The 1,153,433-nt window shown below is 34.7% G+C and overlaps 2 protein-coding genes and 4 pseudogenes across 11 annotated transcripts; 3 read left to right on the top strand and 3 right to left on the bottom strand.

Moving 5' to 3' along the window:
* Nucleotides 1-273,893: 273,893 nt before the first annotated feature.
* On the bottom strand, nucleotides 273,894-783,243 carry PCDH11X (protocadherin 11 X-linked; the record flags this gene model as incomplete). 6 transcript variants are annotated; one of them, XM_080909518.1, is made up of 7 exons in its annotated part: nucleotides 273,894-274,540; nucleotides 354,564-354,587; nucleotides 433,854-434,052; nucleotides 522,583-522,612; nucleotides 571,402-571,482; nucleotides 753,474-755,969; nucleotides 782,704-783,243. In XM_080909518.1, the coding sequence occupies 7 exons, from the start codon at nucleotides 783,241-783,243 to the stop codon at nucleotides 273,894-273,896; spliced, it is 4,017 nt and encodes a 1,338-aa protein (XP_080765644.1). The 6 variants fall into 6 exon arrangements, with proteins under 6 accessions (XP_080765644.1, XP_080765645.1, XP_080765646.1 ...); XM_080909519.1 differs by lacking the exon at nucleotides 354,564-354,587; XM_080909520.1 differs by lacking the exon at nucleotides 522,583-522,612.
* Nucleotides 575,010-578,593, bottom strand: LOC308414303 (pumilio homolog 3-like; annotated as a pseudogene). The gene is made up of 2 exons: nucleotides 578,248-578,593; nucleotides 575,010-576,602 (listed from the first exon to the last, which is right to left on the bottom strand). The product of its transcript is annotated as a pumilio homolog 3-like (transcript).
* Nucleotides 783,244-944,261: 161,018 nt separating the features above from the next.
* On the top strand, nucleotides 944,262-945,931 carry LOC308414998 (serine/threonine-protein phosphatase 2A 55 kDa regulatory subunit B delta isoform-like; annotated as a pseudogene). Its single transcript has 3 exons — nucleotides 944,262-944,290; nucleotides 944,915-944,978; nucleotides 945,073-945,931. The product of its transcript is annotated as a serine/threonine-protein phosphatase 2A 55 kDa regulatory subunit B delta isoform-like (transcript).
* A 67,296-nt stretch (nucleotides 945,932-1,013,227) lies between these two features.
* Nucleotides 1,013,228-1,014,182, top strand: LOC308414996 (large ribosomal subunit protein eL29-like; the record flags this gene model as incomplete). The annotated part of the gene is made up of 2 exons (XM_080910131.1): nucleotides 1,013,228-1,013,243; nucleotides 1,013,680-1,014,182. The coding sequence occupies 2 exons, from the start codon at nucleotides 1,013,228-1,013,230 to the stop codon at nucleotides 1,014,180-1,014,182; spliced, it is 519 nt and encodes a 172-aa protein (XP_080766257.1).
* Nucleotides 1,014,183-1,040,358: 26,176 nt separating this feature from the next.
* Nucleotides 1,040,359-1,055,688, top strand: LOC308414995 (arginine--tRNA ligase, cytoplasmic-like; annotated as a pseudogene). The gene is made up of 3 exons: nucleotides 1,040,359-1,040,633; nucleotides 1,054,312-1,055,239; nucleotides 1,055,272-1,055,688. The product of its transcript is annotated as an arginine--tRNA ligase, cytoplasmic-like (transcript).
* Nucleotides 1,055,689-1,120,910: 65,222 nt separating this feature from the next.
* Nucleotides 1,120,911-1,122,437, bottom strand: LOC308415456 (F-box-like/WD repeat-containing protein TBL1XR1; annotated as a pseudogene). Its single transcript has one exon. The product of its transcript is annotated as an F-box-like/WD repeat-containing protein TBL1XR1 (transcript).
* Between the last annotated feature and the right edge of the window lie 30,996 nt (nucleotides 1,122,438-1,153,433).

The raw sequence follows: 1,153,433 nt of genomic DNA, 5'->3' as shown, positions 1-1,153,433 counted from the left end.
ATATAATGGATTTATTATCTTTAAAAATCGTAAACATTCATTCTTAATTTCATTTTATTTTCATTGTTGAATAAGTTGTCATGCAGAAATCTCCTGCTCTATTTTCCATTGAATTGATCTCATAACTAATTTGCTAATAGCCCTATTATATTAATTTTACTTCACATGTAAATTGATGACTATTAAATTGGGATGGAAAGTAACATTAATAGCAAAAGCTTAAGGAAACTGAAAGTAATAAGAAGTAAAGATAATAAAAAAATGATGTTTAAATTTGTGAAAAATATGATATATATGCATATATATATATATGTCTGAAACTAATATATATGTAAATATTAAATACAAGTAGTATTATACTTTTTTCTATACTTACATGTTAATTTATAATCTAAACTCTTTATAAAATATCAATTTAAGAAAAATATTGACTAAAACAATGCAGATTTTATATAAAATTTTGCTAAAGTTTTATATTTATTCCCGTAGAAGATATAAAGATACACTTCATGCATATTATGAATACAATTATGCTATCCATATTCCTAAATCCAGGATTTAAAATAATTTTTCAGCTTTTTAGTTATTTTGATATGTGGTCCCATACATTTTAACAAATGTATATATTTGGCTGGCTTCCTTCTACTTGGGATACAGAACAATTTGACCCCACAATGCCTTGCTTGCTGTTTCTAATCTTGACTCCTAACACTGGCAGTACTAACTTGCTTTACTTTTATGTGACTTGAATTCTTTTCTTTTTTTCCATTCATCTATTGAATATTCTATACCTTTACATTAGAGATGTTATCCCCTTCCCCCCAATCCCATTCAAACTTCCCCTCCCATTGCTTCCACAAAGATGCTCCCTCTCCCAACCGCACTCCTCCACCTCAGCATTTTGGTGTTCAACTACACTGGGAAAACAAGCCTTCACTAGACCAAAGGCCTCTCGTCCCATTTCGGCAAGAGAATGCTAAGTGTTGCATATGCATCTGGAGTCCTAGGTCTCTACATTCGAACTAATTGGTTCGTGTTTTACTACCTGGGAGCTGTGGTTAGTTCGACATTTTGTTCTTCCCATGGGGTTGCAGACACTTTCAGATCCTTTAGTCCCTTCTCTAGCTCCTACATCGGGGTCCTTCAGTTCAGTATGATGGTTAGATAAAAGCATCCTCCTCTGTATCAGTATGGTTCTAACAGAGCCTCTGAGGAGGCATCAATATCAGATTCCTGCCAGTAAGCACTATTTGGCATCAGCAATAGTGCTTGGGTTTAGTGGATGTTTATGGAGTGGATCCCCAGGTGAGACAGTCTTTTATCCAATACATGCTACTATATTTAACTTTTTATTTCCTCCCATGAGCATTTTGTTCTCCCTTCTAAGAAGGACTGAGGCATCCACATTCAAGCCTTCCTTCTCTTTGAGCTTCATAAGTTCTGTGATTAGTGTCTTGGTTATTCTGAGCTTTTTGGGCTAGTATCTGCTTTTATGAGTGCATACTTGAGTGTTCTTTGTGACTGGGTTACCTCACTCACGATGATAGCTTCAAGTTCCATCCATTTGAGTAGTAATTTCATGAAGTCATATATTTTGAATAGCTGAGTAGAAATCCATTGTGTAAGCGTATCAAAATTTCTGTATCCATTGCCCTGTTGAAGGACATCTTGGTTCTTTCCAGGTTCTGACTATTATAAATAAGGCTGCTATAAACATGGTGGAGCATGTGTCATTGTTAGATGTTGGGTCATCTTTGGGGTATATGCCAGGAATAGTATGGTGTGGTGCTCTCAACAGGAACAGTTACTCTGAACCTGGTGAAGGCCTAAGGGTTTGAAAGAAAGCAAGATTCAATTATTTGTGTTACCTCAAAATTTATTCCATCTTCAATTATTTGTGTTACCTCAAAATTTATTCCATCTTCAACTGCAGTCTGTTTCCACTGACTCCAGTCCCAGTATACACTCAGGAGTAATTACAAAGGAGTTATGAAATTCCCTAGCTGCTGGATGGAGGTGTCACCCCCTAGGGTGAAGTCTATAACCTGGGGCAACTGGAAATAGGAAGACCAGATGTGGAGTACTCTTGTGACTGGGCCAATTAGCATAACAAAGGAGGGCATGTATCTCTCCCAGAGTCAAGGCATGCAAGTGGTCAGTCCGGCTAACCCTAAGCAGATGGGAATTGGTTATAATTATTCCAACATTATAACTGAGTCCTATGCCCAATATTCTGAGGAACAGCCAGACTGATTTCAAGAGTGGTTGTACCAGCTTACAACCCCACCAACAGTGGAGAAGTGTTTCTGTTTCTCTATATCCTCACAAGCATCTGCTGCCACCTGAGATTTGATCTTACCTTGTGAGGTGGAATCTTAGGGTTGTTTTGATTTGCATTTCCCTGATGACTAGGGATGTTGAGCATTTCTTTAGGTGCTTCTCAGCCATTCGATATTCCTCAGTTGAAAGTTCTTTGTTTAGATCTGTACCACATTTTTGATAGGATTATTTGATTCTTTAACTTTTTGAGTTCTTTGTATATATTGGATACTAGCCCTCTATCAGAAGTAAGATTGGTAAAGATCTCTTCTTAATCTCTTGGTTGCCATTTTGTCCTTTCGACAGTGTCCTTTGCCTTGCAGAATATTTGCAATTTCATGAGTTCCCATTTGTTGATTTTTTGATCTTAAAGCATAAGCCAATGGTGTTCAGTTCAGGAAATTTTCCTCTATGCCTATGTGTTCTAAGCTCTTCTCCACTTTTTGTTCTATTAGTTTCAGTGTACCTTATTTTTATGTGGATGCCATTGATCCACTTGGACTTAACCTTTCTATAAGTAGTTAAGAAAAGATTGATTTGCATTCTTCTGCATGGTGACTGCCAGTTGAACCTATTGCAGCAAATATTAAGAAATAAAAAAAGGTTTATCTCTTTACCGGCTCTGAGTTCTCACTCCTTAGGCCTGACCCTGATATGGAGCTGTGTGCACCTCTGGAGCCTGGTCCAAGCCACTAATGCCCAACTTGTCTGTGAAACTCCCTCTGTTGGCAGTTTACTACCGCCTGTTCTCTGCCTATGTCTCAGGGTATTTCTGCACCCCGAAATCACACACAAACACATATCTACAGCCCAGTAGTTTTTCATACAGGATTATATGTTCAACTCTCAATTCCCAAACCCTCTACAAAACAAGATTACATCAAATAGACAAAGATACAAACTACCCTTCATATAAGATGCTAGACCCATACAATCCTTCATGTTCATAGCTATTTAATGCCAAATAATATCACCTGGGTCTAGCTGGTCCTTGAGAAGCTCCATGTTGCCATGATCTCTCCACTCTGTCCTCTTATCTCCTAGAACCTCTCAGCCCTCTCCATATCCCTTGCACCTCCCATTCACTGGGTTTCCTGTATTATTCTAATTAAACAGGGAAGGTTCTGTTTGAGTCATGTGACTAGGCAGGACTTCTTGGGGAAAGTGGAATTAACATTAAAATACAAACAGCTTTAGGAAAATCTCTAGAAGTAGCACCATTTTTTGAAGAGGCTGTCCTTTTCCCATTGAATATTTTTAGCTCCTCTGTCAAACATCTAGTGACCTTAGTCCTGAGGGTTTGTTTCTGGCTCTTCAATACTATCCCATTGATCTACCTTTTAGGCTTTGTCCCAATACCATACATTTTTATCACAATTGATCTGTTATACAGCTTTACATCTGGGATGGTGATTCCCAGAGGTTTTTTTTTTTTTTTTTTTTTTTTTTTCTTTCAATAGTTTTTGCTATTCTGGGCTGTTATTATTCCAAATGAATTTGCAAATTGCTCTTTCTAACTCTATGAAGAATTGACTTGTAATTTTGATGGGGATTGCATTGAATCTGTAGATTTCCTTAGGCAAGAAGAACATTTTTTACTATGTTGATCCTTTCAATCCATGAGCATGGGAGAATTCAGTTTATTTATTTATTTATTTTTGTGTCACTTGGATTCACTAAGATATATTGATGTGTGGATTCTTGTAGAAATAAAGATATAAAAATGTACTACATGCTGAAATTGCCTATTTATGCTATTTTATAGGAATTCAAGATTTTTGGCATTGTTTCTACATATTCAAAATAGTCATGTCTCTTTCTAGATGCTTTATTATTGCATTCTTTAATTGTGTTTTCAATATGCTACATTGAAATTTAATTCAAATATTGCATTCCATATGTGTATTGTTATAAAATTTCTATAAATTTGATCTAATCTGTAATTTTTAATAAGATGACAACGATTGCAATTTGCCCTTTATTCATTGTGATATAGTACCTATTCTAATTATATTGGAAAAAAATTTTGACCTAACAGAAATGTTTGATGTTTCATTCAAAGGCCATTTTTTATTTTTATATAACATTATCAAATTCTCTATGGTAAGTACTGAAAAATTATGTTATAAAATTTCAACTTGTTTTTCACAGATTACTAACAATCATAAATGTCAATTGATGTGTTTCTGAAGCAAGATGAAAATTTGACATTATGGTATATAAACATTCATATAACTATTCATTTAATGTGAGATGTTATGCTATACTTAGAAATAAATTATAGCATAAATGAAAGGCATACATTTAAATGTTGGCTTGAGATTTTTTTGTGTGAATATAATGTATATTTTATCAAACCTCAGTGGAAGGATGACATGCTTGAAATTTAGCATTTTGAATATTGAATTAGTATGATTTAGGCAAGATAATAAATACATGTTTTTCAATCCTACAGATATTACTATTCAGCAACATGCCTTCCATTTGGGAGGTATTTTAATTTATGAACAATGTAAAATATATATTTTTTTGATTTTTATGGTAAAAGGTGCATTGATTTTGCAGACAAAGTCACAATCATTGTTTGACTTTGAATTAATTCATAAATATTCATTTATATACTTTATGGTTATATTGCTAATAGAAAATCTACGTATTTCCTAAACTGGATTTTGATACCAGAACTGAATATAAATATTATTTGAAAATTTGAATAATAAAAATATAAATAAATATTTAGTAATATGCATTCTTTATCATTATAATTTAATTACCTTTTAAATTATTTTTATTTATATTTTATGCTTGCTGAAAGGTTCCATTTTTTAACCACTTTATTTTTAAAAACAAAGATAAATGAACAAATTTTAAGCATTTTTGCATAAAATTATTCAAATACATCTTTGTCAGTGCTTGGTTATTTTTTTAAAGGTTTGATAGTGTGCAATAAGATCTTACTTGTTACAATGAGCATAGAAATACATGTAAAACAGGATGTAACCTGGATTTATTCAAAGTTTTCTTGGTGTGTAAGGATTAAGCATAATGGTTTTTTCTTTTCTTTCTTTCTTTCTTTCTTTCTTTCTTTCTTTCTTTCTTTCTTTCTTTTTTCATTTTGTGAACTTCATAAAGTCTGTGAGTTGTTTCTGGGATGTTCAGAGCTTTCTGGGGTTATTATCCCATTATCAGTGACTGCATATTATGTCTGTTCTTTTCTGACTGGGTTATCTCACTCAGGATGATATTCTCAAGATGTACCAATTTTCTTAAGAATTTTGTAAAGTCATTGTTTCTGGTAGCTGAGTAGTACTCCATTGTGTAATGTACCACAATTTTTGTATGCATTCATCTACTGAAGGACATCTGGGTCCTTTCCAGATCCTGGGTATTATAAATAGAGCTGCTATGAACATTGTGGTGCATGTGTACTTGTATGTTGGAGCTTTTCTGAGGTATATTCCCAGAAGTGGAATAACTGGGTCATCAGGTAGTATTATGTCCAATTTTCTGAGGAATCGCCAGACAGATTTCCAGAGTGGTTTTACCAGTTTACAACCCCACCAACAGTGTAGAAGTGTTCCTCTTTCTTCACATCCTCACCAGCATCTACTGTCATCTGAATTTTTGATCTTGGCTAATCTTACTGGTGTGAAGAGGAATCTCAGGGTTCTTTGAATTTGCATTTCCCTGATGGCTAATGATGTTGAACACTTCCTTAGATACTTCTCAGCCATTTGATATTCCTTAGCTGAGAACTTTTTGTTTAGCTCTCTACCCCATTTTTAATGGGATTGTTTGGTTCTCTGGTGTCAAACTTCTTGAGTTCTTTGTATACCTTAGATATTAGGCCTCTATCTGATGTGGGGTTGGTGAAGAACTTTTCCCAATCTGTTGGATGACATTTTGTTTCCTTATAGTGTCCTTAGCCTTACATAAACTTTGCAATCTCATTAAGTCCCATTTGTTAATCTTTGACCTTAAAGCACTATCCATTGGAGTTGTGTTCAGGAAATTTTTTCTTGTGCCTATGTGTTCTAAGGTTTTCCCTACTTTCTCATTTAATAGTTTAAGTGTACCTGGTTTAATGTGGAGATCTTTGATCCACTTGCACTTGAGTTTTGTACAAGGAGATAAGAAAGGGTCTATTTTCATTCTTTTGCATGCCGAGTGCCAGTTGGACCAACACCAATTTTTAATAGGCTGTTCTTTTTCAATTGAATGTTTACAGCTCCTTTGTCAAAAATCAGGTGACCATATATGTGAGGGCTCATTTCTGGATTTTCTATTCTATTCCATTGATCCACATGCCTATCTCTGTACCAGTAGTACCATGCAATTTTTAGCACAATTCCCTGTTAATATAGCTTGAGGTCAGATATAGTGATTCCCACAGATGTTTCTTTATTGTTGAGGGAGGATTTCTCTATTCTTGGTCTTTTATTATTCCAGATGAAATTGCACATAGCTTTTTCTAACTCTATGAAGAACAGGGTTGGTATGTTGATGAAGATTGCATTGAATATATAGATTGCATTTGGCAGGATGGTCATTTTTACAATGTTAATTTTTCCAATCCATGAGCATGGGAGATCTTTCCATTTTCTGAGATCTTGATTTCCTTCTTTAGAGGTTTGAAGTTCTTGTCATAGAGGTCTTCCATTTGCTTAGTTAGAGTCACACCAAGGTATTTCATACTGCTTGTGACTATTGTGAAGGGTATCTTTTCCCTAATTTCTTTCTCCACATGTTTATCCTTTGAGTAGAGGAAGGCTACTAATTTTATTGAGTTAATTTTATATCCAGCTACTTTGCTGAACTTGTTTATCAGCTGTAGGAGTTCTCTGGTGGAGTTTTTAGGGTCACTTAATTACACTATCCTGTTACCTGCAAACAGTGATGTTTTTACTTCTTCCTTTCCAATTTGTATCCCCTTGATCTCCTTTTGCTTTCTAATTGCTCCAGCCAGGACTTCCAGTTCTATGTTGAATAGGTAGGGGGAGAGTGGGCAGCCTGTCGAGTCCTTGATTTTAGTGGGATTGCTTCAAGTTTCCCAATGTTATTTTTTATGTTGGCTGTTGGTTTGCATTATATTGCTTTAATTATGTTAAGTATGGGCCTTGGATTCCTGTTCTTTCCCATACTTTTTACATGAAGGGGTATTGGATTTTGTCAAATGCTTTCTCAGCATCTAGTGAGATGACCCTGTGGGTTTTTTTTTTTTTTTTTTTTCTTTCATTTTGTTTATATGGTGGATTACATTGTTTGCTTTCTGTATATTAAACCATCCCTGCATCACGGGGATGAAGCCTACTTGATTATGGTGAATGATCATTTTGATGTGTTCTTGGATTTGGTTTGCAAGTATTTTGTTGTGTATTTTTGCATCAATGATCATAAGTGAGATTGGTCTGAAGTTATTTCTCCTTGTAGGGTCTTTGTGTGGTTTAGGGAATGAGGGATATTGTTGCCTCAAAAAATGAGTTAGGTAGTGTTTCATCTGATTCTATTTTGTGGAATAATTTAGAGAGTATTGGTATTAGGTCATCAATAAACCTCTGATAAAATTCTGCACTGAACCCATCCGGACCTGGGTTTTTTTTGGTTGGGAAGCTTTTGATGACTAACCTCTAGCTAATCTGGCTAAGGGTTTATCAATATTGTTAATACTCTAAAAGAACCATCTCTTAGTTTTGTTGATTCTTTGAATGGTTCTTTTTATTTATATTTGATCAATTTCTGCTCTGAGATTGATTTGTTGTTTACTACTTTCTTTTTAAACAACTTTATTTTACAAAACAAAGATAAATGTATAGATTTTAAACATGTTTTGCTTAAAATTATACATTTTTTGTCAGTACTTTTTTCAGATTTTAACATAATTTTTATATAAAACTATATGAATATATTTTTTAGTCAGTACTTGATTTTTTTCAAGGTTTGATTGTATGCCTTGAAAACTTAATAGTTACAATGAGCTAAAGTACATGTAAAACAAAATGTAACATGGAAATAGTTAAAGTTTTCTTGTTTTGTAAATATTTTTTTGTTTTGTTTTGTTTTCTTTATTTCTTGGACTTCATACAGTCTGTGAGTTGTTTCTGGGGGAGTGCAAGCCTCTGGGGTTAGCATCCCACTATCAGTGACTGCATATTACGTCTGTTCTTTTGTGACTGGGTTATCTCACTCAGGATGATATTCTCTAGATGCAGCCATTTTCTTAAGAATCTTGTCTACTTCTATTGGGTGTATCTGCTTCCTTTTGTTCCAGAGCTTTCAATTGTGCTGTTAATTTGCTAGTGTATGCTCTCTACAGTTTTTTTTTTTTTTTTTTTTTTTTTTTGGAAGCACTCGGAGCTGTGAGTTTTCTTCTTAGTACTGCTTTCATTGCATCCCATACGTTTGGGTAAGTTGTATTTTCGCTTTCATTAAATTCTAGAAAATCCTTAATTTCTTCTTTATTTCTTCTTTGCCCCTTCTATTGTTTAATAGAGCATTGTTTAGTTTCCATGTATATATGGGTTTTTTTTTTTTTTTGTCTTTGTTGATATTAAAGACCAGCCTTATACCATGGTGATCTGATAGGATGCATGGGAGTATTTTAATCATTTTTATCTATTGAGGCTTGTTTGTTGACCAATTATATGGTCAGTATTGGAGAAGGTTCTGTGAGGTGCTGAGAAGAAGGAGTATTCTTTGGTTGTAGGATGATATGTTCTTTACATTTCTGTTAATTCCCATTGGTTCATTACCTCTGCTAGTTTCACTGTGTCCTTGTTCAGTTTCTGTATCCATAGTCTGTTCATTGATGACATGGGGTGTTGAGGACTTCTACTATTATTGTGTGGGGTACAATGTAGTTTTGTAGCTTTACTATGGTTTCGTTTATGAGTATGGTTGCTCTTGTATTTGGAGCATATATGTTAAGGATTGAGAGTTCTTTCTGACAAATTTTCCCTGTAATCAGTAAAAAGTTTCCTTCCTTGTCTTTTTTGATAACTTTTGGTTGAAAATCTACTTTATTTGTTACTCAAATGGACACTCCAGCTTGCTTCTTGGGGCGGTTTGCTTGGAACTATTTTTTTTTTTTCCAGTATTTTATTCTGAGAGAGTATCTGTCTTCGTCTCTGAGATGAGTTTCTCTCTGCAGAAAAATGCTGGATTCTGTTTATGTATCCAGTCTGATAGCCTATATCTTTTGATTGGGGAATTATGTCCATTTATGTTAACATATTAAGGAATAGTTGTTGCTGTTTCCTGCTATTTTTGCTTTTAGAGATCGAACTGTGCCTGTGTGTCTTCTTTTTCTTAGGTATTTTCTTGTTTTGACTAGGGTGTAGTTTCCCTCCTTGTATTGGGTTTTCCACCTATAATTCATCGTAGTGCTGTGTTTGTGGTCAAATATTGTGAACATTTAGTTTTGTCTTGGAACATCTTGGTCTCCCCATCTATGGTTATTGAGAAATTTGCTGGGTATAGCAACTTGGGCTGATACTTTTTGTTCTATTAGGGTCTGCATGATGTCCAGGTTCTTCTAGCGTTCATAGTCTCCATTGAGTAGTCAAATGTGATTCTGATCAGTCTGCCTTTATTTGTTACATGACCTTTTCCCCTTACTGCTTTTAACATTCTTTCTTTACTTTTGGCACTTGGCCTTTTGACTATTATGTGTTGGGAGGAATTTCTTTTCTGGTCTAATCTATTTGGAGATCTGTAGGCTTCTTTTATGCTCATGGTCATCTAATTCTTAAGGGTATGGAAGTTTTCTCCTACAATTTTTTTTGAAAATATTTATTTAGCTACTTAGTTGATATTCTTTGCCCTCTTCTATTCCTATTATCCTTACATTTGGTCTTCTTATTGTGTCCTGGATCTCCTGGACATTTTGGGTTAGGAGTCTTTTGGTTTTTGCATCTTCTCTGACTGTTTTCAATGTTTTCTATGTTTTCAATGTTGTCTTCGGCCTCCGAGATTCTCTCTTCAATCTCTTGTAGTCTGTTGGAGATGCTTACATCTGTAACTCATGATTTCTTTTTTAGGTTTCGTACCTCCAGAGTTGTCTCTTTTAGTGTTTTCTTTATTGTTTCCATTTTCATTTTAGTTTCCTTCTTCAATTCCTTCGTCTCTTTGGTATTGTTTTTCTCTAATTCTTTGATTTTTTTGAGTGTTTTTCTTGTTTCCTCTTTAAAGGCTTCTATTTCTTTATACTTTTTCTCCCTTTATTGTTTAAGGATCTCTATTATCATCTTGAGGTATGATTTTGGGTCTGAGTCTTCTTTTTCTGGAGTGTTTGGCATTCCGCTGTTTACTGTGATGGGAGAGTTGGGTTCTGGTATTGCTAGGTTTTCTTGGTTTCCCTTGGGTAAATACTTTTGCTTTCCTCTTGGCATCTTATTGTCTGTGATTATATGTGTTCTTGTTGTCAGTGATTGGTTCTTGTCTCTCCCGTATACCTGGTCTGTGTCCCTGGTTCTCCACTGTTCCTGGTTGCAGATGGCCTGAGTGTTTGTTCTGCAGGAAAGGTCCCTCTGGTTGGAAATCAAGTCCTTATGGCAGAGTTCCTGCACCTCTGAACCAATGGGGAGGGCATGCTTTCTGAGAGCTTGGCACAGACCACTCTGTGCCCCGGCTACTCACAGTGCAGTCTCACTAGGCTTCTGTCACTGGATCTCAGATGTTCCTATTGACAGATGTCCTGAGCGCCTATTCTGCATGCACAGGTCCGCTGGGTGGAAACTGAGTCCCTATTGCAGAGTTCCTGCTCCCCTTAACCAAAGAGGGGGGCAGAATTTCTAGGAGCTCAGCCCAGTCCTCTCTGTGTCCTGGCTACTCACAGCCCAGTCTTGCCAGGCCTGTGTCCTTGGATCTCAGCTGTTCCTGGTGGCAGATGATTTCTTGAATTTCCTCATTTTCTGTTTATATGTCTTTCCTTTTATTTCTGATTTGGTTAATTTGGGCACTTTCTCTTTGCCCTCTAGGTAGTCTGGATAAGGGTTTGTCAATTTTGCTAAATTTCTCAAAGAACCATCTCTTGGTTTTGTTGATTCTTTGTATAGTTCTTTTTTGTACCTATTTGGTTGATTTCAGCTTTGAGTATGATTATTTCCTGCTGTCTACTCCTCTTGTGTGTGTGTCTTCTTATTTTTATTCTAGAGCTTTCAGTTTTTCTGTGAGGGTGTTAGTTTATGCTCTCTCCTGTTTCTTTTTAGAGGCACTCAGAGCTATGAGTTTCCATCTTAGCACTGCTTTCATTGTATCCTATAATTATGGGTATGTTGTTGTTCCTTCATATTTGTGAAATTCTACAAACTCTTTGATTTATTTATTTCTTTACCAAACTATCATTGAGTAGAGCATTGTTTAGCTTCTCTGTGTATGTGGACTTTTTGCTTTTTTTTTTTTTAATTGAACACCAGCCTTAGACAATGGTGATCTGTTAGAATGCATCGGATTATTTCAATCTTCTTGTATCTGATGTGTCCTCTCTTGTGACTTAATATATGGTCAGTTTTGGAGAAGGTGCCATGAGGTGCTAAGAAAAAGATATATTCTTTTGTTTTAGGATGAAATATTAAATTTCTGTTCAATCAATTTGGTTCGTAACTTCTGTTAGTTTCAATGTGTCTCTGTTCAGTTTCTGCTTCCAAGGTCTGTTCATTGATGAGTGGTAATTTGAAGTCTCTCACTATTATTGTGTGTGATGTAATATGTGCTCTGAGTTTTAGTAGAGTTCCTTTTATGAATGTTGTTGCTCTTGTATTTGGAGCATAGATGTTCAGGATTGAGAGTTAATGTTGATAGATTTTTTTTCTTTGATGAGTAAAAAGTGTCTTTCCTTGTCCTTTTGATGACTTTTGGTTGAAAATCTATTTTGTTTGATATTAGGATGGCTGCTTCAGCTTGTTTCTTGAGACCATTTGCCTAGAAGGTTTTTCTCAACTTTTTACTGAGGTCATGTTTGTCTTTTATGCTGAGATGAGTTTCCTGTGTGCAGTAAAATGCTGGCTACTCTTTACCCATCCAGTCTGATAGTCTATATCTTTTTATAGAATTGAGTCCATTGATTTTAAGGGGTATTAAGGAATTGTGATTCTTGTTTCCTGATATTTTTGTTGTAACAGGTAGAGTTATGCTTTTGTGCTTTTCTTCTTTGGTGTTTCTTGCAAGAGCATTAGTTTCCTAATTTTTCCTAGGGTGAAGTTTCCCTCTTTGTGCTAGAGTTTTCAATCTATTATCGTTTGTAGGGTTTGATTTGTGGATAGAAATCCTGTGAATTTATTTTGGTCTTGGAATATTTTGGTTTCCCCATCTATGCTGATTGAGAGTTTTGCTGGATATAGAAACCTGGGCTGGAACTTTTGTGCCCTTAGGGTCTGGATGATGTCAGTCCAGGATCTTCTAGCTTTCATAGTCTCTATTGAAAACACTGATTTTAGTTCTGATCACTCTGCCTTTATATGTTACCTCTCCTTTTTCTATTACTGCTTTTAGTATTCTTTCTTTGTTTTGAGCATTTGCTGTTTTTACTATTATTTGTCAGGAAGAATTTTTTTTCTGGTCCAGTCTATTTGAGTTTCTCTGTTTGTTGTCATCTCATTTTTAGGTTAGGGAAGTTTTCTTCTATAATTTTGGTGAAGATAAAGATATTTGTTGTTATTCTTTTCAGTCTTGTAAACATATTATCCTTAGGTTTGGTCTTTTTATAATATCTTCGATTTTCTAGAATTTTTTTTTTTTTTTTAGAATTCATGAATATTTTACTGTATAGGCAAACATTCCTCTTGGCACAGTGGCTGCCGGGATGATAATATAATTAAGACATTTAAAGATAGTACTGAATTTTTAACTCAAAGTAAAATTTTATTGATTCTTTGCTTATGTCTAGAAGAGAGAAATATGAGGATTTTAAAACTATGCACAAGATAAATTATTTAAAATGAAAACATTGGGCTAGAGAGATGGCTCAGTAGTACAGAACATTTTTTTGCTTTTGAACAGGAACCATGTTCAAATTCCAGCCACCCAATGGGTAGCTAACAACAGTGTAAAATCTTTTTTTTTTTTTTTTTTTTGCATTTTCTCTGCCTGTTGTTATCTTCTGCCCCTGAGAATCTCTTCTCCATCTCTTGTATTCTGTTGGTGATGCTAGCATCTATGGCTACCAATGTCTTTCCTAGGTTTTCCAACTTCAGGCATGTCTCCTTTTTTTTTTATTTCTTTCTTGTTTCTACTTCTGTTTTCAGTTCCTTTACCTGATTGTTTGTGCTTTCCTGTAGCTCCTTATGTGATCTTTGTGTTTTTTGTCTTTCCTCATTAAGGGCTTCAACTTGTTTGTGTGTATTCTACTGGTTTCCCTGTACTTCTTTAAGCATATGTACATGCTTCTCAAATATCTCCATTATCATTGTGAAGTATGATTTTAAGTCTAAATCCTTTTTTTCTGGTGAGTAGAGATATCCACTATTTGCGTGGTGAGAGCACTGGGTTCTGATGTTGCCAGGTTGTCTTTGTTTCTGTTTTTTAGAGTCTTTGGCTTGCCTGTTCCTATATTGATATGCTAGGTGATCTTGTTTTTTCTTACTGGAGCTTCATTCTCTTCTGGGTCTGTGGGCCCCTGGTCTTGAGATTGTTTCTGGGTGTTTCTCTTTCAGAGTAAGTGGTGAGTTCCAAAGGCAAAGCCCAGTCCTGATGTTCCTGATCCAGTTCTGGCCTTGGGCAGGAAGTATGCCCTCCTAGACAGTACTGCAGCTTGTATCATGATAGTTCTGGGCAGCCTCTCCCTGGGTTGACAGTGGGTAAAAGATGGTGACTCACCCTTCCTAGTAGGATGAAGAGCTCCCTTGAAGTTCTTTAAAGCTTCTTGCAACTTGTAGGTAGGTGGGCCGCTAGTCATGATGAAACTGCTGCGTCTGCATCACTATATTTCTATCTCACCCTTACAATGGCATCCAAATTCAGTTGTGACTACCAGTGCTCTGGGAAGGGGAATTTGGACATGTTGTGGTGGTTGACTGGGGGTAGGTGGGCACTGGAAATGAGGGATCATATATGGGTGGGTAGAGGGATAGAAGAGACAACTAAAATATGCATAATGTTTTTTGTCAATAATTGTGTTTGAAAAGGTTTTGAAAGAAAACAATGCATAATTTAAAAATAAGTAGAGGGGATGTAAGAAGGAGTTGAAGGCAACAAAGTAAAGGGATGACAAGAAATAAGAGTTGGACTAAAGAAAAAATAAGAAACTTTATTTGTTAATATTTCAAATGACCACTGTATCTGAGCTCCAAATAGACAAAACTATAGTGCTTCATGCTTAAGGAACAAATGCAAAATCAAACCCTTAAGATGACTAAAATTAATTCCAGGAAAAGTTTTGTTTAAGTGTGTTGTACCCAAAAGAACTTTTCAACAGAATAAAGGAACTGCATACAAAATAAAATAAAGCCTGTTTTCCTCCAAGTCAAAAGTGACAGTTCTGAAGTTTAGCTCATTTCAAAATGAAAAAAGTTAAAAACGTTTATTCCTCTTCTTGTTAATATTCTTTTTCTTCAATCTCTGTACAAATAGATATATTCACACACGCAATTTGGATAATTATAGGAAGCAGCACTTAAAATAAAATTATAATGTGAACTAATAAAATAATGATGACATAAAATGAGAAGGCGTATTGACTTAATGGCTATAGTATTTGAAAAGAAATCTACAAAATAGCTAAAGGTGTATCAAAGTGATATTATGTTTTACTTTAATATTATGTTTTATGTTTATGAGTATTTGACTACATATATGTCTGAGTATAATATCCATGCGCAGTGTTTATGGAGTCCAGAAGAGGGAATAAGAGCTCCTGAGACTGACATTGCAAAAGATTTTTTTTTTTGTATATTACCATATGTGTGCTGGGAATCAAACCTAGGTTCTCTGGAAGAACAGCTAATATTTTAAATTAATCGTCTAGCTTTTGAGTTCCCTGATATTCAAAAAATCAATGTTTAAATTTAGAAAAACTCAACCATATAATATACAGTAATCTTTAGTTTAAAAATTGATTCATCACCTCCTTTATCAATTAATCAATATGTTATTAAGCAATAAAGCATTGCTTTGTTTCAATTAAAGATAAATGAATTTATTTCCAGTATGGTGGGTAAGGCAGGACATTTATATTACATTAGACTATCCTCAACCTATGAAGACGTATAACACTAAGTTGATTTGGTGGGTTTAAAACATAAAATACAGGAAGTTGGGTAGAAAAATTGCAAGGGAATATTGAATAAATAATAGAAAGGTAATAGGGTGATCAATTTACAAAACTATTTTATGTATATATGACATTCTCAAAGTTGAAAATGTATTAAAACAATTTAAATACATGGAGTATACATAATTATTTGAATGTAATTCCCAACATATTATACAAGTATATTTGTTTTTTCCAGTATTCACAAGTATTTTATAATGACTTACTAAGTTCAGAATATAAGTATATTTGCATGGACAATTTTATTTATTTATTTAGATATTTTCTTTACATACATTTCAAATGCTATTCTATTTCCCAGTTTCCCCTCTGGAATCTACCTATAACACTCCCTTTCTCCCTGCCTCTTTGAGAATCTTCCCTACCATACCAACAGTTCCTCCCACCTCTTTACCTTAGTATTCTCCTCTACTGGGACAATGAGCCTTCACATGTCCAAGGGTCTCTTCTCTCCTAGATCCCCTATGAAGCTATCCTCTGCTACATATGTGGCTGGAGCCATGGGTCCCTCCATGTGTACACATTAGTTGGTGGTTTAGTCTCTGGGAACTCTGGCAATTCTGGTTGGTTGATATTGTTGTTCTTCCTAAGGGGTTGAAAACCCCTTCAGCTCCTTCAGTTCTTTCTCTAACTCCTCCATTGGAGACCCCATTATCAGTCCAATGTTGGTTGAGAGCATTCAGCACTGTATTTCTCAGGATCTGGTAGAGCCTCTCAGGACACATCTATACCAGGCTCCTGTCAGCATGCACTTCATGGCATTGAGAATATTATCTGGGTTTGGTTAGTGTATATAAAATACATCCCCATGTGGGTAGTCTCTGGATGACCTTTCCTTCTGTGTCTGCTTCTCACTTTGCCTCTGTATATAATTCCATGAATATTTTGTTCCTCCATCTAATAAAAACTGAACATCCACTCTTTGTTCTTCGATTTTCTTGAGCTTCATGTGGTCTATGGATTGTATCTTGGTTATTCCAGGCTTTTTCGCTAAAGTCCACTTATCAAGAAGTGCTTATCATGTGTGTCAGTTTGTTATTAGATTACCTTATTCGTGATGATATTTTCTAGTTCCATCCATTTGCCTAAGAATTTTATGTAGTCATTGTTTTTAATAGCTGAGTAGTACTTCATTATTTAAATTTACCATACATTTTTAAATCCATTCCTCTATTGATAGGCATCTGGGTTCTTTCTAGCTTCTGGATAGTATATGTAAGGCTGCTATGAACATAGTAGAGCAAGTTTTCTATTTTACTAAGACATCTTAAGAAATAACTCAACGTTCAGGTAAAAAGAAAGTTAATTAATTTTGACTATGTGTAACCCAAGAGTTAAGAATATAGCCTTGTGGCAATTATTGGTATTCAAAGATCATTATGCTTAATCTATACTCACCAAGAAAACTAATTCCATGTTACATTGTGTCCTACATGTACTTTATGTTTACGGTAACTAGTGGGATTTTGATATGTTTATTTAAATAATACTGTGTTGAATAGTTTTATTTTTGTTGCAGAAAAATTTGTGTTTATCAGTCTTAACAATATTGATGTGAGTGATACTATGTTGCATTATCAAATTACTGACAGTTGAGATAAAGGAAATTGTCCTGACATCCTTGGAATTTCAAAACACCTAGACTTACATAAATTATACGGCACTACTGAGCTTCATATCTTAATCCTTTGCTGAAAATTGGTTATTTTTAGATTATAGTTTATTTATTTCCATAAATTTGTGAAGTTTAAGAAATTAACACACTTGTTCAGGTAAGGTTTTTGATAAAGAGAGCACTTGTTCCAGAAATCCTGCTTTGTTTGTTTGTTTTCGTTTTATTCTCTATCAACAAGAGAATATTCTCGATCAACAAGAGTATATGCTCTTATACTCTCATGTAAGCATTCAGTAATTTTTGACATGGCATTTAAAAAATCTACTTTTGAGTTAACTTGCTACAGAAATTATCACAAAAAATTGAATCAAAATAAAGAATTGAGAGGACTGAAGTGAAGTATTATATTACAGCAAAGCCTTTCTACAAGCTTCTTTTCTAAGAGCAGGAGAGAAATTCAAGTTGACAGCATGATTAAAAATCTGGGTACAGTAATGATGCAAGGGAAATCACAGAGCTGAGTTTCGATTACATATATAAGGTCCAAGAAGAGCACACAATTAAACTACAAAAGTAATCATTTTAACTATGAATTTCAACCATATGATTATCTGCTACGTACTAAATTTTTACTTCATTATTTTCATGACTTTCTTTTCTAGAGCATGACATACAATATTAAAGGCAGAGGAACAAAAATGTATTACTATATAAAAATTATTGAATTAAATTATTTTTCCATATAATTATAGTTATGAGAATTATTATTTGATAAACAAATTTTCTATATTTCAAAATATATAAACATTGTCAAAAACATCAATTAATGCTAACACTTTATGGCAGAGAGAAATGTAAGAGTAGTAAAGAAGCCTTCATGAATAAATGAATCAAATCAATGTGTGTAAGTGTACTGATTGATTTTGTGTCAATATGACACAAGCTGGAGTTATCAAAAAAAAAAAAGGAGCCTCAGTTTAGAAAATGCCTCCATGAACTTTGTTCAGACCACTTATCATTTGCATAAAAGAGGGCTACTTTAATTAAATAAAATATATTCTTTTTTTTTTCTTGAACTTCACACAGTACCCACAAATACTTACTTACAACCTTAAAAAATGTATTTGTATACTTTTATGCAAAAATGCTTAACAATTTGTTCATTTATCTTTCTTTTTTAAAATAAAGTTTTTTTTTTTTTTTTTTTTTTTTTTTTTTTTTTTTTTTTTTTAAGAGGGCTACTGATTTTCTGGGTCCAGCATGGCTGTGAAAGAGGCATGAGAGAGTTCCTTCCCCTGGAGACACGCAGGCTGTTGATCCCCACACTCCACATGTGTGCTGATTGTTGCCGTTGCCTTGAAGCTGATCTGCCTTCATTACTACTTTACTTTCAATTTATTTTTCTGGGGAATAAACTTACCCCCATTACTCAGAGATAATCATATTATAATAAATAAAACAGATAAGGTTGTCAGGAATAAGACATGGATATTGTCATGAGGCTGTGGAGAATGAGGAAGAGGCCTTTTGTTTGGCCTTCTGTGCCATGAGAAAGGACCTAAACAATACACCCACAGAGTCCATTAAAACATTCATGGTCCTTTGTCGAAATAGTTCATTGCCAGACTTGGACTTAAATTTGGAATCATGATGAGACACACAAATCTCTGGTCCAATAACGGCTGCACTAATTAGCCAGGGTAAACTAAGGAACATCAAGGATAGAGAGTTAAAGTGGTCTCAGGAAGAAAGATAGGGATTAAAAAATAGAAAGTTGTATATGATTTAGGAATAAATAGTATTAGAAGTAGAATACATGAGGATATGGAATTGCTTAGATGAAGAAATGAAGATTAAAGAATTAAAAGATGGTATGGAAGCATATAAAAAGTTAGTACTTAAAAAAAAAAAAAAAACTTAGTGAAGAAATGGAGATGATAATGCCTGGAAAGATATTAGAGAAAGCTAGCTTCTTTACTTGCATAAATTTTAAAACTTTGTAAGAAACCATTTTAACTTTAGCTGTCACCTTTGTGTTCTTACATAAAAGTGGTTACTAAAGACACTTGCAGATAGGAGCTCTGTAGGCCACTTGAATAAGACAAATATAGATACTTACAGACAACCATTGAACTAAGTCCAGAAACCCCAGTAGGAGCTGAGGGGGATTGCAACCTCATAAGAAAAACAACAATATCAACTAACCAGACATTTAAGAGCTCTCAGGTACTAAACTACTAACCAAACCGTATACATAGGTAGGCTTGTAGCTCCAGCTATATAGGTAGCAGAGAACTGCATTATCTGGTATCATCTGGAGGGGAGGCACATAGTTCTGTTGAGGCTTGTTGCCCCAGTACAGGGGGATGTAGGAGTGGTAAAGCAGGAATGGGGGAGGGTGTAGGGGCTTTTCCTGTTTCCTCTTAGAGACAAAGGGAATGGGGAAATGGCCTGGGGGTTTTGTGGAGGGGAGACTGGGAAAGAGGCCAGCATTTGAAATGAAAATAAATAAAACAATAAAAACAAAAAAGAAAAGAAAGAAAGAAGGCAAGAAAAGAATAAAGAAAGAAAGGACTACTATCTTCTATAACACAAACCTCAAGAACAATATCCAGCTACTCAGAAGAATAATAGGTTGTTAAACCCAATAGGGAAATGTGCTTTGGCTTTGTGTTTAGTTTCTGCTATAAGGAAACAGGAATTGGAACTATTGGTTCTGGTTTTAGAAAATTGATGTAAATTTAATATTTTTTAAAAAGGTTTGACAATGATCAAAGCCTTGACTAGGTTATTTAAAAAGTAAAATAGTGAAGGTCAAATCTGGCCCAGTTTCATCAAGACAGGTGGCATAAGATGGGTTGCTGGGCACCCTGGAGAGCCGCAGGAGGGTTCTCACTCCTGAACACAGTGGTGAGTCCACACTCCCTCTCAACTGACTATCCCGGGAAAAGATGCCCAGAACTCTCAGGGCATATGTAGCAGTGCTGCCTGGGAACAGACACTTTCAGCCCAAGAACAGAGCCAGCCCAGTTGCATCATGTCTGGGCACTGCTATCAGAACTCACATACTACCCAGAGAGCTGAACACCCAGGCACAATCTCCCTCTGGAGACCATTGACCTACAGACCTACAGGAGAGACAAGCTCTAGTCAGAAACAATAAGATCACCTAGCATCACCAATAAAAAGAAGGCAAGAGGCAAGCACAAGAATCTAAGAAACAGAAACCACGACAATCTAGCAATATCAGAACCATGTTCTCTCACCACAGAAAATAATGAAAATCCCAACTTGCCAGTAAAACAAGATTTAGACTTAAAAATCATACTTCATGATGATGATTAAGATCCTCAAGAAGCACATAAATAACACACACATTTAAAGGCATACAACAAAGCCTGGAGAATACACACAAACAATTTGATCCCCTTAAAAAGGAAATATAAAACACAGAAAAATCACTTTAAGAGCTACTGGAAATCACAGCGAAATAGGTGAAAGATCTGAAAACAGAAATATAAATGATAATTTACAAAATGAAAACCCAGGAAAGACATCGGTAGTCATAGACATAAGCATCAGCAATAGAATACAAGAATGGGAAGAGAGAATCTCAGGGGCAGAAGATACCATAGAAACCATTGAAACAACAGTCAGATAAAATGCAAAAACCAAAAAACTTCTAAACCAAAACATACAGGAAATCCAGGACACAATGAGAAGACTAAACCTGAGGATAATAGATGTAGATGAGAGCGAAGACACCCAAATTAAAGGCGCAGTAAATATCTTCAACAAAATTATAGTCAAAAAAGAAAAAAAAAATTCCCTAACCTAAACAGAGAGATGACCATGGACATGCAAGAAGCCTACAGAACTCCAATTAGATTGGGTAAGAAGAGAAATTCTTCCTGATAAATAATGGTCAAAGCAACACATGTTCAAAACATAGAAATAGTATTAAAATCATTAAATGAAAAAGGACAGGTAATTTATAAAGGCAAACCAATTAGAATTACACCAGACTTTTCAGCAGAGTCTATGAAATCTAAGCCATCCTGGACTGACAATAAACAGAACGTAAGAGAACACAAATGCCAGTCCAAGTCACTATATCCAGCAATAGTGTTGAGAGAGAATAAAGGACACCAGGATAGCTTGCCTTTCTGAAGCAATTAAGCAAGGCTCATATGGGCAAGTATTCAGTCTGCATAGGCCTGCAGGAATTATTCTGCATGTTTATGATGGCTGTCAGCTTGACTTTCGAGTGGGACACTGAAGAGTGGGAACATGTGATTCTCTTACTATTTTGTGCTCTCATATTGTATTTTGAGAATTTTTGTTTCTGGTATTTTTAATTAATTAATTAACTAATTAAATGATGTATTTTTGACCAGTTTGGTTGTGGTCTCTTTGAATTCTCATATTTACCAATGAAAAATAAATAAGAGGTAGATCTGGGAAAGAGAAGAGATGGGATCTAGAAGGAGTGAGAGGAGTAAATGTGGCTGGAATATTTTACATGAGAGAAGAAACCATTTTCAATTTCTTTAATTTTTATTAAATATTTTATTCACATATATTTTAAATGATATCCCTTTAAATGGTTATCCCTCCGTCAACACCCTGATTACATTTTCCTTTTCCTTTCCCCTTTGCCTCTATGAGGGTATTTCTCCACCCATTCACCCACTCATGCCTCACCCCTCTAGCATCCACCTAAACTGGAGCAACCAGTTTCCATTACCTCCCATTAATGTCAGATAAGTCCACTTTCCACAACATAAGTATCTGGAGCTATGGATCATTATATGTATACTTTTAGGTTGGTGATTTAGTCCTTGGGAGCTGTTGGTGGTCCAGTTAGTTGATGTTGGTCTTCTTATGGGATTACTAGACTCTTCAGCTCCTTCAGTTTATCCCTCAGCACTTCCATTCTGGTCCCCATGCTCAGTCAGGTATTTGGCTGTAAATATCTACATCTATATTGGTCAGGAGCTGGTAGAATCTCTCAGGGAACAGCTATATCTGCATCCTGTCAGCAAGCTCTTCTTGGCATCAGCAATAGTGTGGTGGTATGGTGTCTGCAGATGGAATGGATCCCTAGGTGGGGTAGTCTCTGGATGGCATTTCCTTCAGTATTTATTCCATTTTTTTCTTTCGGTATTTCCTTTGGACAAAAATATTTCTGTGCAATGCTTATATACTGAAGGCTGTTTCCACAGGTTCTTTATCTACTTTGTTGAGTATTTTGGCTAAAGTCATAAACATTGCCTCCTGGAAGCATCTCACTTTCCTGAAGATTGAGACTTTAGAGTGGCTACCCTGAGTTTTCCACCCCCCCCCATGTGCTACATATTTTCATTTAATTTTATGATCCTTTGCAATTTTGTCTTTTTCCTTCCAATACCTGCAGCCCACCACCAGCCCCAAGAATTATGTGTGTTATTTTGTCTCTCGGTTACCTCACTCACGATGATGTTTTCTAGTACCATCCATTTGCCTGTGAATTCTATGAAGTCATTTGTGTTTTTAAATAGCTGAGTAGTACTTGGTTGTGTAAATGCTCCACAATTCCAGAATCCATTCTTTTGTGAGTGACATCTATGTTGTATCTACCTTTTGACAGTTATAAAAAGGTTGCTATTAATACAGTGGAGCATGTATCTTTGTTATATGCTGGAACATCCTTTGGGTATATAAAAAGTAGTGGTATAACTGGCTTTTCAAATAGTACTACTTCCAAATTTCTGAGGAACCACCAGATTGATTTCCAAAGAGGTTTTAAGAGCTTACAGTTTCAACAACAACTGTAGAGTGTTCTTTCTCCACATCCTGGCCAGAATCTGCTGTTACCTGCATTTTTTTGATTTTTGCCATCCTGACTGGTGTGAAGGGGAATATTAGGGTTGTTTAGACTTATATTTCCCTGATGACTAAGGATGTGGAACATTTCTGTAAGTGCTTCTCAGCCATTCAATATTCCTTTCTTCAGAATTTTCTCTTTGCATCTGTGCCACATTTTTTAAAGGGTTATTTGATTTGCTGGAATCTAACTTTTGAGTTCTTTGTATATATTTGATATTAACCCTCTATCAGATGTAGGAGTGATAAAGAACTTTTCCCAATCTGTTGGTTATCATTTTTGTCCTATGGACAGTATCCTTCACTTAACAGAAGCTTTGCAATTTATAAGTTCCCGTTTGTCTATTGTTGATGTGAAACCATAAGCCATTGGAGTTCTTTTTCAGAAGAATTTTCCCTGGGACCATATGTTGGAGGCTCTTTTCTACCTTCTCTTCTAACAACAGAAACTGATGAAATTAAAAAAAAAAAAATCAGATTCTACTACAAGCTTCTATAGTAGGACCTGATTAGTTTTTGAATTTTCTCAGTTTCATTTGTTAACTCTCCTATCTCATTTCTAATTTTGTTGATTTTGACACTGCCTCTATGCCCTCTGGAAAGTCTGGCTAAGTGTATATTGTTCTTGTTGATTTTCTCAAAGAAGCAGTTCCATGTTTTGCTCATTCTTTGTATAGACCTCTTTCTTTCTACTTGGTCAATTTTAGCCTTCAGTTTGATTATTTCCTGCCATCTGCTTCTCTTGGGTGTATTTGCTTCTTTTGCTTCTAGAGCTTTCAGATCTACTTTTAATCTGACAGTATATGATTTCTCCAATTTCCTTATGGAGGCACTCAGAGCTATGAGTATTCCTTTTAGCACTGCTTCCATTATGTCCTATATGCTTAGAAATGTTGTTCCTTCATTTTTAGTAACTGAGTTCTGGATAGGTTGTTGTAATATGTTCTTCTACTGAAAATAATTCACAAAAGCTGGGATTATATGAACAAGACCTCAAGAAAATCAAGCCAGTTAAATTAAAGCAGGATGAGGGGAAAGATCTCAAGACCTTATTCACATTTGAGGAACAATTTTAAATTAATTTTTGCCAAAGTCGAGTAACTTTAGGAGTGTGGCCATTAGTAGGTATTCCATAATGAGTTCATAACTCTAATACAATGCACATATGGGAATAACTAATTAGAATATAGAGAATTAAAAAAAAAACAGTGGGGAGCAATTTGTGTTGGGGAAGTTGCTGGGGGAGATTTTTTAAAAGGAGTGTATATAATCAAGATAAATTGAATACAAATACAAAATTTGCAAAAAATAGGGGCGATTAATTTTATAAAGGAAATGTCATATATTTAGGTAATAGCATTGGCTCAGTGGAAATGGCTTAAGAACATAAAAATTTAAAATTTAAATATTTTCTGAGATTATAATATAATTACATCACTTACCAGTTTTATGTCCTCCCTCCTAACAATCCAATGTACCTGGCCTTATTCTCTATCAAATTTATGGATTTATTTTCTTTAATTGTAGATAGATAGATAGATAGATAGATAGATAGATAGATAGATAGATAGATAGACAGACAGACAGACATGTGTATTTATTCCTATTGTCAGGAGCCATAATAGGACAAGCTAATAACTAGTAGGTGCTCTTCCTAAGTTGACCTGCTCCAGATTAATCTGCTATAGAATTGTTATTATAGGCAAGGCCCAAGAGAATTAATTTGAGGAAACATTCTTGCTGTTAAAAAAATCCCCTTTCTATGATTATGAATCATATATAACAATCACTAGGTATTGTTCCACCCATTTTTAGCAGATCTGTGCAGATCTCTGAAGATGTAATATCTTTTAGTGATGCTATATAGACAAATAGATGACTTAAGTATTAGTGATGATCTTATAAGAATTCCTAAAATTATATCAGTGGTTATTAAGCTCTTTTATAATAGAACTGCTATGAGATCCTTTTCTGATATTAAAAACTGCACTAAGAACTCTGCCAGTCTGTGTCACCAGTTATTTGCTCTTCAATAGTAACCAGACTTGTCACTACTCAGGGCACATTTCAAGAGGTTGTAAAATAATTAACTGAAGGTCATAAAAAGGAAACTAGTGATTTATTATAGGTGGTAGGACAGAAGATAAAATATTGACTGTGTTTATCTATAAAAAACTTTACTAATAACTTAGTTACAACTTTTGACTCTCAGTGAACCTGTGGAGCTGTGACAGGTGATATATGTTTAGTAACATAATTACTCCTAATGAATATGCATGTAAACATTCTCTGTTATCAACTATTATTTCAATTTATGATTTTTGGTGTGGAATTGTGATGGACTTTTAAATGCATGATCACGTATTCTCAAAAATGTTTAAGTGCTGAGAACAAAGAGAAGGGTCAGAGAAACTGAGTTAAGGAGGTCTTTTTTTTGATGGAATAATTCTTAGATATAGAAGTAAAGCTAGGAATTTTTTTGTCATTCTCTGTTTATGATATTTCTGCTTTTACCCTTATCTTTCTTCTTCTTTTTATAATTGGATAGTTTATATATTTACATTTCAAATGTTATTACCTTTCTGGATCCTCCCTCTCTCATCTCCCTTCCCCTGCTTCTATGAGGATGCTCCCCCCCCCCATCGACCAACTCCCATCTTAATATGCTGGCATTTCCCTACATTGGGAAAATGAGCCTTCATAGGTTCAAGGGCTTCTCCTACTATCGATACCAGACAATGTCATCCTCTACTACCTATGTGGCTGGAGCCATGGGTTCCCCTGTGTGTATTCTTTGGTTGGTGGCTTATTTCCTGATAGTTCTGGGGCATCTGGTTAGTTGATATTTTTGTTCTTCCTATGAAGTTTCAAAAGGTTTTCAATCCTTTCTCTGACTGCTCCATTGGGGTCTCTGACCTCACTCTAATGGTTAGTTGCAATAATCTTAATCGGTATCAGTAAGACTCTGACAGAGACTCTCAGGAGAAATTCATATCAGGCTCCTGTCAGCAAGAACCTCTTGACATCAACAATAGTAACTGTGTTTAGTGGCTGCAAATAGGATGGATCCCCAGTGTGGCAGTCTCAGGATGGCCTTTCCTTCAGTTTCTGCTATAGTCTTTGTTCTAGGATGCCTTTATAACTTAGTAATAAATGCTATATCACTTCTCAAAAGGTCCCTTTATCTTTCTGTAATTTCTGGCTAGCAGGCCGCACAGTAATCCACACAGTTCTTTCTCAGATAGAACAAATTCTACATTACTTTATCCCCCACTGTTAGGTCCAAGTGTCAATCACTTAGAGGAAGAAAGTTTTTCAAACATTTTAGAAATTATTATAAGCATTTCAGTACAGTTCGAGAGCTAGAATGTTCAGAGTCCCTCAAAATTTAAAGCCACACCATAGTCCTACTCCACATCTCTGCCACTACACTGTCCAGTCTGGATGTCTCCTGCATCTAAATGCATAAATACAACCTGTCCAGTCTATATAATGTTATACATATACAAATATATCTGCCCCGAATGCAAGTGACATCACCCTCAGTTTAAACAGAAATAAAAAGAGTTGGAGGCTGTTCTTTTGTTTCATCTCTTAGTGCAGGTATTTTCTCTTTGCCTCTTTCCTTCCAGGAGTCAAAGTGTTCTCTGTGCAATATGATTCCATAAGCATAACATTGTGCCCAAGCATATGAACTAAGTAATTATCTATAGCAATGTTAGAAACCACGCCAAAATAAATATCCCTTCCTTAAATTGCTTTTTTGAGCACTTTGGTATAGAGATGAAAATGTCTAATTAATACTGTACTAAAAGCAATAAGAGCTGGAACCATTTAGGAAGCAATTTTGTCATGAGTATTCCATGTTCTTAAGTAGAAATAATGTATTTTTTGTCATTATTTAATGGAAATATACTGTACCTAAGATTTTGGCTTTCTTAAATTTGTGAGTCTGCAGTAGCAATGTCTTTTGTGTAAACAGAAAGAGAAAAATGATACCAGTATAGAATTGACATTTGCCAGACAACAATATAAGCATTGTTTGAATCTTTGACTCCCCTATCTCTAGAACTGTAAAACATTTCTATTTTAATAAAAAACAGTCTGTAGCATTTTATTTTTTGATAGAAATGGACTAAGAAAAACAAATACTATTACTTATGATTTAAAAATCTAAGAATCCAAGGTTAACAGCTTTAACTTCCTGCCACTAGATACATTGCAGGACTGTGGCTGACCTGCCATCAGGGGCATGAGAGTGGGCAAGCCAGTGGGATTACTAGCTCAGATACACTGCAGATACAGATCCAGGGCTTTAAATTGGCCCACTCTAATATGTACATTATTGATGAACTTCTGGAGTGCATGAATGGAGCCAGTCCTATGGATGCAAAGCTCTAGAATCTCCATGACACATGAAATAACAGAAGATCTGAGAGGAGTTCCAGTGAGGTTCTGTTATTGATGCAACAGCAAAAGCCAGAGGCTTTGTATCATACTAAGAAATCACTGTAATGAATATTCGAAAGGAAAGAAGTGTGGACAAATGCATACAACTGTGGTACACACTGTGATACACCACAGATTTCACAAAGAAATGGTTTTCATCTTTTCTTTCTCGTTGGGGAGGTTACAACCGTAGAGGGTAGCTATATGGGGAGGAGAAATGAATGCTGTTGGGATGCATGATGTGAAATCCACAAAGAACCAATAAAAATTAAAAAAAATAATTTTATACATGGATAATGTCAAAATAAATATATACATTGATTAAGTCAGAAAGTTTTAATGAATTTAACCCTCCTATGGCCTTCTTTGCCTTGCAGATGAGCAATATTTTTCTGAGTTTTTATATGACCTTTGTTTTCTTTTTCATTGTCTGCTTCTCTTTAGCTTCCCTTCAAAATACCAGTATTATGGGACTTAGGCAACATGTTAAAGTTCAATTAAATTATAGTTACTGCTTTTGAAGTCTTTGACTCTCTAAATGCAATCACAATATTTGTTAATGTTTCACTATTCGACTTTGGGGATTATCAGATAGGGACAAAATTTAGTTCATATAATTAACTGTTAGCTATCAATTGTCTATGCTCATATAAGGTGCTGTCACTTCCTTTTTTATGTAAGGATGATTGCTTTTTTGCATCTTTAAACATAAATACCACTTACCAATATTAAAATTAATTTAAAAATATTTGAGTTTTTTTATATTAAACACACACACACACACACACACACAGAGAAACACAAAATTTTTGAGTTAAATTCTTAACTCAAGAAAAAATCTGTATTTGTCAGAGAGTTGTAGAGGTAACTAATGATTTATAAAAATACTGCTGTGGACTTTAATTTTATATAAATGTTGTCCTCATACTTAAATAAAATCAGGATATAAATATTTTTGAAATGGAATAAATGATAAATACAGAGAAAGAACATGACCATGATTAAGAAAAGAAAAGAAGTATACAGAAGGAACCCCCAGATCATTTTGACCTTCAACATATAGCCTTCATATGAATGAAAAATAACATGTTCATGTTACTTAATATCTGGTATTTAGTAATGGATCTCTTGGAAACACATCTATAAGTTTAAATAATTCTTTATATATTTTTATATTTGACACAGTCAGTATCCTTCCCCAACCAAGGTTGTTCATCTCTATAATGTTTATGCTAAGGGATTGATATACACATCACTGAATCACATGCAGATGATACAAACTGATCTTTTGAGTTGGTTTCTCCAAATAACAACCTTGTAAAACCCTAACTCAAGGAAGTCTGCAACAATTTATTCCTTTCATACTCTGTTGATGCTTCCAAAATGACCCAGTAACCCAGGAATGACTAAAAGTAAAATCTCCAAAGAAAAAATTCATTACTCTTGTCACTTCCAGATAACCTCTCTAATTTAAAGTCTTGTTTAGTATGATTGATAGTGAAAGAAAACTGCGGAATGCATTTTTGGAACTTAAGGATCTGTCTGTACTTTACAGACTTGGATTTCAGCCATTTCCTTTCAAGTGAAGTTGTGGATTGCCTGCTCAGTGCATATTTGCTAGTGCTTTTATAACATAAGTCTGAAATAAAAAAGAAAACTAACAGACTGCAACACTTTCAAATCATAAGTGTGCAGGTGGCTGAACTGACAGTCTAAGCCAATTCATTTTCTATTACCTAAGCACTCTGTGCCCTAGAATGAACACTACCACCACTTTACTTTCTACCATTTGAAATTAATTTATTTTAAAATTTATATCAATTGATTTATACAGTGTAGTTTCTCAATTGGCTCTTTTAAATTGTGTCTTATATTCCATATTAAAGAGTATATAAAAGTGTTCCATGTTATTTTACATAGTTAAATTTTAATTTTATTCAATATTAAAGAGAATATGAAATTGATCCATGTTACTTTACATAGTATCATTTGGGGATCTTTAAATTACCCATTATATTGAAATTTCTTACAGAGAAACTTACCATGTTTTGGTTTGATTTTCTGTTAATAGCCACTGTTTCTCCCCAACCCTGAGGTTCAGGGTAGGTTGCTTTATGAAATTGTTCATATTCTTCTAAATACAAAAATATATCCATATATGTTAGCTTTGTATTCATTAGTAAAAATCTTGGTTCAAAAATTATGCATATGTTAAGTGTAAGATGATGTCTTTAAGCAGGAAGGCAGGGACAAGAAAAATGAGGCCTGTTGTTGGATGAGAAAGAATGATAAGCAGGAATAGTTTTAGAAAGGGAGGGAGGAGCCAAAGTGAGAAGAAGGAGCTGGGAGCAACATGGAGGTAGATGTAAAGATTTTATTTTCTGTTCACACATACAGGTTATTATGGATATTTTTAAGGAATGAGTGCGTACAAGATTTCATGTCTAAATGAGAAAATTATACCATATCAATTGGATCAGAGGTTATTGTGTGGTGTGTGTGTGTGTGTGTGTGTGTGTGTGTGTGTTTTTCATGTGGTGACTTAATTCAGTTTAAGAGAAGGTGCAGTGGTGGTATGCAGCAAGCCTGCCATGAATTTGAGATATATGGACCCAGCGTGATTACAACCTGCCAAGTGAATTTTGAATAAAGACAGGGTGGCAAGGTGCTGTGCTGGAATGGCTCATGGACAATCTGGGTCAGAGAGTACCCTGGGTCAGAGAGTACCCTGGGGGCCAGCGTGGGGCTGCTAGTTAAATTAGTGCAAGTCCCATATGGCCCTATAGTACCAGAACTATTGTGGAAGTGACAACCAGGTCAGAGGGAGCCAGGGTCAGCATGGAGCAGTATGCTTGGGAGCCACTTTTTAAATATTTACCACAACAGTTAAGTTTTTACAGAGACCAATAAAACAATTTTTTCCAGCTTTACAAATGGACATGCTTTCTTTTTAAATTGTTTCACTGAGTCTATTTTATATTTTCACATTAGGTTGTAGAACTTATGTAGTTTTAAAAATGATTTGTGTGTGTTATAGGAAAAAGCAAACTATTGGAAAACATGTAGGTTCTGTTAAATCATTTTTTCTTCTTTTTTTTTTCTAATGTATCCTATCTCTTCCTGATTTGTTTTGATTAAAAGAAGTTATAAATTTTAATATCATCAAGCTTTTTAAAACTATTTTTATAAGTCTGTTTAAAAATACTGACTTTTTAAAGGATCAAAAAACTCAAAATAAACTAGACATTTGGTTCCTACATTTATTCCCAACACTTGGGAGCAAAGACAGGGAGATCCCTATTAGTTTAGCATCAATTTGGGAGCCCTCAGATTGTCAGAGCTATATAGCGTGACCCTGTTACAAAACAGCAAAATTCAGTCAACTGAAATGTATACAAATATTTTTCTATGTTACCTTCCAAAAGAACTATAGTTTTATATTTAATACTCAGAGTTTTATAACTCCTATTAAGTTTTAATAGACAGGACAGATGATTCAATTTGTAAAGTACTTAACACATCAACATAGTGACCTGAATTTTTCATCTTTATTTCCCAAGTAGACAAGCAGATACAATACTGGATATATCCAAGGTAAGCATTGGGGATTCAGAGATAGGTATGTAGATCTACAGATCTCACTGACCAAATATCTTAGCCAAATCAGTGATCTTATGGTTCATTGGAAGTTTCTCTCTCTCTTTCTCCCCCTTCTACTCCATCTCCCTTCCCTCCCCCTCCATCTCCGTCCCCCCTCTCTTTCCCTTCCTTCCTCCCTCTCTATGTGTATGTTTGTGTCTGTGCATGATAAAAAAATAAACAATTAACAAAGACATGCAATGTTACCTCCTGACCTCTATATACATATCTCAAATACATAAATCCATACACATACATACATACATATATACATATATACATATATACATACATGTATAAATACTATGTCCACCCATAAACAATTACACATAGAGAAACCGATTATGAAGAAAAATCTGCAACATAAAAATAATTGTTTTATTGCAAGGGAAGGACATTTTAGACATTTTATATGATGACATTTAATAAAAGAAAAAAATTGTCTTTTCTCAGGTATTTATTTTCACAGACTTTGTAGATAATCTAAGAAAAGCATTCACCAATAGTAGAGCAGTTTTAGATCTAAGAACAAATTAAGACACAGAGATTTTAAAAGTGACCTGTGGCTGGGAAAATCAATAAAATTGTTAAACAGAGGAAAACATAGCACTTGGGTCTCCCTTAAAACAAATAATGATAGAAAAATCTAGCTCAAGTGTATACAATAGTAAAAACAGAAGCAATCAGTCAAAGCAATGGTCCTTATGGCATGCTACATCTGTTGTGTGAACTTGAGACAAATATTTTATTTTAGCTGGAGATGATTGTGCCTGTATTTTTAAAATGAAGAACAAAGCTACTTTTTTTCCCATTCCTAATGCTAGATAGAACTTGAATCATTACAGCATTCAAATTCTGTGGCTTGTGAAAAAGTCAAGATTTTCTTTTTACATGTTTTTCTACTTTTCCCTGTTAGACTGCGCCATTTGTTCAAAGTAAGCTTATTTTTTTCTATAATCTGACATGTCCTCATTGCAACATATCATATGACATTTCTTTGAATTAGGTTTTGAGCTCTGCATTCCTCATTATTTATTACTTCTTTATACTGATAAAATATATCATACCATTTCTATTGTTATATTTTTCAAAATTCACAAGTTTCCCTCCCCCACCAATATTCTCTTGGTTATTTTTAAGCTAGTGAAAATACAGAAATTTTTGTAATCCCTTTTTTAGAACTGTCTATGACTTTGATTAAAATTGCTACGAACTTGCACATGGTTTATTTTGAATTTGCAGATTGTTTGGGGAGAAGCAATGTTGAATAGAATCAGACAAAACTGAAAATACCAATAGGGAAAATACTAAGTGAGACATTGAGTAATAAAATTTGAATTGTTTATTCTCCACACATTTTATAACATCAGATTTTATAGTGACATTAACTTATTAGAGACCATGTTAAATTAATTGATTTTAGGATTATTAGCTAAATAAAGATAACTTCATGCCAGCCACCTAGAACACCTGAGATCCAGGTATGCAGGCATGCTGAGACTGCACTTTGAGTGGCCAGGGCACAGAGAGATCTGGGCCGAGCAGGCAGAAAGTGTGACCCCCGGTTGATTCAGGGGAGTAGGAACCCTGGAATAGGGACTTGTTATCCACCCAGAAAACCATAGCGTGCTGACCAAATGCTCAGGCCATTCACCACCGGGAAAAGCGGAGATCCAGGGACACAGGCATGGCGAGACTGTGCTGTGAGTAGCCAGGGCATAAGAGAACACAAATGTCAGCCCAGGCTGCTATGTATACCAAACTCTCAATCATTACAGATGCAGAGACCAAGATATTCCAGGACAAAACTAAATTTGCACAATATCTAAACACAAATCCAGCCCCACAAAGAATTAATAGGTGAAAAACTCAATAAAAGGAGGGAAACTACATGATAGTAAAAACAAAAACAAAAACAAAAAAAAAAAAAAAAAAAAAAAAAAAAAACTAAGCAAGAAAACCAAAAGAAGAAAGACACACAGACACAATTCTACCTTTAAAGGCAAAAATAGGAGATAACAGCAACCACTATTTCTTAATATCTGTTAACATAAATATTCTTAATTCCCAAATAAAAAGGCAAAGGCTATCAGACTGAAAACACAAACAGAAACCAACATTTTGCTGCATACAGGAAACTCATCTCAGAGAAAAAAACAGACACCATCTCAGAGTAAAAGGTTGGGAAAAAAAAAATACCAAGCAAAGGGCCTCAAGAAACAAGCTGGAGAAACGATTCTAATATAGAATAAAGTACATTTTCAAACAAAAGTTATCAAAAAAGATAAGGAAATACACATTTTACTCATTGCAGGGAAAATTTACCTGTACAAACTTGCAATCCTTAACATATATGCTCCAAATACAAGAAGATACATATTCATAAAAGAAACCCTATGAAAGAAAAAAAAAATCATTGCACCCAACACAATAATAGTGGAAGACCTCAATATCCTATTCTCATCAATGGACAGATCATGGAAGCAGAATCTGAACAAGGATGCAATGAAACTAGCAGAGGTTAGGATCCAATTGGAATTAATAGACATCTACAGAACATTTCATCCCAAAACAAAAGAATACACCTTCTTATCAGCACCTTAAGAAACCTTCTCCAAAAATGACAATATAATTGGCAACAAAACAAGCCTCAATAGATATAAAAAAATTGATATACTCCAATGCATCCTATTAGATTACCATGGAATAAGGATGGTCTTTAATAACAACAAAGACAACAAAAAGCCCATATAAACATGGCAACTAAACATTGCTCCATTAATCTATAACATGGTCAAAGAAAAAGTAAAAAAGGAAATTAAGGATTTTCTAGAATTTAATGAAAATGAAAACACAATATAACCAAACATATGGGATGCAATGAAAGCTGTACTGAGAGGAAAACTCATAGCTCAGAGTCCTTCTGAAAAGAAACTGGAGAGAGCACACACTAGCAACTTGACAGCACATTTGAAAGCTCTAGAAGAAAAGGAAACAGATACACCCAAGAGGAGTAGATGTCAAGAAGTAATCAAACTCAGTGCAGAAATTGTCAAAATAAAAAAAAAAAAAAAAAAAAAAAAAAAAAAGAACCATTCAAAGAATCAACAAAACCAAAGCTGGTTCTTTGAGAAAATTAACAAAATTGATAAACCCTTAGGGAGACTAACTAGAGGGCAAAGAGAGAGTATCCAACTTAATAAAAGGAGAAAGGAAATTAGAGAGAAAACAATTGAAACTGGAAATTCAAGAAATTATCAGATCCTACTACAAAAGCCTATACTCAACAAAACTGGAAAATCTGGAGGAAATGGATAAATTCCTAGAGAGATACCAGATACTAAAGTTAAACCAGGACCAGTTAAACCATCTAAATAATTCCATAACACCTAAAGAAATAAAAGCAGTGATCAAACCAAAAAAAAAAAAAAAAAAAAAACATGACCAGATGGGTTCAGAGCAGAATTCTATCAGACATTTATTCACAACCTAATACCAATACTCTCCAAATTATTCCACAAAACAAATTCAGATGGAATACTACCTAATTCTTTTTTTGAGGCCACAATAACCCTAGTTCCCAAACCACACAAAGACCCTACAAGGAAAGAGAACTTCAGACCAATCTCACTTATGAACATTGATGCAAATAATAAACAAAATACTTGCAAACCGATTCTAAGAACACATCAAAATGATCATTCATTACAATGAAGTAAGCTTCATCTCTGGGATGCAGGGGTGGTTTAATATACTCAAATCCATCAACATAGTTTCCCATATTAACAAACTCAAAGTAAAAAACCACATGGTCATCTTATTAGATACTGAGAAATCATTTAACAAAATTCAACACCCCTTCATGTTAAAATTTTTGGAAAGAACAGGAAACAAATGCCCATACATAAACATATTAAAAGCAATATACAGCAAACCAATAGCCATCATCAAACGTAATGGTGAGAAACTTGAAGCAATTCCGCTAAAATTAGGGAGTAGCCAAGGCTGCCCACTCTCCCTCTACCTATTCAATACAGGACTGGAAGTCCTGGCTGGAGAAATTAGACAGCAAAAGAAAATCAAAGGGATACAAATTGGAAAGTAAGAAGTAAAAACATCACTATTGGCAGATGACATGACTGTGTACTTAAGTGACTCCAAAAACTCCACCAGAGAACTCATACAACTGATAAACAAGTTCAGCAAAGTAGCTGGATATAAAATTAAGTCAAACAAATCAGTAACCTTACTCTATTCAAAGGATTAAACATATGGAGAAAGAAATTAGGGAAAAGATACCATTTACAATAGTCACAAAAAATATGAAATACTTGGTGTGACTCTAACTAAGCAAGTATAGGACCTGTATGACAAGAACTTCAAATCTCTGAAGAAGGAAATGGAGGAAGAACTCAGCAAATGGAATGATCTACCATGCTCATGGATTGGAAGTATCAACCTTGTAAAATGGCCATCTTACCAAATCAATCTACAGATTCAATGCAATGCCCATTAACATACCAACCCAATTTTTCATAGAGTTGGGAAGAAAAATGTGCAATTTTATCTGGAATAAAAAAAATAACCTAGAATAGCAAAATCCATCCTCAACAAAAGAAAACATCTGCAGGAATTACTATCCCTGACCTCAAGCTATTTTACAACGCAATTGTGTTAAAAACTGCATGGTACTGGTACAGACATAGGCACATGGATCAATGGAACAGAAGAGAAGATCCAGAAATGAGCCCTCCCATATATGGTCACTTGATTTTTATACAAAAATGCTGTAAACTTTCAATGGAATAAAGGACAGCCTCTACAACACATTGTGTTAGTTCAACTGGCACTCATAATACAGAGGAATGAATATAGATCCTTTCCTATCGCCTTGTACAAAGCTCAAGTGCAAGTGGATCAACGATTTCCATATTAAACCAGGTACACTGAAACTATTAGAGAAAGCAGGGAAAGCATTAGAACACATAGGCAAAGGGGAAATTTTTCTGAAGAGAATGTAAATGTCTTGTGCTCTAAGGTCAAAGTTCGACAAATGGGACTTAATGAGATTGCAAAGTTTCTTTAAGGACACTGTCAAGAAAACAAAACAGCAGCCAAGAGATTTGGAAAAGTTCTTTACCAACCCCACATCTGATAGAGGCCAAATATCCAAAGTATACAAAGAACTCAAGAAGTTAGACACCAGAGAATCAAACAATCCTATTAAAAATGGGGTACATAGCTAAACAAAATGTTCTCAATTGAGAAATATTGAATTGCTTAGAAGCATCTAAGAAAGTCTTTGACATCCTTTGTCATCAGGGAAATGCAAATCAAAACAACCCTGAGATTCCACCTCTAACCAGTCTGAATGGCTAAGAACAAAATTTCAGATGGCAGCAGATGCTGGTGATGATGTGGATAAAGAGGAACATTACTCCTCTCTTGGTGGGGTTGTAAACTGGTACAACCACTCTGGAAATCAGTCTGGCAATTCCTGAGAAAATTGGACATCGTACTACCTGAAGACCCAGTTATTCCACTTCTGGGCATATACCCAGATCCACTCCAGCATACAACAAAGTCACATGCACCACAATGTTCACAACAGCCCTATTTATAATAGCCACAAGCTGGAAATAACCCAGATGTATTTCAGTAGATGAGTGGATACAAAAAATTGTGGTATATTTACACAATTGAGTACTACTCAGCTCTCAGAACAATGACTTTATGAAATTCCAATAAAAAAATAGATGCATCTAAAGAATATTATCCTGAGTGTGGTAACCCAATTACAAAAAAGCAGACATAATGTGCAGTCACTGATAATTGGATACTAACCCCAGAAAGCTCTGAACACCCCAGAAACAACTCATAGACTATATTAAGCTCAAGAAAAACAAATGCCAAAAAAAAAATCTCAGTCCTTTTTTGGGAAAAAAATTCATCTATAGCACCCTCTCAGAGTGTGGTACACCTTGACCGCAAATCATTAATAATCCAAGAGCTAAGAAAATAGCCTTGTGGCAATTTTTGATATTCACAGATCATTATGCTTAATATATACCCAACAAAAAATCTGTTTCCATGTTACATTCTGTTGTACAAGTACTTCATGTTTATGGTAACTAGTGGGATTTCTATGCATTCTACTAAACCTCTAAAAGAAGTAAGTATTGGCAAAATTTTTCATTTAATGTTATGTCAAATGGCTTTAAAAATCTGTATATGTAGCCCTCTTATTTTTTTTTTTAATAATGAAGTAAGGAAAAGCTAGTAAAGATCTGACAAAGAATTGGGTTACCTCTATTACTTCAAATATTTTTCTTAATAGGGATATAAGGAAATATAATTTTTGTCATAATTAAATTATTAAATACCCTAGAATTTTATAATTAAATAATTTTTTTAAATATTAGAAAGAAACATTCATGCCAAAAATGGTATACACAGAATTTTCTTATCAAGGTCATAAAACAAAATATTGAAATAATAAAAACTTGCAAGCAAATTAAAAATATAATCAGTGATATTGTTAGAAAAGTGGACAACTGGATAGCAACTTCTCATTTTGCCTCTATTTCTGTGATATAATATCCCAACAAATATAAACTAAGGGGTGGAAAAAGTTATTTTACTTTAGAGAAAAATTGTATAAGTCAAGGCAGTAACTCAGGTAGCTAATAACATCGCCAGCTCCACAATCAGAGAAAAGAGGATTTGATGCACCAATGTCCATGATTGTTGATGTTTACTCTCAGGTGTCTTTACTATTTTAAATTAATTAATTGACTTCTTCTTTTCTCATCTATTATATTCTGATTGCAGTTTTTCACCTTTCCCTCCTTTCCTGCCTTTACCTTCTCCACTTCCCTTTTCCTCCATATTAACTTCTATTTCATTTCCCTTCAGGAAAATGCAATCATCTCAAAGGATGTCAACCTAAAATGGCATAGCAAGATACAATAAGACTAGGGAAATACCCTCTTTTCAGTACTCGATGAAGTAACTCAATAGGAGGAAAAGGGTCCCTATAAGAGGAAAAGGGTCCCTAAAGCAGGAAAAGTGTCTTCTTCCCACTATTATTAATTTCATAAGAACACCAAGCTACATGACCATATTTAAGTGGATCTTGATGAATGCCAATATAAAGGAAGAATTGAAGGAGTGAGAAAGGTCAAGGTCACCACAAGAATATGGTTCACAGAATCAAATAACCAGAGCTCATAGAGACAGAAGTGATGGATCAACCTAGGTCCTTTGTTCTCTTCACTCTTACAGTTCAGAGCCCTCTCCATGAAATGGCCCATTCCTTATTCAGGGTTTGTCTTTCCACCTCTATTAACATTTCAGAAAAATCTCTCAGAACTGTGTTAACAGGGACTATTGATCTAGATAATCCCTACTTGAGACTTACTCATTCTAGGTTACTCTTTGTCATGTGAAGTTATTTTGAAGCATTTTTCCTGTTCTTAAATATCTAAATGCTTAATTACAGGAGAATTTTCAAAGTGGTAAAGTAAATGTACACCAATGTAATATATTTAATATTTATTACAAAAGCTACAATCAATCATGATCCTTCAGATTTAGTTTTTATTATATTAAATAAAATGTTTTGAAAATATGTCACATTACTATTACATAAAACAACTTCCAACATTTTCTATTATTGTCAGTTGTATTTTAGAAAAATTAAAACCAATTCAATATATCTTTGTATTTCATGAACACTTTTTATTTGTAACCCTCTATCCCTCTAAGTCTTCCAGGAACCTGGTTTTCTTAACTAAACAGAATCAATTTCTTTGATCAAACAGAGTATAAAAATTGACTTGCTTAAATTATTTAGCAAGACAAAGGTTGTTAAAGATCAGAGAAAACGAAAATGCTTGTTTAAATTACTTTTGTTCCCATTTAGGAAATCAAGATACAGATTTAGTTGGTTTAATATAAAATTGCATATAATAGTATTCCCAACGAGGGCAAAAGAAGGAGAGCAAGCTTATTCTCATCTTAATACATTAGGGGAAGAACCTTGAAACATATGAAGAATTAATAAGTCAGATTACCTAAAGCTTCACAAATTAGAACAGTAAAGGATAAAGAGACCAGATGAATGTAAAAGTTTGAAATATTGACACCTTATACTTATGCTGTCATCCTTGAGAAGAAAACTAAACAATATACTGACTCCATATTTTCTAAAGAATGATGTTTTAAAAAACATGTTAAAAACATAGTTTGATGACCCTAAAGTAAAAGCCCGAAATTTCTGTGATTTTAATAGGAATCAAAATGCAAAATATAGACTGATGAAATACATTAAGTGCCAGAAATCTCATATTGTATAAAAAGAATTGAATAAAACTGTAGATCATCGACTCAGTAATAGGTCAAGCATATTACATCTGAGAAAGCCAGTGTCACCTTGCACCTTACTGGTACCTAGAAAATTAACATTGGCTCAATGTGTTCCATGGGTGCAGAAAAAAATTAAAAATACATGCCTTAAAGATCATGTAAACCAAGTACATACTTGTTAGAAGCACAAAAACCAGTACAGAATCATGCACAACCTCATCTTCCACCCTGCCTTCAGTGACTCAGCATCAGCAGACAATTATCACAATATTACACATTTTGACTCTTTATTTTATTTTTAGATATATTTTTATTTACATTTCAAATATTTTCTCTTTTCACTATTTTCAATACATTAACCCCCAATTCAATTCCCCCCCCTCCGATTTTATGGTGGTGCTTCCGTACCCACCCACCCCCTCCTGCTTCAGGTTACCTCACTAAGGATATTTTTTTAGTTACATCTATTTGCCTAATAATTTCATGAACTCATCTTTTAATAGTTCCAATGTGTAAATGTAACACATTTTCTGTATCTTTTCCTCTGTTGAAAAGCATCTGGGTACTTTCCAGTTTCTTGCTATTATAAATAAAGCTGCTATGAACACAGTGGAGCATTGTTTTGTTTGTTTGTTTGTTTTATTGTTGATAATAGTTTTTGCTATTCTGGGTTTGTTTCTTATTCCAAACGAATTTGCAAATTGCTCTTTCTAAACAAATGAAGAATTTTGATGTAGATTTCATTGAATCTATATATTGCTTTGGCCAAGATGCCCAATTTTACTACTGCCAATCCATGATCATGGGAAGTCTTTCCATCTTATGAGATCTTCTTCAATTTCTTATTCAGAGACTTGAAGTTCTTGTCATACAGATCTTTTACATACTTGGTATCTGTCTCCAAAATTATCCAAATTCTGCAGATTTTACAGTATTGTTGAGTATAGGCTTTGGTAGTAAGATCTGATGATTTTAAAATGTCTTCAGCTTCTGTCCTTGTGTCTTCTTTTCATATCTATATTTTTATTAGATACTCTCAGTATGTACATTTGAACTATTATCCCCTTTCCCCACCCCACTTCCATTCCTTCTCCACCTACACTTATCTTAATGAAGGTGTGCTCACTGCTAAAAACCCTCTCTACCCACTGACTTAGCATTCCCCTACATTGGGAAACCATGCCCTCCCTGGATCAAAGGCTCCTTCTCACATTGAAGCCAGAAAGTGCTATCTTCAGCTACATATGCAACTGGATCAATAGTTCTCTCAATGTTTGCTCAATGCTTGATGTTTTAGTCCATGGGAGTTTTGGAGGGTTTGGTTTGTTGGTAATGTTGTTCCTCCCATGAGGTTGAAACACCTTTCAGCTCCTTCAGTCCTTTTATTTTTTTTTTAAGCAAATTATTTGGAGTCCACATTTTCAGGCCAATGGTTAGCTGCAAACATACTCAGATATATCTGTATGGATCTGGACAAGCCCTGGAAGAGGCATCTCTATCTTGTTACTGACAGTAAGTACTTCTTGGCATCAGCAATACTGCTTGGGTGTGGAGACTGCATGTGGGGTTGAACCTCAGGTGAGGCAGCCTCTAAATGATCTTTTATTCAACTTCTGTTCCTCTATTTGACATTGCATTTCTTGTGGTGATATTATTTCTCCCTTCTAAGAAGGAATGAGGAATCCCCATTTTGTCCTACCTTCATTTAGAGCTTCATAAGTTCTGCAAATTCTTTCTTAGTTATTCAGAGCTTTCTAGGGCAAGTATCTGATTATAAGTGAGTATATACCATGTATGTTCTTTCTAAAAATTTTATTAGATATTTTCTGTATTAAGTTTCAAATGTTATACCCTCCTCCCCACTTCTGTTCCTTGTACCTTTCAACATGTTTCCATGAAGATGCTTGCTCTCCCAATCACCCTTTCTACCTCAGTGCCTTGGCTGATGATATTGTTGTTCTTCCCATGAGGTTGCAAATCTTTCAGCTGTTTCTGTCCTTTCTCTAGCTCTTTCATTTGGGTCCCTGATGTTTAGCTACAAGCATTCTCATCCATATATATATATATATATATGACTCTGGGAGAGCCTCTGAGGAGACATACATGTCTTGGTCCTACCAGTAAACACTTCTTGGCATCAGCAATAGTGCTTGTGTTTGGCGGCTGTACGTGGGGTGACTCTCTAGGAGGGCTAGTCTCTGTAGGTAGTCTCTGTGGAATTTTCTTCAATCCAGGCTTCTCTATTTAGCCCTGTCTTTCCTCCCCTGTTTTATTTTCTCTTCTAAGAAGGACTGATAGATCCACATTCTAGTATTTCTTCTTTTAGAACTTCATAAGTTCTGTGGATGGTTTTTCAGTATTCCAAACATTGTTTTGGAGGGGTGGTTAGCATCCCCTTATAAGTGAGTGCATACCATAAGTGACTGGGTTACCTCAGGCAGCATGATAGCTTCAAGTTCCATCCATTTGCCTAGGAATTTTATGAATTCCTTGTTTTTAATAGTTGAGTAGAGAATAGTACTCCATTGTGTATATGTACCACAATTTCTGAATCTATTCCTATGTTGAGGGACATTTGGGTTCTTTCCAGCTTATGACTATTATAAATAAGGCTGCTATGAACATTGTTAAGCATATGTTCTTCTTAGATATTAGAACTACTTTTGGGTATGTGCCCAGGAGTGGTATAGCTGAGTCCTCAGGTATCACTATGTCCAATTTTCTGAGGAACTGCCAGACTGATTTCCATAATTCTTGCAGCAGTTTACAATCCCACCAACAGTGGAGAAATATTTCTCTTTCTTCACATCATTGCCAGCATCTGCTGTCACCTGAGTTTTTGATCTTAGTCATTCTGACTTGTGGGAGGTGGAATATTAGCATTCTTATGAATTGCATTTTTCTGATGATTAGGGATGTTAAAGATTTCTTTAGGTGCTTCTCAGTCATTCAATATTCCTTTGCTGAGAAGTCTCTATGTACCTCTGTATCACATTTTTAATAGATTTTTTAGATTCTCTAGGGTATAGATGTTTTGAGTCCTTTGTATATATTGGATGCTAGCTCTCTATCCAATTGTAGGATTGGTAAAGATAATTTCCCAATCTGTTGGTTGCCATTTTGTCTTTTTGACAGTCTCCTTGGACTTACAGTAGCTTTGCAATTTCATGAAGTCTCACTTGTTGATTTTTTTTTATCTTAGATCATAAGCCAGTGGTGTTCTGTTCAGGAAATTTTCCTCTGTGCCTATGTTTTCTAAGTTCTTCCTCACTTTTTTTCTAATAGTTTCAGTGTACCTGGTATTATGTGGAGGTCTTTGATCCACTTGGACTTGGGCTTTATTCAAAGAGATAAGAAGGGGTCAATTTGCATTCTTCTGTATGCTGACTGTTATTTCAACCAGCACTATTTTTTGAAGAGGCTGTCCTCTTTCCTTTGAATGTTTTTAGTTTGTCAAAGATCAAGTGACCATATTTGTGTGAGTTCATTCTGGGATTTCCATTCTATTTCATTGATCTTCCTGCCTGTCTCTCTTTCAGTACCAGACAGTTTTTTACTACAATTGGTATGGGATACATCTAGAAATCAGGGATGGTGATTTCCCAAAAAGTTTAGTATTTTTTTGAGAAATTTTTTATCTTGGGATTTTTATTATTCCAAATGAATTTGCAAACTGTTGTTTGTAACTCTATGAAGAATTGAGTATAAATTTTGATGGGGATTGCACTGAATTTGTAAATTGCCTTAGGCAAGGTGGCCATTTTTACAATGTTGATCCTTCTAATCCATGCACATCTGAGATCTTTCTGTCTTCATAGGTCTTCTTCAATTCCTTTTGCAGAGATGTTAATTTCTTGCTCATTTGATCCTTCACTTGCTTGATTAGGCTCATTCCCGAGTATTTTATATTCCTTGTGGCTATTGTGAAGGGTGACAATTCTCTAATTACTTTCTCAGCCTCTTTGTTCTCTTAGTAGAGGTAAGCACCTAATTTGCTTGAATTAATTTAATAGCCAGCCACTGTGATGAAGGTGTTTATCAGCTGTAAAATTTCTCTGGTGAAATTTCTGAGGTCACTTAACTATACTATCATGTCATGTGCAAATGGTGATATTTTTACTTTTTCCTTTCAGATTTGTATCACTTTAATTTCTTTTGGTAACTAATTGCTCTAGCCAGGACTTCTAGTACTATGTTGAATAGATTACGGAAGACTGAACAGTCTGGTCAAGTCCCTGATTTTAGTGGGATTTCAAGTTTCTCACAGTTTAGTTTGATGTTGGCTATTGGTTTGCTGTATGTTGCTTTTATTATGTTTTTTTTTTTTTTTATGTTTCTTAGATTCCTGCTGTTTCCAAGGCTTTTAACATGAAAGGGTGGTGAATTTTGTCAAATGTTGCTGAGCATCTACTGAGATGACCATGTGTTTTTTTTCTTTGAGTTTGTTTATATAGTGGATTACATTGATGGATTTCCATATGTTGAACCATCCCTGCATCCCTAAGATGAAGCCCACTTAAACATGCTGAATGAGTGCTTTGATGTGTTTCTTTTTTTTAACTTTATTTTAAAAAACAAAGATAAAAAAAAATTTAAACATTTGTGCATAGATATATACAAATACATTTTTGTCAGTGCTTGGCTTTTTTTTCGCTTTTTTTCTTCTTTTTAAGGTTTGATACTCTGCATTAAGGTCTTACTAGTTACAATGAGCAAAAAGTACATGTAAAACAGGATGTAACCCAGAATTAGTCAATGTTTTCCTGGTGTGTAAGGATTGAGCATAATGATTTTTTTTGTTTGTTTTGTTTTGTTTTGTTTTTTTCTTGAGCTTCACACAGTCTCTGAGTTGTTTCTGGGGCAGTCTGAGCCTCTGGGGTTAGCATCCCACTATCAGTGACTGCATATTATGTCTGTTCTTTTGTGACTGGGTTATCACACTCAGGATGATATTCTCTAGATGCAACCATTTTCTTAAGAATTTGGTTAAGTCATTGTTTCTGATAGCTGAGTAGTACTCCATTGTGTAAATGTACCACAGTTTTTGTATCCATTCATCCACTGAAGGACATCTGGGTTCTTTCCAGCTTCTGGCTATTATAAATAGAGCTGCTATGAACATTGTGGTGCATGTATCTTAGTTGCATATTGGATTGTCTCTGGGGTATATGCCCAGAAGTGGAATAGCTGGATCTTCAGGTAGAACTATGTCCAATTTTCTGAGGAATGGCCAGACTGATTTCCAGAGTGCTATCAGTTCACAACCCCACCAACAGTGGAGAAGTGTTCCTCTTTCTCCGCAGGCTCTCCAGCATCTGCTGTCATCTGAGTTTTGGATCTTGGCCAATCTTACTGGTATGAGCTGGAATCTCAGGGTTGTTTTGATTTGCATTTCCCTAATGGATAAGGATGTTGAGCAGTTCCTTAGCTGTTTCTCAGCCATTCCATATTCCTCAATTGAGAATATTTTGTTTAGTGATGTGTTCTTTGATTCAGTTTGCAAGAATTTTGTTGAGTATTTTTGCATCAATGTTCAAGAGGGAACTTTGTCTAAAGTTCTATTTCTTTGTAGGATCTTTGTATGGTTTAGAAATGAGAGTAATTTTGGCTTCAAAAATAATTTTTGTAGTATTCCCATTGCTTCTCTATTGTGGAATAGTTTGGAGAGTATTGGTATTAGGTCTTCTATGAAGGGCTGATAGAATTTTCACTGAACCCATCTGGTCCTGAGTTTTTTTTTTTGATTGGGAGGCTTTTGATGACTGTTTCTATTTCTTTAGGTATTATGGGATTATTTAGATCGTTTATCTGGTCCTGTTTAACTTTGGTATCTGGTATCTGTCTCAGAATTTATCCATTTCTTCCAGATTTTCTTTCTTTCTTTCTTTCTTTCTTTCTTTCTTTCTTTCTTTCTTTCTTTCTTTCTTTCTTTCTTTCTTTCTTTTTGTTGAGTATAGGCTTTGTAGTAAGATATGAGGATTTCTTCAATTTCTTCAGTTGCAATTGTTATGTCTCCACTTTCATTTCTGATAATTTGAATACTCTCTCTTTGCCCTCTAGTTAGTCTTGCTAAGGATTTATCAATCTTGTCATTTTCTCAAAGGATCAGTTCTTGGTTTTGTTGATACTTTAAATAGTTCTTTTGGTTCTATTTGGTTAATTTATGCTCTGAGTTTTATTATTTCTTGCGCTCTACTCCTCTTGGGTGCATCTCCTTTTTGCTGTTGTTGTTATTGTAGAGTTTTCAACTTTGCTGTCAACTTCCTCGTGTATGCTCTCTCTAGTGTCTTTTTGGAGATTTCCTCTTATTACTGTTTTCATTGCATCCCATAGGTTTGGGCATGTTGTGCTTTCATTTTCATTAAATTATTAGACATTCTTAATTTCTTTCTTTATTTCTTCTTTGACCACACTACCTTTTAGGAGAGAATTGTTTGGCTATCATGTGTATGTGGGCTTTTTGTTGTTTTCATTGTTATTAAAAACCAACCTTAGTCCATAGTGATCTGATACGATGCATGGGAGTATTTCAATCTTCTTATATCTATTGAGGCTTGTTTGGCGACCGACTATATGGTAAATTTTGGAAAAGGTGCCTTGAGGTTCTGAGAATAAGGTGTATTCTTTGTTGTGGGATAAAATGTTCTGTAGATATCTGTTAATTACAAATAATTCATATCCTCTGCTAGTTTCACTACATCCTTTTTCAGTTTCTGTTTCCATGGTCTGTATAATGATGAGAATGGGGTGTTGAAGACTCCCACCATTATTGTGTGTGGTGCAATGAATGTTTTGAGCTTTAGTAGGATTTCTTTTATGAATATGCGTGCTCTAGTATTTGGAACATATATGTTAAGGATTGAGAATTCATTTTGATAAATTTTCTTTGTAATGAGCAAAAAGTGCCCTTCATTATCTTTCTTGATATCTTTTGGTTGAAAATCTACTTTATTCGGTATTAGAATGGCTACTACAGCTTCTTTCTTGAATTCGTTTGCATGGAAGGTTTTTTCCCCAGACTTTTACTCAGAGATAGTGTCTGTCATTGTCTCTGAGATGAGTTTCCTGTATGCAGCAAAATTTTGGATTCTGTTTATGTATCCAGTCTAATAGTCTATGTCTTTTTATTAGGGAATTAAGTCCATTTATGTTAACAGATATTAATGAATAGTGATTGCTGTTTGTTGCTCTTTTTGCTTGTATAGGTAGAATTATGTCTATGTGTCTTTTTATTTTGGTTTTCTTGCTTATTTATTTTCTTGCTTTTTCTAAGAAGTAGTTTCCCTTCTCGTATTGGGGTTTCCTTCAATTTTTCTTTGTAGGGGTATATTTCTGTTCAGATATTATGTAAATTTAATTTTGTTCTGGAATATATTGGTCTCTTCATCAATGGTGATTGGGTGTTTTGCTTGATATAGTAACCTGGCTGAGAATTGTATTTTCTACATGTCTATATGATATCTACCCAGAATCTTCTAGTTTTCATAGTCTCTGTCAAGAATTCCGGTGTAATTCTGACTGGTCTGCATTTATATGTTACATGTCCTTTTTCCCTTGCTGTTTTTAGTATTCTTTCTTTATTTTTAACACTTGTTTTGATTATTTTCTGTTGAGAAGAGTTTCTTTTCTGGTGCATTCTATTTGGGGTTCTGTAGATTTCTTTTGTGCTCATGGTCATCTCATTCTTAAGTGTAAAGAAGTTTTCTTCTACAATTTTCTTAAAGATATTTACTGTGCCTTTTATTTAATATCCCTTGCCCTCCTCTATTCCTATTATCCTTAGGTTTGGTCTTCTTATTATGTCATGGAACTCCTGTACATTTTGGATTAGGAGCTTTTTAGTTTTTCCATCTTCCCTGACTGTTTTTCTATGTTTTCTATATTGTTTTTGGCTCCCAAGATTCTCTATTCTATCTCTTATAGTCTGTTAATGATGCTTGCATCTGTGACTCCTGATTTTCATTTTAGGTTTTCAATCTTCAGGGTTGTCTCTTTCTGTGTTTTCTTTACTGTTTCTATTTTCAATTCCCTCATCTGTTTGATTGTGCTTTCTTGAAGTTCTCTGAATAATTTTTGGGTTTCCTCTATAAAATGCTTCTATTTGTTTATGTGTGTCATCCTGTGCTTGTTTAAGGGAGTTATTCATGTGCTTCTCGAATATCTCCATCGTCATCGTGAGGTATGATTTCAAGTCTGAGTCTTATTTTTCTGGAGTGTTTGACAATCCGCTGCTTGCTGTGGTGGGAGAGCTGTCTTCTTATGTTGCCAAGTTGTCTTGGTTTCCAAAGCTTAAGTTCTTTCATTTTCCTCTTGCCATCTTGTTATCTGTCCTCATACGTGTTCTTGTTCTCAGTGACTGGCACCCATCTGTCCTCTGGATCTGAGGGCCAGTGTGTTCAGGATAAAAATTGCTTCTGAGTGTTTGGCTTTTAGTGTGCAAGCAAAAAGTACTGGTAGCAGTGACTCAGCTCTGTCTTTGTGGGCTCAGGTTTGGGAGCTCTCGTGAGGTTGTTCAACCCTCTGTTCACAGGTCCTGAGTACTATTGACAGGGACCTGTCTCTTTTTCTAGGCCAAAACGGACCCTTTTCCAGACAGCACAGTATTCTCTGCTCTCTGAAAACTCTTGGTGTGCTCTCTCTGGGCCTAGGTACAAGGCTCCCCTCTGGTACAGTTGTAAATGTGCCTTTGGAGCTGATCTTCAAGCACTGCCAGAACTTGGTTCTCACTGATAAAGGCCTGTGTCTTACTGTTGGCCTGTGCATTTAGTCCATGAACTCAGGCTTTCTGGGCAGATCTAGGGTCCCTCTGCGAGAGGCTAAGCCCTTACTGTGGGCCAGAGGGGCACCTTTTCAGTGAGCTCTGCCTAGCACTCACTGTGGTTTGGTTACTCACAGTGCAATCCCACCAAGCCTGTGTTCCAAGATCTCTATTGCTCTTTAGTGTTTTTATATCCCCTATTAGATCCTGGATCATTTTCTTCAGTTTTTTTTTTTCTCTCCAGTTTTGTTGTTTCCTGTTAAAGGTCTTCTATCTGCTTACCTGTGTTGTCCAGCATTTCTTTGATTAAGTGATTTACGTCCTTCTTAAAGTACTCTCAAATCACCATGAACTGTGATTTTAAATCAAGATCTTGCTTTTTTGGTGTGTTAGGGTATTGAGGACTTCCTATGGTATGGGAATTGGGTTCTGCCTAGTGGCCTTGGTTTTTGTTGCTTAGGTCCATGGACTTGCCTCTTGCCACCTGCTTATCTCTGGAGTTAGCTGGCCTTGCTTATTCTGAGAGTGGCTTGAGCTTCCTGTATTCTCAGGTGTGCCAGCACTTCTGGGGGAACCAGCTTTCTTCCAGCAGGATATTCATACAGAATACTCTGGATCCTCTCTGGAACAGGCAGAAACTAGAATAATCCTGTTCAGGACTGATTCTGGGTTTCTGTGTCCTGTGGACTCCAGGCAGATTCCTCACAGCTGAATTGGTGGTCTTACCTGTGTTACCATATATTTCAGCACTTCTGTGAGACTAGCTCTTTCCCAGAAGGGTCTGGGTAAAGAAAGCTGAAGCACAGGGTCAGCTCTGAACACTGGGAGAAGCTGGAAGGATTCTAATTCAGGCTGCTTCTAGGTTTCAGTGGTTTGAGCACTCCAGGCATGTCACACTTATTTCAGGAATTTGATTAGTGTTGGTAGTATTAACTATACTCTCAGATATGTCAGTACTGGTGTGAGACAAGCTCTCTTTCAGTGGGGTCTTACATTTTTCCCTTATCTGGTCATATATGTTCATGTTCTATATCCTCCTATAAAGCTCCCCCCCTCTTTCTCGCTCCCTTTATTCCTCCTTCTATACCCCAGAGTTGGTTTTTACACACCCACCCCACACAATAAATCTCTTTCATGGGGTCTGTTTAATGGTATTATTTTTTGTCATTCTTTCATCCTTAGATCACAACAAAGCCCTGAAATACCCACATGCCACATGCTTTTTTAAATAGGCAGGTTTAAGGGCATAAGAGAGTTCACTAAAAAAAATTGATCAGTTACTTAACCATTCCACAAAGTGATAGACTCTTATCTAAACAATTTCAGTTCTTAAAATAAGTTGGGTTATACTGTTAGAAATAAGATCAAATGGTCCATAATTTTTATGTCTTTTCATTGCTATCTAATTGGATCAAATACAACACCTTACCAAAAATAGTAATCATATTTTATTACACATGAAAAGAAAATTTCATAACAATGGTAGATTATTGCAATATATTTAATCATACTATGAAACCCCGGATTGTGGAGAAAGTGTTTCTAGTTCTGGTGTGTCTCAGCACTAGCACATACCATTAATCTGAGAGATTTCTGTTTATTGTAAACAAAATTAAATAAGGTCAACCATAAGTAAAGAAGCAGAGCAAGCAACCAGTTGACAGAATGTAAACATAGAAAAAAAAATAAAGAGAGAACAAGTAATTAGGACAGAGAGGGAAATACACAGGCCCTAGAAAGGAAAGACAGCCAATTTAAGGGTTTTTTTTAGGTTTTGTTTTTTGCTTGTTTATTTGTTTGTTTGTTTTTGTTTTGAGATGGCAAGCAAGAAGAAGGAGAACTTCCTTTTGGGATAATAGTTGTGGAAGTAGTTCAGATTAGTGCTTTCTTTGACTCTCTGAGATAGTAGATTTTCACACCACCATGTTTCCAAAAACTTCATTAGTAGAATGATTGAGAATTTGTTCAAAACAGCAGTATATAGTTAAGTAAATGGTTGTAACATTATGTCATAATCATGCAAACTTTAAAGTATTAAAAAAGATTGCTTCAGAATATATAGATTTTCATATTTATTCCATGAGTTTGTATCATGTGATCTTTCCACTTTTACTAGGTCACACAGGGGAACTCATTTTTTAAAGAATACCGTTAAATGAATGACTTTATGGGATCAAGCATGAAAACAGAATTAATATTAACCTTTCTATGTAAAGGTTGATACATTCCTTGATTTCTACAAACTATTTCATATTTAGTTATTGTAAAACATTTTTATCTTTTTGAAATATCATCTTTTAACAAAGAGAGAAGGCCTATTAAAGGTTGTAACTTTGTTTTCATTTTTATTGGATATTCTCTGTACTTACATTTCAAATGTTATCCCCTTTCCTTGACTCCAGTTCAATATATGGAAATAAATCAACTTAATCCACTATATAAACCAATTCAAAAGGGAAGAAAAAGACATGATATTATTAGATGCTGAGAAGGCATTTGACAAAATTCAACACACCTTCATGTTAAAAGTCTTGGAAAATAAGAAATTCAAGGTTCATAACTAAACATAGTAAAAGCAATATACAGCAAACCAGTAGTAGGCAACATCAAACTAAATGATGAGAAACTTGAAGCAATCCCACTAAAATCAGGGATAAGACAAGGTTGCCTACTCTCCCCCTACCTATTCAAAAATAGTACTGGAAGTTCTAGCCAGAGCAATTATACAGCAAAAGGAAGTCAAAGTGATACTAATTGAAAAGGAAGAAGTCAAAATATCGCTATTTGCAGATGATATGATAATATATTTAAGTGACTCTAAAATTCCACAAGAGAATTCCTACAGCTGATAAACAACTTCAGCAAAGTGGCTGGATATAAAATTAACTCAATCAAATCAGTAGCCTTCCTCTACTGGAAGGATAAATAGTCTGAGAAAGAAATTAGGAAAATGACACCCTTCACAATATTCATAAAAAATATAAAACACCTTGGGATGACCTTTACAAAGCAAGTGAAAGATCTGTATGACAAGAACTTCAAGTCACTGAAGAAAATTTGAAGAATATCTCAGAAGATGGAAAAATACCCAATGCTCATGGATTGGAAGGATCAATATAGTAAAAAATGGCCATCTTCCCATAAGTAATCTATAGATTCAATGCAATCCCCATAAAAATTCCAACTCAATTCTTCATAGCGTTAGAAAGAGCAATATCCAAATTCATTTGGAATAACAAAATCTCTGGATTGAGAAAACTATTCCCAAAAATAAAAGAACTTCTGGTGGAATCACCATCTCTGACTTCAAGCTTTATTACAGATCAGCCTGCATGGTACTGGTACAGAGATGGTAACTTTTGAATTTTATATCAAATGAAAAGAATGGCATCAAATTTAGCTATTCATATTTTTTGACATTTTCTGAGGTTTGCTGAAGCAAAATTGAAAAACTACATCTATTTCATGTTTAACATTTGATTTATTTATTTATATATAAAATGTAAAATAAATACTTTGTGTATATATACATATATATTATTTTTATTGGATATTCTCTGTATTTACATTTCAAATGTTGTACCCCCACACTCCCCTCTCTCCTCCCCCTCAACTTGTTTCCACGATGGTGTTCCCTTTCCCTATCACCTTCTCCACCTCAGTGCCTTAGCTGATGATGATGTTGTTCTTTTCATGAGGGTGCAAATCTTTTAGCTATTCCAGTCCTTTATATAGCTTTTTCATTTGGGTTCCTGTGTCCAATCTGTTGTTTACCTGTAAGCTTCCCACCTATAGCTTACAACCCACCAGAGGTAGTAGAATAGAAATGTTTAGGATATGGGGGGAGTGGAGCTGTTTATAAATATTTATTTGAGGCCATTCTAATCCCCATTGTTCTCAAGACAGTGCAGTAGAAGTTACCAAATATGAATAGAAGCTTCAGGAAGCATACCCCAATCAGCAAGGACAGTTACATCCAGAAAAAAAAAAGTCCTGTGTCTGTGGAAAAAGCAAAAAGCATAGGAACCTCACAATCTGTTTGGTGCATTTCTGTTTATAAATTAACCACAAGGAAAGCTCAGCAAGTTAATGTAAGGTGAATTAAAACGTGTGTTATCAGTGAAGACGAGTGAACTGAAGCAAGGCAAATCAAAGTTCTAGCTCCTGCTGTCTTTAGGGTCATATTTACATTCTTTGTAAACATTGTGCATCTTTTCACATGTCTGCTAAAGCAGAACGTCCTTTTACCTGTGTCTGTTTCAGCATAAAATTCTTTCAAATGTCTGCTTTACGAAAACATTTCTTGACTGATTTTCAAAGAAACCAGAACTTTCCACTTCAATACTTGAAACAAGATACTGCATATATCCCTTCCCTCAGTCCATGTGTTGGCGCGAGTATAAATGTTGTAAAAGTAGTTATGTTATATTCCATATAAATGTAAACAAAAATGAGCCCTAAGAAAAGGAAGTTTATAAGCAGCCACAAATCAAAGATGATATAACCAATCCACATTACGCACCAGATGTTGCCTGTGTCTTGGACTACTCTCTACCTGACTCTATTTTTCCTTGGGAGTTGGAGAAGAGGTGGCATGGAATCAATGACACAGAATCTGGGAGCAGATAAGAAATGCTGTGGCCAGCTCATCTGAATACTGCTGTATGCTCTTTAGTATCCTCTACCTGCAACCCATTGATCCCAAAGAAGTACTTCTTCTAAGCAGCAGTTTCCAATTTTCTGGGAATGTCTGCTCCAGCAATCCACTGTGTATCAGCTGGTCAAAAATTAAATCTTCCTGTGTGGGTTTGAATGGTCAAAGTTGGAAATGTGAAAAATTGAGTTCAGTTGCAGCCCCGAAGACAGGTAACTGTGAACTGCCAGGTGCTTTCTGAACTCCACTTTGCTTTTCTGAAATCCACTTTGCCTGGATGCACCACAATGGGGCAGATGTACAAGGCTCTAGGCAAGCCCCAGACCCCACCTCCACAGGAGAGAGTGATGTAGACTCTGACCAAATCAGCCACTCCCTAAGTCCCTCCCCTGTAAACACACACACACACACACACACACACACACACACACACACACACACACACACGTAGCATTAGAAAATCAACTATGGCCAATCTTAGAGGCAAACATATGGGAATCCAGTGGTTGGATCCAAGGCTCTTTAAAATGAACAAAACAAAAGAGAGAGGGCGCATGAAAATAAAGACACACATTGAAACCTTCTGGGTCCTGGCTCCTTAGTGGTCCTGACTCCTTTGTCCTCCATGAACGCTTCATCCTAGAGCCTTATTTCAGGCTGTGCACTTTTCTAACAGTCAGGCAGGGGTTTATGGCCCTGGCCAGCATGGCTATAATCTCAGCACCCGGCTGAGAATTGGCTTGCCAGAGTTCACAGGCCTGCTGGCACCCCACTAAGATTTGTTCCAAAGTCTCCAAGCCTGAAATCCTCTGGGCCTGGCATAGAGCTCCAGAAGCAGCCTTCCATTGGACCTGCAGTGTGAGGAGCTACCTTCCCCGGGAGGAGGAGCAGAGTGGGGCCCCCTCCAGACCTTAAGTGCAACACTCCTGTAGTAGTTGTTTTTGTCCCTACTGGTCTCCCTCTCTACTACCTCTGAATTTACAAAATAGTGTCCCTGCTGTGCTTGCTAAAGTATATAATTATTATAGTCACTCTGGAGCACACTAAATTCTAAGCAATTATATGTCAAACTTTATTCATATTGTCCAGTACCACAAAATTCCCTAAACTCAAAATATTCTCACCAGGAGTCACATATATTATATGGCAATTTTCTCCTATACGACTTTGACATTTGAAAAATTAAAAATTTATTATGGAAAAGCAACCAATGTGCATTTAGTGTTCTTCTATTTATTGTATATTCTGATATTATGACTAATTACTTGAGCCCAAATATCACTCATATATACTCAATATATTTTATATTAAACTTGAAATTAAGAACGCATTTAACAAAAAACATAAAATTGTACTTAAGAAAAAACAATAATATAATTTAAAGAGATAAACTTCAGGAATATAAAAATTTTTTGACTGATTTAATATCAATAGTAATTGATTTTTCTAAACAGATGTTTAAACAAGAATCCAAAATTGAATTGGGCAACATGTTTTTAAAATCTTTTTTTTTTCTGAAAATTTTTAAATGAAACACTCATTGTTTTTGTATGAATTCTCATGCTCTAGATTGAATAAATCATATATATTTAATGATATTTAATATTGGGAGGTATAAATTGAATTGAAGGTGATTTGTTCCCTTGAATTAGTGCTTCAGATATGTTGTTATATATTTACCAGTTATCAAAAACAACCTAATGTTGAAAGACTTCACTTTCATGTTATATTAAAGCACTAATCTATTTTAGGGAAAGCCATAAACCTGTTACCAAAACATTTTAGGGAATATTTATTTTTTTAATAGTTTGTATTTTTTTTTATTCTATAACTTTTTTAATTACTAGTTTTAATTGTTTTTCTCAGAGAGTCCATTATTCTATTTTTGGTTGATAATAGTATAATTTCTAAATGGAACATTTAGTCAGTGGTTAAGTCATTGTTTCTGGTGGCTGCGTAGTATTCCATTGTGTATATGTACCACAATTTTTGTATCCATTCACCTTCTGAATGACTTCTGGGTCCCTTCCAGCTTCGGGCTACTATAAACAGAGCCTCTATGAACATTGCAGTGCATATATCTTTGTTATGTATTAAAGTGTCTCTGGGGTATATGCCCAGAAGTAGAATAGCTGGGTCTTCAGGTAGTACTATATCCAATTTTCTGAGGTATCGCCAGACAGATTTCCAGAGTGGTTGTATTAGCTTGCAACCCCACCAACAGTGGAGAAGTGTTTCTCTTTCTCCGAAGCCTCACCAGCATCTGCTGTTATCTGAGTTTTGGATCTTGGCCAATCTGACTGGTGTGAGGTGGAAACTCAGGGTTGTTTTGATTTGCATTTCCCTGATGGCTAAGGATGTCGAGCACTTCATCAGATGTTTCTCGGCCATTCGGTGTTCCTCAACTGAAAACGTTTTGTTTAGCTCTGTACCCCATTTTTTAATAGGGTTATTTGATACTCTGGTGTCTAGCTTTTTGAGTTCCTTGTACACCTTGGATATTAGGCCTCTATCTGATGTGGTGTTGGTAAAGATCATTTTCCATTCTGTTGGTTGCCCTTTTGTTTTCTTGACAATGTCCTTAGCCTTACAGAAACTTTGCAATCTCATTAAGTCCCATTTGTTAATATTTGACCTTAGAGCTTGGGCCATTGGTGTTTTGTTCAGGAAATTTTCTCCCGTGCCTATGTTTTCTAAGGTTTTCCCTACTTTCTCATCTAATAGTTTCAGTGTATTTGGTTTAATGTGGTGATCTTTGATCCACTTAAACTTGAGCTTTGTACAAGAAGATAAAAAAGGGTCTATTTTCATTCTTTTGCATGCAGAGTGCCAGTTAGACCAGCACCATTTGTAGAATAGGCTGTCCTTTTTCCATTGAATGTTTACTGCTCCTTTGTCAAAAATCAGGTGACCATATACATGAGGGCTCATTTCTGGGTCTTCTATTCTATTCCATTGATCCACATGCCTATTTCTGTACCAGCACCATGCAGTTTTCAGCACAATTGCCTTGTAATATAGCTTGAGGTCAGGGATAGTGATTCCCGCAGATGATTTTGTTGTTGAGGATGGATTTCACAATTCTAGGTCTTTTGTTATTCCATATAAAATTCCACATTGATCTTTCCAATTCCATGAAGAACTGTGTTGGAATTTTGATGGGGATTGCATTGAATCTGTAGATTGCTTTTGGTAGGATGGCCGTTTTTAAGATGTTGATATTTCCAATCCATGAGCATGGGCGATCTTTCGATTTTCTGAGATCCTCCTCAATTTCTTTCTTTAGAGGTTTGAAGTTCTTTTCATACAGGTCCTTCACTTGCTTAGTTAGAGTCACACCAAGGTATTTCATAGTTTTTTGTGACAATTGTGAATGGTACCTTTCCCCTAATTTCTTTCTCCACATGTTTGTCCTTTGAGTATAGGAAGGCTACAGACTTGTTTGAGTTAATTTTGTATCCAGCCACTTTGCTGAAATTGTTTATCAGCTGTAGGAGTTCTCTGGTGGAATTTTTGGGGTCATTCAAGTACACTATCATGTCATCGGCAAAGAGTGATATTTTTATCTCTTCCTTTCCGATTTGTATCCCCCTGATCTCCTTTTGCTGTCTAATTGCTCCAGGCAGGATATCCAGTACTATGTTGAATCGGTAGGGGGAGAGTGGGCAGCCTTATCGAGTCCCTGATTTTAGTGGGATTGCTTCAAGTTTCTCACCATTAAGTTTGATGTTGGCTCTTGATTTGCTCTATATTGCTTTTATTATGTTTAATTATGGGCCTTGGATTCCTGTTCTTTCCAGTACTTTTAACATGAAAAGGTGTTGGATATTCAAATGCTTTCTCAGTATCTAGTGAGAGGACCATGTGATTTTGGTCTTTGAGTTTGTTTATATGGTGGATTACGTTGATGGATTTCCTTATGTTAAACCATCCCTGCATCCCAGGGATGAAGCCTATTTGGTCATGATGAATGATCGTTTTGATGTGTTCTTGGATTCGGTTTGCAAGGATTTTCTTGAGTATTTTTGCATCAATGTTCATAAGTGAGATTGGTCTGAAGTTCTCTTTCCTTGTAGGGTCTTTGTGTGGTTTAGGTACTCGGGTTATTGTAGCCTCAAAAAATGAGTTGGGTAATATTCCATCTGATTCTGTCTTTTGGAATAGTTTGGCGAGTATTGGTGCTATATCCCCAATAAATGTCTGATAAAATTCTGCACATCAGATAGAGGCCTAATATCCAAGGTGTACATGGAACTCAAAAAGCTAGACACCAGAGAATCAAATAACCCTATTAAAAATGGGGTACAGAGCTCAACAAATCATTTACAGTTGAGGAACACCAAATGGCCGAGAAACATCTGAAGAAGTGCTCGACATCCTTAGCCATCAGGGAAATGCAAATCAAAACAACCCTGAGATTCCACCTCACACCAGTCAGATTGGCCAAGATCCAAAACTCACATGACAGCAGATGCTGGCGAGGATGCGGAGAAAGAGGAACACTTCTCCACTGTTGGTGGGGTTGCAAGCTAATACAACCACTGTGGAAATCTGTCTGGCGATACCTCAGAAAATTGGATATAGTACTACCTGAAGACCCACCTATTCCACTTCTGGGCATATACCCCAGAGACACTTTAATACACAACACAGATATATGTTCCACAATGTTCATAGCGGCTCTATTTATAATAGCCAGAAGCTGGAAGGAACCCAGATGTCCTTCAGAAGAGGAATGGATACAAAAATTTTGGTACATATACACAATGGAATACTACTCAACCACCTGAAACAATGACTTAACCAAATTCTTAAGAAAATGGCTGCATCTAGAGAAGATCATCCTGAGTGAGATAACCCAGTCACAAAAGAACAGACATAATATGCAGTCACTGATAGTGGGATGCTAACCCCAGAGGCTTGCACTCCCCTGAAACAACTCACAGACTGTATGAAGTCCAAAAAATAAAGAAAACAAAAAATATACATATATTCACAAAACAAGAAGACGTTGACTATTTCCATGTTTCGTTTTATTTTGCATGTACTTTACGCTTATTGCAACTAGTACGTTTTCAATGCATACTGTCAATCCCTTGAAAAAAATCAAGTACTGACTAAAAAACATATTCACATGGTTTTATGTAAAATTTATTTAATGTCTGAAAAAACAATACGGACAAAAATGTACAATTTTAAGCAAAAAATGTTTCAAATCTTTACATTTATCTTTGTTTTGCAAAATAAAGTCGTTTTTAAAAAAAAATTCTGCACTGAACCCGTCTGGACCTGGGCTTTTTTTGATTGGGAGACTTTTGATGACTTCTTCTATTTCTTTAGGTGTTATAGGGTAATTTAAATGGTTTACTTGGTACTGCTTTAACTTTGGGACCTTGTATCTGTCTAGGAATTCACCCATTTTCTCCAGATTTTCCAATTTTGTGGAGTATAAGTTTTTGTAGTAGAATCTGATGATTTTTTGATTTTCCTCAGTTTCAGTTGTTATGTCGCCACTTTCCTTTCTGATTTTGTTAATTTGGATACTCTCTCTTTGCCCTCTAGTTAGTCTGGCTAATTGTATATCAATCTTGTTGATTTCCTCAAACAACCAACTCTTTGTTTTGCTGATTTTTTCAATGGTTCTTTTTGTTTCTATTTGGTCTATTTCTGCCCTAATTTTGATTATTTCTTGCTGTCTACTCTTTTTGGGTATATCTGCTTCCTTTTGTTCTAGGGTTTTTAGCTGTGCTGTCAGATTGCTGATGTGAGCTCTCTCCAGTCTCTTTTTGGAAGCACTTAGGGCTATGAGTTTTCCTCTCAATACTGCTTTCATTGCATCCCATAGGTTTGGGTATGTTGTGTTTTCTTTTTCGTTGAATTCTAGACAATCCTTAATTTCTTTCTTTATTTCTTCTTTGACCCTGCTATCCTTTAACAGAGCGTTGTTTAGTTTCCATGTGTATGTGGGCTTTTTATTGTCTTTGTTGTGGTTAAAGAGCAGCCGTAGACCATGGTGATCTGAGAGGATGCATGGGAGTATTTCAATCTTCTTATATCGATGGAGGCTCGTTCTGTGTCCAATTATGTGGTCAATTTTCGAGAAGGTGCCATGGGGTGGTGAAAAGAAGTGGTATTCTTTTACTTTAGGATATTATGTTCTGTATATATCTATTAATTCTAATTGGTTCAAAGTCTCTGCTAGTTTTGCAGTGTCCTTGTTCAGTTTCTGTTTTCCTGATCTGTCCATTGGTGAGAGTGGGGTATTAAAGTCTCCCACTATTATTGTGTGGGGTGAAATGTATTTTTTGAGCTTTAGTAGGGTTTCTTTTATGAATGTGGGTGCTTTTTTATTTGGAGCATATATGTCAAGGATTGAGAGTTTCTCCTGACAGATTTCCATAGTAATGTGTAAAAAGTGGCCTTCTTTATCTTTTTTGATAACTTTTGGTTGGAAAATTACTTTATTCAATATTAGAATAGCCACTCCAGCTTGCTTCTTGGAGCTGTTTGCTGGAAGTTTTTTCCCACCCTTTTACTCAGAGATATTGTCTTTCTCTCTCTCTGAAATGAGTTTCCTGTATGCAGCAAAAGGCTGGATTTTGTTTATGTATCCAGTCTGATAGTCTATGTCTATTTATTGGGGAGTTGAGACCATTTATGTTAATAGATATCAAGGAATAGTTGTTTCTGTTTCCTGCCATTATTGCTTTTTTTGGGTTGAGTTGTGTCTGTGTTTTTTTCTTCTTTTAGTTTTCTTGTTTTGGAGATTTCTTGTTTTCACTAGGCTGTATTTTCCCTCATTGTATTGGGTTTTCCACATATAATTCTTTGTAGTTCTGTGTTTGTGTTCAGATATTGTGTAAATTTTGTTTTGTCTTGAAATATCTTCGTCTCTCCATCGATGGTGATTGATAGTTTTGCTGGGTATAGCAGCTTGGGCTGGCTCTTGTGCTCTCTTAAGGAGTGCATGATGTCTGTCCAGACTCTTCTAGCTTTCATATTCTCTGTTAAGAAATCGGGTGTGAGTCTGATTGGTCTGCCTTTATATGTTACCTGACCTTTTTCCCTTACTGCTTTTACTATTCTTTCTTTGCTTTGGGCACTTGATGTTTTTACTATTATGTGTCAGGAGGTATTTCTTCTCTGGTCCAACCTATTTGGAGTTCTGAAGGCTTCTTTTATGCTCGTGGTCATCTCATTCTTGAGGGTTGGGAAGTTTTCTTCTACGATTTTGTTGAAGATATATACTGTGCCTCTTAATTGATACTCTTCCTTCTTTTCTATTTCTATAATGCTTAGGTTCGGTCTTCTTATGGTGTTTTGGATTTCCTGGACATTTTGGTTAGGAGCTTTTTGTTTTTTGCATCTTCTCTGGCTGTTTTGTCTATGTTTGCAATGTTGTCTTCTACCCCCGAGATTCTCTCTTCGACCTCTTGTAATCTAATGGAAATGCGTGCTTCTTTGACTCCTGATTTCTTTTTTTGGTGTTCTGACTCTAGTGTTATCTCTTTTTGTGTTTTCTTTATTGTGTCAATTTCTGTTTTATATTCCCTCTTCCATTCCTTCGGATCTTTGTGTTTTTCACTACGTCTTTGAGTTCTTTGAGTGTTTTTCTTTTTTCTTTTTTAAAAGCTTCTGAATCTTTTTGCTTTTCCTTTCTTTCTTGTTTAAGTATCTCTATCAGCATCTTGAGGTATGATTTCAGGTCTGTGTCTTCTTTTTCTGGAGTGTTTGGAGTTCCGATGTTTGCTGTTATGGGAGAGCTGGGTTCTGGTGTTTCTAGATTGTCTTGGTTTTCTTGGGATATACTCTTTCGCTTTCCTCTTGCCATTTTGTTGTCAGTGCTTTCGCTTTCCTCTTGCCATTTTGTTGTCAGTGATATGTTCTTGCCTTTCCCTTGTATCTTGTCTGTGTCCCTGGTTCTCCACTGGTCCAGGTGTAAGATGGGCCGAGCCCTGTTTTATGCCTCAGTGTTGTCAGGTGTGAGCAGACTTTCCAACGTTCTGTTTCTGGTTGCTGGATCGGGCAAGGCAGGGCAGGGCAAGGTAGGGTGTGCACTTTCCATGTGCACTTCGCAGAGATCTCTCTGTTCCCCTGCATCCTAGGTCTCCCATTCACCAGTTGCTCAGCCTCTATCAGCCGCTGTTCCAGGTGGCAGACGGGCCAGGCTCCGCTCTGCGTCCTGAAGTCGCCTCAGGGAGGAAACAGAAGTTCTAATTTTCTGTTCCCAATCGCTGGATCGGGCAAGGCAGGGCAGGGCAAGGTAGGGTGTGCACTTTCCGTGTGCACTCTGCAGAGATCTTTCTGCTCCTTGGCAGCTCATGTCTCCCACCCACCAGTTGCTCAGCCTCTACCCAAATAATTCTAGTTTTTTTCAGTTTTATAGTATTGCATATGTTCACAGTTAAGTGTAGCCATCATTAGTCTGTATGTCTATACTTTTTTTCTTACAAAATTATTTAAAAAAAAGAGATAAATATACAAATTTTTAAAAATATTTTGGCATAAAACTATATGAATATATTTTTATTAGTACTTGATTTTTTAAAGGATTGATAGTATGCGTTGAAATTTTACCAGTTACAGTAAGCATAAATTACATGTAAAACAAAAAGTAACATGGGAATATTCAATGTTTTCTTGGTGTGTATACATTAAACATAATGGTTTTTAAATATCAAAAATTGTGAATATTGGTGTTATATCCCCAATAAATGTCTGATAAAATTCTGCACTGAACCCGTCTGGACCTGGGCTTTTTTTGGTTGGGAGGCTTTTGATGACTTCTTCTATTTCTTTAGGTGTTATAGGGTTATTTAGATGGTTTACTTGGTCCTGGTTCAACTTTGGGACCTTGTATCTGTCTAGGAATTCGTCCATTTCCTCCAGATTTTCCAATTTTGTGGAGTATAAATTTTTGTAGTAGGATCTGATGATTTCTTGAATTTCCTTAGTTTCAGTTGTTATGTCACCACTTTCCTTTCTGATTTTGTTAATTTGGATACTCTCTCTTTGCTCTTTAGTTAGTCTGGCTAGGGGTTTATCAATCTTGTTGATTTTCTCAAGGAACCAACTCTTTGTTTTGTTGATTTTTTCAATGGTTCTTTTTGTTTCTATTTGGTCTATTTCTGCCCTAATTTTGATTATTTCTTGCTGTCTACTCTTTTTGGGTATATCTGCTTCCTTTTGTTCTAGGGCTTTTAGCTGTGCTGTCAGGTTGCTGATGTAAGCTCTCTCCAGTTTCTTTTTGGAAGCACTTAGGGCTATGAGTTTTCCTCTCAATACTGCTTTCATTGCATCCCATAGGTTTAGGTATGTTGTGTTATCATTTTCTTTGAATTCTAGAAAGTCCTTAATTTCTTTCTTTATTTCTTCTTTGACCCTGCTATCCTTTAACAGAGCGTTGTTTAGTTTCCATGTGTATGTGGGCATTTTGATGTCTTTGTTGTTGTTAAAGACCAGCCGTAGACCATGGTGATCTGAGAGGATGCATGAAAGTATTTCAATCTTCTTATATCGATGAAGGCTCGTTCTGTGTCCAGTTATGTGTCCAATTATGTGACTAAAAAACATATTCACATGGTTTTATGTAAAATTTATTTTAATGTCTGAAAAAACAGTACTGACAAAAATGTATAATTTTAAGCAAAAAATGTTTAAAATCTGTACATTTATCTTTGTTTTGCAAAATAAAGTCGTTTAAAAAATAAAAAAAAAATTTGCTACAAGGCTCTTTCTTAGATATTGAGTTACTAATGATTTAAGTTATAGGTGTATCCCACTCTGAGAGGGTACTATATGCCTAATGGTTTTCTTTCTTTGTTTGTTTGTTTTTTTTCTAAGAAGGGCTGAGGCTTCCACTCTTTGGCCTTTCTTTTTTTGAGCTTCACACAGTCTGTAAGTTGTTTCTTGGTATTCAGAGCTTTCTGGGGCTAGTATCCCATTATTGTTGACTGCATATTATGTCTGTTTTTTGTGATTGTGTGACCTTATTCAGGATATCATTCTCTAGATACATCCATTTTCCTGGGAATTTCATAAACTCATTGTTTCTAATAGCCGAGTAATAATCCAATGTGTAAATATACCACAATTTTTTTATCCATTCATCTACTGAAGTACATCTGGGTTCTTTCCAGGTTCTGGCTATTATAAATAGGGCTGCCATGAACATTGTGGTGCATGTGCCCTTATTGTATGTTAGAGAATCCCTGGGGCATATTCTCAGAAGTGGAATAGCTGGATCTTCAGGTAGTACTATGTCCAATTTTCTGAGGAATGGCCAGACTGAGTGGTTGTATCAGTTCACAACCCCACCAACAGTGGAGAAGTGTTCCTCTTTTTCCACAACCTCACCAGCATCTGCGGTTATCAGAGATTTTGTTCTTAGGCATTGTGATTGGTGTGAGGTGGAATCTCAGAATTGTTTTGACTTGCATTTCCCTGATGATTAGAGATGTTGAACATATTTTTGGGTGCTTCTCAGTCATTCAATATTCCTTAATGGAGAATTCTTTGTTTAGGCTCTGTACACATTTTTTTTTAAATAGAATTGTTTGATTCTCAGGAGTCTAATTTCTTGAATTATTTGTATATATTGCATATTAGACCTCTATCAGATGTGGAATTAGTAAAGATCTTTTCCCAATCTTTTTGATGCCATTTTGTTTTCTTTTCTTTTTTTTTTTTTTTTTGTCTTCAAAACAAAATTTATTTTTTTTTTAACATGGAAATACATGGAAAATACATTGGTCTCTTATCTGTTACAAATAAGACTCAAATTATTAATCATAACAATAAGTGTTTCCTGAGATATTTCCATCTACACAAAAGACTAACAGCTTATAATTTTTTTTAAAGATTTTAAACATTTTTTGCTTAAAATTATACATTTTTGTCAGTACAGTTTTTTCAGACATTAAAATAAATTTTACATAAAACCATGTGAATATGTTTTTTAGTCAGTACTTGATTTTTTTCAAGGGCTTGACAGTATGCATTGAAAACGTACTAGTTGCAATAAGCGTAAAGTACATGCAAAACAAAATGCAACATGGAAATAGTCAAAGTCTTCTTGTTTTGTGAATATATGTATAGTTTTTGTTTTCTTTATTTCTTGGACTTCATACAGTCTGTGAGTTGGTTCTGGGGGAGTGCAAGCCTCTGGGGTTAGCATCCCACTATCAGTGACTGCATATTATGTCTGTTCTTTTGTGACTGGGTTATCTCACTCAGGATGATCTTCTCTAGATGCAGCCATTTTCTTAAGAATTTGGTTAAGTCATTGTTTCTGGTGGCTGAGTAGTATTCCATTGTGTATATGTACCACAATTTTTGTATCCATTCGTCTTCTGAAGGACATCTGGGTTCCTTCCAGCTTCTGGCTATTATAAATAGAGCCGCTAAGAACATTGTGGTGCATATATCTTTGTTGTGTATTAAAGTGTCTCTGGGGTATATGCCCAGAAGTGGAATAGGTGGGTCTTCAGGTAGTACTATATCCAATTTTCTGAGGTATCGCTAGACAGATATCCAGAGTGGTTGTATTAGCTTGCAACCCCACCAACAGTGAAGAAGTATTCCTATTTCTCCGCAGCCTCGCCAGCACCTGCTGTCATCTGAGGTTTGGATCTTGGCCAATCTGACTGGTGTGAGGTGGAATCTTAGGGTTGTTTTGATTTGCATTTCCCTGATGGCTAAGGATGTCGAGCACTTCCTCAGATGTTTCTCGGCCATTCGGTGTTCCTCAACTGAAAATGATTTGTTTAGCTCTGTACCCCATTTTTAAATAGGGTTATTTGATTCTCTGGTGTCTAGCTTTTTGAGTTCCTTGTACACCTTGGATATTAGGCCTCTATCTGATGTGGTGTTGGTTAAGATCTTTTCCCTTTCTGTTGGTTGCCGTTTTGTTTTCTTGATGATGTCCTTAGCCTTACAGAAACTTTGCAATCTCATTAAGTCCCATTTGTTAATCTTTGACCTTAGAGCTTGAGCCATTGGTGTTTTGTTCAGGAAATTTTCTCCTGTGCCTATGTGTTCTAAGGTTTTCCCTACTTTCTCATCTAATAGTTCCAGTGTATCTGGTTTAATGTGGAGATCTTTAATCCACTTACACTTGAGCTTTGTACAAGGAGATAAGAACGGGTCTATTTTCATTCTTTTGCATGTTGAGTGCCAGTTGGACCAGCACCATTTGTTGAATAGGCTGTCCTTTTTCCATTGAATGTTTACTGCTTCTTTGTCAAAAATCAGGTGACCATATACATGAGGGCTCATTTCTGGATCTTCTATTTTATTCCATTGATCCACTTGCCTATTTCTGTACCAGTACCATGCAGTTTTCAGCACAATTGCCTTGTAATATAGCTTGAGGTCAGGGATAGTGATTCCCGCGGATGTTTTGTTTTTTTTTTTTTTTTTTTTTTTTTTTTTTTTTTTTTTTTTTTTTTTTTTTTTTGTTATTGAGGATGGATTTCGCTATTCTAGGTCTTTTGTTATTCCATATGAAATTGCACATTGATCTTTCCAATTCCATGAAGAACTGGGTTGGAATTTTGATGGGGATTGCATTGAATCTGTAGATTGCTTTTGGTAGGATGGCCATTTTTAAGATGTTGATCTTTCCAATCCATGAGCATGGGAGATCTTTCATTTTTCTGAGATCCTCCTCAATTTCTTTTTTTAGAGGTTTAAAGTTCTTGTCATACAGGTCCTTTACTTCCTTAGTTAGAGTCACACCAATGTATTTCATAGTTTTTGTAACTATTGTAAAGGGTACCTTTTCTCTAATTTCTTTCTCCACATGTTTGTCCTTTGAGTATAGGAAGGCTACTGATTTGTTTGAGTTAATTTTGTATCCGGCCACTTTGCTGAACTTGTTTATCAGCTGTAGGAGTTCTCTGGTGGAATTTTTGGGGTCACTAAAGTACACTATCATGTCATCGGCAAAGAGTGATGTTTTTATCTCTTCCTTTCCGATTTGTATCCCCTTGATCTCCTTTTGCTGTCTAATTGCTCCAGCCAGGACTTCCAGTACTATGTTGCATAGGTAGGGAGAGAGTGGGCAGCCTTGTCGAGTCCCTGATTTTAGTGGGATTGCTTCAAGTTTCTCGCCATTAAGTTTGATGTTGGCTGTTGGTTTGCTGTATATTGCTTTTATTATGTTTAAATATGGGCCTTGGATTCCTGTTCTTTCCAGGACTTTTAACATGAAGGGGTGTTGGAATTTGTTGAATGCTTTCTCAGCATCTAGTGAGATGACCATGTGATTTTGGTCTTTAAGTTTGTTTATATGGTGGATTACATTGATGGATTTCCTTATGTTAAACCATCCCTGCATCTCAGGGATGAAGCCTACTTGGTCATGATGAATGATGGTTTTGATATGTTCTTGGATTCTGTTTGCAAGGATTTTGTTGAGTATTTTTGCATCAATGTTCATAAGTGAGATTGGTCTGAAGTTCTCTTTCCTTGTAGGGTCTTTGTGTGGCTTAGGTACGAGGGTTATTGTAGCCTCAAAAAATGAGTTGGGTAATATTCCATCTGATTCTATCTTTTGGAATAGCTTGGCGAATATTGGTGTTATATCCCCAATAAATGTCTGATAAAATTCTGCACTGAACCCATCTGGACCTGGACTTTTTTTGGTTGGGAGGCTTTTGATGACTTCTTCTATTTCTTTAAGTGTTATAGGGTTATTTAGATGGTTTACTTGGTCCTGGTTCAACTTTGGGACCTTGTATCTGTCTAGGAATTCGTCCATTTCCTCCAGATTTTCCAATTTTGTGGAGTATCAGTTTTTGTAGTAGGATCTGATGATTTCTTGAATTTCCTTAGTTTCAGTTGTTATGTCACCACTTTCCTTTCTGATTTTGTTAATTTGGGTACTCTCTCTTTGCCCTTTAGTTAGTCTGGCTAGGGGTTTATCAATCTTGTTGATTTCCTCAAAGAACCAACTCTTTGTTTTGTTGATTTTTTCAATGGTTTTTTTTTTTTTGTTTCTATTTGGTCTATTTCTGCCCTAATTTTGATTATTTCTTGCCGTCTTCTCTTTTTGGGTATATCTGCTTCCTTTTGTTCTAGGGCTTTTAGCTGTGCTGTCAGGTTGCTGATGTAAGCTCTCTCCAGTTTCTTCTTGGAAGCACTTAGGGCAATGAGTTTTCCTCTCAATACTGCTTTCATTGCATCCCATAGGTTTGGGTATGTTGTGTTTTCGTTTTCGTTGAATTCTAGAAAATCCTTAATTTCTTTCTTTATTTCTTCTTTGACCCTGCTATCCTTTAACAGAGTGTTGTTTAGTTTCCATGTGTATGTGGGCATTTTGTTGTCTTTGTTGTTGTTAAAGACCAGCCGTAGACCATGGTGATCTGAGAGGATGCATGGGAGTATTTCAATCTTCTTATATCGATGAAGGCTCGTTCTGTGTCCAATTATGTGGTCAATTTTTGAGAAGGTGCCATGGGGTGTTGAGAAGAAGGTGTATTCATTTACTTTAGGATAGTATGTTCTGTATATATCTATTAATTCTAGTTGGTTCAAAGTCTCTGCTAGTTTTGCAGTGTCCTTGTTCAATTTCTGTTTCCCTGATCTGTCCATTGGTGAGAGTGGGGTGTTAAAGTCTCCCACTATTATTGTGTGGGGTGAAATGTATTTTTTGAGCTTTAGTAGAGTTTCTTTTATGAATGTGGGTGATTTTTTATTTGGAGCATATATGTTAAGGATTGAGAGTTCCTCCTGACAGATTTCCCCGGTAATGAGTTAAAAGTGTCCTTCTTTATCTTTTTTGATAACTTTTGGTTGGAAATTTACTTTATTTGATATTAGAATAGCCACTCCAGCTTGCTTCTTGGAGCTGTTTGCTTGGAAGTTTTTTTCCCACCCTCTTACTCTGAGATAGTGTCTGTCTCTGTCTCTGAGATGAGTTTCCTGTATGCAGCAAAAGGCTGGATTTTGTTTATGTATCCAGTCTGATAGTCTATGTCTCTTTATTGGGGAGTTGAGACCATTTATGTTAATAGATATCAAGGAATAATTGTTTCTGTTTCCTGCCATTTCTGCTTTTTTGGGTTGAGTTGTGTCTGTGTTTTTTTCTTTAGTTTTCTTGTTTAGGAGTTTTCTTGTTTTTACTAGGCTCTATTTTCCCTCCTTGTATTGGGTTTTCCACCTATAATTTGTTGTAGTGCTGAGTTTGTGGTCAGATATTGTGTGAATTTTGATTTGTCTTGAAATATCTTTGTCTCTCCATCGATGGTGATTGATAGTTTTGCTGGGTATAGCAGCTTGGGCTGGCACTTGTGCTCTCTTAAGGAGTGCATGATGTCTGTCCAGGCTCTTCTAGCTTTCATAGTCTCTGTTGAGAAATCGGTTGTGAGTCTGATTGGTCTGCCTTTATATGTTACCTGACCTTTTTCCCTTACTGCTTTTAGTATTCTTTCTTTACTTTGGGCACTTGATTTTTTTACTATCATGTGTCGGGAGGTATTTCTTTTCTGGTCCAACCTATTTGGAGTTCTGAAGGCTTCTTTTATGCTTGTGGTCATCTCATTCTTGAGGGTAGGGAAGTTTTCTTCTATGATTTTGTTGAAGATATTTACTGTGCCTCTTAGTTGATACTCTTCTCCCTCTTCTATTCCTATTATCCTTAGGTTCGGTCTTCTCATTGTGTCTTGTATTTCCTGGATATTTTGGGTTAGGGGCTTTTTGTTTTTTGCATCTTCTCTGGCTGTTTTGTCTATGTTTGCAATGTCGTCTTCTGCCCCCGAGATTCTCTCCTCGATCTCTTGTAATCTGTTGGAAATGCTTGCTTCTGTGACTCCTGATTTCTTTTTTTGGTGTTCTGACTCTAGGGTTATCTCTTTTAGCGCTTTCTTTATTGTGTCAATTTCTGTTTTAATTTCCCTCTTCCATTCCTTTATTTCTTTGGTTCTGTTTTCATCTCGTTCTTTGAGTTCTTTGAGTTTTTTTCTTGTTTCTTCTTTAAAAGCTTCTGAATCTTTTTGCTTTTCCTCCCTTTCTTGTTTAAGTAACTCTATCAGCGTCTTGAGGCATGTTTTCAGGTCTGCGTCTTCTTTCTCTGGAGTGTTTGGAATTCCTATGTTTGCTACTATCGGAGAGCTGGGTTCTGGTGTTGCTAGATTGTCTTGGTTTCCTTGGGATATACTCTTTCTCTTTCCTCTTGCCATTTTGTTGTCAGTGATATGTTCTTGCCTTTCCCTTGTATCTGGTCTGTGTCCCTGGTACACTTTCCGTGTGCACTCCTCTGAGATCTCTCTACTCCCCAGCAGCCCAGGTTCCGGGTGGCAGCTGGGACAGGCTCTGCTCTGCGTCCTGAAGTCGCCCCCGGGTGGGAACAGACGTTCCTAAGATCTGTTCCTGGTCACAGTAGCTCAGCCTGTACGAGCCCCCTTTCTGGCTGGTGGTTGGGCCAGGCTCTGCTCTGTGTCCTGAAGTAGTCTCCGGGTGGGAACAGAAGTTCCTAAGATCTGTTCCCGGTCACTGGATCGGGGAGGACAGGGCAGGTCAGGGCAGGGGGTGCCCTTTCTGTGTGCACTCCGCAGAGATCCCTCTGCTCCCCCGCAGCCTAGGTCTCCCACTCACCAGTTGCTCAGCCTGTACAAGCCGTCTTTCCGGCTGGTGGTTGGGCCAGGCTCTGCTCTGCGTCCTGAAGTCCTCTCCGGGTGGGAACAGAAGTTCCTAAGATCTGTTCCCGGTCACAGTTGCTCAGCCTGTATGAGCCGCCTTTCCGGCTGGTGGTTGGGCCAGGCTCTGCTCTGCGTCCTGAAGTCCTCTCCGGGTGGGAACAGAAGTTCCTAATATCTGTTCCCAGTCTCAGTTGCTCAGCTTGTACGAGCCGCCTTTCCGCGCCATTTTGTTTTCTTGACAGTGTCCTTAAACTTACAGAAACTTTGCAATCTCATTAAGTCCCATTTCTCGATCCTTGGTCTTAAAGAACAAGCCATTGGTGTTCTTTACAGAAAAATTTCCCTTGTGCCTATGAGTTCTAAGGTTTCTCCACTTTTTCTTCTAATAGATTCCCTGTACCTGGTTTTATGTGGAGATCTTTGATCTACTTGCACTTGAGCTTTGTATAAGGAGATAAGAAAGGTTCTATTTTTTATTCTTCTGCATGCTGACTGCCAGTTGAGTCAGTGACTTCATCCTGATGACTAGTATCTAATTGGTTTGTGTCAGTTGTATATTAAAGATACCAGGTACATTTTTAGCACCATTCTAGTGGGTCTGATTATTTATAGTATATGAATCACTATGCAGTATTACAATTTCTCAAGATCACTCTTGGTAGTTCCAATGTCAAAAGGATGTATTTGGATTTAACTGAACATGTTACAGCGTTATTTTTGTTGTACAATTTTAGATATTATTTGCTAAGGGACAGCGTTGACTTGGAGAAGGGTTATGAGGAAGGTGTGTCTGGGAGCCACTAAACTACTCAAGGTCAATTAGAAGAAGTCAAATCATGGCTCCAAGCTTGCAGCCTATGTTCTGCTGAGATGGCTTTCCAGATCTCCCCTTATTCTCTCCTCTGCCTCCTCCTTCTCTCTATACCACCCCTGTGTGTGTGTGCGTGTGTGTGTGTGTGTGTGTGTGTGTTCTTTTCTGCTCTACACAGTTTTTTTTTTTCTTGCTATTCTGTGGTTGACAAAGCTATCTCTGCTTGCAAAAATTCTAAAGGCTATTTGGATAGCTCATGGGTTTTCTAGCCAAAGGCAGAAGTTGTTGACTGTTCTCACCAAGTCAGAAATACTGTTAGAAAACATTATTGAAGTGCTGTTTTTGCTCTCCAGAGATCTCTAGAACCTCAGCTCTCTCTAAGGAACTGCTATAGCTTTCTGCTAGCTCATCTCATGCTAATCTAAAGCTCTTTTTTTTAAAAATCTACATAGCAATTTAGTTATTTATTCAAGGTCCCCTTTTGATTATCCTATAAATAATGTTTCCGCTATGCAGAAAATAAGGATGTTGTAAGAATTATATGAAAAGCTTCATGAATCTAAATGACCAAAAGCAGCTGTGCTGTGAGCCAACTTGTCAGAAAGATACTAAGTATACAGTGACCCCAGTCCTGTAATTCTTAAGAAAGGGCAAGCACACATTTTTTTTTTTTTTTTACATTACAAAAAAAAAAATATATATATATATATAGATCTGCCTGCTTCTGTTAAACATTTATGCTAAACAAGCTGTGTGGGACCGAACCTGGAAATTACCATTCTATCACAACCAGCCGAACCTTGTTCTGCCAGGGACTGATCCTAAACTCAGAAATTTATCTAAATTTCTAATTAGAAACAACAACAACAACAACAAAGGAAAAACATAGGTGTGTGAGATCTCATTTTTGTAACCATAAACAAAAAAAAAAAAACAGCAGGGTGGGATCTCCTGTAAAAACCACTCCCTTGCTCTTTTTTTTTTTTTTTTTAATTTCTTTTCTTAGTATTTTTCAACAAGTTGCCCCAGAACAATGTTGCTTTGTTTCATTTAGATTCATGAAGCTCCTCATAGAATTCTCATTGCATCCTTAATTTCTGAATAGTTGAGACATGATAAAATTTTAAAATCATAGTTTTAGATTTATTTTCCATAGCCTTAAGCACTTTCCTGAAGGTCCCAGTACTTACCATTTTGCTAAGACATTAACATTAGATTACATTGGAGGAATGTAACCTATGCACATTACTTTACAAGAAAGACTCATGCCCATGACAGCAATTGACACTTTCAGAGGCCCACATCTAGACCTGTCCCAGGAGCAGAAACTGTGTCCTTCAGTCCCTACCAAGGGCAAGGCAAATTTGGCAGTTTTTTACATAACCTGAAAATCATATATTCTTGATATACATTTTAATAATCATATGATTATAAACTATTTCATTTTATCTCTTTTGTCTTAATAAATTTTTTTGTGCAAAAGAATGAATACCTTTCTGTAGCATACTTTACGTTTATTTCTTTTTTAAATTTTTTGTTTATTTATTTTATAAAATATTATAGCTCACAAAAATTGTTACATAATAATACATGAAGAATACACAATTTCTTTTTCTTTTTCTTTTTCTAAGAAGAGCTGAGGCTTCCACATATTGGCCTGTCTTCTTTTTGAGCTTCATAAGGTCTGGGGTTGTTTATTGGGTATTCAGAGCTTTCTGGGGCTACAATCTAATTATCACTGACTGCATATAATATGTTGTGTCTGGGTTACCTAACTCAGAATGATATTATCTAGTTCCATACATTTGACTAGGAATTTTTTAAAGTCATTGTTTCTAATAGCAGAGTACTACTCCATTGTGTAAATGTTCAACACTTTCTGTATCCATTCCTCTATTGAAGGACATCTAGGTTCTTTTCAGCTTCTGACTATTATAAATAAGGCTGCTATGAGCATGGTGGAGCATGTGTTCTTATTATATTTTGGACATAATATATATATATATATTACAGATTTGGAGTATGTGCCCAGAAGAAGAATAGCTGTGACTTCAGTTAGTACTATGTCTAATTTTTATAGGAACGGACACACTGATATCCAGACTGGTTGTAGCAGCTTACTACCCCACCAACAGTGAAAGAATTTTTCTCTTTCTGCTTAGCCTCTTCAACATCTGCTGTCATCTGAGTTTTTGATCTTAGCCATCCTGACTGGTTGAGGTAGAATCTCAGGTTTGTTTTGATTTACATTTCCCTGATGACTAGATATGTTGAGCAGTTCCTTATGTGCTTCTTGGCTATAAGTTATTCCTATGTTGAAAATTCTTTATTTTGCTCTGTACCCCATTTTTAAATAAGATTGTTTGTTTCTCTGGAGTCTAACTTCTTGAGTTTTTTGTATATAATGGATATTAGACCTCTATAAGATGTGGGATTGATAAAGCTCCTCTCCCAGTCTTCTGACTGCTACTTTGATTTCTTGACAGTGTCCTTAGCCTTATATAAACTTTAGAATTTCATGAGGTTCCATTTATCAATTCTTCATGTTGGAGAATAGGACACTGGTGTTCTGTTTAGGAAATTTTCCCCTGTGCCTATGTTTTCTAAGCTTTTCCCTAATTTCTCTTCATTGTACCTGGTTTTATGTGGAGACCTTTGATTCACTTGGATTTGAGCTTTTCATAAAAGTTAACAAAGGATCAATTTGCATTCCTCTGCATGCTTACTGCCAAGTGAAACAACACCATTTTTGAAGAGGTTGTCTGTTTTGCACTGAATGTTTTTAGCTTCTTTGTCAAAGATCAAGTGAGCCTGTTTGAGGGTTCATTTCTTTTCCATTGATTTACCTGTCTATCTCTATACAAGTACCATGTTGTTTTAAAACACTATTATAACATAGCCTGAGGTCAGTGATAATGATTCCTGCAGAAATTTTCTTGTTGTTGAGAATAGATTTTATTTTCCTAGGTTTTTTTTTTTTTTTTTTTTTTTTATCATTCCAGATCAATTTGCAAATTGCTCTTTCCAACTCTTAAAAAAAACGAGTAGAAATTTTGCTGGGGATTTCACTGAATCTGTAGATTGCTTTTAATAAGATGGCCATTTTCCAATGTTGTTACTTCCAATCCTAGAGCATGGATGATTTTTCCTTATTTTGAGATCTTCTTCAGTTTCCTTCTTCAGAGATTTGGAGTTCTTGTTATAGAGATCTTTCACATGCTTAGTTAGGGTCACACCAAGGTATTTCATATTGTTTGTGGCTATTGTGAAGGGTATCTTTCCCCCATTTTCTTTCTCAGCATGTTTGTCCTTTGAGTAGAGGAAGGTTACTGATTTGTGTGAGGTAATTTTATATCCAGCCTCTTTGCTGATGAACTTGTTTATCAGCTGTAGGAGTTCTCTGGTGGAGATTTTGGGGTCACTTAAGTACACTATCATGTTAGACACACATAGTGATATTTTAACTTATTCAGTTTTGATTTGTATCCCTTTGACTAACTTTTGCTGTCTAATTGCTCTTGCGAGGATTTCCGGTACTATATTGCATAAATAGGAGGAGAGTGCACAGCCTTGTCTAGTCTCTGATTTTAGTTGGATTGCTTCAAGTTTTTCACTATTAAGTTTAATGTTCCTACTGGTTTGCTATATGTTGCTTTTGCTATGTTAATTTATAAGCCTTGAATTCATGCTCTTTCCAAGAATTTTAATTTTAATGGGTGTTGAATTTTGTCAAATGGTTTCTCAACATCTAGTGAGATGATCATGTGGCTTTTTCTTTGACTTTGTTTATATGGTGGACAACAATGATGTTTTCTGTATATTGAACCATCCCTACTTAATTAAGCCTACTTAATCATACATAGTAAATGATTGCTTTGATTGTTATTATATTTAGTTCGCAAGAATTTTATTGAGAGTGCACAGAACAGGGCGCAGCCCATCTGCCACAGGGATCAGCAGCGTTTAAAGCTTTAAAGACTGGAGAGTGGGAGACCTGGGCAGTCAGGGAGCAGAGAGATCTCTGCGGAGTGCACACTGTAAGCGGACCCCCAGCACTGCCTGATCCAGGGACCAGGAACAGAACTCTGTAACTTCTGTTTCCACCCAGTGGCGACTTCAGTGCCTGATCCAGGGACCAGGAACAGAACTTTGGAACTTCTGTTTCCACCCAGCGGCAACTTCAGTGCCCAGAACAGGGTGCGGCCCATCTGCCACAGGGATCAGCAGTGCCTAAAGCTTTAAAGACTGGTGAGTAGGAAACCTGGGCAGCCATGGAACATAGAGATCTCTGCGGAGTGAGCACTGTTAGCGCACCCCCAGCCCTGCCTGATCCAGGGACCAAGAACAGAACTTTGGAACTACTGTTTCCACCCGGCGACTCTGAGGCATAGAACAGGGCTCCGCCCATCTGCCACCTAGACCAGTGAAGACCCAAGGATACAGACCAGATACAAGGGAAAGGCAAGAATATATCACTGACAACAAAATGGCAAGAGGAAAGCGAAAGAGTATATCCCAAGGAAACCAAGAAAAACTGGCAACTCATGAACTCAGCTCTCCCACAACAGCAAACATAGGAATGCCAAACACTCCAGAAAAAGAAGATGCAGATCTGAAATCATACATCAACGTGCTGATAAAGATACTTAAACAAGAATGGAAGGAAAAGCAAAAAGATTCAGAAACTTTTAAAGAGGAAGCAAGAAAAACACTCAAAGAACTCAAAGAAGTAGTGGAAAACACAACCAAAGAGACAAAGGAATGGAAGAGGGAATATAAAATGGAAATTGACACAATAAAGAAACCACTAAAAAAGATAACCTTAGAGGTAGAACACCTAAAAAAGAAATCAGGAGTCACAGAAGCAAGCATTTCCAATAGATAACAAGAGATGGAAAAGAGAATCTCGGGGGCAGAAGACAACATTGCAAACAGACAAAACAGCCAGAGAAGATGCAGAAAACAAAAAGCTCCTGACCCAAAATGTCCAGGAAATCCAGGACACAATGAGAAGACAGAAACTAAGGATAATAGCAATAGAAGAGGGAGAAGAGTATCAACTAAGAGGCACAGTAAATATCTTCAACAAAATCATAGAAGAAAACTTCCCTACCCTCAAGAATGAGATGACCACGAACATTAAAGAAGCCTTCAGAACTCCAAATAGGTTGGACCAGAAAAGAAATACCTCCAGACACATAATAGTCAAAACACCAAGTGCCCAAAGCAAAGAAAGAATTGTAAAAGCAGTAAGGGAAAAAGGTCAGGTAACATATAAAGGCAGGAGAATCAGAATCACACCCAATTTCTCAACAGAGACTATGAAAGCTAGAAGAGCCTGGACAGACATCATGCACACCCTAAGAGAGAACAAGTGCCAGCCCAAGCTGCTATACCCAGCAAATTTATTAATCACAATAATTGGAGATATGAAGATATTTCAAGACAAATCAAAATTTACACAATACCTAGCTACAAACCCAGAACTACAACGAATAATTGGTGAAAAACCCAATACACTGAGGGAAAATACAGCCTAGTAAAAACAAGAAAACTCCTAAAAAAGAAAACTAAAAGAAGAAAAAAACACAGACACAACTCAACCCACAAAAGCAATAATGGCAGGAAACAGAAACAACTATTCCTTGATATCTATTAACATTAATGGACTCAACTCCCAAATAAAGAGACATAGGCTATCAGACTAGATACACAAACAAAATCCAGCCTTTTGCTGCATACAGGAAACTCACCTCAGAGAAAACACAGACACTATCACAGAGTAAAAGGGTTGGAAAAACACTTCCAAGCAAACAGCCCCAAGAAGCAAGCTGAAGTGGCTATTCTAATATCGAATCAAGTAAATTTCCAACCAAAAGTTATCAAAAAAGATAAGGAAGGACACTTTTTACTCCTTAATGGGGAAATCTGCAAGGAGGAACTCTCAATCCTTAACATATATGCTCCAAATAAAAAAGCACCCACATTCATAAAAGAAACCCTACTAAAGCTCAAAAAATACAATTCACCCCACACAATAATAGTGGGAGACTTTAATACCCCACTCTCGCCAATGGACAGATCATGGAAACAGAAACTGAACAAGGACACTGCAAAGCTAGAAGAGTCTTTTATCCAAATAGAATTAATATATATATATATATATATATATATATATATATATATATATATATATATATATACATATATATATATATATATATATATATATAGAACATATCATCCTAAAGTAAAAGAATACACCTTCTTCTAACAACCCCATGGCACCTTCTCGAAAATTGACCACATAATTGGACACAAAACGAGCCTCAATCGATATAAGAAGATTGAAATACACCCATGCATCCTCTCAGACCACCATGGTCTACGGCTGGTCTTTAACAACAAGAAAGACAACAAAAAGCCCACATACACAAGGAAACTAAACAACACTCTGTTAAAGGATAGCAGGGTCAAAGAAGAAATAAAGAAAGAAATTAAGGATATTCTAGAATTCAATGAAAACAAAAACACAACATACCCAAACCTATGGGATGCAATGAAAGCAGTACTGAGAGGAAAACTCATAGCCCTAAGTGCTTCCAAAAAGAAACTGGCATACATCAGCAACATGACAGCACAGCTAAAAGCCCTAGAACAAAAGGAAGCAGATATACCCAAAAAGAGTAGACGGCAAGAAATAATCAAAATTAGTGCAGAAATAGACCAAATAGAAAGAAAAAGAACCATTGAAAAAATCAACAAAACCGAGAGTTGGTTCTTTGAGAAAATCAACAAGATTGATAAACCCCTAGCCAGACTAACTAGGGGACAAAGAGAGAGTATACAAATTAACAAAATCAGAAAGGAAAGTGGAGACATAACAAATGAAACTGAGGAAATTCAAGAAATCATCAGATCGTATTACAAAAACTTATACTCTACAAAATTGGAAAATCTGTAGGAAATGGATGAATTCCTAGACAGATACAAGATCTTAAAGTTAAACCAGGACCAAGTAAACCATCTAAATAACCCTATAACACCTAAAGAAATAGAAGAATTCATCAAAAGCCTCCCAACCAAAAAAAGCCAAGGTTCAGACCTGTTCAGTGCAGAATTTTATCAAACATTTATTGCAGACAACACCAATACTCGCCAAACTATTCCAGAAGATAGAATCAGATGGAATACTACCTAACTCATTATTTGAGTCTACAATAACCCTAGTACCTAAACCACACAAAGACCCTACAAGGAAAGAGAACATAAGTCCAATCTCACTTATGAACATTGATGCAATATAATAAACAAAAACTTGCAAACCGAATCCAAGAACACATCAAAACAATCATTCATCATGACCAAGTAGGCTTCATCCCTGAGATGCAGGGTTGTTTTAATATAAAAAAAATTCATCAATGTAATCCACCATATAAACAAACTCAAAGAACAAAACCACATGGTCATCTCACTAGATGCTGAGAAAGCATTTGACAAAATTCAACACCCCTTCATGTTAAAAGTCCTGGAAAAACTGGAATCCAAGGTCCATACTTAAACATAATAAAATCAATGTACAGCAAACCAACAGCCAACATCAAACTTAATGGTGGGAAACTTGAAGCAAATCCACTAAAATCAGGGACTCGACAAGGCTGCCCACTCTCCCCCTACCTATTCAACATAGTACTGGAAGTCCTGGCTGGAACAATTAGACAGCAAAAGGAGATCAAGGGGATACAAATCGGAAAGGAAGAGATAAAAACATCACTCTTTGCCGATGATTCCACCAGAAAAATCCTAAGCTGATAAACAAGTTCAGCAAAGTGGCTGGATACAAAATTAACTCAAACAAATCAGTAGCCTTCCTATACTCAAAGGACAAACATGTGGAGAAAGAAATTAGGGAAAAGTTACCCTTCACAATTGTCACAAAAACTTTGAAATACCTTGGTGTGACTCTAACTAAGCAAGTGAAGGACCTGTATGAAAAGAACTTCAAACCTCTAAAGAAGGAAATTGAGGAGGATCTCAGAAAATGGAAAGATCTCCTTTGCTCATCGATTGGAAAGATCAACATTTTAAAAATGGCCATCCTACCAAAAGCAATCTTCAGATTCAACACAATCCCCATCAAAATTCCATCACAGTTCCTCATGGTATTGGAAAGATCAATGTGCAATTTCATATGGAACAACAAAAGACCCAGAATAGGGAAATCCATCCTCAACAACAAGAAAAAAATCTGTGGGAATGACTATTTCTGACCTCAAGCTATATTACAAGGCAATTTTGCTGAAAACTGCAATGTACTGGTACAAAAACAGGCATGTGGATCAAAGGAATAGAATAGAAGATTCAGAAATGAGCCCTCGTGTATATGGTCACCTGATTTTCGACAAAGGAGCCATAAACATTCAATGGAAAAAAGACAGCCTATTCAATAAATGGTGCTGTTCCAACTGGCACTCAGCATGCAAAAAAATGAAAATAGACCCTTTATTATTTCATTGTACAAAGCTCAAGTGTAAGTGGATCAAAATCTCCACATTAAACCAGATACACTGAATCTATTAGATGAGAATGTAGGGAAAACTTTAGAACATATAGGCACATGTGAAAATTTTCTAAACAAAACACCAATGGCTCAAGTTCTAAGGTCAAAGATTAACAAATGGGAGTTAATGAGATTGCAACGTTTCTGTAATGTGAGGGACTTTGTCTAGAAAACAAAAGGGCAACCAACAGAATTGGAAAAGAACTTTACCAACTCCACATCAGATTGAGGCCTAATATCTAATGTGTACAAAGAACTCAACAAGCTAGACACCAGAGAATCAAATAACCCTATTAAAAATGGGGTACAGAACTAAACAAAACATTCTCAGTTGAGGAATATCGAATGGCTGAGAAATATCTGAGGAAGTGCTCAACATCCTTAGCCATCAGGGAAATGCAAATCAAAACAACCCTGAGATTCCACCTCACACCAGTCAGATTTGCCAAGATCTCAAACTCAGATGACAACAGATGCTGGCGAGGTTGCGGAGAAAGAGGAACACTTCTTCACTGTTGGTGGGGTTGCAAACTAATACAACCACTCTGGAAATCAGTCTGGCGATACCTCAGAAAATTGGACATAATACTACCTGAAGACCCAGCTATTCCACTTCTGGGCATATACCCCAGAGACACCTTAGTACACAACAAAGATATATGCACCTCAATGTTCATAGCAGCTCTATTTATAATAGCCAGAAGCTGGAAAGAATCCAGATGTTCTTCAGAAGATGAATGGATACAAAAATTGTGTTACATTTACACAATGGAATACTACTCAGCTACCAGAAACAATGACTTGAACAAATTCTTAAGAAAATCGCCGCATCTTGAGAATATCATTCTAAGTGAGATAACCCAGTCAGAAATGAAAAGACTTAATATGCATTCACTGATAGTGGAATGCTAACCCCCAGAGGCTCACACTGCCCCAGAAACAACTCACAGACAGTAGGAAGTCCAAGAAATAAACAAAACAAAACAAAACAAAAAAAATCTTTACATAACAAGAAAACTTTGACTATTTTCATGTTACATTTTTTTTGCATGTACTTTGTGCTCATTGTAACTATTGGGTTTTCGATGCATACAGTCAAACCTTTAAATAGATCAAGTACTGACTATTCATATAGATTTATGTAAAAATTATTTTAAAATCTGAAAAAAGTACTGACAAAAATGTATTGTATAATTTTACACAAAAAATGCTTGAAACCTGTACATTTATCTTTGTTTTGTAAAATAAAGATGTTAAAAAAAATTCTACCAGAATGTGGCTGGTTACTCCAAGAGGCTCTAGTTGATGGGCTTCTCTTGTAAGCCAAGTCATTAATATAGCTACAGATGTATAGAATAATTAATCAGACCTACATTTTCATGTATTTGTGTATTCCATCAAAACTCTCTACTGTACCCCATGATTCTGTATCTATTCTTTAAGGCAGGCCAAAATGTCACAGGGAGACTACAGATGCCAAGCCATGTCCTTACTTTGTGTACGCCATGTATAAGCATTTAATAGGAAAAACAATTTTCTTGTTATAGTTTTGATAGTGTTCACTTAAAAAGATAAATTAATTAATTATATATGATTTTATGTCTTGTTATACCGATTTGTGACAAAATGACTATGAATTTTCTATTACACCTATGACTCAATCATAATAATAAAATTCCACTTTAATAGATTGTCAGAATGTTCATAGTTTTCAAAGAATGTGTTAAAGAGATTTTACTAAGCAATTTTTTCCTAAATAAGATGTTTGCTATTATACTAAAATCCTTATACTCTATAAATATTTATAGAAGCAAAAAAAAAAGAATTTTATTGAGTATTTTTGCATCAATGTTCATGAAAGAAATTGTTTTAAAGTTCTCTTTCTATGTAGAGTGCTTGTATAATTTAGTAATTAGCATATTAGAGACTACTGGTATTAGGTCTTCTGTGAAGTGCTGATAGAATTCTGGACTAAACCCATCAGATTATGGGCTTGTTTTTATTTGGGAGACTTTTGATGTCTGTTAATTACAATTGGTTTATAACCTCTGGTAGTTCTGCTGTATCTCTGTTCTTTTTCTGCTTCCATGATCTGTCCATTGATAAGAGTGGAGTGTTGAAGTCTCCTACTATTGTAGTGTGTGGTGCAATATACGCTTTGAGCTTTAGAAGGGTTTCTTTTATGATTGTGGATGCTCTTGTATTTGGATCATAGATGCTCAGGATTTAGAATTCATCTTGGTTGATTTTTCCTGTGATGATTAAAATGTGTTCTTTCTTATCTTTTAGATAACTTTTGGTTGAAAATCTATTTTATTAGATATGATATTTATTAGATATTCCTCTTTGTTTCTTGAGTCTGTTTGCTTGGAAGGTCTTTTTCCCAGCCTTTTACTCCATGATAGTGTCTGTTTTTGTCTGTTAGATGAGCTTCCTATATGTAGCAAAATGTTGGATACTGTTTACATATCCAGTCTGATAGTCTATATTTTTTTTTTTTGGAAATTTAGTCCATTGATGTTAATATTAAGGAATAGTGATTGTTGTTTCCTATTATTTTTGTTGTTAGAGGTAGAATTATGTTTGTGTGTATTTCTTCTTTTAATTTTATTGCATAATTTTTTCCTTGCTTTTCCTAGGTTGTAGTTTTCTACCTCGTGTTGGATTTTCCATCTATTATCCTTTGTAGGGCTGGATTTGTTTTCAGATACTGTATAAATTTACTTTTGTCTTAGAATATCTTGGTCACCCCATCTTTGGTAATTTAGAGTTTTTCTGGATATAGTAACCTGGGTTGGAATTTGTGTTCTCTTAGAGTCTGCTTGATATTTGTCCAGGATCATCTTGCTTTCATAGTTTATGTTGAGAAGTCTGTTGTAATTCTGGTTGCTTTGACTCTACATGTTAAATATCCTTTTTCCCTTACTACTTTTAGGATTCTTTCTTTGTTTTTAACATTTGGTGTTTTGACTATTATGTGTTGGGAAGAATTTCTTTTCTGGCTCAATCTGTTTGGTGTTGTGTAGGCTTCTTGTATGTTCATGGTTTTCTCATTCGTAAGGGTAGGGAAGTTTTATTTTATGATTTTTTTGATGATATTTATTGTGCCTTTTAGTTGATATTTTTGCCCTCTTTTACACCTATTATCCTTATTTTTTGTCTTCTCATTGTTTCCTGGATCTCCTGAATATTTTGGGTTTGGAGCCATTTGGATTTTCATCTTCTCTAAGAGTTTTGTCTGTTTTCTATGTTGTGATTGGCCATTGAGATCCTGTCTTCCATCTCCTGTAGTCTGTTGGCGATGCTTGCATCTATAACTTTTGATTTTGTTTTTAGGTTTTCTATCTCCAAATTTGTCTCTTTTTGTTATTTCTTTATTTATTTCCATTTTCAATTCCTTCCCTCGTTTATATTATTCTGTAGTTTTTGAGTGATTACTCCTGGTTCTCCTGAAATTGTTTAAGGGAATCATTTATATGCTTCTTGATGATCTCCATCATTATCATGAAGTATGATTTTAAGTCTAAATCTTGTTTTTCAGGAGTGTTTTCAAATCCACTATTTGCTGTGGTGTGAGAACTGAATTCTGATGTTGCCAAGTTGTTTTGATTTCTGTTGCTTGGGTTCTTGTGCTTTCTTCTTGCTATCTTGTTGTCAGTGACTGTAGGTGATCTTTTTGTTTCTGACTGATGCTTGTCTCTCCATTGGATATGAAGGCCTTTAGTCTCAGGAGGGACATTGCTCTTTGGTGTTTGGCTCTTTGAAACCAGTGACTTCTGATGACAGTGTCTCAGATCTGTCTTCCTGGGCTATTCTGGGAGCTCAGACCTCTGCCCACAGGTCCTGAGTCCTAATAGCTGAGACCTACACCCCTCCCCCCTCTCTCTCACCTTAAAAGAATCCATTTACAGAGACCACTAAACTCTGTGATCTCTGAGAATTTCTGGTGTTCCTTCCCTGAGCCTGTACCTCAGGCTCACCCTTGGACCAGGTGGAAAAATGCCTGTGTAAATGTCTTGGCAGCTCAGCCTTCCATGGGCAGGTCCAGCGTCCTGATGTCAGATACCCTTTTCCAGATAACAACAGAGCTCCCTGTGTTCATAGAACTCCTCAAGTTTTCTCCCTGGGCAAGTGGCTTACCTTCATTTTAAGTTATTTTAAGTGTCCAAAAATCACTCAAGGAAGAATGGAAGAAAAAAATGTTTATTCTGTGCAAACAACTGGCACACAAAGGTCAACCATTTTGTAAAATGGTGACCCCAGACAAAGGCATGTGGGCCTTTTTTATAGGGAACTTTCCAGAATGATTAGGTAATATGGAAATTCATTGGTGGTTGTTTTGAGGCCATATTTTGTCAGTGTCCTGCATTATTTTATCATAGATAAAAAACCATGTGATGAAATAGGGCTTCCCAGCACAGATGAATCATTCTGAGATAAGATATTTTTCAATTTTTATGATCATCCTCGGGCTGTTCTTTTGGAAAAAGTTTTTAGAATGTTGTTTGGGGTTTTTATGGTCTATTCTTAAAGCTGATGCCTTATGGAATTTTTTTAAAATCAAGCCTGGTCTTTAAATGGAGACAAATGGAATTTATATTGCTTTTTCTTCATCTATGACAATGTAGCCATACTTAACAAATAACTGTCAAATAATTTTCATAAAGGTACTTATTTTTGGTACTTATTTTTTACATCCAAAATTCATTTATTTACTAGACCCAAGATTTCACATATTTCACACATTGTATACAGGATTTTTATGTCCTACAACTCATTATCTGGTTCAAGCTCTCTTGGAAGGTCCACAAAATTACTGGACTCCATCTACCTATGCTATCATTAAAGCCGTAAGTCATCATGCTTACTGGTATAATTATAGGCATAAGCCATCCCACCTATTCTAATGTTTGAGTACTTGGGGAATCTATTTTCAATTTATATATATTGCTAAAGTAAGTCTGTGGTTTCATAATTTGCATGTACATTATTCATTCCAGAACAAATTGGCTTATCCCACATTATAAGTAAATTAACCAGAGATGAAAAGATTTACTTATGAGTACTATTTTTTCTTCTTTTTCTTTATGTCCTTATATAGATTACTATATATTTATATTGATTTAAGTTAGTAGCTTTTCAAACTATTATTATACATTCACTGTATATAATGATAAATATTGCATTTGAATGCATGTATAACATGTGCTTTCAACTTACTCATTTCTAACCTAATTTTCATTTTAATGATCACTAGTTGATTTTTCAGATTGTTTTTAAAAATGTAGATTTAAAAATCTACACTTTTAAAAGTATAGATTCTCTCTATAAAAGAAAATGTAATATTTGTGTTTATGGGACTTACTTTGGATAACTTGCTGACATAACTTTCTGTGAAGTTTCTTAAATATGAAATGTTTCCAATCTTTAGGGCTGAATAAAACTCCATTTTGTGTATATATAACATTTTTAATTTATTCACTCATCTTCTGGTAAAGACTTGGTTAAATCTAAATTGCAATTAAGACTAATAGTGCTGAAATAAAGTCTGTGACTTTAAAATAATTAGCTAAATCATTGGCTAAATAGGTAGAAAGAATATAACAAGATCATGGGGTATATCTCCATAGAGATGTCAATAATGGCTGAACTGATTTTGATTCCTGGAAATATTGTGTAAAATGTTTTATTTTTGCTACATGTTTACCAATACATTTACCAACAGTGGAGGAGTGTTCCTCTTTCTCGACACCCTTGCCAGCATCTACCATCACCTGAGATTTTTGATCTTAGCCATTATGACTGGTATGAGGTGAAATCTTAGGGTTGTTTTGAATTGCATTTTACTGATTAGGGATGTTGAGTACTTATTAAGGTGATTCTCAGCTATTCAATATTGTTCTGTTGAAAATTCTTTATTCAGCTCTGTACCCCATTTTTAAATAGGATTACTTGAATCTCTAGAGTATAACTTCTTGAGTTCTTTGTATATATTCGATGCTAGCCCTCTATGAGAAGTATCATTGGTAGATATTTTCCCAATCTCTTGATTGCCATGTGTCCTTTTGACAGTGTCCTTGGCCTTACAGTAGCTTTAGAATTTCATGAGGTCCCATTTGTTGATCCTTGATATTAGAGAATAGGCCATTGGTGCTATGTTCAGGAAAATTTGTAATCTGACTATGTTTTCTAAGCTCTTCCCCACTTTCTATTCTTTTAGTTTCATTGTATCTGGTTTTATGTAGAGGTCATTGATTCATTTGGATTTGGGCTTTGTAGAAAGAGATAAGAAATGATTGATTTGAATTCTTCTGCATGCTGACAGCCAGTTGAAATAGCATCATTTGTTGAAGAGGCTGTCCTTTTACCATTGGATAATTTTAGGCCTTTTTTAAAGATTGAGTGACCACAGATATGTGAGTTCATTTATGGAACTTCAATTCTATTCCATTGGTCTACTTACCTGTCTCTGTACCAATACCAGGCAGTTTTTTTTTTTTTTTTTTTTTTTTTTTTATCACAATTGATCTGTCATACAGCTGGAAGTCTGAGATTGTTATCTACTTGGAAGTTTTTTTTATTGTTGAGAATAGTTTTTGCTACCCTGCATTTTTATTATTCCAAATGAATTTGTAAATTGTACTTTCCAACTCTATAAAGAAATGCGTTGGGATTTTGATAGGGTTTGCATTGAACCTGTAGATTGCTTTAGGCCAAATGGCCATTTTTTGTTGTTCCTCCAGTCAATAAGCATGGGAGATCTTTCTAGCTTCTGAGGTCTTCTTCAATTTCTTTCTTTAGAGACTTGAAGTTCTTGTCATACAGATTCTTCACTTGCTTGGTTAGTGTCACACCAAGGTATTTTATGTTCTATATGACTATTGTAAAGGGTGTCTATTCTCTAATTTCTTTCTCAGCCTGTTGATCCTTTGAGTAGAGGAAGGCTACTGATTTGAGTTAATTTTATATCCATCCAAGTTGCTGAAGTTGTTTATCAGTTCTAGAAGTTCTCCGGTAGACTTAAGTATATTATCATATTGTATGCTAATAGTGATATTTTGACTTCTTTCTTTTCAATCTGTATTCTTTTGACATCTTTTTGCTGTCTGATTTTTCTGGCTACTACTTTTAGTACTATATTAAATAGATAAGGGTAATATGAGAAGTCTTAGCTAGTCTCTGATTTTAGCAGGATTGTTTGAAGTTTCTCAGCTTTTAGTTTTATACTGGCTACTAGGTTGTTGTATAATGCTTTTCCTATTTGTAAGTATGGAACTTGAATTCATGATCTTTCCAAGACATTTAATATGAAGGAGGGTTGAATTTTCTAAAATATTTTTTTTCAAAATTAAAAAAAAAAATGATCATGTGTCTTTTTCTATGAGTTTGTTTCTATCATGAATTTAGTTGATAGATTTCCGTATATTGAACCATCTGTGAATCCCTGGGATGAACCCTACTTAATCATGGTGAATGATTGTTTTGATGTGTTCTTGGATTCTGTTTGCAAAAACTTTATTGAGTATTTTTGAATCAATGTTCATGGAAGATATATAAGTCAGAAGTTGGCTTTCTTATAGGGCCTTTGTGTGGTTTAGAAATGGGATTAACTTTGGCCTGAAGATTTAGTTGGGTAGTGTTTCCTTTGCTTTTATTTTGTGGAATAGATTTGGGATTATTGATATTAGCTCTTCTATAAATGTCTGATATAATTCAGCCTAAACCTATCTGGTTCTGGGCTGTTTTTGATTGGGAGATTTTTATGACTGCTTACATTTCTTTATGGGATATGGGGGTATTTAAATTATTTACCTGGTCCTGATTTATCTTCAGTAGCTGATATATGTCTAAAATATTGTCTATTTCCACTAGAGTTTAAAGTGTTGTTGAATATAGGCTTTTTTACTAAGATCTGACGACTTCTTGAATTTTCTAAGTTTGTTCTGTTATGTCTCCACTTTTGTTTCTGATTGCAATGATTTGGATACTCTCTCTGTGCCCTCTTGTTATTCTGGCTAAGGGTTTATACATCTTATTGATCTCACAGAACCAGATCCTGGTTTTGTTCATTCTTTTTATAGTTTGTTTTATTTCTATTTGCTTTATTTTAGGTCTAAATTTGATTATTTACTGCCGTCTAGCCCTCTTGGATGCATCTGCTTCTACTTGTTCTGGAGCTTTCAGGTGTCCTGTCAAGCTATTAGTGTATGCTCTCTCCAGTTTCATTTTGGAGGCACTCAGAGCTGTACATTTTCCTTTCAGCAGTGTTTTCATTGTTTCCAATAAGTTTGAGTATATTGTGCCTTCATTTTTGTTAAAATCTATAAAAACTCTGATTTCTTTCTTTATTTCTTCTTTGCCTGAGCTATCAGTGAGTAGAGCATGTTACCTTAGTGTATGTGAGCTTAGAGTTGTTTTCGAAAACCAGCCTTAGTGCATGGTGATCAGATAGGATGCAGGGGATTATTTCCATCCTCTTTTATCTATTGAGGGCTTATTTGTCACTGAATATGCAGTCAAGTTTGGAGAAGGTGCCTTGAGATTCTGAGAATAACATGTGTTATTTTGTTTTTGAATGGAAAATTCTATAGATGTTTGTTAAATCCATTTGGTTCACAACTTCTGTTAGTTTCACCATGTCTCTGTTCAGTTTCTGCTTGCTAGATCTGTCTGTTGATGAAAGTAGGGTGGTGAAGTCTTCCACTATTATTGTGTGTGGTGCAATAAATGCTTTGTGCTTTTGTAGAATCAGAGAAAATGTAAAAATTCAAAAGGTCCTAATCCAAAATATCCAGGAAATGCAAGACAAAATGAGAAGGCAAACCTTAGGATAATAGGTATTGAGGAGAACAAAAGGACCAGAAAAATATCTTCAACAAAATTGTAGAATAAAACTTCTCTAAAATAAAAGAGGAAGATTGCTGCTAAGTGTTCTGCTCTCTGTGGGTAGGGTGTTAGTTCCAATGGCAGTTGGCCAGCTCTGGTTTTCCCAGGCAGCACAGCACTACCTGTGCCCTGAGCGTTTTGGGCAGTCTCTCACTGAATTGTAAGTGGAGAGGATGTGTGGACTCATCCATGGTCTCAGGATGAAGAGGGCTCCTGCAGCTCCTCTGGCTGCTCAACAATCTGTCGGCAGTCTATAGTCCTGATAGTGGTATATTATGAATTTTAAAGTAATTATATGATATGCAACATATCTGTTATGTGATTCCAGAGGGGCCAAGACCCACCAATTGAGAAACTGTGTTAGTCTAGAATACCTAGCTTCTAGATGAGAAGCTTGTAAGGCATTTTCTTAATTATCAATCAATGTGAATCAATGTGAATGCCCAATATATTATGGGTAAAGATACTCCTGTGCAAATGGTTTTGATTTCTATAAATAGGATGAGGAAGCTATTAAGAAGCACCCTTACTGGCAGCAGCAATAGTGACAAGGTTTGGTGACTGCATATGGGATGAACCCACAAAAATTGTGCAGCCTCTGGATGGCCTTTTCTTTAGTCTCTGCTCCTCTCTTTGTGAATTTCCTCCTCTGAGTATTTTGCTCCACCTTCTGAGAAGGACTGAAACCACATTTTGGTTCTCTTTCTTAAGCTTCATAGAGTCTGAGAATTAAATTTGAGGTGTTCCAAGCTTGCTGAGACAAAGAACTGTTTGCTGACAGGTGCCTGTGACAGATGTCTTCTGAGAGGCTCTGCTAGAGCCTTACTGATATAGATTAAGATGCTTGCAGATAACCATCAGACTGAGCACAGAGACACCAATGGAAAAGTTTGAGAAAGAAATTAACATGCTGTAGGGGTTTGCAACTTCATAGGAAGAATAACAATATCACCAACCAGACCACCAACCAAAGGGTAGACATGGGGGAACCCATGGCTCCAGCTGCATATGTAGTAGAGGATGGCATTGTCTGGCATCAATAGGAGAAGAAGCCTTGGGTCCTATAAAGTCTTGTTTCCCCAGTGTAGTGGAATACAGGGGTGGTGAGCTGGGAGTGAGTGGGTGAAAGGGACATCATTTCATCAAGCAGAGGGAGGGGTTATGGGAGAAAAGGAAATAAGAAGGTGAATAATATTTGAAATGAAAATACATAAACTATACAAAAATAGATGAAAATAAAAAGAACTAGGATAATAAATCATGTTTTGACCATAGGGTTGGAGAGGGGGTAGAAGAAAAAACCATCTATTGTCTTTTCATCAGCTCGTGCCCTATTTGAGTTCTTATTCTGATTTTCTTCAGTGGTAAAGAAGGATATGAAAGTGTTAGCCAAATAAACTCTCCCTGTTGCTTTTGGTTATAATGTTTTATCATAGCAATAATAAATGTAATTAAAGTAGGAGAGCACTTATAAGTGAAGAAAATGATTAAAAATGGCTAAAATTACTGGATGAAATTCTGAAAATGTCATAAAATTATCTTATTAACTATCTTAATAAAGCTTCCTATAAGTCATTTGAGTTTTGTGATGCAGTTTGTTGGTAGTAGATATTTATACAGAATAAAATTTGATATTATAAAGAATGTAGTGGATAGAGGCTGAGCAAATGGTGAGTGGGAGACCAAGACTGCAGGGGAGCAGAGAGATCACTGCGGAGTGCACACAGAAAGTGCACACCGTAACTTGCCCTGCCCCGCCTTGCCCGATCCAGCGATTGGGAACAGAAAATTAGAACTTCTGTTTCCACCCGGAGGCGATTTCCGGACACAGAGCAGAGCCTGGCCTCCCTGCCAGGCAGAACGGCGGCTCATAGAGGCTGAGCAACTGCGATTGGGAACAGAAAATTAGAACTTCTGTTTCCGCCCAGAAGAGACTTCCAGACTCAGAGTAGAGACTGGTCTACCTGCCACCCGGATCAGCAGCTCATAGAGGCTGAGCAACTGCGATTGGGAACAGAAAATTAGAACTTCTGTTTCTGCCCGGACGCGACTTCAGGACGCAGAGCAGAGCCTGGCCCATCTGCCACCCGGAACTGAGGCTCGTAGAGGCTGAGCAACTGGTGGGTAGGAGACCTGGGCTGCAGGGTAGCAGAAAGATCTCTGTGGAGTACACCAGGAAAGCGAACCCCCTGCATTGCCCTGCCCTGCCCTGCCTGATCCAGCAAACAAAAACAGAGCGTTGGAACTTCTGCTTACACCCGACGACTCCGAGGCATAAAACAGGGCTTGACCCATCTGACACCTCAACCAGTGGAGAACCAGGGACACAGACCAGATACAAGGGAAAGGTAAGAATATATCACTGACAACAAAATGGCAAGAGGAAAGAGAAAGAGTATATCCTAAGGGAACCAAGACAATCTAGCAACACCAGAACCCGGCTCTCCCATAACAGCAAACATCGGAACTCCAAACACTCCAGAAAAAGAAGACACAGACCTGAAATCATGCCTCAAGACACTGATAGAGTTACTTAAACAAGAAAGGGAGGAAAAACAAAAAGATTCAGAAGTTTTAAAAGAAGAAACAAGAAAAACACTCAAAGAACGCAAAGAACTAGAGGAAAACAGAACCAAAGAAATAAAGGAATGGAAGAGGGAAATTAAAACAGAGATTGAAACAATAAAGAAAACACTAAGAGAGATAACCCTAGAGTCAGAACACCAAAAAAAAAAGAAATCAGGAGTCACAGAAGCAAGCATTTCCAATAGATTACAAGAGATCGAAGAGAGAATCTCGGGGGAAGAAGGCAACATTGCAAACATAGACAAAACAGCCAGAGAAGATGCAAAAAACAAAAAGCTCCTAACCCAAAATATCCAGGAAACCCAAGACACAATGAGAAGACCGAACCTAAGGATAATAGGAATAGAAGAGGGAGAAGAGTATCAACTAAGGGGCACAGTAAATATCTTCAACAAAATCATAGAAGAAAACTTCCCTACCCTCAAGAATGAGATGACCGTGAGCATAAAAGAAGCCTTCAGAACTCCAAATAGGTTGGCCCAGAAAAGAAATACGTCCCGACACATAATAGTAAAAACATCAAGCGCCCAAAGTAAAGAAAGAATACTAAAAGCAGTAAGGGAAAAAGGTCAGGTAACATATAAAGGTAGACCAATCAGACTCACACCCGATTTCTCAACAGAAACTATGAAAGCTAGAAGAGTCTGACAGACATCATGCACTCCTTAAGAAAGCACAAGTGCCAGCTTAAGCTGCTATACCCAGCAAAACTATCAATCACCATCGATGAAGAGACGAAGATATTTCAAGACAAATCAAAATTCACACAATGTCTGACCACAAACCCAGCTCTACAATGAATTATAGGTGGAAAATCCAATACAATGAGGGAAAATACAGCCTAGTAAGAACAAAAGACTCTTAAACAAGAAAACTAAAATAAGAAAAAAACAGACACAACTCAACCCAAAAAAGCAATAATAGCAGGAAACAGAAACAACTATTCCTTGATATCTATTAACATAAATGGTCTCAACTCCCCAATAAAGAGACATAGACTATCAGACTGGATACATAAACAAAATCCAGCCTTTTGCTGCATACAGAAAACTCATCTCAGAGACAAAGAGAGACACTATCTCAGAGTAAAAGCGTGGGAAAAAAACTTCCAAGCAAACAGCTCCAAGAAGCAAGCTGGAGTGGCTATTCTAATATAGAATAAAGTAAATTTCCAACCAAAAGTTATCAAAAAAAGATAAGGAAGGACACTTTTTACTCATTACCGGGGAAATCTGTCAGGAGGAACTCTCAATCCTTAACATATATGCTCCAAATAAAAAATCACCCCCATTCATAAAAGAAACCCTACTAAAGCTCAAAAAATACATTTCACCCCACACAATATTAGTGGGAGACTTTAATACCCCACTCTCACCAATGGACAGATCAGGGAAACAGAAACTGAACAAGGACACTGCAAAACTAGCAGAGACTTTGAACCAACTAGAATTAACCGATATATACAGAACATACTATCCCAAACTAAAAGAATACACCTTCTTCTCACCACCCCATGGCACCTTCTCGAAAATTGACCACATAATTAAACACAGAACGAGCCTCCATCGATATAAGAAGATTGAAATACTCCCATGCATCCTCTCAGATCACCATGGTCTACGGCTGGTCTTTAACAAAAACAAAGACAACAAAAAGCCCACATACACTTGGAACCTAGACAATGTTCTGTTAAAGGATAGCAGAGTCAAAGAAGAAAAAAACAAAGAAATTAAGGATTTTCTAGAATTCAACAAAAATGAAAACACAACATACCCAAACCTATTGGATGCAATAAAAGCAGTATTGAGAGGAAAACTCATAGCCCTAAGTGCTTCCAAAAAGAATCTGGAGAGAGCTCACATCAGCAACCTGACAGCACAGCTAAAAGCCCTAGAACAAAATAAAACAGATAAACCCAAAAAGAGTAGACGGCAAGAAAAAATCAAAATTAAGGCAAAAATATACCAAATAGAAACAAAAAGAACCATTGAAAAAATCAACAAAACCAAGAGTTGGTTCTTTGAGAAAATCAACAAGATTGATAAACCCCTAGCCAGACTAACTAGAGGGGAAAGAGAGAGTATCCAAATTAACAAAATCAGACAGGAAAGTGGGGACATAACAACTGAAACTGAGGAAATTCAAGAAATCATCAGATCCTGCCCCAAAACCTATACTCCACAAAATTAGAAAATTTGGAGGAAATGGATGAATTCCTAGACAGATACAAGGTCCCAAAGATAAACCAGGACCAAGTATACAATCTAAATAACCCTATAACACCTAAAGAAATAGAAGAAGTCATCAAAAGCCTCTCAACCAAAAAAAGCCCAGGTCCAGACGGGTTCAGTGCAGAATTTTATCAGACTTTTATTGAGGATATAACACCAATACTTGCCAAACTATTCCAAAAGATAGAATCAGATGGAATATTACCCAACTCATTTTTTGAGGCTACAATAACTCTCGTACCTAAACCACACAAAAACCCTACATGGAAAGAGAACATAAGACCAATCTCACTTATGAACATTGATGCAAAAATACTCAACAAAATCCATGCAAACCGAATCCAAGAACACATCAAAACGATCATTCATCATGACCAAGTAGGCTTCATCCCTGGGATGCAGGGATGATTTAACATAAATAAATCCATCCACGTAATCCACCATATAAACAAACTCAAAGACCAAAATCACATGGTCATCTCACTAGACACTGAGAAAGCATTCTACAAAATCCAACACCCCTTCATGTTAAAAGTCCTGGAAAGAACAGGAATCCAAGGCCCATACTTAAACAAAATAAAAGCTATATACAGCAAACCAACAGTCAACATCAAACTTAATGGCGAGAAACTTGAAGCAATTCCACTAAAATCAGGGACTCGACAAGTCTGCCCACTCTCCCCCTACCTATTCAACATAGTACTGAAAGTCCTGGCCAGAGCAATTAGACAGCAAAAGGAGATCAAGGGGATACAAATCGGAAAGGAAGATATAACAACATCACTCTTTGCCGATGGCATGATAGTGTACTTGAGTGACCCCAAAAATTCCACCAGAGAACTCCTACAGATGATAAACAATTTCAGCAAAGTGGCTGGATACAAAATTAACTCAAACAAATCAATAGCCTTCCTGTACTCAAAGGACAAACATGTGGAGAATAAAATTAGCGAAAACGTACCCTTCAAAATCGTTACAAAAACTATGAAATACCTTGGTGTGACTCTAACTAAGCAAGTGAAGGACCTGTATGACAAGTACTTCAAACCTCTAAAGAAAGAAATTGAGGAGCATCTCAGAAAATGGAAAGATCTCCCATGCTCATGGATTGGAAAGATCAACATCTTAAAAATGGCCATCCTACCAAAAGCAATCTACAGATTCAATGCAATCCCCATCAAAATTCCAACCCAGTTCTTCATGGAATTGGAAAGATCAATTTGCAATTTCATATGGAATAACAAAAGACCTAGAATAGGGAAATCCATCCTCAACAACAAAAAAATATCTGCGGGAATCACTATCCCTGACCTCAAGCTATAGTACAAGGCAATTGTGCTGAAAACTGCATGATACTCGTACAGAAATAGGCATGTGGATCAATGGAATAGATTAGAAGATCCAGAAATGAGCCCTCATTTATATGGTCACCTGATTTTTGACAAAGGTGCAGTAAACATTCAATGGAAAAAGGACAGCCTATTCAACAAATGGTGCTGGTCCAACTGGCACTCAGCATGCAAAAGAATAAAAATAGACCCGTTCTTATCTCCTTGTACAAAGCTCAAGTGTAAGTGGATCAAAGATCTCCACATTAAACCAGATACACTGAAACTATTAGATGAGAAAGTAGGGAAAACCTTAGAACACATAGGTACAGGAGAAAATTTCCTGAACAAAACACCAATGTCTCAAGCTCAAAAGGAACTTATTGAGATTGCAAAGTTTCTGTAAGGCTAAAGACAACTTCAAGAAAAAACAACGACAACCAACAGAATGGGAAAAGATCTTTACCAACACCACATCAGATAGAGGCCTAATATCCAAGGTGTACAAGGAACTAAAAAGCTAGACAACAGAGAATCAAATAACCCTAGTAAAAAATGGGTACAGAGCTAAACAAAACGTTTTCAGTTGAGGAACACTGAGTGGCCGAGAAATATCTGAGGAAGTGCTCAACATCCTTAGCCATCAGGGAAATGCAAATCAAAACAACCCTGAGATTCCACCTCACACCAGTCAGATTGGCCAAGATCCAAAACTCAGATGACAGCAGATGCTGGAGAGCCTGCGGAGAAAGAGGAACACTTCTCCACTGTTGGTGGGGTTGCAAGCTAATACAACCACTCTGGAAATCTGTCTGGCGATACCTCAGGAAATTAGATATAGTACTACCTGAAGACTCAGCTATTCCACTTCTGGGCATATACCCCAGAGACCCTTTAATACACAACAAAGATATATGCACCACAATGTTCATAGTGGCTCTATTTATAATAACCAGAAGCTGGAAGGAACCCAGATGTCCTTCAGAGGATGAATGGATACAAAAATCGTGGTACATATACACAATGGAATACTACTCAGCCACCAGAAACAATGACTTAACCAAATTCTTAATAAAATGGCTGCATCTAGAGAATATCATCCTGAGTGAGATAACCCAGTCACAAAAGAACAGACATAATATGCAGTCACTGATAGTGGGATGCTCACCCCAGAGGCTTGCACTCCCCCAGAAACAACTCACAGACTGTATGAAGTCTAAAAAATAAGGAAAACAAAAAAATATTCATATATTTACAAAACAAGAACACTTTGACTATTTCCATGTTGCGTTTTGTTTTGCATGTACTTTACGCTTATTGTAACTATTAGGTTTTCAATGCATACTGTCAAGCCCTTGAAAATATCAAGTACTGACTAAAAAAAATATATTCACATGGTTTTATGTAAAAATTATTTTAATGTCTGAAAAATTGTACTGACAAATATGTATAATTAATGCAAAAAATGTTTCAAATCTGTACAGTTATCTTTGTTTTGTAAACTAAAGTCGTTTTAAAAAAAAGGAAAAAAAAGAATGTAGTGATACTAAAATCAATAAATAATATTGAATAACCTCTTTAGCCAGTATTACTTTTAATATATTTGCTTATATTTTTCAACTTTTCTGACATCAATAACTTTATACATAAAAGTGAATACTAACATTTATTAATTAGAGTTCTCTATCAAGATAAAACAGAACATTTAAATGTTATAAAATATGGATTTGTGTTATGTGTGACAAAGAAAACTGTGGTGTTGAGTTAGACCATGGTTTGAAATAGTGATTGAAAGCACTACAATAAGAAGAAAAATTAAGACAGAAACAGAAAGGTCTAAATTAAGAGGACTGCTCAGAATGAAGAAAAGGGAAGAACTAAGAATCATGCTAGAAATGAAATTTTTGTCATTTTATTTAATCACATTGTCTTTTAGATAATAACCCATTTTACAGTTAACTTCCCTCATCAATGATCCTACTTAAGAATTTAACTCTTGAATTATTTTTGTAACTAAATTATTCCCATGTGTCACCCTACCTTCTGTTCTTATCTAACACTCAGAGCTATAACAAATTATTGATAGTTACTTATCTGTAAGTATCTATTTTCTACCAGTTTCTTAAATTACCAAAATGGAATGAGATGAAAATATATAAATTATCCTAGTCAAATACGGCTAATTAAGCAATTGTTTCCTTTTACAGAATTTAAAAATTGTAGACACAATAAAACAGCATAAATATTATCAGACTGAAGGTGAAAGCATGTTTAGTGGAAAATGCAGTATAAATGCTAGTCAGTACATGCAAACCAGTTAAGGGATTAAACTTAATGAGCAATAAAAATTAGAATAATAAATGAATATTTTCAGGGCTGTATTCACGAACACCAATATCACATACAAATAAAAAGAAATTAATGTAAAATAAACTTTAAAATAATGTTATATCATAAATATAAATCGAGTAATAATAAGTCACAGAAAATATATACTGAATATATGGTAAATTAATTTACTTGAGGTGAAAAAATCTTATAAGAACCACCAAAAATGGAGAAAAAATGTTGCCAGGGCTGGCCTCCAACTCAGAATCCTGCCTGTCTTCTTCAAAAATTTTCAATATGCATTCGTTTCTTTACGTTTACCACATCAGATACCATATTTCTGGATTAATTGCTATTCTTTCATTGCTGTGCAGAGACTCATGGCTGAAAAAACTTAATATCATACTTCAGCTCATGGCTTAAGGGATGGTAGAAAGAATAAAGTGTGTCCAAGTAAAAAAGACAGGATAGCAAGAGCATGAAAATGCTAGTCACATCACTCCTCAATTCAGGAAGCAGAGAATGTAAAGAAGTTCAGCTCAACGACAAAACCCCAAGACCTTTCCTCAGCATCCACTTCTTTTAGTGAAGCTCAACTTCCCAAAGGGTACACATGTGTTAGAACAGCTCCAACAGCAGAGAACTCTGTTCAAATCCATGACCATATTTGAAACATTTTACATTCAAATTTCATTGCAGTAGGTGAAATTGACAGTGCACAGATGAAAGGTAAATAGATGCATATTCATTGGCTAAGTAAATAATATAAAACCAAAACAACAGTTTATTATATGTCATCAATGTCATCAAACATTAAAATTTTAAAAAGTTTGCAGAGTTTCCTACTACAATCTAGGACAGTGGACACAATACACACAGAACTATAGTAAAATTTCTGTCTCTGAAGTATACTTAGTGTATTATCTTTGTGTATTTCTATAAGTTCTTTTTCATATATTCTTAAAAATGATGGTCATTACCTTAAGTACTCATAGTGAAACTGTTTCTCACATTAAAAGAAAGAGATACCAAAATAAGAGAATTCTTTACATCTGAGTTCTTTGTAAGATGTTTCATTTATTAATATATCTATGCTTATATTTTAATGCCTTTTGTGTCAAATTTTCTTTATTTTATGAACAAAATTATTACTGTTCTTTTCACCTGTTCTGGGTACTGTCATACATATTTTATTCTACATTTCTTCCAGAGAAGAAATCACACCAGTTCCTTGCCAACCATTCACACTTTTACATTTTACAGTACTGTTCAATGGAACTGTTTTATGTGATGCACACAGTTTAATATTTTATGTATCCTGTCATTTTTTTGGTCACACTTCTGCAGTATTTGTAAATGTTACCAACTGTGTAGTGTGAGGATTGTTTCTTCTCTAGTTTTTTTATAGCTGTGCTATTTTTGATTTATATTTGACTGTTTATTTCTGTAAAATTTTCAGGTTTTTAAAATTCTATACATATACATAAACACACACATGCATCCCTCTCTCTGTATATACAAACTTATTGTCTTTGTATATCATTTGCTGAAAATATTTACTACATTTTATTTTGTTGTTATCATTTCTTTCTGGCAATAAGGGCAATACATTATGCAGGTTACACTTTGCTTATAACATCATTGTTTTATTGGGTCTGGCCATCTAGCTAAAGCAGTTCTGGATTTTACTAATTTATTTCTACCTAGTACAATTGGCCTTGCTGAAATACTAAGACCTGCTTTTTACTGCTGATATGTCTCTTCTTTTTGTATATGTCCCTCTTTCTAATTGGTGTACATGTAAAATATTTACCAGTTCACATTGTTCATGGTAAAGATCATTTTGTGATAGATAGTTCAATGATTCATAATTCATTAACCATTATTTTATAATGTGCTACTCATGTTCCAAAGAATTGTTTGTGTCTAAATATATCTTTAAGCACATAGAGTCAATACTCTATTCATAAGTTTCAGACAATCAAACCAGGTTGTGGGTTAGAGTTTGGACAAGTTAAACACATATTAAAATATAATCTAAACTCTTAAATACTATTAATACTAACTTGAAATTAGAAGTGGAAAATTTTACAACTGACCTTACATGACAAGCAGCTATTTTTTTATGAAAATCTACTTAAAATACTGTACAAAATAACATTGATGTGTTCATTAAATATTAATGATTATTTTGTTTAAACTTTATCCAGTCCCAAGACATAATATTATGTACTAAAGTATTAAATAATGTAAATAATACCCATCCAAAATACTTTTTTCTTGTTCTTAGCATTTCATATTTGTTGACAACCTAAAGAGATCTATCAAAAATATACAAAGTTTCATATATGCTCTACATGTTTACCATACTGTAAACATTCTTGATCACTTTAACAATCTTTTACAGTACTATATTTTCCTCATTCACCTATGTAAATAAAATAAAGAATAGATAATCTATGATTCTTTCCAGAAGAACAAGCATGAGTAATGACAAGGAAAGAGATTAAAACACATTTTTTTAGCCTAATAAATCAGCTCCTAGAATGACCAGCTTTTAGAATCACTATAAAGACTAGTATTTGTTCCTATTGTGTTATGGAATTCTATTCTCATAGCATGTGGTAACTGTTGCCCCATTTGTCTTTCCAGGAATTGTGATTACATGAAGAAAACCTATATAACACTGAACTGACTTACTATCATAGGAATTAAAAGGGTTTACAAAATCTAAACCATCTTCATAATTTAGACAGATATTAATAACAAAAAGAAACCTAACACAAGACTTTTTACTTCTCTAGGATTAATAGGTGGTTGTGGATAGCCTGAAGCTTACGTCCAATTATCATGCCACTGCATAAGGATATATAGACAATTAACATTTTTTTGGGTGAAAAGAAAAAAAAAACATTTTCTTCAGAACAGCTTATAAAAATGACCCTTATAACACTCCCAATGAAATAATTTCATCAACTGAAACTTGAATGCAATCAGTTCTTGGTCGATTGTTGTTGCTATATTATAGATTAGGAAATAATTGCTAATTTCCCTATAAAATTTTACATGGAAGATTTTTCTTTTCTTTTATTTTTTATTTACATTTAAAATGTTATCCTTCTTCCCAAGTTCCCTTCCACAAGCAGCCTTTCCCCTCCCTCCTACCCCTGCCTCTATGAGGGTTTTCCCCCTACCTTCCCATCCAGCATGCCTCAGCAACCTAACATTCCCATATCTTGGGTCATCAAGTCTCCATAGGACCAATGAGCTCCCCTCCCAGTGATGCCAGAAAAGGCCATCCTTTGCTATATATCAAGCAAGAGACAAGGGCACCACCCCTGTACTCTTTGTTTAGTTGTTTAGTTCCTGGGATCTTTGGGGGGATATTCTCTGTATTTATATTTCAAATGTTATACCCCCCAATTCCCTCCCTTCTCCCTCTCAACTCGATTTCATGAAGGTGTTCCCTCTCCCAATCCCTTCTCTACCTCACTGCCTTGGCTGTTGATGATATTGTTCTTCCCATGAGGTTGCAAACCTTTCAGCATTTTCAATCATTTTTATAGCTCATTGGGGTCCCGGTGTTCAGTCTGATGTTTAGCTGAAAGCATCCTCTTCTGTATCTATATGACTCTGGAAGAGCGTCTGAGGAGACATCCATGTCTGGTTCATGCCAGTGAACACATCTTGGCATCAGCAATAGTGCTGGTGTTTAGTGGTTGCATATGTTGTGGTACTCCAGGTGAGGCAGTCTCTGTAGATCTTTTCTTCAAACCCTGCTCCTTCCTATTATGTTGCAAACCTCTTCAGTTCCTAAAGACTTTGCCCTAACTTTCCCAATGGGGTCCCCTTTTCAGTCCAATATTTGGCTACGTACATCTGCAACTGTATTGGTTCAGCTTTTACAGAGCCTCTCTGGGGACAACTATACCTGGCTCCTGTCAATAAGCATGTTTTGGCATCAGAAATAGTGTCTGGGTTTTGTGTCAGCAGAGGAAATGGATCCCTAGGTGGGGAAATCTCTTCATGGTCTTTCCTTCAGTTTCTACTCTACTCCTTGTCACTGAAATTCCTTTTGACAGGAATAATTCTAGATTAATACATTTGAAGTGGGTGGATTACACCATTCCTCGACTGACTGGGGGTCATGAGTAACTACTGGATGTAGACCCTACAGGTTCTATTTCCCCTTTATTGGATACATTTTCTAAAGTTCTTCCTGTTGGATCCTGGAAAGATTTTGTGTCCTTCATATCTGAAACTTTCTAGGGGCTACCCCCAGTTCTCCTTCCCTAACTGCTAAATACTACTTTCAAATTCCTGACCCATAGTACTTCTCCCTTATCTTTTCTCATAATTGAATTGCCCCCCTTCCCTCACTCTCCCTGATCCATATATTCATTTACTTACAAGAGATTATTTTTTCTCCCTACTGAGTAGTACTGTAGCATCCACACTTCTTTGTGATCTTCTTTCATCTTGAGTTTCATAATGTTTGTGAGTTGCACTTTGGGTCTTAAACTTCCTATTGGCTAATACCAAATAATTGAGTGGGTACATACCATATGTATTGTTTTGTGATGGAATTAACTCACTCAGAATGTTATATTCCAGTTCCATCCACTTGCCTATGGATATAATGAAATCATCATTTTTATTAGGTGAATATTCATCCCATGTGTAAATGTACAACCTTTTCTATGTTCATTCCTCTGTTGAGGAACATCTGTGTTCTCTCCATTTTCTGGCTATTGTAAATAAAAATTCTATGAACATAGTGGGACATGTTTTTTGGTATTTTTCAAGGGCCAATGATCATTGTTTCTTGTTATTTTTGTAGTTAGAGGTGGACTTACGCTTGTGTGGTTCTCTTATTTATGATTTGTTGTGAGTATTTTATTCTCCCTTCTAAGAAGAACTGAAGCATCATCATGCTGTCCTTTTTTGTTTATGACTTTCATAATGTTGGTAAATTGTTTCTTGGGCATTTAGACATTTTTGGGCTAATATCTGTTTATCAGTGAGTACATGCCATGAGTATTCATTTGTGACTGGGTTACCACATTCAGGATGATAGCTTCTAGTTTCTTTCATTTGCTTAAAAATTTCATAAAGTCATTGTTTCTAATAGCTGAGTAGTACTCCATTGCTTAAATGTACAACAATTTCTGCATCCATTTCTCTGCTGAAAAACATTTATGTTCTTTTCAGCTTCTGGTTATTATAAAAAAGGCTGCTATGAACATGGTAGAGCATGTATCCTTGTTTTATGTTTGAGCATCTTTTGGGTATATGCCCAGGAGAGATATAGCTGGGTGTTCAGGTAATAATATGTCCAATTTTCTGAAGACCCACCAGACTGATTTCAAGAGTCGTTGTACCAGCTTGGAAGCCCATCAACAATGAAAGAGTGTTCCTCTTTCTTCACATCCTTGACACCATCTGCTGTCACCAGTTTTTGATCTTAGCCATTCCGACTGATGTGAGGGGGAATCTCAGTATTATTTTGATTTGCGTTTCCTTGATGACTAGGAATATTGAAAATTTCATTAGGTGCTTTTCAGCCATTTGATATTTCTCAGTTGAGAATTCTTTATATACCTCTGCACCTCATTTTTAATAGAATTATTTGAATCTCTGGGGTCTAACTTCTTGACTGCTTTGTATATATTGGATTGTGGCCCTCTTTCAGATGTAAGATTGGTAATGATCCTTTCCCAATCTGTTCACTTCAGTTGTATCATCTTGAAAGTATCCTTTTTCTTACAGAAACTGCAATTTCATGAGGTAACACATGTTGATTCATGACCATAGGGCATAATTCATTTGCTATTGTGTCCATGAAATTTTCCCCTGTGCTTATGTGTTCTGAGCAATTCCTGACTTTCTTGTTTATTAGTTTCAGTATACCTGATTTTAAGTGGAGGCATTTCATCCACTTGAACTTGAGCTAACAATATTCAATGGAAAAATAACAGCCTATTCAATAAATGGTGCTGGTTCAACTGGCAGTCAGCATGTAGAGGAATGCAAATCAATCCATTCTTATCTCCTAGTACAAAGCTAGTTAAACTGGCACCATTTGTTGAAGAAGCTGTACTTTCTCCATTGAATGTTTTTAGCTCCTTTATCAAAAATCAAGTGACCATAGGTGTGTGGGTTTACTTCTGTTTCTTCAGCTCCATTGCACTAATCTACTTGCCTGTCTTTGTACCAATATCATGCCATTGTTAGTATGAGTGTTCTGTAATACAGCTTGAGGTCAGAGATGGTGATTCCCCTAAAAGTTCTTTTATTGTTGAGAATAATTTTTGATATCCTAGGTTACTATTTTTATTTCAAATGAATTTGCATATTGCTCCTTATAAATCTATGAAAAATTAAATTGTAATTTTGATGTGGATTCCATTGAATCTGTAGAATACTTTAGAAAATGTGGCCATTTTTACTATGTTGGTCTTTCCAATCCATGAACATGGGTGATCTTTCTATCTTCTAAGATCTTCTTCAATTTTCCTCTTCAAAGACATGAAGTTCTTGCAGTACAGGTCTTTCAATTGCTTGGTTAGGGTCACACTATGGGATATTATTTGTGACTATTGTGAAGAATGTAAATTCTTAATTTCTTCTCAGCCTGTTTATCCTTTGAATAGAGAAAGGATAATGACTTGTTTGAGTTAATTTTCTATCCAGACACTTTGCTGAAATTGTGTATCAGCTGAAAAAATTCTCTGGTGAAGTGGTTGGAGTCAATGAAATATACTATTATATCATCTTCAAATAGTAATATTTGACTTCTTTTTGATTAGTATCCATTTAAACTCCTTTTATTGTCTAATTACTCTAGCTAGGTCTTCCAGTATTATTTGAATATGTAGGAAGAGAGTGGGCATCTTTGTCCTGATTTAAATGGTTTTGCTTCAGGTTTCTCACCATTCAGTTTAATGTTGTCTATTTGTTTCCTGTATAATGTTTTTTTTTCCTTTTTTTTAAATGACTTTATTTTACAAAACAAAGATAAATGTAAAGATTTTAAACATATTTTGCTTAAAATTATACATTTTTGTCAGTACTGTTTTTTCAGATATTAAAATAATTTTTACATAAAACTATGTGAATATATTTTTTAGTCCGTGCTTGATATTTTCAAAGGCATGACAGTATGCATTGAAAACCTAATAGTTACAATGAGCATAAAGTACATGCAGAACAAAACGCAACATGGAAATTGTCAAAGTCTTCTTGTTTTATAAATATATATATATATATATATATATATGTATATATATATATATATATATATATATATATATATATATATATATATATATATATATATATATATTTGTTTTCTTTATATCCTAGACTTCATACAGTCTGTGAGTTGTTTCTGGGGGAGAGCAAGCCTCTGGAGTGAGCATCCCACTATCAGGGACTGCATATTATGTCTGTTCTTTTGTGACTGGGTTATCTCACTCAGGATGATATTCTCTAGAAGCAGCCATTTTCTTAAGAATTTGGTTAAGTCATTGTTTCTGGTGGCTGAGTAGTACTCCATTGTGTAAATGTACCACAATTTTTGTATCCATTCATCTTCTGAAGGACATCTGGGTTCCTTCCAGCTTCTGGCTATTATAAATAGAGCCACAATGAACATTGTGATGCATATATCTTTGTTGTGTATTAAAGTGTCTCTGGGGTATATTCCCAGAAGTGGAATAGCTAGGCCTTAGGTAGTACTATATCCAATTTTCTGAGGTATCGCCAGACTGATTTCCAGAGTGGTTGTATCCTTTAAAACCCCACCAACAGTGGAGATGTGTTCCTCTTTCTCCACAGCCTCGCCAGTATCTGCTGTCCTCTGAGTTTTGGATCTTGGCCAATATGACTGGTATGAGGTGGAATCTCAGGGTTTTTTTGATTTGCATTTCCCTGATGGCTATGGATGTCGAGCACTTCCTCAGATATTTCTTGGCCATTCGGTGTTCCTCAACTGAGAATGTTTTGTTTAGCCCTGTACCCCATTTTTTAATAGGGTTATTTGATTCTCTGGTATCTAGCTTTTTGAGTTCCTTGTATACCTTGGATATTAGGCCTCTATCTGATGTGGTGTTGGTAAAGATCATTTCCCATTCTGTTGGTTGCCGTTTTGTTTCTTGACGATGTCCTTAGCCTTACAGAAACTTTGCAATCTCATTAAGTCTCATTTGTTAATCTTTGACCTTAGAGCTTGAGCCATTGGTGTTTTGTTCAGGAAATTTTCTCCTGTGCCTATGTGTTCTAAGGCTTTCCCTATTTTCTCATCTAATAGTTTCAGTGTATCTGGTTTAATGTGGAGACCTTTGATCCACTTACCCTTGAACTTTGTACAAAAAGATAAGAAAGGGTCTATTTTCATTCTTTTTCATGCTGAGTGCCAGTTGGACCAGCACCATTTGTTAAATAGGCTGTCACTTTTCCATTGAATGTTTACTGCTCCTTTGTCAAAAATCAGGTGACCATATACATGAGGGCTCATTTCTGGATCTTCTATTCTATTCCATTGATCCACATGCCTATTTCTGTACCAGTACCATGAACTTTACAGCACAATTGCCTTGTAATATAGATTGATGTCAGGGATAGTGATTCCCGCAGATTTTTTTTTTTTTTTTTTTTTTTTTTTTTTTTTTTTTTTTTTTTTTTGTTGAGGATGGATTTAGCTATTGTAGGTCTTTTGTTATTTTATATGAAATTACACATTGATTTTTCCAATTCCATGAAGAACTGGGTTGGAATTTTGATGGGGATTGCCTTAAAACTGTAGATTACTTTTGGTAGGAAGGCCATTTTTAAGATGTTGATCTTTCCTATCCATGAACATGGGAGATCCTTTTATTTGCTGAGATCCTCCTCAATTTCTTTCTTTAGAGGTTTGATGTTCTTGTCATACAGGTCCTTCACTTGCTTAGTTAGACTCACACCAAGGTATTTTATAGTTTATGTGACAATTGAGAGGGGTACCTTTTCCCTAATTTCTTTCTCCACATGTTTGTCCTTTGAGTATAGGAAGGCTACTGATTTGTTCAAGTTAATTTTGTATCCAGCCACTTTGCTGAACTTGTTTATCAGCTGTAGGAGTTCTCTGGTGAAATTTTTGGGGTCACTCAAATACACTATCATGTCATCTGCAAAGAGTGATGTTTTTATCTCTTCCTTTCCGATATGTATCCTCTTGATCTCTATTTGCTGTCTAATTGCTCCAGCCAGGACTTCCAGTATTATGTTGAATAGGTAGGGGGAGAGTGGGCATCCTTGTCGAGTCCCTGATTTTAGTGGGATTGCTTCAAGATTCTTGCCATTAAGTTTGATGTTGGCTGTTGGTTTGCTGTATATTGCTTTTATTATGTTTAGGTATGGACCTTGGATTCCTGTTCTTTCAGGACTTTTAACAAGAAAGGGTGTCAGATTTTGTCAAATGCTTTCTCAGCATCTAGTGAGATGACCATGTGATTTTGATCTTTTAGTTTGTTAATATGGTGGATTACATTTATGGATTTTCTTATAGTAAACCATCCTTGCATCCCAGGGATGAAGCCTACTTGGTCATGATGAATAATCGTTTTGATGTGTTCTTGGATTCGGTTTGCAAGGATTTTGTTGAGTATTTTTGCATCAATGTTCATAAGTGAGATTGGTCTGAAGTTCTCTTTTCTTGTAGAGTCTCCGTGTGGTTTAGGTACGATGGTTATTGTAGCCTCAAAAAATGAGTTAGGTTGTATTCCATCTGATTCTATCTGTTGGAATAGTTTGGAGAGTATTGGTGTTATATCCCCAATAAATGTCTGATAGAATTCTGCACTGAACCCGTGTGGACCTGGGCTTTTTTCGGTTGGGAGACTATTGATAACTTCTTCTATTCCTTTAGGTGTTATAGGTTTATTTAGATGGTTTACTTGATCCTGGTTTAGCTTTGGGATTTTGTATCTGTCTAGGAATTCATCCAGTTCCTCCAGATTTTCCAATTTTGTGGAGTATAAGTTTTTGTAGTAGGATCTGATGATTTCTTGAATTTCCTCAATTTCAGTTGTTATGTCCCCACTTTCCTTTCTGATGTTGTTAATTTGTATACTCTCTCTTTGCCCTCTAGTTAGTCTTGCTAGGGGTTTATTAATCTTGTTGATTTTCTCAATGAACCAACTTTTGGTTTTCTTGATTTTTTCAATGGTTCTTTTTGATTCTACTTGGTGTATTTCTGCACTAATTTTGATTATTTCTTGCCGACTACTCTTTTTGGGTATATCTGCTTCCTTCTGTTCTAGGGCTTTTAGCTGTGCTGTCAGGTTGCTTATGTAAGCTCCCTCCAATTTTTTTTTTTTTTTTTTTTTTTTTTTTTTTTTTTTTTTTGGAAGCACTTAGGGCTATGAGTTTTCCTCTCAGTACAGCTTTCATTGCATCCCATATGTTTGGATATGTTGTGTTTACATTTTCGTTGAATTCTAGAAAATCATTAATTCCTTTTTTATTTCTTCTTTGACCCTGTTATCATTTAAGAGAGCGTTGTTTAGTTTCCATGTGTTTGTGGGCTTTTTGTTGTCTTTGTTGTTGTTAAAGAGCAGCCATAGACCATGGTGATCTGAGAGGATGCATGGGAGTATTTCAATCTTCTTATATCGAATGAGGCTCGCTCTGTGAACAATTATGTGGTCAATTTTCGAGAAGGTGCCATGGGGTGGTGAGAAAAAGGTGTATTCTTTTACTTTAGGATAATATGTTCTGTATATATCCATTAATTCTAGTTGGTTCAAAGTCTCTGCTAGTTTTGCAGTGTCCTTGTTCAGTTTCTGTTTCCATGATCTGTCCATTGGTGAGAGTGGGATATTAAAGTTTCCCAAGATTATTTTGTGGGGTCAAATGTATTTTATGAGCTTTAGTAGGGTTTCTTTTATGAATGTGGGTGCTTTTTTATTTGGAGCATACATGTAAAGGATTGAGAGTTTCTCCTGACAGATTTTTCCGGTAATGAGTAAAAAGTGTCCTTCCTTATCTTTTTTGATAACTTTTGGTTGGAAATTTACTTTATTCAATATTGGAATAGCCACTCCAGCTTGCTTCTTGGAGCTGTTTGCTTGGAAGTTTTTTTTCCCACCCTTTAACTCTGAGGTAGTGACTGTCTTTGTCTCTGAGATGAGTTTCCTGTATGCAGCAAAAGGCTGGATTTTGTTTATTTATCCAGTCTGATAGCCTATGTCTCTTTATTGGGGAGTTGAATCCATTTATGTTAATAGATATCAAGGAATAGTTGTTTCTGTTTCCTGCCATTATTGCTTTTGTGGGTTGAGTTGTGTCTGTGTCTTTTTCTTCTTTTAGTTTTCTTCTTTAGGAGTTTTCTTGTTTTCACTAGGCTGTATTGTCCCTCATTGTATTGGGTTTTTTACATATAATTCGTTGTAGTTCTGGGTTTGTGGTCAGATATTGTGTAAATTTTGATTTGTCTTGAAATATCTTCATCTCACCATCGATGGTGATTGATAGTTTTGCTGGGTATAGCAGCTTGGGCTGGCACTTGTGCTCTCTTAAGGAGTGCATGATGTCTGTCCAGGCTCTTCTAGCTTTCATAGTCTCAGTTGAGAAATCGGGTGTGAGTCTAATTGGCTTTCCTTTATATGTTACCTGACCTTTTTTCCTTACTGTTTTTAGTATTCTTTCTTTGCTTTGGGCACTTGATGTTTTTACTATTATGTGTCGGGAGGTATTTTTTTTTTTTTTTTTGTTCCAACCTATTTGGAGTTCTGAAGGCTTCTTTTATGCTCATGGTCATCACATTCTTGACAGTAGGGAAGTTTTCTTCTTCAATTTTGTTGAAGATATTTACTGTTCCTCATAGTTGATACTCTTCTCCCTCTTCTATTCTTATTACCCTTAGGTTCGGTCTTCTCCTTGTGTACTGGATTTCCTGGACATTTTTGGTTAGGAGATTTTTGTTTTTTGCATCTTCTCAGGCTCTTTTGTCTATGTTTACAATGTTGTCTTCTTCCCCCGAGATTCTCTCTTCCATCTCTTGTAATCTATTGGAAATGCTTTCTTCTGTGATTCCTGATTTCTTTTTTAGGTGTTCTACCTCTAGGGTTATCTCTTTTTGTGTTTTCTTTATTGTGTCAATTTCTGTTTTAAATTCCCTCTTCCATTCCTTCATCTCTTTGGTTCTGTTTTCTTCTAGTTCTTTGAGTTCTTTGAGTGTTTTTCTTGTTTCCTCTTTAAAAGCTTCTGAATCTTTTTGCTTTATCTCCCCTTCTTGTTTAAGTATCTCTATCAGCATCTTGAGGTATGATTTCAGGTCCTTGTCTTCCTTTTCTGGAGTGTTTGGAATTCCGATGTTTGCTGTTATGGGAGAGCTGGGTTCTCGTGTTGCCAGGTTGTCTTGGTTTCCTTGGGATATACTCTTTCGCTTTCCTCTTGCCATTTTTTTTTGTCAGTGATATGTTCTTGCCTTTCCCTTATATCTGGTCTGTGTCCCTAGATCTCCACTGGTCCAGGTGGCAGATGGGTCGAGCCCTGTTCTATGCCTCAGAGTAGTAGGTTGGGAACAGAAGTTCCAAAGTTCTATTCCTGGTCGCTGGATCAGACAGGGTGGGGCAGGGCAAGGCAGGGAGTGCTCTTTCCGTGTGCACTCTGCAGAGATCTCTCTGCTCCCTGTCAGCCCAAGTCTTTCACCCACCAATTTCTCTGCCTTTACGAGTTGCCATTCCGGGTGGCAGATGTGCCAGGCTCAGCTCTGTGTCCTGAAGTCGCCTCCGTGTGGAAATGGAAGTTCCTAAGTTCTGTTCCAGGTCACTGGATCAGGCAGGACAGGAAAGGTCAAGTCAGGGGGTGCACTTTCCGTGTGCACTCCGCAGAGATCCCTCTGATCCCCAGCAGCCTAGGTCCCCCACTCACCTGTTGTTCAGCCTTAACGAGCTGCCGTTCCGGTTGGCAGATGGGCCAGGCTTCGCTCTGTGTCCTGAAGTTCTCACCGGGTGGAAACAAGTTCGAAATTTCTGTTCCTGGTAGCGGTTGCTCAGCCTCTATGAGCCGCCGTTCTGGGTGGCAGATGAGCCAGGCTCCGCTCTGCATCTTGAAATCTCCTCCGGGTGGAAGCAGAATTTCCTAAGTTCTGTTCCAGGTCACAGTTGCTCAGCCTCTACGAGCTGCCGTTCTGGGCAGCAGATGGGCCAGGCTCCCCTCTGTGTCCAGTTGCTCAGCCTCTACGAGCCGCCGTTCAGGGTGGCAGATTATGTATAATGTTTTTACTATATTTATGTATGGCCCTTGAATTCTTGATCTTGCCAAGATGTTTACCATAAAGAGGTGGTAGATTTTGTCAAAAGTTTTCTCAGTATCTCATGAAATGGCATGCATTTTTTTTCCTTTGGATTTGTTTACATAGTTGATAATATTGATGGATTTCCATATATTGAACCATCCCTGGGTTGAAGCCTACTTGATCATGATGAATGATCATTTTGATGTGTTATTGGATTCAGATCAAAAGAATTTTAATGCATATATTTGCATATATGTGCATAAGGAAAAATGGTCTGGAGTTCTCTTTCTTTTTAGGTCTTTGTGTGGTTTAGATATGAGTTTAATTGTTGCTTCAAAGAATGTTTAGTGTAGTGGTAGTTCTCTTTCTATTTTGTGCAATAGTTTGGAGAGTGTTGGTATTAGGTATTCTATGAAAATGTGATAGAATTCTGCACTGAACCCATCTTTCTCTCTCTCTCTCTCTCTCTTGAGTTGGGAAGCTTTTGATGACTGATTTAATTTCTTTAGGTGTTATGGGTCTGTTTAGATGGTTTGTGTAATCTTTACTTAACTTTGGTATCTGGTATCTCTAGAAATTTGTCCTTTTCCTCCAGATTCTTAAGTTTTTCTGAGTATAGGCTTTTGCAGCAGGATCTGATGATTTATTTTGTCAGTTTCTGTTATTATGTCTCCACTTTCATTTGTGATTTTTTAAAATTAAATACTCTCTCTATGCCCTCTCATTAGTATGCCTACGTGTTTATTAATCTTTTTGACGTTCTCAAAGAACCAGCTCTTGCTTTTGTTGTTTCTTCGTATAGTTTTTAATTGTTTGTTTTTTTTGGTTGATTTCAGCTATGAGTTTGATTTTTTTTCTTGTTGTCTACTCCTCTTGGGTATATCTGAGTGTTTTTATTTTAGAGTTATCAGGTGTTCTCTCAGGTTGTTAGCGTATGATCTTTCTAGTTGGTTCAAAGAGGTAGCATTAGAGATATGAGCTTTAATCTCAGTACTGTTTCATCATAACCCTTTAGTTTGGGTATGTTTTTCTATGCCTTTATAATTGTTAAATTCTAAAAAAAAAAACCTTTAATTTCATACTTTATTGGTTCCTTGATCAAATTCTCACTGAGAATTGTTCAGATTACATGCTTATGCACACTTCTTGTTGGTTTTGTTGTTATTGAAGACCAACATTAGTTCATAGTGATCTGATAGGACACATGGAATTAATTTGATGTTCTTGAATCTGTTGGGGCCTGATTTGTGACTGCCTATATGGTCATATTTGGAAAAGGTACTGTGAGGTGCTGAGAAGAAGATATATTCTTTTGTTTTAAGATAAAATGTTCTATGTATGTCTGTTAAATTAATTTTGTTAATAACTTCTGTTAGTTTCACTGTGTCTCTGTTCAGTTTCTGCTTCTATGATATAATTGATAAGAGTGAGGTGTTGAAGCCTCCCACTATTATTTTGTGTGGTGCAATATATGCCTTGAGTTTTAGTAGAGTTGATTTAATGTTTGTGCCCTTGTATTTGGAGCACAGATGTTCAAGATTGAGAGTTTATCTCGATAGATTTTCCCTTTGATGTGTAAAAGTGAGTCCCAATTGTGGTCAAGTACTGAGTTTTATAAACTGTAATTTCTATATTTTAAATTTTGATGTGTACTTTTTCATGCATTCTAAAGCTGTTTATTTCAGGCTTGCTTTATAAGCATTATGCTATATTAAGTGCTTTTAATTTTATATCTATGATTTTTGCCTCCCTCATGTATAAGTTGCTCTATTCTTCTATTGAGGTAATCTTTCTCTCAAGATTTCTATGGTCTATTGATCTTTTTAAAAATATAGTAATATTAAATAAATGTGTTACATTTACACAATGGAGTGATATTTGGCTAATAAAACAATGGCATCATGAAATTGCCAGGCTAGAAAATAACATCCTGAGTGAGGAAACCCAGACCCAGAAAGTAAAACATGGTAAAATACTCACTTATAGCTGGATAGTTCCCTAAAAAGTAAAACTATTAATGCTATGATCACTTTACCCATAGAAGCTAAGTAATAAGGGGGAGGTGGTTCAAGGGGAGACACATGAATTTTATTGATAAAAACAAATAGAACAGATGTAATGGGTGAATACTGGTTCTGGAATGGGCGATGAGGATTAGGAACAGGAGGAAGGATGTGTGGTAGGACAGAGTCATCAAGTACTGGGAAAGATATGTGAAATGGGGGTGTGTTCTCTAGGACCAGCTAGAAACCTAAGGTAGTGGAATGTCCCAAGTATCTATGAAGGTGACACTAGCTAATAGTTCTAGCAATGGGGGATATGTTGCCTGAATTGGCCATCTCATGTAAGTAGACAATTTCAATGCAAGCACTGGGACACCAACCAAGCCACAAATCCTTTGTTTCTCATCCTTGTTACATGGGCAGGCATAAAGATGGAGCACACACTGAGGGAATAACCTACCCATGACTGGTCTAGTTTGATAATGATTTCATGAGATGGAGCCCACTCTGACATTGTTAATGATATTCTGTTATACTTTCAGACAGGAACATAACATAACTGTCATCAGAGAGGCATCACCTGACAACTGGATGGAAACAGATGTGGAATACCACAGTCAAACATTGTGGGGAGATGGAGGAATTCAGCAGAAGAGGGAAAGGAAAAATTATGAGATCAAGGGAGAGCAAGGTTACCACAAGAGACCCTGTGAAATCAATGACTCTGAGATCATGGGGACTCACAGAGTCCAAACAGACAGAGAGTATGCATGAAACTAATTTCGCCCCTCTGCATATATGTAACATTGGTGTAGGTTAATCTTCATGTGAGATTCCTAACAGCAAGAGCAGAAGCTGTCTTTGACTTCTTTTGGACTGTTTTTTTTTTTTTTTTTGGTTTTTTTTGTCTTTGTTTTTTATATTTTTATTTTGTTTTGTTTTGTTTTGTTTTTTCTAAATGAGCTATTTCATCTAGTCTCAATAAGAGAAGATGTACCTAGTCTTATTGTAACCTGTTATGCTAAGTTCACATCCCGGGGAGGCCTTCCATGTTTTGAAGCTAAAATGGAGAAGAATAGATAATGGAAAGGGAAGTAAGGGTAAGAATTATGAGGAAAGTAGCAAAGGAAATGGTGGTCAGATGTAAATTTATTTATTTATTTAATATTAAACAATATGTTAAATTCATCTTCAACTACTCAACCTTTCCCTTAAAAATGTCATTATTTTCACTCTCATTTTTTTTTCTAGGTGCATCCATTTGTCTGCAATTTTTATGATGTAGTTTTTTTTTTTTTAAACTGAGTTGTACTTTGTTATATAAACATTCTACATGTTTTACCCATTTTTTTCATTGATATGCATCTAGTTTCTTTTTTTCTTTCATTTTTTGGCTGTTATAAATGCAGCCAAAATAAGCATAGTTGAGCATGTGTCCTTATGGTATATTTCTAAGAATGGTATACATTTGTCTCAATGGAGATTGATTCTCAATGTCCCAAGAAACTGCCATATTGATTTTCATAGTCTGTTCTTGAGACTCTTTTTCTCCTAGTCAGTTGCTTTTTCTAGTCGTGCTATTATGGACTTTCTCTTGTCTTAATGTATCATATCCTGTTTAACTGCTGCTTTTTGAAGGTCTTATCTTTTCTAAAGAAGAAATTCAGGGGAAGTAGATCTTGGAAAGATAGAAGAAGCTGGGAACAGTAAACAGAAGGGAAACTATAGTCAGGTGAAAGTAACTATTGTATGAGAGAAGGACCTCTTTCCAATAAAATAAAAACCTGTCATTATATTATTTGATTTTATTGTAAGGATTAATTTGTCCACATACAATTTGCTCCTTACTGCCTGCATTTTTTAGCCTCCCATTTAAACCCCAGTTTAGTTTTCTGCAGTGTTATTTTTCTCCATCCTGAATTTTGTGTTAAAATGTAGTAGTATAACATTACTACTTTATGAAATATCTTTCATTCCCCTAACTATGCTTTTTTATTTGTTATAAAGCATCATTGCATAAAATTTATATGGAGTTTTGTCATCCTGATATTTTCTAGTTGTTTTTACCTAATCTATCTGTAAATTTTACTTTAGAGACTCGCCTTGAATGCCACCTAGGAAATTGCCTGTGCAATTAAAAAATATGAATGGTCTTACTCCTGTTATTATTCCCTTTAGTGATTAGAAGATTATACAGAAAGCACTTAGTAAAACCATTTGGATGAATTACAATTTCAAACAAGACAGACTTATTTATCAATAGGCCGCAGGAGTAAACTGTTAGTGCACTTGGAGAGAAATGAGAATCTACCTCTCTTACATATGCCATGTGATATGACCTTTTTTTAAAGGTATTGTGCTAGGGAGGAGGTGTCTTGGCTGACCCATGCTGAGGCATTGCCTCCCCACACCCCAAGTTCCAGCCATATGATGTGATCTGTATAGTATAAAATGAAGTTTATTTGGGACATGGAGGGGGATTGAAATGGAAGTAGAAGCACAGAAAACAAAACAAAACAAAACAAAAAAACAAAAAAAACCAGAGAGATGGACAAAAGAGAGTAGGAAACACACACACACACACACACACAGAGAGAGAGAGAGAGAGAGAGAGAGAGAGAGAGAGAGAGAGAGAGAGAGAGAAGAAAGAGAGAGAGAGAGGTGGGATGAAGGGAGGGAGGGAGAGAGAAAAGGATTGGAGAGGACCTGCAAAAGGCAAAATAGTCCTTTTATCCTGAGCCATGTTCCTATGCTGCTGTTCCTAGGTAAAGGTTGGGTGGAGCCTAGAAGGAATGGAAATGCTAACATGCTAACATTCCACGTCCTACTTCTTGATTCTTTTGAGAGGATAAAATAAATATGTTTATTCAATAGGACTCAAGAGAGAAACTGGGTAGAAGATTATGAAAGAAGATATATCATAACATTGATGAATGCAGTTATAAATATGGGGGTCTTTCAGGATAAATTGCGAGCAAGTTAGAGAATCAAGGACTTTTATGATATAATTTTAAAGTGAAGCCTGAGATAGGAGGTGGGGGAAGATATAAATTCCTATGCCCAAGCACATGATGGGTTAGATCACACAACTATTTTTTATGTATTAATTTATTAGATACTAAAATTGATGGAATAGTGTCCATCTAGTGGTTACATAATCTTCATGGGCCTACAATATAGAATGACACTTTCTTCCAGAAATATCCACATACACATACACAGAGATAATGTTTTGTCAGCTGTATGAGTATCCCTTAACTCTATAAAGTTGACATTATAGATTAACAATTACAGACATTTTCATCACCCCTTAATGATTGGCTGTAAAATAGCTGATAATTAACTGGTTAAAAATAGTGTACAAAACCTTTGGAAAGAGAAAATATCTGTTTTTGTCACTGTTATCTCCTCAGTCTCAACACAGTTATTTAATGCATACTATAAATTAAATATATATAGATTAAATAAAGGACCAAAAAATAAAAGAATTCTATCATACTATTAGATAAGTTTAAACTTCTCAGACATAAGAAAGAACACCTTACATTTTTTTTATATTGGTGTTACTTCTGTTTAGGCAACAACTGTATCAGGGATAAAATGAGGTAGTCAATATATTTAATCCTTTTCATTCTGGGTTGCAAAACATTGTTTGGATTTATGAGAAATTATTCATGAGGCAATTTATATACAAAGTAAGATATGAACAAGAGGAAGATTTCCATCATAGGCTTTTATATGTTTTTTTTTTTTTCTTTCCCCAAAGATTGAATATCAATGCTGTTGCAATATAAATGAATTACTATTTAGAATAAAGAAATTCATATAGAACAAAAAATTCAAAATATACTTAGATTCTCGATAATATCTGTCTCAGTTGTAAGTCAGTAGAGAACACATTAAAAAGGGGATAATTATATAACCATTGGCTATAATTTATTTCTGTTTATAGTTTTTTATAATTAACTTTTATTTTGCTATGTCACTATCAATCAACATTGTAAATTAACCTTCATTTTATCCTGGAAAATATTGTCCATTGTCTCTTTTTTTTTTCTTTTTTTTTCTTTTTTGTATAGAGTAAAATTAGTCATGAAAGGCAGTATTAGGTTATTTAGCAAAGGCTAGAAGCTAATCCACATAAAGAAGACTCCAAAAACAATTTTGTTCTACAAAGATGTAGCTGGGCAATAATGAAATTGTCAGAAACATCATTGGTATTATCCATGAAAATAAATATCAGCGAATGCACGGCCTCACTAAAGTCTGGCTGAAAGAAAAGATAAAAAATGGCTAACAAAGAAATATCCATTATATCTGATACATGGAAAACAGAGGTAGAAAATTGGACCTGCAGTTTATTGAGCAGAAACTGAATTCTATTATAGTATCTAGACAACAAAATCATGACACATATTCTTGGTATATCTAAGATTCTTTTTTAAACTATTTGTGAGAATACAATATTTAGAATAACAGAAATTTTCTGTTCTGTTTAATCTTAAAAACAAATGAACTATGTTTATTAATTAAAGAGATTCAAGATATACAAAATTATGTTTTGTTATACACAGATTATGTAAACTACTTTCACCAGGCAAGAAATTTAACATGCTTGTTATCCTTATTGCAATAACTAACATGGTAAATAACATGTAGATTTTTTATGAATATACAGGATACATCCAACTACAGTTATCTTTCATGTGTATGCATAATAAGCATATGAAAAATCTACCTCCATAGAAAAATTTCAATATATTATACATTATTAATGTTGTACCTGCAACATATATGATCCCTGGTTTTATCTATCTTTCATAACTGAAAGCTTTTACTCTTTTACTTATATCTTCTATACTACTTCAAACTTCAGAAATTACTTTTTTATTATTAATCTCAACTTATATTTTTTTTACTTTATATGTAAGACAATTTATATTATCATTTGAATTTTTATTTTTCTGCCAGATTTGATTTTTAAGATAGCCCAAATATGTTCTCACAATGTTACAAAAATGGCTGAGTCTCTCTGTTATGAAAGGTGAATATTCTAGAGGAGGTCACACAGGGAATTCTCAGAGCACAGGGAGTGTGGTGCTCTCTGGAAAAGGATCTTTTTTAGCCCAGGAATAGGGCTGGATCCCTGTCATTGGGACATGGGATCTGCCTGTAGAAGTCTGAGCTCCCAGAGCAGCTGAACAGGTGCTTTTCCACTTGACCAAGGGTGAACCTGACACACAGGCCCACCAGCTATCCTGCAAGAAAACCCCAGGAGTTCATGGAGGGCAAGAAACTTAATGCTCTCTGGAAAAGTGTCCATTTTTGGCCTACCTAGGGAAAGAGCTGGGTATTCGCCATTAGAATCAGGGCCTGTGGGCACAGGGCTGAACTTCAAGAACAGCCTCACAAGAGCTCTTAACCCAGAGACCACAAAGACAGAACTGAGACACTGCCATTAGATCTGACTGCCTACTTACAAATAATCAAACACCCAGAAGCCTTCAGACACACAGGAGAGACAAGCACAGTTAGAAACAAAGAGGACACCTACAATCACTAACAACAAATGGCAAGAGAAAAGCATAAGAACCCAAGCAATGGAAAACAAGACAATATGGTAAAATCAGAACCCAGTTTTCCCATCACAGCGAGTAGTGAATTTTCCAACATTCCTGAAAAACAAAATTTAGAGTTAAATTTATACTTCATGATCATAATGGAGATATTCAAAAAGCACATGAATAACTCCCTTAAGCTATTACAAGAGAACCAGGAAAAATCACTAGAAAAACAATTGGAAAATACAATCAAACAGGTGAAAAAATTGAAAATGGAAATAGATACAATAAGAAAATAGAAGAATCGACAAACTTGGAGATATAAAACCTATGAAAGAAATCAGGAGTCAGATGGCACAGAACAGGGCCCGGCCCAACTGCCACCCGGATCAGCAGTTCCTAAAGTTTTAAAGACTGGTGAGTAAGGGATCTGGCAAGCCAGGGAGCAGAAAGGTCTCTGCAGAGTGTGCATGGTAAGTGCACCCCCAGCCCTGCTTGATACAGGGACCAGGAACAGAACTTTGGAATTTCGGTTTCCACCCGGTGGCGACTTCAGGGCTCAGAACAGGGCTCAGACAATCTGACACATGGACCAGTGGAGATCCAGAGACACAGACCAGAAACAAGGCAAAGACAAGAACATATCACTGACAACAAGATGGCAAGACGAAAGTGAAAAAGTATGTCCCAAGGAAACAAAGACAACCTGGCAATGACAGAACCCAGCTCTCCCATAATAGCAAACATTGGAATGCCAAACACTCCAGAAAAAGAAGAAACAGACCGGAAGTCATACCTCAAGACAATGCTAGAGATCCTTAAAAAAGAACGGGAGGAATAGCAAAAAGAATCAGAAGCTTTTAAAGATGAAACAAGAAAAAAACTCAAAGAACTCAAAGAACTAGAGGAAAACAGAACCAAAGAGATGAAGGAATGGAAGAGTGAATTTAAAACGGAAATTGACACAATAAAGAAAACACTAAAAGAGATAACCCTAGAGGTAGAACAACTGAAAAAGAAATCAGGAGTCACAGAAGCAAGCATTTCCAATAGACTACAAGAGATGGAAGAGAGAATCTCAGGAGCAGAAGACAACATTGTAAACATAGACAACACAGCCAGAGAAGATGCAAAAATCAAAAAGCTCCTAACACAAAATGTCCAGGAAATTCAGGACACAATGAAAAGACCGAACCTAAGGATAATAGGAATAGAAGAGGGAGAATAGTATCAACTAAGAGGCACAGTAAATATCTTCAACAAAATCGTAGAAGAAAACGTCCCTACCCTCAAGAATGAGATGACCACGAACATAAAAGAAGCCTTCAGAACTCTAAATATGTTGGACAAGAAAAGAAATACGTCCTGACACATAATAGTCAAAACACCAAGTGCCCTAAGCAAAGAAAAAATACTAAAAGCAGTAAGGGAAAAAGGTCAGGTAACATATAAAGGCAGACCAATCTGAATCACACCCGATTACTCAACAGAGACTATGAAAGCTAGAAGAGCCTGGGCAGACATCATGCACACCCTAAGAGAGTACAAGTGCCAGCCCAAGTTGCTATACGCAGCAAAACTATCAATCACCATAGATAAAGAGATGAAGATATTTCAAGGCAAATCAAAATTTACACAAAATCTGACCACACACCAAGCACTGCAATGATTTATAGGTGGAAAACCCAATACAATGAGGGAAAATACATCCTAGTGAAAACAAGAAAACTCCTAAACAAGAAAACTAAAAGAAGAAAAAGACAAAGACACAACTCAACCTACAAAAGCAATAACAGCAGGAAACAGAAACAACTACACCTTGATATCTATTAACATAAATGGAATCAACTCCCTATAAAAAGAGACATAGGCTATCAGACTGTATACATACACAAAATCCAGCCTTTTGCTGCATAGAGGAAACCCATCTCAGAGACAAAGACAGACACTATCTCATAGTAAAATAGTGGGAAAAAAACTTCCAAGGAAACAGCTCCAAGAAGCAAGCTGGAGTGGCTATTCTAATATCTAATAAAGTAAATTTCCAACCAAAAGGTATCAAAAAAGATAAGGAAGGACACTTTTTACTCATTACCGGGGAAATCTGTCAGGAGGAACTCTCAATCCTTAACATATATGCTCCAAATAAAAAAGCACCCAGTCATAAAAGAAACCCTACTAAAGCTCACAAAATGCATTTCACCCCACATAATAATAGTGGGAGACTTCAAAACCCCACTCTCGCCAATGGACAGATCATGGAAACAGAAATTGAACAAGAACACTGCAAAACTAGCAGAGACTTTGAACCAACTAGAATTAATAGATATCTACATAACATATCATCCTAAAGTAAAAGAATACAACTTCTTCTCACCACCACATGGCACGTTTTTGAAAATTGACTACATAATTGACACAGAACAAGCCTCAATCAATATAAGATTGAAATACTCCCATGCATCTTCTCAGATCACCATGGTCTATGGCTGGTCTTTAACAACAACAAAGACAACAAAAAGCCCACATACACATGGAAACTAAACAATGCTCTATTAAACGATAGGAGGGTAAAAGAAGAAATAAAAAAAGAAATTAAGGATTTTCTAGAATTCAACGAAAATGAAAGCACAATATACACAAACCTATGGGTTGCAATGAAAGTAGCACTGAGAGGAAAACTGATAGCCCTAAGTGCTTCCAAAATGAAACTGGAGAGAGCTTACATCAGCAACCTGACAGCACAGCTAAATGCCCTAGAACAAAAGGAAGCAGATATACCCAAGAAGAGTAGAAGGCAAGAAATAATCAAAATTAGGGCAGAAATAGACCAAATAGAAACAAAAAGAACCATTGAAAAAATCAACAAAACCAACAGTTGGTTCTTTGAGAAAATCAACAAGATTGATAAACCCCTAGCCAGACTAACTAGAGGGCAAATAGAGAGTATACAAATTAACAGAATCAGAAAGGAAAGTGGAGACATAACAACTGAAACTGAGGAAATTCAAGAAATCATCAGATCCTACTACAAAAACTTATACTCCACAAAATTGGAAAACCTTGAGGAAATGGTCGCATTCCTAGACAGATGGAACATCCTAAAGTTAAACCAGGACCAAGTAAACCATCTAAATAATCCCATAAAACATAAAGAAATAGAAGAAGTCATCAAAAGCCTCCCAACCAAAAAAAGGCCCAGGTCCAGACGGGTTCAGTGCAGAATTTTATCATTTATTGCGGATATAACACCAATACTCTCCAAACTATTCCAAAAGATAGAATCAGATGGAATGCTACCAAACTCATATTTTGAGGCTACAATAACCCTCATGCCTAAACCACACAAAGACCCTATAAGGAAAGAGAACTTCAGACCATTTTTCACTTATGAACTTTGATGCAAAAATACTCAACAGAATCCTTGCAAAGCGAATCCAATAACACATTAAAACGAACATCATCATGACTAAGTAGGCTTCATGCCTGGGATGCAGGTATGGTTTAATATAAGGAAATCCATCAATGTAATCCACCATATAAACAAATCAAAGAACAAAATCACATGATCATCTCACTAGATGCTGAGAAAGCATTTGACAAATTTCAACACCCCTTCATGTTAAAAGTCCTGAAAAGAACAGGAATCCAAGGTCCCCATACCTAAACATCATAAAAGCAATGCACATCAAACCAACAGTCAACATCAAACTTAACCATTGGAAACTTGAAGCAATTCCACCAAAATCAGGGACTCGAAAATGCTGCCCATTCTCCCCCTACCTAGTCAACATAGTATTGGAAGTCCTGGTTGGAGCAATTAGACAGCAAAAGGAAATTAAGGGGATACAAATCGGATAGGAAGAGATAAAAACATTACTCTTTGCTGATGACATGATAGTGTACTTAAGTGACCCCAAAAATTCCACCAGAGAACTCCTACAGCTGATAAACAAGTTCAGCAATGTACCTGGATACAAAATTAACTCAAACAAATCAGTAGCCTTCCTTTACTCAAAGGACAAACATGTGGAGAATGAAATTAAGTAAAAGGTACCCTTCACAATCGTCACAAAAACTATGAAATACCTTGTTGTGACTTTAACTAAGCAAGTGAAGGACCTGTATGACAAGAAATTCAAACCTCTAAAGAAGGAAATTGAGGATGATGTCAAAAAATTGAAGGATCACCCATGCTAAATGATCAGAAGGATCAACATTTTAAAAATGGCCATCCTACCAAAAGCAATCTACAGATTCAGTGCAATCCCCATCAAAATTCCAACCCAGTACTTCATTGAATTGGAAAGATCAATATGAAATTTCATATGGAATAACAAAAGACCTAGAATAGCGAAATCCATCCTCAATAACAAAAAAAAAAAAAAAAAAAAAAAAAAAAAAAAAAAAAAAAAAAACATCCGCGGGAATCACTATCCCTGACCTCAAGCTGTATTACAAAGCAATTGTGCTGAAAACTGCATGGTACTGGTACAGAAATAGGCAAGTGGATCAATGGAATAGAATAGAAGATCCAGAAATGAGCCCTCATGTATATGGTCACCTGATCTTTGACAAAGGAGCAGTAAACATTCAATGGAAAAAGGACAGCCTATTCAACAAATGGTGCTGGTCCAACTGGCACTCAGCATGCAAAAGAATGAAAATAGACCCTTTCTTATACCCTTGTACAATGCTCAAGTGTAAGTGGATTAAAGCTCCACATTAAACCAGATACACTGAAAATATTAGGTGAAAAAGTAGGGAAAGCCTTAGAACATATAGGCACAGGAGAAAATTTTCTGAACAAAACACCAATGGCTCAAGCTCTAAGGTCAAAAATTAACAAATGGGACTTAATGAGATTGCATAGTTTCTGTAAGGCTAAGGTCATTGTCAAGAAAACAAAACGGTAGCCAACAGAATGGGAAAAGATCTTTACCAACACCACATCAGATAGAGGCCTAATATCCAAGGTATACAAAGAACTCAAAAAGCTAGACACCAGAGAATCAAACAACCCTATTAAAAATGGGGTACAGAGCTAAACAAAACAGTCTCAGTTTAGTTATATCGAATGGCTGAGAAATATCTGAGGAAGTATTCGACATCCTTAGCCATCAGAGAAATGCAAATCAAAACAACCCTGAAATTCTACCTCACACCAAACCAAAAAGCTTGTTACCCAAAATGTCCAGTGGGTCCACGACACAATGAGAAGACAAAACATAAGGAAAATAGGTGTAAAAGAGGGTTAACAATACCAACTAAAAGGCTCAGTAAATATCTCCAACAAAATCTTAGAAGAAAACTTCCCTACCCTTAGAACAAGATGACCATGAACATACAAGAAGCCTACAGAATTCCAAATAGATAGGACCAGAAAAGAAATTCTTCCAGACACATAATAGTCAAACCACCAAATGTTCAAAGCAACGAAAGAATCTTAAAAGCAGTAAGGGAAAAAAAAAAAATAGGACATGGAACATATAAAGGCAGTCCAATCAGAATTACACCAGACTTTACAACAGAGACCAGGAAAACTAGAAGATCCTGGAAAGACATCATACTGACTCTCAGAGTACAGAAATGCCAGCCCAGATTACTATATCCAGCAAAACTCTTAATTACCATGGATAGAGAGAAAGATATTTTAGGACAAAACCAAATTTACACAATATGTAACCACTGATCCAGCCCTACAAAGAATCATAGACAGAAAATCAAACACAAGGAGAAAAACTACATCCTTACATCCTAGGAAAAGCAAGAAAAAAATTATGCAAGAAAACCAAAAGAAGAAAGGCACACAAACTTAATTTTACCTCTAACAACAAAATAACAGGAAACAACAGTAACTTTTCCTTAATATCTCTTAACATCAATGGCCTTGATTCCCCAAAAAAGAGACATAGATTATCAGATTGGATAATTGAAGATCTCAGACAATTGAAAGATATCCCATGTTCATGGATTGGAAGGAACAACATTGTAAAAACGGTCATCTTATCAAACACAATCTGTAGATTCAATGCAATGCCCCATCAAAATTCCAACTCAATTCTTTATAGAGGTAGAAAGAATAATTTGCAAATTCATCTGGAATAACAAAATCCCTAAGATAACAAAATCTATTCACAACAACCAAACAATTCTGTGGGAATCCCCATTCTTGACCTCAAGCTTTATTACAAGGCAATTGTATTAATTATTACATATTTTTGGTACAGGGATACACAGGTAGATCAATAGAACAGAACTGAAAACCCAGAAATGAACCATCACACCTATGACCACTTGATCATTGTGAAAGGAGCTGAATTGCATTTCCCTGATGGAATCCCTGAGATTCTACCTCAAACCAGTCAGATTGGCCAAGATCCAAAACTCAGATGACAACAGATGCTGGCAAGGATGTGGAGAAAGAGGAACACTTCTCCTCTGTTGGTGGGGTTGTAAACTGATACAACCACTCTGGAAATCAGTCTGGTGGTTCCTCAGAAAAATGGACATAGTACTACCTGAAGACCCAGCTATTCCACTTCTGGGCATATACCCCAGAGACACTGTAATACACAACAAAGATATATGCACCACAATGTTCATAGCAGCTCTATTTATAATAGCCAGAAGTTGGAAAGAACCCAGATGTCCTTCAGAAGATGAATGGATACAAAAATTGTGGTACATTTACACAATGGAATACTACTCAGCCACCAGAAACAATGACTTAACCAAATTCTTAAGAAAATGGCTGAATCTAGAGAATATCATCCTGAGTGAGATAACCCAGTAACAAAAGAACAGACATAATATGCAGTCACTGATAATGGGATACTAACCCCAGAAAGCTCTGAAAACCCTAAAAACATCTCACAGAGTGTGTCAAGTTCAAGAAAAAAAAGAATATATTTTAATTAAAATAAAACTGTATCACATACACCTTTCCTTCCTACAACCCCTCCCAGTTTCTCTCCCATCCTCTCAAACTAATACCCTCTTTCCTATATTGTTACATATATACATCTGTGTATGTATATGTACCCACAAATACTTAATTACAACCTTAAAAATGTATTTGTATACTTCTATGCAAAAATTTACATTTATCTTTGTTTCTTAAAATAAAGCTTTTCAATAATAAAACAGAATCTTGATGGGGATTGCATTGTCTCTGTAGATGGCTTTCAGCAAGATGGCCATTTTTACTATGATGATCCTTCTAATCCATGAGCAGGGAGACCTTTCCATCTTCTGAGATCTTCTTCAATTTCCTTTGTTGGAGACTTGAAGTTCTTTTTATACAGATCCTTCACTTGCTTGGCTGGAGTCACCCCGTGTTATTTTAAAATTTTTGTGACTATTGTGAAAGGAGTAATTTCTCATTTTTTTTTCTCAGACTGTCCTTGGAGTAGAAGGAGGCTACTATTTTTTTTTAGTTGATATTTTTTCCAGTCACTTTGCTGAAGTTCTTTATCAGTTGTAAAGGTTTCCTGGAGGTATTTTTGGGATCACTTGAGTATACTATCATATCATCTGCAAATATTGATAATTTGACTTCTTCCTTTCTAATATGTATCCATTTGAATTTTTTTTGCTGTCTGATTGTTCTGGCTAGTACTTCCATTACTATATTGAATAGGGAGAGAGTGGGCAGCCTTGTCTAGTCCCTGATTTTAGTGGGATTGTTTCAATTTTTCCACCATTGAGTTGCAGTAAATATTAAAAAATAAATAAAAACCAGGAAAAAAAAAGGAAAGGAGCTACAAACATTTAATAGAGAAAGGACAGCCTCTTCAACAAATGTTGTTGGTTCAACTGCCAGTCACCGTGCTGAAGAATGCAAACAATCCTTTCGTATCTCATTGTATAAAGCTCAAGTCCAACTGGATCAAAGATCTGCATATAAGACTAGTTAATATGTAATGATTAGAAGAGAAAGTGGGAAAAAGCTTTTAATACTGAGGCACAGGGAATATTTCCTGAAAAGAACACCAATGGCTTATGCTGTAAGATCAAAAATTGACAAATGGGACCTCATGAAATTACAAAGTTTCTGTAAGGCTAAGAACACTGTCAAGAAATTAAAATGGCAGCCAGCAGACTTGGAAAAGATCTTTACCAATTTCATACCTGATAGAGGTCTAATATCCAATATATACACAGAACTCACGAAGTTAGACTCCAGAGAATCATCCAATCCTACTACAATGGGGTACACTGCTAAACTAAGAATTCTCAGCTAAGGAATATTGAGTGAGAGAAGAAGCACCTAAAGAAATGTTTTACATCCATAGTCATCAGGAAAATGTAAGTCAAAACAACACTGAGATTCCACCTCACACCAGTCAGAATGGCTAAGATCAAATATTCAGATGACAGCAGATGCTGGTGAGGATGAGGAGAAAGAGGAACACTACTCCACTGTTGGTGGGGTAGTAAGCTGGTACAAACACTCTTGAAATCAGTCTGGCAGTTCCTCAGAAAATTAGACATAGTACTACCTGAACACCCAGCTATACCACTTCAGAGAATATAACCTAAGGATGCTCCAACATATAATAAGGGCATATGCTCCACCATCTTCATAGTAGCTTTATTTATAATAGCCAGAAGTTGGAAAGAACCTCATGTCTTTCAGCAGAGGAATGGCTACTGTAAAAATATTGTGGTATTTTTACACAATGGAGTACTACTCAGCTATTAAAAATAATGACTTCATAAAAATTTTAGGCAAATGGATGGAACTAGAAACAATATTCCTGAATGAGTTAGCCCAGTCACAAAAGAACAGCCATCGTATATACTCACCAATAAGTGCATACTAACACAAAAATCTTTGAATAACCAAGAAACAACTAACAAACCTTATGAAGTTCAAAAAGAAAGAAGGCCAAAATGTGGAATTTTCTTTCCTTCTTCGGAAAAGAAAAAGAAAAAAAAAATGTGTATTTATATGTTATTATGTAACAAATTTTGTGAGCTACAATAGTATTTTATAAAATAAATAAATTAATAAAAATACAGAAAAAGAAAGGTGAATATTCTAATGTTACTGTGTTTGTGTTTACTTCATATTCTATCTGACAGATTTTTTGTCTCTTTAAATGCTTTGTGCATTAATTATTAGATAAAACTATGAATTGATTTCTATGATTATATAGTAGACATCAAAGTATAGATACCTACACTAACTGCTGATATCCTATAGATTTTTATGTAGAATAAAGAATATTTGATCATCTCTTTATTCTATATTACTGTTTTATGAATTTTCACAGAGATGTATACTAGCTCCATAAATTTTGACTTAAATTTGTACAAAAGGGACCCCGTTTCTATTTATTCTTTATGATATTTGTTATTCCTCATATTTGGAATACCAACAATATCTGATGTGAAGTGATTTCTTATTAGGTTTATTTTATACTTATTGATGACTAAAGCTCTTGTTTACCTTTTCATATACTTCTTGGACTTTTATTCAGATATAAACAATATTTGTCATTACTAGGACTGGAGAGGAAGATAAATAGTTAAGCGTTTGTCTTAGTCAGGGTTTCTATTCCTACACAAAACATCATGACCAAGAAGCAAGTTGGGTAGGATAGGGCTTATTCAGCTTACACTTCCACATTGATGTTCATCACCAAAGGAAGTCAGGACTGGAACTCAAGCAGGTCAGATAGCAGGAGATGATGCAGAGGCCATGGAGTAATGTGAATTACTGGCTTGCTTTTCCTAGCTTTCATGACCTGCTTTGTTATAGAAAGCCACATTGGGTTGGGTCCTCCTCCCTTGATTGCTAGTTGAGAAAATGCCTTACAGCTGGATTTCATAGAGGGATTTCCTCAACTGAGGCTTCTTTCTCTCTAATAACTCCAGTTTGTGTCAAGTTAACACAAAAACAGCCAGTACAGGATTCTTATCTATTTTTCATAAGACCCAAAACCTCTTTCTAGCACCCATATTGTGTGGCTTTTATGTCAACTACAGTTCCAAGTCATCTGATGAACTCTTGTGCATGCCTCAGGTACTCAAACATGTGAGGCATAAACAAATAGACACACAAATATACACTTGGAAATGCCCTTTAAAATCTTAAAATAAAGAAGAATTGTGGTTTAACAGATTGTAGGCTGCTTAATAAGTAATATTCAACAATCCTGGCATCTCCAAAATCTTGGTGCTTTTACTGTAACCCAGATATCTTTTCTACAGCCACACACAATGCATTCTCAGGGTCTTCATGAAAAAAGTCCCCTGTCATGTGTCTACTATCAATGGCTTTCTGAAACCAGGAATGAGAATTTCTCAATACCTTCATTTTTCCATTCATTACATAAAAGCCAGCAACGTATGGACAATACTACCAAAGGCAGTCCCCACTGTGGAATAAATGATGAGTCCTTAAATAATTTTTGGAGCAGATTTTATTTGTTGCTCCTTACTAAGGTCATAAAATCTATTAGACCTTCTCCTTTGAGCAACTGCAAGCTTTGATGGCTAAGATCCTGTCCTGAGAGAACACTTCCTATTGTGATAATATGAAGTTTCATAATATTACCTTTCCCTTAGAGTTATACACGTGTATTCATGCCCCTGTTTCAGTTTTTCACTGTAGATTGACATACATATGATTACTAGTTACTATGAAAAAGGATCAACATTTAATCTGTCTTTTAATTGTCTCTCCCACATAATAAAATAGTCTAGTACCTGTAAATTTAGCCTCAGTAAAGTTCTTAGAATATGGGTCAAAGCATCTGCAATGTTTTTTATGATATTTTGTAGTTGTTGTTTGGTTCTCACCCAAGTATCACTAAAACAATCTCTATTCTGGTTTCTAATGTTGTTCATCTGTGAAAGCTTTAGGGTTGAGCCAATACAGTCACAATCACTTTGATAATTACTTGCCTTTAAGCTCTTACTAAAATGTATCCATTAAGCTCTTCTGATAGTTTTCAACTTCTTTTCTTGTCCAAATCTCTACTAGCATTTCACATTGACAAAAACAAGAAAGAACGATTAAGAAGAAAAATAAGAATGTGAAGGAGAAGTAAGAGAAAGAGGAGGAAACACACAGTCATATCTGTCCAAGTATTAACCTAGTTCTTGGTATCAACTTCTCAAGTAATTAATTATTTTAGTGGATTAATCACACACAATGACCAAGATAAATGTGTGTGTGTGTGTGTGTGTGTGTGTGTGTGTGTGTGTGTGTGTGTGTGTGTGTTTGAATTTATAGTTCTAGAGGCAAGAGTGATGACTGTCCACATCATGACAGAGAAATTTAGCAACATGCATGCATGGCTACTGGAAAAACCAATTGAAAGCTCATATTTTAAAATGAACATAAAAAGCAGGAAGAGGTAACTGGGAATGTTACGTATGTTTAAAACCTCAAAGACCACTCCCACTGAATACCCCTAGTGATAGACTTCTTATAGCATTGCTAAGTCTCATAAAACTCATTAGATAAATCCAAGCAAATGGAGCACAAGTATTCAAATTCACTAGCGTATGGGAGATATGTTCATAAAAAGCATGCAGATGTAAGAGCATTGTGACATACATCTTACTATGCTCACTTGATTATATAATTTTGCATTTCAAGAACTAAGGATTGCATTGACTCTGTATATTACTTTCAGTTTATTGGCTATTTTCATAATATTTCTGTCTTTTTTATTAATCATTTCATTGTTTACATTTCAAATAGTATCCCCCTTCTTAGTTACCTCTCTACAAACCCCACATCCTATCTCTACCCTGCCCCCTTCCCTTTACCTCTATAACGGTGCTCCTCCACCCACTTACCCGCTCCTGCCTCACCACTCTAGTATGTCCTTTAACTGGGACATGAAGCCACCAAGGGCCTCCCATTCTACTAATGTAAGATAAGGCCACCTTCTGCTACATATGTATCTGGGGCCATGGATCCCTCCATATATACTCTTTACTTGGTGCTTTAGTCTCTAGAAACTCTGGGTATTCACATTAGTTGATATTGTTCTTACTATGGGGATGCAATAATTTTCATCTCCTTCAATCCTTCTGCTCTCGCTTCCATTGGGGTTCTCAGACTCAGTCCAATGGTAGGCTCTGAGTATTTACATCTGTATTGGTCAAGTGATAGAAGAACTTCTCAAGGAATAGCCATACAATGCTTCTGTCAGTAAGCTTTTCTTGGCATCAGCAATAGTGTCAGGTTTGCTGTTGCATATGGGAAAAATCTCTAGGTGTGGTAGCCTCTGGATGGCCTTATCTTTAGACTCTGTTCCATTTCTTGTCCCTGTCTTTCCTTTGGACAGGAACATTTCTGAATTAAAATTTTAAGATGGGTGGGTGGCTTCATTCTTCAACTGGGGACAGTGTCTGTCTAAAAGGGGTGGTCTTTTTGGGTTCTCTCTCTACTTTGTTGGGTATTTCAGCTAATGTCATAACCATTGAATACTGGGAGACTTTCACTTTCCTGGCATCTGGAACTCTCTAGTGGCTACTCTAGTTCTGTATCTTCCTCTACTACATATTTCTATTCGATTTCCTCACACTGTGTTTTTCTCTCCTGTCCCTTCCAATACTTGATCCTATCCCACCTTTTTCATTTTCCTCTGTTATACCTTCCAGATCCCTTCCTTGTTCTACCTCCTGTGGTTAATTTGTTTCCTTAAGTTCTATGGAGGATTGAAGCATCTACACTGTATTCTTCCTATGCTCCATATCGTTTGTGGGTTATATGATAGGTATTCTGAGTTTTTAAACTAATATCCTCTTATCATTGAGTGCATACCATGTTTCTTCTTTGTGTCAAGATTACCTCATTCAGGAGAATATTTTTTAGTTTAATCTATTTGCCTGCAAATTTCATAAAGTCATTGTTTTTAATAGCTGAGTAGTACTCCATAATGCAGATGTACCATATTTTCTGTATTTATTCTTCTGTTGAGGAACATGTTGGTTGTTCCCAGCTTTGGACTATTATAAATAAAGCTGATATGAACATAGTACACACATAGTGGAGTGTGTGTGTGTGTGTGTGTGAGTTTGTTATATGTTAGAACTTCTATTGGGTATATGCCTAGGAGTAGTGTAGCTAAGTCTTCAGATAGAACTATTTTTAATTTTCTGAGGAAATAATAGAATGATTTTCAGAATTGTTGTAGCTGCTGGCAGTCCCACTATAAATGGAGTATTCCTCTTTATCTATATATCCTTGCCACCCTCTGCTGTCACCTGAGTTTTTGAATTTAGCCATTCTACTTGGTGTGAGGTGTCAGGGTTGTTGGATTTGCAGTTTCTTGATGACTAAGGATATTGATCACTTCTTTGAGTCTAAACCATTGAGGATTCTTCAGTTTGTTTACTTCTGTTCCCAATTTTAATAAGGTCATTAGGTTCTCTGAAATATAACTTCTTGAGTTATCTTTATATTTTGGACATTACTCTTCTCTATCTCTCAGATATAGGGTTGGAAAATATCTTTTACCAATCTGTGGTTTGCCATTTTGCCCTATTGATAGTGTCCTTTGCCTTACAGAAGCTTTTCAATTTTTTGAGATCCCATTAATCAATTGTTGATCTTAGAGCATGAGCCACTAGTGTTCTGTTCAGGAAATTTCCCACTTGTTTTATCAAAGTTATCAAAGCTCTTCCCACTTTTTCTTCTACTTAATGTTATCAAAGCTTTTCCCCACTTTCTCTTCTACTTAATGTTATCAAAGCTCTTCCCCACTTTCTCTTCTTCTTAAATCAGCATGACAGGTTTTATATGGAGATCCATGATCCATTTGTATTTGAGCTTTGTACACAAAGATAAGACTAGAGGAATGTGCAGTCTTCTACATGCTGACTACCAGTTGAACCATCACTATTTGTTGAAACTGCTGTCTGCCCCCCCACCCAATGTTTTGCCTTCTTTGTCAAAGATCAAGAAACCATAGGTTTGTGGTTTTATTTTTGAGTCTTCAATTCTATTCCGTTGATCTTCCTACCTGTCTCTGTACCAATACCATGAGATCTTTTAATTGGACATTCTATGTATTTTCAATTCGAGTATTATCCCCTGTCCACCAATATAATCCCCCTCCCCCACCCATTGCCTACCTGGAGGTGCTCCCTATTTCAACTACCATCTCTTAACTTAGCATTCCCATACACTGGGAAAAAAAACCCTTGGCAAAACCAAAGTCCTCTCCTTTAATTAATTCCAGAGAATGATATCCTCTGCTGTATATGCTTCTGAAGATATGGGTCTCTCTATAACAACTCATTTGTTGGTGTTTTCATCCCTGGGTGCTCTGGTGGGTTGAGGTAGTTCATAATTTAGTTTTTTCCCATGCGGTTTCAGACCCTTTCAGTTTTTTTCTGTCCTTTCTCTAGCTTCTTCATAGGTGTCCCCTTGTTCAGTCTAATGGTTGGCTGCTGCACGCATCTTCCTTTGTATCAGTATAGCTCTGGCAGATCCTCTGAGGAGGCATCCATATTAGATTCCTGCCAGGAAGCACTGCTTGGCATCAGCAATAGTGCTTGGGTTTAACAGCTGCATATGGGATGGATCCCCAGATGAGTCGATCTTTGGACGAACTTTTCTCCAAACCCTGCTCTTCTTTTTGTCCCATTATTTCCTTCCATGTGTGTTTTGTTTTCTCTTTTAAGAAGGACTGAGGCATCTCTCTTCTGGGATTCTGTCCATTTGAGCTTAATAAGTTCTGTGAATTGTTTTTGGGTATTCCGAGGTTTGCTTTTTTTTTGGGGGGGGGAGTGGATGATAGTATTCACTTATCAATGAGTACATATCATGAGTCTTCTTTGTGGGTGGGTTACCTTACTCAGAATGATAGCTTTAAGTTCCATCCATTTGCATATGAATTTCTTAAAGTCTTGTTTTTAATAGTTGAATAGTACTGCATTGTGGAAATGTACCAAAATTTCTGTATGCAGTCCTCCACTGAAGGATATCCATGTTCTTCTCAGCTTCTGGATATTATAAATAAGGCTGTTATAAACCTAGTAACCATGTGTCTTTTTTAGATGTTGGAGCCCAGGAGTAGTATAGCTAGGTCCTTAGGTAGTACTATCTCCAAATTTCTGAGGAACCAGCAGACAGATTTCTAGAGTAATTCTACCAGATTACAAACCCAAAAAGAGTGGAGTAGGATTCTTCTTTTTCTACATTCTCACAAACATATGTTGTCACCTGAGTTTCTAATCTTATCCATTCTAACTGATATGACGTAGAATCTCAGAGTTGTTTTGATTTCCATTTCCTGGATGACTAGGTATGTTGAGGATTCTTTAGGTGTTCCTCACCCATTCAATGTTCCTCATCCAAGAATTCTTTTTTAGCTCTGTACCTCATTTTTAGTGGGATTATTTGATTCTGTACATTCTAACTTCTTTAGTTCTTTGGATATTGGATACTAACCCTCTATCAGTTGTAGGATTTGTAATGAACTTTCCCAATCTGTTGGTTGCCATTTTGTCATTTTCACTTTATGGTCAATTTTGAAGAAGGTGTCATGAGGTACTGAGAAGAAGATATATTATTTTGTTTAAAGATGAAATATTCTACAGAACATTGTTAAACCCATTTCATTAATAACTTATCTTAGTTTTACTGTGCCTTTATTCATTTTTTGTTTCCATGATCTGTCCATTGATGACAGGTAGGTGTTGAAGACTCTCACTCTAATTATGTGTAGTGTAATATATACTTTGTGGTTTATAGAGTTTGTTTTATTAATGTGGGTGTCCTTACATTTGGGGCATAGATGTTCAGGATTGAGAGTTCAACTTGATATATTTTTACATTTCATGGATAAGATATGTCCTTAGTTAACTTTTTGATGATTTTTTGGTTGAAAAACTTTTTTATTCAATCCTAGGATGGATATTTCAGCATGTTACTTGGGACCATTTGTTTGGACAAATTTTTCCTAGCCTTTTACTCTGAGGTAATGCCTGTATTTGTTGCTGAGATAAGTTTCCTGTATGCAGCAAAGTTTCCTATAATATCCTTTGTAGGGCTTCATTTAAGGACAGATATTGTGCACTTTTTATTCTGTACTGGAAAATCTTGATTTCTCCATTTATTTTATTTTTTTAGCAACTTTATATTACAAAACAAAGATAAATGTACAGATTTTAAGCATTTTTTGCATAAAATTATACAATACATTTTTGTCAGTACTTTTTTGGATTTTAAAATAATTTTTACATAAAAGTGTATGACTATATTTTATAGTCAGTACTTGATATTTTTAAAGGGTTGATAGTATGAATTGAAAACTTAATAGTTAAAATGAGCATAAAGTACATGTAAAACAAAATGTAACATGGAAATAGTCAAAGTTTTTTTGTTGTATAAAGATTTTTTTGTTTTGTTTTCTTTTTTTTTTTTTTTTTTTTTTTTTTTTTTTTTTGGTTCCCTTGTGCTTTTCTTTTTTTTTAAACAACTTTATTTTACAAAACAAAGATAAATGTACAGATTTTAAACATTTTTGCTTAAAATTATACATTTTTTGTCAGTACTTTTTTCAGATTTTAACATAATTTTTATATAAAACTATATGAATATATTTTTTAGTCAGTACTTTAGTTTTTTCAAGGTGAAATGTATTTTTTGAGCTTTAGTAGGATTTCTTTTATGAATGTGGGTGCTTTTTTATTTGGAGCATACATGTTAAGGATTGAGAGTTTCTCCTGACAGACTTCCCTGGTAATGAGTAAAAAGTGTCCTTCCTTATCTTTTTTGATAACTTTTGGTTGGAAATTTACTTTATTCGACATTAGAATAGCCACTCCAACTTGCTTCTTGGGGCTGTTTGCTTAGAAGTTTTTTTCCAACCCATTTACTGTGTGATAGTGTCTGTCTTTGTCTCTGAGATGAGTTTCCTGTATGCAGCAAAAGGCTGGATTTTGTTTATATATTTAGTCTGATAGCCTATGTCTCTTTATTGGGGAGTTGAGTCCATTTATGTTAATAGATATCAAGAAATAGTTGTTTCTCCTTCCTGTCATTATTGCTTTTGTGGGTTGAGTTGTGTCTGTATCGTTTTCTTCTTTTAGTTTTCTTGTTTAGGAGTTTTCTTCTTTTCACTAGGCTGTATTTTCCCTCATTGTATTGGGTTTTGACCTATAATTCATTGTAGTGCTGTGTTTGTGGTCAGATATTATGTAAATTTTGATTTGTCTTGAAATATCTTCATCTCTCCATCTATGGTGATTGATAGTTTTGCTGGGTATAGCAGCTTGGGCTGGCACTTGTGCTCTTTTAGGGAGTGCATGATGCTTGTCCAGGCTCTTCTAGCTTTCATAGTCTCTGTTGAGAAATCAGGTGTGATTTTGATTGGCCTTCCTTTATATGTTACCTGACCTTTTTCAGTTACTGCTTTTAGTATACTATCTTTGCTTTGGGCACTTGGTTTTTTGACTATTATGTGTCGGGAAGTATTTCTTTTCTGCTCCAACCTATTTGGAGTTCTGAAGGCTTCTTTTATGCTTGTAGTCATCTCATTCTTGAGGGTAGGGAAGTTTTCTTCTATGATTTTGTTGAAGATATTTACTGTGCCTCTTAGTTGATACTATTCTCCCTCTTCTATTCCTATTATCCTTAGGTTCGGTCTTCTCATTGTGTCCTGGATATCCTGGACATTTTGGGTTAGGAGCTTTTTTTTTCTCTGGCTGTTTTGTCTATGTATAAAATGTTGTCTTCTGCCCCCGAGATTCTCTCTTCCATCTCTTGTAGTCTATTGGAAATACTTGCTTCTGTTACTCCTGATTTCTTTCTTAGGTGTTCTCACTCTAGGGTTATCTCTTTTAGTGTTTTCTTTATTTTGTCAATTTCTGTTTTAAATTTCCTCATCCATTTGGTTCTGTTTTCTTCTAGTTCTTCGAGTTCTTTGAGTGTTTTTCTTGTTTCCTCTTTAAAAGCATCTGAATCTTTTTGCTTTTCCTCCAGTTCTTGTTTAATTATCTCTATCAGCATCTTGAGGTATGATTTCAGGTCTGTGTCTTCTTTTTCTGGAGTGTTTGGTATTCCAATGTTTACTGTTATTGGAGAGCTGGGTTCTGGTATTGCCAGGTTGTCTTGATTTCCTTGAGACATACTCTTTCGCTTTCATCTCGCCATCTTGTTTTCAGTGATATGTTCTTGCCTTTCCCTTGTATCTGGTCTGTGTCCCTGGATCTCCACTGTTCCAGGTGTCAGATTGGCCAAGCCCTGCTCTGCGCCCTGAGGTTGCCGCAGGGTGGAAACAGAAGTTCCAAAGTTGTGTTCCTGGTCCCTGGATCAAGCAGGGGTGGGGGTGCACTTACTGTGCACACTCCGCAGATATCTCTCTGCTTTCTGGTTTCCCAGATCTCCTACTCACCAGTATTTAAATCTTTAGGAGCTGCTGATCCGAGTGGCAGATGGGCCGTGCCCTGTTCTGTGCCCTGAAGTCGCCACCGGGTATAAACAGAAGTTCCAAACTTGTGTTCCTGGTCCCAGTCTTTAAGCATTTAGGAGCTGCTGCTGGGGGGTGGGGTGGGCCGGGCCTGTTCTGTGCCCTGAAGTCGCCGCTGGGTGGAAATAGAAGTTCCAAAGTTGTGTTCCTGGTCCCTGGATCAAGCAGCCCTAGGGGTGTGTTTACCGTGTGCCCTCTGCAGAGATCTCACTGCTCCCTGGCTGCCCAGATTTCCTACTCACCAGTATTTAAAGCTTTAGGAGTTGTTGATCCGAGTGCGGTTTCTCCATTTATGACAACTGAAACTTTTGGTAGATATTGTAACCTGGGTTGGCATTTGTGTTCTGTTAGGGTCTTTATGACATCAGTCCAGTTCTATCTTCATAGTTTTTGTTGAAAAGTCTAGTGTGTTTCTGATTTTTCTGCCTTTATATGATACTTGTCTTTTTCCCTTACTGCTTTTTATATACTTTATTTGATTTGGATGTTTGGTATTTTGACTATTATGTGTCAGCAGAAATTTCTTTTCTGATCCAATCTATTTGGAGTTCTATAGGCTTCGTGTATTTTCATGGTTATCTCTTTCTTTAGGTTGGGAAAGTTTTCTTCTATAATTTTGTTGAAGATATTTACTGGGGCTTTCAGTTGGGTATCTTTACTCTATTTTACCCTAACACCCTTAGGTTTGGTTTTCTCATTGTGTCCTGGATTTCCTGGATGTTTTAGGCTAGGGCTTTTATATTTTTACATTTTCTCTGACTGCTCTGTTAATGATTTCTACGTTATCTTCTGCTACTGATAGTCTCTCTTCCATCCCTTGTATTCTGTTAGTGATGCTTATATCTATGTCTCCTGATCTGTTTTCAAGGTTTGCTATCTTCAGGGTTAATTTTTTTTGTGTGTTTTCTTCATTGTTTCCATTTCTTGTGTTAAATCCTGGATGACTTTGTTCAATTTCTTCATCTGTTAGCTTGTGTTTTTCTATGTTTCTCTAAGGGCTTATACTTGTTTCTCTGTGATCTTATGTATTTTTAAGGGAGTTATGTGCATCTTGAGGCCCTCTATCATCAGCATGAGGCACAATTTTAAGTCCAAATCTTGTTTTTCTGACGTGTTGGAATATACACTGCTTGCTGTGGTAGGAGAGCTAATTTTTCTTATTACCAGGTTGTATTGGTTTCTATTGCTTAGATTCTTGTGCTTACATCTTACCATCTTCATATCTTTGATGCTAGTTGTTCTTGTTGTCTCTGAATAAAGCTTGTCTTTTCTGTGTGTCTATGGACCATGAGCGGTGAGCTCCTGAGGAAGATTGGTCCTTGATGTTCAGCTCTCTAAGGCCAGGTTGTGGGTTCTGATATTAATAGGCCAGCTCTATACTGGGTACAAATGGGGGCTTGAAGGTCACAGACCCAAGGAGTAGCATGGCATTCATACCCTGTGAGTTCCCATAGGGCTTTCCCCAGATAATTAGTGGAGAAAAAATCTGGGCCTACCTTTGGGCTCAGTAGGGTGAGCACTCCTGAGTCTCCCCTGGGTGCTCAGTTCTCTGTGGGCAGGCCTAGATTTCTGATGGCAGTGAGCCTTTCTGGCTGTCACTCTGAGCTGAAATGCCCATGAGATTTTTTTTAATTAAACAACTATTTTAAAAAACAAAAAAAATATACAGATTTTAAAACCATTTTTGCATAAAATTATGAATATATTTTTGTCAGTACTCTTTTTATAAAAATTTGATATGTATTGAAAATTTATTAGTTACAATGAATATAAAGTACATGTCAAACAAAGCATAACACAAAACAGTCAAAATTTTCTTGGTTTGTAAAGATTAAATGTAATGATTTTTAAATAACAAGAATTGTCACATGGCTTCATTCTTAGCTCTTTTTTTATAAAACAACTTTATTTTAAAAAACAAGGATAAATGTACAGATTTTAAACATTTTTTGCTTAAAATTATACATTTTTGTCAGTACATTTTTTCAGATTTTAACATAATTTTTACATAAAACTATATGAATATATTTTTAGTGAGTACTTGATTTTTTTCAAGGTTTGATTGTATGCCTTGAAAACTTAATAGTTACAATGAGCTAAAGTACATGTAAAACAAAATGTAACATGGAAATAGTTAAAGTTTTCTTGTTTTGTAAATATTTTTTTTGTTTTGTTATGTTTTCTTTATTTCTTGGACTTCATACAGTCTGTGAGTTGTTTCTGGGGGAGTGCAAGCCTCTGGGGTTAGCATCCCACTATCAGTGACTGCATATTATGTCTGTTCTTTTGTGACTGGGTTATCTCACTCAGGATGATATTCTCTAGATGCAGCCATTTCTTAAGAATTTGGTTAAGTCATTGTTTCTGGTGGCTAAGTAGTATTACATTGTGTATATGTACCACAATTTTTGTATCCATTCATCTTCTGAGGAATATCTGGGTACCTTCCAGCTTCTGGCTATTATAAATAGAGCCCCTATGAACATTGTGTCGCATATATCTTTGGTCTCTGGGGTATATGCCCAGAAGTGGAATAGCTGGGTCTTCAGGTAGTACTATATCCAATTTTCTGAGGTATCGCCAGACAGATTTCCAGAGTGGTTGTATTAGCTTGCAACCCCACCAACAGTGGAGAAGTGTTTCTCTTTCTCAGAATCCTTGCCAGCATATGGTGTCATCTGAGTTTTGAATCTTGGCCAATCTGACTGGTGTGAGGTGGAATCTCAGGGTTGTTTTGATTTGCATTTCCCTGATGGCTAAGAATGTGGAGCACTTCCTCAGATGTTTCCCTGCCATTCGGTGTTCCTCAACTGAAAACGTTTTGTTTAGCTCTGTACCCCATTTTTTAATAGGGTTATTTGATTCTCTGGTGTCTAGCTTTTTGAGTTCCTTGTACACCTTGGATATTAGGCCTCTATCTGATGTGGTGTTGGTAAAGATCTTTTCCCATTCTGTTGGTTGCCATTTTGTTTTCTTGACGATGTCCTTAGCCTTACAGAAAGTTTGCAATCTCATTAAGTCCCATTTGTTAATCTTTGACCTTAGAGTTTGAGCCATTGGTGTTTTGTTCAGAAAATTTTCTCCTGTGCCTATGTGTTCTAAGGTTTTACCTACTTTCTCATCTAATAGTTTCAGTGTATCTGGTTTAATGTGGAGATCTTTGATCCACTTACACTTGAGCTTTGTACAAGGAGATAAGAAAGGGTCTATTTTCATTCTTTTGCAGCCTGAGTGCCAGTTGGACCAGCACCATTTGTTGAAAAGGCTGTCTTTTTCCATTGAATGTTTCTGCTCCTTTGTCAATAATCAGGTGGCCATATACATGAGGGCTCATTTCTGGATCTTCTATTCTATTCCTTTGATCCACATGCCTATTTCTGTACCAGTACCATGCAGTTTTCAGGACAATTGCCTTGAAATATAGCTTGAGGTCAGGGATAATGATTCCCGCAGATTTTTTTTGTTGTTGAGGATGGATTTTGCTATTCTAGGTCTTTTGTTATTCCACATAAAATTGCACATTGATCTTTCCAATTCCATGAAGAACTGGGTTGGAATTTTGATGGGGATTGCATTGAATATGTAGATTGCTTTTAGTAGGAGGACCATTTATAAGATGTTGATTTTTCCTATCCATGAGCATGGGAGATCTTTCCATTTTCTGATATCCTCTTCAATTTCTTTCTTTAGAGGTTTGAAATTCTTGTCATACAGGTCCTTCACTTGCTTAGTTAGAGTCACACCAAGGTATTTCATAGTTTTTGTGACAATTGTGAAGGGTACGTTTTTTCCAATTTCTTTCTCCACATGTTTGTCCTTTGAGTACAGGAAGGCTACTGATTTGTTTGTGTTAATTTTGTATCCAGCCACTTTGCTGAACTTGTTTATCAGCTGTAGAAGTTCTCTGATGGAATTTTTGGGGTCATTCAAGTACACTATCATGTCATCGGCAAAGAGTGATGTTTTTATGTCTTCCTCTCCGATTTGTATCCACTTGATCCCCTTTTCCTGTCTAATTGCTCCAGCCAAGTCTTCCAGTACTATGTTGAATAGGTAAGGGGGGAGTGGGCAGCCTTGTCGTGTCCCTGATTTTAGTGGGATTGCTTCAAGTTTCTCACCATTAAATTTTATGTTGGCTGTTGGTTTGCTGTATATAGCTTTTTATTATGTTTAAGTATTGGCCTTGGATTCCTGTTCTTTCCAGGACTTTTAACATGAAGGGGTGTTGGATTTTGCCGAATGCTTTCTCAGCATCTAGTGAGATGACCATGTGATTTTGGATTTTGAGTTTGTTTATATGGTGGATTATGTTGATGGATTTTTTTATGTTAAACCATCCCTGCATCCCAGGGATGAAGCCTACTTGGTCATGATGAATGATCGTTTTGATGTGTTCTTGGATTCGGTTTGCAAGGATTTTGTTGAGTATTTTTACATCAAAGTTCATAAGTGAGATTGGTCTGAAGTTCTCTTTCTTTGTAGGGTCTTTGTGTGTTTTAGGTACGAGGGATATTGTAGCCTCAAAAAATGAGTTGGGTAATATTCCATCTGATTCTATCTTTTGAATAGTTTGGCGAGTATTGTTGTTATATTCCCAATAAATGTCTGATAGAATCCTGCAATGAAACCGTCTGGACCTGGGCTTTTTTTGGTTGGGAGGCTTTTGAGGACTTCTTCTGTTTCTTTAGGTGTTATAGGTTTATTTAGATGATTTACTTGGTCCTGGTTTAACTTTGGGACCTTGTATCTGTCTAGGAATTTATCCATTTCCTCCAGATTTTCCAATTTTGTGGAGTATAAGTTTTTTTAGTAGGATCTGATGATTTCTTGAATTTCCTCAGTTTCAGTTGTTATGTCACCACTTTCCTTTCTGATTTTGTTAATTTGGATACTCTCTCTTTGCCCTCTAGTAAGTCTGGCTAGGGGTTTTTCAATCTTGTTGATTTCTTCAAAGAACAATATCTTTGTTTTGCTGATTTTTTCAATGGTTCTTTTTGTTTCTATTTGGTCTATTTCTGCCCTAATTTTGATTATTTTTTGCCATCTACTCTTTTTGGGTATATCTGCTTCATTTTGTTCTAGGGCTTTTAGCTGTGCTGTCAGGTTGCTGATGTGAGCTGTCTCCAGCTTCTTTTTGGAAGCACTTAGGGCTATGAGTTTTCCTCTCATTACTGCTTTCATTGCATCCCATAGGATTGGGTATGTTGTGTTTTCATTTTCGTTGAATTCTAGAAAATCCTTAATTTTTTTCTCCATTTCTTCTTTGACCCTGCTATCCTCTATCAGAGCATTGTTTAGTTTCCATGTGTATGTGGGCTTTTTGTTGTCTTTGTTTTTGTTAAAGACCAGCGGTAGACCATGGTGGTCTGAGAGGATGCATGGGAGTATTTCAATTTTCTTCTATCGATGGAGGCTCGTTCTGTGTCCAATTATGTGGTCAATTTTCGAGAAGGTGCCATGGGGTGCTGAGAAGAATATGTATTCTTTTCTTTAGGATAGTATGTTCTGTATATATCTATTAATTCTAATTGGTTCATAGTCTCTGCTAGTTTTGCAGTGTCCTTGTTCAGTTTCTGTTTCCCTGATCTGTCCATTGGTGAGAGTGGGGTATTAAAGTCTCCCACTATTATTGTTGTGTGGTGAAATGTATTTTTTGAGCTTTAGTAGGGTTTATGTTATGAATGTGGGTGATTTTTTATTTGGAGCATATATGTTAATGATTGAGAGTTCTTCCAGACAGATTTCCCCAGTAATGAGTAAAAGTGTCCTTCTTTATTTTTTTGATAACTTTTGGTTGGAAATTTACTTTATTCGATATTAGAATAGCCACTCCAGCTTGCTTCTTGGAGCTGTTTGATGGAAGTTTTTTTTTCCCACCCTTTTACTCTGAGATAATGTCTGTCTCTGTCTCTGAGATGAGTTTCCTGTATGCAGCAAAAGGCTGGATTTTGTTTATGTATCCTGTCTGATAGTCTTTGTCTCTTTAGTGGGGTGTTGAGACCATATATGTTAATAGATATCAAGTAATAGTTTTTTCTGTTTCCTGCCATTATTGTTTTGGGTTGAGTTGTGTCTGTGTTTTTTTCTTCTTTTAGTTTTCTTGTTTTTACTAGACTGTATTTTCCTGCATTGTATTGGGTTTTCCAGCTATAATTCGTTGTAGTGCTGGGTTTGTTGTCAGATATTGTGTGAATTTTGATTTGTCTTGAAATATATTTGTGTCTCCATCGATGGTGATTGATAGTTTTGCTGAGTATAGCAGCTTGGACTGACATTTTTGCTCTCTTAAGGAGTGCATGATGTCTGTCCAGGCTCTTATAGCTTTCATAGTCTCTGTTGAGAAATCGGGTTTGAGTCTGATTGTTCTGCCTTTATATGTTACCTGACCTGTTTCCCTTACTGCTTTTAGTATTCTTTCATTACTTTGGGCAGTTTAACTTTTTACTATTTTGTGTCGGGAGGTATTTCTTCTTTGGTCCAACCTATTTGGAGTTCTGAAGGCTTCTTTTATGCTCGTGGTCATCTCATTCTTGAGGGTAGGGAAGTTTTCTTCTATGATTTTGTTGAAGATATTTACTGTGCCTCTTAGTTGATACTCTTCTCCCTTTTCTATTCCTATTATCCTTAGGTTCGGTCTTCTCATTGTGTCTTGGATTTCCTGGACATTTTGGGTTAGGAACTTTTTGTTTTTTGCATCTTCTCTGGCTGTTTTGTCTATGTTTGCAATGTTGTCTTCTGCCCCCGAGATTCTCTCTTCGATCTCTTGTAATCGATTGGAAATGCTTCCTTCTGTGTCTCCTGATTTCTTTTTTTGGTGTTCTGACTCTAAGGTTATCTCTTTTAGCATTTTCTTTATTGTGTCAATTTCTGTTTTAATTTTCCTTTTTCATTTCTTTATTTCTTTCGTTCTGTTTTTCTCTAGTTATTTTAGTTCTTTGTGTGTTTTTCTTGTTTCTTCTTCAAAAGCTTTTGTATCTTTTTGCTTTTCTTCCCTTTCTTGTTTAAGTATCTCTATCAGCCTCTTGAGGTATGATTTCAGGTCTGTATCTTCTTTTTCTGGAGTGTTTGGAATTCTAATGTTTGCTCTTATGGGAGAGCTGGGTTCTGGTGTTGCTAGATTGTCTTGGTTTCCATGGGATATACTCTTTCTCTTTCCTCTTGCCATTTTGTTGTTAGTGATATGTTCTTGTCTTTCCCTTGTCTCTGGTCTGTGTCCCTGGTTCTCCACTGGTCCAGGTGTCAGATAGACCAAGCCCTGTTTAAGCCTCAGAGTCGTCGGTGTGAGCTGAAGTTCCAAAGTTCTGTTTCTGGTTGCTGGATCAGGCACGGCAGGGCAGGGCAATGTAGGGGGTGCACTTTTCGTGTGCACTCCGCAGAGATCTCTCTGCTCCCCAGCAGCCCAGGTCTCCAATCTACCAGTTGCTCAGCCTCTATGAGCTGACATTCCAGGTGGCAGATGGGGCAGGCTCTGCTCTGCATCCTGAAGTCTCCTCCGGGTGGAAACAGAAGTTCTAATTTTCTGTTCCCAATTGGTGGATCGGGCAAGGCAGGGCTGGGCAAGGTAGGATGTGCACTTTCCGTGTGCACTCCGCAGAGATCTCTCTGCTCTCCTGCAGCCTAGGTCTCTTACTTACCAATTGCTCAGCCTCTATGAGTTGCCGTTCCTGGAAGCAGATGGGCCAGGCTCTTCTCTGCGTCCTGAAGTCGCCTCCAGGTGGAAACAGAAGTTCTAATTTTCTGTTCCCAGTCGCAGTTGCTCAGCCTCTCTGAGCCGCCATTCCAGGTGGCAGATGGGCCAGGCTCTGCTGTGCGTTGAAGTCGCCTCCAGGTGGAAACAGAAGTTCTAATTTTCTGTTCCCAATCGCAGTTGCTCAGCCTCTATGAGCCGGCATTCTGGGTGGCAGATGGGCCAGGCTCTGCTCTGTGTTCTGAAGTCGCCAGTTGCTTAGCCTCTATCCATTCTTAGCTCTTGAATTATTAATGATTTAAGAATCATCATCCCTGACCTCAAGCTATATTACAAAGCAATTGTGTTAGAAACTGTATGTTATTTGTACAGAGATAGGCAGGCAAATCAATGGAACATAATAGAAGATCGAGAAATGAACTCTCACACATCTGGTCACTTGAACTTTGACAAAGGAACTGAAAACATTCAATAAAAAAAGGACAGCTTCATCAACAAATAGTATTGTTTCAATTGGCAGTAAGCATGCAGAAGAATGCAAACGGATCATTTCTCACTTCCTTGTACAAAGCTCAAGTGCAAGTGGATCAAAGTTCTCCACATAAAACCAGGTACACTGTAACTACTAGAAAAGAAAGTGGGGGAAAACCTTAGAACACATAGGCAAAGGTGGAAATTTCCTGAACAGAACACCAATGGCTTAATCCCTAAGATCAAAAATTGATAAATGGGACTTCAGGAGATTGCAAAGTTTCTGTAAGGTTAAGGACACTGTCAAAAAAACAAAATGGCAGCCAGCAGTCTGGGAAATGATCTTTACCAATCCCATATCTGATAGAGATCTAATATCCAATATATACAAAGAACTCTACAAGTTAGACTCCAGGAAATAAAACAATCCTATTAAAAATAGAGTACAGAGCTTAATAAAGAATTCTCAACTGAGAAACATCAAATGGCTAGAACCACGTAAGGAAATGCTCAACATTCATAGTCATCAGGTTCAAGCAAATCAAAACTACCCTGAGATTCCACCTCACACCAGTGAGAATGGATAAAACCAAAGACTCAGATAACAGATGCTGGCGAGAATGTGGAGATAGAGAAACACCCGTCCACTGTTGGCAGGTGGTAATCAGATACAACCACTCTGGAAATGCGTCTGGCTGTTCCTCAGATATTTGGACATAGTATATTATCTGAAGCCCCATAGAATTCTTATTGCCATTTTTCTAAAGTATGTTCTAAGTTCAGAGATTGTGATTCCCCTTGAAGATCTTTCTGGTTGATAATAATTTGGAGTACCCTGGTTTTTGTTTTCATTTTTTGTTATTCCTGATGAATTTGAAAATTGTTATATTTCTGTGAAGAACTGAGTTGGAATTTTTATAGAATATGCATTTTATCTGTAGATTGCTTTTGGTATGATGGCCATTTTTACTATGTTTATTGTGCTTATCCATGAGCATGGGAGCTCTTTCTATCTTCTAGGGTGTTCTTCTATTTCCTTCTTCATAGACTTGAATTTCCTGTCATCCAGATCTTTCACTTGCTTAGCGTCACACCTAGGTACTTTATATTATTTTTGGTTATTGTGAAGGTTGGCATTTCTCTAATATCTTTCTCAGCCAATTTATCCATTGAGTAGAGGAAAGCTACTAATTTCTTTGAGTTAATTTTATATCTAGCCATTTTGCTGATATAGTTTACCTGCTGTAGGATTTTTCTGGTAGGATTTTTGGGATCACTTATGTATACTATCATATCATCTATAATAGTTATTTCTTGACTTCCCCCTTCTCAATTTGTATCCCTTTGTTCTTTTGTTGTCTAATTGCTCTGGCCAGAAATTCGGATACTATGTCTAATAGATAGGGAGAGTGTGAGTAGCTTTGTCTTATTCCTAATTTATGTCAAATTGCTTCAAATTTCTCTCAATTTGGTTTGATATTGGCTCTTTTGTTTGATTGTTATTGCTTGTTATTATGTTTATGTATGGACCTTAAATTCCTGATCATTTTAATACTTTTAATATGAAGGGTGTTTGCATTTTGTTAAAGGCTTTTTCTGCCTCTAGTGAGATGATCATGTATTTTTTTTGTTTGTTTGTTTGAGTTTGTGTGTATAGTGTATTATATTGATGGATTTCTGTATATTGAACCATTCTGCCATCCCTGAGGTGAATTTTTCTTGATTATAGTGAATGATAATTTTGATGTGTTCTTGGATTTAGAATATTTATTGAAAGAAATGAATATTGGCCATATTTCCATGTAATTTCTAATGCCTTGCTCAGTTTCTCTCTTCAGTGTCTCAAAGCTTTCATTGTAGAGCACTTTTTATTTTCTTGGCTGGTTTATTCCAAAGTATTCCTGTGCATAAGGCTCTTTTGAATGGATTTTCTTGCCTGATTTCATTTTCAGTACTCTTTTTCTTAACATAAAGGAAGACAATTTTGTTTTACTTTTATATCCTTTCAACTTGAAAGTTTTCATTGGCTCTAATAATTTTTTTGTATTTTGTATGGTCTGTCATATCATCTCCCAACAGACATTTCTTTTCCATTTTTTTTTCTATTCATGTCAATTTAACTTTCTTCTCTTGACTTATTTTTCTAACATTTCAAGTACTTTATTAAAAATGAAACACATGGACATAATTGTCTTATTTAGTGTCTTCTTGGCAATTATTAAAGAAATTCTTCAATAGCCATGGTATGGAACATTGGTTTGTTACTTATTATAAAATACCCAATTAGTCTGTCATATCATCGCTCAACCTAGCCATTCCATACATTGCTGTTTTTCATACATTGTGATATGAGCATATTCACTTTTCTTCTACCAACACATTTAAGTTTCATTTCTTTTATCATTCTATGAAGCTTTTTGTCCCACCTTTTCAAAATGATTAACTCACACTTTCTAAAAAGATTTTGGATGTTTGACATTCGGCTAACATATAATAAGTCTACCAGTATGTAGAATTTGAGAAAACTGAGCCTTTTTTTCCTATTATTTGGGACCTGCCTATAGTACTTTGACTAGATATAGAACCTCCTTCCCAATTCAAATTTCCATGATGGTATTTGGTTTGGTTTTAGTTATCATAGGTCATGTGTATGGTCCTGAAACCATAGTGAATTAAAGGAATAGCTGCCCTGCTGTTTTCAGAAGACTTTGTTCTCTGGTACCCATTCATTACTTCAGGATCTTAAAATTTTTAAGCATTTTATTCTACCACAATCTTTGAGCCTTTTTCATATGCAGTTACAATATGTACATTCTATTTGGGCCTGGAAAATCAGTGGTCTTCTATTTTCTGTACTTATATGTTTATTATCAAGTACACAAACTTCAGAGATAAGAGCTAAGAAATATGATCTATGTGTATAATGATAGATCATAGGGAACTGGTTTAATTCTACTATGCAAAAAGTATTTAATAGCATGATAAGAGTAGGTTCTCTTCTAGTGCCTATTACCTGCCTAGTCATAGATTCTTAGCCCAAGAATAATGTAAGGTAGGGGTTCATTTGAAATGTCTGGCTTAAATTCAGTCAGAAAGTAGTTAGTTCCTTCTATAGATGATATTCATGCCATTATGGTACCAATGAACATATCATATAAGGAGGGGTGTTTTAGTAAATAATAAAAAGGATGGCTTAACCTTTTAATAGCCCCTGTGGTCTCACTCCTCAGATACCACTCTAGTGTGATGCTGAGTGCATGGACTCTATCACATGGTCCACGAGCTACACTCACCATGAGATTCCTTTCCCAGGTGGTTCACACCATCCCATCTGCCCTGCTGCTTCTGTCCTGGGTAAATATAACTGCTAGTAGCATGTTCCTTTCCACTATTGCCCAGCACAAACATTACTCCAAAGCCTTTTCATGTTAGGGTTTTATATTAAATCCACAATCCACAAACACTCTAAACCATAAGATTAAATTCAATAGACAAAGATACAAAGTGCCCTTCTATAAGAGATAAAATGACCCAGAGAATCCCATAAGGGTATTCATATCTACCCATTGCCGATGACTGACATCAGGATCGAGGTCTGCATTCTCCAGCTCCATTTTGAATTTTCCATTCTCTCCACCTCCTCTTTCATTTTCCTACCTTTTCCACCTATCTATTTTCTATCCGATCAGGCATCACCTTACCATTAATCTACAGAGGGGTACCTGGTTTGATAATTCATTAGGCACATAATCTGGAATACTGATTATTGCTTTTTTCCTCTGATAACATGTATTGCCCCTTCCAGCATACAATGAGTGCTAGATAATAAGGATTAAGTATCTCAGTAATGAAAGTTTAAGTTTTCCATATTCTAAGACTCAAGTATGTCCTGAAATAAGGAGTAGGGTTTTATGTTCTACACAGTAACCTAAAGCACCGAAAATAGCCTGTAGCATTGTAGGTTTTCCTTGAGAATTCCATGGACAACTGGAGAAAAATATCTATTCCTAACCTTGAGCATTTTAGGAGCCTAAAGTGTATAATATGGGGTATTGTTTTACAATTATAAATAACTATATGTTGTTTTCTAATAGTTTAAATTATATATGAATATATAAACATATGAAAAATGGTTTGATAACAGAGATACATTTTCAAGTGTTTAGATGATTAATGAAGTATATAATCAGAGAATCTTGTAGAAAAAATACATACAATTAGTATTAATGAGCAATATGTAGATATTGATAACTTAATTGAAGTAACATAATTTTTCTTTTATAAATTGAAAATTATTATTTTAAAAAACAGAAAATGTACAGATTTTAAAAGCATTTTTGCATAAAAGTACATGAATACATTTTTGTCAGCACATTATTTTTTTTAAAGGCTCATGGTATGCATTAAAATCTTTTTTTTAACAAATTTATTTTAAAACACAAAGATAAATGTACAGATTTTAAGCATTTCTTGCATTAAATTATACAATACATTTTTGTCAGTACTTTTTTTCAGATTTTAAAATAATTTTTACATAAAACTATATGAATATATTTTTTAGACAGTACTTGATTTTTTTTAAAGGTTTGATAGTATGCATTGAAAACTTAATAGTTACAATAAGCATAAAGTACATGTAAAACAAAACGTAACATGGAAATAGTCAAAGTTTTCTTGTTGTGTAAAGAATTTTTTGTTTTGCTTTGTTTTCTGTATTTCTTGGACTTTATACAGTCTGTGTGTTGTTTCTGGGGCAGTGCGAGCCTCTGGGGTTAGCATCCCACTATCAGTGACTGCATATTATGTCTGTTCTTTTGTGACTGGGTTATCTCACTCAGGATGATATTCTCTAGATGCAGCCATTTTCTTAAGAATTTGGTTAACTCATTGTTTTTGGTGGCTGAGTAGTATTCCATGGTGTAAATGTACCACAATTTTTGTATCCATTCATCTTCTGAAGGACATCAGGGTTCTTTCCAGATTCCGGCTGTTATAAACAGAGCTACTATGAACATTGTGGTGCATATATCTTTGTTGTGTACTAAGGTGTCTCTGGGGTATATATGCCCAGAAGTGGAATAGCTGGGTCTTCAGGTAGTACTATGTCCAATTTTCTGAGGTATCGCTAGACTGATTTCCAGAGTGGTTGTATTATTTTGCAACCCCACCAACAGTAGAGAAGTGTTCCTCTTTCTCCGCAATCTCACCAGCATCTGTTGTCATCTGAGTTTTGCATCTTGGCCAATCCGACTGGTGTGAGGTGGAATCTCGGGGTTGTTTTGATTTGCATTTCCCTGATGGCTAAAGATGTCTAGAACTTCCTCAGATATTTCTCAGCCATTCAATATTCTTCAACTTAGAACGTTTTGTTGAGCTCTGTACCCCATTTTTTAATACGGTTATTTCATTCTCTGGTGTCTAGCTTTTTGAGTTCTTTGTATACCTTAGATATTAGGCCTCTATCTGATGTGGTGTTGGTAAAGATCTTTTCCCATTCTGTTGGCTGTCGTTTTGTTTTCTTGACAATGTCTTTAGCCTTACAGAATCTTTGCAACTTCATTAAGTCCCATTTGTTAATATTTGACCTTAGAGCTTGAGCCATTGGGGTTTGTTCAGAAAATTTTCTCCTGTGCCTATGTGTTCTAAGGTTTTCCCTACTTTCTCATCTAATAGTTTCAGTGTATCTGGTTTAATGTGGAGATCTTTGATCCACTTACACTTGAGCTTTGTACAAGGAGATAAGGAAGGGTCTATTTTCATTCTTTTGCATGCTGAGTGCCAGTTGGACCAGCAAAATTTGTTGAATAGGTTGTTCTTTTTCCATTGAATGTTTACAGAACCTTTGTCAAAAATCAGGTGACCATATACATGAGGGCTCATTTCTGGATCTTCTATTCTATTCCATTGATCCACATGCCTATTTCTGTACCAGTACCATGCAGTTTTCACCACAATTGCCTTGTAATATAGCTTGAGGTCAGGGATAGTGATTCCTGCAGATATTTTCTTGTTGTTGAGGATGGATTTCGTATTCTAGGTCTTTTGTTGTTCCATATGAAATTGCACATTGATCTTTCCAATTCCATGAGGAACTGGGTTGGAATTTTGATGGGGATTGCGTTGAATCTGTAGATTGCTTTTGGTAGGATGGCCATTTTTAAAATATTGATCTTTCCAATCCATGAGCATGGGAGATCTTTCCATTTTCTGAGATCCTCCTCAATTTCCTTTTTTAGAGGTTTGAAGTTCTTGTCCTACAGGTCCTTCACTTGCTTAGTTAGATTCACACCTAGGTATTTCATAGTTTTTGTAACAATTGTGAAGGGCACTTTTCCCCTAATTTCTTTCTCCACCTTTGTCCATTGAGTATAGGAAGGCTAAAGATTTGTTTGAGTTAATTTTGTATCCAGTCACTTTGCTGAACTTGTTTATCAGCTGTAGTTCTCTGGTGGAATTTTTGGGTTACTTAAATACATTATCATGTCATCGGCAAAGAGTGATGTTTTTATCTCTTCCTTTCCAATTTGTATCCCCTTGATCTCCTTTTGCTGTCTAATTGCTCCAGCCAGGACTTCAAGTACTATGTTGAATAGGTAGGGGGAGAGTGGGCAGCCTTGTCGAGTCCCTGATTTTAGTGAAATTGCTTCAAATTTCTCACCATTAAGTTTGATATTGGCTCTTGGTTTCTTGTATTTTTTTTTATTATTATGTTCAGGTATGGGCATTGAATTTCTGTTCTTTCAAAGACTTTTAACATTAAGGGGTTTTAAATTTTGTCAAATGCTTTCTGAGTATCTAGTGAGATTACCATGTTGTTTTTTCTTCAGTTTGTTTATATGGTGGATTGCGTTCATGACTTTCTGTATATTCAACCATCCCTGAATCCCAGGAATGCAGCAGAGTTAGTCATAATGAATTATCATTTTTATGTGTTCTTGGATTCGGTTTGCAAGGACTTTGTTCAGTATTTTTGAATCTATGTTCATAAGTGTGTTAGTTTGGTCTGAAGTTTTTTTCCTTGTAGGGTCTTTGTGTGGTTTAGGAATGAGGGTTATTGTGGCCTTGAAAAATGAGTTAGGTAATGTTCCATCTGACTCTATTTTTGTGGAATAGTTTGGAGAGTATTAGTGTTAGGTTGTCAATGAATGTCTGATAGAATTCTGCACTGAACCCATATGGACTTGGGCTTTTTTTGGTTGGGAGGCTTTTTATGAGAGCTTCTATTTCTTTAGGTGTTATGGGATTATTTAGATGGTTTACCTGGTCCTGATTTAACTTTAATATCTGATATCTGTCTAGGAATTCATTGTTTCTTCCAGGTTTTTCAGCTTTGTTGAGTATAGGCATTTGTATTAGAATATGATAATTTCTTGAATTTCTACAATTTTAATTGTTATGTTTCCATTTTCCTTTCTGAGTTTGATAATTTAGATACTCTCTCTTTGCCCTCTAATTAGTCTGTCTAAGGTTTTATCAGACTTGTTATTTTTATTTTTAAGAATCAGCTCTTGGTTTTGTTGATTATTTTAATGATTCTTTGTTTCTATTTGGTCAATTTCTGCTCTGAGTTTGATTATTTCTTGCCATCTACTATTCTTAGGTGTATCTGCTTCCTTTTGTTCTAGAGCTTTCAACTATGCTGTCAAGTTGCTAGTATATGCTTTCTCCAGTTTCTTTTTGGAAGCACTCAGAGCTATGAGTTTTCTTCTGAGTTCTGCTTTCAGTGCATCTCATAGTTTTGTGTATGTTGTGTTTTCATTTTCTTTAAATTCTAGAAAAATCTTTAATTTCTTTCTTTCTTTCTTCTTTGACAATGCAATCATTTAATATAGCATTGGTCAGTTTCTAAGTTTATATGGGCATTTTGTTGTCTTTGTTGTTATTAAAGACCAGCCTTAGACCATGGTGATCTGATAGGAGTCATGGAAGTGTTTCAATCTTCTTATATCTATTCAGGCTTGTTTTGTGACCTATTATATGGTCAGTTTTAGAGAGGATGCTGTGAGGTGCTGAGAAGAAGGGGTATTCTATTGTTTTAGGATGAAATGTTCAATAGATGTCTTTAAATTCCCTTTGGTTGATAATCTCTGGTAGTTTCATTGTGTGTTTGTTCAGTTTCTGTTTTCATGATCTGTCCATTGATGTGAGTGGGGTGTTGTGATTATCGGGTGGGATGCAATGTATTTTTGAGCTTTAGTAGGGTTTCTTTTTGAATATGGTTGCTGTTGTATTTGGAGCATATATGTTAATGATTTAGAGTTTCTCCTGATAAATTTCCCTGTAATGAGTAAAAAAGGGTCCTTCCTTATCTTTTCTGATAACTTTTGGTTGAAAATCTATTTTATTTAGTATTAGAATAGCCACTCCAGCATGTTTCTTTTGGCTGTTTGCTTTGAAGTTTTTTTCCCAAACTTTTACTGTGAGATAGTGTCTGTCTTTGTCTTTGAGATGAGTTTTCTGTATTCTCCAAAATGCTGGGTTTTGTTTATGTATCCAGTCTGATAGCCTCTATTCTTTTATTGGGGAATTGAGTCCATTTATGTTAACAGATATTATAGAATAGTGGTTGCTGTTTCCTGCTATTTTTTGCCTTTAGAAGTAGAATTATGCCTTTGTGTCTTTCTTCATTTGGTTTTCTTGCTTAGGTATTTTCTTGGTTTTACAAGTATGTTGTTTCCCTCCTTGTATTCGGTTTTCCACCTTTAATATGCTGTAGTGCTGGGCTTGTGATTAGATATTGTGTAAATTTAGTTTTTTCCTGGAATATCTTGGTCTCTCCATCTATGGTAATTGAGAGTTTTGCTTGGTATAGCAGCCTGGGCTGCTACTTGTGTTCTCTTAGGGTCTGCATGATGTCTGTCTAGCATCTTCTACCTTTCATAATCTCTGTTGAGAAGTCAGGTGTGATTCTGATTGGTCTGCCTTAATATGTGGCATGACCTTTTTCTCTTGCTCCTTTCCGTATTCTTTCTTTGCTTTGGGTACTTGGAATTTTGACTACTACATGTCTGGAATAATTTCATTTCTGGTACAATCTATTTGGAGTTCTTTAGGCTTCTTTTATGTTTATGGTCATCTCATTCTTAAGGGTAGGGAAGTTTTCTTTTACAATTTTTGAATATATTTACTGTGTCTCTTAGTTGACATTCTTCACCCACTTTTATTCCTTGTATCCTTAGGTTTAGTCTTCTCATTGTGTCCTGGATTTCCTGAACATAATAGATTAAAAGATTTTTTATTTTTGCGTCTTTTTTTTTTTTTTTTTTTTTTTTTTTTTTTTTTTTTTTTTTTGTAGAAAAATGCAAGGTTTTATTTGAAAAAAGATGCATTTACAATATGGTACACTTTGATTGTTCAAAATTTAAATATCACTATAGTCATGATTCTTGAGAAGCTGAATAGTAAATAAAGCATCTGCAAGTTAGGAGATACAAAGTAGGCAAACTTAGGGAAAAAATCATTATAAGAATCTATACAAAAACAACTACATAACCCATGATGCATTTTCAGAAAAAGGAATCTTACAAGAAATTAAGAAAAGTGCATACACACCAAGCAATTTTTTTCTGTGTAAACACCACCTATAAAGTGTCCTGTTACCATTTTACAGACCTCAAATATAAGGGTAACATTTATTTCATGACAGAAAATCATGGTTATTTTGTTGCTATGGAAATATTCTGGTTATTTTATTTGACAAACTACTGACAAGCAAGGGCAAGAAGATGTATAGAAAAATGTCTAGTCAAACAATTTATCCTGGTAAATTTCATTCTTAATGTGAGTAAAATATAATCAAAATAAAAGTGCATTGATTTCTTTCTGATCATTGAATAACTATTTATGTATAAATGGCCTAACTTTAAGCAGTATTTGACAGCCAGAGAAATTGTGGGTAAAAGCACTTGCTGCTAGGCATGCATAACTGAGTTAGATGCCTGGGAAGTACATACTCAAAGAAGATGACTAACTCAAAGATGTTTTAACTGATCTCTCCACACTTGTATTAACTGTACTACCTCATATGTGTGTCTTGATTTTTGCATCTTCTCTGACTGTTTTGTCTATGTTTTCAATATTGTCTTCGGCCCCTGAGATACTTTTTTATCTGCCATAGTCTGTTGGGATGTCTCTTTTAGTGTTTTCTTTATTGTTTCCATTTTTATTTTAAATTTCTTCTTCAATTCCTTCATCTCTTTCATTCTGTTTTCCTCTAGTTCTTTGATTACTTTGAGTGTTTTTTTTTTTTTTTTTTTGTGTTTCCTCTTCAAATGCTTCTATTTCTTTAGTCTTTTCCTCCTGTTCTTGTTTAAGTAAGTTATTCATGTTCTTCTTGAAGATCTCAGTCATCGTCTTTGGCATGATTTCAGGTCTGAGTTTTCTTTTCCTGGAGTATTTGGTATTCCATTGCTTTCTGTGATGGGACAGCTGGGTTCTGATGTTGCCAGGTTGTCTTGGTTTCCATTGGGTAAGTTCTTTCAATTTCCTCTTGCCATCTTGTTGTTGTTGATTATGTGTGGTCTTTGTAGTGATTAGTTCCTGTATCTCCCGTGTACCTGACCGGTGTCCCTGGATCTCTGCTGTTTTAGGTCACAAATGGCTTGAGCATTTGTTCCCCTTGAGATGGCTTTCCAGGCAGATAATAAGTCTCTATTTTAGTGTCCCAGTTCCCCAGAACCAGTTCTTTCTGCATGCTTGGCCCAGACTTCTCTGTGTCCTTGGTACTCACAGAGTAGTCTCACCAGACCTGCGTCCCTGGATCTCCTTTGTTCCCAGTGGCAAATGGCCTCAGCATTTGATCTGCACTCAAGGGCCTTCTGGGTGGAAACCGTGTCCCTATGGCAGAGTTTCTGCTCCCCTGAACCAATGGGGGGCACTTTCTGAGCACCAGTCCTAGACCTCTCTGATCCCCAGCTACTCACAGGGTGGCACAGTCTCACTAGGCCTGTGTCCCTGGATCTCCGCTGTTTCCAGTGGCAAATGGCCTGATCATTTAGTCCCATTACTATGTCTTAGTCAGTTTTTCTATTCCTTCACAAAACATCGTGGCCAAGAAGCAAGTTAGGGAGGAGTTTATTCAGCTTATACTTTCAACTCTAGCTTGTGTCAAATTGACACAAAACCAGCCAGTACACTATACATTGTTTTTTTTTTTTCTTTTACATATCTGTTTGGATTGAGTTTTAGGAGATTTCTACCAGAGTAAAAAATATCGTTTTTAGGTATTCTTAATGTTATTGATTCATCTCAGTTTACTTTTCAGTACCACTTTTCTGTTTCACTTATTTTTACTTATGTGTTACCAAGTCTAGCCACAATAGAAGGGAAAACCTTGGCTTTCTTTGGAACACAGCTTCTTTGTGATGTCAGAAAATACTTCCCAGATTTCACCTCAATTATTCTGGTCTCTTCTCAATCACCACTAATTCTTTAGCTCTAGTTGACCAGCATCAATAATCCAAGTAATGCAAAGGTTTTGCTTTAGTAGTTCTTGTATCTTATATCGATAACAAACAAATTGGTAGAGATAAGCATAAAATCTACATATCTGACAGATAACAGCAAAAGAAGGTTAAACTTTTAGCCCATGTATGTTCTGGGAATAACTATAAAAGCTATAATTTTAAGAAGATTAGCACCATTAAAACTCAGCGGTGTAATAAAGTCAAGGTTTTTGTCAAAGAAAGATTTCACACAGCTAAATTCCAAATGGTGATAGAGAGCTTCAAGAGGGAAAATAAAATAATAAAATAAATAAAATTGCTGCTTACAATGTTATTAAAAGTATATGCAGGGTTCCTATCAAGCCTCTTGCTTGATTAGGCATCATTTTATGCATGGGATTTGTTATATTCCTGAGTGTTGTAATAGTGAAGGAACATGTATTCTTCATCCATGGATTCTTTCTCTATGGCTAATAAGGATTACGGTGTATTTCAGAGGAGTCTCTTAATAAAAGCCCCAAGATTAAAGAAGCTGTGAAATATCCTTACAAAAGATAGTGAAACTGAAGTCATTGATAGAAGAGAGACTTCAAAATGTTGGAATTGGTGAAGAACATTATGATGAATTACAAGAACAGTTCTTGTCTGATGATAGCATAATTGAATAATATCATGTTGTAGCTTTAAGACCTTGGGATTTTATTAATGATCCAGGGGAAAAATACAACTAATTTACTAAGAGAATAATTGGTTTATGAGAAGCCTTTACAGAATTCTTACAGAGGTTGGATTGAGATGTAAATAGAACCATATCCTACACCGAAACCAGACAGGCATTGATATAAATAATTGCATATAACAATGTAAATATCAAATTTAAGAGGGCAATGAGACTACTGAAAGCACAAGTAGCTCCAATAGATAAATGTATAGTAGAGACAACTGGTATTAGTCCTCAGTAGCATAATGCCAATATCATAGAGCAAATCAGAGCTAGGAATTTAAAGAGTTAAAAAAAATGTCCAATGTTTAAGATGTGGTGACTTTAGATATTTACAAAGAACCTGTAAGGATACAAGATTCAGAGCTCAAAATACTATGTAAATTGACTCTAGGGAAAATGGTAATCATAGAAGGCAACCAGCAGGTTCTAGTTTTTGTAAACCACAAAGGCTTCCATGATATTTTATTCAATATGGGAATGGCCAATATTGGTCTAAAAGTATCGGTCCAAGAGAGACATATGGGGTAACTTCTTGCCATTAGGAAACAAACCAAGACATCTGCCAGCTCAAGGTCCTGCAGTAAACAAGGAGAATGTCTTCCTTTGTTTAGCTCTGCTGTACTAAGCAGACAACAAAATTAAAACAGTGTTTCTGATCCTATGCATGCTACAAAGAAATGCAGCTTTGGATTTGGGCACAAACACCCCTCTTACATTAATCCAAAAAAGGTGTATCCTACATGGTAACCATTGATATTTATGGTCCTGTACCTCAGAGATTGTGGGAATCATGTTGAGATGATGTTGATTTTTTTCGTTTCTTTTTTGTTTGTTTGTTTGTTTGTTTTTTGCAGGTCAACGTTTTATTTGAAATATTTTATTCCTCCTCTCCCTGCTTCTCTGGGATGCCCACCAACCCAACAATCCCCTTCAACCTCCCTGCCCTAATATTCTCCTCCACTGGGGCATCACACCTTGGCAGGACCAAGGGCTTCTTTTCACATTGATATCCAACAAGAACTGTTAAGCTGGTTTATCTGATCTTGATTTAACTTTGGTACCTGGTATCTGTCTGGAAAATTGTGTGTTTCATCTAGATTTTCAGTTTTGTTGAGTATTTTCAGTTTTGTTTGAGTATAGGCTTTTGTAGTTGAGTTTGATGATACTTTTTGAATTTCTTCAATTTCTGTTGTTAAGTCTCCCTTTCCATTTCTGATTTTTTTTTTTAAATTAAAATACTGCCTCATTGCCCTCTGGTTAGGTCTGGTTAATGGTTTATTTATCTTGCTGAGTTTTTCAAAGAACCAGCTCCTGGTTTTGTTGGCACTTTATATAGTTCTTTTATTTTTGTTTCTACTTGGTTAATTTCAGCCCTGAATTTGATTATTTCCTTCTGTCTACTCATCTTGGTTGCATTTTTTTTTCTTCTAGGGGTTTTAGGTGAGCTGTCAAACTGCTAGTGTGTGCTCTCTCCTGTTTCTTTTTGGAAGCACTCAGTGCTATGAGTTTTCCTCTTAATATTGCCTTTCATTGTGTCCCATAAGTTTGGGTATGTTGTGCCGTCATTTTCACTAATTTCTAAAAAATTTTTATTTCTTCCTTGACCAAGTTATCATTGAATAGTGCATTGTTCAGCTTCCATGTGTATGTGGGAATTTTGTTTTTGCTGTTATTGAAGACCAATCTTAGTACATGTTGATCTTATAAGTTGCTTGATATTATTTCAGTCTTCTATGGGTTGAGACTTTTTTACCAATTACATGGTCAATTTTGGAGAACGAACTATGAGATGCTAAGAAGAAAGCATGTTCTTTTATTTTAGGGTGAAATGTTCTAAGTCTATTGGTTAAATTTATTTGGTTCATAACTTCTCTTACTTTCTCTGTGTCTCTGTTTAGTTTTCATTTCCATGATCTGTCTATTGATGTTAGTGAGGTGCTGAAGTCTCCCACTATTACTGTGTGAGGTGCAATGTGTGCTTTAAGCTTTAGTAAAATTTTTGCTCCTGGGTCCTTGTGTCCTGAGGGGTCTGGGTGGGTTATGCTTGGTCCAGGAATTCGGGTAGAGGTGGATTTCTCAACTACAGTTTCAGATGTGTCTACACTTGTCTGAGATCATCTCTTTTCCATTAGGGTCTGTGTAGAGTGCTCTGGCATCTGGCCAGCTCCGGGCACAAGCAGAAACCAGAAGGACCCTGTCCAAGACTGCTCCTTGGTCCCTGATTTCTGAGGTTTCTGGGAAGCTTCCTTTTGGTCCAGGAATTTGAGTAGAGGTGTTGTTCTCACTTATGCTCTCAGATATGTCAGCACTCCTGTGAGACTGGCACTCTTTCAGTGGGGTCTGGTTTCAGAGTTCTCTGAGACCAGGTCAGCTTTAAGCACAGGTATAAACTGTAATGGGTTAATTTTTCAAACATTTATTGCCAAAGTGGTGTCTGTGTTAGAAGGGAGATGGTAATATGTTGGACTTGCCAAAGCTATTCAATATCTACCAAGCGGAAAAGAATACGAAAAGTAGAACCAGCCCAAGAGAGAAATAAATGTGTTATATATAGGAATTATTAATTGGCAGAGTTATCTAAACCCTGTGACACTGGGAAAAAGCTACAGGATTTATTATTTTTAGTGCCAGGTTTCACTTCAGCCTAATATTTCTTCACTAACCCTCCTCCATTCTTTCCTTTTGGAATGGTTATGTAATTCTTTACTACTACCTTTGTAGTACATATTTTACCTCTTAGTTTTATAGGGTATTGCAGTTAGGAAATCACTTTGAATTTCAAAAAGACTGGACTTTTCAGTTTTGAAATTATGAAAGAATATAGTAACCTTTTAAATGGACTAAATGCATGTTGTATTATTGTATGATCAAAATCCTATGGTGATGAGAAAGTAAAACATTGTTTTAATAAGTAATATTATAAGCTCAGGTATGTGGGAACTTGATAGCTAGATGATATTGTCCTTTTAGATTTAGCCTGTGTGATTTTGATTATGTATAGCACTAGGGGTAAGCTTTGTGGTTTCATGAATTTACCCTACTTACAGTTCATTCTTTTTTTTTCCTGGTGTTAGCTATTATAAAGTGATCAATGAGCTTCAGGTTCCTTCCACCATACTTTCTTTTTGCCATCCCATCCCCTCATAATAGACAATTAATTTTCTATATCTATAAGCAAAAATGAGCTCCTATTTTTGAAAGATGTCTTAGTCATCTTGATTTTTCACCACAAGAAATATGGAAATAGTAAACAATGATATTTAAAAATGTACAGGAGCAGAACAAATGACAAAACATACCAAAGTGACAGCAATATTCAGAAGTACAATTAACATGCACTGAAACATTGTTAATGTAACTGTTACTGGTCAGATATAATTGTCATTTTTGAGGATTCCTGCTGAGTTATCTCACCATTTCTAGTTCTTTCTAAACTTGACTGGCTGGTTTAATTCAGCTAGTTTTGGTCAAAATGCCTCTCAAATTTCACTGACTCAAAGTGCTTTCTCTTGGCTTGTTACTAAATTTCTCTGTTTGATAAAACTACCTCTGAACTCCACAAAATTAACTGCATTTGCTGTACAAAACTAAATGGAGATGACCCTACTTCATGAGTTTAACTAATCTCATTTTCATTCTACTGAATTGATTTCCAACTGATTGTCTTTCTGCACTGTACGTAAGTAGCCTCCTTTTTCTGACTGTTCTCATGAGAGTTGAATCTCACTCTTTCCCCACCTCTCTGTCTCTGTCTCTGTCTCTCTCTCTCTCTCTCTCTCTCTCTCTCTCTCTCTCTCTCTCTCTGCGTGTGTGTGTGTGTGTGTGTGTGCGCACGTGTCTCTCTCTCTTTTATACCATATTCTAGTTGTGAATGACAAGAGAAATTCCTCATATTTTTTGGACAAAATCTGTACATAAATATATCCTAAAGCAATAATTCCAATTTTATAAATTGACAGTTCAACTAATATCTGCTCCAAAAAGTAGGCAGCTTCCATGCTCTGGCTCTTTGTGATAGCTTGATGTGTAGTATTTAGGAATGCCAGGGTAGGGAGGCAGGATTAGGTGGATGGGTGGTGAGAACCCTCATAGAAGCTGAGGGTGGAGGGATAGGGGGTTTTCAGAGGGGAAAAACAGAAAATAAGACAAAATTTGAAATGCAAATAAAATATCCAATAAAATATCATTAAAATAATTTTTAAAAAGAAATTTAGGATGATTTGCCCATGAGTTACAAATTTATTCTGGGAAATTGGACCAGACTTGAGTGTGTCTTATCTCTGACTCATTCTATCAAATCTTTCTCTAACTACTCATTTTTCTGAGGCTCAATTAAATGTTATTGTTTGAGACTAAAAGTGTGGGGTCAGTGCATATGTATATACAAATCTGAATGGTTAAATTTGTGTACTCTGTATTCCAGCTGGATCACACAGGCATACAAAGATTTTTTTTTTTTTTTCCATCAGAACAGCCATGTTTCTGGATTCAAATTCCTCTACAAAATCTCAGTGTCCAGCAGGTGAAGATCTTAACAATCTTGTTCCCCCAAAAGTTTTGGTTGCCCCAAGATCCCTGTTTTACTACCTGCATCAGATTCAACTTCTCTAATAGGTTTAGGAAGACTCTACTCCACAATTGCAGCATTCCTTCTTGTACACCCGTCAGTCCTATCACAGATATCTAATCTAATGATGTTTTCCTTTGCTAAAGAGGCTTTACCTTAACAACTTCATGTAATCATTCCACAGCTTCTCCACAGTATCTCTGATCCTGCCACATAAGGCCAGGCTTCAACTATCCTCCATAACACTTTTAATCTATCATCTTTCCTATTTCAACAATAGCACAAAATAGATAATACCACATTGCTAAATTTTTTGTGCCAGCTCAAAGTATAGCCTATTCTATTTCAAGTTCATCAATAGCTATCTATCTCTGTGATGAACCTGAGAAAATACTTCCTTATTGCCAAAGTAAAACAGAGGAGATTTTATTTCAGTGGTGTTTATCTCTGCAACAATTATGCTGACTTTCTCAACCCTTGGTTGATTGTCCTTTAATTATGATCCTTTCTCTGGCAAATGATTCTGCCCATTATCTTTGCATTTAAGTTCACTCACAGTATCAGTAAACAGCCAGAATAATACCAGATTCTTGGCCAAAATATCATTTGAATGGCCTATATCCCAGTTTCTGATAGAGTCGCTTTTTGCCTCTGAAACTTCATGAGCCATGTCTTTCATGTCTGTATTTTTCTTAGAATTACTGCCATACAAACTTCCAGAAAAAAAATGGCCCATTAAGCCTTGCATGTGTCATTCCTTTCACAGTTCCAAGGCTTAAAAGGCACATTAACAGTTTAATAAACTACCCAAACACTGTTTTCAATTTTTACCCTAACTTCATTTCTTGTTATTTGATAAGATACTTGGAGTGAATGCAAATTAAGAGAGAAAAATTAATTTCACTTTACAATTTTAAGCTACATTATATCACAGTCCATAAACCAAGGTAGGAATGTCAAAGAGTTAGTCTCATTGCATCCATAGTTAAAAGCTGAGGAAAATGCACACATATTCTTATTTTTATGCTTTCTTTGGCTCAGTACATTTGGTTAGTTATTATACCATTCAGAATTCTCTACCAAAAGACTTGTAATTATTGTAGTAGTGTGTGTCTTATTATACTCATTTCTTTAATTCAGATAGTTCTTCACATGTATAACCATAGTCCCACTCAAATTACAAACTGCTTTTGTGATACTGTTTCCAGGTTATTCCATGTCATGTAAAGCTGATGATTAAAGTTAGCATGGGTAAACTTTTGTTCATTTTTTTTGCTTTATGAAAAAATTGAACAGTATTAGCATTTATTACTGTGTAAACATCTGGTAGAATTTTATATTGTCTCTTTTGTCCACACCAGTGTCGAGTAGCAACAATTTTTTTTTATTGGTCCAATTCAATTTCTGATTCAAGACCTATTTAAATTTTATCCCATCTTAGTTTAATTAATGTTTAAGTAACTCATTTTTAATATTTTCTAAATATTTTAATTAACATACAATTGCATTATTTGCTTCATTTATTTGTTCTAATCTATCCAAGTTTTACTCCTTTCACATATGCTACACTTTAAATTTAAGTCTTCTTATTCTATTTTATTATTAAATGTACATGAATAAATATATTAATACAATCTGAAGTCTATTTAGTGTTACTTGTATGCATATGATTTCTGTGCTGATCTGTGTTCGAAAACCAATAGGTACACTTATTTATGGAAAAGACTAATTCTTTTCTAAGCTGTCATTAGCTGACTGTAGTTCTTCATCTAGGGGTGAATATAAATGAGAATAGCTATTATATATAAACATGGCTATTTTGATTTTTGGATGCAATATTGTAGAGGAATCATGGTTGTAAATTATTTGCCATTTCTAGGAGATACAATCTCACAGCAGACTTTCTGGCCATGACTCTTAAAATATTTTTTAACAGCTCATGTAAAGTTCCCCAAGCTTTGGATATAAGGGGTTTGTTGTAAATTAATCCCTTGGAACAGGGTATCCAACAATCAGGCCTTCTCAACACTTTGACTTTCTGTATGGTTTCTGTCTGCACCACATAAGACCTTTGTTAAATTGGGGTATGAGAGCTACATTTATCACTTGTCTCCCAGAACTTTCTGCTACCTTGAAGAGACCTGGAGGGTCCCCAGACACTTCTATTTTAGATGCCCCCTCCCCCAACAGTCTCCTGCCAGTCTGTTCATTAGTGTGGGGGTGGGAATCCAGTCTAGACCTTACCCCAACTTCTCTCTCTCTCTCCTCTCTCTCTCTCTCTCTCTCTCTCTCTCTCTCTCTCTCTCTCTCTCTCTCTCTCTCTCTCTCTCTCTCTCTCTCTCTCTTGTCATTGCCAACAAAGTTGAACAATATCTAGTTCTCTGAGACCCATTTTTCGGGCACTGGCTGCCTTCCCAAAAAATACTGCTTGTACCAGAAACATCTATCCATGAACAGAAAAAATCAGATGGTTAAGGGATAGCATAAGAATACAATCAATAAGAGCCAGGGCAAGATGGCACAACCCCAGTATGCACTGGATATACTAACACTGCTGAAGTGAAAGAAGATAACCCTATATCCAATCTTATAAAGCTAATAGAAGCCTTAAAGAGGAATTCAATAAATTAGTTAAGGAAGTACAAGAGAATATAAGAAAATAGGTTAAGGAAATGAATATAGTTGTTTAAAAACTAAAAACAGAAATAGAAGCATTAAAAAAATACAAATTGGGGGAATACTGGAGATAGAAAACCTAAGAAAGAAAAAATGAACTACAGGTATATGCATTTCCAATAGAATATAAAAGATGAAAGAGATATGCCAGCGTGAGAACTGACTAAAGAATATATGACCATGATATAGTTGCATCTTTATTCCATTGTTATTTGAGTAAATTATCATTTTATAGTATTTGCATATTTTTATTTGGAAGGCTTTCTCATTTGCTTTAATATTTACACATAAAAGAACTTTTACTACATTTGGAAATATTGTAAATAAGACAAGTTTATCTAAAACTCACATTATATGATAGAAGCCTAGAGTATGAAACCTAAATGTGAGTATAAGTTGCAAAATGTTTACTGGTACTTCAACAGAATTTCTTGGACAGAACTTACATATTTTTTAACAAAAGCAAAAAGCGGTTTGATTTTTCTTTTGGAAAAATGAGAAAAAAATATGAAGGTAATTCATTATCTGCTTACATGTTCTATTGTTGCTATCAATGCATTAAAGAATGAAGAAACCAAGTAAGAATGTTGTACTTAGTTAAAAACCTTCAGAAGTACTGGCCTAGTGATCATTGATTAATTAGTTTGAGTATAATAATGTTTAATATTGCCCTTAAAACTAGGGGGCAGATTCAGTCAACACACTAATAAAGGTTGACTTTATCTTTTCAAAACTTCTAGTATTCAGTAACCTCCTGTGTTAGTGTCTTAGTCAGGGTTTCCATTCCTGCACAAAACATTATGACCAAGAAGAATGTTGGAGAGGAAAAGGTTTATTCAGCTTACACTTCCATATCGCTGCTCATCACCAAAGGAAGTCAGGACTAGAATCCAAACAGGTCAGGAAGCAGGAGCTGATGCAGAGGCCATGGATGGATGTTGCTTACTGACTTGCTTCCCCTGGCTTGCTCAGCTTGCTTTCTTATAGAACCCAACTTTACCAGGCCACAGGGATGCCATCACCCATAAGGGCCCTCCCACCTTAATTACTAGTTGAGAAAATACCTTACAGCTGGATCTTCTGGAGGCATTTCTTCAACGGAGGTTCCTTTCTCTGTGATAATTCCAGCTTGTGTCAAGTTGACACAAAACCAGCCAATAAAGTTAGTTTTATTTGGTTGAAAAAATAGTTGCAATCTGGGAACTTCCAATGAAATTGTTCCACAAAGCTTCCATAGTCTTCTAAACAGTTATAGATTTTTGATACGTTTTATATTGCCCTTTGTCCTACTGCAGAAAATGTCACAAACACTGGTTGCAAGATATAGAGATATCAAGATGAAAGTGGAGTTGGATTACTGAATAAGAATCATTCTGTCAGATTGCTAGCTTTCAGACAAAAAATACTATGCAAGCTACTGGGAGAGAAATGACCTGCTGCAAAACTGCTTCTTTACATTTGATTGTTCTGAGCCCTAGTCAACAAAGTGTTTCTTTGCAGTGTTCAGCAGGTAATATAGAAATTATAAATGATTAAAGTGATAAGAATAACTGACTGTTGATTACTGAAATCTAAATGTCACTTGCAAGTCTTACAGAATATTTAACAAGGTAATCGAGAAGATTGTAAAAGTTAGAAGATTGGGTGAAATCCTAAGAAACTATCTTCTGGACACAGTGTGGTCCATGGTATCTGCACTATAGAACTCATAGCAGCTACATAGACCTTCACAAGCCTTTTATAAGCTTGAACCCATTAACTTATAATGAAAAATACATGAACAGGTTCCATATTTTTTAAAATTATATTTTAGAAATATATCATTCTGTTGTCTGTCTATTTAAATTTTCATTTGTGTTTCATGTGGCTTCAACATTATTTCTTATTCCTGGATGGCTAATGTTCTAAACAAAAGATGTTATGTGTAGATTATTTCTTTTTTCATGAATATTTGGTTTTCTAAAATATCTATGCACCAACATTTTTATTTTTATGATGATTTGGCTAATTTTTGGTTATTTTATTAAATATGTCCTCTATGTTTTTTTATCTTCATGTTGTAGATATTCCTTTAAACATAGGATTCCTAAGTTTGTTATTTTAATAACATACTAAAAGTCTTCTATGTTCTGTTCATGCTTTCTTAAATGGTTTCTTTATTTCCATCTAAAATGTTTTAATATGTACTACTCTTAGGAGTTGGAGAATTTTTGATATTTTATTTTCTATTTGTTGGTGTTATTTGTGATTGTTTTACTTTTTTATTCATTTACTAGTTTCTTCTGTCCCAAGGGTTTCATTGTTCACTGGAACTCAGCAATATTAGTTTTTGTGTAAATCTTTTGTTTAAAATATGCTGAATTATGAATTTGAATCACCATATTCTCCTGAATTCTGTGTAAATCTCTGTAACTATAAAATGATACCTCTGTCTTCTCACTTCTTAAATATATTCAGGAATTTTTACACAGATGGTAAGCTAAATAATTTAGAAAATGTATTTTATTTATTTTACAGTTCTCATAAATGACTATCATATCATGCCTAGATTCCAATGTTTTCAAAAGTGTTTATCTATGATATTCTCTTTTGGGTTGACTCAGACAAACAAGTAAATCTATTCTATTAAGATATCAGGAATAGATGGATTGCATTAATTATAGTTAATTAACTAATGTTGAAGGTATTGTATTCCTAGATTTCTTCAAAAGCCCAGATTATGTTCATGATTACGAGCAAAGAATAAAAAGTTTCTTGGGAACTCTGTGTATGTACATCCATGACTGCTTCTTCCACTAAGTTTAGTGTTTTCTTGGATTGGCATGAAATCTTCCATTACATTGATACATACACATCAACTGGAACTCACTCACAAATGTTCAGTATATGTATAGCTCATATTTCTTTCTAAATTTTTCTAGTAATGTAATCTGCATAGAAAGAGGTATAGCTTTCATGTTTAAAGAGGAAAATTTAACATTCTTATATATTATTACTTACATTCAAGTTTTCATTAGTAGACAAATATTTATCCAAAAACTATTTTACATAGTATAAAAATAATATTACCACTTGACAAATCTCTAAAAATAATTACTTGAAACATATATTGTCTAGGAAAAGCTTAACTCTAAGAAAATTTAACCTCTGATTTTATTTATTATAATAAGTATTTCAGTAAAGGGAGCACAGTCACCCAAACATATTTTAAGTGGCATTTTGAATTTTTGTGAGGTTATAAAAGGGCTGTGAAATAAATAATAAAATATAAGGAACCCTTAGAAATAAGAATTTCCTATAATGGAAAGCATAATATTGGTATATCATGTAGCTAGAAATTTTAAAATGGATGGATAATTTGTATATATTATCATATACATATATATTATATATTAGTTACTTTTTTCCTGTAATGCAAATTCTTTCATCAAGGCAACTTATGAAATAAAGCATTTAATTTATCTTGTAGTTCTATGATAGAACAAAAGCTGCAATGAGGGGAATACTGAGTATGACAGAAGTCTTTGGAAACACAAATACCAATCTTAGTGAATTATTTCCTCCAGCAAGACCATACTTCTTAATTCTCTCCAAACTGCTACCAACTATGGACCAAATATTGGCATGTTCAAAATTTAACAGGAGAATTACAGACAAACACCACAGTTTATAAATGCTTTTTACATGTAACAATTGACAGTACTATTTATAGAGCATGATAATTCTTATCTCTGAAATAATTTAATATCTACAAGAACATTACACTTTACTATAACATAAAAATATTGCAATTTCAATGTTCACCTGGTCTTCAAAAAATCTTGATTTTAAAATTATACCATCAATATCAATACAATTTCTATTAAGAACCTTTTAAAATATTGACTACATTGTTCACTTATGAGGTAAAATACATCCTAGATGTTGCAATAGAAACTGAGCTCCAATACTTGATGATAACATCCCAATATAGGAACAGTAAAAGGTTTACCACTCTTTTTAAATGTGTGGCAGACGAAAGAAGGACATCAGTTTTCTTTTGTGTTGTATTTTGTATAACATTATTTTAATAAGTCACTGAAAACCACCATGAAAGGAACCATCATTTAACATTGAAGTCTAACACATTATCACAGCAACCTTAATTAAAAATTTCCCAAGGATATAAAATGGGCGTTTGGAATATGACACCATGAGTTTCATCACAGTATAATATAAACTTATAATATAAAGACAGCTTACTTTCTAGTCTGCATTTCATGTAAATTTTAAATTTTAAGGAATTCTTTTTATTCTAATTCATAAAGAATGCACTGTTAAATGTTTCATGTAAGAACCTGACTGCTACCTTGTAAAAAGTACAGGTTAATGTGGAGAGTGATCTCTTTTGTTAAAATTTTAATAGAATATTCAAAATATTAAATTTGAGTACAATTTGTATAATTTTAGTTTCATTGAATAATTCAGTTGCATTCATTTTTTCTTGATTAGAGAATCAAGTTCATAAGACTATATTTTACTTATGACATGTGGCATTAATAATTTATTACCTCACTTCTGTTTCTTTTAGGAAAGCAGTAGGAAACATTTGAAGAAAGTAATTATCCTTGTCAAGTCCCTGATTTTAGTGGGATTGCTTCAAGTTTCCCATCTTTAAGTTTGATGTTGGCTGTTGGTTTGCTGTATATTGCTTTTATTACCTTTAGGTATGGGCCTTGGATTCCTGTTCTTTCCAAGACTTTTAACATGAAGGGGTGTTGAATTTTGTCAAATGCTTTCTCAGCATCTAGTGAGATGACCATGTGATTTTGTTCTTTGAGTTTGTTTATATGGTGGATTACATTGATGGATTTCCTTATATTAAACCATCCCTGCATCCCAGGGATGAAACCTACTTGATCATGGTGAATGATCGTTTTGATGTGTTCTTGGATTCAGTTTGCAAGGATTTTGTTGAGTATTTTTGCATCAATTTTCATAAGTGAGATTGGTCTTAAGTTCTCTTTTCTTGTAGGGTCTTTGTGTGGTTTAAGAATGAGGATTATTGTAGCCTCAAAAAATGAGTTAGGTAGTTTTCCATCTGATTCTATTTTGTGGAATTATAACTAGTAAGACTTTAATGCACACTATCAAACCTTAGAAAAGAAAAAAAGCCAAGCACTGATAAAAATGTATTCATATAATTTTATGCAAAAATGCTTAAAATTTGTTCATTTATCTTTTTTTTTAAAATAAAGTTATTTTAAAAAGTAATTATCTAAGTCACATAGGTACTAATTCCAGGAAGCAACAGCATGATTAGAACAATCTTGATGAATTCAACATGGGACATTAATGTTCTGAAAAATCACAGCACAAGGTACTGTTTTAGGAATTTACAATGAGATATTTACTTAAAGATTATGTTAGTAATTGTACATAGTCAAATAATTTAAATGATTGTTTATCTTAATAATATTTTGAAGTGGCTTTCCAATATCGTTATGTCTTTTTAACATCTCTTTCTTTTTCTTTTTCTTCATTCTTTCCTTCGTTCTGTCTTTCTTCTTTCCTTTATTCCTTTCTTCTTTCCTTCCTTCTTCTCTTTCTTTCTTTCTTTCTTTATCTATGGACTTATTTATCAGTTTAATTACCAATTATGTGGTAATCACCTTATTACCACAAGACAGTTTCTCTGTGTAACCCTGGCTGTCCAAGATCTCTATACACAATTGACAACAAACTCAGTGGTTTGTCTGCTTTATCTCCTTAGAGCCTGCCTCACCAACACCAGGATTTTCCCACATTTAAAAGCAATGTTGTACTCTTATGATTTAGCCAGTTTATTAAGCAGAAAGGGGCATACTTCCTGTTCTTAGAGTAGCAAATATTCATTGGAAACCTACAATGCAATAATTATAGTGAATATTATATAAGATACTGAGTGCCAACCAATCATTTGTGACAATATTTTCAAAATGTTTTGCCAAAATTTGGTTAAAATACAAATTCTGTTAGTATAGTTGAACATTTATAAAGCTCTATCTTTCTTGAGAAATACTTTTCTATGCAATAAAAAAGCAAGCATGGCAATTTCAAAAATTTTAATGGTTGTTGAAAAAGAAAAGAAATGCCTCATGGCTATATATGACAATATAAAATAAGGTCAACAGAACAATTATAATGATTTTACTAATGAAATCAGAATGTGAAAGAATATATGAAAGAATAATGTGATAAATGAAAGACTATAGCCTCAGGGAAATATTGTAATACTGCAGTAATGATTATTTTACAACGATTATTGAAGTTAGTCTTGGTATTCTAATGCTATAACAAAATACCACAAACTATGTGATTTATAAGTAGAATGTTATTTTTGTCATAGTTTGAAGGTTTTAATGTTCAAAATTAAAGGGTTATCACCTTGTAAGGACTTTATAATTAAGTCTTACCAACAGAAAAGAGATGAGAGAATAAAAGAAATACAAATTTCAGAACGTTTCATTGTCTTATTCCTACAAACAATTAGAGTGTTCATAACCTAATGTTGTCTCTTTGGCCCTCACTTTACAACACCACTGGAGATTGTGGTTGTATTAAAAAACAAAACAAAACAAAACCAAGTGTAATGCTCTATTTCAGGAGCTACATATTTAAGAGGGTAATTTTAATGCTCACATTAACAATTTTTTCAACAAATACTGTCTTTCTAAAATGCTTTAGAAATGATAACAAATCAAAATACCAAACTAAACTTCTGAATTGGTTAGCTTATCTTACTCCAATAAAACTGGCACAGAATTTCTATTTAAAAGGTTTTACAATTCATGAGTGAAGATATATTCAGTGCAAAGTTTAAGTGTATTTCTTACACTAACTAAAAGTCATACTCACTTTATATTTAAGTATTTTCTCTTTCCATTTCTAATCAAATCAGCCTACACCAGTTCCATGTATTTCATATTGCTTTTATTAAAAATTATCAAATTAAATGAATTTGTTTTTTAAATTAAATATTGTGTATTTACATTTCAGATCCCCTTTGCCTACTTCCATAATCACTCCTACTCCTATTACCTCCACTAAGGTGCTCTCTCTCCCAAACACCCTCTGGCACCTCAGCACCTTGGCATTCCCCTACGCTGGAAAACGAGCCTTCGGTGGACCAAAGGCCTCTTCTCCCATTGTTGTCAGAAAATGCTAACCTTTACCTAAAGTGCACCTGTGGTCATGGGTTGGTATTTTAGTCCCTGGAAGCTATGATGGGTTTGGTTATTTGATCATTTTTTTCTTCCCATGTGGTTTCAGAGCCTTTCAGCTACATCAGTCATTTCTCTAGCTCCTTCATCATGTTCAGTCTGATGGTTAGCTGCAAGCATCCTCCTCTGTATCAGTATGGCTCTAGTAGAGCCTCTGAGGAGGTATCCATATCAGGGTCCTGCCAGTAAGTACTACTTGGCATCAGCAATAGTGCTTGGGTTTAGAGCTGCATATGAGGTGGATCCCCACGTGACCTAGACTCTGTATGATACTTTTTCTAGTCCATGCTCCTTTTTTGTCCCTCTATTTCCTTCCATGAGTGTTCTTTTCTCCCTTCTAAGAAAGACAGGGGCATCCACGTTCTGGCCCTCATTTTCTTTGAGCTCCATAACTTCTGTGAATTGTTTCTTAGTTATTTGGAGCTTTTTGGGCTAGTATCAGCTTATACAAGAGAACATGCCACAAGTGTTCTTTTATGACTGGGTTACCTCACTTGGGATGATAGCTTTAAGTTCCATCCATTTGCCTAGATATTTCATAAAATCTTTGTTTGTAACAGCTAAGTAGCACTCCATTGTGTATATGTACCACAATTTCTGTATCCATTCCTCTGTTGAAGGACATCTCAATTTTTTCCAGGTTTTGGCTATTATTAATAAGGCTACTATGAACATGGTTGTGCATTTTTCCTTGTTAGATGTTAGAGCTTCTTTTGGGCCAAGATGGAGGCCAGACCAGTCTGATCCCAATCTTCACAGTGATCTCTGAGTCCCTAGAGTTCCTGGAGGTCCTCCATAGAATATCAGTGGAGAGAGAGAGCTTGGGTTCACCAGTAGGCTCAGTGCAGAGAGTGCTTCTGGGTCTCCTCTGTGTACTAACTTCTCTGTGGGCATGCCAACAGTCCTGATGTCAGTGTGCCTGATCTGTTTGTGGATCTGGGCCATGATGGAACTGACTTTTTTCTCTTGAAGCTTTTAATATTCTTTCTTTTTGTATGCATTTAGAGTTTTAATTATTATGGGACAGAAGAGTTTTCTTTTCTGGTCCAATCTATTTCCTGTTCTATAAGGTTTTGTGGGTTTTTTTTTGTTTGTTTTTTTATTTTATTTTTTTTTTTTTTTTTGGTTTTTTTTGTTTTTTTTTTTTTTTGTTTTTTTTTTTTGTTTTTTTTTTTTTTTTTTTTACATCTATTGCCATCGCTTTTAGGCTAGGGAAGTCTCTTCTGTAATTTTAAGAGGTTTCTAGACCTTTGAACTGGAAATATTACCATCTTCAAATCCTGTTATTCTTAGGTTTGAGTTTTCATAGTGTCCCAAATTTTCTGGAGGTTTTGTTTTATAAACTTTTCATATTTGGTGTTGTTGTTTTACCAATTTATCAAATTATTCCATTGTATCTTTACCTGGGATTTCTTATTCAATCTCTTTATTCTGTTGGTGATACTTGCATCTTTAGTTCCAGTTCTCTTTCCTAGCTTTTCCATCTCTAGTTTTACCTATGTTCTATTCATTTTATTCACCTATTTGAGTATATATTCTGTATTTATTTAAGAGATTCAGTAATTTATTTTTGAATATCTGTCTTTTTTTAAACGACTTTATTTTACAAAACAAAGATAAATGTACAGATTTTAAACATTTTTTGCTCAAAATTATACATTTTTGTCAGTAATGTTTTTTCAGACATTGAAATAATTTTTACATAAAACCAGGTGAATATATTTTTTTGTCAGAACTTGATTTTATTCAAGGGCTTGACAGTATGCATTGAAAACCTAATAGTTACAATAAGCATAAAGTACATGCAAAACAAAACAGAACATGGAAATAGTCAAAGTCTTCTTGTTTTATAAATGTATGTATATATTTTTTTGTTTTCTTTATTTCTTGGACTTCATACAGTCTGTGAGTTGTTTCTGGGGGAGTGCAAGCCTCTGGGGTTAGCATCCCACTATCAGTGACTGCATATTATGTCTGTTCTTTTGTGACTGGGTTATCTCACTCAGGATGATGTTCTCTAGATGCAGCCATTGTCTTAAGAATTTGGTTAAGTCATTGTTTTTGGTGGCTGAGTAGTATTCCATTGTGAATATGTACCACAATTTTTGTATCCATTCATCTTCTGAAGGACATCTGGGTTCCTTCCAGCTTCTGGCTATTATAAATAGAGCCGCTATGAACATTGTGGTGCATATATCTTTGTTGTGTATTGAAGTGTCTCTGGGGTATATGCCCAGAAGTGGAATAGCTGGGTCTTCAGGTAGTACTATATCCAATTTTCTGAGGTATCGCCAGACAGACTTCCAGAGCGGTTGTATTAGCTTGCAACCCCACCAACAGTGGAGAAGTGTTCCTCTTTCTCAGCAGCCTCGCCAGCATCTGCTGTCATCTGAGTTTTGGATCTTGGCCAATCTGACAGGTGTAAGGTGGTATCTCAGGGTTGTTTTGATTTGCATTTCCCTGATGGCTAAGGATGTCAAGAACTTTCTCAGGTGTTTCTCAGCCATTCGGTGTTCCTCAACTGAAAAAGTTTTGTATAGCTCTGTACCCCATTTTTTAATGGGGTTATTTGATTCTCTATTGTCTAGCTTTTTGAGTTCCTTGAACACCTTAGATATTAGGCCTCTATCTGATGTGGTGTTGGTAAAGATCTTTTCCCATTCTGTTGGTTGCCGTTTTGTTTTCTTGACGATGTCTTTAGCCTTACAGAAACTTTGCAATCTCATTAAGTCCCATTTGTTAATCTTTGATCTTAGAGCTTGAGCCATTGGTGTTTTGTTCAGGAAATTTTCTCCTGTACCTATGTGTTCTAAGGTTTTCCCTACTGTCTCATCTAATAGTTTCAGTGTATCTGGTTTAATGAGGAGATCTTAGATCCACTTACACTTGAGCTTTGTACAAAAAGATAAGAACGGGTCTATTTTCATTCTTTTGCATGCTGAGTGCCAGTTGGACCAGCACCATTTGTTGAATAGGCTGTTCTTTTTCCATTGAATGTTTACTGCTCCTTTGTCAAAGATCAGATGACCATATACATGAGGGCTCATTTCTGGATCTTCTATTCTATTCCATTGACCCACATGCATATTTTTGTACCAGTACCATGCAGTTTTCAGCACAATTGCCTTGTAATATAGCATGAGGTCAGGGATAGTGATTCCCGCAGATGCAGATGTTTTTTTGTTGTTGAGGATGGATTTCGCTATTCTAGGTCTTTTGTTATTCCATATGAAATTGCACATTGATCTTTCCAATTCCATGAAGAACTGGGTTGGAATTTTGATGGGGATTGCATTGAATCTGTAGATTGCTTTTGGTAGGATGGCCATTTTTAAGATGTTGATTTTTCCAATCCATGAGCATGGGAGATCTTTCCATTTTCTGAGATCCTCCTCAATTTCTTTCTTTAGAGGTTTGAAGTTCTTGTCATACAGGTCCTTCACTTGCTTAGTTAGAGTCACACCAAGGTATTTCATAGTTTTTGTAATGATTGTGAAGGGTACGTTTTCCCTAATTTCTTTCTCCACATGTTTGTCCTTTGAGTACAGGAAGGCTACTGATTTGTTTGAGTTAGTTTTGTATCCAGCCACTTTGCTGATCTTGTTCATCAGCTGTAGGAGTTCTCTGGTGGAATTTTTGGGGTCACTCAAGTACAGTATCATGATATCGGCAAAGAGTGATGGTTTTATCTCTTCCTTTCCAATTTGTATCCCCTTGATCTCCTTTTGCTGTCTAATTGCTCCAGCCAGGACTTCCAGTACTATGTTGAATAGGTAGGGGGAGAGTGGGCAGCCTTGTCAAGTCCCTGATTTTAGTGGGATTGTTTCAAGTTTCTCGCCATTAAGTTTGATGTTGGCGGTTGGTTTGCTGTATATAGCTTTTATTATGTTTAAGTATGGGCCATGGATTCTTGTTCTTTCCAGGACTTTTAACATGAAGGGGTGTTGGATTTTGTCGAATGCTTTCTCAGCATCTAGTGAGATGACCATGTGATTTTGGTCTTTGAGTTTGTTTATATGGTGGATTACGAGGATGGATTTCCTTATGTTAAACCATCCCTGCATCTCACAGATGAAGCCTACTTGGTCATGATGAATGATCGTTTTGATGTGTTCTTGGATTCGGTTTGCATGATTTTGTTGAGTATTTTTGCATCAATGTTCATAAGTGAGATTGGTCTTAAGTTCTCTTGCCTAGTAGGGTCTTCGTGTGGTTTAGGTACGAGGGTTATTGTAGCCTTAAAAAAAATGAGTTGGGTAATATTCCATCTGATTCTATCTTTTGGAATAGTTTGGCAAGTATTTGTGTTATATCCTCAATAAAAGTCTGATAAAATTCTGCACTGAACCTCTCTGGACCTGGGCTTTTTTTGGTTGGGAGGCTTTTGATGACTTTTCTATTTCTTTAGGTGTTATAGGGTTATTTAGATCGTTTACTTGGTCTTGGTTTAACTTTGGGACCTTGTATCTGTCTAGGAATTCTTCCATTTCCTCCAGATTTTCCAATTTAGTGAAGTACAAGTTTTTGTAGTAGGATCTGATGATTTCTTGAATTTCCTCAGTTTCAGTTGTTATGTCCCCACTTTCCTTTCTGATTTTGTTAACGTGGATACTCTCTCTTTGCCCTCTAGTAAGTCTGGCTAGGGTTTTATCAATCTTGTTGATTTTCTCAAAGAACCAACTCTTGGTATTGTTGATTTTTTAAATGGTTCTTTTTGTTTCTATTTGGTCTATTTCTGCCCTAATTTTGATTATTTCTTGCTGTCTACTCTTTTTGGGTATATCTGCTTCCTTTTGTTCTAGGGCTTTTAGCTGTGCTATGAGGTTGCTGATGTGAGCTCTCTCCAGTATGTTTTTTGAAGCACTTAGGGCTATGAGTTTTCCTCTCAGTACTGCTTTCATTGCATCCCATAGGTTTGAGTATGTTGTGTTTTCGTTTTCGTTGAATTCTAGTAAATCCTTAATTTCTTTCTTTATTTCTTTTTTGACCCTGCTATCCTTTAACAGAACATTGTTTATTTTCCATGTGTATGTGGGCTTTTTGTTGTCTTTGTTGTTGTTAAAGACCAGCCATAGCCCATCGTGATCTGAGAGGATGCATGGGAGTATTTCAATCTTCTTATATCGATGGAGGCTCGTTCTGTGTCGAATTATGTGGTCAATTTTCGAGAAGGTGCCATGGGGTGGTGAGAAGAAGGTGTATTGTTTTACTTTGGGATAGTATGTTCTGTATATATCTATTAATTCTAGTTGGTTCAAAGTCTCTGTTAGTTTTGGAGTGTCCTTGTTCAGTTTCTGTTTCCTTGATCTGTCCATTGTTGAGAGTGGGGTATTAAAGTCTCCCACTATTATTGTGTGGGGTGAAATGTATTTTTTGAGCTTTAGTAGGGTTTCTTTTATGAATGTGGGTGATTTTTTATTTGGAGCATATATGTTAAGGATTGAGAGTTTCTCCTGACCGATTTCCCCGGTAATGAGTAAAAAGTGTCCTTCCTTATCTTTTTTGATAACTTTTGGTTGGAAATCTACTTTATTCGTTATTAGGTTGGCCACTCCAGCTTGCTTCTAGGAGCTGTTTGCTTGGAAGTTTATTTCCCACCCTTTTACTCTGAGATAGTGTCTGTCTTTGTCTCTGAGATGAGTTTTTTGTATGCAGCAAAAGGCTGGATTTTGTTTATGTATCCAGTCTGATAGTCTATGTCTCTTTATTGGGGAGTTGAGACCATTTATGTTAATAGATATCAAGGAATAGTTGTTTCTGTTTCCTGCCATTATTGCTTTTTTGGGTTGAGTTGTGTCTGTGTTTTTTTCTTCTTTTAGTTTTCTAGTTTAGGGGTTTTCTTGTTCTTACTAGGCTGTATTTTCCCTCATTGTATTGGGTTTTCTACCTATAATTTGTTGTAGTGCTGGGTTTGTGGTCAGATATTGTGTGAATTTTGATTTGTCTTGAAATATCTTCGTCTCTCCATCGATGGTGATTGATAGTTTTGCTGGGTATAGCAGCTTGGGCTGGCACTTGTGCTCTCTTAAGGAGTGCATGATGTCTGTCCAGGCTCTTCTAGCTTTCATAGTCTCTGTTGAGAAATCGGGTGTGAATCTGATTGGTCTGCCTTTATATGTTACCTGACCTTTTTCCCTTACTGCTTTTAGTATTCTTTCTTTAGTTTGGGCGCTTGATGTTTTTACTATTATGTGTCGGGAGGTATTTCTTTTCTGGTCCAACCTATTTGGAGTTCTGAAGGCTTCTTTTATGCTCGTGGTCATCTCATTCTTGAGGGTAGGGAAGTTTTCGTCTATGATTTTGTTGAAGATATTTACTGTGCCCCTTAGTTGATACTCTTCTCCCTCTTCTATTCCTATTATCCTTAGGTTCGGTCTTCTCATTGTGTCTTGGATTTCCTGGACATTTTGTGTTAGGAGCTTTTTGTTTTTTGCATCTTCTCTTGCTGTTTTGTCTATGTTTGCAATGTTGTCTTCTGCCCCCTAGATTCTCTCTTCGATCTTTTGTAATCTATTGGAAATGCTTGCTTCTGTGACTCCTGATTTCTTTTTTTGGTGTTCTGACTCTAGGGTTATCTCTTTTAGTGTTTTCTTTATTGTGTCAATCTCTGTTTTAATTTCCCTCTTTTATTCCTTTATTTCTTTCCTTCTGTTTTCCTCTAGTTCTTTGAGTTCTTTGAGTGTTTTTCTTGTTTCTTCTTTAAAAGCTTCTGAATCTTTTTGCTTTTCCCCCCTTTCTTGTTTAAGTAACTCTATCAGTATCTTAAGGCATGATTTCAGGTCTGTGTCTTCTTTTTCTGGAGTGTTTGGAGTTCCGATGTTTGCTGTTATGGGAGAGCTGGGCTCTGGTGTTGCTAGATTGTCTTGGTTTCTTTGGGATATACTCTTTCTCTTTCCTCTTGCCATTTTGTTGTCAGTGATATGTTCTTGCCTTTCCCTTGTATCTGGTCTGTGACCCTGGTTCTCCACTGGTTGAGGTGTCAGATGGGTTGAGCCCTCTTTTATGCCTCATAGTCGTTGGGTGTGAGCAGAAGTTCCAACGTTCTGTTTCTGTTTGCTGGATCAGGCCTGGCAGGGCAGGGCAAGGCAGGGGGTGCACTTTCCTTGTGTACTCCACAGAGATCTTTCTGCTCCCCTGAGGTCTAGGTCTCCCACTCACCAGTTGCTCAGCCTCTATGAGCCGCCGTTCTGCGTGGCAGGTAGGCCAGGCTCCGCTCTGTGTCTGGAAGTCGCCTCTGGGTGGAAACAGAAGTTCTAATTTTCTGCTCCCAATAGCAGTTGCTCAGCCTCTATGATCCGCTGTTCTGCCTGGTAGGTAGGCCAGGCTTCGCTCTGTGTCTGGAAGTCGCCTCCGGGTGGAAACAGAAGTTCTAATTTTCTGTTCCCAGTCGCAGTTGCTCAGCCTCTATGAGCCACTGTTCCACCTGGCTGGTAGGCTAGGCTCTGCTCTGCGTCTGGATGTCGCCTCCGGGTGGAAACAGAAGTTCTAATTTTCTGTTCCCAATTGCAGTTGCTCAGCCTCTATGAACCACCGTTCGGCCTGGCAGGTAGGCCAGGCTCCGCTCTGCGTCAGGAAGTCGCCTCCGGGTGGGAACAGAAGTTCTAATTTTCTGTTCACAATCGCTGGATCGGGCAGGGCGGGCAAAGCAAGGTACGGTGTGTACTTTCTGTGTGCACTCCGCAGAGATCTCTCTGCTCCCCTGCATTCTTGGTCTCCCACTCACCAGTTGCTCAGACTCTATGAGCCGCCGTTCCGCCTAGCAGGTAGGCCAGGCTCTGCCTGTCTCTTTTTTATGATGATAAAGTCAAAGTAAAAGTTTTGCTCTTTATGTGAGTTTGGATATCAAGGGCTTGTAGTAGGGTACCTGGGTTCTGAAGGTGCCATATTAACCTGGCTTTTGTTGATTATAATCTTGGGCTTGCCTTTAGTCATATGGCTGACTCTGGTCATTCATAACTTTAATCCCAGCACTCAGAATATGAAGGCAGGAAGATGCCTATGAATTCAAGGTCCACCTCATTTTACTAATTAAGTTCCATAGATTCCATAGTTACATACAGAGTCTATCTCAGGAAACCATGAAAATAAACAAATTGCAAAAAAAATAGAAAATAAGTAAGCATTACAATACAGTATTATCAATTCAGTTGAAAGTGATGCTTATAGAATATTTTCTTAAGCAAATTAGATACATAAGAGCCCTTTAAATTAACATGAATGAGTAAATAATAAATAGCTAATATCATATCAAATTCTGAAGTGGTTCTAACTCAAATTGTAACTTCTGTGTAGTTGGATTTACCTATGGCAATAAAGCACAAAATGGAATTAAAAGAAAATAGTGATTTAAAAATCAAGTTTAGTTGCTTATACTCAGACACATTGTTCTATAAAACTAACAAATTGTGCGCTGCATGCTGGTGCTGAAACTAAAATTGTAATGAAAGAAATGGAAGTGTATTATTAAGTGAGATTTATCATGTTTACTGTGTGGAAAAAGTGAATACCATTATGATATCAGTGCCCTAAATTGATATCTGAATTCAATATAGTCTATATAAATTTTCTACAGAAATACCAGATATAATATCTACCAGAATTCTAAATGGGTTTTGTTTATGTACATAATCAAAACAGATGTATAATTTATATAGCAAGGCAAATGTTTTAAAATTACAAAATTCTTTTGCAAGATTAATTTGACACAACTTCAACATTTACTAGGAAGAAGTATCATAATTATGGCAGTGTAATGATAACACAGTGGTAGATATCTAGGGCAATACAGACAGTGAAATGGCCAAGTACAAAAATATACCAAAGTGATTTTATTTTATTTTTTTACTAAATTGTGAGTTCAATGGAAAATCTATAGACTTTTCAGCAAATACCAATAGAACAATTAAAGGACCAAAGCAAAGCCCAAATAAAAATAATTGATCTATGCCTTCCATCTCATAAAAGCATTAAATCAGAATCAATTCACAGTATAACTGTAAAATATATAACCTTAAAATTCTATTAGAGAATTAAGAGACTGCTCAAAATTTTAAGTGCTTGTGTAAAAATGAGGATCAAAGTTTTCATAAACAGAAACTACATAAACATAAAGTCAGTGTCTGTATGGTTCTGTGCCTGAAAATGCAAAGTGAAAAGCAAAAACAATGACAGGGAGACCTTCACAGAATTTGGCTCAGAATGCTACTTATATTGGAAATACAGTAGGTTAGAGAGACTTTGCATCAAAAAGAGTAAGGTAGAAAAGTGAGGAAGAATTACATTATTGTGCATAGGCCTCCACATAATGTTCATATATGTGCATGTTCACACCCCCCAAGTGTTCACCTATGCACTTGTGAATGCACATAAATAAATGTAAAGCAACATTTTCATAAAGAGAAAAATAAAAAAGGAAAATGTTAGGAAAAGAGTTGCCTTCAGATAAGGACACTGTGAAAGGAAAACTGAGACAAGTGAACAATGATCATAAGTCTTTTAGATAATTGCTTTATTTACATATTTACTTCTTTTATATAATTACTTCCTGATAATCTGGTTTCTCTTTTTAATAAGAAAAGTAAAGCACTAAATACAATCAAAGTTCCTTCCCCTAATACTTGTTTCTTGTTCCTTACACCTATAAATTATTATGTTCAAGTCAATAAGCTGTTCAGACTGTAAATTAAGGTCATTCATTGAACTTGTGTAGTGCACCTAATCTTTTTTTACCCTACTTTGAGTCATTGTTATAAACCTACTTTATATTATGTCATTCTTGTAATTTTTACCGTGTGGTTGTTAACAGCATAAAAATGGACTCTTAAAATTTTTCTCATGTGATCTTTGAATCTTACTCACTCTGAATAAAATTGACACTTGAGATTGATTGAGAGATATGATGAATAACACAATATGAGATGTCTGAGATAAAAATTTTGTGTGTGAGAAGAGGTGGTGGGGTGATCTATGGCACTAGCTGGAGACCTGGGATAGAGGGAGATCCTCGGAGGATGTGGGGAAAATACTACATGAGATTCTTAACAGTTTATGATATAGAGCTAGAAGTAGCCACCTCCTGAGACTAGTTAGGACTTCCAGTGGAGGAAGGGTAACACTAACTCAATCACAAAACCTCCAACCAAAAATTTGCCCTACCTACATGATCTGCAAGGATAAAGATGAAGCAGAGACTGGCCAAACTTGACTCAACTGATGGGAGAGAGCCAACTTGTGACATTATTAGTGGTACTATATTAAGCTTGCAGACAGGAACCAAGAAAAACTGTCATCTGAGAGGATTATCTAGCAGCTAATGGAAGCAGATGTAGAGACCCACAGCCAAACATTAGGCAGAGCTCAGAAAGTCTTGTAAAAGAGTCAAGGGAAAAATTAAGGGAGGCAGAGAGGTCAAGGACACCTCAAGAAGACCTACAAAGCCAGCTAACTTGTGCCTATGGGGATTCACAGAGGTTGACCAACCAAGCAAAGAGCATGCATGGACTGAATCCAGGATGCCTACACATATATAGGTGATATATAACTTGGATTTCATGTGGGTCCCCCAACAATGGAATTGGAGTAGAAGCTGTCCCTAACTCATAAACTCTTTCCTCTTTTTGGAGCCCTTTCACTAGCTGTGCTGCTTTATATGACCTGTGTGGAAGAAGATATAATTAGTTCTGATGAGATTTCTTGTGCTAGTGTAAGTGTGGGTTGGTATCAAAAAGGGGAAGAACCTCCTTTACTCTGGGAAGAAGGGGAGAGGGAATGAAGGAAATGGAAGTGTGGGACTGGCAGGAGAAGAGTGATTGTGACTGCAATTGAGATGTAAATGTTGACAGAAAGAAAGAAAGAAAGAAAGAAAGAAAGAAAGAAAGAAAGAGATGGAAAGAGAAAAAAGCAGAAAGACAGAAAGAGAGGCAGGAAGATAGAAACAGAGAAAGAGAGAAAGAAAAAAAAGACAGAAATAATGAATGAATGAAAGAAAGAAAGAAAGAAAGAAAGAAAGAAAGAAAGAAAGAAAGGGAAAATTTTCTCATTGCAGTAAGAGTTACCCAAAAGTTTCAGTCTTAGGGAAGATGATATTTCATGTTAATAGTTGCTCAGAGAAAGGAACTTAATATTATTCAATGTAGTGACACTGGTATATTAATTATTTTCCGAGATAGACCCCATACCCCCAAAGAGGCGATGAACAAAAAATGAACTCCTTTTTGCTTGGTTTTTTTTTTTTTTTTTTTTTTTTTTTTTTTCTTCTTAAGTGATAGGGACAAAAAAAAAAGTAAAGTTGAAGGAAGAGAATAATATGTAGTAGCTGAGAGGAGATGAAATAATATGATAAAAATATATTGTATGCAAGTCTCCAAAAGTAAAAAAAAAAACATACTTTATCATAGGAATAATTATATCTTATGGTTAAGTAATAGTGACTATATCTCCCTTCGTATTTGGAAGCAAAATACTTGTTTTAATGATCTTATAATTTTTGCAGTTCTAGTTTTACATATATGGTTGCCAAACTTACTCCTTAATATTTTATTATTTTACCCAATTATAAATCAAATTATATTTAATAGACTAAATAAAATTAAATTTAACTTATACTGTTTGTTAAATGCTTCCATGCATTCTGAAATCTTTCTAAAAATAATTTGTTTGTATTACATGTATTTTACATTTACATAATCATGTTATCTGAATTTGAAAATATTATTACAGTTACTTCAAGTTTAGTTAACATTTCTACTTCTATTAATTCTCTTGAAAAACAATCAAAGTCATGGGTTGGTTAATGTAAGTCATAACTTTAAATATTAGAAAATCTATAGAATGTGTTACTGGTTTCTGGTTCTCCTTGTACACTTTCTCTTGAATGGCTACATTCTACAACATCCTATAAGTACATACATATTTCAGATATGGTGCCCTTCTAAAAAATTTTAATATTTATTTTCAACTCGCCAGTTTTGTTGCCTTTTCATTTAATAGGGTATTTTGTTTGTTTTTGTGTTTGTTTTGTTCTGTTCTTCATGCACAGAAAGTCATTGAGGTGAATCTTCTTGTAGCTACCTCTCTGGTATATAAACAAATGTATTTTAAACTTGTCTTCGTTCATGATTTTTTTCTTTGCAAAACTTTGAAAGTTCATAACACTGTGTTCATGTTGGAACATAGAATTTGGGGTTACACAAATCTGTGTTCTTGGGCAGTCAAACATAGGTGAAGTCAAAACTTCTAGCCTTGTGGAAAGTTAGTAATGTCAAATGATGTGATTCTGGAGTACACTAGTAAAAGATTGTCTTGATAAAGCAAACATGTGAATGACTATTTTATTGAAGGATATACAGGTGAAAGGATGTTTGGATATATTAAACACATGAAAGAATGATTGATGAGAGTTATGTGTTAATAAAAGAGATAAATAGGTGGACGATATGTTCTATGGATACGTGGTGAGGTATGGGGGAAGGAGTTGCCTTAGCAGGTCTATGCTGAGACATCCTTTCCCCTTGAGAAACCAGCTACATGATGGTATAATATATAATAGAGTTTATTCAGGACATGGGGAGGGAGTTCAAAGTGTGAAAGAGACAGAAAAAGGCAAAGAAAAAGAGAATAGAAAAGTAGAGGAGTAGAGGTTGGACCATGAGCATGAGTGTGGGGGGGGGGGTTGTGGAGAGAGGGGGAGAAGGGAATGGGGAAAGAATGGGGAGCAAGAAGGAAAGGGCAAGTGTAATAAAGGAGCAAGAGAGAGAGTGAGGAAGGGGGATGTAGCCCATTTTATAATAAGTCAGGCATACCTGGATGTTACCAGGTAACTCTGGAGTGAAGCATTCCTGGCTGCTGCCAGGTAACTGTGGGGTAGATCTTAGACAAAATGCTAACATTCCCTTATTTTGGTTTATTTTAATAAAAATTACAAAGAGAGTCATGGTGACGCAGAAACAGGGTCATTGTGATCTTTAACTACTTCCTGCTGGATTTGGGATAGTGTTTCTCTAGGTTTCTATAAGAATGGGTTAGAGGATGTTTGTACAGTCTTAATAGAATTGGCTATTTCCTTGTCTAGGGTCTTTGGATCAATCAGAAAAAATAGGTTTAATAAAAGCTTCTGTGTCTGTGAGAGAAGATTGTAGCTTCCAGAGGTTCCTTCTCTGGAGCTTTCCTGGATGTAGTAAACACCTAGACTTGACCAGATGATGAAATACACATACATATATTATAGGTAGAAAATAAGCTTAAATAAATTTGGGAGAAGAAAAAAATATTTTTCTTAGATGTCCATTTAAAAGCCAGAGGAATTCTTACCCTCTGAAATTCTGCAATAGTTAGTAAGTGTTGAACTTTAGGCTATTTGTTAGCTAATGTACTTATCTGGATGGAGTCTATTTGGTTCATGAGAGGTAGATCTGAGTAGGTTTTCTGTAGCTTGTAAGTTTACAAAAGAGATATCAACATAAGTTAATAACAAGAATATTTTAGATTTTTTTTTTTTTTGTAGATGGAGCAGAAGGAACAAAAATTTGAGATTATATAGTTAGATTGTATAGTTGAATATTTCATTAGAGTTAGGCAAATTCATAAGAACTTGAAAAATGTTAGGACAGTGGCACAGCAAGAAGAGGAAATATGAAGCATTTAGTTGACAGAAACTGAGCTTAGGTAAAGAAGTAACAGATTACATCTGAGAACACGTACATCTGAACTTCTGTGTTATTTATCGTGACATCTTTAAGAAAGCTGGCAGTATTAGCTAGTTATCAAATTAATGAGCAAAGATAGTGGTGTTATGTAACTTAGGCTAAGTAACTGTCAATGCAATCAGAAATCTGAGAAAGAATAAACTATTATCTAGCAGTCATATGCCAATTAAAAAATGACAGTGTTCATCTACTCTCTACTAGCTAACAGTTTCCCCATGGTTCCCGTGGTCTCTATTGTCTTCAGGATGAGTTGGTCAGAGTCATTCTAGCTTTCAAGCCAAGAAGAGGAAGAGCCTTTTTAAAAAGAGATCCCCCCACTTTATTTTCTTCTATGGATCAGATAACGCATATAATGAGAAGTTTCTCACCTTGACTCAGACAGTTTGTGTCCACAGTGTTGACAAATCCTGGGGTGGGTCATGGTGGTACTTTTTAGTAGTTTTGATACCACAATGCATGCAGTCTCTTATAGCTATGACCATATCATTTGAGACCTTGGAGGCAGTCTCTTGTAGCTGTGTCCATGAGGGTAAGTTGTTAGGCTTTGGAGATTCGTTCTGTCATAAACTTAAGTATATTAATAATTAACAGACTTTGGACAAGATTGGAGGCTATATTGATTGGTCAGATCTGAGTTATACAATGTGGAACATGTGTTTGTTAACTTACTTGCTTAAGAATGTATAATTTAATGGCAATAGTAAAAATTATTTACTAAGACAGGGTGAGGGGGGCATCTTAAGTAACTTTGACAGGTTGCATACTATAAAAAATACATTTTGCATTAGCAGAGAAACATTTGGATTTGCATTACTAGAGAAAGATTTGGCTTAGAGTTGGTGTGAAGCTAGAATTGATGGCATAAGTTCATGACAGAAAGTAAGTTCACCCAGGTGGACTCAGGCCTATGACACAAACTGAGTTGGCAGGAAAGCTTTGGAAATGGCTAGTCTGCAGAATAGTTGAAAGGCACATTCACAAACTCACAAATGTGAAGTTGAGGCACCTGGGGTGCACCCTGGCAGGGTTGGGAGTGGAACATGTTTGCAGCCTGAAAAGGACAGATCTCAAGGTGCCACATAATGGTGTGTGCCTCCCAGGAAGTGACAGTGTCAAAGTGCCAGAGTAGTTTATTCAAGAACATGGCTTTGTCACAGGAAAGTGGGTTGGAGCTTCTTTCTAGTAACCAGAAGCCACAACCCAGTGCTTTCAGCTGATGGAGTCCATGGTGGGCAGGGGAAATTCAGTTCCTAAGTTGCATGCTCTGCATCCCAGCAATGTCCACACACAATTTTCATGGAAAACAGCGGGGTAGCTGATCTTTTTCCAAGTCCCTGGCAGAGAGGGAACAATAGAAAAGGAGAGAGAATGGGGCTTCCTAATGTGTGGTAAAAAAGACATTTTATTGGATAGAGTGAATGTTGTTTTTCTCCTGGGTGAGATAGGGAGCCAGGCACGGGTAGTGGCAGGCAGAGCACAGGAACCCTTCCTGAGAGAGAGCAGGAGTGTAGGGGTGGCATATAGTTGCAAACATGGCAAAGCAATGTTTCAGCAGACAGAGTTCTTGGCAGGACACAAGGGGTGGGGCAGACCTGCTTTTCATGTAGTGAATTGGGAGCAGAGCATAGGAGAGTGGGGGAAGGCAGCAGAGTCCCTGGCAAGGGGTGGGACCAGGCCTCTTTTTTATCTGGTAAACCAGCAAATACAGGAGGGGGAGAAGGAAGCCTGAGCAAATGAGCATGCTAATGAAAGAGGGGGGAGGGGAAGCTTATGCTAAGGATTGCAAGGGAGAGAGTTGCTTTAAATGCCAGTTTAGTGGCCTTGTAGAAATATTGTTTTCTGCTTGCCTTGAATTAAACCAAGACATCCCAGTAAGTAAGGACAAGTTGTTGAAAACAGACATATGGATGAGAGAATAGGGTTATTAACTGCCCCTACCAGTGTCATGAGGGCATCATCAATAATCAGAGTTGTCTAGCACAGGCTATATCACCAGGGTGTCTCATGGGCAGAGAGGGTTATGCTCTGGGTCAGTTGCCCATATGCTATAGAGAGCAGTTCTCCCAGACATGGGAGTTCCTTGGCTGCAATAAACTGCTTCAAAAGGAGAGAGAAAATCTTACCTAAGGGAAAAAGTCCTAAAATGAGGGTCAGTTAAAAGACTGAATCTCTATCCTCAAGTGAAGGATGATATTTTATATAGCAAGACAGGTCCAGCCTATTGATCCATGAGAAGGAAAAGTAGGCAGGAAAAAGACTAGGAACGGGGAATAGAAGAATGAACAAGGGAGAACCAAGATGGAGATCACAAAGAAGGATAATTCAGATCAAAGTGAACTAGAGTGATTTTTAGCTGTCCAGGTGGGTAGTTTATATATTTATTAATTGGCAGTAAATTCATTGTTTGGATATATGGCATTAAGAATTTGACATATAAGTCTGTTTGAAAAATCACTGATTGTTGAATGATGATTTTACCTAGGTGGGAAGGACAGTGTGTAAAAGCAATGCTGAAAGGCAGTTGGAGCATGTCGATATGGCTCTGTTGCCCATGCAGAGTGAGAACACATGGGGCCTGCAGAACAAATCATGTGTGCCCAGGGTGGTAACTACCCACCTAGGGCACCATGTGGAGAGGTGTAGAGAACCGTATGGGATTTGGGCCTGGTCATGATTCTGGGCTGTATAGCCACAGATACTCAGCTCTACCATGACTGCCATAAAGTCATGAGATTGTTTGACAAAAGCCTCTCATGATATGTGGGTGGCACAGGAAGACTCCAAGAACAACCACGGAATGTCTCCCTCCCCCCAATCACAAACTGCTCTAGCCTGAGCAAGCACCAGATGTCCCTGCCAGATGATCTCCTCACCCCATTCCCCCTATGTGAGGGCATGGGCCTTTTCCCTGGGCCCTGGTATCTACACAAGAATTAATTATACTCCAGAGTCCCTTAGTTCCAGGACCTCAGTGCCTACACAAGATAAGTTACAACCTCACTAATGACTGTGAATTCCAGAGCTCCACCATCAGTGGTGCCAAGATGTCCCGTGAAGGCAGTTAAGCCCTAAATCTTCTAGCTAACAACTGACAAGGTACCTCTGTCTGTGTGCTCACCCCGCATTCCATCCCCTTGTATATAAAAAAAAAAAAAAAAAGAACCTGTGTCAATTAAATGAGACCTTGACAACAGAATCTTGCTTGGTATCCTTTCTCTCTCCACCCCCTTGACCCTCAGGTAGCGCCTTATCAGGACCCTGAATAACTGGACCTGCTGGACTGGTCAAGTGGCACCTGAACAGGGACCCCTGAAGCATGGGCAACTACAGGACGACGGAGACAGGAGATCCGCGGAAATATTGAGGACCCTTCACGCTGCATCACTCACGCGTTGCTGGAGAGAGCTGGAGAGGGAGGTAAGACAGGGCCCCCAAATAATTATCGTCCCATTGTCATGGGGAAGGTATTGTTTTAGGAAGTTTGTTTCATAGAAGGAATCAAGCGTTCACTCAGGGAGAGAGGAATAATAAAAGTTAAGAAAAAAAATTGATTTAAGTTTTTTCAGTTCCTGTCAGAAGCTCGTCCATGGGTCGAAATCCATGGACCAGATATGTACCCCGCAACATGGAATAAGGTGGGATGAGAATTAAATAGTTTGCAAAAACAGGACTCTGAGTCCATCCCTATGCAGGCTTTTAGTTACTGAAATCTTATTAATGATGTCCTCACTGACTCTCCTGGGTCCGCTAAAATCCTTTCTGCAGTATAGGAATTCTTAAAACTCCTTTCAAGGGTTGATTCTGCTGGTTCCCTTAAAGGAGAAACACTGAGAGTATTTGGCCTCACCCTGCCCCTCTATGGTGATCCCCATGCCCGATGATGTTCGCCCCAAAGATACTGCTTGCTCTTTGTACCTTTCCCTTCCCTGAACAGCAGAGGTTTTTGCACTCAGAGACTCAAGCAGGAGGCTGATGCTACTGCCTGGGGAGAGGCAGCACCTTCTGCCTGCGCTCAGAGACTCGACTCATGAAGCGCCAGTCCTGCCAGTCTGTTCTGGCTGGCCCTCCTTTATCACCTTGACAAAAAAAAAAAAAAAAAAAAAAAAACAAAAAAAAAACGGTTAACTGTTTCAGAGTTCTTCAAGTGAGAACTTGAAGGTCAGTAGACGTCCTGTCTTTCTAGTTCAAACTGGAGAAATGTCTAGTTCTGGTTATGGGTCCCTTAGAAAGAATATCAGGGTCCCTTTAACACATGTAGTTCTCTTCTCTTGTGTGTTTGTCTCTTGGCGCGACAAGCTGTCTTTCTGTCCACGTGTGTCAATTTATGTCCATGTTTTATTTGTTTAAATGTTACTTGTGTTTCATGTTCTAAAGAAAACGTTAGGTGTTTGTCTCTTGATTCAGCCTTGAGTCTAAGTAGATAAAAAAAAAAAAAAAAAAAAAAAAAAAAAAACAGGCAATTAGGGCCCTACACCTAAAGTTAGTAGTTTAGCTCAGTTGAAGACCTGCTGGAAGCTGATTTTTAGGCTGCTCCTAGAAAAGGGTGCAGGCAGCTTATTCACTTGGAGCTGTTCCATTTCTTCTCCTAGAAAAATCTGTGTTTGTGGAGCACAACAGGTGACAAAGTTCCCATCTCTTAAAATTACAGCTAAAAAAAAAAAATAAAAAAAAAAAAGCAAAGAATTTGTCTATTTTAAATATATAAGATGTGTGGTTACTTCATGTCTGCTTTTGACTGGTTTAAAAGGTACAAATATGCTCTGCATGTCTTGGTGGTAAATTATTTGCTTATAAGTAATTGGGTATGATTCAAAAATTGCAATATTAGTAACAAAAAAAATTGTTTAAAACTAGTAACTTGGTAAAAGTCACTCTAAACAACAACATGTGGCATTGACCATCCCAGAAAAAGAGGTTTCTAAGATACCTCTGAATTGGGTTATATTATATGTGATAAAATAGGATTTAAGACAGTATTGCTGCACTGTAGTGTGTTTGTGTGCGGGAAACTAGCAGCCAAATTTTGTAGCGAGAAGCTGATGTGCTCTGATGCACACTGTGTGTTGATTTTGGAGAGACAAAATTGTTTAGGGGTTAAGTTTTGCTTTCTAAACTTTTTCAAGAGTTTGTTGATAGGCTAATTCAAACGTCTGAGAAAGTGTTCGGAACTGCTAATGTTAGAATGCTTTTGGTAAAAATGGGGATGCAGACTCTTCCTACTGGAAGAAGATTTGGCCTTTCAGATACTTATATTGGGTACAAGCTATAACAGCTGAAAGATCTGAGTTACCCTTATGGGAGTCCTTTCATATAGACTGGGTAACTATGTTACACAACAAATGTTTAACTGTGGTTACCTGCCTAATCAAGGTCTAGAAAAGCAAAATCAGTACTAAATTAGAGCTTGCTGCAGTTACCTCTAGAACAGCAAAAAACAGATCTATGAAATTTTTAATTGGCAAGCCTGCACACCATTCAGAAAAGAAAATATTTTAAAATGTAATGTCCCTATATGGGTTAATCAGCTTCAGAAAAAAAATGTTAGCCACACAATAGCTAGCACAGGAGCAATTGCAAGCTGGCCACATTAAGTAAGAATCAAACAGGTAAGAATTGCTTCAACTTTGTGAAGGGTTGAGGCTGTGGAATTTACAGCCTGGTTTATTGCTTCAGTTGCCATTCTAAAGAGTTATCATAGATTTACAAAGTACATTTCCATATTATTCCTTTGCATCTGGCTTGTCTACTTGTGGTTTTGAAGAGCCCCTTGAGACAATGGTGTCTTTGGAAACCTTTGCCTCAGAGAATGGCTGATGGTCTTTTATTATTTTACTGCTGCCTGGATGGCAGGAGGCTGAAACTTAAAGCCCTTGATGTTTACTTGCCTTGTTAGCTGGAGTTTTTGCTTTTACAAGGAGCTTTATAATTTTAGAGTAGCAATTGCTCCAGAAAAGGAGCCAAATAATTGGGTTATCAGTCTTCCTAGCCAGATTGTGGCACAGAAAGTTCGTAAAGTTCGTAAAGATAATTTACTTTTCAAAAATCATCAGGTGTTGTCTGACTAAAACCTCTCCTTAAGCTCACCACAGGAGATACCAAACCTTAGTTTGCTGTTCTCCAAAAACAAAAATTCTAGTTTCTCTGCAGTTAACTGAGAGGTAAAAAGTTTTGCAGAGAATATAGAGAAAGTATTTGGTTAACAGCAGATATTATATAGAGTATAATCAATTACTGGCTGTCTATACTTTTGCCTCATACCTACAGTTCTTTTGGCAAAAGAAACCATTAATGTAAATTCACCTTTTTCCTCTTCAAGAAAAGTTTTAGCCTCCTGTTATGAAACCTTTGTTGTGTTAAAACAGAATTGCATGATAAAATAATATATATATATATATATGCATTTAAAAGGTAATATCTTAACCTAATAGAATATTTATTCCTTATTCCAAACAATTAAATTGGTTATTGCTAAATACTAATATTTGGCCTATTGCATGTGCAAACTTTGTCAGGCAAAATTGACAACTGATAAGCATTATCCAAAAGACTAATTGTTAATCCTTTTCCCTAATGCATGCCTTTTTATTTTCCTATAAATTTATGCATGCAACCCATAGACAATACAATTGCTATGTTTATAGATGGTTCATCTATAAAAAAATAATATATACACTTGGATAACATGTTCATTCTCTTGAGTTTCCCCCTGCTACAGCAAAAATTATTAGATTATATGCTGTAGCCATTGTTTTTAAATGTTAAAAAATTAGTTAAACTTTAAGTTTATATACTGATAGCCAATATATACATAGCTTAGAGTTTACAATTGCTTAAAATTGTTTTATTTTTAGATACTGCTAATTCTTGAGCTTTACAATTGCTTATACAAATACAACTTAATTTAAAAGAACATACTATCCCATACTTAGATATTTAAGAGATACTAGGTTGCCTGGATCCCTTAACAAAGGCAATGCCACCACAAATATTTATACCAGGTAGATTATAATCTCATTTTTTACCATCAAAATAGTAATTGCCTGAGACAACAATTTTAATATTTCTAGAAAATGTACACGGCAAATTATAAAGATTTGTCCTAAATATCCTCAGTCTCTTATGTTAACCCTCAAGGACTTAATTCTAACCAACTATGGCAAATATTTAACAGAAAAAAATACTAAAGATAAAATTTTTCATGGCCTATGTTATTTTCCTATGGTTGGTGCTCCAAATCAGATTATGAAACTGGCTATTACAATCAAGCATTTGAGATGCTTTGTTGACAAGTTAATATTATCCATATTATTAAAATTCCTCATAATTCATTGTACAAATACTGTAAAATATTAATAAATTGAAAGGGAAGAGTTACATCTCCATATATTTGAATCATACACCATTTTATTTTAAATAATTTTTAAATTTAGATGTCAAAAAATGTCTATGGCATCCTCATGAGTTGTAACTGGGCAAACTTATGTCCAGGTAAAATGAAAGGATCCACATACTGACATATGGTATTGTCCTGGTCAAGGGGACCAATTAATATGGGGAAAAGGGCATTTTGTTTTTTTCCCACAGGATGCTGCAAGAGCATGCTAGCTGCCAGGGTGGTTGGTGAGACATGCTGATGCTGAGACAAAGAATCATGCTGAACTGTGAGCTTCCTGGGTGCCCTGACAATGGTGACCAAGAAGCTGCATTGGACATCTGTCCCTGACCCACCTTTGCTTGCCTTTAACCCAGATTGGAAAAGCAGCTTTGCCTCAAGTTTTTAGACCTTGTGGGACAAAAAACATGGGGACTGTGAAAACTGACTCTAAAAAAAATATTCAATTACAAAAAAAAAAAAAAGTTATAATGACTTTTATCTTAACTTTAATGAGACCAGTTATTCTGACTTAAACATGGACTGGTTTAGAAATTAACCCAATATTAGAAATAATAGTCTTCATTGGGATGACAGATTCTGGACATTTTTAAAGACATTTAAAGTCTCATAATTGCCTTGTAAAGCTATATTTACATTGGATAAAATTGAGAATAGATCCAGACTTTAAATGTTAGAACATGTATTTAAGCTCCTAATCTTTTATTATTTGGTCATGTTAAAAATTATGTTTCTTTATTGGTACTTATTGTAAGTTGTATTGTACACTTTACAATTGTGTTAATGTTGAATTGTGATATGTCTGTAATGATGGTTTATTAACCAGCTTTTGTTCTATTGCCAGTCAGTATTATAAGACTGTGATGTTCTAAAAGAAGATTTGCAGATACTAAAAGTTAGTCAGGCTTTATACAAAAACAAGAGAGTATTGGGCTTGATTATTGTAGGCATAGTAGCCTTAATTGTATTAATAGCTAGTATTATCTGCTTCTGCTATTGTCTTGACAGGAGTTTAGACAGCTACTTTTGTTAAAAGGTTACTAAGGTCCTGAATACTCAAGGGGATTTAGATAGGCATTTAGAACAACGGATTGGTATTCTTTATGCTATTCAAGTTATTAGAGAAGTGCTTCAAAGTCTGAGAGTAAGAAGCCATTTCCAGCCATGCTAAGTACCAATAGAGTTGTGTTACTTCTAAGCTTTACATGGATAGTCACATATTGGTAGATGCTCAACCTCCATAATCCCCTAAAGTAATGTCATCCGGCCCCTACCCTCTCGTCACTGGGCTCTTGGGAGGAATGATAAAATGACCCAAGGTAGCCATACTCAATGACGGGAAACTTCCTCTAGCCCCTGACCAACTTAAGACATGGAGCCTTGAGGACAACAAGGTAATCCTACGATGGGTAAGGCTTGGGTTCGAGAGGTCAATCCTAAAACAGAGATGGCTACGTCCTGAATATCAGGCCGGTCAAATACTCCTCTACCCAGTTTCTCCCCAGAGGTCCTAGTGGCCTTTTAAAAAAGAAAAAGGGGAAGATGTAGGGAGCCATATTGGATTTGGGCCTGGTCATGACTCTGGGCTGTATAGCCACAGATACTCAGCTCTAACATGACTGCCATAAAGTCATGAGATTGTTTGAAAAAAGCCTCTCCTGATATGTGGGCGGCACAGGAAGACTCCAAGAACAACCAGGGAATGTCTCCCTCCCCCAATCACAAACTGCTCTAGCCTGAGCAAGCACCAGATGTCCCTGCCAGATGATCTCCTCACCCCATTCCCCCTATGTGAGGGCATGGGCCTTTTCCCTGGGCCCTGGTATCTACACAAGAATTAATTATACTCCAGAGTCCCTCAGTTCCAGGACCTCGGTGCCTACACAAGATAAGTTACAACCTCACTAATGACTGTGAATTCCAGAGCTCCACCATCAGTGGTGCCAAGATGTCCCGTGAAGGCAGTTAAGCCCTAAATCTTCTAGCTAACAACTGACAAGATACCTCTGTCTGTGTGCTCACCCCGCATTCTATCCCCTTGTATAAAAAAAAGAACCTGTGTCAATTAAATGAGACCTTGACAACAGAATCTTGCGTGGTCTCCTTTCTCTCTCCACCCCCTTGACCTTCAGGTAGTGCCTCTTCGGGACCCTGAATAACTGGACCTGCTGGACCGGTCAGAGAGGATGGCCAAAATAGAGACAACCAGGAAAGGGTTGTTTGTAGACCTAGTGGGTCTGGGAGTACTTGGGGGCAGTATGGAGTCCTAAGATGAAGATATCTCTTAGTGCCATGTGGCCCTAATGATGCTGGTACTAGCACGGGATAAAAGGTTACCTTATTTTGTAATATTTTCTGCAATGCTCAAGTTCAGCACAGGAGTAGCTCCAAGTTCAAGAACTCTCACCTGGGACCATGGGAATATTTAAGCTGAGCAGTGGTGGAGGGTGCTTACCAGTTAGTTCTCTGAAGTTTGGATTAGAGATCACTGCCTCGCTATTCTTTGCTAAATACATGCATGTGTTGGTTCACATACTCAGTGTTGTTGATCTCAACTTGTGATAATGCTTCCATTGTTTGAGGTTTGTGCAGTCGAGTGCCAACTCCACAACCTTATTTTAGGTAAGTTGGCAAGCCTCATGTTTTTTGGTTTTTATTTATTTATTTATTTATTTATTTATTTATTTATTTTTCAGTATTAAACTACAGTTCCTGGTTTGTGTGTGGTGTCTGCTTGCTGGAAGTACTGACCTGTAGCTGCTGGTTCATGTGTGATTTCTGGCTGCCTAGAAGACAAGTTTGCAGCTGCAGAATCATATTTAGTGTTTGCTCCAGGACTGAACTACTGCCAAAGGAGATTGAGCTTGCCTTCAAAAAGCTATCTCTGAACAGATCCACTCCCCAGTATCCTAGTAAAATTTCTCTTCTACAACCTCTACTGTGTGCTAGGCTGGAGGAGAGGTTGAACCTTAATAAAAGTATGTTCCAAAAAAAAAAATGTCAGCACATATTGGGTCCATAATAAACAATGATTTATTCCATTAAACCTTTTTTTTCCAAACACAATTTAAAAGAAAAATTGTTCAAACCATCTGTCTGAACATGATAGATGACACCAATGAAGGAGGTAGAGAAAGGATTGAAGGAGCTAAAAGGGTCTGCAACCCCATGGGAAGAACAAAATTATCAACTAACCAAACCCACCACAACTCCCAGGAAGTAAAACATCAGCCATTGAGTTTGCAGGGAAAGACCCATGGCCTGAGATACATATGCAGCAGAGGATAGCATTTTCAGAAATAATGGGAGGAAAGGCCTTTGGTCCAGCAAAGGCTCATTTTCCCAATGTAGAGGAACACCAAGTGGCTGATGTGGGTATGGGTGGTTGGGAGAGGGGGGACCTTCATGGAAACAATGAAAGGGAAGGGAGATGGGGTTGTGGGAAAGGGATAACATCTGATATATAAAAGCAGAGAATGTCCAGTAAAAAAAAATTGGGGAAAAAAGAGCAAATGTCCGAGAGAAATACATAAAGGTAGACCTATAAGTATTACACCGTACATCTCAACAAAGATTCTAAAGACCAGAATGTTATAATCATATGTCTTGTAGAACTTATGATATCATAAATGATAGCTCAGATTATTATACACAGAAAAGTTTCAATCTTCATTAAAGGAGAAACTAAAATATTCCATGGGAAAAAAAAAACAGATTAAAAAATATCTTGGTACTAATTCAGCCCTACAAAGGATAGATACTACAAGGATAACTACATCAAGAAAACACAAGGAACAGATCATTTCATTCTAGCAAATTGTAAACACACATACACACATACACACACACACACACACACACACACACACACCACCACCACCACCACCACCATCACCACCACCACCACCAGTACCACCACCACCAATATAAAAATAACAGGAACTTACAGTCATTGGTTATAATATTAGTAGACTCAATTCACCAATATAAAGATACCTGCTAAGAGGGTGTATACATAAACATGAGTCATAATTTTGCTACATATAAGAGACACACTTCAGAAACAAAGATAAACACCATCTCAGAGTAAAAGACTGGGAAAGGGTTTATCAAACCAAGGGATCCTTGAAACAAGCTAGAGCATCCTCTAATATTTAACAAAATAGATTTTCAACTGAAAGTAATTAAAAGAGACAAGGAAGATTCTACTTTCTCATCAAAAAATAATCATCAAGATGAAGTCTCAATTCTGAACATCTATGTCCCAAACTTGAGAGCCTACATTCATAAAAATTATACATCAAACCACTCAAAATGAGAGTGACGGAGTATAATGGTAAATATTAGAAAAAGCAGCAAATCATTCCATAGCACCACACCATGCTACCTCCTGCTACTCTCTGTCCCTGGAAGTGGCTGCTCTTCTGCCACTCTCTGTTACTGGCAGTGGCAGCCCTCTTGGCTACTCTATGCCCATGGAGGGCCCTCCACTGAAGACACAGCTAACATTCCCAGAAACTGTGCCCTATGGTTATTGTCACAATTTCCTTTAGACCAACAAAATCAAAATTCTGGAGACTTGTAATTTATCAACTAGGATTATATCAGTAAATTCTCACTCCACATAATGTCCATATAATAAACTTAGAGCCAATTAATACTGATACAAACTACCCACCTTGATAGGACAGATTGCCCTATAATATTCCATTTCTTATAAGATATTTATAGCTTCCTGTGGCTATTTAAGTTGAAACAAATGTGAACTATTTCTTCCTCATTCATTTTGGCTTCTTTTCCTCTTATCCTATCTTTCCTAATTCCCAAAACTCTGTCCTCTCCTATGTTTTTCACTCCTCAATCATAGACCTTACCTTATCTTGTGTCTGTACTCACCTGCATAACAACCACAAGGGACTTTATCACTGCACTAATGAATAGGTAAAGGAATCAGAAACTAAACAGAGAAATAATTAAACTAAGAGATGTTAGTTTAAATGAACCTAACAGACAACTATAGAACCTTGCACCCAAACATTAAAAATATAACTTTTTTCTCAGAATATCATGAGAAATTCTTCAAAATTTACCATTTTCTAAAAGAAAGCCTCAATGGATACAATAAGATTGTATTCTGTCACATAATATCCAAAAAATCACTTCACAATGAAGATATCAAACCTAAGGAAAAGATGAATAGAAGAGAGTAAAGACTCAAAATTCAAAGCACCAGTAAACACATTTATAAAATTATAAAATAAAACTGTCTGAAATTAAAGAAAGAGATGTCCATAAATGTACAAGAATTTTATAGAAAAACAAATAGATTGTACCAGAGAAGATAAATTTTTTTCACATAATAATCAAAATACTAAATGTATAGAACAAAGAAAAATTATTAAAAGATGTAAAAAAAAAGGCCAGGTAACATATGAAGGCAGACATATTAGAATCACACCAGAATTCTCATCATAGAGCCTAAAAGAGAAAAAAAATCCTGGAGAGAGGTCATGCAGACCCTAAAGGAATACAGATGCCCACACAGGCTACTATAACCTTCTAAACCTTCAATCAGCATAGATGAGGAAACCAACATATTCCAAAACAAAACCAAATTTATACATTATCTATCCTCCAACCCAGCCCTACAGAAGATTGTAGAAGGAAAACTCCAACACAAGGAGGGTACCTACATCAAAGAAAAAGCAAAATATTATCTCACAACAAAGTCTAAAAGAGTAAATCACATAGACATAATCCAACTACAACAACAATCAGGATCTAATAATCATCTGTCTTTAATATCTTTCAACATATATGGACACAATTCCTTTAAAAATGAGATAAGCTAACAGACTGAATAAGCAAACAGGATTCAGCATATTGCTGCATATAGGAAACATGCCTCAGTGACAAATACAGATACTATATCAGAGTAAAAGACTACAAAAAGTTTTCTAAGCAATGGGTCCCAAGAAACAAGTGAGAGTTGCCTTTCGAATTAATATCCAATAATATAGACATTGAAACAAAATTTGTCAAGCTAAATTCCAATAGACACTTGATATTTATCAAAGAAAAAAAAAAAAAAAAACACCAAGAGAAAGTCTCAATTCTGAACTTCTATACCCCAAATGTAAGGGAAACCATTTTCATAAAAGAAGCTTTACAGAAGCTCAAAACATATATTGCACCCCAATGAATAATCAACATATAACTCTCACCAACACCCCTCTCTCACCAATGAAAAAGGCATTGAAACAGAAACTAAACAGAGACACAATGAAACTAATAAAGGTTATTAAGCAAATGTATGTATGTATATCACATTAAATATATATATATATATGTATATATCACATTAAAACAAAGGAATAAACCATCTTCTCAGCAGCTCATGGTTGCTAATCCAAAACTGAGCATATAATTGGTCATAAAAGAAGCCTCAAATAATTCAACATTTAACTAATCCCATGTATTCTATCAGATGAACATGGAATAATGGTAGACTTCTATAACAGAAAAAGAAAAACAAAACAAACAAAAAACCTACATCTCCATAGAAAGCGAAAAACACTCTGTTCAATAAGTTGGTGAGGAAAAGAAATAATTTAAGACGTCCTGTAATTCAATGAAAACGATGACACAGCATACCCATATATATGGGATACCATGAAAACAGTGTTAAGAGGAAAATTCATAACATTAAGTGTCCTTGTAAAAAAAATTTATATATTCTACCATAGCAGCTAAACAGCATACTTAAAAGCCCTTGGGGAAAAAAAAGCAAAAATGTCAAAAAAAGAGAAGACAGATGGAAATAGTCAAATTTGGGGCCTAAATCAACCAAATAAAAACAATGAGAATAATACAAAGAATCAACAAAACAAAAAGCTGGTTCTTTGAGAGACTCAACAAGATAGATAAACTAGTAGACTAACTAAGAGCCAGAGATAGCATCCATATAAACAAAGTCGGAAATTAAAAGGTAGATATAACAGTAAAACAGATGAAGTTTTAATAAAAAAAATTATCATATACTATTACAAAACCCTGTACTCAACAAATCTGGAGAATCTAAGTGAAATGGATGATTTTATATACAGATACCCCTTACTGAAATTAAATTAAGTGTAGGTAAACTATCTAAACAAGACCATATTCTCTAAGGGAAAAAACAAAAAACAAAAACAAAAAAAAAAAAAAAAAAACGAAGTCAATTGAAACCTCCCAACTGCCTTCCCAGCCAAGAGAGAGGGCCAGGTCTCTGCCATCAGGACTCAGGATCTGCCCGCAGAAGGCTGAACTCCCAGAACAGCATCAAAATCACTCTTCACCTGAACCCGAAAAGAGCCTGATATGAAGTCCACCTGCTATCCAGGTAGGGAACACCAGGAGGTCTCGGAGCACAGGGAGCATGGTACTCTCTGGGATAGGGTGCTTCCCAGTCCAGAAATAGGGCCCGGTATCTGCCATCAGAACTTAGTATCTGCAGGTAGAAGGCTGAGCTCCCAGCACAGCCTCACAAGAGCTCTCACAACTGAGTTCACTAAGGCAGAACTGAGTCACTGACATCAGAACTCACAGTCTGCCCTCAAAGAACCAAACACCCAAGAGCAATCTCATTCCTGAGCTCACAGGACCTCAGACCCACAGAAAAGATAAGGTGTAGTCAGAGACAACAAGATCACCAATAATCAAAGACAACAAGATGACAATAGGAAAGCACAAGAACCCAGGCAATGAAAACCAAGACAACCTGGAAACAACAGAAAGTATTTCTCCCACCACAGCAAGTAGTGGGTTGTAAAACACACAAGAAAAATAAAATGTAGACTTAAAAATCATACTTCATGATGATTATGGACATCTTTGAGAAGCACATGAATAACTCCCTTAAACTATTACTAGAGTACCAGTCGAAATCACTCAAATAACTATAAGAAAACAAAACCAAACAGGTGAAAGAATTGAAAATGGAAATAGAAACAATAAAAAAATCACAAAAATAAACAACCCTAAAGATAAAAACTTAAGATAGAAATCAGGAATCATAAATGCAAGCATCACCAACAGACTATAGAGATGGAAAAGAGGCTCTCAGGGGCAGAAGACAACATAGAAAAAACACCCAGAAAAGAAGCAAGAATAAAAAAGGTCCTAATCCAAAATGTTCAGGAGATCCAAGACATAATGCAAAGACAAAACCTAAACGTAATAGGTGTAGAAGAGGGTCAAAACTGCCAACTAAAAGGCAAAGTAAATGTCTTCAGGAAAATCATAGTAGAAAATTCTTCTACCCTTAAGAACCAGATGACCATGAACATAAAATAGGCCTATAGAACTCCAAATAGATTGAACCAGAAAAAAAAAATTCTACTCCACACATAATACTCAAAAGACTAAATGTACAAAACAAGGAAAGAATACTAAAGGCAATAAGGGAAAAATGACAAGTAACATAAAAAGGCATACCAATCAAAATTAATCCGGAGTTTTCAACAGAGACTGGGAAAGCTAGAAAATCCTTGACAGACATGCAAGAAAACAAACAAAAAGAAAAAAGTGCACACAAACATAACTCTACCTCTTATAGCAAAAGTAAGGGGAAAGAAAAATCACTATTTCTTAATATTTTAACAACAATGAACTCAATTCTCCAATAAAGAGAAATAGACTATCAGATTCGTAAACAGGATCCAGCATTTTATTGCATAGAGGAAGCTCAGCTCAAAGACAAAGACAGACTTTACCTCAATGTTAAAGTCTCGGAAAAAAAAAAAAAAAAAAAAAAAAACTTTCCACGCAAATGGCCCCAAGAAATAAGTTGGAGTAACCATTGTTATATCCAATAAAAGTGTCAACCAAAAGTTATCACAAAAGACAAGGAAGGACACATCTTACAGATCACAGGAAATATCTATCAAGATGAATCCTCAATCCTGAATATCTATACTCCAAATACAAGGGCACCCACATTCATAAAAGAAATCCTTCCAAATCTCAAAGCATATATTGTACCACAAACAATAATGGTGTGGGATACTTCAACACACCACTCTCACCAATTGACAAATAATGGAAGCAGAAACTGAACAGAGACAGCAAAACTGGCACAAGCTATGTACCAATTGGAATTAACAGATATCTAATAAACATTTCATCCTAAAACAAAAGAATATACATTCTTCTCAGCACCTCCCTGTACCTTCTCCAAAATTGACCATATACTCTGTCACAAAACAAGCCTCAAAAGATATAAGAAGATCAAAATACTCCTATTCATCCTATCAAATCACCGTGGACTAAGGCTTGTCTTTAATAACAACAAAGACAATTAAAAGCCCACATATGCAGGGAAGCTGAACATTGTGCTATTTAATGATAACATGGTAAAGTACAAATAAAAGAATGAAATTAAGGATTTTTTAGAATTTAATGTAAATGAATGCACAATATACCCAAACTTATGGGATGCAAGGAAAGCAATGAGAAAAACACATAGCTCTGGGTGCCTCCAAAACAAAACTGGAGAGAGCATACATTAGCAACTTGACAGCAGAGATAAAAGCTCTAGAAGAAAAAGAAGCAGATATACTCAACAGGAGTAGACAGCAGGAAATAATCAAACTCAGAGCTGAGATTAAACAAATAGAAATAAAAAGATCTATACAGAGAATCAACAAAACCAGGAGCTGGTTCTTTGAAAAAAACATAAGAATATTGATAATCCCTTAGCCAGACTAATGAGAGGGCACAGTGAGAGTATCTAAATTAACAGAAATGAAAGGGTAGACATAAAAACAGAAACTGACAAAATTCAAGAAATCATCAGATCCTACTGCAAAACATATAGTCAATAAAACTTGAAAATCTAGAGGAAATGAATAATTTTCTAGACAGATACAAGATAGCAAAGAAATAGAAGTTATCAAAAGCCCCCCCCCCCCCAAAAAAAAGCCCAGGACCAGATGAGTTCAGAGCAGAATTCTATCAGTCTTTCATAGAAGACCCAAAACCAATAGTCTCCAAAATATTCCACAAAATGGAAACATATGGAACACTATCTAACTTAGTCTTAAAAACCATAATTATGCTTGTACCTAAACCATACAAAGACCCTACAAAAAAAGAGAACTTCAGACTAATTTCTGTCATGAACATTGATGCAAAAATACTCAATAAAATTCTTGTAAACTGAATTCAAGGAAACAGCAAAATGATCATTTACCATGATTAAGTAGCCTCCATTCCAGAGAAGCAGAGATGGTTCAATATATGAAAGTCCATCAGTGTAATCTACCATATAAAGAAACTAAAACAAACAAACAAACAAACAAACAAAAAACACATGATCATCTCATTAGATGCTAAGAAAGCATTTGACAAAATTCAACACCCCTTCATGTTAAAAGTCTTGGAAAGAGTAGGAATTTAAGGCCTATACGTAAACATTGTAAAAGAGATATACAGCAAACCAGTAGCCAACATCAAACTAAATGGTGAGAAACTTGAAGCAACCTCACTAAAATCAGGGATTGGACAAGGCTGACACTCTCCCCCTACCTACTCAATATAGTACTGAAAATCCTGGCCAGAGCAATTAGAAAAGAAAAGAAAAGATAAAGGATGAAAATCATAAAGAAAGGAGTCAAAATGTCACTATTTGCTGATGATATAGTGAAATGAAGTGACCCAAAAAATTCCACCAGAGAACTCCTGCAGCTCAAAGGATATAAAAGCTGAGGAAGAATTTAGGGAAAATATATTCTTCCAAATCATTACAAAAAATAAAAAATTACCTTTGTGTGACTCTAAATAAGCAAGTGAAAAATTTGTATGACAAGAACCTCAAATCTCTGAAGAAGGAAATATTTCTTATGCTAATGGATTGGAAGGATCAACATTGTAATAAGGTCAATGTTACTTAAAGCAATCTACAGATTCAATGCAATCCCCATCAAAATTCTAACTCAATACTTCATAGAGTTGGAAAGAGCAATTTGCAAACTCATCTGGAATTAAAATATAAAACCTAGGATAGTAAAATTTATTCTCAACAGCAAAAAAAACCTTCGGTAGGAATCACCATCCCTGACCTCAAGCTATGTGAAAAAGAAATTGTGGTAAAAACCACATGATACTTCTACAGAGATATGCAGGTAGATCAAGAGAACAATATTGAAGACCCAGAAATGAACTGTTACACATATGGTCACATGATCTTTGACAATGAATCTAAAAACATTCAAAGAAAAAGGACAGCCTCTTCAACAAATGGTGTTGGTTCAACTGCCAGTCAGCATGCAGAGAAATGTGAATTGACCCATTCTTATCTCCTTGTACAAAGCTCAAGGGCAAGTGGATTAAAGACCTCCACAGAAAACCAGGTATACTGAAACTAAGAGAACAGATAGTGGGAAAAAGCTTAGAACACTTAGGCACAGGGAAAGATTATCTGAACAGAACACCAATGCCTGTGCTCTAAGATCGAGAATCAACAAATGAGACCTCATGAAATCGCAAAGTTTCTGTAAGGTTAAGAACACTGTCAAGAAAACAAAACAGCAGTCAATAGACTTGGAAAAAATCTTTACCAATCCCACATCTCATAGAGGGCTAATATCCTATATATATATTTCAAGAAATTAGACACCAGATAATCAAACAATCCTATAAAAAACGGGGTACAGAACTAAAAAAAAAAAGAATTCTCAAGTAGGAAATACTGAATGGCTTACAAGAACCTAAAGAAGAGATGCTCAACATCCCTAGTCATCAGGAAAATGCAAATCAAAACAACAATGAGATACTATCTTATACCAGTCTGAATGGCTAAGATCAAAAACTCAGATGATATCTGATGCGGGAGAGAATGTAGAAAAAAAGGAATACTCCTTCACTGTTGGTGGGGTTGTAAGGTGGTACAACCACAATGGAAATCAGTCTGGTAGTTCCTCTGAAAATTGGACATAGTACTACCTGAAAACCCAGTTATTCTACTCCTGGGCACATATACCACCACGTTCATAGCAGCTTTATTTTTACTAGCCAGAACCTGGAAATAAACCAGAGTTCCTTCAAAAAAGGATAGATACAGAAATTGTGGTTTATTTACACAGTGGAATACTACTCAGCTATTAGAAACAATGACTTTGTGAATTTACTAGGCAAATGGATCAAATTAGAGAATATCATCCTGAGTGAGGTAACCCAGTCACAAACACACATTGTATGCAGTCACTGACAAAAGAATGCAATCCCCGGAAATCTCAGAATACCCAACATTCAATTCATAGACCTTATCAAGCACAAAAAGAAGGAAGGCCAAGATGTTGAAGCCATATTCCTTCTTAGAAGGTAGAACAAAACACTTAAGGGTGGAGGTGCAGGATGAAGTGAAAAGCAGCGATTGAAGAGTATATCATTCAGGGTCTCCCTCTTATGGGAATCTACCCCATGTGCAGCCACTGGGCTAAACACTGTTGCTGAATCTGGAAGGTGATTCCTGGCAGGAACCAGATAGAGGTGTCTCCTCAGGATCTCTGCCAGAGTCATGCTTGCAGTTAACCTCAGCAAGAGGTCCCCAGTGAGGGTGCTTGGGGGATGAAGTAGTTGAAAGTGGTTGAGGCCTTATGTGAAGAACAACACTGTCAACCATCCAAATCATCCCACACAGTTCCCATGGACCAGAACACCAAATATTGAGCATGCATTGAGAAGCCCATGGTTCCAGTTGCATTTGTAACAGAGAATAGCATTGTCTGGCATCAATATGAGAAGCGGCCTTTAGTCCAAGGAGAACACCTTCGCCGAATGTAATGAAATGCGAAGGCACTGAAGTGGAGAGGGTAATTGGGAGCTGGTTCACCTCTGTGAAGACAAGTAGAAGAGGGAGAGTGGGAGTGGGGTGGGCAAAGAAGATATTATTTCTAATGTAAGTACAGAGAGTATCTAATAAAAATTGGAAAAAGAAAAGAAGAAGAAACCTCCCAACCAAAAAGCCTCAGGGTCAGAAGATTTTAGTGCAGGATTCTACCAGACCTTCAAAGAAAGAGCTAATACCAGCACTAGTCAACTATTCTATAAAATATAAACAGAAGAAACACTACCTAAGTGTTTCTATGGATCCACCATTATTCTGATACTTACCCAAGAGAGTATGAGAACCTCAGTCCAGTTTTGCTTACAAATATTGATACAAAAATACTCAATAAAATTCTTGCCTAGAAAATCTAAGAACACATCAAAATCATCATTCACAACAATCAAGTAAGCCTAACTCCAAGGAAGCAAATTGGTTCAATATAGGAAAATCTCTTAACACAATACACTGTATAAAAATATATCAATGAAGAAAATCATATGATCACCTCATCAGATGCTAGAAAGGCATAAGAAAAAATAAAACAGCCTTTTATGTTAAAAGTGATTGAGACATTAATAATTCAGGGCCCATACCTAAACATAATAAAAGTAATACACAGCAAACCAACTGGCAACATCTCAAATTAAATAGAGAGACACTTGAAACAATTTCAATGGGATATAAAACTAAAGAATTCACAATAGAGGAATCTGGAATGACTGAGAACTACTTTAAAAAAATTTTGTGTCCTTAGTGATCAGGGAAATATAAATCAAAATGACTCTGACATTTTTCTTTACACCAGTCAGAATCATTAAGATAAAAACACCCAGGTGACAGCACAGGTTGCCAAGAGAAAGAAAGACATTCTTTCATTGCTGGAGGGATTTCAAACTAGTACAACCACTCTAGAATTCAATCTGAAGTTTCCTCAGAAAATTGAAAATCATATCTGCCCAAAGACACAGATATACCACTCTTGGGCATATATCCAAATGATCCCTCATCATACCACAGGGGTACATGTTCCACTATATTCATACTGGATTTTCTTTTGATAGCCAGAAGTTGGAAAAAACCCAGATGTCCCACAATGGAAGAATGGACACAGACAATGCGATTCGTTGTTAGAGAAGAATACTACTCAGCTAATAAGAACAAGAACATCATGATTTTTTTTTCAAGAAAATTATAGTACTAGAAAATATCATTCTGAGTGAGGTAATTCAGATAGAAAAGTACATGCATAGTATGTATTCACTAATAATTGAATATTTGTCAAAAAAGTAAAAAAAAAATACCCGGTATACGTTCTACATAAATCAAGAAGGTTAACAAGCCTAAGTGCCTGTTGAGAGTGTTTCAATACTACTTGAAAGTGAAAAAATTTCCTTAATGGATGTGGGGAGGTAGAAGAAGGGAGGGACATTGTATTAAAGTGGCAACAAAGAGGGAAAAAAAGAGGAAAATAATGAGGTATTGGGGGGGGGAGACATGAGTCTGAGACCCAGCAGAATGGATTGAAACTGACAGGGGCTAAGTTCATGTAATTCTGATTCAAAGGATGGATAAAAGGGAACGTTAAATAAATGATTGATTTGATATGTAAATAGAAGACTGAGCTTTGGTCTGAGAGAGCTTTCCATAGAGAACTGATTGGAGATTGAACACAACTCTTAGATTTTTTTCTAACAGTATTTCTGACTTTGTTCAGAATTCCAAGATTTTTTTCCAGCAGCATTTTGTACTTTAGTTGGAACCCTCCCCCCTTTTTAGCATGAGAGAACTTTCTGCAGCAGACTACAGTGCCAAAAGCTATCTACAGAGCTATCTGGCAAGCTGTTCTAAAACTGAACACAGACTATCATCTTATAGCTACAATTTTACTTCAAGCCATTCTTTTTGCAACTCCTAAACATCTCTTCTTCAGGATCCCCAACCAAGGTCAGGCTAGCCCTTGGCAGAAAGATTTGAAGGGCCCTAAATGATATAAGACTTCCAGGGAATCCCAAAGGAGTCAACTAACTTTGAACCCAGAGGCTCTCAGAGACTGACCCACCTACAAAAAAGCAAACATGGCCTAGATGGCAGCCCACTGCACATATGTCATAGATATGCAGTCAGTTTCTGTGTTGGTCTTTCAGCAACTGGAGCAGGGTCTGTCCCTAAAGCTGTGGCCAGTCCATGGAATCTGTTTCCTAACTGTATGGCATAATTGGAAGTCCATGATTATAACCCTGAAGAGACATGATATACCAGGGTTGAGGATACAACCCTGGTTGTAGATAGGTAGGTGGGGGGTACCTCTCAGAGGAAAAGAAGGTTATGGGGAAGGGTCTCTATGAAGGAAGTACTGAGAATGGGGCAAAAATAAAGATGGAAACTGACTGACTGAATGAATGAATGAATGAATGAATGACTGAATAAATAAATAAATAAATAAATAAATAAAGGAAAAAATGTTGGCCTATAAAAAGAAATGCCTAGCCTGGGAGCATTTTCTTATTTAATGATTGAAGTGAGAATGTCTGGCTCATTGTTGATGATACTTATCCTTGTGCAGGTGTTCTTGAGTAGTATATAAAAGTATACTAAGCAACTATTGTTAACAAACCAGTAATCCAAATTCCTCCATTGTGTCTGCTTCAGTTCCTGCCTTATGTTACTTCTTTGGCTTCTGTCAATAGACTATGACTTGTTATTTATAAGGCAAATAGACCTTTTCTAACCCAAGTTGCTTTTGGTCTCTGTTTTATCACAGCAATAGAAAGTAGAATAAGGTAACACACACACACACACACACACACACACACACACACACACATACACAAGGGAAATTACTATATTATCTTTCAGAAATGATTTCCTTATTTTTATACTAACATGTTGTGTTCCTTAGAAACTGATCACCTTTCTTGACCACATTAGAGTAAAGGGATGGAGAAAGTAATTCCACAATGAGAAGACTAAACCTAAGAATAATAGGTGTATAAGAAAAGAAAAACTCCTCCAAAAGAAGGCCAACTAAATATCTGCAAAACAATCATAGAATAAAACCTCTCTGCCCTTAAGAAGGAGATGGCCATTAACATACCAGAAGCCTGCATAACTCCAAATAGATTGGACCAGAAAAGAGATTCCTCCAGACACAAATAGTCAAAACACCAAATGTTCAAAACAAAGAAAGAATACTAAACACACTAAGGGGAAAAGACAAGTAACATATAAAGGCAGACTGATCAGAATTACACCAGACTTCTCAACAGAGACTATGAAAAATAGAATATCATATACAGATGTCATAAAGACACAAGGTGAACAAAAAAAATGTCAGACCAGGTTACTATATCTAGTAAAACTCTCAATTACCATAGATGGAGAAATCAAGATATTCCAGGACAAAACAAATTTACACAATATGTGTCCACAAATCCAGCCCTACAAAAAAAATAATAGATGGAAAACTCCAACAGAAAGAGAAAAAGTACACTCTAAAAAAGCAAGAAAATAATCTTCTAAGAGAAAAACTAAAAAAAAAAAAAAAAAAAAAAAAAAAGAAAAAAAGAAAGAAAAGCACACAAAGAGATCTCTACCTCTAACAACAAAAATAGCAGGAAACAGCAATCACTATCCCTTAATATCTTATGTTCAATTTGTTTTATTGTATTTATATTTCAAACGTTATCCCCTTTCTACTTCAATGAAGGTGCTCACCCTCTCCACTTCAGTGCCTTGGCATTCTCCTATACTGGGAAAACATGTCTTGACTGGATCAAAGGCCACTTCTCCCATTGATGCCAGACAATACTACCCTATGCTACATACTTAACTGAAGCCATGGGTCTCTCCAAATCTGCTCATTGCTTGATGTTTTAGTCCATGTGAGTTCTGGAGGGTTTGATTGATTGATAATCTTGTTCTTCCCCTGTGGTTGCAAGCCCCTTCAGCTCCTTCAGTTTCTTTCTCTATCTCTTCATTGTGGTCTCTGTGTTTAGTTCCATGCTTAGGTGCAAACATTCTCAAATGTATTAATATGACTCTGGCAGAGTCTCTGAGGTGACATCCATATCTGGTTCCTGACAATAAGCACTTCTCGGCCTCAGGAATGGTGCTTCCTAGGCCAATGGATGAAACTAGAAGCTATCCTCCTGACTGATGTAACACAGTCACAAAAGAACACTCAAGGTATGAACACACTGATAAGTAGATACTAGCCCAAAAATCTCCAAATACCCAAGAAAAAATTCAAAGAACTTATGAAGCTCAAAGAGAAAGAAGGCCAGAAAGTGGAGGCCTCAGTCCTTCTTAGAAGGGAGAACAAAACACTCACTAAAGGAAATAAAGGGACAAATAGATGAGCAGGAATTGAAGAAAAAAAAATCAGCCATAAATGGCCTTACATGGAAATCCATCCCATATGCAGCCACTAAAAGCAGGTACTATTGCTGATGCCAAGTAGTACTTATTGGAAGGAACCTGATATGGATGCCTTCTCAGAGGCTCTGTTTACAGAGAAGGATGCTTGCAACTAACCATCTGATTAAACATAGGGATTCCAATGAAAGAGGTAGAGAAAGGACTGAAGGAAGAGCTGAATGATTCTGCAATTCCATGAGAAAAACGAAATTATCAACTAACCAAACCCATCTCAGTTCCTAGGCAATAAAACACCAACAAATAAGCACACATGGAGAGACCCTTCACTCTAGCTGCATATGTAGCAGAGGACAGCATTGTCTGGCAACAATGGGAAAAGAGGTTTTTGGTCCAGTGAAGGCATATTTTCTTAGTGTAGAAGAATGCCAAGGAAATAAGTTGGAGAGGGTCTTTGGAAAGAGCATTTTCATGGAAGTCAGTTGAGGGTGAGGGGCCTGGGAGTGGAGGAAAGGGGATAACAATAGAAATGTAAATACAGAGAATATATGATAAAATTAATAAAAATAATTGAATTAAAATTCATATTAAAACAATTGCAGAAATTATGGGTGATATTTATACCCTGTTTTTGTCATTGGATGTGCATCAAGAGAAAAATTAAACAAAGAATCCATAGATTTATATAAAATCTTACATCAAAAATACACAACAAAATACTCAAAGGTATTTAAAGAATATTCTACAAACAATTAAAAAAAAATATGTTCCACCACCCGGAACAGAGGAGATCCAGGGACAACGACCTGGTGAGAAGGGGTTCTGAGTAGCCAGGGGGCAGACAATTCTCTGCCAAGCGTGCAGAAATTGTGCCCCTGCCCGGCTTGACCCAGGAAACTAGGAACCTGGCATTGGTCTTTCTGTTCCCAGCCTGTGGCTTTTGGGTGCAGAACAGGCACTCGGATCATCAGCCACCAGGAATAGCAGAGATCCAGGGACACAGGCCAGGATCAAGGGAAAAGCGAGAACCAATCACTGAAAAGAAGATGGCAAGAGGAAAGCTAAAGAACAAACCCCAGAGAACCCAAGACAACATGGAAACACTAGAACCCAGCTCTCCCATCACAGCAAAGAGTAGAATGCCAAACATTCCAGAAAAAGAAGACTTAGACCCGAAATCCTACCTCAAATTGATGGTAGAGATCCTTAAACAAGACCAGGTGGAAAAGCATAAAAAAAATAGAATCTTTTAAAGAATAAACAAGAAAAACACTCAAGGAACTCAAAGAACTAGAAGAAAACAGAACCAAAGAGATGAAGGAATGGAAGAAGGAATTTAAAACCAAAATCAACACAATAAAGAAAACCCTAAAAGAGACAACCCTAGAGGTAGAAAACCTAAAAAAGAAATCAGGAGTCACAGATGCAAGCATTTCCAACAGACTATAAGAGATGGAAGAGAGAATCTCAGGGGCTGAAGACAACATTGAAAACATAGATAAAACAGTCAGAGAAGATGCAAAAACCAAAAATCTCCTAACCCAAAATGTCCAGGAGATCCAGGACACAATGAGAAGGCCAAACCTAAGGATATTTGGGAATAGAAGAGGGCAAAGAAGATTAAGTAAGGGGCACAGTTAATATCTTCAACAAAATCATAAAAGAAAATGTCCCTAACCTTAAGAATGAGATGACCACGAGCATAAAAGAAGCCTACAGAACTCCAAATAGGTTCTGTAGAAATTCCTCCAAAGAAATTCCTCCAAACACATAATATGCAAAACACCATGTGCCCAAAGCAAAAAAAAAAAAAAAAAAAAAAAAAAAAAAAAAAAAAAAAAAAATACTAAAAGCAGTAAGGGAAAAATTTATGTAACATATAAAGGCAGACCAATCAGAATCACACCCTATTTCTCAACAGAGACTATGAAAGCTAGAAGAGCCTGGAAAGACATCATTCAGATCCTGAGAGAGCACAAGTGCCAGGCCAAGCTGCTATACCCAGCAAAACTATCAATCACCACAGATGGATAGACTAAGATACTATTCCAAGATAAAACTAAATTTATAAATTATCTGTCCAAAACCCAGCACTACAATGAATTATAGGTGGAAAACCCAATGCATTGAGGGGAACTCTATCCTACTAAAAACAAGAAAACTGCTAAGTAGGAAAACCAAAAGAAGAAAGACAAACAGGCACAATTCAACCTACAAAAGCAATAATAGTAGGAATCAGCAACCACTATTCCTCCAAATCTGTTAACATAAATGGACTCAACTCCCTAATAAAAATATGTAAGCTATCATATTGGATACATAAACTAATACATTTTGCTGCTTACAGGAAACTCATTTCAGAGACAAAGACAGGCACTATCTCAGAGGAAAATGTTGGGAAAAAAAAAACTTCCAAGCAAATGGCCTGAAGAAGCAGGCAGGAGTGGCCATTCTAATATAGAATAAAGTAAATTTTCAACAAAAAAATATCAAAAAAGATAAGGACCAACACTTTTTACTTATTACAGGGGAAATCTGTTCAGGAGAAACTCTCAATCCTTAACATATATGCTCCAAAAACAAAAGCACCCATATTCATAAAAGAAACACTACTAAAGCTGAAAAAATGTATTTTACCCCACACAATAATAGTGGGTGACCTTAATACCCCACTCTCACCAATGGACAGATCATGGAAACAGAAACTGAACAAAGACACTGTAAAACTAGCAGAGACAATGAACCAACTGGAATTAATAGATATCTACAGAACATATCATCCAAAAACAAAAGAATACAACTTTTCTCTCAGCAACTCATGGAACCTTCTCAAAAAATGACAACATAATTGGTCACAAAACAAGCCTCAATCAATATAAGAAGACTGAAATACTCCCATGCATCCTTTCAGATCGCCATGGTTTAAGGCTGGTCTTTAATAACAACAAAGACAACAAGAAGTCCATATACACATAGAAACTAAACAATGCTGTATTAAACAACAGCACGGTCAAAGAAGATATAAAGAAAGAAATTAAGGATTTTGTAGAATTCAATGAAAATGAAAACATGACATACCCAAACCTATGGGATAGAATTAAAGCAGTACTGAGAGGAAAACTCATAGCTCAGAGTGCTTCCAAAAAGAAACGGGAGAGAGCATACACTAGAAACCTGACAGCACAGTTGGAAGCTCTTTAACAAAAGGAAGCAGATATGACAAAGAGGAATAGACAGCAAGAAATAATCAAACTTAGGGCAGAAATAGGCCAAATATAAACAAAAAGAACCATGCAAACAATCAACAAAACCAAGAGCTGGTACTTTGAGAAAATTAGGAAGATTAATAAACCCTTAGGCAAACTAACTAGAGGGCAAAGAGAGAGTATCCAAATTAACACAATCAGAAAGGAAAGTGGAGACATAACAACTGAAACTGAAGAAATTCAAGAAATCATCAGATCCTACTATAAAAGCCTATACTTAACATGGCTGGAAAATCTGGAGGAAACTGATAAATTCCTAGACAGATACAAAATACCAAAGTTATACCAGGATCAGGTAAACCATCTAAATAATCCCATGACACCTAAAAAAAATAGAAGCAGTCATCAAAAGCCTCCCAACCAAAAAAATGCCCAGGTCCAGATAGGTTCCCTGCAGAATTTTATCAAACATTTATTGACAACCTAACACCAATACTCTCCAAACTATTCCACAAAATAGAATCAGATGGAACTCTACCTAACTCATTTTATGAGGCTACAATAACCCTCATTCCTAAACCACACAAAGACCCTACAAGGAAAGAGAACTTCAGACCAATCTAACTTATGAATATTGATGCAAAAATACTCAACAAAATTCTTGCAAACCAAATCCAAGAACACATCAAAATGATCATTCACCATGATCAAGTAGGCTTCATCCCTTGGATGCAGGGATGATGAAATATATGGAAATCCATCAATGTAAACCACCATATAAACAAACTCAAAGAAAAAACCACATGGTCATCACACTAGATGCTAAGAAAGCATTTGACAAAATTCAACACCCCTTTATGTTAAAAGTCTTGGAAAGAACAGGAATCCAAGGCCCATACCTAAAGGTAATAAAAGCAATATACAACAAACCAACAGCTAATATCAAAGTTAATGGTGGGAAAGTTGAAACAATCCCACTAAAATCAGGGAATCAACAAGGCTGCCCACTCTCCCCCTACCTATTCAACATAGTACTGGAATTCCTGGCTGGAGCAATTAGAAAGCAAAAGGAATTCAAAGGGATACAAATTGGAAAGGAAGAAGTAAAAACATCACTATTTGCAGATGACATGTTAGTTTACATAAGTGACCCCACAAATTCTCCCAGAGAACTCCTACAACTGATAAACAAATTCAGCAAAATGGATGGATATAAAATTAATTCAAACAAATCAGAAGCCTTCCTATCCTGAAAGGACAAACATGTGGAGAAGGAAATTAGGGAAAATATACCCTTCACAATAGTCACAAAGAATATGAACTACCTTGGTGTGACTCTAACTAAGCAAGTGAAGGAAATGTATGACAAGAACTTCAAACCTCTAAAGAAGAAAATCAAGGAAGATCTAGTAAATAGGAAAATCTTCAATGCTCATGGATTGGAAGGATCAACATTTTAAATTGCCATCTTACCAAAAGCAATCTACAGGTTCAGTGCAATCCCTATCAAAATACCAACCCAATTCTTCATTGAGTTGGAAAGAGCAATGTGCAATTTCATCTGGAATAACAATAGACCTAGAATAGCAAAATCCATCCTCAACAACAAGAAAACATCTGTGGGAATCACTCACTATTCCTGACCTCAACCTATATTACAAGGCAATTTGCTGAAAACTGCATGGTACTGGTACATAAATAGGCACGTGGATCAATGGAATAGAATAGAAGATACAGAAATGAATCCTCATATATATGGTCACCTGATTTTTGACAAAGTAGCTGTAAACATTCAGTGGAAAGAAGACAGCCTATTCTACTAATGGTGTTGCTCCAATTGACAATCAGCATGCAGTAGAATGAAAATAGACCCTTTCTTATCTCCTTGTACAAAGCTCAAGTGTAAGTGGATCAAAGATCTCCACATTAAACCAGGTACAATGAAACTATTAGATGAGAAAGGAGGGAAAACCTTAGAACACATAGGCACAGGAGAAACTTTCCTGAACAGAACACCAATGGCTCATGCTCTAAGGTCAAAGATTGAGAAATGGGACTTAAAGAGTTTGGAAAGTTTCTGTAAGGCTAAGGACACCATCAAGAAAACAAAATGGCAGCCAACAGAGTACGAAAAGATCTTTACCAACCCCACATCAGATAGAGGCCTAATATCCGAGGTTTACAAAACACTCCAAAAACTAGACACCAGAGAATCAAACAACCCTATTAAAAATGGTGTACAGAGCTAAACAAAAAGTTCTCAATTGAGGAATATCTAATGGCTGAGAAGCATCTAAATAAGTGCTCAACATCCTTAGCCATCTGGGAAATGCAAATCAAAACAACCCTGAGATTTTACCTCACACCAGTCAGACTGGCCAACATACAAAACTCTGATGACAGCAGATGCTGTTGAGGATTTGGAGAAAGAGAAACACTTCTCCACTCTTGGTGGCATTTTAAACTGGTACAACCACTCTGGAAATCATTCTAACTATTCCTCAGAAAATTGGACATAGTACTACCTGAAGATCCATTTATTCCTCTTCTGGACATCTAGATGCATCTAGAGAATATCATCCTGAATGAGATAACCCAGTCACAAAAGAACAGACATAATTTGCAGTCACTGATAATGGGATACTGACCCCAGAAAGTTCTGAAAACCCCAGAAACAACTACAGACTGTGTGAAGTTCAAGAGAAAAAAAAAAGAAAAACAAAAAACCATTATGCTCAATCCTTACACACCAAGAAAACTTTGACGAATCTAGGTTACATCCTGTTTTACAGGTACTTTATGCTCATTGTAACTAGTAATACCTTAATGCACACTAAACTTTTAAAAAAAATGCCAAGCATTAACAAAAATATATTTGTATACTTTTGTGCAAAAATGCTTAAAATTTGTACATTTATTTTTGTTTTTTAAAATAAATGTGTTAAAAAAAACATTCTACCAAATCACTTCCTCAAGATAGCAGAGACATAAAAGGAAATAATAGGATACAGGTGATCAGGAGATAAACAAAAAAAAAAAAAAAAAAATGTATGGGGCTTCATCTTGAAAGGGGGCGGGAAGGAAGATCAATGCAGAACAGAGAAGGTCCTAGAATTACATCCAAAGTTTCTCATGAGAATCATTAAAAAAAAAAAAAAAAAGTCCAAACAAAAACAAACTAACAGAAGTGACAAGAAACTTACTGTGGAATGGTTCACCGGAATAGTTTAAGCAGTTCTCAAATAATATGAGCTATTGATGTTTCCTTAGATTCAATTCAGAAATTGAAGTTAAACAACCTATTGCTCTAAATGACATGCACAGAGGACACATACAGTGGACTGTTTTATCAGTTACTAAATTGAAATCTTTCCTGTGGGGAAATTTAATAGTCATATGCACCTATAAAAAACACCAATATATCACAAGCTATTCATAAATTTACAGTAATGGCACTTCATTACTGGAGTTTAACCAGCAGTTGGTTATGTAGAATTAAGTCTTACTCAATAGTATAGAAAGTATGACTGTTACTACTCAGATTCCATAATAAAACCAATGACATATTTTAAACGTCTCTACTAGCACACCTGGGTAGACCAGAATTATTTATTTACCTACATTTTATATCATCTCCTTACAGCAAATAAAGACCACTAAAAATGTCGACCCACTAAAGAGAGAATGAATTGTTGAAATCCATACTATATAAATACATTTACAGCATATTATCTGCATCTATACTTCTGAGCAGCTGGAAAAATTTCTACAGGAAGAATATCAGAATGTTTGTTTTGAAGCAGCTTTAGTTTGGAATAGTGGCATAAAAATATATGAACAATGACAATATTAATAGGCATGCTTATGACAAAGAGGGAAATATTAAGGGATTTCCAGCTCTAGAAAGAAAATCTAAAAACAATGAAAAACTGCTAAAAGAGAATTAGTCTCTCTCAGAGCACAAGATTGAGTATCTAATACAAATTTGTTAGCCTTGAAACAATATGTATATAATCAAATAAAATTAATATGCTTTAATTTTAACATATATGCATGGATATCTTTTATGGATATAATGTATGTATATATGGCAATAATGTTAAAATACTAGCAATTTGAAAGAGGCATATAGGAATATTTGAAAGGTAGAGGACAGGGGAGGGTGTAAAGAAGGTAATAGAGGGGTAAGTGATATAAACATATTTTAATTAAAATATTATATAAATAAAAAACCTAAAGCTTTTTAAAAGAACAGTATAAATTGTGACACATGCCATTAATTACAGTACTCAGTAGGCAGATACACATGGTTCTGTATGTAATATTATTTGAGTAATTATCTATTTTTGAATTTAAGAACACCCTATTAGATGGCACTCATGCAGACAGTTGTAAAAAGGCCAGCATCCCAAGAATACATAGGACATGGGCCCTAAAGAAATTATGGCTATTATTCTGATAAGGGAGCATAGCTATGAATAATTTCTAAGGACATTTTGCTTTTCCTCTATATTGGTGCATTGCTCATTTCTTATCAGAGAAGCTTGCAGTGTATTGAAATTTGCACCTGAGTTTCACTACTGGACAATGTGCAGAAAGTAAGACACTTGGAATATTCAGCCTTTAGTAGGTGTTTTGAATCAAACACCTTCCCTTAAATATCAGGGATTTTTGATAAGGTAAAGCAAAATCATTATAAGTCCCAGAGGTGATTGGTGACTCTGAAGAAATAATGTTTTAAAGACACACAGGGGTGATAACAAATTAACTCATAAGACTGTGACGGCTTGCACAAATTCATACTTTAAAACTCACATCAAGTTGGAACATAAATGGACAAAAAGGGCTCAACTCTAACCAAGAAGCAATGTGCAATTAACACATGCTAGAACAGGTAAAACCAGTTTTCTTCAATGTAATGACATTTTGTATATCAGTTCCACTTTAAGGCAAACTCCAAGCCCAGGGGAATTTTTCTAACACAAAAGGGACTATAAGAGATTATGCCCTTTGTGCATGCTTTTTATTTTAGTATTTTGAGTGGTTTCTTTATTTATTTTGATTTTTAAGTTATGTTTTGTTGTTGTTGTAGGTTTGTGTCCATGAACGTGCATGTGTGCATGAGTATGTGCATATATGAGAGACAGAGAGAGAGAGAGAGAGACAGAGACAGAGACAGAGACAGAGAGAAGGGAAAATGTAGTCTGAGATAGGGTTGGAATAAAACATGTGATTCAAATGTTTAAAAAAAGTTATAGACAAAATTAATATAATAAATCAAAGCCTACATTGAGAGACAAGTAAAGGTGATTCTAAAAAAAAAGGCTACAAATTTTTGTATTTCATAGAACATAGACATTTTGTTTATATAAATTTCTCCTTGTTTCATTCCTCTCAAAGACATCACTTTTATGTTTGTTCTCACCATGATTCAGCTCCTCTAACATGTCTTTTCAAGGTGTTTAGGTTTGGCTATAAAAATCCATTATATAATTTAATTTATTATAGAAATTAATCCACTTCAACAACAGCATGTTTAGATAATTCAATAATATATGTTGTCATTTTGAATAATAGTCAGCTGTTAGACTCTGAAGAAAATTTGTCTTTGTTCTTAAAAAGGAAACTGGGCATGGTGGAGTATATGTTTAATCCTAACATTCATTAGGCAGTGGGAAGGGAATTTCAGAGAATTTGGGTTTAATTTTGTTTATTGTGTAAGTTCCAGGAGAGTCAGAGCTATATAGTGAGATTCTGTTTCAAAAAATGGCTTAGTGAAGTACCTGCTCTGCGAGCATGAGGTTGCACCTTTAAAACTCCAATATCTGTAAAATGGTACCTATCATGGTATCTGTCGGCAAGCCCAGATTTCTTTCTTTCTTTCTTTCTTTCTTTCTTTCTTTCTTTCTTTCTTTCTTTCTTTCTTTCTTTCTTTCTTTCTTTCTTGGAAAAGTGGGATATTCCTGAAGCTCATTAAACATCTAGACTAGCAACATTATTGTATTCTAGGCTTTGCAAGGCCATATTTCAAAAACACAGGTAACATATTGTTGCAGTAACTTCTCCTACCCAAATAAGCCCGCGCAAAAAAAAGCACAGCTCAGTTAATATTAGCACAAGCTGTGTGCCTAGATTGGGCACATCTACCACTTAACTGTTTTATTTCCCAGCTACAATATCCCTTGTAATTTGAGGTTTCTCCATGCCACATGCTTCAGCTCCATCTTCTTTCCAATCAGGGAAATATATATGCCACCATTCTCTTGGATCAGCAACACACCCCCCCACACACACATACCCACACACTTAGTTTGTTCATCTGCATGTACATGTACAAACATACATTGCCAAATACCTACTTCATACAGTATCATTAACAAAGGAACACAAGCATAAAATGAACAAACACACAAACATTATTCAGACATCCACAGTTTACCTGTATTCTTTAGGCAAATATTGTTGTGTGTTTGCATGAAACAGTTAAAGGAAAACATTGTTGTCATTACTGTTCTGAAGATGAATACAAAGAACATAAAGTAAAGTTAATGAAATTATAGGAAAACAAAGTTATAATCTGATTTAATAATCTGAACTTTCTTACCTGAGGCAGTTCATTTGAAGTGATAGAATTAAGAATTAAGCTCCTCATTTTTACTTATTGTAAATTTTTACATTACCTGAGGCTAAAACAATGTTAACTCAAAATCTACATGAAATATTTAACTTCTACTATTTGACGTTGATGATTTTATAACCTTACAACTATTTTAATAAATGTAAGAATTTATACACTGAATTGCAACTATCATAAATTCTATTATAATAATACATATATCCCTCATGCTTTTCTTCTCTACATCACTAGGTCATAAAATTTATTTGATGGGTAGTATTGGATATAAATTTAATAAGTTCTAGAATCATCAAGAAGAGAAACTTCTAGGCACACCTATTGGAAATGATTTGATTATAATGAACATGGAAAGATCCATCATAAAAATAGAGGTGGAACACTGCATTATGTTTGGGTAATCCTGAGCTACATACAAATTAGAATCAGGTTGAGCACCATCATTGAAGTTTCTCTGCTTCCTAACTAAAACTATCACATGATTAGCTATCTCAACCTCTTGCTGCCCTTTCTTCTCTTTTATGGTGGGCTTGAATCTTGAGCCATGAATCCAAGAAAACGTTCTCTCTTAAATTTTGTTTATTGCAATATTTTTATAACAACTTGACAGAAACCTAATACAGATTTTAGTGTAAGAGCCCTGTATTCTTTGCAATCATTTTTGCTATTACCTACAATATAATTATATATAATATTATATATATATATATATATGTGTGTGTGTGTGTGTGTGTGTGTGTGTGTGTGTGTGTGAGTCTCTCAAAGTCTCTTTTTTATTAAATGCTGAAAATGTACTTTAAAAATAGGGGTGAGGCCACCTGGGTCAGCAGAGATCCAGGGACACAGGCCTGGTGAGACTGCACCTTGAAAAGACAAAGTACAGAGTGGTCTAGGCCGAGTACATGGAAAACGCAGGCCTCTGGTTGGTTCAGGATAGCAGGAACCCTGGCATAGAGACTTGGTATCTGCCCTGAAAGCCCTTGCTCAGGGACCAAACGCACAGGCTATTTGCCATCTGGAACAGCAGAGATCCAGAGACACAGGCCTGGTGAGACTGCACTGTGAGTAGCCAAAGCACAGTGGGCTAGGCTGGGCACTCAAAAATGTGGCCCTCCAGATCAATGGAGCCAGAACTCTGGCATAGGGACTTGGGATATGCCCAAAATTTGCTGACTCAAAGTCTAGACACACAGGTCCAGAGTAAGGCACAAGCCCTTGTCAGTGGGAGCCGGAGTTTGCCTGGGAAAGGCAGTCCTTGAAGTTCAACTCTACAGACCCTCTTACACCTAGACTAGACAGGAGTCAGACAGATAGGCCCAGGGAGGGCAAATAAGGAGTCCTCAGAGAGCAGAAAGAACTGTGCTATTGGAAAAAGAGTGCATAGTGGCCAAAAGTAAGAACCAGATCCCTGCCAGTAGTACTCAGGACCTGTGGGCACAGGGCTGAGCTACCAGAACAGCCTCACAAGACCTCTGAACCACAAAGACAGAGCTGAGTAACTACTAATAGAACTCACTACTTACCCACCAAAAGCCAAACAGAGATGGGTACTAGTCACTGACAACAAGACCATGTATAATCACAGACAACAAGATGGCAAGAGGAAAGCAAAAGAACTTAAGCAATGGAAACCAAGACAACCTAACAACAACAGAATCAAGCTCTCCCATCACAGAAAGCAATATAATGCCAAACACTCCAGTAAAAGAAGACTCAGACCTGAAATCATAACTAAAGACTATGATAGAGATCTTTGTGTAGAGCATGAATAACTCCCTTAAGCAACTACAGGAGGACAACCAAAAAAAATTGAAGATTTTTAAAGAGAAAACACAAAAAACACTCAAAGAGAAACAATAAAACAGAACCAAAAAGATGAAGGAATTGAAAATGGAATTAGAAACAATTTAAAAAAAAAAAAAAAAAAAAAAAAAAAAAAAAAAAAAAAAAAAAAAAAAAAAAAAAAAACACTAAAAGAGACAACCCTGGAGGTGTAAAACCCAAAAGAGAAATTAGGTGTCACAGATACAAGCATCAACAACAAACAAAAGAGATGGAAGAGATAATCTCAGGGGCCAAAGAGAACATAGAAAACATAGAAAAAGCAGTCAGAGAAGATGCAAAAATCAAAAAGCTCCTAACCCAAAATGTCTAGGAGATCCAAGTCACAATAAGACCAAACCTAAGGATAATAGAAATAGAAGTGGGTGAAGAATACTAAGTAAGAGGCACAGTAAATATCTTCAACAAAATTGTAGAAGAAATCTTCCCTACCCTAAGGAATGAAATGACTATGAGTATAAAAGTAGCATACAGAACTCCAAATAGAGTGGACCCGAAAAGAAATTCTTCTGAACACATAATAATCAAAAAACCAAATATTCAAAACAAAGAAAGAATACTAAAAGCAATAAAGAAAAAAAGTCAGGTAACATATGAAGGAAGACCAATCAGAATTACAGACAAATTCTCAACAGAGACTATAAAAGCTAGAAGATTCAGGGTTGATATCATACTGACCATAAGAGAACACAATTGTCAGATCACACTGCAATACCTAGCAAAACTCTCAATCACCATAGATGGGGAGACAAAATATTCCAGGAAAAAATTAAATTTACACAATATCTGACCAAAAACCCAGCCCTACAAAGGTGGAAAACCCAATGCAAGGATGGAAACTACAAACTAGTAAAAACAAGAAAATAACTAAGCAAGAATACCACAAGAAGAAAGACATAGAGACACAATTCCACCTCTAAAAGCAAAAATAGCAAGAAACAGAAACCACATTTTTTTAATATCTGTTAACATAAATGCCCACAATTTTCCAATAAGAAGACACAGGGTACCAGACTGGATGTATAAAATGAATCCAGTATTTTGCTGCATACAGGAAACTCATCTCAGAGACAAAGAAAGAAACTATCTCAAAGTAAAAGGTTGAGAAAAAAATTTTCCAAGCAAATAGCCCCAAGAAACAAGCTGAAGTAGCCATTCTAATATCAACTAAAATAGATTTTCAGCCAAAAGTTATTAACAAAAAGATAATAAAGGACACTTTTGACTCATTACAGGGAAAATTTATCAGGAGGTAATCTCAATCCTTAACATATATGCTCCAAATACAAGAGCACCCATATTCATAAAAGAAACCCCACTAAAGCTCAAAAAATACATTTAACCCCACATAATAATAGTGGGAGACCTTAACACCCCAGTCTCATCAATGGACAGAATATGGAAACAGAAACTGAACAAGGACAAACTGAAACGAGCAGAGGTTATGAACGAATTGGAATTAACACACATGTACATAACATTTCACCCTAAAACAAAAGGATACACCTTCTTCTCAGCACCTCACCTCTCCTTCTCCAAAATTGACTATATACTCAATCACAAAACAAGACTCAATAGATATAAGAAGACTGAAATAATCCTATGTATCCTATCAGATCACCATGGACTTAGGCTGGTATTTAACAACAACAAAGATAACAAAAAGCCCATATACACATGGAAACTAAACAATTCTCTATTAAACTATAGCATGGTCAAAAAAGAGAAATAAATAAAGAAATTAAGGATTTTGTAGAATTTAATGAAAAAGAAAACACAGCATACCCAAACCTATGGGATGCAATGAAAGCACCTTGACAGCAAAATTGAAATCTATAGAACAAAAGGAAGGAGATACAATCAAGAGGAATAATGGCAAAAAATAATCAAACTTAGGGCAGAAATTGACCAAATAGAAACAAAAACAACCATTCAAAGAATCAACAAAATCAAGAGCTGGTTCTTTGAGAAAATTAACAAGATTGATAAACCTTTAGCCACACTAACTAGAGGGCAAAAAGAGAGTATCCGAATTTACAAAATCTGAAAGAAAGTGGAGACATAAAAACTGAAACTGAGGAAATTCAAAAAATCATCAGAATCTACTACAAAAGCCTATACTCAACAAAGCTGGAAAATATGGAGAAAATGGATGAATTTCTGGACAGGTACTGGATACTAAAGTGAAACCAGGACCAGATAAACTATCTAAATTATCTCATAACACCTAAAGAAATAGAAGTATTCATCAAAAGCCTCACAACCAAAAACAGCCCAGGTCCAGATGGGTTCAGTGCAGAATTCTATCAGATATTTATTGACAAGCTAATACCAATACTCTCCAATTTATTACACAAAATAGAGTCAGATGGAACACTACCTTACTCATTTTTCAAGGCCATAATAACCTTCCTCCCTAAACCACACAAAGACCCTACACAAAAAGAGAACTACAGACTAATCTGACCTATGAACATTGATGCAAAATTCTCAACAAAATCCTTGCAATCTGAAACCAAGAACACATCAAAAAGATAATTTACCATGATCAAGTAGGCTTCAATCCTTGTATGCAGGGAGGGTTTAATATATGGAAATCCATCAACATATTCCAACATATAAACAAACTCAAAGGAAAAAACAACATGGTCATCTCAATAGATGCTGAGAAAACATTTGACAAAATTCAACACACTTTCATTTTAAAAGTATTGGAAAGAACAAGAATCCAAGGCCAATGCTTAATCGTAATAAAAGCAATATACAGCAAACCAATAGCCAACATTAAAACTGAATGATGAGAAACTTGAAACAATCCTTCTAAAATCAGGGACAAGACAAGGCTGCCCAATCTCCCCCTACCTATTAAACATAGTACTAGAAGTCTGGCCAGAGCAATTAGACAGCAAAAAGAAATCAAAGGGATACAAATCAGAAAGGAAAAAGTAAAAATATCACTATTTGCAGATGACATGATAGTAAACGTAAGTGACCCCAAAAATTTCACCAGAGAATTACTACAGCTGGAAAATAAGTACAGCAAAGTGGCTGGATATAAAATTTACTCGAACAAATCCATAGCCTTCCTCTACTTGGACGACAAACATGCAGAGAAAGAAATTAGGGAAAAGATTGCCTTCACAATAGTCACCAACAATATGAAATACCTTGGTGTGACTAACAAAGCAAGTGAAAGACCTGTATGACAAGAACTTCAAATCTCTGAAGAAGGACATCGAGGAAGATCTCAGAAGATGAAAAGATCTCCCATGCTCATGGATAGGAAGGATCAATATTGTAAAAATAGCCATCTTACCAAAAGCAATCTACAGATTCAATCCAATCCTCATCAAAATTCCAACCAAATTCTTAATAGAATTTAAAAAACAATGTGCATCTTTAATAACAAAAAAAACCTAGAATATAATAATCTATCCTCAACAACAAGAAAACATCTGTGGGAATCACCATCCCTTACCTCAAGATTTATTACAAAGCAATTGTGTTAAAGACCACATGGTACTGGTTCAGAGATAGGCATGTGGATCGGTGGAACAGAATAGAAGATCCAGAAATGACCCCTCACACATAAGGTCACCTGATTTTTGACAAAGGAGCTGAAAACATTCAATGGAAAAAGGACAGCTTATTCAACAAATGGTGTTGGCTCAACTGTCACTTAGCATGCAAAAGATTGTAAATAGACCCTTTCTTATCTCTTTGTACAAAGCTCAAGTGCAAGTGGATCAAAGATATCCTCATTAAACCAGTTACACTGCAACTATTAAAGGAGAAAATAGGGGAAACCTTAGAACACATAGGCACAGGGAAAATTTTCCTGAACAGAACACCAAGGGCTTGTGCTCTTAGGTGAAATGGGACTTAATGAGATTGCAAAGCTTCTGTAAGGCTAGGGACACTGTCAAGAAAACAAAATGGCAGCCAACAGATTGGAAAAAGAGCTTTATCAACCCCATATTTGATAGAGGCCTAATATCCAAGGTTTACAAAGAACTCCAAAAACTAGACACCAGAGAATCAAACAATCCTATTAGAAAATGGGGTACAGAGCAGAAAAAAATCTCAATTGAGGAATATCCAATTGCTGAGAAGCATCTAAGAAAGTGCTCAACATTCTTATTCATCAGGGAAGTGCAAATCAAAACAACCCTGAAATTCCACCTCAAACTAGTCAGAATGGCTTAGATCAAAAACTCACATGACAGCAGGTGCTGCCCAGGATTCAGAGAAAGAGGAACACTCCTTCACTTTTGGTGGGTTTTTAAACTGGTACAACCACTCTGGAAATCAGTCTTGCGGTTCCTCATAAAATTGGACATAATACTACCTGAAGACCCAGTTATTCCACTTCTGGCCACATACCTCAGAGACGCTCCAACATATAATAAAGACACATGCACCACAATGTTCATAACAGCCCTATTTATAATAGCCAGAAGCTGGAAAGATCTCAGATGTCTTTCAGTAAATGAATAGATACAAAAATTGTGGTATATTTACACAGTGAAGAACTACTCAGCTATCAGAAACAATGACTTCATGAAATTCCTAAAAATAATGGATGCATCTAGAGAATATCATCCTGAGTGAGGTAACCTAGTCACAAATCAACAGATATTATATGTAGTCTCTGATAACTGGATACTAACCCCAGAAAGCTCTGGACACCCCAGAACCAACTTTCAGGATATATGAAGCTCAAGAAAAGCAAAGCCCCCCCCCCCAAAAAAAAGAAATCCTCAGTCTGTTCTAGGAAAAAATAAATGTATAGCACCCTCTAGAGTGTGGTACACCTGGACCTTAAATCATTAATAATCTAAGAGCTAAGATAATAGCCTTGTTGCAGTTTTTGTTATTTCCAATTCATTGTGCTTTATCTATACCCAACAAGAAATCTGTTTTCATGTAATGTCCTGTCCTGCATGTGCTTTATATGCTTATGGTAACTAGTGGGATTTCAATGCATGCTATTAAACCTCAAAAATTATTAAGTACTGACAAAACTACTCATAAAATGTTATGCCAAAGTGCCTTTAAAATCTGTATATGTATCCCTCTTTTTTTAAAAATAAATTTGTAATGAAAAAATAGGGGTGCATAAAATGTACACCTTTGGAAGAATAGCCCTCAGTAAATAAAGTAGTTTGATTAAAATAATATTTTCCTACTTTATCATGTGGATGGTGAAACATATAGTAGAAGAAATTAGGTATCAGTTTTTACTATTCACAAAAATACTGGTTCAGTTGTATATGTGTGTATATATACATATTCTGTCTGGAGTCTTTTCAAACAACAAAAGTTGGCAGCTGAGAAAGTGGACAGTCATAAATTAAATGGGTTTTATTTCGAGGTGATCTTTTAAGATTTAGGGCCAATAACAATTAAATTAAACTGTTTTGTTGTAGAAACCTTTTATCCCAAGGTAGTGCTGGCTTTCATGAGGCCACATGGCACTAGGTAGTAGTTTTATATTACCAGGTCCACACTGCCTCACTGACTGCCACAGTACTCACTGACATGGCTTCTTTTTACTCAGCAAAGAGCTACACTCCGCCTTCCGTGTCATATTGCTTTTACTCACTTCCCCTTGGTGTGTCGTTGCCAAGCCTTACATACATTCCTCCCAACTCTGTGGTGAGTTTTGTGCATCCAATCATTACAGACTTTGAACTCAACTAAGCCATCACATAAAGAAACACCATTACTACTCTGATCTAATTGGTATAATATAATTTGCCCCCCTAGATAAGGCAAAAGATCTTAACCAATTTTATTCCATATAAAATATTTATAACAACCTAATCCACATTGAGATGTTCTAAAAGAAACAGTCACATCTCCTTCCATCTTGCTTCCTCTCCAATCTCCACATACTCTTTCCCCCTCCCTTTTTCTAGACTTGTCCTCCCTACATCTCTTCTGTCCAATCATATATTACCTTAACCCCAACCTACATTTTGTTTGTATTTTCCTTTTAAAAAACTATTGGATATTCTCTGCATTTGCATTTCAGATGTTATCACCTTCCCACAATTGCATGCCGCCTCCCGCCTCCTCCTCCCATTGCCTCTATGAGGGTGCTCCGTCTCCCAACCACCCTCTCCGACCTCAGCATATTGGCATTCCCCTACATTGGAAAATGAGCCTTTGCTGGACCAAATGGCTCTGCTCTCATGGATGCCAGAGAATGTTTTCCTCTGCTGCATATGTACTTGGGGCCATGGGTCTCTGTATGAACTCACTGATTAGTGTTTTAGTCCTTGGGAACTGTAGTGAGTTTGTTTGTTGATAATTTTGTTTTTTTTCCATGGGGTTGCAGCCCCTATTAGCTCCTTCAATCCTTTCTCTAGCTCCTTCATTGGGGTCCCCATGTTCAATCTAATGGTTAGCTGAAAGAATTCTCCTCTGTATCATTATGGTTCTGCTTAACCTCTGAGGAGGCATCCATATCACGTTTCTGCCAGTAAACGTTACTTGGCATTAGCAATAGTGCTTGGGTTTAGTGATTGCATATAGGTTGGATCTCCTGGTGAGACATTCTTTGGATGATCTTTTCTTCAATTTCTGCTCATTTTTCCCTTTATTTCCTTGCATGAGTGTTTTGTCTGTTCTTCTAAGGATAGAAGCATCCACCTTCTGGTATTTCTTCTCTTTGAGCTTCATAAATTTTCTGAATTGTTTCTTGGGTATTTAAGCTTTTTGGACTAGTATTCACTTATATGTGAGTACATAACATGAGTGTTCTTTTGTGATTGGGTTACCTCAATCAGAATGATAGCTTCAATTTTCATCCATTTGCCTAGGAAGTTCATGAACTCCTTGTTTTTAATAGCTGAATAGTACTCAATTGTGTATATGTACCACAATTTCTGTATCCATTCCTCTGTTGAAGGACATCTGAGTTCTAGATTCTAGCTATTATAAATAAGGCTTCTATAAACATGGTGGAACATATGTCCTTGTTAGATGTTGGAGCAACATTTGGCTATATGCCCAGGAGTGGTAAAGATAGGTTCTCAGATATTACTATGTCGAATTTTCTGAAGAAATGTCAGAGTGAATTCCATATTGGTTGTGCCAGTTTATATTCTAGCCAACGATGGAGGACTATTCCTCTTTCTCCACATCCTTGCCAGCATCTGTTGTCACCTGAATTTATGATCTTAGCCATTCTGACTGCAGTGATGTGAAATCTTAGGGTGTTTTTAATTTGCATTTCCCTGATGACTAGGGATGTTGAGTATTTCTTTAGGTACTTCTCAGCCATTCGATATTTCTCAGTTGAATGTATTTTTCAATTGTGACTGAACTTGTAATCATTGAACATAACTCACGCATATGTTCTGTACAGTTCTTAGTTTGTCTTTGTGCTGTGAAACTTGTATAAATAAAGAAGCTGGTTGCTATTAAGTCAGAGCAGCGGAATAGATCACTAGTCAGAGCCACTAAATTGTCATGACTGCTAACAAGTCAGTTAAGAGATTCCAGGACCATCATCTCTAGCTTCCTCTCTCTCCTCACTGACTCCTTATCTCCTATGCTGAACACTCTGTCAGCACAGACTCTATTCTCCTATCCATGCTGGGGAAGCCACCTTATCCCAGAAAAGCCCTTGGCAGTGTTTATTGTGTTTTCCCCCCTTTGGTGCTTTTTCTTCTGTCTGTTTCATCCCATTCCAGTTATTGTTTTCTTTGTCTTCTGTTATTATTATTTTTAGGTGACTGATTCAGGCTTCAGCAGAAAATGTTCTTGTCACAAATGGAAAAAGAAAATAAAAACAAAAGAAAAAAGAAAAACAAAGACAAACATCTGGACATTAAGGAGAAAAAAACAGGAACCTATAGTTCTAAATGTGTTGACTCAATCAAATTCCACCCTTCAGAGTTAAAGGAACCCTTAGAAAGAAGAAGGCAAAAGACTATATGAGTCATAAGAGAGAGCAGAGAGCAGGATTTGAAGACCTTTAACTCAACTAAGCCAAAGTCATATAAACTCACAAAGACATTTGTGAGCACAGGGCTACCATGGGATTGTTACTGGTCTTTTGTGTATATATTTATATATTATATTTTTCATTTATGTAGTTTTATGCAGCTCCCGAGTGTTTGTAAAAGATGGGCTCTGATTCATTGGCTTTTCCTTTGGACTTTTTTTTTCTTTTGTTGATTAACCTTGTCCAATTTCAGTGTAGTGGTTTTGTTTTCTCTAATATTTTTCTTTTTATTTTCTATTTTTACACCTCCAGATTTTATTCACCTCCTAGTCCACCATCTGACTGTTTTACATGCCATACATGCTACCGACCTACCTTGTCTCCACTAAGATGTTTCAACCCAACCCACCCTGCCAGACTTTTAAATACCCTGGAACCTCTAGTCTCTTGAGGGTTAGATGCAGCTTCCCCAATTGAATGCAGAATTAGCAGTCCTCTGGCATATATGTGTTGCGGGCCTAATATGAGCTGGTATATGCTGTCTGGTGTGAGATCCAGTGTCTGAAAGATCTTGGGGATACAGGTTAATTGAGACTGCTGGTCCTCTTACAGAGTCACCCTCCTCCTCAGCTTCCTCCAGTTTTCCCCTAATCCAACAATGGTTGGGTACAAATTTCTGCATCTGACACTTTCAGCTGCTTGTTGGGTCTTTCAAAGGGCAGTCATGATAGATCCGTTATTCTGAGCAATCTATAGCCTCAGTAATAGTGTCAAACCTTGGGGAATCCCCTGGACCTTGATCACCTTTTAGGCCTGCCACTGGACATTCATTTCCTCAGGCTCTTCTCCATTTCCATCCTTGCAGTTTTTCATACAGGAACAATTATGGGTCAGAGTTTTGATTGTGGGATAGCAACTCATCCCTCACTTGATGTCCTGTCTTTCTGCTGGAGGTGGGCTTCACAAATTTCCCCTCTCCACTGTAGGGAATTTCATCCAGGCTCTCCCCCCCTTTGAGTCCTGAGAGTATCTCATCTCCCAGGTCTCTTATATATTCTGGAGGGACCTTCTCTTGAACTCCTTGACACAGGTGAAAATTCCCTAAGCAGAACTCTAATGGATCATGGTCTAAGAACAAGAAATGATAAATAGGTCCTCATAAAACTGGAAAAATTCTGTAAGGCAAAGAACATATTAAACACGAATAGGCAACCTATAGACTGGTAGAAATTTGTACTGACCCCATATAAAGAAACTGAGGAAGCTAACCACAAAAAAGAAAGAAAATCAAAACAAAATAACCCAATACAAAAATGGGTTATGGAACTAAACTGAAAATTCAAAACAGAGGATGCTGAAATAGCTGAGAAGCACCTATAGAAATGTTCAAAGTCCTTAAAGATCAAAGAAATGCAAATCAAAACAAAACTGAGATTCCAACTTAAAATGATTAGAAAAGCTGAGATCAAAACCTCCAGTGTCAACAAATCTTGGCAAAGATCAGGAGAAAGAACACTCCTCCATTGCTGTTGGAATTGTAAATGGGAACAACCACTCTGGACATCAATTTGGAGGTTCCTCAGAAAATTGGAACTAGATCTACTTGAAGACATAGCAATACAACTCCTAAAAATATACCCAAAAGATGTCCAACTGTGCCACAGGTGCATGTGTACCACTATGTTCACAGCAACCTTATTTGTGATAGCCAGAAGCTGGAAACAACCCAGATGGCCCATGACAGAAGGATGGATATAGAAAATGTGGTTCATTTACACAATGGAATACTACTCAGCCATTAAGAATGAGGACATCCTGAGTTTTGCAGGCAAATGGATAGAAATACAAAATATCATCCTGAGTGACATAACTCAGACCCAAAAAGATATGCAAGTATGTACTCACTAATATGTGGATATTTCCCCCACCCCGGGAAAAGCATACAGAATACACAAGAGTCAACAGAACTCAAAAAATTCAACAAACTGAAAGATCCAAGTGAGGATGCCTCAGTCCCAATTAGGAGGGAGAAAAAATCAACCACAATGGGGAAAAGAGGGAGGAATGTGGGAGGGAAAAGGAATAGGGATGGATGAGAAGAAGGGGACATGTTCTGGTACTGGGTAGGAGAAAAGGCATAAGACCGGAAGACCAGCAAAAAAAAAAAAAAAAAAAAAAAAAAAAATGAAACATAAAACCTTGGGAGGTAGGAGGATATACTATATTATATACATTTATTAATATCAAATTTATGAGTGCTACCATACATCCTGGCCATCTTCTCTTTCTTGCTTCATTATTAAATATTTGTGTTCTTAAATCCTTGCCTTGAATATTTTATTTCTTTCTAAAAATTGTACAAGTATTAAACTTCAGTAAAATTGTAATATCCCTGGGCAAAGCAGCTGTTTGAAAATCTTTAAGATTATTGTTTCAAGAGATATAGCATAATAAATTGTCTATTTTAGATAGTATTAGGATTTATTGTTAAAGTTGCTTCAAAATTTATATGTTGAAACCTACACACAAAATTGATGGCATAAAATAAAGGGCCACTTGAAAATGATCAGGTAATAGGTATGTGCTATTTTTATGAAAATGCTTAATGATGATATAAAAGTAGTTTTTCTGATGGACTATTTATATCCCTCCTACCACATGAAGACCCACAAAAGTCACAATGACATAGAAAATATATTTCTTTTTTTTTGTCTTTTTTTAACAACTTTATTTTACAAAACAAAGATAAATGTACAGATTTTAAACATTTTTTGCTCAAAATTATACATTTTTGTAAGTACTGTTTTTTCAGATATTAAAATAATTTTTACATAAAACTATGTGAATATATTTTTTAGTCAGTACTTGATTTTTTCAAGGGCTTGACAGTATGCATTGAAAACCTAATAGTTACCATGAGTGTAAAGTACATGCAAAACAAAACGCAACATGGAAATAGTCAAAGTCTTCTTGTTTTGTAAATATATTTTTTTTTCTTTATTTCTTGGACTTAATACAGTCTGTGAGTTTTTTCTGGGGGAGTGAAAGCCTCTGGGGTTAGCATCCCAATATCAGTGACTGCATATTATGTCTGTTCTTTTGTGACTGGGTTATCTCACTCAGGATGATATACTCTAGATGCAGCCATTTTCTTAAGAATTTGGTTAAGTCATTGTTTCTGGAGGCTGAGTAGTATTCCATTGTGAAAATGTACCACAATTTTTGTATCCATTCATCTTCTGAAGGACATCTGGGTTCCTTCCAGCTTCAGGCTATTATAAATAGACCTGCTATGAACATTGTGGTGCATATATCTTTGTTGTGTATTAAAGTGTCACTGAGGTATATGCCCAGAAGTGGAATAGCTGGGTCTTCAAATAGTACTATATCGAATTTCCTGAGGTATCACCAGGCTGATTTCCAGAGTGGTTGTATTAGTTTGCAACCCCACCAACAGTGGAGAAGTGTACCTCTTTCTCCACAGCCTCTCCAGCATCTGCTGTCATCTGATTTTTGGATCTTGGCCAATATGACTGGTGTGAGGTGGAATCTCAGGGTTGTTTTGATTTGCATTTCCCTGTTGGCTAAGGATGTGGAGCACTTCCTCAGATGTTTCTAGGCCATTCGGTGTTCCTCAACTGAGAACGTTTTGTTTAGCTCTGTACCCCATTTTTAATAGAGTTATTTGATTCTCTGGTGTCTAGCTTTTTGAGTTCCTTGTATACCTTGGATATTAGGCCTCTATCTGATGTGGTGTTGGTAAAGATCTTTTCCCATTCTGTTGGTTGCCATTTTGTTTTCTTGACGATGTCCTTAGCCTTACAGAAACTTTGCAATCTCATTAAGTCCCATTTGTTAATCTTTGACCTTAGAGCTTGAGCCATTGGTGTTTTGTTCAGGAAATTTTCTCCTGTGCCTATGTGTTCTAAGGCTTTCCCTATTTTTTCATCTAATAGTTTCACTGTATCTGGTTTAATGTGGAGATCTTTGATCCACTTAAACTTGAGCTTTGTACAAGGAGATAAGAAAAGGTCTATTTTCATTCTTTTGCATGCTGAGTGCCAGTTGGACCAGCAAAATTTGTTGAATAGGCTGTTCTTTTTCCATTGAATCTTTACAGATCCTTTGTCAAAAATCAGGTGACCATATACATGAGGGCTCATTTCTGGATCTTCTATTTTTTCCATTGATCCACATGCCTATTTCTGTACCAGTACCATGCAGTTTTCAGCACAATTGCCTTGTAATATAGCTTGAGGTCAGGGATAGTGATTCCCGCAGATGTTTTTTTTGTTGATGAGGATGGATTTAGCTATTCTAGGTCTTTTGTTATTCCATATGAAATTGCACAATGATCTTTCCAGCTCCATGAAGAATTGGGTTGGAATTTTGATGGGGATTGCATTGAATCTGCAGATGGCTTTTGGTAGGATGGCCATTTTTTAGATGTTGATCATTCCAATCTATGAGCATGGGAGATCTTTCCATTTTCTGATATCCTCCTCAATTTCTTTCTTTAGTGGTTTGAAGTTCTTGTCATACAGGTCCTTTACTTGCTTAGTTAGAGTCACACCAAGGTATTTCATAGTTTTTGTGACTATTGTGAAGGGTACCTTTTCCCTAATTTCTTTCTCCACATGTTTGTCCTTTGAGTATAGGAAGGCTACTGATTTGTTCCAGTTAATTTTGTATCCAGATACATTGCTGAACTTGTTTATCAGCTGTAGAAGTTCTCTGGTGGAATTTTTGGGGTCACTCAAGTACACTATCATGTCATCTGCAAAGAGTGATGTATTTATCTCTTCCTTTCCGATTTGTATCCCCTTGATCTCCTTTTGCTGTCTAATTGCTCCAGCCAGCACTTACAGTACTATGTTGAATAGGTAGGGGGAAAGTGGGCAGCCTTGTAGAGTCCATGATTTTAGTTGGATTGCTTCAAGTTTCTCGCCTTTAAGTTTGATGTTGGCTGTTGGTGTGCTGTATATTGCTTTTGTTATGTTTAGGTATGGACCTTGGATTCCTGTTCTTTCCAGGACTTTTAACATGAAGGTGTGTTGGATTTTGTCAAATAGTGTCTCGGTGTCTAGTGAGATGACCATGCGATTTTGATCTTTGAGTTTGTTTATATGGTGGATTACATTGATGGATTTCCTTATATTAAACCATCCCTGCATCCCAGGGATGAAGCCTACTTGGTCATGATGAATGATCGTTTTAATGTGTTCTTGGATTCGGTTTGCAAGGAATTTGTTGAGTATTTTTGCATCAATGTTCATAAGTGAGATTGGTCTGAAGTTCTCTTTCCTTGTAGGGTCTTTGTGTGGTTTAGGTATGAGGGTTATTGTAGCCTCAAAAAATGAGTTCGGTAGTATTCTGTCTGATTCTATCTTTTGGAATTGTTTGGAGAGTATTGTTATTATATCCCCAATAAATGTCTGATAAAATTCTGCACTGAACCCATCTGGACCTAAGCTTTTTTTGGTTGCGAGTCTTTTGATGACTTCTTCTATATCTTTATGTTTTATGGGATTATTTAGCTGGTTTACTTGGTCCTGGTTTAACTTTAGGATGTTCCATCTGTCTAGGAATGCGACCGTTTCCTCAAGGTTTTCCAATTTTGTGGAGTATAAGTTTTTGTACTAGGATCTGACGATTTCTTGAATTTCCTCAGTTTCAGTTGTTATGTCCCCACTTTCCTTTCTGATGTTGTTAATTTGTGCACTCTCTCTTTGCCCTCTAGGTAGTCTTGCTAGGGGTCTATAAATCTTTTTGAGTTTCTCAATAAACCAACTCTTGGTTTTGTTGATTTTTTTCAATGGTTCTTTTTGATTCTATTTGGTCTATTTCTGCCCTAATTTTGATAATTTCTTGCTGTCTACTCTTTTTGGGTATATCTGCTTCCTTCTGTTCTAGGGCTTTTAGCTGTGCTGTCAGGTTGCTGATTTAAGCTCTCTCCAGTTTCTTTTTGGAAGCACTTAGGGCTATGAGTTTTCCTCTCAGTACTGCTTTCATTGCATCCCATAGGTTTGGGTATGTTGTGCTTTCGTTTTCGTTGAATTCTAGAAAATCCTTAATTCCTTTTTTTATTTCTTCTTTGACCCTGCTATCGTTTACCAGAGCATTGCTTAGTTTCCATGTGTATGTGGGCTTTTTGTTGTCTTTGTTGTTGTTAAAGACCAGCCGTAGACCATGGTGATCTGAGAGGATTCATGGGAGTATTTCAATCTCCTTATATCAATGGAGGCTCACTCTGTGTCAAATTATGTGGTCAATTTTCGAGAAGGTGCCATGGGGTGGTGAGAAGAAGTTGTATTCTTTTACTTTAGGATAATATGTTCTATATATATCTATTAATTCTAGTTAGTTCAAAGTCTCTGCTAGTTTTGCAGTGTCCTTGTTCAGTTTCTGTTTCCATGATCTGTCCATTGGTGAGAGTGGGGTATTAAAGTCTCCCACTATTATTGTGTGGGGTGAAATGTATTTTTTGAGCTTTAGTAGGATTTCTTTTATGAATGTGGGTGCTTTTTTATTTGGAGCATATATGTTAAGGGTTGAGAGTTTCTCCTGACCGGTTTCCCCGGTAATGAGTAAAAGGTGTCCTTCCTTATGTTTTCTGAAAACTTTTGGTTGGAAATTTACTTTATTCGATATTAGAATAGCCACTCCAGCTTGCTTCTTGTAGCTGTTTGCTTGGAAGTTTTTTCCCACACTTTTACTCTGAGATAGTGTCTGTCTTTGTCTCTGAGATGAGTTTCCTGTTTGCAGAAAAAGGCTGGATTTTGTTTGTGTATCCAGTCTGATAGCCTATGTCTCTTTATTGGGGAGTTGAATCCATTTATGTTAATAGATATCAAGGAATAGTTGTTTATGTTTCCTGCCATTATTGCTTTTGTGGGTTGAGTTGTGTCTGTGTCTTTTTCTTCTTTTAGTTTTCTTGTTTTTACTAGGCTGTATTTTCCCTCATTGTATTGGGTTTTCCACCTATAATTCGTTGTAGTGCTGGTTTTGTGGTCAGATATTGTGTAAATTTTGATTTGTCTTGAAATATCTTCATCTCTCCATTGATGGTGATTGAGAGTTTTGCTGGGTATAGCAGCTTGGGCTGGCACTTGTGTTCTCTTAGGGTGTGCATGATGTCTGTCCAGGCTCTTCTAGCTTTCATAGTCTCTGTTGAGAAATCGGGTGTGAGTCTGATTGGTCTGCCTTTATATGTTACCTGACCTTTTCCCCTTACTGCTTTTAGTATTCTTTCTTTGCTTTGGGCACTTGATGTTTTTCTATTATGTGTCGGGATGTATTTCTTTTCTGGTCCAACCTATTTGGAGTTCTGAAGGCTTCTTTTATGCTCGTGGTCATCTCATTCTTGAGGGTAGGGAAGTTTTCTTCTATAATTTTGTTGAAGATATTTACTGTGCCTCTTAGTTGATACTCTCCTCCCTCTTCTATTCCTATTATCCTTAGGTTCGGTCTTCTCATTTTGTCCTGTATTTCCTGGACATTGTGGGTTAGGAGCTTTTTGTTTTTTGCATCTTTTCTTGCTGTTTTGTCTATGTTTGCAATGTTGTCTTCTGCCCCCGTGATTCTCTCTTCCATTTCTTTTAATTTATTGGAAATGCTTGCTTCTCTGATTCCTGATTTCTTTTTTGATGTTCTACCTCTTGGGTTATCTCTTTTTCCGTTTTCTTTATTGTGTCAATTTCAATTTTAAATTCCCTCTTCCATTCCTTCATCTCTTTGATTCTGTTTTCCTCTAGTTCTTTGAGTTCTTTGAGTGTTTTTTTTTGTTTCCTCTTTAAAAGCTTCTGAATCTTTTTGCTTTTCCTTCTGTTCTTGTTTAAGTATCTCTATCAGCATCTTGAGGTATGATTTCAGGTCTGTGTCTTCCTTTTCTAGAGTGTTTGGAATTCCGATGTTTTCTGTTATGGGAGAGCTGGGTTCTGGTGTTGCCAGGTTGTCTTGGTTTCCTTGGGATATACTCTTTTGCTTTCCTCTTGCCATTTTGTTGTCAGTGATATGTTCTTGCCTTTCCCTTGTATCTGGTCTGTGTCCCTGGATCTCAACTGATCCAGGTGGCAGATGGGTCGAGCACTGTTCTATGACTTAGAGTTGTTGGGTGGGAACAGAATTTCCAAAGTTCTATTCCTGGTCGCTGGATCAGACAGGGAGGGGCAGGGTAAGGCAGGGGATGTATTTTCAGTGTGCACTCCGCAGAGATCTCTCTGCTCCCTGGCAGCCCAGGTTTCCCACCCACCATTTGCTCAGCCTCTATGAGCTGCCGTTCCAGGTTGCAGATGGGCCAGGCTCTGCTCTTTGTCCTGGAGTCGCCTCAGGGTGGAAACAGAAGTTCCTAAATTCTGTTCCAGGTCACTGGATTGGGCAGGACAGGGCAGGTCAAGGCAGGGGGTGCACTTCCCTTTTGCACTCTGCAGAGATCCCTCTGCTCCCCAGCAGCCTAGGTCTCCCACTCACCAGTTGTTCAACCTTTATGAGCTTCTGTTCTGGGTGGCAAATGGGCCAGGCTCCGCTCTGCGTCCTGAAGTCGCCACTGGGTGAAAAACAGAAGTTCGAAATTTCTGTTCCTGGTCCCTGGATCTGGCAGGGCAGGGCAGGGGAAGGGAGGGGGTGCACTTTCCGTCGCACTCCGCAGAGATCTCTCTGCTCCCTGGCAGCCCAGGTCTCTTACCCACCAGTTGCTCAGCCTCTACGAGCCGCCATTCTGGGTGGCAGATTGGCCAGGCTCCACTCTGCGTCCTGAAGTCGCCAATGGGTGGAAACAGAAGTTCGAAATTTCTGTTCCTGGTCGCTGGATCGGGCAGGGCAGGGCAGGGCAAGGGAGGGGGTACACTTTCCGTGTGGACTCCGCAGAGATCTCTCTGCTCCCCAGAAGCCTAGGTCTCCCACCCACCAGTTGCTCAGCCTCTACGAGCCGCCATTCTGGGTCAAAAATATATTTCTTGATATATATCACTTTCTCTCAGTCTCCAGATCTCCAATCAATTTTGTTATTGTTGTTGATGTTAAGGAGTTCACCTATAGTATTCTCTTATATTTGATCAAATAGTATAAGATTAAATGTACATCCATAAACAGAGGTGTTACTATCATAAATCTTTTATTTTCCTGATGTAACTATCTCAGAGGTTTACTGCTGAATAAGCTCACACTTACTAGTTTTTTTTTGTTTGTTAGTTTGTTTTTTGTTTTTGTTTTTTGTTTTTTGTTTTTTCTGAATTCTTGCTGGCTCATTCAGCTCAATTGTTTTGCCTAAAACTCTTTTTCAAGGGGACTGATTTAATTTGGCCTCTCTCAACTTCTTACTTAATTGCTCTGCTTGACCTCAAACTGACTCAATCATTTTATTTGCATCCTCAGTATCTTTCTTATTCTCTGTTTCAACTGCCTCTGCTGACTTCCACTGAACTTCAAAAACTGACTAATAAACTCACATCCACTGTATTGACTCCCAACTAGGAGAAGGGAAAGTACTGACTGATTTTTACCTTCCCTGCATTGAACTTAACTCACTGACTCATCTGAACTGTCACAACTTCATGGCATTGAACTCAAATGACTGAACAGAATTGGTTAAATAGAACTGCATATCTCTGTCTTCTGAGTGCTGGGATTGAAGATGTGTACCACTGTGCCTGGACCTAAACATTTCTTTATCTTAAATTTGCTCTATACCAGGCTTATCTTGAACTTTAGTGATTTGTTTGCTTCTGTCTCCAGGGATTAAAGAAATATTTATATTCCAAATGGATTTTACAGACCCAGAAGGTCCTAGGATGTGATTCTTTAACAAGTAGTCATGTTGCTGGATTAAAATTTCTCTAGAGCAGCTGCCCTAGCAGATTTGAGATTTGTGCTTGACAAGGGATGTGTTGTTGTAAATCAACCATAGAGTGAACCTGATGAGAATTCAGAAGAAAGAAGCACTAGGAAAACATGACAACCTGCTTAGACAACAAGTACTTGTGATCATAACTATATCATACATTTGGACACTATAAAGTACAAATTGGAAATTAAGGCCAATCAGAGTAGGTTAGGGCTAGCTAGACTGTTCCCTGGAAGATGCCATATGCTGAAGGATCCCAGAAGATCCACTGTACTCAGAGCATTTGGTAAGAATCCTTTTAAAGTCCTACAGTTTTCCCTGGAAGCCCAGTGGAGATGGGGACCCATCATTCCCAAAAACCCCTGCCCCTTGAATACTATTCACCTTCTGTCTGGTCCTTTCTACTGGAATAAATGGCTAGCAGGTCTGCTTCTGGGCGAAACCATATCTTGATGAATCCCAGGAGATGTACTGCACTCAGAGCATTTGATAACACATTCTGAAGCATCCCAGGAGACCCGCTGCACTCAGCCCATCTGACACCACAGTCTGAAGACCTTCCTGTCATGCAGGGCAATTGACAAAAAAGACTAAAAGCCTCTCTGGAGTTCTGCTGCACACAGGAAAACAGAAAACACAGTCCACATTGACCCCTGGAGAATAGCTTCACAGAGCAAAGTAGCTTGACTGCTCTTCTGAAGACCCAATAGTCTGCTGGCCTTCAATGACATATACTGAAGCCAGAGCAACAAATCAGCAGCAATTTTGTCCCTCTGAAGACCTTTCATTTGGAAGGCTACAGCCAGGGCCACAGGCCTACCAAGAGACCTGAAGCAACTCAGGGACAGAAAAGAAGACACCAGTCAAGTCATGCATACCAGAAAACAACAGAAATTACCAGATGACAAGAGGCAAGTGTAAGAACATAAACAACAGAAGCCAAAATACGTGAGCATCTTCAGAACCTATCTGTCTCACCACAGCAAGCCCTGAATACATGAGCACACCTAAAATTCAGGAAGCTGGCCTAAAATCCTTTCTTCTGAAGATAGTAGAATAATTTAAGAAGAATATAAATAAATTACTGAAAAGGTACATGAAAACACAGGTGAATAGGTAGAAGTGTTTAAAGAGGGAACAAATCTCTAAAAATATACACAAAAACACAATCAAACAGGAGAAAAAAAACTACATAAAGCAGTCCAAGACCTAAAATGAAAGTAGACACAATAAAGAAGACACAAAAGGATGCAAACCTGAAAACAAAAACTAGGAAATAGGCCAGGAATTACATATGTAAGTATCACCAACAGAATACAAGAAATAGAAGAAAGAATATCAGGTATAGACAATACCATAGAAATCATTGACACAAATGTCAATGAAAATTCAAAACATAAAAACTGAACTCAAAACATCCAGGAAATTTAGGGCACAATGAAAAGAGAAAATCTAGGAATAACTGGAATAAAGGAGAATGAAGATCTCCAGCTCAAAGGACTTCAAAACCCATTCAACAAAATCGTAGAAAAAAACTTCCCCAACCTGAAGAAAGAAATGTTTATAAAGGTATAAGAAGCCTATAGAAGAATACCAAATTGGAGCAGAAAATAAAATTCTCTTGTCACATGATAATTAAAACACTAAATAAATAGAACAAAAAAGAATATTAAAAGCTGAAAGAGAAAATGGCCAAGAAACATACAAAGAATTACCCCAGACTTTGCAGCAGAGACTATGAAAGCCAGAAGAACCTAGTCAGGGGGCATGCAATCTCTAAGAGAGCACAAATGCCAACCCAGGCTAATATACCCAGTAAAACACACAATCAACAAAAATAGAGAAACCAAAATATTCCAGTACAAAACAAAAATCAAACAGTATCTATCTAACAATTCAGTCCTACAGAGGATCCTAGAAGGAAAACTCCAACACAAGGAAGGTACCAACCCTAAAGAAAAGACAATAATTTATGTATCTCACAACCCAGCCAAAAGGAGAGACCTACAAGCACATAGAGCCTCTTACAAAACTAACATAACAGGAGCCAACAGTTTTCTGTCTTTAATAACTCTCAATATTAGTGGACTCAACTCACCTATAAGAAGAAATAAGCTAACAGACTGATGGCCATAATTGACATTAGGTAGAATTGAATATTTTAAGGGATTTTTATAGGTTTTTAATCTCTTATAGAAGGGCATTTTATATCATTGCCTATTGAATGTAATTTTATCGTGTAGAGAGTTTGTGAATTTAGAATCTAATATATAAACCTGTTTGAAAACCTATTGGGCCTTAGAGTCATTTTTGTGCTGGACTGTGGTGTAAAGAAACACACCAGGCCAGAAGCATCAGGGCAGATGATCACTTTGGAAGGGAATTCCCTGAAGAGGGCGCATGTGGAGTGAGGGATGAAGTCCATGTACTCACCTCTATACTAAAGCCGAGCCTGTGGGATGAGAACAGGAGGGTCAATACAGAGATAAGCCATCTATTTAATATTTACTGTAATATAGTTAGACATCTGGACCTTAGTTTTGAAAGATTGTTGAAAGATAAAATGTTTAAAGATATTGATAGATAATTAACATGTTTTGCATGAGGAGTGAAGTTGGGGGAAAAGAGAAAACAGAATTCTGTTTTCGGAAAGTGTACTTCACACAAAATGGATATGTTGAAATTTTAGTAACAACTTGATTATAAAGAAATTTAGTGTCCAATAAAAGATGTGACTGAAATGTAAATACTATTAAAAAGACAAAACAGGAGAGAGAGAGAGAGAGAGAGAGAGAGAGAGAGAGAGAGAGAGAGAGAGAGAGAGAGAGAGATGGGGGGGGAGGGAGAGAGAGAGAGCCCAGTCACCACCATCAGGAATCAGAGCCTGCCCACAGATATCTGAGGAAATAGAAGATCTTCACAAGTGCTTTCCTAACTAAGCCAAGGGTGAGCTCCCCACTGATCATTCAAGGAGAGGCCACCAGGAACTGTCGGGGCACAGGTAGCTCCGTGCTCTCTGGGAATGGGTCCATTCTGGCACAGAGAGAGAGCTCGGTCACAACCATCAGGACTCAGGGCCTGTCTGCAGATGGCTAAGCACCCAGAAGAGCTTCAGAAGTAATCTCCCATCCAAGTCCACTAAGACAGAGTCTAGTCACCACCATCAGAACTCACTGCCTGCCCACAGAGAGACAAATACCCAGGAACAATCTTCCTAAAGAGACCATGCACCCTTGAACCCACAGGAGAGAAAAGTTCCAGTCAGAGACAACAAAATCACCTAACATCACAGATAACAAGATGGCAAAGGGAAAGTACAAGAACCTAAGGAATGGAAACCAGGAAAACCTGGCAACATGAGAACCCAGTTCTTCCACAAAAGCAAGTAGTGTTTTGTTTGTTTGTTTGTTTGTTTGTTTTGTTTTGTTTTTTTCCCAACATACCTGAAAAAAATATGGACTTAAAATTATACTTCATGACAATTGTGGATGTCCTCAAAAATTACATGAATAACTCCCTTAAACAAATAGAGGACAATCAGGAGAACACACTTAAACAAGGAGAAGCCATTAAAGAGGAAACAAAAAAAAATCACTCAGAAAACTATAGAAAAACACAACCAAACAAGTGAAGGAATTAAAAATAAAAATATAAACAATAAAGAAATGACAAAAGCAGACAGCCCTGGAGATAAAAAAAAAATCCTAGGAAAGAAATCAAAAGTCATAAATGCAAGTATCACAAACAGATTACAAAAAGATGAAAGAGGGGATCTCAGGGGCAGAAGAAAATATAGTAAACATTGAAACAACCATCAGAGAAAAGGCAAAAAAAATCAAAAAGCTTCTAACCCAAACCTTGCAGGATATCCAGGACACAATGAGAAGACCAAACCTAAGGATAATTGAGGTAGAAAGGGGCAAAGACTCCCAAATAAAAGGCCCAGTAAATATCTTCAACAAAATCATAGAATAAAAACTTCGTAACCTTAAGAGCAAGATGAACATGAACATACAAGAAACCTAAAGAATTATAAATAGATTGAGCGAGAAAAGTAACTCCTCCCAACACGTAATTGTCAAAACACTGAATGTCCAAAACAAAGAAAGAATACTAAAAGCAATAAGAAAAAAAAAAGACAAGTGACATATAAAGGCAGGTCAATCAAAATTACACAAGATTTCTCAACAGAGACTATGGAAGCTAGAAGATCCTGGACAAAGGTCATACAGACCCTAAGAGAACACAAGTGCCAGCCCAAGCTGCTATACCCATGATACTATATCCTCCAGCAAAACTGTTATTTACCATAGATGGTGAAACCAAGATATTACAGGATAAATCCAAATTTGCACAATATCTGTCCACAAACCCAGCCCTACAAAAATAATAGTTGGAAAACTCCAACAAAAAGAGGGAAACTACACCATAGGAAAAGAAAGAAAATAAGCATGCAAGAAAACCAAAAAAAGAAAAGCACACAAGCATAATTCTACCTTTGAAAACAAAAATAATAGGAAAAAAACAATCATAATTTCTAAATTTCTCTAAATATCAATGGACTAAATTCTGAAATCAGAAGACATAAACTATCAGACTAGATACATAAACAGGATCCAGCATTTTGGTTCATACAAGAAATTCATCTCAGAGACAAAGTCAGACACTACTTCACAGTAAAAGGCTGGAAAAAAATTTTTCCAAGAAAATGTTCCCAAGAAACAAGCTAGAGTAGCTATATTAATATCGAATAAAGTAGGTTTTCAACCATAAGATATCAAAAAGGTAAGGAAGGTATGTTTTCCTCATTACAGGAAAAATCTATCATGACAAAATCTCAATACTGAACACCTATGATCCAAATATAAGGGCACCCACATTCATTCAAAAAAACCTAACTAACACTCAAAGGGTATATTGCACCATACACAATAACAGTGGGAGATTTTAATGCCCCACTCTCATAAGTAGACAGATCATAGAAGCGAAAACTGAACAAAGAAATAACAAAATAAAACAAGGTTACACACCTAGTGGGTTTAATTGACATCTATAGAGTATTTTCTAAAACAAAAGAATCAGCAGCTCATGATACTTTCCCACAAACTGATCATATAGTCTGTCACAAAACAGGCCTCAACAGATATAAGAAAATCAAAATATTCCTATATATCCTATCAAGTCATCATTGACTAAGGCTGGTCTATAATAACAACAAAAACAACAAAATTCCATATATACATGGAAGCTGAACAAGGTTCTATTCAATGATAACATGGACAAAGAAGAAATAAATTAAGAATTTTTGTTTTAGAACTTAACAAAAATAAAGGCAAAACATAACAAAACCGATGTGGTGCAATGAAAACAGTACTAAGAAAAGAACCCATAGGTCTAAGAGCCTCCAAAAAGAAACTGGAGAGAGTATACACTAGCAGCTTGACAGCACACATGAAAGCTATAAAACAAAAGAAGCAGATAACATGCAAAAAGAGTAGACAGCAAGAAATAATCAAACTCAAAGCAGAAATCAAACAAGTAGAAACAAAAGGAACTATAGAAAGAATCGACAGAACCAGGAGCTGGTTCTTTGAGAAAATCTACAAGATTGATAAACTCTTATCCAGATTAACTAGTGGGCACAGAGAGAGCATTCAAATTAACAAAATCAGGAATGAAAAGGGAGACATAACAACAGAAAATAAGAAAATTCAAGAAATCATCATATCCTACTACAAAAGGCTATCCTCAACAAAACTGGAAAACCTAGAGGAAATGGACTAGGCAGATGCCAGGTATCAAAGTAAAATCAGGACCAGATAAAGCATCTAAACAGTCCCATAACACCTAAAGAAATAGAAGCAGTCATCGAAAACCTCCCAAACCAAAGAAGCCCAGGACCAGATGGGTTCAATGCAGAATTCTATCAGAATTCCATAGAAGACCTAATACCAATACTCTCCAAATTATTCCACAAAATAGAAATAGAAGGAACACTGCTCAACTTCTTCTGTGAAGCCACAATTACAATCATATATGTAAACCACACAAAGACCCTACAAAGAAAGAGAACTTCAGACTACTTTCCCTCATGAACATTGATGCAAAAATATTCAAAAAATCTAGCAAACTGAATCTAAGAAATGTAGATTGTCCTGAAGCTGATTGTATTTTAATGTTAATTCTACTTCCCCAAGAAGGGCTAGCTAGTCTTATGACTTCAACTGACCCTTCCCATTTTAATTAGTAAAATAAAGGAAAGCCTGAGACTATGTGACTGGGTGGGGCAAGGGAAGTAGAGAGGACTAAGAGGTCAGAAGAAGGTCAGAGGATGGAGGCAACATGAAGCTTCCCAAAGACCAGATGGTCCCAGGTGGGATTTACTGGTGTTAGAAAGCTATGAATATTAAGGATTTTAGAGGTCTAATATCTCATATAGAAGGGCAGTTTGTATCTTTGTCTATTTCATGCAGTCTTGTTGTGTAGAGGGTAGGTAGATTGAGAGTTGAATATATAAACCTGTATGAAAAGCTATCAGGCTATAGATTTCTGTTTGTTTGGGATTTTGGGGTACAGAAATACCCAGGACAGAGGCAGAGAACAGGCAGTAGAAAAATGCCAAGGGAAGGAAGTTGTATGGAATAGTTGAACTGTGGTGGCAGCTCAGACTGAGCGCCAGAGGTGTTTGTGTGGTTTCAAACTAAAATCGGTCTGAGCAGTGAGATCTCAGGGCTGACAGAAAGATAAACGTTTGTTATTTTTTAATATTTACTGCAACAAAAACACATCAAAATGATCAGTTACCATGATCTAGTAGGCTTCATACCAGGGATGTAGGGATGGATCAATATACTGAAATCCATGAAAGTAACCCACAATATAAACAAACTCAAGGAAAAAAAATGTATTATCATCTTACTAAATGCTAATAAAGCATTTGACAATACACAACACCTCTTCTTGTTAAAAGTCTTGAAAATGTCAGGAATTCAAGGCCCATTTCTAAACATAGTAAAAGCAATATACAGTAAACAGGTAGAAAAAATCAAACAAAATGGTAAGAAACTGGAAGCAATCTCATTAAATTCAGGGACTAAACAAGGCTACTCTCTCTCTCTCTCTCTCTCTCTCTCTCTCTCCCTCTCCCTCTCCCTCTCTCTCTCTCTCCCGCCTATTCAATATAGTACTGGGAGTCCTGGAATTAACAATTACACAGTAAAAGGAAGTCAAAGAGATACATGTTGGGAAGAATGAAATCATAATATCACTATATGCAAATGATATGCTAGTAAACTTAAGTGATCCCAAGAATCCCATCAGAGAACTCCTAGAGCTAACAAACAATTTCATTATAGTGACTGGGTATAAAATTAACTCTATCAAATCAGTAGCCTTTCTCTTCTCAAAGGAAAACTATGCTGATAAAGAAGCTAGGGAAAAGACACCCTTCATAATATTCACAAACAATATGAATTACCTTAATGTACTGCTGACTAAGCGAGTCAAAGATCTTTCTGACAAGAACTTCAAATCTCTGACAAAGGAAATTGAGGATCTCTGAAAATGGAAAGATCTCCTTTGCTTATGGATTGGAAGGATCAACATCGTGAAAATGGCCAACTTGCCAAATACAATCTGCAGATTGAATACTACACCCATCAAAATTCTTACTCAATTCTTCATAGAATTAGAAAGAACAATTTTCAAATTCATTGGAATTATAAAACCCAGGGTAGAAAACCATTTTGAACAATTAAAAAAAAAAAAAAAAAAACTTATGGTGGAATCACCATCCCTGATGTCAAGCTGTATCACAGCTCAATTGTGATAAACACTGCATGGTATTTTTACAAAGACAGGGAGGAAGATCAATGCAATAGATCTGGAAACCCAGACTTGAATTCACACAATAACCTTCACTTGATCTTTGCAAAACAGCTAAAAATATTCAATAGAAAAATGACAGCCTCTTCAAGAAGTGGTTCTAGTTCAACTGTCAGTCAGCATGCAGAAAAATGTAAATTATTCATTTCTTATCTCCTTGTACAGAGCTCAAGTCCAAGTGAATCAGGCATCTATATAAAACCAGGCACATTGAATCCAATAGACCAGAAAATGAAGAAGAGTTTAAAACACACAGGCACAAAGAAAAATATCCTTAACTGAACACCAAGGGCTTATGCTCTAAGATCAAAAATCAACAAATGATACCTCATGAAATTGCAAAGTTTCTGTAAGAGTAAGGACACTGTCAAGAAGACAAAATGGCAACCAAGAGACTGGGAAAATTTCTTTACCATTCCTGCATGTCATTGAAGGCTACTATCCAATGTATACAAAGAACTAAAAAATTGACTCCAGAGAATCAGACAATCCTATTAAAAATTGGGTACAGAGCTCAACAAAGAATTTCTAACTGAGAAATACCGAATGCACAATAAACACCTAAAGAAATGTTCAGCATCCCTGGTCATCAGGGAAATATAAATCAAAACAAACCTGAGGTTCCACCTAATACCAGTCAGAATGGCTAAAAACAAAATCTTAGGTGACAGCAGATGCTGGCATGTATTTTGAGAAAGAGGAACAGTGACAGTTCCTCAGAAAATTGAACATAGTACTATGTGAAGACCCCAGCTATACAACTCCTGGGAAACTTCAACATATAACAAGGACACATGCTCCAGCATGTTCGTAGCAGATTTATTTGTAATAGTCAGAAGTTGAAAAGAACCCAGATGTCCTTCAACAGAGTAATGGATACTGAAATTGTGGTACATTTATTACTACTCAGCTATTAGAAACAATGACTTTAAGAAATATTTACATGTACTTTATGCTCACTGTAACTAGTAAGATTTAAAGGCATACTATCAAACCTTGAAAAATAATCAAGTACTGACAAAAATGTATTCATATACTTAAATGCAAAAAAATTCTTTTAAAATCTGTACATTTATCTTTGTTTATTTTTTTTAAATAATGTTTTTCCATTTAAAAAGAAGAAATACTTAGGCATATGGATGGAAATAAAAACTCTCATCTTGAGTCATGTAAACCAGTCACAAATGAATGTACATATTATACATTCACTGATAAGTGGATACTAGGTCTCCCCAACAAAGCTCTAAATACCCAAGAAATAATTCACAAGCCTCACAAGGCTCAAAAAGGAGGAAGGCCAGAATGTGGATACCTCAGTCCTTCTGAGAAAGGTGAACAAAACACTCACGGGTGGAAATATAAGGTCAAATAGAAGAGCAAGGATTGAAGAAAAGATCATTCAGAGGTTGCCTCACCTTGCAATTTATCCCATATGCAGCCACCAAACTCAAGCACTATTGCTGATGCCAAGAAGTACTTACTGGCAGAACCAGAAGAGCATGCTTGCAACTAACCATCAAAGTGAACACTGAGACTCCAATGAAAGTGCTAGAGAAAGGACTAAAGGAGCTGAAAGGGCTTGCAATCTCATGGGAAGAGCATCATTATTCACCAAGCAAACCCTTCACAACTCCCATGGACTAAAACACAAATCATAGAGAGATCCATGGCTCCAGTTCCATATGTACCAGAAGATAGCATTGTCTAGCATCAATGTGAGAACAGGCCTTTGGTCCAGTGAATGCACCTTTTCCCAATGTAGGGGATTGCCAAGGAACTAATGTGGAGAGGGTGATTGGGAGATGGTGCACCTTTGTTTAGACAAGTGGAGTGCAAGGAGGTATGGGAGATGGGGGAAGTGGATAACATTTGAAATGTATATACAGAGAGTATCTAATAAAATATTTTTTTAAAAATTAAGAAAAAATATGTGACAGACCTCCACCTCATATTCTAGCTGAACTAATTTCAATTTATCTAAATATGATAGAAAATTCCCATGGAAAATTACCAAATTCTATTCTAGATCATGATGTCACAGCTAATTTATTTTAGTGTCTATTAAATAGCTTGCTTTTGTGTAACCTCTTCTAATTTCTGTTAAACTGCCTGCCAGTTTGAAATCCCCTACACATTCTGCTTTTGTTAAACTCCTTGCTTCTATGAATCTCCCTTGCATTATGGAGCAAAGTATGAGGACATGTTATTTTGCCTTCAACAACACCATGCTTTAACCACTTGATAATACACTAAGTTTCCAAAATACCTGAGTGTGGTCTCAGCTAGGTAGAATAAAGATTTCTGTTCTCTCTCTCTCTCTCTCTCTCTCTCTCTCTCTCTCTCTCTCTCTCTCTCTCTCTCTCTCTCTCTCCTTCATTCCTTTATTCTTTCTTTCCTTTATATTTTAAAATGTATCTCTGTATGAACTTTTTATTTTATTATTTTAATGGATATTTTATATATTTACATTTCAAATCTTATATATGCACTTTCCTGGTTTCCACTCCAGAAACCCCCTCCCATCTTCCTTCCCACTTTCCCAGGACTAAGGCCCTCCCCTCCTATTGATGTCAAATAAGGCCTTCCTCTGCTACACATGTGTCTGTAGTAATGGATTCCTCCATATGTACTCATTGGTTGGTGGGTTAGTCCCTGGGAGCTCTGGGGATCTTGCTGGTGGATAATGTTGTTGTTCTTCCTGTGGGTTGAAAACCCTGACAGATCCTTTATTTATTTCTCTATCTCCTCATTTGGGTCCCATAGATGAGACCAACAGCTGGCTGTGAGCATCTGCATCTTTATTTGTCAGACTCTAGAAGAGCCTATAAGAAGACAGCTATATCAAGCTCCTGTCGGCAAGGAGACAGCTGTATCAAGCTCCTGTCAGCAAGGAGACAGCTATATAAAGCTCATATCAGCAAGCAATTCTTGGCATCATCAGCATTGTCTGAGTTTGGTATCTGTATATGCAATGAATCTGATAATGGGGCAGTCTATAGATTTGCTTTCCTTCAGACTGTGTTCTACATGACATCTCTGTATTTCCTTCCTTCAAAGAAGTCTTTTCTAAGAAGGACTGAAGCATCCAGGCTTTTGTCTTCCTTCTCTTTGTGCTTCATATGTTCTGTAAATTGTATCTTGGGTATTCCCAACTTTGGAGGTAATATCCAGTTATCAGTGAGTTTCCCTCCTTGTGTTGGATATTTCTTTCCATTTATTATCTTTTGTACGGCTTAATGTGTAAAAAATATTATGTAAATTTGTTTTTGTAATAGAATATCTTGGTTTCTCCTTCTATGTTAATTGAGAGTTTTTTCCAGGAATAGTAGCCTGGGTTTGAGTTTATGTTCTCTTAGGGTCTGTATGACATCTACCTAATATTTTCTCACTTTTAGAGTCTCTGTTGAAAGGTCTGATGTAATTCTCATAGGTTTGCTTTTATATCTTATTTGACCTTTTTCCCTTACTTCTTTTAAATATTCTTTCTTTGTTGTGTGCATTTGGTGTTTAAGTTATTTTGTGACAGAAGGAATTTCTATTCTGGTCCAGTCTATTTGGATTCTGTAGGATTCTTGTATGTTCATGGGCACCTCTTTCTTTGGTTTAGGGAAGTTTTCGTCTATATTTTTGTTGAAGTTATTTTCTGGTCTTTTAAGTTGGGAATCTTCACTCTCTTCTATACTTATTATTTTTACATTTGATCTTCTCAGTGTGTCCTGTATTTCATGGATGTTTTTGGTTAGAAGTTTTCACATTTGGCATTATCTTTGACTTTTGTGTAAATGTTTTATATGGTATTTTCTGCACCTGAGATTCTCTCCTCTATCTCTTGTATTTTGTTGGTGATGTTATTACCTATGACTCCTATTCACTTTCATAGGTTTATTATTTCCAAGATTATCTCCCTTTGTGATTTCTTTATTATTTCTCTTTTCATTTTTAGATCTTGGATGGTTTAGTTCAATTCCTTTACTTCTTTGGTTGTGTTTTCCTGTGATTTTTCAAGGGATTTTTGTTTTCCCTCTTTAAGAGCTTCTACCTCTTTTTTCTGTATTCTCCTGTGTTTACATAAGGGAGTTAGTTATGTCATTTTGAATGTCCTCTACATCATCATGAGATGTGTTTTTAAATCCTACTATCAAATTTCTGGTGTGATGGGGTATCTAGGACTTCCTGAGATGAGATAACTGGGTTCTAATGATTCAAGTAGACGTGGTTTCTGTTGCTTACGATCTTGTGCTTGCCTCTTCAGGTCGGGTTATCTCTGCTGTTAATTTGTCTTGTTGTTTCTGACTGAAACCTGTCCCGCCTGTGAACCTGTGATCCTGTGAGCCTGTAAACTTTGAGTGGGAGTGCTCCTGGGAGACCAGCTCCCTCTGCATAGGATTTGGGTCCCTAGAGCTGTGCCTTGGGGTTAACTGCTCGGCACAGATGAAGACCAGAAGGATACTGTCACCAGTTGCTTTATAGTTCCTGAGCCCTGTGGTCTCCTGGCATGTTCCTCTTTGGCCAGTTATTGGAGTACATAAAGAAAATATGCAATAATAAAAAAGTATAGAATTGGCACCAATAAAGTGTTAATCTCATTTGTGACTTTAGGAATATAGCACTCCTGGGAGACCAGCTCTCTCTGGGTAGGATTGCATCAGGAGAGCTATGTTATAGGGTTACTTCCAGGATGAAGATGGAGACCTGAAGGACCCTTTCCCCAGTTTCTGCACAGTTCCTGAGCCCTGTGTTTTCCTGTCATGTCCCTCTTTGGCTGGTTATAGGAATAATAGTGTTGTCTCAACTGTGAAATTGGGAGTACAATACTCCTAGGAGACCAGCTCTCTTTTGGCAGGTTTGGGTCCCCAGAGCTGTGCCACAGAGTTAACTTCAGTGTGCAGATGGTTACCAAAAGAGTCCTATCCCATATTTGTGTTATACAGCCATTATGGGAATCAGTGTGTTGTTTCCTCCGGATAATGAGAATCAATATACCTCAAGATTCAGCTTGGCCACTCCTGAGCATCTACCTGAAAGTTCTTTGAATATATTTTGTCTGTAGATAAGTTTGGTCCCATGTACTGGAAGCTTTCCTCAGAAATCTTTGGCCTGGCCAGGTGCAAGGTTTCAGAAGAAAGGAAGAAAACTTGAATGGTGTTTAGAAGAACTTGTTTTTACTTTCTCTGCTGCTATAGCTGGTCTACCTCAATGGCCAGTGCTGCTACTTCAATTGCTCCAAGATGCTTCACAGGTTACTCTGTGATGAGTTGGGCCAGGCTGAGCTCTCAGGAGGCTGACTAGCCAGGCAGGGGTGCAGAGTGTGGGAAAATCAGTGTGGCGATTTTTGGGAGAGCAGATATTTTGTCCAAGTGGCAGTGTTACTGCACTTATGAGAGAAGCTTTCAGACAATGGAGTAATTCTCACACCAGTAATAAAGAATTTCAGTTCACTATAAGTTGTGCCTAATTGGTCATCTCTTCTCTTCTGAACTTCTCATAATGCTTGGGCAAGTCTTTATATGTATTCTCTCTCTCTCTCTCTCTCTCTCTCTTGATTTGTTTATTTTTAGTTTTATGTGAGTACACTGTAGCTGTCTTTAGACACACCATAAAAAGATATCAGATCCCATTACAAATGGTTGTCAGTGGTTACTGGGTCAGTGCTAAATTGTTGAGCCATCTCTTTAGCACTTCAAGATGGATTCTTGCTATTGATATGCCTTTCCTGTCATTATTAAATCAATATAGCAAGCACTAGGCATTAGCCCACCCTACTGAGCAGAATATCTGCAGATGTCTTGTAGTAATGCTGTAGACAAATAGATTTAATTACTAATGATGATTCTATAAGAATTCCTAAATTTAGAATAGTCTATTAATATCCCTAAATTTATAAAATATATGTATTCTCTTACATGATGATAAATAACATGGTGAGCAAAGAATGCTATGAGTGAATAAACTCATAAGTGAATTAATGTTAGGTATGCCCATGTCTAAACCCCATTGTATCAGTCTCAGAGGGAAGCCATATCCTTTTTGGAGTAGCAAAATGGAGATTCGACAGTGTGTGCAGGATATTTTCACTGTAGCTTTTTTTCCCTCTAAATTTTTGGACCTATATACCGGTCTCTTAAACTGATAGATCCTACTAAGATTATCTAAATCTGTCTAATAAATAAAAATGTATAATGTAAACCATTCCTAATATTTCAACTCTATGGCATATCCTGCAATCTTTTTCAACTCTATGTAGTAAATATGCTCAGCTTCTGGAATGTTGCTGTTTCTCCAGCAGAAAGATCATATCTCAAAATCATAATAATTCTGACCACTTTCCATCTTCCTGTTCTTACATTATTTCTCATGATTTAGCCTGTCTTGATCTGAGGCTTAAAAGCCATCTGATTATAATGACAAACTAGTATTCCTGTTTAGGATTAAATTTATGTTTCTCAAGGATGAAACTATGACCACATCTAAACATTAATAGAAAGGATTCTGTAATACCTGTTCCCAGGAGATGACTTTGTTTCAGAGGTTGTTATAATTATCATGCAACTCTACCTTTGTTTCAAAACGTTTTTAGCTACATTGTTATGATAAAAACCTTATCTTCTTTTCATGCAGCACTGGTTTATTTTGCAAACCCCTTAGGAGAGGCAGCCTATGCACATGAATTTAAAAAAATCTTGCTTTAATCAATTGCTTTTGAAAATTAATTTGACCATGATTATTTATGCTGCTGGTCATTTTTCTCACAGTTTTGAGACTACAAGTTGTTCAAAATTAAGTTTCCCTATAGTGGCATAGTTTTGAGGGGAAGAACTGAGGTCTGTGTTGGCATTGTTATGGTTCTAGAGTCTAAGAAAGTAGTCAGAAAGTGAAACTTGAAACAAAATTTTAAATTTGCCCCATGTATAGTGCAGCATTATGCCTCCCTCATAGTCAGAACATTGGTTAAGGCAATACCTCAGCAGGCTTGATAATGTTTATTCAATCTTAGCCTAGATATATATATATTCTTTGCTGCCTGCACCCAGGAATACCCACTGCCTGGCTCCTGTTTATGCAGAGGTGGTCAAAGCCTTTCCTCCTATATTTTTCTAGGAAGGGGACCCAAAGAAAAGAAGAGGAAGGTGCAACCTATTGTTTTAGCTACTATTCTTTTGTCCTGATAAAACACCATGGAAAAATCAGCTTAAGGAAGAAGTATCTAATAATAATAGCACTTTGGTTATAATTTCATGCTGTGGTCCATTATCAGCATTATTTGGAGCATGGTGACTGGTAGACAGGTAGACATGGTGCTGGAAGAGTAGCTGGCAGCTGATTTCTGACTCATGATTTAGAGGCAGAGACCAAAAAAAAAAAAAAAAAAAAAAAAAAAAAAAGAATAGACACAGCATGGGACTTGGAAACTTTAATACTTACTGCCACTGACATACCGCTTCCAACAAGGACATGTCTCTTAATCCCCCCAAAGTGTTCATCAAATGCAAACTAAGCAATTACATATGTGAGTCAACTGGGGTCATTCCCACTCAAATCAACAAAGAGTTTTCAGTCATGTGGCTCCTATGCTCTTATAGACTAAATTGAAATATTGGAATAGTACACCAACACATTGCAAAGTTAGAACAGAGCTTAATTTAGGTATGAATTTGGAAGAAAATCTACTCATACATACATGTATCTCTTCTTTCAAACAGATCAGTGTTTTTTTTTTTCTTTTATTTTTTTGTATTTTTTTAAATTTAAATTTAACTACTTTACTTTTGTCCTCCCACCTTTTTATCTTTTGCCTAACTCTTATATTGCATACCACTACTTACTATAATTTTCAAATTTATAGCCTCTATTTGTCTATTATGTAGTGTATAATTATAAATATTTAAATATAGCCAACATAATTGGTTAAAGGTTACTTTCTCTATGTGACTTCAGGACTAACTACTTGGTACTGGATAACCAATTGGCAGGCTCTTCTCTGAGGACATATATTTCTTTCCTATCAGTTCCCAAGTATTTTGCTATAATAGACACATGTGTTAGGAAAGAATATAAATATGACCTCACTGAGTGGGAGAAGAACATTGATTTTGATTCCTCTGTGTTATCATTCTTCTCTGACAACACACCAGGGACTGGGATATTGGTGTGACAGGCCTGATCATGCTTTAGTTTGGAAGAACATGGATTTGGGGTATTTGGATTTGGAAAGCACTGGTTAATGGGCTATCCTAGAAGGAATGCAGAAGACTTTGTTGCTATGAGTGATTTGAACTGTGTAGACCTGGCACAAGAGGTTTCAGAAAAGAATTTCAGTATGTGACATAGAGAATATTTTTGTGTTATTTTGGTGAAGAATGTGACTACTTTTTTCCCTTGTCTGAAGAATCTGCCTGAGTCTAAAGTAAAGAGACCATGTAAAACCTCTATAGAAGAATGAATAAGGGAAACAACTGGTATTGGTTCCCAGGGGTATAATGCAAATATCACAAGACTAACTGTGGATAGAAATATCAGAAATCAAAATTCTTGTTGTTTTAAATGTGGTGAATTTGATCATTTCCAAAGAAATTATAAGGGTAAAAGTTTCAGAGCTCAAGATCACAGGTATATAACTCTAGAGAATATGGTAGTCATAGAAGAGAATAAGCAGGTTATGGTTGCTATGAGCCACAAAACTTCCCAGGGTATTATAGCAGGATATGCAAATTGAAACAGGAAATAGAATTGTTCAGTTATTGTTTCTTGGCATCAAGGGCAGTGTTGCTCCAGTTGAAAGAACAAAGGTTTTGGGGAGCATTGGCAAAGTTGTGTTCTGGCAAACAATAGTTAATGATAAGAGACCAAAATTAAGGGTACAAATTATTTATGCAAATTTATAAGTGTTGGTAGATACAGGAGCTGATGTTAGTATGCTTTCTCAACAGTCTTGAAGTCCAGATTGTCCATGTCAGAATGTTTACACACAATTTATGGAAATTGGTAAATCATCACAAATAAAAAATGTTCACTGGGTTACTGGTTTGAGACCAGAAGGGCAAAAACAGCAATTGAGACCTTTTCTAGCTGACATAGCTGTATATTTAAGGGAAAGGAATCTTTTACAACAATGGGGGTACTCAAATTTATATTCCTCCAAACTAGGGAATAGAAAATAAGGAATTTGAAGATGATATGATAGTTATGGGAAGGTATCGATATTCTTGATAGAGAATGATTGCAAGCTGTGCTTATGGTCAAAAACTAGAACAAGCAATTGTAGAAGAAGCCAATTTTACCTTAAAAGACATGCATTTTAAACCAAAGGGAGAGCAAAACACCCAAGAGATAGACTAAATATTGTGCTATTAGCTCTCAATTTTCTTAATGTAGGTGAAAAAGAAACAAATAGCAGCTGAAAGACATAGACATTGCATTTTTGAAATAAACAAACAAACAAACAAACAAACAAATAAACAAAAAACCCTGAGGAACTGGGACAACCAATACACTGTTTGGATGTGTTGAAAATAAAATGGGAACCTGCAATATTTTAAAATGGTGACAAGGTTATGCTTATGTCTCTACAGTATAATGGCTATTCCTGGTACTCAACTTGACTACATCTGGAATGAATTACAACCCAAAACTACAAACCATGATCTAGATCTTGAGGCTGGAAGAGACAAGTTTCTGACCTGGATTTTAGCATGAAGATCTTATGCATAAGAACTATTAAAAGCTTAGGCCCAGGCAAGATAATACATGCCTTTAGTCCCAAAAGACTCTGAAATCAAGGTTACCCTGGGATGAAACAAGTCCCAAATATAGCCATTGGGGTGCCTAACTTTAATATGTGCTATACCTTCTTCTGGAGATCTATATCAGGACATTGAAAGAAAGAAGACTCGCTCTTCTTCACTGTTTTCATTTACTTGATAGCACATCTCTTAGAATCTACTTCTACAGAAGATAAGCTTAAACAACTAGCCTTGTGGGGAGTAACAGCTATCAGGTTCTTAGACTTCCAATTCACAGCTGACTATTATTGAGGAATTGGACTACAGACTGTAAGTAATCATAATAAATTCCCTGAATATACAATGATATTTCATACATTCTGTGACTCTAGAGAACCTAGACTAATACATACAGGGAATTAAGAAATATGGTTACCGACAAAACAGAAAGATTAGATCTGAGCAGGGAAAACTTTTTTTTTTCTCTCTCTCACAACTTTATTTTTAAAAAGAGGGGTACATATATAGATTTTTAAAGACCTTTTTTCATAACACTATAGGAATATTTTTGTCAGTCCTTAATTCTGTTAGAGGTTTGATAGCATGCATTGAAATCCCACTAGTTACCATAAGCATAAAGTACATGGAGGACAGAATGTAACATGGAAACAGATTTCTTGAGTATACACATTAAGCATAATGATCTGTGAATACCAAAAATTGCCACAAGGCTATATTCTTAGCTCTTGGATTATTAATGATTTGAGTTCCAGGTGTACCACACTCTGAGAGGGTACTATATATTTATTTATTGCTTAAAAGGACTGAGGCTTTCATTTTTTGCCTTTGTTTTTCTTGAGCTTCATATGTCTTGGGAGTTGTTTCTTGGGTGTTCAGAGCCTTCTGGAGTTAGTATCCAATTCTCAGTGGCTGCATATTATGTCTGTTCTTTTGTGAATGGGTTCCTCATTCTAGATGTTTGGTCTTCTCATTGTATCCTGGATCTCCTGGACATTTTGGGTTAGGAATTTTATGGGTTTTGCATCTTCTCTAAATGGTTTGTTTATGTTTTCAATGTTGTCTTTGGCCTCTGAGATTCTCTCCTCCATCTCATGTAGTCTGTTGTGGATGCTTGCATCTATCACTGCTGATTTCTTTCTTTTAGGATTTTGATCTCCAGGTTTGTCTCTTTTTCTGTTTTCTTTATTGCTTCTAATTCCATTTTCAATTCCATCATCTCTTTGGTTCTGTTTTCCTGTATTTCTTTGATTGTTTTTGATGTTTCCTCTTTAATCTCTTCTATTTGTTTATGGTTGCCTTCCCATACTTGTTTGAAGGAGTTATTCATGTTCTTCTCAAAGATCTCCATCACCATCTTGAGGTATGTTTTCAGGTCTGAGTCTTCTTCTTCTGGAGTGTTTGGCAATCCACTGCTTGCTGTGGTAGGAGATCTGGGTTCTGATGTTGCCAAGTTGTCTTGGCTTCTATTGTTTAAGTTCTTTTGCTTTCCTCTTGCCATCTTGTAGTCTGTGATTATATGTGGTCTTGTTGTCAGGGATTGATACCTGTCTCTCCCTTGGACCTGAGGGCCCATGGGTTCAGGAAGAAAACTGCTTCTGAGTGTTTGACTTTTAGTGGGCAAGCAGTGAGTTCTAGTATCAGTGACTCAGCTCTGTCTTTGTGGGCTCAGATGTGGGAGCTCCTGTGTGGCGGTTCTAGTAGCTCAGCCCTGTGCTCACAGTTTCTGAGTACTACTGGCAAAGACCTGGCTCTTTCTCTAGGCCACAACAGACACTTTTCCCCATGGGACAGTACTTTCTGCTCTCTGAAGACTCCTGATTTGCTCTCCTTGGGCCTATGTGTCAGACTTCCCTCTGGTCCAGGTGCAAGAGGGTCTGTAGAGTTGAACTTCTAGCACTGCCGTTCCCGTAAAAATCCCGGCTCCTACTGACAAGAGCTTGTGTCTTACTGTGGGCCTGTGTGTCTAGACATTGAGCCAGGGCTTTTTTGGCGATCTGGCTGCTATGCCAGAGTTCTGGCTACACTGAACAAACCAGAGGGACACGTTTACTGTGTGCTCCACCTAGCCCTCTCTGTGCTTTGGCTATTCACAGCACAGTCTCACCAGGCCTGTGTCCCTGGATTTCCCCAGGGAAAACTTTTTATCAGTTGAGACATGTTTGTTCTTACAAATCACATATCCCAGATGATTCACAGACTGTTTCAGTTACTAATATCTTCAAAATATGCATGCAAACAAATTTCAAAAGGGGTAATCCTAATGATTGATCACACTGAGAGTGAACAATACAGAGACTTAATGAACACAGAGACTGGACAACAAATGCTACAGCTAGCTTTTTTTCAGATTAACAATTTCCTGCACTGTGATTCTTCAACACAATCTAGCAGGAGGTAATTTTACAGACTTTTGCGCTGGTCTCTTAAGTTGGGGTGGTCAGGTTTATTCATTTGATATGTTGTAATTGTTATTATGTAGAATGGAAAGTTATTATTGGTTATGATCTGGGGTTGATAAAGGTTTAAAATTATTTTCTTAAATTATATATTAATAGAAATTTATTTTATGACTACACATAACGAAAAGCAAAATAATAATAATAATAATAATAATCACACACGGAAACCAAAATAAGAGAAGCACACAAACATAATTCTACCTACAATAACAAAAATAACAGGAAGCAAAAGTCACTATTCCATAATTTCTCTTAACATCAATGAATTCAATTTGCCAATAAAAAGGCATAGACTATCAGACTGGATACTTAAACAGGATCCAGCATTTTGATGCCTACAGGAAACTCATCTCAGAGACAAAGACAGACACTGCCTAAAAGTAAAAGGCTAGAAAATAAAACTTCCAAGAAAATGGGCCCAGAAAACAAGCTGGAGTAGCTATTCTAATATCAAATAAAATAAATTTTCATATAAAAGGTATCAAAAAAGATAACAAAGGGCACTTTCCACTCATCACTGGTAAAAAATCTATTAAAATGAACTCTCAATCATGAACATCTATGCTCCAAATACAAGGGCACCCATATTTATAAGGGAAATTCTACTAAAGTTGAAAGCATATATTACACCTCACACCATAATAGTGGGAGACTTCACCACCCCACTCTCATCATTGAACAGATCATGGAGACAGAAACTTAACAGAGACGCAGTATAACTCTCATGGCGTATAACACCAACCTCCCTATGCACACTGAAAGACCTATTGATCCAGTTGAGTAAGTAGCAGTGTCTCACATCAATGTGAGAAGAGGCTTTTGTTCCAGAGAGGGCACATTTTCAGAAGGGAGTGCATCTTTATGAAGGCAACTGGAAAGGGATGGGGAATGGGATTGGGGTGGCATATAGGGATAACATCTCTAATGTAAATACAGGGTATCTAATAAAAATGATAACAAAAAAGAAAACCTAGCACATTTTAAAAATTTTAAAAAGATTTTTTTGTTTAATTATTATAAATTCATAGCAATTTGGGTTTTTGTTTTAACTATTTTATTTTGGTTAGTTTGTTAGACTATTATTGGACTATATTGTGCATAAGTCATTTGTTTAAAATGTGATGTTTCTTACAGTTATTTCCATTTTGAGTACATTGCTAAAGTTGAAGAATATGAAGGTTCTTAAACAGAAAGGGGAGTATGAAGTAGAAAGTTTTTGTTTGTTTATAAAGTTGGTTATACAAAATGATATTTTTCCATAGGTGTGAAAGATATCTTGCCAAAGCAGACACGTGAATGAGTAGAATGTCTTTGTAGGAGACACAGGTGAAAAGATGGTTTGTTATGATGAACACATGTATGAGGAAAAAGTACACATATGATCCCATAAAAGTGGGAAAGGAGCATTGCTTTGGTTTGCTCTGCCTCTTTATTCTTCTTTAACCACATACATATATTGGTTCACTTTACATGACATTGTTAAGCTCCATTGTGTTAATACTGCCCTTGAGAGAAACTTACCCAATGAGCACACAGGAAGATACCCATAGTTACAATTGCCTATATATCAGAGGATAACATTGTCTTATGTCAATGGGAGAAGAGGCCTTTGGTCTAGTGAAGGCTCCTTTTCTCAGTGTAAGGGAATGCCAAGGCACTGAGGTAGGAGCGGTTGGTTGGGAGAGGGTGACCCTCCATAGAGGTAAGGGGAGGGGGAGGGAAGTGGGAGTGATGGGAAAGAGGATAACCTTTGAAATGTAACTATAGAAAATATTAAATTAAAATGTAAAAAGAGAGAAACTCACCTAATGAATTCCTCATGAAATTCCAGGGGCTTGCAGCTTCTGTAGCATCAGCTCAGGCAAGTTGGTGAGCCTTGTGATTTCTTCATCTACTTGTTCATGCTTGGTGTCAGCTATCTGAAAGAACTGAACTGTTGCTTTGCGGGTAGTACCTGCTTGCCAAGAAGACTGGACGGTAGCTGCTGATTCATATTTGATATTTGCTACAGGACTGAACTGCTAACAAAAAGATTGAGCATGTCCTTTAAGAACTATTGGTAAACAGATTTATTTTTTCCATATCTTAATAAATTTTCTCTTTCACAAACTCTGTTGGGTGTTGTTCTAGAGGAGATGCTGAAAACTTATTAAAATAGGCTGCAAAAATATACCTAGAATACACAGTTGAATGAGAATTTTTCATTGTAAATAACCCACATTAATGCATTGAAATTAAACCACCACAGAATTTCAGTACCAATGTTTGGCTCCTAAGTGGTTTGAATAGGAACTACAACCAACCCTGAGTTTATGTACTGATGTCCTACTTTCTGTCATTTTTTTCTAATTCCTCTGTATGAATGAAATGTGTCCAACCACTTTTCTATTCCTTCATTTATAACATAGTGTTCTAACCATTGGGCATTACTCTCTCTGGAACAACACTTGAAAATAAAGTCTCTCTTCTTTGATTTGCTTTCTGTAATAATGGTTTTATCATAGCCACAAAAAAAATTGGATAGAACTTCATAGCACAGTAGATTATTTTTTCTGTAATAACTGTTATATTGATTTGGCATAAAATTTGGAAGATTTTAAAAATCAAAAAAAGATGAAGTCAGAGCTTAGTAGGCATTTCTAATGGGAAATGGGAAAACAATACTACTGAGAACAAAGTGAAATGTGGAACCCCAGTGCAAATGGCATCAGAAGACAAAAAAGACCATGTTAGTAACTTGGCTAGTGTACCCATCACAAGCTGGAAGCTAAACTTAGCTGTGCAGACCAAATAAAACATAAATTCTTCCTCCCTACTTTCAGATAGTAGCTGAGACCAGGAAATGTGTTTCAGATACAATTCTGGTGAAAGAAAGCCTTGAGAGACAATTGGGTCAAGCTGTATATGAAAACAACTGCATTCTGATGCAAACCAAAAGATATTGTTGATATTGAAATATTTGTCAGAGAAGTGTCAAGTAGTGTTTGCTCAGCGTAGTTTTAGTCTTGATTCAGTCTTTTTTTTTTTTTCTTACAGCTTTTTTTAAAAAAAGACATATATACAGATATTTAAAGGCATTTTGGCATAACATTATATGAATAGTTTTGTCAATCCTTAATTCTTTCAGAGGTTTGATAGCATGCATTGAAATTCCACTAGTTACCATAAGCATAAAGTACATGTAGGACAGAATATAACATAGAAACAGATTTCTTGTTGAATATAAATTAAGCATAATGATCTGTGAATACCAAAAATTGCCACAAGGCTATTATCTTAACTCTTGGATTATTAAGATAATAATTGGATTTAAGGTCCAGGTGTACCACATTCTGAAAGGGTCCTATACATTTATTTTTTTTTCCTAAGAAAAACTGAGACTTTCATTTTTTTGGCCTTTGTTTTTCTTGAGCTTCATAGAGCCTGTGAGTTGTTTCTGGGGTGTTCAGAGCTTTCTGGGGTTAGTATCCAATTATCAGTGACTGCATATTATGTCTGTTCTTTTGTGACTGGGTTACTTCTTGGGGCTATTTGCTTGGGTGTTTAATTCCCCAACTTTTACTCTGAGGTAGTGTCTATCTTTGTCTCTGAGATGAGCTTCCTTTATGCAGAAAAATGCTGGATTCTGTTTATGTATCCAGTCTGATAGCCTACATCTTCTTATTGGGAAATTTAGTCCATTTATGTTAACAGATATTTAAAAAATGTTGTTGCAGTTTCCTGCATTTTTGCTTTTAGAGGTAGACTTGTGTCTGTGTATCTTTCTTCTTTTGGTTTTCTAGCTTAGTTATTTTCCTGTTTTTTTTTTTTTTCCCCCCCCTAGGATGTAGTTTCCCTCCTTGTATTGGGTTTTCCACATATTATGCATTGTAGGGCTACATTTCTGGTCAGATGTTGTGTAAATTTAGTTTTGTCCTAGAATATCTTGGCATCTCCATCTATGGTGATGGAGAGTTTTTCTGGATATTGCAGCCTGGGCTGACATTTGTGTTCTCTTAGGGTCTGTATGATGTCTGTCCAGGATCTTTTAGCTTTCATAGTCATCTGCGACTCCTGATTTCTTTTATTGGTTTTCCACCTCTAGGGTTGTCTCTTTTAGTGTTTTCTTTATTTTTTTCTATTTCCATTTTCTATTCCATCATCTCTTTGACTCTGTTTTCCTGTAGTTCTTTGATTTCTTTGAGTATTTTTCGTGTTTTCTCTTTAAAAGCTTCTATTTGTTTATGGTTGTTCTCCCGTACTTGTTCAAGGGAGTTATTCATGCTCTTCTCAAAGATCTCCATCATTGTCTTGAGTTATGATTTCAGGTCTGAGTCTTCTTTTTCTGGAGTGTTTTGCAATCTACTACTTGTTGTAATGGGAGAAATGGGTTCTGATGTTGCCAGGTTGTCTTGGTTTCCATTGTGTTGTCTTGGTTTCCATTGCTTAAGTTCTTTTGCTTTCCTCTTGCCATCTTGTAGTCTGTGATATGTGGTCTTCTTGTCAGGGATTGGTACCCATCTCTCCTGTGGACATGAGGGTGCGTGGTTTTAGGAAAAATAACTGATTCTGAGTGTTTGTCTTTTGTTGGGCAAGTAGGGAGTTCTAGTATCAGTGACTCAGCTTTGTCTTTGTGGGTTCAGGTGTGGGAGCTCTTGTGAGGCTGTTCTGGTAGCTCAGCCCTGTGCCCACAGTTCCAGATTACTACTGGCAGGGACCTGGCTCTTTCTCTAGGCCACAACAGACCCTTTTTTCAATACCACAGTACTTTCTGTTCTCTGAGGACTCCTGATTTGCTCTCCCTGGGCCTATGTGTCAGACTCCTGTCTAGTCTAGGTGTAAGAGGTTCTGTAGCGTTGAACTTCAAGTACTGCCTTTGCCAGGAAAACTCTGGCTCCCACTGAAAAGGACTTGTGTGTCTAGACTTTGGGCCAGGGCTTTTGGGGCACATCCCGAGTCCCTATGCCAGAGTTCTGGCTCGACTGAAGTAGAAGACCCCATTTTCTGCATGCTCTGCCTAACCCTCTCTATGCTTTGGCTACTCATGGTGCAGTCTCAGCAGGCCAGTGTACCTGTATCTCTGGTGTTCCAGATGGCAAATGGCCTGAGCATTTTGTTCGCGCTCAAGTGCTTTCCAGGCGAATACGAAATCCCTGTGACCAATTTCCTGCTCCCCTGAACCAACAGGAGGGCCGGATTTTCTGTCTGCTCGGCCTAGACCTCTCTGTGCTATGTCTACTTACAGTGTAGTCTTACCAGGCCTGTGTTCCTGGATATATGCTTCTCCAGGTAGCAAATGCCCTGAACATTTGGTCTGCATGCAATGGCTTTCCGGGCGGATGCCAATTCCCTATGCCAGTGTTCCTGCTCCCCTAAATTAACTGGAGGGCCGTGTTTTCTGCATGCTCGGACTATAACTCCCTGTGCTATGTCTACTCACAGCGCAGTCTCACCAGGCTATGTCCCTGGATCTTTGCTGTTCCAGGTGGCAAATGGCCCTCTCTTGGTTCAGTCTTATCTTTCCTCACTGTGATCCTCTTCCTCTTTAAATGTGAATGCATATTCTGTGAATATTAGACTAAAAATGTGTTTTATCTTGGGGGGGGACAACAACTACATATTACACTTTATTATTGCACAAGAGCTCTTTGGTACTACATCTTAACTCACTAACATTTAAGATTCTTTTTACATATCAGAATCCATTTTTTCCAAGCATACTTGTTTTTAGGGGAATAGTGCTGAAACACCAACTGTTTTACAAGTAATCATATTGCTGTTGAGTTTATTGTGTTTTGTTAAGACATACTTTGTAATGTGGAAAATGCATTTTAATATCGCTCTTGTAGACCCACTTATGGAGAGAAGTTTATCTTTTAAAGTGAACTTTTAGTTCTACAGTGACTCTGGAAGATGAAAAGGGCAGTATGGGTACCTTAATAGTTCATAAACCTAGTATTTAATCTTCCTAGAGATTGAACACTCATGAAAATCTTAGCTACAGAAGAAAAGTGTGAAAGGCAGAGAAATTAAGGGACTCCAAAGAAGAGTGTCACTTAAGGAGAATTCTGTTCACAATAAGTAATTTTGTCATAGGTTTCATCTTCTACCTCGATCACCCAGTATGTCCTCAGTTCTTGACCCAGCTTCGTGATCATCCTATTTGGAGTTTTGTAGAACTTTCCAGTCACTATATACATATGAAATCTTCGGGTATGTATCCATGAGATTTTTTTTTTAACTAATGAGAAGTGTTTGTAAGAATTTATTAAATGTAATAAGGACTGACATAGCAAAAGTTTGAGAGGATTTGTCTTTTGGAAAAAATACACCCTACTGTAAATGGGGCTTTGAAATTCATTAATCATTAGAAGACAGGAGAATACTTAGAAAGAAACTATGATAAGTTGGGCTCTGTTACACATCCCCAGTTTGTTGGTTTGGTGTAAGAGGACAGGGACCTAAGATTTGTTTTGGCTTTTTTATCCTGACTCTTCATGAGTGTCTTGAACCCTCACAGGCTCTACAACAGCAGGTGCCATATCTTTTCTGATTTACTGAAAATAAATTGTGACCTTGATGTTTCACACAACCCAATCTTCATTTGTAATTTTTCAGGCTTGAAAGTAACCTAATATATTATAAATTAATATGTATATTTTGTAGATGGGATTCAATATCGTTTCTGTAAATGCAAGAAAAGTCTAGAGAGTAGATCATGCAGCTGTGTCCTTCCAACCTCACTGGACATGGTCACCCCATTAAACATGGGACCTTTTAATGCTCGCAAATGGGTTAATCTTGTTTTCTTCCACCTTCCTGCTGGCAGTCATAGGAGCTGTCCTCTTCTCTCTGTGTTCATGAGAAAAGTAGGTGGGCAATAGTGGCTCCAGAATTTTACATTGGAAACATGTAAATTTGCTTTTTCCTATGATATAATTGAGCAACAGCTGGACATGTACTGATTCTTTATTTTCCTTCCTTTAGAATATGCCAGTACATCAATGGGAGAAGACAACTTTGGTCCCATAAGGGTGAGTTTCCACAGTGTAGGGGAATGCCAAGGTGCTGAAATGGGAGAGGGTGGTTAGGAGAGGGAGAACTTTCATGGAAGCAAATGGAGAGGGAGGGAAATGGTAGTGAGAAAAAGGGAAATAACATTTGAAATGTAAATACAGAGACTATCCAATAAGAAAAAGATGCCAGTAGTGTCTAACTCTGATCTGGTGCAGTTTGTAGCCTCACTTTCACTAGATTTCTCATTGGCACAGCAGACTGCTGTGTTATTAATATAATATTTTTCTACGCTCAACATTTTTGTGTTCTTGAAGGAGGATTATGTGATTTAAGCTTGTATAGTCATAATTCATCAAGGGCTCCAAAACTCATAAAGAGGTAAATTTGATCATCAGAATAACAAAAGGGAGTGAACTTACATTTTATTAAATATCTCAAAAATGGAAAGACCCTAAACTAAGAAAATATATTTTAAAATGCATGTATTCTACTATAAGTTATTTTCAGCTTAGAATAGAAATATATATTTAGTACTATACACAGAGATATATTTCTTTATATAAGTTCTTAATTACAAATCATGGGAGATTTTAAATATGAACTTTATACATTTTGTATCATGGGATGATCTTAAGCCTAAAAGGATGAGATATGATAGAGTGTGAGATTTGATAGGCTGAATGAGCAATATCTCCCAATGTCTAATGTGTTTGGAGACATGGCCCCATGTTATTTTGCAGTTTTGGGAGCTCAAGGAACATTGTGGGTGTCAAGGCTTGCTGGAAAATGTCTTTCACTTGAAGGGAATTTTGTGCATTCATAGCCTTACCCAATTTCATGGTGTTTTTCTCTGTGTTCTGCAGATAAAGACATGATTAGCTAGATTTCTTGCAAAATGAGTATGTACTCAGATACTCATAGTCTTTTTGGTAGTAAACCCCATATAGTCTAAATAACTGTAATTCAGCAACATCTGTCAAAATTTCTAATTTCCCTAGCAGTTCTATAATGGTTAAGAATTTTCAGTACATTGAAATGTAGTGAGGAGTATCAAATTATACAATAAATTAATCATTTTTCGGCTTTTACTCTACAAGAACAAATTTTACACAAATATTAGGCAGAAATGATTATTTCTGCTGATATTAAAAATAGGCTTTCACCTCACCTGACAAAAGTAAGTCAAAATTATTACGGGAGATAACTGTTTATTATTTGATTAATTTTTTTTCTTTTTGCTTATGTTTGTCGTGTACAGAAAAATGGTGTTTGATACTGTGAAATGAGCATCATATTACTAAGTTTCATTGTATTTCATAAAAATTCATTCCCACAAAAATATACAATCACATGCATTATACTTTTGTACCTAAAACAATTCTCATACTTGAGAGACCAAATGATTTTTTAAATACAAAGAGTGCACTAGTAAATATATTAATATGGCTTTTCTTGTACTAGAATTATTTCTACAACTACTAACCACTTTCCCCCAAAAAAATTTTTTTTGGAAATTCTCTGCATTTACATTTCAGATGTTATCCTTTTCCTACAATCCAATTCTCCTTCTCCCTCCCATTGCATCCATGAAGGTGCTCCCACCTCAGCACCTTGGCATTCCCCTACACTGGGAAAATGAACCTTTGCTGGACAAAAGGCCTCTTCTCCCATCAATGTCAGAAAATGCTATCCTATGCTGCATATGTACCTCAGGCTATTGGTATTTCCATGCAAACTAATATAAAAGCATTTTAGTTTATAGTATGCTTCCTCTCCCACATTAGGTTTATTAACTCTTGATTTTTTTAGTGTGTCTACGTTTGTGGTTTGTATAGGTATCCCTGAATCTTCTCGTGTGTGTTGGTACATGTAGGTATGTGCACATGTGTTATTCAGATTAAAGGTTGAAGCCAAGTATCTCCTTTAATCACTTTTCACCTTATTTATTGAAATAGTATCTCTCATGAACTCACAGAGTCAGGAATTTTATTCAGATAGCTTGCTTTTCTTATTTTCTCTCTCCTTTCATTCCTCCTTCCTCCCTTTCTTTCTCTTTCTCCTCCCCCTCTCCCAGTGCAGTGAGATTACAGGAATTCTTTGTGGTTGATCCAGAATTTATTTGGGTACTGGAGATCAAATGCTCAGGAATTATGATTTCATAGAAGGAGGTTTACCCCACTAATCCCTTTTCCTTATTACTGAGAGTGAAATTGATCACTACATAATATATGGAACCAAAATCCAATTAATTTAGATGAAAATTTAGTTGAAGAATAAACTAATGATTTTCTATATGTACTCATAATTTCAAAAGTGTTTCTTTCCTGACAATATCTACCAAATAGACTTTTATAGTTGAATTTTAACATCAAATCACCAATAAATCACATAATATCCAATTGCCTATGGAAATTAATTACCTCTATACAATAATGAAAGAAGTAAAGCATACTAATGTGATACAAAGCGATTAAGAAAAGTATTTAAAGTGTCCTTTGAAATTCTCTACCACAAAATCCATAATCCCAGGTTAATTAGAAGAAAATATCTAAAAAAATAATACTTTGTAAATGAAGACCATTTTACTGCATATCTGATCAGTATTCCTCCGATTGTTCAGGTCATTATTGACAAGAAAAAAATCACAGTGTAGAAGACTCTGAAAGAAAATGCCAACTAAATGTTATGAGGAATCTTGAATTTGTTTATGCACATTATATTTTTGAAGATCATCAAATAATGATAAATATCAATACAGCATGTATTTGGATTAAGAATAATATACTAACATTATATATCAATTACAATAAATGCATTATGGGAAAAGGGTAAAATACTGAATACTTGACAACTGAATTATTATGACAATTTTATGAGTGTAAATAAAATGTATTTTAAACTATATTATAAAGGACATACATTAGTAAGTGAACCAAATTTAGACTGTAGAAAATTAAATACTCTTTGTATATATTTTTTTTGTCTTTCCCTCATATGAATCTCTATAATATTTGGAAAAATCAGAAAGTAATTAAGCCAGTTCAGAAGTTAATTTTTTTTTGCTTTCATGTAGTTATTAATGATTAGACATTTTAAATAGCCCTGGTATTCTTTTACCCAAAATAAGGAAATAAAATTCTCAATCCATTGTTTCATGATTAATTTACATTTGCTATGATATGTTTTCTTTTAAATAATGTGTTGTCACAAAATTTATAATGTAAAATTTTAATTGAGAAAAATTCAGTTTTGACTTGTATAAGCACTTAGCTAGATGAATAAAATAATTTCCAGTAATGGAAAATATGTTAGAAGACAAACAATAAAGGTAGAATATAATTCTACTATTTGTATTTTACAACACAAAAATGTCAATAATATATATTTAGGATACTGTGCAGTTGGAAAGGTCTCAATTTCATTAAACTAAACTGAAAGTAAAACAAAAGTGATGCCATTTTGTACCTCAAATGCTAATATTCTCAATAAACATTTTAACCTGAATCACCTATGACTGAACACATATATCCTTGGGGATTTGTTTTGTATCATAAAGTAATAGACATAATTTAGATTGATAATTTTATCTATTCATTCACGTAAAAGTGTGGTTTTACAAGCAGTGAAATATTGTTTGACAATTTTACAAATTGTTTAAAATAACATTCAAATAAAAGAACAAGTATTGTAAGATAAGTGTCTTCAGTATCTGACAGGAATCATGAACCTGGAAAATTTCACCTCTATGGTCATCTAAAGAGAAGTTGCACAATGAAAGCACCAGTTGATATGTCAGTGTATGTAGGGTAAATCTCATAAGCTCTTACTTAGACATAAAGAACTATGAACTATCAGTGGCTACTGTAGAAGTTAAAAATCAGTCTTTTCCAAGGAGATCCCTGTGATAGGCTATCTAACACTAAACACTATGAGCAACACTAAGTACTAACAGGCAGTGTATGTGTGTGTATGTGTGTGTGTGTGTGTGTGTGTGTGTGTGTGTGTGTGAAGATAAAGGAGAGTTCACGAGTTTAATAGGAAGTAGGAAAGGTAGATGAGAAGTCAGAATTAAAAAGCACAGGGTGGAAATGACCCACGTATGAAGTTCTCAGTACAAATAATACAATTAAGCATGTATGGTATAGCCTATTATGCTATAGAAAACTTATAATGTATCTTCACCAACTTTACAATTTAATTTTCATATATTTAAAATTTAAAACAAATTTAATATAAAATAAAAACAAAACAAAAATTGTTACTATTTGACATTGCTGGTATTTGAACTCAGGGACTTATATGCTAAGCAAGTGTGCTAGTTTAGATATTGAATTTTGGATTCACAAAACCACATAATAAAACATAATTATTTCTCATAACTACTTTATTAATATCTATATTTATGAATAAGAAACATGCAATACAGAACCTGAAATAGAACAATTAATACACAGTTGCCACTGGACTACATACTGCCATACTAGTCCAAAAAATATCCAATCTTTCACTTCCAAAGCATCCCATAATATAGGATACTGTTCACTTTTAAAAGCTGTATGATGTCACAGAGGAGGAGTCTTCCCCAATACAAACATAAATACACAGTTTAAAAATTTCAAATATTTTAAGCAGGGACATCATAAAATTCACAAAATTTATTCTTAAAATTGTCATATACAATCACAAAACAATTGCCTTCTTTTTTAAAATTTGTGCACACACGTTTTTATGAGCAGCCTTTTCTTCTCCAGTCTTATTGTTGTACACTTGCAGTGCTTATAACAATCATATTTATGGAAAACACATGGGTGATTACTGTAAGAAAGCTATTGTGGATGAATATATTATGTATGCTGTATAAAATTCTGTAGTGTGATAACTGGTACAGTATCTGTCTGTATATAGTCAGTTTCTCTGCTCGCATAAGATGCAGGCCAATTGGGCCACTTGGAAATACCAAAAATGGTACCCTACATATGTGAGAAAATTTTCACTTCAATGTAACTAAAGCTTAGCTAACAAAAACAAATAGAAAATAAAACAATGAATATCTATAATGATTCATAAATTAGAATAATGTAAAAATCATAGTTTTATACATGTGTATTAGATATGTCTACATTATGCCTTAATAAACTTTAAATATGTTTATGGGCAAATGTTGTGTAATTTACTCAGAACTGAAAATGGTCTTTTTGTATATGGCATGATTGTATTTTAAGGACTGCCCAATTTAGGATGTATTTAGTCTACTATTTTATGTAAGTGTGTGTGTGACAAACGTTTGTTTGAGAAGGCAGAAGCGCTTCATACTGTCACCATTGCACGATAGCACTCATCGTTTGACAATACATTTTCTAACCAAATTTGTATAACTAAAAATAAAATGTTAAATTATTAAATGAGACTACATAAAATTTATTCTCTAAATTGTTTGCGTTGTTTGTATCATATGTAAAAGTTAGTTTTAATACACTGACACAGTATTAGTTAAAACTTGGAGATAAATTTTGGGAAACACATGTATATGTATTTAGCACATGAGATACACAGTGTTTGAATACAATTACAATACAAGTGTGCATATTAAAGCTATAGCTAGAAAATTAATAGTCACCTTTTAACAGAATTTGGCCACAAAATAGAATAACAAGTCTGGCAAACATATGAAAATACCATATCACTGTATAAGTTCAAATAAAATCAAATCTTTCTCTTCTGAGGGAAACATTTCTTGACTGATGGTAAACTAGAACATCTTGCAGTTCTAGAAGGACACATTTTACTTTACAGAAGAACAATTTGTGAGCTTTGTCAACTTGTAGCTCTGTCCATCCATTCACAAAAACACTTTATAATGTGATGAGAATAATCTCACCAAATTTACAGCCATGAAAGTTTCTGGTTCCCAAGGCTATGCCTAGTGGAAGCTAAGAAAGAGAATGCATAGGGGAGAAGAACTGGGCTCACACCCCTTGCCTCTTTGGCTTTGCTCAGCCGGCTTCCATTCAACATCTCTCCGGTATAAAACCAGAAGAGAGTGCCCAGTAATTTAATTTCCTAAACACTGTCTAAGTCTGATTATAAAACCAGATTTAGAAAGGGCAACAAAAGCATATCTGTTCATTCCTATATTTCTAGGAAAGGTATCAATACTTCACAAATTGTTAAACATCAAGATAAGAGCTTCTCTAGTAATTCAGTAAGTCTCATAATCAGAAAAAAATCTCAGTTTCATATTTTATTTTTCCATTAGTAAAATAAGCATCCATGTTTCTGATGCATTATTTTTTTAAAATGCCCTCGATTTTAATCTCCTTTCAAGTTTTTATATATGAGTATGAATATAACTATACTAGTTATGGAAGAAAGTGTATACATAATTAAAACAAAAATTCTCATTTACACAATTCTGTTTTTTTTTTCCTTTTTCTATTTTGTATATGTGTGTTGAGAAGAAAAACATCAGTCTAACTCTACTGGAAGCACTGATTTTGTCATTCTGGGTTTCTTTATCTTCCCCAGGTTTAGATTTTTTTCATTAACAATAATAATAACAACAATATCAATACATGTACACAATCTTATTTCAACAAAGTTTCAAACACCATCAATATTTTGAGGATTTTGTGCACCTGGTGAACCAGGATGCCTCAAATTCCTGGAACCACTAACAAATACAAAGAAGGAAAAGCAATTATACTAATTAATTTGAAATTTCACTAATTAAACTGAAGGTGTTGAAAGTTAAGTTATTCTATAAACCAGATCATATACAATCTACTGAGCTTCACAAGGAAAACAATATATTCTCAAAACGCTATTTAACCTGCCAGGCACACAAAGGAAAACTTTTATCAACATTCATTGGAAAACATTACTAATTAAATAATACATTTACCACAGTTTATTTTACATTTAAACACAATTTAATCATAAAATACATATCTTCAAGTTACACATTACAAAGTCTACATCTAATTTAACCAACACAAAATATTCTGGAACCCCCCAACCCAAACATTAATTAATACTTTAATTAGTATAATAGTGAAATAAGACATTTTCTTGATTTTGTTATGGCGGTAAATTAAATTTGTGATGTTTCTCTAGATTTGTGAAATGTGCACACAAAAGTTAATGGCCAGAAATTAATGTGTAGACAACAAATGGAACCTGATGTTTACTATGAATGCTACTGTATTCTTTGCTTATAATGTATTCTTTTCACATGTGAGATTTTGTTGTTCAGTGTGTTACTGGGGTATTTCTCATCCACCCCAAAAAGCAGTCATGAACCTTATTTCTCCCTCTGTACATATCCTTGAAATTCAGTGCTCTAATTCATTTGGTAGATTTAGATTTAAGACTCTTGAAAAGATCTTTCCAGACTTTCATCTAGTTTTCAGTAGTTTTCTTCAGTAAATTGAGCTAGATAGATTAAAAATAATCCCTTAGCCTTGTATCCTTAGTAAAGGATTTTATGTACAATTTTATTTGTTCTTTTTACTGGGCATTTGAAGTAACAGCCATTGGGCTGTCAAATCAATATTTAAATCATTTCAATAATATTTAGAAATAGTACTTCGCAGTAGTAGTTGTAAATTAGTAATTCATTGAACTTTTCTACCTTCTTTGTGGCTTTTATATACAAGTTCCATAATATAAATACCTGATTTGTATTGGGATATAGGCTTACCATGGAATATACAATAGTATTTCTGATGTACTTTACACTATACTACAAAAATATATAAATATAAAAAAAGCACAGGCCCATCTGGCTGATAGTTGCCTAATATGGGCATAGCTATTGCACTTCAGTGTCTCGAACTCTACTAAAGAGTAGAGAAATAGGTTGAAACCTAGATCTTTACAGTCTATATATGTTCTTTTTGAAAAAATGTATATACAAACTATATCAATATATTCTTGAAATAAAGGTAGAAAACATAAAAAACAGGGATAGAGACAAAAACTGTAAAAGATCATATTTACATCCCATACTTTACATTTTTGAAAGTAGAAATTTGGACAATAAGAAACTAAAGGCAACTATGATAAAGAGAAAGCAAAAGGTGAACAAAAATGCTATAGAACTGTGACATCTAATTTTATCTAAAATAATATCTACAAAAAAAATCTAAAGTCAAACATGGAAAAACAGAGAAAGAGAAACTAAAGGTAAACTTGGAAAATTGGATCTTGGCCAATTTCCCAATGACTACATTTTGAATCCACAAAAACCACAAATGAAGAAATCAGTAATATTGCACATGGTGGTAAAAAATAAAAAATTGTCAGTGTACATCAGAAATATTATATACTACATATGGATTTTGTCATGATAAGCCTTTCTATACATAGGAATATAAATTCTTTATTAACTGTTTTTGAAAAGTCATGGTCCAAATTAAATTGTTAATTTATTTCATCATCTTTTGACTAAGGGTCTAGCTCTAGACTTAATCTGGTATCTGTTTCTATTTACACAGCTATTTACAAACCTCGTAATTTGGAATGTTCTTTAAAATTGAATGTTAACATTTGATATATATCCTTTTTAAAAATGTGAAGTATCCATATAGGCTTTATAAGGGATGTTCCTCAATGATGGGAGAATCACCTCTTGTGGATCTGGCCTGTTGACCTGAAGTAAAGGTGGTCAAGGGAATGACTTTAATTGAGTCATCATCAGGATGACGTCTTTCAGCCATGGTGTAAAACTGAGCTCTTGAACTACCCTGTACTCCCTGATCAATAGGATGCAGTCCATCTGCTCCAGAACCCTGCACCAACCCTTGCTGTAAACCCATTGGTGGTTGTGCGTGAGTGCGATGGAGTGTGGCAGCCTGTGGCAGAGGTGGACTGCGGTGAATTACCACAGCCTGTACCAGAGTCGGGCTGTAGCAGACTGCAGAGGCCTGCGCTGGTGGTGGACTATGGCGGAGTACAGTAGCCTGAACTGGTGGAGGGCTGTGGCACAGTGCAATAGCCTGGGTCACAGGGGGACTGTGGCAGATAGCAACGGTCTGTGTCACTGGAGGGCTACAGCGACGAACTGATGAATGGGTCTTGGGTGGGCTGTGGCAGATAGCAGAGGTCTTTATCTGTGGAGGGCTGGGATTGGTCAGCGAAGCTGGCATCCAGCAGGAGTCAGAGTGTCCCAAGATGAGGCATTCTTGAGTGCAGGTGTCAGAGGCTTCTTCCACAGTTGGCTGTACTGTTATTTCTGCAGCTATCATGGTACAGAAAACAAAAAGAATTTTTTTTATTATTATCTACATAAAATAAGTCATATCTAACCAAAAAGTTGGCAGTCTGTTTAAATACATTGGAGACTTTCAGTTTTTTATAACTAGTGTCAAATTATCAGGAAACATTTCTAAAGTCACGTAAAGAGCAGGGAGGTGATAAATGGGTGGGGAAAAGGCATTGTAAGAAATGGAAAGATAAGAAATAGAATGAATATATTTGCAGATTACTTCTTTGACTATCAATTTGTATACATATTGGATGAGAAATCCAAATAGGAAAGGAATAAAAGTACATGAGTAAATTTTAAGGTGAAAAAAAGATGGGATTGCCAGTCTAGAACATAGGCAGGTTGAATTGCATATCCTTATGAAAAGACAAAAATTGTAGGGCTGCTAAACTGATTGATGCTTTTCAGGCCTTGGGAATGGATGAAATCTTGATTAACATAAGCAGAAGAAAGAAACTCTATTACTGATGCTTTCCCTATCCTAAGATGACAATAGATACATAAAACATTTTTTAGAGTACATGACACTATTCAGAATGAGTTTTATTATATATAAATATAGAAATAGCAACGAGTGTTCAACAAATATCAAGAGAATAAATGCTGTATAATTAATTTCTATTTGTTGCAGTGCAAAGTAGTTCTTTTGAAAACTTGTACTTTGTCATATTTTAACTTTCAAAATTTATTCTTTTGTGTAATGTTGTATACTTTCTGCATAAAACACATGTACATATGCAATTTGTGTAATAATTCACACATGTATGTGAGTAAGTTTGTAGTCATTCAATTCTATGCCAGGGCAAAAATGTCTCCTATTGCCCTGCAACTTAGTGTCTTAAGATAGGGTCTCTCATTGAATGGGCTTCTCTTTTTTTGACTGCCCAATGAACTCTTTGCATCAGCTGGAGCTTCAAGCATACATAGCATTTTGTTTGTTTCTCTGGTTTTTCTTTTGTTGTTAGTTTTTTAGGGGGCAGGATATGATTGCATAATGGGAACTTAATCTCAGTTGTTTTATTTTAATGAAATATTTCCTCAGTCTATGGAATATTTTAAATGTCAGCATCAGATTTAAAACATAACTTGGAAAGAGTTGAAAATATTAAAATTATTACTTACATGCAGAAGAAGCAGCAATTTTATAATACAGTCCCACAAAAGGACCATAGAATTAGTTTATATGCAAAGTGTATAACAGAATCTTTAGAGTTTTATAAGACTTTTAGTTTTCTTCATATATTTTAGTCCCACTCAAAGCATATAAGTGGAATGTTGATTTTATTTGTATGTTTAGTTGTGCAAAATATTGAATTAAAAGAGTAAAATCAAAGAATTTAAATTTTTAGATATAGAACTTGTCTACTATTGTCTCTTCATTTCCGTAATTTTTAGTTACAGCTATAGATTAATTGAGGCTAAGATATTTATACTAGATAATACTCATGAAAATAGTTAGATTTAAATAATATTTTATTATTAAATTCAAGAAAAATTGATAGCATTTAAATTAATAGATAAAATTTCATTATTTTTTTCTCATTTGTACATGTGTGCTTGCTGAATGACAGCATTCCTGATATTTCTGCACATGAATACTTTTGAAATAAAAACAACAGAGACTAAGGACCAGAGATATGGCTAAATGGGAAAAAATACTTGAGTTTAAATCCCCAGAAACCAAGAGATGTTGGGCATCAGCATGCATGTGTATAACCAGACTTCTCATCTAGCATGGAAGAGAGATAAGAGATTCCCCAGAAATTTTTCAGCCAACTACCCTGTTTTGTATCCAAAAACAAGTAGGCAAAAAATGGATGCTGTCTTAAGTAACATAGATTGCAAAGATCATCATAAAGTTTCAAGTTCCTATAAGTCTTCCCCATGTTATGAATCCCAACTAAATTCAAACAACTGGGATACAAAAAGAACTAATTCTAATCAATTCTCTCTCTCTCTCTCTCTCTCTCTCTCTCTCTCTCTCTCTCTCTCTCTCTCTCTCTCTCTCTCTCTCATGCACACACACACACAGGCACACACACACACACACACGCACACACACATACACACACACAATTCTTTTTCATTCAGAGAATCCTTTAGAACAAGACCTTGAGATTAACATTTATATACTTCACAGTTTTAAAAATATCTACCTAAGAAGTACATTTCCATCAAACTGATAATCCTTTGAAATGTGGACCCAACCTATACTCCAGAAGGTCTTTGCACATAAAAATGAAACTTCATGGTTTCATATTACATTACAATTTTTTTTGGGGGGGTGGGAGTTGTTTTCGTTTGATTTTATATAGGAAGATTTTTTTTTCACTTCCAATCATAATAGATTGTATTATTGGATAAAATTTATTTGTTAAATGTTGGCTTTTTTATAGTTTAATATATGTAATTCTAATCCCTTTTGGCATTCATAATTTTTGATGTTACCTTCTTATGTAAAACAATCTAGAATAGCCTAATACAGAAGTCTAAATCAAGAATTGCTTTGTATTAAGTTGGATGTTTATGTGCATTATCTTATCTTAAGACCCGACTGAGAGTACCATGCCAAGGATTTACATTCTAAACTCTATATTAATAAAGCACTAGCATGCATATATTAGTTTATTGTTTGACAAAAATCGAACAAACAAGCAAACAAACAAATTAAAAAGACCTCAAAACACAGCTTTACAATGGAGAAAAGAAAGTATCTTCAACAATCAGTGTACATTAATTATAAATTGCTGGATAACCAGAAGAAATCCAAAGATAAATACAAGGCGCACCCCAAGAAGAACGCTTTAATCTAACTGAGTAGAAATATAGAAATTGGGAGTGAATGAAAGGAGAGTGGGTAGGGAGGGAGTAGGAGAGTTCAAGTCTAGGAAGTAGCTAGGAGAGAGAGCTGTAATTGATATGGGTGTTGAATTCATCTCTGAGATGATATAAAACCCACGGTATGTAAACTTCCAGGAATCTATGAGGATAAACCTAGCTAAGAATACTAGCAGTAGAATATATGAAATTAAATGGCCAATTCCTATAACCTGGCAAGACGTCTAATGGAGGGATAAGTACACCAACCCAGATACAAAATCTTTAACCCACAATTTGTTTTCTACTTTCAAGATATGTAAAAATAAAGACAGCACAGAAATTCTTGGAATACCTACCCAATTACTGGATCAATATGAGCCCTATGCAATGAGAGAGACCTCACCCTTGAAACAATTAATTATATTCTCCTATTGTTGCCTAAAAAAAGTCCTCTGAGAGGTTTCACCCAGAAGCTGATGAAAACAGATGCAGAGACACACAGTCAGACATAAGGCAAAGCTTGAAGAATTTTGTGGAAGAGGCAAGGAAGGAATTAAGGAGCCAAAAAGATCAGAAGTTCAGCACACTAAAACCATATGGAATCAACTAAGCTGGAAATGTAGAGGATCACAGAGACTGAACCACTAATAAAGGAACATGGATAGCTTTGACCTACTCAATATACAAACCTGTAACATATATGCATGTTGGTCTTCATATGGATCCCCAAATAACAGTACATAAAACTGACTCTTACTCTGCTGCCTGCCTTGGGATTCCTTTCTCCTAACTTGGATGCCTTGTCTAGCCTAGACAGAGTAGGAGAAGAAGCACCTAGTCTTATTGGAACTTGATAAGCCAAGGCAGGTTGATATCTATGGGAGGCCACATCATCTAAAATGTGAAAGGGAAGGAGAATGCAGAGAGGGAAGAAGAGAGAATGGGACTTGGAAGAGAGAATAGAGGGACGCTCTGATCAGGATGTAAAGTAAATAAATAAATAAATAATTTAATGAAGAATTTGTGAATCTATGCACTAACAACGTCAGCTGTTTTTTGTATTTCTATTATATATATATATATATATATATATATATATATATATATATATATATACATACATATAGCTGTGTATACATATTACTTATGTGTGTTTGCATGTGATGATGAGGAACACAATGATGATGAGGAAGATGATGATGATCACGATAAAGAGGCTATCGTTTGAGTGTTAGATATGGAAGGATATGGAGGCACTGGTCTTGGAAAGACATAAGGGAACTAAAGAGAAAAAAAGTGATGCCATTACATTTTAATTTAAAATTACAATGTCTTAAATTAACAAAACTTCTAAAAATTTCCCTAAGCAATAATAAAATATTTCCCCTTATTTCATTATATAACAATAAATAAAAATACAATTCAGTTCTAATGAATTTTTTTCATTTTGGATGTAATATTTTTTTAAAAAATCAAAGCCTGTTTGTGTGGTTTTCCATATTCTTCATTTAAATGATAAATATTAAAATATTTAGAAAACAAAGATTTTGAAAACTATTAGTTATCCTCTACAAGAATGTCAAATCATAGCAGAGCTAATAAATGTCATTTTTTGTGCTAAATTTGATGCTGAGGTTCCATAACACTTGCATATCTTTCTAAATTACATAAATTATTTTTAGTTAAATGTACTTAAACTTGATAATTTACAATATGTGGATGAAAAAATCTTAATCTAAACTGAAATGAGTTTGATAATAAATTTAGCAATTTATTTACTGTCGAGGTTAAAGAAAGCACTCTAAGTAAATATATTTCGAACAAATGAGCCAAACGGAAATATAGTTATTTTTATGTACTTCTATGTGAATTGATGGTGCTTAAATATTATTTAAAATATATATTCCTTAGTGATCACTGTAGTCTCTTATAATATTATTGATATCATTTAATTCGTTTAACAATCTGTTTTCCTATGAGGAGTTGAGGGACTGGCACAGATTAACTCAGAACAAGTTAAAAATAATATGCTTTACATATTGGTGGGGTTTAAATTAATTACATTTAAAACAACATCCTCAGAGGGATTCTGAAACTCATTAATAACACTTAACATTTATGAAGTGAACAAACATTCCCCTTAGGAAACTATATTTTCCTACTACAGCATCCAAATACACAGTGGATATTACAGAAAATTTCTGTAGGAAAATTATGGTTTATTAGTATAGTTGAGCATTTCGTAATGTTGAATGAAAGAACTTCAAGCAAAGTTATAGTTAAAATTATAATCAAATGTTATGCCAAAATGTACATCAGTGCAATATAGTTAAGAGCCGACAGGTGAACATTAGGATAATAAAAATACAAAATCATAAGAGATAGATTTAGAAAAGTTTACTTTAATATTTCTCATAGAAAAATATTTATAAATGAACTGATATTATCCTTGCTTGTGGAGTATTAGTGAAAAAAATGACAGCATATTGAAATATAGCACAATAAAATGAAGGATACTGTCAGAATATAATTCTTCTGTTTTGACCCAAAGAGGAAATGTGCGTTTACTATGCTAAATTCACGTGAACAATACTTTTCTTTCTTTTAAAATATGAATTACTTATGTAAATTTTAAATTGCTATATAAAAACAATCTACTAACTTTATATTTAACTTGCATATATAGAGCATGTGATTCAAAAAGCAGAAGGAAAAATCCCTTTCTTTAGAACTCTGATGTCAAATTTATAGATCTGATTAAATATGTTTAGTATGTTCCCTATGATCCTCAAACCTTTATGAATATGAGGACAAATATATATCCTGTAACCATTCTACTGCCATCTGCAAACAATTAAATGTTTTTTTGGATATTTCATGTTACACTGTCTTACTGAATACAGCTGTCATGTAGAAACCGATTAATGTTTGAAGGAGAAATCTCATGAAAAAGAATGAGATATATTTTTAAAATTTCTTCTCTTTTTTCTTTATCTTGTTCTTCCTGAGGCATCCCTACTGCACAACTGGATGTTTCAAAGCTATATTTTAGATAAATATCAGATTATAACTCATATTATAATTTTGACAAGAATCCAGTTTTCAAGCATTCATTTTACTTTCCTAAGACAATATCTAAGCCATATGGAGTTCAAACATTTTATCAACACAATAGAGCTTGATTAACTATGAGACAAATGAATAGTAGAAGATTTTTAAATACTCAAACTACATTTTAATCTCTTTAGATTTGTGTGGTTGGAAATTTAATTATTGACATTGTATGTAATGTGTGTAATGATTAATTTGATTTTTATATAAAAAATTAACCCACATAGCTAAAGATTCACTGAACTCAATATCAAGAGTGGTGTTCTTTTGCAATAAGATTTCTCTAATACCTATTAGTATTTCTGGAGAACAAGTTCAGTCATTAAGAAAATATTTATTTTAAAGCAGCCATAATAATAAACACATAGCGCCATAATTTACTTTAAAATGAATTGGTACATTGAACAATATTCATATGTGACACAAGCCCTAAGTAAAAAAGTTTATTTAATTTAAGAAAGATCAAGTCACATCTATACTATAGAGATCTGAATGGACTCCTAAGGACCATGTAGTTATGAGCTCCAGCCTTAACTTCATTGATTCTTCCCTTCTCCCACTTTTCATTTTTCAGGCATAAGAAAACTGGATTCCTATATCAAATATTTCCCCAAATTACATACACAGATGTGACAGTAGTGATGAAGTCTGACTATAGCATGGAGTGTCAAAAGTAATGTTCAAGATAAATATGTGTCTGTATATTAATTAGCACAGAATTTTCTATAGGAATAGAAAAATTACTAACATAATCAAATTATTATTTTTTTACTGAAAAAGATAAAAAATTATTTTATTTTATTTTAATTGAAGAACTTTATTAAGAAAACAAAGATAAATGTACAAAATTTAAGCATTTTTGCATAAAAGTATATGAATACATTTTTGTCATTGCTTGGCTTATTTTTTATAAGGTTTGACAATGTGCATTAAGATCTTACTAGTTACAATGAGCATAAAGTACATGTAAAACAGGATGTAACCTGGAATTAGTCAGGGTTTTTTTCTTGGTGTGTAAGGAGTAAATATAATGTTTTTTTTTTCTTTTTTCCTTCAACTTCACACAGTCTCTGAGTTGTTTCTGGGGTGTTCAGAACTTTCTGGGGTTAGTATTCAATTGTCATTGACTGCATATTATGTCTGTTCTTTTGTGACCGGGTTATCTTGCTCAGGATGATATTCTCTAGATGTATCCATTTTCTGAAGAATTTCATAAGGTCTTTTTTTCTGATTGTTGAGTAGTACTCCATTGTATAAATGTACCACAAATGGGACTTAATGAGATTGCAAAGTTTCTGTAAGGCTAAGGACATTGTCAAGAAAACAAAACAGCAGCCAACAGAATGGGAAAAGATCTTTACCAACTCCACATCAGATAGAGGTCTAATATCTAAGGTATACAAAGAACACAAAAAGATAGACACCAGAGAATCAAATAACTCTATTAAAAATGGGGTACAGAGCTAAACAAAACTTTCTCAGTTGAGGAATATCGAATGGCTGAGAAATATCTGAGTAAGTACTCAACATCCTTAGCCATCAGGGAAATGCAAATCAGAACAACCCTGAGATTCCACCTCACACCAGTCAGATTGGCCAAGATCCAAAACTCAGATGACAACAGATGCTGGCGAGGTTGCGGAGAAAGAGGAACCCTTCTCCACTGTTGGTGGGGTTGCAAACTAATACAACCACTCTGGAAATCAGTCTGGCGATACCTCAGAAAATTGGACATAATACTACCTGAAGACCCAGCTATTCCACTTCTGGGCATATACCCCAGAGACACCTTAGTACACAACAAAGATATGTGCACCACAATGTTCATAGCAGCTCTATTTATAATAGCCAGAAGCTGGAAAGAACCCAGATGTCCTTCAGAAGATGAATGGATACAAAAATCGTGGTACATTTACACAATGGAATACTACTCAGCCACCAGAAACAATGACTTAATCAAATTCTTAAGAAAATGGCTGCATCTAGAGAATATCATTCTGAGTGAGATAACCCAGTCACAAATGTACAGACATAATATGCAGTCACTGATAGTGGGATGCTAACCCCAGAGGCTCGCACTGCCGCAGAAACAACTCACAGACTGTATGAAGTCAAAGAAATAAAGAAAACAAAACAAAACAAAACAAAAAAATCTTTACACAACAAGAAAACTTTGACTATTTCCATGTTACATTTTGTTTTACATGTACTTTATGCTCATTGTAACTATTAAATTTTCAATGCATACTATCAAACCTTTAAAAAAATCAAGTACTGACTAAAAAATATATTCATTTAGTTTTATGTAAAAAATATTTTAAAATCTGAAAAAAAGTACTGACAAAAATGTATTGTATAATTTTATGCAAAAATGCTTAAAATCTGTACATTTATCTTTGTTTTGTAAAATAAAGTTGTTTAAAAAAAACAAAGAATTCTTAACTGATGAATATTGAATAACTGAGAAGCACCTAAAGAAATGCTCCACATCTCTAGTCATCAGGGAAATGCAAATCAACCCACCTTAAGATTCTACATCACACCAATCAGAATGGCTCAGATCAAAGTCTCAGGTGACAGCAGATTCTGGTGAGGATGTAGAGAAAGAACACTCCTCCATTTTGGTGGGATTGCAAGCTGGTACAAACACTCTGGAAATCAGTCTGTTGGTTCCTTGAAAAATATCATATCGTACTACCTGAGGACTACAACTGGGCATATACCCAAAGAAGCTCCAACATCTAACAAGGACACATGTTCCACTATGCTTATAGCAGTCATATTTATAATATCCAGAATCTGGAAAGAACCCAGATGTCCTTTGACAGAGGAATGGATACAGAAAATGTGATACATTTACCCAATAAAGCACTATTAAGCTATTAAAAACAATTACTTCATGAAATTCACCGGTAAATGGATAGAACTAGAAAATATCTTCCTGAGTGAGCTAACCTAGTCACAAAAGAGCACACATGACATAAACTCACTGATAAATGTATATTTTTCCAAAAGCTTAGAATACTCAAGAAACAATTCACAGACCACATGAAGCTCAAGAAGAAGGAAAACCAAAATGTAGATGCTTCAGTCATTCCTAGAAGGAAAAACGAAATGCTCATAAAAGAAAATACAGACAAATAGTGGAGCATGGACTGAAGAAAGGATCATCCAGAGACTGCCTCACTTTGGGATCCATCTCATATGCAGTAGCTAAACCCAATCAATGTTGCTGATGTCAAGAAGTACTTGCTGACAGGAGCCTGATATGGATGTTTCCTGAGAGGCTTTGCCAGAGCCATACTGATACGGATGAGGATACTTACAGTTAACCATAGGACTGAGCATGGGGACTCCACTGGAGGAGTTAAGAGTACAGTCTGAAGGAGATGAAAGGGTTTGCAACTCCATAGGGGGGGAAAACAATATCAACCAACCCCTCCCCCTACAGAGCTCCCCCCTAGATCTCCCAAGGACTACATCACTAACCAATGAGTACACATGGAGAGACCCATGACTCTAGCTACATATGTGGCAGAGAATGACATTATCTGGTAAAAATAGGAGGAGAAGCCTTTGGTCCTGTGATGGCTCATTTCCCCAGTGTAGGAGAATGCCAGCATGATGAGTTGGGAGTTGGTGTTTATGAGTGGCAACATCTTCAGAGAAGCAGGGAGAGGATGGAGGTTACATGGGATAGGGGGATAAAATTTAAAATGTAAATACATAAAATATCCAAAAAAATAGAACCCTGAAAGCTCCCAGGGACTAAACCACCAACCATGAGTGCACATGGAAGGATCCATAACTCCAGCATCTTATGTAGCAGAAGAATGCCTTATCTGGCATCAGTAAGAGTGGAGGCCTTTGGCCCTGTGCAGAGCCAATTCCCCAATATAGGAGAATGATAGGGCAGTGAGGCCGAAGAAGGTTAGTGGGTGAGTGGGGGAGCTCCCTTACTGAAGCAGGGGGAAGGGTGATGGAATGAGGATTATGGAAGGAAAAGCAGAAGGGGGATTACATTTTAAATGAAAATAAAGAAAAATCTCAATAGATTCCCGCAAGAAATATCTTAAAAGCATAACTAAAATTTTGATTTTTTTCTCACTTCATCAAACCCCAATAACTACACCAATTAACTTGGCTCTCTGTTATAATCAGGGAAGTAATGAAGGTATTTTATATTTCTGGGTCTTGTTTTAATGTAAACCCTCAAAATAAACAGCATTTATCTTACAAAAATTAAGATTCAATTAAAAAACAAAAACAACAAAAAGTAACCATTTCTCCCCAAAATAACTTAGAGACCAATAGTCTGATCACTTAATAATTTCATTGAAATTTTCGTTTCTGCCTTAAGAAAAAAGTAACATCTCCATTTGCAATATAGGAGGACAGTTAATAGCTTCAGAAATTTAGTTCCCAGGACCGATAAAAATGCTTTCAGTACTCAGAAGTGAGACTTCTTTTCTCAAAGAAAAAAAGAAGCCTGTTTACTGTAACTTTCTGCATTATGATGAAAATAATTTAGGTGTTATTTCTATTCTATAAAGGTTACTTTAGGTGGTATTTGCAGTTTGGATAAAGATCCTTGCCTTTTAAATCCTACATTTACTTCAGTATAAGAATTTCAAAATTTTAAATGATACACATGAATTGTACTTAACATCATTACAAATGACCTTACTTTGCATTTAAACTAAATTTGCCTTTAGAGTAAGAAAATGTTAATTTTAACCAAGACAGCCTGCATAAAATAGGATAAACTTTTATTATTGTGATGGTTGATATATATTCATCGAAAAACTACTCATGTTTGTCAGAATTTGTGGATTTAAGTATCATATCCATGGCATTGTACATGTTCAGCATGTATGTTCTTTACCTCTCCCTCTCCCTTCTCCCTCCCCCTCCCTCTCCTCTCCCCCACACACAGCACACAAAGAGTGACAAACATACACACACACACACACACAGAAACATACACACACACACATATATTATTTATTGCTCTCAGTTCTCATATAAGCAAAATATAATGCACAAGCAGAAAAAATTATTTATGATTTTTAGTAAGAGACTTCTAAATGAAATGACTTGTCAACTTTATTTGTTAAACTTGTATACAGTATGTGCTCATTACCTACTTATTTGCATTAGACTATGAAAAACTACTTTCTTATTCTTTTTCTTGTTGTTTTTGGGACTAATACACTATCTAGGACAACACACGTGCAAGTGCCTCCCATCTGTCTTCCACACCTAGTCTCTCAAAATGAGCTAAACCATATTACAAAAGTCAATGGTTTTATTTTACTATTATTTTTTACAGAAGGAAGTGTTTATTTAGGCTCATATTTCCAGATGAGAGTCCATGTCAGGATAGCATAGCAGCAAGAAACAGGTTTGACAACAAGAACAGGAAGCTGAGAGCTCCCATCTTGAATAGTAAGCATTTAAATAGAGAAAGTAAACAAGAAGTGGTGCAGGACAATAAATAATCAAAGTATTTAATTTGTTAAATAAAGACTTGATTTAACAAAATACTAATTTATGCAGCATTTAATATTTAGTTGCTTAATTTGATGTATCCTAGATAAAACCATAATACAAAGATGTATAACTAGAACTAAACTAACCATAATACATATGTCAAAATTATAAACTTTTATTCAAACTCCTCTGACCAATAACAGCCATAAATACAAATGGAACATTTACTTATAAGACTCATTTTGTGATCCATTCAGTATATATGCCTGGGAATGAAGCAGGAAGACAAAATCTGCATCTATAAAGGCTCTAACTGACTTTGATCCATTTTATAAGTGTCAGCTATGTTTTTATTACCTATTATTCAATTAAAATGCAAATGTTAAGGAAGGCCATGAAAGGAATGAGATCTATGCATTTATTACTTGTCCTCTATCTTTACTTACTTCCCAATCTGCCTTCTCCTAAAATAAAATGTGTATATCTAGTTGACTCATTATAGCCTGATGCTCTAGCAGAATGTATTCATAAAAAGTGATCTGACTTTAAAAAATAGACTTAGATTCTGACAAGGAATAATTTATTATGACTATGAATAAACTTTCCACCAACTGGGCTCTTTCACAGTTGGAAAATCAGAAAGTTTTGCTGAAGTACTGTGTAATAGGGGCAGTTAGAAATTGGTGTAGAAATAAAGTTAAAATCTGAATTTTATTGCACGTTAGAATTTTTCCCTTCTTAGCATGAAGTTATCATGATGATAAAGGTGACTGCCTTAATTAAACATAAGACAAAGTTGTTAGCATATGTCAATGGAACAATTTGATCAAAAGTGAGTCATTTTAGCTGCTCAAATTGCATTGATATACAAGAAGTTGGTGTATGTGAATAAATTAGAACAGGCAAGTGATTATTGTTAATCATCTTTGTTGTATCATGACTTAATATTTAAAATTTCTTTCAACAAGCATGGATTTAAGAAGTCTGTGAATTAATAGATTATTAGCTGAGTTTTAGAGTAAATTTATAGGTAATTATATATTTAAATCATATTGAAAAAAGTCATTTATTCATTTTATAAGGACAACATTTAATTGAGACTGGCTTACAGGTTGAGAGATTAAGTTCATTATCATCAAGGCTAGAAGAAGGCAGCATCCAGTCAGGCATAGTGCAGGAGAAGCTGACAGTTCTATGTCTTCATCTGAAGGTTGCTAGCAGAAAGTTCCTTTCTACTTCCAGGAAGATAGGACTAGGGTATTAAAGCCAAGACTGTCAGTGACACACCTACTCAAACAAGGCCACACCTACTCGAACAGTAGGCCACCTTCTTATAGTGCTACTCCCTGACCTGAGCATATACAAACCATCACACAGGTGAGAAAGCCATGAGGATCAAACCAGTAAATAGTATTCATCTATAGTAGGGGTTCTCAACCTGTGAGTTATGACCTCTTTGGTGGGAGCATATTGGATATCCTACTTCTTATCTATTTACAGTATAATTCATAACAATAGCAAACTTATAGTTATGAAGTAGCAATGAAAATAATTTTATGGTTGAGGTGAGCACAACTGCATGTATTAAAGAGTCTGAGCATTAGGAATGTTGAGAACCACTGCTCTATAGCTTTGACTTCAGTTCCTGCCTGAACTTTATTTCATTCATTTATATATAATTAAAATCATGGTATTAAACATAATGAAAAAACAGTCCATGAAACTGAGTTCACTAGTGTTTTATTATTTGTGCAGAATTTAAATTATTAGCACTAGAATCAAAATGACATAAAACATATAAAACACATAATATATTATAAAATGTTTTAATGGAAAAAGTTAAAATAGTCTTAATTTACTGCAATTGTGGATGTTCCTAATTTTTTTAATTTATCACATCATATATTAGTACATACTACTTACTTAGCTCTTTTGCTTAACTCATCTATTTCACAGTAACTTTATTATCTAATACATTCCTTATTAAAATTTATGTACGCCCTTTTCTTTCTCCTATCACCATGTGCACTACACTACTCCTGTTTCATTTTCTCACCATGTCTTCTCACAAGACTTTCATAGTCAAGTGATTTCTGGCTGATGAACAAAAGAAAGATCTTCTTCTTGAGTAGATTTGGATGAAAAATGGTAACAAAATCAGGTACAACTCTAACAGAAGACACTGGAGGAGAACAGGGGTAAGTCTAAAAATTTACACAATGGCAATACTGATGGTTTATACTGAATATTGGTCATCAATCATTCATACTAAATGGGTTTCATCATTTTAACCTGGCGACTTGCTTGTGTCTCAATCAGGGTGTTCATCCAGTAATAAAATTTAGAACCTTTAAAAAATATATGCATGAATGGATGCATATTTGTATTTATTTATTAACTTATATGTATATGTATCTATGGATTGATGAGTGAGTATGTACATTCAAAGCTCCATGTGTGGAGGTCAAAGGGCAACTAATAGGAATTAGATTTTTCATTTACTCAGTAGGTTCCTGTTATCAAACCCAGGTCATCTGTCTTCTATGCAAGCAAATTCATGAGTCACTTCACTTGCCCTGATATATTTTTATGTACTGTATCCACATATCAATTTTTCTAATTGTGTATATATATACATATATATAATATTTTTTAAATGATACATATTTTATGTATCCATAAAATAAATGATTTTCTATAGTTGGTAGCTCACAGGAAAACGAGCAAAGAGGAATCAACTACATTTAAAATATAATAAATGAACAGAATTTCATGGTGTAAACGAACCGCATTTTGCCAGGGTCCAGTCACAGTGTGAGGAGGCTCGTGAAAAAGTATGGAATAGGAGCAGGGTTGATTCAATAATGACTCGGAGTCAGTAGTAAGTATAAGCTGTCATTTAAGGTACTCTCTTTGTTCCCTGAATATTCTCATCTTTCTTCCTTCTCCTTTCTAACCAAAGAGCCTGAACCCAGTTTTTTTTTTTTTTTTTAAATTACAACATGAGGCTTTAATCATTGTTACTGATTTTCAACAAATTATCAACTTACATAAATTTTGAGTCCTGGAACAATAGTTTGAACTCCCTTCTTTAAAGCACAAACTAGAAACAGTAAAAGTACATTTCAAATATACTTAAAAAATGTACATTTTAAATGTACTTTTAAAAATACATTTTAAACAACCTGTTCTTCACAGGTACCTGGGCAGTTTCTTAGTACAGCAAACAGCAGTCTTTAGAAACTATTCTCATGCAAAAGAGAAAGACTACAGACTACTAAAATTTAAAATGATTCCTTACAACATTTTAAAATTTATGTAAGTAATACAGTTAGCTCTCTCTAATTTCTTTCCAGGCATCAACATCTCAAATTCTTCAAGTAGCTAGGAGAAGAAAGTACTAACTTGTATATGCCTCTATGTTGTCTTTTAATTCTCTAATCTTTATTTCTTTGTCCTAGCAATTCCATAACATTATGTACTCTCTTTTTAATACTATTTGTTATATAAATTACTATTTTTCGACATATACCCTTTCTTCTTGAGACCATTTTGACTCTCTATACTTGATGTCCTTAAGTTCACCCAGGCTAATTAATGCAGCAGTCATTGGACCAGAGGGAAATATATCTCTTCATGATTCTAAATTCAAGGCCAAGTCTGAGTATTCCTAGAGATATCATGTAGACTTTTATAACTCTTGCGGTTATGTTGTTTAGAATCTTTTCCACAGCCCCAAAGGCCAAACAGAATATCTGTTCCTCATCTTCCACAGCCTCATGATCAACTCTATTTGTCATTCCTGAGAACCATATCTGTTCCATTTATTATAGAATAATTAGATATGAGTAATGTGGGAAGAATATTTGCCAGAAGAAATATTGAAAGTAATGTAGTAAAGACAGCAGGTCACATTCAGTCAGGGTAATAGGAATCATCAGCACATGTGGTAATCATGGGCATAAAATCACCAGGGGCAGGATCTGTGTCATACATCCCCTTACACATCCATGACAGATTTAGCAACATTTTCTGTATCTTTTCTTCGGTTACAAAACATCTAGATTGTTTCTGCCTTCTGGCTTTTATAAATAAGGCTGCTATGAACACTATGGAGCATGTGTCCACAAGGTATGGTGGAGCATCTTTTGGGTGTATGACAGTAGCTGTATAGCTGGATCTTCAGAACAATAGTGATAAAAACTACATGATATTGGTAGAGTCAGATAGGTGGATCAATAATATAGAATTGAAATCCCAGAAAAAAAACCCACACACCTATGGAGACTTGAACTGCAATTTAATCCGTGTTTATCACCTTGCAAAGAACTCAAGTCCAAGTAAATCAAGGACCTCAACATAAAATCAGAAACACTGAACCTAACAGAAGGGAAAGTGGGAAACCAGAATCATCAATGTTTCATACTCTGGACCTGATAAAACTAAAAGTCTCTTGAGAAGAAAAGAACACTGACCATAGGAAAAAAACAGCAACCTACAGATTGGGAAAAGAATGTCAGTAAACTTGCAGAGATAGAAGACTAATATCCAAAGTATATAAATGAGAAATTGTTTCCTTTTTTATTTTGGGCACAAAGAGGTTTAGTTATGTTAGTATGATGTGAGCCACCATAAAATACCTTAAATATTAAGCATCACCTGATGTGATACATCCTTCTAAAATGAAAGGTACAGATTCACCATGCCTAAAAGCTTGTTGTAATACTCTGTTATTTCTAGCAGTTATTTAGAAGAATAAGATAACAGAGAGAAGTTTATTTTAAAGAAATCCAAATACATTGGGTGTGAGCAGAATTATACATGATTAAAAATATTAGGCCATAATTATTGATCTCCATTTAATTAATGTTCAATAAACATGAAGAATATTGATGATGTTTAACCTTCAAAAGTCATTGATAGAAATGAAACCATTTTTTCATATTCATTTTTTATGGCTTTTTTATGAGTTAGTGGATTCTGTTGATTTGAAAATTGTTCTAATATTTCATTTATAACTGTGAAGCATCTTGATATTATGTAAGTGATTTTTATTTCTATGCAATTATTTACCTGTAGGAAGAATTTAAATTAAAGCTAGAAAAAATTATTAAAATATAACTTTTGCATAGTTGTATAATATCTATGATATACAATTGCATAATTCTAACATTATTGGCATAATTCGAATAGTGAGTATAGAAATTTTGAGAAGAAAAACATGCTTTTTTATTTTTCATTTTTTAAATTGTATTGGATACTTTCTTTTTTTCTTTTTTATCATTTTTATTAGATACTCTGTATTCACATTTGAGATGCTATCCCTTTACTCCATCCTGTCCCACCGCCTCCTTCTCCAGTTGCATTCACAAAGGTGCACTTCCTTCTGGTCCATCTCTCCACCCCATTCCCTTGTCCTTCCCCTTCATTTGGAGAACTTGCCCTCTCTGGAACAAAAGAAAAAAAATTCTCACATTGATGCCAGAAACTGCTATCTTCAGCTACATATGCAAATGGATCAACAGGTCTCTCAAAGTGTGCACAAAGGTTGGTATTTTACTCCATAGGAGTTTTGGAAGGTTTGGTGGTTGATAATGTTATCTTCCCATCAGCTTTCAACCCCTTTCCACTCCTTAGGTTCTTTCTTCAGCACTCTCATTGCTATCCCCAAGTTCAGACTGATGGTTAGCTGAAAACATGTTCAGCTGTATCTATATGACCCTAGCATAGTCCCTGAGGGGGCATTTCTGTCTGTTTTGTTTTTTGTTTTTTGAAAAATTTTGAGAAATTATTGGATTTGAAAATTTCCTGGACACCTACATGAACCATAAGAGAAAATGGTTTTGTATTCCAGATTTTTGAAAGATGAAATTTTATGCTGAAGAACTATTATGTCTTATGAAGAATAACCCATTGCAGGGCCATTGATAATGCAATTTGTTGAATGACTTTATTCATCATTATAAAATGAAGTATCTAGAAAGGTTTTTCTCAAGAGAGCAAAATGATATTTTCTTTATTACATATTAGAGAAGATCATGCATTTTTTTATTACAGTTACATTGAACTTTGTAATCTTGATACTTGAGAGACTCACCAGAAATGTAAATGAAAATATAAAAAGATACACATTAAATAAATGACTGTGTTTTCTACTTTTATAGAATACAATGTCTCATATTTTCATACCACAGGAGATTGTCATCCATTTTATATATTTTACTTCAAATCACTTTATTCCTCTAATTAAAATTAAATGAAAGAAGATTAAAAAATTTATTATTGGTCCTATCAATCTTTTGGATTTACTATGAATACTTAAGGTAAAGGATGATACCATTACTTTATTTTAGTTGTTTTATAGTGCATTAATATTTTAAGTTATAAATAGTATAACAACTCTCTATATAATAGTCATACAAAGAACTTTTCCAAATTGATGGAAATCACTGGAATAATGATTTGCCTTTTCTGGGACAGACAACTCGCAGGAGCTTCTTTGCAGTCCAATGATCAAATATGTATTATTGCTAGAAAACTGGTAGTTAATGAGTTCAAAATGAATATTAAAATATCTATTAGGCAAAGTACAATTCTATTGCATGGAAGTTAAATCACACACTAATTGAGTTATTTTCTATTAAATTCAACCAAATAGATATTTAATTATAATTATGTAGTTAGTCTACATTATATAATAATTATATGAAAAATACTTGAAATACGCTGGGCATGGTGGTGTATGCCTTAATCGCAGAATTAAAGGAAGAGGCATGTTAATCTGTGCAGAGAGAGTTCCTGTATAGTTGGGAATACCTGGAGAAACTCTTGTTTTGAGAAAGGAGGATTTTGAGCCTAGAGTGTGTGAGTCAGAAATGATGTAAATACAATAGTCATACATGCAATTATAAAAAACAAATCTAGAGAAAATGTTCATTTATTCTCTTGTCTGTGTTAGTCCTATAATTCAAGTTTTTGTCCTTTGAAACTTGAGACAATTACTTGCTGTTCATGAAGAAAAGCAAAAGTGTTTCTACTCATTTTCAATTAATCCATGAGAAATAATTTTTGAAGTTTATAAGTTCATTCATTTATTTCTAACTGAAAATCTGTATTTTGGTAGTCATGATAGTGTCTGACAAGTAATTCTGCACCTTCCCACACACAGCTTCTGAGACCAGTATAGAATTTCTCTTTCTTTAAACTGCTTCTTAGGGACTTCAGGCTTAATCATGTGATTTGCTTTGCGTTGTTAATTAGAATAGGTAATCATGAGGATCCATCCCACTTCTCCCTCATTCTTGGCTTTATTGGCTCATACACTTTAATAAAACATATATCAGCATACATCATTGAACACAGTCTATATATGAGATTTTTATAACTGATCTAATTAACTATCTTCTATAGGGGCCAGTTTTTCTCTTTGATTGGAATTATGTCAAAGTTGAGTCCTAGGATCATCTGGAACTAAGCAGCTTTTTTCTGTCTTATAAAGTACGCCAATGATGTGGGGCACTTAAAACAAAAGCGTAAACAAAAGAAGAAAAAAAGTTCCAACCCCCCCCCCAAAAAAAAACCCACCATTTTTGAAGGAACAAATATCTAGTTTGCAACTATTGTATCAAAAATCAAAGAAGCAAAGTACCTAACATTTCATATCGAATTTCTCATAAGGAAATGTATATTATCCTACCTAAAATTTTGGTCATTGAGCATTTTTCCTAATTTTTATAATTAGATAGTTACATATAGTATATGTTACATTCATAAGTTATTGTATTAAAATACTGATTTAATTGAAAATACTTGAATTTGATTATGGTTATATTTTCAAAACTTGTAAAGCAGCATAATTCTTCTCCTGGCTTCCACAAATCATAAAAAGTTCTTACTACATAATAGGCTTTATGTAATGAAACTAGCAAACAATGATGATCAGTTTGAAGAAGTATACAATAATATTTAAGAGATGCCCATTTAGGATGATCCTACTTCATGTTGAAATCTAGCTTAGAAATTATTTCTAGAAAAATAATTTCTCTCTATTTCAACATTATTTTTCAAACAATGAGAAACTTCTAAAATGCTAAAATTTTATATTCATTACTTTATTTAAATATTTTATTAAGTTCATTTTAAACCTTTTGTCTATCTTCATACATGTTTCATTGCAGAGAACACCAAATTCATAAATCAACACTACATTAATTATTAGTGTATTTGACATATAATCATTTGTTTCAGAAACTGAAAGAAAGATAGATCTTCCCTAAATTTGACAAATAGAGCACAGTATCTTAAGCTTCTTAAGAGAAAGCAAGTGTACTAGGCTAACTCAGTACGCATGTTTTACAGGAATTTAATATTGATATATTCCTTTTCTTTCAGTTGGCTACTTGGGGACAACAAGCCATATATTAAGAGGTGATCTTTATTCATCTATCAAATCTAAAATAGAAACATAGGAAACATCATCTCAAAAGATTAAAAGTTCATCACAATATTCTATTTGATTATTATATGTTATTTTCATAAATTTCCTTGTAGTAGACGTTAGTTTCCCTAGTGTCTACTTTCCTCTTGTAATATGTTAATATGAATGTTGAGGTGGATCTGCAGTATTATTACTAAACCATTACTGTAATGTGACTTAAAATCTCATTTATCCTTATAACACCAATGAAAGATAGGTATTATATTATCTACATTAGTGAAATTAATGAGCTGAAAGATAGTTTCATTTCTAGTCCCTCAGGCACACTGAAAGGCCACAAGCTTTCAGGATTTTTTCTCTGAATAAGATAATTGACTTTATTTTTATGACACTATGAGACTCTCATGAAATCAAAAAGAGCTCATACCTAAGCAAGATTATATAAATGGGTCAGTCATTTAATATTTTGTGTCAACTTCTCTAAGCATAAAATACTGTAGAAATTGAATGTTTTCATTCTAAGTATAACTACTGGCCTGCTTAAATAATGGAAGCATAAAGCCGTCCTCTTAAATTTATCATAGACTTTGACCAAATTTTATAGCCTGATATATAATGCATTTATGTTTGGAAAGTTGATTAGAAAATTATTTTAAGAGGATATATTACTTAAACTAGGAAATGTGTAAAACATATTCCCATATATTTTTGATTCCATTGAAAAAGAGATTTAATAATTTTTCTTATAGGAAGTCATATTCACTTATGACTTGTATTTAATTTTGATATCTAGCATATTTTTAAAATAAAGTGAAATATGAATATTCTGCTAAAATAATACATTTGGTATGCTTGATAATACCTATGTATATTTAATACCTCTCTGTGTTTCTTAGTATGCTGGACATAAAGTTTTATTTACCAAGTCAATTAAAATTCAAGACACTATGTTTCATGCTAAATGCTTAGCAGAAACCTTAGAGGAATTGATAGACTATGTGTATTTTGGAATGCACTTTTTATAAATAAGTGCTTTAAATTGATTTTCCTTTTACTCTAGAAAGTCTTTCCATTACTTGTGTTTTGATACAGAAGTGTTTTTTTTTTTTTTTTTTTTTTTCTTTTTCAGTATAAATGAAATAACTGGAAAGATGCCGCAGTCACTTGAGAATTAAAGCACAAATGATACATTTTTCCAACATACACTTTAGGGCAGACTGGTATTTTTTGCATGGGTATTACCTTGCATTTAGAAAAAAAAAGGCTTGGAGTTTTGTTTATAATCTTGTGTATAAGTCTGATGACTCCTGATTAATACAATTCTTTCAAGTGAAATTTTTAAATAATTTTATTCATATTTAGATTTTATTTGAATTGGTGTTTTACTTCCATATCTGTGTGCTGGTGTTGGATTCCCTGAAACTAACATTAAAGACAATAGAGAATTGCCATGTGGGTGCTGGGAATTTGACCTGTGTCTTCTAGAAGAACAGTCAGTATTCTTAATGTCTACACCATCCCTCTGGATTTTCAAAAGTGATGTAAAAAGATAGCTTGAGCTAAATACAAGAACTTGGCTAAAATATTTATCAAGCATGTAATACCATGTTCCAGTTTTAAAATGTAAATGACAAAAACATTATTTATAGAGCATTTAAATTTGGTATGGTTGTATTGTATTATATTGCATTGTATTATAGTGTATTATTGTTCCTTAAATGCTCATTTTTCTTTCAAAGAATGACCAAAATGATATGGGTAGGGATGTCTGGAGGTAATGGGAGGAGGGGGAGACCATAATTAGAATGTATCATATGAAAAGGCCTAATTTCAATTTTTTTTTAAAGTACAGAAAGTCTATGGATCATTATTTTAACTTACCAAGAAGTCATGCTATCTTTAAAAAGATCACAGGTGATAAATAATTAGATGGAATATGCAAAACCTGCTGACTGCTAGCAATGCTCTTCTGAAAATAATTCTTCTAATTTGACATTAAGGTAACTCTTAATTTTTTTGATTATTTTATTAATTTATATTTTGAATGTTAACTCCCTTCCTGATTTCCCCTCTGCAAACCTTCATCCTATCCCCTTCCCACTACTTTTAGGAGGGTGCTTCTCATGCACCCAGCCACTCCTGTCTCACTGCCATAGAATTACCCTAAACTGGGGCATTGAGCCTCCACAGGACCAAAGGCCTCCCCCTCCCATTGATGCCAGATATAAAAAGTCATTTGCTGCATGATTGTGCATGCCTACATATGCTTTATGGAAATGCAGACATGGATGAGTTACACAAAAAGAACATAGTTTAACATGTAATGCTGAACAGTTTACTCTTACCTTTAATAGTATAGCCTACAGAATGGGGAAAGTTTTAGTATTCCTTCTTCTTGAGCTTCAAGTGTTCTATGGATTGTAACTTAGATTTATCGGGCATCAGTGGGAATAGAGACCCTTAGTCTTCTGAGGGATTGATGACCCAGTGTAAAGGAATATCAGGGCAAGGAGATCAGAGAGAGTAGGTAGAGGGGAACTCTCATAGAGGCAGGGGAAGTGGAACTGGGATAGGGGAATTTTGGAGTGGAAACCAGGAAAAGCCATAACATTTGAAATGTAAGTAAAGAATATATCCAATTTTAAAAAAAATGAGAATTCTTAATTCTTAGTAGAGAAATTTAAAATGGCTGAGAAACATTTAACAAAATGTTCAACATTCCTAGCCATCAGAGAAATGCAAATCAAAATTATTCAAATTCTGTTACACTTGTCATAATGTCTAAGATATAAAACACAAGTGATAGTTCATGCTGACAAGAATGTGGAGTAAAGGGAATGCTCCTGTATTGCTGGTAGGTGTGAGTACTTGTTTAGTCACAATGGAAATCAATAAAATTAATGTCTCAGAAAATTGGGAATCAACCTACCTCAAGACCCAGATATACCACTCTTGGGGAATTACAAAAAGAACATTCTACATTAGGACAAGGACACTTGCTCAACTATGTTTATTGGAGCTTTCTTTATTCATGATAATCAGAAACTGGAAGCAACCCAGATGTTCAACTAAAGCATAGAGAAAAAAATGTGTTTCATTTACAGAATGGAATATCACTTAGCTATTATAAAAAGGGGTATTATGACTTTGCAGGAAACTAGATGTAACTAGAAAATATCATCTTACATGAGGTAACTCAGATCCAAAAGCATGCATTGTATGTCTTCACTTACAAGTGGACATTAGCTACAAAATACAGGGTATATATGATACACTCTCTAAAGACCCAAAGAAGTCAAATAACAAGGAGCATTCAAGGGAAGATGCCTAGATCTAGCTCAGAAGAGGAAGTGAAATAGACATCAGGGGTGAATGGAGAAAGCAAACTGAGTAGGAAATGTGATGGGTGTTGATTGGGGTTTGTCTGGTGCTTCTATGTATGCAAATGCTAAATACTGCCCCCCCCCCAGTTCTGGTTGACTCCAATGTAGATATTCCTACATACACCTAGTGATGCTGCATAACTTTTTCCCCCAAGTGAATTTGTCAATAAAGGGCAAAAGCCAGCTATTGGACAGTAGATAGTAACATATTCAGTTCCCTAGCTGAGGATTTTAGGTAGAAACAAGGGAAGAGGACAGGGGGAGGTGGAAGACCAAAGGAGAAGGGGGTTACTATGAAAGGAGATGTACCATTAGTATGTGGCCAGGAGAATCAATTAAAAGAGACATGTGTCTGAGATGTATATTATGAGAATAGTTCTTGTAAATAAAATACTGTGATTTTGTGTCTTTTGTATGTGCGAGCTAGAATTTATGTTTTCATTTACAGATGGAAAGAGGAATGGGTCAGAAAAACCAGGTGTTCAGTTGTAGGGAGAGCCTGGAAGAAAGATATAAAATATGTGACAGGCTGGGGAGGGCATCTCTAGAACATGCCAGAGACCTGAGATGGGGTAGGTTCCAGGAAGTCTATAGGGTAACTCTAGCTGAGACTCCCAACAATGAAGTGGCCACCTCTTGTAGTCAGGCAGGACTCCCATTGGAGGGGTACACATACCAACTAACCTATAAAACCTGTGAGCCAAAATGTATCCTGTTTACAAAATGTGCAGGCACAATGTTGGAGCAGACACTGTGGGAATAGCCTACCAAAACTGGCCCAACTTGAGACTCATCTTATGGTCAAGAACAAATCGCAGAAACTATTAACAATACTTTGTTGTACTTGCAGACAAGAGCTAAGTGTAGTAACTCTCTTCTGAGAGTTCCACCAAGCTGCCAGTGGAAACAAATGGAGATACTAACAGCCAAACATTAGACTGAGTGGTACTTGGTTAGTCTTGGGGAAGAGTTAGGACCTGAAAAAGACAGGTATTTCATAAGAAGACCAAGAGAATAAATTAACATGGACTCATGGGAGCTTCAAGAGACTGAGCCACCAACCAAATAATAACCATGGACTGTACCTAGGCCCACTGCTAATATGACACAGGCATGTAGCTTTTTCTTCATTTAAGTCTCCCAAAAGCAGGATTGGGAGATGTCCCTGATTCTGGTGTGCATTTGTGGATTCCATTCCACTAACTTGTCTGCCTTGTCTAGTCCCGCAATGCCTTGATGTGCCAGGGGCAAGATGATACCCAGGGTCCCTGCCCCTTCTCAGAACAGAAGGCTGGGATAGGGCGAGGGACTGTGTGAGGGAAGGACTAAAAGTGGTAGCTGCAATCTGAATGCGAAGAGGATAAGTAAATGAATGAATAAAAAATAATTTGTGGTACATTTACACAATGAAATATTACTCAGCAGTTAAAAGGAACATCATAAGATTTGTGCTCAGATGAATAGGAGTAGGAAAAAATCATTTTAGTTTTAATGAAATGAAGGCACAACATACCCAAAATTAGGGGATAAAATGAAATCAGTGCTAAGAGAAAAACTCATAGCACAGAGCACCTCCAGAAAGAAAATAAAGAGAGCATACACTAACAACTTGAAAGCACAACTGAAAACTCTAGAAAAAAAAAAAAAAAGAATCAGATATACTCAAGAAGTAGACTGCAGAAAATAATCAAACTCCAAAGAAGATTGATAAACCCCAACCAGAGGACACAGAGAGAGTATCCAAATTGACAAAATCAAAAATGAAAAGGAGACATAACAAAAGAGACAGAGAATTCAAGAAATCATCAGATCCTACCACAAAAGTCTATACTCAACAAAACGAGAAAATAAAGAGGAAATTGACAATTTTCTAGAAAGATTCCATGTAAGAAAGTTAAATAAGAATCAGATGAACTATGTAAACAGCCCCATAATCCCTAAAATATAGAATCACCAAAACCCTCTGAACCAGAAAAAGGTCTAGGACCTGATGGGTTCAGTGCAGAATTCTATCAGAACTTCATTAGAAGACATAATACCAATACTCCCCATACTATTCCACAAAATAGAAACAAAGGGAACACTACCCAACTCATCCTTTGAAGCTACAATAATGCTCATTCCTAAACTACACAAAGAGCCTACAAAGAAAGAGAACTTTAGATCAATCTCCCTCATGAACATTGATGCAAAGACACTGGAAAAATTATTGCAAACCAAATCCAAGACCACATAAAAAGATCATTCACCATGATAAAGTGGGCTTCATCCTAGGAATACAAAGATGGCTCAATATACAGAAATCCACCAGTGTCACCCACTATATAACAAAGTTAAAAAATATAACATATTTACCTTTCTAGATGCCGAGAAAGCATTTGACAAAATTCAACACCCCTTCATGTTAAAAGTCTGAGAAGACCAGGCATTCAAGGCACATACTTAAACATAGTAAAAGCAATATACAGCAAGCCAGGAGCCAGCAATAAAGTAAATGGTGAGAAATTTGAAGCAATTCCACTAAAATCAGGACTAGAAAAGGCTGCCCACTCTCTCCCTACCTATTCAACATAGTATTTCAAGTACTAGCCAGAGCACTAAGACAACAAGAAGAGCTCAATGAAATACAAATTGGAAAGGAAGAAGTCAAAATATCACTATTTGAAGATAATATAATACTATACCTATGTGATTCAAAAAATTCCACCTAGGAACTTTTTGCAGCTGATAAACACCTTCAGCAAAGTGGCTGGATATAAATTACCTCAAACAAATCAGTAGCCTTCCTCTACTCAAAGGACAACCAACCTGAGAAAAAAATTAGAGAATCAGCATCCTTCACAAAAGCCACAAAGAATATAAAATACCTTGGTGTGACCCTAACCAAGCAAGTGAAGGATCCACACAACAAGAATTTCAAGTGTCTGAAGAAAGAAATTGAAGAAGACCTTAGAAGACGGAAAGATCTCCCATGCTCATGGACTGGAAGGATCAACATAGTAAAAATTGCCATCTTCCCTAAGGCAATCTACAAATTCAATGCAATCCCATCAAAATTCCAGTTCAATTATTCAGAGTTAGAAAAGCAATTTACAAATTCATTTGGAATAATAAAAACCCAGGATAGCAAAAATCATTCTTAAAAAAAAAAAAAAAACTTCTGCGCAAACACCATCCATGACCTCAAGCTGTATTACAGATCAATTGTGATAAATAAAAAAAAAAAAAAAAAAAAAAAAAAAAAAAAAAAAAAAAAACCACCTGGAATTGGAACAGAGACAGGCAGGTGTACCAATGGAATATAGTTGAAGCCTCAGAAATGAACCCACACACCTATGTCACTTGACCTTTGACAAAGGAGCTAAAAACATTTAATGGAAAAAGGACAGACTCTTCAACAAATGGTGTTGTTTCAACTGGTAGTCAGCATACAGAATAATGAAAATTGATCCCTTCTTTTTCCTTGTTCAAACTCAAGTCCAAGTGGATCAAAGACTTTGACATACAACCAGGTACACTGAAACTAATAGAACAGAAAGTGGGGGAGAGCCTAGAACACATAGGCACAGGGGAAATTTTCCTGAACAGAATACCAGTGGCTAATGCTCTAAGATCAAGAATCAACAAATGGGACCTCATGAAATTGCAAAGCTTCTGTAAAGCAAAGGACACTGTCAAAAGGACAAAATAGCAACCAACAGATTGGGAAAATATATTTACATCTGATAGAGTAGAGGGCTAGTATTCAATATATACAAAGAACTCATGAAGTTAGACTTTAGAAAGCAAATAATCCTATTAAAAATGTGGTACGGAAATTAACAAACATTCTCAACTGAGGAATATCGAATAGCATAAGAAGCACCTAAAGACATGCTCAACATCCCTAGTCATCAGGAAAATGCAAATCAAAACAACATTAAGATTCCACCTCATACCATTCAGAATGGCTAAGATCAAAAACTCAGGTGACAGCAGATGCTGGTGAAGATGTGGAGAAAGAGGAATACTCCTCCATCGTTGTTGGGATTGTAAACTGGTACAACCACTCTGGAAATCAGTCTGACAGTTCTTCAGATAATTGCACATAGTACTACCTGAGGACCTAGCTATAACACTGACTAGGCATATACCCAAAAGAAACTCCAATATCTAACAAGAACACATGTTCTACCACGTTCATAGCAGCATTATTCATAATAGCTAGAATAGAAAGAATAAAGATGTCCTTTAACAGAGGAATGGGTTCAGAAATTGTGGTGCATATACACAATGGAATACTACTCAGCTATTAAAAACCAGTTCATGAAATTCCTAGACAAATGGATGGAATTGGAAGCTGTCATCCTGAGTGATTTAAACCAGTAACAAAAGAGCACTCATGGTATGCACTCACTTATAAGTGGACACCAGCTCCACCCCCTCCAAAAAATATAAAAGCTCAGAATATCTAAGAAAACATCTACAGAACTTAGGATGCTCAAAAAGATGGAGGACCAGAATACCGATACCACAGTCCTTCTTAGAAGGGAGAACAAAACAGGTCAGAAAATGCAAGGTCAAATAGAGGAGCAGGGATTGAAGAAAAGATCTACAGAGACTGCTTCACCTGGAGAACCACCCCATATGCAGCCACCAAACCTAAGTACTATTGGTGATGCCAACAAATGTTTACTGGCAGGAACTAGATATGGATGCCTCCTCAGAGGCTCTGCCAGAGTCATATAGATACAGATGAGCATGCTTGCAGTTAAGCATCAGACTGAACATGGGGACCTCAATGAAAGAGCTAGAGAAACGACTGAAAGAGCTGCAAGGTTTGTACCCTCATGTGAAGAACAACATCATCAACCAGCCAAGGCACTGAGGTGAAGAGGATGATTGGGAGAGGGAGCACCTTCATGGAAGCATGTTGCAGGAGAGGAGTGAGGGGAGTTGGTGGGGGTGAAGGGAATTGTATTATAAATGTAAATACAGAGAATATCCAATAAAATTGAAAAAAAAACATTCTGAGTAAGGGAAGCCAGACTCAGAAAGATAAATATGGCATGTACTCACTTATAAGTGAATATTAGCTGTTCAATGAAGAAAATTCAGATCACAATCTGGAGATCCTGAGAGGTTAGTTAAAGAAGAGGACTATAAGGAGTTTCCCTCTCAAAAAGGAAACTAGAATAAATCCTGAGGGTGGACTGGTAGAAGTTGGGAGAGATTACGTCCAGGGGAGAGAGGAAAAGAGTTTAGGGGGTGACAGCTAAAATTGGGGGCATGTAGGGAACACGAAGAGTCCCAGTGCAATGGATACACTCCAATATATGATGGTGACCACTCGGGAAATCTCCTAGTAATGGTGGGAATAAAGACTCTTCCGGTCATGATTTGTAGCAAGGCAAGTAAGTCTTCTAGTGGTGTGACTGGGTTATATTTCTTTGGGTTTTTTGGTCTAGAAGGTATGGTAGAGATCCCTAAACACCTCAGGCTGACACTACAATGAAAGGTCACTCTTTGAAAACTGAGAGTGGTACCCCACTGTAGAGGACAACTTCTCCTAAGCTCATCAAATATAGAAGTTGAACATCTGTAGAAACGTCTACTTTTACCTTCCATTCTAGTGTTTTCAACATGAGAAGATATTCTGCAGGCTAGGGAAAGAGAAAACCCTCCACCTAAAATTTATCCAACCTTCAAGATATGTTAAGGCAATGTTGGCATAAAATATGTAGGAGGGGTTTCATTCTATGTTTGGTTTAAATTCAGACCCACTACACAAGAGGGAATTAAGTCATACATAGCATGGATAGGCAGAAACTGAAAACTTGATAGCCCAGATTCCTAGGGTTGAAAAAAATCAATTAATTGGTTCCTAATGATACTCTGATATGCTCCTAGGTCGCTGCCTTGTAGAGTAACCATCAGGGAGGATTCTTCTGGTAGCAAATTCAAAGAGACACAGAGACCCACATCCAGTCATTATCCTGAGATAGATTCTAAATTAGAGGCCTCCATCATGGCCCTTTCTTTGGAGATCAGAAACCTCTTATCACCATAACTAATGAAGTCTAGTTTGAAAAAAAAATCATGAAACTTTAAGCTTGGGTTTAGGCATTAATAAAGAAAATGATATTATTTTTGAAATGAAATATTCTTATGTGTATATATATTCTTAAGAACATATAAATGGAAAACTAACTTTCATGTTCAACAATGTATTTATAATTCATCATTAGAGAATACGGTTTCAGAATATTTTGAATACTTTCTTTTAATATCTGTAAGGCTGTTATATTTTTATCTGTAGCACTCTTTCATAAATGGTGCCAATGCTCTCTGACAAATAGAATCATTGAGAACTATTTTTATTGTATGTTCACTAAAACTTTACATATTGAGTACTTACTTATTTCTAAGAAAACTAGAATATATTCATATTGTTCATGACCTCTGTTATTAAATATAACTCTTTATAATTTTAATTTTCTGTTTTAATTCCTCATTATAATAGTATAGTAATTTTATATTCAAACATTTATACTTTTAAAATTATCTTTCTGAATTAAGGACTTATATATAATACTTTAGGAATTTCTTGCTATTTAGGTTTTTAACTAAGCTAAATCTATCTTAATTTTCTTAAGCCAACATATCTTTGTAATAAGGCTGTGATATATTCTTGAATACTTATATATAATTATTCACAACTTTAAAATGACATAATTTTCTATCTATTAACTAAGCCCAGAGCTGCTCTGGGAAAGATCCTGGATTGTGGTTGCTTTTTATTAACACAATGTAAGTGGTACAATGCATTACAAAGGCCCATGAACATAATAAATAACAGGAATAAAACATGAGAAACACTGGGAGAGGTAATGGTACTAAATAACACATACAGAGTCAGTGGACTGTGATTAGCATTTCTCTAAAAGGTATCACAACTAAGTTCTGCTGTTAGAACAACATTCACAACTGGAATAAATCTAAATTAACACGGGAAACGCTGACTAATGTATCTATTATGAATAAGCTGTGCAGTAACAAGCAATTGTGTTTTTGCTTGTTACATTAGCACAGATTGTGAATTAATCATTGTCGAACACAGAAACATCAATCATGCCATGTGTTTTTTTTTTTTTTTTTTTCTCTCTCCTGGTACATTTAAATCTATTCTCTCTCTCTTTAAAGCCATAGAAAAGACAGTTTTCTACTGTGAAAAATATAATGCAGCAGAAAGTAAAATATTAAAAAGTTCTACCTATATACTAACCAGCAATATAAATTCAACATAGTTCCTTTTATTGTAAACGTAAGCAGATCTGATTATACAAAAAAGTGATTCTTTGTGCAACCTTTATCTCTCATATATTTCATTCACAAATTAATAATGAAATAAATATTTCATTGGATTTAAATCAGAGACCTAATTTCCTAAATGTACTTAGTGATACTTTTATTATACAAATGATATGCAACATAGATTATTAGGTAGGGTATTATTAAAAAAAAGAAATGATCTTTCCTTGACAATCAAAAATTTTGTAAAGGAATTATATCTTTATTTCTCAGAATTTTGAAATTATAACTCAGATTCTTATTAATGACATGAAACATTTTTGTGTTTTATGGGGAAATAAGTTAAACTGTTATTTTACTAAGGATTCTGGTTACAACTTCAGACTTCCTAAACATGTATGCAGTGTGCATGTGCGTTAATATAATGTCAGGTGTATGTTTTTCTAATTTTGATAAGGAAATCCTTTTACCTTGCTCTTTATTTCATAACTAAGATTCTACCTCATACTATTCAGAATGGCTAAGATCAAAAACTCAGGTGACAGCAGATACTTGTGAAGATGTGGAGAAAGAGGAACGAACACTCCTCCACTGTTTGTGGGGTTGTAAGCACTGCAAGTAGCTGGGGTACACAGAGAGGTCTGGGTTGAGCACAATGAAAGCACGGTCCCCTAATCGGTTCAGGGGAGCAGGAACTTTGTTGTAGGGACTGGATTTCTACCCGGAAGGCCCTTGCATGCTGACCAAACTCTCAGGCCAATTGCCACCAGGAACAGCAGAGATCCAGGGACACAGGCCTGGCAAGACTGCTCTGCAAGTAGCAGGGGCTCAGAGAGGGCTATGCCTAGTGTGCAGTAGGTGCAGGCCTCCGGTTGGTCCAGGGAACAGGAACTCTGTCATAGAGACTCGGGTCCACCCAGAAGGCCCTGGCCTGCTGAACAAATGTGCAAGCCATTTTCCACCTAAAACAGCAGAGATCCAGGGTCACAGGCCAGGTACACAGGAGAGATGGGAACCAATCACTGACATCAAGACCACATATAATCACAGACAAAAAGATGGTAAGAGGAAAGTGAAAGAACTTACCCAATGGAAACCACAACAACCTGGCAACATCAGAAGCCAGCTCTCTCATCACAGCAAACAGCGAAATGTCAAACACTTCATAAAAAGAAGACTAGGCTGTCATCTGAATTTTGATCTTAGGCATTCTGGTTGGTGTGAGGTGGTATCTCAGAGTTATTTTGATTTGCATTTCCCTGGTGGTAAGTGATGTCGAGCACTTCCTTAGATGCTTCTCAGCCATTTGATATTCCTCAACTGAGAACTTTTTGTTTAGTACTGTATCCCATTTTTTAACAGGATTTTTTGATTCTCTGGTGTCTACCTTCTTGAGTTCTTTGTATACCTTGGATATTAGGCTTCTATCTGATGTGGGGTTGGTAAAGATCTTTTCCCAATCTGTTGGGTGCCGTTTTGTTTTCTTGACAGTTTCATTAGCCTTACAGAATCTTTGCAATCTCATTAAGTCCCTTTTGTCGATATTTGACCTTAGAGCATGAGCCATTGGTGTTCTGTTCATGAAATTTTCTTCTGTACTTATGTTTTCTAAGGTTTTCCCTACTTTCTTGTCTAATAATTTCAGTGTACCTGGTTTAATGTGGAGATCTTTGATCTACTTGCACTTGAGCTTTGTACAAGGAGATAAGAAAGGCTCTATTTTCATACTTCTGCATGCTGAGTGCCAGTTGAACCAGCACCATTTGTTGAATAGGCTGCCCTTTTTCCATTGAATGTTTTCAGGTCCTTTGTCAACAATCAAGTGATCATATATGTGAAGGCTTATTTCTGATCTTCTGTTCTATTCCATTGATCTACATGCCTATCTCTGTACCAGCAACATGAAGATTTTAACACAATTGCCTGAAGACCCACTTATTCTACTTCTGGGCATATACCCCAGAGACACTCCAACATACAAGAAAGACACATGTGCCACAATGTTCATAGCAGCCCTATGTATAATAGCCAGAAGCTGAAAAGAACCCAGTTGTCATTCAGTAGAGGAATTAATACAAAAACCGTGGTATATTTACACAATGGAGTACTACTCAGCTATCAGAAACAATGACTTTATGAAATTCTTAAGAAAATGGATGCATCTAGAGAATATCATCCTGAGTGAGGAAACCCAGTCACAAAAGAATAGACATAATATGTAGTCACTGATAATTGGATACTAACCCCAGAAATCTCTGAACACCCCAGAAACAACTTACAGGCTATATAAAGTTCAAGAAAAACAAAGGCCAAAAAAATGAAAAATGATTATGTTTAATCTTTACACACCAAGAAAACTCTTACTATTTCCAGGTTACATCTTGTTTTACATGTACTTTATGCTCATTGCAACTAGTGATATTTCATGGCATACTAACAAACCTTTAAAAAAATCAAGTGTTGACAAAAATGTATCCATATACTTTTATTCAAAAATGCTTTTAAAATCTGTACATTTATCTTTGTTTTTTTTAAAATAAAGTTGTTCAATTAAAAAAATTGAATTCTTATAACTAAAGAATGAGCCTAGCAATACCAGTAGTACAACATGAATTTATTCATTCTCTTTGGGTTAGTAGCTAGGAAAATTTTGGAGGTAAGTCTAAAACTTCCCTTTCATTGCTATCCATTCATATGGAAATAGAGAAGGCCATCCATATTCAAAGACATATTCTGGATGTTACAGTTTTTAATGCATGTCTGTATTTTCATTCTTTCACTACAAAACAAAAGTATGATTTTAGATGTGCTTGAAGTTAGTAATTAAAAGGCTAACAATCGGTTCTACAAATAAAGTTTCATTTACATATTTTAAATAAACAGGTTTTTTTGTGTATTTGTGTCTTAAGCAAGAATGAAATGAATAGTGTTCTCAAAGAACATTTCTATTACAATGTATACCTACTTGTGAAGATATTATCAGTAGAAAAATTTTATCAATTTTTCTTAAAAATGATACATTTTAAAATTTAGTGTCTATACTTTTATTTTAAATTGGATATTTTATTTATTTACATTTAAAATGTTATTACCTTTTCTGGCTTGCCCTCAGCAAGCTACCTATCCCACCTCCCCTTACCCTGTTTCTACGAGGGTGCTCCTCCACCTACCCACTCACTCTTGCCTCACCTCCCTAGCATTCCTCTAAACTGGGGCATTAAGACTTCACAGACTATGTCTACACTTTTAAAAAACAAAACTAACTGTGAAAGAAACTTTCCAAATAATATGAGTTCATTTGTGTAACTTCTCAGTATTTTAAAATATAAGTATTCTAAAAGTATGTGATAGCTTGTATAACTAAATGAGAAAAAAATGCATCTAGTACTTTCAAATATATATCATGGGAAGCTCTGCTCATAAGACTTTAAAATTGAGACACTAATGTAATTTAATTTTAAATATTTTTAGTTTTAAAACAGTAACTTATACGTATAATTTGTCAAAAGTATTTCTATGACATTTAGCAAAATATTTCCACCTTGTTCTCTCCGAAATCAGGTGTCAACGTAAACTCTTTGTAAAATTTATGCTCATTAAAAACAACATAGCTGCTTATTTTATCAACAAATGATTATTTCTATAATATTTCAAGTAAATACATAAAAAACTAGCAGATATGCAATATAGAAGTCCTATTTTTAACTATAAACATAAACATATTTGTTTTTTATTCTAAATGAATATATAAACTTATTGACAGAATAAAGCCAACTCAATAGTTTTACCATGCAATAACAAAATTTTCAGACATAATTTATATAGTATGTCATTGCAATGTTTTTATAAACTAGAATAAAATAAACCTAGAAAAAATAATAACGACTTTTTATTTAAACCAGAGCTATTAAAAAGCTAAGTGAAACAAAGATTATAAAAAAGCCAGTTGATTTAATGTCATGAAAAAATTGTAGATTTCTTCTCTTCCACTTTGGCAGCCATAAATTATACTCCTCTTAAAGTTGCTAATGATTCTAGAACTGGGACTATATATCAAATATTGAAGGTGATTGAAAAAAAAAGGAAGAATAAAATGGGAAAGTCATTCTACAAAGACAAAAGCCTCTTGCAATGAATTAAGAATGACTTTTCTTTCAAGGACAGATACTCTCTTCAAAGTTCAGAAGCAGACCTATTGTATTCTGACACCTACGAAATAGGGAGTAGCAGGAAATTTGTACTTAAATTACTGAAATAAATTTGTTGGCTAATGCCACTCTGCATGTCACTCTAATGTAGACTTATGTCACTCAGGGAAAAAATCTCTTTAAAGAAACATTAATAGAGAAATCAAAACAGAAGAGAATATTTAGTAATAAACCAAACAATGAAATCTATATTCTCATGAATGTTATATTGTCACTGAAACATTTTTTGTAATTGTCAATTAAAATATAACTCATTGTTCTCAAGAAATGATGCTATTATCATCATAAAAAACTTTTCACGAAAAGCTTGATAAAGAATGTATTGACATTTTAATAAGCAGATGTGTGCCAAGTTGGCCAAGAACTGATAATTACCTATGTTTAAAAAAAAAGTGCTACTTTGTAATTTCTTGCAGTACCATTTTTATAATACATTGAATTATTTTATCTTTTTCTTGACATCAAGCCTGTGTCTATAAATGCTAAAAAAGGCAGTTTCTTATCAATTTGCAAATGAAGACATAATGTAGGAAGGAAGTAGGTAGTTATAAAAGATAATTTAAAATGAATTATAAAGATATTCTAATATTAATCATAACATCACACAGACACTGAGTTTAAGTTCATTTTGATGGGTTGATTGAAGACATCTAATAGTTTATGAATATTCTTGGTTTCTATTTAAGAACTCTTTGGTGGAGTATTCATACTGAGTAAGTAAGAACATTACGATGTTATTTGCTTATATCAAACTTACTTCATTGGTAAGTGGAAGTCTTTATTATAAAAATAAGGCCTTATACAGAGGCAAGAGCATATGCTTTCCCTCAGAGTTTTGGCACTACCATGTAAACTTTTAACTGGCAGTTTCTCAAGTTTCTGCTATCTTAGATTTAGTGAGTTTTTATGTTTTAAGGAAATGGTATAGCACAAGAATACAAAATAGTATGGAAAGGTCAAATGTTTTAACAAAGCAGATATAAAATAAAAATAATCAGAATTTATTCAGAAAAGAAAGATTATTCTGAATTATTAACAAGGAATGTTGAAATTATCAATAGCCAGAAAGACCCATCAACTGCTGTGCACAGAAAATAAGAAAGATGCTTGGAAGGTATCACAGAAATCTATAATCTGGCCCATCAAACACAAGTTGGAGTTGTGCAGTAATTCAGTCCACTGGAGCATGATATTATATGTATTTCTTTGAATTTCGATTGGTTGTTGTAGAGGGAGCAAAAGATTTTAGGAGCCAGAGTCACAAGACTGTCAGATTGTATCTTTTAGAAAAAAAAAGTGTCAGAGAAGTAAATTCTCAACAATATGGCTACCTAAACAAGATATGAACAATGCAGATACAAATAGGTATGTTAACATGTAATGGGGGAAATTTACTCAAGAGATCTCACTACTAGATAATGAAGTGCAAAATATAAGAAAGGCTGAGAGCTGGAAAAACTGCCTTGTTCAGGAAAGAGCATCACAACATGGTGCCCATATAGTCATCTCAGAATCTGTATACATACCAGTGACATAATAAAATTTTTGAAATATATATATATATATATATATATATATATATATATATATATATATGTGTGTGTGTGTGTGTGTGTGTGTGTGTGTGTGTGTGTGTGTGTGTGTATGTATGTATGTATATATCCATGTGTGTGTTATCAGAATATATATGCCACAAGCACTGTCTGTGTTCTGGGTGCTTACACTGCAGCCTCCCCAGGCCTGTGCCCCAGGTTATCTGCTGGCCCAAGTGGCACGGTGCCTGGGCATCTGGTCCACAAGCACAGCCTTTCCCAGTAATCTGGATACTCCCTTACTTTGGGCCTGAAAGGAACCTTTGCCACAAGAATGACCACCAAGCACTTCCTGTGCTCTAGAATAGCAAAATCCATCCTCAACAACAAGAAAACATCTGCAGGAATCACCACCCAACCTCAAGCTATATTACAAGGCAATTGTGTTAAAAACCACATGGTACTGGTACAGAGATAGGCATGTGGGTCAATGGAATAGAATAGAAGATCCAGAAATGAACCATAACATATATGGTCACTTGATTTTTGACAAAGGGGCTGAAAACATTCAATGAAAAAAGGACAGCCTCTTCAACAAATGGTGTTGGCTCAACTGACACTCAGCATGCAGAAGAATGAAAATAGAACCTTTCATATCTTCTTGTACATAGCTCAATGCAAGGGGATCAAAGATCTCCACATTAAACCAGGTACACTGAAACTATTAGAAGAGCAAGTAGGGAAAACCTTAGAACATATAGGCAAAGGGAAAACTTTTTTGAACAGAACACCAGTGCCTGTGCTCTAAGACCAAGGATCAAGAAATGGGACTTAATAAGATTGCAAAGTTTCTGTAAGGCTAAGGACACTGTCAAGAATAAAAAACTGCGGCCAACAGATTGGGAAAAGATCTGTGCCAACCCTACATCTGATAGAGGTCCAATATACAATATATACAAAGAACTCAAGAAGTTAGATGCCAGAAAATCAAACATTCCTATGAAAAAATGGTGTACAGAGGTAAATAAAAAATTCTCAGTTGAGGAATATCGAATAGCTGAGAAGCATCTAAGGAAGTGCTTGACATCTCTATTCATCAGAGAAATGCAAATCAAAACAACTCTGAGATTACACCTCACACCAATCAGAATGTCTAAGATCAAAAACTCAGATGACAGCAGATGCTGAAGAGGATGTGGAGAAAGAGGAACATTCCTCCACTGTTTGTGGGGTTGTAAGCTTGTACAACCACCCTCGAAATCAGTCTGGCAATTCCTCAGAAAATTGGACATAGTCCTACCTGAAGACACAGTTATTTTCTGGGCATATACCCCAGAGATGGTCCAACATTCAATAAGGAGACATGCACCACAATGTTCATAGCAGCCCTATTTATAATAACCAGAAGCTGAAAAGAACCCAGATGTCCTTCAGTAGATAAATGAATACAAAAATTGTGGTATATTCACACAATGGAGTACCACTCAGCTATTAGAAATTATGACTTTATGAAGTTCCTAGGAAAATGCATTCATCTAGAGAATATCATCCTGAGTGAGGTAATCCAGTCACAAAAGAACAGACATAATATGCAGTCACTGATAATTGGATACTAACCCCAGAAAGCTCTGAATATCCCAGAAACAACTCACAGGCCATATGAAAAACAAAGGCCAAAAAGTGAAAGCCTTAGTCTTTAGGAAAAAAAAAAATAAGTGTATAGCTCTCAGAGTGTGGTATACTTGGACCTTAAATCATTAATAATTTAAGATCTAAGAATATAGCCTTGTGGCAATTTTTGGTATTCAAAAATCATTATGTTTAATCTATACACACCAAGAAAACTCTGTTTCCGTGTTACATTCTGTTCTACATATACTTTATGCTTATGTAACCAGTAAGATTTTAATGCATGCTATCAAACCTGTAATAGACTTAAGTACTGACAAAATATATATTCATATAGTGTTATGTCAAAATGCCTTTAAAATCTGTACATGTTTCTCTCTTTTTTAAAATAAAGTTGTAAGAGAAAAATTATATATATATATAAATATACATATATATATATATATATATATATATATATATATATATATATATATATACAACTATATTCTATATCTATATAACAACAAGAAAATTAAAAGAGTCCACAAATTTGAGATAGTGAGGGAAAAGATACATGCATGGTTTTGGAAGGAGGAACAAGAATTGGCAAATAATTTCAAAAATTAAAAATATTGTTATAAAAAGTGCTTCATAATTTTAAAATTGTTTTTTAAAATTTGCAGTTTAGAAAAGAGTCCAGGTAATTTGGCAGTCCTAAATTACCTGTGTATTCATTTCTCACAGCCAACTGAAAACATTCATGAAGGCTTATACTCACAGTTCAAGCAAGCCAGTGTGTGGCTAATGTTGACTGAATGTCATGATACCATTCCCATGATATCAATTTAGCAGCCACACAGCACATAAGGATTATAGAAGGATGATGGTTTCTAACAGTGCATGACAGGCTCAAGGTTTCTATAAATAGCCCCCAACAGATCTACTTTCAGTGAAAATTGGGAGATCAGATAAAAACAGGTTAAAGGAAATTCACCGTGATAAGTTGATAACAGCATGCAGTATCTGTCCTAATATGAAGAAATACTGACTTCAACCACCATATCTCTTGAGAGTACAATTTCTCCATAGTGTGCACTCTTTCTTAGATATGTAGATTGGTAGGTTAATGTAGCTTATTGAATTTTACTCTTTTGGTAATCTTTCATTATTTTCATTTTCATTCCTTCTTGATCTAAACTTTTGTGTTTTACAATTTCATCATTATACCATAGAAGAATGCAAACTATTTATTTCATAGTTTGAAACCCCAAAGCAAAGTGTTTGAGTCTTAGAAAGACTGGACAAAGATTGGAAACAGTACTCAAGCTTTTGAAATCCAAAACCTTATGAGGTTTGACTGAATGCATCTTACAGTGTGAGGTGTTTGTTTATCATTAGGGACAATAAATACCATACTACATTTGTGAAAGTATTTATCCCATTGATCCATGTGTTAAAATTTTGTGGCACTAACTACAGGTGGTAGAAGCTTTGATAAATATGCTCTAGTGGAATGTACTTAGATCACTAATACATGCTCAAAGGGAATTGTCTTTGGGATTCCAAGGAAGCATCTGGTTACTGTCATTGATATCTAGAGCTCTGATTTCAATCAATATTTTTGTAAACCTGAGTATCTTAGGCATTTGTTATCATAATACAGCTTACTAATATCCATGCTTGGCTATTTAAAATTTAACTCAATATAATATCCAATGGAAAAAATGAAATTTTCGCAATATTTATTTGCATTTGAAGATAACGTCTACATGTTCTAGAAAAGCAAATGAATGTTTTCTTTTTTAAATGATTAGTTAAGTTCTTTACAGCCAGCCTCATACAACATAGTAAAAATAACTTATTTCTTGTTTGAAAAGTCAGAAAAACCTTTTACAGGTTAGTATTGCCCTTACTAAATACCATGAAAAGCTCACTGCCAGAAATGAATTAGACTTTTTGAGCTGTTGGCAAGTAGTATTTTATATACCCATAAACATTACAGACTATTGCCTTTCAATTTTGTTACCCCCCACAAATTCATGGTAAGACCCAGTTACATCATATACTTAATTCATAGTATGTGGGGAAATCAAGCTAGTATTGACCTAAAATCTTTATCTCAGCTATATGGATTTCATAATATTGTACTTTGCTATGCATAATACCAGAGATCACAACAATTATCAAGCATATTAACCTGATAATCCTATGAGTTCCAATAACAACTGACCTGATAATACATACCTCAGGGGTGCAATAGTGGCAGATAGACTGCAGAAAGAACCTACCATTTCCTGAATCTATTTAATCACACTGTTCAATGTTAACCCAAGAGTTAACTTTGTTGTTGGACCAAGAACCTATGACTAGATAAGTCATATGTCTTAGGAGAAATCTATTACTATTATTCTTCTAAATGAATGTAGTATAAAACTAGCTCCTAATGATTTATCACCATAGCCATAAGTTACTATATTTCTATACACTTATCAGAGACTCTTCTATTTATAATAGATGGTGATTAATATATATATATATATATATATATATATATATATATATATATATATATATATATATATATATATATATAAAACTGGCCAAGATGTAGAGAATAAGACTTCATTCTTCTCACCATTAAATGGAGCATATATATTATACTACTTCCTCCAAAAGATTATTTTGGGATAGGAGCCAAAATCTTTGCAAGCTCAAGACAGAAAGAATCCCATTATTAAAAAAAAAAAAAAAAAAAAAAAAAAAACTGAGATTGTCTTGAAATCTCAGCTCTAGTTATAGAGCTATTATCAATTGTTAGTTACTGAGAGAAGGAAAGCCAGGGTACTCTAAGAGTATAATTATTGGTAAGCTAATCCCATTCCAGTAGAAGACTGAACACCTATATATATTTACAAAGTAGAAATTGTTTTTGTGCGGGTAAGGGAGGAGGACAGGTTTTAAAAGAGTTGTGGGAGAGGAACTGAATATATTCAAATCAAGTTATATGAACCTCTCAAAGAACTAGCAAGAAGAATTCGTAAGAAAAAGAACAAATCATTGGAGAGGAAAATTCACAGGACCTAATTCTCTTCAATAGAATTAAAATTGATATGAAAAAATAGCATTGTATATGAAAAGGTAACTAAAGGAAGAAAAGTACAAGTACTGTATTTGAAAGCAAATTAGTTTAAATGTTTTTTTTTACAAGTCTCATGCTGATGTAGGTAATATATCAAAAACGGACAATAGGTCATTGCTGAGAAAAATCCCTGTTCAGAGAAGTTCCTAAAACCTAAGTGTTCATTAAAGTATGCAGTTCTATGTTTACAGAACCCTTAAACATTATAGAAAAAAGTAACAACACAGAAAGGAGAAAGTTGTAATGGACCATAAAATATTCTAAACAATGTCCAGTTTTTAAACAGCTATAACTATAATAACACTAGTTAGTTTCAAGTTCCAATCATCACTGAAAATACCTTTTTTATAAATTTCCAAAGATATTTAGTATCATTGTTAATATTTATGAAATGAAACATAGTTCTTAGCTCTCTAGGAATTATGAGAAAAATAATAAGGAAAAGAATGGATAAAACATTTGTAAGCCAAATAATAATATGAAATTTTTGAGACAAGACACCTTTACTTCTGTATATTTCTAGAATGAGAATTTTTTAAAAGTATGTGTTCACAGTAGTAAGGAAAAGAAGAGACTTATCCAAACCAATAAATATCATCATTTTGGTCACAAAGCAGTGCATCATCAGGAAAAGTCGCTATTGCATTGGGCAGCAGTGACAATAGAATGCACATATTTTAACATTACTCTGAAGAGTATTTTAAAATGTATTCATATTAATAAAATACTTACAGCAACTGAACAGTACTCTAGACTAAATCATCCCTGACTAAGTTTTGAGTTTTCTGAAACAGTATTAGAATTTTACTTTTCTATCTTCAGTAATTTTGTTTAAAGCACAACACTTATTAAACATTAAAAATGGTTCAGAAGGCATTGCCTCATGTTTTTTACCCATTTATTATATTTTCTGAATAAATGTTCAATTAATGATTTCTCAGAAAAACTTTTGTCTGAGGGATAAGATATTAATTGCTGAATATATTCCATCCACATTATAAGAAGTACCAGATACAATGTCAATATATACAATGTCAGATAGATCTGGGATTTTTTTTCATTCTATAATTTTCAATCTGAGAAAAGGTGCTTTTCTCCCTCAGAATCCCGTATCACTTTTTTTCCTACAGTTCTGACTGAAGATTTATTCTTATACCTTAGAAGGATTCTTTTAAAAATGGCCAGTAAAAGTATTACTTAATGTAGGACCTGGTAAATAAAATATCAATTATTGAATAAAAATAAATGCTAGAGCAGTAAATGATCTTATCAATTGATCCACATCCTCAGTCCCATGATAGCTCTTCTTAATATTCCAGAGCACCACATTTTCTTTGAAAATGATAATACCTTATTCGTTTCCTTATCTCTAATCTTTTTCAACTGCCATAAAAAATACAGTGGCACTGGAATAGAGCTAAACTTATATCTTACATCAATTAAAATAATGCATAGCTATATCATGACTAATACCACATTACAATTAAATAACTATACTACAATTAACCATTGAATGTGTGAAGAGCCTGGATTGATCTGCAGGCAGATAATAATAGTATTACAACTTTTTTAAGACTTGGAACAAATACCTGTTCTCATACACATAAATAATCAACCTTTTAAAAATGTTTCTGTGAAGAAAATGTATGTAACACTTATAAAAAAAAAACAAGATTTTTAAAATATTATTTTTTAGACACAGGGTAGGAAAACGATTTTGAAGCTAAGAGTGACACACACACATAGATAGATAGATAGATAGATAGATAGATAGATAGATAGATAGATAGATAGATATAAATATAGATATATATATATAGAGATATATAGATAGATAGATACATCAACCTTTTAATTGAGCTAGATGATCTTTAATAATTTCAATGAATTTGAACAACTAAGTTTTAACTGTTTCCACTATCTTTGTTAGTCATATGATTTGGGAATACAACATTCAGCATCATTGGAAAGAAAATAGGTAGATACCCCATTTTTTAAAAGATCACTGGACACTTAAGATTACAGTAGAATTTTTTGGTTGTATAAATTACATTCAACTAATTTTTAAAATATAAAGATTAAAATAGCAGCTCAGTCCTCAAGGCTCTGAAGAATCAGGTTTAATGTTTAAGATCAATAGACATAACAACCAATATTTATACAGCAAAAACCATTATGAGAATTTATATTATGTGGTAACATGACATTGGTATTAATCCTCTTTATTAAGCAAAGCAGAAAGAATTTCCTCTTATAAAATATTTTTACCATCACATAGGTTTACTTTTAAGTAAAAAGTCCATTCATTATTTATTAATAGTATTTTAGCTTTCTTACAATATAAGTGTTGTTGTTTTCTTAGTATATGTTGACTCTTGGTGCTATCATTTTTAAAGCAGTGGATGCTTTATATTAATGTTATATTAGTTCACACGGAACTCGGTTTTATTGTGACATTTTTCCAACAAGTTTATTTTGTTGCTTCCATTTTCATTTATTCTCATGAACCCTCCATTACATCTACTTTCATCTTATTTCTACTTTCATAGGACCCTTTTCCCCTAAATTTCTAAATATTTCCATTACCATATCACATTATGTATTATGTGTTTTTTTTTAATAAATGAAAGAATTAAGAATACTTCAAGTTCCTGAACTGTAGTGGATGTGTATCCACATGCATATTCTAAGTGCATTCATTATTATGCCTTTTAATTTTTATGCTTTTACTACAGGTACTAATACTTTATCAAGATTAAACATGACCATGTTTATATTATTTATATTAGAGAAAAAACTGATTTTAATATATTAAGCTATTTTATAAGGGCTTTACTCATCTATATTAATCATTCTAATTACAGATAACACTTACTGAAGGCCATACCCTTCCGTAAACTCATTATAATTCATCATCTCTCATTTAATCTCCAAGGCATTCCCAGAGTATTGCAGCTAATATTACCTCCATTCTACAGCTGAAAAAGTCATGCACTTAAATAACTTGCTATGATTAAATACTTGCAAATTACATATAAAAGAGTAAAATTTCACTAGTCTGATTGCAGATCCATGGTCTAAGCCACTGTGCTAGGGTACTTTTTACATTTTATTAAAATTTAAAGCTTCCATGTCAAAATAATTCAAAATATTTCATTTTAGTAAAGATTCCTCTTTTTTTGCTGTACTTTGGTGCTCAATTTTCTCACTGTGAAATGATGGCTCTGTTTTATGGCCTGTGAGTACAAAGATACTAATTATGGGTTTAATTAAACATTTTTTCTTTCATATATCATCCTTTAAATATTCCTCTAGTAGTAATTTCACTTGAGCTAAATAATTTAGTTCTCAGGAGAAACTCAATCCAATGTTTTATAAAGCCAGTTTCCTCCAGACATTTTTGTTAGCTCTCTAAAAATGGTGTAACATCAAAAAGAGCATTCTGATGAATTTAATACAATTACACCTAGCCACCACATACTTTTTAGAATTATCATGTGAGCTACTCTCTATAAACCTATGAATGTGACAGTTATCAAATCGGTTACAGTTTCCAATGATGTATCTATTTTTTCATCATAGGAAGATGGTTCAGTGAGCCAGGCTGATACCATTTTGCTTTCTGATGCATAGGTAAAAGGATGGGCATGGGAAGAAAGTGCTGCTGCCTTAGAGAAGCAGACCATTAATTATTTCAGTATGTCATTCACATAACAGATGGTATATGAAATAAGCTTCATGGATGAGGAAATTTCCACGTTCTGAATTGCAATGTATTTCTTAACATAAAATAAAAACATTTACTTGGGGAGACATTACTTAGTGCATTATTTTATTATGATCCATATTTTGAGGAATATCGTTTCTCAGAGCAGAGATAAGCCATATATATAATTCTTTTTGAGGTCACAAATGAAGGCCTTATTAAATTTCTACTGTTTGCCAACAAGGAAAAGAGTTATCATACTCTTGAGCATCTGTTAATGTTCTAGGTGTATGAATGTGCATTGGTAACTTTTGATAACCCTATGCATAGTATCAAGAAGCCAAGAATGCATCGTGAAATGTCACACTTTCTTTCAACAATCTTGAAAAAATTCTAACAGAATACAGAGAAATCTGTTAATAGTTTTCTGCCTGAATTCTGTGTCATGAAACTTGTCAAGGTTCAAATGTAATGAATTAGAATTCTTCCTTAAAACTCTTCCAGTTCAATGTACTTCTCTCATTTTGTCTACTGCCAGAATAAGAACCATCAATAACAATAACTGCAAAAATTTGAAAGCTATGCTGTGACAAGTACTACACTTAATTTTAATACACACTATTTCAATAAAGTTGGTAGAATTATATCCACTTTATAGTTGTAACACATTAGAACAACTTCGAATGGATACAATTTTCAAACTCAGACTCAATATTCTATTCCTGTGTCCTCCCAAACCCATTAACATTTCCTGTTAAACTTACAGTTATCCAGATGTAGTATTGTGAGGTTTAAAAGTCATGGCTGTCCTTACCTATGTGAGCAATTGTTAGTGACATGTTGTAAATGTACTTAGTATTACTCCTGTATGGACTTACAGGAGCTATGTAATTTAGTGAGTATCACCAAATCACACTGTTGCCATAAAAAGTCCTCTTGGATGCATGTAACAGATGGGACAATTTTCAGACACACTTCACTGTCCAGAGAGTGTTCACAGGTATGTATTCAGGACACATGTAGGCATTATTCCATGAGAAATGACAATCACTTCCAAACACCTTTATCTATTTCTAAATTACAGCTGAAGAAATTAACCAGCAGTACTACCAACTGCACTCATTGTTTCTGTCTAAGGTCTGAACATTCAGTAGCATTGAAGGTTATTGTGAAATGTGCACTTTTTTAAAGATAAACACTTAAAGTAATTGAAAGCATGAGAATGGATTTTCATAATTTAAGAATGCCTTTCATGCACAGTAATTGAACAGCCCAGTTATTCTGATGCATTTGAAAAAGATATGTGTTAGGATGATACAAACTGAATTTCTTAACAATCAAATAGAATGCATAAGCAGGAGAATTCTATTAAGAGAAAGTGCATCTGTTAGAACGACTCTCCAAATTATAGTCTGTTGACACAGGGAAGCATTGTGAAGAATTCTATATGATTCATTGAATATTTGAACCCATCCTAAAAAATAAGTGAAGTAAATCTGATGTCATAGCACCTACCTAAAGCCTTTTGATGATTATCTAGTGCCATGAGAGTGGTATTAATGTATTAAATAGCCTTAAGCTGCATCTTCTTAAGTTTAGTAGAAATTTCCGGCAGTTGTTAAGAGCATGGTTAATTGAGATAATTTTTTCTCCAGATTTATGGGGTCAGTTTCTTTAAATGATCAAAGATTAGTAGTTGTAAGGCTGTCTCCCCTTCTTATGTACGTGAGTATGTGTTGTGTGTGTGTGTGTGTGTGTGTGTGTGTGTGTGTGTGTGTGTGTGTGTGTACATATTTCAATATGTATTTGTTCCTAACATATGGTGTCAGGAAGTGAACTCAGGTCATCAGCCTTGGTAGCAAAGGTGCCTTTTCCCACTAAAACATCATTTAAGTGTTGGTATAGCCTACTGTATATATTATTAATTGTTTTTTTTAGGAATAAGAGAATTAGCATGCAAAGCATATAACAAAAGGAGTAAAACATACAGCTATTAATCACTTCCTCTATTATCCAATTACTGTATCTATATAGATATTAAGTAATAACCTGGTGCTGGTCCATATTTTAGCCAAACATTTCAATTTTTCCTAAATAGTATGTTAACTCTAAATACATCAAAATTTTTTTATCAAGGAAAGGATTAATTTCATTGACCTTCCAAATCTCTTCTGGATGCTTATCTATGTGAAAGTGTAAGGCATATCAGAGTGGCCAAGAGAACCACATAATATGTAATATTGATGAATATGAAAATTGTTAGAACTATATTATGACAATGCTTCTGTGTTTGTCTTTAAAGTGTTACGTATTTCAAGAAATGACCATAAGGTTTAAATCAACAATGAGATTAATGGCCTATATGAAAGGTTAATAATTAATTTTTCTACTAAGTATTCTTTTCTTCCTTGTATTTATTATGAACATGATCATTGTATAGTTAAACAATTCCTTTTCTTGAAGAAAGGATGCAAACATACACCTATTAAATATTTTCTATATTATCAAATCTAATCTGTGAAACTGGTCAGTCTACCCCATCATCTCTGTTTGTTCTTATTAGACATATTGCCTTATGTCAAAATGCAGAGAAGATAAATACCAAAATATAGCTGAGGTCACCTGAACTCTTAATGAATGACTAGCTAACTGCCATTATAAAAATGTATAATGTTCTCAAATAATACTTAAAGAAGATAAGGATTCAAAACAGTAATATTTTGAAGAATGAACATAGTGAAGATGTTCCCAAAGACAGAATCTATTTTTGTCACTATTCTTAATATTTTATTTTCACCTAATTTCTTTATTCATAAAGAATTAGTATACACACTCTCAAGTTATATTTTATTTTATATATTTATATGCAAAGGTTATAGATATCAATCACCATAAGACTTAGCATGAGTGCATATCTGATATATTAATTCTTCCCAGTCCCAAACAAAATTCAGACACACTCAACAATTCCCATCCTATAATTTCAGCTAAGAAGCAAATCTGAAAATTTTTACAGTGCTCCTGCACAGATAATGTTCCAATTAATTGTGTGTGACAGGACAGCTTAAATTCAAAAGGCGCAGCTGCTTTCTGTAACTGCTGTCACTTTTGCTTTTCTCGGCTTCAAGTTAGTAAACAATTTTCTTGTTGGTTTTTCCATTCTTCATAGAAAATGGAAATTCTCTATGAAGCTGAATAGAAATAAGTGGTTGATGTGCTTTTTCTGAATCGTTACATTGGTTTGTCTCTAATGCAATCATATGGTGGACACCAGACACATACATTTTTTTTTTCTCATTCATCTAAGTACATTTACAATGTATAATTTGGGTTAAATTCTTTATGTTTCAGGTGACATGATATATTTAAGCATATAAGTATATTTAATTCATGAGATACATCTTAGAAATAAAATTGTTATTTGGACACTTGAAAATATGTTGCATTCCAAATTTTTATGTGCAAAATTTTTTTTTCAGGCACACACCGAAGAAATAGGTAAATTTCTACTGAATGGGATTTTGACTTTTGCTGTCTTTCCATTAGTTAATATTAAACCTATTTATTGCAAGGGGTTTAACTTATGGAAAATATGGAGAAAATATTGTATATCCTGAGAGAGTGGAAAACATGTTGATGAAATGTATGTTTCATGGTTTACTACCAATATGTGTGCTTATTTTGGCATTTATCTTTAGGTTTTGTTTCTTTTAAATATATATATTCTTCGAATACTACCATTTCAAAAAAATTCCTTATTAGGGCCTTTTGAAGTATTACCTGTTCACTGCAGCATAATTTCAGGTAAATAGTATTTTATATAGGATGGATTTCCTTAGGGATGAATCAAATATGTCATATCCTCATTTAGTAAAGATGATTTAATTGAATCTGACATCTCAACTATGAAGCCGATATAATCTCTCATTCAGAAAACCAAAACATACTTCTATCTCACCTGATGTTTACAAATATCCTTAAAGTTATATACTCTATTATTCAGGATTCTATTATTTTATATGTATATAAAATCTGTAACACCTGTGGGAACCCACATTAGAACATCCCTAATATTAAACTACATGTTTCGATACCTTTTCTCAAAAAAAAAACTAAGTTGAAATACATTTATCTTTGTATTTAAGTATTATATCATCCCAGATTATACATAAAAACTGACTCCGAAGACAAAATAATATGGACTAATATAAATCACTTGAGTTTTACAGACTAAAGTGATATTTTTCCAAAATCAACTTGTATATAAAATAGGATCATGATTTTGTAACACCTTCATAGGAGAAATATTTCGACAATGAATAATAAATAACAATACAAGAATTTTATTTTTAGAATCTTAATGCTTATAATTTTCTTTTTATATCTCAAAGTATATTTTAACTACATACCAATTATAAAATAATTGCAAACTACAATGTAATGGCTAATCTATTAAGTCAGTTGAATAAAGTTATAATCAGGACATTAACAGATCTCTATATGTCTATGAGTACTTCTAGAAAGACTTAACAGTGACATTAGGCTGTCCCATTCTATGGGTAAGTTTTCTAGACCAAATAAAAATGAAAAAGCAAGTAGAGCACCAATGTCCACTTTTCCCTGTTTTCTGACAAGGGAGGCATTATAAGCAGGTCTATTACACTCCTGCTACTACAGAAAGAGCAATTCTTACAGATATACCTTTCTTGATGTTATAGATTATACATATAAACTATGAAAAACTTTTGCTTATTTTGTGAGCCAAATGATGCTGCTTTTCAAGGGTGTTTTGTCAAGCAATAAACAAAATCACTAATCCAGCTTGTAATGATAAAATAGCTGTACTAGAAACATCTTACAAAGAAAATGCACTGAAAATCAGGACTCACAACAGAAGAAAATTGATCACAGCTATAGTAATCAGAGCTTGCTTCAAGAATGTCTTATTTTTCCTGGTGACAGATAAATCAGCATATATTTACCTCAGAACGAGTGGTGAAAAAATATATTTCAACAAAGTCTAGCTGATTTTACAACAAGTACAAAGAGGTTACTTCCATAACAGGGATATGTTTCATGTAACTGTATCACCACAATACATACTTTTACAGGGGTGCAACATTGTTGGCTTTATATGCTTCATGAGTATTCTATGCTTTTTTGAGTCTCTGAGCTACACAGTTTTATCCTCATTTGAAGGTTTCAATTCATTGAAAATGGTCACATAACAGAAGGCAAGAGAAAAAAATGCAATTCTCTCTTCTATCTTTTTCATGTTATATGCAAAACATTATAAATAAAAACTATATTAACAATCCAGTGGTTTGTGAACTTTAATAATTTTTAGTATACATAATTTTGCTCTTTTTGTCTTAATAAAAACACTTTATAGCTTTATGAAGACACAAGTCACTTTAGGTTTATATGAATAAAGAGGGGACATTTTCTTCTTTTATTTGAATTTATATAAAATAAGGAAAAGTCTAAACTTATGCAAGATCTGAATAAATTTTTGTTCTGAACAAGTGGTCATATATAATATTTTAAAGTTTAATAAATGTAACTATTCTGATTAAAACACTGTATATTTCATTCAGTACACTTAAGTGACCTAAACTTTAACACAAACAGATAATATATAAAAGACTGGGATATGTGTTGGTTGTCATGAATACATGAGGCCTTAGAAATCAGGCACACTTGTAGAGGTATGGAGTTTTGAAGCTCAACATCATTCTCAACTCATAGCAAGTTCAAATCCAACCAGGTCTAGAAAATACTGGTATTAAAAACAAAAATAAAAACTGACTAAAATTTAATGCATCAAATGATACCTAATAACTAATATAATTAGAAAATATTATTGTAAAAAATAAACACATATCTATGAATTTCTTTTCCCAAAAGGTTTCAAAGATCAACATAAAAAAACAATTTTGTATGGAGCCTCTCAAGCTTTCCTCAGCATCTCATTTATTTCAACTTTAGTATTCTACCTGACATATTGCTGGTGACAACATGAATGAAAACCAAGCAAGGTTATTTTGTTTGGGTCTGTAACTTGGTGTTTAAGCTCTTACTCATATGAAAAAAAAAAACAAAACAAAAAGACATAAAAACAAAGAAAGTCTGCAGTTTAAGCTAAGAAAATTAGTCCTCTCCTTAGGAATTTAGACTCACAATTTCACATTATACTTTTAATTTATTTTATAATTGAAACTATAGGAAGTCTAACCAGGAAGAGGACAATGGCTAGGCTAGAGTGTAAAAACAATTAAGGATAATTAAATAAAAAAGAATTACTGGTTGTATATATGTATATATATATATATATATATATATATATATATATATATATATATATATATGATCTTGATGACTTTCAAGTGCTATGTATTATAGAATGTTAAAAATACTTACATTTTAAAATAACTTCATAATTTATTTGATTTGCTTAGTAGTACATTGTTTTGTGAACTATTTGGTTAAAGCTATAAGCATATTCAATGTTTAATTCTTGGGTCACTTTTTTCCCATTTGTACTTTTAGTAAACTGGACAAGAAAATATTTGAAAGGAAAAAAAAAAGTCTGTTTTTTTGAAAATGGAGCAGATTTGTTTTAGACTATCAACTGTCTATATATTTAGCTATAATCCAGCACATTCTGTTAGTAAACCACAGGTGTCTGTAAAGAGTGAGAAATTTGGCATGCCATATGTGAAGGCATGCTGTTTCAATAGGATAGCATCATTGGTCAGAAACACTGCAATTTGCTATGATGCTTTAATTTCTTCATACATGGACTAATTTCATTGCAATTAAGAAAAGTTATACTAACTATCTTTATAAAAAATACACCCATTCAAAGTCTCCATGTAATTTTCAAAGATATTGAGCCAGTTACAGAATTACATTGATATTCTATCGATATATGCATTATATTTTAGAGTTTAAACTGATAAGGGATGCATCTCTTAAGAACAGTAAATATGAGTTTTCCAGGAATTTATGGAATTAGAAAATAATACCATGAGTGAGGAAACTCAGACCCAAAAGGACATACATTGTATGTATTTATTAATAAGTAGATATTAGCCAAAAAGAACAGAATATATAAGATACAACCCACAGAATTTAAGAAGTTTTTCAATTAGAAACACCAAGTAAGGATGCTTCAATCCCACTAAGTAGGAAAAAGTAAATAATGATGGGAGGCAAAGGGAGGAATTAGGGAGGGGAACAAAGGGTGAAGGAAAAGAAGAGGATCATATATTCTGGGGTGTGGGAGCAGGAGAGAAGCCCAGCGAACCAGCAGAATAAATGGAAATATGCAGCCACAGAAGGTGGGAGGTAGAGAGACCCTCTAGAAAGAACCAGCGACCTCAAAGGATAGAGATTCCAAGGACTCAATTGGAGTGACCTTAGATAAAATGCCCAACAGTGGGGAGAGGGAACTCAAAGAGTCAACCTCCAGCAGGTAGACAGGGCCTCAACGCAGAGTCAAAATTTCTGACCAAGAAGCATTCCTTTCTAAAAGAACCGCAGAGTCAAAAATGGAGAAGAGAACGAGAAAAAGGCACTCCAGTGACCGGCCCAACTGGGGATCCACCTCAAGGGCAGACACCAAACTCTGACACTATTACTGATGTTATGTGTACTTACAGAAAAAAGCCTAGCATGGCTGTCCTCTGAGATACCTAACTAGCAGGTAGGTGACTGAGACAGATGAAGATACTTATACCCAACCATAGGAATGGAGTCAGGGATCTGTATGATTGAATTAGTGGAAGGATTCAAGAAGCAGAAAAGAAGGGTAACACAATAGCAAGACAGCAGTCTCAACTAACCAGGACCCCTGAGATCTCTCAGACTCTGAACCTCCAACCAGGCAGCATACATGAGCTAGTTCAAGGCCCCCAACACATATACAACAGAAGACTGCTTAGTCTGGCCTCAGTGGGAGAAAATGCACCTAATTCTCCAGAGATATGATGCCTCAGGGAAGGGGACACCTGGCAGTGGGATATGATCAAGGGTGGGAGAGAGGACAGGGGCAGGCAATGGCTGGATTTGTAAATATATATAAATAGATAGATAGATAGATAGATAGATAGATAGATAGATAGATAGACAGACAAACAAACAAATAAATAAATGACATATCCACAAAAGAGAACAATAAATAAGGGGTTGAATTAATACAACTTGAACAACTCAGTGTTTAGTTTTCCCAGTCTAACCAAATTATTCGGAATTTTCTTTGTTTTGGAATAGAATTTTCCTATGAACTCTAGGCTCACCATGAATTTGTCAGAAGAAATTTTAAGGTTGAGTGAGTTCACACACAGAAATTTCAGAGATTTGGGAACAGCCACTCTGTAACAATTTCTGTACCTGCTCTGAAATGTGTAACCAGGACACCTCACTGAGAGGGCCATGCCCATCGGTCACATAGGGAAAGCACCTGTAGTCGTTTTCTATGCAAACATACCATCACTAACAGCTCAAACTGAGCCAATAGAAAACGCCTATCCTTATATCCCACCCCACTCCTCAATGTTTATATAGTCCCTGTCCACATGAAATAAAACACACATGTTATTTCAATGAGAACCATCTGAAAGCAGCTGTTTTACTGAGCTACAACACTTAGGGAAGAGTTCTCCCTCCAGAAGCATCCATCACTGGATCTTTGACCTGCCTGGCTTGCCATGCTCACATTGCTGCCCCTGCTGCTGGCTCTGTCAACTCAATTGCCACAATAGAAGACCTGGGCTATCTGCCCTGAGCAGGCTGCCCAACCTCGCTGCTTTACTTTTGAGAGCCATAATATTTCCTACACTCCCAGCTGGACCCTAGCCATGTGGAACATATTCATCCTGAGTACGCTTTGCCCTTTTGGCATACAGCAGCTGACAGAATATGGCTTGCAGACTGGTCCTGGACATGAGAGGAGAAAGAGGCTGGGAGAATGAAAGAGGAAGAGAAGGAGAATGTGAACAAAGGGATACCTAGAGAGGAACAGACAAAATAGCAGGGCCATAAAGTAATGAAAAGCTGGGGGGTGGAGTAGGAGGGTGTGGAGTAGGGAAACTTGTATGTTCTAGAAATTTAAGAGCATGAATGAGGTCACAAAAGAACACACAGGGTATGTACTCACTGATAAGTGAATATTAGCCCCAAAAGCTCAGAATATCCAAGAAAAAAATTCGCAAACTACTTGAAGCTCCAGAAGAAGGAAGACCAAAACGTGAATGTTTCAGTCCTTCTTAGAAGGGGGTACAACATACTCAAGCGAGGAAATATGGAGACAAAAGTTGGAGCAGATGTTGAAGGAAAGGACATATAGAGACCGCCCCACCTCAGGATTCTTTCCATATACAGACACCAAACTCACTACTGTCGTGGATGTGAAGCAGTGCTTGCTTACAGGAGCCTGATATAGCTGTCTCCTGAAAGGCTCTGCCAGAGCCTGCTCACAGCCAACCACTGGACTGAATACTGGGTCCCCAAAGAGGATTTAGAGAAAGGACTAAAGGAGCTGAAGCGGTTTATAGACCCATAGGAAGAACAACAATATCAAGCAACCAGACCCCCCCCCCAGAGCTCCCAGGGACTAAACCAACAACCCAAGAATACACAGGAAGGGATTCAGGGCTCCAGCTGCATATGTAGCAGAGGACAGCCTTGTTGAACATCAGTGGGAGTAGAGGCATTTGGTCCTGGGAAGGCTCTATGACCTAGTGTAGGAGGAATGCCAGAGCAGGGATGTGGAAGTGGGTAGGTAGGTGGGTGGGGAAACACCTTCATAGAAGCAGAGGGAGGTAGAATGGATAGGTGTTATCCAGGAGGGGGGACCAGGAAAAAGAATAACATTTGAAATGTAAATAAATAAAATATCCAGTAATAATAAAATAGTTAGGATTAGAAGAGATGGGAAGAGACAGAATACTATGGTACTTATGATACTAAGAGAGCCAGGAGGAAATCATATGCTTTGGTATACTAATAGACTCCACAGATGTAAATTTGTTTAGATTCTTTTGGACTTGAGATTTTTGATCATGTTCTTCAGCAGAACAATAGAAAGCAAACTAGAACAAATTGAAAGGAACTCAGTGAAGTTGGCTTTCATAATATATTGAAAATTAAGAACTCTTCAAATCAGCCTATAAAATACTACACTGGAATTGAACCAGAAAACTGTTGGAATCATTGAATGAAATTCAAAATAACTGCATTGTTTAAAACATTGTGATTGAGGGACAGATAAACAGTGATTAATGAATCTAAACAGACAAGATATAAATAAGACAATATTATGCTGAGACATTGTCTTAGTTGATAAAATAAGAACAACTAGATGGAAGGTTTGCATCAATATAAGGATGTCATCAAATATTAAGGGAACCTGTGGCAATGTAATATGCTATAATAAAAAGTGAAGTATTATAATGTATAACAAATTGATATCTAAGTGTCACTCTATTGTTTATTTTTGTTTTTATTCAATATTTTATGTATTTACATTTTAAATGTTATCCACTTTCCTTCCTCTCCCATTCCCCCTCCCCTTCCCCCTGCTTCTATGCAGGTGCTCTCACTCCCTCCCAACCACCCACTCACTCCCACCTCCATGACCTGGCGTTCCCCTACACTGGGGACAGGAGCCTTCACAGGACCAAGGGCTTCTTCTCTTATTGATGCCAGACAATGCCATCCTCTACCTCTAACCAAGTGATGTAACAGTTTTGAGTCTCAGCTTACATATCGAAAGGCCAGATTACTGAGGTATGGAGACTTTTATGCACTCATAATGGCATTTTTTTATATCCAGTATAGAGTTGTTTTTAATAGAATTAAACCTTGAGGTCCCCGCATATTACCAACACAATACTATCCAGTAATGCAAAATAGTTGCATTCAATTCTACTGATAACTGCTCAACTATTCACAAGTGTTTTGCATTTAGCAGTACTTTTAGTTAGAAGAAGAAAGTGACACTACTTACCGCCACAGGTACTTTACTCTTAAAAGGCACAGATGTAGATCAATGCATTTCTTGAATGCATTATGTAAATTCTGTATTGTCAGTGAGAAAGGATGGATTAAAGTGGTTTTAGCCTATAATATTCACTGGAGAAAACAAGATTTTGTTTTTGAAAAATATCAAATGTCAGCCTCTCTCCCCTGAAACAAAGTGAAAGGTGAACTGTTTATACATATTGCCTGACAGCCCCACAAGCATATACCTTATACATATGAACTGACAGTGACATTTAATAGTCCTAACAGGGGCTAGATGGTCTGATCTATGAAACTGCTTGGCAGTTCACGCAGAGAAGACAAAAGTACACTAAATATCCTATTGAGAAGCTGAAACGAGATATATTTCTTGAATCACAGATGACACAGAAAAGACATGGGAATGATTATATTTTCATGAGCTTTGGGATATTTTTAAAGTAAACCATTCTGAACAATTCATATCTCTCTACTCCTTCATGCACAATACTTGGCCCTTATTTTCCTTAAGGGAATGATTGAGTTGTGTATAGATTCAGCAGGACATGACCATCTCAATTCCTTTTATGAACACCAGCCTGTAAAACCCTAAACTTAAAAAACAAAATTGTAAACCTGTGTTTGAGTATTTGAAAAAAAAAATTAAAATTCTTTTATTTTATTTATACTGACCTTGTAACTTAAAATAAAAATAAATCTTAAACAGTGGTGGCATAAAACTGTACTAATAATCATAGCTAAATAATAATAATCAGAGATAAATATGAAGGAATTGGATAAATCCTGTTTTCTTGTTAGATACCATCAAACACCTTGAACAAAAGCTTTCCAAACTATTTGTCCTAAAGTGCATTTTGTGTTTCTAGGAGCATAACAGACAAATGAGTGAGTTGCTTTATTTATTTATTATAATTCCAAGATTATTAGTTATTTATGACAGTTTTTATAAACCATCTTCATTGTTGCTTAAATTTAAATTGTAAGGATTTAAATGAAGGAAAAAGTACTGCTGGCTATATATACAGTATTGTAAGAAGATTCCTAGCAAATTTTTATATTGAAGCAAAATAGATTATCCCAACAGTCATAAACTATCTCACAGAAATCTACTTACTGCAATACGTTACCACCTATAGGTTTGATGTTCTTGTATAATATACACTATATAACCACATAAGAATTTTAAAAGCCTTTCTCTACATTTTAAAGTATTTTAAAATGTGTGTTTCACATGATTCTGAAAGAAAACAGAAATTGCATACATGTAGAAAAACCACAGGCAGTAATACGAAACCAATTCTCCGGTGTGTTTCATGATGAGATGAACATACATGAGACACTTTGCTCAATTTTAAACTATATCTCAATAATGTATTGGAAGTCTAAAAAGTTGTGTAGCAATTCTGTAGGAAATTCAGGAAATAAAATTTATGAAACGTTTTTCCAACATCCTGTGGAAAATTAGTCTCCAAGTATGTAACACAAAGTTCATTTTGTCACCCTACAGCTATACGATTTTGCATTTTCAAATAAGCATTTTAATACTGATATACAACTAATAAATGCATTTGTATGAATTACATTTACATGTATAAACAGCTCTGTAATATACAAAATGTTATTTTAGGAACCTTATTTAATGCCACTTTATGAACTCATTTTCAAGAAGAAAATCTGCAAGGTTAAAGACCCTGTAGAAGGTCACTTACATTTCAACTACAACCAGTATTTATATATTTAAATATTCTGTCTAGCTCACTAAACTAAGTAGCACAAGGGGGAGGGAAAGAACTTCTGAGACAACATTGATTGTTACAGAAGGCCTCTAAGTGTTTGTATGCAGATGATTTTCAGAGAATAAAGCACATTCTAAGAAACAAGTACCTACTAGGGCTCTGTTGTCATGTTAATGAACCAGGTCCATTAATTACCCTTTGGTGTGACTTGTAATACTGTACTGAAAATTAAAATCCCAAACAGTTTAGAAAAAAAAAAAAGTTGAATAACTTTACAGCTGTTAGGTCTCAACACCTGGACAAGTGGCTGGGATGCCTATTTAACAAATCAAAGTGGGTCAGCATGCCAGGTTTTCTTAGCACCCCTAAGTCAGTATCTGCTGTTACAGACTGTGACTGCCACACCCTGCCCCCACCATAAACTTCTCTATAGTCCACAGCCTGGGCTGTATTTTCTTCCAGCTTCTCTGTTCTATATCATCCAGCGATTTTGGTTACCCTAGCCTTTGCCTATTTTTTTACTCTCTTGATCTTTTGGTTTTCTGGATTCCCCTTCTCTTCTTTTCCCACTTCCCACAATGTCCTACTTAGAATCATATTCACTCTGGACTTTCACAGGTGTCTCTGACTCTGGCCATGGTCTCCCTTATATCTACAATAAACCTTTTCCACCATCCCTAGGAACAGTGATATTCTTCCTTTTTTATTTCTTCTTTTAATTCAACAGCTTAGAAATGTAATAGATTTTGTTCACAGTACTTTAAATTTTGTAATGAATGCTTTCAAGTTTATTCAAAAATTCTCACAACTTAAGCAGTGGGGAGAGTCATCTTCAGCTCATACCAAGAGAATCAATAGTTTATAGAAGCAAGGACTACAGCATAGATATCTGCATTCTCCACTACTGAAACATTGAAGTCCCTGTGGGAGAGGGGGAGCTATTTTACTGATCTTGCTAGTCTGTGTCTTTATGTTTAAATAATCAATTGACTTTAATGTACAGCTTTTTTAGATCAATAAAACACTTTTGATTACTTTCAATATGGTTGCTGAGTGAATTTTAATCAAGAGCAAAGCTCATGGTTGCAGTGAAACACAGTTGGATTGATTAGGTCACTTCTGTCAAATTTTTTGTGAGAATGATTTGAAAGAATGTGTGATATCTGCAAATAGTGCTAGCTTACTTAATTAGTTATAATGATCTGAACAAAACACTTTTTTTTTTGTGCACAGTGTTAGATCTAAAACACACTTCCTCCAATTATCTGTCCAGACTGGGGGAAAAATTTGTAACTTGACTTGCTCATCAATAAGAGAATAATAGCTTGGATTCAGTTTAAAACCTCACAACAAGGACATATTTCTCCAAAGTAAATTTTGCTGTTGTTATTTGGTTTTTTGTTTGTTTTTGTTGTATTTTTTTGTTTTGTTTTTTTTTGAGAAACCATAATAAGACAAAATAAAATTATGATTTGAACTGAAAAGCAATAATGTAGAAAAGGAACTGTGTACTTCATACCTACCTATCCTAAATTGAAAATAATGTCACAATAAATGTTGTTATTTCTGTGAATTCAGTTTAGTGAGTTATTAGCTGCTCATTTGTATTGACTGCCAGTATAAATACTATCGCTGAATATATTGTAGTCTTCCTTATTGTTTATGCGACTATTGTTTCCTTTTAGAGATAGAAATAAGTAGCTTATAATCTTTCTAATTTGCCAACTTGTTAACAGAAAATTACAAAAATTCAGTAAATACATAACGATTTTAAAATTGAGGAACAGGCGACATACTTTACTGATTAAGAACTGTACCTGCTCTTGTAGAAGACCCAGAATTAATACCCACTACAACAGGACAGTACATGATTGTCCATAACTCCACTTCTATACGACCCAAGAACCTCTTCTGGTAACTGGCATATCAATTTTTAAATGATATAGAATAAACAAAATGTTCTCACTCATACATTACTCTCAACTTAGCTTTGAAAGTAAGACATATATCACAAGATGTATTCTAAAAGAGCCTGCTTATGACTTTTCTTTCTCCCATAATTCCTTTCTTTCTCCCTTTCTCTTTCTTTTTTTCTTTCTTTCTTTCTTTCTTTCTTTCTCCTTTTCTGTTACCCTTTCTTTCTTTCTTTTTCTCTTCTTTTACTAGAAACTCTGTATTTACATTTATATTTGAGATGTTTCCCTTTGCTTGGCCCTGCTCCCACTCCCCCTCCCCCTCTAGTTGCCTTCACAAAGGTACAGGCCCTTCTGATCACCCTCTCCACACTATTGCCTTGGAATTCCCCAACATTTAGAAAAAGTATCCTCTCTGGAACAAAAGCCTCTTCTCACACTGATGCCAGACACTGCTATCTTTAGCTACATACTCAACTGGATCAATAAGTCTCTCAAAGTGCTCACAAAGGTTGGTGTTTTACTCCATGGGAGTGTTGGAGGGTTAGGTTGGTTGATAATGTTTTTCTTCCCATGAAGTTGCTACTCTTTTCAGCTCCTTAGGTCCTTTTCTTAGCAACCTCATTGGGGTCCCAAGTTCAAACTGATGGTTAGCTGCAAGCATGCTCAGCTGTACCTATGTGACTCTAGCATAGTCCCTAAGGGAGCATCTCTGTTTCGTTCCTGCCAGTAAGTACACTTTGGGATCAGCTATAGCGCTTGGATTTGGTGACTGCATATGTGGTAGATCCCAAGGTGAGGCAGCTTCAGAGAGATCTTTTTTCAATCCCTGTTCCTTTATTTGACCTTGCATTTCTTTCCATGAGAGCTTTGTTCTTTTTGCCAAAATAGGACTGAGGCTTCCCTATTTTGGCCTTCCTTCTTTTTGAGCTTCATAATGTCTGTGAATTGTTTCTTGGGTATTGAGTATTCAGAGCTTTCTGGGGCTAGTATCTGCTTATCAGTGTGTGCATACCAAAAGCAATCTACAGATTCAATGCAATCTCCTCAAAATTCCAAATCAATTCTTCTTTGACTTGGAATAAACAATCTTCTTTGACTTGGAAAAAACAATTTGCAAATTCATCTGGAATAACAAAAAAGCCTAAAATAGTAAAATTTTTTTCTCAAGAATAAAAACACTTCTGGGGAAATTACCATCCCTTATCTCAAGCTACATTACAAACCAATTGTGATAAAAACTGCAAGGTACAGAGATAGGCAGGTAGATCAATGGAACAGAATTGAGGACCCAGAAATGAACCGACACATCTACGGTCACTTGATACTTGACAAAGGATGTGAAAAGATTCAATGGAAAAAAGACAACCTGTTCAACAAATGGTGTTGGTTCAACTGGCAGTCAACATGCAGAAGAATGCAAATCTAACCTTTTCTATGTCCTTGTACAAAGCTCAAGTCTAAGTGGATAGAAAACCATCATATAAAACCAGGTACACTCAAACTATTAGAAGAGAAATTGGGGAAGAGCTTAGAACACACAGGCACAGGGGAGAAATTGTGAACAGAACACCAGTGGCTTATGCTCTAAAGTCAAGAATTGACAAATGGGACCTCATGAAATCGCAAAGCTTCTGTAAGGCTAAAGACACTGTTAAAAAGACAAAACGGCAGCCAACAGATTGAGAAGGGATCTTTACCAATTCTACATCTGACAGATAAATAGTATCCAATATATACAAAGAACTCAGGAAACTAGACTATAGATAATCAAACAATCCTATTAAAAAATGAGGTACAGAACTAAACAAAGAATTCTCACCTGAGGAATATCTAATGGCTAAGAAGCACCTAAAGAAATGCTCAATCTCTCGTCATCAGGGAAATGCAAATAAAAGCAACCCTGAGATTCCACATCACACTAGTTAGAATGACTAAGAAAAAAAAAAAAAAAAAGAAAAAAAACTAAGATGACAGCAGATTCTGGTGAGGAGGATGTGGAGAAAGAGGAACACTCCCCCATTGTTGGTGGGGTTGTCAGCAGGTACAACCACTCTAGAAATTAGTCTGGCAGTTCCTCAGAAATTATACATAGTAGTTGCTGAAAACCCAGCTATTCCACTCCTGGGCATATAGCCCAAAAATGTTCCAACATATAAAAAGGACACATACTCTTCCATGTTTATAGCTGCCTTATTTATAATAGCCAGAAGCTGGAAAGAACCCAGATGTCCTTCAGTAGATGAATGGATACAGAAAGTGTGGTATTTACACAATGGGGTACTATTTCAGCTATCAGAAACAATGACTTCATGAAATTCATAAGCAAATGGATGGAACTAGAGACTATCATTCTGAGTGAGGTAACCCTGTCACAAAAGAACACACATTGTATGTACTCACTGACAGTCACTATTATTATTCAGAGAGGTATGGATTAAAACCCAAGATATTTCCCTGCCTCAGTATGTAGAGCTAACAAAAGACTCAGTATTTTGAACAATTGTCTCTCTCTTTTCTACTACATGTTAAACAATAAAAGCTTTGCTGATAAAAATACAAAGCAGTGCAGAACTATGTATGTGAACATAGGTATTTAGAGGGCAATTTGGCAACAGGTCCACATAGTGAAACTATACTAGATAAACTCTTAGAGTTTATGGCTTCTCTAGCCAGGGGTTTTCCTTTCCTTGTTTTACAGTAGTACCAGATATAAGCACCTCTGAGTACTTTGCTGTTCATTGGACATCTATGTCAATCAATTGTACTCACAAAATTCAATGAACATTGTAAAAGATGTAGAAAGTGATTAAGATCTGGAAGGTGGCCAGGAATAAGAAAGAAAACTTTGAAATTCTGTCTGCTAAACATAACCCTAACTGATAAACTAATGGAATCACAGTTATTGTGAGTATGATAACAAGACCTGCTCTGACAGGAGGAAGTTAAAATTTCAAGCATGGATTGGGGGTGAGGCTCCCAAAATACCACCCCTTACTAAGAAGCCATTGGCATTTTATGGTTGTTAGAGGGGGAAGCATCAATTTTCTATGTGCAGTGTGGTCACCAGTAGGTTACCTGTGGTTCACTCTATGATATTGTACTCATGTGCATATGAACAAAATTAATTGAACTCACTGAGTAGAAAATAAACAAACAAATAAACAATAAATAAATGAACAAGAAATCAGGAGAGATAAGTATTGGGGCATTCCTGGAAATGAAAGAGGAGAGAAGAGGTGAATATGATTAGATATGTCATATATCTTATAAGAGTTTCAAAGAATTAATAAAAGCATTCTAAAATATTAAAGATACCCAGTGCTTATGAGGTCTGTAGAAAAGTCAACCTGTATAGACCATTGGTGAGAATCTAAGTTAACACACAACACATAGACAACAATACAGAATTTTCTAGAAATAATTTTAACAGTATTAAGGTGTCATTCAGTAGTCCTAAATATAAACCCAAAAGAAATAAAATCAGTATGACAAAGAGATACTTCCAACCCAATGCCATTGCAGTAATATCAAATACACTCAAGAAATAAGAACGAACTAAATGTATATCAACTAATATATGGAAAATTTATGTGATACACCTAAATGAATAAATATTATTCAGCTATCTCAGAAAATGGAAAGATCTCCCATGCTCATGGATAGGAATGATCAACGTTGTAATAATGGCCATCTTACCAAAAGCACATTCAATGCAATCTCCATCAAAATTCTAACCCAATTCTTCATAGAGTTGGAAAGAGCAATGTGCAATTTCATCTGGAATAATAAAAGACCTAGAATATCAAAATCCATCCTCCACAACAAGAAAACATCTTTGGGAATCACCATCCCTGCCCTCAAGCTATATTACAAGGCAATTGTGTTAAAAACTACATGGTACTGGTACAGAGATGGGGACCTAGATCAATGGAATAGAAGATCCAGAAATGAACCCTCACATATATGGTCACTTAATTTTTGACAACATAGCTGTAAACATTCAATGGAAAAAAGATAGCCTATTCAACAAATGGTGTTGGTCCAACTGGCACTCAGCATGCAGAAGAATGAAAATAGAACCTTTCTTATCTCCTTGTACAAAGCTCAAGTGCCAGTGGATCAAAGATCTCCACATTAAACCAGGTAAACGGAAACAATTAGAAGAGAACATAGGGAAAACCTTAGAACACATACATACAGGAGAACATTTCCTGAACAGAACACCAATGGCTTGTGCTCTAAGGTTAAAGATCAACAAAAGGGACTTAATGAGATTGCAAAGTTTCTGTAAGGGTAAGGAAACTGTCAAGAAAACAAAACAGCAGCCAAAAAATTGGGAAAAGATCTTTACCAAACACACATCTGAAAGAGACCCAATATCCAAGGTATATAAAGAACTCAAGAAGTTAAACAGCAGAGAATCAAACAATCCTATTAAAAATGTTGTACAGATCTAAACAAAATGTTCTCAGTTGAGGAATATTGAATGGCTGAGAAGCATCTAAGGAAGTTCTGGACATCCTTAGTCATCAGGGAAATGCAAATCAAAACAACCCTGAGATTCCACCTCATACCAGTCAGAATGGCTAAGATCAAAAATTCAGATGACAGCAGAATCTGGCAAGGATACGGAGAAAGAGGAACACTTGTCCACTGTTGGTTGTGTTGTAAACTGGTGCAACCACTCTGGAAATAAGTCTGGCAGTTTCTCAGAAAATTGGACATAGTCCTACCTGAAGACCCAGTTATCCCACTTCTGGGCATTTACCCCAGAGATGCTCCAACATATAACACAGATACTTGCACCACAATGTTCATTGCAGCTCTATTTATAATAACCAGAAGCTGGAAAGAACCCAGATGTCCTTCACTCAATGAATGGATACAAAAACTGAGATACATTTACACAATGGAGTACTACTCAGCTATCAGAAACAATGGCCTAAGTAAATTCTTAAGAAAATGGATGCATCTAGAGAATATCATCCTGACTGAGGTAACCCAGTCACAAAAGAACAGACAGAATATGCCATCACTGATAATGGGATACTAACCCCAGAAAGCTCTGAACACCCCAGGAACAAGCCACAGACTATATGAAGTTCAAGAAAAACAAAGGCCAAAAAAAAAAAAAAAAAAAAAAAAAAAAAAGAAAAGAAAGAAAGAAAGCCTTAGTCAGTAGGGATCAAAAAATGTGTAGTATTTTTCTACCAGGTTCTTCTACCTCTGCGTCACAATTGCCATAGATAGTTGGCATATAAATTTAAAATTAACCATGAATTAGTAATAGTTAAAATAACACAGTCTCTTTTTTTTGAAACTATAAAAAAATGATAAAATGTGAGTTCAGACATACGTAGGAAGTACATTTGCTTAACCGTGTTTAAATATAGTGTTTATTTTATAAGGCAACACATAAAATTTAAGCATATCTTAATTTCAAAATCAATAAAATTATTGGAAGTTAGATCAATGTTGAAATTAGAAAATTTCATTGCATGTTACAAAATTTCTAGTCTATTCTGCATTTGTTTTGTATTTTGGAAAGGGTATAATACAATGAAACATGTATGTGATGAAGTAGGTCAGGGTTGAATACTACTATTTAAATAGTAAAGACGTTGAAATATTACATGACTTGATTCTAAGCCAAAGTAATCAGTAACCATATTAAATATCTTCGGAAATGTTTGTTTTTGAGTTTGTCTATCATATAGCTGATAATATTTTATTTTTTCTTAGTCATAAAGTCATTATACTAAAGTACCTGACAGACAATAGATGGTAAATAACTATTAAATAAGGCAATTAATCTGTTTGTTAATTTTCTTCCTGGTTCTGATGTTTTCTGCCCAGTTTTTTGGCCTGTTTATTTTCTAACCATAGGCTAAATGTAGGTATGAAGCCAAATCAGTGAAGAGGTAAAGAGAATATGGATGGGGGAAGACAAGAGAAAGAGAGCTGTGAACAAAATATAGAGTATTGAAAATATTTTCAATTAAAATAATGTAATATAGAATGTCAGACTATATAAATTTTAAATTTTTATTAAATTATTTTATTTTGTGTGTATTCTAACTTGAGTATGTACATATATGTGAATGTTTATGTGCCCATGTTGCAACTATGCATGTAAGAAGACATTTTGTAGGTCTCAGTTTTCACTTTGAGAAAACAAAGTTCCCAAAGAATAGAATTAGATCATCAGCATTAGTAGGGAGCATATTTACTGGCTAGGCCATCTCTTCAAAACAAGCTCATAATTGGAAAATCTGGACATTCTAATTATCTGTACCCTTTCTTAATTCTGTTTGATTATATACTGACTGATTAGAGAATATAAAGGTTTTAATAAGTTGTACATTAAAGCAAGGCAAAATATTTAACAGTTGCTTTCTTCAAGTCAAAAGCCAGTAAATATATTTTTGTCTATCATTTAGATCTCAATAGTGATATAATTAGATTTGGTTTTTCAAATAAAGTATTTTTATTTTATTGAATATTGTTCTTTTACATAAGCATTCCATTTGCTTACTCTGTAAGGTATTATATACTTTTACTTCTAAATTAATGAATTTTTAATATTGATAAGTGACTTTCAAATGGTGAAATAATACTTTAAGGTATACTAGACATACAGCATTTTATTATATTAATTTTAATATTTCTAAAAAAGTACCTACTGAGCATAAACACCATTAATATGCATGTATGTATGGACTACATAATTTTGGGGTAATTATTTAAAATTTCATTTTTTATGGTCCTTAGAAAAGCACATTCCTATAAGATATCCATGCTATGGTAAATTATAACAATAATATTTAAAATTTGTTTTATATCACCTAAAGAAAAGGAATGTTTTGATCTTCTGAATCCTATTTCAACAGGGATACAAACAGAGTACAAATAGGAGCCATGTCATTATTATGAAGGTCACAGGATGTCTTGCAGTAGTCAGTTTCTCTAATATATGTCCAGAAATTTAATTCAGCAACTTAGTCTTGATAACAAACATTCATTTTTTAAAAGTTTTTGGCCTTTATCTAGTATTATTTTGACAGATAGACAGACAGACAGATGAACATACACACATACACATATGTGCGCACACACACACACACACACAGAGAGAGAGAGAGAGAGAGAGAGAGAGAGAGAGAGAGAGTATTCCTAAACACATAGATGTGAATTATAACAGCCTAGGGAGGTAATCTTCTTTAAAGAACAAGTATACATTCATGAGTTCTAATGTTCATTTTTGTGTTGTTTTTTCATTTATTGTTCTGTGAATACCATTAAAACACGGTGTACAGAAAACAATCTCAAATAATCACCTTTATCCTTTAGTTCCCCAAATTAGTGGTCATTAGTCACAATTATCTCTTCTAACACTTAAACTTGACCTGTTGGAATTGAGTCTCCTATTCATAAGCCACATACTTTTTTTCAATATGTATTGGAAGAAAAAATGAAAACATTTATAATTTTAATTAGTTATGTTTTATAATTGTAAAAACAGAAATATGTTTTGTTGAATGCTTTACTAAAATTAATTTTGACTATTTATTTTAAATTTTTAATTATATAATGACTGGGAATGTAAAATTGCTTTTATATTACCATATGAATGTATTGATAAAAATATAGATCATTATATGATCTAAAACTCCATATTCTGTGGATATAGTTTTGAATTAACAATTTACAGAAAAATAGTTTCTTATTGATTAATAATTTCTATATCATAAAATAATGACTCATAATATTTATTTTTGTAGCCATATTTGAAAATTGAGTAATGTTTATTGCTCATTTAAATAGTGATAATAAGCAAATATCAATTAATAATTCCTCCTATTTGATCCACATTCATATTTTTGAAAGTCTAAAACAAATTCAAAGTTAGAATTCATTTGAATAGAGAATTTTGTTTTCACAGGTTATATTCTGATTCAATGCTAAACCAAATGTTTTATCACAATGACAATAGTAAAGTATTACAGCCATTTTATAATTTAATAACTATATTATCTCCAAAATGAAATTAGTTTTCTTCTCTAGTTTAGATTTGTTTTATAGTTTCAAAATTTCTTGCATTTTCCTTTGTTACAAAATATCATTTAAAATCCACACAATTTTATTCAGAGATGTGTTTTGTCTATTTCTCTGTTAATGTACAGTATATAATAGATATAGAAAAATTATCTTGTCATATATTATTTGAAGATAACTATTTTAAATATTAAAATACTTAAATCCTAATGCTTTATGAGACTTAATTCTTTCTGAAAATATTTTTAATAATGTTTCAGGTCTACCTGTCAGTAACCAAAATCAAAGCTAACAAAACCTCAGTTGATTTAGTCATGAAGCATAATAATAGAACAAGATGTTAAAGTACTAAGAAGAGATTAATTGAATGATCCATTTGTAACTAAAACCTATGCATACATGTTTTAATAAATGCCTTCATATAAAAAAGTGATACACTTTGAAAGGACACTGCTTGCCTAAAATAATGTCATATGAAAAACTCCATGGCTATCTTACATACAGATAAATTACATTTTGGGTTGACACAGACTTAGTAACTGAGAAGTCAGTTGCATATAGGTAAGGCAATTTACCTGGCTGAGAGAAAACACATATACCAAAGTCTCTCCTAGATAAGATTTGTGCCTTTTCCATATTCTTTTTCCTAAATTAGAATTCTTGACAAAATTTAGCGTTTCAATTCAGAAACAATTTTAGATGAGGATTTAGCTATATATCAGACACTTCATGTTTTACTGAGACCTAAAAGGTTTAGTATATTTCCAGGAACATTGTATTAATGTACCACATATAATTATATACAGCCAACCCTGGCTACACTTAAATAAACCAGATGACATTTCTGCCCTACAAACAACAATAAATTATAGTATGGTTTTTAAGCCTAGTATGCATTAAAATGAAACAATATAATGATCATATAAAATATAGAGTATTTAATCAGACAAAATTTGAAGAATAAATTTAGTTGCAATTTATGTTCAATAATGCACTAACAAACGTTCAAAAATATATTGGTATTTTATTATGCAGGCTTTAAACTTTAACTGTTAACACTTTGTGTCTTCTATTATTCAACGTTATGTTGGCTTAGTTTCTAGCTCTTAAAATTTGAAAGAGTAAGACTTATGAAAATAGTAGAGCATATATTCTTATTATATGTCAGAGCATTTTTGGGTATATGCCCAGAAGTGGTATAGCTGGGTCCTCAGGTAGCACTATGTCTATTTTCTGAGGAGCCATCAGACTGATTTCCAGACTTGATTATCTGCTTGCAATCCCACCAACAATGGAGGACTATTCATCTTTATCCACATCCTTGCAGGCATCTGGTGTCACCTGAGATTTTGATCTTAGACATTCTGACTGATGTGAGGTAGAATCTCAGGGTCATTTTGATTTAAACTTCTCTGTTGACTAAACATGTATAAACCTTAATAAGCCATTTGATATTCCTCAGTTGAGTTTTTTTTTTTTTTTTTTTTTTGTTTAGCTCTGAACCCCATTTCAATAGGGTTATTTGGATCTCTGGAGTCTAAGTTCGTAATTTCATTTTATATATTAGATATTAGCTCTCTATCAGATATAGGTCAGAAGCTGGAAGAACCCAGATGTCCTTCAACAGAGGAATGGATACGGAAAATATGGTGCGTTTACACAATGGAGTACTAATCAGCTATTAACAACAATGATGTCATGAAATTCTTAGGCAAATGGATAGAACTAGAAAATATTATCCCGAGTAAGGTAACCCAGACACAAAAGAACACACATGGTTTGCACTTACTGGTAAGTAGGTGTTAGCTCAAAAGTTCAGAACATCCAAAATATAATTCATAGGGCATACGAATTGAAGCTCAAGAGGAAGGAAGACCAATGTGAATATTTCAGTCCTTCTTAGAAGGGGGAACAAAATATTCAAGGGTGGAAATACAGGGACAAGGAGTGGAGCAGAGACTGAAGGAAAGGCCATCCAAGGACTACCTCACTAGGGGATCCATCCCATTTGCATCTATCAAACATTGTCACTATTGCTGATGCCAAAAATTGCTTGCTGAAAGGAGCCTAATAATGGATGTCTCCTGAGAGGCTCTGCCAGAGCCTTACTGATACAGACTGACAAGCTTGCAGCTAACCATCAGACTGAGCTCTGGGACCCCGATGGAAGAGTTAGAGAAAGGACTGGAGGAGCAGAAGGCATTTGTAACACCATAGGGAGAACAACAATATCAATCAACTAGAACTCCATATGTCCCAGGGAGTAAACCACTAAACAAAGAGTACACATGGGAGTCTCATGGCTTGAGCTACACATGTAGCAGAAGATGGTATTGTCTGGCATCAATAGGAGAAGCCCTTTGTCCCATGTAGTTCATTTCCCCAATGTAGGGGAATGCCAGGGTGTTGAGGTGGGAGTGGGTGGGTTGGAGAGAGAGAATCCTCATAAAAGCACATTACTATTCAATAAAATGTAAAAAAACAGAAATTAAAAATCTTCTGTATGACAAAGAACTCTATCAATAGATCAAATAGGCAACCAACAGATTGGTAAAAATAACCTTTACTAACCCTACATCTGATAGAAGGTTAAAATCCAAAATGTATTTAAAAGAAAAAAAAAAAAAAAACAAACAAACAAACAAAAAAAAAAAAAACTCTGGAAGTTAACCTAAAAACCAAATAACCTTATTTTAAAAATGTGGTACAGATCTAAACAAAGAATTCTGAACTGAGAAATATCTAATCAGATCTCCAACTCCTTTATGCTCTTTGTTGACTGGAACAATCTTCTTTCTCTTGGGTTAGTTCCACTCCCTGTTACTAGCTTTCTTAAGCAGATGCCAACTGCTCTGGCATCTTAAACATCTTGAGGTCTCCAAGGCAACTTAAGGTTACAGCTTCTTGTTTCAGTGTCTGAGATATACACATGATCTTCTGGGATCCTCAGAAGGGCTGGCTTTACTCCTCCAGCTCTGCCCTCTGTAGCACTTTAAGCTCAGGTTGATCCACTCCACTGTTGCTGTTGTTCTTGGTGTTCACCCTATTGTACTAGCATCTCAAATACACTGCAGTCTTCTGCTGCAACTAGGCTTCACCAATAGCCTCTCATAGGCCCTCTTCATGGTGACAAGCCTCAAATTCTTTGCACGAAGTCTACAGTCCTAGGTTGTCAACTGCAACTGAGGCTGCACATTTACTAATGGCCTTCCATGGCTTCTCATAGTGCCATGCCTCAGCTGTTCTTAAGATGCCTTATACCTTCAAAACCAGGACCACCTGGGTGACTCCTACAGATTACCAAGTGCATCTGCAGCATGAGGTACAACCTTGGCTCTCTGGAATACAGCTTCTTTGTGCTCTCAGAAAATTCTTTGCAGAAGATTTCACTTCAGTGATGTTGCTCTGTTCTTAATCACTATTAATCTGTTAGTTCAAGCTGACCAACGTCAGTTATCCCAGTAGTCTCTTCTTCTTCTTCTTCTTCTTTTTTTTTTTTTTTTTTTTTTTTTTTTTTTTTTTTAAACCAGTAGTCTCTTTTATTCTGGACTTTAAAGCCAGAGCTACATGGCTGAAGCTGCTAAGTTCTACTGCTTTCAGGAGCTGGAACATGAATCTTTTGTTCCATTACATTTTCACTTGCTTTCTGGTTTCATATTCCTTCACTGCTTAAGTATGGCTGTCCTGGATTTTGCTCTGTAGATTGACCTTGAGCTCAGATCTGCATGCCTGTCTCTGGGTATTAAAGGTGTGTACTATCATGCCCATATCTAAATTTATCTGAGGAGGTTCTTTCCCCAAAGTCCCACTCCCTTAAACTGTTTTCTCCTTGAACACAGGATTCAGCACTATTTCACTTCCTGGTACCCCTGTAATCCTGGAATCATTAAAAAATAGTTTATATTTTTCCTTTCTCCTTCCACTTGCTACTCATGCGTAAAATGTTATTCCTGAGACTTAGCCAGGGAAAAAAGTCTTTGCTGGATGTTTCTGAGACTTCCTTTGTCAATGCAATTAATCTGAGGCCCTTCACTTTAGCCTCAGGCAGGCTCTTCAGACAAGAGCAAAAAGTAGTCACATTCTTCACCAAAATACCACAAAACCAGTCTCTAGGCCACATATTGAAATTCTATCCTAACAACTTTTGGGCTTCCACAATTAAAATCACACTCAGCAACAAAATCTTTCATACACCTCCTTGGATGTCCTACTAAGCCCCACTTAAGACATTCCACTGCTTTCCAAATACAAAGTCCTACAATCCACATTTCACAAAACAAAGTGTGGTCAGGCATATCACAGAAATACCCCACTCCTGGTAGAACTTCTGTTTTAGTTAGGGTTTTACTGCTGTGAACCGACACCATGACCTAGGTAATTCTTATAAGGACAGTATTTAATTGGGGCTCAAGGTGATCTGGGACAAAGCAAGTCCCAGAACCAGGTGTGGTAGTACACACCTTTAATCTGAGACACAACTTCAGTTGGAGACCTACATAAGGATAATGGAACAAGGAAGGCAGTCTCTCTGTTCACCTGTTTGCCTGTGGGACTGAGCATCTGCTAGATCCTTGGACTTTACAGCTGCTGGCCAGCATTGTTAGGGTGTTGGACTATAGACTGTAAGTCACCATCAAATTCCTTGCTATATAGAGACTACCCATAAGTTCTGTGACTAGTAAACCCTGAATAATACAATGCAATAATGTGCTTCTAGACAGGATCCTAGCATGAGTGTCCTCTGAAAGACCTTAACAGCAGCTGACTGAGACAGATGCAGATACTTATACCCAACCACTGAACTGAAGTTAGGGACCCCTATGTTTAAATTAGGGGAAGGATTGAAGGAACTGAAGAGGGTGATCCCATAGGAAGACATGTAGTCTCAACTATCCCAGATTCCTGGATGCCTGGTAGCTCCCAAAGATTGAGCCACCAATCAGAAAACATACAGGGGCTTATCTGTATCCCCTGTCACATATATAGTAGAGGGCGACCTGGTCTGGCCTTATTGGGATAAGATATGCCTAATCCTATAGAGACATAAGGCCTCAGGAAAGGGGGATTCCCAGAAGGCAGGGATTGGACATCTTTTCATAGTCAAGGGGATTGGAAAATGGGATGAGGAACTGTGGAGGGTAGAACCTGTAGCAAGAGCAATGGCTGGAATGTAAATAAATAAATTAGAAAAATTGGAACAATAATAGAACCTGCATATAAAAGTATGTCATGAAAGTCAAATGTTTGCTGAAGATAGTATACACTTTTATTTACATATAAATACTAGTTACTTTTAAGTTTTATGTTTTAACTATATCACTAGAGGATGAGCTCATTTGGGCAAGTGCTGGTCTATTATGTGCTGTGTAAACAAGATTTTATGCCTGTAATCTCAGTATGTTCAGAAGTCCAAGTTCATACACAGGTATATATCCTATTCTTGGCTACCCTGGTCTTTGAGAGAAATATGAGAGGAGTGTGGAAAAAAAGAAAAGAGAACAGAAGAAAAAGGAAAAAGAAAAGGACATATAAATTCCAAATTTTGGATACTTAATCTATAAAGTCCATGTGGTCCTGACATATATTATTTTTTTTTTATTCCACAATACCTCTATTAGGAGTTTACTAGGACACATTGATGAGTAAAATAAATTAGACACAGTAACACAGTTATTACATGTTTTCTTTCATTTGCAGAAAACATGCCATATTGCAGAACAGGAATTAAGGACTAGAACAAGCATTCTGTACATTAGTTCGCTTATAAAGTAAATTAAGTGATAAATAAATGATATATTCACCAGTGGAAGTTAATGCAATGAAATCAACCATTTGCAAATGAAGCAAAGGTATTTGACTTGATCATAAACATGAACAAGTTCTTATGACTAAGCTATATCTAAAGCTCATGAATTATCAGGGAAAGAGCTACAAAATCATAAGAAGAGAATTATAAAATTATATGCCATATTTTCATGTTAAATGTATTATGTATGAAAATGTTCAATATATAATGTCCACATTGATGGATAAGAGGAATAAGACATTATCATTGACAGAGCTCGGCCCATTTGCCACCCAGACCAGGAGTTCCTAAAGGTTTAAAGACATGTGAGTAGAAGATCTAGGCAGCCAGGGAGCAGAGAGATCTCTGCGGAGTGCGCACGGAAAGACCACTGCCCGCCCTGCCGGATCCAGAGACCAGGAACACAATATTGGAACTTCTGTCCCCACCCGGCGACTCTGGGGCACAAAACAAGGCTCGGCCCATCAGGCACCTGGACCAGTGGAGATCCAGGAACACAGACCAGATACAAAGGAAAGGAAAGAACATATCACTGACAACAAAATGGCAAGAGGAAAGGGAAAGAATATATCCAAACGAAACCAAAAAAACCTGGTAACACCAGAGCCCAGCTCTCCCATAACAGCAAACATTGGAATGCCAAACACTCCAGAAAATGAAGACACAGACCTGAAATCATACGTCAAGATGCTGATAGAGATACTTAAACAAGAACGGGAGGAAAAGAAAAAGATTCAAAAGCTTTTAAAGAGGAAACAAGAAAAACACTCAAAGAACTCAAAGAACTACAGGAAAACAGAACCAAAAAGATGAAGGAATGAAAGACGGAATTTAAAAGGGAAATTGACACAATAATAATAAAAAAAAAACCACTAAAAGAGATAACCCGAGAGGTAGAACACCTAAAAAAAAAATTATGCACACCCTAAGAGAGCACAAGTGCCAGCCCAAGCTGCTATACACAGCAAAACTATCAATCACCATAGATGGAGAGATGAAGATATTTCAAGACAAATCAAAATTTACACAATATCTGACCACAAACCAAGCACTACGACGAATTATAGGTGGAAAACCCAATACAATGAGGGAAAATACATCCTAGTAAAAACAAGAAAACTCCTAAACAAGAAAACCAAAAGAAGAAACAGACAGAGACACAACTCAACCCACAAAAGCAATAACAGCAAGAAACAGAAACAACTATTCCTTGATATCTATTAACATAAATGGACTCAACTCCCCAATAAAGAGACATAGGCTATCAGACTGGATACATAAACAAAATCCAGACTTTTGCTGCATACAGGAAACTCATCTCAGAGACAAAGACAGACACTATCTCAGAGTAAAAGGGTAGGAAAAAAAACTTCCAAGCAAACAGTCCCAAGAAGAAAGCTGGAGTGGCCATTCTAATATCGAATAAAGTAAATTTCCAACCAAAAGTTATCAAAAAAGATAAGGAAGGACACTTTTTACTCATTACCGGGGAAATCTGTCAGGAGGAACTCTCAATCCTTAATATATATGCTCCATATAAAAAAGCACTGACATTCATAAAAGAAACCCTACTAAAGCTCAAAAAAATACATTTCACCCCACACAATAATAGTGGGAGACTTTAATACCCCACTCTCACCAATGGACAGATCATGGAAACAGAAACTGAACAAGGACACTGCAAAACAGAGACATTGAACCAACTGGAATTAATAGATATCTACAGAACATATCATCCTAAAGTAAAAGAATATACCTTCTTCTCTTCACCCTATGGCACCTTCTAGAAAATTGACCACATAATTGGACACAGAACGAGCCTCAATCAATATAAAAAGATTGAAATAATCCCATGCATCCTCTCAGATCACTATGGTCTACAGCTGGTCTTTAACAGCAACAAAGACAACAAAAAGTCCACATATGCATGGAAACTAAACCACACTCTGTTAAATAATAGCGGGGTCAAAGAAGAAATAAAGAAAGAAATTAAGGATTTTCTAGAATTCAAGGAAAACATAAACACAACATACCAAACTTATGGGATGCGATGAGAGTAGTACTGAGAGGAAAACCCATAACCCTAAGTGCTTCCAAAATGAAACAGGAGAGAGCTTACATAAACAACCTGACAGCACAGCTAAAACCCTAGAACAAAAGGAAGCAGATATACCCAAGAAGAGTAGACAGCAAGAAATAATCAAAATTAGGGCAGAAATAGACCAAATAGAAACAAAAAGAACCATTGAAAAAAATCAACAAAACCAAGAGTTGGTCCTTTGAGAAAATCAACAAGATTGTTAAACCCTAGCCAGACTAACTAGAGGGCAAAGGGGATGTATACAAATTAACAAAATCAGAAAGGAAAGTGGAGACATAACAACTGAAACTGAGGAAATTCAAGAAATCATCAGATCCTACTACAAAAACTTATACTCCACAAAATTGGAAAATCTCGAGGAAATGGTCGAATTCCTAGACAGATACAAGATCCTAAAGTTAAACCAGGACCAAGTAAACCATCTAAATAATCCCATAACACCTAAAGAAATAGAAGAAGTCATCTAAAGCTTCCAAACCAAAAAAAGCCCAGGTCCAGACGGGTTCAATGCAGAATTTTATCAGACATTTATTGCGGATATAACACCAATACTCTCCAAACTATTCCACAAGTTAGAATAAGATGGAAAACTACCTAAATCATTTTTTTGAGGCTACAATAACCCTCGTTCCTAAACCACACAAAGACCCAACAAGGAAAGAGAACTTCAGACCAATCTCACTTATGAACATTGACGCAAAAATACTCAACAAAATACTTGCAAACCGAATCCAAGAACACATCAAAACAATCATTCATCATGACCAAGTAGGCTTCATCCCTAGGATACAGGGAAGGTTTAATATAAGGATATCCATCAATGGAATCCACCATATAAAAAAACTCAAAGAACAAAATCACATGGTCATCTTTCTAGATGCTGAGAAAACATTTGACAAAATTCAATACCCCTTCATGTTAAAAGTCCTAGAAAGAACAGGAATCCAAGGTCCATACCTAAACATAGTAAAAGCAATATACAGTAAACCAACAGCCAACATCAAACTTAACGGTGGGAAACTTGAAGCAATCCCACTAAAATCAGTGACTCGACAAGGCTGCCCACTCTCCCACTACCTATTCAACATAGTACTTGAAGTCCTGGCTGGAGCAATTAGAGAGCAAAAGGAGATCAAGGGGATACAAATCAGAAAGAAAGAGATAAAAACGTCACTCTTTGCCGATGACATGATAGTGTACTTAAGTGACCCCAAAAATTTCATCAGAGAACTCTTACAGCTGATAAACAAGTTCAGCAAATTGGCTGGATACAAAATTAACTCAAACAAATCAGTAGCCTTCCTATAGTCAAAGGACAAACATGTGGAGAAAGAAATTAGGGACAAGGTACCCTTCACAATTGTCACAAAAACTATGAAATACCTTGGTGTGACTCTAACTAAGCAAGTGAAGGACCTGATGACAAGAACTTCAAACCTCTAAAGAAAGAAATTGAGGATTATCTCAGAAAATGGAAAGATCTCCCATGCTCATGGATTGGAAAGATCAACATTTTAAAAATGGCCATCCTACCAAAAGCAATCTACAGATTCAATGCAATCCCCATCAAAATTTTAACCCAGTTCTTCATAGAATTGGAAAGATCAATGTGCAATTTCAAATGGAATAACAAAAGACCTAGAATAGCAAAATCCATCCTCAACAACAAAAAATCATCTGCGGGAATCACTATCCCTGACCTCAAGCTATATTACAAGGCAATTGTGCTGAAAACTGCATGGTACTGGTACAGAAATAGGCATGTGGATCAATGGAATAGAATAGAAGATCCAGAAATGAGCCCTCATGTATATGGTCACCTGATTTTTGACAAAGGAGCAGTAAACATTCAATGGAAAAAGGACAGCCTATTCAACAAATGGTGCTGGTCCAACTGGCACTTAGCATGCAAAACAATGAAAATAGACCCTTTCTTATCTCCTTGTAGAAAGCTGAAGTGTAAGTGGATCAAAGATCTCCACATTAAACCAGATAGATACACTGAAAGTATTAGATAAGAAAATAGGGAAAACCTTAGAACACATAGGCACAGGAGAAAATTTTCTGAACAAAACACCAATGGCTCAAGCTCTAAGGTCAAAGATTAACAAATGGGACTTAATGAGATTGCAAAGTTTTTTGTAAGGCTAAGGACATTGTCAAGAAAACAAAATGGCAACCAACAGAATGGGAAAATATCTTTACAAACTCCCCATCACATAGAGGCCTAATAGACAATCTGTACAAAGAACTCAAAAAGCTAGACACCAGAGAATCAAATAACCCTATTACAAAATGGGGTACAGAGCTAAACAAAACGTTTTCAGTTGAGGAACACTGAATGGCCGAGAAACACCTGAGGAAGTGCTCCACATCCTTAGCCATCAGGGAAATGCAAATCAAAACAACCCTGAGATTCCACCTCACACCAGTCAGATTGGCCAAGATCCAAGACTCAGATGACAGCATATGCTGGCAAGGATTCTGAGAAAGAGGAACACTTTTCCACTCTTGGTGGGGTTGCAAACTAATACAACCACTCTGGAAATCAGTCTGGCGATACCTCAGAAAATTGGATATAGTACTACCTGAAGACCCAGCTATTCCACTTCTGGGCATATACCCCAGAGACACTTTAATACACAACAAAGATATATGCACCACAATGTTCATAGCGGCTCTATTTATAATAGCCAGAAGCTGGAAGGAACCCAGATGTCCTTCAGAAGACGAATGGATACAAAAATTGTGGTACATATACACAATGGAATACTACTCAGCCACCAGAAACAATGACTTAACCAAATTCTTAAGAAAATGGCTGCATCTAGAGAATATCATCCTGAGTGAGATAACCCAGTCACAAAAGAACAGACATAATATGCAGTCACTGATATTGTGATGCTAACCCCAGAGGCGTGCACTGCCCCAGAAACAACTCACAGACTGTATGAAGTCCAAGAAAAAAACAAAACAAAACAAAACAAAAAAAAATAGTCATGCTCAATCCTTACCCACCAAGAACACATTGACAAATTCCGGGTTGTACCCTTTATTACATGTACTGTCTGCTCTTTGTAAAAAAAAAAAAAAAAATCTTTACACACCTAGAAAACTTTGACTATTTCCAGGTTGCATCTTGTTTTACATGTACTTTATGCTCATTATAACTGGTGGGATCTTTATCACACTATCAAACCTTTAAAAAAAAAAGTAATGACAAAAATGTAATGTATAATTTTATGCAAAAAATGCTTAAAATATATACATTTATCTTTGTTTTGTAAAATAAAGTTGTTAAAAAAAAGACGGTTGCTTAATTGCAAAAAGAAAAAAGAAAGTAAACACAAGATTCCAATTTTGATTTGGTGATAAATTTTTCTTTTCTGGCAATACCTTATTCTGCATTCTACTTTGATGTCTTATTTAATAGTTTTCATATATGTGAGTGTGTGTATGTGGGAAATATATATATATGTCCCTAACTATCATTATTTGAAAACCCATTTTAAATATAATCTTCTTTTTTTAGTCATACGGGACGAAATCGTGGAAAGAGATAAGAACGTATTTAGATATATAATAAATAGTCTGTAACAAAAAAAGACATTATAATTAAATTTTAAAATTTTTGATTGCTGATATTTATTAGAATATAAAGGTTGATCATATAAGATAGACAAAGAAGTATTTAAACTAAACACAAGAAAGTCCAAGATCTGAAAACTATCAAAGTAGCAAAAATAACCTTTTATTTCAAATTTTCATATCAAACTTGAAGAGTAAAATGATCAATATGTAACATATTTGATTTATTACTGACTTCAGAAAGAGCTATACTTTAGTAATTATTTTATATTGCTTGAAGTAACAATGGATTAGTGATTGTAGTTTTAAAATTTACCAAGCCAAATCATAATTTTTGAATAATAGAAACATAGAAAGGATGGTTTAAAACATGAGATTAAAATGAGCATAAATCAAAATGAGGCACTCAGAATATCCAATAATATCTTAAAATTTTATAAACCAAAGCTAAAATTAAATACCTTTTAACTGGTTGCTTAAATTTCATGTCTAAAATTATTCGTTGTTTCTTAGCCTTATTCTAGAAGAGACTCAAAAATAATATATAAAACAAATATTTGTAAAATGTGTACCTTAAATAACATTATGAGGATGGATATGAGACTATTTTCATTATTATTTACATAGTTTGAAAATGTATAGATCAAATTAGAAAGAAAGGAATAATAATATTTTATCTTTATATTCCCTCAGACAAATGTTGAAAATATTCCCCTGGTCAGAAGTATAATACGATTAAATTTGTAGTTAATTTGAAAGCAGTTAGTTTAAGTCAAACTAATGAGTACATGATTATATTAATTTTGCTACATAAATATTGATGTAAACTAATTGGAAAAATCATTCAAGTAGTAAGAATATCCAATTAAGAAATATTCTCTTAAATATCAGTTCATTTTTTAAAATCTGAAGCAAGCAGTTAAAATTTCTAATACTTTATGAGAGGTGAAGAAACCAAAGTTCCCAAAGCAAACATGATCAATTTTCATTGAAGCGAAACATGCATTTTAGTGAAACTTTATAATTGTTTCCACTGTACCTTTCTTTAGTCCAGGAATGAAAGCTAAAAAAAAGATTTATATACAGTTAAACAGTATATATATATATATATATATATATATTTAATCTTTTTCAAAAATACTGTATAAGTTACATAGTAAATTATATTAAATTACATTTTATTCTCAACCCCCTTTTACAGTGTGTGCTAACTTAAGATCGAACTTACTTCATTTTGTCTTCTGTAATTTGTTAGAAAGCGATTTAACTAAGCCTATGTAATATGTTGCACTTTCAGCAAGCAATGATTGTTTCTTAGATAATGCTTATGTGACTTTAGCTAATTACCTATCTACTAGGAGCTCAGTGCTATGCAAGAAATCAATATATTTCTAACTTTATTGACAGTGAGTAGAAAATATAGTACACAAAATATCACTAGCATCCATATAACCTACTGAAAACAGAATGCAAGAAAATAGTATGTTTTCCCTAGAGTACTTCTGTCTCCAAATTCTGGTGAAAAAAATAAAGTTGACTGCCAAATCAGTAGACACTATCCAAACAATCCATTTCAGTGACATTATTCTTATTATTATTTTAAGAATAATTTCCCATAAATTCACATACATAGTATTTCTCACAACTAAAAGAGGGAAATTCAAGTACACTATAATAATCATATTATAGATAAACTCAGAGATTATTTTAATTAATTTTTATTCGAAGACATTATGACATCATGGTCAAGAATGGGTAGTGAAAAAATATTCAAACTGAATAGTTAATACAAACAAAATATTAGGTTGTATCAATACATATCAATGGCTATCCAATTTCTTCCTTATACAAATTTAAGCTCCATAGTAAAATGTATTTGTTGATGATTTCTGGATTTTAGTATATATTTTATGGTGTTCATGTTTGAATAAAATTTTAAAAGACAAGCAAATGGAAAGTGCATAAAACCCACTTCAATTAAATTTGAGGTAATTTGATATAATACATGCCATACTAAAAGATGCATAGTAGGTCCAAAAACAAGCAAAAATGCAACTGCAAATGTGACAAATTAAAAGTAATCGTAGAAAATTACACAAACTAATAAAAAAGTATTTGTTATTTTTGAGTGTCATTTATGTGTTACAGCACTTTCCTTTTAAATAACAAGGTTTTCTATTGAGAAGAAAGACAATTTAATGGTAACAAACTGAAGAAAATGAAAGATAATAACAGTTCTTTCAAAAGATATATGGAATAAGATTGATCTTTCAAATAATATTCTGAAACTCTACACCTTTGATGTATTCAGTTCTATGGAAAGATTCACATACAAACACACAAACATATACTTCCCATTCTTTATTGCAACAAGACCTGTGATTTTTCAGTGTCATTTTCATATATCTTACAACAAGAAAAAGATTAGAAATTACGTATTTTCATTTTAGGTGTAAAATGAAATTCCATGTAAGCACAATCATCACTGATCTAATTTGGTAATAGAAAAGGTCAAAACAAAAAGGATTGAGCTTGGACATGCTTCTAATATTCTGAATTTTTTTTCTAAATGAAAGAAATTATATTGGTAGAAAAACAACAACTCAGAAGAAACCTAGTCCATCTTAAAAATGTAGTCATGACCATTGTTTCTCTAATCTAAAAAGTAAAATTTGATTTATAAATGAGTAATGTCAAACTGATCAATTTTCTTTAAAATTCAAGGGAATAAATATATTCCATATAGTTTTTCTTTATACTCTGAAGAAACAACAGAAACCTATTCAAATATTTTCAGCATATATAGCAATATATTTAAGAATCTACTAACACAATAGAGAATTTATAATGTAAGTGTATTTGTTGATTACTGCTAAATGCTAAGGGAGGAAGGTAACCTTGACCTAATTAACAAGATCACCCAAGTCACTGTAAAGATCTATATTGTTTTACATGATTCAACTTGACTTGTCCCACATTCTTTTCAATAAAAGAAAAAATATACAAACTGATTAACACAGGTCACAACAGACTTAGAAAATGAAATGTAAATACATATCAGTGTATCAATTTATAATTTCCAATTACAACATGTAGGGGCTGTTCTTGAATGTAAAAGTTTTAGCTATGAAGCAAAATTATTAAGAAAGCCAGTTTAAAATAAATATCATTACATTAGAAAATAACTTACAAATTTAAACTATGATTAAAATAAATAATAGACCTTATTTGAAAATACAATCAACTGAAGCATAATATTTTAAGCAAATATTTATTATCATGTATAATATATGTTATCTTTAAGTAATTACATTGAAGTTTCTAGAATAAATTCTAATACAGAGAAAAACTGAACAAATTAGTATGCAAGTAAGGTTAAACCCAAGGTATAGACTCAAGTTTTATGAGTTAAATATTATAAACAAGTTGTTTATATATTTTTATGCTAAGCCTTTCAAAGTTTAATACAGAAGAAGGTCATGAAATGCAATAGAAGAAAATTTAAAAAGAAAAGTAAATTCGTAGACTTGAAGGCTAGAATGCTAAATTCGTAAACTAATATCTACCTTTCTTAGAAGTTAATTTTGAAACATTGTAAAAATTTCACAAAAAACTTAATTCTTCATGAAGTACAACACAAATCGCCACTGTATCCTCCTTATTGATTTCATGACTAATAAGTTATATAGTTAATGTAATCATTTTGTGTGTATGGACTTCAAAATAAACAGTGGGGCTCAAGTCAAATTTTTCTTCAAAATTTGTGAAAGGTTAAGACTACAAACACAAATATTGTAAGAAGATAATTCATATAATGGATATCTAATTTATAATGAAAATATTGCAAATATGAGTTTTATTATTATATAAGCTATAAATTCTTATGTATTTCCTTCTGCTATAAGTGTTAGAAGGGTACCTCCTCAAAGAAGCCATAATTTAATGATGCAAAAAGATAATCAGTATATTTCTCTGACCATGAAATACTAAAAACTCCTGGGGATCCATCCCATATATAGCCACCAAACCTAGAAACTATTGCTGATGCCAAGAAGTGCTTGCTGACTGGAGCCAGACATGGATGTTTTCTGAGAGGCTTTGCTAGAGTCTGACAAATACAAAGGCAGATACTCTCAGCCAACCATTGGATTGGAGTGGAGGAGTTACAGAAAGTACTGAAGGAGCTAAAGGTGTTTGCAACCCCATAAGAACCAACCAACCAGAAATTCAAGAGACTAAACCACCAACCAAAGAGTACACATGGAGGGACCCATAGCTCCAACTGCAAATGTAGCAGAGAATGGCCTTGTTGGGAATCAATGGGAGGAGAAACCCTTGTTCCTGCTAAGGCTTCATGCCCCAGTGTAGGGGAATGTCATGGCAGGGAGGGTGGGTGGATACCTTCATAGAAACAGGGGGAGGAGGAATGGGAGAGAGGAGTTATGAAGGGGAAATCAGAAAAGGGGATAACCTTTGAAATGTAGATAAAATATATTAAAAAAAAAAAAAAAACAAACAAACAAACAGTCAAAATGTCTGACCCAGAACTGTTCCTATCTAAAAAAACGGTATCGACATAAATGTAGAAGAGACTGAAAGAAAGGTAGCAGTACATTGTCTTTCTTAATTTGGGATCCATCTCATGGGGTCTGGGGCGGGGAGTTTGCACCAAGATCCGACAATATTATTGAGGCTATGATGTGCTTACAGACAGGAGCCTGGATTGGCTGCCCCCTGAAAATATCTACCAGACTGAGACAGAAAGAGATGCTTACACCCAAAAATTGGACTGAAATCAGGGACTTCAATGGTTGAATTAGGGAAAGGAATGAAGTAGCTAAAAAGAAGAGAGACTCCATAAGATGACCAGTAGTCTCACCCAGTTCCCGGAGCTCCCACAGACTGAGCCAACAACCAAAAGCATACAATGGCCAGACTGAGGCCCCTGGCCTAAATACAGCAGAGGTCTGTTTGGTCAAGTCTTAGTAGGAGAAGATGAGCTTAATCATAGAGGCCCCAGGAAAGTGGGAAGTAGAGTAGAAGGGGAGCACCCTCTCAGAGGCAAGGTGGGGAGGAGATGAGAAACTTTAGAGGAGGGTACCAAAAAGGGGGGTTGGATAGGCAATGACTGGGATGTAAATTGTTTTCTTTTTTTAAAAAAGGAAAAAAAAAATATTACCATGTCATAGTGTCTCCTCAAATAAGTAGAACTCTAAAACAATAAAAAATGCTTCTTTTCATCCTTGGTCCAAATGTATATATAGCAATTTTTACCCCACAAGGCTACATTCTTAGCGCTTGAATTATTGATTTAAGGTCTAGATGTACCACACTATGAGAGGGTTTTATACACTTTGTTTTTCTAAGAAGAACTGAGGCTTCCAATTTTGACCTTTTCTTTCTTTCTTTCCTTCTTTCTTTCTTTCTTTCTTTCTTTCTTTCTTTCTTTCTTTTTGAGCTTCACATGGTCTGTGAGTTGTTTCTTGGTTTTTCAGAAATTTCTGGGACTAGCATGCAATTACCAGTGACTGCATATTATGTGTATTCTTTTGTGACTGGGTTATCTCACTAAGGATGTTATTCTCTAGATCCATCCATTTTCCTGAGAATTTCAAAGTCATTATTTCTAAGCTCCTAAGGGAATGGTCAAAATCCCTAGTCACCAGGGAAATGCATATCAAACAACCCTGAGATTCCACCTCAGTCCAGTCAGAATAGCTAAGACCAAAAACTCAGATGACAGCAGATGCTGACAAGGATGTGGAAAAAGAGGAACACTTCTCCACTGTTGGTGGGGTTGTAAGATAGTATATAACAATTCTGAATGCTAACTCATTTTCTCATTTCACACATCTTGCATCTTTCTCAGCTATTACTGATCTTTCTGTCCTTGCGTTGAGAACTCTTTCAACACCTTTAGCAGAAAGCACTTTGAGAGAGATTATCATATATACAATATTTGTATACTTCACATACATGAAAGATAAATCTTAATATGTATTTTAAGTAAAAATTAATGTATATATCAAAGACCATTATCCCTAGAGAGCCCTATTATTATGGGGACAATATACAAGTGTCTTATATTATACTACACAAATACTCCTATTTATATATCCAATAAACATTAGAAATATGTTATCTTAATAAGAAAGACATATAGTAATAAATTATTTCTTAAAATTCTTTCAGGGAAGCTTAGTACTCTGCTTCAGCATTCTTTTTTTTTAGTGGAGAATTCTTTTTTTTTTTTTTAACCAGTATTAGGAATTATTTACTTCTACTGTAATTGTTAAATTCTGAAGTCTCATGTAGCCCAACATATTATCATTTTTCATGGTTACACTCCAAATTTTTTTAAATATAAAAACACTGTTAAAAGCTGAAACAATATAAAAAGCATAGTTGTCTTGAAAGTAAGATCTTGGTCCACAAACGTGAAATAAAGGCACCATTCTCAGATCACAGCCAAAGTAACACAATCCCACAAAGCACTGTAGCTGAGCTAATGCATAAGCAGGGTGAAAAGCAGACCTAATTTTTTTTTTCCTTGAACTTCACAAGTCTGTGACTTGTTTCTGGGGTGTTCAGAGATTTCTGGGGTTAGTATCCCATTATCAGTGACTGCATATTATGTCTGTTCTTTTGTGACTGGGTTATCTCACTCAGGATAATATTCTGTAGATGCATCCATTTTCTTAAGAATTTCATAAAGTCATTGTTTCTGATAGCTGAGTAATACTCCATTGTGTAAATGTACCACAATTAAAATTTTGGGGTACAGAGTTAAACAAAAATTCTCATTCGAGAAATATCGAATGGCTGAGAAACATTTAAGGAAGTGCTTGACATCCTTAGCCATCAGGGAAATGCAAATCAAAACAACCCTGAGATTCAACCTCACACCATTCAGATTGGCCAAGATCCAAAACTCAGATGACAGCAGATGCTGGTGAGGCTGCGGAGAAAGAGGAACACTTGTCCACTGTTGGTGGGGTTGTAAACTGATACAACCACTCTGGAAATCAGTCTGGCGTTTCCTCAGAAAATTGGGCATAGTACTACCTGAAGACCCAGCTATTACACTTCTAGACATATACCCCAGAGATGCTCCAACATACAACAAAGACACATGCACCACAATGTTCATAGCAGTGCTATTTATAATATCCAGAAGTTGGAAAGAACCCAGATGTCCTTCAGTAGATGAATGGATAGTGCTTCAGCATTCTTAATACATATTAGGATATTAGTTTAGAACAGATAAATAACTTTTCCAAAACTCGAACTATAGTATATAGTGGAGGTAGAAAATATATCTACACTTTTGGTACAAGCACACATTGTAGAGAACTTTTCTACTTTAAAAACATATTTCCCAGATATAAGAGCAACATGTATTACCAAATCTCTTTGTTGAAGGCAGCCTTTTATAGCAAGTAATATCAAGATATTGATGCATTTATTATTATTTTAAGAAATTTCCACATCTGTAAATAAAAATATAATTCACCATTTCACATAATCACTAAAAGAAAAAACTAAGCAAATATAATTTTATGAATTAAATTACTGTTTTGGTAAAAACTATGAAATTCTTTACTGAAACTACTAATTCATAATTTAGTTATATTTAGAAACAACATAATTTTAACTAAAAATATTATAAAAATATTCTGTTTCAAAAATTTAGCCTTAATATTTTAAGTGACTTAAAAGCTTATGGAGGAAATCTAGAAAATATGACTTCCTTCTGATAATTTTAACTGATGGAGGAAAAAATTTTAGGATGCACAGAACTAAATTTATTATATAAAAGAATTATGTGATTGCATTATTTTGTTCTTGTTTTTCTCCAAAAAAAAGACTTCTTTAATCAAATTGGTAAACTATATTTTTCTCAGTTAATATAAACACTTCATCCAGAATTTTCCCTCTTTTGCAAAAATATTGCTCTTATTCCCAAAAGTAACCTGACTTTAGAGAGAACCTGAAAATACTGAACTAAAAAAAATAGCAAAATAATAGAAGATACATTATTTTATAACCTACTAAAGACAATGAGCCTATAACTGTGCTGCTTAGAGAGGCAAATAAAACAGCGTAATACTGTGCAAATGTTAATGATATTGGGAAATAATAAAAGCAAACACTTTTTCTTAAAATTATATCTTTTTTATTAATCAGTTCATTCATTTACATTTCAAATGAACCCCTTTCCTAGTTACCCTTAACTAACCCATGATTCCATCCTTCATCAGCCCCTCTCTCTTGCTCCTATGTGGGTGCTCCTATACTCATTTACCTACTTCAGCCTCACCCCACTAATACCCCCCAGAGAGGTTCTATGGGCACCTGACCAATACAGATGCAGCTACTTACAACCATCTGACTGAGCCCAGGGACCCCAGTGGAGAAGTTAGAAAAAGGAAAGAAGAGGTTGAAAGGTTTTACAACCCCATAGGAAGAACAAAAATATCAAACAACCAGGCCCTTCCCCCAGAGCTCCCAGGGACTAAACCACCAACCTAAAAGAAATCATAAAGGCATAGATGCATTTAATTTTTAGTTTGGAGAAAATATTAATAAATCAATATTTTGAAAATTTATCTATAACCTAATCCAAGAGCTTGAAACAATTACAGATCTCAAGCTTTTTACAGCTTTTAATATTCAATCTGTTTTTGAATGGATGAATTGAAGTTTAAGAAATTGTTGAGTTGGAGAAGGGAGAGAAGAAAGGGATAAGGGTATACAATTTGAAATGTAAATACAGAGAATATCCAATAAAATTGAAAAAAGAATGTACCAAAAAATTGTTAAACTAGGACTCAGTTTGAGTATCTGACCTGGTCTTTAGTTCTACAAAGCAATTGATTTTTAAATTATATTTTTTGCTATATTTAATGTAGACAAAATTTATACATCAAAGCTACTAGTGTAAAAATTATATATAACTAAATTATTTAATTTATTGTTATCTTTTAATGATTTTCTTCAATTATAGAAACTTTGAATGCTTAGTTTTCAAATTTTTGGGGGCTGTGCATATTTAAAAGTATTAAGACAAACTTTATTTTTGGAGGCATAAACTATAATAAATGAAAATAACTATATTTAGAATTGAAATTATTGAACATTTTTGTCTCATTTTATTCAACGTATTTATTCTACCATATACTACTTTTAAAATCTTTGACCTAAAGAAATCAATGGGCAATTAAACATTTTGTTAAATGGACACATATATTAACTTGCCAATCATTGATGGAAGTCCATCAAATTTTTTGTGTGTAACTTGCTAAAATTATTGGAACTTGCATACAGTATAGTTTGAGGATTAAGAGATTTTATTTTAGAAAGATTATTTCTAATATATATGAAAAACTATAATTTTGTTATAGCATAATTATATGTATATTAAATGTAGCAATACAGAAAAACAACAAAGTAAATATATATTTACTAATTCCCAAATAACCTACTTTAAATATATTACCAAAATACCTATTTGCATATGAGACCACATTTAAAAATTACCTGAAAATTTTAAGTATTTTTAATAACTTTCACTAATATAAATGGCAAAAATTTCTTCAAAGCAATGCTCAATAAATTTATAGTTAATTTTTTCTACAAAATAAGAAATATACTATAATTGAATTTTGGAAGCTTTATACAGTTTTAATGTATCAATTTAAATGAATGCATTTGAATAATAATAGAATGATAGGCCACATCTAAAATATGATATGTTTTATGTTCATTTTTTTAACAATTTAAGATATTATAGTATTTTTCCCCAAACCAGTGTAAGAAATTTTTTTTTCATTACAAATATAATGAGGCAGCTGGCTCAGTGATTAAAAGCACTGACTGCTTTGCCACAGGTCCTGAATTCAATTCCCAGTAACCACATGGTGGTTTACAACCATCTGTAATGGGATATGATGCCCTCTTCTGTTGTGTCTGAAGACAGCTACAGTTTGCTCATATACACAGATAAATGAATTTTTTTTAAACGACTTTATTTTGCAAAACAAAGATAAATGTACAGATTTTATACATTTTTGTCAGTACTGTTTTTTCAGACATTAAATTAAATTTTACATAAAACCATGTGAATATGTTTTTTAGTCAGTACTTGATTTTTTTCAAGGGCTTGACAGTATGCATTGAAAACCTACTAGTTGCAATAAGCGTAAAGTACATGCAAAACAAAACGCAACATGGAAATTTTTACAAAAACAAATATAATGAGAATTAAAAATATTCAAATCTTCATTTCCTTTATAAACAACATTTTTGTCTGTAATTTTAGTTTAATATAAATTATTTTAACACTTATTATTAAGATAAGTTTCTTTGCATAATTGATGCTTGCAAAAGTATTTAACTTTACATTTTAAATATTGGTAGATAAGCCTAACATATGGGAAACTGGCTATAGATTTTAGAAATAAACAAGAAGAGACATTTTCCATTTGTTGAGACATATTAGGTATATGCTGCAGGGAACTGATCTCCTCAGATGATATGTTGATAAATATTTTATGTCAGCAAAGAACAAAGCATAAAAGACAGTGCCACAAATATGAAGAGAAAATGAAAAGTAAAAGCTAGCTATTTCAAACTGAATTAAATAAAAGTTTATATGCACAGGAAGAAGGTGGTCAAAGAAGGACTTACTTTATCAGCCTGACAGATTAACTGAGTGCACAAGACATGTTAAAAGGTTTCTTGAATAAACCAAATGCTTTTTGCCAAAGAAATCATCTACACTTCATGATTAAAAGACAAAGATTCAAAGTAATGGCTCTTTGGATGCTCAAAATATAAATATTATATTTTTGGTGCCTATAAAAGGAAACCTTGTCACTTAGAGATAAAATATTGCCTGAGATTTAATTTTTTCCCATAACTAGGAAGAATATATAAATATTTCATAGATTATAAATTCATTTCTGCATTTGTTTGAATCCCAAAGTATTAGTGTCTAACTTTCTTGGCTTCTTCAGACATAAGATGTTAACATTACTTCTAGCCAGAATGAGATATTTATGTTGAAATGAATTTATATCTGTAGGATAATATAGCTGAGAACTTACCAGAAATAAATACAAGAAATATTGTTATGAATAACTGTTACTTCTATTTAAAACATATGCCAGTCCTCTATTACCCATTGCTTGCAGACAAAGCATTGTGTCACCATGTGTTTTCAATTCCTTAGCAGCATTCCTTTCTTTCTCTGAGTTCCTTTTCTGCAGAAAAATATACTAATGTGTTCTTATCTTGTAAGGTTATACCTTATTGGAAGAAAGAAAAAGTGCCCTAAAAAAAATGCACTTTAATTTTAGTTGAATTAACTTAAAGTTCTACATGTACTTCTGTCTCCAAAAATATAAGCAAAACATATACAACTATGTTAAATAATAAACAAACTTGATGAAACTTGGTTAAAACATAATTTAAAATTCAGCCTGTAATCTGAATTCTAACCAGGATATTCAATCATTAGTAGTGATTACAAATACTTAGATTATTAGTAATAATTCTAATGGTTGAAGTAAACTCTATCAAAAAAATCCTATTAGAAATGAATCTTCCTCAACAGATTGTATGTTGTCACCATCCAAGAACTTAGTAGTTTGTCACTCAATTTTAAATTAAAAACACATCAATTTTCTCATTGTTTTACTGCATTTCCATAAAATATTTGTTTCTACAGTCAATTGACTAATATCTAGAAAAAACAAAGAAGTATAATATTTTAGTAAATATAATAATTCATACAAATAACAATGAAATCTAAAATCTTACAGCAAACATATTCATTTATAAAAATGATAAAAGTGAACTGCTTTAGTCATGGATATATAAAATTACCAGGCTCTCCTTTGTTCAGGAAATATATGTAATTTGTGTTAATACGCTAGGAAAAAAATGTAACTCATATAATCTAAATCAATAATTTAAACGATATAAAACATACAGAATATATAAATGATTTAAAAAAACAAGGGGATGCAAAAATAGTTCAGTGAACAAGAGCAATTGTTGCTGTTTCAATGAATCTGGATTTCATTTCGAAAACCCACAGGGTGGCTTACAAGTGGTCATATCTCTCCCACCCGGAGACGACTTCAGGACACAGAGCAGAGCCTGGCCCAACTGCCAGCAAGAAAGGCGGCTCGTACAGGCTGAGCAACTGGTGAGTGGGAGACCTAGGCTGCGGGGGAGCAGAGGGATCTCTGCGGAGTGCACACGGAAAGGGTAACCCCTGCCCTGACCTGCCCTGTCCTCCCCGATCCAGTGACCGGGAACAGATCTTAGGAACTTCTGTTCCCACCCTGAGACGACTTCAGGACACAGAGCAGAGCCTGGCCCACCTGCCAGCCGGAAAGGTGGCTTGGAGAGGCTGAGCATCTGTGACAAGGAACAGATCTTAGGAACATCTCTTCCCACCCGGAGGCAACTTCAGTACGCAGAGCGGAGCCTGGCCCAGCTGCCACCCGAAACCTGGGCTGCCGGGGAGTAGAGAGATCTCTGCGGAGTGCACACGGAAAGTGTACCAGGGACACAGACCAGATACAAGGGAAAGGCAAGAACATATCACTGACAACAAAATGGCAAGAGGAAAGAGAAAGAGTATATCCCAAGGAAACCAAGACAATCTAGCAACACCAGAACACAGCTCTCCGATAGTAGCAAACATCGGAATTCCAAACACTCCAGAGAAAGAAGACACAGACCTGAAATCATGCCTCAAGAAGCTGATAGAGTTACTTAAACAAGAAAAGGAGGAAAAGCAAAAAGATTCAGACGCTTTTAAAGAAGAAACAAGAAAAACACTCAAAGAACTCAAAGAACTAGACGAAAACAGAACCAAAGAAATAAAGGAATGGAAGAGGGAAATTAAAACAGAAATTGACACAATAAAGAAAGCGCTAAAAGAGATAACCCTAGAGTCAGAACACCAAAAAAAGAAATCAGGAGTCACAGAAGCAAGCATTTCCAACAGATTACAAGAGATCGAGGAGAGAATCTCGGGGGCAGAAGACAACATTGCAAACATAGACAAAACAGCCAGAGAAGATGCAAAAAACAAAAAGCTCCTAACCCAAAATGTCCAGGAAATACAAGACACAATGAGAAGACCGAACCTAAGGATAATAGGAATAGAAGAGGGAGAAGAGTATCAACTAAGAGGCACAGTAAATATCTTCAACAAAATCATAGAAAAAAACTTCCCTACCCTCAAGAATGAGATGACCACGAGCATAAAAGAATCCTTCAGAACTCCAAATAGGTTGGACCAGAAAAGAAATACCTCCCGACACATGATAGTAAAAACATCAAGTGCCCAAAGTAAAGAAAGAATACTAAAAGCAGTAAGGGAAAAAGGTCAGGTAACATATAAAGGAAGACCAATCAGACTCACACCCGATTTCTCAACAGAGACTATGAAAGCTAGAAGAGCCTGGACAGACATCATGCACTCCTTAAGAGGGCACAAGTGCCAGCCCAAGGTACTATACCCAGCAAAACTACCAATCACCATCGATGGAGAGACAAAGATATTTCAAGACAAATCAAAATTCACACAATATCTGACCACAAACCCAGCACTACAACAAATTATAGGTGGAAAACCCAATACAAGGAGGGAAAATACAGCCTAGTAAAAACAAGAAAACTCCTAAACAAGAAAACTAAAAGAAGAAAAAAACACAGACACAACTCAACCAAAAAAAGCAAAAATGGCAGGAAACAGAAACAATTATTCCTTGATATCTATTAACATAAATGGTCTCAACTCCCCAATAAAGAGACATAGACTATCAGACTGGATACATAAACAAAATCCAGCCTTTTGCTGCATACAGGAAACTCATCTCAGAGACAGAGACAGACATTATCTCAGAGTAAAAGGGTGGGAAAAAAACTTCCAAGCAAACAGCTCCAAGAAGCAAGCTGGAGTGGCTATTCTAATATCTAATAAAGTAAACTTCCAACCAAAAGTTATCAAAAAAGATAAGGAAGGACACTTTTTACTCATTACCGGGGAAATCTGTCAGGAGGAACTCTCAATCCTTAACATATATGCTCCAAATAAAAAATCACCCACATTCATAAAAGAAACTCTACTAAAGCTCAAAAAATACATTTCACCCCACACAATAATAGTGGGAGACTTTAACACCCCACTCTCACCAATGGACAGATCAGGGAAACAGAAACTGAACAAGGACACTGCAAAACTAGCAGAGACTTTGAACCAACTAGAATTAATAGATATATATAGAACATACTATCCTAAAGTAAAAGAATACACCTTCTTCTCACCACCCCATGGCACCTTCTTGAAAATTGACCACATAATTGGACACAGAACGAGCCTTCATCGATATAAGAAGATTGAAATACTCCCATGCATCCTCTCAGATCACCATGGTCTACGGCTGGTCTTTAACAACAACAAAGACAACAAAATGTCCACATACACATGGAAACTAAACAACGCTCTGTTAAAGGATAGCAGGGTCAAAGAAGAAATAAAGAAAGAAATTAAGGACTTTCTAGAATTCAACGAAAATGATAACACAACATACCCAAACCTATGGGATGCAATGAAAGCAGTATTGAGAGGAAAAATCATTGCCCTAAGTGCTTCCAAGAAGAAACTGGAAAGAGCTCACATCAGCAACCTGACAGCACAGCTAAAAGCCCTAGAACAAAAGGAAGCAGATATACCCAAAAAGAGTAGGCGGCAAGAAATAATCAAAATTAGGGCAGAAATAGACCAAATAGAAACAAAAAAGACCATTGAAAAAATCAACAAAACAAAGAGTTGGTTCTTTGAGAAAATCAACAAGATTTATAAACCCCAAGCCAGACTAACTAAAGGGCAAAGAGAGAGTATCCAAATTAACAAAATCAGAAAGGAAAGTGGTGACATAACAACTGAAACTAAGGAAATTCAAGAAATCATCAGATCCTACTACAAAAACTTATACTCCACAAAATTGGAAAATCTGGAGGAAATGGACGAATTCCTAGACAGATACAAGGTCCCAAAGTTTAACCAGGACCAAGTAAACCATCTAAATAACCCTATAACACCTAAAGAAATAGAAGAAGTCATCAAAAGCCTCCCAACCAAAAAAAGCCCAGGTCCAGACGGGTTCAGTGCAGAATTTTATCAGACATTTATGGGGATATAACACCAATATTCGCCAAACTATTCCAAAAGATACAATCAGATGGAATATTACCCAACTCATTTTTTGAGGCTACAATAACCCTCGTACCTAAACCACACAAAGACCCTACAAGGAAAGAGAACTTCAGACCAATCTCACTTATGAATATTGATGCAAAAATACTCAACAAAATCCTTGCAAACCAAATCCAAGAACACATCAAAACCATCATTCATCATGACCAAGTAGGCTTCATCCCTGGGATGCAGGGATGGTTTAACATAAGGAAATCCATCAATGTAATCCACCATATAAACAACCTTAAAGACCAAAATCACATGGTCATCTCACTAGACGCTGAGAAAGCATTCGAAAAAACCAACACCCCTTCATGTTAAAAGTCCTGGAAAGAACAGGAATCCAAGGCCCATATTTAAACATAATAAAAGCAATATACAGCAAACCAACAGCAAACATCAAACTTAATGGCGAGAAACTGGGAGCAATCCCACTAAAATCAGGGACTCGACAAGGCTGCCCACTCTCTCCCTACCTATTCAACATAGTACTTGAAGTCCTGGCTAAAGCAATTAGACAGCAAAAGGAGATCAAGGGGATACAAATCGGATAGAAAGAGATAAAAACATTACTCTTTGCCGATGACATGATAGTGTACTTGAGTGACCCCAAAAATTCCACCAGAGAACTCCTACAGCTGATAAACAAGTTCAGCAAAGTGGCCGGATACAAAATTAACTCAAACAAATCAGTAGCCTTCCTATACTCAAAGGACAAACATGTGGAGAAAGAAATTAGGGAAAACGTACCCTTCACAATAGTTACAAAAACTATGAAATACATTGGTGTGACTCTAACTAAGGAAGTGAAGGACCTGTATGACAAGAACTTCAAACCTCTAAAGAAAGAAATTGAGGAGGATCTCAGAAAATGGAAAGATCTCCCATGCTCATGGATTGGAAAGATCAACATCTTAAAAATGGCCATCCTACCAAAAGCAATCTACAGATTCAATGCAATCCCCATCAAAATTCCAACCCAGTTCTTCATGGAATTGGAAAGATCAATGTGCAATTTCATATGGAATAACAAAAGACCTAGAATAGCGAAATCCATCCTCAACAAAAAAAAAACATCTGCGGGAATCACTATCCCTGACCTCAAGCTATATTACAAGGCAATTATGCTGAAAACTGCATGGTACTGGTACAGAAATAGGCAAGTGGATCAATGGAATAGAATAGAAGATCCAGAAATGAGCCCTCATGTATATGGTCACCTGATTTTTGACAAAGGAGCAGTAAACATTCAATGGAAAAAGGACAGCCTATTCAACAAATGGTGCTGGTCCAACTGGCAGTCAACATGCAAAAGAATGAAAATCGACCCGTTCTTATCTCCTTGTAAAAAGCCAAGTGTAAGTGGATTAAAGATCTCCACATTAAACCAGATACACTGGAACTATTAGATGAGAAAGTAGGGAAAACCTTAGAACACATAGGCACAGGAGAAAATTTCCTGAACAAAACACCAATGGCTCAAGCTCTAAGGTCAAAGATTAACAAATGGGACTTAATGAGATTGCAAAGTTTCTCTACGGCTAAGGACAGCGTCAAGAAAACAAAACGGCAACCAACAGAATGGGAAAAGATCCTTACCAACACCACATCAGATAGAGGCCTAATATCCAAGGTGTACAAGGAACTCAAAAAGCTAGACACCAGAGAATCAAATAACCCTATTAAAAAATGGGGTACAGAGCTAAACAAATCATTTTCAGTTGAGGAACACCGAATGGCCGAAAAACATCTGAGGAAGTGCTAGACATCCTTAGCCATCAGGGAAATGCAAATCAAAACATCCCTAAATTCTACCTCACACCAGTCAGATTGGCCAAGATCCAAAACTCAGATGACAGCAGATGCTGGTGAGGCTGCGGAGAAATAGGAACACTTCTCCACTGTTGGTGGGGTTGCAAGCTAATACAACCACTCTGGAAATCTGTCTGGCGATACCTCAGAAAATTGGATATAGTACTACCTGAAGACCCAGCTATTCCACTTCTAGGCATATACCCCAGAGACACTTTTATACACAACAAAGATATATGCACCACAATGTTCATAGCAGCTCTATTTATAATAGCCAGAAGCTGGAAGGAACCCAGATGTCCTTCAGAAGACGAATGGATACAAAAATTGTGGTACATATACACAATGGAATACTACTCAGCCACCAGAAACAATGACTTAACCAAATTCTTAAGAAAATGGCTGCATCTAGAGAAGATCATCCTGAGTGAGATAACCCAGTCACAAAAGAACAGACATAATATGCAGTCACTGATAGTGGGATGCTAACCCCAGAGGCTTGCACTCCCCCAGAAACAACTCACAGACTGTATGAAGTCCAAGAAATAATGAAAAGAAAAAATATACATATATTCACAAAACAAGACTTTGACTATTTCCATGTTGCGTTTTGTTTTGCATGTACTTTACGCTTATTGCAACTAGTACGTTTTTAATGCATACTGTCAAGCCCTTGAAAAAAATCAAGTACTGTCTAAAAAACATATTCACATGGTTTTATGTAAAATTTATTTTAATGTCTGAAAAAACAGTACTGACAAAAATGTATAATTTTAAGCAAAAAATGTTTAAAATCTTTACATTTATCTTTGTTTTGCAAAATAAAGTCGTTAAAAAAAAAAAAAAAAAAAAAAAAAAAAAAAAAAACAAGTGGTCATATCTCCAGTTCCAGGATTTTGAAAATACTCTTTTGATCACTACAGGTACCACAAATATACTTAGTGTTTTATATACATCCAGGCAAAGCAGTTATACACATTAAAATAAAAAATAAATCTTTAAAAATTACCTCAGTATTATGAACTCTAAAAACTCTGGTTGTGAAACTTTCTAAAAACAAATATCTGTAAGAAAAAGCCTATATAAAGGAAAAATGGTTTTCAGTCTGAGTATTAGAATGTAAAATTCTATACACAGTTCCAAACTAAAAAATATATTTTTGACTTACAAAAGGCATAGAAAATAAATCATCTCAGTAAAAAAAAATTATCCGAAAACAATTCATGGCATAAGTACGAAGAGTTAACAATATTGCTACTTGTAGTACCATAAAAAGAAAAGTTTTTAATTTTTTAATTAAAAATGGTGTAAAAATTTTGTTTAAGATAAAACTCCAGCTAGAAAAGAACCTAAGGAAGACACAGTATATTCAAAAGGACATAATAATCTGTCCTCCAAGAAATTTAATTCACTCAGGATATTCAAAACTGGAGTGGAGAATCATTCTATCATGATGGAAAGCTCTTTAAACTCTAGAAACAAAAGAAGGCTTCAGAAAGTTTTGTAGCTGAACAGATTCATTACATCACTCAATCTCCAAGTAAATATAATCAGGAAAAAAATAATCAGACAAGCCTGACTGCCAAAAATACACAAAAAGCAGCTAAACAGACAAAAAAGAAAACAACAATAACAACAAAAAACAAAAAAAAAACACAAAACACAAAACAAACCATCTAAGTAGGAGATGCCTAGAAAGGAAAGAGTCCAACCTGTAGATTTTGGTGATGATATCCTATAAGTAAAATCTGACCTAAATTCTTCTAAATAATTCCAACATAACCCCTTGATTTAACAAGTTGGAATATATTCTGTGAGGTCTAGAAACATTATACTTTGAATATTTAACATGGACAGTAGTATTTACATTATCTTTTTACAAAATAGATCAATTAGTAACAAATTCAGTATTGAGACTCTTGGCTATACTTTCATTATTTTTCTATAATGCATGTCCTTAATGACATCTTTGTCATTTTATCAACAAAATAAGATACTTTAATAAACAACATCAGACTGCCCTTTAAAAAGTCAATTGACTTACATTATTAATGCATAATTCCAAATTAAATATTAATACTGCAAAGTTAGAGCATTACCGGTTATATTATAAGTTAGTTTTAGGACAGGAATCTTGTGTACCTCAAGCACTGTTTTAAATATTGATATATTCATAAAAGTGATAACTTAATTATGGCTTCATGTAGACTATTTACAAAACATGTCAATGAATGTGTAAGAGACTAATAAAAACAAATATAGTTAAGTAAAAGAAAAAAAACACATAATATTCCAAATGTTATATTCTTTATATAATCTATATTTTATGTTATGTAATGGTATTTATACAATAAATATCTATAAAATATATAATATTTTCTACTGCTTTCAGATAAATTCAATAGAACACTATATTGCTTAGATGATATTTCACTGTTAATAACATCAAGGTATGTACACCTATTATTTTACAGACAATCAAAATGATTTTCATTTTCTTCCAATATGTTTTTACTTTAGATATCAGAAAAGTCAGAAAATGAATGATTTTTCATTGTTACATATACAAATGTATTACTGTGTTGGTCCAAATAATTTGAATTGGACAAATAATTATTTTATATGTATTTTATTTTAGTTATATAGTTACTAAGACACAGTCTGGCTATATCTTCTAGATTAGCCTAGAATATACTATCTACTACAGGTTGGCCTCAAATTGTTGATCGTCTGCATCATTACCTCAAGCACTGAGATTAAAGATATGCATAATCATACTTATCTCTAATATTATTTATTTTGATTATTTTCTACATTTTAGTCTATACATGGAAAATTATGATCAAATATCATTAATCTTAGATACAATTTGTTACTAATATCTATATTTCTATGGATCTATGCATGCATTTATATATGTATCTCTCTTTATCATCTACACATAAGTAACCTACCTGTAAACACTTGCTAACCTTGCAACATGTAGTATTAATGCGAAGAATTTAATCATACTCACAGATTTCTACTAATTTTGTTTTCATATTATTTTTATTAATTATATCATATTAAATATATTACATAATTCAAATTTATTACTTACTTAAATAATTACTAATCATCCACCCATTCTATATTTAGAGCATTTAAAACCATCGCATTTGACATTAGAATACTTTGATATATCATCATCTAGTGTTTTATCTTATTCTTTTTGGGGTAAGAAGAATTCTTAGAATAGACTTAATTTACATTTCTTAGAAGGAAAAGGAAGTTGAAAATTTTTAAATGCTCCTTATCCATGTATATTTCAATTTTTAGAGCTCTAGGTTAAATATCATGCCACATTTGCTAAGTTAAATTGTTTACTTGTTTAGTTTTTATAGTATTTTTCATGTTCTACATTCTCACTGTCTGGTTTTAGTTGGTAATTATTTTTCTCATTCTGTGGGCTGTTTATTTGTTTGAACAATGACCTAGTTTTATGTACCAAAGTGGTTTTAGATTCATTGGGTTGTTTTATAGTCCATGTGGCCTGTAGTTTCTTTTTAGGGCAGAAACTTAAGCCCAAATGTAGTCCTGAGTATAGAAAGCTACAGATAATGTAAAAATATAAAGGCATGAGATAAGACTTAAGGGGATTGGTCCTGGTAAAAGAAGACCACAAGGATGGACAAAGAGAATAGGGAAAAACTCAGATAAAGGAATCCAAAGACTATTTGCTCCAGTTCCATTGATATTGCTATTATTATTAAATAACCAACAGCTATAGAGCTAACTATAGAAAATTAAATATAGTTCATTCCTGAAGTAAGTAGAGTCTTGTGTCTATATTATTAATTTCTTTTACAAATCCACACGTTGCTTACAACTGTTATGTCTATAGCAAGGTACTGGTTATTAATTGTTGGTCATAATGTTAGAGAAGTTCTTTCCTGCACTCATGGGTTCAAAAATACCTTCTACTTTCTCCTTTACCATTTTCAGACATTTAGATTTAAAGTCCATGTTCATTTTTAATTGAATTTTTATACAGTGACATATAATGAACAAAGTTTATTTTCTAGTTGTATGCATCCAGAGTTACTAGTAAAAATTTTTAAGGATGTAGGAAATGTATATTGTCATCTTCTTTGTCAAAATCAGATATCTGTAGGAAGATTGGCTAAAATGTGGTCTTCAGTTCTATTCTATTCATTCATGAGTTTCCTTTATTGCAGAACATTTTTGTTTTATGACAATAAATGATGGTGTGAAAGCACGTAAATAGCAACATTTACTTACTGCTCTTGAGAGAACAATAATAACCTGCCATGATGAAAATCAGAATGAAGCTTCTTTGAAAAGCAAGAAATAAATCTAACATTTAATCCACCTGTACACGATTGGACATATACCTTTAGAACTCTGTTTATATCATCCTATACAAATAGTTTTTATTCATGTTCATTGATGATCTATTCAAAATATTTAAGAAATAAAGAGTCTATATGCCTATCATATGGCAAATTTAAAAATAAACTTTTATTCGTTAAAATATTAAAAATTTATTCACATAATTTTTATTAAATAAGAGGAGGCAAGATTATTTGGTATAAAAGTCCTGGAAAGAACAGGAATCCAAGGACCATACTTAAACATAATAAAAGCAATATACAGCAAACCAACAGCCAACATCAAACTTAATGGCGAGAAACTTGAAGCAATCCCACTAAAATCAGGGACTCAACAAGGCTGCCCACTCTCCCCCTACCTATTCAACATAGTACTGGAAGTCCTGGCTGGAGCAATTAGACAGCAAAAGGAGATCAAGGGGATACAAATCGGAAAGGAAGAGATAAAAAAATCACTCTTTGCCGAAGACATGATAGTGTACTTGAGTGACCCCAAAAATTCCACCAGAGAACTCCTACAGCTGATAAACATGTTCAGCAAAGTGGCTGGATACAAAATTAACTCAAACAAATCAGTAGCCTTCCTGTACTCAAAGGACAAACATGTGGAGAAAGAAATTAGGGAAAACGTACCCTTCAAAATCGTTACAAAAACTATGAAATACCTTGGTGTGACTCTAACTAAGCAAGTGAAGGACCTGTATGACAAGAACTTCAAACCTCTAAAGAAAGAAGTTGAAGAGGATCTCAGAAAATGGAAAGATCTCCCATGCTCATGGATTAAAAAAATCAACATCTTAAAAATGGCCATCCTACCAAAAGCAATCTACAGATTCAATGCAATCCCCATCAAAATTCCAACCCAGTTCTTCATGGAATTGGAAAGATCAATGTGCAATTTCATATGGAATAACAAAAGACCTAGAATAGCGAAATCCATCCTCAACAACAAAAAATCATCTGCGGGAATCACTATCCCTGAACTCAAGCTATATTACAAGGCAATTGTGCTGAAAACTGCATGGTACTGGTACAGAAATAGGCATGTGGATCCATGGAATAGAATAGAAGATCCAGAAATGAGCCCTCATGTATATGGTCACCTGATTTTTGACAAAGGAGCAGTAAACATTCAATGGAAAAAGGACAGCCTATTCAACAAATGGTGCTGGTCCAACTGGCACTCAGCATGCAAAAGAATGAAAATATACCCGTTCTTATCTCCTTGTACAAAGCTCAAGTGTAAGTGGATCAAAGATCTCCACATTAAACCAGATACACTGAAACTATTAGATGAGAAAGTACAGAAAACCTTAGAACACATAGGTACAGGAGAAAATTTCCTGAACAAAACACCAATGGCTCAAGCTCTAAGGTCAAAGATTAACAAATGGGACTTAATGAGATTGCAAAGTTTCTGTAAGGCTAAAGACATCGTCAAGAAAACAAAACGGCAAACAACAGAATGGGAAAAGATCTTTACCAACACCACATCAGATAGAGGCCTAATATCCAAGGTGTACAAGGAACTCAAAAAGCTAGACACCAGAGAATCAAATAACCCTATTACAAAATGGGGTACAGAGCTAAACAAAACATTTTCAGTTGAGAAACACCGAATGGCCGAGAAGCACCTGAAGAAGTGCTCGACATCCTTAGCCATCAGGGAAATGCAAATCAAAACAACCCTGAGATTCCACCTCACACCAGTCAGATTGGCCAAGATCCAAAACTCAGATGACAGCAGATGCTGGCGAGGCTGTGGAGAAAGAAGAACACTTCTCCACTGTTGGTGGGGTTGCCAGCTAATACAACCACTCTGGAAATCTGTCTGGCGATACCTCAGAAAATTGGATACAGTACTACCTGAAGACCCAGCTATTCCACTTCTGGGCATATACCCCAGAGACACTTTAACACACAACAAAGATATATGCACCACAATGTTCATAGCGGCTCTCTTTATAATAGCCAGAAGCTGGAAGGAACCCAGATGTCCTTCACAAGGTGAATGGATACAAAAATTGTGGTACATATACACAATGGAATACTACTCAGCCACCAGAAACAATGACTTAACCAAATTCTTAAGAAAATGGCTGCATCTAGAGAATATCATCCTGAGTGAGATAACCCAGTCACAAAAGAACAGACATAATATGCAGTCACTAATAGTGGAATGCTAACCCCAGAGGCTTGCACTCCCCCAGAAACAACTCACAGACTCTATGAAGTCCAAGAAATAAAGAAAACAAAAAAAATATACATATATTTACAAAACAAGAAGACTTTGACTATTTCCATGTTGCGTTTTATTTTGCATGTATTCTATGCTTATTGTAACTATTAGGTTTTCAATGCATACTGTCAAGCCCTTGAAAAAAATCAAGTACTGACTAAAAAAATATATTTACATGGTTTTATGTAAAAATTATTTCAAAAAAAATTAAATAATTTATAACATCAATTGCATTGAATATTTCACTTATTTTTTATTTAATAAAATCTGTCATTTATTAAAGACATTTTAGAGATATCACCTTATAGCATCATATTTTGATATTAGGATTTTTGAAATATTGAAGTACATCATCATGCCAAAGAAAGAAATATACACAAACACAAAGCGTTTTATTTTCTGAGGTGGAGTCTTACCATGTATCTTTAAATTATAGAATATTATGGGCAGAAATATATCAACAATTTAAGAATGAAATAATTAAACTCATAGGAAACATATACAACATTAACAACCATGCTTAGAGAGGAAAACCTGGTCCAAAAAAAAATATTGCATAAAATAAAATTATCTCCTTTGTGGATGTTAAATTGTGAATATTCAGATGTGTGTTCTGATTGGAATAAAAAATTAATAAAAAGAAAAGGCCAGGAAATTAGTAAGGTTTTATATAATGGAATTTCAGAGATAAGAGATAGACCACTTTGGCATAATGTTTCAAAAGTAATGACGGAACAGGAAGGTTTAAATAAGGTTAGGGATTGGAAGAGCTCAGATGGGAGCGAATAGAAGCAGGGAAATCTAACACTAAAATTAATTTTGAGAGAGTCATAAGGTAACCAACTACTATAGCAGAGTTTAAACACATAATGAAATGATCAGATTACAGGGTAATAATGCCCATATTAGAAAACAGAAGCTAACAAATAAAAAGCACACTGCCAGAAATTGATATCTTTTGGGACTAAATATCCTCTGTGGGAGGGTGAGAGTAATGTTCATATTACCCAGACATAAGCTATGCAAGCTACAATAATGTATGTCTTTGACAAATATTGCCATTGCTTCAATAGAGACTAGAACAAAATGTAACCAAACATATTTGGATTGGATTTAAGATTCATTCCAAAAAATGACATTCATATTTGGGCCACTGTTAATCTATGAATCTGTGATAACGCAGGCCTTGTACTGTAGTGGAGATTCTGCTGCTATAATTCTGTTACATGTCAATATTGTATGTGTGTGTTTTTCTGCTTTTATTGATTTTAATAAATCATTATACATTTCTGCTTGTATGCCTGATAAACAAACACTTAGCCTTAAAGAGAGCCATGCACTTATAAATCAAACCCACATGTTCTTATAACTAAGCATTCATTAGACTAATGAAATAAATATAGTGAAAAATTCTGGTAAGTATAAAACATGTTTTTGGTTTGTTGTTGAATGTCTGTATTTTCTCACTTGACAACTTTTCAGTTTTTAACCCAGTACTTTATTTTTTAAAGATTTGATAGTTTGCCTTAATGTCTTAATAGTTACAATGACCATAACGTACATGTAAAACAAGATGTAACCTGGAGATAGTCAAAGTTTTCTTGGTGTGTAAAGATTAAACATAATGATTTTTCTTTTCTTTTCTTTTTTTTTTTTTTTTGGCCTTTGTTTTTCTTGAACTTCATATAGTCTGTGAGTTGTTTCTAGGGTGTTCAGAGCTTTCTGGGGTTAGTATCCCATTATCAGTGTCTGCATATTATGTCTGTTCTTTTGTGACTGGGTTGCCTCACTCAGGATGATATTCTCAAGATGCACCCATTTCTTAAGAATTTCATAAAGTCATTGTTTCTGATAGCTGAGTAGTACTCCATTGTGTAAATATACCACAAGTTTTGTATCCATTCATCTACTGAAGGACATCTGGGTTCTTTCCATATTCTGGCTATTATAAATTGGGCTGCTATGAACATTGTGGTGCATCTGTCTTTGTTGTATGTTAGAGTTTCTCTGGGGTATATGCCTAGAAGTGGAATAACTGGATCTTCAGGTAGTACATGTCCAATTTTCTGAGGAATCGCCAGACTGATTTTCAGAATGGTTGTACCAGTTTACAACCCCACCAACAGTGGAGAAGTGTTCCTCTTTCTCCACAGCCTCGCCAACATCTGCTGTCATCTGAATTTTTAATCTTAGCCATTCTGACTGGTGTGAGATGGAATCTCAGGGTTGTTTGATTTGCATTTCCCTGATGACTAATGATGTCGAGCACTTCCTTAGATGTTTCTTAGCATGGCTAAATGTTTTGGCTCTATTGCATCATAAGTTTATTTCTAGAAAGTTGTGTTTCAGACATAAGAAAGCAATTAAGGTAACAAAAGTATAATAACTTGGAAGAATTGTCATGAATAGGAAGAATGAAAGGCTCAAATACAATTTTCAAACTTTTCAGTGTTAGAAATATTTAATAAACATAAAGTACTTGAAGATCAATTGTTCCTTATTTTTGTAAAGTGGAGGAGAGAATGTTGAAGCCAGAGTAAAGATGATGCTACAGAGAAACAGAACCAGTACAATGGGAGGTGGAAAATTTGCAGGAGAAATCGAAAATTCAGTTCTTTTGAAAATAATTAAAACTAAAACTTGAACCATTGTCATACATGATTAAAATTCAGTCTCACAGTGTGGAGAATAGATTGTAATTATATTTTATTCTTAACCTTTGACTTCATGGCAATACTTAAATAGTAAAACCAGCTTCTGCTTCATTGACATTCTGAATTTAACCACACATTAATATATTTTCATGGTAGAACATTTATTAAGGTCAAGCAAGGTTTTATTTCTTATTACTTAATAGCACTTATGTTTTTTATATTTTATATTTTTAATTATGTCTACTTTTAGAAAGACATATTTTAAGACAACAAAACTCAGAATTAATGAAAGAACCCTACTAAGAAATACATTTTTCTCTTGTTACCCTGTAATTTTATTAAATTAATTGTATACATTTAAGATATCATCAAAATTATATGAAATAAATATAGATAAAAATTATAATATACAAGAAATTTAAAAATATCCCTCCTTTCTTTTTTTAATTTAAACAACTTTATTTTTAAAAAATTTTATTGCATTTCAAGAGCTAAGGTCCAGTCCAGGGTAGATTGGGTTACATTATTAGACTTTGTTTCCAAAAACTCTAAACTAAATCAAGACAAAACTAAACGCCTTCAAAAGAAATACATCCACATATTTCAAAGTTATGATCAACATGGTACTCATTTGTACTATTTTTATTCAAATTGTTTTATATAGTATTATTTCTTTTGCTTAATTTTGAGATTGTAATTTAATTATAACAATCTGTCCCTTTTTCGAACTCTTAACTCTCCCTTACATATCCCCTTATCTCTTTCAAATTGATATCCTCTTCTTTCATTGTTATTGCATGATTACATTTGTATGTATATACATGCATATTTCTAAGTATAACCTGTTGAGTATATAGAACAGTGTTCATCTAAGATATTTTATCAATATTCTTTCCCCTCTTGCAGATTCTTTAAGGTATTCCCACCTCCCTATTCAGCCAACTTCATGTCTTTCCCATTATCTTAAAAAAAAAGGAAAAAACAAAAAAAAAAAAAAACAAACAAACAAAAAACAAAGCAATATAAGAACAAAAATTTATTGAGTTAATTAGTTTGTCAAAAACACTAGACCTGAGCATGGGGCCTGCCTTGGAGTATGGTTGGTGATATGCTTAGTGACACCCCATTGGTGAATTTCCCTTCCCATATTTGTGTCAATTGCAAAAGCTTCTTGGGTAAAGAGGGGTCACTCACCTCAGGCTCTTTCTAATGTGAGGGCTCTAGCTTTAACATTTTTTCTTTAAACAACTTTATTTTAAAAAAACAGATAAATGTACAGATTTTTAAAAGCACGTTGCATAAAACTGTATGAATATATTTTTGTCAGTATTTGATTTGTCAGGTTTGATAGTGTGTATTGAAATCTTACTAGTTACAATGAGCATAAAGTACATGTAAAACAAAATGTAACGTGGAAATAGTCAAAGTTTTTTTGGTGTGTAAAGATTAAACATAATGATTTTTAAATACCAAGAATTGCCACAAGGCTATATTCTTACCTCTTGGATTATTAATGATTTAAGGTTTAGGTGTACCACACTCTGAGACGGTGCTATACACTTACTATTTTCTAAGAAGGACTGAGGCCTCCACTTCTGGGGCTTTCTTTTTCTTTCTCTCCTTTTACGTTCGTTCTTTCTTTCTTTCTTTCTTTCTTTCTTTCTTTCTTTTTTTTCTTGAACTTCACACAGTCTGTGAGTTGTTTCTGGGGTGTTCAGAGCTTTCTGGGGTTATTATCCAAATATCAGTGACTGCATATTATGTCTGTTCTTTTGTGACTGGATTATCTCACTCAGGATGATATTCTCTAGATGCATCCATTTTCTTAAGAATTTCATAAAGTCATTATTTCTAATAGCTGAGTTGTACTCCTCTATGTAAATGTACCACAATTTTTGTATCCATTCATCTACTGAAGGATAGCTGGGCTCCTTCCAACTTCTAGCCTACATCTGATAAAGGGTTAATACCTAATATATAAAAATAACAAGGAGCATGGGCTAAATACTGAAAACAAAGTTGTCAAATGAGGAAATACAGACATTCAACAACAAACCAAAAACATTTTTTTTGAAAAATTTAACTTGAGTTTTGGTTGAAATAGGGTTCAAGAAAAAAAGGAAAGAGACAAGAGGTACGGAGGAGGCACCAGAATGAAGGCTGATAAAAAATACTGGACATGAAAGTAGTGAGGATGAGAATACTAGCCATAGAAAGGCTTAACTATCTAATAGCCTAGAAGATGAAAGGTAGAGAGGTAAACATGGCTAACATAATCTAATGGTGAATGAAAAAAATCCATGTAAAACATAATACTTTAGAGGCTAGTTAATTATATATATATATATATATATATATATGTGTGTGTGTGTGTGTGTGTGTGTGTGTGTGTGTGTGCAAGCACACACACACACAAACACATACACAGCCTATCACATTGATGCTAGAGAACAGAAAATCAAGCAGGTGAATATATAAAACATTCAGTTTAGCTAAACAGGAAGTTGTTTAACATTGCAGAATAGATAACAAGGGGCAGGTGCTGAAAAAACATGTGTTATTGTTTATAGTGAGCATGACTCCATCAGTGGAAATAATTGTTTTTAATAATCATTTATTGAATATATTTTATTAACATTTTAAATTTTGTGCCCTTATCCCCTTTCAAACTGTCTATCTCACTCCCCCACAAGCCCCTCCTGCTTCCCTGCCCTGGCATTATCCTGCAATTGGGGCATGGAGCCATGGCAGTACCAAGGGCTTCCCTTTCCCATTGATGTCCAACAAGGCCATCCTCTGCTACTAGGGACAGAATGGAATTTTGTAGGTTTGTAAACTAATTGATTCATCATGGGATATTCTTGCCTTCCAGAATAGCCAGCCATCCCTTGCCCCATTCTGTACGTAAAAGTCATTTTTTTTTTTTTTTTTTTTTTGCAGGGAACATGTATATGGTTCTGAGCAACTATTTAATGGCATGTCCATTTCTACTCCAAAATTTTCTTCTTTTCTTTGGGTCCTATTGCATTCATGGGGTTCACAATGACATATGCATAAACAAAATACTGAAAAAGTAATATTACACCACTGTTAACTAATTTAGAAACCAGCATAAATAATGTTAATATAGATGCATTTATGGTTTCACTGGGAAATTTCATAGAAGTATATATATTGTTGCTGGTTTAAACTTTAAAACTGGCTATGTGGTGGTATTTTAGATAAAGAAAACCTGAATATAGTAAACTTTTAACCTTTGAGAGAATCATAAACACTATATTTAGTACATAAAATAAAGTATAAGTTTACTGTTGCTCAAATGCCCGAGATATGATGCTTTATACCTTTTGATTGGAAATATTGTTATATGGTGTTGACAAATTTTTCATAGAGGGTGAATGTCAAATGGTAACATAGGATTTATTCTCCATATTATACATTATCACTTAAGAATTATAATTGTATTTTAACTTCATAGATATGTGTGTTTCTGAGACAGAAAATGTTGATCTACCAAATATTACTAATGCATAAAAATAATCACTTTATTATCATTAACAATAAATATGCTACGTGTGGTGAAAACATGACATGCTAGAAAATATTTACAAGAAAGAACAGATAGAATTACAAAGACATCTCCATACAACATGTGTATATTTTGCATCACATATTGCTGCAAAAATCTGTAATAGCCATTCTACTGCTCATAATTCTAATTAAGAATAATCGCATTGTGATCACAGTGAAATACCCAACTTATGCTCAGTGTCAGTAATTTCTAGGGACATCTGAGCTTTAGTGGTTTTCTATTAAGAGAGGAGCAAATTCGAAGGGTAAATGTGAGTTGGGAAAGTCATATTATGATAATGAAGGATAATTCACCTTAAAATAAATACATAGTTGACCTTAATAATGGAGGTATAAATATGACTATAATTAATTTGTTAATGGCCCATGTGTTCCCCCTTTCTCTCTTTAAACTTAGCATCTGCTCATTAATTAACTTCACTGGCTTATAGTAATCTTGTCATATTTTCTGGAACTATGCTTTTATTGCATTTGAGGCATTTAAAGAAGCCAAAAGAGAAGATTTCTCACATGAAATGGTTCATAGATTTAAATGAAAACACAATCCCTGCAACACATTCAATTTTCACTTGCATGCTGTGCACTATAATTCTCTCTTAAGATATTCCTATAATAGAGAAATTATAAATTCAAGTTATTCTGAAAATAACATGAGGATCAGAAAAGACCTTTGTTAAAGACACAATTGTAATTGGCAATGGTTACTCATAACTGCAACCCAAAAACTTAGTGGGCCTTAGCAGGGGAATTGCAATTGTATCAGGTTAACTAAGACTACAAGAGTGGATACCTTGATGCAATAAGAATCAACAATTAAAAATACTATAATTACAGAAGAAATAAGTAAGAAAGCTAAAAACTAATGGTTCTAAGTAGAAGCAACCTATGAGTCACACTTTAAGTAGCTTGTTAAAAATAGAGAAACAAAACACTCCTAGAAAATGAAAAATAACTTGAACAGAAATCACTGTGTCTTTGCTGGTACAGTCATGAATGGCCAGAAATATGGTTTATGCTTTAATCTTACATGCAATAAAACCAACACAAAGATAATATTTTAAAGCTTGTCAATGTCTAGTAATGTTATACCATTTAAAGGCCCAGTGTTTCACCTTCATACTCTGTCAAGCAGCCTAGTAGATAAATTTTTCACTCTTAAACCTTATTTAGTGACAAAGTAAGTTAACATATAATTTGAAAAATTCTGTTAATTATGTTAAGTATTGCTCATACATTGTATAAATATGTTGTGGGGACCACACTTTCCTTATTTTAAATTACTCATTGTTGTATAAATTGCCTTGGATAACTCCACTTCTAATAGTGGAATTTGGCTTTGTTTTGTGTACAAATGCATAAACAGAATTTCTGAGTCTCATTTGTGCATATACATACTTCTCTGTGCACAGAACCAAGCATGAGGCACAGACTAGTAAGAAACTTAATACTATATGTAAAATGGCACCATCTATAAACTTATTTAATTACTCTGATAACATGACCAAAGGCAACTTGTTAAAGAAAGGTCTTACATCTTCTAATAGCAGTCAGCTCATACTGTATCACTGAGAAATGTGAAGGCAAGAACTTAAGCCAGAAAGAAACCTAGAGGCAGAAACTGACACAATACTTAGAGGCATGCTGTTTACTGCTGTGCTTCTTCTGGCTCTCTTAGGCTACTCTCTAGCATATATTGCCCAATGAGTGTGCTGTATGTGAACTTAAACATCAATCTTCAATCAAGAAAATACCTGCAGACCAATCTGTTGGGAACATTTTCTCAATTGAGATTCCCTTTTTTATCAGACCGCTTCTTTTTTCAAGGTTAAAAAAAATAAATAAAAAATAAAAAAACTAGCCATGGCACAAGGCATGACTACTTATTGTTATATAATATATTCCCAAATTGTGGAAAGACAAAATGCATACTAAGGATGGAAGTACTTTAGAACCACTATATAACGACAGAATGTATGTGACCTGAGTCCTCTAGTTCTTAACAATGCAGTTATTGTTAATTAATTAATGATTAGTAATTAATAATTAATAATTTAATATTAAAAGCTAACTATATCTTAAACATTTATTGGAATTTATGTGATTTTGAAAATTTTTATTCAAAATATTTCACATTGAGAAAGGAAAGAGGGTGAAAAGTCACTGTTACTTCCCTTTTTTTTATTTATTTTCAATCAGGGCATAAAAGCTAGGATGAATTTTTGTTTATCTTCCCCCCTGCCAGGTCTTAAGATAACCATTATATACTTGCCTACACTATAGGCAGGACGAAAAAAATTTCTTCTCTCTGAATATGATGTATATCAATAACAAATCTCTTTGCTTCCTCCATTGGTTACTATTTAATCACACCCATTTTGTATCTAAAATGGTGCACTATGAATTACATTTATCATAAATATATACAAGCTCTTGGCTTGATGGAAGCTAATAATGTTAGATACTCACAGCTTCTAAAATGTTTTTATTTATTATCACAAGATGTTAGTTCTATGTTATTAATGTCTAAGAGGTTTTTATTTTTTTATTTGTTATTAAGCAGAAGTCAAAAAGTATTGTGTTGGATTGGGTTTTACATCTATCTATACTCATTTTTAATATTAATAAATATGTTGTTTAAAGATAGTCTTCTTTCATATTTCAATTCACTAAGTAAAGATTCTTATCACAGTGTGCCAAGACTGATACTAATGTTTATCATTTTATTTCACTAAAACTATGCCAATGAAAAGAATAGTGTCATTTAATTAGGAAGCTGTTGGGATTTAAATAATGTTTTTGGCAGTTATAAAATATGATTTATTTGTGTGTGTTTTCCTCTCAGATTCTTTTTGTTAAATTAAATATTAAGCAACATGTGAGTGAATGACAAGAGGCTATTTGTATAACATGGCAACAATATATAAATAGAAAATTATGTTAAAAAAGGAAGGCCCTTCTCAGTAGTCTGATATGTATTGAGACTCTTCTTCATTATTTTGCTACTATTCACATAACTGTGGTAATAATATCATAAAATATTTATATGACATATATTATGTTGTAGCTGTATTTGTAAGTCTTTGATACATTAGTATAATGAAGAAAACAAAATTGTTAACATTAACATCCAGCTAAGTTTGCTTCAAGTTTTATGCAAGGGGCTTCATATATATTATGCCAATTAACTGGTACTATTTTAATTAAAATAAATATTCATTTCCATGAGTGGTGAAAAAATACATACTTTTTATTTACTGTAAAGTAAAGGTAATTTTAATCAATTAAAAAATTTTATGTCATTGACCAAAGAGTATGTGATCATTAAATTTTCTCAGAGAATATATATATATATATATATATATATATACATATATATATATATATATATATATATATATATATATATATATATATATATGCTGTCATATGTGGCAGACCAAAACAATGTTGCAAACCTGAGTTTGTTTTATTTATGTGCAGGATAGATTATAATCTCTATGGCCAATTCACTGCCTAATGACAATGAACTATATTTGACAAACCAAAATATGATTTTAACATGTTCATTTTCAGAAAATTTCTAAGCCATGTTTAAAACACTCTTCTGTAACAAAACCGTTACCATTCTTTAATTGTGTTTCATCCATATTTTTTAATCAGCATTAGTAGCTCAAGGCTATACAAATAACTTCAGTGGAGGTGTCAAATTATTTTCAACGAAGCAGTTAGAGTTCAGTCACATAATTGAGATATTTATACCATAAAAGACTGCCAAACTACTTTAAATCAAGCTGTTTTGTCATCACAGTACTTATCCTTGAACACAATTAGGAGAAACACTGACATTGTCACAGAAAATGAAGATACTCAGAGAAAATGACAAAACTGCTCAGTTGACATTTGAAATGAAACTTTTAGTCAAACAACTCAGCCAAACCAGTGAATAAACATGTAATCAATTGCTTCGGCAGACTGTGTCCTTTTAATTCTTAGTTGTTAGCTTTCAATTTTGGTGCTTTTCTGCTGACTCATATTTAGCATTGTCTTATTCTATAGATAAAAGTAGACTATAAAGTATCCAAAATAGAATCAGGACAGAAATATTATATGTAATGAATTGAACACTCATGGAATTCCAGAGGAAAGCTTAACATTTGGAAAAATGCCACAGACAGAAGAGTTTTGCAATGGATGGAATCTTAAAAGTGGATGTAGCATGATATACTGGAATCTAGTAATTTTGACACTGGAATGCAACCACCGATAACTGTTCTTCAAAGGCAACAGATGATAAGTCTCATATTGTCATATAAAGCAAACTTGATTCTTCTACAAAGACTGGAACTCTCAAATTGGAATGAAAGGTGTTATCTATTTTTCATCAATATACCAGAAGTTTTAAGAAAAAATATGTTGTTGGAATAAATTAATCTTTTAATACACATCAGCAAACTTGAACATCTTAAATATGTTTATAGAACTCACTAGATGATTCTCAATGAGGTTATCTACCATAACATAGCAACTGGAGAGTATAGGTTGTGAAAATATGTGTAAATTTGAAAAGCCAAACCTTTATCTGGATATATGATATTCCATAGGAAAGAGCCTCCTGTTGACTCAGTATAGTTGAAATTCACAGACCTCCCTCTGACAGGATAGAAAACTACAAGCAAACACTTGTATGTAAAAGCATTGGAGTCACTACCTATCTTACCTTTTCATTGTTCCAATACAGACCATTTCAAGACACTGATTTTAAATTAAATGGAATTAGATATGAATCTATAAATACTAATATTAGTTGAACAAAACTACAAAAAGAAAAGTCACATTTTAATACATATATATTAAACTGAAACTTTTTTGTTTCATTTGTTATTCTGTGCTCTTAGAAACTTTACTATTAGACATTTGTTTACTTAATAACTTTTATTGACTACCTTTTATGTGAAGAAAAATGACCTTGATTTATAACCTTCAGTACGAGAATTTTAGTTCTTTGTTTGGCTACCTGAGTCTTTAGGAGGCATTGGCAATGTGCCCATATAGTTTGCTATCTAAACAAGGATAGTTCTAGAAGTAAAAACGGGATGCATATTCTTAACTGTACTTAGTCTAAAAAAAAGCAAAGTTATCTCAGGCATACTGGGAGTGGAGACATACTAAGATTTACAGTTTGGAAGAAAGAATTGACTCACACTCACTTCATGACCAGGACTAGAATCTAGTCATAGATTTTTGGTTCATTTCAACCTTAAGATTTCACTGAGTCTTTCATTTCTGGTTTCTATACACACACAAAAGTCATGGATTTATATATGACAATAAAGAGGAAGAGAAATTGTCTAGGGAAATAAAGGAATAAAACTACCAGGAGGAGGAAGAGAAAGGGAAGGAAACTTAGGGTTGGTAAGTATGGTGGTTTGAATATGCTTGGCACAGGGAATGGCTTTATTCGGAGGTGTGGTCTTATTGAAGTAGGTGTGGCCTTTTGGAAGAAATATATTACTGTGGGGGTGGTATTTGAGACCCTCTTTTTAGCCACATAGAAGCTAGTCTTCTCTTTAACTTTGGATCAAGATGTAGAACTTTCAGCTCCTCCTCTGACTACATTTCTGTCTTGATATTGCCATGCTCCAACCTTGATAATGGACAGAATCTCTGAACCTGTAAGCCAGCTCCAGTTAAATATTGTTCCTTAGAAGATATTTGGTCATGGTGTCCCTTCACACCAATGAAAGTCTAAGACACGGGAGGATAGGATAAAGTTCATTATGCACTCCTATAGAAATGTTATTGTGAAAAATCATACCATGAACAATAGCTAAAGGCCCATCAAATATATTTAAACTATTTCTAGAAATTCACTAGCCTTCTGGACTTGACTTTTAATACTAACCTTTATAATGACTAAGGAAATACATGGAAGATAAAGCATTATGCAAATAACATACTAGTTACCTGAAGGATTTAGGAAGAGTGATTCTCTTAAAAGAGTCACTATTGTGGATTGACAAACATTTTAGTAACATATTCCTGGGTGGTTATAAATAGTATAATAAAATTTAATCTCATGTTTCATTTTGTCTTTTGTACACTCAGAATTTTTAAAGTATTTCTAATTAGTCAAATTAAACATTGTCATATGGGTGAAAGAGAGCAATCTAGTTATGCTCTCATATATATATATATATATATATATATATATATATATATATATATATATACCAAGAATAGTTCATTGTCTGCTGGCAAGAAATTTATTTTTTTTCATATGAATTATCATTTCTGTTTTGTTTTTAACAAAGCAGTTCCCAGACTACATGAATTTGATGTACCTATGATAACATTTAGTCTCCACCACTATCATGTGTTGTAAGACACATTAAATTCAGCACCTTTGATAGATCAATTGCTAGTCTTCATGCAATGGTATCTACTCAAGCTTTACTGAAAACCAGAGTAAATGAGTCCATCTGTTGTAGATTCACCCTTCCATATGTGCTATAAAAACTGTCCTGCTCAAAAGTGAGGAGGGATTATAAATACCCAAGGTGCCTTAACAGCTGTGGTTCAAGCTAGGTTTATTTAACATATGTTAATTATACCATTAAAGAAGCTTAAAGGCTCAATTTTCAGATAGCACAATAGTATATTCTAATCGCTGAAAATAGATGTAAGAGTTCATGACATGAAAAAAAAACTATGATGGTTTTATAAAATATTTTATACAGGAAGAAAGACCATAGTGCCATAGGCATTTAATCACCTATTCAATCTATAAATCGGAAGAAATATTCAAGGAGACTTCATAGAATTGTTTCAGATGTACAGAAGCAAGTAAAGGAGCTATCAGGGAAATGATAGCTCTGATAATTTTACTGTGTACATATTTTTTACATATTTCTATTTGTTACAAATATGCCCAAGTTGTACTATAAGTGGAAAAACTTTACTCTCACCTTGACATGATAGAGGACAAAATAAGTCACAGATGGTGAAATGGAATGAAAACTACAGGAGCATTCATAATATATTGCATTGCCACATTAATAAGACAGTAATTGCCAATGATTCAAATTTCAAATCATACTAATAAGCACTATTAAATCCAGAGGGGGAAGGGATCATTGCTGCTTTCCTCATGCTATAACACATGTTTTGTAGGGGTTTTATTATGGTTCTAATTACAATGCCTTCAAAAGACATGGTTATATTGCTTGTACATGTGTAAAAATTACAGTGACATTAATAAATTCTATTTTAAGGGTCATACTTTTCTCAATATCAGTTTTAGTTTGAAACCCACAGTTAAATGTCCTTACGGCAATTTCTATGTGATTTTGCCTATAAGAATAGAATATTTGGTAATGAATGTGGATATTTGTCAGAAATCTTAAAGCAAAATAAACTGATTTATATATGTATGAGGTCTTCACTTATTAAAAATATCACCAGCTCAATTTAAATATGGTCAGAACCATAATTTTTCAGTTTTACTTGGGGGTTGATTTCTGAATAAATATATATTTATATAACTGTGAATATCCTAGTGTAGGGGGCCTGCTTGAGCACCAGTTCTTTCTCTCTGAATAGCATCAAAGGGGAAGAAGCATCAACTGGGGTGGGGGGATGAGGTGGTAAAACTTGGTTTGGGGAAACTAAAGGTTGCTTACTATTAAATGACTTGTATACCTTTCTTGACTCTAATTTACTCTGAGGCCAGGAGCCTCAGGCCTATGGTGATAAGCATTCAATTTTTAAACTGCTGGGGATTAAGTAAAGGAGGTATTTGTTCCCCCTCCCCCACCAGGTCTTTTGCAGTCTGGGACCTCTCACAGAAAGAAAACACTCACTTTGCAAAGGAACTCTAGTTATTTTTCTTTTCTTTTCTTTCTTTCTTTCTTTCTTTCTCTCTTTTTTATTTTATTTTATTTTTTTATGAGAGAAAAGTGAAGAAACACCACCAGAAGCCCTTGTCTCTCTAGTCCTTAAGGGGAAAATGAAACAAAACGAAAACAAAAAACAAAACAAAACAAAACAAAACAAAAACAAAAACAAAAACAAACTGTCTCTTGGCTATGCCTCCTCTGCTCTGCTTTGCTGTTCTGTGCTCAAATTCTGCTTCTATTTTGTTTCTCTTCTACTTTTCTTCTTGTTTTTTCTTCTATTTCATCATCTCTATTTCTTTTACTTTCTCAGGATACATGATCACATGGTATTCCAAGAATCTTTTCTTTAAAAGTTCACAACAAGTTCAAACATAAATTCAAATCATAAATTGAATAAGGAGTTTGTCCTAGTCAGGGTTTCTATTCCTGCACTAACATCATAAGGAAGGAGCAAGTTGGGGAAGAAAGTGTTTATTCAGCTTAAGTTTCCACATTGTTATTTATCACCAAAGGAGGTCAGGACTGTAACTCAAGCAGGTCAGGAAGCAGCCAGTACAGAGATATTTACATATGGTACCATTAAGACTAGTTATCTAACTAAACATTCATTATCTCTCACTAATTACATAGGGTCATTAAAGGTTTGAAACAGTAATTCTATCTTAGCCCAGCTTTGTCAAGAGGCAAATCATCTGCTTAATATCTGATTATTATTGAAATTTTGCATAAACAAGACAATATTATTTTTATCATTGTTTATACAATAAATTGTTCATACCTAGTTTTATTACACTTACTTATCAGATAATGGTTTTTCAGCCATCACAGTAGGGTTAATTTCCCTGATCATAAATCTGTTTCATGCATGCTTTCTAGACTACTGCAATTAGATCATGACACATGAAGTTTTACAGAACCCTACTTACATTCTTCATTACTTAAAGAGCTCAAAATTACTTCTATAAATTTAGGAATTTTATAGAATAATTATTAGGAATTAAGAAATTATCTATTCATCTACACAACATTACTAAAAGAGAGTATATCTTTCTTGATCTGCAGAAAGTATGGCCAATAGGGTGGGATAATACCAGGAATTTTATGTTACTTTGATAATGACAGGAAATGAGTATCAGCTGTAAGAAGCAATCCGGACATTAAATGTCTTGTGCTCTTGCCCCTTAGACCTCACCTATCTGAGAACATGCAAAAATCATGGGCCACATTTAGGAAGCCACCTGCTAGCTTTTAGCCTATCTTAGATGGCTTCTGACACTCCAAGCATGTCCTTTTCATTAGAAAAGTATTGCTTATGCAAATATTATGAAAAAGTATAATGTTTAGACACATAAAACACACATTTCAGGTATGTCATCATAAAGTACTTATAGCTTTAAAAATAGACACCTATACTTATTTCTGTGTTTTATACTAACAATTTTAGAATGAAATATATTTAATAATTTACAAATTAATAAGAAAATCTAGTAACTACATGAAGTACCATTTAAAAGAACACTAATATACCTGCCTATACTAATAAAATAATAATAATTGGACATAGTGGTCAATAACACAGAGAAAACACAAACCTCAAAGTATGATCAGAGTTCATGAATGAAATTTGTAGATCATTCTGCCATTTCTTTATTTATTTTGGAATATGTATGTTCTTTACTCTCATATATTTTTCATTTTTCTACATGAAAAATGATATAATGATTAGAGAGAAAGTAAAAAGACAAAGAAAAACAGAAAGCCGGGTACTTAAAAGACGAGAGAAAAAAAGAGTGAGACAGAGGGGTCAAGAACATCACACGAAGTCCTAGAGAATCAACGTAACATGAGCCATGGGGCATTACAGAGACTGGGCAACAGACAAGAAATATACAGGGGCCCAATATAGGCCCCCTACACATTTGTAGTAGAATACAGTTTGGTCTTCATCTGGTATAAAAATGGAGCAGGGGCTATCTCTGACACTGTGCCTGCTGTTAAATCCCTGTCTCCCTATTTTGATTTCCTGGTTAAGCCACAGTAGGAGAGGATGTGCCTAGTCTTCCTGGAGTTGGACATCCCAGAGTAGGCAGGTATTCTATGGTGGTTCCTTCTCTGATAAAATGGGAGGGAAAAATGAGAAGGATTTGGAAGCATGGGACTGGAGTTGTACTTTCATCTCAAACTGAAATTTACTCCGTAAGCAAGTGAAAACGGACACTGCCTAAGTACAGAGCATGTTAATTTCAAATGGCTTAATAGACAGCTAGATATTTCTAATGATTAGGCTTTGACTTGTTGCTCTGAGGAACATATTTTCTTGAAATGACATTTGTCCATCCCCTACCTAGTAAACATATTATTAAGTCAATTGTGACCTTAAGTGGATGCAGAGAAAAATTAGTTGGAAAGAAATTGATATGAAACTCCTGCTAAATACCTAACAAAATTATGTCCGCTAATGACTATTTCTTGCTAATCTCGACGTGCCACATTGCACTATGAACAAAATTTACATAGATATCATTTCCACTCAAGTCCCTTATGCAGATAGCACAAGGTATTTTGATGCCATTTTAGGTAGATAAAATGAATAACTTATGAAAATACATCCTGAGAAATAATCTTATGTCTTTCAATGTTAAGAAATGTTTTTTTCCCTGCCAAATTATTGTTATTTTGGTTATCTAAATTTTTGATATTCATTATATTTATAAAAATATGAATATGTAAGTTATTTAAAACTCAACAGAGTATATTTTGGTAAACATATCATTCGAATATAACTTATGTCATAGAGTTATCATTTTGGCATTCAAGGGTCATAAAGCCCTAAATGTATATAAATTTGTGTAGTTTTCTAATAGTTTATTTTTCTAAATTAAAAAAGCAGTTTATCAGATAAAAAGTGATATCTAAAAGTTTGAAGCACAGCTATAGAATATCAATTAACCATAATTTATATAACATAGCAAGTAATTAAATTATTTATGCAGATAGAAAATAAATTATATCAAGTGTTACTGTAACAAAAACTCTAAGTACCAATAATTACTGGGAAAATCATGCAATATCTTTGCTCAGCAGTCAAATATTTATTTAATTTGTTACTTTATGTTGTTTAGATAATGAAAAATTTAAAATACAATAAATGAACAGTTCTTGCCAAAATAAATTGTTATTGATTTTAATGAACCTTGGTTGTATAAGAAAACACACTGGGTGAAAGAGTGTTTAAAGGCCTAATAAAAGTTTTGTCAAGCAAAGAATTAATGTCAAACTTAGCATGAGATGGATAGAGTCACCTTGGTTTTTCAAATAATTTGTACTGCTAACTTTTATTTGTAGTTTAAATTTATCTGAAAAGTAAAATATGTGATTGTCTATTACATTTGAATTTGTTTTATATAATATAAATACACTTATTCTAGGAATATTTGTCAGTACATTACTGTTAACAATTTGAAAATAATGAAAAAACTTTACTAAGCCAAAGGTTATATTTTACAAAACTGAGAAATTCTGATACCTCATTTTGAAATAATAATTTCTAATCAAAAATTTCTCATAAAAATTTTAAGCCCCATTCAATTTATACTTATATAATTTGCTTTTTTACTGAATGTTGAATCTTACAAAAGAATAATCTGAATTCTACAAGCAGACACTGTCTCATGAATTGTTAAAACATAAATCTTGTTACAAGTAAAAGGTACACATGGATTTATATATAAATTTAGAAGAAATATGTTGCAACTCTCAATTACTAGTCCAAAAGAGAGATGAAGATTAGGCTCAAGGATGTGTATTTTGATGTTCGCTCTGTTTGAGCAGTCCCTAAAACAGTGTTATTCACATTTAGGCCAAAGAATAAACCTTCATGAATAAACATTTCTAATGTATGTTGAAAGAGTAAAAGATAGGATAAGTCATCATTAAATTTTTGCATTATTAAATTTTTATTAAAATCTGGTTAGTGTATTTGCTATTCTGAAAATTCAGAATTTTTAAGTAAGATTTGTTGGGATATTTTTAATTTCCCACTATCTTTTTCTATAAAATTAAATTTATATCAAAATTTAGTTATTGAGTAATTTAGACTTAAATTATTTCATAAAATTAGTTATTTAATAATTTAGTTTTTTAGATTATTTAGTAATATTGTCTTTTCATTGAACAAGAATTTGAGAGAACACTAGATAGTTTTAATTTGGCCAAGTGTTTTGTACTTTTGTTTGTTAGCTAGCTTGGTTTTGTTTCTGTTTTGTGAGATATAGTCTTACTCTGTAGTCCTTGCTGACTATGAACTTGCTGTATAGATTAGGCCATCACTGAGATCACAAGATTTTCCTACTTTGGTCTCTGCAGTACTGGAGTTCAATCTGTGTGTCATTATAGCCAGACTGATACAGCAGTTAAGTGGTAGTACTGATATGCTTTTCATTCTCTAATAGGTAAAAATTCAAGTCTAATTGTTTGTCAACCAATTAAATGACAAGTTCAGAGCAAGGCATGCAACAGTGTGAACAGTTACTTCAGGGACACAAGAGAGATTAATTTCCATTATGGCAGGGATATATCATTATTACTTAGCCATTCATTTAATCACATGTAAATGACTTTTCATGTTCAAAAGAATATAGAGGCCCATAATTTTTAGGTGTTACCAATACTAGATGGTTACTAATGATTTTTCTTTTCTTTCAATGGCACCTAAAAATATTCTTCCTACCATGAGAAATGTAATTCGTTGTTTTGGTATTAAATCATGTCAAATCATTTCAACAAATTATACAAGTGTCAATGATACTAGATTTTCTTTCATATCAAAGATTTTATTTTTTATTGAATAATTTATGTATCTACATTTCAAATGGTATTACCTTTCCCAGTTTCCCCTCCAGGACCCTCCTATCCCATCACCCTTATCCCTGCTTTTATGAGGGTGCTTCCCCCTTAAGTCCACCCACTCCCACTTCACCACCCTGGTATTCCCCTACATTGGAGAATTGAGTCTTCATAGGACCAAGGGCCTCTCCTCATACTGATAACAGGTAAGGCCATCTTTTGCTACATATGCAGCTGCAGCCTTGTGTACTCTTTGCTTGGTCATTTAGTCCCTGGGAACTCTATTCTATTTATAATTTTCTACTGTCCTTAAAGCTACTGTTACTGAACATCAGTGTTTTCTTATTCCTTTTATGCCACTATCACATTAAAATTCTCTACTTGGAGCTACAGATGCAATTCCATAGGAAAAGAAGTCAAGTGCAAATTTCACCTTGAAACTGAAGCTACCTTTTGTTTCCGAGCTGTTAATTCTTGACATTGATGATGTGTCCTCAAGCAAAGTAACTCCCTACATTCATTAGGAAAATCGATTTTCTCTATCTCCACCTAAACACCTGGAGGGAAGACTACCAGCAAGCATGAGATGGGGAGGGGGAGAAAGGATAATTATGCTTGATAATTTCTAAGTGTGATTTTCTTCTTAATTATGTTCCTTCCTATCAATTTATTCAATGACAAGTATAGGAGAAAAACAAAAATGCATAAAGGGTCTTTCATTAAAATTGAATTATTAGTGGCATCCACTGATTTCACTCCATGAGGTTGTTAAATTTTTTTTATACTCAGGTATATTTTCCTAAATGCCTTGGAAAAACAATTAAAGCTAATAACATTACAACCATATTTCTAGGCTTAATTTTATTATCATCATCTTTACATGCAAATACATGTTTATTTTAAAATGGTAAAAGATTCTCTTAAAATGCCAGAGAAAAATAAGTATGTCACACTTCAAAGTATATAAATCTTGAGGAAATAATTTATTGTAATTGATTTTAGTTAATATAAATGTTAAGAGTTTACTAATTGAAATAAAATAAGCCCAAACAAAATGAGGTTTAGTAAAGCAATTAACTAAGAGGCATGTGTTTCAAATAAAATAAAAAACTAAATTTGACTTAAGTTTAGCCATTGTTACCTCTTGACCCAATTACAAACAAGCCATGTTCAATACAACATGCATTTTAATATGAATGGTTGGCAGAATTTGATATCTTTTTGTAATCCACAGCTTGGAGGATAAAGTTTTTTTAACTGTATCCTTTGGACCAAAACACATTCTTTCTTTTCACAACTTATTTTTCATTTCTACGTTATAATTGTATTAGTAAATACATTCAGTTTACCTACTTACAAATATAGAAAACTACAAATATAAACATCAAATAAGTTTATGTTCTTTTCCCTGTCCTAAAATAAAGTGATTAGGTAAAAAAGATACTAATCTTTTGATATGGTGGCAGAAGAAGATGTCAAGAAGCTTCTAAATTATGCCTTTAATGACTATTTATTTCTTCATGCTAGAGTTACTATTTAAAATTGTCCTTTGCTGAACTATGATAATACCAGACATATTGGTTAACATACTTTATGTTAATTCTAAAAACTCCTTTGATACGGTAAATAACATCTCAAAATTTAGTTCTACATGATTAAGTATAGCCACAATCAAAGGAATCCATGCAAGCTTATAAATTACAGTAAAACATTTTAAAACACTTCAAATTAGCAATCAATGTTTCAATCCCCTATTTCAGGAAGTATATAATACAACATATATTAATGCAATGTTTATTTTCTAAGCATAAACTGAATGACTACAAGAAGAATTGGCTAATTTTCTTTTAAAGTATTTATTGCTATTATATTATAAAGAAAATAACAATATATACTGTAAAAAATACAATATTATAAGTAATGCTCATAAATGAGGCATATCTCATTTTGGAATAAATTACTGTTGGCATGATGGTAAAATTTTGAGTATTTAACCGTATTTCTACCTACATCTGACTATTTAAATTATTCTCCCTAGCACATCTAGCTAATTTGATTAAAACTGTTAAATTTATTTATTCAAAAATATTCTGTGCTAGCATGGAAGGCTTCACTTTTACAAAACTGTGTTGCTAAAAAGAAATCATAAAAGTTGAATGTACTGGTCATACTAGGATGTCCTGTCTTCCTCATAAATATGAAAAATCAGATTAAGAAATCAATAATACTTGAAATATAACAATAATAAATTAAAGGCACAAATTAATGGTAACTGGCATCTTAAATAGTTGTGTCTTTTAAGTTAAACGACGCAGAATTTATCAACATATTTTAAGTAAAGATAATAAATCATCAAAAAGTCATTTTTGTAAGCAGATCTATAGTCATTCAGCTACTATAGTTCTAAAAGTCATATATGGAGAAGAACAAGACAGATAATCAGTCGACATGACAATAGCCATCTTGGTTATAAATACATTTTTGTCCACCAGAGATAACAAGTACTTGAAACATTAAAAATTAAAAAAAACCTCATTAAAATATTCAGTTGGATGTTTTATGTTTTATGTCACTTTTATGAATATGAATATTTTAAAATTATTATTTTATCTATTAATTTTTTGTTTTTGTTTTATTCTTTTCCATTTTTTTCTTTATTTTTTTTTCTTTTTCTTGGATATTCTCTGTATTTACATTTCAGATGTTATCCTCATTCTACCAATCTCATGCCCCCTTCTCCTCCAATTGCCTCAGTGAAGGTGCTTCCTCTCTGAAATTCCCTCTCCCACCTCAATGCCTTGGTGTTCTTCTACACTGGGAAAACAAGCCTTCACTGGACCAAAGGCCTCCCCTCCCGTTGATGCCTGAGAATATCATCCTCTGCTACATATGCACCTGGAGTCATGGGTCTCTCCATGTGAACTCATTGGTTTGTGTTTTTGTCCCTGGGAGCTCTGGTAGGTTTGGTTCCTTAATAATTTTGTTCTTCCCATGGGGTTGCAGACACTTTCAGCTCCTTAAGTCTTTTCTCTAGCTCCTTCATTGGGGTCCACTTTGGATATATTTATTTACATTTTGAATGTTATTCTCTTTCCTTGTTTCCCCTCCATAACACTTATCCCATATCCCATCCCCCTGCATCCTTGAGGGTGCTGACTCACCCACTGCTACTATTAGGAAGTTCCCCACCTACCTACCCACTCCTGCCTCACATTGGGGCATCAACCTCCACAGGACCAAAGGTCTCCACTCCCATTGGGATTGATTCAAGTTTTTCACCATTAAGTTTGATGTTGGCTATTGGTTTGCTGTATATTGCTTTTATTATATTTAGGTATGGGCCTTTGATTCCTGTTCTTTTTTTTTCTTTTCTTTTTTTTTGGGTTGGTTTTTTCATTTTTTTTAAACGACTTTAAACGACTTTATTTTACAAAACAAAGATAAATGTACAGATTTTAAACATTTTTTGCTCAAAATTATACATTTTTGTCAGTACTGTTTTTTCAGACATTAAAATAATTTTTACATAAAACAAAGTGAATATATTTTTTTAGTCAGTACTTGATTTTTTTCAAGGGCTTGACAGTATGCATTGAAAACCTAATAGTTACAATAAGCATAAAGTACATGCAAAAAAAAAAAAAACGCAAGATGGAAATAGTCAAAGTCTTCTTGTATTGTAAATATATGTATATTTTTTTGTTTTCTTTATTTCTTGGACTTCATACAGTCTGTGAGTTGTTTCTGGGGGAGTGCAAGCCTCTGGGGTTAGCATCCCACTATCAGTGACTGCATATTATGTCTGTTCTTTTGTGACTGGGTTATCTCACTCAGGATGATATTCTCTAGATGCAGCCATTTTCTTAAGAATTTGGTTAAGTCATTGTTTCTGGTGGCTGAGTAGTATTCCATTGTGTATATGTACCACAATTTTTGTATCCATTCATCTTCTGAAGGACATCTGGGTTCCTTCCAGCTTCTGGCTATTATAAATAGAGCTGCTATGAACATTGTGGTGCATATACCTTTGTTGTGTATTAAAGTGTCTCTGGGGTATATGCCCAGAAGTGGAATAGCTGGGTCTTCAGGTAGTACTATATCCAATTTTCTGAGGTATCGCCAGACAGATTTCCAAAGTGGTTGTATTAGCTTGCATCCCCACCAACAGTGGAGAAGTGTTCCTCTTTCTCCGCAGCCTCTCCAGCATCTGCTGTCATCTGAGTTTTGGATCTTGGCCAATCTGACTGGTGTGAGGTGGAATCTCAGGGTTGTTTTGATTTGCAATTCCCTGATGGCTAAGGATGTCGAGCACTTCCTCAGATGTTTCTCGGCCATTTGGTGTTCCTCAACTGAAAACGTTTTGTTTAGCTCTGTACCCCATTTTGTAATAGGGTTATTTTATTCTCTGGTGTCTAGCTTTTTGAGTCCCTTGTACACCTTGGATATTAGACCTCTATCTGATGTGGTGTTGGTAAAGATTTTTTCCCATTCTGTTGGTTGCCGTTTTGTTTTCTTGACAATGTCTTTAGCCTTACAGAAACTTTGCAATCTCATTAAGTCCCATTTGTTAATCTTTGACCTTAGAACTTGAGCCATTGGTGTTTTGTTCAGGAAATTTTCTCCTGTACCTATGTGTTCTAAGGTTTTCCCTACTTTCTCATCTAATAGTTTCAGTGTATCTGGTTTAATGTGGAGATCTTTGATCCACTTACACTTGAGCTTTGTACAAGGAGATAAGAACGGGTCTATTTTCATTCTTTTGCATGCTGAGGGCCAGTTGGACCAGCGCCATTTGTTGAATAGGCTGTCCTTTTTCCATTGAATGTTTACTGCTCCTTTGTCAAAAATCAGGTGACCATATACATGAGGGCTCATTTCTGGATCTTCTATTCTATTCCATGGATCCACATGCCTATTTCTGTACCAGTACCATGCAGTTTTCAGCACAATTGCCTTGTAATATAGCTTGAGGTCAGGAATAGTGATTCCCACAGATGTGTTTTTGTTGTTGAGGATGGATTTCGCTATTCTAGGTCTTTTGTTATTCCATATGAAATTGCACATTGATCTTTGCAATTCCATGAAGAACTGGGTTGGAATTTTGATGGGGATTGCATTGAATCTGTAGATTGCTTTTGGTAGGATGGCCATTTTTAAGATGTTGATTTTTCCAATCCATGAGCATGGGAGATCTTTCCATTTTCTGAGATCCTCCTCAATTTCTTTCTTTAGAGTTTTGAAGTTCTTGTCATACAGGTCATTCACTTGCTTAGTTAGAGTCACACCAAGGTATTTCATAGTTTTTTTAACGATTGTGAAGGGTACCTTTTCCCTGATTTCTTTCTCCACATGTTTGTCCTTTGAGTACAGGAGGGCTACTGATTTGTTTGAGTTAATTTTGTATCCAGCCACTTTGCTGAACTTGTTTATCAGCTGTAGGAGTCCTCTGTTTGAATTTTTGGGGTCACTCAAGTACACTATCATGTCATCGGCAAAGAGTGATTTTTTTATCTCTTCCTTTCCGATTTGTTTCCCCTTAATCTCCTTTTGCTGTCTAATTGCTCCAGCCAGGACTTCCAGTACTATGTTGAATAGGTAGGGGGAGAGTGGGCAGCCTTGTCGAGTCCCTTATTTTAGAGGGATTGCTTCAAGTTTCTTGACATTAAGTTTGATGTTGGCTGTTGGTTTGCTGTATATTGCTTTTATTATGTTTAAGTATGGGCCTTGGATTCCTGTTCTTTCCAGGACTTTTAACATGAAGGGGTGTTGGATTTTGTCCAATGCTTTCTCAGAGTCTAGTGAGATGACCATGTGATTTTGGTCTTTGAGTTTGTTTATATGGTGGATTACGTTGATGGATTTCCTTATGTTAAACCATCCCTGCATCCCAGGTTTGAAGCCTACTTGGTCATGATGAATGATCGTTTTGATGTGTTCTTGGATTCGGTTTGTAAGCATTTTGTTGAGTATTTTTGCATCAATGTTCATAAGTGAGATTGGTCTGAAGTTCTTTTTCCTTGTAGGGTCTTTGTGTGGTTTAAGTACGAGGGTTATTGTAGCCTCAAAAAATGAGTTGGGTAATATTCCATCTGATTCTGTCTTTTGAAATAGTTTGGCGAGTATTGGTGTTATATCCTCAATAAAAGTCTGATAAAATTCTGCACTGAACCCGTCTGGACCTGGGCTTTTTTTGGTTGGGAGGCTTTTGATGACTTCTTCTATTTCTTTAGGTGTTATAGGGTTATTTAGATGGTATACTTGGTCCTGGTTTAACTTTGGGACCTTGTATCTGTCTAGGAATTCATCCATTTCCTCCAGATTTTCCAATTTTGTGGAGTATAAGTTTTTGTAGTAGGATCTGATGATTTTTTGAATTTCCTCAGTTTCAGTTGTTATGTCCCCACTTTCCTTTCTGATTTTGTTAATTTGGATACTCTCTCTTTGCCCTCTAGTTAGTCTGGCTAGGGGTTTATCAATCTTGTTGATTTTCTCAAAGAACCAACTCTTGGTTTTGTTGATTTTTTCAATGGTTCTTTTTGTTTCTATTTGGTCTATTTCTGCCCTAATTTTGATTACTTCTTGCCGTCTACTCTTTTTGGGTATATCTTCTTCCTTTTGTTCTAGGGCTTTTAGCTGTGCTGTCAGGTTGCTGATGTGAGCTCTTTCCAGTTTCTTCTTGGAAGCACTTAGGGCTATGAGTTTTCCTCTCAATACTGCTTTCATTGCATCCCATAGGTTTGGGTATGTTGTGTTTTCATTTTCTTTGAATTCTGAAAAATCCTTAATTTCTTTCTTTATTTCTTCTTTGACCCTGCTATCCTTTGACCGAGCATTGTTTAGTTTCCATGTGTATGTGGGCTTTTTGTTGTCTTTGTTGTTGTTAAAGACCAGCGGTAGACCATGGTGATCTGAGAGGATGCATGGGAGTATTTCAATCTTCTTATATCGATGGAGGCTCGTTCTGTGTCCAATTATGTGGTCAATTTTTGAGAAGCTGCCATGGGGTGGTGAGAAGAAGGTGTATTCTTTTACTTTGGGATAGTATGTTCTGTATATATCTATTAATTCTAGTTGGTTCAAAGTCTCTGCTAGTTTTGCAGTGTCCCTGTTCAGTTTCTGTTTCCCTGATCTGTCCATTGGTGAGAGTGGGGTATTAAAGTCTCCCACTATTATTTTGTGGGGTGCAATGTATTTTTTGAGCTTTAGTAGGGTTTCTTTTATGAATATGGGTGCTCTTGTATTTGGAGCATATATGTTAAAGATTGAGAGTGTCTCCTGACAATTTTTCCCCATCATGAGTAAAAAGTGTCCTTCCTTATCTGTTTTGATAACTTTTCATTGAAAATCTACATTATTCGATATTAGAATGGACACTCCAGCTTGCTTCTTGGGGCCACTTGCTTGGAAGGCTTTTTCTCATCTTTTACTCTGAAATAGCATCTGTCTTTGTCTCTGAGATGAATTTCCTGTATGTAGCAAAATGCTGGATTGTTTATGTATCCTTTGTATTAGCCTATGTCTTTTTATTGGGGAATTGATTCAATTTCTGCTAACAAATATTAAGGAATAGTGGTTGCTGTTCCCTGCTACTTTTGCTTTTAGAGGTAGTAGTGTGCCTGTGTGTCTTTCTTCTTTTGATATTCTTGCTTAGGTATTTTCTTTTTTACTAGGATGGATTTTCCCTCCTCGTATTGGGTTTTCCATCTACAATTAATTTTAGTGTTGGGTTTGTAGTCAGATATTGTGTAAATTTAGTTTTGTCCTAGAATATCTTGGTCTCTCCATGTATGGTGATTGAGAATTTTGCTGGGTATAGCAGCTTCGGCTGACACTTGTATTCTCTTAGGGTCCCTATGGCAGAGTTCCTGCTCCCCTGATCCAATAGGGGGATGGAGGCACACTTTCCATGTGCTCGGCCCAGACCTCTCTTCACCCTGGTTACTCGCAGCTCACCAAAGTTAGATTATAAATCACTTCTTTCTACCACTGGATATATGGTTACTATTTCTTTCTTATATCCAGGTCAAATATCAGTCTATAATCCTGTATTACACAATATTTTGTATTATTAAAAATCTTCTTATATTGTGTCATCAATCATTTTTTATGGTAGCCAATCTCTCTATTGAAGATTTCTGAAGTGAATAATAAACTATAACTAATTGAATTCATATTATATGCTTTCTTTAATTTACTTTTAGAAAAGAATAAGCTTCTATTTTTATACAGATAATAAAACCTAAGGAATAAACAGAAGCATGTTTTTACTAAAGTGTAAACTGTGAAAGGATAGTAAGACTAAATATCTTAAACAGATTTTTCTGAATTTGTAAATAAAAATTATTAAAAGGCATTGATCAACTGACAGTAATATACTGCATACAATTAATAAATTTACAATATAACTCACACACATAATTTTCAGGTCCTAGTATAGAAGTGGAGGTAAAATATTCTAATTGATATAGGGCCAGTGCATCTACTTTGAGATAGTCTTTTATATCTTATGTGATTACAAGTGAAAATTTCAATTTTATGACATTTTCTTCTTAGGAAATCTTGCCTTACAACAGGCATGTGATATCCACAGTCATGGTTTGCCTCCAAAATATCTCTATGTATCCATCAATATTAATAGTATGAATTACCATTTTTAAATGCCTCTTATTGATCTTAGTAGACAATGGTTAGTAAGCTTCATGTTGAAGAAAAGATTATTATATAGTAATTTTACAGTATCTTTGCAAATTCTCTGTATCTATTCCTCTGTTGAATGACATCTGGGTTCTTTCCAGCTTCTTGCTATTATAAATTCTGGCTATCATAAATAAGACTTTTATAAACATAGTAGAGCATGTGTCCTTGTTATATGTTGGAGTGTCTTTTGTGTTATATGCCCAGGAATGAAATAGCTAGGTCTTCACATAGTATTATGTCCAATTTTCTGAGAAACCCCATTTTTAATAGGATTGTTTAATTCCATTTATACAATGGAGTACAGCTGTTAGAAACGCTGAGTTTATGAAATTCCTAGCCAAATAGATGGAAATAGAAACTATCATTCTGAGTGAGGTAATCCAGTCACAAAAAATACACATGGTATACACTCATTGATAAGTGGATACTAGCCCCAGAAAGCTCTGAATACACAATAAAAAATTCATAGACCTTATTAAGTTCAAAAAGAAGGAAGGCCAAAATAAGGATGCTTCAGTCCTTCATAGAAGGGAGAACAAAACACTCACACACTCCCAGGAATAAATACAAGGTCAAATAGAGGAGCAGGAATTGAAGAAAAGAACATTCAGAGGCTGCCTCACCTTTGGATCAATATCAATCACTATTGTTGATGCCAAGAATTACTTTTTGGCAGGAACCAGATATAAATGCTCCTTCCGGGGCTCTGCCAGAGTCATACAGATACAGCTGAGCAGCTAACTGTCGGACAGCACTTCAGGACTCCCATGAAGTTGCTCCAGAAAGAATTGAAGGAACTGAATGTGTTTGCCACCTCATGGAAAGAACAACATTATTAACCAACCAAACTCTCTACAACTCCCATGGACTAAAATACCAACCACTGAACACACGTGGAGAGATTCATAGATCCAGTTGCTTATGTAGCAGAAGATAGCAGTGTCTGGCATCAATGTAAGAAGAGGCCTTTGATCCAGTAAAGGCACATTTTCCCAATGTAGGGGAATGCCAAGGCACTGAGGTGGAGAGTGTGATTGGAAGAGGGTATACCTTCATGGAGACATGTGGAGGGGGAGAAAGGATGGGAGTGGGGTGGGTGTGGATTACCTATGAAATGTAAATACAGAGAGTTTCTAATTTAAAAAAATCTTTGCTAAATCAACTCTTGTTTTCTGAAAGATAACCATGGTTTTATTAGAGACTTCTGTTAAGTGGTGGTAAAAGGTATAAAATGTATAACTGTCAAAGAACATTTTAAATTTTGGTAAAATTGGGGCTGGAGAGATGGCTCAGTAATTAAGAGCATTGACTACTCTTCCAGACCTCCTGAGTTCAATTCCCAGCAGCCACATGATGGCTCACAACCATCTGTTATGGGATCCAATGCCCTCTTCTGTTGAGTTTGAGGAGAGTAACAATGTACTCACATACAGTAAATAATTACATCTAAAATGATAAAATTATTTTATCAAAAGACTGTTCTTAATATCAACTCAATATTAAAGCTTTCTTAGATGAAATATACCTGTATCATCACTGTGCAAAATTATTGTCAATCATCATCATAAAGATAAGTTTATAAATCAAGTCAAATGAATTACTTCTATTTATGATTGTTGAAAATGATTTTTCAAAGTAGGACGGATAATTCTTACAAAGGTAAGTGGATGTTATGAGTCACTTCAATTTTTTGTTCAATTTTATCTGGAAGAAAAAACTTCACTTAGCATGTCTTTTATTTTCCTGATTGCAATCTCATTTCACTTGCCCTTGATAAGATATGTTTGCGGTGACCTCGTGCTTGTTAAATATTCAGCAGAAACTTTATGGTCTTTCCTATAACCTTGATTAAAAGCCATTTGGGAAGCTAAATGCTGAAGCATGAACTTTATTTGCAAAGTAATTTGAGTGTTCTACGCTGATTTCTTTTTCACTTACTGTACTTGTAATCAGCAGTCACTGATGAAATATGAGAGCACAGGTAAAACATAGTAAAGCCCTTTTACTTGTCAGTAGTTGAGTAAATGAAGCATTTATATTGGTTTAGCATACATAAAATATTTATTTTTGAGCTCATGTGAGGAAAGTTTGAAGGAACATACAAATTTACAACATAAAGTAACAACATACATTTTCCTGCCTATTCAGAAAATCAGATACACAGTACACACAGCAACAACTCATAGGGCAATATGAAAATATTAAAAAAAATAATTAGGACTGCCTCAGGTTTGGAATATCTATGTGGGAATTTACACTGACCAGTTTATGCGTAACCCAGAAAAATAAATTAAAACAATGAGAAGCTCCATTACCTAAAGAGAGACTATAATCAACCTAATGCTTCTTCAATAAATCATGTTAATCTTGTATAAATATGGGAGACAGACATGGCCATGGCACTTTCAGTGTATAATCCCAGAAGTCAGGGTGAATGAAAAACAAAACAAAACAACAACAACAACAACAAAAAAAAACAGAGGGATTAATGAAATTTAAGCCAGCTTTTTCTACAAAATAAGTTTCAGACTATTAAATCCTACTTAATGAAACTTTGTTTCAACAGTTGAAATTAAGCTAGAAATTGTGTATATAGCCCGCAGTTTTCTCATATTGTATTGGCTGTGTCTTTATTTTTAAAACTCATAGCATTTTAAACCTATTTTGTTTTATAATCTCCATAAAATAATTAAAATTATTCCTTCTCATTAAATTGCTGTCTAAAATAAGATTAGTCTAAACTAATGTCTTGGAAGAAACTTTGTTTTTTTTTTTTTAATCAAATTAAAACGAAAATAAAACATAAGTCACAGACATAGTTTGAATTATTTAACAAGAACATTCCAAGTATAAATTTTCATTGCTAGACTTATTTTTTAGCAATAAGCTTTTAACTATGCTGTTTATTTTTTGCATTATTAAAGAATATCATTTTTTCCAATGCTAAATTGACAGTAATTTTGTTTCATTTCCTTTTCTTCTTTTTCCTCTTTTTCATCATTTTCCTTTATTTTCTAAAGATTGATTAAATTTTTCAGAGACCTGCAAAAACTGGGTAACGTTTTTGTCATGAGATGCATATCCAACTCAGACAATAATTTTAAACTGAGTTACAAACAAATGAGTAAAATAATAAAACAAAAATTTACATATTATAGGGTTGTAGACATTGATAAAGTGTTACCTGATAAAAGATATTACAAAGTTTATGTTAAAACATGATTATAGTATGGAAAAACCCACTGGTTTAAAAAAAATAAAATTTATTTGCCATATTAATTTCACCAAAATTTCTGAAAACAGTATCAAATTTAAATTTCATACAACTTATGTATGACAAATGACTGAATGTTTTAAAGATTTATAAATTATGATAATTTATGATAAGTTATAAAGAAGTCTTATTTGATCACACAAATATGCAATCTTCATAAATATAATGAAAATTTGAGGTCAGCCAAAGTAACAAAGAAACTATTTCTTAAATTGAGAAAAAGGGAAAAAAGGAAATGAAATTGTCCAGTTAAAAGATTGGCACTGAGAATAACTTCTATATCAAGTTTTTATTGATAGGCATTATGAGTACTGGAAATAGTGTTCTGACATGCAACAATCCTGAAAACCAAGATGTCCTTCAATAGATGAATGGATACAAAAATTGTGGTACATGTACACAATGGAGTACTACTCAGCTGCTAGAAACAATGACTTTATGAAATTCTTGAGAAAATTGATGCATCTAGAGAATATCATCCTGAGTGAGATAACCCAGTCACAAAAGAACAGACATAATATGCAGTCACTGATAGTGGGATGCTAACCCCATAAAGCTCTAAACACCCCAGAAACAACTCACAGACTATATGAAGTTCAAGAAAAGAAAAAAAAAAAAAACAGAAAATAAAAAAAAAAAAAAAAAAACACTATGCTTAATCTTTACACACCAAGAAAACTTTGACTAATTCCAGGTTACATCCTGTTTTACATGTACTTTATGCTCATTGTAACTAGTAAGATCTTAATGTACACTATTAAACCTTTAAAAAAAAAACAAGCACTGACAAAAATGTATTCATATACTTTTATGCAAAAATGCTTAAAATCTGTACACATATCTTTTTTTAAAGTAAATTTGTTCAATTAAAAAATAGAAGATTCTATATATTATCTATCTACATATATATCTATTTATCATCTATATAATCTATACCTATATTTCTGTCTGTATCTAAACTATAATCTCTATCTAAAGTTCTATTTCTTAATCTATATTCATATCTATATATCATCTATGTCCATATATCTATATCTACATATCAATTTCCTATACAATTCAAATTGAAATTAATGGACTATGTCAAGAAGATTTCACCAATGTAAGTAAAACGCTTTAAAATAGTATTGCATTAGATTTTTATGACCTTGTCTTATCGTTAATTCTAGAAATACTAATAATATAACATTATCAAAATAAAAAGTGCTTGTATTTGTGTGGTTTATATAGATTCTTAATTGCTCCCTATAAGATACTATATTCACTAGAGCAAATTCATTACCTTTTCTTACCTACATTATATCCTCTCACTAAAACAAAATCATTAAACATTATTACTAAGCTGAGCTAGGAAAGTCTATTTATAGTGTATTAAAAACAAAGCAGTGTGTAATTAACTTTGCCTTCAACAACCTATTTCCTCCCTTTGCATAACCAAAGAATTCTAATGAAATAATCATTTCTATTTAACACCCACAAGTAGGAGGTAAGGCTTGTCATTGACCCATGGAAAGCATTAGTTAATCCTCAGTAATTTTAGAGGAATTTTATTGTCTTTCTTTCCTTTCACTAAAAACCAAATTTTCATAATAATAAAAGTATCTCTCCATAGTGGTTCACACATATTCTTATATATACTTACATATACATATACTTGTAGACTGTTAAAATCATGAACACATATGTATATGAAAAATAGAATCAGCTGATAATACAATGTTAATAATTGATATTTATTTATGTATGAAGACTTTTATGGAAGTCAGCTAATTATAGAGAAATCTAAGAAACTGAAAATTATGTAATCAAAATAACCTCTCAAAAGTTTAGTTGTGTGTGATAGTGTCCTGTAGTCAGGACTACAATGGCATGATTTGTGAGGCATCTCAAATGCATATTTTAAATATATGGTTTATATTTTTTTAAGATTTCACTCTATTTTTGAAGTGATATTCCTCTATTTTGGATATATACAAAATAGTCAAATAAATAATTTTATGAAAATAATATTTAATATTTCATTCAAAATATTCAAATGCTTTATGACAATTTACTTTAAATAATATATCTTATTTCAAACACCTTGTCATTTATTAAAATTTGTTATTTTATGCTCTGTATCCACATTAATAGATAACAGACTCAATACCAATTAATCACTGTTTCTGGGTCAACATGTGTTAATAAATTACTTTAATTGACTCTTTAGATAGTCTCTTAATGTTTGTAATCATTTAAATGCATTTGTTATATATTCTCATATCTTAAAAGTTACATTATTATTATCTGTTTGTCATACTTTCCTTTGAGGCTTAATTTGTGCATGTCTGCTTTTAGATATTCATGTTCTCTCAACTTTATCTATACTATTATTTTATTTTGATAACTATCATTTCTTGTTCAATAAAAAGTTCAGTTTGATATGAATAGCAGATATTAATAGTAGATGTTATTTAGAATATTTTTCTATCTATCTGAGAGCAATTCATTCTAAAAACTCCTTTATTTGATTAAAGATCCAGATTCAAAGAAAGGGAGCAAATTTGAATGAGTCATTATGTAATCTGCAGTCTTTGTCAAAAACTTAATCACTTCAAGAATTCTAAGGCATAGTTGAAGACTGATTTTATTAGACAATTAGTCCATATAAGTGACGATCATAGTATGGAGTCTGAACGGGCATTTCCTAGGAATATAAGAACGCCAATTTTTTTACAGATTGAGAGACAAGATACTGTAACACTTCATAAGTTAAAATAAAATTGTATTCACCTGTTAACTTTGAAAAAGAATATAATGTCATTCTGGCAGGAATTTACTTGCAATAACTCATCTTAAATATTTTAATAAATAAGTTTATTGCCTGTAATGTAGAAGAGACTAAAATTTAGTACCATTGTTTTCTCTCTTATGACACATAAAAACATTAAAAATGATGTCACTGTATATTAAAAAATACAGTCTTAGTCTGGGCACTATTCATGCATGCCAATGATTTTTAGCACTTTGGCAGAAGAGGTAGGAGATCATGATTTCAGAGGCAAGTCTTATCTAAATAGTGAGACACATTTTCAAAAACAGAAATAAAAATATCACAATGGTTTAGATACTTCTTGTACAGAAGATAATAGAACTTAAGGAAAGTGTTAAGGACATAGATTATTCCTTCCTACAATAGGTGCATTTGTTTGCTTTGTTTTCAATAGATTCTATTTCCCACATAAAACAATTTTACTCCCATGAAGGAGTGTGCAGGTAAACACTATTTACAAATATAGTATAACACAATCTATTTACTTACAGAGACTCTGTAAAGTCAAACATGAATATTTTACTTTTAAATATGTGATTATAATTCTGTTGCTATTGCTAAGGATAATTATGCATCTCTTTGAAAACTTCTTAGGTTTCAAAACCTAATTTAATTGAAAATAAACTAAATAATATATTTTAACTTTCTGAAGATTTCATTCAAATCAGACATAATTTTGAATAAAATTGTCTGCAGTTGATTTCTATCAGAGGATAGACAAAGCCATATACTCTGAGAGATGAAACCACATCTGACTACAATTTCCCTAAGCATCTATATTCAGAAAACATCATGCACACTAAAAACACAACTTCCCTTCTTTTTATGTCCACTAGACTTGAGGCACAAAGCCTCCTAAAAGATAATGTTAGAGAGAGAGTAAAAATAGAGTGAATGATGCTAATAAAACAAGATGCAAGACAAATAATCAGTCAATAATTCTTCATTCCTTCCAACTAAACTAGGATACATTAGTAAGCAACAAGATAAAGAAAGTAATAAAACTCACACATAATCAGCAGTTACCCAATTACATTTTGTATCATAGGATGCATCCACTTAGAGCTGCTAAGCAAATATGCTTCCCTAAACTATTAGAAATTAAACAACAGGACATTTCATTTTTATGACTCAGTAGGCATACAGAAAAAAAAAGAATTTTCTGAATACAGTCATAAGGAGTCAAATAAACTGTGCAGTATGTGTCCAATAGGAAGATTTTTCTTTCTCTTTTTGTCCAACTTCTGTTACTTTCTTAGGTACCCTTTCCTTTTCACTGATTACAATGGGATAATTAGTCTCAGAAATCAGAGCATTCACCTTAGAAAGGATGCAAAAGACTTTTTACTCAGCTAGTCTGACAGTGAGAGTTTCCTGACTATAGAGAAGTAGAAGATATTTGCTGACTCAGCTAGTTGGTGCAACTGGTACTTGACTTTGTTAAGGGGATTCTTTTCCTGTTTTTGACCTAATTAATTTACTAGAATAAAATGTGGAATGTCTAAATACCAGAAATAATGGTAGACTTATCTAGAAAGGCATGGATAAAATTGGAATGCATTACTTTTCATAGGAGAGCTGGGAAAACAAGTCTGATGTGTAAAATGTATGTGTGGTTACATGAACACATATATGTGAGGTAATAGTAAAGACAAAAGAGAAAAAATGTTTGCAAGACAACCAAGCAAATATACACTAGCAATTGGATTATATTTGTAATGCTTAGAAAAAGCAAAAAAAATCAACTTATCCTTAAGTCTATACGATGTGAACCCCAGTATGATAAAATTTAAGGTATCTAAAACTGGAATTAATTTATTTTAATACTTTCTCACAGTTTATTATTATTTTTCTTAATTTATCAACTTACTTGTTCTACCATGCTTATTCATTCATCATATTAGATTTAATATTGCTTCAAAAGCGTGATCATTAGACATTCAACACAAATACCACCTGGGGAGTTGTGAAAAATTTACCCAAGCTCCCATTTTTACTGATATGTTTTCATTTTTAAAAGATATTAATGTAGTTTATAATAATGTAGAATGCAAAGGAAGTGTAAGATAATGTATTCATCAAAGAAAATATTTTAATGTATTAAATACATATGTTCATCAGATATATATTTATTTGTGTTCATTTAGGACAACATCTGGAGACACTTGGTCTCAGCAATACCATTTTAACAACAAACCAAAATAAAATAAAGTAAAACAACAAAAAGACACAAGAAATTAGAAACAATGACTTCATGAAATTCCTAGGCAAATGGATGGAACTAAAGACTATCATCCTGAGTTAGGTAACCCAGTCACAAAAGAACACACATGGTATGTACTCACTGGTAAGAGGACACTAGCCACACAAAACTCTGAATAACCAAGAAACAATTCACAGGCATTATGAAGCTCAAAAGAAGGAAGGCCAAAATAGGAATACCTCAGTCCTTCTTAGAAGGGAGAACAAAAAACTTACGGGAGGAAATGCAAGGTCAAATAGAGGAATAGGGATTGAAAAAAAGATTATATCTGTTTTTAAAAATAAAGTTTTTTAATTAAAAACAAAATAAAAGATGTGGAAAAAAAGCTCACTCAAAAGCAGCCTCACCTTGGGATTCCTCCACATATGCAGCCACCGAATCCAAGAAGTACTTACTGGCAGGAACCAAGTAGAGATGCCTCCTCAGGGACTATGTCAGAATCATATAGATACAGATGAGCATTCCTGCAGCTAACCATCAGTCTGAACTTGTGGGCCCCAATGAGGGTGCTAAAGAAAGGCCCAATGAGCTGAAAGGTGTTGCAACCTCATGGGAAGAACAAGGTTATCAACCAACCAAACCCTCCAAAACTCCCATGGAGTAAAACATCAACCTTTGTGTGCACATTGAGAGACCTTTTGATCCAGTTTCATCAAAATGTGAGAAGAGGCTTTTGACCCAGGGAGGGCATGTTTTCCCAATACCAAGGCAATGGGATGGAGAGAGTGACTAAGAGGGAGTGCACCTTTGTGATGGCAAATGGAGGTGGCGGGGGGGGGGGGGGGGGGGGGGGGATGGGAGTGGGATGGGGGGAAGGGATAACATCACAAATGTAAATATAGTAAATACAGACTATCTAAGGAAAAAGAAAGAAAAAAAACAGGAAGATTAAATGTCACACTAAGGTGTCAAAGCTTAATAAGAAATCAAAGGTGAGAGTTCAATCCAGTCAATTTCTCTCAAGTACTTTAAAAATGCTTTTCTTCATAACTTATATACAGTATGAAATATACTATGTTCTGTTTAATAAAAAAAAATTAAGTCAGAAACAGAAGTGGCTGAAAAATTTGTACCTCCCACAACGTAATGTATTTTAAAAAGAAATTATGTTAAAATTTCATCATAGAAAAATTTTACATATTTTGTATACAAAAGGAAAATTTTACTCTTATTGAAAAGACTGTTGTAAAGACCATTTGAATGTTTTATAGCAGGTTTATTTCTCCTTTGCAAAAACAATATAGTATAGCTAAAGGAACTCTGGAAATTCAGTTTAATGTGTGGGGGTAATATTGCCTATTCAGTGGTCTTTCAATCTCTGATTTCAAAGAATTCTTCTTTCATCCTACATTGAATGAAAATGTATAGACAGATTCACTTTATTCTGTTTGGTACTATGGGGTCCTTATAGATGAAAGTTTCTTTGAAACCCTCTGGAGATTTCAAGGACTTACATAGGTATTGAATTGGGCTCAGTGAGTGAAAAAATTCTTAAGATGGATGGAATTTGAATGTCAGATATTATATTTTATACACTAAACTTTTCTGTAAAAGTGTAGTGGGAAATGAAGACTTAATGATTTAGAACAATGTAAATTTAAATAGAATTTTTATATTTACATATCATTCTACTCCAACACAGAAAGTACAACATTTTACTTAGTAAAAACAGGTATTTTGTGACATTTCCAATTCTTTTTGCTCTTCTCTAATTCATTTAAATAAATGATATGTGTAAGACCTCTCAGTATATTAGAAAACATTCATAATACCATACTATTTACAATAGTTTTGTATTTTTCCATAGCTTTTATAGAGCATTGTTATTTTGGAAAACTAAAAATAAACAGCTAAATAAAATCATGATAATTGATCTACCAAAGAATGAGTGTTTTTCATTGTGTTGTATTTCATAAATATTTCTAATGAGTGTTTTATCTGTGATGGCTTATTTTATATCAATTTGTTCAACCTGCGGTAATCATGGAAGAAAGAACCTCATTGATAAAAAGTCGAACAAACTGTTATATGGATAAGCCTGTGGTGCATTCTGTTAGTTTGGTTAATTAATTATTTTAACTTATTTCTTGTATTTTTTGTATTAAATTATAATCATGCCATTTCCCCTTCTTTTTCCCCCATTTAATTTTTCCCACATAAATTTACCTCTAACATTTTTTTTCAAATTCATGAACTTCTTTTTTATTAATAATTGTTTTATGGATATATATGTGCATATATATGTATAACACAAACATACTCAAATACACTCAAACACACTCAAACACAATACACACACACACACACACACACACACACACACACACACACATATATATATATATATATATATATATATATTAAAAATTAACTTCTTAGTCTTCTGTATAATATTATTTGTATGTATGTTTTCACAGTTGACCATTTGCACTGAACAAGCAATTTTTTTTTCCTGGAGAAGACCAATTGTCCCACTTGTTGGTGTAGGATTGTTGTGAGAGAGTCTTGCTCATTGTGGGATATGCTATACCTAAAATAGTGATCCTAGGTTCTACATTAAGACACACTGAACCAACCCTGAGCAGAAGTCTGTAAGTAGTACTTCCTGATGTTCTCCCCAACAGTTCCTGCCTCCAGCTTTCTTTCTCGAGTTCCTGTTTACACTTTATTACAGTAATAGAAGCTCTGAGTTAGACAGTATCATTTCAACTATTTTAAAATAAATTTATAAAATGTAACTTCATTGTCTTAATATGAAATTGAAGCAGTTTAGAATGAATTACAGGAGATATTCCAAACAGAGGAAGAGTAGAGTTTAGTAGAGAATGCACAGGTAGCATAATTGAAAAAAATATAAATTATAAATTAATTGGTAATTCCAAGTAGCTTTGTAAGCAGTGCAGAACAGTGTAGTGTTTGTTCAGTACTTTCTCTAAAAAATATTCAGTTATATCTTAGAGTCGTTTTAGAAATAAGCAAACAATAGTTTTTTAGTTGTGTAAGATTCTAAATAAAAACCTTTTAATACAGTTTCTCACTACATATCTAAAAAGTTTTCCATATGGATATACTACCACACTTCTCTTGGGGAATGATTACTATTTAAATTCTATTCTAGTTTACTCTCAAGTTGTGCATTCATTTAAATTGCAAAAGGTAGGTTCTTACAAACATTGAGGACTATTCTATTTTAGAATATGCTAAACATCAAATTTTAGTTTAGGACATTAAGCTGTTGATTAAAAGGTCTAAATGTCACTTGTCACTATCATTATATATAAGTTAGACTAGATGTCACCTAAAGTCTTAGGGAGTATGAAAATTCAAGAGCAATATAAAAGCAAACACTTAGACATTAGCATTTTGAGGTTAGGGTTAGGGTTTTAAGATTATAATGTTAAGGATGACCAGTTTAAATCCTGCATTATATAGTTTAGGAAAAGGAGACAGAGTGAGGTACTAGATCTATCCAATGTTGCTGTGTTAGGTAATTGCAATCCATAGATGAGAATTCTGTATTATGAAAGGTAATAGTCTAAAAGATATGATCTAATTTGTTTTGTTGTAAAAAGATTACATGAATAGTCATTACAAGATGAACAGGTACAATGAAATTGTTGTTTAATATTTAATACCATGAAACTATGATTCCAAGAGTTGTCGCTGGCTCATCTGCTTTGTAATTCAGAAATTTGTTTTCCCTGTCCTTCTTTCTATCACTTTCTTCCAGAAACCATGTTTTAGATTTAGTATATGAGAATTTCATATAGCCTATAATATCTTTTGATTAATTATAATCCCATTTCTTCCCTCAAACTTTCTGTGCCTCCACTACAATTATATTTTCTATCTACTCAATGTACAGTATGTTTGTTTTTTGTTTCTTAGTAACAAGCTGTGTCCAGTTAATGCTGGCAGTGTGCACAATAGAATCTGAAGTACCTCTTTCACTTCTAGTCTTCATTGTAGCTGTTTGTTGAAAATCAATTGCTGAATATGCCAGCCAGGCCAAAAGGCAGGGCCTTTCTCTTTTCCTTCTCTAACTCCCTTCTAGAAGCTGTTGTGATTTCAAGCTTGATTGTCCTGCTGTTTTCTTATACACTCTCATAAAATTTCCCTGTGATTCAAAAGCTGCAAATATTTTTTAAAAAAGGTTTTAAATAAATATTTAAAGGTAGTATGTAAAACCATCAGCTTTGTCATACCTTTTTTAAAAAAATCGAACAACTTTATTTTAAAAAGCAAAGTTAAATGTACAGATTTTAAGCATTTTTGCATAAAAGTAAACAAATACATTTTTGTCAGTATTTGATTTTTTTAAAGGTTTGATAGAATGCATTAAAATCTTACTAGTTACAATGAGCATAAAGAACATGTAAAACAAGATGTAACCTGGAAATAGTCAAAGAGTTCTTGGTGTGTAATGATTAAGCATAATGGTTTTTCAATTTTTTCTTTTCTTTTTTTTGGCCTTTGTTTTTTTCTTGTACATATCTTTTGAATTGATTTTCTAGGGAAAATAATGACTTACAATAGCTAATTTCAGTTCACTGTTTGGGAGAACATTTTAACGTAACCTGAAACTTTCCGAAAGTAATATATATAAAAATACTGTGTCAGATAAAAACCATGAAGTTAGTGGCACTGAGATAACTTTACCTTAATCTAACAAGGCATAAAACTGACTCAGTACATACGTGCTACTTCAACTCTAATCTCTATTGAAAATTTTCAACATCTAATAAAGATGTAAATTTAAAATAGCAAGGAACACACTAACAGACTATAGATAGTTATTCATCATGTAATGAATTTACTGATATACTCACCAGACACTGCATGTGAGTGTGGGCAGTTGTGAGAGTTATAAGATATTTTGTAATTTAAAAGCATGAAGAAAATTCAGAATATATTATGGGCACTTCTTACTCATTACAATTTATGTTTTATATTTCAGAAATTGGCAAGTGTCTAATATTGCTAAATATTCTAAGTCACCCAACAGTTGCATTTTGCCCATTATTACACAGTCTTTCAAAAAACTACAAAAAGAAGCAAATAACAAATGATCTTGTTTTATAATCAAAGAAAAACAAAGAGAAAGAGTCAGATAAAAGAAGAAAACTGCAGTAGGTCATAAAATTAATAGCGTCTTGACTCATAAATAATAGAAACATAAATGTCAAATGGTGTAGGTATCCTAATAAAAACTTAGAAGCACAGGAAGGCTTATTGTACAGAGAAGGCCACTGTTTCTCTGCCATTAAGGTAGTTATTCAATTTACTAACACTGCAGATCTTATGGCATTGGCTCTGCAGCAGCTGGTGCCAAGCTTCTAGAGCTTGTCATTTTCAAACAGAAAAGACAAGATAAGAGATTGTTTTGCTTACAGATCCCTACTTTTGAGTGATAAATCTGTGTCTAATCCATATTAGATTTAAGATACTAAAGATAACACTCATCTTCCAGGCTGTCACGAAAATGAAATGCTGTAACTGTCTTCAAAGTTGCGTACTTTAAGCATAATTTTTTTTTATTTTGACCCATGACATTTGTAATATTTTTACAAGAACATCTCTTGTATAAACCTTCCTTTGTTCTCACTAAAACAAGATGTTACAGATTAGAAACCATTTTTCTATTGGTCTGCATTGTTACTGCATTTCTTACTTAGGGAGGTTGTAGATAATGAATCAGTATACGAATTGTTTTTCATATTTTCTTATTAGAATTTTTATTTTAAATAAACATATCCCATCCATTGGCAACATTTCTACATCTGCATTAACAGATTAATATTAAAATGTGACTGTCATATCTTCTTTACTATATATTTCTTTTAAAATTTGAAGAACTGAACACTTGTGGAAATCAGTACATTTAAATAAATGTGCCTAACTCTTTCAAAATATAACAAACCCCAAAATAAGACAGTAGTGACAAATATTATCAATAATTTCAATGCATTTTTAGAACAAAAATGCTTCAGAAGTTATTTTTATCTAAATATATTGTAAATGAAACATACTACTATTTCAGTAGATTTATAAAGCTGGTAATTCTGGTTTGCATAAACAATTATAATTGAAAACTAATTGTTGTGCACTTAACAGTCTAGCGTCACCATTTTCAAGCACTTTATCGAAGTGACTAATATCATTGATAATTATACTATTGCTTAGTAATATTCTAGTGGACAGAACTTTCAAAGCATTTCACATTTGTTGAACTGATTTAAGTAACATATTTCTGTCATGGTCTGACATCACTGTAGGCAAAGAATACATTTTTTAGAAATGGGTCCTTCATTTATGGATGAACTCACGCCACTATAAGTCTCTGTTGGATAAAAATATTCTGTCATAAATACATTTAATATATATAACCTATGAAATATTGCAGATTTATAAATAAAAGACAGTAGATTATGGGTATATTTGTCACACAATGGAATAATTCATTATTGTTCTCTGGGGTTTAATATAGCATTATATTGTCCCAGAAAGTCACCAAAAATTAAAAATGGAGTTATATTTTCTCTGAATGCATTCTATGTAATTAATTAGCCTTTAGGTGGAATATAACTTCTCTTAAGTGGAATGCATTTTTTTTCCTTAAGTGGAATGAATTCCCTTTTATTTCTCATAACATTTTAAAAAATGATGGACAGTTACTTTTATTTTTAGTGAAATATATTAATGTATATGTGGCTTCTGTAAAGAAGTGTGTCAAAAATGGCAAATGAGTCAAGTTATGTTATTTGATTTTAATTGCACACGAGAAATCTTAGTACTTCAGACTTCGAGGCAGGAGAAAGGGGAATTCAAGGGTATCCTGGGCTTATTTCTACTTATTTTCTATGTCCATCTTGTCTTATAGATATCAAACAAGGAATACCCTGTTAGCCTATAATATACTGTTAGTAGGTAACACACCATTCATTACAAAGATCCTGTAACTTTTAGAAAATGTGCTAGTATCTTCCCAATGTATAAATAATCATGTTTTATTATAACTAATTCATGATTTCTACTTGAAATTTTAGATGAATAACTAAAATCATTATTCCACCTCTTCTCTACACATACAAGTAGAACTATTGATTTGAGTGATTTTATTTTCTTTTGAGATTGTAGAATTAATTAAATTACTAACTTAATTAATTAGAAAAACATAGGTTTTAATGATGTATTGCAAGAAGATCTTTCTAAGTTTTTATAAGTTTATATATTTGTTTATTTAATTTTACTAGTTGTTAATATTTAGAGTTAGATGTTCAGCTAATGAAACACTCAGCTTATAATTACCCTTGTGATACTCATATCAACAGTCTTAGCCAGCCAAGACAATTTAAACAGATCTCTGAGTAGTATTCCAGTCAATCAACTCAGTCTCCCATATCTTACACCAATTAATTAGGTTATGGTAGAAGATCAATCAAAAATGTATCATCAGAGAAAGATTAATTACATTTCTGTGAATTAATTAGTATTGTATTAAAGTGCTGAGCAAGCCTATTTGGTGAAAGAAAAGTTAATGCAAACAGATATGATAACTTTAGACATAGTACAACAGCCATATTCTTTCTCCAGGGGAACAATTAACACCCTAATTAGATACTAGTACCAGAAAGCTCTGAATACCCAAGAAACAACGCACAGACCATATGGAGCTTAGAAAAAGGAAAGGACAAAATGTGGAAGCCTCAGTCCTTCTTAGAAAAAAGAAAAAGAGTGCAGTACACCTAGACTTTAAGTCATTGATAACTCAAGAGCTAAGAATAGAGCCTTGTGGCAATTCTTGGTATTTAAAAATAATTATGTTTAATCTTTACACACCAAGAAAACTTTGACTATTTCCATGTTATGTTTTGTTTTACATGTACTTTATGCTCATTGTAACTACTAAGATTTCAATGTATACTAAAAAACCTTTTAAAAAACCAAGTACTGACAAAAATATACTTATAAATTTTATGCAAAATGTTTTTAAAAAATCTGTACAAGTATCTCTGTTATTTTTAATAAAGTTGTAAAAGATTGTATTTTGAAGAAAAATTGGGTACAAAGCTCCACCTGCACCTAAAGCTGTTGTGATCTCATTGTCATTGAGAACCACAACCTGCCCACAAAGAGCTGATAATCCTGGAGTACTATGACTCCTGTGCCTACTGGTGAGACCTCACTTTCTTTCCATTGACTATCTAAAGAGAGACTACCAGGAACTCAAAGGGCTCATAAAATACAGGGTTGCTTAAGACTGGACTTTTACAGTATCCATCTAAACCCAGAACTAGGACTATTCAGCTGTGATGGTCACCCACGGCTGGCCCACAGAGAGCTGATCACCTAGGAGCACTCAGATCCATAATCCCACAAGCTCACAGGCCCGCAGGAGGGACAGGAATAAGCTCCAGTCAAAAACAGCAAGAACAACTAACATCACAGATAACAAGATGACAAGAGAAAAGCACAAGAACCCAAGCAACAGAAACCAAGAAAACCTGGTCTGGCAACATCAGAAAGCAGTCCTCCCACCACAACAAGTAGTGACTCAACATGCCAGAAAAACAAGATATGAATTTAAAAACATACCTCATGATGATGATGAAGGGCTATAAGAAAAACCTGAATGACTCACTTAAGGAAATGCAAGAGAACACAGATAAACATGTATAAGCACTTAAAGAGAAAAGACAAAAATTCCTTAAAGAACTACAGGAAAACACACCCAAACAAGTGAAGAAATTGAAAAAAATTAGGATCTGAAAATGAAAATAAAAACAATAAAGAAATCACAAAAAGACAGAACACTGGAGACAGGAAAGAGATAAGGAAACATAGATGCAAGCATCACCAAAAAATAAATAAATAAGTAAATAAAATAAAAAGGTACAGAAGATACCATAGAAAACATTGAAACAATAGTAAAATAATGCAAAATGCCAAAACATCTAGGAAATCCAGGACACAACAAGAAGACCAAACCTAAGGATAATAAGTGTACAAAAGAATGAAGATTCCCAACTTAAATGTTCAGAAAATATTTTCAACAAAATAATTTAAGAAAACTTCTCTAACATAAAGAGATGCTCAGTAACATACAAGAAGCCTACAGAACTCCAAATAGATTGGAAAAGAAAATAAATTTTTCCCATTACATAATAGTCAAAACATAAAATGTTCAAAACAAAGAAAGAATATTAAAAGCAGTAAGGGAAAAAGGTCAAGGAACATATAAAGGCAGACCTATAAGAATCACAGCATAATTCACAACAGAGATTATGAAAGCTAGAAGATTCTGGATAGATGTCAGACAGACCCTAAACGAACACAAATACCAGCACAGACTACTATATCTAGGTCAAATCTCAATTACCATAGATGAAGAAACCAAGATATTTCATGAAAAAACTAAATGTGTATAAAATCTTCCCTAAAGTCCAGCCCTACAGAGAACAATAGGTGGAAAACTCCAATACAAGGAGGGAAACCACACCCTAGGAAAAGCAAAGAAGTAATCTTATTTCAGATAACCCTAAGGAAGACAGCCACACAAACTTAATTCTGCCTCTAAAAACAAAACAAAATAAATAAATAAATAAATAAATAAATAAATAAATAAATAAATAAATATATAAAAAGACAACCAACAACAATCACTATTCCTTAGTATCTCTTTAAATCAATGGGTACAATTTCCCAATAAAAAGACATAGACTAACAAACTGGATATAAACAAGACCCAGCATTTTGCTGCATACAGAAAACACATGTCAGTGACAAAGATAGATACTCCCTCAGAGGAGAATGCTGAAAAACAATTTTCCAAGTAAATGTTCCGAGGAAACAAGTTAGAATAGCCATTCTAATATTGAATAAAATTTATTTTCAACCAAAAGTTATTAATAAGGTGAGGAAGAACACTATGTATTTTCCAAAGGAAAAAGCTATCAATATGACCTCTCATTTTTGAACATCTATGCTCCAAGGGAAAGGGCACCTACACTCATAAAAGAAACTTTACTAAAGCTCAAATCATATATAGCACCACATACAATAAAAGTTGGAGACTTCAACACCCTACTCTCATCAATGGACAAATCATGGAAACAGAAACTGAACAGAGACACAGGGAAACTAACAGAAGTTATGAACAAAATTGATTTAACAAATATCTATAATAATTTTATCCTAAAACAAAAGAATACAATTTCTTCTTATCACCTCATGGCACCTTCTCAAAAACTGGTCACATAATAAGTCACAAAACTGGCATCAGCAGATACAAGAAGGTTGAAATAATACCATGTATCCTATCAGAACACTATGAACTAAGGCTAGTCATCAATAACAATAAAATCATCAAAATCCTACATACATATAGAAGCTGAACAATGTTCTATTCAATGTTAACATGGTCAAGGAAGAAATAAACAGATTAAAGATTTTTAAATAATTTAATGAAAATGAAGGCACAACATACCTAAATTCATGAGACAATGAAAGCATGGCTAGGGGAAAACTCAGTTCTGAATCCCTCCAAAATGAAACAGGAGAAAGCTTACACTAATAGCTTGACAGGACACATGCAGTCTTTAGATCAAAAAGAAGAAAATATATCAAAGAGCAGTAGATGGCAGGAAATAATCAAATTCAGAGCTGAAATCAATCAAGTAGAAACAAAAAGAATTATACAAAGGATAAATAAAACCAGCAGCTTGTTCTTTGAGGAAATCAACAAGATAGATAAACCCCTTAGCGAGACAAACTAGAGGGCACAGGGGCAGTATTCAAATTAACAAAACCAGAAATAAAAAGGGAGACATAACAACAGTAACTGAGGAGATTAAAAAAATTACCAGATCCTCCTACAAAAGCCTATATTGAACAAAACTGGAAAGTCTGGAGGAAATGGACAATTTTCTAGACAGATACCAGGTACCAAAGTTAAATCAGGATCAGATAAACTATCTGAACAGTCCCATAACTCCTAAAGAAATGAAATCAGTCATAAAAGTCTTCAAAACAAAAGAAAGAAAAGAAGAAAACCAGGACCAGATGGTTTTAGTGCACAGTTTCATCAGAACTTTATAAAAGACCTAATACCAATATTCTATAAACTGTTCCACAAAATAGAAATGGAAGGGACACTACCCAATTCATCCTTTCAAGCCACAATTATATTTATACCAAAACCACACAAAGACCCTACAAAGAAGGAGTACTTCAAACTAGTTTCCCTCAGGAACATCAATATAAGTACACTCAATATATTTTTTGCAAACAGGATCCAAGAACACATCAAAAAATCATTCAACATGATCAAGGTTTAGCAAGATTAATATAGTAAAAATAGTCATCTTGCCAAAAGCAATCTACAGAATCAATGCAATCCCCACTAAAATTCTAACTCAATTCTTCAAGGAGTTAAAATTAGCAATTTGCAAATACATTTGGAATAAGAAAACAACCAAGGATAGTGAAAACTATCCTCAACAACAAAAGAACCCCTGGGGTAATCACCACCACTGACCTCAAACAAATCACTCTTGATAAAATACTACATGGTATTGGTACACAGATAGGCAGGTATAACAATGAAATAGAATTGAAGAGCCAGAAATGAACCCACACAGTTATGGTTACTTGTTCTGTGACAAAGGATCTAAGGTGACTTGATCTGTGTCAAAGGATCTAAAAACATGCAGTAGTATAAAGACAGCATCGTCAACAAATTGTGGTTTCCATATTGGCAGTCAGCATGTAGACAATTCAAATCAATCCATTCTTATCTTCTTGGACAAAGCTCAAGTCCAAGTTGATTAAAGACCTTTACATAAAACCAGGTACACTAAAATTAATAGAAGATCAAGTGGGGAAGAGCTTAGGATACATAGGCATAGGGGAAGTTTTTGTGAACAGAACACTAATGGATGTTACTCTAAGATAAAGTACAGACAAATGGGACCTCTTAAAATTTCAAAACTTCTCTAAGGCAAAGGACCCTATCAACAGGACAAAATGTCAACCACCAGATTGGGAAAACATATTTACCAGTCCTATAACCTATAGAAGGCTAATATCAAATATATACAAAGAACTCAAAAGTTATATTCCAGACAATCAAATAATCCTATTAAAAATAGGTCACAAAGCTGAACAAAGAAACCTCAACTGAGGAATACTGAATGAGTGAGATGCCCCTAATGAAATGTTCAGCATTCTTACACATTTGAGAAATTCACATCAAAACAACCCTGAGATTCCACCTCACACCAGTCAGAATGGCTAAGATAAAAATCTCAAATGACAGCAGATGGTGGCAAGGATGTGGAGAAAAGGGGACACTCCTCAACTAATGGTGTGGTTGTAAGCTGGTACAAGCACTCTGGAAATTAGTCTGTTGGTTCCTCAGAAAAATGGACATAGTCATACCTGAAGCCCCCGCTATTCCACTCCTGGGCATATACCCAAAAGTCCCTCTAACATATGAAAATGATACATGCTCCACCATGATCATAGCAGACTTATTTATAATAGCCCTAACATGGAAACAAACCGGATGTCTCTCATTGGAACAATGGATACAGAAAATGTGGTATATTTACAGAATAGAGTACTACGTAGCTACTAAAAACAATGACTTCAAGAATTTTGTAGGCACATAGATGGAACTAGAGAAATATAATCCTGAGTGAAGCAACCCAATCCCAAAACACACACATAGTATGTACTCACTGATAAGTGGATATTAGATCAAAAACTCATAATAGCCATGATACAATTCACAGACCATATTAACAAGAAGGAATACTAAAGTGTGGATACTTCAATCCTACTTATAAAGTAGAACAAATAGTTATGTAAGGTAGAGGGGATAGATCTGGCACAGTCAGGATGGAGAGGGAAAGGGTGGAGCAGGATCTGGTATGGGAAAAGATAGGAAGAAGTCCAGTGGGTCAGGAGAATGAACAGAAATTGGAACAGTTTAGTGTGAGGAACTTGGGAACCACTAGAAAGTCCTAGATATCAGAGAAATGAGAGGTTCCCATGACTTAAAAGGATGGCATTAGTTTAAATATACAATAGAGGGGAGTTAGAACCTGAAGAGTGCACCCCCAATACCTAGGTATTCGTCCCAGTTGAGGAATAGAGCCATACATCAATTTCAAAAGAAAACAAAACAAACCCTGAATTGTTCCTGTCTAAAGAAAGTAAGATCTTAATGCACACTATCAATCCTTAAAAAAAAAAGCCAAGCAATGACAAAAATGTATTCGTATACTTTTATGCAAAAATGCTTAAAATCTGTACATTTATCTTTGTTTTTTAAAATAAAATTCTTCAATAAAAAAAAAAGAAAGAAAATACAGGGACAAAGCATGGAGTAAAGACTAACAGAAAGGTCATTCAGAGACTGCTCCAACTAGGAATCGATCCCATTTACATACACCAACTCCCCACACAGCTGCTGATGCCATAAGTTGCTTACTGACTGGAGGAGCCTTGTATAGTTGTTCGTGAGAGGCTCAGACAGCATCTGACCAGTACAGCTATAGATACTCACCGCCAACTATGGGAATGAGCCTGAGGACCTCAGCAGAAGAGTTATGGTAAGGACTGAAGAAACTTAAGGGGATTGCAACACCATAGAAAGAACAACAATATGAACTAACCAGACATACCAGAGCTTCTAGAAACTAAACCACCAGCCAAAGAGTATATATAGATGGGTCCTTGGCTCCAGCTACTTAGGCACCAAAGGACTGCCTTATCTAGCATAAATGGAATGAAAGGCTCTTGATACTGTGGAGGCTAGTTACCTCAGCATAGGGGGATGACAGTGGGGTGAAGCAGAAGTAGGTGAGTGGGTAAAGGAGCACCCTCTTAGGGGCAAAGTGGAGGCATGATGGAATGGGAGGGGTTTGAAGACAGGAGACCAGGAAGGGAAACTATAGTTGAAATATAAGTAAATAAAATAACCAATTAATAAATAAATTAAAGAAAAAATTTATCACTCTGTCTTTTAAATTTTGTATATGTGTGTGTGTGTGTGTGTGTCTGTGTGTATGTGTGTGTGTGTGTCTGTGTGTGTGTGTATGTGTGTGTGTGTGTGTGTGTGTGTGTGTGTGTGTGTGTGTGTGTAGTAGCCTTGGGACTCCATATATTGTTTTTCCTGTTACTAAATACACATGATATAAGACTCAAAAAAGGTATTAATGAATAAAATTTTTACACTTATTTTGTTTTCTTGAGGATCACATTTCACACATTAAGTTATTTACATAATATGTTCAAGTAGATAGGCTTCATGTGTGAAATGAGCATACATAGTGAAAATACATTTTTAACAGCAGATGCCTTAAATAATGATTGACCAAAACCAAATCCATTTATTAAACTAAGGTATTTCTCCTCTTTATTTTTTTTTTATAAGAAAGGTTTCATTTAGCTCAGGAAGCTTAAGACAATACTAACACCTGATTATTTATTTAAATTTTTGCCTGCACCAGCAAGGTGGCAAAATTATCATGCCACTGCATCTATCTACATTTTCTCCTTATGGAAACTGATGGGAAACTTACTAGATATATAAGTGGCTAGTGGCTAGTAAACTACAGACCAGATTTGGTCTCTTTAGAATTTCAACATATAATTTATAAAAGTACATTAATACAAATTATAACTAGTCAAATTATAATATACCAGTACATGGATACATTTTTAATACTAAAAATGCATTCATTGTGATGGGGGAAGCCTAGCTACACTGCTTTCATTACCACGTACTGCTAATAATTCTCTAATACTTAATGTGGTAAGCACAAATATTTCTATCAATCTCAGAGATCAGTACAGATTATAATAACTGAACATACAATTACAAAAGAAAGATAGAAAATTTTTATATCTTATTCTCAAAAATTATATTTTGGCAATTAAATGATGCACATAGAAGACAAAAGTTATATACAATGCATTTTCATTGTTTCAAGAGTCCTCCAATCTCTGGACAAATATTACACACAGGTATGTAAAATTCACTGTCATACAGTCATAGTTTATAGTTTATCAGCCTCACTTGCTGTCTCTCTCTATGAATTTATTTTTAGAACTTGTTTGATAATTTGTATATTATTTGTTAAAGTATGTACTTCTATTCAAAACTATTAAATGGCATTACTAAATGAACTTTTTGTTTGTTCTTATGTTTCTTTGTCTACTATCAAAGAACATGAAAATGGTACACATACTATGATGTTAGTGTTATAAAAGTAAACTTATGTATGGAGTATAGTTTGTTACACAAAACACACAGAACTGTAAACCTGTGCTCCAAGCAACCATAATATTAAATTCTCTAAACAAAAGTGATTATAACTGTGTTACAAAATATCAGAAAGCTGTCAAATTGAATGCTACTCAGGGTTTCACTAAAATCTATTCCCAAAAAATAGATAAATTATTTCTAATTTTTAAATTTGTTAACAACTTTTATTGTTAGCTGCATGTTAATGTGTGCCTGTATGTTGATTTGTTCTCATGGGTCCAGATGCCCATTGGTGTCAAATGTATCAATGCTGGAGTTACAGGCAGCTGTGATAACAAGGAACCTAACTCGGGTCTTCTTCAAGAATAATACACACTTAACTTCTGAGATGTTTCTATAACCACAATGCTTTCTTTTTGTTTTACAAGACAAGTTAAAATTATTGACAAAAATGTAAAAAAATTGACTGTAAAATTTATTTATATATTCAGCAATTTTTGGTCAACCAGGGTGCTATATAATTGAAGTAGTATTAAACAATTTCTTCTAGAAAGTTTTAAGAAAATCCTTACTCATGAAAAATATATTTCTTTTGTTTTATGTGAAACTACAGGGATGTTTAGAACTTTGTGCTATTTTAAGCAACTCATTAGCAGGAAAGAAAACAGACTTGGGATGCAATGCATTTCAAAATATGAGAAGGAAGCTGCATAAATTTATTCTACCACTTATGGACAGCAATTACTTCTAATAGTTTACGCCCCTGTTTGTGGGTCTATTGATTAACACTGCATGGTGTATAAGCGTCTGCTCCATATCATAAAACTTATTATAGTTCAGAACTATAGATGTATTTTTAAGGAATCTATATTTGCCTAAAGAAATTTACTTTTGTTCTCTATTTTTTTCCCAGAAAGAGTTTTATTTGCTTGATTCTTTAAAACCTGGCTCCATTTATAATGAAAGTAAACTGTCTCATCTGATAATCATCATAGAGTAATTAGCTAGCTACTGTTTGGCATTTTTTTTTTTTTTTTTTTGTATTTCTACTTTCTTTTTCTTTTTCTTTCTTTTCTTATTGAATCTTTTGATTTTTCAGTTCAAACTTTATCCCCCTCCAGCTCCACAATATGACTGTTCTACATCCCATACCCCACTTCTCCATGAAAGTGACTCTGCCCTCCACCCTCCCTATCAGGCCTTCTCAGTCCTTGCTCAGTTCAGCAAGTAAAGGTTAATCTCATGACCAAAAATATAAGACATTTACTTTTCTATGGAGAATTTACAATTGCTTTATTTCCCTTTTTAATAAAAACACATACATACAAGCATGCTCACATACACCCAAATAGTTTATATATCTCACTAGTATGCCATAGTAAAATAAGAATAATTAAATTCTAGTGAATTACTATGCATTGGGCTTGAAATCAGATCCTGTACTGCCTGTAGCACAACTAACAAAAATATAATGGAGCACAATTTAAAGGAAAATTTTGCATTTAGAAGGAGAGTAGATTATTAATATTATTCCTGGTAAAACTAAGTTTTAAATACTGGCCCAAGTTTGGTGTAGAAATTGAAACTAATTTTTAAATGTCTCTACACCCAATCTCAGATTATTAACATAATGAGAAATATGAATAATATATTTGTTTCTAATATTACAGCCAGCATCCAGGTAAATTTTAAATAAAGCCTACTGATCTTTGAAAGCTTGGAATTTTCTGTTGCTGCTTATTGTAGGGTAATTATGAAAAAAATATAAATTTTTTTCAGAGAAGAGACATGTTTAATACTAGTAAATGAAATAAGTTTATATATATACATACATATATATATATATATATATATATATATATATATATATATATATATATATATATATGCTTCTTTAATTAGTTCTACATACTCATACATATGTCTTCTAGCATTTGTGGCCTTATTTATTTTTATTGACTTTAGGGATTGAATCTAAGATTGCATTTTTATATACAAATAAAAAATAAGACAAATTCTCACCTTCAAATATCTTACTAAAATAAAATTGCTGTTGATAAAGATATAAGCCTTTAAAAGTTTTATAATTTTTAATGCATACAATATTCTATACTATGCACAGTCATTTTATAACTATGAATAAAATTCTATATTTTCTTATCCAGCTTAAAAGATTATTTCAAGATTAGATGTTCACTCTGAATAATCTCATTTGAAAAGGGATTAATAACATACAACATATGCAAAGGAAACTTTTTTTATTTTATAATATTGATATTTTTCTACCCCTTGTATTTATATTAATCCACAAGATATGATAGAGATATATTTAAAATGATAATTTATGAGTGGAAAGATATTTCTATATAATATATTTTACTTATAATTTTACTTATTTTAAGAGAAATTTACTTTAGTTCATTACTAAAGCAAATTTTATCACAATCATATAATTCCTCCTGGAAAAACGGATGTTAAAATCGATATTTTCTGAAAATGTATGGTTTTCCAATTAACATTACTTTATTCTGAGTACATAGATGAAAATATATAATGAAGATACTTGATGTTTAAGACTTTATACTTATTATTTTTATATTGTGAAACCATTGTTTCAATACCTATATTAAAAAGAGAGAAAAATTAGGCTATGTTGTAATTTATTGTAACTGTCTAGTTAATCTTCTCTAATTTTCCAGCACTTAAAAGTAAGTGATTAAAATATGATGAGAATGGCTGGAGAGATGGCTCTGTGGTTTAGTGGTTATTCACAATGATTATGCATAATATACTTATAACATGTATGAGAGAGTATAACCCAACTGCACATAAAGAATGTTTTATTTCCAGCAACCATATCATAGGATCTCAAGAGTGTGTTGTTTCAACTTCATGGAATATTTGAACCCTCCTTTTGCCTCTCTGGGCATTTTTACAATGTGATATATATATATATATATATATATATATATATATATATATATATATATATATATGCAGAAAATCAAATAATCCTATCAAAAATGGGATACAAATTTAAACTAAGAATTCTAAATTTAAAAATATTGATGAGTCATGGAGCACCTAAAGAAATGGTGAGCATCCTTAGTCATCAGGAAAATGCAAATCAACACAACCCTGACATTCCACCTCACAACATGGCTAAGATCAAAAACCCAGTTGACAGCAAATGCTGTCGAGAAGGTGGAGAGAGAGGAACACTCCTCCGTTGTTAGGGGATTGCAAGTTGGTACAACTACTCTGCAAATAAGTCTGGAATTTCCTCAGAAAATTGGACATAGTACTACCAGAGGACATAGCTAAACCACTCCTGGGCATATCTCCAAAAGACACTCCAACATATAGCAAGGACATATGCTCCACCATGTTTATAGCAACCTTATTTATGATAGTCAGAAGCTGGAAAGAACCCAGATGTCCTTCAACAGAGGAAGGGATACAGAACTTTGTGGTAAATTTACACAATAGAGTACTACTCAACTATTATATACAATGACTCCATTAAATTTTTAGGGAAATGGGTGGAACTAGAAACAATAATTCTGAGTGAGGTAGCCCATTCACAAAAGAACACACATGGTATATTCTCACCGATAAGTGGATACTAACACAAAAATCTCTGAATAACCAAGAAATAATTCACAGACCTTATGAAGCCCAAAAAGAAGGAAGGTCAGAATGTGGATGCCTCAATCATCTTTAGAAGGAAGAACAAAGCACTCACAAGAGGAAATACAAGGCTAAATACAAGAGCAGGAATTGAAGAAAAGATCATTCAGAGACTGTGTAACATGGGGATCCATCCCATATGCAGCTACTGAAGCACTATTGGTGGTGCCAAGAAGTGCTTAATGGCAGGAGACAGATATAGATAATCCTCCACAGAGGGTCTGCCAGAATCATACAGATATATTTGAGGATGTTTGCAGCTAACCCTCATACTGAACATGTGGTCCTCAATGAAAGGGCTAGAGAAAAGACCAAAAGAGTTTACAACCCCCTTGGAAGAATAGCATTATGATTCAAACAAACTCTCCAGAAGTCCCAGGGAATAAAAAACCAACAAATGAGCACACAGAAATCTATAAAATATGTAATCTTAAAACAAAAGAATATACCTTCTTCTTAGCACCTCATAGCTAACCATCAGACTGAGCATTAGGACTCCTATGGAAGAGTTAGAGAAAGGACTGAAAGATCTGAAAGGGTTTGGCAAATCATAGGGAGAACAACAGTATCAACAACCCAGACCCCCCAGAGCTTCCAAGGACCAAGCCAACAACCAAAGCATAGACATGGAGGGACTCATGGCTTTAGTTGCATAGGTGGGAGAGGATGGCCTTGTGGGGCATCAGTGGGAGGAGAGGCCCTTAGTCCTTTGAAGCCTTGATGCTCCAGCATAGAGTAATGCTAGTACTGTGTGGCCCTAGTGGGTGTGGGGGCAGGCAGGTGGGTGGAGGAGCACCATCATTGAAGCTGGGAGAAGGGGAGGTGGGATGGGACTTTTCTGGAGGCGAACTTGGAAGGGAGATAACATTTGAAATGTAAATAAATAAAATATCCAAAAAACTTTAAAAAAATGTTTTTTTCTTAATAAAAGAAATTCAAAGCAAATAGTTGAACCAGAAATCAACAGACAAAGTGTTGAGAAAGAAAACAAAATGTACAACACACACACACACACACACACACACACACACACACACACACACACACACACATAATCCAAGAAAAGATAAAATAAATCAAAACAAGCATGGAGATCATTTTGTGTTGGATATCTTGGGCATGTAGCCTATTCTGGAGTGTGGTTGATACACCGATTCTGTTTCACAGAAGAAAATTATTTTTTTTCTTTTCTAGTAGTTATTGATTATAAACTGCTCTTGGTTAAGAGTATGACTTTTAAACAATAACATGATAGCAGAATGTGATGATAGTGTATTAATGACATTCTCAGAATAATTTCCTCTCGATCAGAATTAGAAATTTTATTTCCATTTAAATACTTGAAAATTATTTTATCTCTATTAAAATACATAGGAACCTATAAGAAATATGTAAATTAGGTATCATTTATTTTGGACACCATTTTTAAAAAATGACAAAATGTCAAATTGCATATAAAGATATGCAAGAATGGAAATTTTTTTTCTTATGCCTAATTAGGATTATCTTTTAAGAACATGCTACTGGTCCTAGCATTATTATTATTATTTGGCCCATACAATTAGAGCTAAAAAAATTCAATTGTGGAACCAGTTAAAGGATCACTTACTAGATTCTGGATCAGAGTTGCCATCCCCTTCAGTGCGGTTGTTTGGTGCAGCATGATCAAAATACTCTTCCTGAGGATAGCCAAGAGGCAGTGCATGGGATGTACTGGAAAGGCTGCCTGGATCACGGTCTCCCAATCCACCATCACTGATGCTTTCCTGAGATCCTTCTGGTAGGTGAAATGTGACTCTTCTCTGGGACTGAAAGAAACAAGTAAATGACAGTGTTTCAGTAATATTATGAATAATTGCTTAGTACATCTAGTTTATAAAATGTATCATTTCAGTTATCTAGCAAAGCCATATTAAAATTATCACGCACTGTGAACAATCTCAGGCTTTTGTGAACAGCCAGATCTGTGTCCAAACCAGTTTCACCTGGCAGCAGAGTCCCCTCTATTATATTTCTAAACAGAGGGGATCCCATAGCCTAATGCCCAGGAACATGTCCTAAGCAAGAATCTGTTAGGCTTTATGCTGTTGGAGCACCCTAGAAATTTTCAACCTTCATTTTAATATATGTTTACTCAGTGGTATTTGGAAATAATTTATATATTGGATCACTAGAATGAATAAATATAACACAGAATTGTTATTTAATCTGGGAGATTCCAGTGAACTGAAACAGTGTTGACTTTATTCAATAATATATACATTAAAATTGAAATTTTTATCGTTCCAACCCAGTTCTTCACTGAATTGGAAAGAAAAATGTGCAATTTCATTTGGAATAACAAAAGACCTAGAATAGCGAACTCCATCCTCAACAACAAGAAAACATCTGCGGGAATCACTATCCCTGACCTCAAGCTATATTACAAGGCAATTATGCTGAAAACTGCATGGTACTGGCAAAGAAATAGGCACGTGGATCAAGGGAATACAATAGAAGGTAGAAATGAGCCCTCACATATATGGTCACCTGATTTTTGACAAAGGAGCTGTAACATTCAATGGAAAAAGGACAGCCTATTCAACAAATGGTGTTGGTCCTACTGTCACTCAGCATGCAGAACATGAAAATAAATACTTTCTTATCTCCTTGTACAAAGCTCAAGTTCAAGTGGATCAATGATCTCCACACTAAACCAGGTACACTGAAACTATTAGATGAGAAAGTAGGGAAAACCTTAGAACTCCTAGGCACAGGAGAAAACATCGTAAAGAGAACACCAATAGCTCTAGCTCTAAGGTCAAAGATTGACAAATGGGACTTAATGAGATTGCAAAGTTTCTGTAAGGCTAAAGACACTATCATGAAAACAAAATGGCAGCCAACAGAGTGGGAAAAGATATTTAACAACCCCACATCAGATAGAGGCCTAATATCCAAGGTATACAAAGAACTCAAAAAGCAAGATACCAGAGAATCAAACAACCCTATTAAAAAATGGGGTACAGAGCTAGACAAAAATTTCTCAATTGAGGAATATGGAATAGCTGAGAAACATCTGAGGAAGTGGTCAACATCCTTAGCCATCAGGGAAATGCAAATCAAGTTAACCCTGAGATTCCACCACACACCAGTCAGATTGGCCAAGATTCAAAACTCAGATGACAATAGGTGCTGGTGAGGATGTGGAGAAAGAGGAACACTTCTCCACTGCTGCTGGGGTTGTAAACTGATACAACCACTCTGGAAATCAGTCTGGTGGTTCCTCAGAAAAATGGACATAGTACTACCTGAAGACCCAGTTATTCCACTTCTGGGCATTTACCCCAGAAATTCTCCAACATACAACAAAGATACATGCACCACAATGTTCATAGCAGCTCTATTTATAAAAGCCAGAAGCTGGAAAGAACCCACATGTCCTTCAGTACATGAATGGATACAAAAATTGTGGTACATTTATACAATGGAGTACTACTCAGCTATCAGAAACAATGGCCTATCGAAATTCTCAAGAAAATGGATGCACCTAGAGAATATCATCCTTAGTAAGATACCCAGTCACAAAAGAACAGACATAATACGCACTCACTGATAATGGGTTACTAACTCCAGAAAGTTCTGAACACCCCAGAAACAACCCACATACTGTGTGAAGTTCAAGAAAAAAAGAAAAAACAGAATATATTTTAATTAAAATAGAACTGTATCGCATCCCCCTTTCTTTCCTACAGCCCCTCCCAGTTTCTCTCCTATCTCCTCAAATTAATAACCTCTTTTCCTATATTATTGTTACATATATACATATGTGTATGTATATGTACCCACAAATACTTAATTACAACCTTATAAAAATGTATGTGTATACTTTTATGCAAAAATGCTTAAAAATCTGTACATTTATCTTTGTTTTTTAAAATAAATTTAAAAAGAAGAAAAAATCCATACTCCTTATCATAAAAACATTATCGTTTAGAATAATCATATTAGCAAATTTTATTCTGTTCTACAAAAGCAAAACCAGCCACATATTATGGAGAAATGTTATGGTCAATTACAAAGACAAGCAATACAATAAGATTTGGTGTGGAAAATAATAATATCAGAATATAGAATGTCCAAATAAGATAAAACAAAAATTAGAACATAAGACTTTAACTGTAAGAAATCTATAAATTATAGGAACAGAAATATGCCAACCAGATGCAGCACCATTTTACTTCTCAGAAGTTATATTTTATACAATAGTTAGTATACAAAGCTAGTCTACTAAATAAATTTTACTTCCTGTTTTTCATACTCCTTGGCATCTGGACTCAATAACTGTGGACTTGATCCATATAATAAAAATATTTCTACTTTGCTATTTTAGACTATTGATGTTGTAGAAATTCAGATATACTCAGAAGTGTCTGAGTACCTGAGAACATACACTGTTTGGAAGCCAAAACCGAAAAAAAAAAAAAAAAAAAAAAAAAAACAGTGGAAAGACAACGTAAAAGAGAAAATAATAACACAGTAAAACCCCAGAGAAATCAAATCATTGCAGAAGGGAAACAATATATGCTGAGAAGAATACATAGTAGAAAGTTAATATAATTTTTTCATTGGAAAATTTCATCCATATCTAAACATTTGAATCACCTTAATAGAACTGTCTTTCAATTGATAACAGATATTGCTGCTCTGCACTGACTGAATTTCTGACCTACAGTTAAGAAGGTAGCTGCATTTTGCATCCCACCATATTAGGGATTGTATTGATACAATTAGGTACCAAAAACATTAATCTATTCACAGAATAAAATGCAAGAATAAGAATAATTGATCCCAAGTCACATAAACATTACATTTTCATGACAGAAAAGCAAACAAAACGTTTTTATAAATTTATTTTATCTATTAAGCAATTCGTTCAGATGAGAAATGGAAATGTTTTAGTATCACTTTCATATGATAAGATACAAAATAAAAATATATATGCATATAATAATTGCTTAATTTGAATCCATTTAATCTTATACTCCCAATTTCCAGTATGTTCTTAATAATATATACAATTAATTTATAATATAGCCAATTTAATGTCCTTATAATCATTAAATCATTCATTCTAATAGGAGTCTGTTGATGTTCTCTTAGAGAAAGAAAAAAAATTAATATCTATGAGATGGGATAGGTAAGAATGTTGGTTGAGGCATTCTTAACAGAATACACAGCAAGAAAGGAAGAAAGAAAGGAAGGAAGGACAGAAAGTGGGGGGAGGGAAGGAAAGGAAAGAGAGAGAAAGAAAGAAAGAAAGGAAGAAAGAAAGAAAGAAAGAAAGAAAGAAAGAAAGAAAGAAAGAAAGAAAGAAAAAGAAAATAAAATCTGGCAGAATGTGGTTGCACACAACTCTAATCATGTTCCAGGTGAGGCAAAGGTAGGCAGATGCCTTTGAGTGTGAGACCAACTTTATCTATATATATTGTTCCAGGCCAGTCAGTGATAGAATAGTGTGGTGTGTGGTTCTGCCCAACTCTCCTTCTCATCAGCATCATCATGTACTGTAACAGAAAAATAAGAAAGTTCAGTAGGTAATATTGCGTGCTTTTTGCCTTTTTCATTGGTTTATGTGTTGTTACACAAAGAAGTTAGGTTTAATGACACTGAATGTTGCATTATTAAACTGTATTATGCTTTCTAGGATCTATGTATCACTGAGGAAAAGTTTGAAATATGGAATACTTTGGGCTTTTACCCATCCTCTGTCTTCTTTCTGTTATTCTTTATAAATTGATGCTAAGGAAACACAAGATTGGACAGTGGAGAGGTAAGCAGGTAAAAGATAGAAAAACGAAAGAGGAACAGGGATTGAGGAGGAAAGGAAGATGGTGCTTGAGAACAGTGATCTGGACCCAGGTGAACTTAATTGGCACTAGGTAGATATGAATATTTTAACGGTTTCTGGAACTCATTTTATCTCATATAGAAGAGCAGTTTGTATCTTTTTCCATTGGATGTATTGAGAATTGACTATATAAACCGATATGAATAGCTTAGGGTAATGTTTGTGACAGGCCTTAGAGTACTGCTTGTGACAGTGGAGGAAGAAAATGCCAGGCAGTAAGTAAACACTACCTGGAACAGAAGCAGCAAGGAAGCCAAAGTGAAATGTCTGGGAAGGGAGTCATTTGGAGAGTGCAGCTTGCAGACAGTGTGACAGAGTCTGTGGGCTTGTCTCCACACTAGAGCTGAGTTCATGGAGTGAGATTGTGGGGGCCAATAAAGAAATAGCCATCTATTTTTAATATTTACTCCAACATTTCTTTATAACTAGGACGGAGTGCATGGGGAAAAGAAAAAAAAAAAAAAAAAAAAAAGAGGCTTCTGAGATTCTATATCCATAATTATTACAACAGATAATCTGAATGTCACACTGACTTTTACATTCACATTCATCACTCACATAAATCATGGAAGAAGATATTGAGATAAATGGATTTCATCATCTATTAATCATTCTTTTATTTATTAGTACTAATGATATGTAGTAGGGTTCACTGAAATAAACACCAATGTTATATTCTTTACAGCACAGTTTATAATAGTTATAGGAATTATAGCTGCTGAAAATTTAAAGTTTAAAAGCACTATATAAGTCTTTGTGTTCTTATATATCAAAAATAATGTTGTTCTAAGCTTGTTAGTTAGGTTAAGAAATTCTTTGAAAATAGAAGTTAGAAATAATCTAGGTAGTTTAATAGAAGACAACCCAAAGGAGCATACACCATTATTTTCCTGGCTAAAAGCTAAAAAGTCTTGGGCCTCTTGGCATCAAATGTTAAATTTGTTTGTAGGCTCTGACCTTTGTTCTGACTTTTAAATACATTTTTAAACAGGAATAAAATATTTAATATAAAACAGAAACACAAAACAAAGTTCCAAAGTCAAAGAACACAATCCCTTTAAATATTTATTTATTTTATATATGTGAGTACACTGTTGCTGTCTTCAGACACACCTAAAGAGACACATCAGAACATATTACAGATGGTTGTGAACCATGATGTGGTTGCTAGAAGTTGAACTCAGGACCTCTAGAAGAGCAGTTAGTGCTCTTAACCTCTGAGCCTTGTCTTCATCCCTTCAATTTGAATATAAATTTTATTTAATCTTTTTTTACAGTCCAGATTTCTAAATAATTTTAAGGTAACCACTTTAGAGGGAGTGATGTTATATGCAGAAAGTCCACTGGTCAAGATAATAGTATCTCTGGTCTAGGTAGAGACCTGACATTCCAATTTATTGAGACTTCTAGGAAGGTGGGCTCTACTTAAGTCATGAAGAAGCATGGGCAGAATAATTCGCTATTCAATGAGATACTGTGCATTTCCTTCCTAGAACACTCAACCCTAAAGCAGACATGGAACTGGTAAGTCAGCTTGCTTTTCTAAATTTCAAAATAGATGTAAGCCTCTTTCTTTCTAAATGTGTTTTCCTTAACTCTTTAGGGTGTTCTTAACATTTAGATGTTCTTTATTACTTTGTTGGAACTAGCATGCTACATGGGTGATTTACCATCATGGGGCCATCTTGTTATCAGAAAATGTCATTTTTTTTAACTTTAGTCTTCAATTCTTCTGCAGGTAGTTGTAGAGGTGTTACACCTTTCCAGTCTTGGGAGGTTGTTTATTTGCTTGTTTGTTTGTTTTAAGAAAACACTGTAATAGAATTGTCCTTGATTTTAAAAGAAAAAAGAATTTCCTGATACTGAGAGGGAACATACTTAATCATAATAAACAATTGTTCTGATGTCTTTTTGGATTCAGGAATTTTATTGAGTATTTTGCATTGAATTAATATGAGTATTTTAATATAAAAACATTCCATTAATATATAATATAATAACATTACAGTAATATAACAATAGAAATATGATAATCTATTTGTCTGAAGCCCTTCACAAAAGCTTATGTTGTATAAATTAAAGCAAATATATTTACTGTAATAATTATTTTACAGGACAGATATAAATTTTGGATTTTTCCTGGATAATTGACTGATTTTTATAGTTTTTAAAATTTGTTTAGTTTTAGGAAGATATCATAAGGATACCACTCCTTAAATATACATCCCCTGTTTGTACTTCACAGCACTCATAACATGTTCATGATTAATACTGCTGTTTTTTAGTTAAACATTTGCAGGCAAAACAGCAGCTCATAAAGCTACAATTTTATACTACAGATAATAAGAATATCATTACATTTCTATAATATGATGCAAGTGACATTTTAGAAAGGTTAATCTGGCACCAAAAATGTGCCCATTATGCCAGCACATGATTCTCATTATATGTTTGAACACAGTGTTCTGAGTAGCTCATTAGAATTACCTGTCAGAGTTTTCAAACTTATCATACAACCTTGTACTTCTGACTCTAATTCTAATATACCCTGCCCCACATTTTCTTTAGACTTTCACATTGCTATTACATGAAAATTTTAGTAGAAAGGGTAGCAATAAGAATGCATGTTGTTGGGGAAAGGGAATAACATCTGAAATGTAAATACAGAGAATATCCAATAAAAAATAAAAGTATATGTTGTTTTGTAAATATTGTCATGCAGCACAATAGTTTTTCATTCATATATAAAACACTGTGGATGCCCCCAAACTAAGCACATTCTAAGACTGTGAATTCCTAAATTATAATAAACAAAAGATTTTTGGATTGCTGGATGTCTATTTTCTTCACATGGGTATATATCTTAGCAAAACTCACTTTAGTTATTCTACATATTAAAAAATAAACTGTGAACATGATTTTTATTGACACTGATTTAAAAAATTTTTATCTCTACTGCCTTATCAGCTCAAATGTCTCATTTAAAGATCCTAAGTGACACAGGAGCTCTATTTTTTTTATTAAATATCTATGCTCTATTGAGATTAAATTAATTTGTGGGTTTCATTATATTTATTTGTTTGTTTGTTTGTTTGCTTAACTTGTATGGTTAAAGTTGATTTGTTTTGTTTTTCTCTTGTGTTTTAAAAAATTTGAAATGTCACATCATTTAATACCTTTTCCACACAATTATCCTGAGTTTTATTTTATTTTTTATATTTTTAATTGAACAACTTTATTTTAAAAAACAAAGATAAGTGTACAGATTTTAAGCATTTTTGCATAAAAGTATACAAATATATTTTTGTCAGTACTTGGTTTTTTTAAAGGTTTGATAGTGTGCTTTAAGATATTACTAGTTACAATGAACATAAAGTACATGTAAAATGAGATGTAACCTGGAAATAGTCAAAGTTTTCTTGGTGTGAAAGGTTAAGCATAATGGTTTTTCATTATCTTTCTATTTTCTTGAACGTCATATAGTCTGTGAGTTGTTTCTGGGGTGTTCAGAGCTTTCTGGAGTGAGTATCCAATTATCAGTGACTGCATATTATATCTGTTCTTTTGTGACTGGGTTATCTCACTCAGGATGATATTCTCTAGATGCATCCATTTTCTTAAGAATTTCATAAAGTCATTGTTTCTGATAGCTGAATAGTATTCCATTGTGTAAATGTACCACAATTTTTGTATCCATTCATCTACTGAAGGACATTTAGGTTCTTTCCAGCTTCTGGCTATTATAAATAGGGCTGCTATGAACATTGTGGTGCATGTGTCTTTGTTGTATGTTGGAGCTTCTCTGGGATATATGCCTAGAAGTGGAATAATTGGCTCTTCATGTAGTACTATGTCCAATTTTCTGAGGAATCGCCAGACTGATTTCCAGAGTGGTTGTCCCAGTTTACAACCCCACCAAGAGTGGAGAAGTGTTTCTCTTTCTCTGCATGCTGGGCAGGAAAGCGTTCAATAATTGATAGAGACACCAAGATACTTCATGATAATCAAAATTTAAAGATATCATTCTACTAACTTGCTTCTACAGAGAATACTAGAAGAAAGTTCCAACACAAGGATGGTAATTATATTCAAAGAAACACATGAAATTAATAATATCACAGCAAACCGAAAGAAGTGATTCACATTCACACACAGTACAACCTCCAACTTCAGAATAACAGGAAATAACAATCATTGGTTGTTAATACCTCTCAATATCTTTCGACTAAATCTCCTATTAAAAAGACACAGCCTAGTAGACTGGAAGTTTAAGTAGGATTTTTCATTCTCCTCCATATAAGAAACATAATTCAGCAACAAAGATATATATTATCTCAATGTAAACAGCTAGAAAAATATTTTCTAAGTAAACATACTAAAGAAAGAGCTTAGGGTAACCATTCTAATTTCTAAAAATATCAGACTGTCAATCAAAATTAATCAAAAGAGATAAAAAGATATTGCATACTTATAAAAGAAAATAATCCACCAAGTTTACCTCTCATTTCTGAGCATCTATTCCACCAATGAATGGACATCAGCATTCATAAAAGTAACTTCAATATAGCACAAATCATACACTGAAATCCACAGAATAATAACAGGAGCCTTCAACACCACACTCTCACAGATGGACAGGTCATGGAAACAGAAATTTAGCAAAGACATTCTGTAGCATTAAAGTTATGAACCAAATGGTTGTAAAATATGTCTACAGGACATTTTACTCCCAAACAAAAGAATATCTCTTTTTCTCAGAACGTCACACAACCTTCTCCAAAAATTAACCATATAATTGTGTACAAACCAAACCTTACCTTGGATTTTATCAGAAAACTGCAGAATAAGGCTAGATTTCAACTATAATAGAAACAAAATAAGGCCAAAATACTCATGGAAATAAAAAATAACCTTCTAATCAAAGATCAAATAGACAGTGAAGAAATAAAGAGAGAAATATGAAGACTTGCTCTAATTCAATGAAAGTGAATATACAATATACCCAAACTTATGAAGCACAATGAAAGCACTGTCAAGAGGAAAATTCAGAGACCTAGTGCACTTATAAATAAAATTGAGATATCTCATATTAGCAAGTTAACAGTGAACATGAAATCTCTAAAACAAAAAGAAGCAAACACATTAAGGAGCATGTTATAATCAAACTAAATGCTGAAATCAATTAATTAGAATCAAAGCAAACAATATAAGAATCAACAAAAGCATAATTGGTTCATTAATAAACTCTGTAATATAGAAAAGCTCTTAGACAAACCAACTAAAAGTCAAGGAGACAGTACCGGAATCAACAAAATCAGAACTGTCAGAAATGAAAAGAGAGACATAACAGCAGGAATTAAAAAAATTAAAAAAAAATCATTAGGTCTTACTACAAAAGCCTGTACTCCTCAAAATGAGAAAATCCAAACCTGAGGACTTTCAAGAGAGATACGACTCACCAAAGTTAAATGAAAATTAGGAAAACAATCTAAAGTGTCTCATTAACTTAAAGAAATCACTAAAATTTCCCAAAACAATAACGAAACCTGCAAACAAATAAACAAAAATTCAAGGCCTGGTACTTTTAATATTGAATTGTATCAGACCTTCAAAGATTAACAAATGGGACTTAATGAGATTGCAAAGTTTCTGTAAGGCTAAGGACATCCTCAAGAAAACAAAACGGCAACCAACAGAATGGGAAAAGATCTTTACCAGCACCACATCAGATAGAGGCCTAATATCCAAGGTGTACAAGGAACTCAAAAAGCTAGACACCAGAGAATCAAATAACCCTATTAAAAAATGGGGTACAGAGCTAAACAAAACGTTTTCAGTTGAGGAACACCGAATGGCCGAGAAACATCTGAGGAAGTGCTGGACAGGCTGCGGAGAAAGAGAAACACTTCTCCACTGTTGGTGGGGTTGCAAGCTAATACAACCACTCTGGAAATCTGTCTGGCGATACCTCAGAAAACTGGATATAGTACTACCTGAAGACCCAGCTATTCCACTTCTGGGCATATACCCCAGAGACACTTTAATACACAACAAAGATATATGCACCACAATGCTCATAGCAGCTCTATTTATAATAGCCAGAAGCTGGAAGGAACCCAGATGTCCTTCAGAAGATGAATGGATACAAAAATTGTGGTACATATACACAATGGAATACTACTCAGCCACCAGAAACAATGACTTAACCAAATTCTTAAGAAAATGGCTGCATCTAGAGAAGATCATCCTGAGTGAGATAACCCAGTCACAAAAGAACAGACATAATATGCAGTCACTGATAGTGGGATGCTAACCACAGAGGCTTGCACTCCCCCAGAAACAACTCACAGACTGTATGAAGTCCAAGAAATAAAGAAAACAAAAAATATACATATATTTACAAAACAAGAACACTTTGACTATTCCCATGTTGCGTTTTGTTTTGCATGTACTTTACGCTTATTGTAACTATTAGGTTTTCAATGCATACTGTCAAGCCCTTGAAAAAAAATCAAGTACTGACTAAAAAATATATTCACATGGTTTTATGTAAAAATTATTTTAATGTCTGAAAAAACAGTACTGACAAAAATGTATAGTTTTAAGAAAAACTGTTTAAAATCTGTACATTTATCTTTGTTTTGTAAAATAAAGTCGTTTAAAAATAAAAAAAATTATTACATTTTAATCTTTACACACCAAAAAAAAAAAAAAAAAAAAAAAGATCTATACCAATCCTACATCTGTTAGAGTGCTAACAGATATACAAAGAACTCAAGGAGTTAGAATCCAGAGAGTCAAATAATTCTATTAAAATAGGGTACAGAGTTCAATAAATAATTATCAACTGAGGAATATTGAATGGCTGAGAAACATCTAAAGAAATGTTCAACATCCCTAGTCATTAAGGAAGTGCAAGTGGAAACAACCCTCAGATTTTACCTTGCACTAGTCAGAATGGCAATGGTCAAAAACCTAGGTGACAGCATATGCTGGAGAGGATGTGGAGAAAAAGGAACACTCCTCCATCGTTGGTGGGATTGAAAGCTGGTAAAAACACTCTGGAAATCAGTATGGCAGTTTCTCAGAATGTTGGACATAGTACTACCTGAAAGCCCAGCTATACTCCTCCTGGGCATAATCCCAAATGATGCTCTAACATATAACAAGAACATATGCTTCACCATGTTTATAGCAGCCTTATTTATAATAATCAGAAGTTGAAAACCAGATGTCCTTCAACAGAGGAATGGATACAGAAATTGTGGTACATTTACAATTTTACTCAGGGATTAGAAACAATGACTTTATGAAATTTCTAGGCAAATAGATGGAACTAGAAATAATCTTTCTGAGTGAGGTAACCAAGTCACAAAAGAAGATACATGGTATGCCCTCACTGATAAGCACATAGTAGCCCCAAAACTCTGCATAGGCAAGAAACAATTCACAGACCGTAGGAAGCTCAAAAAGAAGTAAGGCCAGAATGTGGATACCTCAGTCCTTCTTAGAACATATAAAAAAATCATTCATGGGAAGAAATACATGGACAAATAGCGAAGCAGGTATTGAAGAAAAGATCATTTAGAGTCAGCCTAACCTGGAAATATACCCCATATGCAGCCACCAAACTCAAGCACTATTGCTGATGCCAAGAAGTGCTTACTGGCAGGAGCCAGATATGGATGCCTCCTCAGAGGCTCTGCCAGATTCATACAGATACATTTGAGTATGCTTGCAGCTAACCATCACACTGAACACAGGGTCCCCAATGATGGTGCTAGAAAAAGGACTGAAGGAAGAGACAAGGCCTGTTACCCCATGGGAAGAACAACATTATCAACCAACCTAACTCTCCAGAGCTTCCAGGGACTAAACACCAACCAATGAGTACACACTGAGAGACCCATGGTTTCAGTAGCTTATGTAGAAGAGGACAGCATTGTCTGTAATCAATGGGACAAGAGGCCTTTGGTTCAGTGAAGGTGTGATTTTCCAGTGTAGGGAAGTTCCAAGGTTCAAAGTTGGAGAGCATAGTTGGGAGAGGGAGCAACTTGATGGAAAACAAGTAGAGGGGAAGGAGGATGGGAGTAGGGGGGAAAGGGGATAACATTAGAAATGTTAATACAGAAAATATCCAGTAAAACCAAAAAAGAAATGAAAAAGAAATGTTCAACATCTTAGTTCTTATTGAAATGCAAATCAAAATTACATGGAGATTCTACTCTATTCAAATCAAAATGGATCAGGTAAACAAACAAACAGACAAACAAAACCTCAATGGACATCAAATGCTGGTTAGGATATGTAGAAACAGGAACAGTCCTCTATTGCTGGTAGGATTGCAAAATTGTGCAATGACTCTAGAAACCAAACTGACATTTTCTCAGGAAATTGGCAATAGTTCTACCTCAAGTCCCAAGTGTACCACTCCTTGACATATAACCAAAAAATGATTCATATTACCAGAAGGATATTTCTTCTACTTTGTTCATATCAACTTTGCTTATAATACCCAGAAACTGGAAGCAATTCAGATGTGTGTCAACCAAAAAATGGATAAAGATTATGTTATTCATTTATACAATAGAATACTATTCTGCTATCAAAAACAAGAATATCAAGAATTTTGCAGGCAAATGGATGGGACTAGAAAATATCATACTGAGTGAGGTAACCCGGACTCCAAATGACAATCCTGGTATATACTCACTTGTATGTTGATATTGGCCATGAAGTACTGAATATGCATGATACTCTACATACCCAAAGCAGTTAAACAAGAAAGAAGGCTCAAATGATGATGATAGAATCCACCTTATAAGGGAAAACAAAATTATAAGAGGAAACAGCAGGAGGTAGGGGCATGAATGGGAGAGAGGTTAGGGAAGGAGTAGGGGAGAGAATCATGTGTATAAAAAGACAAAACAGAGGCACAAAAAGCCAGGAGAAGGAAAGAAATATGCACCTTCTAGGCAGATGTGTGAGGAGGGGATGTCTAGGTAGTACCTGAGATCTGAAATGGGGAAGGTTGACTGCTCTAGATGCCTAATAGTGGGGACATGGACATGGAACCTCCTATGGCCAGGCAGTACTCTCAGTGGAAGAATAATGACACAAATCCATTAACAAAAATTTCAACCCTAAATTCCTCCCGTTTAAAAGAAATGCAGGGACAAAGATGGTGCCGAGATGGCTGGGGTGTGGCTAACCAATAACCAGCCCTATTTGAGATCCATTGCATGGTGCAAGCAACTATCCCTGACTCTATTTGTGATACTTTCTTCTGCTTACAGAAAAGAGCCTCACATAACTGTCCTCCGAGTTTCTCTACTCTGCAGCTGACTGAAACAGTTGCAGATATACACAGCTGAACATTGGATGGAGGTCAGGGACCCGTAGGAAACAATTGGGGAAACAATTGAAGGCCCTGAAAGAGTTAAGAACTCCTCACAAAGACCAACAGCACCAAACTAATCTTGACTCCTGGGAGCTCTAAGAGACTGTGCCATCAACCAAAGAACATGCATGGCTTGGAACAATGTCCCTGGAATATATGTAGTAGAGGGATGCCTTGTCCTACTTTAGTAGAAAATAATGCACCTAATTCTTTAGAGACTTGAAAGAACAGGGTCTTTCCTGGGGGTTTCCCACCATATCAGAGGCAAAGAGTATTAGGAAGGAACTCTGTGAGGGGCAGGAGACACAAGGGTGAGACAGAGTTTGGGATGGAGAAAAAACAAATAAACAAACAAACAAATAAATAAATATTTCTAATTAAAATTATCATGATACTTGTGTGAGTAGGTTTGTATGTGTGTGATAGCTAGACATGTTTTGAGATGACTCATGAGCATCTTCTTTGAGTCATAATTCATTTTAGCTCAATCATATTAATAAATTTATTTGTAGAAAGACGGGACAAAATTTATTTTTTTCAAAATTATTGATATTTTTTAAAAATTGCAATTACCAGAATTGCATGAATTTTGAAAATGAAATAGAATGAATCTGTTTACAAAATTACAGTTGATGCCTCACAATTAAAACTTCACATGCTTTGTATTTAATTTGTCTCTGAAATTACAGTAAGTAATAAAAAGATAAATGCTAACACTAATAGTCACAATATGGTCACATTGAATGTTCTATATATCAATCAAAATTGCATGAGAAATTTGTGTGTTGTACTGAATACAACCATGCTTAGTGTTTTATATGTGATTTTATGAATTACCAGACAAACCTTATTCCCCAGAAGAAGTTATGTCATAGTTTCAAATATTTAAAGCACTGTCATATACAACAAAATGGATAAAATACATGATTTGCGAAAATACTGTCTAACAACTTAATGATAAGAACCTTATGTCTCTTTTTAAGCTTTTATATTCAACTTGGATAATAAAGTTATTTTCATTCTTTAGTGTATAAAAACTTGTAATCAGCTAAGGGTATACATGGTTCTGCTTTTCTGTGACAAGTCTTCCCACACTCCCATCTACCTTAGGCTTTGTAAAGTCTTCTGGTTTGAAGCTAAAATTACCACTTTAATTTCATGTGGCTGTCAAAATTTATACTTTCCTAATAATATTGATTTTTGTATGTAATATATTTAAATAATTAGTAAGAACAGGCTAAAATGGTAAAGTCATTTACTACTGGTGATAAAAATGGACTGCGTTGATGGGGTGCTTATAGATCTTATAGGATAACAACCATCCTGCACTTTGTAAAAATGATTTCTGAAAGTGTGTAATATTTGTTTCTGTGAAAGATTATATATATTATATGTATATATATAATATATTATATATATGGTGTTTTCCTCTGCTGTCACTTTTTTATATTTGCTGAATAATTCTACCATTGCCATAGTTACACAACATATCTGTTTAATTGATGCATTTTAAATAAAACAAATGCCATTCAAGAAACAGATGGTTTCTGATTTGAATTAAGTAGGTTAGAATAACTATGCAACATACAGTGAACAAGGAAGAGAAACTGCCATTTTTATCAATTATATAAATACTTTAACCAAAATATTCTCAGTTTAATGTCAGAGATATCAACACAAAAATATGATGAGGAACAAAACTAATTTAAAATATAAATGATTATATTACTTTTCCTTATTAAAAGACATGTTCGCATTTGAAAGTGTGTCATCTTTTCAGTGTGTTAAATTTATGCACATTGCTCATATATTTTAGAATAACTAGAGTATATTTGAAATACATTTTTCATTTCTGTTACCTAGTAATAATCTGTGTATGCTATACAACCAATATTTGTCTAAAATGTGCTACCTCATGAAATTAAGTGAGGCAAAAATCCCCTTTTCTCTTTGAATCCTCCTCATATTTCAGAAAAAAATAAAGTTCTATTCATTCTACAGATAATCAATGACTGAATTAAATTAGCTATAACAGTTCTTTGCTATAGTATTAGCCGAAAATATTGTAGAAGTGACCAAGTTTGGGGCAAATGACTTTGAGGTTGGAGATAAGCTACTGCAATCACTAAAACATGCTATTCTGTTACATCTGTTTACTTATTTAACCCTCCTTAAATTATGAATTTCTTTTTAAAAAGTCATCTCAGGAGACTGGAGGCCCCAGGGAGTTTAGAGGTCTGGAAAGAGGGTTAGGTGGGGACATCTTTGTGGAGATGGGGGAGGAGAGGGGGTGGAAGGGAGTATGGGATATGGATTAGTCAGAGAGTGAACCCAGAGGGAATAAATTAATAACTTATGAAGAAAATTGTAGGGAGCCGTTTGTGCTGCACCCAAACATGGTGCCGGCTTCCCGCCGAGAACTCAGCAAACAGAGCTGTTGCCCAGCCAAGAGACTTAATGTGCATGCACCACATAATTCACAGCCCACTCTTGGGGCACGTGATTCAGCTACAGGAGGATGCACCAATCAGGTAGCAACACAAGTCTCCTAGGCATGTATAGCAGTGCATTTTCTCCCCCACGTGAGGAGAAGAGGAAGATAGTGGAAAGATTGCGGGAGACCCCACCTGGAGGGATGTCGGAGAGATACCACGTGGAGAGAGACTCGGTAAAATAGATTGCGGGAGGTCCCGCGTGGACAGAGACTGGACAGAGAGATCGCTCGTGGGGGACTGCGCGTGTGAGGTCAACTAGACAGTAGAACTCGGTAGGGAGTCCCCGGCCCAGAGAGAAGTTTCCTGCTCAAGAAGCCCCTGCTCAAAGTGCTGTTCAATAAAGGTTATCCGCAGAAGAAGCTGTTTGTTTTGTTGCATGCCTGTTCCTAGCGGCGGGAAGCGTGGGCGCGTGACAGAAAATATTCTTGCAATAAACACTATGCACACAGATAAATGTGCAAATGCATAGCAAACAAACAAACAAACAAGCAAAACCCCTCAATATGTCTAAGCATCCAGATTGAGAAAAATAAAGTCATGATTAAGCTTAGAGCAATTGCATTAAAACATAGATTTGATTTAAATAAGCATGACTCAGAAAATAATAACACATTATCTATTTAATAAAGATTCATTATGACTTGGTACAGTCTTCATTAGGGAAAAATCTGTTTTTACTGATATGGAAGTCAAGTCCAATCACAGAACTGTTAAAAGCAGAGTAATGCATCTTATGATGTTGATGAGCAAACTGCTAATGAAAATTTCTGTGTCTATAAAGGCTCTATAAACTCTCTAGTATTAAGAGTACTTACATTTACATTTCTCCCAAGGATAAGATTGAGTTCGAGTAATGTTCCAATTTACTAAATCTTTTTAGAGGTATGATTTCTGGTAGAAATGTATGGGTAGTTTTAATTCGTACACATTAAAAAGATTATACACTACAAATTACATGATATATTTTGTCATTGGTTCTCTCAAAATCTTATTAGACTTTAAAATAATATTTTTGCTTTGACTTAAGTAAGAGATGATCACACATGATCCTAGAAGTAAAATTATTTCATTGAATGTTTAACAAGTGATTGTTATTATTAGTGATTCTCAACATTAATAATTAATTATAAAATGTATGTTAGAAATAAAGGTTTTAAACTCTTTTCAGGATTCTAGTATAATATTATAATGACCTTTATTAAATAAAATATAGGTGAATTTATGACACAGAGCAATGATCTTAGCTTATATTTAAATTTCAGGAAAACATTAAAAAGAATGGTTTAATTAAAATTATTAGAAAAATACATTAGTCCTATAAATATGTAAATAAAATTTTACAAGTAATACTATAGTACGGAAGACCAATGTGCTAACATTTGCTTATGTTTTAACATTAATATTTAAAAATATTTGGCTAATATTTTAAAGAAAGTATACGCAGAGTGTAAGAAACTTTTGAACACATGGCCATAAATATGTTATCTCTATCAAATGCCTCCTGTCCAGGCTCTTAGATCCTTAAGGAATAGGATGCAGTAAGATTGCCAGATCTAGAAGTTAGGGTGGACACCAAGAAAACAAGGGCCTCTAAATCAAAATGTGCAAAGCTCATATGTATTGACAAAGGCTCCAAAATAGTATACATGGGTTCTGCTTGACTCTGCACTATGTTCTCTGGAAATGCATTATAGTTTTCAGTTTAGTATTTTATGGGGTACTTGATTTTGTGAACTATTGGTTCTCTGATTATTTTGACTTCTCTTAAACATTTTTCCTTCTGTTTCTTTGTTTTGTCTAACTCTGATGTGTCAGTTTTTATTTTATCTTATTATATTTTGTTTCATTTAACTGATTGTAGTTACTCTAAAAAACATTGTTTGTCTTCAAAATGTCGATAAAACTACATCATGAATGTTCAAATATTTAAAAAATCATGTGAATAAAAGCAACTTTGTTGTTTTACACTGTTTAAATTTGCATTTTAAAACCTTTATAAAATAATTTATCTTAATTTCATAGGTTTGTCCCAGGTCACTAGAAAAGAATGAATATTATGAATACTAGAAAATCAAGTACAATTTTGTTTAGATAAATTAATGTAAATAAACCCAGGTTACTTGAATAAATGAACACAGGTTTAAATAAAATTTTAGTTTGTTCAATATGGTATGGCATTCTGAAAATAAGCCTTGGTTTTAAAATATATAAGCATGTTTGTAAAGATAGAAGATAATTACTTTTATGAAAAGACTCTTTAGTCATTAAAAAAATAAAACTTTTTAATGCCTGTTAAACTCCCTAGAAAAAAGATTAATTATAATCTCTGACAGAATATTTTTAATAACTATCACATTAAGTGACTTTCTCTAGTACTTTTATTCCTTGAAATCTAATGCAGTAAAACAATTCAGAGCACATTTTTCTTAAATATGCCACTTTGGCACAGAATTATTTTGAGCTAAAGCCACTAGACAAACAGCAGGTACAAGATCACTTTGACCTTGATTCTATCTCTTGAATAAAAGAGATGAAATTCCTGTGTGAAGATGTCTTCTCTACAAAAGAAAGAAAAGTAACATTCTTATCCTCAAGGACAGTCTGAGGAACATCTGGATGAAGAATCTCACTTCAATTACCCTTTTCACCCCATGTAATTCACACAATTAATAAAGCCTAAATCCCTTTTTCCTGCCATATTTTCACAATTTACTATTCTTTGTCTAAACACACACACACACACACACACACACACACACATACACACACACACAAATGGATAGATAAATAAATAGGTTCAACTATATCTTTGGATTGTCCATTCATTATAGAAGATTCCCTTGGAATATAGTACATAAATATTATTGAATAAATAAAGATGATATTTTTTTGCCAGCTTATATCTCAGAACCAGCTGAAAAAGGTCCTGATTGAAAGTATTTTTTTATATGTACTGAAGAAATTTCCAAATATATTTGAAACTCTAAGTTGGGCAGATGTGTCATGGGAGGGTTGGTAGAGGTGTAATGGGGGGTTGGTGGAGGGGTAACTGGGAAGCACGATACCATTTGAGATGTAAATGAATGGAATAATCAATGGAAATAAATAATAAAATCTGAAACTCCATTTGCTTGATTTATATTTTATTAGATATCATGTTTCAATCTAGATATTGGTCAGTGCAAATCTTAAAAATTGATAATTTTAATACCTCAGTGCTACCCATCATCTACTTTTGATCAACTTAGCTAAAAAAATTCTTTAATAACATGATTTCTAGTGATTTATCCATAACATGTGTTATAGTTTGTGGGTCACAAACATCTTATACACACAGTAACTGAAAAAATAATTGCTTAATGACTGGAAATCATTTATGTACCATTTAAAATTTATAGCATAAATCATTGAACTTAATATGATCTGTCCAAGCTTAAAGAGTCACATGTCCCCAAAGTCTCACCAAATTTTTTCAAAAGTATCTCTGGAGATTGGTTCAAATAACTTCACTACTCATTTTTTAATTAAAAGATTTTTTAATTCTCTGTGAATTCCTCATAATGTACAACATTTTTACCCATCACTTTATGCCCTTATATTCACCATATCCCTATGAAACCTAGCTCAACCCAGAAAAAAAGCAAACCAACCAACAAAGCAAGCAAACAAACAAAGAAAGAACAAACAAAACATCTCCATAAAAGTCGCAGTCCCGCATGGCACATTACATAGCAGGTCACTGTTTGGCCATATACTTGTAAATGTTCATTAAAATTAATCATTGGTCTGGTCTGATATCTCTGACTTCCTCCATACTGTCAACCTGGGATCCTCCCAAGTTTTACTTTTAGACAGATGTTTTTGCCATATTCCAGGGAGATCCCTCAATTTTAGATCTACAAGACCAACATCTTCCCACATTCTAGCAATTCATATATGGGATAGATTTTGGGGTGAACCAGCTCAGCATTCTGGATCTGGGCCATAGTGGAGGCCTCGATTGAAGCTGAATTGTTCAGCCCACCAGCAGTAAAGCTTGCCGGGGTAACTGTGGACAGTAAAGCTGGCCCCTAGTGCAGGAGAGCAGGAGAACATGAGAGCTGGTCCCATGCCTGAGATGTTCACTTCCATGCTCAAATTGAAAGCTATAATTTCATGATATACAAACAACTTAGTCTTTAGGGAAAAAGCAGAGACTAAGTCAATGCTTAATAGTAAGCATGACAATAGCAACACTCAATGTTTACTTATTGCCAGGTCTATGGGGTTGATCTGAGAGTGTAGAAAATCATAGGTGACATTTAAATTTAAACCAGCATAGTTACTAAATACATTCTAAATATTCATTATTGTACTAAAAGATAAATTTGGTGTTCCTATCCCTCATCAAATTACTATCACTTTGCAAGAGACAGAGATTATTACAGAAATCACAACTGATAAAACTGCAGGGAAGAACATATCTTGTGATGCCCAGGGTCATTTAATATATCTGCAATGCAGATCCTGAACCCAAGGTTCAAAATTACTGGAAGGGAGAGTAGAAAGATTCTAAGAACCAGAAGAGTATAAATTTTCCTCTGGGTTTGTGTCTCCTAGAAATTTCATAAAAGTTAAATCCATAAAGACAAATCAACAATGGGTGTCCTAAATTTCCAGAAACTGCAGAAGAAATGGACATACTAGCATGCAAAGTGTGTTCATCAGGAAAAAAAAAACAGACAAAGTAGTATGGGTACTTCACTAAATCATAGAAAGAAGTGGTCTTCCCCAGGGAATATTCTCCCCTCTGTAGATTATGTGACAATAGGTATTTAGCTGTAACATTTTCTTCATAGGAGATAACTTATTCAGACTTAGCAGTTAGTATTTATGTGTTTATGTATACATGTCCAATAATATAACAATTATATTTTATTATATTGTTATGTTATGTTTGTTATGTTATGTTATATAGGTAAAAATAGAGGTGGATACTATTAATTTGAAAAAGAATGGAGATATACTGGAGATGTTGGGAGGAAGAAAACTGATGTGAAAATAATGATATAATTATATTATAATTTCTAAAAGTAAAAATATATAAATTAAAATGAATATTTAAAGGAAAGTTTTAAAAAATCAGGCAAAGATTAAAAAGAGTAAATAACTTTATTAAGAAAGAAGTATTTTTAGTCATCACTTTAATAAATGTATATGATTAAACAATACAAAATAGAAAAAAGAATAATGACAAATTGTTAAACTTTGAAAAGACATGCATAATAATTATGATAATCAGTGTCAGATTACATAATTACAAGACATATACTCAGTAAAATAGATTGCATAGAGATGTAAAATTTCTCCAGTGGTTGAAACCAAACCTGTACATGAAATGATTGTACTAAGAGATTTAAAATAAATTAATGCATTTTTTTGAAACTTCAGAAAATTTTACTTGTAAATATTGATGTAAAAATTCTAAATAAAACTCTCACAAATGAATCTAAGAAAATATAAAAATAATTATTCAGCATAGTCAAAAAGGCTTCATTCCAGGGATGCAAGGATATTTCAATATATGGACATCCATCAACAAAATCCAATATATAAAGGACTCAAAAAAAATCACTAGATTGTCTCATTGGATGATGAAAAAAGCTTTGACAACTTAATAGTTACAATGAGCATAAATGCTATCAAACCTAAAAAGAGGACATCCTGTATGCTGCAACATTTTGGGTGCTGTTTATATATCCACTCTGTTAGTCTAGGTCTTTTCATTGTGGAATTGAGTCCATTAATGTTAAGAGATATTAAGGAATAGTGATTGTTGTTTCCTGTTATTTTTGTTGTTAGAGATAGAATTATGTTTGTATGGCTATCTTCTTTTGGGTTTGTTATAAGAAGATTACTTTCTTGCCTTTCCTATAGTATAGGCTTTCTCCTTGTGTTGGAGTTTTGCATGTATTATTCCTTGAAGGCCTAGAATTGTAGCAAAATATTGTACATATTTGGTTTTATCATGGAACATCATGATTTATCCATGTATGGTAATTGAGAGTTTTGCTGGATATAGTAACTTGAGCTGGCATGTGGGTTCTGTTGGGGTCTGAATAACATCTGTGCAGGATATCTGAGCTTTTTTAATCTCTGATGAGAAGTCTAGTGTTATTCTAATAGGTTTGCCTTTATATGTTTCTTGATTTTTCCCCCTACTGCTATAAATATTCTTTGTGTGATTTGTGCATTTGGTGTTTTGGCTGTTATGTGAAAGGAGAAATTTCTTTTCTGCTTCAATATATTTAGAATTCTGTAGGTTTATGGGAATCTCTTTCTTTGAGTTACAGAAGTTTTGTTCTATAATTTTGAAGATATTTGATGGCCATTTAAGTTGGGAGTCTTCCCTCTCTCCTATACCTATTATCCTTAGGTTTGGATTTCTCATTGTGTCCCAGATTTCTTGGATGTTTTGGGTTAGGAGCTTTTGGCTTTTTGCATTTTGCCTAACTATTGTGCCAATGTTTTCTATGGTATCTTCTTCCCCTGAGATACTCTCTTCAATCTCTTGTATATTGTTGGTGATTCTTGCATTTATGATTCCTGATTTCTTTACTAGGCTTTCTATATCCAGGTTTGTCTCTCTTTATGATTTTGTTATTGTATCTATTAGGTCTTCTTTGAAGGTCTGATAAAATTTTGCACTAAACCTACAAGAAGCCTACAGAACTCTAAATAGTTTGGACCAGAAAATAAATTCCTCTAGTCATAAAATAGTCAAAAGACTAAATGTACAAAACAAAAAAAGAACATTAAAAGCAGCTAGAGAATAGGTCAAGTAAAATATAAAGGCAGACCTATCAGAATTATATCAAGACTTCTCAATAGATACTAAGAAAGCAATAAGATCCTAAGCTTGTGTCATAATACCCTAAGAACAGAAATAACAGCTCAGTCTCATTGTATGTTCATTGGCATCTCTTTCTCTAGGTTAGAGAATTTTTCTTTGTCAAGAAAGAAACAGAAAAGGAAATTAAAGCCTTTTTAGAATTAAAATGAAATGAAGATACAACATGCCCAAACTTATTGAATACAATGAAACCAGTACTGAGATTCCACCTCATACAAGTCAGAAAGGCTAAGATAAAAAAATCAGGTAACAGTAGACACTGGCAAGGATGTGGAGAAAGAGGAACAACTCTCCATTGTTGGTGGGATTCCAAGCTGATACAACCACTTTGAAAATCAGTCTGACAGTTCCTGAGAAAACTGGACATAATACTTACTAACTGAGGACCCAGCTACACCACTCCTGGGCATATACACCCAAGTGATGTTCCAACATATAACAAGGATGCATACTCAAGTATGTTCATAGCAGCCTTATTTATCATAGCCAGAAGCTGGAAAGAACCATGTCCTTCAGCAGAGAAATGGATACAGAAAATTTGGTACATTTACATAATGGTGTACTACCCAGCTATAGAAAACAAAGACTTCATGAAATTCTTAGCCATATGGATAGAACTATAAAATATCATCCTAAGTAAGGTAACCTAGTCACAAAAGAAGAAACATGATATGCACTTACTGATGAGTGGATACTAGCCCAAAAACTCAGAATACCCAAGAAATAATTCACAAACCATATGAAGCACAAGAATAAGAAAGACAAAAGTTTGGATGTTCCAGTCCTTCTTAGAAAAACAAACAAACAAATATTAATGGGAGGAAATACAGGAACAAAGAGTGGAGCTGACACTAAAATAAAGGTCATCGAGAGGCTGCCCTACCTGTAGGATCCATATGATATACAACTGCCAAACATAGACATTATTGCTGATGCCAAGAAGTGCTTGCTTACTGGAGCCTGATATATATGTCTCCTGAGAGGCTCTTCCAGAGTATTATTGATATAATGAGGATTCTTCCAGCTAACTAAGCTCGGAGACCCCAATAGAGGAGCTAGAGAAAGGACTGAAGGAGCTGAAGGGTTAGAAGGTGTATGCAACCACATAGGAAGAACAACGATATCAACCAACCAAGTATCCTAGAGATCCCAAAGACTAAAACACAAATCAGTGAGTACACATGGAGGGACCCATGGTTCCAGTCCCATAGGTAGCCAATGGTGGCAGTGTCTCACATCTTTAGGCAGAGCCTTTGTTCCAGTGAAGGCTAGTTTCCAACATGTAGGGGAATGCTAGGGCAATGAGGTAGGAATTGGTAGGTGGGAGTGGTAGAATCTTCATAGAAGCATGATGGGGCAGGGTGGAGGTTGGCTCTACACTTTTAGGTTCAGTGTTGTTGAACTTTTTTGAGTTTATTATATCCCTAAGGTATTTCTTGTAGTAAGATGCAACCAATTGTAATAATGCCATCCCACAAAAAATCTTGTTTTCTTAATCATTAATAATATTCTTAATTTCTATTTTATCTACTCTTCCTATTCTGATATATATATATCTTCTACTATTTAAGTATTATCATTAGACATTTTCAGTATACTACCAATTTATAAATAGATGCATTAATTACTAGAATAAAGAAGAAATTGGAAACAGAATGAAAATTAAGTCTAAATGCAACACACAAAATATTAAATTTTTAAACAATCTAAATATATTCTGAATTTAGAGAATATGCATTTATTGACCCTTAAACCCAAACTCTTTTTTATTATTATACCATTTTATAGCAATAATGGTTGACTATTGAATAGTTAGTGACACATTTAAATTTTGAATAACTAGAAACATTTTGCTGTCAATAATAATTAAAATGTATTAATTCCAGCGTATGGTGATTAACATAAACTTAAAAAATAATTAGTTTTTTCAAAATAGATATCATTATATTTTTTGTAAAATTTTTAAAAGTTTAATGAAAACTTTAAGTGCACTAATTAAAAATACCTTGCTTGGAATTAAGTCTAAGTAATACTAATTGTTCTGTTAATACCTTATAATCCCAGGAAAATATGTTTTTACAACAGATGTCTATATTTCTTTCTGTGACAGATGTTTGTATTATGATCAGATATAAGGTCTTCAATAGATCGAGTCTTATATTCAGCTCCTTTACTACTAAGGAATTTGTAATTCATTGCTAATTTTAATTTTTGTAATTTTATTTTTAATAAGAAGTACAGTTAAATGTGTTCTAGTCAAAATATTTTGGCACATAGGTTAAGTGTGACTAAATATTAGTGATGTAGTGTCCAAAGATTAACTCTTTTACAACTAAATTAAAATAAATTAATTTCAAGAACTTTGCCATATTCTTGACACTTAATGAAAGTTTTCAGAATAGAAGAGTGTTGTTAAATTTTTAGTAAAAAATGGGCCAATTTTTTCATTAACTTTAATTTATTTTAATTTTACCAGAAACCATGAACAATGAAAAAGTAAATGACATTTCTCTATAGGGTAGATAAAGTGTTACTTAATTGCTAGATGTAGTGTAGTAAATGGTAGTGTGTGTGTTTATTTGTACATGTGTATTTACACACTTTATATGGAATAAATGCATGACTTGCTGTAATTTACTAGAAGATGTACACAAAAAAGGAGTTTAAACAATTAAAAGGTCACATCTAGACTATCAAAAATAATTTTGAGTAATTATATTCTGCTACAAATTAAGTTAAATCTACTTCTTTTTCATTAATTCTACTATTACAAAAGTATTTAATGTTTAAGGTATACAACATGGTGTGTGTTAACGAAGCCACTTCTTGTATTGTGTTAATTTATTAAAAATATCTTAAAATGTGGAGAGGTAGATGGATTGACAATGAACATCCAAAGTACCCTGCCCAGGGAGCAGATTGGTGGGATGCAGTTCCATGGAAGAATGTTGCCATCCCCAGTGTAAGGAACACAATACTGAAATGGAGATCAAAATCAATGTCAGTGTCACTCAACTGTTAACTATCTATCTCCCTATTGGGCTTCTGAATTTTATATTCATTCTGTTTATTACTCTAGCCCTATTAAGTGTTTGATCATAGAATACACCTATATCAACATGGACCCTTCTATGCACTTGGAACACTTGACTTTACATATTTCCACAAAGCTGAGTAAGTTTCTGACTTATTCTGATGCTGATCTTAGCCATGAATTTTAAAATAAACACATGAAATGGTGATCCCCCACACTACAAAAGAATAAGGGGAGAAGTGGATTTCCTTCACTGACAATCAGTCTGACCCTGACAGTGGTCAAAGTGTTCTCAGAATCTGATGACTCCTTAAATGTTCCATTTAATGTTACAGAGCACATAGATAATACTGAGTCTGATGACAGGGGCAAGCATTAACTTTGCTTTTGATATTTCACAAGCTTCTACAAATTCCTCAAAAATTTGGAAATTGGCATCATACAATTTCTGCAACAAAAACTGTGACAGTGAGAGGCTATTGTAGTCACCATGAAGGTCCCAGTATTTGAGATCATGGATTTCAAAACCACAGTTGACACCTACAAAACTTCACAGACTTGAATTTGTTAGTATGTAAATGGTAATTATATTATGCTGATTCATACAGGGATACATTCTTTTTTAGACATCAGATGACCCTAGAAAATCCAGTCTTATAACCTTTCCAATGTGGTACAAGTGCAAAGGGAGCTCCCAATGCCCCTACAGTTTATTCACATGTGATTTCGTTTCCAGATTTATTAAAAGATAGCCTTCTACTATCAGTGACTGCAGTTAATATACTATGGCTCAAGTAATGATGAAATAAAGAAGGTTCAAAAAGAATATAGTTTATTTGCCATTTGGTACAGGTTTCCACAAGATATGATTCTATTTATATTTGTTTCTTAAACTAGCAATTCCAGTGATGTTTTCTTCACAGCTGTTTTCTTTCCTATAGGAGAGGAGGTATACTGGCCCTCTATGTTACCTGTGGCATGACTGAAATCACAGGCTAGTGTCCAAAAGTCCAGAAAGGAGTAAAATCTATACTAAAGATGATTGAGGAAACTTATTTCTCCTCTACACTTGCACATGGAAATTTAGTCACCCTGAGGTCACTGAGTCTCCAGCAATCTCCAGCAGTACCTTCCCATTGACTACTGCTTTTCCTTTAGCTACACCTCCTTTATATATTCCTTCAAATTTACATCTACTTAGAGCCATCTTTATGTGGTACATAAATGGCATGGCCTGTGTTTCTTTATTATTCTATTTTATTCTATTTTATACCATATAATATACTTTGATATGCATTTCCTTCATTTTCCTTCTCACAGTTACTCACTTCCTTTAGCATCTGGATTTACCACCTTTCTCTCTCACCTTAGGGAAAAACAAAGTATCTGAATAATAATAACAAAATAAAACATGATAAACAAGATATAAGTCTAACAAATTGGAAGAGACAAACAAGAAAGAGAAAAGAGAGAGTCCAAGAAACAGCACAAGAAACCGATACAGATGCAGATACCTAATCACTAGACTGCTCAGCAATCCCATCAAAACACAAAATGAGATATATGCAGGCTCTGTACATACTGAGTCATGAAGGTCCTGTGTATACGGTGTCAGTATCTGAATTCAGGAGTTATATGCTTCTTGATGTGTGTAAAAGACCTTGTGTCTTGGGTTTCCTCCACCACAACCCTGACTCTTACATTATTTCTGTACAGCCATGATGAAGCCCCTTTTAAACATGGTCCTAAGCCCTGAAAGGAGAGATCTGTTGAAAACCTGTTTCTTCCTATATATTGTCTACCTGTGGGTCTCTGTATTTGTTTCATTTGCTTATCATAGATTTTAGCTGTAAATGATAAGCAAACTATAGCCATATAAACAAAAAGGTCAGGTATAGAGTAAGGGACTAGTGAGCAGGGCTAGATTTTTAGGGAAGGAAAACTAGAAAGATATGGATTAAAAATAAGAAGGAACAGAAATGGAAATACAATGAGGAGAGAGAGAGAAAAGAGGAAGATGAGGGACAGAATATGGATGACAGTAAATTTCGGGGTTATTACTCTGGTAGTGTCAAAAATGAACACATTAAAAGCTTCTCAAGAGCTGCCACCCGGAACGGCGGCTGGCTCATAGAGGCTGAGCAACTGGTGAGTGGGAGACCTAGGCTGCAGGGGAGCAGAGGGATCTCTGCGGAGTGCAAACGGAGAGTGTACATCCTAACTTGCCCTGCCATGCCTTGCCCAATCCTGCGATTGGGAACAGAAAATTAGAACTTCTGTTTTCACCCAGAGGCAACTTCAGGACGCAGAGCGGAGCCTGGCCCAGCTGCCACCCGGAACCTGGGCTGCCAGGGAGTAGAGAGATCACTGCAGAGTGCACACGGAAAGTGTACCAGGGACACAGACCAGATACAAGGGAAAGGCAAGAACATATGACTGATAACAAAATGGCAAGAGGAAAGAGAAAGAGTATATCCCAAGGAAACCAAGACAATCTAGCAACACAAGAACCCAGCTCTCCCATAATAGCAAACATCAGAATTCCAAACACTCCAGAAAAAGAAGAAACAGACCTGAAATCATACCTCAAGATGCTGATAGAGATACTTAAACAAGAAAGAAAGGAAAAGCAAAAAGATTCAGAAGCTTTTAAAGAAGAAACAAGAAAAACACTCAAAGAACTCAAAGAACTAGAGGAAAACAGAACCAAAGAAATAAAGGAATGGAAAAGGGAAATTAAAACAGAAATTGACACAGTAAAGAAAACGCTAAAAGAGATAACCCTAGAGTCAGAACACCAAAAAAAGAAATCAGGAGTCACAGAAGCAAGCATTACCAACAGATTACAAGAGATGGAGGAGAGAATCTCGGCAGCAGAAGACAACATTGCAAACATAGAAAAAACAGTCAGAGAAGATGCAAAAAACAAAAAAGCTCCTAACCCAAAATGTCCAGAAAAATCCAAGACACAATGAGAAGACCAAACCTAAGGATAATAGGAATAGAAGAGGGACAAGAGTATCAACTAAGGGGCACAGTAAATATCTTCAACAAAATCATAGAAGAAAACTTCCCTACCCTCAAGAATGAGATGACCACGAGCATAAAAGAAGCCTTCAGAACTCCAAATAGGTTGGATCAGAAAAGAAATACCTTCTGACACATAATAGTAAAAACATCAAGCGCCCAAAGTAAAGAAAGAATACTAAAAGCAGTAAGGGGAAAAGGTCAGGTAACATATAAAGGCAGACCAATCAGACTCACACCCGATTTCTCAACAGAGCCTATGAAAGCTAGAAGAGCCTGGACAGACATCATGCACTCCATAAGAGAGCAGAAGTGCCAGCACAAGCTGCTATACCCAGCAAAACTATCAATCACCATCGATGGAGAGACGAAAATATTTCAAGACAAATCAAAATTCACACAATATCTGACCACAAAACCAGCACTACAACGAATTATAGGTGGAAAACCCAATACAAGGAGGGAAAATACAGCCTAGTAAAAACAAGAAAACTCCTAAACAAGAAAACTATAAGAAGAAAAAAAACACAGACACAACTCAACCCAAAAAAGCAATATTGGCAGAAAACAGAAACAACTATTCCTTGATATATATTAACATAAATGGTCTCAAGTCCCCAATAAAGAGACATAGACTATCACACTGGATACATAAACAAAATCCAGCCTTTTGCTGCATACAGGAAACTCATCTCAGAGACAGAGACAAACACTATCTCAGAATAATAGGGTGGGAAAAAAACTTCCAAGCAAACAGCTCCAAGAAGCAAGCTGGAGTGGCTATTCTAATATCGAATAAAGTAAATTTCCAACCAAAAGTTATCAAGAAGGTAAGGAAGGACACTTTTTTACACATTACCAAGGAAATCTGTCAGGAGGAACTCTCAATCCTTAACATATATGCTCCAAATAAAAAATCACCCACATTCATAAAAGAAACCCTACTAAAGCTCAAAAAATACATTTCACCCCGCACAATATTAGTGGGAGACTTTAATACCCCACTCTCACCAATGGATAGATCAGGGAAACAGAAACTGAACAAGGACACTGCAAAACTAGCAGAGACTTTGAACCAACTAGAATTAATAGATATATACAGAACATACTATCCTAAAGTAAAAGAATACACCTTCTTCTCACCACCCCATGGCACCTTCTCACATAATTGGACACAGAACGAGCCTCCATCGATATAAGAAGATTGAAATACTCCCATGCATCCTCTCAGATCACCATGGTCTACGGCTGGTCTTTAACAACAACAAAGAAAACAAAATGCCCACATACACATGGAAACTAAACAACGCTCTGTTAAAGGATAGCAGGGTCAAAGAAGAAATAAAGAAAGAAATTAAGGACTTTCTAGAATACAACGAAAATGAAAACATAACATACCCAAACCTATGGAATGCAATGAAAGCAGTATTGAGAGGAAAACTTGTAGCCCTAAGTGCTTCCAAAAAGAAACTGGAGAGAGCTCACATCAGCAACCTGACAGCACAGCTAAAAGCCCTAGAACAAAAGGAAGAAGATATACCCAAAAAGAGTAGACGGCAAGAAATAATCAAAATTAGGGCAGAAATAGACCAAATAGAAACAAAAAGAACAATTGAAAAAATCAACAAAACAAAGAGTTGGTTCTTTGAGAAAATCAACAAGATTGATAATCCCCTAGCCAGACTAACTAGAGGGCAAAGAGAGAGTATCCAAATTAACAAAATCAGAAAGGAGAGTGGTGAAATAAAAACTGAAACTAAGGAAATTCAAGAAATCATCAGATCCTACTACGAAAACTTATACTCCACAAAATTGGAAAATCTGGAGGAAATGGACAAATTCCTAGACAGATACAAAGTCCCAAAGTTAATCCAGGACCAAGTAAACCATCTAAATAACCCTATAACACCTAAAGAAATAGAAGCAGTCATCAAAAGCCTCACAACCAAAAAAAGCCCAGGTCCAGACGGGTTCAGTGCAGAATTTTATCAGACATTTATTGGGGATATAACACCAATACTCGCCAAACTATTCCAAAAGATAGAATCAGATGGAATATTACCCAACTCATTTTTTTGAGGCTACAATAACCCTCGTACCAAAACCACACAAAGAACCTACAAGGAAAGAGAACTTCAGACCAATCTCACTTATGAACATTGATGCAAAAATACTCAACAAAATCCTTGCAAACCGAATCCAAGAACACATCAAAACCATCATTCATCATGACCAAGTAGGCTTCATCCCTGTGATGCAGGGATGGTTTAACATAAGGAAATCCATCAACGTAATCCACCATATAAACAAACTTAAAGACCAAAATCACATGGTCATCTCACTAGACACTGAGAAAGCTTTCGACAAACTCCAACACCCCTTCATGTTAAAAGTTCTGGAAAGAACAGGAATACAAGGCCCATATTTAAACATAATAAAAGCAATATACAGCAAACCAACAGCCAACATCAAACTTAATGGCGAGAAACTTGAAGCAATCCCACTAAAATCAGGGATTCCACAAGGCTGCCCACTCTCCTCCTACCTATTCGACATAGTACTGGAACTCCTGGCTGGAGCAATTAGACAGCAAAAGGAAATCAAAGGGATACAAATCGGAAAGGAAGAGATAAAAACATCACTCTTTGCCGATGACATGATAGTGTACTTGAGTGACCCCAAAAATTCCACCAGAAAACTCCTACAGCTGATAAACAAGTTCAGCAAAGTGGCTGGATACAAAATTAACTCAAACAAATCAGTAGCCTTCCTATACTCAAAGGACAAACATGTGGAGAAAGAAATCAGGGAAAAAGTACCCTTCACAATCGTCACAAAAACTATGAAATACCTTGGTGTGACTCTAACTAAGCAAGTGAAGGACCTGTATGACAAGAACTTCAAACCTCTAAAAAAAGAAATTGAGGAGGACCTCAGAAAATGGAAAGATCTCCCATGCTCATGGATTGGAAAAATCAACATCTTAAAAATGGCCATTCTACCAAAAGCAATCTACAGATTCAATGCAATCCCCATCAAAATTCCAACCCAGTTCTTCATGGAATTTGAAAGATCAATGTGCAATTTCATATGGAATAACAAAAGACCTAGAATTGTGAAATCCATCCTCAACAACAAAAAAAACATCTGTGGGAATCACTATCTCTGACCTCAAGCTATATTACAAGGCAATTGTGCTGAAAACTGCATGGTACTTGTACAGAAATAGGCATGTGGATCAATGGAATAGAATAGAAGATCCAGAAATGAGCCCTCATGTATATGGTCACCCGATTTTAGACAAAGGAGCAGTAAACATTCAATGGAAAAAGGACAGCCTATTCAACAAATGGTGCTGGTCCAACTGGCACTCAGCATGCAAAAGAATGAAAATAGACCCTTTCTTATCTCCTTGTACAAAGTTCAAGTGTTAGTGGATCAAAGATCTCCACATTAAATCAGATACACTGAAACTATTAGATGAGAAAGTAGGGAAAACCTTTGAACACATAGGCACAGGAGAAAATTTCCTGAACAAAACACAATGGCTCAACCTCTAAGGTCAAAGATTAACAAATGGGACTTAATGAGATTGCAAAGATTCTGTAAGGTTAAAGACATCCTCAAGAAAACAAAATGGCAACCAACAGAATGGGAAAAGATCTTTACCAACACCACATCAGATAGAGGCCTAATATCCAAGGTGTACAAGGAACTCAAAAAACTAGACACCAGAGAATCAAATAACCCTATTAAAAAATGGGGTACAGAGCTAAACAAAACGTTTTCAGTTGAGGTACATCGAATGGCCGAGAAACATCTCAGGAAGTGCTCGACATCCTTAGCCATCAGGGAAATGCAAATCAAAACAACCCTGAGATTCGACTTCACACCAGTCAGATTGGCAAAGATCCAAAACTCAGAGGACAGCAGATGCTGGCGAGGCTGCGGAGAAAGAGGAACACTTCTCCACTGTTGGTGGGTTTGCAAGCTAATACAATCACTCTGGAAATCAATCTGGCGATACCTCAGAAAATTGGATATAGTACTACCTGAAGACCCAGCTATTCCACTTCTGGGCATATACCCCAGAGACACTTTAATACACAACAAATATATATGCACCACAATGTTCATAGCGGCTCTATTTATAATAGCCAGAAGCTGGAAGGAACCCAGATGTCCTTCAGAAGATGAATGGATACAAAAATTGTGGTACATATACACAATGGAATACTACTCAGCCACCAGAAACAATGACTTAACCAAATTCTTAAGAAAATGGCTGCATCTAGAGAACATCATCCTGAGTGAGATAACCCAGTCACAAAAGAACAGACATAATATGCAGTCACTGATAGTGGGATGCTAACCCCAGAGGCTTGCACTCCCCCAGAAACAACCCACAGACTGTATTAAGTCCAAGAAATAAAGAAAACAAAACAAAACAAAAAAATATTTACGAAACAAGAAAACTTTAGCTATTTCCATGTTACATTTTGTTTTACATGTACTTTAGCTCATTGTAACTATTAAGTTTTCAAGGCATACAATCAAACCTCAATAAAAATCAAGTACTGACTAAAAAATATATTCATATAGTTTTATTTAAAAATTATGTTAAAATCTGAAAAAAGTACTGACAAAAAATTGTATAATTTTAAGCAAAAAATGTTCAAAATCTGTACATTTATCTTTGCTTTGTAAAATAAAGTTGTAAAAAAAAACCAAAAAAACATTCATATGAAAAAATATCTTCTGAAATTATATACACACATGAAGATTATGTCAATGAAATCACCAAAGACACAGGGGTCATCTCTTGTCACCAAAATGGGGCTTTTTTCAAGTATCAGTAAGGCCTTGAATCAAATTGAATTGTTTATCAAAGGGTTCACAAGAAACTAACAAACAACCAAGGTTATTTGTCAGGTTATAAGTTGCTCTCCACAAATGATGACAAGGTTGAAGAAAACACAAACACAATGCATTGAACATGGAGAATTTAAGCTGCTGCATTCATAGAGCCTTTACCACCAGTTCAAGTCTTTGTTATGGGAAGATACTATTTATGTTATTAAAGGAGAAATGTAACAGCAATCCAGGTAGAAATCTTTGATATTCAATGGTGTTCTGCCTTCAAGATAAGCAAGTGCAGTATTCTGAAGCTTGTAGTAATTATCAATTAACTTCTGGTTTGATTTATGGTCCTTTCCACAAGATGGAAATAATACCTGACTCTACTTGAGTGAGCAAGAACTTGAGACTAGATAGCACAGGGACCTTAAGGAGCCTCTGGCAGAGGCTATATAGATGAAGATGCTTTCAGGTAACCATTGGACTGAGCACAGGGACCTAAAGAAGAAGTTAGAAAAAAGACTGAAGGAGCTGCAGGGGTTTGCAACCCCATAGGAAGGACAATATCAACCAACCATACTCTCCAAAGCTCCCAGGAACTAAACCACCAACTAAAGATTACACATGGAGGGACCAATGGTTCCAGCTGCATATGTAGCAGAGGATGGCCTTAATTCTGCTAGTTTAGGGAAATGTCAGGGGATTGAGTTGGGAGTAGGTAGGTTGAAGGGGGAGCACCCTGATGGAAGCATGAGGAAGGGGAAAGGGAGGGGGTAACTGGAAATGGGGATAACATTTGAAATGTAAATACATAAAACTATCCAATAAAAAGGAGAAAAAAGAAAAAATCAAACAACAAAAAGGAACGTTTTATTAAAGGAATATAGCATTAAAATGACTTTTGATACCATTTGGTAAGGCCCTTAAATCAGTGCCTTGCTCAGCCATCATCAGAGATGTTTCTTTCTGCAGCAGATGTCTCATGTTTCTATTGCAGCTTCAGAAGCAACATAAATAAAAGTGTAGCTTTTTTGTGCACTTCTTTAAATTTTGTTTTTTCCCACTAAAAGCTAATCTTCTGAACAGTATAATAAAAGAAAATAGGTAGATTGTGCCTGATATGGGCACATTCTCTCTCTTTCTCCTGACCCCATGTTTCCATTTCAGAAAAGAGCAACACACCAGTTACTGGAAAGTTCCTGGTCTTCATCTTGGATCATGGATTACAGCACTGTGACAAGGCAGATAAGATGTGAAGTTTAGATTTTCCTTTCATCTTTTGTGAAAGCTTTCTAAGCACTAAAATTCACCCTGACTTACCAGAAAGCTCAATGATAAGATCTGCATTCACTTGTCTGTCTGGTATGTGAGCTGTTTTCTTCAAGAAATAAACAGCTTTTCTTTCCCAGACATTCCAATTTGAGGCTTTCATTAGGATATTTGAGTGGCACATTCAGAATACCCTAGAAACCTCCAAAAATGTGTCTCTTGGTTGGCAATATATAGTAATATTGAGAACAAATTGCAAGCACCCAAAGATATTTATTAGGTATCTCTATTTAAGGTATAATTTGTAAAGAAATATGGGGAAGGACCTCACTAAATGTTTCTGTGTCATTTTAAATGTTTGCCAACTCTGTGGTACTAGAGATTAACTATTTTTAATTATATTTGACTACAATGCATTTGTAAAAACTCTTGTGAGACTTATGAAAATTCCTTGTCATATAGAACTAGAAATCCTATGATTTTTTATAGGAATAATATTGTTTTTACTTAAGAAAGGCTTGTAAAATATTTTTACATGCGTAGTTATAAAAATGTGGGGAAAGATCAATTTTCTTACTGAAGTGTGATATTTGCCTGAGGCAAGAGGGAAAGAAATACAGAGCTATGAGGATTCAGAATCAGAGCCCCTGGACCTTCACAACAAAGAACCCTATACTCTCTATAACTTCAAACTTTAGCAGAATTCATGTATCAAGTGCTTTTAGATCTATGCATTTGTGGCTTGGGGACATTTTCATTTTATTTTTTCCTCTGAACTTCCAAATATTAAGCTTTTAAAATACTAAGTGATATTTTGTGTATTTTTTTACTCCTAAAAGTGCATGATACCAGTCTGCAAACTTCTTTATGTTTTGCCCTTCTCCTAGATGAGTAGCATTCTCAGATTACATTTCAATATCCTAAGGGGGAATTGAATTTGTGTGTAATGCTGAAATTAGGCAGGGCTATGCTTTATCTAAGCATATCATATAGCTGCTACAAAGACATATTTTAAATATTCTAGATTTGGTGATAAGAGCTACTAGTAGCATTAATCTAAACTGAATGAACGTAAAACTGATCTCTGTGTGCCATAAATACTAACTTGTGTTCTAAAATTCTTTGCCAGTATAGAAAAGACCTGTAACTTACACACAACGAGACTGAAGATAATTTTTCACAAACAGAGTCCCACATCATCCTAGAATGAAGTTTCTTTAGGTGTATGTCCTTTGTTTAATTATCCTCAGGCATTTCCATATCAAAATAAAGAATATGGCAATTTTGTGACCTTTACTTCTTGTAAAGCTATAGTTACCCTATGACCTCTCTTTCTTTTTAGCCCCATCTTTTTAAAAAGGTATCTGGGTTAAAAAGCAAAGATGGTACACCTGTGATATGCATGTCATCACTCATCTTAGAGGGCAGGTTTTTGCCTGCTTGCATCAAGCCCCAAAGTCCTCCCTAGGTCTCTCAGGAAGACCAGTCCTTTGCCAGTATGCTGAGAGACATCATAATGTAGGAATGGAAGTGAATTCCATTTTCATTTTGTATTTATTTATCTAAATTTTCTGTGCTATTTACAAAATGGGTATAATAAATAAGCTACACTATATAAAGATATATGATAAATACATTTTTCTTTCTTTAAAGCAAGCAAGAATGCTAGTGTTGTTTAAATATAATTTTTAGGCAAGCATGTATAAAATAATTGAACTCTGTAGTTTTCCAGAAACTAAAGCTATATGAGTAAACACTAGAAGTTACTTTATCTTGAAGAGTTGTTATATCAGATATAAAAATGGTAGGCTTTTAAGATGTATATTTTAAACCACTATGCATTTTTTTAATTTTTTTCACATTTCCTGGTAAATAACCAGTGTTAATACTGGCCACTTGAATGTCAATTAAAGAGATTTTTTTTTTTATTTAGAAACACAGCAAACATAAACCATTTGACCCTACATTTATTTCTGTTTTTAAAATTCTCTTTTGGGTATGGTGGTGTAAAACTTTAATCCCAGCACTTGGGGAACAGGGGCAATTGGATGTTTGTAAGTCTGAGACCAGCATTATCTAGAAACTGAATCCAGGACAGCCAGGGCTATACAAAGAAAACCTGTCTCAAAAAACAACAAAAACAATTTATAGGGCTGGAAAAATAGTTCATTGGTTAAAAGAGCACTCCCTACTCTTCTGAAAGTTCCCAGTTCAGTTCCCACATGGCAGCTCAAACAATATAATGCTGTCTTCTGATGTGCAGAGTGCATTCAGACAAAAGTAGTAATATATGTAAATAAATAAATCTTTTTAAAAACCTCCATGGGGCTTAAGCTTTATGTTTCTTTCCTTTGACTTGGATTTCATTTAATCTATATCTCCTAATATGACTACTAAAGTTGTAGATGAGATGTTATACACATTGTGGTAAATTACTTGTAACAGGATCTTAAATAGTCACACAAAACATACTTGTAGCATACGGTAACATCCAGAAATAGGGGCATACTATTAGGGACTTACTGTTTCTCCTGATGGATATTATATGTCATCTCAGCCTGCAAGGCTAAATATTCACACATTTGTTTATTGTTCCTACAGATACTAAAGGCACATGAGAAATATAGAATATAGATGTGATGATGTGGCTCTTTCTCTTTAGACAAATGCTCACCTGAGGACTTGTCTTTATTTTGTTTCTAAAAGTTCCTTGTCAAAGATATTGATGAATGTCTTAAAGAAATCATTTTGTATAGTGTTGTAGAGCAGAAATAACACTTCAAAATTACAAGAACTGATGATTGTGGGGTGTTGTGTAAGAGAATGGATTTTATGTATTTGTTTCAAAGAAAAAATATAATAAATGTAGAAATAATAAAACAATAAAACCACCTATTGTATTGTTTTATTGTTTTATATCAAAGTGAAGTAGCTTACTCTTTCTAGTTTATTCTGAACTCTGGCTGACAGGTTCAACTCAGCTCTTCTGGCTCAAACCTCCTCTGCAGGCTGACTTATTCAATCTGTTTTTTCTCTGCTTCTCACGCAATTGCTCTGCTTGACCTAGAAACTCCGGCATTTTTTCTAATCTTTTGGCTCCTCCTTATTCTCTGGTTCAACTGTCTTTGCTGACCTGAACTGAACTGCTTGAAATCACAAAGTAACTCAGTTCAGCTGCATTATACTGACTGTACTGATTCCCAACCCACTGACCATCTCTCCTTCTGAGATGCTCTTGAGTAGGTTCTTTTCAGTCTGCTGTAAGTCTGAGTTGGGAATATCCTATCTCTGAGTCATTGTATCAAATATTTCTCTAAGTTACCACTTTGTCTGCCACTCAATTAGAAATCACTTTAAAACATGGTTGCTTGCTTCTATAAAGCTAACTTTGCCTTTCTTGGGGGTGTGGGGCAGTCAGGGAAATTAATGGTGCAAACTAAAATTATGTCTATATTCCATCCAGAGGGATTAAAGGTGTTTGGATGTGATCATTTGCCAGAGAAGCTATGTTGCCGCATTAAAATTTATATCACAATATATGATAATGCATTCTCTAGAACCCATTTATTATTTCCCATCGTGTTGTCCATAAGTATGAGATTAAAAAATTAATGTCCTAAACTTAGCATATTTTAATTTCTATTTTTTTCATTTTCATTATTTTCACTGGTAAATAAGAGAGGTATTTATTCAAAGTGGTATTACTTGCTATGAATACTGCTGTATCAGTATGCCTTTAAATATATGTAAATAAAATTACTTATATTGTAATGATAATTTACATTTATTTAATCATAGAGAGATTATTTTTACATGATTCATGATTAGGCTATTGTCTGAATCTAATTATTATTTTGAAGACTCCCAAAGTACCTAAACAGTATTATTTAGGAATACTTAAACCATTTATCTATAGTTTATACTACTGTTTTCACCAAAATCTCTTTAGTATATCTATAGCATTTAATGTATCTTCTGACATATTGAGTTATTTATATATCTTTACGTTATTTTCTAAATAAGATAGAGTCTTTTGCTTGTCTAACTCACTCTAATATTATCAAGGCTTACAACAATAGCAAGGACAGCATAGGTTAAAGTTAATATTTATCTAAATTAAAACTAAATGAAGTGCTTTTTATATGGATGATAGTTATTAAAAGAGTATAATTATTTCTGACCTGAGTGACATTCTTGAAGAATATCATTATGTTAATGAATGTTTTGTGTTAAATAATAAAACAATTAAGGTAGCATTTTATTTTCCATCTTAAATCTGTTACATAATGACCATCCAGAGAGAAAATTACATGGCAAAATATTCCTGATCTAGCTCAGAATAAAAGATACATGTACTCTAAAATGTTAATTTTATTTGAAAAAAATATGGTAGAAAGACCCTTAAGTTATTGATATTTATTGATTTCTGGTAAGCAGAAAGTATAGTGATATTATAATGTACTCAAAAGGAAGAAACTTCATAGGACTGTTTTTTCTAGGCTTTTACTGAATAGCTTTGCTTAGCCTCAATTTAACTCTGAGAATCTGGTCTAGTCTTGTCTTCTTCTCAATCTCTGGATGCAACCTGCCTCTGAACTGAACTGGCAGAACAAACTGAATCACAACCAGTAAACTGCCCTTCACTCTAGATTCATTCTTTGCAGATTTTATGTAGATATTCTTTCCTGTGTATATTTCTACAAGTTGGTTGTATCCTATCTCTGACTCATTCTGTCAAATCTTCCCCAAGTTCTTCACTTTGTCTGTACCTCAATTAGAAATCAATTTCAAACATGCCTGCTTCTTTCTGCAAACTAACTTTATTGTCTGAGATCAAAGGTGTGTATTAAGGGTGTATCTTTGTTTTATCCAGAGAAAATTAAACGTTTTATTCCACTCAGATCATGCAAACATATAAAGTCTTTGAATGTGATTCCTTGCCAGAGCAGCAAGTTTTCTGTATTAAAATTCTTCTATGAACCATGTTATCACGCCTTTCCCCTCAAAACCAAAAACTAAATTCCAAGAACTACAAAAAAATCCTGATATGTATTTCCCCTTAAACCAAGATTTCAGTTTTCAGTGTAAACAGAAGCATAGATGAGAGATGGAAGAAGGAAAGACAACAAAAAACAGAAAGAAAACTATTTTATCTTAATCTACATAAATAGGCAATTGATATACTGCATCATGAACTCCAAGAGACACAGAATCAGAATTCGAATTTGAAAAGAATAGAATTATTAATCAGTTTCTGAGCATAATGTAATGAGAACTAATAAGAATATTAATAGAAATTATGTACAGGAGTACCATAAATTTTGACAATTGCATAGCATGAAATTACAATGGCTACAATTTGAAATACATTTTACATTAGGACTTGAAATTTTGAAAGTAATCACATAAATTGATTATTATATGATGAATCAATTATTCCTTATAAGATTGGTAGCTTAGTGATCAATAAAAAAGTTTCAGTACCGAGAATAATGCTTGTATCATACAGGCACTAGGTAAAATGTATAAGCTTTTCCATAAATCTTTTAAATATATATGATACAATAGATATCTGTTTGAATTAAGATAAGTATATGCATTTTCTGATGTTAAAACTGACAATGAAAAGGAGAAATCTTGATTGTTGTAGTACACACACACACACATAAAAATCATTTTGACATGGCTAATGGGTATCACCTGTTTGTTTCTCAGATGGTTAATAACTCCTTATATCATAATTATTTGCCTGATCTACCGACATCAAAACATAGATAATCTCACTCCTGAGATAAATGGGTATTCCATTTATCATTTTGTGTGCAGTGTTTCAATTGCAACAATTCATATGCAAATTCAAAATGTGTTGAACATTAAAATGTTCCAGTGTCTCAGAAGATACAGAAATGGAAATGATGATATCACCCTAAAATAATTTTTCAGTGTAAGGAAAAAGTAACATCATAAAAGCAAAAGATAAAACTATTTTTCACTTTCACAAAGTAACAAAAAAGTACTGCACAAGCACTTCTTATAAAGGGAACATTTCTAGTTGATGTAGTGTTTAGGAAGAAACACTTAAGATCGTTCATATTCAGATAATTTACAAAAATGATCTACTAAAGAGAGAAAACATGAGCTGTTAGCAATGGAACTTGAGAAAGGATTTGATTTATGCTCAGACAGAGTTTTGTGTGCTCTTGCAAGCAACTAATTTAGGAAAGACATAGTCATCATAGTGACACAGTATAACTCATTGGGGTGGACAACAAGACTATTATTGTATCAATGTAGCAATTTTCCATTCTTTATTGATGCTCATTTATAAAGTATAGATAATCACAAAGTGATTCTGTGACAGAATATCTAGTCTATTGCATTATATCAGCAGAAAAATCATACTTCTAGCATGATGCTCTTAGAGAAGAGTTTCATTTGCTTATTCTAGTAATAACTACTTACTATACACACAGCCAAAAACATAACAGTATAAAAAGTTTTCGCATGCTGTTAGTCACTGAATTATATATACTTCAGCACATTGCTTTCTCTGTTTAGCTTAAACACCACAGCCACTCAAATAAATTATGTTGTGAAATGAATCAGATATTGAAGAGAGTTGCTTTAATGTGATGAAATTTTTCAGTCTTGACTTTTATTTGAACTTCAAATTTTATTAGTTATTCATCATTATAGTTGATAAGAATATAAACCTTACAATTTAAATTTTACTATAGAATACAATTATCTATAATAGTTGCAAAAGGTCTATTTAGATATTTTAAGGTAATATAACAGCCATTTAATTACATTTAGTTCTTGGTGTACAGTTAATATTTACTGCTGATCAACAATCTTAAATGATGAGAAGGTAAACACTAGTAATGATCACATGTATCAAGCTTTTGAATACAGCTTAATGTGGAGGTAACTCACATAAAAGATAAACAAAATTCCTTGGACATGAGGCACTATAATTGAACCATGTGTCACATTCAATTGGTAGAGAAGCATATACTATAGCTAGTACTTTTCTGTTTTAATTTCATACCTGAATCAAATTATAATGGTGAAAAACTAGAATTTAGAGATTATAAAAGTATAAATGCTTCTGCTTGACTAAAATAGTATAGACAGATGAATTAAAATTTTATATGACTAATAACAGACATCCTAAAATTATATTTGTAAAAGAAAAGAGAAAAAGAGGTATATCCCCAATTATTATTTCTGTGGAAAAATATAAGGAAAAATTAACAAAGATATGGAGCATTATTCTGTTGACACAAGACCATATTATTATCTCAACCTTCTTATTGTTCCTTAATAATGTCATACGGGTATGAAAAAACAAATTATCACTCACTCCCTTTCTAACAACTTCCTTTCTTAATTTCATTTTCTTACTTTTCTTTCTCGTCCTCTTTATTCTTCTTTGATAACCAAGCTCAATTAGTGGTGCTCATATGCTCATGATGTGTGTCTGTTCACTGTAATATGGGTAACTCAGGTTCATGAAGACAAGCATCTCAAGTTCTTTCTCACATGTTAGTCTTAGTTTCAAATTATTTTCATTAGTATTTAAGTTGTTACTGAAATGGAAGGCTGGAAATTAGAAATGGACCACTAATAAGGAGCTGTGTGGTGGAGAATAGCAGATAATAAGTAAAATAGAAGTAGAATATTTGGACACTGAGGGTAAAACAGACTTTATCAGGGTGGAACATAGGAGTATGGTGGTAAGACTCAGGGTGGTGGGAGAAACCAAATGAAGAGTGCATGGAAAAGCTATATATAGGCAAATACCCCACTACAAAATTAAAATGTATTGTAAGGATGATAATAGGACATATGTGATTAAAAAGGGAGAGCATGTGATAAGAGAGAGGAGAGACACAGGAGGACAGGGTGGTCTAAAGTAAGAATGACTAAAAAAGGTATTAGAAATATAATATATAGTAAACTAATTTCAAAATAAAACTTTATATATAATAAGAGTTCAACCAGAATTATTCTGCATGGTTGTATTATGGTGTTTGTGGAATGTATGGTTTATTATTCAAAAATTACAGTGTAAGACATGAGATACTTATGAGTTGATTTTTAGGAAAAACCCATAGGTCCTTAAAACAATAGTTTCTATCCTTCATTACCACTCACAACTAGATGGTAACAACCTAAGGCTAAAGGCTTTATATACTTTTGTTTTAAGATATAGAGAAATTATTCTTTAAATTACCAGAAAACTCTCTCCCTGTTGGCTAGATTTCAGTGTTGGAAGTTGCTTTGAATGTTGTTGAGAGTGAAAAGGTGTCAAAAGTCTTATTCATGCTAGGATCAGTATGCTATAAAATACCAAACTGTCATAGTAGATTGCCCACTGCTTAAATACATGATATGTCTATTATAGGGTAGTTAAGTGTTTTGTTATTGGATTTGAGACCTTCTCCACAGGAGGAAATTTTATGCATTGGGTTGTAATTAATTTTGTTCCAAAGGCTCAGGAATTCAGATACTAAGCTATACACTTGCTGGTAGTTTGCTAAATACGTGATTATCATATTCCAGTTGTAAGACAAAGTCTTTAAAAAGTGAGTACCAAAAATGTACCAGAAGCACTTTAATGTTTTCTTCACAACTCTAGAATAAATATGAGTTTTAGATGGAGAAAATATTTTAATAAACCAGTCAATAAAGAGTGTATATTATGCATGTGCTTATAATAACATCAATCATCATATTCTTTTCATGTTTTATGTTCAGTACACTTTTAAGTTATTTGCTGAAACCATGAATGAGTATGTATATAAAGAGTATTAGTTTAGTTCAGAATTTAAGCACCATTTTCTATACCCTAACTTCCCAAACACATATACCTGAAGATAATACTTTGAACCAGTAGAATAAAATATCAGTGGGTATATGATTCTATGAGGTAAAGCCTAGGAAATTTCTTTTAGCCACACCTCCTTTGCTCTTGAAAAAGATATTGAAACCCTAAGTACTTTATTTCTCTTTTTTCATATCAAGACAAAATTTTCAGGCATTAACTGCAATGTGTGGTAAGATAAAATAAAGGCAAACTCAACAATTTTAATAAATATTGAACTCAAAGCTTAGGAGCTACAAAATAAGAAACACACAAACACAGCCACATACACACACACACACACACACACACACACACACACACACACCACACCACCACCACCACCACCACCACCACCACCACCACTAGCATCAACAACAATAACACCACCAACAACAATAACAACAACAAAATCTTTACAAAATTATCTCATCTGGGCTTGGTGGTACATCTTTAATCTTAACATTTGGAAAGTGGACTCAGGGGAATTTGTTTGAGTTTAAATCCCAAATTGTCTATGAAACAGATTCTAGGTCAAAGGAAATCATGTTTTAAAACAAAACAAATCAAATCTGAAGAAAACAAAACAAAAACTTCAAACAATGAAGTAAAACAATGCAAATGAAAGTTGAATATCTCAAGTACATGTTGCAGTGAGACATAATTAACCTCATTTAAGGTTGTAAAGAATGTAGACTGTTTATGGTAACAGAACACTAACTCTAGGATGTAATTTCTTTATTTTATCTACAACTTTTTACACAGACATTTGTTGTTGTCCCTATATTTTTGAATCTGTCTTAAAAGATAGCCCAGACTAGCCTCAAACTTGATATCTCCCTTCCTTACTTAGCTTTCCTAATGATGAAAATATTTTATACTACAGCAAATGATTATTTCCACCTATATAGAGATCTGCAATTGACTGGTCACACAAGTTTAAATTTGCAACACATAGAAAGGACAATAATATCAACCAAACCCCTCCACCCCCAGAGTTCCCAAGGATCAAACCACCAACCCCATGGCTCCAGCAGCATATATAGCAGAGGATGGCCTTGTCAGACATCAATGGGAGTAGAGACCCTTGGTCCTGTGAAGGCTTGTTTTCCCAGTGTAGGGGAATGCCAGTAGAGGCAAGCAGGAGTGGGTAGGTGGGTAGAGGAGCACTTTCCTAGAAGTAAGGGGAGGGAGGATGGGATAGTTGGTTTCTGGAGAGGAAACCAGGAAATTACCCTACAAATAAAAGTGATTTTGGCACTTATTTTTAATCATTTCATTATTAGTTACTTTCTCCATTCTCAAAGACATGAAACATTTTAATATTTTAATGTGTTTTTTATAACACAGTATAACTTGTAGTTGCTTTACTGGCAAAAGAATGCTAGTATGTGCAAGTAAATGAATTATTCCTGCATCAAGCAATAGGCAGAAAAGTTTATAATTATTGCCTTGCTCTCCAAATTATCTGCTGGGGTTCCCCCTAGGGAATATAAGTTAAAGCATTTACCAGAAGCACTGACATAGAAAGAAGTCCTTGAGGTCTAATCAAACAAGACAACAGGAGCTAGTCTGTACATGTACTGCATAGTCAGCTGCAATATGCAGCAATGGAAACATGAGTGCTTGGATGCACTGACAGCAATATTTTCAAATGTTTATGATTTTTTTCAGAATTTACATGGTAACATTTGTAAGATACTTCATATCTATTCTGTTAAAAATTTAATAGATTATATCTTTAATTTTAATCTGCGCTCATCTCAATATCCTTTGATAGTTACACTTGAAATATAATGAAATATAATATATGCTTATGATCATCATTGTTTTGGTGTCCTCAACCATCTTAAAACCTCTTTCTTATATATAAGAAATATACAGACAGTTGGGAAAACATAGATAACAATTATCAACGCAGGTATGTAGTAGATGAAACATTTTAATTGCAAAATAAAGCAGGAATTATTTTATAGAGAAAGGCTACATGTAAAGAATATGTAAGAAACATAAAAAAAAAAAAACATAAAATGGCCTTCATTGGGTTTTAAAAATGAATAGAATAAATTTGAAAGGTTCACTTATCAAATGTATCTTTCAGGTTGATCAATGAGCTTTATTTCTTTTATTTTAAACTAATTCATCAAATTTGTTTATTGATGTTTTTATAGACATATTTTGCATTAGATCTCCATTTTCTGACCCTAACACCACTATAATCTCTGGTCTATGAGAACCTTCTCCAGTTTTTATTAAATAAATTATTGATCAACATTTTTTCCTAAATATCAATGTAATTTTTATCAGAAGCAAAAGGAAAAAATTTGAAGATTATTTACTTCTTTAGAAAGTAAACCCAGTAAAAATTACTACTTAATTATAGTTCAACATAATAAAGATTGTTTCTTTTAATAATGCAATTATTGTTCACATATTACTTGTTCTCTTTCAAATTGCTTAGTAATTTTTATAGAAAAAAGTTTGAAAAAATAGTTATTTATTGACTATACTCACATTGGTCAAGACTTTTAAAACTTCTATCCTATTAAACTGTTCTTTTAAAGAGATAGTACTGATAATTAAGAGGAATTATTGTTGTCTCTAGCAAATTTCTGATACTTTCAAGCATTTTCTTTTTTGTTTGACTCTATGAATGTACATAAAAACTATTCACAGTAAAATATAAAATACATAGCTTATAAAGAAGAATTTAATGAAGTAAAAATTTCAAAGATTTATTACAAATTTAATTCAGATTTTACTTTCTAAAACTTTTAATTTATCAAGTAAGAACTTTGAATACAGAATATACTTTTAATATTATTTTTACTTCTAAAACTCTAAGGCTCTTTAGGAATATATGAACCCTAGCTCAGGCCTTAATCCATTTACAGTGCAAGATCAATAGATTCTATAAAAATACAAATGTAGTGCTTTTCAATGATATAAAATTACCATGACATTGCATAAATTACTCTCAGATGTAGGTTATCTGCATGTAACTTACTCTCCCAACTGATGGTTTACATAGTGAATTTGATTTAGTTATTTTCTTGAATTTTCTAATATTTAACAAAACAAACAGAGATTTCCATTTCCACTTTAATACGCAGCCTTCACAATAGAGACAAATAATATAAAATAGGTTGTTGTGAATATAACTAAGCAAGTGAAAGATCTGTAGGACAAGACCTTCAAATTTCTAAAGAAGAAAATTGAAGAAGACCTCAGATGATGGAAAAATCTCCCATGCTCATGGATTGGAAAGACTAAAATTATAAAAATAGCCATCTTGCCAAAAGCAATTTAGAGTTTCAGTGTAATCCCCATCAAAATTCCAAATCAATTCTTCAGAGTTGGAAAGAGCAATTTGCAATTCTTTCTGGAATAACAAAAAGCCTAGAATAGCATTATCTATTCTCAAAAAAAAAAAAAAAAAAAAAAAAAAAAAAAAAAAAAAAACTTCCTTCGGAATCACCATGTCTGACATCACGATTTGTTATAAAGCAATTGTGATAAAAACTGCATGATATTTGTACGGAGATAGGCAGGTAGATCAATGGAACAGAATTGAAGACCCAGAAAGGAACCAACACATCTATGGTCACTTGATCTTTGAAAAAAAGAGCTAAAAATATTCAGTGGATAAAGGACAGCCTCCTCAATAAATGGTGCTGTTTCAACTGGCAGTCAGAATACAGATTGATCCTTCCTTATATCCTTGTGCAAAAGTCAAGTGCAAGTAGATCAAAGCAGGGACATGAAAACTATTAGAAGAGAACATGGGTAAGACCTTAGACACATAGGCACAAGGGGAAATTTTATTGAACAGTAAACCTATGGCTTATGCTCTAAGATCAAGAATCAATAAATGGAACCTCATGAGATTGTAAAGTTTATGTAAAGCTAAGGACACTGTCAAGAAGACAAAGAGGCAGCCAACAGAATGGGAAAGAATCATTACCAATCATATATCTGATATTGGGCTAATATCAAATATATAGAGTGAACTCAATAAATTAGACTCCAAAGACTCAAATAATCCTATTAAAATGAGGTAGAAGGCTAAACAAAAAATGCTCAACGAAGGAATACTGAGTGGTTGAGAAGCAACTAAAGAAATGCTCAACATCATTAGTCATCAGGGAAATGAAATGCAAAACAACCCTGAAATTCCAAGTCACACCAGTCAGAATGACTAAATTAAAAAACCCAGATGGCAGCAGATGCTGGCAAGGATGTGGAGAAACAGAAACACTCCTCCACTGTTGGTGGGGTTGTAAGCTGGCACAATCACTCTGGAAATCAGTCTGGTGATTCCTCAGAAAATTAAACATAGTACTACATGAAGACCCAGCTATTCCACTCCTGGGCATATACACCACAGATGCTCCAACATACAACAAGGACACATGCTCCACCATGTTCACAGCAGCCTTATTTATAATAGCCACAAAATGGAAAGAACCCAGATGTCTTTCAACAGAGGAGTGGATATAGAAATTGTGGTACACTTACACAATGGAGTACTACTCAGCTCATAAAGTACATGTAGAACAGGATGTAATATGGACACAGTCTGAGTTTTCTTGGTGTGTATTGATTAAACATAATGATCTTTGAATACCAAAAATTGCCACAAGGCTGTATTCCTAGCTATTGGATTATTATTGATTTAAGGTCTATGTGTACCACATTTTGAGAGGGTCCTATACATTTATTTTTCCTAAGAAGTACTGAGGCTTTCACTATTTGGCCTTTGTTATTTTTGAGCTTCATATGGCCTGGAAGTTGTTTCTGGGGTATTCATGCTACCAAACCTCTAAAAGAATTGCCAAAATGCTTTTTAAAATCTGTACATGTATCTTTCTTCTTTAAATAATGTTGTAAGAATAAAAAAGAAAAAAAAAGGAAAAAAAAAAAGAAACAATGACTTCATGAAATTCCCAAGCAAATGTATGGAACTAGAGACTAGCATCCTGAGTGAAGTAACTCAGTCACAAAAAACACACATACTATAAACTCACTGATAAGCAGTTACTAGCCCCAGAAAGCTTGAATACCCAAGAAACAATTCCCAGACCTTATCAAGCCCAAAAAGAAGGAAAACCAAAATGGGGATGCCTCAGTCCTTCTTAGAAGGGAGAACAAAGAATCATGGTAAGAAATACAAGGTCATATGCAGGAATAGGGATTGAAGAAAACATCATTCAGAGGCTGCCTCACCTGGGGATCCACCCCATATGAAGCCACCAAAATCTAAGCACTATTGCTGATGCTGAGAAATACTAACTGGCAGGAACCAGATAAAAATACCTCCTCAGGATCTATGTCAGAGTCATACAGATGCAGCTGAGTATGCTTGCAGCTAACCAGAGAACTGAAGACAGGGACCTCAATGAAGGTGTTAAACAAAGGACTGAAGAAGCTGAAAAAGGTTGCAATCTCATGGGAAGACCAACATTATCAATCAACCAAACCCTCCATATCACCCATGGACTAAAACACCAACCATTTAATACACACTGAAAGATCTATTGACCCACTTGTGTATGTAGCTGAAAATAGTAGTGTCTGGCAGCAATGTGAGAAGAGGACTTTAGTCCAGGGAGGGCAAATTATTCCAGTGTAGAGGAATGCCAAGGCAATGGGTTGAAGAGGGTGATTAGTAGGGAGTGTACCTTCATGAAAACAATTGGATGGGGGATGGGAGCAGGCATGGGGAAGGGGATAACATTTCAAATGTAAATACAGAGAGTAGATAATGAAAAATTTAAAAAAAGATTTTTTTTTAATCTGCAGGATGGTATGTAAGAAAAATTTTAGAAGTAAAATGATAGGATTGCGGAGCCAAAGCAAATCAGGATGAATATAACTCTCCTATTTTTAGCACCATTGGAACTCACCTTTAGGTAGGTGAGTCTGGGTAATAGGAAAATCTTACTCCTGTGAAGGAAGTTGAATAATACATTACACTTGTAGATAGTACATTTAATTTAAAAGAGAAAGACAGAGAAGAAAAACCAAATATTCAATATGTTCCATAGTCTTAAGTGATAGAAAATAGTTTTAAAAGAACACTGAAGAGTATGAATAATCCAAGAGCTAAGAATATAGCCTTGTGGCAAATTGTGGTATTCAAAGATTATTATACTTAATCTATACTCACCAAAAAAACTGATTGTTTCCATGTTACATTCTGTCCTACATGTACTTTATGCTTATGGTAATTAGTGGTGTTTCAATGCATGCTATCAAACCTCTATTATATTTAAATATTAAATATAATATATTAATATTAAATATAATATATTAATATTAAATATTTAATATAATATTAAATATAATATATTTAAATATTAAATATATTCATATAGTGTTATGCCAAAATGCCTTTACAAATCTGTATCTGTATCCCTCCTTTTTTAAGAATCAAGTTGTAAGAGAAAAAAAGAGTATGAGTTTACATGCAGTTGAAATCAGGTCATTTTGTTTTGGATTGCGTTGTTTTTCTTTGTACTCCTGGTAATAGCTATTCTTGGGCAATAATTCAAAAGCCAAAGAAATTTAAATTTGTTTGGAAACATCCATAAAAACCCTTTCAGGACTAGAATTCAGTTGAAAGGGTAGTTCAAAGGAAGTGAATCTTCTGAAATAGTGGTAATTTTAGCTATTGAAACAGATGTACATGATTTAGGATTATTGTCTCTCAAGAGTGTAGAACACTGGACCTGTGCTCATAGTAAGTAAATACTGTACTAAACAGAGGCTTCTTAGAAGTTTCAAATCAACTGGAAATTTGTTTCATTCCTGGTGAATTGCAAAGTAGTCAACCTATATAATTTCAAATGCTAACACTAGAAGATGAAAGCTAAAGAATATGCTAGTTCGATTGTCTTCCACGCAGCAAATATTTCATGTCAAAAGATACAGAAAATAAACTATCTCAGTAAAATTGATATGTTTTGAAATACAATAACATAAAAGAAAATGTTAATAAAATTTTACAATTCATTCATATTCAAATTATATATTTAAATTTACACTAAGTTAGATAATGTAACTTCTTCCTAAATTTATGAGAGCCACAGAAGATATCTTTGGACATAAAATCATGGAATAGACACATAAATCAATTGAAAATAATTCACTTTCACCGGCTTCTTAACTTAATCTTTGATTAAAAAAAAACATTATTCGCCTATCAATGTTCCTTATATTTACTTTGTGTTAAAAATTGTACAAAATGATGATATTATCAGTTTATGTTTTTATAAATTCTAAAAAATGATATTTCATATTCTGACACACAGGAATTAAAGACAAATTGAAATATTTATAGTTCTGTATATATGTACACATATACATGCACACACATGTACAGAATAGAACTGCAATTGGAAAACATTATATAAGTATGTTAGACTCTCTTGATTTCATTCCTACATGCTCTCAATACCTATGTCTGACTCTGACCATATTAATATAACTCAAATTATATCATTTCATGACATTGGGGTATAACCATGCACTCATCTTGTGGTACAGTACTATAGGAAGAAATATTACAATAAATCCTTAATGTATTAATGTTCAAAAAATCAGAAGCAAGTAAGGCTAGCTAGACAAGAAGATCAGGAGTTAGGGGTGAAATACTGGATAAAAAAAACCCTGTAAATCTCAATGCATAAATAGTAAAGCATCATGTAGAATATGAGTGACACATCTGTTTTCTCTGAATCAATGTGTGTCAAGAGGCAGATGATAAGCAGAAGAGTGTGATGATGTAACTTTGACTTTCACAATTATATATATATATATATATATATATATATATATATATATATATATATATACAGATATATATATATATACATATATATTCACATTTGTATATGTGCTATAGTACTATATTATTAAACATGTCACAATTTGCTTTGAGTAGAACATTGTTTTACAAAAGTTAAACATTGTTTTTATAAATGCTTTAAATAAAGTTTTAGCTAGCTAACCTTCTTGTAATAATTATATATCCCGAATAAATCACTGTAATAGTATATAATATACCTCATTAAAGGGTTGGCTGATGTACACTTGATGACTTTTTGCTTCTGATAACATGTGTTGATGCCAATATCTACAATGTGACAAATAACATAGCCCAGTGGTGCTGAACAATCGTCCCATGTTATATTGGTTCAATATAGTTTTAAGGAGTTTGAGTTTAAAATATTTATGACTTATCTGCATATACTAAGTACTGAGATGGGAAATATTTGTGACTAAGCCTGAAACACTTTATGTGGTTCTAGAGATAAGAGTCATGCTTTCATGCTTGCAAGTCAAACATTTTGTTAAGTAAGCTGTCTCCCTGCCTGCCTCCACATATAAATCTGGTTCTCTTATGCCAAAGTGTAATGTTCCCTGCTTCATATAATATGTATGATCTACAAGCTAAAATAGCATTTATCTTTGAGTGATAAATACCAAAAGTATATATGTTGAAGAGTATAATAAAATATCAACAAATGTCATATTCAGATAACTTTCTGCAAACAATTATGTTTCTGATTAAGTGTAGGTTATACCTTGTCAGAAAGCACAGTATTTGAAAAAAAAATTCTGTGGGGTGCAAAAAAAGATATAGATATTGTCGTATATTATCTAGGTGTGAAGCCTCCAGGAGGCACTGAAGCTATTTATTCAAATACTTTAAAGTTAGTGTTTTGGAGGTCAGATAACAAAGCTGGTACCATACTTAAGATATTCGTGTCAATTACCAACTTCTCAAACTTTGTGATACAATTTCAAGTGCCTTTTATTTTCTCTAGGCTATTTTCTTCCTTTTGTCCTATGAAAAGACTTTTACTCTACTAGAAGAATATAAAATCAGTTGGGACGAAAAATATCTTTATTAAGTATTAATGTGTTTATATAAAATGTCATTAAAACAAGCTATATGCATTTATAGTGGCATCAAATATTCTACAATTTCTTAGACTTAATTAGTAAATTGTCTATAAATATTTTTATATTATAATTGGTCAACTTGTCATTTATTCCCTTATAGTTCTTTCATATATTACTAAGGTTCAAATGCATAACATATCATCACTTGAAAATAATTTAAAATTATTTTAATAAATAAGACAAAGCATTAAACAATACATATTTCATATGAGAGGTAATGTTTTTAGGTGATATACAATTTTAGGAATTTAATATACACTGTCATTTGTTGGAAAATGTTGGTAGAAAATTATTTTCAATTAAACATAATTTTGTGCTATTTGTTTAAGTACATTTTTAGATGGCACTGTTGTAAAAGAATTTTTAGTACGGAGAAACAACTTACCTTGCAAAAAAGATCTATTAGTAATAAATGACTACTTTGTTATTGCAGAAATTAAAGGATTATAAACATGGAAACATAAGGTAAGGCAAAGATGCTTTAATCCACCAATTAAGCTACGAATCCCTGTCTTACTTGTACACTCACATTAAACAGACTTTCATATTTGCTCTTTTTCTTTTATTAGATATTTTAAAGTTTACATTTCAAATGCCATCCCCTTTTCTGGTTTCTCCCAGAAACCCTATCCCCTCCCTCATCCTCCTGCTTCTATGAGGGTCCTTCCCCACCTGCTCACACACTCTCTCCTGCCTCCTACCATAACATTCCCCTACACTGGGGCATCAAGCTTTCACAGGACCAAAGACCTTTCCTACCATGGATGCCCAACAAGGCCATCCTCTGTAACACATGTGGCTGGAGCCATTTGTTACTCCATGTGTACTCTTTAGTTGGTGGTTTAGTCCCTAGTAGCTCTGAGAGTTGAGGGCTCTTTTGTTGATATTGATTTTCTTCCTGTGAATTTACAAACCCCTTCAGCTCCTTCAGACTTTTCTCTAACTCCCACATTTAGGACCCTTTGGTCAGTCCAATGATTGGCTGTGAACATCTGCCTCTGTATTTGTCAGGCTTTGGCAGAAGCTCTCAGGAGACAGCTATATTAGGCTCCTTCATGGCACCTGCAATCATTTCTGGGTTTGGTGACTATATACAAGATGCATCCCCAGGTGGGACAGTCTCTGGATGGCCTTTCCTTTAGTCTCTGCTCTACACTTTGTCTCTATATTTACTCTAGCAACTATTTTATTCCCCTTTCTACAAAGGACTGAAGCATCTAATAATTTTGGAGCCACCAGTTTCTAAGTTAATTCTAATCAAACTTGTTGGTTCATAGAGACAGAAGATACAAAAGAATCGAAGAATCATTGGTAAGAGAAAGTGTAAAGGCAGGAGGAGAAGGGACAATTAAGAGAATGTATATTATAGGAATACCTTACACACATGTATGGAAATGTCATGACTTGTTATTATGTATAATCATTGCATGCTAATAAGAGAAAAATTTTTAAAAAAGGGTTCTATTATATAACAACTAGGACCTTACAGTGTAAATAGGATCAATATTCACTAGAAACACAATGAGAAAGCTATCTCTTCACAACTGTTTTTTTCTTTTGTTTTGAGAAATCCACTTTCACCACAGTGTAATATCATATATTTTGAATCCATTGGCCCCTATGTGTGTAAAGTCAAGGGAAAACGACATGGAGAATTGAGGCCAAATGACTTTTATGTAAATATTAGCTCCAAATATTCCTGTAATAGTATCATTTGCAAAGATATAATTATGCCAGTAAATTTATCAAGTTGTACTGGTTAATGACAAACTTAAAAAAGTGTTGAGGAAGTTTGAGGTGCATGTACTATTTAACTTATATTAGACATGGCAAAATTTCAATAACTGTGTACTGAACTTTAACAAAAACACTCAACAGGCACAGGAAATGCATTATTGAATTGAGTGGGAAAAGTTTTATGTGTTGAAAAATTTTAGTGTTTCATATTAACTAGTTCAAGAAAATATGAATAACAAATTAGTAACAATGCTTTTCCTATATGTTTAGATATATATAAGAATTTTATATATTTATTTTATGAATAAAATACCTTTTTATTTGATAAATATTAAATATATAATTATAACAATACAATTTTAGAACGGTTGTGGTGGCATAGGTTTTAATACCCTTGTCCTACTTGCCTAGAATCCAGTATTCTCCTGGGAGCCTTCTGATGAAGATGCAGAAATCAAAGCTCCTCCTGTAGCCTGTCTGCCTGGATGTTGTCATGTTCTTGTCTTAATGATAAGGGGCTGAATCTCTAAACATGTAAACCAGTCTCAATTACATGCTTTCCATATAAGAGTTTCCTTAATCATGATGTCTCTTCACAGCACTCAAATTCTGAGACAGAAGTTGGTACCGGTGTCTGGGGTATTGCTCTGGTAGGCCTGACCATGGTTTTGTTTGGAAGATTGTGCATTTGAAAACTTTGAGTTTGGGAAGTAGTGGAATGCTTTAAGTGGACCTTAATGAGCTCTCCTAGTAAGAATATGGAAGACTTTGTTGCTGAGAGTGATATGAACTGTACGTTCTTGGCCCAGGAAGTTTCATTAGAGAAAATAATTTCAGTATGTGGCCAAGAGACTGTTTTCTGCCCATGTCTTAAGAGTCCACCTGAGGCTAAGGTAAAGAGATTTATATTAATTGCATTGACAAAGGAAGTCTCAAAAAATCAAAGCAGAACCTTTGTTCTCTGGTTAAGTCTTATAAAGAACATTTTGAACAAGGATAGCAAGCTTAGAAAGAAAAGAATTAAATATATGGTTCAAGTATTAAATGGGCACCAGGAAGTAGAATGGAGCTGAATCGTACGTTATAGAAATAACAGATTAAGGGAGTGGGAATTGAGGTAAGATCCTACTCAGCTAACTTTAGGTCCAGGCATGGTGGTGCACACATTTAATCCCAGAAAAATGAATTCAAATAGATCTCTGTAAATAAGGATGGACTAGGACAGAACAAGTTCTAGGCAAAGAAAATCTGATATACAGGCATGGTAGTAAATACCCCAGGAGATAGAGCCATGACATCTCTGAGTTCAATGTCAATCTATAGATCAAGTTCCAGGATGGTCAACCTTATCAAGTGAGAGAGTTGGTAAGCAGAAAGCTTGTGATAGAATAAGGGGGAATGGCATGTTCTAACCCCAACAAGCAACAGAATTCTGCAGCTTCAGCCATTTGGCTATGCTTTAGAATCAAGAATAAAAGAGACTCTTGAGACAACAGATGCTGGTTAGCTGGAGCTAATAAATTATTTGTGATTAAGAAGAGACCAACATTACTGAAGTGAATTATTCTGGGAAATGTTTACTAAGAGCACAAAGAAACTGTTCCTGAGATAGCCAAGATTGTACCTCATACTGCAGCTGGACTTGGTAATGTCTAATAATCACCCAAGTAATACTGGTTTTGACAGTATAAAAGGGTCATGCAGAGAAACTGAGGCTTGGTACTGCAAGAGGCTCTGAAAGTTCAATGCTGAAATTGCAGCCTTAGTTGCAGTTAATGGCCCAGGAATGAAGGGGTCATATAAAGAAGTTAACGGTTCACACTGTGGAGAAATCATATGAAGGTCTCTTGGTTAAGGCTAATTGCAGTTGAAGACCACAGTATATTGGAGATGGCAGTACCATAGAATGATCACTAAGAACTGCAGTAGCTGTGGAGCAGAGTCAAGAATGCTACAGAGGGCAGAGCTGGAGATGTGATCCATGTCCTTTAGAGGAGCTCAGAAGATCATGTGTTGATCCTAGATATTGGAACAAGAAGCTATGGAATTGAAGTTGACTTGGAGGCCCCAAGATGGTAAAGAGGCCAGAGCAGTGGGTTACCTGCTAAGGAAAGCTACTAACAGTGAGTGGAGCCAGGAGAAACCAATTTGTTACAGACAACAAAATTAAAAAAAAGAAGTGGAGATCTAAAGAATGCTTTGACATCAGACATGGAGATGCAGAGTTTGGAGTTTGCCCAGCTGGTTTTCAGCCTTGTTTGGGGATTACAGTTATGTAACTGGATAAATCTCAGAAGAGACTTTGAAGTTTGGACTTTTAATATTGTTGAGACTGCTATAGACTATGGGGGCTTTGGAAAATGGACTAAATATATGCTATAATTATATATGGCCCTCATATACTGATATACCCAAACAAGCCTAAGGGGATCAGGGAGTGGAATGTGACTGTATGTATATGCTAGGCTCATGGAGTGGTACTATTAGGAAGTGTAGCCTAGTTGAAGTAGGTGTAGCCTTGTTGGAGTAGATGTGTAACTCTTGGCATGATCTTTAATACCCTTGTCCTACCTGCCTAGAAACCAATCTTCTCCTAGTAGCCTTCTAATGAAGATGAAGAATTCTCAGCTCCTCCATTACCATGTCTGCCTGAGGCTCCCATACTCCCTGATCTTGATAATAATGTACTGAACCTAATAATCTGTAAGTCAGCCCCAATTACATGCTTTCCTCATAAGACATTCCTTGGTCATGGTTTCTACCCACAGCAGTAAAAACCCAACTGTCTAAAATGAAATTTTATCACAAAATTTAAAATACATTTTGTCAAGTAACTAAACTTACTTTGCATCTTAGCAATAATCAAAACTCAATTCTAGTGGTAGCTGTTATATGAAATTTTCCCTTACATTTACATGACAGAACTCATATTACATTAAAATAATTAACACAAACAAAAGAACTCTGCACTAGTAACTGAAGTGTTTCTTATATGACAGGTATCATCTATAACTACTGAAAATATAAATTAATGAATAATTCCTGAGAGAGATCTCTGCCAAGTGCATATGGAGAGCACGCCACTGCCCTGCCTAATCCAGGGACCAGGAACCCAGCAGTGGGACATCTGTTCCCACCCAGTGGCTTTGGGGTGCAGAAGAGGGCTCAGCCCATCTGCCACCTGGACCAGCAGTTCCCAGAGATAAAGGCTGGTAAGAAGGAGATCCGAATAGCAAGGATGCAGACCAGGGCTCAGCCCATCTGCCACCTGGACTAGCGGAAATCCAGAGACACAGACCAGGTACAAGGGAAAAGCAAGAACATACCACTGACAACAAGATGTCAAGAGGAAAAAGAAAGAGCATATCCCAAGGAAACCAAGACAACCTGGCAATACCAGTACCCAGCTTTCCCATTACAGCAAACAGCAGAATGCCAAACACTCCAGAAAAAGAAGACACAGACCTAAAATCATACCTCAAGATACTGATAGAGATCCTTAAACAAGAACGGGAGGAAAAGCAAAAAGAATCAGAAGCTTTAAAGAGGAAACAAGAAAAACACTCAAAGAACTCAAAGAACTAGAGGAAAACAGAACCAAAGAGATGAAGAAATGGAAGAAGGAATTTAAAATGGAAATTGACACAATAACGAAACACTAAAAGAGATAACCCTAGAGGTAGAACACCTATAAAATCAATCAGGAGTCACATAAGCAAGCATTTCCAATAGACAACAAGAGATGGAAGAGAGAATCTCAGGGGCCTAAGACAACATTGTAAACATAAACAAAACAGTCAGAGAAGATGCAAAAACCAAAAAGCTCCTAACCCAAAATGTCCAGGAGACCCAGGACACAATGAGAAGACCAAACCTAAGAATAATAGGAGTAGAAGAGAGAGAAGAATAACAAATAAGAGGCACAGTAAATATCTTCAACAAAATTGTAGAAGAAAACTTCCCTACCCTCAAGAATGAGATGACCATGAGCATAAAAGAAGCCTTCAGAACTCCAAATAGGTTGGACCAGAAAAGAAATACCTCCCTACACATAATAGTCAAAACATCAAGTGCCCAAAGCAAAGAAAGAAGACTAAAAGCGGTAAGGGAAAAAGGTCAGGTAACATATAAAGGCAGACCAATCAGAATAACACCTGATTTCTCAACAGAAACTATGAAAGCTAGAAGAGACTGGACAGACATCATGCACAACCTAAGAGAGCACAAGTGCCAGAACAAGCTGCTATACCCAGCAAAACTATCAATCACCATAGATGAAGAGATGAAGATAATTCAAGACAAATCTAAATTTACACAATATCTGACCACAAACCCAGCACTACAATGAATTATAGGTGGAAAACCGAATACAATACAGGGAATTACATCCTCGTAAAAACAAGAAAACTCCTAAACTAGGAAACCAAAAGAAGAAAGAGACACAGACACAAATCAACCTACAAAAGCAATAATAGCAGGAAACAACAACTACTGTTCCTTGATATCTATTAACATAAAGGGACTCAACTCCCCAATGAAGAGACATAGGCTATGAGACTGTATACATAAACAAAATCCAATATTTTGCTGCATACAGGAAACTCATCTCAGAGACAAAGACAGACACTACCTCAGAGAAAAAAAGGTTGGGAAAAAAAATCCAAGCAAACAGCCCCAAGAAGCAAGCTGGAGTAGCTATTCTAATATCGAGTAAAGTAAATTTCCAACCAAAAGTTATCAAACAAGATAAGGAAGCACACTGTTTTACTCATTACAGGGGAAATCTGTCAGGAGGAACTCTCAATCCTTAACATATATGCTCCAAATAAAAAATCACCCACATTCATAAAAGTAAACCTACTAAAGCTCAAATAATATATTTCACCCCACACAATAATAGTGGGAGACTTTAATACCCCACTCTCACCATTGTACAAATCATGGAAACTGAAACTGAACAAGGACACTGTAAAACTAGCAGAGACTATGAACCAACTGGAATTAATAGATATCTACAGAACATATCATCCTAAAGTAAAAGAATACACCTTTTTCTCAGCACCTCATTGCACCTTCTTGAAAATTGGCCACACAATTGAACATAGAACGAGCCTCAATAGATATAAGAAGATTGAAATACTCCCATGCATCCTCTCAGATCACCATGGTCTAAGGCTGGTCTTTAACAACAACAAGGACAACAAAAAGTCCACATACACATGGAAACTAAACAAGTCTCTGTTAAACGATAGTAGGATCAAAGAAGAAATAAAGATAGAAATCAAGGGTTTTCTAGAATTCAATGAAAACGAAAACACAACATACCCAAACCTATGGGATGCAATGAAAGCAGTACTGAGAGGAAAACTAATAGACCTAAGCGCTTCCAAAAAGAAACTGGAGAGAGCATACATCAGCAACTTGACAGCACAGCTAAAAGCTTTAGAACAAAAGGAAGCAGATACACTCAAGAGGAATAGACGGCTAGAAATAATCAAACTTAGGGTAGAAATAGACCAAATGCAAACAAAAAGAACCAGTGAAAGAAACAACAAAACCAAGAGCTGGTTCTTTGAGAAAATCAAGAAGATTGACAATCCCCTAGCCAGACTAACTAGAGGGCAAAGAGAGAGTATACAAATTAACAAAATCAGAAAGGAAAGTGGAGACACAACAAGTGAAACTGAGGAAATTCAAGAAATCATTAGATCCTACAACAAAAGCCTATACTCCACAAACTTGGAAAATCTTGAGGAAATGGATGAATTCCTAGACAGATCTGAGATACTAAAGTAAAACCAGGACCAGGTAAACAATCTAAATAATCCCATAGCACCTAAAGAAATAGAAGAATTCATCAAAAGCCTCCCAACCACAAAGCCCAGGTCCAGACAGGTTCAGTACAGAATTTTATCAGACATTTATTGCGGACATAACACTGATACTCTCTAAACTATTCCACAGGATAGAATCAGATGGAATACTACCTAACACATTTTTTGTTCCTAAACAATACAAAGACCCTACAAGGTAAGATAACTTCAGACCAATCTCACTTATGAACATTGATGCAAAAATACTCAACAAAATTTTTGCAAACTGAATCCAAGAACATATCAAAACGATCATTCACCATGACCAAGTAGGCTTCATCCCTGGAATGCAGGGATGGTTTAATATAAGGAAATCCATCAATGTTCTCCACCATATAAACAAACTCACAGAACAAAATCACATGGTCATCTCATTAGATCCTGAGAAAACATTTGACAAAATTCAACACCCAATTATGCTAAAAGTCCTGGAAAGAACAGGAATCCAAGGTCCATAGCTAAACATAATAAAAACAGTATACAGCAAACCAACATCCAACATCAAACTTAATGGTGGGAAACTTGAAGCAATCCTACTAAAATCAGGGACTCAACAAGGCTGCTCACTTTCCCCCTACCTATTCAACATAGTACTGGATGGAGCAATTAGACAGCAAAAGGAGATCAAGGGGATACAAATCAGAAAGGAAGAAGTAAAAACATCACTCTTTGCAGGGGATATGATAGTGTACTTAAGTGACCTCAAAAATTCCATCAGAGATCTCCTACAGCTGATAAACAAGTTCAGCAATGTACCTGGATACAAAATTAACTCAAACAACTCAGTAGCCTTCCTATATTCCAAGGACAAACACATGGAGAAAGAAATTAGGGAAAAGATACCCTTCACAATAGTCACAAAAACTATGATATACCTTGGTATGACTCTAACTAAGCAAGTGAAGGACCTGTATGACAAGAACTTCAAACCGCTAAAGAAGGAAATCGAGGAAGATCTCAGAAAATGGAAAGATCTCCCATGCACATGGATTGGAATGATCAACGTTTTAAAAATGGCCATCCTACCAAAAAGCAATCTAGAGATTCAATGCAATACCCATCAAAATTCAAACCCAGTTCTTCATTCAGTTGGAAGGATCAATGTGCAATTTCATCTAGAGTAACAAAGGACCTAGAATAGTGAAATCCATCCTCAACAACAAGAAAACACCAGGGGGAATCACTATCCCTGACCTCAAGCTATATTACAAGGCAATTGTGCTGAAAACTGCATGGTACTGGTACAGAAATAGGCACATGGATCAATGGAATAGAATAGAAGATCCAGAAATGAGCCCTCATGTATATGGTCACCTGATTTTTGACAAAGGAGCTGTAAACATTCAATGGAAAAATGACAGCCTATTCAACAAATGGTGTTGGTCCAACTGGCACTCAGCCTGCAGTAGAATGAAAATAGATCCTTTCTTATCTCCTTGTACAAAGCTCAAGTGTAAATGGATCTAAGATCTTTACATTAAACCAGATACACTGACACTATTAGATGAGAAATAGAGAAAACCTTAGAACACATAGGCACGAGAGAAAATTTTCTGAACAAAACTCCAATGGCTCAAGCTCTAAGGTCAAAGATTAACAAATGGGACTTAATGAGATTGCAAATATTCTGTCAGGTTAAGGACATTGTCAAGAAAACAAAACGGAAGTCAACAGAATGGGAAAAGATCTTTACCAACTCCACATCAGATAGAGGCCTAATATCCAAGGTATACAAATAAGTCAAAAAGCTAGACACCAGAGAATCAAATAACCCTATTAAAAATTGGGTACTGAGCTAAAGAAAACGTTCTCAATTGAGAAATATCGAATGGCTGAGGAACATCTAAGGAAGTGCTTGACATCCTTAATCATCTGGGAAATGCAAATCAAAACAACCCTGAGATTCCACCTCACACCAATCAGATTGGCCAAGATCCAAAACTTAGATGACAGCAGATGCTGGCCAGGTTGTGGAGAAAGAGGAACACTTCTCCACTGTTGGTGGGGTTGTAAACTGATGCAACCACTCTAGAAATCAGTCTGGTTATCCCTCAGAAAATTGGACATAGTACTACCTGAAGATCCAGCTATTCCACTTCTGGGCATATACCCCAGAGACACTCCAATATACAACAAAGATACATGCACCACAATGTTCATAGCAATTCTATTTATCATAGCCAGAAACTGGAAATAACCCAGATGTCCTTCAAAAGATGAATGAATACAAAAATTGTGGTACATTTACACAATGGAGTACTACTCAGCTATCAGAAACAATGACTTAACCAAATTCTTATGAAAATGGTCCCATCTAGAGAATATCATCCTGAGTGAGATAACCCAGTTAGAAAAGAACAGACATAATATGCAGTCACTGATATTGGGATGCTAACCCCACAGGGTCGGACTGCCCCAAAAACAATTCACAGACTGTGAAGTTCAAGAAAAAAATGAAAACAAAAGAAAACAAACTAACAGAAAAATAACATTATGCTCAATCCTTACACACCAAGAAAACATTGACTAATTCTGGGTTACATCCTGTTTTACATGTACTTTTTGCTCATTGTAACTAGTAAGACCTTAATGCAAGAGTATCAAATCTTAAAAAAAAAAAAAAAAGCCAAGCAGTGACCAAAATGTATTTGAATACATTTATGCAAAAATGTTTAATTTTTTTCCTTTTATCTTTTTTTGTAAAGTAAAGGTTAAAGAAATAAAAATAAATAATTCCTAAGTTTTCATACTATGACATAAAAGTCTACATTTCATTTCTGAGGATTCTCATCTTATTTTTATTAATCTGACTATGAAAAGGATGATTAATTAAAGCATAAGGCAGATATTTAAGTGATATAGGAGACATTATGATTTCTGTAAACATTTTATAAAGATACCATCTAGATCTTCATCTATTTACACAGAAACTCATGTGCAAACATTTATAAAATCTTTTGGCAAAATGTTATTATTAAATTTCACCTTTAACAGACAAGAACATTTAAAGAAACATTGCTGCACAACATTTCTAGTAGATGCTTTGTGTTACTCATTGTAAGTGTGATTTTCACACAGTTTGGAAAACTCAAGAGTATTGGCCTTCTCCTTTAACAGATGGAGTGTTTTTGATCTGATGTATATTATATGGGAGCTCATTTTCACTCTTAAATTTGTTATCATTTTGTGGCTTCCAGTAAAACAATGGATAAGAAAACATGCCTATGCAGGCAAAGCCAGTAAAAGATGAATACATTTGGATTTTGTACAAATGCCTTGATTTCTACTTATTTTCTGACAACTTGCAGGAATCAACGCTTGCAGCACACTACTTTTAGATTCTTGATTATAGATGCAAGTATGATTTAAACATAAGAAGCTACTTGCAAGTGAAGCAAATAGAAAAGCAATCTCTCATGTTGCATTAAGAGTCAATCAACATCTATAATTATGGATTTTGTTAATCATTTGTAATTGAAAGTAGTTATTTCTATGCTTTGGGACTATGAAAAGTTTTTGATTTTAGATATAATCAACACACACTTAGATTCAATCAATGCTGAATAAATACATTCTTGTCTTTAAGCTGGAAAAGAGTTATAGAAATTAGGGAATAGATTGAGTACATTATATTTTCTCCTTACCTGCAATCGATTAAACCTAGACTTGAATGATCCCCAATTCTGAGTGACAGAACAATCTAATGAGAAAACATGTGCTAGTTTTAGATGGCAGTGTAAAATGAAGCCTTTTGTGAAGGTTAATTTGGAAAAATAAAAAGTTAAAATAGACTTTAAACCAAACTTTTAATGTATTTAACAAATATATTTATTTTTCGGTAATTAAATATGTCAATAAATATGCCTCACATAGTGGAGTTTTACTTTCTAAAATATGTTCAAAGGACTGCATTGAACACTATTGAGATTCTGTAAACCCCACCCCTCAGTTACCAGGCAATAGCCATATATGCTCTGCCCCAGTGACCTGACCCTATAAAAGGGCTGCTTGTCCTCTCCTCTCTCTCTTGCCTCTCTAGGCCTCTTGGTCTCTTGCAGCCTTGCCCTCCCACCCCTACCTCTCCTCTTCCCCTTCCCTTCCTCTCTCTCCCTCCATGTGCTGATTAGCCAGCCTCTCCTCCTCCTCCTCCTCCTCCTCCTCCTCCTCCTCCTCCTCCTCCTCCTCCTCCTCCTATCTCTCTCTCTCTCTCTCTCTCTCTCTCTCTCTCTCTCTCTCTCTCTCTCTCTCTCTCTCTCTCCATCCTCTCAATTCTTCCATGACCTGAATAAACTCTATTCTGTACTATACCGTTGTGTGGCTGGTCCCTCAGGAGAAAGGGATTCCCAACATGGGCCCCCCAGAGGCATCTCCCTTGCCCCCAGGCCTCACAGCACCTTCATCCTTCTCACATTGGTGCCAAAAACCAGGATGTCATCTTTAAACAACATTTGTACCCTGTGACTTTTCCTTTCAGTGACTTTTCCTTTCATCGGTGCCACCCCATCTTTTCTGTTCATTGGTGCCCTGTGTGAGGAGATTAGATTTCCTCACGACCAGATATCTCCTTTTCCTTTCATTCCCTGACTTTTAACAACCTTGGATTGGTGCTGAGCCTCAAGAAATTGTGAATTCACATCCTGATGCTCACTAGCCCAAGACCTGGTAAGCTCCCTGCCCACACTGGTCAGAGTAAGCATCCATGCGGTCCCAGGGAAGAGTTCCTGAGCTACCCCTGAAGACAGTACTGATCCTCATTCTAGGACTTTTGCCCTTGGGACCCCCTCCTCCTTTTACTAGATCCAGGCCAAGCCAGGATTTCCTTCTGGAGCACTGCCTCTTAGGAGCACGGCCTCTGATTTAGCCCCAATGCTGACTCTCATTCTGGAGCACCACCTCCATGGAGCACAGCCTCCAAGCCCCATTGTAGACAGTTTCTTCACCCTCACCCATGGCCTTGTCTTCCCTGCCTTTATCCCTATTTCCTGGGATGCTTTGGTTTAATTTACAGTAAACAGAAACCAAAAACTGCACTCCCTTGCTAGCTATCTGTTACCCTGTTACCCTGTTCGCTGTGTGAAGAGTGGGTCTGGCCCCGCCTCTAGGCTCTGCTTGGGACTCGGTTTGCTAGACCTAGCTGTTCCCATCCCATGTCTGCTTTCTTTGCCCCCATCTCAGTCCCAGACTCTTTCTGTTCTCTGGGAGCAGATGGACAGGCATCTGGTCCAGGACACTGCGCCTTTAGGAGCCTCAAGTGGGCTGAGTTCCCCAGGCTCTAGCTGCTCCTGGCAATTGGGTTTCTGCAGGGACCCTGGCCCTCCTGTCAGTCCCTAGGGAAACCATGAAAACAGGCCTCCTAGTAAACAGTGGCCTGCCTAGTAGATAACACAGGTGGTCCCCCGCCATAGTGGCAGCACAGGTACTCTCCTGACCACTTAGGGGCAGGGTGGAGCGCCCCCTGGCTGGGACCGCTAACCTTGCCCTGGCACCACAGAACCAAACCACCTCCCTGTATGTGAGTGCCTTCAGTGCCCCAACTGCACTTTCTCACCTGTGTGCAGTAGTGCCTGTTTCAAACATGTTTTGTTTCCCTTTATTATTTTTAATCTTATTCTGCCTGCTAGATTAAAGTTTTATATATTCTAAGCCAGATTTCTGACTGCATTGACAGCTAAGGTAACTGCAGCTTAACAACCAAAAGAAACAGATTTCTATTTTCGACCAAGTAGTTCAGATAAAGTCTCCTACAGTTATGACTGATTACTTTCTTATATAAACTCAGGTTCCATTAATGCTTTGTGTATCCTCTTGCTAAACTTCCTTTTCCACTATATATAATTCTTGTTTTATGTCAGTACATTTGGAGTTGTTTGTTATATAGAAATATCAAATATCCCACAGAACTTACTACTTTGAGTAATATAGTGGAACACAACGGAAATTATTGATTAGTAACAAAATGACATTAAATTCTGTGAACACATGCTAACAACAGGGATTAGAAATGTGACTACCCTTGATTTGATAGGAAAGTGGAACTTAGAAAATTTATGAAGCAAAGGCTGAGACGATATAAGATGATTTTGAGGAACGTGTGAACAGCATAGTTAAAGGTTTCAGATTAAGAAATGCATTAGTAGTACAGATAAATATTTTCTGGTCAATTGAGGTGTTATTAAAATGTAGCCAGGATTACACTGACTGTTATCTGCCATAAATGAAAAGCTGCAATGGAAACAGTCACAATCTGTTTACTGTACTGAACAGGAAAGAAATTGGATCACTTTGAGAAAGTGGCCTGGCCCTGAGCACAGTTTTCTTTCAGTTAAATGAAGCCACCATTTTAACCAGAACTTGGTACTCAAATTTTAATGTATTGATTTCCTAGTGTTAACATGTTAGTTTATTGATATTAGAGTAATTTTGTAGAAAGTGACTTTCTAATATTTAATTTCATGCAGCTAGGAGAGTCCTTGCTTAGAATTCACAAAGCTTTAAGTTTACTTTTCAACACAACAGACTAAGCTTTTATTGCCAGTTAGAGTTCAGTGATTTTTTAAAAATTTGTAATGTGCATGAAAATGTGTGAGATCTTTGATATTTATTTTCTTTTCTTTACCTTTTAATTGTTTATGGTTCTAGAGTTTGTGATGTATAAGAAAAAAAATAGTCCTAGAACTATTTATGATTAATATCACTGGTTTTGGAAATGTGAATAAGATGATGTCAGGTAGTTGCATTTTTCTCTTTTGTAACTGTATATAATTTGTTTCAAGTATTAGAATATGTTAATGACAAGTCTCAAGGTGATCATGATGAATCTGCCATAAATTTTATATAAGCATTTCTGGGAATACTCAGTCTTTGTGTTACTTGAAGGAATTTAAGGGGAAATGGAAAAATGTCAAAAAACAAGTTATTTCAATAACTCCACAGAGTCCCGGGAAGATTTGAAGCTGTAAATGAAGGTAAATTTATCTACTCTATGAAGTCAAACCACACTAGTGACAGAGACTGCCAACTTTATTTATTGGTACTGTGAAAACACCAGATTACCACACTGCCTTTAAGCAACAGGTTTTCAGTGTTATATGAGATAGCACACGCTCTGTAGTGGCCTCATGCATGACCTGAATACTCTAACACTGGCAGAGGAGCTGTCAGTTACTTTAATGAAGCTTGACAAATACTTATATTCATAAAAATAAGTCTAGAAGGAAGTTCATTTATGTCTTAATTTGAATATATTGAGTTTTCTTCCCCATACCTTTCCTACATAAGCCAACAATTTGAAGCATTTTTTTTTTTTTTTTTTTTTTTTTTTTTTTTTTTTTTTTTTTTTTTTACTGATTTTGTCATTTCCTAGCTGTAGGGTGAAGTATTATATGATTGTTACTCCAATTCATCCTAAAATTAGTCTGAGAGGATGGCTGCTTTTTTTTTTTTGTTTGTAATTTTTATCTAAGAAAATTATCTTTGTGAGACTACATATAGCTTGTTTAATTCAAAATATGGAGTAAATTATCTCTTTTGGATGAAATTTCTGTATATATAAAGTCAAATTTATAAGGATGCCTACCATATGAACTTGCATTTTACACTGAAGACTTTGCAGCTCTGATGAAAGTATATAGGTTTTTGGGTAAAAACCTATATACTAGAGAGATTTATTACTGAGAAATAAATACAATATTCTATAGAAGCACCATATATTATTTTCAATAATGATTTTTAATTTTGTGTATTGGCCTAGAAATTTTAAATATCCAGTGAGGATTGAACCACTGCTCTGGAGCAGAACACATGTTTACACTTTATGAAGGATTTAGTAGATTTCTCAGCACCACAAAAATGATAATAAAATATGCAAGTATGAGGTAAAGATTGTATTTCTATTCATACATGTATGAACAATGTTTATATTATCAAATATGAATGTTCATAAAGACTATTTGCAAATGACATTTTACTTTTCCTGTTTGATTGTAATTATTTCTGATTGAGATATATATATATATATATATATATATATATATATATATATAGAGAGAGAGAGAGAGAGAGAGAGAGAGAGAGAGAGAGAGAGAGAGGGAGAGAGAGAGAGAGAGAGAGAGAGAGAGAGAGAGCTAGGATTGAAACATGGATATTTTAACTTCAGTATGAACAATTAAAGCCTGAAATGAGCTTTTCCGTGTATAAGGGTCTGGACAATAAATGCCTGTGAAATATAAAAAAAGTTGATTTTTAAAATTCTGAAAGGAAACTGAGTATCACAGCAAAACCACTGGGAGAAGTTACTAAAATGTACCCATATGAATCTATTAGAATGTGGAATATAAAACCTATCCACTTTCTTCAAAAGTTATTTGTAGTGAGTTCAAAATTTGAAAAATAATTCAACATAAGAATCAAATGGAAAAATAAACTTTACCACGCATTTTTCATTTTTATAACTGTTTTCTTCATAATAACACTCAAGTTCCCAATTATATATAAATAAGTATCAAAAATGAGTGAATTATTGTGGACATAATTACAGGCAATGTCTTTCTATAAAAACTTAAGTATTAGAAATATATTTCGTAATTTAAACAATATTAAACCCAAATATGATGCTAATTTTAAAACTAAAAAATAAGCATTAGTTAAGTGTTTAATTAATTAAATGTGACTTTAATTGATTTACTTCAAATGGTTACTTAAATTTCTCTTCATCTTAAATTATATTTTTAATCTGGTTTTGGAGTGATGACTAATTCATTATGATACTTGGACATGGAAAAATCAAGTAACATATTTATATCTAGTAGTGTTTTTGGAAATAGAATATTAAACTCTTCTGAAATGCCTTTAGTATAATTATGCAAAACATCTAACTTTCTCCATTACAAAAATTAATTAATCCATCAGAATGAAATAAAAGTTCCCACATTTTTCACAGTCTACATATTATTTACTTATATTTCATTTCATGTATGTCACTTTCTTATTGTTACTGTTATTTTTAATGGATAGTTTATGTATTTACATTTCAAATGTTATCACCTTTCCCGGTCCTCCCCCTCCCAGTCCTCATCCCTCCTGTTCCTATGAGGATGCTTCCCCTCCTACAACCCGCTCCTGCTTTACCACCCTGGCATTTCCCTACACCAGGGACACAGGACAAAGGGTTTCTCATCTTATTGATGCCAGACAATGTAATCCTCTGCTATTGTTGTTTTTCCTGTGGGGTTGCAGACCCTTTCAGCTCCTTCAGTCCTTTCTGTAACTGCTCCATTGGGTCCCCATGCTCAATCTGATGGTTAGCTGCAAGCATCCTAATCTGTATAATTATGTCTCTGGTAGGGCCTGTCAGGTGACATTCTTATTAGGTTCCTGTCAACACGCACTTCTTGGCATCAGCAATTGTGACTTAGAGTGGAACCTTTCTAACCGGCCTGAAACTCATTTTACACTGTTCTAAGAAAATTCTAGTCAATTGCAGAATGAGATTTCTGTTGTTAGATTTTACTGAATTTATAGATTCATTCTTACAATTCTATTTATGTAGCATTTGGTAAACTATAAAACATTAAATTTATTTTGGCTTAGCGTATAGTTCATGTGTCTTCCTCCAACAATAAACTTCTTTTCCCGAAGAAAACACTAACACCCACATGTCTTAAATCTACAGTAAGCATCATACTTACATGTTCAAATTGGTTAAGAAAATTGATTATGAGCATTTATGGGTGGATTAATTTTTCTTTTGATGTTGAGAGAACAGTAGTAATTTGCTCTATAATTTGTAGCAAAATGTATTTTATATTATCTGATAAATCTATTAGATGTGAAATATAAATTGTGTTCTACATTTGTTCCTTGAACCTTTACTAATTGAGAATTTCTCTCTACTCTCCATTTTGATTCAAAACATATCTAAGTGAAAAACAATGCTGAATCATGGTAAGAATTCATTATTATTTTAAAAAATATTATATATCATATTCAATTATCGGAGGAAGTCAAATTATTATGATGACTGCAGTTGGGAAGCAAATCACCTAGATAGCATATGGACTAAGGAAGCAGCCTTCAACATTATCTATTAAGAAGAGTAAAAATATCTAACCCAAATCTCTGTTCATTAAACTTTAACAAAAAGATGTCAGTTTTCAAATATACTCTGTCCTATATAGGTCTGGCTTGAGGAAATGGCTCAAGTTACATAATATTTTAGCGAGTCCTGGGAATGTGTGGTTAATATCACTGTGCACTCATGTGCATCCACAAAAGTTCAAACAGTTGAAAGGTGTTTACCAATTCAACTAGCTCAGTGCTTCCTGGGAGATGCACATATTGATTGTACTCTTTTTGCAGCATCCACATCCCAGGGGCATGGATGGACATATTCAAAATTCATGCTTGTACTTGAAAGGAAAAGAAATGAAATGGAAACTCTAATCGTAGCATATTAACAGTCATTCAGACTGAAATGTATTGAGATCCAGATTTCTAGAGATTTGCAAGGAAATATTAATTTACCATGGTCTATAAATATTGGACTTTTAAATCTGCACAGACAGGTGAACAGTCTTATTTTATATTTACATAAAGAACATTTGTACATTACCTTAGCATTTGTGTATTGTTAAAGTTTACAGAAAAGACCAAGTATTCTGTAATGTATTTAAACAAGTCCATACTATGAAAACTGTTTTATATGTGTGAATTAGACTGATATATATAAAATCACACAATTATAATTAATTAATGGAAACATCTTTGATTTGCATGATATAATTGTCATCTCAGCAGCTTACTGCTGAAAAAGCTCACCCACTCTGCTCTTTTTGACCTTTGGATGTCTGGTTCAACTTAGCTATTATAGGACAACCATCTCTCCAAATTGAACAATTCAATCTGTCTTTTCTTAGATTCTCAGTTAAATGCTCTGCTTGGCTTGAAACTAACTCTTGGAATTTGTTCTAATCTTCTGTTCTTTCATATTCTCTGGTTTTAACTGCTTCTGATAACCTGCACTGAACTTCATGAAATACTGAACAAACTCAACCCCACTGAATTGTATTCAGTACACTGGTAGGCAGCTAACTGACCCTGTACTGCTCTTAAGAGGATTATTTTTCCTGTCTGTTCTCCTGATAGTTGATCATATCTTATTTTTGACTTACTAATTCTATCAAATGTTTCTCTGATTCAACATATTGTCTCCACCTCAATTAGATGTCACATTCAAACATGGTTGTTCCCTTCTAAAAACTAACTTTACCTTATTTGTTTAGCATTAAAGGTATATTCTAGGGATGGCCCTATATTCAACCCAGAGGGATTAAAATGTGTGTACTAAAAATATGTCTTTATTCCAAATATCATACTGTAATCCATGTCTTTATGTCAGTCTAATCACAAAGATTTAGAAGTTCTTTGGATATAATCCCTTCTTAGAGCAGCCATGGTGCTGGATTAAACATCTTCCCAAGTAAATGATAGATACATAGCATACAGTCAAATTTAAGGCTTATATGTGTATTTAACATTTAATGTAAGGTTATTCAGAATTGTGGTAGTCCATATGGTCACATATTTGAATGCTTAATCAGGAGTGGCACTAGATTAAGCAACTGGTAACTTGTAGTGTAATTTCTCCTAATTAATTGATTGGAAAATAAAAATGACAAGAAGCCAAAATCTGGGCAATGAGGAGTCAGGACTTCTGTGTCTGAGAAAGGAAGAAGAAACACAAGAGGAAGGCACATCCCTTTTGTGAGGGGGGAGTAAAAGGAAGCAAAATGTAGACCAGGGACTGTTAGATATGGTGGTGGATTGTGCCACTAACATCAGATTTCCAACATGGAACAGTCAATGTATTTAGGAAGATAGAGTCCCTGCCCAGGGGTTATGTTATCTGTTGATTCTAAACTAAGATTGGTGTTTTACATTCTCAGCTATTCATATCAGCCAAAGGGGAAAAAAATCTTAGCTTAGCAGAATTTTGCCGGGCTGTGGAATGGGAAAATTGGGCAAGGAACAATCTCCACAGGAAAGGTAACCACAGTGGAGCAAGAGCTTATGAGAGTGCACCCCCAGATAGTCTCAGAAACTGGGAATATGGAACAGTTTGGCAGAAGCTGGCCAAAGGGACTAAGAGAATGGTCTGAGAGCTCTAGAAAGGCAGAGACAGTGTTTGTAGGAGAGGCACTGTTTATAGGAAGCACACAGTTTCAATCTTGGGCAATGAACCCTGCTGGTAACAGACCAAGACCACTGGTGCCTGGCCAGCATTATTTATTTATCTACTCACTTATTTAAGTTTTGCATTTTGTTGGATATTTTATGTATCTACATTTCAAATATCCCTGTTTCCCCCAGAAAAGTTGTTCTATTGTTAACAATTGTTTGTGCTATTTTTTTTTCAGTGAATTTGAATCTTGCTCTTCCCATGCCATTAAAGAATAGTGTTGTAATTTTGATAGTGATTGGTTTGAACTTGTAGATTGCTTTTGGTAGGATGGCAATTTTTACTATGTTAATTTTGCTATTCTATGAGCATGGGAGATCCCACTATTTTTGGAACTAAAAATATCATCCTGAGTGAGATAAGTCAGACCCAAAATAAATACACAGTTTGGCCCCACTAAGTGGATATTAGCCAAAAACTACAGAACACCCAGGATATATACCATAGAAATCAAGAAGCTTAACAAGCTAAAAGTACCAAGTGATGATGCCTAAATCCCATTTGTGAGGGAGGAGAAAGCAATCTCAGGACGTGGTGAGGGAGACATGTAGTTGGGAATGTAGACAGGGAAGGGAAGAGTGGAACATGATCAGATATTTTGTTGGAGAACAGGAGTGAAACCCTGAAGGTCAACATGAAAAATAGAAACAGGTACCTCAGGAGGTAGGAATTGGAGGGACAATCAAGCATATACCAGAGAGTTTTATATAAGATAACATCAATGTATATAAGCATCATAAGAAATTTATTAATCATATTAAAGAAATTTATTAGGCAAATATATATTGTGATACATTAAGTTGTAAAAATTAATTCTAACCTTTATTTTTTTCCACATCAGTTTAAGCTTTATTTTTTTGAACAACTTTATTTTAAAAAACAAAGATAAAAGAACAAATTTTAAGCATTTTTGCATAAAAGTATATGAATACATTTTTGTCATTGCTTGGATTGTTTTTTCCCCAAAGATTTGATACAGTGCATTAAGGTCTTACTAGTTACAATGAGCAAAATGTACATGTAAAACAGCATGTAACCCGGATTTAGTCAAACTGTTCTTGGTGTGTAAGGATTGAGCATGATTTTTTTTCTTTTTTTCTTGAACTTCCTGAATTCTGTGAGTTGTTTCTGGGGTGTTCAGAGCTTTCTGGGGTTAGTATCCCATTATCAATGACTGCATATTATGTCTGTTCTTTGTGACTGGGTTATACCACTCAGGAGGATATTCTCTAGATGCAACCATTTTCTTAAGAATTTCGGTAAGTCATTGTTTCTGATGGCTGAGTAGTACTCCATTGTGTAAATGTATGAAAATTTTTGTAACCATTCATCTACTGAAAAACATCTGAATTCTTTCCAGATTCTAGCTATTATAAATACAAATGCTATGAACATTGCGGTGCTTGTATCTTTGTTGTATATTGGAGTGTCTCTGGGGTGTATGCCCAGAAGTGAAATAGTTGGATCTTCAGGTAGTACTATGTCCAATTTTCTGAGGAATCGCCAGACTCTTGGGTTTATCTGCTTCCTTTTGTTCTAGAGCTTTTAGCTGTGCTGTCAAGTTGCTGATGTATGCTTTCTCCAGTTTCTTTTTGGAATTGCGTAGGGCTATGAGTTTTCCTCTCAGTACTGCTTTCATTGCATCCCATAGGTTTGAGTATGTTGTGTTTTCGTTTTCATTGAATTATAGAAAATCCTTAATTTCTTTCTTTATTACTTCTTTGACCCTGCTGTCGTTTAACAGAGCGTTGTTTAGTTTCCATGTGTGTGTGTGCTTTTTGTTGTCTTTGTTGTTGTTAAAGACCAGCCTTAGACCATGGTGATCTGAATGGATGCATGGGAGTATTTCAATCTTCTTATATCTATTGAGGCTCGTTCTGTGTCCAATTATGTGGTCAATTTTCGAGGAGGTGCCATGGGGTGTTGAGAAGAAGGTGTATTCTTTTACTTTAGGATGATATGTTCTGTAGATATCTATTAAATCTAGTTGGTTCAAAGTCTCTGCTAGTTTTGCAGTGTCCTTGTTCAGTTTCTGTTTCCATGATCTGTCCATTGGGGAGAGTGGGGTATTAAAGTCTCCCACTATTATTGTGTGGGGTGAAATATATTTTTTGAGCTTTAGTAGGATTTCTTTTATGAATGTGGGTGCTTTTTTATTTGGAGCATATATGTTAAGGATTGAGAGTTTCTCCTGACCGGTTTCGCCGGTAATGAGTAAAAAGTGTCCTTCCTTATGTTTTTTGATAACTTTTAGTTGGAAATTTACTTTATTCAATATTAGAATAGCCACTCTAGCTTGCTTTTTGGGGCTGTTCGTGTGGAAGTTTTTTTCCCAACCTTTTACTCTAAGATGGTGTCTGTCTTTATCTCTGTGATGAGTTTCCTGTATGCAGCAAAAGGCTGGATTTTCTTTATGTATCCAGTCTGATAGCCTATGTATGTTTATTGGGGAGTTGAGTCCATTTATGTTAATAGATATCAAGGAATAGTGGTTGCTGTTTCCTGCTATTATTGCTTTTGTAGGTTGAGTTATGTCTGTGTTTCTTTCTTCTCATGGTTTTCTCGCTTAGGAGTTTTCTTGTTTTTCTAAGATGTAGTTCCCCTCATTGTATTGGGTTTTCTACCTATAATTCGTTGTAGTGCTGGGTTTGTGGTCAGATATTGTGTAAATTTAGATTTGTCTTGAAATGTCTTCATCTCTTTATCTATGGTGATTGATAGTTTTGCTGGGTATAGCAGCTTGAGCTGGCACTTGTGCTCTCTTAGGGTCTGCATGATGTCTGTCCAGGCTCTTCTAGCTTTCATAGGCTCTGTTGAGAAATCGGGTGTGATTATGATTGGCCTGCCTTTATATGTTACCTGACCTTTTTCCCTTACTGCTTTGAGTATTCTTTCTTTGCTTTGGGCACTTGGTGTTTTGACTATTATGTGTCAGGAGGAATTTCTTTTCTGGTCCAACCTATTTGGAGTTCTGAAGGCTTCTTTTATGCTCGTGGTCATCTCATTCTTAAGGGTAGGGAAGTTTTCTTCTACAATTTTGTTGTAGATATTTACTGTGCCTCTTAGTTGATAATCTTCTCCCTCTTCTATTTCTATTATCCTTAGGTTTGGTCTTCTCATTGTGTCCTGGATCTCCTGGACATTTTGGTATAGGACCTTTTTGGTTTTTGCATCTTCTCTGTCTGTTTTCTTTATGTTTACAATGTTGTCTTTGGCCCCCAAGATTCTTTCTTCCATCTATTGTAGTCTCTTGGGAATGCTTGAATCTGTGACCCTGATTTCTTTTTTTAGGTGTTCTACCTCTAGGGTTATCTCTTCTAGTGTTTTCTTTATTGTGTTAATTTTCATTTTAAATTCCTTCTTCCTTTCCTTCATCTCTTTTGTTCTGTTTTTCTCTTGTTCTTTGAGTTCTTTGAGTGTTTTTTTTTTGTTTCCTCTTTAAAAGCTTCTGATTCTTTTTGCTTTTCTTCCCGGTCTTGTTTAAGGATCTCTATCATCATCTTGAGGTATGATTTTAGGTCTGCATGTTCTTTTTCTGGAGTGTTTGGCATTCCAATGTTTGCTGTGATGGGAGAACTAGATACTGGTGTTGCCAGGTTGTCTTGATTTCCTTGTGACATGCTCTTTTGCTTTCCTCTTGCCATCTTGTTGTCAGTGATATATTCTTGCCTTTCCCTTGTACCAGGTCTGTGTCCCTGGATCTCCACTGGTCAAGGTGGCAGATGGGCCGAGCCCTGTTCTGCGCCCCAAAGCTGCCGAGGGGAACAGAGTTCCCAATGCTGGGTTTCTGGTTCCTGGGTCAGGCAGGGCAGAGGTGTTTTTTTCGTGTGCACTCGGCAGAGATCTCTCTGCCTCCTGACTGCTCAGATCTCCTTCTCACCAGTCCTTAACCTTTGAGAACTGTTGGTCCAGGTGGCAGATGGGCCGAGCCTTTTCTGCTCCCCCCCCCCCAATTTTCTATTCAATATAGGCTACTTACTTGTCATGTAATGATTTTCTTTTTTTTTTTTTTTTTTTTTTTTTGTAGTAGTCACTGAAATTTTACAGGTTTTATGAAACATTTTAAATAAATTTAGCACTCAGCTAATTTTAAATCATTGGCATGTTGTTTGTCTATCAATAAAAATGACAAATAACCTGTTTCAGAAATATGAACCATACCTGTCTCAGCAATCCTGTTCACTACAAAACATGAAAGAGACCTCAAAGATGGTTCTTTCAATGGTAATGATTGATACTATTCCTTTCATCATACTTTTATTTTTAAAAATGTTGAAGTTTAGCATAAGAGATATCATCTGAAATACATCTTATTTCCAGTAAAATAAGCAGGGCAATCAGTCGTGCTAGTAATGAGACAAAACTTATAAACCGTTGTGGACTTCAATGTAAAAAAAAAAAAAAAAAACTGACTTAAAGTCAAAGGAATCAAGTATAATTGGAGAAAAAATGAGATCTTAACAAAATTAAAATGTCATGTTGCATATGATTCACATAACCAAGAAATAAGCCCAACTATACATGATTTAAGTAAAGAGCATGTACAAGCAAATATCAGATAATGTACAGAAACCTATCACTAAATAAATAATCCTTATTGAAGTAGAAGTTAAATATAGTTTACTCTTACTCAAGAGTAATAATCTATAGGTTGTTATTTACAATTCATTCTGCATATTGCAAATTGAAATTTGGAATATATATTCTAATATACCTAATTTACCATGACCCTCCTTGAGGTCAAAACAGTCTATAGCAAACTTTCAGATATATATTTTTTTTAATCAGTGAGCATTTAGTTTCACACAGAGAAAACATACTATGTAAGTTTATTAAATAACTTACAACAAATATTCATTAAATATTTACCAAGTTTCAAGTGGTTTGTTATACTACAAGCATTCATAAAACATCTTGAATTATTAATCATGTGTATCCTAACATTAGTTTAGACTTTGCTTTCTTAATGACATAAATTATAAAATCAAAGCTAGAAGCTAATTTAAAAAATTCAAAACATGATGAATAAATGTGAGTGGCTTTGTTCATATTGACACTCGAGGGGTAGATTTGAGAATTACTTAGTGTATTTGTAAACCTTTAATACAATTTCACCAATGCAATTAATTGCTAGAGGCTTCAAAAAGAGGTTGTTTTAATTTATTTTTAGTATTTAAACATAACTAATTTTAAATAACACACAAATCAACATATTTCAGTGGATCATATCCATGAGTATTTAGCTTTGCTTTATTTCTACCTCTGATTCTTCTCTTCCTAAACTTATTCTCATCTTTACTTTTCAGTATCCAGTAGTCCTCTTTCCACTTTCATATCAAATGTGTTATATTAGCCTCCCAACCTGTTTTATTAAAGCCTCTTTGATCTGTCTTATTAATCTCTTGCTAGTTTCTTGATCTGCATTCACAGTCACACATATAAAATTGAGAAATTATAATTTAAATACGAGAGTGAACAACCAATATTTGTTTATCTGAGTAAGGGTTATCTCACTTAGTAAAATGTTTTATTTTATATTTTCAAATGCCTTAATTCTACTTTTCCTTAGACCTGAAAAAACTTCATTGGGTATATGTACCACATATTCATCTTCAAACATAAATGGATGGACATCTAGAATGAATTGATTCTTTAGCAATTATGAAATAGAGCAACAATAAAAATTGATGTTGAAGTTTCTCTGTACATTATTCACATATCCCTATGATTTAAATAATAGATTTACCACCTTTAAATTCAAATGTATGAGAAGTGAAAAATACATGCAAACATAATTTAAATCACTATTTCCCTCAATAGTTGACATAGAAACTCCTGCTCTATGTTAACCCTTGTTAAAGAAATAAGTGTTCTTAAGAAAACATTTTAATTTTGTAACATAAAGTACATGCTAGAAGATAGTCTTTCATTGCACTTGCATTTCATTATTAAATTGATATATTTTACCACGGAAACAGAAACAAGATGTTTTGAACCAGTATTGACATATATTGTCAAACTTAATCCACTAACTGGATTTTAACCTATTCATGCTAAATGTCAACAAGCATCTCGGATTCCAGGAATTGCTGAAATAATCAATAAGTATACTTATAACAAGGGAATAAAACTACCCCTGAGTAATAGAGTATCGTCCAGTACATATCAGTAATGAGATGATAACCCCCAAATCAGGACAATTACCCTTGTTGATAAGGTCATTGCCCAAATCAAAATAATCATATCTTAATAATCACTTTGTTTCACTCAAATTGTGTGAGATTAAAAAGACCTCTAGATCCCTTTCAGAGATATAAATGAGGTAATGACCAATGGTATAAAAAATTGGTATCATCATAGAAGACCATAGAGGTACTGCTATATTTCATGATATACTATGCTAAAATATGACTAATAATTCAAAATACATCAACATATTTCTTTTTTATCATTAATCTGACTTTCATGCTTGGGGATTTACTATACATTTAACTTTTATTTCTTCATAAGAAGAGATGAATTAAAATTGAACCTAAGCATTATGAACTTAGGCTAAGAATAGAGCATTTTTATGTAACCATTCTTAGGCCTAGGCCTGGAAGATTCTAACTTATGTACAATCTAATCTTCAAGCCAAAATCATGAAGGCTTTAGGTTCTATCCTTTATCTGCTAATCTAGGTCTACAATGTTTTACCTCAATGTCTTACTGCTGAATAAACTCTTCCTATCTAGCTCTTTCTGAACCCTGACTCACTGGTTCAACTCAGATGATCTGGCTGAAGCTCATCTCTAACCTGACTGATTCAAACTGTTTTCTTTCAGCTTCTGATTGAATTGTTCTGCTTGAAAAAACTGTCTCTGCAGTTCAGGGGCTGAACTGAGCTGAATGCTCCTACTGCAGGAACTCAAAGGTACAGTACTGAATGAAACTGCCCTAAATCAGCGAATTCAATTCCATTTCACCGAACTGCACTAATCTGAGCTGATATACCTTCTCATCAATCTCTTTACTGCTTTTAAGTAGCCTTTTTTTTTCCTGACTATTCTTGTGAGAGTTTGGCATATCTTATCTCTGTCTCATTCTGTTGAATCTCTGATTCTTCACTTTGTCTGCTTCTTAATTGCTTGGGATAAAAGTTATCAGTAAAGGTGTGTTTGTATTGTAACCAGAGACATTTAAGATGTGTATTCTTGCCAGAAGGATTAGAAGGGTGTCATTCTAGCCATAGCACATAATAGCCAAGATTACTGAAGTTAACCTAACCTACATAAAGAAAAGAAAAATCTAACAATCCAACCAAAAAATGGAGTATAGAACTAAAAAGAGAATTCATAAAAAAGAATCTTAAATGGCTGAGAAGCATTTAAAGAAATTTTCTGTTAGTAGTCACCATGGAAATGCAAATCAAAACTAATCATGAAACTAACCTTACACCAATCAGAATGGCTAAAATAAAAAACTCAGGTGAAAGCATATGTTGATGAGGATGTGAAGAAACATGAACATTCTTCCATTGCTGGTAGAATTTCAAATGACTTGTACAATGCCTGGAAATCAATCTGAAGGTTCCTCAGAAAATTAGAAATAGGTCTACCTGAAGAACCAGCTATACCACTCTTGGGCATATACCCAAAAGATTCCCCACCATACCACAGGAACAGGTGCTCTATTATGTTCATAGTGGCCACATATGTAACAGCCAGAAACTGTACACAATCCATATGTCCAACAATAGAAGAGTGGATGCAGAAAATTTGGCTCACTTACATAATTAAATACTGTTTAGCTATTAAGAATGAGGATATCATGTGTTTTGTAGGCAAATGTATGAAAGTAAATAATATCATCCAAAGTGAGGTAACTAAAATCCCCAAATATGCATGTTATGTACTCACTAATAAGTGGTTATTAGCCAAAATTACAAAATGCCTAGGATACAATCCACAGAAAACTTTAAGCTGAAGGGACAAAGTGAATATATTTACATTTCACTTATGAGGATAGGAAAGCAATCACACAAGGAAACAAAAAATGGAGGCCCTGGGTGAGAGAGGGGATAGGTTAGGGAAAATGAGACCAGTATCATATATTGGAGTGGAGACTGAAGAGAAGCCATGAGGGCCAGCAAAATGGAAAAATGCAACCTTGTAGAGGAGGGAAGTGAAGGGATTTTCTAAAAAATACTAGAGACCTCCTGGAAAGTGAGATACTCTCAGGACACAAAGCAAAGGAAGAGACCTTTTATGAAGGGCCCAACAGTAAGGAGAGGGAACATACATGTAGAGTCAACCGCTAGTAGAAATACAGGGTAAAAGTGGAGGGATGGAATTGCTATTCTGCAACCAAAAAAAAAAAAAAAAAAAAAAATCTGACCCAGAATTGTTCATGTCTACATAACTGTTGGGATAAAACTTGAGAAAAGACTTGGGGGAATGAGGTCTAGTGACCAGCCCAACTTGAGATCCATTTCAATGGGAGGCCGAAATGCCTGTGTGATCACAAAAATAGGCCTATCATGACTGCCCTCCAAAATACCCAGCTGAAAGAGTCAGATGCAGATATTATATCCAACCATTAGTCTCAAGTCAGTGATATCCATTGGTGAATTATTGGAAAGGTTGAAGAAGCTGAGGAAGAGAATGACCTCAAGGGAAGACCAGCAGTCACAACTAAGCAGGACCCTTGAGATCTGTCAGAAACTGAACCACCAACCAAGCAGTATAAAGGAGTTGGTCTGAAGCCAATTAAACTTATACAGGAGAGGACTGCCTTATCTGGCCTCAGTGGGAGATGCTGTAACTAACCTTTGAGAGAGTCTCCAGGGATCAGTGAGGCCTGGAGAGAGGAACATCCTCTTGGAGACAGGGGGAAGGAGGAAAGGGATGACAAACTGTGGGAGGAAGAACTGGGGGGAGGCAAGGCTAGACTGCAAAACTTGAAAGTAATAATAATAATAATAATAATAATAATAATAATAATAATAATAATACATTCCATTACAATATCAGTTAAAATTAATGAATTTAGAAGAGAAAATCATTTTATTTTTCGAAAATGGTAAGTATATCTCAGCATAGTTAATATAAGATATGTACAAAAATCCCACTCCTGTAAAACAAGTTGTTCTCATCATTTCCATTAAATTATTTTATATTTTTCCTCATCCATCTTCATCTGTGTTCTCCATATAGTGGCCAGGCTAAGAGACTCCCAAAATCCCTATGCCATCCAGGACTTATATAGCATCATTACAAATTATTTACTTTCTTGTAATAATTTGTCAATTATTTAGCACAGAATCTACATATTACTGTAAAATGTATATGAAATATTGTTAATTTAGTCACAGATATATAAATCATATTTTTACTGAATGTCTCTGGCATGATGACTTAATGTCTTCTTATAGAAAGTATTTATAATGTTTCTTATAGATACCTCACCTCAGAAGATTTGCTTTTATATATAAGTTTTTTGTAATGTTCTCATTGACTAAACTATCCTCTGAAATCCAGAAGATGAAGATGCACACTGATTGTACCAACTGCATGAACTAAATGGAATCCACAAATACACAAACACACACACACACACACACACACACACACACACACACACATATTCTAGAAAAGCCCAGTGCTAAAGTATTTGTTTGGCAGCAGGCTCATTCATGATAGCAATTTGTAATGAAAATATGAGTGATTATTGGTTGATATTAAGGATAGAAATTCTAATCAGAGCTCTATAGTTTAGTGCATCAATTTCCATGTAATAGTTGTTCATCATAGCCATTGCCAAAGCTTTTAAATTATGTACTGACTCAGATTTCATAGTCATTAACTGAACTGCAACAATAACTACCAACATTTGCTAGAAAAAAAAAAAACAATAAAAGAAATGGAAAATTGCCCAATCTGTGGCAACAGAAAGAGTACATATGCAAATATCTGAGCCTGTTATTATGCCTAAAACTATTGTACAGCTAAAGACCTGGGGATAATGCATTTAATACATATTAAAATGCTATGCAGATGAGCCTCCAAATGCTTTTCTCTTTTTACTTCTTTGAATAAAATATAGTTTAAAACCTTTTTAAAATATCGACTTATTTTACTTAAGATTTGAGGTCTATTGTTCCTGCACTTTGAGATCAGGAATAGAGCTGAAATGAATATGGATGGTTTTAGTTCAAGAATAACCTCAATACTTTGCCACACACAGAGTAAAAACATCTGTTTCTAAGAAATATAATGACAGATTCTGATGCTTCAACGTGAGAGGATGGACTGAATGAGGGATTAGAAAATTTTGATGTGAGGGTTAGAGTGTTCAGCAAATTAAAAGAATATAAATAGGGGGTGAAAGTTTAGTTTTTAGCTTTCTTTTGTCAAAAGTCAAATAAAAACTTTTTGAAATGAAATAACCCAAATTATAAACTTCAGTTAATTAGCAAATCATAGAAACATAATTAAAAATATTTATAGTTGGCACTTATACTGCCAAAGTTATTTTTAAATAAATATTCAGCATTATTTTTTGAATATTTTATAGATAAAACAATTTGATTTATAACTAAGAAGTAGTTTGTTCTGATACTGTTATTTCTTGATTTTACAAGAGGAGCTATGACATGGGAAGAAACACCTTAAAACAATAATACAAATGCAATGCATTTTAAAATGTTATTATGTTTTATGATGGAAAGTTAGATGTGACATTCTTTTGAATTTGAAAGTCTAATGAAACAATTATGCATATTATTCAGTAAAAGTGAAGAAGATATTGTACTGATAACTGGAAAGATACTGAAGAAATGACTACTTCATCAGCATAAAGTCACTGTTCAGGTACAGACACATCTTCAGGTGGAAATATATATATATACCAAATAACATTGTGGAATAATTTTTTACAAGTGTCAATAATATGCTTGTAGTACCAGGTCAAATCAAACCAAATTCAAAAGTTCTAAAAATATTATGCTTTAATTAGAAAGAAAAAAATAATGAATTAGTAAGGATCATGTGGTGGTATTAGTGTAGATGATATAATAAGCATAGGGTATCATTTTATTTAATAATGTTTTTAATTGCCAAATATCAATATCAAAGTTTTCATAAAATGCATTGTTTTATACAGAAAGAAAGAAAATCTGCTAAGTATTTTAAAAGTTATGAAAAAAAAATGATAGACTGGAAAAGCACTCAGAAATATATTATGGTTACAAATCGATGTCTATTTTCAAATACTTGATTCTGATTTAATCCTTTGAAGATTTAAAAGGCATAACTTGTAAAAAAGAATATAAATTACTTTTAAGTGGTTGGATTGTTATTTAAGGTATGGAATAGAAAGTTAGTAAGTTTCATGACTTCTGGACAATATCTAGCTTAATTCTCAAGCTTAATTCTGTTAATATGAAATGAGTTATATCTTTGCTATAACATCATAATTTCATTCCTCCTACAGTGGTCTGTCAAGAATAATAGAAAAGTCATCTACCTATAAAAACTAATAATGAACAAAGAAACTGATGAAACAAGATGAGAGAAGATGAAGATGAAGATGATAATTTTAGACAGGTGATTCTTGTAAAATAGGCAAAACATAGACAAATCAGACAGTTTTTGTAAAAATAGGCAACACCTAGACCAAAAGAGACTTTTGAGAATCAAATGAAAGCAAAACTCAAGTTAATCTTATGGCATAATTCAGTATAAATCATAAAGTTAAGAAAATAAAATGTGAGTGTTCTTTTTCAAACCACTATATACATTAATTGTGTGAAAATTACACACAGAAAGCACATAAGCATCCATATAGGAAATAACCAACCAGGTCAGCAAGTAAAGATAAGACAAAAACATTCACCTGTAGTGATGAGTACATTAAAAGTTACAACACACAGGATCATGGGTAAGCATTTTTTGAATAATTACAGAATGAGCATAGAAGGCTAATCCCACATCATCAAATCTTTCTACAAATTGTCTGTTCTTTAATACAACTGATCAAATTTTCAATTATTAATACATTTAATAAGATAAAGATATTTTATGAAAAAATTACTAAGATCCTGAAAACTGGTTGAGAGTGTGTCTGCAATAATATTTTCTTAGATGTTCCTATCTAAGAAATGTATGCAGTATGAGAGTAAACAGTTTCATTAAGTATGCCAAATGGAAGCCCTTAGTGTTATTTAGTTTTCTCATAACAGTACTAGAATTAAACTACAATTTTAATAAAGGAAACTAATAAAATGAATATAATAAATGACATTCATAATTGTGGTGGTTTTATGCTCATGTATTAGTTAGGTAATAGTATACTGAAATAATCATGTGTTAATATAGTTCTTCAATAAAGGCAATCATACAGAAACATTTTTTCAAATGCATACCATAAGACTAGATTGCTTTTCAAGAACTATTTGTTAAATATATGTCAAGTCTTGCTCTTTATTCAAATCTCAAAATTTAAATTTTATGTGAATATCTGAACAAAAAATCTTCCAAATATGCTTAACTTTCTGAGCTGAATGTATCTTGGAGACACCAGCAAAATGAATACTTTAATACTTAATTGCTCTAAGGTTGTTGTCACTCAACCACCTTTTCTTTATTCAACCTGGGAGCAAATGAGTACACAAATGACAGGAATCAGAATGAAGATAGGCAGATGACAAAAAAGACCTTTCAATTTTACTCTGACTCTAGATGCTCTCTGTTATCCATGAATTTAGTCAGAAAGGAACCACTTTGTAAATTCACCTCAGGCAGATATAAAGAAATCAGAAACATATTCCGCTGAGAATCTCAGTCAGTTCTGTTTCTGCCATCTTCAGTTTAGCACTTTGGTGAACATAAACTCTAACAAGCCAGGCCATTTGTGAAAAGCCTCAGGGCAGTTTAGACACAGACTTATTCAAAGAGAAAAGGGAACTCAAAATGTCTATTTGAAGAATTCCAAGTTAATGATAATCAAGGAAGCAAAAAAACCCTAGCAGTTTCAATCTAAGAACCAATGAGTGCTTCTTATTACACAGAAATGTTTTAAATTACCAAGCCAGTTTTAAAAATTGTACTTCTTTCATTAAGCTGAAAATATGTGTTGCTACAACTATTTATTTAGTTAGAAGTGGTTGTACTCTGACTCTAGTTGCTATCTATTTGGAAATTCACATTATTGTTAATTAGCTTTTAGCTGCCTGAATATCAACTACTTAGAGTGAATGGATCCTGAACTGTGGCATTTGCTTTTGTTATGCTATTCGAATACCATTAAAGTATCTATGAAGTATTATACTTAAGAGTTGATAAAAGGTGTGTCTTTAACTTTTATCTGAAGTATAAAAAAGATCCCATTTATTGAGATCTCTAAAGCTACATAAAATTATATAAAAAATCATTGAGAAATTCTCTTGTCCTTTCATGTTTTAGAACATAAAAAGGAATAATGCATTTGTACTAGTACTATATTCTTAGCTAAGAGAATTTATTATTCTATTTTTTCAAATGTTATATCTGAATTAAACTGAGCATTAAAGAAATAGTATAGAATTCATTAAAAATCTAAATAAGTGAAGTTAAGAGATTCAAGAAATTAATTAATCTTATATGGAAACATTTGCAATAAATTCAAAGTTAATGAATATTCTGACACTTAATATACTTAAGGTTTATAGCTTCTCAAATTTAACATCCAAAATACCCTTCAAATGCACACATAAATTCAATGGTCCTAAAACAAAGGACATCAGAGGGCATATTACATTTTTATGGTGTATGGCTTATTATATCTAGATCTGTACAACAGATTATTGAAACAGCTTTAACAATGTTCTGTATTAATAATAAACAGAACATTTGCAAAGTTTTAAAAGTATTTTTAAAAATTTATTAATTCATTCTTTATAAAGAACTTGCAAATAAAAACATACTCTAACAAAATTCTAATCTCTTTCTCCCTTGTTTTCCATCTCTTTCCCTCCATCTGTCTGCCTATTGGTCTGTTTGACTTTCTACTCTTCATTTTTTAAAAGTTTTAAAAATAAGTAATCAATGGGATTGCTTCCAAATTCACAAGCTTTTAAAAGCTCCTACTGTGAGATAACCCAATCACAAAAGAACAGACATACTATGCAGTCACTGATAATGGGATACTAACTCCAGAAAGCTCTGAACACCCCAGAAACAACCCACAGACTGTGTGAAGATCAAGAAAAAAAGAAAAAAACAGAATATATTTTAATTAAAATAGAATTGTATCACATCCCCCTTTCCTTCCTACAGCCCCTCCCAGTTTCTCTCCTATCTCCTCAAATTAATAACCTCTTTTCCTATATTATTGTTACATATATACATATGTGTATGTATATGTACCCACAAATAATTAATTACAACCTTATAAAAATGTATGTGTATACTCTTATACAAAAATGCTTAAAATCTGTACATTTATCTTTGTTTTTTAAAATAAAGTTAAAAAACAAAAAATAAAATAAAAAAAAATAAAAGCTCCTACTTTCTCTCTCCCTGTCACTCCTGCTCTCTCCTTTGTAGCCAGTGATATTTTATCACTAAATATTTGCTTTTGTGTTTGAAATGGACAACTCTATTATTCTTTTTATGAGATTTTTGTCTTCTGATAGGAGTAATTTTCAAAACTTCAACATTCCAAGGTCACAGTGATCTTCAAGATGGTTCATAAGGACATTTAACAACTCTCTGGAAAGTATATTGATTTATAATTCCAATGCTGTTATGTTACTTTTTCCTTCAAAGTTTAATGCTAATTCACTTTGACATTTTAGTAAAATTCCATTTTCAGGTAATTTTCACACTTGATAAAAACATGTAAAGGCATCAGATCCATTAGAATACTTTGTTTCCAAGCCTAGGCCTTCATCTGGGAAGTAGTTTTTCAAATATCAGGTTTGGCCCTTCAAACTAGATTGTCATATTTCACTATAAAGATTTTATACATTTATTATACATATAATATAATATACAGTCATATGCTGGTCCCATGTATGGATAGTTGTTAATAGCTTAATGGAATATTATTTGTTTATTCTATCTCAAAACATGATAAGAAACCTAAGGTAAAAATCTAAGAAATTAGTCATAGTAGAGAAAACTTATTTGATATGAGTGGTCATGCTATATAAACAGAGAAGAGAATATAATTTAACAGGATGTATAAGGTAGTATTTATTTATTTATTTATTTGTCTATTATTCATTCATTCTTTAAACTCTGGAAGGCTCACTGTTAGAATAATTAACTTTCATATCTATCTGGGAATGTAGATTTTTTTACATTAAAAATAATATTCTACAGATTATGTTCTCATAGAATAATATATTTTTGATTAACTATGAATAGGTTAGCTTTACTTTTCCTTTGTTTGATGCTACCACAAAGGTTTTTTGATCCATAGTCATTAAGTTTTTTGTGATTCCTGCTAAAATGCAAATTAACATAAAAGTTACTCATTTTGTTTAAGCTTATCATATGAAACCTATAGTGCTAAGACATTCAATAACCAATATTGAAAACAATATTTTGCTTTTGAAAAAAACGTACTGGTAAAAAATAAGTGTTGGAAGTTGCATGCATAATTATATAAGTAATACAAAATATAGAAAGAAGTCATGATAATTTTTAAGGCAGAACTATAATATCTGTCATAGTAAATACTTACAGTTTTAACTCTACAAGGCAAAAGATAAGTTTTAGTAATATAAATAAAAAGTGTCTTAAAATGTTTTTGAATAAAATCTTACCTTTGCAGCTCTTTTTCCATCAGATCTCCGCTGATTTGAATAAATTAGAGGCAAGGAAAGCAAAAGAAAACAAAAACAGAGACAAAAATTAGCACAATTTGGTTAGTGTATATAGGTTTTATTTTCCACAAAAACATGTCATGTATTTTAAATACTAAAAATTGCTGCAAGACTATCTTAACTCTTGAGTTAATAATGATTTAAGACGTAGGTGTACCCCACTCTGAGAGGGTGCTACACACTTATTGTTTTTTTTTTTTTTTTTTTTTGAGTTTCATATGGTCTGTGAGTTGCTTCTTGGGTATTCAGAGCTTTCTGGGGCTAGTATCCAATTATCAGTAACTGTATATTAAGTCTGTTCTTTTGTGACTGGGTTACCTTACTCAGGATGATATTCTCTAGATTCATCCATTTTCCTAGGAATTTCATAAAGTCATTGTTTCTAATAGCTGAGTAGTACTCCATTGTGTAAATATATCACAATTTCTGTATCTATTCATCTACTGAAGAATGTCTGGGTTCTTTCCAGCTTCTGGCTATTATAAATATGGCTGCTATGAACATTGTGGAGCATGTGTCTTTATTGTATGATGGAGAATTTTGGGGGTATATGCCCAGAAGTAGAATAGCTGTGTCTTTAGGTAGTACTATGTCCAATTTTCAGAGGAACCACCAGATTGATTTCCAGAGTGGTTGTACCAGCTTACAATCCTACCGACAGTGTAGGAGTGCTCCTCTTTCTCCACATTCTAGCCAGCATCTGCTTTCATCTGAGTTTTTGATCTTAGCCAGGAGAATGGAATTTTATCATTCAATATATACACTATTTGACCTTTCCTAGATGGAATTTAGGTATGTATTTGGAGAGAGAATCCACAATTTAATTTTGTATAGTTTAAGCTTAATATGTTGATATTAGATACCTCTATTGATCAGAATAAACCATTAATGACTGTGTCCAAATTCAACATCTCTAAAGTATAGATTAATGATGGTGTTTGAAGAAACTGCTCTAGATAATGCTGTTTATTTTTCACACTTTTACTCATTCAGTATTTACTAACTTACTACCATGCCTCATAATGAATAATACTGAATCAGCAACAGATAAAAATGTTTCAACTCTCTATAAGAAATTCTATACAACAAAAACAAAAAAATTCATATTTAGCCACATGTAAACAAGTGTGGTAAAATACTTTTAAATATGACACAGAATAATGTTAGATCTTTTTTGTTTACTTCTCTTGAGGTTATATTAAGTGTAAAATAAATTTTAAATTTTATGTAAATGTGATACTAGTCACTGGGTAATCAACTAGATTGTTCTTTAGGTAACTAAGGAAATTCATAAAAATATTAATCCTATGTCTTTGTAAATTGGTTAGTGAACTCCTTAAAATTTAATAGTTACCCGTTACATAACAGAGTATTTCTTGCCATGGTTAAGAAACATGCATGTTCATCTGAATTATGTACCATAAATGACATTATTGCCCACTTAGTGCTACTTTTGATAGTATTTCAGAATTCCCACTGAAAAAAAGAAAAAAAATAGAAATTATGGTAATCTATAAAGTACATTATTTATCCACACCATTTAGAAACAATATAAACTATGGTTTCTATTTCATGCAAACACAATTAAAAGAAACTACTGAAACATATTATAAGGATTCAGGATACAAAGTAGCAAATTGATAGCATATTTGTGACAGAAATATTTATTAAGCAATTGCAGGACTATGAATAGCACAAGCTTATAAGACTGCCATTGACAAATATGAAGCATAAGCAACTTGATTAGAACTAGTGTAAACAAGAGACAAATCTTGTTTTGAAAAAAAAAATGTGTTTGCCCTTCTCTAAAAATGATCAATAATAAACAAAATCATCTTAAAACTTTATACATTGAAACATACATAGAACATGGAGGGAATAATAAGTTAGACTGTGTTTGTTGGCTCGTTTCTTTTTTTATGCTTTATTCATGTAGTCTTCTAGATTCATATGATCTGAGTCATATGAATTAATTCTACTCCCTATCAATAGATGAATATTTATGAAAATTTTTAGTTTGAAGAGAAAATTCAATATAGCTTATGAAAATCTGTACATTTAATATCAACTCTATATACTAGAAAAAGATCTAATTTTCAGTTATTTCTCATCTAAATAATATAGTAATATCAAGTTCAGAACTTTGTTTAGTTATTTTAAAATCCTGTTGACTTAATAGAACAGATAATAGTAAAAGTTAAAACAGCATGTCCAACTTTACTCCTCAATATTTTTGCATTTATTTCCTTTTCAAAATGCAAATTGTAATTTTAAAACTACTTTGACTCCCACACAGTTGTTGCAGATGGGGAAGGGGACAGAGCAGGAGGATCAGGTCTAGCTAAGGTGGGGAGAAAATTTCTTTCTGAAGGTTTCTCTGAAACTAATTATCTGCAGCATTTTTTAATGAATTTCTAATTTAGAATATTATAAACTATTTTGAAGAAAATGGGGACATTAAGAGCTTCAAAACCAGTCTGAGCTACATTGGAAGATTGTCTACAAAAGCAAACAATGAAGGTGGTCTAGGGAAGCTGGAACTATTTATTAACTAGGAACTCCTAGTTGAAATGGCTTGGTGGAGAGGGGGATAAGAAGGGAGTGCACCTTTGTGAAGGTAAATGGAGCTGGAGATGGGATGGGAGTGGGGCAGTATAAAGAGATAACATCTCAAATATATATACAGAATATCTAATAAAAAAGAGAAAATAGATGCATGGCAAACAAACAAACAAAAATATATGGCTGCAGACCATCTTCAAAGGTCCTTTTTCTCTAAGTTTTAAGAAGGAAACAAAACTATCTGCCAATTACTGCCTAATATGAACCATGCAGGGCACTTTAATCTCACTATTTTGTGGCATTTCCTTTTTAGTTACTTTTCTTTTTTTCCAAATGGGGTCTCATGGAGATCAAGTGGCCTCATACTGAAGATTTTGCTGAGGATAATCCTGAATGCTTTCCTGCCTGCCAAGTGTAAAGACTGTAAGAATGCACTACCATGCTCAGCTTTCTGTGCATTTTAAAACTAAAGCTGGATCCTACTTTTACAAACTCAATTGTGTGGCCACACTGCAAATTTACACCTTAAAAATCATTCCTTAGATTTTTATGTTAGATTGTGAACATATTTGAAGGAAAGTTCTTTGAAGTGAAAAGTTAAAATGAAGTTTTTGAGGTAGGCTTTAATATGGTAAGACTGATGTCTGTATACATAGAAGTAATTATGGCATGCACTGACAGACCTGGAAGTACTATGCCTGGAAGAGCACAGGGAGAGGTAGAAGTCTACAAACCTCCAACTTGACATTTCAAACTCCAGAACTATGAGAAGATATGTTTTTATTACTTGAGCCACTCAGTTTGTGTTTTTTGTTTTGTTTGTTTGTTTTTTTTTTAACTGCAGCTCCAGCAAGCTGAAACACACACACATCTTTAAAGACTGTTTTTCGATGCAAATCAGGAGACACATCTGGGAGGGACCAGGAAAGTGTCTCCAGAGTGATTGGACTGGGGAGGGAAGATGTTGCATGTAACCTTTGCTACCCCACTTAAACTTCATGAACAGACCACAATACAAGCCCCTGCCCAGAGAATATTGTATCCACAGATGAAAAACACAGGCATACAGTTAAATTTCTACTCGCCTTTTTGGCACAAATGCTGAGCACTACTATCTCCAGCCTGGAGAAGTGTGCCCATATCAATAATCTTAGCTCCACACCTGCCATCAAGTTTAATTTTTTACATCTAGTCCCAGCTAAGCATCTGCAACCTTGCAAACTCGCCCTCCTCTCTCCTGTGTATCTCTTGCTGGGGGTTGTGTACCAAAAGTCCTGCCTATAATTTCTGCCCAACAATTGGCCCATGGCTTCTTTACTGATAGATCAAGAACCAACTGAGGAACAGGACCTTAACATCAAAACCATCTCTTCAGAAAAATGCGCACTGGCTATAGGCAGCACCATCTCGTGGGCTGGCACCTCTGACTAATTTAACAACATTAGAAGAGAACGCCATCTAAGTGTACTTCTTCCAGGCTGGTCCAGAAATGTTTATTAAGAATAGTAATTTCTGTTCTTAACTAATTTCATAATTTCCTGTGTTAATAATTACTCTTCAAAAACATCGTGTTAGGGTTAGAACGATTTCAGCAAAAGAAAGCGTGCCTAGTATGTGCAAGGCCCTGGATTCATTTCTTAGCAAACCAACTTTTCCCCCATGTTTTCCTCAGAGGTATTCTACTATAAAAATTGACTAAAATTTAATCATGGTCTTAAATACAAATTACTCCTGATCTTGCTTAATATTACAACAGCTGCCCTTTCAAATCTTTAACTTTCTGATAATCTTTTGGGACAATGTTCCAAATATGAAATTGCTAATGAATAGAAAAATGTGTATAAACAAAAACAACAGAAAAAAATTCAAAAGTAACTCGCACATTTAAAGATGATATGTATTTTACTTACTAATAAAATTAGTAAAATTAGGAAAAATTAGTTATAAATTATATGGAATAGATTTTAATCAAATTGTTAGAATGCTTAAGTATATGCTTTTATATTAATTTTAAGAAAAGTCAATTTTAGAATATTTTTATTAGTCAAAATGAATTCTCATATATGTTTCTCCTCCCCGATTACTGTGAATCCACAAGAGTAAAAATGCTTTAAAAGTCTATATTTCTTTAATGGACAACCTACCAGTAGTAATATAAAGATTTTCCCAAATTCACTATAATTTTTCCTTCTGATTTACATATATACTAATCAATTGTTTATCTTTATATATTACAAAGTTTGATACATTTATTAATATAATCATTTGATATGTGATATCTTAATATACTTCTTAAGCATAATGATATAAAATTTCACCCTTTTTAAATTTTAGTAAAGGCATTTGTTTTTCATTTCTAATAATATTATTTTGTAACCATTCATCAGATTTTGTTATACCTTTGTTCACTGATGCTTATTTAGTTTGTCTGGATATATGGTTGTTAGGAATAATCTAATTATCAACACATAGAGATTAACTTTCTATGTGTACATAGAAATGATGGTATGGATATGAAATGTCCTTCATATGCTTAGGTATTTCAATATTTGGTTATCAGATCATAGCACTGTTTCTGGAGATGGTAAAGTCATGCTAGATGAAGAATGTCACTGGAGGCAGAGTTTGGCAGTTTATAGCTTTCATATACTTCCATTTTACTCTTTCTGCTTCTCTTCTTTGGAGATGTGATCTCACAGTTACCTGTTCCTACTGGCTGTATGTTTATGTATCATAATAACATATCATTAAGTTGTGACACTCTTACATCCCTGGCCTCACAACCTAAATAAATTCATTCTCCTTTGAGATATGTTTTAAAAGTATTTATATTTTATTACAGCAACAAAACTTTAATAAATGTAGTATGTTTTTCAAATATATATAATTTCAAGTATGAATGCTCGTCATATAATAACACTGTTCTGTGGTTTGTGGAATTTCCTGATTGGTACTCAGCAGATGCACTAATTTATGTTGTTTCAATTATTGTATGAAGCTTCCTTGTACCCAACTATCCTATAATTGATTTTAAATGAATACCTTTAATATGATTTCTCACCAAATATTTAAATATTACATATGGATACTGAAATTGGCTACAAGTTTATGTGTTATGACTATTTTTGTTTCTTTATTTTTTTTCTCTTTTCTTTCTTTTTTATTACAACTATATTTTAAAGAAGAAAGATAACTGTACAGATTTTAAGCATTTTTGCATAAAAGTATATAATACATTTTTGTAAGTACTTTTTTTTTTTTTTAAGGTTTGATAGTGTGATCAAGATCCCACCAGTTACAATGAGCAAAAAGTACATGTAAAACAAGATGAAACCTTGAAATAGTCAAAGTTTTCTTGGTGTGTAAAGATGTTTTTTTAAACAACTTTATTTTACAAAACAAAGATAAATGTACACATTTTAAACATTTTTTGCTTAAAATTATACATTTTTGTGAGTACTTTTTTCAGATTTTAGCATAATTTTTACATAAAACTATATAAATATATTTTTTAGTCAGTACTTGATTTTTTTCAAGGTTTGATAGTATGCCTTGAAAACTTAATAGTAACAATGAGCATAAAGTACATGAAAAACAAAATGTAACATGGAAATAGTTAAAGTTTTCGTGTTTTGTAAACATTTTTTGTTGTTTTGTTTTGTTTTCTTTATTTCTTGGAATTCATACAGTCTGTGAGGTGTTTCTGGGGGAGTGCAAGCATCCGTGGTTAGCATCCCACTATCAGTGACTGCATATTATGTCTGTTCTTTTGTGACTGGGTTATCTGACTCAGGATGATATTCTCTAGATGCAGCCATTTTCTTAAGAATTTGGTTAAGTCATTGTTTCTGGTGGCTGAGTAGTATTCCATTGTGTAAACCTACCACAATTTTTGTATCCATACATCTTCTGAAGGACATCTGAATTTCTTCCAGCTTCTGGCTATTATAAATAGAGCCGCTATGAACATTGTGGTGCATATATCTTTGTTGTGTATTAAAGTGTCTCTGGGGTATATTCCCAGAAGTGGAATAGCTGGGTCTTAGGTAGTACTATATCCAATTTTCTGAGGTATCGCCAGACTGATTTCCAGAGTGGTTGTATTAGCTTGCAACCCCACCAACAGTGGAGAAGTGTTCCTCTTTCTCCGCAGCCTCGCCAGCATCTGCTGTCATCTGAATTTTGGATCTTGGCCAATCTGACTGGTGTGAGGTAGAATCTCAGGGTTGTTTTGATTTGCATTTCCCTGGTGGCTAAGGATGTCGAGTACTTCCTCAGATGTTTCTCGGCCATTCGGTGTTCCTCAACTGAAAACATTTTGTTTAGCTCTGTACCCCATTTTTAATAGGGTTATTTGATTCTCTGGTGTCTAGCTTTTTGAGTTCCTTGTATACCTTGGATATTAGGCCTCTATCTGATGTGGCATTTTTCTGAGATCATCCTCAATTTCCTTCTTTAGAGGTTTAAAGTTCTTGTCATAGAGGTCCTTCACTTGCTTAGTTAGAGTCACACCAAGGTATTTCATAGATTTGTGACAATTGTGAAGGGTACATTTTCCCTAATTTATTTCTTCACATGATTGTCCTTTGAGTATAGGAAGGCTACTGATTTGTTTGAGTTAATTTTGTATCCAGCTACTTTGCTGAACTTGTTTATCAGCTGTAGGAGTTCTCTGGTGGAATTTTTGGGGTCACTTAAGTACACCTTCGTGTCATCAGCAAAGAGTGAAGTTTTTATCTCTTCCTTTCCGATTTGTAATCCCTTGATCTCCTTTTGCTGTCTAATTGCTCCAGCCAGGACTTTCAGTACTATGTTGAATAGGTAGGGGGAGAGTGGGCAGCCTTGTCGAGTCCCTGATTTGAGTAGGATTGCTTCAAGTTTCCCACCGTTAAGTTAGATGTTGGTTGTTGGTTTGCTGTATATTTCTTTTATTATGTTTAAGTATGGACCTTGGATTCCTGTTCTTTCCAAGACTTTTAACATGAAGGGGTGTTGAATTTTGTCAAATGATTTCTCAGCATCTAGTGAGATGACAATGTGATTTTTTTCTTTGAGTTTGTTTATATGGTGGATTACATTGATGGATTTCCTTATATTAAACCATCCCTGCATTCCGGGGATGAAGCCTACTTGGACATGATGAATGATCGTTTTGATGTGTTCTTGGATTCGGTTTGCAAGGATTTTGTTGAGTATATTTGCATCAATGTTCATAAGTGAGATTGGTCTTAAGTTCTCTTTCCTTGTAGGGTCTTTGTTTGGTTTAGGTACGAGGGTTAGTGTAGCCTCAAAAAATGAGTTAGGTAGTATTCCATCTGATTCTATCTTGTGAAATAATTTGGAGAATATTGGTGTTATATCCCCAATAAATGTCTGATAAAATTCTGCATTGAACCTGTCGTCTGGACCTGGGCTTTTTTTGGTTGGGAGGCTTTTGATGATTTCTTCTATTTCTTAAGGTGTTATGGGATTATTTAGATGCTTTACTTGGTCCTGTTTTAACTTTAGGATCTTGTATCTATCTGAATTAGGAAATTCATCCATTTCCTCCAGATTTTCCAATTTTGGGGAGTATAAGTTTATGCAGTAGGAACTGATGATTTCTTGAATTTCCTCAGTTTCAGTTCTTATGTCTCCACTTTCCTTTCTGATTCTTTTAATTTGTATACTCTCTCTTTGTCCTCTAGTTTGTCTGGCTAGGGGTTTATCACTCTTGTTGATTTTCTCAAAGAACCAGTTCTTGGTTTTGTTGATGTTTTCAATGGTTCTTTTTGTTTTTATTTAGTCTATTTCTGCCCTAATTTTGATTATTTCTTGCCGTCTATTCTTCTTGGGTATATCTGCTTCCTTCTGTTCTAGGGCTTTTAGCTGTGCTGTCAGGTTGTTGATGTACGCTCTCTCCAGTTTCTTTTTGGAAGCACTTATGCCTATGAGTTTTCTTCTCAGTGCATCCCATAGATTTGGGTATGTTGTGTTTTCATTTTCATTGAATTCTAGAAAATCCTTAATTTCTTTCTTTATTTCATCTTTGACCCTGCTATGGTTTAATAGAGTGTTGGTTAGTTTCCATGTGTATGTGGGCTTTTGTTGTCTTTGTTGTTGTTAAAGAGAAGCTGTACACCATGGCGATCTGAAAGGATGCATAGGAGAATTTCAATATTCTTATATCGATTGAGGCTTGTTCTGTGTCCAATTATATGGTCAATTTTCCAGAAGGTGCCATGGGGTGATGAGAAGAAGGTATATTTCTTTACTTTAGGATGATATGCTCTGTAGATATTTATCAATTCTAGTTGGTTCAAAGTCTCTGCTAGTTTTGCAGTGTCCTTGTTGAGTTTTTGTTTCCATGATCTGTCCATTGGAAAGAGCGGGGTGTTAAAGTCTCCCACTATTATTATGTGGGGTGAAATGTATTTTTTGAGCTTTATTAGGGTTTCTTTTATGAATGTGGGTGCTTTTTTACTTAGAGCATATATGTTAAGGATTGAGAATTCCTCCTGACAGATTTACCCTGTAGTGAGGAAAAAGTGTCCTTCCTTATCTTTTTTGATAACTTTTGGTTGGAAATTTAATTTATTCAATATTAGAATAGCCACTCCAGCTTGCTTCTTTGGACTGTTTGCTTGGAAGTTTTTTTCCCACCCTTTTACTCTGAGATAATGTCTGTCTTTGTCTCTGAGATGAGTTTCCTGTATGCAGCAAAAGGCTGGATTTTCTTTATGTATCCAGTCTGATAGCCTATGTCTCTTTATTGGGGACTTGAGTCCATTTATGTTAATAGATATCAAGGAATAGTGGCTTCTGTTTCTATCTATTATTGCTTTTGTAGGTTGGGTTGTGTTTGTGTCTTTTTCTTCTTTTGGTTTTCTTGCTTAGGAGTTTTCTTGTTTTTACTAGGATGTAGTTCCCCTCTTTGTATTGGGTTTTCCACCTATAATTCGTTGTAGTGCTGGGTTTCTGGTCAGTTATTGTGTAAACTAAATTTGTCTTGAAATATCTTCATCTCTCCATCTATGGTGATCGAGAGTTTTGCTGGGTATAGCAGCTTGGGCTGGCACTTGTGCTCTCTTAGGCTGTGCATGATGTCTGTCCAGGCTCTTCTAGCTTTCATAGTCTCTGTAGAGAAATCGGGTGTGATTCTGATTGGTCTGCCTTTATATGTTACCTGACCTTTTTCCCTTACTGCTTTTAGTATTCTTTCTTTGCTTTGGGCACTTGGTGTTTTGACTATTATGTGTTGAGAGGAATTTCTTGGCTGGTCCAACCTATTTTGAGTTCTGAGGCTTCTTTTATGCTCCTGGTCATCTCATTCTTAAGGGTAGGAAAGTTTTCTTCTACAGTTTTGTTGAAGATATTTACTGTGCCTCTTAGTTGATACTCTTCTCCCTATTCTATTTCTATTATCCTTAGGTTTGGTCTACTCATTGTGTTCTGGATTTCCTGGACATTTTGGGTTAGGAGATTTTTTTTTTTTATCTCCTCTGGCTGTTTTTTCTAAGTTTACAATGTTGTCTTCTGCCCCCGAGATTCTCTCTTCCATCTCTTGTAGTCTATTGGAAATGCTTGCTTGTGTGACTCCTGATTTCTTTTTTAGATGCTCTACCTCTAGGGTTATCTCTTTTAGTGTTTTCTTTATTGTGTCAATTTCCGTTTTAAATTCCCTCTTCCATTCCTTCATCTCTTTGATTCTGTTTCCTCTAGTTCTTTGAGTTCTTTGAGTGTTTTTCTTGTTTCCTCTTTAAAGGTTCTGAATCTTTTTGCTTTTCATTCAGTTCTTGTTTAAGTATTTCTGTCAGCATCTTGAGGTATGATTTCAGGTCTGTGTCTCTTTTTCTGGAGTGTTTGGCATTTCAATGTTTACTGTTGTGGGAGAGCTTGGTTCTGGTATTTCCAGGTTGTCTTGGTTTCCTTGGGACATACTCTTTCACTTTCCTCTTGCCATCTTGTTGTCAGTGATATGTTCTTGCTTTTCCCTTGTATCTGGTCTGTGTCCCTGGATCTCCACTGGTCCAGGAGTCAGATTGGCAGAGCCCTGTTCTGCGCCCTGAAGTCACCGCTTGTTGGAAACAGAAGTTCCAAAGTTGTGTTCCTGGTCCCTTGATCAGGCAGGCTGGATGTGCGCTTAACTTGAGCATTCCGCAGAGATCTCTCTGCTCCTTGTGTGCCCAGATCTCCTACTCATCAGTCTTTAAAGCTTTAGGAGCTGCTGATCCGGGTGGCAGATGGGTGCGCCCTGTTCTGTGCCCTGAAGTCGCTGCCAGGTGGAAACAGAAGTTCCAATGTTGTGTTCCTCATCCTAGTCTTTAAAACTTTAGTAGCTGCTGATCTGGGTGGCAGGAGGGCCGGGCCCTATGACTATTTTTGATATTGATTGAATGATTATATAATACTAAGACACCCATATTTTCACTAGTTTGAAAAGTAAAAAAAAAAAAAAATGTAACCTATTTTCTCACCGGAATTTTTGAAACATTTAAATAATAATCTTGTGTTGAAGCTAATGACATTTGTAAAAAGCCTATCCTATTATTTTTTATCATGGAGGGGAAACTCTAGAATCCATACAAGTTACTGAAGAATTATTGGCTATACACATGGAAATCAGCAATAAATATACTTATGATGTTAACAGAAAGAAGTAAGTATATAATTAATAAAAGACCTAAACCTGATGTTGGGAACTTACAAAGTTGAAAGTAGAGGAATATGTGATGAATATGATAATGTTAATTGTATGTATTATATATTTTTCAATAAAATGGTCTCTACAGGTTCTCCCTCTTCTTTGTTGTGTATTTCAGCTAATGTCATTCCTTGAGTGTTCTAGGAGCATCTTGCTTTCCTGGTACCTGGGACTTTCTGGAGGATACCCCTTTCAGTTCCCCAACCAGAACTGCTACATACCTCTGTTTAATTTCCTGACTCTCTGTACTTCAGCCTTGACTCATCCCATACCTGATCCTGCCCCCATTTTTCTCCCCCCCCTCTCTTCCTCCCAAGTCCCTCCCACTCCTTTCTCGAATGATAATTTATTTTATTTTATTTATTTATTTATTTTAACAACTTTATTTTACAAAACAAAGATAAATGTACAGATTTTAAGCATTGTTTGCATAAAATTATACAATACATTTTTGTCAGTACTTTTTTTCAGATTTTAACATAATTTTTAAATAAAACTGCATGAATATATTTTTTAGTCAGTACTTGATTTTTTTAAAGGTTTGATAGTATGCATTGAAAACTTAATAGTTACAATGAGCATAAAGTACATGTAAAACAAAATGTAACATGGAAATAGTCAAAGTTTTCTAATTGTATAGAGATTTTTTGTTTTGTTTTGTTTTCTTTATTTCTTGGACTTCATACAGTCTGTGAGTTGTTTCTGGGGCAGTGCGAGCCTCTGGGGTTAGCATTTCATTATCAGTGACTGCATATTATGTCTGTTCTTTTGTGACTGGGTTATCTCACTCAGAATGATATTCTCTAGATGCAGCCATTTTCTTAAGAATTTGGTCAAGTCATTGTTTCTGGTGGCTGAGTAGTATTCCATTGTGTAAATGTACTCGAATGATAATTTTATCCCCCCTTCTAAGTATGACAGAAGTATCCATACTTTGGTCTTCCTACTTCTTGAGCTTCCTTTGGCCTGTGAATTGTATATTGGGTATTTCAAGATTTTTCCAAATAGTCACTTATCAGTAAGTACATACCATGTGTGTTCTTTTGTGACTGGGTTACTCAGAATGATACTTTCTATTTACATCCATTTGCTTGTGAATTTTATGAAGTCATTGTATTTAATAGCTGAGTAGTACACCATTATGTAAATTTACTATATTTTCTGTACCCATTCATCTAATGAAGGACATCTGGGTTGTTTTCAGCTTCTGGCTATTATAAGTAAAACTGCTATGAACATAGTAGAGCATGTGGCCTTGTTATATGCTTGAGGATCTTGTCGGTATATGTCCAGGAGTGGTATAGCTGGGTCCTATGTCCAATTTCTGAGGAACTGCCATACAGATTTCAAAAGTGTTTGTACCAGCTTGAAATCCCACCATCAATGGAGGTGGGGTTAGTGTTTCTCTTTCTTCACATCCCTACCCCCAGTATCTGCTGTCAATTGAATATTTCATTTTAGTTAGTTATTATGGCTGACATGAGGTAGAATTTCAGGGTTCTTTTGATTTGCATTTCCATGATAACTAAGGATGTTGAACATTTCTTTAGATGCTTCTAGGCCATTCCATATTCCTCAGTTGAGAATTCTTTGTGTAGATCAGTATCCCATTTTTAATAAGTTTATTTGGTTCCCTGGAGTCTAACTTTTTGAGTTTTTTGTATATATAGTAGATATTAGCCACTTTTACATGTAGGATTGGTAAAGATCTTTTCCCAATCTGTTGGCTGCTGTTTTGTTCTACTGACAGTGCTTAACTTTTGCTATCTGGTTATCTGTGGTGTTAGTTGGTTTTTCTGTATCTGACTGGAACCTGTCACTCTTCTGAGCCTGTGAGTCTGTGATTTCAGGTGTGTCAGCACTCCTCAGAGACCAGCTCTGTCTGGGCCAGTTTAGTTTCTAAAGAACTGTGCCACAGGGTTAACTCTGGGGCACAGTTGAAGACTGAGAAAACAGGACATACACTTTTTAATCCTTGCTAAATAGTTCAGAAACTCTAGATTATGCTATCCAGTACCATTAAAACCTCCACAGTTTACTTATTTTGCATAGTAGTTCATAATTTCATACAGTATCACCTGGAAAATGTGACAATAATAATAATAATGCCACCTATCTGTTTTGCATTCTTACCACACAGCCTTGCAATGACTTAATTATAGATCACAGCCACCTTGTCACGTAATTAGTATTACTACTCATGTTTTACAAAATAGAGATTCACAAAGTGGATACATAATTTACAAGGCACCAAAGTGATGAAATTAATAGTAAAACTGGTTTTTAAGTTTAGTAATTAAGTTGTGAGATTGAGATTTTAGCTACTATGCCTGCCACAGTTTAGATGCTCAATTAGGTGCTTGTTGTTTGGTAAAATTTTACAATTAAGGTCTCTCTAAATTACAATTTTGTAAATTTTTAAAAATAACTAATATTATTTAACCAATAATGAACAACTAACCTGTCCTAAATACAGAACCTTGCTGACAATAAAGCACTTATATAAATTGAACCATTTTTTTTTTGTCTTAGGTTACACTGCAAGCTTAAAATAGCAACTTCAACAATGTCAATTTTTGAAAAAGCTGTCTCTGAGACATCTTCACACAGCAGTAAAAAGTGTAGAAGCATAAAATATTTTAGATAATGTAAGTGCTAAATACAGAGAGAATGCCTGAGGTAGATGTACCTCTAGGGGAATTAAATAACTTTTAAAAGAAATTTCATACCCTATCTCATGCAGTTTTAATGCAAACCTTTGATAATTTAAGACTTCATAGATCACTCAGGAAGTATGCTATTCTTCTTTTTTTCTTAGAAAATTCTGACATAATCATAAATACCTGTAGTTTGAGATGTGGTAAAGAAAAAAAATACTTATAACTAATGTCCATTTTACACATCTTTGTTAAATGAACCCAAATATGTAAACATTATTTCTTGAAAAACTATTAATTATGTGTCTTAATAGAAAAGGAGCTGATATATTGTTTCACTGCCACAAATATTGTGTGTGTGGGTGTGTGCTTGTACTTTGACCTCTATTTTTATAGAATCTAATTTTTAGGGAGCTACAATAACTATGTTTGTCTTGGCAATCACTTCCTAATAAGCCTGGTAAATGACCTAATAAATCACTAGCTATCCTTGGCAGAAATTTGTACATGAAGATGAGAAACATTGCTGATCCTTTGGTTTTGTTTTTATATATAGGGTAATATCCTCACATACGATACATCTGACACTGGGTAGAAAATCGCAATAATTGACTTGGAAAGGTGCCCACAGTTAAGTGCAGTAGCATGTCCACATTATATCCAAATGAATATTGAATACACAAAGACTAGACTAAGCTTCACATAGCATTCTAGTAGCCAATGCAACTGTAGATTTTAAAATCCCACCAGGAAAAGTACAAAGGCATTTGAACAACAATAAAATCACTACAAATACTACATACAGTTCAAAAGAACATTTCAGTGGAGGAATTTTAATCTAGCTATATGCCTGTTCTGGCCAAGAATCACATCCAACATCGTGGGTCTATGTGGTGTGATACAACTGGAATACAGATTGATCCTTATTACACAGGTTTAAGCTCGTGGGCTTCAATACGGACACATACTTTGTACCTTAAAATCTAAACAGTAATAATAAACTTTTGTAGACGGAAGCAACCATATTTAAAGTGATGTCTAATTATGGCTCTGACAAAGTTATGCATTAGAGAAGGATAGCATCTTTAAAATATATTTTTCTAAAAACTAAGAAAGTTTATTCATATACTATTGCTCATTTTCATAATCACTTACTGCTTTTATGTTCATTTTGCAAACTCATACAAAATTCAATACACATAATACAACATTGTCAATTATATCTTTGCATTTCACAAGAACATGTTAAGAGAAAGTATAATTTAAAGTGATATCAGAGAAAATTGCATATACCTGGCAGCAAACAGAAAAATCTTTCTGCAAACACTTAAAATGGAAACAGTGTTTGATCTGACATGAACTATTTTTCAGAAAGCAGATGTGTTTTCCAGATTACTTTTCTTATTATCATAGTATGAGATCATTTGAAAGCAAGACTGGAGGTTTAAAGGATAAGCCAAAAGGATTATGTATGACTGAGGTATAATTGTATTATAAGTCATACATGGTAAGGAGCTGAGAAATTTTGTCTATGGTAATTTACTCATAGTTCATATTTAAAATATTTTAACTCATAGGTCATATTTAAAATATTTTGTTCTCGTTTAACTTCTTTAGATTAGACCTGGTATTGTTGGTTGATATTATTGTTCATCTTATGGTGTTGCAAACCGTTCATCTCCTTCAATCCTTCCCCTAACTCCTGTATTGAGATCCCTATGCTCAAACCAGTAGTTTGTGTCGAACAACTGCATCTGTATTGGTCAGGCAATGTCAAAGCCACACAGAAGACAGCAATATCAGGCTCCTGTCAGCAAGAAGTTCCTGGCATCAGCAATCCTTTCTGGGATTGGTGGCTGCATGTGGGATGGATACCCATGGGATTGAAGACAAACTCTCTATAGCAGTTTCTTTAGTCTCTGTTCCATTCCTTGCCTCTATATTTCCTTTAGACAGGAACAATTCTGCTTTAAAATTTTGGACATGGGTGGGTGGGTGGCCCCAAAATACCTTTGAGTGAGTTTAACTAAGCAGGTGAATGAACTGTATCACAAGAACAAGTCTCTGCAGAAAGAAATTGAGGATCTCAGAAGATGAAAAGAACTCCCATTCTCATGTATTGGCAGGATTCATATAGGAAAATGGCTATCTTGCCAAAAGCAATATACAGATTCAATGAAATCCCATCAAAATTATGACTCAATTCTTCATAAAATTAGTATGACCAATTCTCAAATTTATTTGGAAGAACAAAAAACCCAGGATATCAAAAGATATACTCAACAATAAAAGAACTTCTTGGGGGGGGTCACATCTCTGATTTTAAGCTGTCCTGCAAAGCACTGGTGATAAAACTGAATGATATTGGTACAGAGGTACGCAGGTAGGTCAATGGTAAAGAATTAAAGACCCAAAAATGAACCCATATACCTATGGCCTCTTGATCTTTGATAAAGAAGTGAAACCAAACCACTTAAAAGAACACAGCATTTTCAACAAATAGTGATTGTTCAAATGACAGTCAGTATGTAGAAGAATGCTAATACATAAAACATTATTTAAAAAATTAGAGGCCACCTCGACCAGCAGTTCTGAAAGGTACAGGCCTGCTAAGAAGTTAATCGGAGTAGACAGAGGGCAGAGAGATTTCTGCCGAGTGTGCACGGAAAGCACGCCCGTGCCCTGCCTGATCCAGAGACCAGGAATGCAGCATTGGGACCTCTGTTCCCACCCAGCAGCTTTGGGGCACAGAACAGGGCTCGGCCAATCTGACACCTGGACCAGTGGAGATCCAGGGACACAGACCAGGTGCAAGGGAAAGGCAAGAACATATAACTGACAAGATGGCAAGGGGAAAGCGAAAGAGCTTGTCCCAAGGAAACCAAGACAACCCGGCAAAACCAGTACCTAGCTCTCTCATCACAGCAAACATTGGAATTGCAAACACTCCAGAAAAAGAAGATGCAGACCTAAAATCATACCTCAAGATGCTGATAGAAATCCTTAAACAAGAACGGGAGGAAAAGCAAAAAGAATCAGAAACTCTTAAAGAGAAAACAAGAAAAACACACAAAGAACTCAAAGAACTACAGGAAAACAGAACCAAAGATGTGAAGGAATGGAAGCAGGAATTTAAAACAGAAAATGATACAATGAAGAAAACACTATAAGAGATAACCCAAGAGGTAGAACACCTAAAAAAGAAATCAGGAGTCACAGATGCAAGCATTTCCAATAGACTACAAGAGATGGAAGAGAGAATCTTGGGGGCAGAAGACAACATTGTAAACATAAAAATAAAATAAAATGAAATAAAAATAAAAAAAACAGTCAGAGAAGATGTAAAAACCAAAAATCTCCTAACCCAAAATTTCCAGGAGATCCAGGACACAATGAGAAGACCAAACCTAAGGATAATAGGAATAAAAGAGGGAGAAGAATATCAACTAAGAGGCACAGTAAATATTTTCAAAAACTTGTAGAAGAAAATGTCCATAACCTTAAGAATGAGATGACCATGAGCATGAAAGAAGCCTTCAGAACTTCAAATAGCTTGGACCAGAAAAGAAATTCCTCCTGACATATAATAGTCAAAACCCAAGTGCCGAAAGCAAAGAAAGAAGACTAAAAGCAGTAAGGGAAAAAGGTCAGGTAACATATAAAGGCAGGACAATCAGATTCACACCCGATTTATCAACAGAGACTATGAAAGCTAGAAGAGCCTGGACAGACATCATGCACACCCTAAGAGAGCACAAGTGCCAGCCCAAGCTGCTATACCCAGCAAAACTATTAATCACCATAGATGGAAAGATGAAGATATTTCAAGACAAATCTAAATTTATACAAATTGGACCACAAACCCAGCACTACAATGAATTATAGGTGGAAAACCCAATACAATGAGGGGAACTATATCCTAGTAAAAACAAGAAAACTCCTAAGCAAGAAAACCAAAAGAAGAAAGAGACACAGACACCACTCAACCTACAAAACCAATAATAGCAGGAAACAGAAACCACTATTCCTTGATATCTATTAACATAAATTGACTCAACTCCCCAAGAAATATACATAGGCTATCAGACTGGATACATAAACAAAATCAAGCATTTTGCTGCAAACAGGAAACTCATCTCAGAGACAAAGACATACACTACCTCAGAGTAAAAGGTTGGGAAAAAACTACCAAGCAAATGGCCCCATGAAGCAAGCTGGAATGGCGATTCTAATATAGAATAAGGTAAATTTCCAACAAAAAGTTATCAAAATAGATAAGGAAGGACACTTTTTACTCATTACAGGGGAAATCTGTCAGGAGGAACTCTTAATCCTTAACGTATATGCTCCAAATACAAAAGCACCAACATTTATAGAAGAAACCCTAATAAAGCTCAAGAAATACAATTCATCCCACACATAATAGTGGGAAACTTTAATATCCCACTCTCACCAATGGACAGATTATGAAAACAGAAACTTAACAAAGACATTGTAAAACTAGCAGAGACTCTGAACCAACTGGAATTAATAGTCATCTACAGAACATATCATCCTAAAGTAAAAGAATACAACTTCTTCTCAGCACTCCATGGCACCTTCTCAAAAATTGACCACATAATTGGACACAGAATGAGCCTCAATCGATATAAGAAAATTGAAATACTGCCATGCATCCTCTCAGATCACCATGGTCTAAGGCTGGTCTTAAAAAAAAATTACAAGCACTGACAAAAATGTATTTGTATACATTTATGCAAAATATTATTATAGCTCACAAAAATTGTTACAGAACATCACTAGAAATTTTCTAACCATACCTACATCAATTTATATGAAGTTTACACATAACGCTAAAGGAATAAAAACTTTCTAGTTTGCCTATGTTTTACTACACAAACAAATTTATTTCTTTCCTTTATTCCAAGGAAAGATACAAAATGAATGTAATTCAGCTCTAGCAGAATACCTCTAAATTATGCATCATAATTCATTCCTTGTTATGTATATACAAGTTACTCTGAAGAGGTAGAAATAGGTCAGCAGTTAAAGTCTGTTGCAATATCCTTTTCAACCCAATCACCAATTTGTTGCCTTTTCCTATTCAAGCCAAATAAACCTATTTAATTAAAACATAACTTTTTAATTAGGGAAACAAGCTGCAATCTATTTTGGACAGATTTACCACTACACTCTCTACTCCCCTCCTAAGAAATCCCTCTCACTTGCTGTGAACAGTCCTCTTGTTCCTGTTCCATCCTTTCCTCCTCCTCCTCTGACTCCTCCTCTTCCGTTTTACTTCCTGACTCTTCCTCTTCTGTTTCCTCTCCTTTTTCCCACCTCCTCTCCTTGTCTAATTATGTATTGCCTTAACATAAATCTACAGAAGTCCATGGATGTTCTTGAATTGGATCAGAGTTTAATACTCAATATCTATGTAGCTCCAAACTACCTATAACTCCAGTTCCAGAAAATTCTTTAGAATAATATTAATCCAACATCATAATTTTTCTGGCAATGAATTATATTCAAGACTTTCTATATCTATCTTCAGTGGCTGGAATGTAGACACACCATTAGTGCATACCTTTAATCCATAACAACAAATTAAGGTTATATTGCAGAAGGAAGCAGCCATATCAGAATGTGACAAATCAGATGAAAAAATACAGAAAAAAAAGATAGGATACACCCTACACACAGTAGATCAGTGGAGAAAAAGTCTTATTTGTTACTTTGCACAAAGCATATTTCAAGGGTTTCCAGGACCTCAACCTAAAACCAGATACACTGTAACTAATAGAAGAGTAAGTGGCAAAGAATCTTGAACTCATTGGCACATGGGGAAATTTCCTAAATAAAACTCAAATGGCTTAGGTTCTAAGATCAAGAATTGGTAAATTGGAAAGATTTTTAAAGCAGAGGATATAGTCAATGGGAAATGTAGGCAATCCACAGATTGAGGGAAAAAAATCTTCACTAGCCCCACATCTGATAGAAGGCTAATATTCAAAATATATAAAGAGTTCAAGAAGGTATCCACCAAAATTCAGACAACCAAAACCAAAAAAAAAAAAGGGGGGGGGTATAGAACTAAAGAGAGAAGTCACGACAGAGCAATCTCCAGAAGCACATAAGGAAATGTTCAAAGTCCTTAGTGATCATAGAAATGCAAGGCAAAACTACCCTCATGTTCTGCCTTATACCAGTCAGAATGGTTAAGATCCAAAACTCAAGTGAGAGCACATATTGGCAAGGATGTGGAGAAAATGCAAGGAGCATTGCTACATTGCTGCTGCTATTGAACACTCATAAAAAACACCCTGGAAATGAATCTGGAGGTTCCTCAAAATATTGTAAATATATCTACCTGAAGAAAGAGTTCTACCACTCTTGGGCACATAAGCAAAGATGCCACATCATTCCATGAGAGGCACATGTTCCCATATGTTCATAGTGAATTTATCTGTGAGATCCAGAAGCTGGAAACAATCCAGATGTTCCAAAACAGAACAGATGCAGAAAATGCGATTCATTTACAGAATGGAATACTATTCAACTTTTAAGAATAAATACATCATACGGTTTACAGGCAAATGGATGGAACTAGTAAATATCATTCTGAGTGAGGTAACTCAGACCCACAATGGCATACATAATATTGTAATCACTAATAACTTGCTATTAGCAAAAAAAAAAAAAAAATACAGAATACCCAGGATACAATCCACAGAACTTAAGAATGCTAACAAGCTGAAGGACACAATTGATGATACCTCAAACACACGTGGGAGAGAGAAGAAAGCAATTGTGGGGGAAAAAAAGAGGAAGGAACCTGGGTAGGAGAGAGGAAGGAGAACATGATCAGGTATTGCACATGTGTGTGTGTGGGGATATCAGGGGTGAAGTTCTTGGGGTCAGTAGAAAGATGGAAAACCGGCAACCTAGAGAAATAAGACTTGTGAAGAGGAGGGGTCATCTAGAATGTACCAAAGACCTGGAAGGGGAGAGTAGGGAGGGGTAACTTGGAAAGTCTACCTCCACAGGGCATCAAGTATAGAGATGAGGTTGATATACTGCAATCAAAGGCTCTGACACAGAATCGTTCCTTTCTGATGGAACTGTTGGCATAAAAATGAAGAAGAGCCCACGGGAAAAGAGTTCCACTGAGAAGCCAAAATTGTAATCTAGCTCAAGGGAAAGCCCTGGCTCCTGACACTGTTCCTGATGCTTTGGTATTCCTGAAGACAGGAGTGTAACCTAGAAGCCCAGCAAGTAGCTTAAAGAGTCAGATACAGATACTAGCACTCAACCAATGAATGGAATCTTGGGACACAAATGGTTAAATTGGGGAAAATCTGGAAGAAGCTGAGGAGGAGGGCGGTCCCATGGAAAGAAGAGCAGCCTCAAGTGACCTGGCCCCTGAAATCTCTCAGACACTGAACCACCATCCAGGCAGCATATACCAGCTGATGCACTAGAGACATACACAGCAGTGTGTTCCCTGGTCTGGCCTCAGTGAAAGAAGATTGATGCACCAGGGAGTAGAGAGGATGGTGAGATGGGGTAGGAAGATCTGGACATCCTTTTGGAGATGTGGAGGGAGGAGGTATGGCATGTGGAACAGTCCTGGGCTAAACCTAGAGAGAGAAAAAGACAGGACTATAAAAAAGAATTGAAGAATAACAAAAATTAAAAATGACCCAATTGGGAGGGGCACAAGAATGAGGAAAAGGAGGTGTGGTAGTGGTGTTTTTATAATAGTTTTACTGGGAAAAATAGGTTGCATGTGAAGACAGAATGAGACAGAAAATGAGAAGAGGCCAGAGGAATAGAACAGATTGCCACAGACCAAGTAGAACAATTCATTCAGGCATCAAGTGAAGCTATTTTGAATCAGTAATCATGGAGAGGAGTTTTGGCCAGAACAGCTGAGTTGAACCTCCAATTTGAGTTCAGAAAGACATAGAAAGTGTGAGCTTATTCAACAGTAAGTCTCTGAGATAACAATTACATCTGGAAATTAAAAGTTCCCTTTACAGAATTCAACATTCTCTTCTGACATCCATAAGAACTGTTGAAGTACATGGTAAATCAAATTTAAGCAGGCAAAATACTCATACACATAAAATTTAAAAAATAAAATTACTCATAATATATATTCCAATAAAATCTAATACTTCCTAAAGAATATGAACATTTTTATTAGTTTAGGATAACATAGAATTAAATATTTCTATACTAAAAGGGAAAAAAAACCTATATTTTATGTTTCAGCAGAATACAAGTATTCATAATAACTAAGATTAAACACTCAGGAGACAACATATGTTGGTGAGGATGTGGACAGAGGGGAACATGTCTACATTGCTGTTGGGATTACAAGATGGTACAACCACTATTGAAATCAGTCTGTAGGTTCCTCAAAAAATTAGAAATAGATTTACCTGAAGACACAGCTATATTGCTCCTAGGCATATACCCAAAAGATTTTCCACCATACCACAAGGACACATACTACACTGTATTCATAGTAGTCTTATTCATAATAGACAGAAGCAATCCAGATGTCTCTCAATTAAAGAATGGATACAAAAAATGTGGTTCATTTACACAGTGGAGTACAACTCATCTACTGAAAACAAGGAAACCATGCATAATACAGGTGAGTGGATGGAACTAGAAAATATTCTACATGAGTTAACTCAGACCCAAAGGACATGTATGGTATGTACTCATTGATAAGTTCATATTAGCAATAAAGTATAGTCCCATGTAAGTTAAACAAGAAGGCAGGCCCAAATGAAGTTGCTTGAATCCCACTTAGAAGAGAAAACAAAATAGTCATGGGAAGAAGATGGACATAGGCACATGAGTGAGATAGGAGAGGGGAATGGAATATAGGGGCATGGGCCAGTATGGGAAGGAACAGAAGTCACAGAGTGCCAAAAGAATGTATGGAGATATGCTGCTCTGAGTAAGGAGGATAGAAGGAATTTCTAAGAAGTCCCAAAGAACTGGAATTGGGGGATGCTCCCAGTACTCAATGTGTTTACTTTAGCCAAAATGCCCAACAGTGGGAACCTGAAGTCAATTTCCAGTATCCACACAGGACCCACACTGGAAGTATGGGTACAGCAACACACCTACAATATTTTCAGTCTCAGTTTGTCCCTGTCTAATAGTAATTCAGGGACAAAAATAAAGCAGAAGCTGAAGAAATAGCTAACCAGTGAACAGCCCAACTTAGCAACCATCTCACTGGTCAGCACCAAACTCTGACACTATTACTGATGATATGTTGTGTTTGCAGACAGGTGCATAGTGTGGCTGTTATCTGAGAAGCTCTGCCAACAGCTAACTTAGACAGATATGGATACTTACAGACAACCTTGGTATGGAGGTCGGGGACCCTTATGGAAGAGTGAGGGCAAAGTTTGAAGGAACTGGAGAGGATGGCTTTCCACATACAACAAACCAACAGTCTCAACTAACTTAGACTCCTTAAAGCTTCTAGAGACTGAGCCACCAATCAAAGAGACTACATAGACTTATTAGAAGCTAATGGCACATGTATGGCAGGGGGTTCTTTGTTTGTCCTTAGTGGGAGTGGTTGAGCCTAATCCTGTAGAGATTTGATTTCCTGTGAGAGAGGATACTGGGTGATTTCTAACCTCCCAGAATTGAAAGGTAGGAGGAATTGGATGAAGATCACTTCTGGAGCCACTGGGAAGAGAGACTGCATTTGGGATGTAAATAAATAAAAGTATTTTTTAAATAAAACAAACCAAAACAACAAAAAAGAAATTTAATTCCCAATTCTTTTTTTTTTCTCTCCTGCATATGAGAGGACAAATGGTAAATAAAGTTATGAGTATTACAGTTTTCCTCTGTAGATCTTATCAAAGCTCTAGAGTCACAAATCATTACTGCCATGTTTAGCAATAATGATATTTTTTAAAAAAGTCCATCTGCATAATATGAAGTCACTAATAATTGGATACTAGCCCCAGAAAGCTCTGAATACCCCAGAAACAACTCACAGGCCATATGAAGCTCAAGAATAACAAAGGCCAAATAGTGAAAGCCCCAGTCCTTCACAGGAAAAAAAATAAGTGTATAGCACCCTCTCAGAGTATGGTACACCTGGACCTTAAATCATTAATAATCCAAGAGCTAGGAATATAGCCTTGTGGCAATTTTTGGTATTCAAAGATCATCTATACACACCAAGAAAACTCTGATGGATTCCGTGTTACATTCTGGCCTACATGTACTTTATGCTTATGGTAACTAGTGGGATTTCAATGCATGCTATCAAACTTCAAAATGAATTGCCAAAATGCATTTAAAAATCTGTACATGTATCTCTATTCTTTAAATAAAATTGTAAGGAAAAAAAAGTCCATCTGAAGAAATCTGAGTTATCCTATGCATTATAGTAACTAATATATAACTTTGAATAAGAAAGTACATGTTTCTGTGTATGTCTCATTTACATTAGTTTATTTTTACTTACTGTGGCTATATTTGTGTTAAGAATGCCCACTTCTTGAACTTGTATACAATTGATAACAATGATAATATGACTGAAATCATGACTTAGACTTGGTATCCAAAATTCAGTACAAACAATCATGAATAAATCTCAATGACTAATAAAATAATCATTTTTATCAATATACTACCAAAAATTTAGTTAAAAATATTATTATATGTACAATTATAATGATATTGCTTTTTGGTTTCTTTGGTATTCCTAAAGATTTTAATTTTAAAGGAGAAACGTACCACTTTTGAAATCTCTTCCCTGAAGCATACAATAAAATAACTTGTATACATATCATCTAGTTTAGAAAAAAGGTATTGTACTCTGCCATTAAAATAACCCATGAAAAATAAAGTCTTTTAATATCTTTAGACACATGGTATCTTAGTGAAATTAATTATTTGGTTATGAAATTATACTTCCTTTCAGACTATGATTAAAATAAATTGTTTTTTGTATAACTCACTTAAAATGACATTTATTATATAAATGATGTCATTAGAGAAATAATAGAAAAATGTAAGTGCTTCAGAGATATAAGTATGATAATTATTCATATTATTCATTTTTACCTAAATCAAACAATGTGATATTCTGTGTGTGCTATGATCAGACTAAGAAAGTATATATTATGTTGTTTATTCATGTGCATGTATATGTGTTTGTGTGACAAAACAATCAAGTTAGTTTTGAAAATATCCTATGGTTAAAATTGCATTTAGATCACACAGTTATACATGATTAATGACAAGCATTTTCTTCTTCATATTTCTTTTATATAATCATGAGACCTCTTTACTTGACTGCCCTATGCACAGCTGCCCTACAGTTGAATCTCTGACTGTAGTTATAAGACTTTTATTTTTTAATACTTTGACCAAATTTTATTTCAATGCTTTGGATTACAAGTTGTAACAGTTTTATCTTACTTATCCTGACAACTTAAGGACATGCAGCCTAGAAATATTTTATTTTTCTTTGAAATTCAAGCTGCAAATCTAAGTTAGTATTCTATTGACGCTTGGAATGATTGTAACTTTGTATGGTCATAATCCTTGAGTTATTTCTACTGGATAGAACAGCTTAATATATATTACAATGTAAATGAATTATACTGTATTAAGTATGTGATATAATTATAATTGAAATTTGATGTTCTTTGCATCAAAAATTCTTCAGTTGTCTTTATTAGTTAAAATGTAAACACACTTGAGAGTCAAGAGGACAGTTTAATTATTTTCTGCCTCCTCAGATTTTATGTGTATAGCTCTACATTGATTCACAATAATTGTATAAATGAAGACAATATTTTCATGTACTAAAATACATACTCAAACACTCATATGTGATCTTTTTCATAATTATTTTAATTAATATTTTACAGAAAACATTATAAATTTATTTTACATTAAGTAAAATTTTAAAACATTAAGAAATGAGTCATTGAAACTACTGTAACTGATACATTTTAATTTTATTGTTAAGCAGCAAACTTAACTCTGACCTACAATAACAAAGCACAGAGAAAAACATATCATACCTTAATTTTCTTGCAATTTATGAGATATTTCACATAAAATGTTATACAAAGCATTATGCCAGCTTTGTACTACTGTCAAGCAACAAAATGTGTGACTAGCTATTAAATATGACAACAGAACATCGGTAAAATGATATTTGAAATGGTGTGGTACTATCATCATTGTTATGTTGCTATCTGATCTATATAAGTCATCCATCTGCCAAAGGAGTTACTGTTTAATGAATTAAGTGGGCTTCAGGGAAGAATTATATAAAGGTAATATGTAGGGAAGCCACAGAATTGTTAAGTACAATTCAGTGATGTGTTACAATAGAGTCAAATTTTTATAGTTAATTATATTTATATTTAGTTTTTAAAATGAATAAATTTCCTCTTAGTCATCAGTTTGAAAAACATACATTCATGCTTAGAGTCACTGTCTATATCTTGGGAGAAAAAAGTTTATGGATGTTTCCAAAAGTTAAATTCTTCAAACACAAAAGTAACCAATTTGGTGGGTAGGTATTATACGGAAATATTTTTAAAATTACTAGAAAATATTCAAATTTCCTAACAGTACAAGAAGTAAATTCAAAATATCATGTATGGATAAGACATTTCTGTTATTTTGAAAAGTTTGAGAAAATATTTAATCAACAAAGTTGCAGACTGCACCATCTAGTGGTCTCTAGATGACAATATAATTTAGATTAGACAATTTAATTGCAAGTATTCTTTTATTAGTGATTTAAAGTCTTCGTGTCCTCTATAGAGTAGGTACATATAATTCATTTAGTAATTTGTCTATTTATTTAATTGGCTAGTGTGTGTTCATGTGTGTGTGTAGAACTGCACATGAGCCAGGACACATGGCTGAAGGTCAGAAGGAAAATATTAGGAGTCCTTCTATCCATGCAGAGCTCAAAGATTAATATTAGCTTGTCCAGTAAATAAACCTGCTGAGACATATCTTACCTCAATAATTTTATACTGTCTGTTTCTTTTGGTTACTACTGACTATTCTACCTTTTGAAAGAAAAATAAACAGTGAGCATGCAATGAATACAAAACACAGTTCCCAAATTTTGAAACAATTCATGAAAAGATTAATTTTAAATAATACACCTAAACATATAATACATAGAAAAATATATTAATGACAGATACAGATATAGATGGAGACAGAGACAGAGATAGAGATAGAAATAGTATTCCTATAACTTTAGTTCTTGTATCAGGACATTTCCCAATTTCATCTAACTACATATCTCTTATTAAAACTTTGGATTTTTCAAAAAGTTTATTTTAATTAAATTAGTACATAATAGCAAATATACGTTAGGAAATTTTCTCCTTCTCCAAGATAGAGATTTATACAAAAATTGAGTTCATTTTATCTTTCTAGTACGTATTAAGATATCTGCAATAAAGAACAGACCCAAAGGGGTGCTTGCCTCTCACTACCTGATCCACTGAATGTCTTATTAAAAATAATGTAAGGAATACATTTTCTTTTTTCCATCTTTTATTTTTACTATGACAGTCTCTGTTATGTATTAATGGGATCTTAGTATTAAAAAAAAAACTTTTTCTGACTTAAAAAAAAGAGATCTGCAATATAGAGAGAAATTCTATACTAGAGCCTAAAATATCTTCTGGAAACTTCATAATGCTGCTTTCTTTGCTCTTCATAGTTGCAGATTTAAGTTAAGAATGGCAGTGGTCTTCCTGATAATTCGTTGTTCCTGCTACAAAAAAAAAATTATACTCTAGTGTGGCAGTGAGAAGGACTCAGTGGGTATGGCCTTAGATAAATTGCCAAAAAGTGAGGAGAACAAACTTGAAGGGACAACTTCCAACACACAGACAGAGACCCCAGTGGAAGGATGGGATTGTCAAGCCTCCTTAATTTTTTTTTTTCATTTATCATTTAATCTTTGTTTACAGGCCAGAATTTATCCTTCTCCCAGTTCACCCTCTAACAGTTCCACATCCCATCCCATACATCCTTTCCCATCTCCAAGAGGAAATACCCAAATCTCACCCCATCCCACCAGATGTTCCCACTCTCTGGGGCCTCAAATTTCTTGAGGGTTATGGGCATCTTCTCTGACTGAGTCCAGACTGGGCAGTCCTCTGCTGTATATGTGTTGGGGGCCTCATATCAGCTGGTGTATGCTGCCTGATTGATGGCTCAGTGTCAGAGATCTCAGGGGTCCAGGTTAACTGAGACTGCTGGTCCTCCTAAAGGGTCACCCTCATTCTCAGCTTCTTCCAACCTTACCCTAAATCAACCACATAAGTCACCAGCTTTTGTCCATTGGTTGAGTATAAATATCTCTATCTGACTCCTTCATTTGCTTGTTAGACCTTTCAGAGAGCTATCATGAGAGACCCCTGTTTGTAAGCACACCGTAGAATCAGTAATAGTGTTACACCTTGGGCCCTTCCCTAGAGTTGGATCCCAAGTTAGGCCTGTCACTGGACCTTCATTTCCTCAGGCTTTTTGTCTTAGCATTTCTTTCAGACAGAAACAATTCTGGTTCATAGATTTTGACTATGGGATGTCTACCCCTTCTCTCCACTTGATGCCCTGTCTTTCTCCTAGAGAGGCACTTTAAAACCTCTCCAAACTGCTGGGAATTTCATCTAAGCTCTCTTTCTTGGAGTCCTGAGAGTCTCTTTCCTCCCAGGACTGTGGTACATTCTCAAGGATCCCCCCCACATCCTACCTCCAAGTTACCTGTTTACATTTTTCCTGTTGGCTCTCAAGGCTTCAGTCCTTTTCCACTACCCCAATACTTGATCATGTTCCCCTCTGGCACTCCCTGTCCCTTTTCCAACCCAGATCTCTCCCACCCCACCTCCTGTGATTGCTTTCTTTTCCTTGCATGTGAGACTGAAGCATCCTTATTTGGGCTCCTCACCTTGTCAAGCTTCTTGAATTTTGTGGATTGTATTTTGACTATTCTGTTCCTTTTTGGCTAATTTTGACCTAGATTTGTTCTTCTCAAAAAGAAATGTAGAAAAGAAAATATGAAGCTGAGACTGAAGAAAAGGCTATTCAGTGACTGGCCCTACTAGGGTTTCATTCTGTAAGCAGGCAATAAACCCATGTTGTACATTTTTTTTTTTTAAGTGAGAAGGACTGAGAATAGTGATAAATGTTATACCTGGACTTTTATCACTATCATATTGTCCTTTGGTATGTGAGCAATGGAGAATCTAATTTAAGCCTTTCTACAGTGTGTAGATTATTTGGGGGGGGAGGTTATTTACTAATAATAGAAGAACATTTATCAGCAAATATTGTAAATTTTCTGTTCTCTACTGAGAAGTAGCAAACAAGTTTCTAAGCCATTTACTAATATCCATACACAAAACAGGGGGGCTTTTATAAAAGGAAAACATTTGCCTTATAGCAGTACAGATGTATGTATATGCATATTAATAAAGAAACTTTAGACAAAACTGAAATATATAACAAACATAAGATAAAAGTGAAAATAATTTGTTATAGGAGATAGGTCCAAAGTGCGTAAAACTCATAATGTTGCTTATGCTAATGTTATCTGTAATACAAATTACTCTTGCAATAAGTAGTAAAAAATAAAAATCGGTTTATATCTTTACCAGCCCTGAGGTCTTACTCCTCAGGCCCTACCCTGATACGGAGCCACACGAACCTCTAGAGCCTGGTCTGAGCCACCACGGCCCAACTCATCTGTGCAACTCCCTTCCCTTGGTGATTTGCTACCACCTGTTCTCTGCCTCTGTTCTGGGGTATTTCTATACCCAAAAATCACACACAAACACAACTCTACAGCACGATAGCCTTTCATACAAGTTTATATGTTCAACTCTCAATCCACAAACCCTCTACACAACAAGATTACATCAAATAGAAAAAGATACAAACTGCCCTTTATATAAGATGCTAGACCTATAAAACCTTTAATGTCCATAGCTACTTAATGCCAATTAATATCACCTGGGTCTAGTTGGTCCTTGGGAAACTCCACGTTGCCACAAAAACCTTTATCTTCTGTCCTCTGACCTCTTGAGAGTTCTCAACCCTCTCTACTTCCCTACCCTGAGCAGTCACAGGCTTTCCTTTATTTTACTAATAAAAATGGGAAGATTCAGTTGGAGTCACCTGATTAGGCAGCCATTCTGTGGAAGTGGAATTAACATTAAAATACAAGAGCTTCAGTACAATCTACAAATCACATCGGAAAATAGCTTTTATTCTGGTATATTCATATTATCATGAAGCAAGTCCTAAAATAAAATTGTATATTTTTTTAAATATTTCACAGTATATATTTCAATACAAGCTTTTTGCCATGTAATAGTGACATATCATCTCACTAAGATCATGCAGATTTTTAGTTACTGCCCTTTGTTGTTTTTAGTTCCCAAGTATAATTCACAATATATTTCTTCTAAGTAATAAAGCCATAAAATGGAGAATTGCCTTAACTTTGTTTTACAAAGACCATACACTATAGCTGAGCAAGTATTTATAATTTTAGAAACCTTTTTTTGGGGGGGAGGGTTTAGCTAAGAGAAAACATTTTCAGATAAGTGATATAAAATGTTTTTATATTTCCTCCTATTGACAATGCAATATCAGGGCATAGTAGAAATAGAAATTTAGGTCACATTACAAAAATTAACCAAAAATTCTTGTAAGAGCCTTTTCTTTCTCTTATTAAAATTTATTAAGGATAAACCTTAAAAATCCTTATAGTTGTGCCAATGCACTAAATAGTTAATAATTACTATAAAACTAGAATAGTTATAAAATAATTATACCTTGAAAAAATTGCCTTCTTTGCCACTCTTCTAATATTAGCTAACAATTATTTTAGGTGCTGTCATGAATGTTCATGTTTAGAGTTTCTTTCCTTTCTAGACTTTTAATGCATTCTGACATTATTAAGGGCTCCCTTATGAAACTAAACAGTTAGCTGAAAGCTCAACTTTCTAGGTGTTAGCATTTGTATTTCAGAATCATTTAGCAAGGAAGGAAACAAATTTAAACTCTTCTGTGCCAAGAAATCCCACTGCTTATTCATCTTTGGGAATTGTCTGAAAAGATAAATGAGACCTTGGCCAAATGACAGGGGATCCGATGGCTATTTCTTGTTTTCTCTATAATCTGATTTCTACCCATGATTTCTTGAATACCATCTTTGTTTCTCCTGCTATGCCTTTTCTCATTCTGTGAATTTCCCCTTTTACAGTCCATTAGAATTCTATATGTAGTATTTCTTTCCCAGATTAATTACAGCCATCTCCAAAGACTCAACTCAAATATCACCTTTTCTAATGAGTATTTTCTGAGAACAATAACCTACTTCTATCTCACTGGATGTTAATTTCTGTGGTATCCAATATCTGAAATGCACAATTTAGTGTAAAATTACACAAGACTCTTTATTTCTAATATAAATTCTTTTGCTTAAATCATACCATAGGTTTTCTAGAAGAATGAGGTCCTTGAAAACATAAATATCCCATAGCCAAAAATCAAAATTAACCCACACACATCCACTGAACTTGATAGTATTGTTTCTGTTTCACCAAGAAGAAGAAAAGCACTTTCCCATTGGTATATCACTAATAAGGATAAACCATGTCTGGCTTTTTTTAAATTTCCAAGTATGTTGTATTAAATCCACCAAAAGAAAACTAGCCTCAATGGAAAGCAAACAAGAAAAATATTTTTTGTCAAAATTCAGTGTAAATGAAATCATGTAGTGTGAAATTTTCCTTTAAATTTTAAAAACTTGGGCACAAAAATATGTAGCACCATATCTTAAGGTATAGTCCAATTATGTCTTAAAGTACATGAAAAATGCTATTTATTTCTTTAATGTGGACAAATAAGTAGATTATTTAGCTTATATTTTTGCATGATAGTTGTATGACAATGGACTATAATCAGTTGCATTTTAAATACAAAATTAAATCTTCATGTGAAAAACAAAGAAAATAAAGGGGAAGATTTGGAATATTTCATTTTTAATTGAACAACATTATTTTAAAAACAAAAATAATTGTACAGAATTTAAAAGCATTTTTGCATAAAAATACATGAATACATTTTTGTCAGTACTTCATTTTTTAAAGGTTTGATAGTATGCTTGAAAATCTTACTAGTTACAATTAGCATAAAGTACATGTAAAACAAGATATAACCTTGAAATAGTCAAAGTTTTCTTTTTTAATCTATTTACCCATTATTTTCTTTTTTTAGTTGAACAACTTTATTATAAAAAGCAAAAATAAATGTACAGATTCTAAGCACTTTTGCATAAAAATATTCTGATATATTTTGTCAGTACTTGATATTTTTAAAGGTTTGATAGTGTGCATTAAAATCTTACTAGTTACAATGAGCATAAAGTACATGTAAAACAAAATGTAACCTGGAATTAGGGAATTAGTTAAAGTTTTCTTGGTAAATAAAGATTAAACATAATGATTTCTGTTTTTTTTTTTTTTTTTTTTTTTTTTTTTTTTTTTTTTTTTTTTTTTTGGCCTTTGTTTTACTTGAACTTCATGTAGTCTGTAAGTTGTTTCTGGAATGTTCAGAGCTTTCTGGGGTTAGTATCTAATTATCAGTGACTGAATATTATGTCTGTTCTTTTATGACTAGGTTACCTCACTCAGGAGGATAGTCTCTAGATGCATCTATTTTCTTAAGAATTTTATAAAGTCATTGTTTCTGATAGCTGAGTAGTACTCCAGTGTGTAAATATACCACAATATTTGTATCCATTCATCTACTGAAGGACATCTGGTTTCTTTCAAGCTTCTGGCTATTATAAATAGAGCTGCTATAAACACTGTGGTGTATGTGTCTTTGTTGTAGGTTGGAGCATCTCTGGGGTATATGCCCAGAAGTGGAATAACTGGGTCTTCAGGTAGGACTATGGCCAATTTTCTGAGGAACTGCAAGCCTGATTTCCAGACTGGTTGTATCTGTTCACAACCCCACCAACAGTGGAGAAGTGTTCCTCTTTCTCTGCAACCTCGCCAGCATCTGCTGTCATCTGAGTTTTGGATCTTGGCCAATCTGACTGGTGTGGGGTGAAATCTCAGGGTTGTTTTGATTGCATTTCCTTGATGGCTAATATGTCAAGCACTTTTTTAGATGCTTCTCAGCCATTCAATATTTCTCAATTGAGAACGTTTTGTTTAGCTCTGTACCCCATTTTTAATAGGATTGTTTGAATGTCTGGTGTCTAACTCCTTGAGTTCTTTATATACCTTGGATATAATGGCTCTATCAGATGTGGGTTTGGTAAAGACCTTTTCCCAATCTGTTGGCTGCTGTTTTGTTTTTTTGTTTTTTTGTTTTTTTTTTCTTGACAGTGTCCTTAGACTTACAGAAATGTTGCAATCTCATTAAGTCCAATTTGTCCATATTTGACCTTAAAGCAGGAGGCATTGATGTTCTATTCAGGAAATTTTATCTTTTGCCTATATGTTCTATGATTTTCCATAATTTCTCTTCTAATAGTTTCAGTGTACCTGGTTTAATGTGGAGATTTTTGATCCTCTTGCACTTGAGCTTTCTACTAGGAGATAAGAAAGGGTCTATTTTCATTCTTGTGCATGCTGAGTGCCAGTTGGACCAATACCATTTGTTGAGGAGGATGTCCTTTTATCCATTGAATGTTTCAGCTCCTTTGTCAAAAATCAAGTGACCATATATGTGAGGGCTCATTTCTGGATCTTCTATTCTATTCCACTGATCCACATACCTATCTCTGTACCACTACCATGCAGTTTTTAACACAGTTGCCTTGTAATATAGCTTGAGGTTAGGAATGGTGATTCCTACAGATGCTCTTTTGTTGTTGAGGATGGATTTTGCTATTTTAGGTCTTTTGTTACTCCAGATGAAATTGCACATTGCTCTTTCCAACTCTATGAAGAATTGGTTTGGAATTTTGATGGGGATTGCATTGAATGTGTAGATTGCTTTTGTTAAGACGGCCATTTTTACAATACTGATCCTTCCATTCCATGAACATAGGAGTGCTTTCCATTTTCTGAGATGTTCCTCAATGTCCTTCTTCAGAAATTTAAAGTTCTTGTCATACAGGCCCTTCACTTGCTTTGTTAGAGTCACTCCAAGGTATTTCATATTGTTTGTGAATATTGTGAAGAGTATCGTTTCCCTAATTTCTTGCTCCGCATAGTCCTTTGAGTAGAGGAAGGCTACCGATTTGTTTGAGTTAATTTTATATCCAGCCACTTTGCTGAACTTGTTTATCAGCTGTAGAAGTTCTTTTGTGAAATTTTTGGGGTCACTTGTATACACTATCATGTCATCTACAGTGATGCTTTTACTTTTTCCTTTCCAATTTGTATCCCTTTGATTTCCTATTGCTGACTAATTGCTCCAGCCAGGACTTCCAGTACTATGTTGAATAGGTAGGGGGAGAGTGGCCAGCCTTGTCTAGTTCCCATTTTTAGTGGAATTGATTCATGTATCTCACTGTTAAGTTTGATGTTTGCTATTGATTGGTTGTATATTGCTTTTATTATGTTTAGGTATGGGGCTTGGATTCCTGTTCTTTCTTAGCATCTAGAGAGATGACCATGTGTTTTCTTTTCCTTTGAGTTTGTTTATATGGTGGATTACATTGATGGATTTCCATATATTAAACCCTCCCTGCATCCCAGAGATGAAGCCTACTTGATCATGGTTAATGATCCTTTGATGTGCTCTTGGATTCTGTTTCCAAGGATTTTGTTGAGTATTTTTGTATCAATGTTCATAAGTGAGGTTGTTCTGAAATTCTCTTTTATTCTAGTGCCTTTGTGTGGTTTAAGAACAAGGGTTATTGTGGACTCAAAAATGAGTTAGGTAGTCTTCCATCTGACTATATTTTTGAAATAGTTTGGAGAGCATTAGTATTAAGTCGTCAATAAATGTCTGATAAAATTCTGCACTGAACCCATCTGGACCTTACCTTTTTGTGGTTTGGAGGCTTTTGATGACTGATTTTATTTCTTTAGGTGTTATGGGACTATTTAGATTGTTTATCTGGTCCTGGTTTAACTTTAGTATCTAGTATCTGTCTAGGAATTCATCCATTTCCTCCAGATTTTCCAGCTTTGTTGAGTATAGGCTTTTGTAGTAGGATCTGATGATTTCTTGAATTTCCTCAGTTTCCATAGTTATGTCTCAACTTTGCTTTCTGATTTTATTAATTTGGATACTCTGTCTTTGCCCTCTAGTTAGTCTGGCTAAGGGAATATCAATCTTGTTAATTTTCTCAAAGAACCAGCTATTGATTTTTTTTATTCTTTGAATGCTAATTTTGATTCTATTTGGTCAATATCTGCTCTGAATTTTATTATTTCTTGCAGTATACTCCTCTTGGATGTATCTGCTTCCTTTTGTTCTACAGATGTCAACTGTGCTGTCAAGTTGCTAGTGTATGCTCTCTCCAGTTTCTTTAGGAAGCACTCAGAGCTATGAGTTATACTCTCAGTGATGCTTTTATTGTATCCCATAGGTTTGGTATTTTGTGTTTTCATTTTCATTAAATTCTAGAAAATCCTTAATGTCTTTATTTATTTCTTCTTTGACCATGCTATTGTTTAATAGAGCATTGTTTAGTTTCCATGTGTATATGGGCTTTTTGTTGTCTCTGTTTTCATTAAAGACCAGCCTTAGAACATTGTGATCTGATAGGATGGATGGGAGTATTTCAATCTTCTTATATCTATTGAGACTTGTTTTGTTACTGATTATATGATCAATTTTGAGAAGGTGCCATGAGGTGCTGAGAAGAAGGTGTATTCTTTAGTTTTAGGGTGAATTGTTATGTAGATTTCTATTAATTCCAATTGGATCATAACCTCTGCTAGTTTCACTGAGTCCTTGTTTAGTTTCTGTTTCCATAATTTGTCTATTGATGAGAGTGTGGTGTTGAGATCTCCTATCATTATTGTGTGGAGTACAATGTATTTTTTGAGCTTTAGTAAGGTATCTTTTATGAATATAGGTGCTCTTTGATTTGGAGCATATATGTTAAAAATTGAGAGTTCCTCCTGAAAAAAATTTTCCTGTAATGTGTAAAAAGTGTCCTTCCTTATTTTTTTTTTTTTGATAACTTTTGGTTGAAAATCTACTTTATTCGATATTAGAATGGCTACTCCAGCTTGTTTCTTGGGGCCGTTTGCTTGGAAGGTTTTTACCCAACCTTTTACACTGAGATAGTGTCTGTCTTTCTCTCTGAGACGAGTTTCCTGTATGCAGCAAAATGCTGGATTCTGTATGTATCAAGTTTGATAGCCTATGTCTTTTTATTTGGGAATTGAGTCCATTTATGTTAATAGATATCAAGGAATAGTGGTTGCTGTTATTGCTATTCTTGCTTTTAGAGGTAGTATTGTGCCTGTGTGTCATTCCTTTTTGGTTTTCTTCTTAGGTATTTTCTTCTTTTTATTAGGATCTAGTTTTCCCTCCTTGTATTGGGTTTTCCTCCTATAATTTGTTGTAGTGCTGGCTTTGTGGTCAGATATTGTGTAAATTCAGATTTATCTTGGAATATCTTGGTATCTCCATCTCTGATGATTGAGAGTTTTGATGGGTACAGCAGCGTGGGCTGACACTTTTGTTCTCTTAGGGTCTGCATGATCTGTGTAGGATCTTCTAGCTTTCATAGTCTCTGTTGAGAAGTTGGTTGTGGGTCTGATTGGTCTTCCTTTATATGTTACATGACCTTTTTTCCCTTACTGCTTTTAGTATTCTTTCTTTGCTTTGGTCGCTTGGCATTTTGATTATTATGTGTCAGGAGGAATTTCTTTTCTGGTCTGCTCTCTTTGGAGTTCTATAGACTTTTTTTTTTATGCTCATGGTCATCTCATTCTTAAGGGTAGGGAAGTTTTCTTTATTTTTTTTTAACAGTTTAGCTTTTAATTTATTAGAACCCAGAAAGTGATGATTTTTTTTTTTAAATCAGAGTTCCTGTCAAATTAACTAACACTTTATTCTGGGAAAAATATAGTAAAATAAAACAAAATTAAAAAAAAAAATCTCTAAATCTTCAGGCAGAAGCAAAACACTGTAAACAGAACAAAATAGCATGTCTAATACAATCCATAGAATGCCACAATTTAAAGAGACACACATAGTATTTACAGCACTAAAATGGTAATACAGTCAGAACTTTTTCTTCTACTATTTTGTTTAAGATATTAACTGCGACTCTTAGTTGATATTCTTCATGTTCTATTCCTATTATCCTTAAGTTTGGTGTTCTCATTGTGTCCTGGATCTCTTGGACATTTTGAGTTAGGGGCTTTTTGGCTTTTGTATCTTCCCTGACTGTTTTGTCTATGCTTTCAGTGTTGTCTTCTGCCCCCAATATTCTCTCTTCCATCTCTTGTAGTCCATTGGGGATGCTCCTGATTTCTTTTTTATGTTTTCTACCTCTTGAGTTGTCTCTTTTAGTGTTTTCTCTTTTTTTTTTCATTTCCATTTTAAATTCCTTCTTCAATTCCCTGGTTTCTTTGGTTCTGTTTTCCTCTAGTTCTTTGATTTCTTTGGGTGTTTTCCTTGTTTCTTTTTTAAAAGCTTCTATTTTTTTATGCTTTAGTTCTCGTTCTTGTTTAAGGATCTCTATCATCATCTTGAGGTATGATTTTGGGTCTGAGTCTTCTTTTTCTGGAGTGTTTGGCATTCTGTTGTTTGCTGTAATGGGAGAGAGCTGGGTTCTGGGGTTGCCAGGTTACCTTGGTTTCCATTGGGTAAGTTCTTTCGCTTTCCTCTTGCCATTTTGTTGTCTGTGATTATACATGGTCTTGTTGTCAGTGATTGGTTCTCATCTCTCCTGTGTACTTGGCCTTTGTCCTTGGATCTCTGCTGTTCCTGGTGGCAAATTGCCTGAACATTTGTACTGCATGCATGGGCCCACAGGGTGTAAACCAAGTCCCTAGGGCAGAGTTCCTGCTCCCCTGACTCAATCGGGGGGAGGGGGTGTCCTTTCGGAGCACTTGACCCAGACCTCTCTGTGCCCTGGCTACTTGCAGCGCTGTCTCATCAGGCCTGTGTCTCTGGATTTCAGCTGTTCCTGGTGGCAGATGGCCTGAGCGCCTGTTCTGCATACATCTGTGTAATTACTTCTTAATTTTATTTTATTTTATATTCTCTGTATTTACATTTCAAATGTTATATCCTTTCCCCCACTTTCACTGCCATCCCCTAACCCTCCACTTGCTTCCACGAAGATGGTCCCTCTCCCAATCACCCTCTCCACCTCAGTGTCTTGTCTAAACAGGGAAAATGCACCTTTACTGGACCAAAGGCCTATTCTCCCATTGAAGTCAGATAATGTAATCCTCCGCTATCTATGCAACTGTATCCATGGGTCTCTACATGCATGGTCAATGATTAGTGTTTTAGTCTCTGAGAGTTCTGGAGGGTTTGGGCATATACTCAAAAATCACCCCAGCATTTAACAAAGAAAGATGCTCCACCATGTTCATAGCAGCCTTATATATAATAACCAGAAGCTGGAAAGAATACATAAGTTTTTAATCAGAGGAATGGATACAGAAATTGTGGTACATATACACAATGGAGTACTACTCAACTATTAAAAATTAGTTCATGAAATTCCAAGGCAATGGATGGAACTAGAAGCTATCATCCTGACTAAAGTAACCCAGTCACAAAAGAACACACATGGTATGCACTCATTGATAATTGATACTAGCCCCAGAAAGGTCTGAATGCCCAAGAAACAATTAGAAGACTCTATGAACCTCAAAAAGAAAGAAGACCAGAATGTGGATACCTCAGTTCTTCTTAGAAGAGAGAATAAATCCCTTATGGGAGAAAATACCAGGTAAAAGAGATTGAGGAAAAGATGTTTCAGGGACTGCCTCATCTAGGGATCCACCCTGTATGTAGACACCAAACCCAAGCACTGTTGCTGATGCCAAGAAATGTTTACTGTCAGGAACCTGATATGGATGTCTATTCGGAGGTTCTGCTAGGGTCATACAGATACAGATGAGGATGGTTTCAGCTGACCATCAGACTGAACAGGGAGACCCCAATGAAGGAGCTAGAGAAAGGACTGAAAGAGCTGAAAGTGCAACTTCATGGGACATACAGTATTATCAACCAACCAAACTCTTCAGAACTCCCACAGACTAAACTTATTTTCAAATGACTTCAGTTATTTATATATATATATATATTATATATATATAATTATAATATATTATATAAATTATTATATTATATAAAATTATTATATAAAATTATTATATTATATTATATAAAATATAATATATAAATATAATATATTATATATATTATATATATATATAATAGTGAATAGTGATACTGTTATCAAGAAAATAGAAAATAACTCCCAGAATGATTAAATCAATAATGAACATTGAGTAATTAGCCAAAATATTATGTTCCAGGATATATGATCACATCACTCCCAAGAACAACTTGTTCTTCTTGTGCCTTCTTTAGAAAGCAGGAGCAATTTGCCTTATAATTAATCCTAGAAATAATCTAATATTCTAATCATTAACACATTTAATAAATCTAAAATAGAGATTTTAAAATATGCTGTTTTGTTTTATAGGTGTTACGTTGCTATAAATTACTTCAACAAGCCTTAACAACTCGACTAGATGTATTTCCAAATACATTTTGGGCAGATTCAATGATACCTCCTCAAAAAGAAAAAAAAAATAAGTTTCTCATGATCTACTTTGTCTCTCCTGCAGTCCCTCATTTCTAGATACATAAATATATAAAATCATATATATATATAATATTCATGCATTTATATATACACATATATACATATATACATGTACAGATACACAAATACATATAGACACACACATATAGATATGTGTGTGTGTGTGTGTGTGTGTGTGTAAAATTGCAGTATTCTATGTAATAATCATCCCCAATTTACAGGTATAAAAGTCAAAGTGAATAAATTATTCCTTTTTCCAGACACCATTAATGGGAGAGTAGTATAGGAGCTTTAGTATAGAAAGGCCTAAATAAGATGGCTTCTTGATGAATAATATAACTGCTTATGTGTTTTTCTCTCTGCAGACTCATTTCCAGCAGACAAGATCCCTAGTAATTTCTAGTTTCTGTATTTGTTCTAAATTTTTATTATTTCTTCTAAACTCTAATGTTCCTTGCTGCCTACTTCCTTTATAGAAACATGCTTTTATAACAGTGATGTCCTCAGCTGCATTCTTGGTGTTTATTCCTTTTTCAAGTGGCCTCCATTTTACTTCCAATGTGATTTTCTTGAGATCCAACATGATAACCGAACTGATGAGCTTTTATTACCATGATTTCAGTGTGATCAACAATGTTCCCTCTTTGATTACAAACAGAATTTATTTCACTTGGATGTTAGGCAAGAAGACTTATGTACAGGCTGATGAGTCATAATCCCAAATTCTATGTAAACAAATGATTCATATAATACAGATATGGTATCTTTGATTTCCTTCTTATATGTGAAAACTGCAAATCTATGTTTTATTCATTTGAATTATGATTATACTGAATGATATTTAAAGTCCATATTTATTTTTGAAAGTCTAATTACAAGGAGATATGAATATCACAGTTAGCAACTTCTTTTCAAAGTTGATTGCCAATATGCTGTGGTTCAAAATCTACAGAGGAATGACTTCCATCTGTCATCTCCTGCATTTGACTGCTGTGAAAGCTCATATGCCTTTTATCTGTGGATATGGAACCCATCTGCTGTGTAAGTAAAATTTACAAAAGACTATAGAAATCACAGGTCCTGAAGTCAGACTTAGAATACTTGTTTACTGAGGGGTGGCCCTAATAATAATAGTAATAGAAAATAGGTGAAGTGTGTAACCATGGACCTCACAATCTGAACATTATACATGAATTTTCTTATAAAACATTTGAAGCATTCAAATGTTAGGTAAGTACTTAAACTTTGTCAGTCCTCATCTAAAAAAAAAAGATATTGCTATAGTTAAACTATTTATATAAATACTTGTAAATATTTACAGTGACATCACTTGCTAAGGAAGAAGATTTAAATTTGATATTGTAAAAACCTACTAGTGCTGGACAAATTAATTAGGTTTCCCATTTTGTAAAAAATAACACACTAACTTTTTTGCCATTCAAGGGCTTTAAGAATATAACTATGGAAGACCAAACAATTCTCAAAGTTCCAATGTTGAGATTTTTTGAAAACTTTTAAGATTGAATTCTGGAACCAATGATTTTATTTTCATTATGATGCTTTCAAAATCCTCTACTTTAGAAATGATCCATGTTGAAAATGAAATATTTCACATGGAACCATAAACACTTATTTATAAAACAAATTGTTTCTTCAAATTTTCCAAAGCTAAGTACAACCTTTATCAAAACTTAAGCTAATCACAGAGATATTATGAAGGGGTAGTGGGAAATAAGGAAGTGTAGAAAAGAAAGTGGTAAGAATTGTATTCACAGGACAGAAGGAATATAGTTCATAGGGAGAGGTTAAAAAACAACAAACAACAACAACAAAAAAATAACACCGCTGATATTTGAAAAATCCACCAGGCTATTCTTCAGGGTTACTTCCAAGCATAATCTCTGTCTCCAAACCTCTATATTTCTCTCTCAGTATCTCTCTCTCAGTATCTCTCTCAGTATATCTCTCTCTCTCTCTCTCTCTCTCTCTCTCTCTCTCTCTCTGTGTGTGTGTGTGTGTGTGTGTGTGTGTGTGTGTGTGTGTGTGTCTTTTGTCTTTTGTCTCCCTGACTGTCTGTCTTTGACTGTGTCTGCATATATGTTGACAATGCTTAACTGAGAGTCAGGTTCAAAATGGTCTTGGGAGACAGGGGGAGGGAAGAATATGGGTGGGAGAGGAGAGAGGGAGAGGAAAATAGGAGATATGATCAGATATGAGAGAGAAAGGAGAGAAGTCCAAAAGACCAAGGGAATAAATTGATATGTGCAGCCATGTGGAGTAGAGGGGGAGTTCTAGAAGTCCCAAAGACCTGGAATATGAGAGATTGCCAGGACTCAATGGAGGATAACATTAGCTGAAATGCCCAAGCTTGGGGAGACAGAACCTGAAGCGACTACCTCCAGTAGATAGCCATGGCCACCAGGTGAGGCTAGATGCCACCACCCATCTTCACAATTTTACACCAGAATTGTATAATTGAAATGCAGGGACAAAAATATGCAGAGAGTAAAAGAAAGGCCAGCCAGTGAACGTGAAAGGCACAACTTGGGATCCATCACATACACACACATCAAATTTGACACTACTACTGAGGCAAGAGCCTGGTATGTCTGTCCTCTGAGAGTCTCTACCAGAAGCTGACTGAGAAAATGCAAATATTTACATCCAACCATTGTATTGAAGTTAAGGACTACTATAGAAGAGTTGGAGAAAGAATGAAAAAAACTGAGGGAATTGAAACCCCATAGGAAGAACAATAGTATCACCTAGCACAGACTGCTCAGAGTTCCCAGAGTCCAAGGCAAAAATCAAGGAGCATACATTGGCTGGTCCGTCCGTGGCCCTGGGCAAACGTGTAAGAGAAGATTGCCTTTTCTGGCCTTGTCTGGCCTCAGTGGGAGAGGATAAACTTAATCTTGTGGAAACTTGATGCTCCAGGAAAAAGGAATGCTGGTGGGAGTGGGGGTGGGTGGGAAGGTTGGGGTATAACAGAATACCATCAGGGTTAAGAGGGTGAGGTGAAGAACTCAGAAAGGGGGACCAGAAAAGGAGGTAATATTTGGATTGTAAATAAAATGATTTAATATAACAGTAATAACAATAATGATAATGAGTCATAGAAAATTAAATAAAGACCTTGATAGCACACATTAACACTTTCAAGATGTTGGTCAGTGGATTCAGGGTACTCAAATTACAGGCTATTGCCATTGCTCTTGGCTGCCTCTCACAATATGAAAAAAAGATACTATTAATGAAAATACCATAATCTTCTAACATAAGACTTTGACGAATGGAGCTAGAATTGAGCTGGAAGGTTCCTTTCCTGTGCAATAGATCTCATAATTGCAAAAAGCCCTAGCAGAGGATTAAAACTAGCAGGTGATCTTCCTTAAATGGTTCAGCCATAGACTATCAATCTATAACAGATTTTCTTCTTTATGTAAGGCTAAAGAGATATCTGAAGAAAGATTTCTGCTATTAATATGCCTTTCCTGTTATTATTAAATATATAGAGACTACTAGTTATTGACATATCCTTTATGCAGATTTTGCAGACTTAATAATCTATACTATATTGTAGTGATACCATATAGACACATACACCATCATTCTATAGTACTCCTGATTTGATGCAAATAATTTTAGGAAGAAAGATTTTAAAGATGGTGAAGTTGCTAGAGAGTTGTAATAAAGATAGAATCAAGAATAAAAGTGCACAACTCTAATAATATGTAAAGATTTCATAATAAGAAATACAATGATATTTAATTACACTAAATAAAACATGGACTTTAAACAATTTTCTGTTCAAGGAAATACATTTAAATATAATGAAAAAGTCACAGGTATGCACTTTAATAAGGCAAGGTATATAAAAACCTGTTGCTTTTAACTTATAATGAGAATAATATAGTCAAGAACTGCTTTGAAATTAGTATCAACATATTTCTGAAGTCCCATTATATATAACATTTTATCTCTGAGGTAATTTTCTAACAAACTATTTGGATAAGAATATATAAAAGTCAAGAGAAAAGAAACAAAGTTGTTGGTTAAATGTTTTCACTAGGGGAGTTGTACCACACCCATCCATTTATCCATCCATCCATCCATCAAAATATGTATGTTTGTTTGTCTATGTTTGTGAAGTATATGTGTACGTATATAAGCATACATGAGTACTTGTGGAGTTGATTGTGACAGACGGTCAGTCCTGGTCAAAGTGGGTGTATGAATGTTTGAGTGTGTATGTGTCTGTGCATATTGGCCTGTATAAATCATCATAATTCTTTTTCTTTTCCTCTTCTTTGGTTCACACAATATTAACAAGCTTGGCCATAGATGTGTCTGGCTGACTCAACAGAAATAGGAGCACTAGAAATAAACCATTTCACTTAATTCCCTGCTGCTAAACAGTATGTGTTAATTGCCAGATGTTAGTGTTTATTAAAGCAAAAGTAATGAAGAGTTAAGAGCTAAGTTTTTATCACTTAATTAAGCACAGAACAGTAAGAAAGAGTTAAGCTTTCATAATGTTTATTTAAGCATAAAGAGTTAAATAAAGCATAGTGAGTTATAACTTTTGATTAAACACGCAGTTAAAGATAAAAGAAGCTAGTGGCTTCCAACCACAGAATAATCAAAAAAGTTTTTAGAATGTTTTAGAAGTTATCAGCAATAATTCATTACAATTAGAGAGATAGAAGGCCAGAAAGACCATCAGTCTTTAAAACTACATCTGGAGACCATCAGTTTTTCAAGTAACTCCGACACTGTGTCCCACTTTAATCACATTCCATGCCAAGCAGTCTCCCAGCACCCAATATCTTTCTGTGTAAGCTTCCAATGGAGAAAAACAATCAAAAAACCTACGTAGTGGCAGATCTTGTGATTCAGAAAAATTAACAGCCTGATAAAATAACCCTGGTGATATAATAATGACACTATATCTTGGACCTAACTAAAATCTGTCTATTTGGACTTAAATCCCATTTAGCAGAAAGGAAATAATGGCTGATATGATAAACCCAGGAGACCCATCCAAATACCACTGAGTGAAGATATCACAGACCCCAAAAGATAATCTACTATCATTTTGTTAAATTGATCTACTCTCTAACTGCTTTCTAAATAGTTATCCTTTTACTCAGAGATGGTTGCTTCATCAAAGAAACATATATTAGCAGCAGTAGGGAGTTGCTAAAGAGATACACAAGTTCTAAAAATGAAGATAGTAAATAGTTCTGGATGCTTAGTCCAAATTGGTACATCTTTAATACAACTCTGATGTCTAAGATTTAGGTATCAAAGAAAAAGTGCAGAAATAGTCTTAGAAACAGAGTATTTGGTTGATTAAGGAAGATCTGCGGCTCTCACAGCCATTGCTATGCATTGAACTCCATAGAGAAAGCGCCGGGGCAAGCGAGAGCCAGAAGGACACTGGGCGACTCTGTGCCTCGCGGAGGAAAACCAACTAAACATGGGCAAAGGAGATCCTAAGAAGCCGAGAGGCAAAATGTCCTCATATGCATTCTTTGTGCAAACCTGCCGGGAGGAGCACAAGAAGAAGCACCCGGATGCTTCTGTCAACTTCGCAGAGTTCTCCAAGAAGTGCTCTGAGGTGGAAGACCATGTCTGCTAAAGAAAAGGGGAAATTTGAAGATGTGGCAAATGCTGACAAGGCTCGTTATGAAAGAGAAATGAAAACCTACATCCCCCAAAAGGGGAGACCAAAAAGAAGTTCAAGGACCCCAATGCACCCAAGAGGCCTCCTTCAGCCTTCTTTTTGTTCTGTTCTGAGTACCACCCAAAAATCAAACGTGAGCATCCTGGCTTATCCAGTGGTGATGTCGCAAAGAAACCAGGGGAGATGTGGAACAACACTGCCACAGATGACAAGCATCCCTATGGCCGCCAAGCTGAAGGAGAAGTACGAAAAGGATAGTGCTGCCTATAGAGCTAAAGGAAAACCTGATGCAGCGAAAAAGGGGGTAGTCAAGGCTGAAAAGAGCAAGAAAAAGAAGGAGGAGGAAGATGATGAGGAGGATGAAGAGAATGAGGAAGAGGAGGAAGAAGAAGCTGAAGAAGAAGAAAATGATGATGATGAATAAGTGGGTTCTAGAGAAGTTTTTTTTTTTCTTGTCTATAATGCGTTTAACCCCCCTGTACACAACTCACTCCTTTTAAAGAAAAAAATTGAAATGTAAGGCTGTGTAAGATTTGTATTTAAACTGTACAGTGTCTTTTTTTTTTTTTTTTTTTTTTTTTTGTATAGTTAACACACTGCTGAATGTGTCTTTAGATAGTCCTGTCCTGGTGGTATTTTCAATAGCCACTAACCTTGCCTGGTACAGTCTAGGGGTTGTAAATTGACATGGAAATTTAAAGCAGGTTCTTGTTGGTGCACAGCACAAATTAGTTATATATGGGGACAGTAGTTTGGTTAGGTCTTTTTTGTTGTTGTTGTTTTTGTTTTTGGCTGTTTTTTTTTTCCTTTTGGTTTTATTTTATTTTATTTTTTTCATCTTCAGTTGTCTCTGATGCAGCTTCTAAGAAGATAATTGTTCTGTTAACTGAATACCACTAAGTAATTGCAAAAAAAAAAAAAAAAAATGTGGCTGTTTTGTTGACATTCTTAATACTTCTAAGTAAATATAATTTTTTTATTAGAAAAGATCTGCATAATGAGCAGCTATTGATATATTAAAATATATGGAAAAATTTTCAGAGGGCCAAAAATCAAGGATGAAGGGTAGAGACAATCAATGAAGACTAAAACAAAAGAAACATTTTTCCCCTGGGACTGTCTTCCCTATAGATTAGTCATTTCCAAGTTTTCAGTCATAAACAACTATGCATAAATCATTAAATAGACACAGTAGGATATCGCATATATATATATATATATATATATATATGTGTGTGTGTGTGTGTGTGCGTGTGTGTGTGTATACATGCATATATGTGTGTATATACACACATATATGCATATACATTCTATCAAGAAAATAATTAAATAATAATAAGGCATGTATTAAATAAGGAGTAAGAAATTGGAAGAAGCAAGGAGTCAAAATGTAGAATAAGTACTGTACTTATATTTGAAATTCTCAAAGATAAATGAGTTCTTTAACTGTTATTAGTAAAGTTTTATTTGTTGCAGTTACTAATCAACACAGAGTCCCACAAATGTGCAAGGTACAGAAAATAAGACATGTACAATGCCCTGTCCTAATGAGAACATTATAATCACAGAGCTACCTCCTTAGGCTTAAGGATCATTGTGAAAGAAGAAACAGAAATAATGTAAAATTTAAAAGTGCAGCATGACTACAAGAGAACAGTGTCTTTAGTTGCGTCAGGGCTGCTACACCTTTGAACTCACATCTTTTGTGTCATCATATATAAGATCTGTGTAATCCTGGCCAGACTAAATACCAAAGTGGACAAGAATGTCTCCCTGCTGGACAAAGAAGAATCAGTTTTCTCTAGTATTATCATTCCTAGTAAGTAGACAACTCTCTAATGAATGAGGATCAAAACCACACAAAATTGGTTGAATCAGGAAGGGAATATGCCTAGACAGAGTTTATGTGTATGAATATGATCAACATGTGTTTGAAATTAGAAAAAATAACAATGTTTCTTAAAACAAATTAAAAACTAAACAAAGCTCAAAGTCCACTGCTATACGCTATTCATAATAATACTATAGATAGGATATAACTCACCACTCTATGTTATATCTTATTTAATATTATACAGTTATTCTTGGAACTTTAAATTGACAGTAGAGAGGAAGGTTGTGGATCTGGGTAATTGAAGGTGTGATCAATGTACACAATATATATATATATATATATATATATATATATATATATATATACCTATCTACCTATCTATCTATCTATCTATCTATCTAACTATCCATCTATCTATCTATATCAATGTCAGTGTCATTCTTAAACTTGTAGCTTAATACCCACTAGCAAAATATTTTATAATCTAAAGCACCATAACAATAAAGAATGTCAGATAATTAAAGAAACAAGAAAAAATCCAGACATAGTGTTAAATGCATTTACTATTTCATTTTCCTACTGAGTCCAGCATAAAAGTACCTGTAGAAGATTGATGGAGAATAATTGGAGAAACACTATTTCCTTGTATTTTCATAAAATCATTGAAGATGCTGAGGCTCAACAAAACTATCTGTCTTCTATAAAGATTGTCAAACTGTGCATTGAATGAAATAAATGATTGAGGCAGACATGGAACGACAGCATCTGTTAGAGTTGCCTATTCCCTTTCTGCTAAACTCTGGACAGTTTTTAAAAATACAATAATCAGAGCATTGTTTTCCAGATATTGTATTGGCTAGAAAAGTCTATCAATTAGAAAACAAGACTAACATGTCTCTGCTAAATTATACATCAACTCTTCTGAGCAATGTTGCTTTAGAATCTTTAGTCTATGCATCACCTCTTCTCTTGTAGCTGCAGTTCTTTCGGTTATTGGCTATCTCTTACATTATCTCCCCAAGAGGTCAGAGGTATATTTGTCACTGTTTAGATTCAGTATGTTTTTTTTAACCAATTCAGTTTTTCTAAAAATTCACTCCAAAATTCATTGCCATTCTGAATTTATATAAATAACTCCATTTCTCCATGAATAGACCTTAAACTTGAACCATTTTGTCATTTTTTATTTTATATACATTGTGTGTATACATTAACAATTTTATATTCCATTGGATTCTGTCTGTTATCTGGTTTATTGATAATTTAGTAGTCAAAGTTCTCTTGGTTTTATATGTACTTTATGCTCATTGAAACTATTAAATTTTCAATGAATACTATCAAACATTTTAAAAAACAAGTACTGACAAAAATATATTCATATAGTTTTATGCAAAAATGCTTTTAAAATCTGCACATTTATCTCTGTTTTTTATAATAAAGTTGTTAATAAAAAAGAATAGGGATAAAATGTTAAAGGCATAGCTCTTTTCATACCTGTGGATGCGGATGAGTCCAGATTTCCATAGTTGTTGCCTCTTTCATGGGTGTGTGAGATCGTACCACCTCCTTCATTGGCTTTGTAGAGGGATAAAAGGAATAGTTTAAGGTACTTGTTCAACATAAGTCACATACATATACATGTGCACAGTGTAGTCACACAGACATTTTACACAAGAGACTAGAATATTTTTATCAAGAAACAATATATGATGTTCAAAAAGAAAGAAAGAAAATGAAAAACCATTATGCTTAATCTTTACACACCAAGAAAACTTTGACTATTTCCAGGTAACATTTTGTTTTACATGTACTTTACGCTCATTGTAACTAGTAAGATCTTAATGCACCCTATCAAACCTTAAAAAAAAAAAAAAAAAAAAAAAAAAAACAAGTACTGACAAAAATGTATTTGTATACTTTTATGCAAAACTGCTTAAAATCTGTATTTATATTTGTTTTTTAAAAAATAAATTTGTTCAATTAAAAAAAAGAAAGAAACAATATGTAGGGAACAAATGTGTGTGTGTGTTGTGTAACGATGTCTATATTATTCAAATGTTGATTTTCTTTCTTTCTTTTTTTTTTTACCAACAGAGTGTTGAGTACTGTTGGAATTAAATACTTTTTTAACTACTCAGCACTTGCATGATACTTTGTAAATACAAATTTTCTCTCCTTTTGATTGGTATGATAAAATTCTAATAGTCTATAGTTGAGGCAACACAAGTAGGGAAGGATATCCTGGCAGAGGTAGAAACTGTAGGAATGAATTGAGAGGTAGTAAATCACCAGTTAGACAGAGAAAACGTCAGACTTACCAGACATAGTAAGAGTTATCAGGCCATGTGGCAAATGTGGACTAGTATAAATGGGGTTAATTAATATATGAGCTAGTTGGGAATAAGCCTAAGATACAAAACCTAAATAGTAATAAGTCTCAGTGTCATTATTTCGGTGCTGGCAGGCCACAGAAAGTACAATAATAAAATGAGGCTATAAGCAAATAAATTTTGGAAAATGTAATCTTTAATCTAGAAAACAATATATTTATTAAGGATCATTGAATTAAATCCAGATGGCGGAAACTTTTAAATTGTATTCACAAAATGGAAATTTGATATTAGCTTTATAGTGAATAGAGTTACACCAAAAGTTACTACTATTAAGACATCAAATATCAATGGGAAATTTAGAAATTAAAGAAGGACCTGGAATATGGATCTTTGTATATCCATAAATTAATAAAAGTTACAAACTTTAAATATTTTCTAATAATGTGAAAATCAATATTAAATTTTCAATGATTTAATATTTTCCTCTATGAATTTTCTCCTTGGACAAAAAAAATTTAGCATTTTTAAAAAAAAATTGAAAGAATTAACTGTTTTGACTGATAAGTGAGAACATATATATATATATGTGTGTGTGTGTGTGTGTGTGTGTGCTAGAAGTAGTTCATTTAATCAATACTATTATGAAAATATTTAGTATTCAAAGTACAGTGCTCTATCCATCACTATTTGTTGAACTGAATCCTCATAAGTTTGTAAATTTTTGTCAAAATTGCAGCCTGAATAACCTGACTCAGAATACTAACAAATATTTGAATACTTTAGCAATAACAATGATTTAGGTCGGTATTTTAAACTAGATTCTGAGATTGAAATTTTACTGAATGAGAAGAAAAACTCTCATTATTATATCCAAAGATGAATCACATTGCAAAATATTTTTTGCTATAGACTTGACATTACTTAATAAATAAGACTACAAGTACAAGGTACAACAGTGTTTGTATATGAAATTTAAACTGCAGGAAAGGCGTTTTTGACAAGTAAAGTAGTTCATATCACATGCCTTGTCAAATTCATTTATAGACTCCAATGCTGTCAAAAATTTAAAGCAGGAATGAGAATGTCTATCCCCACAGAAATTTCAAGCAAGTCATGACAAATATGTAAGTGAGGACATTACCTAACTTGCAATCGGAAAGAATTAATCTTCAACACAATTATATGCTATTTGGAAATATAAAGAATATAACCTAATACTTTTTCTCATGTCATACAAAGGACCTAAAATCATTAATACAAATTGACATTGAACTTCATTTCTAGTTATCTGTGGTTGAAGGCATTTTAGAACTGAGGTTTAAAAGTTCATTCATCTCCTATATAATGAAGAAATTGTTCTTTGTTAACATAGTTTGCCGGCTACTGTATCAAATTTTGGTGAAAATTCAGATTCTCTTTGATCATATAAGTATGCTCACTCCTTTTCAGGAAAATATTGCCAAACCCTCAACTATAAATCAGGAAAGGAAAAGGTGTAATCCTAAGTAAATAAATAAGCTAATCAGTTAAGGATGTTAGAGTTTAGAAGCAGAAGATGGGTAGGACATTTTGTATCTATTTTATGATCATAAGAGAAGGACATACATTAAAAGTTAAGAAGATACATAGTATTTAAAAATTATTAAAATGCCAGAGATGTACCAGAATGGTAGGGAAACTGTATGCAGAAATGAACTATGGATATACTTTAGATGGAACTGCAAATTAGCCCAGAAATATATAGGAAGTACACTTAAAATATCTTCATATGCCTCAGAAGTAGACCTAAGCTCATGAATCACATTTAGTGTATATATTCATAAAATTACATATATATAAAATTTACTAATGTTATTATGCATATTTAAATCATCTAATTTTTAATTGTGAGTAGCTAACTATATGATGTCTGGGAAGCTTCCTCTTAAATACACAACACTACAGTAAAATATCTCCTGAATTAAGTAATGATGACATACCAAGAACCAAAATGCTTAAATATACATTGCCCAGTTAACTTTAGTAACCATATTATAATACAATCTAGTATTTAATTATACAAAATGTTAATTGAAAAATTTGTACATGCATACTAATAAAAAGCTCAAGATTCATATACTTGTTAAATGTTCAGTTTCTACTCTTTCTTTTTCAAACCATGTCTCCCAAATATAAAGAATGAAGAAAGCATGACTCAGAATTACTTCAAAATATAAATCTTTACAGGTTTCACTTTAATGAAAATGAAACAAATTGCAATTATTGAACACAATAATATTTAAATATGTTGCTTGCCTTATGAAAACTGAATATGGTTGATCCATGCTATCTGAGAAAAAACACAGATCTGCTTTTCTTATTCTTCATATGTACAATATACTGAACTAATCTGTATTTGCCCTTTTATGGAATTAAATGTCAAACTGTCAAGAAGTGAATAAAATGATTTAAAATAATCACAGCCATTGTATCTTTAAGCTCCTTTTAATCCAGTTCACATGAAGATAGCATTCTGAGCAAAAAGGTAAAAAAAAAAAAAAAAAAAAAAAAAAAAAAAAAAAAAAAAAAAAAAAAAAAATGTCTCTTACTAGTGATCTTAGAATATTTTGAAATGTATTCTTGCCATTGTTGTTTTTTTTTTTCTTCCACAAACAGTTTTAAATAAATATGTCCTTTAACAAATACAGGCATAGAGCATCCAGTTATGAGTGTGATAGAGTCTGCCATTCTCTTTCGGGAAGCGGATTCCAGTTTGCTCATCCTGCACACCTATACAGTCAGCTTCTCAAGCAGAGTCTGGGTGCCTCCGCTGGTGTTTTTGTTTTTTTTTGCAAGGTTGGAATCAGGGTTTTAAGTCCAGCTTTGACTTTGTTTACAACTTCCTGGCCACAACTCTGAAGAAGGCTGGAAAGAATAATGGCTCCTAGGTTGATGCTGGCCCAGGACTTGAGGTTCTTCATACCAACATGCTCTACAAGGGTCTTTGCAAAACAACCTTCTTTTCCATTTTCTTTCATCTTTTTATCTTGCTCTATTAACCATTTGAGAACTAGGTGTCCTGCAGGATGCTCAGCAACATGAAGCACTCTGTCCTTGCCACCAGGATACAGTTCTACTGCTGACAAACCAGCGATGGAATCCATAGCAGGCTGAACATCTCCAATAGTGGATCCCAGGATGGCAGACATCAGCACACATGCAGACTTATCCAACAACAGCTCTTGAGTGTGTCCTTGCAGGTAGCTCAGCAAAGCTGGAGAGATGGACTCCAAGAGCTCAATCCAGTGGATTGCAGTGTCCTTCTTACTGTGAGCATTGCCATCACCCTTCTGCAGAAGCTCGATGATCTCTGGCACGTGTGGGTGGGATATCTGGGACTCAGCAAGTACAAGAGGACTTTCCTTCCATATTTGTCATTAACTAAGCTGGGCAAGGAACTGATGATATCTGATATGATTTTCTGCTTCACAAGCTTAGTGTCATCAATACAATCAAATGCTGCCAGCAGAACCAAATGAGAGTATTGGCCATTAGCAACCTTCTTCACGTATATCTTCATTGTTTTCACAATCACTTTTCTGTCCTTGGATGTACCATGCCACAAGCAGTGAATGGCCACTCTGGCGCCATCATGTGTGTGGGCCAGGTACACCATTGCTTCCCTGATGGCTTCAATTCTGATCGAAGCTTTGGGGGTGCATACGTAAAAAAGCCCAAGAAGACCTTATGAGCCAATGAGTGCGTAATCACAGCTTCCTTTTGAGCCATCGGACTCAGAATCTCCTTCATTTCATCCACAATCAGCTCCAGCTTTCCCGGCTGCACCTCTACCACCTTTCCCAGAGTCGGGTGGTCGGCTGACTTGTAAAGCTGAAGTGTGTTTCCATAGAGCTCCGCTGTCAGCATGTTCCTCTGCTCCAGAATGGCTTTGTCGTTGTATGCATACTCTACAATGGCTGACACTTCTGAATGCCGCAGCATCTTCCTCACATGCCCTTTAAAACTTCGGATTATCTCTGTAACCTGTGGTTTACTTCCACACATGAGAAATTTCTTTACAATATTCCTGGAATATTTGGTTTACTGAATTCAACCAAGTCACCTTGCAGTTCTTGGAAAGCCTGCTTCCTCTGCTCCTCATTTCCATACTGAATGAAGCACTGGATTACTTGAGTTGAGTCATGCGCAAAGGCAGTAGTTTTAATTTTCCCTTGAATCAACTTCTGCAAATCACTCAAGAGCTACACCCATTTTTCTTTGTCACAATCTTTTCTTCTCAAGCTCTCCCAGATGTGCTTTGCTCGAACCACAATGTCATAGTTGGTCTTATCACTGAGCTGTTAGCTCTGCTTCAGTTCTTTTTTTTTTTTTTTCTTTTTTTTTTTTTATAAAACAACTTTATTTACAAAACAAAGATAAATGTACAGATTTTAAACATTTTTGCTTAAAATTATACATTTTTGTCAGTACTTTTTTTCAGATTTTAACATAATTTTTACATAAAACTATATGAATATATTTTTTTAGTCAGTACTTGATTTTTTTCAATGTTTGATTGTATGCCTTGAAAACTTAATAGTTACAATGAGCTAAAGTACATGTAAAACAAAATGTAACATGAAAATAGTTAAAGTTTTCTTGTTTTGTAAATATTTTTGTTTGTTTTGTTATGTTTTCTTTATTTCTTGGACTTCATACAGACTGTGAGTTGTTTCTGGGGGAGAACAAGCCTCTGGGGTTAGCATCCCACTATCAGTGACTGCATATTATGTCTGTTCTTTTGTGACTGGGTTATCTCACTCAGGATGATCTTCTCTAGATGCAGCCATTTTCTTAAGAATTTGGTTAAGTCATTGTTTCTGGTGGCTGAGTAGTATTCCATTGTGTAAACCTACCACAATTTTTGTATCCATTCATCTTCTGAAGGACATCTGGGTTCCTTCCAGCTTCTGGCTATTATAAATAGAGCCGCTATGAACATTGTGGTGCATATATCTTTGTTGTGTATTAAAGTGTCTCTGGGGTATATGTCCAGAAGTGGAATAGCTGGGTCTTCAGGTAGTACTATATCCAATTTTCTGAGGTATCGCCAGACAGATTTCCAGAGTGGTTGTATTAGCTTGCAACCCCACCAACAGTGGAGAAGTGTTCCTCTTTCTCCCCAGCCTCGCCAGCATCTGCTGTCATCTGAGTTTTGGATCTTGGCCAATCTGACTGGTGTGAGGTGGAATCTCAGGGTTGTTTTGATTTGCATTTCCCTGATGGCTAAGGATGTCGAGCACTTCCTCAGATGTTTCGCAGCCATTCGGTGTTTCTCAACTGAAAACGTTTTGTTTAGCTCTGTACCTCATTTTTTAATAGGGTTATTTGATTCTCTGGTGTCTAGCTTTTTGATTTCCTTGTACACCTTGGATATTAGGCCTCTATCTGATGTGGTGTTGGTAAAGATCTTTTCCCATTCTGTTGGTTGCCGTTTTGTTTTCTTGATGATGTCCTTAGCCTTACAGAAACTTTGCAATCTCATTAATTCCCATTTGTTAATCTTTGACCTTAGAGCTTGAGCCATTGGTGTTTTGTTCAGGAAATTTTCTCCTGTGCCTATGTGTTCTAAGGTTTTCCCTACTTTCTCATCTAATAGTTTCAGTGTATCTGGTTTAATGTGGAGATCTTTGATCCTCTTACACTTGAGCTTTGTACAAGGAGATAAGAAAGGGTCTATTTTCATTCTTTTGCATGCTGAGTGCCAGTAGGACCAGCACCATTTGTTGAATAGGCTGTCCTTTTTCCATTGAATGTTTACTGCTCCTTTGTCAAAAATTAGGTGACCATATACATGAGGGCTCATTTCTGGATCTTCTATTCTATACCATTTATCCACATGCCTATTTCTGTACCAGTACCATGCAGTTTTCAGCACAATTGCCTTGTAATATAGCTTGAGGTCAGGGATAGTGATTCCCGCAGATGTTTTTTTGTTGTTGAGGATGGATTCTGTTTCAGTTCTTACTTCTTCTTTTTGAAGTCATCCCACTTGGGTTTCTTGGCTGTTGATTCATCACTTTTACCATCTGGCTGAAATTTCTGCTTCCGGTTGAATTTATTTGCCTTCTGGAATTTGTCCTTTGGGCCTTTGCTCCCTTGTGGCTTGTTCTTGAATTGCTTCACACCCTTCTTGCCAGGTTTTTTGGTACCTTTCTCAAAGTTCTTAGATGTAACTTTAAGTCCACCTTCCTTAACAGCTTTCCTTGGGAATGTCTTTGAAGAACCAGACTCACTGTTTTTATGAAATCTATTCTTTCCCTGTGATGTCTGTGGACTCTTTCCTGTAATATTTTCTTCCCTTTGACTTCCATCACAGCACTTAAAGGCAACACTAATATAACATGGGATTTATTTGGAAATCAATTTTCTTATTTCTGTCCTCTTCTTCTTCCTATTCCAAGGCACAGTTAACATAACCACCACATCTCTGGTTTTACAGGTTATGTTCTTTTTGTGGTTTTAAGATTTTCATAATTAGATTGAAGTTATGCTTGGGCCAGGGGAGGGGGTGGGACATGAAGGCAAAGAAGTGCTGTCCTCACCTCGACAAAGATATGTGGCAGTCATGATGACATTGACCCTGATCATTTAAAGCACTGTCTGCCAAGTTACTTCATTATCAAATGAATGGCTAACCCAAGAGCAAGAAAAGCAAGAAGGTGGAGCCTCGGGCCAAGGGTTTCTTCTGAGCCCAAGACAACTTCCTACACTTACAGACCTGAGTTCTCAACACTTATTGATTATGCATATAACAGGAATCTTATGCTTACTGCCTAAGACATAATCTTCTGCAGTTCTACTACAAATTGTCATCTTTCTCTCCTTGCCTATTTTTGCTGTAGCCAATGGGGTATCTATCAACTACTCCACTGTGCAGAGAGAAAACTGAAACACTGCTCCTGATTTTTATTCTTTGTTAGTCATCTTGTACCCATCAGTAAGATATCGTGAAATCCCTTTAAAGATACCTGTACATTTTTTTTAAGAGAATCGAGGCGTTCCATGAGCCTCTCAATTGTATGTGCAAAGGAACACAAAGAAAAATGCTTCCCAGTACACAAGATTAAAGAAACTCTACACCATGGCTCCCAAGTTCTACCCCCCTCTTTAACCAGTCCACGCTGTACTCCTAACTCACACCTCCAGGACAGCCCATCGCCTGTTTAAAACACTCTAGTCTCCCATCATGCTTTAGGTCTCGGCTTATGAATGGATCACTTCTTCAGTTTTCCCTGTACTGCTCCTATATACAATGTCTGTCACGGGACGGACGGGTGACTGTGACCAGCACAGGCCGGGATTTGAAAGCGAAACTAGCCCTATAGCTCTGCAATAATCAACTTAACAGAAAGGGTTTAACCCCTGTCTTCGCCAGGGTTCCTCCAACTCTGAGCCATCGAAAGAGCCAGATAGGCTGTCCCAGGGATGGTCTAAAGACACCGCTCACCCACTACCCTGCACAACTCCCCGCTCTGGAGCGGTCTGTGGAAACCAGCCCCCGCACATCCAGCATCAAACTCTCCACAACACTCACTGCTGCCATTGTTGTTAATAATAAAGTTAAATTTTCAAATTATTATTACTCCTGAAAGAGAGATCATAGTTCTTTGTTTAGATATTGGAAAATATCTCATATTTTGTAAAACTGAATTATATTTCTTAAGTATGAATTACTGTTTAAGAAGTAATGTCTGTTCACCCGAAGACAAATGAATATAAAAAATATGGTTTCTTTTATAATCTTTTCTTTCAGAATCCTCAAATTTTGAGTGGAAAATATGCCTGCAATTAACTGGCATTGGTTTAAATGAGGTGCACTTCCCTATAACTCTCAGGCACTTGAATACTTGATCTCAGGTTGGTGATTGTTCCGGAAAGATTAGAAGGTGTAGTCTTGATGGAAGTATGACAATGAGGTCAGGATATGAGATTTCAAAAATACCACCATATGCATTGTTTATCCACTTTCCTGCTGGTGGTTTGAACTCTGAACTGCTGCTCAGGGTGTCTGCTGCTTGCAACCACTGTCGTTGAAATAAACTCTAAGTCTTCTGAACCATAAGAGTAATATAAACTTCTCCGTATATGAATAGACTTGGTCATAGTATTATCACTGCAATACAAATTGAATTTTTATGGAGAAGTTGGTTAACACATGTATTTGAGATAAATTTCTAAACTTCTATTAACTATCCTTCTTCTTACATCCTCTATACCACAATCAGGAAGTTAATTTTAAGCCTAACTTCCATTCACAGAAATGTTTTAGCTTTGTGATAAATTGATAAAATATCTCCTGTATTCACATAATTTAATCTCTCAGAAAAGCAGTGTAAACTGTAATCTATGACCTAAGACAGTAAAAGTTATTTTCTAAAAGTGACCATCTTGCAAAAAAATAATTAAAAAGCAAGATAATTTGATGGAACATTTTAAATTGGGGAATTCTTGCTACACTTGTTGATGCCTAAATTCTCTCTGATTTAGTTATCTCTCATTAACCGCTATGCTCTATCAAATTTATCACAGAACTGGTAGACAGGATATACTTGGACAGATTTTACAATAATTATCAGTATACTATTGTATTAATTCTTTGATCATTTGATATAGTGATTTTTGTTCATAATTTACCTCCATTCTTTCCCCTATTCACTCCTAGATCAATCCTACATAACACTTTCAACATTCATGTTCTTTTATACAAAGCACACGCAGTCAAATCTGTGCTACCTATATATGTAACCAAGTTTCTTGAGCCTTGTGGGGAGTGAATATATTATAGAAACCTCATTTAAAGCTGAGTAGTCCACATTTGTTCTCTGCACTTTGAACGTTGTGAGTTTCAGCATTAGCAGTCATTTACTACAGAGATGTAGTTTTCTATCTGAGAACTATACTAATATATATATATATATATGTATATATATATAAAATATACTATACTAATATGTATGTAATATATACTATACATATACATACACATACACATACACATATACATACACATACACATACATATACATATATACGTATGAATATAAGGTAGAATCTGTGTCGATTTAATAGCGTATAGTAGTAGAGCTCATTACTAGAAATTATTAGTTGTCTATCTGAATTTGGGTCAGATTCAGAGAATCAAGCATGCATTTTCTCATGGGGAATGGGCCCGAAGTGCAATGAGAATGCACTTGATTATCTCCACATGTATGTGCTATTATTGTATCTATAGATGTGTCTTGTCATTTTTGCATTATTTTAGCTTGCAGAGTGCACAGCAGAGTATTGCTGTTTTTAGCATTTCTTCCTCAGAATGCAAAATGTCAACCATTTATATTATGAAAGTTAGATTCAAAGAAAGAAGCTACCAAGTCTGTATCAGCTTGATTTCTCTATGTTCTATAACAATACTAGTGTCTTCATCAATATAGTTTTATTAAATTATGGTTGCCAACCAGAAGAATTCTGCATAATATTTATCAGGAAAACCTTTGTTCAACAATGAAAGAGAAGGTACCTCACACTTGGTAAGGGAATTTATCTGATTGAACACCTAACACTATTAACCATCCTTGAAAATTACATATACAGAAACTCAAATATGAGTTTATTATAATTAGAGTTACTCTACATAAGCTATGTTCCTCACAGAAGCCATCAATTGATTCTGTAATTATTTTATGAAATATGGAATTCATGTATTACTTAGGAATAATCAATCTGACTTCTTTTCATTTTTATTGGCATTCATTAATTGTAAAAGTTAAACTATTTCACTATGAAATTTTATATATGTATATATGTTGATTATCTTCAGTCCCCTATCATCAAATTTTCCCCTCACTGATCTTCCTCTACATCAAAGCCCTCTTTCAACTTTCAAGCATTATCTCCATTTTCTCTTTAATTATTATTGTTACATGTACATATGCATAGAAATATATAAACACAAAAAAGAAATATGGAAAGCACTACTTCTGCTGTTATAAATTGTTGTTGGTTAAATATAACTTAAGAAAATCATTATTAAAATAATATCATAAAACTCCTGAGAATATTATGAGGTTTTTACACTATTGTCTCAAAATCTACCAAAAAGAGAGCACAGCCTTGAATGTGGTTAGTCATAATGGTTATTTTTCAAATGGGTAGATTTTCCTTAAGAAATGTAACCATGTTGTCAGTTTATAGGTAAATATTTGCACCTAAAAATCTCAAATATTACAGAGATACTAAATATTGTACTGTTCCAGTAATCACTTTGTTTTAGATACCAAAATATGAAAATCAACTTAAATGATATGTTCTTGTTATTCTATTTAAATATATTTGATATAGTGACTGACTGAAAAAAAGCCTTTTCAAGCAAACATACCAAATATAATCTGGTGACGTTACATGCTAGTTTATGAAATGTTGTGTATCTAATGACATATAAGTTTTAGGTTTGTGGTTCCAATAACTCTTCCTGTAAAATATTAAAAATGTGTACAAATGTATATTTACAGTTATCATGTGTAATTTTTCATTATCTTAAGTTTTTAACATTATCGTGAGCATTTATTCATAAATATGGCAAACATTACAAATATAGAAAATGTAATTGAAATTCAATTTTATACACATAATTTATACTTGAATTTTGTTTAGTAAATCTTTTAGATTTTTATTATAAACTTTAATTTATGATTTTAAATTGTAGAGAATGTATTGTAGATATTTCCTAAAAGCAAAAATAAACACACAAAAATATGTTATACAGCTTATTCCTATAAATATTCCTCTGAATTAGTTTGACATCTTATGAAAAATACAGAATGAGTTATCTCAATGTTTAAAAGGACCTACTGGGCTTAGAGAGAACCTAAGTTCTTCTTTTTTTCTCTCTTACAACTTTATTTAGATAAAAGAGGAATACATATGCAGATTTTTAAGGCATTTTGGCATAGCACTATATGAATATTTTTTCAGTACTTAATTTTTTTTACATGTTTGATAGCATGCATTGAAATACCACTAGTTACCATAAGCATAAAGTACATGTAGGACAGCCACAAGCCACCTCACAACCATTTGTGACTCCAGGTTCAGGACACACAATGCTCCTCTCCTAACTTGCAGAGTCCTGCATGCATGTGATGCCCATACGTACACTCAGGCACACAAAATACACAAAATTAATACACTGTTCAAAAATGCAAATTATTCTTCTGAATATTGAGAGGTCCAAGAGAAATAAGGTAAAAGTTAAGGAGTGAGTGGATGAATTCTAAAGTTTGTACCCAAAGCAAAGAGCTGTTTTTAACTCATCTTCAAATATAACTCAACAAAATCATCAGGTAAAAAGTTAACAATCTAGTGTTACTTTATTAAAAACTTTTACATCTTATTCATCAAGTCCTTTTGTATGTGTTTGTGCATGTGTATGTGTGTGAGTATGCATGTGTGCATTGTGTACACATGCTTGTATGTATCTGTATGCCTTTTTCTGTTTCTGTATCCATGTGTGTATGTGTGTGTCTGTCCCTCTGTCTCTCTCTGTCTCTGTCTCTGTCTCTCTGTCTCTCTCTCTCTATCTGTCTGTCTTTGTGTGTGTGTTTGTGTGTGTGTGTGTGTGTGTGTGTGTGTGTACGTGTGTGAATTTATGTGCTGTAATAGAAGAAGGAATGTTACAAAAGGTGGTAAACTAACATTGAGACAGCTCAGAGGTTTAACAAAACCTGACATCAGATTTGCCAGATGGTTTGGAACCAGATTGTAAAATTTAAAAATAATCTTCACTTAAAGGTTTTAATGGTTGTATCCCTCTTCTAAAGCCTCTGCTCTTAGGCTAGGATGATTCTGCAAAATTATAGATCAGGCTTTCAAGAACAGCTTCTAAGAACAGTCTCCTTAAGTCACAGCTAAACTGAGCAAGAAGATTACATGTTATTATGATGTAGCACAGCAGGATTTTCCCGCAGCAAGCATAATGATGTGAAAAAGAAGAAAGTTATCATTCTGCTCAAAGAGGTCATCTATACAACACAGAAGAACAATGCATTTCACAAACATTATCTACACACACTGAGTCGTTCCCATTGTAAAAGATCTTAATGTTTCAATAAAGGATTGTGATGCTGAAAAGCCTTCAGAACTAAACAATGAGCATGAATTTGACTGAGGACACATGGGAAAGTAAGGAAACAGGTATATATATCACAATGAACAAGATTCATACGACAAGGCACAAAAGGCACTTCTTTTCAACTATGAATATTTGATAAAGGAATATTAAAGTCATCTAACATCTATGTTTTTACCTCTTTAAGACTTATATAAGATGTAAAAATTCCTTACTAAATTTCTTTTCCTAATGAAAACACTCTTAAGAAATTGATACTTTAAAAAGAAATCTGACTTACTCATAGATGTTATTTGGATTTATTTTCAAAAATATTTTTATTGTTTGATAACATGCTTTTACCAATCTTTTTATCAAAGCTAATCCCATTTCTGCCTTTCCAAATTCTTCTTCAAATCTCCAAACATGTTTCTCTACCAATTAATGTGCTGGAAGTGGGAGCATCTTTAGTAGCCTCTCAGAGCAATACTTTTAAAGCAAACAGGCTGGGTTTGAATTATTGACAATAAAGTATGCACACCATAAGGTCCTCATTGTTTGACAACTTCATTTTGTAAGTTTAAATTTAGAAGTAAAAAAAAATTAAATGTAAGTGTACAAATATATTGTAAAATAAATATTCTATTTAACTCTTTAAAACCATTCGTTGATATTGTTTTCTAATGCTATGGAAACATTCATGAAAGAAAAGTCATTAGTGTCCTTAACTAGCTGTGAACTCTATAAACAACAATATTGGCTTGGTATACACATTGTACAACTTCTCTGGTAAAACCATGACACAACTCTTATAGTAGCACCTGATCATTGCTTGATTGGGTTGGAGGACTGATTCATAAGGTAAAAATGATACTTGCTAATATAAAGCAACCAAATATCCATGGTTTTTCAGATCTTATGTCTTAATAAGAAACTTATATTTTTTCAGTTAAAGAAATGAAGAAAAAATCTACAGAGAGTGCCTTAGCTGGAGAACCACCCCATATCCAGCCACCTAACTCAACCACTATTGCTGATGCCAAGAAGTATTTACTGGCAGGAGGCAGATATGGATGTCTCCTCAGAGGCTCTGACAGAGCCATACTGATACAAAGGAGGATGCTTGCAGCTAAACAGCAGATTGAACATGGGGATACCAATGAAAGAGCTAGAGAAAGAACTGAAGGAGCTGGAGAGTTTGCTCCCTCATGTAAAGAGCAACAGCATCAACAGCCAAGGCACTGAGGTAGAGAGTGTGATTGGGAGATGAAACATCTTCATGGAAGCATGTTGATGGGAGGAGGGAGAGTAGTGGGGGGGTATAACACTTAAATGTATATACAGAGAATATCCAATAAAATTGAGAAAAAAAATGAGACACTAAACTGGTCTTCTAAATATTTATGTTTATACTCAAAGAAAAATGCTGTATATAGTTTTATTAAGGGAACCACCCTTTTCCAGTGAACTGTGGTTAATAGAGTTAGGTCTATTCAGAGGATTGAGAATAAGTGACTATCAAGTACTCAGTCCAAAATAGTAAGTTTATATTATTGTCTCTAAGGCTCAGGAAATGTTATCAAAGAAGGGACAAACATAAAGTAACAAACAAAGATAAAAAGAGGGGCAAACATAGTTATATTCTGGAATAACACAGCCACTGGGTTTGGATTATGATCATTAAATCTAGTTGTAGTTCTTATATCTTCTTTTTTGGCACAAGACCTACACATGATACAAGCACATACATGCATGCAAAATATTGACCCATATATTTCTGTTTAATCTTTTAAAATGTGAAGAGCATAATATTTTAGAATTTTAATTGTATTACAGTTAGTATGAACTCACATTTATGTCTTTACACTATGAAAATTTGACAATATTAACTATATTGAGTATAAATAATATGATAAACATCCTATTATTCTGTTATTTCATATGACTGCCAACAGCTACATTTAAGTTATTCCTTTATAATATCATAAATATTTTACTCTTGGTATTATTAGTAAGATAAGTTAAAAAAATAAATGGTTGTCTTAATTTTCTTCATTATTTCTTTTAAGTTCTGGTAATTGAACATAGGGTCTTATACAAGCTAGGCAAACACTCAAAACTGTCCTTCAAGTAACACTGTAAACAACAAGATTATCAGGATTATTTTCAGAATATTTCCTTCCATTTTCTCTTACGTAAAAATTTAATAAAGTTAAGGAGAATAATGAATCCTTGATATTTTTCTTGCATAATACATGTTCTCCCTAATTATAATGATATAATTTTCTTCTAATTAATAATGCTAACTATTTGAATAGAATTACAAGAATTCTGTGAACTAAAATATCCATTTGGATTCCAATTTATTAGCAGTTTTCTGAGATACTTCATTTGAATAAAAATATGACATATAGCATATGGCTATATTAATATATTTTATATAAAATTGGTTTTACAGAAGAAATTGTGGTGAATAAGAGTTTCATTTATTTACTCTAAGTGATAGTTATATTTTTGTCAACTTAACACAAGCACAATTATCTGATTGATGGGTGCATGATTTGAGAATGTACTTCCTTGCCTTTGTGCTGTAATCAAAGCTGTAGGACATTTTCTTAGTTGGTGATCAACGAAGGGTCATGTTAATTGTAAGAAAGTACTACACCAAGATGATAGTGCTAAAGGCTATAAGAAAACAAACTGAGCAGACCATAAGAGCCAACAGAAAGCAGCACTCCTTGTGGCCTTTGGATCACATTCGGCCTCCAGATTTCTGCCCAGTTTCATTCCCTGCTCTTCAATGATGATTACTAGATGGCACATTAAACATAGTGAACTATTTCTTAAGTTGCTGGTGGAAATGAAAACTTGTACAACTGCATTGGAAATCAACCTTTCCATTTTTCAGAAAGTTGAGAATATGTCTAACTCAGGAGGTAGCTATTCTATTCCTGGGCATATTCTCCAAAAAACATTCCACCATGTGGTAACATGGACAATTGCTCAACTATGCTCATAGAGACATTATAATAGCCAGAAACAGGAAACAACCTAGATGTCCCTGTACTGAAGAATGGAAAAAGAAAGTATTTTCACAATGTAGCACTACTCAGCTACTAAAAAAAAGGACATAGAATTTGCAGGGGAATGGGTGTAAATACAAAATACCATAATGTATAAGGTAACATAGACTCAGAAAAGAGATACATGGTATGTTCTCACTTATAAATAGATATTTGCCATAATTTAGAGAGGATAAACATGTTACTATAATCCACAGATCCAAAGAATCTAAATAAAAATAGGTCCTAAGGCAGGATGCTTGAATCTTACTCAGCAGGAGTAATACATAGACATAAGAAGTAAATGAAGAGAGGGAACATGGTGGGAGAGGGATTGTGGGTGGGGAAGGTATGGGAATCAGGAATAGAAGAACAGGGATGTGAAAAGAAAGCATCTCTGGGGCTACTCGTAAGAATTGGGATGGAAGGGATTTCTTGGAGTCTAAGGGAGTGATCCTAGCTGAGATTCCAAGCAGTCATAGATAGTAGTAGCCAACATCTGTGGCTAAGTAGGACTATCAGTAGAAATAGGGGTACACTAACTCATCCACAAAATGTTTGACTAAAAATTTGCCCTGCCTATTAGATGAGTAGAGGTAAGTATGGCATAAATCTTTAAGCAATGACCAACCATGTAATGACCCAAATTGAGAGTCTATACAAGAGAGCCAACCCCTGACACCATTAATAATATTATAGTTTTCTTATAGATAGGATCATACCATAAGTGTCTTATGAGAGGATTCAGGATACACCTCATGGAAACAGATGTAGAGACCTAAAGCTAATCAATAAGCAGGGTATGGGGAATCTTGTGTTAGAGTAGGATAAAGACTGAGCAAGCTACATGGGTAAATGATACCAAAAGAAGACCTACAGAATAAACAGACATACTTTCATGTGGGCTCACAGAGACTAAAATAGCAACCAAAGAGCAGCAGTGGGTGGGACCTAGGTCTCCTACACATATTTAACAGACATACAGAATGATATTCATGTGGGTCCCATAACAACTGGATCTGGAGCTTCCTCTGATTCTATTGCCTGACTGTGAATCATAGTGCTCTAGCTAGGCTGCATTGTCTGGCTTAAATACAAGAAACTATGCTTAATCCTCTTGAAACTTGATGTTGCAGGGTGGTTTTTAGTGAAGGAGATCTTGTTGTTCTTTGAGGAGAAGGGGTAATGGTGGCATAGGAGTGAGGATTAGACTGGGAGGAGAGGGTTGTAATTAGGATGCAAAGTGAATAAATTAACAAATAAAAACATAAATGAACAAAAGATAGTTTATAGTTTGTAGTGTAAATGCTGAACTAAAAACTTGAAGAAGAGTATTAGAAATATGTGTAGAATAGGTTCCTGTTTTATACAATAGTGTTGAAAACTACATTTAAGATCTGAACTTAATTATAGATTAAAAAGTAACAGTAAATTGACCAGAAATATAGCATTTGGGCAAATTTAGTAGAATTTAGCCAAGATAATTTTTTTTTTACATCTTATCATGTTTGATTGGCTTGGTATGTTTTCTCAAAAACAAAATAAGTTAGTGTAACTAGAACAACCACAAGGTAAAATCTATGTAAATGAAACTATAGAAAAGATGTAAACCCATTTTTTGGTACAGAGTATTTTTGAACTTTATAACTATCCCAGCAAGTATTTTGAGTAAAAACACTAAAGGTTTAACAACATGAGGGCTTGTGTTTTATACTATGTAAAAAGTAAATAATAGAAAAGTGGTAATATCTATCATGAAAATATTTGTATAAATTGTTGAAAAAGCTATATACTATAAAGTATATGTAACATGGGCCATGTAAACAGAAAGACATCATAAACTCAGCTTGAATGTTAAACAATAGAACAAATACTTTCAAGATTATACATTACAAATTTTATAATCATTTCCTAAAAGACCTAAATTCATTTTTTGCCAATATCCACATTTTAAATTGATTAGATAATTAGGCCAGTACTTTTAATAACATGAATGATATTCAAAAGAAAAATTTAAGTTGTGGTAATAAAAATCTATGTTTTCACTATTTATGCATCTTAATATACATAATATAATGATAGACTACTGGGGAAGTAAAGCAATGAACATCAACAACTAGCATAATGTGAAAACTGTAGCCAGCCCAGTTTACTCAATATTATCCACTCTTGTATATTCAAAATGAACTACAAAATTCAGATTTGATTTGTTGTCTCTGTTAATGTAAAAATTAAAATAAGATTTTATTGTAGATCGAAACTGTTTTCATTATGCCTAGTGTCCCCCCTCCTCATAAAATAGATTTGATATTGTTTCTGTTAAAAGACTGTGCTTCTGAATTTAAGAATTGCTATCATGCACACTGTCTCCATATGTACCCAGAGCTAAGGCTTTCCCTTAGCTAACTAAACCAAAACACTTCAGTTAAATACTGAGATATGTAGAATATTTTATGTGTTTCATAATCATAATATAATAAACAATGTGCATATATCACATAAATGACAAATGTTAAAACTGTATATGCTATCTTCAAACCTATAAATGACATTATGGTGATTGTCATACCACACAACACTTATACACAGTTTAAAGTTGCATACCATAATTTGTTCAACAAAATTTCTATGGATATTTTAATGTTGTTTTTGTTCTTGCTGCTAATATTTGGCAACTTCATATTACAATGAGAGTAGGTTTTCTACACGTGCTAGTTCTGTAACACATGAAAAAGATTTCTGAATTTTACATATATAGATCAGAAATGAAACAATCATATTGCTAAATCAAAACAAACCTAAAACTTGCCTGATGATTCAACTAACTTGTCATCTTTTACTATGTTTTGAGAAATAGGTATTCTCAGGTTGAAGACATTATTATCTATTTTATTTTTGATTATTATTTGAAAAAAAATTGTGTGTGGTGGTGAGGTAGGGGTATATGTGACAGAATCAGAATGGGATATTATGCTGAGTTCTTAACCTTTGCCCTCTAATTATATGTTTTACAAGACTGTCTACCAAACAAACCACCACCACCACTACCACCATCACTACTTCTAGAAAACTAAACATTGGTCATCATGCTTCAAATTTACTTTGAATTAAGAATTACTGCTTTACATTTTAAAGTTTGAAACATAGTAATGTTGTTATTTCAATGTAAAAGGAAGTATGATAACACACTATAAACATTTCTAGTCTAGAGAAATTAAAATATTAAGGACTATGGCAGATGATATTGATCTATTCAATGATAATTTAATATATGTATATAAATATTACTTACTTCTTTGTGAAATTAGTGTTTTACAGTCATATATAGGCTTGGTATTAAATTATTGTATATATTACTCATATTTTGAAAGAGAGAAGAGAAACTTACTGTTTGTAATTTTTCATCAAAATCCTCTTTTTGTACAAAAGAAACATTTAGGTATTTTAAATCCTAGAATAAGCTTATTAGCAGTTTGAATTATAAAAATATGATTTTATACACAAACACATAGAGGTTAATTTTTTAAATGTACATACTTTCTACATTTTGAACTGGATCTCATTCTGGAAAGTATATTTCCCACTGTTTTGTAAAATGAGAAAAATCTATGCAGTGGTTGATGCTGTGGAAATAGAATAAAGCTAAACTTGGAAGATTAATGAAGATTTACTTTTCAAACAACTCAGCACATTGCCTGAAAATATCTACAAGCCTGTGATTTATCTAATCCATTAAGTCCTGTGGCATTTTCAGTTAGGATTTTAAAGTCCCAGTCAAATCTAATACAATGAACAATAAGGTATCAAGTGAAAAGTATCTGTGAAACTTCTCAGCTTTGATAAGGCTCGATCTGAGGAGTAAAGTTCTTAGATGAATTATACATTTCTAGAAAGCTAAGTAACATGCAATAAGGTAGCATAAGTCAATGTTCTTCCTCATTTTGTTTCATTTTTCTCAGCTTATTATGTTCCTGTTTGATATGGTAAAAAGATGATAAAAATGAACAAGTTTTCTGCTGTTAGTCTGACTTTTAAATGGGGAATTCAGCATATACTTTATATATTTACGATGCTATCATATCATGGAGTTGGATATGCACAGCTATGGGATGCATCCATCACTATGCATATAAAGGGTTCCTCTTCAGGTGAGAATATGTTTATCAGTCACTTAAATGCAAAATATTTCTGTAGTAAAAATTTTGTTTTTTTTTAATGCAAATATACTATCTGTTTTCATTTTAACCCCAAGTGTGGAATATAGAGCTGGTTCATATTGTTCACAGATGCCTCATGCTCTAGGAGGGGCATGATTTTGACAGCTGCAGATGGTTTTGGCAAATATGTGACATTTGGAAGTCTGAGGACTCTTAAGATGGTGCATAAATGCCAGGGCTCCAAGAGATGATGTGGGTTGTTTAGTGGATGCTGTTTGTTAAGCATTTATGTGCAAAGAATAAGTCAAAAGAAGAAATTGATATACTGACTACAAATAATCCAACACATCTAATCAATAGAAAGTAGTCTAACGATAAGGACACCTCTCTCCCCTATTTTTTACTCTTAGAATATGGGAGTTGAAAGGGCATAAGAAAAATGAACCCACAAAGGAACCAAATGTGGTACATATTTCTCAGAAGTTCAAAATAAAAGTACCTAGAATTTGAATGATATATACTTTTAGGCTATTTAGTCAGTCATCTAAAATTCTACATATTACAAATATTTTTTTTCCAGAATCATACTTTTCTGTAAGTTGAACATTACAGTATATTGTGGCAATTTTTCAGGGAAGTAGCAGATAAATATCTACCTTTCTTCTCCTGGAATGATTAAATGACACTTTAAATATTTTGTATGTTTTATATGCTTTTATGCTGGAAATAAATTTCCTAGAAATATACTGTTGTGGCTAACCATGTTTAATAGCTACTGGGAACCTATCATCTTTACTAACTGATGTACATGGATATATACATTTATAATTTTTATACTTTGTAAAAATGTTTATTCTCTAGACCTTAACATTTAGTTTGCATGTTTTAACTCTCTATATTATAGTGAACAAAAAATTTAATGTCATATATTCAAAGGATGTGCTAAAGCTGACATTTGAAGAAATAAACTCAGTAAAATCAGGAATTGATGGTAGGAGCCAGAGTCAAAGGGATAGAGAAGGTAGAGAAGTGATAAAAATATATAGAGAGATCCTCTTCTCATCTTTGATGGTTTATATATGCATGGCCCAGGGAGTGGCAGGATTAGAAGATATGGCCTTCTATGTGTTGGTGTGTCATTTAATTCCTTCACCCTAGCTGCCTGCATGTCAGTATTCTGCTAGCAGATTTCAGATGAAGATATAAAACTCTCAGTTCTGCCTTCACCATGCCTGCTTGGATGTTGTCATGTTCCCTCCTGGATGATAACCTGTAAGCTAGTCCCAATTAGAATTGTTTTTTATAAGAGTTGTCTTGGTCATGATGTCAGTTCACAGCAGTGAAACCCAAACTAAGGCATAATCTTTATTCTAGATTGTCACAAGATAGTAGTTAATCTATAGTTGAGCAAGCCTTTAGAGCTTATATCACAATATATCTGCCAGAAATAACTAGTAATGTTAATTCTAGTAACTGATAACTAGTAAGTCATCAGGATATGATGACTTAACACAAGGTATTTAAAGGCAATAGTATTCCTTAATTGATTACAAGCCTAAAAAGAAAAACTAATGTTTTGCTTAGAAATTATAAAAAGGTAGTTTTTTACGTCATTAGTAAATCTGTATTTAGTTATAAATTGACAAGCTTAACATTTATTGAGAATACATATGTAATTATGTTGTTCTTAAAGACAAGAAATGTAGAAAAATGAAACACTTAGAAAAGCATTGGGTGAAATAGAATTAAATTCAATTAGTGATGGGTTAACTAAATAGAAATTTGTTTTTTTCATATAAGAAAATACATAGATTTCTAGAAACAAAATAATAGACAAGCAATTCCATGTTCTACATTTCTGTGGTCTTTTTGGTCTCTCTTCCTTGTAGCTTCAATCACAACATACCTATCTCTGATATATGCAGTACAGAAAAGGAGCATGTACTAGCCATTTCTGTATCTTTTTTGTTTTGTATCTATAAGTTTATCAATTTTAAAATATTATTATAGCTCACAAAATTTGTTACATAATAATATGAGATGAATACAAGATTCTTTTTTTCCCTTTATTTAATCCACGTCTGGGAGGTTCAGACATAGTTAAAATGCATAATTTGTTTCTCTGTGTCTGTGTTCTTAGCTGTTCTTTATCAGAAATCCCTTTGAACCAAAACAGGTGCTAAATTAGGGGAGTTTGATGAAAATTAAAAGCTAATCAGGGTACAGGGCCTTTAAAATATAAAATCACTGTTAAAAACTAAAACAATATGAAAAGCATAGTTGTTGTCTTGAAAGTAAGATCTTGGTCCACAAACATGAAATAAAGGCACCATTTTCACATCACAGCAAAAGCAACAAAATCCCAAAAAGCAGTGTAGCTGAGCTAATGCATACACAGGGTAAAAAGCTGACCTACTTTTTTTTTCTTGAATTTCACACAGTCTATGACATGTTTCTGGGGTGTTCAGAGCTTTCTGGGGTTATTATCCCATTATCAGTGACTGCCTATTATGTCTGTTCTTTTGTGACTGGGTTATGTCACTAAGAATGATATTCTCTAGATGCATTTATTTTCTTAAGAATTTCATAAAGCCATTGTTTCTGATAGCTGAGTAGTACTCCATTGTGTAAATGTACCACAATTCTTGTTTTCATTTATCAACTGAAGGACATCTGGGTTCTCTCCAGCTTCAGGCTATTATAAATAGAGCTACAATGAACATTGTGGTGCAGGTGTCTTTGTTGTGTCTTTGGGGTAAATGTCCAGAAGTGGAATAGCTGGATCTTCAAGTAGTATGTTGTCCAATTTTCTGAGGAATCACCAGATTAATTTCTAGAGTGGTTGATTCAGTTTACAACCCCACCAACAGTGGAGAAGTATTCCTCTTTCTCTACATCCTCACCATCATCTGCTGTCATCTGAGTTTTGGATCTTGGCCAATCTGACTGGTGTGAGGTGGAATCTCAGGATTGTTTTGATTTGCATTTCCCTGATGGCTAAGGATGTCGAACACTTCCTTAGATGTTTCTCAGCCATTCGATATTCCTCCATTGAGAACTTTGTGTTTAACTCTGTAACACATTTTTTAATAGGGTTGTTTAATTCCCTGGTGTCTAGCTTTTTGAGTTCTTTGTATACCTTGGATATTAGGCCTCTATCTGATGTGGGGTTGGTAAAGATCTTTTTCCACTCTGTTGGCTACCATTTTGTTTTCTTGACAGTGTCTTTAGCCTTACAGAAACTTTGCAATCACATTAAATCCCATTTGTCAATATTTGACATTAAAGCTTGAGCCATTGGTGTTCTGTTCAGGAAATTTTCTCCTGTGCCTATGAGTTCTAAGGTTTTCCCTATTTTCTCATCTAGTAGTTTCAGTGTACCTGGTTTAATGTGGAGATCTTTGATCCACTTACACTTGAGCTTTGTACAAGGAGATAAGAAAAGGTCTATTTTTGTTCTTCTGCATGCTGAGTGCCAGATATTTTAGGTATATTAACAATAAGTCTGTGAAGATTGAATTTTTGCTTGATAAAAGAAAGTATAAAAAAGGTTGTAAATATTTATTGAGATAAGAAAAATTGGTAAAAATGCATGTTTCATTGCATGATATTTAATTTGGAATAGTAATAGGTTAGCATGTAGGTTGGCATTCATAGCATTCATTGACTTTGAGTCTTTTTAATATAACTAATTTTTGTTATTGATGATAGTTGTGATGATGTTATTGTCTGTAGGCTCTGGTGCTCTTCGTCTTTGCTATCATTTTTAAGACAAAGTTATTATCCTTAAAAATAAAAATAAAATTTAAAGGCAAATGTCCTTGTTGCTTACTTCAATTTCTATTTTATTGTAAATTATCACTTTGTTTTATAAAACATAATCTTTTTTTAACTCATAAAATCTCTAACTTTTATTATTGTAAGGACACAATTTAAAATGCCATTGAGAATTTCACTTTCCTAAAAATGGCAATAGTAAATTCTTACTTGATCTTATTTTATACCTGTAGATAAGTGTAGTTTTCCCAACTCACGAAAGTATTTTCTCTTAGAGCAAACACAGGCCATCATGGAAATTTACAACCGAAGAAGATGCAGACTTATATCATATGGAGTTCATGTCTAATTGATAGGTGTCCATTACCATTCCTGCATCTATGTCTTAGGAAATGTCCTGGAATAGGGATTGAAAAGATAAGAGCTGGAATTCCTGAAAGTCTGCTTTGAAACATTCTCTGTTAAAAATGGCTTCATAGACTAATCTTGCAGAACTTTAATGCATCAGTTTAGGGGATATCACAAGGGCCCTACCCTCTCAAAGGTGAAGGGGAAAAATGGGGAAGAGATTATTTTCAGGGGGGACTGGGATGTAAATAAATACATAAATAAATATGTTTTTAAAATTTTTGCATAAATAAAAGATTACAGTGGCAATAACATCATGTATATTAATGTAGAAATGGAAAACCCTTAGCTGTCCCACCTCTAGAAAAATAATTTATTATCCAACATAAAGTGGTCATCCATGAAACTCTATAAATCAAACAACAAAAAATAGATTCAACAGATTATATTTATAAATTTGTACAAAATATCAATTTGAGAGGGTAGGGTAATATAGAATGAGCTGGAGGGTGGAGAATAAGTACAGGCTGAAGGAAAGAAAGATAAGGGATAAAGAAGCAAGGGATGTAACTGTATTTTAATTGAATTATTAAAAGTTCATAGAAACTTCACATTTATTTCATAATCAAAATATTGCTATCTCTTATAATATAAATGTATACAAGTGAATTTTAAAAACAATTCCATAATACAATAAAATATTCTTATTTAACATAAATCCTTTGCTGATTTTATGTTTATTTTGCTTTGTTTGTAGGTCTTCAGAATCAACACATTTGTTAATATGACAAGGTGCTCCTCTGAAAATTGGAATAGTGAAGTTAAAAGATATATGTGTCAAAGTTGGGAGTTATTTTAGAGCCTATGTACACAAATAATCTGTTTTCTTCACCTATATGCTTTTCTTATGTCTTCTTTTCATACATTTATATACCATCCATAAAACTATTTCAAAGTTTTCTTCCTATAATTCTAGAGTTGTCTTATTAACAGTCATAAAAGAGGCTTTCTCTGGCTGCAGATGGGATTGTGTGCAAATACCCACAACAAAATATTATGTATGTCTAAATTGGAGATCTCCATTTGGTCCCTCCCCTTAGGGTTTAGGGAACTCCACTAAAGAGGGAGAAGGGAGATTATAAGAATCAAAGAAACTGGTGGACATCAATGGAATATGTTCTGCCAAATCAAATGGGCAAGTCTCATGAAGCATCATAGAGAAGCAAGTCTTAGATAGATTTGAACTAGGTAGGTTTGCAAATGTGTTGTGGATGTTAGGTTGTTGGTTTTGTGAGACTCTTAACAATGGGAACAGGTATATATCTGACTCTTCACCTGTTCTTGGGCCTCATTTACTCCCATTTGTTGTCCTGTTCAGCCTTTATAAGAAGGCTTTCAACTTGTCTTGTTATATTTTATTTTGTCCTCTCTTGGTGGTAACAATGTGTTTAAGAGAAACAGAGAAGAAACACTTTTTAAATGGGTGATTGTGGTGGGGGGTTGCCTTGAGGAATAGTAGAAGGGGAAAGTGCTCAGGATGTATTTTATGAGAGAAGAGTATATTTGTGTGTGTGTATATAGTTAAAACTATACACTTTAAAATATATCTAACTAAAATATACAACAAACACAAGAAGTTAAAATCCAGAAAACCAAATGACTGTATTAAAAATGGAGTACAGAGCTTAACAGAGAATTCTCAACTGCAGAGTATCAAATGGATGAGAAGCACTTAAGAAACTGTTCAATATCCTTAGTCATCAGGAAAATGCAAATCAAAACTAACCTGAGATTTTTCCTCACATCAGGCATATTGGCTAAGTTCAAAAGCTGAGGTGACAGCAGATGCTGGCAGAGATGTGGAGAACAGAAACGCCCCTCTATTTTTGGTGGAACTGCAAGTTGGGACAAATACTCTGGAAATCATAGTGTACCTAGTATTATTTGAAGACCCAGCTGTACCACTACTGAGCATATACCCACAAGATGCTCTAACATATAACAAGGACACATACACTACTATCTTCATAGCAGCCTTTTTAATAGTCAGAAGCTATAAACAACCCAGATGGTCTTCAATAGAGGAATGGATACAGAAAATGTGGTACTTTTTCACAATGATGTAGTACTCAGCTATTAAAAAAATAACTTTGTGAAACTCACAGGCAAATGGATGCAACTGAAAATGTCATCCTGAATGAGGTAACCCTGTCACAAAAGAACACACATTGTTTGTACTCACTGGTAAATGGATATTAGCCAAAAACAAGCTCAGAATACCCAGTATACAACACACACATCATATGAAACCCAGGAAGAAATACTATCACACCAAAGTATGGATGCTATAGTCTAACTCAAAAGGGAGAAAAATTTCTCTCTGGGAAGTAGAGAAAAGAGGGATCTGAAATGGAGAGAGGAGAGTGAGGAAAAAGGGTCAGTTCAGATGTGCAGAAGATGGAGGAGAATTACAGAGGGTCAGGAGTTTGAAAGTAGGTATGTAACAGTGGGACAGGAGGAACTGGGGGTAGCCACTAGAAAGTCTGACATGCCAGGGAATCAAGAAGTTTTTAGAACCCATCATGGAGGACATTAACCAAAATACCCATCAAAGGGGAGAGAGAACTTATAGAGACTATATCCAGACAATAGGCATGGCCCCCAGTTGGGCAGTCATATCAGTCACTGGTCTCCAAATGTTTAACCCAGAATTACTTCTGTCTAAAGGAAATACAGAGTCAAAGACTGGAACACAAACTAAAGGATAGGACATCCATAGACTACCCCACTCCACCTAAAAATCGATCCCATATACAGACTCCAAATATAGACACTTTTGCAGATGCCAAGATGCAGTTGCTTTCAGGAACCTAATATAGCTGTCTCCTGAGAGGTTCTCAGGAGAATGCCTGAATATGACCAATACAGCAGCAGATGTAGGCATCCAAACATTGGACTAAGAGCAGGGATCCCAATGGAAAAGTCAGGGGAAGTACTGGAAGAGCTGAAGGGGTTTATAAACCCATAAGAAGAATAATAATACCAACCAACCAGTGTTCCCAGGCACTAAATGACCAATCAAAGAGTACACATGGATGGACCCATGGCTGCAGCTGCATATGTTGCAGAGGATGGCATCATTGGGCATCAATGGCAAGAGAAGCCCTTTGTCCTGCTAAGGCTCCCAATGCAACAGTGTAGGGAAATGTCAGCGCATGGAGGGGTTGGGTGGGGGGAACTTTCCTATAGACAGGGGGAGGGAGAATGAGATAGGGGTTTTATGGAGAAGAAACAAGGAAAGGGCATAACATTTGAGATGTAAATAAAATATATCTAACAATAAACAGAGGAAAAATAACCATATCTAGAAATCTATAACATTTAAATGAAAAATATAACCTAAGAACCCATTTGATTCTATAATGTAAAAATTTGATTCAATGAAGAAATGTGAAAATAATTAAATAGAAGCTTCATCAGAAAGAGAAAATAGCAATAATCTTAAATTGTTTTGTAGGGCTTGAGAGATGGCTCAGTGGTTTAGAGCACTGACTGCTCTTCCAGAGGCCCTGAGTTCATTTCCTAGGAACCACATATTTGCTCATAACCATCTGTAAATGAGATCTGATGTCCTCTTCTGGTGTGTCTGAAGACAGTGACAATGTACTTATATATAACATAAACAAATTTAAAACAAGATGTTTTGTCTACTGAAATGACTAAAATTGTAGGGGCAGCATGTAAAATGTCAGCTAGGATATGAAATAACTGGGACTCTCAAACTCTAAGAAGAATAATGAAAAATTACACAATAGACATTCTTTTATAATTGGATATTTTCCTTACTTACATTTCAAATGTTATCCCATTTCTTGGTTTCCCCTCTAGAATCCATTTATCCTATCTCTTCTCTGCCTGCCCCTAAGAGAGTGCTCCTCTACCCACCCACATCCTCCTGCTTCCCCACTCTAGCATTCCCCTACATTGGGGTATTGAGCCTCCACAGGGCCAAGGACCTCTAATCTTCTTGTTGCCTTGAAGTATCTAATTTATCAATTGAAATTTTCTTCATTCTGAAACACCATCATCAACACATCAAAAATCCATAAATCATAAAAATATTAGATGAGCAATAAGAGTCTATGACTATTATATACCTACAACATCCAGGTCCATGTATCATACATGCAGCTAACTTATTCTTCTTTCGACACTTAGTTATCAAAAGCATTACTATATGTGAAATGGTCACAGTAATTGATGGTGGTGATTTTCTAGGTTTAAAATGTACACTCTAATCATTATATACATATATATATATACATGAATTTATCATTATATATGAATTATGTATATATGAATTTATCAAAGGTAGATTCTTAAAATTCTGTTTGCATAGGATATCTAAAACAAAAAGATAATATTAGGCAGCTGAGGAACATGTTTTCAAAATAAAATAATAATTCTCTAATGTATAATTTATGCAAATTTAGATATGTCTACACTAGCTAGCTGTGCTGAGTAAGCAGCTCAAATATATTCTCTCATAGTTTCTATGTTAAGAAGCAATGCAGTAAATAAGTAATGTGGATACTTGGTAGTAGGAAAGCAAAAAAAAAAAAAAAAGGACAATCATTATAGGATTAATGCCATGGGATCATCATATATCACGTTTAAAGCAATTTACGTTAAATTAGATAAAAATATCTGAATGTTTCTGTTAGCAAAATTAATGGCACTCTGTCACTGTTTCTCTGCTAACGAATAAATATTTGGCCTACATTTAATGGTTTTAAATAAGCAAAGCTCACAAACTGCTGAGTCTTTTTCACAGAAAATAAGAATGCAAAACTGTGCTGATTCGATATAAATTCTAAAAAATGTTAAAAGTACACATTAAATTGAAAAAGGAAAATAAGATTACATTGGAAATTCTCTTATAATTAGTTCAACTATGTGGCCTTTAGGAGGTATTTAAATCTTAGTTAGAATATTCTTTAAGGTCATTCAAGGTTTGAAAATTAATACTTCTAAAGTTAACTTTTGCTTAAATCACTAATTGAAAATGTCTGTTCGCTTGTGTTAGTGACATTGGTACAACCTCCAAGAACCTCCAAGTGCTTTCTTGCTCTCTCTCTCCCTCTCTCTCTCTCTCTCTCTCTCTCTCTCTCTCTCTCTCTCTCTCTCTCTCTCTCTCTCTCTCCCTCTCTCTCTGATGAAAATTTCAGTGATAGCCATTGATATATAGCTTTACATTTTCTAATAAAAGGCAAATAGTAACTAAAATTTTGGTGAAATTACTCATAGAAATGCATTGTCATTTAAAACAACATGTGTAAAATATTTAAGGTGCTCTTTGTAAAACAAATATTAATGAGGTATGTGACCAATTTTCTGTTACTCCCTTGATAATCATTCTTTATTTAAACTTAAAGCAGTTTTCAATTTATTTCAAATTTTCAACAATCACGAATATCTTGTTATTCAATACTGTACAGATTTAGATGTCTTATAGTTCTTCATGCCATAAAGACCTTGAAAATATTTGCATACATCTTTTGTGTGTACGTGTTATCAGATAAATATTGCTATTAAAAATAGACACAGAGAAAGTAGAGCTGTGTAAAAAAAAACATAAAATCAAAAACCAAACACTGCATAAGAATAGCATTTAAGTACAATGGCTAATGAAAACTTGCTTATCTACTTCTTTGTTTATGATATATTGGGCATAACAATAGTATTTTTTATCATTTTATGAGAAAATAAGATTAAAAAATAAAAAATCATTATCTTTAGTTACAAATCAGTCCTTAATTTTTTTTCTTCAAAGTTACACACTTAACTTTGATAAATGTGGATATCTCCTTAACACATGAATCTCTCAAAAAATGATCAATTGTTTATTGTTGGAAGCAGATGAGTTACAATCAGGTTCTCTGTTGGATATTGCAAAGACATGAGAATGTCTTGCCAATTGAGTAAACAGTAATATGATTGAGAAGGGAAGTCTTTCATCTCAATTTTTCAGTCTTTTCATTATTTTTGAAGCTAAAATTTCTCAAGGTTATCTCCAGGAAGTTACTGGCTGTTCTACTTTCAAATGCTCACAGAATGAGTGAGCTATTCAGAAAAAAAAAATGAAAAGATTCTCAAAACAATCTGTAGTCATAACAGATGGCAATACAGTAGTAAATTAAAGAAAAAATAGTATGATAAGATTTTTGATAAAATAAAGTAAATTTATCAGAGTTTGTTGTCATTTGAAAGATAAACAATTAATTTGGATTTTAAATAATATAGTGGTCTAGTTCTTAAATTTTTTTCTACTTATTTCATTCCAATTTCTTCTGTACATTTTGAGTTAAGACCATTTTGCATTTTGCATTTTCTTTGCCTGTTCTGTCATTGTTTTCTGAGGTATCTTCTGCACCCAAGATTCTCCTATCTCTTGTATTTTGTTGGTGATGCTTGCATCTGATTCATGATCCCTTTCCTACCTCCAGATTTGTCTCCCTTTGTGATTTTTTTCATTGTTTATATTTCATTTTTAGAACTTGGATGGTTTTGTTCAATTCCCTCACCTGTTTGGTTTTGTTGACCTATAATTCGTTAAGGAATTTTATGTTATCTCTTTAAGGGCTTCTACTTACTTAACTGTATTCTCCTGTATTTTTAAGAGGGTTATTTATGTCCTTCCTAAACTCCTCTATCATCTTCATGAGTTGTAATATTAGATATGACTCTTGCTTTTCAAGTATGATGAGGACTTATGTATCCAGGACTTATGTAGTTTCTGATGAGGCCAAGTAGTCATGGTTTCTGTTGCTTATTTTTTTTTTTTTTTTTTTTTTTTGTTTTTGCTTCTTGTCATCTGGTTATCTCTAGTGTTAGCTGAGCTTACTGATTCTGACAGTGGTTTGACCCTTCTTCAAGCCTTGGTGTGAGGACTGCTCAGAACCATCTCTCTCCAAGCACCATCTCTACCTGCCCTTGCTATCTCTGACTGGAGCCTGACCCCTTGTGATCCTGGTTGTGTCAGAACTCTTCAGAGTCCACCAGCTGTCTCTGTGATCCTGTGATTCTGGGATCATATGATACTGAGATCTTGTTGTGTCAGAGCTCCTGAGAGTCAAGCTTTCTCTTGGTGTTCCACGAGTGGGTGGAGAGCCAGAGCCCTGAGTTTGTTCATGGCATAGGTCCAAGCTAGAAGAAACCTGTGCCTCTGGCTGGACAGAATTTGGGTTTCCCTGGTTAGTGTGGGGGTCCCAGTTATGCTAGGTGTTGGAAAAGATGTGCTCCAATTCTGATCTTGAGTGTGCCACAGCTCCAGTGTTCCTGCATGTGTCTGTTCTCTGGAGAGTCAAGCCACCTCTGAGATCCTGTGATACAGGGTGTGTTAGAGCACCAGGGAGTTGGGATTCTTCTGGTTGTTTTGGGAATGTGTATGGAACCTGTGCTCAAGGTCTGCTCAGGGCACAGGTTCAATTAAGACTTAGCAGTTGAATTGTGTATTGTTCACTTGATCATAAAAATTTACCAGAAATATTCTCCCCAAATCCTTAAATTTTGATTTTTCTATAAAAAAGATAGAAAAAATAAAAGAAATATGTTTACAGAGAGTAGAGAAATGAATAACTAGAGGAAAAGCCAGTATCATGCTGTCATCCTTAGAATGTGTTTTGACTCTTAGCTACAGAACAATTTTCACAGACAGAAAGTGGTTGTAAACTGTCCTTTTGTTGCTAGCCCTAAAAAGCAAGATGTGTGAAATAGCAAAGATTTATGTTTAGTAGACTCCCAGGCTGAAAGAAATGATTGTTCTGCCTGACTAAGATGTCTGTTGAGACTCTATACTCCCAAATTTAAATTGCAAAATAATAGTTAATTTTTATTGCCCAATTATTGTAATAGGAAAAGAAAAGTATTTTAAAATACCTCATAAATGTGCTGTTTATGAAAATATTATTCATTGCAGTTCTGTAGAATGTTTCCATAGTCTTATGATATTGATAAAAATACTGAGTGTTTGTCTCTTATGCACAAAGCATATTTTCAAGGCACTAGACCAGAGGCAGTACAACAGTTTAACGCTTTTGTACTCTCCAAAAGGAAATATTGTACATTAAAAATAAAACATTGGAACAGCTTGACATTTTTATCTGAAAAATAGTTTCTAAGCATGTGGAACTGAAACATCTTTCAAGAGGTTACAAAATGCGAAAAATATATATTTAAGTCATCCTAAAATATATTCAAATATCTAGTAGTATAGGAAAATTCAGGAGCTATAAACAATCATTTTGACTTCCAAGTGTTTGTTTCTGAAAGAAACTAATATATGTTCATGTTGGTCATTTAACTAAAACAGAACAGTTGATTCTTCTACTTACTCATGAACTTTGAGTGCATGTATGTTTAGGGCACTCCAAGACAATAAAAGGGTGATAAACTTCCAGTGAATATTATTGAAGAGAATTATGAATTTGCCACCAGTAATGAAAACATGTATTACATGCCACAATTATACCTTGTTTAAAGTAATATAATTTATATATTTACTATTTGCATCATTTATAAATTGTAGAAATCATATTTAACATAGAGAACTTTTAGTAATATTTGAAATCTATGGAAAATGTTGCTGCTATATGCATTGCCAGCTGGTTAACATGAAGCCTAAATTACAGTATGTAATTTCTTGCTCACAGATAACAATAAATAAATAAATAAATAAATAAATAAATAAATAAAAGTAAAACAAATAACACCTGCAGATATACCAGCTGATAAATATTCAAGTAACTACAGCAATACTTTTCTTAAAGTTCTAAAGATTCTCATCCTTTTTAAGGCTATATTCATACTAATTTCATACCTTTAGTTAATATACGATGAATGTGATACTAGAGTTATTATGTTAATGGGTTAAATCTGGATTAAATACAAGGAAGGTGCTTACTTGGCATAGCCAATTTACTGCCTACAAATTATGTGCACTTGAAAGGAAAGACTATTGCCTAAACTGACAGGGCAGTGATAATGCAACAGTTTAATAGATAAAGCAATCGAAATAGAGAGATCAATAGTACTTAAAAGAAATGTTCACTATAATGGGAGCATTGCTTGGCAGTTCTCCAGAGACATTTACATATAATCCAATGAAAATATGTCATTTAAATTTCTTATATATGCAACAAGCAATTCTGGAGATCTTGTGCATAGGTCAGACACTTAGATCAATTGCTCAAAAGCAGATGTAGAAAGTTGTCAATGCTTAAATTTCTAATACATATGAATGTATTTATCCTCTTAATGTCTATTGATTTCCTATAAGTTATTAAAAAATTCAGAATGGAATTACATAATCTCCAAAAATTAAACTGATAATATATTGGTGGTTGAGCAGTTGTATAGGATTCTAATGTAAGAGAAGAGCAAACAAGGAAGGTAGAAACTGGACAACAAGTCTGAAAATATCAAATGAAAAGTGCAGAATATTCAGTGCATTCTCATATCCAAATATTTTTCTTATGAATTTGAAAAGCATTAAAAGTTTTTTTCACTTGAAGTAATATAACACTAGCTGTCCTTGAAATCAATTCTGTAATGTGTATATGACATACTATATTATTTTTCACAGTATACTTAGGATTATTTGAGAATTTTTACTCCTTTTCTCACTGTTATTCTGTATTTGTCAAGCTAAAAAAAGAATCTTTATCAGTTTCCAATCAGCTTAAATTTTATTCTGTCTCAGACATAATATATTCCTGTGTTTATAGTGTTAAAATGGAATATTTTGGCTGAATGTAAAACTGAACTTATAAAAAAAAAGTCAGTAAGTTCTTTGCTTATAGATAGCAAAGTGAAATGGTTGCAGCATGAAATGGATTTGAGAGTATTTCTTTTATTTTTATATTATTTTTATTGGATAATTTATATATTTTCATTTCAAATGTTATCCCTTTTCCAAATTTCCTTTTTGAACACCCCCCACCTCATCCTTTCTCCCCCTGCTTCTATGAGGATACTCTCCTTCCCACCCACTCACTCCTACCTCATCACCCTGGCATTCCCCTATACTGGGAAATTGAACCTTCATAGGACTAAATGTCTTTCCTATTGGTGGGAAACAATGCCATCCTCTGTTATATATGAGTCTTGAGCTGTGGACCCCTCCATCTGTACACATAGGTTCGTGGTTTGTGGTTTGTTCCCTGGGAGCTCTTGTGGGGTCTGTTTGGTTGATATTGTTATTTCTATGGGGTTGTAAACTCCTTCAGTTCATACAGTTCTTTCTCTAACTCCTCCACTGGTGTCCCCATTTTCAGTCCAATGGTTTGCTGTGAGCATCTGCCTCTGTATTTATCAGGCTCTGGCAAAGCCTCTCAGGAGACATTCATATCAGGCTCCTTTCAGGAAGCATTTCTTGGCGTCCACAATAGTTTATCATTTGGTATCTGTATTTGGGATAGATTCCCAGGTGGGGCAGTCAGTGAATGGCCTTTCCTTCAGTCTGTGCGACAGGCTTTGTTCTCATAATTTCTTTAGAGAGGAGCCATTCTGGGCTAAAAATTTGGAGATGAGTGAATGACCCCATCCCTTAACCCGGGGCTTTGCCTAACCACTGGATATGGTCTTTACAGGTTCTTCCTCTCCATTGTTGGGCATTTCAGGTAACCTCATCCCTTTTGTGTCCCGGTAGCCTGTTCCTTTCCTGGCATCTGGGACTTGCTGGTGGCTATCCCAAGGTCCTCATCCCCCATTGCTACATAACTCTGCTCAAATTTATGACCCTCTGTATATCATCCCTGTCTCCTTCTTATTATTCAGGGTTACTATTCCTTCACAAACATCATGTCCAAAAAGCAAGTTGGGGAGAAAAAGGCTTATTCAGCTTACACTTCCATATTGTTGTTTATCACGAAAGGAAGTCAGAAAACAGGAGCTGATGCAGATGTTATTAACTGGTTTGCTTTTCCTGACTTGTTCAGCTTGCTTTGTTATCCGAGCCCGGGAATGGCACCACTCATAATGGGCTGAGCCCTTCCCCATTGATCAAGAGTTGAAAAAAAAAATTCCTTACAGCTGGATCTCATGGAGGCATTTCCTCAACTGAGGCTCCTTTCTCTGTGACAACTCCAGCTTGTGTCAAGTTGACACAAAATAAGCCTGCACACCTCCTATACCTGATCCTATTATTAAAATAATTTACTTTAGATGATTAGCTAGTCTCATTCCATTTAGCAGATTAAATGATTTGGTTAACAAATTGTTTTTAAACCTTAGCTCTTGGGCTGGAGAGATGCTTCAGTGGTTAAGAGCACTGACTGTTCTTCTAGAGGTCTTTAGTTCAATGTCAGCAACCTTGTGGTGGCTCAAAATTATCTGTAATGGGATCCAATGCCCTCTTCTGGTGTGTCTGAAACAGCTTCAGTGTTTTCATATGAATAAAATAAATACATCTTTTAAAAGAGAGAGAGAAAAAAAAAAAAAAAAAAACATTAGCTAAGGAAATCAAGTAGGAAACCTGCAAATTTTCATCTCTCCTTCTTTCCCTGCAAATACAAAGTCATAGTATTAGTTACATTTGCAGAAAACAAGAACAGAGCCTTCCCTTTCCTCCTACCTCATCTCCAGTGGATCACATATATAATTTTCTTTTTACCCTACATGTGTTTTGGTATTTGAATTTATATTATGACCTTTGGTATTTTTATTTTATTCTTAAGTATGCCAATTGTTAGGTTTCTGTTTCATGTGTTTTCTTTGGGGCTTCTTCCTTATGTTTGTTTGATTCATACAATTCTGATGTTAAGTTTTATCGGGTCTTATTACACTTTATTTTGTTATGTTTTCTTTGTACCTTTAAGAAGCCTGTTTGTTTTCTAATGAAAGACATCTCCTTTTAACAGAGGCTATAGAGCCTAAAGTGGCCATATTTTGTAACTAGGAAACTCTTCTAGAAATGAAACTGGGACATCAGTCTAGCCACAACTTTGATGTACAATGCAAACTGACTAGAAGATACAATGCAATAATTGTAGCTTGCAGGAGTAGTTAGTTACCCAATGACGAGTTCAACTTGATGTACACACAATAATATGGGTCCATCCTTGCAATGCCTTGATGACTAAGAACCAGGAGTCATGAAAACCCAAAAACCCAGGATAGAACAACAAACAACTGGAATAAAGGAAGAAAGAAAGAAAGAAAGAAAGAAAGAAAGAAAGAAAGAAAGAAAGAAAGAAAGTCAGTGACAAGTAGTATTACAGCTGTTCTTAAGATATTGTTATCCTTAAAACCTCTCAGTTCAGAGTGAAAAAGCCATAGGCACACAGATGGCTGCATGATATGGAAATCTCTATAGGACAAAGTGTTTAAAGAGAGTTTATATTTTCTCAGTGAGTCAATACTTTCTCAGTATTTTGGTACCTATTTTAAAATGCAAAAAATATTCTAGGTCTGGAGCTATCAAAAACAGCTATGCTTCTTTAGTTTTAATTTTAAATCTTATTTGGGGGATTATATTTTATTACAATATTTTGCCTTCACATTTTTTCTTTCCAAACCCTCCTATATATTTCCCCCCACTCTCTTTCAAATTCTTGGCCTTCTTTTCACTAATTGTTGTTGTTATATATGTTTCTAGAGGCAAAATACTCAGTTCTCACAATGTTATTTGTCATGATTATTGGAGGATAATATAAAACCACTAATTTAATAAACAACCATAATCTCTAAAAGTAATATATAAACATTTTCACTGATTTCTACAGAAAAGTATCGTTTTCACAGAGATTAATGCTGTATCCATTTTTCTCTGACACAATTTTCCAACCTCTCTGTTTTTAAGATTGTTTCATAGGCAATCTATAACAAAAATACATATAATGCTTTTAACTTTATGTTCCTTACTTTTGGAACAGTTTCCCCAAAAGACCTTATGATTTATGCCCTCATTTTTTTTTTTTCTGAATCTTTCCTCAGGTGCCACTTACAATACTCAGGACATGCTTGTTGCTGATTTCAGAGCTTAGTCTGTGAATAGCATAAAAGCTAATGTAGCACTAATTATCATTTTGGTTGTTAATTTGAACATAGAAGAATACTTCATCGCCACGTGCCAAAAATTCAGAAATAAAAAGCAATTGTTGACAAAATAATTACATGTACAACTTATCACCCTCTAAATATTTCTATTTGGAGTTGAGAACAATTTTTGTATGTCATCTTTAAATTACAGTATTATGTTATTAGCTATATTACTTACTAGTTATGATAAAATAGCAACAAATATTTTCATCACCAAGAATATAATTTTCATTTGAATTATTTTATACAAAATGATAATTCTCTAGTTGAATCCATGCATTACTACACACAAATACGAACATCACACAAACACACACACACACAAACACATACAGTCAAACTATACACTTTGTAATTGCAAGAACTAAGTCTGATCTGTAGAGTAATATATAACTAGTTTTATTAATATTCTCTTCTTTCCAGGAAGTTATATGCAGATTTTCTTTGTCAATGTTTAAAGTAATATTCACAAAGTAGGGCACTATTTCTACATTTGTGCAAGGTATTAAGGGAATATATTCCCACTTTTTACTGTACGAATATGATAAAACTCATGTCTGAAAAATCATTGTTACTAGGCTTGAAGAGAATATTCGTTCTTTTCTTGAACATAATATCTACTGCTTAAAAATAATGTATATAATTAAACTATTTTTATAACAAACTAGATACAATGAGACAAAGACTGGTGCTAATATTCCTTTTAGGGAGAAGACACAGAAGGAAGACATCATAAGATAGGATGAGGAACTTTCTACTCAAGAAAGATACATAGCACATTTCTGTTTGAAAATGCATCAAAACTAATGTTTTATTACTTCAGAATAAAACAACCACTTAAAACTGCAATCCAATTATCATTTATGAATACAACAAAAGTAACTTTAAGGGAAGTTTTATTTTCCTTACAACTTTATTTTGAAAAGAGAGGTATATTTACAGATTTTTAAAAGCATCTTGGCATAAAACTATATGAATATATTTTTGTCAGTACTTGATTCTTTTAAAGGTTTGATAGTATGCATTGAAATATTACTAGTTACCATAAGCATAAAGTACATGTAGAACAGAACACAACATGGAAACAGTCAAAGTTTTCTTAGTGTGTATAGATGAAACATAATGTTTTTTATTATCAAATCATTTTTACTTTAATATATAGAAGCACTAACTAAGGATGTATATTTTTATTTGAAATTTTATGTTGTTATTTCCTATGATAATAACTTCACTTTGAGGAAAATATTATTAATTTGCAGAACATGTACTCTGCTTCTCTTTCAAACACTTTGCACTTTTCTGTTGCCAGATTATTTGTCTTTCCATTTTGAAGCATATGGATTCTATATTTATAAAATATGAATCAAAGTTTTCAAAGCAGGGGAAAGTTGCAAAGTAACTTTAAAAACATGTACGAATATTACCAAACTTAATGTGCACAAAATATTAACTTGATATTAAGAAAAAGAATAACAACTTTCAATTCATAGAGAAAAATCTGAATTGGTTAACATAAAGATGACTTAGGAAATTTCTTGTTTTATTTCTACCCCTGAGAAGACGAAGCATAGAGGTTTGTGACTTGTGTATGTACATAGTATTTAACCTTTTGTTTTAGGTTCTTGATTCAAAATTCCATAAAAAAAAAAAAAAAAAAAAAAAAAAAAAAAAAAAAAAAAAAAAAAACTTTAGCCTGACCTTAGGGCTTTAAAAGTCAAAATGAACAATGTGCATAATTTTAATCTCAATAAATATTAATCCTAAGTTAACATAACAGAATAGATACATTCATTTTTAAAGTACTGTGGAATGAAAGATTCAAAAAAAATCTTGTACAGTAAATAATTCAGCACTATATACTTAAGTATAGCTCGTGATTCAGTTTTTATAGTTTTAATTTTATGAGGGCAACTTTCAACTGGAATATAGTTTGCAGGGCTCATTGAAATTTCTTTTCACACTTTATTATGAGATAGAGGTATTTTAAGTTAATACTTAAACATTTCACTTTTACCTATAAAACATAAATATTACTCTAAATTCTCCTATGGGAAACTGGCACTCTCGCAGATACGTCCAGCATTAAATAGTTTTACATATTACCTAACCTCCATGAAATCAATTCCTGCAAGAAAAATTTTGAAGTACTCTTCTTGTCCTTGGAAATTTGAAGTAAACAAAAACTGCCGTTGTCATAATTTGTAATTATTTATAATAAATTAGAGAAATCTACTTCATATATTTATATGTATTATATAAAATATAATTTATGTTTATATATTATAAATATGCACACACACACATATATATACACTTGCACACTATTTTTTCATAGAAGTATTTTATTACTGCAATCAAAGTTGTCATACAAAATAATAATGAGATTTATAAAACATTGTCTGAAAATATAGCATTTTCAAATATAAAGTGATTTAAGCTGAAGGGCATTGAGACATACCAGATTCAGAAGGGGCTACCTGACCTTTCTTCCTCTCCACATTTTCTATTATCTTCCCTTAATAAGCAAAAGGAAGCAAAAGGTAACTGCTCTTCTTTTTTTGTTTTTTTTCTCCCCTTTCATTTTTTTTTTTTTTTTTGGTCTCATGCATATATATACTCAATTTTGACAAATACTTCAGTTCCTCATTTATTTATTTTGGCTCCCTAGTCATCTAATGATTCTCTTTAGTAAATGTATATGTATATGTTTATTTTCTTCATCTGTCCTCAGTGCTATTTGACATATCCCAGATCAAAACAAATTCTATGATTAGTAGAATAGATTAACCCTTTTTCTTCCCTGCAATTCTCAGACACCAACAAGAATTTGTACTGTGTTTAGTATCCACTTCAGAATTTAAAGTGAATAAAAATAAAAAGTCAATGTTTTGCTTATATATTTTCTGGTATATTAATTAATTAATATACTATTGATAATATTATGTATGTGTTTACTATCTTAGTTATATTTTCTCTATCCATGTACCTTTATAATACTCATCACATCACCTGTGAACATCTATGTTATCAAAACTAAATGTGTAAAATGAATTAATTTTGAACAGATTAATAATATATCACAATCAGTTATTCCTTAGATTATAGAACAATGCTTCATTAGCCAAGAATAATATTACAAAATTAGTTTTAGAGATGATATGTTCTAATTTATTTTCCAGCTCTTTCCTTCCTCTTTGTCTTAAGCACAATTCTGGTATAATTGTTTTCCTAAAATGTATTTCTGATTCACTGAAATTCCTGGAGAATGAATTAAGAAACATGAGATCAATTGTTTTTGAGTAAATATTACTTGGCTCATGACCCCTTTGGAAATAGGGTTTTAAACTTATATATCATTTACTAAAATTTAAAATTGTTTCCACATTTATCAAAAATATCTCTAACCACTTATATTCCTCAGTTCATTTGAAGACTAGAAAGTTTACTTTATAAAATTTGAGAGGTCAAGAAACAAAATAACATACTAACACAAAATATTTTGCTCTTCATTTATATGTATTTAACTTTATATGCATATGTAAATGGCAGTCCTCTGTTGTATATGTATTGAGGGCTCCATATCAGCTGGTGTATGCAAAGAAGAAAATCTAAAATAAATATGAAAAGGATAACTATATGACTGCTACAGATTTAATTTTTAAACAATTATTTAAATCTTATTTCAAAAAGCAATTAGAAGTTTTGTTGATTTCACAATCATAAATAAAAAATAACAATATTCAAATATTATAATAAATCTAACTCAACAATGGAAATGTAAAAACAAATTAAAGTTTCTTGTATTTTAGATAAGTCAGTCAGAATCAACTTCTAAGTTGAAAGAAAGTGAAAAATATGTAATTGTATGAACTATTGTAATATATGTTAATGCTTTTAATATAACATATATGATTAATTTAACTTATTAAAAATAAAGCATCAAACAAAACATAAAGTATAATTTATGTTGACTCACTACTCCTACATTGGGGTGTGGTTGATTTCCTCATTGTCACTACACTGAAGAAAACTGAGTTTTTCTGTGAAAATAGCTATAAATTGTGAATAAATTCTTGGTTTGGAGTAAGACTTTTGTTCCTCCTTCCCTTTCTTTTTTTGGGGGGAGTTTGTCCAGCTTGACTTTGTGGTGACCTTCACATGCTTTCATAATCTCTGTGACATTACATCCATCGGTGTTTACACTGTTATGTCTGAAAAATGCCATTTTCTTGAATTTGTGCACTATTTTTGACTATTACAATCTCTCTTCCTTCTCTTCCAAATGGATCCCCAAATTTTAAGTGGAAGGTCATGATATATACATCCTATTTTTAAAAACTTGTTTATGCTTTGAGGATTGCTAACACTGCCTGTCCTTTTACATTGATTTCAATTTTTTTCTTATGTTTGTTATATAACCCTTAAATTTCTTAGTTTACTCGTAGATATAATTTCAGATTTCTATGGCAAATGGCATTTGTCTGTCCATTACAATTAAATATTATAATTATTTCTATACAAAAGAGAAAGAGAACTGCTTTTAGTTTATATAAGCTGTATTCAAGAACTAACCTTCAGCTTTCTTTTATTTCTGAACATTTCCAGAAAATTTGAATGAAAATTGTAACTCATAATAAGTGAAGCCATATTTGTTCTCTAGGACACATGTTTCTAATATGTTCATAGTGGCCTTATTTGTGATAGCCAGAACCTGGAAACAACCCAGATGTCCCATGGCAGAAGAAAGAATACAGAAAATGTTCATTTACCCAGACGGGATACTACTCAGCTATCAAGAACAAGGTCATTCTGAGATTTGCAGGCAAATAATGGAACTAGAAAATATCATCCTGAGTGAGGTAACTCAGACCCCCCAAAATATGCACCGTATTTTACTCACTAATATGTGGATAGTAGATCCCCAATACAGAATATCCATGATACAGTCCACAAAACATAAAAAGGTCAGCAAGCTGAAGAACCCAAGTGAGGATCCCTCAGTCCCACATGGGAGGGATTAGAAATCAATCATAAAGCGGGGTGGGGGAGGCAGGGACCTGGGAGGGAAAAGGGATGGGGAGGAAGAAGCTGAATGTGATTTGATATTGGCTGTGGGGGAAAGGAATGAAGCCCTGAAGGACAACAGAAAGAATAGAAACAGGTAACCTCGGGAGGTACAAGGATTGGAGGACCCTCCAGAATGTACAGAGACCTGGGAGCTGAGAACCACTCAGGGTTGAAAGCGACGGAGCCGTAGATGAAATGTTCTACAGTAGGGAGATGGAAATTGTAGAGCCCACTCCAGCAGAAAGACAGGACATCAAGTAAGGGATGGGACTGTTATTCTATAGTCAAAAGTCTGGCCCATAATTATTCCTGTCTGAAAGAACTGCAGGGATGGAAATGGAGAAGAGCCCATGGAAAAGAAAATCAAGTGAAAGCCCATAGTGGGATTCAGCTCAAGGGGTGGTCCTAAGGCCTGACACCACTACTGAGACTATGGAGCAGTCATGACTGCCATCTGAAAGAGCAAGCAGCTGAAAGAGACACACCCAATCAATCAACAGAAGCTGTGGATCCCTGCGGTTGATTTAGGGAAACACTGGAGGAAGGTGAGGAGGGTGAATTTGTAGAAGGACCAGCAGTCTCAATTAAACTAAACCCCTGAGATCTTGCAATCACTGAATCACTAACCAGGCAGCATACACCAGCTGATATGAAGCCCCCGACACATATACAGAATTGGATTCTTGGGTATGTGGTAAGGGTTCAGTCTGAGAATACACATCTAACTCTCTACAGACTGGAGTCTCAGAGAATTTAGAGGTCTGGTGGAGTGCGTGGAGTGGGAAGATCCTTGTGGAGATGGGAAGGGGAGGAGGAATGGGATGTCAAACAGTTTTTGGGTGGACTGGGAAAATTAAAATCTGGAATGTAAAAAGTATATACTGTACCTAAATTATGTAGCTTGTCCTAAACATATAGGAAGTTAAGGAAAACACTATATGATATTGTATATGCATGTGAGATTAAGAAAACTGTATTGATATGCTAGGAACACTGTTGATAACATAGTATATTTACAAAGAGATAAATTAGTGTTTTTAGAGGGAGATAAAATGGATGAATAGGAGGAATAATTGTAACCCCATAGCGGTAAAAACTCCACAGGAAGTCCAACAATCAGTTAACATGGAGGATTGGGTCTCTCAATTTCTAAAACCTCACTTCTCCACTGTTAGTGGGGTTGCAAACTAATACAACCACTCTGGAAATCAATCTGGAGATACCTCAGAAAATTGGACATAGTACTACCTGAAGACCCAGTTATTCCACTTCTGGGCATATACCCCAGAGACACTTTAATACACAACAAAGATATATGCACCACAATGTTCATAGTGGCTCTATTTATAATAGCCAGAAGCTGGAAGGAACACAGAAGTCCTTCAGAAGACGAATGGATACAAAAATTGTGGTAGGTTTACACAATGGAATACTACTCAGCCACCAGAAACAATGACTTAACCAAATTCTTAAGAAAATGGCTGCATCTAGAAAATATCATCCTGAGTGAGATAACCCAGTCACAAAAGAACAGACATAATATGCAGTCACTGATAGTGGGATGCTAACCCCAGAGGCTCGCACTGTCCCAGAAACAACTCACAGACTGTATGAAGTCCAAGAAAAAAAGAAAACAAAACAAAAAAAATTAGTCATGCTCAATCCTTACTCACCAAGAATACATTGACACATTCCGGGTTGTACCCTGTACCACATGTACTGTCTGCTCATTGTTAAAAAAAAAAATCTTTACACACCAAGAAAACTGACTATTTCCAGGTTGCATCTTGTTTCGCATGTGCTTTTTGCTCATTGTAACTGGTTGGATTTGATCACACTATCAGACCTTAAAAAAAAAAAAGTACTGGCAAAAATGTGTTATATACTTTTATGCAAAAAATGCATAAAATCTGTACATTTATCTTTGTTCTTTAAAATAAAGTTGTTAAAAAAAAATACTGCTATCTCTTCTGTTTCCCCAAATTTAGAATGGTTAGCAAATGTTGTCATTCTGTATCACAATCAACATTAATACTTTACTCAGTTTTTTCTCCATTTTTTTATTTGAGGCATGATTATAAAGTGTTTAGAAATGCTTTGGAGAGAATGAAAAAAATCTCTACAATATTCATTTCTTTATCTGAATGTGGAAATTTTATGTGAAAGAGATCCCATGCTAGTAAAGTAGAGAATTAAATTTTAACTCAAACACTCAACATCTTGGTTAGTTACATGTTATCTGGATTTTGTTATTTTCCCTGTTCTGTCTTAAAGTTTGCTGTTTTTAAATGAAATATTTCTGTGACACATTAGGATAATGCACATTATTATGGAAGGAAATTCAAAACTGCAATATTTCTCAGTGGCATATGGCTTCATAAAACTGTTGATGGTAGATGGGTATGGTAGTCTACAAAATCTCTAGCCAAAGTAATCTGTGGCTCAAGAAATAAACTAGTGACCAGCTACCTGCATATAAATGGGACATTCGTGTTTTTAAAAGACTACTGTTTTAAAACAGCAGTATGCATGATCATGAATCCATTTAACATTTATATAGTCAGGTTCAAATTTCAATGACCCTGCATGTTAGAACAAAAAGAGCCATAAATTTTATTATACAATTTTCATTAATATGCAAAGGTGATCTTGCATGCTCAACACACATTCCCTTGGATTGATAATGAGCATTTCATGGACTGTGTAACTGCTGGACTACATTTTTTTTTATTTTTTTAAACGATTTTATTTTACAAAACAAAGATAAATGTACAGATTTTAAACATTTTTGCTTAAAATTTTACATTTTTGTCAGTACTGTTTTTTTCTGATATTAAAATAATTTTTACATAAAACTATGTGAATATAATTTTTAGTCAGTACTTGATTTTTTAAGGGCTTGACAGTATGCATTGAAAACCTAATAGTTACCATGAGCATAAAGTACATGCAAAACAAAACGCAACATGGAAATAGTCAAAGTCTTCTTGTTTTGCAAATATATATATTTTTTGTTTTCTTTATTTCTCGGACTTCATATAGTCTGTGAGTTGTTTCTCGGGGAGTGTAAGCCTCTGGGGTTAGCATCCCAATATCAGTAACTGCATATTATGTCTGTTCTTTTGTGACTGGGTTATCTCACTCAGGATGATATTCTCTAGATGCAGTCATTTTCTTAAGAATTTGGTTAAGTCATTGTTTCTGGTGGCAGAGTAGTATTCCATTGTGTATATGTACCACAATTTTTGTATCCATTCATCTTCTGAAGGACATCTGGGTTCTTTCCAGCTTCTGGCTATTAAAAATAGAGCCGCTATGAACATTGTGGTGCATATATCTTTGTTGTGTATTAAAGTGTCTCTGGGGTATATGCACAGATGGGGAATAGCTGGGTCTTCAGTTAGTACTATATCCAATTTTCTGAGGTATCACCAGACTGATTTCCAGAGTGGTTGTATTAGTTTGCAACCCCACTAACAGTGGAGAAGTGTTCCTCTTTCTCCACAGCCTCTACAGCATCTGCTGTCATCTGATTTTTGGATCTTGGACAATCTGACTGGTGTGAGGTGGAATCTCAGGGTTGTTTTGATTTGCATTTCCCTGATGGCTAAGGATGTCATGCACTTCCTCAGATGTTTCGTGGCCATTCAGTGTTCCTCAACTGAGAACGTTTTGTTTAGCTCTGTACCCCATTTTTTAATAGGGTTATTTGATTCTCTGGTGTCTAGCTTTTTGAGTTCTTTGTATACCTTCGATATTAGGCCTCTATCTGATGTGGTGTTGGTAAAGATCTTTTCCCATTCTGTTGGTTGCCGTTTTGTTTTCTTGATGATGTCCTTAGCCTTAAAGAAACTTTGCAATCTCATTAATTCCCATTTGTTAATCTTTGACCTTAGAGCTTGAGCCATTGGTGTTTTGTTCAGGAAATTTTCTCCTGTGCCTATGTGTTCTAAGGTTTTCCCTACTTTCTCATCTAATAGTTTCAGTGTATCTGGTTTAATGTGGAGATCTTTGATCCTCTTACACTTGAGCTTTGTACAAGGAGATAAGAAAGGGTCTATTTTCATTCTTTTGCATGCTGAGTGCCAGTAGGACCAGCACCATTTGTTGAATAGGCTGTCCTTTTTCCATTGAATGTTTACTGCTCCTTTGTCAAAAATCAGGTGACCATATACATGAGGGCTCATTTCTGGATCTTCTATTCTATTCCATTGATCCACATGCCTATTTCTGTACCAGTACCATGCAGTTTTCAGCACAATTGCCTTGTAATATAGCTTGAGGTCAGGGATAGTGATTCCTGCAGATGGTTTTTTTTTTTGTTGAGGAGGGATTTAGCTATTCTAGGTCTTTTGTTATTCCATATGAAATTGCGCATTGATCTTTCCAGTTCCATGAAGAACTGGGTTGGAATTTTGATGGGGATTGCATTGAATCTGTAGATTGCTTTTGGTAGTATGGCCATTTTTAAGATGTTGATCTTTCCAATCCATGAGCATGGGAGATCTTTCCATTTTCTGAGATCCTCCTCAATTTCTTTCTTTAGAGATTTGAAGTTCTTGTCGTACAGGTCCTTCACTTGCTTAGTTAGAGTCACACCAATGTATTTCATAGTTTTTGTGACGATTGTGAAGGGTACCTTTTCCCTAATTTCTTTCTCCACATGTTTGTCCTTTGAGTATAGGAAGGCTACTGATTTGTTCGAGTTAATTTTTTATCCAGCCACTTTGTTGAACTTGTTTATCAGCTGTAGAACTTTTCTGGTGGAATTTTTGGGGTCACTCAAGTACACTATCATGTCATTGGCAAAGAGTGATGTTTTTATCTCTTCCTTTCCGATTTGTATCCCCTTGATCTCCTTTTGCTGTCTAATTGCTCCAGCCAGGACATCCAGTACTATGTCGAATAGGTAGGGGGAGAGTGGGCAGCCTTGTCGAGTTCTTGATTTTAGTGGGTTTGCTTCAAGTTTCTTGTCATTAAGTTTGATGTTGGCTGTTGGTTTGCTGTATATTGCTTTTATTATGTTTAGGTATGGATCTTGGATTCCTGTTCTTTCCAGGACTTTTAACATGAAGAGGTGTTGGATTTTGTCAAATGCTTTCTCAGCATCTAGTGAGATGACCATGTGATTTTGATCTTTGAATTTGTTTATATGGTGGAGTACATTGATAAATTTCCTTATATTAAAAGATCCCTGCTTCCCAGGGATGAAGCCTACTTGGTCATGATGAATGATCATTTTAATGTGTTCTTGGATTCGGTTTGCAAGGATTTTGTTGAGTATTTTTGCATCAATGTTCATAAGTGAGATTGGTCTGAAGTACTCTTTCCTTGTAGGGTCATTGTGTGGTTTAGGTACGAGGGTTATTGTAGCCTCAAAAAATGAGTTAGGTAGTATTCCATCTGATTCTATCTTTTGGAATAGTTTGGAGAGAATTGGTGTTATATCCCCAATAAATGTCTGATAAAATTCTGCACTGAACCTGTCTGGACCTGGGCTTTTTTTTGGTTGGGAGACTTTTGATGATTTCTTCTATTTCTTTAGGTGTTATAGGGTTATTTAGGTGGTTTACTTGGTCCTGGTTTACCTTTGGGATCTTGTATCTGTCTAGGAATTCGTTCATTTCCTCCAGATTTTCCAATTTTGTGGAGTATAAGTTTTTGTAGTAGGATCTGATGATTTCCTCAATTTCCTCAGTTTCAGTTGTTATGTCCCCACTTTCCTGTCTGATGTTGTTAATTTGTATGCTCTCCTTGCCCTCTAGTTAGTCTTGATAGGGGTTTATCAATCTTGTGGATTTTCTGAAAGAACCAACTCTTGGTTTTGTTGATTTTTTCAATGGTTCTTTTTGATTCTATTTTCTCTATTTCTGCCCTAAATTTGATTATTTCTTGCCGTCTACTCTTTTTGGGTATATCTGCTTCCTTTTGTTCTAGGGCTTTTAGCTGTGCTGTCAGGTTGCTGATGTAAGCTCTGTCCAGTTTCTTTTTGGAAGCACTTAGGGTTATGAGTTTTCCTCTCAGTACTGCTTACATTGCATCCCATAGGTTTGGGTATGTTGTGTTTTGGTTTTCGTTGAATTCTAGAAAATCCTTAATTCCTTTTTTTATTTCTTCTTTGACCCTGCTATCATTTAACAGAGCATTGTTTAGTTTCCATGTGTATGTGGGCTTTTTGTTGTCTTTGTTGTTGTTAAAGACCAGCCGTAGACCATGGTGATCTGAGAGGATGCATGGGAGTATTTCAATCTTCTTATACCATTTGAAGCTTGCTCTGTGTCCAATTATGTGGTCAATTTTCGAGAAGGTGCCATGGGGTGCTGAGACGAAGGTGTATTATTTTACTTTAGGATAATATGTTCTGTATATATCTATTAATTCTAGTTGGTTCAAAGTCTCTGCTAGTTTTGCAGTGTCCTTGTTCAGTTTCTGTTTCCATGATCTGTCCATTGGTGAGAGTGGGGTATTAAAGTCTCCCACTATTGTGTAAGGTGAAATATATTTTTTGAGCTTTTATAGGATTTCTTTTATGAATGTGGGTGCTTTTTTATTTGGAGCATATATGTTAAGGATTGAGAGTTTCTCCTGACAGGTTTCCCCGATAATGAATAAAAAGTGTCCTTCCTTATCTTTTTTGATAACTTTTGGTTGGAAATTCACTTTATTCGATATTAGAATCCACTCCAGCTTGCTTCTTGGAGCTGTGCTTGGAAGTTTTTTTCCCACCCTTTAACTCTGAGATAGTGTCTGTGTTTGTCTCTGAGATGAGTTTCCTGTATGCAGCAAAATGCGGGATTTTGTTTATGTATCCAGTCTGATAGCCTATGTCTCTTTATAGGGGAGTTGAGTCCATTTATGTTAATAGATATCAAGGAATAGTTGTTTCTGTTTCCTGCCATTATTGCTTTTGTGGGTTGAGTTGTGTCTGTGTCTTTTTCTTCTTTTAGTTTTCTTGTTTAGGAGTTTTCTTGTTTTTACTAGGCTGAATTTTCCCTCATTGTATTGGGTTTTCCACCTATAATTTGTTGTAGTGCTGGATTTGTGGTCAGATATTGTGTAAATTTTGATTTGTCTTGAAATATCTTCATCTCTCCATCGATGGTGATTGATAATTTTGCTGGGTATAGCAGCTTGGGCTGGCACTTGTGTTCTCTTAGGGTGTGCATGATGTCTGTCCAGGCTCTTCTAGCTTTCATAGTCTCTGTTGAGAAATCAGGTGTGAGTCTGATTGGCCTGCCTTTATATGTTACCTGACCTTTTATCCTTACTGCTTTTAGTATTCTTTCTTTGCTTTGGGCACTTGATGTTTTTACTATTATGTGTCGGGAGGTATTTCTTTTCTTGTCCAACCTATTTGGAGTTCTGAAGGCTTCTTTTATGCCTGTGGTCATCTCATTCTTGAGGTTAGGGAAGTTTTCTTCTACGATTTTGTTGAAGATATTTACTGTGCCTCTTAGTTGATATTCTTCTCCCTCTTCTATTCCTATTATCCTTAGGTTCGGTCTTCTCATTGTGTCCTGGATTTCCTGGACATTTTGGGTTAGGAGCTTTTTGTTTTTTGCATCTTCTCTGGCTGTTTTGTCTATGCTTACAATGTTGTCTTCTGCCCCCGAGATTCTCTCTTCCATCTCTTGTAATCTATTGGAAATGCTTTCTTCTGTGATTCCTGATTTCTTTTTTAGGTCTTCTACCTCTAGGGTTATCTCTTTTTGTGTTTTCTTTATTGTGTCAATTTCTGTTTTAAATTCCCTCTTCAATTCCTTCATCTCTTTGGTTCTGTTTTCCTCTAGTTCCTTTAGTTCTTTGAGTGTTTTTCTTGTTTCCTCTTTAAAAGCTTCTGATTCTTTTTTGCTTTTCCTCCTTTTCTTGTTTAAGTATCTCTATCAGCATCTTGAGGTATGATTTCTGGTCTGTGTTTTCCTTTTCTGGAGTGTTTGGAATTCCGATGTTTTCTGTTATGGGAGAGCTGGTTTCTGGTGTTGCCAGGTTGTCTTGGTTTCCTTGGGATATACTCTTTTGCTTTCCTCATGTTATTTTGTTGTCAGTGATATGTTCTTGCCTTTCCCTTGTATCTGGTCTGTGTCCCTGGATCTCCACTGGTCCAGGTGGCAGATGGGTCGAGCTCTGTTCTATGCCTCAGAGTTGCCGGGTGGGAACAGAAGTTCCAAAGTTCTATTCCTGGGTGCTGGATCAGACATGGCGGGGCAGGGCAAGGCAGGGGGTGCACTTTCTGTGTGCACTCTGCAGAGATCTCTCTGCTCCCTGGCAGCCCAGGTCTCCCACCCACCAGTTGCTCAGCCTCTACGAGCCGCCGTTCAGGGTGGCAGATGGGCCAGGCTCTGCTCTGTGTCCTGAAGTCGCCTCCGGGTGGAAACAGAAGTTCCTAAGTTCTGTTCCAGGTCACAGTTGTTCAGCCTTTACGAGCTGCCGTTCCAGGTGGCAGATGGGCCAGTCTCCACTCTGTGTCCTTAAGTCGCCACCGGTGGAAACAGAAGTTCGAAATTTCTGTTCCTGGTTGCTGGATCGGGTAGGGCAGGGCAGGGCAAGGGAGGGGGTGCACTTTCAGTGTGCACTTTGCAGAGATCTCTCTGCTCCCTGGCAGCCCAGGTCTCCCACCCACCAGTTGCTCAGCCTCTACCTGGACTACATTTTGATAGAAACATTGAGTTATTTCCTCAGGCCTTAAGTTTAGGCATGTCTTCTTTCACTTTAATGTACAAATTAAGATACCACATTGAAGAGATCTAAGGGTTTCTAAAGATTTCCCATCTTTTCTGATGAACTGAATATAGTTCTCTTAAAATGTACTTGGGAGATATTTCTTTTTTTATCATTTTAATGTGCAAAATAATTCATACTGACACAGAAGTCAACCACTAAATTTAACTTTTTATTTTATTTGTTTTCTACTTACCCAAATGTTAATCTGTCACATGCATTTATGAAATAAGAAAATGACTTTCAAAAATATAATTCCATTGGTATACATGAATCCTATATATTTTATCTTCTGAAAAACTGTACATATATACAGTACTGTTTTTAATGGCTTTTCCATGTTCTTAACGCCTTAGTGAATATTAAATGAGCATGCAGAAACTTATAATAGTAAATATAATAGACTTGAGATGATCAATCAAGTTCCTTGCACTCATTTTCAACCCAACAAGTTCAGGGGAAACAAGGAAACAGCATTTCCCAAACCCAAGTAGTGATTCCTTTTAAGGTTTCCTAATACTTAATATAGTGATTTGTATATTATACACACTCTCCCCCTAAAGTGGATATGACTAATTTTCAACTGTGTTTTGTTAGAGAAAATGTAACTGGGTGTCTTTTTAAGAAAGTATTTTCACTGTAACTTTTCTACATCAGTTTCGAACTACATTTGTACTAGTATATTAAATTAGTTTCAGACTATATTCATTTTTTTAAGTTTTCTCCATATGAATTAGAAAAATGGCTGAAAATACAATATTACATATAAGAGAGATTAAATTGCATTGTATCTGTACTGTCATGATGACTCCAACATAGGGTATTAAATTATACTTTACTTCAAATGAAGTTAGTTTAAACTGAACTAAACTAAGTAAAGAAATAGGTAAGTAACTTCCTGATAGAGAGGAGCATTTGAAAATTGGTGTGCAGATATTTTTTGTGTTTCTGGAATGAAATATCCCTTCATCCAAGAAGACAACAAATCAAGACTTTATTGGAAATTGAGAGTGTCTACTTAATTTATTTAGTTCATCTAGCTGATGTTTCAGATTAATTTTTAAAAATAAACACTTAATTTAACTTAGCCAAGTGTTGTAGGTTACAAGAAAAGCAAAATTTCAAGAAAATGTGAGAATACTTGTTTTATATTGTAGTGGATTAATAAAAAACCTCTAGAGTAACTAAAATTACAATAATTATGATAAAAATGGGGTTGATGAATTTTTAAAGGAAGTGAAAATAAGTCAGAAGCTGAAGAGAGAATAGAGGAGACCATATGATTACAGTATAATCATGTATGATGTGATAAAAAGTAAAAAGTAAAAACTATCTCATAGACTATATTGTATTTTTGTAAATGAATATAGTGAGTTGTTTTGACAGCTGTAAAGTGAAAATTTATAATTTTAAAGTGTAAACTACTATTTGACATTTTGAATAAGAAATGACAGGATGTTATATGATTGGTGTTATAACATATATAGCAGAGATTATTAATAATCATTTATTTTGAGTAAAAATTATAAGAAAAATTAAATTATAATTGTCATAAAATATACAGTTTATTAATGACTGATATGTTGCTTATATTCAAGATATTTTCAAATATTTACGTTTAAGCCTTATAAGAGAGTTTCTTAGGTTTTCATAAAAAACCATAATTAATGCTACTATATAGGAAAAAGAGATAAAAATAAACCTACTGTGTTCTAAAGAGCAATACAATCTGCCTTCCATATATATTATTCTTTTTTAAATATGTAAAAACTCAAAATTGTTTTAAACACAGAGATCATTGTAAATAGAAATATGGTTCATAAATTTTTGAAAGAGGTAAAAACAAATTGGAAGCTGCTCAGAATAGAGAGAGAATGATGCTTCTACAATGTACTCATGCATGATATATTTTTTTAAACGACTTTATTTTACAAAACAAAGATAAATGTACAAATTTTAAACATTTTTTGCTTAAAATTATACATTTTTGTCAGTACTGTTTTTTCAGACATTGAAATAATTTTTACATTAAACCATGTGAATATATTTTTTTAGTCAGTACTTGATTTTTTTCAAGGGCTTGACAGTATGCATTGAAAACCTAATAGTTACAATAAGCGTAGAGTACATGCAAAACAAAACGCAACATGGAAGTAGTCAAAGTCTTCTTGTTTTGTAAATATATGTATATTTTTTTGTTTTCTTTATTTCTTGGACTTCTTACAGTCTGTGAGTTGTTTCTGGGGGAGTGCAAGCCTCTGGGGTTAGCATCCCACTATCAGTGACTGCATATTATGTCTGTTCTTTTGTGACTGGGTTATCTCACTCAGGATGATATTCTCTAGATGCAGCCATTTTCTTAAGAATTTGGTTAAGTCATTGTTTCTGGTGGCAGAGTAGTATTCCATTGTGTATATGTACCACAATTTTTGTATCCATTCATCTTCTGAAGGACATCTGGGTTCCTTCCAGCTTCTGGCTATTATAAATAGAGCCGCTATGAACATTGTGGTGCATATATCTTTGTTGTGTGTTAAAGTGTCTCTGGGGTATATGCCCAGAAGTGGAATAGCTGGGTCTTCAGGTAGTACTATATCCAATTTTCTGAGGTATCGCCAGACAGATTTCCAGAGTGGTTGTATTAGCTTGCAACCCCACCAACAGTGGAGAAGTGTTCCTCTTTCTCCACAGCCTCTCCAGCATCTGCTGTCATCTGAGTTTTGGATCTTGGCCAATCTGACTGGTGTGAGGTGAAATCTCAGGATTGTTTTGATTTGCATTTCCCTGATGGCTAAGGATGTTGAGCACTTCCTCAGATGTTTCTCGGCCATTCGGTGTTCCTCAACTAAAAACGTTTTTTTTAGCTCTGTACCCCATTTTTTAATAGGGTTATTTGATTCTCTAGTGTCTAGCTTTTTGAGTTCCTTGTACACCTTGGATATTAGGCCTCTATCTGATGTGGTGTTGGTAAAGATCTTTTCCCATTCTGTTGGTTGCCGTTTTGTTTTCTTGACGATGTCTTTAGCCTTACAGAAACTTTGCAATCTCATTAAGTCACATTTGTTAATCTTTGACCTTAGAGCTTGAGCCATTGGTGTTTTTTAAATTGAAAAGTTGAACAATTAAATGTTTTTAAGAATACAATCCACCAATTATATTATATATACAGAGAGTAAGTCTGTTTTTTAGAGTTAACTAATTAACACTGAGAAAACTTGACTAATAATTTTCATCAAGTAGTAATAATTACAATTAAAAGACCAAAATTCCTATTTAAATTATTTAAGAAAATGAGAAGATGGATTTAAAGCTGTATTACTAGAATTGCATGTCCAAAGTATTACCTCTAATATTTATTTATGTATATAAACACATACACAAACAAATGCTATTGCATTTTAATAGTATAATTTTTACAACTAAAAATTTGACTTCTTTATTTTCTAATAATATTTTGAAATTTACTGAAATATAAATATGTAAACCTTGAAAGTAAATCATAATACTAACATGGACAAAAAGCCAACTGTATGGTGTAGAGCACAATAATAGAGAGAATAGTAACATATGCTGAAATATCAGTTTGTACTCAAACACTGCAAGAAAGATTTTACAGTGTTTATGTAGGAAAGAAAAACTCCACACAGCTGAAAATCTATGAAAATTATAGTGTTTATATTTTATTGTGTTATTGTTCTCTACTTATCCAAAATTGGTATGTGCTGATTTGAAATACAAGTACTTCCCAAAACTACCACTATCACAATTGGACTCCTTTTTGTTTTTTGGTTTTTTGTTTTTTGTTTTTTGTTTTTTTTTTTTTTGGGGTTTTTTTTTTTTAAGATTTATAATAAGCCTTAAAGCACTGGATCTGAGCAAATATCAGTCCTCTATGCTATTTTGTCTACTTGTCTATCAAGATCCCTGAGATATCACTTGCCATGTTCCACCTTGTCTATTCTTACTTCAGCAGACCAGCCCTAATGGCCATGCACTCATGATCCACCCAAGGCAACTTCCTCTTCTTTCTGATCTTTTCCACTTATGTTCTCTGTCTGAGACCCACGATAGATTTTATTTTACTGTTCTTGAACCATTTTAATTCCTAAAATGTAGGTTAAGACAATGCTCTAACTGCATCTTAATCTTAAGTGATACTCATTTTATTTTTTTATGTCAAATTATTTTATTTTTCACTCAAGATCTAATTCCTCTCCTGGTCCATCCTCCTTCTGCTCCACATCCCATAGATCCTCCCCACACTCCCAACCCAATATCCACAAGGATGTCCCCATACCACCTACCTCAACAGACATCTTAACTCTCTGGGACTTCCTGTCTCTTGAGGGTTAAGTGAACCTTCTCTGACTGAACCCAGACCTGTCAGTCCTCTATTGTATATATGTTGGAAGCCTCATATAAGCTGATGTATGCTGCCTGGTTGGTGATCCAGTGTCTGAGAGAACTCGGAGTTCCAGTTTAGTCAGCAGCTTCTGTTGGTTGGTTTGGTGCAAATATCTGCATCTGACTCTTTTAGCTCCTTTTGGAGGGCAGTGATGGTAGCTCCCTTTTGCTGAACCAGTTATATAGATCTCAGGACACATCTCCTTACAGTCTAAATAAAAATAATATACATTCCTTTATACTTTAAAATATGTTTCCACTGGTTTTAGGAAATATTCTTCTACAAGTAACACATACATATTATTTTTACTCAGTTTATATTGTTAATACATAGAGGCAGATTTTAGCTATCAAGGTAAGCTGACATATTAATCAGACTCATAATTTTATAGATGTAAACACTAAACTATAAAAATTTTTGTCTTATTTTTGATTAGTTAATATTTAATTTTACTTATCTATTCATGTTTACCTACCTATCTAAAGATATCAGCTGCACCATTTAATAGTGGAAATTTCCATTAATTTGACTATTATTCTGTCCATTCATTATAACAACCCCTATCAATTGTATGAAGCATTAGTGCCCATTTTGTGGAATCACAATTTTATGGAAAAACTACAATAGATTTAAATTCTTTAGAGTATGAAATATACAAAATAATGTCTTTTCTAATTTTCAATACTTATAGTATGAAGAGTATAAGTTATTCTACAGAACTCCAAGAACTACATGATCCTAAAGTAATATTCATTCTCAAGTATTGATTTTTGACAGAGTTTATACTTGTGAGAAATAGAAAAAGATCTAAAATGAACACCTTCCTTATTACCTTTGTTGATAACATGAAGTTAGTATTTTTCTTCTAGAATTTTTGAGATATTACCCACTTCTAATACAAATGTCAGAGTTAACCTTATAAACTTCTCTAAAGATGAAAGGTACTTAATATCACCATTACAAGCTTATGTGCATACACACATATGAAAGTAAAAAAATGTATAAATAAACTGCAAAATACATCATCTGTGACATTAATACTTTCCAGATATTTTCCAAACTGCTCATGGAGATTTAGGCAGTTGATCCCATTAACATCAAAGGGTGTCACACAGTGAAATCTTAAAGACCAGCTAAGAAAGTGTAAGTGATATCGCATTAACCACAGAGTTAATTTAGCACATAAAACTTGTAGGGTTTTTGTAGCTCTTTATAGTTTCCCCATTAGAAAATATTATGACAATACATTAATCAGCAGAAAATTGATGAATGTCCAGCTATATATTTGTTATCATGAAAATAGCGAAATAATTATATTCATTAATTTCACAAATATTCTGGATTGGCATACATTTAATAACATATTTTGGGTTGCATATTGATTGCTTTAAGGCTAATCACAATTCTGAATGTGAAAGTATTTACAATAAAATGTACACCATAAAATAACTATCTACATGTGTTAAACTGCACAAGATTATTGAGAAAAAAATAAGAAAACCTGACACAATGTGTAAGATAATATATAATAATAGAATGCTGCATTGACTACCAGGATGCTGATATTTTCTTATGAAAATTAGTACAATTTTTACAAACATAAAACTTGTCATGTTTATCTTCTTTCATGATACTGACTTTTGAATATTTGAGAAATTAGTTTATTAAAGAACCGCTAAAATTATATAGAATATTTTATGACGAGGTCTAATGTAACTGAAGATGAACTTGAAATTATGATTTTATTAGTCTCTACTCCCAAACACAAACTTTACAGGTGTGGACTAACACACTAGATTCATGTGGCTCTGGATAATTAACCCAAAACTCACTCATGTTAGATAATCACTGTAACTATTGAGATCTATCTTCACCCTTGTCTGTCAAAGGGACTAATTTAAAAAAAATAAACAGCTGAAATAAAGTACACAGAGAGAGGGGAAGAGAGATAAGGAGAGAGAGAAGGAGGGGGGAAAAAGAACAAGAAAAAGAAGAATTAAAAAAAGAAAAAGGAGGAACAGCAGAGATCCAGGGACACAGGTCTCGTGAGAATGTGCTGCGAGTAGCCAGGGCACAGAGAGGTGTGTGCCGAGCACTCAGAAAGTGTGCCCTTCTGCCCGATTGCTTCAGGGGAGCAGGAACCCTGCCATAGGGTCTTTGCTGCCACCCAGCAGGCCCGTGCATGTAGAACAGGCACTCAGGTAATCTGCCACCAGGAACAGCGGAGATACTGGGACACAGGCCTGGTGAGACTGCACTGCCAGCAGACAGGGCACAGAGAGAATTGGGTCAAGCACCCAGAAAACACGATCCCACCCCCGCCTGGATAAGGGGAGCAGAAATCTGATGTAGGGTCTTGGTTTCCACCCAGGGGGGCTGTGTGTGCAGAACAGGAGCTCAGGCAATCTGCCACCAAAAACAGCAGAGATCCAGTGAAACAGGTCTGGTGAGACTGCACCGCGAGTAGCTGGGGCCATATAAACAAACTTAAAGAAAAAAAAATCACATGGTCATCTCACTAGATGCTGAGAAAGCATTTGACAAAATTCAACACCCCCTCATGTTAAAAGTCTTGGGAAGAACAGGAATCCAAGGCCCATACCAAAACATAATAAAAGCAATATACAGTAGACCAACAGCCAACATCAAGCTGAATGGTGGAAAACTTGAAGCAATCCCACTAAAATCAGGGACTCAACAAGGCTGCCCACTCTCCCCCTACCTATTCAACATAGTACTGGAAGTCCTGGATCGAGCAATTAGATAGCTAAAGGAAATCAACCGATACAAATTGGAAAGGAAGAAGTAAAAACATCACTGTTTGAAGACAACATGATAGTGTACATAAGTAACGCCACAAATTCCACCAGAGAACTTTTACACCTGAAAAACAACTTCAACAAAGTGGCTGGATAAAATATTAATTCAAACAAATCTGTAGTCTTCCTCTACTCAAAGGACAAACATGTGATGAAAGAAATTAGGGAATAGATACCCTTCACAATAGTCACAAAAACTATGAAATACCTTGGTGTGACTCTAACAAAGCAAGTGAAGGAACTGTATGACAAGAACTTCAAATTTCTAAAGAAGGAAATCAAGGCAGATCTCAGAAAATGAACTCTCCCATGCTCATGGGTTGGAACGATCAACAACGTAAAAATGGCCATCTTACAAAAAGCAATCTACAGATTCAATACAATCCCCATCAAAATTCCAAACCAATTCTTCATAGAGTTGGAAAGAGCAATGTGCAATTTCATCTGGAGTAACAAAAGACCTAAAATAGCAAAATCCATCCTCAACAACAAAAAAAACATCTGCAGGAATCACTATCCCTAACCTCAAGCTATATTACAAGGCAATTCTGCAAAAAACTGCATGGTACTGGTACAGAAATAGGCAAGTGGATCAATGGAATAGAATAGAAGATCCAGAAATGAGCCCTCACGCACATGGTCACTTGATTTTTGACAAAGGAGCTGAAAACATTCAATGGAAAAAGGACAGCCTCTTCAACAAATGGTGTTGGTCCAACTGGCACTAAGCATGCAGAAGAATGAAATTAGACACTTTCTTATCTCCTTGTACAAAGCTCAAGTGAACCAGATACACTGAAACTATTAGAAGAGAAAGTAGGAAAACCGTAGAACACATAGGGAAAGAAGTTTTTTTTTTTTTTTCTGAACAGAACACCAATGGCTCATGCTCTGAGGTCAAATATTGACAAATGGGACTTAATGAGATTGCAAAGCTGCTGTAAGACAAAGGACAATGTCAAGGAAACAAAATGGCATTATACATATTGGGAAAAGATCTTTACAATGCCATATCAGATAGAGCCATTATATCCAAGGTATAAAAAGTACTCAAGAAGCTAGACACCAGAGAACCAAACAACCCTATTAAAAATGGGGTACAGTGCTAAACAAAAAGTTCTCAAATAAGGAATATCAAATGGTTGAGAAGCATCTAAGGAAGTGCTTGACCTCATTAGCCATCAAGGAAATGCAAATCAAAACAACCCTGAGATTCTACCTCACAACCCTCAGAATGGATAAGAACAAAAACTCAGATGACAGCAGATGCTGGTGAGGAAGCAGAGAAAGAGGAACACTTTTCAACTGCTGGTTGCTTTGTAAACTGGTACAACCACTCTGGAAATCAGTCTGGCGATTCCTCAGATAATTGGACATAGTACTACCTGAAGACCCAGTTATTCCACTTTTGGGCATATACCCCAGAGAAGCTCCGACATACAACAAAGACACATTCGCCACAATGTTCATAGCAGTCCTTTTTATAATAGCCAGAAGCTGGAAGGACCCAGATGTCCTTCAGTAGATGAATGGATACAAAAATTGTGGTATATTTACACATTGGGTACTATTCAGCTTTCAGAAACAATGACTTTATGAAATTCCTAAGAAAATGTATGCATATAGAGAATATCATCCTGAGTGAGATAACCCAGTCATCTTTTTTTTTAAATAAAGTTGTTCAATTTAAAAAAAATTACAAGAAAAAGAAGAAGACAATCTATTCCATTCAATTAAAAATAATTAATCTTGTCAACAGAGTATATTTGTGAATTCTAATTTTGATGAAGAAAATTCACATAAATCATTTAAATTTAAATAATACCTATTTTTCCTTGACTATCAGAAGCTTAAGAGTCATTTTTAGGCAACAAAGAAAATGACATTCCTGTGCTTAGGTACAAGTGGTCATTTAACATATATATACATTTATATATATATATATATATATATATATATATATATATATATATATAAAACATCACTAATAAATTATGGTTGTTAACTTTCAATGGACCCATGGAGCTATGACAGGTGCTGTATGTTTAGCCAGGACATTATTCCTAATAACTTGACATGTAAACATTTCTCTGTTGTAAACTTTGTGTTTTGATTTGTGATTTGAACTTGTGGAAACATTTGATGAACTTTTACCATGTTGCCATGTATTCTGAAATGTGTGTAATACTGAGGATAAAAAGAGAACAGAAATTTTTCTCTTGCCCAGCTCAGGATCATTCTACTTTCCCCTGTCTTCTCATAGACCATTCACAGGAAATATTTTACAACTTAGAAATAAATGCTATAATCACTTTTTATAAAAAAGGCCTTGGTTTGATGCTCAGTAAAACACACACACACACACACACACACACACACACGCACACACACACACACTCACACTCATGCACTCTATTCCCAGTCCTACTGCTATTTCTAAGGTTTAGTTTAAGGAATTTTCAGTGACTTTTAAGGCATAAAGTTATATTCTCATATTATTTTTTAATTCATTCATTAAATTGTATGTGAAATACATCTATACATACAAACTTGTCTCACAATGAGTCTTGCTCATATGTATCCTTGATTGGGATATGCAAATTATGCTAAAAACAAAATACTATGAAATTGAATTTACTCATCAGTATCCATTCTAAAATGGCTTTTTCATGATTATTTTCAATATAGCATATTAAAAATCCTTTGTACAGTACTCACATTTTCTATGTATATAAAATCACTACTACATTAATTTTTGCTCTTTAGTCCGGCACTGTTATCATCAGCACATTTGTTGATTAAACCTGTGTGATATAAATTACATACTTTGTCCACTGGAATATAGGACAATTATAAAACCACATGAATCTTCCTAGATTTTCAAATAATTATGTGTATAGTTGAAAATACAGAAATAGACTTATCTGACAACATAGAAGACATGAAGTCTGTGCACAAATCCATACTGGTAGCCTAATCTAGATATTGAAATAGTCTATGAGAAGATGTACTTCATAACGCCATGCTAACATTGTCATGGGTTTCTGCAACCTTTCAGACTGACTTTCTGTCTTATAAACTAGAAATCCCTGAGGTACTTAAAGAACAATTTCAGAACACAATAATTTTAAAAAAAGAAAAAAAAATCACTAAAGTACACTACTTATGTTAATATGATAGCAACTCAATTTATTCAAGTGCTGATCAATGCTAAACAATCAGAAAGTTTCATGAATTATGTATTTAAAACAAATTGGGTGCCTTTTAGTGGAATGTCACAAGGTTAACCAACTGGTAGACATGGGTTCCCTTGGGTACGATTTCAACTGTAGTGCTTCTATTCCAGTCAATGGATGAACAATAGCAAAATAGAGCTTTGTTTGAAATACATAATGAGCTGCTCTCCTAAACCTCAGCCTTCAAAAATCATTATACATGAGTATTTGATAATGCAGATAATTACTGGACCTCCATTTGTCTGGCAGTAACATCTGTTTACTTTGTCTATTTCATGACTAATCTCAAAAGTTATTGATAGCACTATTGTCATAGATTGCCCTGTTAATACAATTGCATTAGCAATTAAACCAACATGTTGTTTCCTGCTTCAGGATTTAAATATTTGCCTCAAGTGGTTCCATTTCTCAGTAATGCTTTTGTAGATCCTGAAATCCTGGACTATACCTTTATTTATTTGACAGCAGATACTAGACCCAGAAAGCTCCAAATAACCAAGAAACAATTCAAAGACGTTATGAAGCTCAAAAAGAAGAAGGCCAAAATGAGGATGCTTCAATCCTTATTAGAAGAGCAAACAAAACATTCATGAGAGGAAATACAAGGTCAAATAGATGAATAGGAATTGAAGAAAAGATAATTCAGAAGCTGCCTAACCCTGGGATCCATCCCATATGCAGCCACAAAATCCAAGCACCATAGCTTATACCAAGAAGTATTTACTGGCAGGAAGCAGATAGAGTTGCCTTCTCAGGGGCTCTGCCAGAGACATACAGATACACCTGAGCATTCTTGCAGCTAACCATCGGACTGAACACGGGGACCTAATGAAGGTGCGAAAGATAGGACTGAAGGTGCTGAAAGGTGTTTCAACCTCATGGGAAGAACAACATTATCAACCAACCAAACCCTCCAAAACTCTGATGGAGTAAAACACCCTTGAGTATACATTAAGAGACCTATGGCTCCAGTTGCTTCTATAGCTGAAGATAGCTGTGTCTGGAATCTATGTGAGAAGAGGCCTTTGGTCCTGGAAGGACATGTTTTCCCAATGTAGGAGAAATCCAAGGCAATGGGGTGAAGAGGGTTATTAGGAGAGAGTGCACCTTCCTGAAGACAAATGGAGGTGGAGAGGGAAAGGAGCAGGGTAGGGGAAAGGGATATCATCTCAAATGTAAATACAGAGTATCTAATAAAAATGGATGCATCTAGAGAATATCATCTCGAGTGTGGTAACCCAGTTACAAAAGAACAGACAAAATATGCAGTCACTGATAATTGGATACTAACCCCAGAAATCTCTGAACACCCCAGAAACAACTCACAGGCCATATGATGCTCAAGAAAAACAAAGGCCAAAAAATGAAAGCCTCAGTTCTTCTTAGGAAAAAAAAAATAAATGTAGAGCATCTTCTCAGAGTGTGATACACCTGGACCTTAAACCATTAATAGCCCAAGAGCTAAGAATATAGCCTTGTGGCAATTTTTCGTATTCAAAGATCATTATGTTTAATCTAGACTCTCCAAAATAAAACTGTTTCCATTTTACGTTTTGTCCTACATGTACTTTATGCTTATGGTAACTAGTAGGATTTCAATGTAGGCTATCAAACCTCTAAAAGAATTAAGTACTGACAAAACTATTCATATAGTGTTATGCCAAAATGCCTTTAAAAATCTGTACATGTATTCCTCTTTTTTAAAACAAAGTTGTAAAAAAAAAAAAAAAAAAAAAACAAACCTGGAAATAACCCAAATGTCTATCAACAATACAAAGTAAAAATAAGTTGCGGTATACATGATGGAATTTCACACCCAACAGTGAAAATCAAGAGACAGCTATGTAGAGAATCTGTAGATGAATCCTGAGGACATGCCATTAAATAAAACTCAAGTTACAGAAAATGCATATTAATAAAGTTCTGTTCACACAAGACTAAAATGCAAAAAGTAAATAAATAAATAACAACAAAAAACGAAAAAACCCAATATCTTAGGTTCTCATTTTCTTAAAATTAATGGAAGTATGCCTGCTTCATGTGTAAATCAAAGGCAGTCAAATGTTCAGCCAATGCTGAAATCTTGATAAATTAAATCTGGCATTTCAAAATGTTTGTAAATCAGAGCACTATCTAGAGTATTAAAGGGGCTAGAAATCATAAGAATCAATTAACTCTAAGTTCAGGCACAGTCCTCTTTTACTCTTATTCCACTGCCATTATTATTTAAGAAATGCCAATTTAAACAAAAAACATGTCATTCTTATTAGCTAGCTATGTACATAATAAAAGAAAACACACACACATATGTACATATAATCTTCATTGTCTCTGAAAGCATTCAAATAATGTATACTTTTTATATATGTGTATGTTAATATACCAAGAATTTATGATCCTTAACAATGCCATTTAATCAAAATAGGCAATAGACATATTAATATCATCAAAATTTGATTCAAAATAGTAACTATAGAGAAATTCAACCAAGTAGTTTGATATGTCACGAGCTTTAACATGAGAGTTTGGTATTTAAAAATATTAAAATTACAAAACATTATTACAATAGCAATAAAATGAAGAATCAGTATCAGAACAGTTTAATAGTTCTTTAATTGAATCTTAAATCACGTATTGCAAAATAACAAAATCTACAGATAATAAAAAATATGGTTCAAATAGTCTACATATGATGGTTATTACTGAACTTCAGGAATGAAATGCAAAGTGGTCTATTGTCTCAAATATTCACCAGAATCTAAGTTCAAGAAACTATGAAATATTGATTTATGGGACAATGCCATGGCTCATGACATAAAATTTACTTATTGCTAAGTCAGATTATCTGACTTGTGGTCATTTGATTTACACACTGAATAAAACAGACAAAACTCTCTCAAAGTTGCTTTATACCTTCAATTGCATCACTTTTTCCTTTCCTGTTCTCCTTCCCACAGCCATCATGTTTCCCTTTTCTTTCTCTGAATTTAATAACCTCCTTTGATTGTTATCATTAATATACTCATAAACTTTTATATATGCACATATATAAAACTTTAGAAAAATTTTAGTGTAGCTTGTGTAAGTATAATAGTACTATTTAAAACTGACAAGTTGTATTGGATAACCAATTATGGAATTTATGCCTGACAGATGTTAATTGTTCCTTTCTACAATCATTAACTGTTTTGCCTTAGTGTTAGACCTTATGAGATTTTTTTTCTCATGTTAGTATATTTCTGAAGTTAGCATTGTTGAGGTCTCTGCAACATTCCTGGTCTTATGATTCATAAAGTCTTTGCACTGCTTGTCAAATGCTTCCTGAATATTTGATGTAGGAGTTACAATGTATATGTTTCTTCTGTGAATCTGGTCCACTTAATTCATAGATATCTACTTTATAACCGGTTGTGATTTTCTGTTTTATAGTCAACCTTTGCTGCTCGACAAATCAATATGTGTATGCATCCTATTAACATGACATTTAACATGTCTATAAATATCTGAAAAAGGTGATGTATTATAACAAATATTATGTCAAATGTACAGCTGAATTATTTGTTTATTTCAGTTTCTATTTCATCTTCTATTCTTACCATGATAAAAAAAATCTATCTTAATTTTGTATTTGTTTCATGTTTTGTCTCAGTATTTTCTTCAAATCTATTTTGAGTGTATCAATGAGGAAACAGTAGGAGACAGAAGAGGTTATTGTTCAGTTCCTATTCATATGCTAGTACTTGAAGTAAAGACATTCATCATTAAAGTGTTTGTAGTATAATCATGAGGACTTAAGTTCAAATCTCTATTATGAATTTTATGATCTATAACTCTAGTGCTAAAAAAACAATTGTACCAAAATCTTGGGAACTCAAAACCATATAGTTCCTCAATGAGAGATGTTGTCTCAAATGTAATGTAGAGAGTCATAAAGGAAGATAGTGTATACTTAGTCTAGCATTCAAAAATAGAAACTCACATATACATACATTTTTTATGAAACACCTATAAATAGAAAAATAGTAGTCTATATGACACTTAACTATCTTTACAACTACAAATATCTTCAGAACTAGTGGTCATGACAAAAAAATCATAGGACAGTGAAAAACTGAAAAATAACAGTTGTAAAAAATTGAAGCAATTGATATAGAAAGTTGTTGCAGATTAGTCTACTTATTGAATAGAAACAAACATGTTTTACACTACAGAAACCTAGACAGTAACTGACTTTAATTTGCCAATCTTGTTTCAATCTCTGTTCCCCAGATTGATGTTGGTTTCTTCTGTTTGCACACTTGGTAATAAATTGATAATGCCATAAATATTTGTAGCAGGATTTCTGAACTTTTATAAACCAAAATAATGTCTATTCTTTTTTCAATATTCTCTGTATTTACATTTCAAATGCCATCCCATTTTTCCTACTCCTATTCCCCCTCCCCCTCCACTTTCTTCCATGAAGGTGCTCCCTCTCCAAGCACTCTCTCCACCTCAGTGTCTTTGCATTTCCCTACACTGGAAAAACATTAACTGGACCAATGGCAGCTCCTCACATTGAGGCCACACAATGCTATCTGCTACGTATGTACCTGGGGTCATGGGTTTCTCCATGTATACTCATTGGTTGATGTTTTAGTCCCTGGGAGCTCTGGACGGTTTGGTTGAGTGATAATTTGGTTTTTCCAATGGGATTGCAAGCCTTTTCAGCTCCTTTAGCACTTTCTCTAGCTCCTTCATTGGTGTCCCTGTGGTCAGTCTGATGGTTAGCTGCAAGCATCCTCATTTGTATCATTATGACTCTGGCAGAGCTTCTGAGGAGGCATCCATATCAGGCTCCTGGATTAAGCACTTATTGACATCAACAATAGTGACAGGATTTGGTGGTTGCATATGGGGTGGATCCCAGGTGAGGTAGTCTCTGGATGAACTTTTCTTCAGTCCTTGCTCCTCTATTTCTCCCTGTAGATCCTCCCATGAGTGTTTTGTTCTTCCATGTAAAAAGGACTGAGGCATCCACATTCTGGCCTTCCTTCTTTTTGAGCTTCATAAGTTCTGTAAATTCTTTCTTGGTGTTCAGAACTTTTGGTGCTAGTATCTACTTATCATTGAGTGCATATCATCCATGTTTTTGTGACTGGGTTACCTCTCTCAGGATGATAGTCTCTAATTCCATCCATATGTCTAGGAATTTCATGAACTCATTGTTTTAATAGCTGAGTATTACTCCATTGTGTATATGTGCCACAATTTCTATATCCATTTCTCTGTTGAAGGACAACTGGGTTCTTTCCAGCTTCTGGCTATTATAAGTAAGGCTAAGACATGCTTATTATATAATTTCTGGTAACTTTCTTTTAAACTCAAATGTGTAAAATTAATTCTACTAAAGCATTTTGTTAAACATAATGTGATTAATATACTTACTTTTCAGCCTCATTACTCTTTTAAAAATTAGAATTCAGATATGTTCATCATGTGCTTTCTCATGTTTTAAAGTATATATTGTTGCACAAACATTGTAAAATAATTCAATGTAGCCAAATTATATACATATTTGTGTGTGTGTGTGTGTGTGTGTGTGTGTGTGTGTGTGTGTGTGTGTGTGTAAAAGAGAGAAATAAAGAGAGAGAAAGAGAGAAAAAGAGAGTAACGTGAGGTTAATAATTTATTTATTACAATATGTAGTATATAAAAAAGCCGAAAGAAAAATTAAAAGAGAAAATAAACTTTGAATACTACTCTACTAAATGAACATACTATTAAAGTGTACCTTAATTCTTTTTGTTAACATATTCTTTTGACAACAATTTTTTGCAGTGATTAATAAGAAATTTCATATATTTCCATACTGTGATAAAAATAGTTGGTGTAAAATTTAAAATTATTGTATCTTACAACTATCTAATAATAGCTGTATTTTAAATGTTTGATAATCATACACATTGACCAGAACTTGTGCTAGACAGTAAAATTATAAAATCTTTCTCCAGTGATATGTTTCTTGTAACAAATGTAAGCTAAGTCCCCAAATCATCACTTTGTTATTCTTCCTACCCTACCCCACCCCCAAGATTCTTTTCCTAGATGCTATTTAGAAGAAAAAAATCCTGGAAACTGGTTGGGCCATAAATTAGCATTCCTTATTTAGTTTTAAACTCTCAATTTCCCAGATGGTAGAGTTTCTTGAGATTTTAATCTTTTTGCTTTTACAATATGAGGGTGGTGGTTGTAAAAGATTTATAACATAGTTGAGCACATACTGCTAAGTAATGGCAGAATTCCAGGGTAAGTGAATACAGACAGCAGTGGCATGTGGGTGTATCTTTCTTTTTTAAATCAAGTTAAGAAATATCTCTCATGAAAGAATTTCTAGTACAAGAAATGCCGGGCATAAAGCAGTTTAACCAGAATATTTAGAATCCTGTTAAATGGTAAGTTGTGAATTTAAATATGAAGGATGATTATTTGAGAATATTTCTATATTTTCAGTTTTATTGCATAAACCACAACCCAAATAGGTTATAACCAACTCAAACTTAATAAGTGTGTTTATATTTTATAAAAAGTAAATATTAGCCGATCATAGACAAATTCCATCCAATAATATGGAGTGCAGTGAAAATATCATTTAAAAATAAGGCAAGCAATTAGATGTAACAATGGGATTATTTCTATTTTTGGCTTGTGTATGCAGCTTGAAAGGTATTCCTATCATTTCTGCTAAGAATATTGTTTGCTGCTGATTACTTCAACACTTCAAGATGCATTGTTAACTCGGATATAATTTACCAAATTTAATGTGTCTATCTTTTTCTTGAATTAATTTAACTGTACCCAATAATAGATTTATATAGTAAATAATTTACTTCATATTACGAACAAATCCAATGATAGAAAATATAGTTTTAATTTGTATATAACTATACATCTCTATGTGCAGGATGTGAAGCCAGAAAGAAAACTATGAGAAGGAAAGAAGAGATTTTTGAAGAAGGAGGAATCATGGGAATAAAGGATGACAGAGTATATTTGACAGTAAAAGGAGAGAAGTCTATTAGAAAAAAAAAAGGATACAGGAATCAGGAACCAGCCAAAAGAGCCCAGAAGGCTGAGGAAAACTGTGAGGAAGGACAATATTAAAAGACTGTTTTGAGATGTTATAATGAACCCAATTATTTTATAGAAAATAATTATTTTTAAGAAAATAATTTTACATAGTATTTAATAAAACAGCCCAAGGATATTTGTAATAATACTATGACTGAAAACAGCTATATATACAATCACTGAAGCAGTGTGATATGGAAATCTTTATAAAGCTTTTATAAGTGGAGGTATAGTCTAAATACAGTAGTGTAAGGAAGTACTAGGTCCTCTCATGTTACAATTCCATATGCTATGTGCCCAGAGTTTTCTTATAATAACTTTCAAATGTATGAATCTATCATGTAACTAAGAACTTGAAGTTTGGAAGTGGAATTTAATAGTAGACTATTTCAGTGATGGGAAATGTTCTTATTACTTGGCATTCTTTCAAATGATATTAGTGAAATTATTTTAAAAGTTTACTTAGATTTTGAAAGGACCATTTATTAAAAATGCACCAGTAAACCGTGTAAGCAAGTAAATTCATATTATAATTTTTAAACTAAATACTTCTATCTTTTGCAATAAGTTGTTTATGAAACTAGGGACATTACATTCAAGATTAGATAGCACCCAGAGACTAAACCACCAACCAAAGAGTAAACATGGAGGGACCCATGATTTCAACTGCATAAGTAGCAGAGGATGGCATTCATTGTCTGGCATCTACAGGACAAGCCATTGGTCCTGTGAAGCTTGTTTCCCCAGTGTAGGGAAAGTTCCCCAGTGCCAGGTTGTTGAGGTGGTAGTGGGTGGCTAAGAGTGGGAGCATCTTATTAGAAGCAGGAGGAAAAGGGGAGGGTGGAAGGAGAAGGCTAAAGGGAATAACATTTTAAATATAAATATATAAAATATCCAATTAAAAAAGAAATGAAGAAAATTTTTAATTATGTAAAACACATTGTCATTTGGATTTTAAGAAGATCTGAATTTTATACTAATGATGTAATGTCTAACATAATTCAGGATAATGGTAAAACAAACTTTAAGGAATTGACAGATATCTGTTAATGTATATTTAAGAAATAGTGCTGGAGAGCAAAGGTATTCAAAATGTACACATTTTCTCATGAATATGTATTGATACAGAAAATGTGCTGTCATATTCTTTAAATTCTAACAACATACACCGGACAATTGGCGTTAAAGTGTACCCTGATTCTCAGTTAAGATAAGTAGAATCCGTGGCAACTTAAGAAATGAAGGCAGGAGCTTCCTAGTCTCTTGGGAGGGAGATCAAGCCCTTCTCATGCAGTTAAAACTCCCCCCACAGCACCCCCCCTGTGGCTAAGGTCATAACCCTGGTCCCAACTCCCCAGGAGAGGATGTAAACTCAAGCCATGTCAGTCATGCCCCAAATGCCTCTGCAGGCTAGGATGTTATTTATGTAGGCTCAGGACAGTAAAGTTGCTCCCCAAGACTCTCCTCTGCGGGTTAGGACAAGACCACAAGTCACTGTAGGCTCACTACAAAAGCAAGACCACACCACCAAATATGTAGATAAGCTATCCCAAGTCCTCAGGCCAAAACAATAGGAAGCCCCTGTTGTCAGACTGAGAACCATCTCAAAACTGTCCAAAATTAAAGGTGTGCAGGAATTACTCCATTGGCTGAGAGCTTTTGTCATAAGAGCTGTAACACTGCTGTTTGTGAAGAGATCTCCTCTCCTGAAGTTCAAAATTCCCCTGCACCATCCACTAGAGTCTCCTGATGGCTGAGCCAGCCTGCACAGTGTCAGACACAGAAGCAAGGCTAAACCAGAATCAGAGGTGGCAGAACCAGTTTTCTCCTCCCTGCCCTGAGCTCTTTTCCCTTTGCCTGAACCTATGTACCTAGCCCCTCCCTGACCAGAATTCTCCATGTGGGGCCCTGGAACAGAGTCCCACAATTATTCAGCTATTATCAATGTCTTGAATTCTTTGAATTTGGAATATTCAAATTGTTTCAATTTATGTTGAGAGGCCATTTTCTAATGTTTTAAAATAGGCACAAAATGAAAGTTTTAGATGAGAATTTCAACTTTTAAATACAATTGTCTTAAACAGTAGACTAAGATCAAATACTGTTACAGTAGGAAATTCATGAGACACAATATCAGCACTTTTTTGAAATTCTAATACATATACACATACATATACATTACATATACATATACAGTTTCAATTCTAGAAATTATTGCCTACAATGACATATTTCGACACAACCTTGTATTTTAGAGATAAGTATATTATTCCTGGCATGAAATAATTTTACTTTTCTACCATTACACTGTGAAACATTATCAACCTATAGTTATATATTCCTCTAGACCTTTAACCCTAACTATAGATTTGTCTAAACATTACAACAGTTCTGAGAGGTTTCATATTGTGAAAGTAAAATTTATTTGCCAGATGTAATTGTTATCTCAGAGGCTTGACACTGAATAAGATCACCCTTTCTAGCTCATTTTGAACTGACTGGTTCATTCAACTCAACTGTTTTGACCCAAACTCCTCTCCAAAGTGACTGACTCAATCTGGCTTTTCTCAGCTTCTCACTTAATTTCTCTCTTTGTCTGCATATTAACTCTGAAAATTTTTTCTACTCTTTTGGTTCCTTCTTATTGTCTGATTTCAATTTCCTCTTCAAGAACTGAATACCACTGCATTGCCCTGAACTCAACTGACAAATTGATTGAATGTATTTCTGTTACACTGACTCAACTGAACTGAACTGAATTGACACTGCATTGTCTACACTCATCTGAACTACTCTCATTGAACTACTCCTGACTCAGTCTGCACTGCTCTCTTAGGTTGCCTCTCTTTCTTGTTATCATCTGACTCCTTTTAAAAATTTGCTGTTAATATTTTATATTCTAACATAAATTACATAAACAACAGCAAATAAATTGATTTATTACTTAATGGCTTTAAGAAAAACATATTTTCTTTCTTTAGCTCTTCTGTTTTTTTTTTTTTTAAATATATTTGTTGATGTTGTTAATTAACTCACATTTCTGGAGCTCAGAAATAAGAGGTATGCCCCACTGGGGTATATCTCAGGTCAATATCCTAAGTCAGAACAATATATTTTACTGAGATATCTTATCTATTCAATTTGGAGAAAATGTCATCTGATAGTCTAAGGTGACTTTAAAAGGGGTAGCCCATTAAACAAAGAGTGTAGATTAAAAATCCCTTTCATATGAACCCAGTTAGAATTTCTTAAAATGTACTGCACAGTTCTCATAATGGACTTTCTATATCTATATTGTTATATTACCCCTTTATTTTACTAACTCATAAGTTCATGGTCCCTTCTTTGTTATTATCAGACACATACACACACACACACACACACACACGCACGCACACACACACACACACACACACACACACACACATATATATATATATATATATATATATATATATGTATATATATTCCACAGAGATAATTTAATTTTGCTCTTATGTACACATGTTTAGGAATAAACACTTGTACTCATTTTAATGGTCAGGATACTCAACCCAGAAGAGTGTGATTCTCTGTCTCTCAACAGTCAGTGATCACCTGCACCTCTTCTGGGAATGGTTCCATTTGAAGTTTCCTGTCTTCATGCTGGCAAGCCAACTAGTGTTGTAGTAATACAGATATTATTTAGACAACCATACTGTTGAGATTTCAGTGTTGCAAAGAACTTGGGAGCATGAAACTAGAACTAAACTTGGAAGCTTCTAAGGACTAACTATAATATAGGAAGGCACTGTCTAAATTTTCCATGGATAAAGAACATTCATCAGTTGTATATGGCTGTAATAACTAACTACAACAATAATGATGAGTATGGAAAGATTTATCCAAATATACAATAGTGGAATTTTTATACTGGGAAAAATAGTTGCTATTTAATTGAACTTAAGACTTATCACTTGGAGGCAATTCATGGATGGTTCTACAAACATCTATTATCTATAAATAGGCATATAAAATAATGTAATAGTCTTATTTTCTTAAACTAAAATAATTGTAACTATTTTAAATATTTATCCTTATATAACAACTTATTAAACAAATTTATCATTGAAACAGATATAGACTATTGCAGATATCTTCATCTCATCACAATGCAATGAATGAGTGGCCATGGAATACTCAACTCAGGACAGACACATCTGCAGTGAAACCCATATTCCTGAGGTTCAAATGAAATCACGGGAGAAGGAGCAGAAAGTTTATAAGAGCCAGAGGTAAAGGACATCTGTTTATATATTCTAACCATGACCAAAAAAAAAAAAAAAAAAAAAAAAAAAAAAAAAAAAAAAAAAAAAGCAAAAAACAAAACCTATTTTCATGAAATCTCAATAGGTCTTGCTTCACTCTTTTTACTAGATCTGAAGTAAAGAAATATGCATCTCAAATAGAGATGAACTAAAAATTTGCACACAAAGCCACTTCACTTTTAAGGTGATCTATTTATGTTTGTGAATAACAATTAAAAAGACCAATAGCTGTGATTCTGAAATTTAGAAGAACCTTCAGTATATAATTAGATTTAGAACCACAGATTCTACAAATCAGAGTCATCAGTTTTATTTATGATTGCCTACTATGTAAATAACTCTCTATGTTCTGGGAGGAGAAACAGTCCTTCATATTTCATTTCAGGAGTCAAAAATACATATATATTTGAAAAACAAACAAACAAAACAGCAGGCCAGGAAGATTCTATATATCCCTGCATGTAGTTCTGAGGAGTTAGAATTAGACAAAATTCTTCTGAGCAATAAAAGGAAGCAAAGATACAGTATAAACAGCATAACAGTGCTATATGATTTCATTTTCACTGACCCTGAGAATTGTCATTTTCTTATGCTATTCTTGGCATGTAGGTTTAGGAAAAAGGAACAAGGGTTAACACAACTCTAAAGAATTAGCATAGTCAGCTTCTAGGCTGAGCAGAAGTTTTAATGTAAAGTACTGTTAATCGAGAAACTGGTGCTGTGCTATACAGTGTTGCTGTTCCTTTTTATAACTGCCCTCATTCTGCCAAAACCCCTAAGAATCATTCATTAGCATCCTTAAAACAGTGTAAGGTGGTACTGTGTGCAAATATCACATACCTATCTTAAGAAAACTCACCTAAACCAATGATTGTATACATATATTTAAGATTAAGTTCATGAAAAAAAACTAGAGCAAAATTGTCTAAAATAAATTTGCTATCAAAAATATGAAGGAGAAAATGTAGAAGAGTGTAAACTTCCTGTGTTGTTGGGATTTAATTATATTAGATAAAGCATTTTGTAAATATTGTGCAACATAAACAGATCACTTGGAAGGCTTAAATTCAACATAGTAAAGATTCCAAGTTTCTCGCTATTTCCATTTTCAGAAGAAAGGGAAATTTGAAGTTTAATTTTAGTTTAGTTTATTTTAGTTTAAAATAAATACAGGTGATAACCTTGTAAAATATTATTTCTACTAAAGCACCAGGTGAGAAAATTATGTTTTTAAGTATTCAGAGGTGAACCAAATTACTTTTAATAATTTTGAGTACACAGAGAAATAGTATTATTCTTTGTTTCTAGGAAACAGGATACTACTAATGCTAACAGTTATAATATCTATAAACCATCTCTTTTTCCTGCTGAGACACACAATATATGACAATCTGAATGTGATTAAAATATCAACTTAATCTCTTCCATTATTTTAGTGAACAAATTGTGAAATTATTTAACATTTTAAATGTAAATTCTGAGCAGAAATAAAGCCTCATCAGTATTTATATTTGAAATTCAGCTTAAATTCCCTGAAGTAAATAGCCCATAATTGTTTTTATATGTCTCATCTTTTACACACTAATGTAGTATGATTGCTAACTTTGTAAATCTAATTAGTTTAATACATTCCTAGAGCATTGGTGATACACATTTCTAGAGTGATCATTGAATTTACTATTATAAAAATTAAACACAGAGGGGGAAGATTGTGGCCACATGGAGCTCCCAAGTACCAGGTTAGAAAAGTTTTCTTCTTAGAGGTTGAGCAACTGCGATTGAGAACAGAAATTTAGAACTTCTGTTTCTGCCTGGAGGCGACTTCAGGACGCAGAGCAGATCCTGACCCATCTGCCACCCGGAACAGAGGCTCATAGAGGATGAGCAACTGGAGGGTGGGAGACCTGGGCTGCAGGGGAGCAGAAAGATCTCTGTGGAGTACACACGGAAAGTGCACCCCCTGCCTTGCCCTGCCCTGCCGTGCCTGATCCAGAATAGAAACAGAACGTTGGAACTTCTGCTCACAACCGATGACTCTGAGGCATAAAACAGAGCTCGACCCCTCTGACACCTGAACCAGTGGAGATCCAGGGACACAGACCAGATAAAAGGGAAAGGCAAGAACATATCACTGACAACAAAATGGCAAGAGGAAAGAGAAAGAGTATATCCCAAGAGAACCAAGACAATCTAGCAACACCAGAGCCCAGCTCTCCCATAACAGCAAACATCGGAATTCCAAACACTCCAGAAAAAAGAAGACACAGACCTGAAATCATGCCTCAAGACACTGATAGAGTTACTTAAACAAGAAAGGGAGGAAAGCAAAAAGATTCAGAAGCTTTTAAAGAAGAAACAAGAAAAACACTCAAAGAACTCAAAGAACTAGAGGAAAACAGAACCAAAGAAATAAAGGAATGGAAGAGGGAAATTAAAACAGAGATTGACACAATAAAGAAAACACTAAAAGAGATAACCCTAGAGTCAGAACACCAAAAAAAGAAATCAGGAGTCACAGAAGCAAGCATTTCCAATAGATTACAAGAGATTGAAGAGAGAATCTCGGGGGCAGAAGACAACATTGCAAACATAGACAAAACAGCCAGAGAAGATGCAAAAAAAAAAAAGCTCCTAACCCAAAATGTCCAGGAAATCCAAGACACAATGAGAAGACTGAACCTAAGGATAATAGGAATAGAAGAGGGAGAAGAGTATCAACTAAGAGGCACAGTAAATATCTTCAACAAAATCATAGAAGAAAACTTCCCTACCCTCAAGAATGAGATGACCACGAGCATAAAAGAAGCCTTCAGAACTCCAAATAGGTTGGACCAGAAAAGAAATACCTCCCGACACATAATAGTAAAAACATCAAGCACCCAAAGTAAAGAAAGACTAATAAAAGCAGTAAGGGAAAAAGGTCAGGTAACATATAAAGGCAGACCAATCAGACTCACACCCGATTTCTCAACAGAGACTATGAAAGCTAGAAGAGCCTGGACAGACATCATGCACTCCTTACTTAAGAGAGCACAAGTGCCAGCCCAAGCTGCTATACCCAGCACAACTATCAATCACCATCGATGGAGAGACGAAGATATTTCAAGACAAATCAAAATTTACACAATATCTGACCACAAACCCAGAACTACAATGAATTATAGGTGGAAAACCCAATACAATGAGGGAAAATACAGCCTAGTAAGAACAAGAAAACTCCTAAACAAGAAAACTAAAAGAAGAAAAAAACACAGACACAACTCAACCCAAAAAAGCAATCATGGCAGGAAACAGAAACAACTATTCCTTGATATCTATTAACATAAATGGTCTCAACTCCCCAATAAAGAGACATAGACTATCAGACTGGATACATAAACAAAATCCAGCCTTTTGCTGCATACAGGAAACTCTTCTCAGAGACAAAGACAGAAAATATCTCAGAGTAAAAGGGTGGGAAAAAAACTTCCAAGAAAACAGCTCCAAGATGCAAGCTGGAGTGGCTATTCTAATATCGAATAAAGTAAATTTCCAACCAAAAGTTATCAAAAAAGATAAGAAAGGACACTTTTTACTCATTACCAGGGAAATCTGTCAGGAGGAACTCTCAATCCTTAACATATATGCTCCAAATAAAAAATCACACACATTCAAAAAAGAAACCCTACTAAAGCTCAAAAAATACATCCACCCCACACAATAATAGTGGGAGACTTTAATACCACACTCTCACCAATGGACAGATCAGGGAAACAGAAACTGAACAAGGACACTGCAAAACTAGCAGAGACTTTGAACCAACTAGAATTAATAGATATATACAGAACATACTATCCTAAAGTAAAAGAATACACCTTCTTCTCACCACCCCATGGCACCTTCTCGAAAATTGACCACATAATTGGACACAGAACGAGCCTCCATCTATATAAGAACATTGAAATACTCCCATGCATCCTCTCAGATCACCATGGTCTACGGCTGGTCTTTAACAACAACAAAGACAACAAAAAGCCCATATACACATGGAAACTAAACAATGCTCTGTTAAAGGATTGCAGGGTCAAAGAAGAAATAAAGAAAGAAATTAAGGATTTTCTAGAATTCAACGAAAACGAAAACACAACATACCCAAACCTATGGGATGCAATGAAAGCAGTATTGAGAGGAAAACTCATAGCCCTAAGTGGTTCCAAAAAGAAACTGGAGAGAGCTCACATCAGCAACCTGACAGCACAGCTAAAAGCCCTAGAACAAAAGGAAGCAGATATACCCAAAAACAGTAGATGGCAAGAAAAAATCAAAATTAGGGCAGAAATAGACCAAATAGAAACAAAAAGAACTATAGAAAAAATCAACAAAACCAAGAGTTGGTTCTTCGAGAAAATCAACAAGATTGATAAACCCCTAGCCAGACTAACTAGAGGGCAAAGAGAGAGTATCCAAATTAACAAAATCAGAAAGGAAAGTGGGGACATAACAACTGAAACTGAGGAAATTCAAGAAATCATCAGATCCTACTACAAAAACTTATACTCCACAAAATTTGAAAATCTGGAGGAAATGGATGAATTCCTAGACAGATACAAGGTCCCAAAGTTAAACCAGGACCAAGTAAACCATCTAAATAACCCTATAACACCTAAAGAAATGGAAGAAGTCATCAAAAGCCTCCCAACCAAAAAAAATCCCAGGTCCAGACGGGTTCAGTGCAGAATTTTATCAGACTTTTATTGAGGATATAACAGCAATACTCGCCAAAGTATTCCAAAAGATAGAATCAGATGGAATATTACCCAACTTATTTTTTGAAGCTACAATATCCCTCTTACCTAAACCACACAAAGACCCTACAAGCAAAGAGAACTTCAGACCAATCTCACTTATGAACATTGATGCAAAAAATTCTCAACAAAATCCTTGCAAACCGAATCAAGAACACATCAAAACGATCATTCATCATGACCAAGTAGGCTTCATCCCTGGGATGCAGGGATGGTTTAACATAAGGAAATCCATCAACATAATCCACCATATAAACAAACTCAAAGATCAAAATCACATGGTCATCTCACTAGATGCTGAGAAAGCATTCAACAAAATCCAACACCCCTTCATTTTAAAAGTCCTGGAAAGAACAGGAATCCAAGGCCCGTACTTAAACATAATAAAAGCAATATACAGCAAACCAACAGCCAACATCAATCTTAATGGCGAGAAACTTAAAGCAATCCCACTAAAATAAGGGACTCGACAAGGCTACCCACTCTCCCCCTACCTATTCGACATAGTACTGGAAGTCTTGGCTGGAGCAATTAGACAGCAAAAGGAGATCAAGGGGATACAAATCGGAAAAGAAGAGATAAAAACATCACTCTTTGCCAATGACATGATAGTGTACTTGAGTGACCCCAAAATTTGACCAGAGAACTCCTACAGCTGATAAACAAGTTCAGCAAAGTGGCTGGATACAAAATTAACACAAACAAATCAGTAGCCTTCCTGTACTCAAAGGACAAACATGTGGAGAAAGAAATTGGGGAAAACGTACCCTTCACAATCGTTACAAAAACTATGAAATACCTTGATGTGACTCTAACTAAGCAAGTGAAGGACCTGTATGACAAGAACTTCAAACCTCTAAAGAAAGAAATTGAAGAGAATCTCAGAAAATGGAAAGATCTTCCATGCTCATGGATTGGAAAGATCAACATCTTAAAAATGGCCATCCTACCAAAAGCAATCTACAGATTCAATGCAATCCCCATCAAAATTCCAACCCAGTTCTTCATGGAATTGGAAAGATCAATTTGCAATTTCATATGGAATAACAAAAGACCTAAAATAGCGAAATCCATTCTCCACATCAAAAAAACATCGGCGGGAATCACTATCCCTGACCTCAAGCTATATTACAAGGCAATTGTGCTGAAAACTGCATGGTACTGGTACAGAAATAGGCATGTGGATCAATGGAATAGAATAGAAGATCCAGAAATGAGCCCTCATGTATATGGTCACCTGATTTTTGACAAAGGAGCAGTAAACATTCAATGGAAAAAGGACAGCCTATTCAACAAATGGTGCTGGTCCAACTTGCACTCAGCATGCAAAAGAATGAAAATAGACCCGTTCTTATCTCCTTGTACAAAGCTCAAGTGTAAGTGGATCAAAGATCTCCACATTAAACCAGATACACTGAAACTATTAGATGAGAAAGTAGAAAAAACCTTAGAACACATAGGTACAGGAGAAAATTTCCTGAACAAAACAACAATGGCTCAAGCTCTAAGGTCAAAGATTAACAACTGGGACTTAATGAGATTGCAAAGTTTCTGTAGGGCTAAAGAAATCATCAAGAAAACAAAACGGCAACCAACAGAATGGGAAAAGATCTTTACCAACACCACATCAGATAGAGGCCTAATATCCAAGGTGTTCAAGGAACTCAAAAAGCTAGACACCAGAGAATCAAATAACTATTAAAAAATGCGGTACAGAGCTAAACAAAACGTTTTCAGTTGAGGAACACCGAATGGCTGAGAAACATCTGAGGAAGTGCTCGACGACATCCTTTGCCATCAGGGAAATGCAAATCAAAACAACCCTGAGATTCCACCTCACACCAGTCAGATTGGCCAAGATCCAAAACTCAGATGACAGCAGATGCTGGCGAGGCTGCTGAGAAAGAGGAACACTTCTCCACTGTTGGTGGGTTTGCAAGCTAATACAACCACTCTGGAAATCAGTCCGGAGATACCTCAGAAAATTGGACATAATACTACCTGAAGACCCAGCTATTCCCCATCTGGCCATATACCCCAGAGACACTTTAATACACAACAAAGATATATGCACCACAATGTTCATAGTGGCTCTATTTATAATAGCCAGAAGCTGGAAAGAACCCAGATGTCCTTCAGAAGATGAATGGATACAAAAATTGTGGTACATATACACAATGGAATACTACTCAGCCACCAGAATGTATGTCTTAACCAAATTCTTAAGAAAATGGCTGCATCTAGAGAATATCATCCTGAGTGAGATAACCCAGTCACAAAAGAACAGACATAATATGCAGTCACTGATAGTGGGATGGTAACCCCAGAGTCTTGCACTCCCCCAGAAACAACTCACAGACTGTATGAAGTCCAACAAATAAAGAAAACAAAAAAATATACATATATTTACAATACAAGAAGACTTTGACTATTTACAATTTGTGTTTTGTTTTGCATGTACTTTACGCTTATTGTAACTATTAGGTTTTCAATGCATACTGTCAAGACCTTGAAAAAAATCAAGTACTGACTAAAAAAATATATTCACATGGTTTTATGTAAAAATTATTTTAATGTCTGAAAAAATAGTACTGACAAAAATGTATAATTTTAAGCAAAAAATGTTTAAAATCTGTACATTTATCTTTGTTTTGTAAAATAAAGTCGTTTTAAAAAAATAAATAAAAGTAGAAATAAAAATAAAAATAAATTAAACAAAGTAGGAAGAACCAATATGAAGATAGGTAGAGATGTCGCTCATTAAGGATCCAGGACTAAATAAATAAGTAGTTGCATTCAGTCTACTCTGCTTTCTAATCTGCTAAGGAGCAAGGGGATTTATAACCCACCATGAGATAAAAGTCATTTCTCTCTTATCAGATATTTGTTTACAATGACATAGAGTAGCAAATTTGGGCACTTTAGATTATATTGAGTTCAGTGCGCTGAGTATTGTGGTTGTTGGGTTGTTGTTATTGTCTCACTATTAGTTTCTTTTTGTGTTCTATAAATGTGTATGTTTATATTTATGAGAGAAACAGAGAGACAGTGAAACAGAGAGAGATAAAGGGGGAGAGAATGTTGATGTGTGTATTGATTCCAGGTACTACTGGATACAATCCAAATGACCTACTGCTGAAATGCATATGCAGAAGCCTTTTACTTTTTGAAACATTTACTGTAAGCAGTAAACAGGCATAGCATTTGAAATGGATGCAATTTCAATTAGCTACCTTTAAACATTCTGCAGATGGTATTCTCAATTTCATCTTGGTTGTATTTTGATGAATCTATAGAGAAATATATTTCATGAATTAAATTATACTGATTTTATGTCAGTGAAGAAGCTTAAGTCCATTTAAGTGATAAAAATTTTACATAAACCATGTGTTTATTTGATAACAGAATAAAAACTAGAGTATATATTCCCTTTTAATATGCCTAAGTGTTTCCCCAACTGCCTTGTGTTGTTCTTTGTTCAAGTAACATTTACTAACTGAGTTTTCATCTATCGCATGAAAGAAATAGAAAAGTTTCAGTAATTATCTCCTTTAACTCTTATTTTTGGACTTTGTCAAAATTCCAAGATTTATGATTTAAAATTATAGTAATTAGGAATTTTATCTATTAAAGTGTAAAGGTGTTTTTAGATGCATGATTTCTCCAAAAATATTACATTTTAGAATAGCATTTCTATGGTCACAAGATCAACCATATGTAACAAGCTATAAATGCCAGATAAAACAGTCATTGTCTGACATATAGAGCTAGTTACTTCCAAAAAGAAGAGAACATTTAATGGTTGTAGAGATTCTTTTTTGAACTGTTGTCTGAGAGAACATGTAAACTTCATGAAGACCAAAAAAAAAAAAAAATATATTTGCCTTGTTCATAACTAATCCCTTGATCAATTATTGTCTCATGGTAGAAGCTAAATAATCTTGTTGATTGATCTATGCATGGAAGAACTTTTAAAAAAGAAAGACTATAATATTGTTTCAGTTGAAATCAATATTTTAGGAATCACTGTGATTTTATAAAAGCATTACCAATTTCAAGTAAAAACACTTTATATATTAGGTAAGGTTATCCTAATAAGTTGTTTTTACCACCATGCAATTATATCAAATGTGCTGTTTAGGAATAACTAAAACACATACAAAAAAGGAGTTGTGTATTTTTGGATCAGAAAATAAAAAGTGAGTATTTAACAAAAGTTGAATAAGTCTGGCTAGGCCAATTTTAAATTTCTTTTATTGTGTATTCAGCTCAAAATATTGTGTTATTGTGCATGATAAAAAGGTAAATATAAATAAAAATAGGTGGTTCAATTTGGATACTCTACAACTACAATAATTTGTCTCTTTTTTTCCAGTCCTCAACAGGTCTGTACCTCATTGTGAACAAGAAAGTGTGATATTAGTACAATTCAACAGAGTAATCACTTAATTGATCATAAATCTTATTGGAAACATTCCTGAGTAAATCAATGACAGAAAAATCCTCTTCCTGGGTGATACATATTGGCTTTTTAACATATCATATTAGCATCCAACTTTGCCTCATTTTCATCTAATCATGACAATTATGAACACTTGCTCTGGTCCCTCATTGTTTTCTCTCAAAGTCAAACAACATGATAGAAGAATTCAACTGAAACAATGCTTGACCATTTTTAGAGGGAATAAACCTGCTATTGTTGGAGAATTCTCAGGTGTAGAGACTAATGTTGTTCCTAATAGAGATTTTCTTTCTTGGCAATTTCTCCCAAAGAACCTAACATCTCTCTATAAGTATTCAAATAAAGGGTTATAGTGGAAAGGTGTTATAAGTATATATCCCAAAATAATGAATTTTGTTATAATTATGTAACATCTTCATTTCCAAAAAATGTAATGACTATAAAAAATACCCCATCTCACATGCACCAACTGTCTTTTGTTTATTATATCATTATAACCTTGTGTATATGAAAGTGTGAAATGAGTAAAACTATAAAAGTAGTATGAGTATATAATACAGTAAGACATACAAAATAAAAGTTACGAAGAAATTGATCAAAATGAAGGTAATTTCCCAAATTCTGGCTATTTTAAATAAGGCTGTTGTCCTTAAGTAGATGAATGGATACAAAAACTGTGGTATATTTACACAATGGAATATTACTCAGCTATCAGAAAAAATGAGTTTATGAAATTACTAAGAAAATAGATGCATCTAGAGAATATCATCCTGAGTGAGGTAACCCAGTCACAAAAGAACAGACACAATATGCAGTCACTGATAATTAAATACTAACCCCAGAAAGCTCTGAACACCCCAGAAACAACTCACAGACTATATGACATTCAAGAAAAAAAAAATGAAAAAACATTATGCTTAATCTTCACACACCAAGAAAACTTTGACTAATTTCAGGTTACATATTGGATTACATGTACTTTATGCTCATTGTAACTAATAAGATCTTAATGCACACTATCAAACCTTAAAAAAAAAAAAAAAACTACTGACAAAAATGTATTTGTATACTTTTATGCAAAAATGCTAAAAATCTCTACATTTTTAAAGTAAAGTTGTTCAAATAAATAAATAAATAAATAAATAAATAAATAAATAAATAAGGCTGCTGTAAACATGATGGGGCATATGTCCTTGTTATATTTTGGAACTACTTTGGGGTATATGCCCAGGAATGGAGTGGCTGGGTTTTCAGGTAGAACTATGTTCAATTTTCTGAGGAATAACCAGATTGATTTCCAGAGTGGTTGTACCAGATTACAACCTCACCAACAGTGGAGGAGAGTTCCTCTTTTTCCACATCCTGGCCAGCATCTGCTGTCACCTGAGGTTTATATCTTAGTCATTCTAACTGATGTGTCCTGCAAAACTTTCTCAAACACAATAATTCATTAATGATTACTGTCACTCTTTCCAGGGACTACTAATTCTTTCCAGCTTTTTGTCTAGTGATAGAACATTCATTAGTTATCCTTATTCCATTGGTATGTCAACTGGTGTTGTCATTATCTTGTATTAATTGAGGTACCCAGGCACCAGAACCAAAGAAAAAAGGCTTCATCACATTTATTATAGAATTAAATGGTCAAATTTTTTAATGTGAATCTATAATTTGAAGAAACTCAACAAAATGTGTAAGTATAAAGGAAACACATGATAAAGAGAAGCTGGGGAGAAAGAGAGAGGGATGTAGGGGGCAATAAGACACAGGTGTTACCAGTATTGAAATTATTGAAATTACTTTCTACATACACTTTCTACAAACTTTGTTCAGGAAAGATATTTTTGCCTCGTATTCCTTTTGTTTTTTTCTTTATCCAGTTTTGATATATGTGTAAAATTGGCTTCAAATGAGAAGGTGGTCTTTCCCCTTCTTTTTTTGTAAAATTGTTTGAAAATGTTGATATTATATCTTGCTTACATTTTGAGTGAATTTCACTTGAGGTTCTATCTTTCCCTGAACACTTTTTGTAGGAATGACTTTCAATTTTAGCTTCAAGATTTAGTTTTATCTCTTGTTATTGGTTACTCAAAGAGTGTGTAGCATCTGGTTTTGATTTTTGTCTAATAAATAGTCGGTTCTTTGAAAATATTATCAAGAATGGCAAGCACCCTATCTAACTTATCAAAAATGTAGAAGTGCAAATAAATATAATTTTACAAAATGTCACTAAAATAAGACATTATTTGATTTTCATATATTGCATGGGGTAGGGACATCTTCTCGGATATGAGGGGAGGAGGCAGTATGGCTGTGTTCAGGAAGAGGGAAGAAGTCTGGTATATGAAAATGATTAAAGAATAAAAACACAGTGAAAACAAAATAACAACAAAAGAAATAATAGTAAATATGAGTAGAAAATTTTGAAACAGAAAAAATAAAAAATACAAATAAACCATGGATATATGATCTACTTCTTTAATAGGTTGAACAAAATTTTGTCCCAACTAACCAAACAGAAAAGAATATTATAGATTAGTCGGCAGAAATTGATAGAGATAAAAAGATTGTCAAAATATTTTAAGGGAGTAAATTAAAAACCTTGAATACATTAAGTTGGAAAACATAAAAGAAATGTACAAATTTCTTGATTCATCCAAACTATGAATGTAAACCAAAAACAGAACAATAACCTATACAAAACCATTAAAATTGCAATATTGACAGAATAATAAAAATCATTTCAACTAAAAGAAGCCCTGACTAGATGGATTCACAATAGATATTTACTAGGCATTAAAATAACATCTACAGCCATTTCTTATGTTACTTGTTCAAAATTTACTTTCATAAACCCATTATATGGTGAAAATATCAATCTAATACTAAAACTAGGAGAGTCAACAAGAAAATAATAATACATAAATTATACCATATGTGAAAAAAGAGTAGATGAATTAAACCATATTACTCAGTCATTAGATCATCAGCAAATTTATGTTTAAGTCATATATATTATATTATATTATATTATATTATATTATATTATATTATATATTCATTTGAGTATTTTGTTAAATGTGTATATTTGGCACAAAAAATTCAAAAACTGGAATTACAAGCTGTTGTAGGCTGCTATATGGTGCTATATATTGAACAAGAGTCCTTTGCAAGAATAACACGTTTTAACTGTGGAGAGCAGGTGTGGCGGGAGTCCCAAGCACCATCCAAGCACCTGCCTGGTCTTGTGACTAGCACCTGACTTCCTCCTGCCCCTGAGATTAGCCACTCCCACCGTGTGAGCTGTGCAGGTGCATGATGCAAGATCAGGCCAGATGACATGGACCTATGAACTGCAGCCACGCAACATGTGCTGAGGAGGTGGAGATGAGAGAGGATAATAGGACTGTGCTTGAGAGTGGGTAAAAGAGAGAAAGAGAAACAGAAAGAGAAACAGAGAGATAGAAAGGGACAGAAAGATTTTCACTGGCATGCTGTAAGGTTCCTGAATAAACCACTTTGAGAAGAAAGCTGTGTCGTCACTCCTTTTCTGCTGGTTCAAGAAGGTAGTGACATTTAACTACTGAGACATCTTCCAGCCCATATTAGCATTTCATTTTAGTAAAAATCTCCAACTGTAAGGAAGATACTTTGTTTACTGGGATTTTCACTAGCACCTTTGACTTAAGAAGTACCAAAGGCACAGGAGTAACTAAATAGGGAAATGAAGCATCATTTTTGTAAAACTTAAATATTAATGATATTTTATTTTTATTTAAATTGTATTCACAGACTGACACATTTGTTAATCAATAAATGCAACTTTCTTTCTTCAAAGACCTAATTTTAAAATTGCTGTTATGTGATATGCCTTAAAATTCATAGGAGGCCCTTAAAAGTTTATGTTATGGGAAATTATGAACTGAAAGTTTCACAGAATGATATTATTTTTCATAAATGTTTTTACTTTTAAAGAATAAAATGCTATTTAATTTATGATAATCATATATATTGCTTAAAATTTGGTCATTTGTCTCATTTATCTTATTTGGATAAGCTGTATGCAAAAATGCTCATTATTTTCCCTAATTAATGTAAACAGTAATTCATTTGTATAATACTGGATTGTTCAGTTTTAAATGTTAGTGACTCTATATAATTCCTAAAAGTCGGGTGATTGCTATATAAATGAGAAAAACAAAGAAAATATTGTGATGAGACACAGAGAGAGTTTTTTGTCCAACAGATATTACCATTTTCTCTAAATCTAGTACCACTTACCACAGAATTTTCATTAATATATATGTGAGATAAAGTATAACTCTAATATACAAGTAAAGCAAGAAAGTGGAGGTTGAATTAAAATGAAAGACATTTTCTTATAAAATTTCATGTCACTTGGTGATAAACAAATATTTATATTTGTATGTAATTGTGTTCTTACAATATTATTTCCTCTGAAGTTTAGTAAGTTCAGTCTCCAGTTATTGTGGTTATTAATGAGTGTCATCTTTAGGCATTAGTTAACATGATATATAATTAAGAGTAAATTCTTCAGATATAATTATGAATTCTAGAGTGACTTCAGAGATCAAGTATAAAAAAAGTGACGATTGCTATGGAGAGACTGAAATGAGGGAACAATGGAGAAAATAAGATCTAATGAGGGAAATGTTTCTTATTAAGAATAGAGTAGGATGATAAATACTAAGAAAGAGGGAAGAGAGAACAATTACTATAAAAGTATTTGAAAACTATTATAGAATAATGCCAAAATATCTAAAAAATAGGTAAAATATATGAAAACTGTTGGATAAATACACATGCATAGTTCAAAAGAATTTGACCATATATTGATGACAATGTTTTATCCAAAATCAAAGTCGATCAAACTACAATTCCAACACTAGGCATAATAAAATATTTTTTAATGTCTTTTCTTTTTTATTCACATAAAATTAACTTTTCCAGATTCAACATCTGAGTGACATCATGGTGTTTTTGTCTTTTTGCACATGGTTTATTTTGTTAACTATAAAGTCTTTGGGTTTCTCTGTGTTATTTCATTTTATTTTATTCTTTTTACATTATTTTAAAAAAAAAACAAAGATAAAATATTTAAACATTTTTGCATAAATGTATACAAATACAATTGTGTCAGTGCTTGGCTATTTTTTTTTTTTTTACAATGAGCAACAAGTACATGTAAAACAGGGTGTAACCCAGATTTTTGACTTATTCACCTGTGCTCTCTAAGAGTATCACAAAGCATTGCAGGGGGTCACTTTTGCCTTTGGTACCTAGAAGCAGAAGGTAAATTTCCATTACTGAAGTCACTGTGTACACTTCAGACACAGGGCCAGTGACCTCTAATGTAGAAATGAACTAAATGCCTCCTTCTTGAGGACTAGTATTCATAGTACTAGAAACTGCCATTCAAGCATTCAGAAGAAACAAAAGTCATATCCAGTTATGAAAGTTTTTGAATTACAGGAAATACAAACATGGCATAGTAACTGTAAGTGTGTAATAGTAGCATGGATGTTGTGCAGGCAACCAAGAGCTTTCTAGTTGGACTTAATGTCACTTTAACAAGAATGAAATTATGCCTGGTACTGCAAATCTTGTTAACTAACCAGAGTAAAAGCATGGAAAAATTGTCCAAGCAAACTGTCCCAAGAAACAAGCTGGAATAGCCATTCTAATAACAAATAAATATGTTTTCAGCCATAAGTCATCAAATGAGATAAGGACACTTTTTACTCATCAAAGCAAAACTTTATTAAGATAAAGTTGCAATCCTGAACATCTATGATCCAAACACAAGGGCACCTGCATTCATAAAAGAAACTCTACTAAAGCTTAAACACACATTACACCACACACAATAATAGTGGGAGACTTCAGTACTCCACTCTCATCAATGGACAGATCATGGAAACAGAAACTAAATAGAGACACAGTAAAATTAACAGAATGGATGAGAAGCACCTAAAGAAGTGTTCATCACCCTTAGTCATCAGGGAAATGCAAATCAAGACAAAACTGAGATTCCACCTACCTCACACCAGTCAGAATGACTGAAATAAAAAACTTGGGTGCAGATGCTTGCAGCCAACCATAGATCCAAGAACAGTGTCCTTAATGGAGGAGTTAGAAGAAGAATTGAAAGAGTTGAAGGAGTTTGCAACCCAATAAGAACAACAATACTTAGCCTTACAGAAACTTGGTGTTTTGTTCAGGAAATTTTCTCCTGTGCCTATGTGTTCTAAGGTTTTCCCTACTTTCTCATCTAATAGATTCAGTGTATCTGGTTTAAAACACCAGTGGCTCAAGCTCTAAGGTCAAAGATTAACAATGGGACTTAATGAGATTGCAAAGTTTCTGTAAGGCTAAGGACATCGTCAAGAAAACAAAACGGCAACCAACAGAATGGGAAAAGATCTTTACCAACACCACATCAGATAGAGGCCTAATATCCAAGGTGTACAAGGAACTCAAAAAGCTAGACACAAGAGAATCAAATAACCCTATTAAAAATGGGGTACAGAGCTAAACAAATCATTTTCAGTTGAGGAACACCGAATGGCCGAGAAACATCTGAGGAAGTGCTCAACATCCTTAGCCATCAGGGAAATGCAAATCAAAACAACCCTAAGATTCCACCTCACACCAGTCAGATTGGCCAAGATCCAAAACTCAGATGACAGCAGATGCTGGCGAGGCTGCTGAGAAAGAGGAACACTTCACTGTTGGTGGGGTTGCAAGCTAATACAACCACTCTGGAAATCAGTCCGGAGATACCTCAGAAAATTGGACATAATACTACCTGAAGACCCAGCTATTCCCCATCTGGGCATATACCCCAGAGACACTTTAATACACAACAAAGATATATGCACCACAATGTTCATAGCGGCTCTATTTATAATAGCCAGAAGCTGGAAGGAACCCAGATGTCCTTCAGAAGACGAATGGATACAAAAATTGTGGTACATATACACAATGGAATACTACTCAGCCACCAGAAACAATGACTTAACCAAATTCTTAAGAAAATGGCTGCATCTAGAGAAGACCATCCTGAGTGAGATAACCCAGTCACAAAAGAACAGACATAATATGCAGTCACTGATAGTGGGATGCTAACCCCAGAGGCTTGCACTCCCCCAGAAACAACTCACAGACTGTATGAAGTCCAAGAAATAAAGAAATCACAAAATTTACATATATTCACAAAACAAGAAGACTTTGACTATTTCCATGTTGGTTTTTGTTTTGCATGTACTTTATGCTTATTGCAACTATTAGGTTTTCAATGCATACTGTCAAGCCCTTGAAAAAAATCAAGTACTGACTAAAAAATTATATTCACATGGTTTTATGTAAAATTTATTTTAATGTCTGAAAAAACAGTACTGACAAAAATATATAATTTTAAGCAAAAAAAAAAAAAAAAAAAAAAAAAAAGAACAACAATACTAACTTTTGGGATTCTGTAAACCCCACCCCTCAATTACCTAGCAACAGCCAGGTATAACCCACCCCTCAATTACCCAGCAGTGGCCCAGTGACTTGACACTATAAAAGGAGCTGCTTGACCCCTCTTCTCTCTCTTGCTCTTGTGCTCTTGCAGCCTTTCTCTCCCACCCCTACCCCTCCTTGTCCCTTCCGCCCTCCCACATGCTCATGACTGGCCTCTACACCTCTACCTCTCTCTCTCTCTCTCTCTCTCTCTCTCTCTCTCTCTCTCTCTCTCTCTCTCAGTCTCTCTCTTTCAGTCTCTCTCTCTCCCTCCCTCTTTCCCTCCCTCCCTCTCTCCCTCCCTCCCTCCCTCCCTCCCTCCCTCCCTCCCTCCCTCCCTCTCTCTCTCTCTCTCTCTCTCTCTCTCTCTCTCTCTCTCTTTCTCTTTCCCTCTCTCTCTGCCTTGGCCACCCTCTTAACTCTCCCATGATCTGAATAAACTCTATTCTGTTCTGTACTATACCGTTGTGTGGCTTAGACAGACTTATGGCTCCAGCTGCAGATGTAGCAGAGGAAGGCTTTGTTAGACATCAATGGGAGGAGAAGCCCTTGGTCCTGCTAATCCTTAAGCCTGCAGTGTAGAGTAATGTCAAGGTCTGGAGATGGGAGAGTGAGGGTAGGTGGATGAGTACCCTCATAGAAGCAGGGGGACGACTGATGGGATAGGGGATATTAATGGGAATCTGGTAAAGGGAAAAACCTTTGAAATACAAATAAAATATCCACTAAAATCAGAAAAAAATAAAAAGAAATGTATTTGAAAGAGAGTATGTAGGGATATATGGGTGAGTTTTCAGGAAGGAAAGGGAAAGGAGGAAGATATTGCAAAAGTAATAATTAATTCTAATATTAAATGAATTAAAATTAAATGAATTGTATTGCTTTTGCATTACATAAAAGCTAATTGTCACCTATAGCTGAGTGTTTGCATCTGTAATTTTTTCATTTTATCATTTTGTCTTTCTTCTTCATCTTTCTTATTGGATATTTTATGTATTTACATTTAAAATGTTATTCCCCTTTTCCATCTCCTATACCCCTTCCCTCTTCCCCCTGCTTCTATGAAGATTCTCTCCCACCCACCCATTCCTACCTAATGTCCCTGACACTTCTATACACTGGAGAAATGGGCTGTCAAAGCACCAAGGGCTTCTCCTGCTACTGATGCCAGACAATGCCATCCTCTGCTACATTTGCAGCTGGAGACATGGTTCTCTCCATGTGTGATCATTGGTTGTTGTTTTAGTCTCTGGGAAATCTGGGGTGGGGGATCTGATTGGTTGATATTGTTGTTCTTGCTATTGGGTTGCAAACCCCTTCAGCTCCTTTAGTTCTTTTGCTAATTCCTCCTTTGGGGTGCCTGTGCTCAGTCCAATGGTTTTCTTCAAACATCCTCAACTGTATCTGCAAGGCTTTGGGGAAGCCTCTTAGGAGACATCCCTATCAGGCTTCTGTTAGCAAGCACTTCTTGGCATCAGCAATACTGACTGGGTTTGGTAGCTGTATGTGGGATGGATCCCCTGGTGAGGCAGTCTTCTTTTTCTTCATTCTTCTTTTCATGATTAATTAATTTATTTACTTTATGTGCTTATCACATCTTTCCCTCCCTCCTCTCTTGCAGTCCCACCATGTTACCTCTCCTCTCCTCATCCATCTTTCCTCCATTTCTCCTCAGAAATGGGGAAGTTTCAAAGGATATCCTCCTTAAATATCTCATTTAGTCTCACTGAAAGAAGAAAAGGATAAGACAAAGTGGATGCTGTAACTATAGTTACTTTGATTTTGAAAATTCATTGAACAGGATAATTCTTGCTTTTATCCAGGTTGCTGAAATGTTCTCTTTATTCTGCATAAACATATACTGTCTGCATTTTTGTAAGTTGGGCTTCCAAAAATTTGCCTGTTATTTATAATACAATGGCCTTTAAATTTCTATGTAAAAGAAGAAAACAGGAAAAACAGTTTATTCTGTCTTCTGGGAATTAACCATAATAGTTGAAAATACTGTTCACTACTCTCTCAATAAGTTGACTATGTGAGCAATAAACATGCCCCATTTAGGTTTCACTGTAAAATATATCTGCTTTCATTATTCAGCACTACATCATCAAAATCACAGATAGAAAGGAAGTGGTGCTCAGAAAATGGTCAAAGTTAAAGTATACAAAATGCAATCATCTTAAATGAATTGACTGTCAAAATGGTGTACAGAAAATTGCTAAAGCAATCCTCTGTCCCAGCTGTGAGTTGTGTCATGTGTGTCAAACATAAACAATTAAGAAAAAAAAGAGAACAACTAAAGTAGAATCATAGTTTTCAGAAGTCACATAAACAGGGTAGATAGCGATAATGTTTATTTCATGAAACAGAATATGTGTGTGTGTGTGTGTGTGTGTGTGTGTGTGTTTGTGTGTGTGTAGAGAGAGAGAGAGAGAGAGAGAGAGAGAGAGAGAGAGAGAGAGAGAGAACACAAGACAATTTCTTTCCTAATAGAAATTATACAATATTATAGAAATTACACAATATTATACTTGTTTTTACTGTACTTTATGTATTCTTAATATTCTGCATTCTAACAGAGGACACATTATATAATCAAGCTAGTAGGTGTATGTGTATGTGTGAGTGTGTGTGTGTGTGTGTGTGTGTGTGTGTGTGTGTAAATCCATTAAGATGTATAATTGTAAATGTATCATACTATTTTAAAGGTATACCCTAAGAAAATAATATAAGTAATATTCTTTCCTTTTTGACTCTTTGAATTTAATTTTTATGTTTACATGTATACTTATATTCCCTGCATGTTATTACTCTATAATAATTTAATATTTTAAACTCACAGAGAAAGCCACATAATAAGTTTTAAATGTGAATATAACACCAGAATTCTATGGAGAAGATTTTTAAAGTTACAATATTTGAGTAGAGTTTTAAATTATAATTTAAAATATAAAATGTACATTTCTAACATATATATTTTGTACATTTTAACAGCAAATAGAAAACTCGTAATTGTGATACTATTTTAACTGAAATATTTAGATATTTTACTTGTATTATCTTTTTAATAATAACATAGACATTTGATCTTCTCAAGAGAAAGAAAAATACTTATTTCTCATGGGAACTCTCTCATGCTAATTACATATGGATCATCTCACACAAATTATCTGTAACAAAATTCACAAAAAAATAACACCTACAGCATTACTGATAACAATTGAAAAACAAACAAGAAAGTGTTTTTAGTTAACTTCCTCCAAGGAATTGGTGATATTTAAAGTTAAATTTTCTCAAGGGATTTTTTTTTTCCCAGAGAGGATGGAACATTAATTCAATGTCTGGAAAGTGATCATTCTTCTGTTATAATACAGGAAGAAATACAGCCTACCTATTCTCTGTCAAATGATTTACCAGCTCAAAATGTCTAATGAAAATTGAAGACTGCATACTTAAATATTACCAGAGGAGACTATTATCAAAAGTGCAATATTAATCTAGAGATATGGTGGTTTTGTTGATGATCAATTTACCAAAAAAACAAAAACAAAAAACAAAAACAAAAACAAAACTATTGTGTTATAGCAGCTGTCCCTAATTACACTATAAACATACCCCTTATCATCTGTTTTACGCTAATATAAGATCACTGAATAAAGCTGGAAATACATGTACATATCTGGTTCTTGTAAAGCAATGTTAACTTGAGCACAACATTGCTGTATTATAATAGTGATAGACATATAGTGTCCCTTATTCAATACAGATTCATTATTTTCCTTGAACCCTGGAATCTAAATTTCACCTGCATGTACATGTATTTTATCTGGCACAAGTTTCAAAAAATAATGGTTCAAATTTAATCCTAACACTCTTTGACATATTTAACTCTAAGGAATTGTTCGACATACTCACACACACCTGATTTATACTGAAGATACATAGTTCTGAACTTGATCCTGTACTAGGAATATGTCTATCTAAAAAGATTTTTTCTTGTGTCCTGAGTTTCACATTATATGTCCACTGACTGAGACCAATCATATCCTCCTTAAGTTTATATCTTTAAAATTGTATTTTAATCTCTACTAGTGTGACAATGAAATCCTTCTTGGCAGGTACCAGATTTATCTCCCCTATTTTCACATTTTTTTGAAAAATATGAATTTCTTTAAAGTTTCATTTGTATTTAAATATTTATTTAAGACAGAATTTTATTCCAAAGTGTATAATTATTTTAGAAAGAACATTACATATTATAATAGGATTTAACTTAAAGCTCATCTTCCCTGATAATTGTTTCTTTCAGGTTTAACAATATTGTTGTGGCTTTCTCCCTTGAAATCCCTTATAAATACTCTGAAAGAAATGACTATGAAAAGATATGACCATGTAATTGTGAATTCCTATCATATATATTACTATAAATATGTCATGATATACATAAATAAATTAATGTAATAATATTTTGTAAGTGGAGGAAGTGTATACATTTTACAGAACTAAAAATGTCAAGTTTTGATTATAAAGATGTGTAGATCTAAGTTTACTTATCACACAAAGTCTACTAATACACACACACACAAAAAAAAACACAGAGTGGGAGAGGGAGGGAGAGGGAGAGGGAAAGAGAAGGACACTGAGAGGGAGAGGGAGAGGGAGAGGGAGAGGGAGAGGGAGAGGGAGAGAGAGAGAGAGAGAGAGAGAGAGAGAGAGAGAGAGAGAGAGAGAGAGAGAGAGAGAGAGAGAGAGAGAGAGAGGTGGGTAAGGTACGGGGGGAGAGAGGAGGGAAGGAAAGAGAAACTTAATGTATCATCATTTGTTGAGAAGCCGAAGAAACATTATTTATGGGAATATACTGTCACTAGATACACAAATTCATAATCTGAAGCTACATGGAGAGGAACCAAACTGACCATCTAGATTATAAAGCAGTTAGAACTAACTACTTTATTAAAAGCAAATAAAACCAAATTTACTAAACAATAGTATAACCATTTCAGTTTAATGAAAAGCTTTAACAGGCAGCACAGTCATCAGGATTACTCTGTCAGAATAATAAAACTATTTTGCTTGTTCTTCTCAAGAACATTTCATTAGTTCGAAAAATAATTACTTTAAAGATTTAAATTCTGGTTTAGTTAGTAGGTACTTTAAATAATTTACCCACCTTCCCATGTTTATTGAACTTTAAAAGAATTTTACTACTCCATTCACAAAGTACTAGCCTATATCTTTAGGAATTTCATCCACATATTTGTATAAAATTGACAAGCTGAAGAAATAGTTTACTGAGCATTTTGGTTTTATAAAGATTATGAATACATTAAGAGTTTTCCCATTAAGTCTGTCATCTATGAAAGTAAGGTTACAACGAATATATTCAGTGTTATTTTTAAATTTTATGAAAGTTATACCCATCACAGTAAAATTTTCAGTGAGCCCTAATTCATTTAAAAATATGTAAAAAAATTATGTTAGAACTTGTATGAAATTGAACATTTATAGTGATTATATGTCACTTTGATGGATAGATTGACAATTTAATATTTCTGACATTTCTTTTTCACATACTAAACACTTGCTTATGTATAGCAGGAACTTGTGATTATCTGTTTGTTTGCATTCATTTTTTTTTCAAGTTCCAGGCTTTATCTACATCTTTATGTTCCAGGAAATACTTGATCATCCAGTAACAAAGTGAAGAACAAAGTAAACACACAGCATCAGTTATAACCAAATTCTTATCATATAACAGTTCATAACAGTAACAATGTAATTCTATAAGAAAATAATTTAGACTAAGCCTAATGCTTAGTAGTTTTCTGTTATAGATCATTTTAAAAATATCATTTCAATATGTATTGATCTCCATTTTACTGAATGTAGATTATCCAAACTAAAACCAAATACATTGTTAATTTGATCATTGGCAGATTTACAGAAGAAAAACATAAATATCCAAAAACACAATTAACAACTTCTGTAACATAAAATAACATTAGAGATAATGTTATTTCAAAAATACTACTATAAACTATTGCATAAGTAAGTATTTTGTACCTGAACTACATTACTATTTCATAAAACTGTCTCTATATTAAATATTTCATTAAATGATAAACTATCTCTATTTTTACTTAGAAACACAGATTAACTGAAATTATTATAATTCAATTCTTTGTCCTGTTTTTATTTAATAGTAACATTTTTCAACATTGATTACCACCAATGTATCGTAGGGAAAGATATTAATTAGGATTTCTCTTTTAAATCAATGGATACTACATTAGAGTTCTAGTGTGCTATAATGCGGTATCAGGATTATACATAATAATGATGTATTGATGTAAAAACAATAAAGAGGGGAGAGTATGTAAGGATAATTCAGCAACATACAAGGGCATATGAGCAAGAAAATGCAATTATTCATGCTGTTCTTAAATTAATTTTAAAAATAAATACAGTAAATTTCTTTAGATGAAATAATGTGTTTAAACATGATCTAAGTATCTTATAATATACACATATAGTGAAACATTATATAACAAACATTGTTTTCTGTAATTTGTAAGTTTTTGAAGATAACTACATATTATACAAACATAGCTCTCTCTTCATACAACTGTAGTGTTTCAAAATAGAAATAGTTAAATTGAATCAGAATCACATTCAGTAATGGTTTTAAAAAATCCCAAAGGCTTTCCTCCTCTGTTATAATGATTCATTAATGCTGTCTAAATGCATCAAGTATTTGGTCATAATCTAATATAATTTGTTAATTTTCAAAGACTGCAGTAGGATTAAATTGATGATGGAAAAGAAGGGCATGAGATAATTATTCATACATTGTAGATAGGAAAAATAGGAAAGATATCCAAATAAGTAGTGCATCAGCTATCTCATGTGTATTCAAGTGTTTGATCTCTTCTCCCTGCATTTTATCCCCTATATATTTGTTTTAAAAAGAAAGTGGGTAAAATTTCATGTATTGGATAGGGGGAGCAGGACTGAAGCCCTGAGGCCTTTAGAAGAATGAAAACAGGCAACCTTAGGAAGTCAGAGTTTAGGGGACCCTCCAGAATGTAATGGAGACCAAGGAAAGTAAGTCTCTCAGAACTGAAATGGAGGGACCTTAGATGAAAGGCCCTGCAGTGTGAGGAGAGGGAACTTGTAGAGACCATCTCCAGCAGAAAGTTAGGGCATCAAGTGAGGTTTAGGATTACCATCTCACAGTCAAAAACTATGACCCAGAATTGTTCCTCCTGAGAGAACTGCAGGGTCAAAAACGGAGATCTTTAGGAAAAAGAGGTCCAGTGACTGGGAAAAATTGGGCAAGGGAAAGCCTCAAGACCTTACACTATTACTGAGGCTATAGCGTGTTTACAAATAAGAACCTATCATGACTGCCTTCTAAAAGACTCAACAAAAAGCTGAGAGTCAGATACAGATATTTACACCCAACCAATGAACAAAAAATATAGTGACCTCTGTGGTTGCATTAGGGAAAAGCAAAAGAAGTTGAGGAGGATGGGAACCCCATAGGAAGACCAGCAGTCTCAACTAATCTGGACCCTCAAAATCTATCAGACACTGAATCACCAACCAGGCAGCCTTTACCAGCTGATATGAGGCTCCCAACACAGCAGAGGACTGCAGGGTCTGGATTCAATGAGAGAAGATACACCTGACCCACAAGAGACTTCAGGCCCCAGGATGTTGGGAGGTCTGGTAAGGCAGATGGGGGTGGGGTGGGGATATCCTCTTGGAGACAGGAGAGGGGTCATGAGATATGGAACAATAAGAGTGTGAAGTGAGAGGGGAATACAGTTTGGACAGTAAAAAAAAATTAAAGAATAAAAGCAAAAGTAACAATAACAACAACCAAAAGCCAAGTGGAAACAATTCTTATCCAAAGCCAGGTGGATAAAAGGATATGAAAAGTGCTGGGGATTTCCAGTATATAAGGCTGTGTCAACTACATTATTTTAGTAACTGATCCAAAAATTACACTGGACTGTTGTTAATAGTCTTTAAATATTTCTAAGCACTAAAAAATTCAGACACGGTGCTCATAAAGGAGACCCAAAATTTCTTTAATCAGAAGTTGTTGCTACTATGCACTGTAACAGATGTCCATTTTATCAACAAACTGGGCTGGAATCTCTTTCCATAGCTTGTGATCTCAGGCGAGTTTAATAAACATTACAGGAAGCAAATTGAACTTTTTCAGACACTTAAGCAATTGTGTCCAGTGGTACCTTTATGACCCAGCACGAAATTAAAACAAAACAAAACGAATGATTCTGTGTTTATTTGAACTTGAGAAAATTTGTAATTTGATGCTTCCCACACCTGATTAAAAATATCTCAGAACAATGATAGCATATTCTGTTATCATTTTGTTTTTGTTTGTTTATTTTGCCTCCTCTGTACCACTATTTATGCCTGTGAAATCCAAGGATCTGTTCAAAGTGAAACATAAACAAAGTCATGTCAATTTCTGTTTCCTTATAATTTGAAAAAGGAAATATTACCTTAACTTATAAAAATCAAATTATATAGAAGACTAGCAGTTAGTCTTTAATCAAGGGGGAAAAGGGGTAAGAAATTGGATTGCATAGGTATATTTCCAAGTTATTTTTATAGACCATTTAATATGGCATTGAAGAATATTGTAAAGAACCTACATTTTATTCTAAATCAGAGGTGGATTCTTCTAAAATGTGACTGAAGAGGTAATAAGATTCCTTTAAACAGATATTGTCAAATATATTGACACTAGATATTGAAATAACAAAAGAGTAATTATTGATACATTTCAGACAAATATGATGAGAGACGTTGTTGATGGGACCACAGTGAAAATATTGAAAGTGTCAGAAACATTGGTTACTAAACTTCAGCCATGAATTCAGCCACAAAGTATAAGCATAGATTATGTATAAATCTTTTAATAATTACCTTTATTATAATATGAAATGTGTGGTGTTACCTGTTAATATTTGAGAAACTTCCAGCATATTTTCATGACTTCCCATGTTTTCTGATATTAATAGGAATTGTAATGTATTACTCTCAATTAGTTATTGAAATTATATCATTTTGACTGTACTTGGAGAATTATGCTAACCTCTTTGCAATAACTAAATAAAATGGCTTAGGAAGCTCTTATCCTGTACTAATAAGGATAGGATTGAAGATGGGAAAATATATTAAAGATTTTAGTATACTTATGTTTAGTTTAGGAAAATAGTGAAAAATGTTAATAAATATTGAAAATTATGCATCTTATTTCAATAAAAAATTTAATTATAAACACACATGATTTAGATGGTAAGAAAATTATACATTAAAGTAAATCTCACTTAAAATCAGTGACATCACATTAGTTTAGATTTCATATCTTTACTGAATCATATGCCAAGTAATCTCCTTGGGCATTATTATAGTTTTCTTTACATAACTGAGTGTCAGATATTTAACGATATTTTTTTCAGCTACACTCTGGGATTATATTCATTTTATAATGAAATTTTTCATGCCTGGATTAACCACTAAGCACGAGTGATAAATTGAATATTCATGGTTGAATGAAAAGGGCAGCTATATGGTTATCATGTTCATGCTTCTCTAGCTATACCATATATAAAATCTAATAAACCTAATTTATGAGCCATATTTCTGTCTTTCTTAGCCATTATACACATAGTCTCTGGGGCTATTAAAAGAGTTCTGCATTTCTCCTATCCTTCAGCTAAGGAGTAATCAGCGAAAATTGCTTTGGACCTGAATGTTCTGTATTATTTGGCATTTGTACAGCTGATATATGAAAATTTAGCTACTGTAAGGACATTTGCATACAATTTGATTTTATACAAATTCATAAGATCCTTGATAGTTGTATTCCAAAAAATAAGAAAATCTAATATTACTATATTATAATAACAATTTGATTACTAGTAAGCATTAACTATCTTTGGAATGCATACATAAATAATCATAAATATTCGAGTGGCAAGCACTAAGTAAATACATGCATTGTACTTAGGTGCTAATAATATGGATACAGAAAATTAAATGATAACAAAAATATTCTCAGCATAAAAAATAAAAGTGTTTCTTTTTTTTAAAGTAACCTAGACCCCCAAAACAAATGTTTTTTTTTCCACACTATATCTTATTTTATTATATATTTTTACAACTTTATTTTACAAAGCAAAGATAAATGTATAGATTTTAATCATTTTTTGCTTAAAATTATACAATTTTTGTCAGTACTTTTTTTCAGATTTTAACATAATTTTTACATAAAACTATATGAATATATTTTTTAGTCAGTACTTGATTTTTTTCAAGGTTTGATTGTATGCCTTGAAAACTTAATAGTTACAATGAGCTAAAGTACATGTAAAACAAAATGTAACATGGAAATAGTTAAAGTTTTCAATAAAAGTGTTTCTTAACAGAAGAGTAATAATCACTAAACTGGCAATATATAATTTACTAATAAATTTAGAATAAATATTTATTAAAATTCCTTTTACAGAAATGAAAGCTCAAAGTTTTATGAAACATAATGGGAGAGGTATGACATTGTAACTTTTGGGTAGCTACTTTCTTCTCTGAGTCTATATTTGCAGGAAATGGATTTTTTATACACTAACCAGAAGGAGTTATAGTTTTCTTATTTTTATAAACGATGGAGAAGAAATTAGGTGATAGAATACAAACATAATTGCTATTCTTCTACCATGTTTCAATTTAAATACAATTTGTTGTAAAATACAGATTTCTCTCAGGCTGGACTCAATTTTGTGATTCTCCTGACTCTGCCACCTTCAGATAATTTTATTTGCAAAGAAGCCAAAAAATATACAATGGAAAAAAAGAAAGAATCTTCAATAAATGGTTCTGGAATAACTCCCATACTGTATGTTGAAAAATAAAAACAGAACAATATTTGTCACCTTGCACAATGCTCAATTCAAGTGGATCAAAGACTTCAACATAAAACCAGATACACTGAATGTAATAGAAGAAAATGTGCCAAAGTGCTCATTGACATAGAAGAAATTTCCTAAACAGAACCCCAATGACTCACATGTTAAGATAAAGAATTGATGAATGAGACTTCATGAAACTGGAAAGCTTCTGTAAGGCAAAGGACACTGTCAATAGGACAAATCAGCAACATACAGACTGGGTAAGAATCTTAAATAACCACACATTTGATAGAGGGCTAATATCAAAACTATATAAAGAATTCAAGAAAGTAACCACAAAAATGATGAAACAACACGATTAAATATGGATTATAGAACTAAACAGAGAATACACAACAAAGAATCTCAAATGGCTGAGAAGCAATTAAAGAAATGATCAAAGTCCTTAGTGATCAGGGAAATGCAAATTAAAACAAACCTGAGATTCCACCTTACAACAATCAGAATGGCAAACATCAAAACCTCAGTTGACAACATATGTTGGAAAGGATGTGGAAAAAGAGGAATATTCCTCCATTGCTGCTGAGATTGCAAACTGGTAAAACTACTCTAGAAATCAATCTGGAGGATATTCAGAAAAATGGATATAGAACTACCTGAAGATCCAGTTATACCACTTTTTGGCATATACCAAAATGTACCCCATCATATCACAATGTCAAGTGTTCCACTATGTTGATAGCAGCCTTATTTTTAATAGCCAGAAACTGGAAACAACCCAGATGTCCCACAATAGAAGAATGGATACAGACTATGTGGTTCATTTACACAATGGAATACTGCTCAGCTATTAAGAATACGGGCATCCTGAATTTGGCAGGCAAATGGATGGAACTAGAAAATCTCATTCTGAATGAGTTAACTTAGACCCAAGAGTACATTCAAGGTATGTATCCACTAATGAGTGGAGAGAAACTTGAAGCAATCCCACTGAAATCAGGAACAAGACAAGGTTGTTCACTGTCCTCCTACTTATTCAATATGGTACTTGAAGACCTTAGCCAGAGAAATAATACAACAAAAAGAAATCAAAGGGATACAAATTGGAAAGGAAGAAGTAAAAGAGCTTACTCTCCACAGATGATATGACAGCATACTTAAGTGACCCCTTAAAATCATATTAAAGAACACCCAAACCTGATAAATAACTTCAACAATGTGGCTATATATAAAATTAACTCAACAAACAAACAAAAAAAAAAAAAAAAAAGAAATAAGTAGCCTTCATTTATACAAAGGATAAACAGGTTGAGAAAGAAATTAGGGAGAAGACATCATTCACAATAGTCACAAATAATATAAAATACCCTGGTGTAACTCTAACCAAGCAAGTAAAAGATCTATATGAAAAGAACTTCAAGTTTCTGATTAAAGAAATAAACCAACCCACACACCTATGGTCACTTGATCTTTGACAAAGGAGCTAAAAACATCCAAGGTGGAAAATACAGCATTTAAAAAAAAAATGGTGCTGGTTCAACTGGTAGTCAGCATGTAGAAGAATGAAAATTGATCCATTCTTATTTACATGTAAAACCTCAACTCCCAAGAAGATAATGAACCTCCAATATAAAACCAGATACACCAAAACTAATAGAACAGTTAGTACAGAAGAGCTTCGAATACATGGGCACAGGGGAAAAATTTCTAAAAAGAAAACTTTTTTCATTTTCTTTTTTTTCTTGAACTTCATGTAGCCTGTGAGTTGTTTCAGGGGTGTTCAGAGCTTTCTGGGATTAGTATCCAATTATCAGTGACTGTATATTATGTCTGTTCTTTTGTGACTGGGTTATGTCACTCAGGATGATATTCTTTAGATGCGTCCATTTTCTTAAGAATGTCATAAAGTCCTTGCTTCAGATAGCTGAGTAGTACTCCATTGTGTAAATGTACCATAATTTCTGTATCTATTAATCTACTGAAGGACATCTGGGTTCTTTCCAGCTTCTGGCTATTATAAATAGGGCTGCTATAAACATTGTGGTGCATGTGTCTTTGTTGTATGTTGGAGTTTCTCTGGGGTATATGCTCAGAAGTGGAATAACTGGGTCTTCAGGTAGTACTATGTCCAATTTTCTGAGGAATCACCAGACTGATTTCCTAATTCCAGGTTACATCTTGTTTTACATGTACTTTATGCACATTGTAACTAGTAAGATCTTAATGCACACTATCAAACCTTTAAAAAAAACAAGTACTGATAAAAATGTATTCGTATACTTTTACGTAAAAATGCTAAAATCTGTGCATTTATTTATTTTTTAAATAAAGTTGTTCAGTTAAAGAAAAGAAAAAAGAAAACTAATGGCTTATGCTCTAAGATCAACAATAGACAAATAGGACCTCAAAAAATTGCAAAGCTTCTGTAAGGAAATGGGCAATTTCAACGTGACAAAAAGGCAACCAACCTATTTGAAAATGTTAGAGAGTTAATATCCAATATATACAAAGAACTCAAGAAGTTAGAATCCAGAGAATCAAATAACCATAATACAAATGGGGTACAGAGCTAAACAAAGAATTCTCAACTGAGGAATATCCAGTGGCTGAGAAGCACAAGGCAATGGGGTGGAGATTGTGATTAGGGAAGAGTACACCTTCCTGCAGACAAGTGGAGGGGGGAGGAAGGACAGGAGCAAGTTGAATACAAAGGATAACATTTCAAATATAAATATAGAGAGTATCTAATTTTAAAAAGGGGAAAAAAGGAGCTGGGGCACAGAGAATGAAATAGAGTGTTTCTGGAAGGGAAATTGAGAAAGGGTGTAACATTGAAATGTAAATAAATAAAATATCAAATAAAAAATATCAAGAGTCAAAAATAGACATATCTTGTTTCTAACCTAATTTTCTAACATACATCTTAAAGCAATCAAAAGTAAACAAGTATCAATACAGTTTAATATAAGGATTATATTACATTTATGAAATAAAAAATTCACAAATTTATTGTTATTAATATTTAAATACAGACTTTTCTATTTGAGATAGCTATGTTTAAATTTCAATAGTCACTTTGAAAATAAGAGCATTTTATAGGGCATTGGGGTTGGGGTGCAGAACAAGGCTCAGACTATCTGCCACCTGGGCCAGCAGAGCCCCAGAGAGAAAGGCCTGGTGAGGAGGTGATCCTAGTAGCTAGGAAACAGACATCTCTGCTGAGCATGCATGGAAAGCATGCCCCAGCCCTGCCTGATCCAGAAAAAGGAAACCAGCATTGGGACCTATGTTCCCACCCGGAGGCTTTGGTACACAGAACAGGATTCAGATCATCCACCACCTGGACCAGCAGAGAAAGAGGGACATAGGGCAGGTACAAGGGAAAGGCAAGAACCTATCACAGAAAACAAGATGGCAAGAGGAAAGTGAAAGAGCATATCCAAGGGGAACCAAGACAACCTGGCAACAACAGAATCCAGCTCTCCCAACACAGCAAACAGTGGAATGCCAAACACTCCAGAAAGAGAAGATGCAGACCTAAAATCATACTTCAAGACAATGATAGAGATACTTAAAAAAGTACAGGAGGAAAAGAATAAAGAATTAGAAGCTTTTAAAGAGGAAACAAGAAAAACACTCAAAGAACTCAAAGAATTAGAAAAAAAACAGAAAAAAAGAGATGAAGAAATGGAAGAAGGAATTTAAAATGGAAACTGACACAATAAAGAAAATAATAAAAGAGACAACACTAGAAGTAGAACACCTTAAAAAGAAATCAGAAGTCACAGATACAAGCATTTCCAATAGACTACAAGAGATGGAAGAGAGAATCTAGGGGGGCTGAGAACAACATAGAAAACATAGACAAAACAGTCACAGAAGATGCAAAATCCAAAAAGCTGCTAACCCAAAATGTCCAGGAGATCCAGGACACAATGAGAAGACCAAACCTAAGGATAATAGGAGTAGAAGAGGGAGAATATCAACTAAGAGGCACAGTAAATATCTTCAACAAAATTGTAGAAAAAACATTCCTACCCTTAAGAATGAGATGACCACAAGCATAAAAGAAGCCTTCAGAACTCCAAATAGGTTGGACCAGAAAAGAAATTTCTCCCAATACATAATAGTCAAAACACCAAGTGCCCAAAGCAAAGAAAGATTAGTAAAAGCAGTAAGGGTAAAAGGTCAGGTAACATATAAAGGCAGACCAATCAGAATCATACCCGATTTCTCAACAGAGACTATGAAAGCTAGAAGAGCCTGGACAGACATCATGCAGACCCTAAGAGAACACAAGTGCCAGCCCAAGCTGCTATACCAGGCAAAACTCTCAATCACCATAGATGGAGAGATGAAGATATTTCAAGACAAATCTAAATTTGCACAATATCTGACCACAAACCCAGCACTACAACGAATTATAGGTGGAAAACCCAATACAATGAGGGGAACTACATCCTAGAAAAACAAGAAAACTCCTAAGCAAGAAAACCACTCTGTTAAATGATAGCAGGGTCAAAGAAGAAATAAAGAAAGAAATTAAGGATTTTCTAGAATTCAATGAAACGGAAAGCACAACATACCCAAACCTATGGGATGCAATTAAAGCAGTACTGAGAAGAAAACTCATAGATCTGAGCACTTCCAAAAAGAAACTGGAGAGAGTATCCATCAGCAACTTGACAGCACAGCTGAAAGCTCTAGAACAAAAGGAAGCAGATACACACAAAAGATGTAGATGGCAAGAAATAATCAAATTTAGGGTAGAAATAGACCGAATAGAAACAAAAAGTACCATTGAAAGAATCAACAAAACTAAGAGCTGGGTCTTTGAGAAAATCAACAAGATTAATAAACCCTTAGCCAGACAAACTAGAGGGAAAAGAGAGAGTATACAAATTAACAAAATCAAAAAGGAAAGTGGAGACATAACAACTGAAACAGGAAATTCAAGAAATCATCAGATCCTCCTACAAAAGCCTATACTCCACAAAGTTGAAAAATCAGGAAGAAATGGATGAATTCCTAGACAGATACAAGTTCCTAAAGTTAAACCAGGACCAGTGAAACCGTCTAAATTATCCCATAACACCTAAAGAAATAGAAGCAGTCATCAAAACCTCCCAACCAAAAGAATCCCAGGTCCAGATGGGTTTAGTTCAGAATTTTATCAGACATTTAGTGCTGACATTATAACAATACTCTCCAAACTATTCCACAAGGTAGAATCAGATGGAATACTACTTAACTCAGTTTTTGAGGCTACAATAACCCTTGTTCCTAAACAACACAAAGACCCTACAAGGAAAGAGAAATTCAGACCAATCTCACTTATGAATATTGATGCAAAAATACTCAGCAAAATCCTTGCAGACTGAATCCAAGAACACATCAATATGATCAATCACCATCACCAAGTAGGCTTCATCCCTGAGATGCATGGATGGTGTAATATAAGGAAATCCATCAAGGTAATTTATCATATAAACAAACTCAAAGAACAAAATCACATGGTAATCTCACTAGATGCTGAGAAAGAATTTGAGAAAATTCAATATTCCTTCATGCTACAAGTCTTGGAAAGAACAGGAATCCAAGGTCCATAGCTAAACATAATAAAAACAGTATACAGCAAACTAACAGCCAACATCAAACTTAACAGTGGAAAACTTGAAGCAGTCCTACAAAAATCAGAGACTCAACAAGGTTTCCCACTCTACCCCTACCTATTCAACATAGTACTGGAAGTCCTGGCTGGAGCAATTAGACAGCAAAAGGAGATCAAGGAGATAAAAATCGGAAAGGAAGAAGTAAAAACACCACTCTTTGCAGATGACATGATAGTGTACTTAAGTGACCCCACAAATTCTATGAGAGAACTCCTACAGCTGATAAACAAGTTAAGCAAAGTGGCTGGATATAAAATAAACTCAAACAAATCAGTAGTCTTTCTATATTCAAAGTATAAAGATGTGGAGAAAGAAATTAGGGAATAGATACCCTTCACAATAGTCACAAAAACTGTGAAATACCTTGGTGTGACTCTAACTAAGCAAGTGACAGACCTGTATGACAAGAACTTCAAACCTCTAAAGAAGGAAATTGAGGAAGATCTCAGAAAATGGAAAGATCTCCCATGCTCATGGATTGGAAGGATCAACATTTAAAAAATGGCCATCTTACCAAAAGCAATCTACAGATTCAATGCAATTCCCATCAAAATTCCAACCCAGTTCTTCATTGAGTTGGAAAGATCAATGTGCAATTTCATCTGGAATAACAAAAGACCTAGAATAGTGAAATCCATCCTCAGCAACAAGAAAACATCTGCGGGAATCACTATGCCTGACCTCAAGCTATATTACAAGGCAATTGTGTTGAAAACTGCATGGTACTGGTACCGAAATAGGCACGTGGATCAATGGAATAGAATAGAAGATCCAGAAATAAGCCCTCGCCTATATGGTCACCTGATTTTTGACAAAGGAGCCTTAAACATTCAATGGAAAAAGGACAGCCTATTCAACAAATGGTGCTGGTCCAACTGGCACTCAGCATGCAAAAGAATGAAAATAGACCCTTTCAGATCTCCTTGTACAAAGCTCAAGTGTAAGTGGATCAAACATCTCCACATTAAACCAGATAAACTGAAAGTATTAGAGGAGAAAGTAGGAAAAACCTTAGAACACATAGGCACAGGAGAAAATTTTCTGAACAAAACGCCAATGGCTCAAGCTCTAAGGTCAAAGATTAACAAATGGGACTTAATGAGATTGCAAAGTTTCTGTAAGGCTAAGGACATTGTCAAGAAAACAAAATGGCAGCCAACAGAATGGAAAAAGATATTTACCAACTCCACATCAGATAGAGGCCTAATATCCAAGGTATACAAAGAACTCAAAAAGCTAGACACCCAAGAATCAAACAACCCTATTAAAAAATGCGGTATAGAGCTAAACAAAATGTTCTCAATTGAGGAATATAGAATGGCTGTGAAGCATCTAAGGAAGTGCTGGGCATCCTTATCCATCAGGGAATTGCAAATCAAAATAACCCCAAGATTCCACCACACACCAGTCAGATTGGCCAAGATCCAAAACTCAGATGACAGCAGATGCTGGCGAGGCTGCTGAGAAAGAGGAACACTTCTCCACTGTTTGTGGGGTTGCAAGCTAATACAACCACTCTGAAAATCAGTCTGGCGATTCCTCAAAAAATTGGACATAGTACTACCTGAAGATCCAGCTATTCTATTTCTGGCCATATACCCCAGAGACACTCCAATATACAACAAAGATACATGCACCACAATGTTCATAGCAGCTCTATTTATAATAGCCAGAGGCTAGAAAGAACCCAGATGTCCTTCAGTATATGAATGAATAAAAAAATTATGGTACATTTTCACAATGGAATACTACTCAGCTATTAGAAACAATGACTTAACCAAATTCTTAAGAAAATGGTTGCATCTAGAGAATATCATCCTGAGTGAGATAATGCAGTCACAAAAAAACAGACATATTATGCAGTCACTGATAGTTGGATGCTAACCCCAGAGGCCTGGACTGCCCCAGAAACAACTCACAAACTGTGTGAAATTCAAGAAAATAAAAAAAAAAAAAAAAAACATTAGTCTCAATCTTTACACAGTAAGAAAACGTTGACTTATTCAGGGTTACATCCTGTCTTGCATGTATTTTTTGCTCATTGTAACTAGTAAGATCTTAATGCAGAGTACCAAACCTTAAAAAAATGCTTAAAAAATTGTACATTTATCTTTGTTTTCTTTAAAATAAAGTTCTTCAATAGAAAAGAGCATTTTATATAGTATGTAGAAATGAATTGTTTAATAACTGTGAAAATTTTACTTGTAATAACTCATGACAGTGATTTTTAATCAAAAGTCAAACTGAGTTTTTCAAGTTAATACATTTGATAACTTTATTTTCCATCTATCATACACATATGTAGATTATGTATTTTAATGGCATAATTTAGCATCATTTGAAAAGTCATGTTTGTTAGTAATTGCGATTGAGAATCAACCATACATAATGGCTCACATTTTCTAATCATTTTTTTTAAATCCCTTTTGTTAGAGTTTTGACAACAGATCACAGAAATGAGCCAAATTAGATGGCAGTTAAATAACAAAATGTCAAGTTGCTGCAGCATAACAACTCTTTACTTGTTTTGGTTGCTCATATACATGTATTTCACAACCTGATAAAACATGAACTCCTATTTTGTAATAGTACTTAAAGAGGAAGAATATAGTATGTTACTGAGTCCAGTTGTATTTTTTTCCCATAAAAAAGGTTATTATCTGTCCTTTTGTAGCAAAAGTTTACTATTTTTAATTGTACTCCCCAGAACAAATATAAGCAGGAGTATTAAGGAGACTTGACTTGCTTTCCACTTTTACTGTCATCCATAAATATTGTGCCCTTTTCCAGTTAGATACCAAAAGAGCATAGATCATCAAAACATCAATGTGAGTATTAATAGATAAAACCATGGATACTGAGTTAAATTTGATTTTGGTAGGTAATATGAAATTCTTCAGTGGCATTAAGGAGAGTTCCAAATCTAATTTTCTAAACTTGTGGGGTTTTTTTTGAAAATAAAGTGTGTGTTAATTTAAGTATTTACTTACAAAAAGTATTTGTAAAAAAATCATACTATCAAAAAGTGAATTACATAAGGTATTTTTACCTCTTTATTCCAGTTAATAAAAAAAATTCCTTCTACATTTTTTCAGCAAAATTCTACAGTAGAATCCAACAACAGAAAGAATATGTTTCCTAAAGCAGCACAGATGTGAGGAACAATTTTACATATGGGATAACTTGTCTTCACCCATTTAAGGAAGTATTATATATTCACAGCTGGAATTTCTCTAGTAAAAAAAAATTCTAGGGTAAACCACCTGTCATTTTACTGTCTCCCAATGACAAGTCACTCAGCTGCACATCAAAACATTCCCATATTAAACAAAAATAACACATGGGTTTTTATGAACACACAGCTGTTCTAAATATTCACCACCATTTCACTAGTTTTATATAAGACAAAGAAGCACGTTGATTCTAAAGGCTTAAGGGAATAAAGAGCAAGGGTTACATTTTAAGTTGCTGAAATAGCATGTATGTCAACATTAGTTTAAAGATACTTGGACACTTATTAAGGGGACTTGATACATATATTTTAATTACCATACAGCAAATTTTAGGCTTAGATATTATGTCTGGCTCTATCAATGGCAAGAGTCCCCGTTACCATATAAATATGTGTCATGGTTAAAACTGCATTCTACTAAATCATTTTCAATGTCCCATCTAATGTTGGTTCTAAATGTTAAGTAGTTTCCTCTCCCCCTATTTTTCTCAATAAATATTTTTTTGTATTTGCTATTCTACCTTTTTATAAGGCTTAGTTCATTTCTGTGTTTTCTGATGACTTAGTCTGAAGAAAGCAACTGAATGGCAAGATAATTTATTATTGCACAAAATTCCAGAGCAATAGAGTCTGTCTTGGCGGCAAAAGCCTGAAAAAAAAATGAAAGTATGTTCACAGGAAAAAGAAAATAGATAGGTCAAATGTATTGATATTCATACACAGGAGGCAGAAAGTAAACAGGGAAGTTATATTTGTCTGTGAAAGTTCAAGGTTCACCCCAAGTTATAAAAGCATCTTTTTTTTCTCCTGATACAATTGTTCTTCAGAGGCTTACTGTTGAATGAATTCACCCTTTCTAGTCCTTCCTAAATTATGGCTGGCTGGTTCAACTCAACTCTTCTGGCTCAAACATCTCTCTATGCTGACTGATTCAAACAGGCTTTGCTATGCTTCTAACTGAATTTCTCTGCTTGGCCTCAAACTAACTCTGGGAATTTCTGGCTCCCATCTTTTTTATCTGGTTCATTGTTTTCTTACCCCTAGTTAGCTTGTTGTCACTTCCACATGTCTCTGTAATAGCCTTGTGGCTGTTTTTGGTATTCACAGATCATTATGCTTAAACTATACTCAACAAGAAATCTGTTTCCATGTTACGTTCTGTCCTACGTGTACTTCATGCTTATGGTCACTAGTGGAAATTCAATGCATGCTATCAAACCTTTAAAAGAATGAAGTACTGACAAAAATATTCATATAATGTTATGCCAAAATGCCTTTAAATTTCTGTATATCTCTTTTAAAAAAATAAAGTGGTAAGAAAAAAACTGTCTTGGTAAAACCTGATATGTAGATATGGGTCCATTCATCCATCCATCCATCCATCCATCCATCCATCCATCCATCCATCTATCTATCTATCTATCTATCTATCTATCTATCTATCTATCTATCTCTATCTCTATCTCTTTCTCTCTGTGCTGTTCTCTTATTTCCCCTCTATTTCCAGTGTTCTAGTTAGAAATGGGCATATCTTCTGTCTGACTAATTGCACCAAAACTTTCTCTGGTGCATTTTTTTCTGTTCCTGATTTAGATGTCTATTTCAAACATGGCTGGTTCCTTCTAAACACTAATTTTACCTTCATTGTCCAGGATTAAATACAGATAGGCTGTGTCTATATTCTATAATATGTCTGCATTCTAGCCATATCACATATACATAGAAGGTTTTTGGATATGATTCCCTTCCAGAGAAGTAATGTTTCTAGATTAAAATTTCTCTATCCCAAATTACTTACTTTCTCTAGTAAGTCTTTGTAAGTTTCACTTTTATTTCCTCAGATGAAGTGGTGAGATAAGAGTAATATCCAAGTTTTAAGAATATATGGATGGGATAAGCCCAGAATATTTCTATCTCATTATCCCTAGGTCTAAAAGCTTCTAGTCCCCATACTTTCTAAACTTTCATAAGTCTGACCTAGACCGCTTCAGAATCTGTCCCTATATATTCACCTAGGTCTAGGGTATTTCACCCTCCGAGAATTACTGCTGAATAAGCTCACCATTTCTAACTTTTTCTGTACTCTGTCTTTTGGGTCAACTTGGATGTTTGGCTCAAACTCTTCTCCAAGCGGACTGATTCAATAGGATTCTTTCAGCCTCTGATTAAATTTATTTTTTTGGACAATCTGCTTTTAAGCTTCATGCACTAAACCTTATTTGTACTGGCTGCACAAACTTGAGGGGACTGCACAAACTCAAATGAACTCAACTCTTCTTCACTCTGTACACAGCTTTTAGGTAGCCTTTCTTTATATTCCATAGCCTATTCTTGTGACAATGGGGCATAACCTGTCTGTGACTCATTCTATCAAATATTTTCCTGATTTTTCACTTTTTCCCTCAATTAGAGTTCATTGTTTGAGAATAAAGGTGTTTTGCAAAGGGTGTGTCTGCCTTCCAGCTGGATCACACAGACTAAGAATGCTTTATGTGATCATTTTCCAGAGTTGCTATGTTACTGAATTAAAATGTCTCCATACATCTCCAACTCTTAGTGATTTATAACAATGAAAAAAAGCACCCTCAAGCACTATCATATCTAACAAACTTTCAAAACCACGAGGTTATAAAGAACATTTCATATATAAATTATAATATAAACTTTCTAAACTCCATTCAAGTTTCTCTCTTTTAAAAATGTAATAATCAAAACAAACAAAAACCTAAATATTGAGTGAGGAAATGTTATACTCAGGACCTACAAATCAAGTGTTTTTTGGTCTTCTGGTAAATTATGACATATCTAATATTTATATTAAAATATGAAAAAATTATGTATATAAAAATTTAATCAAATATTTTGGCTAAAAACAATACCAAACCCTTTTGTAGCCATTTCTATATCCTGAATTAATATGCTGATAAGAGATCATATACTCTAAAATAGTGCTTAGGTAGTAATACTTTAGATGAATTTATAATTCAAGGAACAAAATCCATTTTATTGACTATATTTAAAAGCACAGAATGAATAATAAGAAACAATTTTACAATTACTCTATAAAACATATATGTTGATTTTTTATGAAGACACCATTACCATGAAACCTAAACCACAAAAGGATCCAACAACAACGACTAAAAAGAGAACTTGAGACCAATTTCATTTATTAATATTGATACAAAAACTATTCAATACAATTCTCACAAACTGAACCAAAGAACACATCAAAACCATCATTTACGGTTGTTTCAATATGTGAAAATCCATTAACATAATGCACTATTTGCACAAACTCCAATAAAAAATTCACATGATCATCTCCTAGATGCAAAAGCATTTGTCAAAATACAACACCCCTTCATGTTAAAAGTATTATGGAGACCAGGAATTCAAGGCTCATACCTGAACATAGTAAAAACAATATAGAGCAAGCCAACAGCCAATATCAACTTAAGTGGAAAAATACATGGATAAATTGCACTAAAGTCCTGGACAAGACAAGGATGCCCAGTCTCCCCATATTTGCTAAATAGAGGACTTGAAGTGCTAGATAAGAATAATAAGACAACAAAAGGAAATCAAGGGAGTAAAAACTGGCAAATAAGTAGTCTAGGAAGTACTATTTACACATGATATGATTGTGTGTGTGTGTATGTGTGTGTGTAAAACTCCAAAAATTCTACCAGAGAAGTACGGCTGATAAACAACTTCAGCAAAGTGCCTGGATATGAAATTAACTTAAAAAACTCAGTAGCCTTTCTTTATACAAATGATGAAGGGGATGAGAAAGAAATTAGTGAAATAACACCCTTCACTATAGTCACAATCAATATGAAATATCTTAGTGTAACTTTAACCAAGCAAGTGAATATTCTCTATGATGAAAACAGAAGTTTAATGTTAATATTGAAACACAGAAATAAAGATTACTAGAGCAAAGAACCATAATCAAGGAAAAAAAACTATTCATGATGTTTTTTATTATTATAATCATATTGCCCAGAATGATGTATAGAAGAAAATACAACTTTTTAATTCTTTTTGTAGTTTTCTTAAACCTTGTCTTATCCAAAATCATTTAATTCCCTTTCAGTATATTGAAAAGTTAGAATAGGATACATATAATCATTTTTTATTTCAAAGCCAGCAGCAAAAATGAAAAATATTGAATATAAAGCAATAGTGATGTATTAATAATTCCATTAATCTTACCTGGAGCTACAAAAATCAAACAATAAGAACTATTAAGAAAGGAAATATAAAATCATGAACATGCTTTATTGTAATAATTGAAATAATCTTAGGTTTCATAATATAGCATATGTTGACATGTGCTAGCTATATAAAACCTACGTTTTCCTATTGAGTTTACACATCTTTAATGTGTTGGATTAAATGGGCTTGGCCTATAGAAAGTAGTACTATTAAGAGGTATGATCTTGTTGTATAATTAGTAAAAAGCTGGAAGAAGCTAAGTAGGAGGGCAACCATACAGGAAGACCAGCCGTCTAAACTAACTATGAGCCTGAGATTGCTGAGAAACAGAGTGACCAATGAGACAGCATACACCAGCTGATTATGTGGCTCCAAACACCTATACAGAAGAGGACTTCGAAGTCTTGACACAGTCAGAGAAGATGTACCTTACCCTCAAGAGACTTGAATCCTCAGGGAGTGGGGAGGTCAGGTAGAAGTGGGGGAGTGGGGTTTGTGGGATGGTGACATCCCTTGGAAACAGGGTAGGTGGGAGGAAATATGGGCTGTGATACACTCAGTGGAATGGGAGAAGAAAAAGGCCAGACTGTAAAAAAAATAAAAACACATTGGCAGAGGGGAAATTTTTCTGAATAGAACACCAGTGGCTTATGGTCTAAGATCAAGAATCTACAAATGTGACCTCATGCAATTGCAAAACTCCTGTAAGGCCAAGGACACTGTCAAAAGGACAAAATGACAATCAACAGATTTGGAAAAGTCCTTTAACAATCCTCTATATGAAAGAGGGCTAGTATTCAATATATATAAGGAATTCAAGAAACTATAGAGAATCAAAGAATTCTATTAAAAAATGGGGTACAAAGCTACACAGATACTTCTCAACAGAGGAATATCGAGTGTCCTAGAAGAACCTAAAGAAATGCCCAACATCCCTTGTCATCAGGGAAATGCAAATCAAAACAACCCTAAGATTCCACCTCATACCAGCCAGAATAGCTAAGATCAAAAATTCAGGTGACAGCAGATGCTGACAAGGATGTGGAGAAAGGCAAACACACCTCCACAGTTAGTGAGATTTTAAACTGTTGCAACCATTCTGTAAATCAGTCTGGAGATTCCTCAGAAAATTAGACATAGTCCTTCCTGAGGACCTAGATATACCTACCACTCCTGGGCATATACCTAATAGTAGCTCCAATATCTAACAAGGACACATGCTCAACAATGTTCATAGCAGCCTTATTTATAATAGCCAGAAGCAGGAAGCAACCCAGATGTTCCTCAACAGAGGAATAAATTCATACATTGTAGTACATATGCATAATGGAGTACTACTCAGCTATTAATAAGAAATTCCTAGGTAAATGGATGGAACTTGAAGCTATCATCCTGAGTGAGATTACCCAGTCACAAAAGAAAGCTCATGGTATGTACTCACTTATAATGGGATATTACCCCCCAAAAAAAATAAATAAAAGAGAGCTAGGCATATTCAAAAAGCCATCCACAGAACTTCTGAAGCACAAAAAGAAAGAAGACAAGAATGTGGATATGTGGATGCCTCAGTCCTTCTTTGAAGGGAGAACAAAACAGGGGAGGAAATACAAGGCCAAATAGAGTAGAAGGGATTCAAGAAAAGATCTACAGAGACTGCCTCACCTGGAGAACCACCACATATGCAGCCACCAAACCCAAGCACTATTGCTGCTGCCAAGAATTGTTTACTGGCAGGAACCAGACATGGATGTCTCCTCAGAGGCTCTCCCAAGAGTCATACAGATACAGATGAGGATGTTTGCAGCTAAACATCAGAATGAACATGGGGACCCCAATGAAAGAGCTAGAGAAAGGACTTAAATAGTTGAAAGATTTGCACACTCATGGGAAGAATAACACCATCATCAGCCAAGACACTGAGGTGGTGAGGGTGATTGTGACAGGGAGCACCTTCATGGAAACAAGTTGAGGGGGAGGAGGGTAGGGAGTGGGGGAAGGGTATTACATTTGAATTATATATATATAAAGAATTTCCAATAAAGTTTATAAAACGTAAAATAAATAAATAAATAAAAAGCGGTATGTATCTTTGTATTGGAGGAAGTTTTGCCTTGTTAGCAGAACTGTGTCAATGTACAGGTCGGCTTTGAGCACACACACACACTCACACACACACATATATATATACATATATATGCATACACATGAATGTATACATGCATGCACACATACACATACACAAAAAATAAAAACTAAAAGTACATTATAATACAGCAACCTTTCCTTTTGTACGTGTCCCAGGGAGATCAAATGAGTATTTTAATGATGTAATTGTATTCTTTTGCTCATTGATTGTATTCGTTTGCCCATTGTTTTACTATTAACATTGTTCAAAATATTGAAACCACCTGAGAACCTATTATCAGTTAAATGGATTCAGAAAAATTGCTATCTGTGCATATATAGTTATATTTAAACATAAAAAGTAATATTGTCCAGTATTTTAAAAGATCTTGCATATTTTAATACCATGAGTCACTCAGGAAAACAATTGCTCAGTGAAATAATTTACACACATAAAGAAAAACATTACATGGCATCTTTTAATGTGCATTTTACCTTAGGAATATATTGCAGAATAGTGGGTATAAAGAGATGGGAGTTTAGAGGAAAAGTAGTTATTTTGGTCTTAGGACATAAATTTCTGTTGCATACTGAATAAATTTTCATAATATGCACCATTATGGCTATAGTTAATATATGATATGCCTGGAAATTGCTTAGACCCCAGACCTCTACACTTATGCCTCACAAAATAAATACAACTATAAAAGGGGACTGCCAAAACAGTGTGCATGACCATGTAAGCAAGCTACAGTGTACATGTATAGCAAAATATAGATTTGAATAAGTTAAATGTACATATTTTAAAGCTATAAACTAGTACACAGAAACACAGAAGAACATAAAACAGGATAGTTATGAATATCATATTCTTCTGGTGGCTTTATAAAGAAAATATTGTTTAATTTAAGCCTTTTAAAATAATCGACATGAGTATGTAGAAGGTAAGTTTATGCTCAACAAGCACAACAGGCAAATTTTTGTACATTACATTAATAATAATTTTAAATATAAATGAAGTCAGACCAATTAGCAGACAGAAACATTACTTCTTCAGATAAGGAGAAGTGAAAATTATCCTAACAAGCTTTCTTTATATTTTCTTGGAAGCATCCTGGCTAATCTCTTTTGTCACTTTTACACCTGATTTTTCATGTCCTGATAAAATTATGTCTCCATAAATGTTCAGCACTCTCCTTATGATTTCATAGAAACACGGTTTCAGTTTAATGACACTTCCTTGTACATTCTTCAACTTCTATTTCTTAAAATGGCATGGGAGATTAAAATCCAAGATAGTAATATCTGATTTAATAAAATTTTTAAATTAAATGAAAAATGATGCTTATTATCTACTTTACTTGCAGCTTCCCATCTAGAAAATTATAATTTAAAACAGTGGTATCCATTATAACTTTTCTTAATCATTGAAATAAATAAAATCTTGAAACGGTATGACCTGTTTATATTTTCTGACAGCATGTTAAAAGCAGTGGGTGATGTATGCTCGACATTACATTTCAGAATTTCAGGGTGTACAATTGGCCTACTCTAAACCCATCATACTGTGACACTAATTAACAAGAACATAGACTTGGCAAACTTGTTAATCTGAAAAAAATAAACATCAAAAAATTTCACCTTTATTCGCTGATCATGTTCATTTTTGAAAATAAATTGAAGCTGATTGAAAAATGTTTAGTAATGCCTGCAAATGAACTTTGGTATAAATTATTACTTCATTAGAAAAACCACACCACCATACTTTTTCACTCTTAAATTTTCATTGCTAATTTCAATAGCTAAAATATTTTAGAACTTCATTAAGTGTTTTATGTAAGGTTATATTAATTGATTTTTACAAAGCTTAGATTACTGGTGGCAGGATGTACTTCAAATTAGATCCCCATTTATACCAATAGTGAAGAGAGAAAATTATATTAGTTAAAAATCATAGTTTTCAATATTTCTAGGAAGTTGATGAATCTTTGATCTACTCCATAATAGCTGTCTTATTTAGAACCTAACCTTGACTATCAAAATGAGAGCCTAAATATTATTAAATATGAGAATGAATTGTTGGTAACATGGTTTTAAACTACTAGAAACCACTTATAAAAATTCCTAGAGCAACTGAATAGCAAAGCAAAATCCAAGAACATTATTCAGAATAACTCTCCTTAGATGACAAAGAATTTCATTGACATTATCAAGGGGCTCAATGTCATACACTTTCATCATACATTTGGTGAGCCATAGGATGGTTAATGAGAATACCAAAATAAGAAACATGATACATCAAGCAGCTACAGGCAGGGAACTCCCCATGTTCTAAACAATTCCATTTGGGTTAGTTCCAGTTTTTTGTTCAGTGTCCTCTACTCTCACCTCTCTGGACCCATGGTCCACCCAGTCCTTGCCTCAGTCTGGCTATGCTCCTGCCCTTTCACTTTGCAGGTAGACCCATCTTTCAGTCCTTACTTTCTAATCTGCCCTCACAGAAGTTTGTCTCTAGAGTGGTAAATTTTCAGTGCATCCCAAATCACTTTTAACAGTGATGACTAAGTATGCAATTGCACATCTGAATATTTTTCTTTCAAATTAATAGTATGACTCACTATGTGTTTAGAGAAATGAGAATTGTTTAACATTTTTTCCCAGGTCCTTACATTATGGCTACTTAGCATTTTCACTAAGTACTGGCTCCAGGTGTGGGGTACTCCTCCCAGGAGACACACACATACTTATTCTATAGATACAGAAACTCAGACTTCCTAGTCACCTGGAATACTGATGCTCTTAAATCAACCATGCACTAAGAATTAGATACATCTAAACCAATATTGCAGCAGGAGAAATACTCTTTGTCATGGAGGAACACATCAATTGGTTATCCAGTACCAAATACTTTTAAAATATGTTTACATGTAACATCATATAGACTAAGAAAGTTGTAGATAGACAGACAGACAGATAGATAGGTAAAGATCTATGCTTGTAACTATAATTAACAAGAAAAAGAATATATACTATTGAAAGAGAACAGGAGGTTTCATGGAAATATTTGGAGAACAAATAAAAGGGGAACAAAGTATGTAATTATATTATAATCTCAAAAAAAGAATACAAACTAAAAATCACAAGGTAGCCAGAGTGACAAAAGGACCACCCTTTTTATGGATGAATATATATATATATATATATATCCCCTCTACAAGTAGAGAACCAACACCTGCTGAAGTATTTGCTGAGACTGGAGGAAATACAGAATATGTAGTAGAGAAAAGGGTAGTATATATACCATCTAAGGCAATCTGAGCACTACAGAAGTGTGAATTATAATAGGTATGAACATATCTGTTTTATTTTGTTTAAAATATGTTTGCACATATAAACATATATTAAGCTTACACTTAAATTTTCTTTGCTTTATGGCTTTGTTTTGTAGTATAATGTTGTTTGTAATAATGTGAGTGGTTAAGTATAATACATCTATAGTATCATATTTAAATTATTAGGAAATAAAAGACTAAATATTCCTAGAGAAACATTGCTACTTATTCTAAAATAGATGCTTCATTTTTAGCTGCACATTGCTTTAATTACATCATATTAGTGAGAATTCTGACTCGATTTTGGTTTTTACTTCTAAATTAAACCTGGCTTAAGTGATGTGATTATGTGCCAAGTAGACATGGTTTGGACTTTCAATGACTAATTTAGGTTGTCAACTTGAAGACAACTAGAATCAAATAAAACTCAAACTTCTGGGTACACCTGAGCTAGATTTTCTGAACTACATCTTTTGGTGGCAGCCCTATACAAGATAATGGAAGGAGGAAACTCTGCTTCTTGCCCACAGACCCATTGGAATGTGTATCAATCATGTTGTTGTGGTCAGAATTAAATCCAAATTTATCAGGATGTCAACACAGGCTGGAGACTGACAGCTCTCCAGGAATCCTCCACAACTCAAGCACGAGATCTGGGCAGCTGACACCACCAGGCTCATATACTGAACAACTGACAGATTCAACCATAGTCTGTAAGCCATTTTAATAAATAAAAAATACAGTATGCTCTGTCTGTTTAATATTACTTATATGTATGTGTCTCCAGTGCTATTGAATAATTATTTGGTGTGTTTGGCCTTAGAGAAGACTATTTTTCCTGCTCTCAACCAATGCCTTTATTTCTATGTGGGCAGATGAGGTTTCCCCTTGAACTTTCCTTAGCCCACAATAGCATATCTATTGTTGTCCTTGATCAGGGCATGCTTAGATAGTCATGTGGATGAGAATTCATGAATTTTACAAAGCACATGATTCTCACAGAAAACTCCCTTTTCTTTTGTTTGAAATGTGTACAGATCAAAGGTGAGGTTGGTGTTGTATATTTTCCTGCTTGTAACAACATATCACTCTATAAAATATAACACTTTAACTTTAAAATTGAATAACCGCAAGAGAAAGGCAACAGATGACTACTTAACTTTTAAAAAAATAGTAAAACTGTAAATTTTCCTGGCTAGCTGATTGAATACCTAGTCTAACAGGTAGATAAATGCTTGTCAAATACTATGTTGTATTTAGATTGGAGACAACAGGAAGTACTTAGAAATTGCAAAGAGGTTAATTCAGAAAGTAACAATAGAAAAACAAAGATAAAACAAATTAAGATATTCTAATTTACATTTATCAGTACCTTGTATTCTTCATATTAAAGTAATTGCATAATATACACACATTTTATTTAATCAAATCTTAGATAATTCTGTTCACTTGAATACATAACCAGCTTCATACTTTTGTCTATTTAAGAAATTTTGACTTTTCATATTTAAACCAAACTATTCCAAGGGATACATATTATAATTACAATAGACAATCTGATTACTGAAAATAAATTACCATAATTAGTTTATTGCTATTGTCATAAAAGAGAAGTAAATTGTCAATAATACTTTTAAGCAAAGAAAGATAATGATTCAGCATTAGATAATCAACTGTGTTGTTCTTACCTGGGGAAAGCTATTTTCTACACTATCAAAATTTCTTAGTTGCCCATAGTTCTTTGTGTAGGGTTAAGCCTCTGTGCTTAAAAAATGATAAAAATGTAGCATTATAGGGAATTAACTGGTTATAATTAGAAAAATGAATATATGTATATTTATGAATGTGTGTGTGTGTGTGTGTGTGTGTGTGTGTGTGTGTGTGTGTGTGTATGTGTGTGTGTGCATGTAACAATAAAAAAGGAGTCCACGAATTTTCAAGGGAGCAAAGAGTGTATATATGGGAGGGTTTGAAAGGTATTGCAGGCCTCCAACCTCTTTCATGAACCCTATAAACACTATCAAGCTGATAGCTTATTTTTCTTTGATCTTTATTGTTGCACAAATATAATGTATAAACATTTTATATATACATATATGTATGTACATATGTATGTATTATGTGCCTGTACAAGAATATAAATACTCCATTTTGTTGTTTGTATGCATACATTTCTAAGGTTTACCACTCTGTACTGGACTACAAACTATTGAAATTATCATAATCACAAATGCCATTGAAAGACAATCTCATTGATAAATAAAATGGCTTATTACATTGGCAAAACTGCATACACCCAAAAGAAATAACCTTTCCTATTTCACCATATAAATATTTTTTCTGGTAAACTTTTTTTTTCTTTTGTTCTTTTTTTTTCACAATCCAGTCACTGCCTTCCTCCTGCCCTCTACAGTTCCACATCCCATTTCTCCTCCCCTGTCTACAGGAGGATATTTCCCCCTGCCAGGCTTCCCCATTCCATAAGCTGCAAATCTCTAGAGGGTTAGGCTTGTATTGTCCCACTGAGGCCAGACCAGGCAGATTAGGCAGTTCTAGGCTATATATGTGTCAGGAGCTTCTGACCAGCTCCTGTATGCTGCTTGGTACGTGGTTCACTGTCTGAGAGATCTCAGAATGGATATTTTTAAGAATGAAAATGAAAGTGTTCTAAAATTTTATACTACATAACAACTTTGAATATTTTTTAAACAAACAACATGGATCCTGCTTAGTAGTATATATCATAATTTTATAAACTTTTAATTTAAATGAATGATTCGAGAACATGTATAAGTAGTTTTAGAGTTAGAATATACATGTAATTGCTTATTTAGCATAAACACAAGACAATATTTAGTTCTTTGATTGTGTGTATCTCTCTGTGTATAAGTGTACATATGTAGGTACACCCAGATGCCACAACATGTTCTGAGATCCCTTGAAGCCATGTAATATTTGTGCTGTATGCTGAAGAGTTATTTGAAAGAGAAACATGTGCTATTAAATTTTGAAATAACTTCTTAGCCAATATAATCAATCCTAATAATGTTTTAGATAATTTATGCTTTTGCTCAATAAATATTTATTAAATATTCTCATCAATAAATATTTATAAATATTCAACCAACTGCATTTACAGAAGAAAGATTCTATTTGAAACAAACTCTACATAAAATATTTCACCTACTTTTTCATGGCAACACTATTAGTGACTGAATTGGATTAATTATACCAAAGTTGACTAAGGTTCAATTTCATAACCAAAGCCTGTGATATTTCTATACCAAATGATACTTTGCAAGTATAATTAAGAGTAAATTCTTGTTTGGCAGCTGAAGAAATTTCTTAGCTCCCAAGAGCATATAGTGCATTAGTACAACAATAGGGTTCAATTCCTGGCATCCAGTTGGTGGCTTGCAACCATCTGTAAGTCCAGTTCCAGGGATTCTAACACCCTCTTATGGCCCCATGGTCATCCCACTAATACACACACACACACACACACACACACACACACGCGCACAAATATATACTATATATATATATATATATATATATATATATATATATATATAGAGAGAGAGAGAGAGAGAGAGAGAGAGAGAGAGAGAGAGATTAAATTCTTTAAGTAATCATGAGTTATGCAAGATAGCACTATTCAATAAATGTTTAAGAGAGAAGAATCAAATATAAAATATATGTAAGAATGTAAGAAAGAACATGAAAACAATGCAAAGTTGTTGCTTTCAACATTAGGAAATAGAACCTTAGGTGTAAAAAAAAAAAAAAAAACCACAAACCTTTCCTTGTCTAGAAAAGGCAAGGACAGACTGTTCTCTAGAGGCTGCAGAAAGTCACAGTCACATAACTATTTTGTACCCATTATTTCAATATACTGTAGGTAAGAGGGGTCTACAAATTGAAAAACATAATAGATTTGTATTATTTTAGCAACTAAATTTTAGATAGGCTTTTATAGAAAGAGGAAACTAATATATACATAACAGGAATCGTGTTGAATATTGATATTAGCTGTGGCAATGATTTTGTGAAGACTGAAAAGGGTTGAATTGATAATAAATTTGGCATATAGGAGATTCAATTAATTTGAATATATATTAACTTTATTTCCATAAAGTAGCTTAAGTTTTAGATATTTATTTTTTGCAGGCATAATTCATTATTATAACCAATGAAGATATGTCTTGGAAATACCATGATTTTTAGATGAGAGGATCTATTTTTTTTTTACCTCATCTCATAAAATACACTTTCAAGAAGAGGCTGAGGTTAACTGTGCTGAAATAAGCTTATATGAGCTAATCACTGAAAGAAATAGATTCTTAAGGAATGAAGCCAGATATGAAAGTGGGAGAGGAGGCATCTGCTGTCCTCAGTGTGCTGGTATATATCCCTGTGGGAGGCTGAAAAACATCTGTGCTTCATAAAACTCTTCCATGAAAGAATTATGCTTCTTCACCAGACATTTCAAGCTCTTAAAAAAGGGATGCATTTAAAAATGAGAGTTTTCCTGTATGCATTTAACTTAGCATTTAGCTTATTTTTATGCTGAATTAATTTAAAATTTCCCATAAAGTCGATTTCAAGGAAGACACAAAATTTTGCTAGTTTTAAAAACCATATATCCTTTTATTTCTGAAGTACTAGTGATGTTAAGTTGGAAGAAAAGAAGGAAAAACTGACACATTTAAAAAGAAAAGTCCAGATATAAGGAACAAACAAAAGTCTCAGAGAATTGACCAGGGCTTTTCTGAAATATGTTCTTACTTTTTGTAAAATTTAAATATTCCTTAAGGTAATCAGCTACTTATGTGTGTTTTGTGCTGCACAAAACTAATATGATTTTTAGGAATAAAACCTAGATTTCTAGTAATATGACAGAGTATATAATCAGACACAAAACTCATAGAACAGCTGGAAAAATATAATAGCATTACCTTAATGAGTTATTTACATCACAAAAATGAAAGCAGCACTCAGAGTGACAGAACAGACAAACCTGAATACTAGGCTGCTCTTCTGATAACATTAATGGAAGAGGGATTCACAGGTTCTCAAACCCTTTGGTTTGCAATGAAGATGCTTCAGGTTTTGTCCTAGGTCCATAGGAAGTGAGAAGTTAGAAATTAAGTCATTAGGTCAAGTCAAGACTTAAAAAAACTACTCATAGCTTAGATTTTCTTTAAAATATATATTCATTCATCAGAGAAGCAAAATTCCATGGAAATGTGTTTTGGATATGAGTGTCCTGGGTATAATTAAAATGATCTCCATGATAAGAGTTTTATAATCAAAATTTATGTTGTTCACAGGGATTAAGCATATTCAAAATAAAATTAAAAGAAAGAAAAATAAAACATGGGCACCACGCACATCATTCTGTATGGCCTTAAGGTAGTAAACTCAAAACACGTATAGTAGAACAAGTTCAAGAAAAACGGGATTTCTAAAGATAAATTACCTTTAAACATCAGCTCAGAGTTTGGATTTGCAGTTGAAAACTCTGAAACCTATCTACTAGAGTAAGGACAGCCTGTACAAAGGCTTATCTAAGAAGAAAAATGAAACTCCATTTCCAGCAACCATCAACTGCCAATAGCTCTGCCTCATCTTTGCAGCATATAAGTAGCTAACACTAAGTTGACTCATTGTGGTTTTTGTACTCTAGTTTTAAGAGTCAATGAAGCAGGTGGAAGAAGGAATGTAGTAGGAAAAGTAAGTAAGGAATTTATGATGAAGTAATGATGTGTGAATATGATCAAAGCATTATAAACATGTATAAAATTCTCAAACAAAACTAAATGAATAAATCTATTTTTTAAAGTGTGGCATATGAAAAAGGCAAAACAAAAATAAGGAAATTGATTTTTTAATTATAAAATAATCTTAACCATCTTTAAAATACAGATTAAACATTAGAAGAAAATGTCAAAAATATAAAAAAATATAAACATTAACTCATTCTAAGGAAAGTAACAATCTGCAATGATACCAAATATCTCTACTCATATAGAAAAAAAAATGTGTTGATAAACCTCGCCAAACAAAATAAATATGAAATAATTTAATCCAGAGGCACAGATGAGTGGCCTGGGGGTATAGTCAGCTAGCATGTTCTCGCATTGTAACAGTTTAATAGCAAATGAAAAATATCATTTAGGCTAGTTCCAGCAAAATTTTTACTAGAGGATACAGAATCTATGTGATAACATCCATAGCTTTTGTGTCCTTGAACCTACATTCTAAATATCTTTCTCTTGTAGTCACAGTGGTGGATGTTATCTTAAACAGAGCTGGGCAATAAATGTCTATTTGAGAGGCTATAAAAACCAAAAATAGGTTCTCTCTGGACCTGCAATATTTCAGAATTTCCATAACAAGTAAAGTTCCAATTCATCAATTCCATAACAAGTAAAGTCCAATTCAATAGACTTAATGATGTTCAATGCCAGGACAGTTCTTAACAATATATATTATGTCTGTTCTTTTGTGACTGGGTTACCTCACTCAGGATGATATTCTCTAGATACAGCTATTTTCCTAGGAATTTCATAAAGTCATTGTTTCTAGTAGCTGAGTAGTACTCCATTGTGTAAATGTACCACAATTTCTGTATCCATTCATCTACTGAAGGACATCTGGGTTCTTTCCAGCTTCTGGCTATTAAAAATAGGGCTGCTATGAACATGGTCAAGCATGTGTCCTTATTGTATGTTGGAGCATAATATGCAGTCACTGATAATTGGATACTAATCCCAGAAAGCTCTGAATACCCAAGAAAAAAATCACAGACCATATGAAGCTCAAAAATAGAAAGCAAACCGTGGAAGCCTCAGTCCTTCTTCTGGAAAAAAAAAAAAGTAAGTGTATAGCACCCTCTCATAGTGGGGTACAATTAGACCAAAAATCATTAATAACTGAAGAGCTAAGAATCTAGCCTTGTTGCAAGTTTTGGTATTTAAAAATCTTTGTATTTAATCTTTACACATCAAGAAAACTTTGACTATTTCCATGTTAGGTTTTGTTTTACATATACTTTATGCTCATTGTAACTAGTAAAATTTCAATGCATACTATCAAACCTTTAAAAAAATCAAGTACTGACAAAAATATATTCATACCGTTTTATGCCAAAATGCATTAAAAATCTATTCATGTATTTCTGTTGTTTTTAAATAAAGTTGTAAGAATATATATATATATAAATAAATATATATATATAAATTAAAGAAATACAGCAAAAATGATTTTTAAATATTTAGGCCAAGACTGTTATTCCCAATTTCCATATATATGTTTTTAAAAAGTTAATAAAAATCAAGTAATTGGAATCTGGTAGAATATTTACTCACAAAGATAAAATATTTTGCTTGATAATTTTAATGAGTATAACATGATTTAAATGTTTTAATAAAGTATTTTAGTAGAAATTAAGTCAGCCATTCCACAAAGATCATACATTATTTTAAAATACTCACATATTTTAAAATAAAGCAGACAAATAGCAAGATTTAAAATTATTCCTGAATTCTCAAAGTATGCATTTATATCTTATATTTTAAAATGTATGTAATTTCATGTAATATATTCAGAGTTCATAAATACAACTTTCAAATGCTAATAGCATATTGACTACACTAGCTATCTACATGGTGGATACTTTTAATCAATAATGTATTGCAAATTACCAATATCTTTTATTATTATGTCTAAGTTATAATATCTATTATTTTTAAAATTGTTTTTGCCAGTATAGGAACTGTAAAGTTAAATACAGAAAATCAATTCATAATTTCTGGCTGCAAATTATTTTTAAGGTCGTATTCTCCACAACTACAAACTGATGGATATTTTTCAAATATAGATTCATGCTTTTTTGGCTAATTGTTCACAATAGTGGACTACTACAACACTTAAGGGACCATAGCTCTTAATCCTATCAAATATTTTATTTCTTCAAGCCAAAGGTTAATTTTTATTAAAAGGGAGAATCTGTTAAAATAGTTATTTCTTTAATAACACCAATTCTAAATTTTGGCTCAAATTATCTGTAGCTCCTGGATATGGATGTGTAACCTATCAGAAATGGTGCTATAGACGTAACTATTTAGGTGTTTAATATTGGATTATACTATGCAATATACTTTGAAATCAGGCATCAAGTCCTGTATGGATAGTGGCATACCTGGACCCTTGTAATCAACTTCACAAACAAGACTGGTAGGTATTATTGCAGTTACAAATTAATAACTTTGAGTAGGTATCCTTTGTTTATATTTGAGGGGAAATAAATAGTAATTAGCTTTATGATTTTTTAAATTGAACAACTTTATTTTAAAAAGCAAAGATAAATGTATAGATTTTAAGCATTTTGGCATAAAAGTATACGAATACATTTTGTCAGTACTTGATTTTTTTAAAGGTTTGATAGTGTGCATTAAAATCTTACTATTTACAATGAGCATACATATTTATCAAAGCAAAATGCTCTGAAAGATTATTTTTTAAAAATTCAATTATTAAAACTGTAATTGTAAGATAGCTATCAAAAGACATAATTATAGAACAAAATCCTTAAAATAATTAGGATGAAAAATTTTCAGAATTGATAATTGAGTGGTTCTTTGTAAAGTGGACTATATGACTGATAGAAAGACATGGGGAGTACAGGTCAAGAAAGACTGACATCAACTAGCTTTCCAAGTGTATTTTAAGATAATAAACACACTAGTTCAGGTTAGAACTATAAGCTCTAAAATGCTAACACATTTAATCCATTTCTTGCTTCCATTCAGTTCAATTCTGTGCTAAACTTAGAGTAAACAGTCACAGCTGTCTTTACTTTTCAGAAATTAGAGACTAAGCATTTTCTCGATAATTTTAAGCCTCAGCAATTAAGAAAAAGATATAGACTATTTGGTTATCTTGCCCATGCCTCCTCAGATTCTGACGTAAACTGGTGATTATTGAGACAGTTGGTTTGTGTTTGATGAGGCAAGATTTGGAAAATTGTATTAGTTCATAGCATTTAGAAAAGCTTGGCCATACACAGAACACTAAACAAATAGGCTAGTTGTTCCATGACTGTTGTGTTATTTAGTAATTACCATTTGCTCATATTTATACTGGCAGTGAAGATAAGCATTCTCAATGTTTGACAATTCAATCATTTGTGGAGACAATTACGGTACTTCCAGATCCTCCCAATTTGTAATCACTTTACAGATAAACAGAGCAACTCTTCTCTGTAATAAATGAAACTGTTTACACTCAAGCAAAAACACAAACAAAACCACTATATTATAGAGTATTAGGCATAAATAGGGTTGGCAGTCTTTGAAGATGGACCTTCCTACTCATAAACAGCTCTAGAATTTGCCTCTTGTTCTACTAAACTTTAAAGCATTCCAATTGCACATTTTAAGGATTTCATATACCACATGAAAGAGAAAAAGTTAGAGGTCTTAGGATTTAGATGAGGCCTATTAGAAGGAAGCTACTTCCCTTTGGATAAATAAGCTACTTTTTAAAACATTTATATCCTTTGGACCTGACTTTAATTTTTCCAATTTACTGTGTTATAAGACACTGCTAGAAAGAGTGGTAGCAAAGTTGTATCTCTAGCCCATTGTGGATATGGAATTCTACATTCCACAAAATATCATAAGATTTACCTAAATCTTACATACATAATATTTTCTCAGTGAAAACACAACCCTAGAAAAGGAAGACATCTAAATGCATGTCAAAAAGATTGGAGAAGTATCCCATTAATGTATGTATATATAGTAGAAATCCTTCCTCAATCCAGGATCTTAGATGCAAAACCTATAAAATTTATGAGTTCTTAGTTAAAATACCTTTGTAAACTTTTCATTTCCCTCCATTTATCTCTATCTCAAATCTTGTCCAAATACTTTTTAAATTGAAATTTCAGAATTCTTCTACATTCTGTGTAAAGACTGTCTAGCCCCAAACATGTGCTAGCAGACATTACTATGCTCAAACACTATTTATTTCTTTTATTCCCCTTCTCTTGGCAGTTGCTGAGATTTACACCTTGGTGCCTTATTGATTTCTCTCTACTAAAATGAGCTTAAGAAATCTCTTGAATCATGCTAATATTTTTTATGTAAACTAAGAACATCAAAATGCATCTTTTTTTCTGGTAACAAGAAGAAACAGCATAACATACAGTTAAATCAGTTTTGGAGCAAAGGAAACTTTATTTTCATCCTGGCCCTGCTATTAACTAGTTGTGTCTTTAAGAAAGTCTCTTGTCACCCAGCCAGCGGCTTCTGGGGTGCACAACAGGGGCTCGGAACATCCACTACCAGGAAGAGTAGAGACCCAGACACATCGAACTGGCAAGAACTGGGTGAGAACAGATTCAGACTAGACAGGGGGCGGAGAAATCTCAGTGGAGCAAGTGAAAAGTGTGTGCGTGCCCTGCTTGATCCAGTGATCCAGGAACCAGGCAGCATTGGGCCCTCTATTCCCAGCCGGCGACTTTTGGGGTGCACAACAGGAGCTTGATCATCTGCCACCATTAACAGAGGGTATCCAGGGACACAGGCCAGGTAAAAGGGAAAGGCAAGAACATATCACTGACAACAAGATGGCAAGAGGAAAGCAAAAGAACATACCCAAGGGAAACAAAGAAAACCTGGCAACAACAGAACCCAGCTCTCCCATCACAGCAAAGAGCTGAATGCCAAACACTCCAGAAAAGAAGACTCAGACTTGAAATCCTACCTCAAGATGATGACAGAGATCCTTAAACAAGAATGGGAGGGAAAACATAAAGCATTAGAAGCTTTTAAATAAGAAACAAGAAAACCACTCAAAGAACTCACAGAAATAGAAGAAAACAGAACCAAAGAGATGAAGGAATGGAAGAAGGAATTTAAAATGGAAATAGACACAATAAAGAAAACACTAAGAGACAACACTAGAGGTAGAAATCCTAAAAAAGAACTCAGGAGTCATAGAGGCAAGAATTTCCAACAGACTACAAGACATGGAAGAGAGAATCTAAGGGACCGAAGACAACATTGAAAACATAGACAAAACAATCAGAGAAGATGCAAAATCCAAAAAGCTCCTAACCCAAAATGTGCAAGAGATCCACAACACAATGAGAAGACCAAACCTAGCCATAATAGGAATAGAAGAGGCCAAGGAATATCAACTAAGAGGTACAGTAAATATCTTCAACAAAATCCTGGAAGAAAACTTCCCTACCCTTATAAATGAGATGACCACAAGCATAAAGGAAGCCTACAGAACTCCAAATAGGTTGGACCAGAAAAGAAATTCCTCCCGACACATAATAGTCAAAACACCAAGTGCCCAACGCAAAGAATGAATACCAAAAGCAGTAAGGGAAAAAGGTCAGGTAACATATAAAGGCAGACCAATCAGAATCACACACAACATTTCAACAGAGACTATGAAAGCTAGAAGAGCCTGGGCAGACATCATGCAGACCCTAAGAGAGCACAAGTGTCTGCCCAAGCTGCTATACCCAGCAAAACTGTCAATCAGCATAGATTGAGAGACTAAAATATTCCAGGACAAAACTAAATTTAATGAATATCTGACCACAAACCCAGCACTACAATGAATTATATGTGGAAAACCCAATACAATGAAGGGAACCACTTCATAATAAAAACAAGAAAACTTTTAAGCAAGAAAACCAAAAGAAAAAAGACACTTAGGCACAATTCAACTTACCAAAGCAACAATAGCAGGAAACAGCAACCACTATTCCTTGATATATATTAACATAAATGGATTCAACTCCCCAATAAAAAGATAAAGGATATCAGACTGGATACATAAACAAAACCCAGCATTTACCTGCAAATAGGAAACTCATTTCAGAGACAAAGACAGACACTATCTCAGAATAAAAGGTTGGGAAAAAAACCTTCCAAGAAAATGTCCCCAAGAAGCAAGCTGGAGTGGCCATTCTAATATTGAATAAAGTAAATTTCCAACCAAAAGTTATCAAAAAAGATAAGTAAGGATATTTTTTACTCATTACAGGGGAAATCTGTCAGGAGGAACTCTCAATCCTTAACATATATGCTCCAAATACAAAAGCACACATATTCATAAAAGAAATCCTACTAAAGCTCAAAAAATATATTTTACCCCACACAAAAATAGTCGGAGACTTTCATATCCCACTCTCACCAATGGACAGATCATGGAAACAGAAAGTGAACAAGGACACTGTAAAACCAGCAGAGACTTTGAACAAACTGGAATTCATAGATATCTATAAAACTTATCATCCTAAAACACCTTCTTCTCAGCAACTCAGGGCACCTTCTCCAAAATTGGCCACATAATTGGACACAGAACGAGCCTCAATCGATACTAGAAGATTGAAAAACTCCCATGCATCCTTTCACATCACCATGTTCCAAGGCTGGTCTTTAATAACAACAAAGACAACAAAAAGCACATACACACAGGGAAACTGTAGGAAGCCGTTGGCGCCAATAGATGGCGCCAGCTTCCCGCCCGTTGTTCAGCCTGCAAAAACCTTTCCCCTCGTGTTGCTTGGCAACCACATAAGTCACAGCCCACTCTTGGGGCACGTGATTGAGCTACAGGAGGATGCACCAATCAGGTAGCAACACAAGTCTCTTAGGCATATATAGCAGTGCATTTTCTCCCCCATGTGAGAAGAGGAAGACAGTGGAGAGATTGCGGGAGACCCCACGTGGAGGGATGGCAGAAAGATACCACTTGGAGAGAGACCCGATAGGAGAGAGATTGCGGGAGGTCAGTCCCACGTGGAGAGAGAGTGGACAGAGAGATCGCACGTGGGAGACTGCATGTGAGAGGTCGCCTAGACAGTAGAACCCGGTAGGGAGTCCCGGGCTCAGAGATAAGTTTCCTGCTCAAGAAGTCCCCTGCTCAGAGTGCTGTACAATAAAGGTTGTCCGCAGAAGAATCTGTTTGTTTGTTGCACGCCTGTTCCTAGCTACGGGAAGCGTGGGCGCGAGACAGGAAACTAAACAATGCTCTATTAAACAATAGCAGGGTCAAAGAAGAGATAAAGAAAGAAATTAAGGATTTTCTAGAATATAATGAAAATGAAAACACGACATACCCAAACCTATGGGATGCAATGAAAGCAGTACTGAGAGCATAACTTGTAGATCTGAGTGCTTCCCAAAAGAAACTGGAGAGAACATACACTAGCAACCTGACAGCACAGTTGAAAGCTCTAGAACAAAAGGAAGCAGATATACCCAAGAGGAGTAGACAGCAAGAAAGAATCAAACTGAAGGCAGAAATAGACCAAATAGAAACAAAAAAAAAAAAAAAAAAAAAAAAAAAAAAAAAAAAAAAAAAAAAAAAACAATGAAAGAATCAACAAAACCAAGAGCTGGTTCTTTGAGAAAATTAACAAGATTGATAATCCCCTAGCCAGACAAACTAGAAGGTAAAGAGAGAGTATCCAAATTAACAAAATCATAAAGGAAAGTGGAGAAATAACGACTGAAATTGGGGAAATTCAAGAAATCATCAGATCCTACTACAAAACGCTATACTCAACAAAGCATGAATTCCTAGATAGATACAAGAAACCAAAGTTAAACCAGGACTAGGAAATACAATCTAAATAATCCCATAACACCTAACGAAATAGAAGCAGTCATCTAAAGCCTCCAAAAAAAAAAAAAAAAAAAAAAAAAAAAGCCCAGGTCAAGATGAGTTCAGTGCAGAGTTTTATCAGACATTTATTGACAACATAATACCAATACTCTCCAAATTATTCCACAAAATAGAATCCGGGGGAACACTACCTAACTTATTTTTTTGAGGCTACAATAATTCTTGTTCCTAAGCCATACAAAGACCCTACAAGGATAGAGAACTTCACACCAATCACACTTTTGTACACTGATGCAAAAATACTCAACAAAATCCCTGTAAACTGAATCCAAGAACACATCGAAATGATCATTCACCATGATAAAGTAGTATTGGTGGTCCTGGGCAAAGCAATTACACAGCAAAAGGTAATCAAAGGGATACAAATTGGAAAGGAAGAAGTAAAAACATGTTTGTTTAACTCTGGGGTACAGAGTTAAACAAAAAGTTCTCAATCGAGGAACATAGAATGGCTGAGAAACATCTAAGTAAGTGCTCAACATCCTTAGCCATCAGGGAAATGCAAATCAAAACAAACCTGAGATTCCACCTCACACCAGTCAGATTGGCCAAGATCCAAAACTCAGATGACAACAGATGCTGGTGAGGATGTGGAAAAAGAGGAATACTTCTCCACTGTTGGTGGGGTTGTAAACTGATATAACGACTCTGGAAATCAGTCTGATGGTTCCTTAGAATATTGGACATAGTACTACCTGAAGACCCAGTTATTCCACTTCTGGGCAATTACCCCAGAGACGCTCCAACATACAACAAAGATACATGCACCACAATGTTCATTGCAGCTCTATTTATATTACCCAGAAGCTGAAAGAACCCAGATATCCTTCAGTAGATGAATGTATACAAAAATTGTGGTACATTTCCACAATGGAATACTACTCAGCCACCAGAAACAATGACTTAATGAAATTCTTAAGAAAATGGATGCATCTAGAGAATATCATCCTGAGTGGGATAACCCAGTCTCAAAAGAACAGACATAATATGCAGTCACTGATATTGTGATACTAACCCCAGAAAGCTCTGAACACCCCTGAAACAACTCACAGACTTTATGAAGTTTAACAAAAAAAGAATATATTTTAATTAAAATAGAACTGTATCACATCCCCCTTTCCTCTCTACAGCCCCTCTTAGTTTTTTTCCTATCCCCTCAAATTAACAGCCTCTTTTCCTATATTATTGTTACATATATGCATATGTGTATGTATATGTACCTAAAATACTTAATTACAACATTAAAAATGTATTCGTATACTTTTATGCAAAAGCGCTGAAAATTTGTACATTTATCTTTGTTTTCTAAAATAAAGTAAAAAAATGTCTCTTATTTCTTCTAAGATTCTTTTCCTTTATAAAATCTTTTCTTTTATTTTCTTGGCAAAAAAATGCAAGGTGAATGCTAGTGATAAGGAGAATCACAGCCATTCTCCCACACCCTCTTCTACACCTTTATCAGATTCCTGAACCATACAGGCAAGAGCAAGCTGTCCACTGTGGGGCTCCACCTAGCAGTCTACAGTTCTCAAAGCTAAATGGTTGGTGGAGCTCAGGGACTCATGAGAAATAGTTGTGGAAATCAATGGGATAGGAACCCCACAGGAAGACACACAGTGTCAACTAACCTGGATTCTTGGACCTCTCAGAGTATGAACTAACAGCTAAAGGACAAACTCAGGCTGGACATAGTTCTTCTTGCTTATATGGAGCAGATGTGTAGCCTGACTTTCATGTGAGTACCAAACAAATGGAACAGGGGCTATCCTAAAAGCTGTTGCTTGTACACGGGATCTGTTCGAGCTGGGCTGTTTCGTGTTTCCTCAGTGGGAGAGGAAGCCCCTAGCCTGGCAATGACTTGAAGTATCAGGATCTGGGGGATAACTAGGGGAGGTCCTATCTGCTCAGAGGAGAAGGGAATTAGGAATGGGGAAAGAATTGTGGGAAAGGGTGATCAGGAGAACAAATAAAAAATAATAATCATTTTAAAATGGAGAATTACACTAATGAATATAAAATTAAATTTACAGCTTATCATTATTATTTTCAGTATTGTATTTATACTTTAGCAAAATATTGTTGTGTTTAATATTTTAAAGATTGAAAAATAGTACATGCTAATTTAAGTCCCAGAAGGGTAACTTTATCTATTTAATATTCTATAATTTATCAAATAGCAGATTTGTCATCCTGGATTTTATGTGATCTTTATAAAGAAAAACTGTCAAAGCCAGGGTTTCTATTCCTGCACAAAACATCATGACCAAGAAGCAAGTTGGGGAGAAAAAGGTTTTTCAGTTTACATTTCCATATCACTGTTCATCACTAGAGGAAGTCAGGACTGGAACTCAAGCAGGTCGAGAAGAAGGAGCTGATGCAGAGACTATGGAGGGATGGTACTTACTGGCTTGCTTCCCCTGGCTTGCTAAGCCTGCTTTCTTATAGAACCCAGGTCTACCAGCTCAGGGATGGCACCACCTTTGATCACAAGTTGAGAAAATGCCTTACAGCTGGATCTCATAGAGGCATTTCCTCAACTGAGGCTCCTTTCTCTGTGATAATTCCAGCTTCTGTAAAGTTGACACAAAACTAGCTAGTACACTAACAAAACACCAAAGAAAACACCATGTAATATAGTTATTTATTTACAGCTTAAACTTCCTTCATGTTTGTTACTGACATATACAAATATTACTAGTTTACTGAGTTTCCTTATGATTTTTTTCAGAATTTCATTAAAAGCTTTTCGAAATGATATAACCATATGTGTGTGAAATGCATTCCCTTATTTGTTTTAAAATTTTAAAGAAATAACTACCATCCATTATAGAGTTGGCATTGTATAATAAATATAGGCAATACGGTAGTAAATTATGTATACCATAAGCATCAAATCATCAGTGGTTGCTCTAGAATTAATCTATGACCTGAGATTGAAAGAAATTCTCGGAATAGATAAATAACATCAGCTGCTGTCACTGATACTGGTGCCAAACCAAACTGGAATATCTACACATTGACAAATAAGCCTGGCTGCATCTTTATCACTATTTCAATATCAGAGGCTGTGGGGCTGGTGTGAATAACAAAATGTCATGAATAAGTTTGAGAGCAGACATTAGAAAGTGATTGATGGTTAGGCAGATACACAGTGGAATGACAGTTATGCCCAGAATATAAGTAGGAGTAAATAAGAAGGTCATTTTTTTTTTACCTATCACAGAAACATGTCTTTTACATGTTTTGTGTCTTAGACATGGCTGGATGCTGGTGATACAAAAATTAATTAGAGCCAACATAGCTTATCACAGAGCTCTCTGTATAGTAAATTGAAGCAGATACATATAAATCTTAAAGCACATTGGGGTAAGTTTTGCATTACAGATAAGTGCAAATTATGATTGGTAGCCCTAAAAAGAATCACCTGCCCAAGAACAGCCTCATAAAGGATATATTCTAAGGTTTGTACCTTTGAAGAACAAAAATGTACCAAATAGAAGAAGAAGTTAAAGTTGTACAGACAGAAAAGAACACTGGAAAAGGAAAAAGAACAGACAATCTAAAACCTAGGAGTTATATGCTTTGCTAGTGGATTTTGTGATGGCAAGAGAGAAAAAAAAATCTGTGAAAGGATTGTGCCTTGAATTATTTTTCTATTACAATAAATACTATGAGTAAAGCACTTTAAGGATTTGGGGCTACAGTTGCTAGAAAGTCACAGCAGAGATAAATGGAAAGACCTGGTCACAGGACATCAGTAATTGTGGATAAAGAGCAAGGAAGTTTTATTTGCCAGTGTTTACTAGTCTTTTTCAAGTTGTGTAACCCAGGTCTACAAATAATTAAGATGAGTCTCCCTACATATATTAATGAAATCAAAACAATAATCCAGTTATGACCAGAAGTACAATATCCCAGGTGATTTTATAAATTTTATAATTGTTAATAGTCATCATCAGAGTTCCAAATGACAATTAGAACAATATGGTGAAATATAATATACCATGTTAGACCTATGAAACAGGAAATCTAACAGGATTTAGGCATCCCAGATTTTTAAATCCCTATGTAGAACAAATATTGATAATTCAGTACATAATGGATTTGAATAATGATTGAGAAATTAATTCCAGATCTATTTAGTGGTGTTTGGGGTTGCTTCTGCTATTCTTGAAGCATACAGTCAGAATCATATTTAGAACAGTTTATAGTATGTGAACACTGACTTCATATAGTAAATAATGAGAAGAAATTAAGAGAAAAAAACTACCTTCATAGATTTTAACAAGTCAATGTAATTTTCACTAACAATGAAGAAAATTGTTTAGTTCTGAAGCTGCTGTTTTCTATAACAATCAGTTTTATATGCCAAACAGGACTCGCTAAGTACTCACATAAAACAAAAGAGCAAATTAATGCTAATCTGGCCAATCTGATTTAAGCAATTCTACAGTTGAGGCTTCTCCTCTCAGATGAATCTCAGCAGTGACAAGCTGACAATAAATGGTATTGTGTCAAACATTAAAATCCATGACAAAAATTAAAATAATAGACTTAAAAATTCAAGAACAGAGTATGAAACGATACTGATTATATTGCAGGTGATTATTTACTTCTTAACCTTAAACAAGACAATCGATCACTGATATCACCCCGCTTTTGTGAGTAAAATGATAGAAAATCCAACCACAACTATTATTCATTTTCAACAAAGGCTAGAGATATGTATGGTCTTGTAAAATTTTGCTGCCATGAGCTACAAATTGTGATTTTATATTATTAATTGTGAAAATAAACAGTGTATTTAAATTTTCATCTGTTGTATTCTCCCTCACAAAGCAAAAGCATAGCTTAAAGCTCCTCAAAAACTAAGGAAAATCGGAAATATTGCAAACTCACCCAAATGGAAGTTAATGTGAGATGGTAGGGTCTGTACAAATAGGAAACTGTATCTGCCATTAGCATTCACATGCAACTATTTTATCTAAACACTGCCAATCAAAGTCCATATTTGTCTTGCTGTGATCCTGATCCTTTAGTTAGGTACTGAAAATGTCATTAAAGTGTCTGGAGTCACTTCTTTGTTTTCATTGCTTTTCTCTGATTGGTAAATCACCTTATAATTGTTTGACTTGCTCCTGATATTACTTGATGCTATTTCAGCATTTAAGAAGTTTTATTACTCTTTATTACTTGACAGTTTTCCTCTTCTTGATAAATTTCACCACATAGTAGCATTTTATTTTCTTATCCACCTTTTCACCATTTCCATTACCACTGCCCTAATTCAAGCTATGATGCTCTCTCTTGGCAACCATTACCTTAAATCTCTATTCACCCAGTTACCACTCACTTCTGTGCCAATAACACAGCTATAATGGCCACTTTTTAAAAAATCTAAATATAATTATTTCATTCCTTTAGGCAACAACAGGGCACATATCCTAGTTTTGAATTAAATCGTTGTCACTTCACTGGCTTCTATATGCTCAATTCACAAAAAAAATCATATCTTCTCTGTAAAATTCTTCATCTGTATTCTCCTTTCATATTAAAGGTGTTTTAAGAACAGACAAATCCTTAGGATTCATTGAATAAAAGTCTCTTTTTAGCATGGAATCACCGAGGTTTTCTCACATAAGGAACTAATTGCTCTTGGTATGTGCACGGCAATTTTTCTCATTATATTAAATATTAGCTTAGATATCACACTTTTGTGACTGAATATCAATTACTACAAAACGTCATGATAAGCCTAGTGACTCCGAATATTAATTACTATGCTATATAAATAATGTCACTTTCTAGTAGACTTTGTATTTAATGAATTAGAATACTTATTTAATATTTTATTTGCCACTGCTAAGTACCAGAGCTGGGAAAACAACTGTCTTTTAATGATATCCATCTTCTAACATATAATACCTGTTATATACAAGAATAAGGGAGTGTAATATATAATCAACTTATGTCACAACTTATTAAATTATAAAATCAGAGAATTTATCATAGTGTTTAAGTTTAGTTTTCAGAATCCTAGATATTTTTGCTCTTAAAGAACTAAAAATCAGGAATTTGAAGAAAACATATATGTGAAGTTCTTCCTGTGTGTCAGTCCCTGGGATATTGCTATATGTAAGTATTAATGCATTTCATTCTCATGAGAACCATGATATAATTAGACTTGCTTTCAAAGTAAAAACCAAGTTTTCAGGCTTCACAAACAGTGTTCTTCAATTATAATAAATTTTTCTTTATAAATTTTATATGCATTCTATGATAACAATATGTGCAACGCATATTAACCATGGACTGACAGGGATATAACTGCTGTAGAATTGATTGAACATTAATCAAGACGATTCATGTCTACATTTTAATATTTATCTTAATAATTTTATTATAGTAAAATTATTCTTTCTAATACTATTATGAAATTTCTCGTAGTAAATTTGAGAATGAGCGAATTATAAGAAATAGAAAAAAATCACACAATAAAGAAATTTTGCAAAATAAATTCTAATTTCCCTAACACTTTTTAAATTGTTGGTATAAGTATTTATGGTATACACTAAAATATAGAGAGAGTAGAGAAAGTTGATCAATTTCTCTGTGACACTTTTTATAATAATCATGACCTTAGTCTTATATAAATTAATAACTTACTTTTTGAAGAGAAAGTTATAAAGAATTCCTTCTGCCCAAATTTCAGAAGAAAAATGAAACTTTATTTACTTGAATTAAATAACTTATCTTCATGGTACTTTAGTTTATAATAATTATGTGTATATACATTATGTATATAATTAGACCAAGAAATATGTATCCAAGTTACCCTTAACCACACTAATGTATTAAGCATCATTGTGTTTTGTGGAATTCTGTTCTGAAGATTTCTTTTTTATAGTTGTATCATGTTTTATGGTCCTTGTTACTTTGTTACATGTGTGTGTGTGTGTGTGTGTGTGTGTGTGTGTGTGTGTGTGAGTGTGTATACCATGGTTGTGTCAGTGTTCTTCAGAGTCAGCAAATGCTCATATAATTAAACTACATTTTTTGAGGGCAGCCCATTTTAAATGGCTAATTTTATAAAAACGACGTTCCTTGGAATAAATAATAGAAGTCTAGATATTGTAAAATCTTGCCACATGATATTTAAGCTAAACAATGTATCCCTGAATGCATAACCATTCTGTGCCTGTCAGAATATAAAATTTGTATGCAAATGGAAAAAGCAGAGAAATAAAGTGCACACCTTTTCTATATATAGTTCAGAGTGTTCATTGCCACAACAAAAGCTTATACTTTTTTCTAATATATAAAATGTTATGTATGGAATGTCCTTAAATCCTAAACTGGATTCAATTCTAAGAACATGTTCTTCAGTAGATGAATAGATACAAAAATTGTGGTACATTTACACAATTGAGTACTACTCAGCTATCAGAAATAGTGACTTTATGAAATTATTAAGAAAATGGTTGCATCTAGAGAGTATCATCCTGAGTGAGATAACCCAGTCACAAAAAGACAAACATAATATGTAGTCACAGATAATTGGATACTAACCCCAGAAAGCTCTGAACACCCCAGAAACAACTTACAGACTATATGAAGTTCAAGAAAAGAAAAAAAAGAGAAAATACCATTATGCTTAATCCTTAGACACCAAGAAAACTTTTACTAATTCTAGATTACATCCTGTTTTACATGTACTTTATGCTCATTGTAACGAGTAAGATCTTAATGCACACTATATAACCTTTAAAACAACAACAAAAAAATACCAAGCACTGACAAAAATGTATTCCTATACTTTTATGCAAAATGCTTAAAATTTGTACATTTATCTTTGTTTTTTTAAAATAAAGTTTTTTAAAAATAAAATCTGATAATGTCCTATTATTCTTATGCATTGTATTTGAACCCACAGTGTATATTAAAGTAGATAGATTGTTCAGTTTCAGATTTGTAACAATGTATTTTCACAAATCACAACAGATTATTATAATTTTCAATGTGATGTAGTGAATTATATTCTGTGAAACTGGTCACTTCTTACTGATACAGATTAAGATGCTTACAGTTAACCATCAGACTGAGCACGGGGACCCCAATAGAGGAGTTAGACAAAGGAGAGAATGAGCTGAAGAGGTTTGCAACCACTTAGGCAGAACAATTATATCTACCAACCAGACCCTCCAGTGCTCCCAAAAACTAAACCACCAACCAAATAGTACACATGGAGTGACTCATGGCCCCAGCTGTTCTCTGTGTGTTTGGGAAAGTACTTGGTAAAGGTATAGTTGATTATACTGAATTAAAACTTCCAACATTAAGTCATATACAAAGAGTATTAACAGTCAATTGATTTATAGTTTTTTCCCAACATATAGCAAGTAGAATCCAGGCTTATGACCTAAAAATACCCAAATAAAGATCAGGGAAAAACAACCCTGAGATTCCACCTCACAGCAGTCAGATTGGCCAAGATCCAAAACTCAGATGACAACAGATGCTGGCGAGGTTGCAGAGAAAGAGGAACACTTCTCCACTGTTGGTTGGGTTGCAAACTAATACAACCACTCTGGAAATCAGTCTGGCGATACCTCAGAAAATTGTACATAATACTACCTGAAGACCCAGCTATTCCACTTCTGGGCATATACCCCAGGGACACCTTAGTATACAACAAAGATATATGCACCACAATGTTCATAGTGGCTCTATTTATAATAGCCAGAAGCTGGAAAGAACCCAGATGTCCTTCAGAAGACGAATGGATACAAAAATTGTGGTACATTTACACAACGGAATACTACTCAGCCACCAGAAACAATGACTTGACCAAATTCTTAAGAAAATGGCTGCATCTAGAGAATATCATCCTGAGTGAGATAACCCAGTCACAAAAGAACAGACATAATAAGCAGTCACTGATAGTGGGATGCTAACCCCAGAGGATTGCACTCCCCCAGAAACAACTCACAGACTGTATGAAGTCCAAGAAATAAAGAAAACAAAAAAAATATACATATATTTACAAACAAGAAGACTTTGACTATTGCCATGTTGCGTTTTGTTTTGCATGTACTTTACACTTATTGTAACTATTAGGTTTTCAATGCATACTGTCAAGCCCTTGAAGAAAATCAAGTACTGACTAAAAAAAATATATTCACATGGTTTTGGTGAAAAACTATTTTAATGTCTGAAAAAACAGTACTGACAAAAAAAGTATAATTTTAAGCAAAAAATGTTTAAAATCTGTACATTTATCTTTGTTTTGTAAAATAAAGTCATTAAAAAAATCTTTACACAACAAGAAAACTTTGACTATTTCCATGTTACATTTTGTTTTACATGTACTTTATGCTCATTGTAACTATTAAGTTTTCAATGCATACTATCAAAACTTTAAAAAAATCAAGTACTGACTAAAATATATTCATATAATTTTATGTAAAAATTATTTTAAAATCTGAAAAAAGTACTGACAAAAATGTATTGTATAATTTTATGCCAAAAATGCTTAAAATCTGTACATTTATCTTTGTTTTGTAAAATAAAGTTGTTTAAAAAAATTAGGGAAAAAGATGGCTAGCCAGAGAAGAGGCCTGGTCTATTAAAAAAAAAATAAAATAAAATAATGAAGGCAGACCAAAGAATAAGGACTGAAGAGCTGTCATTTCTCCCAAGTACAGCATGGTTAAAAGCTTGATAGAGAGATCTGGGCCTGAAGCTGCCTAGTCTGAAGAAATGCAGAAGAACAGCCAGTTGAAAGACATGATCATGGTTAGCAGAAAACAGGACCAGGAGCCCTCAGCAGTTTGGGTGGCTAAGACAGGGTTTGCAACAACACAAAGTACAAGATAAAAAGCCCCAGGCATCTGAACTGGTAAGCTATTAGGTTTAAAATTATTAAATTGAAGTCCTCAAGGAGGGAGTCACAAATTAAAAGGAAAAATATTTTCCGTGTTAAAAAATAGAAAACGCTCCAGCATAAAGTACTTGAATCTTGGAATGTTTCATTTTAGTTGTTGTTGGCCTGGAGCTAGTTATAATGTGTTCAATAATGATCGCAGCTTTCCATGCCCTCTCTAAGAAATTTCAGAATGAAACGGATTTAGGTAAAGCAGGAACTGGTGGATGTAATGCTGAATTACAAGCAGTAAAAATACAGGAAGGTAAAAGGCTCTTCCCAATAAGAAATTGATGGCACCAGAAACTCAGTTGTCTGCCTATGAGAGGTTTGTCAGCTCATTCTGCCTTCCAGAGCAGTGCAGCAACACCTAAATTCCAATGACAAATAGACAAGACTGATGCTACAGCAGGAGTCAGCTGACTAGAATAATTTTAAATAATCATGTTTCTTTGCTTGACTTTTTTGTTTGAATGGTTTTATTTTTTCTTAATAACAGGTTATAGAAAGGATATTTTACTGTTTGACATAACTAAAACATAGGAGCTTTTAAAAACTTTTTTATGTAAATTCAATATGGCACTATAGTTCAAATTTATTGTTTTAAATTAAAGAGTTAAAATGATTTGAAATTATATGAAGTATTTGAAATTTGTGGTGGTAGCTCCTGCCTTTAATTCCAGCATAGAGGAGACATAGTCAGGCAAATTTCTGAAAATCCTAGACTAACATTATCTATACAGTGAAGTTAGGATGGGATTCCCTGCTATGATAAAGCTATTTGAAAACTGTCTAAAAATCCAAAAATAATACGAACTACAAAAAGACACTTTTTCTTATAGTTACTATATAAGTTTTACTTACTGATAAATATGGCCTTAGTAATTTAAAAGATAATGTATACCAACCTTAAATTTATATTTTCAAAAGGGAATATTGGCATTCTTATTTAAATAAAGTATGTTTATAATTTCAATTTAAAAGATAATGCTTTTTCTGTTGCTAAAATGTGCCATAGGAAAGATATATTCTGCTAGTCAATGCAAAGACCCAGATTTAGAGTTGGGGCAGTGTCATTTGATTTTATTCCCCAGAAGAATAAAATCATACAACTAAGGAATCTAGAGACCACTGAATAAGAGGATAAAAAATAATATTGCTAACATTAATAACTATTTTGGATGTTAATTATTAGATTGGCAATACAGAATACAAATGCTTTTTCTCAAAGGAGATAAATCAATTAAGTACACACATAAAGACAAAGGATTAAGGGCAATTAAGTTCTAAGTATGATATATCATCATAGTATACAACTAGATAAACTGACAGACAATGATCTAGTTTAAAATGGCAAGGATTGGGGACTTGCTACCCATTGTTAAGTAGGGTATCATGCTACTCTGTATAACCAGTCCATTTCCATGGAAAGTGAGGGTCCCACAAAAAAACTGATGGTAACTTGACCTAACATGAAATACATAGCCTGGGCTTAGACCTCTGAGCAGGTAAAATGAGCTTGTGGCTTTGTTTTGGCATTAAATGGAAAGGAGTTCAAATAAAGTTGAATAGAGTGAAGAATATTAACATAAAAGGGAAATATAGATAAAAATTAATATGAATATTTTCAAGAGTACACAGATACTAAATAAATAAACTCAGGTCTTTGAGCCCAATACTTAGGAGTGAAAGACTTACATATAAGTTCCTTGTAATCTACAGAGCTAATCAAAGAAAGCTTGGGCTAAATAGAGGAGCCAGATCTCAATAACTACTACTACTACTACTATAACTACTACTACTACCACAAATAATAATATATCCCTGTACAGGATGATATTTTTGAACTCCATAAATCTTATTTTGATTTATCAACATGAATATGTTTATATGTTAAATGGTAATGGTGATATTGTTCATAGTCTTTGAGAGAGATCAAAGTGGAAAAGTCCTGGATAAAAAAGGAATGGCTTGACTGGGTAAGTCTATAATTACAGTGATTTCAAATTATTGTACAAATATGTTATTTTGGGAGACAGGGTTTATGCTTAGATCAACAGGAAAGAAAAGAAGGTTTTGAATTCCATTCAAAACAATAAGGATCAGATTTAATAGAGGGAGACCTACTGTAAACCTTGACAACAGACAGGAGAAAAATATCAAAGGACTGAATGGGTAATTATAATGCTAACACTCTATTGAAATAACTCTGAAACTGACTGGGACATGTATGTGTCTCTAGGAAGAAGTTGAGCTATGCATACCCAATGGATCTTGTTGTCTACAGAGTCCCCAAGACTCACCATGCCATCCTTTTAGATGACATGAATGAAGATTAATGTTACAGTTTTTGTTACAATCCAAACTACTTTAAGATAGATGTCTTTTACCTCTTCAAACAAAGAGCAAAGAATTTCCTTTAGCTGATTCTTTGCATATTCCATAAATATATTAATGCAGAACTATATAATACTAGTGAAAGCTTGTATATTCACAGAAAATAGCAAGGAAGCAGCCTTAGCATGATACACATTCAGGGATATTGGGCAGCCTGATCCTGCATTAGACTGCTTTGATGATATTTCCTCAGGATAAGTGGTTTCAAAAAGGCTTCAGGAAGGACTGCTAACACCCAGATGACCTTGGTTTTTCTGTCCTTTCAGACTGACCCAGTTAGGACTCCATATAAGCCTGGACTTTGTCAGAGTTCAGCTGTATCAATGATACAGTTAGTTTTCAAAGGACTTGGCCAATATCCCAATTTTCTTAGTGTTCCCAGTTTCCTTCATTCTCAAAAGATGCTGTCAGAAGCAATGCCAAAAGGACCACTTTCCAATTCCATTAAAGTGGGTACATGTTTGTTGTCATTTAGGGGATATTTGCATACTCTTAATAGTATTCATTGTTGAGAAAAACTGGTATAGGAAATTAGACTCTGGGATTTCTTTTTTTTTTTTTTTTTTTTCCTTTTCTCCATCCTCATAGGGGAAGAGGAATTGAAAAGAAAATGGGGGATATAGGAATATCATATAGGAATAATAGGACAAACGAGTAGATTATTGAATTTACTCCTCTATTTAGAGCTATTTCTTTTCTCAAAGAAGTTTACTTTTGTTTACATTGGTATGGATTGCCATATATTAATATAGGTAGCAGGATTTTGTTGATACAACTATTTGCAAATTGATACAAAATTCAGGGTTAATTTTATATGTACTATATATCCATGTTTCAGAACTTTTTAAGTTATTGGATGTCTGTAACTCATTTGATAATGCAAATTTTAGTTGTAGTTCTTTTAAAGCAGCTATTACAATCTGTTTAGGATATTTAAGAAATACATATTAGCAAGTGCTTCTTGGCTTCAGCAATATTGTGGGGGTTTGGTATAAGAAGAGGAAATGGATCTCTAGATGGGCCAGTGTCTGGATGGCCTTTCCTTCAGTTTTTGTTCCATTTTTGTCTCCGTCTTTCTTTTGGATAAGAACATTTCTGGATTAAAAATTTTGAGATGTATGGGTAGCCCCATTCCTCAATTATGGGCCATGCCTATCTACTGCAGGTGATCTTTACAGATTCTCTCTCCCCTTTGTTGGGTATTTTGGCTAAAGTCATTCCCATTGGGTCCTGGGTTCTTGCTTCCCTGGAGGTTCAGACTTTCTAGTGGTTATGCCCATTTCCCATCCCCCAATTTAAATGTTCCTATTCAATTTCTGGACCCTCGGTACTTCTTCCCTGTCCCTTCCAATATTTGTTGCTGCCCCCTTTCCCTTCCCCCTCCTTTATTCTCCCCAGGTCCCTTCTTCCTTCTACATTCTGTGATTATTTTATTCCTCCTTCTATGAAAGAATAAAGCATCTATACCTTGGTCTTCTTTCTTCTTATTCTGTATATGGTTTGCGGGTTATATCATAGGCATTCTGAACTTGTGGGCTAAAATCTAGTTATCAGAGGGTATAAACAATGTGTGTTCTTTTGTGTCTGGGTTACTTTACTCAGAATGTTATTTTCTAGTTCCAACCATTTGCCTGCTATTGCTGATACAAAGAAGTGCTTGCTGCCAGGAGCTTGATATGACTGTTCCCTGACAGAGTCTAACTGTACCTAACATGGGTATAACCTGACCAATGCATATGAAAATACAACCATCCAATGACCTGATTCCAGAGACCTCAGTAGAGGATCTAGGAGGATGATGGAAAGTGCTGAAGGAGATTACAACCCCCTAAGAAAAACAATATCAACTAACTGGACCATCCAGAGCTTCCTGGGACTAAATCACAAAGCAAAAATTTTACATGGAGAGAGAAAGAATTCCAGATACATACATAGAAGAAGATGGTGTTATCTGACATCAATGGGAGGGGAGAGAGGCTTGATGCCCCAGCTTATGGGGGTTGCTAGAGGGGTGAGGTGGGAGTGGGTGAGTGGGTAGAAGAGCAGCCTCATAGAGGCAAAGGGGAGGGGGGAAAGGGGTAAACATTAAGGGGAATATCACTTGAAATATAAATGAATAAAATGATTAATATACAGAACAGGACATTTAAAATGTTTTGATTAATTTGAGACTCTTTTACATGATATGGTACCTCCTGCCAGCACTCCATCAGAGTTGGAAAAAGATAATAAGTATTGAAGAAGCCCTTTTCATAGGTGGCTTCAATTGTTGCACGCTAGCCAGTGGACCAAAAAATTTCCTATTTCCCTTTAAGACAGAATGCTGTACAAAATAGGCAAAACTTATACATAGGCAATGTCAATTTCCAAGCAGTGCTAAGATAGGGTAAGCAAGTCCATCATAATTCCTGCTTCACAAACATGGCTGTCAGATATACTGAGGAGATAGATACTGCAGCTTTTTATAGAATACTGAGTATCTTTCCATGTAGTCATCTGTCTGTCAAGTCTATAATTTTGGAAGCTATTTCCTGCATACTTGGGTAATATTTATTCCTGCAAACATCTTTGATGGGATGCAAGGTTATATCAAAGTAGTTTTACAATTAAACTTAAATTGTATAGGAGGTGAGACTATGTATTTAGGTTTAAGAAGATATTTTTAAGATGCTAATACAAGTTAGAATATAAAATGATTTAGATATGTAACTCTAAGTCTCCAATATAGGACAGATGATATAATACTGTTTGTAAATTGCCATATACTTATCAAAGAGATGGTATACCCATAACTAATGGTTTTTATAATAGTATTATCATACTGGTCTAAAAAAGGAATTGTGGAGATAATTTGTGTCCTTATGAATAAGGAATGGTCAATATTAAATCTGTTGGCCTATTTCCTGGGTAGAAAGTGGAAGGCAGGAATTCCTTAGAGCAAGAAAGAAACTCTGGGGAGAAGAAAGAGAAAGTCATTATCACTGGGAGAAGAGGGGACACATGTATATTTACAGGCCTAAAATGTATATCTATCCAATTGGTTGGATGGGGATATATGTTCAGTTTAACTTACAGGACCTAGTTGAGAGTCTGCCCAGCTAAGGGCTAAGGTTTGAAATAATAAAGAGTCTCTCTGTGTCTGTTTGGCAAACTAGCTGATTGAGTAAAAACTGCTGCTGTATCAATTCCCCACATTAATTAATAGAAACAGAATAGTAGTAATTTAATTTACAGAAAAAATAATAAATCTTTATGACCATTTCTCCTCCCTAAAATTTATTTTTTATAAAATTCCAAACTATAAAATTCACATTAGTCTTTAACTGTGCTGCAAGTACTTTATGTATATCACGCTAGAGGCACCAGTATTTCATTACTACAGAAAAATTACTTATATACTCCAGGTTAAATTACACAGGCTGCATGCTAGATAATAATGTGTATATTTATTAAAAATATGAATATGTATACCAAATACATTATTATTTTGAGGTAAATCTCCAGGAATTTTTGTTTATGCTATTATTCATCAGAGGATACACACAAGCACAACATGAAAAATTGTTACACTGAGTACAGACAAATGTAAATGACTGCTGTGAATACATATTAAAGAATTAATTTTATTTTTACCTGTTTGTTTGTATGTTTGTTTTATAGAATGGTCTAATGAAAACAAACCTAGATTTGAAATTGCTAAGCAGCCAGTCCTCCAGCTTTAAGTATGTTCTTGTATTATAGGCAAGCATAGACATTCAAGTCTCATGTTTTATGGATTTGTCAAATGTGTGAATCCATTTGAAAAGTAAAGCCATACACTACAACCACTTTACTATTGCCAAAAGTTAGTGAAATGAGCAAACGTTACATTAAATCCTGTAGGAATATTGCTTTTCCAGTCTATTTTCTGCAGACAAAACCAGGGCATGTAAATATAAGGAAACTGAGGGAATATAAAAAATCATTTGATACACACAGAATAAAAGTTATTTTATTTATTTCATGTGTAATAATTTTTCAAAAAATTATTTAAGGAAAGATTTTTTTTTTTCAAGAATGGTCCTACTGTGTCAAGTCAGATATAGAAATGTTAAAGAATTTTGACATAGCATAGGCTTTTATGGCAACAGTTTTGATGTAGTTATATTTTCATCAACCATTAGTAAATGTAATGAATTCTTTTTTTTCTTATTATATACTATTGGATAGATTATGTATTTACATTTCAAATGTTATTCTCTTTCCCTTGTATCCCTTCCCCCTAACCTTGTTCCTATGTAGATGCTCTCACTACTACTCACACACTCCCAACTCATCACGCTGGCGCTTCCTGTACACGGGAAACAAGCATTCACAAGACTAAGGACTGAGCATGGGTACCCTAATGGAGGAGCTAAATAAAGAACTGAAGAAGATGAATTCTAACAGCACTCAAAACTCTCTTCATTAGAATTTCAAACTAATGCATCAGATTTGTGACTGTACCCTATGAATTAAATTCACTCAATTCACACAGTAGTATAAATTTCCTTCTTTTTGTGAGAGTTAACCCTAATTCTAGTGTGATATGATCAAATATAATTGTAAACTAAAAAAGTATAGGTTGATATCAAGGTGACACATGATAGGACAGTACAGAATGGGGAGACAAAGTTTTGGTAAGGTGGAAGAGAAGGAGAAAGCAGAAGATTCAAGATAGAAGGGGCAGAGGACGATGGTTCATTTCAGATCAAGGTGAACTAGATAGGTTTTATCTTGTATAGGTGGGTGATTTATAAATTTTTCATTAGATACTCTCTGTATTTACATTTGAATATTATCCTCTCCCCTACCAAGATCTCATCCTCCCTTCCCCTCCACTTGTCTTCATGAAGGTGCACTCCCTCCTAATCACCCTCTCTACCCTATTGCTTTGGCATTCCACTATAAAAAAATGTGCCTTCCCTGGAACAAAGGCCTCTTCTCACATTGATGCCGGATTCTGCTATCTTCAGTTACATATGAACCTGGAGCCATAAGTCTCTCAGTGTATGCTCAGTAGTTGGTGGATTAGTCCCTGGGAGAAGTGGAGGGTTCTGTGATTGATAATGTTATTCTTCCCATGAGGTTGAAACACCTTTCAGCTTCTTCAGTCCTTCCTTTAGCACCTTCATTGGGGTCCCTGTGTTCATTCTGATGGTTAGCTACAAGCATACTCATCTGCATCTGTATGACTCTGGTAGGGCATTTGAGGAGGCATCTCTATCTGGTTCCTGCCAGTAAGCACTTCTTGGCATCAGCAATAGTGCTTGTGTTTGGTGGCTGCATATGGGGTGGATCCCCAGGTGAGGCAGCCTCTGAATGATCTTTTCTTCAGTCACTGTTCCTCAGTTTGACCTTGCATTTGCTCCTGTGATTGTTTTCTTCTACTTTCTAAGAAGGACTGAGACATTCCCATTTTGACCTACCTTCTTTTTGGTCTTCATAAGGTTTGTAAATTGTTTATTCGGTATTTAGAGTTTTCTGGGGCCAGTATCTGCTTATCAGTGAGTGCATACCATGTGTGTTCATTTGTGACTGAATTACCTCACTCAGGATGATAGTCTCTACTTCCGCCCATTTGCCTATAAATTTCATGAAGTCATTGTTTCTAATAGCTGAGTAATTGCTAAGTACTCCACTGTGTAAATGTACCACAATTTCTGTATCCATTCCTCTGTTAAAGGACATCTGGGTGCTTTCTACCTTCTGGCTATTACAAATAAGGCTGCTATAAACATGGTGGCAAATATGTACTTTTTATGTGTTGGAGCATCTTTGGGGTATATACCCAGGAGTGGAATAGCTGGGTCTTCGGGTAGTACTATGCCCAATTTTCTGAAGAACCGCCAGACTGATTCCCAGAGTGTTTTTACCAGCTTACAACTTCACCAAGAGTAGAGGAGTGTTCCTCTTTCTCCACATCCTTGGCAGCATCTGCTGTCATCTGAGTTTTTATCTTAGCCATTCTGACTGGTGTGAGGTGGAATCTCAGGATTGTTTTGATTTGCATTTCCCTGATGAAAAGGGATGCTGAGAATTTCCTTAAGTGTTTTTAGGCCATTTGGTATTCCTCAGTTGAGAATTCCTTCTTTAGCTTGGTACCCCATTTTTTTATTTAAACAACTTTATTTAAAAAAAAACAGAGAAAATGTACAGATGATTAAAAGCATTTTTGCATAAAACTATATGAATATATTTTTGTCCGTACTTGATTTTTTTAAACAACTTTATTTTACAAAACAAAGATAAATGTACAGATTTTAAGCATTTTTTGCGTAAAATTATACAATACATTTTTGTCAGTACTTTTTTTTCAGATTTTAAAATAATTTTTACATAAAACTATATGAATATATTTTTAATCAGTATTTGATTTTTTTTAACGGTTTGATAGTATGCATTGAAAACTTAATAGTTACAATGAGCATAAAGTACATGTAAAACAAAATGTAACATGAAAATAGTCAAAGTTTTCTTGTTGTGTAAAGATTTTTTTGTTTTGTTTTGTTTAGTTTTCATTATTTCTTGGACTTCATACAGTCTGTGAGTTGTTTCTGGGGCAGTGCGAGCCTCGGGTTTTTTTTTTTTTTTTTTTTTTTTTTTTTTTTTTAAGTTTGATAGAATGAATTGAAATCTTACTAGTTACAATGAGCATAAAGTACATGTAAAACAACATAACATGGAAGTAGTCAAAGCTTTCTTGGTGTGTAAAGATTAAACATAATGATTTTTAAATACCGAGAATTGCAACAAGGTTATATTCTTAGCTCTTGAATTATTAATGATTTAAGGTCTAGGTGTACCACACTCTGAGACGGTGCTATACACTTTGTTTTCCTAAGAATAGGATTGTTTGTTTCTCTGGTGTCCAATTTCTTGAGTTCTTTGTATGTATTGGATATTAGCCCTCTGTCAGATGTAGGATTGGTAAAGATTGCTTCCTAATCTGTTGGATGACTTTTTGCCTCCTTGATAGTGTCCTTAGCCTTACATTAACTTTGCAATTTCATGAGGTCCCATTTGTCATTTCTTGCTCTTAGAGCATAAGCCATTGGTGTTCTGTTGAGAAAAAATTTCCCCTGAGCTTATGTGTTGTAAGCTCTTCCTCACTTTCTCTTCTCATAATTTCACTGTACCTTGGCAGTGAATTTATTGTCCGGATATATTGTAGATTGAAAATTTAACATATAAATCTGATCAAGAAGTTATTGATTGTTGCGTTATGTTTTTACGAGGCTTTGGAGGACAGTGTTTGGAAGTAGTGGCTGAGAGGCAGCAGGAGCATGCAGTTCCAGCTCTGTTGCCTGCACAAGGTGTGGAAGCTTAGGGCAATGGAACAAGATGTGCAGGTACCAGGCTTGGTGATTAACCACCTAGAGGAATATGTGGGACCTGGTGCCTGCCTCCACACTGGATCAGAGTGAGACTGTGGGCATGACCTGTAGCAACAGAACCTTTTGTTTTTTTCTACCTCAACAAAAGAGAAAAACTGACATTTGTCTATTAAAATATACTGAAGAAAAGCAGCCACACACACAAAATAAAATGAAATCAGGAACCAATCTAATGGTATACCACTTTGAAAGATATATCGCTGAAAGTGAAAAAAAAATGTCAGGCAAAATATAAGGTGAATTCACACAAAGTTTTACAGTGAGCACATCATATATTTTAATTATTTCAGAAATGGACATTTATCAGTTGCTGATTATTATTTTTTATTCTTTAATCTTTTTTTACAGTCCAGACTTTATTCCTCTTTCCAGTCCACCCTCCGACTGTACCACATACCATACCTCCTTCAACCTGCTGCACTCCTGTCTCCAAGGGAATGTCCACACCACCCACGTCAGCCCCACCCCACCGGGCCTCCCCACTCTTTGGGGCCTCTATTCTCTTGAGGTTTAAGTACATTTTTGCTGACTGAGTCCAGATTTAGAAGTCCTCTGATGTATATGTGTTTGGGGCCTCATATCAGGTGGATCCCAGTTTGGGCCAGTCACTGGACCTCCTTTCCCACAGGCTCTTCTACATTTTTGTCCCTGCAATTCTTTCAGACAGGAACAATTCTGGGTCAGTTTCTGAATTTGGGAAGGCAAGTCCATCCCTCACTTGATGCCCTATCTTTCTGCTGGAAGTGAGCTCTACAAGTTTCCTCTCCCTACTGTAGGGAGTTTTATCTAAGGTCCCCCCTTTGAATTGAAATCACACATTGTAGAGCCTTTACATTTCATTTCTTTTCATTCGTACTACTTTACTATTTGCATTTTGTTTCTTCTCCTCTTTTAATAGTATCATAACTGCTGTGTAATATTGAATGTAAAGAGACTGATAATTGCTTTTTCTGAAAAAATCTCTTATTCCTTCTAATGCTATTATATTTAACTTTGCCTCATCTCTTTCAGAAATTTGAAACCTGAATTCATAGTAAACCTTTGTGTTTTTAGTCATGTTTTAAAATGGTTTTCTGTGTGTGTCACTTTTATTAGTATGGTGTATATGTTTACATTTGTCACATATTTGTGCTTACCAATATGTACTGCTCCATTCTGAGCTGTAATGCAGATGATATTGTGTATCATTTATGGTCTTTTTTATTGTTTTGTATACAACAACATTTATGTTCTTCCCTTCTTTGCTTTATGATTTGGAGATACCCCCTAGGAACTTTTTGTTATGTGTGCCTACTAGTTGTTTTCAGACATTAAAAATAATAAATCATTTATTTGGCCCTTAGTTTTGAAAACATTTCCATTGGAAATAAAATTTTAGGTTAGATATAATTTCTTTTAGGATTTTAAAGTTACTATTCTGTTTTTTTTTTTAACATCTTCTTTTCCAACAAAAAAAAAAAAAAAAAAAAAAAACTATGTTTATGCCTATATGCATTGCCCTGTTTTTCTTGTTAAATTAGTTTGATTTTTCATATTACTGAAATTGAGAACTTTTGTTTCCTTTATTTACTGGGATTTTTGATTTTAACATATGTCTTTAGCATTCTTGTACAGTATCTCCGAGTGAATATTAAAGATTGCTTGAAATTGTCATACATATTATTCTTCTCATTATTTTAAAATGATTGTGCTTTATTTTATTTTACTTTATCCTAACTTCTAGAAATCAAATCCTGTTTTTTTAATCTATTGTTGCATTTTCCATTTTACTTCTAGATGTTTGAAGTCTTTCAAAACCCTAGGGGTCTCTGTTGAATACTTTGAGTATATTAGATGAAATCATCTTGTAATTCTAACAAATTGTTGCTCACACTATAATTTCAATAACTTTTTGGTTATGTATCATCTTATCATATGTTATACTTACAGAAAAAAATTTATCTTTTATAAAGATGTACTCACAATAGATGGTTAGACATTTTAAAAATGATTCTCAAAATTTCACTGTGCTATTATTTCACTAGTACATAATAGTAAATGATTAATTAAAAATTAATGGTGACATTAGTGGGCAAAATAGACAAATAGACATAAACAATTTAGTTCAGTTTCTTGAGACATGATGGTTATATTTGCATAAGAAAATTGAGTTTAAGTTTTTGAAATTTGATGAACAATAAAAATATAGTTAAAACTAGAACATGCCAAAATTATGAGAAAAATAAAAGCTTCTTCAATTGCTGAGAGTAAATGAAATATATAGGAATGGCTTGTATTGATGGTTGTTTACTAAGTCATCACCATTCTAAATATTTAGACATAACATTTTACATATCTGACTCATATGATGACAATAAATTGTGGTGTTCATTTGTAATTCTAGTATTTGCTAGGTATTTGCAGGGGGAACAGGTATTCATCCTTGGCTACATGACACAAATATATATATATATATATATGTGTGTGTGTGTGTGTGTGTGTGTGTGTGTGTGTGTGTGTGTGACTGTGTGTGTGAGTATGCAAGTGTGTTTAAGTGTAACTTATAACAACAGACTAAATAAATGTGTTATATGTGTCGTATACATATATGTGTGTGTGTTTAAGTGTAACTCATAACAAAAGATTAAGTAAATGCATTATATGTGTCTATCCATATGTATATGTATCAGTTAAGTGTGAAAAAAGCTAATTAACATCACTCAGATTAAATTAATTTTCACCTCTATCTAACTTGATATTCACCTCTTATCAACTCTGTACATAATTAAAGGAATAAAGAGAAGATTTGTCCAAACAAGTATACTTATTATGAAATATCCCAGCATACTCTGAACTAAATCATATATTTCTTCATGAACATAAGCAATATTTAAATGTCAGATAAATGTACATTCCTCAAAATAGTGCATACCAAAATGCTATTTTGTAAAATGTTAAATATTTATCAATAAAGAGAATTATAAATTTGTATTACTACATTTTTAAAGGCACTCATAGTATAAATTAGTGTAAAAAATTAAGGATGAATGTTGCTAAGGACAAATAAATGAACTTTAGGAGGAGTAGAAGATGATGCATTAGAATTTGCCAGTATAAAGGTTCTCACAAAATTAAACTTGTGGGAAAATTTTTCATCTTTTCATGATTATTGATCATTTGAACCTCATAAAGATAAAAATAAAAGGCAAAGATGATTTTCTTCAATATTATGATTTTACTTTGATTTATTTCTTCAGAAACAGGCTCAATAAGAGTTATTTCTAATTTCTATAGACTTGGCAATTCAAAATTGAATTATAATATTTTATCTTGAATAACTCATTTTAACACAGTTTTTATTAAATGTGAATTTCTGAGCCTTTGCAATCATATAATTGAGATCTATCTTGATAACATTTTGTCTAGAAAAATTAGTATACATAGAAATATTTTTTCTCTTTCAAACTGTTGATTGTTATTAAGTTGTACATGTTGAATTACATTATCTGGGGGGGGGGCTTTTTCAGTGTTGAATAGTATAAAATTAACAAATAGTGTTACTTTCTAAGCAACTGACTTTTGCTTTCTGGTTTTAAGTAATTTGTTTTAGAGTGATCAAATCTATTTTTATTTATTTTACTGAGATTCCATAAAAATATTCATTTAGATGCCGGTATGATTTCACTAATTTACCTAATGTCAAATGGAAAGAAAGATAATTCAAGCTTCATAATATTCAATATAGATTAATCATAATTTTATCAATCCTTTGAACATGCACACAAACACACAAAAAGTGAATATGGCAAATTTAGAATCTGACTCCGTGTTTGCTCAGAATGGGAAATTATTAACTTTTTAATCTAAGTATTGATCGAATTTATCCCTTTAAGAATGCTATTTTAAACCATAATAATGACTTATTATATAAATTAAAGTTTGTATATGTGTCTTTTTCCCTTTTTTCATTGGATATTTTATGTATTTGCATTTGAAATATTCTTCTCTTTCCAGGTTCTGCCCTCTCTAATTCTTCCTCCACCTGCTTTTATTAGGATGCCCCCTCTTCCTCCTGCCCACTCCCACATCACCACTCTGCCATTCTCCTACATTGGGAATACCAGCCTTGATAGAACCAAGGGTAGACAATACCATCCTCTACTACGCATGCTGCTGGAACCATGGGTCCCTCCATGTGTATTTTTTTTCCTTTTCTTTTATTCTTTTATTGTATTTTTTAAATTTACATTTCAAATGTTATTCCCTTTCCAGGTTTCCTCTTCAGAAACACCCTATCCCATTCACCACCCCTACTTCTATGAGGGTACTCCTCCACCCACCCACACACTCTGTCTGGCCTCCCTGTCCTAGCATTAACCTACACTGAGGCATCAAGCCTTGACAGGACAAAAGTCTTTTCCTCCCACTGATGTTTGACAAGGCAATCCTCTGCTACATATACAGCTAGAGCTATGGGTCCCTCCATGTGAACTCTTTAGAAAGTGGTTTACTCTTTTGTTGGTAGTTTAGGCCCTGGGAGCTCTAGAGGAGATGAAGGTAGGGTCTGGATGGTTGACATTGCTCTTATGGCACTGTTTCAAACTCATTCAGCTCCTTCAGTCATTTTCTAACTGAGGTGCCCTTGATTAGTCCAATGGTTATCTGCAAGCTTCCTCATTTGTATCAGTAAGGCTTTGGCGAAGCCTCTTGGAATATATCCATATCAGGCTCTTATCAACAAGCACTTCTTGGCATCAGCAATAGTGACTGGGTTTGGTGAATACATATGAGATGGATCTCTGTGTAGGGCAGTATGTAGCTGTCCTTCTCTTCAGTCTCTGCTCTACTCTTTGTCCCTGTATTTCTAACTGTAAATATTTTGTTCTTCCTTCTAAGAAGACTGAAGCATTCACATATTGGTCTTCCTTCTTGAGCTTCATGTGGTCTGTGAATTATATGTTGGGAATTACAAGCTAATATCAATTTATCAGTGAGTGCATACCATGTGTGTTCTTTTGTGACTAGGCTACCTCACTCAGGATGATATTTTCTAGTTCCATCCATTTGTCTAAGAATTTCATGAAGTTATTGTTTTTAATAGCTGAGTAGTACTCTACTATGTAAATATACCACGATTTCTCTATCCATTCATCTACTGAAGGACATCTGGGTTTTTTCCAGCTTCTGGCTATTATAAATAAAGCTGGTATAAACATAGTGGAGCATGTATCCTTTTTATATGTTGGAGCATCTCTTGGTATATGCCCACGTTTAAGGTCTCCTTGTTTTAAGTTTTAGCATTATAAGTGTAAACTCTATAAAGTGCATTATAATTGGGAAAAAAAGAAGAAAGAAAGAAAGAAAGAAAGAAAGGGAAAGAAAGAAAGAAAGAAAGAAAGAAAGAAAGAAAGAAAGAAAGAAAGAAAGGAAGAAAGAAAGAAAACCAGCTACCAGTGCCAAGAGTTCTCTACAGAAATAAAGGGTACTATTGAGAGAAACAGAAGCTATTCTCTCAAATGAGAAAGTTATCTTTTTGGTAAAAGTAGCTGAGAATAGAGGCATATTTAGCAGTTGACCGACATCTCAAATTGCAATTCCAACTCTTCTAACACTGAAGAAACTATAGTTTTCCTTGATAGTGGTAAAAAGGGAATGCTAGTAATCAATGATTTTCATCACTTGGAGTAGTGAAATCCTCAATAAAATTCCCATGGTTCCAGGACAATAACAATGGGAGCTGTCAAGAGAAAAATTAGCACATATTCCACGTTAAAAGGAAACAAAGGTTTAAATAGGTGAGAGAAAATATTTAGTTATCTTTTAGGAAAATAATCTTGTGTCTGGGTGTCTGAAATCTTATTTCTATAGTTCTATTTAACAAACTGAGAATGTTTTCTTTGAACAAATTTTTCCTTATCCACAATTATCTTTGATCACTTTCTTTAAAACAAAATAAAAAGACCATTAGAAATGGCATTGCTTATTTGATTTTCAGTGTTTCATTTTGTTAATTGTTCACCTTATGATTGTTAGTACTTTCTCAAAAGAAATTTTTGAATTGGTTATTTAACACTGGCTTCACAAATGAGATTTGCTTAGGCATGTCTGACACAGAAAATAATCACCTATTTACACCAACTATCCCATTCAGTAGTTCTTATTCACTGGCAAATTTAGAAATTATTGTTTACTACCTTAGTTAGCATTCCTCACATTTGCAATGATTTTATGAACAAACTAAGAAAAAGGAGTATATAAAATGTATGTATATGTCAGAATTAGGAGGAAACACTGTCATTGTTACATATTCTGGCTTCTGTATTTTTGTTAAAATGTTCCCTTTGAAATTTATCAAGGGCAAAACTATCTTAAAATATTTGTGCAGGAACTTGTGATAACTTGTATTTTAAGCTTACAACAATGCCTTTGGAAATTATTTAACTATATGACAATAAAATTTCACTACAAAGAATTCTGTCATAAAAGGGAATTTAAAATTTTAAAAATCAATGTATATTTAAGTTTAAACTGTTGAAACTTTTGTACAACCTCTCTCTCAAGGTTAATTGTAGCAGAGAGAATATAATATTTCTAACTATCTCAACTGTCTGAATAAGTCTTGGACATTTAATGTAGGCCTTCAGTTGAAACTGTTCTGAAGTCATGATAACAAATGTAGCAGTATGGTTATAAGGCATTGATCTACTATTTTCAGCTACAGTACAACCTTCTATAGATATGCATAATTAATAGCTCTTAAATAGTCTTAGAATCCTAATTATGAGATTTTTGAAGCAAAATAATGTTTACTTATAAAATTTTTCATGATATGATAAGGTTTTTTATAACACTGATAGTAAACATTTTTTTCAAAATATTTAATGACTAAAGAGAAAATTTTCATCCAGAAGTAAAAAATCTAAGTATAGGTAGATATTCCTAGAGCTTTATACTACTTAAGATTTATGGGAATAAAAAACTAGTATGAGTATAAATAATTTCCTTTTCCTATGTGAAATGATAATGATAAAAATTGTGAGAACATGAAAAACATTTAAAAGTCTGAGTCAAATTAACTGAAGTGAGATTGTCTTAAGGTAGTAAAATTCCACATGGACACACACTGATTCATGCAACTTAGATTAACTTTGCTGTCTTCCTTTCCTACTTTCTTGTTATCCTCCTTTTGATTGTCTTTCAATTTTTTAATAACAAACAAAGGAACAAAAACAGGATCTTCCAATGTAGTCATGGAAGGTCCCAAACTGAATTTGCATTCAAAAATAAAATATTTATGCAAAGATGAGTTTGTACAAATATGAAATTTTGTACTCCATAATTATTCATTAAAATGCAATTCTCTTTTCATATGTTTTTCAGAACTCATGACATATATCATTAGTAATTTTTAAAGGAATATGAAGTTTGTCTAATACCAATATGACAATGTAAACACATCTATTTTAATATGTCATATCAGTATTAGACAAACTTCATATTTAAAAGTGAAACCAGGTCATATATTTCCAAGGATGCTATGGCAATAAAAGCATAGATGTAAATTCATCCACAAATCAAACACAACAGGAGATTTCACGCAAGCTTTTTGGATGACCATTTAATTCTTCCCCGAAATAGATATAGTTCCAAACATTAGTAAATTTAGAGTGTTTATGTGTGTGCTTAATGCGTAAACATAAAGACTGTGAAATTGTGCACAATTTAGTATAACAGGTTAATGTTGTCATAACAGAAACCTCACTAAAATTGTGGGTTTGGTGATAAATAAGAAGGAAAAATATATTATTATAAGATTACATGAGTCATTTTTCAGATTATATACATAAAAATTATAATTAGTAGGATTTATGAGGCAAGTTCCCTGTTTCTAATGGTTGGCATGTTCAGAAAAGGCAAAAGCAAAAAAAAAATATAGCATAAAATTGTAGCAATAACAAGGACATTTCAGAAAGAAAATTATATCAAAAACAAAAATGTGTGGCTTTCTTTGTAGCCTTTTATATTTCTTTGCTTTTCTTATGTTTATTTGTAGAACTTCAATAGAATTTTGGAATAATTTTACTATTCATACTTCTATTTAAATTGAAATAAACATACTAAATGAGGAAATTCTCCATTTTGGAACTATTATACATTTTGTTTTCTATAGTTTGTTGAATGCAAAATATGTTAATTATTCAGATTAGAGGGGTTTCTTTAAAGCTCTAGAAAAAATGCCTTGGTCTAATATAGCACAAACCTATTTTATACATCATTGCACAAGGCATCTATAAATAATCTAATTGTTTCTATAGTGCTATTGGGCTCATTCCCATTATTCCTGAGCTATGGTTACTTCAAGTGCTCTGTTAATCATCCTATCTTCTTAAATATTCTGGGGGAAAATATATATGGTACCAAAAAGTCAAATAATTCCATTAATGAAATTAAGTAAATGAAAAAAATGTGCTTTTTTTTTCAAGGTAGGCCTTTTAGGAAACTTTGGAAGGTGATGTTCATGGATTACTTAGTAGAAAAGCTTTTAATTAGTCTTATACATATTTTATCGTAGAAAGTGCCATACCAATCAAAACAGTCCATTGTGGGGAGGTAGACCATGTTGGGAACTCTAATTCTCCATTGAGATAGTAGAAGCCCCAGGAATGATAGATGAGATGGCAGAAAGTTTCCCAATGTCTTGAGAATCCGGAATCTTCATGCTGCCATAAGCAGTACATGGCCCCTCAGGGTGTTGGCGATGCCCCAAGTTTCTCCCCTACAGATAGATGTGACCAAGTCACATAAGCTCTAGGCAGAAGCAGGACTGCCCCTAAATATGTAGATAAGGTCTTCCCACGCACTCAGGCCAAGCCAATAGGAAGTACCGGTTGTCAGACTCTGAACCATTTTAAAACTATATATATATATATATATATATATATATATATATATATATATATATATATATATGGAGGCTTGGGTATAGAGTGAGAGAGACGCATGTACAAATCATTCTTCCACATAGGATCCTTTTTTCCTAAATTGCTGACAACACTACAAATTGGGAAGATATTTCGTCTCCCGAAGCTTCTTGCATCCTGCACCAAAGCCTCTCCCTGGCTCGGTTCAGCCTGGCCTATCACCCAGTGCCTGGGGCTGAGCCCAACAGCAGAAGCAGCAAATCAGGTCTCAGAACCAGTAGGGAAGCTATACCTGAACTGGGTTTTCTCTCTCAATTCTCCTGAGCTCACGTGCACCAGCCGGACCCAGCAGCAGAGCCTCTATCTCTATCCCAAGAGCTGTATGGGATTTCTGGCTCTAGATCCCACAGTTCATCAAGGAAGTTTTCAAAAAATTGTGTTCCTGAGTAATGTATTTGAAAATTTCATGGAGTTAATGTAAGTGAAGTTTCAGAAGATGAAAATTTCTCTTCAAATTAATTGTTGTTGTTGTTGTTTTGCTCCCTGCCAGTACTCTTTTTCCCTTAGCTCACTTTTCATGCGTTTAAGATGACTTTTAAATATATCAGGCCCACCTCATCGCCAAAGACACAGCAATTCCCAAAGGCATTAATGATGTCAGGACATAGAAATGAATGCAAATATTTTAACTATCCCTACAAATTGATTTAAAGCTTGCATTGATGTAATTGCTTTAATAGTCAATTGTCTTCCTCTTGGAAAGTCAAATCAACTCATTATTTTCAATAAAGTATCCCAAATATTATTGATTTGAATATTGTGTTTTAAAAGAAAGATAATCTTTTCTGAGTCTTCAAAATTAATTTATAGATTCTGTGTAAGGGACACTAGGTCAGCACTGCCATCAACTGAACAGCAACGGACATTGACAGCTCTGACATTTTAAACAGGCGCTTGAGAGTGATTGACTCACTAGGGGACAGCTCATTATTTATAGTGCTATCTCTTACAGAAATGACTTGGTTCTGACCTGAGTGCTTTTCATCTGCACCTGAGAAGTGTCCAATTACAGACTCCTGCTGAATTGAAAAGTAATCTTTTTTTTTAATCCCTTAATTTTATGGCTTTCATTTTCTCCATCACCCTGCAGGGATGTGTCCCTTTGTGTATGTGATATCCTATCCAGACTGTCCCAGTAGGAAGTATTGCTAGTACATGAACTTCTCTTGACTCTATTGTTATACCCCATTCTAGGAAATAGAAAGTTTAAGTAACAATTTGACTACCTATGATTGTTTGAAGAAGATATTCATCGTCAACCCATCAAAAATATTTTTAAAAATACATACAAAATTCACAAATTCAATTAAGAAAAAAGTTTTAAAAATAAATTTCTAGAAAGTAATTGAGAATTTTTCTAAATGAAAATTAGGAAAGCATCTAATATTTCAACAAAATAAGAGTTGTTCAAGAAAATATACCTATAGCAACATTTTCTAGATTTCAGTTCCAGGAGACTATGTCATACCTATTGTATCATGTTATTATAGACATAAAATATTTATTCATTATTGGTTGGTGGTTTTTAGGGTTAACTAAATGGGTACTTATGAAAATTTTGTACAATTCTTTAATGTTGAAAATAATGCCTGTAACATAAGTATTTGAAGCACAGGACCTCAATGAGAAGCTAGATAAAGGACTAAAGCAGCTGAAGGAGTTTGAACCCTCACAGGAAGAACAACAGTATCAACCAACTAACACCCCCAGAGCTCCCAGGGACTAAACCACCAATCAATAAGTACACATGGAGAGCTCCAGCCACATATGTAACAGAGGATGGCATTGTTTGGCATCAATCAGAGAAGTCCTCGGTCCTGTGAAGGCTCAATTCACCAGTGTAGTTTAATGCAGGGGTTTTGAGTTGGGAGTAGTTGGGTGGGGTAGGAAACATGCTCATAGAATGAGGGAAAGGGAAGATGGGGGGGGGGGACTGGGAAAGGGGATAACATTTGAAATTTAAGAACATAAACTAACCAATTAAAAAACAGAGAATATAATTTCTTCCAACAGACTCAGTCCACAAGATTAAAACTCTAAAAGACTGGATCAAATCTGTAGTGTTTTAGTAGCAAAATTAGAGGTTAAATTTAGTTTCAACAGATGCTGTCTTTTGTATATCACATTTATGATAAATGTTTCCATGTATATAGAGATTTTAAGCAAAAGTAATTTCTATAGTATATAAATATCCCTTTAGATGTCCATGTCTTATTCACAAAGTGGCTATATTGCCAATGGTGTAGACCTTGAGTACAATGTTTACAGCAAGTCCTTAGGTCATCAAGAATGTGTCTTTAAAGGGAAATTTTGAATTTGCTCTACTCTGCACTTCTCGTCATATCTATAGAGCACAGGTACTGGATTTGCTATTTCAAAAACATGTAATTTCCTTTTAGACAACAAAATCAAACTAAAAATTTGGACAATAAATCATAATGAAATATGGTGTACAAATAAGTGACAATTACACTATAAAGAAATCTGCACAGATATCTTCATTTCTGATTACTAACTATGAAAAATTTAACAACTTCATCTTCAAGCGTGTTTAGTAATTAATGAATCAAATATCTCATAACATATTCTTTCTGTTAAACATAGAATTCTACTTAGTAAAGCTAACCCATTATTAGAAAGCCACCTCTCTAAGGCATTATGTTCTGCCTACATGTTAAAATTGATATTTCTTTTTTTTAATTGAACAACATTATTTTTAAAAACAGAGATAAATGTATAGATTTTAAGTATTTTTGCATAAAAGTATATGAATACATTTTTGTCAGTACTTGATTTATTTAAAGGTTTGATAGTATGCATTAAAATATTACTAGTTACAATGAGCATAAAGTACATGTAAAATAAGATGTAACCTGGATATAGTCAAAGTTTTGTTGGTGTGTAAGGTTAAACATAATGTTTTTTTCTTTTCTTTGTTTTTTGGCCTTTGTTTTTCTTGAACTTCATATAGTCTGTGAGTTGTTGCTGGGATGTTCAGAGCTTTCTGGGGTTAGTATCCCACTATCAGTGACTGCATATTATATCTGTTCTTTTGTGACTGGGTTATCTCACTCAGGATGATATTTTCTAGATGCATCCATTTTCTTAAGAATTTCATAAAGTCACTGTTTCTTATAGTTGAGTAGTACTCCATTGTGTAAATGTACCACAAATTTTGTATCCATTCATCTACTGAAGGACATCTGAGTTCTTTTCAGCTTCTGGCTATTATAAATAGAGCTGCTATGAACATTGTGGTGCATGTGTCTTTGTTGTATGTTGGAGCTTCTCTTACTTTAAGGTCTATAAATTCTACAAGAAAACAAATAATTTCAATAGTCTCTAGACTTAATTCCCTTTGAGAGATGAATTGAAAATTTCAGTCTGCTATCTTTAAACTAAATGGTGGAAATGTTTTTTTTTTTTTTATTATTCTTTTTTTTTCTTTTTTAAAGTTATTTTACTAGAATTTGCTATATTTACACTTGAAGTGTTATCCCTTTTGCCCACCCTGCTCCTCCTCTACTTGTCTTCACAAAGGTGCACTAGCTCTCAATCACCCTTGCCACCTCAGTGCCTTGGCATTTCCCCTAAGTTGGGAAAACATGTTCAGTGGTTGGTTTCTAGTCCATGGGAGTTGTGGAGGATTTGTTTGATCAACAATGTAGTTCTTCACATTAGACCACAACCCTCTTCAGTTTCTTCATCTCTCCCCAGCACACTCACTGGGGTACCCATGCTCAGTCTAATGGTTAGCTGCAAGCAGGCTTAGCTGCATGACTCTGGCACAGCCCCTGAGGAAGCAACCCTATCTGTTACCTGCCAGCAAGCTCCTCCCAGAATCAGCTATAGTGCTTGGGCCCAGTGGCTGCCCATGGGGTGCATACCCAAGTGAGGCGACTCCTGAAAGATTCCTTCTTCAATCCCTGCTCTTTTACTTGATTGTGAACATCCTACCATGAATGTTTTATTCTCCCTTCTAAGAAGGACTAGGATTGCCCATTTTGGCCTTTCTTCTTTTTGAGCTTCATAACGTCTTTGTATTGTTTCTTGGGTATTCAGAGCTTTCCGGGACTAGTATTCAGTGATTCCTTACCATGTGTGTTCTTTTGTGACTGGGTTACCTCAATCAGGATAATATTCTCTAGTTCCATCCATTTGCCTAGGAATTTCATAAAGTCATTGTTTCTAATAACTGAACAGCAGATATTATTTGTGTAAACCTAAATTAGTTGCAGAAGCTGAGGTAGAGAAAGCCCAGAATCAGGGAAAATATTTGGGAGTCCATTTTATTAGATTATGTAAAATGTGAGAGAGTTCTGTGTTTTATTTCCAAATAAGCACAGAGAAAATGAAAATATGTATAGGAAAGTTAGGGCCCTAGTTAAACTGGCAGCACTGTGATTGGAAATATGTGAAATGAAATAAAGAAAGCTTTAGAGCAGGGCTGGAGAACTGACTCAGCAGTTAAGAACATTGCTCATGGGACTGGGGTTGGGGAGGGAAGGGGATAACACTTGAAATGTAAATACAATGAGTATCCAATCAAATGATGATAATGATAAAAAAGAACATTGATCTTTCAGAGGTCCTAAATTCAGTTCAAGTCCCAGCCACCAAATAATGTCTCACAACAATCTCTAATGGAAACTGGTGCTATCATCTTGTGTGTCTGAAAACAACTACATTTTACTCCTATAAATAAAATAAATACATAAATCTTTAAAATAAAAATAAAGATTTAGAGTTTAGAATAATGCAAACGATGAAAAACAAAGTTTTCACCTATAGTCACTGTTTACTATTAAGTGCTGTCAGGAACCCAATCAGTTCATGCTTAAGTTCCTACTAATGAAATAATATTCAAGAACCAAATGTTCAAACAGGTTAGCAACAGCAAAACACATGTCAGAGTTCCAAATTAACTTCCATCACATGCATGAATGCAACTTCACTATATATTATAATTCTTTAAAGCCTTTTACCTATCAATAATTCATCTATTATTTTGTACATGAAACTTAAAACTTTTATATAACTAACTATGTTAACTAAAAGATGGTCTTTAATTTAATAATGAATTCAGAAATATATATGAAGGTATTTGTTTTTACCTAAAAGAGTTTCAGTTATAGACATTAAACATAGGAAATGTGAGCAACTAAAGGTAAACTAGCATTGCCTCTTAATATGTATGAGAAAAACATTAACATAATGAAACTTACACATTATTATTGACTGTTAGAATAGATATAAACTGAACCATAATTGATATATATTTGTATTAACATCACCTAGGACATTATCTTACATGTATTCGATCAACAAAATATTACAACTTGGTTGTATATAAATTTGCTGATATTAATGGAAAAAATGTTTCATAGGAACCAGTATAGGTGATCAAACACATGTTTCTGCTGTTACTTCTCCACGTAGAATTTATCTATAGAGTTTTCAGAGAAACAGTGGTGACAAGGAACTTCCAAAATTTCACAAATCGTTTGAGGCTATTTTGAGAATGTCAGCTTTAATCACTGACAATTTCAACATGATTTGATTGGGAGTTTTAAAAGCCTTGTTACATCTCTAAATGAAATAACAATAAAAACATGTCATATCTTTTCATTATTTTCCCACATTAATTATCTGATCCTGGCTGAAGGATCAAACACTAGAAAAGATAAAGACACTTAGTGATAAGTAAGTATAGTATGTTCTTTAAAATTATTACATCATGGCTCCAGCTGCATATGTAGCAAAAGATGGCCTTGTGGGGCATCAGTGGGAGGAGATGCCCTTAGTCCTGTGAATGAGGGCATGAAGGCAGGAGGAGTGGGTGGGTCAGGGAACAATCTAATCAAATCGGGGAGAGGGGGAGGGGTTAGGGGGTTTTCAGAGAGGAAATCTGGAAAGGAGATGACATTTGAAATGTAAATATAGAAAATAATAAAAATTAAAAAAATATTTACCATCCAGTAGTAGTTTGTATATTTTATTATTAGTTTAGTAAATATTATAAATCTTTTTCATAATGCTTTAACTTGTATTTGTTGTTATGTTGCAAAAATCTTTTATTCTAAATGGAAATAGAAAAATATTTAAGGAAAAAATGACCTACCAGTTGGCAATAAATTAATTAACATAAGTTGTAACCTCACACAATGGAAATTTTTCAGAAGCATTGGTAAATTTTTTAGTATAATAAATTTTATATTTTTTTTATTAATATTGCTAGAGGAACTCATATGGTACCTCAACTGAGAGGATAAGGAGGGGTATGGAAAGGACAATGGCCCTTTGTCCTCACCACCTGGAACTTATTATATTTTCTTGGTTACTGAGTAAATACTTTTGACACAGCTGATCATTAAATGACCTATACAGACGCACCACACACACACACACACACACACACACACACACACACACACACACACAAAACAAATTTATCCTTCCTTTGCTAAAAATATTACAAGGTTATTCAAACCTCCAGTGATCCAATCTAGGGAAGCAAAATACTTCCTGACTTCTTTGGGTGACTTATATACAGCAAAATTTGTTTCATTTCTTTGCTTGGTTTCTATGCATTTTGTTGTCATAATATTATATTCTCCTCAGAGTATGGTTATAAATCATTTTCTAATATTTATAAAATAATCATCTGATCAAAAACTGAATAGTGACAGTTTTCCCACCCCATCCAATTCTTTGTAGTTTCTTCATTTAAATACTGTAACTCTCAAGGCTCCCAAATCACACATCCACTACAGCAGCACTTTCATAACTGTTCAGTCTATTTTACACCTTATTCTGTTCAAGTTTATTGGTTACATTTGACTAATTAAGATTGTTCTCTAACTTACTCATCTTCACTCTACCTGGTCTTGAAATGAAGGCAACAGCAAAGCACAGGACCTCTGAAGCTTTGAATGGGCACTAACCTGCATACCCTGAAATTTCAAGTTGCATTCTGACTAGTAGTGATAAACAAAAGGGCATAAAATGGAATTCTATGTTTTTTCTGGGCAATACTAGAAAATTTCTACACATTCTGTGTAGGTTGTCCTGAAGCTCTTTGTATTTTAATGTTAATTCCACTTCCCTAAGAAAGGCTCCCTAGTCATATGACTCCAACTGAACCTTCCCATTTTAATTAGTAAAATAAAGGAAAGCTAGTGCCTGGGAAAGCCTAGGGAAGTAGAGAGGGATGAGAAATAAATATAAAATCAACCTAAAAATATTTTAAAATAAATCACATAATGATAAGGAAGTTTTAGCAATCCTATTATGGAATAGAATAAGCTATTTATATAATTCTAGAATCATTCTTAAACAAGTTGTTTTTAATATTTATTTGAATGGCTGCATGTTAAGAAGTTGCCTGCGTCAGGAAAATTATTTTTAGGTGTCACTAGCACCAATATAAAGTACATTATTCACATCAAAATATCCAAAGGAAATCATAATAATTCTTGGTTCAAATTTACTGAGAAAATGTATAAGATACCAACTAATATACATGAAATAAAGTATATTTCAATTTCAAAATTAAAAGCTTAATATGGTTTATATTAAAATATTAAAATGATAAATTAAGCTGAGAAAATGGATACATGACTGTAATCATAGTATTTGGCAGGCTGAATCAGGAGTGTGGGTGTATACCTAACATGAACTACAAAGTGACATTCTATTAAAAAAAGAGAATCTAGTAAATTAGATGACTATAATAGAACAATTTGTCCTTGTCTAAACATCCAACCAATATGCAGCCTAATTTGAGCCCATAATATGACTAAGCAGCAATCTTTGACACTATTAAAGATACTCTGTTATAATTACAACTGGGGGGTGCTATCTCAAAAGTTGTTGCTTATATGTATGATATGTTCCTTTGGCTGGACTGCCTTGTCTCTCCACATTGTGAGGGGAAGTGTCAGCCCTGAAGAAATTTCAAACTCCAGAATGGGTGGTTACACAAGGGGACCCCCACCCCTTCAGAGGAGAAGGGGAGGGGGATTGAAGAATGATGGTAGGAGGAGATGACTAGAAAGGGAACAGTGAACAGGATAATAAATAAATAAATAAATAAATAAATAAATAAATAAATAAATAAATAAATAAATAAATAAATATTAGAAATACTTAAGAAAATAAGAGGAATTATATAATTTATCTCAATATATGGAAAAACTAATGCAAAATGTCATTATTCATTTATTTATTACTATATATAACAATTTGAATTATTTGAGTGTGTATAATACCCTTGAACAAGGGCATTGCAGTCATATGCTAGTGACCAATTAGGGGACATGATGGTTGGTATTCAGCATCGAATTGTAGCCCAGTATGGTCAAAATACAAGACATGATATGATATTTACCAGTTGACTGAGTCAAATCACTGAAATTTTGAAATGTAGTATCTAGGTTTATTTTCTGATTTAGTGATCAATGCTAATATTATTTCTTACCAGGCACTTAGGTGGATTACCTAATGTATCTGATAAAGAAAAGGACAAATATAAATAAATGTTATAAGCAAATTACATTTTATAATATTTGTCAGCTTTCTGAAAGCTTTACAAATTTGGCAGTATATAGCTTTTTTATGGAAAATATTTATAAGGCTCAGTAATGTCAAGTAGTTTTATGGAAGACAATAAATAACTAAAAACAAATTATCAGTAACACTTGGCTCTAACTAATGTCCTCTGATCCTGAATCTCATTCACTTCCTGTTACCTTAGAGTACCTGATGGAAAATAAGAACACACACAACATCTCTTCCCTCTCTTCTTTTGTAGAAGAGTTCCTATAGTTGTGAATTACAAGATGAATTTTTACTTGGTTCCAAATGTTACTTCAGCTTCCTTAACTCTGGTTTAAATTAATTTAGGTCTACATGTATATGAGTTATCATAAATGTAATATAAGTTGAGTCCATGGCTTTATCAATACATGGCAGAAATACAGGTGTTTTATATTCTCCCCTGTATGATGAAAATTTTGGGATTTTGTAACTTTGATAAAGTATTAATCAGATATTTCTAATAATGTCATCATCACTTTCAGTGACTTTCAAGAAAAGAATGGAATGTACAGCATTTAAGCACATATTTAGTTGTGTTGAAATGATAATAATGATCAATTATGTAGAATTGTCATTTTCAGAGTTTTTTTTAAATGGTCTGTCTATTGAATGTTCTAAGCTGACTTCTGTACTTAAACACAAAGGAGTAGAATCACAGAAATTGTGAGTGACCTCTCAAAGTAACACCAGATACAATAAGTAGATAAGCTGAACCAAAATCAAGGTCTACCTAGAATAAATATCTTTCTCAGCTTTTATTATTTCATAGCATTTCATTTTTATTCAAGACACAAATATATTACATACTAAATAGCTATTGTGTGAAATTATTGAGCACCCAGTGTATACCATGCCAAGCACACTTCATATATTGCTTTGCTTATATTTATAATCCTTTAAGTCTGATATCTTGACATTCCTGAAAAAAGAAAAGTCCTATGCTTCAAAGGTGATAAAGGCCATACAGTAAAAACCTGCAATGACAACAGTTCTAGTTCATCACATATTACTTCCCAGAGTGCCTTGCAATTATGCCTTTAAATATGTACAATTTCTTCCTGATTGAATCATTGCTTTCTATTTAGAATGCAGTGCAGTTGAGACACCTGATAAGTTACCTAATTGTTCTTTGTAGGTTTTTAATAATACTTCTTACAAGGGTACTGAAATTTTATGTTTGGGAATCAAATACATTATAAAATATAAGATTATGATTAATCTTATAAATTATTAACATTAATGTTTCAATTATTATATATGATTTGAATGTTTGAATTAGCATAATTATGAGATCATTTGATTCTTTGTGTTATATAATCAAAACCTACTATTTTAATATAATATTAAAAAGGAGGACATCATAAGTTGTGCAGTCAAATGGATGTAACTAAAAAAATAAACCTGAATGAGGTATCTCAGATGGCAGGCACAGCTCATTAAAAAAAAAAAAAAGTCAATTTGATTTTGACCAAGACCCTTATTTTAACATGTAATTACTTTACAGTAACTCTGAGAGAAGAAAATAATGTATGTAAGGTACCAAGTAGACTACATTTCATAAAAGATATACTTACTGTAATTCTATTTTTTTTTTTGCCCAGGACCTGAAATAATCAATTACAGTGAAGTATACTTCTGTAAATATAACAAAGTTCCATTCATGTCACAAATCAATGCTGATAAGAGATGTAACTGTATATTTAATAAATATTTTAATGAGCCTGTAAATTGATATTTATATTGGGTAATATAAAATAACCAGGAAACTATAAAGCATTCTGAAAATTATTTTTAAAAATTACTTTCTAAATCCAAATAAATATAATCCCAGAAGAATGTAATAATCCACTACTTGCTTATGCTTTTTAAATGAGAAATAAATTTAAGTTCTCTTACCTGCTTTTAAGTTTATATGTGTGTATATGTTTATTTAAACAAGAATGTTTACATATAAAAGATTATTTACTATGAAGAAATCACACACGATGATGTATTTTTATTAAATGTTTCACTTACCCGTTTAGACAGAGACTAGTTACATATCAATAAATCAGGATATTTTTATTTGATGCCAGCTGAGTACAACTTTAATCATTAATGAAATAATATATATTTTTCTATAATTAATGAATAAATACAGTGTTAGAAGAGTTTTTATCAAGTACTGTTTAAGACAATATCTGAATGAACTCATCTATAAAAACAATTTTCATTTTATAAAGAATTTTATGGTTTATAAATGGGAAGAGTTAAATGAATTTGAAGATTTTTAAAAAAGAATAATGTGTGATCTACATTTTTTTGCGTTTTGGTTTTGGGTTAGTTTTACTTTTAATTTTTCATTGATTCACAGATAGTAATTTAGTCATATTCACTTGGATGTTAAATTAATTGTAGATATCCTAATTCACAATATCTATATAAACTTCAATGACCATATAAAGTTAGTGTGACAGTCAGAACTGTCTCAAATTAAGTGAGTTCTCAAAGTAGGTCTGAAAAACTGTACACATTTATAAGACCCTCAATGTTAATTACTTGTTAGGAAAAATAAATAGTAGAGTCAAAAATATCTGATACATTTGGTGGTTGAAAATAGGACACACATGTAGACATTGTAGACATGGTGAATAGTCAATTCTACAATCCCTTGAACAAAATATAAATTAAACCAAAAAGACTAGAGAACCCATGAAAGTGATAATATTTTACACAGAGTTACTATGCTCTTGTTTTCATTTCATTAAAACAGGGAATAATATAAATAGGAGTAATAGTGTTAAAAGAAATTCGTTTGGATCTTAATCATACCAATTAATCTGAAGTTAGATATTGTTAAAGGAAAATTTAGTTTTGGTTTTCACAAGAAATGTGGAACCTAAATCTTTAGGTATCAAAACTATTTTGTCATACAACTGTAATATTATTAGTTCCTTAATATTTAAGAAAGATAGATACTCCATAGAAAAAAGCAATACAGGTACTAAATTCACGTAACTTAAAGGAAAGGAAAATTGCCATTAGCACATATTCAGGAACTCCTGAATAAAATAGCAGTTTTGCTAAATGTATGATGATAAATGGAAAGTGAATAATAAAAGACTATTATCATATTTTAAAGTTGTGGCATAACAATCTAGAAAGTAAGTAATATTCTGAGTGCATATGCATCATCTTTGAGCAGCTGTATTAAATAGAAATATTTGAAATGCTAACTAGATCATCAACCTCTTCCAAATATCACCACATAGGAATACTTCAAATAACACACTAATTTTAATGTATATATGTAAAAATAATATTTATATACTCATGTCTTTCCAGTTAAATACAGAATTTAAAATTTGAAAAAAAATTAAAGGTATATGTTACATCATTTCATAGAGTCCTTTATACTCAAGTCTATTACCACGTTTTAGTGAGGAGTTTTTGTGTTTTTATTTTAATTCTGTTAGTGTATTAGTAGAGTATAAGAACCTTAAAGAGCATAATAATGTCCTATCATTATTTCTCAAATAATGATGTCCTATACAACATCTGACATATCCAATTATCTCCATAAAAACATCTAATCACAAATAACTATAAAAAGAGACTAAGATTCAAACTAAAAGTATGTATTTAATAATTGTATTTCAGGCAAACAAAATAAATCCATGCAAATTTTATTCTAGTCTCTCAATTTCAATTTTTCCCAGAGAGTTTCAAAATTTAGATACACTGATTTTGAAATATTGTGTCTAAATCTTTGTTTCTCTTCTGGTATAGAGTAAGATATAGGAAGTATAATGAATTTTCCATGTACAGGGAAACATGTTTTCTTTAAAATATTTTTAATAATTAAATTACTGGAAAATATGATTACAATCAACATAAAAATTTAAGATATTGTACTATTTTACAACATATAAAATTTAAAATTCAGAAAGTTATATAATGGTATACTCAACAACAATGTTAATGTATGATTTCAAAATGTTGATCTATACATTTCTTTCATTTATTGTCAATATTTTGATTTAGTTTGCCTTATTTTTTTCTTATCCCAGATACCTTTCAGAGAGTAGCTTGGATCAATAGTTCTCCTTCACTTACAAACTCCTAACAATGATGTTTAAATTCTTCAGAAATAAGACAGAACAAATAATTAAATGTTTCATAAATTACACACCAGCCATTAATATGCACACAAAACCAGCATTGCATTAAATTACAGTTATTAAAATTAAGAGCAATCAAGTAAGTATTATATAAAAGAAATAACTAGAGAAATTCATTTCTTCATTCAGATATTTTATTATTAAAATTTAACTATGAATTTATAGTTAATGAAGGCTTGTGGTTTTGAAGGACTTTCTTTTTAAATATGGTTTCATTTTGCTTCAATTTGTAAAGGAAAAAAAAATCCCAAATTTAATGATCTTGGCCAAATTTCATAATAATAAATAACTGAAATATTTCAAGAAAGCAATGGAATTATACTATTTCTAAAAAGATATATCTCATTGAAGGTTTCAATAGTTGATGTCCTAAAATAAGTCTAGGGCAAGAAAAATAACATGTTATCAAACACAAATGTTTGTGTTCTAGGACTGTCATTTTCAAGCATGTTATTGGGCTAACAGTGACATGCTAAAGTACTGATGAACAAAATCAGAGTTACTAAATTCAACAACAGTTATTAGCAATCTTATCAAAAGCTCCTCCTAGATCCTTCCTGCCCATCTACCCCGGGCCTGCCCCTAGGTTTAGTTGAGACACAGTTGAGTCACCACTGGAGAAAGAACAATAGTCCCATCTCCTGTGGTTGTTCTAGTGACTTTGGACGTGTCTTGTTTATAGGTGTCTATTTGAAAATAAGATGTTGACATCAGGTGTCTTTCCTCTATTGTTCTCCACTTTTATTTTGTGGAATACCATTAGCTGATGAACATCATGTTCATCAGTTTGTTTAGACAAACTGGCAGAAGAGATTCAGGAAACTCTAAATTTCTCCAAACATTCCTCAAATTCTGGAGTGCAATAGTATATGAGTGTGTGTGTGTGTGTGTGTGTGTATTATACATACATATATATGTATATGTATGTGTGCATGTCTGTATGTGTATGTGCATATGTATATTTTATAAATGTATGTACATAACATGTATATAAATGTATGAATATGTGTATGGATATGTATATGTAAATGTGTGTGTTCTGACCTTTGAAATTCTGTCTTCATATTTGTTTCATAGACACTTTGCCCACTGTTCCAGCTCACATACCATTTAGTACACGTTTTAATTTATCAGGAAATGCTTGATACTACTTCAACTCAAATCACAGAATTTTTTGGAACATTGGTTAGAGGTTTTACTAAAAATTAAATACAGTAAAATTTATGCTTAAGATACTTTATAGTTAGATGGATATAGTAGTATAAACCTTTAGTCTAGGCCTTTGATAGGCATAGGCTGGTCGTTCTCTGAGAATTTGAGGCCAGAATATTATGTAGTATATATTGATTTCCAGAGCAGCCAGTGTATAGATAGGCTCTATAGCCTCCCCAAAAATAAACAAAAACAAAAGAAAAAAGAAAGAAAAGAAGGAAGGAAGGGTTAGGAAGGAAAGAAAGAAGGATGGAGAAGGGAAAAGAAACAAGACAGGAGAATACAAAGAGAGAGGGAGGAAACAAGGGAAAGAGGGAGAGAGAGAGGAAGAGGGAAAGATAAAACAAATAAAGAAATAAACAAAGAAAGAAAGAAGGAAGGAGGGAAGGAAGAAAGAAAGAAAGAAAGAAAGAAAGAAAGAAAGAAAGAAAGAAAGAAAGAAAAAACCAAAACAATGAATGATAGAGAAGACCCTTAAAAATGGTAATTTAATTCTGATTCCCCTATTTATTGTTCATTCATAAACTATATAGTATTGAAGAAGAGAGATTTGTTAATCAAGACTGTGCTTTTTAAATGTATCACTTTATATTAAAATTAATGAAGCTGATTCTATATACATGGAGTCCAATAGAAGAGAAGTTGGAAAGAGCCTTGAACTCAGTAAGAGAGGGGGAAATTTCCTAAAGAGTAGCTCATGCTCTAAGATAAATAATTGATAAATAGGACCTCATGAAATTAGAAACGTTCTGTAAGGCAAAGAACATAATTAATAGGACAAATCAGCAACCTATAAATTGAGGGAAAAAAACTTCACTAACCCCACATGTGATAGAAGGGTAATATACAAAGTATATAAAGAACTCAAGAAGCTACCCACCAAAAATGGGGTATAGAAGTAAACAGAGAATTCACAACAGAGGAATCTTGAATGACTAAGAATCACTGAAAGAAAGAAACAACTAGTTCATGAATTTCCTAGGCAAATGGATGGGACTTGAAGCTGTCATCCTGAGTGAGGTAACCCAATTACAAAAGGACACTCATGGTATGAACTCACTTGTAAGCAGATACTACACCCCCCCCCAAAAAAAAAAAAAAAAACTTCTCAAAACAACCAAGAAATCATCCACAGAACTTATGAAGCTCAAAAAGAAGGAAGGCCAAAATGTGGATACCTCAGTTCTTTTTAGAAGGGAGAACAAAATAGGGGAGGAAATAAAAGGTCAAATAGAGGAGCAGAGATTGAAGAAAAGATCTACAGAGACTGCCTCACCTGAAGAACCACCCCATATACAGCCACCAAACCTAAACACTATTGCTGACACCAAGAAGTATCTGCCAGCAGGAAGCAAATATGGATGCCTCCTCAGAGGCTGTCCCAGATGAGGATGTTTGCAACTAGACATCAGACTGAACACGGGGAGTACAATGAAAGATCTACAGAAAGGACTTCAAGAGCTGAAGGGTTTGCACCCTCATGAGAAGGACCACACAATCCACAGCCAAGGCACTGAGGTGGAGAGGGTGATTGGAAGAGGGAGCACCTTCATGGAAGCAAGTTGACTAGGAGGGGGGAGGGTTGGAGGAAGGCTATAACATTTGAAATGTAAATACAGAGAATATCCAATAAAGTTAAAAAGAAAAAAAGAGAAATATTCAAAGTCCTTAGTGATTAGAGAAATGCAAATAAACATGACCCAGAGATTCAACTTTATATCAATCAGAATGGTTAAAATCAGGTGACAGCAGATGCTGGGAAGGATGTAGAGAAAGAGGAACACTCCTTCATTACTCGTGGGATTGCAAACTGGTACAACCACTCTGAAAATCAGTCTGGCTGTTACTTGGAAAACTGAACATAGTACTACCTCAGGTCCCAGCTATATCACTTCCGGACATATAGCCAAAAGATGCGCCACTATGCCTCATAGCGGCACATGTTCCAGCATGTCCATTTCGGCCTTATTTGTGGTAGCCAGGAGCTTAAAACAACTCATATATCCCACAACAGAAGAATGGATACAGAAAATGTGTTTCATTTACACAATGGAATACAACTCACCTAGTAAGAATGAGCTTTACAGGCAAAGGGATGGAGCTAGAAAGTATCATCCTGAGTGAGGTAGCTCAGTCACAGAATGGCATGCATGGTGTGCACTCACTAAAAATAGATATTAGTCAAAAATAATCCAGAATAGGATCAGCAGAACTCAAGAATGTTAGCAAGTTGAAGGTCTCGAGTGAGGATGTCACAGTTCCACTTGGGAGGGGGATGAAAGCAATCATTGAAGGGGTGCAGAGTGAGGGAAGGACCTAGGTGGGAAAGCAGGGAGGGAGGGACAAAGGGGAACAAGAGCAGGTATGGGTGGAGAAGAGGACTGAAGCACTGAGGACCAGAAGAAGATTGAAAACAGGCAACTTCAGGAGGCAGGAGGTTAGCCCCCCTTTTACAATGTGACAGAAACCTAGAAGGTAAGAGACTCTCAGGACTCCAAAAGAGGGACCTCAGAAGAAATGCTCTACAGTGGAGAGAAGCAACTTAGAGAGTCCACCCTCATTAGAAATACAGGACATCAAGTAGAAGGATGGGGTTGCCATCCCATATACAAAACTTCTGGCCCAAAATTGCTCCTTTCTCACAAAATTGGAGGGACCTAAATGGAGAAGATCCTGGGGAAAACGTGATCCAATGATCTATCCAAATTTGAATCCATCTCAAGGGGCCTGACATTATTACTGATGCTATGATGAGCTTACAAACAGGAGCCTAAAATGATTCCCCTCAGGAAAACCCAATGATCTGCTCAACAAGTGAAAGTGATGCAGATACTTACAACCAACTAATAGAATCTGGGGACCACTGGGGTTAAATAAGAAAGAAATAAAAAAAAAAACTGGAAGAAGGTGAGGAGGAGGGTGACTCTATACGAAGGTCGAAGTCTCAACTAATCTGGATACCCAAGATCTGTCAGACACTGTTTCACCAACCTGCCAAAATACACCAGCTGATAAGAGGCTCCCAACACATATACAGCCGAGGACAGCCTGGTCTGGCCTATTGACAAAGATACACCTAACACTTGAGAAACTTGAGGCCCCAAGGATTCTGGTGGTCTGATGAAGTGGGGTTAGGAACGGGTACATCCTTTTGGAGACAGTGGTTGGAGGTATATTATGAGGAACAGTCATAGGGCAGAGAGGGCAGGGGATAAAGACTAGACTGTAAAGAGGATTAAATAAGAAAAAGTGCTGGTTCTAAATAAATGTTTTTACTTAAATATTCTATGAATATTACAAAGTACAATCTGATATAGTTAATTTTGTTCATAGAAAATAATATATAAAACTTTTCCCTCTTAAATTTAAGACTTTTTCTTTTTTCTGCAGTATGTAAAAAAAAAAACAACTTTCATAAAACACATGGAAAATGATGACAAGCTGGAGCCACAGATTTCTCAGATATAAAAGAGTCTTTAAAATAGGTTAATGATTAAAATCAATGTCCCACATTTTTGCTAACACCAGAGTCAATATAAATTTAAAAATTTTCTTATAGGTGTACTTTTTATTCACCTGCATATTCCAAAATAGTAGACAAATGAGATAGTGTAAATATCTATATATGTCCTTTTATAAAAATATTATACTCACCTTATAAAAATATTTTAGCATATATTAGGCTTCTGTTAACAGAAATATTTTAATCTGTTGCTAAAGTTCTCTCAAAAATCATTTAATTTTTCATTTTTACTACTAGGCAGGCTCACAGCTTCTCAATTTTATTTGGTCTTTCTAACATTGAAGACACTGTATTTAAATGGCTACATAACCAATACTTTTTATGCTCACTTATCTTATTAGCCGTTTTTAATACCAGTGAATATAAGGCACATTTATTGGCATTAATTATAAATTGAAAAGTATACTAAAAGTATAAAAACATTGCAAATGTGAAATGAACTGTAAATATTGAGAGAAGATTAATGTTCTAAGTTACACTGCTGCAATTCTCTGAGTCAGATAAAGGAGACATTCAATAATGAACTCTAATAGCTGTAAATATTGATTGACATAAATTATACAACTTATTTATTTTTAATATGAGAAAAGAGTCTCAAAAATCATTTGATTCTATGATAGATTCTTCAGTAAGGAAGATACTAATGATAAGTACTAATTCATTTTCACTGATATTTTTTGGTTTTTGTATAACTCACTAAGCCATTTGTCTTATGATTAAGATGTGAATCTCTTAGATTTGTTATGTAAAATGACATCATGAAAAGCATTTTTAATTTTATTGAATTTTAAAAATTATAAAATATCAAAATGAAAAAGATAAAATAGCTAGAAAATGCAGTATGTTTCCTTTTAGCTCTTTACATATTTAAAGTTTCTCTATACAAAATATTTCAGTCTTCATACAAATAGTTATGAACAAAATTTGCTTTATTAATTCCTTGAGCCAATCCATTGAAAGATATAAACTGCAAATATGATATACAAAAGGCTTAGTATGTGTTTTTTAAAAGAAATGAGAAAGTACAAGAAGAATTACTCTTAAAAGTCCTGATAAAAAATATTCTTATTAAAGTGTAGTTCTCCTGAACAATGTTGGTGCATAGCTTTAATTCAATCACTTGGGAGGCAGAAACAGGAGTTTGAAGCCAGCCTGGTCTACAAAACAAGTTCCAGAACATCCAGGACTTCACAGGTAAACTCTGGCTCAATAAACCAAAAAAAGGAAAAAAGGAGAAAAGAAATATTCCTAATAAACAGAATGATGATGGTAATATTGAGACAACAAGAGTGTCCACTTGAATGGTTAAATATAATAAAAAACACACTCTTTGGAGATGATAAATGTTTATTACTTTTTTTCATTGATGATGCAGATTATTATAACTTATCTAAATTGTAGAAAACCCTCTAATTTTGTACAAAGCTTAGCAGGAATCCTAGACAGCAACTAGAGATTTAATTTTCTTTGCAGCATAACACAATAAAAAATGTACCTACAATTAATTTACACCTTAAGTTCATTGTGTGATTTAAAGAAATGCACTGGCATAATTACTCTTAATTTATGTATATTAAAGTACATAGCCTCAAATTATCATTAGTTTTCAAACTGTTCTTCAAATTATGGTCAATTATTTACACTGTTTTTTTTAAATCTTGGAGTCTTCTTTAGTATCTATAATTTTCAATGAAAAGGAATTTATCTAACTTTCACTTTATAATCAGTATATTAAGCCTGAAGAAGTTAATAAATCAAGTTTATTCATGGCAAACAAAGTTACTAATTTACTGTTATCCTCTTAAAATAATAAAATCAACAGGCAACACAACATTTAGAAAAGAAGTCGATAAATTCCATTACTTAACTTCATTTAGAAAATATTTTCTTTAAATAGTTTAATTTAGTGATGAATTTCTCAATAAATTTATACTTATTTTGCATAGAATACTAATTTAAAGGCACTGTATAAACTCTTGTTTTCTGAAACAAATTAGGTTTGAAATTCTTGTGCAGATTTCTTCGTTCCTTTTTTGCTCTAATTTCCTTTCATGCCCATCAGGGCAAGCAAATATATTCCATTTTGTAAATGTCATTAGGCTTTAAGATGGTTCATGATTGACCTTGGAAATACAAATATTTAATTTGTAGCCCTAAAATAAAGATGTTTCTCCATTTCTATATTTGGCCAAAAGATGAGAATGATCAAATCTTTACTACCTTAAACTGTTTTAATATAAGTCAAAATATTTTGACTTTTTAATAAGAAAATGAAAATCTTCATTGCCTTGAGTAAGTAGAAAAGTCAAAGGAAGGAAGTACTGAATAAGTTAGTGTCATTTAAATACTGTGGTTATCTACAGAATTGCCCACATGAAGCAAAGATTCACAGAACCATTTGATTTGAGAGCTAATTATTACATTAGTAAATGTTTTTCTGTGAGGGAAGTAGCCTAGGCTTTTCTGAGTCTCATTAATAATTTAGTAAAGCAGGTAGTGCTATAATCTGTATTAGGTAATTTTTCCATGATACACTATAGCAAGAAGCATCACACTGCCACCTGCAGACAAAATTACCCTTAAAATAATCAAATTTTCATAACAGCATTAATTTTGTAATATCTACTGAACTTAAGAGTTCGTATGCTTATTTGAATATTATGTGCAATGTGATTGGTTTGTTCCTTCTTAGAAATCAATGTTCTTTATACTCCTGTATCAAGTAAAACAATGAGAGTAATAAATTAAAAGTATTACTTAGAAACTTGGATTACCTACCGGTCTGGTATGCACAGACACAGGGGTCTTGAAAGTTGTCACTGGATAGCTGCACTCAGAAACACTGTAGGGATCAGAACTGCTGGAGGAGCATTTGGAGATGGAATCACAGCCAACAAAGGTATTATCAAGAGGCAGTTCCTGAATGATGTGATGCTTTGAGTTCAGGGGTGTTTCAGGCTGTATCTGGAATGCAGGCTGGGGAGATGCAGATTTGTAGTGTCGAGCCAAATCAGGACTGTCAGGTTTGAAGGTAGTAGGGGTAGTGCCCCAGTTGTATTTGCACATGGTTTGCTCTTCCAGCTCAATGGGAAGATCTAGTGTGACACTGTTTCTCTCATTTTCAGAATCGTCTGGCTTTGCTTCTTCAATAGTAACAAAATTAAGCAGCAGGTTCTTAGGAGGATGCTTCTTCTTTTTCTTCTTCTTTTTCTTCATCATAATCATCTGCCTGTTTTCTGGGTTTGGAGTGACCCACTCAGAATTCTGTTTGTTTTTCTGAGAAGCCTTAAGATGTGGTGATTGGCGGCATCTTACTACTGCAGTGATGAAAATAACTAGGACGACAGTTACGGTGCCAGCAACAATGGCAACCACGATCTTGACATAGTCAGTGGTTGGTGAGGATGCATTAGTTGCTTCAGTGTTTTGATTTGCAGGTGAGTCAATGCTTTTGCGAACCAGTTCATAAATCAGTGTAGTATTGGGCACAGAATCATTTACAAAGAAATTGACATTTACAACATTGAAGAGAGAATCAGGTTGTCCTAAATCTTTCGCCTTGACTATGACTCGGTGTAAACCAAGATCTGAAAGCACGCAATTCTCCTTCAATGTGATGTTGCCTGATATTTGTTCAATCATAAACAGTCCTTTTGTATTTCCTCCAACAATGCTGTAACGAAGCTCTGCATTCATGCCAGCATCATTGTCAATTGCAAGAACCTTGAAGATGACTGTGCCAGGACTTGTGGATGGTAGAACCCATTCAAAGGAGTAATTGGAAGGAGGGTCAATAAAAATTGGTTTGTTATCGTTCACATCAACCACATTTATTGTTACTTTAGCAGTTGAAGAACGTGACACTCTACCACCATCCTCAGCTTTTACATAGAATGTATAGGATTCTTGTTTTTCTCTGTCAAATGAAATATTTGGCCTGATGACACCAGACTGTGGATCAATAGTGAATTGATCCTTCACATCCAAGATGGAGAGGGTAACTGCAGAATTCTCTCCGTAATCAGGATCAGTTACAGTAATTAACCCTACTGTGCCATGTTTTGGAAGGTTTTCAGGAACATAGAAGTTATACTCATTATGAGTGAAAATTGGACTGTTATCATTCTGGTCAAGAACAGTCACAAAGACAGTGGCATTGGACATTAAGGGTGGAATTCCATTGTCCTGTGCCAGGACTGTAAAGTAATATTTTTCCTGTTTTTCTCTATCTAGTTTCTTTACTGCAGTCAGGATGCCTGTACGACGATCCAGGTTGAATTCAGGTGGTGCATCATAACCTAGCAGGTAGTTTATTTCAGCATTCTGTCCAGTATCTGCATCTGTTGCACTGATTTTTGTCAACTGTGCACCAGGAGAGTTATTCTCAGGAACTGAAAGGCTTATGAAAGACTGGGTGAAAACTGGAGCATTGTCATTTTCATCTTTCACTTTGATCAGGAGCATGGATGACTGATTCAAAGGAGGCTTGCCAGCATCAGCAGCCAGTAATTTAATGGCATATTCTCTTGTGGACTCAAAGTCAAGAAATGCAGCAGTCTCCAAGAGAAACTGATTACTGAATACTGGCCGTAATCTGAAAGGAACTTCATGATCTGTGAAGCATGTCACCCTACCATTATGTTCAGAATCTTTATCCATCACAGTTATGAGAGCAATTTTAGTGTTAAGCGGAGCATTCTCTGAAAGAAGCACAGTGCCATTGGTTGGATTAACAATGTATCTTATGTCAATTGATGGGACATTATCATTGACATCAGTAACATTTACCAACACCATTGCTCTTGCTGGGGTCGATCCACCATCAGTTGCCAAAACCAGTAACTTGTGGCTAGGTGATTCTTCCCTATCGAGTGGTTCTTTGACAGTGATAAGCCCAGTAGTAGTGTTAAGATGAAACAGTCTCTTAGCGATGTTGGAGACTAGATTGCTGAAATAAAAGTGAATTCTGGCATTTTCACCTATATCAGCATCTGTGGCATGGAGCTGTGTCACTGAAGAACCTACAGGAGCATTTTCTGGTATACTGACTTCAATTTCTTTCTCTATGAATATTGGGCGGTTGTCATTTGTATCGGCAACACTTACTTGCAAAATAGCTGTACTGGATCTTTGAGGAAAGCCACCGTCTTCAACTTTTACTTTCATTACATAGGTATCCTTCTCTTCTCTATCTAACTCCTTTTGAACAATCAACTGGGGCATCTTGTCTCCTTCTGGTGTTTCAATGACGTCAAGACCGAAAATATTTTGACCCTGAAAAACAGGAAATTATGCAAAATTTAAATTATATTAATATAAAATAACATATATATTGTGAGTTATAATTAAATTTATGCTAAATATTGTAATGAGGATGATTTACGATTTCTGTAATTCACAGGATAGAAGCAAAGTCTCAGCAACAAATACCAGAAGACCTGAGCTCTGAATTTCATTTGGCCTACATTTAACATTGTGATCAGATGCAAGTTCTTAAATTTTCTAATACATATTTTGGGAGTAAATGTAGTTTATTACATAAATTATTCTTCTAGTTATAAGAAATATGTTGCTTGCTAAGTAAGAATATTTTACTAATATAATAATAATGTATGAGGCAAACAATACCAATGACTTTTAAAATATTTAAATATGGAATGAATATCAGCAGAATAAAACAGTGAATTCTATATATAATATGAAAAGTGATATTACAATGTAACATTACTTGAGGAGAGTTATATAAGAAAAAAGCTACCATATAACATCATTTTAAAAGAATAAATTAACATTTCAAAATTAATGAAATTCAAACTCAATAATTTAATAGTATTGTATATACTGGTCAAGCCATGATAATTTAAATTATTAAGCTTATATATTTTTATATTTTTCATATATAATTAGATTTTAGTCTAACTACAATTGAAATTATGGTCCATTTCAATAAAATAAAATGGGATTAGAATTTTAAAGAATATATTTACTGCATTTATTTTAACTGAAATTGTATTCTTCATCATGCAAAATTTCTAATATCCCCCGAGATTATAAAATATCAGCTGATAGATATAATATATGTCGCTCTTCTTCTTTTTCCTATGAGTGAAATATTCAATTGGTAATGGATATGTAAATTTTAATTTTCATTCATTAATATAAGAAACAGTAAATCAGTTCATTTTTTTTCAATTTTATTGGATATTCTCTGCATTTATATTTTAAATGCTATAGCCTACCCCCTCTACCTCCCTCCTCCCCCTCAATTTGCTTCCATGAAGGTCTTTTCAACAGCCCCATGCAGTCAATAGTTGTTGGAAAGGGTTGTACAAGTAACATATTTATATTGTTGCCATCATATCAAACATATAGTTCAAAAATATAATGTCTTTTTAAGTCATTTGTATTGCTGATACTGTGTATGTGTATCTATCTATTGTTTTGTGCTCATGAAAGCCAGAATGTTCAGATACATCTGAAGTAGAATTACCAGACATGGTTATTGAAAACCAAACTTAAGCCCTGTAATTAATCATATTTAACTGCTGAGACAAAAAAATTCCTGAAAACACAATGTACTTCCCCCAAATATTTAAATATCTATGTATAACTTGTTATCTTCCATGTTTAAATATCATGTGAGTGGACCTCTAGTTAAATTTTTAAGCTTTAATATACTAATGTATATGAACAGAGGGTAAATATAAAAAGTCTTTGTTTATATGTACATGTGAGAAGATGTAACATGCAACATACATGACTACATTAACATTTTTTCATAAATAAAAGTGTAAGTTCAAAAGACAGATACTATTTCCAAAGAAAGGAAAGCTACCAGCCTTTGACAATTAATGCAAGTGTCAATAGCTAATAAAATTATAAAATTTTTATAAACATTTATTTGAGGTGAAAATATAATAGTTGTAATTTATGAAAATATTTGCAAATAAATTATGACAAATATTTGTAATATGGGTAAAATATTACTTCTGAAATATTAAAGTTTAAAATTTCTCAAACAAATGTGTGTAACTAAAATGTGAATCTTAGAGAAAATTACATTAACTGAAATCATTCATATGGCGTTTTAGATTTTAATGCCATTGGTTTATACTATATAAAATTGTCAGTTCTAATTAATGTTAGAAAAATTTATAGACTTAAATATTCTGTTTTATACTATGGAATTTTTAAATCCACCAATGATATTTCTTTTTAGATTAAAAATTTTACTTGGAGTTGCAAATCCAACCCAGACAAAAGAATTCCTGCAAAAAAAAATAAAATGAATAACTAGACTGAGAAGAACCAAAAGCTGATCTTTAAGGAAAAGAGACATATTCTTGCTTTTGAAAATGCCTGCTCTGGTAAACACTAACAGTTTTACATAGATGTGCATAACACCACTTCATTGTTTACTGGAGTGTAATATATAACAGCACTTCCAGTATCTTAAATCTGATTCATTGCTCATAAAACACATACAGTGCCAGGAAGATGTTATAATATATCTAATGAGATTGTATTCTCTTTCATTGTGTAGATTAATGAAAAGGGGTGTCAAGACTAAAAATTCAGTTTTGCTAATGAAAATTTATTTAAAGAACCTGAATTTAAAGGTTTTTTATTCTATTTCTTTCTTTCCTTCCTTTTTTTTCTTTTTATTTATTTATTTATTATTTTTTTTTTTTTTTTGGTCTTACAATCATTGGTGCATATGCAAGTATAAGATTTTTCTTAGGTTACAGAGGAGTTAGAAATAGATAAACCACAGTAATGTTGCTATTTCAGAAGAGTACAGAAATATACTCAATAGAAGACTAATAATTATTCATATCTGAAAGAACTCCAGGAATGGAAATGGAGAAGAGCCTGAGGAAAAGAGGGTCCAGTGACGGGCCCAAAAGTGGCATACAGCTCAAGGGGAGGTTCCAAGGAAGGAAACCACTACTGAGGCTATGGGGAGCTCACAAAAAGGGACCCATTTTGACTGCCTTCTTAAAGACCCAACAAGCAGCTGAACAAGTTAGATACAGATATTTACACCCAACCAAAGAACAGATACTGCTACCCTGTAGTTGAATTAGGGAAGAGCTGGAAGAAGCTGAGGAGGAGGGTGACCCTGTAGGAGGACCAGCAGTCTCAATTAATGTGGACACTCAAGGATCTTTAAGACACTGGATTACCAACAAGGCAGCATACACCAGCTAATATGAAGCCCCCAACACATGTACAGCAGAGGACTGCAGTGTCTGGATTCAGTCAGAGAAGATACACATAACCCTCAAGAAACTGGGGGCTCAGGGAGTTTAGAAGTCTGGAGGGGCGGGTAGGGTGTGAGCATTCTCATGGAAAAAGGGGGCACGAGGGAAGATACGGGATGTGGAATAGTCAAAGGGTGGACTGGGAGGGGAATAAAATCTAGAGTGTAAAAACATTAAAAATAAAAAAGAAGTTACTATGATGAATTTGCTATCATTCTACTAAAATTATCTTGTTTTGCTGTATAAGGTATATAAAACTACAACAAAGAATAAGAAAAATTATGTATATATTCAGTAGTGTTGCCATTTATATTCCATGCACTATTTCTAGAGCTTTTATTTTAACATTCACTTATAGCATTATCACTATCAAAGGAAATACAACAAAATGGATTTTAAGTAAAGTAGTTTGAGCTATTTTGTCACATATATATCAATAATCCAGAAGCCACAGTCTTTTCTCCATTACACGTATAAAGAAATGTGAATAATATAGAAGAAAACAAACCTTTTTAGAAAAAAATAAGCTAAAATATTCATAGTAATATTAATGTGGATGAAGTCATATAGAACTTAACAAATTCTACATGCTCATTTCAGGAACTGTGTTTAGCAAAACCTGTTTTAAACAAAATATTCGCATAATATTATTCATCCTTTTCTTTTTTAGTATTATTACAAAGCAAAATTATTTTCACTGCAATAATCCTTTATTATTACAATTGTATCATTAGAAATTGTTTGTAGTGACAATTTGCAAGTGATTACATATTTTTAAAAATGCTTGAAATTTGGAATATTTTTATTAATTTCAGTCTTTTTATGGCCATGTACCTCTGCTTAACATATTAAGCAAAAGGAAAAAAAAAACAACCTTGCACAGTGTTTGTAATGTACTTTCATAATAAAGGATTTTCATGTAGTAACAGCTACACAGTGCTACCAGTGGAGTGATGATTTCAATGAAGATAACATATAGAGATTGTTGTTGTCGGACAACACATTAACATATTAAATACTTTTAATTGGTTCCTCTTAATTCCTTTTTTCTTCCTTCCTTTCAGTTTTTTTTTCTATTCTTCACTTTATTTTGGGAAAATAGATATTTCCTTAGAGAAAAAGTGTATCCCTGTGCATGGTGTTACTTGTATTTATACACAGGGCTTGGAGTTCCAATGAAGGCTGGGCTTATATATTGAGTTTCAGAAGATAAGAAAAAGGAAAAATATGGAAGGCACAAAATGTGAGATATAGAAGAGTAACATATGTCGCAGAAGAAACATTACATTATTTGATGACTATGTTTGCTTATACCAAATTCTGATTCTTTTATTATTTGCTTCTGTGTCTATCTTTTTCTCTGACTCTTCAATGTCTAAGATTTACAAAGGTTAAGCATGCTTATATCTCTGAAATAAATCTCATGTAAATATGTAAAACAAATTAGAAAATGATGAAAGATTTTATTTTTAATTTTTGAAGACATTTTAAGGAATAAATCTTCAAATTTGTAATTTTAATCCCTAGATACTTTAATTGAATAAAATGTCATTTTTCTTACAACTTTATTTTTTTAAAAAAAACAGAAATAAATGTACAGATTTTTAAAGCATTTGGCATAAAAGTATATGAATATATTTTGTCATTCTAAATGTTGTTAATCAGCTCTTTTAAATAATTGTTCCCTTGTGAAAAAAGTTAGATGAAAATAATTCACCAAATAGCAGAACAAAATGTATGAAATCACTGAACACCTGTATTTGAAAGACCTTTAAGTGTGACCTAGCCTTCCTGGTCCAGAAATGATCCTAAGATTCATGGAAGGTAAGTGACTTTCTTGTGACCATTTTGAATATATTGTGTAAGCCAAATTTGAACACTAAGAATCAGGAATTCTGGTAAAATGGTTTCTATGTAAACTAATAGCTATTTCTCAAAAGAAAGGCTTTTTTTTTTTTGGATCCATACAAAATCTCTGTACTATGGGGGCTCTTACCATGTGGTAAATGCCAGGTAAATGTAAATAAAAATAATTCATACTTTGTGTGTGTCTATCTGTGTGTGTATGCAATCTCAATAACTCAGACCCCAGTGAGCTCCCAGAGGCTGATCCACCAACCAGGATCATGCATGGGCTGTTCTGGGGCTTTCTGGCATATATGTAGCAGAGGTCTGTCTGGTCTCACCTCAGTGGCCAATGTGATGTGCTTAATCTTTGTGAGCCTTGATGCCCCCTGAGAGGGGGAGGTTTGGTAGCTGGTGGTGAGGGAGAGCATCCTATAGGAGGCAGGGAGAGCATCCTCTAGGAGGCATGGGAGAGGAGGAATGGGACAAGCAACTGTGGAAGAAGGACTGAAAGAGGGTGACAATGACTAAACTGTAAATAAATAAAGTAATTAAATTTAAAAATGCCAAAAGTCCTACATATCATTTTTTTTCTTCATAGGTACTTTATTTGACATTAAAAATTCATTTCTTTTGCATGTGTGTGAATATATATTGATGCAAGAATTTCTCAAATTGTTCTAATTGGCCTTACTTCCTGGTCCTTGTGTACTTTAATCTAGGGCAAAGAAGAACTACTTCAATTTCATTTACAGTGACTGACTACCTTAAACACACAGTGACAGTCTGACTATGACATATCCCCCATAGGATCATGATTTTAATTATTTTCCCTATATGGTAATGATACCTTGAGAGTTAATATTTAGTTGGAATTAGTAGGTCACTAGTGTGAATATTTGAAATACATACTATATCTTTATTCTGACCTTCACTCAATCCATTGATTTCTACCATGAACTTGGTCATCTATTACATATTACTGCTGCCATCATATTTTGCTCTAGCTTAAGGAGTCAAGTGTTCACAAACTTAACCTTCTGAAATTATGAGTTAAAACAACCCCTTTCTTCTCTAAATTGTTTATTTTAGGTGTTCTGTGAAAGCCTTAAGAAATGAAGCTGAAAATATGTCTAAGACTCTAAAATAATTTATAACTTCAATATATCAGACTTTTAAAACAATGGTATAATATGAAAAACATCTCCAGTGGTCTAGAAGCATAGGTACTATTTATGTTTATAGAGCCATAAATGCATTAAATGAAATGTACATATTTGTTGGGTTGTCTTTACCAATGAGACCTTGCTGTTGGTTTGTGAAGAGCAGCCTATAGTCTTTGTAAAAGGTGGGGTTGTTTGGGTATTCCAATGTGACTACTTTGGCTAACACCTCAAATTAGATATAACCCAGTTCATCTACTAAACATTTAATTTGGTGACAAGAGATGTCCAGTTGGGTCTCTGTCTTTCCCATTATTTGGTGACTTCATTTAGATCATCTTCATATTTGTATATATGAATATACTTTCTCCTGTATAACTTTTACATACTACCCCTCACATGTTCTTTGATTTTATCTATCTCTTTTCATATTTCTTTCTCTATCCCCTTCCTGCCTCTTCTCACTTGATCCCCTTTGTCAAATGCCCTCCCAAAATCCATCCATAATTATCTATTCTATTTTCCTTTCTTAATGATATAAGAAAGAGGAAGGTTTGAGGATAAGGATATCTTCTCTGACTGTCCTCAATGTGAGCATGGCATTGCTTTGGTGATCTAGAATACATGGCATAGGTATCATGGCAACATATTGTGTAGAACCATACAGTGACTGTTATGCTCCTTTGTAATAAAGAATTTTAGTGCCACTGGAACCCATCTTGGTTTCCTCCCTAGAAGTACACATTATCTTGAGAGATGCTGAATCCCAAAACAGATGAGAGATGAACTAATGTGGGATTGTTGTTAGACTATGGGATCTTTTGGTGGTATTGATATTTTGAGTCGCTTTTGTTCCTCCTTGTAAAACCCTAATATACTCATTGGTTCACTGGGAAGGGTAAACAAACACATAAAGTGATCATATGCCTTAGGATTTAGATTTGGATTTAGACGTTTATAGTCCTAATAGAATGTTTTCTAAGTGTATACACCACAACAAAATAAACATCAAAGAGTTTTGGACAATAAAAGTAATATAAAATTTTCATGTCAAAATAGAAGAAAACTACTAACAAGCATAATGAATCAATGTTTTCTCCTTTCAGTTACAAAGATTAAAAGGTAAATTTTATACACAAAGTTTAACTTGGATAATTTGTTTCACACTTTTTGAAATCAAGTATTGTTTCACACAATTTTTCTACATCAAAGGACTTGGATTTTGACAAAGGATATTATATACATAATTTTATATTTTATAAGACATTGAATATCTTAGTACTGTTTATTTTATCATTTATTTCTCAACTACTGTGTTTATTAGAGTCATTCATCATTTGAATTTTAAATAAACCTGAATCTTCCATAGAGTTGCAACTGTTTTTTTTTTCTATAAAACCCAACATATTTTAATATCACAAGAAAATGGGAAGATAGAGTTATATATGTCTCCCTACAGGAGGTATTTTGAAAACCTTGGAGACATATATTTTCATGGCTGGAGAAGGGAATACAGCTGGGATGCAGTTCTCATGAGTACACTGTGCTGATAACCTTGCTACAGTGCAGGGAACAGACTCTGTCTCAATTCTAAAGAAAATTACTTAGTTCCACTTGTCATTTATATCAAGGATGATAAAGCTCTGGTGAACCCAATAAGAACTGCAGAACCAAGAGAAGATTAGATTGTATTAAAAACAAATTTTACTGTGAATTGTGTACAGATTCAAAATGTAGTTTCTAACACAAAATTAGAGAAGACAACGAAAATAAATGAGAGTAATTAAAATTGTTGTGAGAATTGTTGTTACAGATATCAATCCTTTAGAAATAGTAAGCAGATAATAACAAACCATATTTTGTTTGTATTTTATTATCTTGTAATTAATAGACCACTTGGAAAGCTTGAGTCAATAATAACTAATATCTAATTTTATGAAGATGGAAGTTGGCTTTTAGGGGGACAGACATTTTAGCTTATAATATTATATGGTAGGGCATAATAAAAGTCAATTAATTTTATAGAGAAAAAATAAACAAAATGTATTCCCAATTGGAGAAGTGCATTCTATACTTCCTTTACTGTGTATACTTAAGAATGTGTATGTGTAGCTTTTATAGATCAGAGGAAAGATTTCAAGAAGGAGTCACCTGTATATCCACCTACTTATGGGCTCTAGAGATAAGACAGAGGTCATCAAGTTTGACAGCAAGTGAGCTTATCCAGGAGCCATTTCAAGATCAAAAAAGATCAAAGAAAATGCCACTTAAAGGTCTCAGAACAACGTACCATAACAACAGGTATGATAGATGTTATGCACATGTAAAATATAATATTGGATTCAACTGAGTTTGATTGATTTGTTAGAAAAATGCTAATTTAAAACCAGAAAAAATGATTTTTATAGAGATCTTTGAGTTTCAGCTAAATTTTAAAAATCAAATGATCCGTGTTCTAAAACCAATTCTAGTCATAAGAGGCAGATGGGGGAAGGAAATGGGAGGAATGGAACATGGAAAGGGGAGTGGTGGTTCAAGATCAGGTATGGGGGAGGAAAGAGTGATGGCTAGGTGTCCATGAAAATATGTAAAAATCTGCTAATGACAGGGTTGAGTAGGTAAGGGAGGGAATCTCTAGGACAGAGAACTGGATAAGGGATGTGCCCAAGAATCAATGGGGTTGAACTTAGCTCTGGCTCATAACATTGGGGATATAGAAACTCCTTCTGTAGCAGGCAGGAATCCCAGTGAATCAGTGGAGACAACAACCCATGCATAAAACTTTTAAACCAAAATTTATCTTGTCTATAAGAAATGCACACATTGGGGTTGGAGAAGAGACTGAGAAAATGACAAACCAATAACCAGGCATACTTGATACAAATCCCATGAGCAAACACCAGTCTTTGACACTATTAATGATATTCTGTTATGCTTACAGACAGAAGCATGTTGTCTTCTGACCCGGTAGTTGACTCAGATGGATATAGGTACTGACAGCCAAACAATGGATAGAGCTTTGGTACTCTCATGGGTTAATTTGCATTCTTCTATCTGCTGATTGCCAGGTGAACCAGCACCATTTCTTGAAAACTCTGTTTTATTTTTCTCCCACTGGATGGTTCTAGCTCCTTTGTCAAAGATCAAGAGATCATAGGTGTGTGGGTTCATCTCTGTGTTTTCAGTTCTATTCCATTGATCTACCTGTCTGTCTCTGTACCAATACCATGCAGTTTTTCTCACCATTGATTTGTAGATATGTATGTCTCCTGAGAATCTCTGCCAGAGCCTTACTGATGATACAAATGTGGATGCTTACAGCTAACTATCAGACTGAAAACAGGGGCCACAATGGAGAAGCTAGAGAAAGGACTGAAGGAGCTGAAGGGGTTTGCAAACCCATAGGAAGAACAATAGTATCAGCCAATCAAATCCCCAGAGCCACCAGGGCCTAAAACACTCACCAATGAGTACACATGGAGTGACCCATGGCTCCAGCTGCATATGTAGCAGAGGATGGTATTGTCTGGCATTAAGAGAAGGAAAAGCCCTTGGTCCTGTGAAAGCTCCTTTCCCCATTATAGGGGAATGCCAGGGCAAGTGGATGAGTGTGGGTGTGTGGGAGACGGAGCATCTTCACAGAAGCAGGGTGGGGTGCATGGGATGGGGGAAAGCAGATGACATTTGAAATATAAATACATAAAATATCCAATAAAAAAGAAAAAAGTTGAAATTCATATAAAATGCTCAAAATTTGAAATAAAATATATCAATGGTCACCAGTTCTACAAGTATACATAGATTTCTGGTAGATGAAATGGGTTTTAAAGGAAATTTATAGGAGGAGAGACATACTTCATTGATATATAATTTGCTACTCAACTATGACTTACTTGTATATATTTGAAATGAATGAATTACATGCTGTTTTGCTATCACTCTCGTACATATATTAACATGCACAAGAAAACCTGAATGAAGTAGCAATCATATGGCAGACTCAAAAGTTGTATTTGGCTTAATTTATGGTAATTTAATGAAATCACAATTTCTCAAGAAGTCAGAATATTTCAATATATATTTTAAATGTACCATATATTTTCGAGGGAAATGGATTGGTACAAAGAAATTCTTATACTTAAACGAAAGGTTAGACACCTTTGTAATTTAAAAGCTGTTGAAAAAAGAATAAATAATATAAATCCAAGAACCTAATAATATGTAAAATTAAATTAAAACATATTATCAAATTAAGTGACAAAGTAACCTCTTTGGGATAGAATAACACTTTCACAGAGGTTGTCTAAGTTACTTAAATTATTATTCAAACAGTACCAACATTATAGTTATGTTTGGGGACAGCACAATATGGGGAACTGTATTAAATGATCATGGCATTAGAAAGTTTAGAACACTGCACTAAAGGGATCAAAAAGCATGATATTATGGAGGGTAACTGATGTTTGTGACCTCATGCTTTGATATGTCCATTAATTGAGAGAAACTGAATACAATTTTAATCCAAATTTGATTATACATCAGTGAAAACTATTATCTTCAAACCAGCACAATGAGGTGAAATAGAAACCACTCTGACACAAAGTTTGGGACAATGAAATTAATACCATTGCCCTGTGAAATATATTTAAACTGTGGGATCTGCAAGAAATTTTTATTTGGTTATGAAGTTCAAGCACTTCTGTAAGTCATCCTCTAGGCTTTAAGCAAATGCCCTTATGACAGATACAGAAATTGTGAAACATATACACTATGGAGTACTGCTTAGCTATTAAATACAACAAGTTCATGAAATTCCTAGACAAATGGATGGAACTTGAAGCTATCATCCTGAGTGTGGTAACCCAGTTACAAAAGAGCACCGATGGTATGTATTCACTTAAAAGCAGATACTAGCCCCAAAAGCTCAGAATACCCAAGAAACCATACACAGAACTTATGGTGCTCAAAAATAAGAAATATCAGAATGTAGATGCCTCAGTCCTTCTTAGAAAGGAGAACAAAACACTCATGGGAGGAAATATAAGGTCAAATAGAAGTTCAGAGATTGAAGAAAAGATCTACAGCGACTGCTTCACCTGGAAAACCACCTCATATGCAGCCACCAAACCTAAGCACTATTGCTGATGCCAAGAAGTGTTTACTGGCAAGGAACCAGATATGGATGTCTCCTCGGAGGATCTGATAGAGTCATATAGATACAGGTGAGGATGTTTGCAGCTAACCCTAGGACTGAACATGAGGATCCCAATGAAAGAGCTAGAGAAAGGACTGAAGGAGGTGAATGGGTTTGCCACCTCATGGGAAGAACAACAGCCACAATCAGACAAGGAACTGAGGTGGGAAAGGGAGCACCTTCATGGAAAAAAGTTGAGGGGGAGGAGGTAGGAGAGTAGTGGGAAGTGTATTTACATTTGAAATGTAAATAGAGAGAATATCCAATAGAATTGAAACACAAAAGAAAAGAAAAGCAAGAAAATTGCACAGGAAAATGTCAATCACATTTGAGATTTGAAAACCGCCATTGTTCAGATCTTGCCCAGACATCTTCCCAAATTAAGGTTTTTCCAACAAAGATAAACCAGACTAAGAGTTACACTATAAAGTGAAAGTATATTTTAAGTTAAATTCAATAGTTGACTTCATTCATATCAGGGGGGAAGTTCTCTTATATATTTAGTTGTGAGCCTAACTTTTAACAACTGAGCCATCTCTCCAGCCCTAGGTGGTAATCCTCTACCTTAAATTAAAGAGAGCATCAGAAAGAAGAGTGCATGGAACATACATTTGAAAAACAAAATAAATACAGTGCATTGTGTTTGAGATATTCTGACTAAATATATGAATATCTGTTTTATTGTAATTTGGAAAATTCTGTGGGTTGACTAGACTCTTTAATATACAGCTATCCCTATTTGTATAGAATGCAATAATTGCAAAAATTAAAATAAACATGAAAGATATGTAAGTATACCCATACCAAAACAAATGCAAAACATAAAACATTATTTCTTTAGTCTATACCTAAATTCTGAGCTCTACAGAAAATATCATTGTTTTAAAGAGACCACAAAATGTTTGAAAAATGTCAAAATAATGCATACTGCACAACCAAATATCCAAATAAATAGCTATCTTTTTACTCAGATACTGACAACAGCAATTGTGTTAGTCCATCATTATTGGTGAGGTTGGATTCACTAACTATGTAAGAAAGCACAAAGCTATGTATATATTTTTGAAAAAGCCAATCATAACAAAATATTGTAAACAGGAAAAAGCTATTATCAGTAAAGAGAAATACTGATAGCACTATGACATCATTATAATTGAAAAGTCAATAATCATTAAGTCATTTTGCAATCACATACCTAAAAATAACCTAACACAAGCTGTAAATATAATAATTTTCAACTCATAAATACTTGGTAAGAAGACTTGAGGTTATATACACAGAAGTAATTTATGTTATCTTATATGCATACTAACTGAGATATTATTACATAAGGTGAATGAAAGAATAATAATCAATTTGACAAGTTGAATAGTTGCCAAGTAATGGAAAGTCAATTTTGTAATATTATATTGTCAATTATCATTATTCAACTAAATATCATCATGGCTTTGTGAGATATTGCTGTTATACTAAATACAGCAATCTAAAGCAAAATGGGGGAAGGAATGGGTTTATGCAGCTCACAGATTATAGTTCATCATCCAGGGAAGCCAAGGCATGAACCAAGGCAGACACCTGAAAGCAGGAATTGAAACAGAGTCCATGGAAGAATTCTGCTTACTGGCTTGCTCTCCATGGTTATTCCATGCTCAACCAACTTTCTTCTACTACCTCAGATGTTCCTCACAGGGATAACACTGTCTGAAGTGGGATGTGCCTTCTCACATCCATCATCAAATAATATTGCACCTGGAAGGCCTGACCACAAACCAGTTTGATGAATATATTTCCTCAGTTGAGGTCTGCTTTTACTTGGTGTCTCAGGCTTTGGTAGGATGAGAAAATCTAACCAGTACACATGTGAAAACAATTACTCAAAGAAAGAGTTCCCTGGTGTTAGCCTTAGCCAATGCACTTGAGAGTTATAAAATACTATATATAGATTAGTGCATCATATAAAATAGGAAACAAATATATGGAAAACAAATAAATTTTTATTCTCCCATGGTGGAATTATGTTGTTATATACCAATATTTATCAAGAAGATTTGTCAGTTAAACAAATAATTTAAAAACCAACCTTCAAAGAACTAAAGTGTTTGGAACAACAATGTTCTTAATTTGTTATCCTACAAGCAAACTCCAATAGTTTTCTACATGAGAACGATTTATGTATTAAAATTTTATTTATTGTGATTAGAAGATTTACTGTAAATAAGCATCATTGAAAGTTTATAGCAATTTTTTTTAATTTTATGAAGAAAAGAAGTTTATTTGGACTTACAGACTCAAAATTATAGGTCTGGGGACTTGGAATTGGAAATGAATTTCTTGCTGGCAGAATCCACTGGTAGCAGAGGACATCACAAAGCAAGAGACTGGGTGCTCACCAGTCTGTGCCTGAGCTCTTTTTCTCTCCCGGGGAAAACCACTAGGGCTCAACCACAGGGTTGTGTCTGATGACTTCTTCCTGATCAAAGGTCCCACCAACAGACACTGGAGTTGGCTTGTGATTTTTGTGTTTGTTTGTTTGTTTGTTTGTGTTTGGTCAACTTGACACAAGATATAGCACAGGGGAACCTCATCTGAGAAAATGCCTCCATCAGATTGGCCTGTAAGCAAGTTCGAGAGAGCATTTTCTTAATTCACGACTGAAATGGGAGGGGCCCACTGTGAGCTGAGCTACCCTGAATAGGTAGTCCTAAATTGTTAAAATAAATAAATAAATAAAAGCAAACAAAAGCCAAGCATGGTGGCACAGCCCTTTAATCCCAACACTTGGTCAGATAATTTAAGGCTACATAGTTAGACCATGCCTCCAAAACGAAAACACAAGAACAAAAACAAAACCAGCACCAGGAACCAAGCAAACTGAGCTAGCCAGGGAGAACAAGCCAGGAATCAGCATTCTTCCTTGGCCTCTGCTGTCCCAGACCATCTCAGACTCTCAACAGGTCCTCTGGAACCCGAGTGAGGATTGAAAGAAAAAGACAAGTTAGTTAAAGCTGCAGTATGACTTTGGCCGGACTTGAGGCCTAAGCCTCCTGGCCTAAACAAAGCCTTTGTTTTTTATCACTTGAAAATTCATGGAAAGAATTTTCAAGAAAATGGATTTACAAAAACTGTCAAATTCTTAAAACATACAGATAGATATATTACTTTAGTTCATGCAGAAATCAGTGAGCAATGTTCCAAGAAAGTAATATAAGTTCTGTCAGCAATGATGACATTTTTACATTACTAGTCTTGCAAAAACTTCTACTATAAGATATTTCCATGCTACTACAGTACTTCCTAAACCATTAAAAATGGCAGTGTGGTCATTTTTATATTTATGTAAAAAGATCCCTCATAAAAACAACAATTTAGATAATGTTTTTGGTGGAGATGCTATGGCTATTTGTGGTTGTTACCATAGTGATAAATATCTTCCTGCTAAGTTAAAATATTTAAATGTTCCTAGAACATATTTAAAAAATACTTAAGTATGCAGAAGAAAAAGGAGAGTGAGAAGATAAGAGAATGAAACAATCAACTACAGAACCTTATCTAAGTTTTTATTCAGCCATCTTTACTAGCCTTCATTTTACGTTTATTTATTACTGAAGGTGGTCGACTTTCTGGAAGTTAATGGAATATTTAGTAGACATTAACTAAGAGAGATTTAATTTTTCACATTTTATATCTATATGCACTTTTATATTCATTAATATAATTAATAAACCATTATCCTCAATTGAAAGCAATCTATAAAGTTCTAAACTTCCTAATTTATTTATAATCCGTTAAACTGTTTTTCGAAAATTTATGAATCCTTGGGTTACTTAGAAGGCCCCTCTGTTCTTCTGTTAGCCATTTATTTTATTATTTTCATTGCTGACAGCAAGAACTTTATAGGGTTTAGGAAATGAATCTTTTGCCAGATGGTTTTAACAGGATTCTCCTAAGTAAACCACCATCCTCAAAGGACATAAACCAAGAATATATGTTAGCATAATGTTTGGCTGATGATAACAAATCTTTAAAGACAATATTCATAAAACCTTTCATCTAGAAGTGTCAAAATATAAAATACAAAAACATTATTATATATCACTTTTATAAAAGCTACCATAAAAAGATAATCTTGATTTAACTTAAAAGAAAAAGATAAGAAAACAAAAACAAAAAGTTCTCAGAGTGATAGAAAAAAAACAAAACAGGAGAAAATATAATTTTTAAAATGGCATGTGAATGCGATGTAAATAAAGTAATTCCAGATGGTAGAAGCAGTATATGGGAAAGTACTCATATTTACAGCATCATAGTCATATGGAGAAGCAGGAGGAGGCAGAGACAAATGAAGAGAAACAGTCATCTGATAGAGTTAAGCTAAAGAAGATAAATGGAAGACTTTTATTTTTTACATTGAACTAGTTCCAAAAGTAAATGTGGAGCCAGTGTCATTGATTGAGAAAGAAAACAAGGTTGTCATATTTTCTCTGTACACACATATAAAATATGTATGAAAAAGTAAATTTAGTTTATATAATACTCTTTTTAAAGAAGATAAAGCAGCAGATGTGGGAAAAGTTACTAATGACTAATATTAAACTATAGATTAAAATGGTTGTTTAGAGAATACTTTTCTTCAAGACATTAAGGAAACTTGAAAGAACTTTTATTATATCAATTAATATATAATCATCACTGTTATATACAAATATTTTGTTTCTCTTTATTGTATAAGAAAATAATTGGAGACAGATATCATGTTTGATAGGTAATATAATAATCTTCTTCTTAATACTGACATAGGCATTGTCTTTGTTGTTAAAACAGCATTTATTTTGTAGCTCAAAGTTATTCTTTATAAAAAGTTTATGAAATGTCAAAAATTGTAATCCTGGTAAACTGTAAACTGAAAAGACTTGGTGAGAAGTCTACTAAAACAAATTTGGAAATATGAAGTATTTTATGGTTCTAAATATGTCAAACAAGTCCATGACAATATTTATAACTCAAGGGAGAAATACTCATTAATGACAATAAATATTTCCTCATCATGGTTAATATAAGACAGTATTTGATATAGTGCCAATTATTAAGCTCTATGAAGAAAGTGACTATTTTCAATGTTATTTTTCTTCATCAATTTATTTTTATTGGCTGATTACTAAATGAATTAAATTTAGATGATTGGAATTGTTCCAAGATATTTATGGTTATTTAATATTAAAGTAAAAGAGAAATATGTGCATGTTACATTTCTTATTTATACTCACTTCAAAAGATTAAATAAAACACCCTGGTATATCTATCTATCTATCTATCTATCTATCTATCTATGAAATAAAAGAATGACATTTCTTAGTATTCTTTATATTATCCATATCTAAATGAGATATTAATAACCAGGTTAGATTAGATAACACAAATCAGTGAATATCTACCATATTTAATGACACCAAACTTAAGCTTATTTTTTCTAATATGTGTTTCCTATAACATAAATACATACTACATTTGTTTAGATAAACTATAAATATAGAGCTCTGGTACTTTAGCTACTAAATTACAATACCCTTAAACATTCTTCAAGTATATAAAAAAAATAAGAAATAGTTTTCTTAAGATTAATCATATGGAATTAACATTAATGGTGCACAACAAATGAATAATATTTAAATATTTATGTGTCATTTTAGTTGCTATGTTCTGTGGGTACATATGTTCATTTTTCAAAAATATGTATGTATGCATTCTATTTTCATAGGCTTAGCAATTTAATACTGATGATTTATCACTTCTAGATAAAGTGTTTTGTAACATTTTCCCAAAATAAGATTAGCAAAGATAAACATTCTGCAAGAAAATAACAGTGAATATTAATCAATATTATAATTGAACACGAAGAGAAAGATGATAAAAACAGAGAGGCAGGAGAGTGAATAAAAATATGTAGCAGTGGGGGTGGGAAACAGGGGGAAATCCTAGAAAGTCCTAGATGCTAGAGTTGCAAGAGTCTCTCTGGACCCAACAGCGATGGCATTAGCCAAAATACCCAATAATGGGGAAATAGAACCTGAACTGACCACCTTTAGTAGATAGACACGCCCCCTATTAGAGGAATGGGGCCAACAACCCGTCTCAAGTTACTTAACTCATAATTGTTCCTGTATAAAGAAAATGCAGGGACAAAGAGTGAAGCAGAGACAGAAGGAAAGGACATTCAGAAACCGCCCCACCATGGGAATCCATACCATCTGCATACAACAAACTCCAACACTATTGCTGATGCAAAGAAGTGCTTACAGAGAGGGGTCTGGTATAGTTGTCTTCTGAGAGGTTCTGAAATCACCTGATTAAGCACATGAAGCTACTCACAGCCAACCATAGGACTGAGCCCGGGGACCCCCTCCCCATTGAAGAGTTAGGGAAGGATTGAAGGAGCTGAAGAGGATTGCAACCGCATAGAAAGAACAATACCAACTAACTGGACATATTAGAGCTTTCAGGGATCAAACCATCAACCAAAAATATATATGTATCTTTTCACGGCTCCTGCTACATATGTAGCAGAGGATGGCCATATCTGGCCTCAATGGAATGTGAGGTTCTTGGTCCTGTGGAGACTTGTTACCTCAGCTAAGGGAAATGCTAGAAGGATAAGGAAGGAGTTGGTGGAGAGATGGGGGAGGACCCTTTAATAGGCAAAGGTGGGGAGATTGGATAGTGAGGTTGTGAAACGGAAATCGGAAAGTGGGACAACATTTAAAATGTAAAAAAATAAAACAATACTAAACTGAAGTTAATATTTGACTTCTATGTGTTCCTAGTTGTACCTGGAAGCAAAAAGTTACTTCCAATAAAGCTACATTGAATTTTGCAAGCAAATATTTGGAACTAGAAATCATCCTAAGTGAGGTAACACAGACCCAAAACGTCAAGCATGATATGTACTCACTGAAAAGTGGATATTAGCTATAAATTTAGGAATATTCATGATAAACTCCACAGATACAAGGAAGCTAATCAAGAAGAAAGGCCCAAGTGAGGATTATTGATCCTCACTAAAAACAGGGAATAAAATAGTCATAGAAGGCAGAGGGGGGTGTGGGTGTCATGACCAGATGTGGGGAGAGATATGAGAGAAGGCCAAAGGAACAGGAGAATGGATGGAAGTCTACAGCTGTTTGGTGTAGAGTAGTAGAGGGAAATCTTTAGGAATCCTCTAGTCTTGCGATGATGGATGATGGAAGCACCAATGAGTAAATGTAGGTGGCTCTAGCTGGGAACCTTAACAGTGGGGGCATGAAACCGGAAGAGGCTAACTTCTGTAGACAGGCAAGACCACCCAGTGAAGGAATAAGGACAGCAACCCACCCACAGAACTTTACACCTAATACTTATCCTGTCTAAAAGCAATGCAGGAATAAAGATAAAGCCTGAAGGAATGGCTAACCAATAAATTGCCCAACTTGAACCCATCCCATGAGCAAGCACCAACCCCTGACATTATTAATAATATTCTTTGATGCTTGCAGACAGGAGCCTAGTATAACTCTTCTGTGAGAAGCTCCACCAAGCAGCTGAAAGAAACAGAGAATGAAACCTATAGCCAAGCATAGGACAGAGGTCAGGGACTCTTATGGTAGAGTCTTGGGAAGGACTGAAAACAAAAGTCCAATAGTGTCAACTAACCTTGACACTTGGCAGTTCTCAGAGGCTGACACAACTACCAAAAAAATCATACAGGAAGTTGGATAGATTGAGACACAGAACCCACCTCCCTTTGCCCTGGCATATAGAGCTGCCTTTTCTATGAGAGAGGTTGTAACTAACCCTGAAGAAACTTGATGCACCAGGGCAGAGGAATAACTGGGGAGTAGGCAACTTCAGCCAGTCATAGGATAAGAGGACATGAGATGGGAGGGAAAAGGGACTTTAGGAGGGATTAGGAAGGGGGACAGAATTTAGGATGTAATTAATTAATTACATAAGTTAGGAAAATTTGTACGTCAACGGCAAATAATTTGATCCATTATGTTATTGTTTTATTTATTTCTTTATTAATATTTTCTGAACTGGTTTCATGAAACTGGAGATTTATTAAATTTAAAGGAAAGATATTAATTTATTTAGTATGTAAATTTTATCTCTATATATGGAAGCTCATGTGTGCGTGTGTGTGCTTATGAATAGAGTTAAGTCAACTCTGGGAATTTTAATTCATGTATTTGACACTTACATGGCAAATGCTTCATGCAATGAACCATAGGCTCTTGTCCTATTATTTTATTTTATCTTATGTTTAAGATTTATCTTACATGTATGAATGTTTTGCTGTATGAATGTCTGCTTGCCATGATCCTGGTTCCCACAAATATCAGAAAAAGGTATCATTATTTTCTGGAACTGGAGTGATAGATGGCTGTGTGTCATTATGTGCATGCTGAGAACAACAGTCACAACTTTAGGTACTTAAAGCACATTAGTATTTAATTGTCCCCTTATATTTATGTTCAGTAGAGATCAGAAATAAAAATCTTGAGCGATTCCAAACTTAAAATAATTAAAGTTGAAAGAATAAATTTCTATGTAACACTTCATTTTATAATTAATAAATCAGAATATATTAGAACTGAAACTCTTCTGAGATTCTTGAGGGAGCAAATAACATCTGTACTGACTCAAACACTTGTCATTGATTGTATATTTTTTCCTATTATATCATTAATGAATCTATTATCTCATCTGATATTATATGTCATATTGAGATATAATTAAGTAAATAGGACTTATTTGGCAATAAAACTCATAGCTGAACTCATAGCTTGTCTCTACAAGATATATATTTGTTTTATGAATCATTCTAACTATTTTTAATCAATATCACTAAACAGTGCTAGAAATTATTTTTAAAAATTGGACTTTTAGAGACCATGTTTCAAAACAAATGTAACTATTTAGGCACTAATCAATGTGGAAGATCTATAAACATAAGAATAGGAGCCGAAATGCATTAATTATGCAAAATAGACTCTATTCTAGACTAAAATATCTTTTGAAGTTGATGGAAAAAAATATGTGCTTAAACATTTTTAGCTTTGATTGGAACCAGTCATCTGGGGGTTCTTGAATAAGAAGGTCCTTGAATAAAAAGGTCCTTGACTAAAAATATGAAAGCTAAACAGAGAGATAATTTAATATATTAAATACATCATAATAGCTCTTTGCATAATATATTGTATATACATATGTTTAACATAGACACACATATATGCATAGATAGGTAATAAATATATGAATACATGATAGTAATACTTAGATATTTAAGAAATTTATACAACATATTTTTCTGTATGATATTTTCATACATAGAATGAAATAGAAATAAAACAATCCTAATGAAAGAGAATCCCATGGATTTCAAAACACATCACCCTTTTTTTCTATATCTTAATTTTTCCCTAAAAACTATTATACTTAACTATTATACTTAAAACTATTATACTTAACTAAAAATATTATGTTTTTTTCTTTAGAAAAGGAAAGTTCACTTTGGTTAGTGGGTTAGTCTCTGAGAGCTCTTGGGGACCTGGTTAGTTGAATCTGTTGAATTTTTTGATCAATAACATTATTTTTATTCTTTCTTGTTTGTTCAGTTTTGATAAACCCCTAGCAAGACTAACTAGAGGGCAAAGAGAGAGTATACAAATTAAAAACATCAGAAAGGAAAGTGGGACATAACAACTGAAACTGAGGAAATTCAAGAAATCATCAGATCCTACTACAAAAACTTATACTCCACAAAATTGGAAAATCTGGAGGAAATGGATGAATTCCTAGACAGATACAAGATCCCAAAGTTAAATCAGTACCAAGTAAACCATCTAAATAACCCTATAACACCTAAAAAATTGAAGAAGTCATTAAAAGCCTCCCAAACAAAAAATGCCCAGGTCCAGACGGGTTCAGTGAAGAATTTTATCAGACATTTATTGGGGATATAACACCAATACTCTCCAAACTATTCCAAAAGATAGAATCAGATGGAATACTACCTAACTCATTTTTTGAGGCTACAATAACCCTCGTACCCAAACCACACAAAGACCCTACAAGGAAAGAGAACTTCAGACCAATTTCACTTATGAACATTGATGCAAAAATACTCAACAAAATCCTTGCAAACTGAATCCAAGAACACATCAAAACGATCATTCATCATGAACAAGTAGGCTTCATCCCTGGGATGCAGGGATGGTCTAATATAAGGAAATCCATCAATGTAATCCACCATATAAACAAACTCAAAGATCAAAATCACATGGTCATCTCACTAGATGCTGAGAAAGTATTCGACAAAATCCAACACCCCTTCATGTTAAAAGTCCTAGAAAGAACAGGAATCCAAGGTCCATACCTAAACATAATAAAAGCAATATACAGCAAACCAACAGCCAACATCAAACTTAATGGCGAGAAACTTGAAGCAATCCCACTAAAATCAGGGACTCGACAAGGCTGCCCACTCTCCCCCTACCTATTCAACATAGTACTGGAAGTCCTGGCTGGAGCAATTAGACATCAAAAGGAGATCAAGGGAATACAAATCGGAAAGGAAGAGATAAAAACATCACTCTTTGCCGATGACATGATAGTGTACTTAAATGACCCCACAAATTCCACCAGAGAACTTCTACAGCTGATAAACAAGTTCAGCAAAGTGGCTGGATACAAAATTAACTCAAACAAATCAGTAGCCTTCCTGTACTCAAAGGACAAACATGTGGAGAAAGAAATTAGGTAAAAGGTACCCTTAACAAATGTCACAAAAACTATGAAATACCTTGGTTTGACTCTAACTAAGCAACTGAAGCACCTGTATGACAAGAACTTCAAACCTCTAAAAAAGGAAATAGGAGTTATGGGAATGGAGATAACATTTGAAATGCAAAGACAGAGAATATCCCATTTTAAAAAGGTGAGAATTAAGCTAACCACAATTGTACAGATAAGCAAGTTAATGCTTAAATCAGTTAATTTAGAAATATTTTAAATTAACTTAAATATTATAACCATGGAAGGAAGAAAATATTTTCTAAATATAAAGCACATGGAATGAAAGTAAATTTTCCATTTAAACTAGAGTATACCTAAAATTACAGGACAATTTGAATTCTAAAGCTAGTAATATATTTACATACTAACTGATATTTAGTACTGTTATGGGCTATGCTACTTTATATTTTATAAATTGTTATACATTTAATATTCTCCACCATATCAATTAAATTCAGTAAGTTAATATGAAACTGTATATTACACTAATTTTACCTAGAATTTTTCTATATTTTATCTCTATTATTGAAATATATGATATTGATATAAATATATGTGTGTATATGCATATATACATAATATATAATATATAATATATTACCATAGTTATTAACAATTGTAATTTTTTTATTCTAGTCTTTAATAAAAGTATATCACATTAGTAATAATTAACTTTCAACCTATGCTGTAAGATAGCAAGTCTTTTATGAAAGTATTATTGTTGTTTTACTTACTTTCCAAAAGTAATAATTATTCAAGTTTATGGATGAATCAACTATGTTTCTATGCTACCTTTCCCACAGAATACATGCCACTCTTATGGAGGACATTTCTTTCAAGTCAAAGTGCATTAAGTTAAAGTCATCCATGTTACAGCCTTTTTTGTGCCCTGGGCAATGCTTTATATTCCATTCTCATTATTTTTATCAAGCACTCAGAGAAATATTTTTATGATCCTATACAAATGCCAAAGTATTTTAGTTATAATATATAATTATTTAGTTGTATTATATGTGATAACCCAAAAAGAAATTGTATACAGCATTTCTTCAAGTTATTGAGAACCCTATATCATTTGGTGACATTTTTAAAGAAATTCAAATGAAAATAAACATATTTTAACTGAGATGAAATCTTACCAGCAAGGCTTTTTATTTAATTTATTAATAGATTTTCAAGACAAATGTGATTCTCTATTACGTTTTCCTGTTGTAGAGATGAAAATAATATTTCTTAAATGAAGTCCAGCATTTTCAAGTTAGAATTTTTTTCAGAATGTCCAGTAAAAAAGGAAAGAATAGTTTTATTATCTAAATTTCACCTTTCTATGATCCCATTTTCATTATACCTGTTACTCTCATTTCCTAAATAAACCCTTTGTATTTAGGATCTCCTGTACAGTATGACAGTCACTTAGTATAAATGCTGTGAAAAATCAATGCAGCATTAAACAGATTCAGTGCACAAAAAATATATGAAGTTTGGATGAAGAATATATAGGGAAAGATCTGGAGAAAAGTGAGTGGTAGACTTTTGATAAAACACATTATATAGAGACATGAAATACTTAACAAAATAGCTAAAAATATAAATGAGTCAATATACACAAATGTAATTTAGTTCCTTGGTTTCAATACCAACATTTCAAGTACTACTGTGGTATGTAATAAAAGACTGCACTTTTGCCTATCAAAGTCTGAGAACATTTAACATTGAAAAAAGTTTTAAGGGTTCCCTCAGAGAGCACCCTCATGGAGGCAATGAGAGGAGGAGGGGGGATTAGGGGAAGGGAATAACATCTGAAATGTAAATGTAGAGACTATCCAAAAAATAAAAAAAATAGTTTCACGCATGAAAAAATACAATTCAAAACTAAAGTGTTAAGTTTCACATTTTTAAATTGTCCAATATTTGAATATATTGCTATAACATTTCATGTATGCCCATTTACTTTATGCTTGCTTCTTATTCTTCAGACTTCTACCTGTTTTTGTAATTACAGCATGATCAACATATTATTTTAAAAAGAGAGAGAAGAGACACAGTTGGATGTTTGTTAATAAATGTTCTGATAGAGAAAAAATAAATGTACATAAAATTCTGCTTAACATTCTTCAGTATTGTTACCAATATAAGAGATGATTAAACATCACTGTACAGACCTAGCCTAAAAATATTTTTATACCCCAATCCCACTTGGGAGGGAGAAGAAAACATCTGCAATAGGTGAAGGAGGGATGGAGAGAGGGAGTGAAGGAGGGAGGGACCTAGAAAGGAAAGGAGACAAGGAGGGGAAGAGGGGAATATGATCAAGTATTGGGTGAGGGTAAAAGGACTAACAGTTTGAGAGTCAGCAGAAAGAATGGAAATAGGCACCCTCAGGAGGTAGAAGGTTGGGAGGACCCTCCAGAATGTACCAAATACCTGGGAGGTGAGGGACTACCAGGACCCAAAGAAAGGGGTACTAGATGAAATACTCTACACTGGGGAAAAGGAAGTTGTAGAGCCCACCTCTAGCATAAAGACATGAGATCAAGTTAGGGATGGGCTTGCTATCCCACAGTTCAAACTCTGACACATAATTGTTCCTGTCTGAAAGAACTTGATGGAAAAGGAGAAGAGTCTGAGGAAAGAAGAAGGTTCAGTGACAGGCCTAAAGTGGGATACAGCTAAAGGGGCTGCCCCAAGGCCTGACATAATACTGAAGTTATGGTGTGGTCACAAAAATGTACTTATCATGACTGCCCTCAGAAAGATCCAACAAGCACATGAAAGAGTGAAAGGCAGATACTTGCATGAAACCACTCTGATTGAATGAGGGAAAAACTGGAGAAAGCTGATAAAGGTCACCTTGTAGAAGGACCAGGAGTCTCAATTCACCTGGACCCCTGAGATCTCTCAGACACTGGATTACCAACCACGCAGCATATACCAGCTGATATGAAGCCTCCAACACATATATAGCAGAGGACTGCAGGGCCTGGGTTCAGTCAAAGAAGATGTACCTAACCCTCAAGAGATGTGTGAGGCCACAGCGAACTTAGAGCTCTGGTGGAGTGGATAACATGGGAACATCTTTGTAGAGGCAGGGCATGCAGGGAGGAGGTATAGGATGTAGGAAAGTTGGAGGGTGGAGAAGGAGAGGAAAAAATCTGGAGTGTAAAAAAAAGGAAAGAGGAAAGAAAGAAAGAAAGAAAGAAAGAAAGAAAGAAAGAAAGAAAGAAAGAAAGAAAGAAAGGAAGGAAGGAAGGAAGGAAGGAAGAAAGAGAGAAAGAAAGGAATAGTAATAATAATAATAAATGTTGATCAACAAATGATTTAAACACTTTGTTTTATATCACTACTCCAAATAAATAATTTCTTATTAAAATTAGTTCATACACCTAAATATCTGTATTTATTTTAGTTCACTAAAGAAAATTAATTTTGATTTGTGTATGAAGATATGTGTCTTATAAAAACAAGTTAAGTTGAGCAAGTTCCCCTTATTATGTATCCCCTGGGCTAAAATCTACATATTGTAACCATCAAAATTATATATCTGTCTGTCTTTCTACCTATCAAGATGTGTGTGTGTGTGTGTGTGTGTGTGTGTGTGTGTGTGTGTATTCTTTCACTACATTTGATTAGTCACAATGTCATTTGCAGTTTGGAACTTCATAATAAAAAACCATATGTATATTTTAAATATCCCATCTATGTCAATATGATATCTGCAAATGTGCTCAGTATCTGAAGGTTACTAAGTACATTTTATTACTTCACATACCAATAGCTGATGTTGTAACTATTCTGAAATCTTTCCACTAGTAAAAATTTCCATGTACTGTAGAAACTTGTTCAGTGAGACCTCTGTGCATAAATTTGATGAGCATGTAGTATTCTGTTTATTTTTTCATTGTTTGTCCTATCACAAGACTCAAATCAAGCCAAACTGTTTTTAGATTAAATGAAAAAAAAAATGCTTGAAAAAAAACCCTCTACTTTCTGTTTTTATGACAGAAAAATGAAAGTTCTGTTCTCAAATAATTCAGACAAAACAAAAATTTGTAGAACTGAAAGAATGTTTCGTCCCAGTTTGTGTCCTAAGAAGATGATTAGTGATCTAGCCTTGACTTGAAATCAGCCTAAAAATGTTTTCAATAATACAAACATGTTCAGAAATTCTAGTGAAATGACTATTAAATAGGGATATGTTGGGATAATATCAGAGGAGTATGGGTCAGTTAATGGGGTATATCTACTATCATATTTCATTATATACATCCATGACAAACTCAAGATCAATGTCTTAATCACCTCTCATAATTTCATCAATTTTTCAAGTACTAAGATTAAGCATTTTGTCTCAAATAATTTTTAAAATAACCAATTGCCTCACATATTCATTCTTAATATTTAAAGTTGTGTATTTAGGTGAAATTTATCACAGAGCATGACTAAATTGATTCAAAACCAGATACCAAGTAATCTGTTGCTTTGTAAACAGGAGAGCTGAGATCCTTGTTTCTGAAAGTACAAAAATTTGGAAAGGAATATATGCACAGTCCATGTTTAAAAAGAAAACCACGTGAGAGTGAAATGTACATTAATGACTTTTCTCTAATATGCTTTGCATAAACATGAAAAATTAAGATGGCTTACTCACAAGTATATAAAGATCATTTACCCTATAAGAATATTAATATCTGTAATAAAATGTTTTTAAAACATACCTTAATTAGTTGGTAATTTTGGACTCCATTTATACCGATGTCAGGATCAATGGCTGCCGGAAGAGAATATCGAGAGTTTATAGCCGAGTTCTCTGGAATTGATATGTTGATGACAGTTGCCGGGAATAATGGTGCATTATCATTTATGTCTTCTATCAGAAAACGTATCTTAACCAATCTAAATATTTCATCCGGCAAAACGGCAACCTCCACTTCGTAAAAGCAACGGGCATCCAACACGATTCCAGCACATAATTTCTCACGATCAATGCGTGCGCCAGTAGTGAAGATCTCGCCAGTACCCTCTTCAATCCGAATCAATGGTACATCCCCGGTTTTGTAAACTAGTTTGAACTGCATTGGAGTGGTTAAGGACTTGTCGGGAATAAGCGACAAGTTGAGGTCTTTCAACAAGTCGCCTATCAGGACGTTTTCTGGCATTTCTTCTCGGACGGTATAATTCTTCTCCTGGGCGCCAGACTGAAACACGACACATGCTAACAGGACCGCAAATATATACGTCCCGGACAACAAGTCCATACCAGTCTCGATACCAAAGGTACTGTTTGTCAGCCCACGATATACTGACAAAGAAAAAAGAAAACACAGGAAAGATAGAGAGAGGGAAAAGAGAAAAAATCAATTAGAAATTCAACTATAAATTTGAATGATACCTAAACGTTGCCAAAAATTAATAACATTAAATGAAATATTAGTATTACTGATAAGTAAATGACAAGCTTGTTTTGAGTGAAGTTGTTGTCCATTTCTATACTAAGACTAAAAAGAAATGAAGCATCATCTATGCAGTTAAAGGAGTGGGTATAATAAGAACAATGTCCACTACTGAAGGTATATTTAATAATTGAATATATTTAAAAGAAATACAAATAATTTAAATATGCAATTCAATGGTCAAAGGAAAAGAAAAGGGCATTTGTTTAAAATTACAATGTATACCATTATTTTCTTGTTTTACTGAAGATTTAAAACACAGTTGTTTTAGTGGAATGAGCATTTAATATAATATTCCATATTTTCAGTTCTGTGAATAAAATGTAAAACACATGAAAAACTTAGCTAAATCTGAATTAACAGCAAACATATTCTAGTATTGAAAATGGGTTATATGACAACTCTGTAAATACAGGGGAGAAATTGTGACATGTAAGGAAGAACTGATTCTTGTTTGGGTTAGAAAATTAATAAATATAAATTATAGGTGTTGAAATTTCAGATTGTTATATGTATATCTGTCTACTCTTTTGGAATTTTGGGAACATAGGCTTTTTGATGCTGTTGTTGTTGTTGCTGCTGTGGTTGTTTTTCAGGAAACAGTAAAAACCCCTGAGGGGACTGATAGGACATAGAAATGAGATATAATACATATGAATAAATACTCTGGTTAGAAATATAAATCCCTAGATAATGTGCAAATATTTAATAGGAGAGATTGGTTGAAATAAGTTCTAAATTTGGAATTTATGTTTATAATTTGGAAAATAAAAATTTGTGTTATAAAATGACATAAGAATAAACACGATAAAGAACACCTGGAGTTGTTTTGAAAATAAGAAAAGTAATTGATTTTATATAAAGATTGCAGGTAATATTGTTATTGAATTTTTGCATTTAAATCAAAATAAGATACCAGGTGATAGTTTTGCTAATCTCAGTTGATCAAACTTTCTTATGATAATATTTAACTCATCACTTTATGTCCTAATATATGGATTCAGGAGGTGAACTGAAATAGAATAATCAACCAGGGAGAAGTTGGGAAAGGCCCTCAATACATAGAAAATAGTTAAAATTAGGACTATTTAAGTGATCTTATGGAAACTTAAAATAATACAAGCTTCCTAAAATGTATACATATATAAAAGTGATCTAAATAAAATCTCCAAATAAGCAGGCAGACAGAGCCACATCTGGACAACTCTAATCACCAAATGAAGTTTTCAGTATTGGAAATCAATAACATTAAATTGAATCGTAGATGAAAAAGGTACTATGAGAACCCCTGAACAAAACAGGCTGTTAAATAGCTGAAAGTTGCTCTCTACACATTGATGGTAAGATGATATTGCTGAAGACAACAACTACCCAATGCACTGAACACAAAGAGGTCAAGCTGCTGCCTATCTAAGAACTGTCTACCTTATGGAATAGTACTGAAGGTACTCTACACTCTATCAAAGGAGGAATCTAAGCACCATGCCAGCTACAAACCTTCGATCAACACAATTAATATGCCTGTAAGATAAGCTCATACAATATTGGCAAAAGCTTGCAGCAGTAATTAATATATGATTTGACCTAAAACTCACTCCTCTTGTATCTGTTGCTACTCTGCTGGAAAAAAAAAAAAAAAAAAAAAAAAAAAAAAGCAGCAAAACAAGGTAGGCCAGTGACTTAAGAGAAAACCAAATACTACTGTTTACCTAAAGGAGAAATGAAACAAAATAACTCAATGACATTCTACTATGTTCTTTAGAACATTGCCCTGTCATGAAAAAAAAAAAAAAAAAAAAAAAAAAAAAAAAAAAAGCAGCAAAACAAGGTAGGCCAGTGACTTAAGAGAAAACCAAATACTACTGTTTACCTAAAGGAGAAATGAAGCAAAATAACTCAATGACATTCTACTATGTTCTTTAGAACATTGCCTTGCCATGTCATCATCAGAACAGCTTCCTTCTGCAGCATATGACAGAGCAATGTGTTTATCAAATGCCTTAGCTCAGAGATCAGGGCACTACGTGGAAGAGGAAGCAAAAAGGCAGAAAGAGTATAAAAGTCAGAGGGGCTGGAGGACACTAGGGGAAAAGGGCCCTCTATATCAATATATTAAAAGTTCATATAAACTCAATTACTGAAGCATCATGAACAAGTCCAGCACAGGTATACACCAATTCCTCTACATATACAGTATAGCTTCTAGTTTCATGTTTTTTTTTTTAATGGAATTCCTGAGTCCACAAACAAATGAGTCTCTGTCTCTTATACTCTCTTGACTTCTATTCGTTTAGGTAGTTTGTGTTGTATGAATCTAATATAGTTTTGTTTTATACAGTTTTATTATTTTTAAAAGCTTATTAAGAGGCTGGGGGATAATTCAGATGTTAATAGCACTTGTTGCTCCTGCAGAGTACCTAAGCTTTGATTTGATCCATATGCCTGCTCACAGCTATCAATAATTCCAGTTCTAAGATATCTTGAAGCCTTCTGAGTTCTGAAGGCACCATATTCATTTGATGCAAGGAAAATATCCACAAATTTAAAATAAGAAAATTTGCTTTTATTCCTCATGAAAACCTTACTTTTTAATTCTTTAATTTCTAGTGTTGATTTCTATTACTTTAAGCATTTGCATGTGAATGTGGATGCATTCAAGTTATAGATATTAGACCCCACTACTACTAGAGTTGCAGATAGTTATGAGTTATTCAACATGGGTGTTAGAAATCAAATTGAGTCTTCTAGAAAAGCAACGTGACAAATATTTCTGACTTCTGAGACATCTTCTCAGTCCCTATTTCTCTATTTCATTAATAAAATTCAATAATTTTTTTTAGATTTCTATAAATTTCTTATTTCATTTTATAAATTTTTCTGATTTTATTACATATATTTTATTTACGTTTTGAATGTCATCCCCTTTCCCAGATTCCCCACCACATTCCCTATCCTATCACCCCTCCCCCTGCTCCTATGAGGGTGATCATTCAGACACAACCCCTCCCACCTCCCCACACTGACATTCCCCTACACTGTATAATCAAGCCTTGGCAGAACCAAGGGCTTCTCTTCCAATGGATGCCCAACAAGGCCATCCTCTGCTACATGTGCAGTTGGAGTCATGTGTCTGCCCATGTGTACTCTTTGGATAGTGGTTTAATCTCTGAGAGTTCTGATTGGTTGCTACTGTTGTTCTCATGGGGTTACAAACCCCTTCAACTCCTTATTACTATTGTTAATTTTACATGTTTGATATAGTCATTTGACGTATTAATTAACATTTAATGTAAAAATTAAAAATATTAGTGTGTAATGTTATATAATAAAATATGAAAGCTGTAAATCAATGTACTACACACTCTGAAATGTTACATCTTTATAATTAAATATGATTTAATTATAATTGTATATAATTAATTATAATTAATTTAATTATAATTGTTCCTATTGAAGCACACAGCAGCTTTAAAATATTGCTATATAAATACACTTAAAATTCCATTACTGAAAATATTGATTATGCAGGTATATAATGATATTCTCAACACAGTATTTATAAGGCATTAGTGATATTAACAGTGTTAGTGAAGGGATGAAGAGAGTGGGGGGCATATGGCCTATGGAGGTGCAGTGAGGCCTGGGAGCAAAAGAGATACCTCTGGGGGGCCCATGTTGGGAATCCCTTCACCCTGAGCGACCAGTCACACAACGGTATAGTACAGAATAGAGTTTATTCAGGTCATAGGAGAGTTAAGAGGATGGTAAAGGCAGCGAGGGGGGGGGAGTAGAGGAATAGAGGAATAGAGAAATAGAGGCCCGGCCCTGAGCATGTGGAGGGAGAGGGGGGAGGGAAGGGGAGAGGAGGGGTAGGGGTGGGAGAGCAAGGCTGCAAGAGGCCAAGAGGCCTAGAGAGGCAAGAGAGAGAGGAGGGGACAAGCAGCCGGATTTATAGTGTCAGGTCATTGGGGCGGAGCATACCTGGCTACTGCCCAGTAACTAAGGGGTGGGGTTTACAGACTCCCAACAAACAGTGTCTCAGCAATGATTATACACACAAGGAGACATGATATAAATAGCTTTTTATATGAATATAACAGCCAAAAAATGTGCTATTAACCCATCCACAATATAGCTAGACATCTACATTTAAAAATGTATAAGCATATGCAAATGTTGAATGCATAAACTTAGAAAAATGAAAAATTCCCATTTTATTCAGTAATAGAATAAGCAAATAGTTTTTAATGGGAGAAACCTTTTATGTCATGAACTACCTAAGTGCTAAAATATACTTTTTAAAGTATGATAATAGACCATCTGAAACATTCAATATATATCTCAAAAAATTGGTTAGATGTTAGTGTCATTTATAAGTGACTGAGAATGAGGAAAATGATTACTGAAGATATGCTCTATCTTAGTAAACAACAGGAGACGACTATTGTCAGCACTTTTGTATTTTTAGCATCATTCAGTCACTGATGAGAACTGGGATTACACAATACAGAAATCTGTTCAAGTTCTGGTCTCCTGTGAATTACTGATTTTTACTATTATGAATGTGTTATTAAAAACACTCTGTTGATACCAAGAACTAATGTGTACACATATATGTATTCTCTATACACTGAATCTAGGGCACTTAGAAAAGTGTGTCTGAATGATTTTATAAATATAATGCAAACATAAGCACAATAAAATTAGGGCAGTTGCAAACAGAATTAAAAGAACCAGTCTATTCTTATCCTACCCTTAGGAATTACACATTATTACAATTGGAAGAAAATTTATACAGACTGTTTAAAAAAACATTGCATACATGTTGCACTATATCTAAACAAGAAAAAGAATTAAGACACTGACCTAATTCCATGAACTTGCTTCCTCTCAATCTATTCTGTCCCAAACTATCTTTAACACAATTATCAAACTAAACACTTTAAAATAAGTTTGTCATTTGAAATTATTTTAGGGGTCCTAAAACCTAGAATAAAAGTACAGAGAAAAAGTTAATAATTTCTAAAATTAAATGTATGTATATATGTGTGTGTGTAATGAAATATTATAATCAAAGTCACTATTGTATATTTATCTATAATTAATATATACTAATAAAACATAAGCCAATTTAGCCAATATAATCTTCTATATCTTAATAAAAACAGGTCTCTTAACTCTAAAGAATTGTTATTGAGATACTACAACTGTATTTATTTATTTATTTATTTATTTATTTATTTATAGACTCCAGACTTTACTCTCCTGGTCTACCCTTCGATTGTATTTTAATAAAAAAAATGTAGATAACCTAAACATTATATCTACTTTCTTTCTTTTTTTGGAAGTAGAAGTCCTTTGTTTTTTATTGAATCATACTGAAGACACCAAAGTATTAAGGCTGCCCAAAATGCAAACCCAAAATGATTCTTAGATCAGAAACAGTTTCTTCGTGTACCTATATATTACGATTAGTCTTCTGTATTTTACATTGTTTTGTTTTTAAAGTTTTATTGGTTGTATCTACTTTCTTGTTAGGAATTAATAACACAAGAATTGTAGGGGCTTTTTCTCTAGCTCAAGAACCTGGAGATCCACCCCATATGCACACACTACATCTGAGCACTATTGCTGATGCCAAGTAGTGCTTCCTGACAGGAATTTGATATGGATGCCTCCTCAGTGGCTCTGCCAGAGCCATATTGACACAGATGAGGATGCTTGCAGCTAACCATCAGACTGAATACAGGGACCCCAATGAAGGAGCTAGAGAAAGAACTGAAGGAGATAAAAGGGTCTGCAACCCCATGGGAAGAACAAAATGATCTACTAACCAAACCTGCTACAGCTCTCAGGGACTAAAACACCAACCAATGAGTTTGCATGGAGAGACCCATGGCTCCAGATCCATATGCATGAGAGGATAGCATTTTGTGGCATCAATGAGAAGAGAGGCCTTTGATCTCAGTGTAGGCAGTGTAGGGAAACACCAAGGTGCTGAGGTGGGAGAGGGTGGTTGGGAGAGGGAGAACCTTCATAGAGGCAACAGGTGGTGGGATTGGGGCAAGAGGATAACATCAGAAATGAAAATACAGAGAATATCCAATAAAACAAAAACAAAACAAAACAAAAACCAACTATTTATTAAATGAGCTTCTTATGTCAAGCATTGTTACAGGTACTAAGAAGCTATATGTGAATAAAATAGACAAGATTCCTGTTCTTCCGCAATATATATTTGATAATATTAACAGACTAAACTATTTTCATTTCAGTGTTCAATTTCTGTATACTAGATTCAAATCAAGCTATTACAGGTGTAAATATTCAATTTTAAATAATTTTAGTCTCCAAAATTTCAGACTAGCACTTACCCTGAGAAATACAGTATCAGATGCACTCAACAAACCATTGGACTGAGAACAGGGTCCCCAGTGAAGTAGTTAGAGAAAGCACTGAAGGAGCTGAAAGGGTTTGTACCCCCATGGGAAGAACAACATTATCAACCAACTAAACCCCCCAGAGATCTCAGAGACAAAAACACTAACCAAAATGTGCACATGGAGAGAGACCCATGGCTCTAGCATCATATGTAGCAGAGGATGGCCTTATCAATCACCAAGGAGAGGAAAGGTCCTTGGCCCTGTGAAGGCTCAATTTTCCAGTGGAGGAGAATACCAGGGTGGGGAGATAGGAGGGAGTGAGTGGTGAAGGAACACTCACATAGAAGTAAGGGGAGGGAGATGGGATATGGGAATTTCAGAGTGTACACCTGAAATGGATATAATGTTTGAAATGTAAGTAAAGAAAATATTCAATAAAAAAAGAAAAGAAAAAATTTAGTGTTAACTTACATACTTAAGTTGAGCTCATAATTCTAAAAATAAATTACTAAAATATTGTTGCTAAACATACCTGTGAAGAGACACCCACTTTTAGGAGTTTGATACATTAACTTAAATACTCAGAGAAAAATTTGCTTACACATATGCACATTGTTTATTTCTCTTCATGAAAACATATTCATTGATTTCATTTTTCTTCACCTCGCAGAATATTCCTGACACATAATAAAGACAATACTGGAATGAATATGGAAAGCAGAAACAGGATTACAAATTTCCATGTGGCACAGTAGTAGTACCTGTGCTTTTTACATACTGTTAGTTTGGCACACTAAACTATGATTTTATGTACTGTTTTCCATAGAACAAGGCTTCTGATAATCAGAAAAAACTGAAGCATAAATTTAATATGCACCTACAAAACTGTAAATAAAAAAGTACAAAACTGAAAAACTGAATATTCATTTTATCATCTAAAGAATTCAGGTCCAAAAAGAATGTAAACATGGCCACTTATTTTTGCAATTCTACATGTATAAATTATCATGTAATGCACAGACATATTTTATTTTGCTTGGAAACAGGCTCTGGATCTCAGGATTTTAAAGTTCCCAGAGATAGATTCAAAATTATGTGTTCATTAAAATAAACCTTGTGTTCTTAGTCCTATGAGTAGTTAAAACTCCCAGAACTCCACTGTAAAGAACACACTTTAAATGTTTATCAAAATAGAATCTATTCCCAAATTACAATGCTATTTTCCTTTGCAGTATATTGTGATTAGTTATTTGTGAATGATTAGTTTAAATTGTATAATAAAAAGCTGTTGAAATTTAAAAATATAAGCCTACAATAAAAGAAAATGCATACTTATGTTACACATTCTTCAAATTCTCTCAGAAAATTTTTATTTATCTACAGGCAAAATGTGCCCTTCAACATCTGCAAGGTGTGATATAGCTGCTTATTCATCTTCTTATGAACAATTAAATGTCCTTGGAAGATATAATGAACAATAAAGTGGTTTTCAGTATTGAAAAGGAAAGTGAACACATTGAGATCAAGAGAAACTGCATCGACAGATAAACAGTATTCTATCAAAGTGAAAGATTATTGCAGAAAGTAACAGGTATGTTTTCTGACCTATTTGTCTGCAAATAAAGTTAGCATTGTAATTTAGGAATAGATCCTTCTTGTATAACTCTTTTACTTCTTGTATTACTCTGAAACGTGACACATTCAAACAAAAGAGTTAATGAAATAAAATTATATAAAATTATTTTCAATAAATTTTATTTTATGAAGAGCTCTTTTATTGTATCCCATATTATGCAAGTACAATGTTCACATTTGGGGCTAAATTTTTTCTAAGAAGAAGATTCCAACAATGTTTGCTTTTTTCTCTAAAATGTTTATCGACTATTGATTCATTTAAACTCTTGAGAGTCAGTATGATATTGTCTAATGTTTCAAAACCAGTAAAAATCAACATTGACAGAGAACTTAAGAAACATTTTATAATGCTTCAGCTTCAATATTAATTTCCTTCATTTTCATATCTGAATTATGGAGTATTTGAGATGAGATTTTGATGATGAATTAAAAATATTTTGAAGATAGAAAATATCACGTTCTTTTGCAACCTTGGGACAAATTTTAATATGAGCATTCTAGTACCAAATCTTTTAATAAAGTTGATAAATATGTGCAAGATATTCTGCAACAAATAAATTCTGAGTTAAGAATTCAAATAATAGCTTACATTTGTTGTTATAATTTAATTATACTAATTAAACATATGCTTAATTTTAATTTATTTAAAACCTAGCTGATTTCATTCACTTTCATATCTAAAATTATACCAAGTACATAACCTATATTAAATATATGTAGAAAATTACTTCTATTCAAAAAAGTTATAAATATATTTCATGACCTGAACACCAAGCTAAACCAATCTTGGGCATATACCCAAAAGATATACCACCATTCCATGTGTTCCACTATGTTCATAGCAGCCTTATTTTTGACAGCCAGAAGCTAGAAACAATGCAGATGTCCCATGACAGAAGAAAGAATAAAAAAAAATAATGTGGTGAACCAAGGCATGGAGAGGGCTAGGCAGAGCATGTAGAAAATAGTGCCGAACCACTGAAAGAGAGACTCAGGATCCACCCAGGAAAGCCCATGGGCATGGACCAAACAGTCGTGCCCTTTGCCACCTGGAGCAGCAGAGATCCATGAGCACAGGCCAGGTGATATTGTGCTGGGAGTAACCAAACCACAAAGAGGGCTAGGCTGAGCACACAGAAAACTTGCCCCTGCAGCCTACAGTAGGTCCAGACCTCTGGTAGAGGGACTCCAGATCCGCTTGGAAAACTAGGACTCACAGACAAAACACACAGGCCCATAGTAAGGCACAGGCCCTTGTCAGTGGGAAACAGGATCTGCACGGAAAAGACAGAGCTTGAAGTTCAACTCTACAGAACCTGGATAAAGAAATGAACCCTCTCACATATGGTGACTTGATTTTTGACAATGGAGCTGAAAACATTAAATGGAAAAAGGACAGCCTCTTCAACAAATGGTGTTGATTCAACTGGCACTCAACATGCAGAAGAATGAAAATAGACCCTTTCTTATCTCCTTGTACAAAGCTCAAGTGCAAGTGTATCAAAAATCTCCACTTTAAACCAGGTACACTAAAACTAATAGAACAGAAAGTAGAGAAAACCTTGCAACATATAGGCACAGGGGAAAATTTCCTGAACAGAATACCAATGGCTTGTGCTCTAAGACTAAGGATAGAGAAATGGGAGTTAATGAGATTGCAAATTTTTTGTAAGGATAATGACACTGTCAAAAAAACAAAACGGCAGCCAACAAAGTGGGAAAATATCTTTACCAACCCCACATCTGATAGAGGTCTAATACCCAATATATACAAAGAACTCAAGAAGTTAGATGCCAGAGAATCAAATAACCCTAATAAAAAATGGGGTACAGAGCTAAACAAAACATTCTCAGATGAGGAATATTGAATGGCTGAGAAGCATCTAAGGAAGTGCTCCACATCATTAGCTATCAGGGAAATGCAAATCAAAACAACCCTGAGATTCCACCTCACACTACACAGAATGGCCAAGATCCAAAACTCAGATGACAGCAGATGCTGGCAAGGATGTGGAGAAAGAGGAACACTTCTCCACTGTTGGTGGAGTTGTAAATTGGTACAACCACTCTAGAAATCAGTCTGGTGATTCCTCAGAAAATTGGACATAGTACTACTTGAAGACCCAGTTATTCCACTTCTGGGCATATACCCCAGAGAAACTCCAACATACAACAAAGACACATGTACCACAATGTTCATAGCAGCCCTATTTATAATAGCCAGAAGCTGGAAAGAACCCACATGTCCTTCAGGAGATGAATGGATACAAAAATTGTGGTACATTTACACAATGGAGTACTACTCAGCTATCAGAAACAATGACTTAACGAAATTCTTAAGAAAATGGGTGCATCTAGAGAACATCATCCTGAGTGAGATAACCCAGCCACAAAAGAACAGACATAATATGCAGTCACTGATAATTGGATACTAACCCCAGAAATCTCTGAACCCCCCAGAAACAACTCACGGACTATATGAAATTCAAGAAAAAAAAATGAAAAATCATTATGATTAATCTTTACACACTAAGAAAACTTTGACTATTTCCTGTTTTACCTGTACTTTATGCTCATTGTAACTAGTAAGATTTTAATGCATACTATCAAATTTTAAAAAAATCAAGTACTGACAAAAGTGTATTTGTATACTTTTATGCAAAAATGCTTAAAATCTGTACATTTATCTTTGTTTTTTAAAATATAGTTGTTCAATTAAAGAATAATTTTGTTTATATAGGTATTATTAAGTATATGAAAACAATTGATATGTATTTCCATTATAAAAAATAAAGTGGAATTAATTTCTGAAAGTCATTCATGAACATCCTTTGATTGGGGTTGAATTTATAGTTTAAATTTCATGCTGTATTACATATAGAATTTACACTCATGTTCCAGATATTTCTATCAGTAGATTCACTTTTGTTAAGTGAAGTTCATAAGGCATAAATTAAATGTATAATAAAAAATAATTTGGACTTAAAATAGATGGTTTTATCAATTATAAGTTTTTTTATTTTGTTCTTTTTTTAAAGTATCATTTTTTTTCAAGCAGCTATTTCATATATAACAAGATTGGGGGTTTTCTGAAGATAAAGTAGTTCTAGAGTGTTCTAGGAGTTCTAACATAGTTATAGATTTTTCTAAAAGAATCCATAGTGATTTAACTTTACAATTATATTAGTAAGCATTACTGAATGCTTCAGAAAAAAATATTTCTTCTGGGTTTCACATCACTTGTAGCAAGATCATTCATTTAAAGCCACTGCTAAATATATCTGATATTAAAATCAAAACATTCATTAATTTCCCATCTTAAACTTGAAGATCATAAACTCTATTATACATAATTAGAACCATGACCCTCAAGGAGAAGATAAAATTTATCTTTTTATTGAGATTTTGCAGCATGGACTACTGGTGGTTTGGTTGGATGGTTGGTTGGTTGATTGGTTAGATTCATATTCAGGATCTACTGTTTACTAGCTATCTATGTTCATAAGTAACTAAGATTTTCTGTGTTTTGGTTTGAAATAGAATACTAATTCTATCTACTTTATAATGTTACTGTAACAACTCTACTAATTAATGTATGTAAAGGAATTAGAAGTTTTCCAATAATATAAATGCAATTATTATTTTAAATCCAAAAAGGTAAATAATTATATATCATATACTCACAAAAACAATGTTAATTCTGTGGGGAAAATAATTACCTTCAAATTTATATACTGAATTTTAACTATAACAATTCTAATTTTCAAATTTCATGTATATGGTTGTTTTTCTTGCATGTTTATTTAGGCATCACATGGGAGCTTGGTGATCTTGATGGCCATCTGATAACCTAACTGAATTACAGATACTTGTGAACCACCAAGTGTGTGCTGAGAATCAGTCTCTGAAAAGCATCCTATGCTCTTCTCTTAACCATTTCTCCAGTTTAGTATATATGTGTATGTATATATATATATATATATATATATATATATATATATATATATATATATATATACACATATGTGTATATATATGCTTTACATTTCATTTTCTGCAATACTGTCTACTCTTTAGAACTGGCTAGCATGGAGATGGCTATATGTAGATAAAGCTGGCATTGAACTCAAAGACATCCACCTGGTATCTCTACTCCCAACTGAGGAAGTAAATCCACTATATTTGCCCTACATTCATTATATATTTAAATATTTTTTGGATAAGTCATTTAGTCTTTTGACTGAAGTTAGAAAGACATGTGCTTATCTTTAAAATTCTTTAATTCAGCAGTGTACAATTGAAATGTGCTTTAATAATGACCTATAATCATCTAAATAACATATCTTAATTGTGACCAGTGCTGCAGTTTTAAATGGTTTGCATCATGGTTTCACATGTAAAGCCAGAATACTTTATACTTGGCTGGATATTCCATATCATTTTAAATGAGCATGTTAAAAACTGAGGCTTTTTATATAGTAATTTTAAGTTGAGTTCTAAAACAATTTTATTTGAATGTTCTTATGTACTTTAGAATGAAAACCTGTTTCACAGCAGTTTTTTTTTATTCTCATATAAGAGAGAAAGACACTGAAGCTGGAGGACTAAAGTAGTATGGTGAAGCTGACATCATAAAACAGTCAGGACTGAAACCCAAACTCCAGAACTTCTCTCTGGGAAATGAGAAAAATTTAGCTTATGGATAAAGAAATAATAAGACCCCCTTTATCACCAAATTTGTTCCTGAGCAATGACTTAGAAAAACTGCTACAGCAATAAGGGCATACTTACTCCATATACATTGATATTTAAATGCTATTCAACTTGTTTCTAAATGATAGTATTTACTGATTTATTATTTTAAGGCAATAGTAAAAATGCATAGCCTCACTGGATAATCTTAATTAATGCTCATTTTTTCAAAATATTGAAAGAATAAAACATTATTTTTACTTAACATTAGCATGTCTTAACAATGATGTTTAAAAGCATAATTAGTGAACCATGTCATCATAATATTATGTTAGATGAAGTAAGAATTCAAGTTTTCTAAAGTTGATCTCTTTAAATTAAAAAAATGTTGATTAAAACCTGTTACTGTTAACACCTACAACATTACACCTTTAAATTTTCCACTAACTACAGCCGCTAATTTTTATGAGGAACTGTTAAAGTGAGTCAGGTTTGACATAAGGACACTTTCTCAACCTCTTTCTTTTAATAAGTAGAAAAATATTTTCAATGTAAAACAATTTCAAACATATTATCTATTCAGCCAGCACTTTCCACAGATAATTTGGTCTTTGATATTAAAAAATAAATATTAATTGTTTTCATAATATTATTTATAATATGTAAAATAAAATGAAATTACAAAATTGATGAGAGATAACTATCTTTATATACTGTTGACAATTAAGAAAGCACACAATTTAGTATAATACTCAAGTTGTTAATTACATTCTTCCACAAAAACAAATCAAAAAAACAAAAATGTCTTAAAATTTATCAGCTCTGATCAGTCCTATTCACCCTAGCCAACACAATCTAGCCATGACTCTTTCAACATCTTTTCAGTGACCCACACTCATCATTTCAAAACTCACTTTCCTCAATAGATTTCCCTAAGGGGATTTATATATGCATGCATAGAAAACTCATCTTGCAATATCTCAATTAAAACTCACTTTTGTATAGTCCAAAAACATGCTCTGCAAACAGATGTGTGATAGAGGCAAAAATAAGGAGGGAAGAAAAAGTTTCCTGCCTCCAGTTTATGTAACTGAATCTTTTTATCCTTCCTTCCTCCCTTCCATCTTTCCTTCAGTCCTTCTTTCCTTTCCTTCTTTATGTATGTCTTCCTTCTGGTTTTGTTTCTGCTTTTGTTTGTTTTTTTGTTGTTTCATTTTACCTTTTGGGTTTTTCTTTGGCTATTGTTTGTTTTTTTCATGACAAGGTTTCATCGTGAAGCCCTGGCTGGCCTTGAATTCAAACATTTTCCTGATACTGCCTTCCAAGTGCTAGGATTCAAGCCCACATTACCACTTCTAGACTAAATGTAATTCATTCTTAAAACAATGTATATACTGGAAAGATAGGGCTTTAATAATCACAAATCTGCAGTAGAGAGGAGGTTTTACTTTTGTGAATATATTTACATGTGCTCCTCTGAACATGAACATAAGGAGGCCAGATGTCAATGTTGATGTCTTTTATTGCTGTACACTTTTATTTCTTGAGACAATGTCTCTCTCTGAAGCAAGAAATTATATGCAAAGTGTTGAAATGATAGTAAAAAAATAATATTTATTATATAAAAAATAGCAAAGTTCTTTCTTTCTTTCTTTCTTTCTTTTTTTTTTGTTGAGCTTCACACAGTCTGTGAGTTGTTTCTGGGGTGTACAGAAATTTCTGGGGTTAGTATCCAATTATCAGTGACTGCATATTATGTCTGTTCCTTTGTCACTTGGTTATCTCACTCAAGATGATATTCTCTAGATGCAACCATTTTCTTAAGAATTTTGTTAAGTCATTGTTTCTGATAGCTGAATAAAGTGGAATAATTGGGTCTTCAGGTAGTACTATGTCCATTTTTTTGAGGATCTGCCAGACTGCTTTCCAGAGTGGTTGTATCAGTTTACAACCCAACCAGCAGTGGATTTTCATGTGTAAGAATAATTAAGACTGATAAGGCTAAAGTATGTTTGAAAGTTTACACTACATTTATAAATTACTTTCTGCTATTTATGTTCCATTTTCTCTAGTTCAGTTAATGAAATTCTATTATTTTATTCACAAGATTCTGAACATTTACTAAGAATAATTGTAGAAATCTTTACAAAGATATTACTAATGATTCCCTAGTGTAAAAAATACATCTAGTAACATCAGATAAAGAGAAATCAAGGAAACCCAACAATGAGAAGGGCTAAGATTCCACCAATAGATGAAGGAAATCAGAGAATAGTAATTGAGGAACAAAATAAAGTAACACATCAGCTAAAAGAGACATAAAGCTTTTCACCAAGACAAACATCTCCAATGGTCTATTTGAACATCTGGAATTAAGTTGCCATTTGGTTTATGATTTTCATTTGCATGAATAAAGATAATAGAAATTTCTAAAACTAAGTTACTTGAACATTGTTCAGGTAAGATAATTTATTACCTTTCTCTAATTCTTTAAAATTTTAAGTTTATTATTGATAGCATATTAGTATAATGCTATTTCTATGCTCATGCTTACATATTGTGGTATGACAGTATAAATGCAAACTCTTAAGGACAACTATATGCTACATAAAGACTGGTAAATATCGCAAGGAATAGAGTTTCTTGGCAGGCCATATAGCTAAGACATGGAGAATTTACCTATCAAGTTCAAGTGGATACTAACCCTAAAAGTTTGGAATACCCAAGGAAACATTTATAGAACTTATGAAGCTTAAAGAGACAGAAGGTCAGAAAGTGGATGCCTCAGTCCTTCTTAGAAGGGAGAACAAATGGGAGGAAAACGAGAGACAAACAGAGGAGCAGGAATTGAAGATCATCCAGAGACTGCCTCATCTGGAAATCCATCCCATATGCAGCCACTAAACCCATGCACTATTGCTGATGCCAAGTAGTGCTTCCTGTCAAGAACCTGATATGGATGCCACCTCAGATGCTCTGTGAGAGACATACTGATACAGAGGAGGATGGTTGCAGCTAACCTTCAGACTGAACAAGAGGACCCCAATGAAGGAGCTAGAGAGAGGACTGAAGGACTGAAACGATATGTGAAGAACAAAATTATCAAGTATCCCAACCCACCACAGTTCCCAGGGACTAAAACACCAAGCAATGAGTTTGCATGAAAAGACCCATGGTGGGGGGTGGGGGAGAGAGCTAGTATGTGCTATGAACAAGTCCCTAGTTAAATACTTTTCTGTATAAGTTTGTCTTATACATGGTGTCTCTTTTCAGCAATAGAAAAGTAACCAAGATAATTAACTTAGTTAAACATTTAATTGTAGAAATATAAAATATTCAGAGTGTGCTTTTTAAAATAAATTGTTATACTTTAAAGTATATTGTTTGATGATACACCTTATAAGGAACTCTAAAATGATCTGCATGCTTAATGTTTTTTTTTGACAGTGATGAAGTAACTCTAATGCTAAAATAGGATTTCTTCAGATAAGGCAATAATAAATATATGACTTTATTAAAGACCATATAATTAATGAAAAGATTCATAAAAGTTGTAAACTAACAAAGCAATTAACATGAAATTCATAGTAATTTTCTTTAAATCAATAATCATTAACCATATTGCTAACCTGTCAGTCACTCTGTAGTCCATTGTGAGCTCAAACACATAGAGATCCATCTGCTATTTCCTGCCTAGAACAGGGATTAAAAGAACTTGTGCAACCATATTACCAGATATATATTAATATTTTTAAAACTATGAAAAACTATACCAATTATTTTTACTCATTACTAGTGTCAATTATGTATCTAATTCAAAAAGTATAATTTAATTTTACTGTTCTGCAAATGATACCCATTACTAATAATCCTGCTTTCCATGTGTAAAAAAAAATAATGAAGATAGGCAATGGTTTCTACTCAAAACTATTTAAATTACTGGTACACAGATTACAGATGCATTGACAATTTCTGAAATTCTCAAAGCAATTAAAATATTAATGAAATACATATTTATCTTTTGGGAAATTATGAACAAATAATATTATACAGTTGAACATATTAATTCAATTTTATAGAATTGTCATTAAAATGAATGTAGGATAACTAAGTCATTTTTATTAAGGACAATGCACACTGTTTAAGTTGGGGGTACTTCTGTTAAAATTAGATCAGAAGTCTCAATTTTATAAGTCTTAGTTTCTCCACAAATATGCAATATTCATAAAAAATTTTCTGACACTAATATTATGTAATGACTAAGAAATTCTGAATATGTGTGGAAAATTCAGAAGTATCTATGTTGATAATTTGCCATAACTTAGATGTGTATAATAAGATAAGAGCTTCTAACTTTTCATTAAATCTACTGAGATACAACGTTAATAAGTAGGTGGAACCATGTAAAACAACAGGGTTTTTAAATATAAAAATGGTTTTTATAAGTTTAAACTTAGTATCTTCTTGGTATTTAGTCAAGACTTTCCAATAGTCAATTTCCTACTTTAATAATTATTTAAATTAAGAAATATGTATTTCGCTACCTGCCAGGTGGAATGGCGGCTCATAGAGGCTGAGCAACTGCGATTGGGAACAGAAAATCAGAACTTCAGTTTCCACCCGGAGGCGACTTCCGGACGCAGAGCGGAGCCTGGCCTACCTGCCAGGCGGAACGGTGGCTCATAGAGTCTGAGCAACTGGTGAGTGGGAGACCAAGACTGCAGGGGAGCAGAGAGATCTCTGCAGAGTGCACACGGAAAGTGCACACCATAACTTGCCCTGCCCCGCCCTGCCCGATCCAGCGATTGGGAACAGAAAATTAGAACTTCTGCTTCCACCCGGAGGCGACTTCCGCACACAGAGCAGAGCCTGGCCCATCTGCCACCCGGAACAGAGGCTCGTAGAGGCTGAGCAACTGTGCCTGATCCAGCAAACAGAAACAGAACTTTGGAACTTCTGCTCACACCCGACGACTCTGAGGCATAAAACAGGGCTTGACCCATCTGACACCTCAACCAGTGGAGAACCAGGGACACAGACCAGATACAAGGGAAAGGTAAGAACATATCACTGACAACAAAATGGCAAGAGGAAAGAGAAAGAGTATATCCCAAGGAAACCAAGACAATCTAGCAACACCAGAGCCCAGCTCTCCCATAACTGCAAACATCGGAACTCCAAACACTCCAGAAAAAGAAGACAGAGACCTGAAATCATGCCTCAAGACGCTGATAGAGTTAATTAAACAAGAAAGGGAGGAAAAGCAAAAAGATTCAGAAGCTTTTAAAGAAGAAACAAGAAAAACACTCAAAGAACTCAAAGAAATAGAGGAAAACAGAACCAACTAGATGAAGGAATGGAAGAAGGAATTTAAAATGAAAATTGACACAATAAAGAAAACACTAAAAGAGATAACCCTAGAGTCAGAACACGAAAAAAAGAAATCAGGAGTCACAGAAGCAAGCATTTCCAATAGATTACAAGAGATCGAAGAGAGAATCTCGGGGGCAGAAGACAACATTGCAAACATAGACAAAACAGCCAGAGAAGATGCAAAAAACAAAAAGCTCCTAACCCAAAATGTCCAGGAAATCCAAGACACAATGAGAAGACCGAACCTAAGCATAATAGGAATAGAAGAGGGAGAAGAGTATCAACTAAGGGGCACAGTAAATATCTTCAACAAAATCATAGAAGAAAACTTCCCTACCCTCAAGAATGAGATGACCACGAGCATAAAAGAAGCCTTCAGAACTCCAAATAGGTTGGACCAGAAAAGAAATACCTCCCGACACATAATAGTAAAAAAATCAGGCGCCCAAAGTAAAGAAAGAATACTAAAAGCAGTAAGGGAAAAAGGTCAGGTAACATATAAAGGCAGACCAATCAGACTCACACCCGATTTCTCAACAGAGACTATGAAAGCTAGAAGAGTCTGGACAGACATCATGCACTCCTTAAGAGAGCACAAGTGCCAGCCCAAGCTGCTATACCCAGCAAAACTATCAATCACCATCGATGGAGAGACAAAGATATTTCAAGAAAAATCAAAATTCACACAATATCTGACCACAAACCCAGCACTACAACGAATTATAGGTGGAAAACCCAATACAATGAGGGAAAATATAGCCTAGTAAGAACAAGAAAACTCCTAAACAAGAAAACTAAAAGAAGAAAAAAAACACAGACACAACTCAACCCAAAATAGCAATAATAGCAGGAAACAGAAACAACTATTCCTTGATATCTATTAACATAAATGGTCTCAACTCCCCAATAAAGAGACATAGACTATCAGACTGGATACATAAACAAAATCCAGCCTTTTGCTGCATACACAAACTCATCTCAGAGACAAAGACAGACACTATCTCAGAGTAAAAGGGTGGGAAAAAGACTTCCAAGCAAACACCTCCAAGAAGCAAGCTGGAGTGGCTATTCTAATATTGAATAAAGTAAATTTCCAACCAGAAGTTATCAAAAAAGATAAGGAAGGACAATTTTTACTCATTACCGGGGAAATCTGTCAGGAGGAACTCTCAATCCTTAACATATATGCTCCAAATAAAAAATCACCCACATTCACAAAAGAAACCCTACTAAAGCTCAAAAAATACATTTCACCCCACACAATAATAGTGGGAGACTTTAATACCCCACTCTCACCAATGGACAAATCAAGTAAACAGAAACTGAACAAGGACACTGCAAAACTAACAGAGACTTTGAACCAACTAGAATTAATAGATATATACAGAACATACTATCCCAAAGTAAAAGAATACAGCTTCTTCTCACCACCCCATGGCACCTTCTCGAAAATTGACCACATAATTGGACACAGAAAGAGCCTCCATCGATATAAGAAGATTGAAATACTCCCATGCATCCTCTCAGATCACCATGGTCTACAGCTGGTTTTTAACAACAACAAAGACAACAAAAAGCCCACATACACATGGAAACTAAACAATGCTCTGTTAAAGGATAGCAGGGTCAAAGAAGAAATAAAGAAAGAAATTAGGGATTTTCTAGAATTCAACGAAAACAAAAACACAACATACCCAAACCTATGGGATGCAATGAAAGCAGTATTGAGAGGAAAACTCATAGCCCTAAGTGCTTCCAAAAAGAAACTGGAGAGAGCTCACATCAGCAACCTGACAGCACAGCTAAAAGCCCTAGAGCAAAAGGAAGCAGATATACCCAAAAAGAGTAGAGGGCAAGAAATAATCAAAATTAGGGCAGAAATAGACCAAATAGAAACAAAAAGAACCATTGAAAAAATCAACAAAACCAAGAGTTGGTTCTTTGAGAAAATCAACAAGATTGATAAACCCCTAGCCAGTCAAACTAGAGGGCAAAGAGAGAGTATCCAAATTAACAAAATCAGAAAAGAGAGTGGGGACATAACAACTGAAACTGAGGAAATTCAAGAAATCATCAGATCCTACTACAAAACTTATACTCCACAAAATTGGAAAATCTGGAGGAAATGGATGAATTCCTAGACAGATACAAGGTCCCAAAGTTAAACCAAGACCAAGTAAACCATCTAAATAACCCTATAACACCTAAGGAAATAGAAGAAGTCATCAAAAGCCTCCCAACCTAAAAAAGCCCAGGTCCAGACGGGTTCAGTGCAGAATTTTATCAGACTTTTATTGAGGATATAACACTATTCCAAAAGATAGAATCAGATGGAATATTACCCAACTCATTTTTTGAGGCTACAATAACCCTCGTTCCTAAACTACACAAAGACCCTACAAGGAAAGAGAACTTCAGACCAATCTCACTTATGAACATTGATGCAAAAATACTCAACAAAATCCTTGCAAACCGAATCCAAGAACACATCAAAACGATCATTCATCATGACCAAGTAGGCTTCATCCCTGGGAGGCAGGGATTGTTTAACATAAGGAAATCCATCAAAGTAATCCACCATATAAACAAACTCAAAGACCAAAATCACATGGTCATCTCACTAGACGCTGAGAAAGCCTTCTACAAAATCCAACACCCCTTCATGTTAAAAGTCCTGGAAAGAACAGGAATCCAAAGCCCATACTTAAACATAATAAAAGCAATATACAGCAAACCAACAGCCAACATCAAACTTAATGGCGAGAAACTTGAAGCAATCCCACTAAAATCAGGTACTCGACAAGGTTGCCCACTCTCCCCCTTTCTATTCAACATAGTACTGTAAGTCCTGGCTGGAGGAATTGGACAGCAAAAGGAAATCAAGGGGATACAAATCGGAAAGGAAGAGATAAAAACATCACTCTTTGCCGATGACATGATAGTGTATTTAAATGACCCCACAAATTCCACCAGAAAACTTCTACAGCTGATAAACAAGTTCAGCAAAGTGGCTGGACACAAAATTAACTCAAACAAATCAGTAGCCTTCCTGTACTCAAAGGACAAACATGGGGAGAAAGAAATTAGGGAAAACGTACCTTTCACAATCCTCACAAAAACTATGAAATACCTTGGTGTGACTCTAACTAAGCAAGTGAAGGACCTGTATGACAAGATCTTCAAAGCTCTAAAGAAAGAAATTGAGGAGGATCTCAGAAAATGGAAAGATCTCCCATGCTCATGGATTGGAAAAATCAACATCTTAAAAATGGCCATCCTACCAAAAGCAATCTACAGATTCAATGCAATCCCCATCAAAATTCCAACCTAGTTCTTCATGGAATTGGAAAGATCAATGTGCAATTGCATATGGAATAACAAAGACCTAGAATAGCAAAATCCATCCTCAACAACAACAAAAAACATCTGCGGGAATCACTATCCCTGACCTCAAGCTATATTACAAGGCAATTGTGCTGAAAACTGCATGGTACTGGTACAGAAATAGGCATGTGGATCAATGGAATAGAATAGAAGATCCAGAAATGAGCCCTCATGTATATGGTCACCTGATTTTTGACAAAGGAGCAGTAAACATTCAATGGAAAAAGGACAGCCTATTCAACTTATGGTGCTGGTCCAACTGGCACTCAGCATGCAAAAGAATGAAAATAGACCCGTTCTTATCTCCTTGTTCAAAGCTCAAGTGTAAGTGGATCAAAGATCTCCACATTAAACCAGATACACTGAAACTATTAGGTGAGAAAGTAGGGAAAACCTTAGAACACATAGGTACAGGAGAAAATTTCCTGAACAAAACACCAATGGCTCAAGCTCTAAGGTCAAAGATTAACAAATGGGACTTAATGAGATTGCAAAGTTTCTGTAAGGCTAAAGACATCGTCAAGAAAACAAAACGGCAACCAACAGAATGGGAAAAGATCTTTACCAACACCACATCAGATAGAGGCCTAATATCCAAGGTGTACAAGGAACTCAAAAAGCTAGACACCAGAGAATCAAATAGCCCTATTAATAAATGGGGTACAGAGCTAAACAAAACGTTTTCAGTTGAGGAACACCGAATGGCCGAAAAACATCTGAGGAAGTGCTCAACATCCTTAGCCTTCAGGGAAATGCAAATCAAAACAACCCCGAGATTCCACCTCACACCAGTCAGATTGGCCAAGATCCAAAACTCAGATGACAGCAGATGCTGGCAAAGCTGCGGAGAAAGAGGAACACTTCTCCACTGTTGGTGGGGTTTCAAGCTAATACAACCACTCTGGAAATCTGTCTGGCGATACCTCAGAAAATTGGATATAGTACTACCTGAAGACCCAGCTATTCCACTTCTGGGCATATACCCCAGAGACACTTTAATACACAACAAAGATATATGCACCACAATGTTCATAGAGGCTCTATTTATAATAGCCAGAAGCTGGAAAGAACCCAGATGTCCTTCAGAAGATGAATGGAAACAAAAATTGTGGTACATATACACAATGGAATACTACTCAGCCACCAGAAACAATGACTTAACCAAATTCTTAAGAAAATGGCTGCATCTAGAGAATATCATCTTGAGTGAGATAACCCAGTCACAAAAGAACAGACATAATATGCAGTCACTGATAGTGGGATTCTAACCCCAGAGGCTTGCACTCCCCCAGAAACAACTCACAGAGTGTATGAAGTCCAAGAAATAAAGAAAACAAAAAAATATACATATATTTACAAACAAGAAGACTTTGACTGTTTCCATGTTTCATTTTGTTTTGCATGTACTTTATGCTTATTGTAACTATTGGGTTTTTTTATGCGTACTGCCGGGCCCTTGAAAAAAATCAAGTACTGACTAAAAAAAATATAGTCACATGGTTTTATGTGAAAAATTATTTTAATGTCTGAAAAAACAGTAGTGACAAAAAAGTATAATTTTAAGCAAAAAATGTTTAAAATCTGTACATTTATCTTTGTTTTGTAAAATAAAGTCGTTTAAAAAATGTTTTCCATGCCCATCTACATTAGTAAACATGGGGAAACTGTCTAAATATGTGAGCTTTCTTGATGTTGTAATATTGGTGTAGGTAGTAATCAGATTTTTATACAAGCAAAGAAAAAATATTTATCCAATAATTATTAGATAGTCAAAATAGAAATGGTGGTAAAGACAATTGTAAAGTAAAAGGGAATAATAAAATGTTAGTCTAAACTATATATAGCAAACCAAACTAAAAGAAAGGTGGCAAAGACAAGCCAGGAGAAAAATTGGTCTAGTATCTATATGAAGAAATTTTCCTAGATTGAATTTGGCTGCCTTCCACGGTGGTAGGGCATGGACTGCCAAAAACTATTTAAATAGACATGTTTCTCCATCTTTTCTAAGTATGCATGTAGGGTGAACAGTTTCATGAGTATAATTTTCTGCATCATTCCCTTTTTATTGCAGAAGACTGTGAAGGACAGAGTGTCACTTTCTGAATTCCAAGTTATGGTTTCTCTGGAAATCATCATTTATAGAAAGCCCATGATTAATGTGACAATGTCTTTGCAAATAATTTAGAATTTTATTGTTTTATTGTCATGAAGTTGTATAACATGTTTTGACTGCACGTGCATTTGCCTCCTCTAAACACTTTTACTTGCATTGCTTCTTAAACTTACCGATTCACTAGATGAAGCACTATATTTTAATTAATTCTACTTTCAATATAATTTTTAAACCTAAATTTTAAATGGACAGTAATGAATTCAATGAAAAAATACTTCCACATACTTCCCCAAAAGTTATTTTTATAGTGTTATGTATTACAACAATATCTGTTCACATTTAGATTTATATGTGTAAATATTTTTAATTTAAAATTATATTTTCTGCATGTGCTCCTATCTCACGGGGGGGGGGGTCTATCTTATGGCACATTTTCTTGTAGAAAATATTGTATTTATGAAAATCCAAATGAAATTTAGTTGCAACATTCACTGATGAAAGATAATTTTAATTGAATTGAATTTTAATAATTCAGTGTGATTTAACTCATTTCTTGTGCAAACAGAAGACAGGACTACAATTTTCTTGGAAAATGATAATTGGTTAATTCACTTTCTTGGAACCTACAATTTTATTTGGGTTTTTCTTTTTCTCTAATTAATAATATCAACTAGATCTTAGTTTAAAAAAGAAAGTGATTAGTGCTTCATAGCTTTTGAAAAGGGGGGTAAACAGAAACATTAAAATATATAGTAATGTGTTTATATTTGCTTTCTCTTTTTGTGTCACCTAAAATGTTTATTATTTCATTGTAGTGAGAATAGTAACACAAACTCTTGCTACTTTGCAATTCACACATAGCCTTGATAGTCATAGTCATCTTACTTTTCAACAGAACATCATATGACCAGCCCAATTTGTATGCATTTTAATTATGCATGTTATGTATGTTTCTGTGTGTGGCTATGTGCCCTTGGAGGCCAGAGACATTGGCTGTCTTGATGTTGGAACTACTGATAGCTGTGAGCTTCCAGACTTAGCTGTTGGGAACCAGGAAATTATCTGAAAGATAATCCAAGCGTATAACCACTGAGCTTTCCCTCTATCCCACAATGTATACTAATGTTAGTTTTAATAAATTATCTTATATCACTTATCTTTAAAATGTTATCCAATATCTATATACTACCATATTCAGTTTATCAGTCATGTATAAAAATATGTGTGTGCTTGTCTTTGTATATGTTTGTGTGTGCATGCATGTATTTCCAAAGCAACTGAGAAAAATATAAAAACAAATGTAGAGTTTGAGGCAATTAGAGTTGCTTATAAAAGCCCAAGAAATTATACATTTTCGCACATTAATCCCTTTAATTGATAATGTGTGAGGTTTACTACTAAAGCATTAAAATGATACAAGTGAAGAAAAATGTTATTTGTAATTGATTTTATAGATGAGAAGTAAAACTAACTAATTATTCCTCAATTTTTACATATGCTAGTTGTAATTTTCATTTAGAAATATGTGTATAATTACTATTTACCTGAGTAAAAATTATAAAGAAATTTATTCATACATGCCTCTCCCATAGATACTAATGTCTAATATGTGAATATTGTATCTCTAGGAGAGTACTTACAAAAATATTTAGAAACAAACTTTGCTACATAATGTCTCGTCAGATTTTAATGAATTTATATATAACACCTAATTTTAAGACTAATGAACAGAGAGGGAGCAACTTCATGGAGGCAAAGGGAGGGGAAGGAGGGGAAAAGGGATAATATCTGAAATGTAAATACAGAGAATATCCAATAAAAGAAAGAAATTAAAAAAGGAAAATAACAGAACATATATCAGTTTTTAACATGCTAACCCATGAATGTAAACAAAATATTGAAAACTTGTACTTTTGAATTCTCAATTTTATTGGGTTTATATCTAGTTTTTTAGAAAATACATTATTGACTAATGTTATTTTCAATTTTACCTAGAAAGCTATATGTAGTTGCTGAGAAATTCATAATAAACCATATGAAAATTGTTTTTTAATTTTTTATTAGATACTCTGTATTTGCATTTGAGATGTTATCCTTTTACCCTGCCCTGCTCCCATCTCCCACCCCTCAGTTTGCCTTCACAAAAGTGCACTCAGATCCATTCCCTTGTGAATCTTTAGAAAGTATTGTTATATTACATTCACCACATACACCAAAAAGTTTGAGGTGCTTCTTGTTCAGAATGGTCATGTGATTTAGCAAATCTCTTTCACATGCTTGAAAGCTAAGCAAAGTTAAAAAAAAGGATTGTTTATTTGACAATGCAACATGTATATTTATTATAAATTGATTAATTTAATAATACAAATTACAACTCTTTAACGTCAGAAGGTATAATCATTTATACCTAGAAATGATGCTTTGTTCAAATGTCTATAAAATGTGTCGAAATAGTGTGCTAAATATTTAATTTTAAATGCCCATTGTTTTCAGAATTATTTCAAATAATTAAAAATGCATAAGAAATCAAAAATAACTACTTAAAATCTTTAGAATTGTTTTTTTTAGATTATCTATCTCTCTGTCTCTCTATTTCTCTGTGTCTATTTCTGTGTCTGTCTGTGTCTCTCCTCTCTCTCGTGCTCTCTCTCTCTCTCTGTGTGTGTGTGTGTGTGTGTGTGTGTGTTCTGAATGTGTCATGTGGGTGCTATCAGAAGACATTGTAGCATCTGAGCTAAAGTCACAGGTTGCCGTGTTTCACCCAATGTCGATGCTGATTACCAAATAGCTGTCTTTTGTAAGAACAGCAAATGCTCTTAACCACTGGATAATTTTCCCAGCCACAGGAGAAAATTTCTATAATCTATCAATTAGAGAATTAGAGATCACTTATAATACTATTATAACAAATTGGGCATAAATGGTTTTAAATATTTGCTCTTAATGCAAATAATTTATATATTAACATGCTATTATATGGTAGAAATAATATATTATAGAAAATGTTTGTAAGAAAATAACATTGAATATTTACCATTAAGACAAATAATTTACTCTCCTAGACCTAATTTTAAGGTCATTATGCATCACAAAATTTGAAAACTGATGTGAATACTTTGCTTTCAAGATTTTAAATTATTGGTACCAGAAATAATTTATAATGCTTATCTCTAGAATAAGATTCTACTTGAGCTAAGTTTCAAAGTTCTGGTATTACTTCTTTGTACTTATCAATTTAAGGAAACCGTGTTCAATATTCATTTTAGATAATGATTGCACCATCATGTTAATTATGTAAGATGGAATAAACCTATCTCTTGGAAGCCTGTTCTTTTCTAGTAAGAGACAAAGAGGAAATGAATTTGGAGGGGTAAAAGAGGAGGAGGAAATGGGAGGACTAGGAATGAAAATTGTTATCAGTGGCTAAGAAAATAATCTATTTTCAATAAATAAAAACATCTAAAACTTTAAATGAAGCATACCAAGGTTTTTTAACATTTTACTAATAATCAATCAGTACTTATGTCTCACTATTTTTCTACCTAGCTAATATGCCGTAAAGTCATGATTAAAAAATATGATTCAATGCAATTTTTTACTTGACTTAAGTACAAACATAAAGAGGCATTTGAACAATCAAGATTATATATATATATATATATATATATATATATATATATATATATATATATATATATATATATATATATAAACTAACAGTTAACATGGAAGAAAATCAGTTAAAATAATTGTCTCAGGGCTGAGGAGATGGCTTAGTGGTTAAGAGCACTGGCTATTCTTGCTGAGGGCCCCATTTCAATTTCCAGCACCAACATAGCAGCTCAGAGCTCTCTGTAATGCCAGCTCAGCAATGTGCATGAAATAAAATTATTTTAAAAGCTTCAAAAATAATCAATGATTCACCTAGATGTAGTGATATGCACATGGATTGTAAATAACCTTAATTCTTCCACTATGCTTCCCAAAAATATTACTTGCTTAGATATGTAATGGTATGATTTGTCAATCTTATATTTAGTCCAGTGTTTGATCAGGATTTCTGAACAAGAATTTGATTTGAAAGCTATTTATTATTTTAACCTAAAATATCCCAAGTAAAACCATTGAAATAAACACAGTTGAGTACTCAGAGGTCAAACGTTCCTATTTTATGTCATACAAATGATTTTCATTGTCGTAAACTGAGTAAGATAATTAAATTTCTTAAACTGATTAAGATAAATAAAATCTAATGTTTTGTTGTAGTTTGTTACAACAAAAATGCTATCATTTATTACAAAAAGAAGAAAAAAGGAGATATCTGGGTTGTAACCAAATCATTAAATTATGTATGTTCACACTTTCTGGATTTGAATGAAAGGAAAATTTACAGAGAAAACGTTTCTCCTGCCTCAGTCCTTCTTAGAAAAAAATCGTGTATTCATCATATATTATTATGAAACAAATTTTGTGAGCTGCAATAACATTTTATAAAAGAAATAAATTAATACAAAAAAGATATCCAGAAGAGAAAGGCAATATTCAGCATAAACTGTATTGTGATTGTTTTTCCTTGATGCATGGTATTCTAAAGCTTGAATATAGTATTCCATCTGACAAATGAGTAGAAAAAATGCATGTCTGTAGAGAAAAACAAATCCAAATACAATGTTCTTGTGAACAGTCAAAATTCAATTAATTATATATTTCATGTTAACAAAAATAATTATATTTTTATTCTGGCTATGGCATTGCTGTTTTCTGTCTTTAAACTTTATTAAGTCCCAGCTTACATACTTTTAATATTAAGATAATTAGAAACTTCCTATACTTTTCAGGTACATATATACGGACCTAAAATCTAAATTAAAAAGGAAGCTTCTGATTATTTCGAACCAACTAAAATATGTAAACACTCAACAGTAAATTTATGAAGATTAAATAGTAAACTTATAAAAAGGCTAGTTAAGTGAAAATATAATCAAATAACAATTTTCAATTTCTATAAAAATTTTTTAGAGAACTGTCATATCAATGAGTAAGAAAATGATACCAATAATTATTACTTTTAAGTAAGTTTTTATTGGGTGGATAGGATTTACCTTCTTTTTAAAAATTATTTTATTGGATTTTCTCTGTATATTTTCACTTTTTATCTTCAGCACTTTCTGAAAAATTTTCCTCCATTGATCTTTTTCACTACATAATAGTAAATTTGAGAAATATTTGTTATTTTATATCAAAATAAAACTATCAAAATATTTTGGTGTTTACTAAGCACTCTACTACTTCAACACAAAATATTTTTTTAAAAAATCTGTGAAAAGCAAATTGGTGACATTTACATAATTTCTTAAGTTTCTTCAAAATGTATAATATATAAGAAAACATAATGTCTCTCTCTCTCTCTCTCTCTCTCTCTGTGTGTGTGTGTGTGTGTGTGTGTGTGGGTGTGTGTGGGTGTATGTGTGTGTGTGTGTGAATCTAATAAAGAAAATGAAATTTGAGTAAGGGGAGACAAGGGTAGCAAAGAGAAGTCTTCAGAACCAATGAATATTCTTGTTAATATTCTTTATGTTGATTATAAAAAACTTTTACATTTTAGATAAATTTCTCTTGCCCCAAACCCTTACTCCATGTCTCAGTACACAAGCCAGAACTGAGCTCATTTTAAACCAACAAATTAAAACTGAGCTACATGTTTGCAGCTGTAAAATAAAGTGTCAAACAAAAACAAGTAGAATAAAATATTTGTCAGTGGTCACAGAGCACATAAATGAAAAATTTGTGATTCAGAGTCAAATGTTTCTGAGATTAAGATTTAGCTGAAGCTCAAAAAAAAGGAAAAAAATATAACTTAGAGTGCTTGATTTTACATTTAACCAAAAGTTGTGAATTTGTATTTTTAAAAAAGCATGACCTTCGAAGGTGTGCCTGCTGAGCAAAAGTTTGCAACTTGGTTCATTTAATCTATTAAAAGCCTAATGTGTTAGACATTTTTAGCAAGAGAACAAACACCTTTAGAATAAGGAAAATATTTAATTTTCTGTAAATAAGCAAAACATAAGTCCTATATATTAAAAGAATGCTAATTTACTGTACATTAACATTTTATATCAATATGTTTAGGAGTCTTAAGTACAGACACAGGAGATTAAAGTTGAAGTGAGTAATGGTGATGGTACAATGCAAGTCAGTCAGTCAGACACTTAAGAGGCTACAAGGTGACTTGTAAGACTAACCTTGTCTTGGTAGTAAGCTTCAAACTAGTCTGTAATAGATGGGAAGTCCCTATATTAAAAAAGAAGGAGAAAAGAAAAGAAAAGCAAACAAACAAAAAGGAAGCAAAAATAAAACTGTCTTTTGCCTTGACTAAATATACATTGCAATGCAACTATGAGAAATTTCAGTAAATTTTAAATTGCCACCTAAAACATCATTTGGCAAATATAACTACCAATCGTTATTAAAACTATAATAAACCCACTATACTGTCTTACACGGTTTATAATTTATTCAGAGTGGTGGTGAATATGTTTTAAGTATTTGTTCAAAAACACCTATTACATGCTACCTAACAGAGTTTACTTTACAAATCTATGCCTAAAATAACTATTGTACTTGGGAACATTTCAAGAAGTACAATAAATGTGCAATGCTAGACCATTATTAGGACAATTTTTCAACTTTTGTTATGCCACTTCAAACATAATGAATCCATTTTGAAATTCATAGACCTCAATTGAGTGTCAAGGCTCTTTACATTTGAACAGTATTTGTGGGTTTTTTAATGAAGTTATTTCCAATGATCACAAGTTAAATATGCTGACAAAAATCTCTCACTTGTGACCTTACTAAAAACAATAAAGAAATACAATAAATTAGGTTTGCAAAGGTATTGCAAAATGCATAGGAATATTCACTTTACTATTTCTATTAATCTTTTCAGAGCTGCCTACTAAAAAGAGGGGACAAAATAAAAACCCATCAGTTAGTTATTGTTAGTTATGAATTACCTCAGAATACTGGTAATTCAGTCAAACCTAAGTATCTCATCACAATTAGAAGATTTTATTTTGCCAGAAAATATTAGATCTAAACTTTAGATATCTAGATATATATAGATATATATAATATATTTATATTATTTAGATCATATATATATATGATCTAAATAATATAAATAAACATGTATTTTTCTTTCCTTTATTTTTGAAAAAAATTATCACTAAACATTTTATGAGTAAGCTATCAGTAACCTATAATACAAGCTCCCCATAATTTATGGCAATTTTCCCCATAAACTGGAGTACTTTATTAAAGCAATGGAATGACCTAAAGAAATCATCTGACAATTTGACTACCTAGAATACCTGTTACTTTATTTTCCAGAAAGAAAACAGAAAAAAAAAAAGTGGAGTTGAAGATTATAATTTCTTGATCCTTGATGTATAAAGAGCATGCTCACAAATAAGAACTAATAACAGTACTACCTCAAAGAACTGTACTTTTAAAGAAACATTACAATAGGGATAGGTTTGCCATTTTGTTTTATTTAATAGAACTTAGAATATGTGTCATCACTTATACTTTTAAATGTACTAATTATCTCCTGAGATTCGTTAAAGAAACTAAACAAGGCTTGCTTCTCCATCAACAAAAGTTATTTTTGTACAACCTTCTAATAATCTAGTTCCTCCAAGGAAAAACACAGTTTGATTTCCCAGTGGGTGAAATTATTTACCCTATATAGTTAGCTATTGTCACTAAAAATCTACACAATAAAAATTCTTGAATATGTTTTAAATAAAATGAAAAATGTGAGTGTGAATCTTCCCAATACTCAGAGTTGCAAGCATTACCAAAGCACAGCTGTAAAACACACACACACACACACACACACACACACACACACACACACACACGGGTGGGGATTGAGAGAGAGAGAGAGAGAGAGAGAGAGAGAGAGAGAGAGAGAGAGAGAGAGAGAGAGAGAGAGAGAGATTTTTGCTTGTTTGTTTTTGTTTGTTTTGTTTTATTTTAAACCTATGGTAAGTTAATCCATAGCTCTAATAGATTTTCCTTTTTGTTCCTCCCAAATACGCTTTCCCAGGTCTTTTTTTTCTCAAATGGGTGCATCTTTACAGAGAACGAACTCCAAGGAGCTTGGCTCTGATTTCTTAACCCATGTTAAACTTCATTTTTTTTTCTCATTCAGTTCGATTGCATCCTTGTTTTCTAGTATATTGTGCATGGTTTGTAATTATATACTTACATTATCACATGTTGTAAAATTCTAAGACTAGGACACATACCTTAACTAAACTTAATAAAACTCAAGGTGCTAGGTTTGTAGCTCATACTAAAATCCAGGCATATGGGAGACCAAGGCAAAAAGTTCAGTTTCACCCTGAATTATATAATTAATCCAAAGATGTAATGGGATACAGACTGAGATGCTGTCTCAAAAAATCTTGAATAAGTAAACAACTCAATAAGTTATCTCCATGATTTCTAATATAAACTCAAAACTCTCAAAGCATTAAATACATTGTGTGTTCTTTTCTTTAATATGTAAGGTTACTTAATTTTTTATCTGAACATAAAACAGTATGTCTATTAGTTGAGAATATTAATATTATGACCTGTCTCTGGGACTTTGTATTCTTAAAAATAAAGAATAAGTTTGTATCACTTTTCTTAGAATATATAGTATCTGAAATACCCATGTCATAAAATTATTGTGAGATTCAAATTAAACAAAATCTGGAATACTATAATATCAAAAATCATTTTGAAATGATAATATAATCATTCATACAGTTAAAGCCAGCTGCCAGCAAGACTGTTTCTTACAATGAAAAGATGGTATTTCAAGTAGAGTAGTACTTCTTTCTCCATGGCTTTGGGTTCCATGGATTCAGTTACCTATGGCCAATCAAAGTCCAAAATGTTATTGTATTTAATAAATAATTCATTGTTTTTATTGCAGTATCATTTTAATGGTTCTATAGTATCACATATTTTTATTAATCTTTTACAGTCTCAAATTTATAAACTGAACATTATTTTTAAAAAAGGAAATATGATGTTTAAGCTTCTTATAAGCTCTCTCTGGCAGACACATAGCAACAGTTTGGGCTTAGCATTATTAAATAATGTTAAGAGTAATGAAATCCAAGGCAATTTTGGCAGACACCCAAGTTCATTTAGCACTTGTTTAAAACATTTTAATCCAATTGGCCCTGTAGTTCACAGGGATCCTCAAGTTGCTACCAAACAAGCTCTGTTGTTGCTCTTACAGTATCTAAGCTCCAAAAAGACAAATGGTCTCATTGACAAGATTATGTCTTATGGTGCCACAATTAAGAAAGCAACATCATCTTTGAAGTAATATTTTTTTTCAACAAACACTGTCAGACCACATTGGCCTTCTCCACAAACACAATTTAAATTTTTATTTCTGACTTAATAAGTTAAATGAATGCCTCATTTTAATGCTGATTCCATAGCAAGATAAGCTGAAGATAAATAAATAGATCACAGACTTTTCTTCTATAGACTGGTTAAGAATTAAAGTTTTGCTCTGATTAGAGAGATATTGTACTACATTTTGAAAAAAAAAAAGTCTGGTTGTGACTAAACAATCTCCTGTGTGTCTAGTTTACCATTTCTTCCCAGCTTTTAGGGAATTTTTTTTATTGTGGAAAAGAAAAAAAAAAAAAAAAAAAACTGTTTCACTGTTTTTTTTTTTTTTTTTTTTTTTTTTTTTTTTTTTTTTTTTTTTTTTGTATTCCTGGACTGCTAAGTAGTAGACACTGTTTAGAAAAGGAGGAAAAAGGAAACCTTTAATGTAGAGATGTGAAAATTCAATTGTTGGCTGTGAAATACAAATGACTGGATGGCACATTCATTTAAAATATTTTATAGTTCTAGAAAAATGGTTCAGTGGATAAAGGTACCTACTGAAACGCCTGATGGCCAGAGTGAATACCTCAGGCTAGAATATCAGGAGAGAATAGATTTCTGAAAGCTGTTTTCTAATTTTTACACATGTCACAATGTACATGCATACATGCACACACACAATATTAAAAATCAATAAGAAAATTGTAAATGAATACTTTTAAGAAGCTATACCTTTGTGAAAGTAATTACCACATTTAGGTTACTTTGAAAATGTTTAAAATATTGTCAAACTGTTGATATTGTTTTTTCAATGGTTTTCAGGTTCTAAGCAATATAAATCCATGCATGTGGAGCTGGTCAAAAATTTAAGCAAAGAAACAAGAGACTGGTTGTCATTCTTATGGCAGCTTCAGCTAAATTACTTAAACCAAAATTAAGATCAATTTTAATTTCAAAATACAAATGATAATACATTTTGTTAATTTTTTAATGTGTAATACATTGCACAATAACTAAAATTTATTGATTTTTGAAATTATGCTACTTTTGGTTAATTTCACTTTTGTCATATTTATATAAAGATGAATTAGGTGCTTTGTATGGCCTGACACTCAGCACCATTAACATGTCCACAGTGTTTTTTAGAAGTGCAAAATTCCAGATGTAGTCCAGTAGCTACTGAATCAAAATTTTCATCTTAACATGATTTCTATTTAATAGGTCTGAACATTAAAATATGAGAAGAACAGAAAAAATATACCTTCCTAGAAACTAGAGTTTAAAATAATAAGTCATTAGAAGTGATTTTGATTAATTACAAATTGTGTACCAGATCTATTTTAAAGTACTTCGATACTGTTACAGCTAACCAGCTATACATCCAGGTGAGCATTAGTCTCACATCCAATTTTTTTTTTTAAAAACTCTTGATCATAATATGAGGGATTTATTTCCAAGGCTTGTAATGTTCAATTGATTTTTAATCTGTCCTATAAATAGTTTTTGTTAACATCCCTTTACTTTGTTAAATGGACAATGCATAGTATAATTACTTCATCTAGTGATTGTTAAGACTAAGTTCATAGGCTATGAACTTTCAAGAGAGGAGAGCTCTATGAACTGGGCCTAATTGAAAGCCAAGGAAGAAAGGGTGCCAGAGTTAAACTGAGCCTATTATTTTCTGATCTAAAGAGATAGACACTGGGGATGCAGCCTGATTAAATATTTTATATTGCTTGTTTATATAGTGCATTTTCATATGTGGTGTGTGTGTTTGTGTTTGTGTGTGTGTGTGTGTGTTTGTGTTTGTGTGTGTGTGTGTGTGTGTGTGTGTGTGTGTGTGTGTGTGTGTGTGTAATGCCACTTACTTGGCTTCTCTTTAAATCTAATGCAGTCTTCTACTCTTCTGTTTTGGATGACAGTTTAACCGAGTAAAAAAGATTGCATATTTCTCACTGGACTAAAATCTAAGCCCCATCATCTAACACTCCCGTTGTTCTTTCATCTCTATGTTATTTCTTATTTTTTTCTCCCACATTATCCTCCTCCAAAAAATATACCTGTACAAGGTTATTCATGGAAGACAAGAAAAGTTTTGCTTTGAAATATTAGACCTGTCTACTCTTTTGCCTGGCACTCTCTAGTGATACTCTCTAACACTCAGCATACACTTTGGCACACTGAATGGTTAAATTTTAGAAAAGTGACATTTAAATTCTTTCCAAAGTTATATTGAAACCTTCATAGAAATGTCTATTTAAGTGTGCATGGTAAATATGCACTGATAAAAATAAACCCTTTATTACAGGAACTTGTGGATATTAACTATCTATAAAAAATCAACATTTCTGACCATTTTCGAAAAATATTTATGTATCTTAATGTGTTAATATTTTACTCAATTGTTTTCAATATCAGGACATGATATAGTGTATTTAAAACATAATATATACAGTTCAAGAGCAATTAACAGCCTCGATTTAAAATAAAGTGTGTCACAATAGGAAATTGCCTAGTTTAATAAAGCTACATATTTAACTTCAGATAATATAGCAAAATTATTTGTATTTGAGAAAATGTAAGTAAAAAGTTGGACACCAGTGTATTTTAAAGTTCTAGGTACACTGAGAAGTAGAAAACATGTATCTATCAATCTATCATGTAATATCTTATATAAACGCCTGGAAAATTCACTCTACATTTGTAAGCTGAAGGGTTTGGATTTAATGTTTTTGGTCTTTGACATTTCCAGAGGCTTTGAGACTTGTCCTAGACTTAGTGATCTATAATGTAAAAAGTGACATTCAACAAATATGTGTTGAATTCATTTTAACTTTAGTATTCTTTACTTTTTTGGCAGATGTTAATTGCTCTTGACCTGTCAATATATAACCTTCTTAAAGCCATTAATTTCTTAAATCTAAGGGACATCTGTCACAATCCAGATCAAGTCTCACATGCAGTATATGACAATGCTGAATAAGCCACAGCACTTTTTGTTATCAATGGTTAAAGACTCAACGCAGTGAACTTAGCAATGCTTACAAAGCCAAAAGACAAGGACAAATACTTTAATGCTGCCTTTTGTGAACCATCACAAGACTTCTTTTTTTTTTTTCATTGCAAAGGGCCTTGAAGTAATATACAGCTCCTTCATTTTCCATGTGAGGAAACTAGTACAGGGAGCTGAGGTTATTTCCTCCGGGCTACCCTGTATACAGTAATAAATTATAAAATACCTGATGTTCATATAATTTAAATCCCTGCTCTCACTTACCATGTCAAAATCCAGAGGAAATGTTTGTAACCCTGAAGACAAAACAATGTGTTTGCATATTAGAAGCTTAATGTCTTTTGTTTGCTATGATACAAACCTACACATGATTAACGATCATGTGTTTCAAAAATGGCATGTTTGAAGAAAAACACTACTTAAAAATCACTGACAACTTCATCCAAAAATAAATCATAGAAACATCAGATGTCTTACAAACATTGTGAAGTAAGATGTAGCACTAAACATTTAATACGTTAAATAGACTCAGACTTAATGGAGTGGCATTATGATGGAACATAATTTGAATTCTTCCTATAAATACAATGAACAGAATGGTTTAAGTGTCTGGAATGTATACTATTACCACATCAATAGTCCTAGTATTTTATGAGATACTTTTCACAAGATCAATACACAAAGACACTAAATGGAATGAAAATACAATGCAAGCAGCCAAGTAACAAATTTGTTTTAATACACACAAAGGTACACACATTTGAATATTTTATTTTTTTCAATCTAAGTATTTTTGGCCTTTTTAAATATATTTTGAACTTGAATAAACTCAGGTAAACAGGATAAGCAAGGCAGAATCCAAGAAAAAGTCCTGGCTTAATGATTGTAGACTAGAAAAATTCTTAAACTTTACTGACTAGATAACTTTAACTAATTTTAACTGCCTGACCTTAAGATAGGAAAAACGGGAATGGTGATGTCTTTAATTTTCTATTCTGTTTATTTGTAACTAGAATTTGTAATCACATTAAAATAATATAATATACAAAATGCTGTACATACTGAATATGTTAAAAAGAATTAATCAATTTGTGGAAGAAAGTAATACTTTCATTTTATATAATGTTAGCAATTGAACAGCAAACCAATTTAAAATTTCAGTTTGTATTCTAATTACAATTTATTGTCACACTAGAAGAAAGGTTAAACTATCAAAACAATTTAAATTGAATAAAAAATCTGATTCTAGAATATCTTTTTATTCTTTTTACTTTGCTTATGTTATTATGCAATTGTCAAAATTCTAGATGAATGGATTACGTGAAAATAACCATTTTTTAAAATTGTTGCTAGAAGTGAAACTATAATCACTGTTATTTTTAGTTTTAAAAACTACTTGTCAATATTTATAGCATTAGAAATATCCATTTAAATTCTTGAATAATTGATGATCTTCAGTGTGTAAACAATAACAGAACCATTTATGATTTTGGTAAACCATTCTTTTAATTCTAAACCATAATTTAAAGAGCTCATCTTTTCACTTTTATTTGCACTTAATAAAAATGCCATCTTTATATGTATGAAACAAAATTTCTAGACAATTTTAAAGTAAACTAGTATTCCTCTATTGATAAGTCTGTTTTATCTTTGATGCTGCACAACTTAAAAATCTTGAAAAGACATGTCATATAAATCAAAGAGATTTTTGATTTTTCAAACCATAATTTTAGATATGCCTTTTATGATTAACTTTTGCCAAATAATCACACTATTTTTAAGCATGATCAGTTTAAATATCATAAGCAAATCTATAACGTCAATGAGTCTTACCTATTTTTCTTCATTCTGGACATTGAATGATCAATAAAGTCTTCAGATAACAAAACTCTGCTCAGACAATGACAAGTAATTCAGAATGTTATAATATAAAGTTAATGAGTATAAACAAATGGAGTTATTATATAGTTTGTTTCCCCAAGATAAAATTCAAATATCTGATGAAAATAAAATTTGGATTGTATGGCATATTTTATCTTCCCTCTTATTTCTCAACAACATTGAGCCAAATTTATAAAATGTAAGGTAACATGACAATCATTTATTTTTCTTCACACATATCAAGAATGAATGTGTGTGTGTGTGTGTGTGTGTGTGTGTGTGTGTGTGTATACAAGAATTTTCTGTATTCTAACCTTATTTTATCTCTCTGGGTATGGAACACGAATAGGTTGATAGAAACACAAATTGGGAAAAGCTTTAAAATCTTGTCTGGGATACTGAGGATGGAGCAAAAAATAAAAATATTGTTACTGAAACCAATAAAAGTAATGATGCATGAGAAGAGGACAGAGAATGCAAAGCAAGTGTGTGAAGAATGTATAGTGAACAATTATACAAATTTGAAATACTCCCCAATGCACAATTAATAAATTACTTAAATGCAACCAACAGAAAACAGGCATGTATAGACATAATGAAAATACAATAAATCACAGGAGTTTTACTAAAAATCTTGTTTGAAATTAAAGCAGAAAAAAGACACAGAAAAAATACTAAGTATTCTTGATGCAGTAAATTTTACAAATTTGTAAACAACTTTGGAACAGGAATTGTTTTCTTTATTTTCTTAATTATTTATTCATAGAAAATTTCTTTGGAGTTACTGGAGAGGCTAAGGTATCTAACAGGCAATAAGATATTGAAAATGGAGGTTAATTAATTCAGAAATGAAACAGTGAGGCAAACTTGAAAAGTAAAACAAGGTACTGTTGCTTGCTAGTGTCTAAAAGAAGGAAACAATATTTAACAAGTCTAAACCTGGTCTTAGAAAGGGAGCTGACATAAGGAATGAAAGAAGAAATGATGCAGGGTAATGAAAGGATTCAAAAATGTGTGTGAAAAATGGAGTGTGATGGGCAAACTTGTGCAAAATCCTGTTTTGGTGGAAGATGAATATACAAGATTAAGACACAAAAGTATGATTAGTAAAATTATATAAGTATGCAGGTAATAAAAGAGAAACTTTTCCCCACAGAAGCATTCTTTCCTCAGCTTTTCTTATTGGTTTTAAGCTTTGTTATGTTTTGTGCTCTGGCTGTTACAATAGATTTGCTGTTTGGTCCCCATTCTCTATGTCAATTCATCAAATTATTTAATACAGTTTTTTAAAGAGTGCATTTCATAAACCACTCACTACAAGATATTTCCTCTTTATTTTATTATAAGCATCTTTTCCTGATAAATCCTCAAAGGTAGCTAGAATCTACAAATTACACATACTTGTTAACTTCACAGTAAGCTACAAATTCCTGCCACCATCCTTACTTTACTACTTTGTTCCATATAACTATCCATGTCGGAATATTGGCTCCCAGTGACTAGGTATATGACTATTTTTTATAGTTAAAATACATCCTTTTTTTTTCTTATGAACCTCTTAAGCTCTTAGCAAATAAACCCTTTCATTGTGAATAATTAGAAACTTCATCACATTGTATCCCAATTTTACCAGAGTCTCCTAGATTAAATAGGCCTATGTCAAATTTCTCACAATTTTTTGTCTGGCACTTTGGTACCAAAGTTAACTAATTCATGTTTGTGGATTTTTTGGTGAACAAATAGATGATGCCTCCCTTCAAATATGTAAAAGAAGGAAATTAGTTTTCAGGTCTTCTTCCCCTGCATAATCTTTTTTCCACTAATAGAAAGTATAGCAGCTATAAGTATTTCCTGAGTGTAGTTCTAAGACTGTGGTTTGTATACAGTCTTCTTGTCTGCATACCTTCCTGTGCTGCCCCCAAGAATCGTATAAATCTCATCCAGAAGCTATTGTGGACTGATCCCATACGGGGAAGAGGAATGGACAATTTTCTGCTTTTAAAATCCCTTACCAGATTGTTTCCTGACAATAAAATCAGGAAGCTTATTATCAGGAATTTCTATCTTGCATAAAGTTTTGAATACGAAGAGAAGGGATAATATGAAACCTGCAGTCCTCTCAGCTAGGCCTTCCAGCTGCAGAAACCTAGCATTAAGGACATCCATCAGAACAGCACTTGGGTGATAAAGGGAGGGTGGGTCCTCAGCAAATGATTGAGCTCTAGAAAATGAATGTGGTTTTACGCTTGATCTGAGTTCCCTTCTTCCTGCATTTCAAACGCACAGCAGCTCTTAAGTTTGCAGGAGTGATATATCATGTAAAGAAAGCTTTGTGTCAAAAGGAAGGAAAGAAAGGGGGGTATAGAAAACCCACATTTACAAAACGGAAGCTACTGTGCAATTCCCCATCTGCCTCCAAAGGAAATGCAGTAGTGAAGCAATTTGTTTTGATCCCCTAGAATCCAATTTTTTCAAGAATGTGACAGCTGAGGGTTTCAGTTGATTGTCCAAATGCCCAGTTTGTGTCTTTTTTCTTCTTGCCCCTTAGCACCTCCTCCACCTGCTCACTAGGATCCTTCTCTTGGAGCTAAAGAATACATTGTTCACACTCAGTGGAAAAGGGATTGGTTTTCCTTTCAGGAAAGTGGGGTGTTGTTGCTCAAAAGGACTGGAGCATGTTATAAAGGGAAGCTACAGTTGGCTTCTGTCTAGTAATTAAAAAAAAAAAAAAAAAATCAGGAATCTTCCCAATTTGGCGCATCAGTCTACAGAAGTGACTCTTCAGCGTTGGGATAAAAAGCATCCAGGCTCCTTGCCTGCTGCCACAGAGCCAGAAACTGCTCACTGTTCTTGACTTCCTATTTCCAGCCTTGCAGTTTTTCATTCAAGGGACTCCCCATCCAGAACATTCACCTTTGTCCCCTTCCCTCTCCACCCCATCTCCAGGAGAAAAGCACCCCACCACCACCAGCAGCATCACCACCAAGTACTTGCTTCAGTAGGTTGCAGGCAGAAATGGGAAGGTGGGGGATGGGAGATGGAGATAAAGATTCTGTGATTCCTACATCTTTACTATTCATCCAGCATAGAGGGGTGGGTGGGGCAAGACACACAGAGATTTCAACCCTGGTACCTTGTCACTGGACGATTTAATTCAGTGTGAATTAAAAAAAGGTAATAGCTGGAAACTGGGAAGAACAGAGCTAGGCTGAAAATGAGGAGGGTACCACACACACACACACACACACACACACACACACACACACAAAGGCTCTGAAAGCCAACTTCCAAAAGCTCAGCAGGCAGGCGGCACCTTGAGGTGTCTTGGAGGATCAGGGTGCCTCTGGGAGATGTGGGGTGGGGGATGGAGGTCAGCAGCCCAGAAAGGAAACCTAGGGATGTAGGGTGGCTGTGCACCAGGAGCGCGCGACCCTCAGGTTAGCCTGCTTCCTCTCCTGACCTGCTCTAGTCCCTAGCCCTCCTGCCAGCCGGCCTACCCTCACTGCAGCTGACATCATTGCCAGAGAAGGAGGGGCGGCCAGGATGAGGAGGACCCCAGCATGAACTGCGAACTGCATTCCCTGTGCTCACTCTCTGAGGCTCTTGCGAGCTGCTTGGCAAACTCAGCGCCCTGGTGGTGGCGCTGGGACTTGAGCTGGGTGCGGCAGTTCTTATTTTAGCAGCAGGAGAAAGGTAGATTTAGACCTTGGCTCCTTCATTTCTTGGTTCTTTCTCAAAACCGCCCGTATACTGTCAGTTCTGCCTCCGATGAACCAAAGACAAGAAAGGTGAAACAAAGATACATACTATCAGTTACTTTCACAGGCTTTCAAAAAAGCCTCCTCCCCCAGCACAAAAACACAAGCAAAGACAGCCCTTGAGCAAGATTCTGGACCTTGAGAATTTGAGAATTTGTTTCAAATGTGATTAAAAGTGCATGTCTTCCAAAGTTGCAGAAGCGCAACGCACTCTGGGACTCCTTTATTCAGTCTTGATTCACACTTGTTTTATTCCCTGTTTCTTCCTTTTCTTTTCGCTTTGCTTTCTTTCCTTTTTTTTTTTTTTTTTTTTTTTTTTTTTTTTTTTTAATTGATGGCAATTTAGACCGTTGCTTTAAGTTCACCTAGTGTCTTCACCTTTTTTGGTATTGTGCTAAGTGTTCAGGATTATCTGCCTGCTCCTCAGGTTGTTAGCTGGTTGCAGAGCTAGGACTACACACAGGGGTCCTCTGTCCCCATCACTTTCCTATTTTTCAGCCTTGTTGCCCATGGCCTAGATTCTCAACCCCCCCCCCTTTTTTTTTCACACTGGATCCATTGTACAGAAACAGCCCCTAGGCTGGTATAAATATGCCTTTGGAAAGTTTCTTTCTAGTAAGGGAAAGAACAGCATTCAGGTTTTGTTTTCATCCTTTGCTGCTGTTGCCCTTTAATTTTTTTTTTTTTCTTTTGTCCTAGACCCTCTTCTCACCATGATTTACTTTGTTAGTGGGTGCCGCAATAGCGCAAGTTTGGACTCCTTGCTCCCTGACACATTTTGGAAGGACACCCCGCTCGCAGACTAGAGTGCCCGCCTGGAGGCGCGCGCTCTCATACTCCAAGCGCTCATCCCAGTGCCCCGCACCCCAAGCCGCAAAGGCAGCTAACCTAGTGGAGCCTGGAATAAATCATAGGCAGCAAAGGGGCCATCTTCACTCAAGCTCTAAAAAGACTTTCCTTGGGGGAGACAAGGAAGCGGATCCTGCTGTGCACTCTGGGACATTGACACCCCAGGGACTAGTCGCTTTGTGATTCTGCGCTCACAGAGAAGTGTCTCCAACCTGAGCTATACTGTCGCTGCGCTCTTCCAAAGTCTCTAAAGCAATGTGGTCGGTTTTAAAGTCACCTTTTCCAATGAAGCTCTTAGTAAGAGACATTTTCGGGAAAGGGGGCCGTTTTGTGCATGCTCTAGGAAGATCTTTCCATTGTGGAGAGAACTGCTTTTTGGGTCTTTCTTGAAAAATGCCATATATTTATGACATAGGTGAGCGTTCTTTTGGCTAAGGAATTCCAAGCCATTTCTCTAGAGAAAAATAAAAAGAAGAAGAAGAAAAGAAAGAAAGAGACCCTTTAATGTTGGGCTTGACTTTGCAAGTCTTTTTGTTTAACCCCTCAATGAGAAAAGAACACTGGTTTTCAGATGCTGGTTTATAGAAAGTTATATTTATAAAAAGGGGACAAAATTCCCCACACCTACCATCTCCACATTCACTAGGTCCCAGGGCAGGCAGAAAAGGAAGCATACCAGGAGCGATCCAGTGGACTCTGGGCGCCTTGCTGTGCGGCGAACAGTTCAAAAGCCCTGCAGCAAGGGTCGCTCCCCCAGGGGGTTTACGTTACCAAACCTGGACTCCGATCAGAGCCCACAGAGAGGAGCGCAGCTAGGCCTGCTACCAGGGTCCGCCAAGGAATCACTGCTGGGGCATTGCCCCTCAGCTGGGCTCACTCCAGACGTCTCCCCTAACCATCTGGGGGCGTCAACTCTGCATCCCCACACTTTCCCAGATGAGAGTTTCATTCAGCTTCACCGAAGCTGGCAGAATCAGTTAAAGTGAAAGACCTTTTTGCACAACCCATGCTGGAGAAATTCATGCGCGGACACTTTTCTGACAAAAGTGAGAGTTTTAGCAAAGTAACCAAACCGAGTGGAGGCAGTGCCAAAAGATTTTTTAAGGGGGAGCTCATCTCCGGGGTTTGCTCTTTTTCTTACCTCTAGGGAACAGAACCCGGAAGGGAAGGCACCAGTAGCGTCTCTAAAAGCATGCTGTGGTCAACTGTCCAGATCCCAGGCGCAGGCAGTCACTGCGTCCTAAGCGCAGGACATGCCAGGAGTCCCCAGCCTCAGTGGCTTTGACTCCAGAACCCGATACTTACCTACTGTTTAGACTCCTCTTGAGTAGAATGAAGAGGGGAACGAAAAAAAGGAGAAAAAAGGGCTTCCGCCCGCTCCACAAAGACTGCGATTGCTGTAGCGGGATCTACCGCCACAGCTCGCAGTCCTCGGAGCAGCTGTTTGTCTTGGAGGCTGTTTGTGAGGCTGGTCGGGCGGCCCGGACTAGCTGGGCTGCCTCTGTCGCCTGAGTAGCTTCTGCCACTTCGACTCCGTGCACTCTGGTAGCCTGGCTTTTCTCTTCGCTGCGCGGGCCGCTGCTGGCTGCTCTGGCTCACAGCTACTCCCGCCCTGACAGTTCGTCGACTGCAAGGAGCCAGTGCCAAGCCAGCCCTTTTCAATGGCGAGGGGGAGGGACTAGACAGGAGGGGGAAGGGGGGACGGAAGGGGGGTGAGCGAGTGGAGGGCGGAGGGCGGGGGGAAAAGCAGTGAAAGAGTGCCCTAGCCGCCTGCTGGGAGGGGATGGCGCAGCACCAACTGATGGGTACCCCCCTGTTGTCCCCACTCTCTGCACCCCTCATCCCACTCCAGCTCAGGAGGCCGCCTCTCCCAGAGGACAGGAACCCCAGGAGCGGTGCGGGGGCGAGATTGAGGTAAGCTTGGGAAGTTAAATCTTGTGGCCCAGAGAAGGAGGCTGAATGCACTCTGCTTGCACGCTCCTTTTTGGGACTGGATGCTGAGGGGAACACACTGAGCAAAATAAGCAGGACAAGCATCCCTCCCCTGGTGGTCCCCCTCTGCTTGCACTTTAGTTTCCTCTTCAAGTTTTACTCCTTTACATCATCTTACAGAAGTTTGATTTTTTTTTTTCTTGGTATGTGTGCTTTTCTCAGATTCCTCAGGCTCCGCTGACTCCAGCTAGAGAACCAACAAGAAACAACACCATTTTCATATACAAAGGATACTTAGGGCACGCTAGGGAAACTAAGGGCAAAAGCCAGGGGATCCAGCAATTTGAGCCCAGTGCCTGTTTCTGAATATATCATATCCATGTGCGAGCTGTCTCAGATACCTTGGCTGCCTGTTCACACACATTCTCCTGTGTGGGGTAGGGTGCAGTGAGCTTGTCTACAGAGGAAAGGCAGCATTTGGCTATCCCAGAGAAACACTAAGGGTATCATTAAACAGGTCATATCTGTGACCCTTTGAGGGGGTGGGGAAGTGACAATATGAGAACAATGCGGTTTGAAAGCAGTAAAGGAAATCAGACAAGGAAGAGCCCAGTCTGGAGCTGCCAGCCTAATGCTTGCCAATGAGCTGGGCAGCTCAGTTGGTGTAGCCTGCCTGGCATAGGGTGTCAGGTCTCAGGAGAGCCCTAAAGCAGCAAGGGTCACTGTGTCAGGCGTGTGGCTCAGATAAGTCATGAATACCAATAAGCAGAAGTTAATTCCCTACCTATAAAATAGGCTAAAAAACAAATAACAACACCCAGACCTCTTTGGTTCTAATTTCAAAGACAAAGCCCTTAAATTTACCTAGAGGCCAGAGAATAGAACAGGTGAATTTTCCAAATTAGTTCGCACAAAATATGTGCATTTTAGAAAACAATCTACTTTCTTTCCTTAATGTGCAGGGAGAAAAAAAAAAAAAAAACTTAGATTTTTGGTTTTTCGGTTTAGTTTTGAAAGAAAGGTAAAGCTGAGTTTTGATTTTGCTTTTGCTTTTTGGTTTTGCTTTTTATTTTTATTTTTTCCTGAACTAAAACAATGGGAAGTACACTGTGTTTAGGCACTAAAATCTATGTACTCGGGTAATACTTTCTTAAGAGTCCATCTTAATTTGATGAAATTTGATTTTAATCTTGTATACCATGGGAAAATATAATGGGAGATTGCATCTGCAAAGGGGCAGAATATGAAAAGGAAAATAGTCTGATAGTCATTGATGGTTGATTTTCTCAAAGAGCATTTTTACAGAAAGTTCTTTTGAGGGAAAATGCTTATGAATCCTTGCTCCACTATATCCCACTCTGTTTTCATAATCCCTTCAAATTTCCAATTGCAAATTTTAACTTTAACTTAAAATCTTCTTTTACAAATACCTCAAATATTTTTTGTTGCATTTATTTCTTATACCTGAAGCCACTGCTTAGAGAAACCTCAACATGGCAGTTCAGTGCAGTCTGTGTGAAATAAAACAGGAGGAAGTATTTTCTTACATGGGTCCAAGGAGACACTTTAGAGTTACATTTTATTCCTGTTGTATCCCTGACTTCACTATTCATACTATCTAGCAGTGCTCCCTTCTCTTTGTTGGAGCAAGGAAATGTGTAGGAAATGAAATCAGATGCTGTCAAACAGTTACTGGTCTGACTGTTGGATGTTGCTCTGTTTGGTGAAGCTGGCACAGGGGATGGCAGTAACTCAATGAAAATAAAATCACTGATTGATTTAGAATAGTGTGGCAAAGCTATGTCAAAGGGGTATTTTCAAAGCACAAATTGTTATCCATAACACCTGTAGTGGATATCAGTCAATTACTTTCCTAAGATTTCTGTCTCCATTTGATGTAAAGGGAGAGAAGTTGCCATTAGCTGTTCTTAAAGCTATCATCATAACAGAATTATGTTGTAAGTACTATTAACTCTGTTCTATAATTCCTCAACTTATTTTCATAAAACACAGGTAATTTGTATAAGGATTTATACATTAAGTTTTGTTTCTGGCATTCTGTTCACAGTGGATTAAGCATTCAGATAAATTAATGCTTAATAGTGTGGATTCTTCTGTAGTGTAGAGTACAACATTTCATTTTATGTGTACAGTTTAAAAGAAAACTGTCTCTGTGGGGTCAAAGCATTGCTTAAAGACCAAGGAGACTCTACAAGTTGAACTAAGTAACCCTGAAAAATCCTCTGAGAAAGAAAACATGAGGTTTATTGAAAAGACTGACAGAAATCCACATTTGAAAATAATAAAAGGCATTTCTACAATCACCTCTTTGCCTATATTCAGACTGATGGTGGCACCAGTGAGCAGTGAAATAAGCAGAAGCCAGGACACCTGGCAAAAGCAGACTGAATTCTAACTCTAAAAGAACTGATAAGAACCCTGCATTTCCGGCAGAGAGAAGGAGCCTCCCTGACTAAATGAATTTATGTACGGTCTGCATTATTAAATAGCCCTCTTAATCCCAACAAAACACTTCTCAAGATAGATATTAGTAGATATTATTAGCTTCTTAAATAAGGAAATAAGAATATATAAAAATATCTAAGGTGTAATACCTATAAAATCTAGAGTTGTGGAACCCAAGCCTGTACTGTTTATAATACTGTTTATTCTCCATTCACATACGGTATCAAATTGAGGGGTTATATAATGTAAATTCTATAAGAAATCTTATAATTTACAAAGCCTTCAAAATCAAAAGGACATTATGCCAATGTGTTGTTACAAAAATTGATATGGAGCAAGTATAGTATGTACTACATTTTTTTCAATATTTCAATTAGGAGCCTGAATGATGATTCTTCTATGCATATAAAAGTATTGTTATGATGATATATATCATATAAGTATTAAAACATGCTTTCTATCTTAACTTTAGCCATAAAGTTTTATATGGTTACATAATCGATAAGATTTTTTTTAAAGTTCAATGAGTAAAGATGTTTCTCAGATGTAGGAGAACTGAATGCTGAGGAAATAAAATCTGTTAATGTGAAGAAACATTGAGCAGGCATATCCTCCTAGCAAAAGACCTTTATTGGTGCTGCCTGTTGCTATATTTTTTATTCATTCTGTCAAAATCATTTTTGACAGAAGATTAATGAGGATATCCATCCTTTTACTTCAGTTTCACTTACATTAAAACGCTGCTTATCGAGTAATTTGCTTGTGATTTGCTTTCGAATGTGTTCATTGTATAAAAGAAAACACACTGACCATGTAGATGAATCAGAACAAGCACATTTTGTTTCTTACATGACAGCAGTTTTATACAAAATTTCAACCAATTTTTGGTGTACTAAACAACTTGTACTGTACCTTGTGAACAAATAATATAACCAGTAGATGACAGTGGCTATTTAAAAACAGACAAGGCAGGATAAATGTATTACCCATATTATATGCTAAATGTTTAAGCAATAGCAATTACCGTTATTAGCAGGCAATACTGATCAATGATGATCAACGGTTAAGAAAAGGACAGTAGTTTTAAACTTAAAAGGGAGACTCAACCTTTCCATGTTCTAACTATGTTGCTTTGGGCAAATAAACCTCCGAGGAGAGTAGTTTTCCACCAGATAATCACTTTCCATGTGTAACTGCTGAGCCTATGAGATGTGATTCTCAATTTGAGTTATACTAGGAGAATAAAATCAGGCCAAATTCTAAAATTTATTTGGAAGTAAACATACACATATGAAAGATCTTAATATGGCATACCAATGTCACTATGTAATGTCCAGATTCTGAATAATTGCTTGAATAAAGCTATCATTCAAATTGATTGTTTTTTGTAATTGTACTGTGACTCCAGAAAAAAATAAATCTATATTTCCGCACTTTTAAAACATATTTAGGAGGAGATTCTGTCCATTTATCCAAATATGAGGCTAGCATTTCACACCTCAATACTTGTACGTGATTTTTAAAAAGATAATGTACCTAATATATTCAACACTACTTGACACTAAATTAAGGAGTTGTCATTCTCCAAGATGCACACAACTACTGGGAAGATGCTGCAATATTCAAGAATAATAAATTATATAAAATGTTCTTAGAAGTTTACAAACTATGCTTTGAATACAGATATTCTTAGTACATCATTTGTATATACACAAGTCGAAGCCTGCAAGCAATAGAATACTACTAAATGTAGAATTTAAATATGGAGATATTTTTTTTAAACTTGCTTTTACAGCACCCAAGCAGTTACTGATTGTAACTGGAGATTTTTCTTTTTCTTTTTTTTTCCTTTTTTTATTCTTATTACATACTTAGTTGAAAATCATACAGATAACTGAACTGGAGACACTAGAGGGTGCTATTAGTGAACGCTTAAAAACATAGTTTTCCAAAACCCATCCCCCTCCCTAGCATTATCAGTGATTAGAATTTGAAAGAGACATAACTATGAAATGAAACTAACAGTTTTTTCTTTTTTTGTGTGTCCTGGAGCTAACTTGTAGGGCTTTTCTTTCTTTTTCTGTTTCTTACATTTTCTTTTTCCCTCCTTCCTTTTCTCCTAGGACTACCACATTACAGAAACAATATTAGGTATTTGCAGTAGTACTCAGGCAATTAAGTGGGAAACATTTGAGATACTGAGTTGGTTCCTTATTCCTAAATACTAAAAGCTAAAGGGGCAAGGGAAAGGGGGAAATCCAATAACAGATTCTCAGGGAAGAAAGGTTTTTATAACAATCCCTGAAGAGTTTACAACCTCTTTAATGAAGTAGTGGTGGAATAACTGTGAGTGATCTCAGGGCATGTGAGATTTTTTTCCCTTTTAGGATTGAATAGCTTGACACTTAGAGTGGACAAAAGCTAGAGCCTAGTTTTTTTTTTTTTTTTTTTCTTCTCTTAAGCCCAGGGAATGACAGCCTTGTCCATATAGAAGAACTTTGCTGAAGCGCAGCACTCTAATTATTGTCAGGGAATGAGTTAGCATGAATACTAGTGGTTGCCATTTCCCACTAAAGAATATATTTATTGTGTGGTACTCTGACATTTCTATACTGTATCAAATGAAACTCTTTAAATTATGTGTGGTCATTAGTTGTACTGTACTTTCAGTAGATGAACAAGGGAAAATACTATGTCTTTAAGGAGTAAAATTAGAGAATGTTATTAGCTAACAGCTTCTATCTTTATTTTTTAGGAGAAATTTTGACTTATGTTATCCAGATGCTGTTCCATGAGGTTAAAAAAATACTACTACTAAGAATAAGCCTGCAAGAAGTTTTTATTGTTAATTAAAACTGAATTCTAGTTTATTTAATATCCTGGTGAATTTTTTTATTTTGGCAACATTCTATCTCTTTAGCTAGGTAGGTAACACATAATGCTTTAAGGTTAAGAAACACACAGACACACAGACACACACACACATACAAACACACAGGCACCATCCCTACCACCATCATCCTCACCACCTCCACCACTACCACCAAACAAAAAAAAAAAAAAAAAAGAAAGAAAGAAAAAAAGAAAAAAGAAAACAAAAACCAAGCCAACAAACAAACAATAACATCAACAACAAAAATCCCAGTATCCTGGATCTGTTGAAATGCTTTTTTTTTTTTAAGTTTATAGACTATTCTCAGACTATTCCAAGCCTTCTTTAATTTTTAAGTTTCTTTTATTTCAATGATATGACTATGAGCTAAGTAAATTTAATTTTTATGTAGCTTGTAAAATCTGTTCCATTTTCTAATGTATGATAACACTTTTAGTTTGTGTAAAGAAAAATATAGAAAGGAAAAATACCCCTAAGAAAAATTAGGGCTGTGATTTAGTCAAATAAAGGTATTTAATGGATGGCTATTTTTGAGCTGTTTTTGATTGACTGCAATGCATACAAAAGTTTAAATGACTATAAAATACATACTCTACATGATTTTTTTTTTCATTTCAAATTAAACGGTTTTTAGTTCTTCATTATAAAATCTTAGCTGTTCTCAACTGTGAAAAGGCAGCTAGTCTTAAATATTCAATTTGTTTCTTTTCACCGAAAATGAAAAGGAATGCTGTACTTTACTTTCAGGTTTAAAGTAAACCTGATTGAATTTTTAAATAAATAGTCATTTCTCAAGTAAGTTTTAAATCCAGTGAAATCATAAATACAATTGGACACATTTTTAACCCTCTTGGGATTATCTTTTTGATTGGCTAGATAAAAGTAAAGATTTGAAGCATAGAAAAGTACTCTAGGGTCAAAAGTGTAAATGCTCTTCTCCCCCCACTCTCCAATCTCTTTTAGATTTAGTAGTAAGTTTTCTTGTGGTAAGATCAACAAACAGTAGCTTTACTGTCAATGGCATCCCTCATTGTCTATTTTCTGCAGTTAGACAGTTAATTAATTACTTCTCTCATGGCTGTAACAAGATATGGGACAAAACAACTTAAGTAAAGAAGAATTTCTTTTTCTTCTTTCTTGCAGATTGAAGGAATAAATCACAGCATGGAAGGCAATGGCAGCTTGAAGTGATCAGTGACAGGAAGTAGATGTCAACGAATTCTTGGGACTTCAGCTTTTTTTTTTTTTTCCTGTTTATTCATTCCAGAATGTTAGCCTATAGAAATGAGTTCTTAGTATAGGTTTTTCTACCTCCATTAACAAAACCTAGAAACTTCCTTGAATATGCCTAGAATGTATTTCCTTATTGAACGTAAAGCCCAGCAAATTGATACTCATGATTAACACTCTCGCTTATCTCCCTCAGCAGTGAGGATATTATAGTATTTACTATCAAATGAGGCTTTGCAATCACAGTGTGGGCATACTGCCTAGTATACTGCATTCCCTTTCTCAAGCCCTGAATTCAATGCTATACCGAAACTTTCTACTTAACTCAGGATTATGATTCTGATAAGACACATTTCTAAGCAGAGTTGGTACAAATAACTAAGTTATCCTCAGATATTAGCTTTTTATTTTGATTTTACTTTCTTGGAGTGTGCATTATGTATATGATTCTGAAGTGAATCAGCATGCTGATAAGTCTACAGTTCATCATAAAAAATAAATATGTTACTCAAAGCAATTCAGAACACTTGAGCAATGTAAATGAATTAAAACCCACATACCTTCTATTAATTATAAATAATTCTTCAAAAGATGACTGTAAAGTTGTAACAATATTAGTAAAAAAAGCAACAATAAGAAAGCACAAATAAAATGACAGAATATGAAATCACAAAGTTATAAAGTTATTAAGTGGCATAGGTTTTCAAATAGTGTATGCCTTGTGAATTATTGAAATCTCTACTTCCTTTACAGGTATCAGTTAGAAAATACAACAGATATCTGAAAAGGCTTCATATTAAAAACAAATTTACAAGATAAAGTATGTAGTAGCATTGAAGCATCTCTCAGTCAGGTCCCAGATTTTTGTTTTTAAATGTGAATCTACATGCTTAGTTAAGAACCTCAAAAACTACATCCTTTCAATTAAGTACTGAATGCATATTAACTGACATTTCATAAAAGACTAAGTGCTACTAAACTATTTATTAGGTTAAATTTTATTTCTAACTTTATATCACCATAGTCTTTATTCAAATGTCTTTGTGTACAGCCAATTTTAAAGTAACACAAATGAAAAAATACTACAGATCTATTTGGATTTGATATATAATGTAGACAAATATAATTGTCCACTATTTTATATTTCCACATTAAATTTACTCTATCATGAAGCAATAACTGTAAATTCAATAAAATCTTAATGGAATTAACTTGGCTTAGATTTCTATTTAATTCTTAATAGATAAGACTTTCTGAATTCTATCTTTAATAACTATGTAGTGAGAAGCAAAATTAGTCTGAGATTTGTTGGGGAAAATAAGTGAAATAATGAACATAAAAACTTCTGATAGAGTTCCTAACACAAATATTTTACTTTTTCTTAACACTATAAAAAATTAGACTTCCTGAGACATGGAAAGGAATCTCTGTGTGAAAAGAGTAGAAGATAGCTGTGCTATCCATTCACTATCTCCTTATAAAATTTATTAATTTATTAAGAAATTTAAAAATAAGTGTATAGCACCCTCTCCAAGTGTAGTACACCTGGACCTTAAATCATTAATAATCCAAGAGCTAAGAATATAGCCTTTTGGCAATTTTTGGTATTCAAAGATCATTATGTTTAATCTATACTCACCAAGAAAACTCTGTTTCCATGTTCTGTTCTGTTCTAGATGTACTTTATGCTTATGGTAAATAGTAGATTTCAATGCATGCTATCAAACCTTTAAAAGAATTAAGTACTGACAAAATTATTTATATAGTGTTATACCAAATTGCCTTTTAAAATCTGTATATGTATCCCTGTTTTTTTAAAATAAAGTTGTAAGAGAGGGAAAAATGCATTGACAATCTGAAAAAAATATTTCAGAAATTCTCAAGCAAGTCTTTATAATTCTTGTCTAGTCCCTGCTTTATAAATCTGGTTGATGGATTATAAAATGTTCAGTATAAACAAAGAGGGGATAGTAACTTTAATTTATTCCAGAAAATGAGTATCCAGTGATCCTTAAACAAAATACAATGTTAATCGTTTTTTTGGAAATTTTCTGAATGCTTAAGTATAATCCACAATTAATAGCATGGCAGTTATTAGGTATGTATGCAAGTATGTCTGTGCATGTGCATGTGTGTGTGTGCCTTTGTGTGTGTGTGTGTGTGTGTGTGTGTGTGTGTGTGTGTGTGTGTGTGCATACATGTACATGTAGCTTACTGTACGTGGTAAAGTTTGGTTTATATATTAGTCTGATTAATGTCCAAGGAACTAGCTTTCATTTATAGTAAGGGCCAATGCTCACAGCAAATGTACTACAAATTTGCCACATAAATTGGAGAACAAAAAGAGCATAGTTTGATTAACATTCAGCATGACACTAATCAGGGTTGGAGACCAGCAATATCTGCAAGGCCAGTGAGTCACAAAACTGTACAGAGTAAACAACAGTCTAGCCAAGGTCAGCAACTAACAGAAAAGAAGATAATGATGGACAAAGCAGGTCTCTGAACACTGCTTCATTGGGAGAACAGCATGTGAAAGGCATGTGATCTTGGCTTCGGTTGGGCTAGGTTAAAATGTACAGAGAATGGAGCTTAGTAAGTGATACACAGAGAACTGATCATTCTGGCAGAGATTATTTCTTTGCCCAACTCCAGAGAACATTTTTATCAAATTTACACAAAGCTTCTCATGACAGCCTTTAGAATATTCTCTTATAGTAGCCCTGCTTGTTTGTTCAATGTAATAAATCTTTAAATCTTGGAAGTAACCCTCAGTTTTACTTAATTTTTTACTTTTCTTATATTCCTTACAAAAGTTGACTTTCTCTTTGTTTACTTTCAAGTGTCTGAAATGGCTGGTATTGGCAAAAAAATACTCCAAGATCAAGTTTTCAGCAGACAGGAGATTTATTTGTCCCAAAGGGACAAAAGGGCACTTACTATGAAACAACAACAGGAGATAGAGGACTAGGCCTAAGGGGGAGGGAACAAAGGAGAGGGAGGAGAGATATTTACTTACTCCTGGGGGACAAAGGACTGTTTATGGATACAGAGTAGAGAGATGAGATCCACAGACAAATGATTGTTTATAAAGGTAAATGCTGGAAACCCTGTGTTAGGATGTAGTGGTCTATTTTGTTTGGGCATGCTAATCAGGTGAGCCAAAAGAGGCTATTGGTTGCTGAACATCAATACTTTCATAGTTGGACTTCCATAGTCAGTCTCAGGAGGAAGATAGACCTTGGTGACTGGTTTTAGGTGAGAGGTCATACTTACCATTTTGGAACTGCCCTCTATCTTAAAGGGAAAAAAAGCCTGAGGTCTTGACCTACAGTGAAAGCCAAGCTGCACCCACCTATTAGAAAGGACCTCTTAGCTTGACCTTGCCCTAGGTTCTCCATAACAACAGTTAATCAAATATTGGTCTGATTGTTTCAGATGTTCTTTCAGACCTTTTGTGATTGCACACTGTCTTGCTTCAGAGCACCTGTGGGATTACAATAGACATTCAGTTAGATACTTGACAGGATAGACTCAGGCCTCATTTACTTCCATTTATTATAAAACTTTGTCCTGCTGAAGGTTTGAGGCTTCTCTGCCTTCCCTTCCTGTCCTGCTGTATCAAGGCTGAGTTGGAGAAATTACCAAGTCTGAGCTTTTAATAAAGAGACCCTAACAGTATTCCATCAGAAATGGCTTCCACACAATGTAGGACTGCAATCTAACAGTTTTGGGCAACAAAAGAAGAATGGAGAGAAGGGAAAGGCCATGTTTGCATACTCCATCCAGATGGAGTCCCTTCAATATCGACATATTTATATCATCATCTTTTCAGCTATGGGAGAGAAACAATTCGGGAGCTATTGTCCTAGGTTGAATTTGTTAACTATTGTTGATCTGGTACCTGAGTTATTTAGTCATGAAATCTTAAGCTAAGATAACCTCAAAACTCTGTATGAGTAGGAGCCCAAAATATATAAAATTAATGGTAAGCAATTAGTATATTGGACTATTATTGTACTATAATAGTAGATATATAAATGTGGTTATTCTCTCTCAAAATATTTGTTATTATTTTTGAGACAAGGTCTCACTACATAATCCAAGCTGATCCTAATTCCTCTTCCAGGGTGCTAGGACTATATTTATCACTACACCTAGGTGTCAAAATCCACATTTTATTTAAGAGAAATACTATAGGACTTCTCTTTGGAATATATACATTGCTATCTTTGTAATTTCAAGTCATAAATAAATAAACCACAAACATATAAGCACAAACACTATAATATTACAACAGACCCATCTGAAAATTGAAATTGCTGCAAAACACCTAATGCCCTTAATGTGTAACAAGGGCATGATTCATATTCTAGGCAAGATAACACTAAAGAGTGTAAGGTTCTTCAAGAAGCTAGACACCAGAGAATCAAACAACCCTATTAAAAATGGGGTACAGAGCTAAACAAAAAGTTTTCAATTAAGGAATATCGAATGGCTGAGAAGCATCTAAGGAAGTGCTTGACATTCTTAGCCATCAGCGAAATGCAAATCAAAACAACCCTGAGATTCCACCTCATACCAGTCAGACTGGCCAAGATCAAAAAATTCAGATGACAGCAGATACTGGTGAGGATGTGGAGAAAGAGGAACACTTCTCCACTGTTGGTGGGGTTGTAAACTGGTACAACCACTCTGGAAATCAGTCTGGCGATTCGTCAGAAAATTGGACATAGTACTACATGAAGACCCAGTTATTCCACTTCTTGGCATATACCCCAGAGATGCTCCAATATACAACAAAGACACATGTACCACAATGTTCACAGCAGCTCTATTTATATTAGCCAGAAGCTGGAAAGATCCCAGATGTCCTTCAGTAGATGAATGGATACAAAAAGTGTGGTGCATTTACACAATGGAGTACTACTCAGCTATCAGAAACAACGACTTTATGAAATTCTCAAGAAAATGAATGCATCTGAAGAATATCATCCTGAGTGAGGTAACCCAGTCACAAAAGAACAGACATAATATGCAGTTGCTGATAATTGGATACTAACACCAGAAAGCTCTGAATACCCCAGAAACGACTCACAGACTGTGCGAAGTTCAAGAAAAGAAAAAAAAAATAACATTATGCTCAATCTTTACACACCAAGAAAACTTTGACTAATTCCAGGTTACATCCTGTTTTACATGTACTTTATGCTCATTGTAACTAGTAAGACCTTAATGAACACTATCAAACCTTAAAAAAAAGAAGCCAAGCACTGACAAAAATGTATTCGTATAATTTTTTGCAAAGATGCTTAAAATTTGTATATTTATCTCTGTTTTTTGTTTTTTAAAATGAAGTTGTTCAATAAAAAAGAATAAAGCAGAAAAAAGTGTAAGGTTCTATTATGTTGCTTTGAACAATATACAATTTAAAGCATATTAATTATTTGTTTTGGAAATTTCTACTTCATAGTGTTCAAACACAGTGTGTCTTCAATTGACTGCAGCTATTGCGAACTTGATGCAATTTAGAATCCCCATGAAATGGCAAGATACACACTTAGAGTGAATAGTACCATCACTTTAGCTGGAGTCCTGCACTGAATACGAAGGATAAAGGAACTAATTACTTGCTTTCAATAGCCATATTCCTTCATATATGCTTCCAGACTGTTGATTCAATGTTTCTAATGAATCACATTTCCTTTGCCATACTTTCATAACATGATGTATCGCATCTCGTTTAACTATATGCTGAAATAAATTGTTGCACTCTTAAGTTTCTACTTGTGAGATATTTTATCACAGTAACTAGAAAGTTATAACTACATTCACAGAAATTGAAATTACGAAAACAGAGTTATAAAAAAGTGTATATGGATACATATATATATATATATATATATATATATATATATATATATATATATATATATAACTCAAATATGTGAAGGACATGCACCATAAATCTCCACTGGATTTTTTAAATATCTCATATGAAGAACACCATTATTATAGGAAGAAGCAATGAAAGTATAGGAAGTGCAAAATATTAGGAAAATGCATTTCTGTAATGTGTCAAGTAGTTTATTTGATATGTTATCCTTTTACCCCACCCTGCTCCCACCTCCCCTCCCTCTCCAGTTGCCTTCACAAAGGTGCACTCCCTTCTGATACCCTGTTCCACCCCATTGACTTGTTATTCCCATACATTGGGGAAACTTGCCCTCTCTAGAACAAAAGCCTCTTCTCACATTGATGTCAGACATTTCTATCTTCAGCTACATATGCAACTGGATTAATAGGTCTCTCAAAGTGTGCACAAAAGTTGGTGTTTGACTCCATGTGAATTTAGGAGGGTTTGGTTGGTTGATAATGTTGTTCTTCCCATGAGGTTGCAACCCCTTTCAGATCATTAGGTCCTATTTTTAGCAACTTCATTGGGATACCCGAGTTCAGACCGATGGTTAGCTGAAAGTATGCTCATCTGTATTTATATGACTCTAGCCTAGTCCCTCAGGGGGCATCTCTGTGTTACACTTACATATTTACTAGTTCTGATATTCTTAGGTTAAATTGATGTTCATATTTAAAAGAGCCTTCATCTTAAGTTTTAATTCTCCACAAAAGGAATTCTGTTTTTTTTTTTTGTTTGCTTGTTTGTTTGTTTATTTGTTTGTTTTTGCAACAGAATCCTGTCATTACCTTTATAAGAAATAATAAAATAACTTTCAAAATGGAGTTATAGTTATAACTCTGGACCTTTCCTGTGTTGATTAGTACTATAAAATACCTACATTTATTTTTGTTATTTAAACTTTTTCTTAGATACTTCCATATATGTACAAAATGAATACTGATCACTTTCACTACTAATCATTTCCTATCTCTGAACCAAATTTCCACCTTAACCCTCCTAGCTAATCTCTTTCTCACATTCATACATACTCATTTATTTTGTGATCTAAAGAACTGAAACAGCTCCATCTGCATCACCATGGGTTTCAAGCTATCCTTTGGAGCTTGATAGGCACTAATATGTCAAAGGACTTTGCCTATGAGAAGAAACACAGGTTTCCTCACCCACACGAGGGATCCCACAAAAGACCAAAGTATAAATACCACCACAGTTCAACTAAGTTATAAGCCCATAGTTATAACTAAAACTGCATTTCAGAAGATATTTTGCTTATTTCTTATGAAAGTAATAAAAGGATTCTGTGACATTAAAAACATCTTTGAAATCATTTTTTGGGAACCTAAAACTTAGGGTGAAGGCTCTTTTAAATACGAATATCGAGGAGTTTTTTTTTTTTTTTTGTGGGGGTGATAATTTACAGAATATGAGTGAAGGGTTACATATAGAAGCGGAAACGATTCTAATGATTAGAAAATGATTCTAATACAGCTGCATAATCCTATCTCACTGTAGCAAGGATTACAGACAGGTCACAGTTGCTGGGAAACTGAAGCACACTGAACATCTTTCAGGAAGCTCAACAAGTTTTAAAGTTTTTTTTTTTTTTTTTTCAAAGTGATACACTTGATCTAAAGCTCATCCAGGAAGCTCTGCTGATTTGTGCTTCTTGTCTGCTTGTCTAGTCTCAGAATCCTCTTTGCAGCTTTGATATTCAGAGAGTTTCCTTTGTAGCTATGCTTATCTGAGACTGCCCCTCAGAAGTCTTAATTGTTTAGTCCCGAGAAGTATGGGCCTTGTGAATCCGGTCAGTTTCAGGTACTATATGAGCTATTTTTATTTGTTTAATATCCTGGTTACAGAGCACAGAATGAAAATGTTCCTATTGCAGGAAACTTCTTTTTTTTTAACAACTTTATTTTACAAAACAAAGATAAATGTACAGATTTTAAGCATTTTTTGCATAAAATTATACAATACATTTTTGTCAGTTCTTGTTTTTTTTAAAGGTTCTGTCAGAGCACTAAGCATACAACAGGAGAGAGAGAGAGAGAGAGAGAGAGAGAGAGAGAGAGAGAGAAGATAGAGAGAGAGATTCTTTCTCTCCCAGAATCTATCAATACCCAATTGTTCAGCAATAAAAGGTAGGGTCCCATGATGCCACTGCTTCTACCACAGTTATGAATTAAAGATTGTAATCGTTGTATCATGTTTAGAGAATGACATTCTGTTGTCCTTCACTCTCTTGTGGCTCTTACATACTTATTGCTGCCTCTTCCAAGGTATTCCCATGTCTTAAAGGGGGTTGTAAAAAATGTCTTATTTATGCATGATCTCACAACTGTCCTTTATTCTCAGCATCTCCATAGCCATGAATCTCTTCATTGACGACTGTTCTTTGTAAGAACAGGCTTTTCTGATTAAGGATCACAGTAGCTCTAGTCTATGGGCATAAGAATAGACATTTAGAAGACAAGTTGATACTATGACAGTTTAGTTAAATAAAGTTAAAAAGTTGTCTACTTAGCCCTACATCCTCATCAGGTCTGTGTGTGTTATGGGCTCAAGGTCCTTCTGAGATTTACCAGTCTGACCGTGAATAATTTTTTTACAAAGAAGTTTTATTGATATACTGGTTCCAGGTCTACATTTGGGACTCATTTTCAGATTCAATACTCAGCCACCTAAGTAAGGGGCTTTTTAAGGAAAATCATAAAAGTTACATTATTTCTATATGCAAAAAGAGGTCATATCCTGTAAAGCAAGTTTTGTTTACATAAAGGGAAATAGAAATTTTGTTAAAGTTTTACTACACTGACTAATTACAAAATTAATTCTTACCAGACCTAAATATCCGGAAATACATTTTCCTTTATATTTAACTTAAGCACAGTAATTGTAATCTATTAAATGTAAAATTAGTCATCGATATAATGTTAGCCATCACAGGTGTAAGCTGGCAGTACTAGGTAAGGGTTCTCCCCTCCCCTGAGAAACAGATTTCAACACATTTAGAAAGGAGTTGATAGCCTCAAAATTATCATGCCATTACTGCATAGTTGAGTACATATTTACAGGAAGTTTAGGTTTTCTAGTTTATAGGGCTCACAGCTGAACAAAAGAGGTGGTGTTTTTCTTTTGCAGCATCCTTCACAATACCCTCTATTATTCTGAAAGTTAGTGAACTTGAAAGAATTCCTAGCTTGGCTCCAGCTTGCTTTCTCTAGATATTAAAAAATATGACTTGGAATAGCTTCTGTAGTTATCAGAATATGCTCTAATAACTTAAATTTTGGTTCTGAAATTGTTAGTTTCTATGTACTCTACCAAAATGTTACTTTTAACTAAACACTTAAGGAAATATTAAAAACATTATGATTATAACTGTGGGAATGTCATTTTCCTTCTTTAATTAAAGCATAAAATCTAAGGTTCCATATGAATGGATTTTCTCAAATTGTATGATATATAAAAAGTTTAATTCTAAACTTTGGTCATAAGGATTCTTTTATTAAAATTGGTTATTTTATTTATTTACATTTCAAATGCTATCTCCTTTGCTGGTTTACACTCCAGAAACCTCCTACCCATCCTTCTTCCCCCCTGCTAATATAAGGGTGCCCCACACCCACCTACCCACTCTTGCCTCTATGTTCTGAAATTCACCCAATGTACAAAGTGCTTCTCCTCCCACTGATGCCCAACAACTCTATCTTCTGCTGCACATGCAGCTGGAGCCAAGGGTCCTTCCATGTGTATTCTGTGGTTGGTGTTTAGACCTTTGGAGCTTTGGAGGGTCTGGTAGGTTGATATTGATGTTCTTTCAATGGGGTTGCAAACTCCTTAAACTCCTTCAATCCTTGCCCTAAACTTCTCCATTGTTGTTGCCATGATCACTCCAATGGTTGGCTGCTAGCTAGCCTCTGCCTGTGTATTTGTCTGACTCTGGTAGAGCCTCTTAGGAGACAGCTATATTAGCTTTCTGTCAGTAAGCACTTCTTGACATCTGCAATAGTGACTGGGTTTGGTGTCTGTATATGGGATGGATTTCTCAGGTGGGGCAGTCTCTGGATGGCCTTTCTTTCAGTTTCTACTCCACACTTTGTCTGCATATATCCTTTAGACAAGAACAATTCAGATGACAGCAGATGCTGGCAAGGGTGTGGAGAAAGAGGAACACTTCTCCACTTTTGGTAGGGTTGTAAACTGGTACAACCACTCTGGAAATCAGTCTGGCAATTCCTCAGAAAATTGGACATAGTACTACCTGAAGACACAGTTATTCCACTTCTGGGCATATACACCAGAGACTCTCCAACATACAACAAAGATACATGCACCCCAGTGTTCATAGCAGCCTTAGTTATAATAACCAGAAGCTGGAAAGAACCCAGATGTCCTTCAGTAGATGAATGGATACAAAAATTGTGGTATATTTACACAATAGAGTACTACTCAGCTATCAGAAACAGTGACTTTATGAAATTCTTAAGAAAATGGATGCATCTAGAGAATATAATTCTAAGTGAGATAACTCAGTCACAAAATAACAGACATAATATGCAGTCACTGATAATTGGATACTAACCCCAGAAAGCTCAGAACACACTAGAAACAACTCACAGACTATATGACGTTCAAGAAAAAATAAAGAAAATGAAAAACCATTATGCTTAATCTTTACACATGAAGAAAACTTTGACTAATTCCAGGTTACATCTTGTTTTACATGTACTTTTTGCTCATTGTAACTAATAAGATTTTAAGGCATATTTTCAAACCTTTAAAAAACCAAGTACTGACAAAAATGGATTCATGAACTTTTATGCAAACAGGCTTAAAATCTGTATATTTATCTTTGTTTTTGAAAATAAATTTGTTCAATTAAAAAAAGTAGTAATCACCTGTGAGTCTTTTGCTTTTCATGTTTGTTGTAGTGTTACATATATTCTCTTTCAATTCAAAATTTACAGACTGATAATAAAATGAGCAACTCACGTTACTTGAATAGAGAGCATTGGTTGAAAGGTGGTAAAATCTTGAAGTTTTTCACCTCGACAGATTTTATTTGAGTCACGTAAAGATTTATTATTAGCAATGATGTGCAAATAAGTATATTGTGTACATGGATATATGGTCTCGTTTGCACCTCTCTCTCTCTCTCTCTCTCTCTCTCTCTCTCTCTCTCTCTCTCTCTCTCTCTCTCTCTCTGTGTGTGTGTGTGTGTGTGTGTGTGTGTGTGTTTTCCTGTTTTATTTTTTAGCAGTGGTAATAGGTATCTTTCATGATAAAATAGTATACATTTGCTAGATTCTGTGTTAATGACAATAGGCCTAGTGTGGGTGGAAATATATTTATACAGAATTAGCTGACCTATATGTGACTGAAGTCATTGTCCATGGACTCATTAGCACAATGCTGTAACTAATTAAACTAAGGAATCTCAAAATAATGACAAAATTATCTTTGAAGCAGGAAGGTTCTTCTGGAACCTGGCTTGTTAAAACTAATGCAGACTATTAAACAAGAATTCTGAAAATGTGCTAACACTTTCTGAAATCACAGTGACAATGGGAGAAAGAATTCTCTTTCATTTCTCCTGGCACTTGTGCATAGATGCAGAGAATATCATAAATTGGCATTCTGTAGTCTACTGGCCAAGTATTCACAGTAATGATAGATGCAATAGATGTTAGTAGTCACTTACATTATAATGAAGACTAACACCAGAAATGCCATGTATTTATGTTCACCAAAGATAAAGACTTAAGTAATTTAATGTTTTTCCCCTTTTTTGAAATATTTATGTCTATATCAAATGAAAAGTAAATATAGAATTACCAAATCAAGAACTTGGAATCTATTCTAACCTTGAAAATGGATTTTTGGTTCATTAATCATTTTGGCTATCTCTATACCTACTTCATAAAGACTGAAAAAGATTAATCAGTTTGCTTAGTAAGTTGCCTGAAGTATTTATTCAGACAATCACATTCTTGTTGACAAGCACTTGTTAACAAAGAAATACCTTTAAATTAATGCGTTTTGTGAAAAAATTCAGGGGCTGACAATTAATATTAGTTTTAAATGTTCTAAAGCAATGTAATAGCAAAGAAATATAGTTATATTTTCTAGCTCACAGTTTTAAAAATAATTGCCTGAGGATTCTTTTATCTCCTCATTTTATAAATGACATCTTTGACTGTACTTTTGAGCTCCTATTATGAAATGTTAATTTATTTTCCTGTTGAAAAATAATAAAAATAATAATTGGAAATTGTTTTTGTTCTGTCTTTTTGTTTGAAACAGAGTTTCATTTTGTAGTATTGTCTGGCCTCAACTTCACAGAAATATGCTTGTTTATGCCTCTCAAGTAATAAGTTTAAAGTTACTGTCATGTCAGAAGAAAATTATTGTATATAATAGAACTGAAAACATTTGTTTAAATATATAACAAAGAACTGTATTCCAAATGTCCACAATCTAAAGAGTTTTAATTTGAATTGAAGCATCTGAAATACTGTTTTATATTATTGACATTAGATGATAAAATGTAAAATTTATAGACATAAAGAAATAATTTTGCATGCTGCAATTTCCTAAAAGTTTTCTTCTTGAGCTGAAAGTGTTTGCAACCCCATGGGAAGAACAACATTATCAACCAAGGAAACCCTACAGAAATTCCATGGACTAAAACACCAACTACTGAACACACACGGAGAGACCAATGGCTCCAGCTGTATATGTAGCAGAAGATAGAATTGTATGACGTCAAATGGAGAAGTGGTCTTTGCTCCAATGAAGGCACATTTTCCCAGTGTAGGGAAATGGCAATGCAATAAGGTGGAGAGTGTGATTGGAGAGGGAGAATCTTAATGGAAGCAAGTGGAGGGAGAGGATGGGAGCTGGAAGAGAAAAAGAGATAACATTGAAATGTAAATACAGAAAATATTTAATTAAATAATATTTTTAAGTTTTTTTTTTCTTAATGACTTGCTTGCAGATTATCAGAAGGTGCTATGCAGGCTGCTTAGCAAGAAAAGAAAAGAAAGTTATATTCTTACTCACCTGTGATGTTTATAAACCACAACAATAACCATCATGGCAAGATATCACTAGAGGTGTAATAGTGGCATGCCTATCCTGATGGTAGCCAATAATAGTCTAATTAGATTTGAAACCAGTGCAAATAGATGCAAATTCCTGGTGCTAGATATATGACTAGCTTCCTAGGACATGGAACATCTTGAATCCTAGAGGAAAATCCATTATTACAAGTTTGTTGAGCAACATAATTACTAGTTGCATTTAAACCACCAATCAAAGAGAATAAACATGAAGTAATCTATGACTCCAATTGCATACTTAGCAGAGGATGGCATTATCTGACATCAGTGGAAAGGGAAGCTTTTGGTCCTGTGAAGGCTAGATGCCCCAGCATAGCGAGATGCTAGGACAGTGAGGTAGGAGTGGGTGAGTGAGTGGGTGGATGAGCATACTCTTAGAGGCAAAAAGGAAGAGGAGAGGGGAGATGGGATGTGGGGATTATGGAATGGTAACCAGGAAGAAGGATATCAATTGAGATGTATACAAATAAAATGATTAAATAAATATCTTATGCAAATCCAAAAGAAATATTTTCCCTTAGACCTACAGAAGACAACTCTCTATCTTCCTCAAAGAAGCTTCTATCTTTCTAATGTGCAGAGACCTTTATAGGAATCCACAAGTAGTTAAAATGCAGAGAAACAATCCCCATGGGGTGCACAAATCCATTTGGTATATCTTCAGTGTAGCACCCTACACATAAATATCAGGGAAATCAGAGAAAAGGACACAGGAAGATTGTAAGAGCTAGAAGACCATGAAATCAGCTTGAGATTGTGTCTCAGTAAATGGCAGTGAACTCTAACCCGTGAAAACTCAACAATATGACTACCTAAATAAGACTTGAACACAAAAATAGCATTAAACATGCTGATGTGGAAGGCAAGGGGAATGTCACAAGACCCTACCCATAGATATTGAGTTACAGTCAATCAATGACTGCTAGGAGTGGGAGGATCAGTCTTGTCTAGTATCCCCTAATCATAGGTTGTCAAAACACAAGTGTTCAGCCCTATATATAGCACATATACATCTGAACAAATCTAAGTGGACTCAGTAGTCTGTGTAAGACAATAAAAATAATAAGAAAAATAAATCTAAAAAAGAAAAAAAAAAGAAGAAAAGTTTATGAACCCAAGTGAGGAGGGCACAGAAATAGTTGGAGAATGAAAGAAATAGAATAGTGATTGTCTAAACAGAATATTCATATATGAAAATAAAAATGCTAACAAATAATTCTAAACATAGTGGGTCACAAGTTATCTATTGTGGTTACTTCTAAAATTCAATTTATTTGGCTGAAATATAATGCATTTTAAATTACATGTGATCTAATTAAAATACCCTTACACTGTCATTATATATAATGGCTCATGTACTTCTTGTCTTCAGGTTCATGGTAAATTTATACTATACTATTTTGTTGTAATTCACTCCCAAACTTAGTGGCATGTTGCATTCTAGGTAATGAAGGTATGAGCATATGAGTAAAAAAAATACATTAAATAAACTAACAGTAAAAAATAAATATTTATGTAGATTGTATTGATGCTAATAGTGGTGCACAAAAAGGTTTGTTTTTCTATACAGAAAAATAAATAGCACTGGCAACTGGACATTTTATTCACACAAAAAGATTTTTATTGTGAAAGGAAATTTTAATTTATTTGTTTCTTTTAGAAAATAAATTATTTATAGAACTGTATGTAAGTGACTATATATTGCATACAATTGTGCATATAAAATTAATAATTGCTCATAAACTTATTTTATTTTAGAAATACTTCTGCATTAGGTGATAATAACAAAAATAAATAAAAATTGTGTATAAATTTGGCTGTCAACAGGCAAATACCATTGGTAAAGTATCATCTTTAAATCACTATAGTTTTCAGCAAGGAGATATGAAGTATAAACATTATATTTTTCAAACATTCCAAAAGAAATGATATACTGAATAGTTTACTAACCCTTTGTATTTTTTCTATTATCAAAAGTCAGTCTAGTAAAAATGAAATTTATAGTATTACTATTGTCATTACTAATTGCATTCATGTTTAACTATTTGAGACATGTTTTTCTAAAAGTAACCTCAAACAGAAACAGTTTTTCTAGTGGCTTTAAAAATACGTTTCTAATTGGATAACATGGATCCTTTTCACCATTCTTGGTTTTATTAGTATGTAAAATTTTGTCATAATTAAAAACTAAATTTCTGTCAAGTTGAAATTCAGTATTTTGTGCAATATTTGCTAGGCTTATAATAAGTGCTTAGACAACTGTGTAGCTTCTTTGAATTATGACATTAACTGTTATTATTCTAACTTAAAACCAAGTATTTTTTAAGTCTTTTTAAAAGAGACATACAGAGTGAATTTATTTTTTATAGCTACATTGGTTTATTTTTATCCTCCAAACTCCATAACTTTTTTTTAAGAAATAAAAATATAACTAATGAATCAAAAATACACATTTCTACATATGACCAAAATTATTATAGGTTTACTAATTCAACTTTTTCTTTCTTTTGTTTTCTTATTTTCTTGGACTTCACACAGTCTGTGAGTTGTTTCTGGGAGAGTGCGAGCCTCTGGGGTTAGCATCCTACTATCAGTGACTGCATATTATATCTGTTCTTTTGTAACTGGGTTATCTCACTCAGGATGATATTCTCTAGATGCAGCCATTTTCTTAAGAATTTCATTAAGTCATTGTTTCTGGTGGCTGAGTAGTATTCCATTGTGTAAATGTACCACGATTTTTGTATCCATTCATCTACTGAAGGATATCTCGGTTCTTTCCAGCTTCTGGCTATTATAAATAGAGCTGCTATGAACATTGTGGTGAATGTATCTTTGTTGTATATTAAAGTGTCTCTGGGGTATATGCCCAGAAGTGGAATAGCTGGGTCTTCAGGTAGTACTATGTCCAATTTTCTGAGGTATCGCCAGACTGATTTCCAGAGTGGTTGTATCAGTTTACAACCCCACCAACAGTGGAGAAGTGTTCCTCTTTCTCCTCATCCTCTCCAGCATCTGCTGTCATCTGAGTTTTGGATCTTGGCCAATCTGACTGGTGTGAGGTGGAATTTCAGGGTTGTTTTTGATTTGCATTTCCCTGATGGCTAAGGATGTCCAGCACTTCCTCAGATGTTTCTCAGCCATTCCATATACCTCAACTGAGAACGTTTTGATTAGCTCTGTAAACCATTTTTAATAGGGTTGTTTGATTCTCTAGTGTCTAGCTTTTTGGGTTTTTTTGTATACCTTGGATATTACACTTCTATCTGATGTGGAGTTGGCAAAGATCTTGTCCCATTCTGTTGGCTGCTGTTTTGTTTTCTTGACAATGTCCTTAGCCTTACTTAAACTTTGCAATCTCCTTAAGTCCCATTTGTTAATCTTTGACCTTAGAGCTTGAGCCATTGGTGTTTGGTTTAGAAAATTTTCTCCTGTGCCTATGTGTTCTAAGGTTTTCCCTAGTTTCTCATCTAATAGTTTCAGAGTATCTGGTTAAATGTGGAGATCATTGATACACTTACACTTGAGCTTTTTAAAAGGAGATAAGAAAGGGTCTATTTTCATTCTTTTACATGCTGAGTGCCAGTTGGACCAGCACTATAAGTTGAATAGGCTGTCCTTTTTCCATTGAATGTTTAAGGCTCCTTTGTCAAAAATCAGGTGACTATATACATGAGGGCTCATTTCTGGATATTCTGTTCTATTCCATTGATCCATGTGCCTATTTCTGTACCAGTACCATGCAGTTTTCAGCACAATTGCCTTGTAATATAGGTTGAGGTCAAAGATAGTGATTCCTGCAGATGTTTTTTTGTTGTTGAGGCTGGATTTCGCTATTCTAGGTCTTTTGTTGTTCCCTATGAAATTGTACATTGATCTTTCCAATTCCATGAAGAACTGTGACTGAATTTTGATGGGGATTGGGTTGAATCTGTAGATTGCTTTTGGTAGGATGGCCACTTTTAAAATGTTTATCTTTCCAATCCATGAGCATGGGAGATCTTTCCATTTTCTGAGATCCTCCTCGATTTCTTTCTTTAGAGGTTTGAAGTTCTTGTCATACAGGTCCTTCACTTGCTTAGTTAGAGTCACACCAAGGTATTTCATAGTTTTTGTAACGATTGTGAAGAGTACATTTTCCCTAATTTCTTTCTCCACATGTTTGTCCTTTGAGTACAGGAAGGCTACTGATTTGTTTGAGTTAATTTTGTATCCAGCCACTTTGCTGAACTTGTTTATCAGCTGTAGGAGTTCTCTGGTGGAATTTTTGGGGTCACTCAAGTACACTATCATGTCATCAGCAAAGAGTGATGTTTTTATCTCTTCCTTTCCAATTTGTATCCCCTTGATCTCCTTTTGCTCTCTAATTGCTCCAGCCAGGACTTCCAGTACTATGTTGAATAGGTACGGGGAGAGTGGGCAGCCTTGTCGAGTCCCTGATTTTAGTGGGATTGCTTCAAGTTTCTCGCCATTAAGTTTGATGTTAGCTGTTGGTTTGCTGTATATTGCTTTTATTATGTTTAAGTATGGGCCTTGGATTCTTGTTCTTTCCAGGACTTTTAACATGAAGGGGTGTTGAATTTTGTCAAATGCTCTCTCAGCATCTAGTGAGATGACCATGTTATTTTGTTCTTTGAGTTTGTTTATATCTTGGATTACATTGATGGATTTCCTTATATTAAACAATCCCTGTATCCCTGGTATGAAGCCTACTTGGTCATGGTGAATGATTGTTTTGATGTGTTCTTTGATTCAGTTTGCAAGGATTTTGTTGGAGCAATTTTGCATCAGTGTTTATAATTGAGATTGGTTTGAAGTTCTCTTTCCTTGTAGGGTCTTTGTGTAGTTTAGGAACGAGGGTTATTGTAGCCTCAAAAAATGAGTTTTGTAGTATTCCATCTGATTCTATCTTGTGGAAAAGTTTGGAGAGTATTGGTGTTATGACCGCAATAAATGTCTGATAAACTTCTGCACTGAACCCGTCTGGACCTGGGCTTTTTTTGGTTGGGAGGCTTTTGATGACTTCTTCTATTTCTTTAGGTGTTATGGGATTATTTAGATGGTTTACTTGGTCCTGGTTTAACTTTATGATATTGTATCTTTCTAGGAATTCATCAATTTCCTCCAAATTTTCAAACTTTGTGGAGTATAGGTTTTTGTATTAGGGTCTGTTGTTTTCTTGAACTTCCTCAGTTTCAGTTTTTATGTCTCTACTTTCCTTTCTGATTTTGTAAATTTGTATACTCTCTCTTTGCCCTCTATTTAGTTTGGCTAGGGGTTTATCAGTCTTGTTGATTTTCTTAAAGAACCAGCTCTTAGTTTTGTTAATTTTTTTCAATGTTTCTTTTTGTTTCTATTTGGTCTATTTCTGCCCTAATTTTGATTATTTCTTGCCATCTAATCTTCTTGGGTATATCTGTTTCCTTTTGTTCTAGGGATATTAGCTTTACTATCAGGGTGCTGATGTAAGCTCTCTCCAGTTTCTTTTTGGAAGCACTTAGGGATATGAGTTTTCCTCTCAGTACTGTTTTCATTGCATCCCATAGGTTTGGGTATGTTGTGTTTTCATTTTCATTGAATTCTAGAAAGTCCATAATTTCTTTCTTTATTTCTTCTTTGACCCTGCTATCGTTTAACAGAGCATTGTTTAGTTTCCATGTGTAAGTAGGCTCTTTGTTGTGTTTGTTGTTGTTAAAGACCAGCTGTAGACCATGGTGATCTGAGAGGATGCATGGGAGTATTTCAATCTTCTTATATCGATGGAGGCTCTTTCTGTGTCCAATTTTGTGGTCAATTTTTGAGTAGGTGCCATGCGGTGCTGAGAAGAAGGTGTATTCTTTTAATTTAGGATGATATGCTCTGTATATATCTATTAATTCTAGTTGGTTCAAAGTCTCTGCTAGTTTTACAGTGTCCTTGTTCAGTTTCAGTTTCCATGATCTGTCCATTGGTGAGAGTGGGGTATTAAGGTCTCCCACTATTATTGTGTGAGGTGAAATGTATTTTTTGAGCTTTAGTAGGGTTTCTTTTATTCATGTGGGTGCTTTTTTATTTGTAGCATATATGTTAAGGATTGAGAGTTCCTCCTGACAGATTTCCCCGGCAATGATTAAATAGTGTCCTTCCTTATCTTTTTTGATAACTTTTGGTTTGAAATTTACTTTATTCGATATTAGAATAGCCACTCCAGCTTGCTTATTGGGACCATTCACTTGGAAGTTTTTTTTCCCACACTTTTACTCTGATATAGTGTCTGTCTTTGTCCCTGATATGAGTTTCCTTTATGCAGCAAAATGCTGGATTTTTTTTTTTTATGTATCCAGTTTGAGAGCCTGTGTCTCTTTATTGGGGAGTTGAGTCCATTTATGTTAATAGATATCAAGGTGTAGTTGTTTCTGTTTCCTGCTATTATTGCTTTTGTAGGTTGATTTGTGTCTGTGTCTTTTTCTTCTTTTGATTTTCTTGCTTAGGAGTTTTCATGTTTTTACTAGGATGTAGTTCCCCTCATTATATTGGGTTTTCCACCTATAATTCGTTGTAGTGCTGGGTTTGTGGTCAGATATTATGTAAATTTAGATTTGTCTTAAAATATCTTCATCTCTCCATCTATGGTGATTGATAGTTTTGCTGGGTATAGCAGCTTGGGCTGGATAGGGAAGATTTTGTCATTTAAGCTTTTAAAAAGCAAAGGAAAACTCAAATGAGAAAAGTTTCTATAGAAGCATATGCTTTATTTTTTCCTTAATATACAATATACTTTTGATATTTTTATTTACATATAAACTATATTTAAGTATATTATCTCAAACTGTATTTTATATCTTTCTAAATACAGCTATTATATTATAAAATACACTAATTAGTAGTTTATTTTCAGTTTTTCTCACTTTAAACAGATGTTTCAAAACAAAAATGAATATTTTAATGCAATATATATGGAAATCATAGGATTTCATGGAAATGCCCTAAAGCTAAAGTGTGGAATATGTTAATAGAACCCTAGAAGGACAAAACTGGTTATGTGTTCTCTCTCTCTCTCTCTCTCTCTCTCTCTCTCTCTCTCTCTCTCTCTCTCTCTCTCTCTCTCTTTCTCTCTCTCTCTCTCTCTCTCTCTCTCTCTCTCTGTGTGTGTGTCTTTGTCTATGTGTTTTATTTTATTTTTTATTGAATATATTTTATTTAAAATTCAAATATTATCTCCTTTCCAGGTTTCCTATCCACAAATACCCTATCTCATCCCCCTCAATATCATGTTTATTTAGTGAATGGCACAATAAATTCCTTGGTGAAAAATCTTGCCAAGAACTATTTATTTATTTTGAGCTTTCAGAAGGTATATGTTACTGAAATGATATAAAATCAGTAACATTATTAAGTAATTATTGTAAATCATAGATTCTTTTCTCTATTAAATTGACAGTTCATAGAAATATAGCAATTCAACATTAGTTAAAATAATTATAAACAACCATCATTCTATTACTATATTCCATCAGCTAACTGAGATGTGAAAAACTATCTAGGTCTATATCTTCATTTAACTAATAAATAAAGTATAACTTAACTTAGATAACAGAGCTTATAAGAATATAACTAAAATTAAAAACAACATATCATAAATTTAAAAGAGGATTAACTGTACCAGAGTACACCACCTTATAATTTGTAACATATGCTAAAAATAGGAAAACACACAGGTCTGCCAGAGTTTTCTATGCATATCTTAGATCATGTAGTTTTTCTCTCATAAATCACCAAAGACATTGTAGTGGTAGACTTAGGAAACCTAATGACAAAATGTATTCATATACTTTTATGCAAAAATGCTTAAAATCTGTACATTTATCTTTGTTTTTTAAATAAAGATGTTCAATTAAAAAAATCAAACAATTTTATGAAGGTGAAGAGATGTGTTGCAAAGACAAAATATTTCTAAAGAGTAGGATTGTGTAGGGCAGGAAATTGTGTAAAGAGCTGAAGATGGCTTCTGAAATTTTAGAAATCATAGCTCATGGATACTGTGTATGAATGTTCAATTGTTCATAGCACAAGAAATTAACAAGTTAGAAAAGATAAAATCTAAGCAGCACAGTCTAATTATTAATTTTCCTTTTGGAGATAAGGTGTGCTATAGAAATCAAAATTTCTAAGAGTCCTTGTCTTCTCCCTTTTTAATATCCAAATTCAATTGAATAAATAATGCAAATAATTATCTAAGTATGCTTGACCAAGTCACAAAACTTCATTTGAAGCAGAAACTTTTAAATTGCCTATCATATAAGGAGATATTAGAATACAGAACAATAGAAATAATTTAGTATGACTTTGCTGGCTTTGAAGATGGAGGGAGGTATGTATGAGCTTTTAGTAACTGGTGCACCCTTCTACTGATGCAGGTACCCTCAAACCTATACCTATAAGGATTGAATTATACCAATGGTCTATTTAGCCTTGAAGGCAGAATTTTCTCCATAGTACCAACTGCTTAGTACCTTGATAGTATGTATGATCAAGGAAACAAATTGAGTCTACTTAAATTTTTATTATATTTTAAGTCCAAATTCTTTTTAACTTGTATTTCTTGACATTTTTTATGGGAGCATCAGAAAACTAGTAGAGATAATATATACATCATATGTGAAAGTCCTACAACCGGGTAGTACTCTGAAGTCAATATGCCAAAAAGCAAAGAAAATACTTACAAATGAAAAATTTCAGTTTCCTTCTTTGATTGCTTTCTTTCAGGGGCAGTTGGGACAATTGTTAATGAAACTGCTGACTGGAAAAAAAATGTCTTAATCAAAAGTTCTTTGTTCTGATGCTAGTTTTCCTTTGCAATTTTACTTCCTGTTTCTCCTTTAATCATTTCCACAGAACATCATTAAGTGTGCTTTCATTGCCAGCCTGTTAATGAGACTAGTACTTCCATAAACAGATTTTTAGGTAAGATTTATAATTGTGAATGTCATTAAGTACTTCTTAGAACTAGCATATTGCTTGTTGGAAAGAGGTTATAACTCATTAGGTCTTTGTTTAGTTCTTGCCAGGTAAAGCTGGAAGGGGTTAGATTGACACCTAACCTTGTCAAGTAATAACACAAGTCTTGTAATTAAATTATATGTAAAATAAGGGAGGCTATAACTCTTGTGACTTGTAAGTTAGGAGTTCTTGAAAATAGAAAATTACAAAACATAGGTACTGCAGGCTGAGGAAATAATTTTGATATTTTTAATGTAAATAAAACCACAAATTTTTCCTCTGCGATGGACATAGGCAGATATAAAATGTCTTATAATTTGCATCATTAATTCTATATGCAAATTGATGCAGTTTATTATATCTACTCTATTTTCACATAGATACATGTTTATTATATCACCGAGTATATCAGTATATAAGACGAAAATAAGGGTAATATTCTAGTCACCAATGGTATTTTCAAGGGTAACTGAAACTTCCAGTTACTGCTCAGAATATATATATGTACACACACAGACACAAACACACCCACACCCCCCCCACACACACATGTAAACTCACATATATCCAGAGAGAAGGAGAAAGAAGGCAGGCAAAAAGTAAAAGCTTGTGAATTAACTCACAACATGGGAGTGACAGTAGAGGATGTCAGTCTTACTGGAGCTAGAGTTACAGGTAGTTTTGATCTTTATGTTGTAGATGCTATGAAAAGAACTCAAGTTCTATGTAAGAGATCTAAGGACTCTTCCTCACTCACCCATCGTTTAAGCCCCCTCCCAATAGTCATTTTTCCAACAGAAACAAAGAAAGGAATAAGGAAATCAGACAAAATAATGAGTATAATGACATACCTACTTTTGAATAATTGTTTATTTTGTCACTATTGACCCCATACTGTATAAATACTACCACACTGAGCTACATAAGGAAATCTATCATCAAATGTTATAAATAGATATTTCAGTGTATATTAGTTTTCCACTTTATAAGAAACAGAGTCCAGCTTTTCCCAAGGAAATACCACCATTGTCTAAACTACTAAAATATGAATTTATGTGTCCAGTGATATACTGAACCTTTGAGCATATCTTTAAAGTTCTTTTACATAGTTTGAAAATAAAATCAAACCCATGTCTAGGCATACCTTGCTGACTTTTATGGATAAAGAGACACTGAAGAAACAAATTAAAATGAAGTGCACTAAAACAAAACCATCCTAAATGCTCTGATATGTTACATTGTTTAACATGTTGTTACTGCAACAATAGTTATAGTTTAGTGGTGCAGTCTTCACAAGCCCCTATAGCTAAATTACAAAATATTCTAAAATAAGAGTGATGATACATAAAGCCTTGCTCTCAAGCAAGATGGACCCTGGCAGTGTTTAAAATAACATGTGTATGGAGGCATTTAAAGTGTGTAAATTGAACTTCACCATACATGGATTTGTTGTGGCATCACTTCTTATTCATAATATCCAACATTCAGTCAGCGTGTTCTCTGAATACTCATTTATCTGCTGATAATTTCTAATTTTGATTGTCTCTATTTTATTTGAACTAATCTGTAGTTTAGAAACATAGCATTCAAAGAAAGTATATTTTTTATTTTTAATAAGTACACTCTAAAATGTGATTTTAGACTTTGTTATATGAGTCCTACAAGTATTAAAGATTAATATGTCATGCAAAAGAAAATAAATATATTTTCCACTTCTTCTAAAAACATGTTTCTAAAAATCATATTCATTGATGTTTAAATTTAACCACTGTGGGGCAGTCATAAAAGCTAAAACAATAAACTACTTAAAATAAGCTATTTACAACTTTACTAGAAAACTGATCAGCAACTTTATATGGTTTTGTAAAGAAAATTTACATGTAATCATTTCTTTCTTGAAAATATCGTCCATTTTGTTATTGGGAATTTAAGGATTTGGTTTATTTGTTACTATTTGGTTTCTTTTGTCTTATGCATACCATTCTTTAGAAAATTTTCTTTTACTTACAACTAAAGGTTTAGTTTCAAATAAACTAATTACTATAGTAATTAGTTTTCTTATGTTTAAAAATATAAATAATTATTTTAAAAACATCAAATTATGAATGCAAACTAATCTATACACTCTAAGTGTTGACACTTTTCATTTTCTTCATCATATAAGGAAGCAGCTAAGGAAGTAGTAAAGTCATTTTAGATACTTGCATAAGAATTATCATAAATGTGGGCAATGATTTCTAACATTATATGATACTAAAATATTTAATCCAGATAATAATTCTAAGGAGGAAAGCTGTCAGAAATATTCTAAAGAAAGCTTTTTAATATAATAGTTGTAATCCCCATAATTAGCAAAAGATCCTACAAATCTGTTGAGAATAAAACTCAAAATTCCACCATTTTGAAACAGTAACAAAAATGTTAGCACACACATAAGTCAGCTATGAGACATTAAGGAGCAATTTTTAGGAATATAACTGGCATGAGTAACATTTATTCTTACCTCTTGAACCACAGTACTATTCAAGAGAAAATCCAGGGCAAAATAATGATCAAGGCATCAAGTCAACTACGAATCTCTCTACCTAGTGAAAAGAATGATTTTAATCACTAGAATGTGGCTAAGGCAATACTCAGGTACAACTGGTGTGTGAGGAGGGAAAGTCTCTATCACATTAGAAGCAAAATGTGACGTATATTACTGGCCAGCGGGTATAAAGTTTTTATTCCCAGCATTTCTGTTATTATGGACTACGTAAGTCACATTATTAAGAATGATCCTGAGTATGAAATGGTATTTAAAATCATCATTGGTTTATGCATCACTAGAAGCCAGTAACTTTGATTTTCTCAGAATTTCAACATTTCCAAATATTATGAGACACTTGCAAATATTTGCTAAGAAGCTAAGACTCACTAGATTGAAAATCACTGATACAGACCATAGCAAATGCACAGTGAACACAGATACAAACTTTACCACATGCCTGGCAAAGAAAGTTTGGAATGAAGATAAAATAGTTTTATATCACACATCAAATGTATGGAATTTGCAAGCTGCTCTTTCTAACTCTGTGAAGAATAGAGTGGAAATTTTGATGGAGATTGCATTGAATCTATATATTGCTTTAGGCAAGATGGCCATTTTTACTATATTAATCCTGACAATCAATGAGCATGGGAGATCTTTCGATCTTCTGGGATAATCTTCAATTTATTTAATCAGAGACTTGAAGTTCTTCTCCTACAGATCTTTCACTTGCTTGGCTAGAGTTATATCAAGGTATTTTATATTGTTTGTGAATATTGTGAATGGTGTCATTTCCTTAATTACTTGCTCACCCTGTTTATTCTTTGAAAAGGACTGCTACTGATTTGTTTGAGTTAATTTTATGTCCAGTCACTTTGCTGATGTTGTTTATCAGGTTTAAGAGTTCTCTGGTAGAATTTTGTGGTTTCATAAGTTTATTATCATATCATCTGCAAATAGTGATATTTTGACTTTTTTCTTTTCAATTTGTATCCCTTTGACCTCTTTTTGCTGTCTGATTGCTCTGGCCAAGACTTGCAGTACTATATTGAATAGGTAGGGAGAAGGTGGGCAGCCTGGTCTAGTCCCTGATTTTAGTGGGTTTGATTCAAGTTTCTTTCCATTTAGTTGGATATTTGCTATATATTTACTATATTTTGCTTTTATCATGTTTAGGTAGAGTTAAAAAGAGCAATTTGCAAATTTATTTGGAATAACAAAAAAACAAAAAAACAGGATGGAGAAAACTATTCTCAACCATAAATGAACTTCTGAAGAATCAGCATCTAACTGACCTCAAGCTGTATTACAGATCAATTGTGATTAAAAACTGCATGGTATCGGTACAGAAACAAGCAGGTAGATAGATCAGTGGAATAAAACTGAAGATCCAGAAATGAACCCACATTTATGATCTCAAAAGAGCAAAAAAAAGAACTAAAGGAAGGAAGACCAAAATGTGCAAAATGTGGACTCTTTAGTCCTTCATAGAAGGGGGAACAAAGAACTTAAGTGAGTAAATGCTGAAATGATTAGTGGAGCAGAGACTGAAGGAAAGGCCATACACAGACTACCCCATATGTGGCTTCTTCCCACATATAGGCAACAAACTCAGACACTACTGATGATGCCAAAAATTGCAGCTGAGAGGAGCCTGGTATAGCATGTCTCCTCACAGCCTCTGCCAGAGCCTCACAAATACAGAGTAATATTTTTGCAACCAACCTTTGGACTGAGCACAGGGGTCCCTCATTGGAGGATTCAGAAAAAAAAAAAAAAAAAACATTGAAAGAGCTGAAGAGTTTTGTACCCATCCTAAGAATAACAACATCAACCAACCAGACACCCCAGAGGTCACAGGGATTAAACCACCAACTAAAGAGTACCCATGGAGAGACCCATGGCTCCATCAGCATATATAGAAGAGAATGTCCTTGTTGGGCATCAATGGAAGGAGAGGCCCTTGTTCCTGTGAATGAATGCCCTAGTGTATGGAAATACCAGGGCAGGAACACAGGGGTGGGTAGGTGGTTGGCAGTGCAACCTTATAGAAGCAGGGGGAGGGAGAATGGGTTAGAGGTTTTCCAGATGAGAAACCAAGAAAAGAAATGACACTTGAAATATAAATAAATAAAATATCCCCGCAAAAAAGGATTTTGGTTTTAATGAGTTCTAGTATCATATTTTTAAAAAACTTTATTTTGAAAAACAAAGATAAAAGAACAAATTTTATGCATTTTTGCATAAATGTATATGAATACATTTTTGTCAGTGCTTGGCTTTTTTTTTTAGAGGTTTGAAAGTGTGCATTAAGATATTACTAGTTACAATGAGCAAAAAGTACTTGTAAAACAGGATGTAACCTAGAATTAGTCAAAGTTTTCTTGGTGTGTAAGGATTGAGCATAATGTTATTTTTTTCTCTTAAACTTCACACAGTTTGTGAGTTGTTTCTGGGATGTTCATTGCTTTCTGGGGTTAGTATCCCATTATCAGTGACTACATATTATGTCTGTTCTTTTGTGACTGGGTTATCTCATTCAGGATGATATTCTCTAGATGCAACCATTTTCTGAAGAATTGCCTTAAGTCATTGTTTCTGATAGCTGAGTAGTACTCCATTGTGTAAATGTACCACAATTTTTGTAACCATTCATCTACTGAAGGACATCTGGGTTCTTTCCAGATTCTGGCTATTATAAATAGAGCTGCTATGAACACTGTGGTGCATGCACATTTGTTGTATATTGGAGTGTCTCTGGAGTATATGTCCAGAAGTGGAATAGCTGGGTCTTCAGGTAATACTATGTCCAATTTAATGAGGAATCGCCAGATGATTTCCAGAGTGGTTTAATTAGTTTACAACCACCAAAACAGTGGAGAAGTATTCCTCTTTCTCCACATCCTCACCAGCATCTGCTGTCATCTGAGTTTTGGATCTTGGCCAATCTGACTGGTGTGAGGTGGAATCTCAGCTTTGTTTTGATTTGCATTTCCCTGATGGCTAAGTATGTCGAGCACAACCTTAGATGTTTCTCAGTCATTCGATATTCCTCAATTGAGAAAGTTTTGATTAGCTCTGTACCCCATTTTTTAATAGTGTTGTTTGATTCTCTAGTGTCTAGGTTTTTGAGTTCTTTGTACACCTTGGATATTATGTCTCTATCTGATGTGGTGTTGGTAAAGATCTTTTCCCACTCTGTTGGCTGCCATTTTGTTTACTTCACAATGTTATTAGTCTTACAGAAACTTTGCAAGCAGATTAAGTCCCATTTGTCAATCTTGGACCTTAGAGCACGAGCCATTGGAGTTCTGTTCAGGAAATTTTCTCCTGTGCCTATGTGTTCTAAGGTTTTCCCTACTTTCTCATCTAATAGTTTCAGTGTACCTGGTTTAATGTGGAGATCTTTGAGCCACTTACATTGAGCTTTGTACAAGGAGATAAGAAAGGGTCTATTTTCATTCTTTTGCATGCTGAGTGCCAGTTGGACCAACACCATTTGTTGAATAGACTGTCCTTTTTCCATTGAAAGTTTATAGTTTCTTTGCCAAAACCAGGTGACCATATGTGTGAGGGCTGATTTCTGGATCTTCTATTCTATTGATCTACATACCTATTTCTGTACCAGTACCATGTAGTTTTTAGCACAATTGCCTTGAAATAGAGTTTGAGGTCAGGGACAGTGATTACTGCAGATGTTTTTTTGTTGTTGAGGATGGATTTTGCTATTCTAGTTCTTTTGTTATTCCAGATGAAATTACACATTGATCTTTCCAACTCAATGAAGAACTGGGTTGGAATTTTGATGGGGATTGCATTGAATCTGTAGATTGCTTTTGGTAAGATGGTCATTTTTAAAATGTTGATCTTTCCAATCCATGATCATGGGAGATATTTCCATTTTCTGAGATCTTCCTCTATTTCCTTCTTTAGAGGTTTGAAGTTCTTGTCATACAGGTCCTTCACTTGCTTAGTTAGAGTCACACTAAGGTATTTCATAGTTTTTGTGACTATTGTGAAGGGTATCTTTTTCCTAATTTCTTTCTCCACATGTTTGTCCTTTGAATATAGGAAGGCTACTGATTTGTTTGAGTGAATTTTATATCCAGCCATGTTGCTGAACATGTTTATCAGCTGTAGGAGTTCTCTGGTGGAATTTGTGGGGTCATTTAAGTACACTATCATGTCATCTGCAAAGAGTGATGTTTTTTACTTCTTCCTTTCTGATTTGCATCCCTTTGATTCCATTTTGCTGTCTAATTGCTCCAGCCAGGACTTCCAGTACTATGTTGAATTGGTGGGGGAGGTTGGGCAGCCTTGTGGAGTCCCTGATTTTAGTGTGAATGCTTCAATTTTACCACTGTTAAGATAGATGTTGGCTGTTGGTTTGCTGTATATTGCTTTTATTATGTTTAGGTATGGGCCTTGGATTCCTGTTCTTTCCAGGACTTTTAACATGAAGGGTTGTTAAATTTTGTCAAATTCTCTCTCAGCATCTAGTGAAATAACCATGTGATTTTTCTTTGAGTTTGTTTATATGGTGGATTACATTGATGGATTTCCTTATATTAAACCATCCCTGCATCCCAGGAATGAAGCCTACTTGGTCATGGTGAATGATCGTTTTGATGTGTTCTTGGATTCGGTTTGCAAGAATTTTGTTGGAGCAATTTTGCATCAGTGTTCATAAGTGAGATTGGTCTGAAGTTCTCTTTCCTTGTAGGGTCTTTGTGTGGTTTAGGAACGAGGGTTATTGTAACCTCAAAAAATGAGTTTGGTAGTATTCCATCTGATTCTCTTATGTGAAATAGTTTGGAGAGTATTGGTATTATGTCGTCAATAAATGTCTGATAAAATTCTACACTGAACCCATCTGGATCTAGGCTTATTTTTGGTTCGGAGGCTTTTGATGACTGCTTCTATTTCTTTAGGTGTTTTGGGATTCTTTAGATTGTTTACCTAGTCCTGGTTTAACTTTTCTATCTTTTATCTTTCTAGGAATTCATCCATTTCCTCCAGATTTTCCAGCTTTGTTGAGTATAGAATTTTGTAGTAGGATCTGATGATTTCTTGAATTTCCCCATTTTCAGTAATTATTTCTCAACTTTCTTTTTTGATTTTGTTAATTTGGATATTCTCTCTTTGCCCTCTAGTTAGTCTGTCTAAGGGTTTATCAATCTTCTTAATTTTCTCAAAGAACCAGCTCTTGGTTTTTTTGATTCTTTCAATGGTTCTTTTTGTTTCCATTTGGTCTATTTCTGCCCTGTGTTTGATTATTTCTTGCAGTCTACTCCTCTTGGGTGTATCTGCTTCCTTTTGTTCTAGAGCTTTCAACTGTGCTGTCAGGTTGCTAGTGTATGCTCTCTCCAGTTTCTTTTTGGAAGCACTCCGAGCTAAGAATTTTCCTCTCACTACTGCTTTCATTGCATCCCATAGGTTTGGGTATGTCAAATTTGGGTATGCAGCGTGCTCCTTGACCAGCAACGAAAGATGACCACCACCAGAGGATTCTTATCAGATCACACTTTATTGTGGGAGCCTCTTGATTGAAGGGGAGAGCAGGAAGGGAGGGGCCCGAAGTATCCTAACTGTCTACTTATATAGGGAAAAGTGCATATAGGCTTGCCATGATTGGTTGTCACCAGTCTGCTGACACCAGAGGCCTCGTGATTGGCCAGAGATAGATTATGTACTGCACATGAGCAGGGTGCAGCGCCTTAGCAGACAAGAGCATTACTATATATGGAGTTGTTTACCTCAAACTGTGAGGGAGCCAGTGCCATCTTGTAATGGCATCTGCATTCGGCTCCCCACAGTTCTCCTTTCTGTTTTAACTTGAGCTCAAGCAACATTGGACTTACTCCCATACAAGTCCCCACCTCATGATGTGTGGACTGCTCGAAGGAGGCCGTGTCCAAGGCACACCTTCTCCCATGCAATAGGAACTAGCCCAGGGAGGTACAAAGGCTACACCAAAGACCGGGTTTTACACGCGCCTTCCCCAGTGCAATGAGACAACGTGGTCTCTTGTGTGTGCAAAGGCCGCATGTGCAACCTAACTTAAGTGCTCTTTAAGGCTGAGAGCCAAATTTGGGGTGAGGCACCATCCTACAATGTAGCGAATGCCTGGGTAATAGCAACCTTATCTCGCTGAGTCTGGGCGGGCAGCCGGCACACATAGACAAAGTAGGCAACCTCCCAGACAGCAAGCTATAAACAACCCCACTCCCACCCATTTTTTAAAGTCAGACACAGCAGAGGAGAGCCAAGAGGTAAGTCCCTCAGCAAATCTAGGATCTATGTGAGTAGCATTGATGGCAGTCACTGCTCTTCTTAGTTTGGCATTGAAATTTTTGGACCAATATGGGCTTGGGGAACACTGATAATATTCCCCATCTCAGGTCTGCTGCGGTCTTGGTCGCCATTGCTGTCAGTGACAAGAGCAGCAGGGACATCTTCCACAGAGGTCTACTCATTCGTGACAGGGCTCGTCAGCCGGGCTGGGACACAATGAGGTGTTTCCTTTCCCTGGGGGAAAACACAAACAGCTCCACTGGATCTCGATATAACCGGATCCGGTCCATACCATTTATTATCAAGCACATCTTTCCACATAACTAGCCTCTCCTCATCCGGTGGTCCCTCGGAGGCATGCCTGTCTGTGGCTGATTTTCCATCATCATTTAGATGCAAAAAAATTAAGGGTAAAGGGTGCAAGATAGACTCTTTCCCGAGGGGCAGCTCCTTCTGCTATACCCCCTTTTTGTTTTTGTAAACATTTTTTAAGATTTTTATTGGCCCTTTCAACAATGTCTTGGCCTAGAGGATTATAGGGCAATCCTGTCAGGAGCGAGACTCCCATGTGATGGCAAAATTTCTTGAATTTTGCTGAAGTATAGGCAGAACCATTATCTGTTTTTAACAATTTAGGTATGCCCCATGCACTCCACGCTTCAAGACAATGAGTAATAACATGAGAAGCCTTTTCTCCTGATAAAGGAGAAGCAAAAATGACTCTTGAACAGGTATCAATGGACACATGTAAAAGATACTGAGATAATTGTTTAGAATAATTTGCAGCTTCAGTAAAATTTTTATACACACAATCCTGAGAACATCTATTGGCAGCCCAGCTGGGCAACCTGCCACAATATATCTATCTGTTTTTGAACCAGATCAATTCTCTAAGGTATTATTATAAACAGTTTTTATATTAGGAGAAAAGGTAAAGAGGCCCTTTACTGCCCAATGTACTCTCCAAGGTTGACAGCCAATCTAAGGATGCAGGGCTGAATCTCTTCTTCTTGTACAGAAAGCTGACCACTTAGGTTGGGCTGGAATAAACAAATTACCCTTTGGATGGGAAATAGGCCAGTGACCGGCAATCCAGGTAGCATCAGCCTATCCAGGTTTTTTGTATAATTAGCAGTGACTCTATAAGCTCGAACTGACTCTGCCACCTCTTTAACATGCTTATGCTCCAGGCAGTGATCATCCTTGAACAAGGGAAACATTTGCCTGATGGCATGGACTGTCTCTGGCGAACAAAAGAACTCGAACTTCCTCTCTGAATAGAGAGGAAGAGTAGAGATGGCTGCTTTAAGAGCTTCCCGTTTCACTATAGAAGTCCTTCGCCCCGGCTGAAACCGCTCTGCTTCAAATTTTGCTGCCTCGTACTCTAAATCTTTCTTCTCAAACAATTTATCCTCTAACTCCTCTTCTGCCAGCTCTAACGCTTTTTGCTCTTTTAGTGGATACAAAGTATCCTCTCCGGGAAACTTGTACTTTGTTTCCTGGGGCACAATCTTCTCTTCTCCCCCTTTGGTTTTTTTTTTTTTTTTTTTTTCACCTGCAGGCACTACTTTTAAGCTTTTGTCTTTGTTTTCCTTTTTTTCCTTTTTTTCTTAGGCCTATTCAAGTTTTCCCCTTTTAATTCAGCTTTTGAGGTCTCTGACAAACTATCTTGGTACCTGGTTAACACTCTGCGTCCTTCCCTACACCACAACCAAAAGCAGCAGGCAAGAACAACAATCACCCAAATCAGAAACACAGCACAGAGAACCAGGGGGTCAAGACCCGCAAGCAACATACCTGAGAAAACTTGACTTACCGCCATCGCCGCTCCCACGTGTTGAGTTCTGGATCCTCTTTGGCCTGTCACACAGTCCCAGGTTCCAGCACCAGTTGCGGCAGGCTCCTTGACCAGGGAGGAAAGATGACCACCACCAGAGAATTCTTCTCAGATCACGGTTTATGGTTGGAGCCTGTTGATTGAAGGGGAGAGCAGGAAGCGAGGGGCCCGAACTACCCTAGATGTCCGCTTATATAGGGAGAAGCACCTACAGGCTTGCCATGATTGGTTGTCACCAGTCTGCTGACACCAGAGGCCTCGGGATTGGCCGGAGATAGATTATGTACTGTGCATGCACAGGGTGCAGAGCCTTAGCTGACAAGAGCATTACCATATATGGAGTTGTTTACCTCAAACCGTGAGGGAGCCAGCGCCCTCTTATAATGGCTTCTGCATTCAGCTCCCTACAGTGTTTTCATTTTCATTGAATTCTAGTAAATTCCTAGTTTCTTTCTTTATTTCTTCTTTGACCCTGCTATCGTTTAATAGAACATTTTTTAGTTTCCATGTGTATATTGGCTTTTTTGTTGTCTTTGTTGTTATTAAAGACAAGCCTTAGACCATGGTGACCTGAAAGGATGCATGGGAGTATTTCAGTCTTCTTGTATCGATTAAGGTTTGTTCTCTGTCCAATTATGTGGTCAGTTTTCGAGAAGGTGCCATGAGGGGCTGAGAAGGTGTATTTTTTTTGTTTTAGGATGATATGTTCTGTAGATATTTATTAATTCCAATTGGTTCATAGTCTCTGCCAGTTTTACAGTGTCCTTGTTCATTTTCTGTTTCCATGATCTGTCCATTGGTGAGAGTGGGGTATTAAAGTCTCCCACTATTAATGTATGGGGTGAAATATATTTTTTGAGCTTTAGTAAAGTTTCTTTTATGAATATGGGTGCTTTTGTATTTGGAGCATATATATTAAAAATTGAGAGTTCCTCCTGACAGATTTCATCTGTGATGGGTAAAAAGTGTCCTTCCTTATCTTTTTTGAAAACTTTTGGTTGGAAATTTACTTTATTCAATATTAGAATAGCCACTCCCGCTTGCTTCTTGGGGCCATTCACTTGGAAGTGTGTTTTCCAACCTTTTACTCTGAGATAGTGTATGTCTGTCTCTGAGATGAGTTTCCTGTATGCAGAAAACTGCTGGGTTTTGATTATGTATCCAGTCTGATAGCCTATATCTTTTTATTGGGGAGCAGAGTCCATTTATGTTAATAGATATCAAGGAATAGTGGTTGCTGTTTCCTGCTATTATTGATTTTGTAGGTTGAATTATGCCTTTGTTTCTTTCTCCTTTTGGTTTTCTTGCTTATGACTTTTCTTGTTTTTACTAGGATATAGTTCCCCGCATTGTATTGAGTTTTCTACCTATAATTCATTGTAGTGGTGGTTTGTGGTTAGATATTGTATAAATATAGTTTTGCCTTGGAATATCTTCATCTCTCCATCAATGGTGATTGATAGTTTTGCTGGGTATAGCAGCTTGTGCTGGCACTTGTGCTCTCTTAGGGTGTGCATGATGTCTGTCCAGGCTCTTCTATCTTTCATAGTCTCTCTTGAGAAATCGGGTGTGATTATGATTGATCTGCCTTTATATGTTAAATGACCTTTTCCCCTTACTGCTTTTAGTATTCTTTCTTTGCTTTGAGCACTTGGTGTTTTGACAATTATGTGTCCTGAGGAATTTCTTTTCTGGTCCAACCTATTTGGAGTTCTGTAGGCTTCTTTTATGCTCGTGGTCATCTCATTCTTAAGGGTAGGTAAGTTTTCTTCTACAATTTTGTTGAAGAAATTTACTGTGCCTTTTAGTTGATATTCTTCTCCCTCTTCTACTCCTATTATCCTTAGGTTTGGTCTTCTCATTGTGTCCTGGATCTCCTGGATATTTTGGGTTAGGACCTTTTTTTGTTTTTGCATCTTCTCTGACTGTATTGTCTATGTTTTCAATGTTGTCTTCGGCCCCTGAGATTCTCTCTTCCATCTCTTGTAGTCTGTTGGAAATGCTTGCATCTGTGACTCCTGATTTCTTTTTTAGGATTTCTACCTCTAGGGTCTGTCTCTTTTAGTGTTTTCTTTATTGTGTCCATTTCTGTTCTAAATTCTTTCTTCCATTCCTTCATCCCTTTGGTTCTGTTTTCTTCTATTTCTTTGAGTTCTTTGAGTATTTTTCTTGTTTTTTTTTCAAAAGCTTCTAATACTTTATGCTTTTCCTCCCGTTCTTCTTTAAGGATCTCTATTATCATCTTGAGGTAGGATTTCGTGTCTGAGTCTTCTTCTTCTGGAGTGTTTGGCCTTCTGCTGTTTTCTGTGATGGGAGAGTTGGGTTCTATTGTTCCTAGGTTGTCCTGGTATCCCTTGGGTAAGCTCTTTGCTTTCCTCTTGCCATTTTCTTGTCAGTGATTGGTTCCCTTGTACCTGTCCTGTGTCTCTGGATCTCTGCTGTTTCTGGAGGCAGATGGTCTGAGCCTGTTCTGCACTCAGAAGACACTGGCTGGGAACAGAGGGTCCCATGCTGGATTCCTGGTCCTTGGATCAGGCAGGGCAGGGGCATGCTTTCCGTGTGAGCTCTGCAAAGATCTCTCTGCCTCCTGGCTAGTCGGAACCCCTTCAAACCAGGCCTTTATCTCTGGGTCTCCCCTGGTCCTGGTGTCAGATGTTCTGAGCCCCGTTCTTCACCCCAAAGCCACTGGCTGGGAACAGAGGGCCCAATCATAGCATCAGATTTTTATTAAATATTAACATAAATGTTGTTGGCAAGGGTTATGTTTTATATAAAATTCAGTTTTTATAACGACAGCATCCCTCACAAAATCAAGTGTGGAGTTAAAGCTATCAGTTACTCTATCAAAATATAATCAACTATGTAAAATAGTCTGGTATTCAGTATAAACAATCTAATGTAAATTGATATATGAAAAATACAACACACTATAATTGTTCACAAAGTTCTTAAATATTTATGTTTAATATATCAGCTCTTTAAATTTAAATGTTGGTTTGCTATTCATAATATAAAATATATAATTTTAATTATAAAATATCAATTTGTATTATCAAACTTGTATCAGGACTAGTGTCTTAGTCAGGATTTCTAATCCTGCACAAATCTTCATGAACAAGAAGCAAGTTGGGTAGTACTATATCTAATTTTCTGAGGAACCACCAGACTGATTTTCCAGAGCGGTTGCACCAGCTCAGAACCCCAGCAACAGTGGAGGAGTGTTCCTCTTTCTCTGCATCCTCATTAGCATCTGCTATCTTCTGAGTTTTTGATCCTAGCCATTCTGCCTAGTGTGAAGTGGAATCTCAGCTTGTGTCAAGTTGACACAAAACCAGCCAGTACAACTATAAAAGTAAGGCAAAATTATGAAGAATGTGAAGACATATTGCAGAACTTAATTTAAAAATGTTGATTTATAATTAAAATAGTTTGGTTGTAAGTAGCATACTATATATTTGGACAAGTGTGACAAAAGAAAACCTGTTTGTTTATGGTTTTTCACCTGACAGTTTGATAGTTTATATATATATATATATATATATATATATATATATATATATATATGTCATTAAAGGATATATATATATATGACAAACTGAGATCCGAGCACAGCATTTAAGTATATAAATTTACTAAATATTAATTCTAGTATCCAATAAAAATAGTGCTAATAGAAATGCTAAATTTGAAGATAAGCAGCTGGACTGGATAGCATGGAGGGCATCTGTAGTTAGCATATAGGAATAAAAAAACCTTCAGTTATTTGTTAGAATGAACCTTACTACAAAAGGTAAATTAACAGTAGAAAATCATGTTATTAACTTCATACTTTATTTGTTCATGGGATACACTAAAGCAAGTGTAGTTTGCAAAGAAAAGTCTTTGCATTCTAGCTTATATACCACCTTTGCCAGTAACTATAAATTTTGGTTGTTATTATGGCAAAAAAAATACTTTTGAGTCCCTACTTGGGAACTTGGGTTGAAAAATAAGTACACATTTTCCAATTACCATTGCTAGGAGCAGGAATCTTAAGCCATCTTCAATAGAAACAATTTTAGTGCTGGCAGAAAACTAGAGAAGTAGAATTTTTGTTGCTGTTTGCATGTTTTAGTTAGTTAAGTAATTAATTAATTAATTTTACATCCTGATCACAGCTTCTCTTCCCTCCTGTAGAGGAATTTTAATTTATCAAGATTGCTGCTCTGGCAAGGGATCAAATCCAAAATTTTAGGTCTGTGTCTTTTGGCTGAAATATAGTACAAGTCATTAATCCTTCTTGCTGGAATATAAATATGCATTCAATACATATCTCTAATCCCAAACAATGACATATAATTGAAAGGCAGACAACGTAATGAATTAGAGAAACACTTGGCTGAATGAGTCAGAAATAGGATACATCCAAATCTCAGGAGAAAAGACTGGACAGAAAAACTATGTAAGAGCAGTGCAGGAAAAATTAAAGAATCTTCAGTAAATTGGGCTGGTCTAACTGGCTATATGTATAAAAATGAAAATAAACCCATATTTGTCACCTTGCCCAGAGCTCAAGTCCAAGTGTATCAAGGACACCAACATAAAACCAGGTACACTGAATCTAATAGAAGAGACAGAGGGAAAGAGTCTTGAACTCATTCCCACAGGGGGATGTTTCCTAAACAGAACTCCAGTGGCTCACACTCTAATATCAAGAATTGATAAATGGGACCTCGTGATACTGGAAAGCTTCTGGAAGGTAAAGGACAAAGTCAATAAGACAAAATAGCAACATATAGACTGGGGAAAAATCTTCATTAACCCCATATCCAACAGAGGGCTAATATTCAAAATATATAAAGAACTCAAGAAGCTAACCACCAAAAAACAAGCAACCCAGTCAATAAATGGAGTATATAACTAAACCAAGAATTCACAACAGAGGAACCTTGAATGGCAGAAAAGCCCCTAAAGAAATGTTCTCAGTCCTTAGTGACCAGAGAAATGCAAATCAAAACTTCCCTCAGATTCCAACTTATACCAATAAGAATGGCTAAGATAAAAACTCCAGATGACAACACATGTTGACAAAGGTGTGGAGAAATAGGAACACTCCTCCATCGTTGCCAGGATTGCAAACTAGTATAATCAGTTTGGAAAGAAATTTGGAGGTTCCTCAGATAAATAGATCTACCTAAAGTTCCAGCAATACAACTCTTGGGAACATACCCAAATGGTACCCCACCATGCCACAGGGGCACATGTTCCACTATATTCATAGAAGTCTTATTTGTGATAGTCAGAAGCTGGAAACAACTCAGATGTCCCAGGAGAGAAAAATGGATATAGTAATGTTGTTCATTTACAGAATGAAATGCTACTCAGCCGTTAAGAACTAGGGCATATTGTGTATGCAGGGAAATGGATGGAACTAGAGAAGATTATCCTGAGTGAGGTAACTCAGAAATGAAAGAACATGCACAGTATGTACTCACTAATATGTGAATATTAGCCAAAAATAGTATAGAATACACAAGATACAGTCCATAGAATTCAAAAAGTTTAACAAACTGAAGGGCCCAATTGGGAATGTCCCAGTCCCACATGGGAGGGAATAGAAAGCAAACACAAGATGGGAGTGAGGGAGGGATCTCTAAGGGAAAGGGGATGGAGGAGGAAGGGAACGTGAGCTAGTATTGTGTGGGGGAAAAGGACTGAAGCTCTGGGGGCCAGCAGAAAGAATGGAAGCAAGCAATCTTGGGAGGTAGGAAGTTGGGAGGTCCTTCCAGAATGCAGCAGAGCCTATATGAAATGCCCAACAGTAGGGAGTAGAATCTTGTAGAACCCACCTACAACAGAAAGACAGAGCATCAAGTAATTGATCCAGCTGATATCCCACACCCTAATAGAAGCAAGGGGAGGAGTAAAAGTATAGGTAATATAGAGTGGAATCCAAGAAAGGGGATAATATTTGAAATGTAAATAAAATATATCCAGTATAATCATGAAAACAAAGAAAGAACACATCAGTCGTGTCTTTGTGCTATGGAAAAATTATATCAGACAATTTTCATATTCCGTTTATTATATTTGTAACTTCATATTACAAAATCTGGCCTATTAGATAGGAATCTATATCTGCCAGTGACATCTTGTTTTTGATTTTGTTTTGTTTTGTTTTTGTTGATCTGTGTTCTCCCAGATTGTGCTTGCTTACTTAACTGGACAGCTCTTATATGTTAGAGAGCAAAGTGATCAGAGAAACAAAATTACTCCTTTTAAAAATTTTCCAGGAGTGTCTTTAGTATATCTAAGACTGTTTTTATTTTAAAGTTACTTACAGTCTGTTTTTGTTTGAATTTATTTTGCTTTATGAAGAAGTGTGTTTTAGGAATCAGCACAATAATTTTTTTCTGTGAATATCTTTGATGTCACAACTGTAATTATGAAAAATAAAACAAAACAATAATAATGTAAGGTATAAATTTTACAAATCAATAGATTTCCAAAATATATTTTTGAAACTGCTTCAGTCTGTTAACATAGAACCTATATCTGTGGTTTAACACCTCCTTTGTTCTAAAATGTATCAGTCCCTTAATAGCATATGAGAAAACTACTATGCTATGGCCTTGGTGATTAGAAGACCTTTAATTAGGAGAAAATATTTTATATTCAGGGAAGTACTGTAAGTCAATGCTAATGAAATTTTGTTGTTAAGAATTAAGTGTATGACTGTAAAACATATCTTTTTATATTTTCATATTTTGCCTTGCTAATATTTTATTGCTGCAAGAACTAAAAATAAATGTTTCATAAATATGATGCTTCCTGAATTTGTGGCACGATTGACTACTTTTTGCTTACTAACATTCATTCAAACCATATTTCTCTACAAGATGCTCTAAAAAAATACAGATTTTTTTTCCTATTCGCTTTCACTTAGGAGGCACACAAGCTCTTCTTTACTTATTTATTAATTCTTTTGAGATTTAATATTTACTATTATTTTATTTTATTTTAATTCTTGATTAGGAAAGAAAAAAGGCATATGAGAGGAACTCTTGGCATATTTTTATTCTAACCTCCTTAGTTCTCTGCCCAAAATCCACACAAACAGCATACCAGAAATGTGGTTCATAACTGATCACATTTTTTTCTTTACAGGCATATACTTTATTATAATCTGCTCACACTCTGTATGGACCATGAATTTTGTATCCTGATAGTCATGACATAACCCTTTCACTGCTGCTGACAATTCTTTTCACCTGGTCTATATAGTATATCTTATTACTTACTGGCAGTTGAATCATGGCACATCAGCCATGACTGATGAAACTATCCTTTTAATAACTGTCATATATTACTCAATTAGCACTGCTTCATAATTAATACTCTGTGAGTACACTCTCTACTCATGTCATTCTGTTAATTTTCTCCTCACACACACCTATTTTTCTTAGGTTTGGTCTTTTCATTGTATCCTAAATTTCCTGGAAGTTTTAGGTTAGGAACCTTTTGTACCTTTTGTTTTCTTTGACTGTTATGTTAATATCCTTTATGGTTTCCTCTACACCTGTGATTCTCTCTTCTATCTCTTGTATTCTGTTGGTGATGCTAACAACTATGATTCCTGATCTCTTTCCTAGGTTTTCCATATTCAGGGTTGCCTCTCTTTGTGATTTCTTCATTGTTTTTATTTCCATTTTTAGCTCCCCTTTTTTCAATTCTTTTACCAGTATTTCCTATATTTCTTTAAGGGATTTATTTATGTCCTTCTTAAATTTCTCTATCATAATTATGAGATGAGATTTTAGGTCAGAGTCTTGCTTTTCAGGTGCATTAAGTTATCCAAGACTTGCTGTTATGGAAGAACTTGGTTTTGGTGGTGCCAAGTGGATTTCTGTTGCTTCTGTTCTTGTGCGTGCCTCTCACCATCTGATTATCTCTTGTGTTAACTGCATTGCTTTCTCTGACTGGAGCCTGGTCTTCATTGTAGAAAGTTGCAACAATGTGAGTTGTGTTAGAGCATGTCTTCTGGAAGGCAAATAGTGTTTTCTCTGCTTGCCTGGTGCAGGGGAGTGTTCTGCTGTGTTATTACTTAGGGCAGGCTTCCTGTGACTGTTTTAGAAGTCTTAGGAGTCAGGCTATCTCTGGGTGTGTATGTGTGTCACGGTCTAGAGCACCCAACCTACAGAAAGGAAGATAGGTCAATGTTCACTGTTCCTAGTGAGGGTCCCAGATATGCCAGGTAATGGGGAAGGGGGTCTCAACAATGTGCCTGGTTATGATGAACCTCCTGGAAGTGTCTCTCTCTCTCTGTCTCTCTGTCTCTCTGTTTCTCTGTCTCTCTCAATACACACACACACACATATATATATATCATAGTATATATATGTTGGAATGGTAGTTTCCTGGGTATAATTGTTGACGAGAAGAAAGATGTATCTCTAGGTGCTACAATCACTTTGGAAATCAATCTGATGTCTCTCAGAAAGTTGGAAACAGCTATATCTGAAGAGAGTTATACCACTCCTGGGAATATATGCAAAAGATACTTCACGATATCACTAGGAGACATGCTCTACTATGTACATACCACCCTTATTTATAATAGCCAAAAGCTGGAAACAAGCCAGTGGAAAAATGGATACAGAAAATGTGTTACATTTACACAATACAATACTACTCAGCTATTAAAAAGTAGGACTGGATGAATTTTGCAGGAAAATGGATGAAACTGGAAAATATCATCCTAAGTGAGCTACCCAGGCCCAAAAGCACATGCATGTACTCATGATAAGTGGATATCAGCCTAAAAGCTTAGAATATAGAACTCCCAGGGAATAAACCACAAACCAAAGAGTATACTTGGGCTGGCCCATGGCTCCTGCTACTTATTTAGAAGTGGATTGCCTTATCTGGCATCAGTGGGAAGAGAAGCACTTGGTTTGGTATAGGCCCTGATGTCCCTGTATACAAGGATGCTTGAGGCAGGAGTGGGTGAGTGGAGGTGCACCATCATATAGGAAATGAGGAGTAGTGATGGAGTGGAGGTTTGAAGATGGAAGACCAGGAAGAGGGAATACATTTGAAATGTTAATTAATTAATTAATTAATTAAACAATAAAATAAAGAAAACTCTCCATATACATGATCATGGAAAATCCGATGAAGGCAAATGCTCAGTCAATATTCCCTCTTCCTATATATTTCTAGGTGTTTGTAGTCTCTCAACGAACCAGCTGTATATGTTGGCTTTCTTTTCTCTTTTTGCTGTTATTGAAGACAAGTCTTAGGCCATGGTGGTATGATAGGATGCATAGGACTATTTCAATCTTGTTATATCAGTTGAAGGTTGTATCATGACCAGTTACATAGCTGATTTTGGAGAAGGTACCATGAGGTGTTGGGAAGCAGGTATATTCTTTTGTTTTAGGGTGAAATTTTTATAGAGATCTGTTAAATCCATTTGGTGCAAAATCTCTTAATTTCCTTTTGTCTCTGTTTAGCTTCTGTTTCAATGACCTGCCCATTTTTGAGAGTGGTGCATTGAAGTCTCCCATTATTATTGTGTATGGTTCAATGTGTGTTTGAGCTTTAGTAAGGTTTCTTTTATGTATGTAGGTATTCTTGAATTTGGGGTATAGTCATTCAGAATTGAGACTTTCTCTTGGTGGATTTTCCCTTTGATGAATCTGAAGTGTCCTTCCCCATCACACTTGATAACTTTTTGTTGAAAGTCTATTTTATTGGATATTAGGATGGAAATTCTAGTTTGTTCCTTGGGACCATTTGCTTGGAAAACCATTTTTCATCCTTTTAGTCTGAGATAGTATCTGTCTTTCTTATTGATGTGTGTTTCTTGTATGCAGCAAAATGCTGGATTTTGTTTGTATATCCAGTCTGCTAGCTTATGTCTTTTGATAGGTGAGTTGAGTCCATTAATACTGAGTGATATAAAAGACAGATGACTTTTGGCTCATGTTATATTTGTTTTTTGTAGGTGGATTTATGTGTTTGTGTTTCTCTCATTTTTACTTTGTTGTGAGAAGTCTTTTATCTTGTCTTTCTTTGCTTTAGTTACCTTCCTTGTGTTGGAGTTTTCCTTTTAGGATCCTCTGTAGGCTTGGATTGATAGATAGATACTGTTTGAATTTGGTTTTGTCCTGGAATATTTTGCTTTCTCCATCTATGTTGATTGAGACTTTTGCTGGGTATAGTAACTGGGGCTGGCATTTGAGTTCCCTTAGAGTCTGCACTACTTTTGACCAGACTCTTCTGGCTTTTATAGTTTCTGCTTCGAAGTTTGGTGTAATTCTGACAATGTCTACCTTTGTATGTTACTTTTCCCCTTTCCTTGCTGCTTTTAATATTCTTTCTTTGTTTTGTGAGTTTAGTGCTTTGATTATTATGTTAGGAGAGGCTTTTCTTTTATGGTTCCATTAGTTTGGTGTTCTATAAGTTTCTTGTTCCTTTATTTCCATCTATTTCTTTATGTTGGGGAAGATTCTGCCTATGATTTTGTTGAAGACATTGTTAGGTCCCTTGAACTGGGAAATTTTGTTTTCCTCTATTCCAATTATTCCTAGAATTGCTCTTTTCATTGTATCCTGAATTTCTTGGATGTTTTTGGGTTAGGGGATTTTTATGTTGGGAATTTTGTTGGGCTTCCAGCAACAGCTGTAGAACTTGGAAGTGGTGATCTTACCAAATGCTCTGGTTGCAGCAAATCCTCTGGTATGCCTCAGGAGAGCAGACTAGTTAGGGTTCTTTCAGAAAGCAAGAACATGGTTTCAAAACTTTATACAAAAGACAGAAAAAGATGATTGCCTGGACAGTCCTCAATGTTTTCTATAACACTAGGACATCATCTTCAGATTTCTGGTCCAGAATATCTGACAGACCATTTGTGGAGCTGGGATTATGAAGACCTTGCTTATGCTGTCTTTGCAGAGCTTGGCAGTCAATTTCCTTGTATCTGTTTGTCTTTTTTGAACAGGATTCTGTCTATAAATAAAGTCAGAGCATCTTATTTGCCCTATGGATAGTTTGGCACATTGAATTTACTCCATATAGCGGTTCTTCAATGCTCATCATCTTCTTTGAAGTACAGTGGGTGTACTCACAGGAGCAGACCAATCTCATCAAAAATATTTTTTAATAATAAAGCAACTTTAAATGCCATATTCATGGAATCTTTGTGATTTTGAAGACCATCTGTCTATGTACAATATATGTGAATTTTCAAATATTAATTATTATAAGCTATTAATTATCTATATAACACTGAGAACATCTTATTGCAGTTAATTAAATTGGTATCAAATATCACCATGAGCTTGGTTGCCTATTAACTTGCATTTGTTATTTATCCCTAACAGCAGTTCATAACTTGCATTTTTTTCTATCACTAAAATGTGTAATAGCAGTTTTTAAAAGTTTAGAACTTTGCATTGTATCTTTATGAATTATATACATACAATTTATCAAAAATAATTAAAATATATATATACATAATGTATAAAGTTTAACTTTAAATTTATGTCAACATATAATAACCTTCCCCCTCTTTCTCCATATGCTCATGACTATCCTCTACTCTACCTATGTCTCCCTCTCTCTCTGTCTCTCTGTGTCTGTCTGTCTGTCTGTCTCTCTCTCTCTCTCGTTTTCTCTCTTCCTTTGCCTTTCTAAGCCTCTATCACCCTCTCAATTTTCCTCCCCATGCCATAAATAAACTGTATTCTATACTCTAATGTCCTGTGTCTAGTCCATCAGGGGGAAGGGAGGCCTCAGCATGGGTTCTCAGAGGTACCATTTTCCACATACCTCACCACACATCCACAAAACATAGTCCTCCTCTCTAATTTTATAAACACAACATACATAATATATGTTCTTTTGGGTCTGGATCATCTCACACAATATATTTTCTTAAAGTCCTTTTTTAAATAACTGAATAGCATTTTATTGTGTAAACAAATGACATTTTCTGTATCCATTCTTAAAGTGAGGTACATCTGGGTTTCTTAACAGTTTCTGACTATTACAAATAAAGCTGTTTTGAAAACACTGTCCTTGTGGTATGGGTATATGGCAGGAACACAATACCTGCATCTTAAGGTAGAATTATGTTTAATTTTCTGAGAAATTTTCAGATTGATTTCCAGGGTAGTTGTACAAGTTTGCACTGCTAACAGCAATGGAGGTATGTTCTACTTACTCCACATCCTTACTAGTATGTGCTTTCTCTTTAACTTTTAATCTTACCCATTATTTTGTATGTAAAGTAAAATTCTAGGGTCTTTTTGATATTCACTTCCCTGATAACAAAAGAAATTGAACATTTCTTTAAATACTTTTTATTAATAATTTCAATGATTTATATTTTCAATGATGTTCCACTTCCTGGTTTCCCCTCCGTAAACCCCCATCCCATCTCCCTCACTTTTGCCTTTCTGAAGGTAGGATGCCCCTTCACCCATTCACCCACTTCTGCCTCATTATCATTAGAGAATTCTCATTAGAGAATTCTCTGTCTAGGTCTGTACTACATTCTTGAATTCTGATTATTTGTTTTTTTGGTACTTAATTCCTAGACTTCTTTATTTATCTTCAATATTAGCACTCTTTCTAATGTAGGGTTAGCCATTTTATCCTATTGACAGTGCCTTTGTGCCTCAAGGAAGCTTTTCAACTTCATGAAGTCCAATTTATTATCAATCTGAGCTGTAGGTGTTTACATGTAGAAAAATGCCAGGAAATCCTAGGGCTAGATGATTTTAGCACATAATTCTACCAGACTTTTTGAAGAATATCTGTGAAGCCTTATGATTCACTACAAAATGATACCCTGGACCAAAATAGTATATAAAAGCAAAGAACATTTTTATTCTGCAGAAGTCCTGCATGCTGGGGTCTTCCATTTACCAAAATGGAGACACCCATGTGAGCTCACAGGCCCAATTTAAAGCACAAAAGGCAAAGTCAAGAGAGAAATAGCTGATCTTTATCTTAGTTGGTTTTCTCTATTTCTATTGACATTGCAGAACCATTGCTGGTGTGTGGGGAAGAATTGGAAACTGTTTCAGGGGAAGCTTTTGCCTCAAGTTAAGTGGTGGGGCAGCTTCTGATAGTAAGCCAGTTTCAGATAGGATGCTGAAGGCCTTTCTGTTTCAGTGATTGACTTGCCTAGGCTTACCTAGTCCTTGGAAACAGAAATCTAAGCCTAGCCTTCTTTTAATTACCCATTTGAAGGCTGTCATTGATTCAGCCTGTCTCACAAATATCAATTCTTCTCCAAGTATTACATGAAATAGAAACACAAGGAAGACTCTTAAAGTCATTCTATGAAACCATAGTTGCAGTGATATCTAAACCACATACTCAACCAGGAGAGTGTTTCAGAAAAATTTCATCATGAACCTCAATGCAAAAAACCCCAACAAACTATCCACAAACAAAATGAAAGAACATAATATAAACACCATTCACCATGATTGCCAAAGATCAGCACTGGCTTATAGAGGGAATCTGAGGAAGGGGTACTTGGGAGGACCAAAAAAAAAAAAAAAAAATTGACTTGAATTCAAATTGTGAGGTACACAAACTGATAACCTATATTGTGCTTGAGATAGCTATCCAGATAGCCCTGTGCTAGAAACAGCTTTCTCTTGATATATACAAAGTTATATTCTAAAAACTCTCTGAATAGCTCAACTATTGCTGATCAATTTGTTTATTTACATACCAGTTTAGTCGTTCATGCCAGGTTGCCCTTTTGATTATCCCACCAATCAGCATCCTCTGACCACAGCCCCCTAATACTTAGAAAAAAAGCAGCAAGCATATATATTGTTTTTTTTCTCCTAACATTGGAAGGACATAGAATAAGCTTGCTGGATTAGATCTCTCTCTGAGTTATTCATTCCTACCATACCTAAGCCTAACCTGGCTCTGTCCAGGGCTGACCTTGAACTAAGGAATCTGCCTTCCATTGAAGCATAAATAATAAAATTGTCTGGGAGGGATTCTGCCTTGCAATCACCAGTCCCAAAATCTGTTATGTCTACCCTTCATATCTTCCTGACAAGCTGAATCATAGTATTGCTGTCTTTTTTTATGTCTGTGAAGCTCCTTATACAATTAATACTGTGTTCTTTTACTTTGTATAGTTGAGAAATTATATATTTTTGAACTCATATTTTCAGAGTTCTTACTTACAGCCCTAAGAGCTATCCTGAATGTCTCAGCTTCTGTCATTTTGATAAATTATTAGACTCACCCTTGCCTCCCAAAGTCTTGCTATCTCTGATTCTAATGGAGTCTTTGACCTTAGTAGAGGACATTCTTCGATAACTTTGACAGGGAGAATATTTTCTTATAACCTTGGCAAGGAGGATTTTTACCGAAGAATGAACATGGTATGAATCATGATCAAATATAGGCTTTATCCTCAGTATTCAGAAATGGCTCAATATATAAAATTCAATTAATAAAATATCCCATTTAAACAAATGAAAAGAAAATTATTTCCTGATCATCTCATTAAATGCTGAAAAAACTTCAGACAAAATTTAACATATCTTCATGTTGAAAGTGTTGGAAATTTCAGGTATACAAAGCACATATATGAACATAATAAAAGCAGTATATAACAAGCCAATAGCCAACCTCAAACTAAATGCAGGAAAATGTAAAATAATTCCACTAAAATCAAAAATTATAGCTAAAACAGTTACAGAAGAAAAGGAAATTAAGTGGATATAGATTGGAAAGGAAGAATTTCAAGTATTAGTAGTTTTGGAAAATATGATAGTATACATAAGTGACTCCCAAATTTCTACCAGAGAACTCAACTTGTAAACAGCTTATAGAGACCTTCAGCAAAGTGTTTGTATACAAAATTAACTCCAAAAATTAGTAGCTCTCCTTTATGCAAATGATAAACAGGCTATAAAATAAGTTAGGAAAACGATACCCTAACAATAAACAAAAATAATATGAAATAATTTGATGTAACCCTAACCAAGCAAGTGAAATGTCTGTATGGCAATACTTCAAGTCCATGAAGAAAGAGATTGAAGATGATATCTGAAGATGGAAACATTGCCCATGAATAGATTGGTAGGATTAACATTGCAAAATAACCATCCTGCCAAACCCAATTTACAGATTCAAGGTGATTCCCACCAAAATTAAAACACAATTCTTATAGACCTTAATTGATTTTGTATTCGTAGGCTAACATATATGATAATTCATTCATAATGAGGCCAACTAGACTATGGAATTCAGAGTTTAGCATTAGAATATATAGCCACATACAAAATCTCAGTACTATATGACCATAGAAATATTCATATGGTCATATATCAATTACGGATTATCTCTGAGAAGCAGAACTGAATATTTTTGCCAATAATTAATTAATTAATTTTATTTTATTACAACAGTACTAGGAGACTATGATATTAGTGTTTTATGTTTAGTTTACTTGTATTTATTAGGTTGACCCTATGTTTTTAACACATGTCTCTGAAATTTAAGAGGTAGAATGGTATTTGTAGTGATATAAGCTTCAGGTATGTTTTTCCATTTGTTTCAAATTACATTTTTTGGCATAACACTATATGAATACATTTTTGACAGTACTTAATTCTTTTAGAGGTATGATAGCATGCATTGAAATCCCACTAGTTACCATAAGCATAAATTACATGTAGAACAGAATGTAACATGGAAACAATCAGAGTTTACTTGGTGTGTATAGATTAAACATATTGATCTTGAACAATAAAAATTGCCATTAGGCTATATTAATAGCTCTTGGATTATTCATGATTTAAGGTCTATGTATAACACACTCTGAGAGAGTGCTATACACTTATATTTTTACTTAAGAAGGACTGAGGCTTTCATTTTTGGCCTTTTTTTCTTGAGCTTCTTATGGCCTGTGAGTTGTTTCTTGGGTATTCAGAGCATTAAGGGGCTACTATCCAATTATTAGTGACTCTATATTATGTCTGTCCTTTTTAGACTGGGTTACCTCACTCAGGATGATATTCTCTAGATGCATCAATTTTTTCTAGGAATTTCATAAAGCTATTGTTTCTAATAGCTGAGTAGTACTCCATTGTGTAAATATACCACAATTTTTGTATCCATTCATCTACTGAAGGACATCTGGGTTCTTTCCAGCTTCTGGCTATTATAAATAGGGCTGCTATGAACATTGTGGTGCATGTGTCCTTATTGTATGTTGGAGCATCTCTGAGGTATATGCCCAGAAGTGGAATAATTGGTTTTTCAGGTAGGACTATGTTCAATTATTTGAGAAACCTCCAGACTGATTTCCAGAGTGGTTGTACCAGCTTAAAAACCCACCAACAGTGGAGGATTGTTCCTCTTTCTCTTTCTCTGCTTCAGTGTCTGCTGTCATCTGAGTTTTGATCTTAGCCATTCTGATTGGTGTGAGGTGGAATCTCAGGGTCGTTTTGATTTGCATTTCCCTGATGACTAGGGATGCTAAACATTTCCTTAGAAGATTCTCAGCCATTCAATGTTCATCAACTGAGAATATTTTGTTTAGCTTTGTACCCCATTTTAAAAGGATTGTCTTATTCTCTGGAGTCTACCTTCTTGATCCCTTTGTATATATTGGGTATTAGACCTCTATCAGATGTGGGGTTAGTAAAGATCTTTCTTACTCTGTTGGTTGTCATTTTGTTTTTTGTTTTTTTGTTTTTTTGTTTGTTTTTTTTTTTTTTTTTTTTTTTTTTTTTTTTTTTTTTTTTGACAGTGTCCTTATCCTTACAGAAACTTTGCAATCTCATTAAGTCACATTTCTCAATCCTTGATCTTAAAGCACAAACCACTGGTATTCTATTCAGGAAAATTTCCCCTGCTTCTATGTGTTCTAAGGTTTCCCTGTTTTCTCTCTAATACTTTCAGTGTACAGGATTTAATGTGGAGATTTTTGATTCATGTGGACTTGAGCTTTGTACAAAGAGATAGCATGTTGACTGCCACTTGAGCCAACACCATTTTTTGAAGACGCTGTCCTTTTTCCATTTAATGTTTTCAGCTCCTTTGTCAAAAATCAAGTGACCATATGTGTGAGGGTTCATTTCTGGAACTTCTGTTCTGTTCCATTGATCAACCTGCCTATCTCTGTACAAGTACCTTGTGATTTTTAACACAATTGCCTTGTAATATATAGCTTGAGGTCAGGGATTGTGATTCCTGCAGATGTTTTCTTGTTGTTGAGGATGGATTTTGATATTCTAGGTTTTCTGTTATTCCAGATGAATTTGCAAATTGCTTTTTTGATGTCTATGAAGAATTGACTTGGAATTTTGATGGGGATTGCATTAAATCTGTAGATTGCATTTGGTAAGAAGGCCATTTTTATAATGTTGATCTTTCCAATCCATGAGCATGGGAGATCTTTCCATCTATTGAGATCTTCAATTTCCTTCTTAAGGCATTTGAAGTTCTTGTCATACAGGTCATTCACTTGATTAGTTAGAGCTGCACCAAGGTATTTCATAGCTTTTGTGGATATTGTGAAGGGTATCTTTTCCCTAATTTCTTTCTCAGCATGTTTTTCCTTTGGGTAGAGGAAGGCTACTGATTTGTTCCAGTTAATTTTATATCCATCCACTTTGCTAGAGTTGTTTATCAGCTGTAAAAGTTCTCTGGTGAAATTTTTGGGATCACATAAATATACTATCATGTCATCTGCAAATAGTGATATTTTTACTTTTCTGATTTTATCCCTTTGATTTCCTTTTGATGTCCAGTTGCTCTGGCCAGGACTTTCAATACTATGCTGAATATATAGGAGGAGAATGTTCAGCCTTGTCTAGTCGCTAATTTTAATGGGATTACTTCAAGTTTCTCACCATTAAGTTTGATATTGGTTATTGGTTTGCTATATATTGCTTTCACTATGTTTAAGTATTGGCCTTGGATTCCTCTTCTTTCCAAGTCTTTTAACATGAAAGGGTGTTGAATTTTATCAAATGCTTTCTGAGCATCTAGTGAGTTGACCATGTGTTTTTTTTTTTTTTTTTATTTGAGTTTGTTTATATAATGGATTACATTGATGGATATCCATATATTAAACCATCCCTGCATCCCAGGGATGAAGCCTACTTGATCATAGTGAATGATCCCAGGGATGAAGCCTACTTGATCATGGTGGATAATCGTTTAGATGTGTTCTTGTATTCAGTTTGCATGTATTATTTGAGTATTTTTGTATGATTGTTCATAATAGAAATTGGTCTTAAGTTCTCTTACTTTGTAAGGTCTTTGTGTGGTTTAGGAATGAGGGTTATTGCTGCTTCAGAAAATAAATTGGGTAGTGTTCCATCTGATTCTATTTTGTGGAATAGTTTGGAGTGTACTAGTATTAGGTTGTCAATAAATGTCAGAGAGAATTCTGCACTGAACCCATCTGGTCCTGGGATATTTTTTGGGGGGTGGGTTGGGAGACTTTTGATGACTGCTACTATTTCTTTAGGTGTTATAGGATTATTTAGATAGTTTACCTGTTCCTGGTTTAACTCTGGTATCTGGTATCTGTCTAGGAATTCATCCATTTCCTCCAGATTATCCAGTTATGTTGAGTATAAGTTTTTGTAGTAGAATATGATGATTTCTTGAATTTCCTCAGTTTCAGTTGTTATGTCTCCACTTTCATTTCTGATTTTGTTAATTTGGATACTCTCTCTTTGCCCTCTTGTATGTTGGGCTAAGGGTTTATCAATCTTTTTAATCTTTTCAAAGAACCAGCTCTTAGTTTTATTGATTCTTTGAATGGTTCTTTTTGTTTCTATTTGGTTAATTTCTGTTCTGAGTTTGATTATTTCTTGCTGTCCACCCCTCTTGTGTGTATCTGCTTCTTTTTGTTCTAGAGCTTTCAACTGTGTTGTCAAGTTGATAGTGTATGCTCTCTCCAGTTTCTTTTTGGAAACACCCTGAGCTATGTGTTTTCCTCTCAGTACTGCTTTCATTGCATCCCATAGGTTTGGGTATGTTGTGTTTTAATTTTCCTTAAATTCTAGAAAATCCTTAATTTCTTTCTTTATTTTTTCTTTGGCCATGCTATTGTTGAGTAGAGCATTGTTCAGCTTCCATGTGTATTTGGGTTTTTTTTCTTTCTTTCTTTTTATTAAAGACCGGCCATAGTCCATGGTGATCTGATTGGATGCATAGGAATATTTCAATCTTCTTATATGTATTGAGGCTTGTTTTGTGACTGACTATATGGTCAGTTTTGGAGAAGGTGCCTTCAGGTGCTGAGCAGAAGCGGTATTCTTTTGATGTAGGGTGAAATGTTCTGTAGATGTCTATTAATTCCAATTGGTTCATAAACTCTGCTAGTTTCACTGGGTCCTTGTTCAGTTTCTGCTTCCATGGTCTGTCTCTTAATGAGAGTGGGATATTGAAGTCTCCCACTATTATTGTGTGTGGTACAATGTACTTTTTGAGCTTTAGTATGGCTTATTTTGTGAATATGGATGCTCTTGTATTTGGAGCATATTTGAAGGATTCAGAATTCCTCCTGATAAATTTTCCCTGTAATGAGTATAAAACATCATTCCTTATCTTTTTTGATAACTTTTTTGAAATCTATTTTATTCAATATTATAATGGCTACTCCAGCATGTTTCTTGGGGCCATTTGCTTAGAAGTATTTTACCAACATTTTACTCTGAGATAGTGTCTGCCTTTTTCTCTGAGATGCATTTCCTGTATTCAACAAAATGCTGGATTCTGTCTATGTATCACGTCTGATAGTTTATGACTCTTTATTGGGGAATTGAGTCCATTTATGTTTACAGATATTAAGAAATAGTGGTTGCTGTTTCCTGCTATTTTTGCTTTTAGAGGTAGGATTATGTCTGTGTGTCTTTCTTCTTTTGGTTTTCTTGCTTAATTATTTTCTTCCTTTCTTTAGCATGTAGTTTTCCTCCTTGTATTGGGTTTTCCATCTATTATTTTTTGTAGGGCTGGATTTGTGGTCAGATATTTTGTAAATTTAGTTTTGTCCTGGAATATCTTGGTCTCTCCATCTATGGTGATTAAGAGTTTTGCTGGGTATACCAGCCTGAGCTGACATATGTGTTGTCTTAGGGTCTGTATGATGTCTCTTTAGGATCTTCTAGCTTTCATAGTCTCTGCTGAGAAGTTGGGTATAATTCTAATTGATCTGCCTTTATATATGTTACATGAGCTTTTTCCCTTACTGCTTTGAATATTCTTTCTTTGTTTAAAATTTGTTTAATTTTTCTCAGCCATTTAATTTCTCTCTTTTGAGAATTTTTTGATATGTAGCACTGTTAAATTTAGCTATTTCTTTCCTAAATATCTAATTTTTGAATTCATTATACCTTTTGGATTTAAATTTTTTATTCGATATATAAAAATTAAAAACATAATTGAAATCTTTTCTCATCCTGTAGGCTACTGCTTTAAATAAATACTGTTCTTTGTCTGGTAGAAACTTTTCAGATTTATGAAGTGTCATTTATTAATTTTTGATCTTAATGCTTATACTATTGTTGCTCTGGTAAGGAAGGTGTTTACTCTGATGATTTTTCAAGGGTTTTGTCCACCTTTTTTTCCTCTCAAGTTCAATGTGTCTACTTTATGTTGAAGTCTTTGACCTACTAGGATTTGAGCTTTATGTTGGGTATATTCAAATAGATATGGATCTATTTGAATTCTTATTACATGCAAGCATCCAGTTATATCAGCACCAATTGTTAAAGGTGCTTTCTTATTTCAGTGCCTATTTTTGGCTTCTTCACAAAACATCAGATATGCATTGGTGTATGGAATGATATTATTAAGGTAGAATGCTAACTATTAATGAAGCCTGTTTGCACTTTATGAGACATGATGTTAGTTCTGTATTAGTTTCTACATCGCCATTGAACATAACTCAGAGCAGTAGGGTATAAATTATTTGAATATTTCTTTTTACTGATCATTCATCCTTCCTTCTTCTTGAACCTGGGAAGGTAGTTAATGAGCAAATTTCCAATAATGTAGCAACAAACATATAATGTAGAACACATATGACTCACATAATTAGGATTTAAATGGAGCATGTTAACAACTAGTATTAGGGTACAAATATGAATCCCAAAGAAATGTTGACTCATTGTTATTCTACAGTCTATTTTATGCATTTCCTATCCCCAAATTTGTGTGTGTGTGTGTGTGTGTGTGTGTGTGTGTGTGTGTGTGTGTGTGTATGCATGCATGCATGAGAGAGAGAGAGAGAGAGAGAGAGATGGAGAGACAGAGAGGAAAGAGATTTGTGTTTGTGTACATGAGTACACTATTTATGTAAATTAAATCATTGAGTCAGTTCTTTCTCTTATCAAGACTGAAAGATAACTAAATCTAGAAAAAAAAAAAAACAAAAGAATTAGCCTCTATTAGTTTTCTCTTTTAATTTTAATCATTTAAGATGGAATTAAGAAGGGTTTAGTAATTTTATCTTTGTTGGGGACTTATTGCAGCCAGTAGAAGGAATTGAAGTATTTCTGAGTAACAGTAATACAATAACTTAAGAAGTAATGATTGGAATAAATCCAGATGTCCTTCACTAGATGAATAGATACAAAAATTGTGGTATATTTACACAATGGAGTACTACTCAGCTACTAAAAACAATGACTTTATGAAATTCCTAGTAAAATAAATGCATCTAGAGAATACCATCCTGAATGAGGTAACCCAGTCACAAAAGAACAGACATAATATGCAGTTACTGATAATTGGGTACTAGCCCAAGAAAACTCTGAATACCCAAGAAACAACCCAGGAATCATATGAAGCTCAAAAAAAGAATGGCCAAAAAGTAGAAGCCTCAGTCCTTCTTAGAAAAAACAAACAAATAAACAAACAAAAAAGCAAACAAAAACAAAAAGCAACAAGTGTATAGCATCACTCAGAGTGGGGTACACCTAGACCAAAAATCATTAATAACTCAGGAGCTAAGAAGATAATCCTTTTAGCAAATTTAGGTATTTAAAAATAATTATGCTTAATCTATACACACCAAGAAAATTTGACTATTTCCATGTTACGTTTTGTTTTACATGTACTTTAATCTTATGGTTACTAGTAAGATTTCAATGCATACTCTCAAAACTTTAAAAAACAAGTACTGACAAAAATATATTCATATTGTTTTACACCAAAATACTTTTAAAAATCTGTACAGGTATCTCTCTCTTTTTACAAATAAAGTTGTAAGAAAAAAAAAGAAGTGATATATATATGACGCATTTAATCATTTAGAAAATGATGCTACTTCAAACCCTACTTTAAGGTACAGTGAAGGAGGTTTATGTTTTTAAGCATTTTTGTAAGGCTATTTTCATGATAAATTCCTTTCTACTGGGAAAAAAATGCAGCTATAATACTCCAATCGTCTTAGATATTACTTTTCTGTCAATGTAGAGATTATATATTTCATCTGATATTTTAGTTATAATCTCCAAATTAAAATTTACTTTCATTTTCAATAGTCTTTAGTTTGAAATTTTCACATTTAAGAGGGAAACATTTATATAGCAAGATATTCTATTTATCAATATTTATCTGGCAGTATACTGGTAAAAATAAGCCTTTTCAAAATGTGTTGAGGAAATCATGCATATGTTCCACATATGATTCATTGAAAAACTAACTCGACTTTGTGCATTTAAGAATTCATCAAAAATCATACTCCTGAACTAATTTGTTTCTACCTAACTATTCATTTGCTTTCCTACTCTAGAGTATTTGAAAGACAGAAAATAGGATGCCTTACTGTTTTTGATATAGAATTGTCTTTCCTCCTGGAAAGATGGCTGTCAGATGGCTGGGAAGATAGTCTTTTTAACTGTGTAATCCACCTGCCAGGGGGGGAAAGATAAAGATTCTGAAATAGATGGTGTTGCAACAATTCTGACATGCAAATATGCATTTCTCTCTAAATATACACTCTCTAAATATACATAGCTAAGAGAAAAGTGTTAATTCTCCCTGTTATTTGTTTATCTTAAAATGCTTATATCAGAAAATTATCTACTTTGTCCTATTGTTAGATAAGAATAAATTATACTTATATTACAAAAATTGTATAATACTGTAATAGATAATTGTTTGCTAGGGTAAATGTAAGCTATATGGAATATTTTACAGGGACAAATTTATTATTAGTATTAAACAAATGCTAATTATTCCTGTAATGAATTTCAAAAATCTACAGTTGTGCATGTAATGTGAAAGAAAACAAAACAAAAATGATATGAATTAGTTATGGAAAACAAATTATGAAGATTTATTATGGTCTATATAGCTGTCTTTCTTTGTGTCTGTGGCTACATATTTCCTGTATTGTTTTTCCCCTTTTGGTCTTTTCGTGTTTGTTATGACTTTAATAAAATTAGGTTTTTCTCTCAAAAAAGTATATTGCAACAACTGTTCTCTTTTCTTCCATTTTTTCCCAGCTACCTTTACCTTGCCTCTCCCCTGATCCACTTCCTCTCAGTTTCCCTTTATAAAGTGTCAGGCCTCCAAGATACAACAAACAAATAGGACAAAACAATATACAGTAAGACAAGGGCCAAGACCTCATACTGGGGCTTTACAAGCCAACTAAAGAGGAAGAAAAGTGCCCTAAGAGCATAGAGTCAGAGACATACCTCACAATTTTAGAAGTCCCACTAACCCACAAACTAACATCTATAATAAATGCAAAAGACCTAGCTCAGACCCATTAGATCCTGTACTTTTTGTTTTATTCTGTGTGAGCTTATATGCATTCTGCTTAGTTAATATAACTGGCCATGGTCTCATGGTATCCTTTATCTCCTCTGAATTTTTTTTCTCCCCCTCTTCCTCAGGTTTTCACATTCCAGAGGGAGGGACTCAATGGAGACCTCCAATTCAGACCCTTTCTGAATAATGTCTGGTTGTGGGTTTATGTACTTTATCCTGTCTATTCTCTCTAATGAACACTAGATAAGTCACTAATATATCTGTATAGGAGAATACACACTGGCATTATTTCATTGATTTATTTTGTTATTTTTATCATTTGCTAGTCATATTTTGTTTTAACCTAGGTCTCTGGAGTATCCACTGAGTGGTTCCTGGCCATTCAAGCAGTGTAGGGCATAGGATATCCATTGTGGAGTGGAATCAATATATACCAGACATTGAATAGTCATAATGTCTTGACCACCATTGCCCCAGCACAACTTAAAGGCAGGACTGACTGTGCATAGGAGGTTCTGTATCTTTTTTGTTACCTAGGTGTCTCTTTCAATAGTCTGATAAACACCCTCTTTCAACATAGATAAGAGAATACCAGGGTCAAGGACCCATGTAGGCACAAGCGTGACCTATATACATTCAAAGAACTATGTGAATGTTGTCCTTAACAATAGGGACCCTGTTGTCAGTTAGAGGAAAAAGTAGCACTGTCCTAGTGTTAGCCTGAGTTATTTGAAGATCTCCATGGAACACTCTCAGCCAATAGGTTGACTGAATGAAAATCCAGCTTACCACTGGAAGTTTTGTTGTTGCTGTTGTTGTTGTTGTTTTTCTGGCTGTAATAGATGGCCATTTCTGACTTTCTGTTATGTATTCTTCTTTTATAGTTGAAATAACAATGAGACTAAACTTCCTTATAAGGATATGATGAAAACATTCAGAAGACTCTGTCCATTTAATCACTGAAATTTCCCAGATCAAAGAATGTCTCCTGCTATCAAATAAATGGAAAGCAAAATAGTCCTACCTTGCAATATTGAGAGATTCAGTTCAAGGATGCTATTGACCATTATTTTATATTTTTGATATGAAAATGAACTTATAAAAGAGGAGTAGAACAAAATCTGAAAAGATACAAATGGAAAGGAATATTTTGAAGAAAAATGATACCACAACTAAGAAAAGAAAACTTGACTTTTTGTAGTCCAAAAATGTTATATTTAACCTTATATTTATGTCTAGCAGAGTCTAATAGACATTCAACTTCAAATTTTATTGTATGGATGAGAAAGTATTAAACTTTTTGTGTTAATAATGAATGACATCACTCTTAAAATTTATTTGGTCAATCTACTATTATATGTACTTATTTGATTAGTGGATGTTAGCCATCATATTAGGAAATTAACTAATGTCACACAAAATAATGCAGTATATTTGTTTAACTTAATTTCTTATTTTATTGAATAAATAATTTGAATTACTGTCAATTTCTTATTTTTTGGTAATATTAGACAAAGCCTGACTACGAGGAAAGGAGGAGCTACTGACATTGATGAAATCACTAAAAAGAAAGAATGTCATACACATTGTCAATATATTGAAATTATGATGCAATGGTCCAACAATTTTAAGCCCCAATTCCCTTTCCAACCACATACTACTGATATTAAATAGGTCACCAATTAAGCATAGTTTAAAAACCAGTTGATCAGAGCTTTCCCCATACTTGAGGAAGCAGTCAAATAAGCAGGAAATACTTGAGTTCTTCTAGTCTCTATTAGAAATGTAAGTTTATGAAAGGCTCAGCTGATCTTATTGAAACTGACTCATGGATGATGTGTTTGTTAAGAAATCATATTATAAATGTGTTTGATACTGTGATAATTTCCTCAAAGTCATATCACATGTATAATTTTAAAGGAGAAAATATTTTTTAAATATGATATTGCACATTGGATTTCAACATACTTACATGAAGTAATAATGTACAAAGAAGAAATATCTTCAAATGAAATGTAAAAAGAGTTTTTGAAAAGGCAATCACTATCATATTTATATACATCTTCAGATATTTTTGTAGCTGCCATTGTTTTAGGAGAGATTCGGTCATGATGTGGTAAGGTAATTAGCAAAAAGCTTTATTTTTCTTAATTGACTTTCAGATGTTCAAAATGATTGTGGTTATAGAAAGATGATCAGCCATTATCATATTTCGCCTCTTTAACTCCTTAGAGGAAACAAATCACCTTGACCACAGAGAATGAAAATTAGATGATCATTTATACGCATTTTTAAGGGCAGTTTTACTGGCCACTCACTCTCTTTTTAAGGACAAGGTATGGATGCATTTGTGCTGATACTGAAAGTTCTGAGTACCTACATTGTCTATAATTAAATTTTTGTAGCCTATATTATTAGTCATTATTACATAATTTTTCTTACACACAAAATTTCAAGATAGAGAAATAAGTAGTATTTTCTAATAAAAATTGTCTCCAAATGTATAAAAATCTTTAACATGTGTGACATACACCCCACCTGATTTGGGAAAGAACCGCCACCAAGGTCTACATTTTTCTTTCTTTTTTTTTTTTTTTTTTTTTTTTTTTTTTTTTTGGAGTTCAACCTACTTAATGGCATGTATGTTTAGTGGCAGAAGTAGGTTTGAGTGAGAGGAGGTTACATCTAGAAACCTGGTATATGGAACAAGGATACTTAAGGATGCTCATGGAACATGACCGACTGCTTTTGTTCATTGATTTAGACAAATAAATCGATCCACAAAATTGATTACCTTAAGTCATTTATCTGATTGTAGAAGTACACTGTAAAGTTTAGTATTTACACTGCTTGGATGAATAAAATATATTGCTATTTTCACATTAAGAAACCAGGCTATGCAAAATTAATCCATACAACAGAGGATACTCTGGTTTTTTATCTACCCTATGTGAGACAAAACTCTTTCTTTCTCTCTTTCTTCCTTCCTTCCTTCCTTCCTTCCTTCCTTTCTTTCTTTCTTTCTTTCTTTCTTTATATATTTATTTATTTGAGCATACTTAAATTCTCCATTGTATAATGGTTAATATCTCTATGGTCATATAGAAATATTATGTATACACCTTCAAATATATGTTTTCTCATCATATAACTTGAATTAACATCCTTTCCTTTGTATTTAAATTCAATAAAATTCCCTCCTACTTACTATATAAACCCATTTTTTTTTCTTCAGAATGAAATTACTGTTTATTCATTTTTTGAACAACTTTATTTTAAAATAAAAGATAAATGAACAAATTTTAAGCATTGTTTTGCAAAAAAGTATAGGAATACATTTTTGTCAGTGCTTGGCTTTTTTTTTTCAAAGGTTTGATAGTGGACATTAAGGTCTTACTAGTTACAATGAGCATAAAATTCATGTAAAACAGTATGGAATCCAGAATTAGTCAAAGTTTTCTTGGTGTGTAAGGATTGAGCATAAAGGTGTTTTCTTTTTTCTTTTTCTTTTTTTCTTGAACTTCACACAGTCTGTGAGTTGTTTCTGGGGGTGTTCAGAACTTTCTGGGGTTAGTATCTCACTATCAGTGACTGCATATTATGTCTGTGCTTTTGTGACTGGGTTATCTCACTCAGAATGATATTCTCTAGATGCAGCCAGTTTCTTAAAAATTTGGTTAAGTCATTGTTTCTGGTGGCTGCGTAGTATTCCAAAGTGTACATATACCACAAATTTTGTATCCATTCATCTACTGAAGGACATCTGGATTCTTTCTAGCTTCTGGTTATTATAAATAGAGCTGCAATGAACATTGCGGTACAGGCGTCTTTGTTGTATATCGAAGTGTCTCTGGGGTATATGCCCAGAAGTGGAATAGCTGAATCTACAGGTAGTACTATGTCCAAATTTCTGAGGAATCACCAGACTGATTTCCAGAGTGGTTGTATCAGTTTACAACCCCACAAACAGTGGAGAAGTGTTCCTATTTCTCTGCATGCTCAGGAGCATCTGCTCTCATCTGAGTTTTGGATCTTTGCCAATCTGACTGGTGTGAGGTGGAATCTTGGGGTTGTTTTTATTTGCATTTCTCTGATGGCTAAGGATGTTAAGCACTTTCTTAGATGTTTCTCAGCCATTTGATATTCCTCAGCTGAGAACTTTTTGTTTAGCTCTGTACCCCATTTTTAACAGGGTTGATTGGTTCTCTGGTGTCTAGCTTTTTGAGTTCATTGTATACCTTGGATATTAGGCAGCTATCAGATGTGGGGTACACAAAGATCTTTGTATTCTTGACAGTGTCCTTAGCCTTACAGAAACTTTGCAAGTAGATTAAGTCGCATTTGTCAATCTTTGACCTTTGAGCACAAACCATTGTTGTTCTGTTCAGGAAATTTTCTCGTGTGCCTATGAGTTCTAAGGTTTTCCCTACTTTCTCATCTAATAGTTTCAGTGTATCTGGTTTAATGTGGAGATCTTTGATCCACTTACACTTGAGCTTTGTACAAGGAGATAAGAAAGGGTCTATTTTCATTCTTCTGTATGCTGAGTGCCAGTTGGACCAACACCATTTGTTGAATAGGTTGTCCTTTGTCCATCAAATGTTTACAGCTCCTTTGTCAAAAATCAGGTGACCATATACATGAGGGCTCATTTCTGGATGTTCTATTCTATGCAATTGATCCATGTGCCTACTTCTGTACCAGTGCCATGCATTTTTTAGCACAATAACCTTGTAATATAGCTTGAGGTCAGGGATAGTAATTCTCGAAGTTGTTTTCTTGTTGTTGAGGAAGGATTTCACTATTCTAGGTCTTTTGTTATTCCAGATGAAATTGCACATTGTTGTTTTCAAATCAATGAAGAATTGGGTCGGAATTTTGATGGGGATTGCATTGAATGTGCAGATTGCTTTTGGTAAGATGGCCATTTTAAAAATGTTAATCCTTCCAATCCATGAGCATGGGAGATCTTTCCAATTTCTGAGATCTTCCTCAATTTCCTTTTTTAGATGTTTTAAGTTTTTGTCATACAGGTCCTTTACTTGCTTAGTTAGAGTTACAACAATGTATTTCATATTTTTTGTGACTATTGTGAAGGGTATCTTTTCCCTAATTTCTTTCTCCACATGTTTGTCTTTTGAATATAGGAAGGCTACTGATTTGTTTGAGTTACTTTTATATCCAGCTACTTTGCTGAACTTGTTTATCAGCTGTAGGAGTTCTCTGGTGGAATTTGTCAGGTAGCTTAAGTACACTATCATGTCATCTGCAAATAGAGATGTTTTTACTTCTTCCTTTCCAATTTGAATCCCTTTGATTTCTTTTTGCTGTCTAATTGCTCCAGCCAAGACTTCCAATACTATGTTGAATAGGTAGGGAGTGTGGGCAGCCTTGTCGTGTCCCTGATTTTAGTGGGATCACTTCAAGTTTCCCACCATTAAGTTTGATGTTGGCTGTTGGTTTGCTGCATATTGCTTTTATTAGGTTTAGGTATGGGCCTTTGATTTCTGTTCTTTCCAAGGTTTGTTGAATTTTGTCAAATGCTTTCTCAGAATTTAGTGAGATGTCCATGTGGTTTTTTTCTTTGAGATTGTTTTTATGGTGGAGTACATTGATGGATTTCCGTATATTAAAACATCCCTGCATCACAGGGATGAAGCCTACTTGATCATGGTGAATGATCATTTTGATGTGTTCTTGGATTCGGTTTGCAAGGATTTTTGGAGCATTTTTGCATCAATGTTCATAAGTGAAATTGGTCTGAAGTTCTCTTTCCTTGTAGGTTCTTTGTGTGGTTTAGGAATGAGGGTTATTGTAGCCTCAAAAAATGAGTTAGGTAGTGTTCCATCTGATTCTATTATGTGGAATAGCTTGGAGAGTATTGGTGTTATGTTGTCAATAAATATCTGATAAAATTCCACACTGAACCCATCTGGACTGTGGTAATCTCATTCTTGAGGGTAGGGAAGTTTTCTTCTACAATTTTGTTGAAGATATTCACTGTGCCTTTTAGTTGATATTCTTTGCCTTCTTCTATTCCTATTATTCTTAGGTTTGGTCTTCTCATTGTGTCCTGGATCTCCTACACATTTGGGGTTAGGAGCTTTTTGGTTTTTGCATCTTCTCTAGCTGTTTTGTCTATGTTTTCCATGTTGTCTTCGGCCCCCGAGATTCCCTTTTCCATGTCTTGTAGTCTGTTGGAAATGCTTGCATCTGTGACTCCTGATTTCTTTTTTAGGATTTATACCTCTAGGGTTGTCTCTTTTAGTGTTTTCTTTATTATGTCCATTTCTGTTTTAAATTCTTTCTCCATTCCTTCATCTCTTTGGTTCTGTTTTCTTCTAGTTCTTTGAGTTCTTTGAGTGTTTTTCTTGTTTCTTCTTTAAATGCTTGTAATTTTTTATTCTTTTCCTCCTGTTCTTGTTTAAGAATCTCTATCATCATCTTGAGGTAGGATTTCGGGTCTGAGTTTTCTTTTCATGGAGTGTTTGGCATTCCGCATTCTGCTGTGATGGGAGAACTGGGTTCTAGTATTGCCAGGTTGTCTTGGTTTATCTGGGGTACTTTCTTTCTCTTTCCTCTTGCCAACTTGTTGTCAGTGATTGGTTCTCGCCTGTCCCTTGTACCTGGCCTGTGTCCCTGGTACTCTGCTGTTCCTTGTGGCAGATGGTTTGAGCGCCTGTTCTTCACCCAAAAGCAGTTGGCTGGGAACAGAAGGCACAATGCTGGGTTCCTGGTCCCTGGATCAAGCAGGGCATGGGCGCACTTTCCTTGTGCTCGGCAGAGATCTCTCTGCCCCCTGGCTAGTAGAAACCCCTTTCTACCAGGCCTGTGTCTCTGGGTCTCTGCTCTTCCTGGTGGCCTCTACTTTTCTTTCTGCCTACTTACCCACCAGGCCATATCCGTGCCCTAGAAGATACTTTCCCAAGCACAGCAGCCTGCATGGTTACCAAGAGTTCTGCAGTGACCAAGATACAAAGCTCCAACTTCCTATTGGCTCACTTCCCCACCCAACCCAGAGCAATGGCCTGATACCTACACAAGTCCTACAGTCCTCAAGTCTCGCAGGAAGTCCTCAGTAGCCAAGGATACAGAAGATTCTCAGAATCAGGGACACAGAAAGCCTGCTTTAACCAATGACACAGAATGTCTACACTAAACAGTGACAATACTGCCTGCCTCCAGTGTAACCAGCCTTAACTCAGGTCACAAAGCTCTACTTGCCTCCAAGTAGAGTTGTGTCAGTCTGAAATTCCCAAGGGAGTTAACACCAGAGAAACCCAGATAGCCAGAGTCAAGCACAAGTACATAAATAACAGAACCAAATGCAATTTGGCACCATCTAAACCCAGTTTCTCCACCACAGCAAGCCCTGCCTACCCATGCAAACAAAGACATTGACCTAAAATATCATCTCATGAAGATGATAGAGGCCTGTAAGGAGGATATAAAGAGCTCTTTTGAAGAAATATTAGAAAACTTAGACAAGCATGTAAAAGCCCTTAAAAAGAAACAAATAAATCCCTTAGAGAGATACAGCAAAAATACACTCAATCAAGGGAAGAAATTAAACAAAAGATAGTTCAGGATCTAAAAATGTAAATAGAAGTAATAAAGAAAACAAAAACAAGGCAGCCCTGAAAATATACAAGTTAGGGCAGAGATCAGGAGCTACTGATGCAGGCATCACAAACAGAATTCAAGAGATGGAATAGAAAATGTCAGGCATAGAAGATACCATTGAAAATACCAACAAAGTCATTCAAAAAAAGTACCAAGTATAAAAACCTCGTAACCCAAAATATCCAGGAAATTCAGAACACAATGAAAAGACCAAACATAATAACAATAGAAATAGAAGAGGATGAAGCATACCAGCTCAAATGGCTATAAAATATCTTAAAATCATAGAATACTTCCTTAACCTAAAGAAAGAGATGGCCATACATGTACAAGAAGCTTACAGAACACCAAATAGATTGGACCAGAAAAGAAAATATTCACACCACATAATAAGCAAAACACTAAATGTACAGAAAAAATAAAGGCCTTAAAAAGAAAGATGTAAGTCAAAGAGGCCAAGAATCACATAAAGGCAGATCTATCACAGTTACACCAGACTTCTCAACTGACAGTAAGAGCCTGCAAAACTCCCAATCTTCATAGATGAAGAAACCAACATATTCCATGATAAAAACAAAATTTAAACAATATCTTTCTACTAATCAAGCTGCACACAGGATACTTGAAAGAAATTCCCAACAGAACATGGTAACTATACACAACAAAACACAAGAAACTAATGAGATCATAACAAACAAAAAGAAGAGAATGATACACACATAATGACCCAATGAAAAGACATAGGGTAACAGAAAGTATATATTAGCAGGATCCATCATTTCGCAGCATATAATGAACCAATCTCAGCAGCAAAGTGACACTAACTCAGAGTAAAAGGGTGGAAAAAAAAACTTTCCAAGTAAATGGATCTAATAAACAAGGTGGAGTTGTCATTATATTATACAATAAAATTGACTTTCTTTTTTTTCCTCCTAAATATTTTATTGGGTATTCTCTGCATTTCCATGGGATATTATCCCTTTCCCACAATGCCATCCCCTGTCCCTCTCCCACTGCCTCCACGAAGGCGCTCCCTCTCCCAACCACCCTCTCCAACCTCAGCACCTTGGCGTTGCCCTACACTGGGAAAACAAGACTTCACTGACCAAAGGTCTCTCCTCCCATTAATATATGAAATGCTATCCTCTGCTGCACATGCACCTGGACCCATGGATCTTTCAATGGGAACACATTGGTTGCTGTCTTAGTCTATGAGGTATATGCTGGGATTGCTTAGTTGATACATTTGTTCTTCCCGTGGGGTTGCAGACCCTTTCAGCTCCTTCAGTCCTTTCTATAGTTCCTTCATTGGGGTCCCTATCTCCAGTCTAATGGTTAACTGCAAGCATCCTCCTCTGTTTCAGTATGGCTTTGGCAAAGCCTCTGAGAAGGCATCCATATCAGATTCCTGCCAGTAAGCACTAATTGGCATTAGCAATAGTGCAGGATTTACTGGCTGCATATGGGATGGATTCCCAGGTGAGGCCATTTTGGATGATCTTTTCTCCAATCCCTGCTCCTCTATTTGTCCCAATGTTTGTTCTCATGAGTGTTTTGTTCTTACTTCTAAGAGATACAGAGTCATCTGATTTCTGGCCTTTCTTTTCTTTGAGATTGACAAGTTCTATGGATTTTTGGGGTGGGGACAGGTATTCCAAACTTTTTGGGCTAGTATCCACTTATAAGTGTGTATATACCATGAGTACCCTTTTCTGACTGGGTTACCTCACTCAGGATGATAGATTCAATTTACATCCATTTGCCTAGGAATTTCATGAAGTCATTGTTTTTGATAGCTCCATTGTGTACATGTACCCAATTTTCCTATCTATTACTCTTTAGAAAGACATCTGGGTTAGTTACAGATTCCGGCTATTATAAATATGGCTGCTATGAGTATGTTTGTGGATGGGTCCTTATTAGATGTTGGAGCTTCTTTTGGGTATGCCCAGGAGTGGTATGGCTGGGTCCTCAGGTAGTAATATGTTCAATTTTCTGAGGTACAGCCAGTCTGATTTCCAGAGTGGTTGTACCAGATTACAATCCCACCAACAGTGGAGAAATGTTCTTCATTCTTCACATCATTGCCACCATCTGCTGTCACCTGAGTTTTTGATCTTAGCCATTCTGACTGGTATGATGTAGAATCTTAGGGTTGTTTGATTTTCATTTTCATGATGATAAGAGATGTTGAGCATTTCTTGGCGTGCTTTTCAGCCATTTGATATTCCTTGGTTGAGAATTCTTTGTTTAGCTCTGTACTTTTTTAATAGGATCATTTGATTCTCTAACATATAACTTCCTGAATTCTTTGTATATATTAGATACTAGCCCTTAATGAGATGTTGAATTGTTAAAAAAATCTTTTCCCAATCTGTTGGTTGCTGTTTTGTCCTCTTGAGAGTGTCCTTTGCCTTACAGAAGCTTTGCAATTTCATGAGGTCCCATTTGTCCATTCTTGATTTTGGTTTTTTTTACAAGAGTATTTAATTCCTGATTTTCCTAGGGTGAAGTTCTCCATCTATTATTCTTTAAAATGCTGGATTTGTGGAAAGATGTTGTATCAATTTTGACTTGTTTTGGAAAATCTTGCTTTCTCCATCTATGTTAATTCAGAGTTTTGCTGATATAGTAACCTGGGCTGACATTTGTGATCTATTAATGACTGTATGGTGTCAGTCCAGGATCTTCTAGCTCTTTTATACACTTATTATCCTTAGGTTTTGTCTTCTCCTTGTGTCCTTGATTTCCTGAATGTTTTGGGCTAGAATCTTTTTTATTTTTGCATCATCTCTGACTTTTGTGTCAATGATTTCTACGGTATCTTCTGCTCCTGAGATTCTATCTTCTCTTTTATGCTGTTGGTGATGCTTGCATTTATGACTCCTGATGTCTTTCCTAGGTTTTCCAACTTCAGAGTTGTCTCTTTTTGTGATTTATTCCTTTTTATTTTCTGCTTTCAGTTCCCTCATTTGTTTGTTTGTGCTTTCTTTAGCTCTTAAGTTTTTTTTTTTTTTTTGTTTTGTTTTTTTTTTTTTTTTTTTTTTGTGTTTCATCTTTAGGGGCTTGAAATTGTTTGCTGGTGTTCTCCTGGATTTCCTGTTCTTCCTTAAGTGTGTTATTTATTGGTTTCTTAAGGATCTCCTTCATCAAGATAATTACGATTTTAAGCCTAAATCTTGTTTTTCTTGTGAGATAGGATCTCCTCTATTTTTCATGTTGAGAGAACTGGGTTTTGATGTTGCCAGGTTGTCTTGGTTTCTGTTTCTTAGATTATTGTGCTTGCCTCTTGCTACTTTGTTATAAGTGATGCTAGGTGATCTTGTTGTCTCTTGCTGGAGCTTGTCTCTCCTGTGGTCTGTGGGCCTGTGGTCTCCAGAGGGAGATTGTTCCTTGGTGTTTGTCTCTCTGGGCAGGCTGTGAGTCTTGATGTCAGTGCCCAGTTCTGATGCAACTGAACTGGCTCTGACCATGGGCCTGAAGTGTCTTCAGACAGCAAGGTCACCTGCAACCTGTGAGTTCCAGGAGGACTCTCCTGGAATAGACAGTGGGGAGGGAATGTGGACTTGCCCCTGCACTCAGGAGTGGAAGCCCTCCTGACTCTCTTCTAAGAGTGAGAAAACTGAGGGCAGGCTGCCAGTCATGATGAAACGGGGTCATGTCTGGCCTTGGGCTGGAAGTATGAAGTCCCAGGTATCACTTCCACCTGTGCCCTGAGATTTCAGTTCTGCCTCTTCTGGGACAGCTAAAATCGACTTTCAACAAAACATTATCAAGTGAAATCAGGATGGATATTTCATCTTCATCAAAAAAAAAAAAAAAAAAAAAAAAAAAATTACCAGGATGAAATTTCAGTCTTGAACATCTTCGCCCCAAATGAAAGGGACCATGCATTTTTAAGAGAAACTTTACTAAATCCCAAAAGACACATTTAAGCTCACAAAATAATAGTGGGAGACTTCAAGACCACAATATCTTAATGAACAAGTCATTGAAAGATAAACTAAACAAAGACAGTGAAACTATCAAAAGTTATGACCCAAAGTACATATATTTGTTTTTCAAGAAAATATACCTTCTATTCAGTACATGGAAAATTCTACAAAGCTGAATATATATATTCAGACATAAAACCAGCTTTAACAGAATTATGGACTTTCTAGAATTCAATGAAAACAAAAACACAACATACCCAAACCTATGGGATGCAATGAAAACAGTACTGAGAGGAAAACTCATATCCCTAAGTGCTTCCAAAAAGAAACTGGAGTTAGCTCACATCAGCAACCTGACAGCACAGCTAAAAGCCCTAGAAAAAAAGGAAGCAGATATACCCAAAAAGAGTAGACGGCAAGAAATAATCAAAATTAGGGCAGAAATAGACCAAATAGAAACAAAAAGAACCATTGAAAAAATCAACAAAACAAAGAGTTGGTTCTTTGAGAATCAAAATAACCCTGAGATTCCACCTCACACCCGTCAGAATAGCTAAGATGAAAAACTCTGGTGACAGCAGAGGTTGCTGAGGATGTGGAGAAAGAGAATCCCTGCTACATTTTTTTTTTGTGACATTTTAAGCTGGTGCAAACACTCTGGAAATCAATCTGGTGGTTCCTCAGAAAATTGGACATAGTACTATCTGAGGACCCAGCTATATCACTCCAAAAGACACTCCAAATATAACAAGGAAATAATCTCATTCATGGCAGCCTTATTTATAATTGCCAGAAGTTAGAAAGAACATAGATGTCCTTCAAAAGTGGAATGTATCCTGAAATTTTGGTACATTTACACAATAAACTACTACTGAGCTATTAGGAACAGTGACTTAATGAAATTCCTATGCAAATGTACTTGAACTAGAATGTATCATCCTGAGTGAGGTAACCTAGGGACAAAATAGACCCATGGTATGCACTCACTGATACTGAGATAGTAGGCCGATGGCAGGAGAGGCTTTTGTTCAAGTAAAGGCTTATTTTCCCATTCTAGGGGAATGTCAAGGTGCTGAAATGGGCAGAGATGATTGGTAGAGGGAACACTTTCATGGAATCAAGGGGAGGAGCAGGGGCAATGGAGTGCGGGAAAAGCATATTATTTTAAATGGAAATAGAGAGAATACATATTTTAAAAAGCTGTGTGAGTTTAGACAGTGAAATTTTTAGGAGACCACAAGAGTAGACTGAGTGGTATGAGAAAGAAGGGGTGCAAAAGTTACATGGAACATGAAAATGTATAGAATATTAGTGGAAGAAAAGATATCAAAGGATGAAGAAAGATGTTGGGGTAGAAGTAACAAAAAGTAAAGTTGCTTTAAAAATGTCTTAATAAAATGTAATTTTTCTAAGCTAATTAAAATGTTAAAACCCAAAAATAACAATAAAAAGACACATTATTAATATCAGAGCATGGAAGGGGTTGTTCCAGAGAACCCCACTATTTTTGAGTCTCAAGTATGAGTGTTTTATCATGTATTCTCATTCATGTATTCTCATTTCTTGGCTCACATACTTTAAGTACATTTTTAGTTATATGCTTGATCTTTAGAAATTTGGAACAAAATATAATGACAAAAATTTAAATTTATATGCCTGAATATTTTTTTTCAAAAGAGTAAGTTTATTCTTTTCATCTTCAACTTATCCACTGCAGGGCTGCAGAAATGGCTGCCAAACTTATGAGTTAAACTTTTGTTGTTTTAATTAAAATTTCATGATCAAAAGTCACTTACAAATGGTTTATTTTAATTTATGCTTCCAAATTGTTGAGGAATAAAAAAAAGAAAAAAAATATTACAATCTATTACTGCAGTAAGTTTCATAAATATGTACATATTTGAATTTTCAGATGGCCATGAGACTAATAGGCATCAGTGGTACAGTACAGTCGTTTGAGTGAGAAATACCCCCCTCTTCGTACAATGCCCCTGCACTTGAGTACTTGGCCTTTCAATTGCCTCTATTTTGAAAGTTGGTATGTCTTTAGAAAATTAGAATCTTGCTGGATAAATTTGGTCTGTGAGGGTAATTCTGGTGTTTTATAGGCTGGCATCCATTTCTTCTCATTCTCTATTTCTTGAACATCGATGCAATGTAACCAGCAACCATTTTCAATTGGACTCATATATTTTTTCAATTGTGTATTGAATGTGCTTGAAATATAAGATACAATGTACCCACTCCACAGTTTCATTCTACCATATGTCTGTCATAATGTGAAAAATAACAGATGCTGGAAGAGGAATGGATACAGAAAATGTGGTACATTTATACAATGGAATATTACTTAGCTATTAGAATCAATGACTTTATGAAATTCTTAGGAAAATTTATGCATCTAGAGAGTATCATCCTGAGTAAGGTAAACCAGTCAGAAAAGAACATGTATGATATTTGGTCACTGATAATTGGATACTAGCTCCAGAAACCTCAGAATACCCAAGAAACAAATCACAGACCTTATGAAGCTCAAAAAGAAGGCCAAAATGTTGAAGCCTCCATCTTTCCTAGGAAAAGGAAAAGAACAGAAGTTCTAATTTTCTGTTCCCAATTGCTGCATCGGGCAAGGCAGGGCAGTTGCTCAGCTTCTATGAGTCGCCGTTCCGGGTGGCAGATGGGCCAGGCTCTGCTCTCACAATATTGTCTTCTTGACATTGTTCTTTCTTACAGAAGCTTTGCAATGTTATGAGGTTCCATTTGTCAATTCTTGATGATAGAGTGTACACTATTGGTGTTTTGTTCAGGAAATATTTCCCTGTGTCTATGTGTTCTAAGCTCTTCCACAATTTATTTTTGGTGTACCTTTATTTATGTGTAGGTCTTTGATCTACTTGGACTTGAGCTTTGTTCAATAATAAAATGGTTCAAATTTCATTCTTCTGCATGCAGACTTCCAGTTAAAACAACACTATTTGCTGAAGAATCTGTTCTTTTACCATTAAATGTTTTTAGCTCTTTTTGTCAAAGATCAAGTCACCATAGGTGTTTTTTTTTTTTTTTTTTTTTTTTTTTCTGGATCTTCAATTCTATTCCATTGATTTACCTGTCTCTGTACCAATCAATAAACACAGATTTTATTTATTTATTTCTTTTAAAATGATTTATCTGTAGTACAGCTTGAGGTCAGGAGGGATGGTGATTACCCCCAGAAGTCATTTTATTGTTGAGAATAATTTTTGTTATTCTAGTTTGTTTGTTTGCTTTTTGTCATTCTAAATGAATTTGCTAATTGCTCTTTTAACTATATGACGATACAAGTTAGGATTTTGATGGAGATTGTATTCATACCAAGGTATTTTATATTATTTGTGACTATTGGGAAGTGTGTTGATTCTATAATTTCTCAGGCTGTTTATTCTTTGAGCAGATGAAGGCTACTGATTTGTTTGACTTAATTTTATATTCAGCCATGTAGTTTATCAGTTGTTTATCAGCTGTAGGAGCTTTCTGGTAGAACTTTTGGGGTCACTTAAATATAATATCATATCATCTGCAAATAATGAAATTTTGACTTATTTCCAATTTGTATCCCTTTGACTTCTTTTTGCTATCAAATTGCTCTGGCTAGGGATATCCAGTACTGTATTGAATAGGTACAGGAAGAGTGGGCAGTCTTGTCTAGTCTCTGTTTTTAATGGGATTGCTTTAAATTTCTTACCATTTATTTTGATGTTTGCCAATGGTTTGCTGTATACTGATTTTATTATGTTTATATGTAGTCCTTGAATTCCTGATCTTTCCAAGACTTTAAACATAAATTCTTCCTCAGCATTTAATGAGATTATCATGTGGCCTTTTCCTTTAAGTTTTTTATAAAAAGAACTATGTTGATGGATTTCCAAATATTGTGCCATCCCTTAATCACTGGGATGAAGCCTACTTGTTCTTGGTGACAGATCGTTTTGATATATTTGTAAATTTGGTTTGCAAGAATCTTATTGAGTATTTTTGCATCGATGTTTATTAGGGAAATTAGTCTGAAGTTCTCTTTCATAGCAGGGTCTTTGTGTCATTTAGGTATGAACATAAGTATGGATTAGAACAGTGAGTTGGGTAGTGTTCCTTTCATTTCTATTTTGTGGAATAGTTTGGAGATTACTGCCATTAGGCCTTTTATGAAGTTTTAACAGAATTCTGCACTAAACCCATCAGGACCTGGGCTTCTTTTGGGGAGGGGGTGGTTGAGAGGCTTTTGTTGACTGCTTCTATTTATTTAGTGGTTATGGGACTGTTAAGATTGTTTACCTGATGCTGATTTAACTTTGCTACCTGGAAATTGTCTAGAAAAATTTCTATTTCTTATAGATTTTCTAATTTGTTGAGTACAGGCTTTTGTAGTAGGATCTGATAATTTCTTGATCTCCTTCTTTTTCTGTTAAGTCTTACCGTTTATTTCAGATTTTGTTAATTTGGATACTCTCTCTACGTTCAATAGATATTTTGGCTAAGGGTTAATCAATTTTGTTAATTTGTCAAATAACTAACTCTTGTTTTTTGTTTGTTTGTTTGTTTGTTTCTTTGTATAGTTCTTTTTGTTTCTACTTGGTTGATTTCAGCTTTTAGTTTGATTATTTTCAGTTTTCTATTTTTCTTTGTATCTGCTTCTTTTTGTTCTAGAGCTTTCAAGTGTTCTGTCAAGCCTCTTTCCAGTTTCTTTTTTAAGGCTCTTAGAGATATGAGATTTACTCTTATCACTGCTTTTATTGTATCACATAAGTTTGTGTGTGTTATGCCTTATTTTTTGTTAAACTCTAAAAAAGGCATTAATTTCTTTCTCTCTTTCTTCCTCAACCAAGATGTCTTTGAGTAGAGCATTGTTCAGCTTCTATGTTTATGTGGACATTTTGTTTTCTTTGTTTTGTTTTGTTTTGTTTTGTTGTTGTTGTTGTTGTTGTTATTGAAGTCCATCCTTATTCCATGGTGAATGGAAAGGATACATCTGATTATTTCAATCATTTTGTATCTGTTGAGGCCTGTTTTGTGACCAACTAAATGGGAAGTTTTAGAGAACTACCATTAGGTGCTATGGAGAAGGTATATTCTTTTGTTTTGGGATGAAATGTTTTATAGATGTCTATTAAATCCATTTGGTCTACAACTTCTGTTAGTTTCACTGTGTCTCTGTTCAGTTTCTGCTTCCATGAACTTCCTATTGATGTGAGCATGGTGTTGAATTCTCCCACTATTATTGTGTGTGGTGCAATATATACTTTGAGCTTTAGTAAAATTTCTTTTGTGAATGTGGGTACCCTTGTATTTGGAGCATAGATGTTGAGGATTGAGAGTTCAATTTGATTTATTTTTTTCTTTAATGTGTAAAAAAAGTGTCCTTCCTTTAATTTTTTGATAACTTTTAGTTGAAAATATATTTCATTTAATATTAGAATGGCTACTGCAGCTTGTTTCTTGGGACCATTTGCTAGGAAGTTTTTTCTAGCATTTTACTCTGAGGTAGTATCTGACCTTGTCTCTCAGATGTTCACTGTATGCAGCAAAATGCTGGATCCTGTTTTCATATCCAGTCTGATAGTCTATGTCTTTTTATTGGGGAATTGAGTCATTGATATTGAAAGATATTAGAGAATAGTGATTGTTGTTTCCTGTTTTTTTTGTTAGCTGTAGAATTATGATTTTTGTGGTTTTCTTATTTTTTGATTTTTTGTTTTTTTGTTTTTTGCAAGAAGATTATATTCTTCCTTTACCTATGTTATAGTTTCTCTCCTTTTGTTGGAATTTTCCATCTACTATCCTTTATATGGCAGGATTTTTTTGACAGATATTGTGTAAATTTGGTCTTTTCCTGGAATAGCTTGGTTTCTCCATCTAAAGCAATTGAGAGTTTTGCTGGATATAGTAAACTGGGATGGCATTTGTGTAATCTTAGGGTCTATATGATGTCTGTCCAGGATCTTCTAGCTTTTCTAGTTTCTGTTGAAAAATTTGGTGTAATTCTGATTGGTCTGTCTTTATATGTTACTTGTCCTTTTCCCTTACTGCTTTTAATATTTGTTCCTTGTTTTCAACATTTGGTATTTTGACTATTATGTGTCAGGAGGAATTATGTTCTGTTCCAACCCATTTTAAGTTCTGTAGGCTTCTTGTATGTTTATGTTCACCTTTCTTTAGGTTAGGGGTATTTTCTTTTATAATTTTGTTGAAGATATTTACTGGGCCTTTTAATTGAGAGTCTTCACTCTCTTCCACACCTATTATTCTTATGTTTGATATTATTATTGTGTTCTAAACTTCTTGAATATTTTGTGTTCAGCTCTCTTTGTTTTTGCATTTTCTCTGAATGTTGTGTCAATGTTTTCTATGGTAACTTCTACCCCTGAGATTCCCTTTTTCTTTTCTTTTCTTTTCTTTTCTTTCTTTCTTTTTTTTTTTTTTTTTTTTTTTTTTGTATTTTGTTGTTTATGCTAGTATCTATTACTCCTGATCTCTTTCCTAATTTTTTTTTATCAATGGTTGTCTCATTTTGTGATTTCTCTATTGTTACTATTTTGGTTTTTAGAACTAGGGTGTATTTTGTTTTGATTTGTTTTGTTTTCAATTCCTTCACCTGTTTGGATTTATTTTTCTGTAATTCTTTAAGTGATTTTTTTTTCTCTCTTTAAGGGCTTCTATTTGTTTACCTGTGTTCTCTTGGCTCTCTTGTATTTCTTCAAGGGAGTTATTCATGTGCTTCTTGATGCCCTTCATCATCAACATGAGGTATGATTTTAAGTCTATATGTTGTTTTTCTGGTGTTTTGGGATATTTACTTTTTGCTGTGACAGGAGAACTGGGTTCTGGGGTTCTGATGTTGCTAGGTTGTCTTGGTTTTTGTTGTTTAGTTACTTTTGCTTGCCTCTTACCATCTTGTTATCTATGGTACTAGTTGATCTTGATGCCTCTGACTGTAACTCTTCTCTCCTGTTGGCCTGTGCGTCCATGGACCTAGGAGGGAGATTGTTCCTGGGTATACAGATCTCTGCAGGTAGGGTGTGAGTTCTGAAGACAGTGGTTCATTTCTTGCTCTGTGTGCAGATAGAGGTCGGGGCAGTTTGTTTTTTCCAGGTAACACAGTGATATCTGCACCCAGAGAGATTTGGTGATCTCTCCCATGATTGTGCACGGTATTAGGAATGAGAGAGCTCTTGAGTCTCTTCTAGTCCCTCAAAAATTTGCAGGCAGGTCATGCGTCTTGATGGAGGTGGGCTGGCCATATATATTTTCATGTTGCTTTACAGAAGGTTTTTTGTGTTATTTGTCCCTCTTTACCCTGACTTTCCATTCCCTACTCAATTAAAACTCTTATTCTCATTTCCTTCCTATTTCTTGGTAACATTATATATATATTTTTTCCTTCCTTGAAAAATCCCTTCTTTACCCCGAGTCTCTTATTTGCTACCTAATCTCAGGAGTTAATCAAATCAATGCACACATGGAATTCTTTAGAGCTATCATAAATATTTGATCATACAAAGAAAAGCATACAGTATTTTCAATTTGTTCAATCTGTGTTACCAAACTCAGGAAGACTATTTGATTACTATCTTCATCAATTTACATGAATTTTTTTATAATTTTCCTTTTTTCAATAGCTAAATGATATTCCATGAATACATACATTTCACTACCATTTATCACTTAACGGTTATCATCACTGTACCTAATTTAAGGGTGTTATGAGTAAAGTAGCAATGAACATGAATTAGTACCTCTCTGTAATAATACATAGAGTTCTTTCAGTATATACTTAGAAGAAGTAGAGATGCATTTTATAGTATGTTCTTTTCAGCTTTTTGAGGAACTTCCACACTGATTTTCATAGTGGCTGTAATAGTTTGCATTCCCAGAAGAAATGAATGACCATAAGTTTCCCCATACTTCATTTTAGAATATGCTGTCATTTGTGTTGTTGATCTTTTCACAGGGATAAGATGAAACTTCAATGTAGTTTGAATTTGAATTGCCTTGATAGCTAAAGATGTATCTAACAGAAAAAAATGAAGAAATTGTGTGTGTGTGTGTGTGTGTTCATTTTATTTCAGTACTTTATGTATTCTACGTATTAACATTTATCAGATATGTAAATTTTGGAAACTCCCAATTCTGAGGCTTTTGCTTTACTTGAATATTTTTGGTTTTAGTGTCTGTGCTATCAGTGTCCTATTCAGAAAATTCTTTCCAATAACAAGAAGTTCAAGTCCATTCCCCACTTTTTTTTGGTCACATTAATTGTATTTGGTTTTATGTTTAGTTCTTTGATTTATATGGAATTGTATTTTTGATGGGGTAATAGATAAATATCACTGTTTATTCTTCTACATTCAACTATCCAATTTAACCACTATCATTTGTTGAAGGTTCTGTCGCACCTCTTGGGTGTATTTTTGGTGTCTTTGTAAAATATTGGGTGGTCATAGGTTTATTGAGTAATATCTGAGTCTTCATTTATAGTCTATAAATAAACATAGATTTATATGTCAATATGTGATATAGTTTGAAATCTGGGACACAGATATCTCTAGAAGGTGTTTTCAAGCCAGGTTTAAAATTATCCTGGTGAGTGAGTCTGTGAGTGTGTGTGTGTGTGTGTGTGTGTGTGTGTATGTGCATCCATATAAAACCATGTTTTGTGATTTCCATAAAAAATTATGTTGGAATTTTAATGGAGATTAAATTGGATCTGTATATTATTTTCAGTATCATATCAGTTCTACAATATTAATTCTATTTATTCATTAATATGGAGGTTCTTTCCATCTTCTGATGTCTTCTTAAATTTCCTCTGGACAAGGAAATTTTTATTATACAAATATTTTTCATGCTTGATAAGAGTTATCTCAAAATATTTTTATTTGAGGGTGCTTTGAAAAGTTTTAGTTTATTAATTTTTTTTCTCAGTCAGTTTGTCATCCACATATAAAAAAAAGTTACTAGTACCTCTTTATGAGTACTATATCCTGCCACTTAGATGAAAGTGGTTATCAACAGTAGAAGTTTATTGGCAGATTTTAAGGTTCTTTTATGTATAACATTATCTACACATAAATAAACTTTGATTGTACCTTTCCTCTTTGTTTCCACTTGATCTCCTCCAATTGTCTGATTGCTCTAGCTGAAACTTCAAGTATTACATTTAATAGGTATGAAGAGTTTGGGCATCCTTGCATCATTTCTGATTTTAGTGGAAATGTTTCAATTTTATGTCAATTTAGAAATGATGTTTACTCTACAATTGCTGAAAATGATTTTATTATGTTTTACTGTATTCTTATCCTCTGTAGCACTTTTATCATAAAAAGATATTGAGTTTTATCAAAGTCCTCTGAATCTAATGAGAGGATGATAGGATTTTTGGCCTTTACTTTGGTTATAATAACTCTGATTGTTTATTGACATACATCTGTTGAACAATTTTAGCCCTCTATCAGATGTAGGATTGGTAAAGATTTTTTCCCAAATTGTTGGTTGCCAGTTTGTCCTATTGACAGTTTTACTGGCTGATTTTGTGTGTCAACTGACACAAGCTAATGTCATTATAGAGAAAAGGGCCTCCTTTTAGAAAATGCCTCCAGGATATAAAACTATAAGGCATTTTGTGAGTCAAACCATCTCTGGGGAGGTTGTCTTTGGTTCTATAAGAAAGCAAGCTGAGCAATCCTGAAGAAGTAAAACAGTAAGTAACATTCCTCCATGGCCTCTGTATCAGCTCCTACTTCATTACCTGCTTGAGTTCCAGTCTGGGCTTCCTTTAGTGGTAAGCAGACCTGTGGAAATTGTAAGCAGAATAAACCCATTTCTCTCCAGCTTGCATCTTGGTAATCATGTTTTGCAAGAATAATAACCTAAAGATAAGTGTGTCCTTTGACTTATAGAAACTTTGAAATCTTGAATTTAAAGTGTAAATAAAAAGTAATAAATAAATAAAAAAGAAAAAGAGTATAGAGTATGAATGAGACAATTCATTCTTTGGAAAAATCAACACAACTGAAAAATGTTTAGCTAAACTAACTGCTGAATGAGAAAGAATATGCAAATAAATAAAATTAGAGAAGAAATAAAATATACTACAATAGAAATCCAGGGAAATCAAAAAATCAAAAGGAATCCATTCAAAATGTATATAATTTATTTTATCCCACAATTTCAGCAGAAGACTAATTCCAGGAGGCCATGCTGGTATTTGGGTTTCAGGAAAGACACTATCTACTGCATACTAAAACTCCATAAAACCCATGCAACAGTCCTATATTGTACCTATACCTCTAACCTTCATATTCTAGCTCATAACTCTGTTGCTTTCTCAGAGGATACACTAGTACAAAGACTCTGGGGCAGATACATCCCAATGTGCTCTAACAGTCATCAAAGCCTTAGTAATTGTATGTAAAAGAAACCAGTGTCCTGTGCTGAACATTATGGTCCAAAATTTCAGCAAAATACTTTGGCTTTACTAGAGGCCACATCTTACTAGGAACCACAAATCCCAAGCAGGTACCCAGATCCCCAGATGGTAAATAGTTACTTGGACCTCTAGAGGCAATGTAGTTACCCAAAAAAACAGAGATCATACAGCCTGGTATAACCCCAGGAGAGACACCCTTCTGGATTGAAGACTCACTTGTCATCAAAACCCCAGCCCATTCCGTTCATAAGATAAGAAAAGAAAGATAAATCAAGTGAAAATCATTCCCCAAAAATTCATTTAACAAAGATAAACTCAGAAATCAACAACTAAAACGTTAATATCTCAAAACACAGATGACTACTGGCCAGTGTAAGAAGACAATGAATAATATCCAGGGTAATAGTATACCACTGGAACTCAGCTATCCTACTATAATAAGCACTGTATATTCAAACATAGTTGAAGAACAGAAAATTGTTTTGAATCCAACATTGTTATGGTGATAGAGGCCATTAAAGAGAAAATTAATGAGTCTCTTAATGAAATCAAGAGAAATATAAGCAAATGGGTGAAGAAACTGATTTAAGCTGTCCTCCAACACATGAAAATGAAAATAAACAAAAAAATAAAAAATAAAAACCAAAAGAGGGAATCTTGAATAGAGATGAAAAATCTAGGTTAAGTGATATTACTTACCAAATTCAATCTATGAGCAAAAACAATTTAAATAAAACTTCAGCCCCTAAGTAAATAGAAATAGTCTTAAACATGTTCTCCCAACAAATTAATGCCCAAATCCAGATGGGTTTTACATAGAATTATACATGAATTTCAAAGAAGAGCTAAAATCAATATTTCTCTAGTTATTCCACAAAACAGAAGAAACATTGCTCATATATCTCATGAGGTCACAGTGACCTTAAAACCCAAACTGCATAAAGAGGCAAGAAGGAAATAAAATTTAAAACCATTTTTTCTCCTAAATACTGATATAAAATACTCAATAAATTACTTGCAAATAGAATTCAAAAATATATCAAGAATTTCATTTACCATGTTCAAGTAGGTTTTATCTAATAGATACAGGTAGGATTCTACCTTTAGAAATGTAATCTTCCTTATACTTTATTCTGGTTTTCTCCAGTACCATTTTAAAAGGAACAAATATCCCCAGAAATCAAGATTTTGCAATTTACATATTTCCTGTTCCTAAAAGAAAAATGAGGAATACTAAGCAGTTTTGTATTTACATGAATAAACAATAATTTGTTTCTCAAATGGATTTTGTTTATAGGCAACTCAGAACCTACAGGTTGGCATTTTAGAGGTTTTCATGAACTCTCATTCAGGCTTCTGATAGTTATTATTTTAATATTAAAATCATAATTCAAAGAAAATAAATGCATGAAGAGGTAAAAAATATAATCTTCCATGTTAAAAAATATTTTAAAATAAAAAGCCACATCATCTTGTCTTTAGATGGTGAAAGAGCTAGGGACAAATGAAAAGATCATATGGCATTTTGTAATTTTTTTTGTTGAACATGTTGGAAATCAGGCATACAGTGAACATGGCTAAATATAATGATGGCAATATACAGCAAGCCAATAGCCAACATCAAATTAAATGAAGATATTCTTTTAAAAATCCATTAAAATCAAGAAAAAGACAAAGGCATCCATTCTATCTCTATCTACATTATAAAATTGGCCATCTTGCTAAAAGCAATCTACAGATTGAATGCAATCCCTATCAAAATTCTAACTCAATTCTTCATAGAGTTACAAAGAAAAATTTGCAAATTCATTTGGAATAATAAAAAAACTGAGGATAGTGAAAATTATCCTCAACAATAAAACAGTTTCTGGGGAGTCAGAATTCCTGACTTCAAGCTATATTACAGAGCAATTGTGATAAAAACTGCATGATAGTGGTACAAGACAGGCAGTTATATCAATGAAACAGAATTGAAGACCCAGAAATGAATGCACCCACCTATGGTCACTTGATCTTTGACAATAAAAAGCTAAAACATTCAATGGAAAAAGAACAGCATCTTCAACAAATGGTAAAGCTTCAACTGGCAGTCAGCATGCAGAAGAATGCAAATTGATCTTTTCTTATCTCTTTATTCAAAGCTCAACTCCAAGTGAATCAAAGACATCCATATAAAACAAAGTACACTGAAACTAATAGAGCAGAAATTGGGGAAGTGTGTATAAGACATAGGCACAGGGGAAAATTTTCTGAACTGAACCCCAATGGCTTGTGCTCTAAGGTCAAAGATCAAAAAAATGGGACTTAATGAGACTGCAAAGTTTCTGTAAGTTTAAGGACACTGTCAGGAAAACAAAACTGCAGCCAACGGTCTGGAAAAGATCTTTACCAATGCCACATCTGATAGAGGAATAATATCTAATATATACAAAGAACTCAAGAAGTTAGACTCTAGAGAATCAAATAATACTGTTAAAAATGAGTTCCAGAAGTAAACAAAGGGTCAGAGTTTTCAACTTTGACATGGCATTCCCATACATGCACTTTATACTCTGTATTCTACTGGAGATAAGTTCTACAAGTCCCCTCTTCCCACTGTAGGGCATTTAATATGAGGTCCTGCCCCCTTTGGATCCTGAGAGTCTAATACCTCCCAGGTCTCTGATACATTCTAGATGTTCCCCCTACCTCCTACCTCCTGAGGTTGCCTGTTTCAATTCTTTCTGCTCTTCTTTAGGCTTCCCCCTCCCAATACCTGATTGTGTGCCCCCATTCCCCTTCTAGTTCCCTTTCCCACCTAGAGCCCTCCCTCCCCCTTCCTGTTGTTTATTTTTTCTCCCTCCCAAATGCATTTGATGTGCCCTTATTTGGGCCCATCAGCTTGTTATCCTTCTTGAGTTCTATTGATTGTATCCTGAGTATTCTGCATATTTTTGACTAGTATCTACATATTGGTACATACCATGCATGTCCTTTTGATTCTGAGTTACCTCACTCAGGATAGTATTTTCTAGTTCCATCCATTTGTGTTCAAAACTCATGATGTCCTCATTCTTAATACCTGAGAACTATTCCATTGTGTAAATAAACCACATTATCTGTAACTATTCTTCTGTCGTGGGATATCTGGGTTTGTTTCCAATTTCTGACTATTACAAATAAAGCTAGTATGAACACAGTAGAGCATGTGCCCCGGTGACATCATGGGGCATATTTTGGGCATATGCCCAGGAGTGTTATAGCTGGGTCTTCAGGTAGATCTTTTCCAACTGACTCAGAAACATCCACATTGACTTCCAGAGTGGCTATAACAGTTTGAAATCCCGCCAGCAATAAAAAAAAAAGTGTTTCTCTTTCTCCACATCCTTGCCAACATGTGCTGTCACCTGAGGGTTTCCTCTTAACCATACTGATTGGTGTAAGGTAGAATCTCAGGTTGTTTTAGTTTGAAATTTTCTGATCACTAAGGAATTTGAATATATAACTGCTTCTCAGTATTTCATTGATTTCATCCCTGAATTTGACCATCTTTTCCTGTATACACTGTTTTATATATCTTTCAAATATGACATGAATTTATTAATATGAGAGACAACATAATTTTGAAGGAGGTACTTTTTCTTATGAACTTAGATTTTAGGGCTGTTTTCATTGTATTCCACAGATTTATTTTGTTGTGTGTTCATTTTAATTCATTTCTAAGTGTTTTCAATTTCTGTCTAGATTTTTTTTCATTTTTATTCAGTAGTGATTTTTTCAACATTCATTAGTATGTATATATTTTTATGTATCTACTGCTTTTTATATCTAGATTTAATTTGTGGTGGTCAGATAGGATGAAGGTTGTTTCTTTGTCTTTCTAATATCCATTGCATCTTGTACAGTAATATATACTCATATTTTCTACCAAGTTCTAAATGTTGCTGAGAAGTATTTTCTTCAGTGTTTATGGCAAGATTTTCTGTAGTTGTCAGTTATGTCCATTTGATATAGTTTGTTATTTATCTCCAGAATTCATGTTTAATTTCTGTCAGTATTTCCTGTCTGGTTATAAGAGTAAGGGAATTTAGTCACCCACTATTACTGTTTGAGGGTCAATATGAAATTTGAAAAGTAGTAGTGTTTCTTTAATGAGAGAGGTGCCTCTGTTTCCAGTGTGTGTATGTGTGTGTGTGTGTGTGTGTGTGTGTGTGTGTGTGTGTGTGTGTGTGTATTTAAAGTTTTAATATATCCTTTCTTAGATTTTATTTAATGAATTTGCATTCCCTACCTATCCCTTCAGAATATATTTCCTGTAAACTCTGATCAGATATTAACTTAATCTAAATTTGTTTATTGCTTCCATTTCCTTGGTATCCTAATTTTTCCTTTCCAGTTTTTTTTTTCAATTTGAGTTTCTTTGTGATTAGAAATTTTGTTAAATTCCAGTTTTTTTTGTTTTATTTAATTTTTTAATTTTTATTTATGTTTTAAACAACATAATTTTACAAAACAAAGATAAATGTACATATTTTAAACATTTTTTGCTTAAAATTATACATTTTTGTCAGTACTTTTTTCAGATTTTAAAATAATTTTTACATAAAACTATATAAATATATTTTTGGTAAACAACTTTATTTTACAAAACAAAGATAAATATACAGTTTTTAAACATTTTTTGCTTAAAATTATACATTTTTGACAGTACTTTTTTTCAGATTTAAAAATAATTTTTACATAAAACTATATGAATTTTTTTTAGTCAGTACTTGATTTTTTCAAAGGCTTGACAGTATGAATTGAAAACCTAATAGTTACAATGAGCTTAAAGTACTTGCAAAACAAAACGCAACATGGAAATAGACAAAGACTTCTTGTTTTGTAAATATATTTTGTTTTGTTTTGTTTTGTTTATTTCTTGGACTTCATACAGTCTGTGAGTTGTTTCTGGGGGAGTGCAAGCCTCTGGGGTTAGCATCCCACTATCAGTGACTGCAAATTATGTCTGATATTTTGTGACTGGGTTATCTCACTCAGGATGATATTCTCTAGATGCAGCCATTTTCTTAAGAATTTGATTAAGTCATTGTTTCTAGTGGCTGAGGAGTACTCCATTGTGTTTATGTACCACAATTTTTGTATCCATTCATCTTCTGAAGGACATCTGGGTTCTTTCCAGCTTCTGGCTATTATAAATAGAGCTGCTATGAACATTGTGGTGCATATATCTTTGTTGTGTATTAAAGTGTCTCTGGGGTATATGCACAGAAGTGGAATAGCTGGGTCTTCAGGTAGTACTATATCCAATTTTCTGAGGTATCTCCAGACTGATTTCCAGAGTGGTTGTATTAGTTTGCAACCCCACCAACAGTGGAAAAGTGTTCCTCTTTCTCCGCAGCCTCTCCAGCATCTGCTGTCATCTGAGTTTTGGATCTTGGCCAATCTGACTGGTGTGAGGTGGAATCTCAGGGTTGTTTTGATTTGCATTTCCCTGATGGCTAAGGATGTCCAGCACTACCTCAGATGATTCTCCGCCATTCGGTTTTCCTCAAATAAGAACGTTTTTTTTAGCTCTGTACCCCATATTTTAATAAGGTTTTTGATTCTCTGGTGTCTAGCTTTTTGAGTTCCTTGTATACCTTGGATATTAGGCCTCTATCTGATATGGTGTTGGTAAAGAAATTTTCCCATTCTAGTGTTTGCCGTTTTGTTTTTTGACAATGTCCTTAGTCTTACAAAAAATTTCCAATCTCATTAAGTCCCATTTGTTAATCTTTGACCTTAGACCTTGAGCTATTGTTGTTTTATTCAGGAAATTTTCTCCTGTGTCTATGTGTTATAAGGTTTTCCCTACTTTCTTATCTAATAGTTTCAGTGTATCTGGTTGAATGTGGAGATCTTTGATCCACTTACACTTGAGGTTTGTACAAGGAGATAAGAAAGGGTCTATTTTCATTCCTTTGCATGCTGAGTGCCAGTTGGACCAGCACCATTTGTTGAATAGGCTGTCCTTTTTCCATTGAATGCTTACTGCTCCTTTGTCAAAAATCAGGTGACCATATACATGAGGGCCCATTTCTGGATCTTTTATTCTATTCCATTGATCCACATGCCTATTTCTATACCAGTACCATGCAATTTTCAGTACAATTGCCTTGTAATATAGCTTGAGAACAGGGATAGTGATTCCTGCAGATGTTTTTTTTGTTGTTGTTGTTGAGGATGGATTTCGCTATGCTAGGTGTTTTGTTATTCCATATGTAATTGCACATTGATCTTTCCAATTCCATGAAGAACTGGGTTGGAATTTTGATGGAGATTGCATTGAATCTGTAGATTGCTTTTGGAAGGATGGCCATATTTAAGATGTTGAACTTTCCAATCCATAAGCATGGGAGATCTTTAAATTTTCTGAGATCCTCCTCAATTTCTTTCTTTAGAAGTTGACGTTCTTGTCATACAGGTCCTTCACTTGCTTCGTTAGAGTCACACCAAGGTATTTCATAGTTTTTGTGACTATTGTGAAGGGTATCTTTTTCCTAATTTATTTCTTCATATGTTTTTCCTTTGAGTACAGGAAGGCTACTGATTTGTTTGAGTTAATTTTGTATCCAGCCACTTTGCTAAACTTGTTTATTAGCTGTAGGAGTTCTCTGGTGGAATTTTTGGGGTCACTTAAGTACACTATCATGTCTTCAGCAAAGAGTGATGTTTTTATTTCCTCTTTTCCGATTTGTTTCACCTTGATCTCCTTTTGCTGTCTAATTGCTCCAGCCAGGACTTCCAGTACTATGTTGAATAGATATGGGGGGAGTGGGCAGCCTTTTCGAGTCCCTGATTTTAGTGGGATTGCTTCACGTTTCTCGCCATTAAGTTTGATGTTGGCTGTTGGTTTGCTGTATATTGCTTTTATTATGTTTAAGTATGGACCTTGGATTCCTGTTCTTTCCAGGACTTTTAACATGAAGGGGTGTTGAATTTTGTCAAATGCTTTCTCAGCATCTAGTGAGATGACCATGTGGTTTGTTGTTTGAGTTTGTTTATATGGTGGATTACATTGATGGATTTCCTTATATTAAACCATCCCTGCATCCCAGGAAAGAAGCCTACTTGGTCATGATGAATGATCTTTTTGATGTGTTCTTGGATTCAGTTTGCAAGGATTTTGTTGATTATTTTGCATCTATATTCATAAGTGAGATTGGTCTGAAGTTCTCTTTCCTTGTAGGGTCTTTGTTTGGTTTAGGTACGATGGTTAGTGTAGCCTCAAAAATAAGTTAGGTAGTATTCCATCTGATTCTATCTTTTAGAATACTTTGGAGAGTATTGGTGTTATACCCCAATAAATGTCTGATAAAATTCTGCACTGAACCCGTCTGGAGCTGGGCTTTTTTTGTTTAGGAGGCTTTTGATGACTTCTATTTCTTTAGGTGTTATAGGGTTATTTAGATGGTTTACTTCGTCCTGGTTTAACTTTAGGATCTTGTATCTCTCTAGGAATTCGTCCATTTTTGTAGTAGGATCTGATGATTTCTTGAATTCCCTCAGTTTCAGTTGTTATGTCTCCACTTTCCTTTCTGGTTTTGTTAATTTGTATACTCTCTCTTTGCTCTCTAGTTAGGCTGGCTAGGGGTTAATCAATCCTGTTGATTTTCTCAAAGAACCAACTCTTGGTTTTGTTGATTTTTTCAATGGTTCTTTTTGTTTCTATTTGGTCTATTTCTGCCCTAATTCTCATTATTTCTTGACATCTACTCTTCTTGGGTATATCTGCTTCCTTTTGTTCTAGGGATTTTAGCTGTGCTGTCAGGTTGCTGATTTAAGCTCTCTCCAGTTTCTTTTTGGAAGCACTTAGGGCTATGAGTTTTTCTGTCAGTACTGCTTTCATTGCATCCCATAAGTTTGGGTATGTTGTGTTTTCGTTTTTGTTGAATTCTAGAAAATCCTTAATTTCTGTCTTTATTTCTTCTTTGATCCTGCTATCCTTTAACAGAGCAGTGTTTAGTTTCCATGTGTATGTGGGCTTTTTGTTGTTTTTGTTGTTGTTAAAGACCAGCCATAGACCATAGTGATCTGAGAGAATGCATGGGAGTATTTCAATCTTCTTATATCGATTGAGGCTTATTCTGTGTCCAATTATGTGGTCAATTTTCTAGAAGGTGCCAACGGGTGGTGAGAAGAAGTTGTATTCTTTTACTTTAGGATAATATGTTCTGTATATATCTATTAATTCCAGTTGGTTCAAAGTCTCTGCTAGTTTTGCAGTGTCCTTGTTCAGTTTCTGTTTCCATGATCTGTCCATTTGTGAGAGTGGGGTATTAAAGTCTCCCACTATTATTGTGTAGGGTAAAATGCATTTTTTGAGCTTTAGTAGGGTTTCTTTTATGAATGTGGGTGCTTTTTTATTTGGAGCATATATGTTAAGGATTGAGAGTTCCTTCTGACAGATTTCCCCGGTAATGAGTAAAAAGTGTCCTTCCTTATCTTTTTTGATAACTTTTGGTTTGAAATTTTCTTTATTCGATATTAGAATAGCCACTCCAGCTTGCTTTTTGGAGCTGTTTGCTTGGAAGTTTTTTTCCCACCCTTTTACTCTGAGATAGTGTCTGTCTTTGTCTCTGAGATGAGTTTCCTGTATGCAGCAAAAGGCTGGATTTTGTTTATGTATCCAGTCTGATAGCCTATGTCTCTTTATTGGGGAATTGAGTCCATTTATGTTAATAGATATCAAGGAATAGTTGTTTCCGTTTCCTGCCATTATTGCTTTTGTGGGTTGAGTTGTGTCTGTGTCTTTTTCTTCTTTTAGTTTTCTTCTTTAGGAGTTTTCTTGTTTTTACTAGGCTGTATTTTCCTTCATTTTATTGGGTTTTCCACCTATAATTCGTTGTATTGCTGGGTTTGTGGTCAGATTTTGTGTGAATTTTGATTTGTCTTGGAATATCTTCATCTCTCCATCGATGGTGATTGATAGTATTGCTGGGTATAGCAGCTTGGGCTGGCACTTGTGCTCTCTTAGGATGTGGATGATGTCTGTCCAGGCTCTTTTAGCTTTCATAGTCTCTGTTGAGAAATCGGGTGTGAGTCTAATTGGTCTGCCTTTATATGTTACCTGACATTTTTCCCTTACTGCTTTTAGTATTCTTTCTTTGCTTTGGGCACTTGATGTTTTTACTATTATGTGTCGGGAGGTATTTCTTTTCTGGTCCAACCTATTTGGAGTTCTGAAGGCTTCTTTTATGCTCGTGGTCATCTCATTCTTGAGGGTAAGGAAGTTTTCTTCTACGATTTTGTTGAAGATACTTACTGTGCCTCTTAGTTGATACTCTTCTCCCTCTTCTATTCCTATTATCCTTAGGTTCGGTTTTCTCATTGTGTCCTGGATTTCCTGGACATTTTGGATTAGGAGCTTTTTGTTTTTTGTATCTTCTCTGGCTGTTTTGTCTATGTTTACAATGTTGTCTTCTGCCCCCGAGATTCTCTCTTCCATCTTTTGTAATCTATTGGAAATGCTTGCTTCTGTGACTCCTGATTTCTTTTTTAGGTGTTCTACCTCTAGGGTTATCTCTTTTAGTGTTTTCTTTATTGTGTCAATATCCATTTAAAATTCCCTCTTCCATTCCTTCATCTCTTTGGTTCTGTTTTCCTCTAGTTCTTTGAGTGTTTTTCTTGTTTCTTCTTTAAAAGCTTCTGAATCTTTTTGCTTTTCCTTCCGTTCTTGTTTAATTATCTCTCTCAGCATCTTGAGGTATGATTTCAGGTCTGTGTCTTCCTTTTCTGGAGTGTTTGAAATAACGATGTTTGCTGTTATGGGAGAGCTGGGCTCTGGTGTTGCTAGATTGTCTTGGTTCCCTTGGGATATACTCTTTCTCTTTCCTCTTGTCATTTTGTTGTCAGTGATATGTTCTTGCCTTTTCCTTGTATCTGGTCTGTGTCCCTGGATCTCCACTGGTCCAGGTGTCAGATGGGCCCAGCCCTGTTCTATGCCTCAGAGTCTCTGGGTGGGAACAGATGTTCCAATGTTCTGTTTCTGGTTGCTGGATCAGGCAGGGCAGGACAGGGTAAGGCTGTGGTTGCACTTTCTGTGTGCACTCTGCAGAGATCTCTCTGCTCCCTGGCAGCCCAGGTCTCCCACTCACCAGTTGCTCAGCCTCTATGAGCCGCCATTCCGGGTGGCAGATGGGCCAGGCTCCGCTCTGTGTCCTGAAGTCCTCCAGTTTTTTTTAATTGTTTAATTAATAGAATCAATTGTTCGTGTTTTAACAGTCTTCATTGTTGCATTTCTTCATGTCACCTTTAATGCTTTTGAGCATATAGTTACTATTTTATTGTTCAGGCTTTTCCTTTAGCTAAATTATTTTTCTTAAGTCCTATTACAGCAGAGATACTCTCTTTTGGGAGAAAACTTATTATCTTGGTAGATGATATTTATATTTATTGTGCTGGAACTAATCACCTAGAGTTATGACATTTGAAATGTTTCTTCTTTTAGATATCTGGCTTCATCTTTGTAGAATTGGTATTCCAGTCTTGTTTAGTATTTTCCATTCTGGGTACAAGATGTCGACTTAGGTCTTCTGCATGTTACGTTGTACCAAATGTGATCTCTGTTTGTTTCCATTTGTTCAATTTGTTTTTGCTAACTCAATTCTTATGGCCTCCATTTATTTACTGGCCTACAGAGGACAGTGTGTGAAAGCAGAAAACAATACACTAAGATGGTTGTGGTCCACCCTAATGAGAAGCATCTTGGGTAGTTGGAGTGAACTGCCTGGGAAGTGTGATAGCATCAAGGTGACTAGCTCCACAATGAAGCACCATCTGTAGAGCAAGACCAGGGACAATAACACCAGAATCTTTTAAATATTACTACAACAGGCAACAAACAAACTTGTTTGGCAAGAATCCACTAGAAAGTTAAGGCTATCAGCCTAAGAGTTAGAGAAAAAATATATTTTCGAAGTAAAAAGAGGCCCCATGTCATGTTGGTTTATGTGATATCTCAAGCAGGGGAACTTTAAACAAAAGAAACACAAAGACAGCCTCTGCTGGCAGGCTGTAGGTCTCCTGCTGTCAGAAGACTGTCTACCTTTAACAAAGAAAGAGAGATTAGAAGCTGCTTGATACTTTGGCAGAATTGTTTGGGAAATATATTTAAAGGATAGTTTGTTTGTTTTGAATATGATAAAAAAAATTTTAATAATCAAGTCATTTGTTTTCATAGTTAGAAGAGAGTACAGAATGCACCTGAATCATGTAGGGATTTTCACCTAAATTATGAGATTAAAATAGGAAAAATTAGTCACTAACTCCAAGTAGAGTGTGATATTTACAAGATAAGAAGGTTATTAAAAGTGAAAGTCTGTACACCAGACAGAGTGAATACAAACATATATTAGGGAAGCTATGAAGATCTGACACTCCAGATTGAGTTAGACAGATTGATATACATTGTGCTAGAGTCCTGATTTTACAAGTTGCTTACTTATTGATATTGAAATTGATCGAAAGTGTTAGCTTGTTTTATGAGTTACCCTACTTAGGCCATGTAGCTCATCAGATGACAGCTAGTGAGCGTTTGTGGTTCTTTTAAAATTACCACAACAGGAGGCTCATATTTTCTTAATGTGGGAATCTATGAAAATTTGAGTTGATTTCTTAACATGACAGGTTTTTAAAGGCCTAAAATTAAGATCATAAAGTTTTTTAGTTCATTTGTTTGCTTTGTTTCATTTTAAATTTCAAAATATGTGTAAGGTTTAGTTTTGTGGTTTAATTGTTTCTTTGGAGGAGAATACAAAATACAAGGTATTTTGGTTGTTGACCTAAGAACACACTATTTTTTGGGAGAAAGGTTTTTCTCTGTGTTTTTAAAAAGGATGCTTATAATCTATTTGCCTTCTAAAGTTGTATGAATCAGATTTGATAGAAGGAGACTGCCTGAAAAACTAGATGCTAGAGGATGAAAAGAAAAAAAAATATTTCGATACTAAAAGTTTTCTTTTCAGATTTATATATTACAGAACATGTAGCTATATTGAAGCTTATCAACCACATGACTAACTGGCCTTAATTTCCTGATCTCAGGGACTTTCAGCCAGATCGGGCCATTACAGACACCAGAGGGTACAGTAATTTTAGATGTAGCATTATTTCTTGGGGCTTGGGTGACTTCCTCATTGCCTCCAACTTTCTAGATTTTTAATGTCCATATTGTGCTTGAAGAAGCTATGAAGAATCATCAACCCTATTCCCTGGACTTTGGAGGGAGAAAGGTGGTTATTCTAAGGTTGTTTTCATGAGGAATTTAGAAATGGCCATAATTCAAGAGGGAGAAATTAGCCAGATTGATTTGTACAGCTATACTCTCATTTGGTAACGAAGCTAAAGTCTTATCTTTACAATGGTATAGAACTCATGTATTACAAAAATTTGAAAAGTACAAAGTTTAAATTCAGTGTTTCTATTGATGCCTTTGCAAACTTCTGCCTTGATTAAACAAAGAAATTAGAGACCAAATAACAAAGTTATGGCTTCTTATTCACAGTTAGTGTGATTTAAAAATATTCTCATCAGAAAAACTTAATAATAGTTAATGGACACGAGTCCAGGTTACCCTATATAGGTAAATGGCTTTCAAAAACATCAGAAATTCATAAATTATGATGTTTAATGTTATTTATCTTTTGTTGAGACATATCTGTTTTTTGCTGTCCCCTTTGGTGGATTTAACAAAGATATTCATCATTTCTACCTCTGTATAAGGTTATATGTTATGGCTAGGCAGCCACTGGGCAGAAACTGCCTGTTTTATCTACAGACTAATACTATCCAGAAAGGGACACATTATGCAGAATCATCGACTGATAATCTTTGATGAGCCAATATTATCAACACTTCAATATTTCTGCATTTCAAATGTCTGTCACTGATCCTGAGCCAGAAGGTTGAAGAGTTGTTATCACATGTTGGTAACAGGGGACTGCTGGTGGAAATTTGTCTCTACAACTTGTCTCAGTTTGGGAAGCCTTATTATGCTTCCTGTGTGTTTAGATATTTGGCCATTCTCAGATTTCTGATGGAGTTGAAGACTATTTTAGTTTTATTGCCCAGTTAAGCTAATTAACTTTGAAAAGCATAGCCCTTTAGAATATTTTTAAATGGTAATAGTTGTACACAACTTACATTTGAGGGAGAAGGTTTTTTTGTTTGTTTGTTCATTTTTGTATTTTTTTTTAAGTAAACAGAAAGTGTGATGTGTAGGCTGAGGTCAAAGCAACACATGATTGTACAGTAGAATGTGGGAGGAAACAAAATTTTGACAAAAGCACAAGAGGAGGAGAAAGGAAGAGATTCATGATGGAGACAGCAGAAGAATATGGTTTAGATCATGGTGAATCAGATCAGTTTTATCTTCTTTAGGTGAACAGTTTATAACTTTATTAATTGGCAGTGAATTTATTGTTCAGATGTATTGTGTATTCAGAATTTAGCATATAAATCTGCTTGATAAGATATTAACTGTTGAATCTTGTTTTTATCATGCTGTGGAGGAGAGTATGTGCAAGCAATAACTAAAAAACAGCTGAAATTAGCAGTTCCAACTCTGTTGTCCACCCAAAGTAAAGACACACAGGGCCCTGGAATGAGATCTGTTGGTACCAGTATTGGGAACTAACCACTTAGAAGATTACACTCCAGATCCTCACTAAAGTAGCTCCTGGAATGGAACCTATGGAAAGAGACTACAAGGCAGGTAAAATCAGAAGAAAACCCTATTTAATATTTACCACAGCACTCATTCCTGAACATCGATGCTTCAAACACAAGGGCACCCACATTCATAAAAGAAAATTTACTAAAGGTCAAAGCATATATATATCACTACACACAATAATATTGGGAGATTTCAATATCATTTTCTCATCAATGAACATATCATGGAAACAGAAACTAAACAGAGACACAGTGAAACTAGCAGTGGTTATGAACCAAATGGATTTAACAAACATCTATAGAACATTTTATCCTAAAACAAGAAAATATCCCTTCTTCTTTGCACCTGATGACACCTGCTCCAAAACTGACCATATAATCAGTCAAACACAGGCCTCAAATGATACAAGAATATTGAAATAATTCCATGCATCTTATCAGGTAACCATGGACTAAGGTTGGTTTTCAATAACAACGAAAATAACAGAAAGCCCATATCAAATTGGAACGTGAACAATGCTCTACTAATTGACAACTTCAACAAAGAAGAAATAAAAAATTAGAGTTTTTAAATTTTAATGAAAATCAAGTTACAACATAACGAAATCTATAGGATAAAATGAAAGCAGAGAGAAGGGAAAACAGCAGGAAATAATCAAAGGCAGAGCTGAAATCAACCAAATATAAACAGCAGCAACAACAACAACAAATATACAAAGAATTAACCAGAACCTGATTCTTTGACAAAAACCAACAAAGTAAATAAACTCTTAACCAGACTAACTAGAGCAAAAAGAGACAGTATTCAAATTAACAAAATCAGAAATGTAAAAATAGACATAACAACACAAACTGAGAAAAAAAAATATTGGATCCTAATACAAATGTCTATACTTGACAAAAGTTGAAAATATGGAGGAAATGAACAATTTTCGAGACAGATACCAGGTACCAAAATTAAATCAGGATTACATAGCAGTCTTATGACCGGTAAAAATTGTTAATGGTTATAAAAAGAATCCCAACCAAATAGCCCAGAATCAGATGTGTTTATGGCAAAATTGTGTCAAATTTTCAAAGAAGCCCTAAAACCAATACTCTTCAAACTATTCCACAAAATAGAAAAGGAAGCCACAGTACACAATTTGTTCTTCAATTATGCTTATCCCTAAGGAACAGAAAAAAAAAACTATAAAAGAAGATTTTCAGTCAAAATTTCCTAAGAAATATCAATGCAAAATTACTCAATAAAATTTTTGAAAACCAAATCCAACAACACATCAAAATGATCTTCCAACATGTTCAAGTAGACATCATCTCAGGGATGCAGGAATGGTTCAACATATTGAAATACACCATGGTAAACCCCTATATAAAAATAAAATGAAAAAAAAATGATAATCTTATAGATGCAGAGAAAGCATTTGACAAAATTAAACACCCTTTCATGATAAAATTCTTGAAAAGTTCAGGAATTAAAGGTCCTTACCCAAAGAAAAGCAATAGACAACAAGCCAGTAGGAAATATTAAACTAAATATCAACAAACTTGAAACCATTAAAATTAGGGACTAGACAAGTCTGTACACTCTCCTACTACCTATTCAATAGAGGACTGGAAGTCCTAGCAACAGGAATTTGAAAACAAAATGAGGACAGTGGGATACAAATTGGAAAGAAAGAATTCAAAATATCACTATTTGCAAATGATATGATAGGATACTTAAGTGACCCCAAAAATTCCGCCAGAGAAATCATAAATCTGATAAACAACTTCAACAAAGTGGCTGGATATAAAATTAACACAAAAATTCAGTACCATTCCTATACTGAAAGTATAACCAGGCTTGCAAATAAATTAGGAAAACAATACCATTTACCATAGCCACTAATAATATAAACTATCTTGTGACCCTAATCAAGCAAGTGAAAGGACTGTATAACAAGAACTTCAAGTCGCTGAAGAAAGAAATTGAAAAAAAAAAATCAGAAGATGTAAAGATCTTCTATGTTCATTGATTGGCAGGATTAATATAGTAAAAACGACAACCTTGCTAAAAGCAATTCAATGGAAAATAAATGGCATTTCCATCAAATGGTGCTCCTTCAACTGTAAGTCAGAATGTAGAAGAATGCATATTGACCCCTTCTTATCTCCCTGTACAAAGCTCAAGTTCAAGTAGATCGAAGATCTCCACATAAAACCAGGTACATTGAAACTAATAGAAGAGAGAGTGGGGGAGTACTTAAAACACATATATACAGGAAAAATTTCCTTTACAGATTACCAGTGGTATATTTTATAAGATAAAGAATTGACTAATGGGACCTCATAAAATTGCAAAGCTTCTGTAAGGCAAGAACATTGTCAATAGGACAAAACAGAAACCAACAGAGAGAAAAGATCTTTACCAATCCTGAATCTGATACAGAGATAATAGCCAGAATATAAAAACAACTCAAGAAGTTAGACTCGAAAAATTCAAATAATACTTTAAAAATGGGGTGCAGAACTAAACAAAGAATTCTTAACTAAGGAATATTGAATGTGTGAGAAGCAGCTAAAAATGTTCAACATCTTTAGCATCAGAAAAAGGCAAAGCAAATCAACCCTGAGATTCAACCTCACACCAGTAAGAATGGCTAATATCAAATATTCAGGTGACAGCAGATGCTGGTGAGGATGTGGAGAAAGAGGAACATTCCTCCATTGTTGGTAGGATTACAAACTGGTACAAACACTCTGGAAATCAGTCTGGAGTTTCCTCAGAAAATTAGATACCGTACTACCTGAGGACCCAGCTATACTACTCTTGGGCATATACCCCAAAGCTGCTCCAACATATAACAAGAACACATGCTCCACCATGTTCACAGCAGCCTTATTTTTAATAGCCAGAAGCTGGAACAAGCCCAGATGTTCTTCAACAGAGGAATGGATACAGAAAATGTGGTACATTTACATAATGGAATACTACTCAGCTATTAAAAACAATGACATCATGAAATTCTTGGGCAAATGGATGAAACTGCAAAATATCATCCTGCATGAGGTAACCCAGTCACAAAAGAACACACATTACACATACTTACTAATAGATGAATATTAACCTAAATTCTTGAAATATCCAAGAAGCAACTTACAGACCATAAGAAGCTCAAAAAGATGTAAGACCAAAATGTGATGCTTTGTGACTTCTTAGAAGGGAGAACAAAATACTCCTGAGAGGAAATACAGGGGAAAATAGTGGAGCAGGTACTATATAAAGGGGCATCCAGAGACTGCCTTGCCTGGGGATCCATTCCATGTGCAACATCTAAATCCAGTCAATATTGCTAATGCTGAGAAATATGTACTGAAGGGAACCTGATATGGATCTATCCTTAGAGTATCTGCCAGAGTCACGCTAATACAAATGAGGATGCTGGCAACTACCCATCTGATTCAGCACAGAGACCCCAATGGTGGAGCTAGAGGACTGAAGGAGTTAAAAAGTATTTGCAACCCCATGGGAAGAATCAACAATATCAACCAAACAACACCCCCAAGCTCTCAGGAACTAAAACACCATACAATGATTACACATGGAAAGACCCATGGCTCCAGCCACATATGTAGAAGAGGATGGCATTATCTGGAAGGAGAGGCCTTTGGTCCAGTGAAGGCTCATTTCCCCAGTGTAGGAGAATGCCAGGGCAATGAAGTGGGTTGGGTGTTTGGGAATGGTATCATTTTCATGGAAGCAATGGGAAGAGAAAGGACTGTTGTGAAAGGGAGAAGGGGGAATTATATTTGAAATGTACATACATAGACTATCCAATAAACTGATAAAAATTAAAATTTCAATGTAAAAGATGCTTCTCTAATTAAAGTCCTTTTCTTTGTGTGTAACCATAGATATTTAGAAGTATTTCTATGTTATTGTATAAATCTCACTAGAAAACAGTATTAAGTGCGCTGTAATGTCTATAACATTCCCATTTATGCTTTTTCTTAATTTATTTTTGCTTATTATCCTTGTCTATCTGTATATCTGTATACTATGTAAATGAGTGGTTACTATTATCATACTATCTATTTATTTCATTTATTTGATTTTTGCAGATGGGCTTTCCACTGTAGCATCCATTCTAGCATCAAAGTCTTGTTCTGTCTGAGCCTCCTTTGTTGCCTAAATTACATAATGTGCCAAATTGCTTTGTCTAGAGTCCATGTAGAACTTTATCTTTTAGAGACCAAGCTTCTTCTAATACATAAATATTTTCAGAGTTTTCCACAAATTAATTTAATCATAATCATTTTTTTCTTAAGGATTTCAAATATTTAAGTCAACAACAACAAACCCTCTTTTTTCTCAAAAAGAAAAAAAAACTATATAAAAATATTTAAACACTGAATAAGTATACTATTTATGGTACAATGACCATTATCACAATATTAATGTTACTGAACAATGGGTATGGAGTATGTTTTAGTTAGCTTTCTATTTCTATGATTAAGTAACAAGACCAAGGCAGTTTACAGAAGAATGATTCATTTGGGCTTAGGGTTCTAGAAGAATTTGAATTTGTTATCCCTATGGTAGGCATAATGATATATCAGCAAGTGGAAAGCGAACATCTTAAACTCCAAACAAGAAGCAAAGAGCCAAAAGAGGATAGTGTGAGTCTAACTTTCAAAGTTAACATCTAATAGCATGCTTCTTTCAAAAGACCCAAGTGGTCTAACTATACCAGCTCAAAAAAGCAACACCAAAGGTGGACCAATTATTCAAACATATAAGCCTCTGGGGTCATTCTCATTCAAATTACTACAGGAGGTCTTTCTATCTCTCAGTACCTTAGTCATGTATTTTAAACTATTTAAATCCTTTCAAATTGTAATTCTCTCATTTCCTTGGTTGATTTTTTTCCATGATATTTTTTGAGGCTATTATAAATAGCATTGTTTCCTGATTTTCTTTTTAGTATGCTTGTAATTTCATAGGGAAGGCTACTATATTTGGTTTAATTTTTATCATATTGCTATATTAAATGTGATTCTCAGCTATATGCATTAATTAGTATCATCTTTTGGTCTTTTATCTATACAATCATTGCAACTTTAAATAAGGAAACATTTAATACATTCTTACTATTTGCATTCGCCTTACTATTAAAATGGGATCACCCCCATTAAAAGAGTAACAATGACAGCCTAGACTTCACAGGAAAATAAAAATAAAACATTTTCAGAAATAGACTATGTCATTTGGAGTCATTAAGCATAGTCACTTACAGGTGTATGAACATTACAAGCTATTCTCAATGTTACTTCTTATCCTTCACAATGTGAGAATAAGAACTTCTGCTGAAGGTACCACATACTTGAGTAATAGAGAATGAAGGTAATAAAGTGGTATTGACTTAGAAGAAGTTTCATCTTTACTTGCTAGGTTTTATAGTGCAGGAAGATACTCTGTATGCTACCAGAAGGTAAAAGTATTTATAGATGATATCTAGTTGTGAATTTGTAAGTTACAGTGATGATTGGCTTGGTAAGAGATACACACTGATATGGATGCATGGAGTTCATAAGAGCAAGCAACCGATATTCAATCTTATTTAAAATTCTACTCTAAAAGCTGACACCTATTTATGTATCATTGTTTGGTTAGAAAACAGTGGCTAGACAAGTCATGGGAGAGAATGCAGTATTATTATTGTTCAAAATGCACATAATAAACAGCATATTTTTAATGTTTTATTGTTACACCCATAACCTAATGCATTTCTTAACCCTCATTTAAGAAGCAGTAGATAGTAATAGGCAAAGGAGATTTAAATTGGGCAAGGTGCAGAGAATAAGGTACTAAAGGATATTCTGCAGTAATTAGACAAGTATATTAAATCCACTCCTTCAAAGGCTCAGAAATTTTTTCAGGTGGTAGAGCCAAAAGACTATAAAACAGAAATTTAAGTTAACTCAAAAATAAGTCAAATTAAAACAAGCAGTATTTTTGAGACATAATGATCCCTGCACATATGAATTTACGGAGATTGTGACAATATTTACAAAACTTGATTCATGTCAGAACCAAACCAAAAGATATAATAAATAATGCATGAGGTCCAACTCCTAGCAGATAAACTATTATCAATTAATAGCTAATAAAATATATATCAGTTTTTAATAAAAATAGTAAATAGCTCCTTTTAAGTTAACAATGCTGCAATAGAATAACATATGTCATACTAAATTAATAGTGTGACTTGGGCTTGGTGGACAAAAACAACCACAAAAACAACAACAACAACAACAATAAAAACAAAAAACCCAAGACAAAAAACAAAAAAAAGCAAAAAATAAATATTATTACAGTTTAAAAACATTTAAATAGCTAATTTAATAAAAAATTATTTTTAAGAAAATAAATTTTAAGAAAATATAGAAAGTCTGCAAAAATAAGAGTCAGAAGAATGCTATTTATTACCAGCGGAAATTTAAGAAAAATCTTTCAATTTTCAAATTTAAAATAGAAAAACAATTCTCATTACTACCACTATCACCTGCATTTTTTAAAAAAAAATCCATAAATTTGGTAAGGTTTTAGTAGTGAGCAAGTATTTTTTCACTAGATCTGTATAGACATAAAACAATTCTACAATATATTATTTCTAGACCATGAAAGTGTTATTTAGGAAAACATCTGTGCAAACTATGCTTTGCTCTGATAAAACTATTTCAGAACCTAGAATATCAATCTGATCCATTGTGACCATCATTTTTATTTTATAAAATATCTGTAGATGAGATTATTTTATCTTAGTTTTGCAAGTTTCTTTATTAGCATAATTTAATCAATTATTTTATTATTGAAAAATTATGAGACAATATGAAGGTCACACAACTGGATTCAGAAATTTATGTATTAAACACCCATATGTTTACATAGAAAACCTATTAAATAAGATGTGAAAAATTATCTAGAAGTGCCATATTACTATGACTATTTAAAATATTGGTGTAATTTGAGATACAACATTATTTTTCATACCATTTACACAAGTATCCATTTCATTTGTCTTGTACTCACATGGTTAAATTTTATATTTCAGACATATTTTTACATATTTATTTTGTTTTGAAATTTTACAAATATTTTATATAACTTTTTATACTTCATGCAATACAATATATGTGAGGCAGTCAGTCGTTTCTCATTACACAAATATCATTCTGACTGTTTATGTCACAAGAAATCATTTGATGTAAAATATTTACATCATGTATCAACCTGGTTGAAACAACACATTATAATTCTGAATCTTGTTGCAGATGCTTATTATCTGCTAAAACAGTAAATGATTTAGGCTTTATGTCTGTTTTACATTTTCTGAATTAAGAATGAGCAGCTTTATATGGTGGTATTCCTATTAAATGTCCATATGACAAATGCAAGATTTAAACATTTTGTCCAACAATTATTGAGAGTTTTTTTTTTCAGAAGAATACAAATATGAAGCTTATGAATTTATAGTTTTTTTTCTGCCTGAGGAGAGAAATAAATTGATTAATTTACATATTTATTAAATATATCTTACCAGGATACATAAACCTGTAACCTTTCTTCTCATCTGCAGGGACATTTGTTTACACTTAGTCATTAAATGAAAAATAAGAAGCAAAACTTGACATAAATTTACTGTTGAAAGCATTATATGACAAGTACATATACACTTTGCCCACAAGTACAAATGCAAGGTTTTAAGGGATCTCAACATTATATGTTTCCAATTGAAGATGTTAAAATTAGCTTACTACTTTAATTTTATGAAATAGTGGTCTTTAAATTTTGACTCCAATGTTTTTTAAAAAATGACTTATAATTTTATATTTTCTTTCTTAAATGAGTAGTAATACGGATGTTATGACTTGATGGTATTTCTTCCCGGTCTGCAGTAGTGCCTGCACTCTTGAGCACCACCTATTCAGCCCACACCCGTTGGTAGCTTGATCCCCAGAATTTCTGACACTTTCAGGATCATAGGTGAGGTTCTGATCTAGAACACAATATCTGGCTTAAATGGGATCTCCAGGACACAAGGAATAAAGGAACTCCTGCCAATCATAGGTGCACATTCCTTACTATTTGCAACTACACCTAGGAGAGTAGTACTCTGGCTTCTGACTCTTCATACACTCCACTCACACAGAAAAACAGATTTACCCCACAAGAGTTCTGATACAACCAGAATCACAGGATTACAGAACAACTGGACCCCCAGGACTTTTGATACAACAAGGATCATGGGTTCACAAGCTCACAGTCTCAAAGGAGGGATGGGCTCCATTCAGACAGCAAGGCCAGTTAGCACCAGAGAAACCAGATGGATAGAGGCAAACACAGAAACATTATCAACAGAAACCACTGATACTTGGCAACTTCAGGACCCAGTTCTCCTATGACAGCAAGCTCTGGATAGCCCAAACACACCTAAAAAGCAAGATTCAGATATAGAATTCCACCTTATGAAGATTATAGAGGACTTTAAGAAGAACATAAATAACTCTCTTAAAGACGTGCAGAATAACACAGGTAAACAAATAGAAGCTATTACAGAACAAGCACATAAATCTCTTAAAGAAATACAGGAAAACACAACCAAACATGTAAAGAAATAAAACAAAACCATCCAGGATCTAAAAACGGAAATAGAAACATTAAAGATATCAGAAAGAGAGACAACCATATAGATGGAAAACCTGAAAAAGATATCAGGAACTATAGATGCAAGCATCATCAACAGAATTCGAGATAATATCAGAAATATATGATACCATAGAAGATATCGTTACAAGAGTCAGAACAGAGTCTCCTTTCTGCCTCTTCTCATGAGAGTTTGGCACCTCTGACTCTTACTCATTCTGTCAAATATTTTTTTGATTTGTTGCATTGTCTTATCCTTAATTAGAAATTACCTTCAAGCATAGCTGCTTTCTTCTACAAAACTAATTTTAACTACATTGTTTGGGGTTAAAGGTGTATACAAAAGACGTGTCTATATTTGAGCCAGATCACTTAGACCTAGTTGGATTTTCAATGTGATCGATTTCCAGAACAGCTGTGTTTCTGGACTAGAATCCATCTATGCTTCTTTTCAAACTAAAGTTGTATATGATTGTATTATTAATCTAAGAAGTTTATTGTAGAATTGGGTTATTCACATGAAATATTAAAGAGTTTATTCTATTATTATTCCTTTTTGATTTATAATGTTATAAAAACCAGATTCCATTTTTATAGTTTACCATAGCATTATTTTTGTGTTGTTTTAAAGTGACAAATTTTGATTTAAAATTGGTGTTGAAGAAACATGAGTATAATAATTTCTGAAGATTAATATAAGCTTTCCATATTACTTATACCAGTAACTCAAAACATTACTAATGCTGTGGTCTTATAATATATTTCCTTTCATTGTGGTGACACCAACTATAAAAACTATTTTGTTGCTTCTTGATAACAGTGATTTTTCTACTTACATGAATCATAAAGTAAGTATTTGTGTTTTCTGATGGTTCTGTGAAACTACTATGAAAGACTCTTTTCACTCACAAGGTCTTGACAGAAGGAGGAGAACCACTACCATACAATTGACAGTTGCTTTTTTTATTCTAACTATTGGACATAATCAGTTTCTTTCTTAATTTCTGGTGTTTTTGAAAATTACCAAATGTTAGAGGACTATAGAAAAATGTTTTTAGATACATGTATTGAGATAAAAACATATTATCTGAGGGAAGTAGTTATTCTCTGTATTCAAATATTAATTCTTATCATTTTAAATGATTATATGCCTTATATATTTGCATAAAGATTTGCTTTGTAGTTTAGATTGTTGCGCGCCCCACGTCCCTCCGGCAGGAACATCGTGCAACAACAGGATTCTTCTGCAAACAGCCTTTATTGTACAATACTCTGAGCAGGGGATCACGTGGAAGGAAAATGCACTGCTTATATATGCCCAGGAGACTTGTGTGGCTACCTAATTGGTGCGCCCTCCAGTATCTCATTAGCATGCCCTGAGAGCAGGCTGTGACATCTGTGGCACATGTGCACTATGTCTCTTGGGCTGGGCAACAGCTCTGTTTGCTGAGTCATCATCGGGAAGCCGGCGCCATGTTTGGGTGCGGTACAAACAGCTCTCAACATTAGATCATATGATAAATGAATAGTTAAACAAATTTGTAGGAAATATCTCACATTTCGAACATTATAACATTAATGATTATGTCAAAATATTATAAGTGATTATAAGCTTAATTTTCACATATATTGACAGCCTTGCCATTATTACTCAAAGTAACTGATTCTTGACATTGATAACTTTTGAAATTCTCTATCTTGTCCTAGTGATGATAACACATGCCTTTATTTCCAGTATTTATGTAGCAGAGGAAGGCAGATTTCTGAGTTGAAGGCCAGACTTCTTTACAAAGCAAGTTCCATGACAACTAGAGGTACACAGAAAAATGATGTATTGCAAAACCAAAAGGATTAGGCACTCTGACATCAGGACTAGTAGCCTGTGCTCAGAGAACTGAGAGCCCAGAAGAGACATAGGAGTACTCTCACCACTGAAACCATGAGTGAGACCAAGCTCTCTCTCCACTGATTCTCTAGAAAGTACCCCCTGGAACTCTCAGGGTGCAGGGATCAAGGTGCAGTCTGGGATCAGACTGGTCTAGCCGTGATCGGGGCTGAGAGCCACTGACTTCAGGACTGGCGGTCTGCCCTCGGAGAACTGAGTACCTAGGGAAGACACAGGAGTGCTCTCCCTAAGCAACCCATCTGCATCCAGAGGTAGTAACAGCCCATTGCCATCGGAACTCACAGACTTCCCACGGAGAGCTGAACATGTATTTGGAACGGTAGCCTACCAGTAGCTTGCTAGGCACTCTGAAGAGGCACAGGAGGGCTCACAGTCTTGAGTAGAGGAATGAGTCCACATTCCCTCCCCACTTTCAATTCGGGGAGAGGCCACCTAGAACTCTCAGGGTGCAAGGGGCAGTGCTGCCTGAAAACAGACACTTCCAGCTTAAGGTCAGTGTCAACCCAGGTGCATCAGGACTGGGTACTACCTTTGGTACTCACAGCCTATCAAGAGAGACAAACACCTAGGAATAATCTCTCTCTGATGACCCACATTTGAGACAAGCTCCAGTAGAGACAATAGGATCACCTAGCAGCACCAATTACAAGATAGCAAGAGTCAAGCACAAGAATCTAAGAAACAGAAACCAAGAAAATCTGGCAATATCAGAAAACAGTTCTCCCAACATGGCAAATAGTAGATATCCCAACTCACAAGAAAAACAAGATTCAGACTTAAAATTGTACCTAATGATGATGATGGAGATCCTCGAGAAGTACATAAATAACAGGAAAGCCAGGAAACACAGAATAACAGGTTGAAGCCCTTAAAGAGGAAACATGGAAATCACTTAGAGAGCTAAAGAAAAGCACAAACAAACAAAACTGGAAGAAGTGAAAACAGAAATAGAAAAAAAATGATGAAATCACAAAAGGAGACCACTCTGAAGTTGCAAAACTTAGAAAAGACATCAGAATCATAGATGCAGGCATCACCAACAGAATACAAGAGATGTAAGAGAGAATCTCAGAAGCAAAAGGTACCATATAAATCATTGACACAACAGCCAGAGCAAATGCAAAACTAAAAAAAAATCTAAGCCAAAACATGCAGGAAATCCAGGACATAATGAGAAGATCAAACCTAAAGATAATAAGTGTAGAAAACAATGAAGACGCTCAAATAAAAGACCCAGTGAATATCTTTGACAAAATTATAGAAGAAAACTTCTCTAACATAAAGAAAGAGATGACCATGAACATACAAGAAGTTTAGAGAACCCTAAAATAGATTGGACCAGAACAGAAACTCTTCCTGACACATAATAGTCAAAACAAAAAAATGTTCAAAACAAAGAAAGAATACTAAAAGCAATAAGGAAAAAGAACAGGTAACATATAAAGGCAGGCAAATCAGAATTACAACAGACTTTTCAACAGAAACTATGAACACTAGGAGATACTGCATTGATATCATACAGACCCCTAGGTAATACAAGTTCCAGCCCAGGTTACTGTATCCAGCAAAACTCTCCATTTCCAGAGATGGAGAAACCAAGATATTACAGGACAGAAGCAAATTTCCACAATATCTGTCCACAAATCCAGCACTACAAAGAATAATAAATGGAAAACTCCATCAAAAAGAGGAAAACATTTGGTGAAGGTACCCTAGGAAGATAAAGATACTAATCTTCTTGCAACACCAAAGAAAAAACACACAGACATAAATCTCTCCTTATAAGAAAAATTGCAGGGAAAAACACTCACTCTTCCTTAATATCTCTTAACATCAATAGACTACATTTCCCCAATTAAAAGACATAGACTATCAGAATGGATATGTAAACATGATCCAGCATTTGTTGCATAGATGAAATTCATCTCAGCAGCAAAGACAGGCACTACCTCAGAATGGAAGGTTGTGAAAAATACTTCTAAGCAAATGGTCCAAAGAAACAAGCTAGAGTAGCTATCCTAATATCAAATAAAATAGATTTTCAACAAAAAAATCAAAAAGATAATGAAGGACACATTTTACTCGAAGGAAAAAGTCTATCAAGATGAACTCAGAATCCTGAACATCCATGCTCTAAATAGAAGGTTACCCACATTCATAAAAGAAACTTTACTAAAGCTCAAACCATGTTTTGTAGCACACACAATAATAGTGGAAAACTACAGCACACCACTCTCATCATTAGACAGATCATGAAAGCAGAAACTGAACAGAGACACTGTGAAACTAACAGAAGTTGTGAAGCAGATGGATTTAATAGGCATCTATAGAATATTTTATCCTAAAACAAAAGAATATACCTTATTCTCAGCACCTCACTACACCTTCTCCAAAACTGACCATAGAAGCAGTCATTAAAAGCCTCCCAACCCAAAAAAAACCCAGGTCCAGATGGGTTCAGTGCAGAATATTATCAGACATTTATTGATGACATAATACCAATACTCTCGAAACTATTCCACAAGATAGAATCAGATGGAACACTACCTAACTCATTTTTTGAGGCTACAATAACCCTTGTTCCTAAACCACACTAAGACCCTACAAGTAAAGAGAACTTCAGACCAATCTAACTTATGAACATTGATGCAAAAATACTCAACAAAATCCTTGCAAACTGAATCCAAGAACACATCAAAATGATCATTCACCATGATCAAGTACGCTTCATCCATGGGATGCAGGGATGGTTTAATATATGGAAATCCATCAACGTAATAGACCTTATAAACAAACTCTAAGAATAAAAACACATGGTCATCTCACTAGATGCTGAGACAGAATTTGACAATATTCAATACCCCTTCATGTTAAAAGGCTTGGAAAGAACAGGAATCCAAGGCCCATATCTAAGCTTACTAAAATAACATGATAAAAGCAATATACACCAAACCAATAGTGAACATCAAACTTAATGGTAAAAAAACTTGAAGCACTCCCACTAAAGTCATGGACCAAACAAGGCTGCCCACTCTCCTCCTACCTACTCAACATAGTATTAGACATCCTGGCCAGAGCAATTAGATAGCAATAGGAAAGCAAAGGGATACAAATCGGAAAGGAAATAAAAATATCACTACTTGAAGATGACCAGAGAATTTCTACAGCCCGTAAACAACTTCAGCAAATTGGCTGGGTATAAAATTAACTCAAACAAATCAGCATCCTTCCTCTGCTCAAAGGACAAACATGTGGAGGAAGAAATTAGGGAATAAATACCCATCCCAATAATCACAAACTATATGAAATACCTTGTTGTTACTCTAACTAAGCAAGTGAAGGACTTTTATGACAAGAACTTCAAATCTCTGAAGAAGGAAATCAAGAACTCAGAAGATGGAAAGATCTCCCATGCTAATGGATTGGAAGGATCAGCATTGTAAAAATGCCATCTTAAGAAAAGCAATCTACAGATTCAATGCAATCCCCATCAAAATTCCAAACCAATTATTCAAAGAGCTGGAAAGAGCAATGTGCAAATTCAACTGGAATAACAAAAAATATAGAACATCAAAATCCATCCTCAACAACAAGAAAATATTTGTGGGTATCACCATGTCTGACCTCAAACTATATTACAAGTCAATTGTGTTAAAAAATTGCATAGTACTGGTATAGAGATATGCACTTTGATCAATAGAATAGAATCTAAATTCAGAAATAAACCCTCACAAATATGGTCACTTGATTTTTGACAAAGAAACTGTAAACATTCAGTGGGAAAAGGACAGCCTCCTAAACAAATGGTGTTGGTTCAACTGGCACTCAGCATATAGAAGACTGAAAATATACCCTTACTTATCTTCTTTTTGTTGTTGTTGTTTTGTTTTTCCTAAAGTGTCTCAACTTTATTTTTTTAAACGACTTTATTTTACAAAACAAAGATAAATGTAAAGATTTTAAACATTTTTGCTTAAAATTATACATTTTTGTCAGTACTGTTTTTTCAGATATTAAAATAATTTTACATAAAACTATGTGAATATATTTTTTAGTCAGTACTTGATTTTTTCCACAAAACCTTTTTCCTATTAACATTTCTCCTTCCCTACCTTTCCTACCCCTATCTAGTCATATAGAAGGGAAGTTGAAGGTTTTAAGAACCATAAAAGGAGTAGATTTAAAAAAATAAGCCTATAGGAGATACCCAACGTGGCGTAGGCACACAATGGGTAACTTTCCTTCTAATGTAGTTGAGGAGTCACCAGGCTTTGATGGACTGGCAATCTTTTTTAAGGAGGCTGGAAAAATAACAGCTACTGCTTGTGAGGAGTTTACTGACTTGCTCCATAAAAGGGTCTTCTGATTTTGCTTTGTAATATTTATGAATACCATTCTATAAAAGATTGGGAGCAAAAAACTGAAAATTCAGACGGTTCACTCAATTCACATGTGTTAACAAGGCTTACAAAGTTGGCTATGCATTAACAGAGTTGGAGGAAAGAGGTTGAATTGCCTGGATAACAAACAGAGCCATTAAGAGAACATTCTTCAGACTACCTATTGATGCCTGAAATTTACCTTACAATGAAAGAGGGAAGCAAACTAGGTTGTTAGGCAAACAGCCTTTTTAATCTAAGAAATTTCATTTCCAGTCACCCAACACATTCCTGTGTCAAGGGTCCAAGAAGAACAAAAGGAACTACTGGAACAATGGGCTTGTGTTCAGCCAACTGCACCAACAGAGGATTTTTCTGAGGCTATAGAGGTTCCTTTAGCCTTCCTAGTGTTTGTATAGCATTTACCTACTGATGGTTATCATGCTTATAATGGGTTGACATGCAATTTTATTGAAATATTAGCTATAAATCATTTTGAAGAGGATATTGTATTATATGTCTTGCATCCTCCATTTGTTAAAGAAATGTTAAGTAACTAGGGTATGCAGCATTGTGTTATTCCACAAGATTGAAAGAATATAGTATCAGCTGTCCTAGAAGCTGGTCAGAAATGAAAATTGTTGTGGTGGAGCACAGAACTAGAATAATAGGAAAACATAACATAGAAAGGGGGATAAATGCCGCTAAAGACTGCTTGATGAAGGGGATTATGGTGAAGTATAAAGCAAAAATCAAATCTGATGATGTGATAATTGAATAATGTAATGTAGAATGTTTCAGTCTTTGGAATATGGCTAAGGAGGTGGAGAAAAATACACCTTATTTACTAAGGTAATATAAGGTCTGGCCTGAGATTTTACTAACTTCTTTGGTTTTAGCTGTAAATAGAGCCATATCAGACACTGAAACCATGCAGTCATTGATAGATATGCAAATACTGCATGTAAGAGAGCAGTCAGACCATTAAATCACAAGGAGGTCTGATTGATGAACATAAATGAGAGACAAAGTGTATTGGCTTAGGAACATCATGCCAGTATCATAGGGCAACCCATAACTATAATCTTCAGGAATTAAAATTCCTGATGTTTTTATTTGTTGAATTTGTTCATTTACAAAGAAGTGACAAGACCAAAAGATTCTGAAATCAAAATGATAGGTGCATTGATTTTGGAGAATATGATGTTCATAATAGTGAGAATCCAGTTTCTGTCTGCAATTAAACACAAATTCTTCCAGGGTGTTGGACTCACTGTGTAAAGGAAAACTACTGGTCTGAGGGTTGTAGGTATAAGAGGGACATATGAGGTAACCTCTTGCCATTGGTAAAAGAACTGCTGAGCTGTCAGCTCAAGACCCTAGAGCAAACCATATGAGTTGCTGTTCTTCAGTCTGCCAGAAGGCACGGAGCAGGGAAGAAAAGCAACACTTAGGTATTTCTGGGCTTATATATGCTACAGAATGTAGTGCAGTTCTGGATCTGGCCACAGATGTGCATTTACACTATCCCCTAAACTTGAATGTTATAAGTTAACCACTGTGTTTATGGTCCTTTACCTCCAGGGATAGTAGAAATAATCTTGGAAAGAAGTGCATTAACTTTTCAAGAATTTATTGTTTATCTAGGAAAAATACATGGAGATAGCAAGGGAGAAATTAAAATTCTGGCATATGTGATAAAAGAGATGCAAATTAATGCAGAGAATAGGATTAGTCAACTGTTGATGTGTCCTTATATCAAGTGCAAGGCTGCTCTGGTAGAAAGGACAGAGCCTTTTGGGAGTACTGGAAAATGTGTGCTCTGGCAAATAGTAGTTAGTGATCAGAGACCCAAATTAATGGTACAAATGAATGGTGCTGAAATAGAACGTCTGTTGAATACAAGAACTGCTGCTACTATAATTTCCCAAAAGTCTTAAAATCCAGATGGCTACTTAAGAAGGCTTACACAAAGTTTATAGGAAGTGGTAAATTATTACAAATAAGACAAAGTGTTTGAAGGATTTACTGTATGAGACTAGAACTGCAAACAAGGAAATTGAGATCTTATGTGGCAGACATACTCATAAATTTATGGGTAAGAGGTACTCTGATATTCCTGAAAGTCCAGGGACAAAAATAAGAAAATTAGAGGTGACATGGTTGATGTTCCTGGGGAAAGTATTAATATTGATAATCAATGTGCCACTTGTACAAATACAGTACTTCACAGGAATTAAATTTCTAAATTTGTAAAAAAGATGTGACTCCTGACATACCAACACCCTTGACCCTAAAATCATTATCACATAGACCTCTGTTACAAGAGCAGAGGCCCATAGCAAAATAATAATTCTAGGAACTTGAACAACTGGTAGAAGAACAGCTAGAGGCTCAAAATATATGAAAATATATCAACCTATAGAATTCACCTGTGCTTGTTGTTTTCAAAAATCATCACAAGGCAGAATGATAATGGATTTAAGAACAGTGAATAAAGTAATTCAACCAATGGGTCATTTACAGCTTGGATTTCCTTTACGTTCTTTGTTACCTAGATCATGGGCTATAATAATAATTGGCTTGAATATTTCCTTTTTCAAAATACTCTTATGTGAACAAGATTTGGAAAGGTTTGCTTTATTACTACCTACTCTGATCAACAATGGTCCGAAGAAAAGATACCATTGAAAGGTACTTTTATAGGGAATGTTACATAGTCCACTTTTATGTCAGAATTTTGTGCAACAAGCATTAGAAATAATTCATTGGCAATTTCGTCAATCTATCATTTATTACTACATGTTTGAAATTTTGTTGGCTTATTTTTATGAAAATACTTTAGAGAAAATATTAAGGAAACACAAAGTTACATATTGTTCCAGAAAAAAAAAAAAAAATAGGAGATTCACTTAGTTTTTTGGGTTATCAAATCAGTCAACAAAAATTTCAAACATAAATGGTATAGATCTATAGAGACTCATTGCAAACTCTTAAAATTAATGAGAGATATTAACTGTCTGAGGCCTATATTAGACTGAGTACATATGAGTTACATAACTTGTTTCAAACACTAAAAGGTGTTTCCAGTTTAAACAATCAAAGAGGTCTAATCACTGATGCAGAAAAACAGTTAATTCTTCTAGAAAAAAAGACTTCAAGGTCTAGGGATCGAATTTGTCCCAAACTTGACTGCAGTTTCGTCATTTTACATTCAACTCTTTCATCTACCAACCTCATTATGCAAAGGGAAAATAGTACAGTGGAAGAGATATCCTAATTCATAAACAAAGTAAAAATTTTAAAATATATGTATAGGCGACGGCGGTGGCGGCAGCAGCAGCGGCAGTGGCGGCCTGGGCTGAGCGCTAGGAGCGCCTCGGTCGGCTGCGCTCAGCTGGGCGCATCCGGCCAGCGCCAAGGCAGGAGCAGGATGCCCAGCTGGCGGCAAAGACTTCCAGCGGTGCTTCTCCCAGGTGAAGGGCGCTGTCGATGAGGACGTGGCGGAAGCCGACATCATCTCCACCGTTGAGTTTAACTACTCTGGAGACCTTCTTGCAACAGGAGACAAAGATGATCTGAGAATTAACCTATGGCATTTAGAAATCACAGATAGAAGCTTCAACATTGTGGAAATCAAGCCAGCTAACATGGAGGAGCTGACAGAAGTCATCACTGCCGCGGAATTCCACCCACCCACACCAATGCAAGGTATTCGTCTACAGCAGCAGCAAAGGGACCATCAGACTGTGTGACATGCGTTCTTCTGCCCTGTGTGACAGGCATGCCAAGTTTTTTGAAGAACCAGAAGATCCCAGCAGTAGATCCTTTTTCTCAGAAATAATCTCATCTATATCTGATGTCAAGTTCAGCCACAGTGGTCGATACATGATGACTAGAGACTATCTGTCGGTGAAGGTATGGGGCCTCAACATGGAGGGCAGGCCTGTCGAGACCCACCAGGTACATGAGTACCTACGAAGCAAGTTCTGCTCCTTGTATGAGAATGACTGCATCTTTGACAAGTTTGAGTGCTGCTGGAATGGTTCAGACAGTGCCATTATGACAGGGTCCTACAACAACTTCTTTAGAATGTTTGATAGAAACACTCGGAGGGATGTTACACTGGACGCCTCAAGAGAGAACAGCAAACCCCGAGCCAGCCTGAAGCCCCGGAAAGTATGCACTGGGGGTAAGAGAAAGAAAGATGAGATTAGCGTGGACAGTTTGGACTTCAATAAGAAGATCCTTCACACAGCCTGGCACCCCATGGAGAGCATTATTGCTGTAGCTACCACCAATAACTTGTATATATTCCAGGACAAAATTAATTAAGGAAACTGACTAGAGGACCAAGTGTTGTCTTGCATACATAAGCTGGTTGTTTTCCTGTCAAAAAAGGCATTGTCGTCTCCATTGAGAATAGTGATGCACTTCTACTTCCACATAGACACAGGAGAAGAAGGTCTCAGCTGGAGTCTTGGGAGAGATGAGTGCCGCTGCTGAAGGGAAAACCTACTCGAAGCTGAATTGGTGGACTCTGCTCAATAAAGGCCATTACTCAAATGTAAAAAAAAAAAAAAAAAAAAAAGAAAAAGAAAATATATGTATAAAAGATTTATGAATTGATATTAAAAGATAGAATAAAATCACTGCAAATATGAGGAAAAATCAAATGTATATATTATGTCATTGTGGGTGATCAGTGAAGACTGGAAAAGTTGGTGGTTGTAGACACTTCATGGGCAAAATTAATAACAGGTATCCAAAAAGCAAGCACATACAGTTTATGAAAAAGAACATATGGTGGAGAGCTCAATCCCACAGGACAAACAGCTCTGGAAAGAGCCAATCATTATTTTAAAAAGCTCTCTATTAAATAATAAAGAAAAAAACCCATAGAGACAGAATGAATAATACTTGGTTAATTCTAAAATATTTTAATTTTGATAAAAAAGGAGTAACAGCAGCTAAGAGACACTGAGATAATAATAACAATAAAAAACTGAGAAATTGGGCCAACCAATAACTCTCAGGATATGTTTTAATTAGAATGGAAACCTGTAATAGCTTTAAGATGGAGATGTGGGTATAATTATGTATCTACAAGGAATGAAAAAACATGGTAATCTACAAAACTTATAAAGAGTAGATCTGACCAGAGAAAACCTTGTATCAGCTGACACACAAATGTCTTTAGGAAGCATATACCCTAGGTGATTCATTCTCACAGATAGGCTCAGTTAGTGATATCTCCAAATTCAAATCAAATTCAAATGGGGAAGCCCAAATGTTCATTCACAAAACCTGGAAAATATAAAGACTACACAACACAGAAATCGAACAACACAAAGAAGCTAAAGACCAAAAAAAAAAAAAAAAAAAAAAAAAAACTGGACAGAAAATTTTTCCATGATTAGGCCAATATCCCAATGCTCATAGGTTACCTAAAAGATATCCTTGTCTCCAGACAAGTAATTTTAAGAACATGAATCCCTTATTCTCCAAATGGTAGGATGGATGTATTTGGTCATTTGATGTATTGTGGCTATTAGCATCTAGACTCACTTGTTATTGGTTGCAGTCAGTGACAAAAAAAATGAAATTTAAACTAAGGATTTCTGTCATTTTTATCTAATGGTGAAAAAAAGATGAAAAAGGAGAAAATTCTAACAAATGAAGGAATAAATATAAATACTATTCTTAAATATTTTACTTTAACATATATTAATATATCTTTATAGAATTTAAGGTTTTTTGATTATTGTTTACTGATAGAAATATAATATTTTGTGTGATTATCATATCTTAATAAAATTTAATGTAGCTTTGTTATTATTTGAAATGTTGTCATTGGGTTATCTCACTCATTATAATATTTTCTAGTTCCTTCTATTTTTCTAATAATTTCATGAAGAATTGTTTCTAATAGCTGAGTAGTACTCTGTTGTGTGAATGTGCCAAAATTTCTGTATCCATTCCACTGTTGAAAGACATCTGGGTTCTTTCCAGCTTCTGGCTATAATAAATAAGGCTTCTATGAACACAGTAGAGCATGTGTTCTTCTTATATGTTGGAGGATCTTTTGGGTATATGCCCAGGAGTGGTATAGCTGTGTCTTCAGGTAGTACTATGTCAAATTTTCTGAGGAACAGCCAGATTGATTTCCAGAGTGGTTATACCAGCTTGAAATCCTATCAACAATGGAGGAATGTTCCTTTATCTCCACATCCTTGCTAACATCTACTGTCACCTGGGTTTTTGATCTTAGCCATTCTGACTGGTATGAGGTAAAATCAAAGTTGTTTTGATTTGCATTTCCCTGGTGACTAGGGATGTTGAACATTTATCATAGCATTTGATATTCCTCATTTTAGAATTCATTGTTTAACTTTGTCCCCCACTTTTAATAGGGTTATTTTTTTTGAGTCTAGCTTCTTGAGTTCTCTATATATATTAGATATTAGCTTTCTAGGGTTAATAACAGCCTTTTCCTAGTCAGTTTGTTGCTGTTTTGTCCTATTGACAGTTTTCTTTGCCTTACAGAAGCTTGCAAATTCATGAGGTGCCATTTGTGTTCTTTTCAGGAAAAATTTCTCCTGTGCCTTTGTATTTGAGACTCTTCTTCACTTTCTCTTCTATTAGATTCAGTTTATCAGGTTTTATGTAGAGATCTTTGAGCCTCTTGGACTTGAAGTTTATACAAGAAGATAAGGATGGATAGATTTTCAAATAAATATTTCTATGGGGGCCTCTCTTAGTCAAACCATTATTCCTAACAAAAGTAAACTGCAGATGAATAGTGTTTATTAATCAGATTCCATGTCTCAAGTTACACAAATACATTTCTTCATTCGTTTTGGTAGGGTTGAGTGAAGACTTTAAAGTTCTCCTTTTGTTCAAACACCAAGTATATCACTCAATTGATTCATAGATGAAGGTATAATCTTTAAGATCCAATTACTTCAAAAAGGATTATCTTTTTATTATATTTGCATGAAGGAATTGCACAACAGCTTTTGCTGATACATTTCAATTTTGAACTAGTCGTATCTCAGTTAATGCTATTTCAAATTTTCCTAGGTTTATGTTTACATCAGAATTTTCCACCAAAATCCCCAAATCTCTTTTCTATTCAACTCCTCTTTATAAGAAATTTACTTTAAAATAAAAGATCTTTTCTTATGAGTCAATTTATTATGTTTTACTTGATATCAATCTCATGATGAATTAATAGTTACTATCAGGAAACATTCTTTGTTATTTTCACATACTTGTACAAAAAGAAATTTACTTTTTAATTCATTCAATTTGTATAAAATATATCCAATAGTTGGCAAATTTAAAAGTCAGTTAAATAAAATTTCCATATCATATATTTATTCATTTTATCATTACTTAAATGTTTTAAAATATTTTGTGAATTAAGGTCTAATTTATGGCTTAGTGTCCTACTTTATATTTATTAATACTATTATTACTACTTCTATCACTATGCCTATTTTAAGTATCTTAGAATTTAAGTTTGTTTTAAGGAGATGGTAACTGGCTTATAATAAAGTTTAAATGTTAAAACTATAAAATATCTGAACAGGATAATAAGAACAAAGAAATTTAAGAAGTAATAATTTACAGAAAAAAAATATGTATTCTGAAGATCTGTATACTCACCATAATCGACTTAGTGTTTTAATAGGCAAAGTGGAACTTGGAACATTGATAATTAAAAAGCAGATATATTCATTTAAAATATTTATATAATTCTATAATTAGTTTATTAAAATACTTGATACACTTAAAGATAGAAACTAAACTAGCTTCTAAGGAGAAGCATGATTTTCTGGACCTGAGACCAGAATCAAATTTCTTTTGTGGAGCACCATGAATATAATACTATATAATATAATATCATAATCAATAGTAATAAAGCACAGTAGATAAAATAATTAAGTTCAGAGGAAAATTTCGTATTTTTTTTTTTTTTACTGTATGTTTAGTAGCTAATGGTAAAAATAAGTACATATAAAATTCTTATTTGTTCTGGCTTTCTAAAATATCTCACTGATTATCTGACTTCCACTAGAGAGACATTTTAAAATAGATTTAATTTAGTTCTAGTAACAACTGTGGTATCCCAAAAAGCTGCATTTTTGAAGAAAACAAAAATTCTTGAAAACTCCACTATTGTTGAGCAAAGCATCATATTTTAATAATATATGACTGAGTAACTTATTACCTTAAAATTGAATTTGAGTTATTGGTACATAAAGAATAAAAAATAAACAGAATTCATGAGAAAACCAAAGTTAATAGAGTGGAATACCACCCAAATAAATTTGTAACAATCTGTCTACTTTACAACTTTCTGATTTCTTCAGGAAAATTCTTAATGTGTTTTTTAAAAAATATTTTAATATTTTCATTTAAGTAAAAAGCCTACAGAGTTTGAGTAGTATATCCCACCAAAATATACCAGTTGTAATTCTCTTGCCACCTAATTCTATTTTTTTTTTTACTTTTATGATTTTTAATTTATGTGTAGAGTGAGCATCATGGGACATATGTAAAAGTCCGAGGACAATTTAAATGATTAAGCCCCCTCCTTCTACCATGTTACCCTACATGCCACTATATGCCTTTGTGTGGAAATATAAACAAGCCCAGAATTATATGTTCTCATTTGTAAGAGTTTTCTTCTTTATAGTGTCTCTCCACAGCAAGACACCAGAAAAAATTACCCAAAACCTGCTGAAAAATATTTGATGGTCTATATATTAGTTTTAGTTTAGTATGTAAGTTTGTCTCACTATGTTAAAGAATCACATAATTAATATAATATTGAGTTTTAATTAGTTTCTTTATTTTAAATCCCAAACTGCAGTTTTCTCTTCTTCAATTTATCCCAACCTTTCCTTCTAACCTCCCATCATCCACTCTTTCTCCTTTACTCCGGAAAAGATAAGATCACCCAAGGATAACAATCCACCATTGCAAATCAAATCACAGTAAGACTAGGGACAGCTTTTCCTACTGAGATTATAAAAGATAGCTCAGTAGAGAAAGAGGGTACCCAAGTCAGGCTGCAGAGTAAGAAACAGCCTCTTCTCCCTGTTTTATAAGTCTCACATGAAGACCAAGCACTCAAATGTTATATGTGTAAAGGGTCTACGCAGGTCAGTCCAATGCATGTTCCTTTTTTGATGGTTCAGTCTCTGTAGGTATCATAGGGGACATTTTATTTGGGTTTGTAGGTTTTCTTGGGGAGTCCTTGATAGCTCTGGCTCACAAAATACTTCTTCCTCCTGTTCCACAATATTCCCTAAGCTTGACCTATTGTTTGGCTATGGTTCTTTCCATCCGTTTCCATCAGTTGCTGAATTAAAGTCTATCTGCTGATGGTTGTGCTAAGGTGCTGTCCGCAAGTATAGAAGGAGGATTAACAGTGTCAAGGATGAGCTCCCTCCCGTGGCATGGATCTCAAGATGTAGCTGGCCATTACCCTCCCCCCCCCCCACACACACATACACAAGCACTTTTTTCTCTATTTTTGCTCCTATACATCTTTTACACAGGACAAATTGTAGTTTAAAGTTTTGGGGGCTGGTTTCATATTCAAATCTTTTAAATGGAAGAAATGCTTGGTTACAGAATATGGTCAATTCATGTCCCATATTTCCCATTGCTAGAAGTCTTCTCTTTGATCACCTTCATAGATTCTATGAGACCTTGAAAGATAACCTTGTTTCTGGTTAAGGAGGCTAGAAACCCTGGTGACTCTAAGGAATGGTAGGCATTTCACCTGACTCCATGAAAACCAGGCCCTGTCACTAGCCACAACTCTCCATAGATTTACTTTGCCATCAGCAAGGTAAGGGCAAAGCCCCAAGCCTCTACACTGGTAGAGCAGGCTCAATATAGATCTCCATTATAATGAGGTAATTAAAGTTCTTGAGGCTTAGCCAATAAACTTTCCTTCCCAGACACTACTTTCTGCAAAAGGTATTTAGTCTCAAGGCCACCCTGAAAAGGTGGGGGGTACAGTTTTATTCATCCACCTTCCACCATGACAATAAATATCTTTAAACCACAGATTGTTTCTTTACATTGGGATCTGCCATGGGGTCCTATAGAGAAGGCCTTCACCTCTAGTAGAAGGTCTCTCTGCACTCCAAGCTCTGTCGGCCACCAAACCTCAGCCTACAGCCCACCACCATCAAGACAAACACCTCTCACTGGTTCAGCTTCCTCCTTGTCCCTCGAGACCTTAGATAAGATTCAGCTTAGGGGACCCCACTCTGTTCTTTACACATCTGTGGCATCCTGCATTTTCTGGGTATTCAAGTGCCTGAGAAGGTCCAGGGATCCACAAGCAAGCTCTGGCTGTCCATCCATGCTTGAGACTGCAGACTGTACTTCCCCACCCCTGGAGCAGTGCCCTATGGATGCCTTATGACCTGACACCCACCCAGTGACAGCATGAGGTAAGCACCCTCAGACTTCCTGAATCCTGTCTCCCTGAGCATCCATGATGTATGGCAGAGCAGCTGTGGAGCCCTTCTCTCAACTAACCCTACACTGCTGGGAGTTTCCATTATCATAGGCTTTTAGGTCATCTCAGAAAATGCCTTTTCATTCCATTTGTCTCTCCCAGTACTCTCTGACTCTGTCTTTCCACCTGATCCCTCCACTTCTTATGCTCATCCTCACCTCCTTTCTGTGCCCTACCCAATATACCTACATTATTTATTCTATTTTTCTTTTTCAGCAAGATTAAAGCTTTACCACTTGAGCCCTACTCAACTTTGTTTCCTTTGGTCTGTGGATTGTAGAATGGTAATTCTTTTACTTTACAGATAATACCCACTTAAATGTGAATAAGTACCATTTTTGTCCTTCTGGGTATGGGTTATCCACACACAGGATGATCTCTTGTAGTTTCATCTATTTGCCTGCAAATTTTATGATCTCACTGTTATTAATTGCTGAACAGCATTTCACTGTGCAAATTCACTGTGCTTTCTTTATCCATTTTTCATTGAGGCGCATGTTGTTTTGCCCCAACTACTGGCGATCACAGATAAAGCTAGTATGAACATAGAGTCCTTGTGAAATGTGACAGAATCCTTTGGATATGTGCCAAGAACTAATATAGCTGGGTCTTGAGGTAGATCTATACACAATTTGCTGAGAAACTATAAAACTGATTTCCTAAATAACTAAACAAATTTGTAGTTAAGAAGTGTTCACCTTATTCTAAATCCTCACCAGCATCAGGTGCCATTTGAGTTTTTGATCTTAACCATTCTGATGCATGTAAAATGTAATCTCATAGTCCTTTTGATTTGCATTTTCCTGATGGCTAAGGATGTTGAACATTTCTTTAAGTGCTTCTCTGCCATTGGAGATTTCTTTTTTGAGAATTTTGTTTAGATATGTACCTTGTAAATATTTCTCAGATAAAAGGATGACAGGAAAGGAAAGACAGTAAAACACCCCCCCCACACACACACCCCATGCTGCTCTAAAGTAGCATCTCTTTCTTGTTCTGTTTTTGTGTAAGTTGGGAATATCCTCTCTATGACTCATCTGTCAATTATTTCTTTGATTTATTTTTTTGTCTATCCTTTAATTAGAAGTCATGTTCAAATATGGCTGCTCCTTTCTACAAATTTACCTCCCCTTTCTTGTTAGGGATTAAATGAGTGTACTAAGGTCTGTCTATATTCCTGCCAGATCATATTGTATTCCAGGGTAGGTATGTATTCCAGGTCACATAGCCATGTTGCTAGATTAAAATTCCACTAAGGTATCCCACTTAGTGATTGGGTTCATTGTTTAGTTGATAGGTAGTTTCTTGAGTTCTTTACATATTTGGATATCATTCCTCTATGAATATGGAACTGATGAAGATCTCCAGTTCTGTAGGGAGATGTTTTGTCCTACTGATCCTATCCTCTGTGTTAAGAAGCTTTTCATGATATCCCCTTTGCTAATTGTTGATCTTAATGTCTGAGATATTAGTGTCCTGTTCAGGGATTTGTGCTCTTTTTGTTGTTCTTTTATACTTATGCATAAAGTTAATTATCTTCTGTTATTTGCATTATGATATATACTACAAAATTCATTCATTTTCTTAAATTACTATAATTTTAGATCAAAATTCTCTTGGGCTTATATCCTGTCCAGGTATATTGTTTTCTTTGAAATTTATAAATTTTTGACATTTTATGAGGATTTTGATAAAATTGATTTTTAATTTAGAATCATACTATATGATGAGCTTTTGTTCTAATTAGTCTTCTATACATCTATATCTGTGCTTGATACTAGTTTTAAAATTAACTGTACAAAGGCAAGAATTTTATTGTTTTGTTTTTATGCATACTTTGCTACTTTTTGATTCTCTTTCTGCACTCTGTGAGTATACCTTTAGCCTTTATGAGGATCTGTGTCCCTCTACTAGCATGTCCCAACTTATTTTGATTAGTTCTGCATGGTAAATTAAGCTCAAGCGTTGTAATACCATCTGGCACTTATCTGTGTACTTTGTACTTTTCAGTGAAGATTATGAGTAAGTTTGTCTTGTAACTCTATAAAGTTTACCAATAGAATTTTGATTGAGATTATACTGAATTTGTAGTCATTTTAAGATTGTGGCCATTTTCACAATAACATATCTGTTAACCTATGAACACGGAAAGATTTTCTGTTGTTTAGCATTTCTTTCTGTTTATTTTGTTGGAGTTTTAAAAGTTTAAGAATAAAGGTCTGAAAACATATTTTTATCTATTTTTTAAATTTTTTTGATAAAAAAATCTCTAAATAAATATTCTAATGTGTTTTATTATTATTTTACAATTATTATGATTATTTAAAATTATTACTATTATTGTGATGATTACTCTAATTTCTTTCCTTGAAAGTTCTCTATTTATATGTTAATAAATTAATATATGATAGTTACTGATAGTCTGATGTAGATTTTTCTTATATTTTCTTAGATCTAAGAGTTTTCAGATGAAACTCTGTTGTCTGTTAACTATAGTAACATGTCATCTTCAAATTGTGATAATGCAATTTCTTAGTCTCTTCTTTGTATACCTTTTATTGTCTCTTATTTTAACATATTTTGAATAAATATGGAGAGATCGTGACCTTTATCTCATTCCAAACTTTAGAAGAAATATTTTGAGGTTTCCCATATGTTAAGTTTTGTGGTTGGTTCCAGTTTTGTTGTTTACCAAGATTTATTAATGTTCACCTGTGTGCTTCTTTCATCTTTTCTTCAGTACATTTGTTATAAATAAATATTGATTTTTTTGGCAAAAGGGGAAAATGATGTGATGTGGTAGCCAAATAGTAAATGCACAGAAGGCTATGGGATGGTATTATTTTGTTTTGCTTGGTTTTGTTTTTCTTTTCTAATTTTATTTATTTATTTATTTTATTTTATTGGGGGTAGATGAAAAGGTAGAGGGCAGACAAGGAAGGACTGGGAATTGTGTAGGTTTAGGATTCATAATATGAAATTCCCAAAGAAATCTACACACACACACACACACACACACACACACACACACGCACACACGCACACAAACACAGAAGGGGGTTAGGGAATGAGAGGAAAGGGGGGAGAGGGTATGAGATGAGAGTAGGAGTAATTATATGTTTTAAAATATGCTTTAATGGCCATACAGAGACTGCCCCACATAGATCCATACCATTTGCAAACATCAAACCCAGACACTGTTGATGGTATCAAGAAGTGCTTACTGATACAGCTAGGTATAACTGTACCACAAGAGGTTCTACCAGAGTCTAACAAATACTGAGATGGATGCACACAACCAACCATTGGACTGTGCAAGGGATTACCAATGGAAGAATTAGTGTAAGGGCTTAAGGAGCTGAAGAAGTTTGCAACCCCATAAGAACAACAACAATATCAACCAACCAGACCCCCCAAAACTCCTAGGGATTGAATAACCTACCAAAGAGTATACATGGGGGACCCATTGCTCCAGCTGGATATATAGCAGAGGATTGCCTTATTGAGCATCATTGGGAGGGGAGACCCTAGGTCTTGTGAAAACTCAATGACCCCGGCTATGGGAATGCTAGGATGCTGAATTAAGAGTGGGTGGGCAGGTGAGGGAGCACCCTCATAAGAAGCAGGAGTAGGGGTAGGGAGTAGGTATCTTGTTGAGGGGAAACTGAGAAAAGGGATAGCATATGAAATGTAAATAAAGAAAAGAATGAATAAAATGAGAAGAATGTACATAGACTTTATGTCTCAAGCAACAATATTCCCTCTCATATGGGAAATTACATACACAAGATCAAGGTCAGTTCAGATGCTGGCTGGCTTCACATTGAAGCCTCTCTCTTTTGCTTGCAGGTAGAATGTACTCACTCTTCTGACATGTTCTTCTTTTATAAGTCTCTGTGTAAAAAAAGAAGTTTTATAACTTGAAAGTAGGGCCATGTTGTAACTTAGTTTTGTACCATTTACTTCAGTTATTTCTTCAAAAAACTTGTTTACCAAATTCAGCTACACTCTGGTTGTAAACAGTAACAGGGTCTCCACTTTGTCAACAGCCCACATAAGGCCAAATTCTTCCCTTGATTATATAACCTTATCAAACAGATTTTTGTATTTATTAAGATTAGCATGTTATTTATATTGTTGTTTACTTATATGGTACATATTTAATATGTGACATATAACTTTCTGCGTATAAGGAAATAAATATTATGACATAATATACTCGAGTTTTTGTTTATATTAATCATATAAATTGATCTATTTTCCTTTCTTTTCTGTGTATGTGGGTTTATCTTGCTTTCATAACAAGATAACACTGGCTTTAGAGAATGAATTTCGTAATGTCTTTTCCATGTCCATCTTGGTGAATATATTTCGAAGTCCTGGTGATAGTTCTTTTTGGATCTTAGGTGCAGAAGCTATTTTGTAAATGATTCACCAGGATTAGTTTCTTCTACTCTGCATTTTATGGGTTGTGGTTTTTTGTAATATTTTCTGTCTGTTGCAAATAGAAGTATACTTCATAAGGTATTATGATATTTTTCAAGCTCCTGCTATATGAAATTCTCAAAAATGTAGGAAGATACTTTTCAGTGTGACACAAAATGTACCATTCTTTTCATAAATTGCTTTTGTCAAGTTACTTCTTTCTACTTTAAGTAGTTTTTAATTGTTAATACTATATTACATTATGCAATGCATTGTTATTACCTTAGTCACAACTATCATCCTCATCCCTCTCCTACTACTGACACCCTCTTCTTCCAAACTAGTTTCTACCCTACCCTCCCATATCTCTTCCCACTCTTTATCTTTTCCCTTGTCTATGCCTTTCTTTCTCTTTTTTCTTTTCCTTTCTTTTCTTTTCTTTTCTTTACTTTGTCCGATGCAGCTATTCATAGATTCTGTGTGTTTATGATATTAGCATTCCTGCTATATTCACAAGATTGCACCCCACCTTAATCTTACTTCCCCTTGAGTTTTGACAGACATTCCATATGCTAATTTATATCATTTCCTTCTTCTCTGAGAGATTATATAGATTTCTCATTCAGGTTCAAATATTTACTAATCTTTTAGTTTTAGTACTTTGACAAGTTATAAGTCCCCTTTTTGATTGTTGTGTGCTGGCACAGGTGCTTCACTGACTACAAATAAACACTTCCCTATCTATGGATATAAACATAAATATTTTAAAAAGTTTTAAAATTGCATGCCCATAAGTCCTACATGAGATTACCCTATTCTACATATGACTTCCCTATCCATAGGCTGTTGAAAAGTGCTTCAGCGCTAGGCATCTATTCCTACAAATAGGGAAGATTTCAAAGGCAACTTGAAACTTTTTAATAAGTCAAGGAGTTCAATGTCATTAACATACCAGTGGCTGCTATAGAAACCAAAATGTAACTAATACATATATTTGGTTTCAAGAAGAAGTGCAGGCTTTTTCAGTGTTTAATCTGACAAGGAGTTTTCTCTACACTTGAAATTGTTTTGACTAAAATGTTGAAAAATTTTACTTCAGGGTAGAAAAGTCCTAAAATGCTTAAAATGAAGTTTAATGAAGCATTCTGGTGAGAGCTCAAAAGACAGGAAATCTAAAAGAAATGCAGACACTGGAGGCCCTGCCCTTCTGTTTTTAGTAGGGAACATTACCTCTATCAGGAATTGAGGTTATTTATGTAATATCTTTGCAAAGTATATGTATTTATTTGGCCTGTAGTTTCAGAACATGAAAGAATAACTGTGGTCCATGGAACCAGACAACAATGCAAGCTAATGCATAATTAGTCTCACTTCTCCACATGGGTTTACTGGTTTTAGGGGGAAGAAAAAGATCGAAGACCTCACAGAGTATTCTTCCATGGTTCCAAGGGACCACTGAATCCCAGCAATATTTTGCAAGATTGGAGTCTATTCAAGGAGACCATAAGAAGACATTCTTTAAATTGTGTATATAGAAGTTAAGTTGCAATAAAGATTCAAAGATACTTTATGTGGAGTATTCTGAGGAAAGTTGTTGGCAAGGAATAGATCACTCTAAGAAAATAGCTACATGTTTTATAGACATCAGAATTAGAGGGTTGGAACTACCCAATTCACTTGGAGACCAGGAATACCATCACAACCTCATATGCTAGATATGAGTACTCAGAATTTTGTGTTTACAGTTCAGATGTTTTGTTTTTTGTTTCTCCGAGTATTTCTTGCTAGGATATTTTTGTTTGTCTTCAACATGGGGATATTTATCTTGTGCTTTTGTATATTGGAAAGCTACTCTTTATTTTTTTATAGGGATCACTGTTAAGAGTATGCCTCCTGTCTCAGATGAGAATTCAATCTCTGATGATAAACTAGTTTAAAATATTGTTAAAATTATAAGGACTTTTGAAGTTAGAGTACATGTATTTTTACATTACAATATGGTAAGGAGCTAATTAAGAGAAAGGGCAGAAGATTATTGCTTAAGAGTGAATTACATGGGTATCATGCTGACAAGGATGAGACTTGTATATTTATATGGTTAATATAAATTATTAAATTGTCTCATTTTATACTTACCTATGTGACAAACTTCTTAACAGGCCTGTAGGGAAATATCTTGTATTTTTCTGTGAAGTATTATAATCTTGATTAGGTTAATTGAGATGGTAGGACCCACTTTAAACGTGGACAGCCCCATTCTCATGTTTTAAACTTGTTTATGGTCTTGTCATTTTTTTTTTTTTTATGGAAAAGTGACCTGGAGAAAGTGTTTTTCTTCCTGGTTTATCTATATAGCATTCTAAACACCTTTCTTTCATTTGGAAATTTATTTATTTTAATATGTTTCTGAATCCATATGGCATAATATTTTTGGATATATTTTCTATGAATTAGATTTTATCCAGTTTTCTTTAATCCTGTGGACTGGTTTCCTGTGTATATCTTAGACTTAAAATTTTGATCATTAGTAATTATTTTCTATATTTTTCTAATAATATTGCTGTCAGTCTTATTCTCTCTCCCTGCTATTCATTTTTTGCTTGGTTTTGTCTGGAAAATTTTCTCCTTATTGAATTTTTCGTTATATTACTGGGATCTTCACTCCTTTTACAACATTATTCTCTAGGTTACAGAGTGATTCCCTTACTTCATAGACTTTCTATTTGAGTGTTCAGTCACTTTATTTAAAATAGGATTCATAATTTTTTATATATTTCAGCCATGTTATATTTAGCTTTAATATGAGAGCATTTGGGATGTTTTAGATTTTTCACAATGGATTGTCATTTTGCTTATATATTTAGGTGAATGTATTTTTCTTGTTTTTATATGTTTTATTTTATAAAATCTCCTTTAAGTTCTTGTCACTTGGAATTATGTTTCCTACAACTATTTAGTGGGAAAATTATAATATTATATCTAACCCACTAAATACCTGATGTCTACTTGCAGTTTAAAACATTTTGTATGTTTTATTTATGTCTCTGATAAGTTAATTTATAGGTTATTGTCAGCTCTTCATATCAATAATTAGGTTAAAAATGAAGAAGGGATAGGGAAAAGAGAAAATTGAACAGTGTGAGAATCACAAGTACATTATATATGTTAGAGCTATAAAAAGTAGCAGAAAAATATTACACAGTTCATTTATTAAAAAGATGCAACTATGAAATATTTTCAGGTGATACACATTTTAAAAACCCAAGAATAAGTAAATAACATATAAACAATAACTAAAATAAAATTTGAATAAAAATAATAAATAATAATGATAGAAACAAATAAAAACACAGAATGCAAATTATTGTGTCAGAATTTTTCTCTTTTTGATACAATATGATTCTTGCTATGAGATATGATAATTTTGATAATTAAAAATAAGCTAGCATATTCTAATATTTGAGCAAAAGGTTGTAATCATAGTCTACTTTCTTCCATAATTATCCTCTTTACATTCTTTTTTAAAATTAGACCCCTTTCTCTTGATTCTTTCAATGTGCAATATATTGCCAACCTTCATTGTACTTTTTAAGAGATCTAATAACATATGCAAGCAAAGACTGAGGGTAATTATGTGTTTTGGCAAGTACCTTCTCTTCTCAGATTCTGTGTTCTATGCTGCACTGTTATTTCTGTCCCCAAATTCTTGTCTACTCTGGCCTTCACCTTACAAATGCCATATTCAGTCCCTGGTTGACTTTCCTTAGTCTACATTTTTATTATTCTCTTTAGCTGTCATACTACCTGACAATGAGAAATTTTAGCTGTCTCTGAACTGGAGATAACAGCCTAGGAGTACCTGGAACTTGACACTAATGATTTGTTTCCTTCTTTACAGAGAAATCCCCATTTACATTCTATTCTCTATTGTTTTAGTCCCTTGTCTAGCAGGGAAAGGTTCTATAGTTCTACAGAAAAGACATTCTTTTCGTTTTTATACAATTTCTTATTTAATACAGTGTTTACATTCCTGGGGCAAACCAAGTAGTTGTGATCTATGTCCCCGGAGTTCCATTTTCCAGACAACATTTTTGGAAGCCTGCCAGAACTTGGGGAAATAGGAAAGGCACCCACTCCAGGCTTTCTGTAGGGAGGTCCCATTAGTACACACAGAGAAGCATTAAACTTTGCCCTCTTCTTGCATTCCATTTGCCAGCACTCAAATCTAAAAGTATTTCTGGAATCCAAGTGCTGCATTCAGTTAAAACCACTCCCCAATAATGCCCTGCTTGCCAAGTTCCCATAATGCATAGCAAAGAATAGTAAACCAAACCTGCTCTTCTATACTCCATTTTCAAGCCCAAAGTTTACCTGTGTTTCCAGAGACCTGCCAGCACCAAGGAGAATAAGATGGCTAAAGGCTAGATTAAGAACACAATCAACTTTATGAAATTCCTAGGCAAATGGAGGGAACTATAAACTAACATCCTGAGTGAATTAATTCAGTCACAAAAGAACACACATGCTATACACTCACTGATAAGCAGATACTAACCCCCAAATGCTCTGAATTCCCAAGAAACAATTCACAGACCTCATGAAGCTCAAAGATACATGTACCACAATGTTCATTGCAGCTCTATTTATAATAGCCAGAAGCTGGAAAGAACTCAGATGTCCTTCAGTAGAAGAATGGATACAAAAATCATGGTACAATTACACAATGGAGTACTACTCAGCTATCAGAAACAATGACTTAACAAAATTCTTAAGAAAATGGATACATCTAGAGAATATCATCCTGAGATAACCCAGTCACAAAAGAACAGACATAATATGCAGTCACTGATAATGGGATGCTAATTCCAGAAAGCTCTGAACACCTCAGAAACAACTCACAGACTGTATGAAGCTCAAAAAAGAATATATTTTAATTAAAATAGAACTGTATCATATCCCCCTTTCCTCCCTACAGCCCCTCCTATTCTCTCTGCTATCCCCTCAAATTAATAGTCTCTTTTCCTATATTATTGTTACATATATACATATGTGTGTGTTTATGTACCCACATAACTTAATTACAACCTTAAAAATGAATTCATATAGTTTTATGCAGAAATGCTGAAAATTTGTACATTTATCTTTGTTTTTTAAAATAAAGTAAAAAAAATAAGAAAGAAAGAACCAGTTCCTGGATTTGTTAATTCTTTTTATAGTGATTTTTTTAATTTCCAGTTTGTTGATTTCAGCTCTGATTTTGAATTTTTCCTGTTGTCTACTCCTCTTGTGTATATCTGCTTCTTTTTGTTCTAGAGCTCTCAGGTGTGCTGGCAAGCTGTTAGTATATGCTGTCTCCAGTTTCTTTATGGAGGTGCTCAGAACTAGTATGTTTTTTTGTTTTGTTTTGCTTTGTTTTTCTTAGCACTGCTTTCATTGTTTCTCATAAGTTTGGGTATATTGTGCCTTTCTTTTCATTATATTCTAAAGTCTTTGATATCTTTCTTTATTTCTTCCTTTAGTAAGCTATCAGTGAGTTGAGCATTGTTCAATTTCCTTGTATATGTGGGCTTTTGTTGTTTTTCTTGTTATTGAAGACCAGCCTTAGTCTTTGGTGAACTGAGAGGTTGTATGATATTATTTCGATGTTCTTGTATCTGTTGAGGACTGTTTTTTTGTTTGTTTGTTTGTTTGTTTGGTTGTTTTTTTTTTTTTTTTTTTTTTTGTGACCGACTATATGGGCAATTCTGGAGAAGTTGCAATGAGGTGCTGAGAAAAAGGTATAATCTTTTGTTTTAGAATGAGATATTGTTTAGATGTCTGTTAAATCCCTGTGGTTCATAACTTCTGTTAGTTTCACTGTGGAATATATGCTTTGAGATTTAGTAAAGTTTCTTTTATGAATGTGGGTGGGGTGCCCTTGTACTTGGAACATAGATGTTCAGGAATGAGAGTTAATCTTGAAAGATTTTTCCTTTGTTGAGTAATAAGTGGCTGTTCTTCTTTATGTTTTTTGAGGACTTTTGCTTGAAAATCTATTTTATTTGATATTAGGACGGCTACTTCAGCTTGTTTCTTGGAAACATTTGTTTGTAAATATTTACCCAACCTTCTATTCTGAGGTAGTATCTGTCTTTTTTGCTGAGATGAGTTTCCTATATGCAACAAAATGCTGGGTCCTCTTTACCTATCCAGTCTGGTAGTCTATGTCTTTTTATTGGAGAATGAGTCTATTGATGTTAAGAGATATCAAGGAATAGTGGTTGCTGTTTCCTGCTATTGTTGCTTTGGTAGGTTGAATTGTGCCTGTGTGTCTTTCTTCTTTTGTTTTTTTTTGCTTAGAAGTTTTCTTGTTTTTACTATGAGGTGGTTGCCTTCACTGTATTGGGTTTTCCACCTATAATTCGTTGTAGTGTTGTGTTTGTGGTCATATATTGTATGAATTTAGTTTTGTCTTGGAATATCTTCTTATCGCCATTCATGGTGATTGATAGTTTTGCTGGATGTTAAGAGATAATAAGGAGTAATGATTGTTTCCTGTTATTTTTGTTGTTAGAGATAGAATTATGTTTGTGTGCCTTTCTTCTTCTTCTTCTTTCTTTTTGTTGCAAGTGGATTATTTTCTTGTTTTTTCTAGGCTTTACTTTTCCTCATTGTTCGGAGATTGTTATTTATTATCTATTATAGGGCTGGATTTGTGAGTAGATATTGTATAAATTAGGTCTTGTCCTGGAATATCTTGGTTTCTCAATCTATAATAAATGAGAGTTTTGCTGGATACAGTATCCTGGGCTGACATTTATTTTTTCTTACAGTCTGTATGATGTCTGTCTAGGACCTTCTAGATTTTATAGTTTTTGTTGAGAAGTCTGGTGTATTTCTGATTGGTCTGCTTTATATGTTACTAGTTTTTTTTTTTTTTTTTTTTTTTTCCTCCTGAACTGCTTTTAGTATACTTTCTTTGTTTTGTGCAGGTGATGTTTTTAACTATTATATGTCAAGAGGTTTTTCTTTACTGGTTCAATATATTTGGAGTTCTTTAGGCTCCCTGTCTGTTCAGAGTTATCTCTTTCTTTAGGTTAGGGAAGTTTTCTTCTATAATTTTGTTGAAGATATTTACTGTGCCTTTCAGTTGGGAGTTTTCACTCCTTTCTACACCCATTATCCTTAGGTTTGATTTTCTCATTGTGTCTTGGATTTCCTGGATGTTTTGGGTTAGAATCTTTTTAATTTTTACATTTTCTCTGACTGTTGTATCAATGCTCTCTATGTTATCTTTTGCCCCTGAGATTCTCTCTTCCATCTCTTTTATTCTGTTGGTGATGTCTATAACTCCTGACCTCTTTCCTAGATTTTTTATCTCTAGAGTTGTCTCTCTCTTTGTGTTTTATTTAAATTGTTTCCATTTTTGTTTTTAGATCCTGGATGATTTTGTTCAATTCCTTCATCACTTGGCTTTTGTTTTCTTATATTTCTCTAAGGGCTGTACTTGTTTTTCTGTACTCTCCTGTATTTCTTTAAGGGAGTTATTCATGTGCTTCTTGAGGACTTCTATCATCAGTATGAAGTATGGTTTTAAGTCCAAATTTTGTTTTTCTGGTGAGTTAGGGTATACATTGCTTGCTGTGTTAAGAGATCTGGTTTCTGATTTTGTCAGGTTGTCATTATTTCTGTTGTTTAGATTCTAGGGCTTGCCTTTTGACATCTTCTTATCTTTGATGTTAGTTTTTCTTGTTGTCTCTGAATGGATCTTGTCTTTTCTGTGTGTTTTTGGGCTGTGGGCTCCAGAGGGAGATTGGTCTTGGCTATTCAGCTCTCTATGTCAATGTTGTGAATTTTGATGGCAATGTGCCAGCTTTAGCTCTGGCTGCAGTTGAAGGAATAAAGAGCACAGACCCAAGCGGTAGCATAATACCTATACCCTAAGAGTTCAAGGAGGTCTCTCCCCAGATACTCAGTGAAGAAAGAGTGTGGGCTCACCTGTAGACTCAGTAGCGAAAGGGCTCCCGCATCTCCTCTTGGTGCTCAGTTCTCTGGTGGCAGGCCTTGAGTTCTGATGAAAGCGTGCCTGGTATGCCTGTGACTCTGGCAAGGGGGAATCCAGAGCGTCCTGATTTCAGACTATACTGGAATCTCTGTAGACTGAGAGTTCCCAAAGGTCTCCCCTCAGATAATCAGTAGAGAGAGAATGTGTGCTCAAACATGGACTCAGTAGGGAGAGCACACCTATGTTTCTTCTGGGTGCTCAGTTCTCTAAGGACAGGCTGTGATTCCTCATGGCAGTGTGCCCAGTTCTGTACTTTCAATGATACATTTTTTCTAAATTTTGTCTTGAGCATTTGATTCATACGAGACTAAAGCACTTATTTGTGAAAAGTCTCCCATCAATTTCTCATCTTTACAAGAGTTAAAGCCTGAATAAAATTCGTGCAGTCTGACCCTCTTACTTTCATGCTTTCAAAATTAAACTGGTTTGTTCAGTCAACTATATCCAAACTGACCATTTTGATGTTCTTTCTCTGTCTATTTAAAGTGATGTATTTGGGGAAATATTTGCTCAGATAGCTATAAAGATCAATTTCTTTGCTCCTGATCTTTGTACATTTGTTTTCATCTTCCTGAAACTTAGCGTCACGATATACAGTTATAGACTCAATTCCCCCTTTAACATTTCATTTTATTTTCTCACATTTATACTTTTTAACTTTATGAATCAAGTTAAGTACCTCATAGTACCTTCTCCAAAATTGACCACATAATTGGACACAAAACAAGCCTCAGTGGATACAAGAACATTGGATTAATCCCATATTTTCATTCATGTTATTACAGAATAAGGCCAGTCTTCAATAACAACCAAGACAACTGAAATACAACATACACATAGATGCTGAACAACTCCCTAGTCATTAATAACTTGGTCAGGAAAAATATAGAAAGATATTAAAGACTTTTAAATTTTAATGATAATTATGGCATAGCATACCCAATCTTATGGGACACAATGAAAGAGAAAAACTCATAGATCTGAGTGCCTCTCCTTAAAAAAAATTAGATAAACTTACATTAGTAGCTTAACAACACATATGAACGCTCCAGAACAAAAAGAAGCAAATATACTGAAGAGAAATAGAAGGCAGTAAATAATAAAACTCAAGTCTAAAATTAACCAAGTAGAAACAAAGAGGACTATGTGACAAAACTGGTGGCTTTTTCATGGACAATATCAACAAGATAAAAAAAAAAAAAAAAACTCTTAGCTAAACTTACTGGAAGACACAGAGACAGTATCCAAATTAAAAAAAAAAAAATCAGAAATGGAAATTGAGATATAACAACAAAACCTGAGGAAATTCAAAATGTTTTATCCTACTGCAAAAGGCTATACTCAACAAAACTGGAAATCTAGATGAAATGAATGATTTTCTAAACAGAAACTACATAGAAAAGTTAAATCAGGATCAGATAAACCACTTAAATAGTCCAACAACTTCTTAGAAAATAGACATTGTAATTTGAAGCCTCCTAAACCAAACCCCCAAAAAATCCAGGACCAGATGGATTTAGTGCTGCAATTTTTCAGACCTAAACAAATCAGTAACCTTCCTCTACTCAAAGGATATATGGGCTGAGGAAGAATATAAAAAGGTACCACTGTGGGATGGACAACTGGAAGTAGACATGAGAAAGTCATAGACATCAGGAAATCAAGAGGCTCCCAAAACCCAACAGGGATGACATTAGCTGGAATAAGCAACAAAGGGGAGACTGAATCTGTCTAGACCACCTCTAGTAGATAGATTTGCAAGGCTCACAGTTGAGGGATGAGGCCTCCCATTTATCTAAAACTTGCTAACTCAGAAATGTTTCTTTCCAAAGGAATTTCTGGGACAAAAATAGAACAGAGACTGAAGAAACTCAGGCAGAGACTTCCCCATGTGGGATCCATCCCATCTGTCTATTGCTTATACTGAGAATGGCTTGCTGAAAACATCCTGGTATGGCTGTTTGCTGGGAAGTTCTACTACATCCTAACCAATACTCATAGCCAACCATAGGACTAAGTCTTGGGACCCCAAGGAAAATATAGGTGAACGACTGAAGAAACTGAAGAAGATTGCAACATCATAGGAAGAAAAATATCAAGTAACTGGATCACCCAGAGCTCGCTGTGACTAAACTACCAACCAAAATGTGGATATAGAGGGATCAGTATCTCCAGATACATATGTTGCTGAGGATGATCTTATCTGTTATCAATGGGAGGGGAGGCCTGTAGCTTTATGGAGGCATGGTGCCCCAGAGTGGGGTGATACTAAAATGGAGAAAAAGGAGTAGACAAGAAAGCAAGCAAAGAAGGAGGAATGATGGCAGGACATGGATGGAAAAGATGACATGGGGGGGAAGAAGAGAAGAATATGATCAGTTATTGGGTATGGTGGAACAGGACTGAACCCCTGAAGTCCAGTAGAAAAAATGGAAACATCAATCTTGGGAGGTAGGTGATCAGACCCTCCAAAATGTACCAGAGTCCTGGGAGTTGAGAGATTCTCAGGACCCAAAGGATAAAACCTTAGATAAATTGTCTTATAATGGGGAGAGGGAACTCATAGAGTCCACCTCCATCAGAAAGACAGGGTATCAAGAGAGGGCTGGGTTTGCCATCCCAGTCAAAAACTATGACCCAGAATTATTTCTTTTAAAAAGAAAAGCAGGGATAAAATGGAGATGAGCCTGAGGAAAAGCAGGCCCTGCTTAAGGGGAAACTCCAAGGCCTGACAATATTACTAAGCTATGGTGTCCTCACAAAGAGGGGACTGTCATGACTGTCCTATTGAAGATCCAAAAAGCAAATGAAAGATTTAGATCCAGATATTAACACCCAACCAATGGACAGAAGTTCTGACCCCTGTGGTTGAATTAGGGAAATGCTGGAAGAAGATGAAGAGTTGGGAGACTAGCAGTCCCAATTTACTTGGACCCCCAAGAACACTGAGAGTGGACCACCAACCAGGCAATATACACCAGCTTATATGAGGCCCCCAATATATATACAGCAGAGGACTGCTGGGTTTGGACTCAGAGAAGATAACCCTCATGAGACTGGATTCCCCAGAGATTGGGGAGAATTGGTTGGGTTGAGACATCTTCCTCGAGATGGGGGTAAGAAGTATGGAATGTGAAACAGTGAGAGGATGGACCAGAAAGGGGATAAAATCTGAATTATAAAAAAGAAAATAAATAAATTTAATTTAATTTAATTAAATTTTTAAAAAGTTCGACACCAACAACCCAAATAACATAATTGAAAATGGGGTACATAACTAAACAAAGAATTCTTGGCTGAGGAAATTTAAGTATCTGAGAAGCACAGAGAAATTTTCCAAGTCATTAGTCATCAGATAAATTCAAATTCAAATAAATTTGAGGTTCCATCTTAGACGCATTAGAATTGCTAAAATCAAAAATTTAAGTGATAGTACATGCTGAGAAGGATGTGGAGCAAGGGGAACACTTCTTAATTGATGGTGGAACTCCAAACCTGTACACAATTTCAAATCAATTTGAAGTCTTCTCTGAAAATTTGAAATGGCATATACCAAAAAAAAAAAAAAAAAAAAAAAAAAAAAAAAATGTTTCAGTGTAGCACAAAGACCCTTATTCAACTACGTTCATATCACTTTTTTTAGTAATAGTCAGAAACTGGAAACAATTTAGATGTACTTCACTTGAAAAATGGATAAAAAATTTGTTATATCTACACAATGGACTACTATTTATCTAATAAAAAACAAGACATCATAAATTCTGCAAGCAAATAGGTGTAACTTGAGAATATTATTCTGAGTGAGCTAACCCAGTCACAAAAGGACACTCATGGTATGTACTGACTTATAAGTGGATATCAGTCATAAAATACAGGTACCATGTTATACTTCACAAACCCAAAGAAGCTAAACAAGAAGGAAGGTACAAGTAAGGAATTTTGGATATCACTAAAAATGGGAATGAAATTATCATAAAAGGCAGATGATGGGAGGGAAAGGTGAAGGAGGAGGAGAACAGGGGTTCAGTATCAGGTTGATAGATAAGTGAGATTGTTAGATGGCCATGAAAATGAACAGAAATCTCCAAACTGAAGGGGATCATCAAGAGGTGAGGGACATCTTCATGAGGAAGGACTTGGGTTAACTGAGGTAACTAAGCCTCAATCATATTGACTTTATCACTGACCTACTACATTGAAGATTTAGAACCTGAAGAGGCCACCTACTGTAGTCAGGCAGTAACATCAGTGGAGTGATAGAGACACCCACACACCCATAAAACTTTGAATTTAAAATTTATCTTAAATTCAAGAAATTCTGCATGAAGGTAGGAGCAGACTCAAAGGCCAACCCCTGACCAGTTAATCTTGAGACCCATCCCATGGGCAAGCACCACTCTCTAACACTATTCATGAAACTCTCTTATTATTGCACAAAGGAACAAGTCGTCCTCTGAGAGTCTCAGCCCGGAAGTGAAATCAGATAGATATAGACACCCACAACCAATCACTAGATGGAGCTAAGGAACTCTTAGGAAGAATTTGAGGAAAGATTGCAGGCCGCCAAGGGGGATAAGGACTACACTGGTAGAAAAGTGTCAACTCTCCTGGTCCATGGGGGTTCTCAGAGTCTAAACCACCAAGCTAAGAACATCAACAGGTGGACATAGGTCTCCCCACACATATGTAGCAGAAGTGCAGATTGGTCTTCATGTGAGTTCTGAGCAATTGGAATGAGAATTATTCCAATAGATGTTGCTTATGAGGGAGATGTGTTCTTCTAGATTGTATGCCTTGTCAGGCCTCAGTGGGAGAGTGAGTACCCAGCTTGACAGACACTAGAAATGCCAGGTTGGGAAAATACAAATGTGGGGGTACCCACTCAGAAAAGAAAGAAGGGGAGATGGGGAAGGCTTAAGGGAAGGGGTGACAGGGGGTAGTCAATGGAATATAACATGAATTAATAAAAGTAAATAAGAAAAAAATGAGTCACTAAATGAGTTTACATTGTAAAATTACTTTATCAGATGCCCACTCTATATAGGTTGTTTTGATGGACAGGTGAAGATTGGATTAGATCAATGAATCTAAGAAAACTAGACACAAAATTGTAGGCCTGGATTATCTCAAAATTTACTTTATTTAGAATTCTTAAAAGGATTTATCCTACCTTATCACTTCTAATCTACCAATCAGTGTTGGGGGTTAGTTAATAAGTAAAGGGTCTTGTAGAGCTCTTTTAATTTTTACAAATAAGATATTTTATTTGTAATTATTGAGTGAATCTGCTGTCATTAACACATATTGCTTTCTGGTAACAGGAACTGGAAAGCTAGTTTACAGAAGACAAAATCATAGAACACACAAACATTACAAAATGTATTCCATTTCAACTTGATATTATCATTAGACTGTTTGGTATATACACTGTTCCAGTGTGCTTGAAATATTAAAATAGAATGTCCTTTTATTGGATATTTTACTTATTTACATCTCAAATGCTGTCCTCTTTCCCAAGTTCTCTTCTGAATACCCCTTATCCCCTCCCCTCCCTCAGAGTAAATATGGGTGCTTCCACACCTATCCACTCTCTCCTGCCTCCCCACCCTGGCATTCTCCTACAGTGAGAAATCAAACTTTCACAGAACTAAGAACTTCTCCTCCCATTGATGCTTGACTAGGCCATCCTCTGCTACATATGGGGTTAGAGCCATGGGTCCCTTTATGTGTGCGCTTTTATTGGTGGTTTAGTCCCTTGGAGCTCTGGGGGAGGGGTCTGTTAGGCTAATATTGCTGTTCTTCCTATGTGGTGGCAAATTCCTTCAGGTCCTTTCACCCTTTCTCTGTCTCCTCCATCAGGGACCCTGTACTCAGTTAAATGGTTGGCTCTGAACATCCACATCTCTATTTGTCAAACTCTGGCAGAAAATCTCAGGGGATAGCTATATCAGGTACCTGTCAGCATGCACTTTTGGCATCAGCAATGTTGCCTGTGTTTGGTAGCTGCATATGGGCTGGATCCCCAGGTGGGGCAGTCTCTGGATGACCTTTCCTTCAGTCTCTGCTCCACATGTTGTCTCCATATTTCCTCCTGTGAGTATTTTGTTACCTATTCTAAGGACAGAAGAATCCACACTTTGGTTTTCCTTCCTCTTGAGATTCATTGTAGACTGTGAACGATATTTTGAGCTTTTGGGTTAATATCCACTTAGCAGCAAATGCATACGAACTGTTTATTTTATTTTATTTTATTTTATTTTTGTGTGTGATTGGCTTACCTCACTAAGGATGATATTCTCTAGTTATATCCATTTGCCCAAGAATTTTATGAAGTTATTTATATTAATAGCCAATTAGTAGTCCTTTGTGTAAATTCACCACAAGTTTTTATCAATTTCTCTGTTGAAGGACCTCTGGGTTCTTTCCAGCTTCTATAAACATAGTTAAGTATGTGTCCTTGTTATATATTGGATCATCTTTTGGGTATATGCAAAGGAGTCCTATATAATTAGTTTCTTTGAACAATTTTATTCATTTTGGTAAGGATACCACCAATCCAGTTTAAAATCAAATATGAAACAAAAATCCAGGAGAAACTGCAAGGCTCCCCCAAATTGGTACTAGTCAGGCTACATCAGTGTTTTGTTGCTTGTTTGTTTGGTTGGTTTTTTGTCAAAATAATGAATATATTGTAGATTCTCTTAAGACTAAATTGTGGGGTTAAATTTTTTATATTAATATTAAATAGAAAAGTTTCCAAGTTTAATGGTGAAAATATGGTTTGACCTGTTCCTCAGGGTGTTTATATAATATAATTTTAACTTTGTAACAATAAAATAAAAATGCTGGAATGTATAAGAGCCTAAATGTTTCTTTCTCTTTTCTTTTGTAAATATCTACTATTTAAGTTTTTAGGTTACAACATTTATAGTTTATTGATGCATTACACACAAATATAGACAGAGTGCTAATATTATATATATATATATATATATATATATATATATATATATATATATATATATATATATATAGAATGACTTTTTAAATTTTCTCCATAGAGATTGTTTTAGCAAGCTTATATCAGATTCTAAATAAAATATTCAATGAAAGTACTTTAAAAATATGTTTGTATAACATAAACTTCTATAAATTTGTGTCAGCAGAATAAATTTAAGAAAAACCCAATCATTGAATATATAATAATGTAACTCTATAATTTTTGTTTCAAATCAGCTTAGCCACTAAAATATTTTGAAGCAGCAAAAATCATGACTGAGCATTTTTAAAGAAAAGTGAAACAAGCTAAATATTATACTAGTATATAAGCTACCGAAGTAACACCATAAGCTTATCAAAAAAAGACAAAATTGGAACAATTTTTAAGAATAATATTCAGGCATATGATTTTCTCTGTATCATTTACAACAGGAAATTAATGTGTCTTATTGGCTAATTACCCAACCTCCATTACTTTAGAATATACTGGAAACCTAAAATTATGTTCTCTAAGCTCTCATTCTTCTATTATTCCCTTTATTTCTTCAACAGTTTTGTATATGTTGGGAACCATAAAGTGATATATTGGTACTAAAATATGTTCATGAGCCAGAGCATATACTATATCCTTAGCAATAATCCCCGGAAAATTTGTAGGCATATTTGAATATTAAAACAAATATCTTAATTAAAATGGATTTTGTGAATTGGAATATGATTTGAGAACATCTTGGCATGTGGCTGTTCTTGTAACACTGGGGATATTAATTTCTAGCCTTGCAAGTTATTCCTTGGTTAAATAGTCACTCTACATCTGGAAGTCTTTATCTCTGCCTTGTGTTTCTGGCAGCCTTCTATACTAACCAGCTATAAACTTGATTATTCTTCAAGAAAATATTTTAGATCTTTTCTGTAGAATACTTTATGCCATAATTTATCCAGCTTGGATTTTATTTGGAAGATGTTGTTTCAAGGGGGAGGATATTCTTATTTCTTATGCCAAGAAATAAAAGGTGATTTTGTCCTATTTTGATCCATACAGCATTTTATTTTAAGTATGCTAAATTAAAAAAAATAAAATTAGTATCCATCATATTGTGGTTCTTTGTTTAACTTTATTTTAAGAAAACAAAGAAAAAAAATAAAAATTTTTGCATATATGTATACAAAAACAAGTGTGTCAGTGCTTGGCTTTTTTTTTTTTTTTTTTTTTTTTGAAAGTTGGATACTCTGCATTAAGGTGTTACTAGTTACAATGAGCAAAAAGTACATGTAAAGAAGGATGTAACCCGGAATTAGTCAACGTTTTTCTGGTGTGTAAGGATTGAGCGTGACTCCTTTTTTTTTTTTTTGTTTTGTTTTGTTTTGTATTTTTTCTTGAACTTCACATAGTCTGTGAGTTGTTTTTGGGGCAGTCCGAGCCTCCGGGTTTACCATTCCTATAGCACTGAATGCATATTATGTCTGTTCTTTTGTGACTGGGTTATCTCACTCAGGATGATAGTCTCTAGATGCAGCCATTTTCTTAAGAATTTGGTTAAGTCATTCTTTCTGATGGCGGAGTAGTACTCCATTGTGTAAATGTACCAAGATTTTTGTATCCATTCATCCACTAAAGGACATAAGGGTTCTTTCCAGCTTCTGGCTATTATAAATAGATCTGTTATGAACATTGTGGTGCATGTATCTTTGTTGTATATTGGAGTGTCTCTGGCGTATATGCCCAGAAGTGGAATAGCTGGATCTTCAGGTAGTACTATGTCCAATTTTCTGAGGAATCGCCAGACTGATTTCCACAATGGTTGTATCAGTTTACAAGCCCACAAACGGTGGAGAAGTGTTTGTTCCACTTTGTCCGTAACTTCGCCAGCATCTGCTGTCATCTGAGTTTTGGATTTTGGCCAATCTGAATCTCAGGGTTGTTTTGATTGCTAATGATGCGGAGCACTTCCTTAGATGTTTCTCTGCAATTCGATATTCCTCAATTGAGAACGTTTTGTTTAGTTCTGTACCACATTTTTAATAGGGTTGTTTGATTCTCTTGTGTCTAGCGTTTTTATTTCTTTTTATAACTTGCATATTAGGCCTCTATCTGATGTGGAGTTGGTAGAGATCTTTTCCCATCTCATTGGCTGCCGTTTTGTTTTCTTGACAATGTCTTTAGCCTTACAGAAACTTTGCAATCTCAATAAGTCCCATTTGTTAATCTCTGACCTTAGACTTATTTTGTTCAGAAAATTTTCTCCTGTGCCTATGTGTTCTAAGGTTTTCAGTACTTTCTCATCTAATACTTTCAGTATATCTGGTTTAATGTGGAGATCTTTGATCCACTTACACTTGAGCTTTGTACAAGGAGATAAGAAAGGGTCTATTTTCATTCTTTAGCATGCTGAGTACCAGTTGGTCTAGCACCATTTGTTGAATAGGCTGTCCTTTTTCCATTGAATGTTTACAGCTCCTTTGTCAAAAATCAGGTGATCATATACATGAGGGCTAATTTCTGGATCTTCTACTCTATTCCATTGATCCATGTGCCTATTTCTGTACCAGTACCATGCAGTTTTCACCACAATTGCCTTGTAATATAGCTTGAGGTCAGGAATAGTGTTTCCTGCAGCTGTTTTCTTGTTGTTGAGGATGGATTTCGCTATTCTAGGTCTTTTCTTATTCCAGATGAAATTGCACATTGATCTTTCCAACTAAATGAAGAACTGGGTTGGAATTTTGATGGGGATTGCATTGAATCTGTAGATTGCTTTTGGTAGGATGGCCATTTTAAAAATGTTGATCCTTCCAATCCATGAGCATGGGAGATCTTTCCATTTTCTGAAATCTTCCTCGATTTCATTCTTAAGAGATTTGAATTTCTTGTCATACAGGTCCTTCACTTACTTAGTTAGAAGTCACACCAAGGTATTTCTTAGTTTTTGTGACTATTGTGAAGGGTATCATTCCCCTAATTTCTTTCTCCACATGTTTGTCCTTTGGATATAGGAAGGCTACTGATTTGTTTGAGTTAATTTTGTATCCAGCCAATCTGCTGAACTTGTTTATCAGCTGTAGGAGTTTTCTGGTGGAATTTGTAGGGTCACTTAAGTACACTATCATGTCTTCTGCTAAGTGTGATGTTTTTACTTTTTCTTTTCCAATTTGTATCCCCTTGATCTCCTTTTGCTGTTTAAGTGCTCCAGCCAGGATTTCCAGTACTATGTAGAATAGGTAGGGGGAGAGTGGGCAGCCTTGTCGAGTCCCTGATTTTACTGGGATTGCTTCAAGTTTCCCAACGTTAAGTTTGATGTTGGCTGTTGGTTTGCTGTATATTGCTTTTCTTATGTTTAGGTATGGACCTTGGATTCCTATTCTTTCCAAGACTTTTAACATGAAGGGGTGTTAAATTTTGTCAAATGCTTTCTCAGCATCTAGTGAGATGACCATATGATTTTGTTCTTTGAGTTTGTTTATATGGTGGATTACGTTGATGGATTTCCTTATATTAAACCATCCCTGCATCCCAGGAAAGAAGCCTACTTGGTCATGGTGAATGATCATTTCTATTTGGAAAGATTTTGTTGAGTATTTTTGCATCAATGTTCATAAGTGAGATTGGTCTGAAGTTCTCTTTCCATGTAGTGTCTTTGTGTGGTTTAGGAATGAGGGTTAATGTAGCCTCAAAAAATGAGTTAGTTAGTATTCCATCTGATTCTATCTTGCGGAATATTTTGGAGAGTATTGGTATTATGTCCGCAATAAATGTCTGATAAAATTCTGCACTCAACCCATCTGGACCTGGGCTTTTTTTGGTTGGGAGGCTTTTGATGACTTCTTCTATTTCTTAAAGTGTCATGGGATTATTTAGAGGGTTTTCCTGGTCCTGGTTTAACTTTAGGATCTTGTATCTAGGAATTCATCCATTTGCTCCAAATTTTCGAACTTTGTGGAGTATAGGCTTTTCTAGTAGGATCTGATGATTACTTGAATTTCCTCAGTTTCAGTTGTTATGTCTCCACTTTCCTTGCTGATTTTATTAATTTGTATACTCTCTCTTTGCCCTCTAGTAAGCCTGGCTAGGAGTTTATCAATCTTGTTGATTTTCTCAAAGAACCAGCTCTTGGTTTAGTGTATTCTTTTGATAGTTCTTTTTGTTTCTATTTGGTCTATTTCTACCCTACGTTTGATTATTTCTTGCTGACTACTCCTCTTGGGTTTATATGCTTCCTTTTGTTCTAGACCTTTTAGCTGTGCTGTCAAGTTTCTGATGTATGCTCTCTCCAGTTTCTTTTTGGAAGGGCTCAGGGCTATGAGTTTTTCTCTCAGTACTGATTTCATTACATTCCATAGGTATGGGTATTTTTTTTTTTTTTTTTTTTTTAGTTTACATTGAATTCGAAAAAATTCTTAATTTCTTTCTTTATTTCTTCTATGACACTGCTATCATTTAACAGAGCTTTGTTTAGTTTCCATGTGTATGTGGACTTTTTGTTGTCTTTGTTGTTGTTAAAGACCAGCCTTAGACCATGGTGATCTGAGAGGACACATGGGAGTATTTCAATCTTCTTATAATGATTGGGGCTCATTTTGTGTCCAGTTATGTGGTCAATTTTCGAGAATGTGGGGTGCTGAGAAGAGGGTGTATTCCTTTAGTTTAGGATATGTTCTGTAGATATCTATTAATTCCAGTTGGTTCATAATCTCTGCTAGTTTTGCAGTGTCCTTGTTCAGTTTCTGTTTCCATGATTTGTCCATTGGTGAGAGTGGGGTATTAAAGTGTCCCACTATTATTGTGTCGGGTGAAATGTATTTTTTGAGCTTTAATAGGGCTTCTTTTATGAATGTGGGTGCTATTGTATTTGGAGCATATATGTTAAGGATTGAGAGTTCCTCCTGACAGATTTCCCTGGTAATGAGTAAAAAGTGTCCTTCCTTACCTTTTTTGATAACTTTGGTTGGATATTTACTTTATTCGATATTAGAATAGCCACTCTAGCTTGTTCATGGGGCTGTTTGCTTTGCAGTTTATTTCCCAACCTTTTACTAGGAGATAGTGTCTTTCTTTGTCTCTGAGATGAGTTTCCTGTATGCAGCAAAATGCTGGATTTTTTTTTTTTTTATTGTATCCAGTCTGATAGCCTATGTCTCTTTATTGGGGAGTTGAGTCTATTTATGTTAATAGATATCAAAATATAGTGGTTTCTTTTTCCTGCTATTATTGCTTTTGTAGGTTGAGTTGTGTCTGTGTCTCTTTCTTTTTCTGGTTATCTTGCTTAGGAGTTTTCTTGTTTTTACTAGGATGTAGTTCCCCTCATTGTATTGGGTTTTCCACCTAAAATTTGCTGTAGTGCTGGGTATGTGGTCAGATATTGTGTAAATTTAGATTTGTCTTGAAATATCTTCATTTCTCCATCTATGTTGTTTGATAGTTTTGCTGGTTATAGCAGCTTGGGCTGGCATTTGTGCTCTGTTAAGGAGTGCATGATGTCTGTCCAGGCTCTTCTATCTTTCATAGTCTCTGTTGAGAAATTGGGTGTGATTCTGATTGGTCTGCCTTTATATGTTACCTGACCTTTTTCCCTCAGTGCTTTTAGTATTCTTTCTTTGATTTGGGCACTTGGTGTTTTGACTATTATGTGTCAGGAGGAATTTCTTTTTGGTCCAACCTACTTGGAGTTCTGAAGGCTTCTTTTATGCTCGTGGTCATCACATTCTTAAGGGTAGGAAAGTTTTCTTCTACAATTTTGTTGAAGATATTTACTGTGCCTCTTAGTTGAAATTCTTCTTCCTCTTCTAGTCCTATTATCCTTAGGTTTGGTCTTCTCATTGTGTCCTGGATCTCGTGGATCTTTGGGTTAGGAGCTTTTTGGTTTTTTCATCTTCTCTGGCTGTTTTGTCTATGTTTTCAATTTTGTCTTCAGCCCCAGAGATTCTCTCTTCCATCTCTTGTAGTATATTGGAAATGCTTGCTTCTGTGACTCCTGATTTCTTTTTTATGTGTTCTACCTCTAGGGTTATCTCTTTTAGTGTTTTCTTTATTGTGTCAATTTCTGTTTTAAATTCCATCTTTCATTCCTTTCATTCTTTCATCTCTTTGGTTCTGTTTTCGTCTAGATCTTTGAGTTCTTTGAGTTTTTTTTTTCTTCTTTCCTCTTTAAAAGCTTCTAATTCTTTATTCTTTTCCTCCTGTACTTGTTTAAGGATCTCTATCATTGTCTTGAGGTATGATTTTAGGTCTGTATCTTCTTTTTCTGGAGAGTTTGGCATTCCACTGTTTGCTGTGATTGGAGAGCTGGGTACTGGTGTTACCAGGTTGTCTTGGTTTCCTTGTGATATGCTCTTTTGCTTTCCTCTTGCCATCTTGTTGTCAGTGATATGTTCTTGCCTTTCCCTTGTACCTGGTGTTTCCCTGGATCTTTACTGGTCCAGGTGTCGGATGGTCCAAGCCCTGTTCTGCACCGCAAAGTGTCTATTGTTTTAATTAAAAGTTAAAATACATAAACAAGTGACATGCTCGAAAAAATAAAATCTGCTTCTTTTTCTATTGCTGTGTGTGATTTTGTGTGTGTATATGTGTTTTTGAGTGTGTTTGTGTTTTTGCATTAGGGTAAACATAAATACACCACTCAATAAATATATTAAGAATATCTACCTATCTTTTACTATTAACCAAGGTAATTAATTACATTGTGTGAAAAATGTTTGTTGCATTATCATGTGTACTTTCAGAAATAGTTTGACTATAAATAATGTAAATATTTAAAATATTTATACCATCAATAAGATTGCCTTTGTAAAGTTAGTTTTTAAATAATTTTAATTCAATTTGATTTTGCAGTATTTATTTTTCTTTAAATGATCTGTAAGTCATACTCTGAATATTAGGTCTTACTGTGCTTTCTTCTATTCATATACAGACATCCCCTCTCCAGCCTTTTCTTGTTATTGTGTTTTTCTTAATAATGAAATATCATTTTCATTCTTTCTTGCAACTTAAATTTTAACAGTTTTTTGTCACAGTCTTCCTAGTCAGGTAAAATACTCATTATATGTTCTAACCATCCATCATTTTTTTCCTTTGTTTTAGAGTTTAGGGTTCTAATACTGCCATTATTAATGTGTTAATAACATACATGTTTTTCCTTACCAGTTTTCCCCCCTCTTCTAGTCCCAGCCCATCCTCCCTGCACCCACTTTCATTCTCCTGAACTCCATGCCCATAGTGCAGGCCTCCCATGGATATCAATCAGTCATGACACATTAAGTTGCAGTATGGCTCTTGCCATCTCATATACTATTAAGGAGTGATGATACAAACCAGTATAAGAATAATTTTTTCCAAAAGCAGGCCAAAAAGTCAGAGACATTCTCTGTCCCAACTGTTAGGGTTCCCACAAAAGTTACACTATCATAACATATATGCACATAAACTTATTATCCTAGGGTTTTGATTCTGTGGATTTTCTTGTAGTAACCTTGACCCCAGTAGCTCCTACAATTATTTCTACTAGTCTTTGGCAGGATTCCCAAAGCTTGGTCGAATGATTAACTGTGGGTTTCTATACCTGATTCTGTCATTTGTTGTTTGGGCCTGTCTGACCACAATTTGATTAGTCACCAATCTGTGAGAGTAGCTAAATATAATTTAGAATAATTTTCCATCCTAGGTCTCTTTTTCCTCATGAATCACTTACATGAAACTGACTACCTGCTTGTTCTTACCATTACATGTTTCTGCCTTCTATTTCACAGAATCCAATATTAAGGAATGACACAGTAGCTTTGGAAGGAATAAAAGAAAGAAAGAATGGGAGAGAGAGAGAGTAAAATGGAAAGTGAATGAGGTAGGAAGGGAGAAAAGTGGAGTAAAGGGGAGAATATGTGAATAATAAATAAAAACAGAATGTGAAAATTCCAAATTAAAGATTCTTGTTCATTAGAAGCACTAGTGAGACAATTTTATTTTCATTTCATAATGGAGATTAACAGTTGCAGCAATGTTATTTTCTTTTGTATGTATCACTGGTTAATCTAGGCTGTTCAAGTTCCCAGAGAGACCTAAGCTAAGCCAAATAAATAAATAAATAAATAAATAAATAAATAAATAACCCCTGGATCTTGATATGAGAACTGATTGAACAGGAATACAAATAAAGTATGATATGTTTAGGTAAATTTTAATATAATATACTAACATAATCAAATTAAATTTTATATTTAGTTGAAAATGATTATTTTGTATGAGATTGACTTTAGGTTTACAATTATAAAGTATTTCTTCTTCTCGTTTTAATAAAAATATTATGAAAGATGATACATATAAAAAGATAGGGAAAAATAAGTTTGTTTGCACATGTTTAGCATTGTTTCTCCTTTGGTGTAGTTAATTGTTTCTTCCACCTGGATTTAAAATTCAGGTGACTATTGAATCACAGTATCTATTATTTCTGCCAAGACACCATTTTTGTATAGAAGTTCTTATTAAGTCTTATTCTGGATCAATACTCTGGACCTCACCGCAGATGGCTGAGCCTCCAGAACAGCCTTGCAAATGCTCTCTCACCTGAACCCACCAATAGCCCTAAGCCCACCACACACCCTCACCAGCCTTCCAGGGAGGGAACACCTGGAGCTTTCAGAGGGCAGATAGCATGATAAACTCTGTGATTGGGGTATTTATGGCCCAGAGAGAGGGACAGGTGACCCCATTAGGACTCAGGACCTGACAGCAGACTGCTGAGCTCCCAAAACAGCCTCAAAATGCTCTCGCACCTAAGCCCACAGAAGGACTGCCAGACATCCCACCGGCTATCCAGGGAGGGAACACCTGGAGCTCTCAGAGGGCAGATTGTGAGGTGCACTCTAGGATCAGGTCCTTTCTGTCCCAGAAAGAGGTCCAGTGACCGCCGTGAAGAATCAGGACCTGCTCTCAGACACCTGACATCCCAGAACAGCCTCTGAAGTGCTCTCCCATGAGAGCCCTTGGAGACAGAACAGAGTCCCTGCCATCAGAACTCAATGCAGGCCCAAAAAGTGCCAAATACCCAGGAGCAATCTTCTTCCTGAGACTATGGGCCCTCAGACCCACCGTAGAGCCAAGCTCCAGTCGGAGACAACACGATCACCTATAATCACAGATAACAAGATGGCAAAAGGAAATCCAAAGACCCTAGGAATGGAAACCTAGAAAACCTGGCAACATCAGAACCCAGCTTTCCCACCACAGTATTTCTAAATATACCAGAAAAAAAAGGCATAGACTTGAACTCTTAAACCATCATGATGATGGAGATCTTCAAGAAGCACATGAATAACTCCCGTAAACAATTACAGGAGAACACACATAAACAAATAGAAGCCCTTAAAGAGGAAACACAAAAATCACTCAAAGAACTACAGGAAAACACAAGCAAACAGGTGAAGAAATTGAAAACAAAAATAGAAACAATAAGGAAATTACAAAAGGAGACAACCCTGAAGATAGAAAACCTAAGAAAGAAATCAGAAGTCACAGATGCAAGCATCATCAACAGACTATAAGAGATGAAAGAAAGGATCACAGGCGCCAAAGACAACATAGAAAATATTGACACAACAGTCAGAGAAGATACAAAAACCAAAAAGCTCCTAACCCAAAATATCTAGGATATCCAGGACACAATGAGAAGACCAAACACTAGGAAAATAGGTGTAGAAAGAGGCAAAGACTTGCAACTAAAAGGCACAGTAAATATCTTCAACAAAATCATAGAAGAAAAATACCCTACCCTTAAGAGGCAGATGAACATGGACATACAAGAAGCCTATAGATCAGACCAGAAAAGAAACTCCTTGAGACACATAATAGTCAAAACACCAAATATTCAAAATGAAGAAAGAATTCTAAAAGCAGTAAGGGAAAAAGGAAAAGTAACATATAAAGGCAGACCAATCAGAATTATACCAGACTTCTCAACAGAGACTATGAAAGCTAGAAGATCCCAATGAGACATCATATAGACCCTAAGAGAACACATATAGCCCAGATTATTATATCCAGCAAAACTCTCAATTACCATAGGTGGGGAAACAAAGATATTCTGGGAGAAAAGCAAATTTATTCATCTGTCCAGGCCTACAAGGGTAAATAGATGGGAAAAATCCAACACATGGAACAAAAAAAAAAAAAAAAAAAAAATCATGCAAGAAAAGTCAAAGAAGAAAGGCATACAAACCTAATTCTATCCCTGACAACTAAAATAACAGGAAAAAAATCAATCACTATTTATTAATATATCTTAACATAAATGGACTCAATTCCCCAATATAAAGACATAGACTGTGTATGTAAACAGAATTGAGCACTTTGTTGCATATTGGAAACGCATGTCGGAGACAAAGACAAACAGTACCTCAGAGTAAAAGTCTGAGAGGAAAAATTTACAAGCAAATGGTCCCAAGAAACAAGTTGGAATAGCTATTCTATTATTGAATAAAAAAGATTTTCAAACAAAAACTATCAAAAAAAGATAAGGAAGGACACATTTTACTAATCACAGGAACAATCTATCAAGATGAACTCTCGACCTTGAACATCGATGCTGCAAATACAAGGGCACCCACATTCATAAAAGAAATCCTACTAAAGTTCAAATCTTACATTAGACCACAAACAGTAATAGAGACTTCAAGACCTCACTCTCATCAATGGACAGATCTTTGAAGTAGAAACTCAACAGAGACACAGTGAAACTAGCAGAGGTTATGAACCAATTGGAATTAACAGACATCTACAGAATTTCATCCTAAAACAAAAGAATATACCTCCTTCTCAGCACCTCATTGTACCTTCTACATGGTTGACCATATAGTCAGTCACAAGACAGACCTCAACAGATATAAGAAGATTGTAATACTCCCATGCATCCTATCAGATCACTATGGAATAAGGCTTGCCTTTAATAACAACAAAAACTCACATAAAGATTGAAGCTGAACAATGATAACATAGTCAGGATAGAAATAAAGAATGATATTAATTTTTTAAAAAAAATAATGAAAATGAAAGCATAACATGCAGGAACTTATGAAAGGCAATTAAAGCTGTAGTAGGAGGAAAACTAGGAGCTCTCAGTGCCTCCAAAAAGAAACTGGAGAGAGCAGATACTAGCATCTTGACAACACAGTTGAAATCTCTAGAAGAAAAAGAAGTAGATATACCCAATAGAAGTAGACAGCAGGAAATAATTAAACTCAGAGCAGGAATCAACTAAATAGAGACAAAAGGAACGATACAAAAAATCAATACAACCAGGAGCTTGTTCTTTGAAAAAAATCAAAATGGTCAATAAACACTTAGCCAGAGTAACTAGAGGGCACAGATAGAGTATCCAAATTAACAAAGTCAGAAATGAAAGGGTAGACATAACAACAGAAACTGAGGAAATTCAAGAAATCATCTGATCTTACTACAAAAGTCTATACAGAACAAAACTGAAAAATCTAGAGGAAATGGACAAACTTCTAGACAGATACTAGATACTGAATTTAAACCAGGATCAGATAAACCATCTAAACAGTCCCTTGAGACCTAAAGAAATAGAAACATTTATCAAAAAACTCCCAAGGTGGAAAAAAAAGTTCATCACCAGATGGGTTCAGTGTAGAGTTCTCTCAGATTTTCATGAAAGACCTAATAGCAATACTTTCCAAATTATTCTACAAAATAAAAAGAGAAACAACATTACCCAACTCATTCTTTGAAGCCATGATTATGCTTAAACTTAAACCACACAGAGATACTAAAAGAAAGATAATTTCAGGCCAAATTTTCTCGTGAATATCGATGCAAAAATGCTCAAAAAATTTCTTTCAAACTAAATCCAAGAAGACATCAAAACAGTCATCCACCATGACCACATAGGCTTTATTCCCGGGACCAAGGCATGGTACAACATATGAAAATCCATCAACATAATTTTCTATGTAAACAGACTCAAAGAGAAGAAAGCCACATGATCATCCTGCTAAATGCTGAGAAAGCATTTGACAAAATTCAACAACCCTTCATGATAAAAGTCATGGAAAGATCAGAAATCCAAGGCCTATACTTAAACATAGTAAAAGCAATACACACCAAACTGGTAGCCAAGAACAAACTAAATGTTGAGAAACTTGAAGCAATCCCATTAAAATCAGGGACTAGACAAGGCTGCCCACTCATTCTCTACCTTTTGAATATAGTACTGGAAATCCTGAACAGAGTAATTAGACAATAAAAAGAAGTCAAAGGGATACAAATTGCAAAGGAAGAAGTCCAAATATCACTATTTGCAGATGATATGTTAGTAAACTTAAGCAACTCCAAAATTTTTACCAGAGCAATTTTACAGTTGATAAGCAACTTCCACAAAGTGGCTGGATATAAAATTAACTCAAACAAATCAATTGTCATCTTCTACTCAAAGGATAAACAGGCTGAGAAAAAAATTAAAGAATCAACACCCTTCACAATAGTCACAAAGACTATAGAATACCAAGCAAGTAGAGGTCTGCGTGATGAGAACTTCAAGACTCTGAAAAAGAAAATTGAAGAAGATCTCAAAAGATAAAAAGATTTCTTATGCTCATGGATTAGAAGGATCAACAGTGTAAAAATGGCCATATTTTCCAAAAGCAATCTTCTGATTCAATTCAATCCCCATCAAAATTTCAACTCAATTCTTCATTGAGTTAGAAAGAACAATTTGAAAATTCACCTGAAATAACAAAAAACGTAGAATATTGAAATCTATTCTCAACATCAAGAAAACTTCTGAGAGAGTCAGAATCCCTATCCTCAAGCTATTTTACAAATCAATTGTGTTAAAAACCACATGGTATTGGTACAGAGATATGCAGGTAGATCAATGGAACAGAATTGAAGACCCCCCCCAAAACCAACATAACTATGGTCACTTGATCTTTGACAAATGAGGTAAAAAACATCCAGTGGAAAGGACAGCCTCTTCAGTAAGTGGTATTGGTTCAACTGGCAGTCAGCATGCAGAAGAATTCAAATCAATCCTTTCTTATCTCCTTATACAAATTCCAAGAGTAAACGGCCAAAAGACCTCCACATAAAACCAGATACACTGGAACTATGAGAAGAGAAAGTGAAGAAGAGTGTAGAATACATAGGCACACGGAAAGATTTATTGAAGAACACTTATGCTCTAAGATGAAGAATCAACAAATGGAACCTCATGAAATTGCAACCCTTCTGTAATTCTAAGGAAACTGTCAATAAGAATAAAAACAGCAGCCAACTGATTGGCGAAGAATCTTTACCAATCCTACATCTGATAGAGGGCTAGTATCCAATATATACAAGGAACTCAAGAAGTTAGTCTCTAGAGAATCAATAATCCTATTAAAAATGAGGTAGAGAAAAAAATGAAGTACAGAGCCAAACAAGGAATTTTCGACGGAGACTTATCAAATACCTGAGAAACACCTAAAGAAATGCTCAACATCCCTAGTCATCAAGGAAATGCAAATCAAAACAACCCTGATATTCAACCTCACACTAGTTAGAATGGCTAAGATCAAAAACTCAGGTTACAGCGGATGCTGGCCAGGATGTGGAGAAAGAGGAACACTCCTCCACTGTTGGTATGGCCTTAAGCTGGTACAACTACCTTAGAAAACACTCTGGCATTTCCTCAGAATACCCAATATCCAATAAACAATTCAAAAACTTTATGAATCTCAAAAAGAAGGAAGACCAAAGTGAGGATGCCTCACTCCTTTTTAGAAGGGAGATCAAAACACTCATGGGAGGAAATACAAGGTCAAATAAAGGAGCAGGGATTGAAGAAAGCAAATTCAGAGGCCGACTCACCTAGGGATTTATCACATACGCAGCCAAGAAATCTAAGCCCTATTGCTGATGCCAAGAAGTACTTACTGGCAGGAACCAGAAAGAGATGCCTCCTCAGAGACTCTGTCAGTAATCTAGATACAGCTGAGCATGCTTGCAGCTAACCATCTGACTAAACTCAGGGACCCCAATAAAGATGCTAAAGAAAGGACTGAAGGAGCTGAAAGGAGTTGCATCCTCATGGGTAGAACAATATTATCAACCAACCAAATCCTTCAAAATTCCCATCGACTAAAACACCAACCTTTGAGCACATATTGAGAGACTTATTGATCCAGTAGCATATGTAGCTGAAGATATCAGTGCTTGGCATCAGTGTGAGAAGAGTCCTTTGGACCAGGGAGGGCTCGTTTTCCCAATTTAGGTGAATGCCAAGGCAATGGGGTGGGGAAGGTGATCAGGAGAAAGTGCACCGTCATGAAGGCAAGTAAACGGGGGGGTGGGGGGGGGGTGGGGGGTGGTGGATGGGAGCAGGGCAGGGAAAGGCATAACATCTCAAATGTAAACACAGTGTACTTAATAAAAAAATCTTATTCTGCCACTGTCATTTTGTTTTTATTCTATTCCCAACAGATATTACAAATATTATTTCAAGATAGACTTAAACAATTTATATTTACATATAGTTTTCTCTGTCTGTAAAGATTCTTACTTTCATTAATATTTACATTTTTATTTTTTTGAAAATTGTTTTATAGTATTTATAATGTGTAAAAATAGAGATAAAATAATTGATGGTTAATAATAAAGCCATATACTACATATATAAAATTAATAATCTGACTGAATAAATCTCGAGAAAGAGGTGGCAAGATATGTAGCTCATTTTTTTTCATATGGTTTCTTTACATTTTAGATATAATTTAATAGAGGTGGTTGCAAAATGCAGACAAGATAAATCTCCTTGTACAAAACCAAACCATTTTGACTAAGTGTTGTGTCACTGGAAGCAGACATTCAGACTCCCTGATGTTTTAATTTTTGATTTAATTTTTTTGATAATGTAGTAAACTTGCATCTCTATCTCAGACAGGAAAGTGAATAAAATGACAAGTTAAACCATTAGCGATTTGTAAGTGCTTACCAGTTTTTAAAAATACTCTCTCCTTTTTTAATACCCAAAATCTAGAAGCATCCCTGGATAATAGGAGAGATGTGATTGGGTTATTATCTGTCAAACATAAAATACAGTGACTCATACAAAATTAAATAAAAGAAAATTGTAAAGCCTAAAATGATATCATTTTCCCCACATTCTCATAACCAAGTTCACATTTACTTTGGGTATATAAATATGAAGTTGTATATTCATTATTTTCCTATTTCCTGCACTCTGATCAGTCGCTCTATGACATAATGCTGTGAGAGCAAATTTGTTTCATGAACATTTATGGGTTTTAAAATAAAACAAATATAAATATCGTTTTATTTTAAAAGCATGCACTTAGTCCTTTTATTTTGGTATATTCATTGTATTCGTTGTTAGGATTTAAATATAAATTTTATTCGACGAATTGTCAGGTATTGTGAACACACACATCTCATACCCTCTGTGTTCCTCCTCTTCCCAGTCTATATTCCACTATTCTATTTCCATTTCATAACATTCCTTTCACTTTATAGTTTGTGTTATTTATTCAAAAGCCATGATACAAAAATTCAATATAAATCTTCTAATTGTCTGATTTCAAAAAGAAAAAAATGAGGGACAAATGATGGCTGAGAAGGTTAATGTACTTTATATTTTGTTACAGAAACTCTGATTTTCAGGATCCACCTGAGCAAGGAAGCAGGAGATTTCTGAAAATATGCTGACACTAACATATGCCTTTATATATACCACCTCCACATATAAAAGAAACAAAAGTAATAGAATTATTTAAAACTGGCTGGTGAGATAGCTCAGTGGGTAAAGTGCTTGCCACCATGAACCCAATTTAATCCATTAAATCCTCATTGTGAAAGGAAATTGCCAGTTTCTTCAAAGTTGTCCTATGGTGTGTCTACTCATATATGCATAGATACACAATACAACAAATAAATAAATATAATTTTAAAAATAGGGCCATGTTTATTACTTCTTTACTTTTAACAATTTAAATTATGTTGATCTCTTGATTTTATCTCATTCTTTTTTATTAGATATTTTATTTATTTATATCTCAAATGTTATCCCTTTCCTGGTCTCCCTTCTGGAATCCCTTTACCCTATTCCCCTTCACAGTGATTCAATGAGGATACTCCCACACCCACCGACCTACTTCCTCTAGCTTTTTTGCCCTAGCATTCCCCCACCCTGGGGCAGTAAGCCTTAACAGGATCAAGGGCCTCTCCTCCCATTGAAGCCTGAGAAGGCCATCTTCTGTTACATATTCTTCTGGAACCATGGATCCCTCCAAGTGTACTTTTTGGTTGGTGATTTAGTCCCTGGGAGCTGTAAGAGAATTTGGTTGGTTGATATTGTTGTTCTTCCTATGAGGTTACAAACTCCTTCAGGTCTTTTAGTCCTTTCTCTAATTCCTCCATTGACAGCCCTGTATTCAGTCCAAGGATTATGCTATTTTTATTTCTACCAGTATTAATGGCTTTAGTAACAATTTTGTGGTTTAGAGAAATGGCAATTCATTATTATACAATTTCAGCATATAGAAGTATAACATGGGTTCACTGGGCAGAATTGATGAAATTGAAAGTTTCATTCTATAGGAAATTTACCTGGCTAATGTAAAGCCTTGGGGGGCGGGGTTCTTTAAGAGATAGTACATTTCCTTAAATATTATGGTTTCTAAAGTTTCTAGAACTTTTAATATTTCTTAATTAATTGTTCCACATTACTCTCATCGGTGTTACCATTGCTTCATCATGTTTTGTGCACTGCCCTCCTAATTTACTTATATATAGGACTTTGTTGGAATCTTAATTTAAGTACATCTGAAAAGTCATGCAAAGCAACATAGTCACAGGTACTGAGATAAGCTTGTTAAAACACTTGATGAGAACAGATGGAAAAAATTTTTCCCTAAAATAATTTCCTTCTATGGAATGAAATTTTTATGAATACTTTCTCAGTCTCAAGCCTCTAATCCCTTATAATTTTTTGTTTTGAATAGACCACTGTTTTCTTTTTGTCCTTTGTGTTTAATAGAGAAAGGCATAGATAAAAGAGATAATGAGTCTTTTTTATATTAAAAAGTGCACTATTTTATTTTATTCATTAACTTTACATTTATGGTGACCTAAGACTAGGTAAGTTTTGACTACTAAATATTTAATTGCCTTCTACACAGGTACCCTGGGCTAAATTATGCTTAAAATATCTTAGAGCACAATGAAATCACAAAATATTATAGAAAAAAAGTTGCCAAATGAAGTATTTATAATCTATTATATGCCATATTGAATTAAAACAGACCATGGCATTACTGTTTTTGTTGCTGTTGAGGATTTAAAATGGTCTCTATGGTAATACTCCAAATGCATTTTGCTTTCCTGTTATTTTAGTCTTCCCCTCTACACCTGGCCTATTTTCTCCATGCTTTGTAGTCTGAAACCAAAGGTATCTGGCTTGACACTCATTATATTTGATTACCATGCATTTCGATTTTGAAAATAACTCTATAATCTTTACTTGAAAGAATTATGTTTCTTATTTCTTTTTTTGTGTTTGTTTTTTGTTTTGTTTTGTTTTGTCTCATTTTATTTTACTTTTATATTCAAGATTTTATTTCCCTCCTCATCCTTCCTCCTAGTGTTTCACATCACATAACTCCTTCCTGCCTACCTCTCTCCATGAGGACATCCCCACACCACCTACCACAAGCATGTTCCAACCCCTCTCTCCCCACCAGAACTCTAAATTCTTTGAGGCCTCCAGTTGAGGGTTAGGTGCATCTGCTCTGAATGAACACAGACCTTAGAGTCCTCCGCTGTATATGTGTTGGAGGCCTCATATCAGCTGGTGTATGCTGTCTGGTTGGTGATCCAGTGTCTAAAAGACCTCAGGGGTTCAGGTTAATTGAGACTGCTGTTTCTCTTACAGGGTCACTTTCCTCCTCAGCTTCTTCGAGTTTTTCCCTAAATCAACAAGAGGTGTCATCAGCTTATGTTGATTAGTTGGGAGCAAATATCTTCTGACCCTTTCAGGTGCTTATTGGGTCTTTCCAGAGGACAATCATAATACACCCCTTTATATGAGTACTTTATAGCCTCAGTAATGGTGTCATGCCTTGAGGCCTTTCTTTCCTTGAGCTGGATCCCTTTTAGAGCCTGTCCCTGGACCTTCTTTTCCTCAGGCTCTTCTCCATTTCCATCCCTGCAGTTCTTTCATACAGGAGCAATTATGAGACAGAGCTTTGACTGCGGGATAGCAACTCCATCCCTCATTTGATGCCCTGGCCTTTTCTGAAGGTGGGCTCTACAAGTTCACTGTAGGGTATTTCATCGAGGGTTCACCCCTATGAATCCTGAGTTTCTCTATCTCCCAAGTATATAGTACATTCTATAGGGTTCCCCCAACCTTGTACCTCCTGAGGACACTTGGTTCTATTCTTTCTGATGGCCCTCGGGGCTTCAGTCATTTCCCCCCTCCTTATATTAGATAATTTTCTACTCCGCCACACCCTTTTCCTCCCAGGTCCCTTTAGTAGTTGCTTTCTTCCCTGTCTGAGGTGGGACTGAGGAAATCTTACCTTGGGCCCTTCAGCTTGAAGATTATTTTGAGTTCTGTGGACTTTATCTTGGTATTCTGTATTTATTTCTTTTGGCTAATATCCACATATTAGTGAGTACATACTGTGCATGTTCTTTACAATCTGAGTTACCTCACTCAAGATGTTATTTTCTAGTTTCCTCCATTTGCTTGCAAATTCAGGATGTCCTCATTCTTAATAGCTGAGTAGTATTCCATTGTGTAAATAAACCACTGTCACGCGCCCACGCTTCCTGCCGCTAGGAACAGGCGTGCAACAAACAAACAGATTCTTCTGCCGATAACCTTTATTGTACAGCACTCTGAGCAGGGGGCTTTTTGAGCAGGAAACTTCTCTCTGAGCCGGGGACTCCCTACCAGGTTCTACTGTCTAGGCGACCTCTCAAGCGCAGTCCCCCACGTGCGATCTCTCTGTCCAGTCTCTGTCCACGCGGGATCTCCTGCAATCTCTTTTACCGAGTCTCTCTCCACGTGGTAGCTCTCCGCCATCCCTCCAGGTGGGGTCTCCCGCAATCTTTCCACTATCTTCCTCTCCACGTGGGGGGTAAATGCACTGCTATATATGCCTAGGAGACTCGTGTCACTGATTGGTGCGCCCTCCAGTAACTCAATAGTATGCCCCGAGAGCGGGCTATGACGTATGTGGCGCATGCGCATTAAGTCTCTTGGCTGGGCAACAGCTCTGTCTGCTGAGTTCTTGGCGGGAAGCCGCACCATGTTTGGGTGTGGCACAAACGGCTCCCTACAAACCACATTTTCTGTATCCACTCATTTTTTGTGGAACATCTGGGTTGTTTCTAGGTTCTGGCTATCACAAATAAGGCAACTATGAATATAGTGAAACACTTGTCCCTCTGGCATAGTGGGGTAATTTTGGGTATATTCTCAAGAGTAATATCGATGGTTATTTAGATAGATCGATTTCTAATTTTCTGAGAAACATCCAAATTGATTTCTAGAGTGATTGTACCAGTTTTCAATCCCACCAACAATGGAGGAGTGTTCTTCTTTCTTCAGATCCTCAACAACACATATTGTTGTTTTTTTGTAAAAATCAAAAAGCCTTTTTGATTTTTGTAAGGTAGAATCTCAGGGTCATTTTGATTTGTATTCTTCTGATCAATAAGGACTTTGAACATTTCTTTAGGTGCTTCTCAGTCATTCAAGATTCCTCTATTTTTAATCCTTCGTTTATTGAACAAACACTCAGGTCCTTTGCCACCTGGAGAAGTGGAGATCCAGTGACACAGGCCTGGTGATATTGCACTATGAGTAACCAAGGCAAGAAGAGGGCTAGGCAGGGCACGCAGAAAATGTGCCCCTGTGGCCCACTGTGGGGCCAAACCTCTGGCAGAGAGACTCAGGGTCTGCCCAGAAATCTGGGGACCACAGACTAGACACACAGGCTCACAGTAAGGCACAGGCCCTTGTCAGTGGTAACCAGGGTCTGCCCAGTAAAGGCAGTGCTTGAAGTTCAACTCTACAGGCACTCTCATACCTGGATAGAAGGGGAGCCTGGGACGTGGACCCAGGGAGAGATCACCGGATTTTCTCAGAGAGCAGAAAGTAATGTGCTATCTGAAAAGGATCTGTTTTGACCTAGAGAAAGAGCCAGGTCCCTGCCAGTAGTACTCAGGACCTCTGGCCTCAGGGCTGAGCTACCAGAACAGCCTCACAAGAGCTCCCACACCTGAGCCCACAAATACAGCTGATTCACTCCTACCAGAACTCACTGCTTGTTCACTAAAAGCTGAACACTCAAAAGCAATTTTCTTCCTGAACCCAAAGGCCCTCAGGTCCATGGGAGAGATGGGTGCCAGTCACTGACAACAAGACCACATATAACTACCGTCAACAAGATGGCAAGAGGAAAATGAAAGAACGTAAGAAATGGAAAGTAAGAAAACCTGACAACATCAGAACCTACCTTTCCCACCACAGCAACCAGTGGATTGCCAAACACTACAGAAAAAGAAGACTCAGACCTGAATTTATACCTCAAGATGATGATAGAGATCTTTGTTAAGTAAGTGAATAACTCACTTAAACAAGTACTGGAGGACAACCATAAACAAATAAAAGCTTTTAAAGAGGAAACACAAAAATCACCCAAAGAACTCAAAGAACTATAGTAAAAACAGAACCAAAGAGATGCGGGAATTGAAAATGGAGAGAGAGACAATAAAGAAACACAAAAAGAGACAACCCTGGAGATGGAAAACCTAAAAAAGAAATCAGGAGTCACAGATGCAAGCATCTCCAACAGACTACAAGAGATGGAAGAGAGAATCTTAGGGGCTGAAGACGACACTGAAAACATAGACAAAACATTCAGAGAAGATGAAAACACCAAAAAGCTCCTAAGCCAAAATGTCCAGGAGATCCAGAACACATTGAGAAGACCAAACCTAAGGATAATAAGAATAGAAGAGGAGCTAATAATATCACCTAAGAGGCACAGTAAATATCTTCAACAAAATTGTAGAAGAAAACTTCCTTACCCTTAAGAATAAGATGGCCATGAGCATAAACACCATTTTTTGATTGTTTTGTTGTTGTTGTTGTTGTTTTGTGTTTTTTTTTTTGGTGGTTAGCTTCTTGGGTTCTTTATATATTTTATATATTAGATCGATATCAGATGTGGGGTTAGTGAAGATTTTTTTCCCTGTTTGACTATGTTCTTTACCTTACAGAAGCTCTTTAGTCTCAAGAGGTCTCATTTATCAATTGTTGTTCTTACAGTATGAGCCATTATAGTGTTCTTTAGGAAATTTCCTGCTGTCCCAATGAGTTCAATGCCTCTATTAGATTGTGTGTATGTGGTTTTCTTCTGAGGTCCTTGATCAACTTGGACTTGAGCTTTGTTCAAGGTAACAAATATGCACCTATTTTATTTTTTCTACATACAGACAGCCAGTGAGACCAGCACCATTTACTAAAGATTCCTTCTTTTTTCTACTGAATATGTTTTGGATCTTTGTCACTGATCGAGTATAAAAAAGTGTGTGGTTTTGTTTTTGGGTCTTCAATTCTATTCTATTGACCAACCTATATGTTTCTGTACCAATACCATGAAGTTTTTATCACTATTGCTTGGTAGTAGAGTTTGAAGTCAGGCCTGGTGATTCCCCCAGCTATTTTTTTTTTTTTTATTGTTGACACTTGTTTTTCCTATTTTATTTTATTTTATTTTATTTTATTTTATTTATTTGATTTTGCCTTTCAAGATGAATTTGATAATTGGTTTTATTCCCTCCCTTTGAAGAACTGTGTTAGGATTTTGATGTAGATTGCACAGAATCTGTAGCTTGCCTTTGGTAGGATGACCATTTTTACTGTTAATTCTGTCAATCCGTGAAAATGAGAGGATCTCCATTTTCTGAGATAAATCAGTCATTGACTCAAATAAATCAGTAGTCTTCCCTTATACAAATGATAAACAAGCTAAGAATGAAATTAGGGAGACAATTCCCTTCACAAAAGCCATAAATAATATAAAATACCTTTGTGTAGCACTAACCAAGGAAGTGAAAGATCTCTACAACAATAACTTCATGTATCTTAAGAAAGAAACCAAAGAAGATCTCAGAAAACTTTTTCTTATTTTTAAGACTTTCATAATCTTTCCTCATAATTGATTTAGGGTATCCATTTCTCTAACTTTCTATTACTTTTACTACATGTAAACATAATCCTTCTTTTAGACTACTGTGCATGAATAAATTATTAATGTCTAACAAAAAGTGTGAGCAAACACCATAATTATCGGAGATAAAATAAGACCAAAACTTTGTTAAAAATAATTTATAACTTTGTAAATGCTGGCGCTTAGGGTTAATACTTTGAAACATTCTGTTTTATAGTCACCATTAATGACATTTGAAACTTTTCCATTTCTTTACCTGTTAGGGGATTTGGGAATTATCAAAATATATTATATCCATGTATAAAATTATCAAAAAATAAGTAAAATATATGGTTAAAAATTTACAGACTTATCAAAATTCAACTCCAGTTACCACAATGATATTAATAGATTTTAATTAAATATCTATGAGTAAATACACACACATAAATATATACATATGCACACTCACACACATGCGGGAAGGGAGGGAGAGAGGGAAGGAGAGAGAGAGAATTTGGGTGAAAATACTTTCCGTTATTTTTGAATTTGCAAAGATCCATGAGACCTGATTATACAATAGCCCACAAGTATAAATAATGTATGCCTGGCACGTTATGTGTTAGCCTTTTTGCATAATAGAGACATAGCTTTCCAGATATAGAATAAATCCATTGATTCTCCATTTCCAGTTATAGTGTAAGTCCATAAGAGATTCTAAGTAGTCAGGTTTCCTATGAAATATCAGTATATCTTTAATATTTTTTTATTAAAAGCTAATTAATTTGATGAATTTAAATGAAAGCTTTTATTTATATGCAATTAATTTTTCTGAAAAGTTCTTGAGAATCGACTTCGAAATTTTAAAATATGGTAATATGCTAGATTTAATGTTATAGCATTGATATCATTAAGAAAAAAATTAAAGATGATTGCATTATCAGTATATATTAATTTCATATAATAGCTAGTATTCATTATTCTACCTCAAATGATATTTATCTGCATGAGTTGTTCCTTATTTTTCTTATCATAAAATTACAAGATAATATTGGATACAATTTATAACCTCAGCATGTTGCATACTTTAAGACTAATTGTCATGTCAGAGCCATCTGTTAGCATAATTATACACAACAGTCCAGCAGTTGTCCAGCTGTTGCTATTATCCTGTACGTTCAGTAGTTCAATAGGGTGGCAGTGAAATGGCAAAACCAATTGAAACAACTATAGTGGTAATACAGTTGAGTGTAAAGAAAAGGCCATGTTATCTGTTTATTGTCATAGTAAAAAAGTGTGTTATGTTGCAAATTACTCTGTGTTGTAAGTTTATAATGGAATGTTTGTGATTTTTCATTTTTATTTTCACATATTTATAAACATAATGAGTTGATTTTCTATAATATATACTGGATTCCATACTTTAACTTAAAGACAAGTTATCTGATACATTAAATACAAATTGCTTGCATAAATCCATCTAACTAAAAATACATTCAAAGAAGCACAGTAATCCAAACTACTCATAGAGCATTCAGGCTCAAACTTAGGACTGTACTGAAGTTGTAAAACTCCCTTTTATTTCCTCAGTTAAGAGATGAGATGAGAGCTGTACCCAAGCCCTGCAAATGCATGGCATGGGCTAAGCCTAGAACATTTTTTCTCTGTTTTAACTATTTCTAATCCTAAGCCTTGGAACTTCCAGAATCTGTATAATCTAATCTTTCAGCAACTGAACTTCACTAACTGTATTGATTGCTGAAACTGAACAAGTGCAAGAACTCAACTGAACTCAAATACATTCAATTGAACTGCACTAAGCTAAACTTAACTAAAATGAACTTAACTGAACTTCACTGAATTACATTGAATCCGACTGAACTGAACTCAACTCACTGAACTTGCCCCAACTTCTATCTCACTTTTTACTAGTCTACTAAGTCACTTCTCCTTCCTGCCTGTTCTTTATAATGTTAGGTATTTTCTATTTTTGACTCACTGATTCTGTCAAATCTTTCTTTGATTCATCATATTGTCTTTCCCTCATTTAGATATCACTTTCAAACATGACTGTTTTCATCTACAAAGTAAATTTACCTTAATTGTTAAAAAATAAAAATGTTTAATACAAGTATGTTTGTATTCCAATGAGATCACACAAGCCTAAAAGGTCTTTGGATGTCATCTCGCACAAGAACATCCAGGTTGCTGGATTAAAATTAATCTACATAAACTGAATCCTGATATCAGACATTTTGTTTAGATTTTTCAGGTTTTGTTTATTAGAAATAAATGCACCACATATTATAGGATTAGAAGAATCTTGATATATCTTGACAAAATACATTATATGACTCATTCATGACAACTATCGAACTAGTCTTAAACATAATATCTTCTGCTGATAAACAGATGAGATCATGTCTCTATACTAATAATACCAATTTTAGGAAGTTCATTAGAAATACAGTAACATTTTCTTCTTGTTCTTGTGTTTATAAAAAGCAGAGTTGTGTTGCAGATCATGTAGATTTTGTCTATTAAAGACATGCCTCCTCAAACACTTAAGGCAACTCTGTAACCTTGGTAGAATAGTCATAATATCATCTACTTAATTATTTGAAAGTGAAATGTATGTAAAAATCTTGTGAGTTTGAACACTTGATCACCAAATTATGGCATTGTCTTCGGCAGTTTTGAAAGCTTTAGGAGATGGGACCATAGATCCCAAATTATAGGTTTTTTTCTTTTTGTTACCTTCCAAAATATGGTGACAAGATTTTATTGAAGAAATGACATTCTTATACCATAAAACATGGAAAATTCAAATTGGCATTTTGCCTCAGTTGGTGAAAAGGTAAAGAATTAACAGCTCAGACTCTGGGAACAGGTGAAAATACTACTTTATTTATCTCAGAGAATACCCTTTATACATACCCTAGACCCACATCCCATTGGATTCAAGCAAGTGAATGTTCCAACTGGCAGTTCCGGAGTTGCTGGCATTGTCTGCACTACCAATATTTAGGCTCTCAGGGAGACTTCAGTTAGGCTCTCATGCTGAAGTTGCCTCTACTTATGAGGTGTCTTTCACTGTTTCCTGAAAATTATGCAGAAGAGATCACTGCCTTGTATGTAAGGCCTTCAATTCTTCTTATACCACCTGTTTGCTTCAGCAAAACATCCTTTCATAAGAAGGTTTCCAGGAAACAAACACAAACAACAGCAAAAAACATGTGCCACAACTTAGTCTCCAAAGAAACCTGAAATTGCCACTTCACCCCTTATATTTGAAAAAGTTTACCTATGTTATGGTGAGACTTTCTCTGAGTCTCTAAAACAACAGGGAAGGAAACAAACTCAATCATATTTTATGTACAATTTTTTTCTAAACTGTAAGTTCCTTTGTTTTCGATATTTAGTCTATATCAGCAAGGTGTTACTAATGACAAAGGCAGTTCATTATTGGAAGACTAAATGTTTCTTGGGTTTTTTTTTGTTTTTTTCATGAAAAGACAAATAGTTGTAAGAGTCAAATTTCTAGAGAGCAAATACTGTAGCAAGGACGTTAGTAATCTCTGACAATAGAGCAACATCTTTAAGTTTAATTTTTCTTATCAGTAAATTATTAATATTTTCATTTTCAAGGTTATTATGAATATAAAATAGAATCATGGTAATTAAAACACTGCTAACTGTAAATAATATATATATATATATATATATATATATATATATATATATAATTTGTCATTTCTATTATTAGGGTAATTCCTACCCTCGGGTTATAAAAAACCCTAAAACTATTACTTTAGGGGAAATTATCAAAGCAGTTGAATTTCAAAGGAATTGACTCTTTGTTCCATATTCAGCAGCATATTGTATTAAAGATAAATTTGGGCACTGTTTTTTGCTTGAAATTGTAACTACTCCTCCAAACAAACTATACACAAATCTTTAAAGATCACAAGAACTTGAAGAGCTGAACAGTTATGTAGAGAAAATATCCAAAATAATGTAAGCTCTTATTTGTATTACAGTGTGGGTACTGGTACATAAAATAAGCAGAAATTATATTCTGGAGGAATATCTTAAGAAAGACTGTTTTTTTTATTTTTGCTCCCAAACCTCTTTTGGTAATTTGGACACACCAAGAGCATCTGATAGGTTTTGAAGTCTATAAATTATATCTTATCTCTTTCTCAGTAACAGTCTTTCAGATGGTTACAGGCTACTCTCAAGACTGCCACTGTTTTTAAAAGAAATTCTAGATCAATCTTTTGATATTACTTCAATGTTTCTCATGTTACACAATTTAGTTCATGGGAAAGTATTGGCAAGGAAACAGAAGAAAGAAAGTAATACCTTAGACTTTCCTAAAGTCTCATAGTACATGAAAGACAATGCATAAAACTAACCCTAACCCTAACCCTTCATTTACAATGTAAACTTTGAATGGATTGACACAAGAAGAGTTTATAAACCAGTTTTATAACCAGATCAGAGAAAGGCATTTGTCAGTGGGGAGAACTGAAATAAAACATCCTATTTTGAGGAGTACTAAGATAAAAAGATTTATTTATTCATTTCCAGGGCATGTCATATGAGTTTGCTTTTACAATGAAAAAAACAAAAAACAAAAAAAAAAAAAAAAAAAAAAAAACGATCTGCTATGATGTAAGATTGAATATAAATAAAGAAAAAACCTAAAGTGAAAAGGTGAAGAAAATAAAAACTAGGGTCACAAAGAAAGGAGAAAAATCAATTTTGCTGTAACAAGATAAAAAACAGTGTGAAGAAAAGTATTTCTAAAACCTGACATTAATAAAGAAAGACAACATTAATGCCCTGGAGCTGAGGCTGTCCTGCACCCTACATACCCAAGTCCAAACTAGAGAGAGATGGTCTTCAAGGAGTGCTCTCACTCCTAGGACGACAGGTGATACTTCACTTTTCTTCCAATAACTGTTCAAAGAGGGGCCTATCAGGATCACACAGGGCAGAGGAGCCACAGAACACCCTGAAAGAGAACACTTCTTAAGTTCATCTGTTCCCAGAGCTAAGGCTCTCTTTACCCAAAACCCATCCAGAGAGAGCTGATCTCCCAGAAGTGCTCTTACTCTTAAGATAATAGGCTCACAGAGACACAGGAGGGATGTGATTTAATCAGAGAGCAAGCCCAACTAACAGGAGAGATAACCAGATGGTGAGAGGCAAGCAGAACTTCAACAACAGAAACCAAGGCTATATGGCATCATCAAAACCCATTTTTCCTACCATAGCAAGCCCTGGATATCCCACCACACAGGAAAATCAACACTGTTGGCTTTGAAATCACATCTCATAATGATGATAGAGGACTTTAAGAAGGACACAAATAAATCCCTTAAAAAAGGACAGAATAATTTAGATAAGCAGGTTGAAGCCCTTACAGAGGAAAAACAAAAATCCCTTAAAATTACAGGAAAACACAACAAAACAGGATATATTGAACAAAAATCATTCAGAAACTAAAAATAGAAATAGAAACAATAAAGAAATCACAAAGAGAGACAAACTTGGACCTAGAAAACCTAGAAAAGAGATCAGAAGTCATAGATGCAACCATCACCAACAGAATACAAGAGAGAGAAGAGAAAACACAGGGGTAGAAGAAGATACCATGGAATACATTGACACAATAGTCAAAAGAAAATTCAAAACAAAAAAAGCTCTTAACCAGAAACCTCCAGGAAATCTAGACACAATGAGAAGACTAAACCTAAGGGTAATAGGCATAGAAGAGAGCTAAGATTCCAAACTTAAAATAAATATCTTCAAAAAATTATAGAAGAAAACTTCTTATATGTTCACAGGCATTCCCTAAAGTAATGCCTGTGAACATATAAGAAGCCTAAAGAACTACATATAGATTGGATTAGAAAAAAACTTCCTCCCATGATATAATAGTCAAAACACAAAATTCACAGAACAAACAAAGAAAATTCAAAAGCAGTAAGGGGAAAAGGTCAAGTAACATATAAAGCAAGACCTAACAGAATTACACTAGACTTCTCAACAAAAACTATATAAGGTAAAAGATCCTGGGCAGATATCATACAGACTCTAGGAGAATACCTATGCCAGCCCAGGTATATAGAAAACAAAATATTTTAAGACAAACCCAAAATTGCACAATATCTTTCCACAAATCTAGTCTTTCAAAGAATAGTAGATGAAAAACTCCAACACAAGGAAGGAAATTATAACCTAGAAAAAGACAAGAAAATAAACTTTGAACAAATGCAAATATTTTCTAGACAAAATAATTCTTCCTCTAACAACAAAAAATAACATGAAACAACAATCACTATTTCTTAATATCTCCTAAAATTAATGGACACAATTCCACAGTAAAAGTATATAGACTAACAGACTGGATACATAAACAGGACCTAGAATTTTGCTACATACATGGAAAATGTCTCAGTGACAATGACAGACACAACCTCAGAGTACAAGGCTGGAAAAAAAATCCAACCAAAAGATATCAAAAAAGATAAGGAAAGAGACTTCATAATTCTCACAGGAAAATCTACCAAGTGAATTCATAATTTTGAACATCTATGCTCCAAATACTAGGGCACACACATTCATAAAAGACTTTCAACAGAGGAATATCAAATAGCAGTGAAGCACCTAAGGAAATGTTCAACATCTTTAGTCATCAGAACTATTTGGAGCAAAAGAACCCTGAGACTCTACCTCACACTTATGAGAATAGCAAAGATCAAAAATTCAGGTGACAGCAAATGCTGGCAAGGATGTAGGAAAAGAGGAACTCTCCTACATCTTTAGTGGGAATGCAAGCTCATACAAGAATTCTGGAAAACTGTCTGGTGGTTCCTCAGAAAATTGGATATAGTGCTACCCAAGGACCCAGCTATAACAAACCTGAGAATATACTCAAAAGATTTCCAACATATAGCAATGAGAAAGGCTCCAATATGTTCATAACAGCTTTATTTTTGGTCAAAAGCTAGAAAGAATCCATATGCCTTTCAGTAGAGGAATGGATAGAGAAAATGTGGTACATTTACCCATTGGAGTACTAGTCTGCTCTTCAATACAGTGACTTCATGAAACTCTTAGGCAAATAGATGGACATAGAAAATATCATACTTAGTGAAATAACCTAGACACACATACACACACACACACACACACACACACACACACAAAACCAAACCAAAACAACAACAACAATGAAGAAAACCATATGAGGTATGCATTCGCTGATAAGTGGATATCAGCTCAAAGCTTGGAGTACCCAAAATACAATTCACAAACCAAATGAATCTCAAGAAGAAGGAGGACCAAAATCTGGATGCTTCAGTCCTTCCTAGAAGGAGGAACAAAATACTTATGGAGGAAGTTCTGGAACAATGACTGGAGCAGAGACTGTAAGAAAGGCATCCAGAGAGTGTCCTACCTAGGGATCCATCCCATATGCAGCCACCAACCCGAGTCACTGTTGCTGATGCCAAGAAGTATTTGTTGGAAGGATCCTGATAGGTATGCCTCCTGAGAGACCAAGCTAGAGCCTCACTGATACAGATTAAGATGCTAGAAGCTAACCATCAGATTGAGCATATAGACCCCAGTGAAGAAGTTAGAGAAAGGACTGAAGGAACCGAGGGTTTTCAACCTCATAGAAAAAAACAATATTAACCAACCAGACTCTTCAAAGCTCCCAGGGACTAAACCACTAACCAAAGAGTAAACATGGGGACACCTATGGATCTAGTGCCATATATAGCAGAGGATGTCATTTTCTGGCTTTGATAGGAGGAGAGAAGTCTTTGGTCCTGTGAGGCATCATTTTCTAAGTGTAGTGGAATACCAGGTTGTTGATGTGGGAGTGGATAGTTGGGACAGGGTACATTCTCATCAAACAGATAGAGGGGGAATGAGAGAGGGGAAAACCAAAAAAGGGCTAACATTTGAAATATAAATACATAAATTATCCAATTAAAAATAAGTAAATAATTAAATCATAAAAAATAAAAGAGAAAAACAGAAGAGAATCCAATGATCATGCTCTCAAATCTCACCAATCATATTTGTTTAATAATATTTTCTAACAAGTAATTAAAAAATATCTCAAATTCAGATTAATATTCAAACTGTGGACATGTTTCACTATACTGTCAAAGATTAAGTGACCATAGGTGTGAGAGAATCCCATATCTGATAGAGGTCTAATGTCCAATCTATACAAAGAACTCAAGAAGTTAGATATCAGAGAATCAAACAATACTACTAAAATTGGGGTAAAGGGCTAAACAAAGAATTCTCAACTGGGAAATATCAAATGGCTGAAAAGAACCTAAAGAAACACTAAATATCCCTAGTCATTAGAGAAATGCAATTCAAAACAACTCTAAGATTCTATCTCAAATCAGTCAGAATGGCTAAGATCAAAAATTCAGATGGCAGCAGATGCTGGCAAGGATACTGAGAAAGAGGAACACTTCTCCACTGCTGGTGGGGTTATAAGCTGGTACAACCTCTCTGCATTTCAGTCTGGAAGTTCTTCAGAAAATTGAACATAGTACTACCTGAAGACCCAGTTATTCCACTTCGGGGCTTATACCCCAAAGATGCTCCAACATATAATAAGGACACATGCTCCACCATGTTCATAGCGGCCTTATTGATACTAGCCAAAAGCTAGAAAGGACCCAGGTGTCCTTCAGTAGATGAATGGATACAGAAATTGTGGTGTACTTACACAATGGGATACTACTCAGCTATTAGAAACAATGACTTTATGAAATTCCTAGACAAATGGATGGAACTAGAGAGTATCATTCTGAATGAGGTAACCCAGTCACAAAAGAACACCCATGGTATGTACTCACTGATAATTTGACACTACCCCCAGAAATCTCTGAATACCCAAGAAATGTCTTGCGCCTAACCTGTCGCCAGCAAGAACGATGCGCAGCAACAGGTTTATTCTGCGAACAAACTTTATTGTACAGTACTCTTGAGAGGGGACCCCAAGGAAGAAAAGTACACTGCTTAAAAATGCCCAGGAGACTAATGCTGCTTCCTGATTGGTGCGCCATCCAGTATCTCATTAGCATGCCCCGAGAGTGGGCTGTGACGTGCATGGTATATGTGCAATGCGTCCCTCGGGCTAGACAACAGCTCTGTTGGCTGAATCATCGGCAGGAAGCTGGCGCCATCTTTGGGTACAGCACAAACGGCTTCCAACAAAGAAACAATTCACAGACTATATGAAGCTCAAAAGAAGAAAGCCGAAAAAGTGGAAGCCTCAGTCCTTCTTAGAAAAAAAAAAAAAAAAAAAAAAAAACAATGAGTGTATACACCCTCTGAGAGTAGGGTACACCTAGACCTTAAATCAGTAATAACTCAAGAGCTAAGAAAATAGCCTTGTGGCACTTTTTTATATTTGAAAATCATTATGTTTAATCTATACACACTAAGAAAACTTTGACTATTTCCATGTTACATTTTTGCATGTAATTTATGTGTATTGTACCAGGTAAAATTTCAATGCATACTATCAAACTTTTAAAAAAAGAAGCAAGTACTGACAATAATATATATATATAGTTTTATGCAAAAATGCTTTTAAAATCTGCACATTTATCTCTGTTTTTTTTTTTAAATAAAGGTGTTTAATAAAAAGGGTGGGGGTAGTTACCAGGCTTTGAAGTGATGTTTGTGATGGGCAGTGAAAGAAATAAGAAACCAGAGTGGTAATTCTACCTGGGACAAAGGCATTAAGGCAGCAGGAGTGAATTGCCTGGAAAGGGAATCTCATGAAGAGTATAGCTCATGGACCGGGTAACGTAGTCCGTGAGCATGGCTCCACACTAGAGTGGCATCTGCAGTGTGAGACCATGGCGGCCAAAAAGAGATAAGTATTTTTTTTAATATTTACCGCAACAACATTATACACACACACAGACACACACACACACACACACACACACACACACACACACACACACACACACACACACATATATATATATATATATATATATATATATATATATAATCATAACCATAAAATAGCCCAAATATTATAGTTGAAATCTCTCCAGACAATACTAATTTTTTGAAATTTTAATATTAATTTTTTTCGGTTTACATCCCAGTATCAGCTCTCCCTTTCTTCTCAATACCTCCCAAATTAGAACCTCCCTCCATTCCTCCCTATGCTTCCACTTTGAGAAGGATTGCCTTACTCTATGTATCACCTCTACCTACACTCCCTTCTTCTCCCACTGATCCTGGAACCTCTGTTCACTGCAGCAATACTCACATTTGCTGACAATTAAACCAGATACTGAAGTCCATTTAGAAGAACAGGATCCACAGACAGACAGGCTCGCAGGCACACAGGCAGGCAGGCAGGCAGATGGACAGACAGGTTTCAGGGAGAGCACATGCTCCTGTTGCTGTGATCCAAACTCTCATCAGCTTCCTATTTGCAGAGTTCCTAGGTCCAGCCTGTGCTCACTCTTTAGTTGGTGATTTAGTCTCTGGGATCCCTGAGGGTTCAGATTAGTTGACTTTGTTTTGACTTCCTATGATGGCTCTGTCTTCTGCAGATTGCATTATTCTTCCAAGTCTTGGATAAGACTCCCCAAGTTCCATCTAATATTTGGCTTTGGGTTACTGTATTTCTTTATATTGGTTTCTGGATGGAGCCCCTCAAAGGATACTATTTGTTATGCCTCATGAATGAAAAAAGAAAATGTGATTTATTTACATGATGGGATACTACTCAGTCATTAAAAACAGGGACTTCATAAATTTCACAAGCAAATGGATGGAACTACAAAATATCATCCTGAGTGAGTTAACACAGAATCAAAATCATGTATTGCAAATACTCATTTATAATTGGATATTAGCCATAAAGTACACAATAACCACACTATAATAAACAAACCTAAAGAAGCCAAATAGCAAGGAGGTTATTAAGGAGGATGGTTGAAAATTTCTCAGAGGTAGAAAGAAAACAGATGTTAGAGGTACATGGAAGGAGGGAACAGTGTGGTAGAAGGGATGAGTAGAGGATTAGGTGGGAAGAATCAGATATAGGGAGAGTACTGTACAGGAAAGGAAAATCAAAGTGGGTGGGCAGGTTATGTAAGTCTCTAGGATGTGCTAGAGATCTGGGATGAGAAAGTTTCTAAAAGTTCTATAATAGCAATTCTAGCTAAGGCATTTCGCAGTGGAGGATATAGATCCAAAAGCGGCTACTGCCTGTAGTCAGGTAGGAATCCCTGGGGAGATACAAGGACTGCAGCAATCCATCCATATAAACTTTGACCCAAAACGTTACTTCTTTCATCATTTTCAGGGACAAACATAGAGCAGAGAAAGTGGAAATGCCCAACTAATTGCTGCCCTCAATTCAGACATATCCTGTGGGTAAGAACCAATCAATTCCTGACACTTTTAATGATATACTATTATGCTTACAGATAGGAACGTAATAGTAATATTCTTCTTTTCTCCTTTTTATATTGGATATTTTATGTATTTACATTTCAAATATTCTCGTCTTTTCCAGTTCTCCTTTCTCCCACCCCCCTGTTTCGATGAGGATGCTCTTACTGCCACCCACTCACTCCCACCTCAACATCCTGGCACTCCTTTAAACTGGGGAATGAGCCTTCAAAGAACCAATGTCCTCTCTTCCTATTGATAACCAAGAAGGCCATCCTCTGCTACATATGCAGCTGGACCCGTGGGTCCCTCCATGTATAGTGTTTGGTTGGTGGTTTAGTCCCTGTGAACATTAGGGTATCTGGTTGGTTGATATTGTTGTCCTTCTGGGGTTGCAAACTCCTTCAGATCCTTCAGTCTTCTCTAATCCTTCATTGGGGTCTCCATGCACAGTTTGATGGTTAGCTGCAAGCATCCTCATCTGTATCAGTAAGGCTCTGGCAAAGCTTGTCAGGAGACATTTATATCAGGTTCTGGTCATCAAGCACTTGGCACTAGCAATAGTGAATGGGGTTCTTGGCTGGATATGGGATGGATTCTCAGGTGGGACAGTCTCTGGATGGCCTTTCTTCAGTCTCTGCTCCATCTTTTGCCCTGTATTTCCTATTGTGAGTATTTTGTTCCCCCTTCTAAGGACTAAACCTTTCACGTTTTGGTCTTCCTTCTTAAACTTCATATTTTCTGTGAATTGTATATTGGGTATTCTTAATTTTTGGGCTAATATTCACTTATCATTGAATGGTGGTTCTAGAGTCGTGCTAACTCTTTTGTTTCTGTAGCTACATGCTAGAAAACATCTGAGCTATTGCATCTTGAAGGCTTTGTTCTTATTAAATGAGAGCAATGTTTATAAATAACCAGTTTTTACACTGGTATATAAAATAAACTTTCTAAAAGATATGTTCACAACTAAGAACTTTCCTGGAAAGGCTTTTTTTACATGGTATTTGAGAAAGGACATATATTGTGACAAAAACCTAGTTTTCCCAGTATATGTCTGCTGGAATATCCACAAATTTCTGTCTGCCAGCCAAAAAGACTCATTTCATAAAGATGTCTCTTGTACTTAAAAGTCAGCACTTTTTGTTAACAGACTTCATTTGTCAACCGCATTCTTATAAATTGCTTCACAAATATTTATCTCAAATCGATATTTTACTTTCTACTCAGTCACCAGCATGTGAATGACATAGAAAACTAATATCTAAATGTCATATGCATCATATACTCAAAATTTTTATTCATTAGTAAACCATATCTATCAGTAGGACACATTTTATTTAACTTACATTTGTTTTAGATAGAACCTTTTTTGCTACATTAAATTTGTTTCCTTAGTGATCTGCATAGCAATTTGTTTTATATACATTGGGAATATATTTTCATGAGTTGACTAACTGGGGAGCTATTTTAGAGAAATTTTAGTGAAGCCAAGTGAGAAAAGATTATCTCAAGAGTTGATAAAAATTGTTTGTTTTTGAATTTGAGAATTTAGCTCTAGAATCTAAGCATTACACTCTGTAAACAAAAGTTTGAAGGACATTGTTAGAAAAGCATGAGGTACTTTATTATTTGGATCCAAGCCATGAGATTCTTGAACAAAATAAATTGTTTTTAAGTTATGAATAACTGCCTTGCTCTTACATATATTTTCAGCACTCTCAAGTGTCCCACTGTTTTTCAATAATATGGTTTTTTATTGGCACATTATTTTGTTCTAATATAAAGTTTGTCCTAGGCCTTACATATGGAAGAAGCTCCTATTTTAGATAGTAATGTAGGGACCTTTATTGCTTGGCATAGATGAGCAATATTTGGCTCAGCTCAATCTGATGAAATTTTATGCTCAGCAGGAAAAAGGATAGGTGCCAAATTTGTTCTGGATTCACAGTACAGGAAATAGCTAAAGTGAAAAATCCAGAGTCATATGTTTGAGTTTCTATCTAAGCTTTATATCTTAATATCTACATGTTATCTTGAATATGCAATATCTGATATTTAATAAAATTCAACATTTTAGTGTTTTGCACTACTATTCATCAGATCATTACAGGCCATTGGGATATATTGAGCTTGCCACTGTACCTGAGATGGTTTGTTTTCTGTCTGAAAAAAGGGGGCTTTAAGTCTATATTAAATTATTTTAAGTGAAATACAGGGAATAATTATTTCTGCACAGAGGTAAAAATATAACAAAACAAAGCATGGTGGCTCTTCATGTTTCACCAGTCACTGTATGGTTGAACTGGGCCACAAAATAAAACATAGTACAGTGTGGTCAAAAATAAAAAGTACCATACATTAGGAAGGCCAGGGTCTGGTTCAAGATAATTCAGGCTTTATACATACATTAAGTAATGTATAAATTATTTATTTAAAGCAAGAGACAGAAAAGAGGCATAAGATTTTTCTTTTATTTTATTAATACTTTTTGGTTTGTAGATATACCCTCTATCTTGAGGCTGCTGTGCTATACATATACTATATCAAAATGTAGTAGAAGGATCCAGCTTCTTAGTCCCCAGCCTTGGATATTTTAGTACTCTTATTTGGTTCCTTCCTGACGTAAAATTAAGTAGAACAATATATACAAAGTAAACCCCTAACAGGGAAAGTCATTCTTAAAGTTCAGCTCAGGCTTTGAGAAAGCTATCTGTGCAAATAAATAAATAAATAAATAAATAAATAAATAAATAAATAAATAAATAAGTCTTCTTGGCATTTTATACCCATGTGTCCCATATGGCCATAAATCTAAGATGTACATGATTACTTTTCTTAGCAGAGGGTTTCTAAATGATTGGAAATATTAGTCTATTTGTTAGATTGGGTGCTATATCAGAGAACTTAGCATAGCCAAAACAGACATAATGAAGCATAGGAAGATAAAGAAAATCTCTTTTGTCTGTTTTATTATCCATTTGTTGATTTCATCTACATATAACATCTATTTAACCCCTATCAACTTTCCATCTTCTCTAGATCTTCTGAAACACACTTTCCATATCCAAGTCTCAACTTCATATCCTTGTTCTTGCCCCTTCCTTTTCTTTATCCTTATCTATTTTTCTCTACTGGATTCACTTAGTGTTACATGTATGTAAGTGCAGTGCACCTACTAGAGAATAGTCAATCTATCATAAAGCCCATTGTTGTAAAAAAAAAAGTGATAAATCTTCTCCCAGCCTCAATAAATACTCACAGACTTTCATTTGATATCACCACATTTTATGATCAAAGTGTATGGCATTAAAATATAACCGTCATATTCTGGTGAACAACCAAAATCAATGTCAATATTTTGTATTGATTTGGGATTTTCAGTCTCTACTCTGACTCAGGGTTACACATATCATAACTAGCATGTCTCTTTTATATGTTTAGTATGAGAGCAGAAAAAAAAACAATGTTTAATTGTGATTAAATATTAGATATAGTTGTATGGAGATTTAAGAAATAAAAATTGTCAGATCAGAGTTTACAGAGGCCAGTGGAATAGGAAATGAAGTATAAATATTAGGCAGTACGGAAGACTATCTTGAAATGTACACACCTTAATTGTGAATAAAAGTAATCAAAATGATGAAAATTTCTATGTGCTATCTTTATGTTAAGACTGAATACACAATATGCAAATGGCAGAGTTTACTAATGTAATTTTAATAGAGCCACAAAAAATACTAAAGAGATGGGTTATATATGCTAGAAATTATAGCAATCATTCATTATCTTCCTGGAATATGTGATAAATTTGCAATGGATATCTCTAATGAGACATGTATATGTATATGATTTTCCTACATTTACATAGATATGATTAATTTTAATATATAAATTTAAAATATAAAATTATACATTATTTTATTGTTTATTTTGTAATAATATAATCATAAAGGCTAATTTATATAATTCCTGATGAGTTAGAACAGCCCCCAAGTCAGGAGGCTAGGGAAGTTGCTGTGAGATATCTGGAAGAGACAAGGCACAGGTATAAAGAGGAAAAGAGGGACAGGAAGAAAGAAAGAGGGAGGGTGCATGGGGGAATGGAAGAGGGGTTAGGGAGAGAAAGATATATTGATTAGATTTTTATAAATTTATCCATGACTAGAACTTCTAACTTTATAAAACTGAATGTGTTGGAAGCTTATTGGTTTTGTATTTTCTCTGACTGTTATGTCAATGAATTCTCTGTTATCTTCTGCCCCTGAGAGTCTTGCTTCCATCTCTTGTATTCTGTTGGTGATGCTTGTGTCTATGACTCCTGAACTCTTTCCTAAGTTTTCTGTCTCCAGGCTTGTCTCTCTTTGTGTTTTCTTTATTGTTTCTATTTCAGTTTTTAGATCCTGGATGTTTTTTTTTTTCAATTCCTTCACCTGTTTGCTTGTGTTTTCCTGTGTTTCTCTAAGGGCTACTACTGGTTTACCTGTGTTTTCCTGTATTTATTTAATGGAGTTATTCATGCACTTCTCAAGGCCCTCAATCTTCATCATGAATTATGGTTTTAAGTACATATCTTGTTTTTCTTGTATATTGTGATATTCATACTTGCTGCAGTGGGTACTGATGTTGCCAGGTTGTCTTGTTATCTGTTGCTTAGGTTTTTACTGACAGGAGCTTGGTCTGGATGCCTTCCTCAGAGGTTCTGCCAGAGCCATCCTGGTACAGTTGAGGATGTTTGCAACTAACCATCAGACTGAACACTGGGACCCCAATGAAAGAGCTAGAGAAAAGACTGAAGGAGCTGAGTTTGCAACACCATGGGAAGAACAACATTAGCAACCAACCAAACTGTTCACAGACCCCTGGGACTAAAACACCAACCATTGAGCACACCTGGAAAGAACCATGGCTCCAATTGCATATGTAGCAGAAGATAGCATTCTCTGGCATTAATGGCAGGAAAGAACTTTGGTCCAGTGAAAGCTTGTTTTCACTATAGGGTAATGCCAAGTCACTGAGGTGGGAGAGGGTTGTTAGAAGAGGGAGCACCTTCAATTAGGCAAGGGGAGGTGTAGGGGCTATAGGAGTGGTGGGAAGAGGGATAACATTAGAAATGTGAACGGAGAGAATATCCAATAAAAAAGATAAAACTTTAATATGAAACCAGCTATGGTGAAATTAAACAATTGTAAAAATATTCATAGTAATAAACATTATGTAATTTTTTTCTCTGACTATATCTTAGTGTATTTTTACATTCCATTTAAAGGAAATATTTGTGACCTTTCTTTCTCTTGCTTAAAAATAAATCATTTTTGTTGGATATTCTCTGTATTTACATGTCAAATCTTATAACCTTTACCGCCACTCTCATCCCTCTTTCCACTTGCTTCCATGAAGTAGCTCCCTCTCCTAACCACCCTCTCTACCTTGGCATTTCCCTACATGGTGAAAAAGCACCTTCACTGGACAAAAGGTCTCTTCTCCTATTCTCAAGAGAGCTGATTTGATGGAAGATCATAATATTAAATGAAGTAAGGTAGCCTAAAAAACATAACTATTACATATTTTCTCATATTTGTAGACATTAGATGTACACAAATATATTATTTTTAGTGCATTTGAAATATATATGACATAAAAGTAACATCAGTGAAAACTGTGGAGGTAGTGGAGAGAATATAGGTGTAAATACTCTTAAAATGTATGATCTTTTAATATCATGTATATAAATCTATCAATGTACATGATGATGATAATATAAAAGTAAAATATTTATAGATGGGGAAGATGAGTATAATTAATAACTATGTCTATTCTAAATAACTTGATTTATTGCTTGACTCTTCCATGATTTATTCATTATGAATATTATTAGTGAAAAAGAGAAGATAAAAATCAAAATGACTAGAGGGCAAACTGCATTGCTTACACACATATGTGAAACTTTAACAAACCAAACAACAATTGGCACATGGTAAGCATCTAAAATGCATGAAGCATTTGATATTATGAAAAATTAAATCATCAAATTATTTCTGTGTGCTTTCACTTTTTATTACTTAATCTATTTCTTTATTTTGTATCCCAATATTAACCTGTGAAAGTTTGTATATGCTTAGACCAGGGAGTGGCACTATGTGGAGTTTTGGTCTTGTTGGAGTAGGTGTGTCACTGTGAGTGTGGGCTTTAAGACCTCACTCTTAGCTGCCTGGAAGCCGGTATTCTGTTAAAAGCCTTCAGATGAAGATGTAGAACTCTCAGCTCCTGTACTGTCCATGCCTTGATGCTGCTTTGTTCCCTCCTTCACAATAATGGACTGAAACTCTGAACCTGTAAGTCAGTCCCAATTTAATGTTGTCTTTATGAGAGTTGCCTTTAGGTGATTCCCAGCCATTTAATATTACTGTTTGCCAAAATAATATATGTAGACTTTTTATATGCAGAAATATGACATAGAATCACCCTACCAAAAACTTTAATTAATAAAAATTTTGTCATTGTTTTGTGCTTAAAAAAAAGAAAAAAAAGGAGGAAGAGACTTGCCTTGATTATGGTGTCTTTTCACAACAGTAAAACCCTAACTAAGACATAGCTGCTTTACTCTCTTCTCAGTCTTGCCACACACAGATCTTCCTCTAATTCACTCTACACCACTTCTCTAAGAATGGGTAGCTCTTCCTGGCCATCAGTCTGTGATTCCCAGGCACATCAAATCATTGCAAGACTAGGTGCATCCTTTTCTACTGAGGTTAGAGAATGAGATCCATAGGCAGGTAATAGATTCAGGGACAGTGCCTGAATCAGTTGTTGGGGGACCTTCATGAAGACCAATATAAACTTCTGATACATATATGCAAGGGGCCTAGGTCTAGCTCATGTTCTCTTTTTGGTTGGTAGTTTAGCTTCTGAGAGCCCCCAAGAGTCCAGATTCTTTGACTCTGGTTTTTTTGTGAAGTCCTTGTGTTCTTTGTGTACCTTAGTGTTCTCAAATCTTCTATAAGACTCCTGTAGTTCCTTCTAATGCTTAGCTAGGAGTGTCTGTATCTGTTTCCATTGGCTGTTTTCAGGATCCTATCATATGACAATTAAGCTAGGCTCCTGTTTGCATGTAGAACAGGGTATGATTAATAGTGTCAAGGCTTATTATTGGCTCATGGAGTGGGACTCAATTTTTGCCAGTCATTTTTTGTTCATTCTCTCATCTCTCCTATATTTTTATCACTGCACATCTAGTCAGTAGGACACAATCTGGGTTAAAATTTCTTGGGTGTGTTGCTGACCTTATACCTTCACTGGGAGTCCTGCATGGCACCAGCAATGGTCACTTCAGGAACTAGATCTTGCACTGCTAGGAGTCACAGCTAGAATAGACCTCATAGCACTCTGGAGCCTCCATTACCACCATCCTAGCTCTATGACATATCTTAGAGATGCCATAACTTCTCATTTTTCTATTCTCTCTTCCTGGCTTTCCTTATACTTGACCCGCTCTTTCTCCTCCCCATCTCTTTCCCACCCAGTTATTTCCTTCTATCCACCTCAATTACATCTCCCCTTTTAAGAAAGATTCAACTCTTCTTCCTTGGACCTTCTTGGCTTCTTTAGGTAAGTGCATGATAGCATTGATACTCTGTATTTTATGGGTAATATCCACTTATAAATGAGAAGATAGCATGCATATACTCTTGGGTCTGGGTCACCTGACTCAATATGATACTTCAAATTCTATCCATTTAGCTGCAAAATTCATGATTTTCTGGTTTTTAATATCTGACTAGTATTCCACTGTGTAGATAAGCAATGTTTTCTTTATCTATTCTTCACTTGAGCGACATCTATGTTTTTACAAGTTCATGGCTTTTTTGAATAAAGCTGTTGTTAACATATTTGAATAAGTGGCTTTTTTTTGATAATGGAAAATCTGTTGGGTAAATGTCCAAAAGTGGTATATATCTGTCTTTAACATAGAACGATTGCTAATTTTCTGAGAAACAATCAAAGTGATTTCCAGAATGCTTGAACAAGTTGACGATCCTACCAGAAATATAAGTGTTCTGCTTGATTGTCAACATCAACAACATGTGATGTCTTTGAAGTTTTTGATTTTAACCATTCTGATTGATATAATGTAGAATCTTAGAGTCATTCTGATTTTAATTTTCCTGATGATGAAGAACATTGAACATTTATTTAAGTGTTCCTCTTACATTCAAGATTTGTCTTTTGAGAATTCTCTTTTTAGCGACATTATTGTTTTTTTGAGTTATTCTTATGACTTTTTCTAACTAAAAAAGGATAGCTTTCATTGTGATTTGAGCCAACATGTATATAGAATTTATAAAATAAAATCTTCCCCCTGCCCAGGCACTGCGGGAGCCGCAGGTTACCATGCAGACAGGGCCAAGTACAAAAACCACACCACCCACAACCAGTCTCACAAATGGCACAGGAATGGTATCAAGAAACCCCGGTCACAAAGATATGAATCTCTTAAGGGGGTTTATCCCAAGTTCCTGAGGAACATGTGTTTTGCCAAGAAGCACAACAAGAAAGGCCTGAAGAAGATGCAGGCCAACAATGCAAAGGCAGTGAGCGCACGTGCAGAGGTCATCAAGGCCCTTGTGAAGCCTGAGGTCATCAAGCCCAAGATGCCAAAGGGCCCCAGCCGCAAACTCTGCCGTTTGACTTTCATCGCTCACCCCAAACTTGGGAAGAAGATTGGAAGCTACATGGCCAAGGGTCGTAGGCTCTGCCAACCAAAGCCCAAGGTTCAAACCAAGGTAGAGGCCAAAGCTCCAGCTAAGGCCCAGGCTTCGGCTCCAGCTCAGATTCCCAAAGGTGCCCAGGCCCCTGTGAAGGCTCCATAGAAAAGGCCCCTGCCAAAGTGAAGACAGACTGACTGCAGTGACACCCACCTACACACTAGTGCAGATGACCAGTGTCCTATGCTGTTTTTACAAATAAACTTGAGACAAGATCTGTTAAAAAAAAAAATCTTCCCCCTGACCGTATTCATGGAAAAACTGCTTAAGAAAATAACTCTCTTAACCTCTAAATGTTATTTAATTGTTCTTTAAACATTTCACAACAGACAGCAAAGTTTTTCAGTTGTATGTTTTATATTATACAAAAGAAAAAATAAACATCACCCAGATGGGTAAGAAAACCAACTTTCTCGTTTTGTTTAAAATTCACTCCACAAAATGCTAATTGTTTTTTAAATTGTTAACCTATTTCATGTGCTCATTTAAAAACTTTTGATAGTATTGCTTTAGAGAACTTTACATCTTGCTTATCCATTGTAAGAGTGTTATATAGAGCATGATGACGATAATAAATATGTACTGTTCAGATTTTTGTTTTCCTAATTTTTAAAGTCAATGGAAATTTTCTATATTTTGTTACAGTGCGCATTAGCAGTATGAAAAGCTAACTTTTAAATTCAAGTCAAATTTATTCAACAGATTAATATAATAAATTATATCAATTATCATTTATATCATTTATACTTATTTAATTTTTTACCTATCTGACTTAAACCATAAAATTAAGTGTTAGCAATTATATTTCACCACACATTTTTAATTAAATAAGATACTATATGAAGGAAACAAAGAGTTGGTCAGAGGGTTAGGCCATGTTAAATTTTTACCCATATCTCAATGGCAGCAGAGGGTTACATACTCTGTGTGTCAATTAACAAAATACATTTGTTCTTTTACAAAAATATTTGAAAGAAACAACTAAAGTTCTCAATTGTTGAATTTATTAAATCATAAGGATTTTTGAAAACCTGCAGCATTCATAAACCCCAAGTAATGTTAGGTTTTGCTTAAAACAAATACATTTTATATTATTACTAAAGCCTAGGCCAACAGATAAAATGGTCATGGTCAATTAGTAGTATCTAAAATAATTTAATAATATTTTATTGTAATAATATTTTATAATATTTTTGTTATAATTCAAATTTGGTAAAATATTCACCATTTCTTCTTATTTTATTAGATGCTACAAAATTTCACTATATTATATTCTTGGAGAGAAAGAAATTCATGCATCTGGTATTTAGGGCACTTTAGTTCAAAAGTGTTGGAGTCTATGTCCATAATGGTGGAAAACATAGTAGCAATCAGGCAGGAATGGTGCTGGATGAGTAAGTAAGAGTTCATATTTGATATTTTAGTGACAAGCAAAGAGACAGTAAGTATGGGCTTGACAATGGCTTTTTTAACATCAACACCAACGTATAGTGATACACTTTCTTCAATAAAGACACAACAACTCCAAGGCTACACCTTCTAAGATTTCCAAGCAGTTTTGCCAATTGGGAGCCAAGTTTTCAAATATGTCAAATATATGTGCCTAGGAATCATTCTCACTCAAACTACCACAATCACCTTTTAAATGGCATAAAAGTATAGAAAGAAAGGATTAGTAATATAGTTGAAAGGAATAACTAAAGAGGAGTTAAGAGAAGATAATAGGGTGAGTACAATCAGAATAATAGGCACATATGAAAGTATCATAAAAAACTTTCAAAACAATTTTATATGGTGAAAAGAAGCATGACATACATTGATGTATATTAATATTTCTGAGTGTTTCATCTACCCTCTTTGTATATGTGTGTATATATATATTCTACTAAACAATAATGGAATACATATGAATATATAAAATGTAAATATATAAATTACAAAAATAAAAATATAAATATATAAACATATAAACATGAATATATAGATACATAAGTATATACATATATAAATATATAAAAGTGATATTCAATCACTCTTGAGTAGAATAAAAAGAAACAATGTGTATGGATAATATGATAAAATCAGGCAATGCCACTCATTTACAGTATCAGAGTCACTATGAAAAAAATTATTTTCAGGCTTTCCAGTGTTTACAGAGATAAATACAACAATCATCATAGTAATAGTGATAATAATAATATAGTATAATATAGTCACAGTGTAGATGTGCTTAACTCTTACTTTTTGTCCATAGTTAGGCTTGTTCCTCTTTTCTTAAGTTGTTTTTATATTCTCTATTTTTTTTTTCTTTTCCCACAGGTAAAATTTTGTTTACAACTGCTTCTTAAACACTGAATATATTTTCTGACACCTAATTTATCCTCAGACAATTTTTATATTTTAGTGTTAATTGGATTTATATTTTTTTAAAAGCTTCCAGTGGTAATATCAAGTTTTTATTTTTAAATTGTTTAGAGGTGGTTATTTTATTTAAACATGACCATGAGTACCCTATACATTTGAAATGATGAAAAGTATACATGTCATTTTACCTTAGGTGCCTTGAAGGCAAGAAAGAGAAAAAAATTAAGTTACTTGAGAGCTTATGAGCATGTACACACTCACACTAATTTTATGGTTTTCTAGGAAAAATAAATATTTAATACTATGCACATATTTTTCTTATATATTGTATTCAAAATTTCCAGTGTTTTCTATATATACTTCAATAATTCATAGAATGAGCAAATTTAATTTTTATATGATCTGTTAAGTATCAAAACTGAGAGACACATTTCAGGAAGTTTGATACAGATGAGGATGCTTATAGCTAACCACTTGACTGAACATGAAGGAACTGAACAAGGGACCCCAATTAAGGAGCTAGACAAAGGACTGAAGGAGCTGAAAGGGTTTGCAACCCCATGGGAAGAACATTAGCAACCAACCAAACCATCCACAGCTCCCAGGGACTAGAACGCCAAGCAGTGAGTACATATGGAGAGACCCATGGCTCCAGTTGCATATATGGCAGAGAGAGCATTCCCTGGCATCAAGGGGTGAAAGGCCTTTGCTTTGGTATGGTGAAGACTTGATTTCTCAGTGTAGGGGAAAGACAAGGTGCTGAGTTGTGAGAGGGTGATCAGGAGATGGAGCACCTTCAAGGAGGCAAGGGAAGGGGGAGGGGGATAGGAGGGAGGGGATAAGCACAATTAATTGAACTTTCCCAACATAAGATGCTTTATTATTTATATACTCTTAGCGTTCTAGAAATTTTCTGAACTGTTGTAATATTTATATTAAAGCCTATACATTTCTCTGGGTGCTGCAATACAAGGAACCAGTCAATTATTCAGTAATGTATAAAGGAAGCATACAATAAAAAATTTAATTAAATTACATATGATTGTTTAATATGTTGAGAGCTGTTACCACAAACAACCAGAATTATAACAATGTGTAAATAACTCAGAATTGTTTTATCTTCCATATCTGTATTTTGTATTAACTTAAGAAGGCTTTGCTTCATTTTAGTGTGATTTTCCTCCATCAGCTGATGGTGTGATTCTTATCAGTTTCCTCTTAGTACTTTAACTTTAATATTTATCCTGGTGGTTTTAGTATCTTAGAAGTAAATTTTTAGTAATTAAGATGTTATAAAAGCATTTTTACTTCAGTACTGAAAACATATATTCACTTGCTCAATACAAGGACCTTGGGTTGGGAGTGGGTAGGTGGGTGGGGAGCACCCTCATTGAAGCAAGCGTGAGGGGATGGAATAGTGGCTTTGCAGAGTGGAACTGAGGAAAGGAGATAACATTTGAAATGTAAATAAATAAGATATATAATAAAAAAGAAAAAGAAAGGTCCACCTTCTCGGTCACAAACATTAGAAGTTGTAGAGGAAACTTCAGAAGACCAAGTTAGAAGAGAAAAATCAAGACATAATACACAGGAGAGCATGGCAGTAACAGATAAATGAATGGACCAAGTGTAGAATGAATTCATCTGCATGAGATTATCAGAATTACCAGCTAAGAGTTCTGTCATTGCTTGCCATCTCTCTGAACTACATGTTTTATGTAAAGAAAATGATTTTGGGTTGTATTTAAATGTAGACTCTGTCTTACTGTGCAGTCATAAGAACAGCATAACCCAGAGCCATATGGGGCTTTGGGTTTTAATTTGCATGACATAAGGTCACAGCATTTTTTGTGGGTATAGTTCTTAAACTAAAGGCAAATTTAGCTATGTATGGCTGTGTCACATCAAAGTTGCAGCACATGATTTTGCAAACCATATAAGCTTTGTTTCTTATATTTATTTCAATAACCTATTCTCTAGGAATTTTATTGAAATATATCATTCAACAGTCTTTAAAAGCTTATTTCTCTTGATTCAATGAACCTCAACAAGGACTACCATGAAACTGCAGAGGGAATTCATTCCTTGACCTGTTAGTAGCAGTCACCCTCTTTAAACATTTCAACATCCTGCCTTATACACCAAGCTTTATCTGCTTGTACTATTTATGTGTAAATCCCAGCACTGAACAACTTTGGCTCTGTTCAGGACAGGAGCCCATTGCATGTGCACATTTGCCTGGCTCCTTTGATTTGGTTCCTCAAGAAGCATGTCAACTGAAAATTCTAAAGCTGCCCTACCAGGAGAGTAATTATAGCCACTTGGAATGATTAAAATTTACCAGAGGCACACAGGGTTAATAATATTGTTGTCCAATTCTTTATGTATATAGGGCCCATAACTCATGTCATGCATAGACAAACAGACATTCCTATCATCAGAAAATATCTATTTGCAGTGCTGCCCCAGATGACTCATAAATGGATGTTTTATCCTATCTAGCATTTTCAAGTTATGTATTGGGTTGTTCTTTCACTATAGTGAATGAGACTGATTATTAAATATTAAACCAAGGTTACATCCCTGAAATAAAGCTGAATTTATCATAAAACTATAAAATCTCACATGAATTTTTTTGTTTAATGTAGTTATTATTATTGATGTTGTTGTTCTTATATAGCTCAAGATGAAACTCGGGGGCTTATATGTACAAGGCCAATTTTCTATTTGTTTGTTACATAACACATCTAGTCCTGAATTTTATTTTATTTAATTATTTTCTAGTATACAAAATTTTAACCCAAAATTGATTATAATAGTAATTTTCTGTGTTTAGCAGAAATTCATGACATTTTATTATCTGGAAGTTAAAAATTTAGTTATAATGATGGAACACAGCAGTGATTTAAGTGAATTTTAATTTAATTTTATTTTTTCAATTTATCACATTCCTGGTCCACCCTCTGAATGTTCCATATCCCATATAGGGGAACATGATCATGTATTAAGTGAGTGGACTAGGACTGAAGCCTTGAAGGACAGCAGAAATAAGAGAAACAGGCAATGTCGGGAGGTGGGGGACACTCAAGAATGTACCAGAGACCTGGGAGGTAAAAGATTCTCAGGACTCAAAGGGACAGACCCTAGATAAATACCCTAGAGTAGGGAAATGGAACTTGTAGATCCCACCTCCAGTAGAAAAACAGGGCAGCAATAAAAGGGGTGGGATAACCATCCCACAGTAAAAAAACTCTGACTCAGAATTGTTCCTGTCTGAAAGAACTGTGGGGTCAAAAGGGGAGAAGAGCCTGAGGGAAAGGAGGTTCAGCAACCATCCCAAATTAGGACCATCTCAAGGGAAAGCCCCAAGACCTGACACTATTACTATTGCTCTGATTTTTAAAATTCATCTCTTGAAAAAACTAGCAATACTCTCTTAAATACATAAATTTCAAATACATAAATTTCTTTGGCAAGCAAAAATTAGCATGGTATAATCTGGAGTTTTAAAACTTCTGGTAATGCATGAAACTATAAGAATATTTAATTATACATTTATTTATTTGTAGTGTGTGTGTATGTGTGTGTGTGTGTGTATGTGTGTGTGTGTGTGTGTGAATGTATGTGTATATATGTGTGCATACTTGAATATAAAAATGCCATGGAGTACATCTGAAAGAACATCTGAAAAAGTTAATCTTTTTTTGATCAACATATTTGTGCTCAAAAAATTTGCTAAGTATATGTTAAAATGTTTTGTCTATCCTTTTTTCTTTCTTTCAAAGCATAGAACATGTGCAAATTTTATTTTATGTGTTTTCTTCAGATTCATACTATAAAATTGTGCAAAAGTAGCAGAAAAGAAATATGGATAGACAAGTATCTATGTAAATACACAATCATTTTTTGCATCATCAGGGGAATAATAAAACTGTTGGCAAATCATTTGTTTTGATATTGACTTTCTTGCTACATTTTGTATACTATACTGTCACCCATGAAAATTTATATTTTCTATGACTTTTATTAATGTGTCCAAGTTTTCCACAATACATTTTGACAGAATATTAAAAATCTTGGACTCTTAGGTGTCTGAGTTACTTTTCTGTTGCTATGATAGCTACAAAAAGCAACATAAGAAAGAGTTTATTTTGACTCATAGTTAAAGGTAGAGTTCCTTTGGAAAAATCAAGGATGGAGAGGCTTCAATCACATGCCACATCATTGCATCTCCTGGTAGAAGGAAACACTAGATACTTGATGTCACTTCAGTTTCTTATTCATTCTAATATTTAAGCTTATAAAATCATGCCATCAAATTAAAGGGTGGTTCCTTGTACCTAAATTAGCTTTATCAAAAGATCCCTCACAGTCATGGGCAGAGGCTAATCCATATTTGACTGTCTGCCATGGGTTTGCCTGGAAACTTGTCAATTAGGTGTTTCTAGATTATGTCAAGTTGACAATTAAGTCACCGTTGGTCAAGGACTTCTCCCATGAAGCCACTCTGTTTTTATAGTTCTGATTACAAAAGTGGTAGTTTCTGAAAGAGTTACTTTGACATTTGTCAGTTTGTTCTATTAAAAAAAAACAAACAAAAAAATCCCTAAAATTTAGCCATTTTAGGCAAATTTCTTTATCTTTGTGTATACTTTTTTGAGACTACTAGGAAAACACTTTATTTCAAGCAAATTAAAATTACTAGTGATCTGTTGACTTGTTTATTAAAAGTATCCACTTATCTCTTTTGACTTTCTGCTAGCAATCTTTCATTTTTACTGATTTGATTTATATTAATATTAGTTTATATTGGTAGAGAGGTTTTCTGACTTAAATCTAAGATTCAGTTCTTCATTTCTTAACAGGTTCTAAATAATACTTGAAAAATATATTTTTCTGCCTTTATGAGCTTAGGGAAAGAAACAGGGAAAGTTAGCATCTTAGAAATATTCCACATACACATTCACAGACTTACTAATAAAATAATTTCAATTCTCTCACATTTTTTGGGTTGTAACAGGGCAGACAAGACAATATATTTGAGATAAAGAGAAATCTAAATGAGGAACTTCAGGCTTTTCTGAATTGAAAAAGTTGAGCTAAATTTTTTAAAAAATCACTTAAGATTTCCTACTCTCAAAAATCTCTAACATTGGATATTTCCTTAATGCTATCTATAAAATAGTAAGTTGGAATGCAACATTTGCAATTCTCTAATATAATACTGTGAAGCAAATACTCATTTTAAATTACTAAAACCAAAGTCAAACTACGTTCAGTATGCCGTTCAAGCCCTTTACTGTCAGTTTTATAAGTCAGTATGAATGATTATATTTTATAATGATTAATATACACAAAGAGAAAATACTTATGAAAGTCATGGGTGAATTATATGAGCCAATCTACATAAAAAAACTTCCAAATTGTAGAAAACAATTAAATTCAAAATTCTGAATGAAGTTGTTATACTTTGTACATGCTTGGCACTGGGCGTAGCACTATTGTGAGATGTAATCTTGTTGAAATAGGTATGTCACTGTGATTGAGGACTTTAATATCCTAGTCCTAGCTGCCTGGAAGTCAATACTCTGCTAGCAGATGAAGATGTAGAACAATGCCTGCCTGGATGCTGCCATGTTCCCTCTTTGATGATAATGGACTGAATATCTGAACGTGTAAGCCAGGCCCAATTAAATGTTGTTCTTATAAGAGTTGCCTTGGTCATGGTGCCTGCTCATATTAGTAAAACACCTAAATAAGACAGATGGTTAGTTCTTTTTAATGTTAACTCGAGTAGATTTAGAGTTACCATAGAAACAAATCTTACAGCATGTCTTTAAGGTATTTTAAAGTGAAGTTAGTTAGGGTGGTAATTCTCATCAAATATGTGGGAAAAACTGTTCAGTGGAATGGATTCCCAGAAAGAGGAAAATAAAAGAAAAATAGAGTTGAATAGAAACATTAATCACTTTTCGCTTTATTTTATTTTTATTTTTTTGCTTGTGGAAACAAAGAGAACAGCTGGACTTCTGCTCCTTTTACTGTATCATCATCATTATGATAGACCATATCCACATGCACTGTACTCTGAAATAAAACTATCCTATTTTAAGATGGCTATTTTACTGAATTCTGTTGTAGGAATGTATAAAGAAATAAAAATAGAACTCTTCTTATCTCATCAAGTAGGTTCTATTTCTATTACTTACTTTCTGCCACTATTGCTTAGCGCTATTCTTCTCATAAAACAAATATAGATAATTTTTTGCTCCTTGATGTTGAATAGATTTTTTTGTTTTGTTTTCTGAAATGTTCTTCATTATTGTCTTTATTTAACTATTTTTCTTAATATATTTTTTTCAGAAATCAATAGCGGATAGGCTTAAGTGTTTTTGCTTTATAAGTTTAGAATTATCCCCAGGATCATTTGCTTATTGACTATTTCAAGCTAATTTTAAGTCTTTCTTTATCATTTATGATATTTGAAAGTTATTATCCCATACTATTTTTCGATTAACATATTGATATTCAGACATTGAGAATAGTTTATGCAAATGTTGACCTTGGAACCTTACACATTGTAAAGAATGGTCACACAATGAGTCCCATTTTTGTGATATATTTTAATTTTGAAAACTCTATCATTAAACAGGGGTTGCAAATGAAAATATTACAAAGAAAATGACAAAAATTTACCCCACTTAATGACCATCTTTACAGGTAGAGCAGCTAGTTATACAGGCTGGAATTTACTGAGCTTCATGTTGAATTTTATTTTTTGACTTTCGTCTTAGTTATTATTCTATAGATGTGAAATCATAACATGACCAAAGGGATTTATAGAAGAAAGTATTGAAGTGTGGTTTTCACAGTTTTGGAGGAAGCACTTCATTCTACAAGTAGGTATGACACTGGAGCAGTGGCTAAGACCAAATATCCTGATCTACATGCTGAAGTTAGAAAGACAGGAGTTGGAGCAGCTTGCAGTCCCACCAACAACTGAGGAGTGATCCTCTTTATCCAATCCTCACCAGCAACTAATGACTTCTGAGCTTTTGATATTAGCCATTCTGACTGGTGTGAAGTGGAAACGCAGGGTTATTTTGATTTGCATTTCCCTGATGACTAAGAATGTTGAACATTTCTTTAGGTGCTTCTCATATATTCAATATTAATCAGTTGAGAATTCTTTGTTTAGCTCTGTATCCCATTGTTTATTTATTAGGGTTATTGTATTCTCTGGAGTCTAATGTATTGAGGTTTTTCTATATGTTGGATATTAGCTCTTTATCAGATGTATTGGCAAAGATCTTTTCCCATTCTGTTAGTTGCTGTTTTATCCTAATAACTGTATCCTCTGTTTTACAGAAGCTTTGCAATTTTATGAGGTCTAGTTTGTCTATATTTAAGCTTAGAGCATAATCCATTGGAGTTCTGTTTATGATTTTTTTCCCGAGTATCCATGTGTTCAAGGCATTTTCCCAACTTTTCTATTAGTTGGAGTATATCTGGTTTTATGTGGATATCCTTGATCCACTTGTACTTGAACTTTGTACAGGAAGATAAGTATGGATCTATTTGTATTCTTCTATGTGCTGATTGCCAGTTGACCGGCACCATTTGTTGAAAATGTTCTTTTTTTTACAACATTATTTAAAAAAACAGATAGATATACAGATTGTTAAAAGAATTTTAGCATAAATATATTTGAATATATTTTTCACAGTACATTATTTCTTTTTGGATTTTTATTTTATTTTTTAAAATTTATTTATTTGGGATACATTTTAAGGTTGTAATTAAGTATTTGTGGGTACATATGCATACACACACAAACACACACACACACACACACATATATATATATATATATATATATATATATATATATATATGTAACAATAATATAGGAAAAGAAGCTATGAATTTGAGGAGATAGGAGAGAGACTAGGAAGGGCTGTAGGGAGGAAAGGGTGATGTGATACAGTTCTATTTTAATTAAAATATATTCTTTTTTTGTTGCGCTTCACACAGTCTGTGAGTTGTTTCTGAGGTGTTCAGAGCTTTCTGAGATTAGTATCCCATTATCAGTGACTGCATATTATGTCTGTTCTTTTGTGACTGGGTTATCTCACTCAGGATGATATTCTCTAGATGCATCCATTTTCTTACGAATTTCATTAAGTCGCAGACGCAGAGCAGAGCCTGGCTACCTGCCAGGCGGAACAGCGGCTCATAGAGGCTGAGCACCTGGCGACTTCCGGACGCAGAGCAGAGCCTAGCCTACCTGCCAGGCAGAACGGCGGCTCATAGAGGCTGAGCAACTGGTGAGTGGGAGACCAAGACTGCAGGGGAGCAGAGAGTTCTCTGCGGAGTGCACACAGAAAGTGCACACCGTACCTTGCTTTGACCCGCCCTGCCCGATCCAGCGATTGGGAACAGAAAATTAGAACTTCTGTTTCCACCCAGAGGCGACTTCCGGACACAGAGCTGAGCCTGGCCTACCTGCCAGGCGGAGCGGCGGCTCATAGAGGCTGAGCAACTGCGATTGGGAACAGAAAATTAGAACTTCTGTTTCCACCCAGAGGCGACTTCCAGAAGCAGAGCGGAGCCTGGCCTACCTGCCACGTGGAACGGCAGCTCATAGAGGCTGAGCAACTGGTGAGTGGGAGAACTAGACCGCAGGGGAGCAGAAAGATCTCTGTGGGGTACACAAGGAAAGTGCACCCCCTGCCTTGCCCTGCCCTGCCATTCCTGATCCAGCAAACAGAAACAGAACTTTGGAAATTCTGCTCACACCCGACAACTCTGAGGCATAAAACAGGGCTCGACCCATCTGACACCTCAACCAGTGGAGAACAAGGGACACAGACCAGATACAAGAGAAAGGTAAGAACATATCACTGAAAACAAAATGGCAAGAGGAAAGAGAAAGAGTATATCCCAAGGGAACCAAGACAATCTAGCAACACCAGAGCCCAGCTCTGCCATAACAGCAAACATCAGAACTCCAAACACTCCAGAAAAAGAAGACACAGACCTGAAATCATGCCTCAAGATGCTGATAGAGTTACTTAAACAAGAAAGGGAGGAAAAGCAAAAAGATTCAGAAGCTTTTAAAGAAGAAACAAGAAAAACACTCAAAGTACTCAAAGAACGAGAGGAAAACAGAACCAAAGAAATAAAGGAATGGAAGAGGGAAATTAAAACAGAGATTGACACAATAAAGAAAACACTAAAAGAGATAACCCTAGAGTCAGAACACCAAAAAGAGAAATCAGGAGTCACAGAAGCAAGCATTTCCAATAGATTACAAGAGATCGAAGAGAGAATCGCGGGGGCAGAAGACAACATTGCAAACATAGACAAAACAGCCAGAGAAGATGCAAAAAACAAAAAGCCCCTAACCCAAAATGTCCAGGAAACCGAAGACACAATGAGAAGACCGAACCTGAGGATAATAAGAATAGAAGAGGGAGAAGAGTATCAACTAAGGGGCACAGTAAATATCTTCAACAAAATCACAGAAGAAAACTTGCCTACCCTCAAGAATGAGATGACCACGAGCATAAAAGAAGCCTTCACAACTCCAAATAGGTTGGACCAGAAAAGAAATACCTCCCGACACATAATAGTAAAAACATCAAGTGCCCAAAGTAAAGAAAGAATACTAAAAGCAGTAAGAGAAAAAGGTCAAGTAACATATAAAGGCAGACCAATCAGATTCACACCCGATCTCTCAACAGAGACTATGAAAGATAGAAGAGCCTGGACAGACATCATGCACTCCTTAAGAGAGCACAAGTGCCAGCCCAAGCTGCTATACCCAGCAAAATTATCAATCACCATCAATGGAGAGAGGAAGATATTTCAAGACAAACCAAAATTCACACAATATCTGACCAGAAACCCAGCACTACAACGAATTATAGGTGGAAAACCCAATACAATGAGCGAAAATACAGCCTAGTAAGAACAAGAAAACTCCTAAACAAGAAAACTAAGAGAAGAAAAAAAACACAGACACAACTCAACCCAAAAAAGGAATAATGGCAGGAAACAGAAACAACTATTCCTTGATATCTATTAACATAAATGGTCTCAACTCCCCAATAAAGAGACATAGACTATGAGACTGGATACATAAACAAAATCCAGCCTTTTGCTGCATACAGGAAACTCATCTCAGAGACAAAGACAGACACTATCTCAGAGTAAAAGGGTGGGAAAAAAACTTCCTGGCAAACAGTTCCAAGAAGCAGCTGGAGTGGCTATTCTAATATCGAATAAAGTAAATTTTCAACCAAAAGTTATCAAAAAAGATAAGGAAGGACACTTTTTACTCATTACCGGGGAAATCTGTCAGGAGGAACTCTCAATCCTTAACATATATGCTCCAAATAAAAAATCACCCACATTCATAAAAGAAACCCTATTAAAGCTCAAAAAAATACATTTCACCCCACACAATATTAGTGGGAGACTTTAATACCCCACTCTCACCAATGGACAGATCAGGGAAACAGAAACTGAACAAGGACACTGCAAAACTAGCAGAGACTTTGAACCAACTAGAATTAATAGATATATACAGAACATACTATCCCAAAGTAAAAGAATACACATACTTCTCACCACCCCATGGCACCTTCTGGAAAATTGACCATATAATTAGACACAGAAAGAGCCTCCATCGATATAAGAAGATTGAAATACTCCCATGCATCCTCTCAGATCACCATGGTCTACAGCTGGTCTTTAACAACAACAAAGACAAAAAAAGCCCACATGCACATGGAAACTAAACAATGCTCTGTTAAAGGATAGCAGGGTCAAAGAAGAAATAAAGAAAGAAATTAAGGATTTTCTAGAATTCAACGAAAACGAAAACACAACATACCCAAACCTATGGGATGTAATGAAAGCAGTATTGAGAGGAAAACTCATAGCCCTAAGTGCTTCCAAAAAGAAACTGGAGAGAGCTCACATCAGCAACCTGACAGCACAGCTAAAAGCCCTAGAACAAAAGGAAGCAGATATACCCAAAAAGAGTAGACGGCAAGAAATAATCAAAATTAGGGCAGAAATAGACCAAATAGAAACAAAAAGAACCATTGAAAAAATCAACAAAACCAAGAGTTGGTTCTTTGAGAAAATCAACAAGATTGATAAACCCCTAGCCAGACTAACTAGAGGGCAACGAGAGAGTATCCAAATTAACAAAATCAGAAAGGAAAGTGGGGACATAACAACTGAAACTGAGGAAATTCAAGAAATCATCAGATCCTACTACAAAAACTTATACTCCACAAAATTGGAAAATCTGGAGGAAATGGATGAATTCCTAGACAGATACAAGGTCCCAAAGTTAAACCAAGACCAAGTAAACTATCTAAATAACCCTATAACACCTAAAGAAATAGAAGAAGTCATCAAAAGCCTCCCAACCAAAAAAAGCCCAGGTCCAGACGGGTTCAGTGCAGAATTTTATTAGACTTTTATTGAGGATATAAAACCAATACTCGCCAAACTATTTCAAAAGATAGAATCAGATGGAAAATTACCCAACTCATTTTTTGAGGCTACAATAACCCTCGTACTTAAAGCACACAAAGACCCTACAAGGAAAGAGAACTTCAGACCAATCTCACTTATGAACATTGATGCAAAAATACTCAAGAAAATCCTTGCAAACCGAATCCAAGAACACATCAAAACGATCATTCATCATGACCAAGTAGGCTTCATCCCTGGGATTCAGGGATGGTTTAACATAAGGAAATCCATCAATGTAATCCACCATATAAACAAACTCAAAGACCAAAATCACATGGTCTTCTCATTAGACGCTGAGAAACATTGGACAAAATCCAACACCCCTTCATGTTAAAAGTCCTGGAAAGAACAGGAATCCAAGGCCCATACATATACATAATAAAAGCTATATACAGCAAACCAACAGCCAACATCAAACTTAATGGCGAGAAACTTGAAACAATCCCACTAAAATCATGGACTGGACAAGGCTGCCCACTCTCCCCCTACCTATTCAACACAGTACTGGATGTCCTGGCTGGAGCAATTAGACAGCAAATGAAGATCAAGGGGATACAAACCGGAAAGAAAGAGATAAAAACATCACTCTTTCCCAATGACATGATAGTGTATTTAAGTGACCCCAAAATTCCACCAGGGAACTCCTACAGCTCATAAACAAGTTCAGCAAAGTGGCTGGATACAAAATTAACTCAAACAAATCAGTAGCCTTCCTGTACTCAAAGGACAAACATGTGAAGAAAGAAATTAGGGAAAACATACACTTCACAATCGTTACAAAAACTATGAAATACCTTCGTGTGACTGTAACTAAACAAGTGAAGGACCTGTATGACAAGAACTTCAAACCTCTAAAGAAAGAAATTGAGGAGGATCTCAGAAAATGGAAAGATCTCCCATGCTCATGGATGGGAAAAATCAACATCTTAAAACTGGCCATCCTACTAAAAGCAATCTACAGATTCAATGCAATCCCCATCAAAATTCCAACCCAGTTCTTCATGGAATTGGAAAGATCAATGTGCAATTTTATATGGAATAACAAAAGACCTAGAATAGCGAAATCCATCCTCAACAACAAAAAAGAATCTGCGGGAATCACTATCCCTGACCTCAAGCTATACTACAAGGCAATTGTGCTGAAAACTGCATGGTACTGGTACAGAAATAGGCATGTGGATCAATGGAATAGAATAGAAGATCCAGAAATGAGCCCTCATGTATATGGTCACCTGATTTTTGACAAAGGAGCAGTAAACATTCAATGGAAAAAGGACAGCCTATTCAACAAATGGTGCTGGTCCAACTGGCACTCAGCATGCAAAAGAATGAAAATAGACCCTTTCTTATCTTTTTGTACAAAGCTCAAGTGTAAGTGGATCAAAGATCTCCACATTAAACCAGATACACTGAAACTATTAGATGAGAAAGTAGGGAAAACCTTAGAACACAGAGGTACAGGAGAAAATTTCCTGAACAAAACAACAATGGCTCAAGCTCTAAGATCAAAGATTAACAAATGGGACTTAATGAGAATGCAAAGTTTCTGTAAGGCTAAAGATATCGTCAAGAAAACAAAATGACAACCAACAGAATGGGAAAAGATCTTTACCAACACTACATCAGATAGAGGCCTAATATCCAAGGTGTACAAGGAACTCAAAAAGCTAGACACCAGAGAATCAAATAACCCTATTAAAAAATGGGGTACAGAGCTAAACAAAACGTTTTCAGTTGAGGAACACCGAATGGCCGAGAAACACCTGAGGATGTGCTCAACATCCTTAGCCATCAGGGAAATACAAATCAAAACAACAGTGAGATACCACCTAACACCAGTCAGATTGGCCAAGATCCAAAACTCAGATGACAGCAGATGCTGGCGAAGCTGCGGAGAAAGAGGAACACTTCTCCACTGTTGGTGAGGTTTCAAGCTAATACAACCACTCTGGAAATCAGTCTGGCAATACCTCAGAAAATTGGATATAGTACTACCTGAAGACCCAGCTATTCCACTTCTGGGCATATACCCCAGAGACACTTCAATACACAACAAAGATATATGCACCACAATGTTCATAGCGGCTCTATTTATAATAGCCAGAAGCTGGAAGGAACCCAGATGTCCTTCAGAAGACAAATGGATACAAAAATTGTGGTACATATACACAATGGAATACTACTCAGCCACCAGAAACAATGACTTAACCAAATTCTTAAGAAAATGGCTGCATCTAGAGAATATCATCCTGAGTGAGATAACCCAGTCACAAAAGAACAGACATAATATGCAGTCACTGATATTGGGATGCTAACCCCAGAGGCTTGCACTCCCCCAGAAACAACTCACAGACTGTATGAAGTCCAAGAAATAAAGAAAACAAAAAAATATACATATATTTACAAAACAAGTAGACTTTGACTATTTCCATTTTGCGATTTGTTTTGCATGTTCTTTATGCTTATTGTAACTATTAGGTTTTCAATGCATACTGTGAAGCCCTTGAAAAAATATCAAGTTCTGACGAAAAAAATATATCCACATGGTTTTATGTAAAAATTATTTCAATGTCTGAAAAAACATTACTGACAAATATGTATAATTTTAACCAAATATGTTTAAAATCTGTAAAAAAAAAGAGAGAGAGATGTCAAAGAATTTTGAATTTTAAGTCTTACAATCTGAACATCTTTAGAAATATTGATGGGTAAAGAAAATCAGCAATTTGTGAGGAAAAGTCCAAGATAATTCTGGTATAATATTTGGTCCAAAAAACCAAAACTCAGGAAAATATAAAGAAGTGACAGACTGCTGTGTTCATCTATTATTCTAGGAAAAGTAAAAAAAATGCTATTACTCTCAAGTATTGATAGCACATTAGAAATGTATTTGTCTAGAAGACCCTATGGGTCAGATTATATGACTTACATACATTAAGTAAGACACATCCTAAAAAAAAAAAACCTGGAACACCAACCAACAAAATGCTAATGAATTACAGATACACTTAAAGATGGAGAAGGAACAGAGATGAGATCATTTATTGTTAGTTAGTAAGAGGATGTGTTCAAACCTTCCTAGACATTAGTTGTGTAGGAATCAGCACATTCTGTTGTGCCAATATCTGCCTAGTGATTTTACTATTAGAAAATGTAAAGAGAGATGTTTTCTATTTTGTAATATTAAAAAACCTTGAGTATTCATTAAGTAAATTATTACAAATTTAATAAGTGCATATTATGTAGTATCATACATCAGTTCAACAAATAAGGCTGATCAACAAAGAAGCAACCTTCATAGACATTGAAAGCAGAGATGAAAAAGGACATATTATGATACATTATGTAATAAAATGATATATATTTATAAATGTCTATTTTTAACCTTTAAAAAAAAAGAATTTCATTAAGTCATTGTTTCTTATAGCTGAGTAGTACTCCATTGTGTAAATGTACAACAATTTTTAAAGGTTTGATAATATGCATTGAAATCTTACTATTTACATACATCATAAAGTATATGTACAACAAAACATCACATGGAAATATTCAAAGTTTTTTATGTAAATATTAAACATAATGATTTTAACTACCAAAAATTGCAAAAAGGCTATCAAGTTAGCTCTTGAGTTATTAATGGTTTAAGGTCTAGGTGTACACCACACTGAGAGGGTGCTATACACTTATGATTATTATTATCATTATCATTACCATTATTATTATTATTATTATTATTATTATTATTAATAAGAAGGACTGAGACTTTCACTTTTTGGCCTTTTTTTGTTTTTTGTTTTTTTTTTGTTTGTTTTGAACTTCATATAGCCTGTGAGTTGTTTTCTTCGGTATTCAGAGATTTCTGAGGCTAGTGTTCAATTATCCTTGACTTCATATTGTGTCTGCTTTTGGTGACTGGGTTTCCTCACTGAGAATGATAGTCTCTAGATATATCCAATTTCCTAAGAATTTCATAAAGTCATTGTTTCTAACAGCCGAGTAGTAATCCAATATGTAAATATACCACAATTCTGTATCCATTCATCTACTGAAGGACATCTGGGTTCTTTCCAGCTTCTAGCTATTATAAATAAGGCTGTGATGAACATGGTGGAGCATGTGCCCTTACTGTATGTTGAAGAATCTTTGGGGTATATGCCCGGAAGTGGAATAACTAGGTCTTCAGGTGGTACTATGTCCAAATTTCGGAGGAACCGCCAGACTGATTCCCAGAGTGGTTGTACCAGCTTACAACACCAGCAGCAGTGGAGGAGTGCTCCTCTTTCTCTGTATCCTTGCCAGCATGTGCTGTCATCTGAGTTTTCTATCATAGCCATTCTGACTGATATGAGGTGGAATCTCAGGGTTGTTTTGATTTGCATTTTCCTGATAACTAGGGATGTTTAACATTTTCATAGCTGCTTCTAGGCCATTTGATTTTCCTTAATTGAGAAATTTTTGTTTAGCTCTGTTCCCCAGTTTTAGTAGGATAGTTTGATTCTCTGGAGTCTAACTTCTTGAGTCCTTTGTATGTATGGAATATTAGACCTCTATCAGATATGGGATTGGTAAAAATCTTTTCCCAATCTGTTGTTTGTCATTTCATTTTCTTAAGCAGACACACCCAAGAGGAGTAGATTGCAAAAAATAATCAAACTTAGGGCAGAAATAGACCAAATAGAAACAAAAAGAACCATCGAAAAAATCAACAAAACCAAGAGCTGGTTCTTTGAGAAAATTAACAAGATTGATAAACCCTTAGACAGACTAACTAGAGGGCAAAGAGAGAGTATCAAATTTAACAAAATCAGAAAGGAAAGTGGAGAAATAACAACTGAAACTAAGGAAATTCAAGAAATCATCAGATCCTACTACAAAAGCCTATACTCCACAAAGTTGGAAAATTTGGAGGAAACGGATGAATTCCTAGAGAGATAAGATCCTAAAGTTGAACTAGGACCGGGTAAACCATGTAAATAATCCCATAACACCTAAAGAAATATAATAAGGTATCAAAAGCCTCCCAACCAAAAAAAGTCCAAGTCCAGATGGGTTCAGTGCAGAGTTTTTCAGACATTTATTGCCAACATAATACAAATACTCACCAAATTATTCCACAAAATAGAGTCAGATGGAATACTACTTAACTCATTTTTTGAGGCTACAATAACCCTCATTCCTAAACCACACAAAGACCCTACAAGGAAAGAGAACTTCAGACTAATCTCACTTATGAACATTGATGCAAAAACATTCAACAAATTCATTGCAAACCGAATCCAAGAACACATCCAAATGATCATTCATTAGGAACAAGTAGGCTTCATCCCTGGGATGCAGGGATGGTTTAATATAAGGAAATCCATCAATGTAATCCACCACATAATAAAACTCAAAGAAAAAATCACATAGTCATCTCACTAGATGCTGAGAAAGCATTTGACAAACTTCAACACCACTTCATATTAAAAGTCCTGAAAAGAACAGGAATCCAAGGTCCATACCTAAACATAATAAAAGCAATATACAGCAAACCAACATCCAACATCAAACTTAATGGTGGGAAACTTGAAGCAATCCCACTAAAATCAGGGACTCAACAAGGTTGCCCACTTTTCCCCTACTTATTCAACATAGTACTGGAAGTCCTGGCTGGAGCAATTAGACAGCAAAAAGAGATCAAGGGGATACAAATCGGAAAGGAAGAGGTAAAAACATCACTCTTTGCAGATGACATGATAGTGTACTTAAGTGACCACACAAATTCCACCAAAAAACACCTACAGCTGATAGACAAGTTCAGCAATGTGGCTGGATACAAAATTAACTCAAACAAATCAGTAGTCTTCCTATATTCAAAGGACAAACATGTGGAGAAAGAAATTAGGGAAAAGGTACCCTTCACAATCTTCAAGAATACTATGAAATACCTTGGTGCGACTCTAACTAAGCAAGTGAAGGACCTGTACGACAAGAACTACAAATCTCTAAGGAAGGAAATCGAGGAGGATCTCAGAAAATGGAAAGATCTCCCATGCTCATGGATTGGAAAAATCAACATTTTTAAAATGGCCATCCTACCAAAAGCAATCTACAGATTAAATGCAATCCCCATCAAAATTCCTACCCAGTTCTTCATTGAATTGGAAAGATCAATGTGCAATTTCATCTGGAATAAGAAAAGACCTAGAATAGCAAAATCCATCCTCAACAACAAGAACACATCTTCGGGAATCACTATCACTGACCTCAAGCTATATTACAAGGCAATTGTGCTGAAAACAGCATGGTACTGGTACAGAAATAGGCACGTGGATCAATGGAATAGAATAGAAGTTCCAGAAAAGAGCTCTCACGTATATGGTCAACTGATTTTTTACAAAGGAGCAGTAAACATTCAATGGAAAAAGGACATCCTATTCAACAAATGGTGTTGGTCCAACTGGCACTCAATATGCACAAGAATGAAAATAGACCCTTTCTTATCTCCGTGTACAAATCTCAAGTGTAAGTGGATCAAAAATCTCCACATTAAGCCAGATACACTGAAACTATTAGATGAGAAAACAGGGAAATCCTTAGAACACATATCACGAGAGAAAATTTTCTGAACAAAACACCAATGACTCAAGCTCTAAGGTCAAAGATTAACAAATGGGACTTAATGTGATTGCAAAATTTCTGTAAGGCTAAGGATATTGTCAAGAAAACAAAATGGCAGCCAACAGAATGGGAAAAGATCTTTACCAACTCCATATCAGATAGAGGCCTAATATCCAAGGTAAACAAAGAACTCAAAAAGCTAGACACCAGAGAATCAAACAACCCTATTAAAAAATGGGGCACAGAGCTAAACAACATGTTCTCAATTGAGGAATATGGAATGGCTGAGAAACATCTAAGGAAGTGCTAGACATCCTTAGCCATCAGCAAAATGCAAATCAAATCAACCCTGAGCTTCCACCTCACACCAGTCAGATTAGCCAAAATCCAAAACTCAGATGACAACAAATGCTGGTGAGGTTGTGGAGAAAGAGGAACAATTCTTTCCTTTGGTGGGGTTGTAAACTGATACAACCACTCTGGAAACCACTTTGGTGATTCCTCAGAAAATCGGACATAATACTACCTGAAGATCCAGCTATTCCACTTCTGTGCATATACCCCAGAGACACTCCAATATACAAAAAAAAAAAAAAAAATACATACACCACAATGTTCATAGCAGCTCTATTTATAATAGCCAGAAGCTGGAAAAAACCCAGATGTCCTTCAGTAGATGAATGGATACAAAAAATTGTGGTACATTTACACAATGGAGTACTACTCAGCCATCAGAAACAATTACTTAACCAAATTCTTAAGAAAATGGTTGCATCTAGAGAATATCATCCTGAGTTAGATAACCCAGTCAAAAGAACAGACATAATATGCAGTCACTGATAGTGTGATACTAACCCCAGAGGGCTCGGACTGCCCCAGAAACAACTCACAGACTATGTCAAGTTCAAGAAAAAAAGAAAACAAAACAAAACAAAAAAATACATTATGCTCAATCCTTAAACACCAAGAAAATATTGATTAATTCCGGAATACATCCTGTTTTACATGTACTTTTTGTTCATGATAAGTAGTAAGACCTTAATGCAGAGTATCAAATCTTAAAATACAAAATACCCAAGCACTAACAAAACTGTATTCGTATACATTTATGCAAAAATGCTTAAAATTTGTTCTTTTATCTTTGTTTTTTTAAAATAAAGTTAAAAATATAAGTAAATAAAAATCAAGTTCTGACAAAAGTGTATTCATGTACTTTTATGCAAAAATGCTTAAAATCTGTACATTTATCTTTCTTTTTTAATAAAGTTGTTCAATTTTTAAAAAATGCTTAAAATCTCCACATTTGTCTTTTTAAATAAAGTTGTTCAATTTAAAAAAATAGGAACAACAACTGTAATAATAAATTGAATATGTAGAAAAAAATAAACACAGAAATTCTCAACTGAGAAATACTGACTGGCTAAGAACCACCTTAAGAAACGTTCAACATCCTTAGTCATCAGCAAAATGCAAATTAAACAGCCCTGAGATTTCACCTCAAATCAGTCAGAATTACTAAATCCAAAAACTCACTTGACAGCAGATGCTTGCAAAAATGGGGAGAAGGAGAAACATTCCTTCACTGTTGGTGGGGTTGCATGCTGATTCATCCACTGTGGAAATCTGTCTAGTGGCTCTTCAGAAAATTGGACACACCTGGGGACCCCAATATACTACTCCTGAGCTTATATTCAAAAGATACTCTAATGTACAACAAGTACACTTGCTCACTATGTTCAAAGCTGTCTTTTTTATAATAGCCAGAAGCCGTAAAGGACCCAAATGTTCTTCAACAGAGGAATGGATACAGAAAATGGTACCTGTACACAATGGAATATTCCTCAGCTATCAAAAACAATGACTTAATAAAATTCTTACCTTAATGGATCGAACTAGAAAATATGTTGTATGAGGGAACCCAGTCACAATAAAACACCCGTGGTATACACTCACTGATAATTAGATACCAGCCCAAGTGCTCAGAATACCCAAGAAACAATTCATATAGCATATGAAGCTCAGGAAGAAGGAAGATCACAATGTGAATCCTTCAATCCTTAGAAGTAAAAACAGTATCCCCATGGGAGGAAATATAGGCAGTGACTGAAAAAAATGTTATCCAGACACTGTCCCACCTGGTGACCCATCCTATATGTAGCCACCAAAGACATTCACTATTGCTGATTTCAAGAAGTGCCTGCTGAGAAGAGCCTGAAATCAATGTCTCCTGAGAGACTCTGCTAGAGCCTTACTGATATAGATGAGGATGCTTTCAGCTAATCATTGGACTAAGTACTAGGACCCCAATGAAGGAACTATAGAAAGAACTGAAGGAGCTCAAGTTGTTTGCAACACCAGAGGAATATCTACAATATCAATAAACCAACCGTTCCCCAACCCAGTGTTCACAGGGACTAAATCTCCAACCAAAGAGTATGCATGGAGGGACCCATGGCTCCATCTGCATAAGCAGCAGAGGATGGTATTGTCTGGCATCAATAGCAGGGAAAGTTCTTGGTCCTATGAAGGTTTGCTTCCCCAGTGTAGGGGAATGTCAAGGCAAAGAGGTGGGAGTGGGTGGTTGGGAGTGGGATCATCTTCATAGAACCAGGGGGAAGTGATAGGATAAATGGGAGAGCAGGTAAAGATGATAACATTTGAAATGTAAATTCATATAATATTCAATAAAAATGATAACAAAGTAATAAAATATTATTTATTATATTTTATAAGTTCATGCTCTTTAGTATATACATACATATTCAAATGTTCCAATAACCTCTCAGTCTACTATATATAATTTATTTATACTATTATACTGTAGTTAATTGAGATTAAAGAACCTTAGATGGAAGAAAATTAGTTTTGAACATTTTTCTAAGGACCATGTTGACCACAGCTGTGACCAGTTATTTTCTCCTGAGTAATTTAGTGTGACTCAAACTATTGTTCAAAATTCTGTAGTTAAAAAGTGCAATTTTTTAATTTAAAAACTAATAAAAAAGACCTAATGAAAGAGGAAGATATCAAGTTATTTTTAGTGATAATTTCAAAAATTATACAATCTAACTTAGGAAATTAACCTTGAATAATTTTTTTGAAATTAGAAATAATCATTAAATTTTACTTTTCTGATATAGTAGATGCTGGCAAAGATGCAGAGAAAGAGGAATACTCCTCCACTTTTGGTGGGGTTGTAAACTGATATTACTACTCTGGAAATCAGTCTGGCCTTTCCTCAGAAAATTGGACACAGTACTACCTGAAGACCCAGTTATTCTGCTTCTGGGCATATACCCCAAAGATGCTCCAACATACAATAAGGGCACATGCTCCATCATGTTCATAGCAGCCTTATTTATAATAACCAGAAGCTGGAAAGAACCCAGATATCCCTCAGTAGATGAATGGATACAGAAATTATGCTATGTTTACACAATGGAATAGTACTCGGCTATTAGAAACAATGACTTTATGAAATTCCTAGGAAAATGGCTGTATCTAGAGAATAGCATTCTGAGTGAGATAACCTGGTCACAAAAGAACAGAGAAATATGCAGTCACTGATAATTGGATACTAGCCCCAGAAAGCTCTGAATACCCCAGAAACAACTCACAGGCCATATGAATCTTAAGGAAAACAAACACCAAAAAGTGAAAGCCTCAGTCTTTCTTAAGAAAAAAAATAAGTGTACAGCACCCTCTCAGAGTGTGGTATACATGGACCTTAAATCATTAATAATCCAAGAGCTAAGATAATAGCCTCGTGGCAATTTTCGGTATTCAAATATCATTATGTTTAATCTATACACACCAAGAGAACTCTGTTTCCGTGTTATGTTCTGTTCTATATGTACGTTATGCTTCTGGTAACTAGTAAAATTTCAATGCATACTATCAAACTTCTACAAGAATTAAGTACTAACAAAAATATATTCAGATAGTTTTATGCCAAAATGCCTTTAAAAATCTGTACATGTAACACCGAATGGCCGAGAAACATCTGAGAAAGTGCTCGACATCCTTAGCCATCAGGGAAATGCAAATCAAAACAACCCTGAGATTCCACCTCACACCAGTCAGATTGGCCAAAATCCAAAACTCAGATGACAGCAGATGCTGGCGAGGCTGCTGAGAAAGAGAAACACTTCTCCACTGTTGGTGGGGTTGCAAGCTAATACAACCACTCTGGAAGTCTGTCTGGCAATACCTCAGAAAATTGGATATAGTACTACCTGAAGACCCAGCTATTCCACTTCTGGGCATATACCCCAGAGACACTTCAATACACAACAAAGATATATGCACCACAATGTTCATAGCGGCTCTATTTATAATAGCCAGAAGCTGGAAGGAACCCAGATGTCCTTCAGAAGATGAATGGATACAAAAATTGTGGTACATATACACAATGGAATACTACTCAGCCACCAGAAACAATGACTTAACCAAATTCTTAAGAAAATGGCTGCATCTAGAGAATATCATCCTGAGTGAGATAACCCAGTCACAAAAGAACAGACATAATATGCAGTCACTGATAGTGGGATGCTACCCCCAGAGGCTTGCAATCCCCCAGAAACAACTCACAGACTGTATGAAGTCCAAGAAATAAAGAAAACAAAAAATATACATATATTCACAAAACAAGAAGACTGACTATTTCCATGTTGCATTTTGTTTTGCATGTACTTTACGCTTATTGTAACTATTGGGTTTTCAATGCGTACTGTCAAGCCCTTGAAAAAAATCAAGTACTGACTAAAAAAAATATATTCACATGGTTTTATGTAAAAATTATTTTAATGTCTGAAAAAACAGTACTGACAAAAATGTATAATTTTAAGCAAAAAATGTTTAAAATCTGTACATTTATCTTTGTTTTGTAAAATAAAGTCGTTTTAAAAAAATCTGTACATGTATCTCTTTTTAAAATAAAGTTGTAAGAGAAAAAATAAAAAAGAAATTATCTAAACACTTAAACTTTCTATTTCTTCTATTAAAAACTTTTCAAAATTTCTAAATCTAACTCAAAACAATCCCATCTTAACTCACTCCTTTTATCAAAGATAGGTTTTTCAGAAGAGTATGTCTGTTGATTCATAGCCTTGTCAGAAATTTACTGTGTTATTTTATTTCTTCACAGCATTTTCTATGTTTTGGAAATGTCTTTTAATGGCTATCATTCAACATTTCACAGAAAAACATGTCTTCACATAATTTTCATTTTCCTTTATTTTCATAGCAGTGTACAGGTTTGATATAAACTCCAATTTTTACTGTTTAATTATTTATTGCTCATCAATCTTATTTGGCATTAGATATATTAAATACTATAACCTTCCAAATTAAAAAAAAACAAACAAACTGTTAGGCAAGTATATGAAAATATCTTCTCTCACATGTGTGTGAAAATCCATAATACCACCAGGAATCAGGATCTGCCCACAGGAGGCTGTGTTCCCAGATCAATTGCATAGGCACTTTTCTACCTGGACAAGAAGGAAGCCTGTGGTACAGGCTTGGGGAGGTCACAGAGGGAGTTCTCAGAGCACAGAGAGCATGGTGCTCTCTGAAGTAGGGCCATTTTTGGCCCACAGTGAGTGCATAGTCTCCAGCATCAGAACTGGAGATACTCGGGATCTGCCTAGAGAAGACTGAGCTAGCACATCAGCTGCACAGGCACTTTTACACCAGAGGGGATCCTGACACATAGGCCCAAGGAGGTCACACCAGGAGTTCTCAGAGCCCAGAGAGGCGAATGCTCTCTGGAAAAGTGTCCTTGCAACCCACAGTGAGGGCCAGGTCTCCACCACCGGGAATTGGGATCTGCCTGCAGGAGGCTGAGCTCACAGAACATCTGCACAGGTGTTTTTACACCTGGACCAGGAGTGAACCTGGAGCACAGGTCTGGGGAGGTCACATCGGAAGTTCTCAGAACACAGGAAGTACAGTACTTTCTGAAGAAGCTTCATTTCTGGCCCACAGAGAGGGCTGGGTCTCTGTCATCTGGATTGGTGATCTGCCCACAGAAGGGTAGAGCTCCTAGATCAGATGCTCATGTGTTTCCTACCTGGAGAAAAGGTGAGCCTTCCCACTGTCTGGTGAGGGAACACAGGGAGTTCTGGGAGCACAGGGAGTGTGGTACTCTCTGGAAAAGGGTCCTTTTTGGACTAGAGAAAGAACCCTGTTGCCTCCATTAAGACTCTGGACCTGTGGGCAGAGAGCTGATTCCCAGAACAGCCTTGCAAGAGCTTATATACATGATCTCACAAAGAGAAAACTGAGTCACTGCCAATAGAATTCACTGCTTGCTCACAAAGAGACAAACACTCAGGAACAATCTCCCTCCTGAGCCCACAGGCCTTCAGACCCACAAGAGAGAAAAGGACTAGTCAGAAACAAAAAGATCACCTATAATCACTGACAACAACATGGCAAGAGAAAAGTATAAGAACCTAAGCAATGGAAAACAAGAAAACCTGGACACATAAGAACCTAGTTCTCAACCACAGCAAGTAATGGATATATCCCAACACTCCAGAAAAACAAGATTTAGACTTAAAATCAAACTTCATGATGAAGATGGAGATCTTCGAGAAGTATATGAACAACACCCTTAAACAATAACAGAGGAGCCAGGAGAAATCACTCAAAGAAATACAGGAAATCACAACCAAACAAGTTACAGAGTCGAAAATGGAAACAGATACAAAAAAAGAAATCAGAGAAAGAAAAAACTGTGAAGATAGAAGACCTAAGAAAGAAATCAGGAGTCATACATACAAGCATCAACAACAGACTACATGAGATGGAAGCAAGGACCCCAGGGGCCAAAGAAAACATAGAAAATATAAACACAACATTCAGAGAAGATGCAAAGACCTAAAAGCTCCTAAACAAAGATGTCCAAAAGATCGAATGGGAAGACAAAACCTAAGAATAATAGTTTAGAAGAGGGTGAAGAATATCAACTAAATGGCACAGTATATATCTTTAAAGAAATCATAGAAGAAATTTCTCTAACTTTATTTTTGTAAACTTTATTTAAAAAAACAAAGATAAAAGAAAAGAAATTAAACATTTTTGCAAAAATGTACATAAATACATTTTTGTCAGTGTTTGTTTTTTTTTTCTTTTTTTTTAAGGTGTAATACTCTGCATTAAGGTCTTACTACTTACAATGAGCAAAAAGTACATTTAAAACAGGATGTAACACGGAATTAGTCAAAGTTTTCTTGGTGTGTAAGGATTGAGCATAATATTTTTTTTTCTTGAACTTCACAAAGTCTGTGAGTTGTTTCTGGGACAGTGAGAGCCTCTGGGGTTAGCATCCAACTATCAGTGACTGCATATTATGTTTGTTCTTTTGTGACTGGGTTATCTCACTCAGGTTGATATTCTGTAGTTCCAACCATTTTCTTAAGAATTTGGTTAAGTCATTGTTTCTGATGGCTGAGTAGTATTCCATTGTGTAAATGTACCACAATTTTTGTATCCATTCATCTACTGAAGGACATCTGGGTTCTTTCCAGCTTCTGGCTATTATAAATAGAGCTGCTATGAACATTGTGGTATATGTATTTTTGTTGTATATTGGAGTGTCTCTGGGGTATATGCCCAGAAGTGGAATAGCTGGATCTTCAGATAGTACTATGCCCAATTTTCTGAGAAATCGCCAGACTGATTTCCAGAGTGGTTGTACCAGTTTACAACCTCACCAACAGTGGAGGAGTGTTCCTCTTTCTCTGCAACCTCACCAGCATCTGCTGTCATCTGAGTTTTGGATCTTGGCCAATCTGACTGGTGTGAGGTGGAATCTCAGGGTTGTTTTGATTTGCAATTCCCTGATGGCTAAGGATGTCTAGCACTTCTTTAGATGCTTCTCAGCCATTCGATATTCCTCAACTGAGAACGTTTTGTTTAGCTCTGTGCCCCATTTTTTAATAGGGTTGTTTGATTCTCTGGTGTCTAGCTTTTTGAGTTCCTTGTATACCTTGGATATTAGGCTTTTATATGATGTGGAGTTGGTAAAGATCTTTTCCCATTTTGTTTGCTGCCATTTTGTTTTCTTGACAATGTCTTTAGCCTTACAGAAATTTTGCAATCTCATTAAATCCCATTTGTTAATCTTTGAACTTAGAGCTTGAGCCATTGGTGTTTTGTTCAGAAAATTTTCTCCTGTGCCTATGTGTTCTAAGGTTTTCTCTATTTTCTCATCTAATACTTTCAGTGTATCTGGTTTAATGTGGAGATTTTTGATCAACTTACACTAGAGCTTTTTACAAGGAGATAAGAAAGGGTCTATTTTTATTCTACTGCATGCTGAGTGCCAGTTGGACCAACACCATTTGTTGAATAGGCTGTCCTTTTTCCATTGAATGTTTACAGCTCCTTTGTCAAAAATCAGGTGACCATATATGTGAGGGCTCATTTCTGGATCTTCTTTTCTATTCCATTGATCCACTTGATTATTTCTGTACCAGTACCATGCAGTTTTCAGCACAATTGCCTTGTATTATAGCTTGAGGTCAGTGATAGTGATTCCCGAAGATGTTTTCTTGTTGTTGAGGATGAATTTCACTATTCTAGGTCTTTTGTTATTCCAGATGAAATTGTACATTGATCTTTCTAACTCAATAAAGAACTCAGTTGGAATTTTGATGGGGATTACATTGAATGTGTAGATTGCTTTTGGTAGGATGGCCATTTTTAAAATGTTGACCCTTCCAATCCATGAACATGGGAGATCTTTCCATTTTCTGAGATCTTCCTCGATTTCCTTCTTTAGACGATTAAGTTCTTGTCATACAGGTCATTCACTTGCTTAGTTAGAGACACACCAAGGTATTTCATAGTTTTTGTTACTATTGTGGAGTGTATCTTTTCCCTAATTTCTCTCTCCACATGTTTGTCCTTTGAGTATAGGAAGGCTACTGATTTGTTTGAGTTCATTTTGTGTCCAGCCACTTTGCTGAACTTGTTTTTCAGCTGTAGGAGTTCTTTGGTGGAATTGATGGGGTCACTTAAGTACACTATCATATCATATGCAACGAGTGATGTTTTTACTTCATCTTTTCCAATTTGTATCCACTTGATCTCCTTTAGCTCTCTAATATCTCCAGCCAGTATTTCCAGTATTATGTTGAATAGGTAGGGGGAGAGTGGGCAGCCTTATCAAGTCCCTGATTTTAATGTGATTGCTACAAGTTTCCCATAGTTAAGTTTGATGTTGGCTGTTAGTTTGCTGTGTATTGCTTTTATTATGTTTAGGAATGGACCTTGGATTCCTGTTCTTTCCAGGACTTTTAAGATGAAGGGGTGTTGGATTTTGTCAAATGCTTTCTCAGCATCTAGTGAGATGACCATGTGATTTTTTTCTTTGAGGTTTTTTTTTATGTGGTGGATTACATGATGGATTTCCTTATATTAAACCATCCCTGCATCCCAGGGATGAAGCCTACTTCATCATGAGTGATCGTTTTGATGTGTTCTTGGATTTGGTTTGCAAGGATTTTGTTGAGTGTTTTTGCATCAATATTCATGAGTGAGATTGGTCTGAAGTTCTCTTTCCTTGTAGGGTCTTGGTGTGGTTCAGGAAAGAAGGTTAGAGTAGCCTCAAAAAATCTGTTAGGTAGTATTCCATCTGATTTTATCTTGTGGAATAGTTTGGAGAGTATTGGTGTTATGTCCGCAATAAATGTCTGATAAAATTCTGCACTGAACCTGTCTGGACCTGTACTTTTTTGGCTGGGAGGCTTTTGATGACTTCTTCTATTTCTTAAGGTTTTATGGGATTATTTAGATGGTTTACATGGTGCTTGTTTAACTTTAGGACCTTGTATCTATCTAGGAATTCATTCATTTCCTTCAGAATTTCCAACTTTGTGGCGTATAGGCTTTTGTAGTATGATTTCTTTGATTTTCTCAGTTTCAGTTGTGATGTTATCCACTTTCCTTTCTGAGTTTGTTAATTTGTATACTCTCTTTTTTCCCACTAGTTAGTCTGGCTATGTGTTTATCAATCTCGTTGATTTTCTCAAAGAACCAGCTCTTGTTTTTTTTTTTTTTTTTTTTTTTTTTTTTTTTTTTTTTTTTTTGATTCTGTCAATGGTTCTTTTTGTTTCTATTTGGTCTATTTCTGCCCTAAGGTAGATTATTTCTTCCAGTCTACTCCTCTTGGGTGTATTTGCTTCCTTTTGTTCTAGAGCTTTTAGCTAGGCTGTCAAGTTCCTGATGTATGGTCTCTCCAGTTTCTTTTTGGAAGAGCTCAGGGCTATGAGTATTCCCCTCAATACTGCTTTCATTGCATCCCATAGGTTTGGGTATGTTGTGTTTTTGTTTTCATTGAATTCTAGAAAATCCTTAATTTCTTTCTTTATTTCTTCTTTGAACCTGCTATCATTTAACAGAGCGTTGTTTAGTTTCGATGTGTTTGTGGGCATTTTGTTTTCTTAGTTGTTGTTAAATACCAGCCTTAGAACATGGTGATCTGAGGGGATGCATGGGAGTATTTCAATCTTCTTATATCCATTGAGGCTCGGTCTGTGTCCAATTATGTGGTCAATTTTCGAGAAGGTGCCATGAGGTGCTAAGAAGAAGGTGTATTATTTTACTTTAAGATGATATGTTATGTAGATGTCTATTAATTCCATTTGGTTCTTAGTCTTTTCCTGTTTTATAGTGTCTTTGTTCAGTTTCTGTTTCCATGATCTGTCCATTGTTGAGAGTGGGGTTTTAAAGTCTACTACTATTATTGTGTGAGGTGAAATGTATTTTTTGAGCTTTAGTAGGGTTTCTTTTATGAATGTGGGTGCTTTTGTATTTGGAGAATATATGTTAAGGATTGAGAGTTCCTCCTGACAGATTTCCCCTGTAATGAGTAAAAAGTGTCCTTCCTTATCTTTTTTGATAACTTTTGGTTGGAAATTTTCTTTATTTGATATTAGAATAGTCAGTCCAGCTTGCTTCTTAGGGCTGTTTGGTTAGAAGTTTTTTTTCCCAACCTTTTACTCAGAGATAGTGTCTGTCTTTGTCTTTGAAATGAGTTTACTGTATGCAGCAAAAGGCTGGATTTTGTTTATATATCCAGTCTAATAGCCTATGTCTTTTTATTGGGGAGGTGAGTCCATTTATGTTAATAGATATCAAGGAATAGTGGTTTCTCTTTTCTGCTATTATTGCTTTTGAAAGTTGAGTTGTTTCTGTGTCTCTTTCTTCTTTGGTTTTCTTGCTTAGGAGTTTACTTGTTTTTACTAGGATGTAGTTCCCCTCATTGTATTTTATTTTTCACCTATAATTCATTGTAGTGCTGGTTTGTGGTCATATATTGTATAAATTTAGTTTTGTCCTGGAATATCTTCATCTCTCCATCTATAGTGAGTGATAGTTTTGCTGGGTATAGCACCTGTTGCTGGCACTTGTGCTCTCTTAGGGTGTGCATGATGTCTGTCCAGGCTCTTCTAGCTTTCATAGTCTCTGTTGAGAAATCAGTTGTGATTCTGATTGGTCTGCCTTTATATGTTACCTGACCTTTTTTCCTTACTGATTTTAGTCTTCTTTATTTGCTTTGGGCACTTGGTGTTTTGACTATTATGTGTCAGGAGGAATTTCCTTTCTTGTCCAACCTATTTGGACTTCTGAAGGCTTCCTTTATGCTTGTGGTCATCTCATTTTTAAGGGTAGGGAAGTTTTATTCTACACTTTTGTTGAAGATATTTTCTGTGCTTCTTAGTTGATATTCTTCTCCCTCTTCTATTCCTATTATCCTTAAGTTTGGTCTTCTCATTGTGTCCTGGATCTCCTGGACATTTTGGGTTAGGAGCTTTTTGGTTTTTGCATCTTCTCTGACTGTTTTTTCTATGTTTTTAATGTTGTCTTCGTTTCCAGAGATTCTCTCTTCCATCTCTTGTAATCTATTAGAAATGCTTGCATCTGTGACTCCTGATTTCTTTTTTAGGTGTTCTACCTCTAGGGTTATCTTTTTTAGTGTTTTCTTTATTGTTTCAATTTCCATTTTAAATTACATCTTCCATTCCTTCATCTCTTTGGTTATCCTGTTCTTTGAGTTCTTCGAGTGTTTTTCTTGTTTCCTCTTTAAAAGATTCTGATTCTTTTTGCTTTTCCTCCCGTTCTTGTTTAAGGATCGCTATCATCATCTTCAGGTATGATTTTAGGTCTGTGTCTTCTTTTTCTAAACTGTTTGGCATTCTGCTGTTTGCTGTGATGGGTGAGCTGGGTACTGGTGTTGCAAGGTTGTCTTGGTTTGCTTCGGATATGCTCTTTTGCTTTCCTCTTGCCATCTTGTTGTCAGTGATATGTTCTTGCCTTTCCCTTATACCTGGTCTGTGTCCCTGGATCTCCACTGGTCCAGGTGACAGATGGTCTGAGCCCTGTTCTCTGCCCCAAGGCCACCAGGTGGGAACAGAGGTCCCAATGCTGGGTTCCTGGTCCCTGGATCAGGCAGGGTAGGGGCGTGCTTTCAGTTTGCACTCGGCAGAGATCTCTCTGCCCCCTGGTAACTCAGATCTCCTTCTCACCAGGCCTTTATCTTTGGGAACTGCTGGTCCAGGTGGCAGATGGGCTGAGCCCTGTTTGGCGCTCCTGTCTCTAACTTTATAAATGAGATGACTATGGATATATAAGAAGCCTAGAGAAATCCAAATAGATTTGACCAGAAAATAAATTCTTCCCAACACATAAGATTCAAAACACCAAATGTGCATAACAAAGAAATAATAGTAAAAACACTGAGAATAAAAGGGCAGGTAACAAACACAGAAATGCTGACCAATCAGAATTACACCAGACTTATCAACAAAGACAATGAAAGCTAGAAGATCCTGGACAGACATCATCCACACTCTAAGAGAACACATATGTCAGTCCAGGTGACTACATTTAGGAAAACTCTCAATTACCATAGATGCAGAGACCAAAATATTTTAGGATAAAACCAAAGTTACACAATATATGACAAAAAATCCAACCCTACAAAGGATAATAAATGGAAAATCCAACACAAGTAGGGAAACTACATATTAGGAAAACAAGAAAATAATTATGCAAGAAAACCAAAAGCAGAAATTCACACAAGCATAACTCTACCTCTAAAAACAACAACAAAAAAAAAAAAAAAACAAAAAACCAATCACTATTTCTTAATATCTGTGAACATCAATAGACTTAACTCCCCAATAAAGAGATTTAGACATTCAGACTGGATACATAAACAACATCTATTATTTTGCTTCATAAGGAAACTCATCTCAAAGACAAAGACAGACACTACCTTAGAGTAAAAGGCTGGGAAAAAAAAACTTTAAAGAAAATGTCCCCAAAACAAACAAGAGTAGCCATTCTAATACCAAATGAAAGAGATTTTCAAACAAAACTTATCAAAAAAGATAAGGTAGGGCACATTTACTCATCACAGGAAAAATCTGTCAAAATGATCTCTCAATCCTGAAAAATCTATGCTCCAAAAAAAAAAAAAAAGTGTACACACATTCATAAAAGATACCCTACTAAGCTAAAAGCATATCTTGCACCACCCAAAATAATACTGGGAGACTTCACCAATCCACTCTCATCAAGGGACATATCATGGAAGAAGAAACTGAAATTAGATACAGTGAAACTAGCATAAGTTATGAACCAATTGGAATGAATAAACATCTACAAAATATTTCATCCTAAAACAAAAGAATATACCTTCTTCTCAGTACCTCAGGGCACTTTCTTCAAAAGTGCCCATATAGTCTGTTACAAAACAAGCCTCAACAGATATAAGAAGATTGAAATACTCCCATTTACCCTATCAGATCACCATGGACTAAGGCTGGTCTTTAATAACAGCAAAGACAACAAAAAGCCCTTGTACACATGGAAGCTGTGCAATGCACTACTCAACAATAACATGGTCAAGGAAGAAATTTAAAAAAAGGACTTATTTGAAGTTAATGAAAATGAAAGTACAACATACCCTAACCTATGGGATGCAATGAAAGCAGTACTAAGAAGAAGACTCATAGCTCTGAATGCCTCCAAAAAGTAATTGGAGAAAGCATACACTAGCAACTTGATATCACAGATAAAAGCTCTAGAACCAAAAAAAAAAAAATGACAACAACAACAAAAAAGCAGGTACACCCAAGAGGAGTAGACCACAGGAAATAATCAAACTCAGAGCAGAAATAAACCAAGTAGAAACAAAAAAAAACATAAAAATAATAAACAAAATCAGGAACTGTTTTTTTGTGAGAAAATCCACAAGATCATAACCCCTTAACCAAATACATTAATTCCTACTACAAAAGCCTATACTCAACAAAACTGGAAAATCTGGAAGAAATGGAAGATATATAAAGCAGGATCAAATAAACCATCTCAACAGTCCCATAATACCTCAAAAAATAAAAGCTGTCATGAAAGCCTTTCAAACAATAAAAGCCCATGACCAGATGGGTTCAGTGCAGAATTCTATCAGACTTTCATAGAAGACCTAATTACAATACTCTCCAAACTATTCCACAAAATAGAGATATAGGAATACTATTCAACTCATTATTTGAAGCTACAATCATTCTTATTCTTAAACCATCCAAAGACCCTATAAGGAAAGAAAACTTCTGACCAATCTTCTTCATGAATATTGATACAAAATATTGAATAAGTACTGGAAACTCAAACTCGGAAAACAGCAAAACCATCATTCACCATGAACAAGTAGGCTTCATCCCTAAGATGCAGGGATGGTTCAATATATGAAAATGCATAAATGTAATCCACCATGTAAACAAACTCAAAGAAAAAACAAACAAACACAAATCATCACATTAGATGCTGTGAAAGCATTTGACAAAATTCTACAACCCTTCATTTTAAATGTTTTGAAAAGAGCAGGAATCCAAGACTCATAGCTAAACACAGTGCAAAAGCAAACCAGTAGCCAACATCAAACTAAATGGTAAGAATCTTAAAGCAATCACACTAAATTCAAGGACTAGAAGAGGCTGCATACTATCTCCCTATATATTCAATATAGTATGGAAGTCCTGGCCAGAGCAGGTAGACAACAAAAGGAAGTCAAAGAGAAACAAATCAGAAAGGAAGAAGTCAAAATATCACTATTTGCAGATAACATGATAGTATACTTAAGTGGCCCCAAAAATTCCACAAGAGAACTTTTACAGATGGTAAACAACTTCAGCAAAGTGGCTGGATATAAATTTAGCTCAAACAAATCAGTAGCCTTTCTCTAATCATAAATAAATAAATAAATAAATAAATAAATAAATAAGTAAATAAATAAATAAATAAACTGACTGGCTAAGAAAGATATTAAAGAGAAATACCCTTCACAATAATCACAAACAATAAGAAACACTTTAATTTGACCCTAACTAAGCAAGTGAAAGATGCGTATGAATAAAACTTATAATCTCTGAAGAAGAAAATTGAAGATCTCAAAAGATAGAAAAATCTCCCATGCTCATGGGTTAGAAAAATCAATATTCTAAAAATGGCCATCTTACCAAAATCAATCTACAGATTCAATGCTAACCCCATCAAAATGCCAACTCAATTCTTCATAGAGTTGGAAAGAGCAATTTGAAAATTCATCTGGAATATCAAGAAACCTAGAATATCAAAATTTATTCTCAACAACAAGAAAACTTCTGCAATAGTCTTCATCCCTGACCTTAAGCTATATTACAAAGCAATTGTGTTAAATAACTGCATGGTATTGGTACAAAGATAGGCACTTAGATCAATGGAACACAAATGAAGGTCCAGAAATGAGTTTTCACGCATATGGTCACTTGATCTTTGACAAAGGAGCTGAAAGCATTCAATGGAAAGAACAGCCTCTTCAATAAATATCATTTGTTCAACTGGCAATAAGCATGCATAGGAATGCAAATCAATCCTTTCTTATCTCCTTGTACAAAGCTCAAGTACCGGTAGATCAAAGATCTCCATATAAAAGCAGGTACACTGAAAATACTAGAAAAGAAAGTAGGAAGAAGCTTAGAACACATAGGATCATTGTTAAATTTCCTGAACAGAACACCAATGGCCTATGTTCTAAGGTCAAGGAACAATAAATGGGACTTCATGAGATTACAAAGTTTCTGTAAGTCTAAGGACACCGTCAAGAAAACAAATGGCAGCCAGCAGACTGGGAAAGTATCTTTACCAATTCCACATCTGATAGAGGTCTAATATCCAATATATACAAATAACTCAAGAAGTTGAACTTCAGAGAATCAAACAATCTTATTAAAAAATGAGTTACATAGTTAAACAATGAATTCTCAGGTGAGGATTATTGAATGGCTGAGAAGCATCTAATGAAATGTTCAACATCCCTGTTCATCAGGAAAATATTAATCCAAACAACCCTGAAATTCTACCTCACACCAGTCAGAATGGCTAAGATCAAAATGTCAGATTACAGCAGATTTGTAGAAAGAGAAATACTCCTTCATTGTTGGTGGGGTTGTAAGCTGGAACAACCACTCTGGAAATCAGTCTGGTCGTTCCTCCAAAAGTTGGACATAATACTACTTGGAGACCCAGATAGTCCACTTCTGGGCATATACCCCAAGGATGCTTCAACATATAATAAGGACATATGCTTCACCATGTTCATAGCAGCCTTATTTATGAAGCCAGAAGCTGGAAAGAACCTAGACATCCTTCAGTAGATGAATGGATACAAAAATTGTGGTACATTTACACAATTACTATTCATCTGTTAGAAACAATGACTTTATGAGATTCGTAGCCAATGGGTGAAACTAGAGAATAATTTAACCCAGTCAAAAAAGAAAAGACACAATATGCAATCACTGATAATTGGGTACTAGCCCTAGAAAGCTCTTAATACCCAACAAACAACTCTCAGACCATATGAAGCTCAAAAATAAGGAAGGCCAAAATGTGAAAACCTCAGTCCTTAGGAAAAAAAAAAAAAAAAAGAAAAATGAAAAAAAAATATGTATTCATCATATATTATTATGTAACAAATTTTGTGAGCTATGATAGTATTTTATAAAATAAATTAATTAATAAAATTTTTCCCAAAACTTTTAAGCAAAAAAAAAAAAAAAAAAAAAAAAAAAAGAGAGAGAGAGAGAGAACCTTAGTATTATTTTATGAACCCTGTTTGGCAGGGTAATAGCAGTGTAAATTAATTTTCTTTTGATTGGTGATTGTTAATATTGTGTATAGGAAGAGCCAATATATATTAGAAGATCTTTTTTATCATTCTTACTAATGCATGTGTAGTACAGCAATTCCGTTCTAAGAGTTAATCCTATTGATTTTGAATAATAACTATTTTGTCTGAGAGAAAATTGCTTAAATATACTTAAATATCATGTTTCTGTGGTTGGCTTAAGAAAAATTCTGAGATCAGGTAGTGAATTAACTCACTGATGTGACTTTCTTTATCTGAAATATGAAAAAGCCTAAACGCATTCAATCTGTTAATACTGCAGGATAACAATTAAAGTAAAATTATTTAGCCTACAGGGAAAAATGTCAGATGCAGTATATATTATAAGTTACATTTGACAAATCATCTGTTAGAGATAAAATAATGTATCTGACTAGATTCAGATTTCTCTAAAGTTATTCATTAGGTTCCAAAACAATAAATAAAGTTAATGTTACTTTTACTTTTATTTTGTTGTGTTGATGAAGAAAAGATGCATCCATTCTTTTAAAAATAGGATGCACAGAAAATGATAATAGTATGAAAACATAAGTATTATTGTGGCTCTTTAGGTTTTTACAATTGTATTACCTATCAATATTTTATAATTAGCAACATAAAATACTAAATAGCATACTAGTACATTCCTAAAACTTTGGGAGCTTAAGGTAAGAAGTTCAGGAGCTTAAGCCACCTTTTGTGACAAAAAAAAAAAATGTAGCCCATCTGCAGTGGATTGTGTTCTTATGCTAATTGTGTTACCCCCAAAAATCTTGTTTGCTGTGTCTTGCATTTAGGCTAAAGGAAGCCTGATGCTAGTTGGCTCTGATTGAGAAATAAAGTTGCTAAGAGTCAATAGCTGGGCAGAGAGACAGAGACTGGACTTTTAGATTTCCAGGAAAAAAGACAAAGTTCAAAGGAAGAAGAAAATCTCTATAACAGAAAAGCAGAAAAATCAAAATAAAAGGTCTCCTGAGAGACATGTAAGAATTCAGGAAAGTGAACCAAGAAGCCACTCTACCTATTGCATCTGTAACAATGACAAAATATAGATTTAGAAAATGTTAACTCAGGAATGCCAAAGGGGATTGTGTGTTGGCCATGGGGAGGTTTGGGAGTGTTTAGCAATTGAGCTAGGCAAGGCATCTCAAGATAGAAAGGGTTTTTGGGCTTGTTTTTGCTCTGTCTCTGTCCCTGTCTTTGTCTCTGTCTCTCTCTCTCTCTCTCTCTCTCTCTCTCTCTCTCTCTCTCTCTCTCTCTCTCTCTCTCTCTCTCTCTGTGTGTGTGTGTGTGTGTGTGTGTGTGTGTGTGTGTGTGTGTGCCCTATATTCACAAATCCAGAGAGCTCTGGCAGATGGCTAGAAGCAGGGTCACCCGCCTCAGGCTCAAAGTAGATTGACTATTCACTTCTATACCCACCTGAGCCACATGAGATACTATTAACACCTCATCACTCCACATTAAGAATAAAGAATGCACAATGCATTCTCATATTTGTCTCAGTGTATACTCTTGTCTCCAGACCACTTATCATTTTTATGTGATCTATGTGTAAATACTTAACAAATCATTTAAAATCTTCTTTTTTAGCTATATATCATTAAAGAATGTTGATGCCAAATACTCAACTGTCACAAGAGTCAAGAACAGTCCATGCTTATTTTATATTTTCTGATTCAGCAAGTGAGTTGGGCTTCTAAACTTAGACATGGACATTTACAGATTGTTATTTTGCATGTTATGAGAAATATGCCCTAGGCCCTAGACTTATCTTTAGTTCTACAATTGGGCTATCAGTCAAGCGGCTTTTATTATACTTTCATTCCACAAAGTGCTAGTTCTTCACTTCACTTTCTCCTAATTCATCTTCATGTACTACTTGCTCAGGAAGTTATAATATTCAGTGTGTGACATTATTTTGTACTAGAACTCAGATTGTAGTTGTATCTCTGCAAGCTGAGATTTATGACAAGTGATCAGTATAATGTTCATAGTGAAGAGATGAATTAGGCAATGCATTTTTTAAAAGTCATCAATAAAAATTCTATAATTGTAGTGTTAAATTAAATATAACTAATATATTTGGAATCTCCAGCTTTTCTTAACAGAATATTGACTAGATCTGAAAATATCTCAGTTATAAAATCCCATTATTAATCTTCAAAGCCAGAACATGTAGGAATAATTTTACATCCAAAATTAACCCCTTATGTTTAGCTTAGTAGTTGGATGGGGACTTGTGAGTTGAAATTACCAAGGCGGTTGAATAATTTATCATTATTTCATTTCATATTTCAGAATGTCTGGATGACTATTTTGCATTATTTCTTTATAAACCTATGTTGAAAAAATATGTATACATACACAGATGTATACATACATACTTATAGACAAACTCACATATAATATATACTTATAGACATAAGTACACACACACACACACACACACATACTAATATACATATTCCAAATTTGTTTCTATAAATTCAGGCCCTTGCAGGAAGTCTTTGACTGTGCCATTAAGGCTGCATATCCAGACTTGGAGAATCCTTCCCTGGTTGTAACACCAAGTCAACAGCCCAAGTTTGGAGACTATCAATGTAACAGTGCCATGGATGCTAAAAGCAAAGGAACAGAAAGTGAGTCCTAGAGATATCGCAGAAAACATTATCAAGCACCGGCCGAACAGTGATGATATTGACAAGGTTGAAATTGCGGGTCCTGGTTTCATTAATGTGCACCTGAGAAAGGACTTTGTGTCAGAACAGTTAACCAATCTCCTCGTGAACAGAGTTCAACTGCCTGTGCTTGTAGAGAGTGAAAAGGTCATAGTTGACTTTTCCTCTCCCAACATAGCTAAAGAGATGCACGTTGGTCACCTCAGGTCAACCATCATAGGAAAAAGTATGAAACGCCTCTTTGAATTTGCAGGATCCAGTGTGCTAAGGTTAAACCATGTAGGGGATTGGGGAACCCAGTTTGGCATGCTCATCGCCCACCTGCAAGACAAACTTCCAGATGATCTGACAGTTTCACCTCCTATTGGAAATCTTCAGGCCTTTTATAAGGAATCTAAGAAGAGGTTTGATGCTGAGGAGGACTTTAAGAAGCGAACCTATCAGTGTGTCGTTTTGCTGCAGAGTAAAAGCCCAGATATCATGAAAGCCTGGAATTTCATCTGTGACATCTCCAGCTAAGAGTTTAGTAAAATCTATGATGCATTGGACATAACTTTAATAGAAAGAGGAGAATCCTTCTAAAAGACAGGATGAAGGATATTGTAAAGGAATTTGAAGATAAAGGGTTTGTGCAAGTGGATGCTGACAGAAAGCTTGTGTCCGTGCCTGGGTGTTCTCTGCCATTGACAATAGTGAAATCGGATGGGGGCTATACTTACAACACATCGGACATCATAATCGCCTCAATGACTACATATTCTCCTTTGACAAGATGCTGGATGACAGAGGGAACACGGCTGCTTACCTACTGTACGCCTTCACCAGAATCAGGTCTATTGCGCGCCTGGCCAATATTGATGAGGAAATGCTGCAGAGAGCTGCTCGGGAAACCAAGATCATTCTGGACCATGAGAAGGAGTTGGAACTGGGCCGGTGCATTTTACGGTTGCCTGAGATCCTGCAGAAGATCTTATATGACCTGTTTCTCCACACTCTCTGTGATTACATTTATGGTCTGGCAACCACTTTCACGGAGTTCTATGATAGCTGCTACTGTATGGAGAAAGACCAGCAGACTGGGAAAGTATTGATAGTGAACATGTGGCGAATGCTTCTGTGTGAAGCAGTAGCTGTTGTCATGGCCAAGGGGTTCGACATACTGGGGATAAAACCCTTCGAAAGGATGTGATCCTTAGCCTGGGGACTATTTTTACGTTTGCTTTTTAAACCATGTGGACACAAAAGTAGTAAAGAAATTTTCACAAAAATAAATAAATAGATAGATAGATAGATAGATAAATAAAATAAATAAATAAATAAATAAATAAATAAATAAATAAATAAATAAATAAATTCAGGCCTTTTCTTACAGACTGCATTGAATCTGTAGATTGCTTTTGTCAAGATTTATTATTGTGTGATGTTTCTAATCCACGAGTATGGGGAATATTTCCATCTTCTCCAATTTCCTCCTTCACAGACTTGAAGTTTTTGTCATATAGATCTTTTACTTGCTTAGTTAGGGTCACACCAAAGTATTTTATATTCTTTGTGACTATTGTGAAAGGTTTAAATTACATAATTATTTTCTCAGCATGTTTATTTTTTGACTAGAGGAAGGCTACTGATTTGTTTGAGTTAATTTTATATCCAGCCACTTAGCTTAAATTGTTTATCAGTCCTAAGAATTCTCTGGTGAAGTTTTTGTGGTCACTTAATCTACTATCATATCAACTGGAAATAGTGATGTTTTGGTTTCCTCCTGTCCCATTTGAATTCCTTTGACATCCTTTTGCTGTTTAATTTCTCTGGCCAGGACTTCCAGGATTATATGGAATATGTAGGGGGAAAAGGGGCATCCTTATCTAGTCTGTAATTTAAGTGGTATTGCTTCAAGTTTTTCACCATTTAGTATGATGTTTGCTACTGTTTTACTGTGTATAGCTTTTATTATGTTTAGTTACGGGCCTTGAATTCCTGATCTTTTCAAAACTTTTAAAATGGAGGGGTGTTGAATTTTGTCAAATGATTTTTCAACATCCCATAAGTGCTTTTTTTATTCCCTTTGAGCTTGTTCATTAGTGGATTATATTGATTTATTCCCCTATATTGGACCATCCTTGAATCCCTGGGATGAAGCCTACTTGGTCATGGTGAGTGATCTATTTGGTGATCTTTGATTCAGATTTTAAAATTTTTATTGATTTTTTTTTGTGCCTCGATGTTCATGAGGAAAATTTGTCTGAGGTTCTTTTTCTTTGTAGGGTCTTGTGTGGTTTAGATATAGGGGTAATTGTGGCATTGAAGAATGAGTTGTGTGTTGTTCCCTTTCTTTCTATTTTGCAGAATAGTGTGGAGAGTATTATTGTTAGGACTTACATGAAGTATGAAGGTTTGATAACTGAATCCATCTGGTCTGGTCCTGGGCTTGGTTTTTTTTTTTTTTTTTTGGTTGGGAGGCTTTTGATAATTGCTTGTATTTTGATGGAGGTCATGAGACTGTTTAGATGGTTTATCTGATCCTGATTTAACTTTGATACCTGGTATCTATCTAGATTTTCCAGTTCTGTTCTGTAGTAGGATCTGATTGATATCATGAATTTCCTCAGTTTCTGTTGTGATGTCTCCCTTTTCACTGCTGACTTTGTTCATTTGAATACCATCTCTGTGCCCTCTAGTTAGTAGTCTAAGGGTTTATCAATCTCGTTGATATTCTCAAAGAACCAGTTTCTGGTTTTGTTGAATCTTTGTTTAGTTTATTTTGTTCCTTCTTGGTTGGTTTCTGCTCTGAGTTTGATTATTTTTTGCCCTCTATTCCTTTTGGGAATATTTGCTTCTTTTTATTCTATACCTTTCAGTGTGGTGTCAAGTTCTTAGTGCTCTCTACAGTCTCCTTTTGGAGGCACTCATAGCTATGTGTTTTCCACTTACTACTTCTTTCATTGTATCCCATAAGTTTGGGTATATTGTTCCTTCATATTTTGAAAATTCAAAAAAATATTTTAATTGCATTATTTATGTTTTCCTTGACCAAGTAATCATTGAGTAGAATATTTTTCTGTTTCCATGTGTGTGTGGGCTTTTTGTTGTTGTTATGGAAGACCAGCCTTAGTCCATGTTGATCTGATGGTAAGCATGTACTTATTTCAACTTCCTGTATCTGTTGAGGCCTGTTTTGTTACCAACTATATGGTCAATTTTGGAGAAGGCATCATTTGGTGGTGAGAAGTTATATTCTTTTGTTTTAAGATGAAATGTTCTATATATGTCTGTAAAAACCATTTGTTCACAACTTCTGTTATTTTCATTGTGTCTCTGTTCAGTTTCTGCCTTCATGATCAGTTAATTGATAAGAGTGCATTGTTGAAGTCTCCCACTTTTATTGTTTGTGGTGCAACATATGCTTTGAGCTTGAGTGAAGTTTCTTTTATGAATATGGGTGCCTTTGTATTTGGAGATAGATGTTCAGGGTTGAGAGTTCATCTTAGTAGATTATTCCTTTGATGAGTAATCTTTTTGATGAGTAATCTTTGATAAGTTATCTTTTTTGATGACTTTTGGTTGAAAATCTATTTTATTCGATATTAGCATTGCTACTCCAGCTTGTTTCTTGGGACCATTTGCTTCAAAAGGTTTTTTTTTTTTTTTTTTTTTTTTTTTTTTTTTTTTTTTTTTTTTTTTTTTTTTAATTTCCCAACCTTTTACTTTGAAATAGTACCTGTCTTTGTTGCTGAAATTAGTTTCCTATATGTAGCAAAAGGCTAGATCCTGTTTATATATCCAGGCTATTAGTCTATGCCTTTTTATTGGAAAGTTGAGTCCATTGTGATTTTTGGGTTTTTGCATTTCCTCTTTAAGGGCTTCACCTTGTTTGCATGTCTTCTCCTGACTTACCTGTACTTCTTTAAATGGGTTATTTATGTGCTTCTCGAGGTCTCCAATGTCACCATGAAGTATGATGTTAAGTCTAAATTTTGTTTTCCGGATGAGTTGAAATATCCACTATTTACTGTGCTTGGAGTACTGGGTTCTGATGTTTCCAGATTGTCTTAATTTCTGTTCTTAGATTCTTGTGCTTGACTCTTTCCTGCTTGGGCCTGCTCTGTCCTTGGACCGGAACTGTCTCTTCTCAGTCAGCACCACTACCTGCTCCCTGAGAGTTCCACGTAGCCTCTCCTGGGATAGACAGTTGAGAGGGAGTGTAGACTCTCTCCTAGACTCAGGAGTGAGAAACCTCCACAGCTCTTCTGGGTGCCTAGCAACCTGGGGTAGCCCTCTAGTCCTCATGAAACTGGGCCTGGTCTGGCCTTGGGCAGGAAGTGTCTGTTCCCAGGCAGCACCTCCATCTGTGCCCTGAGAGTTTCCGGCAGCCTCTCCAGGAATAGACAGTGGAGAGGGAGTGTGCCACATACATTTTTTTTTAATAGAGAGAATAATTCTTCCTACTTTTACTTGATAGGATTTTGTGTTTAGCTTTTTCTTGATTTATGGCAGTATTATTTCACAGTTTTCAGCATATAAATTTTACATTACTCTTACATTTTTTCTAAGTTTTTTTTAGTTTTATGTTAGTGTACATTAAATTGTTTCACTATGTTAATTTTCAGTTTTTAAAATTGAAGTTGTTTTAAAAATGTAACTTATTTTGTATAAAAACTCATATTCTGCTGTATAGCTAGGTTCAAGAAATTTCTAGTGAATTTCTTATTATTTCCTATAATATGTTCAAAGCAATAGTATTTTCTTCCAATCTTAGTTCATTTTATTGTGCTTTCTTATTTCAAATTTCCTGAATATAGCCAATACTTAAATTTAGTAGAAGATGCTGAGTTGACTATGTTTGTGTTGTTTTTTTAACTTCAGGGAAAATAGCTATTCTTTAGCAAATAACATAACATTACCTGGAAATTTTTTACTCACTAACATGATTAGCATATTTTCTCATAAAGAAAGTTCCTTTTTTAATTTGAAATAGCATTGTGAATTTGGTTTTTTGTTTGTTTGTTTGTTTTTTGTTTTTTAATCTTAGTGGCAGGGAATAATTTAGTCGTTGATTTTCATATGTGGAGTTATCATTGCATTCTCTCACAAATAATTTTTTTAATTCTTTACAAGATTCAATTTGATCTTAGTTTAATGTACATTTTACATTCATATTAACAAAAGCGATTGATATCAATGTTTCTATGATGTATGCTTGCTTTCAAATCAAGGTAAAACTATGTTAAAATATTTACAAATAGCTTTTCTTATTATGTAATTATTATGAATTACTAACTTTTGAACATCCATAGAATGTGATTGTGAAGCCATCTAGTGTGTACCCTGTATGAATGGTCACCTATAGCATAAGATCATCCATGACAAGAACTCCAAGGCCTCAGACTCATAGGAATCATAAAGCTTTCCTTGGATAAAGATCAAGGAGCAGGCAAGACTTCCTGTGGTTCCAGTACAGACTTTCACATTTTGTGCATAAAGTTTTAACCACTGTTCCCACTTCCTCTGCTAGCCTGAGGTTGCTCACATACATAGAGTAGACCCCAACCTAATATTAGCTAACCTGACATTTTTGTTCATTTATATACAATAAACTTGATTCCTTGTTCAGCTGTATATAATGAAAATGCAGAATATTTGTGCTATTGATGCATGACAATCACAACATATTGTCCACCAAATCCTAGTTTTTCTCTCTGTGTATCTGTTAATTTTTCAGTCCCTAATGTGCAAGTCAGGTCAATCTCTACAGCAACCTGATACTGTGTTTTCTTTTCATTATTACAAAATTTTAACAAAATTGTGCAGTTATGAAGATGAAGAGAAAATAAGAAAATGTATTTTATAAGCATCACTATGTTTGACAATTCATTAAAATTACAGAATTTAGTAAAGTGTTATATTTAAAATTTATTATTATTCAATAATAAATGTTTAAGCCATATAAATTAATATAATAGTATATAGTGTTCAGGAGAAATCTAAATTCAGAATTTTCATGCATTATATCCCCATAGAGTCTCGACATTAATTCATACTGAGTAAAACTGTGATGTCATACTCTATATTTTCAATCACAAAATTTATCCTATTATTTTGCTTTTTGTTATTAAGTGTTAATCACATAGTGCTCATGTGCCAGATATTTATTTTTTATTATTTTTGTCATTTTAGCATAATACATTTATTCTAGAACTTTTAAAAATTATGATTCATATTATAAATCATCACCACAAAGATATGGGCTCTAACATGTCTGTAGCAACCATCTTTGTAATAGCCAGAAGATGGTAACAACCCAGATGTTTCTCAACAGAAAAATGATTACAAAATATGTGGTTCATTTAAACAATGGAATAATATTTGGCTATTAAAAATGTGGACATTATATATTTTGCTCGCAAATGGATTGAAATTGGAAATATCCTGAGTGAGGTAACTCAGACTCAAAAGGACATGCATCACTGATAAGTGGATATTATCCAAAAAGTACTACATACCTAAGATACAACTCACAGACCATAAGAAGTATAAAATGCAGAAACACCCAAATGAGGAGTTTTTAACCCACTTAGAAGAGAGAAGGAAATGAGGAAGGGAGGTATCTGGGTGGAGGGTGAATGTAGAACAGGATCAGATATGGGGCAGGGCAAGAGAAAAGATTAGAGGACCAAGAGAATGAATGGAAAAAAGAAGGAAGCCTTAGAGAGTTCGACATGGAAGGAACCTATAGAAAGTACCAGACACCCACAGGTGAGAGACTCTTTAGAGGTGACCTTAACTAAATTGATGGGGGGAGGGAACTTGGAAAGTCTACCTCCCATAGATAGTCAGGGTTCCAAGTTGAGGGACAAACTAACCCACAGTCAAAATTCCTGACGCAGAATTCTTTCTGTCTAAAGGAACTGTTGGGCCAAAAATGAAGAAGAGACTGGAGGAAAGGCAGTCCAATTACCAACCCAACTTGGGCTTAATCTCATGGTAGGGTATCACAGTCTGACACTATTATGTTATTATGTGCTTACAGAAAGGAGCCTGACATGGCTGTTCTCTGAGAGACCCTACCAGCAGCTAACTGAGACAGAAGCAGATACACCCAACCACTGGACAGCTAAGGTAGAATTAGAAGGAATTAGATAAAAACAAAACAAAACAAAACAAAACAAAACAAAAAAAAAGCAACCTCATAGGAAGGCCATCATCTCAATCCAGACACTAGTGAGCTCCAATGTACTGAGCCACCAACCAGAAACATACATAGGTTGGACAGAAGCCCCCAGGCATATGTGTATATGTGTACATGTGTATATATGTATATAGCAGAGGTCTGCCTGTTCTGGCTGCAGTGAAAGAAGATGTGCTTTATGCTTGGGAAACTTGAGGCCTCAGGGAAGCAGGAGGCCTGAGGGCACCCTCTTTGAGGCAAAGGGGAGGAGGAATAGGTCTGGGGGATCAGGGGAAGCAATGATTAAAATATAAATAAATAAAATAACATTAAAAAACACCATGCCAGAATGTGTGGTGGCAAAAGTCTTTGGGTAAACATAGATATTCTTACCTGTCAAAAAAGACATTGCATGTATCTATATATTAAATACTATGTATCTCTCTCAAGTAAGGTACATTTATCATTCTGCTTCTTTACACTAATTTATATTGGAGTGACAATGTCAGACTTCCATTTTGGATTCTATTTATATGAGTCATTTTTTTTTATTTACTGAAAAAAACAATAAAATGTAGTCCTTCTAAATAATCATCAATAGTTATAAATCTCCTTCCATGGACTGACTCAGCAGTATCCTATAAATTTTCTGTATCTTTATATTATTCTCCAAATACTTCATACTTACTAATTGAGTTCTCCTTTTACGAATTATTTCTATTTGTTATAGTATCATATATTTGTGAGTTTTTCCAAAGTTTTCAAATGGTATTTATTTTGTATTATTATGAGAATAGATTTAATTATTTATAAACCTTTAACTTGGTAAAAATTATTATAGCCTATAACATATATTACATAATTGAGAGAATGCTATGAGTGCATTGAAATAATATCTATTCTTACAGGAAACTCATCTCAGAGACAAAGACAGACACTATCTCAGAGTAAAAGGGTGGGAAAAAAACTTCCAAGCAAACAGCTCCAAGAAGCAAGCTGGAGTGGCTATTCTAATATTGAATAAAGTAAATTTCAAACCAAAAGTTATCAAAAAAGATAAGGAAGAACACTTTTTACTCAGTACCAGGGAAATCTGTCAGGAGGAACTCTCAATCCTTAACATATATGCTCCAAATAAAAAATCACCCACATTCATAAAAGAAACCCTACTAAAGCTCAAAAAATACATTTCACCCCACACAATAATAGTGGGAGACATTAATACCCTACTCTCACCAATGGACAGATCAGGGAAACAGAAACTGAACAAAGACATTGCAAAACTAGCAGAGACTTTGAACCAACTAGAATTAATAGATATATACAGAACATACTATCCCAAAGTAAAAGAATACACCTTCTTCTTACCACCCCATGGCACCTTCTCGAAAATTGACCACATAATTGGACACAGAACGAGCCTCCATTGATATAAGAAGATTGAAATACTCCCATGCATCCTCTCAGATCACCATGATCTACTGCTGGTTTTAACAACAACAAAGACAACAAAAAGCCCACATACACATGGAAACTAAACAATGCTCTGTTAAAGGATAGCAGGGTCAAAGAAGAAATAAAGAAAGAAATTAAGGATTTTCAAGAATTCAACGAAAACGAAAACACAACAAACACAAACCTATGGGATGCAATGAAAGCAGTATTGATAGGAAAACTCATAGCCCTAAGTGCTTCCAAAAAGAAACTGGAGAGAGATTACATCAGCAACCTGACAGCACAGCTAAAAGCCCTAGAACAAAAGGAAGCAGATATACGAAAAAAGAGTAGACGGCAAGAAATAATAAGAATTGGGGCAGAAATAGACCAAATAGAAACAAAAAGAACCATTGAAAAAATCAACAAAACCAAGAGTTGGTTCTTTGAGAAAATTAACAAGATTGATAAACCCCTAGCCAGACTAACTAGAGGGCAAAGAGAGAGTATCCAAATTAACAAAATCAGAAAGGAAAGTGGGGACATAACAACTGAAACTGAGGAAATTCAAGAAATTATCAGATCCTACTACAAAAACTGATACTCCACAAAATTGGAAAATCTGGAGGAAATGGATGTTTTCCTAGACAGATACAAGGTCCCAAAGATAAACCAGGACCAAGTAAACCATCTAAATAACCCTATAACACCTAAAGAAATAGAAGAAGTCATCGAAAGCCTCCCAACCAAAAAAAGCCCAGGTCCAGACGGGTTCAGTGCAGAATTTTATCAGACTTTTATTGAGGATATAACACCAATACTCGCCAAACTATTCCAAAAGATAGAATCAGATGGAATATTACCCAATTCATATTTTGAGGCTACAATAACCCTCGTACCTAAACCACACAAAGACCCTACAAGGAAAGAGAACTTCAGACCAATCTCACTTATGAACATTGATGCAAAAATACTCAACAAAATCCTTGCAAAGCGAATCCAAGAACACATCAAAACGATCATTCATCATGAGCAAGTAGGCTTCATCCCTGGGATGCAGGGATGGTTTAACATAAGGAAATCCATCAACGTAATCCACCATATAAACAAACTCAAAGACCAAAATCACATGGTCATTTCACTAGACGCTGAGAAAGCATTTGACAAAATCCAACACCCCTTCATGTTAAAAGTCCTGGAAAGAACAGGAATCCAAGGCCCATACATAAACATAATAAAAGCTATATACAGCAAACCAACAGCCAACATCAAACTTAATGGCGAGAAACTTGAAGCAATCCCACTAAAATCAGGGACTCGACAAGGCTGCCCACTCTCCCCCTACCTATTCAACATCTTACTGGAAGTCCTGGCTGGAGCAATTAGACATCAAAAGGAGATCAAGGGGATACAAATCGGAAAGGAAGAGATAAAAACATCACTCTTTGCTGATGACAAGATAGTGTACTTGAGTGACCCCAAAAATTCCACCAGAGAACTCCTATAGCTGATAAACAAGTTCAGCAAAGTGGCTGGATACAAAATTAACTCAAACAAATCAGTAGCCTTCCTGTACTCAAAGGACAAACATGTGGAGAAAGAAATTAGGAAAAATGTACCCTTCACAATCGTTACAAAAACTATGAAATACTTTGGTGTGACTCTAACTAAGCAAGTGAAGGACCTGTATGACAAGAACTTCAAACCTCTAAAAAAAGAAATTGAGGAGGATCTCAGAAAATGGAAAGTTCTCCCATGCTCATGGATTGGAAAAATCAACATCTTAAAAATGGCCATCCTACCAAAAGAAATCTACAGATTCAATGCAATCCCCATCAAAATTCCAACCCAGTTCTTCATAGAATTCGAAAGATCAATGTGCAAATTTATATGGAATAACAAAAGACCTAGAATAGCGAAATCCATCCTCAACAACAAAAAAACATCTGCGGGAATCACTATCCCTGACCTCAAGCTATATTACAAGGCAATTGTGCTGAAAACTGCATGGTACTGGTACAGAAATAGGCATGTGGATCAATGGAATAGAATAGAAGATCCAGAAATGAGCCCTCATGTATATGGTCACTCGATTTTTGACAAAGGAGTACTAAACATTCAATGGAAAAAGGACAGCCTATTCAACAAATGGTGCTGGTCCAACTGGCACTCAGCATGCAAAAGAATGAAAATAGACCCTTTCTTATCTCCTTGTACAAAGCTCAAGTGTAAGTGGATCAAAGATCTCCACATTAAACCAGATACACTGAAACTATTAGATGAGAAAGTAGGGAAATCCTTAGAACACATAGGTACAGGAGAAACTTTCCTGAACAAAACACCAATGGCTCAAGCTCTAAGGTCAAAGATTAACAAATGGGACTTAATGAGATTGCAAAGTTTCTGTAAGGCTAAAGACATTGTCAAGAAAACAAAATGGCAACCAACAGAATGGGAAAAGATCTTTACCAACACCACATCAGATAGAGGCCTAATATCCAAGGTGTACAAGGAACTCAAAAAGCTAGACACCAGAGAATCAAATAACCCTATTAAAAAATGGGGTACAGAGCTAAACAAAGCGTTTTTAGTTGAAGAACACCGAATGGCTGAGAAACACCTGAGGAAGTGCTCAACATCCTTAGCCATCAGGGAAATGCAAATCAAAACAACCCTGAGATTCCACCTCACACCAGTCAGAGTGGCCAAGATCCAAAACTCAGATGACAGCAGATGCTTCCGAGGCTGCAGAGAAAGAGGAACACTTCTCCACTGTTGGTGGGGTTGCAAGCTAATACAACCACTCTGGAAATCTGTCTGGCGATACCTCAGAAAATTGGATATAGTACTACCTGAAGACCCAGCTATTCCACTTCTGTTGCATATACCCCAGAGACACTTTAACACACAACAAAGATATATGCACCACAATGTTCATAGCGGCTCTATTTATAATAGCCAGAAGCTGGAAAGAACCCAGATGTCCTTCAGAAGATGAATGGATACAAAAATTGTGGTACATATACACAATGGAATACTACTCAGCCACCAGAAACAATGACTTAACCAAATTCTTAAGAAAATGGCTGCATCTAGAGAAGATCATCCTGAGTGAGATAACCCAGTCACAAAAGAACAGACATAATATTCAGTCACTGATATTGGGATGCTAACCCCAGAGGCTTGCACTCCCCCAGAAACAACTCACAGACTGTATGAAGTCCAAGAAATAAATAAAACAAAAAAATATACATATATTTACAAAACAAGAAGACTTTGACTATTTCCATGTTGCGTTTTGTTTTGCATGTACTTTATGCTTATTGTAACTATTAGGTTTTCAATGCATACTGCCAAGCCCTTGAAAAAAATCAAGTACTGACTAAAAAAATATATTCACATGGTTTTATGTAAAAATTATTTCAATGTCTGAAAAAAGAGTACTGACAAAAATGTATAATTTTAAGCAAAAAATGTTTAAAATTTGTACATTTATCTTTGTTTTGTAAAATAGTTGTTTAAAAAAAATTAAAAAAAAAGAAATAATATCTATTCTATTGTTTGTTAGTTGTGTGTTGATTAACATTCTACTGATATTATTTGAGCCTTTATCTTGTTAAAGTCTTTTATTTGCTTTTTAATCTTTGTTCTAATTATTATAACCATTAATGAAAGTAGAGTACTTTACAAAATTTATTACTAAACTGTCTGTTTGTTCATCATTTTGTCTCATTTTTTTTTTGTATTGGGAAGTTATATTGACAGAACTTATATAATTGCAATGATTTTAAGTTATTGATATATTGGTGTTTATTTTTTTAAGTGCCCCAGTTATTTTCAGTAACATTTTTTTCATTGGCTGTTTTCATAGATAGTGACTGTAGACATAATTATGCTTTATTCTATGTCTATTAGTCATGTTAGTGCACTAAATGCTAGCCACACACTTTTGTTTCAGAAATATCAATTTTTGCATGAAGTGTTCCAGTCTAAACTTGACTTACAAGGTGCTTTGTGACATGCTATTGGTCTCTTCCCAGGAATGCTTCTTCTACTTATTGTTCTGCTGTCCTGAAAACTACCAGGCCTTCTGCCTTTGATTTAGAGTCATTATATCCATGGATATCTTTCCAATTGCTTTAACCACAGCTCCACTATTCTAGAGGGAAAGCACATTTAAGTTTAAATTTCTCTATACTATTGCAAATGAGGTCAGTTCCTTGGAGAAAGGAGTAGGAATCAATCCATGTATAGCTTGCTTTCACCCCAGGCAATACTCTGAGCCAGGCTTGCAGAGGTAGCAATGGGGAAAATGTCAAAATGCTCCTTCCCTGCAGTAACACCTGGGATAAAGTGTTCAGATGATTGAAGAAGCATATGTTTAAGATTCTCTCAATTTAGTGTTACTATAAAGCCACTGATTCACTATCCAAGCAAGAAAGATGGAATGCTCTATAGGTTATAGGTGGACAGTAAACAATTTAGAACCTGAGTTATTTGGGTAGAAAAGAACAATCCCTAACTTTCAATAACTTTATCTGAGATTTAATCTAAGCAGGAAGCATCAGGAACAGGATAAGAAATGTTGATACTGTTTTTTTTTTTTTTTTTTTTTTTTTTTGGAAAGAATATCTCCAGTGGGGAATTAGAAGGGGTGATAAAAATGTTCTTGGATATAGCCTTTTAGGACTACATTTCTGCCTTGTTCAGCAGAGAAGTAGGAAAAAAATGAGTTATTGTAAGCTATAATGTAGACTTCCACAATTTTTGGATTTATTTTAATAGAATTTTTTCAAGTAGCTATGTCTTCATTTGCCTTTTTGCTCATGGTACATGTTCCAATGGCTTTACGTGAAACTGTCTTTCTCTGTCTCAAATAACAAACACACAAACACACACACACAAACACACACACACACACACACACACACACACTATTATTATAACAAATAATTGATTAGAAGTACACGGAAACTATTAGAAGAGAAAGTAGGGAAAACCTTAGAACATATAGGCACAGGGGAATTTTTCCTGAACAGAACACCAATGGCTCAAGCTCTAAGGTCAAAGATTAACAAATGGGACTTAATGAGATTGCAAAGTTTCTGTAAGGCTAAAGACATCCTCAAGAAAACAAAACAGCAACCAACAGAATGGGAAAAGATCTTTACCAACACCACATCAGATAGAGGCCTAATATCCAAGGTGTACAAGGAACTCAAAAAGCTAGACACCAGAGAATCAAATAACCGTATTAAAAAATGGGGTACAGAGCTAAACAAAACGTTTTCAGTTGAGAAACACCGAATGGCCGAGAAACATCTGAGGAAGTGCTCAACATCCTTAGCCATCAGGGAAATGCAAATCAAAACAACCCTGAGATTCCACCTCACACCAGTCAGATTGGCCAAGATCCAAAACTCAGATGACAGCAGATGCTGCTGAGGCTGCAGAGAAAGAGGAACACTTCTCCACTGTTGGTGGGGTTGCAAGCTAATACAACCACTCTGGAAATCTGTCTGGCGATACCTCAGAAAATTGGATATAGTACTACCTGAAGACCCAACTATTCCACTTCTGGGCATATACCCCAGAGACACTTTAATACACAACAAAGATATATGCACCACAATGTTCATAGCGGCTCTATTTATAATAGCCAGAAGCTGGAAGGAACCCAGATGTCCTTCAGAAGATGAATGGATACAAAAATTGTGGTACATATACACAATGGAATACTACTCAGCCACCAGAAACAATGACTTAACCAAATTCTTAAGAAAATGGCTGCATTTAGAGAAAATCATCCTGAGTGAGATAACCCAGTCACAAAAGAACAGACATAATATGCAGTCACTGATAGTGGGATGCTAACCCCAGAGGCTTGCACTCCCCCAGAAACAACTCACAGACTGTATGAAGTCCAAGAAATAAAGAAAACAAAAAAATATACATATATTTACAAACAAGAAGACTTTGACTGTTTCCATGTTTCGTTTTGTTTTGCATGTACTTTACGCTTATTGTAACTATTGGGTTTTCAATGCGTACTGTCGGGCCCTTGAAAAAAATCAAGTACTGACTAAAAACAATATATTCACATGGTTTTATGTGAAAAATTATTTTAATGTCTGAAAAAACAGTACTGACAAAAAAGTATAATTTTAAGCAAAAAATGTTTAAAATCTGTACAATTATCTTCGTTTTGTAAAATAAAGTCGTTTAAAAAAAATTAAAAAAAAAAAAAAAAACTCAGGTGACAGCAGATGCTGGCAAGTATACAGGTAAAGAAGAATACTCCTCCACTGTTGGTGAGGTTGTAAACTGGTACAACCACTCTGGAAATCAGTCTGGCTGTTCCTCAAAAATTGCACATAGTACTACCTAAAAGCCAGTTATTCCACTTCTGGGCATATAACCCAGAGACGCTCAAACAGACAATAAATACACATGCACCACAGTTTACATAGCAGTCCTATTTATAATAGCCAGAAGCTTTAAAGAACCAAGATGTCCTTCAGTAGATGAATGGATACAAAAATTGTGTTATATTTACATAGTGGAGTACTACTCAGCTATCAGAAACAATGACTTGATCAAATTCCTAAGAAAATGGATGAATTAAGAGAATATCACCCTGAGTGAGGTAACCTAGTCACAAAAGAACAGACATAATATGCAATATCACATAATTGGATACTAACACCAGAAAGCTCTGAAAACCCTAAAAGCAACTCACAGGCTGTACGAAACTCAAGATAAAGTACAAAAAAAAAAAAAAAAAAAAAAAAGAGAAAGCTTCAGTCCTTCTTAGGAAAACAATAAATGTATAGCACACTCTCAGAGTGTGGTACACCTGGACTTTAAATTATTAATAACCCAAGAGCTAAGATAATAACCTTGTGGGAATTTTTGGTATTCACAGATCATTATGCTTAATCTATATTCAACAAAAAATCTGTTTCCATGTTTTGTTCTGTCCTACATATACTTTATGCTTATGGTAACTAGTGGGATTTCAATGCATGCTATCAAACCTCTAAAAAGAACTAAGTACTGACAAACATATTCATATAATGTTATGCCAAAATGACTATAAAAAAATCTGTATATGTATCCTTTTAAAATATAAAGTTGTAAAAAAAAACTAAAAGAAACAATTTAATGTAGAAAGGATTTACTGTCTGATAATTCAGGAACACAGTTTGTCTTAGCAAGGAAGATGAAAAAGCAGAAACTGCTACCTCTTATGCCAGTTACAATTTGTTCAAATTCTAGTAGATCAGTCAGCAAATAAATGGAACAGCAAGCATTCAGCTGGCTTTTTCTATTTTCCTTTTTTCTGTCAGTCTGACACTCAGCTTATATGATAGTACCTCTCACTTTCACTCCCCATCTTCTTTATATAACCCTTTCTTGAAATATCTTTGCAGACACATACAAGTTAGATCTGTCTTCTATGGCAAGCCAATTTCTCTCAAATTGACAACAAAGATTAACAATCACAATACTTTAAAATATTTTCTGAAAATGTATTTGAGTCAATAAGCTGATCGTCTCATGCTATCACTTGCTTTTTCAGCCTATTTACTAATGACTTTAACTGTTTATAAGGGAAAAACAAGTATGTATTATTCACCAAAATAGTAAACATATTGTCATCAATGTTCTATGTATTTTATCTTCTTACTCTAACATTCATATTGTTTCTTTATAATGGACACTGAATGAGGAAAGGTGCAATTCCTGTTTTCCTTTCTTTGATTTGTAAGATTAAATATATATTACATATTATTAATGTATGATCACCTATGTAATGTTGTGATGAGTGCAAGGATAACTCACTGAAAGTGTATATACGTAGTATTCACAAGACCTTGGGATCAATCCCAGGTACCACAGAACTAAAAAAAAAAAAAAAAAAAAAAAAAAAAAAAAAACAAGAGAAATATATTTTTATAATTGCATTTCAGTGCTCATAAATAAATTACAATCTTGTATTTGAAAAAATATTTTTAACTTTATTTTAAAAAACAAATATAAAAGAAAAAAATTTCAAACATTTTTGTATAAAAGTATACAAATACATTTTTTCAGTGCTTGGCTTTTTTTTTTTCTTTTTTTTTTTTTTTTTTAAGGTTTGGTACTCTGCATTAAGGTCTTACTAGTTACAATGAGCAAAAAGTACATGTAAAACAGGATGTAACCCGAAATTAGTCAACGTTTTCTTGGTGAGTAAGGATTGAGCATAATAGTTTTTGTTTGTTTGTTTGTTTTCTTTTTTTTCTTGAACTTCACACAGTCTGTGAGTTGTTTCTGCGGCAGTCCGAGCCTCTGGGGTTAGCATCCCACTATCAGTGACTGCATATTATGTCTGTTCTTTTGTGACTGGGTTATCTCACTCAGGATGATATTCTCTAGATGCAACCATATTCTTATGAATTTGGTTAAGTCATTGTTTCTGATGGCTGAGTAGTACTCCACTGTGTAAATATACCACAATTTTTGTATCCATTCATCTACTGAAGGATATATGGGTTCTTTCTAGCTTCTGACTATTGTAAATAGAGCTGCTATGAACATTGTGGTACATGTATCTTTGTTGTATATTGGAGTGTCTCTGAGGTATATACCCAGAGGTGGAAGAGCTGGATCTTCAGGTAGTACTATGTCCAATTTTCTGAGGAATCGCCAGACTGATTTCCAGAGTGGTTGTATCAGTTTACAACCCCACCAACGGTGGAGAAATGTTCCTCTTTCTCTGCAACCTCTCCAGCATCTGCTGTCATCTGAGTTTTGGATCTTGGCCAACCTGACTGGTGTGAGGTGAAAACTCAGGGTTGTTTTGATTTGCATTTCCCTGATGGCTAAGGATGTGGGACACTTCCTTAGCTCTTTCTCAGCCATTTGATATTCCTCAATTGAGAACGTTTTGTTAAGCTCTGTACCCCATTTTTAATAGGGCTGTTTGATTCTCTGGTGTCTTGCTTTTTGAGTTCTTTGTATACCTTGGATATTAGGCCTCTATCTGATGTGGAGTTGATAAAGATCTTTTCCCATTCTGTTGGTATTCAAAGGACAAACATGTGGAGAAAGAAATTAGGCAAAAGATACCCTTCACAATAGTCACAAAAACTATGAAATACCTTGATGTGACTCTAACTAAGCAAGTGAAGGACCTGTATGACAAGAACTTCAAACTTCTAAAGAAGAAAATCGAGGAAGATCTCAGAAAATGGAAAGATCTCCCATGCTCATGGATTGGAAGAATCAACATTTTAAAAATCTTTATCTTACCAAAAGCAATCTACAGATTCAATGCAATCCCCATCAAAATTTCAACCCAGTTCTTCATTGAGTTGGGAAGATCAATGTGCAATTTCATCTGGAATAACAAAAGACCTGGAATAGCGAAATCCATCCTCAACAACAAGAAAACATCTGCAGTAATCACTATCTCGGGCCTCAAGCTATATTACAAGGCAATTGTGCTGAAAACTGCATAGTACTGGTACAGAAATAGGCATGTGGATCAATGGAATAGAACATCCAGAAATGAGCCCTCATGTATATGGTCACCTGGTTTTTGACAAAGGATCTTTAAATATTAAATGGAAAATGACAGCATATTCAACAAATGGTGTTGGTCCAACTGCCACTCAGCATGCAGAAGAATGAAAATAGACCTCTTCTTATCTCCTTGTACAAAGCTCAAGTGTAAGTGGATCAAAGATCTCCACATTAAACCAGATACACTGAAATTATTAGATGAGAAAATGGGGAAAACTTTAGAACACATAGGCATAGGAGAAAATTTTCTGAACAAAACACCAATGGCTCAAGCTCTAAGATCAAAGATTAACAAATGGGACTTAATGAGATTGCAAAATTCCTGTAAGGCTAAGGACATTGTCAAGAAAGAATCTTTTTTTATATTAATTATAGGACATTTTTTGGTGAGTCCTGGAAAGATTCAGTATGGAGCTCATTGGAAGGAACAACTATGGTTTTAAAAGTTTAACACTTTCAGCCTGACCTCATGATTTCAGAGTATAGTAGACTTGTTTTAAAGAGGATCACTATGTTCTGCTATTGAACCAACAATATTTTCATAATAAAATGTCCATATCACTCCAAGAGAATAGAGTTTAAAACACTTAAGGCACCTGGATTTTAGCATGTAAAGAGAATGACCATAACATCCATGCTTGTTTCCTTTTACCTTATTCTACTTATTTACCTGATTATTTTTAAGGTGTGCTATATTATGCATCTTTTTGAGAGGTAAAGTACAGAAATTTTCATAAATAAAGTACTAAAATTTAATAGTATAGAAAATCAGATCAAATTTTCCTATTCACTCTGATTTCCATTTTTACGTGATAAATTATGGTGAAGTAACTTCTACATTACCACATAATATAGTACTGTCAGGCAAACAACAACAGTGAGTGTTTAGTTTCTTTATTGTAGTTGTTAAAATAAGAATATAATACAGTGATTTTTATTATTATTGTTAATTACATTGGTTTACTCGAAAAAAACTTATTGAATATATATGGTAGCAAGAATAGTAAGATTTGGATTAACTTATAAAGGAAAATAGATACAGTTTTGCCAGTAAAAACTTAAGTATAGAAAAGAATAATCTTATCATGAAATAGCATGATATAGTATTATTAAGCAAACAATTGCACAAGGACAATACCTAAACCATAGTGCTGGAACAACTTACAGAGAGGATTAAATGAAGAATAAAAATTATTAATAACGAATGTATAATCTTAAAAGTAAAAAGTGTGAATCAAGCTCATATGTCATGTTCAAGTCTGACTATGATGGTACAGATCTCTTTTACTTTTTCTTCAATACTACCATCCCTACATATAATAGAAGTGGCAGCCAAAGAACACTAAGAAGGTAATGAGAAGATTTATTGTTTTGTCACCAGGATTGGAGGAAAAAAATACAACTATGGTAACACAACATTTTCTGCAAAAAAAGGACAAATAAAAATATTGCGTGCCTGAATCTTTTACACAAAACCTAGTAACACATTATAGACTAAATATGTCATTCCTTCAATTGACAACATTCTGATTGAATCAGGCACCATTTCCAGTGCTTAGTTGTTAGACTCAGAAAAAAAGTAATACTACAAATGAAATACTTTTAATTTATGCAGCTCATAAAATTTTTTAACTGATTTATACATGTCTAAAGAGAACAGAAATTAATCTTGAAAACCAAATGCTTTGGACTACAAAGTTTTTCATGTTTCTGTTATAGTTTGCTTAAAATTTCTGTCTGTTATCAGTAACACCTATGTAACTGAGGTGCTCTAGTGTAGGGGTCCCATATCAAAAAACGGAATAGTTTAGGAAGTTGTCTTTACTTATGACTGTAAATCAAATATTACCTAAGCAGACGGTGTTCTCACAAGTTATATCTACCATGCACCTGCTAGTAAACAAGGGAAAAGTTGCAAACACAGAAAACATGTTTGTCCTAAGAGCACTTACTCAGAGACATTGGGATAGCTGGTAGATTCTCTCATGGATAGTGATGAATGAATATCAAGAACACAGGTGAAAATTATTTCATATATTAGGAATAAAAAATAAATTATAACGAGGATGAAAAGAGGCAATTGATGTATGTGAACACTGAGGCCAAAGATGATGCAACAATGAAACACATGCTTCAGTATTCTCTGATAGGTTGCAGAAAAACACAGAATGGGGTTGTAGGAAAATGGAAGTAATGAAGAGAAAATTTTAATGTGAACTATGGGCATAACTGTATAATTAAACAACAGAAAAAAATCATATATGATGGGTATGATCTCTAAATACAAAACAAACTATCAAACAAACCATCAAGTAGTAATTAAATGAGACTTTGAAGTTTTTGTCTCCCCTTTTGGATTAACCCTTTGATTCTTTATAAACCATGGTCTGATTGTTTACTTCCTACTCCTAATGACACTTAATTGAATCATACTTGCTATAAGCTACCCAATAATTTTGTTCTGAAGGAGAATGTTATTGAGACTTAAATTTTTCTTAGCTAGGTAGAATAGATATTAAATACTACTTACTTGAGTTGAAACAGTGCTATAACCAGCACTGTTTACAGATATCGCATTAGAAATTAGGTATATTCTTTAGGAAATAATTATGTAGTTTTATATCATATGTAATGAACTATATAGGAAATGCTAGACATGTCTTTTCGTTAACATGAATACTAGTAAGCAGGCTGTGGTTATAAAGTTGTATATTATTCATTCTCTGAGCATTGTGTAAATATATGCTTCTATGACTTTTGATGAGTCATGTAAAAGTTATTCATAGAAAATAAGAGAAAGCCAGATGGTACATCATCTGGTGTGTATATCTGTGCTTAATGATGCCTTAAGTCATAATACTAGCAAATTATTACATTATTTTAGACATTCATGGAATGTGCAAAAGAATAGCAATCCTAATATAAAGCACATAGGCCTTGCTTTCATTATAAAATTACCTGAAAGATTTCCAATAACTGATTGATGACTAAGCTATGAGGTTAAATAAAATGTAAGCAAGAGAATTAATTCATTTATTCTCTTTTGTTGAGATGTGTGTTGATTTAAAACTTTGTCAGATTTTACGGGTTACTAACACACATGTAATAATGCATTTTGCTTTTATACAAAATTCACTTACCAGGTTTCCTATATTTTGGGATTCACTTTCCTTAACTTTCTAGTTAAATGCTTTTCTTACTGAACACAAGTGGCGGAACAAATGATTCCATGGGTACACCTTTAATTTGAAACTCAATATCACAATAGTTTAGGTCACATGGATTTTATTATTTTCTTTTCTACAAACAAAGGTGCTGAGATCTGCTTGCTGTGGGACCTTGCATGGTAAACAATGTCTTTTGAATTATGAAAGATCAGTTAAATATCAGTCAATGTTTTGGTGTGTGGTACATAATTTTATTTCATTTTCTCATAAAACAATTAACCATAGTGTGCTAGCCAAAAAATAAACCTCTTCAATATTCTTTATCAAACATATTTATGTAGGGAAAAAGAGAAAATATATAGACACTACTGTAAAAGGAAATCATGAAAGACAAAAATTTGTCACCTGCTAGAAATAATTTAAATTACTAAATATATCAAATCTGAGTTTGTTTTAGGTACTTTAAAGGTAAAATTGAGAATTATTTCATAGTTAATTTAGCACATACCATACCATATCCCTAGAATGAAATTTATATATCTAATTATGGAAATACTTAAGTGGTATAAATACCAACATACCTCAATGATCAAAAAAAAAAAAAAAAAAAAAAAAAACTGCATTGCTTTATTGACCATACACGCTGAGTATTACTGTGGTTAATTCCAAATGAACTTGCAACTTGCTCTTTCTAACTCAATGAAGAATTCAGTTGGAATTTTGATGGGAATTTCATTGAATCTGTAGATTGCATTAGGCCATTTTTACTATATTAAAACTTCCAATCCATGAGTATGGAAGATCTTTCCACCTTTTGAGTTCTTCTTCAATTTTCTTAAGAGACTTGAAGTTCTTGTCATACAGATTTTTCACTTGCTTAATCAGGGTCACCCCAAAGTGTTTTGTATTTTTTGTGACTGTAGTGAATGGTGTTAATTCTATTCTTTTTCTCAGCCTGTTTGTCCTTTGAGTAGAGAAATGCTACTGATTTGAGGTATTTTTTAATATCCACCTACTTTGCTGAAGGTATTTATCAGCTGTAAAAGTTTTCTGGTGAAATTTTTGGGGTCACATAAGTATAATATCATATCATATGCAAATAGTGAAATAGTGTTGTTGTTGTTGTAGTTTTTTTTTTTTTTTTTTTTTTTTTTTTTTTTTTTTTTTTTTTTTTTTTTTACTTTCTTTCCAATTTGTATCCCTTTAAATTCTTTTTGCTATCTAATTGCTCTGGCCAGGACTTCCAGTACCATATTGAATAGATAGGATAAGAATTGGCAGACTTGGCTAGTCTCTGATTTTACTGTGATTGCTTCAAGTTTCTCACCATTTACTTTGATGTTGGTTACTGCTTTGTGGTATATTGTTTTTACTACGTTTAATATGAGCCTTGAATCCCTGATCTTTCCAAGACTTTGGATATGAAGGGTGTTGAATTTTGTCAAATGCTTTCTCAGTATCAAAAGAGATGATCGTGTTTTATTGTTTTTTTGTTAAGTTTGTTTATATAGGGGATTCAATTGATGGATTTTTGTATATTAAACCATCCCTGCATCCCAGGGATGAAGCCTACTTGGTCATGGTGAATGACCATTTTGATGTGTTCTTGGATTCGGTTTGCAAGGATTTTGTTGAGTATTTTTGCATCAATGTTCATAAGTGAGATTGGTCTGAGGTTCTCTTTCCTCGTAGGGTCATTTGTGGTTTAGGAATGAGTGTATTTGTGGCTTTGAAGAATGAGTATGGTAGTATTTCCTTTGTTTCTAATTTGTGGAAAAGTTTGGAGAATATTGTTATTAGGTCTTCTATGAAGGTCTGATAAAATTCTGCACTAAACACATCAGTTCCTGGGATTTTTTTTTTTGTTGTTGTTGTTTTTGTTGCTTGGGAGGTTTTTAATGACTGCTTCTACTTATTTAGGAGTTATGGCATTGTTAAGATGGTTTATCTGATGCTGATTTAATTTTGTTAACTGGAATCTGCCTAGTTAACTGTCCATTTCCTCTAGACTTTTCAATTTTATTGAGTACAAGCTTTTGTAGTAGATTGTGATGATTTCTTGAATTTCCTCAGTTTCTGTTGTCAGGTCTTCCATAATATTTCTGATTTTGTTTATTTTGATACTATATCCATGCCTCTAGTTAGTCTGGCTAGGGATTTATCAAACTTGTTCATTTTCTCAAAAAAAAAAAAAAAGAGCAGCTCTTAGAATTTGTTGATTCCTTTTATTTTTATTTATTTTTAAACATTATTTTAAAAAACAAAGATAAAAGAAAAAATTAAACATTTTTGCATAACTGTATACAAATACTTTTTTGTCAGTGCTTGGCTTTTTTCTTTTAAGGTTTGATACTCTGCATTAAGGTCTTACTAGTTACAATGAGCAAAAAGTACATGTAAAACAGGATGTAATCCGGAATTAGTCAACATATTCTTGGTGTGTAAGGATTGAGCATAATGGTTTTTTTTTGTTTGTTTGTTTGTTTTGTTTTGTTTTGTTTTGTTCTTGAACTTCAGACAGTCTGTGAGTTGTTTCTGGGGCAGTGTGAGCCTCTGAGGTTGGCATCCCACTATCAGTGACTGCATATTATGTCTGTTCTTTTGTGACTGGGTTATCTCACTCAGGATGATATTCTCTAGATGCAACCATTTTCTTATGAATTTGGTTAAATCATTGTTTCTGATAGCTGAGTAGTACTCCATTGTGTAAATGTACCACAATTTTTGTATCCATTCATCTACTGAAGGACATATGGGTTCTTTCCAGCTTCTGGCTATTATAAATAGAGCTGCTATGAATATTGTGGTGCATGTATCTTTGTTGTATATTGGAGTGTCTCTGGGGTATATGCCCAGAAGTGGAAGAGCTGGATCTTCAGGTAGTACTATGTCCAATTTTCTGAGGAATCACCAGACTGATTTCCAGAGTGGTTGTATCAGTTTACAATCCCACCAACAGTGGAGAAATGTTCCTCTTTCTCTGCAACCTCTCCAGCATCTGCTGTCATCTGAGTTTTGGATCTTGGCCAATCTGACTGGTGTGAGGTGGAATCTCAGGGTTGTTTTGATTTGCATTTCCCTGATCACTAAGGATGTGGAACACTTCCTTAGCTGTTTCTCAGCCATTTGATATTCCTCAATTGAGAACATTTTGTTTAGCTCTGTACCCCATTTTTTAATAGGGCTGTTTGATTCTCTGATGTCTAGCTTTTTGAGATCCTTGGATACCTTGGATATTAGGCCTCTATCTGATGTGGAGTTGGTAAAGATCTTTTCCCATTCTGTTGTCTGCCGTTTTGTGTTCTTGACAATGTCCTTAGCCTTACAGAAATGTTGATTCTTTTTATAGTTCTAGTTCTTTTTGTTTCTATTGGTTGATTTCAGCTCTGAGTTTGATTATTTTCTGCTGTCTGTCTACCCTTATTAAATGGATCCATATCTTTTGCTTCTGGAGCTTTTAGGTGTGCTGTCAATTTGCTAGTGTATGCTCTCTCCAGTTTCTTTTTGGAGGTGCTCAGAGCTATGAGTTTTCATTTTAGCACTGTTTTCTTTATATTCCCTAATATGGGTATGTTGCACCTTCATTTTCCTTACATTTTAAAAAGTCTTTGATTTATTTCTTTATTTATTTTATTTTAATTTATTTTATTATTTTTTTTGGACAAAGCTATCATTGAGTAGAGCATTGTTTAGCTTATGTTGGCTTTTTGTTGTTTTTTTTGTTATTGAAGACCACACTTTAGTTCATATTGACATAATAAAATGCATGGGATTATTTTGATCTTCTTATATCTATTTAGGATTGTTTTGTGACTGACTATATGGTCAGTTTTGAAGAAGGTGCCATGAGGTATTGAGATGAAGTTATATTATTTTATTTAAGGATGAGATATTCTATAGATATCTGTTAAGTACATTTGGTTCACAACCACTCCTAGCTTTGCTGTGCTTCTGTTCAGTTTCTGTTTCCATGATCTGTCCATTGATGAGAGAGTGGTGTTGAAGTCTCCCACTATTATTGTATATGCTTCAATATATGCTTTGAGCTTTAGTGGAATATATTTTATATTTAGTAGAATATATTTTTATTCAGAGCATAAATGTTTGCAATTTAGTCTATCTTGATAGAATTTTCCTTTGATGAGTAAAAAGTGTCCTTCCTTATCTTTCCGTGACTTTTGGTTGAAAGTACATATTTTTTGATATTAGGATGGCAACTTTAGTTTGTTTCTTGTGACCATTTTCTTGGAAAGTTTTTTCCCAACCTTTTACACTGAGGTAGTACCTTTTATGTTGGTAAGATGAGTTTCCTGTATGAAGCAAAATGCTGAATCCTGTATTTAGTATGGTAGTCTATGTCTTTCTATTATGGAATTAAATACATTGATTTTAAGAAATATTAATAAATAGTGATTGGTGTTTCCTGCTCTTTATGTTATTAGAGGTAGATTTATGTTTGTGTACTTTTCTTCTTTTGGTTTGTTTCAATAAGATTAATTTCTTCCTTTTTTTAGGGTGACATTTCCCTCTTTGTCATAGAGCTTTCCATCTATTATTCTTTGTAAGGCTGGAATTTTGGACAGATGTTTTATAAATTTGCTTTTATCCTGGAATATTTTGGTTTCTCCATTTATGGTAATTGAAAGTTTTGCTGGATATAGGTAACCTGGGCTGTCATTTCGGTTCTTTTATGGTTTGTATGACATCAGTCCAGAATATTCTAGTTTTCATAGTCTCTATTGTAAAGTCAGGTATAATTATTATTGGTCTGCCTTTATATGTTACCTGTACTTTTCCTGCTTTTAGTATTCATTCTTTGTTTTGAACATGTGTTGTTTTGGCTATTATGTGTCAGGAAGAATTTATCATCTGGTCCAATCTATTTTGGGTTCTGTAGGCTTCTTTTATGTTCGTGGTTATCTTTTTTCTTTATGTTAGGTAAGTTCTCTTGTATAATTTGTTGAAGATATTTACTGGGCCTTTTAGTTGGGAGTCCTTGCTCTCCTCTACACCCATTTTTCTTAGGTTTGGTCTTCTCATTGTGTCCTGGATTTCCTGGATATTTTCAGTTAGAAACTTTTTGAGTTTTACATTTTCTCTGACTGCTGTGTCAATGTTTTCTATGGTGTCTTCTGTCCCTGAGATTCTTGTGGGCCAGATAAGCAATGCTGAGAAAACAAACAGATTGAGCTCAGTGGATTCCTTGAATTTATATACGAATATAAATACAAAATGGAAAGTGCTTCCTAAACTCTCAGATTTGTAAACCCATGGTGCCTTAAAGCTGTTACAGTAGCTTAGCCTCCAGAAGCTGTAGCCATGCCCCAAATTCCGCCTCCAGAGGAGGAGGTGACAGACTCTAGCCAGATTGGCCACTTCCTAAATTCCTTCGCTGTGTGCAGCTGTGACTGCCCAAAAACCCTAGACAAAAGAGGACCACCTAAAATATGTAAATAAGCTCTCCCCAATCTTAGAGGCAAGCCAATGCAAAGCAGGTAATTAGACCCTGAGCTGTTTTAAAAAAGACAGGACAAAGGGAGAAGCATGAGATAAATAAAGCACAGGTGCTGAAATCATTTTCTCTGTCTGGGCTTTTTGTTCCAATAGGAGCTTGGGAGAACTCGGCTTAAGTGCCTTCTGCTGGCTAGGCATTGTTCCTGAGAGTTCAGGCCCAGGTTAAAATGTTCCACAGGCCAGCCAGGTTTTAATCTCAGCATCCCACTGAGCATTGCTTTTAAAAGTAGAGTTCACATGCCCCAGACTCAATCTCAGTGCCCTGCTGGGATTTGTTCCCAAGCTTCCCAGCTTGAATTCCAGCACGCTTGCTAGAAAGCAACAGAAATTGCACGCTCTCAGACAGGCTGTGTGGGAATGAGGAAGCCAACTCCCTCAGATTCTTTCTTCCATTTCTTGTATTCATCTGTGACTCCCAATGTCTTTCCTAGGTTTTCCAACTTTAAGGTTGTCTCCAATTGTGATTTCTTCATTGTTTCTATTTCTGGTTTCAATTCCTTCACCTATTTGCTTTTGCTTTCCTTTAGCTCTTAAGTGATTTTTGTGTTTTTTTTTTTTTTTTTTTTTTTTTTTTTTTTTTTTTTTTTTTTTTTTTTGGTTTTTGTGGGGTTTTGTTTGTTTGTTTGCTTTTTTTTTTTTTTGTTTTTGTTCTGTGTGTGTGATTCCTCTTTAAGGGTTTCAACTTGTTCACGTGTTTTCTTCTTGTACTTTAAGTGTGTCATTTATGTGCTTCACAAGTCTCTCCATCATTATCATGAAGTATGGTTTAAAATCTAAATCTTGTTTTTCTGGTGAGTTGGGATAAACACTATTGGCTATGGTGGGAGACCTGGGTTCATATGTTGCCAGGTTGTCGTGGTTTCTGTTTCTTAGATTCTTGAGCTTGAATCTTGCCATCTTCCTAGGTGATCCTGTTGTCTTTGATTAGAGCTTGTCTCTCCTGTGGGTGTGTCTGCCCATGGTCTCTACAGAAAGATTGCTCCTGTGTGTTCAGCTCTCTGGGTAAACTGTGAGTTCCCATGGCAGTTGCCGGGTCCTGATGTAACTGGGCCTGCTCTGTCCTTAGGCATGAAGTGTCTGTTCCCAGGCAGCACTGCTAACTGGGCCCTGAGATTTCCCGCAGCCTCTCTGGAATAGTCACTGGAGAGGGACTGTGGACTCGCCCCTGGGCTCAGGAAGGAGAGGCCTACTGCAGCCCTTTTGGTTACCCAGACTTTCGGGCAGGCCTCCAGTCTGGATGAAACTGGGCAGGGTCTGGCCTTGGGCAGGAAGTGTAACTGCTGTGTTAAGAAGGCATTCATGAAAACCAGTAGTGTTCACATTGATACAATGAAAATCTTATTATTGTCTCATTTTTCTCTTTTTTCAATGGATACATGCACATATGCATATGCTCAAGAAATCTAATAGAAAAATGTTTTAATAGAATAAAGTCAAGGAACATTTTAGAAACTTCAGAATTTTGCTTTGAGTTTTAGGAAACAAATCTGCATCCAGATTCTCACTGTCAATTTCTTCTTTCTTTTAAAATTAATTTATTAAATAATTCAATTTATAGCCCAGCCACAGTTTTTCCTCCTTCCTGTCCTGTAAGTGCTTCTTCTCCTCTCCCCTCCACCCCACATCCAATCTTCCTCTCATCCTCTCCAGAAAAGAAGAAGCCTCCCATGGATATCTAGTCTTGTCATATCACCTTGCAGTCTGACTAGGCTCATCTTTTGCTATTATGGATAAAAAAGGCAGTCCAGTAGAAGAAAAGAGTCCCCAAAGCAAGCATCAGAGAAAGCCCTTGTTCCCTCTTTTATCAGTCTCTGGAAGACCAAGGTGCACACTTGTTACTTAAGTACAGAGGTTCACGTTCTCTGATTAGCAGTTCAGCTTCTATGAGCCCCTACAGGTCATAATTAGTTGATTCTGTTGATTTTGTTGTGTGCTACCTACAAGAAATACGGGATAAAAACATAATGCATAATCTGAGGGAATGGCCAATTTATGACTGGCCCAACTTAAAGAACATTCTATTGACATGAACCAATCTCTGATGCTCTTAATGTTACTCTGCTATGTTTGAAAACATAAGCCTGGCATAACTGTCTTCTGAGAGGCTCCACTCAAGATCTCACTAAAACAGATGCAGAGAACCATAGCCAAACACTAGAGAGAGCTTGTGGAGTTTTATAGAAGAATTGGGGGAAAGACTGAGGGAGTTGGAGGGGATAGTATTTCCACAAGTAAACCAAAACCAGTAGAATCAACTATCCTGGATCCAGTGGGACACTCAGAGACTCAACCACTAACCAAAGAGAAAAAATATGCTGGATCTAGGCCCCTACACATCCGTAGAAGATGTGCAGCATGGTCTTCATAGGGGTCCCTCAATAACTGGCGGAGGCACTACCCCAAAATCTATTTGCTACCTGTTGACGCTTTTCCCCTAACTGAGCCTAGTTATCTGGCATCAATGGGAAAGAATATGCCTAGTCCTATAGGGACTAGATGTGCCAGGCTGGGTGATACCCAGCAGGGACTTAGCATTTTTACAGGGAATGACAGCAAGGTCTTTGCATTTGGGTGATTAAAAGGAGAGAATGTAAGATGAAGAAATAAATGTATAAATAAAAAATTAAACAAATTGGTTAAAGATTTAGCTGAAAATCATATAGCATATAAATTAAAATTTTAAACATCAAAGAAACAGCAATAACAAAAGCACAATAAAATTACTGACTTGGATTATGTTCCAATATATGATATTCCTAGAAATATTTATTGAGAAAATGAAAATCTCCTGGCTTTCATTCATTTACAATGTTTCAGGGAAGCAAAATTTAGACAATTGTAAAAGTAAATACTTAAAAGCTAAAGTTAAACCATGGATAGAGACTCCAGTATAATATGATGATGCCTTTCTCAGCTAGAGTTCAGACTTGGGAAAAGAACTAGTAATATGGAAGCCACAAGTATAAAACTTTGTTTCTTAGTAGACATTAAGATTTGCAAACATCTTTTGAAAAGAGAATGTAAATAACTGTTTTTCTTGGGAAAACTAATTTTTAGTCTATGATAGTTACTAAAGAATCCCAGAACTGAAATCTGCTTGGTTTCAAGAGGAGTATTTTATTACATGTCAGCATATAATTTGAAAACATTTAGTAGCTAATATACGTATTGGTAAACTAGTATGTTTTTACCTCATCACAATTGTATTGCTAGGATAAAGACAGAAATAGAAACAATAGAAGAGAGCATCTTTCACAAGTATATGTACTTTAAAACAACTGCATTAATTATTTTTGTCATAGAGTGTCAATCTGTAGGGTAGGTGCTCCCTTCTCCCCCTCCCCATTCTTATCTTTTATTTGCTCATTTCCTACATACTTTGATTTAAAATTATATATTCTTACACTAATCATTCAGACCTTGGCTCTTGTTTGCATTTACCTATTATGTTTCTAAACTACTGAGAATAACCACCAATCATTTCAACTGTACTACAAACCAGAGAAATTAAATCCAGTAGGGCCATATGCTTTTTGAGTATGTTGAAGGAAAGTGGTTTGACTGGGTGCCTGTAATCAGAGAACTACTTGGGCCAATTGGAGGAACAAACATTTATCTTACTCTTTAGCCAAAGTTTATTGTTATCTCCTTATCTAATTATGCAAACCAGGCAGTATTCATCAAATTAAATCTGTGATTTTTTTTTTTTTTCGTACTCTCCTAAGTTTTCAATATCCTTGAATGGATACAAAGAACATTTGCAATACAAAACCTAAAAGGAAAGATAACTTTAAATATTTTTCCTTATTTAGTAATTTCAGTTAAATGACACATAGATGATGAATAGAAAATGTATAAATACAAAATAACATGAAACATTTAAATTAAGAGAGCCTTGGGAACAAGACAACTTAAAATTATTTTCCAGTTTTTTCTTCATTCTTAAAAAATTAGCAGGTTAAGATTTCACTGTACAGTTATATATTCAAGGTACACATTTTCAAGAGGATTTACATGTGCTTTACTCTTCTAATTACTAAAGTATTTGATTCTCAAAAGCATTTAAAAATTTACTTTTAAAAACTGTTTACTGGTAAAAACAATGTCTATATGACAATATTTTAAAATACAATTAGTTTAGGTAATCATTAAAACATTTTCATGTATCTTTTGGCATTTATTACTAAATAATAACAGAAATGTGGTAATATGAATATTGTAATTACTTTGAGTTTCTAGAAATATTGGAAGTAAATGATCCTTCCTTAATAAGAAGAGACCCATTGCCCCAGCTATAATAAGTATTGCTTTTATGTGCATGGCAGAGAAAATATGGCATTTAGCCAAAAACTGGGAAGTTCTTTGCGTATTAAAATAGGTAAATGTCCCCCCTGGCCCATTTTCTGAAGTGTGGGAGGCCCAGGAGGTCAGTCAAGCATTCTAGAGATTGGTATAAGAGATGTATGTGACCACTGGGAACTATTGGGAGATTAGTTTAGCATAGATTTTGTGAGCAATTTATTCAAGACCTTATTCTCATTCACACAAGACTTCTCCAAAAGATACCTTTGATTCCCTGAAATCAAAAGATAAATAGCATGTGAATGACTTTTAGTGCTGTGGAGTCTGTCCTCCTCAATCATCTATCTCCAAGTATTTGAATATTTTGTGGGAAAAAGCATAGACAAGCATGTATACAGAAAGTGAATATTTTTAAGTAGTGAGGGGCATTGATTCATGCCTGGTTTAGTTAAACTTATATTTAACTTTACAAATTATCATTTTTACATCTCCCAGTTTGATAATACGAAAGAAATATTCTAAAGCTTATATTGTAAAGCCACATTTTAAAGTGGGTTTTAAAGATAAAACCAAAAACTCTTTAAAAATTGGAAACTGTACAATGAGATAGTTTAATTTTATCACACACTGCCTTCTAGAATAAAATGCCTGGTCATGCTGCAGTGTAGGGGAATGTTAGGGTGAGGAGGTGGGAGGGGTGGGTTGGTGGGTGAACACCCTCATAGAAGCAAGGGAAGGGGTTATGGGATTGAGAATATGGTGCCGAATCTAGGAAAGGGGAAAACATTCTAAATGTAAATAAAATATATCTAATAAAATCGGTAAAGTAAATAAATAATTAGCCTTCTGTGTTCCTTGTGTCATTTTGTTAAAACATCATGTTAAATTTCAGAAATTTAGTTGAAAATCATTTATTTTGTTATTATTTTTGGCAATGAGAATTAGAGTTATCAAGATAAATCTATCATTATCAATGAATTCAAAACTCAAAATGTAATTGGTGAAACCACAATCAATAGAAGCACACTATGATTATGAAACAAGCCAAAAGCACCTAAGCACATAAATATAAACAAGGGCATGGTCTTGTAAAGACAATAGCTCATTAAGTTCCATAAGTCAATCTGTTATCCTGCCAAAAATGGTATAAGTGTAAGCTATAAGAAGTCTAAAAAAATGTGCAATAACCTTAGTCATCAAGAAAATACAAATCAAAACAACCCTAAGATTCCACTTCACACCAGCCAGAATGGCTAAGATCAAAAACTAAGATGACAGCAGATGCTGGTGAGGATGTGGAGAAAGAGGAACACTCCTCCACTGTTAGTGGGGTTGTAAACTGGTACAACCACTCTAGAAATCAGTCTGGTGGTTCCTCAGAAAATTGGACTACCTGAGGACCCAGCTATATCACTCCAGGGCATATAGCCAAAAGTGGCTCCAAAAATCTAACAAGGAAACATGCTCAACCATGTTCATATTAGCCTTATTTACAATAACCAGAACATGGAAAGAACCCAGATGTTCTTCAACAGAGGAATGGATACAGAAATTGTGGTACATATGAACAATGGAGTACTACTCAGCTATTAAAAAAATGACTAGGTGAAATTCCAAGGCAAATGGTGGATCTAGAATGTAACCTAATCACAAAAACAAACAACAACAAAAGAAAAAAAAAACAAAAACATGGTATGCACTCATTGATGAGTGGATATTAGCCCAAAGTTTGGAATAACCAAGGTACAACTCACAGACCACATGAAGCTCAAAAATAAGGATGACCAAAGTGTAGATGCTTTACACCTTCTTAGAAGATGGGTCAAAAATATTCTCAGGATGAAATATGGAGACGAAATTTGGATCAGAGACTGAAGGAAAGGTTATCCAGACACTACCCTATCTGGGGAATCCAGCCCATATACAGCCACCAAACCCAGACAATATTGCTGATGCCAAGAAGTACATGCTAAAAGGAGCCTGATATAACTGTCTCTTGAGAGGCTCTGTCAGAGCATGACAAATACAGAGACAGATGCTCTCAGTCAACCATAAAACTGAGAATGGAGTCCTTAATGGAGGAGTTAGAGAAAGAATCGAAAGAGTTGAACAACAATAATACCAGCCAACCAGAACTCCCATGGGCTAAATCACTATTTAAGGAGTATATATGTACAGCTCCATCTGCACATGTAGCAGACGATGACCTTTTTGGGTATCAATGAGAAGGGAAGCCCTTGTTCAATGTCCCAGTGTAGGGGAATGTCAAAGGAGGGAGACAGAAGGTGGATAGGTAGGTGAACAGGCAGATAGAGGCAGGGGGATAGGGCATGAGATAGGTTATATGGAAGAGATATCGGGAAAGTGGGTCACATTTAAAATGCAAACAGAATATATCCAATTAAACAAAAGAAGCCTAAAAAACATTCTTCAACATTTATATGCATATAGACACAAATATAATAAGCTCATTAAAATACCTTACTGAAAAAAGGGATCTTTCCAAAGCCTGATAAAATCTGCCAGGATTATATTTTGTCTTATTTAAAAAAAAAAATCATGACTTATAGTTTGATTGTCATTAACTTGATAGTTAATATCCACCTATAAGTGAATATACACTACATTTGTCTTTCTGGGTTTGAGATAGTTTCCCCTCTATGCAAATGAATTCAATGATGTTAACATATGAGTACTACAATTTTGTGTAACTCTATTTCATTTTCTTTACCCATTTTCATGTTGAGGATCAACAAAGTTGTTTCTAGCTTATACATATTATAAACAGAAGAGCAATGAACATGATTGAGTAATTGTTCTTGTGGTCAGATGAATCATCCTTTGGGTATATGGGCAAGGGATAACTGGATCCTGAAATAGATTGATTTCCACCTTTCTGAGAATTCTATATACTGATTTACATAGTGACTTTAAGAGATTGTACTCTCTCCAGAAGTGGAAGAGAGATCCTTTAATTCTAATATATTTTGTAAAATTTGGTATGGTGGGATAGGTTGCCTAAGCAGGCAGCCCCCTGAGGTATCTATCAGTCATAAAAATTAAGACCAGTCTAATATAAAATAAAGTATATTGGAGTATGGAAAGAAGGTTGATAAGGGAGAAGAGACAGTGAAAGGGGGGGGCATAGGACAGAGAGATAGAGAGAGACAGAGAAAGACAGAGACGATGCTGCAGGGAACACTGGGAAAGACAGGAGAAGGGAAAGAGAGATAGGCCAGAGCAGGAGGGCAGTGAGAGAGGGAGGGAATGAGAGAGAGAGAGAAAGAGAGAGAGAGAGAGAGAGAAAGAGAGAGAGAGAGAGAGAGAGAGAGAGAGAGAGAGAGAGAGAGAGAGAGAGAGAGAAAGCTAGGGGGGTATCATGAGAATCCAAACAGTCTTTTTAGATCAAGAAATGCTCTTGGCTGTTGCTAGGTAACTGTTGGGCAGAGCCTAGAAGGAATGCTAAAGGGACAGCAAATTCTACATTCTACACAGCATGAGGTTGTCACTTGTTTTGTTAGCCTTACTGACTATCTTAAGATGAATTCTCAAGGTAGTTTTGATTTGTGATTTTCTGATGAGGATGGCTGTGGAACATTTGAATAAGGGACTAGAGGAAACAGATGAATCACATTAGAAAAGGGAAATGAAATAGATATGAAGGAAAGAGGTCTATAGTGGAAAGATATTATGAGGATTTTATAAAGAGAGGAGGTTGAGGGAAGGAAAACAGAGTCAGACAATAAAAAATTAGGGACATTGGACAGGTAATAAGGAAGCATAATACAGTGGATATTTCCTAAAATATATACTGCTGTATTAGTCATTGTCTTGTTTCTGTGAAAACATACCATGGCCACAGCCACTCTAATGAAAGCTAGCATTTAATTGGGATGAGCTTAAGTTTCAAAAGTTTTGTCCATTATTTATGGCAGGAAGAAGAGTGGAATGCTGGAAGATATGCTGCTGGAGAAGTAGCTGAGATTTATGCATGAGGATCCACAGGAAGTAGGAAGAGAGACTCACTGCACATATGATTTTAAGTCTTCCACTACACCTAGTCCAACAAGGGCATCTTCCTTTTTTTTTTTTTTTTTTTTTCTTTTTTTCAAATAACACTAAGCATTGAGCCAAAAGTGTCCACTCAATATATGTAGATGATCAAACTGAAATGACTAAATAATAGTTTAATCTTCCAACAATCCAAGATTTTTCCAAGACTAGGCTGTTCTCCAAAAACTGACTGGAAACAAAAAGGCTTTCTATGTAGCCAACAGGTCCACTTCTCCATGTTCAGAAAGTCATGTGTGTACTGTCTTCAGCAATTTCTGTCAGTTTGTAAAGCATAGCCTATTGTCTCGCCAATAGAATTGGTTGTTTGACAATTTCAATGGGTTTTATTGGATAATACCTCAATGGGATGAAACACAATTTTGGTCCTGGAATCATCATTTTTGTGATAGAGATGGTCAGTTGGGACTAAACCACCTTATGATACATATATACCATTCTTGTGCATTTACCCAAAGGATAGTTTACCCACCATAAATCACTTGCTCAACCATATTTATTTCTGCTTTATTCAGATTACTGAAAAGTTGGACACAACCTAATATTTACTCAAAAGAAGAATGAATAAAAAATGTAGTTAATTTACACAGTAGATAATTAAGCAGCTGTTAAAATAAAAGGAATAATAGTTTCAGACAAATGGATAAAACTAGAAAAAAATATCCTGAGTGAGAGAACACAGAACCAGAGAGATAAGCATAGTATTTATTCTCTTGTATGTGGATATGTTTTTTTAAGTAAATGATAACTAAGGTATAATCTGAACTGGTAAGGTATAGAGAAGGGGTCTATTGGGGGACATATGTATCTCATTCTGAGTTGGATATAAAACAAATTATATGGGTACAATTTGGGTGGTAAGATCTTGAATGCAAGAGGAAGATCCATTCTTGGAGGGAGAGGAAATGTAGGAAGGGACACTTAGAAATGAGAAATATTTCAGGTGTGTTATCTAATATTAATGTAGTGAAAACATCCTTAAATATATGAATGTTCTCCTAATTAATTCTATAAAACCAAAGTCCACCATATTTCTTATCCTGTTCAGAATTTAGAGGACTTTAATGTAATATAGTGTATGATTATCTAGATTGAGCTAGACTTGCTCTAACAACTTCCAAAGTTTATAATTGTTTCAACCTAATCAGGTTTGACAACACAAATTCTGAGATTAAAACTTCTGTGTAAAATTCACCACTTTAACAATTTTTTTCTCATTTATTCTTTCTTTTTTTATTTTAAAGATTGTAGTATACTAAAACATTTCTTTCTTTCTTTTCTTTCCTCCAAAACCTCCCACTTATCCTTTCATTCCTTCTTTCAAATATATGGCGTCTTTTTTGTTATTTATTGTTCCTTGCAACAATATATATGTATAATACAGATACGCATAGCTAAATCTATAATGTATCCTCCTCAGTCTGTACATTACTTGGTGTAATTGGTATATGATTTCTGTGATGACCATTTAATGTTGGATAAGGATTTTGTGTTCTTTTCTGTAGTTTCTTCGGCTCTCATAATTACTTTTAAAAATTTTATTATTTTCTTTATTTACATTTCAAATCCTATCCCCCTTCCCTGTGCACCCCCCTCCAGAATCTTCCACCCCTTCCCCCATTCTCTGCCATTATGAGGGTATTTCCCACCCACCCACCCACTCCTTCCCACTTCCCCTACACTAGACCATCATGCCTTCAAAGGACTAAGGGCGTCTCCTCCCACTGATGCTGGAAAAGGCTATCCTCTGTTACATATGCAGCTGGATCAATGGGTCCTCCCATGTGTACTCCAGTTGGTAGCTTAGTCCCTGGGAGCTCTGAGGGATCTATTTAAATAAGATATAATGACAAAATTCTTTAAGACAGTCAATGTGCCAATACCTTCAAAGTTATAATTTGTGCAGTGCCATAGAATATAAGTATTTAAATGTCTCTTTCATGAAGTAATTACATTAACTTTAATTGCAAGTTGCTTTGCATTTTCTGCCTAGTCACTATTTTAAATGAGCTCTCATGAAGATAAAATCTTATATAAAAGAATGAAAAAAATATTTTAATATCAGTTAAATGAAAGTATTAATAATTCAACATTTTAAAGATATGCAACTTCTCTAATAATTGATCATATCATGGAAGAACCATTTACTATTATTATTATTATTATTATTATTATTATTATTATTATTTAGCAGCTGGCCATGAGAAGGCAAATTGGTATGTGGTTCATGGTGTCTAGGGACAGCAATTATATTAGACAACTTTTCTTTTTTCACTTTCTGTTGTGGTAAATAAAAAAATGTAGGGTAACCTTTTATCCTGTTCTAGAGGTGGCACCACTAGGGCCACATGGGACAAGCAGTCCAGGCTGCTACTCTGCCATATGGTCCAAAAGCTACTCTCTCCTTGCTGTCTCTCTTCTAGCCACCCTCTCCATGGTGCTCCCTAGGAGGGTAGTTACCATGCCTGACACAAACACACACACACACACACACACACACACACACACACACACACACACATATCTTCTTTTGAAGGTCCCACACCTTCTCACTCAAGGTGGGCAACAGAGCCAAATCTGCATGCTCCAGCTGCCTCTCAACCATTGCTTTCATATAATGTCCTCCACAGCCATGTAAAATCATAACTCAACAATCAATAATTTATCAAAGAGATTTATATGTTAAATTCTCAACCTACAATCCATCCACACAATAAGATTGCAACCAGTTGACTAAGGTATAAACCACCCACCTAGATAAGAAAAATTGACCTATAGAAACCATTGAAAATATGCATATTTACCTATAGTCAATTAAGATCACCTGGGTCTAGAGCCACCTCCTCAATCTCCATCTTGATTCTTCCCTTGCTCCATCTCTTCCTCTCTCCTTCCTAAACTTTTCCCTGCCTACCCTTCTTTCTCACCCATTAATAGAATCCTAGACAACTTTCTTATCTAGTTTTTAGCATTTGACAAATGAACATTTTACTTCTCTGGGAAGGGTGTATAATATAGACAAATTCAGCCACAGGGACAATAGCAACAACAAGGAAATTGCACCTATACTTTCTTATTTCATCATATTCTCTGAGATTTCATTTCCAGTTTGAGATTCTTCCCTTTTGAAGGAAATGTAATGATATCTTTGTATATACACTGCGTCAATTTCATAAAACCTGTTGGAGTACAACGGACCCAATATTCACCATCTATTTTGAATAGAAGTGTCTTATTGCCTAACCCTTAATATTCCTATCAATATTAACATAGTATGTACGTTTTTAACAATATGGAGACAATTTAACCTGAGATGAAGTTAGAAATGTAATAGCATAAAATTGTTTCTGACAAATTTTAAAGTAAAGCGATTTTTGTTGAAGTTACAGTACAACAAAATTTTTCTACCAGCAGAAACAAAACATCTACACACTTTATAGTCACTCCTCTGTCATGTCTTACTTCCAAATAAGCATAATTTGTACTATGTAAGAGCATGTTCATTTATTTGTTGTTGTTGTCCTTTGTAAATAGATGTGGAAACAGAATATACAGAAATAATTTAATATTTCATAATAAAAAATTGTAAATATGAAAACCTTAATTTTAGCTCAGAATGCATTTGTTTTTTTTAACAACTTTATTTTAAAGAACAAAGATAAATGTACAAATTTTAAGCATTTTTTGCATAAAAGTATATTTTTGTCAGTACATTTTTTTTAAAGGTTTGATAGTGCGATCAAGATCCCGCCAGTTACAATGAGCAAAAAGTACATGTAAAACAAGATGCAACCTGGAAATAGTCAAAGTTTTCTTGGTGTGTAAAGATTTTTTTTTTTTTAACAATGAGCAGACAGTACATGTAATACAGGGTACAACCCGGAATTTGTCAATGTGTTCTTGGTGGGTAAAGATTGAGCATGACTATTTTTTTTTTTGTTTTGTTTTGTTTTTTTCTTGGACTTCATACAGTCTGTGAGTTGTTTCTGGGGCAGTGAAAGCCTCTGGGGTTAGCTTCCCACTATCAGTGACTGCATATTATGTCTGTTCTTTTGTGACTGCGTTATCTCACTCAGGATGATCTTCTCTAGATGCAGCCATTTTCTTAAGAATTTGGTTAAGTCATTGTTTCTGGTGGCTGAGTAGTATTCCATTGTGTAAATGTACCACAATTTTTGTATCCATTCATCTTCTGAAGGACATGTGGGTTCTTTCCAGCTTCTGGCTACTATAAATAGAGCTGCTATGAACATTGTGGTGCACATATCTTTGTTCTATATTGGAGTGTCGCTGGGGTATATGCCCAGAAGTGGAATAGCTGGGTCTTCAGGTTAGTACTATGTCCAATTTTCTGAGGTATCGCCAGACTGATTTCCAGAGTAGTTGTATTAGTTTGCAACCCCCTCCAACAGTGGAGAAATGTTCCTCTTTCTCCACAACCTCGCCAGCATCTGTTGTCATCTGAGTTTTGGATCTTGGCCAATCTGACTGGTGTGAGGTGGAATCTCAGGGTTGTTTTGATTTGCACTTCTCTGATGGCTAAGAATGTTGAGCACTTCCTCAGATCTTTCTCAGCCACAGAATGCATTTGTATAAGTCACATAATATTATATTCCATGTATTTATAAACAAGAATGCATTGAATACAATGTCTATAACTATAGATTTATATTCAACATTTTCTTAAACTATTACATGTCTACATTTTACACACTAAAAAGAAGAGCAAGTATTTAAGAGATAACTTAAACAATAAAACAAGCATGAGTTCAGATCCCCAACTCCTCCATAAATAGCTAGAAACAGCAGTATGATGCTACATTTCTAGTGCCATGGTAGTAGATATACCGGATTTCGGGAGCTGGTTATTTAGCCAATCAAAACAGACTTTTGGCTCCTGGTTCAGTGATAAAGATATTAATATAAAAATATGATGTGACCACTGGCTTTGACCTCTTGTCTACATAGACTTTGTACTCACATACATAATCACACCACACACACACACACACACACACACACACATGTATATACAAATAAAACATAAACAATAATATATATGTTTACTGGTTCGAGGTAAATAAATTTTGAATATCAATTATATGTTACATGATTTTCTCAAATATCAGCAAATAGAAAGCCTAATAAATACAACATATACAGAGTATTGCTCAATGAGACTTCAATACCCAAAAGAATTATAGGGACATATACTTCTCTGAATTATAAAAGAAAATAACTTACCACTTTTATTAATTTCATACAACAGAACCATTTTGACTTCATTTCACTTCTACTTCACCATGGAAACTCATCTCCTTCCTACTGTATTTGTGATCTTTTCTTCTTAATTATTTTTATGATAAATATATACATTACACACACACACACACACACACACACACACACACACACACACAGAGTGAGAGAGAGAGAGAGTGTGTGAGAGAGAGAGAGAGTGAGAGTGAGAGAGAGAGAGAGAGAGAGAGAGAGAGAGAGAGAGAGAAGCCATAAGAGTAATGAGTATAACCTAGTGTTTAGATTATATTGGTCTCTTCTTTTGAAAAACTAGAAGGGAGAAGAGAAATATTACTTTCTTGACAATGAGGGTATTATTAAAAGAAAATAGTATATAGCTCTTGGGAGAACATTGGCATCTTACATGACCACCATTATAGAGAGAATAGAAATATCATAAGAAATAGAAGTCAAGAATAAACAGTATAAAATACTATTTTGAGTATATGACCATTCACACGTATGCCTGAACTTATGAAAGCATGACCATTTAAACTAGCTTTGTATGGAAGCATACATACATGCATCTATATTATAGATTTTTTATTTATTGGATATATTTTATTTACATTTCAAATGTTATCCTTTTTCCAGTTATCCCTCCATAAATCTGCTATTCCATCCCTCTCTCCTTTTTCTATGAGGTTGCTTACACAACCAGGCACCACCTCCTGCCTCCCCAACCTGACATTCCCCTACACTAGGGCATCAAGCCTTGGCAGGACCAAGGGTTTGTTTTCCCATTGAGGCCCAACAAGGCTATATGCCAAGAGTCCATCAATTTGTCCCTTAGAATAGTGGTTTAGTCCCTGGGAGCTCTGGTTAATGAGTGCTTTTAGGCTAATATCTACTTATTTGTGTGTGTGTGTGTGTGTGTGTGTGTGTGTGTGTGTGTGTGTGTGTGTGTGTGTGTTGTAATTGGCTTACCTCACTTAGGATGACACTTGTATAGAATTTTGTATATTTGATCTATGTATATTTGGTTTGTATATTTGGTATTGTTGTTCTTATGGAATTGCAAACCCCTTCAGCTCTTTCAGTCCTTCTAACTCGTCCATTGGAGACCCAGTCCTCAGTTCAATGGTTGGCTGTCAGCATCCTTCTCTTTATTTTTCATGATCTGGCAGAGCTTCTCAGGGGACAACTATATAATGCAACTGTCATCATGCACTTCTTGGCATCAATAACATTGTCTGAGTTTGATGGCTATATATGGGCTAGATCTCCAGGTGGAGCAGTCTCTTGTTAGTCTTTACTTCAGTCTCTGCTTCAAACTGGATATTTTTGTTCCTCCTTCTGAGAAGGACCAAAGCTTCTGCATTTTGGTCTTCCTACTTCTTTAGATTCATGTGGTCTATAAATTTTGTCTTGGGTAATGAGTGCTTTTAGGCTAATATCTACTTATTTGTGTGTGTGTGTGTGTGTGTGTGTGTGTGTGTGTGTGTGTGTGTGTGTGTGTGTGTGTGTTGTAATTGGCTTACCTCACTTAGGATGACATTTGTATAGAATTTTGTATATTTGATCTATGTATATTTGGTTTGTATATTTGATCTATGTATTTTTTCTTGTTTTAATTTGTTATTTGATTTATTTTCATTTCATATGCTATCATCCTTTCCAGTTAAAACCTCTATACACTGCCCCAATCCCAGTTCTTTTATGCATGCTCCCTCACCTACTCACTCCCTCCTGCCTCAGCTGCCTAGAATTCCCTTATACTGGATCATCAAAACTCCACAGGATCAAGGGTCTCTCCTCCCATTGATGCCAGACAAGGCCATCCTATGCAGCTGATACCATAGATCACCCAATGTATACTTTTTGGTTGGTGGTTTAGACCTCAGGAGCTCCGGGTGGTCGGGTTGATTGATATTGCTGTTTTGACTATGGGATTGCAAACCCCTTAACCTCCTTCAGGCCTTTCTCTAACTAATCCACTGGTGACCTCATTCTCAGTCCAAAAATTGGTTGGAGCATCTGCCTTGTTATTTGTCAGACTCTAGCACAGATTCTCAGGGGACAGCTATACCAGGGTCCTGTCACCAAGTGCTTCTTGGCATCATCAATAGTGCCTGGCTTTGGTGTGTGAAGATGGAATAGATCGCTTGGGTAGGCCAGTCTCTAAAGGCCTTTACTTCAGTGTCCGCTCCACTCTTTGTCCCTGCTTTTCCATTTGAAAGAAGCAATTCTGGATTAATATTTTTGAGATGAGTGGGTGTCCTCATCCTTTAAGCAGAGGCTATGTCAATACACTGGATATGGTCTCTACAGGTTTTCTCTTCACTTTGTTGGATATCTCTACTACTGTCATCCCTATTGTGGCCTGGGAACCATTTTTTCCCTGGCATTTTGGAATTCTCAGTGGCTACACACAATTCTCCCTCCCCACTCCTATATATCTCCATTCACTTTCCTGACCCTCTGTAATTCTCTCTTGTCTCCTCCCACAACTGATCATGCCCCCTTCTTCCCTCCCAGATACCTCTTTCATTCTACTTCCCATGATTATTTTGTACACCATTGTTAGTAGGAATAAAGCATTCATATGTTGATCTTCTTTCTTCTTGGGTTTCATATGGTCATTGTGTGGTATTGTAGGTATTCCTAGCTCTTTCTTGTTGTTGTTGTTGTTGTTTATATCATGCACCTTTTTTATCATTTATATTGGATATTCTCTGTATTGACATTTCAAATATTATCCCTTTCCTCCCTATCCCACCCCCTCTTCCCCCTCCCTATGTTTCAGAGAAGATGCTTCCACTCCCAAATTTCCACTTCCACTTCAGCATCTTGGAATTCTCCTGCACAGGGAAAAAAGCCTTCACTGGACCAAAGTCCTCACCACACATTGATACCAGACAATACCATTCTCTGCTCCATGTGCAAGTGAAGCCATGGGTTTCTCCATGTATACTCATTGGTTTGTATTTTAGTCTGGGAGAGCCTGCGGGGGGGGGGGGGGGCGGGGTGAGGGGACATTGATATTGTAGTTTTTCATATGGAGTTGCAAAACCCTTCAACTCCTTCAATCCTTCCTCTAGTTCCTCCATTGCATTCCCCATGCTCAGTCCTATGATAAGCTGCAAGCCTCCTTATCTGTATCAGTAAGACTCTTGCAGAGCCTCTCAGAAGAAATTCTTATCAGGCTCCTGTCAGCAAGCATGTCTTGGCAAAAGCAATAGTGACTGGGTTTGGTGGCTGCATATAGAATGGATCCCCAGGTGAGGCAGTCTCTGAATGATATTCTCTTCAGTCCCTGCTCTTATTTGTCCCTGCATTTCCTTCCATAAGTATTTTGTTCTCCTTTCTAAGAAGGAATGAGGCATCCAAAATCTGGCCTGTCTTCTTTCTGAAATTCATAAGGTCTATTAATAATTTTTTTGCTTATTCTAAATTTTGGGCTAATATCCACTTATTAGTGAGTAGATAACTTATTTCTTGTTCCATTCATTTGGCTAAAAAATTCATGAAGTCATTTTTTTAATAGGAGTATAGTACTCCACTATGTAAATGTACCACATTTTCTGTATTCTGTTGAAGGATGTCTGGTTTCTTTCCAGCTTCTGGAAATAAAGCTGTTATGAACAAAGTAGAACATGTATCCTTGTGATACATGGGAGCATCTTTTGGGTTTATACCCAGAAGTGGTATAGCTGGGTCCTCAGTTATTTCAATGTCCAATTTTCTGAGGAATGTCCAGACTGATTTCCTTGGTGTTTTCACCAGCTTGTAATTTCACTAACAGTGGAGGAGTGTTCCTCATTCTCCATACACTTTCCAGCATCTGCTGTCACCTGAGTTTTGATCTTAGCCATTCTGATTGGTATGAGGTGGGATCACAGGGTTTTTTAAATTTTTTTATTTGCATTTCCCTAATAATTAAGAATGTTGAATATTTCCTTAGGTGCTTCTTGGCGATATTATATTCCTCAGTAGAGAATTCCTTGTTTAGCTCTTTCCAACATTTTTAATAGGGCTATTTGATTCCCTGGAGTCTACCATTTTGAATTATTTATGTTGGATATTATCCCTGGAACTGCTGTAGTATTAGCAAACATCATTTCCTGTTCTGTTTTTTGACATTTTGTCTTAATGATCTTCTTCTTTGCCTTACACAGATTTGCAATTTTCTCAGATCCTACTTTTTTCTTCTTTATCTTAGATTATAAGCTATTGGTGTTTTCATCAGAAAATTTTCCCCGATGCCCAGGTGTTTGAGGCCTTTTCCCACTTTCTCTTCTGACTTTGAGTGTATCTGAGTGTATGTGGAAGTCCTGGATCTACTTGCACTTGAGCTTTGTACAAGGCAATAAGAATGGATTGATTTACATTCTTCTACAAGCTGACTGCCAGTTGAACTTGTGCCACTGGTTGAAAATGTTAATTTTTTCCACTGGATAGTTTCAGCAAATTTGTCAAAGATCAAGTGACCATAAGTATGTGGGCTTATTTCTGGGTCTCCATTTCTATTCTATTGATCTCCCTGCCTGTCTCTGTATGAATACTCTGAGGTTTTTATCACTATTGATCTTTAATACAGCTTGAGGTCAGGGAAGGTGATTCCCCCAGAAGTTCTTTTATGGTTGAGAATATTTTTTGATATCCTTGTTTTTTTTTTGTTTTTTTTTTTTTTTGTGATTCCAAATGAATTTACAATTTGATCTTTCTAATTCTCTGAAGAATTGAGTTGTAATTTTGTTGGAGATTGCATTGAATCTGTAGATTGTTTTTGACAAGATGGCCATTTTTACTATATTAATCCTGCCAAAATCAGGAGGATCAGAGATCTTACATCTTCCGAGTTTTTCAATTTATTTCTTCAGAGATTTGATGTTCTTGTCACACAAACCTTTCACTTGCTTTGATAGGGTCACACCAATGAATTTTATAATATTTGCGACTATTGTAAAGGGTGTAATTTCTCTCATGTCTTTCTCAGTCTGTTTATCCTTTGAGTAGAGAAAGGCTACTTATTTCCTTTAGTTGATTTTATATCCAGGCACTGTGCTGAAGTTGTTTATCATGTTTTTTGAGTTCTCTGTTGGAATTTTTAGTGTCACTTAAGTATACTATCATATTATCTGTAAATAGTGATACTTTGATTCCTTCCTTTCCAATTTTTATCCCTTTGACATCATTTTGTTCTCTAATTGCTTTGGCCTTGTACTTCCAGTATTATGTTGAATAGGTAGGGGGAGGCTGGGTAGACTTGTATAGTCCCTGGTTTTAGTGGGATTGTCTCAAGTTTCTCATTATTTAGATTGACATTGGCCACTGGTACGCTGTATAATGCTTATACTATGTTTAGGTATGGGCCTTGAATTCATGATCTTTCCAAGACTTTTAGCATGAAGGGATGTTGAATTTTGTCAAATGTTTTCTCAGCATCTAGAGAGATAAACACTTTTTTTTTCTTTAAGTTTGTTTATTTGGTAGATTACTTTGATGGATTTCTGAATATTGACCTATCCCTACATTCCTGGGATGAAGCATACCTGATCATTGTGGACCATTGTTTGGATGTGTTCTTAAATTCAGTTTGTGAGAATTTTATTGAGTATATTTGTATAGGCGTTTATTAGGTAAATTGATCTAAAGCTTTCATATTTTTTCTTTTTGGGTCATTGTGTGGTTTAAGCATAATTCTGGCTTCATAGAAGGGGAATTGGGTAGTGTTCCATCTTTTTCTATTTTGTGAAATAGTTTGGAGAGTATTTGTATTATATCTGTCTAGAAAATTGTCTGTTTGATTCAGATATTCCAGTTTTGTCAAGTATAAGCTTTTTTATTATGATCTAATGATTTATTTAATGTCCTAAGTTTCTATTCTTATGTCTCCCTTTTTATTTTTGATATTGTTAATTTGAATACTGACTCTCTGCCCTTTGGTTAGTGTGGATAAGTGTTTATCTATTTGTTTGATTTTCTAAAAGAAACAGATCCTGGCTTTGTTGATTTTTTGCATAGTTCTTTTTTTTTTCTACTTGGTTGATTTCAGCTCTGAGTTTGATTATTTCCTGCCATCTACTCCTCTTGGGTGTCCTTGCTTCTTTTTATTCTAGGAATTTAAGGTCTGCTGTGAAGTTTCTAGTACATGTTTTCTTTGGATTTATTTATTTATTTATTTATTTATTTATTTATTTATTTATTTATTTATTGGCAGTCAGAGCTATGAATTATCCATTTGGCACTGCTTTAATTTTGTTCCAAATGTTTGAGTTTGTTGTGCCTTAATTTTTCCCCCTTTTTGTTGGATATTTTCTAAATTTACATTTCAAATCTTAACCCCTTTCTACGCCACTACCATTCCTCCTCCCCATCACCTGGCTTCCATGAAGGTGCTCACTATCCCAACCACCCTCTTCTACCTTAGTGCCTTGGCTTTCCCCTATACTGGAAAAATGAGCCTTCACAGAAACAAAGATGTTTCTTCCCATTTATCCCAGAGAATGTTATCCTGTGCTACATAAGCAAATGGAGCTATGAACCTGTCCATGTGAACTCATTGGTTGCTGATTTAGTCCCTGGGAGCTGTGGAAGGTTTGGTAGGTTGATAATGTTGTTTTTCTCATAGAATTGCAAACCATTTCACCTCCTCCATTTCTTTCTCTACCTCCAACATTGGGGTCCCTGTATTCAGTGTCACAGTTACCTGCAACCCTCCTCATCTGTATCAGGAAGACCATAGCAGAGCTTGTAAGGAGCCATCAGTATGAGGCTCCTGCCAGTAAGCACTTAATGGAATAGTTAATAGTGCATGGGTTTAGTGGCTGCATATGGGAAGGATCCCCAGGTGAGACAGTTGCTGGATTATCTTTTCTTCAATCTCTGCTCCTCTATTAGTAACTGTATTTCCTCCTGCGAGTATTTTATTTTCACTTCTAATAAGTGCTGAGGCATCCACATTGTGGCAGTCCTTTTTTAGCTTCACATGGTCTGTGAGTTGTTTCTTGGGTATTCAGAGCTTTGTGGGGCTAGTATCCAATTATCAGTGACTGAATATTATGTCTGTTCTTTTGTGACTGTGTTACCTCACTCAGAATGATATTCTTTAGTTCCATCCATCTGTCTAGGAATTTTATAAAGTCATTGTTTCTAATAGGTTAGTAGTACTCCATTGTGTAGATGTGCCACAATTTCTGTATCCATTCTTCAGTGGAAGGACATCTGGGTTCTTACAACTTCTAGATATTATAAATAAAGCTGCTATGAACAAAGTAGAGCTAATGATGGAGCATCTTAGAGATATATGCCCAGGAATGGAATAACTGTGTTTTCAGGTAGTACTATGTCCAATTTTCTGAGGAACCGCCAGACTGATTTACAGAGTGTTTGTACCAGCTTACAACCCCACCAATAGTGGAGAAATGTTCCTCTTTCTCTGCATCCTTGCCAGAATCTACTGTCATCTGAGTTTTTGATCTTAGCCATTATGACTGGTGGTGTAAGGTAAAATATCAGTGTTATTTTGATGTGCAAATTCCTGGTGACTAGGAATGTTGAACATTTTTTTTGGTGCTTCTTAGCCATTCAGTATTCCTCAGTTGAGAATTCCTTCTTTAACTCTCTACCCCATTTTTTGTTTCTTCTTGACAGTGTCCTTATCCTTACAGTAACTTGAAAATTTTGTTAGGTTCTATTTCTCAATCCTGGATCTTAGAGCATAAGCCATTTTTCTTCGGATCAGGAAAATTTCCAATGTGTCTATGTGTTCAAAGGTCTTCCTCACTTTGTCTTCTAATAGTTTCAGTGTACCTGGTTTTATGTGGAGATCTTTGATCCACTTAGACTTGGGCTTTACACAAGGAGATATGAATAGATCAATTTTCATTCTTCTGAATGCTGACTGACAGTTGAGAACCAGCACCTTTTGTTGAAGAAATTGTATTATTTTCCACTGAATGTTTTTAGCTCTTTTGGGTCTTCAATTCTGTTCAGTGATCTACCTGCCTGTCTCTGTATCAGTACAAATCAGGTTTTTTTTTTTTTTTTTTTTTTTTTTTTTTTTTTTTTTTTTTAATCACTATTGGTCTGTAATAAAGCTTAAGGATAGAAATGAAGATTGCCCCCAGAAGTCCTTTTATTGTTAAGAATAGTTTTTGATATCCTGGGTCTTTTTTTGTTATTCAAAATTAATTTACAAATGGCTGTTTTTAACTCTAGGAAGAACTGAGTTGAACTCCTGATGGGGATTGCATTGAACCTGTAGATTGCTTTAGGCAATATGGTCATTTTTACTATGTTGATCCTTCCAAACCATGAGCATAAAAGTTCTTTCCATCTTCTGAGATCTTCTTCAATTTCTTTCTTAGGAAACATTAAATTATTTTCATACATATTTTTTACTTGGTTGGTTAGAGTTACACCAAGGTATTTTTACTTTATTTGTGTCTATTATGAATAGATCATTTCCCAAATTTCTTTCTAAACCTGTTTAAACTTTAAGTAGAGGAAGGCTACATATTTGAGTTAAATTTATATCCACCCATTTTGCTGAAGTTGTTTATCATCTGTAGGAAACCTCTCGTGGAATTTTTGGAATCATATCATCTGCAGATAGTAATATTTTGATTTTGTTAAATTTATATCCAATTGACTTCTTTTTGATGTTTAGTTGCTCTGGTATGACTTCCAGTACTATATTAAATAAATAGGATACGGTGGGATGCCTTGTCTAGTCAATTATTTAAGTGGGATTTCTTCATGTTTCTTACCATTTAGTATGATGTTGGCTACTGGTTTGCTGTATATTGCTTTTACTATGTTTACGGATGGCCTTGAATTGCTGATCTTTCCAATACCTTTAACATGAAGGGGTGTTGAATTTTGTCAAATGCTTTCTCAGGATCTTTCTTTTTTTAACTTTATTTTAAAAAAACAAAGATAAAAGAAAAAATTAAACATTTTTGCATAAATGTATACAAATACATTTTTGTCAGTGCTTGGCTTTTTTTTTTTTTTTCTTTTTCTTTTCTTGGTGTATAAGGATTGTGCATAATGTCTTTTTTGTTTGTTTTCTTTTCTTTTTTTCTTGAGCTTCACACAGTTTGTGAGTTGTTTCTGGGGCAGTCCGAGCCTCTGGGGTTAGCATCCCACTATCAGTGACTGCATACTATATCTGTTCTTTTGTGACTGGGTTATCTCACTCAGGATGACATTCTCTAGATGCAACCATTTTCTTAAGAATTTGAATAAGTCATTGTTTCTGATGGCTGAGTAGTATTCCATTGTGTAAATTACCACAATTTTTGTATCCATTCATCTACTAAAGGACATCTGGGTTCTTTCCAGCTTCTGGCTACTATAAATAGAGCTGCAATGAACATTGTGGTGCATGTATCTTTGTTTTATTGGAGTGTCTCTGGGATATATGCCCAGAAGAATAATAGCTGGATCTTCAGGGAGTACTATGTCCAATTTTCTGAGGAATTGCCAGACTGGTTTCGAGAGTGGTTGTATCAGTTTACAACCCCAGCAACAAAAAGAAGTGTTCCTCTTTCTCTGCAACCTTGCCAGCATCTGCTGTCATCTGATTTTTGGATCTTGGCCAATCTGACTGGTGTGAGGTGGAATCTCAGGGTTTTTTTGATTTGCATTTCCCTGATGGCTAAGGATGTCTAGCACTTCCTTATATGTTTCTCAGCCATTCCATATTCCTCAATTGAGAACGGTTTTTTTTTTTTTTTTTTTTTTTTTTTTTTTTTTTTTTTTTTTTAGCTCTGTACCCCATTTTTAATAGGGTTGTTTGATTCTCTGGTGTCTAGCTTTTTGAGTTCTTTGTATACCTTAGATATTAGGCCTCTATCTGATGTGGAGATGTTAAAGATCTTTTCCCATTCTGTTGGCTGCCATTTTGTTTTCTTGACAATGTCCTTAGCCTTACAGAAACTTTGCAATATCATTACGTCCCAGTTGTTAAACTTTGACCTTAGAGCTTGAGCCATTGGTGTTTTGTTCAGGAAATTTTCCCTCATGCCTATGTGTTCTAAGGTTTTCCCTACTTTCTCATCTAATAGTTTCAGTGTATCTGGTTTAATGTGGAGATCTTTGATCCACTTACACGTGATCTTTGTACAAGGAGATAAGAAAGGGTCTATTTTCATTCTTCTGCATGCTGAGTGCCAGTTGGACCAGCACCATTTGTTGAATAAGCTGTCCTTTTTCCATTGAATGTTTACAGCTCCTTTGTCAAAAATCAGGTGACCATATATGTGAGGGCCCATTTCTGGATCTTATGTTCTATTCCATTGATCCACACACCTATTTCTGTACTGGTGCCATGCAGTTTTCAGCACAATTGCCTTGCAATATAATTTGTGGTCAGGGATAGTGATTCCCACAGATGTTTCCTTGTTGTTGAGGATGGATTTCACTATTCTAGGTCTTTTGATGAAATTGCACATTGCTCTTTCCAACTCAATGTATACCTGGGTTGGAATTTTGATGGGGATTGCATTGAATCTGTAGATTGCTTTTGGTAGAATGGCCATTTTTAAAATGTTGATCCTTCCAATCCATGAGCATGGGAGATCTTTCCATTTTCTGAGATCTTCCTCGATTTCCTTCTTTAGAGGTTTGAAGTTCTTGTCATACAGTTCCTTCACTTGCTTAGTTAGAATCACACCAAGGTATTTCATAGTTTTTGTGACTATTGTGAAGTGTATCTTTTCCCTAATTTCTTTGTCCTCATGTTTGTCCTTTGAATATAGGAAGGCTACTGATTTGTTTGAGGTGATTTTATATCCAGCCACTTTGCTGAACTTGTTTATCAGCTGTAGGAATTCTCTGGTGGAGCTTTCTCAGGATCTAATTATATGATCATATTTTTTTTTTAGTTTGTATAGTAGATTATGTTGATGGATTTCCGTATATTGAACCATTTTTCCATCCCTGGAATGAAGCCTACTTGATCATGTTTATTCATCTTTTGGATGTGTTCTTGGATTTGTATTGCAACAATTTTATTCTGTATTTTTACATCAATATTTATGAGGACAATTGTTCTAAAGTTCTCTTTTTTATTATGGAATTTCCTTGATTTAGATATGAACTATGAACATGATTTTGGTTTTGAAAAAATTAGTTGGATAGTGTTTGTTTTGTTTCTATTTTGTGGAATAGTTTGGAGAATATTGGCATAAGCTTTTCTATGGAGGTCTGATAGAATTCTGCATTGAACCCATCTGGCCCTGGGCTTTTTTGGTTGGGAGGCTTTCAAGGACTGTTTCTCTTTCTTAAGGGGTTATGGGAACTGTTTAGAATATTTATCTGATTCTGATTTAACTTTGGTACCTTGTATCTTTCTAGAAAATTTTCCATATCATTTATATTTTCCAACTTTATTGAGTATAAACTTTTGTATTTGGATCTGATGATTTATTGAAATTCCTCAGTTTCTTTTTTTATGTCTTCCCTTTCATTTCTGATTTTCTTAGTTTAAGTTTAGATGCTCTCTCTGTGCCCTCTAGTTTGTCTGTTTAAGGGTTTATCAATCTTTTTTATTTTCTCCAAGAACCAGCTCCTGGTTTTGTTGATATCTTTTCTATTGCTCTTTTTGTTTCTACTTGGTTCATTTATGTTCTGAATTTGAAAGTTTTTTTTTCTTCCATAGAGCTTACAGGTGTGCTTTTCAGCTGCTAGTGTTTGCTCTATCCAGTTTCTTTTGGGGGCACTTGGTGCTATGAGTTATTCTTTTAGTACTTTATTCATTGCATTCCACAAGTTTGGGTGTGTTCTGCCTTCATTTTTTTTTTTTTTTAAATTCTAAAACAAATAAAATTTCTTAATTTCTCCCTTGACCAAGTTATCATTGAGTAAAGCATTTTTTTAACTTTCATGTTTATACTGGCTTTTTGTTGATTTTGTTGTTATTAAATACCAGTCTTTATTCATGGTGATCTGATAGGCTGCAAGGTGGTTTTTTGTTCTTCCTTTATCCATTGAGGCCTGTTTTGTGACTGCCTATAGGGTCAATTTTGGAGAAGGTACCATGAGGTGCTGAAAATAAGTTATATTCTTTTGTTTTAGAATGAAATGTCCTATAGATGTCTGTTTAATCTATCTGGTTCATAACGTCTGTTAGTTTTAATGTATCTCTCTTTGGAGACTAAATGCTTAATAAGATCATTCTTTTTACCTCTTTTGAACTTCATCTGGCTGATTCAACTCAGATGTTCTGGTTCAAATTCCTCTCCAAACTGACTTACTCAATCTGGCTTCTCTCAACTTTTCATTTAATTTGTCTGTTTGGCCTCAAATTAATTCTGGTAATTTATTCCAGTCTGCTAGCTCCTTCTTATTCTCTGGCTTCAACTGCCTCTGCATAAACTCATGAACAAACTCACTCCACTGCACTGCACTCACTGAACTGACTTGAACCAAATTCAGCTTCATCAACTGAACTCACTATAGTGCTCCAATATAGCCTCTCTTTCCTCTTCTGTTTACCTGTAGATTACCTATCCTAACTTATTTCATCAAGTCTTTCTCTAAATCATCACCTTTTCAGCCCTTCAATAAGAAATTATTGTCAAACATGGCTTCTTCCTTCTACAAACTAACTTATTTAACATTGGTAGGGATTAAAGGTATGTACTAAGTATGTGTCTATATTCTAGCAAGAGAGATTAAATGTGTCTTATTGCAGCTATACATCTTGAAAAAGAATGTTTTTGGATGTGATCACTTGCCAGAGCATTCATGTTGCTGGATAAAATTTTTTTCTACAAAATTATAAATATGAAACCAGAACAATCTATTACCAATTTCCCATTTTTTCTTCTGGTACCTATTATGGTATATTTATTATAGTTCTACTGTAACAATTCCACAGTCTTAGGATAATCTCTTCTACTTTGTTAAATTAATATTAAAGTTTTAACTTTTGTTTTCGCTCAGTTTATTTCAGGTTTGGAGCATTATATTGATGCATTTTCAAATGAAGATTTTCTTTTTCCTATTGATTCCAATCTTCATAAAAGGTCATTTTCATTTTTCTTAGTTATTTCAGACTCTAACATTTCTTTGTGGTTAATTTTTAAAATATGAAATTGAGTATTTCACTGGCTTTTCTCTTTATACTGTGACCACATACAGTAAATCTCCTTTTTCTCTTTATACTTAAAATCTTATTAAAAATCTTTCAATTTATATTACTTATTCTTTATGCATATTATCAACTATATCCATCTCTCTTATTGTTTTATTGCTGTGAACAATCACCATGACCAAGGGAACTCTTATAAGAACATTTAATCCAGGATGCCTAAAAGATTCTGAGGTATATTCAGTCCATTATCATCAAGGAAGGAATATGGCAGTATGGTGGAAGAGGAGGTAAGAATTTTACATCTTCATCTGATGGCTGCTAGCAGAATACTGGCTGCCAGGAAGCTATGGTAAGTTGTTAAGTCCAAGCCCACAGTGACATGCCACTCCATAAAGGCCACAATTCCTAATAGTGCCACTCCCTGAGCCAAGCATATACAAATCATCACACTATCGTAGCTTTTAGTATATTAATCATAGTCACTTTAAATTTTTATTGTAGGAGATTTCAACACACCTACAGTATTTGATATTGATGTCTGCCTGCTCTGTTTCTTTGAAGTTTGTGGTTTTATTTGTTGTTTGTCTAATTTAATGATTCAATCGTGAAAACATACCTCACAGTAGTACCCAACTCATTTTATTTTTAATTAATTTCACATATAGTCCAACTGACCACTGAGAATAGCCACCACACATGGAGAAGACAAGTTTTGTTTACAAGATTCTTCAGAAACATGCAATTCTGAATATTGACATAATTGCTTCTTCCCTGTCCCTTCTTAAGAGGCATTTCTTTGCACTTATAATCATATTTTTCATGTTCCTATAGAAAAAAATTACAGATAAGTTGATCATCTTCATTTTTACATCAATAGGTCCCTGTAGACTTCAATATTTCCCCATTGAGTCATGATTAGGTCCCCATTACTTTATTTTAAAATTTGATTAGGTTAAATTTATTGTTTAAATATCATGTATATCTATAGGATTTACATTATTTGCCCCTCCTTTGCCTCACTCTAACATCTCTCTCGAGTTCTTCCAGATCACTCTCAAATTCATATTATTGTTTCATATACATAAAGTTTGTGTATATATATATATAATATAACCTGCTGAGTACCCTTAATGTTACTTTTATATAATTTTTACTTCCTTGGGACAGTCTGTTGCAGTGGTTTATCCTAGCGATACTTTCCTCTGGTCAGTCTGTGTGTTTTCCATGCTCAGGGGCAGTGACTGATCTGTGCTCTCCTCTTGGTTCATGATATTTCCCAAAGAATCTTTTTACATATCTTATAGGAATAAAGCACCACCTTTCAAATTCCTCACATGTAGATCTAGAAACCAAATATAAATATGTAATTAAAAATACCCATTTCCAATATTTTGTCATAGCTCTTTGACAAAACATATCAGTAAGCCATGAGACATTCATTCCAAAGTATTTGTAACATTTTTCTATTTTAATATTTTTTATGTTCTTTTGGCATTTTTTTTGCATATTCCAGTGCATAGTTCTTAACTTTCTCTGGCTTTGTCTTCAGTATATGAGAATGGATAATTGAACCCTTCTATTTTTATTTATATATGTAGCTTCCTTAATTTTTAAAGGTTTGTAATTTATCAAAAAGATTTATATCAGTAAGTTCCCACTCCATAAAATGTCCACACAGATAAACTTAGAGCTAATTGATATTCATAAAACCTGCCCACGTAGATAAGATAAATTGTCCTGTACTAACTCATCCTTTATAGGATATTCATAGTTACCTATTTAAAGCCTCAGAGGTTCCAGTCATCCTTCTCTTCCTTCATATTAGTTTCATCTTCTACTCTCCCTATCTCTTTCACCTTTCAAAAACTCTGTCCCCTCCTTTCTTTTTCAATGCCCAATCACAGTTCTTGCCTTATCTTGTGCCTATCCACTGGATATGTTCTCTACATATTCTTTATCAACTTTGTTGGGTATTTCAGCTAATGTCTCACATGCTGGGTCCCAGGAATCTCTTATGTCTCTGGCATCTTGGACCTTCTAGTGGCTACCCCCAGTTTCACTTCCTCTACTGCCATACACCTTCTTTCACATTAATGTTCTTCTGAACTTCTCCCCCATTTTCTCCATGTTTCTGTACAGGCCCCCTTTTATAAATCACCCCCCTCCTCTATCCCTCCCAGATCACTCTCTCTCTCTACCTCCTGAGATTATTTCTTCTCCCTTCTGAGTACAACTTTAGCATCCATAATCTGGTTTGGTCATTCTTCTTCTTGGGTTTTATTTGGTCTATGAGCTGTATTACCCGGTATTCTAAGCTTTCCAAGCTCCACCTCCCCCCTTTTTTGCAAATATCTACATATCAGTGAGCACATATTCTTCTGTCACTATATTACCTCACTCAGGATGATATTTTAAAGTTCTATTCATTTACCTAAGATTTTCATGAAGTAATTATTTTTAATAGCTGAGTAATACTTTATTGTATAAATGTACCACATTTTCTGTAACAATCATCTGTTGAGAGATAGCTGAACTGTTTCAAGCTTTTGGCTATTATGAATAAGGTTTTTATGAACATAGTAGGGCATGTGTCCTTGTTATATGTTGGAACAACTTTTTAGTATATGTCCAGGAGTTGTAAAGCTTGGTTTTCATGTAGAACAATTTCCACTTTTCTAAGGAACCACCAGACTCATTTATAGAGTGACTATACCAGCTTGAAACGCCACCAGAAATGTAGCAGTGTTCCTCTTTTTTACATCCTTGCCAGCATCTTCTTTCACCTGAGTTTTTGAACTTAGTCATTCTGATTGGTGTGAGGAGCAATCTCAGAGTCTTTTTGGTTTGTATTTCCCTGATGATTAAGGATGTGGGATATTTCTTTCAGTGTTTCTCAGCCATTTGATATTCCATAGTTAAAAGTATTATTTAGCTCTATATCCCATTTTCATAGGATTATTTGGTTCTCTGGAGTCTAACTTCCTGTGTTTTTAAATATATTTTGGATGGTAGCCTTCTATCAATGTAAGGTTGGTTAAAATCTTTTCCCAATCTGTGGGATGCAGTTTATCCAATTGGCAGTATCCTTTTACTTACAGAAACTTTTCAATTTTATGAGGTCACATTGGTGTTCTGAAAATGAATTCTAAGGATGACCCCATCCTCTCTGCCATGTTAACAATGGAATCAACTTCTGAAATTATAAGGCAGCCCTAATTAATGTGTTAGCTTTGTAAGGGTCACTTTCATTCTATATATTGTTTCATAAACATACAGAAAATTTACATGTATATTTTAGCAAATTTTATTGAATCACTTAATTCTAGGTTACAAAAATTATTTCTGGCACTGCATTTAATGTCAGATTAGTGTGTGCTTCTTAAAATTAGGGTAAATACACTAACATAAGGAATTTTGCTCCTAATCATCTGATTTGTTTTTATGTGCCCTTAAGAGTTATTTACTTTGTAGTACTTGGTAGTCACATTGGTTCATTATAATGATTCTTTTACCTTTATTTTTATTTATAATATATTTTTAATATATTTTTATTATTTATTTGTAATTTAATTATGTATAATATAATTATAAATTATAGAAATTAATCTTTGTGAATTGTATTGGATAATTAAATTGGAATCTCTTCAATGTATATATAAAAGAGACTATTTATTTATTCACTTCTCATATATTACATCCTGACCACACATTCCCTCCCACCTCCCTTTTTAGTCTCTTACCCCACTTTCACCATGCTACCACTCACTTCTATTCCTCAGAAAATGGCAGGCCTCCAGGGATATCACACAAACATGGCATTTTAATTTGCAATAGGACTAGGTATCTCCCATTATATAATAGTTGGAAAGGAGCAACTCAGTAGAAGAAAAAAGGAAAACACCTCCAATGCACACTTTTAGGAATCTCAAAAGAAGATTAAATTTCACAGCAATAACATATATGCAGAGATTCTAGGTCAGTTCCATGTAGGCTCTCTGGTTGTCAGTTATGTCCCTTTGTGCCTAGGTTATTGGATTCTGTGGTGTTAATTTTATTTTTGGTTTTGTTTTGTTTTATTTGTTTGTTTTTTAGTGTTCTTGACTCATCTGATTCCTTCCTCCCCTTCTTCCACAATATTCCTCCCATTCGACCTAAGAGTCTTTGCATCTCTATCCATAATTTTGGGATGAAGCCTGTGATTATGCTTCTGACTACAAGTATAAGACAATATCAGTAGAGATCATTTGATTGCCTTTTTCCTTTCTTTCTTACTTTCTTCCTCCCTTTTTTTTCCTCCTTTGATCTTATTTTGTTTGTGTCATTCCTATTTAATTGTATCCTAAGTCTCTTGGGATATGCAGACTCTAGTTTCTTCTTCTAGACAGTGTCAAGGGTGGACACACTTTCATGGCGTGGTTCTCAAGTTGGACCAAGTATTGGTTGATCACTTCCATAATTTCTTCTTACTTACCTTAGCCCATCCTTCAGGTAGGAAAATTGTATATTGAAGATTTGTGGCTGGTTGGTATCGGAATTATATGACTGGAAGTCTTGCATGGTAACAGAAGATAGCCCATTCAGGGCACTTATCATTCCTCACTAGGAGTATTATATTAGTGCAAATCACCCTCTTAGATTCCTTGACACTTCATTGCATTTGGTTGCTAATTCATAATATAGGGGCTCCCAATTTTGGTTGCTACTCCCTGTACTCTAATTCTCTACTCTCTTCTCCCCTGATCCCCTCTTTTCTCATCTCTCCGACCCTAAGTCCACCTACAATATCAAGTCAATTTCTTCTTCCCAGGGAGATTCATTCTTCTTGCCCAAGCCCTGCTTGTGACTTAGCTTCTCTGGGTCTGTAGATTATAACCTGATTAATCTTTATACCTTATAGCCACTTAAAAGTGAGTGAACAACATTTTTGTCTTTCAGGGTCTAGGTTTCCTCACTTAGGATTATTTATTTTTAAGGTTCCATCCATTTTCTTTATCCATTATTTTACACTGGGACAACTAGGATTTTTACAGTTTCTATTATGAATGAAGCTGCTATTAATATATCAAAGAAAGTGCCTTTATGGTAGGATACATCCTCCTTTGTGTATATTCCTGGCAGTGTTATAGCTTGGGTAGTGAGGCAGGTTGATTCTCACTCTTCTGGGAACTGCCATATTAATTTCCGAAGTGACTGTATAACTTTTCATTCACACCAGCAATGGAAGCATGTTTCCTTTGTTCCACATCCTCACCAGCATGAGATGTCACTTAAGTTTTTGATTGTATTCATTCTGACAGTTATAAGAGGGAATCACAGTTATTTTATTTGCATTTCCCTGGTGGCTAAGGATGTTGAATATTTCTTTAAGTGGTTGTCAGACAATTGATATTCCCCTGATGAAGATTCTCTTTAGATCTATACCAATCTTTGAATTAGAAAAGGCATATATATGACTATGAAGAGAACACACACACACACACACACACACACACACATATATATATATATAATTTAAAACCAGCATAAATACTATGGTAATTGTTTATGAAGTGTAAGAAAAGAAAGAGTTAAAAATGTGTGAGGCTTTTAATAGATGAGACTTTAAAGGTGAGAATGCAATTAGTAAGGATTGGAATCCAAGGAAAACAGGTTGGGTGAATCAGACCAGTTTGATATTATTAATGTCACATTTAGGAACCTAGCAGGATATTCACAAAGAGATACATGCCAAACCATATGTCAAAAATGAGTTAGGAGCTTGAAAGAAGCAGCAGGGCCAGAATTCTACATGCAGTCATCAGCCCATATGTGGTAATTTAGATCATCTGGAGACAGTGTATCGCAGAAAAGAGATAAATAATTAAGGAATGAATGCCTACAGTTAAAAGATGGAGAAGGGAGCTCTTATAAGTGATTAAAATAAATGTTGGACGAGTAGAAAAGTAATAAAACCAAAGTATTATTGAAAAAGGTAGTGAAGAAGAGCTTTTCAAATGAGATAGTGTTTTCATGAGTATAGGGTAACAATGTCGAATGCCCAATGAGTACTGAGAAGTGTTGAAGTTCTACCAGCCATTTAGTTACAATTCACTTTATTTAGAAGGGGTAACATGGGCTGGAGAGATGGCTCAGTGGTTAAGACCATTGACTACTCTTCCAGAGGTCCTGAGTTCAAATCCCAGCAACCACATGGTGGCTCACAACCATCTGCAATGGTATCTGATGCCCTCTTCTGGTGTGTCTGAATATAGCTACAGTGTACTCATATATAATAAATAAATAAATGTTTTAAAAAAGAAGGGGTAAAAGATAATGTTTGTAAGATAATTAAGGCAATTATAAATTACATTCTAAACAATGGTGATGTTAAGGTAATAAGTAGTGTAACATGAACAGAAAATATAAATTACTTTTTTACTGTATGATTTCAGGAAAAGAGAGCATACTTTATTTTGTTTTGTTTTGTTCTTCTCTTTTGTTTTAGACTGAGATATAAAATAGATTACAATATTGCAAATAAATTTAGATTGAAATATTTTTCAATGAAAGGGCAATGGATAATTCTATTGCCTACTTAAAAATTTCACAGATGACTGGCAGTACTTTTACAAAGAAATATGTCAGAAAGCAAGAATCAATTATAGGATATGAATCATGAACAGTTATCTTTTAGGGCACATGAATCAGCAACACTTAGAGAGGAAGTACTTGGAACTTCTAATAACTTCACACTTGATTAGCAAATATCTCATATATATATATATATATATTATATATATTATTCAAACTTAACACATCAAGAGAAGCCTCTGGAGTTCTGAGAAAGAACGTACTAAAAATCTGGAGGATTAAAACTTGCTAAGTGAAACTAATTTTAAATCACCATAAAGTATCATGTTCAGTTTACCCAAAAGGAAGTCATAGTAACCATAGAAAATATGTAAGATTTTGTGTGTGTGTGAGTATGCATAATATTGCATTTTTGAACATTTTATTAGCAGAAACTTTATCATTTTCAATGTGAGGTTTAGTAATATTTCCTCAAAATTGATTTCTTGAAAAAACTTGATAAAACCTTTATGATAGAAATAATTTATCTATGAAGTAAATGCAATATATAGTTTATGTATTAATAAAATATATTACAAAATGATTATGACATGAGTAAATAAAAATAGAGTCCACCATATAAACTTCACTAAAAACATGAAAATATAGTGTTTATCATATACTCTGTTCATCAATATTTTATCATGTTAAATCAATATTTTATACTGTTTTATATTATATCCACATATATGTAATGTTTGTATGTTAAGTTGCTTTCTTTTTTTAAACGACTTTATTTTACAAAACAAAGATAAATGTACAGATTTTAAACATTTTTTGCTTAAAATTATACATTTTTGTCAGTACTGTTTTTTCATATATTAAAATAATTTTTATATAAAACTATGTGAATATATTTTTTAGTCAGTACTTAATTTTTTCAAGGGATTGACAGTATGCATTGAAAACCTAATAGTTACAATGAGCGTGAAGTACATGCAAAACAAAACGCAACATGGAAATAGTCAAAGCCTTCTTGTTTTGTAAATATATATATATATTTGTTTTCTTTATTTTTTGGACTTCATACAGTCTGTGAGTTGTTTCTGCGGGAGTGCAAGCCTCTGGGGTTAGCATCCCAATATCAGTGACTGCATATTATGTCTGTTCTTTTGTGACTGGGCTATCTCACTCAGGATGATAGACTTCTTAATGAATTTTAGGTCTACAGAATAAATTAATTATAAAAAATTTACTTTTCTATGTAAGTAAGGTCATTACATGTATGCAATTCATCACTCAAAGGTATCAGAGAAATTAATATAATATTGGGAATTTATAATCTTATAAAACATATATAATTTACCTTGTTCTTGTCCATATAATACTGAAATCATAACTCTCATTTCAAAGTTTATGGAATTGAAAAGGGTGGTAGGCTAAATGGCTATTTAATTTCTACTTTAGCTTAATTTGACTGGCTCATTCTTGATTTGATATAGAACCAGAAGTAAAATAATTAAACATTTAATGTAAAATTTCTGTGTTAGATTTACTCTATACAAATATTCACCATGGGATATTTCTATTTTAGTATTTTTTTGACTGATACTTAACAGTTTGTTTTAATATCAAAATATATTTTATTCTGGACCTCTTTCAGATCTGATTCAAATTACAGTTGTCAAAGCAATACAATGCAAAGGGAAAACTGCAACAACAACAACAAACACACACACACACACACACACACACACACACACACACAAATGTGTTTGGAAAGGGTCAAAGTCATTGGGGACAAATCACTGAGATGTGGAACAAAAATACATCTAAAGTGTCATCAACATCGTCTAGAAGAGAGAGCCATCTGTATCAGTCTTCCTTATACAATCATCGTGAAATTTGAATGATAAAGTACTTAATCGTGTACAAAAACTGTCATGGGCTGGTTTACACGTCTAGAACAGCTTTAAAGTTAACCGTGGAACTAAAGAAAGGCTGCAGATGTTATCACCCAGTACTAAGGTAGGCTCACAGAATTAGACCCAAAGAATTTGCAAAACTCAAATGGAAATATTATATGTAGCAATAATGTCAAAGTCAGGAAAGAAAATCACTTCTGTATTTATGGATGGCAGAGATACACAACAGTCTGCCTGTTTGTAATGAGATGAAAAAAAAAAAAAAAAAAAAAAAAACACACCAGATAGAACATGCAGAATGTTTCCTCAAACTTGTCCAGAAATTCCAAAGAAAATATGACACACCTTGCTAGATTAAAAAAAAAAAAAAAAGAAATAAAAAGCCTGCTTCAACACTGTCACAGAAGGGCAGAGATAAAGACTGCCGTGGGCACCTCAGAACTGCTATATAAAGACACTGGATTCTAAATGAGTGGATTAAAGAATGTGAGCATTCCCTTTTTTTCTCCTGCGTTTGATTAGGATTGCGTATTAAAAGACCGATATCAAATGTGACACATAAGAGCTATTACTGATCCCTCCCTGATGATTTCAGACAAAAGGAGAGAATGAAAAACGAACAGAAAACCACCCCCAGGGTCTCTGTAGGCTGGCGACAAACCCCTTTATGCTGGCTTTTGCTGCTGTGCCACGATGTTGGTCCACGGAGGCAGGATCTCTGTGGCAACTGTGCAAGTACTGCTGAGCTCCTGAGAATCCAGCATCTGTGGAAATGTGCAATGCGCTTACAAAAACGTAAATGGTCTTTAAAAGAGCAAGACAGCACTGTATGAGATGGTTTTCCTATGCATTTAGTAAAAGTGTCCTGTGTTCTTGTAGAAGCCTGGTCATCCGTGATTCCTTTAAACAGCAAAAGGCCCAGTCCTCTGCGGGCCTCTGCTCCTCCTTCATAGTTTACATTACTCTTTTAACAAAATCATTCTACATAAGCAGATAGCTCCTTAAAAATAGTACTCTTTCATCAAATCTGATCGACAGAAAGAATCTTAAGGAAAAAAAAGGTGTGCTTTGTAAGTAAAAAGTACAACTCTTTGGCCTGTCTCTTGACATTTTTTTTTTATGTCAAAAAGCAAAAAACCCTTCGTGTGATTCAATCTATTGATTACTTTTTGCACCATAATTTGATTTTTTAATACCGTAAAAGGAGGCACTTTCAGTATCTGTAAAAGGTGTTTAATCTTAAAATGTACTTACTCACCTAGAGGATAACTCATGAAAACAGAATTTGCTACACTCTAATACCTATTCCAATTACCACTCCTAAATCATTTGAAAGTCAATGATATTACCTGTTCATGCAAAACAGGAGTGGGGTAAAACGTAAGTCCCCAAGGGTATCCCGCACGGAGTACACAAGTTCCTTCTTGCCTTTCAAGGGTGGCAGCTGCACCCTCCAGCTACTTTAATCAACGATATTCGGTTAAATCTCCTCATTCTCTTCTTTACAGTAGCATATAAAACAATGATCTAAACGAATACCACAGAAAGACTACTGGACTCTGTGACTCTTCAGAAAAAGACAAGAAGGAAAGTGAGAAACCCCATGACAGCACTTGACACACTCAAGTGTGGTCTCTGGTGACCATCTGACTGCTCAGGTGGCGACGTGGTGTGGTGTCTGTGGAGCAGCATTGTGGCACGTCAGCAGGCTACAGTGTCAGTAAGAGCAGTGGCAAAGCACATAGTCCTATACTCACTAAGAACCAGCCTAAAGATGGACATCTTCAGCCACATCTGCAAGGGAAAGACCCAAGGCTCTGGGATAGCAAAACTCTGTGTTTATCTTCTACCCAACAATCTATCACAGCTAGTGTGCTGAAGTCAAATAGCAAAAGAAATAGGAAAAAAAAAAACAAACCAATAAACACACACCCAACAGAAAGCAAGACATTATTAAACAATTCAACTGTCACGTTGGCAGCTGTATTTCAGGAATTTGTGACTGTCTTTGAATCAGCTGGGAAGAACGTCAATGACTGTATGTAAATGAAAAAAAAATGTCCATATCAAAATACAAAAGCACTATCAACAATCACCTCTGAATTTCAGGTTCATATTCAGTGCAATTGACAAATGCATCCCTTAAGGAAATGCAGCCTAGGCATATTCAAAACGTTTGTGTCTATTCCTGGGGGCACGTTTAAAAATTATTGCACAATTTTTTTTATTTTTATTAATAGTTTTTAAAACAACAACAGAGGCCAAGATGTGACCCTCTAGCAGTAGAAGCGAAATCTTAAGTGCCAGACACTCAGCATTTTAGAATTCCTACAGAGCTACAGAGCAATGGGCTCTAAATCTCAGTGTGATCGAACCCCTAAGAACACCTGGCACAAACCATAGGTGACTGCCTCTCTGGATGCAACTCTTATTATTACAGTATTAGTCTCCACTAAGAACAAAGGGGGAGAGAGAATGATGTGTGGTGCAATTTAAGTGGATTCATCCTCTTTACAAAAGCAAATGCCACCCTACCTTACTGAAGCCAAGACCTGTGTCAATCAAGGCTCTTTTGTAAAGAGCAAGGCAGCAAGTACAGAGCATCAAAGCCGAGTGGCAGAGTTAGAGCCGCTTCTTAGAACACAGGGTGGGATTTAGGAGTCAAAGGCCTCAAAACACCTACTGACACATATAGTGTTATAAAGTTGCTAAGCAATTTCTTAATTAAAAATTTTAAAGATATCAATTTGACAACTGTTCTTTCTCTCCAGAACCAATGCTCCTGGGTTCTTCTGTTAATATCGAGTGTCCTGTTAACCACCTTCACAAACATAACCTCTGGTGAACATTTGTAGGTATATTTGACTTTTCGCTGAACATAAGAAGAAATCTGATTGGATACCTGTATCTTTAAGAAAAATGCTTGATATACACAAGAGTAAAAGACAAGATATAGTAGTGATTACTAGAAAAAGCCGCAGCTTAGATCTACTTTGCTTGGCAAAGTGAAGCTTTGGCGACATAGACACAGGCGGAGGGCTAGCCCCAGCCACACTTCTCCTAAATCTCCATCACTGCTATCCAAAAACACCTCAAAGCAAGACTTTAAAAACTGCTTTTAAAATGAAGGCAGCAAACACTTAACCATTTAATGGCAGTGCAATATGCTGTAATCTTGCTTTGTGAAAAGAAAACTAACACGAGAGACTCTTAATACAGGAATATGGTTACATTACAATTACATATTTGAGCTTCTATACAGAATGATGGACACTTTGAGAAGCTAATCCTTATCCAGACATATTTTAATCTCTTAAGAAGCAAAGTAAAACAGACAAATGGTAAACTAAAAATAAAAAAAAAAAAAACAAACTCCATTACTGCTTCTCACAATAGGGTGCATTTTAACCATAATTTACTTATGACTAAAAAACATCAGAAGATTAAAAAAATCTCCTTTGTGATATTAAAAAAGGTTGTGCCCTTCTAGTCTTTAATTGGCAGAAATACAACCCTCAAAAGAAACTTTTAAGCCTCCCTGCCCCTCTCTCACTCCCCTCTCTCTTACACACACACACACACACACACACACACACACACACACACAAATAAAACAGAAAACCCAAAGCAAAGATGACATAACACCCTTTGCTGATGAGTATCAGAGAATGACATGACAAAAGTCAGGCATGTTCCTATTACTCCGATTCCTTTCACAATATGCACCTATTGAGTATATGCTCTGGGACCCATCAAAAGTACCAAACATCTACTTCTTACAAAGAATGCAGTAAAATATTTTTAAGATTTTTTCTTTTGTTGTTTAAAAGGTGAGGGAAATAAAAAGCAAGAAATTTATTCACTCCCTTACTTCATGCATCCATAATCTAACCCAAAACAATCTTGGAAGCAAGAACCAACTACTGCTGCAAGCTTTTGTGAAGTCCATGTTCTCTGTACATACAGACTGCGCACTACTGAAGGGGAAAAAGAATATAATCCATGTGTATTCTGACTCAAAGGGGAGAAACAAGGCTGTCATTAATATTCAAAACTGGGACATGTATGGTTGGCTCTTATAATGCATATTCCTTCTCTTCTGGTTTCCATATCCAAACTTCTAAATGCTACTTAGGGACACATCATGTTAGATCCCAGCACTTGGTGAGCAGAATTCACAGGCTGGGATGAGACTGTCATCTTCAGGGTACAGTTGTGTTCATATACACTGCGTGTACATATTTCTCTTAGATTTGGCTGTAGTGGACTGGCCATGGTTCAAGTGAGACTATAGCCGTATGTGGGTCATGGATAGTCTTGTGGCTATGTTCACATTCATAGTCGGCCCATGGCTTCCAACTAGTAACGCTATTTCCGAAGGTCTAAGATACAAACTGAACCATCTGAAGCAACTTTGTCTTCTGCTGCATTCCAGCAAATGTCAAAAATTCCACCTATTCCTCTGTAACTGTGAACTAGAGCACTTGTCTGTGTGTTCCAGATGTGCACACACTTGTCAAAAGAACCACTTCCCAGATACCTGCCATCAGGACTAAAAGCCATGCTGTACACGGGCTCCTGATGTTTCGTCAAAGTACGGATGCAAATCCCTTGGTCTGCGTCCCATAATCTAACTGTAGAATCAAAGGATGCACTTGCTAGCATAAGGTTGGCATTTTGATTATTTGTTCCTGGTCCTGTTGGACTCCATTTAATAGTATAAATTCCTTTATTATGTTCTTGCAAATCATGCACACAGTTATCTTGCTTCATACTCCAGATCTTCAATGTCATGTCATCTGAACAGGAAGCTAGGAGATTGCCAGTTGGGTCCCATTTGATAGTGTTTACTTCATTTGTGTGTCCCTGGGATGTTTTGATAGGTCTGTCTTGTCCTAATTTGCAGACATGAATGCACATGTCTGTACTACAAGATGCACAGGTATTGTTGCTCTGCCAGTAGACATCCAGTGCTGGGGCTGAATGGAAAGGAAACTGCTGCTTGGCTTTACCAGCATGCACATCCCAATATAATGATGGTCTTATCTATGCCAGCACTTAGGATGAAATTTCCTTTCTTATTCCATCTTAATGCAAATATAGGACCTTTACACTGCCCCAAGGTGCTAGCTAGCATGATTACTGTCTTTAGTCCATATCCTGGCAAATCTGTCATATGACCCAGTGGCTAGAAGTACACCTTCACTATTCCAATCTACAGAGGTGACATCCTAGTTGCTGGGAATGTCCTGTCCTCCTTCCTATATGCAGTGTCTAAGCACCAGCTGGGTGAGGCCAGTTGTACTGTTCTCACTGAGGTTCCATATTCTTGCCATGGAGTCTTCAGACTCTGGTGCCAGGAGATCACTAACAGGGTTCCAGGCACAGATGAAAACTTCAGATTCATGGCCCCAAAGCACAACCGCTTTATTGGAAGGGATTTCCACATCTCCATCTACCTCCATCATGTCAGTGTGATTATTTGTGATGGTGTGTGCTCCATTCTCCTCCCCGTTTGCTGTGTTCTCTCCATTTTTCGCGGCTCCTTGGTTAGTGGCTTCAGGAGCAGCCGCGGCGGCTGCATGTTGCTGTGCAAGCTTGTCTCGGTAGGCTTGTAGTCTTGTTTGGACTACATCTGGCATAACAGCATCTATCAGGGACAGAGACTCTATGGGTTGACCATCAAATAAGGTGCCATCCTCATTTATGCTAACTTCTGCCTCTACATACTGCAGGCCTTTCTGGATGATAGAGATGAGGGCAGCGGGCGGGATGAGAGCACCATTTATGACTTATATGGTTCTCTGTACCAAAGGTAAATGCAGAATGAAAGAATCCTGACTCTTGCAAGTACCTATATACCAAGAAGTTGACCTCATCACTGCTTATACTCATCTTTATTCCCACTTAAACCACGAGGTCACAACACAGGACATAACTCTGCTTGGCGACTCTTTCCCCTCAAGGACACGCAGTGGTCCCCTCCTGGCCGCCATCAGCACCCTTAGGCGCCCTGGGATGAGGGCGCTGACAGTCGCACAGAGGGTCCGGCAGGGAAGGGGCGCAGGGGCAGGGCACAGCACCCAGGCAGGAGGGGAGCTGTTACTAAGGGAGAGAGCCAAATGCAAGTGAGCACCCAACTGCTCTGGCTAGGCACCAGGAACACGGGGACCAGCCAGGCACAAATGAGCTCCTGGCCCGAGGTGGCGGTGGCCTCACAGCAAAACCTTAACAGAGTTTTCTTTAAGCAAACTTTCACCATCCAGTTATCTCATATGTGATAGTTCATATTTGTGCCAATTAGTCAGTGTAAGAAAGGGTATGCACAGATAGATATCCCACTAAGTCTCAAAAAAAACTTTATGCACACATCTTCTATTTGTATTTTCATTTTAACGTGGGGATGAATGCATTTTATAGGCAATGATGACCAGTTTATACATAAATTTAGAATAAGATTCGATTGTTTCTCTCTGAGCATGAAGAGACCATTCTTCTTCCCTTCAGCTGGTTTGAATACCATTTTTACTTATGTCTTCATAATCAGACAATAATATATATGACAATATTTTAAAATATCAGTCATACAATCAACATTTAATGAGATTTGTTTTACATTTTATAATAGAGTCTATCAAACCCAAATAATAAGCCTCATTCTCCCTGAATGAATTTACTATTTGGATCAATTTCCTTAGAAGAACACTGACTAATTTATGAAATTAATTGAATTTATGTTCACATAGTGATTTTTAACACATAAATCATTCTTACAACAACATGAAACTCTTTAATAATAACATCTCAGTGATTGGGCAGTATTTATCATAATCTCATTTTATATGTGAGTAATTGTGGCCCATGAAAATTAAATAACATCAAATACTATTCAAGCTGTAAACCATTGAACTTTAAATCTTTCATTGCTGGTAAAACAATGTTTATTATTTTTTAAAGTCAACCAAAACATTTATATCAAAGTCACATCAGAACTCATTTCAATATTTTGAAAGCATCTAAACTTGCAATTTTAATTTCACTTACAACATAGAAACTTCAAGTTTAGAAAGGCATATTTATCATTTTGTTAATAATATATATTGTTAATTTAGCTGATGCTAAATCAAAATATGTGACAATTTATAAATAATTTTATTTATTTCTATTTTGGAGCTGAGAAAATTATGCCAGAATCTAGTGAGCAGGGTATTTCTTGTCACAACATGAAAGAAATACTCACATAATAAAAGAATTTTCAAAAGATCCAAAAGATTAAACAGTAACACTTAGGACAGTATATCTTTATAGAAAAAGATTGTCAGTCACTATTACTAACCTAGTCCACAATAATGCCCTTGGCCCACTTGTAAACATGTAGTTTCTCTGACTTAATAGCATTTGACATGTCTTATCTACCAGTACCATTAGACTGGTAAATAAGTTTTACTATGAATATAATGAAAATTTATAAACCATATTGTACTCCTATCAATTAATAAATTTCAGAGAAATATTGAATGCATATTTTATAATATTTGATATATAATCATGTAATCAAAAGAAAAATTATTAATAATTTTATTGCTTGGTTATTATGTACAGTTCAAACATAAAGATTGGAGTGCATGTTATTTTGTCATACAGATTTAATTTTAATGGGTTATATACAGAATAGTGTGATGGGTTCCTAACATAAGACTTCTAATTTTAAATTTTGGAGAAAATTTCATGTTTTTATAATTCTTGTTATAATTTACTTCTCAATCAAAATGTGAAAGACTTTTCATTTTCTGATTTCTTTTTTAAAATATTATTAGAAATTCTCCGTATTTACATTTCAAATGTTATACCCTTCTCGGCTACTCCCCTTCCTCCTCCCCCTCTGCCTGGAGCCAGCCTAGATGTGGGTATTCTTCTTTCCTGTTGGTTCTTCTTGAGGTAGCTGAGGAGGAAGAGCTTCAGCTGAGGGTAAGAATTGGTCTTAAGAGATTCTGGGGTAAGACTAAGTCTTACATGGCATTTAGGGTTGCTGTATAATAAAAGTTTACTATCTAAGTCTGAGTTACTAGGCTACTGTAGATGACCTGCCTTCTGTGATCTTCTGAGGCCAGAGACTTCAGTCACTGTCTCTTAGCACCTCTTCCTAAAAACAGCAAGGGATTAAGTAAATAGGCTTTGTACTACCTCAGCTGAAACTGCTGGGCTCTACCTTTTAGTCTTCTAGTAGGAAGTCTCAGGAAGAAAAGGGACACTTAGAAATTTGATTATAATGTTTATTACTAAGTAGTAAAAGTGTCATATTAAAGCTATCTAAAGGAAAAGCAGAAAGATCCTAAGTGGGGAAAAGGAAAAAAAGGTTTCTAAAATAATAAGTTCTTCTAAGGGAGAAAGGGATGGAGTGGGTAGAAAGGGAAAGGGATCCTGAGTAGGAATGGAATTTCTGAAAATGGGGATGATGAGAGAGAGGGGGGGAGGGAGGGAGAGAGAAAGGAGTGAGGGAGAGTGTAATAGAGATCTTTTGTCTCTTTGTCCTCAGTACTTATATATTGTTCAGAATACATGATCACATGTTACAAAATTTATCACAAGTTCACACCAAAAGACAAATCATAAATTGAAATAGAAGTTTACAAGATAGAATGTTTTACATGCATATCCATTAGGAGTAATTATTGGCTAAACTTCTATCACCTGTCTCAGCTCCATAGGTTCACTAAAAGTTTTAAAACATAACTAAGTTATTAGTAAAGTTTTGTATAGATAAACCCAGTCAATATTTTATTCTCTGTCAGAACACCCATAATAAACTCTTGGTTCCCTTTTTATGACCTTTGGTTAATTGTTTTACAACCTCTTGGAATGTGCTCTGAGTAGGAGAAAATCTGGTTACTATCTAAGAGTAATTAACTGGTGTGTCTAGGAAGACTGGAAAAGTTCTCATTGCAGTTTTGGCTATCAAAAATGACCCAATGGCAGTCTTACTATAAAAGAGGCTAATAATCAGTTATAAATTTAGGAATTCTTATAGGATCATCCTTAAGACTTAAGTTGTTTATATGTCTATATAACATCTCTACAAGACAGTACATCTTCATAGATCTGCAGAGATCTGTTCCAAAGTGTTGTGCTATTACTTAATGATTTATATATATGATTAATAATAATTGGAAAAGCATATTAATAGCAGAGATCTTTCCTATAATGAATCTCTTACAGCCTTGCTGAATAAAGGCAAACCAGTCACAAACTATATAATAATCCGAGGGTGGCCATCTCATGATGATCACCTGCTAGTTATTAGCTTATTCCTTTATGTCTCCTGATACCCTTCAACTTGTTTCAATGAAGGTGTTCCCTCTCCCAATCAACCTCTCCACCTCAGGGCCTTGGCTGATGATAATGTTATTCTTCCCATGAGGGTGCAAACCTTTCAAGTATTTCAGTCCTTTTTCTACCTTTTTCACTAGGCTCCCCATGTTCAGTCTGATGTTTAGCTGTAAGCATCCTCATCTGTATCTATATGATTCTGGGAGATCCTCTGAGGAGACATCCAATGGTTCCTGCTAGTAAACACTTCTTGACATCAGCAATAGTGCTTGGGTTTGGTGGCTGTATATGCGGTGGTTCTCCATCTGAGGAAGTCTCTGAGGAACTGCCAGACTGGTTTTTTTTTCTTTGAGTTTGTCTATGTAGTGGATGACTTTGATGGATTTCCCTATATTTAATCATTCTTATATCCCTGGGATGAAGCCCACATGATCATGGTGAATGATTGGTTTGATACGCTCTTGGATTTTCTTGAATATTTTTGAATAAATATTCATGGAGGAAACTGGTCTAAAGTTCTCTTTCCTTGTAGGATCTATGTGTGGTTTTGTTGGGTAGTATTCCCTCTGTTTCTATATTGTGGAATAGTTTGGAGAGTATTGGTATTAGTTATTCTATGACAGTCTGATAGATTTCTGCACTAAACCCATCAGGTTCTGGGATTTTTTTGGTTGGAAGCTTTTTAATGACTGCCTCTATTTCTTTGGTGGTTATGGGGCTGTTTTGATGGTTATCTGATTTTGATTTCACTTTGGTACCTCGTAGCTGTCTAGAATATTGTCCATTTCCTCTAGATTTTCTAGTTTTCTTGAGAATAGGCATTGTAATAGGATCTGAGGATTTACTGAATTTCTGCAGTTTCTGTTGTTATCTCTCCCCTTTCATTTTTTATGTGGTTAATTTGGATACTCTCTCTGCATCCTCTAGTTAGTCTGGCTAAGGGTTTATCAATCTTATCGATTTTCTCAAAGACCCAGCTCTTGGTTTTATTGATTCTTTGTATAGATTTTTTTTTTTTTGTCTCTATTTGGTTGATTTCAGCTTTGCGTTTGATTATTTTCTGCCATTTACCATTCTTGGGTATATCTGCTTCTTTTTGTTCTAGAGATTTCATTTGTGCTGTCAAGTTGTTAGTGTATGCTCTTTCCAGTTTCTTTTTGGGGGTGCTCATTTCTATTAGTTTTTCTCTTAGTGCTGCTTTCATTGTATCCCTTAAGTTTTGTATGTTATCCCTTCATTTTTGTTAAACTCTAAGAAGTCTGATTTCATTCTTTATTTCTTCCTTGACCAAGCTGTCATTGAGTAGAGCATTTTGTAGTTTCCATATTTATGTGTGCTTTTTGTTGTTGTTGTTGAAAACCTGCCTTAGTCCATGGTAATCTGATAGAACGCATGGAATCATTTTGATATTTTTATATCTGTTGAGGCTTGTTTTGTGACCAACTATATGGTCAATTTTAGAGACGGTGCCATGAGGTGCTGAGAATAAGGTATATTCTTTTGTTTAACATGAAATATTCTATAGATGTCCATTAAATCCATAAAGTTTGGTTCATAACTTCTGTTAGTTTCACTGTCTCTCTGTTCAGGTTTTGCTTCCATAATCTGTCCATTGATGAGAGTGGGGTGTTGAAGTCTCCCATTACTATTGTGTATGGTGTAATATATGTTCTGAGCTTTAGTAGAGTTTCTTTTATGAATGTGAGTACTCTTGTATTTGGAACATAGATGTTTAGGATTGAGAATTCCTCTTGGTAGTATTTTCCTTTGATGAGTAAAAAGTATCCTTACTTGTCTGTTTTGATTACTTCTGATTGAAAATCAGATTTATTTGATATCATGGTGGCTGGTACTGAAGAAACTGGGCCAGGTCTCTCTGATTTCTTAATAACATTAGTAATATTTCTTGGGTTTGATAAATGTTGATCTATCCTAAGAAAACATTGGTGTATTTTTGACTTTATCTCTCTTGATGATCGATGCATATGTATGTTTCTTTCATATATATTTTACTAAAGAGTGCTTTTGTTGATGGATCATAGACACTTAATTATTAAATTTGGTATATGACAGTGAATGTAAAAGAAACAAATGGATGCAAAGAAATGGACAAAAATACCCCAATTTATCTATGTATCATTTTTGCTTAATAAAATAATTTTCTTCTGGAATATCTCATATATTTTCCAGATATTATTATAATGCATATCTTTGAAAAGTTTTATAGACATAATTTTGAAGATGTTTCCATTTCACATAATTATTTTATACTTGCATTATTTGCTCTCAAAGTCAATAATGGTCCTTGAAACTATATATAAACGAGTCTTAGAGATGATAGAGTTTCCTCTTACAAATTAATTTTCACATATTACATGTATTATATATTAAGCTAACAGCTTATTCAAGATAACATCACTTATACAGGCTTAAGATGAATTTCAATGCATATTTTAGACATTAGTCCTCTATTGGATATATGCAAATGGGAGGGAGAATACAGTTGTGGGCTTGGGTAGGTGAAACTGGGAATGGGGACTACATTTGAAATGTAAATAAATAAAATAATTAATTAAAAATACACAAAAACACAAAAGGTACTTCATTTCTTTAAAAAAGTAACATGATAGAAATTGGTCCTAAAATATACAGACCTGAAGAACTCAAATAACACAATCCAAGCATCGCCATCAGAGAGCTGCCACACCAATACCATTGAGGTTAAACCCCCTTCACTAGACCAACTACAATAAGCACATCTAAGGACTACTGCCATCCAGATGGCTATAGGTTCTTTAAGGAAAACAATGCAATAATAATAATAATAATAATAATAATAATAATAATAATAATAATAAGCAGGGAAATATGAGGCTTCTAAGTACAACTATACTACTACAGCAAGCCCTGGATATTCTAACAAAACCAAAGTTCACCACAATAAATTGTACCAGACTTACAAAAAGAGCTAATACAGTAACCCCAAGACTACTCATCAAAATAGAAACAGGAGGAACATAACAAGAAACTCATTCTATTAAGCCACAGTCACACTGATCCCTCAACAATACAAAAACTCAACAATGACAGAGAACTTTAGGCCAATTTCCCTAATGAGTATTAATGCAAAAATACTCAACAAAATACACAAACCAAATCCTGGAACTCATAAAGTAATCATCTATCATGATCAAGTAGTGTTATTGACAGGGATGCAAGGATGGTTTAATCTACCAAACCCCAAAAAAGTAGTCCAACATATAAGCAAAACTGAAAAAAAATATATCACATAATCATCTCATTAGATGCTGAAAAAGCCATTGACAATATCCAACACCTTTTCATCTTCAACGTATTAGAGAGATCAGGAATAAAAGGCACATAGTTAAACAAAATCAAAGCAATAATCAACAAAATAATACCCAACACCAAGCTAAATGGAGAGAAACTTAGAGCAGTCCCATGAAAATCACTGAAGTTCTAGCCAGAGCAACAGGACAAATAAAGAAGATCAAGTGAAAGATCTGAATGTCAATAACTTCAAGACACTGAAGAAAGACCTTGGAGAAGATATCAGAAGATGGAAATATTCCCAATGCTCATGGATAGGTAATATTAACAGAGTGGAAACAGCTATTTTACAAAAAGCTATCTACAGATTAGATGCAATTCCCATAGCAAATACAAACAACCGTTTGTAGATCTTGGAAGAGGAATTCTCATTTTTATATGGACAACCAACAAATCATAGGTTAGGCAAAAAAATAAGCTGAACCCCAAAACAGCTTTAGATGGGATCAACATCCTTAACTTCAAGCTATAATGTAGAGAAACTGTGATAACTGGAAAATATTAGTACAGAAACTGACAAGTTCTTGATCAATATGATTGAACCAAAGACAGAGAAATAAACTCACATACATATGAATAATTAATTTTTGATGAAGAAGCTAAAATGATAAAATAAAATGAACACATCTTTAGCAAATGGTGCTAGTCAAATTAGATGATAGCATGATAAAGAATGTATACAGAACCATATTTATTAACCTGCATAAAACTCAAGTCCAACTCAATCAAAGATTTCAACTTACAACTGGATGCACTATATCCCATCAAAGAGAAAATGGGGAATAGCCTCAAATGCATTTCTAGCAGGGACAGTTTCCTGAACAGAACACATATGATACAGGTTCTAGGACCAACAACTGTTAAATGCGACCTCAAAAAAACTGTAAACTTACTGTAAGACAAAGCATACTGTCAATATGACAAAACAGCAGCTCACATATTGCAAAATGGCCTTCACCAATTCTATATCTGACAGAGATAAAATCAAAAATTTTTAAAGATCTTAAAAAAATATTTAACAGCAAACCCAATAACCCAGGATTGCAAGCTGATACAGGCACTCTGGAAATCAATCTGGCAGTTTCTCAAAAAATTGGATATAGTACTACCTGAAGATCCAGTTATGATCTACCACCAGGAACAGTAGAGATCCAGAGACACAGGCCAGGTGAGACTGTGGTGAGAGCAGCCAGGGCGCAGAGAGGTCTGGGCGAAGCACTGTAAAGCAAGCCCTGCCTCTCCCCCGGATTGGTTCAGGGGAGCAGGAACTCTGCAGTAGGGACTCAGTTTCCAACAAGGCAATTTTGCTAAAAATTGCATGGTACGGGTACAGACATAGGTTCATGGATCAATGGAATATGATAGAAGATCCAGAAATGAGACTTCTCATATGTGGTCACTTGATTTTTGACAAAGGAGCTGTAAACAATTAATGGAGAAAGGACAGCCTCTTCAACAAATGATGTTACTCCAAATGGAGCATGCAGAAGAATAAAAATAGACTCTTTCTTATCTCCTTGTACAAAGCTCAAGTGCAAGTGGATCAAAGATCTCCACATTAAACAGGTACCCTGAAATTATTAGAATAGAAAGTAGGGAAAACCTTAGAACACATAGGCACACAAAAAATTTCCTGAACAGAACATCAATGGTTCATGCTCTAAGGTCAAATATCGAAAAATGGGACTTAATGAGATTGCAAAGTATCTAGAGGCTAAGGACACTGTCAAGAAAACAGAACAGCAGCCAACAGATTAGGAAAAGGTCTTTACCACCCCCACATCTGATAGAGGCCTAATATCCAAGGTATATAAAGAAATCAAGAAGTTCGACACCAGAGAATCAAACAACCCTATTTAAAAAGGGGGGAACAGAGCTAAAGGAAAAGTTCTCAATTGAGGAATATCGAATGGGTGAAAAGCAGCTAAGGAAGTGCTCGACATCATTAGCCATCAGGGAAATGCAAATCAAAACAACCCTGAGATTCTACCTCACAGAAGTCAGAATGACTAAGTTCAAAAATTCAGATGACAGCTGATGCTGGCAAGGATGCAGAGAAAGAGGAACGAACACTTCACTGATGGTGGGGTTGTAAACTGGTACAACCACTCTGGAAATCAGTCTGGCGTTTCCTCAGAAAATTGGGCATAGTACTACCTGAAGACTCAGTTATTCTACTTCTGGGCATATACCCCAGAGACACTCCAATATACAACAAAGATATATGCACCACAATGTTCATAGCAGCTCTATTTATAATAGCCAGAAGCTGGAAAGAACCCAGATGTCCTTTAGTAGATGAATGGATACAAAAAAATGTGGTACATTTACACAATGGAGTACTACTCAGCCATCAGAAACAATGACTTTATGAAATTCTTAAGAAAATGTATGCATCTGGAGAATACCATCCTGATTGAGATAACCCAGTCACAAAAGAACAGACATAATGTGTAGTCACTGATAATTGGATACTAACCTCAGAAAGCTCTGAACACCCCAGAAACAATTCACGGACTATATTCAAGAAAAAACAATGGCCAAAAAAAAAAAAAAAAAGAAAGAAAATGAAAAAGCATTATGCTTAATCTTTACACACCAAGAAAACTTTGACCATTTCCAGGTTATATCTTGTTTTACATGTACTTTATGGCCATTCTAACTAGTAAGATTTTAATGCATAATATCAAACCTTTAAAAAATCAAGTACTAACTAAAATGTATTCATATACTTTTATGCAAAAATGCTTAAAATCTGTACATTCATCTTTGTTTCTTTTAAACAAAGTTGTTCAATTTATAAAAAAAAAGAAAAAAGATCCAGTTTTTCCACTTTTCCACTTCTGGGTATTTACCCAAAAGATGCTCCAATATATAATACAGACATATGCTCTACCATGTTCATAACAGCCTTATTTATAATAGACAAAATCTGGAAAGATATCAGATGTCCTTGAACAGAAGAGTGGATACAGAAACTGTGGTACATTTACTCAATGGAGTACTACTCAGCTATCAAAAACAATGACTTTATAAGATTCCTAGGCAAGTGGTTGGAACTAGAAACTATCATCCTAAGTAAGGTAACCTAGTCATAAAATAACATATATCACATGTACTCACTGATAAATGGATACTAGCCTCCAAATTCCTGGAATACCTAAGAAACAATTTATAAATCTTATGAAACTCTAAAAGAAGAAAAGTCAAAATATGGATGCTTCAGTCTTTAGTAGAAGTGAAAAGAAAACACAGGAAGATATGCAAGGTTAAATAGGGGAGCAGGAATTGAAGAAATGAATATTCAGAGAATGCCTTACTTTTGGAACCACCACATATGCAGCCACAAAACCCACACACTATTGACTATTCCAAGAAGTGCTTACTGACAAGAGTCAGATATGGATGCCTTCTGAGAGGCTCTGCCAGATTCATACTGATGCAGTTGAAGATGCTTGAAGCTAACCATCAGACTGAACAGGGAGACCCCAATGAAAGAGCTAGAGAAAGGAGAGAAGGAGATGAAATGGTATATAGCTTCATGGGAAGAACATCGTTATCAACCAACCAAACACTCATTAAATCACAGGGACTAAAACACCAACCATTTATCCCACATGGAGAGACCCATGGCTCCAGTTGTATATGTAGCAGAGGATAGCATTGTCTGGCATCAAAGGGAGAAGAGAAGAGGCCTTTGGTCCAGTGAAGGCACATTTTCCCAGTGTAAGGGAATGCCAAGGCACTGAGATGGAGAAGGTAGTTGGGAAAGGGAGCATCTTCATGGAAGCAAGGGGATGAAGAGGAGGGATGGGATTGGGGGAAAAGGAGATAATATTTAAAATGTAAATACAGAGACTATCCAATAAAATTAAAATTTAAAAGTAGGATACAGAGCTAAAAAAGAGAATTCTAAACTGAGGAATCTCAAATGGTTGAGAAGCACTTAAACAAATATTCAAAATCCTTAGTCAATATCGAAATTCCAATAAAAATCACTCAGAGGTTGATCTTATACACATCATAATGGGTAAGATAATAAACTCATGTGATAGCAAAAGCTAGCAAGAATGTGGGAGAAGGAGCACACTCCTCCATTGATTGTCCAAGTGCAAACTTGTACAACCACCTTGAAAATAATTTTGGCAAATTCCCAAGAAATAATTTTACCTCATGACCCAACCTCCTGTATCTCCTGTATCCCATTTCTGTTAATCATTAGAAAAGACCAAGCTTCTTGGAGACAAACAACCATGACAATGCAACCCAACAGAAGGAAATGAGCCCCAAATATAATCCGCAAAAAAGTTTATCTACTTGTTCACCCACTCATGAGTTCTATAAAACATTTTTCATTATTATTATTATTATTATTATTATTATTATTAGTAGTAGTAGTAGTAGTAGTAGTAGTAGTAGCAGTAGTAGTAGTAGTAGTAAATTATTGATTTCATTTATTTTTTTACAGTCTAAATATTATCTCTCTCCTGATCTACACGCTGTCTATTCTACATACCATACTTCCTCCCCTGTCTTCCCCATAGTCTCCATGAGAATGTTCCCCACCCCTTAACTCCATCCCACCTGGCATTCCCACTTCCTGGGGCCTCTAGTCTCTTGAGGGTTAGATGCATCTTCTCTGACTTAGTGCAGACCAAGCAGTCCTTTGCTGTATGTGTGTTGGGGGCCTCATATCAGCTGGTATATGCTGCCTGGTTGGTGACTCACTATCTGAGGGATCTCAGTGGTCCAGTTAGTTGGGACTGCTGGTCTTATAGGGTCACCTTCCACCTCAGCTTCTTCCAGCTTTTTCCTAATTCAACCACCAGGATCAGCAGCTTCTGTCCATTTGTTGGATGTAAATATCTGTATCTGACTCTTTTATATATTTGTTGGGTCTTTCAGATGGCAGTTATAATAGGCCCTTTTTTGGTGAGCACAGTATAACATCAGTAATAATGTTGGGCCCAGAGCCTTCCCTTGAGCTGGATCCCAATTTTAGCCTGATATTGGACCTCCTTTTCCTCAGCCTCTTTTCCAATTTTGTCCCTGTAGTTCTTTCAGATAGGACCAGTTTTAGGTCAGAGCTTTTGACTTTGAGATGGCAACCCTATCCCTTCTCTTGATGCCCTGTCATTTTAGTGGAAGTGGGCTCTATAAGGCCCTTCTTTCTACTTTATGGAATTTTGTCTAGGGTGCCTATCTTTGTGTCCTGAGTCTCTTACTTCCCAGGTCTCTCGTACATTTCCATTCACCCCCCCACACACATCTTATCTTCTGAGTTTGCCTGCTTTCATCCTTTCTGCTGGATCACAGGGATTCAGTCTGTTACCCTACCCAATACCTAATCATGTTCCCCTCTTCTTATCCTGTTCCCCTTCCCAACAAATTTTCTCCCTCCATCTCCTATCCTAAGATTGCTTTTTTCTCTCACCAAAATGGGATTGAGACATCTTCAGTTGGGCCCTTCAGCTTGTCAAAGTTTTTCTTCCATTTCTATGTATTTTATCCTATGTACTATGTACTTTTTTGGCTATTATCCACTTTTTAGTGAGTACATACCTACCATGCATGTCCTTTGGTGCCTGAGTTACCTTACTCAGGATGGCAAATTCCATCCATTTGCGTGCAAAACTCAGAATGTCTTCATTCTTAATAGATGAATAGTATTCCATTGTGAAAAATGCACCATGTTTTATGTATCTATTCATTTGTTATGGGGTATCTGGGTCGTTTCCGGCTTTTGACTATTAGAAATAAGGCTGCTATCATGTCCCTGTGGCATGGTCGAGCATTTTGGAGTATATGCCCAAGAGTTATATAGCTGGGTATTCAGGTAAACCTATTTCCAATTTTCTGAGGGACTTTCCAGAGAATTCACAACAGAGGAATCTCGAATGTCTGAGAAGCACTTAATGAAATGTTCAAATTCCTTAGTGATCAGGGAAACACAAATCAAAAGAAACTCAAGATTTCCTCTTATACCAATCAGAAGGGTAAAGGACAGAACCTTAGGAGACAGCATATGTTGGCGAAGATATGGAAAAAGAGGAACACTCCTCTATTAGTAGTGGAATTGCAAACTGGTACTCACATAAAATATATTAAACTAAAAGTTACAGTAGATACAAAGAGTACATGGTGCATGCCCATACAGGTCTTGTATTTGCTGCTACAGTTTCTATGTGTTTATATGAGCTTTGCTTATTTACTATAAAGGGTCTTATTAATCTGGTGTCCTCCACCTGCTTTGGGCCTTTCTCCCTCCTCTATATGGTTCCTTGATCGTTGAGAGAAGAAATTTGATGGAGTCATCTCATTTAGATTCTCTCTCCACAGTAATATCTGGCTATGGGTCTTTTCATTTGTGCCTGCATGCTTTAGGAAGATTCTTTTCTAATGATGACTGCATAAGGTACTGGTGTATGAGTGCAACAGAATATCATTAGACATAACTGGTTTTTTAAACAATAGTTTCTTTTTATATTTTTTCACTAGATAAGTTGACAAAGTAGACAGGGATTTAGGAAAAATCAAGGTGGAGGGCAAGAGAAGAATTGGAGAAATAAAAAGGAATGGAGAAAAATAATGTAGTTATGATTTTATAAAATATTCATTATGAAATAAAATTATGTTCAGGTGTACTTCTGTAGGTTCCCTGTGGAATTGAGAAAGAGTTAGAATTTCTGGAACTGAAGCAACAAAGATTGTTATCTGTCTGATATGCATGCTGGTAATCAAATGCTAGTCCTCTGAAGGTACAGTAAATGCATATATTCCATGAGGCATCACTTTAGTCTCCAAATCTAAAATATTTTATTAACCATGTTGTTGCTTGTGTCAGAGGCTACATTGTAGTGAACTCACCCTCTTGTCTCTGGTTATCACAGGAAAATATTTGCTATTGTATTATCTATAACTTATTTCCAAGTCTCTATGATAAAATTCTTCTCAGAAACAATTCATAGGAAGAAAGTTTATTTTTTGACTTATATTTTCAGAAAAGTCATTGTGTTTTGTCAAAGAAGAGCTTGGTGGAACAGAGTAGTTTACCCTCTGCTAGGCCAAGAAGGGGCAAAGAGAGTAGGGATATATTTCCTGCTTTGAGATTTTCATTTTTCTGTTTGGATATACTTCAATCCATGAGATGATGTTATTTGTATAAATTTTATTTTCTCTCCAAATTAGTTAATCTGGAAACACCTGCATTTAGAGCACGAACTGTGGCCTTCAGAAATATGCTGTGTGATTCTAAATCTAGTCATAATGACAATGAAGATTATTTACAACATACTATATTGAGTTATTCACTTGGGTCTAGCCGAAATAAGCATATCTGAAAAATAAAACAGTTCCATTACAAGTTATTTTGTATTTTTTCATATTAAGTACAATTGTCATCCCATAATGTCAGTTAATTATCTAGTTAATTTCTCAAAGGCCTACCTGTTTCCTCTTTATGTTAAGTAAATATGCTCTTCTCTCTCAAATAAACACGAATGACTCTAAGGATTTATTTGTATTTACAATTTATGAATGAGTGCACATAGCCATGTGTAGTTGAGTTTATCTAGTTTATCTTTATGTATATGAATGCACTGTATCCATCAGATCAGAGGGCATCAGATTCCATTACAGATGGTTGTGAGACACCTTGTGGTTGCTGGGATTTGAACTCAGGACGTCTGGAAAAGCAATCACTGCTCTTAACCACTGAGCCATAAGACAGAACAGTCAAAGAGTAATATTCACTTTAGCATATATCACTCATTTGGAATGCATTCAGCCAAGAAAAAGAGCAACATGTTTTGAACTTTGTCAATAGAAAACCTGCTCTTGTCATTTTTTTTCTTTCTTTTTTTTTTTTTCTTTCTTTTTTTTTTTTTTTTTTTTTTTTTTTTTTTTGCTTAAAATCTAAATCCTGACCCAATATCCAAAAGTTCAAAGACTCATTATTTTAGATGCCCAATATAACTTTTGGGATGGATTTTCTTTTTTTTAAAATTTTTATTAGATACTCTCTGTATTTGCATTTGAAATATTATCCCCTTTGCCCACCACAGTCCCATTCCCCTTCCCCCTCTACTTGTCAGCACAAAGGTGCACAAGCTCCAAATCACCTCTCCACCTCAGTGCCTTGGCTTTGCCCACACTGGGAAAACATGCCATCACTAGGCCAAAGGCCTCTTCTCACATTGATGCCAACCACTGCTATTCTCTACTACATATGCAGCTGGAGCCATGGGCCTCTCAATGCATGCTCAATAGTTGGTGTTCTAGTCCATGGGAGCTGTGGAAAATTTGGTTGGTCGACAATGTTGTTGGCATGAACTTTCTTGAAGTGAATATCATTATCAGTTGTTACTTTCCTTAAACTTTAGCTGTGTTACAAGAGATAAAATTTAGTGGCTCTTGTACAGGTACAAATGAAAAAAAAAGTAGAAAGCAAGGCTATCACATTTATTTTGAGAAGGAGATAGAAAATAAGTGGGAAGGAATTTACAGAAGTACAGTTTATCTTAGCCTTATTACCATGACAATTATTAGCAAGTTAATAATGATATACACTCTGTTCTATTTTATTTTCAGGACAATTGGGCTAGAATCGCATTATTATTTCTATAAGACATTTTCTTATGTCAAATGTATAAAGAGTAAAAATAATATTCTTGTGAGTTTTTTTTCAGAAGGGGAAAATTGGCAAATGGAGGCAAATGAATGTAATAAATATGTTAAATAAACAGCTTTAAAGGTATAAACTACAATACAATGAGTGTGTTTGAGGAGATTGTTATGATATTGAGAATTTTTAAAAAATAAGTATGCTATATCTGTGCTTAACACTAAGATAAAGTAGGTATTTGTAAAGTGATCAATCTGACATTCTCTTACAGTAACAATTTTATTTTGAAAACATACAGACTTTGTATCTTATCACGTGTTGTATACCTAAATATTTACAAAATAGTGCAGATTTTAAAATTTTTAAAGAATATGTTGCCACAAATGTCTTTATTTGTTTAAAATAGCACATAAAACATTTCTGTGGCATTTTTTAAAATGCTTAGGTCAGTAGGTAAGAATGATGCAGAAACTGTTTTAATGTAAATATGAATCACCCATACTATGGTCTCTAATTTCAGATCTGATCTTAAACTCAACATTTGTCTGTCCACATATTTATCTTTTCAAACAGGAAAACTCTTCCACAAAATGTTAAATACAAGTCTATATGATTTAGCACTTTTACTGACACTTAATTTGCACTCCATGATAACAGTGTTTGTGTGTCTTTCATAGAAATCATTTTATATACCTTTTCTATGATTATATTATTTAGATAAAAAATTATCTATAGGTTAACTAATTTATTAACATAGTTTAGATTAATTATAATCTGGAATACTATTTTGATTTTCTTTCTTTCATTTCATGATTTATCTAATTATTTTAATTGTGTAGTTTCTACATAGGCTGACATACAAGTTTGCAAAATCCTAGTTTTATTTCTTAAGTAAATTAGTACAATTTTCCCCCATAGAATTTTTTAACTGGAACATAACTTACTTAAGATTCAAAGAGGCAGATCTCTAAAGCCCCAAATGACGACACAAATTATATGAGCCATTTTTACATGAACTGACATCTGGACAAGAGGTTATTTCCTGATACAGTCAGCCCCCTGGGTAGAGAACGTGCCATCTCTATGATCTCTAAAAACAACCATTTCATGCTGAGTGCCATGTCAAGCACTTTGTGCATGCTCAAGCAAACAGTTCTCAAATTGAAGTGAAGAACTGAAAAGGGAGAAAGAAAAACACTGGAGCCAGATGGATCTTTTGAAATTACACACTCAGGTAAAGTAAGTAGCTTGTTTACTCAGACTAAAAAGCTTTATATTTTCTGAATCTCTACATGATCAAACTTGCCAAACCAATAATATAGTAAGCTACAAAGTCAATTTTAATATTTTTCTCCCACTTTTATACAAGTGGCAATTTCTGATACCTATCTAAATTGCAGATTGTGAACAAATATTACTTTATTGTTAATATTGCATAGGTTTTCTTTCCATGTTTCATTATCTTTACTGGCAATCAGTATGCTCAGTTTTTTCAATCATGTAGTCCAAATGTATGTTTATTATTTATTTAAGAGATATTTTTCATGAAATTGTTATGAAATACTTATAGAATATATGTTTGATTATATGCCTATTTTGTATATATCTTTTGTATCTAAAATTTGACATGTCTTATTCACAATAAACTCACATACAGTACACAATGATTCCTCCCTTTCTCTCTCTCTTTTTCTCTCCTCTCTCACTCCAATCCTCTACCCCCCTCTCATACACACAAACCTACAGACACGCAGATATACTATAACACTTTGCATAAATTTTAATGTCCTACACCCAAACATAAACCCAAATTATTGAGTGTGAATTTATAAGTAGGTTGTATTTAGCTTGTTCAAATCATATTTAATAACAACTCAACATTAATATTTATTTAATATGTAAAATAACTATGACACATAAAAACAATACCACAAGAGTTGAATATTGATATTATATCCAAATGCATGAGTAACATTTAGATTTCTCATAAGCAAACAATTATAGTAAATATATACAAGCTATTAATAAAACAGATGTCTTAATAAAAGTTAAGAGTACAGATATATTATGAATTTAGATGCAATAACAAATGTTGATTAATTAATTAATACAAGCAGACATACTGTTAAAATATTTTCATAATAATGTATGCATTTATCTCATAATTTTGAATACTTTTTACAAGTTCAATGAAAGTTCAGTGGAATGAGACCACGAGGGACAAGTACAACCTATTTTTTACTTAAATAACAATCTGTGGTGTTTGAATATGTTTGTCCCAGGGAGTATCACTATTAGGAGGTATGACCTTGTGGAAGTTTGGGAGTCATCTTGCCATCTATCTGCTTACAACATATTAAAAATGTGTGTGTGTGTATGTGTGTGTGTGTGTGTGTGTGTTTGTGTGTATGTGTGCGTGAGAGAGAGAGAGAGAGAGAGAGAGAGAGAGAGAGAGAGAGAATAGAACATATTAAAAATGTATGTGTGTGTATGTGTGTGTGTGTGTGTGTGTGTGTGTGTTTGTGTGTATGTGTGCGTGAGAGAGAGAGAGAGAGAAAGAGAGAGAGATAGAAAGAGAGAGAGAGAGAGATAGAAAGAGAGAGAGAGAGAGAGAGAGAGAGAGAGAGAGAGAGAGAGAGAGAGAAAGAGAGAGAGAGGGTATATGTGTTGTTTTGTGCTATGTGTTTTATTTGAAAATAGAGAACATTGGGGTGGGCATGGAAGAACTCACACAGCTGCTGCAGGGTAGTAGAACAGATTAGTCTACTAACACTCCAGAAACCCATATCCACGTCCCTCTTTTAACACTGGGACCCCATATATCTTGGACCTGTGCTTACATTGTGCATGCTGCCAGAATATCTGGGAGTGTAAATGTGCAGCAGTCCTACTATGTCTACAAAGTAATATTAATTGTATCTTCCATCCCCTTTGTCTCATAATCTTTCTAAAATTAAGGGCTGTTTGAGGGGTCATATATACACCAATTATAATAGAAGGTTCTGGGAAAAGAATATGTATGAAAAGTGTCTAAAGAGAGTCATCAAATACTGGCATATACAAGCCCTAAGTAGATTTCTCTCATAACCAAGTTAAACTTTCAATGACATGAATGGTTCCTATTTAACTAAGTGGTTGACTAAAGGGGCAGTATGCAGGTCTCCAAACAACTCTAGTTATTGCCAAGGATATTGGTTGCTTTCAGTAAATATATGATAATGCAAAGCTGCTGGAGACAATAACTACACATCTCACTGAACAAAGAGAAGGCAAGATGGTGCCTAACTATAGTCTTCAACCTGCAATGAATAATATACACAATATTGGGAGTTAGTATACAAGCTGCCAAAGGATATAGGAAAAGACCAGCCAAGCTATAAACACTTAGATCTACAATCTACATTGGCAATTCAATTACGTTGTATTCTGTTGTAAGAATGGTAAAATTGTTGTGAGAGTAACCAAACACTGTTTGAATATAATTGAACTTAAGATTCATACCATAAGACTGAACCCCTGTAAACACTATTTGGGGGGCCAGGTACCGAAGGCTAGATACACCATCAACCTTATTGAAAACCAAATGCTATTTATTGTTTAGCTAAACAAATAGAGCAATGAAATGACTCCTAACCACATTCTGTTTCAGTAAGTGTCTCATTCTGTCATCCTCAAGGAAGCTTTTAGGTGGATATTTGTCCCGCGCAACTGTCTCGCTAGCAAGAACGACGCGGTACACGAAATAGGATTCTTCTGTGGTAAAGCTTTAATGCATCTCGAGAGGCAGAGCATAAGCTTGCAACAAGTGAAGACGAAGACCCCGAACTATCTAACCCGTCCCCTTATATAGGAATCAGTCCTCGCCTTGGACATGGAGCCCCCTGATTGGTTGAAACTCATCAGGCCCTATGACACCATGGGAGAGGCAGAGCTCAAGGAGTGGAAAGTTACCCAGCATGTGCGCATATGACTTGTTTACTGCTAACTCCAGCCGGATGTCAGCGCCATCTTGTAATGGAGAATGTGCAGGCAGTGCCCCACATCTCCCCCATTTTTTTATTCTTTAAGCAAAGTAGGACACCCATATTAGGAGGGCGGAGATAGAAGTCAAATCCTCATTAAGGTGTATAAAGACCATGTACAGGAGTAACCGCTAGGCTTTTTGTAGCCCGTAGTACCCTTGACCTGTCACTCTGCCGTTTTTCTGAGGGAGGGACACTAGGGCAGGCAACCCTCATGCAAGATGACATATCTCCCAGAGATACCCCATGGCGAGGGGCTCTCAGTGCGATGCTTAGCTCAGCATCCCTCATGGGCTGCTCAAGCCAGACACTTTAATCCTGTGCAATGAACCGAAGTTCTAGGAGTGCAAGAGCTGTCTGGCCAGCGACCTACTGCTTAAGCATAGACAAGCAGATATTGGCTGATGTTCCATGTTCTAGAGCGACAAGTGCTTGGGCAATAACCCCCTTGTCTCTTTTTGTTTGGGCCTTGAGCTTACACACCAGCCAGAGAAGCAACACAAGTCTGCAGCAAAGGATTGCTCCAAAGAGTCCCACCCCCACCCAAGTTGATATCGGTGGTGAAAAACTTAGGGAAGACTGTATCATCATGTTCCACTGAAATTGGTTTCAGGAATGCTGACAGAATCACCCATCTCGCCTCTCCTCTGACTCTCTGGTTCCAAAGCATCAGGAGCATGGCTGTCATCAGGAATCTCCACCATTTTTCGAGTAAGCCTCTCGGGGACCCAGAAGGGATTATTTTCATCCTGAGGGAAAACACAAACAGCTCCCCTGGATCTGATCAACACAGGATCCGGTCCTTTCCATTTATTAGTTATGACATCTTTCCATTTCACCATCTCTCTTGGTTTGTCCATGGGTAGGCAATGCCTTTCAGCCGCCGTATGGCCGTGGTCACCAAGATTTAAAAAATTTAAGGTGAATAGTGCCATGGAAGTTGCAGTTCTAGGCACAGGGGGTAGAGCTTGCATAATTCCCCCTTTTTGTTTTATTAAATAGGATTTGAGGGTGCGGTGAGCACGTTCGAGGATGCCTTGCTCTTGTGGGTTGTAAGGCAAACCTGTGAGATGTGTCACAGCCATGTGGCTACAAAATTGTTGGAATTTTTGTGAGGTATAAGCAAGACCATTATCTGTTTTTTAAGAACTTTGGTTTACCCCAGGCACTCCAGGCCTCTAGGCAATGTTGGATGGTTTGAGAGGCCTTCTTTCCAGATAAGGGAGTGGCTGCAATTATACCTGAAAAGATGTCAATGGATACATGTACATATTGCAGCTTACCAAAGGAGGAGAAATGGGTAACATCCATTTGCCATATTTGAAGAGGTTGGATGCCATGAGGATTAACTCCAGAGTGGGGCGCAGGCAGAAACTGACTGCAATTTTGGCAATTGACAACAATATCACAGGCCTCCTTCCGAGAAATGGAGAAACGGCGTCACAGTTTCAGAAGTAACATGGAAATTCTTATGAAAGTCTTATGCAGCCTCTAGGGCTGTGACCATAGCTATAGCCATCATTTTAGTAGCCTTGTCTGCCAAGTCATTGCCTTGAGTCATAGGTCCTGGCAATACAGAATGAGCTCTAATGTGAGTAATAAAAAAGGGTGATCTTCTGGCTAGAAGGCAGTTTTGAATTTGCGCAAAAATTGAGGCAACTCTGCTAGACGGTTTAATAGTGCCAGCCGTCTCAAGCAGATTGACAGCATTAACAACATAAGATGAATCAGACACTATATTTATAGGTTCTGAGAAACGTTGTAAGACCTCAAGAACCACTAGACATTCTACTACCTGTGGAGAGGCTTTTGTATACTGCCTCTAATAGACCTGTCCATTAACCACAAAAGTCTCCAGTCCGGTCTTGGAACCGTCAGTATAAATCACTAACCCTTCTTTTAGGGGACTACAGGATGTTACGTTGGAAAAAACTACAGGTTGGGTTAAAGCAAACTGTAAAATTGGATGTTTTGGGTAATCTGTCAGAACAATTGAGGACAAGCGCATGGGCCTGCGCCGCTCATCAGGATGATATCTTTTTTTTCTCATATCTAGCTGCTTTTTCATCTATCTCTGCTTCTTTTATTGGGTCTAAGCCTTCTCGCTCATCATCATCTAAAGTCTCGGGGCTATCAATGTTAAGAGCCTCAAGGTCCTCTACAGGGTACAAGCTGACTCCCCTTTTCTTAATATTAGAGGGCATAAGGGAATGAAAATCTGAAGGTTTGTGGGTAACAACTCTCCCGCTGTGCAGCGTACCGGGAGGTCTGTTTTCCTTAGGGGGGGGGGTGCCTTTTCCTATGTGCTCCCATCCTCTTGCTCTGTTCGGCTTCTGATAGTCTATCCTGGACTTCACTCAATGCCTCTTTCCCCGCAGCAACAGTGGGCCTACAACTCTCATCTTTTAAACAATTTTGTACCATCGTCCAAATGGCCATGGTCCCGGGCCTGAGGTCTCCCGCAGTCTGCGCACGGCCTAAATCTCTACCCAATTTTTTCCATGATGCTGGTGAGAGAGACCCAGAGACCACAAACCATGGGGCAGCACGCTCTATCTCTTTTGCGAAACGCTGTAAGATGTGGGTGGGCAATTCTAGATCTCTCTGCTGAAGAATTAATTGACTGCAGGGTTGTAACAGTCGAGTGTGAAGAGCCCATCACAGCGATGTAATGCCAGTGGCTATTTACGTTGCAGCACAAAGTGAAACTGAAAGGCGAGTAAGCACAAAACTAACACCAGCCCCGATGGACACAATAGGAAATTAAGAGGAAGAGAATAAAAACTGCACTGACAAAGACCAGAGCCTCTACGGACCCTTTCCATGGCCGTGGAAGATTTAAACCAAATTTAAAGAAAGATCCAGGGTCAGACATACCTTGCCGAACTTATCTCCCTGCAGTTCTGGATCCTCCCTGCCCAGACACAGGGGGTCTTCGGTGGTGCTGACAATGGAGTGGTCGAGTTCCCGGGTTCCGGCACCAGATGTCCTGCACAACTGTCTCGCCAGCAAGAAAGACGCGGCAATCGAAATAGGATTCTTCTGCGGTAAAGCTTTAATGCATCTCGAGAGGCAGAGCATAAGCTTGCAACAAGTGAAGACGAAGACCCCAAACTATCTAACCCGTCCCCTTATATAGGAATCAGTCCTCACCTTGGATGTGGAGCCCCCTGATTGGTTGAAACTCATCAGACCCTATGACGCCACGGGAGAGGCAGAGCTCAAGGAGTGGAAAGTTACCCACTTGACTTGTTTACTGCTAACTCCAGCCGGATGTCAGTGCCATCTTGTAATGGAGAATGTGCAGGCAGCATCCCACAGATATTAATACCAAGAATCGCAAATAAACAATGAGCAGATACTGAGAGACAGTAGAAAATGCAGCCCTGAATGAGACATATTCTTCATTCCAGAACCCCTTACTATTTTTTAATTTTATAGTATTTAATTTTTTTATTTAAAATAGAGTTTTGTTGTATTTCATGATAAATATTTTTAAAGTGCTGTATCAATTCACATCCCACTGGAAATTAATGAGAGTTCCTGTTGCTCTATATTCTCTTCAAAATTTGTTTTTATATCTCTTGATTTTAGACAGTCCAATAAGTGTACATTATTATACAGTGACAAGTGGTATATTTTATTTTGTTTTCGAATCCATAATAATATTATGTTGAAAATTCCATAGTAAAATACTTCCTTGCTATCTCTATCTTTTTTGAGATAGTTTTATTAGTCCTTAGAGTTTAAATACATGGTGCTTTATTATTGTCATATTTTAAAAGTTCTCTCTCTATCTATGTCTTTATCTATATTTATATCTATATCTATATCTATATCTATATCTATATCTATATATATATATATATATATATATATATCCCTCCTTCCCTGCCCCCTCACTCCTACTTATACACATCTCTCTTTCTCTCTTTTTCTCTCTCTTGTCTTTCTTACACATCTCTGTCTCTGTCTCTCTCTGTCCATCTCTCTCTCTCTCTCTCTCTCTCTCTCTCTCTCTCTCTTGCTGTGTGTGTGTGTGTGTGTGTGTGTGTGTGTGTGTGTGTGTGTGTGTGCTTGTGTGTGTGTGAGCATTTGGATAATAGTTGTTTCATCTAATGTTTGCTCTTATGTCAATATTGGTTTACACAATGTAGAACTTTTTAATTTGAATGGAAAACCCCTAAGAAATTCTTTCACAATCTTTCTTTTTGTTATATGGGAAACTCATTAATATGTCTATCTATGATTAATTTATTTTCTCCTAGATTTTCTATTGTGATGCTTATAATTTTCTATTCTACATTGAAGTCTGTTATAGATTTTGTGTTCAGAATTATTATTTTCCCTCAGAAGCACACAATGTATGTTTCACCTAAAATATTTGCAAGTGAATGCCAAGTTGTCTCAGCATCATTTACTAAAAAAAGTAATTCTTTGATTTTTCATATAGTATCTGATTTTTTATCATTATATCCTTTAATTTTTATCACTCCCTATCCAGAGTAGTCCTCTGCTACATTAGTGCCTGAAGCCTCAGAACAGCCCATGTCTGAACAGTGTCTAATAATTTTAAAATTACTTCAACATTTACTTTTCCTCCATGATTTAATTTCTCCTATTATTCATTGTTGTGAAGTAGAACATGAATTATTCTGTAAAAATAATGTAGAGATGTAAACTTTAATCATACAGCAGAAAGATCCGAATGAAGAAAGAGGATTATCATATACTTCTATAGTAATGTAGCAATCTTTTCTTTAATCTGTGTGAACAACAAGGGTTTTTCACTTTCCTCCCCATAGATGAGCAAGATAGCTGAATGTTAATAAAGATGTGCATTTCTCTTTCCTTAAGTGTTAGGCTACAGGTGGCTGAAATTAGATAAGGCCTTTTTCATCAGCATATTGAAATATGGTAATAGTCTAAAAGGTCTAGAGTTAGTAAAATAATGCCTTCTGATTTGGTATTAAAAAGCAAAATTAATCAAATAATCTAAAGTATTTTAGAATGATTGCAAATTTTAATCTTTGTTTTATAAAATATTTTATTTGAAGTTTACTGTGGGAAACTGGGAGACATTCTTGATGTCAAAACACAAACTTATGACTATGACTGAATTTCTATAGAGAAAATCTTCTTTATGTTTGAACATAAAACAGTGTCAGCGATTTACCATTACAACTATAGATTTCTACGTTAATATGGTTATCCTTACATTGCATGCTGGTTGATTTCTGCACATATAAGTTATGACTCTCTTCCAATTTTATCTTTAAATGTATTCTTTGTGTTGTGTGTATGTATACTTTGACTGTATATATGCCTTTGTACCAATTGTATATATGGTGCACTCTGTGGATAGTAGAAAAGTATTGGGTTTCCTCAGACTGAAGTTAAAGTCAGCTATGAATCTCTATGTATGTGCTGTGACTTGAAGACCCATCCTCTGAAGGAACATCTGGTGCCATCAACTACTGAGCTGTTTCTGAAGTCCATACCAGTTTTTCCTTCAAGTTTGGGTGTAGTGTTGATGTTGTAATCAACAAATGAATGTAATCAACATTTATTTCTCTGGTGGGTTTAAGAGTGATTTGCTTGTCTTTTTATTTTGTTTAATGTTTATTTGGTTTTGTTGGTTTTGGCAGCTAAGATGGAATATTTGATGATTATTTTTTTTTTTTTTTTACATCCTAGACTAGAAATTGGAAGTCTCAAACATTTTAAGTGCTAATTTGAAAGGACAGCTGCATTACTGGTACACAACAAATATGATATTTTATAAAATGAAATAATACAAATAAAGAATCCAACACATTCAATTTTTCTGTTTTACTGAAATTATATGCATGGCGATTTCTAATGTATTAAACAGGAATTTCTTATTATATTTTCTAAATTCTATTATGGCTACTATTTACACACAGAGAGACACACAAACACATACATAAACATTTATGTATTATACATATATATATATTACAATAAATATCTCTAGATTATGATTTCATAGTAATTCCCAAATATTATACTATAATAATAAAGGCATTATGTTTCTTCTGTGTATATATGCATGTATTCTTTGAGAGTGGGTCTAATTTTGAAGAATAGACTTGACTTGAAGCCTGAGTTCTGGAACAATAGGTATGCACCTACATACCTGGTTTCAATTGCATTATATTTTCTAAAATATCAAATGCATTTGACCATGCTTTTGTAATTTTATGTTCAAATATATAAATTTATAGTAGGTGTTTTATAAAACAGATTTGAGAACAACATTGACATATAGTTTTGAATCAAGTTCTAAAGAGATAACTCAATGTAACATGATATAATGAATATAAACAATAAGAAACTATAATACTCTAAATTAAAATCTATGCTATGGTATTTCCTGACTTGTTAATGTTCACTTATTTCAACTTGCTTACTTTCAGTTTTTCCACCAAGATCTCCCTATGATACTGTTTGCAACTTAGGTATTTACTTTATACTTTATTTTAAGAAATGCAAGTGAGTACAGGAAATGAGAGAAAGGGAGAAAGTAACTCAAGGTTTAAACATGTGCAAGTTTTTGTTGTGGACAGGACAATGGTTCAATCTTACTGGAGTTTTGTGTACAATATGCTTCTGAAGCTGCAAAACTGTGAGATTTTATTGGTGTTTCTTGTCACTCCACTTACTGTTGAGAAGTGCTGGATGATAATTAGATTACTACTACTGCTCTTAGAAGCCTACAACCTCATGTGTTTGAGGAAGAAAGTTAGTTATTAGCAGATCAGCAGAGACATAGACAATGGACCTACAATGTTAAATAAAAGTCTAAAATAATCTGACATATAACAGTTATGACACAAATGTAATTACTACTTTTTGTTATTGTTAACTATCTCAGAAGTTAAATGCAATTCTTATATGAAGACCATGTATAATATTGAATTTTATGGAGGTTTTTTAAAAGTATATTTCAACTTAGTGATCTTATCTTTGATTGTTTTACAAAACAAAGATGACAGTTACTTATACAAGAGTAAAAATTAAAGTAAATTTTTACTTTGCTTTTTTAAAATATTTAATTGTGAGATGTTAAAAATATTGTCACATATTACTATATTACCTGCAACACACATCATATTTTATGTATCTTAAAATGATGTTACATGGCTTGTGAGATACCTTGGTGAGTAAAGACACTTAGTGTAAAGCTTGAAAACTTGATTTAAAATCAATGGTAGAAGGAAATAACCACCTCCCAAAGTTGTTCTCAGATTCTCTTGCATAGACTCCAGTAGGTACACATGACTATACATACACACACACATACACACACACACACACACAGAGGAGAGAGAGAGAGAGAGACAGACAGACAGACAAACAGACAGACAGACAGAAAGTTAATATTAAAAATGAAATAAGTAAAACATTCCATTTGGAAATGATATTACTCAAAACTATTATTACAAAAATAAATTAAACTTTAACATTTTTATTACCTTCAGAGAAATAAAAAATAAAATCCCTCTTATTGGAGCTGAAGAGATGGTTCAGAGGCTCCAAATTCATTTCCCAGCATCAATGTCAGGGGCTCATATTTGGCTAACTCCAGCTCCATGAGATCATGCATCAGGAGTCCAGTGGGCATCTGCACTCATGAAAATGAACCCATCAATTGCAACACACATACACAGGATTTAAAAATAACGTGATTTTTTTTAAAAAAAAGTTTCTTAACACCATAAGATTATTCAGGCAGGATTTTAGTTTTCTTTGGTATAATTTGAAATGCTTGAAGCATTCAAAATTTATCAGTGTTTACTGAAATTTATTTTTGAATATTAACCCACTATGAAGTCTCTCATGGCATAAAGGTCCTAAAACTGAAACCTGCATAACTACTTCCATAAAGAAATGAGAAGTTGCCTTACATCTATTATTTCTTATCGGTAGTTTTCATTTAAATGCATAAATACACAAAGTCATATACTCATTATTCGAAATCATTGTGAATTTTGTTATAAGGATTATAAAGTAAGCTGAAATCTGCCAGTTACAATGTAATAAACTTGAAAATACTTATTGATAGTATATATTTTCCTGACCACAATATTTAATAAGAAAAAGAGGGATATATTTACATATTTTAAAGGTATTTTGGCATAACATTATATGAATATTTTTGTCAGTACTAAATTATTTTAGAGGTTTGATAGCAAGCATAGATATCCCACTAATTACAATAAGCATGAAGTACATGTAGAACAGAACATAACATGGTAACAGATCTATTGCTGAGTATAAATGAAGCATAATGATCTGTGAATACAAAAAATTGCCACAAGGCTATTATCTTAGCTCTTTGATTATTAATTAATTGAGCTCAAGTGTACCAGACTCTGAGAGGGTGCTATACATTTATATTTTGCCTAAGAAGGACTGAGGCTTTTTTTTTTTTTTTTTTTTTTTTTTTTTTTTTTTTTTTTTACCCTTCGTTTTTCTTGAGCTTCATATAGTCTGTGAGTTGTTTCTGGAGTATTCAGAGCTTTCTGGAGTTAGTATCCAATTATCAGTGACTGCATATTATGTCTATTCTTTTATGATTGTAATAACTTACTCAGGATGATATTCTCTAGATGCATCCATTTTCTTAAGTATTTCATAAATCATTGTTTCTAATAGCTTAGTACTCCATTGTGTAAATATACCACAATTTTTGTATCCATTCATCTACTGAAGGACATCTGGGTTCTTTCTAGCTCCTGACTATTATAAATAGAGCTGCTTTGAACATTGTTGTGCATGTATCTTTGTTGTATGTTGGAGCTTCTCTGAGATATATGCAGAGAAGAGGAATAACTGGGTCTTCAGGTAGTACTATGTCCAATTTTCTGAGGAACTGTCAGACTGATTTCCAGAGTGGTTGTACCAGTTTACAACCCCACCAAGAGTGGAGGAATGTTCCTCTTTCTCCACATCCTCTCCAGCATCTTCTGTCATCTGAATATTTGATCTAAGCCATTCTGACTGATATGAGGTGTAATCTCAGGGTTGTTTTGATTTGCATTTCCCAGATGACTAAGGATATACAGCAATTCCTAATATGTTTCTCAGATATTCGGTATTTCTCAATAGAGAACTTTTTGTTAAGCTCTGTACTCCTTTTTTAAATAAGATCGTTTTACTTTCTGGTGTCTAACTTCTTGAGTTCTTTTTATACCTTGAAGATTAGGCCTCTATCAGATATGGGGTTGGTAAAGACCTTTACCAATCTGTTGGCTGCCATTTTGTTTTCTTGATAGTGTCCTTAGCCTTATAGAAACTTTGCAATCTCATTAAGTCCCATTTTTCAATCTTTGACCTTTAAAGCACAAGCCATTGATATTCCGTTCAGGAAATTTTCTCCGGTGCCTATGTGTTCTCTGGTTTTCCCTACTTTCTCTTGTAATAGTTTCAGTGTACCTGGTTTAATGTGGAGATATTTGATCCACTTGCACTTGAGCTTGGTACAAGGAGATAAGAAAGGGTCTATTTTCAATTTTCTGCATGCTGAGTGTCAGTTGAACCAGCACCATTTGTTGAAGAGGCTGTTCTTTCTTTTTCCATTGAATGTTTATAGCTCCTTTGTCAAAAATCAAGTGACCATATATGTGAGGGCTCATTTCTGGATCTTCTATTCTATTCCATTGATCCACGTGCCTATTTCTGTACCAGTACCATGCAGTTTTAAACAAAATTGCATTGTAATATAGCTTGAGGTCTGGGATAGTGATTCCCGCAGATGTTATCTTGTTGTTGAGGATGGATTTCACTATTCTAGGTCTTTTGTTATTCCAGATGAAATTGCACATTGCTCTTTCCAACTCTCTGAAGAACTGGGTTGGAATTTTGATAGGGATTGCATTGAATCTGTAGATTACTTTTGATAAGATGGCCATCTTTACAAGGTTGATTCATCCAATCCATGAGAATGGTAGATCTTTCCATTTTCTGAGAGCTTTATGGATTTCCTTCTTGAGAGATTTGAAGTTCTTGTCATACAGGTCCTTCACTTCCTTAGTTAGAGTCACACCAAGGTATTTCATATTGTTTGTGACTATTGTGAAGGGTATTTTCCCTAATTTCTTTCTCTGCATGATTGTCCTTTGAGTAGAAGACGACTACTGATTTTTTTTGAGTTAATTTTGTATCCAGCCACTTTGCTGAATGTGTTTATCAGCTGTAGAAGTTCTCTGGTGGAATTATTGGGCCCACTTACTTACACTAGCATGTCATCTGCAAACAGTGATGTTTTTACTTCTTCCTTTACAATTTGTATCTCTTTGATTTCCTTTTGCTGTCTAATTGTTCCAGCTAGGACTTCCAGTACTATGTTGAATAGGTAGGGGGAGAATGGGCAGCCTTGTTGAGTCCCTGATTTTAGTGGGATTGCTTCAAGTTTCTCACCATTAAGTTTGATGTTGGCTGTTGGTTTGCTGTATATTGATTTCATTATGTTTAGGTATAGGCCTCGGATTTCTGTTCTTTCCAAGACTTTTAAGATAAAGTGGTGTTGGATTTTGTCAAATGCTTTCTCAGCATCTTGAGAATTGACAATGAAGTTTTTCTTCTTTGAGTTTGTTTACATGATGGATTAAATTGATGGATTTCCATTTATTAAGTCATCTCTGCATACCAGGGATGAAGCCTACTTGATCAAGGTAAATGATGGTTTGATGTGTTCTTGTATTTGGTTTGCAAGGATTTTGTTGAGTATTTTTGCATCAATGTTCATAAGTGAGATTGTTCTGGAGTTCTCTTTCCTTGTATGGTCCTTGTGTGGTTTAGGAACAAGGTTTATTGTGGCCTTAAAAATGTGTTAGGTAGTGTTGCATCTGACTCTATTTTGTGAAATTGTTTGGAGAGTATTGCTATTAGGTCGTTAATAAATGTCTGATAAAATTCTGCACTGAGCTCATCTGGACCAGGGCTTTTTTTTGGTTTTGAGGTTTTTGATGACTGCTTCTCTTTTTTATGTGTTATGGGAATATTTAGATGGTTTACCTGGTCCTGCTTTAACTTTAGTATCTGGTATCTGTTTAGGAATTCATCCATTTCCTCCAGATATTCTAGCTTTGTTGAGTATAGGCTTTTATTGTAGGATCTGATGATTTCCAGCTTTTTTGAGTATAGGCTTTTGTAGCAAGATCTGATGATTTCTTGAATTTCCTTAGTTTCAGTTGTTATGTCTCCACTTTTATTACTGATTTTGTTAATTTGGATATTCTTTCTTTGCCCTCTAGTTAGTCTGGCTCAGGATTTATCAATCTTGTTAATTTTCCCAAAGAACCTGCTCTTGGTATTGTTGATTCTTTGAATCGTTCTTTTTATTTCTATTTGGTCAATTTCTGCTCTGAGTTTATTATTTCTTGCAGTCTACTCTTCTTGGGTGTATCTGCTTCCTTTTGTTCTAGAGCTTTCAACTGTACTGTCAAGTTGCTAGTGTATACTCTCTCCAATTTCTTTTTGTAAGTACTTAGAGCTGATAAAGAACTTCAGCAAAATGGCTAGATTTAAGTTAACTCAAAT

The sequence above is a fragment of the Micromys minutus genome, assembly GCF_963924665.1.
Source record: "Micromys minutus genome assembly, chromosome: X".
In the NCBI taxonomy this organism is placed as follows: domain Eukaryota; kingdom Metazoa; phylum Chordata; class Mammalia; order Rodentia; family Muridae; genus Micromys; species Micromys minutus.
This window is presented reverse-complemented; position numbering and strand designations above follow the sequence as displayed.